This window comes from Lissotriton helveticus, chromosome 7 (assembly GCF_964261635.1).
Source record: "Lissotriton helveticus chromosome 7, aLisHel1.1, whole genome shotgun sequence".
In the NCBI taxonomy this organism is placed as follows: domain Eukaryota; kingdom Metazoa; phylum Chordata; class Amphibia; order Caudata; family Salamandridae; genus Lissotriton; species Lissotriton helveticus.
This window is the reverse complement of record NC_136068.1, coordinates 1,207,213,948-1,208,367,380: the sequence shown is the minus strand read 5'-3', so window position 1 is coordinate 1,208,367,380 and position 1,153,433 is coordinate 1,207,213,948. Positions and strand designations below refer to the sequence as shown.

The window sequence follows — 1,153,433 nt, the reverse complement described above, 5'->3', positions numbered from 1 at the left end:
AGACCTTTGTCTACCTCATCCCCAGAGAGTTCCTCTTGATCCTCCTCCTCAACTGCTGTAGCAGTGTTGGGGAGGTCTGGATCCCCAGAGGTTCCCTCTAAGGCTGGCATGTTCTCATGTAATTGAGAAAGCTTTCTGGCATCATATGTCTCTAAGAGACCTATCAGAAAGGGAATGGTGGGGTTAGACCCCTGCTTCAGTTTCCTGGAGACACAGATTTGTCTCATCTCCTGAAAACTGAGAGCTGCATATCTTGAAGTGACCTGTGGAGGGTCAACACTGACCAGGGGAGTCTCAGTAGAGTCCCCCTGAGTCGACATGCTTTTCTAGTGAGGTGTAAGTGGTGCACTTACCTACACTATATGTTTGCCTACTGATCCCTTGCTAGAGTTGTAGTTTAGGGTGTGCTAAGCCCTAGGAGCTACAACAGCTGGTTCAGTAGAACTCAGAGTATTCTAAGCTAAGTTATATGTACCTTTAGTACTTATGTGATCTTTCACAAGATATTCTTAGGGCATGTGTGGTAAAACAACAGCAAGCTCAAATCCCAACCGCTGCTCACCAATGTGAGAAGTTGGCCTGATGTGCAGTGTTCACTATTCTAGTGATCACTATATATCAGTCCAAACAACCCTTATTGATGATTGGTTGTAAGTCAACCTTATAGACCAGCTATCCTAGTAGCATGGATACGAGCAGTCTAAGGCTAAGACTCTAGAGGGCGTGTTAAGCCAGCTGTTTTACCATCACATTACCCCTTGAACACCCAGTGAAAGGACACCACACAAGTGTTATGAAAATAAACAGTGTATTTATTAGAATCACAACAACCCTGTACTCTTTATGAGGACAGGGTGCTAGGCACACAACAAAACTCTTACGAAAATACTTTTAAGTTAGCACGTTACACAAATGCCCGAGGGGCACGAAAAACCATATACTTTAAAAGTGGAATGCGAATTACTAGCAGGTAAGTAACAGTTCTAATAGGCTTTGGAATCGCTAGGACTGGACTAGGGAATCGTTAGATTACTACTAGGAGACCCAGGGGACTCGGGTGCAGAGTGTGCACTCTCACGCGGGATGCGGGACAAAGTCTATGGAGGCTAGTAAAGGCAAAGTTAGTGTTCACGGGCGAACCCGACCTGGTAGGAAGAAAACGACAGTGGATCCTGACCCTAGGATAGTGAGGCTATGCTGGGACACCGAAGTGCCGAAGTTACCTAGCCCAGGGGCTGCAGCTGCATAGGTCTGAAAAGACGTCGGGGATCTCGTTGCCGGACCAGGAGCCTGGAAGGAAGAAGTTGCTGGCAGGCGACCAGTGAAGAAAAGTTCGATGGATCCAAGCCTGGATCAAGGAAGAAGAAACCTGAAAGCAGAGGGGACCAAGTTCTTGAATCACTAGCCAGTGATTAAGTGGGCACCAGGATGGCACCGGGCGAAGTCACCGCAGTCAGGTGAGTGGGCGCTGCTGGGCTCTGCAGTCTCTCGGACCAGGAGGCGTTGTCGGCGACCAGGATGGAGGTGCGAGCTGTCCCACGAAGGATGAAGTCGTCGGCGTCGAAGTTACCCAGGAGTGGGCAACAAGCCTTGGCTAATTCAAGCCCACGCGGTGGACTCAAAATGGCGTCTTGAGTGGACCAGGAGGGTCCAGGGTACTTCTCCGATGGAGGGAAGCAAGGGCCAGTCTGGAGCAACCAGACTAGCAGCAGAAATGTCGTCGGGCGTCGTCAGGAAGGCCACAAGCCAGCGGGCTAGTAGCCAAACAACGCGGTGAGCAGTAAAAAGCAGAAGGGCCCCACGCAGATCGTGGAGATGCTGGGGGGCTGCTCTTCGGTGCTGGAGCTGCTCAGGGTGGGGGCTTCTCGGACCCCAAAGCACTCACCAGGAATTCACTCGGCGGGCTTGTTGTTCAGAAGTCGTGCAGTCTTGAAGATGGCCGGTCCCTCGAGGTCTCGTCACACCCACGAATCTCAGCGTGACTGATGATGCAGGTAGAGGTCAGAGGTGCCAGGGAAGCCGGTTCTCGTCGAGCTGGGCAGTCGGATTCCGGAGGAAGGACTTGCAGCAGACCGCAGTGTTCTTAGATGGTGCCTGCGGGTGCAGGGTGACTACTCCTTAGTCACAAGGGAGAAATCTTAGGAAGAAGTCTTGAGTTCCTTTCGCAGAAAGTAGTTTCAGGATTCAAAGATGATCTGATTTGGAAGGGGGCCAGTCTCTACCTTTATCCTGTAAAAGGGGGCTGGCACGCGACCAAGTCCTGCCCTATGGGTGGGACTAGGAGGGGGGTGGTTACACCCACTTCCTTGGCGGGCTTTTCCCCAGCACAGGGTCTGGAGTGACCCTGGAACTGGTTCCAGCCAGCCTATGCACAGTGAGCACCGGGGTGCCACGTGCAGTCACCTTCCTCTAAAGCCCTGCCTACCTACAATACACAAAACCCTGTCTGGGACGGTGCTGGCACCGCCCCTGGCAGGAAACCCTTTGTCCTTATCTCCTGCTCTGGGAGGACTCCCAGCAGCAGGAGGGCAGACTTGTGTCTCGGTGGCAGCATCCATTTTGTGGATGCTAAGGCTCTGTCTGACTTTTAACCGGGTTATAGGTTACATGCATGTCGTGTCCCTCTAGAAGGGTGGAATGCTAACCCCGTCGCCAGAATTGGCGAGGGGTTAGTATTCCAATTCGTATGACACCTTACTCGACATGTTTTGATAAAGCGATACCAGAGTTGGCATTTAACCGCGAGGATTATAATGCACTTAAGAGTATATGGTATGCGATATCATGGAAACGGCTAAGGGATAGATCCCGAAAGCCGCAGACAGGCTCAGCTCATGCCAGAGCACCATCTCACACGATTCCAAGCACTCTGCCTCCAGGATTGTTAAGGCCTGCCATAGGAGTGACTGATAGGAGATCTGTGTGTCCATTTTAGGGTTAGATATAGGTATACTATATCTAAAGCAAAGGGTGATTACACCACCTTGCCCCAGCTGTCGTGCAGCCAGTTGTGTCAGATTTGGATGGCCAGCCAGGGGTGGCATAATACATGCTGCAGCCCCTGGTAGGCCCTGGGTACACCTATGCCCTGGGTACCTAAGGTACACTGTACAGGGACTGATAAGGTGGCTCAGTATCCAATTTAGATATGTACCTAAGGTACATGGAATCCATTTTACAGAGAGAGCAGTGGGCCTGAGGTCCTGAATAGCAGGGCCTCAGGTCAACTAAGTCAGAAAACCAGCAAAACACCAGGCAAAAAGTTGGGGGCAACCATAGTCAGGGATCTACCTTCCTACATAACCCCCCCCCCAAACGAAAGGAGATAAGGCTATCCTTGTCCAGGTAAGCCTATATTGCCTAAGTGGCCATTTAAGGAAGTACCAGCACTGGCATGGTTACCCCCTATGTCATGGTCCACTAAGCAATCCCTCACCCTAAGGGTGTCTGAGGGTCTCCACCATAGGGAATCTTTACCTGTGGTGTGTTTTGTCAAAGAAAAAGGCTGGAGCTGAAATGGAGTACTGAAGTGAGGCTCCACTAACTTTGGGCTCAGCTTCCTCCAATCATCATCCACCATAGAGGCCTTTCTTTCCAAGACTGAGTTGTTTTGGGCTCTCAGGGTCAACCTCTGGCTACCTACAGCTGGAGGTTGGGTCCCTCTGTTTGGCTTACTGGAGGGACAGGTCAGGTCTGGGGCCCTCAGGTCCCAAGTTTGGCTGTGCCCAACAGTGTCCATCTGTGGGAGGTCCCTAACTAATTTTAAGGGGGATCCCTCAGGAGTGTGTCTTATTTTCACTTGGCTAGGTCTACTAGCTTCAGTGCCCTTAATCTGCTGATTGGGGAATTCTTTTGGACAGGGGGACCTTTGGGGTCCAACACTGGCCTCCCTGACCTCTACAGCCCTGGGCTGACTGAGGCAGGGTAGAGAGGGGCAGGTTACCTGCTCCAGACTGGGTCCCACCTTGGAAGGGTCCACTGACATCAGGGGTTCTGCCAGGCTAGGCCTGACTACCTCTGTGGCAGTTTCTTCACAAGGGGTCAGATCAGTTCCCTGAGGAGGCTGATCCTTTCCTAAAGTCTGGTGGGAGGGAGATTTCTCTTCCTCCTCAATACTCTCTGTCTGAGTGGAGTGATCCATAGTTTCAGGCTTCACAACACTGTCGTCTGTCTGAGTTTGAGCTGTGGCCATCACAACTCTCCCAACCTTTTCAGGAGGGGGCTCAGTTTGGGTGTGGGCTGTTACCATTACAGCCTTGACAACCTGTTCTGGGAAGGAAGTTGTCTGAGATTGGGTTGTGACTGGCACAACCCTCCTGACCTGTTCAGGGAGGATATCTTGGACTGGGGCTGTGGCTACCACTGCCCCACTAACCTTACCATGGATGTTTACCATTTTAGAATGGGTTTCTTGCTCTACTTCAGCCCAGGCTGAGAGCTCTAAATCATTCCCCAGTAGGCAATCTACAGGCAAGTTTGGTGACACTGCCACTCTCTTGTGGCCAGTGACACCTCCCCAGCTGAGATTGACCACTGCCATGGGATGATCTCTCTGTACTCCATCAATATTGGTTACCTGGTATGTGGCACCAGGTAAAAGTTGCCTTGAGGGGACTAGACTCTCAGTCACCATGGTGATGCTAGCCCCTGTATCTCTATAGGCCTCAACTATTATACCATTGATGAGGGGCTCCTGTCTGTACTTGCCCAAAGTGTTGGGACAAGTTGTGAAGTTGGCAAACCCCATGCCAGTCTCACAGACAAGAGTATCTAAGTTTGGGGACCTGGTTAGGCCAGAGTCCCCAGGAACTCCCAAAGTAAATGCACCCAAATTCTTGGGGGCACTCCCACCACCTGGGGGATTACTACTAGTAGTAACAGGAGGTTTGGGAATGTTACTTGGGGGTATGTTTTCCTTATTGTTATTCTTTGGGCAACTGCTGTCAGTTTTTAAATGACCCACCTGTTTACAGGGATAACAATAAGGTTTCTTCTGGTTATTGGAAGGATTCTGGGACCCACCCCCCTCAGAGGATTTTTGGGGCCCTGATGTGGTTTGATCTGGAGATTTATTCCCACCCTTCTCTTGAGGCTTGGTTGATTCCTTTTTCTGGTCACCACCTTGGTTCTTGGGCCTAATCCTGGTTCTGACCCATTTGTCTGCCCTCTTACCCAATTCTTGTGGAGAGGTCAGATCAGAGTCTACCAGGTGCTGGTGTAATAACTGGTTCTGACAATTATTTAAGACTTGCTCTCTCATAATTAGATTATACAATCCTTTGAAATCAGTAACCTTACTACCCAGTAGCCAGCCTTCCAAAGCCTTAGTGGCACAATCAACAAAGTCAGACCAGTCCTGAGACTGAGTTTTCTGGGTGTCTCTGAACAGCAACCTGTACTGCTCAGTGGTTAAACCAAACCCATCAACCAGTGCATTTTTCAGGACCTGGTAATTGTTAGCATCCTCAACTCTAGTAGTGAGGAGCTTATCTCTACCTTTGCCATCAAAGGAGAGCCACAGTATAGCTGCCCACTGACTCTGGGGAATGCCCTGCACAGTGCAGGCCCTCTCCAGAGCAGCCATCCATTTCTGGATGTCATCCCCTTGCTTAAAGGGGGGCACTATTTTAGTCAGGTGTTTAGTATCTAAACCCTTCTCTCTATCTCTTGGGAGATTGCTGCCACCAGTGGGAGCTAACCCACACATCTGCTGCTCTCTAGCAAAGGCAAGCTTCTCTTTGGCCAGGGCAAGTTCTTCCCTTTCAATCCTCAGTTTAGCTTGTCTCATCCTTGCTTCATGCTCTCTTCTCTGAGGGGAAGTCAATCTCCTCTGGGGAGAGTTCCTTCTCCCCTGAGAAGAGGCATTAGAGTGCAGAGATCTAATGGAGTCCCTAGAAAGAGATCTATCTCTCCTAACTCCAAGGTTAGGCCTACTTAGGGTCAGTACTGGGGGTCCCCCAGATCCTAGCCCAAGCAAGTCTAAGTTGGCCCTGGTTAGCCTTCTGACTACCTCAAGACCTTTGTCTACCTCATCCCCAGAGAGTTCCTCTTGATCCTCCTCCTCAACTGCTGTAGCAGTGTTGGGGAGGTCTGGATCCCCAGAGGTTCCCTCTAAGGCTGGCATGTTCTCATGTAATTGAGAAAGCTTTCTGGCATCATATGTCTCTAAGAGACCTATCAGAAAGGGAATGGTGGGGTTAGACCCCTGCTTCAGTTTCCTGGAGACACAGATTTGTCTCATCTCCTGAAAACTGAGAGCTGCATATCTTGAAGTGACCTGTGGAGGGTCAACACTGACCAGGGGAGTCTCAGTAGAGTCCCCCTGAGTCGACATGCTTTTCTAGTGAGGTGTAAGTGGTGCACTTACCTACACTATATGTTTGCCTACTGATCCCTTGCTAGAGTTGTAGTTTAGGGTGTGCTAAGCCCTAGGAGCTACAACAGCTGGTTCAGTAGAACTCAGAGTATTCTAAGCTAAGTTATATGTACCTTTAGTACTTATGTGATCTTTCACAAGATATTCTTAGGGCATGTGTGGTAAAACAACAGCAAGCTCAAATCCCAACCGCTGCTCACCAATGTGAGAAGTTGGCCTGATGTGCAGTGTTCACTATTCTAGTGATCACTATATATCAGTCCAAACAACCCTTATTGATGATTGGTTGTAAGTCAACCTTATAGACCAGCTATCCTAGTAGCATGGATACGAGCAGTCTAAGGCTAAGACTCTAGAGGGCGTGTTAAGCCAGCTGTTTTACCATCACATTACCCCTTGAACACCCAGTGAAAGGACACCACACAAGTGTTATGAAAATAAACAGTGTATTTATTAGAATCACAACAACCCTGTACTCTTTATGAGGACAGGGTGCTAGGCACACAACAAAACTCTTACGAAAATACTTTTAAGTTAGCACGTTACACAAATGCCCGAGGGGCACGAAAAACCATATACTTTAAAAGTGGAATGCGAATTACTAGCAGGTAAGTAACAGTTCTAATAGGCTTTGGAATCGCTAGGACTGGACTAGGGAATCGTTAGATTACTACTAGGAGACCCAGGGGACTCGGGTGCAGAGTGTGCACTCTCACGCGGGATGCGGGACAAAGTCTATGGAGGCTAGTAAAGGCAAAGTTAGTGTTCACGGGCGAACCCGACCTGGTAGGAAGAAAACGACAGTGGATCCTGACCCTAGGATAGTGAGGCTATGCTGGGACACCGAAGTGCCGAAGTTACCTAGCCCAGGGGCTGCAGCTGCATAGGTCTGAAAAGACGTCGGGGATCTCGTTGCCGGACCAGGAGCCTGGAAGGAAGAAGTTGCTGGCAGGCGACCAGTGAAGAAAAGTTCGATGGATCCAAGCCTGGATCAAGGAAGAAGAAACCTGAAAGCAAAGGGGACCAAGTTCTTGAATCACTAGCCAGTGATTAAGTGGGCACCAGGATGGCACCGGGCGAAGTCACCGCAGTCAGGTGAGTGGGCGCTGCTGGGCTCTGCAGTCTCTCGGACCAGGAGGCGTTGTCGGCGACCAGGATGGAGGTGCGAGCTGTCCCACGAAGGATGAAGTCGTCGGCGTCGAAGTTACCCAGGAGTGGGCAACAAGCCTTGGCTAATTCAAGCCCACGCGGTGGACTCAAAATGGCGTCTTGAGTGGACCAGGAGGGTCCAGGGTACTTCTCCGATGGAGGGAAGCAAGGGCCAGTCTGGAGCAACCAGACCAGCAGCAGAAATGTCGTCGGGCATCGTCAGGAAGGCCACAAGCCAGCGGGCTAGTAGCCAAACAACGCGGTGAGCAGTAAAAAGCAGAAGGGCCCCACGCAGATCGTGGAGATGCTGGGGGGCTGCTCTTCGGTGCTGGAGCTGCTCAGGGTGGGGGCTTCTCGGACCCCAAAGCACTCACCAGGAATTCACTCGGCGGGCTTGTTGTTCAGAAGTCGTGCAGTCTTGAAGATGGCCGGTCCCTCGAGGTCTCGTCACACCCACGAATCTCAGCGTGACTGATGATGCAGGTAGAGGTCAGAGGTGCCAGGGAAGCCGGTTCTCGTCGAGCTGGGCAGTCGGATTCCGGAGGAAGGACTTGCAGCAGACCGCAGTGTTCTTAGATGGTGCCTGCGGGTGCAGGGTGACTACTCCTTAGTCACAAGGGAGAAATCTTAGGAAGAAGTCTTGAGTTCCTTTTCGCAGAAAGTAGTTTTAGGATTCAAAGATGATCTGATTTGGAAGGGGGCCAGTCTCTACCTTTATCCTGTAAAAGGGGGCTGGCACGCGACTAAGTCCTGCCCTATGGGTGGGACTAGGAGGGGGGTGGTTACACCCACTTCCTTGGCGGGCTTTTCCCCAGCACAGGGTCTGGAGTGACCCTGGAACTGGTTCCAGCCAGCCTATGCACAGTGAGCACCGGGGTGCCACGTGCAGTCACCTTCCTCTAAAGCCCTGCCTACCTACAATACACAAAACCCTGTCTGGGACGGTGCTGGCACCGCCCCTGGCAGGAAACCCTTTGTCCTTATCTCCTGCTCTGGGAGGACTCCCAGCAGCAGGAGGGCAGACTTGTGTCTCGGTGGCAGCATCCATTTTGTGGATGCTAAGGCTCTGTCTGACTTTTAACCGGGTTATAGGTTACATGCATGTCGTGTCCCTCTAGAAGGGTGGAATGCTAACCCCGTCGCCAGAATTGGCGAGGGGTTAGTATTCCAATTCGTATGACACCTTACTCGACATGTTTTGATAAAGCGATACCAGAGTTGGCATTTAACCGCGAGGATTATAATGCACTTAAGAGTATATGGTATGCGATATCATGGAAACGGCTAAGGGATAGATCCCGAAAGCCGCAGACAGGCTCAGCTCATGCCAGAGCACCATCTCACATGATTCCAAGCACTCTGCCTCCAGGATTGTTAAGGCCTGCCATAGGAGTGACTGATAGGAGATCTGTGTGTCCATTTTAGGGTTAGATATAGGTATACTATATCTAAAGCAAAGGGTGATTACACCACCTTGCCCCAGCTGTCGTGCAGCCAGTTGTGTCAGATTTGGATGGCCAGCCAGGGGTGGCATAATACATGCTGCAGCCCCTGGTAGGCCCTGGGTACACCTATGCCCTGGGTACCTAAGGTACACTGTACAGGGACTGATAAGGTGGCTCAGTATCCAATTTAGATATGTACCTAAGGTACATGGAATCCATTTTACAGAGAGAGCAGTGGGCCTGAGGTCCTGAATAGCAGGGCCTCAGGTCAACTAAGTCAGAAAACCAGCAAAACACCAGGCAAAAAGTTGGGGGCAACCATAGTCAGGGATCTACCTTCCTACATAACCCCCCCCCAAACGAAAGGAGATAAGGCTATCCTTGTCCAGGTAAGCCTATATTGCCTAAGTGGCCATTTAAGGAAGTACCAGCACTGGCATGGTTACCCCCTATGTCATGGTCCACTAAGCAATCCCTCACCCTAAGGGTGTCTGAGGGTCTCCACCATAGGGAATCTTTACCTGTGGTGTGTTTTGTCAAAGAAAAAGGCTGGAGCTGAAATGGAGTACTGAAGTGAGGCTCCACTAACTTTGGGCTCAGCTTCCTCCAATCATCATCCACCATAGAGGCCTTTCTTTCCAAGACTGAGTTGTTTTGGGCTCTCAGGGTCAACCTCTGGCTACCTACAGCTGGAGGTTGGGTCCCTCTGTTTGGCTTACTGGAGGGACAGGTCAGGTCTGGGGCCCTCAGGTCCCAAGTTTGGCTGTGCCCAACAGTGTCCATCTGTGGGAGGTCCCTAACTAATTTTAAGGGGGATCCCTCAGGAGTGTGTCTTATTTTCACTTGGCTAGGTCTACTAGCTTCAGTGCCCTTAATCTGCTGATTGGGGAATTCTTTTGGACAGGGGGCCCTTTGGGGTCCAACACTGGCCTCCCTGACCTCTACAGCCCTGGGCTGACTGAGGCAGGGTAGAGAGGGGCAGGTTACCTGCTCCAGACTGGGTCCCACCTTGGAAGGGTCCACTGACATCAGGGGTTCTGCCAGGCTAGGCCTGACTACCTCTGTGGCAGTTTCTTCACAAGGGGTCAGATCAGTTCCCTGAGGAGGCTGATCCTTTCCTAAAGTCTGGTGGGAGGGAGATTTCTCTTCCTCCTCAATACTCTCTGTCTGAGTGGAGTGATCCATAGTTTCAGGCTTCACAACACTGTCGTCTGTCTGAGTTTGAGCTGTGTCCATTTTAGGGTTAGATATAGGTATACTATATCTAAAGCAAAGGGTGATTACACCACCTTGCCCCAGCTGTCGTGCAGCCAGTTGTGTCAGATTTGGATGGCCAGCCAGGGGTGGCATAATACATGCTGCAGCCCCTGGTAGGCCCTGGGTACACCTATGCCCTGGGTACCTAAGGTACACTGTACAGGGACTGATAAGGTGGCTCAGTATCCAATTTAGATATGTACCTAAGGTACATGGAATCCATTTTACAGAGAGAGCAGTGGGCCTGAGGTCCTGAATAGCAGGGCCTCAGGTCAACTAAGTCAGAAAACCAGCAAAACACCAGGCAAAAAGTTGGGGGCAACCATAGTCAGGGATCTACCTTCCTACACCAAGGCAGAGTGGATTGATAAAAAATAAGCCCTAGCGGCAACAGCCAAGAAGCCAGCCACATAGCGGGATCATCTCACGCCAGGACACCACGAGACACCAGCTATCAGTAGCGGTGAGGCTCAGGCAGGCGGGCACAAGCACCAACATGCGTCACATCACAGTAAGTCACGCGGAATTGACGAAGATCAATACAAAATGGTCAGGCGATTTAGTCGATGTTTCTTAAATAATTTTGCCCGGCGTTAAACGCCTCTAATACCTTATGAAGATTATCAAATAAAGAGGCAGGCGCTGGAGACAGGAAGACAGGAAACACGTTTTATTCCGACGGAGCAGAACACATCAGATCGGACAACAAGGTATCGTCTCGAGGTGCTCTCTGACAGCCTCTCTGAGACCTGGTCTTTTATACACTGGTTTATGACATGTGACCGTTCTTTATTACAATAAAGACATTGTGAAGTATGAGGATGACATCCCCGGCACCCCCCTAGTTCCGGCCCACTCCAACATATGACAACAGTAGAGGCCCTTACCCCCCCATACAACAGGAGGGGGCTATCACACAGCTGAGTGTTTCGCCGATTCCTTTGGAATGTGTGCGCCTGATCGAATCCCAAGGAGTGGGGAGGCCATGATCAATAGTAGCTTCTTTGAAAAGGGTCGAGTGCATACAGTAGTGGGCAATAAACTGTACCCTCAGGCCAAGGGATGACCAGCGGTTCGTACAGACAATCGGGCTCAGAGGAAGGGGTCATCAAAGGAGAGGTATTCATGGAAGGAGAGGATCAGTGTGATCGGTGTGGATAATCGGAAGGAGGTGTTGGTCAGGCGCGGGGTGTGATTCCTAGAGAGAGTCATGTGGAAGAGGAGGTCATGACTTGTGCATGTGAGAGCGGGGGCAGCCAGGGTGCATGGGGGAGGCTTGCAGGGACAGGGAAGTGTGCTGAGGATCGATCGTGAACAGGGAGACCATGGTACCTAAAATGGCTGTCGTGTATGTTCATACGTGAGTCTACAAGATGGTGCAGATGATGTTCAGTACACAAACTAAAATTCCACAGTCCTCCCTTTTAACATGTCTCGCCAGCTTGTCAATTTGGATCTATCCCCATAAGACCACGTATTTCTACCTCATAGAGGGGGCTCATGTGTTCAGTTCGAAAGTCCAAAGTCTTAGGGCACATACAGTTAGAAATGAGTGAACACAAAGGTGGCAAACATTGAATACCTAAGCAGCACCCACACAGTACTACAAATGGTATCAGTATAAATGTAAACAATCTCCATCCCCAGTCCTTCAAAGTGTCCCAAAACCAGCTTCCAAGCGACCATCCTTCTTGCTCTTGGTGAACCTCTGAGGATAGTCTGTGGAGGTGTTCAATTGCTTTGTAGACTGAAGGCGAGTTATCTGGTACGTAGGTGCAACAGCTGGAGCCGATGATGCGGCATGCTCCTCCACGGTCGGCCAGAATCACATCTAGAACAAGGCGGTTTTGGAGAGCCACCAGGCGGACTGCCTGAAGCTCAGCCGTGTTGTTAGCAAGGATGCCAGCCGTGATGTTAATGGTTGTTTCTATTGCCTGAGTTAGGTGTCGGATAGCACGGCTGTTTGCCATTGGTCCCCACAGAGGAACAAGTCCCTTTGCTGCATCCAGGAACTGTGCTCCGGTGGAGTCGGCTTGTTCAATGTCTCCGGCGCGCTTTTGCCGGTGATGGTAGGCTGAGGCCACATACGTGGGAGGAAGAATGAAGGCGATGTAGCACGTACCCCTCCAACCTTTCGGGAGCCAGGTGTAAGCTTTGGTGCCACAAACAAAGTACATATTCGGAGAAGCAACGAAGGAAGGAGGATCAACTGAGACCAATGTTCTGGTGATGCGGCAGGAACTGTGTCCCACCAGCTGCGCTCCCTGGCCTTCGAGACACACAAGTCCTGTGCCATTGATGACAGACAGAGCCACGGTCAGGGTGGCAGCTGTTTGCTTCCGCAGGTGGGAGAAGGTGGGTCTGGCTGGATTGTGGAGTACTTGCACTTCGACTCTTTCTTTGGCAGGGATGTTCATAAGGAAGGCGGAACCTGAGACCGCAGGACAAATGGGGGCAGATGTTCTTCCTGTTTTGTTCAGCCAGAACCAATAGTAGAAGTGTGACACTGTCTGACCAGAAGCAGCGTTGTCCTTGTTGCTCTCCTGCAAGAGGATCAACCAGGCGAGGCAGGAGCCGTGAACCGAGAAAGGAGAAGGGATGAAAGGTATGGAGTGTTCAGTGGCATGCGGGAGCAACCCGCAGATCCAGCAGTTCGTGGCATTTGTAGCAAGGTTGTGCTGGTGCAGCAGTTGCACGAAGGAATTGTTCCAGAACTCCCTACGCCTCTCTCGGAGCTGAGGCGAAAGGGGGATCAAGTGATGCTCTTTCATGGTGGTTGGCTGTACAGTGGCCAGCAATGTCTGGTGAGCGGGTGTGCCGTCTTCCAAGATCCAGAAGGAAGTCATGAGGAGGAGGCAAAAGAGGAAGACAATGAAGAAGGCGATTGTCTTTGATTTGTGCAAATTGTCAGTCTTTGGGTTCCTGTAGTGGGTATTTCCTGTTGCTTTCATTATCTTCTTATCTGGCGCTTCCATCATCTTCTGATCTGGCGCTTCCATCATCTTCATCTTCGAGGTGCTCGGTAGTGGGCAGAACCACAGACTTCGTTTAGCTTCTCTCCGGGTAACCCTTGGTTGGTTTTGGGTCACCGTTCTGAGATTTTAACTTAGTCAGTGGCCTACTTAGCCGAAGCTCCCCCCTTTTGACGCAGGAAATACCCTTCCCGGGATGGCACAGTGGGATCAGAGAATTTTGCAAGTTCAAGTGCCTCTGTATCAGGATAGCAGTTCAGTGATGGCCGGTCTTTGTTCAGGAGCTCTTCTTGGGTGTCGACGTTATCTGTCGTGGCCAGGGTCGAGGAGACTTTCTTGCAATGATGGGCGTGCAGCCAGTGCTTCTTTCCCTCCACTCGAAGAGCAGTCCGAGTGGTGATCAGTACTTGCCAGGGGCCTGTCCACCGGGGTTCCAGACTCTTCGCTCGTTGAAAGTTCCGGACTAGGACGTAATCTCCCGGTTGGATATCGTGACCGGGGCCCCTGGAAGCATCGGGGATAGCCTGCTGCACCTGTTGATGAATGACAGTCAACGTTTTAGTTAATTTGCACAAATAATCTGACAATAGGACGTCGGGGACGTCGTGAATGGAGGTTGGTTTGGGGGCAGTCCAGAGGTTCATTGGTCGTCCAAACACCACCTCGTAGGGGGTCAAGTGGTGCTTAGTGGGAGTGGAGCGCATCGATAGCAATGCCAGTGGGAGGGCATCTGGCCACTTGAGTCCTGTGGTGGCCACTATTTTTGACAGTTTCAGCTTCAGTGTAGCATTGTGTCGCTCAACTAGGCCAGCGGATTGGGGATGGAAGACCGCATGGAACCTTTGTTTTACTCCCAGCCCCTTCAGGATTAGTTGGATAACTTCAGCTATGAAGTGGGGGCCATTGTCGCTCCATAAAATTCGACAAAGGCCGTAGCGAGGGAAAAACTCTTTCAGTAGTACTTTGGCAGTAGTCATGGCAGTGTTATCACGGGTTGGATAGGCTTCCACCCATTTGCTGAAGGCGCATACAATGACTAGTACATACTTCAAGCTTTGGCATCTCTCCAGCTGGATGTAATCCATCTGAAGGACTTCGAAGGGGTGATCGGGGGTCCCAAACCCTCCCCGGGGTACCACAGTTCCTTTCCCGGGGTTGTGTTGTAGGCAGATAAGGCACTGCTGGACCAGGTGTTTGGCTGAGTCGGGGATTTTGTTGTTGTGCCAGACTTTGGAAATGAGTTCAATCATGGGGGCAGAACCTATGTGTGCAGGGGAGTGTGCCATAGTCAGTATGGGGATCAAGTATGAGTCAGGCAGCAACCATTTGTTTGTGTCTTTTTTTACGCCAGCAGCCTTCGTCGTCCTTCAAACCCACCCGTGCCCACTCAGTCAGTTCGTGAGGTGTGCTGGCCGACTGGATGTCCCTAATCGTTTCCCTAGCGTCAGTCCATTTTTCTGCTTGTGACCTGGTCACATACACGCGTGTCGCTGTCCTATTCTCAGCTGTGGTTCGGGCAGTGATGTCGGCCAGTGCGTTTCCCTGTCGAACTAAGTCCGTCACTTTCTTGTGTGCCTGGCATTTGATCACCGCTAATCGTTCGGGGAGGAGAACTGCTTCAATCAGGGCGGAGACTAGATCTCCGTGGAGAATGGGTGTGCCATGGGACATCAGGAATCCCCTTTCCCTCCACAAGAGCCCAAAATGATGAACCACCCCGAAGGCATACTGGCTGTCCGTGTAAATGTTCGCTGTGGTTCCTGCCGCTATGATACAGGCTCGTGTGAGGGCGATTAGCTCTGCCGCCTGTGCGGATCGTTGTGTGATGCGGGCTGTTTCAACTACTGTTCGGGCTGTCGTCACCGCATAGGCAGCTGAGCTGGTGCCGTCTGGGAGTTTGATACAAGAACCGTCTACCCATAGTTCTCCATCAGGGTCTGTAAAAGCAGTGTCTCTAAGGTCAATTCTACTTCTGGTCTGTTCGTCCGTGAGGGTCACACAGTCGTGTATAGGGGGCACATCGGGGTCATTTTCAGGCAAGGGCAGCAGTGTAGCAGGATTCAAAGTCGTGCATCTCTTAAGAGTGATATGGGGTGCAAGCAGAGTCAATTCGTACCCCGTCAGTCGTGCACTAGTCAAGTGTTGAGTCTTGGTCTGGTTCAAGAGGGTGTCAACTGCGTGGGGTACTAACACCGTGAGAGAGTTCGAAAGTACAATTCCCTCACTCTGACGGATAGAGACAGCAGCGGCGGCTACTGCTCGAAGGCAGGCAGGTAAAGCTCTGGCGACTGGGTCAAGAGTGGCAGAGAAGTAGGCACAAGGGCGTTGTTTGGAGCCAATGGGCTGAGTTAGAACAGACAACGCGCATCCCTCCCTTTCGTGAGTGAAGAGAGAGAAGGGCTTGGAGTAATCTGGTGTTCCTAGGACGGGTGCCGAGCAAAGGGCATCTCGCAACTCCTTAAAGGACGCTTGGCATTCGGGGGTCCAAGGGAGTGGGAAAGGAACATCTTTGGCCCACAGGGAAAGTAGGGGTTTTATGATGAGACTGAAATTTGGTAACCACTGTCGGCAAAAAGAGGTAAGGCCCACCAATGAACGGACTTGCTTCTGCGTTTTTGGGATGGGGGTGTCTAGGATGGTCTGGATTCGGTTGGGTGTAAGTTTCCTCCCTTCTTTGGACAGGAGATGGCCTAGGTAGGTTACTTGAGGTTGGCAGAACTGCAGTTTCTTTATGGAGACTTTGTGGCCATTCTCCGCAAGAAAGTGCAATAGTTGGATAGTGGCTGCGATTGCAAGAGGAGTGGTGTCGGCCGCCAAAAGGATATCATCGACATATTGGATCAACACCACTCCATCTGGTAGCTGGACGGCGTCCAGCTGTCTTTTGAGGGCCTGGCTGTAAATGCTGGGACTTTCTGTGTAGCCCTGAGGAGCTCTACAAAATCGGTACGAACGGTTTTTTAAGGTGAAGCCGAAGAGATAACGGCTGTCTGGATGGATGGGGATAGAGAAAAAGGCATTTTTGAGATCAATAACGGTGAAGGTGGTGGCAGTGGACGGGATGAGGGTCAGAATGGTGGCGATGTCTGAGACTACGGGGTACTGTGGTACCACCCCTTTGTTGACTTCTCGCAGGTCGATGATGAAGCGGTACGCTTTCTCATCTCCCTCACCTTGCTTCTTAACAATGGGTAGGATAGGGCTGTTGCAAACATTACTAACCACTTCCTCTACCACTCCTGCATCTACCAAGGACTGAATAATCGCTACCAATGCCTTCTCGCCTTCGGGCGATATCCGGTATTGTGGGAGTTTCGGGAGCATTGCGTCTGGTCGAACAGTTATGTGCACAGGGTCGATCATCATTCGTCCTACATCCGAATCGTTTCTGGCCCATAGATACGGGGGTAGGGTGTCGAGCAAGGTTAGGTCAGCATCAGTGATAGAGTACATATGTCGTGCGGGGCAGGATCTGGACATGCTCGGGTTGTCGTACAGGATGACTCGGACTCCATCTGGGGAACATCTAATAGTAGCTCGGAAATGTTTTAGCAAGTCAATACCCATAATGGCGTCAGGGGAGTTGGAGGAAAGCAGAAATGTTGTGTCCGTGGGATTGTTTCCTAGGTCAAAGGAGATAGGTACAGACAGGGGATTAGTGGAGGGCGTTCCATCGAAACCTATCGATGTAATGTGTGAGCCAGACAAGGGTGCCCTTGGAATCAGTCGTTTTGATAATACACTACGTGTCGCTCCAGTGTCTACCAAAAATGGAGACTTTGTACCCAGGACCTTAGCGGTGACGTAAGGACCTTGCTGGTCAACACAGAGCTCGACTGGATCCCTCCCTCGCCCTTGGCAGTCCTATGCAAAGTCGTGAGCATTGTCGCAGCCGGACTGTTGGCGCTGATTCTGTCGGGGGCGGTCAAATGTGTTCGGTCTGTCAGGTTGGTTACTGTTGGCATCGTGGGTGTGTCCTCGTCCCTGTCCTCTTGTCCTGGGGCCATTTGCCATGTCCCTTGTCTCGTTATTCTTGATCGCTTCTCGGAGGACCGGGCATTGAGACTTCCAGTGGCCAAATCCTTTGCAAAACGCACACTGGTTCTCATCGAGGTCTGTTCGTGGAGCGCCAGGTGTGGGTGTGCGGTCTCTAGGGGGTGGATTTCTAGGGGCATTCGACTGGTAGTTTCTCCTATACTGCTCCCTTCCTCGAGTCACTCCCTGTAATTGAGCAATCATCACTCGTTCTTTTAAATCCTTTTTCTTTCTCTCAGTTGCCCTCTCGTTCTCGTTCTTTTGGTGTTCGTAATACTGAGCCATCTGAAGGATAGCTGCAGGTTTGGAGGCCCCCCAACTACTCTCGCTTGTCTGTAACTTCTGGGAGACCTCCTGTAATAGCCCCTTCACGTAGTTTTGCACGAATAGGTGCTGTCCGGTTGCGGTGGTCATGTCTTGGCCACTGTAATCGGAGAACACTGTCTCAAATCGGGAGAAATATTCTGATACGTCTTCCTGGGGTTTCTGACGGCAAGCCGTGACTATCGACCAGTCTACCTTTCTCTCTGGGATCAATGTTTTTAACTTCTGCACTATTTTGTCCGGGAGTTCCAGTATGTCTTTTACAGGTTTCTTACCGGGCTCTCGCTGCCTATCTAGTTCACCGAGTTGATTCCAGGTATGTCCAAACAGATCTGTGTGATTGGCCTTCCGGATTTGCTTCCACACGTCAGCCGGTAGACATAACCCAAAAAACAAATCAATGTCCGCTAGAGTCATTATGGTTGAGCCCAAGGCTGTACTTAGTTCGGTATAAAAGGCTGTCGGGTTCTTTCTTAAATCGGGCAGGGTTTGCCTAAAGGTTAAAATATCTTGTCGATCCCATGGTTGATAAACCCAGTTGTACACAACCCTCCCTTTTGCATCTGCGTGGTTAATATCGTCGTTTGTTCCCTGACCTCTTGGGGGAACCCAGTAGGGGGCGGCTTCTCTGATAGGCATCATAGTGTTGGCTACTTCTAATGGGGGCTCATCCGGGACTGAGACAGTGAGCTTAACCTCTGGTTTCTGTTCAGTGATGTGGCGGAAGACCTCAAGCGTTTGCATGAAGAGGTCCGTCACGTCATGCTCGGTCCCATCTCCAACATCGATCTTTCTATATAGAGTCGTCAACTTAGCAGGACCCTTAGTTTGATACCTATCCTCATATGTGTTCAGAGTGTGGAAGCTGAACCGTAAAATGAAATGCCGTTTGTGGCTACCGGCATGTGAATTGCACATATCCATCGCATATTCTTCGCTCTCTTTCCGTTCTACCAGTGTCTTTGCTATCTTATCAATCCCATCCCGTTCGTCTTTGCTCAACCTATTTGGTCTTGCCGTTAGTTGCTTGCTAGTCTCAAGTTCATTTGATGTTGTTACCGATGTGGCTGGTGCGAAGGCCGTAAGGGCCGGGGCACTAGCGCTAGAGTCACCCTCGCCCGTGCTCAGGACTGGTAGGTGCTGTGCCAGTGGCTGGCAGGGGGCATAAGGAGGGGGCATGTAGATAATCGGAGGACCTAGCAGTAACTCGTCGTTTGCTCGTTGTTTGGAGGGCATCTCTGGGTAGAGCGTAGAGGGGGTCCTAACAGGGCATTGGCCTGTCGACCCTGATTCTTGCGTTAGTCTAACTTCCTCTCTCCTTTTTATCTCTTCATCTAGTTCCTTCGCGGCCAGGTGGGCTGCCTTTCGTAATTCTTTCCCTATTTTTGTTTCTTCTCTTTTTCTTCGTTGTTCTGCTTCTTTGCGCCACATGCCGATACTATCAAGCATAGTGGGTGTTGCCTTATTTATTCTAACAGCTGCTTCTAGCGCTTTTATTTTATGATCATCAAAGGAACCTATCAGTGGCCACTGATTTTTGGGGTCCCTTTTCGTATATTTATGCCATAGCTTACTATAAGCTATGGCGACTAGTTCTTGTTTAGTGAACATGTCCTTATTAGGGGTGCCTTCCAATGGAGCTGGATGGTTCATCTCTAATAAGCGGTCCGGGTTGATCCAACTACTGACCAATGGGGAGAAGATAGGCATGACGGGTTACAACGGGGACAAAGGTCTGCACTACCTATCCTTCACTACTTCGCGAAGACTAGACAGAATATTTTTATTCTGCAGTATTCGCAAATAGGGAATACCCAAAGAGAGAACCAATATCGAACAATTAATGTTCGTTCAATCAAACAATCAGTGGCGAGAAAGAAATAGGCGCGACGGGTTACGACGGGGGCAAAAGCCTGCACTACCTATTCTTCACTATCCGCAAAGGAGGACAGAATACTTTTTACCCTTCCCCGTTTGTAGACAGAGAATTCTCGAGAAAAACAATCCTCGAACAAACACTGTTCGGGCAAACAATCAATCAGTGGGGGAGAAAAGATAGGCACGACGGATTACAACGGGGGCAAAGGCCTGCGTTACCTACCCTTCGCTGCATGCAAAGGAAGAGAGAATACTTTTATCCCTCTCAGTTTGCAGACAGAGAATCTCCAAGAGAACCAACAATTCGAAGAGTAATACTAGTATTTTCAATCAAACAATCAAAGTATTTCTTAGTTTGTCGTGTTACACGACCTTACCCGGACCGTATGGGCAGTTTCTTGTCTTCCGTTTCCTGCGCCCGATCGTCCTCTACTCTCTGATGCTACCGTGGCACTCCTGATGGTTCCCAGTCAGGACCGAAGATCACTCGGGGAGAGGTCTGCTCGGAACCAGTGAAGTTCAGATGATCGGCTGTCAGACGAGGGTCTATTGGACAGGAGCTCTTCCGATCGTTGCAGTCGTTCACTCTGTCGTTGGGACCTCTCCCACCGGATCCACGTGTCGCTGATGGGCCCCACACGTTGGGACGCCAATTGACGAAGATCAATACAAAATGGTCAGGCGATTTAGTCGATGTTTCTTAAATAATTTTGCCCGGCGTTAAACGCCTCTAATACCTTATGAAGATAACAAATAAAGAGGCAGGCGCTGGAGACAGGAAGACAGGAAACACGTTTTATTCCGACGGAGCAGAACACATCAGATCGGACAACAAGGTATCGTCTCGAGGTGCTCTCTGACAGCCTCTCTGAGACCTGGTCTTTTATACATTGGTTTATGACATGTGACCGTTCTTTATTACAATAAAGACATTGTGAAGTATGAGGATGACATCCCCGGCACCCCCCTAGTTCCGGCCCACTCCAACATATGACAACAGTAGAGGCCCTTACCCCCCCATACAACACGAGGGGGCTATCACGCAGCTGAGTGTTTCGCCGATTCCTTTGGAATGTGTGCGCCTGATCGAATCCCAAGGAGTGGGGAGGCCATGATCAATAGTAGCTTCTTTGAAAAGGGTCGAGTGCATACAGTAGTGGGCAATAAACTGTACCCTCAGGCCAAGGGATGACCAGCGGTTCGTACAGACAATCGGGCTCAGAGGAAGGGGTCATCAAAGGAGAGGTATTCATGGAAGGAGAGGATCAGTGTGATCGGTGTGGATAATCGGAAGGAGGTGTTGGTCAGGCGCGGGGTGTGATTCCTAGAGACAGAGTCATGTGGAAGAGCAGGTCATGACTTGTGCATGTGAGAGCGGGGGCAGCCAGGGTGCATGGGGGAGGATTGCAGGGACAGGGAAGTGTGCTGAGGATCGATCGTGAACAGGGAGACCATGGTACCTAAAATGGCTGTCGTGTATGTTCATACGTGAGTCTGCAAGATGGTGCAGATGATGTTCAGTACACAAACTAAAATTCCACAGAACTGGAGGAGGCGCTCAGCATAGGGTAAATTACGAAGATCTCATAATTTGCTATTGCATAATTCGGTAAAATCATGACAAAATTAAGCTAAATGCACATCTCTCATTCAGCATATTTTAGAGAAAAATGTCTCATGTCCGTTTTTGATGCCCGGGCTCAATTAGCGATAAAAAACTAATATAACCAGTATAACGAGAAATTTCCAAAATTATGCAAATTATGCTTGTATAGTTTAAATTTCTCTCTGGCCTAATCAATATAGGTACACTACATGTAGGGGTTGTACATATAAGGGGTTCTAAAAAACAGTTTGTTGACTTACAAGGTAGTTGAGCAGTCAGAAAATGTTGAAAGGATGGCGTGTACACTTGTCCTTCATACGTCTATTTAAAAAATCAATCAAAGAATGAGGAAAGTGCAAATACTATAAATGATGGATTAAGTAAGTAATAAACATAATTAAAGGACATTTAAAACTTTGGTCTGAGAATGGCAGTAGCACCACATTTCTTTGGCTATTAGAGTATAAGCACAAGATGACTGAACTTCCAAAATGTGCAGATCATTTCCTTGACAGGTGAGTTTAAGCATGGATTGATTAGGTGTTGGTGGAAGCTTGAAACAGAATTCTCGACATCTCTATGGACCACATTTCAAAAATGTGTGATTAGATCGGAAAGAATCTGAACTTGAATTCCACATCAATCCTATTTTGCCATTTGGAGAACTCTACACTTATGTTAACTCAGCTGGGGGAAACTTTGCAGAGTAATTTCCGCATTCAGCTCTCTCTTCGACATCCTGTAGAAAGTGTTTGTGTTACAGTGCAGACCCTTTCTGAAAAGTGAATTTATTTATTTTAAAAGTTGTATATAGCGCTAGCATGACCCGTAAGTATCAGAGCGCTTTACATGCACACTGTAAAAAACTGAAGTAAATTGCATTACATAGTAGGCAGGCAGTAAAGAAGCAAACCAGAGATAAAAAATACAGCATGAAAAATAAGTAAACAGTGCAGCGGAGGGGGAGAGAGCAAAACAAAAAGTGGACTCCTCTTTCTCTCAACACCCAAGGACAGTTATCTCTAGCGCCATGCAGAATCCACCAAGGTTTACACCCTGTACTCAATGCTCCATGACAATGCAAAAACAATTTCTGCTGTTGGCCTTTCATTGTGTTTGTTTAACAGAAATGTGGTGACCTTTTCTGTGACATTTATACTACTTATTGATGCCCTGTCAAGTTTGAATCTGCAAAGAAATGGAATCTATTTGTGTTTCAGCTCTAAAGGACTTCCTAGATAATTTACTCCAAATTATAGGGCCTTTTTCAGTGAGGCATTAAACTGAATACTCTATCAAAATGTGGGCGTTAACTTGGACCTGGGAATCAAAACAGAATCATAGGTGATCAAGAAAAAGCTGCAGTTACTTTTTCTGGCTGTTCCACAACAGGAAAAAGACATTGCCACTTTTCCAAAGCCACCAATGAGCCAGGACTCTGCTGTTGCTAGAAGCTCAATTTTGGGCAGTGGAAGAAATGAATAAGCTGACTAGATATGAAACAGATTACTTTACCTGTAACTAAAGATGTTCAGCGTTTATATATTTTATAGATTCACATGCTTGAATAATTTCACATTGTTCAAGTGGCAGTCCCTCTACTTTAGAAACTCTAGTCACAGCACTTTGAACTTTATTCTCATACCTAAAATGTTCAAATACAAGAGTCACAGTAAGCTGTGGGAGGAGGCAGGGCTGCATGTGAATCTATGAAATATGCCACTGCTGGAAGACTGTATTTAAAGATAAGTTACGTGTTTCTTCTCCAGCATTGGATCTTTCACAGATAAACATGGTTGAATATGAATAGCAACCAGAACATCACTAATGCCACATACAGCCATACTATATTTCATGCACCTGTAAGAGTAAAGGCAAGCTTACCTTATAAGAACTGATTGTAAAAGACTGTCCTACTCCTGATGCGTTTGCAACTTGTGAGTCCATTAAGTGGTGTCTTGTAAAGGTTTGTTTCTTTCTCCTTGTGAGCTCTATGCAAATGTCCAGAAGCTGGACCCCTACTGCATAAAGGGATGCGCTGCTGTCATCACCACACCTGTTAAATGGGCAGTTACTTCTTGAATAAATCCGTTGGTGGTGACATCACAGAGGGGATGGCTATTGCGAACTATTTCATGATCTCCATCATGGAAAGTGGGCAGCTTGTTCCTGGCCACCCAACCAAAATGAACAACTGATGTGTAAATCTAAAGACATGTTAGGCAGAACTTGAGGCATCTGCAAACATCAAGTGAGTGCAGCAATCTCTCTGCTGCATTGTAAAGGTGTGGAAAAAACACCTCAACACAATCAGTTTATATAGTCGCGGTTCTGACAGGATCTTTTGAATGCACTTGTAATTGGTGTAGTACTACGTAGGCTTCATGAAAGGCTCTTGGATGGTACAAGTCAGGATCTTTCTAACTCTCTGGACTATGGGGCATATTTATGAAAATTGTGGTGAAGGGCTGCGCAGCAAGTCACCTGGCTGCGCTGCCCTGTGTCGCAAGGAAAGGGCAGAAATTCACCGCATTTATCCAATCTGGCGCATTTCTGTCCTCTGTCTTTGCGCGGACTCTGTTTTGGCAGCCTAGCACCAACGCAGGCAACTGTGCACCATGGTGCATTTGTGCCTGTTTTGTATACAGGATTGTTTTGTGCAGAAAAGTGTTTCTTCCTGCACAAAACAATCCTGAGAGGCTTTTTCCCCTTTCTATGTGTGCTGCGGAATGAATATGAAAGCAGGAAAAAACAAAGGGGAAAAAGATATTGGTACATTCCCAGGTGTACAAGTGTTTGTAATCTGGGAATATGTCAACATCCATGGGAGTTGCATGGGAACACCCACTGCAACACCCATGGAATGCCTACTCAGGGCAGAGTAAGGCAACGCAGCAATTTGTGCTGCATTGCGTTACTCCAGATTTATGAAGCCACTCCGAGCCAACCAAAGTTGCTTCGCGCGTCTTCATAAATCTGTCGTATAGGTTTGCGTCGTGCATGTACCATGTTGCGTAGTGCAAGCATGACACAACCCTCTCATAAATATGCACCTATGACCCCAAGGCAAAAGACTGAGTCCAACCGCTTGGCATGCGTCCTCACGTACAACCCTAAGGCTAACAAAATTAAAAAGATTATTTCACGCAATTGGAGGATGGTTAGCCATCTTGGCATCCCCAAGCCTATATTTTCCTTCCTCTAAGGGAGGAATTTACATCAACAAATGGTTAAGGCAGCACAACTACAGAGGCAAAAAAGATTTACGAGGAATGCTTGGGCTTTCCCCTGTGATTGGGCATTTCGAATGTAATAACTGTGCAGCATGCCCAATGACAAATGACTCCAAATCTATCATGATTAATGGAAAAATACATTTGCCAAACAGTTTTTCTAATTGCAAGACAAACAATGTGATCTATTGCCTGAAATGTCCATGCGAGAGGTTCTATATAGGACACACTACTCAACCTGTCAAACACGCATACTACAACATAAATCTATACTGAGATGTAATGCACAGGGTTCACCACTGGCACAGCATTACCAGCAGTACAAACATAGCGAGAACGAGATTTGGTGGGCTGTGTTGATCGTGGTCCAAAGCACAAGCAAATCCAATCTGCAACTGGTCCTTATCAAACTAGAGGAAATAATGATTGAGAAATATAGAACAGCAGTACAAGGTCTGAACAACCATGATGAAATTTGGGCCTTCATATAACCTATCTGTTAATTGACTATTGGGAATCCCTTTGTGTCCCTTTGCCCATTACTACCTCCCGTTCAAGTTTAGGTTGATATCAATCTTTCACTTCCCATTTGCAGTTATGTTCTCTGCTGTATATTGACTGGTTTACAATCTGTGTATTTTCTATTGTATTTTCTAATGTGTTACCTGCAGACATTCTTGAGTATAATCTAGGTCTATGACTACTCAGAATTTGTATGACCAAAATGTGATTTTCCACAATTCATTGTTTTTTGTGACAAATACATGATCTTCCACCCATATTGTTTCTTGTCGAATTTCTATGTAAGTGTGGTTTAATTTTATTACTTGTATGCTTTGTTTTTATCATTGCTTTCTCTTAGTGTTGTTTATTCTGACCTACGCCGAGGGTGACTTTATTCTATATGGTGACGGACCCTTCATAGTTTATTTTAGGAAGGAAAGTTTATCCCTTCACTCACCAACCCTCTTTAGAGACACTCCATAGTCTTTCCTTTGTGTCTTTGATTACCCAGCCGACCCACAGACGCTAGGCCTTTAAATTCTGCATCTGTGTACTTTGAATTGTATCACATGATCGCTAACCAACACATGTTGAGGAGCGAACAGCGTACTGCTTTCCTTCCATTGTTTCGAGTTGGCATTCAATTACTTGAGAAAAAACTCTCTTATGTGCTCACCTTATGGAAGGTGGGTACATTGATGAAAAGACTCTAATGAGCCCTCTCGTGAACTGTTGATGATTCTGTGGGAGAATTCAGATAGAGTCTCCAATGTCATCAGAAATCTCGATGCTGCTGAGAGATAAACGATCACTGAGCTGTACTTAAGTCCAGACTTGGATAGATACAGAAAATATGGCGGAATCTGTTGGGAATATATCAAATGCAGTCTGTGATCCAGACACCATACACAAAATCTTTCCTGTTTCACATTATGGATTTTCTCAGTAAAAGATGGCCTTCCTCCTTGTTTGTGCAAGGACCTTCTGACATTTCACCATGATTGCTCAATGTGCACACTCAAGGAGCTCAGCAGCCAGGCCACCAAAATATGAGATGCTGACTCATGATTGAGAATGTAACTCCATTGTCTGGGCATGAGATGTGAAGTGCACCAATATGAAGAAGGTCTAGAACTCAACAATGACACAGCTGAGCGTGGGTGATAAATCTGACACAGCACAGTTTTGCCTTGATTTTAGTGTTGGTATTTAGAGTGAGGGGATTGGGGTAAAAGCGCAGTCAAATGTCCTGAACACTTTATCAAAAATACCTCCCCAGCTTCATTCCAGTTGCCAGTGCCTAGTGTGATAGAACTGGCATTTCCTGTTGTTCTTGGCACAGAAGAGGTCTAACCGGGGTTCACCAGCCTATAAAATATGTTTAACTGACACTGATATAGCTTATGTTGGTGGCACTCTCCCATTGACCTTGTCATCTTCTCAGCTCAGTCACTGATGACGCCTGTTAGATGTTCTGCTTTCAAGGGAATGTTATGCTGAATGTCACAGATCCACAGCAACTGTACCTCTTCAGACAGGAGAGTTTATCATGTTACTCCTTGTTTATTGACTTAAACCTGGCAATGGTGTTGGTGTCCGGGTAAGCACCATCAAATCCTATATCTATGGGACAAGCATTTGCTAGCTTCTCTGAATACCGCTTAGTTTCACAGCACTGATATATGGCATTGATATATGACAAAGGAGTCTATTTAGTAAGATTTAACACCGTGTTTGCATCACAAATGGGACACAAAACAACACTAAATCCTTTTTCGCCTACTTAGTTTCCAGCTTAAAACCTTTTTTATGCTGGAAAAAGCTTGAAAGTAACGAAAGCAGTGCATAGCACTATTTTGCATTACTTCGCGCCAAAGGGGTGTGTGTACCAAGGGTGGTGCCTGGGTGTTCCCATGCAAACACCCATGGTTTCTGACAAAACACCCTATTTACTTAAAAGAGTAGACATGGTTTAGCATCAGAAAAGGGGGCTATGAAGGAGAAATGCTTTCATTTCTCCTTTCTCTTCTGACTTTGTATGTGTGGCACTGTAGAGAACACTGAATAAGTGGGAAAAGGTTTCAAGCTAGTGTTCCCTTCCAGTATAAAACCCATGCTAGACTCACAGAGACACCCTTTGCACTATGGTAAAAAGGTGTGTGTGAGGCGCACAGCAGCATATTTCTGCGCTGGCGTTAGGGAAAGAGGAGGAGAGTGTCAAATTTCTGTATATTTGGGGCTCTCCTGCTCTCTCCTTCTCACGCAGCGCAGCATTTGTGGCTGTTGTGCTCTGTGAGAATCTATTAAACCTGCCCCTTACTCTCTTCTATAGTTCATAGACCACTTTTTTTATCAGCTCTTAAAGGTTGGTCCCCCAAACTTCCACCAAGGCATCAGTCATGGTGAAGTCTGGGCCTCAGTGTGGAACTGCAAGCACAATTAAATGTTCCATCCTATGCCCTAGCTCTTTGTGGTCTTTTTAAACTTATTAAACAGTAAAAGTATGAATTGTATTGCATAAGTGCAGGACACACAGTCACCTGAAAAAGCCATTCACGCCATGAATATTGGTAGATACAAAAGGGGATGATAGACTGAGCGCTTGAGCAAATCAAACACTCACCCCCAGTCAACTGATCTGGGTTTAATCCATCACCATTCTTTAGCCCACTCAGCCACCCCATTTCAGACATGGCTATATGCAAATCAGTCTGACCCTGGGCCTCATGGGAACAGTCCAGCCGAACTGCCAAGCCATGTCTTCCATGGACCGGAAACAAGCATCCTGGGACCGGTTTCGGATTCATAATCCTCATCAGCCAGGCTATCTTGAATCCAGTGGCCAAGTGAGCAAGGGACTCACGTCTGAGCATACCCTGCCACACTTAGGGCGAACAAAGCGATACAAAGGGGATGATGGACGGAGTGCTTTAGCAAATCAAACACTCACCCCCAGTCAACTGATCTGGGTTTAATCCATCACCATTCTTTAGCCCACTCAGCCACCCCATTTCAGACATGGCTATATGCAAATCAGTCTGACCCTGTGCCTCATGGGAACAGTCCAGCCCGAACTGCCAAGCCATGTCTTCCATGGACCGGAAACAAGCATCCTGGGACCGGTTTCGGATTCATAATCCTCATCAGCCAGGCTATCTTGAATCCAGTGGCCAAGTGAGCAAGGGACTCACGTCTGAGCATACTCTGCCACACTTGGGGCGAACAAAGCGATACAAAAGGGGATGATGGACGGAGCGCTTGAGCAAATCAAACACTCACCCCCAGTCAACTGATCTGGGTTTAATCCATCACCATTGAATATTGGTAGAGCGTGTTTCTTGTTTCTAAAGGTCTGCTGGGGTATGCAAATTACAAGAGAGCTACGAGACAGGTCGGATCCTTTGCAGTAGCCGGAGCAAAGCTTTGGAATACTTCACTATAGGTCTAGTGAATATATTACTTGTGCAGTTCAAATGTACCTTTTAAGTTTAAAGCAAAATATGACTCTGTTCACCTAGATATGTAATGAGGCAGTATTTTTGGAACAACACTTTTACACTATCGTTCTTAGCACAATATAGATAACAAGAATTGGCAAAGCAAATAGGCCTCACCTTTGGGACCTATTGGCTTCATCAATAATTTTAGTAATATGTTACTGTATATACATCACGTGTTTTACATAGGCAAAGATTTTAAATTTGTTAACATCTGTAAACTGTCTTTTCTTTATTGCAATATTGTATTGTAATTGACAATACTAAATATTGGCAAAGCCTAGAGGTTTCTGCTCTATTGGGCTGGTTTATTGTGTTTTCCAATCCTTGTATGGTAGATGTGAGCTAGGTCACATTTAGGGGTGTGGGTGAGTTTTGTAAGTGGGATGATGTGCATAAAGGGGCTGGACTGAGAGCTCTAGAACGGAGACCGAAGGCAGTGTAAGTCAGCGGGCCATAACAGTGTTCAGAATACATGCTCATTCAATCCTTAGCCTCTTTGCAGTGTGCACAGAGTGATGGTCACATGTGTACCATTTGTAATGACCAATTCTAATTATTTATAACAAAATAATTAATATTACTCATTAATATCAAACTGATAAGGAAGCAATCAAAAAACGGGGAGAGCCAGGGGTAGGACAAGTAAACAGGTGAGAGAGCAACATGGGTAGGGGAGAAGCACATGTGTAAGAGATGGAGCACTGAGGGGGAGGAGAAACACACAGAGGAGATAGATGGAAAACACATGCATTTTCTTAGAGTGCTAACATAAACAGAAAGAAATCTGTGCTTTAAAGTAGGAAGACACAAGCATGTGTACAAGGATATGAGCAGTGGAAAGATACAAGTAATGCATTTCACGATCCAGTAGAGGGGCAAACAGAAGAAGAGAAAGGAAAGTCCACACAAGCTAACAAATAAGAAACAAGCAAATGAGAGGTGTAGGAGAGTAGGATCTGCTTCCTATGGTTACCCCCACTTTTTGCTGTGTTTCACTGGTTTATTGACTGGCTGTGGCCCTGCTAATCAGGACCACAGTCTAGCCGTTCTCGCTCTATATTGATTGCATATACTTTAGGTACATACCAGATTGGTTACTGGGTCACCCTTATGAGTCCCTAGGTACCTTAGGTACCAAGGGCATAGGTACCCCAGAGGTGTACCAGGGGCTGAAGCATGTATTATGCCACCCCTAGGAAGCCTTCCAAAATGGTACCACAGGTCTGCACTTGCAGCCTGGGTAAGGTGGTGTAAACACCCCTTACTTAGATATGGTATCCCTATATCTACCTATACATATATAGAGACATATTGACCTACAAGTCACTCCTATGGCAGGCCTCGACAATCCTGAAGGCAGAGTGCTTAGTTGTGTGTGAGAGGGTGCCCTAGTAGGAGCTGAGCCCCTCTGCAGCTTTCGGAATCCCTTCCATACAGCTGTTCTATGATATAGCCCTACCATATACTCTTAAGTGCATTATAATCCTCGCGGTTAATGCTAACTTTGGTTTGGCTTTATCAAAACATGTCATGTTTGGTGTCAAACACTTTGGAATACTACCCCCCCCTGCCAGTTCTGGCGGCTGGGGTAACATTCCACCCTTCTAGAGGGAGAAGACATGTACACACTGGTATACCCGGTAGAAGTTTAAAAGAGCCTCAGCATCACAAAATGGATGCTGCTGCTACAGACACAAGTCTGACCTCCTGCTGCTGGACGAAACTCCAGCAGGAGAGGCCCGGACAATAGGTTTCCTGTCCAGGGAGGTGCCAGCACCTGCCCAGACAGGCTTTAGTGTATTGGGGCAGGGTGGGTTGCATTCAGTCAATGCTTTTTAGACACTGCCTGGGGTACACAAGGTGCTCCATGCAGTTACCAGTACAAACTGTTGCTGGGGCACTCAGCCCCAGCTCTGGTGTGAAACTGGACAAAGAGGAAGGGGTGTAACCACCCCCTCCCCAGGTCCTCCCATAGGTGGGACCCTAGAGTTAGTCCAACCCCTAAACTTGATATAAGTATAGGAACCCAGTCACTAGGACTTTAGATTACCCTGGATGAAACTCTGAAGAAGAAGTCTTGGACCTTCGACATTCGATATCGACTGGAAGACGGAAGAAGACGGAAGAAATCTCCCTTGGGGTCAAGGAGTGACTCCCCTGTTCAAACAGGCACCAAAGAAGCATCTTGCCGGTCTGCATTTTCGAGGCTCCTGCCGGATCTCGAAGAATCTGCGACACAGGACACAGACTTTCAGACATCTCTGAGGCTGACACGAGTCCCCAGCGAAGCTGAGACCTGTAGCTATCATGAGAGATGTGGGACCGGAACTCCTGGACATCCTGCAAGTTTGCAAATGCACCTACTTCCCGAAGTTTTCAGAAGTTGTGCATTGGACTATTTGTTGCCCTCGCCCCGAGAATCTTTTGCACTGAAGCTTGGAGGCCTACACTCCACAAGTGTTCCGTGGGCCCGCTTTCTTCATCGCAGCTCAAGGCTTCTTTGCGATCCCCAGTCCGTCAACTGGTGGGTCCCCACGAAGGACAATCATTTTTTTCTTGGGCTTTCCTAGTTGCTCCAGATGTGCCCTGACTCCCCTCCAAAGGGTGAGTCCCTCAGACCTTGCTGGTCTGCACCGAAGCCAATCTTGTCATCTTGTGTGAGTTGCTGTTGCCAAGGCTTGTTTGGTTTAATCTGGATACCGACACTGCAGCACTCGACATCCGACGTGGTACAGCTCGAATCCAGCTCCTGGTTGTTGTCGCCGCCTCATGTGTGCGTCGACACACATGAGGTGTTGTCCATAATCACAACATCCACACCTCGCACTTCACTTCTTCTAATAGTACCAGCCGGGGACTTGAATAAAAAAAATAAAAAAATTCCAAATACCCACGAGCCAGGTGCTTTTTAATGATCTCACTAATCCCACCACTCGCATAGAAATACCTCACTCACATGCACCACGTATAGTCATTAACTAAAAGTGCTCCCGCGTAGTCGTAGGTCGTAGCACGCCGCATCCCGCTAGAGGGTTGCGAAGACCCCAATGATGAAGCATGACACCAAGGGTCCTTTTGGTGTGTGAGGGGTATTTTATACAACACTGAGTGCTCCCACACCACTGTGGGAAACACTTTCTGACATTGTTAGAAGGATTCTTTCTGTTTTGTAAATCAGTTCTGGGAGTACGAACCCTTCCATATTACTCTCCCTCCCTTCCTTTGTTTATCTGTTGAGGTGAAGGATGTAATTGTGGGATTTGATCTTGTAGTAGAGTTGGGTATCGTCGGCATATAGGTGGTAGCATATTTTGGCTTGTTTGAGAATGAGGGTGAGTGGTTCCATGAACAGATTGAATAGGGTGGGGGAGAGGATAGAGCCTTGAGGAACGCCAAGTGAGACCGGTTGAGGATTGGAGAGGCATTGACTGAGCTTAATTTGTTGGGATCTGTTTTGAAGGAATGAGGAGAACCATTTGAGTACAGTGCCCTCAAAACCAAAGCGAACTTTAAGGGTGTTGAGAAGGGTGGGATGGTGGACAGTATCGAATGCCGCCGAAAGGTCAAGGAGGATTAGTAGAGAGGATTCACCTCTGTCTAGAGAGCGGTGAATGTTGTCTGTAATATTAAGCATGGCCGTTTCAGTACTGCATCCTTTTCTGAAGCCCGATTGGAACATGTCCAGGAGATTGAAAGAGATGATATGGTTATCTAGCTGGGAAAGGACACATTTTTCCAGGGCTTTTGAGAGGAAAGGGAGGTTAGAGATGGGGCGTAGGTTGTTGAGGTCATTGGGATCGGCAGAGGCGTTTTTGAGGATGGGGGAGATTTGACCTATCTGTAGGGAGGCTGGGACACAACCCGTGGAAAGAGAGGAGTTGATGATATTAGTCCAAAGCGGGGCAATGATGTGCTTGAGTTCTTGGACCAGGTGAGAGGGAAGAGGGTCTTTAGTGTGAGAGGATGGTTTGAGTTTAGAGATGATGTTGATGATAGCTGTTTCTGAGACAGGAGAGAATTCGCTCCAGGAGGCATTATTTTTAGCTAGGTGGAGTATGAGAGTGGAGATTGGGAGGGGGGAACTGTGAGTGGTTGGAGTGGTCTTGAAAGGGGGGGGAGGAGGGTGAGTTAGTGCTACGAATGTTAGGGAGGGGGTGATTTATGATGGGAGGTTGAGGTGATAGGGAATGGAGGCGAAGAAAAGTTCGATCGTGTTGACTTTGTTAGAGAAGAAGCTGGCTATTTCTTCACATCTTTCAGTAGTGGCAAGTATTTTTGGAGGGCCTGAAGAGGTTTGTTTTTTAACAATGTTAAAGAGTTCTCTGGGGCGGTTTCGGGCATGATTAAGCTGCGTTCGAAGATAGGAGGCTTTTTCAGTGAAGATGTGTTTTTTTGTAGTGGGCCCTAGCGTTTCTCAGAAGCACCAAATTGTCAGTGGTGGAATGATTCCTCCAGTTGCGTTCAGATTGCCTAAGTGCCCGTCTTTCCTTGTTACGGTCCGAGTTAAACCAGGTTTTTGGTGGGATGTTTTTTTCTTGTTTGTATTTGATAGGGGCAATTTGATCAAGGGCTTCGAGAATAGAGTTGTTGTAGTGTTCGGTAAGGTCGTTTGTGCTATGGGAGAGAGGGGGGAGTAGTAAGCGAGATTTAATAGTGGATTCCAATTCACCCGGAGGAATAAGGTGAAGTGTACAAGTAGGTTTCAGTGGTAAGCTGCCTATGGGGATCGGGTGTATGGTGGGGCCATTTAAGTGGAAGAGGATAAGGTGACGGTCGGACCAGTCTACTGGAAGGATTTTTGAGAGGGAGGCGAGATCCTTGCTAGTCAGGATAGGATCAAGGATGGCACCTTTGGTGTGAGTTGGGGATTGGCAGAGTTGGGTCAGGTCGGTAATGTCCATGATATTGTTAAACCGGGAGACAGCAGGGTCGTCACTTTTGTTCCAGTGGATGTTGAAGTCCCCTAGAAAGATGTTTTTAGAGTGGGAGAGTGATGCTAGAGAGATAAGATCGGACATCTCTTCAGTAAAGTAGATAGAGTTTCCAGGAGGGTGGTAGATAGTGTGAAGCCTAATGACGGGGAAGCCTGGGGTATTGATATCAGCGCAGAGATATTCTTAAATGGATGGGTCTTTCATTTGGACAAGCGATAGATCAAGATTATCTTTGAAGATAATGGCAAGGCCCCCTCCTATTTGTTCACATCTATCTTTTTTAATGATGAGATAACCAGGGGGGATCAGCAAGTCTAGAATCGGAGTGGAATGGGGGTTAAGCCAGGTTTCAGTAAGGAATGCTATGTCTATGTTTTCACTGAGAGTAGTTTCGGCGATCTCAGTTGCGTGGCAGGAGGCGGAACGGCAGTTAATCAGCATGCATGATAGTGGGGTGGAGTTGGGTAATTGGGATGGGGACAGGGGTGTATGGGTTTTAGTTGTTGTGGGAGTCTAGGAGATGTCGGAAGAAGGGGTAGTCTACTTGTTCCCAGGATAACTGGGATAGAGGAATGAAGGCTAGGGGGAGTACGAGGGTAGGATTCTGTGGGAGATGCAAAAGAGCTAGTAAGGGAGTTGAATTCCTCGGATTGAGGGCGAGTGTCATGAGGTAGGGGGGGGAGTGTTGGCACTGAAGGCATGGGCGTTTTTGGTGAGTTCAGTGGGTATGGATGAGGGATTGAGGTTACGAGGGCGGGTAGGGCATGGTGGAGTGTTGGTGTTAGTGCAATCACAAGGAGATGTGTTGGTGGTGGTAACAGCATAGGTGCAAGGAGGACTGTTCTTGGGGGGATTAATTACACTGCTTGTAGACACTGAATGAGATAGTCGGGAAGGCCAAGGAACAGGCTATAAGCGAAGTCCAAATTTGATGTCACTAAGGCCTGAACTATGAGCCTACTGATAACAGAGGGAAAACTTTTTTTAGCATGCAGAGTATGCCAAAACATGAGCCAAACAGTGTTTGAATCTGGGGACCCATGGAAAGGACATTGTCACCGCACAGGTTTTTAACCCTTCCTTGGGCCGACTGAGGGGGAGACAGCTTCAAACATGAGCCAAACAGTGTTTGAATCTGGGGACCCATGGAAAGGACATTGTCACCGCACAGGTTTTTAACCCTTCCTTGGGCCGACTGAGGGGGAGACAGCTTCTTGGCCACCATTTGCTCCAGTTACCCACTGCCAGTTGTCCAAAGAAAATAAGCTGAGATTTGTCCAGAGTGCTTTTTGAGTGATTAATTTTAAGTCAGTTAAAAACCTTCGTGAGGCAGAGTCTGATGCTGTCTCCCACAAAATCCTTTTTCACAAGTAATGATCAATTGTATATCATCGGCGTAGGAGATAATCTTGACTCCTTCCTTTACCGGAGCTGCTAAGGGTGACATATATATATATATATATATATATTGTGTTACCAGAATATAATTGCTATTGGAATTCAATGTATTTGGTGTAATTACATTATCCTAATACTGGAAGTAGCTAATTTGCTCCATTATGTGCATCCATTGGTCCCGTAGTTGGTCCAATTATTTAAATACATTTTAGGTTTTCCAGCCATTAAAAAAAAAAAAAAAAATAAGAGTACTGGTTCTATTGTTGCATGGTGCAGATTCCTAACAAATAAGTGTCATAAGAAGTCATTATTTCACTACAGAATAACGATCAAACCAAAAATAAACTTGAAACAATATTAACAATGTGTTCTCTTGAGCTGGATCGGTCAGTAGCGTTAGTCACCAGTGGCATTTGTGTATGGCAGCCATTTTGTGGTTGCCCTCACATAGGCCGATGACTGTGGCTGAACTAGTCTTTTAAGGACAATTACACCTTAGCTCGAGTTCGTGCTGACTCCTATTTGACCAGAGTGAACTGACCCTGTTGCCTGAAGCTGACCTTGTTAAACCAGTCCCTGCCCTTTAGCTGATCAAGATTAAGGATCAGAGCACAGGACATCATAAAGTTTTACTGCACACAAACATGCCTTATCCTACTTCTATCTGTTTCTGTTTCTTCTTTTATGGTCTATTTACAATATTGGTTGTGGTCCTTTTTATTATGGGTTTGTCCGGCTTGTCTAAAGAAGAATGTTGGGTTTGTTCAATGATTGATTATGGGCCCGACAACTGTAAAATGGGTTTGTCGTCATGCAATACTTTCGTTGTGGAAACATGTGATTGGTTAAACTGTAAACAAGGAATGTTTGCCTGAGGCATAATGTTTGGCATAAAAAGGGATGACTTGCTTTGTAAAGTTGAGCAGTCTCCTGAGAACTCATACCGTGATGATTTCTAGGACTTCTGTTACTGGCTGCAGCCAATAAATTTGATCTTTGACGCCACTCAGAAGTATTACGTGTCTCTGTATTCTAAGACAGGTGAGCCCGAAGACTTTGGGCGTGCCCCTGGCGCCGCTGGGTTCTAAAACCCGGTCCTTCAGTTGGCGCTTCCAACGTGGGGCGACTTCAGCTGTACCGGTCCAAGCCTGAAGATCGTGTGGAGCTTCGTGAGGAAATTCTGGAGGACGGCCACCACTTCATCGACCCCGGCATGTCGAACGTGGACTGAAGGTCTTTGCTGCGAGGCTTCCCGCTTTCCTGATGGTTACGAAGGACTGCTGCCCTGACTGTCGCCCTGTCTTGAACCCATTTGTGATGCTTTGTACGGCGAGACGATAGACGGCTCTTCTGGTGGCGTGACTGATAACTCAGTTAAGTATAAGTGGGTCGCTCCCAGTTCTTAGTTTGTTTGGTCCTTAGTTGTGATTTGATAATTGCAATTTCCAAAGCCGAGGGACTCGTATATTTGTGAGACTATCGTTGTAGATAATCCCTTGAAGTTTGAAGTTAGATTAGTGAGCAAAGATGCCTAGTCTTAGCAAAATTAGGAGGATATTCTGTTGTGGTTGTAACAGGGATTACAGATCGGAGGATTCATGTCCGATACCTCCAGTTGGAACTTATGAGCTCTATTCTAAACACGGTGTGGGCCCCATTATGTTTAATGAAGTATGGGTCCGCTATACTAGAAAAGATGGTGTCTTACAATGGCCCCAACATGGTAGCTTTGATACAGAGATTTTAGACAATTTGGAAACTAAATTATTTAGGAAGAAAGCCCGGCCGGCAATGTTTGACTCCTTTCGCCTTTGGCGTAAAGAAGCCAGACAACGAGAAATTAAACAAGCTAAAAGAGATAAAAGAGAAAAGGATGTATCAATAATGCAAGCTGCTAGGCAGTTTAAAGAAAACGAAGAAGATAAAGCAATTGAGGTGTCAGATAGGCAACATAATATGGCTATTGATAAATGTTATCCAGCTTTGCCATCTCTTCTTGAGAATGCAACGAAGGACCCTGAGAAGGATCCTTTGATGTCACATTTGTTGAGATTACCACCCCCTTATGCACAGAGTGCTACGGCACCTCCGCAACCTCCAGTTGCACAACCTCTTGTTGCTGTTCAGCCACCGGCTCCTCCTCAGCTGGTTCTTCCTCCTATGGCGCAGCCTCCTCTGGGGCCACAGACTTTGCTATCTGTTTTGTCTGAAACTACTTTGCCTTATTCTCCTGTACCTTCAACTTCTCTTGCTACTAACCCTACACTTCTATCACCTCAAAATACTTTGTCTCCTGTCCTTATGACAGCTTCTCCTTCTGCTCGACAACGAATGACTGATACTGTTACTGGTCTTTTGTCTCCTTTCTTTGGGTCATTTAGTATGACCCCTGTTTCTGCACGTAAACAAATGCGTAGTCAGCTACCTGGTCCCGAAGAGCGGGCAGTGTTAGATCTCTTGGCTCGCAGATGGGTTTCGAATGTTTCGAGGTATAATTTAGAGTCAGTTATGGATGTTTTCCAGCAGTGGGAAGCACCCAAGCAAAGGTATGTTTTTGAAGTTATGTGTACTTTCCTTCGTGAGGAATGGGAAGATAATGATTTGGGTTCAGTCCCAGTGGAGTTGCTAAATATACAGTCCGAGTTTGCGAAAGGGATGATAGTAGGTCCCGGAATTGAGAAAGCAGTTGCGATGGTACTTGCGTGTAGAAGTGATTTCCCTTCTCAGCGACTATTTGAGCCTGATTCCGCAGTTAGGAGAAAGGTGCGACAATATCCAATGAGAGAGGTTCCCCCAGTTTGGAGAAAAGGGGACGCAAACGCTATCCCACCTGTTCTGCCTCATTTTCAGAGAGTATGGGTACACGTTCCATGGAAGAGAGTAGAAGTTTTGGCCCTTAAACAGTCTTTACCTGATCCCCGTAAGAATCCAGCTGGTTATTACTAAGAATTGTCCCAGACAGTTGACGCATGCATCATGAATTTAGCCGACATAGACATGCTGTTGAGTAACGTAGTTCCTCAACCTTTATGGGCAAAGATTCGTCATGAGGATCATGCGCCAGAGTTAGGTGATACATGGGCTAATATTACTGCTGCGGATGGTAGACAGGTTGGTGGAGCTAAGCCTGAGCCTCTAGTTGCAGATTTACCTGGCAGAATTATCAACCTTATGAAGACAATGATGCCGGCTTTACGAGTGAATTGGGACAAGTTAGCAGCATGCAAACAGAAGAAAGATGAAAGTGTGTCAGATTTCTTCACTAGGTTTGAAGAAACATTCATAGATCATAGTGGTCAGGACATGAGTATGCAAGGTGGCCAAAGATTGTTCTTAGATAAGTTTATCTTTAATTTACTTCTAGAGCTTTGTAACAAGTTGAAGGACTCTGAGAGTTCATGGGCTGTTTCTTCGTCGGCTCAGATATTGGCGACTGCACAGTACTACGAGAATAGGGATAAGGATGAGAAAGATAGAGTAGAGAAGAAGACTAAAGACTTGAAGACAAAAGTTCTTTTGCAGCAGGCGTATCGGCCTCGCTCGAATCAGCAAGAGTCACAGCAACGTTCACAGTGTCAGCAACCTCCACAGTTTCAGAGAATATCACAGAAGCCTGAGTATTTTGCTCCAAGACCACCTTTGGGTCTGAATCAGTGTGCGTATTGTAGGGAGGAAGGTCATTACAAGAATGATTGTCCTGTTTTACGACAACGTACAAGTGGTATGTCGGGTCTGAGAGGTCGTGGTGGTTTCCAGCAAGTATCTAGAGGTAGAGGACGTGGTGCGTTTCCTCAGAACGAACGTTCTTTTCCTCCTCAGAGTTCAATGAATTATTTTGATCAGCAGAATGTACAGACTGGCAGATCTACGCAATACTACACTGACGATTATTATGTTGAAAATGAGGGTACTAGTTATAATGATTGCTAGGACAGCCTTGGACAAAGAGAGGGAGTAGTGTCAGTTCCAGTAGACCAGAGTGGACCTTATGTTGCAGTAGTTACATCAGGTGTAGTAGAGCCTTTTCTTTTGGATACTGGTGCAGCAAAGAGTTCTATCATGCACTCTAAACTCCCTGGCACATCCTTTGTCTGGCTTAACTAATGTTTCGGTAGGATTTTCTGGCGCCCCGGTACGTAATCCAGTTTCTAGTCCTTTGTCTCTTTCCATTGGGCCTTGTGAATTGGAAGCACCCCTTATTCTAACGACAGGTTGTGGTGAGAATTTGTTGGGTTTGGATTTGTTAAAAAGATTGCATGCGACATTGTATTGTTCTCCTTCGGGAGTACATCTTACATTGGGTATGAAAGTGATCTCTCCAATGTATTTATCTAAAAATCGACTTCCACTGGAATTGCGTTCTCTCCCTGATACTCTTTGTGCTACTGGTCTTAATGATGTGGGTCTTTTGGAGATTCCACCCTATGTTGTTACGCTCAAATCGAATGTTAAATTGCCACGTATTACCCAATATCGGATTTCGAGTGATGGTGAAAGAGCGCTTTTAGCGATTATCTATGATTTGATTGAGAAAGGTGTGATTGAAGAAACGAGAGATAATGTGTGTAACAGTCCTGTTTTGCCTCTCCTGAAACGCACGGACTCTTCTCAGCCACCTGTTTACAGGTTTGTGATCGATCTTAGAGAGGTTAACAAGATTGTTGTGCCACAGTTTCCAGTTGTTCCGGATATTACTGCTTTGTTGACTTTGATTCCTGCTTCAGCTGCCTGGTTTTCAGTCATAGACTTGAAAAATGCTTTCTTCAGTATTCCAATTGTTGAGGAGAGTAGAGATATGTGTGGCTTCTCTTTAGGAGGCCGAAGCTTCCGGTTTAAGAGAGCTCCCCAAGGCTATTGTGCGAAATCTGGGGGTTGTCTTTGACAACAAGCTATCATTCCAGCAGCACGCCAATTCTGTGGTTTCCTCCTCTTTTTACATTCTAAAAAGGATCAAAACACTTATTCCCTACCTACCATCATCTGCAGGCAAAACCTTAGTCAGTACATTAGTCTTCTCTAAAACTGACTACTGCAATGCCCTATTTCTAAATGCACAACAAAAGGTCCTCAATAAATTGCAGACAGTGCAAAATGCAGCGGCCAGGACCCTGCTATCTATTCCCAAATTTGCACCTGTCTCCCCCTACATCCGACAGCTACACTGGCTGCCTTTGAGAAGCCGTATTAAATTTAAAGCGTTATGTATAGCTTACAAGGCTATCCACAACCATGGACCGCTATACTTAAGACAAGCCTTTCGCCCGCTGGAACATCCTAGGATACTACGCTCATCCTCGGCTCACCTGCTAACAGTCCCCCGTACTAGGAGGGTCAACTGGGGAGACAAACGCTTCACGGTTGGCACAGCCAAATTATGGAACACGCTACCCCTCCACATCAAATGTGCTCGAACCCATCTCAACTTCAGAAAAAATCTGAAAACATGGCTGTTCTCAGCCTAAAATCTCACCCTCCCGCCAGATAGTTCAGCAATTTAGCGCCGAGACACCTCCGGGTATTTGCGCGCTTTAAAAATCGATAAAATAAATAAATAAATAAATAAATAAATATTGTGAAAGTCCCTCCATTTATAGTCAGGCTTTGAAAACTCAGCTCGATACTCTTGTGTTACCTGCTGGTGCTGCTCTTATACAGTATGTGGATGATCTGTTAGTGGCCGCTGATGATGAGAAAACTTGTAAAGAAGCTACTCTTTCTTTGTTGCGACATTTGTCGGACTTGCATCATAAAGTGTCACCTTCTAAGTTGCAGTATTGTCGCCAAGAAGTGACCTACTTAGGTCATCTCTTGTCAAAGGAGGGAAGAAGGTTGACCCCAGAACGAATTCAAGCGATTGCGCAAATGACTGTACCAAGCACACAGAGAGAAGTGCGTGCTTTCTTGGGTATCACGTCGTATTGTAGACAGTGGATTCCAAATTTTTCTCTATTGGCGAAACCTCTGTTGGTTTTGACTTGTAAAGATACACCGAATCCTCTTTCGTGGTCTGACGATTGTCAAAAAAGTTTTTCTGAATTGCGTGATGCGTTGTGTTCTGCTCCAGTGTTGGGTACTCCTGACTACAGTAAGCCTTTTACACTCTATGTTCACGATAGAGAGGGTTGTGCATTGTCAGTTTTGACTCAACAGTTTGGTGATAAGCAGCGTCCATGTGCGTATTTCTCGTCAACTTTAGATCCGGTAGCTAGAGCGTTGCCAAGCTGTTTGAGAGCTACAGCGGCAGCGGCTGTTTCCATCCGACAGTCTGCTGGATTGGTGATGGATAATACGTTGGTTGTGATGGTTCCACATGCAGTGGATACTTTATTAAATCGAACCAAGACTCAGCACCTTACTAGTGCAAGGTTGTCGGGTTATGAGTTGACGCTTTTGGCTAGTCATGTGCACATCAAGCGGTGTAATGTATTGAATCCAGCAACATTCTTGCCGATTTCTGTGGATACAGATGGTCAGGAACAGCATGATTGTTTTTTGAGGACGGAAGAGGAAACGAAGGGTAGAGTCGAACTGAGAGACACTCCTCTTTTGGATCCTGATGGTACGCTATGGGTTGATGGGTCATGCTACAAGCTCCCGAATGGTGATACCACTGCAGCATATGCCGTGACGACATTATGCACAATTGTTGAAACTGCACGAGTGAGCTATAATTCGGCACAAGCAGCGGAATTGATTGCATTAACGAGAGCGTGTATTCTGTCTGAGGGAAAGAGAGTGAATGTGTATACCGATAGCCAGTACGCGTTTGGGGTTGCACACAGTTTTGGACGCTTGTGGAAAGAAAGGGGATTTCTCACATCCCATGGGACTAAGATTCAACATGGGCAGTTGGTGAATGAGCTTCTTGAGTCACTTACTTTGCCGAAGCAAGTTGCGATTGTGAAGTGTAGTGCTCACCGGAAGGTTACGGATGATGTTGGTCGAGGTAATGCATTTGCGGATGAAGTTGCGAAAGAAACAGCGAAAAATGTGATGAGTCGAATGTATGTTGCAGGCCCTGCGAGATGGATTGGTGCAGTTGGAATGTGTGAAGATACGATTGAGAGTGTGAAATCAATCCAGGCTGAAGCCACTGAAAATGAAAACAGTGTGTGGAGAGAAACTATGGGTAGATTGGATTCGACTGGTTGTTGGGTTGAGTTATCAGAACACCAAAGATGGATGTTGCTGGATGCATATGTGCTTGCGGTGGTTACGATGGCACATGGGTTGTCTCACATTAGTACGAAAGGGAGTTGTAAGTTGTTGGCTCCAGTGTGGGAGAATGGTGGAATTCCCAAATGTGTGGAGAATGTGGTCAAGAATTGTATGGTGTGTCTGATGTATAATCCTGGTTAGGGAAATCCAACTCCAGCTAGTCACTTTGCGCCTCCGATGTATCCGTTGAGGTTCTGCAATTGGATTTTATCCACATGGAAAGATGCAATAATTTGAAATACGTCCTTGTAGTTGTTTGTGCCTTTTCTAGATGGTTAGAGGCATATCCCCTAAAAGATAATACTGCCTCGTCCACAGCTAAAGTCTTGCTCAAAGAATATTTCCCTAGGTTCGGATTGCCAAGGATGGTGTGGAGTAATAATGGAAGTGAGTTTGTGGGGAAGATCATGAAGAGAGTGTGTGAGGGTTTGGGCATAAGACAAAAATGTCATGCTGCGAATCATCCCCAATCAGCTGGTTTAGTGGAATGTTATAACGGCACCCTGAAATTGAAATTAGCCAAAATTCTGGCAAGTTCTGGTCTCCAATGGCCCGATTCTTTGCCGTTGGCACTTTTGTCAACTAGAACTACAGTGCATTCCCGAATTGGGCTTAGTCCATATGAAATTGTTTTTGGACGCCCGGCGAATGTGTGGGGAGTGCCGAGGCCAGTGAAGTTTAGTGACATTGAGTATTCTGTGTTGGTGGACTATTTGTATGACCTGACGGCTAAATTGCGTGTCTTGCATCAACAGGTTCACGATAACTTGCCACCAGCATCTGTGAACCCAGGTCACACCATTAATCCCGGTGACTGGGTCCTCGTGAAAAACTTTCAGCGGACCAAAAACGTGCAGCCCCGCTTGACCGGCCCCCACCAGGTGCTCCTGTCAACAAGAACCTCGGTGAAGGTCTTCGGGAAGCGGAATTGGGTCCACGACGTACATTGTAAGAGGGTGCCTTTACCTCTGCCGTACGACCAGTGGATCCGTGAAGGTATTGGTGACTCAGAGACAGAACGGGTGCCGAAGTTCATGCCGTTTAGCGATGCACATCTAGTATGGACAAAGTCTGAACGAGAGGACGACGACATTTTGCAAGCAGCTGTACCTCCGCATCAGAGATTGGACACCACTGAGCCTGAACTTCTGTTTAAAGATCAGACAGTGCCTGGTAAAGGCCGTTATAATTTATGACCGAGAAACAATGGACAAATAAAAACATAATTTTTCCTTTTGTTTTTGGAGAATTGCACTCTCTCATCCAAGAAACTGTTTTGGCCTATTTTTCTTTTTCGAGCTGCCATCCGAGCTCAGCTGTAGGGTCGCGGTATAAAGACTTGGGATTGCAGCTGTGTAGACACAAGGTCGACGGTTCTGGTTGGTCCTAGGGCGTTCCCTGGACTGACAGACGCATTCCTTAGCGGAAGAAAACCAACTGCCGCGAACAGCACGGTTAGAGGATGGAGTCTTTTGTGATGGAGAGAGCTGCCGAGGAAATTAACTTTAAAATGAAACCGTGTAAATTAATGCATAGCAAATGTTTTCTGATAACATGTGTTCTGATGTTTTTAAGCATGACATTAGCATTGGTGGGTTGGATTGTTTTCACTACCCAATTGACTTCTGCACCCACCTCCCAACCTATGTCTTTTCCTACTACTACTTCTTTGCATTCTTTTCATATCTTACCTGAACACGAGCAGATTAGAAGGTCGGAATTTGTGAATAATTCTTTTGTACAGCTTCTGCATCAACACCAGTTGGTAGTGAACACCACTAATTGTTGGGTGTGTGGTTTTATGCCGCATACTACGGATAGAGGTATTCCCTATTTGGTTCTACCGTTTAGTCAGAATGGGTCTCTATGGGCTTTCCAAACAATGTTTATTTATGCCATCGAAGTCTATTCCCTGCGTTCCATGAGAGATAACTCAAGTGATAAAGCCTTGGTGAAGGGAATTACGAATATGAGTAGAGATATCGAAACGTATAGGACTATTCCCAAGGATGAGTTACTAGCATATGTTGGTTGGAATGCAACCGGATATAGTATTAGTCTGGGTGAGAAGCAGAGACGGAAGAGGTCACCTCCGATTTGGATCGTACCCCACCGAGGTCATTTTTGTTTGCAAGGTAATGGCAAGAATCCGAGAGCTCAGTTAGGGAAGAGTGTATGTACTCAGACGTACGTTTTTGCGTCTCAATCTTCCCCACCGTTTTTAGCAGCTAAGGGCACGTATTTTGTCTGCTTCAACAGAGCATATACATGGTTGCCCCCTGATTTTTCGGGCACATGTTATGTGGTGTATTTGTTGCCCCCTACGTACACTGCTGCTGCAGATTACCACAGAACGAGAGTTGTTAGAGGTGTCTTCAATTAGGAAGATACGGCTGGACAAGAAGTGGGAGGCTTCTTTAAGGGTTTCCTGCCGTTTTGGGGACCTATGGTTAACAGTAGGAACATACGCCAATTGACAAGAGTGGTTGAGTTCACCGTAAATGAAACTGCCGGTGCCCTTAGTAATTTGACTGCTGAGCTTCAAGCGGATCGTCTTATGATGTTACAGAACCGTGTGGTTTTAGATGTCATACTTGCAGATCGAGGTGGAGTATGTAAAGTGATCCAATCGAGTTGCTGCGTTTTCATTCCATATAATGCTCCTACAGTATATGAGGCTATTTCCAGACTACATAAGATATCCGAGTCTATACATGTGGACAAAGGAGATTGGTCGTTGACTGGATGGTTTTGGGGACTGTTATCCACTTGGGGATGGAAGATTCTGATGGTCATTGGTACGGCTTTAGCGATTCTTTTTCTGTGTTGTCTTTGTGTACAGTGTGGTCCTGCCATATGTGGCCTTTGTGCTACTACGTGTGTAAGGAGACCGCCTGTCTCGAGAGAAGTACAGAGAGATAGAATGATGCTCCAGCAGCACCTAAATGATCTGATGAATATTGACATTGATTCAGATACAGACTGAGTGATTGCCTATGTAAGGGCAAAAGGAGGGTCTGAGGTTCTGTGAATTCTGAACCCGTGGGTTCCATTTTGTGTATGGCAGCCATTTTGTGGTTGCCCTCACATAGGCCGATGACTGTGGCTGAACTAGTCTTTTAAGGACATGTACACCTTAGCTCGAGTTCGTGCTGACTCCTGTTTGACCTGAGTGAACTGACCCTGTTGCCTGAAGCTGACCTTGTTAAACCAGTTCCTGCCCTTTAGTTGATCAAGATTAAGGATCAGAGCACAGGACATCATAAAGTTTTACTGCACACAAACATGCCTTATCCTACTTCTATCTGTTTCTGTTTCTTCTTTTATGGTCTATTTACGATATGGGTTGTGGTCCTCTTTATTATGGGTTTGTCCGGCTTGTCTAAAGAAGAATGTTGGGTTTGTTCAATGATTGATTATGGGCCGGACAACTGTAAAATGGGTTTGTCGTCATGCAATACTTTCGCTGTGGAAACATGTGATTGGTTAAACTGTAAACAAGGAATGTTTGCCTGAGGCATAATGTTTGGCATAAAAAGGGATGACTTGCTTTGTAAAGTTGAGCAGTCTCCTGAGAACTCATACCGTGATGATTTCTAGGACTTCTGTTACTGGCCGCAGACAATAAATTTGATCTTTGACGCCACTCAGAAGTATCCCGTGTCTCTTTATTCTAAGACAGGTGATCCCGAAGACTTTGGGCGTTCCCCTGGCGCCGCTGGGTTCTAAAACCTGGTTCTTCAAGGGGAAGCAATAGCAGAAAAGTTGGCTTCTGTATCATTACCTTACACGAGTTTGATAATATTTTCTAATACATTTTTGACAATTATTTTCCACTGATTGTTTATTGGACATGAATAGTAACTGCAAAAATATGAACCGCAGCTCTAATTTCAAAATAAATATTTATGTAAATGTATAAAGTAACATATGCAATTTTCCAGAGAGAGTGTAACTGCCAATGAGTTGGCTTCCATTGCAAAAAAGCAAAATTAGGTTGGGTGATGCCAATAAAAAAGCCCCCCCTCCCCAGATCCCCCACCCTCCCAAAAAAGTATTTCGGCGTTGTTTTCATTTTTTACTAAATTGGAAACCATAAATGTAAGTTAAAGAAATATTAAGGTCTGATAACGATCTGTCCAACTGTTTGGCGGAGGTGAAGATTAGAAAGGCTGAACGTCTATCCCAGGTGAATGTAATGCCACCCAAGACTCAAAGAATAAAGGCCTAGCTGATTCATTCACAAGACTACTGTCAGGAAAAAAGGCTTGATCACACGATGGCTGTGATGAAAGTCCTCCACTGGCTTCTGGTGAAAGCTTGAATTAAATTCAAACTGACTTGTACCATCTTCAAGGTGCTTCATCTAGTTTCCTGCTTACCTTCCCTCATATTTTAAACTTTCAGCAGAAAATAAAACAATCTTAGATAGAAAGGCAATTCGAGATTTGAAACAAGGAAATTCAATTCTTACCTGGCTGTGTCACAATTGTTTTAAAGTACCCTTACCTTTGTTGTGGAATTCTCTTCATGGACACCTCAAACTTCAAGACAATCTTCAATTTAGGAGAACAAAAAATCATTTTCCTGGAGCTAAGTAACTAACTCTGTTTTTTACCCATTCATCTCCCTGCCTAGCTCCACTCTCGTTTATTCCCCTCTTCTCTATATGAAACACTGCGTCAAACCCTCTTGCAAGTTCAACTGTTGATTGGACAGTTGTTGTTTCTCCTCTTCTATTAACTCTCCCTTATCTTCCCATTGTTGTGTAAACTGATCCTTAGAATGCAAGGAGACTTCAATCTCTATGGTTGTTTATAAGGTGCACTGGCAACCATGCTATGGGTAGGATAGTGGTATACAGAAATGTAAAATAATAAGTCAGCCAAAATCCTTACAAATGCAGGGGCTTATTTACAAGCCCCTTACGCCACCCTTACGTCACTTTTGCCATGTTAAAAATGACGCGAAAGTGGCGCTAGGGGTCTGTAAATCTGCCCTGCAATATTTAACAGCAAGCTGGACCATTGCATGTTTGCTACTCGGTTTCTGTCTCTGCTGTATCCAACGCCATGGAATAATCTTGCCCTATTGCCACCTTCTGGCAATTGTTTTTTGGCCCAGAGTGTAAAATGGAGCAATTTCTGCATTATTCTCCCTTGTCTTCAAATCTGACTAAACCCCTCGCCCAATAACAGTCTCAAACCATCTATCCACATGCTGAGCTGGCGCTCCACTCACAAACCCAGCTCTACCTCAGCACCAGGCCCAGCCTTGCTCTGCTCCCCTTTCATTGCTTTCTCTCTTTACAACCTCCGCTTCCCTCTTTTTATCCTCCACTTTGCACCCTGTTCTTCCCTCTTTCACTCTTCCTCTGTGTAATCAAAGTCTGCCCCTTCACCCTCCACCATTTATTGGCTCTGCTTCCTTTTCTTTTCTCTGCTTTCCCTCTTTTAACATCATCTGTTTCCCTATGTTTGTTCCACCCCCTTGCTCTCTCTGTTCCCTTGCTTATTCCACTCACAGGTTCCTCTTAAATAATCGAGTTCTGCTTATAACAGCTGTGTACTCTTTAGACTACAGTCAAAGTGCTTTTTCTAGAGCTATATATTATCATTTTTGGTGACAAACTGTACTTGTGCTGATTCTAAGTTTGATTATGTGCAATTCTGCCTGCCCTTTACCAAACTGTGTTGCTGCCTGACCATGATTTTTCCACCCCCTCTATTTCTCTTTTCCTACCTAGACAAATCTGGTGTACTAGAAAGCCGAACACCCCCTCCGCCCCTCCCCCGCAGATGAACACATTTGGTGGTAGCTGGGCAACCACTTGGCTGGGCCTGCAGAAGCTAAGAGGATCATTTGACTTCACCAAAAGCCTTTACAATCCCTCCCCAGGGCGTCTCAACCTGGACGTCGAGGCTAAGGGAAGAAAAGACAAGGGCAATTACCTATTTGGCCTGATAGGACAGAGAGCCAGAAATGCTGCCCTTTCACAATCGACACACTCCAAGAAACAGCCACCGACACAGCCATGCACACAAACTCACAACAAACACACATCTCTCTACCACCAAATAAGGTCAATCCACCCACCACTCACTCAGCAAATCCTTCTCACTCGTAGAACACACTCCTACATACCATTCTACCCCAACATCCACACACTTCTATACAAATCAGTCTTATACTGCAACTCAACCAAAACATATTTATCTTATATACCACTAGCCCATCAAGGACATACCCTAAGTCACACAAACACCCAACCTTTAGAAGCAAGATCTTTCTTTTGTCCTTCACCTACTCCTAACATTGCCTTTGCCACTCCTCTCAGCTTTCTACAACCCGTTTTCATACTGCTTCACTTCACACCATCCTCTCCGTGCCACACAGGACAATTGACAACAGTCTTTCAACAATCCCATCCACCAATAAGGGACAATCCTCCCCTCACTCAGTAAATAACCTCATGCTACACAGATACTCTTCTCTCACACCCAATCCTACCCTCTTCTCCTTCAACATACACAACTCACCAGTCCTTCATATTCAAATCCTACATCTTAAATCACTACCGATATAGCATTATCACATAATACCAAACACACAAACAAAATGCATCTGAAAAAAATCCTGAACATTCAAAAACACCCAACTACCCCAAAATACCTACACGGATAAACTATGCTCTGAAAAACAACACAAATAACACACAGTTAAACCCATCTCTACCTTACACTATCCGAGCAACAGATAACCAACCACTGAATCCACAAACACACAACAACACTCACTTTCAGGTTTAACCATTGTTGAACTCATAGTCAATGCTCCACCAGTACCCTTCAATCATACACTTTCAACATACACAAAATAAAGCAATTCCACAACACTATTCAAACCCTCACATCCCCTTATCTATCACACAACACTACCTTTCAGACACAGTTCCCCAGTCCATCTCTTTAATTTCAATCAGTCTCAACACCATTCACAAACTCAGTTCCGAATTACTTTTAAGCCTTTTGGGGAAGATAACCATAGACAAAAACAACTTTCTTTGTCCAGCAACTGTTAAACCACCCCAATATCACACCACCTACAGCTTCGAAGGACAATACTCACTCTCCTGCAGCAGAAACTCACACCACCTCCAAAAATATGTTTAGACTGTCTATTGACAGATGCTTGTTTCATTAAAAAAGATCAAGTACCACATATTCAACCTATTAACAGACACAGACCCTAACTTACATTTCAGTACTTAATCCTGGCTCGGAGAATAAGTGGCACCAGTATTGCATGAAGCAGTTACACCAGGCTATCAAACTATGACACAAAACCACATAGGTAAAAGAAAAGTCAGATTTGCTGTCATATTGAAGGAAACAACATATCTCACCAAAGCTGAGGATGTTTATTAACAAGATTGAGAGTCCCTTCTCTTCAGATGTAATCCTACCCCAAACTTTTCATGTAACCTTTTTACAATATATTCAAACCTATGCATCCTTAGTAACCTGAACATATGGGTTGACAAACCTAATATGCTACATCCGAGAACCATCCTCACTTGCTTAGACACACACAACTACAACAGCTCATTTCCAATCCCACACACATTGCAGGACCACCTTAGATATCTTATTCAGCAACCCAGACATACTCACGCTCCAAAGTATTACTCCAGTTACGTGGGCAGATCACTACCTGGTTGCTTTCCAATACAAGACACTACAACTCACCACAGCTAAACTTATTTTACCTGCAACTACAAGTCAACCTTGCAACAAGCTGATATTGGAGTAACTTGAAACACTCCCTTAGATGAATGTAGAATTAAAACAATCAAAAACAAAGTGCTAAGCTTTAATACTGCTGCCTGAAAGCAAACAGCCCTCAAGACAGAATACACCTACACAAGAACAAAGCTAAAAAACTTTCCTATTTCCTCTGACTCCACATTGCAAAATGTACCAATAAAGGATTTTATGAAATACTCACATAATTTCATAAGCCAAAAAGTACAGAAGGTACATATCCCATTTCTCAAGATTTTTGTGACAAACTGTCAAATCATTGCACAACTAAAGCAAACATGTTCAATTCCTACTTAACCGACAAAAAAAACTACAGCCCCAATCCATTTACATCGCCCCATCCAGGGGAAGGCTCACGCCACCTCTGAGGGGCATATTACCAACAACTAGCGATAATTATCGCTATGTTGGTTTAGCGGCGATATTTTTATTGCCGAGCTGCGGCGATTTATATCGCTTAGGAACCTTGCTATTATCAAGGTATATCTCCTAAGCGATAAAAATCGGCCAAAATGCATGAATATCGCTGAAAAGTCAGCGATATTCATGCAATACCGAGCTAATGCTCTTAGCCATGTTATCCACCTACCATTGGATAACATGGCTAAGAACTGCTCAGGGGCAGGTGTTAGCTTTTGGAGATATTCGCGCTTAGCGCGAATATCTCCAAAAGTTGGTAATAGGAGATAGCGATGTTAGCGACTGTTTCCAGTCGCTAACATCTTGGCACGCCCACTTTGCATGTCATTAGTGATAAATATCACTGACATGCAAAGCGGGGCCCAAGATGGTCGCTATCTCCTACTAGCTGTCGCTAACTGGTGTTAGCGACAGCTAGGTAATAGGGAGATAATTTTATCTCCGCTTTCTTGGCTTTTAAAGCCAAAAAAGCGGAGATAAACCCCCTTGATAATATGCCCCTATGTTCCTTCAATGAACTATCACTAACTGAATATCTGGATCTTGTCAAAGTGAGCAAGCCTGCAGGTTGCCCCTCAGACCTTTGTCCATCTCACATCTTCAAAAACATACTTTTAAGAACTTCCGCGTTCACTCAAGTCAGAACACTCATCAACAACTCCTTAACAACAGAAGGATTCTCAGAAAACGTTTAAAAAGGCATACATACAGCCAATACTAAAAGAAACTAAGCTGGATACTCAAAACTCCGACAACTAAACACCTATAGCAAACTGATTGATCATCCATGGACAAACTTATATAAAAAGCAGTCTTCACCAAGATGTCACAATTCATTGAAGACAACTTCCTATTCTCCAACTTCCAAACTGGATTTCATCCAGGAAGTGGCATTCAATCAGCCATAATCACAATCTGGGATGACCTTAAAAACACAGTAGACCTGAATAGGGTTACTGTCATTCTACTCTTGCTGGCACATGCATCAACATTGTAGTTTGCGATTCCTTAATTGCGAAAAATAAGGAATCGCAATTAAGGAATCGCAAACTGCAATGCATCTAGAAATCGCTAAATAAATTGCGATTTTTTTTAAATTCCTTAATTGCGATTCTCAATGTAAGAATCGCAATTAAGGAATACCTTCCCATTCATTCCTATGGGCCTAGAGGCCCATAGGAATGAATGGGAAGACATTCTCATTTTGCGAATCGCAATTAAGGAATCGCAAAATGAGAATGCAATTTCAAGGGTGCAGGGGGGTCCAAAGGACACCGTGTTGCACCCCTGAAATTTGCAATTAAGTACATTTTTCACACACACATGCCCCAAGGGCATGTGTGTGTGTAAAATGGCACTTTGAAATATGAATATGCACTTTTGTGCATTTTTAAAAGTTTTCGCAAATTACCATGAAGGTCAACTTCGTGGTAATTTGCACCCCTTATTTGCGAATTCGCAAATTTTAAAAGTATGATGCATTGCATTTAAGGAATCTCAATTTGAGATTCCTTAAATGCAATCGCAATTTAAGAAATCTCAGTTTTGCGATTTCTTAAATTGCGAGAACAACAAAATGGATAATGTATCCCAAAAATGGAAAATGCATTCGCAAACGGCCGAATTTTGCGATTCGCACCGTTTGCGAATGCAATTTCCTTTGATGCATGTGCCCGTATGACTTTTAAGCGGTCTCTGACACAGTTGATTATGACACATTAATCCAAAGACTTGAGGAACCAGAACAGAGGGCACCACTTTTGCTTGTATCATATTGTGCCTACACAATAGACGAAATACAATACATACTCCTCCATTCTCTTCAAAACCATACATCATTAAAGCAGTAGTCCCTCCCTCAAGGATGAATCATCTCACCCATGCTTTTCAAATCCTACATGTAATCATTACCAGAACTGATCAATGGTTTTCAATCTACCTGCTATAACTACGCAGTTGATAGACAGCTAATTCTGAAATTTGAAAGTCCCAAGGACAATGGACAATTCATATTTTCCACAGCTAGGGTGGGTAGAAAATCATGATTTTATTAAAGCACGGAGTCTGATAATCTGCATATGTCTTTAATTGCCAACTCACAGCAGCAACTACAAAACAATGTAAGAACTTAGAATAGGAATGAATAAGAGTTCTAAATGCTAGTTAGTCCCCTGTGAGGCGGCCATCTTCCTTCTTTGTTGATGTGAACAACTTCAAAATAACAAAACACGCTGAACTTATCAAAATCCAACAAGGTATTCCAGACGTGAAAAATCCAACAATATACAAACTCTTTCCAGATCACTTCTTATAGTCTCCTCCTGAAAGAAAAAACATAAACAAATTATAGGACGGGAATCCAGGGAGGGATAATATCAGCCTCCGTGTCTTTAATAAAATCAAGATTTTCCACCCACCCTAGCTGTGGAAAATCTGAATTTTATGGCAAGGCACAGAGGCCAATATTATGCCTGTGTAAAGCCTTGCCGTAATATTCCTAACTGAAGATTCCACTGGCTTAAAATAGAATTTCTTTAAAAACTGAATCTGAAGACCAATCAGCTGCAGCTAAAATCCCATTGAGCCTACCACCAAGAAGAAGAGCTTTAGACGCAATTGCACCTCTTGAGAAGTGGGCCCCAAATTTACTCAAATGAATTCCTGCTTTCCCCATAACTTCTCTGACCCAATGAGATAAGTAGAGGTGGAAACAGCTCTATGCGGATGTCTGCAAGAAATTAACAACTGAGAATCCAAATGCTCCTCACACTCTCAGTCCTTCTTTCATACTCACGAATACACCTCACAACACACAACTTCCTACATTCATCTAAATTCGAATAGAAATAAGTTCTAGACATAGTTTTAGTTCTGCTGATATAAAAACACACCCCTTCCGGAACAAACCTTCAATCTGAAGTATCAAGTGCCCTGACATCAGAAACCCTTCCAAACGACACAAGACATAATAACCATAGTTGCTTAAGATTCAAGAATTCATTCTCAGACCACCTGGCTAACCCCTTGAGAACAAGATCTATATCCCACACAGCGAATACCTAGGACCGGGTGGCACCTTAATTCTAATACTTCTCAAAAGTCTCTTCACAACATCATGTTGTCCAACTGGAAAACTATCAATCAACTCATGCCCTGCTGAAATAGCTGATCTGCCAACATTCACAGTACTATAAGATCTACCCTCAAGGAAGATTTCTACCAGAGGAGCTGATACGGGATCCAAACCACCCGAAGAACACCAACCAAAACATGTCCCCCAGGCCAGTGTGTACGCCTTGGATGTTCCAGGAGACCATGATTCCTTAATAAGTTTCGAAGCCTCCAATGATAATCCTGACACTTGCCATATTCTCCTGAAATCAGCTATGCCATCAGCCTTAAGTGCCCCTGCAGAACTAACTTGTGGTTTTTCCCCAATGCATCTGTTAATATATCTGGGATGTCCAGGAGAAGAAGAGGGTCAGCAACCAATATCTCCATCACATCCGGATACCAAACTTGTGAACTCCAAAAATCAGTTACCAAAACAATCTCTGCTGCTTCCCTTCTCACTTTCAGAAGACCCCTTTGAATTACCGCAAAAGGCGGGAAAGCATAAGCTTTTAAATCCCTCCAGTGTTGCCAAAGATGCATCTACTGCCACTGCTTGTGGATCCGGCCTCCAACTGAAGAACCTGGGAAATTAAGCATTCACCCTCTTGGCAAACAGGTCTACCTCCTTCGGGCCCCAAAAGGAATCTATCATAGAGAACACCTCCCTGTTCAAACCCCTGTCGCTGAAATTCCTCAGCTTGTGGTAAATAAAATATTACCCTGGCAGAATTTCTAGGCATTAACAAAGTATCATGCATCAAATGAGAGACAGGATCCGTGGTGTCCAAGTTAAAATGGGCTTTATTCCAATAACTTGAGTCAAAGGGAGAATCAGTTCCATCACCACAGAGGCTCAGGAAGGGTCATCTAACAATTATTTACTGAACATAGTATATATACATTTCTTGTACATAGGCTAAGCAGAGCAAGAAAGAAAATGAGATAAGAACATGTGGGTGTACATGAGGGTGTGTACTTTGATGAGTCATAGGTAGGTGATAGGTAGGTGTCATAGGTGGGTGGGTACTTAGAGGAGGAGTTTGGATAGCTAGCTGGAACTATGCCCTAATTGTGCAACTTTGAGCATGACGTGCAATTGACGTGTAACTGGGAGGAAGCTGACTTTCAACCTAGTAGAGAGATCTCTTGTGTCAAGGCGACCAGCACATCTAGTACAACTGATATCTAGAGTCAGGGGATGTATTATCTGATTATTCGTTCATTGCATGAGGGCTGTGAGCTCTTCTATGGATGCAAGCACTGTAATCCACTTAAACAGAGACAGAATGGCTGGGCCCTATCTATGCAGATGGGTTCTGTGTACCTTCTTCACCAGACTGTAATGTGATTCTGTAAAGCAACAGATAACTGTTATTCATAATACTGTCTTGGCAGGCCTCTTGCTGGGCTTCTTGCGGCTTTCAGTGTGTCAGGAGTCATGAAATGCAAATACATGGGCCTTATGCTACCTTAACGTTTGGGAGACTTTGATGACTGGCATTTCTAATGCAGGACATGAATGCAGAGGCCTAGTGATTCAGGCCACTACAAGGAAATATGCATGGATGACATGCACACACATGTAACATAGGGTATACGTAGGGGAAACATTTGTCAGGCAAAATTTCATTTTCCTCATTCCCTCCTTGTCCCCTACGTAACCCTTTAGGATACATCTATATTCATGAGACCGTATAGTTCATCATACAGAATCATTTGTTCATCTTTAACTCTTTGTTTACGTGGATGGGGAATACAGGCAGTAGCACACAGGCCGCAAATGGCCGGGCCACACTGCAGACAGAGACAGCAACCAAATACCATAAGTAGGGCCATTCCTAGGAAGGTCAGCACTTTCCATCCCCAAGCAGATATTATGCCCCAGAGCCAACTGGACCAAGTCCATGTGCCTGGATCTTGATGTATGGCATGAGCAATCTTGTGGAGCCTTGTTATTGCTTCGTACACAGATGGTGCATTATCTGGGATGAAAATGCAACAACTAGATCGGATGACTCTACAAGCTCCGCCCCTATCCGCCAAGATGACGTCTAGAACGAGGCGGTTTTGAAGAACGACAAGTCTGATAGCAGACTGTTCCTGGGTTAAGTTTCGCCAGGGCAGATGCAGTTATATTTACAACTGTTTCAAGAGTCCTTGTTAACCTGCGTATCAGTTTACTGTTTTGGACGGGGCCAACGAAGAAAAAGAATCCTTTGTTGAAATCTGTATATTGCTCCCAAGTTGTTTCAGTCTGATCGATCCCTGCGGAATCTGTCTCTCTCCTTTGTCTAACATGTTCTAGTCGTGAATCTCTATGATAATTGGATGGGGCTAGAAAAACGGGTGGCAATAGGAATGCTATATAACAAGTCCCACCCCAGTCTAAGGGCAGATGTACATAGGCTGTCTGACCACAAATGAAATAGGTATGGCGTGATGTTTTGAAAGAAGAAAGTCCTTTATCGTTAAACTCCACTACAGTGTTACACTCGCTGTGTCCCATAAGTACTGAGCCTTTCTTACTAACACATAAATCACCTTTAGCTGGCAGGACTGATATAAACGGTGGACCTGTGTTTTGCTTGGGCTGAACATTTAACATTATAAAATTAACAGATGCATTTCCCTGTTCGTACTCTTCATTCTCTAAATCGGTTCCCTTTCTTTGGGGGAATCCGTCTTTGTCTGGAAAGCATGCTTCATTCATTACTTTATTCAGGTTTCCATATATCCAGCCACCTGGATAAGCTATGTACTTTCTATCTATTGAGGTCATTAAAGCAAACCATGCTCCACATGAACCATTGTGTGAGAACGGTAATGGGTAGAAGGGCAAGACTCCCTTTGTCTCTTGATAAGGTGGCATTTGGCCACATACCCAGCAATCAGTTGCATTGCTGGTCTGGTGAGAATGGTGTAACATACGAATAAAAGTATTGTTACGTAGTGCAAGTCGATATGACAATTCATGAGGAGGCAGGTCACTGAATGTGTGCTCTGCGGTGCTGTTACTGGAAGAATGTATATGTGAGGAAATGGGAAAGAAAACATGTAGCAATAAACTGATACCAATTATAACAATGCACAGAATAAAAAAAATGATCAAGGTAACTATACATCTACTGCGTAAACTCTTGCAGTATTTTTCCTTCTTATCACTCTTCTTGCTATTCTCATATGTGATCTTATACATGTCAGAAATCTAGCCTAACCGATTCACCACCGAGTGGACTTAGACAATTAAACTACGTCTGACTTACTGGATCTCTACTTAAACCTATACTCCTGCTGTGGAGTCTTTTCTAGCAAAGGTCAGTGTTCTTTATAAAAGTTCCAAAGTTCCAAATAGTCCAAAGTATCTTTTGTAGTGATGAAGGTGAGTTCGGCCTTTATGTCCTTCCACCAACTTCGGTCCTCGTGGTTTCGGCGTCTTCCAACGTGGCTCAAGGGGGCTTGATCGGTCAAGATTCCGGACACAAGTATAGAATCTTCTGGTGCTATGGCATGTTCCTTGACCTGGGTGTTGTCAGGGAAGGCAGCAGCAACCTGTGAACAACAAGAGAGTAGTGCAGAAATCAAGGAAGCCAGGTAATCTGTCAGCATGTTACTGTCAACATCAGGTATTTTCTTTGGCATAGGCGTACCTCACATATTTGGCGGTCTACCGAAAACTACTTCATAAGGAGATAGGCCTGTTCTGGAATGAGCTACCATACGCATGTAAAAGAAGCCAACCGGCAAGGCCACCATCCAATCCACGCCTTTTTCTGTACAGATCTCAGCAACTTTTGTCTTAATTTGTCTGATTATGTCTTTCTACAAGGCCTGCTGCTTCTGGGTGTCGTACACAATGGAACTTCCATGTATAACCTAACAGAAGTGACACTTGTTTCATTAATTCAGAGGAGAATGGCTGACCGTTATCAGAATAGATGACACGGGGCAATATCTGGGGAAGAACTCGCGCACTAATTGCCTGGCTGTTGTCACAGCAGTGTAATCTGGAACTGGATATGCTTCTGTCCATCTAGATAGTGCACACATAACTACTAAGACATATTTGTAACCTCTACATCCATCCATTTGGATATAATCCATCTGGAGAACCTCAAAAGGGTGGTCAGGAGGATGAAATCCACCTTGATCCACCGGAATGCCTTTACCTGGATTGAACTGGCAACAGATCATACATGTTCGCATATTCTGTAAGCTGTCTAGCATTGCTTTTTCTCTTAAGTGTGCTGGACTATGGGCTGTGTTGATGATTACTTGTACCATAGAATCTGAAAGAAACCATGTGCTTTTTCCCTTAGTCATCCAACCTTGGTCAGTCTGGACCCCTCCTTGTTCAGTCCATTTCTTTATCTCATCTGCAGTGGCATGTGTCTGTATGTTGAGTACATCTTGAGTGGGATCCCTGACTGTCATACATGTTGTCAGTAATGGTACCTCTGTCCTTGTTGTGTCTGTTGGTGTCTGTGCTGTAAGTTTAGCTGTTCGGTCTGCCAGGTCATTACTCTGGGAAATGGTGCCTGTAACTTTGGTGTGAGCTTTGCACTTCAGGATAGAAATGGCTGTAGGTAAATGTATGGCTTCTAACAGGGCCTGAATAAGTTGGCCGTGCTGGATCTTAGTCCCATGGGAGGTCAAAAAACCTCTCTTTTGCCACAGGACCCCAAAATCATGAACAACGCCAAAAGCGTATTGTGAGTCAGTATAAATGTTTACTCTCAAGTGCTTTGCTCTTATGTAGGCTTGTGTCAGAGCAATGAGCTCTGCTGCTTGAGCAGACAGTGTGTCTATTTTCTGTGTCTCTATGACTTCTGTGGTCACGGCATACGCTGCTACTAACTCTCCTGCACTCGTTCTCATGCATGATCCATCTACATAGAGCGCACAATATCTGTCAGGTCTTGTTTTGGTCTTGTCACTATATTCATAACTTCCACACAGTCATGTGGTGGTGTATTTACTGTACTTGAGGGCAAAAGTGTTGCAGGATTCAGAATGTTACAACGTCTGATCTCTATGTGTGGTTGAAATAATGTCAGTTCATATCCTGTCAGTCTCGCTACAGTCAAATGTAAAAATAAATAAAAATATGGCGCGTGATATAATGCTCTTTTTAATTCCTCAAATGCCAAGGTGTGTTCTTGTGTCCTAGGGAGTACAGTCAGAGTGGCTGCCTCCTGTGTAGTTAACTGTATGAGTGGTTGGCTAGATATGCATACTGGGGAATCCATTGCCTACAGTAAGAAGTGAGGCCAATAAATGCATGTACTTCCTTTTGTGTCTTGGGCTGTGAAAGGTTAGTAATGACCTGTATGTGATCTTGTGTTAGCTGTCTACCCTCCTTGGAAAGCAAGTGTCCTTGTACACCACTTGCTTTTCACAGAATTGCATTGGGGCCTTGTGCCCCTAGTCAGCCAGAAAATGTAGAACTGTCAGTGATGCATTTTCGCATTCTTTTTCTGAACGTGCTGTAATCAGGATGTCGTCTACGTACTGTATCAGTCCTGTGTTGGCAGGCATGTGAATACTGTCTAGCCGTTTCTTTAGTGTCTGACTGTAAATGCTAGGGCTCACTGTCATCAATCTAGCAAAAATGAATTATATAAAAATAAATAAATAAATAAATGAATAATAATGAATTGTCAATTCAAAAGCACAATTTCTATTTTGGGGAAACCTCTTTCCAAAAAGCTCTATAGTTTACAAAAAAATCCTACTCTAAATCTCGGGAATAGTATGACCATACCACCTACAATATGTCCTCTAAATGTATTTGAATAAAATCCAAATTATTCTAGCATAGACAGAAAACTTGGAGCCTCGCCACTCCTCACTCCTATTAGAAGCAGCCCCTCCCTTTTGAAAGATGTCCGCGCTCGGAGTTTTGAATCAACTCCAAGCCGGGCTACACTGTGATCTAAAATTGAATGACTGCCAAATGCTGAACTCCTTGCAAGAGCAAGACTCCTGCCAATTATTCTGTTTACACTACTGAAGGAAAAACTTATTCATTTGCAAGCGTGAATTTATCTGAAGTCAATGAAGCTTTTAGTGTTGACTGTAAGGAAGAACAATTTTTCTGTACACAAGTCAGAGGGGCTGGGGAGGTAACTTCGCTACGAACTCACTCCTTGCTCACCTACCCCTCCCCTCAGAGCCCTCAGAGCCAGGAGCTGGCTCAGTGTCAAACATCACTAAGAGGAGACAAGCCTCTTACTCGTCTCTTCTTCCCTAAAATTGGGTCGCTGCCAACGCTGAGCTCATTGAAAGAGCCAAGCGTCTGCCAAGAAAGCTAGTGTCAGTCGGAGGAGTGGCCCTCCCTTTACATAAACAAAGGGATTGCGGAAAGAATTGGGTTATGGCCAATAATAACAAGACAGGCACGGCAAGAGGGAGTAACCCTCCCTTTACATAAACATCTGTCCCTGGGAGTCAGCCAGGAGAAGTTGTTCAGCCACTTCAAGGTCGAAAAACACATTCTAAGTAATTCAAAACATAACTGTTCCCAGGACAGAGAGCTTAACCCACGTTCTCCAACTTAACTGAAACAAATTTAAAACGTTGTAAAAAGTAAATTAATAAAGATATATATTTTTTGTAACTAAGTGACATGCTAGCATTTAAAAAAATTCTGTTACAATGTACTGCTACTTAAAAGCTCCACTTTCTAAAAAACACTTTTGTCTAACTAATTTGACATTTGAAACATGGGCATTTGTTTAGCAGGCAAATTAACACACAAATATGGGACAATGTGCTTCTGCACACAAGGCTACGCATTTTGCAGTTGAGAGAAAAAGAAACGAATTATCATGGACTGTTGGGTTGGGACTGTTCTCTGCATACATCAATTGAAGCTTCTCCACTAAATGTTTATCTGAAACCATCTGTGTAAGCATTGCAGCCTAACTGGCCTCTGAATCAGACATAATAAATCCTATTTTCCAAGTCTTGTTTAATGAACACTGCTTTTATCGTGCAAGAAATAACCTTTCTATCAGCAGCCTGTCAAAGTACATAGGTGAGCCTTGAAACTAAATGAATGCAAATTAAACTAATGTAGGGGACACATAGCAATGCATTAAGATGGTGGTGTATTATAGCTATTCTAAAGGGCAGCTTGCATTGGGAAAAATATTCTGTAGAAACATTCCTATTTAAATAAAAACACACTGTTGCAGTACACTAATTAAAAGCACTTTCTCTAATGGGTCTATTCTATAATTTCTTCTCAACCGTGAAAAACATTAAAGCACTCTCCGTGTAAAAACCCTTATCTCAATAAGACTGGTTTATTTACAACTACCGACCTCTGAGTCAAACACATTAAATCAAGTGTTCCAAGGCAACCCCTTTACAAATACACTTCTTTACTCTCCATGCAACATTTTACCATTCAATCTGTAAACTGACTACGCCCATTGGATAACATGGCAAATCGCACCTCCGCATAAAACATGCCTTTTTCCACCACTTCCACAGCTCAGATCCTTTTCAAATTTGGCATCACAGTAGTCCAAGCGATTCCCTAAATCCTCACCAAAAAGCAACCAAATCCCTCCACTGGAACGGGTACGAATTTCCGCTCAAAAACACGCCCCCCGCAAACACCAAAAAACGCCAAAATCCCTCAACACTTTGTTAAACAGCATGTTAAAACAAATACTGCCTACTCAGTACAAGATATTAACTCTTTGGCAGCTGAAGCACAATCATTCCCCAATGACTGCAGTACATGGGAAAGTCATGAACTCATCTCTCCACGTTATCACATAACACGTACGCACATCTTCAAAACATTTTCTCTAAGCACTTGAAAGAGATCCAGCTCTCTCCTGACTAACGTAATGATAACAAGCTCTGCACAAAACATAACCACATGGCGCTATTCACAAGCCATATTTGCAAGAAACTCAACAAGTCACGAAAATGACACGCTATTCACAAGGCAAATTTACAAGGCGCTATTTACAAGGAACTCCACAGTAAACTTATAGCTCCAACTCTAACTCTAGCTAGTTCTTCTGAGAGGACGTGATTCTTTTTCTTTGGCTTTTTCCTCTGCTTGTTTGTTTCTCTCTACTTTGTTGAATTCTTTCTCTGATCACCTATGTGACTCTTTGCGCCATAACTCAATAGCGTCTTTCTGAGAGGGTCTTGACTTCTTTTATACATATCATGACCAGGTGTATCTCTTGGCGGGATGTTAACTGACTCTTCTAGTATACCTTTCCTGATCCCTATCTGATGTAATTTTGAAAACAGTGGCATGTTTGAAATCAATACAATGAAAACACAATACACAAGAATAGACTGAAACAAGTAACAATCATTCACACTAGAACATCATAACATTGAAACACTAAAACAGATACCATTACAGAGAGTTAAACATGTACTTGAAAAACAGTTTTGTGCACTAAAAATACAGTACAACCATACCGGTCCCAAAAATTGAGACACGTCTTGACCGGGCCCACGTTTAACCGTGGACCCGTCTTGACCGTTCCCACCTTTTACAGTGGGCCCGTCTTGAAACTTGATGCATTCCCCATAGTGGTACTCACCGGGAAAGCAGAACTTGAAACTTGAAGGCCTCGGAAACTTGACTTGACTACGCTTGCGCCTTGGAACAGGTGGACCTCTGGAGACCTCGGACCTTGCTCTCTCACGGGCTGGGCTCTGGTTGAGACGATCCGCGTTCCTCACCGCCTCACATGGATGCCTGGTCGCAGTCCGTCTCCTCCGTGGGCCTGAGGGAGTGGCAGGAAGTCCTGCTGAAGCGCTTTGAAGTCCGTCACGGCTGTAGAAGGGGGCAAAGACTAGACCGACAACTCCGGCGAGTGGGGAAAGGGATATGTCCCTGTTCGGGCGCCAAATTATGTGGTAAATAAAATATTACCCTGGCAGAATTTCTAGGCATTAACAAAGTATCATGCATCAAATGAGAGACAGGATCCGTGGTGTCCAAGTTAAAATGGGCTTTATTCCAATAACTCGAGTCAAAGGGAGAATCAGTTCCATCACCACAGAGGCTCAGGAAGGGTCATCTAACAATTATTTACTGAACATAGTATATATACATTTCTTGTACATAGGCTAAGCAGAGCAAGAAAGAAAATGAGATAAGAACATGTGGGTGTACATGAGGGTGTGTACTTTGATGAGTCATAGGTAGGTGATAGGTAGGTGTCATAGGTGGGTGGGTACTTAGAGGAGGAGTTTGGATAGCTAGCTGGAACTATGCCCTAATTGTGCAACTTTGAGCATGACGTGCAATTGACGTGTAACTGGGAGGAAGCTGACTTTCAACCTAGTAGAGAGATCTCTTGTGTCAAGGCGACCAGCACATCTAGTACAACTGATATCTAGAGTCAGGGGATGTATTATCTGATTATTCGTTCATTGCATGAGGGCTGTGAGCTCTTCTATGGATGCAAGCACTGTAATCCACTTAAACAGAGACAGAATGGCTGGGCCCTATCTATGCAGATGGGTTCTGTGTACCTTCTTCACCAGACTGTAATGTGATTCTGTAAAGCAACAGATAACTGTTATTCATAATACTGTCTTGGCAGGCCTCTTGCTGGGCTGCTTGCGGCTTTCAGTGTGTCAGGAGTCATGAAATGCAAATACATGGGCCTTATGCTACCTTAACGTTTGGGAGACTTTGATGACTGGCATTTCTAATGCAGGACATGAATGCAGAGGCCTAGTGATTCAGGCCACTACAAGGAAATATGCATGGATGACATGCACACACATGTAACATAGGGTATACGTAGGGGAAACATTTGTCAGGCAAAATTTCATTTTCCTCAAGCTGTCTCAAATTCCAGTCTGCCACAGTGTTGCTCACCCCGGTAAATATTGAGCCTGATTCATGATATTCTTTCCTAGACAAAAATGCCAAAAATCCTTCACCAGGTCCACTAGCGCCATTGAACGTGGACCTCCCAGCTTGATTACATATCTCATCGCCGACACATTATCCATTCTAAGCGTAGGCCAAAAATCCGTTCCGCTCGCAAAATTTGTGGATTTTCGGCAATTCTGCGATCTGTGAATCTGACGAAATTGCCGCAAAATTCGCAAATTCGCTTGCGGGCGGATTTGTTTTTTTTTTGATGGCCAACTCACTCAAGGGACCAAAGTTACAGGCACACATGGTCAGTGGAGACAAATCTTCTGGCCCTTTAAGCAGCTGCAGTGTAGGAAAAGCACTATACATTTACCCAACAAGGTAGCACTTACTGATTAGCCAGTAGAAAGTACTCCAGTTGAGTAGAGGTATTGCACATGACAAAACGGTGGCATCTCCGTGGATAACTATGCAGTGCAGGATTCATTCTGGCACGAGGCTCCTGTCACAAAAATTAAACCTCAACAGGAAGCACTTATAGATATAAATAAAGCAGGTGCCCGAGTTGAAACTCAAATTCAGTAACTTTTTAATCAGGCCAAAACATTAGTGAGCACGGTCGAGGCTGGGCAAGTGTGCTTTAACCCCATATCCGCAGTTGAAAATTAGCTGTAATACTCGAGGGATGTCTTTGAATCCATGAGTTTCTTGAGCGCAATCCCCGTGTAGTTCCTGTGACCAGGAGGCTGCTTTCTCCTCATCTGCTGCCCTGCTCGCTCTCTGACCCTTTATACACAAGAGGCATGTTGACACGCATAGAAGCCCCGCCTGTTTGGCCCCGCACTCCACAGTAGCGGTATCAAACGTCTTCCCGCCCTTTCCCAACTATGATGGATAGCTCACTCAAGGGACCTCGGCGCCTTTTGGCGTGGTGGCAAAGTTACAGGCACACATGGTGAGTGGAGACAAATCATCAGGCCCTTTACGCAGCTGCAGTGTAGGAAAAGCACTATACATTTACCCAACGAGGTAGCACTTACTGGATTAGCCAGTAGAAAGTATTCCAGTGCAAATCGCAAAAAAATCAGCGAGTTCGTGGGAGAATACGCAAATTTGTGGATTTTTTGCGATCTCGCACGAATTTGCGGAACGCAGATCCGCAAAATTCACCCATAGTTAATCCATTCTCAAGAGCACACAACACTTCACATTGTTCCTTACAAAACTTTACACTGCAAACGAACCTGCCAGCAGTTTCAGATATTTGATGTGCATCTCTTTCTACTGACTTGTCCATTTGCCCCCTGTCATCACTGAACCACACCTTGCTCCCCAACCTCGAAGACTGGCATCCTCCTCTATGACCAAATCTGGAGACGATCCAAAATGGCCCTTCCATTCCAAGCCTCTAGATTCTCCTGCCACCACCTCAATTCCTCCCTTGTCTCTGAATATGTCTGAACTTTGTCTGAAAATTTCAACCTTCTGTATAAATAAATTGTCTACAAACCTCTGCAACGCACAATAATGCAGGGGAGCAGGGAAAACACCTTGAATTGAGGTAGAGAGGAGTCCTAGGATCCTCACAATCTGCCTCAGAGTTAACCACTCACTTACCAAGGGTCTTCAAACCTCTCTGCGTATCTTTTTGACTTTGTCCATTGACAACCTCAATACACAATTCAAAGTCCAAATCTGCAAACCTAAAAACACCGTCTTCTGACTTGGAACAAAAACATAACTTCTTCTTGTTCACTACAAAGCCCAAATCCTCTACCATTCGCACAGCCAGACTAGTATGTTCGTGGGCTAGATCCTTGCTCTCTGCCACAATGAGAATATCGGCTAAATAGACTATGAGTCTCACTCCTTTTATGCGCAACCAAGCTACACTTGGTTTCATTGCTTTTGTAAAGCACCATGGTGCCAAGGTTAAACCAAAAGGGAGGCTTTTGAATCTCCACATGGAACCCTTTAATTGGAACTTTAGAAGATCCCTCGGACTCTGACATACCGGAAAGGTTAAGTAAGCGTAATTTAAATCTAAACGGGTCAACCAATCTCCTTTCCTTAGGAGGTCTCTTAACATGTGAATTCCCTCTATCTTAAAATGGTTGCGTTCCACCCACTCATTCAATTCCTTGAGATTTATGACAGGTCTCATACCCTTGTCGTTCTTTTGTACAAGAAATATGTTGCTTACAAATCCTGCAGATGAATCGTCTGACCTTGTTATTGCTCCTTTCTATGCTAGCTTTTGAACCTCCTTTTCTACCATCTCCTCTTCCTTTTTCGAGAACCTCAAAGGGGACGGTCTTCTCCTCTGAACTGGAATACTCACAAAATCTATCTTGTAACCACTTACCGTCTGTAACACCCAAGGATGGGAAGTTATCTTCTTCCACCTGTCTAAAAAATGAGCGAGTCTGCTACCCAATTTTACCAGAATAGATGAAAGGCCTTTTGCCAAACATACTTTGTCTTCATCCTCTATCTCCCCTGAAATGTCCTCTTCGTCTCTGTGGGTAGAAGCTGGGGGTGATGCTCTCTGAGTATTGGAAACCTCTGGGTCTATATCCACGATGGTAACACCATTACCTTGTGTGTGTGTGTGTGTGTGTGTCTTGTAAAGCGCACTGCTACCCGGAGGCGTCCTGGCGCTATAGACCGCTGGGGAACCCGTCCTGGCTTTCCCTGTGAGATGGTCCCTTTCTGGGTATCTCCAAGGTGGAACCAGGCATCCTCGGCGTCTGTGGGGGGCCGTTGTGGAGATGAGGCAAGCTAATGCCCAGAGTTGCCGAGTGTGATCCCTGGTTAGAGTAGGCACCGAGGCGAGAATTATCGAGTCCGCTAACCCTGGTTCACGACCCTGCCGCGTCGGGGATTGAACCCTGGTCCCGGGCCGTCCTCTGCTGCCGGGTCTGCCGCCTCTAACCAGTGAGCCACACCACTCCACCTTGGCTGGGGAATCGACCCCGCATTCTCCCGGCCATTCCAAAAACCTTTTTAATAACTTTCTGCACCTTCTGAATCGAATTAAACGCTCCCGCATAACGGGACATTTCTTTTACAAATTCTTCCCCAAAGAGGAGACCCTTAGCCTCTTTGCCTGACTCCTTTCCTGATAACTCAGCCAGCTTTGGATCAATTTTCATCAGTAGGCTCTTTGTATGCTCACAGCAGAGTGATGCTTTTGCATTTCCCAACAAACACACTGCCCTCTGAACCCATTGCCTTAACTCTAAGACATCCACTGAGCCCTCTTGAAGGTACACTTCCTCACAGATGTCAAAGATTTTGGTTAGGGGTCCAAAACATCTAGAAGGCGATCTGACATCCCTTCAATCCTTTATCGAGACCCCTTCTTCGGTCGCTTCCCAGCTTGTTCAGGAAAGTCAATATTTTTGCATCCAGTTCTTGAGTGAATGCCTCCTTATTCGCCAATGAAGACGTTGGGCACTCTAAACGTAATCTAGTACGGATCTCTTTTAGCATTTCACTCCTAATCCAGAATTAAACATATTCTACCACATGCTTTATCTGAACTCATTGGGAAGATAAAGGGTGTTGGATAGTACTTGGGTAAAACATAATGTCTATAATGTCTTCATTTTCTGCGTTGCCGTATTACCATTACCACCAACAAGCAGTACCTCCTCCAACGACCAGGACTAATCTTCATCAATCTTCCTTGCAAATCTCCCCTCTAATATATCCATACAATTATCTAATTTCTTGCCTAACTGAGAAGCCAGGACAGAAACAGGCTTATCCACACATTCCTGGACTCTCTCTTTAATGTCTCCCTCAAGGATCCTCTCTTTATCCATTTTATTAAAATTGTATTAATAAAATAATAATATATTTCTAAATCTAAAAGTGCCTAACCACAAGTAACAACACTGTTAAACCCTTCTCTCTGCCTAAAATTGACCAAAGATGCAAATGTTACATTCCTCAGAGAAAAAAAACAACTACCTCAAACTGTCACACAAAGGTAACTGACTCCTGAGGGGAAAAAACAAATCAGAGCACAAATTAAAGTCAAAGTCAAGACAAGCTTTATTCGGTATATAAAAGAATATCCATAAAAGCATTCTACATAGTAAAACCAAATTGTCAGGAATTATAAAGCAGTCAATGGTTATTTCATCGAAGTACATTCTCCTATAACCTAATTTCCCCCTTGATAATTTTAGGAGTATAAACTATTGGAAATAAAGAGTGGACATAAAATTAATTTCCTTAAGTCCCTATAAAAATTACAGAATAGTACAAAGTGAAATGCGCTTTGGGCAGATTTACCATCACACGGGCACATTGGAAGGTTTACGTTCCATTTACCCATCTTTGGGAATGCTATCTGATAATGCAGCGTTCTCAGCCTTAATCTAATCAAATAAAAATCTATGTTGCATATTTCTAATAAAAATTAGATAAATCTGGGTGCCCAGTGATAAAGGCCCTTCACAGTATAATCTAACATTTGATTTAGTACACAACCCGGCTTCCCTTATTGTTTCCCTAGATCTAAGGAGTCTCGTTTTCAGCTCCCCCTTACTATAATTCTCGATACTCGTTGGATCTCTAAAATCAGGTTTCACATCACACTCAATAGGGAGATCATGGATATAGTTTAACCATGGTATTTTCTTTGAGTGATCAAGAGTTAAACAGTCACGTATTATTTCCCTAGTGAAGTGGGTTTCTTCCTTTGTCTAAATTCGATGCCATAAACTTATAGTATATATGCTAATTAGGTCACTTTGAAAAGGAACATCTGTTTCCCTGTGGACAATATAGGTAGACGTGGAATTAGGGACTGATAGCACTCTACGTAAGAATTTATTTTCCAATGTTTGTAATATGGAGGTGTCTGCCATACCCCATAATACTCCACCATAGCATACCCCTGATATACATTTACTCCCGTATAATTTTAAAATCTCTCGCACTGGCTTATTACCTATTTTTTGTAAAAATCTAAAAATAGCCTCACTTGTCCTTAAAATTTTTAATTTACTTAAGTTAATATGTGCATTCCAGGTACCTTTACAGTTAAAAAGTAATCCTAAATAAGAAAAGGTTGAAGTCCTTTCAATTGGTGCACCATCGATGAAATGGGTTCTGCTTTTAGTTTTACTTTTCCCACATGTCATGACCAGGGTCTTGGACAAATTAATTGCTAGGTCTTTATCAGTCATAAACTTTGTAAAATTGTCGATCAGGAGTTGAAGAACGTTGGCAGTCCTAGAAATCAGGACTGCATCGTCAGTATATAATAGGACAGGTGTTGCACGTTCGCCTACAGTAGGGGCATCAGCCTTTAAACCCTGCAGTAAAAAATCTACTCCATTAATGTATAATGAATATAAAAGTGGAGCAAGGAGACAACCTTGTCTGATCCCTCGGGTAATTCTAAAGTGCATTGTGCATTACCCATTCTGTCCGTATCGTATCTTTGATGTTAAATGGACATAGATTTGTGACAAGAGACTAATGATATTATGTGGGGCACCCAACCCTTCCAGTGTTTGCCATAACATAGTATGGTTTACTAGATTGAACGCGCTGGAAAGGTCAACAAAGCAAAGGTGGAGTAAGCCCACCTTTGCACGGGTATATTTCCCTATAAGCAAGTCTAAATTAATACACTGTTCAACCGTACCGATTCCCTTTCTGAAGCTGTATTGTGCTTCAGTTAATATATTCCCATCTTGACCCAAGATTCCAATCTGGCTAGCACAATTCTACCCATGAGTTTAAATGTGGAGTCAAGGAAGGAAATCGGATGGTAACATTTGGCACTAGCTCTATTTCCTTTTTTGAAAATCGGCACAATCAAACTTTCGACCTAGGTTGTGACACCCCATCAGTAACAGTGTTTAAAAAAATAACTAAAATGGGGGACCAAAAATCAGTATTGTTTAAAAATGTCTTTCGGGACCCCATCCGGGCCAGCAGCCTTCCCTCTTGCACTATCTTGTAAGGCAATTCCAATCTCATCTGCAGTAATAGTATTGATTGAGCTAATTTTTAATAAGATGATATTGCCATTGTTATTCTTTTTATTGCAACATTTAGTGGGATTAAAGATTTCCTCAAAATGCAATAGCCAATCTTCTGGTGTTACTAAAGTGTCAACCCCTGCTGAGGAAGCATCCTTAAACAGGGGTTGGTCTATAGTTTTCCAGAAGAGAGTGGAGTTCTTAGTTTCGGCTGCCTGGACCAGATTTTCCCAAGTGATCTCTCTAATCTCTATTTTCCTTGTGTTTAAAGCTTGTTTATAGCATCTTCTAAGGTTTCTAATTGTTTCCCCATTTCTGGGTTTAACTTTCAACGCGTCCTTCGAATCTCTATTCAGTTTCGAGCCTTCTTGGTTAAACCATCGTGGGCAGTAATCCCTTTTATTTAAATGGTTCTTATTTTTTTTTATCTCAGATCCTTATCTATACCTATAGAGATATTATTAAAAGCGGCACCAACCTTGATATTATCGGAGGATCCATCTAGGCAGATTTCTGTTTTTAATTTGTTTTTATTGAATTTTCAAAGACAAAACATTAAAAAAAGACAAAAAGCAATACATTACTGATAGGAATGGACAAGCCAATAAAGAATGAAAATCAAATACATATCTCTAATATCACCACTCTTGGATCAAAGAAACAGTACTGATAAATAGGGAATTGGGGGGGCAATGAGCAGACAGGCAGGGAAAAGCACCTTAGGCGGTGAAGTGACTCGGAGGGTGAGGAGGCAATATAGCACATAGTTGTAGTGGGGTGTCCGACCGTCATGTAGATCGCTTACAGCCCGAAAAAGGGGGATCAGCAACAACGGGCTACCCCCACCAGTGTATACATGGAATGAAAACAACTCTTGACAGCAATTAGTCTTCGAAAGCATCAGGATCGGTCATTTGGCATGCATTATTTTGAGCAAAGAGACCCCAGAAACTCTTCGGGCGATTACTCAGTGGCCTCATCTCATTATAAACCTCTGACTGAGTATGACAATATAATATATCTCGCTCCCTTCCCACCAGGGTGGGCAGTGGTCCTCTCATCCATCTCATCACCAGTCTACGCTTGGCTAAGAGGAGGCCTAAAGCAACCAATTTACGCATTACCTTTTTAAGAGGTTTAGTGTATCCTAGTAAGGCTAACAATGGGTCCGGGGATAAAGGTGATCCAAGGATGTCGCTGAGTTTATGAAAGATCGAAGCCCAATACTGAGCCACTGGGGGGCAGAGCCAAGCAAGGTGGTAAAAACCCGCCTGGGGAGGCGTCACACCGCTCACAACTGTCAGTTTCTCGTAATCCAAAATGGCACAGGCGCAATGGGGAATGATACACCCTATTTAGAAACTTAAAATGGGCAAGTTGATGTCTACCATATATCGAAATTTGACCAGTCACTGTGCAACAGTATAATCAGACCTCGTCCGAGATAGGGGCGTCAAAGTCAGATGCTTGTCTAGTTTTGTTTAGGGCGGATATCTTTGTGGCAAGGGCCGAAGTGTACAATTTGGGGATTAGCTTGCTCGGCTCTGGGCGCCCAAAAGTGGAGTTAGAGAGGGAATGTCCAAAAGTTCCTGAAGGTCCTCACCGAGGACCGCCTGCAAGGCATGACGAGTTCTAAAAAAATGAAATTTTGTCAGTGTTGTGTGTACTTCGGTAGTACCTGCTACCTCATCCCATGTGCGCACCCACCCACATCGAAATAGGTCTCCCATAGTTTGAATATTCAGCTTGTTAAGGGAGTTAAGAATGCCCCTGTCCGAGCTAGGTCCCAACCATTGGCATCACTTGACCCGCAGTCGGGGAGAATACAGCTGTGGACCGTCGTGCATATCATGAAGCGCATTCCATGCATGAGAGACGGAGTTAATGGAGTCAAGTATTCCACATCTACGGGAGGGAATCTGTGTTAGCAAACGTGGCAGAGGGTACGGGGAAGCCACCACCCCCTGCCACCTGAAGGTGGGGTAACTCTCGGGGACCATGCACCCAGCTATAAGCGTGTGAGGGCTGAGCAGCTCTGTAATACAATTCCAGGTTTGGGGCGTTTAATCCCCCAGAGGAATATGGGAGCATTAGCGTGTCCAACGCCACTCTTGGCTACCACCCGCCCATGCTAGTTTAGTCATTAATGAACGGAGGTTACGAAACATGTGCTGCGGGAGGACAATAGGTATATTAACAAAGAGGAAAAGTAGGCATGGGAGGACAACCATTTTCATCAGTGCGATACGCCCTGTCAAAGAGAGAGGAGGACGTATCCAACGATCAATGTCATCTGTGAGTTTCCCTATCGCTGTACGGTAATTGGCCCTCAAGATCACGTCCGCATCTGAGTGGATTTGGATACCCAGGTATCTCACAGGTTCCATAGTCCACTGCAGCGGGTATTGTTTCATGAATTGCTGCGTCGCAGGTGTCAAGGGGAATATGAGAGACTTATCCCAGCTAATCGATAGACCCAAAAGGCCCCCAAAGCGAGGAACGTCCCGGATTACCAGAGATAGATTGACTTTGGGGTCCCTGACATATATGAGGGTGTCATCAGCGTACGCAGTTGTAATGAGCTGATATCGGGGGAAGATTAGTCCCCGGTGATTGTGGTATTCTCGTAAAGCCTGCAGCAGTGGTTCAGCTGCAACCGCGTATAATAGCGGAGACATCTGGCACCCCTGACGGGTGCCCTGGGAAATTGGGAACTTAGCCGACACTGCATCGCCGGCTCGGACTCTGTCCACAGGAGATTGATACAGCGTTGAAATCAACAGCAGGTATACTCCGCCAATATCCATTACAGCCTTCATAAATTTCCATTCGATTGAATCGAAGGCCTTTTCGACGTCAAGAAAGACTGCAGCGGCCTTGATCTCTGGCTTCACGTGCTGCAGGGCACCAAAGACAGTACGGATATTCGGTGTGCGTGTACGACCAGGGATGAACCTAGCTTGCTGAGGTCCAATCAATTGAGGGAGAAGCGGGGATAGACGGTTTGTGAGAATTTTGGCATATAATTTGGTATAAACGTTTAGGAGTGAAAGGGGGCAGTAGGATGAGCATTTACGTGAATCTATTGGGTTTTAAGAGAGTAATAATTAGCGCCTCCCACATGGTAGGGGACATATAACCATCAGCGGCAATTTCATGAAATAATGTGATAAGATGGGGAATAAGAAAGTCACTGAAGATTTTATAAAAGGCGACCGTTAAGCCGTCCATACCAGGGGCACTCCCTTCTCGCATGGAACCCAAAGCAAGGTGAACCTCAGCTACCTCAATAGGGCCCATCAAGAATTTACGATGCCAGTTCTGCAACCATGGGAGTTGTATATATTCCAGGTAGTCAGCTATGTCCACGTCGCTAGGGGAGAGCTTAGAACTGTACAGATCTTGATAATAAGAATGAAATCTTGCACTGATTGCAGCGTTCTCCATCAGCAAGGAACAGTCCTCGTCCTCAATCTCAACGACCGCCCCAGCTCCCGCCCTGTGCCGCGCCATTGCCGCCAGTACCGAGCCCGGGCGATCAGACTCACCATAGGCTCTGGCAGATGCCCATTTTCCCATATGTTTGATTTCCCTATCGGTTTCCTCGTGGAATTCAGCTAGAGTGGACTTAAACTGTTCTCTAAGCATTGTGTCATCAGCCACGTCTCAAGTGTGGCCAGACGAGACTCTAGTAAAGTTAAGCGGTCCCGGATAGCACGAAGGGCTCCTGCAGGTTTACTGATAGCCACTCCCCGGATATATACCTTAAACGCCTCCCATACCGTAGCAAAGAAGTCAACCGTGCCCACGTTATTAGTAAAGAATTCAGAGATAGTCTCTTGCAGGTTAGAGTGGAAAACGGTGTCCAATAAAGAATAAGGGGGGAATCGCCATAAAAATGGGGTAGGGGTGCGGGGAGGGGCGGCTAGAGAAAATAAAACTGGGGAATGGTCCAAGAAGGTGCGGGGAAGGACTGAGCAGTCTAACACCCTAGGAATCAAGTCGCGTGAGATAAACCAATAGTCAATGCGGGTATAAATGTCATGTGGTGCTGAATAGTGCATATACCCTCCCTGGATCTGCGAACACGATCTCCACACATCCGCTAAATGTAATTGCAGAGTGACATCTAACACTACTTTAGCAGAAGCAGAGAGTGGCGGGGAGGTTCTCGTGACCGGTCAAGAGCTGTGTCCATGATGCATTTAAAGTCACCACCCCAAATAATCGGAAGGGTGCTACGGCTCTGGAGTAATGTGAACAAGGATCCGTAGAAGCTGGGGTCATCATAGTTAGGGCTGTATGTGTTAACTATTAAGAATTCCCATAAGGGGCCATAACACCGTGATACTGTGTATCTGCCCGCCCTGTCTGTATGCAAAGGCTTGAGTCGAAGGCCTGCTTTAGGATTGATCCATGTTAAGACCCCCTGGAGTGTGAAGTAAAGTAAGCCGCATGGGAGGCGTTCGCTAGCTCATGCTTTGCAGGAAGGGCTCTGCCCAGATGCAGGTGCATCTCCTGCAGCAGTGCTATATCTATTTCCCTGCGTTTCAGGTATGCGATGATCTTACGCACCTTGCAACCATCATTTAGGCCTCTCACATTCCAAGTTGAAAAAGTTAGGCACCGCAGCGCTTCAGCTTTAGGTTGCATCTATTACATGGGGCGTACATAAATGGAGTGAAGAACAACTATACAGGGGTAAGCCTCGCCCACCACCCCCCACATTTTGTAATTGAGAAAAGGTGATCCAAGCATAAAATGTAAAGCAATAAAATAAAACAGTACATAAATACACATCGCCCCCCACGCCCTGCATACCCCAACACTACAGAGGCAAGCCATCACCCACCCAACCCTCACTAAGAAGGAAATCAAATGTGAGGGAGTCCCACCGCCTCTCCCATGAAACACCCAACAACAACAAAAACAGCAGTTTACGCAGTGGGGCGGATGTTGCTCGGGTACACAACCTGAACCAACCCCCCGCTCAAACACTGCATGCTAATATCAATCCTACAACAGCTTATCTGTAATTGCTTAAGAGCAAGGAATGTGCAGAACAACTCTGTTTAGGGAAGCAGGATATCGGTAGGGAGGCAAGTCCCCTAAGAATTGGCAGATGTCCAGGCCCCACATCATGAGTACCCAGAGGGGCATATTAATAAACAACTCCGAAACGGAGAAGAGAACTCAAATCAGGGTTATATGTGGTCATGTACATATCTCTTGCCTCAGAGCCCCAGTTAACCATTAGAAACTGCCACAACCAGACTAGAAACCACTGGCTATAGGAGCAAGATAATAGTATTGCAAACAAAGGAGATAACACCAGGCGCTCAGTCATTGTCATCCATAGTACCAGCGTCAGCCTTCGATGACGAGGAGGCTTGTTGAGTGTTCGGACACTTGTTGGCCCTTTCCCATTCTCGGAGGGTCTTCTGCATGGATTGCGATCTTGATATATACACGGCTTCTCATCGAATAGGACTTTCGATCTGGCGGGATACAGAATAGCGTATTCGATGTGATGGTCCCACAGATTATGTTTCATTGGGATGAACTGCTGCCTCTCCTCCAGTACTTTTAAGGTGAAATCAGGAAACAGAGAAATGTCCGAACCTTCATACCGCAGGGGACCCAGCTCACGTGCTTTCCTCAATGCAGCATTCCTGTCCCGATAATTCAGGAGTTTCGCAATATTGGGGCGAGGCGGGGCTCCTGGTTGGGTCGAGGGCCAAGCGACCGGTGTGCCCTTTCAACCACAAAGAGATGAGAGAATGTTTCTGTGCCTAGGTGGCAGTGGACTCCACCAGGCCCATGGAGCGCAGATTGCTGCGGCAGGACCGGGCCTCACGATCCTCAGCTTTGTCTCGGAGGGCCACAAGGGCGCGTTCCATCTGCTTCTGCGTGTCTCCCGCGTCCACCTGGGCCTCCTCCACCTCGGTTATGCGGCGCTCCGCCATATCCAGGCGCTTAGAGTGTTTGTCGACGTGCTCGGAGACTCGGTCCATTCGGTAAGCCAGCGAGTCTATCTTGGTGTCAATAGCAGTCAGGCCCCGTTGCATGGAGGAAATGATATGATTAATGTCCCCCACCGGGTCAGCCGTCGCAGCGTCGTTTCTCAGTGGGGACCCCCCCTCTGCTCCCTCCTCGTTACACCTGGACTTGTGTTGCTCAAATTGGAGCTTAGGCTGGGTCCTATCAACTTTCCCCATGTCGCCAGTTGGAGCAGGTAGGTACTCGCTGAAACAGAGATATCAGGGACCACAAGGCACCAGGGAAGTTCTCCGCTCCGTGGTCAGCCGCCTGGATCTAAAGTTAGGGGGGCAACACAGGGTCCCAGTGTATGCTGAGGCACAGTTGGTAGAGGGCAGCCGCCACAAGGGAACCAATGCCAGTAATGCCAATGCCAGTATTGTCTGCCTATTATGGCACAATCAGCTCGAATAGCGGGAATTCCGGCCACCATGGCGCCCTCAGGTGGGCATCTGGCGAGAGCAGGCACAAGGAAGATCCTGAATCCACCCCAGGGCCTGGGGAGCGATGCGGCTCACAGCGCGAGGGCCATGTACCTTACACCAGACACTCCAGGCTGGTATGCAAAATGGCCGCTCCCTCTTCTTCTGGGACAAATGCAGGCTAGAAGGCCACAGAACAGGGGGAGCCAGGCCACAGGAAACCTCAACAGGCAACGAGGAGCCGCTGCACCCCCCCCCGCCGCGCGCCCCCCTGCAGCACTGCCGCCCCAGATGTAAGCACAGCCTCAGGGGCGCCCATCATGGCACCAGGGAGCACGGCCCAGGGATGAGAAGCACCAGGCAATCCCAAACTTTAGCACGGGGATTTGCAGGCCGCACCACGCCACGACCGCCGGGCTCCTGAAGGTCACTGTTGACGGGCGCTCGGTCGCAGGCAAGCGCCAATGTTCGGATCGCCGTCAGCTAGTGGACAAGTCCCTACATCATGTGTGTTGCTGCTGCTGAATTTATGCCGGATTGTGAGGAAATGGTGGCGGCGTAGAGCGGAGCTCTAGTGAGATGCGGCCATCCTCCAGCCGGGCAAGCTCCGCCCCCCTCCCGGCAGATTTCTATATCTTGATTGTTACTTGCAATTACATTTTCCATAAAATGACGGGATTGACACCAGACCATTTGATAAATATCCCATTTTCTCCTTGAGTTCTTATATTAGCTGCAGAAACACATATTTTTTCAATAGAATATAAGCTGGATTTTAACTTCAACAGAAGAGGATGGTGATCACTATGTAAGCTATGCGATATAATACAGTCATTCAGAAAAGGCCTACCATTCCTAGACTTCAGGAAGTGGTCGATACATGAAGAATATCTAGCCCCCTCATAGGTATATAAGTCAACAACCCCATTGTTGGAACCCAACTTCATTACTTACAGGCCATATTTATACATGACACAGTGAAGTGATTCACCATAAGGATTATGTAAAAAGTGAGTAATATGATCCCGTAAATCCTCTATGTGGCCACATTGATCCGTTGTCATTGAGTTACACAATTCAATGTTAAAATCACCACCCCATATCACTATGTACTCATCCCCCAGTCTTTTCAGAAAGGTATTAAGTTCCTCCTCCAACGAAGGAGTTCCTGTTCTTGTGTTATTAAAAATATTATAATAGTAATTAATAACTACAATATTTTGCTTTCCCTTAACACTGAGTAATAAGAACTGAAAGTGCTGTGAATTAGTAAAAGTTTTCTTTAGGATCGGTGGGGAAGTTACCAAGAGTAATACAGCCAGGACTCCACTCGCTCTTCCAGTCTTGGATGAATTGCTTTAGTAAAAATGGTTTTGTGCCATTTACAAGGAAAGGTTCTACAAGCCAGGTTTCCTGCATTAAAATTAAATTTCGGTTCTGTACGCAGTCAAGCCATGATGGGTCGGACAGTTTGTTTTTAACCCCTGCAACATTTCACTAAAGAAATTGCAGCGATCCGACTGGCTGACTACCTACTGAATCGACACCAGAGCATTTTCTAAAAGGGATGGGTTCATAATTGGTGCAAAACGGTATGCCTTCTGTTACTGGCATAACTTCAAAGCTAATAGAATGAAGGGGAGAGTTGCATTCGGCTGATACAATCTTAATATCATTGGGAAGAAGAAAGATTCCTTCATCCGAATAGGGTACATCTGGACAGGTTGTTTCTATAGGGCTACTCAAAGGTCTTCTAATTGGCTGAAAGTCATCCATTAGTGTTTTTTTTATGTTCAGTCAAGTCACCTCGCTACAACTTCTCAAAAGTTCAAAGCTGTTTAGCATGGGTGGAATTATTTTATTAGTAGTGCTATATCGTACTCTGCTAGATTTAATATGTTGCTCAATTTCAGGTCTATAAAAGTACCCAAAGGGTACTGCGGTAATGGCAAAATATTCATGTTCTCTTGACCATCCTTGTTTTGTTAAAACCTCATCTAATAAGCGAGCCACCAGATCTGCATGTCGAACGTTTACAACAATACAGTCCCCCTCACAGTTTTTATCCATGCTACCCACCCAGCTCATTCTCCTTAGCATTATTATTTCATGAGTCAGGAGACCAGTGTTGCAATGAGTATTGACAGCAAACCAATGAACCACGCAATTTTTCATTGATTCCCATTTTTCTGTGCGGATTTCAGGCAATTTGGGAACATTTTTTAAACATAGGGGGTGGCCTGTGGGGGCATGTTTAAGGAGACACCCTAATACTTCTTAGGCTGTCGATAGGTTTCAAAACCAATCTCATTGATAGAGCGTTTTTTAAGCTTCCATTTATCCCTGTATCAGTAGTACTCAAAACAGATGAACCAGATGACGCCACCACATGATTCAGAGTGTTTATCAGGGGCACCTTCCCTGTTTCAATGTCAATTACTTTACTTTTGTCAGGTATCGTTCGCTTAACAGTGTCTCTCTTTGGGAGGGTTTCTTTACATGTTCTAGTCTGTAGTCTGAAGTCTGTAATCAGTTCTGTTAATTGGCAGATATCCTTTTGTACAGATTTTATTTCAGACATGATACGCCTTTCAATAGTGTCAATTTTTCCATGTAGTTTCTTAAAGAGGATATCAATACCAGGCATGTTTAACGGTAAATCCCAGTCTCCAGTCCCTATGCCGCTTCCATCATGATTTGTGCTTTTCCCTCTTTTATATTTAGTTTTCTTGGGCAAGTCTTTACCGGTGCAGTGTGTTGTTTGCTCCTTTTGGCCGGTGGTGAGGCCTGATCAATTGCGTCAGAGGATGTTGAAATTTCCAAAGGGGAATGTAACCCACATGGGCCCGAAATTTTTAGTGGGTTTGCCTTAGGGGTGTTGGGACCATTAATCTGTTTACTACTATTCCTTTGATCATGGTACTGTGCCACACCCCGAGCTCTCTGGGCCATGTTTTAGAAAAAAAAAACTGTCAACGCAAGCAATAACTGCAATGCTTACTTAGCTTTCTGATTGAGCACCACAACAGATTATTGTGGTGATGTGCAGGGTGAACATGGCTAATATCCATCATTGGTAAGGGGACTCTCTTTTGGAGAGATAATTCTCACTCAGACCTTATGGGCTTTCATACAGGCGCATCATGCACAAGGATGTCAGGATTGAAGTTCTCTCTATAGCTTTGTGAAACAATATCACACTGCTGTTTTATCATTCTGGACAGACTGTGTTTTCCTCCAGTGATCTTGACAGAGGGGTGTCTCAGGGGAGGGGGGTGCATGGTACTTACATTCCCTCCTTTCGTGGGGTGCCCTAGGAGGGATGGGGCTCACTGATTATGAGCTTCAATGTACACTCTCACTGCTCCTTTGCATCTGTGCCTGTGTCTGGAAAATGGTGTGGGCTAAAAGCCAAAATAGTTCCTCTTTTGCATGTGGTCACATCCTCATTCAGATGAGAGAGCACCTCTTTCTGATCACACTAGTGCACATGTAGTGCTGGCGAAATATGTATTACAAAAGGATCCAGCACACATCTGCGACCTCTTCTTTAATACCCAAGTATCCTGGGTGTGCAGAAGGCGGGCACAAACACCACTTACATTTCTGAAGTACTTACTGTGATATGGCCCCTTATCTCAATGTCAACACCAGCATTCAAGGAGTCTTAGAATTTTAGCTTGATTTGGGGCACCTTATGGCTGAAGAGAGGTAATAGAATTCCTCCTTCCAGGTAATCACCACTTGAATATAATTGTTCTTCTGTGATATGTATATCATGCTCTGTTGGGGGATGAGTCTATATTGCACACAAATGGTGACAAGATAATAAGTGGTTTATGATTTTTGTTTATTTTACAGATGAGACGGTGTATTCATCACCCATATAAACGGGCTACAAACCTTTTACTGCCAGTATAATCATCTGTGATGAGCAATCTATGTTTTTGCTTTATCACTTTCACTTTTGCAGAGTGACTAGTTTTCGTTTTGGTCCTAAGGAATGCCCATGAACTCCGGTTGGCAGAAACATGTTGACCTCTAGTAGGGGTATATTTGTTGTTAACCCCAGTCCTCTTTGTTTTTAATCCTGTATTAGGGTACCATGGAAAAAAATTATTGGGTCCCCTTAACACAGTTTTAACATCCTTTCACTTCATTCGCACCCTGCCCCACACTCACCACCTTCTTCAGTCTCCCCTATTGAAAACACCGCTGCTCTTCTTCACAGACACTTTTTGAAGAGTTAAAGCCCACACCTGGGACCTTGCAGCTCTAGTGTGAGGAGGGAGCCCTCCGATGAAGCATGTCACCCTTGGGTGAGTGAGGGTTCTTGTCCTTAAAGATAAGGTCTTCCTTCCTTCATCACCCATTTTTCTGACACTTCTTAGAAGGCGATTGCTATTTAGCAGCTACTTTCACAATATATTTTTTTTAGAGAGAACGTATCTTTTGAGGGTTTCTATATTGATAGGGAGTGATATGCAGTCTTATTGGGGCTTCTCCCTTAGATCCTTAGTGTGTATTTTGTTTAACAACATCGTATGCCAGGTAGAAGGGTATCAGCATTCCAAAAGCAATAAACATATGCTCTGTATTTTTCTACAGGGCACTTGTCTTAAGACAAGCGTTACACCCCTTGCACCACCTGAACATAGTAAAACCATCATACATGCTGTATTAACAGAATTTCATAATGTTTTTGCAAACTCTAAATTGGACTGTGACAAGGCTGATCTTGCCATTATTTAAACATATGGTGACCCCAGACACATAAACCGCAGGGAGAAGCCCCAATAAGAGAGCATATCACTCCCTATCAATATAGATAGCTAAATAGCAATCGTCTTCCAAGAAGTGTCAGAAAAATTAGGGTTGAAGGAAGGAAGACCTTATCTTTAAGTCCTTCAGGCTATCCTTCAGGCTGTTTAAAGGTGAACACCAAAAAAGGCAATGATTGCGCAGATACATGTAAAAATCTCAGGGTTAGAAATAAGTCCTGGGACGGCAAGGGGGATGCTCGTCTGAATCGGCTGCTCCGTCATAAGGGGAGGAACAACATCAATCCAGAGAGTATACTCCGGACGAGTTGGAGCGAGAAGAGCTTTTAAAGACATCGGAAAGTCAGCCACAGACGATGAGATCAATTTTGTGAGGCCCTCACAAGAAATAAAGGAGAAACTGGCTGAAATCGTCAGAACCTGGGGCGCCGGGGAAGAAAGGAAAATGGCACCACAAAAGTGAAACTCAACAAAGTAAACTCTACCAAGTGGAGCTGGGGATCGGAGCAGAGCTGGAGAGACATAGTGGAACCATAACCCACCATATACTGCCAGATTACTACCAGACCTGCTCCTACCGCAGCAGCATTTTTGACAAAACGCAGGCAGAGCTGAGAGGGGTACAACACAGCAAGCGAAGAAAATATGGAGGGGTGAAACCTGGCGAGCGGAAGAACAACATGAGGAGAGACTCTAGAGTAGCCGCTGGCATGCTAGATCGAGCGGGCGGCGAAGATATAAATGAGCCAGTGGGATGAACAAAAAAGAGAGCGCTGCACGCTAGTCTGTCCCAAGCAAACAACCAGCAAGGAAATGCCAGAACAAGCGGGAAGGCACTGAAAGCGATGGTGGCATGAGCCAAAAGAGATAAAAATCAGCCTATGCATGAAAGAAAACAACTAACCAACTGCATTGTTCAGGGGGTTCATGGCGGCGTAAACAAAACTGAAACCTGGCAAGGGTGATCAGATCAACGGCTGCTATCATAAGTGGGTGTGGTAGATCAGCGAGAACAGACGCCGTCGTAGCCGAGAAACCGGGTGGTGTGTGGTGCCCATGCAGCAGAGGGAGTATAACGTGCGAGGAGGCAACCCCTTTGCCTGAGTTTCACCCCCACACACATGGTGAGAGATGAGGAGATCTGGGAGCAGCGAGCTGGACGAGCTAGGCACAGCGCTCAACAAACGGACCTACCGGCAGTCTGCCCTCAAGAGCACCCACAAAACACCCATAAGCTGGCGAGGTCCCTTCACATGAAAAAAAAAGGGGCGGGCCACACGTAGGGAGACCAGCTTGCATAGGAGCAAGAGTGCCTGAAGAGCGGACACAACATTGAGAAAATGGAGACCAGAAAGTAAAACCTCCAAATTACAGCCCATGCGACCTACCCTCGCCCGGGACAGAGCACCACAGTATCACAGAGAGAATCGCGGAGAGGAACACTTGATGGGCACCACGGAAGCACAACCAAATTTCAAACCAACTACACAAGTTGGTGGTGGAGGGGAGCGCACTCCACAAACGCAACATAAGAAGGGGGAGGGATACATCACAACAGTGCAGAGCACCTACACAGCGACAGAGAACAGTGGCAAGAGTAGAGAAGGGAAAGCCAAACAGATCTGTGATCCAGGGAGGAAGAATTGCCCCTGCTGCCCGGTGAGCTAAAAAGCACGGGTACAGATCCCCCCTCGCCGAAAGACAACAGCCAGCAGAACCAACAGTGGAGCTCAGACAGACCCTACATCCACAACGGGGGTTAACTCACGATCCTAAAGGATTGCCCGCATCACCAAGAGGAGAGAGAAGATTTGAGCTGCAACAGGAGAAGAGAGGGCTAACAAACATGGCGGGGAGCGAAACAAGACACCAACAGCTGAGGTTCCGTGAATTCTGAACCCGTTTCATAAAGGTCATGGTTTCGTTATGAATTTGATATTAGCGAACCGAAACTAGTTAGTGCGGCAAGTATGAGTGTTTTCGTCATGTTAGACTGATGGATTCACTACGTATTTAGGGATTTCGTTCTGAACCCTTGGGTTCCATTTTGTGTATGGCAGCCATTTTGTGGTTGCCCTCACATAGGCCGATGACTGTGGCTGAACAAGTCCTTTAAGTACATGTACCTCCAGTTCGTGCTGACTCCTGTTTGACCTGAGTGAACTGACCCTGTTGCCTGAAGCCGACCTTGTTAAACCAGTTCCTGCCCTTTAGCTGATCAAGATTAAGGATCAGAGCACAGGACATCGTAAAACTTTTATTGCACACAGATATGCCTTATCCTACTCACACCTGTTTCTGCTCCTTTCTTTATGGTCTGTTTACGATGGGGATGTGCCTTTTTTTATTATGGGTTCGTTCGACCTGTCTTAAGAAGAATGTTGGGTTTGACCAATGATTGATCATGGGCCGGGTAATTGAAAAGTGGGTTTTACCGTCATGCGATACTTTGGGTGTGGATACATGTGATTGGACAGTTTGTAAATGTTAGGTATTTGTCTGGAATGTGATTTTTGGCATAAAAAGGGATGACTTGCTTTGTAAAAGTGAGCAGTCTCCTGAGAACTCATACCGTGTTGACTTCTAGGACTTCTGTTACTGGCTGCAGCCAATAAATTCGATCTTTGACGCCACCAAGAAGTTTCCGTGTCTCTGTGTTCTAAGACGGGTGATGCCCGAAGACTTTGGGCGTGCCCCTGGCGCCGCAGGGTCTTAAATAACCCGGTTCTTCACAGCAATTAAAAAAGAGCAGGGGTGAACCCGCACTAACAGACTCACCAATCAAACAGAAGCCGGACATGAATAGCACACTAGAGATGATCCTAAAAAAGCTAGCAGATGTTCACGACCTGGCTAAAACTAAAAAACAGACTACTGACACAATTCAGCTAGAACTAGCCGCAGTAAGGGCTGATATGCACGCTGCGAACAACAGACTTACGGCTGCGGAGCAGAGAATAAGTGACATTGAAGATGCGGACCAGCAGGTAAACAAAGACCTAAAGGTTTTAACCAAAGCTACAGCAGCACTCAAAAAACAAACAGCCGAGTTGGAAGACCGAAACAGAAGGAGAAACATAAGAATCCTAGGCGTGCCGGAGGGCGCGGAAGATAAGGCAGGGTCCTGCCTGTCCTTCATCAAGGAAATTATACCTAACATCACAAGCCTGAAATTTGACCAGACCTTCAAGCTAGACAGAGCTTATAGAGTCTCTACATTCAGGTCAGCTACAAAGTCAGGGGCGCGTCCAATAATATGCAAACCACTAAGATCTTAACACACAGATGCCATTTTTACCTATGCATGGAAAAACCAGAACATCGCGTGGAATGGCCAAAGGATAATACTAACGCAGGACTACTCAAAGCCAACAGAGGACGTCAGAAAGGGCTTCCTGGCTATACGCGACAAGATGAGGAAGAAAAACATCCTCTTCTCTTTCACCGTCCCAACAAGATTTCAGATAAACGACAATGGACGAACACAAATCTTCGAAGACCCGAGAGAACTAATCAGATACCTGGACGGCCCAGCACAACAAGAAATGGAGACCTCACAAGCAGGCACTAGCAAGAGAAGAGCATCACCCGAACTGAGGGTGGAATGAGCGAACTGACAGACCCTTGCAGGACAACGTGGGTAACGTACTATAATAACAACCATAACTACCTCATAACCATAATGACCTCATAACTACCTCACGAGCAGGGTGTAGGTGTGCTTGGACATAGCCCTACGTGGCTGCACCAGTCGCACTCAGCGCTCACCATGAAAGAGAAGAACACCATATCCTTTTTCCTTACCCAGCTGGATTTACAGAGGGGGGCGGGGGTGGTGTAGTAGGCCTACACAGTCACTTATTACTGTATGTAGAGTGTTATCAAAGTGTAATATATATATATATATATATATATATATATATATATATCCGTTCACCAGTCCCACTAATTGGCTCTGGACGCCGATTCAACCACGTAGGTACAGACCACAGCAACGCAGGAAAATTCGTTCAGGGTAGTTTTAATGCTCCCAGATCCCCAGCATGACGCGTTTCGGCTACAACACGGTAGCCTTGATCACATCTATATACATATATATTCAGCATAAAGACGTCCTGCAGCAATCTGGCAGCAAAGAAGACGAGGCAAACCCGGGTATAGAGCTGAAGTGATTTATTTGCTCACCAGCGCTCCACCACGACGCGTTTCGGTGCCCAAAGCACCTTGATCACATGACAACGTTTTGGGACGGATGTGCTAAATTTAAAGTGCTCGTAACCAATAATTACATGCCACATCATCATAGACATAAATAATATACTAGGGTTGTTTGCTAACTGCTTAAATGCAGTTACATTGTGTCGATCGAAAAAGAGTTTGCCTAACGAACTGCGAAAAAAGATGTTTGATAAACTAAAACATGCTATACATTAAGTATTGGTACACGTATAAATATAAATATAAATACACACATTTCATTTAGTTAAATTCATCTATATACATCAAGAGCAGCAAAATGAAGGGAAACATTGGGGAAAAAGACAGAACTGTGCAAATACTGCGATGTGCAAATAATGCCACGTGCTTAATATACAAATACTATCAATAAATATTTGTTAAAAGGTTATACAAAATAAATATCGTGAATATAAATATTTTATAGCACTGCAAGAAAAACCAATCTTTTTCATAGAATTACCTTTGTTACATACTAGACTTTAAGAACCATCTAGTGTTGCTCCCTGTACTCGCAGTTCATAAACGATCATAAACTAATGAGGTTATGCCCAAGTGGGCTATAACCAACTAGAAAATACGACCGACACATATATGTGCAAGTTTGGCAAATAAATAATGGCTAAAAACAGTTACGTGCAACCCTGTTGTGACATAGAGTGTGAAATTAGTGTAATTAAAAATTGTTTTTATAGTTTTCAAAATTTCTGTCTGAGGCAACCGTTCTATTTAGTATTTCTGAATCCACTTAGTTTACATGTTATATTTCATAAATACGTGTGGCAATCCTCCCCTGCATTCAGCCCGTTAGGATTCTTGGTATCAAGTAGAATGATGTGACGTGTTTCTAATCTGCGCAGCAATAACTCACGGTCTCCTCCTCTTCTCTGAGGTGGAACCGTGTCAATTACAAAGTACCGCAAGTCTGACGCTTTCTTGTCGTGTGCCTCTCCAAAGTGTCTGGCCACCGGGTACGCGGTGTCACCATTGGTGATAGCCCTAAGGTGCTGGAGTATGCGTTTGTACACCTGTGGCCTCGTGCTGCCCACATAGCGCAGGCCACAGGGACATTCCAGCAAATACACCGCGTATTCGGTGTGGCACGTCAGTTTGTACTTGATGGTTGTGGGTGTACTGTTAAATGGCGTAGAGTACTCTGTTCTGCTTACCCCATTCTTACAGGCTTTGCAAGAAGAACAGCGCAAAAAACCTTTACTTGTACCTAGCCACACACTCTTTGTCCTTATCTCTGGGCTACTTGATACCAGGCAATTGCCCAATGTTCTAGGGCGCTTGTAGGCTATTTTGGGTGCTCCTACAATCTCTTTGCCTAGCACTGGATCACTGGTAATCAGTGACCAGTTGCGCTTGACTATGTTCCTTATGGTACGATGTTGATTGCTAAAAGTACAAATCAATCGTGTTTCACTATCTGTTCTACAAGTAGCAATCTTGTTAGTCTTCCCTGTCATTGACTGTGACCTAACTGAGTCAAGAGGAATTATTGATAATAGAGATGCCCTATCATGAGCATTAGCTCGGTTCATAGCTCTTTTTATGACCTCACACGTGTAACCCCTCTGTGTGAATCTGTTACTACACTGTAGTTGAGCTGCTCTGCAATCTGCTTCAGTACTACAAATATGTCGTATACGGATCATTTCCCCGTAAGGTATGCTCCTTATAAGATGGGCAGGGTGGTGACTGCTTGAATGAAGAACGCTGTTGCCGGCTGTGGCTTTTCTATACAGTTTCGTTTCCAGTCTACCTTCTTTTACAAAGACCTCTACATCTAAGAAACATATAGATGTTTCACTGATCTGGCTGGTGAACTGTAAGTTCAACCCGTTGTCATTCAATCTGTCTATGAAATCTGCGGCCTCTAGTGCAGAGCCATCCCAGATTACAAAAAGGTCATCTATGTACCTTAACCACTTGACTATTTTTGTAGACATGGTGTCAGCAAATTTGAGTGCAAGGACCTGCTCCTCCCAGTAGCCCATGTGCAAACAGGCATAACTGGGAGAAAAGCATGCCCCCATTGCAAATCCTCTGGTTTGTTGAAAATACTGTCTGCCAAACAGAAAGAAATTTGGTTTCCAGACATAAACTAATCATATCAATGATCATGCGAGTATGCTCTCTTAGTTCCTCAGGTCTAGATTTTAAGAAATGCTGCACTGCTCGCAGGCCATCCCTGTGGTGTATACTTGTGTACAATGCAGTCACATCAAGGGATATTAGTAAGTAACTAGATTTCCACCTTATATCATACACTTTTTTAAGGAAATCTCCTGTGTCCAATACAAAAGAGGGCAAAGATTTAACCAAGTCTTGGAGGAAAAAATCGACATATTTACTGGTGTTCTCCAATATGCTGTTACATGCCGATATGATGGGACGCCCTGGTGGCACCTGGCTATTCTTATGGATTTTCGGTATGAAGTATATTACCGGAGTAATAAGATTTTCGTTTTTCATGAATTTAAATTTGTCCATAGTTATTACTCCGGCACTCCTCCATGCCATACGTTTAGGATATACATTGTTTTTAGCCTGGTTGACGTCATTAATATCTGCTCTTCGGTAACATGTACGGTCATTGCCTCGTTTAGATTATCTGGCGAGGCCACAATACAACATTTCCTCCTCTATCGGCTTGCCTTATTATCACATCAATATTGTTCTTCAATTTCCTTATTAATTGATGATATTCAAAATCTTGGTAGTTATGTTTTTTGGAGAAAGTGTTATGTTTCAAATACAATTCCCTCAGTCTTGGGACACCTTGTCATGAAATTGGTCAATGTTGTCCTTGATCATTAATGGACAGAACTTTGATTTTGGTTTAAACTTTGTAGAAATCAGATTCTGAGTCTGACCCAAGCCTGGGCCAGATTGTGATGTTGTAGACTCAGTTTGCATCTCCATCAACGCTGTTAGGAGGCTCTCGTCAGAAGCTGGCAAAGAAGAATACTGTGCACTTGATACATTCTGTATGGGAAGTTGGACGTGACTATGTAAACTGTGGTATTTGCGCAGCTTTAATTTCCGAACATATTTAAATAGCTCTATTTTGGTATCAGCATAGTCAAAATTGTTTTTTGCGCTATGTGATAGACCCAGCGCCAATATCGAAGTCTCTTTGGTAGTTAGGGACTGATCAGTGAGATTGATTACCGTAGGAGGTTCCGCATTGGTATCGCCTAGGATACCTGGCGGCGATTCCATCGATTGCGTTTCTTTCTTGTTTTGTTTTCTGCGCCTGCGTTGTTTATTGCATTTCCTCCTGGCTGCGCGTTTGGCATTGATGTTTTGCCTCCTGTGGCAGCTTGTGCACTGTTTGCTTTCGAACCCACTGCACAACTTCCAATTCCTGTGCAGGAGTAAGTTTTTGAAACCCCACTCTTTGAGCCCTGGTTTGCTCGTTGTCAGATTCACTCTCAATATTGGAGCTCGCATCAGAGGCTGAAGGGATTTCCGTAATGTCCACCCTTGGTGTTGAGGTTACTTGCAGGGTACGTGCCCCCATGTTGGGTAGGGGTTTCTTGAGACTATCGTACTTTTTGGCAAACGTGAAAATCTGCCCATGCTCGTAGTCCAAACGATCTCTTTTGAACTTGTACGCCTTGCACCTCTTAATTACATCCTCTTCTCTTTTTAGTCGAACAAGCATCTCATCTCTGTATTTTGTGATTTGTGCAGTGTTTGGTAATTTATCTATTTCCTCATTCAGCCTTTCCATTTCCAAAAGCAGCTTCGCTCTATCACTTTTGGCAAATTCAACCAAGATGGTCATTAGTCGCTTGGAAGACTCAAGATTGCATTCTGCCCAAGGCACTAACATTTTAGGGTCCGGATTGTCGTACGATGGTGCCAACATTATTCTCAATCCGCGAACTGACAGAACCTTGCAGGACAACGTGGTAACGTACTATAATAACAACCATAACTACCTCATAACCATAATGACCTCATAACTACCTCACGAGCAGGGTGTAGGTGTGATTGGACATAGCCCGACGCAGCTGCACCAGTCGCACTCAGCGCTCAACATGAAAGAGAAGAACACCATTTCCTTTTTCCTTACCCAGCTGGATTTACACGGGGGCGGGGGTGGGGAGTAGGCCTACACAGTCACTTATTACTGTACGTAGAGTGTTATCAAAGTGTGTATATATATATATATATATCTATATATATTACCTACTGGCGGTCGCCAGTAGGTAGTTATAGTTAGGACCTAGTTTCCATAGGAAATCGTCAACATTCTATTTGGATTAACTTTGGCCCTGATGGATGAATCTTTGCGTATTTCTCAAAGAAGATGGCTCGGTCCGCTGCGCTCCTTCCCTGAAAATTTGGGGGGGATTGGTGAAGTGGGGGCTGAGATAAAAGGGGGGTCCCAAAACGTGTTTTCTCCATGTTATTTTCCATAGGACGTTTAGACACGGCTACAGGTCGAACGGCTGAATGGATTTATAAGAAATTTGGCAAAACTGTAGAGTCCGGCTCGCAGATTACGCTTTGTGGAATGGTGTAAATCCGTTCAGTAGTTGTTGAGAAAATTAAAGTTAAAGTCAATTATATATCTATAAGCGCGGACGGGTGCGCGCACTCAAGCGGCTGCGTGACGTCTGTTAACGTTCGATTCGAAGGAAATCAGGAAGTGTTGACCGCCATTTTGTCACTGCGAGTAAATATATTGTCATTTCACAGCGTTGGAACATGGAAAGGGGAGAAGGTAGAGATTGTTTTGCTGCGTAGGTTTTCTCAGGGTGTGCAGTAAGGACCTTAAACGCGAAAATATATATATATTTATTTTTTCGAAAAAAGTCGCGGGGTGCGCGCGAGTAAATATATTCTCGTTTCAAAGCGTTGGAACATGGAAAGGGGTGAAGGTAGAGATTGTTTTGCTGCGTAGGTTCTCTCAGGGTGTGCAGTAAGGACCTTAAACGCGAAAATATATATATTTTTTTTCCGGAAAAAGTTGCGGGGTGCGCGCACTCGAGCGCGCACAACTATTTACAGAAGTGTGAAAATGGAGATAAATCAGAAGTTTGAGTGCTTTGATATAAGTTGGCTCTGAAAAGAGCCCTTGTGTTAATTGAGTTGTTTCTGCATTTATAAGTAAGTACCGATGCAGAGTCTGATATAATATTGTTGGCAGCATTTTGAAAGGAAAGACAGGGGCCCATTTTCTGGTTAACAGGCGACCAGGCCAACTTTTCACGCCAGGCCCATTCCTGCAAAGTCGACCGCCATTTTTAGGAGATCTGCAACCACCGGCAGTCACTGGGTTGCAGGAGCAGATGGACTCAAGCCTGTCGGGCGAAGCATCGTTGCACCGCCACTGTGGACGAGACCCTGCTGGGTGAGTGGAGCGTCGCTGTACCGCAACAGTGGGCGAGTCCTTTGCTGGGCTCGTGGAGCGTCCCTATACCGCCACTGTATGCGAACCCTTTCCTGGGCTTGTGGAGCGTCCCTATATCGCCACAGTGGACGAACCCTTTGCCGGGTGCGTGGATCGATGGGGGTGCAGCTGAGGGGCCTCCACCTGGGGAGGCGGGAGAGGCTCGTCCGCGCCGCCTCTTCCTCCCAGTGCACCCCACGGCGTCTTGCTGACATTTGTTATGGCCGGACCAGGCGATGAAGAGAGGGGGGGGTCGGAGGCATATGCAAAAAATTCCCCCCTCGTGGCCTGCAAGGCGCTGAAAAAAGAAGAGAATGGGAAGACAACTACATCTTGGGTAGGGCCCATGCCTTCTCTGGCCGATGGCGGCCGGCCGCTCTTTGCCACGGCCCCAGGAACGGATCCCTTGGTTCATCCTGGAGACAGGCCTTGGCGAGTGGTGTCGCCTCCGGACTATTCACGTAATGGTTCTCCACCCCAGGCCGTTGCCGACGGCTTTTGTAGACTTTCTGATGCTCAAAAACCCTACTAGAAAGCAGCCCAAAAGTAGCCCAACATTGCTACTTTGGGGAAGGAGGGACAGGGACGGCGTCAAGTAGACGGCGAAATGCATTGTGGGTTTGTTGCTGCGGCCGTTTGTCATGTAAATAGTTGTTTTAATATATTTTTGTTCAAGAATAAAAACGTTTTAACCTGTTATTTTGCTGTCGTGTGGTATATTTCTAATATTTGTCGCTCTGATGTCGTTTCCCCTCCCAAATGTAACATGTGATTGTAATCTACAGCCAGACATTCCGACAGGACATGAGAGCAAAAGGGGGGGGGGTCAGATCTGAAGTTGGGCAGGCGATAAGATCACGTTTTGCTATGTGGGGCTATCTATGTTCGTGATGGGGCCTAAAAGGGGGCAAGATGGCGGGGCCACTGTGCCGTGACTTTCGCTTTAACTCGCTTTAACTCCAACAGTGGTGAGGGTGAACACAAATGAACGCCGCTTATGTACATATACATTTTCATTTTCTACACCACATGAAACCCGCGCCGCCTCTCCCTCCCAGTGCACCCCACGGCGTCTTGCTGACATTTGTTATGGCCGGACCAGGCGATGAAGAGGGGGGGGGGGGGGTCGGAGGCATATGCAAGACATCCCCCCCTCGTGGCCTGCAAGGCGCCGAAAGAGGATCGTCCGCGCCGCCTCTCCCTCCCAGTGCACCCCACGGCGTCTTGCTGACATTTGTTATGGCCGGACCAGGCGATGAAGAGAGGGGGGGGTCGGAGGCATATGCAAGACATCCCCCCCTCGTGGCCTGCAAGGCGCCGAAAGAGGAAGAGAATGGGACCACAACTACATCTCGGGTCGGGCCCATGCCTTCTCCGGCCGATGGCGGCCGGCTGCTCTTTGCCACGGCCCCAGGAACGGATCCCTTGGTTCATCCTGGGGACAGGCCTTGGCGCGTGGTGTCGCCTCCGGACTATTCGCGTAATGGTTCTCCATAGTTGTTTTAATATATTTTTGTTCAAGAATAAAAACGTTTTAACCTGTTATTTTGCTGTCGTGTGGTATATTTCTAATATTTGTCGCTCTGATGTCGTTTCCCCTCCCAAATGTAACATGTGATTGTAATCTAAAGCCGGACATTCCGACAGGACATGAGAGCAAAAGGGGGGGGGGTCAGATCTGAAGTTGGGCAGGCGATAAGATCACGTTTTGCTATGTGGGGCTATCTATTTTCGTGATGGGGCCTAAAAGGGGGCAAGATGGCGTTGAGCTCGGTTTCTCTCACTAGTTTCATATTTCTCATGAGGGGTTGTTCCTAATGTTTCTATTTTAACAAGGTCAAAAAGAGATCCTATCAGTGGCCTACTGATTTTGTTCGATTCCTTTTGTTTTCTCTAACGATTTTTAAGTTAAAGTTTGCTAGTACGATACAGCGGCTAGTCCGCATTTTATATATATGTCTTTTTTATTAGGGGTGTCCTCCGGTGGAGTCGGACGATCTACCTCTAATAAACGGTAAGTGTTCCTCTGAAGGAATGCGTCTTGAAAGAGGCTGACTGTAATGTATGATATTTCACTCAGTGACTTTCAGGCCCATGCTGTTTCAAAACTGTGCATGTGTTTGAAGCAGGCGTAGGTATTGATGCAGCATAGAAACTACTAGGAACCAATTGGAAGTGTTGTTTTCAAGTCACATGACTTCACATGCGCGTCTCAGGACGTGTACGCGGTGATAGTATCTGGTTGGAAGTAGCGGTCTACTTCAGGGAAGTTTCAAAACGTGAAAAGGAGTAAATCTAAACACATCCGGATTGAATATATCTTCAGAATAGTATAAGTTCTATGATGGGTCTATGAAGAAATTTAATAAGTTACAATCGCGAAGTTTTCCCGAAATATATGGGCGGGTGCGCGCACACGGTCGCGCACGATCGAAAGCCAAAAACGGGGAGATAAACGCCCTTTATAATATGCTCCTGGAGCTGTTTTTGGTACAATGAGTTAGTTCTGAAAAGAACTTTTTTTTTTTTTTTTTTTAAACAACTGTTATGTTGTTTTTTAAATGAAATGAAGAAATTTATCTTTTCTCGGGGCATTTATGACTCTCAATTTTTAGTTTAGTAAGAATGAGGCTCTGCTCTCCGTACAGAAGAATTTCTCCACACTCGTTGCATTTCATGTGCACCTTTGCAAGATATGGTCTCAAGTCCATCACAGCACTCGATGGAGATACAGGTCGTCCAGCAGAAGATGTGCTGGCCACCTCTGATGGTAATAGCGTGGCCAGGGCTCTTGTCGATGCCTTTGCAAATTCCACAGGGTGCACTTGTTTGACATGCCGCATCATGGTATGTATGGAAAAGGAATATTTTTTTCTTGGATTTCCTCTTGAGAGAACCGAATTGCATATCGTGCAGGTAACTTTTGGCGCATTTACTTTCTTTAATTCTTCAGGATAAGTAAAAAATTTCCAAATAAAAGATTCCTTTTTTCTTTTTAAAGGTAGTCGCTCATTTCCTTCAGATTTGGAAGATGAATGCGGGGCGGCAGCCATTTCAGCAAAGTCTTCCGAAGGGTGTTGAACGTTGTTCTCTTTTGAGAGTACAAAAGATAGTGAGGGAAGTGGGTGGAGTCCTCCGTGTAAATTGCAGAATAGAAACTACTAAGAACCAATTGGAAGTGTTGTTTTCAAGTCACATGACTTCACATGCGCGTCTCAGGACGTGTACGCGGTGATAGTATCTAGTCACGTACGTCATTTGGAAGTAGCGGTCTAATTCAGCGAAGTTTCAAAACGTGAAAAGAAGTAAATTCAAACATATTCGGATTTAATATATCTTTTGAGCTCGATTCAAGCATACAATTGTTAAAGTATAAAACCTTTTATATATTTTTTTAAAATACCAAGGTGTGTACATTCGGTCACACACGAAAGTTTAAAAAGACATTCGGCTCCATTTAATGAAAATTTTCATAATATTAAAAAAGAAGCCTAGGTTTAGTCTGTTTGACGTATTATAAGTTCTTTGATGGGTCTATGAAGAAATTCAATAAGTTCAGATTGCAAAGTTTTCACGAAATATATAGGTGGGTGTGCGCACACGGTCGCGCACGAAAGCCTGGAAATGCGCTATCCATTTTATTGAGAACTGTTGCCGAGAGTGCGCACACCTGGTCGCGCACGAAAGTTTAGAAAGGCTATTTTTATTTACAGACAAATTTTAATGCGTTGAAAAAAAGGCAAGGTACAGACTTTCTAATTCTGTATCGCTTTACAAGGAGTCTCTATGCAACTTGAACAGTGAAGAAAACGGCTTGTTTCCGAAAAAAATATTGCCAGAACTTTATGGACAAAAGTATAGGTTGTATACACGAGATATTTTTGAATTAGCATTTTAAAAACCAATGAAATTCACTGAAAAAACCATAGGTTTTACACACGTTATAGTTAGGAAGTAGCATTTACAAAACCTATGAAATTCACTGAAAAAACCATAGGTTTGACACCAGTTATAGTTAGCTGGAAATTTTACTGATATAAAACCAATGAAATTCCAAGTTATAGTTAGTTGGACTCACTATAACTTGCACGTGTAATGCACTGCTGATGACGTCACATATTACATCACTCATGACATCACTGATAACACCATCCTTGTGACACAGTGACAGACCTCCTTTCACTGTAATCTAACCCTTGAAACGCATATTCAAAAATAGAAACTAAAATGTTCAAAAAAATGGAGATACTCATACCAGTTACAACAACCAATTCAATAATTCCACCATCTATATACACATGCACTAATTCACCAACAGTTCTATATAGGCACTCATACATATATTCACTAATCATATGTAGTGATACACCTACACATCCTGTTACACACCGACAGTCATCCAAAAGTTATTCACACACATACTCACACATGCAAATAAACTATTGAACATCCATTTATTTGCATAAACAGCTATACACACACTACCACTTTACTTCTAAGGAAACTTACACATACTTACTCTCTTAAAAATCACTTATAGAAACACATACTAATTTAAACAGGAACTCTTACAATACCTCACTCTCACATATAGTCACTTATATACATCAATATTCACATATACTACATTAAAACATATGTAGTTACTGATAAAGACACTAATAAGACAGTCATTCACTCACTAACACAGACATATGCACACTAATCCACCCATACAGTCCTGCACATATGCTGTCTTCAAAACACATACAAACAGAGACTCAGTCATTCTTGCATCTATGTACTAAGTAATACTCCCACCAAAGCATGCAAACACTCATACTGATACTAAGAAAAACATCTAATAACCTATATACATTCACATGTATTTACTCATCAACCCATGCAGCCACCTACACACAAAGTGAAACACTAATACATATATTTAAATATTTAAGCATTACTCAGTAATATATGTATTCACTAAGATATTCAATAATATATACATATGTAACACATTTATTTTTCAGAAAGACACACATTCACTGGATGGTGTTATCAGTGATGTCATGAGTGATGTAATATGTGACGTCATCAGCAGTGCATTACACGCGCAAGTTATAGTGAGTCCAACTAACTATAACGTGGAATTTCATTGGTTTTATATCAGTAAAATTTCCAGCTAACTATAACTGGTGTCAAACCTATGGTTTTTTCAGTGAATTTCATAGGTTTTGTAAATGCTACTTCCTAACTATAACATGTGTAAAACCTATGGTTTTTTCAGTGAATATATATATATATATAGATATATATATATATATATATAGATATAGATATATAGATATAGATATATATATAGGACTATAAGTACCACAAGGCACTGCGCCCATCCAGGGACGTGCAACGAACATAAAAGAAGGGTATTTCCTGCTACTACCCTGCAATCCAATTCGTCCTCCTCTGAAGAAGAAGGCAGCCGCCTTCGAAACGCGTCAGGACACAAGACGAAGCAGGACAATTATCATGAACCCTGTTCCCGGTTTTCTAGCTATTTAGCGATCTGTCGTGAATAAAGCCTTGCCTGGAAGCCCCGTGAGTGTGGTTGATGTTTTACACTTGAGCTCTCATATATATATAGATATATATATATATATATATATATATATATATATCACAGACACTGAAACCTTGTTACTAAAGAGGGGCATCAACTTCTGCCCTAGAAAGAAAATGAACATGGCACAAGTCAGAATAGACTTTTATCTATATATAAGAAAAATCAAACCGGCTAAATTCTTTGAAGAAAATAAAATGAAAAACAAAAAACATCAAACAGTAGAAGAAACAACATCGGATATAACAGCAAAAGATGTCAATGCCTACACAAATCTACTAAATCTGGACGTAATGGATGAAAATGAAACAACTCTCAGCCAAACGATTACACAAACAGGAGCTGGCCTGAGTAAGAAAAAACCTAAGTCAAAATGTTATCCCCAACTGCCACCGGGAAACAAGGTGGACATTTTTCAAGAAGCAGTGATTCAGGATTTATACAAAATCAAAGGCTCAAAATATAATGACAACTTAACATAACAAGAGAGAGATGCCCTCAAAAACCTAACAAATGACGATCAGATTGAAATAAAAATGGCGGATAAAGGGGGAAATATGGTGATTTGGGACAAAAGTGCCTATATTATAGAAGCCCATCGCCAACTAAAGGATACCAAATACTATGAGAGATTAAAAATCAACCCAACGCCTGAGATAAAAAACAAACTGGATGAAAAATTACGACAGTGGAAATTGAACAATCTAATCGATGATGATGAACAAACATGCTTAACAGTAAATCACACAATAACAGCTACTATTTATTTCCTGCCAAAGGTACATAAGGATCAGCAAAAACCACAGGGAAGACCAATCCTATCAGCAAAGGGCTCCTTATTAGAACCCATTACAAATTACATAGACTATTTCCTGAAACCGTATGTGACACAATTGAGTTCATACATCCAAGACACTAACGACTTATTGAGAAGACTAGAAAATACACCATGGCAGGAGAACTACCAGCTGATCACGATGGATGTCGTATCCCTTTATACAAACATAAGCAATGACGCAGGGATAAAGGCATGCAATTATTTTTTGCAGGATCGTAACATCAAATATAAAAATCATAATCAGATGCTACAGGACATGATCTCATTATGCCTCACACAAAACATCTTTCTATTTGGTGAGGAACTATATCGACAAAGCAACGGAACTGCAATGGGTTTTTCCTTCAGCCCGAATTACGCATGCCTAACAATGGGCTACTGGGAAAAAGAAATTGCTTGGGCAACTGAAAATGACCACATGACCAACAAAATTGTCAGTTGGATAAGATTCATAGATGATTTATTCATCATTTGGGATGGATCTCCGAATGAATTTGAAAATTACTATAAAATCATCAATGGAAGGATGTCAGGGTTGAAATTTACATATGAAATAAGCAATCGTGAAGTAACTTTCCTTGACACATGTATCTACATCAAGGACAACCAAATTCATACCACCCTGCAGAGGAAGACAACAGCAACCAACGCAACGTTGGAAGCAACAAGCTTCCACCAAGCATCACTAATTTCAAGTATCCCTTATGGGGAGTTTCTCCGCATCCGAAGAATCTGCAGTGAAGAAACAGAATGGCAAGAACACAGTGCCACAACAAAAACAAGGTTTAAGAATCGAAAATATAACCAAGGCAATGTGGAAAAATGCTGGAAAAAGGCGAATGAAAAACCAGGAGAAGAATGTCTAAAACGTGTAACCCAAAACAAAAATGATGAACAGGAACCGATTAGACTGATCACGGATTATTCCGAAAGCAGCAACGAGATCATGCATGTTTTGAGAAAGAATTAAAAAATCCTGCACTTTGATGATACAGTTGGTAAAATAGTTGGGAAACATCCAACTATAACTTATCGGAGGGCACCAAATTTGAAGGATCACCTGATCCACAGTCATTGCAAAATGAAAAATGAAAAGAAAAAGGACTGGTTAAAAACAACCAGCTTTGTTAAATGTTATGGATGCAAAATGTGCCAAATTGCGAAGCAAACAAAGGAAGTACAAATGCCAAAGAACAAAAAATGGGAAATACGCCAATTAATCACCTGCAAAACGGAATACGCTATATATGGGATAGAATGTCCCTGCCCACTGATGTACGTGGGAAGCACAAAAGGCGAATTAAAATAAACGCATTATGGAGCATGCAAGAGCAACCACTCATAAGGACAGGGCAAACGCTGTTGCCAAACATATGGAACAAGAACATAATGGAGATTGGCAAAAACTGAAATTCTTTGGCATTGAGACGATACCGAGGAACATCCAAGGAGGTGATCGAGAGAAAATTCTAAGGCAGAAGGAGTCACGTCACATTCTAAACTTCAGAACTTTAAGTCCGCATGGCCTTAATCAATCAGAGGAGTTATATATTCACCTTTAAAAAATAACGTCACATGGATACATAAAAAATTCTGAACAGAAAAGGAGATGGAATTATACCTTAAAAAAATCATTTTGAAATAAACAAAAAACAAAAAAGGAAATAATTGTAAAAAAGAAGGAAGTGAAAACAAAAGAAGAAAAAAATAGAAAAGAAAAAAGAAAAGAGAAATGACCCAAAAAGAAAAACAGCTTACAATTGGAGTGAAAATGATAAGGAGAAAAACAACTTCCCACTGAAGGGATGAAAATAAAAAATAAAATCACAAAAACCCACTGGAGGGTATAAAATATCAAAAGAGAATAAAAAGTGGGACGTTACCAAAAAGATTCCAATATAACCAAAAATAATGGGTCATTCCCAAAAAATTCTGTGGTATAACTTCAATTTGGTGACTTTTTATATAAAAATTATAACATCCACAATGCAATGCACTTGGGACACAGGAAGTGATGTAACACACATTTTTTGGATGCTTTAAATGATTTGAAAAAAAAAGTGTAAAGTTGATCGTGAGCAAGATGCTTGTGGCATCAAAACGGGTAGATCATCCGCTTTCATGCAAATAAGATCGCAATAAAACCCTATTGTGGAAATCCAGAAGGTGTGCGCCCCAATTCTTTGGTGAAAACGAAAGAAGTGTTGAAATACGTAACGGTGCATTTCTGCCGTAGGGAAACGCACCCGCAATGAGCGCTAAACGGCTTGGGAAGCTTGAACTGCTGCGTGGACATATATATATATATATATATATATATATATAGCGTGCGAAAGGACCCGCTCTACAAGTGTGCCGAGGGATATCTGGCATCGTGTGTTGTTTATCCAAGGTATTGGTTTCCCCCGGACCGCCTCACAGAAACAGTTCAGCGAGTGGTTTTTGCCAGGAGCAGCCCGGAACTCACGGGGAAACGCGGTCACTAAACTGCTGTTCCGTGACCCAGCTGACTGGGAAAATGGAGGCAGAGCGTTGGGGACCCGAGGAAGGCTGGGAGACTATTACATCTGAATGACCCAGTTATTGATTACCTACCTCTGTAAGGCACCAATAGCACCAACTTTGGATAACTAGGCCTCCACTGAAGTCAGCTACCAGCAAACGGACTTCTGGGAGTTGTAGTCTCCCACAGCGGACTGCAACAGAAAACTCCAAGTTCTGATTGGAGCCAGCAGCACTCCCATAAATGGGAGGAGCCTTAAGAGGTTTAAATGTGAGTGGGACTTTAATTCCGGTGTTTAAAGGCATCCGAAGAAGGCTGTTGTGCCGAAATGCATCATGCCGCTTCTTGTCTCAAATTAAAGCTGTCTTCCTCGAAATCCCCGCTGTGTCCTTTAGTTCCTTTGGAAAGAAGTAACCAGTCTGTTTGATTATATATATATATATATATATATTACCTACTGGCGGTCGCCAGTAGGTATATATAGTTAGGATTTTTTCTCTATGGGTTTTTTGAAAATTCTATGTCTAATAACTTTGGCGTTTGTGGACGGAATCGGCTGAAATTTTCAGGAAAATGGCACATTTTGTTTCTGAGCAGCCCTTGAAAATTTGGGGGGGGTTCATCCAGTGGGGGCCGAGAAAAAAGGGGGGTCCCAAAACGTGTTTTTAACATTGAGTTTTCCATAGGGCGGTTGGCCTCACTTTTAGCCCGAACGGCTGAATGGATTTGCACGAAACTTGGCAAAATTGTAGGGACTGGTAGCCCGATGTGCCTTTTGTAGGTCTCAATATATGTGCTCCAGTGGATTTTGAGAAATTAACGTTTAAAAAAAGATATATATCTGTAACAGCGGACCGGTTAGCGCTCTGGTTCGCGGACTTTTCGCGCAACGGAGCTTTGTGAAGCGAAGCTGATTGGTTCTCCGGCGTCTGTCAACATTCCAAACAGTCCGTAGCGGCCGCCATCTTGTCTCTCGGTAGGATCGAGAGACAAGAGGAGGTCAAAACAAAGGGGGAAATAACTATAAGGGGGCATAGTAGATCCTCGCTGACCCCCTAGGTTTGATGTGGAGGTTTTAAAAGGGCCCCGCGGGGCAAAAAAAAATAATAAAAATAATAATTGAACGGCTGAATGGATTTGCACGAAACTTGGCAAAATATTAGGGACTGGTAGCCCGATGTGCCTTTGCTAGGTCTCAATATATGTGCTCCAGTGGATTTTGAGAAATTAACGTTCAAAAAAAGATATATATCTGTAACAGCGCTCCGCTTCGCATAACGGAGGTTTGCGAAGCTGATTGGTCATTCTGTCACTGGGCTATAGTTGGGCTACATCTGGCTGATATTTGGGCTACATTTGTTTTTTTGTGTGTCTGGCGGCCATCTTTGGGCTACATTGGGCTACATTGGGCTTCATTGGGCTACATTCGGCTAATTAGCAAATAGCTCATCGCAAACTAGGAATGGTAAAGAATCGCTATTTATTCCTTAAAGTTCGCTATTTAGGAAATGCAAATAACTTTTATGATACATATGGCGGTTCATCTCTAACAAGATAAGAAGCATAGGGATAGATTTATGATGACTGGCGCATCACCAGGGATGTGTTAGTCATTCTGTGCCGCTGTTCCGTCACCTATGGTGTGCTGCATTTACAATGCGGCGCATCATGGGGCAAAAACAGCACAGATGCGTGATGTATCTGTGCCGTAAAGGTGGCGCATTGCTGGAGTTGTATCGCAAGTGTGATGAAGCTCCAGCAAGGGTCGGGGGTGCCCCTGTCGCAGGGTTTCTGTTCTCACACAGAACTGTGGACAGAGGATTGGAACCTCGGCGAATTAGGGTGTCCCAAAACTCACGTTAGTAATCAAAAACTATTTAGCAAGCTAGGTACAGTGTCACATTGGATATAACAAACTCTCAATGTTTAGACAATCCAGAATATGAACTTATAGTACCTCAGGATACGTGGAACTCATGAACAGTCGGTCGTTATATATTTCTTAGAAACCAGAACATGGAGTTAAGAAGAACACATGTGTATTTGAAATGTTTATTTACTAATGCCGTCTTCTCAGGCGTAGTACCTTAGATAATAAAAGTACACATATTATCAGTAGCAAAATTACCAGCATAGTTACTAGTACATAAAAAGTGAATGGTGATAGTATGTTAACATGCTGTAAATGAATAAGAGTTAGCAACACTTATAAGCAGCCGCGGGCCGTGGAGGGAGTTACGGTGAGGCAGGGAGGCGGGGAGGGGGAGAAGCAGGGTGGAGAATACAAGTACACATATTATCAGTAGCAAAATTACCAGCATAGTTACTAGTACATAAAAAGCGAATGGTGACAGTATGTTAACATGCTGTAAATGAATAAGAGTTAGCAACACTTATAAGCAGCCGCGGGCCGTGGAGGGAGTTACGGTGGGGCAGGGAGGCGGGGAGGGGGAGGGGCAAGGTAGAGAGGGCTCCACCCTGCTTCTCCCCCTCCCCGCCTCCCTGCCCCATCGTAACTCCCTCCACGGCCCGCGGCTGCTTATATCTCACCCTCCCTAATACACATATTATATTATTTGCTAAGAAGGTCTCTTTGTGTTGGTTTAGGGCGTGTCCATACTTTAGTGTCTTAGATTTGAAGGAATCACATCAGCATACACCAGCTCTCTCTTCATGTGAACCGCATCAACTGTTGTGTATGTGTGTTCGGCAAAGCAATATAAAACCCGCCTCATGCCCAGAATTGGCAGAAGTTGCACTTATGTTATGAGTATGAAGTCGTGGAGATCAGACCTCATAACAATTCTGTATCGTGTTGTTCTTGAAACTTTAGCACTCGCTGTACAGATATAGTTTAACAAGTAAAGCAGATAGTAGACCAATAACATATTATTCTCATGTAAACCACGATGAACTACTAGGTGGAAAGCTAAAGCAACAACTAAGTGTCGTGTGCAGAAGTTGCAAAAAAGGAAAAATGGCGTTTAAACCGGTAATGAGCCCATGCTAACTTAACACGGTGTAAAGATATCCAGGACCTAGATGACACCTCCTCATGATCCGGAAACGAACTGAATAAGATAATAGAAGTGCCATCTCATGAGAGCAGATTGCAAGTTTATATGTGGACGGTCCGCAAGGTAAAGCATTAAAAACTAGGAAAATTCAATGCTAAAGAAAAATAAAACAGCCAAGTACTTTATCGAGTCTTAAGCCAATAGGCAAGGTAAATAATAAAAACTTGACAAATAAGTCAATGAATTGTCAATGAAATGCTAGTACTCAGCATATCAAACATGAAAAAGGTCTATGACATAACTGTGTATGCAAAATAAGCTGCAACAGCCTCCAATAGGAAGTCACCGTCTTCATCCGAAAACAGTTCAGCCATCCAATTTAAAAGCGGAAAAGAACATACGTGCTCTCCCAGCACCGGATCCTCTATCACCATCAGAGGACAGCTCGGTGGGTTTTCAAGAAAGCTGTGTTCCAAGAAAGACTGTGCTGCCGCCAGTAAATTCCAGGGACCAAGTAGTCCATGCATCAATGCCACAGCCATAATCCTTTCGCCAGGACAAATCAACTCGTGAGTAATGATAGGAGTCATCAGCTGATTAAAGTCGACGTCAGGAGAAACCGGTCCGCAGAGACACAAATCAATGGCCCAATCGAAATCACAGGTCAGGCAGTGAAATACAGGCTGGACACAGGTGAAGTAGGAGAACCGAAAAGATAATCCATATGCCGTGCTTAATATCGCCAACGGCATTGTGCCATAATATTCTAGCATGCGATTGCGGAACAGTGTCAGCAGCTGCAGGGTCGGAGGTTGCATAGGAGGGACATCCATATTTAAAAATGTAAAAAAGCACAAGAGCGTCCGCTGGTAATGCAAGTAAAAATGCAATCCACGAACCAGAGTGGAGAAAATGGAATGAAAGGGAGCAGGGATGACTCCAAAGATTTTCTCAAATGAAGTCACGAGACCACTGGTAACAACTTTAAAAAAGTGTGCCAGGGATTTTGTGGAGGATGCGTTAAAGATAGTCGGAAACATGTTGCTGAAATTGAAAGGCAAACCTGTGTACGGGTGTTCGCTATGTGAAGTACGAAAGTTTCACGGGCCGAACTCAAGGCCACCTCTCTCTGAGACAAAAGAGCTCTTATTCTTGTCATGCCGTTGAAACGTGTCCCAAGGTTGGTATTTGTGGCCAGATTGAAAACTCCCTATGTTCATGTGTGGGAGGAAATAGAACATTTCTGCAGCAAATAACCCGTTCACTTACTGTTACGATAAAAGGAATACTTTTTAATTAACTCAGAACAATCTTTATTATTGAGCATCAAATAACTACCATTTTCCAACAACTTGAACGTGGGGATGATAGCAGGAACTGGCGTGCCTTGCAACACGCAAGCCATATTTGGTCGGTGTTTGTTGCATGAATCGTGTAACTGTATGTGCCTACACATTAGTGAATGATCTGGCGTCTCAGTGCATTCCTCTCCATTCAGATAAACTTCTTGATCATCTTTGAAACATCTGTATGTGTATGGAAGCGACCAGACCTCATGAACAAAAGCACTACCTAAAGGTTCATAAAGACCTATTGGTATATATTTCATACAATTTGAAAACTTATATAAAGCAAAAGGCAGCGTTATTAAACCGTGGATAAGGCATGTTGCCAAAAAACCCGCAATCCTCTGCTGATGATGTCACTGAGCATGTCATGAATGATGTAATATGTGACATCATCAGTAGTGGATTATGGGTAATAGTATCTCTAGTTTACTCCCCTATAGCTGTCTTTCTTTTAACATAAGTGTGTGTTTCCTTCCCTTATACTTACTGTTTTTGGTTCGCTTCCAGTTCGCGTACCAGCGAGCGAACTAGGAAGCGAACTAAGAGAAATAGAGGTTGGCACAGTTCCAAATATTGTACCAATTTTTTAATAACGGGGAGGTAGTTCTGAAAAGAACTTTTTTTTTTATTTTTCTGAACATTTTTTTACTGTTTTTGAATTTTTCGGAACAGTTTTATATTTTTTGGGGTTTTTCTTGGAGGGGGCAATGAAAACGATTCATTGTAAAGGGCTCAACAGGAGCAACAAAACAAAAAAAAGAAGTATTTATTATTTTGGGCGTTTCGGACAAACTTGCATATGATAGTCAATAGCTCTGTTGATCAGAGTGATGCTTCTTTCTCCGTAGGAAATGAATCCATCGCAAAATACGCAGGTGTGTTTTACTTCACCAAATCTCATTTGTATATTTGGCACCATCTCCCTGCCCTCTGGTCCCGTTACTTCCGGTACAACAGATCTTCTGGCCATAATAGGGAGATTATCTAGGTCGTTCCGAAACTGTGCAGCACTGTAGTTGTTAGGATGCCACCTAGTCATATGGCGATGCATTGTGTAGTTTCCGAAACTGTATTTTTTGTCGGTCCCTCTGGACAGTCTATCTTGACATATAAGGCAAGTTACGTATCTTGCATTTACTTTTTTCTGACCTTTGGGAATTTTAAAAAATTGCCAAATGAAGTTTTCTTTCCGGTGAGACGTCTTGGGCTGCTCAGGCAAAAACTGCCTCTCTTCGTGCTCGTCCTCCTGTTCCTCTTCTTCTTCTTCTTGTTGAATTACAACTTGAGCAGGTGGTCCACTCTTCCTTGGATGTGGTGGAGGTGGTGGGGAAGCACCAGCTGAAGCTACTAAAGAAGCCATTGCTCAGTGATCACAAAGGGTCTTTCTCTCACAATGATGAAAGTCAGAGTGAGGAAAGAAGGAGGGATTTTCATCATTTGGGAAAAACAAGAGTTCTCAACCAATCAAAAGTGTTCATTTTAGATTATATGACCTAGTCTTACATCATTAGGAAACCAAAAGTGAAATGAACCAATGAAAAGTGTTATTACCAAGTCACATGACTTGCTGTGTTTACGTTAAGCGCTTTGCAGGGCCTCCCGGTTTGCTTCCAGAAACCTGCGCTTTGGCACTCGCTTCGCGTACCAGTTTGCTAACGTAGCACGTCATATGACGTATCAAGCGACAACGTGGAACGTCATGCGGACGGGAGGCGTCACGATGTTGTTTTCTAACGCGGCACTTGCGGTAAAGAAACGTTTACCGGCTCGCGGTCTATTTCGCGGCATCAAGGTCAGCTAACGGGAAGCTTCCCGATTCGCGAAGCGGGAACGAAGAAAAAAAAATATTTTAAAAAAAAATTATTCATAAACATATAAAATATATTTTTGGATTTAAAGAAGAATACATTTTACAGCTACAGATATTAGCTGTTAAAAAACCAATGAAATTCACAGAAAAAACCATAGGTTATAGACCATATATAGTTAGGAATTAGCATTTACAAAACCTTGAAAATTCACTGAAAAAACCATAGGTTATAGACCATATATAGTTAGGAAATAGCATTTAGAAAACCTTATTTTACTCACACAAAACCATTGAAATTCCATATATAGTTAGTTGCACTAACTATATATCGCGCACCTGCAATCCACTGCTGATGATGTCACATATTACATCATTCATGACATGGTCAGTGACATCACTGATGACATCACTGATGACATCTCAAATGACATCACTGATGACATTACTGATGACAACATCCAGTGACTGTATGCTTCTGTAAAGTTAAAATATGTCTTACATATTGAAGAATGAGTGGATGTATAAGTGTCTGGATGAAGGATTTAGTAGGTGCATGACTGACTGTATAAGTGAGTGATTAAATGTGTCTCACTGAGTGCATGGGTTAGTGACTAAACTGTTTTAAATTGTGCATCATTGTGTCTGTTGTTTTGTAATCTGATGCATGTGTTGATCATTAGCTATATGACTAACTATATGGGTTATTGATTAGTTGCCCAAGTATTTGTATGGGAGACTGAGTGTGTGTGTGGGTGTCTGGGAGGTGTATGACTCTGTGCATAGATGTGTGAGCAGTTGATTCACTAGATGTATGGGTTCAAAAGTGCATGTGGAAACATCTGTATGGGCGGTTGACTGTGTGCATGAGTGTATTGGTGAGTGAATGGATATCTCAGTGCTACATGTCAAAGTAAGTACATATGTAAAACACAGTACATGTGATAGTTGACATATATAAATAACTGTGCATAAGAGCCAGTGAATGTGTGAGTGGCTGTATGGATTATTGTGAACTTGTATCAGGGATTGTATAACAGAGTAAATATGTGTTATTATATGTTCCAATAAGTAAGGTGTGTATAACTATATAGTTGAGGAAATCGAGGTGTGATTGATTCTTTGCAAGACTGACTAGGTGTGTGAGTAACTCCATGGATGAGTGACAGTCTGTGAGTGTCTGTTTACACTGAGTGTATCTAAGGTTATATTAGAGTCTGAAGAGGTTCATTGTATCATCACATGAATGATGTCATCAGTGATGTGATCAGTAATGTCAAATGAGATGTCATCAGTGATGTCATCAGTGATGTCATTTGAGATGTCATCAGTGATGTCATCAGTGATGTCACTGACCATGTCATGAATGATGTAATATGTGACATCATCAGCAGTGGATTGCAGGTGCGCGATATATAGTTAGTGCAACTAACTATATATGGAATTTCAATGGTTTTGTGTGAGTAAAATAAGGTTTTCTAAATGCTATTTCCTAACTATATATGGTCTATAACCTATGGTTTTTTCAGTGAATTTTCAAGGTTTTGTAAATGCTAATTCCTAACTATATATGGTCTATAACCTATGGTTTTTTCTGTGAATATATATATATATATATATATATATATATATATATATATATATATATATATATATATATTCATAAGTACTGTAGAGAAGTACTCGAGGGAAGGACAAATCATAGAACAGTAATAGCAAACTCCCAGGGAGACGGAACAGCGATCCTGTCGTCGCAAGTTCAGCATACGATGTTTTTACGTAGGGGGGGGGAGGGAGAGGGGTGAGGGGGGTTTCACCTGTGTTGTCTTTTTTTTTAATCTTTCCTCTAGGTACCATTCTATTTTCACCTTTTTACTTATATACCTCTGCACAAGAAGCTACACTACGACCAATGGAAGAATGGAAAGCAGCAGGCCTAACTCTGGGACAGGAAAGGGACCAGCAATACACCAGGCAATAAAGCATAGCGGGAGGGGGTGGTGCGCATCACCCAAGAGCTGGAGACACAGAATAAACATAACAGCACCTATCCACCACAGTCAATGACTCCCACCAACAAGCTTAACCTGTCATCTGACCTAAAGATAGTCTCCCTGAATGTAAAGGGCTTCAACCACCCAGTAAAGAGGAAAAAAATACTTGACTACCTGGCTAAAAGCAAAGGGGATGTGGTATTGCTACAAGAAACCGAATTATCCCTGGAGGATATCAAACTAGTGAAAGCCAACTGGATATCGCAGGTGGCATGCTCACCGGCAGAACGGAAAAAGCGAGGGATAATTCCATTGATAAATAAGAGCTCCAATCTATCTACAGAATCACATCAGCAGGATGAGACAGGCAGATTACTAATAACACACTTGAGAAGGGGGGAGAAGCTCATCCACATTACAAACATTTACAGCCCTAACACAGACAACACCACGTTTTGGGAGGGGGTATCACACAAGCTAGACGATATACCGCAGAACGACCTCACCGTGGTGGCAGGAGATTTCAACATAGCTCTTAACCACATACTCAGACAATCACCTCCCAACCCCCAAGCGCACACGCCACACTAAAGAACATCTGTGCCGGATTCAACCTCAAAGACCCATGGCGACTTCAACACCCGGACACTAGAGAGTACACCTTCTACTCCAACTCGCACAACTCGTACAGAAGGATAGACTACATACTAATCACGGACCCACACACACATTTAATTGAACACACAGACATAGCCCCGAGGCTACTGTCAGACCACTCGTGCATCAGCCTAAAGTTGAGCGGGTACAACAATGAAGACATCCCCAAAACATGGCGTTTTAACAGTGACGTCTTGACCGACCCAGTAAACAAAGCAAAGATAGAGGAGGCCATAAAAGAGTACCTTAGATACAATGAGACACAAGAGATTGACCCCACTACGTTATGGGATGCACTCAAGGCGACAGCCAGGGGCACAATATGTTGCAGCGCATGGAGGGGGCCGCTTACGAACACTGCCATGAACCATAGACATTACCGTGTCAGCGGTAACCAGGGAAAGAACTTAATTTCCCATGAGGCGTCGGGCCTGACTTGCACCTGACGTCAGTGCGTTATTAACATTTGACTGCTTCCAGGGCGCCGGCTGGTGCCGTTTATTCACAGTCTTTCCGTGATTTGGTGTACTGGTAGGGGTGGTTTTGCCCCAAACCTTTCCTTTTCTTTTAGCGGTTTTGCTGCACGAATAATTGGCTGCCTACCCAGTGCGTTTCTTCGCTGCTCAGTCCCGTTGGATGAACCTCCTTCTGGTTCTTGCGGGACTGCGCGAGCGATCCTCGAGGGGAAGCCAGTACTGCTACATTCCGTCTTCTTGTTTCGTATGGGTTAAAATATACTTTGCTTTTGGAATTCGGATCTTGTGCCTTGCATTGTTCAGTCTCGTTGGACGAACCTTCTCACAGGTTTTTGCGGGGCTGTTCTAACGTTGTTTCCAAGGGGCACAGAGCGGTGTTGTAATGAGACATAATTATCACCCGCATTTCACTGTGTAATCATTACTGGAACCTGTTGGTAATTGTGGGACCCTATTCAAGTGTTATGTCAGTTGTTTCTATTCTGGGTGAGAATAACCCAGAGAAAGACGGATCATATTCCAGCATAAAGCTGGGAATATAACATTGTTTATTTATGTATCTTACGCTACAGGGGGTTGTGGAGCTTGACCTGAACCTGCTCCAAGTATCTCCCTTCCCCTGTTAAAAGCCATTGTGAACCTTTATGGTATGTTGGTGATTCTTCATGACTAAAATAGTATACCAAGAAGTATACAGGTTTATAGGCTGACATATCTTATTCACTCCTAGGTTGCTAGTGGCTGCTTCCCTGTGGATTTTCTTATCACAAGTATAGCTGCGTTATTTTCCTTTACAGGTAATTTAGCTTTGTGCTCTTAGTGCATGACATTTATACGTATTACAAGAGATCTACACATATATACTTAGGTGTATACGTTTTTGTCTCATGGTGCCTTGTTCTCGTTACAGGTCTCCCTCCCTGCTGTTCCCATCCTTCCCTTCCCTTGCCTGATCACTCCAACGTGTCTGTTGTTTCACTCAGACCTTGGGGCTGACGGGAGGTGGAACCCATTTTGGCATCGTACGACTCTGAGGATTCAAGGACCGGGACAGAATAAACGGCCCAAGAATGGTTATCCTCCCGGTTGTACGTTGTAATGGTCACCTTAGAGGATGTGATGGCCGCTTTGGCTTTAATGCAGACCGAATTAAATGCTTCTAGGGCGGAAACGGCTGCACTACAGGCACAAGTAGAACGAATGGCCAGGAATCCATTTGATATGGGGGCGTATCAGGCAACACCCGTAGTAGTGGAGGTTGCCACACCCATACCCATAGCCCCCCCAGAAAGGTTTTATGGGGACAGTAGTAAGGTTCAGGTGTTCCTTACACAAATTATATTACATAATTCATGTAAACTTAAAGTTCAACACCAATCACGCTAGGGTAGCGTTCCTGATTTCATATTTGGCTGGGAGCACGGCGCAATGGGCCGTGCCTTTAGTGAAGAGAGATGACCCCATTTTGCGTGATTGGGATTCCTTCCTTCAAGAATTCGAGAGAACATTTAATCGTAGAGCAGCAACAATGTTGGCAGATCAAGAACTTCTGGAATTAAAACAAGGAAACAGAGATTTGATCTCCTATCTCAATGATTTCAGATGGTTGGTAACTGAAACTGAATGGCCGGAGGAGAAGCAATCCGCTATATTCCATAAGGGATTGCGGGAAGACATGAAGGACATACTGGCCCAGATTGATCCTCAACCCACTTCTTGCGAAGAACTTATAAGTTTAGTGCTCAGACTGGACCATCACCTTTGCGAAAAAAAAGGGGAGCATAAGAAAAGAGACAGATTCTCTCCACGCCTTGAACAAACTCGGGTGTCTGAGAACAACCCATCGCTGAAAACGGAACCCATGGAGATAGGGGCTGTGAGATCACCTCTTACCACGGAAGAATGAGAATATCGATGGAAGAAAGGATTATGCATCTATTGTGGAAAAAAGGGGCACTTCATAAAGGAATGCACACTAAGACCTAAACCTAGGTTGGATTTCAGGAAGGTGTCTGTAGTCTCTGCAGAGGCTCTAGCGGGAAACAATCGAGCTTGAAGACGGAGGAAGGGACCGCTTCAAGTAGAGCATACATCCCTTCACTGGAAGGCGAAGCAGTGAAAGAAAAACTCAATTTTTATGTGGAAATTCAATTATATATTCAGGAAGGAATGGCATTCAGTTCAGGCCATGTTGGATTCGAGAGCCACAGGTTGCTTCATGGACAAAGTGCAGGCGGTGAACCTGGGAATAACCCTGCAAGAAAAAGAAACACCTGAGGCTGTATTTGCAGTGGACGGAAGAAGATTAGATTCCAGACCCATCCGACTACAAACGGGATCCCTCGAGATGTTAATGGGAAGCACTCACCAGGCGAAATTGATTTTTAACATCATCCAGGCCCCACAGTACGGGGTGATCTTAGGGCTTCCGTGGTTGAGAAAACATAATCCCATAGTGGATTGGGAAACTCAGTCTCTTCTTTTTACCTCAGACTACTGCCAAAGACTTTGCGTTCCTAACAATGACAATCCTGCTTCCGCACTCGCATGTTTTCATCATGTAGGCACTCCAGTGGAGCAAGACATAACCTTACCGGAAGAATATCAAGAATATGGCGAAGTATTCAGCGAAGTTAAGGCAGAAATTCTACCGCCACACCACCCCTATGACTGCCAAATCGATCTGATACCTGGAGCTCGCATACCAACAAGGAGAGTATATGCCCTCACGGAACCCGAAAATGAACATCTGCGGGCCTATCTGGATAAATATTTGGCGTTAGGGTTTATACGTGATTCCAAATCTCCGGCAGCCTCTCCGCTGTTTTTTATCCCTAAGGCCAATGGTGAATTACGCGCATGTGTAGACTTTCGGGCCTTGAATGCCATCACGATAAAGAACAGGTATCTTCTACCTTTGATTAATGTACTGCTGGAGCAGGTCAAAAAGGCTGTGATATATACGCGATTGGATTTAAAGGGGGCTTACCATTTAGTCCGCATGCGACCCGGAGATGAATGGAAGATGGCGCTCAAAACCCATTTCGGGTTATATGAATATATGGTAATGCCATTCGGGTTACGTATGGCAGGGAAAAGACTTTGGAAAGAATACTACGCCAGTTCTGGTGGCCTACCATAAAAACAGACGTAACTCAATGGGTGTCAGAATGTGCTGTGCAGCCAGATCAAACCCGTGCATGGTAGACAGGCTGGTTTGCTTCAACCCCTCCCTACTCCGGACCAACCCTGGGAGCACATCTCCATGGACTTCATAGTGGGAATGCCCATTGATAAGGGGCATACAGACATCTTGGTGGTGGTGGACTTTCTAACTAAAATGGCTCACTTCATAGCATGCAAATAAATACCCTCAGCTAGCAGGTTGGCTCAGTTATTGTTAACACACATTGTTAGGCTACAGGTTACCCAAGTTCATAGTCTCCGAAAGGGGGGGACAATTCACAGCCAAATTCTGGAAGGTGTGGTGTTCTGCATTGGGAATAAAATCCAACACCTCTACCAGCTTCCACCCCCAGACAGATGGCCAGACGGAGCGAGTGAATCAAACTCTAAAACAGTATCTCAGGTGTTACGTTGAGGTCACTACGGAAGACTGGGTAGACAGACTATGGTTAGCAGAAATAGCTTACAATAGCGCTACACATAGCTCCACGAAACACGCCCCGTTTTACTGCGCATATGGGTTTCATCCTAATTTTACCCCCTTTTTGCACCCCACTTCATCCCAGGTGCATGAAAGAGTTATGCATATTCATGAAACTTTGAGGGAAGCACAGAGTAATTTGAGGGTGGCTAAAACGAGGTACAAGGCATATGCTGAAAAACACAGGAAAGGAGACTATGTATGGCTCTCAACCAAAAATATAAGATTCAAAGGATATAGTATCTTCAATCCTAAGTACATAGGTCCGTATAAGGTTGTTAAGCTAATTAATCCAGAGGTGGTCAAATTGGCTTTGCCCTCTAGTTTACGGATTCATCCTGCTTTTCACATATCATTGGTCAAGCCATCGCGCTCTAAGATTAAGGTGTGCCCGTCCTAGTCAATGATGAGAAGGAGTATGAGGTTTGGGGTACCCTGGACTCCAAAATCTATCGAACTAGGTTGTGTTATCTAGTGGCCTGGAAAGGGTATGGTAACTAGGAGAATTCTTGGCAGCCGGCTACGGGGATTCATGCTCCTCGGCTCATTCGCCTTTTTTATAAACGATACCCTTTGAAACCATGTCTCTGTCAATGTTCTTCGGGAGAGGGATGTACTGTTGCAGCGCATGGAGGGGGCCGCGTACGAACACTGCCATGAACCATAGACGTGTCAGCGGTAACAAGGGAAAGAACTTCATTTCCCATGAGGCACCAGGCCTGACTTGCGCCTGACATCAGCGCGTTATTAACATTTGACTGCTTCTAGGGCGCCAGGTTTATTCAGTCTTGCCGTGATTTGGTGTACTGGTAGGGGTGTTTTTGCACCAAACCTTTCATTTTCTTTTAGCGGTTTTGCTGCAAGAGTAATTGGCTGCCTACCCAGTGCTTTTCTTCGCTGCTCAGTCCCGTTGGACGTACCTCCTTCCGGTTCTTGCGGGACTGCGCGAGCGATCCTCGAGGGGAAGCCAGCACTGCTACATTCCGTCTTCTTGTTTCGTATGGGTTAAAATATACTTTGCTTTTGGAATTCGGATCATGTGCCTTGCATCGTTCAGTCCCGTTGGACGAACCTTCTCACAGGTTCTTGCGGGGCTGTTCTAACGTTGTTTCCAAGGGGCACAGAACGGTGTGGTAATCAGACATAATCATCACCCGCATTTCACTGTGTAATCATTACTGAAACCTGTTGGTAATTGCGGGACCCTATTCAAGTGTTTACCCCGTTCCTCTGTGTCAGTTGTTTCTATTTTGGGTCAGACTAACCCGGAGAAAGACGGATCATATTCCAGCACAAAGCTGGGAGTATAACATTGTTTATTTATGTATCTTATGCTACAGGGGCATGTGGAGCTTGACCTGAACCTGCTCCAATTATCTCCCTTCCCCTGTTAAAAGCCATTGTGAACCTTTATGGTATGTTGGTGATTCTGCATGACTAAAATAGTATACCAAGAAGTATATAGGTTTATAGGCTGACATATCTCATTCACTCCTAGGTTGCTAGTGGCTGCTTCCCTGTGGATTTTCTTATCCCAAGTATAGCTGTGTTATTTTCCTTTACAGGTAATTTAGCTTTGTGTTCTTAGTGCATGACATTTATACGTGTTACAGGAGGTCTACACATATATACTTAGGTGTATACGTTTTTGTCTCATGGTGCCTTGTTCTCGTTACAGGTCTCCCTCCCTGCTGTTCCCATCCTTCCCTTCCCTCACTTGATCACTCCAAAGTGTCTGTTGTTTCACTCAGACCTTGGGGCTGTAGGGAGGTGGAACCCATTTTGGCATCGTACGACTCTGAGGATTCAAGGACCGGGTCACAATAATCGACATCAAGTCCAAAATCAACAAAAGCGCAAACCAGCAACTGACCCAACTCAAACAGGACATCAAAAGGCTAGAATCAGCACACGTCAGTGCAATACAGGCCTCTAGCTTCCTAACAGACATCACCAGGAAAAAGTATGAGTATAACAAAATACTGAGCGAGAGGACCGGACTGTGAGTTAACAAGTACAAGGCCATCAATCTTTGTGAGGGTAATAGAGCGGCAAACTCCTAGCTGCTTATCTAAAGCGCAAACAGAGCCAGTTCAACATATCATCCATCACAGACTCACACAACAAAACACACACAAGACACAAGGAAATCCTACGTACATTCAAAGAGTTCTACCAAGACCTCTATAGAAACGATCAGACCTTAAACCTGGGGGAGTGTACAAAATATCTTGACAGAATTGACCTGCCCAAACTAACGAATGAAGCGGCACGAAAGCTAGGCCAAGAAATCAGTACGGCCGAGATTGAGATGGCGGTCAAACAAATCCTGGACTGACGGATTCACAGCCACCTTCTATAAAGCCTTTCTTTCTCACCTGAAACCCACTGTGCAGAGAATGGAATAGTATCCCGAACCATGTCTGAGGCCAACATAATTGTAATCCCAAAAGAGGGTAAAGACGCTCTACTACACAAAAACTACAGACCCATATCTTTAATTAATGTGCACTGTAAAATCTACGCAAACATTCTGGCTGCAAGACTAAACCCCATCCTGCCCAAACTAATAAGTAACTCACCGGTAGGCTTCCTAAAAGCCTGTATGTCAAACGACAACACTACACTCCTATGTCACATACTAGAGCATACCAGCAAACTAACAGAACCGGCGGTGGCTATCAACTTAGATGCCGAGAAGGCATCGATAGAGTCTCATCATGGGCCTTCCTGGAACAGTGCATGCACACATTCAACCTTGGGGAAGCATACATACGTAAAGTACTGGCTATGTACGGAGACCCCAGAGCACACATTGTCATTAATGGGTAACTTCCCGAACCCTTCGCATTACAACGCGGAACTAGACAGGGCTGTCCCCTATCCCCCTCACTATTCCTCCTGGCCTTGGAGCCCCTTATCAGAGATATCAAAGCTAACGAAGTAGTGAAGGGGATCAGAACTAACAACGTGGAAACCAAATTAGCCGCCTATGCGGATGACATCCTGATCATGACAGATCAAACTGGGACCTCCATTGGGGGCCTGATAGACACTATAGACACATGCTCAACTCACTCAGGATACAAACTCAACAGGTACAAATCTGAATGTAAACCCCTCAACATCCATACCACAAGAGACATCCTAGGGAACTCTGGCCTGGCCTGGCAAACAAGTTTCATCAAATACCTAGAGAGCCAATTTGGGAACGACCTTAGATCCACACTGGAACAAAATGAGAAGCTACTGTTAGGGAAAACAAAGACTCTCTTGGAGTCCTGGTCCCCCAAGTTCATAACCTGGTGGGGCAGAATAGAAACGATCAAGATGATGATTACCCCAATGATTAATTACTTGCTAAGCATGCTACCAATTCTCCTCACTGACGATTTCCACCGCAAAATGGATAACGAGATTAAGAAATTCCTACGGCGAGGAAAAAAAGCGCGGATAAGTATTAAAAAACTAAGGCTAGACAAAAATCTGGGAGGATTAAAGTTAGCAGACTACAGAACCCTTCAAACTGCATTCCTAGCAAAGCAGGGAGCTTACTGGTTGTCATCCCCCAAGGGTACACAACAGTATGGCTAACAATAGAGCGAGCCATCATAAAAAACCTAAACCCATTGACTCTACTAACAGCTAACAAACACATGCACGCCTCCAACCCAATATTCAAAAACACAAAAATTGTCCTACTCAATATTGACAAGAAAATAGAGGCCAGTGTAAAGAACTCGAAATGGGAGTCTCTGTGGGCCAACAGCAAGATTAAATACAGGGGGAAGTGCCTGTTCATGGACGCATGGGAAATGAAAGGCATCTCCCACCCAGCCGATTTGGAGGAGGAAGGCAGCCCCATCACTTTCGCTATGCTAAAAGGCAGACATGGGTTACCAGACATCGAGTTCTACAATTTTTTTTAAAAATCAGAACTACGCTCACAAAAGCCAAACAAGCACAGCATACGCCATCAATCATCCAATATATGTCGAAACTCAACAGATTAGGCCATCACGTTTCACACCTATATAAACTGCTACGCCCAAGCGCCACAAAAATTAACGATAAACCATCGACTTACTGGGCAAAACAACTTAACACCCCACTAAACGAACAGGATTTGGCTCAACTCTGGGCCTCCCCTCACGTAACAAAATCTCCCCAGTACTATCTCAGACAAAATTTTGGCTACTACACAAGATCTACTGGACCCTGGCACGGCTAGCCACGATAGGCTTCAGGGAAAATGACACTTACTGGAACTGCGACAGGGAAAAGGGGGACTTACCCCATCTCATCTTTTACTGCCCCAAAATGTAATATCTTCTGGGAAAAACTCTTCGTCTTTATAAAAAAGGCAATGGGGTGCACACTGAAGCCAGAGCTCTCTACCCTTAACACCACATTCATGACCACGACACTTGACTCACAACATGACAGGGATCTGCTAGACCTACTATTGACCTCGGCAGTGAAAATGGTCCTATCCAACTGGAAGGATACAGTAAATACATCTTTCAAGGGCTGGCTCAATTGGTGACATACCTCAGGGGCGCTGATAGCATTGCACTGCAAAACTCACCCTGGAGGCCAGCTACTAGGGGGATGTGGAAACTGATGGACTAGTATCTGGACCCCTATGAACCCCCGTGAGATCCCTTGGGGGGGTACTGCCCGCAAAACAAAACTATACAAGCCCAGAATAGACCGTTGCGAAAGTAGTTTTCTTGTAGACATCTTCTCCCTCTCTTCTCTACCCTTTCCTTCTCTTTTGGCTGTCCTTAATCTTCTAACAAGACATCAGAATGGGGTACAGTCTAACATGTATATCACCTAAACTATAATCAAAACAACTATAACCAAGATTGACTTGTACCCTGTAACAGAAAAGCGAAAAACTCAATAAAATACTTTGAAATCAGAAAAAGAAAAAAAAGAAATAAGTCCTGAGGGACAGCACAATAACCAAAGTAGACTATTGATGATGCAACACATTTCCCTGCCATGTAACAACATAACAACCACTCATGGCAGAACCTTTTAGGAGTTCTGGGCTTTTCAAAGTCCTTCACCCTAATTTTACTGCGATTGCAGCCCCCTTATATGACTTCCTGAGATCCGAAAAGTGGAACTGGACAGATGAATGTATGAAAAGCAGCCAAACAATTGCACAAAGCACTTGTTGAAGCGCCCTACAGTGGCAAGCCCAAATGTCACATTGCCAGTCTATATTTGGTTTATGATCACAGAAAATTCAATTGCATACATTCTGTTCCAGATGTTTGGAAACAAAGCATTAATGTAGCGTTTGTCTCACAGTTGCTGAAAATGGTTGAACTGAAATACTCTTTTGTCAAAAAAAACTGATGTGTCTTTACTGGGCAATCCAGAAATTCTAATTCTTGATTGCTGGATCGAATATTATCATCAAAATACACCATACGCCACTCAAAGTTTTGTTTAATTGCGCTATTCCTTTGGGAAGTGTTAGAAGTGTGTGCAGCGGTGGCCCCTTCTTTTAGGGCAGAGGAGTGCCCCCTCCCCCACTGACCCCCCCACTCCCCCGACACCACCCTCAAATAAAACGATAATACAACTGGTTTTAATCTGGTTTTATCCTTTTTTGTTTGAATTCCCTGGACCCACCCCCAGGGCTCTGATGAGTTTTGGGATGGATCCAGGGGTAATGACACTGCTGGTGGAGGACTGGTAGTGCACTCCCTTCTCTGCACATGAGGGTTTGGCCGGCCGTCTCCAGCTGGCCAAACCCTCATACGCAGTGAAGCTCTCTCCAGCCACAGATGTGTTGCTCCAGCTGGAGAGAGCAGGCACAGGCTGCCAGTCTACATGGGCGCGCAAGTTGCCAGTGCTCAGGCCAATCCTGATGCTGCTTTCATGCAGCGTCAGAAAGCAGCGGTAGGATTGGCTGCAGTGCAGTTTGGAAGCCTGTGCCCAGATGCAGGAAGAGCATGATGCGCGGGCGACGGCGGTGTTCAGGTAGGTTTTGTTCTTTTTTATTTTTTTTGCCCCTAAAACACCGCCACCCACCTTCCATCCCCACCTCGCTCCTCTGGCCCGCCCCGCCACTTTGCCTGAGGATGGGCCGCTACTGTGTGTGTGTATAGCCAAATAGATAGTCACCCGTAGTAATAACTCCATACAGATAGAACATGTTCTAGATAGTGGCACCCCAGGAATACGTCTTTTGAGCCAGAGAGAAGTGTGTCGTTGAAGCAAAGGAACACTGCCCCCAGTGTTTAGAAGCTACCCCAAAGACAAAGGAACTACAGGCCTGCCATGCTTGCCTGATTCAATCAATATCAAGGAGGTGTCGGATTATATGTTCAATATCCCAGCACCCTCAATGGAACTGAAATCACACACACCATACAGAGAGAAACTGGTAACAGATCAGCACAACATGCAGAAGTGGTAGCAATGCTTCTCGCCCAAGAACCTGCCAACCAGCATTTACCAGTGTGTGCTCCATCACTGTTGATTCTGACTTTGTATTCCCAGGGGGCGTGTTATACCTGAAATGGTGAGAACAACAAGTTTAGGGAAACGGCTGCTTCTATTGTAACATTTTCTAATTTATGGTAGAAAATTATTAGCTGTGTTTGTTCTCCTACACAAGTAAATATGGTAAAATTCAGAGCATGCACGTAAACAGGGCTTTATATTCACAGAAAAACAACCGGTACCTTTGGGAATAATGGCACCTGTGACACATGCCAAGGCATGGATGATAAATGACAACTATCAACACCTCAGGATTGCATAACAGCACGAGTCAGTCCTGAGACTCATGTTAGACCAACCACGTTCACAAGAGATAAAGACAATTTACGGGTATGGTTCTTGCATTTTGGCAAATTGCATAATATGACAAAGACAACGATTTCCTGATGCTGTAAACGAGGAACGTGCAGCTAAGGAAGAAGTCTAATGGAAAGTGAAAGATGTGCAAAATATGGCACCTAATAAACTGAAAACCCTATTTCTACATTGGGCTTATGGACAGTTGGCACATTTTAAAAGCAACGCCACCAAAGATGCACTACTGCCACTTGGTTGGTGAAAATCATAAAGGAAAAAATGTGCATGCACATATTTACTGACTGATGCATACATTGCCATGGACATTGCAAACAGTTAAAATTGAAGACAGAAGAATTTTGAATAAACCCGCTCCATCAGGACCATGGAGACTGACTGAAATTTTTATTAAGCGCTCGAATGCCGCGGCGTCTTGGCGCTGTAGATTAGAAGGCGATGTGAGGCAAATCAGGGTAGGGAAAACAGCCATGTTTTCAGGGATTTTCTGAACCTCAGTTTGGAGGCTTGTGAGCGAAGTTCAGCAGGCAGTGAGTTCCAAAGTTTGGAAGCCTGATTAGAAAAAGATTTTCCACCCCAACGCACTCTCCGAATTCTAGGTACACAGACCAGGTCTTGATTGGCCGATCTTAGAGTTCAGTTGGGCACATATCGCGGGAGGAGTTTGGCCAGGTCATCCAATCCATTTCCGTGAATGGCTTTGTGGGCCAGGCAGAGGGCCTTAAACTGAACTCTGCGCTTAATTGGCAGCCAGTGTAGCTCTCGAATGGCACGGGAGGTGGGGTGACGCCTTGGCAGGTTCAAAAGAACCCTGGCGGCCGAGTTCTGGATAGCCTGCAGCTTGATCAATTGCTTCTCTCCCGTACCAAGATAGAGAGAGTTGCAATAGTCAACCCGAGACATTACCAGGGCGGCAATAACAGTCTTTTTTAAGGTGGGTGGGATGTAGGGCAAGATCTTTACTACATAGACAATGTGAGACGCCGACTCAGGACAAAGGAAGGGAATACATATATTCTTGTGACTGTGGACTCATTTTCACAATAGCCAGAAGCCTTTCCAACATGGCAGACCACAGCGCTCAAAACATGCAAAATATTTCCTTTGACTGGCGGCTAGTATTAACAAGAGAAGGGGGCGTTGCACTACCAGCATCGGGCAGGAGACACAAGAGAGAGAACGAACACCATGGAGCAGCTTTAAAAGAAGTGCTCACTGCTTGGTGCTTCCCCGTGAAACGATTTAAAATCTTTTTTTGTGCTCGAAGTCCTCCTGCGCATGTGCTGGCTGGGCGAGGACCATTCCTGGCCCTCGAGTCACAAGCCAGGAGGGTGACATCAGCCTTGTGGGAGTGGCTGCATAAAGCGGCAGTGCATGGATTTCAAATGGGGTGCTTAGGAAATGACCCAGCGTGTGGTCAGTAGAGTGTCAATGGGAAGATGCAGGGCTGACACAAAGTGCAGGGTAGCAACTGCAGCATAGTGCCCACACCGTCATTCGCTCCCCCTTGCATATATACACTTGCCCGTAATGATCACACGGTACACATGGTTATGGGTAAAGAACTGCTGCAGGTTTATTTTCATACAACAAAAGTATGACGTATTATTGGGTTATCTTACGGGCGATCCAGGGCAGGCAGCCCCTCGCTGCCCCTCCCGCCTTATGTGCCAGCCGGCACGGTGGGTCGACGCCCGGACAGTGCAGCCTTTGCTGATCCCCTTCGGATCACGTGATCATGACTTCTACTCCCGCCCCTTGCAGGGCGGAGCGTGGTATGGCACACCCCCGGTTGGTCAGGCCCCCCAACCGCCCGAAGGACTAACGGGGCGCCGTCGCGGTTTACGCGGAACCTCCCTGCGGCTCCAGGTCTTTGGCTCAGGCACCCTTACTGTGCCAGGCAGAGGTACCCTTACTGTACCGGTCTGCCGCAGAGGTACCCTTACTGTACCCGTCTGCCTCCAGATCGCCCTGTAACTCTGCCACAGCTCTGGAGGAGGCTACCGTCGATGACAGAGCCCCCCCACCTCAGTGTTACCTACTTGCTTCCCACAGCTTCAAGGGCATCCTGCATTTCCGGGAGAAACGTATCCATCCCGACTTTGCCACCTTGACCTGACAACTTCATGGTTACGTTCCTTTAGTCCCTGGCGCCCGCAACGGGGGCCCATCAGGTAAGCAGGAATAGTGCAAGGTGTCCTCTAAGACATTGCATATTTTATGAAGTGCCAACCTGCAGATGGTTAGACCCTGTTAACCACTTATGACCCTACTTATACCAGTAATGGTGCCGGGCTACAAAATTGCGGGTCACTTGTCTCACCATAACCCTTTCATGGTGGCTTCGATGGGGACCCCCTTACAGGCTCCAGCTAGTGTGAGCGGCTGTCCCTGACCTGTGGAGCGCCACAATGATCATCTCCCCCCTGGGGACTATCCTGCCCTTCCGGCTCAGGCGCAGGTGTCATTATCTGACTTGGTTTATCTTAAGGGCAAAGGGCATGGGCCACCATTTCTTATTGTATGCTTGCCCCTAATGTATTCGCCTTAGTCGTGCAATTCGTCTCGTGCCCATCCAACCCTCTCGAGCATTCGTTGGATCCCAGGCGGCTATTCGACACGCACCCTGCCCCGATGTAAAACCCAGTTGGGCAACTGGTAACACCATTACTAACTCGCTGAGCCATTACGGGCAGTAAGTAGTCAAGTTATGTTGACCCCACGCCTCCCTCAGTGGTTGGACCACCCCCACAATTAGCTGTGGCAGCAACCACCACTGCCTAGATCCTGGCTCTGGCGCAGGCGCTATTGACGGTCTTCGATGGGCTTGAGCCTCCATCTCTTGGTGCATGCTTGCAACTTGCTGTAGTCGCCTTAGCTGTGCTAAGCCCCTGCCGCAATCGTCTGCCTGTGTATGCTGCCCAAGCTATGTTCCGTGGTGTCCTGTCCTGAACCCAGGCTGACCTCTCTATGCATGTCACTGATTTCCTCCAGCCTGCGCTTACCTACTTGGGCCTTCCTTAGCCCCTCATCATGCCGGTAAACCATGCAGAGTACTTACTACCTCTGTCTCCTGACCATACCCCTATAATGCCTCAGATCTCCCACCTAGGGACCTGCCTAACCCCTACTGCACTCTGACTCAGGGCGCACACATACTAGTGCACCAGGCCCAGGGCCCTCCACTGCCCGCAAACCCTGCATTTCGAATTGAGGCTGTTTGTTATTACCTGTCCATAACCCTAAGAGGAGCACTACATCTTAACCCGGCCAGGTCTTGGCTTAGTCCCTGCTTCTAGGTTGCATAACCTGAATGGGCTACCCTATAGCTTTCTTGCCTAGCTTAGCAAGGCTAACCGACCCCGCCATGTCTGACCCTGTCTCAACTGCCCTGCGTGACATTACCATCCCCAGGATGCACTAAGAGTCCTAAAAGGGGGGGGGGGAATGAAACTTCATTGGTGATCATTAATACAGTGAGGATGAGGGAAACCCCTTACAGTAATTACTCCCATCCAACCCGCAAGGGACTCGAAAAGACAATGGGTTGCGGAAGTCTTTGTGGGATCCTCCAGATCTTGGCTTGTGCATGCCTGAGCCAGCCATATATGCAATGTTCCGGGTGGACATCTACCCTGTGTTACTCCTCATGTCACCTATGGGCAGAGCCAGCAGCTGGCTGGAGTACTCGGCCACACTGGAGGCAACTGCCATGGTAGTTCGCGCAATCGCTACGCTTGGACTGGTTCCTCTCCCTACAAGCAGTCAGGACCTGGTTGTCCCCCTGGGGCCCCTACCAGAACTGCATTCAGGCTCCCAGCACGGAGCCCGCCGTGGCTCTCCTGCTTACTGTACCACCTGACCTACTCAAATTGGTGCCAGTGTAAAGCGTTTTAAATTATTAGGCAGGCGTGCGTGGTTCCCTTTTGCTCTGCCACAGCTTCCAGCAAGAAACCCCGATTATTACCCATCAAAACCCAGTTGTACCAACTCCACAGGGATTCTTTCGGTTGGAACGTCACACTAATGCCCAGGGGCTACCCAATGTGTCCCCACCCGGTAACTGCCAGCGTATCACTTACATGGGTGTAACCTGTGCACCCCACATCATCTGGGACCGAATGGCAACTGGGGAGAACATGGGTCCCTGACCCCGGCAAACTGCCCCACCTGTGCTACGACCCTTATCCTGTTGATAGCATCCCAATTGTCCTGCCCTCTCTATTATCTGCAGGAAGACCTTCATTAAGGAAAATTCTATTCTCCTTGACTATGGAAGTGTCCTCCCAGTGTGACCCTGCGGTATGAGAGTCAGCCATATATGACTTATCTCCTTCTACCTGTGTTTCGTACTCTATATAACGTGCACACTTACTTTTCTTTTGTAACACAGATTGCTACCTCGTGCCGTGTGTTTGGTTCAGGTACTTACACCAGTGCCACCATTGCCTACGTAATGTTTGTTCTTGTGTTTGGGTGTCCTCTATTTCTTGCAGTCTTGTACCTCTACTTGTACTTTTTACGCTATTGTAACTTGCACCCATGTCACTTTCCTCATGTAATGCACCCAAAAGTAGGTCATTGAAGGCTCTTACAGTAGAGCTGACCGCATTTACTACCAGAGTGCAAAAGTGCACTCCCCCTGGGACAATGCACAAGCCTACGCCTAACCAGTACTGTTCTTGCCAAATAGCTACTCTGACCCAACTGCTAGCACCTATATGTGCCTACATAATGGCACACAGCATAGCATAAAACCGTCTCTGTTAGAAGAGACTACAAGTCCCAGAAAGCAGCATAAAAATGAAAAAGTATTTGTAACGCGTTCAAACCGGTCGAAGGGGTGGAGAATGTCAACGGGCCTATTTCTTGTTTGCTGCTGCACTCCGCTCTGTGCTCTCAGCCTTTCCCTCGAGATGTTCCTCGGACTCAAACTTCACCATTTATTTCTCCAAGATGCTCTGGCATTCTCGACAAATAACCCAGTTGACCCCAAAGTGGAAAGCAGCAGCGTCGTTCTAAATTACAAGTGAAATCGACAGGGTTGCATATCAAACACACAACAAGAGCAAAGTAAAATTGTTACAACCCATTCATGCATGCCTGCAAAGGCAACTACCACAAGAAAGTCCAAAATGAGAAACCAGCCGAGTCTCAGACCCTGGACTCGCGAACCAAATTGACCGACATAACCACTGGGCCATATCCTCGCGACTTTGGTGTTCCTGGATATTTCTATACCTGACTGCATCCGATGGATGATACAACTGGCCTACTGTAAACCGATGCATCATGAACGCAAGAAGTCTGCCCGACTAGGTTCCCCGCTGAACCTGGCTTAGTCCCCGCTGAACGAACGATGGTGCACTTGTGTCATCCGCCCTCCAAACTGGTGCCAGAGTGACCTAATCATCATTAGAGTCCCGGCGCTTCCCTGACTAGTACGTCTCTAGGATGCGCCCGTGCATCAAGGGGGGGGCCTCCCCTCGAAAATATGAACACCCGAAGAAAGACGATAGAAGCCGCGAACCCGGGGACCTAGTGATGGTGAGCACCTCGTCGACCACGCTACGGGCAGTGCCAGCAGCCGAAGAGTGCTGCATAATTACAAGAAAAGAGTAATAAAGGATGAAGCGTTCCTAGGGACCCAAGGCCAACTACTGCCATCAGTCCGCCCAGGGGAAGTTGCAAAACAAACAAGGTGTCCTGAGCACGCCCGGTTGCTGGTGCGGGGGCATTCATAAATTGGGCGCCATTTGCTACTGCCAACAGGTTGCTCAGAAGAAGTTGCAAAACGAAACAAACACGGTGCCTTGAACACGCCCGGGTACTAGTGCGGGCATTCATAATAGTGGGCGCCATTATAAAATTTTCTAGGTCCGTGGGGGGAGACGGGGCCAACAAACAAGGCAATACAACGAGAAAGTTCAATTACTCTACACCGTGCTAGTGATGAAAGGCAGGAGAAAAACATAAAATAGTAATGACAAAACGCTGGCGTGCCTGGAGGCCTTAACCGAGGGACAGTGCTACCCCGTGGTGTAAACACCTCACTGCACCCAGAGTTTGTAAATGTACGAGCAATAGGTGTTAGTGCTTGGAAACTCTCATTATAACACAACATTGAACATCCTCCTCACCCTGCGAGAGGCCGGTCCTACCATTTATAAGGCACATTTCGGAAAATGTGTTATATCGGTTGAAAACCAATATTAGAGTGCGGCAAAGACTGGTGCTTAGTGAGCGCTGTTCCCTCTACTCAACTCACTGGCTCCCATATTGCCCTCGTTGCCACAGCCCTCGTTAGCGACGCACTTCTGCCCGCAAAGCGGTGTCGACCAATGCCTCTTTGCACTAGTCGGGCACCGCCGGCAATCCTTAGCATTCCTACCGGTGGTCTAAATCTCAGTTGCATAAGAAGAGCAGAGGCCACCATACAATTAAACAACGCGAGAACCGTAAGCACCAACTACTCTCCTCAGGGGCAGCAGTTCCGCGACCGCCCCTTCCCCGAGCTATGCCAAATGCTCAGCCCGAACAGGCCGCAAGCCTGTGCTAGTTCCCCTGCACACAACACCGCCAGGCCTTGTCAAGGGGCCAAGCGCCATACGAACCATGCGCCAACATTAGGGCAAGCCCCATCAACTTCCCTGCCTGCAATCGTTCCCAGCGCTGTGCAATGGGGACCTCAAGAGAGTGCAGGGGCTCTCGGCACGCGACCCGGGATGCCACCGCACCCCTGATAACGCCGAGGCGACCCATGATGGGTGGCACGCTGCATCCCACACTATTCAAGGCATCTCCAAGGGACCGAGCACACTCATGCCAGAACCACCAATTCAAGCAAGCCTGATTGATGTATGGAAGTTTGTAATACAGAAAGTCTGTGAACAGCTGAAAGAAAATTAATAGGTCACAGTCGGCTAGACCTAAAATGCCCTTTTGAGGCTTTCCAACAGGCTAGTTACGCCCTAACAGCAGATCTGAGAAATTAAGAACCGCCAATGATCCCAAATGTAACATCACAGGTAACATTGACAGGACACGAACCCTCGTCTTCTGATAGTCCAGGATACCAGGGGCACAAGACACAATCTTGAGTCAAAGCTCCTTCGCTGATTAAGTAATAAAACCCTGGCATCTTTCTTTGATAAGAGATCGAAACCTGCCTCTTAGATGAAAAACACGAGTGCCAAAAGAATTTAGCAGGAAAGAGCAGTCTGTAGGTGCGGTGTCCAGCTTGCGTGCTATTAAATCACCTTTACCCGATCAGAGACTTGGTGCGAATAGTTGCGACATTTCTGAATAAATAAACTATCTCTGCCCTAGTAAATGAATTATCTATTTGGGGGCCCGAAACCTTTACTTCGAACATTGTCATATGGTTAATAAATAGCTAGTCCATGGCCATGCGCGGAGCCACCCGACACTCGCGACTGAGCCAAACATTATACATAGGGTTAAAACATCAATGGCTACCGTAATTTCGAATCCCTCCTCGTTAACTTACCACATTAGGTTGTTAACTCGCTCAGAGCATCAGGCTAATCCTCGCCTGAAAGACGGCATAACACCCTGGCAGACGCAGCCACTGGGCCTCAACCGCACCGGTTGCGATGGGTGGCTAGCGCCGAGCACTCCCGCCACACAAACATCACGCACCACGGGCCAGACATGGTAAAGAGTCGGGGCCCGACATCCCACCCAGGTGTGTGGTGGGGGCACCATGCCCCGCACTTACAGCTCCAGCACCGACGCTGGTGGCTTCGCCATGCCCATCACAACTGTCCTCTCCGTGCAAAATTTGGACGTGAAGTACCCAACACAGGAATTCATCAATTGCACTCCGCTGATACCATTGTGGGAACGTAAATGCCAACAAATTCAAGCTCAGTATCGCGCACGAGACATGTACACCAATCCTTGTCATCGGCATGCACGGGGTGCTTGAGTGATTTGCGTCACATCACAGGCTGTGGAGCCGACCCTGAGGCTCGAACCGTGGTATCCCAGCTCCGGGGTCGGATGTTTTAGCAGCGAGACCACATCATCTCCCAAGAAGGAGACTTGTCTGAGCAAGAGAATGCCTCACTGATCCCGCGCACATCACCTTCACAACTTTGCGCTACGCTGCTTCTCAGCCTTCCCACAATGCACTTTTAATTACAAAGGGGGGGGGCTGCAAACAACACGAAATTATAGTGGCCTCCCAAAGACTGCCACTTACTTTCCAAATTAAATTTGCTTATTCACGCTGGTGAGACAGACGCTTGCAAACTATCCCTGTGTATCGTAAAGTGTTCCGAGAGAATTAAAGCCTGAACAGAGCTTTTGCTGTACTTTGCCATAGTCCCAAACACCACCGTTTGCCTACCCCTAACCCATCGCGTAGCAAGTCAAAGGCCCCAATCCGGCGACCGACACCCCCCGAGCATGCCAGAAGCCCATAAAATGGGGCTGATCACGAGCCATTGTGAGACTGCGCATTCCAGCCAACACATGTCGAAACATCCGAACGCTACCGGCCTCTCTGGGGAGCAAGCACGCTAACGCGACAATGCTGCCACTCAAGCTCCCCTACATGCCCCGAACATTGCCTGAAACTGCAGTGGAATCACCCCAATCGCCGAATGTGAACTCACCGGCCGCTGACCACACGGGGACAGGACTCTCCCTAAAAACAGCACCCGATGCCAGACAAACCCCTAGACGGTGCAATCCGCGGGCCTACAGCGAGGCAGGCAGGCGCGATAGCTGGCACAGAGGCCGGACAGAAGGCAGCCGGGAAGGCAGAACCGGCAAAGAGGTCGCAACATGGCAACTGCGGCCTAAGTACACGGCCCGCCCCCAATGCGCCCTCCCCCGGAACCACGTGACCGGCGCGGGCAGCGGCACTCCTTTCGGCTCCATGAATTAAGCTTCCTAATTGGATAATGCAAGCTGGGGGAGTGTGCTATGCATGTGTTTGGCAGCTCCTATTTCCGGGACACTACACATACCAGTTGTTGGGAAAAGAAAGGCACCTGCAGCCGTGGTAACAAACGAGCGCACAGCAGTTTTCCTTAGTGCCAATATCGGCCCGCACACCAACCCCCCAATAATCATGTTGTACATCAATAAATAAACAGACAAGACAACTTGTTGTTGGGAAAAAAGTAGCTGCAGGTTTATTAGCATACTTATGCCAAAACATGGTGGGTTAACTTACAGATGATCCCAAGGCAAGTCGCCCCTCGCAGCTTGCCACCTGATAGGCCAAGTAGCCCGCGGCCTTGGCTAGACCGTGCTTAGCGGTTGTGGTGAGAGGATAGCCCCTCCCCTGTCCGGTGAGTCATTGGTCCACCCTCTAGCTCACACCCCCCTACGAGGGGCGGAGCGTTCTAGCGACCCCCGGTTGTCCAGGTAACCAACCGCCCGTAGGATAACGGGGCGCCGTTGCACCCCCAGGGTCCACCGCACAGATCTCCCGGGGATATTGGGCCTCAGCACCCTTTGTGCTTCTGCATAGGGTACTCCTGAGTACCTTTCGCCTCTGGATCATCCTGTAACTCCTCCTGCAACACAAATAACAAATATTATAAGCATAGCACCCTCCCCGCCCCGTGAGATGTAGGGTAAGCGGCAGGGAGGGCAACATCGAGGGCAGTAGGAGCGACAAAGAGGCTGCCCCGAGGGAGGGGGAAACCTAAATACCCGACCCCCCCCTACTGGAAGTGACGTGCCTGCAGCGGCAGCCAGCCGCTGAGCACCAGAAGGCTGGTGCGCTTGCCATCTTGTGGCACTATGGTGTCCGCCTTCTTATGAGGGTCACCTGCGGCGACCAAGGAATTGAAAGAAATGAAATTGGCACTTCGCCAAAAAGAAAAGAAATGGAGAGTGGGCTATGACCCAGGGGACAGGATCCTCTATAAACAAGAACAGGTCAAATACAATAAAGCTATTAAAGCAGCAAAGGTTGTACACTTCTCTTCGAGAATCCTTACCTCTTCCAACAAATCGAAAGAGATCTTTTCAATAGTGGATGAGCTATCCAACCCGGATAGACTGTCACTTAAACCCACTCCCTCTCCCGAGCTATGTGACAAATTGAACTCCTTCTTTTTGGATAAAATTACAGCCATTAAAGCTAGTATCATATGCCCCCCATCAACTAAGCCACCGAAGGACACTATCATGAACAACTCTATCATGGACATTTTTCCCTCAATTAGTGAGAAAACATTTTTTCTTTTACTGTCCAAAGTAAAATCTGGCTCTCCTCGGGACTGCTGCCCACCATATATATTGAGGGAGGTTTTTTTTTCCTCCCCTCAACCTGCTCTGTCTTTGCTCAATTCATCAATCTCTCAAGGATGTGTCCCCAGATCATTTAAGGATGCAATAGTGGTTCCCTTGCTGAAAAAGATCGGGGCCGACACTTCGGAACCCTCCAACTTTCGCCCGATCTCTCAGCTCCCTTACCTAGCCAAGGTATTAGAGGCACATGTGGCAAAGTGTATGTCCGATTTCATGGAACACACTGGACATCTGGACTCCCATCAGGCTGGTTTTCGACCGGGTCATTCTACAGAGGCAGTCATTCTGGCAGTCCTGGACGAGCTCCGAAGGACGGTTTATGCAAGCATCCCCCAAGCACTGGTCCTTTTAGATCTGTCTGCCGCGTTCGACACGGTGGACCATACCATCTTGGTGGACCGTGTCGGACGGGCAGGCTTTCAGGGCACTGCCCTGAAATGGATCACTTCCTTTTTGGAGGATCGTACGCAGGCAGTTCATTTATCCACCTTCACTGCCCCCAGGATGAATACCACCTGCGGAGTCCCACAGGGATCCGCCCTGTCCCCACATCTATTCAACCTGTACCTCCTCCCCTTAATCAAAGCTCTAAAACAGAGGCAAGTATCCACATTTAACTATGCGGATGATCTGCAGCTGTCTTTTACTATTGATAACTCCACTAAGTCCATCACCGATTTCCAGGAAACTATGGTATTCATCCGTCACTGGATGGACCATAACCAGTTGAAACTAAACCCCGGGAAAACGGAGGTGTTATTGATAGGAGATAGCTGCATTCACTGGGGCCCCACTACTGGCCCACAGAACTTGGTCCTCTGCCCAAACCGGCCTCTGCTGTAAAAAGTTTAGGGGTTAACATCGATCGCGATCTTTCGCTAAACACCCAAGTGGGTTCAGTGGTCTCGAAGTGTTTCTTCCAGTTACGTAAGATTCAGAAGATCCACCATCTGCTCACCCAGGCAGCACTGATCCAGGTTGTGATAGGACTTGTCCTGTCTCACCTGGACTATGCTAATTCCATCTACCTGGGTCTTCCCCTGTATCAGATAAAGAGGCTCCAGCTGGTACAGAACCAGGCCGCGAGATTGATCTACCAACTACCCAAATGGCAATCGGCCAAACCCCTACTAAAACAACTGCATTGGCTCCCATTGCTTCAACAGTCAATCTTCAAAACTGCCTGCTTAACATTTAAGTCCTTGAACTGCTACAGTCCCATTTTCATCAACGATCTGATAATCAGGCACATCCCCATTCGTGATCTCCGTTACAAACATCAAAACCTGTTAGTGAGCGCCAGGTTTAAGAAAAAGCGATATGGTGGCCGTCGCTTTGGATTCCTGGCGCCACAACTTTGGAACACGTTGCCATTTGAGATCCGTTCCTGCTCTGAGCTACTTCAGTTCAGAAGACAACTTAAGACTTGGCTGTTTACACAGGCACATGAATGAACTAAAGTGAATTAGTCTCCGTCCACACCCTACTCTGATCAGCGCCATGAAACCTTGGTCTACGTGCGCTTTACAAATGGGTTAAATAGAAATAGAAAATAGACGAGTCGGGCAGCCTGCATAGTGCCAATATTGGCCCGCACACCAACCCCCCAATAATCATGTTGTACATCAATAAATAAACAGACAAGACAACTTGTTGTTGGGAAAAACGTAGCTGCAGGTTTATTAGCATACTTATGCCAAAACATGGTGGGTTAACTTACAGATGATCCAAAGGCAAGCCGCCCCTCGCAGCTAGCCACCTGATAGGCCAAGCAGCCCGCGGCCTTGGCCAGACGGTGCTTAGCGGTTGTGGTGAGAGGATAGCCCCTCCCCTGTCCGGTGAACCATTGGTCCACCCTCTAGCTCACAGCCCCCCCTACGAGGGGCGGAGCGTTCAAGCGACCGCCCGTAGGATAACGGGGTGCCGTTGCACCCCCAGGGTCCACCGCACAGATCTCCCGGGGATATTTGGCCTCAGCACCCTTTGTGCTTCTGCATAGGGTACTCCTGAGTACCTTTCGCCTCTGGATCATCCTGTAACTCCTCCACAGCCCTGGATGTGGCGACCGTCGCAGACAGGGCCCCCCACCTGAGCTAACCTTCCTAGACGCAGCCTGCTGAAAGAAGGGCTGCCTGAATGTCCAACAGAAATAAATCCATGCCTACTTTGGAAAGGTGGACTCCTTCCTCGTCAAGGCAACCAGTGGCTTTGGCGTGGAGTTCCCCATGTCGAATGAAGCCATAGCCCATCAGCTCTGCGAATTTCCGCATTGCGCAGTTTACCTTCCTTCGCGCCACTTCAATCGCTTGCCCAGAGCGAGCACCTATCCAAACCCGGCGTGGTGTGATCTCAGACCACCATAGTTCGCAAGGTCCTAATAAGTTGCTGATCTTGGTAATGTTCACTTTCATGTCCCTCAGGAGGAACCTTTTACCTAGGATAGGCAAGTCATTCCCTCCCAGGTGCAGGATAAGCACGTCTGGGGGGTGGGCGTTCCCTTGTAATTCTTGTGTTAGTAAGCCCAGCACCCCACTCCAAGCAAGCCAGCAATTCCTCGCCACACAAAATGAGTTTTGCTAAACCCATGATTCCACTTCCTGCTTTCCACCCACAGGGCCAACTTGGAAACCCCTCGTGGCCCAGCACCCAGACCGTGGTTCCTGGTAAATAAAGAGAAGTGTTGTATGTAAGTATTTTATTAAAACATGCAATAAAACCCACTGGCAAGAAAAACCACACTGCAAAACATACACAGCAAAACACAGTTAGTGGGACAGGGCCAAGGGCGCCCAAAATTAACAGGTTGTTGCCTATAGTCCCAGAACAAAACTTAACAAATTATCCTGTGCTCTCTGAGCACTACATGCTGCTGTCTGGTCTGATGTACCTTTTGTAACAGTCTGATGTCCATCTCCCTAATTGTTTGATGCCCTCTACTTGTACCCCTTCAGAGGAAGCAGTTGTGGCTGCACCTATGCGGAAAGAATGAGTGCTGAACCTTTTGCCTAGCGTAGAGACACCTGCCGAAGACAAGCAGGCGTGCATGACATGATCCACTTGATATTTAGTGAGCGGCGTGCCATCGGAATGCAAGAGGAGCTATCCCTCACTAAATGGGCGGATGGCAAGGTAAGCAGTCAGAAGGCTCACTGGGCAAAATTTGGGCGAGCCTAGGCTTTGTAACCAAAATTCTATCCCCCTTCCCCGCTGATCGGTTTTGGATTGGCGCAGGGTAATCTTAAGCGTATCACCTAATACCAAAACATCCTGCAGAAACAATGCTACACCTGACGTGTCATTCTTAGATTTGGCAACCAGCTCGGAGATCCTGAAAGCGCCAAAGAAAGCTAAACTGAAAGCAGATGCGAACAAAGTTGTCTCGAAAATAGAGGAAGTAACCTGAGGCAAACACAAGATCATTCTCTGGAGTGTTATGAAATCAATAGGTGATCTGTTGTTGGGCACTTTGGGTTCACCTCTAGCCCACCCTTTTAAAGCTGCCCTGATGACAAAGGTCCTGGTAGGGTCCGCCTGCCCTTTCAACTTGGCCTTGTGGCTAATGGCTGCTAGGTGGCCTGAAATCCAAGAATGGCTCTTTTTGTTATCTTTGGCCCACAGGATAAAGGCCTGAACTTTCAACTCTACGGCCGCCCCAGAGGCTTCCCACGGCCCCACAGTGGCACAACATTTTTTCACACATGCTTTGTATCTATTGTTAGTGTTCGGCACCAACGACATCTCCCCCAGGGCCCTTATTCTGTTCACCACTTCAGAAAGTACCAGAGATGTGCTGGGAAGGGGCTGGCTTCCTCTCTCGCTCTTGGCCAAGCCTCTCGGAACCGTTGCCACTGAAAACGAGAGAGAGCGTCAGCAGCGATGTTCTTGATACCCTGAATGTGTCGCGCCCTGCATTCGACATTGTTGTAAAGGCAAGTTCGCACCAGTTCGCGCAGCAGGCATAAAACCAGGGGGCAACTAGCAGAGTGAGAGTTGATGGCCTGAACTACTGCTAAGTTGTCTGACCACAGCAGGACCCTTTTGGCTGACAGGATAGCAGGCCATAAGTGAAAGGCCACCACGATGGGGAAGAGCTCGAGGACGGTGATCTTAGTTGTCACCTTTTTCTTAATCCAGGCGTTGGGCCATTTCTCAGCGCACCATTCCCTGTCTAAGATGGCCCCAAAACCGTGCCTGCCTGAGGAGTCTGTGTAAAGGGCAAGGTCAGGGCTTCCCGCCCAAGGAGCCCTTCAAATCCCTGCCCCATTGAAGTTGTGCAGAAACTCCGCCCACATGGCCAAATCGTGTTGAATACCTTTGCTCAGTTTCACCATGTGGTGCTTTATGGTTATGTTAACAGTAGCCCTGGCTAATCTCCTGGCAAAAACCCTACCTGCTGAGATGATTCTGGCAGCAAAATTGAGTAGACCTAAGATGCCCTGGATGCACCCCAGGGAAGCTTTGTCCAGTCCTACCAGCGCCTGAATCTTGTTAGTCAGGTCGCGCACCGTATCCGCTGGTAATCTGGACTCCCCTGCAACCGTGTCAATCTCTATTCCCAGGAATGTCAGAATTTGCGCTGGCCCCAATGTCTTACCCGGAGCAAGGGGTACCCCCAGGTGGTCTGAGAGAAGAACAAAATCTGCCAGGGCCTGAGAGCACAGTTGTGTCCCGTCACTCCAGATGAACAAAAAGTCATCCAAGTAATGAGTTACCCCCTCAACACCGTATGTGTCTTGGAGTGCCCATTGCAAGAAACAACTCAAAGCTTCGAAGTAAGCACAGGACACAGTGCAACCCATGGGCATGCATTTATCATAGTAAAACATGCCGTCTAGCTTGAAACCTAGCATGTGATAGCTGCTCGGGTGGACTGGTAGTAACCTGAAAGCTGATTCAATGTCTGCTTTGGCTAACAAGGCCCCTCTGCCCGCCCTCCTGACCAGATCCAATGCTACGTCCAGCGTGGAATAAGACACAGAGCATGCTCCCTCCTCTAGCCCATCATTGACTGAAGTCCCTTTAGGGTAGGAAAGGTGGTGGATGAGTCTAAAGGCACCTGGTTCTTTTTCTGACACGACCCCCAGGGGAGATACAACAAAATTCTCTAGAGGTGGGTGCAGGAAAGGACCACCTATTCTGTTCAAAGCTCTCTCTTTCTCCACCTTCGCCCTCACCACTTCTGGTTGCTCCTTGGCAGATCTAAGATTGTCAGCATCCTTGCTCCCCAGAGCACCTGTGAAAGGGATCTTAAAACCTTCGTGGAAACCGAACAACAACAAGCGGCTGTCTGCCTCTAAAGGATAGCGCCTGAGCAAAGGAGTGATGTTGTCAAGGTTCACAGGGGACCCTCCTAGTGGCGCTAGCTGGTGAAAGATAGGTGGCGGAGAGGGTGAAACTGAAGAAAGAGAGCGCCCAGCATGTTCGCTTAGCTGCAACGGGGGAGGGTCTGAAAGCGTGTAAGGAGTAGCCAGAAAAGGAGACATGCTGCCTGTCACCAAATTACTGTCCTCCTTTACTTGCTGGCTGGGAGCTCTGCTTAGAGTGGCAAGAAGCTGATGTTGCGGGGTGGGGTCCCCCACAAGTGTTACAGGCATGTACGAATTTGCATGTCATACCCCAGGAGCAAGACCCATTGTTGAAGAGACGGCAAGTGCCCGGGTGGGATTGCTTGAAGCCACCTCTGGACCCACCCCCTCTGCGGCCTCCACGAAAGGCATGTTTACCCTTACCCCAAAAATGAGAGGACCCCCCTGTAGAAGACTGCCCACTGGGAAGACTACCTGTTGCTCCAACTGAAAGCTGACCCCGTGCTCCTATGTGCTCCATCCAGAGCTGCACTTCCTTTTGATCCCAGTTCATCTCTGGGCACTGAGACATTTTCCTTCTGAATTCCCTATCGTAATTGATCCATCCATTACCACCCCATTTCAAGGCCTCATTGTGAATACTCCTAGAATATTGTACCAGGCCTGGGCCCTGTTCAGGAAATCTTTCCATGGTGACAGACGCTAAAATGGAGATAGCTTCTAGCCAATTAGCAATGTTCTTTTCAGGCCATGGCTGATACTTTACCTTTTTGTCATCTTCCTTTGCCCCAAACTTTCTAGCGTCCATGCCTTCCTGACCCAACATAAGGAGGGTAAAGATATCAATAAACTCCCTTTTCCAAATACCCTCTTTGGCAGCTTGTGGTACCTGCCAAGCCAAGGAGCATCGCCCGGAAAGGAGCGGTGCGGTGGAGATCGCAGGGACAGGGGAAGGCAGGGGAACAGGCAAAGGGCTGGCAGCAGGATGCACCCCTGCGGGGTGGCAGAGGGCGTGCTGGGAACCAGTGAAATGACCGGAGCAGCGAGTGGACTCCCCAGCGGCGCAGCACTCAGCTCCCCATTCGTAATCGTATTAGCCGCTGATGTGGTTGCAGCCTGCACTGTATCCCCTTGCTTAGCCGCTTGCATATATGACCATACAGTGGAAGCTGTATATCGTTTCTAGCAATGGCTAGAAACGATATACAACTCAGGCCTACAGAAGCACACAGAAGCTAGCAAACATAAAGCATACATTTACAACATTATAAATATGTACAGAAATACAGTTTGCAAAGCAATATACAGCCCCTCTCAATAAGGCCCAACAAGAATTCTCACAGGGAAATTCTACTCCCAGGGTTTGATTTGTCAGAGTCGGTTACCAACACCATAACCTTTGCCCTCTAAGGTAATCTATGAGATTCCATGTTACAAAAACCCTACATGCAGTCTTGAAAGTGCTAATAAACAACCTTTAAATGCCTATTGATTTTAATATATGCTTTTCACAATCAATGGTTGGCCTACTGCCTTTAGTGTAACTTTTCATAAAAAACAATTAGGCATGTTGTCTTTATCTTACAGTCCTACGCCAACTCCAAACCATCCAGAGCGCCACCGCCAGACCCATCCTGAACATCCAACTATAACCACATCCCTCCACACCTCAGCTATCTCCACTAGCTCCCAGTCAAGAAAAGAGGTAAGTTCAAGCTACTCACCCACGCCTGCAAAACTCTCCTCAACACCAGTCCAGCTTACCTCAGCCACTGCCTCAACTTCTACCAACCCACCAGACACTCTCAGTCTGAGTCCCAGGAAAAAGCACTCCTGCTCGCATCAAGAAGACCAGAAGCAGAGGATGCTCGTTCACATACCTTGCAGCCAAGACCTTGACCAACCTCCTAAAACACCTCAGAACCTCCCTCTCCATCATGGACTTCTGAAAGGAACTTCAAGAAATGACTCTTCCAGACGAAACAGGCATGATCTCCTCCCCCCTGAGGCCTGCCCTATTCAGCACGTGGATGCGCTCCTGGATGATTAACCATGCTCTACATATTCACATAACACAACATCTAGTGTCACCATAACCATCTTAGGCCAATTGTACTGAGCATAAGCTTTCCACGATGCAACCATCTGGCATATCATAACAGTACAAATGTATATAAAAATATATTTGGGAAAACAAAATATTATCTCTTCCAAGAGATCCTAGTAAGGATTATTGCAGTGTATATTTTCTTTACCCACAGTTTCTTTGGGTAGATCACCATCACCAAAAAAACCCTACCTATTAGAGTAAACTGTGAAAATGTAGTGTAGCAATGTTGCTGCCTATATGCTTTCACACAGTGTTATACCAATCAATGTATAAAAGTTTATTGTCATGAATGCATGCTTTTCACAATATATAAGTTAGGCCTGCTAGATATATAACACTCTTCCATAATAAACAGATCAAACCTATGAAATCTGCAATTTTTTTCTCAATGACATATTGAAGTTTTTACCCCTTTGGCTTTGGCTTTACCCTTTTTACCCAACACGGACCTATTCAAGTGCACATAAATTGCCAACTATCATGCATGTAGTTATAAAATTATAAATATGTAGAAAAATACAGCTTGCAAAACAATGTAGAACTCCCCTTAACAGGGCCCCCAACAAATCATAACAGTGAAACCCCCCATGATCTACATAATTGGTGGCCAACGTCAAAATCCTTGCCTAATACTTTATCTTTGAGATTCCATGCAACAAAATACCTATCTGCAGGCTTTACTATAGAGAAATAATTCACACCTAAATGTTTATTGGTTTTGGAAGTACTTTTCACAATAAATACCTCAGACCTAGATCAAGGGTGTCTGCGTTGAGGGGAAGATTGTTTATGTGCAGAAGTGTCTCCCTTCCTGCACATAAACAATCTTTAAATGCTGTTTTGTAACTTCTATGTGTGCTGCTTAATTCAGCAAACATAGACATTGCAAAAAGTAATTTTTTTTAAAAACGATTGTAGATGTGCAGGAAGGGACACCGTGCTGCACGTAGCCAATCAATGGCGTTTTGCTGTTTCTGTGTGTGCTGCACAACGTAGCACACATGGAAACAGCAAAAACTAGGAGAAAATAAACATTTCTCCTCGTTTCACCAAGCTAAGACCAGGTTTTCCTTGTTCTTAATTTTGGCGCTTCCTCCTATCTATGCCTCCCTTGTAAATAGGGGGCACCGTCAAAATCAATGGGTGTTGCTATGGAAAGCCCATTCTCAACACCCATTGCCCACCCCTTTCACGCTAAGTATAGCATGAAAGGGAGCCTTATTTACAAGGTAGTGTTAAGCCACATTAAGTGGCCTAACATGGCTTAACGCTACCTTGTAAATAAGGCTAAGCCCCTATCGCCACCACAACATCGTGAAAATTGACATTGTGGTGGTGATAGGGGTTTGTAAATATGCCTCTTTGTTTAGCGATCTGCAATGGTTAAAATGCTCTGGTTATATCTTGGCTAAATGCTTACCTTAGAATGTCAGTAGATTTCTTTCATCAATATTTTTATTGTAATTGACCACTCCAAGAAAGTTCATGTGATTCCTTGCTCTTTATCCCTTAGCACCCGCCTGTTCTCTTTTTGACTCATCATCCCTTCACCATTCTGCTTCCCCTTCTACTGGTAATTTTTTTTTTTTAGATGGGCCTGGCAGCTGGATAGGGTTTCTGTCTTCCATATGTTTAGTGCAGGTAGTGCATTAAAGACATGTCTTCCTCAGCATCAGCAGGCTGCCACCGAGAGGTGATAGTGAATGTTCACCTGGCACCGGCGTGTGGTATTAGCCAGGAATCTGAGTAAGACAGAGACCTAACAGACAGTCAAAGCTTAGCTTACCCTCATTTTTATAGCGACCTCTTTTAGTTAGAAAGCAGACATTCAGGTAGGAGTGACCTATGGATGATGGCAATAAGATTTCATTGCATCTTTAGCTTCCAAATATATGCCAATATGGAAGAAAGAAGACATTTTGCAAAATGCCCTCTGACCCATATGATAGCATGAGTAACCCCAAACGTAGAGGTGTACAAATAGCCACTGTTGCCAAAGTCAGTATCCTGTGCACTTTTCAGAAATACATAGTTTACTTCATACTCATTTTCGTTCATTATATTTTACCACATGAATTGCTGTACTATGTGAGAAGTTAGCCTGGCATACGATGTCCACTGTTCTAGTGGGCACCTTGCAACAGTCTAAACGACCATTATTGATGGTGGTTGTAAAGTCAACCTTATAGACAAGCTATCCTAGTGGTAGCATGGACCAGCAGTCTTAGGCTAAAACTTCAGAGAGCATCTGAAGCCAGCTGTTTTACCATATATAATCCCTTGAATACCAAATAAAAGGACACCACACAAGGTATATCTCAAATATATATGTATTTATTACTAACACAACCCCTCTGCACTCTTTATGAGGTCAGAGTTCGAGATACGTTGCAAGTTACTCATTAAGCATACTATAATTTGCACAAATACAATTCTGCCCTAGGGGCTTCACCAACCATATACTAAGTAAGTGGTATAAGAACCACTTCAGGAATGGTGAATAGGCCTAGGGCCTAGGGAATCGCTGGGGCTACACTACAGAACCAAAGGTTAGGAAGTAGGAGACCCACGGGAGACGCGTGCAGTGTGGGAACACAGTCACGAGTTACCATTCACTTACAATGGAGAACGAAGAAGTTACAAAGTTACTGATTAAGGACACTTCCGGGTGGACTACGGTGAAACCCCTTTGAACTAGGACACTTGGATAGTCAATACCCACGGGAGCACCGGAGTACTCGAGTTACCTCACCCAGGGAAGCCGGGTGCATAGGTGTCTTTTCGTGTTGAGTTTCGTCGATGCTTTCTATGGAGACCTGCAAAAGAAGTGCTTCAGGCGGCCGAAGGAAGAGTGTCCGGGTGGATCCAAGGGTGGATTGAAGAACTGAAGAAACTGAAAGCAGAGGGGACAGAGTCTGGGTCACTAGCCAGTGACCAGGAAGGAACCAGGATGGAACCAGGTGATGTCGCGATGCAAACAGATGAAGAGGTGAAGCTTGTCTCTGCAGCCACGAGGACCAGGAGGCGTCGACGACAACCAGGAGCTGGATTATAGCTGTCCCACGAAGGATCTAGTTGACTGCGGTGTCGGTATCCGGATTGGACCCAACAAGCCTTGGCAACCGCAACCCACGCAGGAAGTGAAGTTTGGCTTCAGGTCAGACCAGCAAGGTCTGAGGGGCTTCTCCTTTGCAGGGAATCTGGAGCAAACCTGGAGCAACCAGGAAAGCAAGAGTATTTCAAAGGTTTGCCTTCAGTGGGCTCACTAGCCAACAGGCTAGCAACCGGGAAGACGTGTCGAGCTGAAATACAGGAGCGGGCCCCACGCGGCACTCGTGGGGTGTGGAGGGCTGAGCTTCGGTGCAAATGGCACTCAGGTCTGGGGCTTCTCATACCCCAATGCACAAGTGCGAGTTACCTCAGGAGTCGATGCAGTTAGAAATTTGCAGGATGTTCAGGGAATCTGATCCCACGTCTCTCGTGTGGGTCGGAGTCCCAGAAGTCTGGAAGTCCAGTCCTGAGTAGCTGAGACTTCCGGTTCCATCGGGAGCATCGACAAAGCAAACCGGCAAGTCACTGGTGGTGCCTGTTTGAACAGGGTGGTCACTCCTAGACCACAAGGGAGATGTCTTCCGTCTTCTAGGTGATGTAGAAAGTCAAAGGTCCAAGAGTTCGTTTCAGAGTTTCAGTCCAGGATAATCTAATGTCTCTAGACACAGCTCCTATTTTTATACTAATCTAAGGTGCTGGATTATCTGCTAGGTCCCTCCTATGGGTGGACCCTGAGAAGGGGGTGGTTACACCCCTTTCTCTTCGTCCAGTCTCGCACCAGAGCGGGCTGGAGTGCCCCAGCAACTGGTTTGAACTGGGCTATGCATGGAGCACCTTGTGTGCCCCAGGCAGTGTCTCGTTTTGCAGCCCGCCCTGCCCCAATACACTAAAAGCCTGTCTGGGGAGGTGCTAGCACCTCCCAAGGCAGGACATCTATTGTCCAGGCCTCCCCTGCCGGAGTTTTGTCCAGCAGCAGGAGGTCCGACTCGTGTCTGTGGCAGCAGCATCCATATTGTGATGCTGAGGCTCTGTTTAACTTTAACCAGGTAAAGCAGTAACCAACATGGCTTATCCTGTAGTGTTTTATCTAGGAACCTGAATCGATATTCCTAATTTATGCCCTTGTCCAGTTATAATCAATAATATCCATACAACGGCAAAATAATCATATCCATAATTCAGTCGTAGCACATGCTGTCACATTAAGCAAGGCTACTTCTCCGGCCCCCTAGTAAGCACACCGAGTTCTCTAAACAAAACCAAGCCTCCAGCAACCTGGGAAATCCCCCTTGCTTTTGTTTTGATTTCGTCCTAGAACTCCTGTAAAGCACTGTAAGAACGGCCAGTTCTTAGTGACATCTTTATTGACGTCTTATGTCCAACCTTACGTCAAACCCAGGCACCATTCAGGTATAAATATACCAACGTTGCCTTAAGCAAACACACGGTGGTGATTCTGGAGCAGAGCAGCTATCTACTTGCCCGAGAGCCCAGCTGATGCGAGAGCCCACGGACGCGGCCCCTCCTCCTTGACGCACTGAGAGAGACGCTGTCTTTTCTCCTGCCGAGAAATCCAGCTCTGGTGTTTCTAGATACCTTCGCGGGTTACTGGGATATCGAGTCCTGAGAAAGAGATACAAGACCTCCTGCTTTCTATTACCCAGGTACGGAACTGACTAAACCCTTACAGAGAATTCTTGAGTCAGATTCTTGGCAAAACAAACTTAACTTAAACTGCTACTTACTTACTCCTTCCCACGTATTAGGCTTAGGTCAGGTACACCGGGGTAGGCGTATTTAGAAGCACCAGTTGAGTACGATTAGTCAATGTATATATGTATGTATATATTTTATCTATTTTAAAGTATCATATGGCTAAGAAACCATATCAATGCTTTTACAGTATTATTTTATAATCCTCCTTTTACTGTACGCACTTTACTTTACCATGAGTATTACAATTGTGGCAATTCATTTCTCTTGTATGAGGAAGAAGACTGCTCAATAAATAACACCTTTTATTGAAAACGCCCGTCTCTCTTTTCTCTGCATTCTGGTGAAACTAAGTACGCACATTTGAATGAGTGAAATAGCTGTCTATTGTTTTCACACGACTCTAGAGATACACTCTTATTCAGGGAGAGCAAAGTTGTCATGTTTTATGGTTGTCAGAAGCTAATCCCTTCTTGTCTATCCAGGGAGGTTAAACTCCTCCTCGTTTATTCGAGAAAGTTTCTAGTGACCTCTGAGCTAGCTGGCAAACCTTAAGTCTAATATAGTCAGTAGAGACCTAGATAACCTCAGTCCTACGTCTACACTGCTGAATATATTATTCCAATGCGCAGAGCCTATTGGGAATATAGGAACTACACTACAATCCCTCTAGAAGGGTGGAATGATACCCCCGCCGCCAGAATTGGCGGGGGGTTAGTATTCCAAAGTGTTTGACACCTTACACTACATGTTTTGATCAAGCCAAACCGAAGTTAGCATTAACCGCGAGGATTATAATGCAGTTAAATGTAAATGTAAATTGATACTTGTATAGCGCACTACTCACCCGCAAAGGTCTCAAGGCACTTGTACGAATACCGCTGTGGAACCCATCCTGGCTTTCCCTGTGAGGTGTCAACTCCTGGCACCCCCAAGGTGGAGGCCAGGCATCCTTAGCGTTGTGGGGGCCGTTGCGGAGATTAAGCAAGCTATTTCCCAGAGTTGCAGAGTGGGACTCCATGATTGGAATAGGCACCGAGGCGAGAATTATCAGGCCCGGGGAATTTTGGAGCCCAAGACCCGCCGAGGCAGGGAATTGAACCCTGGTCCCGGGCTAGACCTCTGCATCAGGGTCTGCCGCTCTAACCATTGAGCCACACTTCTCCACTTAAGAGTATATGGTATGGCTATATCATAGAACAGCTATAAGGACATGGTTCCAAAAGCTGCAGGGGTCTCAGCTCATGCTAGTGCACCCTCTCACATAAAACCAAGCACTCTGCTTCCAGGATTGTTAAGGCCTGCCATAGGAGTGACTTATAGGTTACTATGTCTCTATATATAAGGTAGATATAGATATACTATATCTAAGTAAGGGGTGATTACCTCACCTTACCCAAGCTGAGTGATCAGCCTGTGGTGTCAGTTTGGATGGCCAGCAAGGGGTGGCATAATACATGCTGCAGCCCTTGGTAGGTCTTGGATGCACCTATGCCCTGGGTACCTATGGTACACTATACAGGGGCTCACAAATGTGACCCAATACCCAATCAGGTATGTACCTAAAGTACATGGTATCAATTTAGAGAGAGAACAGCTGGGCTGTGGGTCTGATTAGCAGGCCCACAGCCACACTAAAGTTGAAAAACCAGAAAATCACAGCAAAAAGTGGGGGTGACCATAGGAAGCAGACCCTACTTTCCTACACCCCCCCCCCCCCCAATGCAGGGACATTAAACTAACCTTGACAAGTTGAGTCTTCATGTTCTAAGTGGAAATATCTGGAGAGTCCATCTGCATTGGCATGGTCAGTCCCAGGTCTATGTTCCACTATAAAGTCCATCCCCTGTAGGGAAATGGACCACCTAAGCAATTTGGGATTTTCACCCTTCATCTGATTTAGCCACAAGAGGGGCTTATGGTCTGTCTGAATCTTGAAGTGAGTTCCAAATAAGTATGGCCTCAGCTTCTTCAGGGCCCAAACCACAGCAAAGGCCTCCCTCTCAATAGCTGACCAACGTTTCTCTCTAGGGGTCAGCCTTCTGCTAATAAAAGCTATTGGCTGGTCTTGACCAACTTTATTCAATTGTGAAAGAACAGCTCCCACACCCAACTCAGAAGCATCTGTTTGAACAATGAATTCTTTGGAGTAATCTGGACTTTGCAGAATAGGTGCAGTGCACATGGCCTTCTTCAGGTCATCAAATGCCCTTTGACAGCTTACTGTCCACTGAACTTTCTTTGGCATTTTCTTTGAGGTGAGGTCATTAAGAGGAGTCACAATGGACCCACAGTTCTTAACAAACTTCCTGTAGTAACCAGACAGGCCCGAGAAAGCTCTGACCTGTGTCTGGGTGGTTGGAGGAGTGCAATCCTTTATGGTCTGGATCTTGCTCTCCAGTGGTTGAACCTGATCCCCACCTACAAAGTGGCCCAGGTACACAACCTTAATCTGCCCTATCTGGCACTTGGTAGCCTTGATAGTTAGGCCTGCCTTCTGCAGGGCCTCCAAACCATTCTTCAGGTGGATCAGGTGATCTTCCCAAGTGGAGCTAAAGACAGCAATATCATCAAGATAAGCTGCACAGTAGTCATCCAGACCTGAGAGGACTTGGTTCACCAACCTTTGGAATGTGGCAGGTGCATTCTTCAGACCAAAGGGCATTACCACAAATTGATAATGTCCTTCTGGGGTTGAAAATGCTGTTTTGGCTTTTGCGTCCTCAGCTAGTCTGATTTGCCAGTAGCCAGCTGTCAAGTCAAATGTGCTCAATCACTTGGCAGACGCCAATCTGTCAATGAGCTCATATGCCCTTGGTATTGGGTGGGCATCTGTCCTAGTGACAGCATTGAGACCTCTGTAGCCCACACAAAACCTCATCTCTCTCTTACCATCTTGGGTGTGAGGTTTAGGCACCAGGACTACAGGACTGGCCCAAGGGCCCTCTGAGGGCTCAATAACCCCCAACTCCAACATCTTTTGGACCTTTGTCCTGATACAGTCCCTGACATGGTCAGGTTGCCTGTAGATTTTACTCTTCACAGGCAGACTGTCACCATCGTCCACCTCATGGGTGCACCAGCTTGTCTGACTTGGAGTCAGAGAAAACATATGTCTGTAGGACTGTAGAACTTGTCTGCAGTCCTGCTGCTGTTGGTCAGTGAGGCTGCCTGCCAAGGCCCCTCCATCAACTGAACCATCATCAGGGTTCTGAGGAGAGGGTCACTCTCCTCCTCCTGTCCCTCATTTGTAGCCATGAGCAAGCCCATGTCTGCTCTGTCAACATATGCCTTCAATATGTAGACATAAAGCACCCTGTGGGGGCTCCTGGGAGTTCCAAGGTCAACCAAGTAGGTTACCTCTCCCTTTTGCTCAACAATTGTGTGGGGTCCAGACCATTTGTCTTGGAGTGCTGCTGGGGCCACTGGCTCCAACACCCACACTTTACTTCATACTCATTTTCGTTCATTATATTTTACCATACGAATTGCTATACTATGTGAGAAGTTAGCCTGGCATATGATGTCCACTATTCTAGTGGGCACCTTGCACCAGTCTAAACGACCCTTATTGATGGTGGTTGTAAAGTCAACCTTATAGACAAGCTATCCTGGTAGTAGCATGGACCAGCAGTCTTAGGCTAAAACTTCAGAGAGCATGTGAAGCCAGCTGTTTTACCATATATAATCCATTGAATACCAAATGAAAGGACACCACACAAGGTATATATCAAATACATATTTATTTATAACTAACACAACCCCTCTGCACTCTTTATGAGGTCAGAGTTCGAGATACGTTACAAGTTACTCATTAAGCATACTATAAGTTGCACAAATACAATTCTGCCCTAGGGGCCTCACCAACCATATACTAAGTAAGTGGTATAAGAACCACTCAGGAATGGTGAATAGGCCTAGGGCCTAGGGGATTGCTGGGGCTACACTACAGAACCAAAGGTTAGGAAGTAGGAGACCCACGGGAGACGCGTGCAGTGTGGGAACAAAAGTCGCGAGTTACCATTGACTTACAATGGAGAACGAAGAAGTCACAAAGTTACTGATTAAGGACACTTCCGGGTGGACTACGGTGAAACCCCTTTAAACTAGGACACTTGGATAGTCAATACCCACGGGAGCACCGGAGTACTCGAGTTACCTCACCCAGGGATGTCGGGTGCATAGGTGTCTTTTTGTGTCGGGTTTCGTCGATGCTTTCAATGGAGACCTTCAAAATAAGTGCTGCAGGCGGCCGAAGGAAGAGTGTCCAGGTGGATCCAAGGGTGGATCGAAAAACTGAAGAACCTGAAAGCAGAGGGGACAGAGTCTTGGTCACTAGCCAGTGACCAGGAAGGAACCAGGTGATGTCACGATGCAAACAGCTGAAGAGGTGAAGCTTGTCTCTGCAGCCACGAGGACCAGGAAGTAATGACGATGACCAGGAGCTGGATTCGAGCTGTCCCACAAAGGATCTAGTTGACTGCAGTGTTGGTATCCGGATTGGACCCAACAAGCCTTGGCAACCGCAACCCACGCAGGAAGTGAAGATTGGCTTCAGGTCAGAGCAGCAAGGTCTGAGGGGCTTCTCCTTTACAGGGAAGCTGGAGCAAGCCTGGAGCAATCAGGAAAGCAAGATGATTTCAACGGTTCGCCTTCAGGGGGCTCACTAGCCAACGGGCTAGCAACCGGGAAGACGCATCAGGCTGAAATGCAGGAGCGGGCCCCACGCGGCACTCGTGGAGTGTGGAGGACTGAGCTTCAGTGCAAATGGCGCTCGGGTCTGGGGCTTCTCTTACGCCAATGCACAACTGCGAATTACCTCAGGAGTCGATGCAGTTAGAAATTTGCAGGATGTTCAGGGAATCTGATCCCACGTCTCTCGTGTCCGCCACGGGTCTCAGCTTTGCTGTGGATGTGGGTCGGAGTCTAAGAAGTCTGGAAGTCCAGTCCTGAGTAGCTGAGTCTTCGGGTTCCGTCGGGAGTGTCGACAAAGCAAACCGGCAAGTCACTGGTGGTGCCTGTTTGAACAGGGTGATCACTCCTTGACGACAAGGGAGATGTCTTCCGTCTTCTAGTTTATGTAGAAAGTCGAAGGTCCAAGAGTTCGTTTCAGAGTTTCAGTCCAGGATAATCCAATGTCTCTAGACACAGCTCCTATCTTTATACTAATCTAAGGGTCTGGATAACCTGCTAGGTCCCTCCTATGGGTAGACCCTGAGAAGGGGTGGCTACACCCCTTTCTCTTTGTCTAGTTTCGCACCAGAGCGGGGCTGGAGTGCCCCAGCAACTGGTTTGAAGTGGGCTATGCATGGAGCACCTTGTGTGCCCCAGGCAGTGTCTCATTTTGCAGCCCTCCCTGCCCCAATACACTAAAAGCCTGTCTGGGGAGGTGCTAGCACCTCCCAAGGCAGGAAACCTATTGTCCAGGCCTCCCCTGCCGGAGTTTCGTCCAGCAGCAGGAGGTCAGACTCGTGTCTGTGGCAGCAGCATCCATTTTGTGATGCTGAGGCTCTGTTTAACTTTAACCGGGTAAAGCAGTAACCAACATGTCTTCTCCCCCTAGAAGGGTGGAATGCTACCCCCGCTGCCAGAATTGGCGGGGGTAGTATTTCAAAATCTTTGACACCTTACACAACATGTTTTGATAAAGGAAAACCAAAGTTAGCATTAACTGCGAGGATTTATAATGCACTTAAGAGTATATGGTATGGCTATATCATAGAACAGCTATAAGGACATGGTTCCAAAAGCTGCACAGGGGCTCAGCTCATGCTAGGGCACCCTCTCACATAAAACCAAGCACTCTGCGTCCAGGATTGTTAAGGCCTGCCATAGAAGTGACTTATAGGTTACTATGTGTCTATATATAAGGTAAATACAGGGCTTAATTTGTGCCGGGGCTTGCCGGTGCTTAGCACCGGCACCTAATTATCAGGGCCGGGTCTACACAGTGAGTCACGCATCCCATTAAGTGAGTGCACCGTCCGCACGTCAGTTACATGATTTCGTCAGAGCATGTGTGCTGCTGGCTCAGCTGCTGTCACTTAGTTACCCGTACTGGTTGTGTTGTTTGATCATGATGAGTCATGACTCTGAACAACTTACTGTCTTCTTAATGGTGACTAGTCCGACTCAATTTCTCCTCCTCACTCCTCTAGTGTTTTTCATTGACTGACAACAGATTTCCGGGCCGGGCCGGCCCAGCGGAGGAGGTCACGCGGATCAGTGTTGCCGGCCCTGTGGTCCGGTGGGTGGGACACTGAGTTGGGCAGGGCTTTGGTTTGCCTGGGCCCTGGGCTGGGCTGGTCTTCTTCTTCTGTTGGGGTTGGGGCTGTGCGCGGCAGAGGCAGTGACGCGTGCGCAGATTTTGCAATTGAATGCGCGCGCGTTCACTTGCCACGGCACGCCCCAGCATACCCACATGGCCACGGTCGCATCATTCTCGTCGTCGTGCTCACCACCAAGTAACTGGTGGTTGTGGTTGAACTTAAACGCCGCCGGTGAAAGTAAAGGGCGTCGGACCTGAGGTTGGCTGACTCGGTAGACGTAGAGACTGACTACAACTGCAGACCAGCTCAACAGGTGAGGGGCGCCGGTGCACGGCCTGGGGTAGGCCGGCGGCCTAATCATCTGCATCAGGGCAGGGGGCAGGGCCTGGCAGGCCGCAGGCGCCGTGATTACTGTCTGCTTAACATTTTATGTTGATTATTTATTTGTTGGGTGGTCTGATCATAATGGCCTGCTGGGGTAGGCCGGCAGCCTAATCATCATTTAAAAACGTGAATAAAGCTGCGCAGCGCAGGTGAGCCTGGCAGGCGCAGGCGCCGGGATTACTGATTTACTTCTTTTTATGTTGATTGGTGAGGGTCCCGGTCTCTCCGGTCTGATGATCATGATCAGATGATGAGGGGCCGCGGCCATTAGTTAGGGGCCCTTAGTTTGATCATCATGATCATGTTGCCAGGAGGAGTAGTGTGTGGCTATTGACTGTTGCGCAGTTGCAGGCCGGCCCGGGCTGCTTGGATGGATCAGACAGTACTGGGCTAGCCCTGGATTCAGTTTTGGTTCAGGCTCGCTCGTCACCAAATCTGCGGGGGGTTGGTTGGGGCTGTGCACGGCAAGCAGCGTGCGCAGATTTATTTTCCACATTGCAATGTGGGCGCATTCGCTGCTTTGCCACACCCAGGGCCCAGCATACCCGCACTGCCTCTCAGGCTCTGAGGCTCACCACCAGTCTCTCACTACCATCGTAGCGGCGATGATGCCTGGATTGAATGTGTCCCTTGTTGTGCACGGTTAACACAGTATGTTAATGGAAGAAGGGTCCGTCCGACTCCCCATTCATGCCTTCTTCTCCCCTCCACACACCCCAATGCCACCCTGCTTCCTGTCACCTGCCAGTGCCTTCTAATCCAGTGCCAGCTGCACCCCTGCCGTGCACCATTCATTTCTCACTCAAACAGGGCCCTGTGGAAAAAGCGGCCTCTACCTTACGGGTAATGATGGCACTCCAGCCATAATGTAACTGCGCAGTGCGCACAATCCCGGGGAGCTCGCCTGGGCTGCGTTTTTTGCCTTGTAGTTGTAGGTTATACAACTACTATTTCACTTGCTGCCTGCTACCCACCTTTCGTGCTACTCTCATGCTAATGACTGAAGTGCGCCAGCAGCGGTGCCTGAACCCGCGCATTTGTCCAAGCCCAGCCTGAGCCACCTCTGCCCTCTTCGCGCCGTGGCCCGTCCACCCAACCTCACCCCCGCACAGGCTCCGGGTCTGCGCGGGTGATCACTGGCCTGGCATGCAGGGAATAAAGAAATGTATTTTATCTGACTACTCCCCGCACATGTTTCCCTGGCTCGAAATTGACTGAATTGCGTGAGCAAAAGCCGTGCAAGGCTCGAGCATGAACTGCGTCCAAACATCTCTCTCAGTTCCCCCAAGCACAGTCTGATAGCTCCTTACCCACTGCAACTCGGATGAATCACTACAATTTGTCAACACCTGCTCACAATGCTGACAATGTCCTGTGCACAACGTTGCTGTAGCTCGTTTTCCATCCTTGAATCCCTTCACGGAGATTCACCGGAGCTCAGGGTTATTCTCATTCTGACCAGTTTCATGTAAACTGACTCAAAAGCATCGTGTGAGCCAAGAATTTCACCCGCATGGACCGAAAGGCAGTGTTCCCTTACCAAGTCCTGGCACTTTTATCTCGCGATAATTAACGCATACATTTGTGTTCATCCCAGCAAATAACAGAATACATGGTCTGCACTTCAATCTCGCACCCTTTCGTTATGTCCGTCAAACACAAGTTACAACTGATTATTAATTCACTTTGAAATTTTATACAGTGTTAAGTAATTCGCTCACTGAATGATGGCAGCCATTGTACATGTTCTGGAGAGTACCCATGGTGTAATAATTGAAGCAAGAGGAAGCAAGTAGATGTTAAAAAGTAGCAGCAGGGAAATAAGGAATCCTCATGGGAGTTCTCCTTTTACCTAGTGGGATGATGAAAGAAAGTCCCCAACCACTGTTGGCTATTGTTGTGAAGAAACATTTGAGTCCATTCAAGGGCTGACCACAATAACCCTACACATTCCTCAAGGCTGCTCCAGGCAGGTATATATTACATCTGACTTTTAGCGGTGCCAGTTTAAGATGTGGGTAGAGCTAATATAATAAGTGGGTGGAGGCAGTGGAGGAAGTGGGTGGAGCCTTGGGAAAGTGGGTGTGACCTCCGACAAACATTTGAGCACCTGCACTTCATATTTTACCAATTAAGCACTGGGTAGATATAGATATACTATATCTAAGTAAGGGGTGATTACACCACCTTACCCAAGCTGAGTGATCAGCCTGTGGTGTCAGTTTGGATGGCCAGCCAGGGGTGGCATAATACATGCTGCAGCCCCTGGTAGGCCTTGGATGCACCTATGCCCTGGGTACCTATGGTACACTATACAGGGGCTCACAAAGGTGACCCAATACCCAATCAGGTATGTACCTAAAGCACATGGTATCAATTAGAGAGAGAACAGCTGGGCTGTGGGTCTGATTAGCAGGCCCACAGCCACACTAAAGTCGAAAAACCAGAAAATCACAGCAAAAAGTGGGGGTGACCATAGGAAGCAGACCCTACTCTCCTACATACTACACAATCAAAAATCATAATAAGCTGCAGTTCACTTGTTGTCTCTGGGTATCACATGTTTCTGGAGAATCTAGAAACCCTATATAGCTCTGTGAGCAGAAGTGTCTATCAGATGTAACGGTGCATCGTTTTTGTAAATTGACCGTCGTAACAAAAATGACCGATGAAAACATTTTCCCCAAAGTTTTTTTTTATCTCCTACTTATTTATTTCAACAATTAGTTTCTTTTTAAAAAGCTTGAGGGTTCCACACAAATATCCACTTGCTGAATTCAGGATTGTATGTACTTTTCAGAATGTATAGGTTTTCCGCAGCAGCGGCCGGCACAGGTAAGCACGGTGGGGCTGGGCAGGACTTGGCAGGGGGGGCAGGACCGTTTCTAGATGTTTTGCCGCCCTATGCGAGAATTGAAAAATACCGCCCCCTCCCTTTAACTACCATCATTCTTTACCCCTGTCATCCAGGCTAGAAGAATTAATGTGTTAGATAGAAAAGAACTTGTAAGATGGGAGACCCATCAAAGCAAGAAGTGTCCCTTTTCCAATGACAATCTTTGGGTATGCATGTGATGCCCGATTATGCAATAGGCTAGACAACGTTGTGCTAATTGTTTCATGGGCTGACAATGTGTGGCAGAATGCAGGCTTGTGGGTGGTGGTATAACGCTCTCCATGCAGTATTGTGGTTTGTGGGCGGCAATGTAAGCAGGGCCAGCCTACATGCTAGGTGGATTTGTAATGCAAAGCCCTTATAAGTGGCACAGAGTGCAAAACAGATCAGGGATAGGACACAATGCAGAACAGCACAGCACAGCTGGTGCAAGACAGCGGAGAGCAAAGATGGTTTATGTGCCGGTGCAAGGAAACATAACTTGATGAAGGCAGTGAGGAGTTAATTTAGGTACCCTTTGCCTTGCAGATGGAAGCAGCAAGAAGCCCAATGCGTCTAAACAGGGTGCGCTGCCTTGTGGATCGAAGAGCTCCCTACAACAGAGCCATGGAAGTAGTCAGAGCAGTTAAAAGAAGCTCCTGTTAAACACAATTTAAAGGAGTTCCTAGCATGTCGTGAAAATAATTTCACAAATTGGGCTAACGTTCACTTGTTCTCCATTGCCTATTACCACAGCAATGAAAATGTGTGCGTTCGTCTATCTTCGAATCTAGGTCATTTGGTGTAACGCCGCATGAAGTGACGTAAAACTAAAGAGTTCTTGGAACATAACTAAGTGACTGAATAATGATTTCGGACATGTCTGTCCTCCGAGCAGCAGCCACTGTAGAACCAAACATTGTGCTTGATGGCACAATCAAACATTACCCGCTCTGGCACAGACTGTGGTACCTTTCAAGTCACCCTGATCATACTCTGATACTTGCAGTACAGAGTAAAGGGCGCTTTGTGCAGCGTGACATGTATCGTGAGTCAGCGTAGGCCATTGTGACTAGTGGACGCAGCAGGCCATGTCTGAGAGTGTTACTAGACTCAGTGTACAATATGCACTGGATGGTTCAGTGTGGTAAGTGAATACAGTGTGGCACCTGCTTTGGACAAAAGGACATGGCTGCCCCAAATCGTGGTGATGACCAGTACCGCACGACCGTGATGCTACTAAATGGAACAGAGAAACTTGGTTCCGAGGTTCTCTGTTCTGGATAGATTACTCCAAACTACAAGTGGTCAGTCTGTGCCAAATGTCAATCAAAGTGTCTTCTTCACAGCTTACCCTCAGATTGGTAGAGCAAGTTGTGGTAAATATCGCACACAACGCCTGGCACATTTTACGGTGGGCGCAGACAGCCATGTAACAAGCTTTCCTGCTTCCGGTGTGATTTCGTGCAGCTTGTGTGCCAGTGCAAGGCAAAGAGCCCAGTCAGTAAAGGGTACCCGTGGGGTGTTAAGAGACGTGTGGACTTTAGAGCGCCGCTGTGGAACTAGCAGGCATTTTCTAAGCCATGCGCCGGCATTGTGCAATGCAGCATACAGTTTATTGTTGCAGACCAGTGTTCTTTCAGTACAGGGTGCGACAGGCCTGTCAGTTGTATAGGTGGCATGAAGGCATCAGTGCCTTTCTGTGGTCTGTTATAATCATGGTTTTGTTGCGCTATGCAATGCTCAAGTAAGTGACTGCAAGAGTGTACTTTGGGTGCAGAGTTTCCAGCGGTTGCAGTTACTCGTGTGACCAGTGCTTTAAATGGGAAAAAATAAGTGCAGGTACTCATTATTATGAGCTAGAGGTGTGGCAAGTGGGCGGGGCTAAGAGCAACATATGATGATACATAGCCAGTGAGCCTACCTTTCATGAGTAGCGGTACTTTCCTCAGCAGTAGAGAAGTGCCGGTACTAACAGGGATACAAATAATAAGAAGTGCTGGTACACAGTACCTGTGAGTATCAGCCCATTTAAAACAATTCCACTGCCCTTTTCCCTACGACCAGGCTCTTCCTGGTTCCATGCCTTTACATAAGCATGTCCTCTCATCTTTACCCAGCCTCTAAGCATATCTCTCAAGTTCTGCTCCCCTTCCTACCACCTTTTTGCTTACTCTCGCCACAAGTCTTCAATTTCCTCACTGTTTTTTCCCTACTTGTCTCCTGATCTCCTCTCATTGCTGTACTCATCTCCTAAGTTTGCCATCTGGCCAGTATCTTGTTCTGGTGTGTGTGTGTATATATGTGTGTGTGTGTCTGTATGTGTGTCTGTCTGTATGTGTGTCAGTGTGAGTGTGTGTCTCTGTGTCAGTGTGTGTGTGTGTCTAGGTGTGTGTGTGTCTAGGTGTGTGTGTCTAGGTGTGTCTGTCTGTGTGTGTGTCAGTGAGTGTGTGTGTGTGTCTAGGTGTGTGCGTGTCTAGGTGTGTGTGTCTAGGTGTGTGTGTGTCTGTATGTGTGTGTGTGTCAGTGTGTGTGTGTGTCAGTGTGTGTCTAGGTGTGTGTGTGTCTGTATGTGTCTGTATGTGTGTGTTTGTCAGTGTGTGTGTGTGTGTCAGTGTGTGTGTGTCTAGGTGTGTGCGTGTCTAGGTGTGTGTGTGTCTAGGTGTGCGTGTGTCTGGGTATGTGTGTGTCTGGGTGTGTGTATCTGTGTGTGCGTCTGTCCATCTGTGTGTCTGTCTTTGTGTATGGGTGTGTGTCTGTGTTTGTGTGTGCCGGTATGTGTGCCAGTGTGTGTGTGTGTGTCAGTGTATGTCTGTATGTTTGTCAGTGTGTGTGTGTCTGTATGTGTGTCAGTGTGTGTGTATGTGTCAGTGTGTATGTGTGTATGTGTGTCAGTGTGTGTGTGTGTGTATGTGTGTCAGTGTGTATGTGTGTCAGTGTGTGTGGGTGTCTGTATGTGTGTCAGTGTGTGTGTGTGTGTGTGTGTCAGTGTGTGGGTGTGTGAATTATAAGAAAGGTTCCAATGTTATGACTTTACAGAAATGTGTGTTTAAAAAAATACCATTTCTAAGACGATTCATGAATACAGAACTAAACAAATAGCTGGTATTTTTTATCAGAAAATAAGTGGCACTCCTAACTTCACCTGGCACCTCACTTCTTTACATTCAGCCCACCTCTTTCCTGCTATGTTCACCTCATTTATGTTCACCTCATCTTTATCCCCAACCAAAGCCATTGCCAGTTGTCATGTAGCTCATTCCTAGAGACCTGCAGCGTTCCCTGCTATTGATGGAGCGAGATAGGAAACAAAATTTTGTTTAAACTCGCAAAGTCACATTTCCATAACATGAATAAAATTATTAATGATTTGTGATATGTCGTGCTAATACAACTTAGATTAAACTTTACACGTGGGGGGACTAACATGTGTGCTCATAAACGTGCATATTTGTTGCATCTTTTTGTTCGTGCAAAATAATAAAATAAAATATTGTTTTCGTTTTTGTCATTACTAACTGCTGCAAACTTAAATAAGCATGTGCTTGTTTTGCTTTTCTTTGTCTGTGTAATGTCATTTCTACTATTCTAGGTGCATATGGGTCTCATAGAAAAACGGAGACTGGTAAATATAAACGCTGCTTTATCTGTTTGCAATGGCTAGGTAACATTTTGATTAATAGGGTGGGTTAATTAATTAGTAAACCATGGGGTGGATACAGAATCTACATTATTTCTTACATTAATACTTTTCTTGTGTTTGTTTTATACTAGAAATCATAAGTTGCCTGTTTTTGAGGCCTAGCTATTTGAGCCGCAAAATTAAAGCTGATCCATAATTCTGCAGAAAGTCACGAGACGCCCATTCTGAATTAAAACGTTTATTGAGGCTGCATTCACAAAGCAAAAACTGATGAGCTGACATCATTCTGTCGGACATGGCCAAGGTCGAAAGTGAACTTTTTGTCAGTCCTTAACTTGGCATCCGCGGAAGTTGCACTGAAAAGACTATGGAAGCTGCGAGGATGACTTAATACAAAGTTGCAATCGAAGGAAGCCTCTGGCTTCACGTGGAAGAGACAATGGTCTTTGTAAGACATGATTTTGTGGAACTTTTTAAGAATCGGGTGACATGTCACTTGTCACTCTCAGCCAATGGGACGTCGTAGATTTCTGAAAACTTTCCTTTACTAGTTTAGTTAGCGTAGAAAGGTATAAAAAGTCATGCCCTTAGGGTTGGGCTGGCTGCTGCTTTCTGACTTTCCGATGAGGGTGATGTGCTGCTGGACTTTGCGTGGAGCACGTAAGAATCCTCAAAGATCTTTACTTTAATTTCTGTCTATTTAGCTCAGTTAGGGAAATAGGTTTTAGAAATGCTAAACTTTATATAATTTCTTTTAAACTGATTCAATTGCTTAAATTGTATTTTTCTCAATTTCCTTACCATCATGCTTGCTTTATTGCAAATAAATTTCATTTATAAAACTTACAACTTATATACCATAATTTAGAAAATAAAATCTTACTTTTGACAAACAAGCTGGTCTTGGTTATTCAGAAGTGTAGGTTACCATTAGCTAGATCACGTCGCCTATGGTGGTAGTCTAAACGGTTGTGTTTTATTCTAATGACAATGTTCTTTCTGCAAATGTATAAAAATGTATATAGTGTGTAGATAATGTGTATATAGATTTATTCTGACCACCTGATTCAGTAGGCCCAAAATATATCAGGTTCATAAATGGGTCCATATTTAGTATAGAATTTTGTTTATAAGTTATGAAGTTGGGTAGCGTAGTTTATGATATATTTTCTATAGCCCGCTGGATCAATTATCTGGTAGCAGAAATTGATGGTTGCTAAGGGGTAACCAAGGTAACATGTTGGTTGCTAAGGGTTGCGTCATGGTATGCAAATAGGATCGATGTTTTAACACTTGTTAAGTTCGTTTTTCGTGCCTATCTGTAAGCTATACCGGTATAGATTGTGTGGCGAGAAATTAGTCACGCAAGCCATCTGTTCAGTTTGTAGTGATATCGCCGAGTATCACAAGAGGTATCGCCGTGTACCATAGTGTTGTCGCCGAGCAGCACAGTTTTAGGGCTAGGTCTGAATCTTGTATAGTGAGGAATTTCTAAGAAATCAAAGCAGCATGAGAATAGGGACAAAGCGCCTTCCATAAAACTCACTGTGATGAGAGTATTAGTTATATCCGAGCTTGAATGAAGGGTAAAATTAATGTCGGTGCATGATTATCTATAAACAGGTTAGAGTCCTGTACGGGTACATGTTTCATATCTATAAACAGGTGAGAGCCCTGTACGGATAACGTCGTTATTTTTGCTAACGGTGCATGATATCTATAAACAGGTGAGAGTCCTGTACGGATTTCATGTGTGTTTGAATTTAGGGAATTTTCCGTGTAAAAGTGCGAGTTTGAATTGTATTTTATGTTCAAGTGGAACTCTTAGAACTTTCACTTCGCGGTGGGTTCAGAGCAAAGCGAGTTCATAATTATACGTGCTAGAAGGGTGGGGTAAGGTTACTCTACTGACAATTGAATATTATCCTTAGTGTGAATAGCGCCGTCTATTCCGAAGTGTGGATACTTGAATGTGTGTAAACTATCCTAATTAGTGAAACGAACAGATGTTGTCTTTATAGTCATTGTTAAGAATTAATTTACACTGAAAAGTGTTCTTAAAATGGCGCTGTGAAAAGTTTTATGTGAAGGAGGGGTAAGCGCCAGGAGTGAGAAGCGAGAAACCGCAGCTGCTGTGTACGTCACAGAGCCGCGCTGGGATTGGGTGACCTACGTCACAAACTGTATTCTGATTGGCTCCTGAGTCTCTGACGGCCTGTGAGCTGATTGGTCCTTCGGAAATTCTTCAAATTTATTGGTTGAGCAGAAAAGTGACGCAGCTCAACTGCCATTGGCTTGTTGGTGTGTTTCGCGCACGGATTGGTTGTTTTGCGGAACATCCCGAAAATATTTTACGAACGATTTTGTGAATTAAATTTTACTTTTGAAAATGAGTTATCATTTTAAACATGTTGAGAAAAAGACAACATTATTTCAGAAATTTAAGAATTTATTTTCACCTGACAAGAAAATCGAAACGCGAGGTGGTAAACTACTTCATAAGTATAAAACACCTGCAGCGTACATGGAAGGTGAATACGGATATCATACTGTCTTATGGTTCGACAGTTGGAAACGTTATACTAAAAACGATGGTGTTTTGGCTTGGCCTGATGATGGTTCATTTAATGTAAGGGTTTTAAGAAATTTACGAGAGAAAATGAATGCTCTTGTTCCAAAACCGAGACCAACTCAATTTGAAGCTTTAGTTGAGTGGGAAGATGAGATGTATCAGTTACAAAGAGAAGCTAGTGGAATTAAAAGATCTTCTAAAAATCCATCATGGAAAAGAGAAACTCATGAAGATAGGTTGCGAATGTGGAGACAGGGAAACATGAGTGAAGGATTGTATTTAATTCATGAAATGGTAATGGGTTCTCCTACAGGAAAATCTATGGAAAGTGAATCTGAGGATGCAATTATGGAAGAAATATATACAACTGCTAGGAATAAACAGCCTAATCAGCCTTTGAGACCTCCTAGATCATGGTCTACTCCGGTGGTTTCTACTGAAACTTCACCGAGTGCACCTCCAATTAGTGAAGCTCCTAAACTTTATCCAAATAATTGTGAAATCACTGAAACTCCTAGAAGACCAGAATTCGAGAATGCTCGAAATGAAGGTAGACATTTTTCAATGACTCCAAGAGCAAGGGAACCTCCAAAAGATTATGCAAGAGAAACAAGAAATGTTGAGGATGTTGATTATAATGAATATTTAAGATCTAAAGAAGAATTAATTAAAAGAATGACAAAAGGCATGGAAGCTGTCACAGTTCCAGTAACGATAGGTCCTGTTCAACCTGTTTTTGATCAAAGAGATACAAACAAAAATGGATTAACTATTCCTTTAAATACAGAAACTCAAAAGCCTGCTGAAAAATTTTATTCAGACTTGACTGAATTAAACACTTCTAGATCGAGAATGCCTGATTTAACTTTTAATGAGGATTTATCTCCAAAAACACCAATGGGTGCTATGTCAGATGTAGGAAGTCCTGAAGTTAGGGTAACCACACCAAAACTTGATGTGGCCAAATTAAAAGCGAATATAGAAGAATTAATAATTGGAACAATTGGCCCAGATAGTTTAAATTACTATCGAGATGATGAACTACTATTCATTTGCAAAAGTATTCAGTGGAAAACGAAAAATAAATATGATCAATTAGAGGATCTAGCTGCAGAACTTGAAATCGATGTAAGTAAACAAAAGAATTTTGCAAAGCATTACAGATTAGATTTTTCAGAAAGTGACATTGAGAGTTTGAACTCAATGGGAAGAATAGTTCACATTAAAGATTTAATTGTCTATATCAAAAAGCTAGGAGAACTGAACAAATGGAGAGTGAAATGGACCAAAAGGAAGGAAGATGAAAGATTGGAAAAATTGTCAAAACAATTTCCAATGAGAGAAGTTGCAGGTGGAGGATATGTTCATGTCCCATGGTCAAGACAGGACATTCTGTTATTCACAAATGACTTTCCAAAATTAAGAGAGAAACCTGTTGAGTGGTACAGGCAAGTCGATAGATTTATCAAAGTGTCAAAAGTTCTGTGGATTGATTTAGATGGATTTTTTGACATTGTAGTTCCATCTGATCTTTGGACAGAATGTAAAATATCTATTAGTTGGCCAAAAGCAGAACCTGAAAGAATTAAAGAAACAGGTGCCCCAAATCCACTTGTAATGGATTTTTACGAGAAAGTAATTGTTTGGATGAAAAACAAAATTCCACCCAAAGAAGTTGATTGGGTTAAAATAGAAAGAACAGAGCAGGAAACAAAAGAATCAGTTCATTCTTTTTATGAAAGACTACTGTTAATCTTTAAACAATACAGTGGTTATGAAAAATTAGATGAAAAAGACATGAGTCATTTTATCTATAGATTTGTTTATGGATTAAAACCTGAAATTGGAGAAATGATCAGAACTAGTATTGTCGGATGGCAAGCACTATCTATAGATGATATTCTGAGAAAAGCAAAATATTGTAGCGATGAATTAGAAGTAAAACAGAAGAAGCTGAAGGAGAAAGCCATGTGGGCTCAGGTAAAGGTGGCTGAGCAACAGATTGCCAACATGGGAAATAAGAACACTAATTTTGTTCAAACTGGAAATGCAAACCAGACACAAGGAAAGTTTAAAGGTAATAATTTCCCAAAGAAATTTAGCCCAAAGATAGAAGAACTGAAACAAAGATTACCTTGTTTTAATTGTGGCGAAATTGGACATTGGAGGGACGAGTGTCCTCATCCTCCTAGAAACTCAAAGAATCCCTTATTGAATCCACAGATGCAGAATGGTGTTAACCTGCAGCAACAGCTACAGATGCAACAGGGGTTAAATGAATTTAATATTCAGCGACAGTTACAACAACAGCAACAACAACAGGTGAATAATCGTCAAGACCAGTTGCCACAACCACCTTTTCCGAATTGTGGGGGAGTTCAAAAATATAATCCAAACGTGGGATTTCAGGGATGTGAACAGGTAATAAAACCACAAAAACAGCAAAAGCAGCAAAAAGTCCAAATGCAAAATGCTTCACAACAATTTTTATTAACAGAAAGCCAAGACAGTGATTCTGATGATTATTGCTGACGGTGCCCGAGAGAGGAGGAAGAGTGTGTTGTTGGAGCCACTCTTGAGGTTGACCAGTCTGGTCCTTATGTAAACGGGAAAGTTAATGATGTAGACATCACTTTTCTAGTGGACACTGGTGCTACCCGTTCTACTGTTAGATCAGTGGAAATTGAAAACCTACCTCTCTCTGGGGATACCATCCAAGTTGTGGGAGTAAGTAATCAGCAAATTAAAACAGACTTAACTGATCCAGTACCAGTTGAAATTGGAAATTACAGAGACAAACACAGATTTGTGGTTTGTAATAGTAGTCCAGTAAATCTATTAGGTAGAGACATCCTATGTAAAATGAATTGCAGAATATATTGTTCTCCTGAAGGAGTTGAGTTACAAACAATGGAGGAAGATGGTTTGTATAGAATGACAATGATGATGATGGAAGCAGAAGAAACAAAATTGTTTCCTGCATTTGAAGAAAAGGATTTACCTGAAGAGCTAAAGGAAACAGTGAAATCTGAAATATGGGATTTTACTGGGAATGAGATGGGTCTAATGAAAAACGTAGATCCTGTAAAGATTGCATTGAAACAGGGAATAGAATTTCCAAACACTCCACAGTATAAAATGAAAACAGAAACAATTGAAGGTATTACACCTATAATTGAAAAGTTAATCAAGCAAGGTGTATTAAAGGAAATGAAGAGTAGCTCTTGTAATTCACCAATTATGGGAGTTAAAAAGGCTAACGGAACATTTAGGATCGTACAAGATTTGAGAAAGGTTAATCAAATTGTCATTCCATGTTGTCCTGTAGTTCCAAATCCAGCAGTAATACTATTTCAGATTCCATATGATGCTGAATGGTACACAGTCATTGACCTTTGCAATGCATTCTTTACTGTTCCTTTACACCCAGACAGTTATGAAATCTTTGCTTTCAGATTCCAAGGTAAGACCCTTGGATGGACAAGAATCCCTCAGGGCTATACAGAAAGTCCTTCAATCTTTAACGAACTGTTAAAAAGATCATTAGAAGATTTAGACTTACCAGGTAGGTCTACACTGGTGCAGTATATTGATGATTTGTTAATAGCTGCAAAGACAAGAGAAAATTGTGTAACAGACACAATAATTCTGTTAAATCGCCTTGCAGAAGAAGGACATAAAGTGTCCCCAGCTAAACTACAGTTTTGCAAACAAGAGGTAAAATATCTTGGTCACAGAATTGCAAAAGGAAAAAGACAAGTAACTATAGAGAGAATAAAAATGATTCAAGCAATGTTACCGCCAAGAACACAAAGACAGGTCAGAATGTTCCTGGGAATGGTAGGTTACTGTCGACAATGGATAAGTGGATTTTCAGTAATTGCGAAACCACTACAAAGACTGACCAAATCAGATGTAAAGGATCCAATTATTCTCAATGATGTTGAAATGGAATCTTTTGAGAACCTGAAAAAGAGCTTATGCCAAGCTCCTGCTTTGGGTATGCCAAATTATGAGAAAGATTTTGAACTGTATTGCAGTGAGAGAGAAGGATGTGCATTATCCGTGTTAATTCAGAGACATGGAAATTTAAAGAAACCTATTGCATACTTCTCTGCAGTTCTTGATCCAATTGCAAAAGCATTACCAGGTTGTTTGAAAGCAGTTGCAGCTACAAGTATCAGCCTAGAACAAAGTGAAGGAATCATTATGGGATTTCCTGTAAAAGTTTTTGTGCCTCATTCAGTTGAAATATTACTGACAAGAGGTAAGACTCAACATTTAACAAGTAGCAGATTGACAAAGTATGAGAAAATCATACTAGGAGCAGATAATGTTTCGATTTCAAGATGTTTGAATCTGAATCCTTCTACATTACTGCCTGATTCTGAAATTATTGATGATATTGAAACAGAACATGAATGTTTAGATGTCATGGAATTCTGCACTAAACCCAGAAAAGACATCAAAGACAGACCTTTGCCTGAATCGGATTTTGTCTACTTTGTAGATGGCTCATGCTTAAGATCCGAAGGAGGTGTTTTAAAAGCTTCATACTCAGTTTGTACAGTCGAAGATGTTGAAGAAGCATCATGTCTTGAAGGAGTTCGTTCAGCACAAGTGGCTGAATTGATTGCTTTAATTCGTGCATGTGAAATATCAAAAGATATAAGAGTTACCATCATTACTGATAGTCAGTATGGATACGGAGTTGTGCATGATTATGGACAACTCTGGTCACAGAGAGGATATATGACATCAACAGGATCACCAATTAAAAATGCAGTTTTCATTAGAAGATTAATTGAAGCAATACAATTGCCAAAAGAAATTGCCATAGTCAAGTGTGCAGCGCACACTAGAGGAACTGATTATATTTCCAAAGGAAATGCCTTCGCAGACGAAACAGCAAAGTACTGCGCAAGGAAAAATTATTCTTACAATCGGAATAGAAGTACAGAAACTGATTCAAATTCATTAATGCTAACAACTGTTGTAGAAACATGGAATGAGATTAGAGATTTACAAAACGAAGCAGATGATGAAGAAAAAGACCTATGGTTAAGATCAGATTGTAGACCACGTGATGAAGATGGAGTGTGGGTTTACAAAGATGGCAGAGTAGTTTTACCAAATTGTTTGATTTCTGACATGGCCAGATTATATCATGGTCCTGCACATTTAGGAAGAGATTCAATGGTCAGACTTTTTAGAGAAACATGGTTCAATACAAAATTTAGAACCATTGCAGAATCTTTTTGTCAAAGGTGTTTGTCATGCCAACAAATGAATCCAAACAGAAAATCAGTGGTGGGGACAGGAATAATTGGTCGAGAGGGTGGTCCCTTTACCAGGTTACAAATAGATTTCATTGAAATGCCCTTACACAACTGTTTGAAATATGTACTTGTGATTGTATGCTTATTCTCAAGGTGGGTAGAGGCTTTTCCTACACGACATTGTGATTCAATTACAGTAGCAAAACTAATGCTCAGAGAAATCATCCCAAGGTACGGTTTTCCAGTCACTATTGAGAGTGATGGAGGAAGCCATTTTGATAACAAACTGTTGAAGTTAATTTGTGAAGCTATGAGCATTGAGCAGAAAATACACTGTGCATACAGACCAGAGGCATCAGGTGTAGTTGAACAAATAAATGGAACTATCAAAAACAGAATTGGAAAAATGTGTCTTGAGACAGGAGTTAAGTGGACTGATGCTCTTCCACTTGTTTTGATGTCATTAAGGAGTACACCAGATAAAAAGACAGGTCTGAGTCCTCATGAAATTTTAATGGGAAGAGTTATGAGGCAAGCTTTTGTACCTGTAGGTAAACTGTTGAGCATAAATGACAGTGCAATTTTGGATTACTGTAAAAGGTTATCTGATATGGTAACTTCTGTGTCTAATCAGGTGGGAACTGAAGCTCAATCAAATGAAAAAGTTTTGACACATGATCTGAGACCTGGAGACTGGGTCAGAACGAAAGTACATCGGAGGAGGAATTGTCTATCTCCTAGATGGCAGAAACCTAGGCAGGTAATCTTGATCACTACTAATGCTGTAAAGTGCAGAGGATTGAAGCGTTGGATTCATCCAAGTCATACTATTCCAATACCAACTCCTGAGAGTTCTGATGTTGAAAGTGATACCACAGATGATTCTGATTCTGAAGCAGAAGACAGAACAGAAGGTGAAGTAATTCCAGATTCTGAAGATCGACAAGAAAGTCGACATCTGGAAACTGTGCCAGTGAATGGAAATCTGACAAGAAAAGACTTAGATATAATTGAAATAGATTCTGAAGGTGAAGAGAATCTGTTAAAAGGAAAGATAACTGAGGATTCGGTTGTCTATATTGAAGACAAAGAAGCTGAACCAAAAGAAGTTTCAAACCAGGAGAGTATCGAAAGGCAGAGAACAAGCTCTGAAGTAAGGAACAGAAATCTGAAATCTGGGAAGCTAGAGGTAATTGAAGAAGAGGAAGAGAACGAATTACCGAGTACCAGTGATGGAAGACAAAGTGAAGTTCCTGAAGGAGTGAAATTGCCGAATAGAGAAGTTCCTGAGTCAATTGAAATTTCAGATTACGAAACTGAAGAAAGTGACGTGGAAGGTGGAAGTGAAAACGGAAAGAAAAGGACTTGGAAGTCAGAATTAAATAATTCTGAACCAAAGAAGAAGTACGTGAGAAAAGCAGACTACTGGCCTGGTGGAAGATTGAGAGTGAGATTGATTAAAAAGCCAATAGAACAAGTTGAAGAAATCAGTAGTCAAAAGAGTCCAGGAAAAGAAATTGGAGTTGGAAGAAAGATTGAAGTGATATCGAGAAAAGGGAAGAGAATAATTAGACCAAACCAGAAATACAAGTCTCCTGAGTGGACTTACTTAGTAATTCCACCTGTTATTGACATATATGATAGTAGTGAAGAAGAAAACGAAATCCAAGAAATTAGTGACAATGATTGAAGTACAGATTTATTAAATTGGCAAAAGGCTGAAGAAATCCTGTTAGTTGACACAAGGTCGAAGAAAAACTGTTTAGTAGAAGAAAACTTATGTATGACATAAGGTCGAAGAAATCTTGTTTAGGGTCATAAAAGAAAAATATATTTTAAAAGGGGGGTGTATATAAAATTTAAAATTTATTTTTATTTTTTTTTGAGGCTAAAACTAACCTAAAAATGCCTTACGTTAAGGAGAGCACTTCAAAATGTTCTGTTTTTAAGAGATGCTGTAAGATGACTCTGGTATGTCTGCTCATTTTAGTTCTGCTCTGGTTGGTACTAGCTGTGATTATACCTTTAGAAATGGATAGAGAATTACACAAAGTTAACATAACAAGCAAAGCTCTGGTTAGCCAAACTAAACATAGTACATCTGCAAAAGTTATCGATCATCAGCCTAACATTCATCAAGATAAATCAATAGGTGATTTTTCAAGCAATACATTCACAAAGCTTTTGAGTGAATATGTAAAGGTAATGGATGCAAAGGACTGTTATGTATGTGTTAAATTACCTGCTTCTGTTTCTGAGGGAGTAACATATAATATGCTTCCTCTCACTTATGCTGTTACATGTAGTGTATTAACTAGTTTATTTTATCAAACTGGTCGTTTAGAATATTACTATTCAAATTTTGATGAAATTTTTGCTAATGTTAAGATTGATAATGCTTTAAATAAGCATAAGAAAGCTAAACAAATGAGAGAATATTTCCTTGTTACTAACGAACTCACTTATGAGTATGCTTACAAAAATAATCTAACATGTAAATTAAGTGCTGAAGGAAAGAAATTCTTGAATATGGTTGAGGAGAGAAGAGCAATTTATAAGAGAAATGAATTAGTCAAACAGACTAAGTCATCCTTCTGGCAAAAAGAGGATGAGAAATTAAATGGCAAAATGCTTGAAAATATTGCAATTCACATAGACAAGCCTGTTAGTGGAAAGCTTTGCATTAGAAGAGATAACACACTTTTTGATAATTATTTTGTAGGTGCAAGCAACTGTGAAGATACTTATTTGATAATGGGAGGTTGGGGATTTAAAGGTGGAAAAGATCCTATCTTTCCTGGAATTTATTTTGTTTGTGGTGACAAAGCCTATTACAACCTTCCAGACCATTGGTATGGAACTTGTTATGTGGGAATTGTTTTTCCTAAAGTGTTTCATGTTGACAGAGATTCAGAAGGATTGTTTAAAATTCATAATTATGTAAATAGAGCTAAAAGAGAAACCTTTACTGAAGTTCTGGGAGATATTTTTCAAGCTGTAATACCTTTTGTTGGTATAACCCTAAACGCAGGGAGAATCAGAAAATTGTCCACTATAGTTGATAGATTATCAACTGACACTGCTGATGGATTTCAATTAGTGAATGTTGAAGTTATTGCTATTAGATCCATGGTAATTCAAGATCGTCTTGCTTTAGACATAATCCTAGCAAAAGAGGGAGGAGTCTGTGGCATTTTACATGTCCAACATTGCTGTACATATATACCTGATGAAAGTAAGAATATTGAAATGTATATTAAGAATATTACACAAATGCATTCAGAGATAATTCCTTTAGAAGAAGAAGATTTTACTGGGAAACTTTCAAAAAGGTTTCAAGCAATTAAAAACTGGTTTCATAATATCGGAAGTTCAATTCTTGGCAAGATTTTGGCACCTTTGATTATAATAGTATTCATTTTTATTTTGACTAAAGTAGGTTGTTTATTACATAAAAGAAAGAAACATATGAAGGAAAAGAAGAGAATCTATAAACTCAGAAAAGAAGAGGAAAGGGAGATTGAGTTACAGGAGTTACATAGAGAGCGTCATGTTAATTGCAAAGATTATGCTGAAACAGACTTTTAGTTTTACTAATACAATTGAATTTGAATCGATTTCTAATAAATTTAGTTTATCAAAAATTTGAGTGCTGGTGTGGTGATTTGTTAATCACCAGATGAGGGAGTTGATGGAGCGAGATAGGAAACAAAATTTTGTTTAAACTCGCAAAGTCACATTTCCATAACATGAATAAAATTATTAATGATTTGTGATATGTCGTGCTAATACAACTTAGATTAAACTTTACACGTGGGGGGACTAACATGTGTGCTCATAAACGTGCATATTTGTTGCATCTTTTTGTTCGTGCAAAATAATAAAATAAAATATTGTTTTCGTTTTTGTCATTACTAACTGCTGCAAACTTAAATAAGCATGTGCTTGTTTTGCTTTTCTTTGTCTGTGTAATGTCATTTCTACTATTCTAGGTGCATATGGGTCTCATAGAAAAACGGAGACTGGTAAATATAAACGCTGCTTTATCTGTTTGCAATGGCTAGGTAACATTTTGATTAATAGGGTGGGTTAATTAATTAGTAAACCATGGGGTGGATACAGAATCTACATTATTTCTTACATTAATACTTTTCTTGTGTTTGTTTTATACTAGAAATCATAAGTTGCCTGTTTTTGAGGCCTAGCTATTTGAGCCGCAAAATTAAAGCTGATCCATAATTCTGCAGAAAGTCACGAGACGCCCATTCTGAATTAAAACGTTTATTGAGGCTGCATTCACAAAGCAAAAACTGATGAGCTGACATCATTCTGTCGGACATGGCCAAGGTCGAAAGTGAACTTTTTGTCAGTCCTTAACTTGGCATCCGCGGAAGTTGCACTGAAAAGACTATGGAAGCTGCGAGGATGACTTAATACAAAGTTGCAATCGAAGGAAGCCTCTGGCTTCACGTGGAAGAGACAATGGTCTTTGTAAGACATGATTTTGTGGAACTTTTTAAGAATCGGGTGACATGTCACTTGTCACTCTCAGCCAATGGGACGTCGTAGATTTCTGAAAACTTTCCTTTACTAGTTTAGTTAGCGTAGAAAGGTATAAAAAGTCATGCCCTTAGGGTTGGGCTGGCTGCTGCTTTCTGACTTTCCGATGAGGGTGATGTGCTGCTGGACTTTGCGTGGAGCACGTAAGAATCCTCAAAGATCTTTACTTTAATTTCTGTCTATTTAGCTCAGTTAGGGAAATAGGTTTTAGAAATGCTAAACTTTATATAATTTCTTTTAAACTGATTCAATTGCTTAAATTGTATTTTTCTCAATTTCCTTACCATCATGCTTGCTTTATTGCAAATAAATTTCATTTATAAAACTTACAACTTATATACCATAATTTAGAAAATAAAATCTTACTTTTGACAAACAAGCTGGTCTTGGTTATTCAGAAGTGTAGGTTACCATTAGCTAGATCACGTCGCCTATGGTGGTAGTCTAAACGGTTGTGTTTTATTCTAATGACAATGTTCTTTCTGCAAATGTATAAAAATGTATATAGTGTGTAGATAATGTGTATATAGATTTATTCTGACCACCTGATTCAGTAGGCCCAAAATATATCAGGTTCATAAATGGGTCCATATTTAGTATAGAATTTTGTTTATAAGTTATGAAGTTGGGTAGCGTAGTTTATGATATATTTTCTATAGCCCGCTGGATCACTATTCATTGCCCTATGGGCAGGGCTACCTTCACACCCATAGAGCCAGTACTCAGCTCAATCACTGGTATCTTGTAAATACAGTGATTAGTGTTTGAGGGGCTCACAAAGAGGAGCAGCTCCTCAGTACTTAATTTGTAAAAAAATAAGTGCCGGGGCTCAAAGTTTTATTTCAGAACCTTATTACCAGCGCTGTTAACATTTGTTTCATCTACCACCAGACACTCTCTCCCTCTTCATCTCCGTTTTGCAGGTACTTTTCACTCTTACTTTTTCCTGTTGTCTCTATTTTCCAGTTGTTGCCTTCTTGCATCTTTACCCATTTTTACCTTTCTCTCCCGTGCCTTCTGGTCCCTAAAAATAAGTGCTGCTGGCCACAATCACAATCACAAACTCAAATTATGCACTGGAAATAGTATTCGTGGTGGTAGTGTTGGCCTAGACTTTGGCTCTCTGGGCCTTACTTGATATTTTAAAGTAAGCAGCCCTCGATCATGAGAAAGCACGCACATATTTGTTACCGCAGCTAAGTTGACATTAGTTAGTTATTGAAAGGCTTCTCCCTTTTTGTGTAACCGAGCATGTTCACCAAGGCCAAGTCTAGGAGGAGGCAGAAAGAGGCATTCACTGGCAGATTTATAGTGAAGTCGATCATAGCAGTCCCATCCAGCTCAGCTCCGGCAACTATGTAACCAAGAGGCTGTCCCAGGAAGAGAGATGCATGCAATGTCAGGTCACCACTGCACATGACGGGGTGAGGGAAACAAGAGGTCCAAAGTGAAGGTTTTATTCCTAATTGGAAAAAAAAGAAGGCACAGTGACATGTATTCGTCCACCTACCCTCACCCACCACTTACATTTTTGAAGCACTCATGACAGAGGCAGTGTCTAAGGGGTGAGAATAATTGTGGGCTCCGCCCTACTGCTGGCTCAGCTGGGGAGCCACCGTCGTAGGCCTCTGAAATATTTTATTAGTAGACGCTAAGCTGAGCACACAGGCTAGCGTAATGTACGCATATTTTTATTTGCTCGTCATGTTCCTTCATCGTCCTAGGCCTGCGTTTCCAAGCTTGCCTCGCCCCAGCCGAGTCATGAGCCAGCCCCTACCAATACATATCTAATTAGAGGCTCATGCAGGGTGCAGGCCTTATGATGAAGTGGGTAAAAGTGAAAGTAGCTCGAAGATGATTTGAGAAAAATACAGCATCCCTGCTCTCTTTGAAAAATTATCTACACCACAGCTGTCCGCGTAAAAGATAGCTATAGTGCCGGCCCTGTCCTGAACAAAAAGATGCAAAGAAAACCGGCTTTGGCGAAGGCAGAGGATTTTGTTGGGCTGCCACTCGCTTTAGTACAGTCAGTGCCATCAATATCCTAAATACAACTGGATTACTGACTGTCTTTCTTAACCCATTTACACACCTGAGAGGGTCCCGACGCTTTATTTCTTTGGCTGCCAGTGAGGATATTTCCAAGCGCATTCCTGCGCTCATACCGGACCTTTGGACTGCTGCTTGGTTTCCCCCCGCCGCCGCCTCAGTTGACATCGCGAGCGGCCGCCGAGCGAGGGAAACCGGACTACACAACTCAGAAGCCCTGTGGACCACGCCCCCACTCTAGCACGTGACCAGAGGGGCTCAAAAGACCGCGAGCACTGCGGCAGAGCGGGTCCCGACGCTTTATTTCTTTGGCTGCCAGTGAGGATATTTCCAAGCGCATTCCTGCGCTCATACCGGACCTTTGGACTGCTGCTTGGTTTCCCCCCGCCGCCGCCTCAGTTGACATCGCGAGCGGCCGCCGAGCGAGGGAAACCGGACTACACAACTCAGAAGCCCTGTGGACCACGCCCCCACTCTAGCACGTGACCAGAGGGGCTCAAAAGACCGCGAGCACTGCGGCAGAGCGGGTCCCGACGCTTTATTTCTTTGGCTGCCAGTGAGGATATTTCCAAGCGCATTCCTGCGCTCATACCGGACCTTTGGACTGCTGCTTGGTTTCCCCCCGCCGCAGTTGACATCGCGAGCGGCCGCCGAGCGGGGTAAACCGGACTTCACAACCCAGAAGCCCTGTGGACCACGCCCCCACTCTAGCACGTGACCAGGGGGGCTCAAAAGACCGCGAGCACTCCCGCGTTGTGGGACGCGCGCGGGCGACGCCGGGCTGAGCCCGGGCAGAGGGCGGGCCGTCTGTGGCCGTCCGGGGCTGGCCGAGGCTGGGCTGGGCCCCCCCTTTTTCACTCTATAGCTTATGGTCCGTAAATTTTATTAATTATTAATTTTATTATTCTATTGTTCAATCTTTATTCCATTTGTGCAATCAGTGTAATATATATTTAGTGTGTTAATATAGTGCACTTTGTTCATGCACTATCCTTTTTAACTTTTAAACTCATTGGATCCACTGCTCAGTAAACATGGTGAGAAACGTTAAGGATAAAAATGCTGTTAACCCTACTTTACCAACTCTGACAGCAATAGATCGAATGCTGCAGCAGACAATTGGGGTGGTTGCTTCAGCTATTGAAAGTACTGAAAGACGTTTATCCCTGCCATACGGTTCTCTCCCCCCTTTAGCCAACACAAACATGACTATGATGACTATTAATTCCCAGGACTCCTTATTAGCTCCCTCCTTTGCAGCTTTGCCTAGAAGGACTAGTATAACCCCAATAATAGAGAGGTCTTGCAGGGATTCCACGGACGTTAATGATTTATTACCATTAACCACAAGGTTATCCATGACTCCCTCCCTATCTCCTAGCAATGAGATTGGTGATTCCACTCCCCCACATGAGGACGCCCCAGATAATGAGGATGCCCCAGATAATGAGGGTCATGACGCTTTGGGAAGCCCAATCCCTATTGTAAATATTAGTGATAGCCCCTGTATTAGAACCAGAGGGCAGAAGGCTAGATTTAAACAAAAACATATTGCCAGAGAAAGGCAATCTAGCAAGTTAAATAAAAATAACAAAGGAATGCTAAACCTAAAAGAACTAAAAGTATAGAACATTTAAATAGGAGTATAGGGAGTGAGATGAATGACCACCCAGCGACAACCTCTCCTCATACTACTAATAGGGACTTAAATGATGAATCGTTCTGGGAGAGAATGGAGACTTTATTAATGACCCCCTTTGAGCCTATAACCCTAAAAGTTAAGAACATAGAATCTAGGCTATCTAATATTGAGGGTAAACTTGATAAACAATTGACCCTAATTGAGGATAAATCTTTACCTCAACCTAATGCATCATGTTCTAAGACTGGCCCTTTGGCTTCTGCTAAAGTGCCTGTTCCAGCTAAAACATTAGCCAAAACATCAGTTAAAACACCAGCTCCAGTTAAAGCATTAGCAAAGTCTAAACATCTGACTTCAAAGCCTATTGAACGGCTTGCCCAAGGTACAAGGGGGGACACTTTAACTCAGGATAAGGGGTCTGTTGATTCACTCACGGTAACCCCGAATGCGTCCTCGCTTGTACCACCATTACAAAATAGAACTGTAGGGCCTCAACATGGGGAAGGAGAAACACCGAATCGCTTTAATTTAAATCTTCCCCCAGAAGCTACACCTTACACTGTGGTTTTAATAAATGTACCCCCAATTCCTCTTAACACCACTGAAAACTGGTCAACCCTGAGAAATAACTCCCTCTATTCTCTGTCATCTAGGGTAGGACTAAAAAGTCATCTTTTCTCAGAGTTTAAAATGGCCAGACGAGCTAGGTGGGTGGGTACTTCGCCCAAAACATTGAGGGGTGATTGTGTAGTTCTATCTTTTCGATCCCCTGAATTGCTCCATGCAATACTGGAAAGAGCTGCCATTGGGTCTTATGATTCACATTCTGTTAACATCGTTCCCCTTGGTTACTTTGACCCTCCTCTTCCACCTATTAGGCGAATACCTCATGATCGTTACCATACCTTGAACTGTGAACAACCGTGGGTCAGAAGATATGGGATTCCTACCTTTAACTATTATGACACTCTTAGTGGGCTTGAAAATATCGACTGACTGCGATCTATCTCAACAACTCCCACAGTGTCAGTTTCAAATGAGGTAACATCTTCTGAGTATTGCATGGTAGAATACGCAGATGAATTTGGGGGGATACTTACCAGCTATGTTAACCACGTGTAATGTTGTGGACCCTGGTGGGGATGATTTGGCAGCAGAAGATGACTTGGTGCGGGGGGGCAATCAGGTGGCCCCTCCTTCGTATGTCAACTCCACCTTGACATCTCCTGCAGCCCAGCCTATTCCATCAAAGAGCTTAACTGAGTTTAAAATTTCTTCCTGGAACATAGCCGGTATTAGATCCAAAGTTGATCATTCTATTTTCATGGATTTTGTTCAATCTCAGGACTTGCTTTGCTTCCAAGAAACATGGAGTGTTGAACCGGTGCATTTGATAGGTTACAGAACTTTCTGTACTCCTGCTGTAGCTGTTCCCCATGGGAGGCCGAAAGGTGGTCTGAGTGTCTATCTCTCAAATAGATTGGTCCTTGCGAACATTACTGAACCTGTCAAAGACACCTATTTTCAAATGTTGGTTCTCTATCAGACCAGAGACATCCCAATTGTCATTGTAAATATATACAATAATATTCCTTGTGAGGATGTCACAAATGTTCTAAGGAAATTGACTAAAGGGCTGTCTACCCAGGGGAAACTTTTTAATCACAAATTGATGATGATTATACTGGGCGATTTTAACTGCAAATTGTGTGAAGTGACTAAGGACAATATGTGCGGTGTAGCACAAGATGATGGTGTGGGACGTTTCCATTTTAGTCATAATCTCTTAGGGGAACAATTCAATACTTTGCTAGCCAATTTTGATTTAGGATTTGCAAACGAAATGTGTAACTCTGTCCCCATATTAGCCCCAACATTCAATGGTAGAGGTCGCTCTTCAACTATAGACTATATCACAATTTCCAATTCATATGGGAATAGAATACATTCCTTTAATGTTCATGATATGGCATTGAGTGACCATTTTCCACTTTGTGTGTCTGTCCTGTTGCCTACCCCAGCACTACTGTCTAGTGCTGGGATCGGTAACAGCTTAGTCGCCGATTTGGCAATTGGTAAAACCAATGGTTATACCTTGAAATGGGCTACGATAAATGAGGCAGAGACAATTAAAAAGGTGGTTGGAAAATGTTTTTCAGAAATAGCTACATGTTTAGAGACAGACCTACCACCTGAAATCTATCTTGCATCCTTTTTAGCTATTTCAAATGAAATTAAAAATTCCTTGACTAGGCAATTGAAGAACCAGAAGAAGGAGAGAGGCTGGTTTGATTCCAGATGCACTAGGGCTTATACAGCCCTAAAAAAGGCGCTCCATAAAAACCTAAATCTGCAGAGGACATCCGCAGATTCAGGAAAGACTATAAAATGGCCATTAGTGACAGGAAAAATACCCTGAGGTCAGAAGCCTGGGAGGCTCTCCACCAAGCTTCCGAAAAAAATGACAGTGCGAGCTTTTGGAAAACAGTAGAACCCCTTTTCTTAATGATGAGGCGGGGCCAAAAATAGATATAGCAATACCTAAAACAGACTGGGTTACTCACTTCACGAGAGTATACGAAGGAGGTGTGCATGAAGGCGAAGAACATATGGGGTCTTTGACCCCTTTTCCTGACCACCCCCCGAGTAACGACCTTTTCTTTACTCTTGAGGAGGTCGAAAAGGCCCTGAGCAGAAGTAAGGGCGCTAAGGCGCCTGGCCCAGACGGGGTTCCCATAGACCTATTTAAAAGTATTCCATCCCTGTGGGCGCCCCTTCTGGTCCAGGTGCTTAATGCTAGTTGTGCCACTGACTTCCTCCCCACCTGGGTGGAATCGGTCATTGTACCGATTTATAAAAAAGGAAATAGACAGGACCCAGCCTGCTATAGGCCCATTTCCTTACTGGATTCCTTTACTAAAATAGCGGGTAGAGTCATTCTGGACCGTCTTTTGGACTGGGCGGATGCAAATTCGGTCCTGTCCGATCTCCAGTATAGTTTTCGTTCCAGCCTGGGGACGGTAGAACAGGGACTGAATTTGATGATGCTGGTCGGGAAACACACGAGGGCTAAACAAGGTAACTTGTACCTGGCCTTCGTGGATCTCTCGGCCGCATTTGCTTGTGTGGTGCACTCTAAACTGTGGATGATATTGGAAAAATTAGGGGTTGATCTAAATATTATTTATTATCTTAAACGTTTTTACAGTAATGCGTTGGCCCGCGTTCGCTATGGCCTTAAGGGAGAGTGCACAGACCAAATACCAATCAGGAGTGGGGTCAGACAGGGCTGTGTCTTGGCCCCTTTCCTTTTTAATTTGTACATAAATGGATTGGAAGATGCCTTGTGCAAAGACAGTTTGGATCCCCCATTTGTAGGTGGTCGCCCAATACCAGCACTTTTGTACGCTGATGATGCTGTGCTCATGTCACGTACTCAAGTGGGTTTACAGCGGGTGGTTGACAGCTTTTCCCGCTTCATGAATGAGTTAGGCCTGAAAGTCAACACTTCAAAGACTTTCACTATGTATTGTGGCAGACAAATTAAATCTAAGAGGCCAATTTTTATAGCGGGACAAAAGCTCGAATTCGCAAAACATTTTTCTTACTTGGGAATACTTTTTGCCCAAAACGAGACATGGTCTCAAGCTGTTTCTGCGAAAAAACTTGAGCTTACTAGATCAAACGCTGCTCTTAAAATCTTTTCTAGTAAATTAGGGACCAGACCCCCTGTAGAATTGATCAAAATTTGCAAAGCCAAATGTGTAGCAGGTGCTACCTACGGTAGTGGGGTCTGGGGTTTTGCTAACTCATTACCTATTCAGGTTTCTGAAAATTCCTTCTTAAAATATATACTGGCACTCCCGAAAAGCTGCTCCAATTTTAACTGCCACTCTGAACTGGGCCTCTGTTACATTTCAGATCTGATTAAAGTAGAGCCAGTTCTGTTATGGCACAGACTCTGGACCCAAGAGGCAACACACTTAAACAGAGCTGTTCTAACAGACATTTTGAAATTGGAAGGTGCTATCAAAATACCTTGGGTGAAGTACGTTTTTAGCTTTCTGAAAGATATTGGGAGAGAGGAATACTTCACGAACCCCTTGGATATTTCAGAAATCTCACGAAAAGATTTAAAAAAGGAGTGTTTAGCCCTCTTAGAATCTCACCGGGTTGCTGTGGAGACTTTAAAACCTCCTGCCCAGCAGCACCAATTGGTTTTAGCAACTTTTAAGATTAAGCCCTATTTAATTTATGTAAATAACAATTATGAGCGTTTTTTACTTTCACGCTTCAGATTCAATATCTTCCACAGATTGATTAGCTTTCCTACGATTAACAACTGGACGCACGATCTACCATGTTGTCCCTGTGATAATGTCTCCCCCCAGAGTACCATTCATGTATTTTTATTTTGTAAACTATATCATGAATTGAGGAAAATTGTTCTATTACCATTCTTAAGAATTCTAGGATTTCGTCATTGCCGTGCGGCGATGATTAGCATGCAAATGTTAGATAACCATGTATCTGTAGCGACAACAGCTTTGTACCTAAGGAATGTGATGATCATTAGGAAACGTATGATTTCATAACTGCACTTTACAAATGCTTTTATAACCAAAACTGCACTTTAATAATGTAATTGTCTTTTTGAATCCAATGAATTACTGTATTTTTATATATTCCTTTTTTAACTTGTATACCTGTAATTTACTTGTACTTTTATGATTGCACACAACAATCGAATAAAGATATTTTGAATTGAATTGAATCCTGCCCAAACCTATGGTCACTCAAGACCTGTGCAATTCTCTCAACAAATATTTTCTTGACAAAATCACCATCATTAAAGCCAGTATCCCTGTCATGGATCCTAAACCTATCTCCCCCACATGTGCCCCCAGCACCTGCTCCCTTGATCATTTCCCACCTCTCGATGCACACTCCTTACAAGCCCTTCTGACTAGGGTAAAATCTGGCTCCCCCAGGGATTGATGCCCTCCTTACATTTAAAAAAACGCATTTACGGCTCTATCCCCTCCGATCCTGACCTTTCTCAATGCGTCACTTTCCCAAGGCGTGGTCCCTAAAATCTTCAAAGAGGCAGTCGTTGTACCCCTCTTATAAAAACCAGGGGCAGACCCCTCAATCCTCTCCAACTATAGGCCTATTTCCCTCCTTCCCTATTTAGCAAAAGTTCTAGAGGCTCACGTAACCACTCACCTCTCGAACTTTATCGAGCAATCCAACTTTCTGGATGTCTATCAAGCTGGATTTCGACCCGCCCACTCCACCGAGACAGTCATCACTGCCGTTATGGACTCTCTCCGTAACAATGCAGATAGAGGAATCCCACAGGCCCTGGTCCTACTGGACCTTTCGGCAGCGTTTGACACGGTCGATCATAACATCCTTCTCGACCGTGTCAAACAGGCCGGCATCTGTATCTCAGTCTACAGCTGGATCAGGTCCTTTCTAAGTGACCGCACTCAAGCTGTCTGTCTAGCCCCCTTCTCAGCCCCCAAACTCCATACTTCCTGTGGGGTCCCCCAGGGTTCCTCGCTGTCTCCCCTCTTGTTTATCCTATATATCGACAACTCCCCTGAATCCATTCAAGAGTTTCAGAGCACTATGCTACACATCTGTCAATGGATGGACTCTAACCAGCTGAAATTAAACCCCGGCAAGACCAAACTAGTCCTCAATGGCAAAAGTCAATTATTCTGGGACACACACTATTAGCCACCAGAACTTGGCTCTCCTCCCACTCCCTCCACCTCAGTCAAAAGCCTGGGGGTGTCCATTGACAAAGATCTGTCACTGAAAACCCAAGTAAGCACGGTAGTGTCCTCCTGCTTCTTTCAAATCCGTAGGATCAGGAAGATCAGTCGGATGCTAACCCAGCCGGCCTTGACCCAGGTGGTGATAGCTCTTGTACTGTCACACCTGGACTACGCCAATTCTATCTATCTGGGTATCCCTCTCTTTCTTAGTAAGCGACTCCAGATGGCTAAAAACCAGGCCGCCAGATTGATTCATCGACTGCCACGTTGGCAGTCAGCAAGGCCTCTGTTAAAACAACTTCACTGGCTCCCCATCTCCCAACGAGTTACATTCAAAACGGCCTGCATTACCTTTAAGTCCCTCCACGCTCGCAGCCCCCAATTCATTAACAATCTCCTGTCTAGATACACCCCCTCTCGTAGCCTCCGGTCTGCCAAACAAAATCTCCTGATCATTCCCCCTTTCAAGCTCCAACGCCAGGGAGGACGCAAGCTTGCCACTCTTGCCCCCAAACTATGGAACTTCCTCCCCTTGGAAATCCGTTCCTGCACCAATCTCTTAGTGTTCAGGAGACAGCTTAAAACCTGGTTGTTCACTCAGGTCCATGCATAACTCTCCGACCACCAAAGTATCTGTCAGTCAGCGCCATGAAACCTCTGGGTGTACGAGTATATAAAATCTTGCTAACATAACATAACACCTGATTGAGAGGAGCGGGGGTGAGGCTAAAGCACTTTCAGCTGAATAGTCGTTGCGTTTGTGATCGACAGGGAAGGGTCTGTGTAGACCCTGTCCTGTTAATCACAGCGTGACGCAAAGCAAGTCCTCTTAGACCCCTGCGGTCTCAGGCCATTCACATGGGCGCTGCTGGAATCTCCAGCAGGGAAAGGCTTGGCGCGCTTACAAACTACCGTAAAGCAGAGCTGCATCTACCGTGTGCAATAGGAGAGATATAACCGGAGGGTGCAGTCCCGTTTATTAGGGTACCAGTACTCTCTCTGGCTATTGAGAAGTGCCGGTACTGAGGGCCTGAAAATTCAGAAGTGCCGGTACTCAGAAGCGGTGAGTACCGGCCCATTTAAAGCACTGCGTGTGACCCGTGCCAGATGCTGTGGTTTCTGGTAGCCAGTGCGACAGCCCAATGAGAAGTGCCCTGTGTACCTGCTATGCCTGGGGAAATTAAAGGAATACCTAAGCATAGCAGTCAGCATTGCTGCAGCAGGTGGTGTGTTAGTGTGCTGGAACAATGTTGTGTGAGTGAAGGTCGGCCTGCGCGTGTCAATATGCCATGTGGCATTACGTGTGTTTGTGACATTGTCGGCATGTGCGAGGCAGAACATTCTGTTTAGTGCGAAGCTTCCTGTGTACAAAGCAGTGTGCGTGACGTCTGATAAGACTGGCAGAATTACTTGTGCACCCTGTGCCAGGTGTTGTGTTGTGTGGCACACTTTGTATGTTAGTGCATGGCAGGGTGTATCTCAGGCGAAGAGTCCCAAGCAGCGGTTACTTTTGCCAGTTGGCTCATGACACTTGCTCTATGCTTGTGCATGGCAGTGTGCTGTGCGGCAGAGTCCAATAAGGCTGACAGTTACAAGTGTGCCCTTTGGCAAGAAGTGTGATTTGTGGAATACACAGGCCAGCGCACAACCCCTTCCTTACCTTTCCACTTCCTCAGTGTTGCTGGCCTGGATGTCCCGGTACACGGCCCACACCAGCTTGGCCTTCTCCTAATTACTCTGGCTGTTGATGTTCCACAGCACCAGCACAGCCCGGCGCCGAGCCAGCTCCAGGGTGAAGAGCCGGCTCTGGCTGCCTCCGGCCCCTGTCACCAGGCACAACTTGCCTGCCACGCTCTTCTCCCGGGGCCACACTAACCAATGACCTGCCGCCTGCGTGAAGGCCCAGAGCACCTTCAGGGTAACCAGCAGCAGCTCCAGCAGGATGTTCATTCCGACAGGCGGAGAGGGCAGACCGCCAGGAGTACAGCAAACAGTGTACTGTTGGGGCGTGGGGAGAGCTAGTGGCGCGCACGGCCCCTGCCCGTGGCGCCAAACATGACATCACATCAAGTCGAATTGTAGACGAACGTGACATCACGTCATGTCGAATTGTAGAAGGCGCTACCCAGTTCAAGGGGATTCCCAAACTCATGTTTTTGCCGCCCTCCCCCTTTTGCCGCCCTAGGCGACCGCCTACAGTCCTGCCAAGCGTCACGCAACAGGTTTGACACTCACGCATTTCAGTGCAGTGATCCGCATCACCGCACTGAAATGCATTGTCACACATTTTGCCACCACCTGCCAGGCGCGCCACCAGCGGCGCCTGTGCCCGGGCTCTGCTGCTCGAGACGTGCTGCTTGCTGAGCCCGAGTTCGTAAATAGTTAACCGGTCTGCTCTCAGCCTCGCTACAATGTGTCTCTTCACTCAGCTGCTGCTGCTGTTGTGATGCCCTGCTGTCAATCTCACCGGCATGGCACCATGGGGGCCGGGATTATAATCCGGATGTGCCGGCGGTAGAGTGCCGTCACGTCAGGACTAGGAGGAAGTAGGCAGAAACGGCGGGGGAATCTCAGTGCACAGCACTCAGGCAGGAGACTTGACTCTCTGGGGCCCTCGGTCTGTTATGCGGGCGGTGGTGCAAATTTCGTCCTGGCTGTTAATTAGTCCCCCCAGCCGAATGCAGTTGGGCCCCACTCAGCACTCTCCCTGAACAGCCTGGACAAACAACTATCACTGGAGGCGGGCCGGGGCGGCAGATCCGAATTGCCGAGCCTGCGGTGGCTCAAGGCCTGAGCCTGCCTTGCACACACTGAGTGTGAATGGCCTCAATTAATGGAGCGCCACCATCCCCCGGCCCAAGTAAGTACCAGCCTGCATTTGACACAAATGCAAATGGCTGCGCGCGACAGGCAGCTCAGCAGCTGCTGTGCCTCACGGTGTTAGTTCCTCTTAGGTGACAGTGAGTTGCTAAGAAATAGGCCATTCGGTTTACAGACTAATGATAAAGGCGATTTATAGTTTGACATTGGAGTCGCCGATAATAATACCTTCTCTTTCTTATCTACTACTTCGTACCTCGGACCGTGAGCCTCAATTCTACCTCGTGAAGAAAGTACGTAAGGGAGACCTGACCCGGTGATGTTTACGAGCGCCTTCACTCACTGAGCCATTTTACCACGCAGAAACCGGATCACCCGAGTATACAGATCATGATTTACAAAGAAAATGACTAAGTTACAACTTGAAGGTCCAGATGCAGCTGGTGGGGAAACTGTGGGAAGGAGTAACCATCACACTAGGTCTCAGAGGGTGAGGGGCAAGAAGGGCAAGCTGGGAAAAATTCATTTTTTTTAACTGAGAGAAGATAGCATTTCTACACCATTTAAAAATCTGGACATTTTCTTAAACGGGCATATTTCATACATTTCTACAAAATAAGCAAACGTAGAGCTACGAAAATAGGCAACTTTTTTGTAGTACATTCTTTACATGTAGAATTGTGTCTTTTGGCAGTCGCATGTTCCACGTGTTTCGAAAGGGAACGATAGTGAACACCTAACAGTCATAACTTAACAAGAGAAGTTGTGTAACTTGAGAGTCGCAAGTTGTGTATGTTTTCATAAGTCAGCCTTAAGTGCACAATAATAACGCTAGCCCCAGTGTACTCTGGCCACCATTAAATAGTTATTTGTTGGATCCCTACCTCTCCCTTACTTGTGGCCCTGTTATGACCACATTCCAGAATGCTCCTCAGTTATGTGTGTTATAACAATACAAACGCACGTGAACTGTACATTTGCATGCATGGTCACTCTGAACCAGCTAGGGAAGTTCTCCTCTACTATTATTGCTCCAGATACATCAGTTTGGTAAGGGGTCTCCTTGGAACCCGCAGACCCTCTGCTGAGACCAGAAAGACCACATGACCTTTACAGTGACATGAAATGAACGAGCTTTGCTGTCTCTAGCTCTCCCCTTGCATCTGCTCTCTGCTCAGACTTGCAGCAGCACTCAAGCAAAATACGTCCCATTCCTTGTGACACTCGCCTGGGACCTTGAATAGTTTAATTTCCCCTCAGCTTCAGCTAACTGGCAGTGGACGTGGCCCCTTTTGTGGTCTTAGGATTTATAGTAGAAAACAAAGGAATGGTCCCTAGTTGGCCTAGAGTTTAGGCAGAAAAAAGAGTGTTTTCTTTTAAAAGGATGAAGAAGGGGAGGGGCAGTGGAGGGGGGTGGACAGGCGATTAGCCTATAGATGCCATAACCACATGAAAAATAAATCACAATATTTGAGGGAAAAGGTACACAAAACAATTCATAACACAAGATTTAGAAAATTGTACAATTTTTAATTCACAGAATACAAAAAATAAATATATAGTGCCAGTTAAATACAATTTAAAAATGTACTTTGAAATGTACATGGATACAAAGAAGTGTATTAAAAAGCATGAACACAAGTTGTCGACGCAGCGTTTCGGTATCTAAGATGTAACCTTCATCAGGACAGGGTTCTAGAAGAAAAAACATTCTATTAAACATGGCTATATTTCTTTTTTTATGTAAAAACATTATCCAAAAGTTCACAGAATTAAAAAATCCACATTTTTAAGCACAATTAACTAGCAGCTACTATTTCAGCATACTAATTTACAAAGACGGGCACAGTTTTCACCTCTTTTATTAAGCATGTGGTATGGACTTGTGAAATGGGGGCAAGTTGGCTAGGACTTGTCTATCTTTTACATATGGGCGATAGCAAAAAAAGGAACTTGGGTAGGTACTTGGCGATAGTTCTCAGTACATAATATATCTATACTGTGCCATGTCGACCAGTCTTTTTAGTACTGGTTCTTGTGGGGGTTCATAATCCCATGCAAAAAATGGGGCCAAAAACCAATTGGTGGATTTCAACAAATACCTTAAAACGGAGAAGTATAGATCCTCTCTATTTGATTCTGCGTTACTATCGTAACGTCACACCAGGTGGTGGCACATTCCTTTGGGTGATAGGACGGTTCTAAACAGTTGGAGAATGTTTCAATCATTAAAATCAAGCAGTTATTAAATTGTTGCTTCAACATGGTTGCAGGGTAAGGTTTTACCTTGAAAGGGGGGCTCTTGGTGTATAATTGACTTATCTACACCGCTGAGATGGTTCAGTTTATTCTTTACGATATTACCTTGATCAATTGGTAATTCTCTAGAATGATACTGTTACGTCCTAAATTGTAGAGAAACAGTATAGAGAACATGTAATGTTTCTAGTTAATACATGTATTCATTTATTAAAGCGCCTTAAGTAGTCTAGTTACCTCATATTTAGGAAGCAGAGATGGAGAGTGGAGGTAGCCACCGTTGATAAGTTGCTTACTGTTAGTGTCTAAAATCAAAGGCGGTGGACATACATTTAGTGTGTTATATTATTTTAGACATTCCTAAATATAAGGTCCTAGTAGCTTAATACTTACCAAGTCGTATAGGCTTAGATGAATTCCTGGTTATCGGGATATGTTAGTCCCTTTTGTACTGGCTCATCGCATAGTAAAATTGGTACGACGTTCTCTTTTGTCTCCAAACTAGGTAAGTTTCATCACCAGGCTAGGGAGAGAGTTGCATGGTATCAATTTATGCTATTTATGTGCATCCTGCTGATGACAGTTATATCTATGTATTCAGCATCTCTGGTTATTATTAAACACTTTTTCTGTTTCCAATATTAGGCTTACTTTTATTTCCAAGATTATTGTGGGAAATCAAATTCTTATTTATTTAGTCTGTCACTCTTGCTGGTAATATTAAAGCGTGCTGGTCATTAGCACTATTCTTGACAAAGCTACTGACTACCATAGTCGATTAGAGCCTAGGTTTAGTGTAATGGTCTATTGGTGCATAAGGCTCTCTAATGGAGCAGCTTATACAGCAAGATAGGATAGATTGCAGCGGGTTTCCTGTTGGTGTCCCCCTGATGGTTTCTCTTACCTTACGAGAATGCTCCGGCCTCCCTGCTACCTCGCCTCTCTCTGTTCGTGAATGAGGCGGGGTGGCTGCACACCGTGTTTATAAGCCGCCAGGTCGGATGACACAGCTGGCGCCTGTTGTTATTAATTGGTTTGCGCGCGTTTTCTAAGGCGCATTGAACTACTCGGGTAGTTCCAAAGAAAAGGACTACCCGTGTAGTTTTGTCCTTGGTGCTTCCCCAATAGTTCGTCACTTCCTGTCTTACCGTGACTCCTCATCGATAAGAGAGGAAAACTACTCTGGTAGTGCTTTACTTTTAAATAGGCATACCGAACCACTTAAACTTTATTAACAGGTCTAATGCCGCCTGTTCCGTTTACCGGTAAAAAGGCTGGAACAATTCTAAATTTAATTAGTTTACGTGCACCAAATCAGGCGCCTTGAACTACTCGGGTAGCTCCTTGAAAAAAGACTACGCGAGTAGTTTTGCCCTTTGCGCTTCACAGATTATTCATCACTTCCTGTTTCCTTTCCTGACATTAAGTCCTCACCAATAAGGGAGAAACTACTCTGGTAGTTCATAGGTGGCTCGTTTTTTTACTTTTATACGAATGTGTTAATAAAGTTGGTTTGTTAGACGAGTCTAATATTCCTCATAGGGTTGAACGATATTACGCTGGAAAAATTCTATATATTTCTTAGTTGGGGTCCCCAGACCTAAGCGGGCTACTTTTGCTAAGAAATGAAAAAATGAGAATTAAATGAGAAAACTTTATTTAAAAATAGTGGGCGAGATATTAAAAGTTGTTCCCAACTCGCAGTGTCCATGGGATGTTTATTACTAACTGGCAGTGCCACAAGGGCGTTTCATGATGGTTGCTATAGTCTTATTAGTATTGAAAGACTTTCAGAAAAGTTATTTTACTCAAAGGAGACTGAGGAAATAAATGTCTATGATAACCAATTATGCCAGGATTCGTTCCCAGTCCTCTTTGTTATTTAATCCCTTTTTCACTGTCTTGAATTTTGACATAAAGAATTGTTCTCTTTTTCTCCGTTTGGTTTCCATATCGCCACCTCTGGCATTCATATGTGTCTGTTCCAACACACACCACGATAGGTCATCTAGTGAGTGGTTGGCCTCCTGCCAGTGTTCGGTCAGGGGTGCTCCTTTCTTCTTAGTCCTTATTGCTGACATGTGTTCATTTAGTCTGAGTCGAATCTCTCTAGAGGTTTTGCCTATGTATGGTAAATTGCATGGGCATTTGATCAGGTATATTAAATTTTTAGACCTGCAGTTCATCATAGACTGAATTTTATGAGAATTTTGGTTTACTTCTATACAGGCACCCTTTATTATTGATTTACAATTACCACAGTTGCCACATGGAAAAGTCCCTTTTGGGAGGGGGGCATTATTAATACTCGGTTGCAAATCGCTTTTAGTTTCCCTATAGGTGTGTACTAAACTGTTCCTTATCGTTCTGTTGCGTCTAAACGCAAACATTGGCTTGGGTATTTTTTCTTTCTTTTTGTTGGTTATTAAGTGCCAGTTTCTGTTTATTATGTTTTTTATTTTATTGCTTACAGAGCTATAATTGGTAACAAAGATGAGTGGTTTAATTGCTTCTGTTTTATTTTGTTTGTTTTGGAGAAGATTGTCCCTGTTATAGTATTTTGCTCTTTTATAAGCGTGCTTGATCATCCGTTTAGGATACCCTCGAGTGATAAATTTCTCAGTAAGTATATTCGCATGTTTTTCAAAGTCCCGCATTTTTGTACAGTTGCGTCTGAGTCTGAGAAATTGACCGAAAGGTATATTATCTTTCTGGCATGGTGGATGAAAACTGTCGTAATGCAACATCGTGTTGCGATCTGTTTTTTTAGTGAACAGCTCAATTTGTAATTTATTCTCATCACTTTTAATCAATATGTCTAAAAATTCACATTGTTGTGTGTCATGATTTGAAGTGAATTTTAAATTGCTGTCCCCTAGATTCAGCCATAAAATGAATTCATCCAACATTTCTACTGTGCCTGTCCAAATAAAGAAAACGTCGTCTATATATCTAGACCAATTCGATATATTCTCATAAAATGGTGCCATGGGGTTGAATATGTGATTATCTTCGAACCTGGCAACGTATAAACATGCCAGGCTCGGCGCACAGGTGGCTCCAATGCTCGTCCCCTTGATTTGTTTAAAAAAATCATTTTGGAACATAAAAATATTGTTTTTCAATACTAAAGTGACACAATCCAATATAAAAATTTCTTGTGCATTAAGATCTCTATCATGACTGGTCAGGAGGCTTTCTACCATTTCAATGGTACTGTCTTGGGGTATATTAGTATACAAAGCCTCTATGTCGAGGGTTACTAAGATTTGAGTATCACTGTTAAACGGGATTCCCTCTAATTTCTGAATAATATCTCCCGTGTCTCTGACATAGGCTTTTTGGTTGATGACATGGGGTTGAAGGAAGATATCAGCGTATTGGCTTAAAGGTTCTGTAAATAGAGAGGATCTATACTTCTCCGTTTTAAGGTATTTGTTGAAATCCACCAATTGGTTTTTGGCCCCATTTTTTGCATGGGATTATGAACCCCCACAAGAACCAGTACTAAAAAGACTGGTCGACATGGCACAGTATAGATATATTATGTACTGAGAACTATCGCCAAGTACCTACCCAAGTTCCTTTTTTTGCTATCGCCCATATGTAAAAGATAGACAAGTCCTAGCCAACTTGCCCCCATTTCACAAGTCCATACCACATGCTTAATAAAAGAGGTGAAAACTGTGCCCGTCTTTGTAAATTAGTATGCTGAAATAGTAGCTGCTAGTTAATTGTGCTTAAAAATGTGGATTTTTTAATTCTGTGAACTTTTGGATAATGTTTTTACATAAAAAAAGAAATATAGCCATGTTTAATAGAATGTTTCTTCTTCTAGAACCCTGTCCTGATGAAGGTTACATCTTAGATACCGAAACGCTGCGTCGACAACTTGTGTTCATGCTTTTTAATACACTTCTTTGTATCCATGTACATTTCAAAGTACATTTTTAAATTGTATTTAACTGGCACTATATATTTATTTGTTGTATTCTGTGAATTAAAAATTGTACAATTTTCTAAATCTTGTGTTATGAATTGTTTTGTGTACCTTTTCCCTCAAATATTGTGATTTATTTTTCATGTGGTTATGGCATCTATAGGCTAATCGCCTGTCCACCCCCCTCCACTGCCCCTCCCCTTCTTCATCCTTTTAAAAGAAAACACTCTTTTTTCTGCCTAAACTCTAGGCCAACTAGGAACCATTCCTTTGTTTTCTACTGTTGTTTTCTCCTCGTCCCTGATTGGATTTGAGAGGAGACCTCCCTTCTACTTATTTACTTAACACGGTTTGTAAACCGGGGAGGTGTTTCGTAACATACCTCAGAGCGATTTTGCTCAATAGGCCATTATGGAAGGCCTAAAAACACTTAGCTACAGTGAGGATCAATTCAACAAGATCATCAATAGCACTATAAAAAATGTAACGACAGTCAATGTCAATAATAGTGACGAGGAAGAATGGCGCATTCTGTGGAATAATAAAAAGAGGATAATAAGAACAGAACTGCATTCCGATTTCTTAATAGATTATTGTAAACATGGGACAATCCCTAAAGGTCTCCAGGTGACCAACGAGCCAGGGATCTTTATTAATAATCAAAAATTTATTAAGAATTGGACCCTAGTAGCAAACAGATGCAGCCGTGACTGGATGCTTTTAATAATAGAAACAGCAACTGACATCCTGATCATAGAGAGAGAGGAATTAAAAGACCTAGAGAAAAAACTGGAAGAATGTACTGGTCTGGAAGAAGCCAGAAAAAAACTAGAGGACATCCAAAATGACGTTAATGGTTACAGGGACTATCTCACAAATAAAAAGAGCAACAAGCTGAAGAAAGATATAGAAAAATACAACCCAGAACATGTCTATCCCTACCTCCAGAAAGACTACTACGAGCGACCCTGGGAATACCCCCAGTATCGTAAACCAGGGCAACAAAACCAAAGACAAAACTTCCAACGTAAAAAAGTGAGGTTCTTTGATACCTCGTATACTAGTTCCGATTCCGAAACAGAAACAACTGAGAACGGACACAACTCAATCCCAAAAGATAAAGAAATGACAGGAGCCCAACACAGAGATACACTCTCTTTTTTAGAGCAGCAACAACATTTTGCTCACAATCGAGGGAGGGCGAGAGGGAAGAGCAATTATACCCCTCGACCTCAATACAACCACCGATACCAGACAAGGAGTCAAAAAACCTGGGACACATAAAAAAAGCACCCGTAATTAATCTCTCAGATGTTCATCTGACAGAGACAGAAACAAATCTGTTGGAAAAAGGATTAGGCTTTGCTATTGCATCCCCCGTAGATAGGTTTAATCTGGAAAGAGATCTTCAGGCTTTTTTCAGGAAAGTAAGACTATTAACTTTCTTTGAAGGTAAAGAAAAGATACCTTCTTCCAACAAGTCCGGTCTGAAACCTAAATCCTCATGGACCCCTAACATAGGTCAAATGAATAAGGACATAGAAGCATTCGAGGTAGTAGTAGAGAAGGGTATTTCTGATTTGTTAGACCAAAAGAATTGGACCAACTTCAATTTAAAAAAGGAAGAAAAACAGGCCCTCCAAAAACTACAGAATTGTCATACACTAACTATCAAACCCGCAGACAAAGGCGGTAGCATTGTGATTATGTCAACACAACAGTATAATGACAAAATGCATGTGCTATTAAATAATCAGGATCACTATAAACAAGTCAAAAGAGAGGAGTGGCTACAACTAAAAGAAACAGTTAAAAGAACATTAGATCTAGCATTAGAGGATGAGGTGATATGCAACGAAGAATACAAATTCCTTGTGAATGAAAATCCAGTGGTACCTGCTCTGTACGGGTTACCGAAAGTACACAAAGATATACATAATCCACCAATGAGGCCTATAGTCTCTAGTATAGGTTCCCTTACAGAACCTTTAAGCCAATACGCTGATATCTTCCTTCAACCCCATGTCATCAACCAAAAAGCCTATGTCAGAGACACGGGAGATATTATTCAGAAATTAGAGGGAATCACGTTTAACAGTGATACTCAAATCTTAGTAACCCTCGACATAGAGGCTTTGTATACTAATATACCCCAAGACAGTACCATTGAAATGGTAGAAAGCCTCCTGACCAGTCATGATAGAGATCTTAATGCACAAGAAATTTTTATATTGGATTGTGTCACTTTAGTATTGAAAAACAATATTTTTATGTTCCAAAATGATTTTTTTAAACAAATCAAGGGGACGAGCATGGGAGCCACCTGTGCGCCGAGCCTGGCATGTTTATACGTCGCCAGGTTCGAAGATAATCACATATTAAACCCCATGGCACCATTTTATGAGAATATATCGAATTGGTCTAGATATATAGACGACGTTTTCTTTATTTGGACAGGCACAGTAGAAATGTTGGATGAATTCATTTTATGGCTGAATGTAGGGGACAGCAATTTAAAATTCACTTCAAATCATGACACACAACAATGTGAATTTTTAGACATATTGATTAAAAGTGATGAGAATAAATTACAAGTTGAGCTGTTCACTAAAAAAACAGATCGCAACACGATGTTGCATTACGACAGTTTTCATCCACCATGCCAGAAAGATAATATACCTTTCGGTCAATTTCTCAGACTCAGACGCAACTGTACAAAAATGCGGGACTTTGAAAAACATGCGAATATACTTACTGAGAAATTTATCACTCGAGGGTATCCTAAACGGATGATCAAGCACGCTTATAAAAGAGCAAAATACTATAACAGGGACAATCTTCTCCAAAACAAACAAAATAAAACAGAAGCAATTAAACCACTCATCTTTGTTACCAATTATAGCTCTGTAAGCAATAAAATAAAAAACATAATAAACAGAAACTGGCACTTAATAACCAACAAAAAGAAAGAAAAAATACCCAAGCCAATGTTTGCGTTTAGACGCAACAGAACGATAAGGAACAGTTTAGTACACACCTATAGGGAAACTAAAAGCGATTTGCAACCGAGTATTAATAATGCCCCCCTCCCAACAGGGACTTTTCCATGTGGCAACTGTGGTAATTGTAAATCAATAATAAAGGGTGCCTGTATAGAAGTAAACCAAAATTCTCATAAAATTCAGTCTATGATGAACTGCAGGTCTAAAAATGTAATATACCTGATCAAATGCCCATGCAATTTACCATACATAGGCGAAACCTCTAGAGAGATTCGACTCAGACTAAATGAACACAGGTCAGCAATAAGGACTAAGAAGAAAGGAGCACCCCTGACCGAACACTGGCAGGAGGCCAACCACTCACTAGATGACCTATCGTGGTGTGTGTTGGAACAGACACATATGAATGCCAGAGGTGGCGATATGGAAACCAAACGGAGAAAAAGAGAACAATTCTTTATGTCAAAATTCAAGACAGTGAAAAAGGGATTAAATAACAAAGAGGACTGGGAACGAATCCTGGTATAATTGGTTATCATAGACATTTATTTCCTCAGTCTCCTTTGAGTAAAATAACTTTTCTGAAAGTCTTTCAATACTAATAAGACTATAGCAACCATCATGAAACGCCCTTGTGGCACTGCCAGTTAGTAATAAACATCCCATGGGCACTGCGAGTTGGGAACAACTTTTAATATCTCGCCCATTATTTTTAAATAAAGTTTTCTCATTTAATTCTCATTTTTTCATTTCTTAGCAAAAGTAGCCCGCTTAGGTCTGGGGACCCCAACTAAGAAATATATAGAATTTTTCCAGCGTAATATCGTTCAACCCTATGAGGAATATTAGACTCGTCTAACAAACCAACTTTATTAACACATTCGTATAAAAGTAAAAAAACGAGCCACCTACGAACTACCAGAGTAGTTTCTCCCTTATTGGTGAGGACTTAATGTCAGGAAAGGAAACAGGAAGTGATGAATAATCTGTGAAGCGCAAAGGGCAAAACTACTTGCGTAGTCTTTTTTCAAGGAACTACCCGAGTAGTTCAAGGCGCCTGATTTGGTGCACGTAAACTAATTAAATTTAGAATTGTTCCAGCCTTTTTACCGGTAAACGGAACAGGCAGCATTAGACCTGTTAATAAAGTTTAAGTGGTTCGGTATGCCTATTTAAAAGTAAAGCACTACCAGAGTAGTTTTCCTCTCTTATCGATGAGGAGTCACGGTAAGACAGGAAGTGACAAACTATTGGGGAAGCACCAAGGACAAAACTACACGGGTAGTCCTTTTCTTTGGAACTACCCGAGTAGTTCAATGCGCCTTAGAAAACGCGCGCAAACCAATTAATAACAACAGGCGCCAGCTGTGTCATCCGACCTGGCGGCTTATAAAAACGGTGTGCAGCCACCCCGCCTCATTCACGAACAGAGAGAGGCGAGGTAGCAGGGAGGCCGGAGCATTCTCGTAAGGTAAGAGAAACCATCAGGGGGACACCAACAGGAAACCCGCTGCAATCTATCCTATCGTGCTGTATAAGCTGCTCCATTAGAGAGCCTTATGCACCAATAGACCATTACACTAAACCTAGGCTCTAATCGACTATGGTAGTCAGTAGCTTTGTCAAGAATAGTGCTAATGACCAGCACGCTTTAATATTACCAGCAAGAGTGACAGACTAAATAAATAAGAATTTGATTTCCCACAATATTCTTGGAAATCAAAATTGTAAGCCTAATATTGGAAACAGAAAAAGTGTTTAATAATAACCAGAGATGCTGAATACATAGATATAACTGTCATCAGCAGGATGCACATAAATAGCATAAATTGATACCATGCAACTCTCTCCCTAGCCTGGTGATGAAACGTACCTAGTTTGGAGACAAAAGAGAACGTCGCACCAACTTTACTATGCGATGAGCCAGTACAAAAGGGACTAACATATCCCGATAACCAGGAATTCATCTAAGCCTATACAACTTGGTAAGTATTAAGCTACTAGGACCTTATATTTAGGAATGTCTAAAATAATATAACACACTAAATGTATGTCCACCGCCTTTGATTTTAGACACTAACAGTAAGCAACTTATCAACGGTGGCTACCTCCACTCTCCATCTCTGCTTCCTAAATATGAGGTAACTAGACTACTTAAGGCGCTTTAATAAATGAATACATGTATTAACTAGAAACATTACATGTTCTCTATACTGTTTCTCTACAATTTAGGATGTAACAGTATCATTCTAGAGAATTACCAATTGATCAAGGTAATATCGTAAAGAATAAACTGAACCATCTCAGCGGTGTAGATAAGTCAATTATACACCAAGAGCCCCCTTTTCAAGGTAAAACCTTACCCTGCAACCAAGTTGAAGCAACAATTTAATAACTGCTTGATTTTAATGATTGAAACATTCTCCAACTGTTTAGAACCGTCCTATCACCCAAAGGAATGTGCCACCACCTGGTGTGACGTTACGATAGTAACGCAGAATCAAATAGAGAGGATCTATACTTCTCCGTTTTAAGGTATTTGTTGAAATCCACCAATTGGTTTTTGGCCCCATTTTTTGCATGGGATTATGAACCCCCACAAGAACCAGTACTAAAAAGACTGGTCGACATGGCACAGTATAGATATATTATGTACTGAGAACTATCGCCAAGTACCTACCCAAGTTCCTTTTTTTGCTATCGCCCATATGTAAAAGATAGACAAGTCCTAGCCAACTTGCCCCCATTTCACAAGTCCATACCACATGCTTAATAAAAGAGGTGAAAACTGTGCCCGTCTTTGTAAATTAATTGTGCTTAAAAATGTGGATTTTTTAATTCTGTGAACTTTTGGATAATGTTTTTACATAAAAAAAGAAATATAGCCATGTTTAATAGAATGTTTCTTCTTCTAGAACCCTGTCCTGATGAAGGTTACATCTTAGATACCGAAACGCTGCGTCGACAACTTGTGTTCATGCTTTTTAATACACTTCTTTGTATCCATGTACATTTCAAAGTACATTTTTAAATTGTATTTAACTGGCACTATATATTTATTTTTTGTATTCTGTGAATTAAAAATTGTACAATTTTCTAAATCTTGTGTTATGAATTGTTTTGTGTACCTTTTCCCTCAAATATTGTGATTTATTTTTCATGTGGTTATGGCATCTATAGGCTAATCGCCTGTCCACCCCCCTCCACTGCCCCTCCCCTTCTTCATCCTTTTAAAAGAAAACACTCTTTTTTCTGCCTAAACTCTAGGCCAACTAGGGACCATTCCTTTGTTTTCTACTGTTGTTTTCTCCTCGTCCCTGATTGGATTTGAGAGGAGACCTCCCTTCTACTTATTGTCTTAGGATTTATGACAGCTTGTCAATAAGATTTTTCTATAAATAACCAAAATCTAGCATCTCACCACCAGCATCATGAGCGTGACCACTAGCAGCATCCTTAGCAGGCACTAGAACAAGGGGCAGATTGTCCATGCCAAAGAGGTAGCCATAATACCAGTACCCACAAGATGCATCTAGTCTGGACCTTGGAACTAGGTTTGAGCAAAGTAGCAAAAAAAGAAAAGTTGGGATATGGATGCAGACTTGTTTTTGATAAATTGATTGTTTGTCACACTAATTTATTTCAATTCAATTTTCAATCTTTATTTCGACTGCTATAGTCATAAAAGATGCATACATAAAAAAACAACATGACATTTTACACATATCTCACTTTAGACAGATACAAGAAAAATTTTCATAAGTTACAAAATTCTTTAAAACCATCTTCAACAACAATACATGCATAAATGCATATGCACAAAGCTTCATCACAGTTTTCAACTTAAAAGAAAAAGAGAATTTTTAACAAAGTTTAACTATTCAAAACGTTTGGCCAATCTTCCTTCGAACAAAGTAAACTGAATAGAGGAATCTACTAATGCTAAAGACAATGAATTGTGAAGTGTTGGTTTTGACGATTCTATATGCCAAAGAACAAGATCTTATTCCTAGGATATTACACAGGGGTTTGATCCACCTTTTTCTTGCTTTGTTGTAAGCTTGGCAAAAAAACAATATATGGACCTCATCCTCCATATGAAGGCCTGGACACATTGTACACTTTCCCTGCGTAGGATCAACCCCATCCAGATTATTATTGGCCCAACGTTCATTTATTTACTGCACACACTTAGCTGCTTCATTCGTCATGATGTCAAACACCAGATGTGAATGGTTATGAGTATGATTTTATGAAGGACTGAGAGGTGGCACTACTAGTCACATTACTTATAAAAGAGTGTGAAAAGAAAAAGGAAACTAATGTGATAGGTCTGCAAGGTTGGCACATCCTGCAGTGTCCTTAGTTCCCAGGTGCTATGCAGCAGTTTAAGATCTTTTTATAGTTTCTCGTTGCTCACATGAGTGTAATTTCTTATATTTATATGTTTCCCTCGTCTTCATTGCTTGATTTTGATCTCAAGAAAGTGTCACTCATAGTCGTTGAATGTCACTCATAATTACACTGAAATTATGGAAATGTCACACATAAGCAATCTGAAACATTGGCAGCTATGCGCCTAGTCTTGCCTAATGGTAGAAACGACCGGGGGGACCCACAGCAATGGAATAGGTATTATTTATTTCTTTAATTATACCTATTCCATTATGTGCCGGCTTCCACCTCCCCACCCCACAGCGTTTACCTGTGCCAGTTGCCGCTGGTTTTCCGGGATCACAAATGTGGTTGATACGAGTTCACACTACAAACTGCAAGTAGGTTGAAACCACAAAACGTATGGAAAATGGACTAGCTCCTAGAAAAAGTAAAAAATATTGGTAATAAATAGTTTTGGGATGCAGCTCTACTTGCTTCTGTAAGCTGGGAAGATGTTGATCCTAATATACAGCAAACCATTTGTTTTGCCGTTTTGCTGAAAAGAAAAAAACCCGGGGGGAAGCCCTAGAAGTCACGTTGTTAATTATATGACTAATTTTAAGTTAAAACTAATGAAAAGTGTTAATTTAAGAAAGCCTTTCAGAGTAAATTACAACTTGCCTCTTTTAATTTAACTCCCCTCCTCCAATTTCCAGCTCCTCCAACAAGCAATGATCTTTTGGCGCCACCTCGTGGAAAAAAGGAAACTCGTCTTTTTATACTTAACAAAACATGTACGTCACGGCAGCAAGAAATTCGGGGGGAAAAACATAATCCGTCGAAAAACAACAGATTCAGACGCACTCCGTAAAACCTAAGCGGGAAAAAAAACTAATTATCGGTGGCACAAGCAGGTAATTTGTTTATGAACCATTGTGTGGCGTTCTACGCAGCCTGCTGTTGATGTTACTTCTTTCTATTTTAAAATCCGCGCTACTGGATGCTGACGTGCTCTTTTGGTTGCGAACTTGAGCTTTTCTGTATTTTCTGTGCCGTCCTTTTTCGTGAGGTATTTTTACTTTTTGTTTGAGCTTTTATGTGTGTGCTAATCCCATCTGTATTTCACATCTGAGCTGCAGCGCGGACGCAGTGCACTTCCAGTGACTAACCCAGCCTCCTGCTAGCCCGTCAGGCGCGGTGGCCAAGTGGTAAGGCGTCGGTCTCGTAAACCGAAGATCGCGGGTTCGAACCCCGTCCGTGCCTACAAACCGCGGGAGTGGATCCTGGCCTCTTTTTAAAAATAAAAGCTATTTTATGCGGCTGGCACACTTAAATAATGTATGTAAAAAAAATTATAAGAAAAAATATTAATGTGAATGCCGGAGTTTGTTTCCGCAGACACGGCGGTGCCGTTGTTTACTTCCTGATCCTGCAGACTCTTCCTTCGAATAGCACGTCCGTAAAGCGTGCGCTATTTGAATTAGTGTGTCGAGGAGCTTACATAAATCTTTAGTAAGAACTAATCAGCACAGTATAGCTGTACTTACTGTAGAATTGTCACATTTTTATTTTTAGGCAGAAACAATATATGCGAATTTATTACGTGTTTTTGGGCTCTAAAAACCCTCCTTTGGATTTAGCCCAGAAAATTAGCGGTAATATACTGCAAATCAATAATAAAGTTACCGCAGATTTTGCTTTAAATTGGGACTGACTTGAAGAAACTGAAGCATATTCTGTGGTCGAAGTGCATTAAAAAAAGTATGGGATTGGAACTGTGATGCTGCACGCAACGGAGGCGGGGTTAGTGAGCGTGGGGGCGGAGTCAATGAGTGGTTAACAAAACATTCTATTACTTTTTTGGTCTTTCACCTTCACGTAAAAATATATAAAATAAGGCAGAGATTACATTAAAACAAATGCACGTTAATTTAAACATTGATAAATCTACTATCGTACATTATGAAACCTCTGTTAGATAATTCATTGCAGAAATCCGTCTGTAACAAGAAAACCTCAGACTCGAATCATAGTTGATCGAGTGGAGAACAGAGACTTGAATATGTTTAATGCTACGTCCAAGTCTGTGACGGAATGCAGTAGGAATATGTCTTATTATTTTAAACATGCATCACACAATATAAGATAGGCTGATACCAAATGTGCAGAACGGTTGAATAGAAAGTGCTTCCGAAAAAATATAGATTTTAGTAGTTATACCCCATATTGTACAAAGTGATATTTTTTTTAACTGTCCATTAAAAACACACACTTCAAAGCTCAGCTAGTAACTCTCTTGCAATTAAACTGTCACCAGGAAGCTTCAAGTGATTACATCTATTAAAGTCAATGCAGGCTTCCAAGAACCATTCACATTTGCAAATTAAGAAGGCACCATGGCAGGAAGGCTTATTTAGCTTTCTGCCCCTCCCTTGGATTCTATGCACAGGATTCTCCCTGCTTTACACTTCTGCTGATGCATTTCAATGCTTGGAATTAACCGTCCTGGGCACTGTTATACTTAAATTAGAAAAGTAGGGACACGTCCCACCCACTTTGACTAATGGACATATTTACAAAGAAAGGACGCAGCACGGTGCTGCAAGCAATTTAGCAGTGCTATGCAATTAAAAAAACGCAGGAATGTGTTGCATTCAGAAGAATACGGCGTAATCCTGTGTTTATCCTTGGGCCACGCTAAAAAAGCTGCCTAGCACCAACACAGACACCCTTGTGCCATAGTGCGAGGGGGCCTGCGTTGCAAGGATGATTGTTTATGTGCAGGAAGGAATACCTTTCTGCACATAAACAATCTTTAAAGACGATTTGCTTCTTCTATGTGCGCTGCAGAATGCAGCACACACAGAAAGAGCAAAAAACAAAGAGAAATATAAATATTTCTCCTCGCTTCACCACTCTAAAGCCTGCTTTTCTATGGTGTTAGTTTTTGGTGCTTCCTCATATTTACAGGTCCTTGTAAATCTGGGCTGCATCAAAAATCAATGGGTGTTGCGGTCGAACGCCCTCAGCAACACCCATTGCATGGCCCTTTGACAGAGAAAACTGCGTGAAAAGTTATGATATTTACAATGCAGAGCTAAGCCATGCAAAGTGGCTTAGAGTCGCATTGTAAATATGGAGAAGGGCACTGCGCCATCGGAGCGTCATAAAAAGTGGCGCTCCGGTGGCACATTGCCCATGTAAATATGCCCCAGTGTTTCTATGTGTTTTTACTCCCTGAAAGCAGCAGAATTAGGGCAAGCTTTTTTTATTTGGTGCTCATGGGCACAACTTTGTTGTGCTGTGTAGTAGTGTAAGTACCGCACAGAGCAATGCATGTTCAATAACTATGGACCTACCATTTCACATGACTTTTAGACAATGTAGACTGGCTTTACTACAACTTGAAATTCCATTGAAATTGCATTTACATAGCGCTTACTACCCTTGAGTCTTTGAAGCGCTTTACGGCGAGTAGCACACTGCTTGGGAGCCTAAAATTAGTGGTCAATCCATTACATTGACATTGGTCTTGTGCTTTCAAACAAACTATTCCATGCATTAAAAACTGTTTCTTTGTTGTACATTAATGACTAGGGGAAGATCAGTGAAGGTTATGTGAGATGCAAACGGTTGATGGAATGAATATTATTTGTTAGGTTGCAGGGATATGGTTTCAATGAAAGAGATTGAGATAGGCATGCACTTTGGAATAGTCTATATCTACAGGAGGTAGTCAGAAGGTAGAATGGAAGGAGAGAGGCATTCAAAATAAACATGGGAGGAAAAAATGGAACGTTTAGGTGAAGGAAAATTTTTTATGCAGGGTTTTTTAAATATAGAAGATTGATTTGTGCATAGTATACAGTCTGTGAATGTTAACTGCAGAAAAAGCCCACATTTTACATAGCACCTTAAAGCAATTTGGCATCTAACAGTTTTCTAGAGACACTTTACCTTTGAAGAGGTGACACATACTTGTCTCGTCACAAAAAAGCAACCCGGGTGCTTGTTGACACCCTTTTAGAGTGAGCGTCAAGCAGTGACATTTAAGCATATCCCAGTACCCTTAATTACCATTTGACTTTGACAACACCATTAAGAAAGCACTTGTGTGTATCACCCCACTGTAGGTGTAATATAAATACTTGCATACTCAGAAACAACAGCTGTGTGTACCTTCTTGCAAACCTTACATCATACAAACTACACTTATAAATATGTTATGTACACACTCGCCAATGTAAATAATTACAAGGCAGTTAATAAACATGTTGCAGCAATTATGAATAGTAAATTCAGTTAATAGTTTATAAAACCCATTCATTACCGGGTTCAGAAGGGCGTGGAAAAGTGCTGTCCCCTGCCTCACAGCCTGAAGAGCACTGGGCCCACATACAAGACACCATCAGACCTCAGAATTATTGCATCTTGTGGTCTCTGCATGACGCTGCAGCATTCACTTTGCCTCATACTGAGGCCATGAGGTGTTACACACAGTGGGGCATATTTACAAAAAAACTTTTTGAGCGTGGAGCTGCGTCAAATTCACAAGACAATGGCACACCCCTGTGTTTCCCTAGCGCTGGCACAAAAAAAGCAGCCTAGCGTCAGCTCATGCACCCTGCCCCCATGTTGCAATGGTGCCTGTACTGCTGGGGCGATTGTTTATGTGCAGGAAGGGACTCCGCCCTACACATAAACAAGCAATAATGGCAAGTTTCTATTGGTACTGCAGAATGCAGCACACATGGAAAGAGCAAAAAACGAGGAGAAATGAATAATATCTCCTTGTATCGCCATTCTAAAGCCTGATAATCCATGGTGTTAGAATGGTGCTGTTTTTGGCGCTGCCTCTGTCTTGTAAATCTGGGGCAGTGTCAAAATGTAATGGGTGTTGCGGTGGAACACCCACAATAACACCCATTGCACACCCATTTGCAACAGAGGACTGCGGTGGAAAAGGGCATATTTCCAAGGTGACACTGAGCCGCATTAAGTGACTTAGTGCCACCTTGTAAATATGGGCAATGGCGCTATGCCAATGGAATGTCAAAAAAACTGATGCCCCGGTGGTGAAAGGGGCTTGAAAATATGCATCAATGGGTGTTGCGGTGGAACGCCCACAGTAACACACATTGCATGCCCCTTTGCCACAGAGGACTGCAACAGAAAGGGGCATATTTCCAAGGTGGAGTTTAAGCCACGTGAATTGGCTTAGCGACACCTTGTAAATATAGGAAATGGCACTATGCCACGGAGTGTAAAAAAAAGTGACGCTCCGGTGGCGATAGGGTCTTGTAAATATGCCCCTGTTAGACCTGACACTCTTGGCGTGGTTTTTCCCCCATCTTTTTGCCTCTGACTCATGTATTTTAGATGCTGTGCTGGATTTCGTTTTTGCTGGTTTAGATGTTTTGGACACTCTGCCACATGCTCTGGCAGTGGGCAGCAGCCATTTTGTGCGCTCACCGCTGTAAGGCTATCTTGCTCCATAGAATAACATGGGGAGGCTGGTCCCAATGGATACCAGCCTATCTCCTCAGAGGAACAAGATGGGACATAAGTGAAAGATATCCCTGAACTCAGAATTTAATAACACATCTTTTAGTGAAAGGTTGTTTTTAAATCCTGTGTTTCAGAATAGTACTTTTAGAAAGTGGCTGTTCTCTTGTCTAAACCTTTCTGTGTGCCTGGGTCTGTTTGTGGAATGCCTGTCTGGTCTGAGGGTGACAGGGGCTGCAGAGCCCCCGGAGGGAGGGGGTCGGAGTCAACCCGTGGATGAAAGGCAACATCTGCTGCCAGGGAGGCGGGAGGAGATAGCGCCTGACAGTGCCGGGCTGTGCTTGCCTGACCACCATGCTGGCTCCCCCTCCTGCCGGCCAAACTGTCACCTCTGACCCCGATGCTGTAAGGAAGAAGAAAACCAGAAACCCCCAGCGCTCCGCAACCCCCAGAACTGGTTTAGACCGGGCCCAGGGCCCCCTTGCACAAGAGACTTCAAAGGACTTCAAAGACTTTGAGGGGTATAAGGGAAGGACCCCTGACTACAGAAGATTAGATTCTAAGATTCTACAATCAAGAAGGAACCTCTGCTGGAAGACGGACTGCTGGAGAACTAAAGGAAGATTGCCTTGCTGTGTGCTCTAAGGGCTGACCTGTTCTGCTGTGCAACTGAAAGCTGAGGAGGAGAAAGTGACTTTGCTGTGTGCTGTGACCCTACCTGCTTGAAACTGCAAGACTTTGCTGTGTGCTGTGTCTACAAACTTGAATCTCCAAGGGCCTGAGAGGAGCTGGCCCCCTGTCTGCAACTCAGGGACATAAAGGTTGCCCAAGGACTACGAAACTCTGCCGTGCCCCCTGAAGCTGCTGGGTGGCGAGGAAATCGTGAACCCATGGGGTGGTCTGCCCAAACGCGTGTTTGCTAATTGCCAGCTGTGTGGAACAATCGCTGTGCTCATCGGCACAGATTCAGGGGTGGGGAAACGTCGTGGTGTCTTCCTGAGTCTAGGACCCCCCCTGCCGATTTGGCTGGTGAGGAAACAGGCTGCCCGCGATCTACGGACCTAAAGATCTCTTGCCGCCAAATCACCATCGCGTCCCGGGGCCAGGACCACCCCCCGCAACTTGCCTCGGTGTTCAGGAGCTGCAGCGGCGAAAAACGAAGCCGCCGCGCTCCCATTGGATGAGGGAGCCGAGCCCCCTCACTAACGCCGCGACGGGATTGGCCCGTGGAGCGTGGCGTCATCGGCGAGGCCGCGCTGCCATTGGTTGGCGGCCTCGCGTTCGGAGGGGCTCGTCAGAAGAGCCGCGACGGGATTGGCTGCCTCAGCTGCAGCTGACCCTGAAGCCGAGGAAGGGCCGTGATCACCGTCGGGACCGGGGAAGACTAACCGGACCTCGCCGGGTGAATCCAGAGAGCGCCCCGCACCCCTGGTCTGCCGTCCCCCCACAAGGTGAGCAGCACCACCTCCCCCGCCGCTCGTTGGATTGTCGAGAGCGGGCGGGAGAGGAAAGGGGAGCGACCGGGGCGGGGGACGAGTGCGGTCTGATCGGCGCGGTGCGCCCGGAGCCTAAGAACGAGTGGGTCTGTCTCAGGGAAGAGAAAGAGTCCCTGGGCCTCGCGGAGGAGCGCATTTACCCAGCGCTTGAAGCCCACACGGAAGAGTACACGTGGGCAGTGTTTCCTCGCTCGTTTTGGGAGCGCATTTTTCTTAGATCAGTCAGTATTGCTTATTCTGAGTGCTGATCCCCAAAGAGACTTGAGACTGTCTTTTTATTAAGAACTTCCTATTTACAAGTACTGCAACCATTAAGATTAAGAGCAACCTTTGAGTGATAAAGTGATTATTGTGCAACTATCGTATTTACCTTGCTGAAACTAGATAAAGCTATATATTTTTATAAAATATACTTACCTGTGTGGTCTCAGTTTGTGGTGGATTGGGGATTATTGTTGTGTTAAGTGCAAATATTATCCACATTGCCTCTGTTTAGCCTAGACTGCTCGTGCCATGCTACCTAGAGGGTGAGCAGGGGTTATCTCAGAGGGCTATTCCTTCACCCTGACTAGAAGCAAGGGTCCCTACTTGGTCTAAGGTACCTACCTCTGCCAACTAGAGACCCCCAGATCTAACATTGGTGGACAGCGGTGCGGATTTTGAACTAATAATTGCACTTGACCTGCAGTGATTTCTTGTACATCACTAGTCTAGTTTAGCAGAACAGGTTGCGCAAGATTTTTTCTTTTTGGTGAAACCTTTTAGTTGAAAAGGTTAGGAAGCATCATGTCTCAAAAAGCACTAAGCGTGAATGGAGAAGTGGAAGTGGAATTTGAAATCCAGGAGTTGTTCACCTATAACAAGGAGCAACTGAAAAAATTCTGCAAACAGCTTGGATGCCCAGCGAAGGGCGGCGCAAACAAGGAAGAGCTACAGAAAGCTCTGAGGGCCTGGTGGGAGGCCAAACATGGTGATCCAGAAGCTACTATGGGAGAGGGAGGCACACAGGAGAATGCTTTTTTGTCCAGTGAATTGCCAGTGAGGAAGCCAGGGTCTAGGACTGGCAGCACCACTCCGGTAGGGTTATTTCTCCAGAGGAGGTGGAGGAGAATCAGAGAGCTAGGGCCCATGAGATTGAGCTTTTTAAGCTCAAAGGCCAAGCAGAGGCGGAGGAGAGAAGAAACGCTCTCGCTTTGGAGGAGAGGAAACTCCAATTGGCTCATGAGTTGAGCATGAGGGAGCTGGACCTTAAAGCCAAAAAGGAGGAGTCCAGTTGTAATGGTGGCAGCGCACAACCAGTACAGGCGGGTAAGGTATACATACCAAAGGATCTGGTACAGAATTATCAGAGGGGTGAGGATATTTATGCGTGGTTCAGAGCGTATGAACTTGCCTTAACGATGAATGAAGTGCCTAAAAAGAATTGGGGGGCAGGATTGTGGAAGCATTTTGAGGCCTCTGGGAGGGATGTTTTGGCACCCTTAGAAGCAGCAGGTACTTTATCCTACCCCGCTATGAAGGAGGCTTTGTGCCTCAGGTATGGGCTCACTTCAGAACAGTACCGCCAGAAGTTTAGGAACTTCAAGAAGCTTGATTCAAGTACTTGGGTGGAGTGTGTGAGTATGTACACGCGTGCACTGGAAGGTTGGATAAAGGGCAGCAAAGTTACTGATTATGTGGGGTTGTGTCACTTGATTAGTTGGGAGCACTTAAGTAGTTTATGTGTTCCAGAGCTGCGCCAGCATCTTTTGGATAGCAAGTTAACTGACCCCAGCGAGCTTGCTAAAGAGGCGGACCGCTGGACTAGCACCAGGGTTCACAAGGGGGTGGTAAGTACCCCAGCCAAAGGTGGACAGGGTCCCCAGCAGAAGAGTGGGGGGGAATGGGTAATCAAAAGGAGTCTTCTAAAGCGCCCCAAAATGGTTCCCAGGAGAAGGTGTCTCAACCCCCCCAAGCCTAAGAAGTCATGGCCCCCTAAGGGCACGCAGGACAAAAGGGCCCCACTTACTTGCTATTCATGTAGGGAGGTGGGGCACATTGCCCCCAAATGTCCAAAGAAGAAATCAGCACCCACTGGTGCTCCAGCTCCAGCTCCGGCGTTAGCCAGCGTAGCTTTGGGAGGGGATTTGATTTCTAGTGGGAAGGAGGGGTTAGCATTGATGACCCTTGTCTCTCTAGGAGACCAAGAGATGGCCCAGAAAACGTTGCTGCCCCAAAACACTAAGAAATACGGGCAGAAGGTGACCATCAATGGACAGGAAATAGAGGCTCTGAGAGACACAGGGGCCAGCGTGACATCTGTCAGGTGTCGGTGGGTGTCTGAAGAGCAAATTGTTCCCAAGGTACTCCGGCCTGTGGTGGCATCTGACAGTTCAGTGCGCTACTGCAAGTTGGCAAATGTTCCATTTGAATGGGGAGGGGTCTCCGGTATTTTGGAAATTGTTGTAAGTGATGCCTTGCCTGTAGATTGTCTATTAGGTAATGACCTGGAGAGCTCCCCATGGAAAGAGGTGGAACACAGGACTCACTTGGAGATGTTGGGTTTGCCTGCGTGGATCTGTGTGTCCACCCGTGCAATGACAGCCAGAGAGGGCGGTCTAGCAGAACTGGAGCCTGGAACAATGGCCCAGGAACCTGCCAAGAGAGGAAGGGGTAGAGGGCGCGGGAAACCAGCCCCCACTGTTCCCATGGTCCAGGAGGAAGCAGGCCCTGAGGGGGATGCCCTGGAACCTACAGGGGAGCAGGTGGCCGAGCTGGGGGAATTGCCTGAGCTGTCCCAGTGGCAGCAAGAGGGGGGTCCCTCCAGGGAGGAATTCTGCCAGGCTCAGAAGGAGTGCCCTTCTGTCATTGGTGTGCGGCAGCAGGCTGCAGACCAGGCAGCAGGCCTGGGGTCCAAAGAGCATTTGATCTACTGGGAGGATGACTTACTTTATAGTGAGCCTAAGTTCGCTGAGCCCGGTGCAGCCCGTGTGCTGGTAGTACCGGAGCGCTTCAGGAACTTCCTACTGGGTCTGGCTCATGACGTGCCTCTCGCAGGACATCTGGGGCAAGACAAGACCTATCACAGGCTTGTCACCCATTTCTACTGGCCCCAGATGAAGAAGCACGTCTCTGCCTTTTGTAAATCTTGCCAGACTTGTCAGGCCAGTGGCAAGAGCGGAGGGAAGTGCGTGGCACCCCTCCAACCTTTTCCTGTGGTGAGCACCCCTTTTGAGCGGGTGGGCATCGACATCATTGGGCCCCTGGACCCCAAGACATCCCTAGGCAACAGGTTTATCCTGGTCTTGGTGGACCATGCCACTCGGTACCCGGAGGCCATCCCGCTCAGGACAGTCACAGCCCCCGTGGTGGGTCGTGCCCTGATGGGAATCTTTTCCCGGGTGGGATTTCCCAGGGAGGTGGTCTCAGACAGGTGGACAAACTTCATTTCTAGGTATATGAAGTCCCTGTGGAGTGAGTGTGGGGTGACATACAAATTCACCACTCCTTATCACCCTCAAGGAAATGGATTGGTTGAAAGATTCAACCGCACATTGAAGGGCATGATTATGGGCCTGGAAGAGCCCATGAGGCGGAAATCTTGTTACCATGCCTATTGTTTGCCTACAGGGAGGTGCCCCAGAAATCCTTAGGGTTCAGTCCCTTTGAGTTGCTGTATGGCCACCCTGTCAGAGGGCCTATTACTCTGGTGAAGGAGGGGTGGGAAAAATCCCGTGGGAAAACCCCTCAGGATGTGTTCAGCTATGTGCTGGCCATTCGCAACCAGACCAAGCGCTTCAGGAAGCTCGCGCAAGAGAACCTGGAGGCTAGCCAGGAGGAAATGAAGAGATGGTATGACCAGAACACTTCTCTGGTTGAGTTCCACCCTGGTCAGAAAGTGTGGGTGATGGCGCCAGTGGAGCCTTGTGCGCTCCGTGACAAGTGGTCTGGGCCATATGAGGTGGTGGAGCGCAAGAGCGAGGTTACCTATTTGGTTAACCTGAAGACTCCCAGGCAGCCCCTGAGAGTGCTACATGTGAACCGCCTCAAACCCCACTTTGAGAGGTCTGAAGTGACTATGCTCATGGCTACAGATGCTGGAGGGGAGGAGAATAGTGATCCTCTCCCTGACCTCCTGGCAGTCAAGGAGCAAGATGGGTCAGTGGATGGTGTGGTCCTCTCCCCCACCCTGACCCCAGAGCAGCAGGAGGACTGTCGCCAAGTCTTGGGTCAGTTCGCCCTCCTGTTCTCCCTGACCCCAGGTGTCACCAAGTGGTGCGTCCACGATGTGGACACTGGAGACAGTCTGCCTGTGAAACAGAAGTTTTACAGAGTGGCTGACAAGGTCAGAGCCAGCATCAAGGAAGAAGTTTCCAAGATGTTGGCGCTAGGGGTTATTGAGCCCTCCAGCAGCCCCTGGGCTAGCCCAGTGGTCTTAGTGCCTAAGAAAGCTGCTACCCCCGGTGGCACCCCAGAACTTCGGTTCTGCGTGGACTACCGTGGGCTCAATGCGGTCACCAAGACTGACGCGCACCCCATCCCCAGAGCTGATGAGCTGGTGGATCGGTTGGGAGCTGCCCAGTACCTGAGCACTTTTGATTTGACTTCAGGGTACTTGTGGAAGGGTCAGCCCATAGCGCACCTGATGCCCAGGCTGCTGGTGCAGGGCGACTCTTAGTTTCCATCTTGAATAATTACCAAATAAAGAGACGGCCGCTGGAAGCAGGAATACAAGAATAGAGTTTTATTGCTCATGAGGAGAGCATGTCATTTCGGACACTCTCATGGTGTCTTCAGGAGGTGCTCTAACAAGTTTCTCTGAGGCTTCGTCTTTTATACACAGGTTTGTGGCACACAGGCATCCTTTATTACAATCAAGACATTGTGAAGTACGAAGATATTCCAACACGTGGCTACAGTAGGGGCCCTTATCCTCCATACAATAGGAGGGGGCTGTCACGCAGCTGAGTGTTCTGCTGATTCCTTTGGAATGTGTGCTCCTGATCGAATCTCGGGGGGTGGGGAGGTCATGATCAATAGTGGCTCTTTTTAAGAGAGAGGCGAGTGCATACAGTAGTGGGCAATAAACTGTATCCTCAGGCTAAGGGGTGACCAGCGGTCCATGTAGACAATTAGGTTCGGAGGAAGAGGTCATCAAAGGAGGGGTATTCATGGAGGGAAAGGAGGTGTTGGTCAGGCGCGGGGTGCGATTCTCAGAGACAGAGTCATGCGGGAGGGGAGGGCTCATGACTTGTGCATGTGAGAGCGGGGGCAGTCAGGGTGCATGGGGGGAGCTTGCAGGGTCAGGGAAGGGCGCTGGTGATCGATCGCAAACAGAGAGACCACGATACCTAAAATGGCTGTTGTATATATGTGTGCATGGGTCTATGCTGGCGGGGTAACACAGTCAGTGTTTTGCAAGGTCCATTCTGCTTACGACAAGAGGTACAGTGAACACAAATGAACGCCGCTTATGTACACATACATTGCCATTTTCAACAGTCGCCGCTTTTTTACATAAGCAAGTTCAATTTCTACCTAGTCGATGCTACAGGCAGAATGCAATACATGTCAATTTACATTTGTTGGGTTCTTCATACAAGCCTAGAGATCGGCATAATATTTAGTCGGTGTAGAATCAAGTTCAGACTTTTTCTCCGGTGACATTAATCAAGAGTAATCTGATACCTTCGGGCCTTATCAGTGCTTTGGAAAGCTAGATACATGGGTGACCGATGAAACATTTGTGAAAGCAAAAAAATTGAGGGAGGAATGCAATTTTGATGTAAACAACTAGTCAAGGGGTGGGTAGAAAGTTCTGGAAAAAGGGGGAGGGTCTTTGTCGCAATGTCTTTTAACAGAGTCCGTCTTCTTTTGTTGGCGCTGCTGAGCACCGGCGGTGGAGCTATAGGTCCAGCTCGGAATCATCCTTACGCGTTGCAGGGTGCGATCAGTCCTCTGCTGTTAGATCACAGTCCTGTTTTCTAACTTATTTTCTTAGGGGTGCCTTATGATGGGCACCTGCGTGTCTTTCTTCTTTCGTGGCAAAACCTAATTCTATAGTCAAAGTTTGTGCGAAAAGGGTGAGTTTGTTGAATAATCGAGGGAAGAAAGGGCGGAGTGGGATCAGATCTTTTGAGCACATCAAGGGACCAAAAGGAGCAAAGGATAACGAGCAGGCAGGCCCATCGGTCGGGCTCAAAAAGGACGGGGACTTCGGGCACGAGTGGGGCAGCAAATCGAGGGCTTCAAGGCAGCCCTTTATTCCTTAATCTGCCGAGTTTGAGAGTGGTGCCTCGTCCCGCGTCTCGTTGCTCGGTGGCTTCACCTTTGGTCGCGGTCACACGTGCTTCATGATCTGTGGCCAGGCCGTGCATCACGTCCAGCTCCTCTCCTCCGGTGATTGTATCTTTGAATGAGTACAGAAAAACAAGTTTTAGAAAAACTGGTAGGAGAAGACATTTATACATTTCAATTCCGTCCCCAATCCTATGTAGGTGGGGAAAAAGTTCATCGGTCATAGTCAGAAGTCGTCACGTATGGAGTCTGTAGGAGTGCATTGCCATGGAATTCATAACCCTGTTCGGCGCTCATTCGTGACGTACGTGGAGAGAAATTTGGACCTTTATACACAGTGTATTATAAAAAACTCAAAATCGAGTCCTTATGTAGAGACTCGCCCTTCCCTTTAACCCAAGCATCGACAATCTTACATTTCCCTTCGGGGTCGGCTAACTCTTGTAAGCAGGGGCGTTATCGTCATGAAGAAGGGGGAGGGGGCAGATGTAAAACATGCTTTTCTTGGGGAGTGGCCGTTAGTCAAGGTCATCAATTTCGCTTTCGAGGGTAGATGACATGAATCTGGGGTTAATCGGGGGAAACGGGGACGCTTTGGACAAGGAGCTGGGGTCGATCGGGAGAAGTGGGGTACTCTGGACATCCGCACTTAAGTGTAGAGGAGCGAAGTAATCTGTGAATCGGGAATTGCATTTTTAGCGAACCGAGAAACAGAAGGCCATTGACGTTATAGTCCCCCCATAAAAGGCCAGATTAGGGGACGTTAGTCGTCTGACCCGTCCTTTCTTTCATGACCAACTCGGGTCCTATAGTTTTGCAGAAAGGAGAGGTAGTAATATGGCAAGTCACAGTCGTTTTAGTTCCTGTCAATTTTTCCAAACACCTTTGTGTTCGAGGAGACCCAATTAGGTGTTGTGCCGGGGGCACAACGTTACCATACAAGGAAAGAGGGAACAGGGGGGGGACTTTAGAGAGTGAGAGAGAGAGAGAGAGAGAGAGAGAGAGAGAGAGAGAGATTGCACTCTAAATGGTCCATTCTGTACACGCATGACATGGAGCGAGAGAGAGAGAGAGAGAGAGAGAGAGAGAGAGAGAGAGAGACGTGTACAATAATGGGCCATTCAGCGCACACACAACACAGAACAACAGGGATTAAGTACTACGGAAACACAGGCAGAGGGATGACGTAGATCCATGCATCACGTATAACAAACTTAGACGGGGAAGACAGTACATGTATTATGTACAAAAATCCAAGACAAAACATAGAACAGTTATTGGCCAAAATTATCTTTTCCTGTATGCTGCGCATCCTAAGCTCTTTTTACCCTTTTCTTCTCTTTTAACCGTCGGCTGCCTTTACTGGTGGCTTTGATTGTACACACTTACGCCTTTGGCAATTGGTCATGAACTAACCTGATCGGGCTAATGCTCACGGTGGTATTTTCGAGTCATTTTAGTAAATGTGTTTCTAGGCTGAGACAACAGTTGGTGTCGATTGGAGAATAATGGGGCAGCTTTGAGTTACATGTCTATGAGGATGCGAAAAAGGAGGTAGTAGGTTTTTAAATATTGGCAATATTCCTAGTCCTCCCGGCGGAGGATACTTGTGTAAACCTTACCTCGGAATATTCCTTAAACTTTCCTTATTTAGATAAACGTAGGAATATATTCATTATTGTATGTCATTTTTGGTTGCATTATTTGGGGTACCAAGCGACGGCATATTTCGTAGTTCCCGCTTCAGGCTGTCCTCCCAGGCGCTAAGTTCAGGGAGAAAAATAGTCATGGTTTGCTTGTTGCGGTTAGGTACCATAATCAAACCCTTTTTCCCGTCTCTTCGTCCGCTAGATCACTGTTTTCATACATTAATCGATATTTCGATGTGACCTGCAGAGAGAGGGAAAAAGAAGGGTGGGGGGAACAGGGGCTACATTGATAGACACATCAGCGTGCATAAACCCAGAAAGGCTTTTACTTACTGCATACTCGGCCTATCTCCACGGGATACAGTCCCTGCCAATTGGGCGTTCAAGCCCAGGTGGACCGTTAGTGTGACTCTTCATATACAGGTAGCATGTAAAGTATAGGCTAAATACCGGGATCTTTAGCGGTTGCTTTGGCTGCACAAAAATGTGCAAGGTACATACAACAAAAACCTGGACTATTCATATTTGCACTATTTCTGTGTACTATACGTTTTAACTCTTTAACTAATCGAGCTGAGCCATTTCACCTGTATTTTAGTTATATCGGAAATAGTGGTCATTCATTTGAAACTTATCAACTTACGCGTGACAACTACGTTTGCTTTTTCCAAAAATCTTTAATAAGAATGTCGGTGTACAAATACGGGCCTACAACCCCGTGGGCCGGCCACGGAGCAGGCTGGAACTGTAGATGTGGGGATACTTTTATTAGCGGAAAACTTAATGGAGTCGGTGGTCGTTAATTTCATAAAAAGTGCGCCAAGTGCAATAAAAATCATATCGAATCTTTTAGTGTGAGCAAGTATCATAAGCATTGAAATTCGAACTTTCAATAATCATGATGCGCCAAAACTTAACAACAATTCATTGTCCGAATGTTCAATCGGTACCCATCTCATGTCAATTCATTGTCCTTCATTGTCCGAACACATAATCAGTACCCATCTCATATCAATTCATTGTCCGAGCTGACAGTATACATCCTATATCAATCCATTGTCCGAACATATAATCAGTACACATCCTATATCAATCTATATGTTTTAAAAACTTCATACATATCCCATGACACCAAGGCTGAGCAATCGGGGTACAATAAGGAGTTGAGAGTTTCATTTGCGTCGGCGCCATTTTGAGTGCAGTCAGGCAGATCCAGGCATAGTCTAAATCTCCACTAACTCGTGGTTGGCCCAGAGCTTCCTTTTGGCAGTCCAAAAAGTTCCGTTAAAGGGCAAAAGAAAGGATCGGTGGTCTGAACCATCAGTCAAAGGGGGAGGGAGGCAACAATTTTCCTACCGGGTCATACTGGGGTTTTCACCGGAACTGTTCCAAAACTGCAGTCTGCAGGATTCTAGTCATTCAAACCGAGGCTGGCGACAGCATGGGAGCGCCGACGTCCTGCGGCTATATTTCCATCGTTCCGTGGGCAATCATGGCAGTCATTCCCCATCGGGGGTATCTGCGGGAGTCGGGGACTCCCGCGGCTCCTCTAGAATCTTCAAGGTCGAGGAGAACTTCTATGATGGTGGAATCAGCAAGCAACCGGGCCATTCCTTCATGCTGGGCCCGCTCTTGCAAGTTTGACCGCCATTTTGAGAGTTCGGCAGCTACCGGCAATCGCGGGGTCAAATGAGCGGACGGGCTCCAACCTGCCGGGCGAGGCGTTGCAGCATTGCCACAGTGGACGAACCCTTTTGCTGGGTGCGAGGAGCGTTGGGGGTGCAGCTGGGGAGCCTCCACCTGGGGAGGTGGGAGAGGCTCGTTTGGGCCGCCTCTCCCTCCCGGTGCACCCCACGGCGTCTCGCTTGACATTTGTTATGGCCGGACCAGGCGATGAGGGCGAGGGGGGGGGGTCGGAGGCATGTGCAAGACATCCCCCCCAGTGTTGTCGCAGCCATTATAGAAGAAGTGGCGCCTAGCACGTTTCGGGCCGGGCCTCCGGTTGATGGCGGCCGGACGCTCTTCGCTCTGGCCCTAGGAACGGGTCCCTTGGTTCATCCGGTGGGGCAGACTTTGGCGCGTGGTGCCGCCTTCGGGCTATTTGCGCAGTGGCCTCTCCACCCCCAGGCCTCTTAGGGAAGCTGGTCCAGACTGTCTGAGAGAGGGGGGGTCGAGGACATGGACATCCCCCCCCCTGCAACTCTCCAGCGTTGTCGTAGCCGCCACCGCGGCTGGATCCCGTCGGCCTCGGCCTCTCCTCAGGCCCACCCCATGTGATGATCTCCGGCCGACGGTTGGCAGCAGGACCCGCCCTACATGTGTTGAAGATCTCGTCTTCCGGCTGGGCGTGGCCGCAAACCTGTTGTACTTTGGGGGTTTCCAGAATGGGGGCGGATGTCTGCTGACTTGTCTTTCCCAGGTTGCCGTTATTGGGGCGTGGCAGGCGGTGGGACAGACATGTTTGGAGCAGCGAGGCGCGATGAAGCCTCGTTGCCTCGTGGCCGTCGCAATGTCAAGCTTGGCTTCTCTTATCGTTTTCAGGTTTCTTATTACGGGCTTATTTCCAACGTTTCTTGTTTCTAGGACAATCATATGTTTTATCATTAAGTATTGTTATCGTTGCCTTATTCGTTATTTAATAAAAAAATTCATCAGTGGCCTACTGATTTCGTTTTCCTATTCTTTTCTTTCTAGTTTGTTTCGTGCTAAAGTTTCTGTTAACAGGATACAGTGATCACTTCGTTATTATTGCATATGTCCTTTTTCACTAGGGGTGCTCTCTGGTCGGGCCAGATGACCTACCTCTAGTAAATGGTCCGGGTGGAACTGGTTTATCAATCAGTGGGGAGTAGATAGGCATGACAGATTACAACGGGGGACAAAGGTCCGCATTACCCACCCTTCACTACTTGCAAAGACTAGACAGAGTATTTCTTTTCTATGTTATTTGCAAACAGAGAATACCTCCAAAGAGAACCAATTCCGAACAATCAATGTTCGGATAAACAATCAATCAATGAGGAATGAAATAGGCACGACGGATTACAATGGGGGCAAAAACCTGCGTTACCTACCCTTCACTATCTGCAAAGGGAGAGAGAATATTCCTATTCTTCCCCGTTTGTAGGCAGAGAAGATCCTTGAGAGAACCAACTTCGAGCAATTCAATGTTCGATCAAACAATCAATCAATGGGGAGAAAAAAATAGGTATGACGGATTACAATGGGGACAAAAGTCTGCATTACCTATCTGTCACTATCTGCAAAGGGAGACAGAATATTCCTATTCGTCCCCGTTTGTAGACAGGGAATATCTCGAAAAGCAATAATCGATAAAAACCGATTAACAAACAATCAATGGGGAGAAAAGATAGGCATGACGGATTACAATGGGGACAAAAGTCTGCATTACCTATCCTTCACTATCTGCAAAGGGAGACAGACGTTCCTATCTGTCGCTGTTTGCAGACACAGAATGTCTCCAAGAGAACCAATACTTCAAGTAGCACCCAAGGCTAAATGAACCAATCAATGAACAATACCAGTATCTAAATACTGTTTCCAATATCAACAATCAATCAATCAATCAGATGGATAAAGCCATCCTACCAATCAGACGTAAAGACGTCCTACTTAACCTTACCCGGACCGGACCGTGTGGACAGTTCTTCGCCTTCCTTTTTCCAGCGCCCGATCGTTCTCTTTTCTCCATATTTTTTCCGCAGCAGTCCTGTGGGATTCCAGTCAGGACAATAGGTCACTTGAGAGAGGTCCGTTCGGAATCGGTGAAGTTCATTCAATCGGCAGCCGGACGAGGGCCCTCTCAAGGCAGGTATACTCCAATCATTTAGATGTTCACCCCATCGTCTGGACCTCTCTTACCGGACCTTATGTCGCTGATGGGCCCCACGTGGGCCCAAATTGTGGAAGGGTCAGCCCATAGCGCACCTGATGCCCAGGCTGCTGGTGCAGGGCGACTCTTAGTTTCCATCTTGAATAATTACCAAATAAAGAGACGGGCGCTGGAAGCAGGAATACAAGAATAGAGTTTTATTGCTCATGAGGAGAGCATGTCATTTCGGACACTCTCATGGTGTCTTCAGGAGGTGCTCTAACAAGTTTCTCTGAGGCTTCGTCTTTTATACACAGGTTTGTGGCACACAGGCATCCTTTATTACAATCAAGACATTGTGAAGTACGAAGATATTCCAACACGTGGCTACAGTAGGGGCCCTTATCCTCCATACAATAGGAGGGGGCTGTCACGCAGCTGAGTGTTCTGCTGATTCCTTTGGAATGTGTGCTCCTGATCGAATCTCGGGGGGTGGGGAGGTCATGATCAATAGTGGCTCTTTTTAAGAGAGAGGCAAGTGCATACAGTAGTGGGCAATAAACTGTATCCTCAGGCTAAGGGGTGACCAGCGGTCCATGTAGACAATTAGGTTCGGAGGAAGAGGTCATCAAAGGAGGGGTATTCATGGAGGGAAAGGAGGTGTTGGTCAGGCGCGGGGTGCGATTCTCAGAGACAGAGTCATGCGGGAGGGGAGGGCTCATGACTTGTGCATGTGAGAGCGGGGGCAGTCAGGGTGCATGGGGGGAGCTTGCAGGGTCAGGGAAGGGCGCTGGTGATCGATCGCAAACAGAGAGACCACGATACCTAAAATGGCTGTTGTATATATGTGTGCATGGGTCTATGCTGGCGGGGTAACACAGTCAGTGTTTTGCAAGGTCCATTCTGCTTACGACAAGAGGTACAGTGAACACAAATGAACGCCGCTTATGTACACATACATTGCCATTTTCAACAGTACTGGCAGATTGCCTTAACTGAGGGGGCAAAGGAGAGGTCAGCATTTTCAACGCCAGAGGGGCACTTCCAGTTCCGTGTCATGCCCTTTGGGTTGAAAAATGCCCCTGCCACATTTCAGAGATTGGTCAACCAGGTACTGGCGGGGCTGGAGCAATTCAGCGCAGCATACCTGGATGACATTGCTGTGTTCAGCTCCACTTGAGAGGAACACCTGCAGCACCTCACTGAAGTGTTGATGGCTCTGCAAAAGGCAGGCCTCACTATCAAGGCCAGTAAATGCCAGATAGGGCAGGGATCTGTGGTGTACTTGGGACACCAGGTAGGGAGCGGCCAGGTGGCGCCCCTACAGGCAAAGATTGATACCATTCTGGCTTGGGAGTCCCCCAAGACCCAGACGGAGGTGAGAGCCTTTTTAGGTCTCACCGGGTATTACAGACGGTTTGTCAAAGGTTATGGCACCATTGTGGCCCCTTTGACAGAGCTGACATCTAGAAATCAGCCCAGAAAAGTGAATTGGACTGAGGCCTGTCAAACTGCTTTTGACACCCTGAAAGCTGCCATGTGCACAGCACCGGTGCTTAAGGCACCTGACTTTTCCAGTGAGTTCATTGTGCAAACTGACGCTTCAGAGCAAGGCGTGGGAGCAGTACTCTCACAGATCAATGATGAGGGCGGAGACCAACCAGTGGCTTTCATTAGCCGGAGGCTAATCCCCAGGGAACAGAAATGGAGTGCCATTGAAAGAGAAGCTTTCGCTGTGGTCTGGGCTCTGAAGAAGCTGAGGCCCTACCTGTTTGGGACTCACTTCCGTGTTCAGACCGACCACAGGCCCCTCAGATGGTTAATGCAGATGAGGGGTGAGAATCCAAAACTGTTGAGGTGGTCCATTTCCCTACAGGGGATGGACTTTACGGTGGAGCACCGCCCTGGTACAGAACACGCCAATGCTGACGGTCTGTCCAGATTCTTCCGCCTTTGTGATGAGGACTCCCAAGAGGTTGGGTAGTTCTCCCCACTTTCAGCTGGAGGGGACACGTGTTAGACCTGACACCCTTGGCGTGGTTTTTCCCCCATCTTTTTGCCTCTGACTCATGTATTTTTGATGCTGTGCTGGATTTCGTTTTTGCTGGTTTAGATGTTTTGGACACTCTGCCACTGCTGATCAGTGCCAGAGTGTAAGTGCTCCCTCTGTAAATTGCCTTATTGATTAAATATACCTGATTGGCATATTTGCATCACCATGAAGTCCCTAGTAAAGTGCACTATGTGTGCCAGGGTTGGTGATGACAGATGCTACTAGTGGGCCTGCAGCGCAGATTGCTCCACCCACATGAGTAGCCCTAAAGTGGTGTCTCAGGCCTGCCAGCGCAGGGCCTGTGTGCAGTCAGTGGACTGCCCTGTCCCCCTGGCCAGTGACTCCACTGGCTGGGCCTAACACTTCCCTGTCTGTGCACATCAGTCACCCCTATGGAAGGCTCAAGGTACCCCCCTGGGCAGGGTGCAGTGTATGGATAAGGTAGAGCATGTACTAGTGCAGGTCACATGCTCTGGCAGTGGGCAGCAGCCATTTTGTGCGCTCACCGCTGTAAGGCTATCTTGCTCCATAGAATAACATGGGGGAGGCTGGTCCCAATGGATACCAGCCTATCTCCTCAGAGGAACAAGATGGGACATAAGTGAAAGATATCCCTGAACTCAGAATTTAATAACACATCTTTTAGTGAAGGTTGTTTTTAAATCCTGTGTTTCAGAATAGTACTTTTAGAAAGTGGCTGTTCTCTTGTCTAAACCTTTCTGTGTGCCTGGGTCTGTTTGTGGAATGCCTGTCTGGTCTGAGGGTGACAGGGGCTGCAGAGCCCCCGGAGGGAGGGGGTCGGAGTCAACCCGTGGATGAAAGGCAACATCTGCTGCCAGGGAGGCGGGAGGAGATAGCGCCTGACAGTGCCGGGCTGTGCTTGCCTGACCACCATGCTGGCTCCCCCTCCTGCCGGCCAAACTGTCACCTCTGACCCTGATGCTGTCAGGAAGAAGAAAACCAGAAACCCCCAGCGCTCCGCAACCCCCAGAACTGGTTTAGACCGGGCCCAGGGCCCACTTGCACAAGAGACTTCAAAGGACTTCAAAGACTTTGAGGGGTATAAGGGAAGGACCCCTGACTACAGAAGATTAGATTCTAAGATTCTACAATCAAGAAGGAACCTCTGCTGGAAGACGGACTGCTGGAGAACTAAAGGAAGATTGCCTTGCTGTGTGCTCAAAGGGCTGACCTGTTCTGCTGTGCAACTGAAAGCTGAGGAGGAGAAAGGGACTTTGCTGTGTGCTGTGACCCAACCTGCTTGAAACTGCAAGACTTTGCTGTGTGCTGTGTCTACAAACTTGAATCTCCAAGGGCCTGAGAGGAGCTGGCCCCCTGTCTGCAACCCAGGGACATAAAGGTTGCCCAAGGACTACGAAACTCTGCCGTGCCCCCTGAAGCTGCTGGGTGGCGAGGAGATCGTGAACCCGTGGGGTGGTCTGCCCAAACGCGTGTTTGCTAATTGACAGCTGTGTGGAACAATCGCTGTGCTCATCGGCACAGATTCAGGGGTGGGGAAACGTCGTGGTGTCTTCCTGAGTCTAGGAACCCCCCCCTGCCGATTTGGCTGGTGAGGAAACAGGCTGCCCGCGATCTACGGACCTAAAGATCTCTTGCCGCCAAATCACCATCGCGGCCCGGGGCCAGGAACACCCCCCGCAACTTGCCTCGGTGTTCAGGAGCTGCAGCGGCGAAGAACGAAGCCGCCGCGCTCCCATTGGCTGAGGGAGCAGAGCCCCCTCACTAACGCCGCGACGGGATTGGCCCGTGGAGCGTGGCGTCATCGGCGAGGCCGCGCTGCCATTGGTTGGCGGCCTCGCGTTCGGAGGGGCTCGTCAGAAGAGCCGCGACGGGATTGGCTGCCTCAGCTGCAGCTGACCCTGAAGCCGAGGAAGGGCCGTGATCACCGTCGGGACCGGGGAAGACTAACCGGACCTCGCCGGGTGAATCCAGAGAGCGCCCCGCACCCCTGGTCTGCCGTCCCCCCACAAGTTGAGCAGCACCACCTCCCCCGCCGCTCGTTGGATTGTCGAGAGCGGGCGGGAGAGGAAAGGGGAGCGGCCGGGGTGGGGGACGAGTGCGGTCTGATCGGCGCGGTGCGCCCGGAGCCTAAGAACGAGTGGGTCTGTCTCGGGGGAGAGAAAGAGTCCCTGGGCCTCGCGGAGGAGCGCATTTACCCAGCGCTTGAAGCCCACACGGAAGAGTACACGTGGGCAGTGTTTCCTTGCTCGTTTTGGGAGCGCATTTTTCTTAGATCAGTCAGTAATGCTTATTCTGAGTGCTGATCCCCAAAGAGACTTGAGACTGTCTTTTTATTAAGAACTTCCTATTTACAAGTACTGCAACCATTAAGATTAAGAGCAACCTTTGAGTGATAAAGTGATTATTGTGCAACTATCGTATTTACCTTGCTGAAACTAGATAAAGCTATATATTTTGATAAAATATACTTACCTGTGTTGTCTCAGTTTGTGGTGCATTGGGGATTATTGTTGTGTTAAGTGCAAATATTATCCACATTGCCTCTGTTTAGCCTAGACTGCTCGTGCCATGCTACCTAGAGGGTGAGCAGGGGTTATCTCAGAGGGCTATTCCTTCACCCTGACTAGAAGCAAGAGTCCCTACTTGGTCTAAGGTACCTACCTCTGCCAACTAGAGACCCCCAGATCTAACAGCTTCCGGTAGAATACCGAGTGCGGTTCAAGGTCCTGTGTATGACCTATAGAGTCATCACAAAAAATAGTGACTCTGGAGTAAGCTCCATCATCTCTAATTACATCCCTGGAAGGAACCTGCGTTCCTCCGGGAAATTACTTCTGTCAGCCCCTCGTATACGAAGAGCTAAATGGGGTGGCAGGGCCTTTTCCACCCTTGCCCCTAAATGGTGGAATGAACTCCCTTTGGATCTCAGGTCCCTACCCACATTGCAGGCATTTCGTGGTGCACTTAAAACTCGCCTCTTCCTGCAAGCCTATGTGTAATGGATGATTGGTTCTACTTTTTGATTTTATTGTTAGGCGCCTTGATACCTTCGGGTTATTGTTTTTGCGCGTTATAAATTATTTTCATTCATTCAGCCCCCATATGTAAGTGTTTACAATAACATTCATCTTAGCTGCTAAGTGGACCAATATCTTATGTGACTTCACCAGCGAGCCCTTTTTAGTTAAATGCATTCATATTTTTAACTTTAAAATGTTGATTTGGGGATCCAACATCACAGCATGCTAAGTGCCTTTGGCTGTCCTTTAAGAACTGTGTTGTATCTTGAGTCCCATGTTATGCTTGCCCTCTCTGTGGAATCTTGATGTGATGTCACCTTACAGAATGTTGGGAGTCAAATAGCCACAGTTGGCTGGGCTTAGCGCAGCATGCTGGCTGCTCCTGGTGGGGTCTCGCTGTGATCTTTTACCATCTTGAATAAACCTATTTGAAACACCTGAACCTGCGTGGACTTGATCACTACAATTTTTGGCGACAATCCTGAAGCGAACCTGCGTCTGTCACCTCTTCAAACCTCAAGTAACTCCAAGTACAGACTCTACAGTAACTAAAGCTAGCATCTATCTCAACTGGCATCCTTGACTCCACCAGTGACCTCCCATCGGTCGCCCACATCAGCCTACCAGTTGTTCCTGTGCGTCTGGGGAAGTGCCACTACAGGAGCTGCCCATTCAAGCTTGGGTGTCTACTCCATACTAGCTCTACGCATCTTGTGCTGTGCCTGCGTCCTGTGTTGTGCCTTCAGTGAGAGTAAACCTGCTTGCCAAAGTCTACGCTTTGTGCTCTACTTCAGTGAGGGTAAACCTGCCATTCACAAACGTCTGCACTCTACTTCTCTTGTGCTGTGCCTTCAATTACCACATATGGACGCCTACACTGTCTGGCAAAGAAGTATGGTATTATATATGTGCGCTAGCAAGGCCATTTTGTTTGCACCTCTCCTGACATTAACCTCTCTCAGTATCTCAACCTGTGTGGGAGAGTCGTGGTCTGACAGATGGGATTTGCCCTCAATCTTACGTGGGACTGTATCGACATTTGTACTAATTGGAGCAAGAGGAGTGCTACTGGCTCAAATCTACATTGTCTGCCTTTTTCAAGTGGTGATGCTACGTGAATAATCTTCTACCACTGGATTAAGATCAAGATTTTATTTTCGCTCTGCCTGCTCGGTTTATGCTGCCTACGTGTTCCTTATGTCCCCAAAGCCCCCGTGTGAAAGTGCGCAGTCTGCCTATCTATTTCACGGTACCAGAAACTGTCTTTCTACGTTTTCCGGTGATTGCGGGAATTTTTGATACCAGAAGGGGTTACCTCTGCACTCTAACAGGTACAGCAAGTCGCAACGTAGAGACAGATTTGGGGCACATACACCCGCGCTGTTTGACAAGCGCATGGACAGTGCTTGTGTTGGGTAAGAGCAATGTCCTTTAGTACATTTTTATTTGTGTTTGCTCTGCCTTTCAACGCGTGTCCTGTGGTGTCATTTCTCACTTTGATAGTTGGTGCATGTTTCAACCAGTGCGCGCACTCATACCTGTTTCGTGACGTGTGCAGCTCCGTGGGATTCTATGTGACACCTGCTCTTCCAGTCCTGTACGATCCTCTGTGACGCCTGTGCTTTCATCTCTATGTGATCCTCTGTAATGCCTGCTTGTCTTTCTCGGACATTTTGGTGCACGTTTGTTAAAAGAACCACACTGTACCAGCATGTCACAGCGTGCCTCCATTTTGAAGTCCTGTGCAATTTCCTCAAGTTTTTGCCAACCACTTGCTTTGCCAGCCACATTTTGCACTCTTGCAAGGATGCGGAATATGGGGCGCATAAGAATGTTTCTAACGCAGAACACCCTGGGCCTCTGTGATTGCGTGCAACTGTACTTCCATCCCTAGCACACTCTTTCTGACTCCTGTTTGTTTTGCCAACTGATTGCTGAAGCGTCGCAATACTGAGTTGGGCTGAAGCGGCTCATGTTGTCCTGGTTTGGCTGTTCCCACCAGACAGTGCAGGTACTTTTCTATCTTCGGCTTTGTGCACATTGGGGCACTTCATCACTGTTTGGGGCAACTACAGACTCCACGTCAGAGCCCTTGTGCACTTTTGGGGGCAACTACAAACTCTTCCTGTTCACACTGCCTTGGAGTTTGTCATTGCCGTTTTCCTTTGCTGGGCGTTGGCAGTGTCTCTCCTATGCACACATTACTTTATGCTGTAATTACGGCTAATGTTTATGGACCCTAGTTATACGCCAAGTTGGTAGACGCTGTCAAGAGTCCATTATGCATGCTTTTTGTTCCCCTACACTGAGTTTGCAGTGGGTCTCAGTCTCTTCTGATCGTTCTTGGTCTTTATGCATGCTATTTGTTCCCTTACACTGCGACTGCTTTGGGTTTTAGTCCCATTAGCCAGCGTTGGGTCTTAGTCCCATCTGCTTGGTGTACATTTATACAATTTTCACAAGTCCACAATATTTTTGTTGTCCCTTTTTACAGGGGATCTATGCAATGGTTTTAGTTCGTCCTGCATCCATGCAAGGGTTACAGTCCTGTTGCATATGTGTCTTTCTCTATAACCTAGAGGTTGCTTATGAGTTCTTACCCACACATATCTGGTTGCCGGGTTCACACCCATACTATTTTTCACATGCGCACAAATTTTAGCATTCTTATGCGAGGGTGTCAGTCCCTATGCATCTGTTACGCATCTCCATCCCAAAAGATTTGTCATGGGTTCCCACCCATGCATTCGGGTTTACATATTTAGTTTACGTTTTATACCCTTTTTGAGTGCATTTCATGATTTCAATGCTAGTTATGTACTGTTTATGTACTGTTTATATTGAATTTTCTTTTGTGAAATATGCACTGTTGTCTTTGTATTACAATCTTGTCGTATTGTAACAATAATGGTGTTTGGATGAGGAATCCCCTCTTACTTTACTCTTCTGAGGTCTTCTTCTCGTGTCTCTTGTGGATTCTGAGCTTTCCTCTGCTTTTCTGTCGTGTTTCCTTTCTCTGCGTTCATCGAAGCCTGTAACCGTGTGTTCTGCTAGTTTTCCATTTTCAGCCTCCTTTCATTCCTGTTCTGACCAGTGGGTGTGCTTTGGGGCAGTGTTTTGTGCTTCCTTTTCTCCTTCTCTGACGTTGTATTTTTTGTTTGTTTTTGTTTATAGAAGGGAGGAGGATTTCTATGTTTTTATTTTCTTTTCTTCTTTGCTTCTCGATTTCGCTCTTGTTGCTCTGGTTTTACGGTTCTGTTTCCTCTGTGTTTTTTCTTTCGCAGTTCTTCTCCCTTGTTCTCTTATTGTTGTTTTTTTTCATTAAGAAGAAAGGGGGATATATTGTATCTTGAGTCCCATGTTATCCTTGCCCTCTCTGTGGATTCTTGATGTGATGTCACCTTACAGAATGTTGGGAGTCAAATAGCCACAGTTGGCTGGACTGAGCAGCATGCTGGCTGCTCCTGGTGGGGTCTCGCTGTGATCTTGTACCATCTTGAATAAACCTCTTTGAATCACCTGAACCTGCGTGGACTTGATCACTACAAACTGGCAGATGGTATCACCAGGGCCGGACTGGGAAACGAAACCGGCCTTGGCAAACTGCTTGGCCGCCCCCTCTCCCTGGAGGGAGGGGGGGTGCAGCCAGGCCGTTTACGAGGGCCGATTCTGGACGATTTTGTTACAGGGGGCGATATTGCTGACCCCCAGTAACAAAAACATCCCCCAGGGTCCCAGAACTGGCCCCCACCCTGATGGCCCACTGTGGAAACGCCCGGTGACCGCAACGGCCAGTCCGGCCCTGGGTATCACACATGGCACGCGCTAGATAGGAACTATATACAATGGACTTCATCATAGTTATGAGGTAGCCCCAATTCTAGGATACAGGTGTGTCAAAAGTTTTTGTTTATAAGTTAACACAAGAATATTCAAAGCCAATGAGTCTGGCTATGGCACGCTAATGCAGTTTTTTTTTTAATTGCAGGCATGTGCAAAAAAAAGTAAAAGAAGAATAAAGTGAAAATATTATGGCACCTAACGATGGTGGCCATATGCTTACAATACAAATTTCAGATATAATAAACAATAACCATTGCATATCATTGTAATGGACGAGCAAGGATGTTTTCTAACAGGCGGGTGTACTTAGAACAGGTGTGGAAACCCTTTTTAGGTCAAATGCATAATATAGGACTCTTATTGGTATAAAAATGTACTGTTGGTGTTGAATTATTGTAATCAGAAGTTATAGTTTAAACTTACAAGGGTGATTCATAATTAAAAAATAAGGAATGGAAAGAAAAAAAAACATTAGAAAAGTAAAGTGTGGGTCGACCAGGCTTGGCACTGAAGTGCACTCATTTTAGGTCCATGCAGTATACTGCGATAGGCTAAAGCAAAATGTAAATAACAGTTCAATAAACCAATGGGTGAAGAGGGCTGACTCAAAGCCTTTCTAGGTATGAAAATATGTAAGCATGTTTCTTTGATTTATTGTTTGTTTATGTGAGGCCAGTAGGATAGCTAACACAATCTCTAAGCAATACATAAGAAGTGGCTGCATTTGAGAAAATTAAATATCTAATCTAAAAAGGGAAAAAGGCGGTGGGGTGTAACCTGCTGCACAGTTGCAGCAACTGTGCAGAAGGTTACAAAAAGCATTTCTTGCTTGTCTAACTATAGTGCAGTGAATCACATATACTCAACATTTCTTGGTTTACGGATAGAATCCATTCTATAAATAAAGAAGAGCCACTGCACAGCACTTGTGAATCCACATTCTTATCGATGGCTGTTTGGAAGATGCAAAATTCCTATTCTGGAAAGCTATATGTTGGGGTAAGGTAGTTTTCATGTTGGACAACACATAAGGAAGGACATTTTAAAGTCACGAGTTTTGAATAAAATATTAACAATCCTGATAAAACAAAAAAAAAAAAAAAATGATTGCTTTCTGCATACAGTGTGTGGATGAGATAAAGTATTCAAAGTGTAATTATTGTTTGTACTTTATGATAGTTCCTTAAGAATTCCTAAGAAAAGAATGCATAGGAGGTGGAATAATGCAAAAAACCGACAACAGCATGAGGTGAAAGAGTAATGCTATTATCTGTAGGAGCCAAAGCCTTCTCTATGTATACATTTAAATATTGTTAACTGTATGTCATTATCCAACACCCCCCAGTGAGTGAGCCATTTACAAACTTGCAATAAAATGAGCTCCAAGTCAGTTACACATTTAACCCGCTGTGCCCAATGAACATGGGCCCCAGAATTGGGCTGAGCAAGACTAGGTGCAGGGCTTTGTTTAGCCAGAGTATTGGGTTGCCTATGGTGCGATATTGGTGCATGGCAATAGCGATAAACATTTCATTTTGTTTCCTCTTCAAGTTTTTTATTTTTTATGCTTGGTATATCTCATGACGAGGAGCTCACATTGTCAGTGTTAAACTTGTCAGACTTTTGGTGGTCTTCCCCCAAATTGTTTGCCTACTTGCCTCCAGTTTTTGCTGAAATTCTCTATTATTGGCCTTAGGAATCTGCGCACATTAGCACTGCTAACCAGTGCATAAGTGCTTGTGCTCACTCCCCTAAACATGGTTAGATTGGCATACACCTAATTAGCATATTTAGTTTGTTTATAAGTCCCATGTAGGGTGGTATACCATATACCCAGGGCCTGTAAATTAAATGCTACCAGAGGGTCTGCACCACTTATTGTGCCACACAATTAAGTAGCACTCTAAAACATGTCCCACGTCTGCCTTTGCAGACTGAGTGTAGGTTTAAACTGCCATATTGACTTGGCATTTAAACCCACTTGCTAAGCCTTAAACTCCTCTTTTATTACATATGTCAGCCCTAACGTAGGCCCTAGGCAGCCTCCCATAGGGCAGGGAGCTGTGTAATTAAAAGGATGGACATGTACCTTTAAGTTTTACATGTCCTAGTAGTAAAAAACTCATGCATTTGTTTTCATTACTGTGAGGCCTACCCCTCACATAGGATAGCATTGGGGATTCCGCATTATATTTAATAAGCTGTGATTCCTTATTGGGAGCAGGTGGATATGTCATGTTTGGTACCTATGAAATTGTAATGATAAACTCTCTTTCATGATAAAGTCGAATTTTTCATTACAATTTTGAAAATGCCACTTTTAGATAGTTGCCATTTTCCCATACTTGGCGCTTTGTGCTTGCAGCCTGTCTTGGGTCACATTACTGGGTGTTGCTGACAGACTTTGTGAGATGTGCCTCAATGGGCCCTCTACTTGCAGGATGGGGGTGGGGGGGGTGGAGCTGACCACAGCCCGTTTACAACTGAATAGCCTGTGCTCTGCCTTAATTAAAGACACTGCATTGTCACTGCAGACTGCTTGTAGTCAGTTCAGGGGAGCCAGGAAATTCAATGCACATCAAATAACCTTTCCAGAAGCTTCTCCCATCTTCCAGAAGAAGGGCACCAGTGTATAAAAATAGGACTTTCAGACCCACACTTCATTTCACTACTGGACATGCGGAAGGACTCTCAGACGACTGCCTGCTGCTGTGGCTTGCCATGCACTCTGCCAGACTGCTGCTGTACCAGGAAGGACTGCTTTGCTTCCTGGAGCCTGCCTTGAACCCTCAGAGGCCTGCCTTGCTATTGAGCCCTACAACTTCACCTGCACCTAGGACCACCAGAAGTGACTCCAACGGCTAGTTTGCTGACCTCCTGTTCAAGCCATAGGGACATAAAAGGCTCCTACCATCTTGAACCCGTACCTTGACCCATACTGAGTGAGTCCTGAACCCCAAAGAGGTGTCTCACCAGCCCTGGGCCCTTGGTTGTGGTGCTAAAGATGCCCAGATGGCCAATTGCCAAAACGTGTGGCTAAAAACTGCTATGAGAACTAGGAGGAGACCAGGGCCACCCTGCTCGCCTATCTGCCTGAGATACATTGCTGGTCAGATTGACTTTGCTGTTTCTCCCGTTACGTTCTTCTCTGCAGTAATAAACTTTCCAGTAGTCCTTCCCCAGAGTGGTATCCAACTTCATGGAACTGTCTTTGGCTACATCCTTCTGCCTCCTCCTGCTGGAGATTTTCAAATTCCATCACGGCGACTAAGTCAGAACATAGAAATCTTCACTGCGGCTTCGACCCAAGGCCGTCCTATACGGATAACTCCTGCATCCTTGACCCACTGAACTTTGCCTTCTCAGACACCTTTTAGCTAACAGAGCCCAATCCACTTCTTGTATCCGAACCGCGCTCCATTGCAGTCGGACATATTTTTTTACTTTGACCGGTCTTATGTGACTAGATGTCCGCTGTTGGCGCTTTGATCTTTTAGGCACTACTTTTTACTAAAAACGTTACAAAATCAGTACTCCGTTTCTACTCATTGAATTTTTGTCAATTTGGTGTCAAATAATTTATTAACATTTATTCTATTTTGCTAAATTGGTTTGCGATTATTCTTGTGTTTTCACTTAAATAATGTTGTGTGCTTCATAAATACTTTATACATTGCCTCCAAGTTAAGCCTGACTGCTTTTTGGCGCAAGCTACGCATGGTTAAACATAGGTTAATTTAGTGACTTTTTATGGTTCACCCTGGAAGGGATTGTGGCTGTTGCTTGATCAAGGCTCACACCACAGTCAACCAGCAGCCACATTTCTTACAAACAGTGTAGCATCAGAACTGGCTCGTCTCAGTAAGATTAAAACATGGGAACCATGTGTGATACACAGAACTCAGCAGTAGGTGGAGCAGCCCCTTCAGCTTTCTCACTGTGAGTAAAACCTGTGACTGCCGAAGACAAAACAGTGCCTGAGGTAGATAAAATAAATCAATGAGCTATGGGCTAGTCTTGAAATTGGTATTCTGCAGATTATGTATAGATCTCGGACACCCAAGTACTGCACATTAAATATGGATGTCTGCAGTGGATTGTATTGCACTTCTATTTTAACGTGTAACATGCAAAACGTATATTTTTCAATTACTTTTTCCGCCTTAAATTCAAAACTTTTAAATCTGTGATCCTCTTTGCTTACATTCTCCCAGTTTCATTTTTGGGTGTGGCATTAGCCAAGATCTTTTGTTTTTACTAAAATTATATAAATAATATGCCTACTTCTTATAGGTACTTACAGCCAGCCTTCTCCATCCATTGATCTGTTACCGTGTCATTCACAGTTTCCTTCTGCCCATTACTGCAAACAGCTCGTACAGTGGATCAACCCATCAGAGCCAGAAGCTGATATCAGTTATGAGTGAGATATTTTGCTCCTTGACAAGGAGCGCATCTGTGCAAACAGTAGTTCTCTTTATAGCCATGGACTATTATGGCAGCGGGTGCTTTTTTAGATAAAAACAAACCCAAACTATTGTTTTCCTTTTAACCAATTTTTTAATATATGATTGAGGGGTTGCAGCTCCAATAACAATACAAAATCCAGAATAAAACAAAAGAAAATTCGACAAAGCCAGAAGGCTGACAGCCAGCGCCAGAACAATTAGCTTTGCCATTGCTTATTTTTCTTCTGATTTCCTTATTTTTTCATTCTTTTACTTTTTATCCCAGTTTGTGTTCATCAAGTCTAGATCTGTTCCGTTTCTCTGTATTGTTTATCTCTTTAGTACTTTTGATCTCTAGTTTGTTGTAGGAAAGTGCTCCTTTTGGCATGGCTACCCCCCATTTTTTGCCTGACTTTCAATGCAACTTTGACTGAATGTGCACTGGGTCCCTGCTAATCAGGTTCCCAGTGCCTGTGTTCTTTCCCACAACTGTAGCTTTGTATCCACAATTGGCATCCGTCCCTTGTAAAAAGTACCAGTTATACCAAGGGCATTGTGACAAGAGAGGTTCTCTAAGGGTTACAGCATGTATTATGGTACCCTAAGAGACCTCTCGCCAAACACATGCACACTGCCACTGCAGCCCGCATGATTTGATGCAGATAAAAGTGAAGAGTCGATCTGGTACACATCCCTGTGTGCCAGGCCTGTCAGCAATGCCAGAGGCATAGGCAAGTCACCCCTACAGCAGGCATACAGCCTTGAGTTATGGTGCGCTATACCTCTGGTGAGGGCATAACTGCATGAGCAGATATGCCCATATGTTGTCTAAGTCTATTCTTAGGCATTACATGTGCATGGTGAAGCCATACCGAGTACATGGGCTGGGAGCTTGTCAATACGAGTTCCACAGCTCCATGATGGCTTCACTGAATACCAAAATGTTTGGTACCAAACACCTCCTATTAATGCGCCCACACTGATGCCAATGTTGGATTAATTATTAAATGCTTTCAGACAGCACCTCAGATGTGCCCCCTGAAAACCTAACTAACCGCTAGTGTGTAGCTGATTGGTCTGCATCAGCCTACCACTTCCAGACATGTTTCTTACCCCAAGAGGTAGGAGCCTTGTGCTCTTGTGGGTCAGAAACAACACCTTCTCTGGGTGGAGGTACTTCAAACCTACCCCAAGCAGGAACAGTATTCAAGGGCGGTGAACCTCAAAGGCTTCCTTCCCTTTGTTATGCTAGCAAGGGCCTGTTGGCCAAAAGGTTTGGGGATAACCTTTGCAGGGTTATCCCCAAACATTTTGCTTCTTCCTCCTATTTTTTCTGACCTGTTTTGTTGGCTTTTGGGGGTCTGGGCACTTTACCACTGATAGTCAGTGCTAAAGTGCATATACTCTTTGTGTAAATTGTTCTTACAATTGGGTTTTCCTGATTGGCATATTTGATTTACTGGTAAATCCCTAGTAAAGTGCACTGAGTGTGTCAGGGCCTGTGAATCAAATGCTACTAGTGGGCCTGCCACACTGATTGTGCTACCCACACGAGTAGCCCTGAAAAGGTATCTCAGACTTGCCACAGCAGTGTCTGTGCACAGTTCTGAACTGCCATGTCGACCTGGCAAGTGCACCCACTTGCCAGGCCCTAACCTTTCCTTTTCTTACATGTGAGACACCTCTCAGGTAGGCCCAAGATACCCCCATGGGCAGGGGGCAGTTTATGTGGAAGATAGGAGATGTACTGGTGTATGTGACAGGTCCTGAGAGTGAAATACTGCCAATTTCGTTTTTCACTATTGAAAGACTATCTGTACCATAGGATAGCTAGGGGGATACTTTGTAACAACTTACAAGTATAACTTCCCATTGGGACAAGTTGGAGAAATAAAGTTTACGCTCTCTTAATAACACATCTTTAAGTAAAGATGTTTTTTTAATTGTCTGTTGGAAAATGCAGCTTTTAGAAAGTAGTACAAAAGGGGGTGGTGACGGACGGAGCATCTGAACCAATCAAACACTCACACCCAGTCAAAAGATCTGGGTTTGATCCATCACCGTTCTTTAGCCCACTCTGCCACCCCAGTTCAGAAAGTAGGCATTTTCTTGTGCAACCATTCTGTGTACCTCTGCCTGCATGTGGATTGACTGTCTGGTTTTGGAGTGACAAGTGCTGGGGATGTGCATTCACTGTAGACAGCCACTAGGGGGTTGTGGTGTGCCTGGCTCTTCCTGGATGACTCCGAGCTGAGCTGATTAGACCTTGGCTGCAATAAGAGTAGTGGGATGAGTTTTTCTTGCACCTGAATGGGGCTTGTCTCTTTTGCACAATACTGTCTCCACCTCCTGTGGTCATACTGCACTAGTGAGGACAGAACTGGTTTGGACTGGGCTCAGAGACCCTTGCACAAAGAAGAACAAAGACAAAATGGGGTATAAGTAGTGGACCTTAAACCCCAGCACCTTAGATCACTTTTGGACTCAAGAAAAAGGAAAAGAGAAAGACTGGAACTTTGCTGTGAACCTGCTTGAAGAAGAATCTCCAAGGGCCTTTGTGTGCTGGCCTCCTGTTCCGAAGTTTCAGGGACACAAAGACTACACCCCCAGCTCCCCTGAAATTTATTGCTGAGAGTTGTGAACTGCCAGGAGGTGCCTATTCTAGTTTTAGGCCCCTGGAGGTTGTCCCTGCTGTTGGGACCTGGAAGCAACTTGAAAAAAGCCAGAAGACCTGTCTCTGATGCCGGCAGTTACGCAGCTGTGACACCGCGACCTGCACCGAGGCCAGGGGCACTACTCATGAAGTGCACGACGCACTGCCGGGCCTGCACCCCGGCTTCGATGCCCTTCCACACCTGCAGTTATCCGTTTTTTTCCTGACGCCAGAGCTCGCACCAACTCCGTCATTGCCAGTGCCTGCATCGTGTTATAGCAGTGCCGATAATCGCAGAGGGCGACTCCATAAACTTGCACTGTCTCCGGAACCGACGCCTCACCCCGATGCAACCGACTTCCCCTATCCGAGATTTGACATATCGCCTCCTCGCTGACATGATGCCTTGCCTCCCCCGTGGCAGCCAGGTAGCTGTCCTCGGCACCGAAGCCTCACCTCCACAATGCCGTGCACCGATGCCGCACACCTCGCGGTCGGCGTTGTACTTTGGATTTATTGCTATCACGACATCGTAATAACCCGAGGTGGAGCTATTTGTGTTCTGCAAGATTTATTTTGGAATTTACTGCTTTTAAGTACAATTTTACTACCTGTATGTTAGATCTTTGGTATTTTAGTCTTGTTGAGTTTTTTAAAGATACTTTATTTTTTCTAAACTGGTGTGGTGTCCATTTGTTGTGTTATCACTGTATTACTGTGGGTTTGGAGTACAAATACTTTACACTATTGCCCTTGGAATAAGCCTGTCTGCTCGTGCCAAGCTACAAGGCGGTGAGGAGGGGTTATCTAAAGTGTATATCCCCCTTACCCTGACTAGAAGCAAGGCCCCCTAATTCGATAATGGTACCTACCTCTGCCAACTAGAGACTCCCATTTCTAACAGGGCCTCTGCAGCTAATGGAGATGCCCACCCCCCTGACTAAGTCCCACTTTTGGTAGCAAGGTCGGCGGGAAAATTACTAAACAGGAGAGGTGTGTCATCTCTCTGCCAAGATCAACCCTAAGATGTCCTGAGCTGAAATGCCCCCCTCTTTTGAAAATCCTCCATATTTGTTGTTAGGATTTTAACCAATAGGATTAGGGGTATGCCCCCTCTCCAAAGGGAGTGGACATACAAAAGGTGTAGTCAACCTAAGGGTAAGTAGCCCTTTGGCTACTACCTGCCAGTATCTGTAACACTCTTAAATTGAGTGTTTAGAGGCACCCCTGAACCTTAATCCTCAGATTCCTGGTGACCTAAAGAAAAAGATGAACCAAAGAGCTGTGCAGCAGTGAAGACTTCTGAAAACAACTGACTCGGCCCCAGCCCTATCGGCATGTCTGCAGCCCTTCGTAGAAACCTGCTCCATAAAGTGACTTGTCCTGCAAGCCGAGTGATCTCCACAACCCTGGGAGGACTGCCTTCCTTCCCTAAAGACCAAGAACTCCCAAGGATATCAGCCCTGTCCACAAAGAAACCTTCAAGAAGAGCTCCAGTGCCCTGCTGAACCGTCCAACCGGATCTCTGGACCTACCTCTGCACCCAATTCCTCTGGCCCAAGTCCTAGTGACCCACTGGTTCTAAGAAGGTTTCCCAGCGGTCCTGAGCTCGTGTCCACCCCAGAGTGGACTCGGATTATGTCATATTGAGTGTGTGTAATCATTTCTTGCCTGAGTGTGTACAACAAATGCTTAACACTGCCCTCTGAGAAGCTTAACTGCTCGACCACACTACCACAAAAGAGAGCATTTAGTATTATTTACTGTAGACTCTGTAAAGCTTATGGGAACCCATTGGACACTTTGCATTCTGTACCTTACTTTGGTGAAGTATATACAGAGCCAGCTTCCTACATTTGTGCTCTCTGCTGTTTATTTTTAATTTCCTTTTCTATTTTCTTTCATTTCCCTGCCTTTTTCAGTTCTGTTTTTCCTGTTGTTTCTTTTCATTTCCATTTAGGCATGTGGCTATTTATGACTTTATCATCTGACAAGATGTTACAGAAATGAAGTTTTCCTGTAAAATAATCTACTTGTCTTATTTGGTATCACTTGGGACCATTCATCAATATTTTAATTATATAAGAACTATGATAATACCTGAATCTGATTATTCCAGGGCTCATAATACAGCTGGGGGCATATTTACAAAGAATTCATGCAATGCAGTGCAGTAAGACACAGATATGGTGCTCTTCAGCTTGTTCCCATTGTTAGCACACTTGTGGCAGCCTCGCTCCAACGCAGGCACCCTTGTGCCATGCGGAAAGGGTGCGTGCATCACAGGCAGGCTACAGGCGTTACAGGAATGTTAAGGGATACCTTCCTGAATAAAAAGAATCCAGAGAAGCATGTCCCTCTTAAGCACGATGCAGAATGCACCACACAAAGAAAGAGGAAATGAACATTTCTCTGCAATATACCTCTTTGTGGTAGGTAAAGCAATTTTGCGTTGTTCCAGCTTTACATAGCTCAGTAAATCTGAAATTGTGTGAAATCCTTGGGTGTATGCACGGAAATGCCCTTAATCCACCTATGGAACCCCTCCCACTTAGAAATGTAGCGCAATGCAGCACCATCTTCTTTTGTGCATGATACTAAGTGGCATGAATGCAGGGTCAATACATTTTGCCTGGCAAAATATATATTTTTTTTCTGCTGAAAATTCACATGAGCGCAACGCCAAATGGCTTTGTGGCAGGTAGAAGCAAAACCCTGAAAAATGAATCCAATGGACGTACAAAAAGATGGAAACAGCACAAACACCTATTGGATTAATGTCACTCACTTTGACATATACTGCATGGGTTTGCAAGGAGGCCTTCTATTTGTAGGACCCTTACATCCCCTTATGGTATAAAAGGTTTTGCTGGGTTCGAGGTATGCACAGGCACTTTCAGAACCTGACAAATAATGTTCCTTTGGGTGTCCTCCTTGTTGGTCAATCCAGTTTTGGAACCCTTCTCGCTTCATCAACCCCTCTCAAATACCATGCTGGCAAGGATTGTATTTTATTTATTTATTTTGTGTTTTATAGAGCGCGAACTTGACCCATTAGGCTATCAGAGCGCTTTACAGGATTATGAAGTTGTATACAAAAGACTTAGGAGGGGGAGTGGAGACATATGGGATAAAAACAATACATACATTTTACAAGAGCGAGAAGTTCAAGAGCATAAGGGTAGGATGCCCGGAGGTGCCGGATGGATAGCATCCAGTTAACCCAAGGTGTGGCAGTAGTAGGATATAAAACAAAGTCGCTGAGGTGAATGCGATGCACGAATTAGGAGAGGAATTTACCCATTAGGAAGGTTTTGGCTTCCTTTTTAAAGCGTGCCATAGATGGAATTCTTCCATTGGTGGGCGGGAGTGGGTTCCCCATTCTTGGTGTGGCCCCAGAGAAAGCCCGATTGTATGTTTTTTCTTTCTCAGGCGTGGAAGCTGGAGCAAGAGATCTCTGGTGGACCAGGAGTTTCTGGCTCCTCCGGATACCATAAGTTTCAGGGCTAGGAATTTAGGGGATTTAGTGTATACAGCCTTGTGAGTGATACAAGCCAGTTTAAGTTGGATTCTGGCCTCAATGGGAAGCCAGTTCAGAGCTTTCAGGTGTGGTGAGATGTGATCAAATTTCTTGGAACCTGTTAGGAGTCTGGCGGCAGCGTTGAGGCAGGCTTTTAAGGGGGCCAGGGAGATCTTGGGTAGACCCAAGAGGGTAGAGCATCCATATTCAATTCTGGAGATGACTAGTGCCTGGACTGCCATTTTTAGGTCGAGAGTGATGAGGAAAGGTTTCAGTTTTCTTAGATAGCTCAGGTGAAATTTTGTGGTTTTGGCCATCGAATTGATGATGTCATGCATATTCAAGCTTCAGTTTAGGGTTATTCCAAGGGATTTGGCAGAGTCCACTATGGTCAGTTGGCAGTTTAAAGCTGCGATCGCCTTAGTCCATTCCTGAATATCAGGGTTGGATTTGGGTGGGGCGATTAGAAGAAATTCTGTTTTTTTTTGCATTACGTTTGAGCTGGTTAGAGGTGAGTCATTGGACAGTCAGCTTCAGGACCTCATTCAGGGAAAGAATCGCCTCAGGAGAAAAGATGTTGATGTAGATCTGGGTGTTGTAAGCATACATGTTAGGAGAGCTTGGCGGTGCGTAGTACTTCTGCTAGCGGTTTGAGGTAAAAATTAACCCCTTTGCCGCAGGGCTAATTCCCCCGCGTCACGGGAGAGGGGCCGCGCGCGGTGCCACGGTGCTCGTGATGAGCTCAGCTTGTCACGCTGCACAGTGGAGCTGTGCTCATGACGAGCTGAGCTTGTCATGACTCTGCCCACCCAATGGAACGCCTAGCACAGCAGGGGACATATCCCCGCGTGGCAGTTGACAAGCTCAGCTCTTCATGAGCACACCTCTACTGTGCCTCATGACGAGCTGAGGTCGTCATGAGCACCAAAGGGGCTGAAGAGGGTAGGGGACAGCGCTGTTCCTTAGGGGACTCCGACTGTGATTGGAGAGGAAGCGGACAAGTTACTGTTGATTAGGAATCTCCGAGAGCGGTTCTGGAGGTAGGACCTAAACCATTCGATGGATGCTTGCCTGCCTTAGAATGGCGGAGAGCGAACTGATTATTAATTTAATAGTCGCCAACATAAGCTCTATTGCATGCTGCTCACCCATAAGCTTTCAGCAGAGAGACAGCCTCCTTGATATTACCAGGACCTGAGGGTTAATTTCATTGCGCAGTAAGCCAAGATGCTCACCATGCACTCTATTTCTTTTGTATGGGTAACACCACAGAGACCTCACTTCTTCCATGTGAATATATCTATGCAGCTGATATAGGCGTGTTCTTACATACCTGAGGCATCTGCTCCTTCTCATAGGCCTCTTCCAGTTTCTTCCACTCTCACTCTCACCAAACGTTAAATCTCTTTCATATTCCGCCACTCTAACCTGCTAAGAGACAGGGGGGCAGATTTACAAGAAACTAACGCAGCACGGTGCCGCAAGTCGTGTTGCTGCACTGCGTTAGTTTCTAAGCACAGGGATGCAACATATTTACAACAATATGTCGCATCTCTTTGCTTCCCCCTGCACTGGAGCACAAACTGCTGCCATTCGTCCGAGCAGACACCCTTGCACCATGGTGGAAGGATGCCTGAGTTGTGGGAAGATTGTTTTTCTGCACAAACACAATAATTTGAGGTGTTTTCCACTTCCAATGTGTGCTGTAGAAAGCAGCATGCATTAAAAGAGGCAAAAAAAACGAGGAGAAGTGAAAACATTTCTCCTAGTTGCACCTCGCTAGGCCACCCGTAGGGTCGTGTAGCATTCTGACGCATTTCCAGATTTAAGATTCCTCGTAAATCTGGAAATGCTTCAGTAGACATGGATGTTGCCTGGGAACACCCACAGCAACACTCATGTAAAGCCCCTAACGCACAAAGTGTTGTATGAAAAGGTGCAATATTTACATGCACAGGTAAAGTCATGCAGGGTGGCTTCATCTGTGGTTGTAAATATCACTCAGCAGGTTGCGCCGCCGGTGCGTCACGCAATGTGATGCACCAGCAGCGCAAGGGGCTTGTAAATCTGCCCAGGTAGGTTAGTTTATGGACGTGGACCAAGTACATGTGGGTGCAAGAGTATGTGAGCATAACCGAGCAAGGTGAGCCACAGAAAGCAGAGAAACTAGCAGAAAAGCAAGTGAGATGTCTGCTGGCCACACTGCGAGGTTTGAGACTACTAGCCTTCTTTGCAGACTTCTTACCTATGCACCTCTGTAGTCCAATCAGTCTGACCTTTCATCGCACATCTGCTCTGGCTCCTGCCTGTAGAGCACCATGACATCTCCACCCTTGCCTGATTTAGAAGCCCTGCCGATTGCAGCTCCTGTCTATCTATCGCCTCTCTGACTTGCTACTACTCTCCACAGCTTCCCAGCTGTCTTCGGCGCCCCCAAGGTTATCTCAAGCTGCTTGCACCATTATAGTATGCCAGGAGCAAAAGCTTGCCAACATGCTGGTGGAGGGGGTGTTTGGAAAACAAGGGTACCCCGTTAAGTGAACCTGGGGTTTAATATTTATGAGAAGGACAATGGTTCTGGGGAGGCCTAAGTAGGTCCAGTAACACAAGGTTAAATATTATATTGTCTAATGAATAAATCAATTGGGGAGCAGGCTTCATAGGGCAACATGTATATATTTAATCATAGTAATATGCAGATTAGTATTTACACAGTACGTTCAGGTGCTCACAAAAGTGACAAGGGTGCGTAACGTGACTGAGTGAAAGTGGCAGTCTACGAAATATCAGACGGATAGAAAAAGAAATCCAGAACAATATGTACAAATGGGGGCATTTTCAACAGGAGGTCGACGACGTTTCGATCTTTAGTTAGTCAAGATCATCATCAGGACAGAGTGAGCGTTCTGAAAGTAAATTGAGAGATGAGCATGTAGTAGCGCTGTACCCTACTGGACAGTTAATTAGTTTAATACAGTGCCAATGTGCTCCCAGTGCTTAGTCATATACCAATTAATGTTGGTTGCAGTAGTCATCCCATGCGACTGGATGGGAGAGCAGTTAACACATGCGGGGGCGCTTGCGCAGTGCTACGAGCCTCTACTAGCTGTAGTAGGAGTTCAATGATATGAGGATATGTAACATTCGTAAATTCTAACACGGTGCCAAAGTGCTAACCGTGATAAATTAAAACTAGTTATTAAGTTATAACGCATAAGTCAGTGTAGCTATCTTCCGGAAGGCGAGCTAGGACACCCGGGGGTGCTAGCAGCGCTTACTTACTGATTAAAGAGTCAAGGGATTTTATCGGTGTCTTGGTCTAGTTTGGAAAGGGATCTCTATGTAGTCTTTTTGGAGGAGATCTGGGGTGAACAGAACAAGAGTTAAGCCTACTGGGTCACAGCCACACTAATCTGATTAGTTATAAGGAGGTGTGGGTGTATTACTTCTCTGTCTGTGGAGTCGATCTTAACATCTGGAGTGTGAATCCATGTGTATGTCGAAGTTTAGTATAGGGAAGATAGAAACAGCGTGCATGGAGGCTTGGTCTAGGAGTAATAAGAATAATGTATATAATAATGGCCCATTACCAACTCAGTGCTAATACTATGGCAATAGCATAAATTGGCAGCTTACATCGCTCTTTAATTCAAGGTGAAGCATGGGTGATTGAAGTAAGTGACAGGAATTGCATCTGTATCCTAAAGACAAAATAAATAGCGTGATTGTTAACCGGATGGGCATGACTGAATTAGTTAAGGAATTGCCGACTGTGGCAGGGCGTGCTCATAATTACCCTTGTAGATCCCGGACTGTGGCCTCGGGTCTGGATCTGCAAAACAATATTGCATATTATAGGCTGGCTGAGTAGAGGCGGCATTCAGTCAGGGGCGGCATTAACAAAAACCATGATGCAGCGGCGGGAGGGGCACTTACTAAATCTCCTCGTTTGCACGGCCGGAAAAATTTCTCTCGTCCTTGCGGCTGGCGTTAGTGCTGAAGCTGCGGACACGGGGGCATGATGGGCTTAGGTAATTAAAGCTTCCGGGAGTGACGTATCAGTGTACACGCATGCACAGAAGGTCCTAATAATGCGAATGCTACTGCGACTGCGTATTTCAGATAGTTAACCTGGTAATCACTCGCGAGTGCACGAAGGGCAATGTAGTCTTAACTGTGCTTATCAACAACGTGTTCGAGAACAGTATTTCGGGGTAAAAAAGGTGACAATAACAATGAGTGAGCAATTCCATACAATAGGCAGCTGCTAAAATTACATTCCATTGAATGTGGTACGTTTTTATGGATAGAACCAAACAAAAAGAAAATTATGGAGATTGCTTTTCAACAAAATGGGCATCATAACATTTGGCATGATTAGCAAGGAAAGGACATTAACATAGAATCAGATTTATAGAAACCCTATTGCAGGGCTGTCATACATTTACATAAGGGTACACATAAATAGTCATTTTTCGCAGGTGATTGACATATAGTGGGAATCAAGGTCTGTGTTAGAAACACGTATTCCACTCATCCTAGTCCCCTTTCAATTGTCTTGCAGTTATAGATCCATTTGCACTCCAGGCGATTTAGTATAGACTGTAGGTTACAACCCCTTGTGCTTGGTATCAGGCTATCTATCACCTGCTAGGTGAAGTCTGTTTCCGAATGGCCTTTTGCCAAAAAGTGTTTCACCAGTGGTGCCGTAAGCACTTTGCAACGGATTCGGCTTCTATGTTGGGAGATCTGTTGCGTTGTCTGTCCGATGTATCATAGTTGGCACGGGCACTTGATGCAGTAGATCAAATTTTTGGAGTTGCAGTTGGTAAATGATGTAAGAGAATGTTTACAGTTGCCATACTCAAATACTTTTGTGTTATTTGTCGAGTCGCATGCCATGCAGTGATTACATTTGTAGTGGTCAACGATTGGCGGCAGATTGAAACATGCTTCAATTGTGTTGTTTTTCCTAACCGGGGTGAATGCTCTAACTAGATGGTCTTTCAGGTTACGCCCTCTTTAAATGGAGAAGAGTGGTGTGCCCGTATTTAGTTCAAGTGGGTCTAGTACTGACCAATGTTTGTTCACTAGTTTCATCAGTTTGTTGCTCACTGTGCTGAAAGTAGTGACGCAGGTAATCGTAGTCATTGGTTTCTTTACATGGGGCTGGAGCAGGTGTTCCCGATGGGCATACCATGCTCTTTTTATGGCCCGTCTGACTAGCTTCCTGGGGTAGCCTCTGGACATCAGTTTTTTAACCAGGATCTCTGCCTCATGAAAGAAGTCTTCCTTGAATTTACAGTTGCACCTGATCCTAAGAAAGTGCCCATATGGACGGCCATCTCTGAGCATCCTGGGATGCGCACTGTGGTATTGAAGCAGAGTATTGCGTTCAGTTGGCTTTCTGAACAAAGTGGTATATAATTCCCCCTCCATACATTTGATAGTCACATCAAGGTAGTCTACCTGTTGCGCATCGTAGGTGTATGTAAATTTTAGGCCTGGTTGGCTTGTGTTGAGCCACGCGCAGAACTCATTCAACGTGTTCTGGTCACTTCCCCAGATCATGAGGACGTCATCTATGTACCTACGCCAAAGACGGATCTTGTTATGGTATGAGTTCATGTCATTGAGGATAATGTTAGACTCCAAGTAGTCTTCGAACAGAATAGCAAAATTTGGGTAAAAAATAGCTCCTATTAAGGTGCCTTTGCATTGCCGATAGTATGTGTCTTTGAAAAAGAAATAGTTCCTAGTCAGTGCAATTTCGAGCAAGCTAATTATAAATTCCGTGAGTACTCGATGGGGAGATGGATGATTGTTGAGATGTTGCCGTATCACATCTATGCTTTTTTGTTCGGGGATGTTCATGTATAAAGACTCTATGTCAAGAGTGACAAGGAGTTCTGTATTGGGATTGAATGGCTGAGATTCAATCAGATTGATCAGATGAGTGGTGTCTTGGATGTCAGTCTCTGTGTCAGGGACAAGATCTTTTATGAAAAAATGTACATACTTCCCAAGAGGTTTCAGGATGGAACCAGAGCCGTACAGGATTGGCCTGCCTGGGGGTACTTCCGCGTTTTTGTGGACTTTGGGAAGAGTATACTGTACAGGAGTGCGTGGCTCCTTGTTATTGAGAAAAAGGAATTCATTCTTGCTAATGAATCCAGTTTCCAACCCCTCTTATGTGATCTGGAGAATGTCTTCACTCATCTTTTTCAATGGGTTATTGTTTAGTCGCTCATAGGGTGTTATTAACTTGGCGTAAGATTTCTGCGTCATATGCGGTCCTGTCCTGGATGGCAATACCGCCCCCTTAGACACAGGGTTTTATTTTGATTTCCTCATTGTCTATAAGTTTGGCCAGACTGTCTCTTTCTTCTGTACTGACATTAAAAGGAGTGAATCTGCAATCTATTTTAAGTTTGACCAGGTCTCTCAGTTCAAGATATTCAAAAGTGATAACCTCTGGGAGCATAGTGCCACTCGCTGGGTTGAATGTAGACACTGGACGAAGTCCTGTGTTATCATTTCTGGGAGGAGTGTCACGGTCTTGGGAGAAGACCTGCAGTCTCACTTTTCTGAAGAATTGCAATAACTCTGCATGAATGGCAAACCAATTGGACTTCTCTGTAATCACAAAGGACAAACCTCTGCTCAGTAGAGCTATGTTTGTTGAGTTTAGCTGGTGACTGGAACGATTAAAGATAGGGATAGATTCCATATTGGCTTGGTGTGGTATCTCAGTGTTTAGTACTGGTACCAGAGAGAGACAAAGCGGGTTCCAAACGTGGGACCCTGAGACCTAGCTCAGTTCAGGTGTATGGTTCTATTAAATCATAATACCTTGAAAAAAGAAAAATTTCTTTTTTTAGTGTCCCCTCACTCACCGGGGTTTCCCCACGGTGACATGCTTCATCATTGGGGTCCTCCCAGTTCTCTACGAAAAGGGGCGTGCTGCGACTAACGGACTACGTAGGAGCACTTTAGTGTGAAATGACTATGTGTGGTGCAAAAAGAAAAAATAAGTGGAGTGGGTGTGTGTGAGTATTAAAAATACCGTACTTAGTGGGCCTAACTGTTTTATTGAGCTCCTATGTAGGTATATTAAAAGTGGGGTTGATGTCACTGTAGGCCAACCAATAATGGGGTTTACTCAGTGATCAATATGGTCGACATGTTTCATGCTACCCCCTAGCATTTCTTCAGGACCATGCAGGGACCAGCCCTGCATATGCCACTCCTAAATCCCAATGGTGGGGACAGTGAATAATTAAAATGATAAGGCAATATTATTTGCATGCATTTCTAATAAAATACATACTTTTGTTCCTCTCAAATGGTAGGTGCTGTAAAATAAAGCACATTATTAATGACAGACCTTCCCCTCGGGGAGGTACACATAGTACATTGCCAGCCACTTGCATTCTGTGTGAATAAAGAATGATTTGCGCCATACTGGCGCGTGCAGGCTTTCTTTAGTCAAAAAAACGTCGTGAAATATGTTCGTGAATTCACACAAATAAACAAGACAGGACTTATTGTGATCAAAACATATAACAAACCCAACATATACAAAGTACACAGATTAAGAGAAACTGCAATAGTTACTTTTCAAAGTGATAAATGACACTCCCTGGTCACTCTGGGGGGTCGATTTCACTTATCGGATACACTGCTGAAAAAACGAGGTATATATTGGAAACCAGTCGTTATGTCGGAAAAACCGCTTCCGTAAATAAATTGTATTAGAAAGTGGTTACTCCGTCGGAGAAGAGATTTAGTACTTACATCCTGTGTGGTGAAATCGCGCGTTCCTACCTACTCAGTACACCTCCCCGGGACCGCATCTTGCCTTGTTACCGCCCGGCAGTTGTATTTGTTTGTTCCGGTATCGGAAGAGGGAAGGTACACCCTAGACCACTAGACCGGTCTGGCTATGGCGGACATCTTAGGTGTATGCCTCAACCCTCGGGTCCCTAGAAAGTGAAGAGGGTTTTGTTTTTCTTGGAATCATATCAATCGCGGCTCCCTCGGTTCGAGACTGGCCGTCATTCCGGATATATTACAAGATTTTATATGTACTATTCGCAGATTCACAGAGGTTGAAATAAAAAGATTTTTTTATATATTTTACCGCAAAATTAAAATTTGAGGCAGAGTTTGAGATTATCGCTTGGAGTGTGAAGTTTATTTCTGTGCATGCCCGATTTTCGTTATAATAGTACCTCCGTCAGATTACTTAGCCTTATGTCAATCAGGGGCATATCTGATAGATTTTACATGAAAAGACAGTTGCTAGTCGTGAAAAGAGGTATAACTGATATTGGTGGCATGCCGCTTGATGATCAAAGATATATTAGAAATGTATTAAGGCGGCTAAAAGACTTGGCAGTAGGGGTCTCATTTGACTATACTTCAGGTTGGGATTGCGCTTGCTCTGTAGGGTTGCAGATGGAGAGAAAAATACACATGAACCCTATATTATATAAATGCGCCCCAGGGAATATCATCGTTTAACCCGTGGGTGTTCGTACGTAATCTGTACACCCAACGTTGTTCACGTTCATGTAGGAACCTTTCTTGGTTTTCTTTTGTTTTCGCTGTTTCCAATACCACCCACCTCATGTCATTGGGGGTATGGTTTGTTTCGATGAAGTGATTTGTCATTCTCGTTGTAGTCCTTTTGCACCTGATGGTGCTGCGATGTTCCACTATCCTGGTACTCACTTTGCGTGTAGTCATCCCGATGTAATGCAAATTGCAAGTGCATGTAATCATGTATACTACTCCACTGGTATTGCAATTTGACATTTGTCTCAATTCCCATTTGCTTCCATCGTTAAAGATCACATCTTTCGTGTTTGTTGTCAGATGGCAGACGCTGCAATTGTTGCATGCATAATGGCCAGTGGGTAGGGTTTGTTGTCTTGCAGGAGGTTGGTTGGATCTTGGACGTGTATGGACTAAATGGTCTTTAAGGCTCTTAGCACGTCGATGGCTGAACATTGGGGTTGGTATTGTTAATTCTCCACTGTTTACAATAGGCCAATGTTTTTTCACTATTTTGGTGACTTGGTCTGATATCTTGGTGAATGTGGTAATGCAAATTGGTCTTTGATTCTCATTTGTGTTCCTCACCTTTGGTTCCAACAGTGCATCCCTGTGGTTATTGGATGCCCGTTTTTGTGCATTTTTTACTAACTTCTCTGGGTAGTTGCGTTCTTGCAATTTAACACTCAAGTCATCCGCCTGTTTTTTGTAATCATTCTTGCTCGAGCAATTTCTCCTCAACCTCAAAAATTGTCCAAATGGGAGGTTCTGTTTTAAATGCCTTGGATGAAAGCTGTCATACTTCAATAAACAGTTCCGGGCTGTAGCCTTGAAGTGTGTTGTGGTCTTCAGATGTCCTTCTTCTGCTATAATGTTGAGATCTAGGAACACTAGTTGGGATCTACTGAGGGTTATAGTGAATTTCAGGAATGTGTCCTGCTGGTTCAACCATTCGAAAAAAGAGTTTGCTTCGTCTTCATTACCATTCCATATTACTAGAACGTCGTCTATGTAACGTTTCCACAATGTGATATGGTTTCGGTATGGGTTGTTGTCATGCAGTATTTTTGTTTTTTCGAGGTGATGAACGTAAAGGCCCGCCAGGCTCGGCGCAAATGTGCTTCCCATACTCGTCCCATGTAGTTGGCGGTACAATGTTTCTTCAAATCGGAAGAAATCTTCAGTCAGTGCCAAACGGCAACATTCCAGCACTACATGTCTTGGAGTTTTGTAATCCCACTGGCAATCAAATAGAACTTCCTCGAGGATTTCCAGGGTTTCTCTGTGTGGGAGGCTCGTATATAAGCTCTCAACATCCAGACTCATTAGTATGTTGGAGCAAGGTTCAAAAGGTTGATCTTTCAGTAGACAGAGTACATCCTTTGTGTCTCTTAAGTAAGTGTCTGTATTTTGTACCAACGGCCTCAAGAATGCATCTGCAAACTTGGAAAGTGGCTCGAGGATGGATCCAATGCCCGAGACTATCGGTCTCCCAGGTGGTTTTATGAGGCGTTTATGTATTTTTGGGAGCGTGTAAAAATACGGAGTGATGGGTCTAGTGTTTGTTAGAAACTCCGTTTCTTTCTTGCTTACCCAGTCATTTGCCAGGGATTCTTCGGTTAGGTGTGCTATAGATACCCTCAGACGTTCCGTTGGGTCGTCCTTGATGACAGCGTAATTCCTCGGGTCCCTCAAGAGGCGAAGACAATAATCTCTGTAATCCATAGTGTTCTGTAACACTATCGCCCCACCCTTGTCTGCTGGTTTGATCGTTACGGTCTTCAGATTTGATAATTCATGGACTGCTTGAATTTCTTGATTATCCATGTTGTGGAACACCTTTGCTGTCCGTGGGTCTAGTTCTTTTACTTCCAGCATTATTGCTTTTTCAAAGGCTAGGATTTCAACTGGTAGACTTGCAGAAGGTGGGATAAAGGTGGACTTTTTCTTGAGGCCTGTGTCTGTCTTGTTCTGTGTTGTTTTTCCTTTGAAGAACACTTGTAATTTCAACTGTCTCACAAAATCCTTCAACTCACAACATAGTTTGAATTTGTCAACATTCGCAGTTGGTACAAAACCTAGTCCTTTGTTTAGAACCCTGGTTTGAATTGGTGTTAGTACTGTGTCAGATAGATTTACCACTAGGTCTGGGGATCGCTCGTTGATGCTTCCAGGGGTCCCTTGCTCCGTGTGTGGGGTCCCTCTGTTGCTACAGGTCGTGCCCATCTCAGTTGTTGTCCTGTTTTGTTTCTTCCTCTGTTGGGGGTTTGTCCCCGGCCTAAAAAAGGGCGTCCTTGGTTACTCTGATTCGTCTGGTTTGAGCCCCAGTTCATGGGGGGTTGGTGAGGGTACATCGGTGGTCCATAGAAAAACGGTCCTGAAGGGGGTCCATACTGTGGACCGTATTGTTGTGGTCCTTGGAATGTCGGCCTTTGGGGAAATTGTTGGTGCCCTCTTTGCCTGAAGGAATTGCCTCTGTTTTTCTTCGTTCTTCTGTTGGAAGAGTAGTTGTAATTCGATGAAGATCCTGAGCTGTTTGAACCTGTTTCGGATCCATCGCTATCCGTGTTGTAACCTGGGTTCCTATTATTTGTTTTGTAGTCCACTCTGATGTATGGGTATACTTTTTCATGTGAGAAAGCTTTATGGTCTTTGGAGAGTTTTTCGTATTTCGTATCTTTCAGAGATACTTCGAATCCTGACATACTCTTATTGAGTTCATCCAGTCTCTTTTTTAACTCACTTGGAGTTTGATAAGTTTTTAAACGTATCTCTAAGGCGTGGATTTCCTCCAGTAATGTTTCTGAGAGACGGGCAGCTGTCTTCACTATTAACACTAACCCGTCCCTGGTACAGTGCCAAGAGATCAATGACCAATCTTTTTTAAATTGTTGGTCCTGTTGGAAAATGAAGGGTTCATTCTTGACAATCAGACCTCTCGGTGCTGCACTCACTTTTAAATATTCTGCCATCATGACCCCATGGATTAATGTCTTAATTTGATTACGTTTGAGTTCTGTGAGTTCATCCCAAATCTGCGATGCATCTTTGTTCTCTTTGTTGGGTGCCCCTGTGCGTGGTAATATGGAAGCGATAATTCTGTCTACTTCATCCTCCGAAAAGGAGAGGCCTGTGATCTCTGCCATTGTGAATTCTATTCTGTGTACTGTATTGTGTTTGGTAATGGTAGTATGATATTTGATTCTGCTCAAATGATAATATCAGAGGTATTATCAAATTTCATAACTCCCGCAGCTAAGCTGCTGCCAGGTAACTGTAAAGAAACGGGGGGAGAGGAGGATATCAGAGACTAGGTCGTCCTCCTAAGAGTCAGTAAGAGACAAAGCGGGTTCCAAACGTGGGACCCTGAGACCTAGCTCAGTTCAGGTGTATGGTTCTATTAAATCATAATACCTTGAAAAAAGAAACATTTCTTTTTTTAGTGTCCCCTCACTCACCGGGGTTTCCCCACGGTGACATGCTTCATCATTGGGGTCCTCCCAGTTCTCTACGAAAAGGGGCGTGCTGCGACTAACGGACTACGTAGGAGCACTTTAGTGTGAAATGACTATGTGTGGTGCAAAAAGAAAAAATAAGTGGAGTGGGTGTGTGTGAGTATTAAAAATACCGTACTTAGTGGGCCTAACTGTTTTATTGAGCTCCTAGTATTGGTACCCCCACTAGTAGTACCTGTTCCTCGTCTGGCGTTTGCCTGGGGGGAAAGTTGTATCTGGTTCGGCCTCTCCCCCTCCCTCTTCCTCTGGGAGGGTCTGTATTCCTCAGTTTGCCCCTGCCTAAAAAAAAGGGGGTTGTTGGTGTGTGCAGATGTACTGGGCCCTTCTGTTGCTTCGGAGCTGTCCAATTCAGCAGATGAATCAGAGAATGTGACAGATACTCTGTCCCTAAAGCGACCCCACGTGCCAGTCGGGAATCTTTGTTGCTCTTGTGGGCCTACAGTAAAGAAATCCTCATGAAGATAGGGGTAGGTTCTTTCCTTATTATAGTTTTTTTTATATCTTTGGTAACTTTCGTTGATTTTTTATGATGTTCAAAATTTTGGAAATCTAATATTGTGCGGTCTTTTTTGTCTAGGGCTGCCATTGCGTCAGCAATTCTATCTAGTTCAAGAATGGCTTGCTCTACCGCCTGTATTTCTTCCAACTCTTTTTTTTTACTATGTTCTAGCACCTTGTCGATGCCTAGCACCATCCAGTGCCTCGAGCAGGTAGTCCCTATGTGTGAAAAACCATTTTTAAATTTGGAGTCCTGAATAAAGATAGCAGGTATGTTGCGTACCTGGAGACCTATAGGGATGACCTCAGCTCTTAGCTCGGTTAGCATGCGTGCATGTAACTCTGTACGTATGTGTTTTTTCTTTAGCCTTTCAAGTTCCACTAGTTTTTCGCTCACCACGTCTGTGGGAGCCCTGTTACTTAGTACAGGGCCTTGAAATAGTGAGGGCCCTGTGAGTTTACTTGCAATATATTCCTCAGTGTAAGTAGGGACCAGTGGTGTAGACATTCTGGTTTATGCAAATAGTTGCTTTAAATTCTCTTTTGTTTTCTTCGCGAGCATTGCCTGCTGTTAATATACTTGATACAGCCACTCAATGAGTGGAACCCTTTCAGTGTAGCCACTGCGCTTAGGTAGGTTTGGAAAACAAGGGTACCCCGTTAAGTGAACCTGGGGTTTAATATTTATGAGAAGGACACACCAACCCAACATGGAATCTATCCCTATCTTTAATCTTTCCAGTCACCAGCTAAACTCAACAGACATAGCTCTACTGAGCAGAGGTTTGTCCTTTGTGATTACAGAGAAGCCCAATTGGTTTGCCAGTCATGCAAAGTTATTGCAATTCTTCAGAAAAGTGAGACTGCAGGTCTTCTTCCAAGACCGCGACACTCCTCCCAGAAATTATACCACAGGACTTCATCCATTGTCTACAGTCAACCCAGCGAGTGGCACTATGCCCCCGGAGGTTATCACATTTGAAGACCTGGCCAAACTTCAAATGGATTACAGATTCACTGCTTTTAATGTCAGTACAGAAGAAAGAGACAGTCTGGCCAAACTTAAAGACAATGAGGAAATCATGATAAAACCCTGTGACAAAGGAGGCGGTATTGCCATCCAGGACAGGACCGCATATGACGCAGAAATCTTATGCCAAGTTAATAACACCCTACACTATGAGCGACTAAACAATAACCCAGTGAAAAAGATCACTGAAGACATTCTCCAGGTCAACCTAGAGGGTTTGAAAAATGGATTCATTAGCAAGAATGAATTCCTTTTTCTCAATAACAAGGAGCCACGCACTCCTGTACTGTATACTCTTCCCAAAGTCCACAAAAACGCGGAAGTACCCCCAGGCAGGCTAATCCTGTCCGGCTGTGGTTCCATCCTGGAACCTCTTGGGAAGTATGTAGATTTTTTCATAAAAGATTTTGTCCCTGAAACAGAGACTTACATCAAAGACACCACTCATCTGATCAATCTGATTGAATCTCAGCCATTCAATCCCAATACAGAACTCCTTGTCACTCTTGACATAGAGTCTTTATACACGAACATCCCCCAACAAAAAGGCATAGATGTGATACATCAACAAGATCCGTCTTTGGCGTAGGTACATAGACTACGTCCTCATGATCTGGGGCAGTGACCAGAACACGTTGAATGAGTTCTGCACGTGGCTCAACACAAGCCAACCAGACCTAAAATGTACATACACCTACGATGCGCAACAGGTAGACTACCTTGATGTGACTATCAATTGTATGGACGGGGAATTATATACCACTTTGTTCAGAAAGCCAACTGAACGCAATACTCTCTGCTTCAATACCACAGTGCGCATTCCAGGGCACTCAGAGATGGCCTTCCATATGGACAATTTCTTAGGATCAGGCGCAACTGTAAATTCAAGGAAGACTTCTTTCATGAGGCAGAGATCTTGGTTAAAAAACTGATGTCCCGATGCTACTCCAGGAAGCTAGTCAGACGCGCCATGAAAAGAGCATGGTATGCCCATCGGGAACACCTGCTCCAGCCCCATGTAAAGAAACCAATGACTAGGGTCACCTGCGTCACTACTTTCAGCACAGTGAGCAACAAACTGATGAAGCTAGTGAAAAAACATTGGTCAGTACTAGACCCACTTGAACTAAATACGGGCACACCACTCTTCTCCTTTAAAAGAGGGCGTAACCTGAGAGACCATCTAGTTAGAGCATTCACCCTGGTTAGGAAAAACAACACAATTGAAGCATCTTTCAATCTGCCGCCAATCGTTGGCCACCACAAATGTAATCACTGCATGGCATGCGACTCCACAAATAACACAAAAGCATTTGAGTATGACACTGTAAACATTCTCTTAAACCATTTACCCACTGCAACTCCAAAAATGTGATCTACTGCATCAAGTGCCCGTGCCAACTACGATACATCAGACAGACAACGCAACAGATCAAGAGCCGGATCGCCCAACATAGAAGCCGAATCCGTTGCAAAGTGCTTACGGCACCACTGGTGGAACACTTTTTGGCAAAAGGCTATTCGGAAACAGACTTCACCTGGCAGTTGATAGATAGCCTGATACCAAGCACAAGGGGTGGTAACCTACAGTCTGTACTAAATCGCCTCGAGTGCAAATGGATCTATAACAGCAAAACAATTGAAAGGGGACTGAACACTCTAGATGAGTGGAATACGTGTTTCTAATACAGACCTTGATTCCCACTATATGTGAATCACCTGCGACAAATGACTATTTATGTGTACCCTATGTAAATGTATGACAGCCCTGCAATAGGGTTTCTATAAATCTGATTCTATGTTAATGTCCTTTCCTTGCTAATCATGCCAAATGTTATGTTTCCCATTTTTTTGAAAAGCAACCTCCATAATTTCCTTTTTGGTTGGTTCTATCCATAAAAACGTGTCACGTTCAATGGAATGTAATTTTAGCAGCTGCCTATTATATGGAATTGCTCACTCATTGTTATTGTCACCGATTTTTTACCCCGAAATACTGTACTCGAACACGGTGTTGATAAGCACAGTTAAGACTACATTGCCCATCATGCACTCGCAAGTGATAACCAGGTTAACTATCTGAAATACGCAGGCCCGGTAGTATTCCCACTATTAGGACCTTCTGCGCATGCGTGTACACTGATACATCACTCCCGGAAGCTTAAATCACCTAAGCCCATCATGCCCCGTGTCCGCAGCTTCAGCCCTAACGGCAGCCGCGAGGACGAGAGAAACTTTTCTGGCCGTGCAAGCGAGGAGATTTAGTAGGTGTCCCTCCCGCCGCTACATCATGGTTTTTGTTAATGCCGCCCCTGACTGAATGTCGCCTCTACTCTGCCAGCCTATAATATGCAAAATTGTATTGCAGATCCAGACCCGAGGCCACAGTCCGGGATCTACAAGGGTAATTATGAGCATGCCCTGCCACAGTCGGCAATTCCTCAACTAATTCAGTCGTGCCCATCCGGTTAACAATCACGCTATTTATTTTGTCTTTAGGATACAGAGTGCAATTCCTGTTCCTTACTTCAATCACCCATGCTTCACCTTGAATTAAAGAGCGAAGAAAGCAGCCAATGTATGCTATTGCCATAGTATTAGCACTGAGTTTGTAATGGTACATTATTATATACATTATTCTTATTCCTCCTAGACCAAACTTCCACGCATGCTGTTTCAATCTTCCCTATACTAAACTTCGACATACGCATGGATTCACACTCCAGATGTTAAGATCGACTCCTCAAACAGAGAAGTAAGACACCCACACCTCCTTATACCTAATCAGATTCGTGTGGTTGTGTCCCAGTAGGCTTAACTCCTGTTCTGTTTACCCCAGATCTCCTCCAAAAAGACTACGTAGAGATCCCTTTCCAAACTAGACTAAGACACCGATACAATCCCTTGACCCTTTAATCAGTAAGTAAGCACCGCTAGCACCCCCACGTGTCCTAGCTCCCCTTCCGGAAGATAGCTACACTGACTTATGCGTTATAACTTAAAACTGGTTTTGATTTATCACGGTTAGCACTTTGGCACCATGTTAGAATTTACGAATGTTACATACCCTCATATCATTGAACTCCTACTACAGCTAGTAGAGGCTCGTAGCACTGCGCAAGCGCCCCTGCATGCGTTAACTGCTCTCCCACCCAGTCGCATGGGAAGACTACTGCAGCCAACATTAATTGGTATATGACTAAGCACTGGGAGCACATTGGCACTGTATTAAACTAATTAACTGTCCAGTAGGGCACAGCGCTAATTCATGCTCATTTCTCAATTTAGTTTCAGAACGCTCACTCTGTCCTGATGACTCACTAAAGATCGAAACATCGTCGACCTCCTGTTGAAAATCCCCCCATTTGTACATATTGTTCTGGATTTCTTTTTCTATCCGTGTGATATTTCGTATACTGCCACTTTCACTAAGTCACGTTACGCACACTTGTCACTTTTGTGAGCACCTGAACGTACTTGTGTAAATACTAATCTGCATATTACTATGATTAAATATATACATGTTGCCCTATGAAGCCTGCTCCCCAATTGATTCATTCATTAGACAAAATAATATTTAAGCTTGTGTAACTGGACCTAGTCAGGCCTCCCCTGAACCATTCTCCTTCTCATAAACATGCTGGTGGAGGCCCTGCCCTTCTGGCTGTTGCTGGCTCTGCCACAACAAACAATTTTCAAATCTCTGTTTTCTACCTATTTAGTAATGTTGATACTAAAACTGTGGTTTTTTTTATTTTTCCATCGTTGTTTATACCCTGGGTTACAGCCTGTAAGTATAGCCTCTTCCTTGTTTTGATAGGTACTCAGGGCAAAATAAGCCGAAAAAAGACAGTATAACGTACTCTAGTACATTATGCTGCCCCTGATCATGTTTAGAATTCTATGTAAACCTCTGCATAAATTTTAAATGCAAAGACTTCTCACACATGAGCTAAAGTAAGACTATTATTGTAACTAGATTATCGTTCTTGTTGGAAAGAACAAATATTTAAGAACCTCTTTCTCATTAGGCAAGTCACCTGGTACTTATTTACATATTTCCTTGTAGTAAGCTGGCACTGTATATACAATACCAAAGTAAGGTTTAGTGTGCATAGATTCCAGGGGATCCCCAGCGGTTTTACAGAGGCTAAAGTAGATAATACTGATGCTCTCTTTTGTCGTAGTGTAGTCGAACAGTTAGGCTTATTAGAGGGAAGTGTGAAATGAACAGGGGTTCTGCCCATATTACCCTCCCATACCTGGGCAAGGAACATCAATTAGATGAAAAAGTAGAACAGAAAGGTATAAAGGGATAAATTAAACAACACTACTTCATAACAGGAAACACTTTATTAACCTGTTTTTTTATATGCTCTTTTCTGCCAATAAATGATTATAATTTTAACACAGGACAAAATATTGGGTCAAAAAACCGGGGGGGGGGGGGGAAACCAGACTATATACAGTAATCAAAAAAGAAGTAATTACAATATATACAAATATACAACTCTGTACCCCAAACACAAAAAGTAGAAGAGGGTGAAACAAAACACTGTTAATTGTCTGTCTGTTAATTAGAGGGAAGTGGCAAGCATTTGTTGTACACAAACAGTCAAAAAATGATTACACACACACTCAATGACTTAATCAGAGACCAATTGTTTGTACAAATATTACTTTTAGTATATTTATTTAATAGAACCAATGATACTTAGTTGCAGTGAAATTGTTTTTTCAATAACACTGTATTACAATGTAAAAAGTGGGCACGGTGCTTTTTTCATTCAATACAACGTGATCCTAAAGGGAGGAAACACGATCAGCAATATGCAGGAAAGTCAACGATCTGCAATGTTGAGTTCCTGCATAAAGGATCAGTAGCAGGTAAGGTTCAGATTAGTGACAAAACTGCACCACCAGCGGCACTGTGGCGGCCGGGTGCAGAGGTCAAGAGGAAGAGCTGATGCCAATGTTATCCAGTGGAGAAAAGGGGCAATCAAAGTGGTACTACTTGCTGGTGAGTAGCATGGGTTTGGAACCCAGTCTCCAGGGATTAAGGTAAGCACAAGGTAGGGGCCCACAAGGCAGTGCCAAACTTACACCCTCAGCGGTACATTTGCGGCCGTGTGCAGAGTGCCAACACAGCGTCGAGTGTTCAATGCAAACAAATGGAGAATCTTGGAATCAGAAAAAGGCTGCAGGCGCAGGCCAGGAGGCTGGACAAAAGAAACGTACAGCTGCGCAGGTAAATTGGGATGTGCTGGAATGTTAGGACACCATCAGTAGATCTTCCTAAGGCTCAGGGGCTCCGGTGTGCAGGGGTGGCCATTGGCATCAGAAGTCAGCATACTGGTGCAGGTCGCGGTTGGAGGAGTCATCTTGCAGAGAGTGCAGACGTCGACTTGGAGTCAGGCAGGTGTCAGCCCTTGAGGGACTCTTGCTCAGGATTGCTGGGGAACCCTTTCTGGACCAGTGAGCCTCTTGAACTGGGGCTGTGGGCATTGGGTGCAGAGGGTGTCGACTTTGCGATTTAGCACTAGGTCTTTAAAGTTGGTCTTCTTCTGGACAGGTCTGCTGTCCTCAGGAGATTAGGAATCTTTTTAGTAGTCAGGGAATCCTCCCAGGGTTCTGGAGGTTGCTGGGCTGTTGGACAAGCCACTCTTCTGTAGCAGGGTCTCTGAGGGATGCAGACAGGCTGGTAGGGCCAGGTCAGTTGGTGTCTTCAGTCTTCGCAGCTGCACAGCTCTTTGTCCTCTTCTTCGTAGGTCATCGGTAATCTGAGGATTAAGGTTCAAGGGTGCCCCTAAATACTCAATTTAGTTAGAAGGTAGTAACCAATGGCCTGCATACATTTAGGGTGCCTACACCATTTTTATCTCCACTCCTTCTGGGCAAGGGGCATATTCCTAACCCTATTGGCTAGAATCCTTCAAAACAATATGAAAGATTTTCAGAGGGGATCACTTGAGCTCAGGGCACCTTAAGGATGGTCCTGGCTGAGAGGGGGCACACCTCACTTGCTTACTATTTTTTTCAGATGACCTTGCCACAAAAAGTAGAGGTTCTGGTCAGTATAACAAAGGGCAAGAAGCCTTTGAGGATCACCGCCATTCTATGCGTTTCCTTCCTAAGGGTAGGTGTGAAGCACCTCCACCCAGAGCAGGCTTTGGTTTGACCCACGAGAGTGAAAGGCTCCCACTTCAGGGTGTCAGAAACATGTCTATAGATGGCAGACTGATACAGACCAGTCAGGCACACACTAGTGGTTTGGTAGGTTTGCCCGGGACACCTCTGAGGTGCCCTCTAAGTGCATTTATTAATGAATCCAGCACGTGCATCTGTGTGGGCTCATTGATCTGATGTTTGGTACCAAACATCTTGGAATTCGGTGAAGCCTTCATGGAGCTGTGGAACTCGTAGTGATAAGCTCCCAGCCCATGTACTCAGTATGGCTTCATTGTGCACTTATAATGTCCAAGAATGGACTTAGACACCTCAGGGGTATATCTGCTAATGCAGTTATGCCCTCATATGATGTATAGGGCACCCTGCGATATGGGTGTAAGGCCTGCTGTAGGGGTGACTTACCTATGCCTCTTGCAGTGCTGGTAGACCTGGTACACAGGGGGATGTGTTCTAACAATAAGGAGCTGTAGAGGGAAATATGAACAGGTCACCCTCCTCTCAATTTATATCAAACACACAAAGACCTGCTCATCCAAGGCTCTCTGTTCATAAAAGTGGAGGCGGAAGTTTTCATTACTTTTCTTCACCTATCACTCCTCACTTTCGTAAGAGGAAGTGTCCTTCCTCTTTATTCTCCCAAAATTTATAAAACAGTGTTTTTTATCAAATGACAGTCATATATCCCATGTATAGAAAAACCTAAATGGTGTATCTACCTTAAAAAAAAAACCTAGCGGTGTGTTAGTTTTACCAAACAAATGGTGAAAAAGCAAAATGGCACCTCACGTGCGCACGTGAAGAAAATCTGGTAGTAGTGTTTATTAAGAGGGAATAACCACACATCAAAATTAGAGCAAGTGAATAACCTTGTAATACCGGCACACTTATGTAGAGTGCTGAACAAACAGCAGGGGTGCTATAGGGACCAATGCCACTCACTACCAAAGAGTGACTAAGGCAGATCAAAACGATCTGCCAACACATATATGAAAATAAAGAGGTCAAAGGAAGCACAACCCAATTACAATTGTTCAAGGTCTTGTCAATCTCAAGATCGTTTTAGTCATGCAGTCAATCTATGTTGTAAAATACAGGATATGTTAATGACATAAATAAATCTCCAATTATATCAGAACAAGATGGCAAAATCAGAGTATGCATGAAGTTTTCTTTATTCCTTGTTGAAGTTCAAGCGTGAGATGCAGCCAACATGTGTTTCGTCTGTACAACGTTGGTACTCAGACTTTCTCAAGGCTAAAAGGCGGTCAGAAGTCTCAAAAATTGATTCAGGTCGCTCGAAGGTACATGTTCGGTACCCCAATGTAAGAAAGCATCAGATAGGCTGACGCAGAGAGGCCCCAATGCAAAAAATGTGACAGGGGCGTTAAGTGAAGATGCTTCTAGTAAAGGATCCCCTCTAACATCAGAGTATGAAGTATCCAAAGTGAATCTCAAAAAAACTGAATATATATAGTAACACTCCAAATTGGTGCTGTCTCAATCTTATGAAATAATTTAAAGCGCAACCCACAAGTTAAAAGATATGCATGTAGGTGAGCCTGCGAACCCAGTCCGTCGAAGTCTGAAAAGAAGAGGTTCCCCTATGCTTGATAACGCGGCTCACCAATACATCTTTAAGGAAATTTTGTGTGGGCAGGGTCACTAGTCACAGATATTGGAGACTGGTGCCATTTCTGAAGAAATGACATGTGGGAGCCCGAGTCAGTCGTACCAGCTCTCCACTCATTGCAAGAGAAGAACTCCAGGGGTAAGTTCCTCTATTCAAGGGCGTATCCTCAACTGTAGTATGATTTTGCCTTCCTTGACACAAGGTGCGTTTCCTCAACCCGAGGGATCCCACATGTCATTTTTTTAGAAACGGCACCAGTGTCCAATATCTGTGACTAATGACCCTTCTCTGACGAAATTGCCTTAAAGATGTATTGGCAATGAAACATGTAGGCTGAGAAAGATAGTGGTCTGCGTAAATGCAGCTGGTTTTAAATTTCTAAATTAGCGCACAAAAATAGAATAAAATTGGTTACTGTGCGACTTATTTCAGTTTTATTTTCACTGGGTCTTGTCTGTGTGGTAGTCGTAAAGCACACGTCACTGTGGTATTTTATAGTTTTTGGCACTAATTTTAGAACACTATGGGCCAGATGTAGGTGGCCAATTACCGGTCGGTAACGGCCGAATTCGGCCGTTACCGACCCGTAATTGGATTTTGAGATGTAGGGCCAGTCATTTTACAGAACCGGTAAATTTACCGATTCTGTAAAATACCGATTCGGTATTTTTAACGATTCGGTAAATTTGATATGTAGGTGGTACTCTTCTGAGTCCCACAAGCCTTACTCAATCGGTATTTTACCATCAAATTCAATTTGATGGTAAAATACCGATTCCGGTGTGCATGCACATGTGTGCATGCACACCTGTGCCATATGACAGGCAGACCTGCCCTTAGGGCATGTATGCCTGCCACATGGCACCCGACCCTGTTATGGGGGTGCTAGAGGGTGTCAAAGTGACACCCCCTGCACCCTTGTGAAATTCGGTATTTACCGATTCGGTAAATACCGAATCGGTAATGCCCATTCATTCCTATGGCTTCAAAGCCCATAGGAATGAATGGGCATTACCGGTCTGCCTTGTAGTTTTCTCTTTTTTGTAGTTTTTGCTTTCCGCCTGGATATGCTCTAAATACTGTCTAGTGCTTTCCAAATAAAGTGGTTAGTTTCTCAATCAGATATGCATGGGCCTCAACATCTGGTGCTCTTAAATGTAATGCATCTGTTTTGAATATGATTCTGACTTACAAGGGGAGCCAGTGTGGTGCTCTCATGGTTCAGATGACATTATCGAACAGCTTTAAACATTTTGCAAGGTGTTGCAATATGCAGGATACATTTTAGGGGTGCCAATGTGGTGTGTGGGAGCTGCATAGCAGAGCATTCGCACTGTGCGTTCATGTGTGAGAGGAGTAAGGCTTTGACAGTTCTGATGCTGGTGTTGGGGAAAAGGGTTTACTTTCTTTAAGAGAGACAGCTGGTACAATACTGGTTTGCTTTTCTTGGTGGTATTGAGTGGGAATCCTAGTGATTGCATTGTGATTGTTTGTGGCTGTTGTTGCTAGACATCCAATTCTGAATGAGATCAAGGCAGGTTTTCAGTCACTGAATGTGGGTAATGGAGATTTTCACTAAGAGTTTCATATTGTCTGCACATTGATGGATTTTAATGGTGCTGTCACTGAGCAGGGTTCCATGGTGTTCCATGCAAAGGTTGACTGTAACAGGATGAGGTACTCTATAGGAGACAGGGAGCTTCTGAGATCTTGAGGTTCTCATTTGGGTGAATTGGTGGCAGTTAGCTGGGAAGGAGGTGACCCACTGTAGGACGGTCTTGGAAAAGCACTGGCTTCTTTCCAGTTTGTGAACCAGTACTTGATGGTCGACTGTTCCAAAGACTTTGGAGAGGCTCACTAGGATCAGATAGCAGCTGTCATTCTTGTTGCCAATCAGGAGGTCATAATTCTCTAGTTCGAGGATAGCTGGCTCTGTGCTACAGCATGGTGTGAAGCTAGACAGGTAGTCCTGGAGTGACTTGTCTTCACTGATAATGTTTTGGAGTGGAATGGAGACTACTTTTGCCATGATTTTTTTAATTAATTAAATGTGTTTGATGGGTCAGTAGCAGCCGAGATCATCTTGGGTCACTGTGGGTTTTTCCAGCATAGTGTTGATCTGTTCTGTTTTCAGTTCATCTGGAAAGGTACCTTGGGTGATGAAGGAATTGACGATGTGCACTAGTCCGGGAACACCAGGTATTTATAATTCTATGGTTATTGATTAATGTTGGTTATTGGGATGAGTCCTGCACTCTCAAATAAATGTTGCATGTATTTGCACAACATTCGTTGTGGTAGATTAGATTTTTAGGAGTTCGCTGACCATTAGCTAGTGCTATGAAAGTTCTTGTAAATGGTTGGTGTGATGCATATATAGGCTAGATGATATTAGGTACTGTTACGCTGCATGGATGTAGTTTCAAAGAGGAGAGGTTGTGATCAATGAAGTAGGTAGTAGACAATTTGCAGAAATACAATAAATTAAACTAATGTAGACAGGCACAGAACTTAGAGGAGGCTATACTCAAAGAGAGGAGGAGTACAGAGGAAGGAGGGAAGGAGGGACTTATTCAAAAGAAAGAAAGGAGGGAAAATGGAAAGTTTGAGGTCCGCTTTTCATGTAGGGTTTTAGAATTTAGTGGGACAAAGCTTTTTGGGATAGAAAGCAAATTGAAAATGTACTGTGAGATAGTACTAGAACCAGGTAAACAATCTTTTTGTTGGTTGGATTGATTCCTTTTGGGGCAGGAATATACATTGAGTGGTCTATGGGCAACCACCCTGCCCTGAGTGTCCAACTGCATGTGTTTCTGGTAGACTGGCTTTTATTTTTGGCTCTGGCATCACTAATCTAGCACGTACGATGAGGAGCAGACCTATTACAGACAACGGAATGCCCAACTGCAGTCTTTTGACCTGGAGTCATGCATCAAGCATACCCTTAGCATAGGCAGATAACGACCTTTCCTGTCTTGGATTTAACAGATAAGGTGGGGGTGGTAGATATTATGTTTGTTGATATCATACATGCGACTGGACCTTTTTAACAGTGCCAGTGAGACTGTGGCCTACTAACCTTCCTCTTGTAAAGTTCCTCCGTTATGTGTGAAAAAAGAACTTTGTGTGAAGATCATGTGTGTATGTGGAATGCATTTTCATTTGCAATGTGTGTGTAGCACTTGTGTAGTAGTAGGACCCCACGTGTGAGCGAATTTGAGTACTGAAGCCAGTGAGCTCCACCTTGGATGCCCCTGGTGTTATCATGGCTCAAGACTGAGGATGACGACAGCTTCTCTAGATAGTGGTAATACATGCATTGCTGTGGCTGGAGGGTGGTGATCCAGCCACTAAAGTGAGATGGATGAAGACACAGCTTCCTTTAGAAATTCCATGATTTTTTTGTTGTCAAGGGTCTACTGATTATTTCTTCTGGAGCACTGGCATTTAATAGATGATAGTGGTGAAGGGTGGAACTGCAGACAGCCGTCAATCTTTTGATGGATTTGTTGATCCCTGTACACAACCCCTCAACCCTAATGGCCCTGTAATAAAAGTTTTCATATACTACACCCAATGGCTTTTTGGCCTTCTAAAGAACCAGAGAGTCTCACAAGTCTTTGCAGGCCCAGAGAAACCTGCTATTAGACAGATCCTCTACACAATACCTATAAGTCAATGGTTCCAGAGGAACTTTCTGCAGCTGTACTGTTTTTTTTTTGTTTAAGAGATTTTTATTAAAATCTTTCAAATACATAATGGAAACGATAAGAATGAAGGAGGAGTAAAGGCCATATTAGAACATATAAAACATAATTAAAATAAACAATCAGGCAAATAACATATGATAAAATAGTAATATTATAATCGAAGGGAGATAAGAAGAAAAGAAAAGTAGGAAAGAGAAAAATAGGAAGGAGAGAAGAGAGACAGAGAAAAAGAAAGGAGAGGAAGAGGCAAAATGATATGGGAGAGTATTATAGAAATAGAGAAAAGAAAAAGAAAAAAGAGAGAATTAATGTATAGGAGAGTGAGAAGAAAGATACGTAGTGAAAGGAAGCCAAAGAAGATCAGATGTAATTTTTTGAGAAAGAGAAGAGGTGGAAACAGTAGCAATCCTGTGTTCATCACAAATAAAATTCCACCAAGTCAGTAACAATATTTTGGAATTGTCTTTCCATGATGATAGAATAACCTTGAAAGCTAATGCAATAAAAAGTTCAAATAATCTAGAAGTAGAAGATATAACATCAACATCAGGTGATAAGGAACTTAGAAAAACATTCAGTAGTGATAAAGTAGCATTAAAATTAAATATTGACATGCAAACATTTCCAAACTGAGTTCCAAAAGGATAAAACAGTAGAACACTCATGAAGTTGATGTTTTAACGTGCCCGTTTCAGTGGAACATGACCAACATAATGGAGAGGAGTTTGGTGAAAATGTGCAAATACTAACAGGAGTAATAATGGCTCTATGATAAATAAAATACAAAGATTGGTTTATGCGAGCAGCAGCAGAAACTTTGAACAATTTGGACCATAGTTTATCCCAGGTTATAACAGGGAAAGAAACTGACAAATCAGTTTCCCAAGCAATCTCAATATGGGACTTGGGTCGTTCAATAACATTTGATAATAATAACTTATATACAAGAGCGGCTTTAGGTCTGTGGGTTGAAAATAAGGGGTATAGCGGAGTAGAAGGGGAGAAAGATGGTGTGTCAGGTGAAGGGGAAAAAGTAGTTAGAGGAGATTTTATGGCATTAACAATGATATTATATTCATTGAGAAGGGAGTCAGGTAATTGATAGCTTGTTTGTAAGGCATGAAAGGGAACTATAGAATGGTTGTGGAGAAATTGATGTACAAAAATAATACCCTTTTCCTTCCAGTATTTGTAGTAGAATGATTTGCTTTTATATTTAAGAAATTTATTGTACCATACAGCGGAGGACAAAAAACATTGAAGAGGAGTAAAATCCTTAGAAAATGTGTTGTATTATAAAGTTTGGGAGTATTTTAAAACAGGATTAGTGGATATGAAAGTGCAGTTTGACATACAGATTACATGTTGAAAAGAAAAATCCCTTAATAAAGAACGTTCAAAAAGGATCCATCTAGGGACAGGAATATCTACAAAATCATAAGCTAATAAAAAAGATTGTTTAATCAAAAAAGCTGAGTGATAAGCTTTAAAGTTAGGAAAACGTACACCGCCTTCATTTTTAGGACAAATAAGTTTGTTTAGAGCAATTCATGGATGTTGATTGTTCCACAAAAATTTTATACACATAGAATTTATTCGAGAAAAATATACATTAGAAATTCTGATAGGAAGCATAGACAATGTATATAAAACATGAGGAAGAATCATCATTTTGATAGTGTCCAACCTACCCCACCATGAAAGGTACAGAGGGGACCAAATAAGAAGGAGTGATTGGAGTTTAGTTATTAATGCTTTAAATGTGAATTTAATAGTATCATTTAGGGTTGGCGAAAACCAAATGCCAAGGTACTTAATTTTTGAAGGGCACCAAGCAAAATTAGTATCACTAAATATAAATTGATAACATATAGAATTTAAGGGTAAGACTTCTGTTTTTGATAGATTGAGTTTGTAACCAGAAATACTGGAGTATAATCGAACTTCATTCATAAAATGTGGAAGAGATTCAACAGGGTTAGACATATAAATCAGTATATCATCTGCATAGGCCGATATTTTAGTTTCAACAGAGTTAAGTTTGAAACCAGTGATCTAAGTATTAATACGAATACGCTCTAAGAATGGTTCAAGGCAAAATATATATAATAAAGGGGAAAGAGGACATCCCTGCCTAGTGCCTCAGGATAGAGAATTTTTTTTGAGAAATGATTATTAACAAAAATACTGGCTCGAGGACAGGAGTATAAAAGTTTAATATATGAAGTAAAAGAGGGCCCAAAACCAATCCATTGGAGAGTTTGAAACATGAATTGCCAATTAATACGATCAAATGCCTTTTCAACATCTAAATACAGAGCTGCAAGGGGAGACTTATATGTTTTGCCATATGAAATGATAATGGTAAACATCCGAGCATTATCAGATGCTAATCTGCCTTTCACGAATCCAACTTGATCAGTTTTGATCAAGAGAGGAATGATGGTTTCAAGTCGGGACGCGAGAATTTTGGCAAAAATTTTACAATCATAATAAACGATATAGGACGGTCATTTTTACAGTAAGAATCGTCTTTATCAGGTTTAGATATTATAACAATTAAGGCATCCATGAAAGATCCAGATGCTCTAGCATCAGCAATAAAGGAATTAAAGAGTTGCAGGAGTTTAGGTGCAAAAATGGAATTAAAGGTACTGTAAAACTCTACAGATAAACCGTCAGGTCCTGGTGCCTTAGATTTTTTCAGAGACTAGATAGCATTGGTTACCTCCTGAAAATTAATATCTTTCTCTAATGCGTCAAATTCATCAGGGAGAGATGGCGGGAGGGGAGACCTGAGAAGAAGGTGGTCAAATGTTGATTGGTGGGGAATGTATCATCAGAGTAAAGAGATTGATAATATTCATGAAAGACCTCGGCTATATCCTCATCTGATGATACTAGTTTGTTTGTGGATTCATTAAGAATAGAGCCAATAGTTTTACGTTCGGATTTAATTTTTAAATAATTAGCTAACATCTTACCTGCTTTATTCTGACCCCCATAATATTTAGATTTCTTTTTGAGCAAAATATTACATGCTTCAACTGTTGCTAATTTGGTAAGTTCAGTTTTTGCTTAAATTAAATCATGAAGGGCAGCAGATGAGCGAGAGGTAAAATACGTATGTTCCAAGCCCTTAAGTTTTTATAGTTGATCCTCATACTTCTTCCTGGTGGTCTTCTTTTTCCTCGATACATAGGAATTGGTAAAGGCACGAAAAGCGGCTTTAAAAGCATCCCAGTTATTAGAAACAAAGTAACCAATGGGTTATTGATACTAAAAAATTCATTAATAAAAGTGCTGACTTCATTGATAAAAACCATGTCTGATAATGAAAAAGTATTACGTTTCCATCGGCTAAACTGAGAGGAAGTAAGTGAAAGATCCAAAACAGCATGGACAGGGGCATGATCCGATATAAAAATGGATCCAATTTCAGATTTCTGAATAGAAGGGAGCAAGGATTTACTGACCAAAATATAATCAATCCTAGAACGGGTGTGATGTACATTAGAGAAAAAAGTAAATTCAAGTAAATCAGGATTACAAGTCTTCCAAACATCATACAATGGACGAGAAGCAATGGCCGATTGAAAAGTTTTATGAGATTTATCAGGTTGAAATTTACATTTGGACAATCTATCAGAAAAGGGAGGTCTACAGAGTCTGTCATTCTCTCTGTGCTGGATGAATGCAGAGCCGACGCTAACTCTGCTCAGGCCTTGGTCCTCCTGGATCTTTCGGCCGCCTTTGACACGGTCGATCATACCATTCTGATCGACCGTGTCAAGAGTGCTGGCCTCCGGGGTTCCTCCTTGGCCTGGATCTCCTCATTTCTGGAGAACCGTCAGCAGGCCGTCCAGTTAGCCGGCTTTTCTGCTGCCGCTTGCCCTATCACCTGTGGTGTTCCCCAAGGTTCTTCTCTCTCTCCCCTCCTTTTCAATCTGTATATTTTCCCTCTCATCTTTGCCCTTCAAAAATTGGACGTCACAGTATTCAACTACACTGATGACCTCCAACTCATTTTCAATATTTCTTCTTCTCCTTCTTCTGTCTCAAATTTCCAATCAGTTATGATCTTCATCAGCGACTGGATGAATTCCAACCATCTTAAGCTCAATCCCGACAAGACTGAGCTTGTACTTACTGGTGGTGTCTCCAGTCCCTGGTCCCCCACATTCTGGCCCCTTTCTCTTGGTCCCCCTCCCTCTCCTTCAGCCTCTGTCAAAAGCCTTGGCATTAGAGTCAGCAGTGACCTCTCCATGCACAACCAAGTCAGTGCGGTGGTCTCATCTTGTTTTCTTAACTTACGTATTATACGTAAAATTTCCCTTTTTTCCAATGAAGCACTTAAACTAATCTTGCTAGCCATGGTTATATCACGTCTGGATTACGAAAATGCTCGGTACGTCGGAATTCCGGGGTACGAACTTCGCCGTCTCCAGCTAATCCAAAACCAGGCTGCAAGGCTGGTTTATAAACTTCCCAAACACTACCACATCACCCCGCTCCTAAAAGCTTTCCACTGGTTACCTCTTACTGAACGTTCCTTTTTTAAACTTGGCTGTCTGATTTTCAAGGCTTTAGCCGGCTCAGCCCCTGCTTTTGTATCCGCCAAACTCAAGCCTTACGTCCCCACCCGTGTCCACCTCTTGTGCATCCCCCGTTGTAGAAGGAAGAAACATGGCGGCATGAGTTTCTCCTTCTTGGCCCCCTCTTTTTAGAATTCTCTGTCCCTCAGCATTAGAATCCCAGCTCTCTACATGGATATCCGCAGGGCTCTGAAGACCTGGCTTTTCTTGCAAGCTTTTGCTGAGTAGACAACTCTCCACTCACTCCCCTCCTCAGCACCAAGAAACCGCTTGGTCTACGAGCGCTCTATAAGTTTTTTAACTTTAACTTTAACCATTGATTGAAGTCACCAGCAACAATAATATTAGGGCAATCAATTGAGGAAAGAGGAATTTTAATATCAGTCCAAAATTTGGGGTCTGTCTTGACAGGACCATAAATATTTAATAAAACTAATGTTTTATTTTGTACCACAATCTTTGCCATTACCCAACGTCCATCGTCTTCATTCTGAGTGGATACAATTTGAACTGCTAAAGCTTTATGAAACAATATAGCAACACCTGCCTTTTTGTTGGATGCAGGAGAAAAAACAACTTGACCTACCCACTGCCTTTTCAACTTAAGAGACTCCACATCAGTACAATGAGTTTCCTGAAGAAAAGAAATCTGAACATTAAGTTTTGATGAATGAGACAGTACCTTTTGCCTTTTGACTGGATTCCCAAGACCACGGACGTTCCACGTGACAAAGTTACACATAATGGAGGGATGGGAGGGAAGAATATATTTGGAGCTGATACACTTCAAGGGTATTACTACAAAAAAAACACACCACAAGAAAAAATTACATAGGGAAAATACTACAGAATAACTCACATTACCAAGGTACATAAATAATAAATAAATAACAAAGAACAACGGAGAACAAATAGAGATAATTTGAACAGAAAAGCATTTAGAAAAGGATAGAACAGAAGACGAAAAATAAAGATAAAGATATAGAATACGGAGAAAGAAGCGAACAAACAGATCAAAGCAGAACAGCCAGATCTGAAAGAAGAAGAAAAAAACTATGAAGAGGGAGCATAGTGATGCAAGGCAAAGCGGATCTCATAAAAATGAATAAATGGAAAGAGGAAAACAAGAACCGCAATAAAGGACACAAAATGAAAAAGAGAAATAAGAAAAAAGAAAGACAAAGGAAGAATGTCGAAGGTAATACATGGTAACGATAAGTGAGGAAAGGAAAAAAATAAGTTTATAGAGGGAATCCTGATAAGCTAATTAGAGATAGACAAAGAGAAAATGAAACAGGAGATCAGGTGTTAATGTCCATTTCAGTAGAAGAAAAGGACTGAAGGAAAAGTTTAAGTGTTCCAGGATCATCGAAGGAGCGTGAGCGCCCATCATGGGTAATCTTGCAAAGACAGGGATGAAGTATCCGTATTGAATATTAAGATGTCTCATCTGGGTGCGTAGAGCAAGGAACTCTTTCCGACGAGCATTGGTTGCATTGGAGATGTCTTGCGAGATGAACATGCTATGACCAGACCAGGTGAGATGACGTTTGAGCTGAGCAGCCTTCAGGATATTCATATGCTCAGTAAACTCCAGAAATAGCATAATGATGCCACGTGTTTTCGTGGGATTAGAAGTGAGGCAATCCAAATGATGAGCTCTTTGTATGTTGAGGGGAGAATACGAAGGTGGAAGATTGAGAAGCTCAGGAAGAAATTTCTGGAGAAACAAGACCATATTGGATGCTTCAACATTTTCTGGAAGGCCATATAGGTGTAGGTTGTTTCGACGGTTTTGATTTTCTAAGTCCTCTGTGTGGAGTTTCAGTTTATGAATTTCTTGCTCGAGTGTTGGAATCTTAGTAGAGATATCCTGTAGATCACGAACACGTTGTTCCAAATCCAGTTTGTTGCAGACATAAAAGGCTGAAGGCCCCGCACTTCATCTAAAATGGAGTCCAGAATCGGGTTCTGTGAGGAGTGAATAGGAGATGGGGGGTCATTTTTATGCCTTTTAGGTTTCGTACCCGTGACAGAGGACCTGGCAGAGTGTGAACCGTTGGCCATTGTAATAAAAAGAAAAAGATACCTCAGAAAATGCGTAAAATGCGTTCCTCAGGGAAAATACTGATGATAATAGTCGCCCCAGCTGATGATAGCAAAGTTGAACTCATGCACAAAGAGAGTATTGGTACTGGAAACAACAAGGATAGAATCTATATCCACTCCAGTGAAAAAAATATGAATGGTATATTTTGATAACCCTGTTGTGTTAAAAAAAAATGGAAACATGAGCTCAGCGGCCAATAATGGCGGCTGCCCACACCTCCAACAGGATAATAGACGTCAGAAAAAAATAAATAAAAAAAGAAAACAGGGATAGCCTGTCTGGAGTAGAACTTGAAGCAGTGCAAGCCCAAAGCGTTAACAAACTCAGATGGTCCGAAGATAATTGACAGCCAAAGGCGTTCTTCAACTTGAGCTGTTGTAATAGATTGTCAATAGGAAAATTCCTTAAAAGAGAACAAAGAAGGGCATTTCACAATATGAATATGCGCAAAAACTGGAAATGACATCAAACCACAGCTTAGTTAAAAAAAAAAGAAATCACTGTGAGCCATATAGAGTAGGCATTGAAATTCATGCATACATAGAATAGGGCATAGAGTCAGTGAAACAAATATATAGCTGTATGCAAAAGAAATAGGAAGTCCTTTCCCACGTTGCAAACATAAAAAAAAGCAATATTCACTGCAAACCAGGAACATCCTGTTGAAAAGTGGCCATAAACATGCTACCGGTGAAAGGGGCACAGTAAAGCGATGATAGTAGCAAAACTACCGTTCAGCTGAAGAGATGTGGGCGCGACGGCTCAAAATGGCGGCCGCCCGCGTCTAGATGAGGAGAAACGGAACGGGGTTTACATCCGAAGATTTAGGGCAGAAAAGCGCCTCAAACGGGGTCCAGGCATTCACGCCCTCCGGAGCAGAAGCCCAGTGCTTCGGGAGATGAAGGCAGTGTAGAAGCGGTTCTGAGGAGAGTATGAGTCCCGCTGAAGAGAGGAGCTCAAGCAGGATCCGCCATTTTGCCTCGGCGTCGAAGCCACACCCCCCTGCAGTCCTACTGTTAACTACGTAATGATTGTCAGGAAGCTGCTGTGTTACCCCAAGGAGCATCATATTAGACAAAACCCAGAAACACTACTGCCCAGGATGACCACTCCATATCTCACCATTAGTTTCTCAGTGATGGTGCCTGGAAGCCACAGATGCTCTAGAAGTCCCCAACCCCCCTTATTTTCACACTTACTGTGAAAATACTCTGCCACAGCTCCCACCACTCACACAGCCTTCTCCTGGCTGTATGCTCCTCCAAAGCTATTTCCACAGCTATCTGCAGCTCGGCCCAGGATGATGAAAGCTGTCCATGGATGGGTGGTTCATGTGTGGCTGGGAGCCAGTGTGTGTGTCTCTTTGATGCTACTGATACAAGTTCTGATCTTGTTTGTGAAGAATTGATCAATGGCATTTCACTTGTCGATAGAGTGCGGGACTGGAGGGTATGACAGTGTTTGACTACCTTCAAGAATGCTTTGCCTCTATTCCAACATCTAAAGAACAACAACCCCACTGTCATATTTATATATAATTATTTTTATATGATGTTATATTAAACCATTGTTTGGTTATATATATATTTTTTGATAATGGTGAACTGTGACCATAGGGCCCGTTGTTCTTCAGACGTTGCTTATTACTCTAGTTCCCGGTAGATAACAGGGTTTCCCTTGTGCTTTGAAACTGAGTTGCTTCTATTGTAGGCACCATTGATGATGGTTTGACAAAAGGTAATTTTGTCTGAGATGATAAGGAGCCTGTGTGTGGAGTATATTGTTTGAAGTGTGCTGAAGTTATCAAAGGGTTTGGCTTGTCTCCATTTCTTTTCCTCTCTGTCTGAGGTGATGAGGAGCCTGTGTGTTGTATATGGTGTTTGAAGTTGGCTGAGGTCATCAAAGGGTTTGGTTTGTCGCCATTTCTTTTCCTCTCTGTCTGAGGTGATGATGAGCCTGTGTGTAGAGTATCAATCAATCAATCATGGTATTTGTAAAGCGCGCTACTCACCCGTGAGGGTCTCAAGGCGCTGAGAGGGGGGGGTGTTTCACTACTGCTCCAAGAGCCAGGTCTTGAGGAGTCTTCTGCAGGCGAGTAGGTCTTCGGTCTACCGTCGGTGGGTAGGTAGGGTGTTCCAGGTCTTGACGGCGAAGTAGGAGAAGGATCTGCTGCCGGAGGTTGTTGGTTGGATGGGGGGGACGGCGGCGAGGGCGAGGCTGGCGGAGCGGAGCTGGCGGGTGGGGTTATGGAAGCTGAGTCTGCTGTTCAGGTAGGCTGGTCCGGTGTTGTGGAGTGCTTTGTGTGCGTGGGTGAGAATTTTGAAGGTGATCCTCTTGTCGACGGGGAGCCAGTGTAGGTTTGTCAGGTGGGGGGTGATGTGGCTGCGGCGGGGTATGTTGACGATCAGTCGGGGGGAGGCATTTTGGATGCGCTGTAGTCGTTGTAGGTGTTTGGCTGGGATTCCAGCGTAGAGTGCGTTGCCGTAGTCCAGCCTGCTGCTGATGAGGGCCTGTGTCACCGTTCTTCTTGTTTCGGTCGGGATCCACAAGTAGATCCTGCGAAGCGTGCGGAGGGTGTTGTAGCAGGAGGAGGAGACGGCGTTGACCTGTTTGGACATGTAGAGGGAGGAGTCGAGGATGAATCCTAGATTGCGTGCATGGTTGGTGGGTGTCGGTGCTGTCCCGAGAGTGGTCGGCCACCAGGAGTCGTCCCAGGCCAAGGGGTTGGGTCCGAGGATGAGGACCTCCGTCTTGTCCGAGTTCAGTTTCAGCCGGCTGCTCCTCATCCAGTCGGCGATGGCCTTCATTCCGTTGTGGATGTTGGTTTTGGCGGTGCGTGGGTCCTTGGTGAGGGAGAGGATGAGCTGAGTGTCATCGGCGTAGGAGATGATGTTGAGATTGTGGTGGCGGGCCACTTGTGCGAGGGGGGCCATGTAGATGTTGAACAGCTTTGGGCTGAGGAAGGAGCCCTGGGGGACGCCGCAGATGATGTCGGTGGCCTCGGATCGGAAGGGTGGGAGGCGGACACTCTGTGATCTGCCGGAGAGGAAGGATGTGGTCTAGTCGAGGGCCTTCTCTTGGATACCGGCTTCTTGGATGCGTGTTTTTAGCGTGCGATGGCAGACCGTGTCGAAGGCGGCCGAGAGGTCCAGGAGGATGAGGGCTGATGTTTCGCCATTGTCTAATTGGTGCCAGATGTCGTCTGTGGCGGCGATGAGGGCAGTCTCGGTGCTGTGGTTTCGTCTGAATCCGGATTGGGACGGGTCCAGGATGTTGTTGTCTTCGAGGTGGCGGGTCAGTTGCATGTTGACGATTTTCTCGATGACCTTCGCCGGGAACGGGAGCAGGGAGATGGGCCGGAAGTTCTTGAGGTCCTTGGGGTCCGCCTTGGGCTTCTTGAGGAGGGCGTTGATTTCGGGGTGCTTCCAGCTTTCCCGGAATGGTGCTGTTTTGAAGGAGATGTTGATGACCTTCCATAGTTGGGGGGCGATGGCTGCGTCTGCCTTGGACTAGGAGGTAAGGCGGTTGGCGTTGTTGGTGTTCGGAGGAGGGGTGGAGTCTGGCGTGGTCGGGTCGGTCGTGGTGTTGAAACTGTCGTGGATATCAGCGATCTTGGGGTGGAAGAAGATGACCAGTGAATCGCACAGTTCCTGTGAGGGCGGGATGTCATTGGTGTTGGCGCTGGGGTTGAATAGTCCTTTAACGATGCGGAAGAGCTCTTTGCTGTCATGTGCGTTGTTATCCAGGCGGTCTTTGAAGGAGGACCTCTTGGCTGATCTGATGAGGTGGTGGTGTCTGCAGGTGGCGTCCTTGTGGACTGCGTGGTTGTCTGGTGTACGTTCGGGGAGCCATTTCTTCTCCAGTTTCCGGCATGCGCGCTAGGAGGCGAGGAGCTCATCGGTGAACCAGCTGGCTCTCTTGCCGGCGTGGCTGTTGGAGGGTTTCTTCACTGGGGCGAGGGTGTTGGCACAGGCGTCGATCCACTGTCTGAGGTTGCGGGCTGCGGCGTCTGGGTTGGTTGGGTCGGTGGTTGGGTTCTGGGAGAGGGTGGTGATCAGCTGGTCTTCGGTGACTTTGCTCCAGCCGCTGTGAGGCAGCTGTTGGGTGCGGTGGTGCGTGGTTGTTTTTTTGAACGTGAAGTGAATGAAGCGGTGGTTGGTCCAGTGGGGTTCGGTGGTGTGGTCGAAGGCGACGTGGGTGCTTGTGGAGAAGACGGCGTCCAGTGTGTGGCCGGCAGCGTGGGTGGGTGCAGTGACGAGTTGTCTGAGGCCGAGGTTGGTGAGGTTGCCTATCAGCGTGGTGGAGTTGACGTCGTTGTTGTTCTCGAGGTGGAAGTTCAGGTCCCCGAGGAGGATGTAATCCGTGGAGGCGAGTGCGTGGGTGCTGGCGAGGTCGGCGATGGAGTCGCTGAACTTGGCCCGGGGGGTCTGTAGATGAGCGTTCCTCTGAGGGTGGTGTTAGGGTTGGTGTGGATCCGGAAGTGCAGGTGTTCGGTGGCATTGAGGGTGTCGCTGCGTGGGTGGTGACCTTGAGGGTGGACTTGTGGACAATGGCAATTCCTCCTCCGATGCCGTTGGTGCGGTCCCTGCGGGTGATCTTGTAGCCGTCTGGGATGGCAATGGCGATGTCTGGTGCAGGGGTGTCGTTCCACCACGTCTCGGTCAGGAAGGCTACCTCCGGGGCAGTGGCGTCGAGCAGGTCCCCGGCTCGATGGCGTGTCTGCGTGCGGAGCGGGTGTTGAGGAGTATGCAGCGGAGGTGGTTGGGTCTGGTCCTTGATGGTTTGGTGGTTCTGTCGCATGTGGAGCTGCAGCTGGGGCAGGAAAAGGATCCGTGGGTGCGTTTCGGGGCGGCCTGGTTGCAGCGTTGGTCTCGGCCGGTGTTGAGAGCGTGGAGAGAGTTGGCGTCGTAGCTGAGGCTGGGTATGGTTCGGTGGGGTGCGCGGGGTTCAGGGGTTCTGGCGCAGGGCGCGGTCCAGGCACGGACGGGCACAGACGGGCTTGCCTCTGGCGCGACTCCGGCACGCCAGCGGCGCGGCCGCGCAGCGTCCTGCATTAAGAAGGGGTGGAGGGAGGGAGGAGCAGCTGGGAGGCGGGTGGCGGGAAGCAAATGGGAGAGGAGGGGAGCAGAGCCGCAGGGGACGCAGCGGCGGGAAAGGAATGCAGGGAGTGCGGGGAGCGGGGCGGCGAAGAACTAAAGGCACAGCAAAAGGAAACAGGCAACAAAAACACAGGCAAAAGATATTTAAGCAGCACACAGAAAAACAGGCAACAAATACAGGCAACAGTCACTAAAGCAGTGCACAGAGAAAACAGGCAACAAATACAATACAAATACGGGAAACAGTCACTAAAGCAGCGCACAGAGAAAACAGGCAACAAATACAATACAAATACGGGAAACAGGCAGCAGATCAGACCGAATACTTACCGCCCACCCCTGGGCCACCAGGGATGAGGCGCTGGCGGGAGCCTGCGGGTGGAGGAGGGCATCGAACTCCCAGCAGCAGCGAAGGGCAGCAGACAGAGGACACAGCACCAGCAGGGAACGCTGGGGCGGTGGGGGGAGCGTCCTGGCCTGAGAACAGATCAAGGTTTGCGGTTAGTGTTTAAAGTTAGCTGAGGTCATCAAAGGGTTTGGTTTGTCTCCATTTCTTTTCCTCTCTGTCTGAGGTGATGAGGAGCCTGTTTGTGGAGTATAGTGTTTGGAGTTGGCTGAGGTCATCATAGGGTTTGCTTTGTCTCCATTTCTTTTCCTGTCTGCGTATGATTCAATTGTTCTTATTAACCTTTTGGGTGTCGAGCATTTAGGTTTAGAATAGCAAGTTTTCAATGGGGTGTGAGCATTCACATGTTTAATAAGAGAGGTGTTGTGTACGTTGAGGAACGTATTGTCTGTTGCTAGCTGATGGGTCCTGATTCATTCATCAGGTAGAGAGTCTATGGGGATGTAATTGAATGAAGGAAAATATTGTTTTCTTGTTTAGCTGGCCTTGATTTGATTTTGATCTGGTTTGAAGTAAGTAGTAGCGGATGGTGATGTGGTTGTTACTTTAAGTGGGACCCAAAAGCAAGAAGAGGGAGTCAACACAGCTTCCAGTGTCACATGAACCTTACCATGGGGGAGAGAACACTTGTGTTTACACTTCTCTAATACCTCATTTCAAAACCAACTAGAGGTCAGAAAAAGACTAAAAAACCTATTTAGTTTTATAAAAGGACCCTTACCCAGTAGTACCACCAGTAGCATGCTTCATCCTTTGGTCCTCACCCGATACTCCTAATGTGTATAGGTGGGCTTACTGCTGTTGATTAGCAGTGCCCTTATTAGGGATAAAAAGTTAAAATTGCCAGCAGGTTTTCCAAATTAGTTTAGTATATTACTTTTATTCTGGATACCTTTGGCAAGATTAAAGCTGTATGGAATGGTGAAAGCCTGATGTGGTAGGTGAATAAGGTGAACACATTCAGTTAGGGTATTTGGTGAGAAGGACCTGTGGATGGCAGTGTTTATCTCTTCTGTTTTATTTGTGTGGTCTGTGTTGGATGTTGTAACCTGCAGTGATGAGGACATATAGGATAGATATGGGGTTGGGTATGAAGAGTGGACACATAAGGCTTTGTGTGATGATGTCTGATGTCAAGTGCATGGAGGACTGCAGCGTGTGCATTATTGAGTCAGAATTGGACTGTTTGTTTTGTTGGTGGTGTGCACGTGTTAGTGCAGGCATTAAGTTGGAACACTTATCTTCATCTGATCTTATGTGCAGAAACCAGGCAAGGGGATGCCTTGAATATTACTCACTTAACAGGGGAGCATTAATTGCTTGTTGGTTTCTTCTGGTGGGCATGTTCTATGACATTGTGGATGCAAGAGTTGCTTGGGTTCGACAAAGAGTTCATCTGTCTCAGATTGGTTGTTTCAAGGGCTAATTTTTATGGGATTGTTGTCATGACTTCTGATTGCCTGCAGGTCTCTCCCATCCACCAGGATGCATAGACTTGCTACTGTTTGATCATGTTAATACTGCCCTTCCTGTCCGGGTGAGTCCCAGACGGTCAGAGTCCCACTCTTAAGGGTTGATAGGAGTTTCCTTCCACCCATGCATATAGCGTTGATAACAAAAGGTAATAATACACTCAGTTAACCCCTTCGACGCTCATGACGAGCTGGGCTCGTCATGAGGTAGCCTCCTCGCACGCTCATGACGAGCCCAGCTCGTCATGTAAAGTGCGGTTTTAAAAAACTCAGCACAGGAGCGGAATTTCGCTAGCGCGCATGCGGTTAAAGATAGCAGGTGATCAACAAGGCAGACTGATGAGTGGTTTCCTTTACTCTGTAGCATTATGGGTATCACTCAACATCAAGACGGGCTATTACTATCCTATGCTCAAACTGGAATCCAGATTTGAAATGATATTGGACTTGATATTTTTGGACACGGTCCTACCATTGTGAAGTTACCTCATGCTGACTCACAATAATCAGTGGATGAATGGCTTTGTGAAAATAATTCCCCAAACTAGTCAGGTTTATAATGGCTTTCTAAGGAACAACATCGTAAACACGTTTCTTAAATGTAATAAATTATAACTCTATGATAGGGACAACCTAGTGATCAGAGAAACCAGGTGATCAGTGTGAAATTTAGGGTGTCAAGTATTGCCATGCTAATGTGAAGTAAAGCGCCACCTTGTGAAAATGGTCATTAAATAGGTCAGCTTTGGACGTAGAAGTCGGATCCTGGTTCTCAACCCTTATGAGGTAATCAGGTTTGAAATCCTCTAGCTGTGATTTACTGAGAAGGTTTGCACACTTATCTATTGTCCTTCTAAGATCTTAGCCAGATGGAAGTTCTAAAATGGATCAAAGAAAGGGAACAGGACTCAGTGGCCTTCTCTAAGTTCCAGACATCGGCTAACTTGCAAAGACCATTTTAGAAGAGGTGCATATCTAGGGCATTCTATGATAGGAACCAGGAATTATTGTAAACATTTGACAAACGGCATCCTTTAGGTAAGATCATATGGTAAAAGGGGCATTGTTTTTAGGAGACTTTATTTGGCACTCTGGGTAGCAACCAAGTGCTGTTAGAGGGGTGGGAGTGGAGGTGTGGGACTGCTCCATATTTATATTCAGTGCTTGTGAACATGTGTACATGTGCGGACTTATCTGAGATGTGACGGCCATGTGAAGGCTAGGGCCTGGTCTGACAGAGCCTAGCAATATCAAGGCGCTGTTGCTTTTTCTGCAGCTGCAGCTGCAGTCTTGTTTATGACTCAGTCAGATGTGTCACGATGGTGGTCTTGTCCATGGTCAAGCTTCGGCAGCATGGGGAACAATTGATTCCTCATCCCTCACAGTGGTGGTACACAGGGGCTTTACTGCTACTGGACACCTGGATGGCTGCTGGATTGGCGTTAGCAAAATTAGGGGAGAAAGTAACTGATTTGTGGCGATAGGGGCGGGGCAACAGCACAAGTTATGGGGCCTGGAATTGGCTCCCAGAACAGTAAGTCCTCTGTGGCGATGGGGGCAGGGCATCCTCAATCAAAAGAGGGAGGAGTGGGGAAGCATCCCTTTAAACAGGAAGAAACATAGGGCGATTGCTACAAAGGGAACTGTAGTAATATATAATGAACGTGAATGGAAATCAAACATTAATAGTGATAACGCAACCTACTTGAGAATTTTGAGAGTTTTTTACAATGCATATCCACAGTGTCTCTTATGTTGGTTTTTAGCCTCATCTGGGAAAAGAAACCTAGATCTTCTGTGATCTACCAGAGCCATGGTCTTCTATGAGCTGCCCCTCATCAAGGTGTACAGAACTTCAAAACGCTCTGGGTTTAAGGGCAATTTATAGAATGGCTGAAGAATAACAAAATATTCCAAAGTGGTATTTGGCTAGGTAACATCACCATTCCCACTGACAGCCTTGGTTCACAGAGGATATAAGCTGTCCAAAATGGAGCATCCTTTAAGACGTATTGAAACCTAACATGATATTTAGTACTTCTGAAATACGAATTTGTATTTGATTGTATGGCCCTAGCCAAACCAAACTTATTTGGTAAAAGTCACTCATCCTCTGAAGGCAGAGTTTTATCAGAGCCAGCTCCTCAATGAGTTATGGTGGTTCTAAATTTCCTTGGAAATTGTTTTACCATAATATTCCGAGGGAGCATGCGGTTTAGGAAACAACAAGGATTCCCATCTTGATATCTGAAAAGGAATTATCAAAGATCTTTATAAAGTTCTTTTTGAACTTCCTAGCGTTCATCAGGCTGTGAACTCCAACACTGTTTTATTCATGTGGCCTCTCCTGTGTTCAGTGAAAGGTAAGAATTCCCAGTACAGGCTATATGTGTGTCATACTGAGATTTGGTGGAAGGAAAATGTACGGGGCATATTTACAAGAAAATGACGCAGTGTGGTGCTGCAGGCCATCTTACCTCACCGAGCTGCATCATTAGGAAAGTGCAGGGATGCGCCATATTCACAGCAATACGACGCAACCATGTGCTTTTCTCTGCGCTGGTGCGCAATTGGCTGTCTAGCACCAACGCAAGCACCCTTGCACCAGAGTACAAGGGTGCCTGCATTGCAGGGATTATTGTTTTTGTGCACGAAGGGAGACTGTCCTGCATAAAAACAATCACTAATGATGTTTTCCTCCTGTAGCGCACATAGTGCAAATAGTGAGGAGAAATAAAGGTATTTTTCCTCGGTATGCCACTTTAACGCCTCCCTTGGGTGGGCGTTAGAATCTGGAGCATTCCCAGGTTTATGGAACCTTGTATATCTGGGAATGCGTCAGAATCCATGGGTGTTGTGCGGGAACACCTACAGCAACACCCATGGAATGCACCTTTTGCGCAGAGTAATTGTGAAAGGGGGTCATGTTTACAAGGCCTTGAAAAGCCATGCGTGGACTTGTAAATATGGGCCTGAACAGTGCGCCTCTGGAGCATTAAACAAAGTGATGCTCCGGTGGCGCTAGGGGCTCATAAATATGCCCCTAGGTTTCATATAATGTAGGTGTAGCAGCACATGAAATTTGGCAATTCGAAGCCTGGGATGACACTGTCATCCCAGACACATCACAGATTCACAAATTGGAAAATGTAATCTGAAATCAAATGACTAGAGTATTTATCTAAGGAGAAAAGGAATTTAACAGCTTGAGAACTTTGGCACTTCACTGTTTGGTTACTGATACTCCACACATACAGGTATGCACGGGAAATATTAAAAGTTAGAAGAGTTTTGTGACCTCGTGGGTTTACGTCTTAATTACAGTACATGTCCCACCTAGCAAGACGGACATATGTCCAACAGATGTAAGAAAACCAGTGAAGGTCCTGTGCCAGGATAATTTTCCCCACTCTGGGACTGCTCCCTCTCATGGCCCCTTACATGGATGGCAATGCTCCTTAATTCCAGGGGTAGCAAAGTGATATCACACAGTTTGACTTCAGTGAGATCAATGGTTTGCCATGTTGTGCTACCCATAGCCCCTCAAATAGCCTCTAATTTGCAGTTGAGTGTATAGGGAGCAGAGAAAAGTGTGGAAACAATTTGACCTAAACAGTATTCCTAAATCCTTTTTTAACTTGTGCTCTGTTCCTGCCACAGCCATCATCACTCTTGATACCAGGGGCAGCAGGAGCAGCACCACTCCACCTCAATGCAAGTCACTTGCAGGAGCTTTGGCCACTGGGAACAGATGATTGACATCCACGCTTCCTCCATCAACACTTAGTGTAATTCAGGTACCAGTGCAGCTTATCTTGTGATATCTTCAAATTAAACAACCATTGGCAAAACCAATAGTCCTGGCTTTGGTGTTATAATGCTGGCAAACATGGGCATGCACAAATGCTGTGTGCATGCATTGGCACCTTAACCCCTTAAGTGCTGCCGTCGGCCAACGGTCGTCACGGGCACTACCTCCCCAGTGCTGCGTGCGACCGCTGGACGTCCAGTTCAGCACCGGATAATGGACAGCGCAGCACTGGGGAGGTTTGTTTACTAGCTCCCAAGTGGTTAAAGACAGCCCTATTGACATTGTGCAAGCTAGGGGTTCCAAGAATGAACAGCACAAGACTACAGTAACAAAGACTATTACTTGGTGTCTCTAGAATGAACACCATAAGCTTGCAGGATCACAGACTGGTAAAAGGTGTCCTGAAATTAAGAAAAACAGCAGATAGAATTTAGTGAAATTAAACTGCCAAATAACTAACCGTGATATAGTTTCAATAATATTTAAGAAATGCGGCATTACTTAAATTAGCAAAACTCTATTTTTTCTACAAAAGTACAGGCAATACCACAGTGGCACATCCAACCTTTAACACAGGAATAGAAATACAGTAGCACTTACAATGCGCTACACTGATTAAGGATTTCAATTACAGATGCAACCAGTGATGTAGAAGAAGGTGCACAATGGCACATACAACCTGTGAAAATAAACCAACCTACCTGACCTGGGGATGAAGCGAGAATCTGAGCGCAGTAATGACACAACTTATCAAGAAAGGTTTACAAATTCTGTGTAATATTTAATAGGTTTCATGTTTAAGAAAATCAGTTTGTTTTATGTAGTGTTTTTCACACAAAATATATGCAACTCATTACTCATAATGAAAGCTATTTACATACTTAATGTCCATATCATATTTATCAGAGTTTCTATACAATGCAGAATGGGTTGCTTTTAGAGGGCAAAGCCTTTTCAAGATGATTTCTGCATTCACCAAATAGATCCCTCAAACTGCTGAAAACAATGCTACTTATGCATTGCAATAAAGCACTTTCTTGGAGGTGGCATGGTAAACCAAATAGCCAAAAGCATAAGGTAAAAAATGTTTAGTTCTCTGCAACCCTTTGTATGTATGTATGTAAAAGAGTAGTAACATAAGCTCTGTCGGACAGCTGTGCTGTCAACCCAGACCTAAAAATACATGGTCATGTTTTATGTACTTAGGATTTATTCACCACAATGTTCACCACATTTGTTTGGTCACACTTATTTAGGGGACGATTGCTCAACTACCATGCACTCAATGAAGGGATCCTGGAAATGGATGCAGCTAGAATCCACTCGAATTGGAAATTAAAAAGTAGTAAACAGCCAGATTATGAAAATGCTGTAACCATGCCAGGGATGCAAGTCAAGCATAAAGACCTGGCTTGACTGTAGTGGAAGAGTTATTGAACCAAGCAGAATTACCTACAAATACACCAGTGGAGTTCATCATGGCGTGTATCACCATCGCCTTGAGAAACAATGTTTTTCAATACAAGACCACGACGTACCATCAGGTACAAGGTACCTCTATGGGCAGCACATTCGCGCCGAGTCTGGCGGGTCTGTACATGTCGCACTTTGAATCCTCCCACATTTTCACAGATACAAACCCCTACCTTGAGAATCTCGTCACATGTAAGAGATACATCGACGATGTCATTATCCTATGGAATGGCACAGAGGATTCCTGTGGAAAGTTCCATGGGCCTTATTTATGAAGGCCTTGCGCCGCCGGTGCGCCACTTTTAAAATGGGAAAAAGTGACACAACGGCGGCGCAAGGCCTTCATAAATAAGGCCCCATGAATGGGTCAACCAGCTCAATCCCCATCTCCACTTCACCATGACGAATTCTAAGACAAAGATCCCTTTCCTGGACCTGCTTATCTCCCTCAAGGACGGACAACTCCATACAAAAACATTTTAAAAACCAACGGACCGCAACAGTTTGTTGAGCTTTAAGAGCTACCACCCGAAGGCACTCCGGGAAAATCTACCCTACGGCCAGTTCCTCCGGATAAGGCGCAACTGTAGTGAACTGAGAGACTACGATGAACAAGCTGAATGTCTTTGTAAGAACCTACAGAAAAGAGCGTACCCGACAGATGTCATCCACAAGGCGAGAAAACGCGCCAGAAATAACCATTGCCAAGGCCTACTGGAAACTAAACCTCATCAGACTAATGAAGCGATCACATGTGTTACTACTTATACCCCTCAATCCAACCAGATAAAAGGGATAATCAAATGGAATTGGAAGATCCTTAATACAGAAAACCTAGAAATACAGCAACCTCGTTTCGCTTTCAAGCGCACCAGCAATCTGCGAGACCAGTTGATCCACACCCGTCCACAACTCAAGAAGACACCAAGTGGCAACACTCTTTGGAATCTCCCTCCGGTTTGTGGCCACTACCCCTGTGGGTCATGCACAGCCTGTCCAACAACCAAGCACACGAAAACTATCCAAGTTGGGAACTTTCGATGGACGCAAAAGTGTCATACTAATTGTAATACAAAAAATTGCGTCTATCTCATCACCTGCCCCTGCCAGATGAGGTATATGGGAATGACGACAAGAGCAGTAAAGACGAGGATGAGTGATCACAGGAGCACCATACGCAGGGGCCGAACATCAACAAAAATGACAAACCACTTCATTGAGCTAGGACACCCTAGTGATGAAATGGAATGGGCAATTCTAGAGGCAAACCCACAATGGAATGGGACCATACTTCTGAGGCGCGAACAACGCTGGGTCCATCGACTCAACACCAATATCTATGGCCTGAATGATGATATACCGTGGGTAGAACTCTAACACCCACTGTTTTGCTATGAACACAGAAGTGAAAACCTTTAATGCTTTCCCCTACTAGAGGAACACTTTGTGTACCACAACATCTACTCAAAACCCATATCCATGACCAGAATAATGATATATCGAGGGTAGAACTGTAACACCCACTGTTTCACAAAAACACCAAAGTGATAACCTTTAACGGTTCCCCTACAAGAGGAACACGCTGTCTACCATAACACCTACTAAGGGCACTACATTATCCCCATACAGTAATCCCTACAAGCCCATCTGACACCAACATATCAGTGAAGGGTACTCATAGATGTAATGTGTCCTCTGTCGACTCTAGGAGATCCTACTTTTATGTAACACACGTCATCTCTTGCAGACACCTACATACACGACCGGATGAAAAAAACTGGGCCCTTTTCTGCATACCCAGACGTTAGGAGACACATTGGTCTCTCGCTACTGTAGGGACTCTCTAATATCATGTGCCATCCTTATGTACATACTAGGATCAGTAGGATGCATGAGCGCTAGTTCTGACACATCAGGGCCAGGCAGAGACAAGGAACTTGCCTGGCTGCAACAGGGACTTCGAACGCATGCGCACACGATACTAGTACACAGGCGCAAGGCTGAGACACTGATACCCGAAGCAGGCACCACTCGAACAGGCCATGACTCGGCATTCCGGAAATGGATGGGTATTGTGCGCCCCTCTCCCCAGGCCGATTTCAGCCCTAGGGAGCCGTTCCCCTGTGCCTGCCTTTATTTTATTTGTAATCTGAAGGGGATGGGGAGCCGTGCGGCCCCATCCATGGGTATATTTCTGCCCTGGGGATACTATCCCCACAGCCCATCACAAACAAATGGGTAAGGAGGGCCATGCTGCCCCCTTCCTCAGGACTATTTTGACCCCATGGACCCCATCCTTGGGTATCACGGGCGTAACCTCAAGGTCCCCTCTGTCCCTGCCGGCTCCCCACCTCCTGTGGGAGCTGGCATTGCTATTACACACAGAGAGCTGCTGCAAATGCAACTCCCTGTGTGCAAGAGCAAACGTTTAATCTCTTTCTCTGCCAACATGTCTGAGGGAAGGGAAAGAAATGAAACCCCTGCTTCCAGTGGGTGGGAACACTTTGACAGCTCATGTCCGCTGGACCCTTAGTGCTTGCTTTTGCTTGGCGGGAACTGTCAGCATCCGCCAACCAAAAGCAAACAGCTATGTCCCAGGTTGGGCACACCAGGACATAGCAGGAGCCGGCCGTGGGGGTTTCTGTCCCCAGGGCCAAGTATGGCTCCAGGATGGGGGCCACGTCCTCTTCTCCTTTCTTTTTCATGGGCTGCCCGAGGAAGTGGTAATCCCTGTGGCCCTATGTGGCCATGAGGAGAGCCGTGCAGCTGCTTTTCCAGTCTTGGGCCCGGGGAGGTGTTGGTCCCAGTATCCGGGGGGGGGGCAGCTGTTCTTGGACACCTTTCCTCGTTCGATTCGTGAACTTTTATCCTGTATTCGATCCTACTGCACTGACATGAACTTTTATGAACGCTTTGCCTTTTCCATAAAGATGGCGGCTCGAGTGAAGAAGACTCTTATGAAAGATCGTACTGGCCAGGGCTGAACTTGATCGCTTAGATCTGATATAATAGCTTTATGCAATGCCGGGGTTGTGCCTATACTGTGACGGGAGTTTGGTGGTTATTGACTATACTCCCCCGACTGGTTTGTATAGTTTGCTGAATGTTGACTTTATCACGTCTCGGGGTGGTCGCTGTTGGCGGGGGGTACGGGAGACCGGGAGTGTTTTTGCTTTCTCCTCCTCCACTTTCTCTCTTTTTCCCTTCTTTTAGGGTAGTCCTTGGGCGACAGGCACGCTGCTAGTGGGGTTAGGCCGTAGCCATTACAGGGGTGCTGGGTGGGGGGTTAGGGGAGGGTTTTTTATTTTGCCTTTGTTTTGTTCTATGGCCCTTTTGTCTTCCTTTTTCCTTTCTACGAGAGGTGGGCTGTTTATTCTTCACGGATCCTTTATTGTCCGGGTGTCTACACTGGCTCTACTTATCCTCTATCATTGAGGGCGGGGTCAGGCGGGTGGGATTGTTTTGGATCGTATAATAGACTGTTTATTTCTCTTTTCTAATGTGCGTAATCGCGATAGGCCATGTGTTCCTTACGATGGTTGTTGTATGTTTATTTCCCCCGCCTGTCCCTGTTCTGCATTTTACCGTTAGACACCTGATATCTGTAATGCCAACTCTTGTCTTACTGTTAAAATAAAAAATATATATATATAAAAAAAAAAGTCCCCAAAATCTGGAACACCCCAGGGCTCAATTGAAAACAAGCGCAGGAGTCCATGCTTGTTTTTTTTTTGCCGTGGCTCCTTTGCATTTCGCCGGCATTTTTTTAATGCTTTTTTGCCCTGATGGGGACCCTCTGGGACTCCATGACCAGAGCTAAGGGGTCAAGGTATTCCTACCCTGCCCTCTTTTCTTTTCCCAAAACGTTTTTTGTGGGAATCGTCAGAAGCAGAGTCCCAAGAATGGCTGCCAACACTTCCTGGTTGAAGGGCTGACAGCCAATCACATTTCAGCATGGGGACTGTCAGATTCTCAGAGATCTGCATCCCAATTTTAATAAGTCAAAAACTACTGAAGAGATTTACACGAAATAACAAAAAGTGTTTGTGGATAGTAAAAAGATTTAGGAAATGTCTCAATCCACTCTAATAGTAGAAATACATATTGAGTGCTTGTTATTGAGAGGAAGTGTGTAAGCCATAAGTACTGTAATGAGTAGAAGGTTATTCTTATTTAATGAAAAATGTATGATCTCGTGAGACTCTTATGGGATTGTGAAAATTATGAAGGAATATGTGATCTCTGAATACACTCTGGTATGCACACTTGTTACTGTAGGAAGTAGTCTTACTTAAGATCGTGTTGATCAGAGTCTACTATTTACGCCCATTTGTTTGGGAAGAGTTGTGAGTAGAGTTAAGCCTCTTCCCACACACACCCTATCATGCACACCCATCATCTGAGAGAGAGTTCTGGCAAGAGAGGTCTGTTGCTCCCCATACACCCTACTATGGATACCTGTCTGAGAGAGATCTGAAAGGAGTGGCCAATCCATCCACACACCCTACTACACACACCCGTCATCTGAGAGAGAGGGCTGAAAGAAGAGGCCATCTACGCACCCCACTATGCAGACCAGTTATCTGAGCAAGAGGTCTGAAAGGAGAGGCAAGTCGATCCACACACTCTACTACGTACACCAGTCATCTGAGATAGAGTTCTGAAAGGAACGGTCAGTCCATTCACACACTCTACTAATAACACCTGTCATCTAAGAGAGAGGTCTTACAAGAGAGGGCAGTCCTTCTTTACACACTACTATGCACACTTGTCACCTGAGAGAAGGGTCTGAAGAGAGAAGGCAGTCCATCCAGACACCTTACTATGCACACCCATCATCTGAAAGAGAGGTCTGACAGCAGAGGGCAGTCCTTCCACACACCCTACTATGCACACCCGTAATCTGAAAGAGATGTCTGAGAGAATAATCTGAGAGAGAGGCCAGTCCATTCACACACCCAACTGTGCACATCCATCATCTGAGAGAGAGGTCTGACAGGAGAGGGTTGTCACTCCCTATACACCCCACTGCGCATACCCGTCTTCTGAGAGAGAGGTCTGAACGGAGAGGTCTGTTACTCCCTACACACTAGTAAGCACACCCGTCATCTGAGAGAGAAATCTGATAGGAAAGTCCAGTCCCTTCCCACTCAGAACTTCTCATAACCGTCATCTGAGAGTGAGGTCTGAAAAAAGAAGCCAGTCCCTCTCCACACCCCACCATGCACACCTGTCATCTGAGAGAGAGGTCAGGAAGGAGAGACCTGTCATTCCCCATGCACACCTGTCATCTGAGCAAGAGGTCTGAAAGGAGATGCTTGTCACTTCCCACACCCCACCACGCATACCCATCTGAGAGAGAGGTCTGAGAGGAGAGGCATGTTACTCCCCACACACTACTATGCATGCCCATCATCTGAGAGAGAAGTCTGGTTGGAGAGGCCAGCTCCTCACCACTCATTGCTGCACATAGCCATCATCTGAGAGAGAGCTGTGAAAGGAGAGGTCAGTCTATGAACACACCCTACTATGCATACCAGTCATCTGAGAGAGATATCTGAAAGGGGAGGCCAGTATATTCACATAGCCTACTACGCACACCCGTCATTTGAGAGAGAGGTCTAATAGAAGAAGCCAGTCTCTCCGTACTCGCTACTACGCACAGCATTATCTGACAGAAAGGTCTGAAAGGAGAGGCCAGTTCATGCACACATCCTACTACACTCACCCATCATGTGACAGAGAGGTCTGAAAGGAGAAGCTTGTCACTCCCCACACACTACTACATACAGCTGCCATCTGGGACAGAGGTCTGAAAGGAGAGGCCAGTTCATCCACAAAGCCTATTAAGCACATCCATCATCAGACAGAGAGGACTGAAATGAGAGGTCTGTTATTCCTCACATCCTATGACATGCATCCATCATTTGAGGGAGAGGTCTGAAAGGAGAGAGCAGTCGTTCTCATGCACCCTAGTGTGGACACCCATTATCCAAGAGAGGGTTACCAGTGGAGAGGCTAATCATGTCCATTTATTAATATTTGCTTAGAAATCTGTTGCGACTCTGAGAGAGTGTCGCAAGAGTAGCTTGCAAGCTTGAGGGAGTTAAGCTTGCTGCATGGGGCTCATTTGTTCCCGCAAGCATCTCGCGAGACCCACATGGAAAATGACTGGACATGCCATAAGGTGATTTACGATCCCACAAGAGTCTCACAAGAATGTATGGGGAGAATTTGAAAAAAGGACCAAGGTTCAAACAATAGATAACATGATTATTACATGGTTGAAGAAATGCTGTGATGTGATTGGGTGCAGAACCAGAGATAGCTCAGATTGTCCTTGGTGGTTTGCAGGAGAAGGAAGTCTCTTTGAGTTGTGCTCAGCAGATGTGATATCATTTGGAACTGAAAGAGACTGGTGTCTTCAGCTGCTTTTAAGAAAAAGCTCCAAGTTAAGGTATTTATTTAATAGTATAGTTTATGAGGTTTGCTGAGAAATGTCAGTAAGTACGCTAATGTTGGTATCCTACACAAGATTTACTGAGTGCTGTTTGTAGAAGTGTAGATTTCTCTATATAGTTCTTGAAAGGTAGACATTAGAATGTAGAGAGATATCAGCAATTATTGCAGGTTGTGTTACAAAAATGAAATATTCAAACTATATGTACTTGTAAGTAAAAGAAACAGTGTTTCGCAAACTATAAAAAAGCCTTAAAACAAAGAATGTGGAATTTGTTAATACAAGCCCAAATGTTTTATGAACCTCACTGTACATATTCTGTAGCCCTATGAGGTGAGTGTTTGAGTGGCGGTATTGCTATTGTGATATTATTTCTACAGCAAAACGTGCTCAGCGTTAGCAAAGGTGTCTTAAGAGGAATGTATTACTGTATAAGCTTTTGTTAAATCAGATTTGCTGGCATGTTATAATTTATTTGTGAAAAAATGCAGTGGGTGAGGGTGTAGAATTTTTAGTGGTGCACTAGATATAAATATGTGATTGTGGGTGAGAGGTGTAGAAAAGTTTACAGAATATAGTGAAGAATGACTTATAATTTAGTGGCTATTATGTAACTTTTAATTTTTTTGTTATTTTCTCTTTTTGTAGGAGAAAATGGAAAACAGGAATTATGAACTATAAAACTACCATATGAGAAAATATATGGAAGAGAAAAAGAAGTCTTGTTCAAAGGAAACAGGAAATAATACGTTGGTGAAAAGTGAAGAAAAAACTATTAATTGGATATTGCATGGGGGACATTTGTGATCTTGCTAAAGCTTGTCTTGTTTAGGTATACTTGTCTCTGAGGAAATAATTATCTTCTTACACAAGTAGCAAAAATAGCCTTGTTAAGACAATCAGGATTATTGTGTTGTTCAGCAAAAAACACCTGATGAGTCACAGCGCAATTGGGTTGAAAGGAGGTGGAACCACCTGAACAGTTCTCCAGTTTAGCAGCACAAGCTAACTCTCCTGAGCTATCCTTTGTGAATTGCTTTTTAGGTCTTGCACCTGGCGATTACAGCGCAAAAGCGGTGTCTCGCCTGTGAGACCTAGGATATGGGCACACGCAGCATGCCGGAATCGGATCAGGTCGCGCGCGTGAACACGCGCTCCGATTCCGGCATGCTGTTCACAGTCACAATGGATCAGGACGCACGCACACACACACACACACAGGCACACACACACACACACAGACAGACACACGCGTGCACACATGCGCACACACAGACACACGCGCACACACACATGCACACAAATCCCCACTCCACTCACCGGGCTCTTTCCGCGTGTCCCGCTCTCCCTCAGCAGCGGGTCAGTCTCGGCAGCAGGCAGGGCTTTCCACGAGCACGGGAGCCCCGCTAGCTCACGCGCTCACTTCCGGCTGGCTTCACAGGCACAGGAGCGCGGGGTAGGCTCCGGTCTGCTTCCTGTCTTTTTGCGGCCCCGCCCCCGTCCCAACACAGGTTGCCTGGCTTCCTGTCCAAGCCGGGCTGCGGTGGTGAGTTTCTCAATACCTGACTTGTTTTGAATTGTAATCAAGTCCCTATAAAATTATTAATATTAAGTCAGGAGTATTGCATCAAAAGATTTCAAACTTTTTGCAAGGTTCTGAGTGTTATAATTTTAAGAATATTTTGAAACATTTTAAGTAAGCCTCAGTATGAAGTTTATTTTTGTATGGTTTAGGGATTGATGTTCGAAAGTTACAAGATTGTTTGTACCGTCTTTAATAAAGATGTTCTTCCAATAGACAGTTGCAGCTCAGTTTCGATCACAAATCGGGCCAGTTTTCACAAAATCAAAAATACTTTTATCAGTCATCCTTTGAACATCCCACACCATAAATCCTTGCACTTCCGTGCTAATCACTGTGTGAATAGCCCGCTGGGTTGAGGTTCACAGTAGGGCACTGGCTACCGGTGCTCGCCAGCACCTAATGACTTCTTGGCTAATGAACTGTCACTTGCAAGGCTGTTCGTGGCTTGTTAAATGAGACAGAAACAGAACAGGCTGAAATAAAAGTCTATCATTTGCTAACCGCCTCCATCTTCGCCAAGCAGTGTGCTTCCTTTCTCAAGATTGCGCCTGGGGGTCATAAGACGATGGAACAAAATGCATAATTTCGAAGCCCCTATGGCAGGTTATTACAGCGTCTGGGCGTACCCATCCCACCAAGCTGCACTCGAAGGGCTGAGACAGTGTTTTTAGGACTGTTTGCGTTTTTATTCTGAAGTTACTTTACAGCAGTCACTGAAGTGTCACATTCCTCTCAAAATGTGCCCCCTCCGAAATGCTTCGTGTTTCTCTCACAGCTTTACTTTAATATGCCACACTACCTAATGAAATAATGTGGTATTTTTAAGAGCGGTACACTAGTCAGTCAGTATATCTAATATCAGTGCTTTAAATGGAAATGCAGAAGTGCTGGCACTCGCTGTCCAGAGTATCTGTTTGTTATGTTATGTTATGTTATGTTAAATTAAGTTTATATAGCGCACGGCTACTCTAAAAGAGTGTCCCGGCGCTTTCCACATGCAGCTCGAAGTAAATAACACAACACGGAATAAACAGATACAAAGAAAAAAGAAAAAGAACCCACCAGAAAAACACCTAAAGATTAAAAAGCCAGGTCTTCAGGCTCTTCCTGAACTGAAGCAGATTGGAGGTGCTGCGGAGCGCCAGCGGGAGCGAGTTCCATAGCTGGGGGGCCTTGAAGCTGAAGGAGCGCCCCCCAGTGCGGGCCTTCCTCACACGCGGAACCACATCCTTAAAGAGAGATTCGGACCGCAGTGAGCGGACTGGGCGATAAAAGGCCAATCTTCGCCGCAAGTATCCAGCACCTAAACCAAACAGTGCTTTATGCATCAGCGTCAGGGATTTAAACATAATCCGCTTCCGGATAGGCAGCCAGTGAAGCGTGTGCAGCAACCCAGAAGCTCGTACTCGCCTATGCAGGCCAAAAATGGCACGGGCAGCAGAGTTTTGTGCCACCTGCAGGCGCTGGACCAAGTAGTCCGGAAGGCCAAGGAAAAGGGCGTTGGCGTAATCCAACCTGGATCCGATGAGCGCCTGCACAGTAATCCGCCTATGCTCCACAGACAGCAGTGGTAAAAACTTGCGAAGCATCTTCAGAATACCGAAACAGGTGCCAGCCAGCCCCAGGACATGAGCTCTCAGTGAGAGCCTGTTATCCAGCTTAACACCAAGGTTTTTAGCAACCTGTGATGACTGTGCAGGAGGACACATATCAGAGGGCCACCATTGCCGCCAGTCAGGGTCAGTGGCACAACCAAAGAATAAGACCTCCGACTTGCTGGAGTAGGCCTTTAAACTGTTCCGCTGGAACCAGTCGAAGACCATTCCCAGACAGCCCCGAATACTCTCACCATCAAATACCTGATCTTTACCGCAAGTGAAGAGGAGTTGCGTGTCGTCGGCGTAGGACACGATCTGGGCCCCATAAGCCTCCACCGCCGCCGCCAAAGGGGACATGAAGATGTTAAACAATGACGGGCTCAACACCGAACCCTGTGGAACCCCGACTCCCAATGGCGGCATCTCGGCGGAGCTCTGGGAGACCCAGATCGTCTGGCGGCGGCCTTCAAGAAAAGATGTAAACCATTTGAACACCGTCCCCCTAATGCCAATGTCATAAAGCCTGGCGAGGAGCGCCTCATGGGGGACGGTGTCAAAGGCCGCCGAAAGGTCCAACATGACTAACATGGCCTTGCCGCCCACATCCAAAGTCTCCCTGATGATCTCCGAGACCTCCAACAACGCCGTTTCCGTGCTAAAATTAGGGCGGAATCCGGATTGGGATGGATGGAGCAGATTGTTGACTTCTAAAAAGCTCGACAAGACGCCATGGACATGTTTCTCTGTGATCTTGGCCAGAGCCGGAAGAAGTGAGATTGGCCTATAATTGGCCAGAACCGTGGCATCAAGACCAGGCTTTTTCAGGAGGGGGATTACCATCGCCCTTTTCCAGGTGCGTGGGACACTCCCCTCCCTCAGGGAGGCATTGAGGATAGGGTTGACCAGGGGGTTCACCACCGCCGCCATCCCGGCCAAAAATTTGGCAGGGCATGGGTCCAGTGGCGAGCCTGATTTAAGACTGGCCAACAGCACCCGGGACGCGTCGCTGGAAACAGCTGAAAAGTCTGACAACACAGCGGCCGGCATGGATGGTAACCCATGACCCGTCCCGGGGCCGCAACAACCCTCCTCCGAGCTCTCCGAGAAGGAGGCCTGAATTGCCTTGATCTTGTTGGTAACAAAACTGGCAAGATCACACGCCCACGCATCCAATGATACTGGCGGGGGTGAGTGGGAGCTAGGGGTCGTGAACTCCTTCACGATCGTGAAGATCTCCTTACAGGAGTTCGCCGACGCCTCAATCCTCCTAGCAAGATATTCTTTCTTAGCGCCTAGGATGTCCCGGTGGTATGCCTTCACAACCGCCCTGTAGGCACTTTTAGCCTCCCCGTCGTACTGAAGGCGCCAGGCCCGCTCAGCAACCTTGCATTGGCTGCGAGCCACACGCAGCGCCTCCGTAAACCACGGCGCAGATTGCCGTATTACCGTGGACCGGGGGGCTGACTTAGGGGCGAGATCCTCCAACCTCTCAGTCAGCCACAGCTGCAGAGCCTCGGTGTCTCTTTCCAGATCCCCCGAGAGGTGGCAGGGATGTTCCATAAGCGCCTGCTCCAACATATCAGGCGACACTCTATGCAACGCTCTCGAAGCTGGTCTAGGCAGCGTGGGGGCGCTGTTGTCTGGCCGCCCATTCTCCAGCACGGAGAACCTAATCAGCCTATGGTCCGTCCAGAGCACCGGCAAGGTTTCAATATCGGCAATCGGGACTGATGAAAACACTTGATCGAGGGTATGCCCTTTATCATGTGTAGGTCCCGACACAAACGGTACGAGGCCCAGCGGAGATGTAATATCCAGCAATTTAATAGCATCCGGGTCATCTATCACATCAAGGTGAAAATTAAAGTCGCCTGCTACCACACAATGCTGTGTAGATAGCACCAGCTCGGAGATCGCGATCTGCAGATCCTCAAAAAAAGAGCCCATGGGGCCTGGTGGCCTGTAAACCAGCAGCCCCTTGAACGCTTGGCCCGGGGATAATCTCAGTGTAAAAGCAAGAGACTCAGAGCCCCCAATTGAATTCAAGGGGAGAACAGAGCAGGAGACGTTTTTCTTCACCACCATAGCTACTCCGCCACCCCTTCCCTTGGCTCTGTCCTGCCGGAAAATGTTATACGTCGGAGGAAAATGTGTGGGTACTCTCTTATTAAATGTATTGTAGCAGGGTGAGAAGTGCAGGTACTCTCCCTTTCAAATGAAAGAAGTGCAGGTACTCCGTATCGGACAATGACTGCTCATTTAAAACACTGTCTAATATCCTCCTTAATAAATGCAAAGACAATATTGTATTTGTGGCAGAATTCAATGCTTAATTTGTAAAAGATAGGTGCTTGCGCGCAAAGTTTTGCTTAGAGGCCCACAGCTGGAACTAAAGAATTTTGGGAGTATCAAAGAGCAAAGCTTAGTCCTGACTTTCATCCACTACAAGATACTCCCTGACCATTTTTTTTCATTTATTCTTGCAATTTTATAGAGTGCGGACATGGCCCGAAGGCGTCAGAGCGCTTCATAACAGTAGCAGGTAACAAGCATTTGCAATGCAATAGGCCTCGCATTTACACGCGTTTAAGCTATTGGCATTGTAAATGACAATGCCGTTTAGTTAAGTTTTAAAAATAAAAGGCATTGTCATTTGCAATGTCAATAGCTCAAACTTGCGTAAATGCGAGACCTATTGCATTGCAAATGCTTGTTTAAAACTGTATGCATAAGATGCTTTGCTGAGACTTTATTGCCAGCTGGCATCAAGACAAAAAAATCCTAAATGTAAGATTATTTTGCAGGCGGGGATTACTGAGGTGCTGGAAGTACACTAGCTTGCGCATCATAATCTGATGAAGACATTATACATTAATGAAGTTGTTTGTTTGTTTGTTTTACAGTTGTTCAAATAGTTTATTAATATAGTTGTTGTAGTTTTCTAATGTTAATTTATTTGGTTGTAATGAAAAAAAGTTTAAAGTTAGTAGGCCATGCCAATTGAATCTGGCTATCTTGGGTAATGAACCAGTCCTAGGGTGCTTGTTTCCATTCCAGGAAGGACCCGCTCTGACAGTTCGGGCTGGACTGTTCTTATGGGGTTCAGGGTCAGGACTGATTTCCATATGGCTGGGTCCAAACTAGAATGGCATGGTGAGCAAAAAAACTATGGATTTAGGCCCTGTTCTCTGACTAGGGATTAGTATTTGACATTGTTCATCATTACGTCCATCAATTGTTCTTTTTTACATTTGTCATCCCGAGTGGGACGGGTATATCCAGCAGACATGGGTCCTGTGCTCAACATGCCATTGGAATTAGGCTATCCCGGCTGGTAGGGGTGATACCCAGAAACTGGTCCTAGGATGCTTGTTTCCGGTCCAGGGAGGACCTGGCCTGGCAGTTTGGGCAGACTGATCCCATGGAGATCAGTGTCAAGACTGACTTGCATATGGCTAGGTCCAAACTGGATTAGTTTTTTGAGCAAATAAATGATGGATTTAGGCCCAGATCTCTGACTGGAATGAGTGTTTCACATTGTTCAGCAGTCTATCCATAAATTGTTATTTTTGCATTTGTCACCCCGAGTGGGACAGGTTTGCCCAACCATGAGTCCTGTGCTCGTCAGATATAAACATGTCCTGGTCACACAGCAGGCCTTCATGTACTCTCAAGAGCTCCCTCTTCATTGATCATGAAGACTTTGGAACTGGAGGAAAGAGTAGTCATTTGGGTGCCATTTTTAGGTCGACCTCTGCCAATGCGCTTGCGCATTGCAGATGTCGATCTATTGTAGCTGAAACAAAGTCTTTGAACCAAGCGCGGATTCGAATTACATGCAGTTCATATGCCCGTGCATGCGCTTCAGAACCGCCACAGCAATGCCAAGAGCTTCACACTTCAAAGGAATGCTCTCCCCGCCCCCATGCCTCTTCTCTCACCCTTTTGCCATCTCCCCCGCCCTCCCACCTTCAGCCTCTTCCTCTGCTGGACCTTCCCTCCCTCGCCATTGGTTTTTCCTTCCGTCCCCACTCTCTGCCTTGCGCTCCTCTCCCTCCCTCGCAATCCGTTGTTTTTGTACACTCCTAATTATGTGCAGTTACACACTAGCCTTAAGCATTCTTTTGCACAGCACCAAATCAGTTCACGCGTAGACAAACCGCACCCACGGACTTTCTTTGCTCCCACCCACTAGCATTTTATCGCGCCTGTCACTTCATTTTTTTTCTCAGATCCACGTAAACGTAAGAGCACAACTCTCGTTATTATAACTCACATCAAGACACTACCCATACAGGCCACATGACCGAAACACACCGTTCAGAGCAATGCACGTCACAACCAGGGAATAGTGTGAATGAAGCTGCAGTACAGTTGTAATCATACCCGAGCATTTGTTTGAAATCTGCCCCTTCTGTGATGCTCCTCATAGGAAGCCATTGGGCTCATCGGGCTTCAGCTCTCAGCCTCACCCCCTAACCCCCACCACCCCCCCCAGCCTCTGTACACACACTCGCATTTTTTAATTGAGCTGCCAGCCGCAGGCGTGTACTTGACAGGTCTTTAAAAAGAACAATCGCTTGTTAACGAGGCTTTGTTGTTTTTCACACCTTCTTGGAGCCCCAGCATCTCCACTCTGCCTGTGCCTTGAAGAATTACCCCCACCCTCCCGAAAATTTTATCCGCCCCCCCACATCGAAATGTGGCTCTAGTTGCGCCTCAGTAGGAAGCCCTTGAGTGTGCCACATGCTATCTTTTTCTGTTTAGTTTGATCCTTAGTTGCCTGCGGATTGCGATCTCACACATTTGGTTGCTGCGCGCTCCCTTCCGTCCCCACTCTCTGCCTTGCACTCCTCTCCCTCGCAATCCGTTGTTTGTAACGTGGGTGGGTGTAAGCTCTCGGACCAGCCGTTGACTACCAGTATCTTCTAGTTTGTTGGCTTTGATATTTAATTATCCGGAATTGGGCTCGATATTCGGGTTTCTTCTGGTCACTGAAGGTGCCTTGAAATTAGTCACATCTGAATTGTCAGGATACAGCGAGGGTCTCAGCCAGTCTTGAATCCAAGTCAAATTACTTTTTATTTTTTTTCGTTCGAAACAGTGCCCTTATTTGGACAATGACAGACCTTGCTACAAAACGTCTTTCGGATTCTTTCTTGTGAATTGAAACTGCACATACGCTGTGCTCTGCTGTGCTGTATTTGCATTTCAGACCTCTAGTGGTGAGCTTTTTCCAGTTGCCCGAGGAGGTTGTACCATAGAGCGCTACCCTTTTCCCGTCTCACCCCTCCTTTTTTATTTATTTATTAAAGTTTTGTATAGCGCTGGCTGGACCAGAGGGTATCAGAGCGCTTCACAGCAAGAATAAAGGCGTTTAGACAGATAATGCGGACAAAAAGCAAGGCAATGAGCACAGGAGTGAGAACAGTCTATACAATAGCAGCCAGGCGTGAAGCAGGGCGGAGAGTCGTAGGCAAGTCAATCAGCTCTGGGGTGAACGAGAACATGGAACTATAAAGTCTAGGTTGAGTACTAGTTGGTTTCGGAGCGCTCAAGGAAGAGGACTTTGAGTAGCTTCTTGAATTTCGGGAAGGATGCGGTCATTCTGATGTGTGTGGGGATGGAGTTCCATATCTTGGGAGCATTGCCCGCCAAGGATTTGCTAGATGTTGAGAGTTTCTGGGATTTCAGAGGAATGAGTAGGAGCGTGTTGGAGCTTCTGAGGTTTCTAGACTGCCCGGCCCTTTTCAGCTTGTTGGCCAGGTATTCCGGTTTGCCCGTATGCAGGGCTTTATGTGTGAGGCAAGCTGTGCGGAAGCTCGCTCGTTGGTCAATAGGGAGCCATTTCAGATCCTTCAGAGCTGGGGTGATGTGTTCATATTTCTTTGTTCCCGTGATCATTCTTGCAGCGGCATTTAGGGTAGAGGTCAGAGGACGTAGGTGAGATTTGGCTGTTCCAGTCAGAGTGGCAATGCCGTAGTCAATTCTGGAGAGAACCAGAGCCTGCGTGGCCTGTTTCAAGTCTTTTGTGGGGAGAAATGGTTTTAGTTTGTAGAGCAATTTCAGGTTCAGGAAGGCACTTTTGGCAGTTTTTGAGATGTGTTCTTTCATATCCAGTTTGGGGTCAAGGGTGATCCCTAGGGATTTTATGGAGTTCGATGGAACAAGCGGCACATTCAGGGCGTTTAAGGCTTTGAGCCATTCAAAAATTTGGGGGTTTTCTTCTTTGTTAGAGATGAGGAGCACTTCAGTTTTTTCCTCATTGAGTTTGAGGTGGTTGGAAGAGAGCCAGAGCTGAACTTCAGTAAGTGTGTGGTTCAGTCTGTGGATGTCCGAGATCGATGTGGTTTACAGATAGAGTTGCGTGTCGTCCGCATAAAGGTGGAAGGGGATGTTAGCTTTCCTTAGAATTGAGGTGAGGGGCTCCATGTAGATGTTGAAGAGTTGATGAGAGAGTACAGACCCTTGAGGAACTCCTCTGCTGATGGGAAGAATGTCTGATTCGCAGCTTTTAATTTTGATTCTTTGTGTGCGGTTGTTGAGAAAGGAGGAGAACCATTTTAGGACAGTCTTTTCGAGGCCTGCTCTCTCCTTTAGGACATTGATTAGTAGGGCATGATCGACTGTGTCAAATGGAGCCGATAGGTCTAAGAGGAAGAGAAGGCTGCATTGGTTGGAGTCGAGCGACATGTGAAGATCGTCCAGGACGTTAAGTATTGCGGTTTCAGTACTGCAGCCTTTTCTGAACCCTGATTGATGTGGGTCGAGAAGCTTCGTGTTCTCTAAGTGCTGGGAAAGTTGCGACAGCACACATCTTTCCAAGATTTTGGATAATAGTGGAAGGTTCGAGACTGGTCTGAAGTTATTCATATCCTGTAGGTCAAGGCCCGTTTTTTTTAGTAGAGGCGTGACTTGACCTATTTTAAGGCAGTCCGGGATGGAGCCCTCGCTCAGAGAGCTGTTGATGATCTTGGCCCAGATAGGGGCTAGAGTGAGCTTCAAGTCTTTGGTCACTCTCGGGGGAAGCTGATCAAGGGACTGGGTTGAGGGTTTGGCGGTGGCTATGAGATTACTTATCAGTTCAACCTGGATAGGTTGGAAGGAGGACCAGCGAGTGGATGTGATTGTTGGTCTTAAATGGGAAGTTGTAGCGGGGTGGTCTTAGGGTAACGTGCCGAGAGATCGGTCAATTTTCGCGATTTTTTCGTTGAAGAAGCTGGCAAAGTCGTCACATTGGGATTTGGACGCCACCATGTCTCTTGTTACCGGAATGGAGGTTTGGTTCTTGATGATGTTGAAAAGTTCTTTGGGGCGGTTTTTGGCATTATCAAGGGCCGCACAGAAGAAGGACGACTTTTTGTTCTTGATATGGTTGTAGTAGCTTTTGCGGGCTGCCTTGAGCTGGTCCCGGTTGCGTGAGGAGGGGTTGGACCTCCAGGATCTTTCCATGTATCTTAGGTGTCTTCTTTCATCGTTAATGTCAGTGGAGAACCAGGATCTGGAGGGGATGTTTCTATGTTTTTTTAGTTTCCTTGGTGCCAGCTGGTCTAGGACGAGCTCCAAGTTGGAATGGTAGAGCGAGGTGAGTTCTGTGGTTGAAAGGGGTTCTGTCGTGATCGGGAGGAGTGAGCTGAGGCCCTTTTCTAGCTTGTCAAGCGGTACTCTCGATAAGTTTCTGATCCACTTGGGGGAGGTTTGAGTGGGAGGGACGGAAAGCGCCGGGTGATTGATATGAAAGAGGATGGCGTGATGGTCTGACCAGTCTACTGGGATGATGTGGTCAATTGAAATTGTCTTTCTATCTGCGATGATAGCATCCAGGGTTGCTCCTCTGTGGTGGGTTTCCTCTGTGCAGTGCTGGGTCATGTCATGGTCATGAATAAGGGTGTTGAGGGATTGGATGAGCGGGTTTTTTGATACATTCCATCTTAGGTTGAGGTCGCCCAGAATTATACTGAAATCACTGTTGAGAGCGGTTTGCGTGATCAGATCCGTCAGCTGAGCGCCAAATTCGGAGGTGTTGCCCGGGGGATGGTAGAGGAGAAGGCATTGGAGTGAAGGGTGGTGAGGAGAATTGATGTTGACCGAGACGGATTCAAAAGAGTTGTAAATGACGGAAGGAGATTCAGTGATGGAGAGGTCGCTTTTATGGATAATAGCTATTCCGCCACCTTTGTGAATGGGCCTGTCTTTGTGTATAATTGAGAAACCGGGCGGCACCTACGTGTCCAGGATGGGGCTGGATAGAGTGTTAAGCCATGTTTCAGTGATGAAGGCTACGTCCAGGTCATGGGAGAGGATGGTTTCGGCTATTTCTGTTGCATGTTTGACGGCGGATCTGCAATTGATGAGCATACAGTTTATTTGGGAGTCATCCTGTGAGATATGATTGACAGAGGTAGCTCTGGGTAAGGAGGAGAGATAGGGTGGTGGTCTGGCAGCTTTACGACGGGACGGGTCCCTTCCCACTCCAGTGATGACTTGAATTGAAGAGAAGGGAGGGTGGTCAGGGGGCATTATTTGAGCTGGCTGAATAGGCGGGGTTTCATAGGAGGCGATGAGGGAGGTCACTTCCTGTGGCGAAAGGGAGGGAACCGTTCTTCTAGGATTGTCGATTCGAGCCTCAGTCCTGGGATTAGAGAGAAGAGGCTGGGAGCCTGTGGGGGGCTTGGACCCAGTGTGGGTATGAGAGTCAGTCTTGGCGGGAGGCTGCTGGAGGTGAGGAGGAGGGACGTTCTGGGAGGGAGGTTGGAGTTTCTCTAGGGAGGATAGGGTTTCTTTCAGGCCGAAGATCAGAGTCGCGATCTGGGCTTCTAGAAAGTCCAGGCGTTGTGTCAGTTTAGGTGCTGGGGAGTAGGGGGGCGAGTGGGTGGAGTTGGGTTTGGCGTGGGAGAGGTCGTGGAGCAGGACGTCGAATGGGGGGGTCTGTGACGGGTGGACCGGGTCCAGGTTGGAGTTCGATTGTGGGAGGACTCGTGGGGGAGAGCGGGTTTGGGGCGAGATACTGTTAGGAAGTGAGACGGGAGAGGGAGGCACGGAGTTAGCTTTCGTGAATTTTTGGTCAAGGGCAGGGTGGTGGGAGGGGATGCTGGGCGAGTTACTATTAGGGGGAGTAGACGAGATGGGGGATCTGATTGGTGTTTCGAGTTCGGATGGGCGGGGGGTAGGGAAGGAGGGGGGTTGCGGTCTCTTTGGGGGAGGTGGATGTCTTCACTACGGGAGATGGCGTGAGCAGTGGGAGTGAGGGATCGCGCAGGGCAATGTGATTCACAGACGGCAGGGGGACTGGGAGTTCTAAGGGGAGGGGACTGAGAACCTGTGGGGGTGAGGGAGACGTGGTGAGGGGGGAGGGAGGTCGGAGGGGTAGGGGGGTGGGGGAGTCCTAGAAGTTTGGGAGAAGGGGGAGGACGTTTGGGGATGTAGGTGAGAGGGGGGTGGGGGGGTTCTGGATGTTTGGGAGAGGGGGGCGGGCGTTTGGGGCTGTGGGATAGAGGGGGGAGGGGCTCGGAGGGACGGGTGGTTGTTGACGTGATTAAGAGCGAGGGGAGGGGATTGTTGGGGTGGATGGGGCATGCTCTGCGGGATAGAAGTTTGGCGAGGGTCACCGGGGGTGGTGGGGCTTGTATGTAATGGGTAGAGAGCCATGGCTGTCTTAAGAGTGTGGAAAGAGGGAGTCGAAGAAATCGAGGTTGTCATCTTTCGCCTGGATTAGAATGGTGCCATTCTTGAAGATGGAGATGGAGATGTCTCCGGTCAGGGACTGTTGGTTCAGGTGGGAGATCGTTAGTTTCCGGTTGTGTTCTGATAAGGTGGTTTTGGAGACTGGAAGGAGTGAGTTAAAGGTGGAGACCCAAGCGTCTGGTCGGGTGGTATGGAAAATGAAGTCTGTTTTTCTCAGCCCTCTCGTTGAGCAATGGTAGGTGTCCACGATAAGAGTTTCAGGGTGTTGTCTAATTAAATTCTGTTTGAGGCGTTTTGTGGCTTTGAAGGAGATGCTGTGTGGGAAGGTAATGGCGTAGGTATTCCGTCCAAGAGGAGATAAATGGTTGAGTGCAGGGCTGGGGTGTATGTCTAGGCGCAAGGACGGAGGCATTATGGTGGAGCAAGGGGGGGTGTGGCCGCTGGGGGACTGAGAGCGGCGTTAACAGAGGGGGAGGATTGAGTTTTAGAATCGGAAGGGAGGAAGTTCGGACTGGGGCCCACACTGCACCTTCCTAGGTCAGGTGTGACAGCCGAGTTGGTGTCCGGCAGTCCTCGCAGGGGTGGAGAGAGCGGGAGCTTACATGAGTGGCAGAGTCCAGTGCTTCAGCGGATCAGCGTATGTCTCTTCTGTGTGTGGCTTCGAGCTGGCATAGCGAGGGCCCAGGTGTGGTAGTAGGTAGGGAGAAGCTCTTTATTAGTCCAGTACCGGAATAAGCGAAGACTAGGAGGCGGACCTGAGGGGTCAGGCCGCTCTAGGTAGGGGCGAGGGAGCTGAACTGTTATGGGGGGTATGGGATGGTGTCCCTGGAGATCTGCGTTTGTCTCCTTGGGTCTAGGCGTCGTGCTTGCGCAATGGAGTGCTTAGAGAAAGGAAACTCCTTAATTGTCTAGCAGATTTGTAGTACCCAAGGTGGGTGATGAACAGAGTACTTGAATGATAGATGTTGTAAATAGGGTTTCCAGAGTCCCTTCGTTAGGGGAAATTGGTTCCTTTAATTAATTTAGTTCGCCAAGTTAAATGGGAGGTAGACGTTGTAAATAGGGGCCTCCTTAATTGACTAGCAGATTTGTAGTTACCCAGAGGTGGGCGATCAACAGAATACTTGAATGATAGATGTTGTAGATAGTGGTTTCCAGGGACCCTTCGCTAGGGGAAATTGGTTCCTTAAATTAACTTAATTCGCTCGGTTAACTGGGAGGTAAACATTGTAAATAGGGGTTTCTTCTGCCCCTTTGCAAGGAATTGCTGTTTTGGATAAGTTGCCTTCAATCGAGTCTGATTTCCTTTTCTATTTGGTGTCCCGAGTGGCGGCCATCTTAGGGTCAGGCTGCCCTTAGCGTGAGCAAAGTGGATGTAGATAGTGTGGAGGCATTGGGTGAGGCGTCTTTGTTGGTCGTTGCTTTTATTTTTATTTTTTATTCCCCCGGCTACGATGGCGGGGGGCCTTTATGTGCCAAGTGGGTTCCTCGATTCTGAAGAGGTCTCGTTTTTGTAGAGCTGGTGGCCATCTTGGGACAGGCAGCTCCGGGGGGAAAGGAGCGTCGAGACCGGCGCGGGGCCCCCAGCCCTTCGTGGGCAAGCTAGTCACTCACCGGATCTAACGTCGTGAACAGGCGACCCTCAGCCTCCGCTGCTACCCCGTTCCTCATGTCGCGGCCCGGCACTGCTTCTGATGATCCGAGCTCTGACGTCCGGCGGCGCCGTCACTGGGAGCCTCGTCACCTTTCGCTACTCCGGTGAGAGAAAGGGACAGCTCACTGCCGGAGGGTTGCTGCTGTGGGTGGGGGAGCGGGGCGAGGTTCCGGTAGACGAGGGTCTGTGGCGCCAGGGAGTCTGGTCCTCCTTGACGGGAGGGGCGTCCCCGCAGGTAGAATCTCTCGATCAGATTCTCTCGTTCAGCTGGACGTTCAGTGCCGGTTGATGTCTAGGACCGGGTGGGGGTGGCGGGGGGCATTCGGTGGGGTCGCTCCGGACGGGATTTACACTGAAAGTGATCCCTTGGTCCGGAGCTAGTCCCAATCACTCCCTCCTTGCGGCCATCTTAGATACGTGCATGAGACTGCCCTTCCCCGTTATGCCTGCAGTGACACAATGAAGTTAGCTCTTAACGTATGGCGGGGACTCTTCGCATGATGGTGTCGACCACAGGTTTTATATCGGCACCCGCAGAGTGTTGAGCTACCCCAGCATCACTCAGCACCACCACAGCAAGACTCAGCACCACCACAGCACCACTCAGCACCACCACAGCACCACTCAGCACCACCACAGCATCACTCTGCACCACCACAGCATCACTCAGCACCACCACAGCACCACTCAGCACCACCAAAGCACCACTCAGCACCAACACAGCACCACTCAGCACTACCACAGCATCACTCAGCACCACCACAGCATCACTCAGCACCACCACAGCATCACTCTGGAACACTACAGCATCACTCTGGAACACCACAGAATCACTATGCGCTACCACAGCATCATTATGCGCCACCACAGCATCACTCAGGGCTTCCACAGCATCACTCAAGGCCTCCACAGCATCACTCAGCTTCACCACAGCATCACTCAGGAACACTACAGCATCACTCTGGAACACCACAGCATCACTATGCGCTACCACAGCATCATTATGCGCCACCACAGCATCACTCAGCGCCACCCCAGCATCACTCAGGGCATCCACAGCATCACTCAGGGCCTCCACAGCATCACTCAGTGCCTCCACAGCATCACTAAGGGCCACCACAGCATCACTCAGGGGCACCACAACATCACTATGCGCTACCACAGCATCACTGAATGCCACAGCATCACTCCGCGCCATCACAGCATCAATCTGTGCAACCATTCAAAAACAACTGGTTCAAATATGTTCTCTCAATGTTTCAAGCTTTATTACAAATGTCACAAAAAGATGTTAATATTTCACTTCTGTTCTTGCATTTTCGTCACAATAAAATACACTGAACATAATCTTCACAAAAGTTATTTACAAAAGTTTAAGCTATTGCCATTATAAATTACAATCACTTTTATTTAAGTATTAATTATTTAAAAAAATTAAAAGTCATTGTTATTTGTAATAACACATGTACAAAACATGTTGCATTACAAATGCTATAGGTGTCACATTTGCGAAAGTTATAACTATTGGCACGATCCGACTGGAGCTCAGCAGTCAAGTTACTAAGGGCACCGGCAGTTTCAACCACGGTGGATTCAACCACCCTTGTCAATTGCCTTATGTTCCTGCTGTTAACCATGGGTCCCCAGAACGGCAGAAAACCCTTTACGAAGTCCCCAAATTCTTGTCCTGCAGTGTCTTCTTTACTGAAGACACCTCTAACTATCCTTGTCTTATGGTAATTTGCCGCAGCTGTGTAGGTGGGAGGCAGCAGGAACGAAACAAAACATGTGCCCGAAAAGTCAGGGGGCAACCATGTATAGGCTCTATCATGGCAGATGAAATAGGTACCCTTAGCTGCTAAAAACGAAGGGGAAGTCTGAGATGCAAAAACATATGTTTCAGTACAGATGCTTTCCCTAGCTGAGCTCTGGGATTCTTGCCAGTACCTTGCAGACACAGGTGACCCTGATGGGGTACAATCCAAATCGGGGAAGATCTCTTAGCTTGCTGTTTCTCACTCAGAGTAGCTCCATATCCGGTCACGTTCCATCCTATGTATACTAGTGTCTCATCTCTAGGGATAGTCTCGTAGGAAATATCTTCCTTAATCATGTCTACTATACCTTTAACTAGAGCACTATTCTTAGGATTGTCTTCCACAGAACGTAGGGGGTAGACTTCATGTGCATAGATGAACATTGTTCTGTATGCCCACACAGAACCATTGTGGCTGAAAGGCAGGACCAGATAAGGGATACCTTTATCCGTTGTGTGAGGCATAAGACCACACACCCAACAGTTAGTCGTGTTCATTACTAGTTGGTGTTGGTGTAAAAGCTGAACAAAGGAGTTATTAATAAACTCTAATCTCCTAGTGGATTCGTGTTCAGGAAGGGGTTGAAAAGAGTGTGGGGAAACAGTAGAAGGAGGAGGTATGGGCGGTGTAGTGGGTGCAAATGTCACTTGATAAGAGAATAAAACGTATCCAATAAAAAACGTCATTACACTTAATAGAACAAAAATGCATACTATCAGAAAACGTTTTTTGGTCATCATTTCACATATTCTAGCTTTAAAGTTCACAGTTTTGGCAGATCTCTCCATCTCAAAAAACTCCATCCTCTCTAAAATGCTGCTCGCGATGGTAGGTTGTTTCTGCTAAGGAATGCTTCTGTCAGTCTAGGGCAACTCCCTTAGACCAACCAGAACTGTCGACCTAACGTCGTCAGCTGCACCCCAAAGACTTTGGGCAATCGCGACCCTAGGAGCGGAACCCGGATGGCGGTTCAAAAAGCAAAAATAAGCAAGTTTCTCAGATGGGAGAGCTGCGCTTTCAAAAATAGCGAAAAAGGAAAATTTTGTTTATTTGTCCATAGGTCTCGGCCTCAAATTATAACGTTTTCTCCCAGGTACTGTTTGGTCTTGGAAAAGGAGTTCAGGTTCTGTAGTGTCCAATCGAATTGACGGTGATACAGCTGGTTGCAAAATATTGTCACTTTCTTTCTCAGTAAGTGTTCCTTTTATACGTGCATCGCTGAAAGGCAGAAAACGAGGCACGGTTTCAGTCTCTGAGTCGGCGACACCCTCCTGGACCCACCGGTCGTACGGCAGAGGTAAAGGCACCCTCTTGCAATGTACGCCGTGGATCCAGTGCTTCTTCCCTTCCACTCGAACAGCTGATCTCGTTGAAAGAAGGACGAGGTGTGGGCCGGTCCACCTGGGCTGGTCGTTCTTTGTTCGCTGAAAGTTCTTTACCAGCACCCAGGATCCAGGGTCGATTTGGTGACCTGGAGCTTCAGAGGCTTGAGGCAGAGTGTTGTGGACCTGTTGGTGTAAAACACGCAATTTAGCCGTCAATTCGTACAAGTTGTCAAGCAAAACAGGGTGTTCGATTTCACTAAATTTTGTGGGCCTTCGCACTCCCCATATGTTGGCCGGGCGGCCAAAAACTATCTCATAAGGACTAAGTCCCACTCGCGAATGCACAGTCATTCTGGTGGATAGGAGTGCTAAGGGTAGAGCGTCAGGCCATTTAAGACCAGAGCTCGCTTGAATTTTGGCCAATTTTAACTTTAGCGTGCCATTATAGCATTCTACTAGTCCAGCTGATTGGGGGTGATTTGCAGCGTGGAACTTCTGTTGGATGCCTAGCCCTTCACATACTTTCTTCATCACTCGACCCACAAATTCACTTCCATTGTCACTCCAGACCATTCTAGGCATTCCGAATCTGGGGAAGAACTCTTTCACGAGGGCTTTAGCTGTGGATAAGGCAGTGTTGTCCTTTAGGGGGTAGGCTTCCACCCATCTTGAAAAGGCACAAACAACAACGAGTACGTTTTTTAAATTGTTGCACCTTTCCATGTGGATGAAATCTAGCTGCAAAACCTCGAACGGATACGTAGGAGGTGCAAAATGACCAGCTGGAGTTGGGGTTCCCCTACCAGGATTGTATTTCAGACACACCATGCAATTCTTGACCACATTCTCTGCACACTTAGGAATTCCAGCATTTTGCCATACTGGAGCCAACAACTTGCAAATCCCTTTCACACTGATGTGAGCCATTCCATGAGCCATTGTTACCACTGCAAGCACATACGCATAGGGTAACAACCATCTCTGATGCTCTGACAATTCAATCCAACAACCATTTGTATCCATTTTACCCGTACTTTCTCTCCACACACTCAACTCTTTCTTTGTAGCTTCAGCTTGAATAGATTTCACACTCTCTATTGTGTCTTCACACATTCCAACGTCACCAATCCATTTTGCAGGGCCTGCAACATACATTCGGCTCATCACATTCCTCGCTGTTTCTTTTGCGATTTCGTCAGCAAATGCATTTCCACGACCAACATCATCCGTCACCTTCTTGTGTGCGCTACATTTCACAATCGCAACTTGCAACGGCAAAGTAAGTGACTCAAGAAGCTCATTCACCAACTGACCATGCTGAATCTTAGCTCCATGCGAAGTCAGGAACCCACGTTCTTTCCACAATCGTCCAAAACTGTGAGCCACACCAAATGCATACTGGCTGTCGGTATAGATGGTTACTTTCATTCCTTTCGACAACACACATGCTCTCGTAAGTGCAATCAATTCTGCTGCTTGAGCTGGATTATGTGGGATACGTGCAGCTTCAACAATTGTATGCAAAGTCATGACAGCATATGCTGCAGTCGTATCACCATTCGAAAGCTTGAAGCATGAACCATCCACCCAGAAGGTACCATCACACTTTGCAAGGGGAGTATCCTGGAGATCTATTCTCCCTTTCGTTTCTTCTTCTGATCTAAGAAAACAATCATGCTGTTCTGAATCATCTAATTCCTCTACAATCGGCATCAATGTAGCTGGGTTAAGTGTGTTGCATCTTTTTATGTGCACATCAATCAATCAATCAATCAAGACATTTATAGAGCGCACTACTCACCCGTAGGGTCTCAAGGCGCTGGGAGGGGGGGGGGGTGCCGTTACTGCTCGAACAGCCAGGTCTTGAGCTTCTTCCTGAAGGAGAGGTGGTCTTGGGTCATGCGCAGGTCGGACGGGAGTGAGTTCCAGGTCTTGGCAGCCAGGTAGGAGAAGGACCTTCCTCCTGTTGTCGCTCTTCGGATGCGGGGGACGGCGGCGAGGGCGTGGCTGGTTGATCTGAGGAGGCGCGTGGGAGTGTAGAAGTTGATCCGGTTGTTGAGGTAGCTCGGGCCTTGGTCGTGTAGGGCTTTGTGCGCGTGGGTGAGGAGGCGGAAGGTGATTCTCTTGTTGACCGGGAGCCAGTGCAGGTCTCTCAAGTGTCCGGAGATGTGGCTGTGTCGGGGGATGTCGAGGATGAGTCTTGCTGAGGCGTTCTGGATCCGCTGGAGTCTTTTCTGGAGCTTGGCGGTGGTTCCGGCGTAGAGGGCGTTGCCGTAGTCCAGTCGGCTGGTGACGAGGGCCTGGGTGACCGTCTTCCTCGTCTCGGTGGGGATCCACCGGAAGATCTTCCGTAGCATGCGCAGGATGTTGAAGCATGACGAGGAGACGGCGTTGACTTGTCTGGTCATGGAGAGGGAGGAGTCCAGGATGAAGCCCAGGTTGCGCGCGTGGTCCGTCGGCTTGGGTGCGGTGCCCAGGGCGGGGGGCCACCAGGAGTCGTCCCAGGCGGAGGGCGTGGAGCCCAGGATGAGGACTTCCGTCTTGTCCGAGTTCAGCTTCAGGCGGCTGGTCGACATCCATTCGGCTACCTCTCTCATCCCTTCGTGCAGGTTGGCTCTGGCGGCGTCGGGGTCGTTGGTCAGGGAGAGGATCAGCTGGGTGTCATCGGCGTAGGAGATGATGTTCAGGTTGTGTTGGCGTGCGATGGTCGCGAGGGGGCTCATGTAGACGTTGAAGAGGGTGGGGCTCAGCGAGGATCCTTGGGGTACGCCGCAGATGACTTCGGTGGCCTCTGACTTGTACGGTGGTAGACGGACTCTCTGCGTTCTGCCGTCGAGGAAGGAGGTGATCCATTCCAGTGCCTTCTCCTGGATTCCGATGTTGCTGAGGCGCTGTACAAGGGTGCGGTGGCAGACAGTGTCGAAGGCCGCGGAGAGGTCCAGGAGGATGAGGGCCGCTGTTTCTCCGTTGTCCATCAGAGTTCGTATGTCATCGGTGGCAGCGATGAGGGCGGTCTCGGTGCTGTGGTTCGCTCTGAAGCCAGACTGTGAGGGGTCGAGGGATCCATTCGTCTCGAGGAAGGCGGCCAGTTGTTTGTTGACGGTCTTCTCGATGACTTTGGCCGGGAACGGGAGGAGCGAGATGGGACGGTAGTTCTTGAGGTCGGTGGGGTCTGCTGTGGGTTTCTTGAGAAGGGCGCTGAGTTCGGCGTGCTTCCAGCTCTCAGGGAAGGTGGCGGTGTCGAAGGAGGTGTTGATGATGTCCCGCAGGTGGGGTGCGATGACAGCGTCGGCCTTGTTGAAGACGTGGTGAGGGCAGGGGTCGGTTGGAGATCCGGAGTGGATGGAGTTCATTGTGCGGATGGTGTCTTCGGTGCTGATCGGCGTCCAGGTGCGGAGGGTGGTGGTGGGTGGCGTTGTTGCGGTTGTGGCTTCCGTTGGTTGGTTGCTGAAGCTGTTGTGTATGTCCGCGATCTTGTTGTGGAAGTAGGACGCGAGGGAGTTGCAGAGGTCTTGCGACGGGGTGATGTCGTTGTTAGCGGCGTTGGGGTTGGAGAGCTCTTTCACGATGTCGAAGAGTTCCTTGCAGTTGTGTGCGTTGTTGTCCAGCCGGTCCTTGTAAGTATTTTTCTTGGTGGCGCGGATCAGTTGGTGGTGTTTCCGGGTGGCGTGCTTGAGGGTGGTCATGTTGTTCGTAGTTGGATCCCTCCTCCAGACTTTCTCGAGGGCTCGACAGTTCTTCTTGGAGCTCTTGAGTTCGTCGGTGAACCATGGTGTTTTTCTGCTGCAGGGTCCGCGGGGTGGGGTTCTCAGAGGGGCGAGTTCGTCTGCGCAGTTGTTGATCCACATCGTGAGGTTGTCTGCGGCCTGGCTGGGGTTCGCTGAGCTGGCGGGAGGGTGCTGGCTCAGGGAGGCGGTGAGCTGGTCGGCTGTGATCTTGTTCCAGCTTCTTCGGGCAACCTGTTGCTGGTGGTGGTGGATCGTCGTTCTTTTGAAGGTGAAGTGGACACAGCTGTGGTCCGTCCAGTGGAGTCCTGTCGCGTGGCTGAAGGTGACGTCTTTGCTGGATGAGAAGACGGCGTCGAGTGTGTGTCCGGCGAGGTGGGTGGGGGAGGTCACCAGTTGCTTGAGTCCGAGGTTGGCGAGGTTGTCGAGCAGGCTGATGGTGTTGCGGTCGCTGTTGTTCTCCAGGTGGAAGTTGAGGTCCCCCAGGAGGATGTAGTCGGCGGAGGGGAGGGCATGCGGGCTGACGAAGTCGGTGATGTCCTCGCTGAAGCGTGTGCGTGGTCCCGGGGGTCGGTAGATCAGGGTGCCTCTGAGGGTGGTCTTCGGGTCGGTGTGGATCTGGAAGTGCAGGTGTTCAGCGGTTGTCAGGGTGTCGTCGGTGTTGGTCGTGATGCGGATGGTGTCTCTGTGGATGATGGCAATGCCTCCTCCCGTCAGGTTGGCGGTGCGGTCCCTCCGGATGATCTTGTAGCCCTCTGGGATGGCGATGGCGATGTCGGGGGCTGAGGAGGCGTTCATCCAGGTCTCGGTGAGGAAGGCAACGTCAGGGGCGGTGGTGTCGAGGAGGTTCCAGAGTTCTACGGCATGTCTGTGGACGGAGCGGGTGTTGAGCAGGAAGCACTTGAGGTGGTTGCTGCTGGTGTTCGGCTTGGCGGGTGCAGGGAAGGTCCGGATGCAGGTGAACTTGCAGGCGTGGCAGCTGAAGGGTCCGTGGGTGTGCTTCGGGGCGGCTCGGTGACATCCTGGGATGCGGCCGGTGTTGAGTGCGATGAGATCGGCGGCGGTGTAGGTTCGTCGGGTCGGCTTCCGTCGGTGGGGGCCAGGGGTCCTGGCGCTGGTCGCGATCCGGTCGCGGACGGGCGCAGACGGGCTTACCTTTGGCGCGCCTTCGGCGCACAATCGGCGCGCCCGCTGCGCGTCAACGCTGCGCGTTCGCACGGTCGCCATATAAGGCGAAGTGCGCGGGTGGGCGGGGCAGCTGGGAGGCGGGAGCGGGGAGGGAACAAAAGAGAAAGGGGCGGGGCAACTGGCGGTGGCGGGAAGCGGGGAGGGAGAGCGGCGAGGGCGGCGGGAAAAAGGGTAGACAACAAAATACTACTACTGGCACAGATGGGGGGGGGACAGAACGAAGACAGGGGGAGAGGGAACGTTAGGACAGAAAAGTGAAAAGTCACAAAAAAAACAAGCACAAATTGCGGAAAAACAGGCTCAAAGTACGGCAAAAAACAAGTACAAACTTATGGTACAACAAGCACAAATTACGGCAAAAACAAGCACAGGCTTCTGGAAGAAAAACAAGCACAAATTCCGGCAAGACAGCTGGACCAGCGCGCAAAGGGAGACGCAAGGCGGCCGCGAGGCCGGCGGCGAGGCAGTCAGGCACAGAGGGGCACACGCAGCAGCTGGTGGCCGTGCGGCGCGGGGGTGTCCCACAAGTGGGTCGCTAACAATGTTAACTCGTAACCTGACAATCGAGCACTAGTTAAGTGCTGTGTCTTTGTTCTGTTTAACAACGTGTCCACTGCATGTGGAACCATCACAATTAACGTGTTATTCATTACTAAACCAGCAGACTGTCGAATAGAAACAGCTGCTGCCGCTGTGGCTCTCAAGCAACTTGGCAATGCTTTAGCTACCGGGTCCAAAGTCGACGAAAAATACGCGCATGGACGCTGCTTGTCTCCAAACAACTGTGTCAACACTGATAATGCACAACCTTCTTTCTCATGGACATAAAATGTAAAGGGCTTGCTGTAGTCGGGTGTACCCAACACAGGAGCCGAACATAATGCTGTGCGCAATTCGGAAAAACTTTTCTGACACTCTTCAGACAATGGAAGGGGATTTGGTGTATCTTTACAAGTTAATGCCACCAAAGGTTTGGCTAATAACGAAAAAGTTGGTATCCATTGCCTGCAATATGATGTAATGCCCAAGAAAGCACGCACTTCTCTCTGTGTTCTTGGCACAATCAATTTTGCTATTGCCTGAATTCTTTCTGGGGTCAGTTTCCTTCCCTCCTTCGATAAGAGATGACTTAAGTAGGTCACTTCTTGTCGACAATATTGCAATTTTGAGAGAGACACTTTGTGATGCAGATCACACAAATGACGCAACAATGACAACGTGGCTTCTTTACAAATTTCCTCGGTATCTGCAGCAACAAGCAAATCATCAACATACTGAATGAGGGTAGCGCCATCAGGTAAAACAATCGTATCAAGCTGTGTTTTTAGAGCTTGACTGTATATTGATGGACTTTCACAGTAGCCCCTGGGAGCACGTTTAAAGCGGAAGCTTCGACCTCCTAAACTGAAGCCAAAAATATTCCTACTCTCCTCAGCAATCGGGATGCTGAAGAAAGCATTCTTCAAGTCAATCACCGAAAACCAGGTGGCAGAAGCTGGAATCATAGTCAATAGGGCAGTGATGTCAGGAACAACTGGAAATTGTGGCACAACTATTTTATTCACCTCTCTAAGATCAATCACAAATCTGTAAACAGGTGGCTGGGAAGGATCAGTTTGTTTCAAAACAGGCAGAACAGGACTATTGCAAACGTTGCCTCTTGTCTCTGCAATTACATCTTTTTCAATCAGATCATAAATGATGGCTAACAACGCTTTCTCACCTTCACTAGAAATTTTGTATTGGGGAATGCGTGGCATTTTAACATTGGCTTTCAATGTTACAACATATGGCGGTATTTCCAAAAGACCTACATCATTAGGACCAGTAGCCCAAAGATTTTTAGGAAGAAACGACAATTCTGTTGGAAGTTTATCCCTTGACAAATACATTGGAGAAACCACTTTCTTACCCAGTGTAAGTTGTACTCCCGAAGGAGTACAGTACAAAGTCGCATACAATCTTTTTAACAGATCCAATCCTAACAAGTTTTCACCACAACCTGTCGTTAAAATAAGGGGTGCTTCCAATTCACAAGGTCCAACAGAAAGGGACAAAGGGTCAGAAATCGGATTTCTAACTGGGGCGCCAGAGAAACCTACTGATACATTCGTTTCGCCAGACAAAGGTGCGCCAGGGAGTTTAGAGTGCATAATAGAACTCTTTGTAGCACCAGTATCCAACAGAAAAGGCTCTGACACACATGATGTAATCACCTCAACGTAAGGCCCACTCTGATCTACTGGAACTGAAACAACTCCCTCTCTTTGTCTACGGCTGTCCTAGCAATCATTACCTGCCATGTGCTCATCTTCTGCATAGTAGTCATCAGCATAGTACTGAGCCGTCCTACCAGATCCGTTATTCTGCTGATCAAAACTATTCATTGAATTTTGAGGCGGAAAGGAACGCGCGTTCTGGGGAAAATTTCCACGTCCTCTACCTCTAGGAGCTTGTTGAACACCTCGACCTCTTGCGCCAGAAACACCATTTCCACGCTGTAACAAAATAGGGCAACTATACTTAAAATGACCCTCTTCCTTACAATATGAACACTGATTGGGACCTACAGGGACACGTGGTTGAGTATACTCGACTCTTTGCGAGTTCCTCTGAAACTGTTGAGGTTGCTGATAGTTATTCTGATAGTTACTCTGACCACCACTATTTTGACCACCACGTGGCGGATATGCTTGTTGTAACAGAACCTTCGTTTTCAACTCTTTCGTTTTCTTTTCTGCTCTATCTTTCTCATCTTTATCTTGATTTTCGTAATATTGTGCAGTAGCCAATATTTGTGCTGAAGAGGAAACTGCACAAGAACTCTCTGAATCCTTTAACTTTTTACACAACTCGGGAAGCAAATTATGCACAAATTTATCGACGAACAATCGCTGGCCACCTTCTGTTCTCATATCTTGACCACTGTGGTCGACAAACGTTTCTTCAAACCTGGTGAAGAAATCTGACACCGTTTCATCTTTCTTCTGCTTACACGCAGACAATTTATCTCAATTCACACGCATCGCAGGCATTATAGTTTTCATGTAATCAATGATCTTATCAGGGAGTTCTGCTACTAAAGGCTCTGGTTTAGCACCACCAACTTGTCGGGCATCTGCAGCAGCAATATTAGCCCATGAGTCACCTAACTCTTGATCATGATCTGCATGACGAATCTTTCCCCATAATGGTTGTGGAACAACATTCCCAAACAACATGTCTATGTCAGCTAAATTCATGATGCATGAACCTGCAGTCTGTGACAATTCCTTGTAATACCCAGCAAGATTCTTACGGGGATCAGGTAATGTCTGCTTAAGGGCCAAGACTTCAGCTCGCTTCCAAGGAACATGTACCCAAACACGCTGAAAATGAGGCAGAATGATCGGATTAGCATTCGCGTCCCCTTCCCTCCATTGTGGGGGAACTACTCTCATGGGATACTGTCTCACTTTCTTTTTAACAGAGGAATCAGACTCAAACAATGACGAGAAACACCTTCAGTCCTTATGACAACAATGTCGCAACTGCTTTCTTAACATCTGAACCCACAATTGCGCCTTTCCCAAATTCAAACCGTACACGACACAACTCTGGCGGATTGGGCTCCAAATCATTTTCCTCTCTATCCTCACAAAGGAAAGTACACATTTTGTCAAAAACGTACCTCTGCTTCAGTTCTTCCCACTGATGGAAGAGATCCATAACAGATTCTAGCTCATATGTTACCGGATCGGTAACCCATTTATGTGCCAAATAATTCAACGTTTCCTTCTCCCTAGAATCAGGCAGTTGGCTACGCAACTGCTTACGCTCTGTGACAGGGGTAGCACTTGTTGCTCCAAAGAGAGGATATAGAAGGCTAGCAACAGTGCTAGTCATTCTCTGGCGAACAGAGGGAGAAGTCGATGAAAAGACAAGCGGAAAAGCAGGGTGAGGCAAGGCAGACGCAGAGGCAGTGTCAGAAGGAATACCAGGAGTGGTAGTCCATATAGTGGTTAAAGTTGTAGGAAGTAAAGGCAGAGCAGATGTCAAAGCCGGTGGCCTTTGAGGAGGCTGCCCCGGAGGAATAGGAGCCAACTGAAGAACAGCTGGTGGTTGTGGAGGAGCAGGAGGCATTACAACCAAAGGTTGCGCAGCTAAAGGCTGCGGAGGTGCCGTAGCATTCTGCACATAGGGGGGTGGCGAACTCAACAAATGCGACATTAGGGGGTCTTTTTCAAGGTCTTTTGCTGCATCTTGCTGAAGAGGCGGCAAAACCGGATAACATTTATCGGTTACCATTTTACGTTGCCTGTGCAACTGCTCACTCATCTGTTCTTCTTCGTTATCTTTATACTGCATAGCAGCTTGCATTATCGATATACCCCTTTCTCTCCTATTTTTCATCGCTAATTTAATTTCCTTCTGTTTGGCTTCCTTACGCCATAGGCGGAAAGAGTCAAACATCGCCGGCCGGGCTTTCTTCTTAAAAAGTTTAACTTCTAGATTATCTAGGATTTCCGTGTCAAAGCTACCATATTGGGGCCATTTTAGAACACCATCTTTTCTGGTGTAGCGGATCCACACTTCATTATATGTGATGGGGCCTACTGCATGTTTCACATACAGTTCATAAGTTGGAGTTCCAATCGGAGGAACCGGACACGAGTCCTCCAATCGGGAATCCCTATTACAACCAAGACAAAACAAATTTCCAAGTCTGCTAAGACCAGGCATCTTGACTCTCTAGTCTAGCTTCAAACTTCAAAGGATTATCGAATACGATATTCTCGTGAATACACGAGTCCTTCGGCTTTGGTACTTGCAAGTTCCAAATCAAAGATCCCAAGGGATACCAAACTAAGAACCAACTAAGGACTGGGAGACGCTCCACTTATACTTAACTGAGATATCGATGACGTCACCAGAAGACTCGTCTATCGTTTCGCTCTACCAAACATCAAGGGTCCAAATCAGGGTGATAGCCAGGGCAGCAGTCCTTCGTAGCCGTCGGGAAGCGGGGAACCTCGCAGCAAAGACTTTCGGACCACGTCGACATGCAGGGGTCGATGAAGTGGCAGCCTTCCTCCAGAATTTTCACACGAAGCTCCTCACGAACCTCTGGCTTGGACCGGTACCGTTGGTATCGCCCCATGTTGGGCGCCAGCTGAGGTTCTGGGTTTTTCAGAACCGGTACCGAACCGGTACCGAACCGGTAACCCAGTGGTGTCAGGGTACACCCTAAGACCTCGAGTACTTTCCTGATTCAGACCACAGAAACTCAGAGTCTTCTAGGTGAAGTCAAAGATCGAATTTATTGGCTGCAACCAAGTAACAGGCGTCCTAGAAGTACAACAACACGGTGTGTATATTCTCAGGAGACTGCTCAATCTTACAAAGCCAGGCTCCTCTTTTTATACAAAATATTATGCTTCGGGCAAACATTCTTAAATTTACAGTAGACCATTCACATATTTTCACTACAAAGAAAAAGCAGAGTCATGATGACAATCCCACATTTCAGTTCATCCAGCCCACAACAAATTACCCGGCAAGGCCCAATATTTTCATCAGATATCGGTGGACCCCCAATAAAAACGGGCACCTCCTCCTCATAAAACAAGACATATGTAAAGAATCAGGGACAGGTGTGAGCAAGGTTAGGCAGGGTGTGCGTGCGATGAAAAGGTTTATGGCATGTTGTGCCTGGATGCTATCTCGCTCGGCCACTGGGAAAGAAACTGGTCGGGCAGGTTCGGCCTGGGGCAATGGTTTCAGCTTGCTCAGGTCACAGAGAAGTCAATTAAGGTGTATGTGTCCTTTGGAATCGAATTTGGCTGTATTATAAGCCTATGTGAGGGCAACTCTAAAATGACTGCCGTACACAAAATGGAAGCCAAGGGTTCAGGACGAAAATGACGATTTCGAGGTGAAATCGTTACTGGAATATGACGAAAATGCTTGTACATAGTGTACTAGCCATTCTCTGTCTTTTGATACCAAAATCGTCATACTGTGGCAAAGTTTATTACACGAGTCCAGAATTTTCAGAACCACACATAGCATAACAAAGCATAGCATAGCAAAACACAACAAAACATAGCATAGCATAACAAAACATAGCATACCATAACAAAACAAAGCATAGGATAGCAAAACTAAACATAGCATAGCATAACAAAACAAAGCATAGGATAGCAAAACTAAACATAGCACAGCATAATAAAACATAGCATAACATAACAAAACATAGCATAACAAAACACAACCTCAATCAGCGCCACCACAGCATCAATCTGTGCAACCATTCAACAACACCTGGTTCAAATATGTTCTCTCAATGTTTCAAGCTTTATTACAAATGTAACAAAAAGATGTTAATATTTCACTTCTGTTCTTGGATTTTCGTCACAATAAAATACACTGAACATAATCTTCACAAATGTTATTTACAAAACTTTAAGCTATTGTCATTATAAATTACAATAACTTTTATTTAAGTATTAATTATTGAAAAAAAATTAAAAACCATTGTTATTTGTAATATCAATACATGTAAGTCACGTAAATACAACACATGCTGCATTACAAATGCTATAGGTGCCACATTTGCGAAAGTTATAACTATTGGCATTGTAAATGACAAAGCTATTAATTTAGCTATTTTCAAAACTAACACATAAATAAAAAAATTGTCATTTACAAGACCAATAGCTCAAACTTTCCTAATGTGAGACCTATTGCATTGCAAATGCTGATTATAAACATATTATAGACAGTGGACATAGAGCCACTGTTTCAAACTTTAGGACTGGTTTAGGCTGCTTTTCATTCAAATAGCCTTCTCTGGCTGCTCTCCACACCCCTCTTCGGTGGAAATGATTGTTCTCGCTGTAGGTAGCAGTGTAGTTCTCTCCAAACTGGAACACCCCCAACATGGGCAAAACAACGTGTGATGTTTCTACACTTGCTTTTCTTTAGCTTGTCTAAAGCAGTAATCACAGATTGACAAAAAGGCAGGTCTGACATAGAAATGTCCTCACCTTGAACAACAAAAACTGCTGTTCCATCCTCCACCCCTATCAAACACAAAGTGATAGTGCAAAAGAAGAATAAAACAGCAGCCCCTTGCTAACAAAGTCTTCAATGAATTTCTAAAGCCTGGTCCATCTTTATACTCCTCAGTTCAGTGTCTGAATTTCCACCTTCAAGCCACAGGAATGCCGGCAAAACACTTTCACTGTCTGGATAAGTTGTCCTCATCCTCCATCTTGTTCCATGCTAAACCAATGAGCATCGAAAACTGATTCTACTTGTGTCAGTACTCATACTCATACACAAAGTCTTACTATTGCACCTGTACTGTGCCACACACATACTACATGGACATATGATATGAGACAAGGTTCTGGGTATTCACATAACAGGCTAAACATTAAACGAGGGAGACAGTAGGCCACTCTGTCTGACTCAGATAAAATGGTCCTGTCACACTATGAATTTCAAAACATAATGTGCCACTGCTTTATAAGTAGGGCCCATCTCTATTTACCCATATTTATTTTTTGGCCATCTTCTTGGTATCTAGCCACATTTATTTTGTGAACAGATGAGGTGATAACTTGTATATTTCCGCATTTATTTAACAGATAAACGTGCACTCATACTTTGATGTCTGTCAGGTTTTGGCACATTACAGAGTCAAAAAGAATAAAATAATGAACCCCCATAAAAAATAGCATAATAGCGCAAATACATGTTGAGATATACTGTCTTTTAAGCAAATCTCATACAGCTTTGCTACTCCCCATATAATCAATATGTACAGCTGTTGGCCATGCTGTCAATATATACATCTATTGGCGAAACTCATTAATCTCAGCATGGAGACTCACTCAGAAGAAGCCAGATTATCTGTATTTTTCCGCTTATAAAAATAAATAGACATGAAACACAATGTTTTTTGTCTGTATCTACAAAAATCAATAAAAACGGAAAACAGGGAGCTGTATTTACAACCTATTCTCAGAAAAAGAACAGTAATCTTGGTGCGCCGCTCCAGATCAGAGAACATGTCCTACAATTCACATATGTAGTGCCAGGCCTAGGCTTCTGTGTAGTACATTAGTATGATGCCAGGGCCAATATAAAAGTCAGAATGTAAGATATACACACACAATTGCGCACTCAGGGCAGGGGAACACTTTTGCATACCATGCGGGTGGTATTCCCTTCCCAACAGGTCCCATCTGTGTGCACACAAGGCAAGAGACAATCTTTCAATATTTTTTATTAAACATAAAGAAAAAGCATTTAAGAAGGCCACCTTTCATATGCAGTCTTATGCACCCATATGCAGCAGCCATCTTTTTACTTTATTTTTAACCTAATGTTCGGAGATGGTGGACGGCCATCCCATAGCGGTAAAATAAAAATATAAAGTATGTGCATCCTGCACATTGAGGTAGAAGAAAGCTGCCCAGTAGAAGTGTGCAGCTCCTGGGCCTTTTATTTGATAATAATAAAAACAAGCATTGGCATAGCCAATAGGTCTCGCCTTTGGGACATTATAAGTGTTTAGCCATGCAACAGTTGATGTTGCACCAAGGATACTGTGCTGCGTGATTAAATACTTATAAGGTCCCAAAGGCGAGACCTATTGGCTATGCCAATACTTGTTGTGTAGAAGAAATTAAAAGAAAAACGTCCCTCCTCCATAGAGCCGGTGATGCGTATCAAATTGCACCTAAGGAAAATGGAGGTTCTCCCACCAGGCCTAAGCTTAACAAGATGCTTCTTTTTGGCTGACACAGATACCAGCCTGAGTCAAAGGCAAGGGGAAGCATTCCAAGCAGGCGCTTAGATGTCAATCAGCCGGACTTCAAGGCATGGTATGGAAAATGGGCCCAACGACAATTAATGTCCTTTTAAGCTGCATGAGGTTGTTTGTGAGAATTAAATACTGCACTCCAGCAGAAAATGCATGCAGTGTGAAAGTCGGTGTTCTGCACCCGAGACCTATGAGTCACCTGCAGACTACGGGATCACCAAAGGCAAAACCTCTCAAAATGTGTGCACACGCAATTTTACATATGTTCTTTTTCCTTGTTTGAGGAGACAGTGTTGCCTGGACAATAAAAATTAGACAATAGAGACACTTTTTCCTTGACCCAGTCTCCTGGTTGGTGTCTGCAAGGCGAGGTCATCCCCTAGCGATCAGATTTCACGCCAGGTACATTCTTACACAGCATGCTTTATTGAAAAAGATAAACTTCTCACCCCTCCTCTAACGTTACCCAACATTTATGAAGTGCAGCGTACACCACATAGTAAGATGTGGTTAGAGGGAGCCCGGCATGCGACTGACACTGCCCCAGCCCTGCCGGTCGCAGAAACGTGTCACCAACATTCCTCGCTTCCCTACAGACCAGAACGCCCCTAGTTCTCGGTTGAGCTGAGGGGTTCATTGGCAACAGTCTGAGCGCCCCCCAACCCGCCATTCTATAAAAGGCCCCACACATGACATGAGCGGTGCGAGTGAATTGAAAGGTAACGTCCGTGCATTTCAGGAGGAACCTGTTATTTTGTGAGGGGCCTTACGAGGGATTACGTTTTCACATGTTTTCTCTTCTAATGGCAAAGGAATAAAGTCCCTGCCTGCAGCCTCCCTACCTTCCTGTCACCCTGAACTGAGCCCCATTCCAGTTGGCTAGCTGCAGTCAGCCGAGGCCTGGAAGGAAAACAAGGGGAGGCAAAGAAGGGGGAGGTTGCTGGGGGCGGGCTGCTCAGTGCATGGGCACCCCGGTATCTGGAGGCTGCTCGGGGTGGTGTAGCGCTCTAGTCGCGGAGCTGACTGCCGGAACCGGAAGCGGTATGACGCGGTTCCGGCATTGTGGGCAGCGCGAAAGTGGAGTGCGGAGGTGCCGCGCTCGGTAGAGAGGAACCTTATAAATAAAGGTTCTCAACTAAACACCGTGAGGCTCCAAGTGTTCTTTTACTCATAAGGGTTGACTTCCACAATGGCAACGAGGATCGGATTGTGAACGGACCCGCGACAACACACGCGGTCACGTCCCAGACGACCCCAATCTCTACACGAGCGCGGCAACGGCCCACACGCCAGCGCAGAAGGGCGCAGGGCCGGGTGCGAACAGAGGAGCACCACGTGAGACAGGAACGGCGGCCCAGACTAGCCCCGCAAGCCCAAGGACCACACACAAGCCCTGCAAAGCGCATAAACGCGCCGCAAGACCCGGGCCATGTGTACACCCGGCAGAGGCTCGCTAAGCTGCCACTTCAAGGGAAACAAGCCACCAGACAGCGCCTGGACCACGCGGCTAAGGGCTCAAAAGCGCAGTACGGGCCAGACAGCGCCAGCCCCAGGGGGACAAGCAGGAGAACAGCTTGACACAGGTAAAGCACCTGCACAGACAAGGACGTCTGCCCGGAGCAGTGTTTTCACTGTGTTACTGCGAGAGTTAGTACAAATACTTTACACATTGCCTTTGATAAGCCTGTCTGCTCGTGCCAAGCTACCAAGAGGGTGAGCAGGGGTTATCTAAACAGTGTATCCCCCTTACCCTGACTAGAGGCCAGGGTCCCTATTTGTCACAAGTACCTACCTGTGCCAACTAGAGACCCTGAACATTGGTGGTCAGCAGTGAGGATTTGAACTTGTATTTGTACTTGACCCACAGTGATTGGTGTACATCACTAGTTTAGTGCAGACCACTACGCAGCCACATACTGTGTTTGGATTTTTTTGGGTTCTATTTTTGAGTAACTCTTCAAAGCATCATGTCTCAGAATGGAAAGGCACCAAGTGTGGAGGCAGAATTGGAGTTTGTTATTGAGGATTTGTATTCATACAAAGTTGAGGAGCTCAAGCAATTCTGCAAAAAGTTTGAGTGCCCCATAAAGAGCAGCTTCAGAAAGGATGAGCTGCAGAGAATCTTGAAGGCCTGGTGGGAGGCCCAAGAGGGAAATGATGCAAGTGGAAGGGAGGGGTTTCAACCCCAAGATTTGCCAGTGGGCAATCGTGGGTCAAGGGCTGGCAGCAACCATTCCAGCAGGGGTCTCACCCCAGAAGAGTTAGAGGAGAATCACAGAGAGAGAGATTATAACTTGGAAGTCATGAGGTTAAAGATGAAGCAATTAGAAATGGAGAAAGAGAGAGACAGGGTGACGGAGGAGAGCAAGAATGCCCGTGCCCTGGAAGAAAAGAAATGGCTTTTGGCTCATGAGTTGAGCATGAGAGAACTGGACATCAAGGCTAAGGAGCTGGAGTCAGGTTCAAATGGTGGCAGCGCACAACCAGTGCAGGGGGGTAAAGTATATATTCCCAAGGATCTGGTACAGAATTACAATAGGAGTGAGGATATCTATGCCTGGTTTACTTATGAGATTGCATTAAGAATGAATGGTGTGCCTCAACAGCATTGGGGGCGGGCCTGTGGAAACATTTTGAGACTTCTGGGAGGAGTGCTCTAGAGCCCTTAGAATTAGCAGGTACCATGACCTACCCCAATATGAAGGAGGCCCTATGTCTCAGGTATGGACTTACTCCAGAGCAGTACAGACTGCAGTTAAGGAACTCCAAGAAGAAAGAGTCTGATACTTGGATGGAGTGTGTGAATCTGTACTTGCGTGCACTGGAAGGTTGGATGAAGGGCAGCAAAGTAACTGATTATAAGGGGTTGTTGCATTTAATTAGTTGGGAGCACTTGAGTAGTCTTTGTGTTCCAGAGCTGCGCCAGCATCTTTTAGACAGCAAGCTGACAGACCCCATTGAGCTTGCCAAGGAGGCAGACCGCTGGACCAGTACCAGGGTCCACAGAGGAATTGTGGGTACCCCATCCAAAGGTCAGGGTCCCCAGTAGAAGAGTGGGGGGAACAAGGGTAACCAAAAGGAGTTCTCTCAGGGGCCCCAAAACAGTTCCCAGGGTAAGGAGTCCTAGCCCCCCAAACCCAAGCAACAATTGGCCCCCTAGGGGCATAAGGGACAGCAGGGGTCCCTCTACCTGCTATCACTGCAATGAGGTAGGATATGTTATCTCTAGGTGCACCAAGAAACCTCCAGCACACACTGGTGCTCCAGCCCGGTGTTTAGCAAGTGTCGCTTTGGGAGGGGAGTTAATTTCCAGTGGGGAGGAGGGGTTAGCAGTCATGACCCTTGTCTCTTTAGGAGACCAAGAGATGGTCCAGGATACCTATCTGCCCCCTAACACAGAAGGTGACCATCAATGGGAGGGAGATAGAGGCTCTGAGAGACACAGGAGCCAGTGTGACATCCGTGAGGTGTCAGTGGGTGTCTGAAGAGCAGGTCATTCCCAATGTACTTCACCCGGTGCGCCTTGTGAGTCCATCCATGCCTGTAGAGTGTCTGCTGGGTAATGACCTGGAGAGTTCCCTGTGGAAGGAAGTGGAACACCAGGCTCATATGGAGATGTTGGGTCTTCCTGAGTGGGTCTGTGTGACCACTCGGTCTATGGCAGCCAGTAGAGGGTAGATGACAAGGTCAGGGCCAGCATCAAGGAAGAGGTTTCCAAGATGTTGGCGCTAGGGGTAATTGAGCCCTCCATCAGCCCCTGGGCTAGCCCAGTGGTCTTAGTGCCAAAAGCTGCTGCGCCAGGTGCCACTCCAGAACTCCAGTTCTGTGTGGATTACCGTGGGCTCAATGCAGTCACCAAGATTATCGCACACCCCATCTCCAGGGCGGATGAGCTTATGGATAGGTTGGGAGCTGCCCAGTACCTCAGTATATTTGATTTAACATCTGGGTACTGGCAGATTGCCTTATCTGAGGGTGCCAAAGAGAGGTTTGCGTTCTCAACGCCAGAGGGGCACTTCCAGTTCCTGTCATGCCCTTTGGGTTGAAGAACGCCCCTGCCACATTCCAGAGACTGGTCAACCAGGTAATGACCGGTTCAGCTCCACGTGGGAAGAACACTTGCAACACCTCTGTGAAGTGTTGAAGGCTCTGCAAAGGGCAGGCCTCACTAGTCAAGTCAAGTCAAAATATGCTTTTATTCGGTATGCTTTGCAAAACCATATAAGCAATCACAATTAAGGGCAGGCCTCAATATCAAAGGCCAGTAAGTGCCAGATAGGGCAGGGATCTGTGGTGTACTTGGGACACTAGGTAGGGAGCGGCCGGGTGGCGCCCCTACAGGCAAAGATTGATGCCATTCTGGCTTGGGAGCCCCCCAAGACCCAGACAGAGGTGAGAGCCTTTTTAGGTCTCACCGAGTATTACCGACGGTTTGTCAAGGAATATGGCACCATCATTGCCCCCCCTTTTTTTTTTTTTTTTTGTCCTCATCTCACCTTTCAAGCCTCTGCGGGTCTTATGAAGCCGCCTTCGTAGTCTGTGGGCCCCACGGCTTACCGCACTCGCTTGGGTCGTCCCCATCTTTGTAAGGGACCCTGGTGTAATCATTGGACCATTTATGTTAAGTTAGACTTAAATTCTTACCCCAGTTCACAAAGGGGTGCCAGATGTTCATTGTCTTGTCCTCCACACCATCATAGTCTAAGCGAGCCATAGAAAATGCAGCCTTGAGCCAATCCTCTCTTTGCGGCGGTAAAGGGTCCCTCCACTTCCTGCACATCTCCCTTCTGGCCAGCAGGATCAAGTAAAGTAATAGCCCTCTGGCCTTCTGGGGGAGGGTTTGACTGAGGCCGCCGTCATCCCCGAAAAACACTAATGTCATGTTAATCACAATATTGATGTTAAAAATATCTTGAATGTTATCCCCCACCTCATTCCAAAATTTTTCAAGAGATGGACACTCAAAAAATATGTGTAGGTCATTTGCGAGAGGTGTTCCACATCTAGGGCATTTGGGAGCTGGATCTGGGGCGAATTTTGCGATTTTCGCTGGGGTATAATAGAGTCTATTGATCACAAAGAAATGATTTTTCTTTAAACAAGCAGGCTTAATATATTTGTACAGGGTCAATAGGGATGGCTCGTACAATGACTCTATTGACTGTCCGAGGGGGGTTCCCACCCATACCAACGCTGAGGGGGGCATCTCGTGGTCCTCCATCTCCAACATATTTTTATACCAAACAGAGATTTCTTTATTCATTGGGAGGGTGGATTTCCACAAGGCTTCGATCTCTCTATTCCCTCTGATCTCCCCCTTTGCTGCCTCATACCAAGATGTTAGCTGTATATATTTAAATCTTGAGAGCCCTGGCCCGATCTTTGCCCTCAGGTACTCCCATGGATGTATCCCCCCGGAGTCTAACAGTTCAGACCAAACTGTGATGCCTGCCCTTCTTATCGGCAATGCCAAACTGTCCCGTAGGCAGTCTGGCGTTCCCCGTGCATCCCAAACCGGGGCATTGTCAGAATAGTACCCAATGCCCCAGCCCCTTCTAAGTCTATACCATAGCTCCAAGGCTGCCCTCAATACCTTCAGGCGCACCCGCTTGAAAAATCTGGGCGAGCCAAATTTGTACAGAAAAGCCTCACCGTCTCCACCCCCTACTACTCGCACCATTTCACCCAGCAGCCTCCCCCAGGCAGACTCACCCGGCTTAACCAGAAGCGTCCGTATGCTTTTAAAATGAAATGCTGCAGCATATAGCCTAACATCAGGTAGGGCTAACCCGCCTTTTTTTAACCTGCGTCTTAATTTTTTCCACGCCAGGCGGACTCCCTTATTACCCCAAATGAAGTTCCCGATCTTACTCTGAATCTTCATTAAACTTTTGTTATGGAATGTTAAGGGTATAGAGGAGAAAAGGTATGTCAGCTTGGGTAGAATGACCATCTTTACCAGGTTGGTTTTTCCGTAAATAGTCAAGGGGAGGTTCCTCCATCTACTGAAGAGACTATCGATCTCCTTCGCCACCCTGTTTAAATTGAGCTCAGGTATCTTCTCCAATTCCTTTACTACACAGATCCCTAGGTATCTCAGTTCTTTACTTACTCTTCCTGACCACTCTAAATTCCAACACATCACCTCAGTCTTGGTCTTATTGACAAGAAACCCGGATAAGGACCCATACTCACTCATACACTCCTCCACCCTAGGGATTGCAACCTCTGGATCGCTTGTGTACAGTATTACGTCATCGGCATACAGAGCTAACTTGGAGCTGTATTGTTCTGAACTAAATGGAAGGATTGTATCATCCAGTCTCAACATCTGCGCCAGGGGATCCACATACAGGTTGAATAGGAGGGGCGAGATCGGGCACCCCTGCCTAGTTCCTCTCTGGATGTTAAAACTCTCCGTGAGGAGCCCGTTTAACAGTATTCGAGCAGAGGCACCCTGATAACAATTCTGCAGGGTATGTATGAAAATTGGACCAAACCCCATAATCCTCAAGACCTCCCAGAGGAACACCCAGCAGACTCTATCAAAGGCCTTGGCCGCGTCCAAAGCGACGACGGCCAAGGGCTCTGCTTTCTGAACGGCCAGATCTATATTTCCTATTAAGAGCTGCGTCTGTTCTGTATGAACCTCCCTGCGACAAACCCTTTCTGATCCGTGTGTATTAACTTCGGGATCAGTTTTGCCAATCTCCCTGCCAAAATGCCCATGAAGATCTTATAATCAGCATTTAGCAGGGAGATTGGACGATAAGAATCTGCCTTCTTCGGGTCCTTGCCTGGTTTTAAGATCAATACAATTATTGCTTCCTTCCATGTGTTGGGGACCTTTCCATTTAGGCTGTATATTGAGTTGAAAGTGTCCCCCAGGATATCTAATAGCTCCGCATTAAGGAGCTTGTATATTTCACTAGGAAGTGCGTCTGAGCCTGCTGCCTTATTATTTTTTGATTTCTTAATCTGTGCTTCTATCTCCTCCAAGGTAAAGGGGGCCTCTAGCTTGTTTTTACTGTCTTCTGAGAGTACAGGAAGCTGTTTATCCATAAGGAATGACTGGACCGTGCTCGGCAGGGGAGCTGAATCTTCTCTATACAGCTCTGAGAAGATGGAGAGAAGACAGGACTGCATATCCTCAACCTTATTTGAGGTATCGCCATTGGTGTTAATGATAAGTTCCTTTATATCGTTCCTGGCACGGTCAGTCCTGGCTTTCCAGGCCAAGAGGGCGCCAGCCTTCTCTCCATATTCATAGTTCTGCATCCTTGTGGTGGTCCACTGTGCCCTACATTTAGCTTCTAAGATTCCTCTATACTCAGCCCTTGTCTCCTCCAGCTTCCTCATAATCTGAGTAAATTGCTCCGGGGCCCCCCTACTGGCACCGTCTCTTTCTCTCTCCAAATCACTTATCCTACCCTCAACCCCCTTCAGTGCCTCAGCTTCAATCCTATTTTTATAGCATATAATTCCATGTAGTTTTCCCCTTAACCATGCCTTATATGCATCCCAGACTATATCTGATGTTGTGGAATCTGAGTTTAGATAGAAGAATTCCTTAGTAGGGGCCTGAATAGCTACAATCAACTCGGGTCTAGTAACTTAGCCCTATTTAGAGTCCACCTTGGCTTTTGCCGCTGTGCCTCTTTACTCAAATAAATTGATTGGATAGGAGCATGGTCTGAAAGGTGACTCGGGAGAACTGTTATCTCTACTAGATTGATCATTGACCCTCTATCAATAAAGATATAGTCAATCCTTGAGGAGTGGTGATGCTTTTTACTAAAAAAGGTAAAACCCTGCTGGTCTCCTTTTTTCCCCCTCCATATATCAACTAGATCCAAGTCGTGTATCATGTTGATTAGTGCTCGACGTACCTTTACTGCCCCTTTATAGTGACTCAAATTAGATCTGTCTTTGAGTGGGTCCAGTAAAACATTGAAATCTCCGCCGATCACATATGGTGGAGGTTCCAACATCAACACAGCTTGTAGTTTGTGGATATAAGTTGGGTCGTCTATATTTGGGCCGTAAAAAGAGGCACAGAATATTTCTACGTTTCCAAATGCCAATTGAGCCGTCAGCCACCTACCAGAGGAGTCTGATTGTGTTTTTTATATATTACAAGGTGTTCCATGTTTAATCAAAATAGCCACCCCCCTATTTTGGGACGTCTGTTTTGAAGCACCAAAGCACTTCACCCAGGGAACCTTCGAGAAAATTAAAGAGCTTTCTTCGTAGCTCAGATGAGTCTCTTGCAGCATACAAACTTGAGCGGTAGAGAGTTCAAGATACTTAAAAATTAACCTCTGCCTCCGGGCACACCTTAACCCGTTGACGTTCCAGGATACAAAGATGGTCCTTCTACCCCCCATAATCACGCCTGTCTCCTCCCCCGATTTCTACCAAAATTAGGCCCCCCTCATGACCCGATGTGGTACCCAAATTGTTGAGATGAGGTCGAATTTTTTTTCCTTTTTTCCCACTGCTCCCCACCCATGTGCCCCCCGTCGTCCCCTGACCCCACCCTCCCATTCTGCGTGCCCATCCCATCCCTGAGGAACCCTCCCTACTAATAGGCAAAAGCCTATTTAGCCATCCTCCCCTCCATGGAGCATGTTTACTTATCACATTTTAATTAAGAGTTTTGTTTTCCGACATTCCTAATGATTGTATTTCATGTATGTGTCAATGACCCTCCTAATCTACACCCCCCCCTTGTCCCCCTTGTTTATCTCTGATCTTAGCTATTAGGGCGTCTGCTTCCTCCCCCGTCTTAATCAGATCCATCGTTGCCCCCTTGACAGAGCTGACTTCAAGGAAGCAGCCCAGGAGAGTAAATTGGACCGATGCCTGTCAAACTGCTTTTGATGCCCTGAAGACTGCCATGCGCACTGCGCCTGTGCTCAAGGCTCCTGACTTCTCCAGTGAGTTCATAGTGCAGACAGATGCTTCAGAGCATGGTGTGGGAGCAGTACTCTCACAGATCAACGACGAGGGCTTGGACCAACCTGTAGCTTTCATTAGTAGGAGGCTACTTCCCAGGGAACAGAGGTGGAGTGCAATTGAAAGAGAAGCTTTTGCTGTGGTCTGGGCTCTGAAGAAGCAGAGGCCCTACTTGTTTGGGACTCACTTCTGGGTTCAGACAGACCACAGGCCCCTCAGATGGTTGATGCAAATGAGGGGTGAGAACCCAAAACTGTTGAGGTGGTCCATCTCCCTTCAGGGAATGGACTTTACGGTAGAACACTGCCCTGGTACACGCCAACGCTGATGGTCTGTCCAGATTCTTCCGCCTTAGTGAAGAGAACTCCCGAGAGGGTGGGCAGTTCTCCCCACTTTCAGCTGGAGGGGACACATGTTAGACCTGGCATCTTTGGCGAGGTTTCCCCTGACTTTTTGCCTCTACCTCCTGTATTTTTGACGCTGTGCTGGATTTCGTTTTTGCTGATTAAGATGCTTTGGGTACTTTGCCACTGCTGATCAGTGTCAAAGTGCATGTGCTCCCTGAGTAAATTGTAAGTGTGATTGGCTATCCATGATTGGCATATTTGTAATATCAAGAAGTCCCTAGTAAAGTGCACTGAGTGTGCCAGGGCTGGTGATTCAAATGCTACCAGTGGGCCTGCAGCACTGATTGTGCCACCCACATGAGTAGCCATAAAATGGTGTCTCAGACCTGCCACCGCAGGCGGTGGGAATTTCCTCACACTGTCGGGGATGCGCTCCAGGATGATCTAATTTTCTGTAGTCTGGGGTCCTATACTTATACCCCTAATAGTCTTTGTTCCCTTTGTGCAGGAGGGCTCTGAGACCGGTCTGAACCAGCTCTGGGTGTTCCTTGAGCACCTTGATTTCCTGGCTTCTCCTTTCCTTACAGAGAGAGGGACAGGGTCATCAGCCGCCCAGCAGGAGGTGGAGACAGCATTACGGAAGGCAGGCACAGCCCTATTTAGGCCCAGGTGCTACCCCCTCCCACCACTCTAGATGCAGATGGAGCTATTCAGCCCAGGGATGGCTCACTCAGCCTCTGGGAGCCACCCAGCCACTGTCACTCAAAAACCAGACAGTCAATTCACAAACAGGCCAAGGCACACAGAATGGTCAGACAAGAGAACAGCCCCTTTCTAAAAGTGCTGTTCTCAAACACAGCATTTGAAAACCACCTTTCCTAAAAGATGTGTTATTAAATTCTGAGTTCAGGGATACCAGACTTTAATCTCCTATCTTGCTCCTATGGGAAGATATGCAGGTAACCACTGTACACAGCATTCCCCATGATAGCCTATGGGCAAGATAGCCTTACAATAGTGAAAAACGAAAATGTCTGTAATTCACTGCCAGAGCATGTCACCTGCACTAGTACATGCTCTATCTTTCACATACACTGCACCCTGCTGAAGAACTGTAATCTTCATTCTCAGGGAATACTTACTAATAAAAAGAACTTGGCACAGAAGCTGAAAATATGAAAAGCCATCTTTATTAAATTTAATAAGTGAGGCCATGTCACACAGAAGCCGTAGCAACTGAATGAGGTAGTCTGAATAGTACAGAGAACAGAGGCCTTTTATATGCTCTCAGGGTTACAAACTTCAGCATACAAGTAAGGGCAGTCCTAGCTTTTGCAAGCATGCAAAATACCTAACATTCCTTCTTACACAAGCCGGACAAACCCATAATAAAAGGACCCCAACCCATATCATAAACAGACCATAAAAGAAGGAACAGAAAACAGATAAGGGGTGTGTGTGTGCATACCAAACTCTACAATGTCCTGTGCTTTGATCCTCAATCTTGACAGCTAAAGGGCAGGAACTGGTTTAACAAGGTCAGCTTCAGGCAACAGGGTCAGTTCACTCAGGTCAAACAGGAGTCAGCAAAAACTCAAGCTAAGGTCGACATGTCCTTAAAAGACTTGTTTCAGCCACAATCATGGCCTATGTGAGGGCAACCACAAAATGGCTGCCATACACAAAATGGAACCCACGGTTTCAGAATTCATAGAACCTCAGACCCTCCTTTTGCCCTTACATAGGCAATCACTCAGTCTGTATCTGAATCGATGTCAATATTATCCGTTATTCCCTTCACTAAGGCATTATTACTCGAATTATCTTTCATGGAACGCAAGGGATAGACTTCGTTGGCATAAATAAACATCGTCTGATATGCCCATACAGACCCATTGTAACTAAATGACAGAACCAAATAGGGAATACCTCTATCTGTAGTATGTGGCATAAAACCACACACCCAACAATTTGTGGTCTTCATTACTAACTGGTATTGATGCTGAAACTGTGCAAAGGAATTATTCACAAATTCCGACCTTCTAATCTGCTCGTGTTCAGGTAAGATATGAAAAGAATGCAAAGAAGTAGTAGTAGGAAAAGACATAGGTTGGGAGGTGGGTGCAGAAGTCAATTGGGTAGTGAAAACAATCCCACCCATCAGAGACAACATCATGCTTAAAAACACTAGAAAACATGTTATTAAGAACATATGGACAACAGGAGAAAGTAATGATCACTATTACAAACAAAATTATAATTTTTCATAACTCTAAGCAGAAAGCAAATCCTAAAATTATCTAGTAACAATTGTTTATGGCTCCTATGCATTTCAGTAACTTATTATATGTTCAGGTGAAACAGTGGTGATCCTCATCAATGCTCTGAGGTGAAAAGGGGTACTCTTCCACAGGGAATGGACTTTATTCTGCTTTTACTAAACAGAATACTACTTTAAAACAATGCCAGAAAAACAGCAAAAATCAGTCTCTTAACACCCATTATATGCAATCGCACGGAAACCACTTGTGAAACCAACTATGCCCAGAGTCCGTTCAAAAGCCTCTCTGGCAGGCTTCTATTGTCCATCAAATCTTATTTTGTTGTTTTCTTCCGCAGAGGTCTCTTCATTCAGGCCTTTCATGTAAATGGTGCTTCTCAGTATCCGTTGGAGTGCCCTCCTGGCAAACACTCATAGCTCATTCGAAAGTCTCAATGTCTCAAGGCAGTGCACCAGTATCTCTCCTCTGCGGCAGACACTACAGATAGCATGATCTTCATTGATCATGAGCACAAATCATCTCGTGCAGACCCGGGACCATTCTCAGACTCCAACACTCATCATTCAGTGTCAGAGGCGCTCAGGCTGCTCTTTCATGGGCACCAGAATGGAGTGCCTTTTGCCAATCTTGGATCCTCCGGTGCACTGCACTTCCGTTGGAGCAAAGGAAAAGGGAGGGGTGTGTGGCCAAAACTCAGGCCAAGGGACTGCACACTGTTAGAGGTTACCAGTACATGACAGGCGCTCTTTTGCACTGAAATTCTGGTTCTGTGATGTTCAATGCCGTCTGATGGAGCAAGTGCATTGCTTTAAACAGTTCATTGTATAACAAGGGGACTGAAAACAGGTGGCCTGCAATCTTCAAAGGAGTGGCCATACGCCATGGGACAATTCTGCGTTGAAATACACTGTCATTCTCAAAGGTAATACAAAAACAAAGGCAGTAGGCAAAACAGTGCCTCTAGGCTCTTCAATTGGGTTTCCGTGTGAGAGCATATCCTCCACCATCTAAGGGTACATAACGACATGATTAAGTCTAGGTATTCCTAAATTCCTTATCTAGAACATCTCAAAAGAAAAATTGCATAATATAGATTATCAGGGACATGTAGATACCTCCCTTTTAATAACTGTGCATCAAGTGCACTATGCAATACACAGGCTAATAATCAAAATGTGGAAACTTGTCTTATAATAGCATTGAGTCAGTTAACCAGTCCATCACTACCATGACGGTTAGACTGAAAAACATCGAGTTAGGCCTAAAGAAAATTCTTTAAAAAACAGTCTAATCATACAAAAGGGAATTATACATAATATAGGGGTTCCTAGTACATTACTGCAATCTGGAAGTGTGAACCTAAACAACACACCTACAATAATAAAAGGGCTGACTGGTGAAAGGAATGTGGAAAAGGGAAAATGGGACTAGGATACAGCTAAAATCCCCAATTACTAGGCACAACGTGACATCAATCAGGTGAGAAATGTCAAAAGAAAAATCTATAGGAAGAAGAAGAAATTACTCAGGTGATAGTCAAGTTTGTGACACAATACCAAGAGTATGGGTGATACACAAAAAGTCAAAATAGTTTTCAAATTTAACTCTACCGCTGGCCGCTACACCATATACGGTAATCTCCGCTAATGTTCCAGTTCCTTTTTCAGGGAAAAAAATTAAACCTTGTTTCCTCTATGGTACAAGGCCATACACTATTTAGGAAGCAGAACAAAACTGACTAATGTAATATAAAAACTAGGTCACCATGCACAAAAGTCACAGATCTATAATTTATCCTTACGTCCAATTCAGGATACATAATTTTAGGGCTGCCTGTTTCTTAAGGGGAGGGGCAGTACATGACTAACAGCATGTGACATACTTTGGTCCTGTATATTTCTTTTATTTTACTTTTCTTCAAATACCATTATGGCCAAATTTGACATACACTGATAAAGTGTTGTCTGTCTATCTGTGAAATTTAGTGTCAAGACAAATCTACCCAACTGTTGTACAGGATACACATCGTCATGTATATCCCTTCACAACACAGGTAAACTTGTAATAGTATCATAAGCAGCAACATAAAACAAAAACATGCAAAAAAACGCACAAAACGGACATGTCAAGCCATCAGATATACTCACTGTATATCAAGCACAAAAAGCATAGACAAAACAATAGCATATATAAATGAGCGGTGACGCACACCACCAGGTCATGTACTAGCAATATTCAGGCCTGCTTAATTTGTCAGGTTTAAAATCCTAACCCTCCTTTTGACAGCAAATCACCAGGTAGTGGAGATTTGGCTGTCAAATGCAACTTACTGTGTGTCACTTCTGACACACAGGACCAGCAGGAACAATTCATAAAAGGATAAAATGCATGAATATGTAAAATGCACAAACATTTCTTTTCAAAGAAATTACGCAAAAACACTTCTCTTTTCAACCAACCAAACGCACGTGTCTTGTCAGCCTTAAAATCACCCAGAACAATCCATGAATGATCTGTGAGCAGAAGCAAAAAGAAAAAATATGCAACACACAAAAGAGAGACATTTCTCATGACAAACAGACATCAATTATAACTTTTAATCAGAAGACAAAACATGATACACATTAACAGACACACAAAAAAAAATCCATTACTTAACTGTTACCATCTTGTCAGTCAGCTTGCAATATGAAGCCCTTTTAACTTTCCAAAAGTAAAATTCTTTCACTGACACTCTGCGTGTCCCGTGGGCCAACACCCTTTGAGGCCCTGCTTTTCCAAGCAATCATTTCTCCATCTGTTTACACTTACTCCTAACTCCCACCTTACTGACCTTAAGGTCAAAATCTGCCTTGCGGGCTCCTCAGCCCTCTATCTCTTCCTCACTCTTAAGGCTGAAAAAAGACAAAAAAACCTTCCCAACTCTTTCTAACCTGCAATAACCAACCCTATTTAAAACACATGATATATATATTACTCCTGTTAGAGGCTACAATTTATTTCTATACTTAGATTATTAAAACAGTTACTGTGACTAATTCGCAAAACATAATAACATAACATACCATCTTTAGAACAGATGTTTGCTATTACCCTATGCAGTGGTACTCATTTCAGCAACATTAAATGAATCTCACTGGGCCATTTAAAAGCAAACCCCAAATGGGGACAGTCTGCAAATTTGTATTACACCTAAATGTATGCATTTACTGAAGCCTAAAGCACTTTAAAGCTATCATAAATGGCAAGAATGCCGTTTTAAATGGTCTATTTTACCCAAATTCGACTTTGATGTTTGGGGCACTTGAAAATAAATATCCTATACTTGTGATACACATTAATCATCCTCAGAATGTTCTTTACAAATTACAGATATTAGACATTAGACATATTTTGTGTAAATCCTTAGAAAAATGAGTTTTTTACACCTGCGCTAAGTAAGATGTCATATGCTAATGTCCTCATTATGCAGTGCAACACAACTCAAATTAAATTATAATGCTAGGAGGTCACAGTATGAGCATTAAGCTCCATGAATAGTAAAAAACGAATTTTGTAGCACTTATTTTTAATAATTATTTTTCATAATTAATAATTATTTTTAATAAACCCAATTATGTTTGATAATTCCTCATATAAGAGCAAGCTGCATCCCTTGCCTATCATTTTTAGACGCATTCATTTATAAGCCCAAGCACAGACGCCTAACTTGAAACATGACAAAATGTTTGCGCCATTTTTTTCTTTCTAAAAAGGACAATTTTATTTAGCAACAGACCCATGAATATGCTTACAAAATATTGCTTAATAGACTGAAAACATCAAGAAAAACCACGAACAGACATTGAGCTAATTTCAGACATAAACAGAAAGGGGTCAAAACACTCAGGACACACAATACAGCGCGCTTTAGCCATGCATCTCGTGAATAGCGCCATCGCTATGTACTTACAGAAGTTGCACTAATGGGAAACCCACTGTGAGAAGTTGGCCTGATATGCAGTGCCCACTATTCTAGTGATCACTATGTATCAGTCCAAACAACCCTTATTGATGATTGGTTGTAAGTCAACCTTATAGACCAGCTATCCTAGTAGCATGGATACGAGCAGTCTAAGGCTAAGACTCTAGAGGGCGTGTTAAGCCAGCTGTTTTACCACCACATTACCCCTTGAACACCAAGTGAAAGGACACCACACAAGTTGTTATGAAAATAAACAGATATTTATTTATAACAAGACTACCCTGGCTCTTTATGAGACAGGGAGCTAAGCACACAACAAAACTCTTATAAAAATACTTCAAGTTGCACAATTTACACAAATGCCCGAAGGGCACGAAAAACCATATACTATGAAAGTGGAATGCGAATTACTAGCAGGTAAGTAACTATTCTCAGAGGCTTTGGGATCGCTAGGACTGGGCTACTGAACCTTTAGATTACTAGCAGGAGGCCTAGGGAACTCGGGTGCAGAGTGTGCACTCTCACGCGGGATGCAGGACAAAGTCTATGGAAGCTAGAATTTACAAAGTCACTGTTCTCGGGCGAACCCGACTAGCTGGGACGAAAACGGGAGTGGATCCGAACACTTAGAGTGTTGGACTATGCTGGAGCACCGGAGTACTCAGTTTACCTAGCCCAGGGGCTGCGGCTGCATAGGGTTCAAGTTGCGTCGGAAACCCTCGTTGACGGACCAGGAGCCTGAAGAAGAAGTTGCTGGCAGGCGGCCAGTGAAGAAAAGTTCGAAGAGATCCAAGCCTGGATCAGGGAAGAAGAAGACCTGAAAGCAGAGGGGACCAAGTTCTGAATCACTAGCCAGTGATTAAGTGGGCACCAGGATGGCACCGGGCGAAGTCACCGCAGTCAGGTGAGTGGGTGCTGCTGGGCTCTGCAGTCTCTCGGACCAGGAGGCGTTGTCGGCGACCAGGATGGAGGTGCGAGCTGTCCCACGAAGGTTCTTGCTGTCGACGTCGCTGGACCCAGGATTGGGGCAACAAGTCTTGGCAAATGCAAGGCCCACGCGGTGGACCTAAAATGGCGTCTTGAGTGGACCAGGAGGGTCCAGGGTACTCCTCTGTTGGAGGGGAGCAAGGGCTAGTCTGGAGCAACCAGACCAGCAGTAGTTGTCGTCGTGGAGCGTCGTGAGAGGGCCACTAGCCAACGGGCAAGCGACCTGGACAACGCGGTTGGCAGCAAAGAGCAGAAGGGCCCCACGCAGATCTTGTGGATGCAGGGGGGCTGAACTTCGGTGCTGGAGCTGCTCAGGGTCGGGGCTTCTCTTACCCCAAAGCACTCAGTCGAGGGTCACTCGGGAGTCGTGCCGGACAAGCGTCGTGCAGTTCTGAAGATGGCCGGTCCCTCGAGGTCTCGTCGCACCCACGGGTCACAGCTGGGCTGATGATGTAGGTTGAGGTCAGAGGTGCCAGGGAAGCCGGTTCTCGTCGTGCTGGAGCAGTCTTGATCCGAAGGAGAGACTGGCAACAAACCGCGATGCTTGGTTGGTGCCTGCTGCTGCAGGGTGACTACTCCTTAGTCACAAGGGAGAAATCTTGAGAAGAGTCTTGAGTTCCTTCTTGCAGAAAGTTGGTTCAGGATTCAAAGATGATCTGATTTGGAAGGGGGCCAGTTCCTACCTTTATCCTGCAAAAAGGGGCTGGCACGCGACTAAGTCCTGCCCTATGGGTGGGACTAGGAGGGGGGTGGTTACACCCCTCTCCTTTGGCGGGCTTTCCCCAGGCCAGGGGCTGGAGTGCCCCTGGAACTGGTTTCAGCCGGCCTATGCACAGTGAGCACCGGGGTGCCACTTGCAGTCACCTTCCTCTAAAGCCCTGCCTACCTAGGATACACAAAATCCCGTCTGGGACGGTGCTAGCATCGCCCCTGACACGAAACCCTTTGTCCTTGCCTCCTGCTCTGGGAGGACTCCCAGCAGCAGGAGGGCAGACTTGTGTCTCGGTGGCAGCATCCATTTTGTTGAGCTAAGGCTATGTCTGACTTTAACCGGGGTTACAGGTTACATACATGTCGTGTCCCTCTAGAAGGGTGGAATGCTAACCCCGTCGCCAGAATTGGCGAGGGGTTAGTATTCCAATTCGTATGACACCTTACTCGACATGTTTTGATAAAGCGATACCAGAGTTGGCATATAACCGCGAGGATTATAATGCACTTAAGAGTATATGGTATGCGATATCATGGAAACGGCTAAGGGATGGATCCCGAAAGCCGCAGACAGGCTCAGCTCATGCCAGAGCACCATCTCACACGATTCCAAGCACTCTGCCTTCAGGATTGTTAAGGCCTGCCATAGGAGTGACTGATAGGAGATCTGTGTGTCCATTTTAGGGTTAGATATAGGTATACTATATCTAAAGCAAAGGGTGATTACACCACCCTGCCCCAGCTGCCGTGCAGCCAGTTGTGTCAGTTTAGTTAGTCAGCCCAGGGGTGGCACAATACATGCTTCAGCCCCTTGGGAGACTTCTGGGTGCACCTCAGCCCTGGGTACAGGGACTTAGAGAGGGCCCAGTGCCAATTCAGTACCTGAGTACAATTTGGATAGAGAGAACAGCTAGGCTGTGGGTCTGATTAGCAGGCACACAGCCAGGGAAAGTCGTAAACCAGTGCAGCAAAAAGCAAAAATCTGGGTGATCATAGGATTGCAGACCCTCCTCTCCTACATGACCCCCCCCCAAACTTTGGGACAATAAACTAACCTTGACCAGGTGAGTCTTCTTGCTCTAAGTGGAAATACCTGGAGAGCCCATCAGCATTGCTGTGATCAGTACCAGGTCTATGCTCCACTGTAAAATCCATCCCCTGTAGGGAAATGGACCACCTAAGCAGTTTGGGGTTTTCACCCTTCATCTGATTTAGCCACAAGAGGGGCTTATGGTCGGTCTGAATGGTGAAGTGAGTGCCAAACAAGTAGGCCCTCAGCTTCTTCAGGGCCCAAACCACAGCAAAGGCCTCCCTCTCAATAGCTGACCCATTTTTCTCTCTGGGGGTCAGCCTCCTACTAATGAAAGCAATAGGCTGATCATTACCATCAAAATTCAGCTGAGACAGAACAGCTCCCACACCCAACTCTGAAGCATCTGTTTGGACAATGAATGGCTTGGAGTAATCTGGACTCTTTAGGATAGGTGCTGTGCACATGGCCTGCTTTAGGTCATTGAATGCTTTCTGACAGCTTGCTGTCCACTGAACTTTCTTTGGCATCTTTTTGCTTGTCAGGTCATTAAGAGGGGTCACTATGGACCCATAATTTCTGACAAACTTCCTATAGTACCCAGTCAGGCCCAAGAAAGCTCGAACCTGAGTCTGGGTGATTGGAGGAGCCCAGTCCTGGATGGCCTGTATTTTACTCTCCAATGGCTGAACCTGGCCTCCACCCACAAGGTGGCCCAGGTATACAACCTGTGTCTGCCCTATCTGGCACTTAGTGGCCTTGATAGTGAGGCCTGCCTTTTGCAGGGCCTCTAACACTTTCCTCAGGTGGACCAGGTGATCCTCCCAGGTGGAGCTAAAGACAGCAATATCGTCAAGATATGCTGCACAGAAGTCATCCAGCCCAGTGAGGACTTGATTCACCAACCTTTGGAAGGTGGCAGGTGCATTTTTCAAACCAAAGGGCCTTACCACAAATTGATAATGCCCACCAGGGGTAGAAAATGCTGTCTTGGGTTTGGCCTCCTCAGCTAACCTGATTTGCCAATACCCAGCTGTCAAATCAAATGTACTTAAGAATTTGGCAGAAGCCAATTTATCTATAAGTTCATCTGCTCTTGGTATTGGGTGGGCATCAGTCTTAGTGACTGCATTGAGGCCTCTGTAGTCTACGCAAAACCTCATCTCTTTCTTACCACCCTGGGTGTGAGGCTTTGGCACTAGAACTACTGGGCTAGCCCAAGGGCTATCTGAGGGCTCAATGACTCCCAGCTCCAACATTTTCTGCACTTCTGTTTTGATGCAGTCTCTAACATGATCAGGCTGTCTGTAGATTTTACTCTTGACAGGCAGACTGTCCCCAGTGTCAACATCATGGGTACACCAATCAGTTTGGCTGGGTGTTAGAGAGAACATATGTCTGAAGGATTGCAGAACTTGCCTGCAATCCTGTTGCTGATGCTCAGTGAGGCTGCCACAAAAGACAACACCATCTACTGACCCATCATCAGGATTCTGAGTGAGCAGGTCTGGGAGAGGGTCACTCTCTTCCTCCTGTCCCTCATCTGTGGCCATGAGCAAGCTCATGTCCTTCCTGTCAACATATGCCTTGAGCCTGTTTACATGGAGCACTCTGAGAGGGCTCCTGGGAGTTCCAAGGTCCACCAAGTAGGTAACCTCTCCCTTTTGCTCAATGATGGTGTGGGGCCCAGACCATTTGTCTTTCAGAGCTGCTGGGGCCACTGGCTCCAGCACCCACACCTTCTGTCCTGGCTGGTACACAGTCAGAACAGCCTTTTGGTCATGCCAAGCTTTTTGGAGTTCTTGGCTGGCCTCAAGGTTTTTAGATGCCTTTTCCATATACTCAGCCATCCTGGAGCGGAGACCAAGTGCATAGTCCACTATGTTGGTTGCAGGCTTTTTGAGAGGTCTCTCCCATCCTTCCTTCACCAAACACAGGGGTCCTCTTACAGGATGCCCATACAGAAGCTCAAAGGGGCTGTAGCCAACCCCCTTCTGTGGGACCTCTCTGTAAGCAAACAAGAGGCAGGGGATCAGGACATCCCATCTTCTCCTAAGAGGTTCAGGTAGCCCATGAATCATCCCTTTGAGGGTCCTGTTGAATCTCTCAACAAGCCCATTGCATTGTGGGTGGTAGGGTGTGGTGAACTTGTAGTTCACACCACACTCCTTCCACATTGCAGTCAGATATCCTGACATGAAGTTTGTACCTCTGTCAGAAACAACCTCCTTAGGGAAGCCCACTCTGGAGAACACTCCAACTAGGGCCCTTGCCACTACAGGTGCTGTAGTGGTCCTAAGTGGAATAGCTTCAGGATACCTGGTGGCATGATCCACCACCACCAGTATAAACTTGTGCCCTGATGCTGTCTGGGGTTCCATTGGACCAACAATGTCAATCCCCACCCTTTCAAAGGGGACCCCCACCACAGGTAGTGGTATGAGGGGGGCCTTTGTTGTGCCACCTGACTTACCACTGGCTTGGCAAGTGACACAGGAGCGACAAAACTCCTTGGTATTCTCATTCATGTGGGGCCAGTGAAAGTGTGAGACAAGCCTGTCCCACGTCTTTGTCTGACCTAAATGACCTGCAAGGGGAATCTCATGGGCCAAGGTGAGAAGGAAACCTCTCAGAGACAAGGGGATGACCAGCCTCCTGGTTGCACCAGGCTTGGGGTCTCTTGACTCAGAGTACAGGAGTCCATCTTCCCAGTATACCCTGTGGGCACCTGTGGCATTCCCTGCAGCCTCAGCAGCAGCCTGCTGTCTGAGGGGTTCAAGAGAAGGGCAGTCTAACTGTGCCTTCCCCAGGTCTGCTCTGGAGGGTCCCCCTGAGCCCAGAAACTCAACTTGATCAAGTTCAAGCTCTTTAGGCTCAGTTTCCCTCAGTTCTCTCAGATCAGCCTCCTCAGAGACGTGATCCTCAACCTGGAGCAAGGGGGAAGGCAAAGCCTTAACCCTACTGCTCTTCTTCTTGGAAGGTGTCTGGTCCATACTTTCAGGATCCAGCACCTGTTCAGTGGGGCATCTTCTGGCCTGTGACCTAGTCACAGCAAGCACATGTGCTGGCAAGCCTAACATCTCCATGTGAGTCCTCTGCTCCACTTCTGACCATAGTGATGACTCCAAATCATTGCCCAACAAACAATCAACTGGGAGGTCTGAACTGACTACAACTTTCTTTTGACCCTTCACTCCACCCCAGGAGAAAGCCACAATCGCCATACTATGACTGGTAGTGACGTTGCTGGCATTGGTCACCAGGAAATCTGTACCTGGCATGATCTGTCCAGGGTCCACAAAGTTAGGTGTCACCATGGTGACACTGGCACAAGTGTCCCTATAGGCCTGAGCCATCTTGCCATTAATCAAAGGTGTCTGTCTGTATTTTCCCAAAGTATTGGGACTTATATCAGGGGACATATCCATATCCCCTGTACAGACAAGGACAGCCTGAGTGAGTGTGCCAACTAAGTTGTCTGACCCCTCAGTTCCCAAGGTTAACCCAACTAATCCCTTGGGAGGTACACTACCACTACTGACTGTACTAGGGGGTGCAGTTGCCTTAGGGGCTGTAGTGGCAGGAGTTTGTCCTCCTCTTTTGGTGCACTCACTAAACCAGTGAGACTTACTTTTACAGTACTGGCACCACCTCTTTGACTGGCCTTCTTGAGTCTTCTTCTTCTGGGAAGCCTGACCCCCACCCTCTTTGGTTTGTTGGGGACCTGGTGAAGACTTCTGGTCATTTTGTTCACTCTTAACATTACCCTTCTGGTCTGCTTTCTTCTGACCACCCTGGTTCTGGTTCTGGTTCTGCTTGATCCTTGTCCTGACCCATTTGTCTGCCTTCTTTCCCAATTCTTGGGGAGAGGTCAGATCTGAATCAACAAGGTGCTGGTGCAACAACTGGTTCTGACAATTATTTCAAATCTGTTCTCTCATCATGAGATTGTACAATCCTGTGTAATCAGTAACCTTGCTACCCAGCAACCAGCCCTCCAAAGCCTTAGTGGCACAATCCACAAAGTCAGACCAGTCCTGAGACTGAGTTTTCTGGGTGTCTCTGAACAGCAACCTGTACTGCTCAGTGGTTAAACCAAACCCATCAACCAGTGCATTTTTCAGGACCTGGTAATCATTAGCATCCTCCACTCTTGTAGTGAGGAGCTTATCTCTACCTTTACCATCAAAGGAGAGCCACAGTATAGCTGCCCACTGACTTCGGGGAATGCACTGCACAGTGCAGGCCCTCTCCAAAGCAGCCATCCATTTCTGGATGTCATCCCCTTGCTTAAAGGGGGGCACTATCTTAGTCAGGTGTTTAGTATCTAAACCCTTCTCTCTATCTCTTGGGAGATTGCTGCCACCAGTGGGAGCTAACCCACTCATCTGCTGCTCTCTAGCAAAGGCAAGCTTTTCTTTGGCCAGGGCAAGTTCTTCCCTTTCAATCCTCAGAGTAGCCTGTCTCATCCTAGCTTCATGCTCCAGTCTCTGAGGGGAAGTCAATCTCCTCTGGGGAGAGTTCCTTCTCCTCTGAGAAGAGGCATTAGAGTGCAGAGATCTATTGGAGTCCCTAGAAAGAGATCTATCTCTCCTAACTCCAAGGTTAGGCCTACTTAGGGTCAGTACTGGGGGTCCCCCAGATCCTAGCCCAAGCAAGTCTATGTTGGCCCTAGTTAGCCTTCTGACTACCTCAAGACCTTTGTCTACCTCATCCCCAGAGAGCTCCTCAGGGTCCTCCTCCTCAACTGCATTTACAGTGTTGTGGAGGTCTGGATCACCAAGGTGCCCCTCTAAGGCTGGCATATTCCCCTCTCCCTGAGATGCTTTACTAGCATCATAGGTCTCTAAAAGATCCAACAGGAAGTGAGTGGTGGGGTTAGCCCCCTGTTTCAATTTCCTGGAGGTACACAAGTGTCTCAACTCCTGGAAATTGAGAGCTGCATATCTTGAGCTGACCTGTGGAGGGTCAATCACCACAAGAGGGGTCCCTGAGGACTCTCCCTGGGTAGACATGCTTTTCTAGTGAGGTGTAAGTGGTGCACTTACCTACACTATATGTTTACCTACTGATCCCTTGCTAGAGTTGTAGTTTAGGGTGTGCTAGGCCCTAGGAGCTACAACAGCTGGTTCAGTAGAACTCAGAGTATTCTAAGCTAAGTTATATGTACCTTTAGTACTTATGTGATCTTTCACAAGATATTCTTAGGATATGTGTGGTAAAACAACAGCAAGCTCAAATCCCAACCGCTGCTCACCAATGTGAGAAGTTGGCCTGATATGCAGTGCTCACTATTCTAGTGATCACTATGTATCAGTCCAAACAACCCTTATTGATGATTGGTTGTAAGTCAACCTTATAGACCAGCTATCCTAGTAGCATGGATACAAGCAGTCTAAGGCTAAGACTCTAGAGGGCGTGTTAAGCCAGCTGTTTTACCATCACATTACCCCTTGAACACCAAGTGAAAGGACACCACACAAGTTGTTATGAAAATAAACAGATATTTATTTATAACAAGACTACCCTGGCTCTGTATGAGACAGGGAGCTAAGCACACAACAAAACTCTTATAAAAATACTTTAAGTTGCACAATTTACACAAATGCCCGAAGGGCACGAAAAACCATATACTATGAAAGTGGAATGCGAATTACTAGCAGGTAAGTAACTATTCTCAGAGGCTTTGGGATCGCTAGGACTGGGCTACTGAACCTTTAGATTACTAGCAGGAGGCCTAGGGAACTCGGGTGCAGAGTGTGCACTCTCACGCGGGATGCGGGACAAAGTCTATGGAAGCTAGAATTTACAAAGTCACTGTTCTCGGGCGAACCCGACTAGCTGGGACGAAAACGGGAGTGGATCCGAACACTTAGAGTGTTGGACTATGCTGGAGCACCGGAGTACTCAGTTTACCTAGCCCAGGGGCTGCGGCTGCATAGGGTTCAAGTTGCGTCGGAAACCCTCGTTGACGGACCAGGAGCCTGAAGAAGAAGTTGCTGGCAGGCGGCCAGTGAAGAAAAGTTCGAAGAGATCCAAGCCTGGATCAGGGAAGAAGAAGACCTGAAAGCAGAGGGGACCAAGTTCTGAATCACTAGCCAGTGATTAAGTGGGCACCAGGATGGCACCGGGCGAAGTCACCGCAGTCAGGTGAGTGGGTGCTGCTGGGCTCTGCAGTCTCTCGGACCAGGAGGCGTTGTCGGCGACCAGGATGGAGGTGCGAGCTGTCCCACGAAGGTTCTTGCTGTCGACGTCGCTGGACCCAGGATTGGGGCAACAAGTCTTGGCAAATGCAAGGCCCACGCGGTGGACCTAAAATGGCGTCTTGAGTGGACCAGGAGGGTCCAGGGTACTCCTCTGTTGGAGGGGAGCAAGGGCTAGTCTGGAGCAACCAGACCAGCAGTAGTTGTCGTCGTGGAGCATCGTGAGAGGGCCACTAGCCAACGGGCAAGCGACCTGGACAACGCGGTTGGCAGCAAAGAGCAGAAGGGCCCCACGCAGATCTCGTGGATGCAGGGGGGCTGAACTTCGGTGCTGGAGCTGCTCAGGGTCGGGGCTTCTCTTACCCCAAAGCACTCAGTCGAGGGTCACTCGGGAGTCGTGCTGGACAAGCGTCGTGCAGTTCTGAAGATGGCCGGTCCCTCGAGGTCTCGTCGCACCCACGGGTCACAGCTGGGCTGATGATGTAGGTTGAGGTCAGAGGTGCCAGGGAAGCCGGTTCTCGTCGTGCTGGAGCAGTCTTGATCCGAAGGAGAGACTGGCAACAAACCGCGATGCTTGGTTGGTGCCTGCTGCTGCAGGGTGACTACTCCTTAGTCACAAGGGAGAAATCTTGAGAAGAGTCTTGAGTTCCTTCTTGCAGAAAGTTGGTTCAGGATTCAAAGATGATCTGATTTGGAAGGGGGCCAGTTCCTACCTTTATCCTGCAAAAAGGGTCTGGCACGCGACTAAGTCCTGCCCTATGGGTGGGACTAGGAGGGGGGTGGTTACACCCCTCTCCTTTGGCGGGCTTTCCCCAGGCCAGGGGCTGGAGTGCCCCTGGAACTGGTTTCAGCCGGCCTATGCACAGTGAGCACCGGGGTGCCACTTGCAGTCACCTTCCTCTAAAGCCCTGCCTACCTAGGATACACAAAATCCCGTCTGGGACGGTGCTAGCATCGCCCCTGACACGAAACCCTTTGTCCTTGCCTCCTGCTCTGGGAGGACTCCCAGCAGCAGGAGGGCAGACTTGTGTCTCGGTGGCAGCATCCATTTTGTGGAGCTAAGGCTATGTCTGACTTTAACCGGGGTTACAGGTTACATACATGTCGTGTCCCTCTAGAAGGGTGGAATGCTAACCCCGTCGCCAGAATTGGCGAGGGGTTAGTATTCCAATTCGTATGACACCTTACTCGACATGTTTTGATAAAGCGATACCAGAGTTGGCATATAACCGCGAGGATTATAATGCACTTAAGAGTATATGGTATGCGATATCATGGAAACGGCTAAGGAATGGATCCCGAAAGCCGCAGACAGGCTCAGCTCATGCCAGAGCACCATCTCACACGATTCCAAGCACTCTGCCTTCAGGATTGTTAAGGCCTGCCATAGGAGTGACTGATAGGAGATCTGTGTGTCCATTTTAGGGTTAGATATAGGTATACTATATCTAAAGCAAAGGGTGATTACACCACCTTGCCCCAGCTGTCGTGCAGCCAGTTGTGTCAGTTTAGTTAGTCAGCCCAGGGGTGGCACAATACATGCTTCAGCCCCTTGGGAGACTTCTGGGTGCACCTCAGCCCTGGGTACAGGGACTTAGAGAGGGCCCAGTGCCAATTCAGTACCTGAGTACAATTTGGATAGAGAGAACAGCTAGGCTGTGGGTCTGATTAGCAGGCCCACAGCCAGGGAAAGTCGTAAACCAGTGCAGCAAAAAGCAAAAATCTGGGTGATCATAGGATTGCAGACCCTACTCTCCTACACCCACATAGACATTTAAACACACATTTAACCCACAAAACAATACTCAGGACAGAAACCAAGGACAGCTCACAAACTGTACTTAAACCAAACCATTTGTAAATACTAGTTGTAAGTCATATTTACAAGAAACGCTTCTCAATTGTGTTTCAAAAGACTGCAAAAACAGCCCAACAGACTGATGTATGTCGAAGAAGCAAAAATACACTCAATTCACTAGCTTTGGCTAGCAGAACACCAAACAAAATCGCTCTGCATATCTTCCTTCATAACATTGCGCAGAACAAAGGATCCTTATATGTATTATGTCCATATTTTAATTCCCTGGGGATACAAAATCACCAAGGAAGAAATATGTTTGTAAATCGAAACCTATTTAGATATTCCCTTTAGGGGGGCCGGCTAATTTACTTCACATCACACTATGGTACCTTCCAAAAAAGCAACACATTTTTCCATGTGAGCTTGAGAACAGACATGCCAAAAAAAATACTGCGGAATACGCAAGTATTATAATCAAAGTGGTGCTTAAGGTACTTTTCGTACGTGCACCGTTCAACTAAACCAAATGGAGAAATATCTCCTCATTGCCTGCCTACACAAATTGCAATTCGCATATACAAACCTATACAAATCCAAAGTTGGCCAACACAAATTCCAAAGTTCCAAAGCTACAGTCCCAAATTTGCTAAGATTAGGCATCTTATAGCTCACTAATCTAGCTTCAAACTTCAAGGGGTTATCTCTACCAATACACTCGCAAATAAACGAGCCCCTCGGCTTTGGTAATTTGCAATAACCAAATCAAAAACCAAGCAACCAAACCCCTCGGCTTTGGTAATTGCAATAACCAAATCAAAACCAAGAAACCAAACAAAGTCGTGGGAGCGACCCACTTGTACTTCTTATTTCAAAAGGTTATCCAAATGCTAACTGTCAAGTTCTACATGACCTAACGGTCTTTTTTAGAATACTCACGCCAAAAAGGTTCTCAGTCAGGAGTGACATCATGTGGAGGATCAAAATCAGGAAGATCAGAAATATACTGGGCTGCAGAATCAAAGAATCTCCAGAATCCCTGTGCACAGAGTACCTCCTTAGTAGAATCCTGTTCTGTCCTCCTCAGTAGATTTCAGTCCTCTGACCAGATCACTCCCACAGAAAGTCACTTCTCTGATGAAGCCCACGTTGGCCACGCCATTTGAAGAACTGTAATCTTCATTCTCAGGGAATACTTACTAGTAAAAAGAACTTGGCACAGAAGCTGAAAATATGAAAAGACACCTTTATTAAATTTAATAAGTGAGGCCACGTCACACAGAAGCCGTAGCAACTGAATGAGGTAGTCTGAAGAGTACAGAGAACAGAGGCCTTTTATATGTTCTCAGGGTTACAAACTTCAGCATACAAGTAAGGGGCAGTCCTAGCTTTTGCAAGCATGCAAAATACCTAACATTCCTTCTTACACAAGCCGGACAAACCCATAATAAAAGGACCCCAACCCATATCATAAACATACCATAAAAGAAGGAAAAGAAAACAGATAAGGGGTGTGTGTGTGTGCATACCAAATTCTACAATGTCCTGTGCTTTGATCCTCAATCTTGATCAGCTAAAGGGCAGGAACTGGCTTAACAAGGTCAGCTTCAGGCAACAGGGTCAGTTCACTCAGGTCAGACAGGAGTCAGCACAAACTCAAGCTAAGGTCGACATGTCCTTAAAAGACTTGTTTCAGCCACAATCATGGCCTATGTGAGGGCAACCACAAAATGGCTGCCATACACAAAATGGAACCCACGGGTTCAGAATTCACAGAACCTCACTGCCCAGGGGGGTACCTTGGGTCTTCCATAGGGGTGTCTAATATGTACAGAAAGGGAAGGGATAGGCCTGGTCAGTGGGAACACTGGCCAGATTGACATGGCAGTTCACAGACTGCACACAGGCACTGCGGTGGCAGGTCTGAGACACCATTTTATGGCTACTCATGTGGGTGGCACAATCAGTGCTGCAGGCCCACTGGTAGCATTTGAATCACCATCCCTGGCACACTCAGTGCACTTTACTAGGGACTTCTTGGTAATAAAAATATGCCAATCATGGATAACCAATCACACTTACAATTTACTCAGGGAGCACTTGCACTTTGACACTGATCAGCAGTGGCAAAGTGCCCAAAGCATCTAAACCAGCAAAAAGGAAATCCAGCACAGCGTCAAAAATACAGGAGGTAGAGCCAAAAAGTACGGGGAAACCGCGCCAAAGATGCCAGGTCTAACAATCGATATATCCAATGCATGTCCAACTATCATAAGAAGGCCGTTGGAGCCTATATTTCATCTGTGTTTTATCTTGACCGAGTAAACTGGAACAGAAGACACTGCTATTGTGGCTTCCTCCAAGGCACATTATTTGTTATTGTAACCCGTTCCAATCAATGCAAACACAGCTCCATTTTCAGTTTCTCCAGTGGTGATACAAAAAAAGTTTAGCCGCGTTACACTCCAACAAATCACGGCTCTCCTGGCCAGACACAGCCTGGACGGAGGCGTCCCACGAGTGGCGCGCTGAAAGTAAAAAAAAACAAGTGGTGTGCGCGCTGGCCACATCGAGACGTGCTTTGAATTATTGCGCAGGCATCTGTGCACAATAATTCAAAACACATGGCACCCGTGTGGGTAACCACAACCAATAGGCCATAGGCAGAGCAATGCGCCTGCCTTTGCCCAATTGCGTGCTGTCTTTGTTAAAAAGACACACACAAAGACCAATAGCCTGGGACAAAACAAAAAGCCCACGCACCAGCGTGTGCGAGCATGAGATGAGCTTTCTGGAAGCCCTTACATAAAGTCAAGCCGAGCAGCGCATGTGTGCTGCGCTAGGCTCGACCTAAAAATAGAATAAGAAGCAAGGTGTGAGGGAACTTGGCAGAAGAGCGTTCGACAGGGAAGGAAGTGAACACGTGGAGTGAGGCCCCAAAAGCCAGTGGCCCGCCAGCAGTCCGCAGTTTCTGGGCCATCATTTACATAATAATTATTTTTGAAAAAACAGGAGTTGGAAGGGGAAGTATCAGTAGCAATGCATGGGGATGTGAGCAGACCAGTAGCAGTATGCAGCTTCCAAGCCCTTGCACAAGCAACATTTAAAAACAAGCATAAAAATTCTTATAAAATAAAATAATAAATTTGCAATGCAATAAGTCTAGTATTTACAAAACTTTTGTAAATTTGAAACCTATTGCATTGCAAATGCTTGTTTGTAAAAGTGCCCATACAGCGCTTTCACTTTAATGTCGACCACGCCCTTTTCCTTAGATGAGCCAGGTCTAAAGAAAGGTGCGCGACCATCATTAAAGTAAAGCGCGGTGTGGGGCGCTTTTACAAAAAGAAGCATTTGTTTGTCAACTTCGCAAACAAATGCTTTTTTTGTAAATGCGCCCCATTCTGCAACTTCACTTTAATGATGGCCTCGCTCCTTTCCTTAGACGCAGCTCGTCTACGGAAAGGGGCGCGGCTGCCATTAAAGGGAATGTGTGGCATGGGGCAGTTTGAAAAAAAGTTAATAAATACTAAAAAAAACATGCAGCCACGTTCGGTGACGAGAATAAACCAAAGACACTGTATGAGTGTGCCATGCTATGAAGAAAAAAAATAAAAGCAATGGGGGAGAGCATGTCCTGCAGCAGGCAGGAGAAAACCATTTAAGCAAATAGTTCTCAGATGCTGTAATTCAAGCCTACTGCGTAACAACACATGTAACACAGGGTGTCCTCATGGGACGCTCCAAATGAGACAAAGCGGTACTAAGGCGGGACTACTAAGCCTATTGGTCAATGAAAAGCTACAGTTACCAAAGGACACAAGCAAATGAAAAATATGGGTGTAGCTTCAAGTCCTTACCTAAATACAGCATGCCTCGCAGAGCAGCGCATGCGCTGCCCAGGCTCGACTTAAGAAAAAGCAGGGTGTGGGGAGCAGTGGACAAGCATTGTTGCGTTGTGAGCAGAGGTGAGAGACAGAGGAAGAGAGGAGAGTGCTGAAAGAAAACTAACTAACGAACTAACAAGCATTGGCAATGCCTATAGGTCTGGGTTTAAATAAGTATTGCATTCTAATGTGAAACATTGCAAGTAGATAGCATGGGAATCAATACACATTTGTGTGGAATACAGTACATTACAACGCGATCTATTACATTGCGTGCTTTTACAACGCGGTCGTTATAACACCTGCGTTGTTAGTACTCAATGCATTTACATCGCAAGTCATTAGAACGACTTGCTGTAGGGGGAGTGCTGGATTTAGGAATAGTATTATTTACTATTCCTAATCCAGTTTGCTGAACAGTAGGGAAGGTGTTCGAATCAATTTCCAATACCTCAGCGCCTCCTACAGCAAGTCGTTGTTATGACTTGCGATGTAAATACATCGCGTTCTAACAAGGCCGTCGTTGTAACAACTGCGTTGTAATAGTCTTGCGATGTAATGTCAGCGTTGTAAATGCTGTTTTCCATTTGTGTGGCAGTAATGAACTGTAAAAAACTATTGGTGCAGAATAACAGGTGAAGTGACAATTGCACTGTCAGGCCAAACCTAAAAATCCATGTAGGTTATTGTCTTCCCTCCTCCCATCTGTGCTGCTACCAGAGAACAATACCAGAAACTATTTAGATAGCTAAAATACTTTAATAGTGTGGCAGTGTCATGTGTTCACAGTTCAAGCCCAGGCAGCAGGATAAATAAACATAATGATCATAGATGTGTGGAGGGCAAGCACAATTTTTGTGGAAGCACACAAATTCTACCCTATCAAAGCATGTACTCCTGTCTTCCAACATGTGAGCAGAGACAAATCCTCTCTACTGGTGATTCACACATCGTTATCTGGCAACAGCTGTGCTGTCAAGCCAGAGGCCACAAAGGTACTCCCCTTAGGGCAGCAATGGAAGAAATCATGTCTCTGAAGCAAATACGCCATCCTCCAGGAGTTGGACAAGCAAAACAATTGGAGGAGGAAGCCATCCATTAAGTAGCAGGGAGCTGAGGTAGGGCAGAAAGCCATCCAGTCATGCATGAGCAATGGGCTGACCCTAAGCCTACTCTGTGAACTGTATTGTAAACAATCGGTTTTCGACAATGCACAGGCAAACGCTGCAAGTTGGCATTCTGCCAGACCGCTAAAAGCTTTCTATAGATGGGAATCTAAAAGGGAGTCTAGGGATGTGGTGTCCGTTGACGCCCTTCTTTTCACCTCTAGCAATGCCCAGAGCAGTAATATGTCCAGCACATATGTGTTAAAGCCACCTGGAGCTCTGCACGCTTAAGAGGTGGTTATCAATGTGGTCCTTGGTCCAAAGGAAGTCTGAGCACTTCACTCTTTGCTTTCTAGTTTTGTTTTCATTCTTTCTGACACGACCCAATATCATTTTTGATCCTTCTCCACTATGCTGTCCCCTGAGGTACTTCATTCTTTGCTTTCTAGTTTAGTTTCATTCTTTCTGACACGGCCGAAGATTATTTTTCTCTCTTTCGCCACCGTGCTGTCCTCTTTTTACCTGCCATAGGAAGCCATTCACTGCATCAATGACATTAGATCTAACAGGAGTGCTTTGCTGCCACAGAAGGGAATGAACCACCATGTAAATCCGACAATATACATGCTACTTTTTAGAAAAAAATGTATATTTCACCATAAACCAAACCTAATCTGATTGTTTGAGTATCCGCGTTTTGCTTGGGTTCAAACAAATGTGATGATGTTTTGTAAAACTCAAATAGCTATCACGCCTGGCGATATACAGACAAGACAAGAGTGTACTTCGTTTTATCCTGAACTTTATGTGGCTTTTTAAAACAAGAACCTAGAAAAATTCCAGCGATAGTCCCGCAGGAATCGTGCCTTCTCCAAGATTTACAGACGGTATACGGATTCACGTGCTGTTATAATTTGTTTGTTAAATTCTTCAGAAGTTAAGGTCTTCCCATTGTAAATCGCCGCGTTCTCTCTTGCATGGAAGTGTTGCGGTCCTGAACCTTTTTTCTGCTACAAGACTCGTTTAATGCGTAACGATTTATAGTTCTCGGTGCTGAAATACCTGGCTCCTGTTTGATCAATCATTTTATATGGCCTAAGTCATGTGAAGCGCGCTTTGTCGGCTTGAAAACGAGCTGTGGAGTGACCTCTGCACAGCTCTGGTGCACCAGGGCTCTCAATGGGATTGACACAGCTGGCTAAACCCCCTTAATTTACGATGGGTGAATTTAATGGGCCTCTTGCCTCCGTGCAGGCCAGAACTGTGTTTTTACAATGTGGTCTTTTAGCCGGGCTATCCATGAACACTCCTCCCTAAGGTGCATGAATACATACTGAAACGTGTTAAGATTTTGTCACATAGTAAGGTTATTCATCCAGCAGATTTACTCTTGAAGGAGTATATTTGTTATTGCGCCTTTCGATTTCATATTCACCACTTTAAAAGTATTCACAGTCATATATTATTAATTATAAGGATAGATGTGTTAAATCAATACACTATTCTGAATACAGATTGTCTAGGCACATGACATTTTTTTTTCGAAGCCGCAGCTGAGGTGTGAATTTGATACTCATTTTCATATTCTCATGAAGATTGGAGGATTTGTTAGGAGGATTTTTTAGCCCCATAAAGCCTTTAAATCCAAGGTTTCTGCACACATTTTAATATATCTTTACCTCATTGATTACATTGCCACACGTCTTTCATAGTTTATATTCACCTGCTACACCATCCTAGAATCAATATTCTCTTTCTAGCTCTTCATCTTTGCTTACTAATGTCTCGGCTAAATAATATTGCAACATTACAGACATTGTCACCGACGTAAGGAAACATTATATTTGTCTTATACAGATAAGCTACATCAGCCCTAGTCTAACCTCAAATTAGTGGTGCTAGGGGTCTATTCAACCCATGTGAAGCATTCTATGCCAATTAGCCGCTGGTAGTCTCCTGGCCATCTGTGGAACTAGATATGTCGTAGTGTTTTTACCCACTTGCTGGTAGTTTGTAGTTCATTGGTAGTTGACCTATTTAAGGGCATGCACTCTACTGTTTTTCATAAGGTCTTGCATTTCTGCTCAATCCACAGCACCTCTTTTCGGTGCTAAGCTCATCCCTTGCAGGTTCGATGTATGGCGACCTACAGTAGATAGCTAGGTTTGACAGTTGTAAAGTAAATAACCCACAGGGAACTAAAATATCCTCATTCGGGGAAGTAGATTTGTGGTAGTTTAGATGTCCCTAATCCACATCCTCCAAGGCTGTACTGGTCAGGACAGTAACTGTACTCGTGCAGCAGCCCGAATGGGGATGGAAAAGACGTAAAATAGGTCCCTCACAATACACACATGTCTAAATGAGGTCAACTGGAGCATTTTCACCAGGTGGCTTTCCAAATGGGTGGGGGGTGGAAAAAAGCACACCAGAAATGGAGGTGTGTGACTTCACCCTAGAATTGGCTGACCTTACAGTTGAGGTAAAGTGGAATTCAATATAGTTGACTCTGAAACTTTTAAGCCTGAGACATGCAAATGCCAGTTTATTTGTTTTAATCAATCGATTTGTAGGGTGCAACTGGTCACCTATGAGGGTAACCAGGCACTAGCAGGGTCAAGTTGACCAGCAGAAGAGCCAAGTCTTTAATGACTTTTATAACTCAAGAAGAGATGGGGAGGTCTGCAGATGTAGGAGTAGTTTGTTTCATGTATTCACTGCTATATAAGAGACGGAGTGTCCTCCACTCCTGCTAAGTCGATGCAGGGGTGTAAGCAAGCAAGAGGGAAGCAGAGCAGAGGTGTCTAGTTTGCTGGTGAAAGTTCAGGTGGTGGTTCACGTTCGAGGGACCAAAGTTGTGTAGGGTCTTGAATGCGTGGGTCAGGAGTTTGAACTGGCATCTTTTCTGTATGGGGCGCTAATGGAGTTTCCCAGAGTAGGGAGTGTTGTGGGTTCATCTTGGGAGGTCAAGGACGAGTCTGGCCACAGTATTCTGTATGGTCTGTAGTTGAAGGAGGAGGTCGGCTGCGATCCCAGTATAGAGGACTATGTTGTAGTCCAGTCCGCTGGCAATGAGGGCCTGGGAGATTGTGCACTTTGATCTCTTGGGTTGCCATTTGAATAGCTTACAAAGCACGGGTAGGATGAAGAAGCAGGAGGAGGAGACAGCGAAGACTTGGGATGACATGGTTAACTTGTTGTTAACTTGTTGAGGATGATGCCTAGTTTTCTAGTATGGTCAGTCAGGTTTAGAGTAGGTCCTAATTATGTGGGCCACCAGAAGGTGTCCCAGTTCTTCTGTCTTGTCCCTGTTGAGTTTCAGGCAGTTATCTTTCATCCATTTGGCAACGTTTGTCATGCAGTTGAGAAATTTGGTCTTGTTCATGTAGGTGTCTTTAGAGAAAGTGAGGATGAGTGGTGTATCGTCTGTGTAGGATATGATGTTAAGTCCATGGGTTTTGATGGTGCTGGTCATGTCATGTGGCCCAATGGGAAATTATCTTCTTCACTAAGTTAGCATGAGTACGTTGCAGCCTGCCTGCTGCTTTGCACACGTTACTACACATCTTTCTTTTTGCAATAGCTACTATAGCTGTTTTCACATGAGAACTCATCACTGTGTTCACTTTCTTCATCTTCCAGGGATTTTGACTGAACATTATGTGCAAGGTCGAACAACAATGCACCTTGTTATTTTGTTTTGGCCAGGCCTTAGCCCTCAGACAAAACAAATTGATGCAGCTGTTGTTTGGCCAACGTACTTTGGTTTTTAGTGGGATAAACTAATAGGTAGCACACACTTGGAGAGGGACCTTTCCAGGGAGAAGAGTGAGGCAGCACCTATGATGTAGATCTACCATTTATAGGATAAGGTAAGGGGTCTGCTGACAAAGCCCAGAGATCTTCTAATATATAATAATACTGCTTCTTAGCAAGGGGAGGGAGATAAGGCTCTATTGTCATTCCATGATGACATCTCCCTTAACCAGTTATGGACTAGCTGCTATGCTGACTGTATTTGTACTATGCATTTGCCTGCTTGTTGTGGCACGTATACTGCATGTTAGTTAAAATAAATATTTAAACTGTTTCATGTCTCTGTCAGATCTTATTGTGGATAAGTACAAGAGTGCGAGCGAAAGGTTGTGTCTAGTTACCGCGATTCCTGAGAGATATGGTAGTATTGTGTTCTGGGGTGTCTAATTATTTGTTTCTCTGTGAGTGAGTAGGAGAGCAAGTGAGACACTATAGCTAGTCGGTCCTGGGTTTATGGGCTCTCAGGTGGTAGGATGACTCAGTCCCTGCTCAGTAAGGTCCCATAATCCTACACATAGTTCTGTTCTTGGAAAACACAAGGAGATGATGGATGGAGTGCTGAAACTTTTCAGACACTCACCCCCAGTCACAGATCTGTGTTGAATCCATCACCGTTCTTTAGCTCACTTCGCCACCTCAGTTCAGACACAGCTATATGCAAATCAGTCTTGACCCTGAGCCTCATGGGAACAGCCCAGCCCGAACTGCCAATCCATGTCTTCCCTGGACTGGAAACAAGCATCCTGGGACCGGTTTCGGGATAACAGCCCTCATCAGCCGGACTAGCTTGAATCCAGTGGCAAAGTGAGCAAGGGACCCACGTCTTGGCATACTCTGCCAACTTAGGCCAAACAAAGCAAACACAAGGAGATGATGGACGGAGTGCTGAAACGTTTCAGACACTCACCCCCAGTCACAGATCTGGGTTGAATTCATCACCGTTCTTTAGCTCACTTCGCCACCTAAGTTCAGACACAGCTATATGCAAATCAGTCTTGAACCTGTGCCTCATGGGAACAGTCCAGCCCGAACTGCCAAGCTATGTCTTCCTTGGACCAGGAACAAGCATCCTGGGACCGGTTTCAGGCTACCAGCCCTCATCAGCCAGGCTAGCTTGAATCCAGTGGCAAAGTGAGCAAGGGACCTGGCCTGGCAGTTCGGGCTGGACTGTCCCCATTGGGCAAAGGGTCAAGACTGATTTGCATATGGCTGGGTTCAAACTGGAATGGCATGGTGAACAAAAAAACCAATAGATTTAGGCCTAGGTCTCTGTACAGGGGTGAATGTATGACATTGTTCTGCATTCTGTCCATCAATTGTTGTTTTTGCATTTGTCACCCTGAGTGGGACGGGTATGCCCAGACGTGAGTCTCGTGCTCTCCATGCCACTGGAGTCAAGCTATCCTGGCTGAAGAGGGGTGAAACCCTGAAACTGGTCCTAGGATGCCTTTTTCCAATCCAGACAGGACCTGGCCTGGCAGTTCGGGCTGGACTGTTCCCCTTGGGCACAGGGTCAAGACTGATTTTTATATGACTGGGTTCAAACTGGAATGGCATGGTGAGCAAAAAAACAATGGATTTAGACCCATATCTCTGTACTGGGGTGAATGTATGATATTGTTCTGCATTCTGTCCATCAATTGTTGTTTTTTCATAGTTCTGTTTTTTGGCAGAATCCCTGCAACAGCCAGTGATGTCATGAATGTGCTGAAGAGGGTAGGGCTGAGCGAAGATCCTTCAGGTACTCCACAGATGATTTCTTTAGGTTCAAAGGTGAATGGTGGTAGTCAGACTTTTTGAGTTCATCCGGTGAGGAAAGAGGCAATCTACTTGAGGGCAGCTCCTTAGATGCCGATGTTGTGCAGCCTTGCAATGAACGTGTGGTGGGAGACCGTGTTGAATGCAGCTGACAGATCTAGGAAGATCAGTGCAGCTGTCTTACCCTGGTTGAGTAGGGCTTGGCTGTCATGGATAGCTGTAATAGGGGTTGTCTCAGACCTGTGATTGCAGGGAGATCCAAATTGGGAGGAATAGAGTAGATGTTATTGTTCCAGAAGAGTGGTGAGTTGTTGTTTGATTGATTTTTCTAATACTTTGGCCGGGAGCAGGGAGATTGGTTGGTAGTTATTGAGTTTGCAGGTGTTGGCTATGGTTTCTTTCATAGGGCATTGCCCTCTGCATGCTTCCAGTCTTCAGGGAAGGTGGCTGTGGCTACTAAGGTATTAACAGGGTGGTAAGTTATTGACTGATCCTGACTCCACCTAGGTTGAAGATGTGGTGTGGACTCAGGTCTGTGGGGGCACCTTAGTGGACCAAATTCATGAGGAAGGTGGTATCCCGTAGCGAGCTTGTTCCATTCGGTCTGTGGTGGTAGTGAGCCAGTTGTGTTTCGTTGAAAAAGTCAGTGGCCTTGGGATGGGAAATGAAGTTCCTGTAGATTTTAGATTTTATTAGTATATGTTTGATATTGCATCATTCCTTACGGATACATTCAAGCATTAGCATATCATTCACTTTTAATAATACAATTTAACAACGAAACAACCCCAATGCACTAGTATGTAAACTTTACATATACTGTAGTTAGATACAATCCATAGTTCGAAAGGTTTGCCTCAACTTATACATCATCTCGGTGCATCATATAACTGAATTTCAGAGTCAATAGCATCCGTCATCGTTATTTGCCTTGATAGAACCAACCCACGATATTCCGCCCATCTTTGCCAAATTTTGCGGCGTGTTCCTGTAAATTTTGGCGATCTTGTTGGGGAAGAGGTTTGTGAGGCTGTCGCAGAGTTCCTGTGACTTGGTGATGTTGTTTGTTGCAGCTGAGAGCTTGGAGAATTTCTTGATGATGTTGTAGAGTTCTTTGCTGTTGTTGGAGCTTGATTTGATGCATGATGATAGGGCTTTTTTCTTTGATTCTCTCAAATGTCTGTGGTAGAGGTTGAGGGCTGTCTTGAAGGAGGTCCTATCAGTTGTGTCCTTACTTGTGCGCTATCTTCTTTCCAGTTGTTTACAGTGGCGTTTAGTGGTTATGAGGTCTTCGGTGTACTAGCTTGCCTGCTTAGTGGGCCTTCTGAGAGTGTTTTTTCTAAAGCAAGTCATGCTGTCAGTGCAGTTAGTGATACATGTGTTGAGGTTTCCGATGTTATGGTTTAGGTTGTTGGAGGATTTGGGGTGGGTTGTGTGAGGGTGTTGATCTATTTGTCCTCTGGGACTTTGGTCTAGCTGTTGTGGGGGGTGCTGGGCAGATTGGGGAAGGAGGTCAGTGAGCTGGTGACATTGAAGTAGACAAAGGTGAGCTCTGTGGTATGGCTATACTTGATGCGGTAGCAGGAGGTGAAGATGTGGTCTAGCGTGAGGCCTGCAGAGTGCGTGAGGCACGGATAAGCTGGTTGAGGCCGATGTTGTTCATGCAGGTGAGGAGGTTGGTGATGTTGGTGTCGTAGTGGTCATCGAGATGGATGGTGAGGTTTCTGAGGAATATGTAGTCATTGGAGTCTAAGGTATAGGGGCAATGAAGTCAGAGATGAAGTTGCAGAAGCTTGGTCTTGATCCCGGGGGGTGATAGGCAAGGGTGCCCCTGATCATAGTTTTGACGTCCATTTGGAGCCAGAAGTTAAGGTGTTCCGTGGCTGAGCCAATGTCATTCGTTGCGGTGGTGAATTCAATGGATTCCTTGTGTAAGAGGGCCATACCTATGCACGGCTTGTTGATGGGTCACAGTGGATGGTCTTGTATCCTTCAGGTATTGCACTGGCAATGTCAGGCGAGGATGTAGGTTTGAGCCAGGCCTATGTGAGGTACAGGATGTCAGGTGTGAGGGTAGTGATGAGATCCCAAATCTCGGTGGCATGTTTGCATAATAAAATAAGAAACATACAAGACTATTGACTGATTGAATGTTGTCAGAAGGATTTCACCTCAAGAGAGGTAAATTACAGCTGTGCCCATTAGATCCCTATGTACTTTGTGCTTAGCATTGATGCACTTTTGGAATGGTAAAGGAGTGTAATTAATAAAACTTGAGACTTTAGTGGCAAAATACTCTGATGGTTCTTCTATATGTATGCAGTCAAATGTGTCATAGTTGATCAAAGACACCTATTAAATATTGAAATGACAATCACCACAGGCCGCTCCTTTGTTGCTGGGCTTGTGCCTGCTGAAGAGAAGGCAAAACATCTTTAGTCCTAGCACTCAGCACATTGTGCGAACTTTGCTCCTGCTCTGCCAAGCTAGCATCAGTGCTTCCGCAATCAAACCAGTTTGAAAGTTTCCCTCTGGTGGAAGGCAGTGTAGAGCACTGGGCTGGATAAGTGGCTGGTGGATCACAAGAGGATGGGAAAAAGGAAGGATGTTGAAATGAAAATTCTTCTTATGCTTGCTACCTCGATATAGCACCACTTTCCTGAAGAAGGCGTGTCTAGCCTACATCTATTCCTATCCAGTATGGTTGCATTTCCAGTGTTTGTCATCTAAGATTTCGAAACCAAGATGGTAACAACCTTCTTCCCTGTAAAGTAATTTCCTGTCTAGACAATATATAAGTATGCCTTGGTCAGAGTACTTTTTTGCGTGACAGTCTTGTATCACTATTTTTCATTGTGTTCTCTTCCTAATTTTCGCCCCTTTTTAAGGCTCGGGCCTACGTCACACTGCGTAGCAGTGTAGGCGGAGCCTAAGAGTCCTTGTGTGAGGGTCTACGAAAAGCTACCTAACAGATTCCTGGCTGCTCATGAATTTTTGTCCTTTTTTTGTCAGCTGCATGGCAATTGGGCTTCGCATGCGTGTGTTTTTCGAAGAGAGCACGCAATAGGCCATAGGCGGTAGAGTAGCTCCGCCTATGGCATATTGCATGCTGTCACGCGCACCAGAAGGCTATATATCTTCAATTTTCTCGGCCGTCACGGCGGAGATAATTGAAGACATATGGTGGCAGGTGCGCACGCGCATGCACCACTCGTTTAATGTTGACATCCGAATATCGACTTCAGGGGAAACCCCTCTTCCGCTAGGACTCTGTGGTGTGTACTTTGTAAGGGGACGTGCAGTTTCATAGTGATTCTGTGACGTGTGGTGTGTAAGTCTGTGTACTTTAATAGGACATTTTCGTGAGAATGTTGTGTTTACATTTTGGCAGCACAGTTTCATCGATGCTGCGCGGTGTGCTTGTCTGTTATTTTATATTTCATAGAGTGTGGTTATTTTGTTTAAATAGGACCTGGTTCGTGTGTACACTGTCAAAAACATATAACCATATTATGAAAGGGGGATGTGTGCGTTTTAAGGGCATGTGGGGTGCAGTGTATCTTGGGGGAGTGCACATTTACAGAAGCATGCCACAACATTTTCACGGGTCATGCACATTTTACGGGCATCGATTTGGGCTGTATTATCAAATATTTTCAGAGGGCTGTTGAGTCTGTTTACATTATCACGGGGTACATACATACTTCAGGGAGCTTTGTGGTGCATGGCCTATCAAAGGCAGCATATACCAGGGATGTGTGGTGTGTAGATTTGTTATGGTGGACGCCCCTTTTCAGGGATAAGGTGTATTTTGGTGGGGCCTGTGATGTGTGTGTGTGTGTGCGTTAGTATTGGGGAATTGTTTTTACATGGCTGTAGGCCGCACATTTTATAGTTGATAGTTTCACAGGAATGCGTACGTGTGTGTCTGTATGTGTGTGTATGTGTTATTAAGGGAAACTGTTTTCTACAAGGCTATATGGCGCAAATTATCATACTGATATTTACAGTGGCTACATACCTGCGTGTGTCTCTGTGTGTTTGAGTGAATGAGTGACTGAACGAGTATACTATCACGACAGATGAATATTCTACTGGCCTGTCTGATGTATACTTTATCCGAATATGTATAATTTCCACGGGGTGTGCATCTTAAGGAGAAATGGCGGCCTCTACTTAATAATGTGGTTAGTATATATTTAATGGTCTTTGCTTCTGTGCGCGTGCGCATTAACGGGAGGAAGGAATTATTTTATGGACCTGCATAGTGTATGCATTATCTCAGAGAAGCGAATATATACCCCTGGAGCTGTGCCTTATAGTGTATCATCAGATACGCACGTTTTCAGGTGTTTCATTGATGTGCTAATTATGAGGCTGTGTTTATTTTTCAGGTGGCTCAGTGGTGTGCTAATTATGAGGCTGATGCACCTTTATCTTGGAGCTGCCAAAGTTAAGGCAGGCATTGAAGTTACAGATTACAGGTTTTTTATACGTGCGATACTTCGAGACTGTGAGTGCAGAGTGTGTGTGCAGAGTGTGAGTGCAGACTGTGAGTGCAGAGTGTGAGTGCAGAGTGTGAGTGCAGAGTAGAGTGCAGATTCAGAGTGCAGAGTGTAGAGTGCAGATTCAGAGTGTAGAGTGCAGATTCAGAGTGTAGAGTGCAGATTCAGAGTCAGAGTGCAGATTCAGAGTTCAGAGTGCAGATTCAGAGTTCAGAGTGCAGATTCAGAGTGCAGAGTGCAGATTCAGAGTGCAGAATGATTGCAGAGTGAGAGAGTGCAGAGTGAGAGCGAGTGCAGAGTACAGATTCAGAGTGCAGAGTGCAGATTCAGAGTGCACATTCAGAGTGCAGATTCAGAGTGCAGAGTGAATAGTACAGATTCGGAGTGCAGAGTACAGATTCGGAGTGCAGAGTACAGATTCAGAGTGCAGAGTACAGATTCAGAGCGCAGAGTGCAGAGTACAGATTCAGAGTGCAGAGTACAGATGCAGAGTGCAGAGTACAGATTCAGAGTGCAGAGTACAGATTCAGAGTGCAGAGTACAGACTCAGAGTGCAGATTCAGAGTGCAGAGTACAGATTCAGAGTGCAGAGTACAGATTCAGAGTGCAGAGTGCAGATTCAGAGTGCAGAGTGCAGATTCAGAGTGCAGAGTGCAGATTCAGAGTGCAGATTCAGAGTGCAGAGTGTAGAGTGCAGATTCAGAGTGCAGAGTGCAGATTCAGAGTACAGAGTGCAGAATCACAGTGCAGATTGTGAGTGCAGACTGCAGATTCAGAGTGCAGAGTGCAGATTCAGAGTGCAGAGTGCAGATTCAGAGTGCAGAGTGCAGATTCACAGTGCAGATTCAGAGTGCAGATTGTGAGGGCAGAGTGCATATTGTGAGGGCAGAGTGCAGATTCAGAGTGCAGAATGATTGCAGAGTGAGAGTGAGTGCAGAGTGAGTGCAGAGTGCAGAGTGAGTGCAGAGTGTGAGTGTGTGTAGAGTGTGAGTGTGTGCAGAGTGTGAGTGTGTGCAGAGTGTGAGTGTGTGCAGAGTGAGTGCAGAGTGAGTGCAGAATGAGTGCAGAGTGAGAGTGAGTCCTGCAGAGTGTTAGTGAGTGCTGCAGAGTGTTAGTGAGTGCTGCAGAGTTTGAGTGAGTGCTTCAGAGTGAGAGTGAGTGCTGCAGAGTGTGAGTGAGTGTGTGCAGAGTGTGAGTGTGTGCAGAGTGTGAGTGTGTGCAGAGTGTGAGTGTGTGCAGAGTGTGAGTGTGTGCAGAGAGTGAGTGCTGCAGAGTTTGAGTGAGTGCAGAGCGAGAGTGAGTGCTGCAGAATGAGGGTGAGTGCTGCAGAGTGAGAGTGAGTGCTGCAGAGTGTGAGTGAGTGCTGCAGAGTGTGAGTAAGTGTGTGCAGAGTGTGTGCAGAGTGAGTGTGTGCAGAGTGAGAGAGAGTGCAGAGTGAGTGCAGAGTGATAGTGAGTGCTGCAGATATTAGTGAGTGCTGCAGAGTTTGAGTGTGTGCAGAGTGGGAGTGAGTGCTGCAGAGTGTGATTGAGTGCTGCAGAGTGTGAGTGAGTGTTGCAGAGTGTGAGTGAGTGCTGCAAAGTGTGAGTGAGTGCAGAGTGTGAGTGTGTGCAGAGTGAGAGAGAGTGCAGAGTGCAGAGTGAGTGCAGGGTGCAGAGTGAGTGCAGAATGAGTGCAGAGTGAGAGTGAGTGCTGCAGAGTGTGAGTGAGTGCTGCAGAGTTTGAGTGAGTGCAGAGTGTGTGCAGAGTGAGAGTGAGTGCTGCAGAGTGTGAGTGAGTGCTGCAGAGTGTGAGTGAGTGCTGCAGAGTGTGAGTGAGTGCTGCAGTGTGAGTGAGTGCTGCAGAGTGTGAGTGAGTGCTGCAGAGTGTGAGTGAGTGCTGCAGAGTGAGAGTGAGTGCAGAGTGAGAGTGAGTGCAGAGTGTGAGTGAGTGCACAGTGAGTGCAGAGTGAGAGTGAGTGCAGAGTGAGAGTGAGTGCAGAGTGAGTGCAGAGTGTGAGTGAGTGCAGAATGAGTGCAGAATGAGTGCAGAATAAGTGCAGTGAGACTGAGTGCATGCCACCATTGCTACAATTCCAATCCAACCCACATAATTCTACTGCACACCACATGCATACACTCCATAACACATGGCTAAAAGACATTGCCATTTACAATGCCATTAGCACTAACTCAAATATATCCGAGACCTATTGCATTTCTAATGCTTGTTTTAGCTGCAGTGTTCCTAGCTGAATTCTTTGCCTGGAATATCATTATGCTGGGCTCTCAGGGTAGTTTTGCTGCCTTTCTTAACAGCTTCTGTTTCATTCATCATATACAGTTAAGAACTACCAATATTGTCCTAAACCTTTTTTTCTGCCCTTTGTGGCTTTTTTCTCCTATGCTTTTCTTGAGATTCTTAACAACTTTCATATGTATATTAAGTGCAGGTAGTACAATGACTACTGGGAGTCGTTTCTCTTTCCTCTTGTAATCAAGAAGGGAACTAGAAAGACCATCACAGCTACAAAGCCCTTGACAGATCCCGATTTCAATGACTCCATAGATCTGTCTTACCATAGACACTTCTCAGAACCTGGTTTAATGTTTTTAACAGCTTCACCTTGAAAATACAGCTGCAAAACAGACCTTAGTATTAATATCTACTGATAATCCAGGTGGTGCCCTTCTGGTATCCACTATAAACAGTAAGGTGCGCTGTTCCTAAAGAAGATGGGAGGGGGAGGAAAAAGGAAGGAATCATTTCTATAGGGAGCAAGGTCCCTCACACCCCCCTAGGGGTATCATGCTTCCTCATAGGACAGCTCCTCATTGGGCCGGCACTGCAATGGCCAATAGGCCCGCATGGGGCTCTATGCTGGAGATATTTTACCTGTATTTCTGCCTGTAGATGAAGTTGGTGTGTGTACTTAGGCATGCTCAGACCGCGGACGTGCAGCGGGCGCACCGGTAGCGCATCTAAGGCGTGCCTAAAGCAAGACCGTATGCGCCTGTCCGCGCCTGAACGTCACCAGATGCCAGACATGCTCCTGGTTCGGTCAGCGGTAAGCTTACCTACTCTTGTGACGTTCTCCTTGCCATTAGGAAAGTAGTGAGCACCTGTAGTCACCCCCCCTTCCCCTCTCTGCTCCAGACAGAATATCAAACAGCTTAGCCTTAATTGACGCACCCTAGCCAAGCACTTTCCTGATGTCTACGACCTGTTACAGGATGAATCTCCCGGTCCTTTTTTTGAAAGAGACATTGCTGTCAGCTGATATGGTGGGTGAGGCAGGCTTGGTGCTCCCCCCGGGTTTCAGCATTGTGACGCTCCATAAAGAGACTAGAGAGGGAGGTATCACAGTTGTTTTTAAATCCTGCTACACCTGCATTTTTATTAAAGAAACCCTGGTGGGCTGTGAGTGTGCATATTTTGGGATCTCTTTTAACGCTAGCTATACCATGTCTGTCCTACTGGTTTAACGCCCGCCAGGACCTTCGAAAGAGTTTATGGCTGCACTAATCGATACAGTTAGTTCCCTGGCTATGAGATCTGCCAACTTCAGCATTATTGGTGATTTGCACTTGCATCTTGACAGCCATGACTCAGAAGTAGGTAACATCTTTGCTGAACTAGCGGCATGTCAGATGCTCCAACTGGTTCAATGCCCCACCCACTCTGCTGGTCATTTGCTAGACCCAGTCTTTTCTAATGAAGAACTGGGCTTTCAAGTACCCAGCGGCGCCAGGGACACGCCCGAAGTCCTCTGGGTTCCCTTACCTTGGTATACAGAGACACGGAATACTTCTAGGTGGCGTCAGAGATCAAATTTATTAGCTGCAGCTAGTAGCAGAAATCCCAGCAATACAATACGGTGTACAACTCAAGAAACTGCTCAATTTCATAGAGCAATACACATTTTACTTATTATAAATGCACACCCACTGCGACAAATTCTGACCAATAAAATACATTTTACATACATCATCACATTCCAAAAAGCTCACTTTACATCGTTCCAACCCACAGGTTAATTATTAGGACTATCCCAAATTCGATCTTTGCAAGCCGGACAAAACCCATAATTAAAAGCATTCCCCATGAAATGAAAAGTCGTAAGAAAAGAAACAATTTAGATGCTGAGTAGGATAAGACATGTGCAAGGAAACTAAGAGTTAATGATCTCCTGAACATTGACTGCCAATTTCAGATAACAATCTGCTAGTGAAACTGGTTTTGCAAAAGGTCAGTTTCAGGTGAAAAGGGTCACTTTCTCTGCAGTTCATTCAGAGTCAGAAAAACCCAAGTTAATATATGCACGAACTCAGAAGGCCAAGCTACTTGTTCATCTGGCCTCTTTCACAGGCCTACGTGAGGGCAAGACTAAAATGGAGTCACAAACAAAATGGAGTCGGGCTCGAGAATTACAGAACCACAGCCCCTCCTTTTGCCATTACGTAGGCAATGACCTAAACTCATGTTAATCTGAATCCAAGTCTATATCTATTCTCATCAGGCCATCAAGGTGTTGTTGTAACATCATCCTATTATCCTCTACTTCTCTCGGGACGGGTCTCCTCACACACATTGTAGCACAAAGACTACAAATGGCAGGACCACACTGGATACAAAGACAACAAGAGAAGAGGATAGCTAAAACCATGCCAAGGAATGTCAAAATCTTCCATCCCCATTTAGACAGTACTTCCCAAAACCATCCCGTCAATGACCAATCTCTTTTGTCCACATGAATAGACTCAGAGATCTTATGTAACCTAGAGATGGCTTGGGTACACTGTAGGGGCATTATCTGGCACGTAAATACAACAACTAGATCCAATCAATTTACATACTCCACCTCTATCTGCAAGTATGACATCTAGAACTACGCGGTTCTGCAACGTCATAAGGCGGTCCGCTTGAAGCTCAGCTGTAACATTACTAAGAGCACCGGCTGTCTCATTAATAGTAGCTTCAACAACGCGGACAAGCTGTCGAATATGCCCACTATTGATCATTGGACCCCAAAAAGGGCAGAAAACCCTTGAAGAAATCTCCTGCTTTTTGACCTGCAGTATCTTTCTTATCGAAGACACCTCTACCATATCTTGTCTTGTGGTAATTCGGAACCGTAGTATATGTAGGGGGAAGCAAAAACGCCACATAACATGTACCTGAGAAATCAGGAGGCAACCATGTATATGCTCTGTCATAACATACAAAATACGTGCCTTTGGCTGGCACAAACGCTGGAGATTTCTGGGACGTATAGACATAGGTGTGAACACACACACTCTTCCCAAGTTGAGCTTTCGGATTTCGACCAGTACCTTGCAAACAAAAATAACCTCGGTGGGGCACAATCAAAATCGGGGGAGACCTTTTTCGTCTCTCTTTCTCAGTCAAGCTTGTACTATATCCGATCAAATTCTAACCAACATAAGCCTGCATTTCATCCTTAAGGATAGCATTATATGCATCGATATCTCTAATCATATCTACTATTCCCTTTATCAAGGCATTATTACTCGCATTGTCTTTGATGGAACGTATAGGAGATGCTTCATTCGCATAGATAAACATAGTCTGTAAAGCCCACACAGACCCATTAGGTGAAAAAGGCTAAACCAAATATGGCATTCCCTTATCGGTCGCATGCGGCATAAGACCACACACCCAACAATTTGTGGTATTTACGACTAGCTGATGCTGATGCAACATCTGTATGAACGAATCGTTAACAAATTCTGATCTTCTTGTCTGTTCATGTTCAGGCAACGTGTAAAATTCATGGGGGGAAATAGTGGAAAAAGAAAAAATAGGTTGGGGCGTAGATGTAAGCGTCTGTTGTGTGAGATAAACAATCCAACCCACACAAACCAATATAACACTTAAAAACACTAAAATACACATTGCTATAAAACAGTTGTTATGTAATAATGTATCACATTTCGATCTAGATTTCAACTTCGAAAAAATCCTTCTCTCAACAACAGACTCCATCCTCTAACCGTGCTGTTCGCGGCAGTTGTTTCTTTTCGCTCAAGTGTGCGTCTGTAAGTCCAGGGAACGCCCTAGAACAAACCAGAACCGCTGACCTTGCGTCCACACGGCTCACAACCTTAAGTCTTTATACCGCGACCCTACAGCTGAACCCGGATGGTGGTTCGAAAAAGCAGCAAACGAAAAAGTCTGTGTTTGGAAGAAGTAAAAAAAATGATAAAAAACACAAAATTTATTAGTCCTTATTAGATCTGAGGTTATAGCGGTCTTTGACAGGCACAGTTTGATCCTCAAAAAGCCTCTCTGGATTCGTCATGAGGTTGTAGACAAGGCAGTATTATCCTTTAGGGGGTAGGCCTCTATCCATCTGGAAAAGGCACAAACAACCACAAGGACATACTTCAAGTTATTACATCTCTCCATGTGAATGTAATCTAGCTGTATCACCTCAAATGGATACGTTGGAGGAGCAAAATGACCAGCTGGAGTTGGAGTTCCCTTTCCAGGATTATACATCAAGCAAATCATACAGTGCTTCACCACATTCTCAGCACATTTAGGAATTCCAGCATTCTGCCATACTGGAGCCAACAACTTGCATTTCCTTTTGAGCTAATGTGAGCCATTCCATGAGCCATAGTAACCACTTGGAGCACATACGCATCAGGCAACAACCATCGCTGGTGCTCCGACAACTCAACCCAACAACCTGTCACATCCAACATTCCCGTACTCTCGCTCAACGTACTCAATTCTTTCTCCGTAGCTTCAGCCTGAATCATCTTCACACTTTCTAATGTGTCTTCACACATTCCTCCTGCCATAACCCATCTTGCAGGGCCTGCAACATACATTCAGCTCATCATGTCTTTCGCCGTTTCCTACGCAACTTCATCCGCAAACGCATTCCCTCGACCCACATCATCCACAATCTTCCTATGCGCACTACATTTCACTATGGCAATCTGCTTTGGCAAAGTAAGTGATTCCAGAAGCTCATTCACTAATTGGCCATGCTGAATCTTCACACCATGAGTAGTAAAAAATCCTCGTTCTCGCCACAAACGCCCAAAACTATGGGCAACACATAACGCATACTGGCTATCAGTATAAACATTCACTCGCTTTCCTTCTGACAATACACACGCTCTCGTCAACGCTATCAACTCTGCTGCTTGAGCTGAATTCTGTGTCACACGTGCCGTCTCAACAACTGTATGCAAAGTTGTAACAGCATATGCTGCAGTTGACTCGCCATTCGCCAACTTAAAACACGAACCATCTACCCATAGGGTACCATCAACATTTGTAAGAGGAGTGTCTTTTAAATCGACTCTAGCCTTTGTTTCTTCCTCTGTCCGAAGAAAACAATCATGCTGTTCTTTAGCATCCGTCTCTGTAGAGATCGGCAACAGCGTAGCTGGATTCAACACATTACATCTTCTAATGTGAACATGGCTAGCCAACAATGTCAACTCATAACCTGAAAGACGTGCACTAGTAAGGTGCTGTGTCTTTGTCCTATTCAATAAAGTATCCACTGAATGTGGGACCATCACAATCAACGTGTTATCCAATACCAAACCAGCAGACTGTCGGATAGAAACAGCCGCTGCCGCTGTAGCTCTCAAACAACTCAGCAAAGCCTTAGCTACCGGATCTAACGTCGCTGAAAAATACACGCATGGACGTTGTTTGTCGCCGAACTGTTGAACCAACACTGACAACGCACAACCTTCTCTCTCGTGTACATACAATGTAAAAGGTTTACTGTAGTCCGGGGTACCCAACACCGGAGCAGAACACAATGCATCACGTAATTCAGAAAAACTTTTCTGACATTCATCAGACCAAGGGAGAGGATGCGGAGTATCTTTAAGAGTCAATGCCAACAGAGGTTTCGCCAACAGAGAGAAATTTGGAATCCACTGACGACAATACGAAGTGATACCTAAGAAAGCACGCACTTCTCTCTGTGTGGATGGTACAGTCATTTGAGCAATCGCTTGAATTCGTTCTGGGGTCAACCTTCTTCCCCCCTTCGACAAGAGATGACCTAAGTAGGTTACATCTTGGCGGCAATATTGAAACTTCGAAGGTGACACTTTATGAAGAAGGTCAGACAAATGCCGTAACAAAGAAAGAGTAGCCTCTTTACAAATCTCTTCATCATCAGCAGCCACCAGCAGATCATCAACGTACTGGATAAGAGTAGCACCAGAAGGCAATACAAAATCATCAAGTTGAGTTGTCAACGCCTGACTATAGATGGAGGGACTTTCACATTAACCTTGAGGAGCTCTCTTAAACCGGAAGCTGCAGCCTCCTAAAGAGAAGCCGAAAATATCTCTACTCTCCTCAGCAATAGAAAACTGAAGAAAGCATTCTTTAAGTCGATCACAGAGAACCAGGCTGCCAAAGCAGGAATCAGAGTCAACAAAGCAGTGATATCAGGGACAACAGGAAACTGTGGCACAACAATCTTATTGACCTCTCGAAGGTCGATCACAAACCAATACACAGGTGGCTGGGAAGCATCAGTCCGCTTAAGAACAGGCAGAACAGGACTGTTACACACATTACCTCTCGTTTCTTCAATTACACCCTTCTCAACCAGATTATAAATAATCGCCAAAAGAGCTCTCCCACCATCACTAGAAAGTTTGTATTGTGGAATACGGGGTAGCCTAGCATTCAACTTAAGGGTAACAACATAGGGTGGAATCTGCAAAAGACCAACATCATTAGGACCTGTAGCCCAAAGCGTATCCGGAAGTGAACGCAATTCCAGTGGAAGACAATCTTTAGACAAATACATCGGAGAAATCACTTTCTTACCCAAGGTAAGATGTACTCCCGAAGGAGAACAATGTAATGTTGCATGCAATCTTTTCAGCAAGTCCAACCCAACAGATTCTCACCACAACCAGTCGTTAGAATAAGGGGAGCTTCCAATTCACAAGGACCAATAGAAAGAGACAAAGGACTAGAAACCGGGTTACAAACTGGGGCGCCAGAAAATCCTACCGAAACATTCGTCAAGCCAGACAAAGGTGCGCCAGGAAGTTTAGAGTGCATGATAGAACTCTTCGTCGCACCAGTATCCAAAAGAAAAGGTTCTGCCACACCTGATGTAATCACTTCAACATAAGGTCCACTCTGGTCTACTGGAACTGACACTACTCCCTCTCTTTGCCCATGGCTGTCCTAGCAGTCATTATAACCAGCACTCTCACCTTCAACACAGTAATCCTCAACATAGTACTTGGCAGACTGACCACTCAGAACATTCTGTCTGTCAAAATAGTTTGCAGAATTCTGAAGGGAAGAGGAACGCTCATTCTGGGGTAACACACCACGTCCCCTACCCCTAGGAGCTTGCTGGAAACCACCACGACCTCTCTGACCAAATGTGCCATTCGCACGCTGCAACTAAGCCGGGCAACTATTCTTGAAATGACCTTCCTCTCTGCAATAGGCACACTGATTAGGACCAGGAAAGAATCGCGGAGCATAAGGCTCAGGCCTCTGTAACAATCTCTGAAACTGTGGAGGTTGCTGAAACTGAGGCTGATTCGTACGAGGCGGGTAAGCTTGCTGCAAAAGAACTTTCGTCTTTAGATCTTTAGTTTTCTTCTCTACTTTATCCTTCTCATCTTTATCCCTATTCTCATAATATTGTGCAGTAGCCAATATCTGGGCCGACGAAGAAACAGCCCATGAACTCTCTAGAATCTTTTAACTTATTACAAAGTTCGGGAAGCAAATTAAAGACAAATTTGTCCATGAACAACCTTTGACCACCTTCAGTACTCATATCCTGACCACTATGATCAAAAAACGTCTCTTCAAACCTAGTGAAGAAATCAGACACACTCTCATCTTTCTTTTCTTTGCATGCTGCTAACTTATCCCAATTCACTCGTAAAGGAGGCATCATAGTTTTCATTAAATTAATAATTCTACCTGGTAATTCTGCAACTAAAGGTTCAGGTTTAGCGCCACCTACTTGTCTACCATCTGCAGCCGCAATATTAACCCACGTATCTCCTAACTCTGCCGCATGGTTCTCATGACGAATCTTCGCCCACAAAGGTCGAGGGACTACATTACCCATCAACATATCGATGTCAGCTAAATTCATAATACACGCATCAACTGTCTGAGACAACTCCTTATAATAACCAGCAGGATTTTTACGGGGGTCAGGTAAGGTCTGCTTAAGAGCCAAGACCTCTGCTCTTTTCCAAGGGACATGTACCCATACTCGCTGGAAATGTGCCGGTACACCCTGAATACCCTGATTAACATCAGCAGCAACTGCCTCTCTCCATACAGGGGGAACTTCTCTCATGGGATACTGCTTCACTTTCCTCCTAACAGAGGAATCAGGTTCATACAATGTCTGAGGCGGAAGTCTAGACCTGAAAGCAAGTATCGTCTCTACGGCTGCCTCAACATCTGAACCCACTATCGTTCCCTTATCAAACTCTTACTGGACATCAAGCACTTCCTGTGGAATCAGACCCAACTCATTATTTTCCCATTCCTGACGGAGAAAAGTACACATTACATCAAAAACATACCTTTGCTTAGGCGGATCCCATTATAAGAAAACATCCATAACCGCTTGCAAATCATACCTAGTAACATTTAAAACCCATCTACGAGCCAATAGATCCAACACTGTCCGCTCCTCGGAACCAGGAAGCTGACTACGACTCTGCTTTCGTTCCGAAACAGGGGTCATATTCAGTGACCCAAAGAGTGGAGACAAAAGACTAGCAACAGTCTTAGTCATTCGTTTTCGAGCAGAAGGAGAAGAAGCAGACATATGAACAGGAGACAAAGTAGTCTGAGGAGTAGGAGTCATAGGAACAGAAGTAAGAGAAGACGGAGACAAGGCAGTGTAAGGCAAAGGAGTTTGAGGCAAAGCTGGTAGCAAAGCTTGCGACCCTAGAGTGGGTTGCGCAGTAGGAGGCAAAACCATCTGTGGAACAACGGGTGGCTGAACAACAGCAGGAGGTTGAACAACAAGGGGTGCAATAACCGGAGGTAATGGAGGTGCAGTAGCACCCTGCACATAAGGGGGTGGCAATCTCAGTAAATGAGAGATCAAAGGATCTTTTTCAAGATCTTCAGTCACTTTTGGAGGAGAAAGTGGCAAGGCCGGATAACATTTATCGATGGCCATGCAACGCTGTCTATCTGACACTTCAATCGCACGATCTTCTTCATCTTCCTTAAACTGCCAAGCAGCTTGTATTACTGACATATTCTTATCTTTCCTATCTCTCTTTGCTTGCTTCATTTCTCGCTGTTTGGCTTCCTTACGCCAAAGGCGGAAAGAGTCAAACATTGCCAGCCGGGCTTTCTTCCTAAATAGCCTAACTTCTAGATTGTCTAAAATCTTTGTTTCAAAACTACCATGTGGGGGCCATTGCAAAACACCATCTTTTTTTGTGTAGCGGACCCATACTTCGTTATAAGTAATAGGGCGCACTCTGTGTTTAGAATAGAGTTCCAACCGGAGGTACCGGATATGAATCCTCCAATCGGGAATCCCTGTTACAACCACAAACAAACCAATTACCAAATTTACCAAGACCAGGCATCTTGCTCACTAGTCTGGTTTCAAACTTCAAAGGGAATCAAAAAAATATACACTCGTAAATATACAAGCCCTTCGGCTTTGGGTACTGCAGCAACCAAATCAAAACCAAGGAACCAAACAAAGTCGTGGGAGCGACCCACTTTATACTTAACCAAATATCTGTCACGCCACCAGAAGACCGTCTATCGTCTCGCTTTACAAACATCAATCGGAGGGTCCAAGACAAGGCGACAGTCAGGGCAGCAGTCCTTCGTAGCCGTTGGAAAGCGGGAAGCCTCGCAGAAAAGACCTTCGGTCCACGTCGACATGCAGGGGTCGATGAAGTGGGGGCCCTCCTCCAGAGTTTCCTCACGTGGTTCCTCGCAATCTTCGGGCTTGGACCGGTACCACTGAAGTCGCCCCACGTTGGCCGCGCCAACTGAAGAACTGGGCTTTCAAGTACCCAGCGGCGCTAGGGACACGCCCAAAGTCCTCTGGGTTCCCTTGCCTTGGTATACAGAGACACGGAATACTTCTAGGTGGCGTCAGAGATCAAATTTATTAGCTGCAGCTAGTAGCAGAAATCCCAGCAATACAACACGGTGTACAACTCAAGAAACTGCTCAATTTCATAGAGCAAGACATCATTATTTATACACATTTTACTCATTATAAGTGCACACCCACTGCGACAAATTCTGACCAATAAAATACATTTTACATACATCATCACATTCCAAAAAGCTCACTTTACATCGTTCCAACCCACAGGTTAATTATTAGGACTATCCCAAATTCGATCTTTGCAAGCCGGACAAAACCCATAATTAAAAGCATTCCCCATGAAATGAAAAGTCGTAAGAAAAGAAACAATTTAGATGCTGAGTAGGATAAGACATGTGCAAGGAAACTAAGAGTTAATGATCTCCTGAACATTGACTGCCAATTTCAGATAACAATCTGCTAGTGAAACTGGTTTTTCAAAAGGTCAGTTTCAGGTGAAAAGGGTCACTTTCTCTGCAGTTCATTCAGAGTCAGAAAAACCCAAGTTAATATATGCACAAACTCAGAAGGCCAAGCTACTTGTTTATCAGGCCTCTTTCACAGGCCTACGTGAGGGCAAGACTAAAATGGAGTCACGAACAAAATGGAGTCAGGCTCGAGAATTACAGAACCACACTAACCTTCCCTATCTTACTGTTGCTACCCCCATTCCTGTGTGCTGGTCTGACCACTATCTGATTCCCATGACACTCTCTCAAACGCCCCTGGCACAAATTAAATTTTGATCATTTCCATGCCCTCCTCTCTATGAACACACCCAACATGCTGGATGAGCGCCAAGAAACCGTTTCGGTGTACGTGCGCGGTACAAATTATTTAACATTAACATGATCCGAATGCTGCAGACAAAGAACTATTGGACTGGATCTTCCGCCCTTTGGACACACTTATTCCTGCTAAATGGTCTAAGTGCTGCAACACCAAATCTAACCCTTGGTACAATGATAAGCTCGCTATTATGCGCATAGCTTGTAGGAGGCTGGAGCGGGTGTGGAGACGGGATTATGACCTTGTCCTGAAGGGATGTTATCAGGCAGCCACCAAGAAATATCACAGGGCTATTCAAACAGAATGGGCAGCCTACTTTGCAGACGAGATCAGGAGCAGCAGTAACCCCACTAAGAGTATCTTCTCTAAACTTAAAGATCTTAAATAAGCTGGGGTATCGGCATCGCCCTCCATCACGTTGGATGAGCATTGTGAGGCTCTCGCCACCTTTTTTGTCATCAAGGTGGAAAACATCTATAAGACCTTTCCTCAAGCTGCTATGTGTTCTGACCCTGTGTGTAGACCCCTTCCCACTCACACGCTTGCCGCCTTCCCGCCGATCTCCAAGGATGAGCTGCGCTCATTATGCAGCAAGGTTAAATACGGCTCTCCTGCTGATCCCATGAAGCCCGATCAATTTATGAAATGGCTACCTGTGCTTCTTAAACCTTTGGGTCAGGTGATTAACATGTCCCTGTCTAAGGTAGCTGCCCCTAGGACTTGGAAGCAAGCTAGGGTTGTTCCCTGTTAAAAAAACATACCCTCGATAAAGCTAAAACTGAGAACTTTCGTCCTATCTCTATCCTACCGTGGCATCCAAGATCTCTGAGGCCTACATAAATTCCACCTTGGCATGTTTTTTGGAAGAGAATAACATACTAGACCCCTATCAGAATGGCTTCCGTCCGGGTCACAGCACAGAGTCTGCTCTCCGAGCTGTGACCGAACATCTGAGGGTATCACTGTATGTGGGACGTACTTCGGCACTGATCTTATTGGATCTCAGTGCCGCGTTTGACACAGTTACTCACCAGATCCTGTTGCAAAGGTTGGAGGAGGCAGGCATTGTGGTGTTTTAGTGACACCTCTTATCTGGAGATCAGAGAATACATTTTTATGATCATTATCCTTCCTTCCGTTTAGTGTACAGTTGTGCCCTCTTTCTTTGGATATAAGTTTTAAAAAGGTAGCTCTAAAGACATCCCTACATCCTTTGCTATTTTGGCGAAGAATTTGGGCTACCCCAGAATTGGAAACCTATGCTGCCACCCTACAAGATATCACCAAGGTAGATAGATTTAACAAAATTTCTTGGTTGATTCAATTAAAAAGCTGTTGCTTTCCCTAGGCCTTGATGAATTTTGGGTCCATTCAACTGCAGCTCACAGTCCTGCTAAGGACGTATTGAGAAAACAGTACTGGCTATTTTTACAGTACACAGGGAGGCACAAAAAGTTGTGGGCAATACGCTGACATGGGAATTTTTGAATTTTAAATCTATTCATGGACTAGAGGGTTATTGGAATCTGATCACAGTTCCACTTGACAGGAAATTATACCTTCAATTCAGTGTGGGGTCACTCCCCATGAAGTTATTTACTGTAAAGTGGGTGGGATCTGTTTTTGAAGTAAGCCCTTTCTGTGACGATCAAACTGAGTCCATACTGCAGGTGTTGGTCGCATGTCGAGAGCCCATTCTTGTCCATTGTATACCTCTGTGGTTGCAAGATTTCTGGGTCTGATGTGGGCGAAAAGAAGGTCTGCCATCAAATGACTATGATAATATATTCTGTCATACTGGAACATGTTTTTTATCTACTTGTTGGAATCTGTCTCATTAGATGTTTATATTTGAGAAATCTTTGCACAACTTATAACTCCAACAGATGTTTGCTGCTAATCAAGACGTTCTTCCCTTTCTAAAGTGTTGATTTTGTTTTGTCTTATTTATTGCATACTTTTATGCCTTTTTCCAAAATAAAGTTATATTTGACTTTGAAATGACAAAAGATGTTAGTGATTGCCCATAATAGACTGCCACTCATTTTTTCCCACTTACAACAAAGCACTGTTATTAGCGTATGCTTCTTTTAGCCAGAGGCTGGCACCCCCTGGGATCACTTGATGCCCTCTTAGAGTCCCCCCAACCCAGTTTCAAGTCCCCTGGCCTAAGAGGTGAAGCCAGAGATCATTTGGCAGAGGATGAATAAGGACTTTGACAAAAGACTGGATGATGTCTATATCGTGGTGATAATGGACATTTGATCCAAGCTTGGCTATTTCGCCTCAAAAGGACTTCAGTAAATATCTGACATCTAAACAAAGAGAAGAGAGTGAGGTTGCAATGACTACCTTATACTGGATCTTCAATGAGTGGTTCCTCTGGCAAATCATCTTAATAACTGAAGTAGGAGGGACTGTTAATGTCCCAGGACTGTTGGATACTGGAGTATGTATAATGTGTTTTGATCATGGTTGGGCTCTAAAGAATAATAATACTAAGTAGGTAAAAATTCATGAGCTAGTTCAGACTGCTGATGGTACATCATTGGCCTTAGGGCTAGTTTGGGAGGCTTCATTACCCTTATGGAATTAATTGGATAAATATACATAATCTGAATATCAACTGGGCTACCAGGACAATATCATTATCTTCTCAGTTTTGTCACAACCTATACGTCAGGTAGCTAGTGGTCGTATATTGTAGAAATGAAAGATTCCACAGCTATTCCAAATCTAATTATGGTTAATGTTTATACTATGACCTTTTCTAAACCCTAAACTTGCTAGCTTCCCCTTCATTGGTAATATGATGATGCTGTATCAATTTAATCTGGCATTGTTGCATCATTTGGGCACATCTATTTTGTGTCTGAGAATGAGAAAAGATGCTAACAGCTTATTTACAGTAGAACTCATAAATGGATCTCAGACTTTGTATTGGACTTTGAGGTTTGAATCAAGTCATAATGAAGGATCAGTATATTTTACCTCTTATTGAAGACATTTTAGAATCTATACGAGGTGCGCAAGTATTCAACAAACTTGATTTAAGAGATGCTTACCATCTTTCACATTTAAAAGAGGATGTTGAGTGGAAACAGCTTTCTGCATACCATTTCAACATTTTGAGCATTTTATAATGCCATTCAGGGTGTGTGATGCCCCTGAAATTTCCATATTTCATAGATTCCTTTTTTCTAAGGTCTTGAATAATTTTGTAGTCATTTATTTGGATGATATTATGGTATTTAGAAATCTATTGCTGAATATTAAGAGCATGTAACCTTGGTATTGTCTGGACTCCAGCAATACTAATTAACTTGGATGCCTGAGAAACATGAATTTGAGAAAGGGGAGATTGAGTATATTGGATTTAGGTAGAATGCTTCTGGTCTGCCTATAGGTCCACAGAGAGTAGCAGCCATCCTCTATTGGCCTTCCCCTGCCTACATTTCCCTTGATTTGCAAATTTCTATTACCTGCTTAAAAAAATTCCACTGGTTGCATTATCTATGTCTTAAAGAAGAAAAACATGAAATGGGGCTTTCATTGGCATTCCCAAGCTTAAAAACCTTTAAAATGATCGCTCAAGCTCCCATCCTGTTTCATCCTGACACCTATAAAAAGTTATAGTAGAGGCTGATGCTTATGAAAGTTCAGTTGGGACTGTTCTGACAGGACTGCATGAAAGTAATATGAGAACTGTCTGTTTTCTAACTGTCCCATATTTTGTCAGAAATTGAGCAAAACATTCCAGTTCTAGGTTGAGAGTTTCTATCAATGAACATGGCTTGAAATTAATGGATGATAAAGATAAAGGGAGCGACCCCACACCCAAGAGAAGGGGTACCACAGGTAATGAAAGAGCAAATCTCTCCTGGGAAATTGATTTCGCTTTGATCACAAGATCTACAAAAGTAAATAGATTTAATGTAGTATGTAAAACTTATACAATGATTAAAAGTGCTTTCACACATAAATATATTCTACCAAATACATACATAATGAATAACAACAATATACATATAAGATAAATGAATAAAAAAGAAAGTTAAGAGAACAACAAACAACAATGTGTGCTCATAAAAACATCAAAAATTCGTTACTCCATGTAGAATTCATTGTTGTATTATCTCTTGGGTATTCTTCAATCATTTAATTTAGTCTCTACCCAGTTAGATTCTTGGATGTAACAACCAAAAAATGCGTCGGCGCGTTTCGATGGCCTTTGTGTAAATATACGCCACCTTCCTCAGGACAAATGTATATAAAATGTTCTCGTTCAGTTAAAAACACCAGTCAATCCTAATCACAAGATATGTACAATCAATATGTTGTTATATAGCACATAAAATCCATGAAAACAGTTATATAACCCACTATCCCACAGGTAGACAGAGTTTATATCCTGGGTCCCCACCCTCACTGAATAAACATTGATTTTTGCGGGTTTTCATAACATCCCCTTTCTGGATATACCCCTCAATTATTAAAACCCACAGTAGTGGACGCCTAATAAGGGAAAAAAACACTTAGTACCCTCTCATCCATGATGCATGTTTAATAGCGATGCTGTCCAAGGGGTCCCCAATCGCTCATGATCTGTTCCTAGTATAGTTGCATACAAGTGTTTCCTCTCATACCACATCCATCCTCTCAGTCATCATCTATCGAAACATAGGAAGAATATTAATTCACCCCCCTCGTAATCTCACTGGGGTGGTTCAGGAGATATTCCCACAGTGTCGAAAGATATTCTGCGCATCTGGGGACTGCACTTATGTCTTGGTGCTGGCACTGTGGGCAGAGGGACAAGAGTCTAAGTATTTATCTTACACTCTAGCCATCATGTGGTTTGGGAGCCAAGTATATTACATAGATATCCCAGCCCTCTATAGGACCTACCGCTCACTGCAGGATGATTAATCCTCTGCTACAAATGATTTCGAAAGAGTGGGGCTCCTTGGGGCTCCAGGCACTTCTACAATCAATTCTGTTTAAGACAAACATTGACATTGTGGTTTGCATTTTTAGCGATTTTAATTTGATGTCCCCTACACCCTAGGTTTTAGATATATGGTCTATATTTGAAATCCTTTAGGACCTACCAAAAATTATAGGGGTTATTTATCCACCCATATGATTAATACTCTGTGGAGGAATGATTTCGAGAAAGCGGGACTCCTTGGGGCTCCAGGCGCTTCTGCAGTCAATTCTGTTTAGACAAAACATTAATGTCGTGATTTGAATTTTTAGCGGTTTTAATTTTTTTCCCCCTTCACCCATAGTCTTAGGTGTATGGTCTCTACTAAAAATCCTGTGGGCCCTATCAGGCATGGAGGGGTTATTTATCCTCCTATGTCGTATGGTCAATCCTTTTAAATATCTGTGAAAGTACTTTAATGCTGGTATTGATATTCGTGTCTTTATTTTAAAATATATCTGTCAAGGAGCGAGACACGGGTCATCGTGTGTTGTTAACAACCCTTACTTATAGTGCCAAGGGACCCCATTTTTATTGCAACTTATGCTCCTGGCAAAAGGGTATATTATTCTGTTGGTAACTGTACTCACCGAGGTGTAGTGACTCTGGGTGCATATGCGGCAATGCTCCCCTTGTTTATAAGTCCCCAGTCCAATTCCACTCCTTTTCTACTCCTTCCTTTTTATATAATTGGATAGGAGCGATGACTCTGGAAGTAATACCATAATATATTGGTAATTGCCACAATTTGCCTTCCTGATATTCTAAAAGCTCTCTCAAATATAAAAAAGAAATGTGATTTCAGGTGATCTTGTCCCCTAATATAGGGTCATCCTGATTCCGCTGTTCTATACAGACTGCATATATACAATGCTCTTGATAGAATACACGGTGTCCCTTTCTTATATGTTGTTTCACCACCCCTCTTGCTAACTACCGGGTCAAGGCATCCTCTCTCCGATATATAATCTAAAGTTCCTCTCCGTGGGGAGGCTACCTCTACATGGTACAGTCTATGATTGTGCCCTTGTAGTTTCTAAACATCCCCGGGCCTGCGCTGTTTACACATTACCCAAAGCTCACACAACCCTTTCATGGTAATGGCTCTCAGTTATCAAATACCCGAGCCTATGAATGTGTCCTCAATTGTGTCTCCCGGAGCAGTCCCTTCAACGCTTCTGGGTGCTGTCTATCATACAATCAGGCTTTACCCCACAAAAGAAGGCTGCATGTGAAGTTCTATCTCCCGGGGCGTGAAACTAATCTACACAAAGTCCCCCCCGACGGTTCGGACGTTACATCCTATTTATTTTCCTTACCTTCTGGCGGTATAGTGGCGTCTTCCGGACCGTATTCAAAAAAGCTTGTAGCCAAGGTGTTTGGTGACTGCTCTATTTAACCCCGGTGTGATTCGCCACACCTGTGGGAGGAAAACGCGCGTCGTTCTCCTTCTGTTACGTCCGGGTCGCTTGCTTATAATTTAAACAGTAAATGACCAAGCGTGGGGCCATTCCACAACCCCTTCATTTAAAAGGGTAATAGGATGCCACAGACATCGAGGTGGGGCCCACCTCTATACACTGCGCTCCTCGTAGGGTTTCCTACGTTTAGCAGAGAAATATGTTGCCACAAAGATCGTGGTGGGGTTTACATATATTTTCTGAGTATTTATGACACCTTCAATGTAAGAACAATCATCAAACAAAGTACCATTGTAGTAGTAGAAAAGCTTTATTCGATTTTAGTGAGAATATAAAATCATAAAAGCGTCAGCATCAATAATCAAACTTGTAAAAAACTGTACAATACAGGATAGGTATCATCATAAATAATGACTTTAAGAACATAGTAAAGTTTTCCTTTTTAAAAAGACACTTTTTAAAAAATTAGTCATAGTTGTCACGCAAAATTCATCGTTTAAGAGCTGGAGATACAACAAGGCAATCCGACAATGTCGCCATGAACCAAATTTTTTCAGGAGTGGTTTGATCCATCGGACTCTTTCATTATGATAAAAACCACAAAAGCAGATCACGTGCAGAGTAGATTGGACAGATCTCCCGTCGCACGGGCAGTTGATACGTTTTTTAGACCAATCATTAATTTGAGGGAAGGACACTAAGCGGAAAAAAATGTTGAATCTGAATCTGGTGAGTAGGTACCTATCGAAGCCCCTAGGACACCAGATCAGATAAGACTGCATATTTACAGAGGTGAGCAAAGAATGGTGACGAAGAACCGAGACTTTGTTCAGTTCTACCGCTAACCTCAGGGATTCTAGATGAGCCCAACATTCTATCTTAAGAGCTGCCCTTTTAATCCTACTTAGCCCCCTCGGTTCGTTGTAATATTCGGATTTACCCAAGTCAAGCAGAACTTACAAATGTAAGTTAGCCAGGGTATTTTGTGAGAATTATCAAGGGCCATGACGTCGAATAAGATTTCTTTGTTTAGAACAAGCTCATCCGTAGTCCAAACCCTGTGCCAGAGAAGTAGTGGCTGCATCGCAATCAGGTCGCTGATGTGACGCACCCCTAGGTCAGCGTGACAATTATACACTGCAGTACTTGTTGGGACAGCTAAAATAAACCTTAAAAAGCATTTTCTACAAATTGCAAATCTCTAGAGTCAAGAATGCCCCAAACGCCTGCCCCGTAAATCGCTGTACTTACACATTTGGCAAAATAAATCTTAAGTAAGATAGCTGGAGGTCTTTTGCCCATTTTGCGCGAGAAGGCCATGAGAGCTGCAGTGGCCTTTTTAAACGAAAGGGTTCTGCTCTTAAGTGCTGGGCCCCAGTGTCCAGCAGCCTCCAGTACTACTCCCAAGTATGTGAAGGTTTTAGTAGTCAGCACTTTATCCCTACCAGCAAACAATTTGCAGGTTTTAGATCTACCTCTGGTGCATACCATAACAAAAGTTTTCTTTACATTTAGGGACAATCCCCTGTGATCCATAAAATTAATATATGAGTCTAAGGCTAACTGCAAACCCCTCTCAGTTCTTGCCATAATGACAGCGTCGTCCGCGTATAATAGGGACACTACCTGTTTAGAGTTGATTCTAGGAGAATCAATAACTTTAGACGCCAGAACCTCTTCGAGATCATTTGTATAAAGATTAAAAAGGAGGGGCGCAAGGACGCACCCTTGTCTCACCCTTCGTTTCACATAAAAAGGTTTAGTACATTCACCGTTGACACCGAATCTCACCCTTGCCCTGGCCCCAGCATATAGTTTTTTTAAGAATATGATAATGGAGTCGTCTATTTTAAGTTTTTCCAGTACTTCCCACAGCCGATCGTGCCTAACACAATCGAACGCGGCACTGAGATTGACAAATGCCGCGTATAATTTTTCTGCCTTGGCCTGTACATATTTTCCTTGAAGGAGAGTGACATTTAGAACCTGCTCGATGGTGCCCATCCCCTCTCGAAAACCATATTGAACCTGTGATAGGACTCCCTCGTCATCAACCCAAGATGATAATCGATTGAGGACGATCCTACCCACAACCTTCATAAAGGAATCGAGAAGGGAGATGGGTTGGTAGCACGAGGGACTCTGTCTATCTCCCTTCTTGAAAATAGGGATGATGATGGAATCACACCAGGTTTTGGGGAGACCCAGCTCACCACTTGCATCCATGACTCTTTTCAAGATAGGGGACCATAAGTCTACCGAATGTTTAAACAGGTCAATAGGTACCCCGTCAATTCCCGGGGCCTTACTTCCCTTACTCTGTTTTGTAGCGGTGGTAATTTCATCGTTAGAGATTCCCAGATAAGCTTGATTGGAGGCCCAAAATGCCTCTTTTTCAGAGCCCTCCAGATCAACTAGTTTATGGGTCTCCCCTGGGTTGTAGACTTCCGAAAAGAATTCAATCCAAGAGGTTTCGCCAATGGCAACCTCAATCCTCTCGCTATTTATAGTATTAAAAAACAGTACATTAACTGCACACCAAAATAGAGCGCTGTCCTTAGAATAGGCTGCATGAACCAAATTATTCCAGGCCTCCTGTTTAATGTTTTTCTTGCAATTACTTCTGCACATTCGATAGTTTTTTCTACAGATAGCCACCTCTACCGGGTCTCTAATCTTTTTATGTAGGGCTGCCTTCAAAAGAGAATGTGCTTTAGAGCAGGCCGCATCGAACCATGAATTAGACGATTTGCTGTGAGAAGTATCCCGCCCGCTCTGAGACAAACTTTCTCTGATGTTATGAGAGATAGTGTTGAAAGCTTTCAGCACATCCTCACTAGAAGTCTCTTCATCTAGACACCTCTCAATATGAACAAGAGAACCCCTGACAATCTTGTTATGCATGGACTCTGCATCATTGCAACTCCATTTAATAGAGTACCCATTAGATCTAGGCATTTCACAGGATTTCAACCATGACAATCTCTCTATCAAGGAGTTATGTTGAACCTGGGGGCATCTAATATTAAAGGAGAGCGGAAGATGATCACTAAACCCGACCAAATGAGTGCCATTGTATTATAATTTATATTCTCATATTCCTGGTTCTTTTGTATATTTGTGGCGTTTTGCGGTAGCTACTGACACGTTGGATACCATCTCTACTTATTCCATAAGGGAATCTTCCATTGTCACAAGGCTATTAAGTCATACTGGTTATAATTGATGCTTTCTCAAAGGTAGGTCATTTTTCCTTTTTGCATTAGCTACCTACATCTAAAGAAATAGCTCCTTGTTTTCTGGCATTCTTCATGAGTTACCACAAACAATAATTTATGAGCGATGAACCTAAGATCTTTCACGCTTCTACAAGGCAGTTTGTACGGCACTAGAAAACAAACAAGCTCTGTCTTGTGAACTAATCAGAGTCTTGAGTCTTGAACAGTACCTTCAATGTTACTCCAGATGACGGGACTTCTGTTTTGACATTGGCTGAATTTTCTTGTAGTAATGCAGCTCATTGTGTCTCCAAGGTTTACAGTTTTTTCAGATTGAAAGGTTACTATGCAAGGATTTTCCTTTTTCACCACAAATTGACCCTGGTCATCATCATCAAAAATTAGTCTATTTAGACCTTTGTCTATTAAACAACATAATAAATATTACAACATACATTGTCAAAAACGCAGTTCCATTAAAACTCTTGTTCATTAATATTAATTAAAAACTGATCTATTACACAAATTATATCCAATGATTCGATACCTAATAGTAGCTTACTTGCATCGTTGTGTTTTCTTATTCCATATCTATATAATATAGGTTTAAAATGTTACCCTCATTTTTAAAAACAATAAGCAATCCAGTAAAACGTGAGCAATACTACATAGAAAATCTGTACTGCATATACAGTTTGCATTTCTTACCCCAAATCTGGCATCCTAACTCTGAGTTTGCAAAGAAGGACATACAGTCTATTCTCAACATGAGGAGCATTTGCTACATTTTCCAACTTAGTAACGGTTATTTGATTGTTCTTGCCACAAATCTATAAAATATTCCACCAATTTTTTATTATCCTAATAATTTAGATAATTTCTTGTTGCATCTAAATATGTTTTAAACCTTATTTCTTTTTTGATAAATCCATCAAGCATTTTAGGGAAGACAGCTATATATTTGTGTTGTTACAATTCTAAGTAAATTCTTTCTTAGCCCTAGAGCCCAAGATCTTTCACTATTTCAATCGCTTCTTGACAGTAATTGACAATTTTACCCAATCAACCATTTGAGCGTCTCCCAAAATTGCAAAGTAAGTGGTACTGTCATATAGCCCATTATGTTAACTTTGTATCTGTTCTTATTACCTGTATCATAGAGTTGTGTGCAAAATCAGCATATTTTTTTAGACCAGAGCCCTCAATTATATCCCAGTTCTGTTTAGTATCCAAATATATAATCCCTGCTCCACATGGTAACCACAGTTGAAATATTGAATGTGCCTTCAGTACTGGTCTAGAAGAAGTGCAACCATATTTTGTATTACTTTTCTTTAAGACCAATACATTTGTTATGCATTTCATGTTTACTGCCTTTATATGATTTGACCAACTTAGACTTTTATGGAACCAAATACAGAGGTATTTGTAGGAATCCACTTCCTCCAATTTATTAGGGGCTATAACCCAAGTAAACTTTAGTGTTTAGTCTCTCCCATAGTTTGTTACGATTTATTAGGTCAAATGCTGCTTGGAAGCTGATAAAACAACTGAAAAAATATCCTTTTAGTTTAGTCGACTTCCAGGTGATTGACCATAGGCTAAAATAATGGTTGAGAGTTGAATGTCTTTCTCTCAACCTTAATGTTCCTTTGGCATTAGTTTATTTCCAGGGCCACTGGAATTAGGTTATTGGGTGTGTTTTTCACAGAATTATTGATTACCGAATTTGCTACATAATCCCTCATCTGCTGCATAATTTGCAGATTTAACCCAAATAAATTGTTTCTAGCTCAAACGGGATGAGTAACTAAAAATGTGGCGACTATGCCCTAAGGTAACTATTCCTCGCTCCCCTGCCATGGACAGTCTTGTCATCAATTATGTCATTTCAGATGTTGGAGTGATGTTATCACTAATGTTATAGAACATGTCACGAGTGATGTAATAAGCAGGGTAATTAGCTGTGCATGGCAAGGGTGCATATGTTTTTTATTAAGGTGAAGGGGGTGCATAGCCCCAGTGCATGTATATTTATGTGTTGGTCTGTGTTATAATGTAAAAAGACTGTTAATCTTCTTTAAGGAAGCCAAACTGTCTGGCACTCCAACCCAAACCATTCTCCTAAGTCAATTTTTGGCCATAACAAGTATGTAGACATGAGAATCTTTCCTGTTCCTCTTAAAACTAATCTCTCTACTGTCACTACAAGTTAAAATGCAGTTATTTACAGCTCAATTTTCACTTATTTACAGCTGAAGCAGAGTTTCCACTCTTGTGAATAGACTTTACAGGTCTTTGACTAACCGGGGTTTGGGGAATCCAGTGACATAGGGTCTCACTATGGAATGTGGTGTATGTGGGATGGATAGAGACCATGGATGAATGTAAACAGTGTTATCAGCAGATGACAATAATAACATGATCGCCATGGTGTGTGCATTATTAAACTGTGAAGTGCACACTTTAGTAATGCAAACACCACAGAGAACTATTGTCATCATCCTCAATGTGGTCTTCCTGTAGCTCTGGCTCCTGGGGTCTGTGGGGGTAGTGAAGACTACTTCAAAGTCGGGTGGTGCATCTGTGTTCTGAAGGTTCAGACTTGCAGATGATATATTGATATATGCAGTTGATATATTCGGACGGCATGGTCTCCTCTCCAGATTGTGCAGTCTCCTCTGTTTCTTTTTCACTGTTTCAGTTCTGGTTTCATTTTCTGTCTTCCAGCATCACGTGTACAGTTGCAGGAATGATGTTGAACAAGTCTGGAGGTGCTTCAAAATATTGGGTTGCTTTACATCATTAACCGGTTCATGCTGAGGATGGAATGCTTCCCTCTTCTGCATACAACCAAGAAATCCCTCTGCTGTTTATAGCATAGGGATTTCCTTTTCTAGCCTGAGCACCTACGCATACGGGAGAGGTATCATTGAAATGGTACCCTTTCCTAGTGGATCCCTGCTGGGGATCGGTGCAGTAGGGCTATCCCCAATCAGAGATCCACCACTAGACACTAGAGAGGGAGAAGCTGCCCTCTGGGCAAGGGCCTTTTCTCCCCCCCCCAAGCTTTTATAGGCATAGTTAGTCTTTCTGTTCCCCTGGGTGCAGATGGGGGCAATAACCCCTGATCTGGCCCACCAAGGGTGGCAGAAAGTCCACTTGACACCATGGATTTTTTTTTTTGTTTTATAAAAGGAGGGTTGGGGACTGCTCACAATGGGCATGCCAATGCATCCACCTCCCCAAACACTAAAGGGACAGTCTTTCTGTCCCCCTGATCAGAAAGTCCACTCTACACAAGGGATTTTATTTTATAAAATAGGGGTGGGGGCTGCACACAATGGGCATTTCAATCCCCCACCCCCAAAAAATGGGTGCATATGGGGGCAATAACCCCCAAACTGCCTCCTGGGGAGGGGCAGAAAGTCCACTAGGCAACAGGGACTATTTCCTTTTCTGTAGGGGTGGGGGCTACATAGAATGAGCATGCCAATGCCCCCCATAAAAATGGGCACAGTCTTTCTGCAGGTGGCATATTGTAGCAATAGCCCTGGGGTAGAAAACCCATTAAGCACCAGGGACTATTTTATTTCCTTGTGCAGGGGTGGGGGCTGCCCTGAAGAGGCATGCGAATGCCCCAACCCCCTAAAAAATGTGCAGTCTTTCTGCCCTCTCTAGGGGCAGACATGGGCAACAGCCCCGATGGGGCAGAAAGCCCACTAGACACCAGGAACAATTTGTACTTTGTGTAGGGTGGGGCTGCCCAGAATGGGCACGCCGATACCCCTATCACCTAAAAAACAAATGGGCACAGTCTTTCTACCCCCTCTGGATTGAGGTCATTACACCGGATCTGCCCCCCCGGGTGAGGGCAGAAAGCCCACTAGGAACCAGGGATATGTTTAAGGCATGTTAGAGAGCAGCTCCATAGTCAAGAGTCACTCCCCTTTTATTTGAGGCACACAACTTAGCCATTTTTGCCCCCATTGGGAGCTGATCAGTGATATGTTTAGGCTCATCTCCTCCAGGGAAAGTTTCTGTGTGTGTGTGTACTGTAGTTCAGCTGACGTTCTACATATACTGACATTTGGTCGGCTGTGTGCACTGGCAGTTTGCTGGCGGTGTGTGTGGACTTGCATTTGGTTGGCAGTGTGTGTGTGGACTTGCGCTTGGTGGCAGTTTGTCTTGAATGGCGCTTGCCTGACAGTGTTTTCATGCACTGGCGCTTGGTTGGTGATGTGCGTGGATGGCGCTTGCCTGGCGGTGTGCGTTAACTGGTACTTGGCTGGTGGTGTGTGTGGACTGTTGCTTGGCTAGCGGTGTGGCTAGCATGGATTCCCCAGCATCCTCTGCAAACCTCAAAGTTAGCTCAATTGTAACATTTTCCTCACATGTCTGTGTGGGAAATTTGAAGGATCAATGCACCAGCACAAATTTCCAAACACCCAGCATTCCCCTCAATCCCCTGATAGAAATGATACCTCACTTAGGTTTGCAGGAGATTCTGGGTAAGAAAACATTGGGGGATCTACACAAGTCACACTTCCCTAGACTGCCCCAGGTGTCTAGTTTTCACAACTGTCTTGGTTTGGTAGGTTTCCCTAGATGGCCGCTGAGCCCAGGACCAAAAACACATGCGGCTGCCTCGCAAAACCAGGTCATTTTGTGATCAATAATGTTGAAGTCTCCACAGTACGTTTTAGGGCATTTCCTATTAGGGGCACTAAGCCTCCCCTCACAAGTGAGGTACGATATTTATCGAGAGACTTAGGGAAATGCTGAGTGGGTGGAAGTTTCTGGCATCCCACAGATTCCAGAACTTTGGATCACAGAAATGTGAGGAAAATGTGTTTATTTATTTTTTACAAAGTTTGAGGTTTAAGAATTGCAAGGAATTTTGGGTAACAGTTTTAAGTGGAAAAATGTGATGTGTCCAAGTTGGGGTTTGGGCTGTTCCCTGTTGCTGACACTGAGGTTCCATTTTTATTGTGAGACTTGGGGAAATGCTGGATGGGTGGAAGTTTGCAGCTCCCCGCAGATTCCAGAACTTTCCATCACAGGAATGTGAGTAAAAATATGTGTTTTTTTACAATGTTTGAGGTTTGCAGGGGATTAGGGTAACAGAGCCCAGTGAGATCCACACATGTCACCCCATCCTGGATTCCCCTGGGTGTATGGTTTTCAGAAATGTACAGGTTTTCTAGGATTCCCTAGCAGTCAGCTGAGCTAGAGCCCAAAATCAACAGCTAGGCACATTGGAAAAAAGGCATCCGTTTTCAGTGAAAAATGTGATGTGTCCAGATTGCGTTTTGGGCCACTTCCTGTCATGGGAACTAGGCCTACCCACACAACTGAGGCACCATTTTTATCAGTAGACTTGGGGGAGTACTGGGTGGGTGGAAGTTTCTGGCTCCCTGTAGATTCCAGGACCACTAATCACAGAAATGTGAGGAAAGTGTGTTTATTTCATCAAAGTTTGAAGTTTGTAAGGGATTTTGGGTAACTGAACCTGGCGAGAGACGCACATGTCACACATGTCACCCCATCCAGGATTCCACTGGGTGCCTAGTTTTTTAAAAATTACTGTTTTGCTAAGTTTCCTGCTGAGCTAGGGCCAAAAATCCAAAGCTAGGCACATTGCAAAAAAAGAGCCAGTATTCAGTGGAAAAATGTGATGTGTCCACATTGTACTTTGGGACATTTCCTGTCACAGGCACTAGACCTACCCACACAAGTGAGGTACCATTTTTATCGTGAGACTTAGGGGAACACACTATAGTAGAACAAGTGTTATTACCAATTGTCTTTCTATGAATTTCCGCCTTCCAAATGTAAGAGTGTGTAAAACAAAGTCATTTTGAAAAATGCACTCTAATTTACAAGATAGTATGCATACCCACAAATTCAGCGATGTTCTAATAACCACTTCTTCAACACTCCCTATGTTTTCACTCTTAATATTTTATTAAATTAATTGCTGTATACCCGGCACACAATGAAAAACTATTGCAAGGTGCAGTTCAGTTATTGGCTCTGGGTTCCTCGGGTTCTTTGTAATTCTACAAGTCCTATATATTTCGGCAACCATAAGGGTCCAGCAAACGTAATGGTATATTGCTTTCAAAAATATGCCAAAGTTAGAAGAAGTTACAGGTGACACCCTAGGCACAAATGGCTGGGTTTTTTCCAACTCAATTTCAATATTTTTTTATTTCAACTGTTACTTTGTACAGGTATCCCTTGAAGGATCTGCACAAAGGATCCCCCCACCCTGCTGAATTCAGAATGTTGTCTACTTTTCAGAAATGTATAGCTTTCCTGGATCCATTATTGGTTTCACACCCATTTATTCTATCTTAAGTGTAGGGAACACTTAACCTCTATGCACTATTGCTTGGGCGGTAATCAAACCTTCAAACTTATTACTTTTCAACTGTTCAATTTTTCAAACACATTATTATGCAAGTTTCTTATCCCACATATTATGAACTTCATTTATATAAACACAAATCACCAGACGCAAATCATTTAAAACATTATTGTATTAGATCACAATACGTTGAATTCTCTGTACATTTCACAGTTTGTTTAACATGATACAAAATTAATACAACAATCCATCAATGACGACTTGTCTTTCCCGCCCAATGCATTTCGAACTCGTGGGAGCTTTTCATCAGGGGCCTGTGGATTTGAATATAATTTACCATTAATCAGCTGTATGTTGTTTAATGAACGTCGGAGTTTATACAAGGTACAAGGAATGAACAATTTAAAACTCGCTTCAACAAAACTCAGAGAAACCAACTTCCCTCACCCTGGTGCGTGAAAAATGAAAAACAGACTCACTGATTTTGAAACAGCAGGTGTATCAACCTACAATGAAAACCCAACAATACTCAGAAACTGACTCTTTGGAACAGTTCAACCACTTATTAACTCATCACCAAGGTTCTTACCTTGATCTGAAAACGTGATGAATAACCGATTATTTCCAAATGACTGCTGGCAGGCTTTAGAACTTCTCCTATACGTACGGAGACACAAACAAGAACTATGTCTAGTCTACACTGCTTCCAAGTGCGGTACACCGAGATATACAAGACAGCATACAACGCTCACCTGACTGTAAAATTGCTCGCGTCTATTCAAAGAAAACTTCGCTCGGCAATGCGCTCGGATTCGTCTAACTACTCCATTTAGACTAGCGATGGCGCCTTCACAACGGAAACCGAAAACGGACTAAACACTTCTCAACAACAACCTGGTGGACCGCTCTAACTCAATCGCCATATTGAAAAGTCAAAAAATGCACCAAATCGAAGTGCTCAGGATAGAGGGGTGAATAGATAATAAGAAAAGATAAAAAATAAATAGATGTGTAAACAAAAGGCTTCGTGCATGCATATTTACTAGGAATACTGGCATGTGATTTACACATTCTGTATGCAAACATCAGCTTTTGGCAGGTTCAAGGTGAAAGTCTTATAAAAAACATGATAAATCAACTTTTTCATTTAACCCCCTCGGTTCTTGTGTATCAAGATTTCTGATCCAATGAATTTCTCTTTGGAGGAGGGATCTGGTGAGATCTACCCCCTCATATGTTTTCACTGTTTCCAGAATGGAAAGCCTGATCTGGGCTATGTTGTGATTATTCTCAATCCAATGTTTGGCCAAGTTACTTTTCAAATTCTTGTTTCTTATGGTACTTTTATGTTCAGATATTCTAGTTTTGAGTTTTCTTTCTGTTTTTCCTGTGTAAATTTTGCCACAGGGACACTTAATGTAATAGATTAAGTTTTTGGAGTTACAATCTCCGTCATAATGTAGGTTCATTTCTTTTCCGGTTCTTGGGTGATTTTACTTTCTTCCTTCTATTACATTTGAACAATGAACACAATTGTAACACTTTTTCATTCCTCTGTGGTGCTCCTCTGTTTGTCTAATCTGGGTCATTAAAAATTCTTTGAGATTTTTAGATCTAGTGTAGGCATAAAGAGGTTTCTGGTCGAATATCCCATTAAAATCTGGTTCGTTTTGTAGAAGCTCCCAATGTCGGTTTAAGATGTTCTTCAATTTGTATGACGACGTGGAAAATTTGGAAACAAATACATGTCTTTCTAATTTTTTCTTGGGTTTCTGAACCAGAAGATTTTCCCTGCTATATGTTTGTATTCTTTGTCTGGCATTCATCAGAATTTCGTCTGGGTACCCTCTCTCCTTGTATCTTTGTTGTTGAAGGGTGAGATGGGTATTCAGGTCCTCTTCTTTGGAACAAATTCTTTTGATGCGCATAAATTGTGAGACCGGTAGATTGTTTTTAAGATTTTGTGGATGAAAGCTCTGGAATAATAAAGAATTATTTACATCTGTGATTTTTCTGAAAACTGTTGTTTTCATTTCTCCATCTTGAATGTTGATCATCACGTCCAGGAATGACAGTTCTCTATCGCTGATCGTGTGTATGAATTCAATTTGCTCTGTGCAAGAATTCAATCTTCCAATTTCTGCTTCCAGGTGTTCCCTTGATCCAGACCACAACACAAAGATGTCGTCTATAAATCTCCGGTAAAAAATCGCGTGGTTGTTCCATGTACTGTTGTTGTAAATAAAATCAGCCTCAAATTTTGCCATAAAGGTGTTGGCATATGCCGGGGCCCCTAAACAAAGGCTTGGGGTTCGTCCCCACATATGACACGAACCAACTAGAGTGTGAAATCGCTTTTTACATATTTATGCGCATATTTAAACTTAAACATTTCTTCACTAATGTAGTACCAGCACAACCCGACAGAGAGGAACCAGAATATGTGGAATTTAAACCCAAATCCAAATTCCAGGCACCAACATCACATACAATTCTTGATGCTTTTGAAAAAGCAGTATTGAATGATTTGGAGAGTCTAAAGCTAAGGAAATCCAAAAGAAAGAACTTATCAGTATACGACAGGAGCATCATCAAAGGATTACAAGAAAATCATAGCATTATAATCCAAAAGGCTGATAAGGGTGGTTCCATCGTCGTTATGGACAAAAGCATGTACAACCAAAAGGTAGAGGAACATGTGGCAGACACCTCCACCTATTTTGAACTTGACAAAGATCCCCTAGAGGAATTACAAACAGTGTTACAAGGGATTTTGACACAAGCACATGACCTAGGTTATATCTCATCCACCACGAAACAATTTCTAACTGTTCAATACCCAAGGAGACCACTCCTTTATATGCTCCCCAAGGTGCATAAAAATCTACACAATCCACCTATGCGCCCCATCGTGACCGGATGTGGCACCATTTTTTAACCATTGGGTCAATACATAGACAAATTTCTCCAACCATTAGTGCAGAAATGTCAAGTCAAGTCAAGTCAAGAGATTTATATAGCGCGCTACATACCCATAGGGTCTCAAGGCGCTTGAGGAAGGGTGGGGAATTACTTGTCGAATATCCAAGTTTTAAGTTGCTTTCTGAATGCTAGGTGGTTCTGAGTAAGGCGAAGGTGAGTGGGAAGTGAGTTCCAAGTTTTAGCTGCTAGGTAGGAGAAGGATCTACCTCCAATGGTGGTTTTGTTGATGCGAGGTACAGTGGCAAGGGCTTGGCTGGAGGATCGTAGCTGACGGGAGGGGGTGTAGAAGGATAGTCGTGTGTTGAGGCATTCGGGTCCAAGTTCGTAAAGTGCCTTGTGCACGTGGGTTAGGAGGCGGAAAGTAATCCTCTTATTTACGGGGAGCCAGTGGAGGTTTTTCAGGTGACCAGAGATGTGTTCTTTACGCGGGATGTCTAGTATGAGTCTGGCTGAGGCGTTCTGGATGCGTTGGAGTTTTTTCTGAAGTTTTGCGGTGGTACCGGCGTATAGGGTGTTTCCGTAGTCCAGGCGGCTCGTGACCAGTGCGTGGGTGACCGTTTTTCTAGTTTCGGTGGGGATCCAGCGAAATGTTTTTTTGAGCATGCGAAGAATGTTGAAGCAAGATGATGAAACGGCGTTGACTTGTCTGGTCATCGAGAGTGAGGAGTCCAGGATGACGCCCAGGTTCCGTGCATGGTCCATCGGGATGGGTGCTTTTCCAAGGGCCTCTGGCCACCAAGAGTCATCCCAGGCGGAGGGGGAGGTACCTAAGATGAGGACTTCTGTTTTGTCTGAGTTCAGTTTTAGACGGCTGTGCTTCATCCATTCGGCTACTTCTTTCATTCCTTCGTGTAAGTTGGTTTTGGCGGTGTTAGGGTCTTTGGTGAGTGAGAGGATCAGTTGAGTGTCGTCAGCGTAGGAGATGATGTTGAGGTTGTGTTGGCGAGTGATGGTCGCAAGGGGGCTCATGTATACGTTGAAGAGGGTGGGGCTGAGTGACGATCCTTGTGGCACGCCGCAGATGACTTCAGAGGCCTCTGACTTGAATGGAGGGAGGCGGACTCTCTGGGTTCTTCCGGTAAGGAACGAGGTGATCCATTCCAGTGCTTTTCCTTGGATTCCGACGTTTCTGAGGCGTTGTAGAAGGGTGCTATGGCAGACTGTGTCGAAGGCAGCGGAGAGGTCGAGGAGGATGAGGGCGACTGTGTCTCCATTGTCCAGTAGAGTACGAATGTTGTCTGTTGCTGCGATAAGTGCGGTCTCAGTGCTGTGTTTGGCTCGGAAGCCGGACTGTGAGGAGTCGAGGGATTTGTTGGTTTCGAGAGGTGGCGAGCTGGTTGTTGACAGCTTTCTCGATGACTTTGGCCGGGAATGGAAGAAGCGAGATGGGGCGGTAGTTTTTGAGTTCGGTGGGGTATTTTCAGAAGGGCGCTGAGTTCTGCGTGTTTCCAGCTTTCCGGGAAGGTGGCGGAGTTGAGGGAGCAGTTGATGACATCTCGGAGGTGTGGTGCTATGATGGAGTCTGCTTTGTTGAAGATGTGGTGAGGGCATGGGTCAGTTGGGGATCCTGAGTGGATGGAGTTCATCAGGCGGACGGTGTCCTCAGTGGAGATTGGGTTCCAGTCGTTAAGGGTGTTCAAGGGGGGTGAAGGTCCTGCAGAAGGTTGGGTGGGTTGGTCTCCGGGTTGGTTGTTGAAGCTGTTGTGGATGTCTGCCATTTTGTTGTGGAAGAAGGTAGCTAGGGAGTCGCAGAGGGCTTGGGAGGGGGTGATGTCGTTGGAGTTGGCTGATGGGTTGGTAAATTCTTTGACGATGTTGAATAATTCCTTGCTGTTGTGGGCATTGTTGTCTAGTCGGTCTATGAATGCGGCTTTCTTGGCAGACCGGATTAGTTGGTGGTGTATGCGGGTGGCGTTTTTGAAGGCGTCCCTAGTGCTGGTGTTTGGGTCTTTTTTCCAGGCCTTCTCGAGGGAGCGACAGAGTTTCTTCGATTTCTTAAGATCATCGTTGAACCAGGAGGCGTTTTTGCTGCCTAGTTTGATTTGACGTTTTTTCAACGGTGCTAGGATGTCGGCGCTGTTGGATAGCCATTGGGTGAGGTTAATGGCTGCTTGGTCGGGGTTAGAGGAGTGGGCGGGGGGGTTTAGAAGAAGCGATGAGGAGATCTGGTCGATGGTGGTTTTGTTCCAATTTCTTCGCAGGGTGGGTTGAGGATGGTTGTGGATTGTGGTCTTATTGTAGATAAAGTGAACGCAGCTGTGGTCCGTCCAATGGAGAGTTGTGGTGTGACTGAATGAGACATGTTTGCTGGAGGTGAAGATAGGGTCGAGTGTGTGACCTGCAATGTGGGTGGGGGTAGTGACAAGTTGTTTGAGTCCGAGGTTGGCGAGATTGTCCAGAAGGGTGGTGGCGCTGCTGTCATTGCTCTTATCCAGGTGAAAATTGAGGTCTCCCAATAGAATGTAGTCCTCGGAGGGGAGGGCGTGTGGGGTGATAAAGTCAGTGATGTCGTCACTGAATTGTGCACGGGGTCCTGGGGGCCGGTAGAGGAGGGTGCCTCTGATTGTGGTCTTGGGGTCGGTGTGGATCTGGAAGTGGAGGTGTTCGGCGCAAGCAAGGTTGACGTCTGAGCTGGTTGAGATGCGGATGGAATTCTTGTGGACGATAGCGATGCCTCCTCCTGTTTGCTTGATGCGGTCCTTACGGATGATCTTGTATCCTTCCGGGATGGCAATGGTGATGTCTGGGGCTGAAGAGGCATTCATCCATGTTTCTGTTAGGAAGGCGACGTCCGGTGAGATGGTGTCTAGTAGATTCCAGAGGTCGATGGCGTGTCTGTGGACCGAGCGGGTGTTGAGCAGGATGCATTTTAGGTGGTTGGTGTCCGGTGTCTGTTTGGTGATGGTGGATGAGGAGTTGGTTTTGGTGCCGTCGAACTTGCAGGAGTTGCAAGAGAAGGTTCCATGGGTGTGTCCAGGAGCGGCTTGGACGCAGTTGGGGGAACGGCCGGGGTTCAGGGCTAGGAGGGTGGTGGCATCGTAAGTGATGCGAGTGGGCTGGGCATTACGGGAACCAGGGGGTCTGGCGCTGGGCGCGGTCCAGGCGCGGACGGGCGTAGACGGGCTTACCTTTGGCGCACCTTCGGCGCGGCCGTAGCGCGTGGACGCTGCGCGTGTGGGCATCTGCCATATATGGAGAGTGGAGGGGGCGGAGCGTGGGAGGGGCAGCAGCTGGGAGGCGGTAGCGTGAGGAGGGGCGGGCCAGGGAACAACAAGTATACAAAATGGAGGGTCAAAGGCAAAGCGAGGCAGGGGCAGCAAATGTATGAAAGCCCCGGGAACGCAATCAAAGTCCCAGCAAAGAGAGAAAGCCTGATTAAATGTCGCGCTGCAATATACAGCAGAGCGAGCGGCGTGAAATGACAATTAAAGGTGCGGTAATGGTTTTTTAACAATCGCGCTACAATGCCCCACAAATTCGAGGTTATAATCAGCAATGCCCCACAAAAACGAAGTTATATTCAATCATGCACAGATCACGATACCAGAAGTATCCAGCAGCAGCTCAACACAACGTGGGATCGGGGAGCGTGGGGGAGTGACCGTGCTGGAGCAGGTCCGGGCGATCATGGCCCTCAATGGCCCATCAATGGCCCTCGTACATAAAGGACACTAATGATTTTCTACTCAAACTTAAAGACATCAAGTTAACTAGCCAAACTCTTTTGTGTACAATCGACGTGAAGTCGTTATACACGTCCATTCCTCATTCATCTGGTTTGGAGGCCGTGGAATGGGCCTTGTTGCAGCAACCAAAAGTGAAAGCAGAAAAAATATTTATTTTGGAACTTTTAAATTTCTGTTTATATCACAGTTATTTTCAATGGTCTTCAAAGTTTTTTCTTCAACAAAACGGGACATCCATGGGATTTGCCGGGGCCCCGGCATATGCCAACACCTTTATGGCAAAATTTGAGGCTGATTTTATTTACAACAACAGTACATGGAACAACCACGCGATTTTTTACCGGAGATTTATAGACAACATCTTTGTGTTGTGGTCTGGATCAAGGGAACACCTGGAAGCAGAAATTGGAAGATTGAATTCTTGCACAGAGCAAATTGAATTCACACACACGATCAGCGATAGAGAACTGTCGTTCCTGGACGTGATGATCAACATTCAAGATGGAGAAATGAAAACAACAGTTTTCAGAAAAATCACAGATGTAAATAATTCTTTATTATTCCAGAGCTTTCATCCACAAAATCTTAAAAACAATCTACCGGTCTCACAATTTATGCGCATCAAAAGAATTTGTTCCAAAGAAGAGGACCTGAATACCCATCTCACCCTTCAACAACAAAGATACAAGGAGAGAGGATACCCAGACGAGATTCTGACGAATGCCAAACAAAGAATACAAACATATAGCAGGGAAAATCTTCTGGTTCAGAAACCCAAGAAAAAATTAGAAAGACATGTATTTGTTTCCAAATTTTCCACGTCGTCATACAAATTGATGAACATCTTAAACCGACATTGGGAGCTTCTACAAAACGAACCAGATTTTAATGGGATATTGGACCAGAAACCTCTTTATGCCTACACTAGATCTAAAAATCTCAAAGAATTGTTAATGACCCCGATTAGACAAACAGAGGAGCACCACAGAGGAATGAAAAAGTGTTACAATTGTGTTCATTGTTCAAATGTAATAGAAGGAAGAAAGTTAAATCACCCAAGAACCGGAAAAGAAATGAACCTACATTATGACGGAGATTGTAACTCCAAAAACGTAATCTATTACATTAAGTGTCCTGTGGCAAAATTTACACAGGAAAAACAGAAAGAAAACTCAAAACTAGAATATCTGAACATAAAAGTACCATAAGAAACAAGAATTTGAAAAGTAACTTGGCCAAACATTGGATTGAGAATAATCACAACATAGCCCATGTCAGGTTTTCCATTCTGGAAACAGTGAAAACATACGAGGGGGTAGATCTCACCAGATCCCTCCTCCAAAGAGAAATTCATTGGATCAGAAATCTTGATACACAAGAACCGAGGGGGTTAAATGAAAAAGTTGATTTATCATGTTTTTTATAAGACTTTCACCTTGAACCTGCCAAAAGCTGATGTTTGCATACAGAATGTGTAAATCACATGCCAGTATTCCTTGTAAATATGCATGCACGAAGCCTTTTGTTTACACATCTATTTATTTTTTATCTTTTCTTATTATCTATTCACCCCTCTATCCTGAGCACTTCGATTTGGTGCATTTTTTGACTTTTCAATATGGCGATTGAGTTAGAGCGGTCCACCAGGTTGTTGTTGAGAAGTGTTTAGTCCGTTTTTGGTTTCCGTTGTGAAGGTGCCATCGCTAGTCTAAATGGAGTAGTTAGATGAATCCGAGCGCATTGCCGAGCGAAGTTTTCTTTGAATAGACACGAGCAATTTTACAGTCAGGTGAGCGTTGTATGCTGTCTTGTATATCTCGGTGTACCGCACTTGGAAGCAGTGTAGACTAGACATAGTTCTTGTTTGTGTCTCCGTACAAATAGGAGAAGTTCTAAAGCCTGCCAGCAGTCATTTGGAAATAATCGGTTATTCATCACGTTTTCAGATCAAGGTAAGAACCTTGGTGATGAGTTAATAAGTGGTTGAACTGTTCCAAAGAGTCAGTTTCTGAGTATTGTTGGGTTTTCATTGTAGGTTGATACACCTGCTGTTTCAAAATCAGTGAGTCTGTTTTTCATTTTTCACGCACCAGGGTGAGGGAAGTTGGTTTCTCTGAGTTTTGTTGAAGCGAGTTTTAAATTGTTCATTCCTTGTACCTTGTATAAACTCTGACGTTCATTAAACAACATACAGCTGATTAATGGTAAATTATATTCAAATCCACAGGCCCCTGATGAAGAGCTCCCACGAGCTCGAAATGCATTGGGCGGGAAAGACAAGTCGTCATTGATGGATTGTTGTATTAATTTTGTATCATGTTAAACAAACTGTGAAATGTACAGAGAATTCAACGTATTGTGATCTAATACAATAATGTTTGAAATGATTGCGTCTGGTGATTTGTATTTATATAAATGAAGTTCATAATATGTGGGATAAGCAACTTGCATAATAATGTGTTTGAAAAATTGAACAGTTGAAAAGTAATACGTTTGAAGGTTTGATTACCGCCCAAGCAATAGTGCATAGAGGTTAAGTGTTCCCTACACTTAAGATAGAGTTTTCAGTCAAGGCACGGTCAGGACAAACGTGCCACCTCCATAGCACGCTTGTGTCAAAAATCTTACAATTTTTTGATTTATTAGAAGCATTAAGATATTGCTAAAACAAGGAGTGCTCCTCCAATTTTGCATTCACACCCATTTATACCACTAGCTGGAAGGAGGTTGAAAGCACACAAAAAATAGGAAAAATACGCTATGTCCCAGTAAAACGCCAAGACTGTGTAGAAAATGTTGTTTTTCTGACAAAAGTCAGCGTGTTCCTGAAAGCTACGAAGATGATGATTTTAGCACCACATACCCTTCATTGATACCGTTTGCAGGGGAAAAAACAGACACTTTCTTCTGCAACACTTCTTTCACATTTTTCCCTCAAAAAACAAAATGTTGCTGTATTTGGCTAATTTTTTGGTACCCTCCAGGCAAATCCACAAACCCTAGGTACCTTTAGAATCCTCGGGATGTTGGCAAAAAAGGGCGCAAATTTGGCATGGATACCTTATGTGGACAAAAGGTTACGGGGGCCTTAGGGCAAACTACCCCAGAGAGCCAAAAAAAGGCTTCGCTCAGGGGGGGGGGGGGGGAAGGAAAGGCCTAGCAGCTAAGGGGTTAATGGGGGGGTCTCTAAGGACCCCAAAGTCTCCAAGGCCAGGACAGGAGTCATCTTAGCTCATTGGTTCCATAAAAATAATAACAAGGGTAAAGCCATTTTCTGGTAAATGTGCTTTAATGACCATGCCTTAGGAAAACTGCCTGTTTGTCTGACGGCAGTGTTAGTGAACTGCGAGGGTCACATCAGGCAGGCACGCATTCTAAAAGAAATGTGGAATGTAATTACTTTTTGCATTTACCATCTGCATGGCTTTTAGATTTGGAAGGGGTGGAGCTCCTTCTCCCAACACCAGGAGCCACCCCTGCTACATGTACTGCTTTACATTCTTCAGCAAATATGGGCACCAGTGAGGGTGTCTACTAGCAGGCAAACATTGTGTATGCCTGATTGCGTTCCCCTGCACACCTCTCTCATAATCCATCAAGATCATTGACTCAGCGAGACTCCCAGCCTGCACAAATTCGGCAAGGCACTGCTGATACTGTGGGTATGAAGAGTTTGCCCTGATTCTGCTTGCTTGGTGTCCATCTGGTCGGCACACAAACAGATAATGGGCATAGCTGTGGGATTCCAACATGGTGATCATGCCAAGCCACTAACAACTTGCAGCCTGGATGTGTGCATGTGGAGGACCTGGGTTCCCCCAACTGCTGTGGCAGCCCCTGGATGGCAGAAGGAAGGAGGCAGAGTGACCAGGGCTGGGCAATTTTCTGCCCTCTGGGGAAACCAGGAACCAAAAGTAACTGGACCTGTGGGGCAGCTTCCTACCCAAGAGGAGCCAACTGAGGAGAGTGGCTTCCACTGGAGCTGTGTTGTGCCCATTTGTTAGAGTGGAGCTGCACGTCGTAGTGTGCCCCATTACCTGCTTATGTTCTGGTGGTGGCTGCTGGCTGGAATAGCCACAGCTCTCTAGGTACAGTTACATTGTGAATTGGACCCTGGAATTTTCAACTTGAAAATTCTGTGACGTGGTGGAACGCTTCAGGAGGCTACTGGATTGCTCGTTAGCGGCAAAGTACAGTGGTAAAGTGTGGCATTACAGGTTTGTCAGCGAACTGGGAGAGTGTAGCCCTCAACAAACACATTTGGGGGAGACGTGTCTCCCTTTGCATTTTACATTACACAGACATGACACATACAGCTTTGCTTAGACACAATCCATGTAATGATCAATATTGTATAATTTCATGTAATTTGAATGACCTCAATGACAAAACAGAGAGGGCGGTATTGTTATACGCCAAAAGGCAAGGCCCTGCTGCATTGCTCCTGCAAGAAATACATCTCATCGGCTACTTGTACTTTCCTGGGTAGATTTGAGAATACAAGGGTTTTTCAAGCTGGGTTTGCAAGGAGTTCCAAAGGGGTTGCCTTACTTGTTGAAAAGATGACGTTTCCCCCCACATCCATTACAATCCAGTCAGATCCACTGGGCAGGTATGTTTTAATATGGGGATTGTTGGAATGGATGTACTGGGATCTCTTTAGTTTATGTACTGCGCCTGGTTTACTTGGGGACGCTTTGGAAAGCTTATCAAATTTGGTTCTCAGTTTGCATTTGGGTATAGTGGTTATAGGCGGAGACTTTAATACTGTAATGGACTTGGAATTGGATGTACTTAGCTTCATGTGCACAAATAGGAAATCCTGCTTGGCCAACTTGGCAATATTGCTGTGATTATTTGATGTATGGTGTAGATGGCACTCAAAGGTAAAGCAATAGACTCACAGTACAGCTGCACATCTATCATTTTCTCGTATTGACTTCTTTTTAAAACAGCCAGCTAGGTTACTACCATCTCTCAGGTACAGATTCTGTCCAGGGGACTCTGACCATTCCCCATTGGAAGCTGAGCTCACTAGGCAGGTGGGTGGACAGAGCAGGTCTTGCGACTGAGTGCCTGGTAATTTCAGGACCTTATGTGACACGTAACCAAAATGGTTTTATGCCAGTTAGAGATTCTCAACACTGTCTCCGGTGCCTGCATGTCGCTGTGGCGAACTCGGGTGAATTGCAGTGGGAGGCTGTATTACTATAGAATTTCACAAGGCTTTCGGCACTGTTCATTGGCCCTTCATGCTTGGGGCACTGCACAGATTGGCCTTTGGCTGGCGTTTCCTGGGTGATGGTAAAGTGTTGTATTCCTCACCATGTGCGTGCGTCTGGGTTAATGGTGCCTTGGTGGTGCCCTTTCTCATTGGCTGTGGGACTTGTCAGGGGTGTCTGCTGTCATCCCTTTTGTTTCCAATGGTGATTGAGTCCCTAGCAGAGTGAATGCGAAAGGATTCAGGTCTGCAGGGCTTCTGGTAGTGCAGTGGTTCTTAGGACCAAGTCTCCCTCTACGCTGATGATCTCTGATTGTATGTCCAGGGACCTGAATGCTGACACCCCAGGGCCTTCTGGATGGTGCAGGTATTCAGTGTGGTTTCTGGGCTCAGGTCTGGGATCAATTGGTTCTCCTGCCTCTGGGGGGTGTGCTTCTGGGGGATCTTGAATAAGATGGTGGCTACAACACATTTCAAGTACTTACGCCTCATGATTTCCCTGGATGCCTCTTGGCTGGGAACTCAATATATCTCCATTATTTACAGGGACAGAAGGGATAGTGAGGGTTGGGCAGCACTGCCACTGACCATGATGGACTTATTTAAATGTATGGCTTTCCCACATTTCCTGCATGTTTTTCAAAACTATCCCACTCCTAGTAAATTGGGGTGTAGCTGCATGGAAGGAGTTGTGTAGGCTATTGTAGAGTGAAGGAGAGTTTTGTAAAGTGGTGTAGAGTGAAGTGGAGTGCTGAACACTGTCATTGCATCCTTGCACAGTGTAGTGCTATAGAGTGGAATATAGTGTGGTAGAGTGGAGGGGCGTAGACTGTTGCTAAGTGGAGTACTGTGTTGTGGAACTGAGTACAGTGAAGTGTAATGGAGTGGAGTGGAGAGGAGTGGCGTGTACTGGAATAACTTAGAGTGGAGTAGCATACATTGGGATGGCATAGAGTGAAGTGGTGTACAGTGGAATAGGGTACAGTGGCATATAGTGGTATAGTAGATTGGAATAGCGTACACTGGAGTGGGGTGGAGTGCATTTATGTACAGCGAAATTTACATAGAATGCAGTTGTGTAGAGTGGAGTGGCATACAGTGGAGGGGCGTTGACTGGACTGGTGTACAGTGGACTGGCGTACAGTGGAATAGCGAATAGTAGAGTGGTGTTGAGTAGAGTGGCATACAGTGGAATAGCGTACAGTGGAGTGATGTAGAATGGAGTGGCATGGAGTTAAGTGCGGTAAAAAGGAGTGGCAAATACTGCAATACCATACAGTGGAGTGGCGTACCAGGGAGTAGCATAGAGTGGTGTGGCATGCAGTGAAATGGTGTACAGCAGAGTGGCATACAATGATATGGCATAGAGTGGAGTAGCATACAAAGGAGGGACATACAGGGGAGTAGGGTACACTGGAGTAGAGTAGAGTGGGGTTTCGTAGACTTGAAAATAGTACAGTGGAGTGACGTACAGTGGAGTAGCGCAGAGTGAAGTGGTGTAGATTGGAGTAGTGTACAGTGAAATAGCGTACAGTGGAGTGAGGTGGCATGGCGTAGAGTCGAATAGCGTTTAACTGAGTGGTGTAGACTAGTTGCATACAGTGGAATAGTGTATAGTGAAGTGGCTTAGCGTGGAGTGGTGTACAGTGGAGTTGAATACAGTGGAGTGGTATACAGTGGAGAGGTGCAGTCTGGAATAGTATAAATAGATTGTTTGTCGAGTGGAGTGGTGTACAGTGGAATAGCATACAGTGTAGTAGCACAGAGTGAAGTGGAGTGGTGTAGAGTGGACAGGCGTACACTGGAGTGAGGCAGAGTGTAGTGAGGACCCCAAGGATCCTTACTCAGCCCCATGCTCTTCATTATCTACATGGCCCCCCTCTCTACCATCATCAGAAAACACGGACTCAGCATAATATCCTACGCTGACAACACCCAGCTCATCCTCTTCCTCACCAATGAACCCGACATCACCAGACACAGTTTCCTAGAAGCAATGAAAGACGTTGCATCCTGGATGACCTGCAGCTGCCTGAAGCTCAACTCAGAGAATACGGAAGTCCTCGTCCTTAGACCCACCCCCTCCACATGGGACAACACCTGGTGGTTGGTTTGGGTGTGAGGTGCACTCTTGAGTTTAATAAATTCTAAGCAGCCTTTAACGCTATTTAACCAATGGTGCTACGCAGCAAAATATGCTGTCAAACATACATCAATAAAGACCAGGCGCTAGCCGAAGCATTTTTCAAGCAGTTACAAAAATCAGGCGGAGATGAATTGAGGAAAGACGGGGATGGAATTTTGCTGGGTAGAACGTGACGTCATTCAAGTTGAACGAATCTGAGGAAGTTTCACTTAAGGATTTTGGGTTCATGCGGTTTTCAGAAAAATTACCCCTGAAGAAGGGACCTAAAGTCCCGAAATGCATTGTGCATGAAATATTCAGCATGGTTATAGTATGTCCATGTAACCATATAATGTACATGAAAGAGGCCCGTGTTTACATGTAACAAATAGTATAATGTATATTCATGAATGTGAATTAATCGTACAATGGTGAATCATTGTAAAAAATGAGAATAAATAATGGCATTAATGTAAAGATATTTTAGTACAGTGATTACGTTTGTACTGATACCAACATGTACAGTGCACACTGCTTTCAAGTTGAATTACTTGAGAATATTCACAACACCTGGTGGCCCACTGCCTTTGGCAACCCTCCCAAACCCACAGACCATGCCCGCAACATCGGCATCATACTCGACTCCTCCCTCTCCATGAACTGTCAGGTCAACGCTGTCTCCTCCACATGCTTCAACATCCTCTGCATTTTCAACAAGATACTTCAAATGAATCCCCTCGAATCCAGAAAGACCATCACCCACACACTCATAACCAGCAGACTGGACTAGGGGGTACACCCTCTACACTCAAATCAACAAATCTCTTCTCCTAAAACTCCAGACTATCCAGAACGCCGCTGCCAGACTCATCCTCAGCATCCCAGAACAAGACCACATCACCCAACACCTACAAGACCGCCACTGGCTCCCCGTTGAAAAGAGAGTGACCTTCAAGCTGCTCACTCACGCCTACAAATCCCTCCACAACACTGGACCCCAATACCTCAACAAAAGACTCTCCTTCTACGCACCCAAGAGAAACCTCTGCTCCGCCGACCTTGCCCTGGCCGAAATCCCACACATCCGCAGAGCCAGAATGGGAGGAAGAGCCTTTTCCTACATGGCGGCCAAGACCTGGAACAATGCCCCCTTAGCATAAATGATCCCCCTCACTGCAAGCATTCAGGAAGAGCCTCAAGACCTGGCTCTTCAGAGAAGACGGAGCCCCTCAAATCCCCCTCCCCGCACCTTGAGATCCTCACGGGTGAGTAGTGCGATTCACAAATCCCTGATTGATTGATTGATTGGCCTTTAGTAGAATAGCGTAGAATGAAGTTGTGTAGAGTGGAATATCGTATAAGGGGTGGCGTACATTGTAGGCATAGAGTGGAGTGGCATATATTCTGGAATTACGTAGAGTGAGCGGCATAGAGTGAAGTTGTATACGGTGGACTAGCATAGAGGGGAATAGCATAAAGTGGAGTATTGTATGGTGGAGTGGTGCAGATTGGAGTGGCATAGAGTAGAGTGGCATAGGATGGAATCCATAGAGTGGAGCAGTATATAGTGAAGTGGCGTACAGTGGAGTGGCATTGATTGAAGGGGCATAAAGTGAAATAGTGTAGAGTGGAGTGTAGTTGCATACAGAGGAGTTGCATATACTGCAATAGCGTAGAGAGGAGTGGCATAGAGTGTATTGGTGTACAGTGTAGTGGCGTACAGTGGAATAGCATACAGCGGAGTGGTGAAGAGTGCAGTAGTGTAGAGTGGAGTGATGTACAGTGGAATAGCGTACGGTGGAGTGGCATACAGTGAAGTGTCATAGAGAGGAACAGCGTACAGTACAGTGGCGTATACTGCAGTGGTCTAGGGTGGAGACGTGTAGAGTGGAGTGAGGCACAATGTAGTTGTGTACAGTAGAATAGCATATAGTGTAGTGGCGTACAGTAGAGTGGCGTATAGTGGAATCGCGTACACTGGAGTGCTGTATAGTGGAGTGGCTTACTGTAGAATAGTGTAGAGTGAATTGGTGTACAGTGGAGTGGCATAGAATAGAGTGAGGTACAGTGGAATAGCATAAACTGGAGTGCCTTAGAGCGAAGTGCCATACAGTGGAGTGGCAAAGAGTGGAGTAGCATATAGTGGAGTGGTGTACAGGGGAGCAGAGTGATGTACAGAGGAAAACAGTAAAGTGGAGTGTTGTAGAGTGGAGTACAATATAGAGGAATAGCATAGAGTGAAGTAGTGTAGAGTGAAGTGGCATAGGGTGGAGTGGAGTACAGTGTAACAGCATACAGTGGAGTGCCAGAGTGGAGTGGGGTATACAAGAATGGCATACAGTGGAATGACATAACATACAGTGGAATGCCGTAGAGTGGTGTGTAGTGGAATAGCATACGGTGGATTGGCATATACTGGAGTGGCATAGAGTTGAATAGTGTAGAGTGTAGTATCATACAGTAGAATTGCTTACAGTGGACTAGAGTACAGTGGAGTAGCCTAGAGACGAGGGGCATACAATGGAGTAGCATAGACTGGACTTTCATAGAATGGAGTGGCAGAGTGTGATAGTGTACAGTGGAGTGGTGTAGAGTGTAATGGGGTAGAGTGGAATGGCGAGGAGTGGAGTGGCATAGAGTGGAGTGGCATAGAGTGGAGTGGCATAGAGTGGAGTCACATAGAGTGGAGTGATGTAGAGTTGAGTGATGTAGAGTGTAATAGTGTACAGTGAAGTGGCATAGAGTGGAGTGGAGTACAGTGGATTGTGGTAATTAAATCAGACATAATGTAAAAGTGGGTGAAGGTAGGTAGATGTTGTGTTGCAGGTATACAGATTATGAGGTGTAATGGTAAGTGTTAAAATAATTAGGGCCTAACTATGAGTTTGGTAGACAGTTTCTCGTAATCAGGCCCTTGGTTCTATATTCTGCCACGGTATACCACTGTAACTTCATGGTATCGTGCGTTAGATATCGATGAGAGAGCAGTATCTTATTGGCTAATGGCTGTCTTTACAAAATGTAAAAGGCAGCCATGTACATTTTAATACACTCTCATTGCGTTCTGTGTTAAGGCCTTAGATGTAGGTAAGTAGTAGCTTTTTTTGTTGTTCCCTTCCTATTACCACTTTACTAAAATGGTAATAGGCAGAGAAATGCATTTGTTGGACCTGGCCCTCTCACCCCCAAACTGTTAGCCTTTTTCCCTCCACTTTTTGATGAATTTGGTTTTGTTGGCCCTAGGACTCTGAAATCAAAGGTAAGGTAGGTTCTGCCAGGAGTTAGATAATTACTTTAACAGCATTTATAAATAAAAAGAAAAAAGTTAAATGCACCTAGATTGAAATAATCAATATCAGTTGTATTCATGAATTAATTCATTTTTCTGGTATACAATTAGGGTTGTATCTTAGTCAGGCTGTCAAAAAAAATTGTTTTTAAAAAAGGCGGCGCAAACAATAAACTAATCAGTGCTAATGTGATCTAGAGGTGACAAAGTGCTTTGGGTGAATAACATATATACAGTGCTGTACAAAATGTATATCAAATGTTTATTCAGTAGACATCAATCCCTATTTCATTGACTCTCCAATCCATACATGGTTCTGCTATAAATATATATGTATATATATATATATATATATATATATATATGTATATATATATCCGAGCAAATGTCCCAGGCGGGGGGAGCAGCTAATTTAGCTGGTGCTGGCGGCGAGGTTTGGGACAGCCTCGCTTTCTATGTCCTCGCAAAAAAACTTCAATAATGAAGACGCCGCACACCACTTGAAGATGATTACTTCAGTTTTTATTTTACTGTAGGTTCCCCACCTACGCGTTTCGGACCTGGACGGTCCCTGGTCACGGTTAACAAACATTTGTCCTTCATTAGTGTTCATTAGTTATACAAAGACTCCATACAGCTCATTATGGTGCATCATGGGCTTTGTAGTGTTATGTCCTTTGCTCTTACAGAGCTTGTCCTCGTGTTGAATTACCGGTGTCCGGCAGTCTACATTATCATGGGGAATATAGCTGACGCTTTTTAATTTAATAAGCGTTGTACCGACACATGATCGTAGGCAATCATAAAGATGATTTACCCTTGCGCATTAGTTGTGACTAATCGATCCATGTGACACTTCAATACAGACTGAGTGTCAATGAGTCCATAATGGCTAAGTGCCTTTTTTTGGCTCTACCCCTTACTAATGTTTATGCCGGGCCCACAGTTTTCCAACACTCGGATAACAAGTTAAAAAATTAAAATTGTGACTCACATATCTCTCTCTTGTGTATAATTACACCTATACTCACAAACATTATATATGTATATATAATGAAAAAAATTCTAATTTGATTCTCAGTATCAAAGCAAAATGAAGCTTTGACAATTACAATTGCAAATTATTCACTAAATCCTTAGAAAATTTGATGAAAAGAAGTAGATCTACAGATGCACATGCATTTCTTCATCCCCGTTCAGTCCCCAGGGGCTTCTAGTTTTAAAACAGATTATTAACTTTGATTCGAGACGTCTTAGTTTTTGGATACGGTTTCCGCCTCTTTCATGCTCCTTCACCATAGCTATACCTGAATATTTGATGTTTTTTCAGGTTTTGTCAGGGTGGGTTTTCAGATGTTTAGAGATGGCATAACTGTAATCATTGTTTTGAATTGATCTTATATACTCCAATATCCTCTTTTTCAGACATATCTTTGAGACAATGTATCTCTTCCCGCATGTTATCTTGTCACGTATCTCAAAGTTTCTACCTTTTTGATCTGTGATAGATTTTAGATTTTGTCCGATCTTGCAAGCTTTGCATGATAGGCGCTTTGTAAAGCCCAATTGCCGCTTCTGTAGCCATGTTTCCGGTGTTTCTTTCTTGAAATGGCTATTCACTAGAGTGTCTTGGATCGATGGAGCCTTTCGAAATGATATAAGTGGTCTATCTCCTATCAAAGTTCCAATTTCCGGATCCTTTTTTAATACACTCCAGTATTTAGTTAGAATTTGTCGTATTTTAAAGCTCTCTTTTGAATAAGTTAAGATCAACTGAGGTTTGTCTTCATCTTGGGTTTCTTGTTTCTTCCTTAATATTAGCGTCTCTGCTCTCGTTTTGGCTCTTGCTCTCTGTTCACCACGAGCAATATCTGTGTATTTGTATCCCCGTTTAGTGAAGCGAGAATTAGTTTCCGCAAATTTGCCGTTCGTCCTGCTTCAAGTTCGCTTGGCTCGGCGTATATTCCAAGACACAGTTCAGCTCCGCCACACCTTCGGTGACCGCGAGGAGTCTTGCACATTAGGCAGTGTTGTTTCCTTGTTGCATGAGACGATAATGCTGGGCTCACCCCCGTTATTATGTGTATCCGAGCAAATGTCCCAGGTGGGGAGAGCAGCTAATTAAATTGTAGCAGAACTAGAAGTCATGAGGAACACAACAACGAGGAAAGAGAACTTGACAATTAAGGAACGCGCAGCTCTTAATGCCCCTAAAACCAACTCTGCAATAGAAATAAAACCTGCAGACAAAGGGGGCAATATTGTCATCTTAAACAAAACAGATTACATGGAAGAGGTGAATCGTCAACTAAGTAACACAACTAACTACAAATTCTTACAATCTAACCCTACTTTTGAAATGATGAACATTCTACATAAATCCATAAGTATTTGGCATGAAAAGGGAATAATCAGTAAGGAAGAGAAAATCTATCTCACTGTATTACATCCGATAATTCCAACAATATATTTCTTGCCCAAAATTCACAAGACTCTGTAAAAACCACCGGCCCGACCGATTATTTCTAGCTGTGGTTTACTGTGTGAAAATATGACATCATATGTCGACCACTTCCTGGCACCGATTGTCCCAACCTTAAGCTCCTTCATCAAGGACACTGGAGATTTCCTCAGAAACATCATGGAAACAGAATGGCAACCGGACTACTTGTTGGCCACAATAGATGTTGTGTCACTGTACACGTCAATACAACATGACGTAGGCCTGAAAGCGATCAAATATTTTCTAAAACAAAGACCCTTATCGGAGCTACAACTCACAAATATATTGTTGGACATGATAACTTTCTGTTTAATGAATAATGTGTTCCTTTTCACCAAAAACATGTATGCTCAAGCATGCGGATGTGCCATGGGCGTTTCCTTCTCTCCAAGCTATGCCAATCTCACCATGGGTTGGTGGGAGAAAAACATAGCTTGGAGAGAAGAAAATGAACCATACACCACGGATGTGGTGTTATGGCTCCAATTCATAGATGACCTCTTTCTCCTATGGAAAGGTTCCAAACAGAAACTCGTCAAATACATAGAAATATTGAATCAGAATGAAGTGGGTTTGAAATTTACCTTCAACATCCAAAAGGAAGAAATAGATTTTCTTGATACTAAAATATATGTCTAGAATGACAAATTGGAAACAACTGTCTTTAGAAAGAAAACATCAACAAATAGCGTGCTGCATGGCACGAGCTTTCACCCAGCATCACTAAAACTGTATACCCTATGGTGAATTTTTGCGTATGAAACGCAACTGCTCAGAAGAAACAGAAATGGAAAGCAAATTTGCAAATTTGCGGAAACTAAGTCTCGCTTTACTAAACGGGGATACAAATACACAGATATTGCTCGTGGTGAACAGAGAGCAAGAGCCAAAACGAGAGCAGAGACACTAATAGTAAAGAAGAAACAAGAAACCCAGACAGATGAAGACAAACCTCGGTTGATCTTAACTTATTCAAAAGAGAGCTTTAAAATACGACAAATTCTAACTAAATACTGGAGTGTATCAAAAAAGGATCCGGAAATTGGAACTTTGATAGGAGATAGACCACTTATATCATTTCGAAAGGCTCCATCAATCCAAGACACTCTAGTGAATAGCCATTTCAAGAAAGAAAAACCAGCAACATGGCTATAGAAGCGACAATTGGGCTTTACAAAGTGCCTATCATGCAAAGCTTGCAAGGTCGGACAAAATCTAAAATCTATCACAGATCAAAAAGGTAGAAACTTTTAGATACGTGACAAGATAACATGTGAATCCCAGTTTGTGGTCTACCTGATACAATGTTACGTGGGAAGAGATACATTGGGTCAACGATATGTCCTCTGAAAAAGAGGATATGATTACAGTTATGCCATCTCTAAACATCTGAAAACCCACCCTGACAAAACCTGGAAAGACATCAAATATTTAGGTATACCCATGGTGAAGGAGCATGAAAGAGGCGGAAACCGTATCCAAAAACTAAGACGTCTCGAATCAAAGTTAATAATCTGTTTTAAAACTAGAAGCCCGTGGGGACTGAACGGGGACGAGGAAATGCAGGTGCATCTGTAGATCTTCTTCTTTTCATGAACTTTTCTAAGGACTTAGTGAATAATTTGCAATTGTAATTGCCAAAGCTTCATTTTGCTTTTATACTGAGAATCAAATTAGAGTTTTTTTTCATTATATATACATATATAATATATGAGAGTATAGGTGTAATTATACACAAGAGAGAGATATGTGAGTCACAATTTTAATTTTTAAACTTGTTATCCGCCTATGGAAAACTGTGGGCCCGGCATAAACATTAGTAAGGGGTTGAGCCAAAAAAAAAGGCACTTAGCCATTATGGACTAATTGACACTCAATCTGTATTGAAGTGTCACATGGATCGATTAGTCGCAACTAATGAGCAAGGGTAAATCATTTTTATGAATGCCTACGATTATGTGTCAGTACAACGCTTATTAAATTAAAAAGCGTCAGCTATATTCCCCATGATAATGTAGACTGCCGGACACCGGTAATTCAACACGAGGATAAGCTCTGTAAGAGCAAACGAAATAACACTACAAAGCCCATGATGCACCATAATGAGATGTATGGAGTCTTTGTATAAATAATGAACACTAATGAAGGACAAATGTTTGTTAACCGTGACCAGGGACCGTCCAGGTCCGAAACGCGTAGGTGGGGAACCTACAGTAAAATAAAAACTGAAGTAATCATCTTCAAGTGGTGTGCGGCGTCTTCATTATTGAAGTTTTTTTTGCGAGGACATATGTATAAATATATATATATATATATATGTATATATGTATATATATATATATATATATATATATATATATATATATATATATATATATATATATATATATTCGGCATAGAGACGTTCAGCAGCGGCATACAGTAGCAAAACAGACGAGGCAAACCCAGTGTTGTGAGTAGTGGTTTTTAATTACTCATCACCTTACCGCCATGACGCGTTTTGGTGCAAACAGCACCTTGATCACATGACAACGATACAAGGCAGGCGTGCTCAATGTCAAGGGCTCAGAGCCAATGGCCAGTTACCAAATGCATAGATATAGAAAATATACTGTCACGAAAAGTAACTGCATCAATGCGTAATTACAGTTTTGTCACCAGTGGGCATGCTTGTAGCAATTCGGTTATACAGTTGAAGATATTTAGATATGATACGATATTTGTTAAGATCAAGGTTGTGCACTGAGTTTAAAAATAAATAAATAAACAAATACTAATATGTACATACTTATTTAAAATTCATCAATTTACATCACTAGCAGCAACAAGTAAAATTAAAAACTTTATGCAACACAACGCAATGTAAAAAACTAAAGTGCATCGAGGAGGAGTTCTTTTGCGTTCTGTTGGCGAATATATATATATATATATATTCACTGAAAAAACCATAGGTTTCACACCAGTTATAGTTAGCTGGAAATTTTACTCGCATAAAACCATTGAAATTCCCACGTTATAGTTAGTTGGACTCACTATAACTTGCGCGTGCAATGCACTGCTGATGACGTCACATATTACATCACTCATGACATGGTCAGTGACATCACTCATGACATCACTGATGACACCATCCAGTGAATGTGTGTCTTTCTGAAAAATAAATATTAGTGAGTAATTTTTAAATATTTAAATATATGTATTATTGTTTCACTTTGTGTATAAGTGGCTGCATGGGTTGGTGAGTAGCTACATGTGTATGTATATGGGTTATTAGATGTTTTTCTTAGTATCAGTATGAGTGTTTGTATGGTTTGGTGGGGGTATTACTTAGCACATAGATGCATGAATGACTGACTCTCTCTTTGTATGTGTTTTGAAGACAGCATATGTGCAGGACTGTATGGGTGGATGAGTGTGTATATGTGTGTGTTAGTGAGTGAATGACTGTCTCACTAGTGTCTTTATCAGTAACTACATATGTTTTAATCTAGTATATGTGAATATTGATGTATATAAGTGAGTATATGTGAGAGTGAGGGATTGTAAGAGTTCCTGTTTAAATTAGTATGTGTTTCTATAAGTGATTGTTTAAGAGAGTAAGTATGTGTAAGTTTCCTTAGAAGTAAAGTGGTAGTGTGTGTATAGCTGTATATGCAAATAAATGGATGTTCAATAGTTTATTTGCATGTGTGAGTATGTGTGTGAGTAACTTTTGGATGCCTGTCAGTGTGTAACAGGATGTATAGGTGTATCACTACATATGATGAGTGAGTATATGTATGAGTGACTATATAGAACTGTTGGTGAATGAGTGGATGTGTATATAGATGGTGGAATTATTGAATTGGTTGTTGTAAGTGGTATGGGTATCTCCATTTTTTTTATATTTTAGTTTCTATTTTTGAATATGTGTTTCAAGGGTTACATTACAGTGAAAGGAGGTCTCTCACTCTGTCACAAGGATGGTGTCATCAGTGATGTCATGAGTGATGTCACTGACCATGTCATGAGTGATGTAATATGTGACGTCATCAGCAGTGCATTGCACGCGCAAGTTATAGTGAGTCCAACTAACTATAACGTGGGAATTTCAATGGTTTTATGCGAGTAAAATTTCCAGCTAACTATAACTGGTGTGAAACCTATGGTTTTTTCAGTGAATTTAATAGGTTTTTTAAATGCTAATTCCTAACTATAACTGGTGTGAAACCTATGGTTTTTTCAGTGAATTTCATAGGTTTTTTAATAGCAAATATCTATAGGTATGAAAGTAATAATTTTTTTTTCAGAACAAATAGAAAGTAATAATTTTTATAACAAATTTAAAATTGTGTAAATATTATTATTTTTTTATTATTGTTTGCCCCGGGGCGCGTACCGGTGCGCTAACCGGTGAACATACCAGGTGAGCGCAATGTGACGAAGCGCCCCGGTGCGCGTACCAGGGAGCATCCCGAGAGCGCTATTCCCGTGAACGAAAACAACATCATGACGTTTCGCGTAGTCGCGTGATGCGTCATATGACGCACTGCGTAAGCGCACCCGGAAGCACGCGATCGCATACGATCGAGCAACGTCTCGACTCGCTTACGCGACGCGCCCCGAGGCGCGCCCCGGGGCGCGTCGCGTAAGCGCGTTGGGTCATGTGATCTGAAAATAACACTTTTCATTGGTGCAGATCAGTTTTGGTTTCCAAATGATGAGAGCTTGGATCATGTAACTTGAAAATAACACTTTTCATTGGTCCAGAACACTTTTGTTTTCCAAATGATGAAAGCCCCCTCCTTTTTTCCTTATTCTGACTTTGTCCTTTGACTGAGGAAGACCTGTTTCGAGTTCTATCTCAGAAAATGGCTACAGTAGTATCAGCAGCTGGAGCATCTGGCCCACCACCACCACCACCATCTAAAAGACCACCAGAAGATTATATTGGTGGTGAACAGGAAGAGGAGGAGGATGAGGAAGAGGAACAGAATCTTCCTGCCAGAAGATAAACAGCCCTACAAACCCAAAGAGCACTTTATATGGCAGTTCTACAAACTCCCAAGGGGTTTTAAAAAAGTCAACACAGCAAAGGTGACTTGCTTAATTTGTGGTGCTGAGCTATCCAGGGGGAACCCTAACAAAAAGTATTCCTTCGGGAATCACACGATGATTCACCACATGATGCGTGCGCATCCAAACAACTACTCTAATGCAGAGTTAAGGGACCTCTGCAGTAAACTACCCCCATCAACGTCTCGACGCTCAACATCAAAACAACCCACTCCATCGGGTTCGGGGGCAAGAGACACATTGGCTACTATCCAACCAAAGTTTAATGATTACAAAATGTTATGCAAATATTGTAACAAGTTACTTGCTTATGGTGAGCAAAGTATTGAACTTATCATGGTTTCTGGTGATAACCATAAGTGTCCAAAATAAAACTAATTTTTCCTGATTTTTTTCATGCTCCAGTTAAGCCATTTACAATTCCCTGTTTTTTGTTTCTCCCCATAAAAAATACAAAAAAAATATAAAAGTGTTCAGAAAAGCCAACAAAAATACAAAATGTTCAAAAAAACATAAAAAAAATATAAAACAACAAAAAGAAGAAAAAAAACAGTTCTTTTTAGAACTACCTTTACTTTATAAAATTAAACCTATATTTTTAAAGAATCTGTGTCAATCTTTTTTCTGCAGGGTACGCGTACCGGTACGTGAACCGGGGCGCGCACCGGGGAGCGCACCAAAAAAAAAATTTTTTTTTAAATTAATGAAGGAATTAGCATGAGGGAAGAACACAAAGAGAGTAATGTTAAGAGAAAGAGAGCTAGAGGGAGAAACACAGAGGGATTGTTTACTACATAGTTAAAAACAGACAAAGTGTAATAGGGTGAAAATGAGAAAAGTAAAATCACTAAAGGAGCGAAAGAAGGGAAGAGAGAGGAAGAACACTAAACTAGAGATAGTGGGAGAATGTGAGTGGGTGTTGAAAGAAAAAGATAGGACAGAAAAAAATTGAGAATGAACGATAGTGGCGTAACTGGGATAAATGAAGAACGGTGAGGGAGGGTAAGAAAAGACCAGTTAGTATAAGTAAAGAGGGGTGAAAGAGAGTGAAAAATTGAATTAGGATAAGAGATGGGGAGTGACAAACACAAAGGACAGAGAAAATAAAGGTAACAGTACCTGAATGGGTTTGAGTGAAATAGCAAACAAAGATAAGTAATGCAGTTTGTGTGAGTTATAGGGAGTCAGTGGGTGTAGGTCGGGGTGTCGGTGTGTAAGGTGTTTCTGTGGTTGTGGCTGTGTGGGGTCTTTTGGTGTGGGTGGAGGTGAGGGTGTGTGAGATATGTGTGAGGGGTGTGTGGGTGTGGGGGGTATATGTGTGGGATGTATGTGTGTGTATGGAATGTGTGTGTGTATGTGAAGAGTGTGTGTGGGGGAATTTTTTTGTGTGTATGAGGTGTGTGTGGTGTGTGTGTGTGGGGTGTATGTCAGAGGTGTGTGTATGTGTTGGGAGGGGGATGAGGTGTGTGTGTAGGAGTAAGGTAAATAATTAAGAAAAACAGAATGAGTGAAGAAGCAAAGGAAGGGAACAGAGGGTAAGTGAAGTAAAGAATAGGGACTGAAAGAAGTTGAATATGAGAGGGGAAATAGGGAAATTCGAGTAAACATGGAGAATAAGAATAAGTGAGGGAAGCAGAGTAAAGAAACAGGAGTGAGGTTGGTTGAGAAAATATTAGTGAGCTTAAAGCAAAGGGTGATGACAAACTACATTTTTTTAGTCACACTTACCATATAATAAATGTAACTTTAATTACATTTTTTTACTACACTTTGTATCTGTGAAAGAGAGAAGAAAAAATAAGTTATAATTAGTAAAATATGTATTTTAAATTAAAAGATACAAATGAAGAGGTTAAAAATCATAACAGTGTATCTAGAAATAAAGTAAGAGTGAAGGACACAGAAAGGGAAATAAAGTAAGGTAGAAGGATAAAAAGAGAAAAAAAGAAATAGAATGAGAGCAAATTACTAAGAGTAAGGCATATAGATTCACTGACACAGAGGAAGAGAAGAACAGAGAAATGAACTGAAGGTAAGAAAGATACTAAAACAATGTGAGTTAGCAAAACTAAATCAGGAAACAGTAGTAAGTAAAAAGATAAGGACTGAGACAGAAAACAGTCTAATTAAGGATGCATTTAGAAGAATGAGGAATAGAAGATAACGGAGAGTAAGTGAAGAACAGTCATAGAGTGAAAGGATGAAGGGAGAGAGGATAATATACAACGGTTGAGGAAAATGGAGTGAGGAAGTTAGTAGACAGACACACTGAGAGAAAAACTGAGTGAGGTGGAGTACAATGAGTGAGAAAAGGAAATGAGTAAGGGATCAAAAAAAGGAAAGAGAGGAGAAGACGACTAAAACAGTGGTACTGAGAGAAAATAATTTGGTGATGAAAGTAAAGAGAAGGACATTGAAAGAAAGGAAATGAGGGATAGTAATGGAACCAAAGTAAAAGAAATGGGATGAAGAACGATGAGAGAGGAGCAGTGAAGTTGTTGTAAAAGAAATGATAGAAGGTAGATAAACACAAGTGAACATAACACAAGGAGAGTGAGGCACTGAGGACATAGAAGTAGTGAACGAAAAATAGATAGAAAAGGTCAAAAGTAAGGAGCAAACAAAGATAAGCGAGGGAGAGTGGGTGATTTATAGTGATAGAGTGCGATAATACTGCCGAGTGAGTAAACAGGAATCACTAAAAGAGCAAAGGAGGAAAATACGGAAAAGGGAAGTAAAGCAGAGAGACTGAAAGCTGAAAAGTTATGCAAGGGAGAGAGGGGATGCAGACAGTTGAAATGAGAATGAGGGCTTGTCAAAGAAGTGGAGTAAAAGAACGGGGGTTACAGAGAGTGAGAGAAAGACATTATAAGTGAGTAAAAAGAGCTCAAAGAGGATGGAAAAAGGAAAGTGAGTGTCAGAGAATGGGAATACAATTTAATTTACACAATCCCAAGTGTAGAATACCTTGTACAACATGTTACATAGTTTATTTTTGCTGTTCTCAGAATATATTGAATTTCACTTAAAACAGTGAGTTCAAATTACTCATCATATGACAGCGGGAAAAAAAAACACACAATCTAAAAGATTGTGTTTTTAAAAAAAACTTAGATACTGACAAATGACAAATGTACACTAATCTTTGATTGACTTACTTTTCCTTGAGGCCAAATAGTATATCATGGAGGTCCTTTTCTCGTTGCAAAGTACTTTGCTGTTCAGTAAAAAATCAATTTCATCGACTTTCTAGAAGAAAAGCTCCAAGAACATCTGAAATATTTTCAATATTTTCATATACTCCTTTTTTTCAGTCATGACTCTTTACTCATTCCTGCACCTTTCCATTTGGCCAAATAGTGTCAGATGTATGAGAGTATATATCAGTACTCCTCCCGTCTTCATAGGCCAATTACCTTTACCTAAATTTTGGCTGTAAAAACACTAGGTATGAATTTATAAAGCCAAAAGGCAAACGTTGTTTGAAAGTCAAATGAGTGTCGTTACATTGGGTCCAACCTTTAGAAGTTTTTAAATAGCATGTGTAATGCCCTGATGTTGTAGAAGGACCGTCATGAAAAATAATAGCTACAGTTGTAAAGGTTCTTCCTGATATCGATAACTGAGAAGCCACTAAATTTTTAATAGAAGTTGTCAATTTAGCTCCATCAGGTCTACATCGTTGGAACATTAAAATGACATAGTGACCATAATTTTGTAGAAATAATGTGGACAGCATTGCAGACTTACATTGGGTACACACCATATTGTGATCCGCTGCTTTAACTAGATTATTAAAAGGCACTGATTTGCAGTCTGGTAAAGTCAAATATATAAATCTTTCAGAGTCTATTCTAGTAGTACTTGATGAAGCACAGTTATCACAGTCATGTTGCCATTGATAAGAAAGGTTAAAAAGATTTTTTATATCTACTCCTACATCAAACATATACATTAAAAATTCCTGACAATCCTGCTGAATATTCTGTGAAGATTGATTTTGACCTGAACATATGTCTAGAAGATTTCTAATTTCTGAAACACTTTCTATTTTTGCTCTATCACTACTACATTTCTCTAACACAGAATTCAATAAACAGCACAATGTTTGTTCCCGATTTTCGATAATCTGTTTTTGTAAATTTTGAAGAAAAAAAACAACATTAACTACTACATTAGCATAGCAGTTGACACCAGAACTGTTTTCAAACTGAAATCCAGCAACATCTTCAACAGAATCATTTTTCTTTCTCTTTACAATTACACTTTTATCTACTTTATGCCTTTTTTCTGATACCTCACTGCAATTACTCTCATTTCTTCTTTTTCGGCCTACCACACGTTTTTCAATCAGAGGATATTGAGGCAAATGTGGAGCATACTCTCTTCTTAACCTATTGTATTCTTTAACACAATGTAGATCTGCACAAATCTTTGTTTCATCACACTCAATCAAGTACAATCCTGATAAAGTTCTGACTCGTGATAATGCCACATATGCCATACCCTCTTTAAACACAGAACTTCCAATGTTCACCAAAGCGCTATCTACACTTAAACCTTGAGACTTATGAATTGTCACCGCATATGCCAAACAAATAGGAAACTGTTTTCGGCGAACATATAAGTCTTTCACGAGCAAAAATCTAGCTGAACAACGACAAATTTGTTCTATTTCATCAATGCCATCAAATTTAATTTTTAAAATTTAAATTCCATCTCTATTTTTGTAATTCACAAAACCAACAACATGACCCATTGCTCCATTTACCAGACCTCTTTCAACATTTAAATTCCTTCTCAAAATGATACGACAATTTAAACACACATTCAGAGTCTTTTCAAAACCAGCAGTTTTAGATATAGTCTTCTCTAATGAATCCAATTTTGATTTCAAATTTTCAGACAAAATAATTGTTGCTCCCATATGTTCAATTTTATCTATAGCTTCCAGTTTCACTATCTCTTCATTTTCTAACTGTAACATTTTGTTATTGAACATGGAACATTCTTTCAGAGTTGGCATCAAACATATGCCAGATTTCTTCTCGTTAATTTTCTTAAAAATATTCTCTGGAAGAATGTTTTCATTTGGGTACAAATTTGAAATTAATCGTCCATGTAAAGCTTCTTTCCCTTGCTGACTTAGTTTTCCGATTCTTACATCTTGTAAAATATTTTTATAATCTTCATCCTTTGCCTGCCGCATATTTTGAAGCAGTTCTGCATATTTGAAGTTTAACCATACATTAACGTTTCCAATACTCCCTAAGCACTTCCTGGTATCTTCATGCGTGAGCATTTTGAACACAGGTTGTCCTTTCACTGGAGTCAACTGCAGAAGATCTCCAAAAACAATAATATGTTTTCCTCCAAATAAGACATCATAGTCTGTTCTAAGAATTTCTTGCATTCTCAAATGCACAAGAGCAAGCATTATATTTGACACCATGCTTACTTCATCAATGATAAGAAGTTTCATTTTCTTCAGGACTCTCGAAACTTCGGAACACGCATCTCCAGATAGCTTGTGATACTCCAATTTGTTATCATGCTCCACTGGCAGCATCAGTAAACGATGTAGAGTAATCCCTTTAATGTTATGTGCTGCCAGCCCAGTTGGAACGGTAACAACACAAGACAGCGATGATTCAGTCCTTTTCTGCAGATAAGTTGCAATTGCTTTAATCAGAAAACTTTTTCCAGTTCCCGCTTCTCCACTCACGTACAGTTGGACAGGCTTAAATGATGTACATGAGCACTCTTTTTTGTCATGACTGAATCCATGTTCAATCTGTTCTGTGACTTCGTCATATATCTGTTTCTGCTCAAGGTTTAGTTGTTTCACCAAATCTTCTAAGTTAACTTCATCAACTTGAGCTTGTTCCATAGCTCTTTCCACCTCATCCATGGCAGTGGCAGCTTCATTTTGGATAATTGGTCCTCCAAGTGGATCCTGACTCAATGAAGCAGAACTCTGACTGTCTTGAGAACCGTCTCTAGCAATCTCTGCAGCAATTGTGACTTCTTGCTCTATTTCTTCGTTCAACATTTGCAGATAATTTAGAAAAACAGGACATTCTATGGTATCCTTGGTTTCATTAAAAGAATCTACGTAACAGAGAAAATCTCCAAGTAGTTCCTCTTCTGTACGCCATGGCTTAAAGAGTTGCAAAAGAGCTAAATAGTAAAATTCCCTTTTCTCTGGATTTTCGCAACTCAATTTTCGATGATTAATCAAATGGCCTTTTTTCTGTCTCACTAGACATCCTTCACACCCAATGATAGCATATATTCCATTGTTAATATCTTCTCTGATGGTCCTCTTATAAATATAGTTTTGCAGAACTTCATACAAACAAACGTTCTCAAGATGACTACTTCTATTTGGATAGTATGTATCCAACATGTTGGTCTTCAAAATATCTGTACTTTCTGGTTCTTTCTCCGCCAAATACTCTATTTCTTGTACAGATTTCAAAACTCGATTTCGTGTTGCAGCAAGACCTAGACTCACCCAAATGATGGTTCTAGATTTGGCATATAGACTTGCTGATGACAATCGATCAGAACATTCATTTGCTCCAATTTCTCGATGCGACAACATCTTCAGACTGTAACTGTATAATTTCTTGCTTAGACTCTTTTCATGTGAAATGTCCTCCCACATTTCCTTCAGTTCTGTCTTTTCTTTTTTTGTGATGTAAGACGTCACACATCGAGCCACAGCAATAGAGTTGTCAGCAACGAATTGAATATCCATGTTAGCATTCCACATGGACAAAATCACTGGGTTATAGTCGTTGATGTACTTGGACTCTTCGTTTCTTTTTAAATTGTATGTATTTTTTGGTGATTTCCTCGTCACAGTATGTCGCAGAGAAGACATCAAATTATTTACTCTTCCTTTAGAAATCACTGGTCGTGGAAAGGCGAAACGACATTTTGTGTAGAACTTGTCCTTGTTTCTGAATTTTTGACGACAGTACTTTCCACAACGATGGGATTGAAAGCGTAAAACTTGTTGCCTTAAACTCTTTTCTTCGGTAGTTTTCGGAACAGCACATGTTGAATACTCTTCAATGAAGCTCATCAATGTCTCATCCGAATCTGTTCCAAATTTGGGTGCATCTTTAATCCACAACAACATATGTATGTGAGGAGCACCTCTCGCTTGATACTCCTTTCTCCAAAAGAAATCCAAAACCTCTCCAAGGGGAGGATTTTTTTTGTTGGTAATAAAAGACATCATAGCTTCAAATCTATGATTGAAATATCTGCATACATTTACTGGATCCAAAGAACACAGTTCTCCAGGTGTTTTGAATTCTATATTTTGTATATTTGCATTTGCCTCTCGTAGAAATTGAAGTAAGTCATCCCATGCATACTCGGCACAGCTAAGAGTGAGGAACCATGTAGGAGTTCCTAAGTTTCTTAGCATACATTTCAATTCCCCATGACGACGATACCAATACTCGTTTGTACCACGCTGACATGCCATGAGATTGATTAGATGAGATTCCAAAATATTATCTTGCAGATTCACTTTCTCCATAAAGTCCCTCGCCGAAACATTTTGTAGATGTGCTCCACTTTTCAATATATTGTTTACTGCATAAGAAAGCCCAGAGAAGTCACTTTCATACAGTAGATGAAACAAATAGGGAATGCATTGACGAAAAATTGGATCTTCAGCATATAATCTTACAGTTCCATATTCAGATGCAGGAATTTGAAGTGGTCGATCATCATATCGTCCACCTCGACCTGTTGGAAATTGCTGTGGAAAACAACGAGCTTCCAAACTTTCTTCCCATACACTAACGGGACTTCCTTTTGCTGCTTTCATTTGAAACAATTCAATTGCATTCCCCATTACTTCTTTGGAATGCAAAGGATGAACAGTATAATGTTCATATATTTCTTCACTTCTAGAGACATCAACTTTTTCAATTTGGCCGACTGAACAATCGCTGTCTTCATCTGCAGCTGTTTCCTCTGCTGCAACACATACATGTTTATAATACTCATTGTTTTTGACTAAATAAAACGTTGCCTTTTTGACTTTCCTAACATCCACTAAATCTTGCCAGATTTTTTTACTCTTTGTCGGAACCCCATTAACTAGAATAACTAAAGGTTCCTCTTCTACTTTTTCTATACCAATTGTATCAATATTTTTTTTTAAATCTAGAGGCAAATAAACAACTCTTCCCTTTAATCCTCTCTGCAAATCTGTAGGAGGCAATTTCCCTATCTTAGGCTCCATGCGAACAATTGCCTGAAAAGGGTGGACACATTGAATCAAAATAGACTCATATGTATTTAAATCCATCAATTCAGGGGGAATGTCTACCAACTCCAGATTATTATGAACAGCTCTAGCAGGCATTCTGTTTTGATTTAATTTATCATAACAATATTTACAAATACGCTGATCAGAACTCAAATCAAGACAATTCTCCACCCACAAATAAGTTGCAAAATCCTTCCACTCATAATTATTCATCTTTTCACTTTTTACGTATAAATCAACTAATCTAGTTTGATGCTTATAATGACTTCGTCGACAACACACACAAGTAAAATTTGGCCTTTCACTTGATTTCACCTTAAACCTGATAATTTCCTGCTCAAACTTTTCTGTACTTGAAATCTGTACATTTTCTTCCACATTACCTTGAATTGCTGTGTCAATTACTACACTATCCTCTTTTTTACCAAAATAACAAATCTCAATTTCTTCACAAATCTTCTTCACATCTAATTCAGTTCCATGCAAAAGAGCACTGTTTAATTGTTTAAGCTTAAGTGCTGGACTTTTTGCATAATACAACATTCTCACTAATTTCCTCATTTTGGTATGATGCACTGCTAACATCCTAAAATGATGAAAAACACTCTGACAGACTTTTCTAGAAAGACAAGTCAGTGAATGGCCTTGCAAACCTGTCTTTTCTCTCACTCTGCAAGGATCTAAGTCTTGCAACAACTTCACTTTCTGCTTTAGACTTTTCTTACTATATGTACGTAAGAAATTACAAAACAAATCAATTGATTCCTGTTGCACACTACAAATACGACTACACTTCCAAGTGTACACTGGACCCTTAGTACGTCTCCCTAAAACTTCATCAGTTAACACCTCTTCTGGTTCTCTAGGCACAAGTTTCTCTTTTTCAATCGGACAACCGTCTTTCACTTCATACGCTCGACCACTGGTGTCAACTGCATGCACTAAATCATTCTCCTGGAAGTAACTCTCCTCATTAAAAATGGCTCACAACTTGAACTTTGCATCCATTCTCCAGAAAAAACTTTACAAAAATTAGTCCGATTAATTACTCTTTTCCATCTACTGTTCGATTTGAAAACATCAATTGTCTTGTTAAGTGTCCTAATTCTATTGATTATTAAAATAAATAACTTCTTCTTAACTTCAAAAGCCTGATCAACAATCTTCTCTACACTTTTTTTTCTTATAAAAAGCAGCTCTCTGTTTACCTTTCCTAATGTTTTTTAACAAATTTAAAACCACTCTATTGCGAAACATTCGTCTACGAATGTCTCTAAACTGATTCTGCCTTCTATTCCTATACATATTATTCTCTCCTGCTGCAGTTGTAGGATTCTTTGAGGTTCTCTCCTTCCTTTTCAAATTTACTCTCTCATTTTCTTTTTCTACATGCTGTCCATCATTTTTTTTTTAAAGTACATATGTTCCGAATAAAAGACTTAGTTGTCTTACCAGGAGCTTGGTCCCTGTTTTTTGAAGTATTTGTTGTGGAAGAGTGCTGTAATTCCGTTGCTGTTTTTGATTTTTCTTGGTTACGTTGTTTTCTTGTCCTTTCCCTTGTGGGCATGTTTGCTTACTCTTAAAATCTTGATTTCAATCTGTGTTAAAGAAAAAATAGCACATTATAGACCACTATTACCAAACAACAAAGCAATGACAAAAAGCAAACGATCTATTCAGGGTTACAGATCAGGTGAGGATTCTCCAGGGGTACACAAAAGGTGAGGCCTGTATTGAAGAGTATAGTGGAAGACAGTTATGTCCACAGGTACAAAGAAGATGAGACCTATGTCTAAGTCCACTGCACTCTTATACACAGGCTTCACCACCTATGCTTCCCGGGAAAGCCCTCTCTCCCACTACAGTCTTGATCATAAACCTCACCTCATCTGTCCCTATGGACATGTCTCACCTCATCTGCACAATCTACTTCCTAATCTCAGGTAACACAGATGACATAATTGATCCTCATTCATAAAGCCATGCGTCAGTTTTGCGCTACTGAAGCGTCACTTTTTGTGATGCATTGGCATCATAAAACTTGTGCCTTGTTGCACCATATTTAAAAAGTGACACATGTAGGTAAATGCGTCATTTTTAAAACCTTTTGCATCACATTATACCTCTGTTAAGTGTAATGTACAGAGAGGGGTCATTTCTCTGCAAAAAGCCTCGTAATAATGACACAGTGAAATCTAGAAAATTTCACTGCGTCACTTTTAGGAAACTGTTATGTCAAAATCTTGCACCTGCCTCACAGTAGGGATAAGACTGAGGCAAACGCTTTCACATGGGGCTTTCCCCATGTGATACGATTCTCACACCTAAGCAGGAGTGCAGATGAGATGAGGACTCTCCAGGGGAGCACAAAACGTGAGGCTTGTGTCCAAGAGTGCAGTGGACAAGACTAAACTGGAGTAGTGTGCAAGAAAAAGATGAGCCTCATTTATAAAGCCATGCGTCAGTTTTGCGCTACTGATGCGTCACTTTTTGTGACGCATTGGCAGCATAAAACATGTCCCTTGTTGCACCATATTTAAAAAGTGACGCATGTAGTTAGATGCGTCATTTTTTAAACCACTGCACCACATTATACCTCTGTCAAGTGTAATGTACATAGAGGGGTCATTTCTCTGCAAAAAGTCTCGTAATAATGACGCAATAAAATCTATGAGATTTCACTACATCACTTTTATGACACTGTTACATCAAAATCTTGCACCTGCCTCACAGCAGGGATAAGACTGAGGCAAACGCTTTCACATGGAGCTTTCCACATGTGATAGGATTCTCACACCTAAGCAGGAGTGCAGATGAGATTAAGCCTGTCCAGGGGAGCACAAAAGGTGAGGCTTGTGTCCAAGAGTGCAGTGGACAGGACTAAACTGGAGTAGTGTGCAAAAAAAGATGAACCTCATTTATGAGGCCCTGCGTCAGTTTTGCACTGCTAATGCGTCACTTTTTGTGACGCATCGGCGGCATAAAACATGTACCTTTTTGCGCCATATTTAAAAAGTGACGCATGTAGGTAGATGCGTCACTTTTTAAACCTCTGCGCCACATTATACTCAAAAATGTAAAAGCCATTAATTTTCCCCAAAATCGTTTTTCACATCACATTTAGGAAACACAGCACAGGTCCTATGTACAAGCATTCCATGTCATTACTGAAACCTCACTATTTTTCAAAATACAATTCCTCTATGCAAACAAACTCAATATGCTACCTACACTGAGTTAACACAGGTAACATCATAGTAAAGAGTCAAATTTACACCTGTGTCTAAGAGTGCAGACAGGGATAGGCTTCATGAAGCCTAGTCCACTGCACTCTTAGACACAAGCCTCACCACCTACGCTCCCCAGGAAAGCCCAAACATGTACCTTTTTGCGCCATATTTAAAAAATGACGCATGTAGATAGATGCGTCACTTTTTAAACCTCTGCGCCACATTACACTCAAAAATGTAAAAGCCATTAATTTTCCCCAAAATCGTTTTTGACATCACATTTAGGAAACACAGCACAGGTCCTATGCACAAGCATCTGCCTCACAGCAGGGATAAGACTGAGGCAAACGCTTTCACATGGAGTTTTCCCCATTTGATAGGATTCTGACACCTAAGCAGGAGTGCAGATGAGATGAAGACTGTCCAGGGGATCACAAAAGGTGAAGTTTGTGTCCAAGAGTGCAGTGGACAGGACTAAACTGGAGTACTGTGCAAAAAAAAAAGAACCTCATTTATGAGGCCCTGCGTCAGTTTGCACTGCTGATGCGTCACTTTTTGTGACGCATCGGCAGCATAAAACATGTACCTTTTTGCGCCATATTTAAAAAGTGACGAATGTAGGTAGATGCGTCACTTTTTAAACCTCTGCGCCACATTATGCTAAAAATGTAAAAGCCATTCATTTTCGCCAAAATCGTTTTTGACATCACATTTAGGAAACACAGCACAGATCCTATGTACAAGCATTCCATATCATTACTGAAACCTCACTATTTTACAAAATACAATTCCTCTATGCAAACAAACTCAATATGCTTCCTACACTGAGTTAACACAGGTAACATCATTGTAAAGAGTCAAATTGACACCTGTGTCTAAGAGTACAGTCGGGGATAGGCTTCATGAAGCCTAGTCCACTGCACTCTTAGACACAAGCCTCACCACCTACGCTCCCCAGGAAAGCCCAAACATGTACCTTTTTGCGCCATATTTAAAAAGTGACGCATGTAGGTAGATGCGTCACTTTTTAAACCTCTGCGCCACATTATACTCAAAAATGTAAAAGCCATTCATTTTGCCCAAAAAGTTTTTGATATCACATTTAGGAAATACAGCACATTTCCTATGTACAAGCATTCCATGTCATTATTGAAACCTTACTATTTTACAAAATACAATTCCTCTTTGCAAACAAACTCAATATCCTTCCTACACTGAGTTAACACAGGTAACATCATTGTAAAGAGTAAAATTTATTTCTTTAAACATGCACACATTCTTTATTCTTTTTAAAAAATGTAAAAGCCATTCATTTTTCCCAAAATCGTTTTTGAAATCACATTTAAAAAACACAGCACAGGTCCTATGTACAAGCATTCCATGTCACTACTAAAACGTCCCAATTTTACAAAATACAATTCCTCTATGCAGTAAAAACTTTTTACCAAGCATTATCAAAAAGCATGACACAAAGCAACATTAAAAAACCACAATTTGCTTCCAAATCTTCTCCATAGAGTATACAAGTCTCTATGTATATTAAATGAATCATAACTCACCTTTACAAATGCTTTAGGAGATTCACAACAGTGTCAGATACACACACCAATATTTCTTTAGCAGAGCAAAAGGTGTGTTCTCCAGGCACTGCAAACCTTAATGGCACAGAGAACCTCTAATTCTACACACATATTCCTCATGGTAACCAATCAAAACTCTTCCCTCCGTATTTTCAAACCAACACCCTTCCCCCCCCTCAGCCCTTTCTACCTGTTACCATAGCAACTCCCTCCTCACTGAGCTCTCAGGTTTAAAAGTTTATTCTACAATGTTGCAAATCACCTCAGCAAGGATGTTTGACCTGCGAATACACCAGCTTATTTGGTGCAATGTTTCTTTAAATGACTTTTTTTTAACCATTGAAATTACTTCTTACACAGAACACAAACATGCACCCTAACTTTCAGTTTTCAACTATCTCAATCTACCAATCATTGCTTGTGATTCAAGAGCACTGAAAGTCTACAGTTTTTTTTTTTGCAAACTCCTATTGTTCCAACTGCCATTTCTTTCCCACACTTCATCTGACTGCACCAGAATCTCCTCTCACCATGTATTCTGTCTGGATTATTGGACATAGCTATATCCACTGGGCTCAAAGGTATGCAGCTACCAGAAATTTTCACAACCTTGATTTACAAAATGTGAACATTAACTGGATTGGCCAGAGAGGATTAAGATGTCACCAATTGATTCCATTGGTGAAAACCTTTTTGCATTTGCCACACCCTAACCTCATAATTCTGCACTGTGGTGGAAATGACTTAGGCACTTTGGCTGGGGTAGGTCTGGAAATGCTTTTAAAGGACACCTTTGGGCAATTGATGGCACTTTTTCCTCAAACTGCCTTGGTATTTTCCAATATTTGCCAAAGACAGAAATGGAAGTGGTCCAACCAATTTTGTCCACAATTTGAGAAAGCACGGAAACATGTGAATAAATCTGTTTCTGTTTACATGAAAGACTATGGAATGGGTTCAATATACAACAACAACTTGCGTTACAACATGCAAGATATCTACAGAGGAGATGGTGTGCACTTCTCAGATGAGGGGAATAGAATATTCCTCCTGAATTTAAGACTGTGCATTGGTACCTACTTGTAGGTACCTAAATCAGCCACAGGACCCAAAAGATCTTTTCAGAGCTACCCTACCTCTGATCACTCAAAATTATTATCTTTTTCTAACTTTTTTCACTATTTTTCACCAAAGTACGCTCCCCGGTACGCTTCCCGGTGCGCGTACCGAGCGCTCCCCCCGCGAAAATTTTAAAAGATTTTTTTTTTTTGGTCTATATGGGCCTCCTAACACCCCCTCAGAAAACCTAGGGGGACAGGGAGTGCCTACCGTGCCCCCTTATACCCTTTTCCAACGTTGTTTGTCCTCCATTTTCTGACTCAAATGTACCGAAACACAAAATGGAGGACTCCCGTAGCGCTGCCGGTACGCGTACCGGGGCGCGCACCGGGAGGCGCTCCCAAAAATGTTAAAAGTTAATTTACATAAAAACCACTGGAGACACTTTCACCAAATATAGAATAGGCCATACTACATACCAGTCCCTACCATTTTCCCAAATTTGGTGGAATTCCATTGAGCCATTTGAGCTGTAGCACTGTCTAAATATCCTGAGGTAAATTACATGACTAAAACACATATGAAAGTGTTAGAATTTGCAACCAATGAAAATGTTACTTTCATTTTGTATTTTTATGTGCTGACATTTCATTGGTTATGAACATGAATATATATGAAAAATGAGAAGGCAACACGGCCATTTTGAGTACTACTACCTGCGGTACATTTATAAAGGATTTCCTCTGAAAACATCAACTCCTTTCTGAAAGGTAATTTGTTTATTTTTAAGGGGAACTATGTTCTGCACTTTAAGTTAAATCGGAAAAACGTTTTCTGATAGTTTTTTACTGTCCCTCTGTTATAGTTATAGATTCAGATAGGCTTCTCTGTTATAGTTATGGATTGATTTAGGCTTCTCTAGTATATTTATGAATTTACTTAGGCTTCTTCACATGCACTTTTTTATATTTCTACTTCCTGCCTGATACCATAAACTGCCCAAAGATAACTTGACTGTTAAAAACTCAAAAGTACCTCTCTGAACTTAAACCCAACAGTGCCCTATCTCTACTGATATATTTATTTTTTATGCAATTTACAGCAACATAATGGAAGGAGATCAAAATAAATGTAATATTTCATTCGAACTTGATCTTCAGGACAACCCAGAGGAAGAGAATAACGATTCAGATTTTTTGGATCAGTCTCTTGATGAAGAGTTTCTCAAATATGCGGAAGAAATGGAATCATGTAATCCAAATGAGGACATTCCCGACGACATAATGGGGCCGATTCCGATCCGGTAAAAAGCGCTCCGAATTGCAGTTCGGAGCGTTTTTCCCCGTACGAATCGCACCCGTAGGCGTCCCCGTACGATTCAGCAAGTACGATCACAAATTAATGCGTGACTCCGTACGACTCGTAAAAAACACCGTACAAATCGAAAATCCATACGAATTGCAGTCGGCTGACGCACCACGCAGCGTCCGTACGTAAATAAACCGCGCCTTCCGACCAAGGAAGTACGATCCGTGTCGAACACACACCGTACGGCTCTTTTGCTACGAGAGCTCTAAACTACCGTAAACCCACACTCCGGCAAACCCGGCACCCGGTACACGACAAGCAAGACATGAACGCCATCGTCCGTGTCATCCCTATCCTGTACGCCCACCACCTCGTATATAGAAACCGACGACGGCGCAGAAGGTGAGTACAACGAACTCCAACATACCTGTACGTGTTGCCACTCGGGCACATCTCCATTGCACGACTGTCATGTCTGGGTACGTTGCACCACACACTCCCGCACATCACTAGTGTAATACGGATAGAGGCCGCACCAACGTCATTGACCACGGGGTACGTTACGTCACCGCACATCACTAGTGTAATACGGAGACGTACCGCACCTACGTCATCGACCACGGGGTACGGAACGTCACCGCACATCACTAGTGTAATACAGAGACGTACCGCACCTACGTCATCGACTTCGGGGTACGGTACGTCACCGCACTCCACCAGTGTTATACGTGCCGCATGTACGTCATCCAGCTCGGGGTACGGTACGTCACCGCACAACACCAGTGTAATACGGAGACGTACCGCACCTACGTCATCGACTTCGGGGTACGGTACGTCACCGCACTCCACCAGTGTTATACGTGCCGCATGTACGTCATCCAGCTCGGGGTACGGTACGTCACCGCACAACACCAGTGTAATACGGAGACGTACCGCACCTACGTCATCGACTTCGGGGTACGGTACGTCACCGCACTCCACCAGTGTTATACGTGCCGCATGTACGTCATCCAGCCCGGGGTACGGTACGTCACCGCACAACACCAGTGTAATACGGAGACGTACAGCACCTACGTCATCGACTTCGGGGTACGGTACGTCACCGCACTCCACCAGTGTTATACGTGCCGCATGTACGTCATCCAGCTCGGGGTACGGTACGTCACCGCACAACACCAGTGTAATACGGAGACGTACCGCACCTACGTCATCGACTTCGGGGTACGGTACGTCACCGCACTCCACCAGTGTCATACGTGCCGCATGTACGTCATCCAGCTCGATGTATGTCATCCAGCTCACCGCACAACACCAGTGCAATAGACGTGTGGGACATACGTCTGCTAAGTAATTGTATGTGTAAGTATGTGAGTGTGTGTCTGAGACCCCCCCCCCTGGCCACCTGTGCCCAGCATCAGAGTGTGTGTATGGCTAAACCCCCCCCACTGCCCACCACTGCCCAGCATCAGAGTCCCCACCACTGCCCTGCATCAGAGTGCCCAGCATCAGAGTGCCCACCACTGCCCACCACTGCCCAGCATCAGAGTGCCCCGCATCAGAGTGCCCACCACTGCCCAGCATCAGAGTGCCCAGCATCAGAGTGCCCAGCATCAGAGTGCCCCCCACTGGCCACCACTGCCCAGCATCAGAGTGCCCACCACTGCCCACAACTGCCCAGCATCAGAGTGCCCCGCATCAGAGTGTCCACCACTGCCCAGCATCAGAGTGCCCACCACTGCCCAGCATCAGAGTGCCCACCACTGCCCAGCATCAGAGTGCCCAGCATCAGAGTCCCCACCACTGCCCACCACTGCCCAGCATCAGAGTGCCCACCACTGCCCACCACTGCCCAGCATCAGAGTCCCCACCACTGCCCTGCATCAGAGTGCCCAGCATCAGAGTGCCCACCACTGCCCAGCATCAGAGTGCCCCGCATCAGAGTGCCCACCACTGCCCAGCATCAGAGTCCCCACCACTGCCCTGCATCAGAGTGCCCAGCATCAGAGTGCCCACCACTGCCCAGCATCAGAGTGCCCAGCATCAGAGTGCCCCCCACTGCCCACCACTGCCCAGCATCAGAGTGCCCACCACTGCCCAGCATCAGAGTGCCCAGCATCAGAGTGCCCACCACTGCCCAGCATCAGAGTGCCCACCACTGCCCAGCATCAGAGTGCCCAGCATCAGAGTGCCCCCCACTGCCCACCACTGCCCAGCATCAGAGTGCCCACCACTGCCCACCACTGCCCAGCATCAGAGTCCCCACCACTGCCCTGCATCAGAGTGTCCAGCATCAGAGTGCCCACCACTGCCCAGCATCAAAGTGCCCCGCATCAGAGTGCCCACCACTGCCCAGCATCAGAGTCCCCACCACTGCCCTGCATCAGAGTGCCCAGCATCAGAGTGCCCACCACTGCCCAGCATCAGAGTGCCCAGCATCAGAGTGCCCCCCACTGCCCACCACTGCCAGGCATCAGAGTGCCCACCACTGCCCAGCATCAGAGTGCCCAGCATCAGAGTGCCCACCACTGCCCAGCATCAGAGTGCCCACCACTGCCCAGCATCAGAGTGCCCAGCATCAGAGTGCCCCCCACTGCCCACCACTGCCCAGCATCAGAGTGCCCACCACTGCCCAGCATCAGAGTGCCCAGCATCAGAGTGCCCACCACTGCCCAGCATCAGAGTGCCCACCACTGCCCACCACTGCCCAGCATCAGAGTGCCCCGCATCAGAGTGCCCACCACTGCCCAGCATCAGAGTCCCCACCACTGCCCTGCATCAGAGTGCCCAGCATCAGAGTGCCCCCCACTGGCCACCACTGCCCAGCATCAGAGTGCCCACCACTGCCCACAACTGCCCAGCATCAGAGTGCCCCGCATCAGAGTGCCCACCACTGCCCAGCATCAGAGTCCCCACCACTGCCCTGCATCAGAGTGCCCAGCATCAGAGTGCCCACCACTGCCCACCACTGCCCAGCATCAGAGTGCCCAGCATCAGAGTTCCCAGCATCAGAGTGCCCCGCATCAGAGTGCCCACCACTGCCCAGCATCAGAGTCCCCACCACTGCCCTGCATCAGAGTGCCCAGCATCAGAGTGCCCACCACTGCCCAGCATCAGAGTGCCCAGCATCAGAGTGCCCAGCATCAGAGTGCCCAGCATCAGAGTGCCCCCCACTGCCCACCACTGCCCAGCATCAGAGTGCCCACCACTGCCCACCACTGCCCAGCATCAGAGTCCCCACCACTGCCCTGCATCAGAGTGCCCAGCATCAGAGTGCCCACCACTGCCCAGCATCAGAGTGCCCCGCATCAGAGTGCCCACCACTGCCCAGCATCAGAGTCCCCACCACTGCCCTGCATCAGAGTGCCCAGCATCAGAGTGCCCACCACTGCCCAGCATCAGAGTGCCCAGCATCAGAGTGCCCCCCACTGCCCACCACTGCTCAGCATCAGAGTGCCCACCACTGCCCAGCATCAGAGTGCCCAGCATCAGAGTGCCCACCACTGCCCAGCATCAGAATGCCCACCACTGCCCAGCATCAGAGTGCCCAGCATCAGAGTGCCCCCCACTGCCCACCACTGCCCAGCATCAGAGTGCCCACCACTGCCCAGCATCAGAGTGCCCAGCATCAGAGTGCCCACCACTGCCCAGCATCAGAGTGCCCACCACTGCCCACCACTGCCCAGCATCAGAGTGCCCCGCATCAGAGTGCCCACCACTGCCCAGCATCAGAGTCCCCACCACTGCCCTGCATCAGAGTGCCCAGCATCAGAGTGCCCCCCACTGGCCACCACTGCCCAGCATCAGAGTGCCCACCACTGCCCACAACTGCCCAGCATCAGAGTGCCCCGCATCAGAGTGCCCACCACTGCCCAGCATCAGAGTCCCCACCACTGCCCTGCATCAGAGTGCCCAGCATCAGAGTGCCCACCACTGCCCACCACTGCCCAGCATCAGAGTGCCCAGCATCAGAGTTCCCAGCATCAGAGTGCCCCGCATCAGAGTGCCCACCACTGCCCAGCATCAGAGTCCCCACCACTGCCCTGCATCAGAGTGCCCAGCATCAGAGTGCCCACCACTGCCCACCACTGCCCAGCATCAGAGTGCCCAGCATCAGAGTGCCCAGCATCAGAGTGCCCAGCATCAGAGTGCCCCCCACTGGCCACCACTGCCCAGCATCAGAGTGCCCACCACTGCCCACAACTGCCCCGCATCAGAGTGCCCACCACTGCCCAGCATCAGAGTCCCCACCACTGCCCTGCATCAGAGTGCCCAGCATCAGAGTGCCCACCACTGCCCAGCATCAAAGTGTCCACCACTGCCCACACCTGCCCAGCATCAGAGTGCCCAGCATCAGAGTGCCCACCACTGCCCAGCATCAGAGTGCCCACCACTGCCCACTACTGCCCAGCATCAGAGTGCCCCGCATCAGAGTGCCCACCACTGCCCAGCATCAGAGTGCCCACCACTGCCCAGCATCAGAGTGCCCACCACTGCCCAGCATCAGAGTGCCCACCACTGCCCAGCATCAGAGTGCCCAGCATCAGAGTGCCCACCACTGCCCAGCATCAGAGTGCCCACCACTGCCCACCACTGCCCAGCATCAAAGTGCCCACCACTGCCCAGCATCAGAGTGCCCAGCATCAGAGTGCCCACCACTGCCCAGCATCAGAGTGCCCAGCATCAGAGTGCCCACCACTGCCCAGCTCGTACATCATAAACATACCATTGTCAACCTCATTACCCTCAGGAGATAGACACATTTTAGTATACCTAAATGTGAACATCACACCAGCTCCCAGGCACCCAGCAGTCACAGACATCATCACACAAACTACAAATCTGAAAAGCAAAAATTTGCTTTATTCAGCGGAATCACAAAATAAAAGCAAATGAGAGTCCTCGCTCATTAAAGGCCAATGGCCAGTCCAATAGAGTCTCAGCAATAGTTTGTGCCTCCATGGGTGTCATCTCACCCAAACCTGCCTGCACATGGCGTTTAATCAGCTGTGCTGACTACGGGGGCACCATCTGTGGAATCCTCCGGCACCGCATGGACAGGAGAGGGAAGGACAGGTGGAGTGGGTGCAGGTGTAGTGGATTCATCCACACTGGTTGGGGCATCGCAGAAAGTAGATTCAAAAACCTGGCTGCACACCTCAGCCAGGGCGGAAAAACTACCACCTGAACCCGGGGACACATTGGGGGTGGAGGTACAGGGCTGTGAGTCAGTCCTACTGGGTGTGTGGATGCGTGTGTGAGGTGTCTCCCCTCTCCCTGTGGGTGTGCCTACTTGCCCTTGAGACTGTGTGCGTGGAACTTTGAGCTTCTTATGCTGTGTGTGTGCGCTGGATGTGTCTGACCTGTGGCGTGTGCGTGTATGCTGTGTAGGTATGTGAGAGGCAGAGGTGGATGGCTCTGAAGGATGGGGGGGGACAGATGCTGCTGGGTGTACATAGCTGCTGTCAGTGTTGATTCAATGGCAGCCACACTCCGACGCAGATCAGACATGGCTGATGACATGCCCTCCATGAACGACACCACCTGTGTAATCAGTTGTGTATGTCCATGGAGGACAGACAGCATGGATGCCTGACCTACTGCAATCTGCCGGAGTAGGTCCACTGTCTCAGCACTGAGGGCAGCAGGGGACACAGGGGCAGGGGCTGCGGTGCCGGGAACAAAGGAGACACGGGGGCTAGCACGGACCCTAGGCACACCAAGGAGTGGGAGGTTGGAGATGGGACTGGAGGAGGGGAGGGCAGCCAAAGATGTATGAGTGACCATTGCTGCATATTCCCCCCCCCCTCCTGAGAGTCTGTCTCGGATTCGTCGGCATGGTACGATGTGTCAGTCACATGTCGTGCGGCCTGTAGACTCTCCTCCCACTCTGTGCCACTGCCTCCCTCTGACACCTCCCAGCAGGTGGCACTGTCGGTGTGTCCCTCCGCCTGGTCCGCGCCTCTGTCTCCTCCAGATTCAGATGATGATGCTGTGAGCAAGGAGAAGAATGAAAACATATCAGTCACCTGTACACATCAGACATATCAGCTGCAAATCATATGGCCTCTTTCGTCAACATGGCATGCATCATGAGTCACATGACACATAACTCTTCATAATGACAATTCTACTTGTGGAGAAATGTCAGAGACACAAAGCTCAATGTAAGGTAGGAGACAAGGTATAGGCAAGGAAAATACTTGTATGAGAGACACAATCATGATCCACTGCCTGACTACAGGATAGCTGATGATGCATAACAGTTCATTAGCCAACCCTGCCACCCAAATGAAGACCTGTCCATGTTTGATTCGCTTTGACTCTGTGCCACATTAGAAAAGTCCTGGGCAAACTGCCATGTGATGCCATCCTGGGACCTCAAACAAGTCTTCCATCACCTCACACTGCCATCACCGCTTTGTACATCCAAAGTCACATTGTGTGGCAAACCATCAATACTATGTACAAAGAACATGCCACAGATGTTGAGAATATGCACACACGCACTGCCCAGTGTGAGTATGCAGAAGTCCAAAAAATAGCACATGTACATTGTGCACCTGCAGCTAACACAAAATAATTAGAAAGTGTACCATGGACAAAGGCCACTGAGGCTGACTTGTGCACAAAACACTTGTTGAGACTCAAGAACAGTGCCACAATATGAAGAAGGGCAGACATAGTGCACATGTGGTGCTACATCTAAGGTACGAACAGGTGTCACATACCCCCCTACAACATGAAGATGTGCAAAGGAAGATGCAACTTGAGACACTGCACCATAGGAGTACATGTCAAAAACAAGCATTAGCCAAAGCAAACCTCTACTATGGAGTAGGGCAAGGCATGTAAAGAAGCAGCTGCTGACAGAGGGACAATCGAATTCCAATGCATGAACTGCCTGTCTGACCACACCACTCAAACTATGGGAGTGTGACCATGCCTTAGAGCTCTTCAGGTACCATTTCTCACACACATCACTACAAACAGACATGTACCTACCCCCTTCGTGCTGCTGTCCCTCCTGCAACTGCCTATGGAGGTCTGGGAACACCACTTCCAGGACCCGGAGCATGTTGGGGGTGAGTTGGCGGCTGCCGCCATGCCGGCGTGGAGCTTCCAGCTTCAGCTGGACTCGGGCGATGCGGCGGCTCCAGCACCGGATGTCCTGCCACCTCTTCTTTATGTTTCGAAGCCTCCTGCGAGGCCCCCCCCTCTCTCCGGACAGCCCTGGCGATGTCCACCCAGATTTCACCCTTCTCATAGGCAGATACCTGTCACAAATGTAAAGTTACAGAACATCAGTATACCTGGTGCATGTTCCCAAGACACCCATATGTCCACAAAATACATGATGACAATAGGGCAACGTATGGCACACACATTAGCATCATTGTCCAGGAGTATGTGGCCTGTGTGCTAACACAACTGCTTAGCATGACATTGAAAATCTACAGATTACATGAGGGCTGTAAAACACTCTTTGAGCATGACACTCACTGAACAAGATATGCTATGTCTGGGTGCAATGCAGCACGTGACATGCTGTCACACACCACACTACAACAAATAACTCTCTTCTAACAACACTGTGCACCCTGGCACTCACTCACAACAACATTGCATCTATCCACTATTACTACACAGTGGCTATGATGTCACACACACAACAGGTGCACACTCCAAGGTATTGCACACATCACTCACCTGATCCTCTGGTCTCCCATACAGCTTGCTGAAGTTTGGCAGGAGGGCATCCAGAAGGGCCTTGTTCTCACCATCAGTGAATGCAGGTGCCCTCTCCATGTTCAGCTAATCAGGGCCAGAGGATTCAGAGACAGCAGCTGTGGTTAGCACACCAATGTTGTGCAGGCAAGTGCCCTCCCACAGCCACATGCTGCCTTATATCTGTGCTGCAGAGGGTCTGTGAGTCCAAGGAGTAGTGTGTGATAGGCCACCATAATTTGCATCCTATGTTCCATCCAATCACATCACACCTAAGCCCATGACACACATATGCATGGTTTGAAAATAGAGCCAGAGCTGAACAACAACTTTCGCAACATTGTATACTTTTTCCTAACTGATTCTTCCAGGACACCTGTAGGAGTGTAAAAAAACTCCGTATCCATGACAACCTGGTTGCATTTTGAACAGTACACTGTTCCCCTAGTTGTTCCCTATGCATATTTTAAAATCCACACACAAGTACGGTGACATTGCCATTGCCAATGCTACACATTGAATGGTGTAACGATGCGTACACAGGCACGTACCATTGGGGTACGCTCAGCTCGCGCAGAGCCTAAAGGCGATAGGGAAATGATGCGTACACACGCCCGTACCATTGGGGTACGCTCAGCTCGCGCAGAGCCTAAAGGCGATAGGGAAACGATGCGTACACACGCCCGTACCATTGGGGTACGTTCAGCTCGCGCAGAGCCTAGAGGCGATAGGGAAACGATGCGTACACATGCCCGTACCATTGGGGTACGCTCAGCTCGCGCAGAGCCTAAAGGCGATAAGGAAACGATGCGTACACAGGCACGTACCATTGGGGTACGCTCAGCTCGCGCAGAGCCTAAAGGCGATAGGGAAACGATGCGTACACACCCCCGTACCATTGGGGTACGCTCAGCTCGCGCAGAGCCTAAAGGCGATAGGGAAACGATGCGTACACAGGCACGTACCATTGGGGTACGCTCAGCTCGCGTAGAGCCTAAAGGCGATAGGGAAACGATGCATACACAGGCACGTACCATTGGGGTACATTGTGTCAGACATGGTCAAGTGAACGATTGTGTAGGCTGCGTCCCTGTCCACCTTCATGTCACCATTGGCAGAGTCACACTAGGAAATCACACAGCAGGGATGTAGTCTACACTCATGTCGACCATGTGGATGCATACATCAGCATGGCACACATACATCAGTATGTGCCAGGTTTGGCAGACATTGAAGAAGCACAGGGATTGTGACCCTGTGCCTCAGTTGATGTGTGAATAGCTTGCACAACATGTCATCATTCATGATGCACATGTGCATCACATGCATTCAACAATTTCAACACGATTAACGTCTGCAACATGTAGCGAGGCACATGAACACTCGAATGGGCCACAATTCAGTACAGGGAACTGGCACATGATGACAGGAACATGCCCACTGTCACAGAGGTGTCATAGCCGCACAGCATGACCCTGTGTGACCACGTCATGTGTGTGCCATGTGCTACATTGTGCATGCTGTTAGCATATGCCATGAACAGGTCAGTAAAGTATTACTCACCTCAGAATATCCCCACATGTCATCCTGGACATGGCAATTTCCGTAATACCGTACACTTGTGTGTTGGTGTGTAAATCCTCTGGCTCTGCAAGTATCCTTGGCGTTGTGTCTGCCCTGATGACGTTATCTGAGTAGTCATATGTCACCTCTGCGTCCACACGTCAGGTCCTCTGTTTGTTTCTCAACACCAACGCAGGTCCGGTCTAAGTTAAAGCTTACACATTTTGTACCCTAAATCATTGTACTAACACTTCAGAACATTTATCTTTTATTGTCATACTCAAGACCGTGCCAATAGGGATGTCACTTACAAAGCCTGTGAGGAATGAAAAGGCCTCATGTTGGTGAGTGACCCTCACCGTTTGTGTCTCCACGGTTTTCACGTCAGGCACAACAACAAGAGCTGCTCCAATTGCGGGGACCTGACATATGAATCCAGGTGTGATATGTCCCACAAGCCACTTAGACTCCAGCAGTTGGCACAGCACCACAATAGCTCATGGTTGGGATGCAGGACCAGTGCATGTGTGTGGGTGTGGAGACATGTGAGCCCCTCATTAGTACATCATTCCCCAGGGCAAACTCGTCAGGTAAACAACAAAAGTCAGAGATGTGTAATTGCATTGACAAATAACCACGATGCAAGTGCAATGCTGCATGGGATTAGGGTGACGGCGACCACACGGCTCCATCAGAATAGCAGCCATCGTAGCCAGCACCACGACCTACGGTCCCAGCCCTGCATGTGACACAGGAGGAGTAAGTGCACTTCCTCATGTCCATGATGTCCCTCACCCCGCCCACTGACTCCGCATCGGCTTCTGGCCCACCGTACCCGTCAGGGGGCAGTTGCGCCTCTGTTGATATGCCCCTGACGCCATCATTCGCTGAGTGTCGGACGCAGGCGGTGCATACGTCCCAGAACCGCTGTGACAGACATGATCGGAATGTTCATCCTGGTCCCCGCTGGTTCAACTCACAACCTCACTGCCAGATCTCCCCCAGGTGTCAGCCGTGGCACCATTCTGGGGTGGTGCTGGCCCCGATACCACACACTGTACGGCTCCGCCGTGGTAACTGTGTGGCAGAACACCGCTCTTAATGCTGCATGGGAATGTAAACATCAATGAGCTGGCCACACCTCATTACAATAGGCGCTAATGAGTATTGGGAGGGTCAAGAAGACCCACTGACACGTGAGTGTCAGTCCCAACACCACAGGACAGGTGGACTGGGGGATGCGAGTGTTGTGGACACCTAGCCAGACACAGGTGATGTCTCAACTCAAAAGATGTATTTGGATGATTGGGCAACGTTCAGTGTAGTGTTTATGTGGGCGGTTGGAACCATGGCCCTTCATCTCCCTGTTGCTGCGGTGAGGACCAACTTGTCACTCAGGTCCTTCAACTACACTAACGCTACGCTGAGCCTCTGCAGGCCTATCTTGATGAGAGTACTGTATGTATATTTGCAAGCATGTACAGCCACGCAGCATGTTTGTCTGTACATAGGCACGTTGTCAGACCCCCACTGCCCTACCCGGACTGACCATGTTCCCTGTCCTACCACCCCATCCCAGGAAGCATCTGCATGCAGCCCTCAAAACCACAGAACACATTCCTGTTACCTACGCTGTAGAGGGTATCCAAGAGGTACAGGCACTACGCAGAGATGTCATCATCCTCCCTGACTCTGGGAGTGATGTTTAGCTACTTGACATGCATCTTTGCCTGCTACCCACACTCTCTGTGGGATATGTTTGTGTAACAGCTGCCAGTGTATGCGTTGTAGGTACGGCCAAAATGTGGCCACGCCCTTGTCGGATGCCAATCAACAACACTAGTTTTGTTCCAGTGTGGCCTGGATAGCCACCACTCACTGGTCAGATCGATGACACCCAGGGAGGCTAATTAGTCCAAAGCTATGTATGTATTGAAACGTGACACTTTGCTACTGCCTACTGTTCCTTACAGATATTGGTTTACAAAAGGTAAGTAACTAGTCCTTGAAAGTACTGTGCATCTGCTGTAGGAGCATCTATGTTGTGTCCTTGCTGTGATGGCAGGGTGACTAATGTACACACACCATGCCACGTGTGTTAATGACCCGTTCACATGTGTGATGGCATCACAGACCGTCAGTGACAAATGTAATTATCATGCTGTATGATGATGGTCATGTAATTGTCACTGAAAGTACACACCGCGACATGACTAAGGCTGAACAGTGCAAATGATTGCACATGTGGTGTGTGTGTGTATTGCAGTCTGCCCTCTGGGTGTGCAGACAACCTCCTACTGACATTGACATGACGTGTCTCACTGACATGATACATTGTCATGGTCACTAAGACCTTTACATCTGAAGGCTTGTATGCATGTCACATCCATTCCACACACTACAGGTATTTTCCTTCGCCACGGAGGAGTGTGTGGGAGCTGGCATCTGTGTGTATCCCACACCACACTCCAAATTGTCTACATTATTTGAAGAAGTGTTGCTTGTGCCATGTACATTGTTATAGTCTTAGTCAGACAGTTGTAGACATATCCTTAAAATTGTGTCTTGCAGGGCACCCCCTCTGGAAAGGCCGTTGCCTGACTTGGAAGCCATGAGGGAGCGCAACTGCATCCGTCGATATCGCTTCGGCCGACAGTTGATCAAGGACCTGACGGGCAGGCTTGAGGCTCACCTACAACCACGCCACAGGTATCCAAGTGCACTGACACCCAAGGTAAAGGTGATGGCAGCCCTCCATTTCTTTGCCACAGGTACCTTCCAATTTACCATAGCTGATGTGGGAGGGATGTCTCAGACCATGTTTAGCCGGGTATTGGGTGATGTTTTGGGAGCAATGTTGCTCCACCTTGATGAATTCATTACATTCCCTACTCCAGAAGAGTTGACAGATGTCAAGGGGGAATTCTATGCCCTGGGCCGTATGCCACATGTAATTGGTGCAATTGATGGTACACATGTTACTCTTGTCCCACCACAGGCTCAGGAGCAAGCGTATCGCAACAGGAAACACTACCACTCGATAAATGCCCTGGTGGTGTGTCTTGCCAACATGATTATCTCACATGTTTGTGCACGTTATCCAGGATCGTGCCACGATGCTTTCATCATGAGGCGTAGCAGGGTACCACAGATGATGCTGCAGCTGCACAACCACCGGGCATGTCTAGTTGGTGAGTATACACTGTGAGCTCTGTATGTCAGTATGTCACAACTTCATGATCTGCATCATATGATTCACTCTTGTACATGATATCAAATTGCAGGAGACGCTGGATATCCAAACATGCCGTGGCTAATGACTCCGCTACGCAACCCCAGGACAGCTGCAGACCAGCGTTACAACAATGCACATGTGAAGACCAGGCAGGTGATCGAACGGACCTTTGGACTCCTGAAGAGCCGCTTCAGGTGCCTGGACAAGACAGGCGGAGCCCTCCAATACAGCCCACGCAAGGTGTGTGACATCTTCACCGTGTGCTGCATGCTACACAACATGGCAGTGGAGAAGGCTGTGCCACTCTACCTGGATCCTGATGAGCTGGAACATCCGCCCGTTGAGGATGAAGGCCTTGGCCAGGATGCCAGTGATGAGGAGGGTGAAGATGATATCCGCGGTCACCTCATCCGCAACTTCTTTTCATGATGGTGAGTCCTTTCATCTTTTAAGTAAAAGATGGACTATAGAGTAGCATGGGTAGCATGCTGTGTATGCAACAGACTGTAAGCAAGATCACTTGGATGTGTGTTGTGCTGTGTCACATGTTCAGTTGTAATGCTACACACATACGTGCTATGAGTGCACTCGGAATGTACAGGTGTCATACTACATCTGGCTATTCAACAGACATTGACAAAATGACATTATACCGAACGTGACCCCTTGTGTGCCACTCTCATCCACAGCTCGCCCTGCCTGTTGTCCGTTGGGGTACATCGTGGTCATCCTGCTACTGCTCATTATGATTGCAACGTCAGCCACATCAACGGAGCATGCTTGAACATGTGGAGAAGTCAATTTGGGTAAGGACTTATATGAGGCTGTTTAGCGTTGGTATGTGTAGAAATGTGTGGTACATGTTCATGTGCATGTGGTGTCATCTTGCATACATGCTACTCCATTATGTACCTCATGACATGTATGGCCACTCCCATGACAGGATAATCACCCCTTCTGTCATCTGTTGTACTTTGATACTCTGGTGAATGCATCAATGTGTGTAGACATTGCCACAGCAACATTGCACATACCATGGCATGACATTGTGTCAGAGGTCACAACCACGGACTCTGTGGGGGATTGCAGCCTCACTGTGTGCATTAGAATGTGACTGGATCCTCACCTCCAGCTTGTGGGCCAGTCCAGTGTGATTACCATGAAACCATGTGGTGTTGGTGTTGCCCAGTGTATGTTCCACATCTTAAGACAACTGTCCTGTGAATCAGTTAACATGGATGCATTGCCCCTTGCAGCAGTATATCATGTCACTGTCATGTCGTTACCTCAGTGCAGGTTGAGAATACTGCTACGCCAGCCTTCACAGTGAGTAGCCGTGATGTTTAGATGCACATGATGCCATGTATGTTTAGCATGACAAAGTAAAAAGTGTGAAAGATGCATATGTGAATTTCTGTGTAGCACCAGTGGAGTGCGGTCATTCACATGAATCTCTGGTCGCCGGCACCATGACTGTGCTATGGTAGGGTCTGATTATGTAGCTTGGATGGACATCACTTGCACGTAATATTTTTTGTACATGCATATCATGTTTAGCATTGTGATGCATACTTGACACGCCAGAAGACTGGCTACAGAGTGCCTTCATTGCATGTCGATCATTAGCTTCCTCATCATATGTGATACTAACAGCTGTAGTGGATTTGCTCAAGTTAGCCTACAGGGCCCTTATGGCTAACCAATATCACATACAGACTTTAGAGTTAGCGGTAGTTGGATTTCCATATGTTTCCATTTGTTACTGAGGTCTACCTCATCTGTGCCTGGGAATGTGTTTATACTACATAGATCTTTTTGCATGGGTGCTCACTTGTGAGCGTTACACATGACTCTAATGGATGACAGGCTGTCCCAGTTTTTATGTGTCTGTGTCACAGCATCGAATCTGATGTGATGGCATGATTAATCATCATTATTTGTCACCAGACAGTACACTTCACAGGTGTGACTGGTACAGTGTAGCTAATGAGGTTTTTGAAGTGTCTGTGACATGAGAATGTTGTCCTAATGCTTAATTGCCTCTGTTTCAGGTCTCCCTCCCAGCAGTTCCCATCCTCTCCTTCCCTCGCCTGATCACCCTTTTGTGTCTGTTGTTTGTACTCAGACCAATGGGCTATTTGGAGGTGGAACCCTTAGAGCATCACACCAGTCTGATGAAGAAAGGTACGGCCAGTCGTTGACAGCCTTGTAGGTATTCGTAAAGCGGCATTACAGGTGACATCATGATTAGTGTAAATTGGACTTATTGACAATGCACATGTATGATTGTGAAAGCTCCATGGGCTCACAATGTAGATTATCATGTTGTGCATGACGTCTGACTCCTACAGAATATAGTGCCTGCTTGTGGCTCTACACACATGTCCGTCTAACGTGCACATATACTATTTTGAACGTAGTTACCTCATGCTTGTTAGGTGTGTAACTGTATATTGACCACACGCATGGGGTGGGTGAAGGCTAGAATACTATGTTGTGTGTGAGGTATATGTCTTTGTTGGTGCAGTTTTCCTTTGAACATACTAGCTCTTGTATACACCTGCAGACGCTGTGTGTCTTGTGCCCCACTTGACCGTAAGGGCCCTGATCCACTGACTGTGATGTGTGGTGATTACTGTGCCATTTAGTTGTCAGTGATCCTGAGTGAGGCAGACACTCCTGCCTTCACATCCACATGTCACTTTGTGCATTGCGGCTGCCCTTGTGTTATGTGTTTGTTTAGCAATTAGTCACACCCCTCCTGCCGTCATGTATTCACTCATTGCTGCAGCTGCATACCCAGCCAACATGCAGCGCACACTATCCAGGAACACAGACACCTACAGGATGACCCTCCTTCCATCCATTAATAGAGCATGCTCCGGCCACCCTACACACAGACAATACCAGACATTCACCCTCGTGCTATGAAAATGCTGTGTACTCAGCCATAGCTGCTGCTATGCGTGTGTGTGCAACACATACTGGCACAACTATGCAGATTCACATGACATTGGGTCTACGTACCACCAGGTCATGTGGCGTGTCCAACACACACACACCTTACATATGCACAATATTGTACAGTGTTAGCTTGTCAACACCACTAGATCCGAAAACTGTTAGCTTACAGTCACGTGCCAGAACACAACATCCTCACACCACTTCAACATTGCTGTCACAGTCAGTCAAGTTGGCACATGGGACACACACCATGACCCTGTCTCTTGGGTGTGGTGTGATTTGGCCGTTCCGGGGTTGGTATTTGTCTGATGTGTGTCGTTTTTCTGTATGCGTTGCTCCCATTCCAGTAGTATAGTACTTGTAGCTCCATAGGGGTAGGTCACCTAATCAGGTGTGCTTGTGTAGAGTGCTCCAGCCCATTGCCCACAGTCTGTCCTGCCACCGTAATCCTGTGCGGCATTAATCACATACACAGTAATGCATCATGCTGATGGTAGCTCACATACCTGAGGACACAGTTGTAGGTACTCCCTACATGGACTACTACTTTTGTGACACTGACATGTACTCCTCAAAGTGACTCTCCTGGGCCTGCCTGTGCTAGCAGTATTGGGATTCAATCCCCCCTCCAGCATTGACTGTCCCACACAGGTGTGTCTTACCATCCATGTATGTAGTTTGTGGAAATTTCTGACCAATGTGTGTCCTCACTCAGATTCTGATCCAAGTGTGTGGATGACTGCTGTTTGTTGTATACCTTGCATTTATGACATTTGCTGACACATATACATGTATGCTGTTTCAAAGATTACTCACCAAATGCGTATGATGTATAAATTATTTATTGGGTGCTCTAGTGCATGAAACGTGAATAGGTGCTGTACAGAAAGGGGGGAATCCAAAATTCACTGCTGGAGATGAGATGCCTTACTGTTTCAGTCAACAGAGTCCAGCCCACAGTGCCTGACATCATTGGGCAGACTGGGACCAGCAAGTCCATGTGGGAGAGTCTCATAGGGGATGCTGTTGCACCCAGGGGCTATATGCCAGATCCAGTGTCCTGGGAGAAGTCCATGGGCCACAGGCCCTCAACGTCTTCGGCGTGGACGACCCACCTTCCTTGGGGGACCTCATGTGCAGGCATGGACGATGCATGGGACGCTACATCAGAGGGTTCATCCTCCTCCCTCTCCTCCCTCCCTGTGTCTGGTGTTGCACTTTGCCGTGATGTTGCTGGCCTTGTGACACAGGGAGGGGGCTGCATGTTGGCAGCCATCTGACGTAGCACATGGACAATGTCCCTATGCACCATCAAGAGCTGAGCCTGGTGTGCCTCCACCCGTCCATAATGCAGGTCTTGCCTGGCTATTTGCTCTGCCTGCTGTTCTTTGAGCTGGTTGAGGGTCTCCGCAAGCTGGCTTACCTCACTGGTGTCCCGCCGGTATGCCTCAAGGATGTTACCGAGTTCAGCCATACCGGTCCCTGCAGCTGACTGCCCAGATTCTCGCCTCCGCCTTGCGCCACTCCCACCACCCTGACCCACATGAGCACGGCCTGCGCTTGTGGGCACATCCGATCGACGGGCCCCCCGAGTGCTGGGAGGGTGGAGGTTGTCACCAACCTCAGGGGCGCCCGACAAAGGGTGTCCCTCATTTTCAGACTGGCTCGATTGTGAATCATGGGCAGGGCTCTGACCTGTCTGCTGGGATGTGGTGGGAATAGGTCCGGTGGGTGGCAGAGATGTAGCTGGTATAGTTGCTGCAGGGGTTTGGGATCCAGAGGAGCCAGGTTGGCTGGGGTCATCCACAGTGCGTTGAGGGACGGCGCTGGCGGTGGGGTCTGGGTCCTGCTGAGCCTGGGACTGGGATCCTTGGCCCCCCTGGCTGGGGGGGAGATCCGCACGTTGCCCTGTGTGTGGGAGAGAGAGAGACACTGTTAGGGCTATATCAAGTGACATGTGGTTTGGTTATCCATTATCAGCATCACTATTCCACAAGCTATACATAGTTGACATTGTACAGTTGTGTATTTAGTGGTAGAAAAAACAATAGTACGATGGGGTATATACATTCTTCCAATCTCTTGACAATGACTGACACAGCCATTGCTGTGTCTTGTGTTGCCGGCACCACACGTGTAAAGCATTTGTAAGTTTCACGCAACATCCTGGATGTGGTGAAAATTCTTATGTGTGCGTCAAGCATGCACAGAGTTTAGATGCAGCATGTTGATGTAAGAGACAGAGCATCATTATTTAGCATGTCAGCGACTACTTTGGATGTCTTTTGCTGTTCCATGCTGGCCAAACAATGCCAACACCGCTGGACCTGTACACCCACTTGGAGATCATGGCTTTAGAACTTGGCACTTCTCTGAGACGCATCACCTTGTCAATACCCATGTCCATGTTGGTACTTATGTACATCCACAAAGGTAATGAGATGGGGCACTAGCTTTTTTAGAGGGGCACAATGGACTGGAGCTTCTGTTATGTGCATGTAAGAGTTGTATGCATATTCATATGAGTACGTGTTTTGTTGTGGTACATGGCAATTGGGACAGTGTTGCAATACAACGCCTGTCCCCCGGGGATGAGTTTCTGTAAGGGGTGTGTACAACAGGCCATGCTATTACTTTGTTTGCGAATTGCAAGCGTCCATTGTTCATGTTTTGGCTGTCCCCTCATGTGGTATGCTGCCATTATGTTGGATTTGTGTTGGTGCACAGGATGTGTGACCTTGTCCTGATGTTTGTGTTGGCAATGAGCACAGGAGGGACTTGTGCTGCCTACACCTGTGCCCATTGTGTACTATAGAGCTTTCTGAGATGTGTGTCCTGACACAGTACAGTGTTGACAGCAAATGGTGGGTGACTTACAGGCACATAGCAGATGCTTGCTGGTACTTGTGAGACATCCCTTAACATTCAGCTCTATGGAGTTTGTGAGACCTGTGCAGTGCTTGTGTGCAACTGTGTGTGTGCCCCAGGGATGTGCGTTGAGGTGACCGAGGGACAAACACTGACTGATGGAGACAGAGGGAGAGGGAGACAGAGGGAGAGGGAGACAGAGGGAGAGGGCGACAGAGGGAGAGGGAGACAGAGGGAGCGGGAGACAGAGGGAGACAGAGGGAGACAGAGGGAGAGGGAGACAGAGGGAGAGGGAGACAGAGGGAGAGGGCGACAGAGGGAGAGGGTGACAGAGGGAGAGGGCGACAGAGGGAGAGGGAGACAGAGGGAGAGGGAGACAGAGGGAGAGGGAGAGGGAGAGGGCGACAGAGGGCGACAGAGACAGAGGGCGAGACAGGGATGGAGACAGGTAGATTGTGTTTGTTCTCTTGCTACACTGCCTTACTTTGTCACAAAATGATGCATCTCTGAAAGGTGTGTCAGCAAAATGTTAATATTTAGCAGCTGTGGTCTAGTATCTTGTGTGATCTTTACCTATCCCTGTGCATTGGGCATTATGCTTGTGTGTGTCCCTGGGACATATGGCATGAGAGCAGCCTCTTACCCTACACATTGCACCCTATGTGCCTCCCCCTTGCAACTACCACCATTTGGTTGTGTACTGCTTGGAGTCATGGCCACCCACCCCATGCTGCTGGGCACTGTTGTTAGTCTACCCATGTAAGTTGTGTTTTTTGTACACTCACCAGACTCAATGGCTCCTTCTATTCCATGTACTCCCACCGCTGGCAGTAGGACCATGACCTTCTCCTCCCAGGGCTGGTATACAGGAGGTCTGCGGGGACCACCGCCTCCAGTGTGGTGTGCATTGGCGTAATCCTGTGCCATCTTTTTCTTCACCATCCTCCGCAGATCGTACCACCTGGACTGGCAATCATCCCTGGTGCGTCTGATGGGTGCAACAGCATTGACCCGGTCTACAATCCTCTCCCACAGGTGTGTTCTTTCTGCCAGGCTGGTCTGTCTGACCAATGCGCCAAACAGCTGCGGCTCGACTCTGATGACTTCATCAGTAAGTATCTCCATCTCCGGGTTGGTGAATTTTGGATTCTTGGGTGTGGTCATGGTGTGAGGTGTATGTGATTGAGGGTGTGATGGTGTGTATGGATGAGGGTGTGTGTTTGTGATAGTGAAGGAGGTGGTGTTGGTGTAGATGTGATAGGGTGTATGTGTGAAGGTATGTGGCTGCAATTGTTGGTGTGCTCTCTGTTTCCTCGCAAGCATGGGTATGTTGCAAAGGATGATGGGTTGTATGTGTGGTCCCTTTTATTGGTCAAATGGTGGGTGTGGCTTAATTTGAATTGTAGGTGTGGGTGTTATATGGGGTGGGTGTTGGTGTTGTCTCCTGTGTACACACCTTTGACAATCAATGTCCTGGTCACAGCCAAGCAGCCAAACAGAGGACATGTTCAGTGTGGTAGTGCGACTCGTTAGCAAGGTCCTTGTGGTCGTTTTGGTGTTGGCGTTATGTGTGCTTGCGCTACTTGTGCGTGCGAGTGAGTAGTACGGACCGTTGGCGGGTGGGGGTGTTCGCGTAGGCTTGTAGGGGGGTGTGCGTGTCGTACTTGTGCGTGCGAGTGAGTAGTACGGACCGTTGGCGGGTGGGGGTGTTCGCGTAGGCTTGGCCGAGGGGTGTGCGTGTAGTATGTATTGGTGGAGCTTGCAGTGAGGCGAATGTCCCATACGAATCAATGTTGAAGCGTGAATACTTTGGCCCGTACGTATCTCGCTCAGGCATTTCGTTCCGAATCGGAATAGTGAGTTTGTACGGACTGATTACGAATCGTACGGTGGTCTGCCCGAGGCTTATTCGTACGGGTATACGAATGTCAATCGTACGGATCGTAGCAAATCGTACGGAAATCGGATCGGAATTCCCTGGTCGGACGGTAGTTTCCCATTCGTACGGAATCGGCTACGAATACGAATCGTACGCCGGATTTTTTTACCGGATCGGAATCGACACCAATGTTGGAAGTCTTATTGAATTTTGAAAAATCAGAGCAATAAATGTATATTTAATAATTAAAAATTGTTCCAGACATTATTCTTTTTTATATGTAATCAATGAAATGGTACCAAAATGAATATAATATAATGTGAGACTTATAGTATACTGTGCAAATTTTTTTGTGATACATAGTAAGTTTGCTCATAGTTACTTCCTTTCTCCCACTATATTATCTCCAAAGTGTATTTGACATCTGTTTTTCATCTCCTGCCTCCTTTCTCTCACAGTCTGTCTCTAATGCACGATATCACCGCCAATTTTCTATACATTTAGAAGAGATTAAATGTAATACTGGAAAACATCATAAGGGAGCAGGATAGACTACCTCTGATCCCCTAAACCTTCTCAGGGTGTGCTTAAAGGATCTGTTTCTACTTTCCTGACAGACTATGCTAAGGATTCCATATACCACAATAACTTCTGTAACAACATACAAATTCTCTACAAAGGAGACGGTCTACATTGAATTTAAAACTCTGCATTGGTACCTACATGTTGGTACTTAAATACGCAACACAACACAACAACTCTATTCAGAGCTACCCTACCTCTAAGCACTTTAAATTATTATTTTACTGTTTCACTGAGTTTTCCCCATGTGTGGAGGGGGGGAGGTGTGTGTGGGGGATGTGTGGGGTGTGTCTGTGAGGTGTGTGTGTGTGTGTCTGGGGGGGGAGGTGTATAGGTGTGTGTAAGTGTGTGGGGTATGTGGGTGTGGGTGGGGGTGTGGCTGTGTAAGCTGTGTGTGTGGGTGTGGGGGTGTGGGGTGTTTGGGTGTAGGTGGAGGTATGAGTGTGTGCGGTATGTGTGGGGGGTGTGTGTGTGTGTGGGGGTATGTGTGTAGGATGTGTGTGTATGTGTGGGATGTGTGGGTGTGTCTGTGAGGTGTGTGTGTGTCTGTGGGGGGGAGGGAGGTGTGTGTGTGGGATGTGTGGGATGTGTCTGTGAGGTATCTGTGTGTGCATGTGTGTGTGTGTGTGTTGGGGTGAGGTGTGTGTGTGGGTGTGTGGGGTGTGTGGGTGTGGGTGTGGATGTGTAAGGTGTCGGTGTGGGGGTGTGGGGTGTTTGGGTGTGGGTGGAGGTGTGCGTGTGTGAGGTATGTGTGGGGAGTGTGTGACTCTGGGGGTGTGGGGTTGTGTGCGTGTGTGTGTGTGTGGGACGTACTTGTAGGTACCTAAAACAGCCACAGAACCCAAAAGCTCTTTTCAGAGCTACCCTACCTCTAATCACTCAAAATGATTATTTTTCACTACTATTTTCACTATTTTTCACCAAAGTACGCTCCCTGGTACGCTCCCCGGTACGCGTACCGTGAGCTCCCCCCGCGAAAAAAAAAAAAAAATTACATTTTTTTGGCACCCGCGGGACCCTTTTATGGCCCCCACATCAAACCTAGGGGGTCAGGGGGGTCTACCCTGCCCCCTCTTGGTTATTTCCCCCCTTTGTTTTTGCCACCTCTTGTGTCTCGATCCTACCGAGTCACAAGATGGCGGCCGCTCCAAACAGTTTGGAATGTTTACAGACACCCGAGAGCCAATCAGCTTTCCGTGCGCAAGTCGCGTGGCGCGCCCGGAGCGCGCCCCGGTGCGCGTACCGGGGCGCGCTTACAGATATATACATTTTTTTGCACCTAAATTACTCAAAATCCTCTGGAGCACATATCTTGAGACATAGCAAAGGCACATCGGGCTACCAGTCCCTACAATTTTGCCAAGTTTGGTGAAAATCCATTCAGCCATTCGAGCTAAAAGTGCGACAGACCGCCCTATGGAAATTAACATGGGGAAAACACGTTTTGGGACCCCCTTTTATCTCAGCCCCCGCTTGACGGATCCCCCCCAAACTTTCCGAGAAGGAGCGGAGAGCCGCAAGGCAAAGTTGCTGAAAAATTCAGACAGATTCCTCAACCGGCGCCAAAGTTATTCCCAATAGAATGTTGCGATTTCCCTATGGAAATCAATCCTAACTATAACTACCTACTGGCGACCGCCAGTAGGTAATATACATACATATATATATTACCTACTGGCGGTCGCCAGTAGGTATATATAGTTAGGATTTTTTCTCTATGGGTTTTTTGAAAATTCTATGTCTAATAACTTTGGCGTTTGTGGACGGAATTGGCTGAAATTTTCAGGAAAATGGCACATTTTGTTTCTGAGCAGCCCCTGAAAATTGGGGGGGGTTCGTCCAGGGGGGGTCGAGAAAAAAGGGGGGTCCCAAAACGTGTTTTTAACATTGAGTTTTCCATAGGGCGGTTGGCCTCACTTTTAGCCCGAACGGCTGAATGGATTTGCACGAAACTTGGCAAAATTGTAGAAACTGGTAGCCCGATGTGCCTTTTGTAGGTCTCAATATATGTGCTCCAGTGGATTTTGAGAAATTAACGTTTAAAAAAAGGTATATATCTGTAACAGCGGACCGGGCAGCGCTCCAGTTCGCGTACTTTTCGCGCAACGGAGCTTTGTGAAGCGAAGCTGATTGGTTCTCCGGCGTCTGTAAACATTCCAAACAGTCCGTAGCGGCCGCCATCTTGTCTCTCGGTAGGATCGAGAGACAAGCGGAGGCCAAACCGAAGGGGCAAATGACCATAAGGGGGCATAGTAGATCCTCCCTGACCGTTTAGGTTTGATGTGGAGGTTTTAAAAGGGCCCCGCGGGGCAAAAAAAAAAAATAATAATAATAATCGAACAGCTGAATGGATTTGCACGAAACTTGGCAAAATTGTAGGGACTGGTAGCCCGATGTGCCTTTGCTAGATCTCAATATATGTGCTCCAGTGGATTTTGAGAAATTAACGTTCAAAAAAAGATATATATCTGTAACAGCGCACCGCTTCGCGTACTTTTCGCGTTACGGAGCTTTGCGAAGCGAAGCTGATTGGCTCTCCGGTGTCTGTAAACATTCCAAACAGTCCGTAGCGGCCGCCATCTTGTCTCTCGGTAGGATCGAGAGACAAGAGGAGGCCAAAGCGAAGGGGCAAATGACCATAAGGGGGCATAGTAGATCCTCGCTGACCCCCTAGGTTTGATGTGGAGGTTTTAAAAGGGCCCCGCGGGGCAAAAAAAAAAATAATAATAATAATAATCGAACGGCTGAATGGATTTGCACGAAACTTGGTAAAATATTAGGGACTGGTAGCCCGATGTGCCTTTGCTAGGTCTCAATATATGTGCTTCAGTGCATTTTGAGAAATTAACGTTCAAAAACAAGATATATATATCTGTAACAGCGCCAATTAGCGACGGCTAGTAGGAGATAGCGACCATCTTGGGCCCCACTTTGCATGTGAGTGATATTTATCACTAATGACATGCAAAGTGGGCATGCCAAGATGTTAGCGACTGGAAACAGTCGCTAACATCGCTATCTCCTATTATCAACTTTTGGAAATATTCGAGATAAGCGCGAATATCTCCAAAAGCTAGCACCTGCCCTGAGCAGTTCTTAGCCATGTTATCCAATGGGAGGTGGATAACATGGCTAAGAGCATTAGCTCGGTAATGCATGAATATCGCTGAGTTTTCAGCGATATTAATGCATTGCGGTCGTTTTTTATCGTATTTGCGATAAACCTTGATAATAGCAAGTTTTATCTGCGATAATTTCTGACGGTAAAAAAATCATTGCTAAGCATCGTTAGGGATAAATATCGCTTAACTTTGGTAATATGCCCCAACGTCTGTTAACGTTCGATTCGAAGGAAATCAGGAAGTGTTGAAAAACATTGTCTGCGCCATCTTGTCTTTTTTCAAATGCCACACTTTTGTCGTGCACGGCAGCCATTTTAGATGCCTTGACCAGACCCACTCTGTGCACGCTGTCGATCCTTAGCATGGCTCCCCACCCTCGCAAGCATCTCCCCAGGCAGTGGTCACCCCCGCTCTCTGTCTTATGCATGGGTAATAAACCTCCCCCCATCTGCGCTGCTCTTCCCTGAGAATCACACCCTGTGCCTGCCCGACACCTCCCTTTCGCCCTATTCACTACCGCACCCTCTGACACTCCTTTTCCTCTGTGTCCGATTGTCCAGGCTGGTCCTAGGGTATCAGCTAGCCCTGCAGATGTAGTTTATGGCCACAGCTGTAAAGAATCACCCCTCTTCAAAGGAGTTATAGTAGATCAAGGCCCACACTCGATGAGATCCGTCACAGCAGAAGCGTTGCTATTATCTGAAAACCATCCTGTATTGTGATTGGGGAGGGGACCGAGTCTGAAGCGGAAGATTCCAGGGATGACTCTTTGTACATCAAAGTTTTTACAATTATGTGTCACATTAAAAATATATAGCACTCCGACAAAGTAGTAAGATTATAAAACTTTAATAATTTATAAATATATACAAGAAAACAAAAATAGTAATAACATATAAACATTTTTAGGGAAAAACAACGAAGTAGCGGTCGGCTGTGCGAATAGTCCCAACGCAGCACAACGTCCAGATTTCCGGCGTGGGGCGTCGCGGGGGGTGGGTCATCAGTAGCAAACTGTTGTGTGAATAGTTCCAAGGCAGCAGAACGATGGCACCAAGGTGATGTCCAGTAAGTTGCCGCACTGGTTTTGGTATCCTACAATGCTGCTCCGAATAACGGCGCGGGGCGCCCCGGGGGAGGCGGCGTGAACGGGCCTCTCCAGGTGGAGTGTCATCTGTTGTAGTGGGGCGCCCCTTTACCGTTTCAGTTGCCATTCCGTCCGTTTTTGGTCCACTGTGTCAAAAGCCGCCATTCAGCTGAGTTGCGCCCACTCTTGCGGTGCAGCGATAGGCGGCTGTCACAGGACTCTCAAAATGGCGGCAGGCTCTTTCCTTTTTGGGCCTGGTCCACTGAAATGGCCCTGGGACACCTTGGAAATCGGACGCTTGTCTGCTAGGTCTTGGACGCCATTCTCGAAAGCGTCCCCTCCGCCTTGAGAATTCATCAAAAGTTTTGGGGGCCCCGACTCCTGCAGGCTTCTGGTGGGGAGCGGCTGCCATGATTGCTCGCGGAATGACCACGACGGAGCTACGAGATGGTGGTGCTCTCATGCTGACGCCAGTTTAGTCTGAAACATCCAGAAACAAGGTGGGGCTTTCATCGTTTGGGAAAAAAAAAAAGTTTTCATCCAATGAAAAGTGTTGTTTTTAGGTCATATGATCAAGCCTTCCATCATTAGGAAACCAAAAGTAAAATGAACCAATGAAAAGTTTTATAAACAAGTCACATGACCTGTTATGCGGCATAGGGTATAAAATGCGGAGAAAATACGTTGGCACGTGAGGCGGCGTCAGTAGCGGACCGATGTGCGAATAGGCCGAAGGCAATACAACGCGCCAAGATCCGGATGGCACCGAGGTGGTGTCCAGCAAGTTGCAGCACTGGTGTGGCCATCCTACAATGCTGAAAGTCGGCGTGGGGCGCCCCGTTGGCCTGTGAGTTTGCGTCAGTAGCGGACCGATGTGCGAATAGGCCGAAGGCAGCACAACGCGCCAAGATCCGGATGGCACCGAGGTGGTGTCTAGTAAGTTGCCGCACTGGTGTGGCCATCCAACAATGCTGAAAGTCGGCGTGGGGCGCCCCGTTGGCCTGTGAGTTTGCGTCAGTAGCGGACCGATGTGCGAATAGGCCGAAGGCAGCACAACGCGCCAAGATCCGGATGGCACCGAGGTGGTGTCATAGTTGAGAGTTCTGAGCAGCGGTTGTAACACTGTCTGAAGCTTATTTGCAGCTGCTGCAGCTTCACTACGCGTCAAGATCCGGATGGCACCGAGGTGGTGTCTAGTAAGGTGCACTGGTGTGGCCATCCTACAATGCTGAAAGTCGGCGTGGGGCGCCCCGTTGGCCTGTGAGTTTGCGTCAGTAGCGGACCGATGTGCGAATAGGCCGAAGGCAGCACAACGCGCCAAGATCCGGATGGCACCGAGGTGGTGTCTAGTAAGTTGTCGCACTTCTATGGCCATCCTACAATGTTGAAAGTCGGCGTGGGGCGCCCCGTTGGCCTGTGAGATGGCGTCAGTAGCGGACCGATGTGCGAATGGGGCCAAAGGCAGCGCAACAATATTTTCTGATTTGAAGACACCACAAGGCGCTGAGATGCCAAGATCCGGATGGCACCGAGGTGGTGTCTAGCAAGTTGTGGCACTGGTGTGGCCATCGTACAATGGTAAAAGTCGGCGTGGGGCGCCCTGTTGGCCTGTGAGATGGTGTCAGTAGCGGACTGATGTGCGAATGGGGCCAAAGGCAGCGCAACAATATTTTCTGACTGACACCACAAGGCGCTGAGATGCCAAGATCCGGATGGCACCGAGGTGATGTCTAAGTTGCGGACTGATGTGCGAATGGGGCCAAAGGCAGCGTAACAATATTTTTTGTATGGAAGATACCACTAGGCGTTGAGATGCCAAGATTCGGATGGCACCGAGGTGATGTCTAGCAAGTTGCTGTACTGGTGTGGTCATCCTACAATGCTGAAACTCGGCGTGGGTCGCCCCATTAGCCTGTGAGATGGTGTCAGTAGCGGACCGATGTGCGAATAGGCCGAAGGCAGCACAACGCGCCAAGATCCGGATGTCACCGTGGTGGTTTCATAGTTGAGAGGCACTTCATCTGTAGTGGGGCGCCGAGATCCGGATGGCACTGAGGTGATGTCTAGCAAGTTGCTGTACTGGTGTGGTCATTCTACAATGCTGAAAGTCGGCGTGGGGCGCCCCATTAGCCTGTGAGATGGCGTCAGTAGCGGACTGATGTGCGAATGGGGCCAAAGGCAGCGCAACAATATTTTCTGAAGAGAAGACACCAAAAGGTGCTGACATTCCAAGATCCGGATGGCACCGAGGTGGTGTCTAGCAAGCTATGCAGTTGAGTTGTGTGCGCACTTGCGGCGAATAGGTCGAAGGCAGCATAACAATGTTTTCTGAATAGAAGACACCACAAGGCGTTGAGATTCGGTTACCACCGAGATGATGTCTAGCAAGTTGCCGCACTGGTGTGGCCATCCTACAATACTGCTCCGAATAACGGCGAGGGGTGCCCGAAGGGGGGGGGGGAGCCGGCGTGAATGGGCCTTCCTAGGTGGAGGCTCGTCTGCTGTAGTGGGGCGCCGCTTTACCGTTTCAGTTGCCATTCAGCTCAGTTTCGGCTGCTCTTGATGCTACAGCGACAGGCGGCTGCAAGAGGACTCTCAAAATGGCGGCCTGTTCTTTGGATTTGGGCCTGGTCCACTAAAATGGCCCTGGGACACCTTAGAACTCGGACGCTCGATTTTTTTTTCCTTTCCTGTACATGCAAAAAAAGGTAAATGCCCGGTACGTTACACGCTTCATCTGCCACGATGAACTCTCCAGAGGAACCGAAAAAAAATATAGTTGTGGTAACTATACCATGCATCGTCATATGGAGAGGTGGCACCAATTAATTATAGTGCTGCATAAAAGAGAGATTTGGAGGAGAACCCCTGACCTGCTAGTACATTCATCAAAGAAGTGGCACTGAGAGCTTCAGAGGCAAGGGAAACGGTCCCAAATATTTAGAAGAACTTTGGAAAGATTAAAATGACATGTTTAGATTGTGGCAAATTAATTTCATGTGGACAGATGAGTGTTACTCTAATAAATACAGCATATGAACATCATCATAGTCGATGGTTGGTAGAGACATTTTGACTATATCCTGGACCTGCCCGTCCTCGCCCAAAATGGCGCCGGAATAAATGGGACTCGTAACTCCTTGTTGTGTACTGGTTGCAGAACCTTGAAATCACGAGATACGTATGCAGTTTTGAAGCACATGGCGGGCGGGGACGAGAATTGATTGAATATTTCGACATCCGTATTGATATTAAGTTCTGATGTGTTATTGATTACTGTACTGTTGAAAGTTCGAATTAACGTCACCCATGGTACTTGCCCGCAAATGTATATCTAGATAATTTTATTGTAACTGGCCCTGTCGTATTTTAATTATAAAATGTACGTCCACCGATTCCGTAACTGTTAGACACCTTAGTTCTTGCAACCTAATGGCCCGCCCGTTACGTTCCTCTACAGTGTAAATGTCTATTCATCATATACGATTACAGTTTGCTCCGTGGCAGGCCCACGTGGTTATAGGCTCGTATTTGTATAATGAAATTTTCACAATAAAGGTTTTTAAAAGAAAACATGGTAGTAGTATATACATTGGTAAAGTTTTTAATAATAGTGACTGTTTTAGAATCATTAAAAGGCAAGTGAAATAAAGCAGACCAATTACATGAAGGGTAAAAGGTATAATACGAAGGAACGCAGTAAAGATAAATGGTCAAGGGCTGTTGTGTTTTCTATTCCTGCAACATAAAGTGATCGATAAGAATCTCATATTCAGGCGTATCGGCGACTAAGACAGCAGGTCGACCCTCTTTTGCTCAACGGCTCCGTCATGGGACGAAGAAACGCTCTTTTTCTCGAAAAAAGAATATATTTTACTTGCAGGACAGTTGTAAAATTTCCGGGAAAGTACATTAGCCTGGAACATTATAACATATATTTAAGAAAAAATAATGTTCGGAAGTAATGAAAAGCGTAATTTTTAGGTCATATGACCAAGCCTTTCATCATTACAATAAGAAAATTAAAATGAACCAATGAAAAGTTTTATTAACAAGTCACATGACTTGTTATGCTTACGTTACGCGCTGCGCGCCCCGGATGACTTCCGGATGCGCTAACGCGGTGCGTCATATGACGCATTAGGCGACAACGCAGGTCCAGAATATAGTCAAAATGTCTCCACCAACCAGCGGTCGGAACACAACCCCTTTCAGCAGGCTAAATAGTTCTGTTAAATGACAACAGAAGGGACAGGCAACAAGAACCATCAGTCAAAGAGGGGAGGGCTAGTTCTTCTCTACCGGGTTACATTGGGGCGCTACCGGAACTGATCGAATTGGTAGTCTACAGTGTTTCTGGATGTTTCAGACTGAAGCTGGGGTTAGCATGAGAGCAGCACCATTTCGTAGCTCCGTCGTGGCCATTCCGCAACCAATCATGGCAGCCGCTCTTTATCGTTATTTTGGGCGGGGTGGGTGGCGGAGCCGAGCTGTTTTGCAGCCATCATTGTGTGGAGTTCAGTTCATCTCACTAGTTTTGTATTTGTCATGAGGGGTTGTTCCTAATGTTTCTATTTTAGCGAGGTCAAAAAGAGATCCCATTAGTGGCCTACTGATTTTGCTCGATTCCTTTTCTTTTTTTTTACACGATTTTTCGTTATCTGCAAAGACTAAACAGAGTATTGCGACTCTGTGTTTGTTTGCAAATAGAGAATGAACCAAAGAGAACTAATTCTAAAACAGTAAATACTTGGATAACAATCAATCAAATGGAGAGAGAAGCAGGCACGACGGATTACAACGGGGGCAAAGGCCTGCGTTAACTACCTTTCACTATCTGCAAAGAGAGAGTACTCCTAATAGAAATGAGGGGGGGGGGCACCATTCAAAGCAGATCAGTGTGCATAAACACGAAAATGTTTTCACTTACCACGTACTTGACATTCGACAGCTTATGATATTTGCTATTAAAAAACCATTGAAATTCACTGAAAAAACCATAGGTTATAGACCATATATAGTTAGGAATTAGCATTTACAAAACCTTGAAAATTCACTGAAAAAACCATAGGTTATAGACCATATATAGTTAGGAATTAGCATTTAAAAAACCTTATTTTACTCACACAAAACCATTGAAATTCCATATATAGTTAGTTGCACTAACTATATATTGCGCACCCGCAATCCACTGCTGATGATGTCACATATTACATCATTCATGACATGGTCAGTGACATCACTGATGACATCACTGATGACATCTCAAATGACATCACTGATGACATCACTGATGACATCTCAAATGACATCACTGATAACATCTCAAATGACATCCCTGATGACATCACTGATGACATCTCAAATGACATCACTGATGACATCTCATTTGACATCAATGGTCACATCACTGATGATATCATTCATGTGACAATACAATGCATCTCCTCACACTTTAATATAACCTGTTACACCCAGTGTTAAATACAGAATATAATTTTTTAAACCATTGACACACCAATACTAGTTACTACATACGCACTCACTGATTCCTTCGTCTACACACACATTCACTCATACAATCATTCATACATACAATCACTCATCTTTACAACACTATCATATGCACTCATACACCTATACAGACACTCACACTCTGCCACTGATCCATGAAGTTACTCACACACCTAGTCAGTCCTGTAAAGAATCAATCACACTTCCATTTTCTAATCTATACAGTTAAACATAGAGTACCTTACATTTTCAAACATATACTAACACATACTTACTCTCTTATACAATCATTGATACAAGAACACATTGATCTGCACAGAGTCAGACATCTCCCAGCCAGCCACACACACACTCAGTCTCCCATACAAATACTTGGACAATCAATCAATAACCCATATAGTTACTCATATAGCTACTGATCAACACATGCAGCACTTTACAGAACAACAGACATAATGATGCACAAATTAAGACAGTTTAGTCACTAACCCATGCACTCAGTGAGACACATTTAATCACTTACTCATTCATAAAGTCAGTCACGCACCTACTAAATCTTTTATTTAGGCACTTCTACATCTACTCATTTTTCAATATGTAAAACATATTTAAACTTTACAGAAACACACAGTCAATGGATGATGTCATCAGTGATGTCATCAGTGATGTCATTTGAGATGTCATCAGTGATGTCATCAGTGATGTCACTGACCATGTCATGAATGATGTAATATGTGACATCATCAGCAGTGGATTGCGGGTGCGCAATATATAGTTAGTGCAACTAACTATATATGGAATTTCAATGGTTTTGTGTGAGTAAAATAAGGTTTTTTAAATGCTAATTCCTAACTATATATGGTCTATAACCTATGGTTTTTTCAGTGAATTTTCAAGGTTTTGTAAATGCTAATTCCTAACTATATATGGTCTATAACCTATGGTTTTTTCAGTGAATATAGATATATATACATACATATATATATATATATATATATATATATATATATATATATATATACATACACATACATTACCTACTGGCGGTCGCCAGTAGGTAGTTATAGTTAGGACCTAGTTTCCATAGGAAATCCGCAACATTCTATTGGGAATAACTTTGGCCCTGGTGGACGAATGTTTGCAAATTTCTCAAAGAAGATGGCTAGGTCCGCTGCGCTCATTCTGTGAAAGTTTTGGGGGGATTGGTGAAGTGGGGGCTGAGATAAAAGGGGGGTCCCAAAACGTGTTTTTCCCATGTTATTTTCCATAGGACGTTTAGACACGGCTACAGCTCGAACGGCTGAATGGATTTATAAGAAATTTGGTAGAAAGGTAGAGTGTGGGTCGCAGATCACGCTTTTGTTTAAATGGTGTAAATCCGTTCAGTAGTTGCTGAGAAAATTAAAGTTGAAATCAGTTATATATCTATAAGCGAGCACGGGTGCACGCACCTATGTGGGTGTGCGCGAGCGGCATTGTGATTTGCTGTTTAACATCTGTCAACATTCGATTCGGAGGAAATCAGGAAGTGTTGTCCGCCATTTTGTTAGTGCGAGTGAATATATAATACAGAACAAAGGGTTAGTACATGGAAAGGGGAGAAGGTAGAGATTGTCTGGCTGGGTAGGTTTTCTAACGGGGTACAGTATGGACCCTGAACGCGAAAATACCATTTTTTTGGGGAGAAAACATTTGCGGGGTGCATGCATTCGGTCGCGCACCCCTATTTACAAGACTGTGAAAAACTATAGTGGTGAGAATGGAAAGGGAGCAGGGTGGAAAGTGTTTGATTTCGTAGGTTTCTTGAGGGGTTTATTAAGGATGACGAAAGTCTAAAAGTAGCTTTTTTTCGCAAATAAGTTACGAGGTGCGCGCACTCGGTCACGCACGGCGATCAAAAAACATAAAGAAAGATGGAGATAAATTACAAGTTTGAGTGTTTAGATCTAAGGTGGCTCTTAAAAGAGCCCTTGTGTTATTTGAGTTTTTGCTGAACTTATAAGTAAGTTCCGATGCAGAGTCTCATGTTACAGAGGAAAATTCTATTTCCCTCATCCGTGAAATGAACACCATCTCTCCGATAGATGCCTTCCATGTTGAAACGTAGGTTGTTGTTGTATATAGAACCCATGTTATATTCTCTGAGGAAAGCAGAAACAGATTTATTTACATGTTTCCTTGCTTTCTCAATCTGTGGACAACGTTCATTGGACCAATTCCATTTTTGTCTTTGGCATATATTTGAATACACCAAGACAGTTCGAGGAAAAAGTGACATCAATTGACGAAAGGTGTCTTTTAGAAACATTTCTAGACCTACACTTGTTAATGTGCCTAGATCATTCCCACCACAGTGCACAATTATCAGGTTAGGTTCAGGGAGATGCGTAAAAGTTTTCACCAATGGTATCAATTGGTGACATCTTAATCCTCTTTGGCCAATCCACGTAATCTGCACATTTGGTAAATCAAGGTTAGAAATTCGTCTGTTTGCAGCATATTTTTCACTCCAGTGAATATAACTGTGTCCTACAAGCCAAACCTTCATTTTCAAGGTAGATGCAGTAGTACTCCGATGGGTTCTTGAAGTGAAATGGCAAGTAGATGGTGAAAGTCACGATAAAAAAAGTGTGTGAGGTTTGGTGTTAAAGAAAAACTGAACATGATTGGTTAATTGATATACTTCAAGATTGAAGACTACGCTGTATGTTATAGTTTTATTACAAACAAATCTTCTATTGGTCGTGGAAAAAAAAGAAATGTAAAACAAGAGTGGATAGGCAGGTGTGTTTGGAGGGAAATTATCCTTTTTGCTTGGATTTAGAACATTGAGATATGAACTTTTGACCTGTGCCTTCATGCAGGTGCAGATTGAGCTGTTACCATGGTAACAGCCAGAGAAGGCAGAGGATAACCAACTGAAATGTTAATTTGAATATGAAATTGTGCGGGAACAAATATGATTGGTTGAAGAGACATATATGAGTGTGTATTGACAGAAAATCTATGCCATTATTCTTTGGTTGCAGTGATAGAAGTATTATTGAGAGCTCCGTCAAACGGCTATTGTTGTACAACTATCATTGTTCTACATCTGATAAAGCATTGGTAAAGGTGAGTGTATAACTGTTTATTTTATGATGTACCGTTAAATGTGGTTTGATCAATATATTTGATTATGTGAGTTACTGTGTCTAAGGAAGCACATTTTTGACTTTGATACAGTTTGATATGTTTTCAACTAATGTTCCATTTTATTACATCAATGTTTTGGAACATTGTTTCTTTGTAATTATTAGTTTAAAATTACGATTAATTAATGTGATTAAGGATAGTGGAGTTCAGTCATGTTTTGAAGTTATGAGCTACTGTTAGGTCTATGAATTAAATGTTACTTAGAGACGGATCTGCAACAAAATTTGGGGGGGGGGAAGGACGATAAAAAATGATTTTTTGTAGGGGGACATGAACGTGTAATCAGTAGGTAGAGTTAAGGTGGAGGGGCTCTTAGAATGGGTATAACAAGTGCGAGGCCTAATTAATATTGAAATGGTTCTTTATAGAGATGTGAAATGTTCAGGTGCGGCTCTGTGTGTATCTGGGATGTGTGTTATCTTGGGCTTCCACAGCAGACGTGAGAGGGGGGAGGGGCTGAAGTTCTGTGAAGTTAATGGGGGTTGTGCGCCGTTTCTTCACTTTCTTTCAAGTCTGAATTATAGATTTGAATGTATTTGTGGAAAACTGAATAAATAGAAAATAAAATGTAATGAAATAGACAGAAGTTAATAAATGTTTGGGAGCGTGTGCACATAATTTGTAAAGTTGGTTACAGATAAAAAAAAGGAATTGGTAGAGTACAGATAATGCAGGTAGAGAGAAAAATAGTTGATTAAATGTGATATTGTCGAAAAAAGTGGTATTGGTTTTGGTATTTTAAACTTTAAGTTTGAGGAAAAAATTACAGTGCGGTTTGCGGCCGAGGAATGCAGTGGTGGGGGTGGGGTGAGAAGGAGAGGTGTCCCAGTACAATTAAATGAAAAATTGTGACCATGAGGTTGTAGACAGGTTCGTGGAGTATATGCCTTTTATAAATTGATGTAGAAGAGCAAATATATATAGAGGTTTCTGTGTACCACAGTGTGACTCCATTTTCATCTCACTCCTGCTTTCTATATTAGTTGCTTTGTGTTATGTTAGTGTGTGTATGTGTGTATGTGTGCGTTCAGTCTGAGCTAAGGAAGTTTGTTCTGCAGGCAGACACAGTTGTTATAGTGGAGATGAAAGGGTGATAAGTACTGAAATAGGATATAGCGTGTGCTCTGTGGAAGCGAGGGAGGAGTGATTAATACTCTGAGTGAAGCACAACTGCGGCGGAGTTTTGTTACAGTAATAAATAATTTTTTTGCCAGAGGTACGATTGATGCTATGGTTCACAACTCGTAAAGAAAGGGTTGACTGACCGTCACAGGCCAGCGGGTTGAAGTATGAAAAATTCAGGTTGACATAAGAAAACATGAATTGAGTGCAGCTGAGATTATGTAAAACACATGAATACAGTTTTAGTATAAATTATTTCAGTTGTGAATATGGGTTAAAAGAGGGAACGTATAAATTTCAAATTTTTATTCAATGATGCAGTGTTTGGAGAGAAAGTTTTTTATTTAATACAAGTAAACATAATCTAAAGAAAATAGTGGGTATAGTTACTAGTTCATAGAACACAAATGATGGAAATGTAGTATGAAGCAAAATGAATATCGTTTAAAAAACATTGTACAGCCCCGCAATCAAATATATTTAATTATATTGCATGCAAGAAGGTGTGTTTTGATTTTAAGTACAGTAATCATATATGAAAATAGTAATGGTTAAACATCACTTCATTTACAGTTAGTTTACAGCATACGAAGCAGTAACAAGCTTGTTGTATGGTATTGTGAAAGGAAATGAAAAACGCGCCAAAAGGGAGAATTTGGCTCGAGGTGCATGTATGTTATGTGCAGGGACATTCGAAAATCAGTACTCAGAACAACTATTGTATTGATATAATTTTTTGAAAGGTTTCAGTACACAATGTCTCATACAGGTTGATAAGCAATGGTAATATCAGGGTAATCATAAACTTTTTAGTTATGAATCAAAAATCTTTCAATAGGCATAAATTAAAAGCAGCACATGTGTGTGAGGCGGAAATAAGGAGTAGAAAGGGAGAATGGTGATAAACCATATAAAATCATATAAAAAGGCATTGTAACTTTACACATTTCTCAGGGCACATTTAATCATATTTTACGCAGCCTTGGTTCCAGAATATTTTAAATCAGATAAGATAACATAAGGTAGTGATTTGTTGAAATTAGAGCATCATGAAATGTTTTGAACAAAATGGAGGAGGTGTGGAAAAAAAATTAACTCCACTTAACTTAAAAAATTCACACCAGTAGGAAATTACAATGTCCAATGTTAGTAAAGCCAATAGGTCAGTTTATATAAAATATAATAATTAAAAAAAAATAAGAAAAATTAGGAAGGGAAAAAACAGTCAAGATGTCAATGGTTTGCAGAACAGCTATTCTTCCATTGAATAGGCAAAGTAAGTGGCAACTGCTTCTAAAAGAAAGTCATTGTTATCATCCGAAAACAAGTCAGCCATCCAATTGAGAAGAGGAAATGAACATACATGGTCATTAATCACCGGAGCCTCTAGTAGCATCAGAGGAGAACTCTGTGAATTTTCAATGTAGCTGTGTGCCAAGAAATCTTGCGCCGCTGCGAAAATATTCCAATGACCCAGAACTCCATGTATCGCTGCAAAGGCCATAATCCCTCCGTCGGAACAAAGCTGTTCATGATCAAGTAACGGATTCATGAGATGATTGTAATTCACTTCAGGAGGTACTGAGTTGCAGAGACATAAGTCCAGGGCCCACATGAAATTACAGCTCAGGCAATGAAATACAGGCTGCACACAGGTGAAATAGGTAAATCGAAACGATAATCCATATGATGCACTCAAAGTCGCGAGTGGCAGAATGCCATACTCGTCAAGCATTCTGTGGCGAAAAAGTTGTAAGTGTTCCAGCTCGTTTCCAAAGGCGGGACGGACATCCATTTTGTAATAACGAAAATAGGAATACAAAGGTTGCAGCTGCTGGTAATAGATGAGGATGTCCAGAAACATAGATCAGACAGTATGGAGTGAGAGTAGCAGAATGCCTTTAAATGATTTGGTGCAAAAAAAGCACCAAAGCATTGGTTAGTAGTTGTAAAAAAAATAGTGCAGCTGGAAAGTGGAGGAGCCTTAAAGATTATGAGAGTCACGTTAGAAAATTGTAAAGGAAGGTCACTATTTAATAAGATATGCAGTTTTCTGCGACTGTTAGCTAAGTGACTGAGATATGTTTGTGAACAGATGCTCGGGTAGCTTGATTTTGGGACAATAAGGCTGTTGTTCAAGTCTTGGGATGGAACTTTGAGTTCAAGGCCGTATTTCGCGGCCAGATGCAAACATCAAGGTTCCCATGCGTGGGTGGGTGAAGTTCATTTTTACAGAGAAACATTTGCAGAGTGACTATTTCAGATTAAAGTTTGTCGTTTATTAAAAAGTCATAGTAATTAACATTGCTTGAAAATAAATAATTACTGCTGAGTGTTATGGTAAAATTAGGCATAATAGGAGATACCGGTGTATCATTGAAGACACATGCAACATTACAGCGCTTCATGTTAAACAAGTTATGCAATTGGTAGTGCCTGGATGTGAACGATTATGTGCGGCATTGATATTTTTGACACTGTGGGCCTCATTTATGAAAAATTTGCACCATAGATGCGTTACTTTTTCCTATGTTAAAAGTGACACACCGGCGGCGCAAGGGCTTCATAAATAAGGCTCTGTGTACTTATGACTAGTGGAGAAGTGACGCAATGAAATGATGTTAGGTGAGTGTAGTGTAGTTACGGAACGGAACACTTTTAAAGAGAGTTACATTTAGTATGGAATAGTTTTTATTTTTTTCACAAACTAACGTATGAGAATATTGTTACAGTGTTAGCGGAACTGTTACTTAAAGTTTGATAAAGATTAGTGAAATAAGTAAATTATGGTGTATTTAATATGTGCAGCTAATAATCTGTGAGAAAAGGTAATAGTGCACAGTCTTGTAAATAGGGGTGCGCGATCCAATGCGCGCATCACGTAATTGTTTACGGAGAAAAAAAATTTTCATTCACGTTCAGGGTCTATACTGGACTTCCTGAGAAAACGTACTGGGTTACATATTCTGTACCTTTTGTCCTTTTCATGTTCTAACCTTTTGATCAGTACAATATATTCACTCGCAGTTACAAAATGGCGGCCAATACTTTCTGATTTGCACTGATTCTAATGTTAACAGATGTTAAACAGCAAATGAGAATTCTATAAACTGTATATTTTTGTAATTTTACATAATAGGCAAAATAAGTAAACTTAAAGATCTGAAACGATCTTCAAGTGTCGTCTGCATTTGCAGCATTAAATTTTACTTATAAAGCATGTGAATCACAGTCTTGTAAATAGGGTGGCGCGATCGAGTGCGCGCACCCCGTAACTTTTTTCAGAAAAAAAAAATGTTGTTGTCAAGTTCAGGGTCTATAGTGCACTCCCTGAGAAAACGTACTCGCTTAGATAATCTATACCTTTTTCTATTCCCATGTTCTCACCGTTTGTTCGGTAGAATATATGGAGTCGTATTAACAAAATGGCGGCAACACTTCCTTATTTCCTCCGAATGGAATGTTGAGAGACGTTCAGCAGCTATTTATAATAAATGGTATAAAAAACGGCTACAATGCATGCATATTGTTAAAAAGTTAGCGATATTCAGCGATCCAATGCGCGCACCACGTAACTGTTTACGTTGAAAAAAAAAGTTTCATTCACGTTCAGGGTCTATACTGGACTTCCTGAGAAAACGTACTGGGTTACATAATCTGTAACTTTTGTCCTTTTCATGTTCTAACCCTTTGATCAGTACAATATATTCACTCGCAGTTACAAAATGGCGGCCAATACTTTCTGATTTGCACTGATTCTAATGTTAACAGATGTTAAACAGCAAATGAGAATTCTATAAACTGTATATTTTTGTAATTTTAAATAATAGGCAAAATAAGTAAACTTAAAGATCTGAAACGATCTTCAAGTGTCGTCTGTATTTCCAGCATTAAATTTTACTTATAAAGCATGTGAATCACAGTCTTGTAAATAGGGTTGCGCGATCGAGTGCGCGCACCCCGTAACTTTTTTTAGAAAAAAAAAATGTTGTTCTGGCGTTCAGGGTCTATAATGCACTCCCTGAGAAAACGTACTCGGTTAGATAATCTGTGCCTTTTTCTCTTTCCAAGTAGTTACCGTTTGTTCGGTAGAATATATGCAGTCGTATTAACAAAATGGCGGCAACACTTCGTTATTTTCTCCGAATGGAATGTTGAGAGACGTTCAGCAGCCAATTATAATAAATGGTATAAAAAACGGCTGCAATGCATGCATATTATTAAAAAGTTAGTGATATTCATGCTATACCGAGCTAATGCTCTTAGCTATGTTATCTAGGTTCCATTGGATAACATGACTAAAAACTGCTCAGGGCAGATGTTAACTTTTGGAGATATTCACGCTTAGCGCGAATATCTTCAAAATTGGTAATAGGCGATAGTGATGTTAGTGACTGTTTCCAGTTGCTCTCATCTTACAACGCTCACTTTAGGATATCATTAGTGATAATTATTACTGACATGCAAAGTGGCGCACTAGATGGTTGCTATCTGCTACTAGGTGTCGCTAACTGGTGTTAGCGACAGCTACGTAATAGGGAAATAATTTTATCTTCGCTTTGTTGGCACTTGAAGGCAAAAAAGTGGAGATAAACTCCCTTGATAATATGCCCAATTTGGGGGAATTCAGAAAGTGTTGAGCGCCATTATGTTAAAAAACTCCCTGCACATAATGTATATGTATTTACGTAAAAAATATAGAAAGTAAGGTTGTGTAGTAGTGTATATCAAAAATATTGCATGTAGTATCCTGGTTATGTATGGTAGATTATATTGTATATAATGATTGATTTAAAAAAAATGGTAGGGGGAAAAATTTGATAAATAAATGTGGTTCACAAAGACATCTTGGGTCTCATTTATGAAGGTCTTGCGTCGCTGGTGCGTTACTTTTAACATCGTAAAAAGTTACGCACCGGTGGTGCAAGGATTTCATAAATAAGGTCCCTTAAACTTAGGCTTTACGATATATATTGGATAGAAAATTAGGGAATGTATATGGTAGGCATCATATTTGGTAAAATGGGTGTATGTTGTGTAATACATATGTGTGTATTATGATAACTAAAATTCAGTTCTGTTTTTTTTTTAAAGAGTGTTTGGTGCTGAAAAGCAACAACCAGAGGTTGAACGTGAGAGTATAGAACCAGAAAATCCTTTTTTACAGGTGAGTTGGTAAATTTAAAATGATAACTTATTTTGGAAAAGATTATCATAATATGCATGTTTATTTAAAAAATATTAACACTGCTTCTCTTATACATGAGGGTTTTAATTTGTACTTTCAACATGTCTGAACATGCTTGTAGTATATATGTATTTTGAAATACGGTTTTATTGTTAATTGTTACAATCTTTTGATGGGCCGGGTTCATGTGTTATTTTGTATACAGTTTGGGTTCATCTATTCTTTGACTGTAAGAGTTTGCTGTTTACCTTGGTTAATTTGTGCTAAGTCATCATTATCTTTCAACTTTATGCTGTATCATTGGTGTACAGTAATTTTTGGGAAATTATAGAGGTATATTATGACATGGCTGTTGACGTGATGGACATTTCAGATGCTTTTTTGTGACAGTACTATGTGTTTGCATTCTATTATATGCATTTGCACAGGTGTATTATGATGAGGTCAGTTGGACGCCATCGAGGGAGTAATGGTAGGGCAGGGAGGGAGGGAAGGGGAGGTGTAGGGTAGAGAGATCTAAAATATGGTATATAGATAAATGTAGGAAAGTATATATGTTAATTAATAAAAATGTTTTTACAGTGTATACAGCATCGCATTTTGGAATGTAGTGCACACTGTAAAATTCATTTAAATAATTAAATTATGTATTTACTACAAATTATCTGTATACTGCTTTTTAGGTCCCTCCAGCAAAGATCTTCCCTCCTTGTCTCCCTGTCGCACCATAATTGCCTCCACGAGTTGCGGCTCATTGTGGTTTTATATGACTATGATGAAATGTTTTACATTAGATGAAATTTACATGCTGAGTATGCTGTTAAAGGTAAAAGCAACTGTCTCTGTGGGAAGTAGCAATCGGTTTAGTGAATGTTTAATTGGTATGTTGTGAGTTATTCCTTCAGTTTGCATACAGTTTGAATCACAGTTTATAGTGGTGAAGTTAGAAAATAGATCTCTACAATAAAACTAGAAAGTGTATAAATAGTTCTACAGCACGAAATGCAGAAAGCAAATTTCACAGTGAAATGTGTTTTTATAGCACAATTTTAATTAAAAAAATTAAATAGGAAACTGTTAATGTCTAGGATGAAAGTATCTGTTTTTTAGAAAAATAAAGAGGAAGGTCTTATAATAATCAATGTAGTTAATGTCTTTAAAAGTATGAAAGTGTATGTAGTTAAAAGATTACTCAAGGTAATCATTGGTTAACTAATAATAAAAAATATTTAAATTAGTCTTTATATTTTTTTAAAAGGAGAAAGAAGATAGAAAATTAATAAAAAGATGGAAGATTACTGTGAAAATGAGTTTATTAATTTTGAAATGGCAAAAGAAGTCCTAGAAGAATTAATTGAAGGAGTATTTGACGATGAAATTCCAACTGAAAATGAGGACTTTTTGGACAGTACTTTTGATAGTGCATACTTAGAGATGGTGGAAGAAGAGAATTTGGAAGAGCAAAATAGTAATGAAATATCAGATGAAATTATGCTAAATGTGATTCTGGAATATGAATTATTAAATGAATAAAATTATTTTTGATTAAATAAAAAAAAATTGGAAAATATTATTGTTGTACCGTTAATCAGTATTCTCTTTTTTAAGAATGACAGTAAAAGTTGTGATAAGGTGGATAAAAGATTAAAGTTATAAAAATAAAAAGCATTAGGAACATCGATAATGCTTGAAAGTTAGAATAGTACTTATATCTCTCAAAAATTACATTCATACAATACATGTGTAAGGATAACATAGATATGGAGTGTCACAAATTTAGAAACAATATTCACTATAGGATTTCCTACTCTGACCAAAGACTGTTTCTTTGTTTTTATTCAAGTTATAAAATCAAGCCTTGGTTATAATTTGTATGGTATATGGTAGTAGGGGTCTATAATATTTTTTAACTTTTTTCCAAACAGGTTATCATTAATATCAGAAACATCAATCAGTATGCCGACGAGAAATGAAAAAAGAAAGCTGTATAAAAAGACATACCATTTGAAGAGAAAAGAGGGACAAGATTTACGTAATCAACAAAGGACGGACAAAAACAAGAGTGCTCCTGGTAAGAGCAGTAAGGAATTTTAAAAAAAATTGTGTCAGAGGAAAAGTCAATTGGATAATGTTGCAAAGGAAAACCAGTTTTCAGGATCTACAAGGAGAAATGGACGAAAAAAGGAAACTGTGTTGGAAAAGAGTGGTGAGGAAAATATGTACAGTAAAAGACGTACAAATCAGTTTGCGGAAATAAGGAAACGTATGTTTCATAAGAGAGTTGTTATGAATTTATTACAAAAGGAAAAAGTTTCAAAAAGGAAATCTGCTTTTTATAAGAAAAAAAAGTATATAGAGGAAGTTGTGGATGATGCGTTCGAGACGAAAAAAAAATTGTTTATTTTAGTGCTTAAAAGAATAAATACACTAAATAAGGCAATCAGAGTTTTGAAAGCTAAGAGTAAATGGAAGAGACACATAAATAGAACTAATTTTTGTAAAATCTTTTCTGGTAAATGGATGCATAGTTCAAATTCTGAGCCATTTTTTAATGAAGAGAGTTACTTTCAAAGTAACGATTTGTTGCATGCAGTTGACACCAGTGGTCGAGCGTATTAAGTGAAGGATGGCTGTCCTATTGAGAAAGAGAAAATTGAGGTGAGAAATACAGAAGGGGAAATAGGTGGACAAGTTTTACAGGGACGTGTTCATGCTCCTGTTTATAGTTGGAATTGTAGCAGTATTTGCAGTGTGCGACAGGATTCAATTGATTTCTTTCGCAATTTCTTACGTAAGTACACTAAGGAAAGTTTAAAAAAAAAATGGTACTGTTGCAAGAATTAGATCGTTGCAGAGTGAGAGAAAAAACGGGTTTGGAAGGACATTCTTTGGCTTGTCTTTCAAAAAAAATATGCCAGAGTGTTTTTCATCACTTTAGGATGTTAGCAGTGCATCATACCAAAATGAGAAAATTAGTCAGAAATATGTATTATGCAAAAAGTCCAGCACTTAAACTTAAAGAGTTAAATAGTGCTCTTTTGCATGGGTCTGTATTAGATGTGAAGAGTATTTGTGCAGAAATTGAGGTAAGTTATTTTGGTCGAGATGAAGAGAATGTAGAAACTGATATAGTTAGAGAAGGAAATGTGTTAGAAAATGTTGGACACTTTAATACTGAAGAAATTGAACAGGAAATAACTAAATTTAAGGTCATTGCAGGTGAAAAACCAATTTTAACTTGTGTGTGTTGTCGACGCATTCATTATAAAAGTCAAACTAGGTTAGTTGATTTATATTTAAAAAGTGAAGATGAAGATAATACTCAGTGGAGAGAGTTTGCGACTTATTTGCTGGTAGAAAACTATTTTGATTTGGGTTTTGAACAACGTATTTGTAAATATTGTTATAATAAATTGAATGAAAATAAAATGCCTGCTAGAGCTGTTCATAATAATCTTGAGTTGATAAATATTCCATCGGAACTGAAGGATTTAAATACTTATGAGACTATTTTGATTCAATGTGTGCATCCTTTTCAGGCTATTGTTCGTATGGAGCCTAAGACTGGGAAATTAAATCCTACAGATTTATAAAGAGGATTAAAGGGTAGAGTTGTATATTTGCCACTTGATTTAAAAAAAAATATGGAGACAATTGGTATTGAAAATGTAGAAGAGGAACCTCTTGTTATTCTAGTTAATGGTGTACCTACAAAGAGTAAGAAAATCTGGCAAGATCTAGTGGATGTTAGGAAAGTGAAGAAGGCAACGTTGTATTTAGTTAAAAATAATAAATACTATAAAAATGTGTATGTAGAACAAGAAGATGTAAGTGATGAAGAGAATAATGATTTGTCTATTGGACAAATTGAAAAAGTTGACATGTCCAGAAGTGAAGAAATTTATGAACATTATAGTGTTCATCCACTGCATTCCAAAGAAGCAATGGGGAATGCAATTGAGTTATTTCAGATGAAAAAAGCAGAAGGAAGTCCTATTAGTGTGTGGGAAAAAAGTTTGGAAGGTCGTTGTTTCCCACACTTATTCCCAACAGGTGAAGGTGCGCGATATGATGATCGGCCTATGCAGATTCCTGCTTCTGAGTACCGGACTACAAGGTTATATGCAGAAGATCCCAGATTTCGTCAATGTATTCCATATTTGTTTCATCTTCTCTTTGAGAGTGACTTATCTGGTCTTTCTTATGCAGTAAACCATGTCTTAAAAAGTGGAGTGCATCTGCATAATGTTTCTGCAAAGGATTTCATGGATAAAGTGCAACAGAAAGATAGTGTTTTGGATTCTCATCTAATTAATTTAATGGCATGTCAGCGTGGTACTAATGAATATTGGTACAGTCGTCATGGAGATTTAAAATGCATGCTACGAAACTTGGGAGCACGAACATGGTTTGTAACTCTAAGCTGTGCAGAGTACGCCTGGGAAGATTTACTTGAATATCTTCGAGAGGCGAATGTAAATATTGAAAATATAAACTACAAGACACCAGGAGAATTGTGTTCGTTGGATCCGGTTAATGTTTGCCGATATTTTAATCATCGATTTGAAGCAATGATGTCGTTTCTTACAAACAAGAAGAATCCACCACTTGGTGAAGTTTTGGATTTCTTCTGGAGAAAAGAGTATCAAGCTAAAGGTGCTCCACATATTCATATGTTACTATGGATTAAGGATGCTGCCAAATTTGGAAAAGACTCCGATGAAACTGTACTGTCTTTTATTGAGGAATATGCCACTTGTGACATACCTAACAGTACAAGTGATAAAGACTTAAGAGGAAAAGTGTTACGGTTTCAAATACATCGTTGTGGGAAATATTGTCTGCAAAAATTCAAAACAAAGGATAAGTTCTATACAAAATGTCGTTTTGGATTTGCACGACCAGTGCTTTGAAAAGGAAGAGTGAATAATTTGATGTCATCTTTGCGACATAACATCAGTAGAAGATCACCCAAAAATACTTATAATTTAAGAAGAGGAGAAGAGTCCAAATATATAAATGACTACAACCCTGTCATTTTGTCCATGTGGAATGCTAACATGGATATACAATATGTTGCGGATAACTCTATTGCTGTGGCTCGATATGTAACGTCTTACATCGCAAAATCTGAAAAGACGGAACTGAAGGAGATGTGGGAAGATATTTCTCATGAAAAGAGCCTAAGCAAGAAATTGTATACATACAGTTTGAAGATGTTATCACATCGAGAAATTGGAGCATATGAATGCTGTGATCGATTATCATCAGCAAGTCTTTATGCGAAATCTCGAAGTATCCTGTGGGTGAGTTTAGGTCTAACAGGAACACGAAACCGTGTTTTGAAAATTGTGCAAGAAATTGAATATTTAGCACAGAAAGAACCAAACAGTACAGACATTTTGAAAACAAATATGTTGGATACATACTATCCAAATAGAAGTACTCTGCTAGAAAATATTTGTCTGTATGAAGTTCTTGAAAAATACACTTTTAAAAGGAATGTTAGAGAGAATGTTGAAAAAGGTATGTACGCTGTAATTGGACAGGAAGGATGTCTGGTGAAACAAACAAATGGACATTTGATTAATCACCGAAAACTGAGTTGCGAAAATCCAGACAAAAGAGAATTTTACTATTTAGCTCTTTTGCAACTCTTTAAACCATGGCGTACCGAAGAGGAACTACTTGGAGAGTTTATAAGTTATGAAGATTCTTTTAACGCATCTAAAAGTAGTATAGAATGTCCTGCTTTTAGTAATTATCTGAAAATGTTGAACGACGAAATAGAGCAAGAAGCAACAATTGCAGCGGAGATTGCAAGAGAAAGTTCACAAGATACACAAAGTTCAGCATCGTTGAGTCAGGATCCACTGGGAGAACCAATTATCCGAAATGAAGCAGCCACTGCTATGGATGAGGTACAAACAGTAATGGAGCAAGCTCAAGAGGATATAATAAACTTAGAAGAATTGGAGAAGGAATTTAATCTTGAGCAAAGACAAATATATGTGGAAGTGACAGAGCACATTGAGCATGGTTTTCGTCATGAGAAAAAAGAATGCTCATGTATGTCATTTCAACCTATAAGACTATATGTAAGTGGAGAAGCTGGTACAGGGAAAAGTTTTCTTATAAAAGGAATTACTGCATATCTACAGCAAAAAACTCAGTCACCATTGTCTTGTGTTGTGACAGCTCCAACTGGATTGGCAGCACATAATATTAAAGGTATTACTTTACATCGTTTATTAATGCTGCCAGTTGAACATGAAAACAAATTACAATATCACAAGCTATCTGGAGATGCTTGTTATGAAGTTTCAAGAGTTCTTAAAGAAATGAAACTTCTTATTATTGATGAGGTAAGCATGGTATCCAATTTAATGCTTGCTTTTGTACATTTAAGAATGCAGCAGATACTTAAAACTGACTATGATGTTTTATTTGGAGGGAAACATGTCATAGTTTTTGGAGATCTACTGCAACTAACTCCTGTAAAAGGACAATCTGTATTTGAAACTGTGACACATGAAGACACGAGAAAGTGCCTTGGCAGTATTGGAAATGTAAATATATGGTCACATTTCAAATATACTGAACTGAGTCAAAATATGCGACAGGCAAAGGATACTAAATATGGAGAGATTCTTCAAGATATAAGGATTGGAAGACTAACTGAAGATGCAAAAGAAGCTCTACAAACTCGATTAATATGTAAGTTGTTTCCCAATGAAGATAATGTACCTGAGAAAATATATAGTAAAGAGGTAAAAGATAAGTCAGTTATATGCTTGATGCCAACTCTAAAAGAATGCGCAGTTTTCAATGAGAAAATGTTGAAGTTGGAAAATGAAGAAATTAAGAAACTGGAAGCAAAAGATAAAATAGAGTATGAAGGAAGTACTATTGTTTTGTCTGATAAATTAAAGTTAAAATTGGATAGTCTACAGACTTCTATATCTAAAACTGCTGGTTTAGAGAAGAATCTGTATGTATGTTTAAATTGTCGGATTATTTTACGGAGAAATTTACTTGTAGAAAGAGGTCTGGTGAATGGAGCAATGGGTAATGTTGTTAGTTTTGTAAATTATCCAAATAGGGATGAGATTGAATTTTTACGAATAAAATTTTATGAAATAGAGGAAGTTCAACTAATCAGTCGCTGCTCAAGTCGTTTTTTAATTGTAAAAGACTTGTATGTCCGTCGGAAACAATTTCCAATTTGTTTGGCATATGCAGTGACTATTCACAAATCGCAAGGTTTAAGTGTAGATTGTGCTTTGGTAAATATTGGAAAGAGTGTATTCAAAGAGGGTATGGGATATGTTGCTTTATCACGAGTTAGAACTTTATCTGGGCTTTATCTAATTGATTTTGATGAGACAAAGATCAGTGCAGATTTAAAATGTGTACAGGAGTATAATAGGTTAAGAAGAGAATACGCTCCACATTTACCTCAATATCCTTTAATTAAAAAGAGTATAGTTGGTCAGAAAAGGAGAAATGAGAAACAATGTAGTGAAGTATTAGAGAAACGAAGAAAAAAAGATGAGACTGTCATTGATAAGAGTCAGAAAAACGTTAGTTCTACAGAGATTGTTGGATTTAAATTTGAAAATAGGTCTGGTGTCAACTGCTATGCAAATGTAGTGGTTAATGTGGTTTTTTTTCTAAAAAAGTTACAGGAACAGATTAGAGAAAATCAGGAGCAAACATTTTGTTGTTCTTTAAATTCTGTGTTTGAAAAATGTACTAGTGGTAATAGTGAAGTAGCAAGTGTTTCAGAAGTAAGGAATGTTTTAGATATATGTGCAGAACTAAATCAATTTTCTCAGAATATTCAGCAAGATTGTCAGGAATTTATTATGTATATGCTTACAGTTTTGGAAGAAGAAGGTGTAGGTATTGATAGTCTATTTGGCCTTTCTTATAAATGGGAACATATTTGCGATAATTGCTCTTTTACAAGTACTACTGACATACACACAGAAAGATTTATATATTTAACATTACCAGATTGTAAAACAGTGTCATTTAATAAACTAGTTAAAGATGCATATCAGAACATGGTCTGTTCTCAATGTAATTCAGAAATGTAATCTACCTTATTTATCCATAGATATGGACAGTATGTTATTTTAATGCTTCAACGATGCAGAGCTGATGGAAGTAAATTGTCAACTTTAATTAAAAATTATGTGGCTTCTCAAATATCTATTTCTAGAAGAACATTTGTAACTGTAGCGATTATTTTTCATGAAAGGTTATCTATATCATCAGGACATTACATAGCTTATTTGAAGAGTACAACTGGTTGGACGCTGTGCAATGATAGTCAATTAAGTTTTAAGAAACGGTTGCCTTCTGAGTTAAGAAATTCTTATTTGATATTTTTGCAACCAAAATTTCAGTGAAATTACTTGGTCGAGTCAGAGTAATACTGTAAAGGGTGCACAGACATAATATCGACTCCAAAATATCGTTTGGACAGAATATCGAGTTTTAAATATCGTTTGGACAAAATATCGACAGGACAGAATATCGACAGTCAAAATATCGTTTGTAAGGTAAGTGAAGTAATATCGACTGTAAATAATATAGAAAGTGAAAATATCCAAGTATATAATCTAGATAGTAAAAAATATCGTTTTTTTAATAATATTTAATTATTTATAGTGTTTTTATGTTATAATATGTGTGAAAAGTGTCATTTTATGTTATAATTATTTTTAATTAATGATTTTTTTTTAATTATTGTGTAATTTTATTCTGTAGCGGGTTGTGGGTTTATAGGGGAATAAGGTGGGAAGTAATTTAATTATAATTAATTAAATATGTAAATGTTTTAATTGGTAGTAATAATTAATTAATTGGTAATTAAATAATATTTGTTAATTATTTAAAATGTAATTGGTAATTAATTTAATTTAATTGATTAATTGCTAATTATGTAAATTAAAATAATGTATTTCCTGTAGCGGGTTGTGGGTTTATAGGGGAATAGGGTGGGAAGTAATTTAATTATAATTAATTAAATATGTAAATGTATTAATTGGTAGTAATATTTAATTAATTGGTAATTAAATAATATTTGTTAATTATTTAAAATTTAATTGGTAATTAATTTAATTTAATTGATCAATTGCTAATTGTGTAAATTTAAATAATTCATTTCCTGTAGCGGGTTGTGGGTTTATAGGGGAATAGGGTGGGAAGTAATTTAATTATAATTAATTAAATATGTAAATTTAATAATTGGTAGTAATATTTAATTAATTGTTAATTAAAAAATATTTGTTAATTAATTAAAATGTAATTGGCAATTAATTTAATTTAATTGATTAATTGCTAATTATGTTAAATTAAAGGGGTATTTTTAGGGTTCAGGGTCATTTTTTGGTTTTTGGGTAAAGGGGTATTTTTAGGGTTCAGGGTCAGTTTTTAGTTTTTGGGTAAAGGGGTATTTTTTGGGTTCAGGGTCAGTTTTTAGTTTTTGGATAAAGGGGTATTTTTAGGGTTCAGGGTCAGTTTTTAGTTTTTGGGTAAAGGGGTATTTTTTGGGTTCAGGGTCAGTTTTTAGTTTTTGGGTAAAGGGGTATTTTTAGGGTTCAGGGTCAGTTCTTAGTTTTTGGGTAAAGGGGTATTTTTAGGGTTCAGGGTCAGTTTTTAGTTTTTGGGTAAAGGGGTATTTTTATGGTTCAGGGTCAGTTTTTAGTTTTTGGGTAAAGGGGTATTTTTAGGGTTCAGGGTCAGTTTTTAGTTTTTGGGTAAAGGGGTATTTTTAGGGTTCAGGGTCAGTTTTGGGTTTTTGGGTAAAGGGTTTTTTTAGGGTTCAGGGTCAGTTTTGGGTTTTTGGGGTCCAGGGGTACAGTGTAAAAATAAAGTAAAATTAAATTTACATTAATTTAATGAAATTAAATTAAATTAAATTAAATTATATTAAATTAATTTTAAATAATTTAAATTATAAAAATTATTATATACTTACCAATACTTACGTTGTAATGGTAGTGCGTTGTAAAAGTTGCATTGTAACGTCATATATCCACTGTTGCACTCCTTGGAGTGGGAATAGTAATTTTAACCCCTACGCTATCCAACGCTTTCCCTACTGTTGCACCCACTGGAGTGGGAATAGTAATTTTTACTCTTTTGTATTTGTACGTTAATAATATTGGCTATTATTTAATTAAATTTTGTTACTATATATATATATATATATGTTTTAAGAAATATGATTAAAAAATATTATTTTTTTACTTTCATTAATTATTTAATTATTAAAAGTTATTTTAAGTATTGTTAAGTATATTTTAGTAATTAATTTTTTATATTAATGTAATTAAACATTGTTTTTATTAAAGTCGATATTTTTTACAACTATATTTTTGTAAACGATATTTTTAACTCGATATTTTTGTACTTACCTGTTTGTAGATAGAAACTCGATATTTTGTCTCTCGATATTTTCTCAACGATATTTTTGTTGGTCGATATTCTGTCCCTCGATATTATTTCAGTGATCCCTGTAAATATATGAAAATGTGTTCTTTAGAAATATGATGTGATTAAGGGTGTTCAAATATGGAAATGAGACTATTATGTGCCAAAGTTATAGCATCAGGTAAGGTTTCCTTAATGTTTCTGGTACAGGATATGTTGGAATTAACTTATACTATTTGGCAACACGGAAAACAATCAGAAATGGAAATGTTGACTTACGATAAATGTTTTTAGAGTACACTTACTTGGAAGTTTGTGGAGAGGTAGTAAAAAAAAACGAATTAACTCATACCATTTGGCCTTGCGGAAATGTATGAGATATGTAAATGTGAAATACAGATAAATGTTTCTAGAACATACTTACTCGCGAGTTTGTTGAGAGGTACTCAAAAAAATAAGGAATTATCTCATAGTATTTGGCCATGTGGAAAAAAATCAGATATAAAAATGTTGTTTTGAGATAAATGTTTTAAGAACATAGTTGCACGGTTATTTGTGGAGCGGTATTTAAAAGTAACTGGTATACTTTAGTTAGTTTATAATTGTGGAATATGTGGTGTGCTTACTCAAGAAATTGCGAATTAGAGAAAAATATTTAAGACATGTTTTTTTCTAGGTATTTATAGTATATATAGAGATCTTTTATGGGTTTTTTAAATACAATCATTTTGATTGTGGTTTTTTTCCCCGCTGTTACATGATGATTACTATTAAAATCACTGTTTATAGTGAAAATCAATTTATCTGAAGACAGCAAAAATAAACCAGTAAATATGTTGTTTAAGATATTTTGTTATATTGGATTTGGAAGTATGTATTATAACAGATTTCTTTATTGTCTTCCACAGATATTATATTTTTAAGGTAAGAACAACTAATCATATCTGAAAGTTTCGTGTACCTATCTCTTACTCTAATTTTCTTCATCCTCTTCCTTTGATAATGGTGTTTAGATATGGTTATTTTCTTTAACTCATCCTTTTACTTTTACATCGTTTTTGTTAGTATTCTATTCAGTCTTTCTTAGTCTTCAGTTTGTTACCTACGTTGCTTTACAGAGAGTTAGCTTCATTGATGTTTTATTGGCATTGTTTCCTGCATCTTAATTTGTTTGTCTTACTATACCTTACAATTTGTTCCCTTACTCTGCTTTCTTTAATTATGAACACTTTCCAATCTAAAATCTATAGTTTAGTTTTGTCATCCTACTTTATTTTTGTTTATATGTCTCTGTTATACTCCATGTCTGTTTGTATTTTATTTCTCTTCTGTTACTCTACCTTTTTGACTCTTTTTCTCTTAGTGTTGGTTCTTTATTTTATCTATCTCTTTAAGATATGTAGGTACTCTTAGTCTGTTTATTTCAGAGACTATTTGTTTTGTGTATTATCACTGATCATACTCTTATTTTGCCTGTCACTTTAGTTTCCTTTAGACTGTCATTGTTTGAGTGCTTTTATTTCTTTGAAAATATTCTGTCTTGGTCTCTTTCTGTGCCTCTGTCTTCTTTTCTTTCACTTTCTGCTTCAATCACTTCTACTTTGTTTTGTTTAATGAAATAACAGTATAACCATATTTTTACTTATCTTTCACAGATACCATGTTTTTCAAATTTTTCAATATTTTCTTTGTTACTATTGCTTAGGTAAGTATAAATAATAAAAATACTTTTTACACCCCGTGTTATTTCTTTGAGTATCATGGTCATATTAGTGTTGTGTTTTATATAAACATTTCCATGGAGGATTGGCTGCACGGTCACAAGGAGTGTCTAAAAAATTAATTTAAGAAATCAACAACATTTCAGTCAGTCAGTTCACTAATTTGATATTTGATATTTGGGGGGTATTTCTAGAGTGTGTATTTCTAGGATGTGTGAAAATATTGCAGGTAAATGATATGTGTTACAGAACTTTTCAGGAAATTATCAAAGGAATTATATTCTGCATTTTTTATTTTAAAAGGCAAGATAGTGCAGATAAAATTGTCTTATTAGTATGTAGCTGATGCTAACAGCAGTTAGTGACAACTAATGATAGATAATGAGTATATTGGGATGTGCTTTGTTTGTCTGTGAAATATAATATAATTGACATAGAAAGTTAACATTGCAAGATGTAAGTGACTGCAAACAGTTGCTAACATTACTATTTGTTTTTACTCACTTTTGAACATATTTGTGCTATATTTGAAAATGATCAAAATCAAATAGTTGGCCCTGAGCAAAAAAAGTGGTCCACATTCAAGAGGCGTGGTCCATATTTAATGGGTGTGGTCCATATTCAAGGGGCGTGCCCTTTCATGAAACATAATTTGCACATACAAAGCATAAAAGTGGGAGGACACTGTTCTTCTATAGGGCACAGGGCCAAGGTGCTAATGGGAATATGCTGAGCAACTAAAAAAATATAGGAAGGCCCCTTTCTGTCACAAAATTATTTTAGCCGTTCAGCACAGGAGCACCTGAAAAGCAGAATAGCCGCTGGTATTACTAACCTACTTAGTCCTTCCCAGGCCTTTAGCTTAGGAGCACTTGAAGAGAGGTAAGGCCCCTGCAATTAGGTAATTAATTAGTCCTACAGGCCTCGGGAAAATGTCGTAGCAGGGGACCACAAAACACAGCCAGGTAGGCAGAGGGAGGTTGAGGTGAAGCTGGTGCATGGGAAGTACCATGCCAGTGTGTTCTGTCAGATTAAGTCTTTACCATTTACTGTATTATTATCCTTGTACTTGTGTATGGTACTCTTTTGTTACTTGCACACTTCAGTTTTTGTAGGCTTCACACTGTATGCTATCTTTTACTTTTGTTTACTTTACATACTTGCTGCATGGGCTGCATGGGCCCTAGGGGAGCTTAGGTGAAAATGGCTCAAAGGCCTGAGAAACACCTACCCCCTAGGGAGGTCGATTCTTGAAAACAATCATCCCTCCCCAGCCCAGCCTTAGCTTTATTGCTTGGTAGGGCAGGGGTGTTCAGCCGCACAGAGAGGTTGCTTTTATTTTCCCTGTCTGTCTCCGTGTACTCTGTGGGTCGGCTTTTTTTTCTCCCCTTTCCAAGTGCACTCTGTGTGGACTGGGGCAGGGGAGAAAAAAACGGCCCACAGAGAGCACTGAGGCACTGGCCTTTCGGCCCATCTCCGAATGTCCACCTTGGTAATCCGCCCCTGACTTTTAGCACTGTTTTAAAAAAGGAAGGAGTGTTTTCAAAGGAGGTGTTGGTTGTTATTGTGTAGGCAGATTAAAGCATCTAAACTACAAATATGCGTGTAGTATAGTGTGGTGCTCGACTGGAGGTATGTTGTTTGTCTTACTGCATGCAGATATGTAGTTTAGGAAATACCTTCACACAAATAACAAGCAAACACTATTGCCTTTGAGATTAGGTCCTACTTCCTTTATGTACATAAGCAGTAACCATGGTATTGTTGAATATGTTAATAAAAAGACTGCTGTTTTAAATTTATAAGATAATCAAAGAACGTTATTCTGATTTAATAATTTTGTTTTATAAACTATTTTAAAGAAACTGTTTCATAATAAGCCTTGATGGTAGTTTAACTTTTTGTATCTAAAACAATGTCTTCTGTTTATTGAGGCAGAAAGCTCCTTTGAGAATTCCAATGCGTGGGACGGGTGCTCCTGCTGCAGTATAATTCAAGGCCGTTTCAGGATGGACTGTCAGCGTTATCACAGGGGAGGAGCGCGCAGCTTTCTGAGATGGATACAGTTACACATAACAGAGTACTGACGTCTGTGCAATTTACAGACGGTTAGGCATCCTAGTGTGCTTCGTGTTTTTGGCACCTCATTAACCACTTGGATGCTAAGGCCCTGGAAAGATGTACTACCAATTTCCATTGAAATCAATGGAAACTCCATGACGAGCTGAGCTCGTCATGAGCGTCGAAGGGGTTAAGGCGGACTGGGGAGCCATAGTGCACAGTTCGGGAATCACTAGTTTTAGAATTAAAGTTTTATAATTGTATCACTCCTAAGCGTTAAAGATCGCCGCTGGTCTACGAAAAATTATTGGAAGTAAGCCAAGATAGTGATAATTTTTGCTAGTTGTATACGGTAAGTAGATTGCTAAAGGCAAAAAACGGCACATAAAATAAAAATAGAAGAAGGACTATGATTTCACTTCTAATCATGAGAGTGCATGTTAGCAGAGAATTACAAAAGAGGCAGTCTTAACGTAATTTTAATACATATGTGATAGTACTCCTGTAACAGTCTGCGGCACTTAATATTGCCGCGTGAAAACAAGCGTTGCTTTTATGCACTAATGTGTGCTTTGTAAATACGAGAGGGGGTTGATTTAGTTTTATTTTCCACACCTCCACGTTAACGCTGCCAAATGCTTCATCACAGCTGCCCGTGGCACTCGTACGATAAACAAGTTTATTTAAACTGTTTTCCTAACAGGAGTCGTGTACGAGATAGTATTTTTGCCTTTAAACAGGTTTTGCTTATAGTTTAACATACCCCTACTATGCATGTCATTAACTGTCTGTGCGGCACAAATGCAAAGTGCTTTTACCGCAGGCGGTGTTATCACGTTCTTATAAAGATGTTGACGAATATTTACAAAGATTCAAAAGAGTTTAACGCTGCCTTGAACGGCAGGAAGTTGCCGATATAGAGGCGAAAACGGCATCCATAATATGCTTTATAAATTGCAGTGGAACGTCATGTTAGATATAAAGGCATATAACATACGTTTTATTTTGAATTTTGAAAAACATAGGGGCATATTATAATGGACAGTCGATACATTTAAGCCGCTTTTATCAACAGGAAATTGGCGATAAAGCGGCGATATTGGGTTTCATAATTTGCTCTATGGAAATCCTATGAAAGCCCATGTAAGATGCGAAAACATGTAATATGGGCTACGCTAGGAATTTCATACAGCATATTATCAAGCCCATTATCGCCGGTTTATCGTCAGTTTGCTGTCGATAGAAGCGGCGATATTGTATCGTCCATCCATGATAATATGGCTCATATTATGAAGGCGATTATCGGCGCTTGTTTAACAGCGTTATGCCGATTAAAGCAAGTGAAATTATCACGTCTTCATAATATGTCCCAAGTTTTGCCGCATTCTTTAATTATTGTTCCTAAAATGCGGCAATAATTTAGCTTATGAATAGAGCTCTTTTTGGTACAATGAGGTAGTTCTGAAAAGAACTGTTTTTTTTTTGTTTTTTTTAAAGTTTTTCATTCTTTAAAATTTGTGAAACAGGAACCAAATTTTTAAACTGTACAACAGGAACATTTGAAGTTGTAAAAAAATTAGATGCATTCGAACATTTTATGCTGATCAAATCTTCTTTCAACAAGAATGACGCTTTGCACTCCGTACACAATTAATCCTTCGCACTTGTTGCATTTTATATGCACTTCGTTTAAAAATGGTTTCAACTCCATCTGTTCAAGCGATGCAGATGTAGGTCGTCTGCTCGATGAAGTACTGGCCTGAGATGGTGGCAGTTGTGTGGCCAGATCTCTTGTCGCTGCTTTTGCATATTGAACAGGGTGGACTTGGCTCATATGCCTCTTCATAGTATGAATTGAAAAAGAATATTTTTTGGTTGGATTTCCTCTGGAAAGTACGGAGCCACAAATTGTGCACGTTGCTTTCGGAGCATTTACTTTTTTTTGCCCCTCAGGAAAGGTAAAAAATTGCCAAATAAAAGATTCCTTTTTTTTTTTTTTTAAAGGAAGATAACCATTTCCTTCAGATTCCGAAGAAGAATTGGCTGCGGCCGCCATTTCAGCAAAGTGTCTGGAAATATGAAAAAGGTTGTTCTCTCTTCAGCGCCAAATAGATAGTGAGGGAAGTTGGTGGTTTCTGGAAAATTGCGGAACAGAAACTACTATGAACCAATAGGAAGTGTTCTTTTCAAGTCACATGATTTGACATGCGCGTATTAGGACGTATACGCGGTGACGGAATCCAGACACATACGTGAATTAGAAGTATCGGTTTAATTTAATGAAGTTTTAAAATGTGAAAATGAGGAAAGGTATACATTCTCAAATATTAAATACCTTCATATGGGGTCACAAGAACAATGCCGATAAAGTATCAAACTTTTTTAATTGTTTCAAAACACCGGGGTGCGCGCACTCTGTCGCGCACCTCGGAACATTTTTTAACATCTGACAAGTCTGTAAACGGTGAAATGAACGTAAGGTAAAGACTTTGTAAAGCTTTTGAGACTTGCAAGGAGTTCCTAAGCAATTCTGACAGTGAAAAAAACTTTATAATACTATGAAAGCATTTCTTGAAAATCTATAATAAAACTATAGAATACATTTAAAAAATATTTTATATTTCGCAATTAATAAAAGCTAAGAAATATAATGAAAAAATATAACTTATAAACAGTTTATAGTTAAGGAGTAGCCTTTAAAAAACCTATGAAATTCACTGAAAAAACCATAGGTTTTACACACGTTATAGTTAGAAAGTAGCATTTAAAAAACCCATGAAATTCACTGAAAAAACCATAGGTTTTACATACGTTATAGTTAGGAAGTAGCATTTAAAAAACGTATGAAATTCATCGAAAAAACCATAGGTTTTACACCAGTTATAGTTACCAGGAAATTTTACTCGCATAAAACCATTGAAATTCCCACGTAATAGTTAGTTGGACTCACTATAACTTGCGCGTGCAATGCACTGCTGATGACGTCACATATTACATCACTCATGACGTGGTCAGTGACATCACTCATGACATCACTGATGACACCATCCTTGCGACAGAGTGACAGACCTCTTTTCACTGTAATGTAACCCTTGAAACACATATTCAAAAATAGAAACTAAAATTTTTTTAAAAATGGAGATACCCATACCAGTTACAACAACCAATTCAGTAAATCCACCATCTATATACACATCCACTCTTTCACCAACAGTTCTATGTAGTCACTCATACATATACTCACTCATCATATATAGTGATACACCTATATATCCTGTTACACAACGACAGTCATCCAAAAGATACTCTCACACATACTCACACATGCAAATAAACTATTAAACATCCATTTATTTGCATATACAGCTATACACACACTACCACTTTACTTCTAAGGAAACTTACACATACTTATTCTCTTAAACAATCACTTATAGAAACACATACCTATTTAAACAGGAACTCTTACAATCCCTCACTCTCACATATACTCACTTATATACATCAATATTCACATATACTAGATTAAAACATATGTATTTACAGATAAAGACACCAGTGAGACAGTGATTCACTCACTAACATACATATATACACACTCGTCCACCCATACAGTCCTGCACATATGCTGTATTCAAAACACACACAAACAGAGAGTCAGTCATTCATGCATCTATGTGCTAAGTAACACCCCCACCAAACATATAGACACTCATATTGATATTAAAAAAACATCTAATAACCCATATACCTACACATGTAGCTACTCACCAACCCATGCAGCCACTTATACACAAAGTGAAACATTAATACATATGTTTAAAAATTTAAACATTACTCACTAATATTTATTTTTCAGAAAGACACACATTCACTGGATGGTGTCATCAGTGATGTCATGAGTGATGTCACTGACCATGTCATGAGTGATGTAATATGTGACGTCATCAGCAGTGCATTGCACGCGCAAGTTATAGTGAGTCCAACTAACTATAACGTGGGAATTTCAATGGTTTTATGCGAGTAAAATTTCCTGGTAACTATAACTGGTGTAAAACCTATGTTTTTTTCGATGAATTTCATAGGTTTTTTAAATGCTACTTCCTAACTATAACGTATGTAAAAGCTATGTTTTTTTCAGTGAATATATATATATGTATATATATATATATATATTCTCTGAAAAAACCATAGGTTATAGACCATATATAGTTAGGGATTAGCATTTAAAAAACCTTATTTTACTCACACAAAACCATTGAAATTCCATATATAGTTAGTTGCACTAACTATATATCGCGCACCCGCAATCCACTGCTGATGATGTCACATATTACATCATTCATGACATGGTCAGTGACATCACTGATGACATCACTGATGACATCTCAAATGACATCACTGATGACATCATCCAGTGACTGTGTGTTTCTGTAAAGTTTAAATATGTTTTACATATTGAAGAATGAGTAGATGTAGAAGTGTCTGGATGAAGGATTTAGTAGGTGCGTGACTGACTGTATGAGTGAGTGATTAAATGTGTCTCACTGAGTGCATGGGTTAGTGACTAAACTGTCTTAATTTGTGCATCATTATGTCTGTTGTTCTGTAAACTGCTGCATGTGTTGGTCAGTAGCTATATGAGTAACTATATGGGTTATTGATTGATTGCCCAAGTATTTGTATGGGAGACTGAGTGTGTGTGGCTGGCTGGGAGGTGTGTGACTCTGTGCAGATCAATGTATACTTGTATCAATGATTGTATAAGAGAGTAAGTATGTGTTAGTATATGTTTCAAAATGTAAGGTGCTCTATGTTTAACTGTATAGATTAGAAAATGGAAGTGTGATTGATTATTTACAGGACTGACTAGGTGTGTGAGTAACTCCATGGATGAGTGACAGAGTGTGAGAGTCTGTATAGGTGTATGAGTGCATATGATAGTGTTGTAAAGATGAGTGATTGTATGTATGAATGATTGTATGGGTAAATGAGTGAATGTGTGTGTAAACATAGGAATCACTGAGTGCGTATGTAGTAACTAGTATTGGTGTGTCAATGGTTTCAAAAATTATACTCTGTATTTAACATTGGGTGTAACAGAGATTATATTAAAGTGTGAGGAGATGCATTGTATTGTCACATGAATGATAACATCAGTGATGTGGTCATTGATGTCAAATGAGATGTCATCAGTGATGTCATTTGAGATGTCATCAGTGATGTCATTTGAGATGTTATCAGTGATGTCATTTGAGATGTCATCAGTGATGTCATTTGAGATGTAATCAGTGATGTCATCAGTGATGTCACTGACCATGTCATGAATGATGTAATATGTGACATCATCAGCAGTGGATTGCGGGTGCGCGATATATAGTTAGTGCAACTAACTATATATGGAATTTCAATGGTTTTGTGTGAGTAAAATAAGGTTTTTTAAATGCTAATCCCTAACTATATATGGTCTATAACCTATGGTTTTTTCAGTGAATTTTCAAGGTTTTTTAAATGCTAATTCCTAACTATATATGGTCTCTAACCTATGGTTTTTTCAGTGAATTTCAATGGTTTTTTAATAGCAAATATCATAAGCTGTCGAATGTCAAGTACGTGGTAAGTAAAAACATTTTCGTGTTTATGCACACTGATCTGCTTTGAATGCTGCCCCCCCCCTCCCCCTCATTTCTATTAGGAGTACTCTCTCTTTGCAGATAGTGAAGGGTAGTTAACGCAGGCCTTTGCCCCCGTTGTAATCCGTCGTGCCTGCTTCTCTCTCCATTTGATTGATTGTTATCCAAGCATTTACTGTTTTAGAATTGGTTCTCTTTGGTTCATTCTCTATTTACAAACAAGCAGAGTCGCAATACTCTGTTTAGTCTTTGCAGATAGCGAAAAATCGTGTAAAAAAACAAAAGGAATCGAGCAAAATCAGTAGGCCACTAATGGGATCTCTTTTTGACCTCGCTAAAATAGAAACATTAGGAACAACCCCTCATGACAAACACGAAACTATTGAGATGAACTGAACTCCACACCATGATGGCTGCAATACAGCTCGGCTCCGCCACCCACCCCGCCCAAAATAACGATAAACTCTATGCAAATATTACAAATATATACAACACACCAGCAAAGTAACAGGGTAAAACATTTTATTAAACAACTATTTACATAACTATTTTATACTTTTTGTTGCCCGATCCGGCTAGCTCAATCGATCGAGCATGAAACTCATGCACTCTGATGGTTCAAAGTTTTGAGGAGTGCTTGTAACACTGTCTGAAGCCTATTTGCACTTGCTTCAGCTTCACTATTCTCAAAGTAAAGTGGGGGCTGTTTGAGGACGTGACTGCATTTGTGAACAATGTAATGCGGTGCCACCCTGAACCGCTTGACGGAGGCCCCCGAGGGACGGTGTGATGGCGCGGACTCGGAGGGGGCGCTTGGCTCCGGCTCCCTCCCCAAGTCGTGTTCTCCTGGTGTAGCCTGAGATCGCCCCCGACATAGGTGGCCTGCTCCCGGGATCAAGCGGAACTTTTTGCCTTTTGGTAACTCTTCCATTCTTGACCTTGTCCCACAATCCGTTTCACCTAAAGACACGCTGTAGTGGGGCGCCCCTTTACCATTTCAGTTGCCATTCCGCCCGCTTTTGCTACACTGTGCCTCTTCCGCTATTCAGCTGTTTACCGCCCGCTCTTTCGACTACAGCGTCTCGCTCACCATGTAGTTGAGTTGCTCCCGCTCTTGCGGTGCAGCGATAGCCGGCTGCCACAGTACTCTCAAAATGGCGGCCGGCTCTTCAGATTTGGGCGTGGTCCACTAAAATTGCCCTGCGACACCTTGGAACTCGGACGCTTGTCTGCTAGAGATTGGGCTCCATTCTCGAAAGCGTCCCCTCAGCCTTGAAGATTCTACAAAAGTCTTGGGGGCCCCCGACTCCCGCAGGCTTCTGGTGGAGAGCGGCTAGCATTATTGCTCGTCGAATGGCCACGACGGAGCTACGAAATGGTGGTGCTCTCATGCTAACGCCAGCTTCAGTCTGAAACATCCAGAAACACTGTAGACTACCAATTCGATCAGTTCCGGTAGCGCCCCAACGTGACCCGGTAGAGAAGAACTAGCCCTCCCCTCTTTCACTGATGGTTCTTGTTGCCTGTCCCTTCTGTTGTCATTTAACAGAACTATTTAGCCTGCTGAAAGGGGTTGTGTTCCGACCGCTGGTTGGTGTAGACATTTTGACTATATTCTAGACCTGCGTTGTCGCGTAATGCGTCATATGACGCGCCGCGTTAGCGCATCCGGAAGTGATCCGGGGCGCGACGCGCAGCGCGTAACGTAAGCATAACAGGTCATGTGACTTGTTAATAAAACTTTTCATTGGTTCATTTTACTTTTCTTATTCTAATGATGAAATGCTTGGTCATATGACCTAAAAATTACGCTTTTTATTACTTTCAAACATTATTTTTTCTTAAATATATGTTATAATGTTCCAGGCTAATGTACTTTCCCGGAAAATTTACAACTGTCCTGCAAGTAAAATATATTCCTTTTTCGAGAAAAAGGGCGTTTCTTCGTCCCATGACGGAGCCGTTGAGCAAAAGAGGGTCGGCCTGCTGTCTTAGTCGCCGATACGCCTGAATATGAGATTCTTATCGATCACTTTATGTTGCAGGAGTAGAAAACACAACAGCCCTTGACCATTTATCTTTACTGCGTTCCTGCGTATTATACCTTTTACCCTTCATGTAATTGGTCTGCTTTATTTCACTTGCCTTTTACTGATTCTAAAACAGTGACTATTATTAAAAACGTTACCAATGTATATACTACTACCATGTTTTCTTTTAAAAACCTTTATTGTGAAAATGTCATTATACAAATACGGGCCTATAACCACGTGGGCCGGCCACGGAGCAAACTGTAATCGTATATGATGAGTAGACATTTACACTGTAGAGGAACGTAACCGGCGGGCCATTAGGTTGCAAGAACTAAAGTGTCTAACAGTTGCGGAATCGGTGGACGTACATTTTATAATTAAAATACGACAGGGCCAGTTACAATAAAATTATCTAGATATACATTTGCGGGCAAGTACCATGGGTGACGTTAATTCGAACTTTCAATAGTACAGTAATCAATAACACATCAGAACTTAATATCAATAGGGATATCGAAATATTCAATCTATTCTCGTCCCCGCCCGCCATGTGCTTCAAAACTGCATACGAATCTCGTGATATCAAGGTTGTGCAACCAGTACACAACAAGGAGTTACGAGTCCCATTTATTCCGGCGCCATTTTGGGCGAGGACGGGCAGGTCCAGGATATAGTCAAAATGTCTCTACCAACCATCGACTATGATGATGTTCATATGCTGTATTTATTAGAGTAACACTCATCTGTCCACATGAAATTAATTTGCCACAATCTAAACATGTCATTTTAATCTTTCCAAAGTTCTTCTAAATATTTGGGACCGTTTCCCTTGCCTCTGATGCTGTCAGTGCCACTTCTTTGATGAATGTACTGGCAGGTCGGGGGTTCTCCTCCAAATCTCTCTTTTATGCAGCACTATAATTAATCGGTGCCACCTCTCCATATGACGATGCATGGTATAGTTACCATAACTATATTTTTTTTCGGTTCCTCTGGAGAGTACATCGTGGCAGATGAAGCGTGCAACGTACCGGGCATTTACCTTTTTTTGCATGTAGAGGAAAGGAAAAAAAATTCGAGCGTCCGAGTTCTAAGGTGTCCCAGGGCCATTTTAGTGGACCAGGCCCAAATCCAAAGAACAGGCCGCCATTTTGAGAGTCCTCTTGCAGCCGCCTGTCGCTGTAGCATCAAGAGCGGCCGAAACTCAGCTGAATGGCAACTGAAACGGCAACTGAAACGGTAAAGGGGCGCCCCACTACAGCAGACGAGCCTCCACCTAGGAAGGCCCGTTCACGCCGCCTCCCCCCCCCCTTCGGGCACCCCACGCCGTTATTCGGAGCAGGATTGTAGGATGGCCACACCAGTACGGCAACTTGCTAGACACCACCTCGGTGCCTACCGAATCTCAGCGCCTTGTGGTGTCTTCTATTCAGAAAACATTGTTGTGCTGCCTTCGACCTATTCGCCGCAAGTGCGCACGCAACTCAGCTGCATAGCTTGCTAGACACCACCTCGGTGCTAACCGAATCTCAGCGCCTTGTGGTGTCTTCTATTCCGAAAATATTGTTGCGCTGCCTTTGGCCCCATTCGCACATCGGTCCGCTACTGACGCCATCTCACAGGCCAACGGGGCGCCCCACGCCGACTTTCAGCATTGTAGGATGGCCACACCAGTGCGGCAACTTACTACACACCACCTCGGTGCCATCCGGATCTTGGCATCTCAGCGCCTTGTGGTGTCTTCTATTCAGAAAATATTGTTGCGCTGCCTTTGGCCCCATTCGCACATCGGTCCGCTACTGCCGCCATCTCACAGGCCAACGGGGCGCCCCACGCCGACTTTCAGCATTGTAGGATGGCCACACCAGTGCGACAACTTGCTAGACACCACCTCGGTGCCATCCGGATCTTGGCATCTCAGCGCCTTGTGGTGTCTTCTATTCAGAAAATATTGTTGCGCTGCCTTTGGCCCCATTCGCACATCGGTCCGCTACTGCCGCCATCTCACAGGCCAACGGGGCGCCCCACGCCGACTTTCAGCATTGTAGGATGGCCACACCAGTACGACAACTTGCTAGACACCACCTCGGTGCCATCCGGATCTTGGCATCTCAGCGCCTTGTGGTGTCTTCTATTCAGAAAATATTGTTGCGCTGCCTTTGGCCCCATTCGCACATCGGTCCGCTACTGCCGCCATCTCACAGGCCAACGGGGCGCCCCACGCTGACTTTCAGCATTGTAGGATGGCCACACCAGTGCGACAACTTGCTGGACACCACCTCGGTGCCATCCGGATCTTGGCGCGTTGTGCTGCCTTCGGCCTATTCGCACATCGGTCCGCTACTGACGCCGCCTCACGTGCCAACGGATTTTCTACGCTTTTTATACCCTATGCCGCATAACAGGTCATGTGACTTGTTTATAAAACTTTTCATTGGTTCATTTTACTTTTGGTTTCCTAATGATGGAAGGCTTGATCATATGACCTAAAAATAACACTTTTCATTGGATGAAAACTATTTTTTTTTCCCAAACGATGAAAGCCCCACCTTGTTTCTGGATGTTTCAGACTGAAGCTGGCGTCAGCATGAAAGCACCACCATCTCGTGGCTCCGTCGTGGTCATTCCGCGAGCAATCATGGCAGCCGCTCCCCACCGGAAGCCTGCAGGAGTCGGGGGCCCCCAAGACTTTTGTAGAATCCTCAAGGCGGAGGGGACGCTTTCGAGAATGGGGTCCAAGACCTAGCAGACAAGCGTCCGATTTCCAAGGTGTCCCAGGGCCATTTCAGTGGACCAGGCCCAAAAAGGAAAGAGCCTGCCGCCATTTTGAGAGTCCTGTGACAGCCGCCTATCGCTGCACCGCAAGAGTGGGCGCAACTCAGCTGAATTGCGGATTTTGACACAGTGGACCAAAAGCGGACGGAATGGCAACTGAAACGGTAAAGGGGCGCCCCACTACAGGAGACGAGGCTCCACCTGGGGAGGCCCGTTCACGCCGCCTCCCCCCCCGGGGCGCCCCACGCCGTTATTCGGAGAAAGGCAACTCAGCTGAATTGCGGATTTTGACACAGTGGACCAAAAGCGGACGGAATGGCAACTGAAACGGTAAAGGGGCGCCCCACTACAGCAGACGAGGCTCCACCTGGGGAGGCCCGTTCACGCCGCCTCCCCCCCCCCCGGGGCGCCCCACGCCGTTATTCGGAGGGCGGCAACTTACTGGACATCACCTTGGTGCCATCGTTCTGCTGCCTTGGAACTATTCGCACAACAGACCGCTACTGATGACCCACCCCCCGCGACGCCCCACGCCGGATACCGAAATCAGTGCGGCACCCAGCCAACATCACCTGGGAGCCGTCCAGAAATCTGAACGTTGTGCTGCCTTGGGACTATTCGCACAACCGACCGCTACTTCCTTCTTTTTCCCTAAAAATTTTTAAATGTTTTTACTGTTTTTGTTTTGTTGTATATATTTATAAGTTATTAAAGTTTTATAATCCTACTACTTTGTTGGAGTGCTATATATTTTTAATGTGACACATAATTGTAAAAACTTTGATGTACAAAGAGTCATCCCTGGAATCTTCCGCTTCAGGCTCGGTCCCCTCCCCAATCACAATACAGGATGGTTTTCAGATAGTAGGAACCCGTGTGGTGTGACGGATCTCATCGGGTGTGGGCCTTCATCTGTTATGTTATGTTATGTTATAACCAATTTGTAAAGCGCACTTTGACCAAGGTTTCATGGCGCTATATTGAGTAGTTGCGATTTGACTGTTCTGACATGACTTCTGAAGGGACGAATTACTCATGTGCCTGTATGAACAGCCATGTCTTAAGCTGCTTTCTGAACCGAAGTAGATCGGGGCAAGAACGGATCTCCCATGGGAGTGAGTTCCATAATTGTGGTGCCAAATATCCAAAGCGACACCCACCATGTCGTTTGCGTTTGAATTTAGTACTCACCAACAAGTTTTGATATTTGGAACGGAGATCACGGGTTGGGACATACCTCAAGATCAGTCTGTTGATAAAGATTGGGCTATAACAATTTAGGGATTTAAATGTGAGGCAGGCGGTTTTGAAGGTGGCCCGCTGAAGCAATGGGAGCCAATGGAGTTTTTTTATCAGGGCTTTGGCCGATTGCCACTTAGGCTGCTGGTAGATCAATCTTGCCGCCTGGTTCTGTACAAGCTGGAGCCTCTTGATCTGATAGGAGGGGAGGCCTAGATAGATTGAGTTCGCATAGTCTAGATGGGATAAGACTAGGCCAATCACAACTTGTATCAGTGCTGCCTGGGAGAGTAGGTGGTGAATCTTTTGGATCTTCCGCAGCTGGAAAAAACATTTAGAGACAACTGTGCCTACTTGAGTGTTTAGGGACAGATCTTTGTCAATAGTCACCCCTAGGCTTTTTACGGAAGAGGAGGGTTTAGGGAACGTCCCTAATTCTGCTGGCCAATAGTGAGGGCTCCAGGAGATACAACTATCACCTATCAGTAGTACCTCCGTCTTTCCGGGGTTCAATTTTAGATGGTTATGAGCCATCCAATTGCGGATGAACACCATAGTGTCCTGAAAATTGGAGATGGATTCCGTAGAATTGTCTATGGTAAAGGAAAGCTGCAGGTCGTCTGCGTAGTTGAAGGTCGTTACTTTCCTCTGTTTTAAGGCTTTAATTAGGGGAAGTAAGTAGATGTTAAACAAATGTGGGGATAGGGAGGAACCCTGGGGAACCCCACATGTGATATTGAACCCTGATGCTGAAAAATTTGCCAGGCGAACAGCCTGAGTACGGTCCTCTAGGAAGGAGGTGATCCAACTTAGAGCCCTGCCCTGGATGCCTGCGCGCTCGACACGGTCCACCAAGATCTTGTGGTCCACCGTGTCGAACGCAGCAGACAGATCCAAGAGAACCAGAGCCTGAGGGGTACCGATGTCAGCCTCCCTGCGAAGTTCGTCAAGGACTGCCAAGATGACCATCTCAGTCGAATGCCCTGGGCGGAAACCGGCCTGGTGAGGATCTAAATGTTCAGTCTGTTCTATAAAGGCAGACATGGATTTTGCAACATGTGCCTCCAAAACCTTAGCTAAATAAGGAAGCAAGGAGATTGGGCGATAGTTAGATGGATCTGATAGGTCTGCGCCGACCTTTTTTATCAGAGGGACCACAGTGGCATCCTTAAATGATTTTGGGACACAGCCTTGAGTGAGTGATGAGTTTAGGAGGGACAGAGCAGGTTGAGGAATGATGGAAAAAACTTCCCTCATGATGTGTGGGGGGCAGCAATCCCGGGGGGATCCAGATTTGACCTTGGACAACAGGGAAGAGAGTGATTCTACATCGATTGTAGGGAAACTGTCCATAGTGTGGATATTCCTGAAGGAGTCAGGAGGAATCACAGCTAATGGAGAACACGTAATGCTAGCTTTAATTGTTGTGATTTTTTCTAAGAAGAATGTGTTCAGTTTATCACATAGTTCCTGTGTGGGAATTGGTTTAGATGAAACTCTATCAGGGTTGGACAGTTCATCCACAATAGAGAAGATCTCTCTCGATTTGTTTGTGGACATTAAAATCTTGGAAGAGAAATATTCAATCTTGGCTACCTTAATGGCTTTATTGTATTTTGCTTGTTCTTGTTTATAAAGGAGTTTGTCTTCAAGGTCATAGCGAGCTCTCCATCTCCTCTCTTTCTGACGGAGTAATAGTTTCATATCCTTTAGTGCGGGAGAGAACCATTTATGGGCTTCCGCTTTCCGATTTATTTTGATCTTTTTTGGGGGGGCAAAGTGATCGCTTGCTGTTTTTAACCAGTCAGCGATCTGTATGTCAGAAAGATCCACATTCTGGGCTGGTCTAGGAGTAGATCCGGCCAGGAAGGTTGTGAATTCAGACAGGTCCACGGATTTCCAGCATCTGGCAGTTCCACCCTCGACCAAGGGGAATTTAATTCTAATGGCCAGGGTGAGGTCAAACGTGACCAGAAAGTGGTCGGACCATAAACATGGTCGTACCTTCATAGTAGAGATGATGGGATTCGTTGTCCAAACTTGGTCTAATATATGGCCTTTATTGTGTGTTGGCCTAGAGGTATGTTGTGTGAGATAAAAATTTGTCAGAAGGTTAGTAAATTCCAGGGAGTGAGGTCCACCGGTTTGGTCTCCAAACCAGTAGTTGAAATCGCCAATCAGCAAGATGTTAGAGTACTTGGTTGCTAGATTGGCTATCTGTTCGCTCAAAGTGATGGGAAAGAGCGGCATAGGCTGAGGAGGTCTATAGACAACTACACATATCAAAGATGTGTGATCTGAGTCAAGTTTAATCACTAGGTTGTCGGCACTAGCTAGATTGAGGGAGTCGATGGATCTAAAATCATGCTTACGGCGAATAATGGCAGCCACTCCTCCTCCGGCTTTTCCTGAAGGCCGGTCAGTGTGTAGTATGTAGTAATCGATCGGGAGTGCTGCTAATATATCAGGGGTAGAGTCAGGGGTTATCCATGTTTCGGTCAGAAATAGGATATCAGGTTGATCAGAGGAGAGTAATGTGAAAATTTCTAGTTGGTGTTTAACTAGAGAACGTGTGTTTAAGTAGAACACCCTGAAGGTCGTGTGTTTGGGGGCAGTGGTGACCTCGTGGTTCCTTTGGATACCTAGCATTTCCGGGAATTTATCACGTGGCTGCAGGAGTCCTAAACTATCAATACGATTCCTGGTGGTTTTGTTTAACCGATGGTGTACTCTATGCAAGTTGCATGCATCTGCAGCGGAGTATTTCAATAGGGGCGCAGAGTGCCGTGCCCCTTGCCCCGTGCAGGCGCGGACGGGCGCAGACGGGCTTGCCTTAGGCGCGCCTTCGGCGCGCTGCCGGCGCGCCCGCTGCGCCCGTCCGCTGCGCTCCCTGTATGGGGGAGCCATTTTATACTGTTGGGTGCGGGAGGGGCCGAGCACTACACCGCTCGCCCAAATTCCCCACCAAGATGGCGGTCGTCAACAGTACGAGGCAGATCCACGCAGCGTTTGATCGGCTGCAGTGGGTTAGGGCATGGGCTAAGTAAGTATCAGACAATATTCAGCAATTGCAGTTTTAAAATTCAATTTAGTGCAAAAACGAAAAAATAAGGTGCAGTTTTAAAATGCGGCGTAATTTCAAATACAGCACACAAGTCCCGGCTTCCGCCTCAGGACAGACACTCGCACACTCTCAGTCAGAATGCGGGTGAATTTGGTTAGGTTTTTATACTGTTGGGGGCGGGAGGGGCCGAGCACTACACCGCTCGCCCAAATTCCCCACCAAGATGGCGGTCGTCAACAGTACGAGGCAGATCCACGCAGCGTTTGATCGGCTGCAGTGGGTTAGGGCATGGGCTAAGTAAGTATCAGACAATATTCAGCAATTGCAGTTTTAAAATTCAATTTAGTGCAAAAACGAAAAAATAAGGTGCAGTTTTAAAATGCGGCGTAATTTCAAATACAGCACACAAGTCCCGGCTTCCGCCTCAGGACAGACACTCGCACACTCTCAGTCAGAATGCGGGTGAATTTGGTTAGGTTTTTATACTGTTGGGGGCGGGAGGGGCCGAGCACTACACCGCTCGCCCAAATTCCCCACCAAGATGGCGGTCGTCAACAGTACGAGGCAGATCCACGCAGCGTTTGATCGGCTGCAGTGGGTTAGGGCATGGGCTAAGTAAGTATCAGACAATATTCAGCAATTGCAGTTTTAAAATTCAATTTAGTGCAAAAACGAAAAAATAAGGTGCAGTTTTAAAATGCGGCGTAATTTCAAATACAGCACACAAGTCCCGGCTTCCGCCTCAGGACAGACACTCGCACACTCTCAGTCAGAATGCGGGTGAATTTGGTTAGGTTTTTATACTGTTATCTACTGTACATCTACTATAACTCCTTTGAAGAGGGGTAATTCTTTACAGCTGGGGCCATAAACTACATCTGCAGGGCTAGCTGATAGCCTGGGACCGGCCTGGACAATCGGACACAGAGGAAGAGGAGTGTCAGAGGGTGCGGTAGTGAATAGGGCGAAAGGGAGGTGTCGGGCGGGCACAGGGTGTGATTCTCAGGGAAGAGCAGCGCAGATGGGGGGAGGTTTATTGCCCATGCATAAGACAGAGAGCGGGGGTGACCAGTGCCTGGGGGAGATGCTTGCGAGGGTGGGGAGCCATGCTAAGGATCGACAGCGTGCAGAGAGTGGGTCTGGTCAAGTCATCTAAAATGGCTGCCGTGCACGACAAAAGTGTGGCATTTGAAAAAAGGCAAGATGGCGCAGACAATGTTTTTCAACACTTCCTGATTTCCTTCGAATCGAACGTTAACAGACGTTGGGGCATATTACCAAAGTTAAGCGATATTTATCCCTAACGATGCTTAGCAACGAATTTTTTACCGCTAAGCATCGTCAGAAATTATCGCAGATAAACCTTGCTATTATCAAGGTTTATCGCAAATGCAATAAAAAACGGCCGCAATGCATTAATATCGCTGAAAAGTCAGCGATATTCATGCATTACCGAGCTAATACTCTTAGCCATGTTATCCACCTCCCATTGGATAACATGGCTAAGAACTGCTCAGGGCAGGTGTTACTTTTTGGAGATATTCGCGCTTAGCGCGAATATCTCCAAAAGTTGGTAATAGGAGATAGCGATGTTAGCGACTGTTTCCAGTCGCTAACATCTTGGCATGCCCACTTTGCATGTCATTAGTGATAAATATCACTGACATGCAAAGTGGGGCCCAAGATGGTCGCTATCTCCTACTAGCGGTCGCTAACTGGTGTTAGCGACAGCTAGGTAATACGGAGATAATTTTATCTCCGCTTTCTTGGCTTTTAAAGCCAAAAAAGCAGAGATAAACCCCCTTGATAATATGCCCCGTTATCTCTCCCACACTACCGGTCCCCCTGGGCTTAAACGCCGAGATGGTAGGGACTGCATCCCGTGAAGATAGGCCGAGACGTCACTCAGCAGAAAAAAAAGTTAAAAAAAAGTCTATAAACATACAATAAGTTAAAAGTCAATCATTCTTCATTCCTTGTAGTACGCTCCCCAGTCCGCTTCCCGTTACGCTAACCGGGCGCACCCCACCAAAAAAACGAATTTTTTTTTTTTTTTTTGCCCCGCGGAGCCCTTTTAAAGCCTCCACATCAAACCTATGGGGTCAGGGAGGATCTACTATGCACCCTTATGGTCATTTGCCCCTTCGCTTTGGCCTCCTCTTGTCTCTCGATCCTACCGAGAGACAAGATGGCGGCCGCTACGGACTGTTTGGAATGTTTACAGACACCGGAGAACCAATCAGCTTCGCAAAGCTCCGTAACGTGAAAAGTACGCGAAGCGGAGCGCTGTTACAGATATATATCTTTTTTTGAACGTTAATTTCTCAAAATCCACTGGAGCACATATATTGAGACCTAGCAAAGGCACATCGGGCTACCAGTCCCTAATATTTTGCCAAGTTTCGTGCAAATCCATTCAGCCGTTCGATTATTATTATTTTTATTTTTTTTTGCCCCGCGGGGCCCTTTTAAAACCTCCACATCAAACCTAGGGGGTCAGGGAGGATCTACTATGCCCCCTTATGGTCATTTGCCCCTTCGCTTTGGCCTCCTCTTGTCTCTCGATCCTACCGAGAGACAAGATGGCGGCCGCTACGGACTGTTTGGAATGTTTACAGACGCCGGAGAACCAATCAGCTTCGCTTCACAAAGCTCCGTAACGCGAAAAGTACGCGAACTGGAGCGCTGCCCGGTCCGCTGTTACAGATATATATCTTTTTTTGAACGTTAATTTCTCAAAATCCACTGCAGCACTTATATTGAGACCTAGCAAAGGCACATCGGGCTACCAGTCCCTACAATTTTGCCAAGTTTCGTGCAAATCCATTCAGCCGTTCGGGCTAAAAGTGAGGCCAACCGCCCTATGGAAAACTCAATGTTAAAAACACGTTTTGCGACCCCCCTTTTTTCTCAGCCCCCCCTTGACAAACCCCCCCCCAAATTTTCAGTGGCTGCTCAGAAACAAAATGTTCCATTTTCCTGAAAATTTCAGCCAATTCCGTCCACAAACGCCAAAGTTATTAGACATAGAATTTTCAAAAATCCCATAGAGAAAAAATCCTAACTATATATACCTACTGGCGACCGCCAGTAGGTAATATATGTCCAAACACTGCTGCTTCTGCTGCAACGCTGTGACCCATTGAAAAGTGGCGTACGCTCCGGCGAAGCAACTGGATAATTTTGTATTCCACGCAGGTACCAGTATCAAGTACACTCTCAGGAACCACACAACAATCCAGGAGTAAACTTAAGTCTTCAGTTTATTCACACAACGCGTTTCGGCGACTTGCCTTGATCACGTGTGTATATATATATATATATATATATATATATATATATATATATGTGTATCGCGCTCACACCTTTGACTTCTCCCCAAAGGAAACTGCACTCACGGGGATGCTATTTCAAATTATTTTATTACGGGCAAAACAAACGCGTTTCGGCGTGACGCCTTCTTCGGTGTTCGTTTGTTTGTGGTCAGAAGGAAGCGCGAATATATATATATATATATATATATATATATATATATATTTATATGTATATATATATATATATATATATATATTCGCCAAAAGAGCGCACTCCAAACAGAGGGTGGTTCAACATGTATGTAATGTATTGCGACTTATATAGCGCACGTATCACCCGAAGGCATCAAGGCGCTTGCTTAGGGAACCCGTCCTGGTATTCCCCTGTGAGATACCCCGGCAGGGTATCCACAAGGTGAAAGCCAGGCATCCCACCGCGAGGGGCCGTAGTGGAGATTAAGCAAGCTATTAACATGAGCCTTTATTTACGGAGCCGGAAAACAAGTCTGTACTAATTGCTTATCCTGACGCGTTTCGGTGCACCTGGCACCTTAATCTTAGGATGGGAGGTAGCGAAAACCCGGGATGCACCATTTTCTCCTTTGTTGGCATGCACTCTCCAGTGCGTGGCATGCCGGGAGTCATAGTGCCGATTCTTCCCCATCGGTGGGGCCCCAGTTATCACAAGTCTTTCATGCCCCCAATGTTTGTAAATATTTTAAAGCCCTCTGATGGGCCACAGATGCATTTTCCAGTTCCCCAATCAAAACACCACTGTGCTGTTGAAACGCTGCACTCCAGTTCGCAGGGTACAGACCTGTTGACAATTCACCAGGTGGTGCAGTCCTCCACGGCCGGAGCCGCCGTGCATTAACATTCGCCAAAAGAACCTCCAAGCTTTAAGGACGCTCTCCAGAGGGTGGTTCAACATGAGCCTTTTATTTACGGAGCCGGAATACAGGTCTGTACTAATTGCTTTTCACCTGGCACCTTAATCTTAGGATGGGAGTAGCGAAAACCCGGATGCACCATGACTGTTTTCTACTTTGTTGGCATGCACTCTCCAATGCGTGGCATGCCGGGAGTCATAGTGCCGATTCTACCCTATCGGTGGGGCCCCAGTTATCGCAAGTCTTTCATCCCCCCAATGTTTGTAAATATTTTAAAGCCCCCGAAGGGCTGTGACAGATGAAATTATGTAAATCAGCAGTGAAAACATTTGGTTAAGACCTCGCCATACTTGAATGGCAGAATTGGGACTTCTACTTCCGGCATACAGCTTACTGGAAAGCGAGTGCCATGCGGGGATAAAAGGTGGAGGTCTAATGCAGGTTATACCGAAGCGCCGCCCTATGATTAAGGTGCTTGACAGCACCGAAACTAGTCAGGGAGAGAGACTCATCTGAGTCTTGGAGCCGTTTTTTCCTGAATATATGGTTTTGAAAACTGAACCCTTGTGGAGTGCTGCTTCAGAAGCTCGGGGCTTTTCTTTGGAATATATATATATATATATATACATATATATATATATATATATATATATATGTATATATGTATATATATACATACATTATATATATATATATATATATATATATATATATATATATATTATATATATATATATATATATATATATATATATATATATATATATATACTTCGTGGAGAAGTAGCCGTGGTTGCCCCCGTCTAGCAAAAAGAGTGCTCCTACAGTTCGGTGGAGAGGTGCTGGAGAGTTGCTAGCTTCCGCAGTTACCGGCACCTGAAACGGAGCGGAAGTAGGAGAGATCGTATCAGACGGTGAGGAAGTTGTGTACATACCAAAACGCTAGCATTGACATTTATTTCAGCGTAAGCATTTGGGATTGCCCCTAGTTTGTTAGCACCATGTCTGCCGACATGTTACGCAGCCGGGAAGCGGCGGCGTGTGACTTATTCAGTGATGCCCCGAGTGGGGAGAGTATTTCCAGCATAAACTCAATGCCGATCAGTGATACAAACACCAACATACGGGACTTGTTTAAAAAATTTGAAAAGCTAATGAAATCTGAACAGGCAAAGTGGTGGGAGCATCGTTCTCTCAGCCGTTATTTGGAAGTGGGTCGGATACCGCGGGGGCTGCGCATAATGCTGGTCCCCAGTTATGAGAATCCTGACCCTAATATGCTGTCGGAATGAGCGGAGGTAAATTTGGAGTCATCAAGGAGATTAGTTGTGCTCCTGGTCAAGTATGCAGAAAGCGATAGAGAAAAACTCCAAAAAGAGATTGACTCCCTGAATGTTGAAATTGACAAGGTGGAGACAACACCAACAATTATAAAGTACAGGGAGGATATGTTGGCACGATTATCTCGGGAAGAGGACATCATAAATAAACGAAAAAGTTTCAAGTTCCAGAGAGATAAACTGGATTGCGAACACGGCCAAATCTTTACCTTCTCGAGAAAATATGACAGTGTTAAGGCCAATAAGAAACAAATGCAACCACCATTGACAGCCCCTCCGACGCAGTTAAATGAAATGTCAGCTGCAGCATCGGCGTCTGCGTCGGACCTAAGTTCTGCAGTGGACAGTGGCACTGATAATGAAATTACTAGAGCTCAAAGGATGGGGTTTCTGAAATACACCTTGGCACAGGAAGTGGACTGTTTACGACAAGACAGGCGCCAAACATTACGTCCACGTGCGCAGGGTGTTAAAAAAACTCACAAGAAACCGTAAAAGATGGGAACACAGGCAATGCTGCAAACAGCGCAGCAAAAAAACTGTACACCAAGAAGACGAAAAAACAATGGAATCGGTAGGCAGCACATTGAGGCAGTCTGAGGATGCACAAACTGTTATCAACTTAACGGATATCCCATTATCAGAGAGTGAGATCTCAATTTTATCCCTGGGCTTATCATTCAGTCCCAGATGCGATTTCAAGTATGCGGACTGCCGTATAGATGTATATAAGTTTGTGTGGAAGATCAAACTGAAAAAATGTCATCTCCTGCAAGGATTAGGAAAACAAAAACAAGCTTTGGTACTGACAAGTGGTAGTGGATGCATGTTTAACAGTACAGGATGCTGAGTTAATGCAAGATCTCCACGATTTAGGAGATGAAGGTAATATCACGTTGGGGATTCTTAGTCAAGGTCCAAAAGAACAAGCTCAAGGACCATTAACTGCTTTTAAATTAAAATTCTGCCCAGTGATGATGAGAGATAACATCGATGTTTTTAATGAGAAAGTGACACAGGAACTTAAAATTCTATACAAAAAACAAAATGAATTTAAAAAATGATACACAGCCAAGAATGATGCCTATTTTAAGTTGATGAACAAACTACGTCTTAACATCAATGTGATAGTAGGCCAATCCGATAAGGGTGGCAACATCATCTTATGGCCTCGAAGTATGTACATGACGGAGGCAACCAGCCAACTAAGTGACAAAGAGTGCTACAGGCGGAGTGATATGGGGACAGTAAAAAACGTCTTGGGAACAGTTTTACTCCAGCCTGATAGCATGGAAAAGTACTTGTTTACTGTCAAATGATGAGTTCCGCTTTCTCAAGACCGCCCGGTGATGCCTGTGGTGTATTTTATACCCAAGATTCATAAGAACAAAGAGAATCCACTGGGCAGGCCCATAATTTCGGCGTGTGGTAGTATAATGGAAAACGTGAGCAAGTATGTAGATTATTTCCTTCAGGAACATGTGCGAACCTTCCTTTGTTTTAGACACAGGTGACTTGCTGCGAAAACTAGAGTGTGGTTTGGCAAGATGACTTTATGCTCATATCGTTAGACGTCTCTTCATTGTATACCAGCATCCATCATAGAGATGGTTTAAAAGCAGTAGAATATTTTCTAAAGAGACGTCCGATATGTTACTCTGAGCATAACAAAATGTTGATGGCGATCATCACTATGTGCCTAGAGAATAATTATTTTTTGTTTTCAAAACAGGTGTACCAACAAATCAGGGGTGTGGCGATGGGGGCCTGCTTCTCCCCTAGCTATGCTTGTTTGCATATGGGGCTGTGGGAGAGGCAGGTCCTCATGCCGGCGTGTAATGAGACCGTGAACAATCATATAATTCGTTGGTATAGGTACATTGATGATCTATTAATCATTTGGAAGGGAACTGAGAGCGAGGCCCAGGTCTATATTGATTCTTTGAACATCAACAACCTTAACTTAAAATTTACCAGCCACATCAGCAAGTCCTCTGTCTTCTTTCTTGATGTTGAGATTTTTATCTGTGATAACCAGTTAAATATTAGGCTGCATAGAAAAAGTACAGATGGAAATTCCTTGCTACATGCGGAAAGTAATCATCCAGCACTTCTAATCCGCAGCATCCCCTATGGGGAGGTGTTACAGATTAGAAGGGTTTACAGCCTAGATATAGACTGTTTTAAGGCTCAGTCCGAATGTCGCTCCAGATTCATTGAGAGGGGGTACAGTCCTGATGTAATTGACAAAGCCACAATCAGAGCTAATGCGCAGGGCAGAGCTCAGGCATTGGTTAACAGGAGCACAGGTAGTAACATTCCTAAAACAGAGCAACCATTGCGGCTTATTCTAACATATAGCAATCAACAACATGCTATTAGAAAAATCATCAACAAAAATTGGGCTCCTATTAGGAATGACCCTACACTGGGAGAAAGACTTACTCGCTCGCCAAATCTAACTTTTAGGAAGGCCAGCTCTATGAGCAACACGCTGGTCTCCAGTAGTCCAGAAGTCAATACAACTTCCTCATGGATTATGGGCAGTAAGGGTTTAATTAAATGTGCTTCCTGCAAGGCATGTAAGCATGGTATGAACAAAACAGAGTTTCATACCCCTTTTAAAAACAGGCCTACTAGGATCAAAAGAAAATTGACCTGTGAGACGGAGTTTTTGGTGTATGTGCTGGACTGTCCCTGTGTCCTGCGGTACGTGGGAAGTACTAGACTACAGGTCCACAAGCGGATACTCCAGCACATACCCGCTATCAATAATGGAGATAGTAACGCTGTGGCCAAACACATGGAGAATGTCCATAAAAGTGATTAGAAAACTCTCAAGTTTTATAGAATTGAAACAGTACCGCTCAACACAAGAGGAGGAAAACGAGGAGAAAATCCTCCGTCAAAAAGAGTCGAGACACATCCTTAACATGAGAAGTATGATGCCTTTTGGACTGAACCAATCGGAGGAGGTATACATACATCTATAAAAACTCCCAATAATTGCTGCTAAAATGGACACATAAAATGAATAATAAAAAAATGGGCACCAACATGAGATATCTCCATTGAAGGACGTTGAAGATAAAATAAAATAAAATGTTTAAAACAAACTGAAAAGAATAAGTGAATCCAGAATTGATATGAGGCGTTAAATCTTGAACTGTTTGTTCTTTTTTCTTTTAACAAACTAATGGGTCCCTGTATATATTCTCAAATGGTGTACCATAGCGGGATAAATATTTCGTAATCTTTGCAACAATTATTGGTTAAACACTATGTATAGAATAGTGATTCCCTTGTTGCAAGTACATTACAATCCAGTCCATGTTTTTACAAGCCTAGTTGCAAGATAGGAAGAAAATTGTTAGAAACTATAATTCCCAGAAAGTTATGGGGCATGAATGACGAATAGGAAATGATGTAATTATTTTTTCAAAGCTTTAAAAAACGAGAACTAACCGCGAAAAATATACTGTGATCAAGGCATTTGCAATGCCGAAACGCGTAGGAATTTTGTCATCTGTAAAATTCCTAAGGAATTCATTTTGATGCAAGACGCAAAAGAATAAACAAAAAGCGTAAATACAACCTGTGATGAGTGCGGCCCAATCTTTTCTGGGAAACCGGGAGACATGTGGAATTAGTAGTGGCTTTGCTTTCAACCGCAGGAGCAACACACCGCAGACAAGTGCCACAAAAGCTGATGCGTGGAAACCGATGAGTGTAATATATATATATATATATATATATACACACACACACATATATATATATATATATATATATATATATATATTTACGAGGAGTTGGGCATCATTGCAGCTTGGCTCACAGCCCGCCTGTCATCTACGTGAGGGGCTGGAACGTCAGTGGGGACTCGAGGAGGCCTGACGACAACAATTCCAATCGAAGACCATCCATCTGGACATCTGTTCACCTCCCTGGTCAATATTTGCCCACTCGGGCTGGACACATTCTTTTGCTGACATTCTTTTGCTTCCCCCGTGCTGCAACCCCCCGTAATGGTGAACTCTGGGAGTACGATGTAGTGTGGCCACGTGACCGTGGGGTGAAGCTTGAACCAATGGGACTTTGTTACAGCATACAAAGGTGCGGGTGGAGCAGTGCCGGGATAACTTAGGCATCTGAGGAAGGCGATACACGCCGAAATGCATCATGCCTGTTGTCTTATTAAAGACCTCCAAGACATCCCCCGTTGTGGCCTCTAACAACTTCTATAACCGGAGGGGTCTGTTGTGGTTATTTTACACGCTTCCCAGTTGCGTGTTTTAGAGGCTCCGTTCCATCAAGAGGCCGGAGTATTGCTGGGACAGCGGCTGCTGTGGGCTTGTACTGCACCAAGGATTTGGTAACTCCGGCCCGCCTCGAAGTGTGGATCAAGGACAGGGCTGCCGTCAGGGCGGCTCGTAACTTTACGAGGAGTTGGGCATCATTGCAGCTCGGCTCACAGCCCGCCTGTCATCTACGTGAGGGGCTGGAACGTCAGTGGGGACTCGAGGAGGCCTGACGACAACAATTCCAATCCAAGGCCATCCATCTGGACATTTGTTCACCTCCCTGGTCAATAATTGCCAACTCTGGCTGGACACATTATTTTTCTTCCCCCGTGCTGAAACCCCCCTTAATGGTGAACTCTAGGATCTGTAGTTCGAGCCCGAAACTACAGAGGGTGTGTGGCCACGTGACCGTGGGGTGAAGCTTGAACCAATGGGACTTTGTTACAGCATTCAAATGTGCGGGTGGAGCAGTGCCGGAATAACTTAGGCATCTGAGGAAGGCGTTACACGCCGAAATGCATCATACCTGTTGTCATATTAAATACCTCCAAGACATCCCCCGTTGTGGCCTCTAACTTCTACTTTAACCGGAGGAGTCTGTTGTGGATATTACCTACTGGCGGTCGCCAGTAGGTATATATAGTTAGGATTTTTTCTCTATGGGTTTTTTGAAAATTCTATGTCTAATAACTTTGGCGTTTGTGGACGGAATTGGCTGAAATTTTCAGGAAAATGGCACATTTTGTTTCTGAGCAGCCCTTGAAAATTTGGGGGGGGTTCGTCCAGTGGGGGCCGAGAAAAAAGGGGGGTCCCAAAACGTGTTTTTAACATTGAGTTTTCCATAGGGCGGTTGGCCTCACTTTTAGCCCGAACGGCTGAATGGATTTGCACGAAACTTGGCAAAATTGTAGGGACTGGTAGCCCGATGTGCCTTTTGTAGGTCTCAATATATGTGCTCCAGTGGATTTTGAGAAATTAACGTTTAAAAAAAGATATATATCTGTAACAGCGGACCGGTTAGCGCTCTGGTTCGCGGACTTTTCGCGCAACGGAGCTTTGTGAAGCGAAGCTGATTGGTTCTCCGGCGTCTGTCAACATTCCAAACAGTCCGTAGCGGCCGCCATCTTGTCTCTCGGTAGGATCGAGAGACAAGAGGAGGTCAAAACAAAGGGGGAAATAACTATAAGGGGGCATAGTAGATCCTCGCTGACCCCCTAGGTTTGATGTGGAGGTTTTAAAAGGGCCCCGCGGGGCAAAAAAAAATAATAAAAATAATAATTGAACGGCTGAATGGATTTGCACGAAACTTGGCAAAATATTAGGGACTGGTAGCCCGATGTGCCTTTGCTAGGTCTCAATATATGTGCTCCAGTGGATTTTGAGAAATTAACGTTCAAAAAAAGATATATATCTGTAACAGCGCTCCGCTTCGCGTAACGGAGGTTTGCGAAGCTGATTGGTCATTCTGTCACTGGGCTATAGTTGGGCTACATCTGGCTGATATTTGGGCTACATTTGTTTTTTTGTGTGTCTGGCGGCCATCTTTGGGCTACATTGGGCTACATTGGGCTTCATTGGGCTACATTCGGCTAATTAGCAAATAGCTCATCGCAAACTAGGAATGGTAAAGAATCGCTATTTATTCCTTAAAGTTCGCTATTTAGGAAATGCAAATAACTTTGATGATACATATGGCGGTTCATCTCTAACAAGATAAGAAGCATAGGGATAGATTTATGATGACTGGCGCATCACCAGGGATGTGTTAGTCATTCTGTGCCGCTGTTCCGTCACCTATGGTGTGCTGCATTTACAATGCGGCGCATCACGGGGCAAAAACAGCACAGATGCGTGATGTATCTGTGCCGTAAAGGTGGCGCATTGCTGGAGTTGTATCGCAAGTGTGATGAAGGTCCAGCAAGGGTCGGGGGTGCCCCTGTCGCAGGGTTTCTGTTCTCACACAGAACTGTGGACAGAGGATTGGAACCTCGGCGAATTAGGGTGTCCCAAAACTCACGTTAGTAATCAAAAACTATTTAGCAAGCTAGGTACAGTGTCACATTGGATATAACAAACTCTCAATGTTTAGACAATCCATAATATGAACTTATAGTACCTCAGGATACGTGGAACTCATGAACAGTCGGTCGTTATATATTTCTTAGAAACCAGAACATGGAGTTAAGAAGAACACATGTGTATTTGAAATGTTTATTTACTAATGCCGTCTTCTCAGGCGTAGTACCTTAGATAATAAAAGTACACATATTATCAGTAGCAAAATTACCAGCATAGTTACTAGTACATAAAAAGTGAATGGTGATAGTATGTTAACATGCTGTAAATGAATAAGAGTTAGCAACACTTATAAGCAGCCGCGGGCCGTGGAGGGAGTTACGGTGAGGCAGGGAGGCGGGGAGGGGGAGAAGCAGGGTGGAGAATACAAGTACACATATTATCAGTAGCAAAATTACCAGCATAGTTACTAGTACATAAAAAGCGAATGGTGACAGTATGTTAACATGCTGTAAATGAATAAGAGTTAGCAACACTTATAAGCAGCCGCGGGCCGTGGAGGGAGTTACGGTGGGGCAGGGAGGCGGGGAGGGGGAGGGGCAAGGTAGAGAGGGCTCCACCCTGCTTCTCCCCCTCCCCGCCTCCCTGCCTCACCGTAACTCCCTCCACGGCCCGCGGCTGCTTATATCTCACCCTCCCTAATACACATATTATATTATTTGCTAAGAAGGTCTCTTTGTGTTGGTTTAGGGCGTGCCCATACTTTAGTGTCTTAGATTTGAAGGAATCACATCAGCATACACCAGCTCTCTCTTCATGTGAACCGCATCAACTGTTGTGTATGTGTGTTCGGCAAAGCAATATAAAACCCGCCTCATGCCCAGAATTGGCAGAAGTTGCACTTATGTTATGAGTATGAAGTCGTGGAGATCAGACCTCATAACAATTCTGTATCGTGTTGTTCTTGAAACTTTAGCACTCGCTGTACAGATATAGTTTAACAAGTAAAGCAGATAGTAGACCAATAACATATTATTCTCATGTAAACCACGATGAACTACTAGGTGGAAAGCTAAAGCAACAACTAAATGTCGTGTGCAGAAGTTGCAAAAAAGGAAAAATGGCGTTTAAACCGGTAATGAGCCCATGCTAACTTAACACGGTGTAAAGATATCCAGGACCTAGATGACACCTCCTCATGATCCGGAAACGAACTGAATAAGATAATAGAAGTGCCATCTCATGAGAGCAGATTGCAAGTTTATATGTGGACGGTCCGCAAGGTAAAGCATTAAAAAGTAGGAAAATTCAATGCTAAAGAAAAATAAAACAGCCAAGTACTTTATCGAGTCTTAAGCCAATAGGCAAGGTAAATAATAAAAACTTGACAATTAAGTCAATGAATTGTCAATGAAATGCTAGTACTCAGCATATGAAACATGAAAAAGGTCTATGACATAACTGTGTATGCAAAATAAGCTGCAACAGCCTCCAACAGGAAGTCACCGTCTTCATCCGAAAACAGTTCAGCCATCCAATTTAAAAGCGGAAAAGAACATACGTGCTCTCCCAGCACCGGATCCTCTATCACCATCAGAGGACAGCTCGGTGGGTTTTCAAGAAAGCTGTGTTCCAAGAAAGACTGTGCTGCCGCCAGTAAATTCCAGGGACCAAGTAGTCCATGCATCAATGCCACAGCCATAATCCTTTCGCCAGGACAAATCAACTCGTGAGTAATGATAGGAGTCATCAGCTGATTAAAGTCGACGTCAGGAGAAACCGGTCCGCAGAGACACAAATCAATGGCCCAATCGAAATCACAGGTCAGGCAGTGAAATACAGGCTGGACACAGGTGAAGTAGGAGAACCGAAAAGATAATCCATATGCCGTGCTTAATATCGCCAACGGCATTGTGCCATAATATTCTAGCATGCGATTGCGGAACAGTGTCAGCAGCTGCAGGGTCGGAGGTTGCATAGGAGGGACATCCATATTTAAAAATGTAAAAAAGCACAAGAGCGTCCGCTGGTAATGCAAGTAAAAATGCAATCCACGAACCAGAGTGGAGAAAATGGAATGAAAGGGAGCAGGGATGACTCCAAAGATTTTCTCAAATGAAGTCACGAGACCACTGGTAACAACTTTAAAAAAGTGTGCCAGGGATTTTGTGGAGGATGCGTTAAAGATAGTCGGAAACATGTTGCTGAAATTGAAAGGCAAACCTGTGTACGGGTGTTCGCTATGTGAAGTACGAAAGTTTCACGGGCCGAACTCAAGGCCACCTCTCTCTGAGACAAAAGAGCTCTTATTCTTGTCATGCCGTTGAAACGTGTCCCAAGGTTGGTATTTGTGGCCAGATTGAAAACTCCCTATGTTCATGTGTGGGAGGAAATAGAACATTTCTGCAGCAAATAACCCGTTCACTTACTGTTACGATAAAAGGAATACTTTTAATTAACTCAGAACAATCTTCATTATTGAGCATCAAATAACTACCATTTTCCAACAACTTGAACGTGGGGATGATAGCAGGAACTGGCGTGCCTTGCAACACGCAAGCCATATTTGGTCGGTGTTTGTTGCATGAATCGTGTAACTGTATGTGCCTACACATTAGTGAATGATCTGGCGTCTCAGTGCATTCCTCTCCATTCAGATAAACTTCTTGATCATCTTTGAAACATCTGTATGTGTATGGAAGCGACCAGACCTCATGAACAAAAGCACTACCTAAAGGTTCATAAAGACCTATTGGTATATATTTCATACAATTTGAAAACTTATATAAAGCAAAAGGCAGCGTTATTAAACCGTGGATAAGGCATGTTGCCAAAACACCCGCAATCCTCTGCTGATGATGTCACTGAGCATGTCATGAATGATGTAATATGTGACATCATCAGTAGTGGATTATGGGTAATAGTATCTCTAGTTTACTCCCCTATAGCTGTCTTTCTTTTAACATAAGTGTGTGTTTCCTTCCCTTATACTTACTGTTTTTGGTTCGCTTCCAGTTCGCGTACCAGCGAGCGAACTAGGAAGCGAACTAAGAGAAATAGAGGTTGGCACAGTTCCAAATATTGTACCAATTTTTTAATAACGGGGAGGTAGTTCTGAAAAGAACTTTTTTTTTTTTTTTCTGAACATTTTTTTAATGTTTTTGAATTTTTCGGAACAGTTTTATATTTTTTTGGGTTTTTCTTGGAGGGGGCAATGAAAACGATTCATTGTAAAGGGCTCAACAGGAGCAACAAAACAAAAAAAAGAAGTATTTATTATTTTGGGCGTTTCGGACAAACTTGCATATGATAGTCAATAGCTCTGTTGATCAGAGTGATGCTTCTTTCTCCGTAGGAAATGAATCCATCGCAAAATACGCAGGTGTGTTTTACTTCACCAAATCTCATTTGTATATTTGGCACCATCTCCCTGCCCTCTGGTCCCGTTACTTCCGGTACAACAGATCTTCTGGCCATAATAGGGAGATTATCTAGGTCGTTCCGAAACTGTGCAGCACTGTAGTTGTTAGGATGCCACCTAGTCATATGGCGATGCATTGTGTAGTTTCCGAAACTGTATTTTTTGTCGGTCCCTCTGGACAGTCTATCTTGACATATAAGGCAAGTTACGTATCTTGCATTTACTTTTTTCTGACCTTTGGGAATTTTAAAAAATTGCCAAATGAAGTTTTCTTTCCGGTGAGACGTCTTGGGCTGCTCAGGCAAAAACTGCCTCTCTTCGTGCTCGTCCTCCTGTTCCTCTTCTTCTTCTTCTTGTTGAATTACAACTTGAGCAGGTGGTCCACTCTTCCTTGGATGTGGTGGAGGTGGTGGGGAAGCACCAGCTGAAGCTACTAAAGAAGCCATTGCTCAGTGATCACAAAGGGTCTTTCTCTCACAATGATGAAAGTCAGAGTGAGGAAAGAAGGAGGGATTTTCATCATTTGGGAAAAACAAGAGTTCTCAACCAATCAAAAGTGTTCATTTTAGATTATATGACCTAGTCTTACATCATTAGGAAACCAAAAGTGAAATGAACCAATGAAAAGTGTTATTACCAAGTCACATGACTTGCTGTGTTTACGTTAAGCGCTTTGCAGGGCCTCCCGGTTTGCTTCCAGAAACCTGCGCTTTGGCACTCGCTTCGCGTACCAGTTCGCTAACGTAGCACGTCATATGACGTATCACGCGACAACGTGGAACGTCATGCGGACGGGAGGCGTCACGATGTTGTTTTCTAACGCGGCACTTGCGGTAAAGAAACGTTTACCGGCTCGCGGTCTATTTCGCGGCATCAAGGTCAGCTAACGGGAAGCTTCCCGATTCGCGAAGCGGGAACGAAGAAAAAAAAATATTTTAAAAAAAAATTATTCATAAACATATAAAATATATTTTTGGATTTAAAGAAGAATACATTTTACAGCTACAGATATTAGCTGTTAAAAAAACAATGAAATTCACAGAAAAAACCATAGGTTATAGACCATATATAGTTAGGAATTAGCATTTACAAAACCTTGAAAATTCACTGAAAAAACCATAGGTTATAGACCATATATAGTTAGGAATTAGCATTTAGAAAACCTTATTTCACTCACACAAAACCATTGAAATTCCATATATAGTTAGTTGCACTAACTATATATCGCGCACCCGCAATCCACTGCTGATGATGTCACATATTACATCATTCATGACATGGTCAGTGACATCACTGATGACATCACTGATGACAACATCCAGTGATTATGTGTTTCTGTAAAGTTTAAATATGTTTTACATATTGAAGAATGAGTGGATGTATAAGTGTCTGAATGAAGGTTTTAGTAGGTGCGTGATTGACTGTATGAGTGAGTGATTAAATGCGTCTTACTAAATGCACGGGTTAGTGACTAAACTGTCTGAAAGTGTGCATCAGTATGTCTGTTGTTGTGCAAGCTGCTGCATGTGTTGATCAGTAGCTATATAAGTAGCTATATGGGTTATTGATTGGTTGCACAAGTATTTGTATGGGAGACTGAGTGTGTGTATGGCTGGCTGGGAGGTGTGTGACTCTGTGCAGATCAATGTGTACTTGTATCAGTGATTCTATAAGAGAGTAAGTATGTGTTAGTATATGTTTGAAAATGTAAGGTACTCTATGTTTAACTGTGTAGATTAGAAAATGGAAGTGTGATTGATTCTTTACAGGACTGACTAGGTGTGTGAGTAACTCCATGGATGAGTGGCAGAGTGTGAGTGTCTGTATAGGTGTATGAGTGCATATGATAGTGTTGTAAAGATGAGTGATTGTATGTATGAATGATTGTATGGGTGAATGAGTGAATGTGTGTGTAGACGTAGGAATCAGTGAATGCGTATGTAGTAACTAGTATTGGTGTGTCAATGGTTTCAAAAATTATACTCTGTATTTAACACTGGGTGTAACAGAGGTTATATTAAAGTTGAGGAGATGCATTGTATTGTCACATTAATGATATCATCATTGATGTGACCATTGATGTCAAAAGAGATATCATCAGTGATGTCATTTGAGATGTCATCAGTGATGTCATCAGTGATGTCACTGACCATGTCATGAATGATGTAATATGTGACATCATCAGCAGTGGATTGCGGGTGCGCGATATATAGTTAGTGCAACTAACTATATATGGAATTTCAATGATTTTGTGTGAGTGAAATAAGGTTTTCTAAATGCTAATTCCTAACTATATATGGTCTATAACCTATGGTTTTTTCAGTGAATTTTCAAGGTTTTGTAAATGCTAATTCCTAACTATATATGGTCTATAACCTATGGTTTTTTCTGTGAATATATATATAAGTAGTACTGTGCCTGGACTGGTAAATGGCTTTTGTCATTTTAAAGCTCGGCAAGGACAGCACTGTGCTAGTCCTATGCTTAAAGACTTTGCTGTGGAAATGGCAAAAGACTTTGTCCTTTTCTATCTCAGCGTGGATAGCACTTTGCTAATCCTATGCTTAAAGACTTTGATAGAAAAACAGACATTTGAGGTGAGCAGATCTAGAGTGTCGCTGGTGTTGAGAGAGCTCTAACAGGAGCTGCTTTCCACCTAAACTTGAGAACTACCCAGAGTTCTCTCCTTCTTTTTTGCATACTTTATGTGTCACTCTATGCCTGAAAGGGTTTTGTTTTGACTTATACTAGATGCTCCCTTGTATCTGGACAAAGCTATACCTCTCTGAAGAGCTCTAATTAGAGCAAAACACTGTGTCAGGGGTTGCTTTTACTCATTTCAGGTTGGCTTGAGTTGGTATTTTATCAATTCAAAGCTGTAGTACTGTGCCTGGAGTGGTAAATGGCTTTTGTCATTTTAATGCTCGGCAAGGACAGCACTGTGCTAGTCCTATGCTTAAAGACTTTGCTGTAGAAATGGCAAAAGACTGTCCTTTTTTATCTCGGTGTGGATAGCACTTTGCTAATCCTATGCTTAAAGACTTTGATAGAAAAACAGACATTTGAGGTGAGCAGATCTAGAGTGTCACTGGTGTTGAGAGTGCTCTAACAGGAGCTGCTTTCCACCTAAACTTGAGAACTACTCAGATTTCTCTCCTTTTTTGCATAATTTATGTGTCACTCTATGCCTGAAAGAGTTTTGTTTTGACTTATACTGGGTGCTCCCTTGTGTCTGGACAAAGCTATACCTCTCTGAAGAGCTCTAATTAGAGTGAAACACTGTGTCAGGGGTTGCTTTTATGCATTTCAGGTTGGCTTGAGTTGGTATTTTACCAATTCAAAGCTGTAGTACTGTGCCTGGAGTGGTAAATGGCTTTTGTCATTTTAAAGCTCGGCAAGGACAGCACTGTGCTAGTCCTAAGCTTAAAGACTTCGCTGTAGAAATAGCAAAAGACACTCAGGTACATGCATCATTGTTGCCGTTTGCGATTCCATAATTGCGAAAATGAAGGAATCGCAATTAAGGAAACGCAAACGGCAATGCATCAAAAAATTGCAATTTTTTTAGCGATTCCTTATTATTCGTTAATTGCGATTCACAATTTGCGAATCGCAATTAAGGAATACCTTCCCATTGATTCCTATGGACCAAAAGGCCCATAGGAATGAATGGGAAGTCAATCTCAATTTGCGATTCGCTATTAGCTAATCGCAAATTGAGATTGAGATTTCAAGGGTGCAGGGGTGTCCAAAGGACACCCTGTTGCACCCCTGAAATCAATCTATGCACATATGTTGTGCACACACATGCCCTAAGGGCATGTGTGTGCACAACAAGACAGTTTGAAAAAAGCACAAAAATGCATTTTTCAGATTTTTCGCAAATTACCATGAGGTCCAACCTCATGGTAATTTTTTCATCCTAATTGCGAATTCGCAATTTTTAAAGATGTCATGCTTTGCATTTAAGGAATCGCAAATTGCGATTCCTTAAATGCAATCGCATTTTTAGAAATCGCAAAAAATAGCGATTTCTTGGATTTTTGATTGATGCATCCCAAATAGTGATTTAGGAATCGCAAACGGCCGATTTTTGGGATTCGCACCGTTTGCGATTCCTAAATCGCTTGATGCATGTGGCTGTTTGTCCTTTTCTATCTCGGCGTGGATAGCACTTTGCTAATCCTATGCTTAAAGAATTTGATAGAAAAACAGACATTTGAGGTGAGCAGATCTAGAGTGTCGCTGGTGTTGAGAGTGCCCTAACAGGAGCTGCTTTCCACCTAAACTTGAGAACTACCCAGAGTTCTCTCCTTCTTTTTTGCGTATATATATATATATTTATATATATAAGAGATTTGTAATACGCATGGCTGCCCCAGCAATGGGGCGTCCCAGTGCAACCAAGGAAATGTGACTATAGAAGCTAAAGAGGAATTACGCCGGAAAAAAAACAGGTCTTTATGGCTTTGCGAAAAGCAAGGTGATTCTGGATCCCTCTGATGGAAACTGGGAGGGAGTTCCAGAGTCTGGCCGCGAGGGTTCTAAAAGAGCGGCCTCCTGCCCTGGCTCCTAAAACTCGAGGAATACAAGCCAACCCTAGGTCAGCTGTACGTAGGGTGCGCCGCGGAACATAAACAGCTAGCAGCTCTGACAGCCCCGGCGGGGTTTGTTGAGTCAGAATTTTATGAGCCACACACAACGATTTAAACTGGATTCTTTTTTTTCTACTGGTAGCCAATGTAGTTTAGGTAGAAGCATGGACACAGAGCAAGATTTTGGGAGCGCCAGAAGCTGGATACTGAACGTATTGGCATCTAAATATAGATAGTTGCCATAGTCTAATCTAGATAAAATCCTGACCTGAATCATGGTCTGTCAGATTTTTGAATCAACGAAACCAAGAAGAGGTTTTAATCCTCGCAGGAGCCCAAAGCAGGTCCCTGCTTCTGATTTGGATTGGACTTCAAAGGAGGATCCAAACACCTAGATTCTTAACTGCCTCTTTAGGCGGTGGTGCTGGTTTTAGTCGGTCTGGCCAATATTGCTCCGACCACAAGTCCCGGTCTCTCCCAAACAACAGAATTTCTGACTTAGGAGCATTCAGCTGCAAGCACTTTGAAGCAATCGAGTCCGTGACCACCAGCAAGTCTTCCTTGAATTTCACACGGTTGTGGTTAAATTTTTTTAAAACTGCAATAACCAATTGGGTGTTTTCTATTACAGGGAGTGTAGAGAATGGGAAAAGATTGTGTAGGCACGTCAATGTTTCGACCCACGAAAGTTTGTGATTCAATTGAGGTCACGTCGGGTCTTCTTCACGACGAGGTAGGACAGCCTATGAAAGAATTTAGCCATAAGTATGGTGTGTTACATAGTATGAAAGGATTGACCATTGGTTGTGAAAACCTACCAGTAGTAGTAACCATCAAAGATCTGATGAGGGCTTCGATTGGTCGATCCACGAAGGGTTGGATTCTGTGGAATTAATGACAGGGCAGGAATAAAGGAACTGCATGGAATTTAAAAGAATAAAAGTTGGACCAGACCGAAGTGCTGGATGATTACCTAGTCAAGAATGGAAAACTGGGTCATTGAAGAACCATCAGGGGTAGGTTGAGTCAGTTTCTAAATGCAGGAATGTAGATGAGTCACATCCACTGCTGTGCGAATCAGGGGTCTGTGGGGGTGATTTCAGACATCCAGGTTCTGAGGGTCATGGGGTAAACCCATTTTACTTAATGGCATTAGGACTCTAGGCATTTTATCACTTCTTACCAGTGCTAAAGTGCTTGTGTTATCTCAATTAAATATTGTTTGATTGGATTATATCCAATTGATATATCTAATTTACCTATAAGTCCCTTGTGGAGTGATATATCGTATTCTGAGGGCCTGTAAATTGAATGCCACTAGTGGGCCTGCAACTGCAAACACAACAATGATGGACAGAATGTGGATCAATGTCACACATTCACCCCAGTCCAAAGATCTGGGCCCAAATCCATCGTTTTTCCACTCCACACCACCCTGGGTTAGACAATGGCGATATGCAAATCAGCACTGACCCTGTGCCCCATGGGAACAGTCCAGTCCGAACTACAAAAGCCATGTCCTTCCCAGAACGGAAACAAGCATCCGAGGACCGGCCCGGTTTCGAGGTAACACCTCTCTTCAGCCCGGCTAGCTTGATTCCAGTGGTGTGGAGTGCCTGGGACTCACGTCTGAGCATCCCCAGTACACTTAGAGCGGTAACTGCAAACACAACAATGATGGACAGCGCTGATTTGCATATCGCCATTGTCTAACCCAGGGTGGTGTGGAGTGGAAAAACGATGGATTTGGGCCCAGATCTTTGGACTGGGGTGAATGTGTGACATTGATCCACATTCTGTCCATCACTGTTGTGTTTGCAATTACCGCTCTAAGTGTACTGGGGATGCTCAGACGTGAGTCCCAGGCACTCCACACCACTGGAATCAAGCTAGCCGGGCTGATGAGAGGTGTTACCTCGAAACCGGGCCGGTCCTCGGATGCTTGTTTCCGTTCCGGGAAGGACATGGCTTTTGTAGTTCGGACTGGGCTGCTCCCATGGGGCACAGGGTCAGCGCTGATTTGCATATCGCCATTGTCTAACCCAGGGTGGTGTGGAGTGGAAAAACGATGGATTTGGGCCCAGATCTTTGGACTGGGGTGAATGTGTGACATTGATCCACATTCTGTCCATCACTGTTGTGTTTGCAATTACCGCTCTAAGTGTACTGGGGATGCTCAGACGTGAGTCCCAGGCACTCCACACCACTGGAATCAAGCTAGCCGGGCTGATGAGAGGTGTTACCTCGAAACCGGGCCGGTCCTCGGATGCTTGTTTCCGTTCTGGGAAGGACATGGCTTTTGTAGTTCGGACTGGACTGTTCCCATGGGGCACAGGGTCAGCGCTGATTTGCATATCGCCATTGTCTAACCCAGGGTGGTGTGGAGTGGAAAAACTATGGATTTGGGCCCAGATCTTTGGACTGGGGTGAATGTGTGACATTGATCCACATTCTGTCCATCACTGTTGTGTTTGCAATTACCGCTCTAAGTGTACTGGGGATGCTCAGACGTGAGTCCCAGGCACTCCACACCACTGGAATCAAGCTAGCCGGGCTGATGAGAGGTGTTACCTCGAAACCGGGCCGGTCCTCGGATGCTTGTTTCCGTTCTGGGAAGGACATGGCTTTTGTAGTTCGGACTGGACTGTTCCCATGGGGCACAGGGTCAGCGCTGATTTGCATATCGCCATTGTCTAACCCAGGGTGGTGTGGAGTGGAAAAACGATGGATTTGGGCCCAGATCTTTGGACTGGGGTGAATGTGTGACATTGATCCACATTCTGTCCATCACTGTTGTGTTTGCAATTACCTCTCTAAGCGTACTGGGGATGCTCAGACGTGAGTCCCAGGCACTCCACACCACTGGAATCAAGCTAGCCGGGCTGATGAGAGGTGTTACCTCGAAACCGGGCCGGTCCTCGGATGCTTGTTTCCGTTCTGGGAAGGACATGGCTTTTGTAGTTCGGACTGGACTGTTCCCATGGGGCACAGGGTCAGGGCTGATTTGCATATCGCCATTGTCTAACCCAGGGTGGTGTGGAGTGGAAAAACGATGGATTTGGGCCCAGATCTTTGGACTGGGGTGAATGTGTGACATTGATCCACATTCTGTCCATCACTGTTGTGTTTGCAATTACCGCTCTAAGTGTACTGGGGATGCTCAGACGTGAGTCCCAGGCACTCCACACCACTGGAATCAAGCTAGCCGGGCTGATGAGAGGTGTTACCTCGAAACCGGGCCGGTCCTCGGATGCTTGTTTCCGTTCTGGGAAGGACATGGCTTTTGTAGTTCGGACTGGACTGTTCCCATGGGGCACAGGGTCAGCGCTGATTTGCATATCGCCATTGTCTAACCCAGGGTGGTGTGGAGTGGAAAAACGATGGATTTGGGCCCAGATCTTTGGACTGGGGTGAATGTGTGACATTGATCCACATTCTGTCCATCACTGTTGTGTTTGCAATTACCGCTCTAAGTGTACTGGGGATGCTCAGACGTGAGTCCCAGGCACTCCAGACCACTGGAATCAAGCTAGCCGGGCTGATGAGAGGTGTTACCTCGAAACCGGGCCGGTCCTCGGATGCTTGTTTCCGTTCTGGGAAGGACATGGCTTTTGTAGTTCGGACTGGACTGTTCCCATGGGGCACAGGGTCAGTGCTGATTTGCATATCGCCATTGTCTAACCCAGGGTGGTGTGGAGTGGAAAAAAGATGGATTTGGGCCCAGATCTTTGGACTGGGGTGAATGTGTGACATTGATCCACATTCTGTCCATCACTGTTGTGTTTGCAATTACCGCTCTAAGTGTACTGGGGATGCTCAGACGTGAGTCCCAGGCACTCCACACCACTGGAATCAAGCTAGCCGGGCTGATGAGAGGTGTTACCTCGAAACCGGGCCGGTCCTCGGATGCTTGTTTCCGTTCTGGGAAGGACATGGCCTTTGTAGTTCGGACTGGACTGTTCCCATGGGGCACAGGGTCAGCGCTGATTTGCATATCGCCATTGTCTAACCCAGGGTGGTGTGGAGTGGAAAAATGATGGATTTGGGCCCAGATCTTTGGACTGGGGTGAATGTGTGACATTGATCCACATTCTGTCCATCACTGTTGTGTTTGCAATTACCGCTCTAAGTGTACTGGGGATGCTCAGACGTGAGTCCCAGGCACTCCACACCACTGGAATCAAGCTAGCCGGGCTGATGAGAGGTGTTACCTCGAAACCGGGCCGGTCCTCGGATGCTTGTTTCCGTTCTGGGAAGGACATGGCTTTTGTAGTTCGGACTGGACTGTTCCCATGGGGCACAGGGTCAGCGCTGATTTGCATATCGCCATTGTCTAACCCAGGGTGGTGTGGAGTGGAAAAACGATGGATTTGGGCCCAGATCTTTGGACTGGGGTGAATGTGTGACATTGATCCACATTCTGTCCATCACTGTTGTGTTTGCAATTACCGCTCTAAGTGTACTGGGGATGCTCAGACGTGAGTCCCAGGCACTCCACACCACTGGAATCAAGCTAGCCGGGCTGATGAGAGGTGTTACCTCGAAACCGGGCCGGTCCTCGGATGCTTGTTTCCGTTCTGGGAAGGACATGGCTTTTGTAGTTCGGACTGGACTGTTCCCATGGGGCACAGGGTCAGCGCTGATTTGCATATCGCCATTGTCTAACCCAGGGTGGTGTGGAGTGGAAAAACGATGGATTTGGGCCCAGATCTTTGGACTGGGGTGAATGTGTGACATTGATCCACATTCTGTCCATCACTGTTGTGTTTGCAATTACCGCACTAGTGGGCCTGCAGCACCTATTGTGCCACCCTCTTACATAGCATCTTAAAACATGTCCCAGGCATGCCATTGCAGTCTACATGCAGCTGTAAACTGCCAAGCCAATTTACCATTTAAATCCCCTTGCCAAGCCTTAAATTCCCCTCTTATCACATATACATTACCTCTGAGGTAGGCTCTAGGTATCCCATAGGACAGGGTGCTGTGCAATTAAAAGGCTGGACATGTACGTTTAGGTTTTACATGTCCTGGTAGTGAAAAACTCCTAAATTTGTTTTTCACTTCTGAGACCTACCCCTCTCATAGGATAACTTTGGAGATTCCTTACTACATTTAATAAGCTGTAATTTTCAACTGAGAGCTGGTAACTGTGTCATGTTTGGTGTTTATGAAATTGAAATGATAATCCCTCTTTAATGGTAAAGTTTGATTTGTCATTACAATTTTAAAATGCCACTTAGACAGTTGGCATTTTCCTGCCCTTTGTGCCTGCAGCCTGTTTTAGGTCACATAACTGGGTGTACCTGACAGTTAGACTTTGTGAATTTCTCTGAAACAATTACACTATAGAAGGGTTAGGTGTGCCTCAATGGGTCATCTGCTGGCATAGCTGAGCACAGCTCCACTTACAACCGAATAGCCTGTGCTCTGACTTCACACAAAGGGCCAAATGACCCAGCTAGCTTGGAGCCACAACAGGGGATTCACAAAATTCCATTCACTTCAAAGAGCTTTTCCAAAAGCTTCTTCCACATTCCAGAAGAAGGGTACCAGGGTATAAAATCAGGACCTTCGGACAAGCTTTTCACTTCACTACTGGGCCTGCAGAAGGACTCTCAGAGGACTGCCTTCTGTTGTTACCTGCTGTTCACTCTGCCAGACTGCTGCTGTACCAGGAAGGACTGCGTTGCTGCCTGGAGCCTACCTTGAATACCTCAGAGGCCAGCCCTGCTGTTGACCCTTGCCTGTTCACCTGCACCCAGGACTACCAGAAGTGATTCCAAGGACTAGTTTGCTGGCCTCATGTTCTGAGCCACAAGGACATAAAAGATTCCCACCATCTTGAACCTCCAACTAGACCCAGCCTGGGTGAGTCCTGAACCCCCAACAGGTGTACCACCAGCCCTGGACTCTTGGTTGTGGTGCTAAAGGTGCCCAGATGGCCAGATCCAAAAATGGAGGAAAAATATTAGTCACAAATTGCTCTGAGAACCAGGTGGAGACCAGGACCAACCTGCTTGCCTATCTGCCTGAGGTGCAGCGCCTGTCAGATTGATTTTGCAGCTTCTTCTGCTACATTGTTCTACGCAGCAGCGAATGCTTCTAATCGGCCCTTCGCCAGAGGGGTATCCGACCTCGTGAAATTGTCTTGGGATCAGCCCTCAGACTCGTTCCACCAGAGATGTTTTACCTCCATTTTGGCAACTAAATCCTAATGGAGAAATCTTAATCGCGCCTTTGACCCAAGGACATTCGGCGACAAAGCTCCCTCCTCCAAAACCTCCTGCAGCCTTGTCACGCTCAACTTTACCTTCTAAGACACCTTTTCTCAGAATTTCTTTAAAGTGCAAAGGTAAGCACTGACGAGGCCCAATCCACATCTTATATCCAAACCCCACTCCATCGCGGTTGGCCGTACCATTTGACTTTGACCCAGTCTCCCGCACCTAGATGTCCGCAGTTGGCGCTTTCATCTTTTAAGCACTAGTTTTTACAAAAACTTTTAAAATTCATAACTCTGGTTCTTCTGTTTTGATTTATGCTGTTTTGATGGAAAATAGTTTATTAAATGTACTCCATGTTTCTAAATTGGTTTGTGATTTTTCTTGTGTTCTACTTTACACATTGCCTCTAAGTTAAGCCTGACTGCTTTTTGTACCAAGCTACACAGGGTTAAGCACAGGTTAATTTAATGTTTTTTTTAGTACACCCTGTAAAGCAGTGTGGCTGTTGCTTCACCCGGCCTTACACCCAGTCAACCAACAACCCAAATTCTTGCAGAATTTATATTTTTCCATGCATATTTTTGCAGCAGTTGCGGAGAACCATGCTTTTTTTAATTCCTTTAAGAAGGTTGGTAATATTTCAGCTATTAGTGCGGTACTCTGTAGACATTTCTGTAAAGAATTAAATAAGTACACATTTTAAAATGCACTATAGTACAGCATATTTGTCAAAAAATAGTAGATCATTTCAAATAAAGACTTTTCAACGAGACAATATAAAAGGGGGCATAGAGTTTAACCCTCCCCCCCAGAAAAAAATTAAATAATCTTTCAAAAGGGCTACTATGGGATCACCCTCCAATAAAACGAACATTTTAAATTAGAAACATTTGTATGTGTGGGTGCTACTGAGAAGATATATTAAAAAATGAAACTCTTAATATATCAAATGGAAAATAGCATCAAATATAAATGCATCTAAATATGGGTAGGTAGGTAGATAGATAGATAGATGGATGGATATAGATAGATAGATAGATAGATAGATAGATAGATAGATAGATAGATAGATAGATAGATAGATTTACACACATAATATAGAAATTGAAAAACAAATTAGCAAGGCAAGGGCTTTTGATAATTCTTGATTAATTCTGATAAAAAATAGTTTTTAGAGGAGAGGAGTTTTTTTGGGGAGAGGAGTAGGCCTAACGGCAAGGTCAGTCAACCTCGAATCTGGGGAATCGGGTTCTAGTCTCAGCAATGACGCAGAACATCCTGTGATTCTGGGCAAATCACTTGATCTCCCTGTGCCTAACAAAAAAATTAACGTGTCCTCATGTAACGTAACTGGTGCTATGTAAAGCGTTCTGATACCCGATACCTTCGGGTCAAGTTCGCGCTATATAAAACTCTGTAGAATATTTTTTTTTAAATCACTTAAATGTAGATTAGCACATAAATATACATGTGTATATATGGGAGTGTGTGTGTATATTATGTATATTATACACACACATATACATATTTAAAATAGATATATATATATGTATATATATATATATATATATACATATATATATATATAGATAGAGAGAGAGAGAGAAAGAGAGAGAGAGCGAGCATACATACAATTAAATATAAATATAAATAAATCAACTTACAGACACAGATGCGAAGTGAAGATACTTAGATTGGAATGATTTCCGGTGCAGTGGTGGCTCCTTACCGAAAAACCTGTGAAGTAACGACAGACAAGCCGAAAAATAATGATGTTAAGCTGCATAAGGATATAAACCATCCAATTTAAAGGCTGGCAAAGAATATGTGAGCAGGGGAGGGACAAATACAATAGTAAGAGGAAATAACATTAAATAATGAGGAATCAAATAAGATTGACAAGAAAGCCAGACCTTGAACAATATGGAGGTCATTATGGCAAAAAATGCGTAAAAGCGTGTGGCGAACATGTTCGCTCTCATCACGGTGGTGTGAAAACGTGTAACAATGCACTTCAGATGGCAAAGCCGATGCGGGGCCCCCTGTCCGCTGCAAGAAGGTCGGGGGTCTAGCCACAATAAACAGTTAGCCCAATTACACGCATCTTCTCCGTCCGCGGTATTGTTGATGCGCGAGCGGTCTCTGCATTCATTCCTTCTTCCTAGAAAGGCGACGGCGCCGCAGCAGCAGGTACCGAGAGGTGTCCGTTCTGGGGAGGTGCGGTGATTATCACCGACTACCGAAAGCAGGCGGCTGGGACATCGCCTTGCGGGCTAACGGCAGTTTATCGTGGCTTCTGGGGCTGCGGCTGGTGCTCGCTATTCCTGAAGTAAAACACTAATCATATGTTCTGCAAAGAGTGAGTCAGCAACAAGTTGTGGACGGAGGACTCATTCTGACGCGGAGCCGCTAGAGGGACCTGCTGGGTCACACATGTGCAGTCAGACAGGCGGCCGGGGCAGTGGGAAGCTGCTGGAAGCGAGCGACTGGCGGACCGTGATCCAGGGGCTGGGCAGGCGCAGATCTTGGCGTGGTGTGCCTTATTCTTTTTATTTTAATACCCATTTAAAGACTCACTCTGTATGGATGTGGAGAGAGCAGTCAAGACCAAGCGGTGGCAGAAAGAGGCAGCCAAGTGTGCCGCGGTGCAGCGCGGTGGGTGGGGACTGTGAGGCTCCCTCTGCCAAAGATCACAGGGTCAGTCTGCGGGAGCTCGGCAGCCACTGCAGCGCCTCCAGCGCTCCCAGACCTCTGCTGCCTGCGAGACGTGACTGACAACTTTCCCGGGTCGGGCATGGGAATGGTCTCCCAAACGACGTTGACATTTTCTCACTTTCCCCCCCCTTTTCGTCTCCTTGCCGCGCCTCATTTCTATGGACAGCGTGTGGTGTGAACAGTTTATTTTTGTTACACGGGAGAAATGTCTGGGGACCCTTGCATCGAACCTATAATCGCAAAGAAGAAACACGCGACTGAAGCGCGATGCCTGAAAAACAAAGGTAATCCTATGTTTAAAGTGGATGGAATGGTCTGTTTTGATCGTAAAAGTGCTCTGTCAGTTTCTAGTTATTATGTTTAGCTCTCAAAGATTGTGTTGAGGATATCTTTGCTGCAAGGAGAAGGGTTAAGGGGGAAGGGATTCAGGTAGCGCCTAGACACCCCCACAGAAGATTAGCCGCGCTATATAAACCCGAGTATTATTATTATTATGTTTTGAATGATTATTTGCAAATACACATACAATCACCGCAGCACAGTTAAATGCCTTTAAGGTTGCTTTTCGTAAGGCTGCACAAGCCTTGCACTTAATGGCCAGCAACACTTTGGTTGGGTAACTAGAGAACCCGTGCCGAGAGGCTTTAATCGTGGATAACTTCACCAGTACAAAGTTTGGTCACTTGTGCAGTTGACTGCTGCGACCGGTGGCTGCGGGCACATGAACCCACTTACTTTAGTGTCATGGAGTGATTTGTTCGGCGAAAAACATACCCCGTCTGGGTTTTATCCTCTTACTTCTGGGTGTCTCCTGGTTTACTGCTACTTAAGTCTGTATTTCGTGGTCATTGATGTATAACACTTTATATATATATATATATATATATATATATATATATATATATATATATATATATATATATACATATAAAGTGTTATACATCAATGACCACGAAGACCAGTCTGTCTGCTGTAGTGTTTTTTTCTGGGTGGGGTCCGAGTGCGCCTCTGTGCTTTTCTACTCCGCCTGTTCGGTGCGTTTACAAACAACACCGTGTTTTTGCTTCTATAAATCAGTTTCTTCTTAGTGTAATGATCTTGACCTCTTTTTATTGTTTGACTTCGTTTACAAGGTAAAGCATTTTTAGATTGGCGCAAATGTTTCCAAGTTTATTTCTGGGTGCAGCAAGGAAAGCGCTATTTTGGCTCAAAGGTGGGTAGGCCTCTCGTCCGCCAGGCTGACAGCCACGGCCTGGAGGGGTGACAGCAGTCGCACTCGGAACTGCCAGGACTGGTGGAACATGGCGGACGGGCCTCTCAGGATGGGGAAACAGTCGTCAGAGTTCTTACTTGGGAAGGGTGGCTCTCACAAAATGCCGGAATCTGCTCCCCCACAGTGGTATGTGTCGGTAAGTCGGATGCATGTGGTGGTAATTGCACAGCCTGGGCCTAGCTGTGTTAGAATCGAAGGGCGTCATAGGAAGGGTGAGAGCCCTGGTATGCACGAGAAAAAGAAAACTTTCACACTTTCTTCGAACACCTGGTTGAAATAGTGGGTTTAGGCCTGGGTCTTTTTGGGCCAGATGAGATCAGCTGCCAACTGGCCTATAAAGTCCCAGTTCTTGACTCACGGTGCCTGCGACTCCGCTCGACGATCCGTGGACACGAAGGCCGCCCTCAGCCTCTGAAGCCGGGGTCGGCGGAACCGAGGGTGGGGCTTCCAGGAGGTCACTGCCCCGTGCAGTCAGTGAGTGGCATCGATTAGAGCCGGCTTGAATGAAATGTTAACAATTTAACGCAGCTTTTCTTCTGGCACCTTCTTGTTTTCCAAGTTCAAAAGAATACTTTTATTGAGGGTACTTAAAGTATCAATACAAAAGACAATATAACAATAAATAGTCACATAACACATTCTTGGTTTTTCATCATCACATTAAAATATTGTAAGACGTATTGAAGGTAAGCTGGCAGACACACAAAACACACACATATATACACATACACATACCATATATATATATATATAGCTAGATAGATATATACATATGTATGTATATATATATATATATATATATATATATATATATATATATATATATATATATATATATATATATATATCTAGATAGATAGATAGATATAGATAGATAGACACACCCATTTGTGTGGAATTGCTATACAGATAAGAACATGTACAAATCCAAACGGTTGTTTTAGCACATGTATAATGACGTGAGCTATAGTGCTATTTATAAATCTGTATAGTTATTTATTTATGTAATAATCCTTGTATCCATATGTGTGTGTATATGTACATATGTTTATTTACAGATATCACAAAACGCAAGTGGATGAAAATAATATTGCACGAGAGTATGCATTTAATTTCGATTGTTGTTACATACATTAAATCATAGTTTCACTTTACTTGGTCCATCGCTGTCCTTGCGATGACGGGCTCCGTATTTCACGAGGAACTGTGAAATGGGTTCCGTATTTCATAGCTCTCTGTGAAATATGGATTTTTAAATCACAGACTATTGTGCAACAAAACCCCAACCACGAAACACATCCATATGTAAATAAAGAAAGATATGAAGATGTACATATAGGTATAAATATATAGTATGTAATACAAAGTCAGATTAATAAACTGACATGAACTCTACAGAAACTGTTTAACACTTTAGGAAAAAGACTTCAACTTGTAAGGGAGACTAATGGATTAGTGTTCTTTAGTCACCCCGCCCTCAAACATTCGTAAAGTGGGGTCTCAGGCAGCCGTGAGCTTGGTTTGCGAGTTCCGTGCATCTCTGTCCTTGGTGACAGGGCCTCCCACCTTGTGGTGTGACACCAGGCGTTTCCCTCGTCTCGTGTTTGTGTAATAAGTGCAGACAGGCAGGCAGGATGTTATATATAGCCATAAACAGGGCACATTGGTGCCTGTTCCCCACAGCCGAGGCTGTTGAACCTGTCACGGCCTATACTGTCCCAAACATTTATGGTTCAAAACAATTATTATTCGAACAGGTCATCAGAATCAGTCAGGAAAATATAATGTATTACTGTATCCTAAACATAAATATACAAGCTGCTTGTATGGAGCTGCTTGAGTTACTTATTCCATTGGTAGTGCCTTGCTCATATATAATGCATGGGTAAACATAATGTCCCTGCCTGCATGCACTCTTGTACAGGAAATGCTACAAAGTATGCAATAAAAAGTGCACTTGATGACTAAGGAGTTTCTGTGCGTTTCTGTTTTTCCTTGTGGGGGGCGGAGGGGGCTTTAAGTGATTTCAAGAATTCATTTCTTGAGATCTCTGGATTGTTATCAAACTTACAGTCCCGGCGAGCAGCAGGTTCCACCCTGACCCGCTCTGCCTTATAGTGGCCCGCAGCCTTCTCACCGGCTCACTCCTCCCTCGGCACCTCGGCACTGTTCCCTGGCCAGTCTGCAAGGGTGAGAAGAAACCAGTTATCTGGATGAATGATGGCGCTTTGTGCTCGCATACAGTGGACAAACTGAGGGGTTGGCGTTAGGAGTGCGGCAAGGGCCTTTTTCACAATGCTCTGCAGATGTCGTCCAGACCAGCTGTAGATATAAAGGGCTGAGAGCATGCATAGCAGTTTTGGTACATATATATGTTTGGATTCAGTGCAGGCAATGAACGCAACCTTCTGGCCCTTACAGGTCTGACAGAGGCCTCAGTGTCCAGCCTTGCAGCTTAACTCAGTGCTCTTTTGTTGGGTTCTAATGGTTGCATTTTACTTTCTAATTTTAGTGCCTTTTCACCCAGTTGAACAGTTTCCTATTACCTATATGTGCTGTAAACAAATCGTAGAAATATGAAGTCCCAAAATATTTCTTAGAGGCTGACGTGCTCTTATGAGTCAACTAGAAGGAACCCCTTTTGGATTTTTGAGAAAATTACAAGTCAAAATAATTTCCACTTTAAGACAAAATACAACTTTTATTTTTCATAGTTAGTGTGAATAAAAATGTTCTGCAAATAATATATATTTTAAGGAGTCATGTCATATAGAGGCCTAAAAGTGGGAGAGCAATCTAAGTTGTGTTCAACTGGAGAATGAAGTTGGCGCCAGTTACAACTGGGTTTACACATACTCTCCGAAGGACTGGGAATGCAGTGATGAAGGTCCTTAGGGATAGCAGACTCCCATTTCTCAGTTCAAAATCACGAAATACCAATATTTTTAGTTCTGGCCTGACAATGTTGCTTTTTTATAACACCTATTGTTACCAGTTCTTTAAAATATACAAAGACTGGGCTTCGGCTCCACCTGAGTATTCTTTCTCTGTCACCTCATACTATTGGCAATTTGATGTATCTTTCCGTCTGCTAAGGAGTGCTTGAATTGAAATGCTCGAGGGACTGTTTTACATCTCTTAAAAACTCTGAACCTTCATCAAGTGGTATAGCCTTTATCCAGTACAAGCATAAATAGAAAGCAGTCCTTTTTCACTGTAGTGCCTTTTTAAAACATTTTAGTCACAACAAAATGCATTCAAAGATGACTGCTGCAGATGCAGGCAAATGAATTAGTAAAGCCAATTTGTTTCACGGCTGATATGTGTTGGTGTTGCTAATGCTTGTTCACTACACCTGGTCATCAGGGCACCTTGGGCCAGATTGACTACCATTCGGTGCAACATAACGCAGCAAGACCACTTGCTGCAATGTACCAAATGACGCAAGAAGGAACGCGTCATCTTTACTAAACTATGGCGCATTCCTGCAGTCTCTGTGCTCTGACGCACTGAATGCTACCTAGAGCCAACACAGGCATCATAGCGCCAATGTGTAAGGGAACCTGCGTTAGAAGCACGATTGTTTATGTGTAGTAAGGGGCACCTTCCTGCACAAAGGCAATCCTCAGAAGTATTTTCCTCTATCTCTGTGTTTAGTAAGAGGAAAATACGAAGAAAAATAAAGACATTGCTCCTCGTTATGCCTCTGTTGGAATGGCATGGCATTTTGACACATTCCCAGGGTTACTATTATTACTAAATCTGGGAATGTGCAAAATCCATGGGAGGGTGCATGGCAGTGCCCACACTCCGCCCATGGAACGCCTTTCCAACACAGACTTGCTTTGCCTTTCGTTACTCTAGATTTACTAAGCCACGCAGAACAAGCCATGCAAGGTAGCTTTGCGTGCGTTGGTAGATTTAAGGGCTTCCATTGCTGTGCACCACCTTGCGTCGCCTTGCATGACACAAGGGATTTGCACGCCATTAGCAATCTAGGCCTGAGTATGCATTATTGTGAGAATTCTAACTACAAGCCACGCAGAATGGCTGCTTCATGTAGTATAAGCCCCAACTCTTTGTTGCTCTTTTACTGCTGTAAGATTTCTTAAACTTTAATATACACACAGCATATTATCACTATGTTTGCATGAAAGAGGAAATCTGTTCAGTTTGTTAGAGACATGACAAAGCAGCAGTTTTGAAAGTGCAATCCACAAAATGGTTGGAAAATGGCTTCTTACTTTTCCATTTAATTTTCAGATTTAAAATTCAGATATTCTTTTGACATGCGGGACACCCACTGGCCGCGTTTGTTGGTTGTGTTTGCAGTTTACAATGTATCCATTGAAGTATAACACTTATATTAGAGATGCATGAACAATGAACACCAATATTTTGAGAATCTGAATGTATATGATTCAAATTTTAAATGTTTCCAGCATTCACCAGCTCCTTTGACTTTCGGATTGTTGCATATGGGTCCCATACAAGCAGCAGTGGCAGGCCGGTTTGCCTTTCAATTGGACCCGTGACTAGAACTAATAATAAATGCATCCATCATACTGTTGAGAGAGGCTGGTGCCGCTGAAGGATCTGTGTATGGTTAGTGTCAGCCATTTTGTCCCTTTCCTTTTCCTCGACGTTCCCTTTCTGAGGACCATTTCTCATCTGCGTTTAAAAATCAGTGTCTGGCTATTTCAGTGCTAAGTCATGTGCCTCAAACCGTGTAAAGCCTAAGTGTGCCATTTTTAGGTCCCACTGAGCCCTCATATGCGCTGCTCTGTGAGACATTTAGTAAGCGGCTTTTGAAAGTGCCGCTACAGGCGTTTGGTTGCCTCAAGCTTGCGTGCACACGAGCGTGCACGCACGCAGCCGCCATGCGATCGCGACCACTTTCACTTTTGTGGCCGCGTGACCGTGTCACTTTAACGGCCGCGCAGCCAATGCTTGTTTTACATTACCCTAGTATAACGTCTGATTTTCATGCAGATGTCCACACATGCGTAGCTTACGTGGAACCCGTAGTTCTCATACGAACGTATGCAAGGTACAAACCCTGCAATCTTATTAATTTCTTAACTTAACATAAAACAACATAACATATAATAACTTAAAACTGTTTCTACTTCCAATATCAGAAGAGCCAACAAGGTGCACTTTATTAACCAACATGCTGAATAATCTTAGCATTAAATAGTGCTGTTTTCAGGCTCGGGCAAACTTCTCAAAGGGCCTTTGGGCTAAGACAGAGACTATTTAACCAGCCCCCTCCTTCAAATCTTGTCACCGTACCACAGTACCCGCACACACACTCTTTATTCTCTTATAAACTGCGGTACTTTATTACTTTGTTAGAGTTCTCTGTACCCGTTTAACCATTTTTCAAAGACCTCTCAAACCGAGTCACACTTTTTACAGGTAAACACGAGTGACCCTACTGTGAAAAGTATTGAAACATTATTAGCTCTATATAAGAAGAACAATGCTCTTCATGCTGCAACTTTCTGACACCTTGTAAAAGAAGCAGTGGCGTCACTAGGGGGGTGCGGGGGGTGCGGTCCGCACCGTGTGACACCCTCACCTGGGGTGACACCGTGCAGGCCTGCCAAGTATCACATAGGACGTGACGCTAAGCTAACGCATTTCATTTTCTAGCACATCTGACACCTGTGCATGAGCCCGGGCCGGCAAGCTTCACTTGCCAGCTCAGGCTCGATAACAGTTAAAAATCTCTCTGGGCGTGCTACAAACTTACGATATGTCCTCTGCTGCCTGGAGACTCTCAGGCGGGGGCCGGGGCCTGCCCTCAGCAGAGTCGTTGCATTGCAGGCTCTGTGGCGCCGTGGTGGGGGGATGTGACGCCAGCCCTGTTCAACTTTCACAGGAGAGTATTTTGCATACACAGCTGATATAAATCATTGCAGCTATTTCAAATAGTTTAAAACCGAGATAAATTTCCTTTTGAAGTGGAGGCAGGGCGCAAAGGAGATTTACGGAACGAATTTGCCGTGCATTTCATCTCTTTCTGTGAGAGTAGCATTGAGCTTAAACACCATCCTTTGCAGGAGGCGCAGGTTTGCTATTTTTCGTGAACCCAGTGCATACCTGCTTTATTGGTGTGTGAAGTTCAAATATATATGCTGTCTAGACGGAACATAAGAGCTCGAAAGCACACAATGTGGAAATCTATTGTTTATGGGAGCCCGGCCTGCTGAAGGTAGTCACCTTGCTCATGTCACCCGCGAGCTGCTCCACATCAGGTGTGAACTAGTTGGGTGAGTCGCACTATGAATAGGACCAGCTTCCATGTTTTTGCACAAACCCCATGAACATTTGTACTGACGTTTCAACTGTCAGTTTAGGGCAAAAACATACGGAAACAGATTGGATCACCGGTGAACAGGAATTTAAAAGAAGCAAGCATTTGAAATGCAATCTGTTTCGTCGCCTTTGGGACCTTACACGTATTTATCCATGCAGCACACTATCCTGGGTGCTGCATTGTGACCTTGCGTCAGTCAGAAGCGGCGGGCCGGAGCTGGGGTAGGACTCTACTGCCACTGGCACGGACACTATCTGTGCACCTGCTGCGCCTCATGGTTCCAGGACTGCATTTGCTGAGGGAGTAGTTGCAGCCACGAGACAGACCTTTTCGAATTGCCGCGCGCATCCTCAAAGTGAGTGCCTCTAAAGTTAGAGGGAGCCCTGCTAACGATGCAACCTGTTGTCAGCAGAGACCCTGCTGGAAGAGCCTGAGCAGCGATTCTCGAGATACTGAGAAGTCGGTGTCTCTCAACGCACTCAGCATCAAGGTAAACACCGACGCTCATGCTGTTTTATAACTATCATGATTCGTGACATTAGGTTTGTTTTAAGATTCGGCATGAAGTATTATGCTCTACAGCTTTACGTTTAGTTATCTGATGCTAAAGTACAGACTGTATATTTATTAGCCTTCAAGATGCAATCATGCTACTAAGCAGCAGGACTAAATAAACACTAGCTGGCTGTTCCTAAAAGATTGCATCTTTCTAATCAATGACCGGGTCGAGTGTATATTTTAAAGGGCGAGTCTTTTTTTTTACAGTTTATTCTGCGAGCAAACTGATCTCGCTCGGGCCCTGAATTTAGCGCCTGCGAAAGGGAATGTGTCGGAGTTAGTGCTCAGGGCGCAGTTGGGTTCAACATACTTGAGCAGGTGTGCATTTAGATCAGGCTGTATGTATGTTCATTCAATCTTTGGCCTCTGTGTGGAGTGTCATAATATGACTCAGGTGATTTTGGTGGGAGTAAGACTCCAATGGGGCTTATTTATAAGCCCCTTGCGCCGCGCCATTTTTAATATGAGAAAATGCGACCTACTACCGGTGCAAGGAGCTTGTAAACAAGCCCCAAGACTGCTAAAGCAATGGTTTAACTGGGTGGTCCCTCCGGGTCTCAGACCATGTTGTAATTAAAAGTTAGCATTGCAACTGGTGTCACTTATGGGCCTAATAATCATTTCCCTAATTTTACCGTCAAAAGCACTGCTCAATTTCTGACCAATGGATACATTTCAAATCTGTGATTTAGCTTCTGTTTATATTGCATGTGTTTTACTGGTCCCGGAGTAGCATGCTACTTGCCGAAAAAGCGCTTCGACGCCTCGTCAGGGGTAGTAGTAACTAGTAAGGGCTATATAAATGCAACTACAATACAATACTTAATCTTCCATTCCCAAAGAGCATTTATTAATTATTGGATGCTATGTTTCTGTACTCCGGCAGCTGAAAGGAAGGGCACAAATTGAAACTGTGCATGTCACATAAAGCTGTCCCTGGGCTGGCGCTCTGCACACCAGTCGTGAGGGGGTGACACCATGAGCTACCGCACTGGGTGACACCAACCCTAGTGACGCCACTGAAAAGAAGGCCTTTTGTCCTGTGCCCTGCCGCTGATGGGTTCCGCGGACTCTCGTGCCGCTCTCATGCAGGTACGTCAGAACAACATGGCCGCTTAATGAAGGGAAATGAAGTGGATGCGTGCTGTGTTCTAGGATGCCAGGCGTCAGAGTTGCAGACAAGTGACAAGTTTTTATGGGTGCATAATTAATGTAGTGTGACTAACCTTTGTGCCTGCAGGGCTAGGGAAGTAACAGCCTCTTGTGTCTCCGTAATGTGCTATGAACTCATACCAGAAAGTGCCCAGCAAATATGCTCCAGGCCAATGTTCTTATGGGAAGTTTCATGCATTATGTACTTTTCTATACCCTTCCTATGGCATCGAGTCAATGGCTTTTAGTGGAGCATGGCTTGCACACTGTCTCCTGGTTGCTTGTGAAAGAGAGAGAGTTGAGCAATTCATTTTCATCCCACAGCTTAAACTTTCTGGTTGTTCAAGACCTCTTGTGAACTTACAGTGGGGCTTAGAGCCCGTCCAATTCTTGCCATTAGTTGCTCCATTGTCACTGTTAGTTGCCTGCTTCTTATTTATTGGCTTTCCTTGTTCCGTCTTTTCAATCTTCTGTTTGTCCCTCCCCTAAGGCACAGCTTTTTTAGAATCCTTTTGATTGGCTGAATTGTAGCCCTGTGCTGCTCACTTTTAGGGAGATACGGGGCCTCATTTATGAGGCCTTGCGTCAGTTTTGCGCTGCTGATGCGTCACTTTTTGTGATGCATCGGCGGCGTAAAACATGCGCCTTGTTGCGCCATATTTAAAAAGTGACGCATCTAAGTAGATGCGTCACTTTTTAAACCCCTGCGCCACATTATACCTGCGTCAGGTATAATGTATGCAAAGGGGGCATTCACACGCAAAAAGCCTCGTAATAGTGACGCAGTGAAATCTATGAGATTTCACTGCGTCACTTTTAGGACGCTGTTGCGTCAAAATCTTGCGCCTGCCTCACAGCAGGCGTAAGACTGACGCAAGCCCTTTCACATGGGGCTTTCCCCATGTGAAAGGACGCATTGCTGGAGTTGCGTCACTTTTGTGACACACTCCAACAATGCGTGACTTTTGCGCCTACAGATACGTCAGAAATTCTGACGTATCTGTAACTCCTTGCGACATGATGCGTCATATTATAAATATGACGCATCAATCATGTCGCAGGGAGAGCGCAGTGAAAAGTGACGCATCGCTGTTTTCACGCAGCGATGTGTCACTTTTCATAAATGAGGCCCACTGTTTTCTCTTTGGTTAAGCACTCAGGAGAGAGAGCATGTGTTTTCCTGCTCATGTGCTTCTCTCCCTGCTCCTCACACTCTCTAGTGCTCTTCTATGTTCCTCCCCAGGCCTCTAACTCTGTGCTGCTCTCACTCATGTGACATTCTCCCCTAGCTCCCCAGGTAGCTCTCTCTTATATGCTGCCCCTCCTCCGCCCACGTTGCTCTCTCCTTCATTTGCTGCTATTCCGCTCCTCTTGGCTTTGTTTCAGTTTTATTACCTCCTACTCCATTAACCCCCCCTGTGATTCTTTATTGTTTTTTACAAATATATATATTTTTGGAGAGGGCCAGGAAACAAATTGCTCAGTTTTTTTTCTTTTAAGTTAGCGATCTGTGGTGGTTCAGTAACAAACAGAACACGTGAGAAAGCATTAAAAAACAAGCATTGGCATAGCCAATAGGTCTCGCCTTTGGGACCTTATAAGTGTTTAGCCATGCAACACTTGATGTTGCTGCACCAAGGATATTGTGCTGGATAACTAAACACTTATAAGGGCCCAAATGCGAGATCTATTGGCTATGCCAGTGCTTGTTGGACATATGTTAATGGTGGTAAAACACATCAGCAGTGTTTTTCTGACACCATATTATAGTCTGAACATCTTTTCAACATATGTGACAAAAGGTGATACCTTAATTCAATTCTGGTCCACAGAGATACGAAAACATTGGCAGACACTTTATTTTTTGAAGAATTCTGTTGGCATTCCGGAGAAGAAGCATTTAGAGTTGATAAAATATGTCGGCATCAAAACTTCCTATGGGAACACAGCTTCAGACTCGCTGCTGTCAATATCTAGGTAATAAATAGATCACACGTATTACAGGGGCTGGTCTCAGAAAATGATGTGTGTAAAAATAAGTTACACGAAGAATAAAGGAAGTTACCCTTTTCTCCCTAAGTGCATGCACTTAGCGAATATGTATGCGTGTTTATTTTTATAGTACAAGCCCAGCTGTACAACAAACCTCTGGACTGGAAAGAGCAGGGGGTACAGTGGCTCATGAGGTCGCAGCAGAGTGTTGGTCAGGGGTAAAGGGAGAAGTGTGAAGGTAGGGAGCCAGGGACTGATGGGTAAGGGGGGGGGTTGGTGAGCTTGAGTTACAGGGAGGTGGTCACCTAAGGAAGGGAAGAGGAGAGGGACGCATTCCTGAAAAGTCATGAATCTTGATATGAGATACATGCTGCAGGGTTTTAAGTTTCCTGAAGTGGAGAATGGCTAGTGGCGCCAAATTTAAATCAGGAGGGCATTCCATACCCTTGGAGAATACCAGCAGGACAACTTTCGTTAAAACACGACGTGCAAAAAAAAAAAATATATATATATCTTGCAGAAAAAGGTGGAATTTCTTTAAACAATGTGAGCATGGTTACCTGAAACCGAAAAAGTTGGAAGTGGTTGACTACAACGTGAAAAAGGGGAGGCTGAAGTTTTGGGTAGAACAGCTGTCACACTACATGCAATTACATTGAAATTCAGGATTTTTACTTTTATTGACTCGTTTGCTGTCATGAGCGCCTCGGATGCTGACTTCACTCTCACAGTGTTTGCCGAATGGGCCAGCAACACAGCATACAAATCTATGTTGAAATAACACAACTTACACTTTGACTGCACACTGTGGCAGCGTGATTGTGGAAAATGTTAACTTGGAACCTGAAATTGAAAAACACACTCCATGCTGAGGCAGATACTGACTTTCATTGATCGTGGAGAGTAGTTCTGCTTCAAGTGATTTAAAGTGTTTGCTCTAAGCATTGTTTGCAATGTTATCGAAGTGTTTGTTGAGAGTCTATGACGCTAACCACATGCATGTCAGGGAATTCATGAGCTGCACAAAGGGACGCTATCAAAATATATTAAGCAACCCTCACATTAATGCTTGATATTAAAGAAACGAGATTTATTCCAAGATATGTTCGACATTAAAGGTGGCGTCTGAATGGCAGGCACAACCTATCGCAGCAGCCATGAAACGCTGCTTATTACTAGTGCAGTGCTGGGGGGAGCGACCAATTGTCATATATTGTGAAGGTCAGCCAGTAAGTCAAAAGGTTTAGATTGGCTCGTGCCCTGAAAGAGGTTCATCCAAGGTCACCTCAGTGAAAAATATTGCATTAGCACTTGGAATGAGTGACGATGTTGGCATAGCACAAGGTTTACTGAATAAAGTGCCTCAAGGCGCTGAGCAAACGACCCGAAGCAACAGGGCAGCTGACAGGAACCCACGAGACAGACGCTTCTCAAACTTCTTTTGAAGACCTGACATTTTTCTCCAGGCTGTAGCTTGCCTGAGAGCGAATACTGTAAAACTGAATTTTAATTCTTAACAATGTAGTTTATTTTAAGTACCGCACTAAAAGCAACATTTTAGTCCTGGGATTGAAGAATGTTTATGTAACTAACAACCTACTAGGTTTCTCTCGCAAGTAGGTGAATGTGGGGGCTCGCCTCCCGCTACTTTAATATCGATTATAGGTTTGATTGGATCGCACGTGAAGATCCTGACACTGCACTGTGTGGTCATTTCTGAATGCAGTTTCACCACATTATTGTTATTATAATGAGTGTTTCTGTATCCATTGCCCCGTGTTTCCCCCCAAATTCTACAGTGCAGGAAAAGAGGGGAATTCAGCTAATATTGTACCGGATCCCGGACCTAGTGAAATGTGCTGACTACACTCTGCGAGATTTCAGAGCAGCAGGCTGCCAGGGGTGAGGGAGGGCTCTTATTTTCAGCTGCGGCATAGCCAAACACAAATGCCTCACTTAGAGGACCGCCAACAGCACACTTTTTGTTCCGATCTCATCCTGGCTGGGAGCGAGCTTGAGCCAAACACCTCGAGGAAACAAAGACACTCACCTTGTCACTCTTTTAAGAAAAATAATGAGAACTTGCAAGCACTGTAAAAATGTTTAATGTTTCTCGTTCTATTAATGTAAAGCATCTATACCAATACCAATAAGCTTTATTCGGTTGAAACAAAGCAACCATAAAAGCACAATACAAAAGTTAAAAATACATTCATTACAATACATAGTAAAAGAGAATGTATCAAGGAACGATAAGGTTAAAAGAGAAGCAGCCCTCAATGTCTCTTGGTGAGAATGATCTATTCATAATGGGTTTTCCACACTTAATGCTGTCTCATCCGCAGTTCTCCTAGTGTAGACAAAAGGTTCATCACAGTGTTACAAATGGGCTTCAGAATATGCGGGATTCCAATTTCATTAAAGCTTATTCAAGTGAAGGCTAACCCCAGGCTATAAGTCATTATTAACGGGCCATTCAGAAAAAAAGATCACGGATGGGTATGTTAGAGTTGGTGGATATGTGGCCTCTATAGCCTCTACCATAGTTCATTACAGGGGGCAAGTATGTGAATCTAGGATAAAAGTCTCTCAGTGCTCTAACAGTTATGGGGGTGTCTCCTACTTGTGGCTGCCAGCCTTGCAAATATTGGACAACGCGGGGGTCCCTGAAGTTTACAATAATCAGGTCACCCACTATGTCTTTAGATAGAGGTCCCAACCACTTCACCCTTCTAACGTTTGCAATTTTCCCTTCGATGTTTGGTGGAAGGGGCCTGTTCTTGGTTAGCCAGAAGGATACCTTGTTTGCCAGTTCCACTTGACCTTCAATCTTTCCCTTGGTTAATTTGGGCACGCCTGAGAGAATGCACACAAAAGGGGCGGCGGTAGGTCAATGTGGGTAGACTTTCTTTGCATATAGCCATGTTTATGAAAAGTCCCCTCTAAGGGCGTGGGAGCATTTGTGGGCCCTACTCTACTAACTGTTCTCTGCGATACTACCAAGTTTCGTATTGGGTACCGGGTATTTGATATTATTGGGGTTTTTTGGGCAACTAACTTGGCTGAGGCAGTACCGCTTTGTGCCAGAAGTTTGGGAACTTCAGTAGTGACTAGAGGTTCCACCTGCTTTGATCCTGCTAATCTTTTTAAGAGTTTCAAGTTCTCCTTCGTTGTCTCTTCTATACTATTGATCTTATCCCCTAATACCATGATTCTTTTTACCAGTGGGGATAATAAGAAATTGACAAGAAGTTCGATCTGGGCCAGTAAAACAGATGATATGGTAGATAAGGGGGAATTTTGAACTGCGCATGCCCTGGGTGATTTCGAGGTGTTACTGTTGACTGGGGGGGGACTAGAACATCATTTTTGTTTTTTTGATAGTCTGCCCCTTAGTTTGACACCTCTACGCTTTCTTTTAATGAAGGGAATCTTAGGGTTTGTTATTGAATGAGTGCTGGCTTCTGCAGGAGAAAAAAGGGGGTTGCCCGGGTGACTTGCTTTAGGTATGGATGGACCACTCAATTGTTTGTTTTCCTCGTCAACAACGACGTATACAGTTTTGCAGAGCTGATTAAGTTTATCCAGTAGGGTGAGTTTTTGGGAACGGTCTGCTACCGCCAGAGAGGATTGGGAACTATCTATGGCTTCTATTAAAGGACTTTGTTCGACTCTCTCTAGTTCACATTCAATGTCCGATGTAACCCTAATTAGGAAGTTGTCCAGAGTCCCTTTCCCAGAGCCCCCCTGGGAGATAACATTTTTTATACCTTCTTTACCAGTCATGATGTGAATTGCTTATGTAGTATAAAAAGACTCTGGCACTAGACCAACGTGTTACATAGCAACCGTAATAATCCTTAAGTGCAAACCAAGGTGCTCGGGGCAGTTTCTGTTAGGGATCTATAATAGCAGAAAAGAGTACCTTCTTTATCCAGCCGTGAGCAGGCAGGAGACAGGTGGGTTGGCCCTGCCCTGTCTCTTCCGGCCTCTGAGGGCCACAGAGGGCCCGCCCTTTGCCCGGGCTTAGCCCGACGTCCAGCCCGCGTCCCGCGAGGCGGGGGTCACGCTGCTTTAATGCACCTCCTGTCGCTGTTTCCGGGTGGGAGGGACGCGCCGCCGCTCAGCCGGCCGGGAAATGCAGTCCCGGGGCCATGGTGCGCGTGTGTCACTGAAAATAATGACTCTTGGCGGTGTCGGCGTGTCCGCCCTCTCTCCCGGCTCCCCATGTCCTGGTAAGTGGTGTCACTCTTTTAAGAAAAATAATGAGAACTTGCAAGTAGTGTAAAAATGTTTAATGTTTCTCGTTCTATTAATGTAAGGCATCTATTAACCACTGACATATAGAATTTGTTTTATTAGTAACCACAATTTTTTTATTAAGATTAGAATATCAAAAGATCAGGGCCGGACTGGCCATAGCGGGCACCGGGCAATTTCCCGGTGCGCCGCACGGGTGGGGGCCGGTTTTGGGCCCCCTGAGAGCCGTTTTTGTTACAGGGCGGTTTTTGCAGCAGAGCTGCAAAATCGGTCCTGTACCAAAATCGGCCGAAAACCGGCCCCGGCAAAGAGCTCGGCGGCACCTCCAACCCCCCGAGTGGGGAGGGGCAGCCGGCCGAGCACTTTGCCAGGGCCGGTTGTGGTTCCCAGTCCGGCCCTGCAAAAGATTGAGAAAATAATTGGCTGTATTTCAGTATATGGTGTACAAAATATCATGGACTAAATATCGAGAACCAAAGTATCATGAATATAAGTACATATATGCTACAAAGAAGAGCAGGGATATGAGAGGTCCCCGCAGGTCTTCATATGGAACAGTACTTGAATGGAACATGACATGATTCATAGCTTCAAATATATATATATATGATTTCCCACAAGGGCTTTAAAGTACTGTTTGACAAAACCACAAGTTCCTTCATGCATTTCCACCCACGAGGGTAGCCACAAGGGGGCAGGCACTATAACATTTTGGTTGGGACTATGTGGTTGTCATTGGAGTGAGATTGCTGTCATTTGTGAACAAGGTGTCATATGACCGAAAAGCGCGAGAAAGTTAGTGCCAGTGATTTTACTGCAATAAAATGATTGCTGTGGCCATATCGAGAGTTCAGGCTCTTTCTTTATTTTGGAGGGAAATTTGCCATATATGGGCACCCTGGGACATAGCAGGTGCCGGGCCCTGGAGGGTGACGGTACCCAGGGCCATTATTGGCTCCAGGAGTGGGGCCGCACGCTCACCTTTTTTAGGTTTTGCCTGCGAATGCAGCGCTTGCGCTGCTTCGCTAGCGAGACTCTATTGCTGCTGCTTTGGTGCTGGAAGGGAGACAGGAGGTGGCACGCACGGACAGGAGATGTGCACATCTCCTGTCCCCGGAGGCTAGCAGCGCAAGCAGCGCGCACTTTCAGTTTCCCTCCCCCGTCGCTCCACGGAGCCAGCTTATTCTCTTTTGTCGGGAGAGGGGTCAATGGGGAAAAGATGTTGTGGGCCAGGAGTCACGTTGGTAGTAACTGCCAGATGAATGATGTCTCTGTGCAAGACTTCAGAGCAGGGAGACAGATGGCTTTTCTGTCTAAAGGAAACACTGCTGCCTGGGAATTTCACTTTACATCGCATGTACAAACTGTGTTCTGGTTCTTTGTTTCTCTATGAGCAGCGCGAAAGAGAGTATTTCTTTTGTACACCATCGATGGACAATTTGTGCAGACTTAAAAAAATAAATATATAATTGAATCATATAACTTAACTTGCCTTCCAATACGAAGGCTGCACTATAGTAGAACAAACTTGCAAAATAACACACTGTACTATAATGACCCATACAACACACAAACTCTGTGCAGGAGATCCGTAGGCCTGCCTCCTCTGCCTGGCAGTCGCCCGGAAGCTTGCGTAACACAAGGGGTCGTGGCTTAGTACCAGACTCTGTTTGCAAGAAGAATTAAGGACTCCGCATGAATATTTGGTCTTGACCTTGAGTCTGGATTCTCGGCCCACCATGGTGCAGGTGGACGTGGGGGGAGGGGATTCTCACGGCGGCAGCCTCACCCTACTAAAGCAGACTATGAGGACGTGGGCTGCGCCTCTCTCCAAGAGCTGCCTACCTGTGCCTTTGACTGGTAAAAGAGACCGGAGGGGTCTTTTGGATGGAACGGCCTGAGACGGCCCCCCCATGTCTGCACTGCTGCTGGCCTGTGCTCTGCTCCTGCGCGCAGGGGTCCACGGCAGCCCGGCCAGAGGATGGAAGTCATGGAAGCTCTGCGCAGGTAAAAGGCACTCTCCTGCTTTCGAAGTGCTTTAGATAGTGGCACCCCCTGTAGTGTTCACTACCAATGTCATTGTGTGCCTGTACCCCCAAGCCATTGATATCTAATCCGTTTGAGCATGTGTCCCAGGAGCCACCATGGATAAAGCACTGATTCATTGCCACACAATTTCCAATTAGCGCTCCAAAGCACCATGTTGGAAAATTGATGTACAGAACCCTGTAGCAAAGTATTACATAGCTTAACTTACTTTAATCATCAATCATTTCAATCATCATATTGTCATTGGTTATCCGGTTTAATAGCCTATGGGGTGCTTCCCTGCTGCAGCAACATGTGTGACTTCAGCAGATGTATGACACAGTCTTCAATCTTTCGTAGGCTGATAAAAGGAGTACCACAGAGCAGGGTAAAGATAATTCTTTTACTTAAGCACCAAGCAACATATTCGCTGTGTAACATGCATGTGCGATTAATATCACAACCTATGTCCCGCTGTGCCTTTTAAGTACCCCACCATAAGATATTGAGTTAACGCAGCAATTCTTTTCTAACTGCAGATGATTTCGCGATTATTTTGAGTGCATCTGCGGGGTGAGCAGGGAGCAGCCGTTGAAGCAAACATGCTGCCACTTGAGAGCCTCTTGACTTGGAAAATTGCCTGCACTTCCACATTGCATAGAGCTTCTAGCAGTTCTAACAGCTGGCCCTACTGCAATTCATGCTCCAAAGCCGAACAACGCCGATCTGGATCAGTCAGAGGAACCTACATGTGGCGACGGGGATCTAATACAGAAATCCGGGAGCATTTTATAGGGAAGTCGGGCAGAACCACCCGGAGAAAACACAGAAAGAATGAGTGAAATTTTCCTTGTGATAAATAGCGCAGTGGTGGTGGGCCCCCCGAATTTCTTTGGTATTAGCCCCAGAGAGGTGGCGGTCCCAGAGGGAGGCCGTACAGGCCTCCCCTGCATAAATCTCATAAACAGCACTGGGGAGGTGGCAGCCATTGGGGCATGTGGGCGTCTGCAAGACTCCCCATTTTTTTAAATATTAAAGGCTGGATGCTCCCGGGAACTGGCCCACCGGGGGCTTAATAATAGAGAAGTGCTGGAGTGTCTCTTTTTTTAAATTGTTTGGTGGATGCCAAAATTTCCTTTTTAATAAAAGGTCTTTTGCCCTGGCAGAATCCCTCTGAGACCTCCCCAATAGGCCTAGAAGGACAGGGTATTCATACCCTGCCTGTTCTCTTTTTTTTTTTTCTGGAACTTGGCTCAAGCTGAGTCCCAAGATGGCTGCCAACACTTCTAGGTATGAGTGTTGGCAGCCAATCAGATATGAGTACGGGGACTTTAGGGTCCTCGGAGAGTGCATATCCCTGTATATACAAATTTGGTTTTCGGTTAATATCTCTAAAACTACTGAATGGATTTACACCAAATTTCTAAAGTTCCCATGGGAATTAACATGGGGAAAATATGTTTTGGGACCCTCCCCCCTTTTTCTCGGCTCTCACTTGATGGATCACCACAACACTTTTAAGACAGCAACTAGAGTGAGTGTCATACTAGTTTTGAAAAATTCACGAGGATTCATTAAACAACGCCAAAGTTATTGGCAAATGAAAAAATGCTCTTCCTATGGAAACTGCATCCTAACTGTAACTACCTACGCGCGACTGCCAGTAGGTTATCTATCACTGAAAAAAACAAATGTTTCAGGCATGTTATAGTTAGGAAATAGTATTAAAAAAGCCTAAAACATTTACTGAAAAAACAAAGGTTACAGGGACATTATAGTTCGGCAATAGAATTAAAAAAAACTTAGAAATTCACTGAAAAAAACAAAGGTTACAGGGGTGTTATAGTTAGGCTCAGATTATACTTGTACAAAACCATTGAAATTCAGCAGTTATAGTTATCTGAGCTAACTATAACTTGCGCACCAACAATGCACTGCTTATGACCTCACATATTACATCACACTTTAATGTAGTTATTTTTATGTTTCCACATATTTTTTTGGGATTCTTTACGACAACGCGAGGACACTGGTGTTCGCAACGACACTAAACGATGTGATATGTAGATGTATGTATGTATGTAGATTTCAGTGATACCATTAAGCGCGAATATTACGTAAAACAAATATAATGCACATACATAAAGGTATTTTAATTAGTGTTTGTCATCAGTACTTTAATTTTATAGTATAGAAACTTGTATTTCTGTAAGCACTTTTTCGCGATGATGTTTGTGTTCACGATGACATTGGTGTTCGCAGTGACTTTGGAAAATCATGTGACCTCCAAACAAAGAGATGTGATTGTAGTAGACACTTTCATTTAACTACAAAGGAAGTTTCCTCCTGTTTCTGCCTTCTTAAATATTGTAGCTGCAGTTAGCAGTATTCCAGGAGCTGTCCTGTACTTTATAATACAGACCTGATTTAGCAGTATTTTGTATGCCTTTTTTATATAATAAAATAGCATCAGGAGGAGCTGAAGAAGGTGAACAGGTGAACCCTGAAGTTCAGGAGTAGGAGGAAGCAGCTGGAGGAGGGGAGTCCCCTGAAGAACAGCCATCAGCAAGAAAGGAGAGCATTGCTTGGACATTTTTTGCCATTCTGTCTGGGCAATCTAACACTGTGACCAGTAAAGCGCACCTTGTCAGAGGGTGTGTGACAGTTTGACTACATCTATGAGAGCATGTTTCGTATCTGAGTGAGTATGTGAATGGGTTTATGACTTTCTGAGTGTGTCTGTGAGGGGATGTCCCGTGCTATAAAATCAGTGTGAATGGCGCCATGCACAGCGCAAGAGGGCACTGCTTCTTTCTGTCGCTCAAGTAGATATTCTACTACAGCAGCAGCTTCCTTAACGCAAATGTATGGTTTCTCAATGCGAGCAGTCGTGACAATCCGTGACCGCCTGCGTTGAGAAATCTCACTGAGAGGTGCTTTAGCATTGCATTTTCCCAGAGCGAGCAAAAACCTCAGCTGCGTGAGTTTTGCAGAACCCTGTGTACTTTGCAGAGTGCGGAAAACTCTGCAACCTCCACGTATGGAGTGGAGTCTACCCCACTGGCCTAATGAGACTAAAAGTGAGTCTATGAGTGGAGCATGAGTCGCTTTAGTGGGCTTGTGACTAGGTGCAAAAGTCTGTGTGGTTCTGTGACTGGATGCATGAGTCTCTTAGTGGTTCTGGGACTGGGTGTATTAGTCTCAGAGTAGCTCAGTGAGTGAATGCATGAGTCTCTGAATGGGTCTGTAAGTGGGTGCGTGACTCTGAGTCGGTCTGTGACTCTGTACATGAGTCTCCAAGTGAGTCTATGAGTTGATGCAAGAGTTTCTGAATGTGTCTATAAGTGGCTGCAAGAGTATCTGAGTGGGCCTGTGAGTGAGTGTCAAAGTCTCTAAGTGGGTTTGTGACTGCATCTGTAAGTGCAAGAATCAGTCTGTGAGTGACTGCATGAGCGTCTGAGTGGGTCTGTAAGTGGGTGCGTGAGTTTATAAGAGAATTTTTAACTGGGTGTGTGAGTCTGTGATTGGGTCTCTGACTGTCTGTATGGATCTGTGAGTGACTGCAGGAGAATATGAGTGTGAGTATCTGAGAATGTATTTTAAAAAAAAAATTCACCCATGTTCATGAATTCATTGTAACGTTACATGGGGGTCCGCACTGATGGTTGCAACGACCTCATGAATATTGTGTGTCAATAAAATGTAAATTTCTGACATATAGCTTGTTTCATTAACACCCCAAATCTACCTTTCTGCCAAACGTGGTGTAATTCCGTCCAGTGTTTCAGGCTGCAGGGTCGACTAAAGGTCCTAAGGAAATTAGCATGGGAACTACACTGTTTTGGCCCCCTTCACAGATCACCTCAAAACTTTCCATGCAGAACAAGATTCACCGGGGCACATTTATTTGAAAATGTCATGAAGATTCGTCAAACGCCGCCAAAGATAGAGGCAAGTCAAAAACACTTTTCCTTTGGAAACATGGTCCTAACTATAACTACCTACTGACGACCGCTAGTAAGATATATATATAAATTCCCACAAGAGAAATCCGGCGAAACAGATATCACACGAGCCCACAAGGTTGATTCAGCAGGTGAAGTTTATTCCTGGCAGCTAGGACGACGCATTTCGACCACGTCCGTGGCCTTGGTCACATGACCTCCGTCTCCACAGTGCAACATATTTAAAGGTACAGTGTAATTTGCATGTCATAGACATAGTAAAAATAATAGAAATATGTTTGTACGTCACATTTCAAAAAAATGTTACGTGCAAAAACAAGTTTTTTTAAAGTGCATTGGTAAAAAAACATTGCTGCAGTTAGACAACGGTTGTATGGGTATTGTTGGTTACATAAAATGTTAAGAGTACATACGTGATTTAATCCAACAAAGGTTCACTGGTGACATGTTTGTATGATGTGAACGACTAAGTGCAAGTACTAATATAATACAGGTGTGAGCTCTAGTTCTTTGGCTCTTCTATATGGGTGTGGGGGTGCCTAGCTTCCTCATCAAAGTCCTAAACAGTGCTATTTTTATGAAGAAGTGGCTTGGAGTTGGAGGGCAGCCGCCATGGACTCCAGTGCTGATATCTGTATCTAGGACGAAATTCTCAGGATTCACTATGCATCACACTCCTGAAAGAGGAAAATACGACAGATAGTGCACATTCCATCTACATGTATCATCTCTAGTCGTTTACATATAAAGTATACACAGATAGTGACCTAGTAAACTATGGAAATAGGTCAGGGTCTGCAGCAGTGACGTTTAAAAACAAGGGTGTATGTGTGGTGGTGAAGGGTAGGGGAAAGGGAGGTGAAAACATTAGTAAGGCATGGTTCAGTTATATAACAGGAGGTGTTAGCATATCCACAAGTGAATATATACCGTCCCTCATCCTGGTTGAGACCATATGGAAATTTGGTACCAGCAAGGAGGATAAAACGTGATTCACGTTTGCGAAGTGAGGCAATGCGATTACCTCCTCTGGGATTGAGGGTGACTGTGTCCAGTCCAGAGAATCTGGCTTTGGTCCAGTCTGCCTTATGTTCCTTCGCAAAGTGCCTTGCAGTACTGTAGCTATGATCTCTATTTGTGATTGCGCGCCAGTGCTCTTGGATGCCCTTTTTTACTGTAAAAGGTGGACCCTATATACGAAAGGCCACAGGGGCAGACAATGGCGTACACAATATACTCCGTATTACAGGTAATCAGTTGCGGTATCCTCCATTTGGTTTTTGTCCTTTCAAGGACGGTCTCAGTGACATTATTGCTATGTTTGCAGGCCTTGCAATTTCCGCACTTGCGGAACCATTTGATTTGTTTCTACCAGTTATTCACTTTGGGATGGAGGTGGCTATGTACCAATATGTCTCTAAGTGATGTATTTCTTTCGTATGTGATGGATGGTGTTACTTCTATGTCATTACAAAGAATGGGGTCTTGTCTTAAGATATCTCATCTGTTCTTGAGAATTTCGCAAATCTGGTTTAATTGGCTGCAAAATTTAGTGATAAATCTAGTGGGTTGTTTCTCATTTGTCTGTTGTTTGGCAGCCTTGGTTCTGCTCTCATCGAGGATCTCCTCTCTACATTTTGTCTCTACTAGTTTTTCAGCTTGGTGGAGAGCCCACTATCCTTGAACCTTATTTTCATTTCTTGTTTGGTCTGTGTAAATGATTCTTCAGAGCTACAAATACGTTTCGCTCTGAGGAATTCACTGTATGGAATTCACCATCTGAAACTGGGAGGGTGGGCACTGGTGGAATGAAGGAAGGAGTTCCCTGCTGTGCTTTTACGAAATAGATTGGTACTAATTCTCCCATTTTGTATGGTCAGTTTCAGATCTAGAAAATCAACAGAAGTTTGGCTATAATGTCTGGTAAATCTCAGGTTGACATTGTAACAATTCAAACAGTCAATGAAAACATTGAGGTCACTCTCAGCACCTTTCCACACAAAGAAAATGTCATTTTTTTTATTTTTATTTTTTTATTTTTTTAAAGATCTTTATTGTCAAGATGGCATATTATACAATCATATAAACATACATAGATCTCGTTCATGTAGCATTGGCATTTTCAATCAAGAGAATTGGAGAAACAAAAACATGTCGTGATCCAACAACTTACGGTTGCTACCTTGATTTGTGCATGGAGCATTCTTAAGATTCCGCGAAATACAGGTTTCAAGTCATACCTTCATAACAGTTCCTCACGGCAATCCTCACGTTTCTTACTCGTGGTAGGTTTACCCGCTCCTAACAGGTCAATTTTAAGCATAACAAAAACAATTAACCCAACTAAGGTCATCATATGGCAAGAGGTAATTCCGGATACGGTCAGTAGTCGGCCACTCCACACATGCATTACTAGTCCCAAGATAGCTTCGCCACCCCGCACCCTCTCAGCCCTCCCCAGTTCTCAGTGTGTGGACTCAGTCCATCTAGTCGTCATCCTCCTCAGACTCTGAATCCTGGCCCTCCGGCAATGGTGTACACGGTTCCCCCCTATATTTGTTCCACGGCGACCATACCTTATTCCACTTACGGGGGCAAGCTCTCATGAGATATACTGCCCTTTCTGTTACCATTAAAAGGTCCATGTTCCTGATCCACCCAGCCACTGTAGGCAGTTCCGGGGCACCCCATTTTTGCGCTATATCTCATTTGGCCACCGTTACAGCCAACGTAACCCACAATTGCCCATACCAGTCCAGGTCAGTAGGTTCCCAAACGTTTAACAGGCACAGACGGGGTTCTGGCAGGACTGACACTTCCATGGCCTGGGAGACAGTACGCATAATCTGCCTCCATACTTCCTGGATTCGTGGGCAATCCCACAGGGTGTGGAGCAGAGTACCCTCCTCCCCGCAGCCCCTGAGGCAGTATGGGTGTGGCGCCCGCTGTATTTTATGTAGGAGTGGTCTAGTGTATTAAGTGCGGAGTAGAATCTTGAGTTGTACTAAGCGGAACCTGGCCGATATGCCTACCTCCCGTGGTGATGCAAGCGCTTCGTTCCATTCCGTCTCGTCCATTTCGCCCAGCTCCCCAACCCATTTCTCTTTGAGCTTCCGTGTGGGGTCCGGTAAGTTGTTAACTAGTTTTTTATATGTGAGAGAGGTAGCCTTTTGTTCCATAAATTCTGTCAGTAGCCTGTCCTCCAGCGGTGATGAGTCTGGGAGTGTGGTGTCAGGTGGAATTGCCCGTAGAAGGGCATGTCTGATCTGAACATACCTGAATGTCTCCGTGGGGCCCAGTCCATATTGCTGTTGGAGTTGGGAAAACGCAGGCACTGTGCCCCCCTCCCAAAGGTCTCCTACCACTGAGATCCCTATGTTGTCCCACTGTGTGAATCCCTTACATGACCTCAAGTTTCCCAGCGCCTTAGTGTCCCACAACGGTGTTGACCTGGTAATTCTTCCCTTCCACCCCAGACGTGATTGTGCTGTGTGCCATAGTGTTGCTGTGTGAAATGTCGGGCCTAGTAGGGTCTTAACTTGCGAGTAGTTGTATAACACCGCGAGCATGCCTTCCGTTCCCAGCTGAGACCAGTCTGCCTTATATGCGGGATCGTCCCGCGGAGTGTGGATCCAGTGGTTAATTATTTTAAGCTGGGATGCCCAATAATATAATTGAAGATTGGGTAACGCAATCCCCCCTCATACCAGCTCTTCACCAGTTTATCCTGTGCTATCCGCGCTGGGCCATTACTCCACAACAAGCCAGATACCAGTGCAGCGATTTGCCTAAAGTAGCGTGGGTCCACGATATAGGGGGAATTCTCAAGCACATACAGAAACCTCGGGAGAGCCATCATTTTATACAGTGCTGCCCGTCCAAGGAGGGTCAGCGGCAGTGTAGCCCAGAATTTAACGTCCGCACGTAAGCGAACTAGAGGCGGTAGCAAGTTCTCTGTATAAAATCCCTTAGCATCAGTAGTAACGAAGATTCCCAGGTACTTAAAAGAGGTGGACGTTATTTTTAGGGGGCAGTCGTCTTGCAACAACGGGGCTGGGCCCTGGAGCACGTATATGATGGATTTGGACCAATTCAGGGTGTAGCCCGACGCCCTGCCATGCTCATCGCACATTGCCAATAGCGCAGGGACTCCTTCGGCGGGATTGACCATGTAAATTAGCATGTCGTCTGCATACAAGGAGACTTTATCCTCCCATCCTCCCTCCCAGGAGATGCCCCGGAACAGTGGCGTCGCTCTGAGCAGGATTGCCAAGGGTTCCAGCACTAGTGCAAAGAGAAGGGGCGATAGCGGGCACCCTTGTCTAGTTCCCCGCCCCAGTGGGAATGGCGGTGAGATGTGACCATTCGCAACCACCTGCGCGACTGGTGACGTGTACAGTAGCCGTACCCATGCAAGATATTTTGGGCCGAAGCCCATTCGGGTCAGTACAGCGAACAAGTATTCCCATTCAACCAGGTCGAACGCCATCCTAGCATCCAGGGATATTATCACTGCCTGGTCCGTAAGAAGATGTGCCCGCGCCATCACCCCATGCAGTCTTCGTAGGTTCAACGCCGTGCTACGGTGCGGCATGAAACCCGACTGGTCTGGGTGTATCAAGGTGTGTAGGTGTTGAGTCAGGCGACTGGCTAGGAGTTTCGCTAATATCTTCGCTTCAATGTTGAGTAGGGAAATGGGTCGGTATGAGCTACAATCAGTTGGTGGCTTGGCTGGTTTGGGAATGGCCACGATCGTGGCTGTGCGCTGGTCGAGTGGGAGCATTGCCTTCTCTACGCTTTCAGTGTACATATCCAACAGGGGTCTTGCCAGCACTGAGGCCGTCGCTTTATACCACTCTACAGGTATGCCGTTGGGTCCCAGCGCTTTGCCTGATTGTAATGCCTGTATTGCCAAGTGGATCTCGTCCTCAGTCAGGTCTGCGTCTAGTTCTTGCTGCGTTTCGTTGGACAGCACTGGGATATCAATGTGACTAATCGAGGCCATCGCCTCCTGTTCCGTGACGGACCGCTCCGGGGTGTATATCCCCTGAAAGTGGCGTGCTAAGGTGCATACTATTTGTTCCGGGTGTGTCTGTAGTTGGCCCTCACTGTCGTACAGTCTCTGTATCCCTCTATTACTGCCGCCCCGTTTGTCTAGCCATGCCAACATCCTTCGGCCTTGTCCCCCACATCGTATATTCGGTGTGCGGTGTTTGCTAAGTGACCCTTAGTGATTGTTGTCAAGTGAGCCTGGTATTGCTGTTGTCGGAGGTGTAATGCATGAGTAGTGTCCGGGGTGGGGTCTGACATGTGAGCAGTGTTCGCTGCGCCAAGCGCCAGTTCTAAATTCGTAAGTTCTGTTCTGGAGTCCTTTTTATGTCCAGCGATTGCCGCTATGGCAGCGCCACGTAAGACCGCTTTATACGCCTCCCAGAGTACCGAGGGTGAGGAGACTGTTCCTGCATTTTCGGTAAAGTAATGTGTCGTGGCTAGCTTGAGTTTCTTCCTGATCCCAGGGATCTGTAGGTAGTTGGGATATATCGGGTATATTCTGGCGCGCTTTGAATCTTTGGAGGTAAGATGTAGTGATATCGGGGAGTGGTCTGAAATGCCCCTGGGTAGAATCTCTAGCTTATCTATGGACCCCAAGCCTACCCCTAAAAGAAAGAAGAAATCAATTTGTGAGAGGCTGTTATGTGCGGAGGAGTAGTGCGTGTACTGATGTGCTGTGGGATTGAGTTGACGCCATGCATCTGTGAGGCCCAGTGCGTTCAGGAAGCTGGGAAGAGCAGAGGCCCCTCTCGGGCGGTCCCGTGTGGGAAAAGTGTCTAGCAAGGGATCCGTTATAGCATTAAAGTCCCCCCCGATGATTATGTTCCCCTCCGGAAGCTCTAGAAGAAACTGCCCCAGTGCCGGCAGTGCAGTAGAGTGCAGCGCCGGGGGGATGTATACTGACACCACATTAAAGGTTCTTCCCTCCCATTGGCCAGAGATCGCCGCAAAACGTCCCTGGTCGTCCGCCCTACGGCTGTGAACCAGAAAGGGTGAGTTTTTCTTAATAAGTATCCCAGTGCCCCTGGAGCCCGTAGTAAATTGAGCGTGAACTGCCATGGTGTATCCGCGTCTATTTAAAGCCTTGCATGTATTCCCTGCCAGGTGTGTTTCTTGAAGTAAAACCAGCTCAGGCCCGTGGCGTTTGATGGTGTGCAGTACCAAACCCCTTTTTATTTTATCTCCCAATCCCCTGACGTTCCACGTGAGTAGTTTCAGTGGGGGCACTATTGTTAGTGCGGGGGCGCCCTCAGTGGGCGTAGCTTGTGCTCGTCTTGCCATCCGTATTTAAAACCCGTGACTCCAATGTGCGGCTATGTGGCGCTATCTGTAAGGAATGACGTGTGTCTGTGTGCCAGATGTGGATGGCCCACAGTGTGACCGTTTTCTTTATGGAAGTAGTGATGACCAATAACGATAACCATAACAATAACAGTACAACTTTCCCCCCCACCCCCTCCCTGCTCCAATGCTCCACGGACGATGACCCGCCCGCATCCCCAACTGGGCAGAGTGCTTAGTCCCATCCCTAACTATCTTACTTGCTCGTGGGGTCGGTGAGTCCCCCACAGGCATCGGCCAATGCCCGCCCTACTCAGCTCCAACAGCTACAAGGTCCCAACGGCAGCAGATGTGCCGGTCCATATGTATCACAGTCATTCAGCCCCTAGCAGGTTGTCCTGAGCCGAGAGGGTCTCTCTCTAGATCCGAGTCCAGCCCCGCGGCTCCCTCTTCAGTTGTAGGGCTAGTGGTTTGGTGCTCTGGCGTCCTTCCGTTACGCTGGTTCTGGCGGTCCCTGTGCGGACGTTGGGGTTGGCCCACCTGCCTCCATCCATCCAGCCATTCTCGTGCCACCTCCGGTGTGTCGAAGAACCATGTCTTGCCCTCGGCCACAATCCGCAATTTGGCGGGGAAAAGCATCGAGTAGGGTATGCCCCTATCGCGTAGCGTCTTTTTCACTTCAGTGAATGATTTCCTGCGCCTAGCAACCTCCGCCGTATAGTCCGGAAAGAAGGCCAAAGTCGAGTTCTGAATTTTTACAGGCGGTGCGACCCTTGCTGCCTGCAAGATGGCGTCTCGATCTCTGAAGTTAAACAGCCTGGCCAGGACAGGCCGCGGCGTTGCTCCCGGTTTGGCCGCACCTCCAGGGACCCGGTGCGCCCTCTCAACAGAGAAAAAATTGGACAGGCCCTTTGGTTGTAGCTTGTTTTTGATAAGGTCTTCTACATACAAGTCCATGGCGCCTTTCCCTTCCGACTCCGGAAGGCCTAGGATGCGAACGTTGTTTCTTCGGGAGCGCCCTTCCTGGTCATCCAGCTTGTCCTGTAGTTGCTTCGCGACCTTTTCCATTCGCTCCATCGCCACTTGCAGGTCTGAAGTGTCTTCAATGAGTGATTTTGTGACCACCTCTACTTGGGACACTCTTTCAGACATCTTCTTAAAGTCCGCCCTCAGCAAATTTACTTCGGAAGAAATAGTGCCCACCGTCGCCTGTACATCAGTGAGCGTTCTCATAATGTCCTCCAGGGTTACTTTCTTCGCCCCTTCTGTGTCCGGAGGTGTACCAGTGGAGTGGCGCCCGCCTCCCTGTGAATGGCCCTGTTGACCATATGCAAATTTATCAAGTTTTGCCTGCGTCGTTGTACTCCATAAGCCTTTGCCCGCCATGGCGTCGCGTTCTCTGTCGTGCGGCCCGGACCCCTATATATGTCCAACGCAGACTGCTACGTGTGGCCTGACGGGATTCCCACCGTCAGCAGTCTCTCGCACCGTTAGTTACAGTCTTCCAGTTCACCGCGACCGAGGGGTCGTATTCGTTAGAGGACCTGTGTCCGTGCGGCTCACCACGTGTGTACACTGCTCCCCTGCGTGCTGCAGCACGCTTACCGTCCGTGCCTCGCGGTGTCTTCCGTGCCCCCAGGACAGGTAGTGTCTTGCAGATAGCGGCAGGATCTCGCTGTGTTTCGAGCCGCAGTGCCGGGGGTGCAGTATCCGGGAGGTCGCAGCCCCCACCAGTAGTGTAAAATGCACAGCACACGCTCTCCCAGGGTAGCGCCCGCTGTCCACGGGACAATGAACAGCACCAGCCCCCCAGGCGGGCCTGAGCCAGTGGTCGCTGCACGGATCTGTGGGCGCGCTGCCGTCTCACCTCACAACCGGGGCGGCGATATCAGCCTTCCTCTCTCCCCATAGATGGCGCCGCCGATGAACAGGGATTTCCCCGCTTGCGTGGGTGCTCAGCCCGTCCGGGGTAATGCAGCCGATGTCGCTCTCTCAAGGGTTCCGCCTGGCAGCATGAAGCGTCGGAGCGATTCTTTTCTCCGGGCGTCCGCAGGTGCCGGGTGAAGTCAGTGCGCCTCAGCCGCCCAGGGCGCACTTCCGCCCGGGTCCGCCTAGTACGCCAGCCCGGTGCTGCCGGGCAGTGAAAGGCCTCAGCAGTCCGCCTCCGATTGGAGCACCTCTCGGCATCAGATGTTCGCCGGGAGCGGGTCGGTGCGTGCCGCTTGTTACCTCCAGCCGATGTCGCTCCTTCGAGCGGGCGATGTCACGGATGGGTCTACGGATATGTGGTCAGGCCGTTATGCCTGCGGAGCTCCCTCGTTAAGCTGCCGCCATGCTCGGCAGTTGGCCACGCCCCCTCAAGAAAATGTCATTTATATATCTTAGCCACTTGGAAACTTTGAAGGCCCATTTTTCAGTTAGGTAATTCCAGAGCACCTGCTTCTCCCACCAGCCTACCATGAGGTTGGCGTAGCTGGGGGCGAAACAAGTGCTTATGGAAGTGTCTTGCAGTTGTTTAAAGCATACATTTTCTAACATAAATACATTTTCTCTGAGACACATAGAAATCATTTCAAGGAGCATGTTGGTATGCTGTAGGTATTCAATTTTACGGTTTCTTAGAAAAAATTGACAGGCTTTCAATCCGTCTGCATGCCGTATACTCGTGTAGAGTGCCTCTGCATCTAAACATACCAACCAGTCCCCGTCGCCCACTTGGATGTCTTTTATTTTGTATAGCAAGTCAGTCGTGTCACGTAGGTAAGATTTCACATCTTTGACATAAGGGAATAGGAAGTGATCTACATATGTGCTTGTGTTTTCCATCAAACTGTTTTTAGAGGAGACTATGGGCTGCCCTGTTGGGTTGGTGTTGCTCTTGTGAATCTTCGGTAGAAGGTATAGAGTGAGTGTGGTTGGCATATAATTTTTAAGGAATTGTTTCTCATCCTAAGTGAGGAGACCTTGCTCGTGTCAATTTGCCAGTTTTTGGCGATACTGATTTTTGAGGGTGGTAAGGTATTTCCTGTCTACCTTATCATAACATGCATTGTCATTGAGTTGGCGATGTGCCTCCTTGAGGCACATCTCCCGTGTTAGAATAACAACGTTCCCTCCCTTGTCAGAAGGCTTGATAACTATGCTTTGGTCTTTTTGGAGATTATTGACTGCCTCCCACTGCCCTTTGATGAGGTTACTTTTGCTGTTCTTTCTCCCTAGGAGTGAGAGTAGATCATGGGCTACTAGGTCGCTGAAAACATCTATGTTGTCTCTAGGCAATACGGGTACATACTTAGATTTGGCTCTAAACCCAGTGAGCGGTGTTTCACAGGTCTCTACACCTAGGAGGCTTGTTATGTTCGTTGTGTGTGTGGGATTGAATGGGTCAAGGGTCATGTTGTGCCTGCTGTGTTAGGTTTGTCATGGTCTGTAGTGCTGGGACGTCCCTAATGGTTATGCCTACGTCATCATTATTGGTGCGGTTGGTATGTACACTCTTGTTTTCTCTTTTAGAGGCATGCATTTTACAGAGTTTAAGCTTGCATTCCAATTTGTAAAGATCAACTCTCGCATGTGCATAATCTAGGCCTTTGTCGGGACAAAAAGATAAACCCAATTCCAACGCACTTGTTTCTACATCAGACAGAATCTTATTACTCAGATTCATTACCGTTAATTTTTGCATGTTGTTCTCCATTATTGATTCTTCGCTTTCTGGCCTTGTGTCCCCATGCCAGTGGACCATGTGTTGGTGGCGTCTGATGTTTCTTTCCCGGTTCTGTCTGCGCTTTCTTGCCTTTTTCCTTTGGGCCTAGCCCTTGTCGATTGTTCTTTTTCTTTCAGTATTAGTAGGTGCTCCCGGGAAAAAGACTGTTGTTCAAGACTGCCCGATGCTATGCTGTCCACTGAGTCTTGGTCTGAACTCATGTCTGTGACGGAATCGTCTTTGCTCAGTTCTAGGGATTCTAGGGCTTTGTCTTTTCTTAACTCAGTTCTGACTTTGTCGTTTTTCTTTGCAAAGGTTAATATGCGTCCAGCAGCATAGTCCCTCTCTTCGTGTATGAATTTACGTTGTTTTCTGGCCACAACATCCTTTTCAAATACTTCCATTTTGGCTTCCACGGACTTGATTATTTTCTCTACTTCTTGCTGTTCCTTTTCTTTCTTGAGATCATCAAGGACCTCCTGTATTTGTTCAAGTAGCGATTTCTGCTCCTTCCATGCGTTTTCAATAAGTATTTCCATCATGCGCCTGGAACATGCGGTGGTGTTTTCCACCCAATCATGCAGCACTTTCAGTTTAGGTTTTGCTAGCGTGGGGGTGATGAAAATACGTAGTCCTCTAGGGATCCGGTTGACCTCTAAGTAGTTTTGTAGTGAGGTCGCCTCCTGCCACCTACTTATTTCCCTGCGCCGCAAGCGTTCCAGCATGTTACCTTTCTGGCGAAGGCTGGACGTTGTCACTGTGATCGCTGTGCTCCCCGATGGCTGGGGGTCTCGCTTTGTTTGTGTGAAGATTGCCTTTGCTGATGCTTCATGTCCTCTGAGTTACTCGTCTGCCATAATGCTTTGGATGGTATGATTTTCAGTGCTTGATGTGCACTCCTGCTGTTATCATCAACCTCACGTCTCAGAGCCTCCTGGCTCCCGTGCACTCTGGATGGCCACGCAATTGGTCGAGGTGTCTGATCGGTACAGGTCAGGCGGAAGTGCTGAAGAACTCTGCACCACTCCTAATGACAAGGAATCCAGGTGCAGAGCGGACGGAAACGGAGTATCCTTCCAGTCGAGTTAGGGTTTTGTCGGCGGACGCCGCCGCCAATGTATTCCCACAAGAGAAATCCGGTGAAACAGATATCACACAAGCCTACAAGTTTATTCCTGGCAGCTAGGACGACGCGTTTCGACCACGTCCGTGGTCTTGGTTACATGACCTCCGTCTCCACAGTGCAACATATGCAACATATGTGTAATTTGCATGTCATAGACTTAGTAGAAATAATAGAAACATGTTTGTACATCACCTTGGTCCAGGCCAGCACTCTCCCCAGCAGCTCGCCGCATCGCTCAAGCCCAGAGCGCCTCCCCAGAGCAGGGTTCGCACCTGCAGCCTGCTTCTTTGCAGAGGTGAACAGAAGTGCTCCCTCCCCAGCCTACTTGTTGCCTTCTTCTGCCTTTTATCGTTTCCCTCCTACTGCCCACAGGTAACATTCTCCTGGTGTTATTTCATTTTATTTTTATTTTTCCTGCAACCCGCCGGTTTCCCTCCGCTGCTGCCACTGTGGCCCCTCCCCTCGACACAGCCCCCGCTCCCACCTCCCTACCTCCAGTCCTGCCCACCCTCCCCTACATAATGGTAGACGCTGCGCGGTCGCACCGCTGGCGTGCCGAAGACGCGCCTAAGGGAAGCCCGTGTGCGCCCTTTTGTGACCTGACTGCAGCCAGCGCCAGGAACCCTGGATCTCTGGAACCCTGCTGATATATCTCCACCGCCCTCCATGCACTCAACCCCATAAGACACAATGACTGCCAAAGAGCAACACCGAACACCACCCAAGGACAGTTCTCCTGCAGACGCCTCGAGAAAACCTGGTGAAACCGGAAAACCACGGAAGACCTGCACAGCTACCGGGACACCCTTTAGGAATACCACTACACTTAAGAGTCACCAAGCGGACCTTCATCAAGAACAAGATCCACACCAACGCAACCAACGCTAAAGAACTCTTCAATGTCATACAGCAATTCACCAAACCCCCCCAGCGAAGCCACGGACATCACACCATCCCAGGAGCTCTGCAATAAGCTCAGCTTCTACTTCCATCTGAATATCAAGGCCCTCTATGACAACTTCAGCGAACACCCCCCCACTCACCACCACCACCGACAATGAGACTGTCATCACAACCTGGAATCCGGCCACTGTCGAACACACCATTGTGACCACGAAGAACACCCACTCAGGAGCCCCCATGGACCCCTGCCCACGTACATCTACCACAAGGCCGCCGCCACCATCGCACCTGAACTAGGACGTACCATCAACGCCTCTTTCGAATCTGGCATCTTCCCCAATGACTGTAAGCGGGCGGAGGTCAAACCGCTCCTCAAGAAGACCACGGCCGACCCGACAGACCTGAAGAACTACCGGCCCAACTCTTTCTCCCCTTCGCAGCCAAAATCACCAAGAGACTCATAAACACCCAGCTGACCACCTTCATCGAAGAGAACTCCATCTTAGCCGCCTCCCAGTCTGGATTCTGTAACAACCACAGCACTGAGACGGCCCTCCTCGCTGGCACCACATCCACATGCTACTAGACCTCTCCGTAGCCTTCGACACCATTTCACATCGCACTCTCACAGCCAGACTGTGATGCGAGGATAAAAGGAACCGCCCTCTCCTGGATCTGATCCTTTCTCTCCGGGAGAACCCAGAGGATCAGACTTCCTATATTCATCTCCGAACCCACACAGATCAACTGCAGAGTACCCCAAGGATCATCGCTCAGCCCCACGCTCAGCATAGTATCATAGGCCGACGACACCCAGCTCATCCTCTCCCTCACAAAGAACCCAGAAGACACCAGACTCTGCTTCCAGGAAAGAATGAGGGACTTAGCCGCTTGAATGAAAAACAGCTGCCTGAAGCTCAACTTGGAGAAGACCGACAGACCACGCACGGAACCTCTGCATCATCATTGACTCCTCCCTCACCATGACCCACCAGTTTCAACTCCCTTCGGATCCTCCACAAGAGCTTCAAATGGATATCCCCAGAAAGCAGAAAAACCATCACCCACGCTCTCATAACCAGCAGACTGGACTACGGCAACGCCCTCTACGCCGGAATCAACAAAACTCTTCTCCACAAGCCCTAAACTATCCAGAACGCCACAGCCAGACTCGTCCTCGGAACCCCACAGTGGGTGCACATGACCCAACACCTATGGGACCTCCACTGGCTCCCCTTCGAGAAGAGAGTAACCTTGAAACTGCTCACGCACGCCTTCAAATCACTCCACAACATCGGACCCAAATACCTCAATGAGAGAGTCTCCTTCCATGTACCTAAGAGGAACCTCCGTTCAGCAGACCTCCCCCTCGCAGAAACTCCCCGCATTTGGAGAACCAGAGCAGGCGGAAGAGCTTTCTCCTATGTTGCAGCCAAAAAACCTGGAACGAACTCCCTGTCAACATCAAATGCTCCCCCACCATCCACACCTTCAGGAAGAACCTCTATGACTGAACCAGAGCTGCAACGCCCTCCCCAGCACCTTGAGATCCTTACGTGTGAGTAGCACGCTTTATTGCAGGGATGTATCAATAAATAAATAAATTATTCTCCGTTCTGGCGTTCACGATGTCTCTGTGGTGCACGCATTTTAAATGACAACGTCAGTACGTAACAATTTACATTTGCATGCTGGGTTCTGTAGTCCTTTAGAGATTTAGTTAAATACCCATAGTGGCCTCCTTGCGCCAGACATGATTAAAAGCTGTTTTTGTTCTTAAGTCGTTCACCGGGACACTTTCCTTTAGTAGTTAAGGTTTGCTGTTGCCATACGGTCGGGCTTGGTTCCCAGCCTCGGCCCCTTTATTGAAAAGATGGTGCTCCTCTGCACGGCTGGACAGCCATGTGTTATTTGTTTTCTTCCAATGGCCCAAGCTTTCAGAAGGCACACAACAGCTCCCTTATTTCTCAGTGATGCGATATTAGATCGTCAGCCCTATGCGTTTCGAGGCCGTCCGCCTCTCTGCAGGGGCTTGCTTCTCCGTTCTGGCGTTCACGATGTCTCTGTGGTGCACGCATTTTAATTGACAACGTTAGTACGTAACAATTTACATTTGCATGCGGGGTTCTGTAGTCCTTTAGAGATTTAGTTAAATACCCATAGTGGGCTCCTTGCGCCAGACATGATTAAAAGCTGTTTTTGTTCTTAAGTCGTTCACCGGGACACTTTCCTTTAGTAGTTAAGGTTTACTGTTGCCATACGGTCGGGCTTGGTTCCCAGCCTCGGCCCCTTTATTGAAAAGATGGTGCTCCTCTGCCTCTCCTAATTCCTAACTCGTCTAAATATCTAGTTATATGACAACAGGATACCAACATAACTTGAAGGAAATAAGAACGCCCTAAAGAAGTTCTGTTGTACAGAACGAAACGCGGCAGCTGGCTGTGGTACATAAACGTAAGGAAAATAAAAGCATTTGAATATACACCAAGATTCAGCGCTTCAATAAGGACTCTAAGTGATATGATTTGATTGGACTTATTGTGCAAGTGGTGCTGTGTCAAACTTTGGAATATTCTCCACTACTCTCTACTACTTACTCTCTACTACTCAACTACTCTCTAATACTCACTCTCTACTGCTCATTCTCTACTACTCTACAACTCTCTACTACTCTCTCTCTACTACTCACTCCCTACTACTCACTATCTACTACTCTCTACTACTCACTCTCTACTACTCTCTACTCTCTTCTACTCACTCTCTACTACTCTCTCTCTACTACTCACTCTTTACTACTCACTATCTACTACTCTCTACTACTCACTCTCTACTTCTCACTCTCTACTACTCTCTACTACTCACTCTCTACTACTCTCTCTCTACTACTCTCTACTACTCACTCTCTACTACTCACTCTCTACTACTCTCTACTACTCACTCTCTACTACTCTCTCTCTACTACTCTCTACTACTCACTCTACTACTCATTCTCTACTACTCTCTACTATTCTCTCTCTCTGCTACTCACTCTCTACTACTCACTCTACTATTCACTCTACTACTCTCTACTACTCACTCTCTGCTACTCTCTCACTGCTCTCTACTACTCTCTACTACTCACTCTCAACTCTATTACTCACTCTCTTCTCTCTACCTCTCTACCTCTCTCTACTTCTTTCTCTACTAGTCTCTACCTCTCTACCTCTACCTCTCTACCTCTACCTCTCTACCTCTACACCTCTACCTCTCTACCTCTCTCTACACGCACACATATACACACATATATATATGCATATATATATGCATATGCATTTATGTATGTGTATATATATATATATACATACATATATAAACATATATAATCTGCATATCTATATACAAATATAAATGCATGCATACATATACATATATGCATACATATGCATGTTATTTACATGAAAGTTTTAAAAACACTAATAAAAGAAAAGCTAAAAAGCCACCTCATTACAAACAGAATGGCTTTAACTTAAACGAGGGCGAGATCTGTTGCATTTTCAATGCTTGTTTACTTTGGTTCCATCAAGAAGGCATTCAGATGTGTCACACATTTGCCATAAATTCTGAATGTTAGCACTCTAGTTGCTCATTAGATCACTGTAGTAAAGCTACTGCTCACCAGGGAAGTCTGCTGCTAATCATACTTTCTATGGCAAAATGAACCCCCTCATTTTGTTCCTTTTTAAATTAAATGTTTTCAGACTTACCACTTCATTCCAATCAAGATGGCTTCTGGTGTGCCATACTTTTGTCATAAGTAAGACTGTTAGCGCTCTAGTTGTTCTTTAGAACACTCTGGGACATTCTGTCATTGGGCTATACTTGGGCTACATCTGGGTGATATTTGGGCTACATTTGGGCTCTTTTGTCTCTGGTGGCCATCTTGGGAGACTGCATGTCAGAATGTTTTAATGAAATAGAAGAGGATTTGGGAAGTCACTCAAAATGTGCCCTAATTTTTCTTTCTGCAGCACTAATCATACTTTCTATGGCAAAATATACCCCCTCATGTTGTTCCTTTTTAAATTAAATGTTTTAAGAGTTACCACTTTATTCCAATCAAGATGGCTTCAGGTGTGCCATACCTTTGTAATAAGTAGAACTGTTAGCGCCCTAGTTGTTCTTTAGAACACTCTAGGAGGATGCAGTAGAACACAAAGGAATCAACTGACAGTCTCTGTCCTTGTTAGATGTACATGTTTTACTGAGAATGTCAGACTTCATTCTCACATGACTGAGAAAGATAATGTGAATTTACAGAAAATATGCTTTCAGTTTAGCTTATAGATCCCCTTCCAAACCACTGTGGGAAAAGCATGAGATAATAGTTTTCTTTGAAACATGATTCATGATATCCCAGCAGAAGGCTTTTTCACATGGTAAAATCACCTTAGAACACACCACAATTCCTAAAATGAGTATGGTACCATCAACAAATGATTTATAATGTAACTAAAGTCCTAAACCCTCTATTAACTACAATGTTTTTTAATGAGGTGCTATCATGTATATTGGTCCCAAGATGGCTGCAAACACTTCTTGGATGAAGTGCTGACAGCCAATCAGATCTCACGATGAGATGTGTGGTTAGGCTCCGCCCAGATATGTATGTGTTTTTGAAGTTAATTTTCATAAAAACCACTGGAGCAATTTTTACCAAATATAGCAAAGGCACTTCTGCGTACCAGTCCCTACAACTTTGCCAAGTTTGGTGTAATTCCGTTCAGCGGTTCGGGCTGTAGCCTTGTCAGAACGTCCTATGGAAATTAACATGGGGAAAACACGTTTTGGGACCCCCCTTTTTTTCTCAGCCCCCACTTCACGAATCTACCCGAAAAGTTCAGGGAAGGAGGGCAGCGGAGCTGGCCAAAATTTTGGAAAATGACACGCAAATTCCTCAACCGGCGCCAAAGTTATTCCCAATAGAATGTTGCGGATTTCCTATGGTAGCTAGGTCCTAACTATATATATGTATATATATATATATATGTATATATTATCTACTGGCGGTTACCAGTAGATAATTATACTTAGGACCTATTTTTTTCAAAACTGGTGGGGCGCTCTGGTCCGCTTCTATCCTGAAAGTCTCGGGGTGATTCGTGAAGCGGGGGCCGAGAACCGTTCATCGCGGCTACAGCCCGAACTGCTGAACGGAATTACACCAAATTTGGCAAAGAGGTAGTCCTTGGTTCAGACTCATGCCAAATCCGTTCAGTAGTTCCTGAGAAAATGACATTTAAAAGTACATATATATCTATGGCCGCGCAGGATCCGTGCACCCAAAGCGCACCCTGCCGTGCACGAGCTGAATTCTTATTGGCTGTCAACACTCCAAATCAGGAAGTGCTGACAGCCATCTTGTGCCTCGGTAGGACCGAGGCACAAGAAACCTATAAAAAGGCCTTTTTAAAAATCGGCAAAATCCGCGCAGGATGAGCAGATCTTACTGATCAAAAAAAAGAAACGAAGCGCAGGCTCCTGCTTCTTCAAGTCTAATTTGCCCCCTGGGGGCCAAATCCCGGGGGCATGATGAAAAAAGTGTGGGGGGGCCCAATCCCCCCCACACTGCCCCAGGGACTGCCAGCCCCCCCCCCGGGGCTTTAACATAATATATGTGGGGGGCACACGGCCTCCCCCGAAAGCCTCAGTGACCGCCACCCCCCCGGGGCTCAATGTAATTAACAGTATGTAATCCACAGGATTGAGGAGAAATTATTCTCTAACTTGAAACGCGCCTCAGGGCGTGTTTGCAGACATGTCACCTCAGGCCACGCCCCCTTCCTTCACCACTGTGCAAACGCGCCCGTGGCGTGTTTTAAGTTGGGGAATTAATTCTCTTTCACTACTGAGGGTCCCTGAGGGCCAAATAGCCCAACAGGTATCTCCAGTATGCGCCAGACAGGTGTTCAGAGGCCACACCCTTTTTTACACCTCTATGCAATGCAGTTCTATGGCGCTTATTGGAGGTACCTAGTGGGCTAGTTTGACCTTAGGGAGCCTTAGGATTGAAGGGGACTTAATCTCTCAACTTAGAACGGCCACAGGGCGCGTTTACACAGTGGTGAAGGGAGGGGACGGGGCCTGAGGTGATGTGTGCAAACACGCCCTGTGGCACGTTTTAAGTTGGGAACAAAATTCCCCTTCAATCCTGAGGGACCATGGGGGCCAAGTAGCCCACCTGGTGCTTCCAGGAAGCGCCACTGCACTGCGTTGCAGAGAGGTGGTGTAGGCCGTGCCCCTTTTTGCATCTCTCTGCTACGCAGCTCTGTGGCGCTTACTGGATGTACTAAGTGGGCTAGTTGGACTCTATGGACCCTCAGGATTGAAGGGGAATTATTTTCCCAACTTAAAACACGGTAGAGGGCATATTTGCACAGTGGTGAAGGGAGGAGATGAGGTACGAAAGTGGCTCTATAGATACTGGACCGAAGTGGAATCAGCCGAACTACGAATTCCGATTTACTAACTTGTTATCAGGAGAGAGTTCAGTGCTGCATCTTTGAGCCCAGTACTGATCCTGAAAAGTAATTTTAACCAGTAACTTGAATTTCTTCACATAGGATATCATTGCCTGCTGTTTGCTGAAAAAGTTTCTAAGTGCTGATTTAAGAAACTTACAAATATTCCTCTAAAATCAGCCGAACTATGAATTCCCATTTACTCACCTGTTATCAGGAGAGACCTCGGTGCTGCATCTTTTAGCCCATTGCAAAAACAACAATTGATGGACGGACTGTTGCACAATGGCAAAACATTCAACCCAGGTCACAGATATAGGTCGTTATTTTGCTCACCACACCACCCCAGTTCAGACATGGCCATATGCAATCAGTATTGACCTTGTGCCTCATGGGAACAGTCCAGCCTGAACTGCCAAGCCATGTCTTCCCTGGACCGGAATCAAGCATCCTAGGACCTGTTTCTGGCTATCAGCCTTCATCAGCCAGGATAGCTTGATTCCAGAGGCATAGAGAGCACGGAACTCACGTCTGAGCATACCCGTCTCATTCGGGGTGACAATTGCAATAACAGCAATAGATGGACGGAATGTTGCACAATGGCAAAACATTCACACCCAGTCACAGATCTGGGTTTAATCCATTGTTATTTTGCTCACTACACCACCCCAGTTCAGACATGGCCATATGCAAATCAGTCTTGACCCTGTGCCTCATGGTAACAGTCCAGCCCGAACTGCCAAGCCATGTCGTCCCTGGACCGGAATCAAGCATCCTAGGACCGGTTTCTGGCTTTCGGCCTTCATCAGCCAGGATAGCTTGATTCCAGTGGCATGGAGAGCACGGGACTCACGTCTGAGCATACCCGTCCCACTGGGGGTGACAAGTGCAAAAACAACAATAGATGGACGGAATGTTGCACAATGGCAAAACATTCACCCCCAGTCACAGATCTGGGTTTAATCCATTGTTATTTTGTTCACCACATCGCCCCAGTTCAGACATGGCCATATGCAAATCAGTCTTGGCCCTGTGCCTCATGGAAACAGTCCAACCCGAACTGCCAAGCCATGTCTTCCCTGGACCGGAATTAAGCATTCTAGGACTGGTTTCTGGCTATCACCCTTCATCATCCAGGATAGCTTGATTCCAGCGGCATGGAGAGCACGGGACTCAACTCTGAGCATACCCGTCCCACTCGGGGTGACAATTGCAAAAACAACATCTTTTAGCCCAGCACTGACCATAAAAAGTAATTCTAACCATACTTACAAGTAAATTGAATTTCCTTCCATAGGAATCCATTGTCTGGTTTTCACAAGAAAAGTTTCTAGGTGTCTATTTTCAGAAAATACAAATATTCCTTAAAAATCGCATGTATGACTTTAACGCATTCTTTCAACTGTGTACAGGAGATGCACCAGTGCTGAATCCAGGATCTACAACTGAGTAAGAAAAAGTAATGATATCACTACTTACCTGCTAAGTGAATTTCCTTCCATAGGCTAACATTGACTGGTTTCACTTGGAAATTCTTCAAAGTGTGGGGTTTTGAAACTTACAAATATTCCAATAAAATCAGCCGAAATACGAATTCCAATTTACTCACCTGTTATCAGGAGAGACCTCAGTGCTGCATCTTTGAGCCCAGTACTGATCCTGAAAAGTAATTCTAACCATCATTACCAGTAACTTGAATTTCCTTCCATAGGCTAACATTGACTGGTTTCACTTGGAAATTCTTCTAAGTGTGGAATTTGTGGAACTTTTACAGGAGATGCACCCGTGCTGGATCCAAGAACCACCACTGAGTAAGAAAAAGTAATGATAACACTACTTACCTGCTAAGTGAATTTCCTCCCATAGGATAACATTGGTGATTCTACGTGAAAACATTTCTGTGTCAACTTTTAAAATAAAATAATATTCCTTAAAAATCACTACTGTATCCAAAACACATTTACACAACTGTTTACAGGAGATGTCTCAGAACTGAATCCAGGATCCAGTCCTCTGGTTAGTAAAGTAATCCATAAAGTAACTAATTGCATTTAACTAGAAATTCACATTGAGCTCAATGTTGCATTGTGTTTGAAATCGTGTTGCCCATTGCAACAACTGTAACTACTGTACTTAAAAGTCTATTGCCTATTTGCAAAGTATTTAAACTAAAGTAATTTAATCTGATAAAGTATATTTTGTAATCTAATGTATAATGTAATTATAATATAATTTAAAAAATAAAATATCTAAAAATAAATAGTTTAAAAAAATGTAGTAAATCAGTATGAAAAAAATAAATATAACAATTAATACATTTGAAAATTGTAATTTACAAAACCTTTGAAATTCACTGAACAAACCATAGGTTTCAGACATGTTATAGTTAGGAAGTAGCATTTAAAAAACCTTTGAAATTCACTGAAAAAACCTTAGGTTTCAGACATGTTATAGTTAGGATTTAGCATTTAAAAACCTTAGAAATTCACTGAAAAAACCATAGGTTTCAGGGGTTTTATAGTTAGCTGAACATTTCACCCGTACAAAACCATTGAAATTCCTCTGTTATTGCTAGTTCTTCTAACTATAACTCGCGCGCCCGCAATCCACCGCTGATGATGTCACATATTACATCATTCACGACATGGTCAGTGACATCAATGATGACATCACTGATGACATATACAATGACATCATCGATGTGACAATCAGGTACACCTCATCATACTCTAATATAACCTTTCATCATTCACTGTAAAATACAGAGTACCATATTTGAATCCATTGACACACCAATACAAGTTTCTAAAAACCCACTCAGTGATTCCTAGATCTACAAACACATCTAATCACTTACCTATAGATTCACTCATACTTGCTGTCAATGATCAATTGAACACCATCAAATATACTTATATACCTATATCGACATTACACACCAACACACATCCTATTCACTTATGCAGTCATCCTACTCACTTATGCAAACAATGAATCATACTTACATTTAGTCAGCTATACACTTATACAAACACCACTTCATTTATTCATATAGATAGTAACTCATACTTAGTGTGTTATAAAATCACTATTACAAGTATACAGTTATCCATACAGTCACTCATACAATCAGTGACTCTTATGTATACTTATTTATATACAACAACTGTCACATACACTGCCTTTTATTTTTCTAGTTTGTTGGACATGTACCACTGAGGGATATATTTGCACATCACCACACCCATAAAGATATTTACTCACCCAAACAACTGTTATAACATGTAATCTTAACGTCATATTCCTACTAAATCAACTATTCACACATCTTTGGGCAGTCACACACCCCCCACCGAACCACACACACATTCACTCTCCCATATAAATACTCAGTTAACTAATCAATAACTAATATAGACTTTCACATAGCTAGTAACCAACTGGTGCAGCAGTTTACACAACAACTGACAAAGTGATACAGATATTCACGCAGTTTAGTCACTATCCAATATATTTTGTGAGACAGTATAAATTAGTCAAGTAAACAGTCAATCACACTGCTACTAAATCCTCCATCCAGATATTTATATATCCACTCATTCTTCAATGCAGATTGCTACATATATAATACATATTTAAATAACTAATCAAACCACATTCACTGGATGATGTCATCAGTGATGTCATCAGTGATGTCATTTGAGATGTCATCAGTGATGGCATCAGTGATGTCACTGACCATGTCATGAATGAAGCAATATGTGACATCATCAGCAGTGGATTGCGGGTGCGCGAGTTATAGTTAGTAGAACTAACTATAACGGAGGAATTTCAATGGTTTTGTACGAGTGAAATGTCCAGCTAAATATAACACCCCTGAAACCTATGTTTTTTTCAGAAAATATATATATAAATATTTTTTTTCCACTGAAAAAAACACAGGTTTCAGGGACATTACAGTTAGTTGGACATTTATTCGTAAAAAAAACAGAGAAATTCGGCCGTTATAGTTAGTTGAGCTAAGTATAACTCGCGCCCTCGCAATGCACTGCTGATGACATCACATAATATTTCACTCATGACATGGTCAGCGACATCACTGATGAAATCACTGATGACATCTCAAATGTTTTTTTAAATGCTAATTTCTAACTATAATGTCCCTAAAACCTATGCTTTTTCCAGTGAATTTCTAAGTTTTTTTAAATGTTAATATTTCTAACTATAACGTACCTGAAACCTATAGTTTTTTCAGTGAATATATATATATATATATATATCTTGGCTTGTGACAAAGAGCTTTTGCTCGAAACGCGTCAGCTGAAATAAACTAAGGATACATAGCAGCGTGGAGTGCGAGTCTCATTTTTTCCTGTGGATTACAACACTGCCAGAAAATATATATATATGCGAAGGATTTCGCAGATTGCCCAGGAGCGCCAATACTCTATAGAACCACTTACCAAGCAGTTTCATTTTTCCAAGCACATTCCTTCACCATGCATGCCTTTACCTTAAGTATTTTACAGTTAAGAATAAACCCATTATGTATATATGTCACTTTAAATAGTCTAGCTTGATGCACGCAGTTTGTCATGTGATCAAGCCTCCCTGGAGGCGAAACGCGACATGGCGGCAGCGCTGGCTTCTATGGAATAAAGAAATCGTTCACCAGCACTTTTGGGTCGGCTCTTTGTTGCTAAGTATTTGAACTTTTGCTGTTCTATGCGACAAGATTCATCATATATATATATATATATATATATATATATATATATATATATATATATATATGCGAAGGATTTCCTGGCAGTGTTGTAATCCACAGGAAAAAATGAGACTCGCACTCCACGCTGCTGTGTATCCTTAGTTTATTTCGGCTGACCCGTTTCGAGCAAAAGCTCTTTGTCACAAGCCAAGATATATATATATATATATATTCACTGAAAAAACTATATATATATCATGAATGTACAAGGGTGCTGAACAGCGTATCCTGCTGACAGACATTACAAGGTATTTGCCATCACTTACCCTAATGGAATGGTGCATTCTGGAAAATGTATGCCATAATCAGTCAGGTGACCTCGACCGTTATAAATTTGAAGGCACAGAGACTACTGGTGTGATTCCTGCCCATGATCAAGGCCAAAAGGTGCTGAAACTAGTTTGGACATTAAGGAATGCTGTGCTGTGTGCCCGATTAAAAGGCTCTATGTGCACTGAAGTGGGCCTCTTGTGTAGTGCTTCTTTTGATGGAATTGCCGGGTCTCTCCGTGCCCGGTTTGAAGAGGCCGCCCTGAAGGGTCGGGGGCTCCCCAATCGGAGGTGTTTTTCCTGGATGTTAATGAGGGAGCATGACCCACACGCTGCCGCCAGACCTACGAAGGAAATGCCAATTAGGTAAAAATGACGGCAGTGTTGGAAGGGATTTGGTCGGGGATGACTCCCCTTCCAATCGTTCAGTCCACAGCAGCATGAAAATCGAGCAAGGTGTTTATTTCAGCATTGCGCTTTTGACAAGGAATCCTGCCTGATTACCACTGGGACTTTATTGATTGTCACCATCATGAATGTACAAGGGTGCTGAACAGCGTATCCTGCTGACAGACATTACGAAGTATTTGCCATCACTTACCCTAATGGAATGGTGCATTCTGGAATATGCATGCCATAATCAGTCAGGTGACCTGGACCGTTATATATTTGAAGGCACAGAGACTACTGGTGTGATTCCTGCCCGTGATCAAGGCCAAAAGGTGCTGAAACTAGTTGGGACATTAAGGAATGCTGTGCTGTGTGCCCGATTAAAAGGCTCTATGTGCACTGAAGTGGGCCTCTTGTGTGGTGCTTCTTTTGATGGAATTGCCGGGTCTCTCCGTGCCCGGTTTGAAGAGGCCGCCCTGAAGGGTCGGGGGCTCCCCAATCGGAGGTGTTTTTCCTGGATGTTAATGAGGGAGCATGACCCACACGCTGCCGCCAGACCTACGAAGGAAATGCCAATTAGGTAAAAATGACGGCAGTGTTGGAAGGGATTTGGTCGGGGAGGACTCCCCTTCCAATCGTTCAGTCCACAGCAGCATGAAAATCGAGCAAGGTGTTTATTTCAGCATTGCGCTTTTGACAAGGAATCCTGCCTGATTACCACTGGGACTTTATTGATTGTCACCATCATGAATGTACAAGGGTGCTGAACAGCGTATCCTGCTGACAGACATTACGAGGTATTTGCCATCACTTACCCTAATGGAATGGTGCATTCTGGAAAATGTATGCCATAATCAGTCAGGTGACCTGGACCGTTATAAATTTGAAGGCACAGAGACTACTGATGTGATTCCTGCCCGTGATCAAGGCCAAAAGGTGCTGAAACTAGTTGGGACATTAAGGAATGCTGTGCTGTGTGCCTGATTAAAAGGCTCTACGTGCACTGAAGTGGGCCTCTTGTGTGGTGCTTCTTTTGATGGAATTGCCGGGTCTCTCCGTGCCCAGTTTGAAGAGGCCGCCCTGAAGGGTCGGGGGCTCCCCAATCGGAGGTGTTTTTCCTGGATATATATATATATATATATATACATAATGGTTTTATTCTTAACTGTAAAATACTTAAGGTAAAGGCATGCATGGTGAAGGAATGTGCTTGGAAAAATGAAACTGCTTGGTAAGTTGTTCTATAGAGTATTGGCGCTCCTGGGCAATCTGCTGGTAAGTATTCTCTAGACCAGAGTTAGGATTGCAGTGCATAAAGGTAGGGAGAGCCACCCTTATCCCCAACGTGTGGATAACCACTGGTAAAACAGAATAACAGTACCCTGCACACGCTAACAGTATATCAATTATATCAATAGCAGTGTGACAACATTTTGAGTCTTTGCTGGACAGTAAAAAATGCATTGCAGAGAGGTGTAAAAAGGGGCATGGCCTCATTACACCTCTCTGCAATGCAGCCCCCTGGCACATACTGGAGGTTCCTGGTGGGCTAGCTGGCCCCCAGGGACCCCCAGTATGCAAGGGGAATTAGTTCCCCCTCTACAAACGCGCCAGGGGGCTGCGTTGCATAGAGGTGTAATGAGGCCACGCCCCTTTTTACACCTCTCTGCAACGCAGCCCCCTGGCGCATACTGGAGGTTCCTGGTGGGCTAGTTGTCCCCCAGGGACCACCAGTATGCAAGGGGACTTAATCCCCCAACTTAGAACGCGCTACGGGGCGCGTTTGCACAGTGGTGAAGGTAGGGGGCAGGGCTTGAGGTGATATGTGTGCAAACATGCCCTGTGGCGCGTTTTAAGTTGGGGAATTAATTCCTCTTCAATACAGAGGTCCCCTAGGGGCCAACTAGTCCAACAGGTACCTTCAGTAAGCGCCACGGAGCTGCGTTGCAGGGTGTTGTAAAAAGGGGGCATGCCCTCTGAACACCTCTCTGCAACGCAGCTCTCTGGCGCATATTGGAGGTACCTGGTGGGCTAGTTGGCTCACAGGGGACCTCAGGATTGAAGAGGAATTAATTCCCCAACCTAATACGCGCCACAGGGCGTCCATGCACACATGTTGCCTAAGGCCCCGCCCTCTTCCTTCACTATTGAGCACAATATTCCTCTAAAATCAGCGGAACTAGGAATTCCGAATTACTCATCTGTTATCACGAGAGACGTCAGTGCTGCATCTTTGAGCCCAGGACGGACCCTGAAAAGTAAATCTAAGCGTACTTACCAGTAACTTGTATTTCCTTCCATGGGAATCTATTGTGTGGTTTTCACCAGAAAAGTTTCCAAGTGTCTATTTTTGAAACGTACAAATATTCCTCTAAAATTAGCCGAACTACGAATTCCGATTTACTCACCTGTTATCAGGAGAGACCTCAGTGCTGCATCTTTCAGCCCACTACTGATACTGAAAAGTAATTCTAACCATACTTACAGTAACTTGAATTTCCTTCCATAGGCTAACATTGACTGGTTTCTCTTGGAAATTCTTCTAAGTGTGGAGTTTTGGGACTTTAAAAAATTCCTCTAAAATCAGTCGAACTACGAATTCCGATTTACTCACCTGTTATCAGGAGAGACCTCAGTGCTGCATCTTTCAGCGCACTACTGATCCTGAAAAGTAATTCTAACCATACTTACAGTAACTTGAATTTCCTTCCATAGGCTAACATTGACTGGTTTCACTTGGAAATTGTTCTGTGTGTGGAGTTTTGGAACTTTAAAATATTCACCTAAAATCATCCGAACAACAAATTCCGATTTACTCACCTGTTATCAGGAGAGAACCCAGTGCTGCATCTTTTAGCCCAGCACTGACCCTGTGAAGTAATTCTAACCATACTTATCAGTAACTTGTATTTTCTTCCGTAGGAATCCATTGTCTGGTTTTCACTAGAAAAGTTTCCAAGAGTCTATTTTCACAAATTAAAAATATTCCTTTAAAAATGCCTGTATGACTTAAACACATTCTTTCCACTGTTTACAGGAGATGCACCCGTGCTGGATCCAAGAACCACCACTGAGTAAGAAAAAGTCATGATAATACTACTTACCTGCTAAGTGAATTTCCTCCCATAGGATAACATTGGTGATTGTATGTGAAAACATTTCTGTGTCAACTTAACAATAAAATAATATTCCTTAAAAATCACTACTGTATCCAAAACACATTTACACAACTGTTTACATGAGATGTCTCAGAACTGAATCTAGGATCCAATACTCTGGTTAGAAAAGTAATCCATAAAGTAACTAATTGCATTTAACTAGAAATTCACATTGAGCTCAATGTTGCATTGTGTTTGAAATTGTGTTGCCCATTGCAACAACTGTAACTACTGTACTTAAAAGTCTATTGCCTATTTGCAAAGTATTTAAACTAAAGTAATTTAATCTGATAAAGTATATTTTGTAATCTAATGTATAATGTAATTATAATATAATTTAAAAAATAAAATATCTAAAAATAAATACTTTAAAAAAATGTAGTAAATCAGTATCAAAAAATTAAATATAACAATCACTACATTTGAAAATTGTCATTTACAAAACCTTTGAAATTCACTGAACAATCCATAGGTTTCAGACATGTTATAGTTAGGAAGTAGCATTTAAAAAACCTTTGAAATTCACTGAAAAAACCTTAGGTTTCAGACATGTTATAGTTAGGATTTAGCATTTAAAAAACCTTGGAAATTCACTGAAAAAACCATAGGTTTCAGGGGTTTTACAGTTAGCTGAACATTTCACCCGTACAAAACCATTGAAATTCCTCCGTTATTGCTAGTTCTACTAACTATAACTCACGCGCACGCAATCCACCGCTGATGATGTCACATATTACATCATTCATGACATGGTCAGTGACATCACTGATGACATCACTGATGACATATAAAATGACATCACTGATGACATCACTGATGACATCATCGATGTGACAATCAGGTACACCTCATCATACACTAGTATAACCTTTCATCACTCACTGTAAAATACAGAGTACCATATTTGAATCCATTGACACACCAATACAAGTTTCTAAAAACCCACTCAGTGATTCCTAGATCTACAAACACATCTAATCACTTACCTATAGATTCACTCATACTTTCTGTCAATGATCAATTGAACACCATCAAATATACTTATATACCTATATCGACATTACACACTAACACACACCCTATTCACTTATGCAGTCATCCTACTCACTTATGCAAACAATGGATCATACTTACATTTAGTCAGCTATACACTTATACAAACACCACTTCATTTATTCATATAGATAGTAACTCATACTTAGTGTGTTATAAAATCACTATTACAAGTATACAGTTATCCATACAGTCACTCATACAATCAGTGACTCTTATGTATACTTATTTATATACAACAACTGTCACATACACTGCCTTTTATTTTTCTAGTTTGTTGGACATGTACCATTGAGAGATATATTTGCTCATCACCACACCCATAAAGATATTTACTCACCCAAACAACTGTTATAACATGTAGTCTTAACGTCATACTCCTACTAAATCAACTATTCACACATCTTTGGGCAGTCACACACCCCCCACCGAACCACACACACATTCACTCTCCCATACAAATACTCAGTTAACTAATCAATAACTAATATAGACTTTCACATAGCTAGTAACCAACTGGTGCAGCAGTTTACACAACAACTGACAAAGTGATACAGATATTCACACAGTTTAGTCACTATCCAATATATTTTGTGAGACACTATCAATTAGTAAAGTAAACAGTCACTCACACTGCTACTAAATCCTCCATCCAGATATTTATATATCCACTCATTCTTCAATGCAGATTGCTACATATATAATACATATTTAAATAACTAACCAAACCACATTCACAGGATGATGTCATCATTGATGTCATCAGTGATGTCATTTGAGATGTCATCAGTGATGGCATCTGTGATGTCACTGACCATGTCATGAATGATGTAATATGTGACATCATCAGCAGTGGATTGCGGGAGCGCGAGTTATGGAATTTCAATGGTTTTGTATGAGTGAAATGTCCAGCAAACTATAACACCCCTGAAACCTATGGTTTTTTCAGAAAATATATATATAAATATTTTTTTTTCCACTGAAAATAACACAGGTTTCAGGGACGTTACAGTTAGTTGGACATTTCATTCGTAAAAAAAACAGAGAAATTCGGCCGTTATAGTTAGTTGAGCTAAGTATAACTCGCGCCCTCGCAATGCACTGCTGATGACATCACATATTATTTCACTCATGACATGGTCAGTGACATCACTGATGAAATCATTGATGACATCTCAAATGTTTTTTTAAATGCTAATTTCTAACTATAATGTCCCTAAAACCTATGCTTTTTCCAGTGAATTTCTAAGTTTTTTTAAATGTTAATATTTCTAACTATAACGTCCCTGAAACCTATAGTTTTATCAATGAATATATATATATATATATCTTGGCTTGTGACAAAGAGCTTTTGCTCGAAACGCGTCAGCTGAAATAAACTAAGGATACACAGCAGCGTGGAGTGCGAGTCTAATTTTTTCCTGTGGATTACAACACTGCCAGGAAATCCCTCGCACACACACACATATATATATATATATATTTATATATATATATATATATATATATATATATATATATATATACATACACATAATGGTTTTATTCTTAACTGCAATATACTTAATGATTCAGAAAAGGGGGTGGTGATGAACAGAGTGCCTGAATTAAGCAGACCACTCTTACCCAGTCCAAAGATCAGGGCTTGATCCATCACCGTTTTTTAGCTCACTGCACCATCCCAGCTCAGAACTTGGCTATATGCAAATGAGTCTGTTCCTGTCCCAGTGCATGATGGGAACAGGGCAAACCAAACTACCAAGCCAATTCTTATACTGGGAAGGAAACAAGCTTCCGGGGACCGGTTTCTGCCATTTCAGGCGTCGTCGGCCCGGCTTGCTTGAATCCTGATGGTGCAATGAGCAAGGGACTCACATCTGAGTATACCCTTCCACGCTTATGGTGGACAAAATGATTCAGAAAAGGGGGTGGTGATGAACAGAGTGCCTGAATTAAGCAGACCACTCTTACCCAGTCCAAATATCAGGGCTTGATCCATCACCGTTTTTTAGCTCACTGCACCATCCCAGCTCAGAACTTGGCTATATGCAAATTAGTCTGTTCCTGTCCCAGTGCATGATGGGAACAGGGCAAACCAAACTACCAAGCCAATTCTTATACTGGGAAGGAAACAAGCTTCCGGGGACCGGTTTCTGTCATTTCAGGCGTCGTCGGCCCGGCTTGCTTGAATCCTGATGGTGCAATGAGCAAGGGACTCACATCTGAGTATACCCTTCCACGCTTATGGTGGACAAAATGATTCAGAAAAGGGGGTGGTGATGAACAGAGTGCCTGAATTAAGCAGACCACTCTTACCCAGTCCAAATATCAGGGCTTGATCCATCACCGTTTTTTAGCTCACTGCACCATCCCAGCTCAGAACTTGGCTATATGCAAATTAGTCTGTTCCTGTCCCAGTGCATGATGGGAACAGGGCAAACCAAACTACCAAGCCAATTCTTATACTGGGAAGGAAACAAGCTTCCGGGGACCGGTTTCTGCCATTTCAGGAGTCGTCGGCCCGGCTTGCTTGAATCCTGATGGTGCAATGAGCAAGGGACTCACATCTGAGTATACCCTTCCACGCTTATGGTGGACAAAATGATTCAGAAAAGGGGGTGGTGATGAACAGAGTGCCTGAATTAAGCAGACCACTCTTACCCAGTCCAAAGATCAGGGCTTGATCCATCACCGTTTTTTAGCTCACTGCACCATCCCAGCTCAGAACTTGGCTATATGCAAATGAGTCTGTTCCTGTCCCAGTGCATGATGGGAACAGGGCAAACCAAACTACCAAGCCAATTCTTATACTGGGAAGGAAACAAGCTTCCGGGGACCGGTTTCTGCCATTTCAGGCGTCGTCGGCCCGGCTTGCTTGAATCCTGATGGTGCAATGAGCAAGGGACTCACATCTGAGTATACCCTTCCACGCTTATGGTGGACAAAATGATTCAGAAAAGGGGGTGGTGATGAACAGAGTGCCTGAATTAAGCAGACCACTCTTACCCAGTCCAAAGATCAGGGCTTGATCCATCACCGTTTTTTAGCTCACTGCACCATCCCAGCTCAGAACTTGGCTATATGTAAATTAGTCTGTTCCTGTCCCAGTGCATGATGGGAACAGGGCAAACCAAACTACCAAGCCAATTCTTATACTGGGAAGGAAACAAGCTTCCGGGGACCGGTTTCTGCCATTTCAGGCGTTGTCGGCCCAGCTTGCTTGAATCCTGATGGTGCAATGAGCAAGGGACTCACATCTGAGTATACCCTTCCACGCTTATGGTGGACAAAATGATTCAGAAAAGGGGGTGGTGATGAACAGAGTGCCTGAATTAAGCAGACCACTCTTACACAGTCCAAAGATCAGGGCTTGATCCATCACCGTTTTTTAGCTCACTGCACCATCCCAGCACAGAACTTGGCTATATGCAAATTAGTCTGTTCCTGTCCCAGTGCATGATGGGAACAGGGCAAACCAAACTACCAAGCCAATTCTTATACTGGGAAGGAAACAAGCTTCCGGGGACCGGTTTCTGCCATTTCAGGCGTCGTCGGCCCGGCTTGCTTGAATCCTGATGGTGCAATGAGCAAGGGACTCACATCTGAGTATACCCTTCCACGCTTATGGTGGACAAAATGATTCAGAAAAGGGGGTGGTGATGAACAGAGTGCCTGAATTAAGCAGACCACTCTTACCCAGTCCAAAGATCAGGGCTTGATCCATCACCGTTTTTTAGCTCATCATTTTGTCCACCATAAGCGTGGAAGGGTATACTCAGACATGAGTCCCTTGCTCACTGCTCCATCGGGATTCAAGCAAGCCGGGCCGACGACGCCTGAAATGGCAGAAACCGGTCCCCGGAAGCTTGTCTCCTTTCTGGTGAAGAATTGGCTTGGTAGTTTGGTCTGCCCTGTTCCCATGATGCACTGGGCGAGGGACAGACTAATTTGCATATAGCCAGGTTCTGAGCTGGGATGGGGCAGTGAGCTAAATAACGGTGATGGATCAAGCCCTAATCTTTGGACTGGGTAAGAGTGGTCTGCTTAATTCAGACACTCTGTTCATCACCACCCCCTTTTCTGAATCATTTTGTCCACCATAAGCGTGGAAGGGTATACTCAGACATGAGTCCCTTGCTCACTGCTCCATCAGGATTCAAGCAAGCCGGGCCGACGACGCCTGAAATGGCAGAAATTAGTCCCCGGAAGCTTGTCTCCTTTCTGGTGAAGAATTGGCTTGGTAGTTTGGTCTGCCCTGTTCCCATGATGCACTGGGCCAGGGACAGACTAATTTGCATATAGCCAGGTTCTGAGCTGGGATGGGGCAGTGAGCTAAATAACGGTGATGGATCAAGCCCTGATCTTTGGACTGGGTAAGAGTGGTCTGCTTAATTCAGACACTCTGTTCATCACCACCCCCTTTTCTGAATTATTTTGTCCACCATAAGCGTGGAAGGGTATACTCAGACATGAGTCCCTTGCTCACTGCTCCATCAGGATTCAAGCAAGCCGGGCCGACGACGCCTGAAATGGCAGAAACCGGTCCCCGGAAGCTTGTCTCCTTTCTGGTGAAGAATTGGCTTGGTAGTTTGGTCTGCCCTGTTCCCATGATGCACTGGGCCAGGGACAGACTAATTTGCATATAGCCAGGTTCTGAGCTGGGATGGGGCAGTGAGCTAAATAACGGTGATGGATCAAGCCCTGATCTTTGGACTGGGTAAGAGTGGTCTGCTTAATTCAGACACTCTGTTCATCACCACCCCCTTTTCTGAATCATTTTGTCCACCATAAGCGTGGAAGGGTATACTCAGACATGAGTCCCTTGCTCACTGCTCCATCAGGATTCAAGCAAACCGGGCCGACGACGCCTGAAATGGCAGAAACCGGTCCCCGGAAGCTTGTCTCCTTTCTGGTGAAGAATTGGCTTGGTAGTTTGGTCTGCCCTGTTCCCATGATGCACTGGGCCAGGGACAGACTAATTTGCATATAGCCAGGTTCTGAGCTGGGATGGGGCAGTGAGCTAAATAACGGTGATGGATCAAGCCCTGATCTTTGGACTGGGTAAGAGTGGTTTGCTTAATTCAGACACTCAGTTCATCACCACCCCCTTTTCTGAATCATTTTGTCCACCATAAGCGTGGAAGGGTATACTCAGACATGAGTCCCTTGCTCACTGCTCCATCAGGATTCAAGCAAGCCGGGCCGACGACGCCTGAAATGGCAGAAACCGGTCCCCGGAAGCTTGTCTCCTTTCTGGTGAAGAATTGGCTTGGTAGTTTGGTCTGCCCTGTTCCCATGATGCACTGGGCCAGGGACAGACTAATTTGCATATAGCCAGGTTCTGAGCTGGGATGGGGCAGTGATCTAAATAACGGTGATGGATCAATCCCTGATCTTTGGACTGGGTAAGAGTGGTCTGCTTAATTCAGACACTCTGTTCATCACCACCCCCTTTTCTGCAAAATACTTAAGCTAAAGGCATGCATGGTGAAGGAATGTGCTTGGAAAAATGAAACTGCTTGGTAAGTGGTTCTATAGAGTATTGGCAGTCCTGGGCAATCTGCTGGTAAGTATTCTCTAGATCTGAGTTAGGATTGCAGTGCATAAAGGTAGGGAGATCCACCCTTATCCCCAACGTGTGGATAACCACTGGTAAAACAGAATAACAGTCCCCTGCACACGCTAACTGTATATCAATTATATTAATAACAGTGTGACAAAAGTTTGAGTCTTTGCTGGACAGTAAAAAATGCATTGCAGAGAGGTGTAAAAAGGGGCGTGGCTGTCAGAAAGCGCATTGCCTTTAAGACCCTTACTTTGGCCCACAAGGTGCTCTATTCTACGGGAGCAACCTATATTCGGAAAAGGCTAGCCTTTTTACAAACCTACTAGGGCTCTGAGATCAGAAACTCTCTCTCTTGCGGTGGTGCCAGCGGTGAAGAAAGCCCGGACTGGTGGACGCTCCTTCAAACGGCTTGCTCCTCAGCTCTGGAACACTCTTCCCTTATCACTCCGCAGCACTGCCAAATTGCTTGCTTTTAGAAAGGGACTTAAAACCTGGTTGTTCTGTCTTTAGTTTTCTGTTTTCTTTTTGCCGGTCTTATTTCCTGTTGTGTTATGTGTTAGCTGCTGACCTGTTGGTCTGAAAGCGCCGGGACACTCCTTTGGAGTAGCTGAGCGCTATACAAAACCTCCCTATAACATAACATTACACCTCTCTGCAATGCAGCCCCCTGGCACATACTGGAGGTTCCTGGTGGGCTAGCTGGCCCCGAGGGACCCCCGGTAGGCAAGGGGAATTAGTTCCCCCTCTACAAACGTGCCAGGGGGCTGCGTTGCATAGAGGTGTAATGAGGCCACGCCCCTTTTACACCTCTCTGCAACGCAGCCCCCTGGCGCATACTGGAGGTTCCTGGTGGGCTAGTTGGCCCCCAGGGAGCCCCAGTATGCAAGGGGACTTAATCCCCCAACTTAGAATGTGCTACGGGGTGCGTTTGCACAGTGGTGAAGGTAGGGGGCAGGGCTTGAGGTGATATGTGTGCAAACATTCCCTGTGGCACGTTTTAAGTTGGGGAATTAATTCCTCTTCAATCCAGAGGTCCCCTACGGGCCAATTAGTCCAACAGGTACCTTCAGTAAGCGCCACGGAGCTGCGTTGCAGAGTGTTGTAAAAAGGGGGCATGCCCTCTGAACACCTCTCTGCAACGCAGCTCTCTGGCGCATATTGGAGGTACCTAGTGGGCTAGTTGGCTCACAGGGGACCTCAGGATTGAAGAGGAATTAATTCCCCAACCTAAAACGCGCCACAGGGCGTCCATGCACACATGTCGCCTAAGGCCCCGCCTCCTTCCTTCACTATTGAACACAATATGCCTCTAAAATCAGCGGAACTACGAATTCCGAATTACTCACCTGTTATCACGAGAGACGTCCGTGCTGCATCTTTGAGCCCAGGACGGACCCTGAAAAGTAAATCTAAGCGTACTTACCAGTAACTTGTATTTCCTTCCATAGGAATCTATTGTGTGGTTTTCACCAGAAAAGTTTCCAAGTGTCTATTTTTGAAACGTACAAATATTCCTCTAAAATCAGCGGAACTACGAATTCCGATTTACTCTCCTGTTATCAGGAGAGGCCTCAGTGCTGCATCTTTCAGCCCACTACTGATCCTGAAAAGTAATTCTAACCATACTTACAGTAACTTGAATTTCCTTCCATAGGCTAACATTGACTGGTTTCTCTTGGAAATTCTTCTAAGTGTGGAGTTTTGGGACTTTAAAAAATTCCCCTAAAATCAGTCAAACTACGAATTTTGATTTACTCACCTGTTATCAGGAGAGACCTCAGTGCTGCATCTTTCAGCTCACTACTGATCCTGAAAAGTAATTCTAACCATACTTACAGTAACTTGAATTTCCTTCCATAGGCTAACATTGACTGGTTTCACTTGGAAATTGTTCTGTGTGTGGAGTTTTGGAACTTTAAAAAATTTCTCTAAAATCAGTCGAACTACAAATTCAGATTTACTCACCTGTTATCAGGAGAGACCTCAGTGCTGCATCTTTCAACTCACTACTGTCCCTGAAAAGTAATTTTGACCGTACTTACCAGTAACTTGAATTTCCTTCCATAGGATATCATTGCCTGCTATATAAAATATATATAAATAAAAAAATAAATAAAAAAAAGTTACAATTTCAATACTAAAAAATGTTTTTCCACAATTTATATAAAAAATATGTAAGTTAATTAAAAAAAATAAAATATCTAAAAATAAATACTTTAAAACAATGTAGTAAATCAGTATAAAAAAATATAACAATTAATACATTAAAAATTATCATTCACAAAACCTTTGAAATTCACTGAAAAAACCATAGGTTTCAGTCACGTTATAGTTAGGAATTAGCATTTAAAAAACCTTAGAAATTCACTGAAAAAACGATAGGTTTCAGCCACGTTATAGTTAGGAATTAGCATTTAAAAAACCTTAGAAATTCACTGAAAAAACCATAGGTTTCACACATGTTATAGTTAGCTGGACATTTCACTCAAACAAAACCATTGAAATTCCCCCATTATAGTTAGTTCAGCTAACTATAACTTGTGCACCCGCAATGCACTGCTGATGACGTCACATATTACATTACTCATGACATGGTCAGTGACATCACTCATGACATCACTGATGACATCTCAAATGACATTACTGATGACATCACTGATGACATCATCCTTGTGAAAGAGTGGCAGACCTCCTCTCAGCGTAATATAACCTTTGATACACACTTTCAAAAATAAAAACTAACATTTTCAAAAAAATGGAGATACCAATACCAGTTACAACAATCTATTCAGTAATTCCACCATCTACATACACATCCTCTCATTCACCAACAGTTCTATATAGTCACTCATACATGTACTCACTCTTCATATGTACTCATACACCTATACATCCTGCTACACACCGATACTCATCCATAGAGTTACTCACACACATACTCACACATGCAAATAAACTATCAAACATCCATTTACTTGCATATACAGCTATACACACACCACTACACTTACTTCTACAGACACGTACACATACTTACTCTCTTAAACAATCACTTATAGAAACACATACTTATTTATACAGGACTCTTCCAATCTCACTCTCACATATACTCATATATATCAATACTGACATATACTAGTTTAAAACATATGTAGTTACTCATAAAGATACTATTGAGACAGTCATTCACTCACTAACACACCCATACACACACTCATCCACCCATACAGTCCTGCACACATGCTGTCTTCAAAACACATACAAACAGTCAGTCAGTCATTCATGCTTCTGTGCGCTAAGTAATACTCCCCACCAAACCATACAGGCACTCATTCTGATACTCAAAAAAACAACTAATAACCCATATAGACACTCATGTAGCTACTCACCAACCAATGCAGCCACTTATACACAAAGTGAGACACTGATACAGATATTTACATATTTAAACATTACTCGCTAATACATGTATTCACTAAGATACACTTAATAAGTCAGTTATACAATCAATTTTACAAAGAACCCCATCTATTTAGACACTTATTTACCCATTTATTCTTCCATCGACCTTTACATATACAAATATAAAAAATATTTATTTTTCAGAAAGACACACATTCACTGGAAGATGTCATCAGTGATGTCATCAGTGATGTTATTTGAGATGTCATGAGTGATGTCATAAGTGATGTCACTGACCATGTCATGAGTGATGTAATATGTGACATCATCAGCAGTGCATTGCGGGCGCGCGAGTTATAGTTAGCTGAACTAACTATAATGGGAGAATTTCAATGGTTTTGAATGAGTGAAATATCCAGCTAACTATAACATGTGTGAAACCTATGTTTTTTCCAGTGAATTTCTAAGGTTTTTTAAATGCTAATTCCTAACTATAACGTGGCTGAAACCTATGGTTTTTTCAGTGAATTTCTAAGGTTTTTTAAATGGTAATTCCTAACTATAACATGGCTGAAACCTATGTTTTTTTCAGTGAAAAAAAACTATATATATATATATATGTAAAGCAATGGCCCAAAAGCATTGAGGACGCACTCCCAGTTGATGGAATCTTTCGATTTATTAAAAGGACACCAGCAGCTTCAGTCCAGTATTTGGATTCATTTCTTTGTTCCTTGTTTCTTTGCTTTTCCTGACGCGTTTCGAGGCTTCAGCCTCTTAATCATAGGTGACTCGGAATCTGCTCAGAAATCCTCTGATGCTTTGATAATTTGCTTGCTTTTAACCCTCAGTGGGCGTGGTCACTGTGTTGCATGTAGGGACTTGTAGTCGATTCAAGCACAATTATTTTCTTATAGTAAGTTTCGTCATCTTCCTAAATTTTGCAGCATGTTTTTTACCCCTCGTGGCCCCCCAGAGTGAGTTGCTGGTAAGTGAAGTCCCATCTCCTGAGCTGAAAACAGGCTTGGATATAGTTCCAACCACAGCTTCGCCATTCAAGTGTCCGCGATGGTGCCGCCCTCCACGGCAGGGCTGCCGTGTTAATTTGTGTAAAGCAATGGCCCAAAAGCATTGAGGACGCACTCCCAGTTGATGAAATCTTTTGATTTATTAAAAGGACACCAGCAGCTTTAGTCCGGTATTTGGATCCATTTCTTTGTTCCTTGTTTCTTTGCTTTTCCTGACACGTTTTGAGGCTTCAGCCTCTTAATCATAGGTGGCTCGGAATCTGCTCGGAAGGACTCTTTGATGCTTTGATAATTTGCATGCTTTTAACCCTCAGTGGGCGTGGTCACTGTGTTGCATGTAGGGACTTGTAGTCCATTCAAGCACAATTATTTTCTTATAGTGAGTTTCGTCATCTTCCTAAATTTTGCAGCATGTGTTTTACCCCTCGTGGGCTCCCAGAGTGAGTTGCTGGTAAGTGAAGTCCCATCTCCTGAGCTGAAAACAGGCTTGGATATAGTTCCAACCACAGCTTCGCCATTCAAGTGTCCGCGATGGTGCCGCCCTCCACGGCAGCGCTGCCGTGTTAATTTGTGTAAAGCAATGGCCCAAAAGCATTGAGGACGCACTCCCAGTTGATGAAATCTTTCGATTTATTAAAAGGACACCAGCAGCTTCAGTCCGGTATTTGGATCCATTTCTTTGTTCCTTGTTTCTTTGCTTTTCCTGACGCGTTTCGAGGATTCAGCCTCTTAATCATAGGTGGCTCGGAATCTGCGCGGAAGGACTCTTTGATGCTTTGATAATTTGCATGCTTTTAACCCTCAGTGGGCGTGGTCACTGTGTTGCATATAGGGATTTGTAGTCCATTCAAGCACAATTATTTTCTTATGCAAATTATCAAAGCATCAAAGAGTCCTTCCGAACAGATTCCGAGCCACCTATGATTAAGGGAGTGCGTCCTCAATGCTTTTGGGCCATTGCTTTATATATATATATATATATATATATATATATATATATATATATATATATATACTCGAGTGGATCTATTCTTGTTTATAAGGAAACTTAAATTATTAAAATTCTATGCCATGAAAGAAGCATCGGGAGAAAAACAACACAAAAATAAAGCAACATCTGAAGTGAACCTACAGGCTGCTGAAGTACCTGCCCTTTGGGCACTCCATGGATTGAGCAATGAGGATGAAACTGACTCTCAAATATCAACTCAGGCCAAACTTAAAGAAATGAACTTGTTACAGAAAGGGGCAGGAGAAAGCCCATTCAAACCAAAGTCAACATTTATACCACTCATGCCTAAAGACGCCATTGACGTTTTTCATGAGCGAGTGACTGAAGAAATCAAGAACTTGAATATTTCAGTTACCCGCAAGAAACATCATATAAATCAAAATCAAATTGAATTTAATAAACTCATGGCCAGGATAGCTAAAAACCCCGAAGTCATCGTGAAAAAATCAGATAAAGGAGGTAATATTGTCTTGTGGCCAAAAGTCCAATATGAAACTGAGGCTAAAAGGCAATTGGAAAATAGGGAATGTTACGAAATAACTACCCTAAAAAACTATGCTAAGGCCAAAGACAATATCAAAAAAGAACTATCAAAATGGCGCAATGAAGGACTAATCACCAAAGAGGAATTTAATTTTTTATTCATTGCCCATCCAAAAATTCCCTTCTTATATCTTTTACCCAAGCTGCATAAGGGGGTTAATCCAGTGCCCGGGCGTCCAATAATCTCCGTGATTGACAGTATGGCGGAACATGTGGGGCAGTACATTGACTTCTTTCTTCAGGACCTGGTGAGAACTATGCCGTCTTATTTGAAAGACACAGGAGACTTCCTAAATCATATTAACAACATGCCATGCAATCCCGATTTATTGTTACTAACTCTTGACATTGAATCGCTTTATACAAGCATACAACACGATTGTGGAATGTTGGGGGTGGAACATTTTTTGAACACTCGTCCAATAGAATATGCTGTACACAATAAGATGCTTGTATCTTTAATCAGATGGTGCCTTGACAACAACTATTTTTCATTTGGAAAGAACTTATTCAGACAGAAGCAGGGTGTGGCCATGGGGGCCTGTTTTTCCCCGAGCTATGCGTGCCTGCACGTAAGGTTCTGGGAAAGACAGGTCCTCAGGGGAGAGCTTAGTACACTTTATAATCAAAGAGTCGTTTCCTGGCTTAGATTTATTGATGACGTCTTCGTAATATGGAGGGGTGACATAGAAAGTGCCAATGCATTTGTGGAAAAGTTGAATAACAATGTGTTTAATTTGCACTTCACCTCACACTGTAGTACTACCACTATTCAATTTTTGGATGTACAGGTACAGGTAGAAGGTAACAAACTAGTCACCACCGCATATAGAAAACCTACAGCAGGAAACGCAATACTACATGCCTCCAGTGCGCACCCACGACATTTAATTGCAAGTATCCCCTATGGAGAAATTTTGCGTCTCAAGCGTATATGCAGCACTGATAACGAATTTGAAAGATGTAAAAATGAATGCATAAAGCGCATGAGACTTAGAGGATACACAGAAAACATCTTGTCCAAAGCAACCGAGAAAGCTAATGCGAGACCTAGAAGCACTTTATTACCGATTGATACTGAATCTGAAAGTGCGATTACTGAAAAAAGAGAGGCACTGAGATTAATTGTAACTTACAGCAGACAAGAACGTAAATTTCGTTCAATTTTAAATAGGAATTGGCCCATTGTCTTGACTGATAGTGTATTGAAATGTGAATTACCTGACAGGCCTAATGTTACATTTAGAAAAGCGAAAAACATGGCTGCACTCCTCACGAATAATACGGTGACTGGGGCTCCAGTCGGAAGTGCTTGGCTTCCAGTTAAAAATGGATTTTTCAAATGTACCACATGCAGGGCCTGCAAGTTCGGCATTAACACTGCCAAATATAACACTCCTTTTAAAATTGAAGATCAGGTAATCAAAGGCAAATACGATTGCCGCACTGAATATGCGGTATATGTCCTCACATGCACCTGTGGACTTCGGTACGTGGGAAGTACCAAGAACCAGGTGCATGTGAGGATATTGCAACACATTAGAGCCATCATAAATAGCGACCCAGCCTACCCAGTTGCAAGACATTTCAAGAACACACACAATAAGGATATAAATTGTCTCTCTTACTTTGTCATTGACACAGTACCAGAACAAAAAAGAGGAGGAGACAGAGACAAACTTCTAAGACAGATGGAAACCAAATATATCCTTAATTTAAACAGTAAATCTCCACATGGTCTTAATGACAGAGAGGACATGCACACGTTCCTGTAGTGACTCCTTTATTAGATAATCTGAAACGCGTCAGGCTATATCGACTTGCTGAAAACTGTAAAGAACATTGCTTTGCCTGTTCTCGCCCTTACCCATTAAAGACCTGGCTGTCAGTTGGTGCGGAGTGCGTTCTTGTTGCTGAGGGGCACGAGGAGCTTTCATTTATACACGGCGGTCCCTGCCGTGAAGAGCGCACCATCCCTCGATCACTGGGGGCCATGCGACTGGATATTCATAGAGCCGTGATTATGGGACACCAGCTTGCGGGATCATGGGCGGACAGACTCTGCGAGGCCCATCCAGGGTTTGTAAATCTTTAAACTTTGCAGCAGCCTACGCACTACATAACCCAAGAATCAATGCGGCCCTATACAGGGCGGGCCTTCGAGTGGAATTTAAGTGCGTGGCAATATGGATATTCAACTTTGTCGAGCCTCTGAGGAAGCGCATCTAGCGCTGAAACGCGTCAGGCTATATCGACTTGCTGAAAACTGTAAAGAACATTGCTTTGCCTGTTCTCGCCCTTACCCATTAAAGACCTGGCTGTCAGTTGGTGCGGAGTGCGTTCTTGTTGCTGAGGGGCACGAGGAGCTTTCATTTATACACGGCGGTCCCTGCCGTGAAGAGCGCACCATCCCTCGATCACTGGGGGCCATGCGACTGGATATTCATAGAGCCGTGATTATGGGACACCAGCTTGCGGGATCATGGGCGGACAGACTCTGCGAGGCCCATCCAGGGTTTGTAAATCTTTAAACTTTGCAGCAGCCTACGCACTACATAACCCAAGAATCAATGCGGCCCTATACAGGGCGGGCCTTCGAGTGGAATTTAAGTGCGTGGCAATATGGATATTCAACTTTGTCGAGCCTCTGAGGAAGCGCATCTAGCGCTGAAACGCGTCAGGCTATATCGACTTGCTGAAAACTGTAAAGAACATTGCTTTGCCTGTTCTCGCCCTTACCCATTAAAGACCTGGCTGTCAGTTGGTGCGGAGTGCGTTCTTGTTGCTGAGGGGCACGAGGAGCTTTCATTTATACACGGCGGTCCCTGCCGTGAAGAGCGCACCATCCCTCGATCACTGGGGGCCATGCGACTGGATATTCATAGAGCCGTGATTATGGGACACCAGCTTGCGGGATCATGGGCGGACAGACTCTGCGAGGCCCATCCAGGGTTTGTAAATCTTTAAACTTTGCAGCAGCCTACGCACTACATAACCCAAGAATCAATGCGGCCCTATACAGGGCGGGCCTTCGAGTGGAATTTAAGTGCGTGGCAATATGGATATTCAACTTTGTCGAGCCTCTGAGGAAGCGCATCTAGCGCTGAAACGCGTCAGGCTATATCGACTTGCTGAAAACTGTAAAGAACATTGCTTTGCCTGTTCTCGCCCTTACCCATTAAAGACCTGGCTGTCAGTTGGTGCGGAGTGCGTTCTTGTTGCTGAGGGGCACGAGGAGCTTTCATATATATATGTATATATATGTATATATATATATATATATATATATATATATATATATATATATATATATATATATATTCTTCTTGCCTTATTAACCCACAGTCCCTAAACCCATACCCACCCTTACTCTTATGTACGTTCACATCTCAAATCTTCTCAAACCTCCTCAGTTGCCCACTACAGGGCTGCATTCGTGTTTAAATTCCATAATGCCCATCGCTCTGATTCCTCAGGAATGAGCAATCACATTTTAACTCACTTTAGACCTCTTAACAAGCACTTTGGACCTTCTTCTCTATAGTGGTCGCTGCTCCTATGGCCAGCGCTGTCTTTAGATTTTATCATAAGCATTTGTAAACTCAATTTTATAATACTAGATTTTATAAATTAGCACTTTCACCATAATTCATCATAAGGCACTGCCTTAGAGCGCTCAAATGAGCATCTGCACTTTCATCTCAAAATGAACTCCGATTTATGGTCGCACTGCTTTCTTTGATTTGATCTTTCTTTCTTTGATTTTGTAATAAGCACTCACATTTTAAATTAAGCATTGCACTGATCCCCTAAGGCGTACTTAATCTGTCCCTGCACCTGCCTAGGACTCTAACATGAGCATTCACACTTTGACCCTAACTATGCCACTACACCTTCTGACGAAGTAGTGCTTGCATAGGGAAAAGGGCCCACTTGGCCGGAGGAATGGGTTTTAATTGATTGCTATGAATTTGCTTTGAATGACAGTTCAATTGTATGTTTTACTGTATAGGTGTTTATCGTGTATTACATTTTAATGGTTTTTATTAATCAAGCAATCAAGAATTACTTACATATCCACCGTAAACTCTAAAAACACCCTTTGCACCCAAAAACGCACACCTACCCTAAACCCTAAAATTACCCTTCCCATCCAAAAACACACCCCACCCTAAACCCTAAAAATGTGTTTGATACCCAAAACGCCACACACACCCTGAACCCTAAAAATTCCATTGACACCCAAAAACCCACACCCACCCTAAACCCTAAAAATTCCTTTTCTGCTCAAAAACTCACACCCACCCTAAACTCTAAAAATACCCTTGCCACCCTAAAATTCTCAGAGGATTCACATCCATATATATACAAACTTTGATATTGGTTAATATCTCTAAAACTTCTGAACAGATGTATTTCACACCAAATCACAAAAGGCACATCCCTGGACGGATGTACGTCGTTACAATGCATGCCTTTACGACGCAACTTTTACAACGCAAGTCATTACAACGACTTGCGTTGGGGGCGCTGGATAGTGAATAGTTTAATTTACTATTCCAACTCCAGTCCCCGTGAATAGTAGGGAAGGTGTTGGATAGTAAATTAAAACTATTCCCTATCCTAGAGCGCCCCCCCAGCGCAAGTCGTTGTAATGACTTGCGTTGTAATGGTTGCGTCGTAAAGGTACTGCGTTGTTAAAGTTGCGTTGTAAACGCTGTTCCCCCCCTGGACCTATGTCTACCTTTCTGCCAAATTTGGTGTAATTCAGTTCGGCAGTTTGGACTGTGGCTGTGTCTTAAGTTCCTATGGAAATTAACATGAGAAAATGTGTTTTGGAACCCCCCATTATTCTTGGCCCCCACTTGATGGATCACCAGAAAACTTTCAAGACATCAGCCGGAGTGAGTGTCAATCTAGTTTTGAAAAATTTGCGAGTATTCTGTGGTAAATAAATAAATAATACCTCTATTTTTGAATAAATATATGAATAACAGATAGCTCAATAAATAAGAGTCAAAATTCGAGGTAGTAGGAGTTTGCAGGTTTAATACAGCATAAAGGACAGGAACAGGACAACCTGCATAGGAATAGGATGGCAGGGCCCGGCAGCTGCCGGGGCTGGATATGGGATGAGCGCGCTAACATTTAATAACAGTACACAAGCATATATACTAAAACAGTTGCATTACAATGAATACAGTAGGCGGAGCAGTGGGTGTGGTCAATAGCAGTCGCGAAAGATAAGGGTGAAAGTGGGTGTAACAAGAGGCGTGTACATAGACATGTGATGTAAACGTAACAGAATATGTCATAAATGGGGCGGAAACATGGAGGGGGCTACCTGAGGAGCCGGGACCTCTAACCTAATGGTGCGCGCAAACTGACAATGACGTGTTACTAGGAGAAGCTGGGGGCTATGAACTCTGTGCTAGGAGTAGAGACTGAAGTCTGGAGAGTCAGGGCGACATGTACCTAAACCCTATCTAGTATCTAATGTTTAGAGGACATGTTGATATAAACTAAGAGTCAGGAGGGGAGAGGCTAACAGACTCTAAGACTGGAGCATGCATTATTCTACATGTAGTGCGTGATGAAGAATATTAAATGACCATTAATACAGTATTTCTCCTACATGGAGACGTAAAGGCTAGACGATGACGGAAACTATTGATGCGATTCAGTAGCTTAGGAATGCAGAGAAGGAGGGCTGGACTGATAACTAGAATCATAACATACTCTTGGCAGACTCGTAGGCAGAGCCAGGCCGAGCCGGGCACTGCGAGGCAGGAAGTAAGTGAAGGGTCGAGGATACAGGTGGGGGCTGTATCGCTCCTCAGCGAGGGTTCAGGAGACAGGAGCTGACTCTGGTGTCCGGGCCCTTTTGAGGCCTAGAAACGGGGACTTTACAATGAAACAACGTGCACACTGAGAAACGTGGCAACGTAGCTTTACATAGGCCTGATATTCGTAGCTTTCACGAGAACTGGGAACTGGGATACTAGAGATGGACACAACTGTAATTGCGTCTTTAATCAAACATGGGGAATACATATGCATATTAATCATGCACACATAACATAAGATGGGGGACACGTAGGGACACAAAAACATGGCAAAATTTACTTTTCCACATTCCCTCCTTGTCACTACGTTTCCATCAGGAAACATCAATATTCATGATACCATCTATCATTTCATACAGTATCATTTGCTCGTCTCGGATTTTCTTGGAACGGGGTTTAGAACGGGACTTGGGACTAGGAATACAAGAGGTAGCACAAATGCCGCAAATCGCAGGGCCACATTGTATACAGAGGCAGCAACTGAATATGATCGCTACTGCAATACCCAGAAATGGCAATACTTTCCATCCCCAGGCGGAAATTATATTCCAGAACCAACCGGACCATGTCCAGGTGCCTGGATCTTGGTGTAACATATGGGCAATATTATGGAGTCTGGTAATAGCTGAATAAACAGACGGCGCGTTATTTGGAATGAAAATGCAGCAACTAGATCCGATGACTCTACATGCCCCGCCCCTATCGGCCAGTATGACGTCAAGGACGAGACGATTCTGGAGCACGACAAATCTCATAAAGGATTGCTCTTCGGTTAAGTTACCTAGAGCAGAAGTAGTCTCAATCACTACTGCTTCAAGGGTTCTCGTTAATCTACGTATCAGTTTACTATTTACGACAGTACCTAAATAGGGGAAGACACCTTTATTGATATCTATGTATTGTTCTAGAGCAGTTTCAGTATAATCGACAATCGGGAGGTCTCTCTTGTGTCTAGTATGTACTAGGTGGGAATTCCTATGGTAGTCAGGTGGGGCTAGAAAAACTGGTGGCAGTAGGAAGGCAATGTAACAGGTTCCCTCCCAATCGAGGGGCAGACGAACATATGCGGTCTGACCACAAACAAAATAAGAATGACGTGAAGCTTTGAAAATAGATTTCCTACTGTCACTATACTTGACAATAGTAGTACAATCACTATGGCCTACATGTACGGAACCATTCTTTCTGACACATAATTCACCTTTGACTGGTAATACTGAAATAGCAGGTAAGTCTGGAGTAGTATCAGACTGAACATTCAGGACCATAAAATTCGAAGAATAATTACCCAAATTATAAACTTCATTTTCTAGATCTAACCCTGTTCTGTGGGGAAGACCTTGCTTGTCTGGAAAACATGTACTGTTAAGAAAAGACATATCTGTTGAGGATGACGTTAACGTGGACCATGCTCCACACGAACCATTATGTGAAAATGGATAAGGAAAGAGTGGCAGAACTCCCTTCGGTGTCTGGAAAGGGGGGAGTCGACCACACACCCAACAATTAGTGGCATTGCTGGTCTGGTGTGAATAATGTAACATGCGGATAAAGGAATTATTACGCATAGCGAGACGATATGAGAGTTCATGAGGAGGCAGATCACTAAACGTGTGCTCTACTGTAGCAATAGCAGACTTATTTACATGAGAAACTGGAAAACATAAATAAAAAGCATAACTGGTGCAGGAAGTCATAAGGCTGAAAAACAATATGAAACTTAGAAAAACGATACATCGGATTGAGTTTTGACTAACTCTCTCACTATGGGGGTCTATTTTATACATGTCAGAAACCGGTCTAACCGTTTCACCTAGGGGAGGACTTAGACAATTAAACTGGCTGACTTATTTTACTAGACCTTAATTTGAGCTTATACTCCTGTTGCGGAGTTTTCTCTAACAGGGAGGGTTCAGTATCATTGTCTTTTGCGGGACAGTCCTTAAGAATAGTACTTTGGCAGTCTTTCAAATCCTCGGTAATGTTCTTAGAAACAGGCTTCAATCCCAAAAATCTTTTCACATGTGACAGGTGGACCCAGCCCTTCCTGCCTTCCAGCTTGACGGCAGTACGGGTGGCCAGGAGGACCTGTTTGGGTTCTTTCCAGCGGGGCTCCAGCGGACTTGAACGATCAAAGTTCCGGACAAGAACCATGCATCCGGGAACGATGTCATGCGGTGCCACCTCGGTATTGTCTGGAAATGCGGCGGCAACCTGTGAACGACAAGAGTTGAGGGCAGACATCAAGGAAGCTAGGTAATCTGTCAGCATATTACTTGAAACATCGGTAATACTTCGAGGTCTAGGTGTACCCCACATGTTAGGGGGGCGGCCGAATACGACCTCGTACGGGGACAGACCTGATCTGGAATGTGCGACCATGCGCATATAGAATAAAGCGACTGGCAGAGCTACTAGCCAGTCCACACCTTTTTCTTGACATACTTTGGCGATGCGGATTTTCAGGGTCTGATTATGTCTCTCTACTAGACCAGCTGCTTCAGGATGGCGTACACAATGGAACTTCCACTGGTACCCTAACAACAGGGAAATGTGTTTCATAAGCTCGGATGAGAATGGCTGGCCGTTATCAGAATATACGACCCTTGGGAGTCCATAGCGGGGGAAGAATTCACGAACCAACTGCTTGGCAGTGGTCGCGGCTGTGTAATCTGGGACTGGATATGCTTCTGTCCACCTGGACAAAGCGCATACAACTACAAGGACATACTTGAAACCTCGACATCGCTCCATCTGAATATAATCCATCTGGAGGACTTCAAAAGGGTGGTCAGGGGGCTGGAATCCACCTTGTTCCACCGGGACACTTTTACCTGGATTAAACTGGCAACATATCATACAGGTACGGACTTTCTGCTTGGCTGCAGCTCGTAAATGCTTGTTGAACCAAATGTTCTGGATACTGTCTAACATAGCTTTTTCTCCTAAATGTGCTGGACTATGTGCGGTATTGATAATGACTTGAACCATGGAGTCGGGGAGAAACCATGTGGCTCTACCCTTCGTTACCCATCCCTGATCTGTCTGGACCCCTCCTTGTTCGGACCATTTCTTGATTTCATCGGGAGTAGCATGTAACTGGATATCTATGACATCTTGAGTAGGGTCCTTAACTGTCATACATGTAGTCGGATTAACTGGAATGTCTGGAGTCTGTGCTGTAAGCTTGGCTGTGCGATCTGCTAGATCATTACCTTGGGAAATAATGTCAGTAACTTTCGTATGTGCTTTGCATTTCATGATAGCAATAGATGTCGGTAAATGTATGGCATCTAACAGAGCTTGAATAAGGAGACCATGCTGAATCTTGGTTCCATGAGAAGTCATGAAACCTCTCTCCTGCCAGAGCACTCCAAAGTCGTGTACGACTCCAAATGCGTAACGTGAATCTGTGTAAATATTAACTTTCAGGTTCTTGGCGTGTATGCAGGCTTGGGTCAGAGCGACTAGCTCTGCTGCTTGAGCAGACAGGGTGTCAATACGGTGTGTTTCTATAACTTCAGTGTCAGTAGTCACTGCATACGCGGCTACTAGTTCTCCTGTACTTGTTCTCATACATGAACCATCCACATAAAGTGTCAGGTCGGGATCTGGTAATGGAATATCTGTCAGATCTTGTCTTGGCTTAGTCATAATGTTAACTACTTCCACACAGTCGTGTGTGGCAGGATTTGAATTAACTGATGGTAACAGTGTAGCAGGATTTAGAACGTTGCAGCGTCTGATTTCTATGTGTGGCTGGAACAGTGTCAATTCATAACCTGTTAAACGTGCAATTGTCAAGTGCTGAGTTTGTGTTCGGTTTAAAAGAACTTCCACGGAGTGTGGAACTTGTACTGTCAAGGAATGTCCTAATACTATGGAATCACTTTGTCTGATAGCTAGTGCTGTGGCTGCAACTGACTTGAGGCACGCAGGCAGAGCCTGGGCTACAGGATCTAGTGTGCTCGAAAAATAAGCACAGGGCTTGTATTGTCCTGCTTGATCTTGTGTGAGAACAGATAATGCTGTACCTTCGCGTTCTGTGACGAAAAGTGTAAAAGGCTTACTGTAGTTCGGTGTAGCTAGAACAGGAGCTTGGCATAAAGCTTTCTTTAACTCATTAAAACTAAGTGTATGTTCAGATGTCCAAGGTAGGACAGTCCATACGGCTGCCTCCTGTGTCGTTAACTGTATCAGTGGTTTAGCTAGAAATGCATACTGAGGAATCCATTGTCTGCAATAAGAAGTAAGGCCGATAAAAGCACGTACCTCCTTCTGGGTCTTGGGCTGAGGAAGACTCGCTATTAACTGAATACGGTCTGGTGTCAACTGCCTACCCCTCTTGGACAGTAAGTGGCCTAAATAGATCACTTGCTGGACACAGAATTGAAGCTTCGAAGGGGACACCTTGTGCCCCATCTCGGCAAGGAAATACAGGACTGTAAGTGACGCACGCTCACAAGCACGTTCAGAACGGGCTGTGATCAGTAGATCATCGACATACTGGAGCAGGGCAGTGTCAGTTGGCATGTGAATGTTGTCTAGTTGTCTCTTAAGTGCTTGACTGTAAATACTAGGACTTTCTGTGAAACCTTGAGGAGCTCGTGTGAACATATAGCTCCTTCCATTTAAACAAAATCCGAAAAGAAACTGGCTGTCTGGATGAATGGGGACACTGAAAAATGCGTTCTTGAGGTCTATGACTGTAAAAAATGTGGCTTCAGAATCAATGGCTGTCAATAGGGAAGAGATATCTGGGACAACTGGGTACTGGGGAATAATACATTTATTAAGTTCTCGAAGATCAATCACTAATCGATATACTGGGGGTGCATTTGGATCAGTACGTTTCATGACTGGAATGATCGGAGAATTACATACATTGGAGTCAGTTTCTACAACTACTCCTTGAGCGATGAGCTCGTCAATAATTTTGGATAAGGCTGCTACAGCCTCAGGTGGCAGTCTGTACTGTCTAATTCGTGGCAGGACTACACCTGGCTTGAGAGTCACACGATGGGGTGTGATTTGCATATAACCTACATCAGTTGGACCTTGCGCCCATAGATGCTGCGGAACATTGGACAATCTCGGATCAAAATCTCGTAACACATAGTGACCCTTGAAGTCACGTAAAAACAGTCGTATTCCCTCTGGGGAGCAGCAAATAACTGCACCTAATTCTTTCAGTGTTTTAATACCTAACAGATTTTCTGCACATGACTTCGTAAGTAACAGATCAGTAGTGCGGGACAATGGACCTACTTCTAGAGTAACTGGCTTAGATATCTCGTTTACAATAGGCTTTCCTGAAAATCCAAGGGAAACATTTCTAGAGCCTGAGAGCGGAGCCCCTGGAACTTCGGCGTGACTGATGGTCGTCCTACTTGCCCCTGTATCAATCAGAAACTTTCTGTCTTTCCCTAGTACTTGACTATGAACATAGGGACCCTCTTGATCTACAGGTATCTCGATGAGAGGCAAGCCTACCTCCCTCTCTAGGCTGTTTCATGAATATGGCTGATACTCTGGATACTCGTACTGTGCATACTGGTACATCTGCTGTGTAACATGCTGTGTTGCAGCAATAGGCTGCGGTGCTGGAACTGTCTGTTGTGCATTCTGTGGCTGAGAAGTCTGTGAAACTTGTTCTTGTCTAGGCGGACGTGGTCTTTCTTTAGTCTTACCAGTAGCTATATTGTGTTTCAGAACTGCACACTCGTTTATAAAATGACCTAGCTGTTTACAATAATTGCAGGTCCCTTTAACGGGAACTGCAGGATGACTGGCTTGATTCGTACCCCTCTTCTGACTGTCTTGAGGAACAGATTGTGCAACTAGTACTTTCATTTTCGTGTCTTTCATACGTTTTCTTTCATGATCTTGCTCTTCTCTGATTCTATTCTGGTGATACTGGAGCATCTGTAACATCTGGGACGGGGTACTAGCTTGCCACGTACTTTCGACTTTCAAAACTCGATTCTTTACTTGTGGACTTGAATTCTCGACTAATTTAGTAACAAAAAGATGAGGGTATGACTCGCTACTTGTCTTGAGGCCACTGTTTATGATAAAACATTTCTCAAATCTAGAATAAAAATCACTAGTGTCTTCATCTTGTTTCTGTTTACAGGCTGAGATTGCATCCCAGTCTTCCTTTTTAGTGGCTAATAACCTTGGCAAAACTTGTATTAGCAATTCAGGTAATTCTTTACATTTCTCTCCAAGACCGGTACCTGGTACTCGTATCTTATCTTCAGCTTCTAGAACTGCCCAATCGATCTTTTTCTCTCCCACCTCCCATTCTTTTTCCTTGAGTTTTTCATATACCCCTGCGGGCAACAGGACTTTTAACATTTTAATAATATCTGGATACGTATATTCTCCCATACGGAGCATGTCCTTTAATTCTCGGTGGAAACCTGCTGGATCTTTGTCATGACAGGGAATTAATTTCTTCATCTCTAAGAGTTCCATCTTTGTAATCGGGGTGTAAACAAACACTCGTTGCATTTCACCATCCGTTGTCCTAACTGGGTGTACTTCTCGTAACGGATTCTGTCTATCTATATAAAAGGGTTTACTTTCTGGGGGTGAGACATGAACAAAATGCGAGTTCAAAAACGTACTATATTTGTGGCGCTGTTCTAGAATGACACTAATTAAATCGGTACCTAAACCTTTCCATCTATACTGGAGTAACTCGTTCAGGACATCGTGTAACGGACCTGGATCAGAATGTTGACCCTCATACAGAGTAATGAGGTGCTGGATCATATACATACCCACCAGTCGCTGCTCGGCTGGGGGCAGTTTCAGAAACATTTGTGCCACTATTTCATCTGGAAAAGTGGTAGAATCAGTAATCCATCGGACCGCTGATCGGACTAGTTCTTGTTCATGCATAGTACTTAACTCGCTATAACCGATTCGTGATTTCAGAATGTGATCGGTAGCTTGAAATACTTGTTCTAGAGAACCTTGTTCTGGTGCCGGATGAGGAACAGTTTTCTTGTAGTCTAGACGTGAATGTCGGTCTGGAAATCTACATTTTCCTACATACGCTATTCTGGCGGTATTCTCGTCCTCTACCTCTTCTGTAGAAGAGTCATTTTCTTTCTCGCTTACTTGTGCTGCTTTACGTTGTTCGTGTAACTTTATTATTTCTTTACGGATTTTCTTGTACATACTCTCTATACTACTGATAGTTCTGTGTTTACCCTCGGCTATATTATCACTCCACCTTGTCAGGATTCTCATTTCGGCCGGATCTTTGGTCGGATAATCTTGTTCTCTTATTAAACAATTAATCAGAAACTTTAATAACATGAGCTGGATCTCAGCTTTCCTTTGAGACATGGCTTCGCCAATACTTTCTGGATCATTCCCTGTACGGATGAAATGATATATTCTGTCTAGATCTTCTTTCATATCTGGTAGGGTGTCCAAATACCCGGTCACCCGTCTTACACGGATGGAATATATAACTGTACTGTCATCACCTGCAACTGGATCATAGCGGCATTCAGTAAGGGCTCGTCGGATTTCTGCAACGGACTTGTATTTGGGCGTACGCTGTAACGCACATTCATGTAACTCGACCAACGTTACACGTTGGTGTGGCGGCGGGGTACCAGGAGGACCTCCTCCTGCGGCCCCTAAACTAGAATCGTCGACTGATACTCTTCGTGTTGGCGCGGCGGGAAATTGTAATGTGGGCTGGACCGGGGGTACCGTAGCAGGTACTCCGGTGACTGGAGGAGCAGGATTTACATTATTTACAGGAGCTGGCGGAACAGGATTTGCATATTCTGGGACTGTGTCGTCCAAATAGGACGAAATAAAAATATCAGCTGCGGTCGGTTTGTGACGTAGCTTGGTCGGAACTAAGGGTGGCGGAAAATTACTGGATGCCTCCGGGGTTGCTTTTGGCAAGCCCTCGGCAAGGAGAGGATACATACCCTTAATAAGGGCATGCCTCTGTCTGTCTGACTGTTCGGTTTTGACTCGTTCACCTATCTCGATTAGTTCCCTTTCTTGGGCTCGTTCTAAGGATTCTCTACTTAATTCTGACTTTCTGATTTCTTTTTCGGTTCTTTTATGAGATTCTTTGCGCCATAACTCGATGGCATCTTTCTGTGACTGTCTGGCTTTCTTTTTCCATAATGCTTCTTCTACTCGCATGATGCACTCGGCATCCCATGTGCCTGATACAGGCCATCTATACTTTTCTTCTAACTGTTTGGTGTACTCTACCCATAAATCTAGATATAATATGGCACTTATGCCATGCTTCTGATACATAAAATGACCTGGACTGTCCCTAGGCGGGACAGGAACTGCAGCTTCTAACAGACCTTTTCTGGTTTTTAACTGACGTAGTTTAGAAAATAAGGGCATGACTGAACTGTAACCTAGACACAATACAATACACAATGAACACGATAACTACACCACTTTCATACCACGACATTAAAATACATGAAGAACATTTAAAATAACAGTTCGAACAGAATACTACCTGGAATACTGAAAACAGAATACATGAATCTTCTCGAGAACAGAACTGACTAGAACAGAAACTAGATGCACTGCTAAAACAGTACGAAACTTACCGGTCTCATAAAGAGACACGTCAGGACCCGTATCCACCGAAGTGGACACTTCGTTTTGGGTCTGTGTACCACCAAACCCCACGGACCAGAGTCAATTAGATTGACCCTGTCTAGATACTACCCCAGCAACGGTACTCACCGGGCAGCAAGAACGGAAGGCCTCGGACTGGACTGGACTGCTTCGACGCCGGACGGACGAACTTCGGACTTCAGTTACGGGTGGGCCTCCGGATACCTCGGACCTTGGACTCTCGGCTTGGGCTCTGGTCGGGACTCGCCGCGTTCCTCCACCGCCTCGTCTGGATGCTGGACCGCCACCTCCGTCTCCTCCGTGGGCCTGAGGGATACTTGAAGCAGAAATATCTGCACGTGCACGGTATGGTTCCGTCACGGCTGCAGAGGATCAGGGGGCCTGCGTGGCTTCACCGGCGCGTGGGGAAAGGGCAAGTCCCTGTTCGGGCGCCATTATGTGGTAAATAAATAAATAATACCTCTATTTTTGAATAAAAATATGAATAACAGATAGCTCAATAAATAAGAGTCAAAATTCGAGGTAGTAGGAGTTTGCAGGTTTAATACAGCATAAAGGACAGGAACAGGACAACCTGCATAGGAATAGGATGGCAGGGCCCGGCAGCTGCCGGGGCTGGATATGGGATGAGCGCGCTAACATTTAATAACAGTACACAAGCATATATACTAAAACAGTTGCATTACAATGAATACAGTAGGCGGAGCAGTGGGTGTGGTCAATAGCAGTCGCGAAAGATAAGGGTGAAAGTGGGTGTAACAAGAGGCGTGTACATAGACATGTGATGTAAACGTAACAGAATATGTCATAAATGGGGCGGAAACATGGAGGGGGCTACCTGAGGAGCCGGGACCTCTAACCTAATGGTGCGCGCAAACTGACAATGACGTGTTACTAGGAGAAGCTGGGGGCTATGAACTCTGTGCTAGGAGTAGAGACTGAAGTCTGGAGAGTCAGGGCGACATGTACCTAAACCCTATCTAGTATCTAATGTTTAGAGGACATGTTGATATAAACTAAGAGTCAGGAGGGGAGAGGCTAACAGACTCTAAGACTGGAGCATGCATTATTCTACATGTAGTGCGTGATGAAGAATATTAAATGACCATTAATACAGTATTTCTCCTACATGGAGACGTAAAGGCTAGACGATGACGGAAACTATTGATGCGATTCAGTAGCTTAGGAATGCAGAGAAGGAGGGCTGGACTGATAACTAGAATCATAACATACTCTTGGCAGACTCGTAGGCAGAGCCAGGCCGAGCCGGGCACTGCGAGGCAGGAAGTAAGTGAAGGGTCGAGGATACAGGTGGGGGCTGTATCGCTCCTCAGCGAGGGTTCAGGAGACAGGAGCTGACTCTGGTGTCCGGGCCCTTTTGAGGCCTAGAAACGGGGACTTTACAATGAAACAACGTGCACACTGAGAAACGTGGCAACGTAGCTTAACATAGGCCTGATATTCGTAGCTTTCACGAGAACTGGGAACTGGGATACTAGAGATGGACACAACTGTAATTGCGTCTTTAATCAAACATGGGGAATACATATGCATATTAATCATGCACACATAACATAAGATGGGGGACACGTAGGGACACAAAAACATGGCAAAATTTACTTTTCCACAATTCGTCAAACAACGCCAATGTTATTGGCAAATGAAAAACGTTCTTCCTAATGAAACTACATCCTAACTACAACTACCTACTGGCGATCACCATTAGTTTTTATATATTATATATATATATATGAGGAGGTTAACACTGACGAAGGGATTTCATTCCCGAAACGCGTCTGTTTTTTTAATAAACCTTTAAACCTTTCTGCTAAAATACCTGCTGCTGCCTTTGAGAGTGCTGGTTTTTCCTGTAACCCGGCTGGGTATGATTTGGGAAATCGGAGTCTGCATTACCTACTGGCGGTCGCCAGTAGGTATATATAGTTAGGATTTTTTCTCTATGGGTTTTTTGAAAATTCTATGTCTAATAACTTTGGCGTTTGTGGACGGAATCGGCTGAAATTTTCAGGAAAATGGCACATTTTGTTTCTGAGCAGCCCTTGAAAATTTGGGGGGGGTTCGTCCAGTGGGGGCCGAGAAAAAAGGGGGGTCCCAAAACGTGTTTTTAACATTGAGTTTTCCATAGGGCGGTTGGCCTCACTTTTAGCCCGAACGGCTGAATGGATTTGCACGAAACTTGGCAAAATTGTAGGGACTGGTAGCCCGATGTGCCTTTTGTAGGTCTCAATATATGTGCTCCAGTGGATTTTGAGAAATTAACGTTTAAAAAAAGATATATATCTGTAACAGCGGACCGGTTAGCGCTCTGGTTCGCGGACTTTTCGCGCAACGGAGCTTTGTGAAGCGAAGCTGATTGGTTCTCCGGCGTCTGTCAACATTCCAAACAGTCCGTAGCGGCCGCCATCTTGTCTCTCGGTAGGATCGAGAGACAAGAGGAGGTCAAAACAAAGGGGGAAATAACTATAAGGGGGCATAGTAGATCCTCGCTGACCCCCTAGGTTTGATGTGGAGGTTTTAAAAGGGCCCCGCGGGGCAAAAAAAAATAATAAAAATAATAATTGAACGGCTGAATGGATTTGCACGAAACTTGGCAAAATATTAGGGACTGGTAGCCCGATGTGCCTTTGCTAGGTCTCAATATATGTGCTCCAGTGGATTTTGAGAAATTAACGTTCAAAAAAAGATATATATCTGTAACAGCGCTCCGCTTCGCGTAACGGAGGTTTGCGAAGCTGATTGGTCATTCTGTCACTGGGCTATAGTTGGGCTACATCTGGCTGATATTTGGGCTACATTTGTTTTTTTGTGTGTCTGGCGGCCATCTTTGGGCTACATTGGGCTACATTGGGCTTCATTGGGCTACATTCGGCTAATTAGCAAATAGCTCATCGCAAACTAGGAATGGTAAAGAATCGCTATTTATTCCTTAAAGTTCGCTATTTAGGAAATGCAAATAACTTTTATGATACATATGGCGGTTCATCTCTAACAAGATAAGAAGCATAGGGATAGATTTATGATGACTGGCGCATCACCAGGGATGTGTTAGTCATTCTGTGCCGCTGTTCCGTCACCTATGGTGTGCTGCATTTACAATGCGGCGCATCATGGGGCAAAAACAGCACAGATGCGTGATGTATCTGTGCCGTAAAGGTGGCGCATTGCTGGAGTTGTATCGCAAGTGTGATGAAGCTCCAGCAAGGGTCGGGGGTGCCCCTGTCGCAGGGTTTCTGTTCTCACACAGAACTGTGGACAGAGGATTGGAACCTCGGCGAATTAGGGTGTCCCAAAACTCACGTTAGTAATCAAAAACTATTTAGCAAGCTAGGTACAGTGTCACATTGGATATAACAAACTCTCAATGTTTAGACAATCCAGAATATGAACTTATAGTACCTCAGGATACGTGGAACTCATGAACAGTCGGTCGTTATATATTTCTTAGAAACCAGAACATGGAGTTAAGAAGAACACATGTGTATTTGAAATGTTTATTTACTAATGCCGTCTTCTCAGGCGTAGTACCTTAGATAATAAAAGTACACATATTATCAGTAGCAAAATTACCAGCATAGTTACTAGTACATAAAAAGTGAATGGTGATAGTATGTTAACATGCTGTAAATGAATAAGAGTTAGCAACACTTATAAGCAGCCGCGGGCCGTGGAGGGAGTTACGGTGAGGCAGGGAGGCGGGGAGGGGGAGAAGCAGGGTGGAGAATACAAGTACACATATTATCAGTAGCAAAATTACCAGCATAGTTACTAGTACATAAAAAGCGAATGGTGACAGTATGTTAACATGCTGTAAATGAATAAGAGTTAGCAACACTTATAAGCAGCCGCGGGCCGTGGAGGGAGTTACGGTGGGGCAGGGAGGCGGGGAGGGGGAGGGGCAAGGTAGAGAGGGCTCCACCCTGCTTCTCCCCCTCCCCGCCTCCCTGCCCCATCGTAACTCCCTCCACGGCCCGCGGCTGCTTATATCTCACCCTCCCTAATACACATATTATATTATTTGCTAAGAAGGTCTCTTTGTGTTGGTTTAGGGCGTGTCCATACTTTAGTGTCTTAGATTTGAAGGAATCACATCAGCATACACCAGCTCTCTCTTCATGTGAACCGCATCAACTGTTGTGTATGTGTGTTCGGCAAAGCAATATAAAACCCGCCTCATGCCCAGAATTGGCAGAAGTTGCACTTATGTTATGAGTATGAAGTCGTGGAGATCAGACCTCATAACAATTCTGTATCGTGTTGTTCTTGAAACTTTAGCACTCGCTGTACAGATATAGTTTAACAAGTAAAGCAGATAGTAGACCAATAACATATTATTCTCATGTAAACCACGATGAACTACTAGGTGGAAAGCTAAAGCAACAACTAAGTGTCGTGTGCAGAAGTTGCAAAAAAGGAAAAATGGCGTTTAAACCGGTAATGAGCCCATGCTAACTTAACACGGTGTAAAGATATCCAGGACCTAGATGACACCTCCTCATGATCCGGAAACGAACTGAATAAGATAATAGAAGTGCCATCTCATGAGAGCAGATTGCAAGTTTATATGTGGACGGTCCGCAAGGTAAAGCATTAAAAACTAGGAAAATTCAATGCTAAAGAAAAATAAAACAGCCAAGTACTTTATCGAGTCTTAAGCCAATAGGCAAGGTAAATAATAAAAACTTGACAAATAAGTCAATGAATTGTCAATGAAATGCTAGTACTCAGCATATCAAACATGAAAAAGGTCTATGACATAACTGTGTATGCAAAATAAGCTGCAACAGCCTCCAATAGGAAGTCACCGTCTTCATCCGAAAACAGTTCAGCCATCCAATTTAAAAGCGGAAAAGAACATACGTGCTCTCCCAGCACCGGATCCTCTATCACCATCAGAGGACAGCTCGGTGGGTTTTCAAGAAAGCTGTGTTCCAAGAAAGACTGTGCTGCCGCCAGTAAATTCCAGGGACCAAGTAGTCCATGCATCAATGCCACAGCCATAATCCTTTCGCCAGGACAAATCAACTCGTGAGTAATGATAGGAGTCATCAGCTGATTAAAGTCGACGTCAGGAGAAACCGGTCCGCAGAGACACAAATCAATGGCCCAATCGAAATCACAGGTCAGGCAGTGAAATACAGGCTGGACACAGGTGAAGTAGGAGAACCGAAAAGATAATCCATATGCCGTGCTTAATATCGCCAACGGCATTGTGCCATAATATTCTAGCATGCGATTGCGGAACAGTGTCAGCAGCTGCAGGGTCGGAGGTTGCATAGGAGGGACATCCATATTTAAAAATGTAAAAAAGCACAAGAGCGTCCGCTGGTAATGCAAGTAAAAATGCAATCCACGAACCAGAGTGGAGAAAATGGAATGAAAGGGAGCAGGGATGACTCCAAAGATTTTCTCAAATGAAGTCACGAGACCACTGGTAACAACTTTAAAAAAGTGTGCCAGGGATTTTGTGGAGGATGCGTTAAAGATAGTCGGAAACATGTTGCTGAAATTGAAAGGCAAACCTGTGTACGGGTGTTCGCTATGTGAAGTACGAAAGTTTCACGGGCCGAACTCAAGGCCACCTCTCTCTGAGACAAAAGAGCTCTTATTCTTGTCATGCCGTTGAAACGTGTCCCAAGGTTGGTATTTGTGGCCAGATTGAAAACTCCCTATGTTCATGTGTGGGAGGAAATAGAACATTTCTGCAGCAAATAACCCGTTCACTTACTGTTACGATAAAAGGAATACTTTTTAATTAACTCAGAACAATCTTCATTATTGAGCATCAAATAACTACCATTTTCCAACAACTTGAACGTGGGGATGATAGCAGGAACTGGCGTGCCTTGCAACACGCAAGCCATATTTGGTCGGTGTTTGTTGCATGAATCGTGTAACTGTATGTGCCTACACATTAGTGAATGATCTGGCGTCTCAGTGCATTCCTCTCCATTCAGATAAACTTCTTGATCATCTTTGAAACATCTGTATGTGTATGGAAGCGACCAGACCTCATGAACAAAAGCACTACCTAAAGGTTCATAAAGACCTATTGGTATATATTTCATACAATTTGAAAACTTATATAAAGCAAAAGGCAGCGTTATTAAACCGTGGATAAGGCATGTTGCCAAAAAACCCGCAATCCTCTGCTGATGATGTCACTGAGCATGTCATGAATGATGTAATATGTGACATCATCAGTAGTGGATTATGGGTAATAGTATCTCTAGTTTACTCCCCTATAGCTGTCTTTCTTTTAACATAAGTGTGTGTTTCCTTCCCTTATACTTACTGTTTTTGGTTCGCTTCCAGTTCGCGTACCAGCGAGCGAACTAGGAAGCGAACTAAGAGAAATAGAGGTTGGCACAGTTCCAAATATTGTACCAATTTTTTAATAACGGGGAGGTAGTTCTGAAAAGAACTTTTTTTTTTATTTTTCTGAACATTTTTTTACTGTTTTTGAATTTTTCGGAACAGTTTTATATTTTTTTGGGTTTTTCTTGGAGGGGGCAATGAAAACGATTCATTGTAAAGGGCTCAACAGGAGCAACAAAACAAAAAAAAGAAGTATTTATTATTTTGGGCGTTTCGGACAAACTTGCATATGATAGTCAATAGCTCTGTTGATCAGAGTGATGCTTCTTTCTCCGTAGGAAATGAATCCATCGCAAAATACGCAGGTGTGTTTTACTTCACCAAATCTCATTTGTATATTTGGCACCATCTCCCTGCCCTCTGGTCCCGTTACTTCCGGTACAACAGATCTTCTGGCCATAATAGGGAGATTATCTAGGTCGTTCCGAAACTGTGCAGCACTGTAGTTGTTAGGATGCCACCTAGTCATATGGCGATGCATTGTGTAGTTTCCGAAACTGTATTTTTTGTCGGTCCCTCTGGACAGTCTATCTTGACATATAAGGCAAGTTACGTATCTTGCATTTACTTTTTTCTGACCTTTGGGAATTTTAAAAAATTGCCAAATGAAGTTTTCTTTCCGGTGAGACGTCTTGGGCTGCTCAGGCAAAAACTGCCTCTCTTCGTGCTCGTCCTCCTGTTCCTCTTCTTCTTCTTCTTGTTGAATTACAACTTGAGCAGGTGGTCCACTCTTCCTTAGATGTGGTGGAGGTGGTGGGGAAGCACCAGCTGAAGCTACTAAAGAAGCCATTGCTCAGTGATCACAAAGGGTCTTTCTCTCACAATGATGAAAGTCAGAGTGAGGAAAGAAGGAGGGATTTTCATCATTTGGGAAAAACAAGAGTTCTCAACCAATCAAAAGTGTTCATTTTAGATTATATGACCTAGTCTTACATCATTAGGAAACCAAAAGTGAAATGAACCAATGAAAAGTGTTATTACCAAGTCACATGACTTGCTGTGTTTACGTTAAGCGCTTTGCAGGGCCTCCCGGTTTGCTTCCAGAAACCTGCGCTTTGGCACTCGCTTCGCGTACCAGTTCGCTAACGTAGCACGTCATATGACGTATCACGCGACAACGTGGAACGTCATGCGGACGGGAGGCGTCACGATGTTGTTTTCTAACGCGGCACTTGCGGTAAAGAAACGTTTACCGGCTCGCGGTCTATTTCGCGGCATCAAGGTCAGCTAACGGGAAGCTTCCCGATTCGCGAAGCGGGAACGAAGAAAAAAAAATATTTTAAAAAAAAATTATTCATAAACATATAAAATATATTTTTGGATTTAAAGAAGAATACATTTTACAGCTACAGATATTAGCTGTTAAAAAACCAATGAAATTCACAGAAAAAACCATAGGTTATAGACCATATATAGTTAGGAATTAGCATTTACAAAACCTTGAAAATTCACTGAAAAAACCATAGGTTATAGACCATATATAGTTAGGAAATAGCATTTAGAAAACCTTATTTTACTCACACAAAACCATTGAAATTCCATATATAGTTAGTTGCACTAACTATATATCGCGCACCTGCAATCCACTGCTGATGATGTCACATATTACATCATTCATGACATGGTCAGTGACATCACTGATGACATCACTGATGACATCTCAAATGACATCACTGATGACATCACTGATGACAACATCCAGTGACTGTATGCTTCTGTAAAGTTAAAATATGTCTTACATATTGAAGAATGAGTGGATGTATAAGTGTCTGGATGAAGGATTTAGTAGGTGCATGACTGACTGTATAAGTGAGTGATTAAATGTGTCTCACTGAGTGCATGGGTTAGTGACTAAACTGTTTTAAATTGTGCATCATTGTGTCTGTTGTTTTGTAATCTGATGCATGTGTTGATCATTAGCTATATGACTAACTATATGGGTTATTGATTAGTTGCCCAAGTATTTGTATGGGAGACTGAGTGTGTGTGTGGGTGTCTGGGAGGTGTATGACTCTGTGCATAGATGTGTGAGCAGTTGATTCACTAGATGTATGGGTTCAAAAGTGCATGTGGAAACATCTGTATGGGCGGTTGACTGTGTGCATGAGTGTATTGGTGAGTGAATGGATATCTCAGTGCTACATGTCAAAGTAAGTACATATGTAAAACACAGTACATGTGATAGTTGACATATATAAATAACTGTGCATAAGAGCCAGTGAATGTGTGAGTGGCTGTATGGATTATTGTGAACTTGTATCAGGGATTGTATAACAGAGTAAATATGTGTTATTATATGTTCCAATAAGTAAGGTGTGTATAACTATATAGTTGAGGAAATCGAGGTGTGATTGATTCTTTGCAAGACTGACTAGGTGTGTGAGTAACTCCATGGATGAGTGACAGTCTGTGAGTGTCTGTTTACACTGAGTGTATCTAAGGTTATATTAGAGTCTGAAGAGGTTCATTGTATCATCACATGAATGATGTCATCAGTGATGTGATCAGTAATGTCAAATGAGATGTCATCAGTGATGTCATCAGTGATGTCATTTGAGATGTCATCAGTGATGTCATCAGTGATGTCACTGACCATGTCATGAATGATGTAATATGTGACATCATCAGCAGTGGATTGCAGGTGCGCGATATATAGTTAGTGCAACTAACTATATATGGAATTTCAATGGTTTTGTGTGAGTAAAATAAGGTTTTCTAAATGCTATTTCCTAACTATATATGGTCTATAACCTATGGTTTTTTCAGTGAATTTTCAAGGTTTTGTAAATGCTAATTCCTAACTATATATGGTCTATAACCTATGGTTTTTTCTGTGAATATATATATATATATATATATATATATATATATATATATATATATATATATATATATATATATATATTAAACCCTTTGGAAACACTCAGTCACTGGATGATGTCATCAGTGATGTCATTTGAGATGTCATCAGTGATGTCACTGACCATGTCATGAGCTATGTAATATGTGACATCATCAGCAGTGCATTGTGGGGGCACGAGTTATAGTTAGCTTAACTAAATATAACGGCTGAATTTTTCTGGTTTTGAATGAGTGAAATGTCCAACTAACTATAACGTCCCTGAAACCTATGTTTTTTTCAGTGAATTTCCAAGGTTTTTTAAATGCTAATTTCTAACTACAACGTCCCTGAAACCTGTGTTTTTTTCAGTGAATTTCAAAGGGTTTTTTAAATACTAATTTCTAATTATAACGTCCCTGAAACCTATGGTTTTTTTAGTGAATTTCTAAGGTTTTTTAAATGCTAATTTCAAACTATGCCTACATAGGTAGGGCATGTGCAGAAAGAGGACGAAAGGTGCAGAAAGAAGCAAGAGATATGCAGAAAGAACCATCAGAGGTGCAGAAAGAGGCCTTGTTGCAAACTTATACGGTGCCCTGGGCACCCCCTAGCTTTTTGCTGACTAGTACTGGACAAGTGTGTGCGTAATGCCAGGTTCATTGCATGAGTGCATGGGTAGTGCCTGAGTGATTGCATGACTGCATGGGTAATGCCTGGGTAATTTTATAACTGCATGAGTAGTGCCTGGGTGATTCCATGAGTAGAAAGGTAGTCTGTGGTGATTTTTTAAGAACTTTGATATTGGCTGAATGTTTGCATGAGTTCATGGGTAGTGCCCGGTGATTGGAGGAATGCATGGGTAATGCCTGGGTGATTGCATGAGTGCATGTGTACTTCCTGAGTGATTGGAGAAGTGCATGAGTACTGCCTGGGTGATTGCATGAGTGCATAGGTAGTGCCTGAATGGTTGGAGGAGTACACACATAGTGCATGGTGATTTTTCAAGTGCATGAGTGATTGCAGGAGTGCATGGGTAGTACATGGGTTATTGGAGCCATGAATGGATAGTGCCTGGGTTATTCCATGAGTCGATGAGTACCGCCTGGATAATTGGAAGAGTGCATGGGTAGTGCCTGGGTGATTTCGAAAATGCTTAATTACTGCTTGGGTGATTGCATGAGTGCAGAGGTAATGTATGCTTGATTGGAAGATTGCATGGGTAATGCTTGATTGATTGTATTAGTTTATGAGTAATGCCTGGATGATTGCATGAGTGGATGGGTAGTGCCTGGATGATTGTAAGAGTGCAAGGGTAGTGTATGGTGATTTTATAAGTGCTTCTGTGTTGGTAGAGTGTTTGGATAACTGTATGGCTAGTAGCTGGTAGATGGGAGGAGTGCATGGGTAGTGCACAGGTGAATAGAGCACTGTATGGGTAGTCCCTGAGATATTAGATCAGTTCATGAATAGGGCCTGGCTAATTGGAAGAGTGCTTTGTTAATGTCTGTGTGTTTTTGTAAGTGCATGGGTATTGCTTGAGTGATTTTGTAAGTGAATGGGTAATGCCTGGATGATTGCATGGGTGTATAGTTGTACTTGGGTGATTGCATGAGTTCATGGGTATTGCCTGATTGATTGCATGAGTGCATAGTTAATCCCTGGGTGATTGCATAAGTGCATGACTGTTGCCAGGGTGATTGGAGGAGTGCATGTCTACTGGCTGGTTAATTGAAGGAGTGAATGAGTAGTGTCTGGGTGATTAGATGAATACATGGGTAGTGAGTGCCTGGTTGATTGGAGCAGTGCATGAGTAGTGCCTGAGTTATTGCATGAATGGATGAGTAGTGCCTGAGTGATTGGAGGAGTGCATGGCTAGTGCTTGGGTTGATTTTGTAACTGCTTGGTTAATGTCTTGGTGATTGCATGAGTATGGAGGTAATGTACGGAAGATTGGAAGAGTACATGAGTAATACTTGACTGATTGCAGTAGTTATTGGGTAATGTTTGGATGACTGCATGAGTGTATGGGTTGTGTCAAGGTGATTTCAAGAGTGGAAGAGTAGTGTGTGGTGATTTAATAAGTGCTTGGGTATTGGTGGAATGCTTGGACAAGTCTATCTTTACTAGATGGTTGAATGCAGGAGTGCAGGGGTAGTGCATGGGCTATTGCAGCAGTGCATAGGTAGTACCTGCATAATTGTATCAGTGGATGAGTAGTGCCTGGGTGATTGGAAGAGTGCTTTCGTAATGCCTCATTAATTTTGTAAGTGCATGTGTCATTCTTGGGAAATTACATGAGTTGATAGGTAATGCCTGAATGATTGCATGAGTGTATAAGTAGTGTATGGGTGATTGCATGAATGCATGGGTAGTGCCAGGGTGATTGGAAGAGTGCATGGGTACTGCCTGGGTGATTCTAAAAGTGCTTGGGTAGTGGCAGAGTGATTGCATGAGTGCTTGCATAGTAACTGGGTGATTGGAGGATTGCATGGGTACTGCATGGGTGAATGCATGAGTGCATGGGTAATGTCTGGGTGATTGGAAGACTACATTGCTAATGCTTGACTGAATGGGTGATTGCAGGAGTGCATGAGTACTGCCTGGGTCATTGGAGGAGTACAAATATAGTGCATGGTGATTTTATAACTGCATGAGTATTCACAGAGTAATTGGATAAGGGCATAGCTATTAATTGGCCGCTGAGCGCTAGAACACGTGGTCTCTGAAACAGGCTCCCTTCACACTGAGCTGTCCATCCATGTGGGCTTGTGCCTTAGCATCATTACACTCGCCGGTTTGTGTGTTGTGTGTTATAAAACAGAAACAGCATATTTCCTAACGAGTCTGTTACACAGCACGCCCATAAAGCAAGTGCTAATGATTAAGTGCCCATGTGCGCACTGGTAGACCCCGGCGCAATTTAAGCAGTAGTTTCAAGTCTAAAATTGCCAAACTGATGTAGTAGTATGGTTGTCTGCTCCTAAAAGATGAAAGGTTGAGCGCTAGAACTCGTGGTCTCTGCAGTAGGCTCTATTCACAGTGAGCTATTTGTCCATGTGGGCTTGTGCCTTAGCATCATTACACTCGCCGGTTTGTGTGTTATAAAACAGAAACAGCATATTCCCTAACGAGTCTGTTACACAGCACGCCCAAAGAGCAAGTGCTAATGATTAAGCACCCATGTTGTCACTGGTAGAACCCGGCGCCAATTAAGCAGTAGTTTAAAGTCTAAAATTGCCAAACTGATGTAGCAGCATGGTTACCTGCTCCTAAAAGATGAAAGGATGAGTGCTAGAACACATGGTCTCTGCAGCAGGCTCTCTTCACACTGAGCTGTCCATCCATGGGGGCTTGTGCCTAAGTGGCCAAGTGCATGGACAGACGTGGGTCCCTTGCTCGCTTTGCCACTGGATTCAAGCTAGTCTGGCTGATGCGGGGTGATGCCCCAAAACTGGTCCCAAGATGCTTGTTTCCAGTTCAAGGAGGACCTGGCCTGGTATTTCAGGCTGGACTGTTCCCATGGGTCAAGACTGATTTGCATATGGCTGGGTCCAAACTGGGCTGGGCATGGTGAAACAAAGAATGATGGTTTTAACCCAGATCCCTTGACTGGGGTTGAGTGGTTGAAAAGGATCAACATTTCATCCATCATCTTTGCTAAGGGGGAGAATATCACTGTGATCATTATGTCCAGCTCCAAAATCTCCCCCTTTAATTACCTGTCATCTCACCTGAGTATGCTCTTCAAGAAAACATTAAGCTTGCCTCTATTGTTGGCTCTGGTGAATTTTCCTTCTGCCTGGGAGTGAGTCACTCTTTGAGAGTCTTTGCATGAGGTATGCGTCTGAGCCAGTTCTTGGAAGCGTGGTCTGATATTCCACTTGGACTCAAAGCTTTGTGAAATGATTTAACAGAAAAGCTAAATGTAACCACTTGCTCCTTACCAGGTACAATTCTTTCATCATGCCATAACGTATTTGATGTGGCTTCAGAATATCACTCACAAACAATTTGCAGATCAGTTTAGTTACAACTGTTAAGAATTAACATGAAAATATGCATTTGATTTATGCATGGGTCCCCAGACAATGTGCAGTGGGGTCGGATCCCTGCCAGATTTTCAGAACCACGGACTGTGTAATTGAGCTACATTTGATTATATTGAATGTATATTTCTCTTAAGCAGATACTCTTATCTGACTTGGGCTCAGCTCTGACAGATCAACGTTGTACACCCCTGTTGTATTGAAAACGCTTTTGTTTATTTTTTCTCCACAAAGCTGCTTTTACTTGACTTTTAATAATGCAACTATCCATAGAAAATCTTTATTTAAATTGTTCACTTGGCAGTAAGAGTGGGCTGCACATGAAGTTTGTTTTGTTATGATGTGGTGTTCGAGAGTGGCACACTAAAACCTTTGTGACATGCAACATTGCCTATCTTGCCAGTGCTCTTCACCAGCAGGTGAAATGGTAGCAACACACCGGGCCGGATTCACAGAACTAACTTGAAACAAAATCCTAAACTTACTACCATTTTGGTATTCACAGAGGGCACTTACTCATTTCGGTATTCACAGAAGGCATTTAGGACTCCTAACTTTACTACTCCTAAACTGAGAAAAATCCTAACTTTAAGACTTTTGGTATTCACAGAAGGCATTTAGGTGTCCTTCTGTGAATACCGAAATTCTTAAAGTTAGGATTTTACTCAGTTTAGGAGTAGTAAAGTTAGGAGTCCTAACTTTAGGACTCCTAAATGCCTTCTGTGAATACCGAAAGTCTTAAAGTTAGGATTTTTCTCAGTTTAGGAGTAGTAAAGTTTGGACTCCTATCTTTAGGACTCCTAAATGCCTTCTGTGAATACCGAAAGTCTTAAAGTATGAATTTTTCTCAGTTTAGGTGTAGTAAAGTTAGGACTCCTAACTTTAGGACTCCTAAATGCCTTCTGTGAATAACAAAAGTTTTAAAGTTAGGATTTCTCTCAGTTTAGGAGGAGTAAAGTTAGGATTCCTAACTTTAGAACTCCTTAATGACTTCTGTAAATACCACATTGAGTAAGTGCCTTCTGTGAATACCAAAATGATAGTAAGTTTAGGATTTTGTCTTAAGTTAGTTCTGTGAATCGGGCCCACCCTTTTTACCAGTGAAATGCTTCATTAGCCGGGTGGCGTTTTATTCCTTATTGTTCATCCTCCATGGTCTGGTAGTGAAGCAGGGCACCTTCCCTTTAATGGCACACATTTTTTTTCTCTATTCGTGCTTGAAATATTCTTGGCCTTATTTCGTGCTCATTATGGGTCCTTTTGGGGAACCATGCACACCGAGATCAGTGAATCCCTCATCTACTGACGTAATCGGAGATGAAAACGTACATAGATTCCATGCATTTGAGGGCACATTCACTGCTCCATTTGAAAGTGTGATCAGGCAGGATGGCACAGCGTGTTGAAAAATCACCACAACAGCATACAGTGATCTGCAGGGCACAAGCTCAAATCCTGGCAAAGATGATTCAGCATTCTTATTTTCGACGCAGGTAAATTAACTACAATCAAATTGTGTAATAGTGACACATTTTTTTATTACTGTTCAGAAACTACAGAAACGTTTATGAAGTGCCCTGTAATAAGCTGTAATTATTACAATTTAAGAAGACTATTTACTCCCATATTCAGAAAATGGAACCGATTGAGGGCAGAGGAGTTAGCCTAACGGCTAAGGCGCTCGACCTCGGACCTGGGGATCTGGGTTCGAGTCTCGGTAACGACGCCAAAACCTCCTGTGATTCTGGGCAAATCACTTAATCTCCCCGTGCCTAAAAATGAAAGTGTGTGTCCTCATGTAAAAACGTAACTTGTGCTATGTAAAGCGCTCTGATACCTGATTCGGTTCGGGTCTAGTTCGCGCTATATAAAACTCTACTAAATAAATAAATTGAGCCTTTTAATAATGGAAAATGGTAATGCACTGAGTGAATAAGGGGCCTGAAGAGGCAAGCTGGGTGTTTGATAAATTGATTCTGGAGCAGTTCTGATTAAGGACGTAATGAGAAAGTATAGCCCTTGAAGGTATATCATGCTGGCATTTTACTATAACTTCTGATCTTCGTCCATGACACAAACTACTAGCCAGTTAACAGGTTGGTTTTAAAAGTTTATAAAAGGAACCACAATCCAAAATGCCCATTAGTGGTTTAAAGGTAACAGGAGCAAATGTGCACACACAACGGAGCACAAAGCCTTTTTTATTTGCACAGAGCTCTCATTGGCCCAGTCAGGGGCGACTCCTCCGCTAAGGGATTTTAACACTCCATGAATAACCTACACTTTGGTTCTTTGTATTTTTCATGTTGATTACATTTTGCAGTGTCCACTGCCAATTTACAAGTCATTATTAACCGCATCGGTGCGGTGCATTTTCCTGCTGTGCGCTGAAGATTTCAAAAACCCGCGGTTCATGATGAGCTCAGCTCGTCATGAGCGTACGAGAGGTGTACCTCATGACGAGCTGAGCTCGTCATGAGCGTCGAAGGGGTTAAAGAAACTGGAACTGATAATTTAATGGCATAGGAATAGACCTAAATTAGAACATCAGTTATATCTTTGTTTATTGATGTGGTAATTGTAATGTGCTTACATTTAACAGCTTGTGGCATAAATAAACTGTAAGTAACCGCACCCCAAATCACACCTCAACTCAAGAGACATTGTGTTACCAATGTTAGAAATATAAAAATATTCATATTCTTACCTTTGATCATAATGTGTTACTTAGTTTAGGGGTAGGCAAAATGTTTCATTTTGCCAGTGGAGTTCTGAGGAAATTCCGCCAAACAATGCATCGCAGAATTTTTTCCTTTGAGGCTCTAGACATGTGAGCTGGCGCAAGTGAGATTTTGGTGTCCCAAGCATCCTTTTTTAATGCGGGCGGTCACTGGTGGTCTTGAATGATCGTGGTCAGAGGGCTGCTTTTGAGTAGATTTTCCATTCAAGCGGCGAGCAAAATCAGCTTGAATGGCCCTGCACTCTTGCGCAGCTCATGGCGTGGTTCTGGCTGATTTTTCAACCTGCTCATGCTACCAGCACTCAACTGCAGCTCAAGGTGCATATTTTCTGCCCATTGGTGGAATAAAGTGGAGTTTTTATGTAGCTCGGAATGAAGTTTCATTAGTCCTGCCAATCCTTAACCTAGTCCTCAGCAGAAAGAGGTCACTAGACTGAATTTATATGGCAGCTTCTGAAAAGCAAAATAGCATACAGAAAACATAGGACAGTACAAGGAGACCTTATCTTGGATGAACTTATGGTGTGCTTGGTCACTATGCAAATATGCCCCTGAGGAAGATTGAAATGTTGAAACGTTACTTTAGGGGGTTGGTGCTGTATGGTCTGCCTGTTAGGGCGGGTAATTGTGAAACTTGCTTAGTTTTCTTTGCAGTATCTCAGCTTCAGATAGACTTGAGTTACCCCAGCAGCACCAACAATGGTATTTATTGGATTTTTTTCAATGGAACCTAAAAGGCCATTGAACATTAGTCACCATTGTACAACTTCAACTGTAACAACAGGTGGACAACAAATTACCCTCAGCTTGTTGGTCTGAAACTTGAATGTTAAATATTATTTAGTAACAGATTACAGAACAACTAAACAACCAACTTAATCATAAACATCAAAATAGGAAGGGGAGAGTCATGACTGAAGATCACAGACTCCAGAATACCCAGCACCAGAAAAACACCACCCAGGGAGCACAGTAGGAATAGATTTTGTTTTGCTGAGAATCACAGTCATCTAGAATATTCGTCCAGCTGTAGTGTTCCAGTTCCTGAAAACAAGTAATGAGATGGGAGATAACATGGAAGGCATATGCATATCATTTCTTGGGGTCCACTCATAAAATACCCACATGGATGGCAATATCCCTCCAACCTCTGCCCACCCCCAACAAAATCTACCCATTTCAGAGATGGGTGAACAATCCCTAAACAGCAAGCTTCCACCATGGTCCAATCTTCTAACATGTAGGCCAAGGAATGTTATCAGCAACTGTAACTATCCCTTCATAACCTTAGGAGGAGTAAGGAGGCACCTTCACAGAGATACATATTGACATCCTGCCATATAAAAGGGGTGCTCTCGTGAGGGTGAAGATGGGGGAGGTTTTAAAAAGTAAATTCTTGGTTGCCTTTCAGATAGAACAAATGCCCACACTTTTGGACTTATACATTGTGGGAGGGTTGGTTGGTTTCCGCTCCACATAAACTGCCCACCCTCGATTCTGAGAAAGGGAATATACTTATATATGAGGCAAAGGTTTGGAAATGCGGGCACACCCTCCCCTGATGTGATGGCCCATAATAATACACAAGTAGGACATTTAGAAGAGGAGCAGAATTCACTTCTGTCCTAATCAGTACACAAAGATAATGCCAATACGAGAAGAGATATCAGTCGCATGGAAACACCCATCCTTGCAATTGATGAATTTGTAAACTAAAGTGGGTTCTGGATGTGACTGCGAGCAGAACACCCTCTCCACAGATGTAATAATAATGCAAATCAAACACAGAGAGTAAGAATGGAACCATATTGGGATACAGAGCAGCGTCTAATGTGGTGTGGCAAAGCAGGTCTTACTGGTGAAAGGACTTCTATTGTTGTGTACGTTATGACTTTGGCATAACTCTTCAAGGTGTGCTTTTCTGACCACGGGACTCAAGGGTGAACTTGGTTCAATGCACCAGCGATGAATGTGAAAGACAAGTCATTGTAGCCCCACAAGACACTGTGCAATGTGTAATTGACATACAAGTATTTCTTTTGGGTTACTAACATTCCCATAAAGGGATAAGGGCCACTGTGAAAACAGCAAGAACCCATATTTTGTTATTTACAGTATCACACTTACTGTACTAAAAAGAATGAACACTTTTAAGATAAAAGTATTTATAATTACAGGAATAATCTGTTTCTCAGTACATTTAAATCAACTACAGAGAATATTATAAAAACAGGAAGAAAACACATTGTAAATAACAAGATTAAATATGTAATTTAAAGCCAACACCTTGATGCCTACTTCTATGGGCTAAATTATGAGATCATAAAAACCGGACCAACTTGCATTCTAGAGTTACTTAGGGAGAAGGGTCGCACTGCATACCCTTTTGACAGTAAAGGCTGTCTTTATCAGCGGAAGCGTGAAGACAGTGTTCCCTGTGAAGGTCAAACACCCACTGCGGTAGCAGTCAGTCAGTCTCTTTCTGGGACTTGGCTTCATCAACTTCAGTTTTCACTCGAGATGCATCATCTGGGAAGTGTGAAGTGCGTTAGCAGCAGGTGAGACTGTCTCTAGCAGAATCTCGGGTGATAATCTTGGCGAAGAACCTCTCCTGACAAGTGGTGAGTTGGCAGTTCTTATATATTAACCCCTTCGATGCTGATGACGAGCTCAGCTCGTCATCAACATTACCTACCCTGTGCGGATGACAAGGTGAACTCGTCACTCAACATGTTGATTTTGAAAATCCAGCACACAGCGAGAAAACCGCTAGCGTGCAAGTGGTTAAATATTAACAGAAACTGGAATTTCTGACATAAATTTGAGAATGTTTGCACAGATTATGCGTATGAAGTTATGCGTCCCAGACGAACATAAAAAGCAAAAGGACGTCAATTCAGACTAAGTTATTCTGACTATATGTCTGTGGGTGTTCTTACTAACCTTGAGAAGATAAGGAGGAGAGATTTAGCACAGACAACTGTCGCCTTAGATTTTGTATCAATGTCATTGATTGGAGAACGTGACAATATCACAGTTTCTAGAAAGAAAAGTCTGAGGACATCCTCATTACAAACATGACAATGATTCTGCATAAATCAGGGAATGTGGTGGCTTCCATGAACTAAAATTGAGTCAGGGCCCACATAAGTTGGAGTCGGACCGTAGGACTTTACACCACTATTTGGTAGCATGCAGTAACATCTTTTTCCAAACATCTTTATACAAAAATGACATTTCAATACTGTCTTTCACAGTAGCATCATTTTCCGATAACATCTTAGACCAACTTAAGCATTGCATTCTATGGTACAGGAAATGAAACTTAGCTTAAAAATATGTGTTTGTAATTTGGCAACACATTTTCAAAATGTAGTAACTTTCACTGAAGAACATTTTGTAACTAATGTATAAATATGAATATTTTGAATGGTAAATGTACATTTACGGATAAATAGATGAAATAAAATGGTACAAATACATATCATTATTACTACATATTTTTGGAAGGGGAGATAGCTAAGTAAAATGAACATTTAAAACACAACAGGGGTTTGAGTGTGTACCCTCCCAAAAACAAATAAAAAAATAAAATCATAGAAACAATAAAAACTTCATCTATATAACGGTGAACGACCAAATTATAGAACCCAAAATATAGACAGGACAGAATTTCGACTCCAAAATATAGATAGGACAGAATATCGAATTGCCAAAATCTAGTTAGTCAGAATATCGAATTTAGGGTAGGAAATATCGATTTCCATAATATCGAATTTAAAAATATTGATTTCCATATTATTGATTTTTTTAGTGTTATGTATGGTAGTATATGTGTTAAAATGATGTATTAATTTTGTAATATATGTTTATTTTTTTTAAAGTAATGAATGTTATGTAATTTAATTTTTGTGTAATTTAATTCCGTAGCGGTGTTGTATCTGCTCTAGCTTGCTGCTCAGCCTGTGGATGTGTGTAGAATGTTAGCATGAGTGTATGATGTCATAGAGTGTTGCATGCGTGGGTGAATGTCAGTTGAGAGTAGGGCTGAGCAGCAAGGAGGCTGCTCCTGTTGGGGTTCATTCATTGTACCTTACTTCTACCTAATAAACTACTTGATGACACTACCTGGAACCGCTCATTCTTCCATTATAACACTGGCGATGAGGATGGGCTCTGGTATTGTTGTCTTTCCGTACTTTGGGGCCGATTATGATATCGGTTTTCCCGCATCCTCCGGGCCGGCGGAAGCCACCACCGGCCCGGAGGATGCGAGAAAACCGCTGCAGACTGAAAAAAGACCCCCCGCCAGATCAGGATGGCAGGGGGATCTTTTTTCCGTCCACAGCATTTTCGCCGCGGTCGCCTCCCGTCCGCGGCAGAAAAGCACTAACATGGCTGGCGGTGTCTATCAGACACCGCCAGCCATATTAGGATGTCTGGAGTATTATGCATTTACACAGCGGCATTTCCGCCGTGCAAAGGCATACAGATTTTTTTTTGGGGTTCGTTGCGGGCCCCCAGTGGTGAAGGGGGGCTGGGGGTGCACATGGGGGGTACCTATGGTACCCCCCTGCATTTGCGTGCACAAAGCGGCAGGCACGGCACGGTGCCTGCCGCTTTGTGCATGCAAATGCACAACTTTCATTTTTAACATTGCGGCGGGTGCTGCTTCAAGCAGCACCCGCCGCAATGTTAAAAATACAGGATGTGACCGCCAGGGTGGCGGTCACATCCTAATTTGCACGGAGGGACCGCCGCTGCCCCTGCAGACGGTCCCTCCTACTCTGGGGTGGCGGACGGACTCAGGTCCATCCGCCATCATAATCGGCCCCTAGGTTAAAATCTCTTTAGCTTGTTATCATTTGCTATTTTTCTTCTTCCTTTGCTCTTCCTACACTTGATTCCTTGTCGTTCTATTTAAGGGGGAAGATGGGTGTGGGTTATTTGGTTATTTTTGTTATTCCTGGTCGAGGTACTCATTGTCCTCTTCTTCTTTATTTGAGTGTTTATGCTTTAATTGTTAGTCTGCTTATTAATTCCATTGTTTTATTGCACAATTCTCTATCATAATATTTGCATTATGCTCTCATTTAGTCACTTTAGTTATTGATTTTCAGACTGCTTGCTTCTTCCTTGTATTGTCGTATCATGCTTATTTCTTGCATTTTCAATGTTTGTGTTTTTATTAAAGGGGGAAGAAGTGTGGTATCTGCTCCAGCTTGCTGCTCAGCCTGTGGATGTGTGTAGAATGTTAGCATGAGTGTATAATGTCATAGAGTGTTGTATGCATGGGTGAATGTCAGTTGAGAGTAGGGCTGAGCAGCAAGGAGGCTGCTCCTGTTGGGGTTCATTCATTGTACCTTACTTCTACCTAATAAACTACTTGATGACACTACCTGGATCCGGTCATTCTTCCATTACAACAAGCGGGTTGTGGGTTTATAGGGGAATAGGGTGGGAAGTAATTTAATTGTAATAAAGAAAATATTTATTTTTATTAATATGTATCGATAATTACTTGATAATTAATTATGAATTGGTGATAAATTTTTAATAATTGTTAATTAATGTTTTCATTGGTAATTAATTTCTATGAATTGGTAATTATTTTGAATTCATTTTTTATTGGTATTGGTCATTAATTTAATCATCTTATAATATTAAATCATTACTTTCCCTACTTTTGCACTCTCAGGAGTGGGAATTGTAATTTTTACCCCTACGCAATCCAATGTTTTCCCTACTGTTGCACTCACTGGAGTAGGAATAGTAATTTTTACCCTCCCTCTATCCAATGCTTTCCCTACTGTTGCACTCACTGGAGTGGGAATAGTCATTTTTACCCTCCCGCTATCCAACGCTTTCCCTACTGTTGCACTCACTGGAGTGGGAATAGTAATTATTACCCTCCCGCTATCCAACGCTTTCCCTACTGTTCCACTCTCTGGAGTGGGAATAGTAATTTTTACCCTCCCGCTATCCAACGCTTTCCCTACTGTTGCACACTTTGGAGTGCGAATGGTCATTTTTACCCCTACGCTATCCAACGTTTTCCCTACTGTTGCACTCACTGGAGTGGGAATAGTAATTTTTACCCATACGCTATCCAACGCTTTCCCCACTGTTGCACTCACTGGAGTGGGAATAGTAATTTTTACCCTCCCATTATCCAATACTTTCCCTACTTCGGCACTCTTTGGAGTGGGAATAGTAATTTTTACCCCTACGCTATCCAACGTTTTCCCTACTGTTGCACTCAATGGAGTGGGAATAGTAATTTTTACCCCTACGCTATCCAACGCTTTCTCTATTGTTGCACTCACTGGAATGGGAATAGTCATTTTTACCCTCCCGCTATCCAACGCTTTCCCTACCGTTGCACTCTTTGGAGTGGGAATAGTAATTTTTACCCCTACGCTATCCAACGTTTTCCCTACTGTTGCACTCACTGGAGTGGGAATAGTATTTTTACACTTTCACTATCCAACAAAATCTCTACTTTTTTATATTACATTAATTATTTTTACATTTTAAGCTTTTTTACATTATTTTAAGTATGTTTTATTTAATTGTTTTTAATGTTTAATTACTTATATTATTTTTAATACATTTAAAAAATTCAATATTTTAGATAACTATATTTTAGCATTCTATATTTTGGATTCGATATTTTGGTACTTACCTGTTTGTAGATAGGGATTCTATATTCTGTACTTCGATATTTTGGAGTCAATATTTTGGGCATTCTATGTTATGTCCCTCGATATTTGGTCACTGAACCCTATATAAATTAGGGAGATGTAAAAATACGTCAAAGGCAGGTCACATTTATGAAAAAATGTGTTCAAAATAATACACTACATAGAAAAACAGTATTTTTGTAAAATATGTTTTTTTTCAAAAGTGACCCTTGCAAAAGATGTTATGGAAAATGATGCTATGACATGGAACCTTGATAATGTTTCCCACAGGGAATAGACAGGATCAAAAGAGTTAACAAAGTTGCTTGTTTCCCTGACAAGACTCACAAGTATTTTATAAAAGTGGTGAAATAGTTCTCCCCAAATGACGTGTTGTCAGTACATCCACATGATCTTCCATTACTTGGTTGAACTCATGCCTAGACTGTCCCTTTTCTTCTGGGTAGAACTTATGGGTACATCTATCAACGTTCCGTTTGCGATTCCTACATTTCAAAAATTAAGGAATCGCAATTTAGAAATCGCAAACGGCAATGCATGAAAAAATCACAACTTTTTTTGCGATTCCTTATTTTTCCTTAATTGCGATTCACAATTTGCGAATCGCAATTAAGGAAAAGCTTCCCATTCATTCCTATGGGCCAAAAGGCCCATAGGAATGAATGGGAAGGCATTCACATTTTGCGATCTTCAATTTGCGATTTCGCAAAATGTGAATGCAATTTCAAGGGTGCAGGGGGGGGTCCAAAAAAACCCTCCCTGCACCCCTGAAATTTTTCTTTAAATGCAATTTACACACACACATGCCCCAAGGACATGTGTGTGTGTAAATTAAAACTTTCAAATATGTAACTTGTGCATGTTTGAAAGTTTTCGGTAAATTAGCATGAAGTTAAACTACATGCTAATTTACCCTTTCCAATTTGCGAATTCGCAATTTAAAAATTATCATGCATTGCATTTAAGAAATCTCAAATTGCGATTTCTTAAATGCAAATGCAATTTTAGAAATCGCAACATGGTTGCAATTCCTAAAATTGCGAAAAGCATGATGCATCCAAAATTTGAGAATTGCATTCGCAAACGGACGAAAATTGCGATTCGCACCGTTTGCGAATGCAATTCTCAATGATGCATGTGGGCCATAGTGTGTTAGTGTCAGCATTAGATATTAGACTTTTCTGCCCAGTTTTCCTGGATAACAGAGCTATAAACAGCTCTGGCTTTTTGTATAATGCTTTCTCAGCTATATATAAAATGAATGCATCCAGGTTGAGACGTCTTCAGAGTGCTGAGACGGAGGACTGGTTGAGCGGTATAAGAGGGTTAGACAGCCTGAAAGGCTGCAGCTCCTGCTGGTTCGAAGCCAGCAGTCAGGAGTGGTTCTCCGTGGAGCCCTCTTGGTGAGGATAAGTGCCCTCCCTCTCCTCCTCGAAGAAGGCTTTCTGAAAGGATGGAATGCTAGATATGTTACAGTGCAGCCAAGATCCAGAGGGAAGGCCCTGAAAATGTCCTCCCCTGATACAATGTAGAACAATGTCTGACGTTCAGCTCACACTGTGCTGCTCCTCGGTCAGTACAAATAAGCCAGCTAACAGCAGCCGTGAAGATTGTTTGACTGCATGCCAAAAGCAAAGCCATGAAAACGTGGCAGTGTTTATTTCTTAGATATGTGTGCGTTTTGTAGAACATTTATTACAGATGCTCCTACCTGTGGAAGATTTCAAGCTAGAGGTGTGCAGAACAGCACCAGGTCCTGCCTGAGTGAGAACGCTGGCCGAAAGAGGCCTGCTGCAGGTTATCGGAATACTGGACATTGTTTCCACTCTGCATCACTGTGAACACGACTCCTGCATTATTGGGAGATGCTTTTGTAATAGCGAGAGATTACCCATTAAAGGTACCACCTGGCCTATATTTTACCAGTATGGCTAGTATTTTTGTGTCAAGGCCAGTAAAAAATTAGGGGAATAAGTGAAGCTGATATTTTTTCCCTTTTTTCCGCAAATATTTAAAAAATAACATATAAAAAGAAAACACTTAAAAATTATGTAGCTGGCGAAATTATTCATGGTTGATAATTAAAATAAAATGTAACAGAATTGCCATGTACAAAAATGGAGTGCATTCTACATAAAGCGTTTTCCTGACTCTTAAAGAATCTTATAACATTAAACCGGGGCTGGCATTTTTCTCTGAGAAAGTTGGCATCCCCACAAACGGTTAATACCACTAGAAAAATCGTCCATAATTACCGATAGCTGCAAAATTTTTCCTAAATTACCAGCTCCTTATCTGCTCAAATAAACCGAAAAATATGTATTTAATTCTGCAGTTATACAGTGGCATCGTGAATGCTATATCATATACCACCTATTTTGTATGAATATCGTTCTTTTGTTTACATTTTTCAAATATTTTCACCACGCTCAATGTCACATTATTCACCAGTAAGTCAGCAACGCTATCTGCAGAAGGCGCTTTGTTGACTTTATTACTCACACAGCCTGCCTTCTTTACATTATTCCATCCGCCTCCGGCCTCACAAGCTTATAATAACTAATAATCAGTGAGAGAACCTGTGAAATAGGCACATTGAGGCCTCTATGTTATATTGTGCTGGCTGTTTAAAGAAAACTCATTGAGATCTCCTTGACCAGATGGCCCAAACAAGCATGGGCAAAGCCAATGGTCTATCTTTACTGTGCCAACACATGTAAACGCAGCTCTCCTCAAGTTAAAGCCTGTCTTCTAATGGTGGGAAAAGGGGCAACAAAAACGATTGTTCTCTGTGTTGAACTCATATAGGGCATAAGTAATTGAATGTGATAAACTGCAATGATGGAGTGTCATTTTCTGAATTATAATAGTCCCTTAGGTATTACAATGGAAATAAGTCCTGGAAGGTACTATGATAACCAAGTAGCCAAAGTATAAGGCGAGATGGTAAGACGCCTCTGTATATACATTTTAAAGAATTTGAACAATATGTCTTATAGATGTCTGTGCTGTCTAGCCAGACCTAGAAAGGAGATTGTCATCGCCCTGTTGAAGAAACATATTATTAATGATCATTTGGGCACTGAGCAATTATTCCATCTTGTTTAAATCTTCCACGCTGAACTCCATTAAGGCACAATTTTACATCTCACCATTTTTTATCATTATGTCATAAGTATACCGAATTGAACTGAGGGCTGTTCTGCATTGCTTAAATTTTTTTAAATAGGTAATTCTAACACAATATAATAGGCTAAGGGGGTTATTTATTCATTGGTGAGTGTTGCCCGCCATCTGGGTCAGCATAGCTTCTCACATCTGTCCCAGCCGAGGGTCAGCTGCTGAACTGAGGGATGAATTTCTGCTTGTTGGGATGAATTAGCCAAAACTGCATATGCCGGTGTGGTGGGCACACCTTTGACAAAAATATAATGCTGAGTGCACCTTGGTGTGGTGCAGCTTGCTTGGCACTCCATTTTTGTTTCTCAGAAGAAATCGCCAAAAGCATTGATTTGTTTCTGAAAAACACAAACTGGCAATAGCCCTGACTAGCATGAGGATTGCTTGTCCCTAACTGGGTCTGCACACGCAATATGTAGGAAGGGCGAATATTCCTCAGGATGTTTGCCCTAAATAGGATGGAGACCTGGAGTCAGCAAAGGTAGAGGTAATGCGGTGGATGAGCCACTGCCGTTCAATTTGCCACTGGTGGCTCCCCCAAGAGTCTGTGGTCCATCGACCTCTACATGAGGTGGGGCAACTCTGAGTTGGTGGGGTGGGAGAATTTACTCTAAATGCCTATCTATACCCCGCCCAAAAACGCATTAGAAATGTGTTGGAATCCCTGACACTGGAGCATGCAGAAGCCCCAAAATAATGGGGGACATAATCTGCAAGAGGAGAAAAAGGACTGAGATTACAGCACAATAAGGGAGTAGAAAGTCATTTAGAAATATCGAAAAAGTTGACACAAATTTAGAGTAAATGTAAATCTTTAGATAGTAGTTTGTATGATATACTTTTCTAACGAGGTTTATTTGAAATGTTAGTGAACTCCTTTTTCAAAGACCTATTGTGTTTGGATTTGCAGTTCTAGGCATTTTAAGGTCTTAATATATATCTCGACTACCATCACCTTTCCCGGATGCGTTATTTGTACTTTGTTATTGATCAATTAGAAGATATTTTCTCAGCATATTCCAAATGCTGGCAGAAAAGGATGATAATCCTCTTGTTAGCACAACTGACAACACATGTAGATTATTGCTAAAATATCATGGTGAATTATATATGGTAGTAGTGGACCCAAATGGGAAAACCACTGCACCTCATATAACTGTTTTTAAGAATCAATATAGTTGATGACCAAAAGTGACTCCTGTACATTAGAAAACTAATGTCAAACAAGTGAACATTCAATATGAATGCATGCAGCACCCTTATAGACATTCAATGTAGCCATAAAAGTCATGGATATATGTTTATTCTTGTACACTGACAATTCCAGCAAAGATCAGCCAACACGTGTTTCGTCTTATAAAGACTTTTTCAAGGCAGTTCTGTATTCCTTATCTCAATAGTCTTCATACGTTGTCAAAATTAGTCATAAGTGCCCGTATGTAGCGGCTGGAACTTATCTGTTATTCCAAGCATTTCAAAATAAACAAAAATATTGTAGTCTCAAATTCCAGTTCAAGTCCAAGTTTAGGTCCAAGTAAGAATATGTGGAGCAATCAACCTTTATCAAGTATATGAGTCAATTTCCAAAACAAGGATTAGCTGCCACAGTATTTAAGAAATGTGGGGGAAGTCCATGATAAGCTCCCTCACGGGTATCCCCGCAAAGGTGTCCTAAACACAAATCCATGCTGCACATATTCTTACTTGTTGGCTGATCTTTGCTGGAATTGTCATTGTACAAGAATAAACGAACGGTGAAAAGCTTGGAGAAACAATTTGGATAACGTTATTTTTTGTCCATGAGAAACAATGCATATTGAACATTGTATTAATGTCTTCATATATCCATGACCTTTATGGCTACATTGAATGTCTATGAAGGTGCTGCATGCAGGCATATTGAATGTTCACAAGTTATCATAGTGTATCGTCAATAAACACTACAGACTAGCTTTAGAATATTTATTATTTTGCGCACTGTGTGTAAAGTTGCTATGCATGAAAAATAAATGTGATTTCATGTAAGCACCCTTTAGAAAGTTCTGGCAAACACTATAAAGTGATACCAACGACTTATTGGTGTACATCCATAATTGTAGATGGTGTTGTAAATGTTGAATGCCACTTGGGGACAAAGTAAGTTTTAATGCAGGGACGCTTCCATCAAGTCTTGCATTTTATTGATTTTCTCAACGCACAGATGACAAAAGGGTGTAAGCAGGGAAGTCTCGCTGATTGAAGCAAGTGACTGCATGAAAACATTTAACATAAGACAGAGTGTATAAAATACGGGTCTTGATAAAGATGGATTTATGAGACAAATTCCCATCGAAACGCGTCAATGCTATATTTTGATACACGATCCGTTCATTGGGCGTTGGTGAAAAGAGCTAATTATAAATTGCATATTTCCATGCCTGTGATATGATGTTATGACGGAGGTGTAAATTGTTAAGACCAATTTTTTTTGTCTAGCTTTTGGTTGTTTCACTCTTTATATGTTTTCATGCTTATTGTGATCAATCTTTTTAATGTATTGTGTTTTTATTAAGTTTTGTGTTATTAAATGTATGGATTTATGGGCTTTTTAATGTGAAATTTTGTACACAAACAAACAATAAATATATGTGATATATTTTTTTATTTAAAGTGTTGAAGTTGTTTTCCCTATTATATATGGTACAATCTTGGTATATGTGGATAATGAGAAAGAATGTATAGGTATGTGTGATATATGAAAATAGATTCTACTCTGTAATACGATTTACCTAAAGGGATCTTTAACTCTTTTCTCACCAAGATGCTCGCACTGCCGCGGCTGCTCTACATTCTGCCGAACATGCCATACCCGATCCCTAAGGGGGTATTCACAAGGATTGCGCAGGCTCAGTGGACTCTCCTCTGGGATGGGGCAACCCTAGAATAGCATTGCATAAGCTGACGAGGGGGTTATACGACGGGGGGCTGGCCCTCCTGGACGTCAGACTGTACTATTGGGCTTCGCAGCTGCAGGTTGTAAATGATTGGGTTTACTCGGACCAGTCGGAACTGACCTATAGAGTTGACTGACTGGCCATGCCTGCCGGGAACTGCGAACCGCAGCTCTATGCTCGGAGACTGGGTAAAGATTGGCCATCGCACACGAGAGTGGTGGTCCAATGCTGGAGGGTGGCAAATAGATTCCTGGTATGGTCAGGCTCCCTGACGGGTAGATTTCCCTTATGGCATGGGGACCAATTGGCTGAAGTGACTCACCTGACCGGTTTCCGGGGATGGAATATCTGGGTGATGTCTGAAGGGGGGATGCCCTTCGCTCCTTCGCCTATCTTCAAAAAGAATATGACTTACATGACTCACAACATTATCACTCACATGCTTTGCACGCCCACATCAAGAGTGGTACATCAATCCCGGAGTACTACCCGCTAGAGGACAGGTTGCTCCTTGACCCGATCGCTGAGAAACTCACCTCCACGATATACCGCAAACTCATTAATAACTTGCCAGACCCACTGACATCATTGCGAGCACAGTGGGTGGGAGACATTGGTGACTTGGAGGACGATGATTGGCAGGACGCCCTACAAAGTCCACGCGAGATAGCGATCCGCTGTAGATTCCGTTAAGTGTAGCTCAACATCTTGCACCGAGTATACTACCCCGCACCCACCTTTATGCCTGGGGAAGGTGTCAGTCGGCCCTTTGTGCATGGGGATGTCGGGAACAGGGCACCTTTTACCACATATTATGGGAGTGTCCAGGGATAGTGCCTTTTTGGACCAGGGCGGTGGATACGATGTCAGCGGTGGTGGGCTCCCCGGTCCCGCTGGGGCCCAGGTGGCTACTTCTCATGAATAAGCAAGACTCGGACTGGACAAGACATAAGGAGATCTGACTTGCTTTGGCGGCAGGGGTGGCAAAAAGGAACACAGCAAAGGATTGGGGATCGCAGAACCCGGCACGGTGGGATCAGTGGGTACGTGACCTGGACTGGTATCAAAGGGCTGAAGAAACTATTTATAAAAGCAGGGGATGCATCAAGAAATGGCGGAAAATATGGGGGCCATGGCTGAAGTACAGGGAATTGAGGGGAGGGATGAGGCCGTGATCTTGGCAGGTGTAGGCCTAGCATGTGCCATTGGGCATCTTAAGCTGTATAACCAATTGCAACTTCACAACTTGTATTATGGTTATTGTCCTGCATTGTATGATGAGATGAGAAATGTTAATAAAAAGATTTTCCAAAAAAACAATGGCGTAACAGAAATTGAGGGGACCCCCTTGCAAAGTATATGGAGGGGGACCCTCACCTCAGGGGCTGCGGGGCTTATGTTACTCCACTGATTATTAATATAACAACACAGATAAATGTGTATTTTATATATCAACTACATTTTAATTTAGGTTGCGGACATAATATGCCAAGGGAGTATTACTAATTCATTTTTGTCTTACGTGAAAAATAGGCGTTCTTTTGAAGAGGAGACTGCAATACCACAATATACAGAACAACGCTGAGAAACTACATTTTTTTATATCACAAAATGTCATGATATAATGGCTCCACTAGTGTATCTTTCAATGATGTTATTAAATCACAGAAAGAGGCAAAATATAAAAAAATAAAAAACAACAGTCTTAATGTTTACCTGAATTACCTGAACTTTGATATTGCCAACAGTCTATTCACAAAGGTGAATCTGTTTGTAAATGTAAGTTTACAAGTGAATTTACCTGGCTGACATCTGCCAGGTACTCAATAAAGGATTCCTTGCAGACTTAAGCCCTTTTACAGGTGTAGAGATTTCCACCACTAGTGTACAGCTCTCCACAGCCTTAAAATCCTACTCAATCAATGGTTGAGGCTACGGGCGGTCCTGGGTGATTTTTAATTTTTTTTTTTATTTTCACCATCAGTATTACATCAATTGTTTCACTGAAGATAAACAGAAGATAATTAAGCTACAAAATATATAAACAGTATATACAAAAAATCCCAAAATAAGAGAAAAATAAGAGATATCAGAAAAAAGCAATAGCATAATACACAAGGAAAAAAAACACAAAATATTACATATCATAATTGATTCTTAGAGACCAAGCACCAATAATCCACATTTATGCTTAAAGTGATTACATCCTAGCCTTCCAGTCCACTATCGGAGCCCAGATGCTTTTTCCCAGCTTCCTAGCTTTCCACCCTTTCTTCTCATAAAGACCTTTTTCCAAATTATACATGGCCAACTCTCTGTGCGGTATTACAGCTCCCTCCCTACAAGTACCTAAGATCATTAATTTGTTAGTTAGATTTACTTTAATTTTTAGTGATTGATATAAAAAGGACTCTATAGCTTTTTTCCATTGTTCAAGTTTTGGACAGGTTGCGAACATGTGCAGAACATCAGCCTCCAAGCTACCACAGAGTGGACAGTTGATTCCCGTTTGCCCTCCCCACTGGGCTATTTTTGCCGGAGTATAGTAAAGATTGAAAATTGTTTTAAAATGTTGGGCTTGTAGGTTTGCTACCTTCAAAACCACGCAGCCCATTTTGAGCGAGGTTGCCAATTCGATATCATCGATACCCAATTTCTCCCTCCATTTCTCAGTATGTTTAGTAAGATCATCATTTTGTTTTTGATTTAGCTCGCCATATAGTTGGGATATGGAGCAGCCTTCAGGGTTTTGCAACCTGTCCATAACTATTTCTTTACACAAACCTGTTACACCCCCCTTCTTTTTGCTTAAAGCTGAGCGTATCTGTAAGAATTTGAAAAACTCCCTTCGGTCGAGGTTGAACCGACTTTGTGCCAATTCGAACGTTATTATACCATCAGAGTCCATTATATCACCGATAGTTTTTACCCCTAGCCCATCCCACCGCTTCATTATGTTGTCGTGGAACGTTTCTGGGAAGGCTGGATTTCCGAATAGGGGCATATAAAAGTTCATTCTGCCTATTCCTAGACAGAGGACCAGACTGAGATTGCTGCTCCTAGAGTCTTGAAGATGAACAACTTGCATCTTACAATCGTGGGTAGATGCAACATTAATAAAATGCTGTTTCTCCCAAAGGTTTTATACCTTTTTAGAACAATACCTCTAAAATTTGATAACAGCTGGTTCTTAGAGATGGAGAGAATGATTAATAGATTTATCTGGGCCCATGGAAGGACGAGAAGAGCATACAAGTTTATGACGCTCCCGAGGGAGAGAGGTGGGTGGGCAATTCCCAATTTAAAATTATACTATTGGACAACCGTACTGCAATATTCGTTGGAGTTACTGGGGGGATTTGTGACTGATGACTGGAGGGAGGATGAAACCATGCCAGAAGTATATGGGCTTCTGTTAAAAGGTGAGGCACACAAATGGCTTTTAAAGTTTCACGAGGCCAGTTACCACAAGAAGGTGAAATTCAAGACTCTAGGTCCTGGGTGTTTTAAATACATGGTTTGTCTTGGAAGTTTGTGAACGCCCATTAGCTAGAATGTTTATTGGCATTCACAAACTCTTACTACTCCCCTTTCCAAACTGGAAAGGTTCATATTTTTACTCCAGTGAAGTGAGGGCGTAAATCCTTTTCCAGGGTTGGAAGAATCCTAAAAGGTGCATTGGTCAAGAAGATTCCATTCCCACTTTGTGTAGAATTCTGCCTCAGAGAATTCCACACAAGTGCAATGGATTCCAAGCACAGAAATCATATGATTTTTCATGGAATTCACAATTATCCCTGTGCCAAGAGCAGCTTTACATGCTGATCCCGATCAGCATTCGGAAATTCCAAAAACGAGTAAAACTCCACTTGATGTCGGTTTACAGAATAGAGTGTAGTTTTACTACTACTTTTGAGACTCAGCTCCCATAAATTGAATATTAACTTCGCCGTTGGTTTGATTTATTCTTTATTGTTATAGAAAGTTTGATTTATGATGGTCTGTAACCCGATAGCTCACAACTGAAATACATAGGGGAAGATTTTGTTTACACATATCATTTGTTATGCATTCACAATACCGAAACATGGTAATATGTTCGTTAAAAAAAATCGGTTTTCTTGGTTAACCTTTTATTTACTTATAATTGTGTGCTTTGCACTACTGAATTTATATGTTTTGCAGCAAAGAAAGGGCATTGTCTCATCTCCCAGCAGTTGCTGCCTAAAGTAAACAGTGCTCCTCAGAACACTGTTTACATTCTCCTCTAGGCAACTCCTTTGCCTCTGAGGCCAGGTGTTCCAAAAGCAGTCCCAGGGGGCCACAAGGGGCAAGCTAGGTGTCACAGCTGTGACCCCTGGCGGCCCTAAATAATGTCCAAGATTTTTAGTCATAAGCAATTTGTCTATAACTACGTGACATTGGTGCAGAGAGGAGAATCAATGGTGCATATTACCAAGGGGGGCGATAGACAATTATCGCCGATTTAGCGTCCGTTTTCGGCCGCTAAGCGGCGATAATTCTATCGCCCCATTAGCAAGCTGTCGCTAACTGATGTTAGCGACAGCTTTTAGGCGATAGGGAGCGGTTTGGGGCCCGCTTTTCATGTCAGCGATGTTTATCGCTAATGACATGCAAAGTGGGCGTACCCAACCTGTTAGAGACTGAAAGCAGGCGATAACGTCGCTATCGCCTATTAACAAGGCAGGCGTAGCTTTGATAATATTCGCGCTAAGCGCGAATTTCTCCAAAAACTAACGCCTGCTCAGACCAGTTCTTAGCCATGTTATCCAATGGGAGGTGGATAACATGGCTAAGAACATTTTGTTGCTAATGCGTGAATATCGCTGTATTCTCAGCGATATTCACGCTATCGCCGGAAAATGTATCGCTTTGGAGATAAACCTTGCTAATAGCAAGTTATCTCAGCGATAATTTCCGGCACAAAAGTATTTTATTTTTAAATATTTTAATATAATTTTTTTGTGAAAAGAACGGACTTGTTTAATGTATTTCTTTTCATAAAAATTCAGTTTATTGAATTTTAAACAAGGCAAGTATGTACAGTATACAGCAAATGGTTCATAATGGTTACATTGCTACCTTTCCAAACATGCAATCAACATTTACTGTTCCATTCCATACAATGCAACTATAAGAGGGAGAAGGGAAACAAAAGGGATAGGGTAGGGGCCACTCAGATAGGGAAAGAGGAAAGCAGCTGTAGCACTGTAGCTTTACAAATCTGACTCTTGCTATATAGCGGTCACATGTTCAACAGGAGTCAAACAAGAAACCTTATGGGGTCTACACCTTTGCAGTAAGGGGCTTAAGTGGATCAGTCTCATAATCAGCATTCACATTCTCACCCAGTCCTGATTGGGCATTAAGATATACCTCCAAAGAGGGCCAGACACATTTAGGGCGGGCGCTTGCTGGCATCAACTTTGGAAAGCCATTCAGTTGCTCCTGGCATTATGCTGCATCTTTATGCCAATCAGCCACGCACAGTGGCATGCGCCAGCCTCAGCGCTTCGCCACCCAGCTCGTAGGAAGCAGGAGAAAGAGCTCTATCAACTTGCGCCCTTCCGGGAGTACATCTTTCATGTATCCCAAGAGCGCAACGCATGGGGAGGTCTCCAGTGCATGTCCAGTGACCTCTTCGAGTGCCTCAAAGATTGCACCCCAGAACTGCTAAAGACCAGGGCAGTCCCATGCAAGATGCAGGAAGTCAGCGCACGCAGTGCTCATCATCAATCAGTCCCATTCTGTACATTCTCTCCAGTGTGCTGTATAGTCTGTGCAGATATTTAAAATGTACAAGACACAGTCTATAGTTACGGGAGAACGCACATGACTGTGTACAACAATACTGCCTTTGGTTTTAGTGAGTGGAGCTGTGGTCTGCATCTCATGTGCTCTGACTGGTAGGGATGCATATCGGCGTGGTCTCCTGCATCCCGGAAAATAGCTGCGTAATCAATCTGCAAGGGGAGATGAGAGTTACTTCAATGACTTGAAAAACGGGGGAGCCTCAGAAAATGAGCTGTGGCTCTCACGGGCAGCAGGCCGTAATTGATAGCATGTGAAAATGTGTAGGTACTGCCTGGGTAGATCAACCCCATTAGTCAGCTGAAGGTTCCGTAGCCTAGTGCGAGTGCCAGTATTAAGGGTAATGGGAAAGGAGGGGCGACCTATAAGTGATACTGATGGGACAAACAGGTGTTCCAGGCAAGACCTCCATGGAAGCTCAGTCCACGCCCACACCGTGCATGCCACAGTGGCTATCTGTGCCCTCAGACACTTGGGGGCCATAAAGAGTGGCATCTGGAGGGGACCCGGCACATCCTGATCGTGTTCAGGGGCTGTGTGGTCCTGAAATTGTGTAAAGAAGAGAAAAATGCTGTGCAGACAGCGCATAAGCCCTGTAATAGTATAGGTCCATATGCGAAGCCTCCAGTCCCTCCTGTTCAAAAAGGAGGCATTAGTATTTTGAAAGCAACTTGGGGGTTTACCCCTGCCCATGCAAGGGACACCAAGGGTGAATGGAGCTGTTGACGAAAGTAAAGCGCAAGGGGAGCGGCAGGTTAATAAGCAGATATACTCAGACGTGAGTCCCTTGCTCATTGCACCATCAGGATTCAAGCAAGCCGGGCCGACGAAGGCTGTGATGCCAGAAACCGGTCCCCGGAAGCTTGTCTCCTTCTTAGTATAAGAATTGGCTTGGTAGTTTGGTTTGCCCTGTTCCCATCATGCACTGGGACAGGAACAGACTAATTTGCATATAGCCAGGTTCTGAGCTGGGATGGTGCAATGAGCTAAAAAACAGGTGATGGATTAAAACCATGATCTCTTGACTTGGTAAGAGTATTCTGCATCATTCAGAAACTCTGTCCATCACCACCCCCTTTTTCCAAAATCGATAAGCAGATATAGACATTTTGGAAAGATCACCTTTTTTGCAATGGCCAGCCTTTCTGTTAGAGCCAGCTATCCACATGCTCATCCAGCCATGTCATTTACAACAAGGGGTGGTGATGGACAGAGTCTCTGAATTAAGCAGAATACTCTCACCCAGTTAAGAGATCAGGGCTAGATCCAACACCGTTTTTTAGCTCATTGCACCATCCCAGTTTCAGAACCTGGCTGTATGCAAATTAGTCTGTCCCTGGCCCAGTGCATCATGGGAACAGGGCAGACCAAACTACCAAGCCAATTCTTCACTGGAAAGGAAACAAGCTTCCGGGGACCGGTTTCTGGCATTACAGCCGTCTTCGGCCCGGCTTGCTTGAATCCTGATGGTGCAATGAGCAAGGGACTCATGTCTGAGCATACCCTTCCACACTCATGGTGGCCAAAATAATTACAAAAAGGGGGTTGGTGATGGACAGAGTATCTGAGTTAATCAGAACACTCCTACCCAGTCAACAGATCAGGGCTTGATCCATCACCGTTTTTTAGCTCACTGCACCATCCCAGTTCAGAACCTGGCTATATGCAAATCAGTCTGTCCCTGGCCCAGTGCATCATGGGAACAGGGCAGACCAAACTACCAAGCCAATTCTTCACTGGAAAGGAAACAAGCTTCCGGGGACCGGTTTCTGGCATTACAGCCGTCTTCGGCCCGGCTTGCTTGAATCCTGATGGTGCAATGAGCAAGGGACTCATGTCTGAGCATACCCTTCCACACTCATGGTGGCCAAAATAATTACAAAAAGGGGGTTGGTGATGGACAGAGTATCTGAGTTAATCAGAACACTCCTACCCAGTCAACAGATCAGGGCTTGATCCATCACCGTTTTTTAGCTCACTGCACCATCCCAGTTCAGAACCTGGCTATATGCAAATCAGTCTGTCCCTGGCCCAGTGCATCATGGGAACAGGGCAGACCAAACTACCAAGCCAATTCTTCACTGGAAAGGAAACAAGCTTCCGGGGACCGGTTTCTGGCATTACAGCCGTCTTCGGCCCGGTTTGCTTGAATCCTGATGGTCCAATGAGCAAGGGACTCATGTCTGAGCATACCCTTCCACACTCACGGTGGCCAAAATAATTACAAAAAGGGGGTTGGTGATGGACAGAGTATCTGAGTTAATCAGAACACTCCTACCCAGTCAACAGATCAGGGCTTGATCCATCACCGTTTTTTAGCTCACTGCACCATCCCAGTTCAGAACCTGGCTATATGCAAATCAGTCTGTCCCTGGCCCAGTGCATCATGGGAACAGGGCAGACCAAACTACCAAGCCAATTCTTCACTGGAAAGGAAACAAGCTTCCGGGGACCGGTTTCTGGCATTACAGCCGTCTTCGGCCCGGCTTGCTTGAATCCTGATGGTGCAATGAGCAAGGGACTCATGTCTGAGCATACCCTTCCACACTCATGGTGGCCAAAATAATTACAAAAAGGGGGTTGGTGATGGACAGAGTATCTGAGTTAATCAGAACACTCCTACCCAGTCAACAGATCAGGGCTTGATCCATCACCGTTTTTTAGCTCACTGCACCATCCCAGTTCAGAACCTGGCTATATGCAAATCAGTCTGTCCCTGGCCCAGTGCATCATGGGAACAGGGCAGACCAAACTACCAAGCCAATTCTTCACTGGAAAGGAAACAAGCTTCCGGGAACCGGTTTCTGGCATTACAGCCGTCTTCGGCCCGGCTTGCTTGAATCCTGATGGTGCAATGAGCAAGGGACTCATGTCTGAGCATACCCTTCCACACTCATGGTGGCCAAAATAATTACAAAAAGGGGGTTGGTGATGGACAGAGTATCTGAGTTAATCAGAACACTCCTACCCAGTCAACAGATCAGGGCTTGATCCATCACCATTTTTTAGCTCACTGCACCATCCCAGTTCAGAACCTGGCTATATGCAAATCAGTCTGTCCCTGGCCCAGTGCATCATGGGAACAGGGCAGACCAAACTACCAAGCCAATTCTTCACTGGAAAGGAAACAAGCTTCCGGGGACCGGTTTCTGGCATTACAGCCGTCTTCGGCCCGGCTTGCTTGAATCCTGATGGTGCAATGAGCAAGGGACTCATGTCTGAGCTAAAAAACGGTGTTGGATCTAGCCCTGATCTCTTGACTGGGTGAGAGTATTCTGCTTAATTCAGAGACTCTGTCCATCACCACCCCTTGTTGTAAATAATTTTGTCCACCCTAAGCGTGGAAGGGTATACTCAGATGTGAGTCCCTTGCTCATTGCACCATCAGGATTCAAGCAAGCCGGGCCGAAGACGGCTGAAATGCCAGAAACCGGTCCCCGGATGCTTGTTTCCTTCCCAGTGTAAGAATTGGCTTTTGTAGTCTGGTCTGCCCTGTTCCCATGATGCACTGGGCCAGGGACAGACTAATTTGCATACAGCCAGGTTCTGAAACTGGGATGGTGCAATGAGCTAAAAAACGGTGTTGGATCTAGCCCTGATCTCTTGACTGGGTGAGAGTATTCTGCTTAATTCAGAGACTCTGTCCATCACCACCCCTTGTTGTAAACAATTTTGTCCACCCTAAGCGTGGAAGGGTATACTCAGATGTGAGTCCCTTGCTCATTGCACCATCAGGATTCAAGCAAGCCGGGCCGAAGACGGCTGAAATGCCAGAAACCGGTCCCCGGAAGCTTGTTTCCTTCCCAGTGTAAGAATTGGCTTTTGTAGTCTGGTCTGCCCTGTTCCCATGATGCACTGGGCCAGGGACAGACTAATTTGCATACAGCCAGGTTCTGAAACTGGGATGGTGCAATGAGCTAAAAAAACGGTGTTGGATCTAGCCCTGATCTCTTGACTGGGTGAGAGTATTCTGCTTAATTCAGAGACTCTGTCCATCACCACCCCTTGTTGTAAATAATTTTGTCCACCCTAAGCGTGGAAGGGTATACTCAGATGTGAGTCCCTTGCTCATTGCACCATCAGGATTCAAGCAAGCCGGGCCGAAGACGGCTGAAATGCCAGAAACCGGTCCCCGGAAGCTTGTTTCCTTCCCAGTGTAAGAATTGTCTTTTGTAGTCTGGTCTGCCCTGTTCCCATGATGCACTGGGCCAGGGACAGACTAATTGGCATACAGCCAGGTTCTGAAACTGGGATGGTGCAATGAGCTAAAAAACGGTGTTGGATCTAGCCCTGATCTCTTGACTGGGTGAGAGTATTCTGCTTAATTCAGAGACTCTGTCCATCACCACCCCTTGTTGTAAATTATTTTGGCCACCATGAGCGTGGAAGGGTATGCTCAGACATGAGTCCCTTGCTCATTGCACCATCAGGATTCAAGCAAGCCGGGCTGAAGACGGCTGTAATGCCAGAAACCGGTCCCCGGAAGCTTGTTTCCTTTCCAGTGAAGAATTGGCTTGGTAGTTTGGTCTGCCCTGTTCCCATGATGCACTGGGCCAGGGACAGACTGATTTGCATATAGCCAGGTTCTGAACTGGGATGGTGCAGTGAGCTAAAAAACGGTGATGGATCAAGCCCTGATCTGTTGACTGGGTAGGAGTGTTCTGATTAACTCAGATACTCTGTCCATCACCAACCCCCTTTTTGTAATTATTTTGGCCACCATGAGTGTGGAAGGGTATGCTCAGACATGAGTCCCTTGCTCATTGCACCATCAGGATTCAAGCAAGCCGGGCCGAAGACGGCTGTAATGCCAGAAACCGGTCCCCGGAAGCTTGTTTCCTTTCCAGTGAAGAATTGGCTTGGTAGTTTGGTCTGCCCTGTTTCCATGATGCACTGGGCCAGGGACAGACTGATTTGCATATAGCCAGGTTCTGAACTGGGATGGTGCAGTGAGCTAAAATACGGTGATGGATCAAGCCCTGATCTGTTGACTGGGTAGGAGTGTTCTGATTAACTCAGATACTCTGTCCATCACCAACCCCCTTTTTGTAATCATCCAGCCATGTCAGCAAGCTCCCATAGATCATCAATGTCTTTGTTGAGCCAGAGTAATTTTGCCCAATTGAGCAAGAATTCGGAGGAAAACTTTGTTGCTGCATCCATTCGGGGGGAACAGGATGGACTTCGCCCAGTTAATGGTGAACCTGGACAGACCCCCCCACATCGGGTAAATTCCCTATTTAGTGGGTCTAAGTTGGTCTGTGGGTTTCTTACGTAGAGGATGACATCATCCGAACATATTCACACAACAATTCTGCTGGTTTTGAATGCAAGGCCCAAGTGTGTATGGTGCTGTCGCCTCCATGCCGAAAGCGGCTCGCTAGCTATAGAAAATATTGTAAGGGACAAGGGACAGACCTGAGGTGTACCTCTTGTGACTGGAAAGAAAGTATAATCAGCATGCGGGCCACTGGCTGTGTATGTGCCCATTTGAACAAATCAAACGCCTTAGTTACATCTAAGAATGCCGCCACTGTGCCCAGGGTCTGCACGCACTACACTTGGCAGAAGTTGGAGGAGCCGCAAGGTGATCAGTAAAGCCAGGATTTTATTATCCATGTTAAACATGGACAGGAGACAGTCTGATTTGCAGTGCTGGGGTTTCTTACCCGGTTTAAAGATTGCCACAATTAACGCCTGTCAAAACGATCGGGCAAAAAGCCCACCAACAGCGTCTCCTCGTACATGGTAAGGAGCGGTGGGTAAAAAAGTGGGCGTATTCTTTATAAAAGGCTGCTGTGAGGCCATCCAGACCAGGAGCTTTATCAGCTGCCATTGCAATAATAACCCAGACAATATCTTCCATGAGAAGGGTTCATCTAGATATCTTCTGTGGCCGCACTCTAGCCACAGCAACTATATAGAATCAAAGTAGGTGTTGAGGTCCAGGGAGGAGCACTCTGCTTAGTCTGACACAGTGAAGAAAAGAAGTTAATCATAGCCTCCTGAAACTCTCCAGTGTCAATGCACTCGATGGAATGTTCATATTGCAGTTCTACGTAGTCTCTTGCCCAAGGCTTGCGCAACATATAGGCCGTGATCTTGCCCACCCTGTCCTCCTCACCGTAACGCTGAGCCCAGGCCTCCCTGCCAAGATAATGGGACATCCTCTGCACAGCCTCCTTGTATTTCACCAGTTTGCCCTGAATGGACACTACCACAGCCGCTCTACATTCTGTGAAATATCATAGTTCTGACTCTCCGATCTCTAATTGTGCAAGATCACCATACAGCACCCGCAACACCCCAGCAACACCCCAGCCTGCTTCGCTATGCATTCACCTCTTATTACAACTTCAAAGGGCTCCAAGAGGGTAGAGAGAGACATCTCAGATTTATCATTATGTTTAAAGTAATGCACTGCGGCAGATCGGTATTCTGCCCTAAACACTTTATCACGTAAGTCTGAATGCATGCATAGAACTATCTGGAAGGACTACTTCCAGCAGGACTGGAGAGTGATTAGACAGCGTCCAAGGCAAATGGGAGACCTGCAAAGTCCATGCATTGACATCACGCAAAGCCAACTAATTGTCAGTGCGCAACCATCTGGTGTGCTCCACCGCTATGCATAAGCCTCCAGCATCAGTTAATTTTTGGGAGTGCCAAAGATCGACGAGGTCAAAGTCTTCCATGAGCAGGCACAGCTAAACAGGGGCCCACAGGTGCGGGTGTCTAGAGGCTCTGGATCTGTCCGCCTCAGGGTCCATTGCTACATTAAATTCTTTGCCTCACAGAATTGCGACAGGGCCCAGTGAGCCCACTATTTGCCACAACTCCGCGAAGACCTGGGGGTCATCAACATTAAACCCATATACTGAGAGAAGCTTAATCAGGTGGCCATGTAATATACCAGAAAGCAAACCATAGTGACCCTGCGGATTGCATATTACGCGTCACATGCGCCATTGCAGATCTGTGTGAATAATTATTGTCTGACCACGAGCATAGTTGAAGTAGCACTCTGAGTGTCATTCTCCCACCCACCCTGTCCGCAGTCGAGCCTGGGTACTCTCTGTGAGATGTAGCTGCTGCAGGAAGCAGATGTCCACAGAGTGTCTCTGCAGGTACGCGAGGACATGTTGCACCTTGTGCCGATCATTTAGGTCCAAATGTTCAAGGTTAAACATTTAATTGACAGAATGGATAATGACGATTGGTGTGGGGTGTCCCAGCCACCTTATGACCAATCGCCAGCTGTGTAAGCCTGTATCTGCGAGTGGCTCTAATAAAAAAAAATAGGAAAAACATTGAGCTGTCAAAGGGCTGCAAATATCAGCAACATAGATACAGTCCCCCCTCCTCAGTCCCCCAGTTGGGCAGAATTTCACCAACCCACCCTCCTTGCAATGCTTAGCAGTGGACTAGGAGAAGTCTTCAGGGACTCATCCCGTGAGGGCGATGTAGAGGCCTGGCTCTCTCCCAGCCAGTGAATAGCTGGTTGGCTGGAGAGAGCAGTTACAAGGAGGCACAGGCTCACCAAGCAGCTACATCAGGACTGCCAGATGTTTATTGCTGCTGATAGGTCCGCCGCCAACGTTCAAGACATGGGCGGCTAGATCACCACATGCCCTAGAGTGGCTCCCTCTTACCCGAATCAGAAGGACTGGGCATGTGGTCCAGCAAGATGATCCACGAACAGCCAGCAATAATCCACCTACACTAGACAAAATGGACTTGGCAAACTTTGCTGCAGACTTGGGGACAGTGAAGAAGTGAGTCTTCCCTAGGTGGAGTATCCACAACTTGGTGGGGTAAAGTAGGGAGTACTTGGTGTCAATGCGTTGAAGGGTATGTTTGACTGGCAGAAAGATCTTCCTGGCAGCCTGAACTACCATTGTGAAGTCCGGGAAAATTGACACCTTATTCCTCTGTTAATGGAGCAGTCATTACTCACTCGCCAGGTGCAGGACCACATCTTGGTCTCTATCATTTAGTAGGTGGGCTATGATGGGCCCGGCTGATGATCTTGATCCCAGTGGGGACCACACATTTTGTTGGCAGAAATGAGCAAGGTCGCTGAGTTGGGCCCATAAATTGCGAGTTCCATCATCTCCTGATCTAGATAAGTGCCAAGTCTAAGGGCCAAAGCCAACAGCGAATGTAGTGGGAAAGGATGGGGCCATCAGTACCAAGGAGCCTGAAGCTGAAGGAAGCACAAGAACCGAGTGCAGACAATAAGCCGGCAGCACAAAGTCCCGCAGGTTGCCTGGGCCCGCATGTCTCCCCGCCATAATGCTGCGCCTCGCACAGGCGGTTGCAGAGCCAGAGCAAAATCCAGAAGATGCATGCCAAGGGCGAGGCAAAAGAGGGCGCCCTCCAACTGGCGCTGCCCCTGGTCCTCCTCACATTCCCATCATCTTGGAGCTCCCTTCTCACATTCAGTTCAAGCGACCGGTCCCAGCCGGCCCACCCAGCTTGCCCTGGTCCTTTATGCAGCGGCATTCACTGCCTCCCAGTGCTCAGCATGTGGTATGCCCTCCCCAAGGGCACTCACCAGGAATGTGTTGCCGAATGTGCACTCCTCAGCTACAGGTGGGGAGGAGGCAGGGCCGACCCTGCTCACCGCCCGGCTGCACTGCGGCCTGTGCAAATCTCTCAGGACCGTCTCAAAGCCCTCATCCAGTAGGGTGACCTCAGATGCAGGCCTCCAACAGTGACAGTCAGAATTCCGCTCGCACCCCCTTGATCCGGTGACCAAAACGGCAATAATGTGTGGAAAAACCTCAGGGACATATTCCCAGCCCGGCATGCCTTGATACCCCCAGATAAGTTGGATAAAAATATGATTAATCACTCCGGCTGGCAGAGCCTCACAGTTTGGTGGCCATCTTGCGGCTGGGCTCTCTATCGCCCCCTTTAATAACCTTTGTTATTGTAAAAGTTCATGTAATTTTTAAATATATTAGTCTACTGTTAATAATTGTATAGATCACTTTTAATCTTTTTTTGCATATTTCTTTTCAATTACCTTTGGTGGGATTTTCTTAAATTTTAACATCCGAAAAATGATTTTAATTTAATTTCATATAGAAACAATAGTGACATTTTAAATTAAAATTAGAATAGTGCTGTAGTATTTTTTATTTATTAATGTGAATTAATTTGTATCTCTCTATTTTAAATGTAATACATAGTCACTTAGGAGGTGATTAGGATGGCGGGCAGACTTAAGTCCACCCGCCACCCTAGCGGAAACGGGTCCATCCGCCAGCCATGCGGTGGTCCCGCCACCCAAATCATGATGTGACCGCCACCGCAGTGGTCAAATCTGGCATTATCAACATTGCAGCGGGTGCTGCTGGCTGTAGCACCCGCCGCAATGATGAAATGCCATGTTCTGCATTGCCACCCTGTGCAGGGCAATGTAGGGGGGTACCATAGCCCAGGTGCAACCCCCCCCTCCTGCCAGCGTTTCCATGGCAGCATTGCCGCCATGGAAAGGCATTGATTTCCCTACACCGTAATATTAATGGCGGTGCGGTGCCTGCTAGGCACCTCCACCATATTGTGGCCCAAATTCGCCGGGCCGGCAATCGGAACGATTGCCTACCGGCGGAAAAGTGGCACACGCACTTTGCGTCCACCGCGATACCTCGGCCATTACTATATGGCGGGGGGTAATTCGGGTTGTGATGATGGGCGGATCGCCACTGTCGGGCCGGCAGTGGCGATCCGCCTGCCATCCTGATCAACCCCTTAATTTCGAATAAATAATTAATTGAAATGTATTAGATTAACAAAAAACATTATTATTTTAAAAATCCCATCTAAAGTAAAGTGTTTGTATTTGCTTACTATGTACTAAATATACACAGTGATGTATATAATTAATAGAAATTATTATTTTGTTAAATTAAAGTGACACGTGTTAAGGTTATCAAAATGTTATTACCATTCAAATATCAATAATATTTGTTTTTGATATAATATACATTTTTAAACAATCAATTTAACATCTCTCTCTCTATATATATATATATATATGTGTATATATATATGTGTATATATATATATATATCTTGAAATTACTGTATACATCAAAATTATCCTTGATGTGGTTTGTAAAGCAGTGGTAATTTTACTAGATCTTACCACTGCATTCGATACGGTGTCTCACAAAATCCTCACATAAAGGTTGGAGAAGGTAGGAATAGGGAGCAGGGTCAGCAGTATTTTTATTGCCATTTACATCTCAGTTTAGACCCATAAATTGTGGTGCGACTCAGGGCTCAGCTTTGAGCCTTACTCTCTTCAACCTCTATTAGGCCCCATTGGCCCTGATTGCGTAACAGTGGGGTCTGAATATCGCATCGTATGCAGATACACAACTTATGTTGGAATTTCAACAGCCTGATGACACTGTGGTTGAGGATTTTCAGTGCTGTCTTACTACTATTGCCGATTGGATGTGTAACAGCTGTTTATAACTCAACTCCAATAAACCTGAAATTTTGGTATTTGTTACTCCCTCTCCAGACTTTGCCGCAAGACTTAAACAAAAACAGAACAGGTAGTAGGAGAAATTCGCGCAGGGGAATGATAACGGTAGCTCTAATAAATATCCTGATAATTGCTGATGCTCAAGGGTCACCATACAATGACCACCTCACGTTATAAACTGTAGACAAGCCCACATAAATACAAAATAAACAGTTGGTAGCCCGAGCAAATAGCATATAAGTAGAGGCAACAAATAAAGTCCAAGTATTAGTCCTGGGTGTATTCTTTTTGTTTTATTCCAAGCCTGCAAGGTATCTTGGTATATGGGTATTATCAGATGATTGGATACCATTTACATTTTAGGAATACAAAGGAATCATCTTGGTGCTATTTTCTATTTCTTGATGCTCATGAACATTTGTTTTTTAGCCCTGATGAAGTCCATGGCGTATAGTAACATGGACGAAACACGTGTTGGCATGGTCTGTGGTTTGAAGTCATTCTGTTAAGAAGATGGATATCATTGAAAGATACTTCGCAAGCTTGGAATAAAACAAGAATACACCCCGGACTGATATTTGGACTTTATTTGTTGCCTCTACTTATATGCTGGTTGCTCGGGCTACCAACTGTTTATTTTGCCACAAGACTGTTGCCCTCCCAAGTTGGGACAAACTCTGTCTCCCTAAACTGTGTCCAGGCTTCTTGTGGTGCTATTGGATACGGCATTATCTTTCAAACCCTTGGTCCATGCTACAGCTACCACTTGTTTTGGGCTTTTAAAATAACTGAAACAGTTTTTAAACTATCTCCCTTTGGTCACTTGGAAGGGGATTGTACATACTCTGTTTGCCTCTAGATCAGACTACGCTATTGTTCTCTTTATGGGAGTCTCTCAAGAAGTGCTTTCATGTCATCAGTCTCCAGAATGCTGCAGCAAGACTTGTGCTAAATATTCCTAAAAGGCATTCTATCTGGTCCGGCTTAAAGTAAAGTCCACATTTGTAAAGCGCACAATCACCCATAAGGGTCTCTAGGCGCTGGGGGCCGTCGGGAAGATTAAGCGAGCTATTGCCCAGAGTCAAATGGTGCTGGGCTAACCTGCCGCCGGAGCCGGGGATCGAACCGCGGTCCCCAGATTCCAGCGTCAGTCGCCCTGGCCGCGGCGCCACACCTCTCCCACTTAAAGCTACTACGTTAGCTGCCAATTAAGTCTAGAATTAAGTTCAAAACACTCTTGGTCACACACAAAGCATTCCATCAGAATGGCCTGTTTAACATCCAGAATAGGTTAATAAAATATCTCCTTGCTAGGAAACTGTGATCAGAAAATCACAATCTGCTCTACGTTTCCAAAGTACAGAAAGTCAAATCTGGTGGAAAATCTTTTTCTTTCTGTGCCTCCAGTATTTGAAATTCTTTACCACTGCATCTCCATACTATCCCCAGTGAAAGTCTGTTTAAGGCTCAACTTAAGGCCTTCCTGTTCCGTGAAATGAAGACTCGGCTCTTACTCTCATGATCATTTTAGCACCAGGATGTTTCTTATGAAGCAGCAGCTTCACCCTGCAAGTCTCATTTAATGTATTTATGCTGTGATCTCTACATGTTTAAATTAAACTCATGTGGAACAAAAATACATACGAGTGAGGTGCATGTTGTGCTTTTGTCATTTACTAATTCCGCATCACAGTGTATCTTGGACTCCAGATGGACTTGGATTCCAGATGATTTTGTGTCCAGTGAGAGTGGCTCATTGAGGGTAAAGAACCTGTCGACAAAACAGGTTTCCACTAAGTCAAGGATATTGCGTTCATATTTTGCAACATAATCATAGATATCACTTATGTGTCTATGGGCCGGGTGAATGACTGTCAACTGACTTCTTGAATGACTTATCTTCATCAGGGGATTTTCTGTGGTTATGTTGGTTTGGGAGAGATTCCTTCAATATCTCATCTCATGCCTGTCCTAAGGGACCTATTGTGGGTTTTAAAGATGGGAAATTATTAAGCTGATGAGAGCACACACATGTAGAATTTAATTCACCTATGTGCAATCTCAATATTGCGATACACTGCTGCAGCACATAGAATAAAAAAAATCCCCAAATATCCGCAAGATGACTCAATCCACCGATCCTGCCATTGTTGGTCATTCACTGATCTGGGAGTACTAAAGGACTTAGGAAACAAAAAAATACCTCCAAAGAGCTACATGTTCTGTAGGTGTAGTGATTATCTTCACTCTCAGCAATGGTATGTTGAATTCCATCCAAGGTGTATGAAGTTTATATTTCATTGTTGCTGTTACCCCTTTCTAATATGAACATGCTCTTCATCTAATGCAGAGCTGCATTGTTTCGCTGGAATTTAGGTTTGCCAAGAGCCCTTCTTAGATGTGATTTCTAACAATTGCACCATTTAGGCAGCAAGTTGCAGTGTCAGCTGAGCAGCATCTTAACTTGACCCCTTCCGTTTGTTTAATCTTGTAACAATTTTCTTGCCCTATTTTTAAATGTCACTGGTAAGGTATGTTTCTTCCTCTTGAGGTTTCTTTCTGCAACTATTATTCTTTCCTTTCCACTCTGTTATGTTATGTTATATACATTTCCTACTCGCACGGCAGTAAGCTTCTAGAACATTCACACATCACATTTTCCTTCACTCAACCAAATACCACATGCCTCTGTTTGCACAGACATGACCAACACAAGAAATCTAAATGCCACAGAAGTCATTTGATGGGATGACTGAGACTCTGTGCCATAAACAAAATTAACACATTTTTTTTGTGGTAATGGTTAATTAAAAAACATTCAAAGATGAAATAATATTTATTCAATAGCATATAATGTGTTCCTACGCATTAATTTACATCAATTGCATTCAGTTCGACCCTGCTTCTGCTGTTCCTCTCAGCTTACTCTTATGGAAATTTTTCCACAGTCCGCAGATACCAACAAGACCTAACAATGTTATGTTATGGTATTTTGATTTGTATAGTGTCTGGAATCCATGCACTGACCAGGTGAAATCAGCCTTGCCTAAGACAGCGGGTGACAACTCGAAGAGCCAGGTCATCAGATTCTTGTGGGGCTCAAGAAGTTGAGAGGAGGCTCGCATTTGTAGTGGCAGGTCATTCCATGCTTTAGAAGTGATGTAGGAAAATTCTTGACTTCCTGCTCTAGTTTTCCGTATGCGTGGGATGTGTGCAAGTAGGAATCCGGACAACCGTAGGTGTCTGGAGGGTGTGTGAAAATAGATGCAATTGCTGAGGTATGCTGGCCCACTGTTGTGTACACCTTTGTAGGTGTGAGTGAGGACTTTAAAAATTGCTCATATGGGTATGGTAGCCAGTAGAGGTCCTCGAGTTGAGCTGAGATGTGTGTGCAGCAAGGGAACTTAAGCATGATTCTAGCTGCCGTGTTTTGGATAGTCTTGCTTGGATGTGCTCTCAGAGAGATTCATTCTCTCACTGTCTTGGAGATGTGCTAACAGAGTGTAGAGAACCGAATAGCCATGATGCAGTTGTGCAGCTTCTTCATGGGGGCCATGATTTCATTGAGAATTGTTGGTCCCTCTGCATTGGTTTATTGAAACTCCCACCGGCTGCTTAAATTGAATACTGGCATCCCGGAGAGATTGCTTCTCACATGCTCCTATTCACTAAATCATTGGCTAACTCATTTCCCTTGTTCAGTTATGCTTCAGACAGTTTCTCCATACTACTTGACTGAAGCTTCTGCAAGTTATTTCTGTTTTTGCCAGCACATCCTAAATGAACATAGGACAGCGCCACTACTTCCTTTGGACATTCTTCATCAAGTGAATTAGGATCTACCTTAGCTCTGCAACATGTTTTTTGTCCTGATGATGATCCAGAAATTGCCCTAACGAAGAGAGAGCATGGAGACAGTCTATCACAAACTGGTTACTCAGAAGCCATTAAAGCTGAGAGGAAAATCTACAAAGAAGCAATTCAACTAGCCCAGGCCTCCAACATCCAAACCCAAATCGACTAATCTTTTAACCCTACCAAGTTTCTGTTAAAATCTATATAAAGAAAAAACACACAAACGACTAACTCTACCCAAGCCTGATCAGAGTTTGACTGCAACATATTTGCCAAATTCTTTACGGACAAAACAAACAAAATAAAAATGCAACTTCCTACTTCTCCTGCACACAAGCCCAACTACTCATTGAAGACAAATACATCCTGGAGATTATATAAATTACTCCAAGTGGATGACATCACTAAGGTCATCTAGTTTATGAAACCTACTTCCTACTTCAAGGACAGCCTTCTGGTGAAAAATGTGAAATCTAGCTCTCATATTCTTGCACCCTACTGGCTGCTCCTGATCTTACAGCAAGGTGCCTTTCCCAGTAACCTCAAAATTGGTCATGTATCATTGATTCTAAAAGCCCCTAATTCAGACCTGACAATCCTGGATACCAACAGACCAATCACAAATCTCCCATGGCTTAGCAAAACCATTGAAAAATGTGTTCCCGTACAACTATACAATTTCATCATAACAAATCAACTCCTAGTACCATGTCATTGGGGATTCAGAATAAGTCATAGCATGGAAACAACCACTACAAAGGTTCTAGATGATCTTCTGAAAATGATGAATGACAGCGATGTTTGCCTTTTAATTCTCCTAGACCTGTCCACAGCCTTCAACACAGTAGACCACAAAATACTACTAAGAACACTGGAACTCAGAATGGGCATTAAAGTCTCAGTTGTAAACTGGTTCAAAGAATTCCTCATGGACCGCTCTAATCTAGCCTAAGTTGGCTCCAACATTTCCAGACTGGAAATGATGAATTGTGGCATTCTCCAAAATAAAGTTTTCCCCCCATCATATTAGGAACCAGTGAGCCTACCGCTGGAAAAATCCAACATCAAACTTCACCAATATACTGACAATACCTCAAATTACCTAAGCATCTCATTGCACAAAGACATCCTTGCACTCAAGGAGGGTCTAGATTCAGTATTTAGCTGGACCTCTATGAACTCACTGAAACTGAACCTGCAAAAAACTGAATACCTGCTCCTGTCAAGCAAAGTAGCCAAAAGAGTTGATCCATCACTAATCTTCGTACTATCGAATGGTAAAATCCCTGGGATTCCTCATAGACAGCAAACTCTCCCTCGAACCACACATACAGAAACTATCCCAAACAGCAAAATTTCACCTAAGACAACTAAAAAGAATAAAACATCTCCTCACCAATGATCATCTCAGAATGGCGGCCAAAGCCTTAGTGATCTCCAGAATTGACAGGGAAAGCGCTTTACGCCCACAGAAAATAACCTTCCATTCCACAATATGCCTCATCTCAGACAAAAAGAAGATTGACCACATCTCACCCGTTTTTCTGGCTTCTACTTGAGTCCTGAGTCAAATTCAAAATTGGCTGCATTACCTTTAAAACACTTCGGACCAGCCAGCCCAGTTACCTATCTGATCTACTGTAGATATCAGGTGTAATCAGATAATTCCGCAGCAATTCCAACCTCCTGCTAGAACCTCAATTATTCAAATAATCGCTGCTTCGAAAACAGTCTTTGTCCATTGCCAATCCCACATTTTGGAACTCTTTACCTAACAAAATAGGAAAGACACCTGACATCCTTGCCTTCAGTACACAACTTGAAACGTTTCTATTCAAAACCCATTTCACGCCTAACACTTAACAGTTCGAACTTATAATCTTATCCACCTTCTCTCTGAAGAGTTGTAATGATACCCTTGTTCTTCTTCACAAACACTCACCCTCCTTTTCCCCTGCTCCTCTGTTTAAAGTTTTATACACAGATAATCTCTATGTGACTTGTACTCATGTTATGCGCCAATATTATGTTGTTTCATTGTAAAGCACCCTAATACCACCTGGGGAAGTAGCCTTATAGAAAAACACAGTAAACAACTAAATAAACAAGCATTGGAAATGCAATAGGTCTCGGATTCATTTGAGTTAGAGCTAATGGCATTGTGAATGGCAATGTCTTTTAGCCATGTGTTATGGAGTGTATGCATGTGGTGTGTAGTGGAATTATGTGGGTTGGATTGGAATAGTAGCAATGGTGGCATGCATAGATGAATATGTTTAAAAGTAAAGTGCACCATACTGCGATTGCTACAATAGTTAATTGTAGATGCGTTAACAATTGATGTGTGCACTGATGGCTTGTGGTGTGTGTGCCTGGTGGAAGCGTGCACTGACGGCTGGTGGTGTGTGTGGCTGGTGAAAGTGTGCACAGACGGCTGGTGGTGTGTGCCTGGTGGAAGCCTGCACTGACGGCTGGTGGTGTTTGTGCCCGGTGAAAGCGTGCACTGACGACTGGTGGTGTTTGTGCCCGGTGAAAGCGTGCACTGACGGTGTGGTTGTGTGTGTGGTTGTGTGTGTGTGGTGGTGAGTGTGTGGTGGTGAATGTGTGGTGGTGAATGTGTGTGTTGGTGTGTGTGTGTGGTGGTGTGTATGTGTGTGTGTGTGTGTGTGTGTGTGGTGTTGTGTGTGTGGTGTGTGTGTGGTGTTATGTGTGTGGTGTTATGTGTGTGGTGTTATGTGTGTGGTGTTATGTGTGTGTGGTGGGCTTAGTTCGGGTTTTTTTCGCACCCTGCACACTCACACACTGCCCCTACACACTCACACACTGCTCACCAGTGGAGAAGTGTGGCTCAGGGGTTAGAGGCAGCAGACCCGGAAGCTGAGATCGGTCCTGGACCAGGGTTCAATTCCCCGCCTCGGCGGGGTCTTGGGCTAAAAATTCCACAGACTCGATAATTCTCGCCCCGGTGCCTCCTCGACTCACGGGTTCACACTCTGCGACTCTGGGCAATAGCTTGCTTAATCTCCACAACGGCCCCTCGTGGCAGGATGCCTGACTTTCACCTTGTGGATACCCTGCTATCTCACAGGGGAATACCAGGAAGGGTTCCCTAAGCAAGCGCCGGGAAACCCACTGCGGGTAGCTGTGCGCTATATAAGCTCAACTACATTTACACCCTACACACTCACACAATGTTCACCCTGCACACTCAAACACTGCTCACCCTGCGCACTCACACACTGCACACTCACACACTGCTCACCCTACACACTCACACACTTTTCACCCTGCACACTCACACAATGCTCACACTCACACACTGCTCACCCTACACACACACACACTGCTTACACTACACACTCTCACACTGCTCACTCCGCACACTCACACACTGCTCACCCTACACACTCACACAATGTTCACCCTGCACACCCACACACTGTTAACCCTGCATACTCACACACTGCTCACCTTACACACTGCTCACCCTACACACTCACACACTGCTCACCCTACGTAATTCGAAAAGACCTAGCTCTGCTCTTTGGCCTGTGTTGTAATCGTACAGTAGGTTGTGAGTAGTTGTGCTAGATTGGTTGGGGCGTCCCCTCCTTGCTGCTCCCCTCACAGAGGGCCGGGTGCCTCCATGAAGCTCCCAAGACACGTGTTCAGCGTTCTTTGTTTTAGCTCCTGTGTGTCAGTGCACCGTGTAAGCGCACAAGCATACCATGCTCTCTCTGGAACACTCACACTGCTGAGTCTCTCTCACACTGCTGTCACTCTCACTCTGCTGTCAGTCTCACTCTGCTGTCTCTCACTCTGCTGTCACTTTCACTTGGCTGTCACTCTCACTGTGCTGTCACTCTCACTCTGCTGTCACTCTCACTCTGCTGTGTCTCTCTCTGCTGTCACTCTCACTCTTCTGTCACTCACTCTGCTGTCACTCACTCTGCTGTCACTCTCAATCTGCTGTCACTCTCACTCTGCTGTCACTCTCACTCATGCCATCACTCACTCTGCTGTCACTCTCACTCTGCTGTCACTCTCACTCTGCTGTCTCTCACTCTGCTGTCTCACTCTGCTGTCTCTCACTCTTCTGTCACTCTCACTCTGCTGTCACTCTCCCTCTGCTGTGTCTCTCTCTGCTGTCACTCTCACTCTGCTGTCACTCTCACTCTGCTGTCACTCTCACTCATGCTGTCACTCACTCTGCTGTCACTCACTTGCTGTCACTCTCACTCTGCTGTCACTCACTCTGCTGTCACTCACTCTGCTGTCACTCTCACTCATGCTGTCACTCTCACTCTGCTGTCACTCATGCTGTCACTCATACTGTCACTCTCACTATGCTGTCACTCTCACTTTGCTGTCACTCTCACTGTCACTCTCACTCATGCTGTCACTCATGCTGTCACTCTCACTCTGTTGTCACTCTCACTCTGCTGTCACTCTCACTCTGCTGTCACTCACACTCTGCTGTCACTCTCACTCTCAGCTGTCACTGCATGCGCAGTGTACGCTAGGCCCGAGACCTAAAAAGACAGATATAGGGGTGGCGTGAATGTATCACACTGATTGTGCAAAGATCTGGAAGGAACTCCCTGCATCCTTTCGACTCGCCCCTCAACAGAGCCTCCACCCCTCAACATAGCCTCCACAGCTTTTCAAAATCAAAAGAACATAACAAGAGGGGGTAGCAGTTGCTCTCAGTGCAAGTGTGCACTGAAGCAGGTATTATAGTAGAATTTGCCTATACCATGTACTGCACTGTGGTATTTACACAGCACTTCATCCCCGGGCTGTGGAGCGCTCCGGTTTGCATGGAGACCCTAGGTGCAAAGGTTTAAGATGGCGTGGGTTCGAGCGTGACCAGTGCCTGTGATGCTGGGTGATGCGTGTGAGGTCTGGAGACGGGTACTCTGCGCAAGCGCAGATCAGCCCTCTTACATGGCTGGTTATACTACTTTGCGCAAGCGCAGACATGCCCTCCCTCTTACATGGCTGCGCAGCCAAGTTTTAATGTGCTCCAGTTTTTCTTGCTGTTTGCAAAGTTCTCTTATTCCTGCTGGCACGGAGTGGCGTATCTTCGGCGTTTCACCTGGTGCGAGATTTGTTGAAGGAAGGAACAGATAGGAGAGGGGCTGCTCCATGACACAGTGGTTGCCGTGACAGTAGGTGCTCACTTTTTTTTGCTGGGGGGAACGAACAGACAGGCTGACATTGCAGCACGCACACAGAAAGACGGACCTCGGACACTGCAGGCACACAGACAGATGGAGACTGCAGGCACACAGATAGACGGACACTGCAGGCACACAGACAGACGGACCTCGGATACTGCAGACACACAGACAAGCTGACACTGCACGCACACAGACAGACGGACACTGCAGGCACACACACAGACAGACGGACCTCGAACACTGCAGGCAGGCAGACAGCCGATCACCACAGGCATACAGACAGACGGACATTGCGGTCAGACAGACGGACACTGCAGGCACACAGACAGCGGGACACTACAGGCACACAGACAGACGGACACTACAGGCACACAGACAGACGGACACTGCAGGCACACACATAGACAGACAGACGGACACTACAGGCACACAGACAGCCGGACACTGCAGGCACATGGACAGCGGGACAGCTCATGCTAGACCGGGGTCTGAACTCTGCCTGCTCCCGGTAGCCTCCGCGCCTCTGATGAGCACAAGGTGCTCCGGAGCTGTAAGCCGACCCCGGGGCTCGGACCAGCCCGTCCTGCCTCTTAAAGCCCCAGCTCCCCTCGGACCGCCTTGGGTTTCTCGGGCCTGCTTTGGGTTAGCCGCCCCCCAGTCCCTGCCGGCAGACGCCCGCTTGCTGGGCCTGCGCTCGGCCTGTTGATGATGGAACCCAACCCTGGCCCCAAGAGCAGCCCTGGCTGGCGGAGGACTCCCCCGATATGAAAGGGCCCGTGATGGAGCCCCCAGAGATGAGAAATGAATAGTCTGAGGCCCCTCCAGCAGCCCCCGCTCTGCCAATGGCGGCTCTTCCCAACCGAGAGCTGGATGAGGACCGCCGCCATGTCTGATCGAGTGGCCAAGAGCAACAGCCAAGTAAGAAGAGGGCAAGAAAATGTAAACAAGCAGGTACTACAGGGCAGCGGTGAGAGAAGTGCTCAGAACCGTGATCAGCAGTAGGGCGCTCACAAACCACAAAAAAAGCCCGTGAGTGGTGCACGCGTGCGCGCCACCGCGAGCATATGTTTTGAATTATCGCAGCTTGACAGCCCCGATAATTCAAAACATATGGCCTCTGGTGTGCGTAACAGACACCAATAAGCCATGGGCGGAGCTAAGCGAACGCCCATGGCCTATTGCGTGTTCTGTTTCTAAAGCACACGCATGCAAAGGCCAATGGGAATGGACCTAGGAAATAACACGCACTAGCTGCGTGGAATTCCTAGGTCCATTTTCAAGACGTCCGGAATAGGCTCGCGCTGCGCGACACTGCATGCGCAGTGTACGCTAGGCCCGAGACCTAAAAATAGAAATAAATAATTGATTCTTTCCTCATTATATTTAGCAATGTTTATGTATTAGTCCTGTAACTGACCCATTGTCTAATTACCTATGTATGATCACCTTGTTACTGGTCTTTATCACTGCACTCACCTGCACTGTGTGATCTCTTCACTTCATATAGTTCAATTATTATTCTTTGGAGATCCTTTGGTAGATAATTCTGTACTTTTCAACAATTCTCTGTAGATAAATTTCAAGTCTCCAGGTATTGATATTTACAGATATTTGTGCTTTTGATTGGATTAACCCATAATCAATTACTGTTTTGAATGTTTATGATGAATAATACCAAGAAGGAATCTTGTGTTTTCTTATTATTGTGTACTGGATTGTCTGCGGTCTTCTGGTGAGTTGGATACAAAAGGAAAGGGTTTAGCTTAGTGCGGTATGCGATGGCGCCTACTCGTGTCCGCTTCTAGGTGTATGAGATGTTCAGTCACCCACAGTGCTACAGGCCAAGGGATAATCCTGAACCCCTCAAAACAAGACACAAGGTCACAAATTATATGTTACGAATGTCTATGCACACTTTCTTTAAGTATATTGCAGAAACAGTACTGTATAATCTCAATTCACTAAATATTAGGGAACATTTCACTAATAACACACATCAAATAAGTGAAATAACAGCGGAACACTTCAGGTGTATCGTGTTCCTATGGTTTACTGAGGATTGATTGGCCAGCCAACACATGTTTTGTCAGGGTGTGAACCCACGACTTCTTGAGGACTAGAAGATGTACAATAGCAAACTTTCAAAACCTCAAACAACATGTTTTCAAGTTCAGACGACAAGTGACTTTAGTGTAATTACACCCTGGGTGAAAACCCAAAATCTTGTCTAACACCAATACTGATATATCGGTCCTAATTGATGAGCAGAACCATGTGCTGAAGGGGTGTAGGTGACATCCTAATTCGGTTTACATATTTCCTAGTACAACGATCCCATTTTAGGTATTTCTAGTAATATAGTTTAGTGATTGATCTAGAGTCAATATGCACATGGAAAAGTGGATTTTCAAATATCAATATATCTTATATTGCCAAAACTAATCTCTTTACAGTTGTGTTCTTGAATAGAACACATGTACAGTGTGCTGATATAAAACAAACTTTGTGACATATTATGCGACTAAAGAATAGGTTTGTACATGGAATTTGAGAAAGTGAGTAAATTATAATGAAATTAGGAAAAAAGGAGGGGGGAGGAAATTAAAAGAGAGTCCAGAGCAAAGAATCACTTGGTAGAAGATTAGAACTACTAGTAAGAGATCTAAATCATCCCTCTATGGTAAATGCAATGACATACTCGATCTGTAAAAACAAGGAGTAAGAAGGTGTGGATCAACCATATGTTCATACCACTGAGCTATGGTTTAAGCAAGAATTGGCGCCTGCGCAAAGCCTAAGAGATAAAAAGGGGGAGGCTTACCACTCCGCTGGTTGGTGGTGCAATGGACTAATGCATCCACTCTAGGGGCCTGTGTTCGACCTCTTGGTCACAGGTTCTAATCCCGGCAGGTCCATTCAGCCTTTCATCCATCTGAGGTTGATAAAATGAGTACCATTGAGTTGGGTAACAATATACATTTGTTATTCAGCGCCTGGAGATCTTCCGGTGATACATGCCCTTTACAAATGTACATGTTATGTTATGTTACTTCCATCCCGGCTGGCGTATAAAGGAATAAATCCCCAAAGACAATCAAAATTGGAAATATCAAATCAAATGATCCACTCACTGTGGACAAAAGGAATTACATGTATCATATTATGAAATGCAAATGTGTCATATGTATCAGACCCCTAAAATATAGAGTCCCAATTAAAACAATGGGCCAGCATTGTTATTGATATCAAGGGTCAAAAATCGGCAAGGACCCTGAATGACCTGAGTGTGTATCATAACAGTGAACCAAATTCTGGTGGAGAGAGAGGCCCCAAGCCTTAAATACATGTACACTCTACCAGAGAGTAACCAGTCTATCCAATATCTCCAATGAGGTGCCTACTAATCCCCTTTTATTTTGAAAAGACAGACCAGCGTTACATATAGCAATCTTTATTGGCACACTAAGTAAATTTAAACTTAACACTACTAAATCCCAGGGCGTAGAGTGCCATTGGTGTAAAAACTCTCTGTAAAACACTCGTAAGCGTGACACAGCTGTGTGGTTGGTGATGAGTCTCATTGGCTGTGTGGTAGGGCTTCTTTTCTCCGTCTCCTTAAGTGTCTCAGTGCGTGGAAGTTTCCTGATGAGTCTTTCTGCCTTGTCCAGGGATGTCGCATGGTAACCCCTACCCTGAAATCTAGATTTCATGGTGTGAAGGCATGAAAAAAATTCTGTGTCCTCACTGCAGTTTCGTCTGGCTCTAGTAAATTCCCCATAGGGGATGGCCTCAATTTGGTGTTGTGGATGGGTGCGATGGAGTCTGCTGTGTATAGAGACGTCATGCACATAAAGTTCCCTGTCTAAGAAAATTATTTTGGTGGGGCTATGTTGATGAGAGAATTTGACTCCTAATGTATTGGTGTCCAGATAAGAGTAAAATTCCTGTAATGTTTGTTCTGTTCCTGACCATAGTAGAAGGCAGTCGTCTATATATCGACCCCAGTATAGAATATATTGACTGAACTGGCTGCCCCTGTTGCCTCCAGATCCATTTTGCTTCAAAGAACCCCATGAAAAAGTTAGCGAAGACAGAAGAAAATTTAGAGCCCATGGCCACCCTGCGTATCTGCTTATACCACTGTCCCTCAAAGATAAAACAGTTGTGATTCAGAATTAGTTCTGCCATGTAGAGGAGCATTCTAGAGTGTTGCAATTGAGTCACTGGTTTCTTCCCCAGGTGCCATTCCATTGCTTGCAGGCCAATCTGTGGATTAATTTTGTCTAAAGGGAGACAACATCTAATGTTGCCAGAATTTTGGCATCTTGCCAGGCTAGATCATTGAATAGACACAGATTGTGTTTGGTGTCTCTGATGTTCCCAGAAGATTTTGTACTATTGGTTGCAAAAACTGATCTACATATTCTGCAAATCTCTCCGTTGGACCACCTATGCTGGATACAATAGGTCTCCCGGGCGGAAATGGAAGGTTCTTGTGAACCTTAGGCAATGTGTATAGTACTGGAAATCTTGGACTCTGAACTTTAAGGTATAGATGTTCATCCTCACTAAGGAGCCTCTTAGTGTACCATGTCCTGAGATGTTTGTGAATTTGAGTGGTAAGAGGTCCCATAAGGTTAAAGTGTAAGGCTTCATAAAACTCGGTATCCCCTAGTTGGCTTAGGACCTCTTCATTGTAGTCATGTCTGTCCATGACCACAATGTTTCCCCCTTTGTCGGCTTCCCTAATGATTGTGGAATTGTCCGTGGATAATGTTGTCAGAGCCTGCCGCTCACACTGTGAAAAATTGTTAGTCATGAATTGCCTACCTGGTCTCCCTTTAGCCTCAAATTTGTCAATATCCTTTTGAACCAATTGATGGAACATATCTATTTAATTCCCACCTGGTAAGATGGGAGTCCACTTGGACTTAGATTTGAGTCCCCTAGCTATGGAATAGTCTGTGCCAATATTTAATTCCATCAACAGTCGAGTCATGTTATCTGGTGTGTCTCCCTGTTCCGTTATGGAGAGTAGTAAATGTGTGTCATAAAAGTCTTGTATGCTGAGCAAATCCGAAACACCACACAAAGGGATATTCTTGGGATTTTTATTTTGCAAAGGATTATTCACAAACAATTTCTTCAATTTGAGATTCCGAGTGAATTCAAACAAGTCTATCTTCGTCTTGCATGCATCTCCTCTCTCAATGGGGCAAAAGCCTAGGCCCTTTTAAAGTAATGTAACCATCTCTTCTGTTAGTGTAAGGGCGGAAAGGTTAATGATGTCCACCCCCTTTTGCAGTGCATCTCAAGCCGTCTCCATTTGCCTATTGAATTTTTATATAATGTCCGCTGCAGATTAGCAGAATTGATTTTGCAGAGGTGAGCAGACGTGTCAGAGGTGCAATAATTGTCCTGCACGCACGATTATCGAAATTGAAGGGTGTTTTTACTGAGTTGTGACGCCACCTTTACTGAGGTTGACAGTCTAGCTGTTGAGAGACATGTTGGATCATACGCACGCACATGAATGTGCTGACGAGGGACAGAGAGCAGTTCCGATTAGGTTTGCGCCGCATTGGACCATCCCCATATAACCCCTGACCCACGATGTCACCGTACTTCCGGTTTTCGCCGTGGGTCACGAAAGTAAGCAGCGCACTTGACTGCTGTTACACGGATCTTCTACGGGTACGAATTTTTTTAACTTCACTTTCCAAATAATTGCACAGTGCCGCATACATCCTCACTTACTGACACTTTTGTCTATTTATTTACACAGTGTAACGGACCCTGGGCAGAGCCATACTCGGCATTTTCTTCTTCTAAAAGCCATATTTAACTATCGCAATATTAAGAGGTAATGTTCTTCTTTTTTAGTATTATGACCTGCTGCCTAGAGTGTTTTACGGAGAGATTTTAAACCAATGGCACGCCACACCCTAGGATTGAGTAGTGTGCCAAAAAGGATTGCTATATGCAGCGCTGGTCTGTCTTTTCAAAATGAAAGGGGATTAGTAGGCACCTCATTGGAGATATTGGATAGACTGGTTACTCTCTTGTAGAGTGTACATGTATTTAAGGCCAGTGGAGGGCATATAATTGGGGCCGTCTCTCCACCACAATTTGGTTCAACTGTTATTATACACACTCAGGTCATTCAGGGTCCTTGCCGATTTTTGGCTCTTGAAATCAATAACAATGCTGGCCCTTTGTTTTAATTGGGATCCTATATTTTACGGGTCTGATACATACAACACATTTTCATTTCATAATATGATACATCTAATTCCTTTTGTCCACACCGAGTGGATCGTTTGATTTGATATTTCCAATTTTGATTGTTTTTGGAGATTTATTCCTTTATATGCCAGCTGGGACGGAAGTACATCCGGCGGCGTGGTAAGCCTCTCCCCTTTTTGTCTCTTAGGCTTTGCGCAGGCGCCAATTCTTGCTTAAATCATAGCTCAAGGGTATGAACATATGGTTGATCCACACCTTCTTACTCCTTGTCTTTACATATTGAGTATTTCATTGCATTTGCCATAGAGGTATGATTTAGATCTCTTACTGGTGGTTCTAATCTTCTACCAAGTGATCCTTTGCTCTGGACTCAATCTGGTTATTTTCTCTTTTAATTTCCTCCCCCCTCCTCTTTTCCTAATTTCATTATAATTTACTCACTTTCTTAAATTCCATGTTCAAACCTTTTCCTTAGTCGCATAATTTGTCACTCAGTTAGTTTAATATCAGCTTTGATGGTGGGTGTGGTGCATAGTTTTGCAAGCCACCAGGAGGAGTCCCACATTGAGGTGCTCTTCCCGGAGATCATAACTTTGGTCTTGCTGGTGTTCAGTTTTCAGGCAACTGTCTTCATCCAGTTAGCAATATTGGTCTTGTAGGCTGCAAACTTATTCCCAGTGCTCTGAGACTTGTCCGAAAGGGAGAGAATAAGTTGAGTGTTGAGGGATCATATATTCATTGAAAAAGAATGATTTTCTCAAAGACCATGGCCAGGTAGCGTAGCAGGGAGATCGATCTTCAGTTGGTGAGTGTAGATGGCTCCACGGAATTTCTTCAGTAAGGGGAGTTCAGGAAGGATAGTTTTGTGGCATGTTGCAAAGAATCAGGGAAGGTTGCGGACATGTTGGAGGTATTCAGTATAGGTGTGAGCGTGGTTCTGATGGGTTGAAATCCTCTGCCGTAGGTGTTGGGGCATGGGTCCGATGAGACTTCTGAGTGGATGGACTTCATGGTGGTGATGGTTTTGTCTGTGGTGATAGCGGGCTATGTGGTCAGCATTGGTTCTTTGGATGAGATAGGTCTGTCTGGTCTGGTTGTGGATTGAAGTTGCTGTATGTAGTGTTTATCTTACTGCTGAAGAATTCAGAGAGTTTCTGAAGCGGTCCTGTGAGGGGTTGTTGTGTTGGAGGCGGCTGCTTGTGAGGTGAGACTTTCACAATGGTGAAGATTTCTTTACTTCTGTTGAAGCTAGCGTTGATGCAGTCTGACAGGCTTGTGTATTTGGTAGACCTAATCTGTTGGTGATAGTGTCTCAGGACGGATTTGAAAGTACTCCTGTCATTTATCAGCTTGGAGGTGATCCAGCTGTTGAATTTATTTATGGCTTCAAGGAGGCTGCTGCTGTGATTGGCCCAGTGGAGGATGAGAGCAGTAAGCCAGTTCTTGCCAGGATGTTGTTCCAGTTTCCACAGTATTGTCTGGCGATGGTGTGTGTGCGCATTGGAGTAGGATGAGACTGGTGAATTTGATGAAGGTGTGGTCCATCCAGGTGATTGATGTAGGAAGGTGGCAATATGTAGTGATGCTGGTGGGGTTTCATTATGCAATGCTCCCACAATAATCCAACGATGGTCCTAGGATTCACAATAATAAATCCTTAGCTCAGTCTTGGTGGAGGGCCAAAGAGCAGTCGGGCTTTGTTTTGATTTCAAAGAGTTTTTATTTGTTTTTATGCAAAAACATTAGCATTTCTGTTACAAGGTTAGACAGTCGCAGTTTATACAACAGTGTCCTGAGACATTATGACACATTTGCTTAGCTTACCCCTGGAGGAACATTCAGAGTATCAGCAAGGACAATAAGCAATTGACACGAGTCGAAAGAAATCCAACACCAATTCATAAACATAAAGCAGATTTTTATATAACTTTAGACACCAAAGTGAAGTAAATCAAATAAGTACAGCCTGAGTTAGGATTTTAAAAGCAATAATAAATCACTGCAAAATGTTAGCATTGCGGTAAATGGGAAAAGCATTAGTGACAATTGGTCACTTGCAGGTCGAATTGCGTGAAACCCAAGGTCGGTAAAGGTAATGTGGGTCCCAGAACCAAGCCACAACAGTCAGTTCGATTTTACCTGTCTTGAGAAGCTCGGGTGCAGAGTTTTCCTGGCTGTCCGTGGTGCTGAAGCGGGAGCTGCTGGGGTGCTGGTTTTACCTCTTACACAGTGCTGGTGAGGAAACAGGTGCAAAAAGTCAACAACTAAGCCACTGCTGACGTCAGATGAAGATTTTGTGGCGTACCCTCAAGGTGTAGCGTTGAGTAAAGGCGGTGGTTGCTGGAGTGGCCACCAACAAAGCTTGACAGTGATAAACTCAGCAGAAAGTTATTTCAACATCCAGGGGAAAATGGTCAGTACTATATTTCCCACAATGCACTGGACCATCTACTTTTCGGTGATCCCTCAGAGGGCCAGATGCTTAGCAATTCTTTGGGTCCGGTGCGTTGTTTTTACCTGCGGTATGTAGGGGACTACTGTCACTAGTCCAGGGAGTCTGGTGATGCCTTTGGCTCTCAAAGGAGTCCCTCAGTCTGGGAAAACTGGCTATTTGTCCTGGATGAGTCACAGTCATGCAGTTCCAGGAAGGTTGCAACAGGTGCAGAGTATCATGTGTTTGCTTTGTGAAGATCCTGTTGTTCCAATAAGTATGCAAAACAGTGCTTGATGGAATGCTTGAATTAATCTCACTGGTAATCACTCAGGGCTGCATCCCAATCCATCATCAATCTGCCCACCATGCCACCTCAGTTTGGACCCAGCTAAAGTAACTCAGTCTTGGCCCTGCTCCAACAGGAACAGTCCAGCCCGAACTGCCAAGCCAGGTCTTCCCTGAACCAGAACACAAGCAACACAGGACCGGTTTGCCCTAGTTATGGGTTAATCAGCCAGGTACAGCTTGGTTTCTGTGACACCGTGTGCATGGGATCTACGTCTGGCCATATCAGTCCCACTTAGGGTGACACAAAAGGTATACAAAACAGTGTTGGATGGAATGCTTGAATTAATCTCAGCCACTGGTAAGCACTTGGGCCACATCCCAATCCATTGTTATTCTGCACACCATGCCACCTCAGTTTGGATCCATCTAAATGCAAATCAGTCTTGACCCTGCTCCAATAGGAACACTCCAGCGTGAGCTGCCACCCGGGACCAGTTTCACTCTAGTTATGGGCTCATCAGGCAGGTCCAGCTTGCTTTCAATGACATAGTGTGAACTTGACCCATGTCTGGGCATATCTGTCCCACTTAGGGTGACACAATAAGTATGCAAAACAGTGATGGATGATGAGCTTGAATTAATCTCAGCAACTGGTAATCAATCAATGACTAGATTAGAGTGTTGATGGTGTAGAATGTTGTCACAGACACTGGTCTCTTCTTTGTCCTTTATTGCAAGCCAGATCAGAACTGAGGTTCTGGTGTCAGTGGTAACCCTTAAAACTTAGATTTAGGGGTGTGGGTACAAGTGGCCAATGGGCTAATAGCTCCACCCAGTGGCTCATCCGCCCCTGAGATGGCCACATCCAGACAAAACCTTCCTTAGCTGTACAGACCAGGTTGGCCACCCTAGATGTGTGGCTAGCCTTCTGGTGGGGTACACCTCCTGAATACCTAAAATAATGTTCTCGCCTGCCTGAGTGCAAATGTGAATGAGGGCAGGGGGAAAGCTGTTTCCTCCTCTGGGATGCAACCGGGTTGCATATCGCAGATGGTGAATGCTTTGAAGCTCACCACCTTGACGTGCTGCTTCACTAGTCATCCTGTCAGAGAGGGAGGTGTGACTTCCTTCCTGTTCAGGTCATTGTTTCTGACTCCTGGCAGAGTTTACACCTTCTAGAAAGGGGTCAGATTCCTGTCTTGGCAGCAGCAGTTGCGGGTTGGCAGCCAGAGCAGAGAAAAGGCTGGGGCAACCTGGTGGGCAACCTCTAAGGTAGCCACCTGGGTGCATGCCACATCGTCCTTGACATGAGAATCATGTCAGGGGGGATGAGGCACGTTGTTTGATACCAAACATGACATATTTTGGCAGCACCATAATGGAGCTGGTACCCTCGAGTTTACCCGGGTGCCAGCCCACGTCATCCTATCAACTGCTGATCACTAACAGTAGCCTTTAATGGAAATGGCCACTATAGGGGCATATAAGCTTGCACTTACATGTCCACACCTTGAATATAATTCACCCTGCCTCATGGGCTCAGAAGACTTTCCATAGGGGTGATTGGCATATATTAAAAATAGTGCATCGACTTTGCCATACCTGCAGAGGGCAAAGTCGAATTTGAGCAGTTTCCCCTCTTCTGCAGCCTATAAAGTCAGGCCTGCTGTCATCAGTTTACCTGGGTCACTCAGGTTGGCGCAAACAATGTCAACAGTCATAACCATCAGCACTGGAGAAAAAAGTGGGGGCATACAAAAAAGGCACTGTCCTACAGTTGGTGTCGGCTTATTGACTAAGATTTTGTCAATGGAGGTGAAAATGGGGTCCAGAAGGTGTCCGGTGACATAAGTGGGTCTATTCACTCATTGGGAAAGGTTCAGATTTCCAGAGTCCTGGAGGAGTGCTATCAATTTGGGGTCAGCTGGGTCTTCTAGGTAGACATTGGGATCTCCCAGTAGAATGTAGTAGCTTGAGTTGAGGATAAGGGGTGTGATGAAGTTTGCAATAGTCTCCCTGGTGTCTGTGTATGAGTGTGTTGGTCATAGTGAAGTTGGTTGTGATATGAAGTTTGAAGTACTGGTGTTTCATGTTGGTGGATGGCATGTCCAAGGAGGTGTGCAGATGATGGTGCCCTTCTTTTTTCATGCTGACCCGACTAACAGGCTTGTTAAGTCTGTCTTACCTGGTGATCTTGTAGTCGGTGTGGTGACTGTGGTGATCTCCAGAGCCAACGCAGAGCTCAGCCAGGCCTCGGTGAGGAACAGAAGGTCTGGTGCATGGTTGTGCAGCAGTCCCAGATCTCTGTGGCATGTTGAGTGAGCAGGAGCATGCAGGAAAGTGTGGCCGGAGGCTGGTCAGAGTGGGCGGGTGTGAGTCATGGGCAGGATGCGGGGGTTATGGATGGGGGATAGTGCAAGAGAATTTGCAGGTAACACAGGAGATTGCTCCCTTCATGTTGTGTGGTATGGCAACATCACAGTGAGAGGTAGCCAGGGTTGAGTGCAAGGAAGGTTTCAGCAGAGTAGCGGTGAGTGGGGGGAAGTACAGGGTTCTTAGCACAGATTTGGTCTAGGCACAGGCGGGCTTGTCTTTGGCACGCCTTCAGTGTGCCAGCAGAACATTCAAACGGGGGTGGCCATAAGTGGGTCCTGGCAGAGGGTAGGAGAGCAAGGGTCAGTGGGTAGGGCTAGGTGGAGCGCAGGAGGAGGGAGAGTGGGAGGCAGGGAAAGGAGGTTAGGATCACGCTGGAAGAAGATGGAGGGAAGACCCAGAAAAGGTCCACAGTGGGGGTGGGGCAAAAAAGAATGCCAGGAAATAAAAAAACTCTAGAACCTAATACGGCACAAAAGACAGAGAGAAACAGCACACTGGAGCGAGGGTGAGAGAGAGAGGGGGCATGAGTACACAGCATAAAGGGAAATGAAAGAGAGAAAAACTAGTGTAAGTGAGAGAGTTTGTGAGAGAGGAGAGAAGCACAAAGAGAGAGCGAGAGGAAGCAGCACAAATGAGCGAGTGAGAGACGAGGCAAGCACAAATAGGCAGATAGTAAAAGGAAACAGCACAAGTGAGTGAGTGCGGATAATAGGCAAAAGTAAGCACAGACTAGCAAGAGATAGATGACCAAAACAAACAATATGAGACAGAGCAGTGGCTAAAGAACCAGACTCAAAGACAAAGTAGATGTAAACCTGAGAATGGAGAGGGAGAGAGAGAGAGAGAGGGAGAGAGAGAGAGAGAGAGAGAGAGAGAGAGAGAGAGAGAGAGCATGAATGAGAGAGAGAGAGAGAAAGAGAGCGAAAGAGGAGGCTGTGAAGCGGTGCCTTAACACAATGAAGTGGTGTCCAAAATGACCTAGCTTAGTTGGAGGAGCAAGGCACAGGTAAGTGCAGCACCTGGGGGCCTAGGGCACTTGCTTACTTAGGATAATGGAAACTGCAGCTCCAACAACACACCCAATTGATGTGACTTATTTTCACTTCAGCAGATTCTTTAACCCTTTAGGCGCGGCCGGAATTTCCCCACCCAGCGGGCGAATTCCACGCATGCGCAATTCAGACTGCCCCCGGCCGTCCGATGCACATGCCCTCCGTGACGTTGCAAAGGGTTAGGTAGTCAAGCACCATTTCTTAGTTTTACCTTCAGTTTATAGGAATGTGACATTTTAATGTCCTTTCTCACCTTAAGATAATCATCCCTGCTGTGTAGATATCAAAGCATATTTCTGACTATGGCCACTTATTTTCTGCAAAGTAGTCTCACCCAATTCAACAATTCAATGCGTATTTGTTAGTTTTGCTGCTGCAAATGTAAACGATAAACAAAGTTTAAACAGAATAGAAGCAAGGACAACAGTATTCTTGCAGCAGGGAGGCCTGGCTCTTAAAAACAAATACACAACCTTGGTTAACTACATAACATTCAAACATTAGAATATACTGATAACATTATTATGTACATAGGTATTGTGTGCATAATATAGAAAACGTTCAAACTGTTTAATCCATAGTGAGATTAAATCTACTGGCCGTGTTTGTACTATACTTCAGTGCTCTTGCTCTCTATAAACTCTATAAACAGAAGCCAATAGTCTATAATAAAGAATAAATTAGATACATATTTAAAAAGGTTTTCAAGTAACGTTTCTGATGTGTCAGTCGAGCGAGGCAATGGTTAATACATTAGATCTACTTTTGACTTTATGTGAACAGATTCGAAGAGTAAACAGTCTAGCTCGTTGTTCTGAAGTTGTACCCAGAACTCTATAAATTCCCTAATTGGGAACCCAAAACATTATATTGAAAAAATTGATAATTCGAATGTTCTGGGAGAGTACTCAACTGGCTTCTTTGTAGAAAGGACTCCGTTCTGAATAACTGGTAACAATATATTGAAATATATATATTTTTTTAACCGAAAGTAACTCTTCTTACATTGAAAGTTTGGTACCGATGATACTATTTTGTTTATAAAATGACTCCACAAATGTGGAAACACAAACAGCATAAGACAGCTGATGATAATTTAGGCTGGGGCTCCCCTGTGAGGTTGCCACATGATCCAGTTTAACCTACATGGCAGATCCTCATGTTTTTCATCTCACAACAGTAAATGGGCCATATATACCAAACCCTTTCAGGAAAATAGAGTGGGCTTGAAAAAGCAAATGTAAGTCTACTATACGCTTCGGGAATAGCATTACTTGGAGCAAATATGCTTTTCCATGTATTGCAGAACAAAATATCATATTGCACATTTAGTTTACCTACAGCAACAACACTTCCAATTGTGATAGTGAGATTTTATTTTGTTAAACACACTTTCATAATACATAATTCGTAAGGGCCATGAATATCTTTTGACTATTTTCATTGGGCAAATAAAAAAGATTCAACTTTAGCATGATGGATTCAAGATACCAATTGCAAGTTAGGGTGCACACAATTAGCATACCTAAACCGGTATAATGGTTTATGTGTTCAGCTTTTCCTTGGCCTATATTATGAATCTAAAAGTAAATATTAGAGGTGCCGAGACACAGCCTTGTTTAAGACTATGAATTATTTATATTTTCTTACAGAGTGGGTTTTTGTCACCCATCTTGGGGGCCGATTATGAATGCGGTTTTTCCGCATCCTCCGGGCCGACGGAAGTGTCCGCCAGCCCGGAGGATGCGGAAAAACCGCTGCGGAGCCTTGAAAGACCCTCCACCAGATTAGGATGGCTGGAGGGGTCAGGAAGACCGTCCGCTGCTTTTCCGCCGCGGTCGCCTTCCGACCGCGGTGGAAAAGCTCTAACATGTCTGGCGGTGTCTATCAGACACTGCCAGGCATATTAGGATGTCTGCTTTTCTATGCCTTTCCACGGCGGCATTTCCGCTGTGGAAAGGCATACGGACTTTTGTTTGGGGGCCCGTCGCGGGCCCTCATGGGTGAAGAGGGGGTGGGGGGTGCACATGGGGGGTACCTATGGCACCCCCTTGCCTTTGCGTGCACGAAGCGGCAGGCACAGGGCGGTGCCTGCCGCTTTGTGCATGCAAATGCACTGCTTTCATATTTAACATTGCGGCGGGTGCTGCTTCAAGCAGCACCTACCGCAATGTTAAAGATAGAGGATGTGACCACCACCCTGGCGGTCACATCCTAATCTGCTCGGAGGGACTGCCGCTGCCCCTGCGGACGGTCCCTCCTCCTCAGTGGTCGCGGACAGACTCAAGTCCGTCCGCGATCATAATCGGCCCCTTTATTTGGAACATGTTAATGCAGTCCCCAAATGTATTTATAAGTTTATTGCGATATACCCTGTTAAATACTACAGCGAAGGCTATATGGCATTTACAGTTCCTTTGCCTTTTATTTCTGGACTAACAGGAAAATCACTATAATATTGTCCTACGTTGAGTAATATACAAACAGTAGCAAATGCTTTAATTTTATTGTCTCAAAGTGCAATTTATTAATAGTTGTAGGATCTTTTGGTATCATTGTTTTAAATACTGGCTGTATAACATGCCTCTTCCAAGATGTGTAAAATAAGCTAAATTATGCAACCATGGAAAAGATCTAAGTTAAAAAGTTTGACAAAGAAGTTTAATTTGTAAATATCCATTTAAATCCTAGTTGGTTCAGATGCGTGAGGAGATTCTTTTAATGTAGTAGCATTTAGTTTCCATGACCATTGCAAATAAGTAAGACAAAATTGGCAAAGGAAAAGGAAAACATAGGGCCCCATTTTTTAACAGCATTAAAATATGTACACATCTCATGCTAACACCAAAATATAAGCAAGGCCACTAGAACTATGCGGCCACTAGAAAACTATGTTGGCTCTTCTTTATCTCAAGAATGACATTCATATTGGCATGCATCATTTTGAAGTCCCTGCCCCTTGAAAAAATACAAATTCCTCAGTTCCTCCCTGAAAATAGTTGGCAATGAAAAAGACAGCTTAAGCCCTTTTAGACTTGAGACAAAAACCTTTAAGAACCATTTCAGTACAGCTCAGCATTTTCTGGAGAAGTCGACACTCTATGGAACTCTTCGCTGTTACACATGAGATACATTAAGGGCCTGTCTAAGTTTCTATGCAAAATTGAAGCGAATCTATTTGTAGTATATTTGAAGTAATATATTTAATCTTTCTTTCTTCACTCCTATATTCCCTTCACTTTCTTATTTAGGCCTCCTCCCTCTGTTTTCCTTTCTTCCTACCTTTTCAGTAATCTTCTTCTCATCTCTCATGCCCTCATGACCTGTATCCTCGTTCCCCTTATGATTTCTATCCCAACCTTTTAATCAGCCACTCTCATTTTTCTCCACGTTCTACCCCATCCTACCCATTACCATTTTTCTCTTTCTGCCATTCCATTGATGTCTGTTTACCCCTGCTGTATACATGAAATATACCACCATTGTTTCTTGCTTGGTTCTCTAGCTATTCCATGTATTTTTTGTAAATGTGCCATCTTTAAAGTTAGTTTTGCACAGGAACTTGCACCCCTTTCTGTAGGGCTGCACTTTATAAAAGTGTCAAATAAATGAATTTTTGGGAACATACTGTAACATTTAAAGATACAGTTCTAGTTACAACTCAGAAGAATCAGACAAAACCACAGAGGAAATAATCAATGGTTTTGTCAGAGACAGCAAGCGTTTTACTATTTTCATGCTTAAGACGCATCTAATTTTGTTTGTATTGGAAGAATCAGATGTGTCATGGATCAGAACCCTGAATATATTATCTGGACACCTCTCAGAAATATTAGCTTGATTTCTGTGCACATCAGCAGTGATTACTCTATTTTAGAATCTGGCCTAGTTTCTCACCAACGTCATGCAATCAAAAATCTGACAAAAGTGCATTTACACAGAGGGGCTTAGGGTCACCCATCTTCATTCTTCATTGATTAGTCACACTATCTGCTATTTATATTTTGCTTCCACCCATCACAGCATAAATCATGGACCAGTGAGTCATCCCAATTCAGCCCTTGGCTCTTTTACTCTGCAAGTGATGGCATATCTCTTGTCACATGTGCACATACACCTAAACATGTTTGCAAATGCCTTTTTCTATACATTGTTTTTTTTTTTTTTTTTTTTAACCATCTTTGTGCGATTAAATTATGTTTTCAGGTTACAATAATTGAAAGACAATAATACATTTTGCTTGCCCCAATAATATTCATATTTTACTGTATCTTGCATTAGAGATAAAAACATATCTATACCTGTTCTACACGCACCTGCCTGCTAGGTAAAACTGTAATTTTCTATGAAATTTCTATGTAACTCTTATTTATTTTTTCATAGGATTTGCATTGGAAGGATATTTTTGCCATATGTATGCAACGGCATGTTTTCTTTCTTTTACTTCTTCTTTTTGAGCAAATGCTTGATATAAAAATGAAAAAATAACCATCCCACCAGTTGCTACGCCCATACTCCTTCATTTTGCACACACCTATATGTTCGCACGTTGCCATTCTTAATTTCCATGTGTATGTTATAAAAAAATACATTGTGGTTGCATGAACGCAGCGACTTCTAGACTGTGCCTCTTTTCTGCTTTAAGACCTTTTTAGGGCTCGGCCTACGTCATCACGAAGTGGGGCGGAGCTCCGAGCTCCTATCGTTAAAGAAAAAAAATAAAGTTTCTTTAGGGCTCGGGAAAGAAACATTCCTTAGTGCGCGAGCTTTTTTTTATTATCTGAATGGTGATTGGTCGTCGCGGTGCTGTTTTTGTAGTAGTCTTGATGCCATAGGGCATATGTAATGTTAGGCGGCCATGTTGGCATTTTCTGTGCGGTTACGCGCACGGCAGACTATTAATCTTAATTAGGAGCTGTCAGAGTGCCCGTGTAATGCAATCCAGATGGTCTGAGCGGTGAGCGCGTTCAATGTAAAATGACGAGAGGAGAGGCAGCAGGCGAGGCTCACAGAAGATGACTCGTACGTGCTCGTCTACACTGTAGTTCTTGTGTTTCCTGAATACTCTCATTTTGGTGCTTTATTTTGCTCTCTTTCAAATATTCTCACAATAATGTCAGTGCTAACCAGATGGCAAAAAGTCTAGCGCGTCTTAGCATGACCACAAAATAATGTCTATTTAGTGAAAATCGTTTAAGCACTGTGCAATTGACAGCTTTTTCGAATGCTTAATAAGACTCGCAACTACTTAAGGGAGGCCATTTCACCCAGTTGTGTTCGTACAAGAATAGCTGCCTGAACAGCTCGAACCACCTCTGCTTCACAAAAACGGCATTTCAAGAAAGCCACCCCTCTAGCACACTGACCCTACTTCCCCCCTCATTAAATCTGTCCATTATAGAAATTACCGGGTGTCATTGTCTTTCACTAGTTTTTATTGAGAATCTTTTGCAGTTTGCAAAGTTATTTGAGTAGCCTTGGGCAATGTGTCCCACTGTGTGAATAACATCTAAAGTTAAAAACATTGTACGTGAGATGTTATGATACATGGCTTACTGTTGCAGGTATTGTTACATTTCCTATTACACAAAAAGTTTGAAGGGACTTATGTGTTAGAGAGTATGCTTTTTTTGTAATTTATTTTAATCCTTGCCTTAGTGGGAGAACAAAGCATCCAATCTATTGGGCCCCTCTCTTTCAAGCATGAGGCCACAGGGAAGCGTAGGAATGTAACACTACTGTGACAAGATGAGATAAGAAGCGCATAGGGAGTGCATAGGGAGCGCATAGTGCATAGGGAGCGCAGAGTGCATAGGGAGTGCAGAGTGCATAGGGAGTGCATAGGGAGTGCAGAGTGCATAGGGAGTGCATAGGGAGTGCAGAATGCATAGGGAGTGCAGAGTGCATAGGGAGTGCAGAGTGCATAGGGAGTGCAGAGTGCATAGGGAGTGAAGAGTGCATAGGGAGTGAAGAGTGCACAGTGCATAGAGGGTGAAGAGTGCACAGTACATAGGGAGTGCAGAGTGCACAGTGCATAGGGAGTGCAGAGTGCAGAGTGCATAGGGAGTGCAGAGTGCATAGGGAGTGCAGAGTGCATAGGGAGTGCAGAGTGCATAGGGAGTGCAGAGTGCATAGGGAGTGCAGAGTGCATAGGGAGTGCAGAGTGCATAGGGAGCGCAGAGTGCATAGGGAGTGCAGAGTGCATAGGGAGTGCAGAGTGCATAGGGAGTGCAGAGTGCAGAGTGCATAGAGAGTGCAGAGTGCATAGGGAGTGCAGAGTGCATAGGGAGTGCAAAGTGCATAGGGAGTGCAGAGTGCATAGGAAGTGCAGAGTGCATAGGGAGTGCAGGGTGCAGAGTGCATAGGGAGTGCAGAGTGCATAGGGAGTGCAGAGTGCATAGGGTGTGCAGAGTGCAGAGTGCATAGGGAGTGCAGAGTGCATAGGGAGCACAGAGTGCAGAGTGCATAGGGACTGCAGAGTGCATAGGGAGTGCAGAGTGCATAGGGAGTGCAGAGTGCATAGGGAGTGCAGAGTGCATAGGGAGTGCAGAGTGCATAGGGAGTGCAGAGTGCAGAGTGCATAGGGAGTGCAGAGTTTAGAGTGCATAGGGAGTGCAGAGTGCATAGGGAGTGCAGAGTGCATAGGGAGTGCAGAGTGCATAGGGAGCGCAGAGTGCAGAGTGCATAGGGAGTGCACAGTCCATAGGGACTGCAGAGTGCATAGGGAGTGCAGAGTGCATAGGGAGTGCAGAGTGCATAGGGAGTGCAGAGTGCATAGGGAGTGCAGAGTGCAGAGTGCATAGGGAGTGCAGAGTTTAGAGTGCATAGGGAGTGCAGAGTGCATAGGGAGTGCAGAGTGCATAGGGAGTGCAGAGTGCATAGGGGAGTGCAGAGTGCATAGGGAGTGCAGAGTGCATAGGGAGTGCAGAGTGCATAGGTAGTGCAGAGTGCATAGGTAGTGCAGAGTGCATAGGGAGTGCAGAGTGCATAGGGAGTGCAGAGTGCATAGGGAGTGCAGAGTGCATAGGGGTTGCAGAGTGCATTAGGGAGTGCAGAGTGCAGAGTGCATAGGGAGTGCAGAGTGCATAGGAAGTGCAGAGTGCATAGGGAGTGCAGAGTGCATAGGGAGTGCATAGGGAGTGCAGAGTGCATAGGGAGTGCAGAGTGCAGAGTGCATAGGGAGTGCACAGTGCAGAGTGCATAGGGAGTGCAGAGTACATAGGGAGTGCAGAGTGCATAGGAAGTGCAGAGTGCAGAGTGCATAGGGAGTACAGAGTGCATAGGGAGTGCAGAGTGCATAGGGAGTGCAGAGTGCATAGGGAGTGCAGAGTGCATAGGGAGTGCACTAGGCACACACACCTCCAGGAACCAGTGCACTCTTCCACCAAACACACACACCATCAGCCATCAGTGCATGCATCAATTGTTAACGCATCCACAATTAACTTTTGTACCAATCGCAGTATGATACACTTTACTTTTAAACATATTCATGTAAAGCACAGCATGATACCATTGGTAAAATTACAATACAACTCACATAATACCACTACACACCACATGCACACACTCCATCACACATGACGAAAAGACATTGCCATTTACAATACCATTAGCTCAAAATCAAATAAATCCGAGCCCGATTGCATTTCTAATGCTTGTTTTCCATTCCTTTAGCAATTTTTTTATTGCTCAGGTTGGAAAACAATGCTCAATGGGCCAGGTTTTGTTTCATCCTGTTGTTCATCAAAATGTAAAATTGCATCAGGAGTACCAGTATGTTTAGGTGTATAATATCTACATTCCTCTTTCTCATTCATTTTTAATAGACTTGCGTTCAAAGTGGTGCAGAGTGCATAGGGAGTGCAGAGTGCATAGGGAGTGCAGAGTGCATAGGGTGTGCAGAGTGCATAGGGAGTGCAGAGTGCATAGGGAGTGCAGAGTGCAGAGTGCATAGGGAGTGCAGAGTGCATAGGGAGCGCAGAGTGCAGAGTGCATAGGGACTGCAGAGTGCATAGGGAGTGCAGAGTGCATAGGGAGTGCAGAGTGCATAGGGAGTGCAGAGTGCATAGGGAGTGCAGAGTGCATAGGGAGTGCAGAGTGCAGAGTGCATAGGGAGTGCAGAGTTTAGAGTGCATAGGGAGTGCAGAGTGCATAGGGAGTGCAGAGTGCATAGGGAGTGCAGAGTGCATAGGGGAGTGCAGAGTGCATAGGGAGTGCAGAGTGCATAGGGAGTGCAGAGTGCATAGGTAGTGCAGAGTGCATAGGTAGTGCAGAGTGCATAGGGAGTGCAGAGTGCATAGGGAGTGCAGAGTGCATAGGGAGTGCAGAGTGCATAGGGGTTGCAGAGTGCATAGGGAGTGCAGAGTGCAGAGTGCATAGGGAGTGCAGAGTGCATAGGAAGTGCAGAGTGCATAGGGAGTGCAGAGTGCATAGGGAGTGCATAGGGAGTGCAGAGTGCATAGGGAGTGCAGAGTGCATAGGGAGTGCAGAGTGCAGAGTGCATAGGGATTGCAGAGTGCATAGGGAGTGCAGAGTACATAGGGAGTGCAGAGTGCATAGGAAGTGCAGAGTGCAGAGTGCATAGGGAGTACAGAGTGCATAGGGAGTGCAAAGTGCATAGGGAGTGCAGAGTGCATAGGGAGTGCAGAGTGCATAGGGAGTGCACTAGGCACACACACCTCCAGGCACCAGTGCACTCTTCCACCAAACACACACACCAACAGCCATCAGTGCATGCATCAATTGTTAACGCATCCACAATTAACTTTTGTACCAATCGCAGTATGATACACTTTACTTTTAAACATATTCATGTAAAGCACAGCATGACACCATTGGTAAAATTACAATACAACTCACATAATACCACTACACACCACATGCACACACTCCATCACACATGACGAAAAGACATTGCCATTTACAATACCATTAGCTCAAAATCAAATAAATCCGAGCCCGATTGCATTTCTAATGCTTGTTTTCCATTCCTTTAGCAATTTTTTTATTGCTCAGGTTGGAAAACAATGCTCAATGGGCCAGGTTTTGTTTCATCCTGTTGTTCATCAAAATGTAAAATTGCATCAGGAGTACCAGTATGTTTAGGTGAATAATATCTACATTCCTCTTTCTCATTCATTTTTAATAGACTTGCGTTCAAAGTGGTGATGTTAAACTGCGCATTGTTAGGCTGGCTTCCAATTTACAATTTACTTCCAATTTACATTTTAAGAGTATTATCCTGTTTAATATATGTAGTCACAAGAACTCTCTAAAGTCTACAATTGAAATCAATAGCATGATCACTAAGAGTTAGTAATATTGTGACATGTCTATTAAAGTTTACCCATTAGCAGTGGCCGTAAGTAAGTATATATTAATTGCACGGGTAATAAAAACCTTCACAAATCAAATAAGCATATAATACAATTAAAGCAAAAAGAAGACATATTACAGTAAAAGCCTTTGCAGGACAGCTTGAATTATCATTGATGCAATATGACAAAGGTTAGGAAGAAATAGCATACAACATTCAACTCTACTCTAAAACACATAATAATCAACAAAGTGTAAATGTGCCTTTAAAAAAAAGTGCCAAGGAGAGCAGTTCTGTTTTTAAGATTCCATTTTATGCATAATGGCAGTTTGGATTGCCATATGTTTTAACTAATGGTACCTAAGACATGGAGCTAATATAAAGCCTGCCTAATAGAATGTGTTGATCGTGAAAATTTGATATATGATGAGATTTGTGTGATAATATTTAAAACATGTTGCAAAAAAATGGAAGGAGAGAGGAAACTCACTTATTATTAATAACCACAACAAAGTAGCAGCTAAGAGTCATCCTTAAAACCATGAATATATATCTAATAAGAGACATACTCATAAATATAGACATACACTTTACTAAATTAACATTCAGTACAGTATTGTGCTGGTTCAGGGCCATAATAGCAGGCTACCCACGTGTTAGAACTTTCAAGAAATTAATGTACTATTACATGTACTATTTTTTCCATGACCTTTCGGCATAGCCTATACATAGCATCAGGTGGTGGACTTTGCCACTTTGGGATATGGTCCACCTTTGGTAGAGCCCCCAAACGAAAGGCCATTAGTCGACTCTTTGTCTGCAATGAATTGTTCCACTCCAGATACTCTTGCCTTCTTGGAGAGTTATAAGATGCTAACACTACGCCAACATGGGACTGCTGAACCAAGGTTTCCTTATCAAGAAGTCTACTGACAAACCAAGTTTTGGTGTTAACCACTTTTTAAAGTTCATTAGCCGTGACAGCATCAATGAGAGTTTGGCACGCTGGAACTATTACATCGATAATCTGGTGGAGTCCTGTCAAGGTGGAATAGTTCTAGGGGTGGAGAGTCAATTACAGAAGATAACTGCATTCAATCTTCTAATTTGTGTGTGAGGGGAAATCCTGGAGATAGCAAGAGAAGACGTCTTCGACTTCAGAATGTTAATATCCATATCTTTTGGTGTCAGGTAACTAGATAGCTCAGTGACTCTAACTGAAATGATCATTGAAATTGTAACTCATGAGTCAACAACAGAGTTCTTTTTTTTCTTCTGAATAGGAACATTAGTTTATTTTTAGTCTAAAGAAGGGGCATTAGTAATTTCCTCAAGGTCTTTAAAGTAGAATTTCTCTGCACATGGTTCCTCTGTTAAAGTTTTCTAAAGTGCTAAAGAATCTTGTATTTTAAATTAGTGAAGATAGGGAACACCATTTTGTGAAAAAGACTGGTTCATGACGGAGGTATTGCTAAAATAGAATGGTATTTTGTTATCATCTGATTCTGACTTCAAGCTTCTTCCTTTGCCTTAATTACTCTGTAATTGAACTGTTACTTGTTTGTTTGTGTTTTCAGTCTGTTGTTGCACTTCCAGAACCTACAGGTGGGGACTCAGACCTTTCAACTTTAGGACCCAGTATTGTTTTACCTTGAATGTTCCTAAGTTTTAAATGGGGGCTACACATCTTAACATCTTGAAGTATTGATCTGGTCTAAAAGACAGTGGTTCCTGAACAGCACACTAGATGGCACAGAAGCATGTCACTTTGAGCACTATACACTATGCATCATGCAGTTGTGCCACTATGACATTGCTCAGACAGTTTCTGAAGTTATAAAATCTGAGTTACCAAATCAGCAGATTGGGAGGGGCACTCTTCCCTATATTCTCTCCTTACACATGGAAAATTGCCTCATGGTCCATGATAATGGGTAGGCGTAAGAGAAGGGCTTGCAAATCCCAAATAGGATTGCACAACTGTGGTGAACGCAGCAGATGTGATGTTCACTGTAATGTTCAGACTGTAGTATTCCAAGGATTCATCAAGAAACACAGCATCTAAAAATTCAGGCCTCATAAAAAAGTAACAATTGCTTTTTTTCAATTCTGCCATTCTTTTATAGTTTAAAAATAATTTTGCTAAGATTATCTTATATTAATCTAACACTTCTTTAGGGTAAAAGCTGTTAGGGCTGCATACATCCCTTCCTCAGGCAGTTACCTTGAAGCACATATACCCTTCAGAGCATGAGACAATCTGATTATAGTCCACTTTGAAAGAAAATTGCATTAGTCTGATAATAGAATCACTTCTGCTATATTTTCCACTCTCTTAAATGTATATTTTGGCTCGGTAAATATGGTAGTCTCTATTTTACCTGCTGCTAACCATATTTTAAGTATGTAGAGATTGATTCATTTATAAACTTACCCCTTCACTTATGTTTGAAATTTCCAAATGAGGGGCTGGATACTCCTATGACTACATTTATGAGTGTAAAGTTGCCATTAATAACTTTCCACCTGTTTGTCACAATCACTTGCACTGTCAGATCTCCTTGTAGGAAACTATGGAAAATGTAATGAAGTTTATTACATAAAAAATACAAATAATTTAGCATAAAATACTTCCTAATTTTCACTTTTTATTTAATTGTAAATTATTTTACATGCATTAATTATCCTTTTAATATTATTTTCTAAGCTATACTTTAAAATTCTCATCACTCACACTAACAATTTTTAATTTGATTTGCAACAAACACTGTTACAAGTTATGTTGTAATTAATGTTTTTAATGAACTTTTAATTCAAATTTTCATTTTCAACTACAAGAGGAAAAAGCAGGAAAAATAAAAAATGTGTTCCAACGTGAGGTTCCTTTTACAATCAATACTGCTTACTTCAGTGCAGCCATGCAATCATGTGATACACATCTTGATACGATATTGTCACATAAACATTGCCTGAGAGACAAATCCATTACACTTGTTCATCTTATCCTTTAAAATTAATTACGCAGCATAAATGTACTTCTTTTAAGATGCATTACCCAACATAAATGTAGCTCCATTGTTTGTCTGTGAAGCGTCTATCATAGTCCGCCTCCCACTTCTGCTTGGTCCTCTATAGGGATTTAATCAAGTTCGCTCTCAACGCCATATAGATCATTGTAATATTTTCCCTGCTGTTATCCGGTAGTAGTTATTAATACTAGTGTGTTGGACCACAACTCTTGTCTTCTTCATAACGTCTTGGCTATTATGCAGATTGTTTAATAGTGTAAGAAAGGGTACCTAGATGAACGCCTTCTTTCTCATACTAGTCTCCTGCTTCTTTGCAACCTCCATTTCTCCATCAACTCATGCCCAGTTCTCTGTCTGCCTGAAATCTGGAAGTTTCCACAACAGTTGTCTTTGGGAGTAGGGATGTGCCTTTCTCCATCTAGCCTTCAACATATTCCAAGCCTATAATGCCATCTGTATTATTTGCACTTCCTTAACCCCAGCACTTGCTCTCTTATATAACTTTCTAGTGACTTTCTCCTATTGGCACACCTTGTAGCAAGCTTCTTGCAATGCCAATTTCCATATCATACCAGCCAGCTGTGAACGGATGTTGTGCTGCCTGATAGTAGGCTTCTAGATCCGGAACTGTCAAAGCACCCTACCCATATGGGCACTGCAGTATTTCCATCTGTACTTTACTTCTTTTGTTACCCCCGAACTATGCTTGTCACAGCCAATTTTAATATTTTGAGGGTATTATGTGGGATTGGATACATACTGTACATGTCCCCAAGTAATTTATTTGGGCTCACTTCAGGTCATCTAATTTTAGGGCTTGTCACCACAACACCTTTTCAGGGGACAGACTGCTCATTAGGATGTGCCTTACATTGCGTATGTGAGAGGGTTGCTATGCACCCTATTGCTTATATGTATTTATTTGGACTAATGTGCCCTATATCTACATTGCAGTGTGATAGATAGACAAACTGTCATTTGGAATCTGGTAATGTTAACGCACATGAATCTGAAATTACACTATTCAACATTGTTAATATCATTTTATTTGTTGTTCACAGCACATCTGATTGTGTGGATTATATGTATGATTCAATACAATGAACGTAATGGCAAAGGACAGCCGCTCTTGGACACTAATCTTCACTTATACAAATCGTGATGGTTTACTAGGTATACAACCTTTACAATGAAACTTTTACAACGAACTACCATTACAACGCAACTTTTACAACGCAAACTATTACAACGCATTGCTCTGGGGGGCGCTCTAGGATAGGGAATAGGTTAATTTACTATCCAATAACCTTCCCTACTATCCACGGGGACTGGAGTTGGAAAAGTAAATTAAACTATTCACTATCCAGCACCCCAAAGCCCTCTGCGTTGTAATGGTATGCGTTGTAAAAAACGCGTTGTAAAGGTAGGCGTTGTAAAAGTATGCGTTATACTACTGTTGGTGACCATGATGATGTATGGAAAAAAGATAACAGGAGTATAACCCGTAGACCAGATTGAGATCTGGGTGTAGATGTGTAAGAGGCAATAATATCTCAATAGGTATCACTATATCAACAGACACAATTGTATGAACAGCATTACAAAAGATCTTAAGAAAACCAGAGAAACTTGGATTTTGATTTTAGAAGTGCATATAGCATCATATATTCAAAGGCATATTCAGGTTGAAACAGTAAAATACATTATGTGATCAGCATCAGAGGCAAAGAATGCGTAAGGCGACCCAAGGGGGCTAGTGCGCTACGTGATAGTGAGACGGACGGTGATGGCGCAGGTGACATATAGGTGAAAGAAAAACAGCGAGGGGCGCACAAAGACGAAAGTATGAAATTACAATATGTACAAAGTAGCTGGTTCCGCCTTGGTGAATAGGTATTTACAGTGAGTTGAGGAACCAGAGAGAAACATACGCCGTTAATCGCACTGTATTGCTGGTCGACGGCGTTTCGATCCTATTAATTTAGGATCTTCATCAGGACCGGTCCAGCTCGAACTGCCAAACCAGGTCTTCCCTGGACTGTAAACAAGCATCCTGGGACCGGTTTCGGGGTATCACCCCTCATCAGCCAGGCTAGCTTAAATCCAGTGGCTAAGTGAGCTAGGGACCCAAGTCTGGGCATACCCTGCCAACTTAGGGTGAACAAAACAAACATAAGGAGATAATGGACAGAGCACTGAAACTTTTCAGACTTTCACCTCTAGGACCTGTCTTGGCAGTTCGGGCTGGACTGTTCCCATGGGGAACAGGGTCAAAACTGATTTTCATATGGCTGAGTCTAAACTGGAATGGCATGGGAGCATAAAAATTATGGATTTACACGCAGATCTTTGTACTGGGGTGAATCTTTGACATTGTTTATCATTCTGTCTATCAATTCTTCTTTTTGCATATGTTTTGGAAGTAAGCATGGAAGGAAAAGGGGACATAGCTGGAAAATGGGGAATATTTACTACTAAATGTGAGGAGTTTTAGGAGGAAAAATGAGGGGTTAAGGAAGAGTAAAGAAGAGGTTATGGGAGGGTTATGCACCCACCCACAAAACAGTAAGCCTATTGCTATTCACAAACAGCACTTCTAAAGTTACTACAGTCAAACAAAAGTACCAAATCAGTAGTAAATGTACTCCAGCTCAGACCTAGAGTAAGCCCAACATCACCCACGGCCAACCACTGGTACTTCAATACCCTGCCGGAGAAAATAATGGGGCAGCTCATAAGACATAATGTTAAAATAAATTAATTTTCTTTGACTTCTTATATAAATATATATATTTAATTAAATATTTAACATTTTGTATATAACTAATTGATAATAATTATTTTATTTTTAAAAAATCATTAAACTAATTGGAATTAATTCTATATATACCTTAATATTTTTTGTCCACATAATATATAAAAATAAACATTTTACTTTAGCTGTTTTAATGAAATAACTTTTTAAAGGTTTTTTATATACATTATTATATGTCAACTAATGAAATCATTCATTTAAAGTTAAATTGATATTACTGTAGCCTTCTGTTCTATATTTGAAATTAGAACATTGGAATGTTGGGAACTCCATTGCAGACAATGGAGTGCTCCCTGCTTCTATGGGCCGGTAAAGGCCCGCAGAGCAACATTCCAATGTTCTACAAAGGTTTCTCGAAGTTCGAGGGAATTTATATCCCCTCGAGCTTCGAGAACCCTTTGTTTAATTTGTTAGAACATTCTGCCCTCTAGTGGCAGAATGTTCTATTAGCCTTATAGCCCTTCGTAGCAGGGCTACACGGCTATTAAAGTCCAGCTGTTTCGTTAAAGTCCCTCGCCTTCAGCTCGGGCCTTTAACGATTCAGCGGGCCTTTAATAGCCGGTATAGCCCACTATGGCAAGCTATGAGGCTATAATGGTGACTAGCAAAAGTAGTAAATTTACTACAAATTGTAAGAGTAAACTTAGACATGTATATATACTCATGTGTAAGTTTGTCTTTGTGAATAGCCCCCAGAGTCTCTATAATTGGAGACGACTTCAATTCAGAAAAAGCAGAATTTGAGTATGGAATAGTTGTAGGTGTAAGGCTGAGATGCAGTTACCATTTGGATTAAGATTTAGTTGTGGGGTAGGTTTAGCCTTAAGATAAGATAAGATAAGATAAATTTTTACAGGACTTGAATGTTGCGGGCTTATGGTGCTGAAAGTGTGAAGAGGGACTGCACCGTTGACACCAGCGACTTAGGGGCCTATTACGATTGCGTTTTTTCCGCATCCTCAGGGGCGGCGGAAGACACCGCCGGCCCGGAGGATGCGGAAAAACCGCAGTGGACCCACCAATGACCCACCGCCACATTAGGATGGCTGGTGGGTCCTGGTTTCCTTCCGCAGCTTTTCCGACGCGGTTGGCTTACAACCGCGGCGGAAAAGCTCTAATATGGTGGCGGTGTCTCTCAGACACCGCCAGCCATATTAGGATGGGCTTTAAAAAATGCTTTTCCGCAGCGGGTTTTCCGCCGTGGAAAAGCATGTGGAACTTCACTGCGGGGGCCCAGCCCGTTGCGGGCCCCCTAGGTGAAGGGGGGGGTGGAGGTGCACATGGGGGGTACCTATGGTACCCCTCTACATTTGTATGCAGAAATCGGCAGGCACAGCACGGTTCCTGCAGCTTTCTGCATACAAATGCAATGTATGCATTTTTACCATTGCGGCGGGTGCAGCTTGAAGCCGCACCCGCCGCAATGGTAAAAATAGAGGATGTGACCGCTAGGGTGGCGGTCACATCCTAATTGGACAGGAAGGAACTCCGAAGTCCGTCCGCGATCATAATGGGCCCCTGTGTTAGGGGGAACCACCAGGATTTTAGCAATTTCCTAAAAAGTTTGCCTGTTGGATAGTAGTCTCATAGCGATAGATTCCACAGTTTGGCTGCACAGTGTAAGAGACTCCTACCTCCCCATCTTTCTCTGCGAATTTTGGAGATATGAATGAGACCAACATTTGTGGATCTAAGATTTCTGGTGGGAGTGTACCATGAGAACAATTTCTAGATATCAACCAAACCACCTCCATATAGTGCCTTGTGCACTAAACAGAGGACCTTAAATTCTACTTGTTAGGTGTAGAGTTAAATAAAGACATGGCTTAGTCCCAGTATATAGAGCAAGGTTTAGGATCGTAACAAGATTTATGATGCGAATAAGATTAGTACACTTACCCGGGTAATTTACCATTTTTACTTTAGAGGTATTCTTAGTAGTAGTATTGTTCATAGTGGTAATCTCAGGACTAGTGATTAACATATAGAGGATTAGATGTGGTTGTAGTTCTATGCTGTGTAGCGACATACAAAAGTCTGAAAGACAACTGGGTTACTGGAAACTACTATTGTTTATGGGTTATAAAGAATGTTGTTCCATACAAGGCACTATGGGGCCATAGTTATGGCAGATTATGCGCTACACAACTGCCACTAACACCACATTATGCATTTAGCTGTGAACAGTCCTGATTGAAACATTTTACATATATCAGTGCAACACTGGAGATGCAATTCCTTCTTCATTCTTAATTTAGCTTTATTTGAATTTCGCAATTTGTCCTACGCTTTCAATAAAAAGTCAGATTTATCTGTCTTAGAGTGATATTGGCCCAAGTATCTCGACTGTGCTTCTAAAGTTGCATGCTAAGAAAGAATACACAGCTGTCCATTTTTAACACAATTGCAACTTTCAAAATGCCACAGCCTTCAAGTAAAATGACACTCAGTTTCTAGACGCCTGTTGACTCAACAACTCTTATCTGAGGATGTAACACAACTGTTTACTAATGGATTTGTTTTGCTGCTATCATCAAGCTGCTTCTGACCTTGTTTAGCCATAATTCAAATTTAGATTCAAATTGTCTTTATTCAGAATGTCACGGACACTCACAAAAGCACAAGATAAAATACAAGCAGCAGTTATTTCCAGTAAATGTATACAAATAAAAATAAACAGGAATAGCTTAGCATAGCAAGGAATTTTGATGGCATTCAACAGATTCAAAAAATGAGCCCACTCTAAAGCATACCTTCTCATCATTCAATAGCTATAAATAGCATATCACAACCTTGTACTTATTAAAGTTGAGATTTCTTAGGAGGGAAACTAAAGATTGTTTGGTAGAAACAACATAAAATGTGCAAAAAAAGAAAAAGTGCATGAGAGACTGTTTGGAGACTCCATCACAGGGACGTAAACAGGCACTATCACTGTTGCCTTCAAGGGAAGCACAGAAATAGACCTGGGCAGAAAATTTCAGCTTGCAAAGTTGGCGAAATTTTGGCGACTCCACATTACTCTTGCAATGCAGAGTTCTGGCCGAAATCTGCCAATTGCCACGTAACTGAATTAATTCTCCATGAGAGTTCAGCCCCACCCCTAGGACAGGTCTCTAATCGTGCCTTCGCTAAATTTGAGCAGGAGTGAGCTCTCCCAGTGACTTGGAACTAGAACCAGGTTAGACTCCATGCCATGACAGGTCATAAGGACGGCGTATAACCTGACCATAGGTTTCCAAGTTCATCCATTTACTGTATTAATAGCCATTTTTCCATAAATAAGTGCTTAATCTGAGATTTATCTTTGTGGCGCAGAAGATGGATCATCAAAAAGATGGGGCTGCCCTAAGCTATTTGAGCTCTCTTGGGCTCTAAGCCACCCACATAAGTTTGTGTCCATTTTCAAATGACAGACAATCTTTAATACTCCATGATTAAGTGTTGTATTGGGATTAAGCCAAATAGAGTGCCACAAACAGATCGGGTCCAGATTTACAAGATCTTCATATAATTAAGGCCAATCTCCTCGTGGCAAATATATTGTGGTGTAGAGGGCGGGACAGAGTGAAGACACCTGCAGAAGCAATTCTGCTCACCTTGCAATGGCCAACTGTTGGAATAGCCCCAAGCCTTTTCCCTGTAGATGGGCGTAAGTACAAATTGGCTTTTCTATACCTCAAGGAAGGGGAAGTTAGTTTCCACCTACATAGTGTGATGAATTAAGACTAGCTCCCACAGCTTATGTAAGCTTCAGGCAGCGTTTAAGAAAGTTTTTAGCCCAAGTCCCTGAGGTGTCAAAAAGATGTCTAAATAAGGAAAGTTACCCACTCTTTCTAACTTAATATTGTTAAAGCTTAATGTGGTCAATCTTAGATGTTTCGGGCCATCATAATGTGGGAGCTACAAAAGTTGACGATTAAATTTAAGTGCGCCATAAATTGGGGAGAGCACTAACTAATCGACGATGCCTGCATTGCCTGCTTTTAAAAGAATTTGACGTACAAACACCAGCCACCATAGGCACATCTGACCATGCTTTTGATCAGGCAGAAGTTGAGTTTGTAAATATAAAAAATACAAAGTAAGGGTGCAAGAACACCTCCATGTAAATAGAACTTGTCAGTTAGGTCGCCACAAGATCCAAACCTCACTCTGACTGAGAAATCACTATGAACAACAGCTAGAAATTGTACCATATATATATCAAGCTCTAATTCAAACAGTAGATTCCATAGCTTTGTGTGAGTGGCACAGTCAAATGCAGACACGAGATCCTAAAGACTAAGGGCCATATTCTCAAGAACGGCGCTAACATTATCGCCGCTTTAGCTGCAGGAAACTGCAGCTAAAGCGCCGATAAGGGGCTTGATAATATGCCCTTGTGAATTCCCATAGCAGCCCAGGTTCACACAAACCTGGGCTGCTGTGGGAATTCACAAGGGCATATTATCAAGCCCCTTATCGCCGCTTTAGCGGCAGTTTCCTGCCGCTAAAGTGGCGATAATGTTAGTGCTGTTCTTGATAATATGGCCCCAAGTACAATGGGATGGCATATTTACTCATGATCAAATGTAAATGTAAGCACTGCTCCATTGTACCCAGCCACTCCCTAAATCATACTGGCAAAAGCTGAGTAAATTGTTGTCACAGACCTAATCATGCATCCTATTGTAGATGACTGCCTCTAATTTTGACTGTGGAGTCAATCAGCAAGATTGGCTTGTAACATATAAGTTCAGCTTGATTTTCCTTTTTCTTTTTAAATATGGGTACTGTAATCAAAGTGGACCATGAACTAAGCAATTGTAAGTTATCCAAATGTTTAAACACATTAATGAAGGAGCAGGGCCCATAGTTCTATATTACATTTAATCACATCAATGAGCATCCCGTTGGGTCCAGGGGTTTCACTCTCAGAACTCAATCAGATGATTTCAGTCACTTCGTCCAGGGTAAAAATGACCATGTGACCTGTGACCAAGTAACAAAAGAGATAGGTGTATGTAAGTGAGAAAGTGGGCCATAAATGCCCTTAAAATGTTTAACCTACTCATCAGCAATGGTATAATAGCGGATGTTAGAGATTGAGCTGTTAAGTTTTCGAATTGAATTCATGGTGGCCAAAACTACTATGGGTTCTTCAAAGAAGCAGCACATCCAGAGGTTTCCATTTTTCTCTTAGTATCGTTGCTTTCCTTTAAAAAAAATGAATTTATTAAAGGCATGAAAGAATGTAACCTCTTTAGCAACTCTAGGTCTAGAAGGCTTAAGTAAAGCAACTCTAATGCTCTTACATAAGTTTAAAAAAGTAGCCATTATATGATCCCCCTAAAAGTTGTGCAGTAAGACATACTGAATTTATTGAATTCATTCTTGATCAGCAAAGCTAAAAATGTATTAAGATTGGGGAGACACAATGCCAGCCTAAGGCCGCTGTGTTGGGACTGCATACGAATTGGAATCTCAGCATAATGGCTAAAAGTCAACAATGGCGTGCAATTGAGGCAGACAAAGGGTTATGTTCTCCAAAGTTACCATGGTTGATTTCACCCTTGACCAAGAGCTTAGATAGACCTCTAAAGAGGAAAATATAGAGCATAATTGCAGCACCCTTTCTTCCTAGAAAACAAAGGTGTCAATCGGTACCTCACGCTCAATCTCATTGTTAATTAAGTCATGTGACAATATGTACTCAAATAATCTTGAAAAAGCCAGAAAGGCTTTGATATAAATGTCCTAAATTCACTGGAAATGTATGGGCTTGTCATTGAAACCCCTAGTTTGTTCCATATTCCGCATTGCACTGCCTGGTTGGAACCGCAAAACGTCAGTGATGTCATTTGAGATGTCATCAGTGATGTCACCAGTGATGTCACTCACCAGGTCATGAATGATGTAATATGTGACATCATCAGCAGTGGATTGTGTGCGTGCGAATTATAATTAGTACAACTAACTATAATGGAGGAATTTCAATGGTTTTGTACGCGTGACATGTCCAGCTAACTATAACACCCCTAAAACCTATAGTTTTTTCAGTGAATTGTTAAGGTTTTTTAAATGCTAATCCCTAACTATAACAGGCCTGAAACCTATGTTTTTTCAGTGAATTTCAAAGGTTTTTTCAATGATAATTTTTAAATGTATTTATTGTTATAATTTTTTTCATATTGTTTTACTACATTTTTTTAATCTATTTATTTTTAGATATCTTATTTTTTAAATTACATTACACATATTTAATAAAAGTATTTTTTTCAAAATTAAAAATATTACATTTTTTTCTTATTTCATATTCTTTTAAATATATTTATATTATTTCCTTTATTGTTTTTTTTCCCAATTTTTTGGGAGTCGCACACCCAAAGCGCACCTTTCTCGATCAATCAATCAATCAATCAATCAATCAAGCATTTATATAGCGCGCTACTCACCCGGAGGCTCTCAAGGCGCTTGGGGAGGGGGGTCCTCTACTGCTCAAACAGCCAGGTCTTGAGTTGCTTCCTGAAGGAGAGGTGGTCTTGGGTCAGGCGGAGGTGGATGGGGAGGGAGTTCCACGCCTTGGCAGCCAGGTAGGAGAAGGATCTTCCTCCCGTTGTGGCTCGTCGGATGCGGGGAACGGCGGTGAGGGCGTGGCTGGTCGATCGAAGTTGGCGAGTGGGAGTGTAGAAGGTCAGGCGATCGTTGAGGTATCTGGGGCCTTGGTTGTGGAGAGCTTTGTGTGCGTGGGTGAGGAGTCGGAACGTGATTCTCTTGTTGACGGGGAGCCAGTGCAGGTCTCTCAGGTGTCCGGAGATGTGGCTGTGTCGGGGGATGTCCATGATGAGTCGTGCTGAGGCGTTCTGAATGCGCTGGAGTCTATTTTGGAGTTTGGCTGTGGTTCCAGCGTAAAGGGTGTTCCCGTAGTCCAGTCGGCTGGTGACGAGGGCCTGGGTGACCGTCTTCCTGGTTTCCGTGGGGATCCACCGAAAGATCTTCCGGAGCATGCGTAGGATGTTGAAGCATGACGAGGAGACGGCGTTGACTTGTCTGATCATCGAGAGGGAGGAGTCCAGGATGAAGCCCAGGTTTCGTGCGTGGTCCGTTGGTTTGCGTGCGCTGCCGAGGGAGTCGTCCCAGGCAGAGGATGCTGATCCCAGGATGAGGACTTCCGTCTTATCTGAGTTCAGTTTCAGGCGGCTGTTCGTCATCCACTCGGCTACGTCTTTCATCCCTTCGTGTAGGTTGGTTCTGGCGGTGTCGGGGTCATTGGTGAGGGAGAGGATCAGCTGGGTGTCGTCGGCGTAGGAGATGATGTTGAGGTTGTGTTGTCGTGCGATGGCCGCGAGGGGGCTCATGTAGATGTTGAACAGATCTCATTGACCAGTACAACTCTGAGCTAGTCTCCATTCTCGATAATCTAGCTCCTCCAAAGTTCAAAAGAAGCCGTACCACCCCGTCCAGAACCTGGTTCAATTCGGACCTCAACGCAGAAAGAAGAACATTGAGAGCCAAAGAAAGAAAGTGGAGAAACAACCCAACAACCTTCCTTCGCCTACAATTAAAAACAGCCCGAAAGAAGTACAACAACCATATCAAAAACAAGAAATCCAACTTCTTCCGAGAGGCACTTGCCAACTCCAAAAACAGACCTAATGAACTCTACAACATAATCAGACACCAAACATCCAAGCCTCTGCCCTCACCCCTGCAGGCGTCCAAAGAACTATGCGACAACTTCGCAAGCTTCTTCAACGACAAGGTCCTAAAAATCGAACTATCTCTAGACATCAGCAACACGACCATCCCTCAGGCCCTCCCTTCCGGCCCCCCTCCCCTACCTTGGCTAAGCTTTCGCCACGTGCAGGAAACGGAGATAATCTCGCTAATCTCGACCTCCAAACCATCAGCTCACATCTCAGACCCCATTCCCCCCTCACTTGTCAAAAAAATGAAGCTCACCTTAGCACCAATATGGGGCAAAATCATAAACAGCTCCCTACAAAGCGGAGTGGTCCCCGACTGTCTAAAAATGGGACAAGTCACTCCTTTGCTGAAAAAACCCGGCCTTGACTCTGCAGACTTGAACAATTTCAGACCGATATCCAACCTCCCTCTACTCGCCAAAACAATGGAACGCTGCGTGCTCCTGCAACTAACTCATCACCTGGATAACATCAATCTCCTGGACCCCCTCCAATCTGGCTTCAGACAAGGTCGTAGCACAGAAACCGCAATGCTGAACATCATAGACGACATTCACGGTTCTCTTGACGCTGACAAGTGCTGCCTTCTCATACTCCTCGATCTATCCGCAGCGTTCGACACGGTAGACCATAAGCTCCTCATCAAAACTCTGCAAGTAAGAGCCGGCCTCGGCGAGGTAGTTCTTGACTGGTTTTCTTCCTTTCTCCACAACCGCTCGCAAATAATAAAACTGAAGAACTTCACCTCCGAAACACAGCAAGTCAACAAGGGTGTCCCCCAAGGATCAGTACTTTCTCCTCAGCTCTTCAACATCTATATGGAACCGCTCGCCAAACTACTCAGGAATGCCAACATCCTCTTCCACCTCTACACGGATGACACGCAGATCTACCTGGAAACCTCTTCACCCAACGACATCCATAGACTAAATGCTGTCTTAAAAGATGTTCAAGATTGGCTGACAAAAAACCACCTGAAACTCAATCCCGACAAGACCGAAACCCTTCTCATATCAAACAAAGAAGACAACCCTCAAGTCACGTAGTGGCTGAAGTCGATCGATGCTCTTAAAGGTTCTCTCACGCCAACGGACTCCGTCAAATCTCTGGGTTTCACCCTAGACCCCAAACTCACCTTGACAAACCACATCAAGAACTCGGCAAAAAGTGCCTTCTTCAACCTCAGACTGCTGAACAAAATCAAACCTTTCATTCCTAACAAGGATCTTAAACTAGCTACACAATCTCTAGTCCTATCTAGACTGGACTATGGGAATTCAATCCTTACAGGTATCCCCAAATCACACTTGGCGCCACTAAAAACAACACTACATGCGGCATCAAGAATGATCACAGGATGCAAAAAATTCGACCACATCTCCCCAGCACTCAAAGAACTTGAATGGCTTCCGGTGGAAATGCGTAGCTCCTTCAGAACGGCCTGCCTAACCCAAAAAGCCCTCCACACCGGTAAACCTGAGTACCTGGCAACCAAGCTCAAAAAAGCAGGCCAAAGCAGATATTTGAGAAGCTCCAACTCCCTGCTGCTCATCCTTCCAAAAACCAGAAAGAAGAAAACTGCGGACTGCTCCTTCACTGGAAATGCCCCCAAAATATGGAACTCTATCCCTCCACATATCAGAACTCTACCGTCCTATGCGGAATTCAAGAACCAACTCAAATCCTTGTTCCTCATCCGCTCCCTAGGTCCCAGATAACCAGGATCTCCCACTGAACTATGTGTTAGCTATGTATCCTTACACCAAAAGTCCCACTGTTATGCACTTTCCCTCCCCCAATATTGGACTGCCTCTACTTGTTACATGTCTTGTTGTTCACCCTGTCACGCCTGTTACTGTAAAGCGCTCTGCTACCTTCGGGTCTTGTTAGCGCTATAGAAAACTTCTAAATAAATAAATAAATAAATCCTTGTGGTACGCCGCAGATGACTTCAGTGGCCTCGGATCTAAACGGGGGAGGCGGACTCTCTGGGTTTTTCCAGCGAGGAAGGAGATGATCCACTCCAGTGCCTTCTCCTGGATTCTGATGTTGTGCAGGCGCTGTTCTAGGGTGCGGTGGCAGACCGTGTCGAACGCCGCGGAGAGGTCCAGGAGGATGAGGGCCGCCGTTTCACCGTTGTCGAGCAAGGCTCGGATGTCGTCGGTGGCTGCGATGAGGGCGGTCTCGGTGCTGTGGTTGGCCCGGAAGCCGGACTGTGAGTGGTCGAGGGATCCATTCGTCTCGAGGAAGGTGGCCAGCTGTCTGTTGACTGTCTTCTTGACGACTTTGGCAGGAAAAGGAAGGAGCGAGATGGGGCAGTAGTTCTTGAGGTCGGTGGGGTCCGCTGATGGTTTCTTCAGTAGGGCGCTGAGTTCGGCGTGCTTCCAACTCTCTGTGAAGGTGGCGGTGTTGAAGGAGGCGTTGATGATGTCCCGGAGATGGGGTGCGATGATTGAGTCTGCCTTGTTGAAGACTTGTGAGGGCAGGGGTCTGTTGGTGATCCGGAGTGGATGGAGTTCATCGTGCGGATGATATCTTCGGTGTTGACCGGTGTCCAGACGCGGAGGGTGGTGGTGGGGGGCGTTGGTGCGTACGTGTGGTGCATCGGCTGTGTGCTGAAACTGTTGTGGATGTCTGCGATCTTGCTGTGGAACACTGAGGCGAGCGAGTTGCAGAGTTCTTGCGATGGGGTGATGTCGTTGTTGCCAGCGCTAGGGTTCGAGAGCTCTTTGACGATGTTGAAGAGTTCTTTGCTGTTGTGGGCGTTGTTATCTAGTCATTCCTTGAATGCAGTTTTCTTGGTGGTGTGGATCATCTGGTGGTGTTTTCGGGTGGCGAGCTTGAGGGTGGTCATGTTGTCTGGTGTCGGGTCTCTGCGCCAGGCTTTCTCGAGGGCTCGGCAGTTCTTCTTAGAGCTCTTGAGTTCGTTGGTGAACCAAGATGCTTTCTTGTTGCCGGGTCTGACGGGGGGTCTTCAGTGGAGCGAGGTCATCTGCGCAGTTGCTGATCCACCTTGTGAGGTTGCTGGCAGCTTGGTTGGAGTTCGCTGAGCTGGCGGGAGGGTTCTGGTTCAGGGATGTGGTGAGCTGGTCGGCTGTGATCTTGTTCTTGTTCTGCGGGGGACCTGTTGTGGGTGGTGGTGGAGGGTGGTCCTTCTGAAGCTGAAGTGGACGCAGCTGTGGTCTGTCCAGTGGAGTCCGGTGGCGTGGCTGAAGGAGATGTCCTTGCTGGAGGAGAAGACGGGGTCAAGCGTGTGGCCGGCGTAGTGGGTGGGTGTGGTCACCAGTTGCTTGAGTCCGAGGTTGGCGAGGTTGTCCAGCAGGGTGGCGGTGTTGCGATCGTTGTTGTTCTCCAGGTGGAAGTTGAGGTCCCCGAGGAGGATGTAGTCGGCGGAGGGGAAGGCGTGCGGGCTGATGAAGTCGGCGATGTCTTCGCTGAATTGTGTGCGTGGTCCCGGGGGTCTGTAGATGAGGGTGCCTCTGAGGGTGGTTTTGGGGTCGGTGTGTATCTGGAAGTGCAGGTGTTCGGCGGTTGTGAGGGTATCGTCGGAGTAGGTCGTGATGCGGATGGTGTTCTTGTGGACGATGGCGATGCCTCCTCCAGTTTGGTTGATGCGGTCCCTCCGGGTGATCTTGTATCCGTCCGGGATGGCGATGGCGATGTCGGGTGCTGAGGAGGCGTTCATCCATGTTTCCGTGAGGAAGGCGACGCCTGGGGATGTGGAGTCGAGGAGGTTCCAGAGTTCCACGGCGTGTCTGTGGACAGAGCGGGTGTTGAGCTGGATGCACTTCAGGTGGTTGTTGCTGGTGCTTAGCTTGGTGGGTGTGGTGCAGGTACGGATGCAGGAGAACTTGCAGGATTGGCAGGTGAAGGGTCCGTGGGTGCGTCCTGGGGTGGCTCGGTGGCAGCCGGGGGTCCGGTCGGTGCTGAGTGCGTTGAGGGTGGCTGCGTTGTAGGTCCTGCGGGTGGGCTGGCAGCTGCGGGGGCCAGGGGGTCTGGTGCTGGGCGTGGTCCAGGCGCGGACAGGCGGAGACGGGCTTACCTTTGGCACGCCTTTGCGCGCATAGGGCGTGCCCGCTGCGCGTTGACACTGCGCGTACGCGCGGACTCTGCCATAAATGGAGAGTGGGGGGGTGGAGCGAGGGAGGAGCAGCTGGGAGGTGGGAGCGGGGTGGCGAATGGGAGAGGGTCGTGGATACCAGCAGGAGTGGGGGCGGGGCCGCAGGGGAGCAGCGGCAGGGAGCGGGTGGGCAGCGGGTCCAAAAGCGATAGGGCGACAGGGGGCAGGGCAACAGGCAACAGGGGGCAGAGCAAAGCAAAACAAATGGGGCAACAATCAAATGAGCAAAACGGCAGCAACAATACAGAAAAACAATCCAAATGGGGCAAAACGGCAGCAACAGTACAAGACAATATTACAGATGGGGCAAAACGGCAACAGGGGGCAGCACAAAATGGCGGCCGAACTGAGGCGATACTACCGTACAGCGGGGCACAATCAGGGCAGCGGATCGAGCAGCGGCACAATTAGAGCAGCGGATCGAGCAGTGGTGGCAGCAGGGGACCGGGTGACTTCCTGGGGGGGGGGGGCCCGCGGCGTGTAGAGCGATCTGGCACTGACGAGGTCAGGCTGGGTCACTGCGCGGAACCTAGCCGCCATTTTAGGATTGTTGTGTAGGATCCGTGTAGGGTGTGCGACAGGTACGAATTTTCCTACGCGATTGCTATGCGACTTGTGGCGCATACGCGACATGTACGTATTACGCTACGCGAAGGTCTCGCCGTTCCACGTGACATCATATGTGTGTTGGACACAGTGGGCGCGCGACTCCCGCGACATTTTTTATGTCCAAAAACATATATATATATATATTTAATATAAATATTAAGGCAAGACATTATCTGAGCTAATCATAAAAATAATATTCTTTTACTTTTAATAAAGTTACATTACTTTTAAATGCAATTTCGCGAAGTCGCGCTGGGTGCGAGCTGGGTTCGAGCTGCGTGCTAGCACCCTACGCGTATCCCATGCGACCAGAAAAAAAGAGATTTGATTGGTTCATAACACTTCCTATTCTAAGTATTGAAGGACCCCACCCATTTCAATCACTCTTTTTAGACCTTCCTTGGGAGAAGACTTCTACTTAGAAGAACTTTTGTTATTTAGGGATTGCAGATCTGGTTGTGCTGTAACTTTGAAAAATGGCTTCACAACAACCATCTTCAGATTCTGAACACTCAAATCAAGAGGGGTTTGTTCCAGAACCACCACTTCCCAAGAATTAGGAATCTATTGTCTGGACATTTTTTACATATCCAGAGGGACTTTAAAAAGTTAATGCCACAAAGGAACCTGCAAAATTTGCAAAGGAGTTCTATCTCGAGGAGACCCCAACAAGAAATATTCCTGTGGAACTGCCAGCATGCTTAAACACCTGTAAAGTTTGCATCCTGTAAATCTTGCAAAGAAGAATGCAGCAGTCTGCAACAGAGTGTACCACCAGCACTGCAAGTTACAAGCACTTCTGGGGCGTCCACTTCAACATCCAATTTGGACATATGGCCCCAACTTGCTAATGCCAAAATCCATTGCGTAAAATGCAATAGAATGCTTTCTTATGGGGAGCAATCTGTTGATTTGGGTTGCAGGGCACTGGAAAACCATCACTGTTAGAGTTTTTTTTGCCCTAAAGTTCAATGTTTTTTCGTCCCGTTGACTTTTTTTTCATTTAACAAAAAACCAAAAAAAGTTCAAAAAATCTAACAAAATATAAATCTACAAAAAAAATATTTATTTTGAGAACTAACTACTCTGTTTAAAAAAAGAGCTACATTTGTATGCTAATGTGTAGATGAATGTATGCATAGTGCATAATTGACTGAAAGAATGCATTTGTGGTGTATGGTGAATGTATAAGTGCAGAACTATAAGGAAATGCTATAGCACAACACTGTAAACTCTTTAGCTACAGCGTGCTGTGGTACTTCCGAAGCACAGGGATGCAACATATGTACATAAATATGTTGCAAGTCTGTGCTTCCCTCTGCACTACTGCTTAAACTGCAGCCATGTGGTGACACAGGCTCCCTTGCACCATGGTGTAAGGACATCTGTGTCGTGTTGAGTTTGTTTTTGTGCAAAAAGACACACCTTCCTGCACAAAAATAATCTGTGAAGGCATTTTTCTCCTTCAATGTATGATGTGCCTTGTAGCATATATTGAAAGAGAAAAATGAGGATAAATGCAAACAATTCTCCTTTTTGTACCTTGCTATACCAATTGGAGGATGGTGCAGCATTCACCCACATGTCCAGATTTATGATTTATAATAAATCTGGAGATGTTGCTTGTTCTATGAGTGTTCTGTGCAAACACCCATAGCACGCCCTTTCAACGCAAAGTGGTATGTATGATGAGGTTGTATTTACATGGAGAAGAAAAGGTACACAGACTGCCTTTTCCTCTCTTTGTAAATATGAAAGAGTGTCTTGCTCTATAAGTATGATGTGCATGCATAGTATATAAAGAAATTAATTTGTCCAAGGGTAATGGCTAGGCCAATCCTTAACTATATGAGTAATAAGTAGAATAATTTCAGTACTGAAAACAGAGAACAAGATACATTTATAAGTACTTACGTTTTGGCAAACTGATAGGACACATTTATAGATTAGTGAAGGGAAGGGATAGGGCCTGATGTGACATGTGCAAACACACTCTGTGATGTGTTTTAAGTTAAGGAATGTTGTCTCTTTTAATTCTGAAATTCCCTGGGCCCTACTAGCCCACCATATCTCTCTATTAAATACCATACAGATGTGTTGCAGAAAGGTGCTCTGAAGCTGTGCCCTATTTAATACCTGTCTGCAATTCAATTCTCTGTCACTTTTTGCACATAATTGATGGGTTAGTTGGCCCCCATTCACAGTCAGTATTCATGTTAACTTTATCCTGTAACTTAAAACGCCCACAGAGCATCCTTCCACACATATCTACTCCATCCATCTCCCCTTTCTTCACCTGTGTGCAAACACAGGCCATTGTACATTGTAATACTTAGTTAAACTTACCTTCACAGTAATAGGCATAAAAAGCGCTACACATTTTATTCAGTTGTTTTTTATAATGTAAATTGCACTAAATTGCATATTTTTGAATTAGGTTCTTTGAAATAAAAGACATTTTTTTTATAATATTTAATAATATATTTTTACTAGCACAGCACAGCATCATTTTAACATTTTACAAACTATTTTCTTTGCCTTTTTTGCTGATCTCAGAATATATTGAATTTCACTAGAAACAGTGATTTCAATCGTACTTATCACATAACAGCGGGCAAAAAAAACAATCAATAAGATTGTTTAAAACAAAAAGAATCCATTCTCAATAAAATACCATATAATACAAATCACATGTATATAAAATGCTTACTGCTAAGAAAATTATTTAACTTACATTTATAAACACTGTAAATGTTGTTGCTTAAAACTATACGCCGAGAAAATGTGCAAGAAAAAGGCCATAATTCAAAGAAACACCTTTCCTCAAGCCCAAATGATATTATTGAAATCTTTTATATTGAAATTGTCCAATAGTAATCATTAATACATATTAATAAGTTCTTCAGAGGCCAAATGATGTTACTAAAACTTTGGCTTTAAAACTATTAGGTAGGAATTAGGTAGGAATTTGGTAATTCACTAGGCAAACGTTGTTTAAAAACCAACTGAGCTTCATTACAAAGCGTCCAGCCTTTCTCACATTTTAGATAGGCAGTGTAATGTCCAGATGTTGTGGAAGGACCATCATGGAAAACTATTGCTACTGCTACAAAAGTCCTTCCTGATATTGATAGTTGACTTCCTACAAAATGTTTTATTAAGGTGTCCAATTTTCTCCCATCAGCTGTACAACTTTGCATCATTAAAATTATATATTGTCCATATCTTTGTATAAATAATGTTGATGACATTTCTGATTTGCATTGGCTACACTCCATGTTTTGATTTGCTGCTTTAACTAGTTTATTGAAAGATGCTGATTTACAGTCTGGTAATGTCAAATATATAAATCTTTCAGTGTCTATGTTAGTGCTACATGTATGCATACAGTTTTCACAATGATGTTCCCATTTATAATAAAAGCCAAAAAGATTTTCAATTTCTATTCCTTCATTTTCCATTACGGTTTGCATACACATTAGAAATTCCCGAGCATCTTGTTGGATATTCTGCATAAATTGTGCAGAACCTGAACATACATCCAAAAGATTACTAACATCACAAACGCTTTGTATTTTACTTGTATCAGTTCTCAATTTTTCGTAAACGGAATGCACCAAGGAACATAGGGGCATATTATCAAGGGGGGCGATAGGAAATTATCGCCGCTTTAGCGGCAGTTTTCGGCCGCTAAGCGGCGATAATTCTATCGCCCTATTAGCAAGCCGTCGCTAACAGCAGTTAGCGACATCTTGTAGGCGATAGCGAGCGGTTTGGGGCCCGCTTTGCATGTCAGCGATATTTATCGCTAATGACATGCAAAGTGGGCGTACCCAACCTGTTAGCGACTGAAAGCAGTCGCTAACATCGCTATTGCCTATTACCAACACAGGCGTAGCGAAGGAAATATTCGCGCTAAGCACGAATATCTCCAAAAACTAACGCCTGCTCAGACCAGTTCTTAGCCATTATATCCAATGGGAGGTGGATATAATGGCTAAGACCCTGTTAGCTATAATGTGTGAATATCGCTGCATTCTCAGTTATATTCATGGATTTTGCCACTATCGCCGGGAATGTTATCGCGTTTGCGATAAACGTTGCTAATAGCACGTTATCGCAGCAATAAAATCCGGTGATGCGTGGAACTATTTTCAAACTGATAACCAACAATCTCTTCAACAGTGTCCTTTTAAGGGCTCGGGCCTACGTCACCACGAAGTGGGTCGGAGCTTCCGAGCTCTTATGCATTAGAAAAAAAAAAATTCTTTAGGGGTCCGGGCTGCCACATTCCTTAGTGCGCGCCACGTTTTTTATGGCATCTGCCTAGTGATTCGTCTTCGCTGTGCTGTATATTTAGTAGCCTTGACGTGATAGGCTATATTTACTTTTCGTCCGTCATTTATTTCAGTTTCATGGCATATTGTGTGTGGTTACGTGCACGGCAGACTTATTAATCTTAATTAGGAGCTGTCAGAGTGCCCTTGTAATGCAATACAGATGGTGGGAGCGCGTTCACCATTGCATTGCATGTATCATGCGCGTGTGTAACATGTACCTTTCGCGCACGGCAGTCCATTCATTTTAATTAGGAGCTGTCAGAGTGCCGCGTTCACGGCGGAGATAATTGAAAGAAGTTTCCTTTAGCTTCAAGGGCAGTCACAGTACTTTTTAAGATACCTCGCATATTCTTCAAGCTAAGACAAGCACCCTTGCCTCGCCAATCCGCGTGTCTTCTAAAATAAAAGTGCGCATTTGCCTCTTCTCTGCGAGGAGTGATTTCCGTTGCTGTTTTCTCCTCCCTTCAATATGTTAGAGTTTAACAGAGATGTCCAGGGGTGCAGCAGGTGCAGTGACACCGGGGCCTCGAGGGTCTCACTTAATCCAGGCAGTGCTGTATTTTACTACCAGTGGCTGTGAGGGTGCAGCAGGTGCAGTGACACCGGGGCCTCGAGGGTCTCCCTTAACCCCGACAGTGCTGTATTTTACTACCAGTGGCTGTGGGTGTCCAGGGGTGCAGCAGGTGCAGTGACACCGGGGCCTCGAGGGTCTCCCTTAACACAGACAGTCCTGTATTTTACTACCAGTGGCTGTGAGGGTGCAGCAGGTGCAGTGACACCAGGGCCTCGAGGGTCTCCCTTAACCCAGACAGTGCTGTATTTTACTACCAGTGGCTGTGAGGGTGCAGCAGGTGCAGTGACACCAGGGCCTCGAGGGTCTCCCTTAACCCTGACAGTGCTGTATTTTACTAGCAGTGGCTGTGGGTGTCCAGGGGTGCAGCAGGTGCAGTGACACCGGGGCCTCGAGGACCTCACTGAACCCTGACAGTCCTGTATTTTACTAGCAGTGGCTGTGGGTGTCCAGGGGTGCAGCAGGTGCAGTGACACCGGGGCCTCAATGGCCTCACTTTACCCTGACAGTGCTGTATTTTGCTACCAGTGGCTATGAGGGTGCAGTGACACCAGGGCCTCGAGGGTCTCCCTTAACCCAGACAGTGCTGTATTTTACTATCAGTGGCTGTGGGTGTCCAGGGGTGCAGCAGGTGCAGTGACACCGGGGCCTCGAAGGTCTCCCTTAACCCAGACAGTCCTGTATTTTACTACCAGTGGCTGTGAGGGTGCAGCAGGTGCAGTGACACCAGGGCCTCGAGGGTCTCCCTTAACCCAGACAGTGCTGTATTTTACTACCAGTGGCTGTGAGGGTGCAGCAGGTGCAGTGACACCAGGGCCTCGATGGTCTCCCTTAACCCTGACAGTGCTGTATTTTACTAGCAGTGGCTGTGGGTGTCCAGGGGTGCAGCAGGTGCAGTGACACCGAAGCCTCGAGGACCTCACTGAACCCTGACAGTGCTGTATTTTACTACCAGTGGCTGTGGGTGTCCAGGGATGCAGCAGGTGCAGTGACACCGGGGCCTAGAGGGCCTCACTTAACCCTGACAGTGCTGTATTGTACTACCAGTGGCTGTGAGGGTGCAGCAGGTGCAGTGACACCGGGGCCTCGAGGGTCTCCCTTAACCCTGACAGTGCTGTATTTTACTACCAGTGGCTGTGGGTGTCCAGGGGTGCAGCAGGTGCAGTGACACTGGGGCCTCGAGGGCCTCACTTAACCCTGACAGTGCTGTATTTTACTACCAGTGGCTGTGAGGGTGCAGCAGGTGCAGTGACACCGGGGCCTCGAGGGTCTCCTTTAACCCAGACAGTGCTGTATTTTACTACCAGTGGCTGTGAGGGTGCAGCAGGTGCAGTGACACCAGGGCCTCGAGGGTCTCCCTTAACCCAGACAGTGCTGCATTTTACTACCAGTGGCTGTGAGGGTGCAGCAGGTGCAGTGACACCGGGGCCTCGAGCGTCTCCCTTAACGCCGACAGTGCTGTATTTTACTACCAGTGGCTGTGGGTGTCCAGGGGTGCAGCAGGTGCAGTGACACCGGGGCCTCGAGGGTCTCCCTTAACCCCGACAGTGCTGTATTTTACTACCAGTGGCTGTGGGTGTCCAGGGGTGCAGCAGGTGCAGTGACACCAGGGCCTCAAGTGTCTCCCTTAACCCAGACAGAGTAGTGAGTGCAGATTAGTGAGTAGTGAGTAGAGTAGTGAGTAGTGAGTGTAGAGTAGTGAGTAGAGTAGTGAGTAGAGTAGTGAGTAGAGTAGTGAGTGCAGAGTAGTGAGTAGTGAGTAGAGTAGTGAGTAGAGTGGTGAGTAGTGAGTGCAGAGTAGTGAGTAGAGTAGTGAGTAGAGTAGTGAGTAGTGAGTAGAGTAGTGAGTAGAGTAGTGAGTAGAGTAGTGAGTAGAGTAGTGAGTAGTGAGTGTAATAGTGAGTAGTGAGTAGAGTAGTGGGTAGAGTAGTGAGTAGAGTAGTGAGTAGAGTAGTGAGTAGAGTAGTGAGTAGAGTAGTTAGTAGTGAGTAGTGAGTAGAGTAGTGAGTAGAGTAGTGAGTAGTGAGTGCAGAGTAGTGAGTATAGTGAGTAGAGTATTGAGTAGTGAGTAGAGTAGTGAGTAGAGTAGTGAGTAGAGTAGTGAGTAGAGTAGTGAGTAGAGTAGTGAGTAGAGTAGTGAGTGCAGAGTAGTGAGTAGAGTAGTGAGTAGAGTAGTGAGTAGAGTGGTGAGTAGTGAGTGCAGAGTAGTGAGTAGAGTAGTGAGTGCAGAGTAGAGAGTAGAGTAGTGAGTAGAGTAGTGAGTAGAGTAGTGAGTAGAGTAGTGAGTAGTGAGTAGAGTAGTGAGTAGAGAGTGCAGAGTAGTGAGTAGTGAGTAGTGAGTAGTGAGTAGAGTAGTGAGTAGTGAGTAGTGAGTAGAGTAGTGAGTAGTGAGTAGAGTAGTGAGTAGAGTAGTGAGTAGTGAGTAGAGTAGTGAGTAGAGAGTGCAGAGTAGTGAGTAGTGAGTAGTGAGTAGTGAGTAGAGTAGTGAGTAGTGAGTAGAGTAGTGAGTAGAGTAGTGAGTAGTGAGTGCAGAGTAGTGAGTAGAGTACTGAGTGTAGTAGTGAGTAGTGAGTGTAGTAGTGAGTAGTGAGTAGAGTAGTGAGTAGAGTAGAGAGTAGTGAGTAGAGTAGTGAGTAGAGTAGTGAGTAGTGAGTAGAGTAGTGAGTAGTGAGTAGTGAGTAGAGTAGTGAGTAGTGAGTAGAGTAGTGAGTAGAGTAGTGAGTAGAGTAGAGTAGAGTAGTGAGTAGAGTAGTGAGTAGAGTAGTGAGTGCAGAGTAGTGAGTAGTGAGTAGAGTAGTGAGTAGAGTAGTGAGTAGTGAGTAGAGTAGTGAGTAGAGTAGTAGAGTAGTGAGTAGAGTAGTGAGTAGAGTAGTAGAGTAGTGAGTAGAGTAGTGAGTAGAGTAGTGAGTGCAGAGTAGTGAGTAGAGTAGTGAGTAGTGAGTAGAGTAGTGAGTAGAGTGGTGAGTAGTGAGAGCAGAGTAGTGAGTAGTGAGTAGAGTAGTGAGTAGTGAGTAGAGTAGTGAGTAGAGAGTGCAGAGTAGTGAGTAGTGAGTAGAGTAGTGAGTAGTGAGTGCAGAGTAGTGAGTATAGTGAGTAGAGTAGTGAGTAGAGTAGTGAGTAGTGAGTGTAGTAGTGAGTAGTGAGTAGAGTAGTGAGTAGAGTAGTGAGTAGTGAGTAGAGTAGTGAGTAGAGTGAGTAGAGTAGTGAGTTGTGAGTAGAGTAGTGAGTAGAGTAGTGAGTAGTGAGTTGAGTAGTGAGTAGAGTAGTGAGTAGTGAGTAGAGTAGTGAGTAGAGAGTGCAGAGTAGTGAGTAGTGAGTAGTGAGTAGAGTAGTGAGTAGTGAGTGCAGAGTAGTGAGTATAGTGAGTAGATTAGTGAGTAGAGTAGTGAGTAGTGAGTGTAGTAGTGAGTAGTGAGTAGAGTAGTGAGTAGAGTAGTGAGTAGTGAGTAGAGTAGTGAGTAGAGTGAGTAGAGTAGTGAGTAGTGAGTAGAGTAGTGAGTAGTGAGTTGAGTAGTGAGTAGAGTAGTGAGTAGTGAGTAGAGTAGTGAGTAGTGAGTAGAGTAGTAGAGTAGTGAGTAGAGTAGTGAGTAGAGTAGTAGAGTAGTGAGTAGAGTAGTAGAGTTGTGAGTAGTGAGTAGAGTAGTGAGTAGTGAGTAGAGTAGTGAGTAGAGTAGTGAGTAGTGAGTAGAGTAGTGAGTAGAGAGTGCAGAGTAGTGAGTAGTGAGTAGTGAGTAGTGAGTAGTGAGTAGAGTAGTGAGTAGTGAGTAGTGAGTAGAGTAGTGAGTAGAGTAGTGAGTGCAGAGTAGTGAGTATAGTGAGTAGAGTAGGGAGTAGAGTAGTGAGTAGTGAGTGCAGAGTAGTGAGTAGTGAGTAGAGTAGAGTAGTGAGTAGGACATCACAGGCAGCAGCTGTGCAAGCTTCTTACACTCACAAGGAGACCACAGGCAGCTGAGTTGCAAGCTTCTCCCACTCACAAGAAGGACATCACAAACAGCAGCGGTGCAAGCTTCTCCCACTCACAAGAACGACATCACAAGCAGCAGTGGTGCAAGCTTCTCACACTCACAAGAACGACATCACAGGCAGCAGCAGTGCAAGCTTCTTACACTCACAAGAAGGACATCACAGGCAGCAGCAGTGCAAGCTTCTTACACTCACAAGGAGACCACAGGCAGCAGAGGTGCAAGCTTCTCACACTCACAAGAAGGACATCACAGGCAGTAACGGTGCAATATTCTCACACTCACAAGGAGATCACTGGCAGTACACACCACATGAACACACTCCATAACACATAGCAACAATACATTGGCATTTACAATGCCATTAGCTCAAACTCAAATAAATCCGAGCCCGATTGCATTTCCAATGCTTGTTCTTTTTGCTTCCAATCACAACTTTATCTTGCTTTTTTTCCTTCTCTATACCTTCACTACATATGTTCTCATGCCTTCCTTTTTTGACCTATCACACGCTTTTCAAATACAGGATATTGACCTAAATTGGGAGCATACACTCTTCTTAACCTATTATACTCTTTTACACAGTTTGCATCTGCAGTAACCTTTGTGTCATCAAAATCAATCAAAAATAAACCAGATAAAGTTCCAGAAGTGCCAGAGAAACTGGAAACTGTTTTCTACAGACATATACATCTTTAACAAGCAGAAAACAAACTGAACAACGACCAATTTGTTTCACTTCTTCAATCTGATCAAATTTTATTTTTAAAAATCTTTACAATCTTTATTTGGATAATTAACAAAATGCATAAAGATTGTTTTCTAAACCAGCAGTTTTAGATATCAATTTTTCTAAAGAATCCAATTTTGTCTTCAATTTTTCTGTCAAAATAATAGTGATTCCTTCATGCTCTATTTTATGAATAGCTTCCATTTTTATTATTTCTTTATTTTCCAGTTTCAAAAGTTGTTCATTGAATATAGAACACTCACGCAGTGTTGGCATTAAGCAGATTACAGATTTTTTTCTGCAATTTTCATATATATTTTCTCAGGAACTATATTTTCATTTGGAAACAAATTGGAAAGTAACTGACTCTGCAAAGCTTGTTTGCCATGTTCTGTCAGTACTCCAATTCTCATATCTTGAAGAATAGTTTCATAATCAACAGCATTTGCCTGTCGCATATTTGTAATGAGTTCTTTGTATTCAAAATAAGTTTCCAACTCTACGCAGAGTCTTTCTGGTGTCTTCATTCATAAGTTTTTTAAATACTGGTTGCCCTTTTATAGGAGTAAGTTGCAGTAGATCTCCAAAAACAATGACATGTTTTCCTCCAAATAACACTTCGTACTCTGTTTTGAGAATTTTCTGCATTCTTAAATGCACAAAAGCAAGCATTAAGTTTGAGACCATGCTTACCTCATCAATAATCAGAAGTTTCATTTTCTTCAGTACTCTTGAAACTTCACAACAAGCTTCTCCAGATAGCTTGTGATATTCCAATTTGTTTTCCTGCTCCACAGGTTGCATCCGTAAATGATGTAATTCCTTTAATGTTGTGTGCTGCCAACACAGATGAAGCAGTTATAACACAAGACAAATGTGACTCAGTTATTTTATGTAGATAGCTGGTGATTACTTTAATTAAGAAACGTTTTCCTGTTCCAGCTTGTCCACTCACATACATTCGAATAGGTTGGATTGATGTACATGTGCATTCTTTTCATGAAGAAATCCATGGTCAGCCTGTTGTTGCTGATATATTTCTTTCTGTTCAACATTTAGTTGTTCTTCCAAGTTTGCTAAGCCCATAATATCATCTTGAGCTTGATGCATTGCTGTTTCCACCTCATTCATAGCAATTTCTGCTTCATTTTCAACAATTGGTTGTCCTTGTGGATCTTAACTCAGCGCAGCAAAACTTTGACCGTCTTGAGAACTGTCTCTAGCAATCTCAGCTGCAATAGTAGCTTCTTGATGAATTTCATCGTTCAACATTTTCACATAATTTGCAAAAGCAGTACATTGTATGGTATCTTTACAAGCATTGAAGGAATCTTCATAGCTGTGAAAATCTCCAAGTAATTCCAATTCTGAACGCCATAGTTTGAACAGTTCCAAAAGAGCTAAATAGTAAAATTCCTTTTTATCAGTAGTGTCGCAACTCAGCTTCCTGTGATTAATCAAGTTTCCTTTTGTTTGTTTTACCAAACATCCTTCGGAACCAAACACTCCATATTTTCCATCATTGATGTTCTCTGTAGTATTCCGTTTAACAGTGTAGTTTTGCAGTTCTTCATAGAGGCACATGTTCTCAAGATGATGACTTCTGTTTGGGTAATATGTATCCAACATATTCGTTTTCAAAATATCTGTACTTTCTGGATCTTTTTCTGCTAAATATTCAATTTCTTGAACAGATTTCAGTACCCGATTTGGCATTGTAGCAAGACCTAAACTCACCCAAATTATTCTTCTACATTTGGAGGGTAGACTTGCAGATGATAACCGATTTGAGCATTCATATGCTCCAATTTCTCGATGGGATAGTATCTTCAAACTGAAACTGTATAATTTCTTACTTAGAGTCTTCTCGTGAGAAATCTCTTCCCACATTTCTTTCAATTCCGTCTTTTCTGATTTTGTAATGTAGGACGTTACATATCAAGCAACAGCAATGGAATTGCCACAACATACTGAATATCCATGTTAGAATTCCACATGGATAGAATAACCGGATCGTAGTAATTTATGTATTTTGACTCTTTGCTTCTTCTTAAATTGTAGGCATTTTTTGGAGACTTTCTTGTGATGGTATGTCGCATAGCTGACATAAAACTGTTCACTCTTCCTTTGGATATTACAGGACGTGGAAATGCAAACCGACATTTGGTATAGAACTTATCCTTAGACGTGTACTTTCGTCAACAGTATTTTCCACAACCATGGCTTTGGAATCGTAAGACTTGTTGTCTTTAGTTGTTTTCTTCTGTGCTTTTGGGTACAGCACATGTGGCATATTCTTCAATAAAAGATAAAACAGTATCATCCGAATCTGTTCCAAATTTGGGTGCATCCTTGATCCATAACAGCATATGTATATGAGGAGCACCTCTCGCTTGATACTCCTTTCTCCAAAAGAAATCCACAACTTCTCCAAGAGCAGATTTTTTTTTATTGCAGATAAAATACAACATAGCTTCAAATCTATGATTAAAATACCTGCATACATTAACAGAATCCAAAGAGCACAATTCTCCAGGTGTCTTGTATTCAATATTTTTTATATTGGAATTTGCCTCTCGAAGAAATTCAAGTAAATCATCCCAAGTGTACTCAGCCCAGCTTAGGGTAAGAAACCAGGTAGGAGTTCCTAAGTTCTGTGACATACATTTAAGTTCTCCATGATGACTGGACCAATATTCATTTGTGCCACGCTGACATGCCATCAGATTAATCAGCTGAGCTTCTAAATGATCATCTCTCTGGTGCACTTTATCCATAAAATCCTTTGCAGAAACATTTTGCAGATGTACTCCTGTTTTCAATATGTGATTAACTGCATATTAAAGTCCACACAGGTCACTTTCAAACAAAAGATGAAATATATAAGAGATACATTGTTGAAATCTTGGATCTTCTGCATATAATCTTGTTGTCCGATATTCCGATGCCGGAATCTGCACAGGACGTTCATCATATCGTCCACCTTTTCCTGTTGGAAACAACTGCGGAAAACAAGCTTCTAAGCTCTCTTCCCATACACTCATGGGACTTCCCTTTGCTTTTTTCATTTGGAACAACTCAATAGTGTTCCCCATCACTTCATTTGAATGAAGTGGATGTACACTGTAATGTTCATAGATTTCTTCACTTCTTGACATGTCCACTTTTTCAATTTGTCCACTTGACGTTTCAGTATCTTCTGTTAAAAGTATTTCATCTTCTCCCATATAAACATTTATATAGTACTTATTGTTTTTTTATCAAATCCAAAGTTGCCTTCTGTACTTTCTTATTATTCACTAACTCCTTCCAGATTTCCTAAATCTTAGTAGGAACGTCAATATCAAGAATAACTAGTGGTTCATTTTCTACACTCTCTAGACCAATAGTTTCAATATTTTTCTTTAAATCTAACGGTAAATATAACTCTTCCTTTTAATCCTCTTTGTAAATCTGAAGGAGGCAATTTACCTGTTTTAGGCTCCATAGGAACAATAGCCTGAAACGGGTGCACACTCTGAATGAGAATAGACTCATAGGTTTTAAATCTATCAGTTCTGGAGGAATAGCAACCGACTAAATTATTATGGACAGCTCTAGCGGGCATTTTATTCTCATCTAACTTTTTATAACAATATTTACAAATACGCTCATCAGAACCCAAATCAAAACAATTTTTTACCAACAAATAAGTTGCAAATTCCTTCCACATATCATTATTTTCTCTTTCACTTTTTAAATACAGATCAACACTCCTAGCCTGATTTTTATAGTGAGTTCGCCGACAACAAATACAAGAAAACTTTAGCCTTTCACCTGAAATCATCTTAAACTTTGTAATTTGATCATCACATTTTCTTGTAATATTCTATTCTATTAATGTATCAGTTTCTATTAATTCTCTTCTATTAATGTATCAGTTTCTGCACTCTCTTGTTGAGGACCAAAGTAACAAAACTCAATTTCATCACAAATCTTCTTCACATCTGATACTGATCCACACAAAAGAGCATTGTTCAACTCATTTATCTCTAGTGCTGGACTTTTTGCATAATACAATCTTCTGACTAACTTCTGCATTTGAGTATGATGTACTGCTAACATCCTGAAATGGTGAAAAACACTTTGAGATACTTTTCTAGAAAGACAAGCCAGAGAATGACCTTGCAAAACAGTATTTTTTCTCACTCTGCAAGGATCTAGTCCTTGCAACACCTTCATCTTTTGTTTAACACTTTTTTTAGTATATGCTCGTAAGAAATTGTGTAAAAGATCAATAGATTCTTGAGTCGTACACTACAAATACTATTGCAATCCCAAGTGTACACTGGGGCTTTAGGACGTCTGTCTAGAACTTCATCAGCTATCACTTCTTCTGCATTTCTGGGAACCATTTTGTCTTTCTCAATAGGACAACCATTTCTAACCTCATAAGCTCGACCACTGGTGTCAACTGCATGCAACAAATCATTGGTCTGAAAATAACTCTCTTCATTAAAAAAAGGCTCTGAACTTGAACTGTGTTTCCATTCCCCCAAAAAATAATCACACAAATTAGTTCTATTAATTACTCTTTTCCTCTTACTTTTGACCTTCATTAAATAGATTGGTGTATCTAGTAATCGAATTCTGTTTAAAACTAAAATAAATAATTTCCTATTTACTTAAAAAGCCTTTTTAACAATGGATTCAATATGTGTCTTCTTTTTATAAAATCGTGCTCTCTTTATATATTTCTTCATATCTTTAAGCAAATTCTGTACTACACTGTTATTAAATATTTTTTTGCGTATTTCTTAATACTGATTTTCTCTTCTTTTATCATACGTTGTATCCTTTGACTGTACATTGTCTTTCTTCCTTTCCTATTATATTGACTATTATTTCTGGTTGAAGCATTGGCAGTGGGTTTAACATCCTTAACGTTCTTTCCGGGTCTATTAAGATTTGTAATGAATTCCTTAGTGGTCTTACTAGAAGATTTTGTCTTTTTAGCCACATTATGTTGGTCATCCAATACTTGTTGTTGAGTTTTCTTCAAGTAACTGTCCTTTAGCTCTCTTTTTCTCTTTTTTGATTTTTCAGGCATGATAACTTTATTTTAGAGATGATAAACAATATCTGTAAAAAATCAACATAAATAAATGTAAATGAATAACTTTATAAATTATACTTTTCTAGTACTATACAAACAAATTCTATATAGATACTGACTGACGAATTGTAGACCTTAAATACAAGCTTGAATGTGGTTACACCACTACATACATAGTGCATAGGAGTTTGAAGCACTCCGTGCCCTAAAGCCTGGCTCACTGCATGAGTACATGCATACTGACTGATTGATTACAGTACTATAAGGAGAGACCCTGGGTGAATTCATAATTGGTTGAGTTTTACTTTAGTGAATGGATTAGTACATGGTACTGAGTCACTATGGGATTGCAAGAGCAGCCACAGGGTGTTTGCTGGAGTGTATGGATACTGACTGGGGAATTGTAAGACTGAAACATAAGTGTGAAGGTGGTTAGCTCACTACATGCATAGTGCATAGGAGTTTGAAGCACTCCATGCCCTAAAGCCTGGCTCACTGCATGAGTACATTCATACTGACTGAATGATTACAGAACTATAAGAAGAGACACTGGGTGAATTCATTATTGGTTGAGTTTTACTTTAGTGAATGGATTAGTACATGGTACTGAAAGAGTCACCATGGCATTGCAAGAGCAGTCACACGGTGTTTGCTGGAGTGTATGGATACTGACTCAATCAATCAATCAATCATTTGTAAAGCGCACTACATACCCGGGAAGGTTTTAAGGTGCTGGGGGTGGGGGGCGCTACTGAACGAACAGCCAGGTCTTGAGTATCCTCCTGAAGGTTAGCTGGTCTTTGGGCTGTCGTAGGCTCAGTGGGAGAGTGTTCCATGTCTTGGTGGCGAGGTGAGAGAAGGATCTCCCACCGGTGGTTGTTCTTTGGATTTGAGGGATCGTGACGAGTGAGAGGTCAGCGGAGCGTAGCTGGCCGTTGGGGATGTAGAATGAGAGCCGTCTGTTGAGGTAGGCTTGGCCAGTCTTGTGGAGTGCCTTGTGTGCGTGGGTGAGGAGCTTGAAGGATATCCTCTTGTTGATGTGGAGCCAGTGAAGGTTTCTCAGGTGGGGGGCCTCCCGCATAGAGGGTGTTTCCGTAGTTGAGTCTGCTGCTGACGAGGGCCTGGGTGACTGTCTTTCTTGTATCTGTCGGGATCCATCTGTAGATCTTGCGGAGCATGCGGAGGGTGTTGAAGCAGGAAGAGGAGAGGCCGTTGACTTGCTTGGTCATTGAGAGCGTTGAGTCGAGGATGATTCCCAGGTTGCGTGTGTGGTCGGTGAGTGTCGGGGCTGCCCCTAGTGCCATCGTCCAGCAGGAGCCCTCCCAGGCTGAAGGGCTGGAGCCGAGGATGAGAACCTCCGTCTTGTCCGAGTTCATCTTCAGACGGCTGGTCTTCATCCAGTCAGCGACGGCCTTCATTCCTTCGTGGAGGTTGGCTTTGGCTGTGATGGGGTCCTTGGTGAGGGAGAGGATCAGCTGAGTGTCATCAGCATAGGAGATTATGTTGAAGTCGTTCTGTCGGGCTACGTGTGCGAGCGGGGCCATGTAAATGTTGAACAGCGTCGGGCTGAGAGGGAGGATACCTGGGGTGTGCCGCAGATGATCTCGGAGGCTTTGGAACGGAATGGGGGGAGGCAGACGCTCTGGGTTCTGCCAGAGAGGAAGGAGGTGGTCCAATCCAGAGCCTTGTCTCCGATCCCTGTGGCATGGAGGCGTGTGCGTAGTGTGCGGTGGCAGACGGTGTCAAAGGCGGCAAAGAGGTCTAGGAGGATGAGTGCTGCGGTCTTGCCACTGTCCAACAGGGTCCAGATGTCGTCGGTGGCGGAGATGAGGGCAGTCTCGGTGCTGTGATTGCTGCAGAACCCTGACTGGGAATGGTCCAGGACTGGGGAATTGTAGGCCTGAAACACAATGGTGAAGGTGGTTAGACCACTACATGCATACTGCATAGGAGTTTGAAGCATTCCGTGCCCTAAAGCCTGGCTCACTGCATGAGTACATGCATACTGACTGAATAATTACAGTACTATAAGGAGAGACTCTGGGTGAATTCATAATTGGTTGAGTTTTACTTTAGTGAATGGATTAGTACATGGTACTGTAAGAGTCACTATGGCATTGCAAGAGCAGTCACAGGGTGTTTACTGGAGTGTATGGACACTGACAGGGGAATTGTAGGCCTGAAACACAAGTGTGAAGGTGGTTAGACCACTACAGGCATACTGCATAGGAGTTTGAAACACTACATGCCCTAAAGCCTGGCTCACTGCATGTGTACATACATACTGAATGATTACAGAACTATAAGGAGAGACACTGGGTGAATTCATAATTGGTTGAGTTTTACTTTAGTGAATGAATTAGTACATGGTACTGAAAGAGTCACTTTAGGATTGCAAGAGCAGTCACAGAGTGTTTGCTGGAGTGTATGGATACTAACTGGGGAATTGTAGGCCTGAAACACAAGTGTGAAGGTGGTTAGACAACTACATACATAGTCCATAGAGTTTCAAGCACTCCATGCCCTAAAGCCAGGCTCACTGCATGAGTAAATGCATACTGACTGAATGATTACAGTACTACAAGGAGAGACACTGGGTGAATTCATAATTGGTTGAGTTTTACTTTAGTGAATGGATTAGTACATGGTACTGAAAGATTCACTATGGGATTGCAAGAGCAGTCACAGGGTGTTTGCTGGAGTGTATGGATACTCCCTGGGGAATTGTAGGCCTGAAACACAAGTATGAAGGTGGTTAGACCACTACATGCATAGTGCATAGGAGTTTGAAGCACTCAGTGCCCTAAAGCCTGGCTCACTGCATTAGTACATGCATACTGACTGAATGATTACAGTACTATAAGGAGAGACACTGGGTGAATTCATAATTAATTAAATTTTACTTTACTGAATGGATTAGTACATGGTACTGACATATTCACTATGGGATTGCAAGAGAAGTTACAGGGTGTTTGCTGGAGTGTATACTAGGGAATTGTACGCCTGAAACACAAGTGTGAAGGTGGTTAGTCTACTACATGCATAGTCCATAGGAGTTTGAAGCAGTACATTTGCTAAGGCTCTGAATCGCTGCATGAGTACTTGGATAATGACGGAATGATTACAGTAGTACAACCACACATAAAATTACCAAATGCTTCTCTCACAATGCTTTACAAATGCACACACACTCACATTGTGATTCTTGAGAAGCAACACTATTCACTAGCCTAGAAGAGTTAAGATGACTGCACACATTCCACATATTTCATAACTGCATTTGAGAGTACAAGCCTGACACATTTTAAAGTACATAAGCAATGACTGCTTTCAAATTGTACCAAAACTCGGCAACATGATAGGTTTTTAACCAGTTATATATCTACAAACACATGAAATACCCAAGGGCTTCTCTCACAACAGTTCCAAAATGTACACAGTCTCACAGTGTGATTTTAGACAAGCAAGACTATCCCTTGGACTTTATCAAAACACATTGACTGATTTAGAAAAACTAAGGTTACTGCACACATTCCAATACTGCATTTTACTGTTAAAGCCTAACTTATTTTGTAAATACTTAAGCAATGACTATTTTCTAATTCTATCAAAACTTGGCAACAAGAAAGGTTTTTAAGCACCTATGTGTCTGCAAATACATCAAGCAACCAAATGCTTCTCTCACAATTTTCCCAAATGCACACTGACTCACAGTGTGATTCTAGACAAATAACAGTATCCCTTGCACTTCAGCAAAAAACATTTTGTAGTCTGGAAGGGGTAAGGTGAATGCATACATTCCACATATTTCATTACTGCACTTTAGAGTACAAGCCTGACACATTTTAAAATACATAAAAAAAGGACGGCTTTCAAATTGTACCAAAACTTGGCAACATGATAGGTTTTTAACCAGTTATATATCTACAAACACATTAAATACCCAAGGGCTTCTCTCACAACAGTTTCAAAATGTACACAGTCTCACAGTGTGATTTTGGACAAGCAAGATTATCCCTTGGACTTTATCAAAACCCATTGACTGATCTACAAAAACTAAGGTGACTGTACTCATTCCAAATATTTCATTACTGCATTTTACTGTTAAAGCCTAGCTAATTTTGTAAATACATAAGCAATGACTAGTTTCTCATTCTATCAAAACTTGACAACAAGAAAGGTTTTTAAGCACTTATGTGTGTGCAAACACTTCAAGCAACCAAATGCTTCTCTCACAATTTTCCCAAATGCACACTGACTCACAGTGTGGTTCTAGACAAATAACAGTATCCCTTGCACTTTAGCAAACAACATTTACTAGTCTGGAACAGGTGACATGACTGCACACATTCGACATATTTTAGAACTGCACTGTACTGTGGAAGCCTTTCTCATTTAGCAAATACATAAGCAATGACTGGTTTCAAATTCTACCAAAACTTGGCAACAGGATAGGTTTTAACCAGTTATATATCTGCAAGCACATGAAGTACCCACATGCTTCTCTCACAATAGTTCCCAAATGTACACAGACTCACAGTATAATTCTAGAAAAGCAAGAGTATCCCTTGGCCGTCATCAAAACACATTGAATGATCTACAAAAACTAAGGTGACTGCCCACATTCCACATATTTCATTACTGCATTTTACTGTTGAAGCCTAACTCATTTTGTAAATACAAACTTGACAAGAAAGGTTTTTAAGCACTTATGTGTCTTCAAACACATGAAGAAACCAAATGCTTGTCTCACAATTTTCCCAAATGCACACTGACTCACAGTGTGATTCTAGACAGAAAACAGTAACCCTTGCCCTATAGTAAAAAAACATTTAATAGTCTGGAACAGGTAAGATGACTGCACACATTCTACATATTTAGAACACAGTCTCACAAAGTGATTCTAGACAAGCAAGACTACTTCCTGAACTTTACCAAGAGAAACACATTAATCTTATTACTAACAAACACACCACAAATGACCTCTCACAAATGAATAAGTTACCTTTCAAATTGATTCGTAGATTAAGAAGTATGTCAGTCACACACCAGATTTTCTCATACTGAATCTCTGTACTGTGCAGCTCTTAGCAAAACCTAAAAATAACAAACGTTCCCTCTCATTCTTCACACATATACATGTAAATATCAAATCACATTGCTTCCCACATTAATTCAAAAGCTAACACAGATTTCTATTGGTTACACATTTCAGCCCTTTCCAAATGACATAAGTTTGAACCCTACCCCCAGTCTGCTCACTGCCTGTTACCATAGTAACAGTTCATAGACCACTCAACTAAGCACACAGGTCACAAGTTCAGCACACAATGTTGCTAATCCAAACAGCAAGTGTGCCTGACATTTCAAAATATCAGCTTATCCTATGTAATGTTCCTTTCAAACAGTTTTTCTTAACCAACAAGAAACATGCTTTTAAAAAACAGAAACATGCAACCTACTTTTTCAGACTAGAATGATCTCAAACACCCAATCATTTCTTTTCTTTTTTCAAAACTGCATCTTATCCATTTTAGAAAAATCTCACTTCTCAAACTGCCATTTTACATACAGACACCTTCTGAGTGCATCCAGATCTCCCTTCAAGATGCTTAGAGTGTGGATTGTGGGACACAGCTATATTTTCTGGAGCCAAAGGTATGCAGAAAACAGAGGCATGGACAAAGACCTAGCTTTGCCAAATGTAGACATTAAATGGATTGGACAGAGAGGGTTAAAGTGGCACCAATTGATGCCATTGGTTAAATCCTTTTTGCATCTCCAACACCCTGACCTCATAATTGTGCACTGTGGTGGCAATGACCTAGGCACTTTGACATGGGTAAGTCTGGAAATGCTTATGAAAGACACCTTTACAGAATTGATGCCACTTTTCCCCCAAACTGCCTTTATCTATTCTAACATATTCCAAAGGCAGAAATGGAACTGGTCCAATAAATGTTGTCCACAGATTGAGAAAGCTAGGAAACATGTCAATAAATCTGTTTCTGCTTTTCTCCGAGATTATAAGATGGGGTCCATTTGTCACAACAATCTGCGTTTCAATATGGATGGCATCTATAGGAGAGATGGTGTACATTTTACGGGTGAGGGTAACAGAGTCTTCCTCATCAACTTTAGACTCTGCATAGGTACTTACATGTAGGTACCGAAATCTCTCAATAAACACAAGGGCTCTTTTTAGAGCCACCCAAGATCTAAACACATAAGCTTGATGTATATCTGAAAAATATTATTTTTTTTACTTGGAGTCGCGCACCCAAAACGTCAGAGTTGTGCACCCAATGCGTAGAAGTCATGCACCAAATGCGCTGGAGTCGCACACCCTACAGGTTAGGAGTCGTGCATCCAACACGTGCACACCAGGGGGCCGCACTGAGCGCCGCACTGGGTGCGGGACTCCTAATTTTACAGTAAAAAAAATTACCCCTATCACTAATTTCTACTTTCCTCAGGGACCCCATACCCCAGGGCTTAAATAAAACGTTGGGGACCGTGAGGGGAGCCCTAATGCCTCCACGGTCCCAGCCGACTCCTCGCGTCCTTCGGGAGCCGGCATTGCTTTTCCACATGGGGAGCTGCTAACATGCAGCTCCCCGTGTGGAAAAGCAATATGGTTTGGATTTTGAAAGAGACAGCAGGTTTCCTGCTCTCTCTTTCAAAATCAAAAACAAGTTTGCTATGGGAGGGCGGGAACCGCGAGACTCCTGCCCTGTCAAAGCAAACAGGAGTGTCCTGGGGTGGGCACCCCGAGGCCCTGCAGGAGCTGGCCCTGGGGTGTGGCAACCCTAGGGCCACAACAAGGCTTCAGGAGGGAGGCCACACAGCCCCCCCAACAATACACAAAGCCCCAGGGAGTGGTGGTCTCCAGGGCTTGGGGGGCCGTTGAGCCCCCCACCCACTTATTTTGCTGGGGGGTGCCTTGGAGCCCCCCAACCATTTATTTTGTAGCCCCGTGGGGAGGCGGTCCCCGGGGCCTGGGGGGCCCCTCTGGGCCCCCCATACATTTTAATAATTTTTCTCCTGGGATTTGGCCCCCCAGGGGGCTAATTATTTAAGAAGCTCCGTTTTATTTGTATTTTTTTACAGCAGGATCCGCTCACCCTGCATGCACTTTGCCGTTTAAAAAAAACCAAACATTTTTTGGGCCCTGGGAGTCCTTGTGGGGCCCCCTAACTAGGTCTAGAGGGTCAGGGTATTTCTACCCTGCCCCTTTATACATTTTGCACACTTATTTCCTTCAGCCTCGCATCTACCGAGGCACAAAATGGCTGCCAACACTTCCTGGTTTCAAATGTTGACAACCTCTTGACAGCCAATTAGCATTCAGCACGCGATCGGGACAGTGCGCTTAGAGTGTGCCCAGGATGCGCGGATCCATATATATATGTACTTGAAATTGTCATTTTCTCAGGAACTACTGAATGGATTTACACCATTTAAGCTAAATGTACGAGTCTGAACTAAAGACTACCTCTTTGCCAAATTTGGTGTAATTCTGCAGTTCGGGCTGTAGCCGCGATGAACGGTTCCTATGTAAAATTGCATGGGGAAAACATGTTTGGGACCCCCCCTTTTTTCTCGGCCCCTGCTTCACGAATCACCCCGAGACTTTCAGGATAGGAGCGGCCTGGAGCTGGCCATTAGTTTTGAAAATTTCGCAAAGATTAATCAACCGGCGCCAAAGTTATTCCAAATAGAATGTTGCGGATTTCCTATGGAAAATGGGTCCTAACTATAACTACCTACTGGCGACCGCCAGTAGGTAATGTATATTACCTACTGGCAGTCACCAGTAACATTCTATTTCCAATAACTTTGGTGCCGATTGACGAATCTTTGTGAAATTTTCAAAACTTGTGGCCCTCTCTGGTCTGCTCTTATCTTGAAAGTTTTGGGGTGATTTGTCAAGGGGGGGCCTAAAAAAAAGGGGGTCCCAAAACGTGTTTCCCCCATGTAATTTCACATCAGAAACTTTAGACATGGCTACAGCCCGAACTGCTGAACGGAATTACACCAAATTTGGCAAAAATGTAGCTCTTGGTTCAGAAAGAGCCCTTTTTTGTTAAATGGTGTAAATCAGTTTAGTAGTTGCTGAGAAAAGCAAAATACATTTTTTTATATATCTAGAGGTGCGCAGGATCCGTGCACCCTCCTGATCACGAGCTGCATGCTAATTGGCTGTCAACACTCCAAACCAGGAAGTGTTGGCAGTCATCCTTTGCCTCGGTAGAACCAAGGGACAGTGATGTCTTTTGAGATGGCATCAGTGATGTCATGAGTGATGTCACTGACCATGTCATTAGTGATGTAATATGTGACGTCATCAGCAGTGCATTGCGGGCGTGCGAGTTATAGTTAGCTGAACTAACTATAACGGGGGAATTTCTATGGTTTTGTACGAGTGAAATGTCCAACTAACTATAACGTCCCTGAAACCTGTTTATTTCAGTGAATATATATATATATTTTTTTTCTTTTTTGGTCTTTTGTTTATTCTGTTTGGATGTGCATAGAATAGTGCTGAATTCGAAACTGGTACCAATATATTGTTTGTGTCTTTACAGATGTATTGCATTTGTAAATCCATGTCATGGGAAGTGGCTTCAATTTTCTAATGAGATCCAGAACTCTAAAAGTGGTAAGACATTGCCTGCGTACCTGTTTATTTAGGAAATGGCTTACTGTCACTGTCATCTGTTTTCCCTCCCATCCTAGGATTAGGGATACTGTATTACTTTAGGTCTGATGCAAAGAAGATTCAGGATGGAATCTTACTAGGCAATGATTCCAGACTCATGGGTGGAATATTGGGCAATGACAGTTGATGTGGGGACTCGCCAGTGACTCTCTCCACACCAACTGTCACAACCCTAGAATACTATTGTGAACATTAAGGGTGCAGTAAAAGCTTTCTATTGGTTGTGTGTTTAACATCTTATTTCCTTTTAATTCTTACAATTGTGTTTTTAACATTTGTATACTGTACTCATTTTTTGAATATTTTATTTGCGATTAATGTCCACACAGAACTGTACTTGCTTTTATGTGTTTTATAGATTTTTAATCCGAAATAAACAGTTAAATTGTAATTGGACTCTTAGATCCCACTTGTCAAATGGATGTAGTGGACTTTACGGTGAGGGAGGTCTCTGAGGCAATACTCAAATTGGCCGCAGGTAAAGCCCCGGAGCTGGACAAGCTTCCTTGCGACCTCTTTAAGCATGAACCTATAATATGGGCTCCATATTTGTTAGCCATTTACAATGCAGTCCTTAGAGGTATGTCAGTACCTAGTACTTGGCTGGGTGCAGAGATTGTGCCTATTCACAAGAAGGGCTCTCCTCTGCTCCCAGCCAATTACAGGCCGATCAGCTAAATAGACGTGCCGCAAAAGATTTTTGGCAGGCTAATTTTAGATCGCCTCCGGGACTGGATGGAGGAAAATTCCATATTGAGTCCCTTCCAGGCAGGGTTCAGAAGAAACATATCCACAATGGATCAGATCTTTCGTCTGACCTTGTTATTTTGGGAGACTGTTAAGATTGAAGGGGGATGTTTATACACAGTTTTTGTGGATCTACGTGCTGCCTTCGATTTGGTTCCTAGAGGCAAGCTCTGGACAGTATTAGCTGAGATGGGCATTCCATTCCAACTTTTCAATATTTTAATACGGCTCCACCGAGAAAATTTTGCTCGGGTGAGGTGCGGGAGGAATGGTTCATTGTCCTCAAAATTCCCCGTTGACAGGGGGGTAAGACAGGGGTGCGTTCTAGCACCCACCCTGTATTGCCTCTACGTCAACGGGGTAATTTCCCATCTAAATGGGATATCAAATACTTACGCCCCCAAGCTAGCCGGCAGCAGGGTGTCAGCAATTATGTTTGCAGATGACACTCTGCTGCTGTCAAAATCCCCAATGAGGATCCAAAGGACATTGGACAGTTTTGTGGCATTCTGTGTGGAACGGGGTCTGGAAATCAATGCTTCTAAAACCAAATTTATGATTTTTAATTCCCCAGTAACCACACGCCCAAACCCTACAATAGGAGCTATCAGGCTGGAAAGGGTTCGGATTTTTGATTACTTAGGGGTAACTCTAAACGAAAGCATGACGTGGGCCCCTCAGCAAATCAAATCTCAACTCAAACAGGCACAGCTAATAGGGGGTATTCTTAAGCTTTCTAATACCTCCACAATTAAACCCATTGGCCCACCTATTGAGATATACAAAATACAGGTAAGAGGTGCAGTCACCTACGGGGGTGAACTATGGGGGCATGTCTGTAGGCCTGATATTGTCATCACAGAAAACAAATTCCTCAATTACTAACTTTGCCCCCTAGTACTCCCTTGTTACCTCTTAGACTTGATATGGGCCTCAGGCCAATAGATGAGGTCTTGGGTCTCAAGCCATTGACATTCTGGTGCAGACTTTGGAGCACGCCGGAGCTCCTTAACTACAGGCAGGAACTCCTAGAAATTCTAAATTTAGCAAATGCAGTGAAAATACCATGGCTTGATTGTATAAAAAATGAATTTATCAAGCCAGGGGTCCCGCAAATGTGGTATGATCCTGAAATTGCCTATACCAGGGTCTCAAGAAAAAGTTTATCAAAACTTTACTATGAAAACAAATTATCCAACTCCATACGTATTGCTCAAGCCGGCACCCTAACTTATTGTTTTTTAAAGGTAAAAGATTGTTATTATTTTGAATGTGTTCTGGATGACATTTATCCTGTTTTAACTAGGAAGTTGTATTTACAGTGGAGGTATGGTACCTTACCGATCAGAGCCTTTACTGCTAAATGGTCTCCGGCCACCCCGGAAAATTGTCCTAGCTGCAACTGTGATTTGGAAAATGACCTACATATCATGTTTTTCTGTCCTGCCTATCAAAGAATAAGGAGGTATTTATTTGTTTTATTTATTTATTTATTTATGTAGCTTGTAGAGCGCACAGCTACCCCCGGAGGGGTGTCCCGGCGCTAGAACCTGAGCCTCGAGGGGAGAAAAGAGGGGGGATATCAGCAGTGTGAGGATCAGAGTCCGGAAAATAGCCACGTTTTAAGTCTGGCCCGAAAGATGGATTCAGAAGGGCAGAATCTGAGATCGATTGGCAGTTTGGCAGAGATAACACTAAACCCTCTGCCGCCCATTCTAGCGAGTCTAAAGCGGGGAGAGATCAGGAGGCGGAGGTTGTTGGATCTCAAGGATCTGATGGAGTGAGATATTGACACTCGCTTTTTAAGGTAATTGGGTCCAAGGTCGTTGATAGCTCGATAGGCAAGGGTGAGGATCTTGAACTTGATGCGGCTGGCAATGGGAAGCCAGTGAAGCTCTTTACGATAGGCGGTGACTGACTGACGGTAGGGGATGTTTCCAATCAGTCTGGCAGCCGCGTTCTGGACAATCTGAAGCCGGTCGATCAGGTACTGAGGAGCACCAGCGTATAGGCTGTTGGCGTAGTCCAGGTGAGACGTAATGAGAGCCTGGGTTACTGTTCGGCGGGAGTCTAGGGGGAGATAGGGAAGTACCTTTTTGATCATGCGCAGCTTCAAGAAGCAGGCAGATGTAACTTTGTTAACTTGGGCTTTGCATGAGAGAGAGTCATCGAACTGGAATCCCAGGTTGCGGGCAGAGTGGACGGTGGAGGGAGCGGGATCAAGTGCCGTGGGCCACCACCGTGAGGGGGGGATGGGATTTTTCTGGTTAAAAAACAGCACCTCTGTCTTATCCGCATTAAGTCTTAGATGGTGGTTGGTCATCCAGACACTGATGCTGTCAAGACACTGGCGGAAGTTGGCGAACGTGGAGTCCGAGTGGACTCTGAAGGAAAACATCAGCTGAGTGTCATCAGCATAAGAGACCACTCTGACTCGGCAGGACTCCACAACAGCGGCCAGTGGGGCGAGATAGACGTTGAAAAATAGAGGGCTGAGGGCAGAGCCCTGTGGCACACCACATAACAAGGGTTTATCCTCAGATTTGAACGGCCTCAGCAAGACCCTCTGACTTCTTCCAGTAAGGAAGGACTCGATCCAGCTGATGGCAGTGCCGCCAATGCCTGTCTGTCTGAGTCGGTCAAGGAGGATGGGGTGGGAGACCGTATCAAAAGCGGCGGACAGGTCGAGGAGGACAAGCATGGCCTCCTCGCCCTTATCCACACACTCACGGATAGTCTCCGACACCTCCAACAGAGCCGTCTCAGTGCTGAATCCCGCTCGAAATCCAGATTGTGAGTCGTGCAGCAGAGAGTTGTTCTCCAAGTACTCCGTAAGTTGCAGCTGCACGGCTTTTTCTAGGACTTTAGCGGGTTTGGGGAGAAGGGAGATGGGGCGGTAGTTGGCGAAGATTGTGGGGTCGGCATCGGACTTTTTCAGAATGGGAACCACCAGAGCCTCCTTCCAAGTGGTTGGGAAGAAGCCGTGGTGGAGGGAGGCATTCCAGATGGAGAGGAAGGAGCTGGCTAGTGAAGGAGCCAGATCACCCATAAGTTTAGCAGGGACAGGGTCGGAGGGGGCACCAGATTTGCATTGGGTGAGTAGCCTGATAGCAGTGTCAATGGTCAATTTATTGAAGGATAATAGGGACGAGGATACTGGGGGCCTAGTGTGGGGGGGCAGGGGAGATATCCCATTAGGGAATGAGACACAAAGATTGTTTATTTTTTCGAGGAAATAGTCAGAGAGTCCATCGCATAGGGCCTGACTAGCAGAGGTCTGTGTGGCCCTAGCGGGGGGGTTAATTGGCTTGTGCCATTGTGTAGAAACATGGGGATCACACACTGTATGCAAGCCTATCGTATTTTAAAAAAGATTTATCTAGTAAGGTTTTTTTCGGTGCAGCAAAATTTCTCACAGCAATATGGTTTAAGCGCAGGGCTATACTAAACAACACCTAATCTTAATCTTTGCACATGCACTTTCTAAATTAATTTGAAAGCCGATAATGTAGATGTTTACTGACTGATTTGGATAATGTATCATATTTATTACTTGTGCTCATTTTGACTTTTTTATTATCCAGGTATTTTATAGACTGTTGATTTTATTACTGTATGTACATCTTTTTGGGCAAAATTGCCGAAATAAAGATAAATGAATGAATGAATGAATGAATTGGACTCTGTCAAAATCTATAGTGAAGGTAAAGAAAGAGAAGTAGACTAGAGCTAACAAGCTTAGACGGTGTGTAGTGTGATCACTTACCCAAAGGGTATTCCTTAAAATGAGTATTTTTAAAAAGGAACATGCAATAAACAGTAAAAATGGGTACAGAAATATCATATTATAGGACTGTGTCTTGCCTCATGGGTTGTGGGAGACGAAATATGGTTCTTTCACATCTGAATAGAGACGTATAAAAACATAAAAACCAAGTGGAGAACCAGATCAAGGATAATGGAAATGGAAAGCGGAATTTCAAGCTTTCTGTACCCAGGATTATTTCATTTACTTGTGAGAAAGGTCGAATGGAGTAGCTCTTTGTGTCTCTCCCGTCTTGAATGCAGTGAAGAGACGAGAGAGCTGGAGTATATATACAGACTAGCCCGCTTCGACTGGTCACAGGTGTGTCTCCCCCCTACATGTAGGTATCCCTAATTGGAGCACCAGAGGATACTGAAAGAAAACTCAATGTGAGCATACGATCAAAGAAGGAAGCTGATAGTACACCGTGTATCTTCTAAGAGAGCGTAGAAAGATGACTGAATGTGAGCCCATACTACAAAAAAGTCGATGGCGATAGTGTGGCTTGTACCTTCCGAGACGGCAATTTCATGGAGGAAAAACGTTCTTAACTGAAATAGCATATTCTGGAAATTCTTCAGAAAGAAAAATTCTATAGTGTGAATTTCAGAGAGCCATCGATCTGTTTTTAAGAACTGAGCAGCTGTTTTTCATAGATGAGAAAGCGAGATAGAGATTATGAAAAAAATTGTCTTGGCTCAGAGTGAGCTCGTAATCGTAAATCGACGCCAATAGTGCGGCGTGTATCTTCAAAGAAGAAAGATTTCTAAATCAAAAAATTGTGAGTTGCAATAATTTTTTTTTATTTTTATTATATAAAAAAGAAAATTCCTTATTTTTTTAATTTTAAACATTAAACTCTGAACATGAATTTTGAACAGCAGTCTTACTGATGTCCAGTTCTAGACCGTTGTTATTTTCATAGGCGAGAAATAGATAAGGATGTTGAAAATGTCTTTGCTCAAAAAAGAAGACTGACTACTGCTAAATTTTGGATTTCTGATTGATGGAGAGACTAGGTTTTCTTCTTTATTGATATAGATGCATGTGATATATAAAGATGAATAAAGGGCAAACATAGCAATAATAGAGGGCACATTGGAGGCTCATTGGGCATCCTAGGAGAAACATTGTATGCTATTAGTTGACTGATAAGCATTATCATTAAGCTCCCTGTCAAAGGTTCATAGGCGGTAGGTCCATCTTTGTTTCTTCTGGAAAAGAGTGTGCTCTGCATCTTTTTTGTCATCCAGTTTCTCCAGGACTACCCATTCGAGTTCCTCCTCCGTGTGGTTGACTGACAGATAGTGGATACTCATCTTTGTTATGATTTTCTGGCATCTGAAGAAGGCTCTTCATCAGTAAACTACTTGACTGCATTCTAGGTGACATTCGATGTTTGTAAGAAGGCATACAGAATCAATTCTAGCATATGAAGAAGATGGAAAAGATTTAAATCAGAAATCGGGATAAAAAAAAACACAAAACATTCATATTGGCAACCTTTTCATTCAACCGAATTTTCTCAGGCAAGAGATGGTGCAAATATTTTGCACAGCAGTTGAAGCTGCTGATACTCGTCTGTTTTTTCTATCCCGGCTCATTGTTACCTCGGGGTCTGTCTCACCTTGTTCAATAAGTGATAGGTGTATAATCTGAGTAAACCTGCCACATATAGTCTATATAAAGGTGCATTGAAGGCAATATTGACCCCATCACTGGACCAGTGCCTATGTTGTACCTACCAGGATTCACATGGACCCCTGCATAGTCACTGAAGCTAGACTTTCAGAAATATTTCAATGCATGCACTGCAATCAAATAGTGCTGCTTTAGTGGTTAGAGGCAGGGAGAACAGTGCCCATCACCACTGTTTAACCCAGGTTTTCTCTTGAGATGGGACTTTTTCAATGTGTTGCCTCAGTGCCCTTTTACAAAGACGTCTCTGCCAGCTAATGAACTTATTGCTATTGTTCGCTCTTAACAGTTACCTCTAACTAAAAGAACACTTGGAATTGGGTTGCCTGGCCTTTCAGAGCACTTTGTACTGACAAATTGACTGGTGCTCTCTTCCTTTACAGCCTAGAAGATCAGGGAACTAGTCATTATCTACATGCTTTATCAACCATCTTTGCAAAATCGAAGTAATCATTTGCCAACACTCTACCCCAATTCTATAACACCACATCCAGTATATCCACGGTATTTACGTTGATGAAATGTATATTGCAACTTGTGCCTCTCAGATGGGCTTTGCTTTTTAGTTTCAGGAAATGATTGATTCATGAAGTCTCAGGCACATTACATGTTGTCATTGAGGTGCTCCCCACACCCTCTAACAAGGCCATGTGTTGCAGCCTGGCACTGTCTTGCTGCCTCTGGTGCTAGTGCCATAAGGTGGTTGCCTCTATTTTCCTTAATGGTTCACCAGTCTAGTGGCCATTTGCTAGCCATTGCTCCATTATTTTTTATTATTAGGTTTTGTCTTCTGTTAATGCTTAACACATTTAACGTATTGTTTTTTCCATTTAACTATTTAAACATTCGGAAGAGAATCAGGACTTTAAACATCCTCTTGTTCTCAAGATTTAAGTTACAAGCAGAACAAATGGAATGATGAGGGCAATATTGAACAGCTATCAGAGGTGCAGTAAATAGAAACATCGCTGTTATACAAACATATGTAACATATAAATACACAGTAAGATAATACAGCTCCCTAAATACTCCCTTGTTGTGATCCATTTATAGTAATAACACTGAACACTGCTTTACATTACAAATATGTCAAATATTTGTTTCCTAAAATGTAAACAGAGAGCTAGAAAATCTTCCCAAATTAGATTAAATAGGTGCAATTGACCTCTTAGTTGGAGCAAAACATGGTATATTTATACTAGGTTTGCCATCTCAAGGGTTCCAGTATCAGTAGGTAGCTTTGTGTGGAGTTCAATATTTTCTAAATAAGCTTTTACTCCACTAGAAGACTTTTACTGTAGCCATCGGTGTTAGCTCTTTCCCAGTAACTTTAATTATATTGAGCTTGGAAAAGGATTTCTATAGATATGGCAGAGTTATAGCAAATTTTAAGACCAGATTTATTCAAATAATATTTTGTTTCAACTCTCTCAAATTAACAGGAAGTCGACAAACGCTGGAATACAATCTGCTTTAGGGATTTGCCTAGCATTTCCCAGAATCTAGCAATCCGTTTTTTTCCCATTTTACTTGGAGTCCAGTAAACTCCCTGAAGACTCCATTTCGTACATGTCCAATGTCACATCTTAAATCTTTTTGTTTATTCCTTGAGAAAACATTCATAATTTGAGCAAAATAATGAGTCATATCTGTGCATAAAGAAGGGCCTTAATATTTCCGAAGTTTCACAGAGGATGCCCTTTTATTTCACACAAACACCAGACACATACTACTCTCTCTCTCCCCATCTTTTTCTCTCTCCGTCTTCTAAATTTACTCTCCCATGTTGGTACTGGCATGGAAATATAATATAAATAGGATCTTTTAGAGCTGGCTAGCAATAACATGTTCTAACGATCGTGTACCCCAGCCATATCTGAAAGCAAATGGCATATTTCAGCTGAGTGTATCATTTTTTCTAACCTCTGCAAAGGTCGGTTTTATAATTTAATGATTTTCAAAAAATTCAGGAACGTCGCCATTTTTTCTACTATTTGCAAAGTTCGGTATTATAATTCAACACTTTTCTAAAACCTTACCAGCGTCCCAGTTGCTTTGCAAATTCTAACAACTTGTCTGGTTAATTCCAATGAATAACGCTTTGCGTTTGGCGCTGCAACCGCAAACTATTTTTTTTTGTTACATTCCTAAGTAACTGACTGCCAATAGGTTTATATCGTTAACAAGTTATTAGATTTTCCTGCCAATTAACCTTAGATGTGTGACATGCAGCAGGCCCCAGGGTGAGCACCAGTTCCCAAGTGAGGAGGATTAAGTCTGAATTCCCCCTTTATGTAGATGACTTTGCATTGCCCTAAAGCCAGCCCAGCAGTGCTACCAGCCTGCTGCATCTCAGACAAAAAATAATCATTTCACGTGATGTATACAAGATCAATTGGCTGCTGTCCATGATAATTTCCCTGAATAAATAGTGCCTTTGAGCAGATTTAATGCAATTACATTTTGGCTGGAAAGTTGAAGAAATGTAATACCTTTGGACTTGACACAAACCTCAATGGGAAGGAACAGCGGCAATCCATTCCAAGAAACCCTTTCAGCTTTTGAGGGAGCTCTCCAAACCACGATCCATCCTTACCACTCTTTGCGTGGTCCGTTGGACTCCACCTACATGACTGCAACAATTAGGCATACACACACCGCTGTTGTATCTATCTGGTTCCAGCAGCTCGATAAATGTCATTGTATCATCATACACCAGTTGAGTGTGTATGCCCTGAGTTTGTGTTCCTTGCCTTTGTTTCTCTCAGAGTGTTGCCAGTTGCTGCCTTATAATCCAGTCTCTGCCCGATTAAGGGAACATAGATGCATATAGATAAACACAGGTGCAGATAATTGGATGAGTTCTAGATGAAGATATCCATGATCAAGAAGGTCTTCAATTCTTTATCTGAGACTGAGAGGCCATGATCTGCCTGTGCAGTTTAGAACAAAGGTGCAAGTTCAGTGCCATGGCTTTGGCCTCTGTGCTGATCCTACCTCATGGTGCGGATGTGTTGATGGGTGCCATTGCTTGTCTCAGATTTGAACTGCAACGTAGTATCCTGGAAGAGACTGAGTGGGAGCACTTGCATTGGAGGATCACTGCTTCACATTGTTTTCTCTCTCTCTTTCTTTCTCTCTCTCCCCTCCTCTCTCTCAGTTTACTGGGAATTCAGCACCTTTTTTAGGGCTCGCAAAAGAGCCCTCTTGAAGGGGGTTTAAAAATAGACCTGCAAATTCCGCACGCTCGTGCGTGTGATTTTCTTTTTGTGGCCTGCTATTGGCCTTTCACTGCTTGCTGTTTTGTAAGGTAGACACCAATAGGCCAGAGGCGGGCGCATAGCTCCGCCCCTGGCCTATTGGTGTCTATTACGTGCATTTCCTGACATATGCTTTTAATGAATTGAAAGCATATGGCAGGAAAGGCGCGCGCGCGGCACCGCTCGCAGCTTCTTTTTTTTTTTGGGATCCATTTCACGGCCGAAGCGACTAAACGCTGAGGTCTTGTTCTTTTCTGTTTAGTCTCTGTACGTGCACGTCTTGTCTTCAGTACCTTTTTATCTTTTTTGCGCATTCCTATTTCCTCATAACCCATGTTCTCTGACCTTGTCTTCCTACTGGGCCACCTCTTCTCTACACGCCTGGGTCCTCTCGTTTCACCCTCCCTCGGCATGCATGCTCCCTGTATTACTCACCTCCCTATGTCTCCTTTCGTTTCATCCTCTCTGTACAGTGTGCACGCACGCCTTGTCTTTTGTATCTCTCTTCTCTGTGCATGCCTGCCTCCTTTACATTCACCCTCTCCTCCCCGAGCATGGCGGACTCCTCTTTCTCTTGACCTCCACTGTGGTGGATGCCTGTCTCTTGCACTCCGCTCCTCCAGGCGAATGACTGTCTGCTCTCGTTTCACTCTAGCCTTGTGAACGTACATCTCCTGTGCCTCTCTCTCTCACTGTCTCTCTCTCACTGTCTCTCTCTCCCCCTTTCTCTCTCTGCCTGTCTCTTGCGCACCTCGTCTCCCTGTGCACCCCTCCCTTCCTTCGGTCTGCTCTTGGCCCCCCTGCCTGCCCCCCCACCCCCAGAATCTCTGTACGCTTCCGGTCTCCCATGCTTCCCCCATCTACCAATGCCCACCCCTCTCTGGACCCCAGGCTTGATCGCATACATTTTTACAGCTGCGCAGCACCGCTAAAACAAGGATAAAAAACGACACAAAATCTTTCCTTTAATATTGATTTCAGGCAGCGGAAGAACCAGAAAACTGCCTATTATCCACGAGAACAAAGGCGATTTGGACGATTCTCTGTGAGACGTAAAACAAAGGAGAGTAGAGGAAGCAGAAATGTTTCCGAGCAATGGGGAGGGATATAGCACCCGCTGGCCCCCTCACCCACACACCGCACCCCACATCGCTACAGTGCACATAACTTGGATGGGGAGGGCGATCCCTAGAGTTGCGATTTTTTGCGCTTTGCGGGGGGGGGGCTTCATTTAGTTAACATTCTGAGTAAGGCCTTCTCAAGACTAACCAGTAGTTTAATTAAGGGGCGAACATTGACCACCTGAAAGATAATGCACACACTGGACCACATGCTGTCATCAAATTCCGACAAAACGTTGAAGATTGAAATCATTTCAGACGTTCAGTTCTCGGGTGTTCCCGGACCAGCCTGAATGCTGAATGTAGGAGTTTCCCCTGCAACAGGAGTTGTGGGCATTGGAATATCTGACAGCAGGGCACAAGTCCTAAACAAGCATTGCCATAGCCAATAGGTCTCACCTTTAGAACCTTTTAAGTGTTTAGCCAGGCAACAGGTTATACTGGGTGCTAGAATACCTACTCTTACTGCACGAGTGGTAGGCTAAAATGACTGCACCTAGCCAACACGCTAAATAAAATTAGTAATTTCCAGGCACTAACACCCCCTCACACCCCCTCACTCTCACACCCCCTCACACCCCTTACCCTCACACCCCCTCACCCTCACACACCCTCACCCTCACTCACCCTCACACCCCCACACGCCCAAACACCCTCACACCCCCACACCCTCACACACACCCTCACACACCCTCACTCTCACACCCCCTCACACCCCTTACCCTCACACCCCCTCACACCCCCTCACCCTCACTCACCCTCTCACCCTCACTCACCCTCTCACCCTCATACACACTCTCACCCTCTCACCCTCACACCCCCTCACCCTCACCCCCACCCTCACACCCCCTCACTCACCTTCTCTCCCTCACACACCCTCTCACCCTCACACACCCTCTCACCCTCACACCCTCTTACACACCCTCTCACCCTCACACCCCCTCACCCTCACACCCCCTCACCCTCACACTTGCACCCTCACACCCCCTCACAACCTCACCCTCACACACACTCTCACCCTCACACACCGTCACCCTCACACACCCTTACACCCCCTCACCACTCACCCCCCTCACCTCCCCTCACCCTCACACCCCCTCACACACCCTCACCCCGGTCACCCTCACCCCGTCACCCTCACCCTCACGCCCTCACACCCTCACCCTCACACCCTCACCCTCACACCCCCTCACCCTCACAACCCCACCCCCTCACCTTCACAACCCCACACCCTCCCCCTCACACCCCCTCACACCCTCGCACCTCTCACCCTCGCACCCCTCACCCTTACACACCCCCTCACCCTCACACCCCCTCACTCTCACTCCCCCTCACACCCCCTCACCCTCACACCCCATCACACCCCCTCACACCTTCTCATCCTCACACCCCCTCACCCTCACACCCCCACACCCCCTAACACCCCCTCACCCTCACACCCCCTCACCCTCACACCCCCTCACCCTCTCACCCTCTCACCCTCACACACCCTCACACACCCTCACTCACCCTCACACCCCTCAACCCCCTCACCCCCTCACCCTCACCCCCTCTCACCCTCACACACCCTTACTCACCCTCACACCTTCACCCTCACACCCCCTCACCCTCACACCTCTCACCCTCACACACCCTCACCCTCACACCCCCTCACACCCCCTCACACCCCCTCACACTCACACCCCCTCACCCTCACACACCCTCACCAGCATAGCATAACAAAACATATCATAACATAACAAAACAAAGCATAGGATAGCAAAACAAAACATAGCATAACAAAACAAAACATAGCATAGCAAAACACAACAAAACATAGCATAGCATAACAAAACATAGCATAACAAAGCAAAGCATAGCATAACATAACAAAGCATAGCAAAACAAAACATAGCATAGTAGAACAAAACATAGCATAGCATAACAAAACAAAACAACAAAACATAGCAGAACACAACATAGCATAACATAACATAACAAAACATAGCATAACATAACATAAAACAAAGCATAGCATAACAAAACATAGCATAACAAAACATAGCAAACCACAATATAGCATAGCATAACAAAAACACAAAAACATAGCATACATAACAAAACATAGCATTGCAAATCATAGCAAAACATAGCATAGCAAAACAAAACACAGCAAAACATAGCATAGCATAACAAAACACAACACAACATAGCATAGCATAGCAAAACAAAGCTTAGCATAGCATAACAAAACATAGCATAACAAAACATAGCACAACAAAACATAGCATAGGAAAACAAAGCATAGCATGATAAAACACAACAAAACATAGCATAGCATAACAAAACATAGCATAGCATAACAAAGCATAGCATAGCAACACACAACAAAACATAGCATAGCATAACAAAACACAACAAAACATATCTTACCATAAAAAAACAAAGCATAGGATAGCAAAACTAAATATAGCATAGCATAACAAAACAAAGCATAGGACAGTAAATCAAAACATAGCATAGCATACCAAAACATAGCATAACATAACAAAACATAGCATAACAAAACACACCAACACATAGCATAACAAAACACAACAACACATAGCATAGCTTAAGAAAACACAACAAAACATAGCATATCAAAACAAAACATATAATAGCATAGGAAAACATAGCATACTAAACACAACAAAACATAGCATAGCATAGCATAACAAAACATAGCATAGTAAAACAAAGCATAGCATAATAAAACACAACAAAACATAGCAAAGCATAACAAAACATAGCATAGCATAACAAAGCATAGCATAGCAAAACATAGCATAGCATAACAAAACATAGCATAGCATAACAAAACACAGCATAGCATAACATAACAAATCAAAGCATAGGATAGCAAAACATAGCATAGCATAACAAAACAAAACATAGGATAGCAAAACAAAACATAGCATAGCATACAGCATCACTTTGCACCACCACAGCATCACTCAGGGGCACCACAACAACACTATGTGCTACCACAGCATCACTGAACACCACAGCATCACTCGTTCGTCATCACAACATCACTCAGCGCCACCACAGCATCAATCTGTGCAACAATTCAACAGCACCTGATTCAAATATGTTCTCTCAATGTTTCAAGCTTTATTACAAATGTAACAAAAAGATGTTGATATTTCACTTCTGTTCTTGGATTTTCGTCACAATAAAATACACTGAACATAATCTTCACAAAAGTTATTTACAAAACTTTAAGCTATTGCCATTATAAATTACAATAACTTTTATTTAAGTATTAATTATTGAAAAAAATTTAAAATCCATTGGTATTTGTAATATCAATACATGGAAGTCACGTAAATACAACACATATTGCATTACAAATGCTATAGGTGTCATATTTGCGAAAGTTATAACTATTGGCATTGTAAATGACAAAGCTATTAATTTCGCTATTTTCAAAAACAAAACATAAATACAAAATTTGTCATTTACAATACCAATAGCTCAAACTTTCCTAATGCAAGACCTATTGCATTGCAAATGCTTGTTAGGTCTGGCTATGACATCATGTCATCAAGTCTCTTGAAAGGTACCATGAGATGGTAAGTAGAGAGAATGAGTTTTGGGTCAGCCCCTTCCGGAATTGGCTTGCTTGTGTTATTCATGGTAGGTGATTGCTTGGATGGGCTGTCCGTCGAGTCCTTGGCATTTTACAGATGGATACATTGTTCCATTTGTATCCGATCAGGTTTTGATGATGGAGGCTGAATTAGTCCTTTTGAGAGATTGCAGATGGGACATGACCTGTAGCTTTTAATTGAGAACCACTGCACATTGCTAATGCTTATCCTTTCTCCATCTGCATCCTGTAAACTTTGTAGGAAGCCAAATAAAAGTATACATATTATATTAAGAACGCTGTAACACAATAGTGTAAGCTGAAATGATTTGCTAAAAACAAAAGATTTTAAAAAGTGAGCTATAAAGCATATTTTTTATAACAAGATTCGCACACACATAGGACGTCTGAAAAATGTGCCAGAAAGTGGCATTCTGTCTAGGTCTCTCGGCTATTGATATGCTGCGATTTTGTTATTAAGAGTTGAACTTATGTCTGATATACAGAGAGTTTGCATACACTTAGACATTTTAAAAGTGCAAGAAAATCTGACATTTTGTGTAAGTTTTTTGTGAGATAGCACAATTTTTCTGTATTTCAACTAATAAGCAACCATTATTACTGTGGTTTGCATTTCTTGAAACTAAAATAATAATGTTTTATAAATGTGGTGCTCTTCAACTTTAGAACACAATGGTTTTAGGGCCACATACATCAAAGTAAGTAATTGAGATTCCTAAATTGCGATTTTTAAGAAATCTTTAGGAATCACAATTACTTTTGCATGTAGGAATCGCAAAAAAATTGCGATTCCTACACATTCCTTAACCGCATCAATGCGGCGGCTTTTCCCGATGTACGCGGTAATTTTGAAATTACCGCGTTACATGACGAGCTCAGCTCATCATGAGCGCACGGCAGGTTACGCTCATGACGAGTTGAGCGCGTCATCAGCCCCGAAGGGGTTAATTGCGACTCACATATTGTGAATCGCAATTAAGGAATAGCTTCCCATTCATTCCTATGGGCCTACAGGCCCATAGGAATGAATAGAAATTGCATGCACAATTTGCGAGTACCAAATAGGTATTCGCAAATTGCACATGCAATTTCAAGGGTGCAAGGGTGCCAAAAGAACATCCTAAATGCACCCCAGAAATTGCCATGTGACCACATGTTGCGGACACACATTCCCCAAGGACATGTGTGTGTGTAACATGGAACTTTGAAAAATGCACTTTAGTTCAAATTGATGGTAATTTGCAATCCCTAATTGCGAAATCGCAATTTAAAATTGCATCATGCATTGCATTTAGGGAATCACAATTTGCAATTCCCTAAATGCATTCACAATTTAAGTAATCGCAAATTATGCGATTACTAACATTGCGAATTTGGGTTGATGCATCCCAAATACAAAAATACCGGTCGCAAAGGGGCAGATTCTGCAACCGGTATTTTGAATGATGCATGTGCCCCTTAGTGATTAATTGTATGTGTTTCTTTTTTTGACTATGGCAAAGTTTGTCCATGTCTCTTAATGTCTGTTTGCCTGTACATTGCTGTGGCCATACATCGCTCTGCCTTTTACAATTCCCAGCCCGCTTCTCTCCCTACCTGTTTCTTTCCATGTACAAATTTCTTTCTTATTAACACCACTGTAAACTTGTACCCATCAAACACCTATCTCTATCTGACATTCTCATTGTCCCACCTCTGCTACCTGGACCAATTTCTCTGCTATCTCTTTTTCTACCTCACTGTCCCTCCCTCTGCCACCTGCACCCATTCTACTCCTTTCTCTGTCTCTACCTCACTGTCCCTGCTGCTACCACCTGCACCCATTCCACACCTATCTCTGTCTCTACCTTACTGTCCCAACATCTGTCACCTGCACCCATTCCACTCCTATCTCTACCTCACTGTCCCCACCTCTGCCACCTAAACCCATCCCAACTCTATCGTTATCTGCACATTACTGTCCCCACCTCTGCCACCTACATCCTTTCCAAACCTTTATCTGTCTTTACCTCACTGTCTCCACATCTGCCACCTTCTCCCATTCCACTCCTATCTCTGTCTCTACCTCACTATCCCCCGCCTCTGTCACCTGCTCCCATTCCACTCCTATTTCTCTCTCTACCTCACTGTCCCCGCCTCTGCCACCTACGCCTCTGCCACCTACACCCTTTCCACTCCTTTCTGTGACTCTACCTCACTGTCCCCACCTCTGCCACCAACACCTACAAATTTCAACGTATACCCTGCAAGTCATTTGAGCCCATTACAGACCATCTTCAGAGCCTTAACATTTCCTACCATCGGGGTTCCCTCTTTAAAATCCTCTTACGCTACCAGGATAAGCCTGTGGCGATCTCTTCTGTTAATGAAGGAATGTGGTTGCTGGGACTGTTATCTGAAGAAGGTGAATTCACAAGCTCGCAGGGATAGATCCAACCCAAATGGAAGATACAGTGCTCCCGCAGATCGTTACAACGCCAGTGAGAAATGGCCAACATAGCATGAACAGTGAACTGTAGATGGACAGAAAGCATCTGTGATGGCCGGGAGGTCTTTATCTCTCTTGCCCCCCGCTTTTCTCTTTTTTTTTTCCATCTCCAAGGTGGTCCTGCTTGACCCTGGTGATGGTGTTGCTTGGGACTCGAAGCTGCTGACTCCTGGGGCTCAGGACTGTCTCTGTGGTGCAGTACAATACTGGTATTTCATGATTAATAGAGGTGCCTCTTTAGCTATGTGCAGCTGTAATCGCTTGCTTCTTTGCTGATCAAGTTTTATTCGTCAGACTGGGTAGGGCCCTTCTGGTTTCCTCCCCTTAATGTCAGTTGATCCTATGCTAAATTTTGGGTTCATCAAAGTGCAAGGCCTCATTTCCCCCTGTGAGAGCAAAACACTTCTCTGTTGGCTATTCTCCAGGTGTACAGACGTCGTGCTTCTCCAGATGACCCACTGCTGGCAAAAGATGCCCCCAGGTTCAGGCCGTGCCACTATCCCCATCAATTGCATTCTTCCACTTATGAGGGGAGATGGGTTATGATTCAAAAGCTTCTGATGACACCACCTCATACACTATAGATTTCATTTATGGTCCCAACAACCACAAGGCTTCCTTCTTTGCCGACTTGTTCCCAGCCAAAGTGGCTGCTTCTGGCCACCGCATGATACTTGGAGGGGATTATAATGTGACTTTAGACCCAGCGTTGGATTGTTCTCCCCCCCTCATGGGGAGCATCTCACCCTCCGCAGTCTTTTTCCCAAGGCATGACCGACTTGAACATGGTGAATGCCTGGCGTCATTTTCACCCCCATGATCGGGATTATTCATATTTTTTTACCAAATCAATTTTTTTTCTGATCTCTGCCAGCCTGTTGTCTAGAGTAGATGATACAACTATTGGGACCCAGGTTTTGTCAGGAGATGCATTTGTCACTTTGTTACTTTTGACCGTGCCTCCATGGTCTGTCATGGTGCCCCTGGAAAATGAACAAGAATGATTTCTACGATCCAGTTCTTTGTTCCAACATCAAAGAGGTGTTTGAGCTTCATTTAACTGAGGATCTCTTCTGGGCCACGATGTGGGATGCGGCCAAAGAAGAGATGAGAGGAGAGTTTAAAGCGTATAGTCCTGCCTTTTTCTGTCTATGTAAATTCCAACAGGGGGAACTAGAAGCAATTTCAAAACTAAAAAAGAACATAAACAGACAACCTTGCTACTTGCTTACAGAAAGCTTCACAAAGCGAGAGGAGAACTAAAATCCCTGTTGAACAAAGATGCGGCCTATAAATTGTTGAGAACTAAACAATTATACTGCAAAAAAGGGAACAAGGCCAACATATGGTTGGCTTACAAGATTAGGGAAGTCTGGGCTAAGAACTACATAGAGATGAAGGGGATCACAACAGCGGAGGAATCCTATTTTTCCTCCAATGGAGACGTTAGCGATTCTTTTGTCTCTTTTTTATGAGGAGCTGTACCAGGGGGAATCCTGGACTCAGCTAAGCAAGACCAGTACCTAGCAACCCTCCTCTTCCCGGATATCCCTGAAGAGGGTGGGAGGAACTGGATCCCTTTGTTACAGAGGAGGAGGTGATGGTCACTATTAAGTCCCTGCCAAATAATAAAACCCCGGGACTCAACAGGTTCCCTAATTGTTTTTACAAGTCTTTCAGGGTGATGTTGGTCCCTCATTTAACAAAGGCCTTCAGTTCTTTCCTGGACACTGGCACTGTTTCCCCATCAATGATGGAATCCACGCTCTCTATGATACTGAAGTTGTCCAAACCCCCATGACCAATGTGGGTCATATAGACCGATTGCGCTCTTAAATAGTGATGACAAAATATTCACTAAGATTCTAACAAATCTCTTAGCCGGAGTTTAGCCTGTGCTTATATCCCGCTTCAGATTGGATTCATTAGACAGACCAGGGACAACATTCGGGTAGCACGTAATGCCATTGAACGAGCCATGACGGACGGTGTGCAGATGCTCCTTTTGTCTTTGGATGTGGAGAAAGCATTCGATAGAGTGAACTGTCCTTTTCTGACCCAGGTCCTGTCCCTAACAAAGTTGGGCCCATGTTTATGGTTCTGTATCTTGGCCAAATCTGCAATGCCATCCACAAAGATTTAGACCTAAGATCTCATGCCTGACCTGATTACACTTTCCAGAGGCACCCGTCAGTGGTGCCCCATGTCTCCCAAGTTGTTCTACCTTTGTGTTGAACCTCTTATCCAGACATTAAGGAGCTTCCTATGGGTAGATCATGGTGTTCACGGACACCAGACTCACCCTGTTGATTCTTCAGACTCACTCAAGGCCACTCTCAGACAGTATAGGGAGGTGTGCAACTTTCAAAATTAATTACAACAAAATGGTCGGTATGGGGGTGAGTACCTTGATGACTGCTTTTCAACAACAGGCCGAGTCCAGGGAGTTTGCTTGGACCCCAGGCAATTTTCAGTATTTATGGGATTCTATCTCATGGGACCCTTCGGATGTGTTCCTTTTGAATATCCTGCCTCTCCTGGACATTCTCTTCAAGGACCTCTATAGATAGGTTTGATTAGTAATAAAGATTTGATTAGTAATTTTCTGGATGGGCAACTGTCTCAAATAGAACTTCTTACTGAGACTTCTATATGTAGGTAGGGTTCTCCTACTCCGAAAGCGGTGGTCATACTCATCCAGAAGAAGTTATGGACATTCATATGGACTAACATGCCCCCTTGGGTGGCTAAAGCGTCCCCCTACCATTCCTTGTGGGTGGGTGATTGGGTTTGGAGTTCCAAATGTGGCTCACTATATTAAGGCTGTCCACATTGTTCAGGCGTTGGACTGAATCTCTGATCCCACTAAGCCCTGGGTTCAATTGGAACAGCTCCCTCTTTAGCGTTTACCATGGTTTCCGCTAAGCGTCCTTCCGTCTGTTGGCAGCTTGCTGTCCTCTACCTTGTTCTCTTACATCATTGGAGACAGGCTGCCCGCACTCATCAGCTTAGGCAATAATCTTCCTCGCACACCCCAGGTCTTGGTAATTCAGACTTCCTACTTCGAGGGGAGGTTCCGCAGGTGGAGTTGGAATGTGGACCTCACCCTTCAAGACTTATATGTAGACAGGGTCCCCAAGACCAAGGACCAGAGTACGACTGACTTCTCAAAACACCACACTGACTTGAACAGAATGACGCAGCTGACCCATTGGACTCATTAGGTCAACACTCTCTGGTGGGAAGACACAGGAGATGCATTTGCTAGATGATATTCTGAGTGGAGGAGACAAGGGAAAAGGGATTTCACATTTCTATAGAGCATTGGAAACCCCACCTAGATGTTACTAAGGTTGAATATATCGTACAGTAGTCACAGGATCTAGGTATGAAAATCAAAGGGGGTGACTGGGGCACATTATGGCAGGGAGTGGCTAAGACCTCTATTTGTGTCCAATACAAAAAATGGCTTATAAATCTCTCCTGCTCTGATATCTCACCCTGGCTCATCTGTTCCACATGATGGGGATAAGTGACAGTTGTTGGCGGGGGTGTGGGCCTCAGAGCACATATATCCATATGTGGTGGTTATGCCCGTTTGACTCTGATTTTTGGTAGCGGGTGCTCCATCAAATCTTTGTTATCCCGCAAGTTACGCTTAATCCCCACCCCCTTCAGGTGCTCCCGGGGTTGTCAGATGAGGAGGGAATCTACCACCTCAACCCAATTTCAAGTAAACTGATCACACAATGTTTTCTGGCCACAAGTTTGGTGATTGGCTTCTGATATACGGGTCCAGAGATCTCTACTATGGCTTTGTGGTGGGTCAAGATTTGGGGTTTATATGCTATGGAGAATGTGACAGTCACGGTATGACAGACATAGTTGTGCTTCTACAAAACATGGACCCCCTTCTTGGCTTATGTGAAATAACTCTGCACGATAAGCGCTGGCATGCGCCCAGGGTCTGATAACTACTGCAGACCTTGTTGGCTGTGGTGGGGTGGAATTGATTTGAGTAGGGGGAGGGAGGGTGTCACTGAATGCTCATTCATTTTGGGAATATGGTTGTCCAGATTTATTTCTTACTTCTTTCTTTATCCTGGGATCATCACCTGTACCCAACGAATGTAATAACATTTCCGTGGCTCCTTATACATCGCATTGCTTGCTTCTGGTGGAGAAACATATTGTTTTTTATATGTAATTCTGTTGACTTTATTTTCTAATAAAGTGAAAAGAAAATTGTCAAATTAAGATTGTTTATTTTTTCATTTGCTTAGAAAAGGACCATTTTTTTCTTAAAGATAGAGAGAGGACAAACCACCTGGTAATGGATATCTATTTCTAATGACACATACATTCATACAAAGAAGGATTTCAAAGTACATATCGAGAAGACTTATGGAAACAAATAGTTGATATATATTTTAGTGAAACATAAATATTTTCCAAACGACAGTACACAGGCACACACACACAAAGTGAGAGCATACATAACAGAGAACCATGTAATATGGTTTAATATTGCCATGACAAAAGTGTGGCAAATCTGAACACCATTTTGATGGAATCAAAGTTGAGGACTGAAAGCATTTCCCACAGAGGACACTGCAGTAAAGGAAGAAATGAGTGAGCTTGAATATAAAAAGTCGTCCAATATGGGTGCTTGAGAGAAATAGCCCAAATGAAGTCAGATATCATCCAAATGTGGCCCGATGATGGAAGTATGCAAAACACTTAAGTAACTTGTGAAGCAAACAATCAAGAGATACATTGGATACAAAATAATTACAAATAGCAACTGGTTTCAGAGCCCTTTGTCAATATTTGAGACACTTAGAAAATGTGTCCTCATTTTAGCTTTCAATAGCCCCATAATGTTTTTGAGAAAAAGAACCCCCATATTGTATTCCATTCTAAACGAAATGCTTTTGGTTTTACAGTTTTTATACTATCTAGATGACTTTAGACGTGTAACACTTTTGTCATCAATACAGAATGATAGGGCTGTAGTTGCTCACTAGAACATTGTGGGGCGGGAGGTGGCAAGGTGCACAGACTACAGAGGGTGGGGGAAACACAGGCAACAAACTGACCACTCCAGACATGTGAGAGGGGCAGGGGCAGTGGCAACACAACATAAGATGCATGGCAGGCACAAGGGGCAGTGACAGAACAACAGACCTTCGAGGGCAGGAGGAGGGGCAGCAAGACAATCATGCAAGACTAGAGATAGAGGCTCTGGCAGCACAACAAACCATGGAGACTAGGAGAGAGGGGCAGGGCAGCACAACAGAATATGAAGGGTAGGAGAGATTGGGTAGAGGGATGTACTCGGACAATTGGCGACACTGGGCAGGCGGTAGGTGTAGTGGCAGCACAATAGACCATACAGGGCAGTCAGGATGGGCAGTAGCAGCACAATGGACGTTTGTTGAGCAGGAGGGAAGGGGCAGAGTTATGCACATGACAACAAAGGGCAGTGAAGGGGGCAAGAGAAAGGAAGAAAACTGACCCCACAGGGGATAATGGCTGCACAAGAAACCATACAGGACAAGCAGGAGGTCAGTGTCTTTCTGGAGAAAATGGAAAGGAAAAATGTAAATATACTTGTGAATAGGAAGGCCGGAGAGAAACCAAGTAATTAACCCTTGTAACATAGAGAGCAAACATTTCCAACATACCAGCTGAGCATTTACATTATTAGACAGTGTTAGACTCTTGGCCTTCCAGAAAAAGCATCTAGATGAGAATACTGCTATATTCAGACTTTCAAATTGGGAGATTATCTAAAACCCAGTTTTAAAGAGATGAAACAATGTTTGGGTTGGTCAGGCAGGATACACAGTAATTGTTCTTTGCAACCGTGGACAGATGAATAATTTTATCTTGTTGGCCTAATTTATTGGTATGTTTCAACAATGCTTTCCTGGATTTTGCTTCTCTTCTTTTGTCATATTTACAGATCATTGGAATGTAGATCCCTAAAAAGAATTAATCTTACCTGCTTGAAGACTTTGTCTTTTTATCAGATAGGTTTTAGAAAGACTAAAATGCAGGAGTCGTAATGAAAAGAGTTTTAATCAGTGTAATTCTTTTGGTAATGTTATGTTTGCCAAACAACGTACATTTTCTGCTATACATATAACACACAGTGGAACTGGATTTCTAATGATATTACCTGCTATAATTTGTTTTTATCATACTGAACCTATTGCTTTCGTGCACTACCAATGTATAAAATTATTTTCAAATTTCATATGATTGTATTTATTTTGCAATTAAATATAAACTGCCTAGGCCTAACCATTGATAACTATAGTTTCTGGATAAATGTCACCAACTGTTCTATTTCATTGCAGGGTCAGAATGTTCTTGTCCCGACTTACCAACAGACTTTCATAATTGCTTTACTGGATATAGGCCAAACGGGAGAGGGACTTTGCAGGCCATTACATTGCATCAATTACTGCTGACCTGTACCTACATGTAATCGCCTGATGGGAACAGCCAAGCACAGGGGGGGTTCTTAGGAAAACACCTCTAATCCCTTTAATGATTGGTAGTGAAAACTGAGAATAACAAAAGCAGTAATAAAATGTAGTTCATCAGAAAAGTCATAGCCAGAATAAAGGCTTGCTTCGATAACACTGCTACACTTAATAAATACCACAAAAAGAACGTAAACTCAAGCTATAAAAAGATCCAGAGATCAGAGACCTCTCAAGTAGATGAGCTCTACTTCGAGATGGGGACGTAAAGTGGAAGGAAACACTTCTGAAGTGGAGCATCCAGAGGCACAAACGCACGGACAAGAGAGCGTGGAAGTAGGTTATATGATGAGGCAAATGAAGAGGGCACTAGAGATGGGAGGGTGAAAGGAAGAAGTAAAAAAGGAAACAAAAATTCGCATATATTAGCATGATGAGGGTTGGAGAGAAGCAGAGCAAGGAAAAGGAGCCTGGAAAGGGGGCATGTGGTGTGCATAAAAGAGAATGCATCCCACTAAAGTATAAATAAAATGCACTATTTAATTTTTTTAAACAGGACTAATGTTAAAAAGAATTACCTATAAGTGAAGACATTTGTGGCAAAGATTGACTAAGGTTTTGTACCAAATAAAGTGGTTCATCATATTTGCTATACAGTGCAAAATGTGTTTGGCCTCAAAAGGTGTAATTTTCTCTACACCACATGCAAAGCTGTCAACCATGTTAGAGCACCAGAACAGGCAATAGCAACATCAGACCATTCTCAATAGATATGACTCTGTTCTGTTCTTTTCCTCGCGTGCAAAACAGCACAGAGAATTTGGTTTCTGTGTTGTATGAAAGATTAATAAATCCTGGCCTAGACATTCATGTTAAATAAGACTTTTTCAGGACTACATATTATTTACAACACTTATCTACTCTACATTTTTGCAGATGAGATTATTTTCTGCAACCCTTCCAAACACAGTACCTTGCACCCAACTAGGGCAGTGCTCTTTAGAAATACCCAGTGGCGCTAATCAGTCTGTACATACATATATATATATATCTTTGTCATAAACAGGAATAATCAGACACCTCTTGTAAGCGGTAATCCAATTTAATGCATAGCTTCCCTAATGCGTTTCAGCCATAGCCGTGGTCATATATGTATGCATATATTAAACATAAACATAACATTAGGAGCACGTGCGTTTTACAAACACTTATACTGATTACCTGGGCACAGGCTATACAAAATTAGATAGAAATGTAATATAGTTGTTATTGGCCACTGTGTGAACTGAAATACAAACTAACACACTCATTGGATGATGTCATCAGTGATGTCATCAATGATGTCATCAGTGATGTCATAAATTATGTCCTAGAGCATATCATGAGAGATGTAATATGTGAGATTATAAGCAGTGCATGGCAGAGGTGTACGTTATAGTTAGCTCTGCTAGATATAATTGGTGAATTTCTGTGTTTTTTTTTAGTTCAAAACAATATTGTTACTGACATATTTATCGAACTATAATGTTACATTAACCTCTGTCTTTTTCAGTGAATTTCTATGTTTTTTAATGTAAAGTAGTATTTTACTACATATGTAAAGCCAAACCCAGCTGTGCATTGCCTTTGGATGTATAAGGCGGGGTATTGAAAACAGGGTCTTTTGTTTTTTAAAGGGAAGGGGGGCCATATGGCCCCCTCCCTGAGCATTATTAGGCCCTGGATACCCCATCCCCCAGGGCGGTTATTTTATGAAAGGGAAGGGGGATACATGACCCCCCTCTCGAGCCTTATTTGGCACTGGGGACCCCGTCCCCCAGAGCCTTTTTTTTCTTAAAGGGGAGGCGGGTTAAATGGTCTTCCTCCCTGAGCCTTATTAGGCCCTGGGGTCCCACAGGGATTTCTTTTTTAAATTAAAGGGGAGGGGGGCATGTAGCCCCCCCTCCATGAGCCTAACTGGAGTACCCCATCCCCCAGGATTCTTTTTTTGTAATGAAAGGGGAGGGGACCAGGTAACACCCCTCCCGAGCCTTATTAGTCCACGGAGTCTCCCAGGGCATTTTTTTATCAAAGAGGAGGGGCCATGTAGCTCCACCTCAATGAGCTTAATTTGGCCCTCTGGTCCACAACCCCCGGGCCCACTACTTAAATTTAAGGTGGGATGCCGCCACCCTCCCCAAGCCTTCTTAGGTCCTGGTGGTCCCATCCCCTAGGGTTGTTTATTTTAATTAAAGGAAAGGGGCCCGTGTCGCCCCCTCTCCTCCTCGTCCTGAGCCTTGTTAGGCCCTGTGGACCCCAGCTGTCAGGGCTACGCCTTAAAAGTAAAGAGGAGTGGGGCCAAGTAGCCCACCTCCCAGAGCCTTGTTAGGTCCTGGTGACCCTATCCCCTGGGGCAACTCTTTAAAATACCCCCCTCCATGAGTCGTTATGGGTCCCAGGGACCTCCTCCCCCGGGGCCCTCATCAATAAAAATGGGTGTCCTGGTGCCCACCTATGGCACCATCATACGTTCACTGGGGCTGCTCAGGGAGCCCCAAGTCCCCCGCAGCTTCAGCCGGCTCCCCGCTTGCAGTGTGAGCCGGCATTGCTCCCACCTGCAGGGAGCAGCTACTAATGCTGGTCCCTGAGGGTGGGACCAATATTTTGATCTGCATCAGTATAGGCAGGGAAACAGATCAAAAGCCCCCTATCAGCTGGCTGGATTATTTGCAAAGGTCCCACCGACTGAGAGCAGAGTCAGTGTTTGTTCCCACATGGCGTGAGTTTTGAAAATGCTCCCACTAACCAGGAGCAAACACAGGCTTCCCTGCCTGTGCTGGTGCAGGAAGTAAAACCTCTATGTCCCGGGACTGACTCCCCGGGACATAGCTAGTGATCCGGCCCGGGAAATGGGGTTCCTGGGACCAATAATGGCTCAGGGATGGGAGCCGTACAGCCCTTCTCCTTTTTGACATATTTTATCCCTTGAGTAGGCTCCCCAAGGCCTGCCATGGCTTGGCTGCATGGCCCTCCTCCCCCTATACAATGGTTTTGGCAGTGGGTTCCCGGGGGCTTCTGATGGCTCGGATGGGGGGGGGGGAGTCAAGCGGCCCCGGCTGCCATTTTTTTTATGCAGCAATCTTTGCTGGGTTTGTTTTTATTTTTGATGCCGGCAGCGGTACCTCCCCCATGGGGCCTAGGAGGTCAGGGAATCCCTACCCTACCCATATATATATATATATATATATATATATGTAAGACATATTTTAACTTTACAGAAAAATACAGTCACTGGATGTTGTCATCAGTGATGTCATCAGTGATGTCATTTGAGATGTCATCAGTGATGTCATCAGTGATGTCATTTGAGATGTCATCAGTGATGTCATCAGTGATGTCACTGACCATGTCATGAATGATGTAATATGTGACATGATCAGCAGTGGATTGCGGGTGCGCGATATATAGTTAGTACAACTAACTATATATGGAATTTCATTGGTTTTGTGTGAGTAAAATAAGATTTTTTAAATGCTAATTCCTAACTATATATGGTGTATAACCTATGGTTTTTTCAGTGAATTTTCAAGGTTTTGTAAATGCTAATTCCTAACTATATATGGTCTATAACCTATGGTTTTTTCAGTGAATTTCATTGGTTTTTTAAAAGCTAATATCTATAGCTGTAAAATGTATTCTTCTTTAAATCCAGAAATATATTTTATATGTTTATTAATAATTTTTTTAAAATATTTTTTTTGTTTCGCTCCCGGTCCGCGAACCGGAAAGCTTTCCGTTAGCTCAAATTGATGCCGCGACCCGGTCCGCGAACCGGTAAGAAATCAACATCGTGACGGTATCGCGTTGCCGCGTAATGCGTCTTATGACGTACCGCGTTAGCGCACCCGGAAGTGCTCCGGGGCGCGGACCGAGGCGCGAAGCGCAGCGACCCGGAAGCTAACCGGGGCGCGTTCCGCAGCGCGTAACATGAGCGTGAGAGGTCATGTGACTTGTTAATAAAACTTTTCATTGGTTCATTTCACTTTTGGTTTCATAATGATGTAAGGCTAGGTCAGGTGACCTAAAAATAACACTTTTCATTGGTTGAGAACTATTGTTTTTCCCAAATGATGAAAACCCCTCCTTCTTTCCTCACTCTGACTTTCATCATTGTGAGAGGAAGACCTTTATTACTACTACTTCAGAAATGGCTTCAGTAGTTGCTTCAGCTGGTGCACCCCCACCACCACCTCCACCTCCTCATGGGAAGAGAGGACCACCTCCCCAGGTCATAACCAACACAGAGGAGGAAGAGGAAGAAATGGAGGAAGAGGAGGGAGAAGAACCACAGTTCTTGGAAGAGGTGCCCCGGGTTTCCCATAAGAAAGCCAGTTTCATCTGGCAGTTTTATTCAATCCCTCCTGGCCAAAAAAAAGTGAATGCGAGGTATGTCACCTGCCTCATCTGTAAAGAAAAATTATCCAGAGGGACGGATAAGAAATATAGTTATGGGAACTATACTATGCATAGGCATATGACCAGGAAGCATCCACTTAATTACAGCCGGGCGGAAATACGGGATTTGCAGGAAAATCCAACATCAACTCCTGTGGCCAGATCAAGATCAACAATTTCATTGACACCAGCAGAGGCACGGGAAACTGTGCCAAACATACAAGAGAATTTTGGCCACATGAAACACACTTGTATGCACTGTGGTGCGTTGATAGCATGTGGCAATATGAGTATAAATGCTATCAACCTGGCTTATGAACATCATAATTGCCCTAACCGCCCCCAGTAATTTTTTTTTTGCTCCTGTTGAGCCCTTTTCAATGCCTGTTTTTTGTTGTTTCCCCCCCCCCAAAAAAACCAAAAGAAATATAAAATCGTTCAAAAAATACAAAAAAAACAAAAAATGTTCACAAAAAAAAATATATAAAACAACAAAAATATAAAAAAAAAAGTTCTTTTCAGAACTACCTTCCCTTTCAAAAAAAATTGCTAGAATGTTTAGCACTCTGGCAAGCTCTATTTCTTTTGGTTCGCTTCCCGGTTAGCTTCCCGGTACGCGGACCGGGAGCTAACCAAAAAAAAAAAAAAAAAAAAAAAGAGTAAGTATAAGGAAAGTAAACAGACAGTGATGTTAAAAGAAAGACAGCTATAGGAAGTAAAGAAGAGATACTGTTTAATAGATCTATTTACCGAAGAAAAGATGGAAGAGGGTATAATTGTGAAAAACAAAATAGATAACGAAGTGAAAGAAAAAAAAAGAGAGTATAACATTAACAAAGAAGAGTTTCTTGGAGAATGTGAGTGAATGTTCAAAATAAGATTAAAACATGAGGAATAACAGAGAGAAAAAATAGAAAACAGAAAACAAAAAATAACAGAAAAAGATTAATTGAAACAGCAAAGAAATGTAAGTAACATAGAGCCATATCATCAACATAGGCAATAAAAGTTTTGCAGCTTTTATTGGCAGAAATGTGTCGCTAAAGCTGCTTTTGCGGCAGAAAACTGCCGCTAAAACCACTTTTGCACCAGTTTTCTGCCAATAAAAAGAGCAATAATTTTATTGGCTGTGTTCATAATATGCCCCTTAGTGTGCTTCAACTACACAGAGAAAGCATTATGAACAAATAGTGATACAGTGATCAGTCAAAGACACTAAGAGTAATAGAGACGGAGTGAGTGAACAAGAGTGAGGAACTATGAGAAGAGAGGGACTGAGAAAAAGAGTGGAAGGAGTTGAGTAAGTAGGTAATAGAGAAAGGAATGAGGGAAGTAGCAAAGGCAGGAAACTGAGGGTTAAAGAAATGAAGCAGTGGAACTAATAGAAGTTAAATGTGATAGAAATGTAACGAAAAGAGTACAAAACATTTACTTTATAATTGTCGTTAAATTACTCACTTTTTGTTTTTATACTTTCAATCTGTGAAAGAGAGAACAAACATTTGAAAAATATTAAAACATGTATTTAAAAATTACAAAAGACAAGAGAAAAAATTGAAGGACAAACAGTTTTTCAACAACTTTGACACTTACAGAAGCTTCTGCTCCTCCAGGCCCCCTACACAGTCCTAAAGATATACATTTTAAACTAACAGTATCTTGATGCAGATGAAGTGAGGCCTATCTTAAAACATGGTGCATCTTTTGCATTGCTGTTGTCTCAGAAAAGTGTCGCAAGACACTAAAAATTTAAATAATTGCTTCAGGATGCCAATAAGATGTGTCCTATCCAGAGGTTTGTTTGAGGTGAGGCCTACTCAGGGTTGCAGATGAAATTTCAAGTTGTTGAAGAGAATAGAGGACATAATACATGTGAAGGTCTACCAATGAAGTGAGTCATGTCCACTGCACTCTTGAACAAAGTCCAAACCTCCTATGTTTCCCTGGACAGACCTAAACTTGATCTGCACAATGTGATTCGTAATGATAGGAAACACAGGTGATGTAAATGAAATACGTACAATTTATTTTGCTCATTTCAAAATCACATCACTTGTGTTTCCTTTGCTTAGGTATCTCATTGTGCAGATGTAGTCCAGCATATGAAAGAATACGCAGAAGTGCAGCACTGCATGCAACAACTTTGACACTTACAGAAGCCTCACCTTCTCCATGCCTCCTACACAGTTCTACATATACATCATAAATGCAAACAGTACAGAATTAATTATACATGTTAAATGGTTTATTTTTGCTGTTCTCAGAATGTATCAAATTTCACTAAAAACAGTGACTTGAAGGTATTCATCATATAACAGCGGGAAAAAAAAAACACAATCAAAATGATTGTGTTTAAAAAACCCATACAACATAACAAATCAGAATTCAGAACTCCTTAAAGTTAACTTACTTTCCATGACGTCAAAGGATGTCCTATGAACAGCTTATACTCTGTTGTGCTGTTATTACTTTCAGCCCGCCACTTTCTGAAAGAAAATCTCCATCGTTTTTAAAAACATGTTACATGCAATAAATGACTTCTTGCTCTCTACCACAAGTTTCCACAAGGCCAAATCTTGTCAGAGCCATTTATAACTCTTGGATTTCTTGTAAGCCAATCCCGTCATTTGGCATTTCTGCAACTTTCAGAATTAAAATGTTGAAGATCATTTTCACAATCCTGGAATAGTAATATCTTCCCCTTCTTGCTCAGTCATGTTCTACATTTCCTATGACACTGATACTGCTTACTATGAAGCAGACTTACACCACCTCTATGAGTACTACAATTATTTAATTCTCTACATCACTTTTAATCACAAAGCAATGTAAAACAGTAGACAGCATTGCAGACTTACATTCCCTCTACTCTATGTTTTGATTGGCTGCTTTAATTAGCTTATAAAAAGAAATAGTTTTTCTGAACTCATTCAAAGTGCACTTATTTCTCCATGACGTCCAGTCTTATGGTTAGAAGTTATGTCTCTGAACTACACTTATCCTCAAGGCCAAATTGTGTAGGAGCCATTAGAACTTCTTGAAATTCCACAGAGCACATCCCGAGATTATTTCCCTAAAATTTTGGTTTTAAAAACACCAGGTAAGAGTTTTTAAGGTCATACGGCAATTTTTTTTTTTTTAATTAAAACAGAATCATTGCAGAATGACCAGCCATTTCTAGACTTTAAATAAGCTGTGTAATGTCCTGATGTTATTGAAGGGCCGTCATGATATATAATTGCTGCAGTTATAAAAGTCCTTCCTGAAATTGACAACTGCGAAGCTACAAAATTTTTAATTAAAGTTGTCAATTTTGTTCCATCAGGCCTACATCGTTGGAACATTAAAATGACATACTGGTCATATGTTCGTATAAATAATGTGGAAATCATTTCAGATTTACATTGGCTACACTCCATGTTGTGATCAGCTCCTTTTACTAGCTTATTAAAGGAGACTGATTTACTGTCTGGCAAAGTTAAATATATAAATCTTTCTGAGTCTACACTAGTAGTACTTGATACCATACAGTTCTCGCAGTCATGCTGCCATTGATAAGAAAGCCCAAACAGCTGATCTACATCTACACCTTCAGCATGCAATACATCAAGCATATACATTAAAAACTCCTGACAATCTTGCTGAATATTTTGAGAGAATTGTGTTTGGCCTGAACATCTGTCTAACAGATTTCGAATTTCAGACACACTTTCTATGTTTGTTCTATCAGTGCTACATTTCTCTAACACAGAATTTAACAAACTGCAAAATCTTTGATCAGAATTGACCACAATCTCTTCTTTTACATTTTCTAGAGAAAACAAAACATTAACCACTACATTAGCATAGCAGTTGACACCAGAACTGTTTTCAAATTGAAAACCTACAACATCTTCAACAGAATCCTTTTTGTTTCTGCTTGTAATTTTAGGTTCATCGACTTTTCGTCTTTTTGCTACAACCTCCCCAGTATTGGTCACATTTCTTCGTTTCCGGCCTACCACACGTTTCTCAAACAAAGGATACTGAGGTAAATGTGGCGCATACTCTCTTCTTAACCTATTGTATTCCTTAACACAATCTAGATCCGCACAAATGTTTGTGACATCACACTCAATCAAGTACAATCCCGATAAAGTTCTAACTCGTGACAATGCCACATATGCCATACCCTCCTTGAACACAGAACTGCCAATATTCACCAATGCACAGTCTACACTTAAACCTTGCGATTTATGGATTGTCACCGCATATGCCAAGCAAACAGGAAACTGCTTACGGCGAACATATAAGTCTTTTACAAGCAAAAATCTAGCAGAGCAACGACCAATTAGCTGTACTTCCTCAATGCCATCAAATTTAATTTTTAAAAATTCAATTCCATCTCTATTTCTGTATTTTACAAAATCAACAACATTACCCATTGATCCATTTACCAGACCTCTTTCAACATGTAAATTCCTTCTTAAAATTATACGGCAGTTCAAGCACACATTCAGAGTCTTTTCAAAACCTGCAGTTTTAGATATACTCTTCTCTAATGAATCCAATTTTGTTTTCAGATTCTCAGACAAAATAATTGTTGATCCCATATGCTCTACTCTGTCAATAGCTTCCAGTTTCACAATCTCTTGCTTTTCTAAATGCAACATTTTGTTGTTGAATTTGGCACATTCTGCAAGAGTTGGCATCAAACATATTCCAGATTTCTTATCAGTAATTTTCTGAAAAATATTCTCAGGCGCAACATCTTGTTCTGGATATAAATTTGACAGTAATCGTGCATGTAAAGCTTCTTTCCCATGCTCGGTCACTTTTCCAATTCTAACATCTTGTAGAATAGTCTTGTAAACTTCATCCTTCGCCTGACGCATATTTTCATGCAGTTCAGCATAATTGAAGTTTAACCATATATTGACGTTGCCAATGCTGCCTAGGCACTTCCTGGTATCTTCATGCGTGAGCATTTTGAACACAGGTTGCCCTTTCACTGGTGTCAGCTGCAAAAGATCTCCGAAAACAATGATGTGTTTGCCACCAAATAACACATCATACTCTGTTTTGAGAACTTCTTGCATTCTCAAATGCACAAAGGCAAGCATGACATTGGAAACCATGCTTACTTCGTCAATGATAAGAAGTTTCATTTTCCTCAAGATTCTTGAAACTTCAAAACAAGCATCTCCAGATAGCTTGTGATATTGTAATTTGTTGTCATGCTCCACTGGTAGCATCAGTAAACGATGTAAAGTAATCCCTTTAATGTTATGTGCTGCCAGTCCAGTTGGAGCGGTGACAACACAAGACAGCGATGACTCTGTCCTTTCCTGCAAATAGCATGAAATTGCTTTAATGAGGAAACTTTTTCCAGTTCCCGCTTCTCCACTCACGTACAGTCGGACAGGCTTCAACGACGTACATGAACACTCTTTCTTGTCATGACTTAATCCATGATCAATTTGCATGGTAACTTCGTCATATATTTTCCTCTGCTCAACGTTGAGTTGTCTTTCCAACTCTTCTAAGTTAACCGCATCCTCCTGAGCATGTGCCATGGCTCTTTCCACTTCATTCATAGCAGTGGCAGCTTCATTTTCGATAACAGGTCCTCCTAGTGGATCCTGACTCAATGAAGCAGAACTCTGACTGTCCTGAGAACTGTCTCTGGCAATCTCGGCTGCAATCGTTGCTTCCTGCTCAATTTCCGCATTCAACATTTCTACATATTTGGGAAAAGCAGGACATTCTATGGTCTCCTTTGCAGCATTGAAATAGTCTTCGTAACAGAGGAAATCTCCAAGCAGTTCCTCTTCTGCACGCCAAGGCTTGAAAAGTTGCAAAAGTGCTAAATAGAAAAACTATTTTTTTTCAGGAGATTCGCCACTCAATTTTCGATGGTTTACCAAGTGGCATTTTCTTTGCTTGACCAGACATCCCTCACTTCCTATTACAGCATACACTCCTTTCTCAGTATCTTCTTTGATGTTCCTCTTGAATATGTAATTTTGAAGAACCTCATACAGACAAACATTGTCGAGGTGACTGCTTCTATTTGGATAATATGTATCCAACATGTTGGTCTTCAAAATGTCGGTACTGTTTGGCTCCTTTTCCGCCAAATACTCAATTTCCCGCACAGGTTTCAGAACTCGATTACGCGTTGCAGCAAGACCAAGACTCGCCCAAACGATACTCCTGGACTTGGCATAGAGACTTGCTGAAGACAACCGGTCAGAGCATTCGTAAGCTCCAATTTCTCGATGCGACAACATCTTCCGACTGAAACTGTACAACTTCTTGCTGAGGCTCTTTTCATGGGAAATGTCCTCCCACATATCCTTCAATTCTGTCTTCTCTTTTTTGGTGATGTAAGATGTCACATACCGAGCCACAGCCATACAGTTATCAGCCACAAACTGTATATCCATGTTAGCATTCCACATGGACAAAATCACCGGGTTGTAGTCGTTGATGTACTTGGACTCTTCGTTCCTCTTCAAATTGTATGTGTTTTTAGGTGATTTCTTCATCACATTATGTCGCAGCGAAGACATCAAACTGTTTACTCTTCCTTTAGAAATCACCGGTCGTGGAAAGCCGAAACGACATTTGGTGTAGAACTTGTCCTTGTTTCGGAATTTACGACGGCAGTACTTTCCACATCGATGGCTTTGGAAACGCAAAACTTTTTCTCTTAGGCTTTTCTTCTCCTTTGCGTTTGGAACAGCACACGTAGAATACTGTTGGATGAAACTCATCACTGAGTCTTCTGGATCCGTTCCAAATTTAGGTGCATCCTTGATTCACAGCAACATATGTATATGAGGAGCACCTCTTGCTTGGTACTCCTTTCTCCAGAAGAAATCCAACACCTCTCCAAGAGGTGGATTCTTCTTATTCATGATGAAAGACATCATAGCTTCAAATCTATGATTGAAGTACCTACATACATTGACTGGATCCAAAGAGCACAGTTCTCCGGGTGTCTTGAATTCGATGTTATCTACGTTAGCATTTGCCTCTCGTAGAAATTCAAGTAAGTCTTCCCAGCCATACTCGGCACAGCTCAGAGTGAGGAACCATGTGGGAGTACCTAAGTTCCTCAGCATACATTTTAAATCACCATGACGACGGTACCAGTACTCATTAGTACCACGCTGACACGCCATGAGATTAATCAGGTGAGAATCCAAAATACTGTCTTGGACATTGACTTTATCCATAAAGTCACTTGCCGAGATGTTTTGCATGTGTATACCACTTTTCAAGATGTGGTTCACTGCATATGACAGTCCAGACAGATCGCTTTCAAACAGGAGATGAAACAAATAAGGAATGCATTGTCGAAACCTAGCATCTACTGCATACAATCGCAAAGTCCGGTATTCAGAAGCAGGAATTTGATGAGGTCGCTCATCATATCTTCCTCCCTGACCTGTTGGAAAAAGCTGTGGGAAACACCGAGCTTCCAAACTTTCCTCCCAAACACTAATGGGACTCCCTTTGGCTTGTTTCATTTGAAACAACTCAATAGCATTCCCCATGACTTCCTTGGAATGCAAAGGATGAACACTATAATGTTCATATATTTCTTCACTAGTAGAGGGTTCTACTTTCTCAATTTGACCAGCACACAAATCGCTATCCTCTTCCTCACTTACTTCCTCTTCTGCAACATATACATTCTTATAGTATTTTTTTTTTTTTTTCAAATACAATGTTGCCTTTTTAACTTTCCTAACATCTACTAAATCTTGCCATATTCTCTTATTCTTTGTCGGAACCCCATTAACTAAGATAACCAGAGGTTCCTCTTCCACTTTTTCTACTCCAATTGTGTTAATGTTTTTCTTCAAATCTAGAGGCAAATAAACAACTCTTCCCTTTAATCCTCTCTGTAAATCTGATGGAGGCAATTTCCCTGTCTTTGGCTCCATTCTTACAATAGCCTGAAAGGGATGGATACTTTGAATCAAAATAGATTCATAAGTATTTAAATCCTTCAATTCAGAAGGAATCTCAATCAATTCCAGATTATTATGAACTGCTCTAGCAGGCATCTGGTTTTGATTTAATTTGTTACAACAATAAGTACACACACGTTGATCCAATCCCAAATCAAAACAATTTTCTACCATCAAGTATGTTGTGAAATCCTTCCATTCACTATTATTTTCCCTTTCACTTTTTGCATATAAATCCACTAACTTAGTCTGATTCTTATAATAAGTGCGTCGACAACACACACAAGTGAAATTTGGCCTATCACTTGATTTGACCTGAAACGTCGCAATTTCCCTCTGGAAATTATCTGTACTGGAAACCTGTACACTATCTTCCACATTACCCGCTTCTTCTTGGTCAATTTCAACATTCTCCTCTTTACTTCCAAAGTAACAAAACTCAATTTCTTCACATATATTCTTCACATCTATTTCAGAACCATGCAAAAGAGCAGCGCATAATTGTTTAAGCATAATTGCTGGACTCTTAGCATAATACAACATTCTAACTAATTTCCTCACTTTATTATGATGCACTGCTAGCATCCTGAAATGATGAAAAACACTCTGGCATACTCTCCTGGAAAGACAAGCCAGTGAATGACCATGCAAACCTGTCACTTCTCTCACTCTGCAAGGATCTAATTCTTGCAACAACCTTATTTTCTGCTTCAAACTTTTCTTATTAAATGACCGTACAAAATCACAAAGCAAATTGATGGAATCCTGTCGCACACTACAAATACTACTACACTTCCAGGTGTACACAGGACCCTTAGCACGTCTTCCTAAAACCTCATTACCTAACACCTCTTCTGCCTCTGTTGTCACAAGTTTTTCTTTTTCAACTGGACAACCATCTTTCACTTCATAAGCACGACCACTGGTGTCAACTGCATGCACCAAATCATTATCCTGGAAATAACTCTCCTCATTAAAAAATGCCTCAGAGCTTGAACTATGCATCCATTCTCCAGAAAAAACTTCACAAAAATTACTACGATTAACTATTCTCTTCCATCTACTATTTCTTTTGAAATCATAAATTGCCTTGTTTAGCTTCCTAATTCTATTGATTATCAAAATAAATAACTTACGTTTAATTTCAAATGCCTGATCAATAACTTTCTCAACTTTTTTTTTTCTCTTATAAAAAACCACTTTCTGTTGACCTTTCTTAATATTTTTTAACAAATTGCCAATTATCCTGTTGCGGAACATTCGTTTACGAATGTCCCTAAACTGTTGTTTCCTTCTACTATCATGCACAGAGTTATCTCTTGCTCTAGCAGTAACATTTTTGATTGGCCTTTCCTTTCCATTTGAATTGCTTCTCTTTTTATGGACTGAAACATTTTCTGTAGTAATATTTTTTTTACTACACATATTTCTTATGAATGTTTTTGTACTCTTACCCGGTGCTTTCTTCGTGACTTGACAAATCTTTTTGTTAGAGGACTGCTGCTTCTTTTGATTGGCCTGCTGTCTTTGACGTTTTGCAGCCTTTCTCTCTCTTTCTTTCGTTGGCATGGTGAAATGTTGAAATGATCTGCAGTTGAATCTGTGGTAAAATATATTAAAAAAATTTATTAACCACTATTACCAAACAGTAAATCAATAACAGTGATCAAAAACGTAACACACTACTTGACATTTTAAATAGAAGATTTTTTAGTCCTTGGCAAATTTACAATACAGAAATAGCAGAAAAGAAATGGAATTTATATTCATGTTACCTGTGCTATTTTATATGTGAATCTGATCTAATTTTATGAGCATATTTTAATATTTTATTGAAGACACTACACATAACCTGTTTTTGAAGGTGTCTTTATTTTTAAATTAAACGGTTTACACTTTTACTTTTTATTTATTATAAATTTTAAAAATAAATGTTTATAGTTCCATAGGCTCAAGCAGGTCAGCTTCCCACCCTATGTCATATAATTCGGACAAATCTGCATCCTCATCACGCTCTTCTTCATCCTCAGGATTTAAATCATCCAAGGGATCAACATCCACTGATGTTTCAATTACAAGTTCAATGATGAGGTCAAAATCAACTGATTGCAGATTGTCGCTCATGTTGATGTTGTCTTTATCTTTAAAGAAAGATAACAACAATGAGATGTTGCAGAGTAAGAGACAAATCTCAGAGATTATAATAGTAAAATTGTTTAACAAGAGTAACATTTTGCAGCTATTATTTAGCCATGTCCAGCGATGCTGAGCAGGTGAAGCCTATGTCTAATTTTTCAGTGAACAGGACTCATCTCTTCTTAACCTTGGATAAGCCTCACCAACTCTGTGTCCCCTGCACATACTTAAATGTAAAGGGGCAGATTTATGTTAAATGGCACATCCCCAGGCATGCACCAGTTAACGTGCACCGCTGCTCTGCCACCCATGGTGTGCCGTATTTACATTCAGATAGGAGAAAGCTGCATCAAAACCCTGCGCCTGCTTTAAGCAGGCATAGGTCTTGACGCAACATTGTGGAGATGGGGCACCCCTGAGCCTTGCTTGAGCTGCATCGCACTTGCGATACAATTCCAGCAATGCGCCACCTTTACAGCACAGATACGTCACGCATCTGTGCCATTTTTGCCCCATGCTGCGCCGCATTGTAAATGCAGCACACCATGGGTGGCGGAACAGCGGCGCAAGATGACTGGCACATCCCTGGTGATGCGCCAGTCATCATAAATCTATCCCTAAGCTTCTTATCTTGTTACAGATGAACCGCCATATGTACCATCAAACTATTTTGCATTTCCTAAATAGCGAATTTTAAGGAATAAATAGCAATTCTTTACCATTCCTAATTTGCAATGAGCAAATTGCTAATTGCAAATTACCCATTCATTTCCATGGGCTAGGAGGCTCATAGGAATGAAGGTGCAATTTGCGATTAGCAATTAGCTCATCGCAAATTAGGAATTTTTCCAAGGGTGCATGGGTGTCTCAAGAACACCCTGCTGCACCCCTGAAAAAGAAATTTGGGGGCATATGGCGCACATACATGCCCTAAGGGCATGTATTGGCGTCATGTGGCACCTTTTGTTTTTTTTTAAAAAATTCTTTTTGAAAAGAATTCGCAAATTACCGTTTCCAAATCCTTAATGTCATTTTTTACATATTTTTAGTTTGATACATTGCATTTAAGGAATCGCAAAATTTGCAAATCCTTCAGTGCAATCGCAAAATAAGGAATAGCAAATTTTGCTATTCCTTATTTTGCATCAAACTTGTTTGATACATACCATTTGTCTAATTAGCATTCGCAAAGGCTGAAATTTGCCGAATTTTGATCTTTGCGAATGGTAATTAGCTTGATACATATGACCCCAAGTGAGGCCTGTCTTGCAACATGGTGCATCTTTTGCATCACTGCTGCATCGGTTTCATGTGGCACGTTTTTTTACACCATGACACATCTGCCTAAATGCATCAATTTGTAATTTTCTCGCCTCATAACAAATCTTTTGCACCGCCACTGCATCATAAAAGTGACGCACAGTGGCGCAAAAGAGACATACACCTATCATAAATCTGTCTCTACCATTTTAAATGATTAATCCAGGATGACGATAAGGTGTGGCCTATCCAGAGGTTTGTTTATGGTGAGGCCTACTCAGGATTGCAGATTAAAGTTACGCTTGATAAAGAATACAGAGGAGATAATACATGTAAAGGCCTACCAATGAAGTAAGTAATGTCCACTTTATTGCGCCAGTCATCATAAATGTATCCCTAACCTTCTTATCTTGTTACAGATGAACCGCCATATGTACCATCAAACTATTTTGCATTTCCTAAATAGCGAATTTTAAGGAATAAATAGCAATTCTTTACCATTCCTAATTTGCAATGAGCAAATTGCTAATTGCAAATTACCCATTCATTTCCATGGGCTAGGAGGCTCATAGGAATGAAGGTGCAATTTGCGATTAGCAATTAGCTCATCACAAATTAGGAATTTTTTCAAGGGTGCAGGGGTATCTCAAGAACACACTGCTGCACCCCTGAAAAAGAAATTTGGGGGCATATGGCGCACATACATGCCCTAAGGACATGTATTGGCGTCATATGGCACCTTTTGTTTTTTGGAAAAAAATGTTTTTTGAAAAGAATTCGCAAATTACCACAAACTAGAAGTTGGTGGTAGTTTCCAAATCCTTAATGTCATTTTTTACATATTTTTTGTTTGATACATTGCATTTAAGAAATCGCAAAATTTGCAAATCCTTCAGTGCAATCGCAAAATAAGGAATAGCAAATTTTGAATTAAGGACATTTTAAGTCATTTCCACATGTGCAGTGTTTTCAAATTATGATTTGAAAATCGTTTTTGGGGAAAAGGAATGGTTTGCAAATTTATGACAAGGACATAATGGTGTATGCTTCTCTATAAGGCATTTCACTGTCTCTGATGTCATTTTTCCCATATTACATTATAAGACCTTTCCCCATGGAGCACATTCCTTGTAAATATGCTCCCACCTGTGCATGGTGAATTTAGATTTTGACTGTTTGAGTCACATAGCCATGTTAAAAGTGACCCAAAAAAATTGTAAACGCTTTAAAAAAACACATTCATGTGTCTTAAGCACATTTTAAGTCATTTCCCCGTGGACAGTGTTTTGTAAGTGGCGCAAAAGAGGCATACACCTATCATAAATCTGTCCCTAGCATTTTAAATGATTAATTCATGATGACGATAAGGTGTGGCCTATCCAGAGGTTTGTTTAAGGTGAGGCCTACTCAGGATTGCAGATTAAAGTTACGCTTGATGAAGAATACAGAGGACATAATACATGTAAAGCTCTACCAATGAAGTAAGTAATGTCCACTTCATTGCGCCAGTCATCATAAATGTATCCCTAAGCTTCTTATCTTGTTAGACATCAACCGGCATATGTATCATATAACTATTTTGCATTTCCAAAATAGCAAATTTTAAGGAATAAATAGCAATTCTTTACAATTCCTAATTTGCAATGAGCAAATTGCTAATTGCAAATTACCCATTCATTTCCATGGGCTAGGAGGCTCATAGGAATGAAGGTGCAATTTGCGATTAGCAATTAGCTCATCGCAAATTAGGAATTTTTCCAAGGGTGCATGTGTGTCTCAAGAACACCCTGCTGCACCCCTGAAAAAGAAATTTGGGGGCATATGGCGCACATAAATTTTAACAACATTCCATTACCTCAAAAACGATTTTCAATTCATAATTTGAAAACACTGCCCACAGGGAAATTACTTAAAATGTTCTTAAGACACATGAAAGTGTTTTTTGAAAGCCTTTGCAATTTTTTTGGGTCACTTTTAACATGGTTATGTAACTCAAACAGTAAAAACCAAAATTAACATGCACAAGTGTGACCATATTTACAATGAATGTGCCCCACGGAGAAAGGTCTTTTAATATAATATGGGAAAAATGACATCAGAGACACAGAAATGCCTTATAAAGAAGCATACACCATTATATCCTTGTCATAAATTTACAAACCATTCCTTTTCCCCAAAAACGATTTTCAAATCATAATTTGAAAACACTGCACATGAGGAAATGACTTAAAATGTCCTTAAGACACATGAAAGTGTTTTTTGATTGCCTTTCCAGCATGGTTGGGTCACTTTTAACATGGCTATTTAACACAAACATTCAAAATCTAAATTTGCCATGCACAGGTGGGAGCATATTTACAAGCAATTTGCGCCACAGAGAAAGGTCTTACATTAAAATGGGAAAAATAACATCAGAGACAGTCAATTGCCTTATAAAAAAAGCATACACCATTATGTCCTTGTCATAAATTTAAAAACAATTCCTTTTCCCCAAAAACGATTTTCAAATCATAATTTCAAAACACTGCACATGGGAAAATTACTTAAAATGTCCTTAAGACACATAAAAGCGTTTTTTGATTGCCTTTGCAGCATGTTTGTATCACTTTTAACATGGCTATGTAACACAAACATTCAAAATCTAAATTTACCATGCACAGGTGGGAGCATATTTACAAGCAATTTGCGCCACAGAGAAAGGTCTTACATTAAAATGGGAAAAATAACATCAGAGACATTCAATTGCATTATAAAGAAGCATACACCATTATGTCCTTGACAGAAATATTATAACCATTCATCTTCCTCAAAAACGATTCTCAAGTCATAATTTGAAAAGACTCCACAGCTCCTATGCAGAAAAACACCCTGTCAGTACTAATACTTCACATTTTGTCCAATTACATTTTCTCAAAGAAACAAAATCTATTTGTAAAACACTTGAGACAAAGCAACATTTGAAAAACACAACTTTCTTCATAATTTTCTCCTTAAAGCACACTATTCTCTATCTAAATTAAAGAAATATTTTCTCACCTTAGCAAATACTTTGAGTTTGAAAACAGTCTCAGAAACACACCAATTTGTCTTCAGCAGAGCAAAAGGTATGCACTCCAGAGTCTGCAGCTATCAAAAGCACAGAAATGCTGTAATTATTCACACATATCTCTCATGTCACCCAATCAAAACTCTTCCCTCACTTTTTTTCAAATGAAAACCCTTCCCCCTCTGCCATTTCATGCCTTTTCTGCATAGCAACCACCTCTTGCAAGACCTCTGGTGTTTGCAAGTTCACACAACAATGTTGCAATTGAACTCTGAACTCTCAGTGCACCTGCGTATCCACTGCAATCTTTCATTTAATGATTATTTATTGACCATTCAAAATACATCTTTCAAATAACTCATCCATGCACCCTAACTTTCTGTTTTCAGCAATCAAAATCCACCAATCACTGTTATTGCTTCATTAACACAGAAACTCCACAGTTTTTTTCATTTTAAACTCTCATTTTTTCAACTGCCATTTCATTGCCACACTTCATCTAACTGCAGCAGAACCTTCTCTCACCATGTTTTCTGTCTGGATTGTTAGACATAGTTATATCCACTGGGCTCACAGGTATGCTGAGAACAGAAATTTACCTAACCTCAATTTACAAGATGTGGAAATTAAATGGTTTGGCCACAGAGGATTAAAATGTCACCAATTGATACCATTGGTGAAAACCTTTATGCATTTGCCCAAACCTGACCTGTTAATTGTGCACTGTGGAGGTAATGATTTGGGCACTTTGACTGGGGTAGGTCTGGAAATGCTTTTAAAGGACACCTTTGAGCAATTGATGGCACTTTTTCCTCAGACTGCCTTGGTATATTCAAATATATGCCAAAGACAGAAATGGAGGTGGTCAAACCAATTTTGTCCACAAATTGAGAAGTCGAGGAAGTATGTAAACAAATCTGTTTCAGCTTACATGAGAGACCATGGAATGGGCTCCCTGTACAACAATAACTTGCGTTACTACATGCAAGATATCTACAGAGGAGATGGAGTTCACTTCTCAGATGAGGGCAACAGAATTTTCATTTTGAATTTAAGACTGTGCATTGGTACCTACTTATAAGTACCTAAATGTACCATAAACCCAAAAGCTCTTCTCAGAGCTACCCTACATCTGATCACTCACAATTATTATTTTACTCTAACATTTTTCACTAATTTTCAACAAAGTACGCTCCCTGGGGCGCTTCCCGGTACGCGAACCGGGAGCTAACCTCGCGAAAATTTTTAAAAAAATGTTTTTTTTTCGCACATATGGGCCTCCTCAGCCACCCTCAGAAAACCTAGGGGGTCAAGATAAGTCTACCGTGCCCCCTTCTACCCATTCTGAACATTATTTGCCCTCCATCTTGTATCTTAATTCGACTGAAACACAAAATGGTGGACTCCCGTAACGCTTAAGGTTCGCGAACCGGGGCGCTCACCAGTTCGCGTACCGGGTCGCTCCCTGGGAAGCGCACCATCAAAAAAGGTGGGAAAGTAGTTTACAGAAAAGCAACTGGAGACAATTTCACCAAATATAGATTAGCTCATACTACATACCAATCCCTACCATTTTCACAAATTTGATTGGAATTCCATTTAGCCATTTAGCCTGTAGACCTCTCTAAATACCCTGAGGTAAATTACTTCTCAAAACACATCTGAAGTGTTGGAATTGACAACCAATTAAAATGTTACTTTCATTTTCTACTTTTTTTACCTGACATTTGATTGGTTATGTACCTGAATATATATAAAGAAAGAGAGAGAAACACAGCCATTTTGACTACTACTTCCTGAATTACATTGCAAGATCATTTTCACTCACAACTTAAACTTGTTTTTAGAAGGTGAGATATTATTTTATAAATTTGAAAACATTTTCAGATAGTTATATACTATCCCTCTGTAAGAGTTAGACATTGAGAAAGGCTTCTGTATTATAATTATGGATTGATTTAGGTTTCTGTGGTATAATTATGAATTTACTTAGGCTTCTTCACAGGCACTTTTTAATAGTACTACTTCACGCCTGAAACCATACAGTGCCCATAGATTACTTCTCTGTTATAAACTCACAAGTACCTGTCTGAACTTAAACCCAACAGTGCCCTATCTCTACTGATATATTTATTTTTTATGCAAATTACAGCAATAAAATGGAAGGTGAGCAGAATGTTTCCTTCGAAATTGTTCTGGAGAACAACACAGAAAAAGATATTGAGGACAATGATGACTCAGATTTCATGGATGAATCACGGGACCATGAATTAGTTCAATGTGTAGAATCTGTGGATCATTTACTTCATTATGATGACGGTCAAATGTGGGAACTTATGTTCACTCAACAAGAGGACATATCGGACAGTCAAATGCTAGACGTTCTATTAAATTTTGAAAAACAATCCGAAAAATAAAATTGTATGTAATATTAAAAAATTGTTTGAGTCTTTAATCATTTTTATATGTAATTCATAAACTAGTTAAATGTTAGAAATGTTATTAAATTTTCAAACACAATCACAATAATAAATAATTGCTTAAAAAATAAAAAAATTAAAAAATAATCAACAAAACCAACAATCAATTAACATACAGTATTTGAAAAGTCTATCATTCTTTTTTCCTTATAGTACGCTGCCCAGAACGCTTCCCGGTTCGCGAACCGGGCGCTACCCACGCAAAAAAACAAAAAAAAAATGTTTTCTTTTTTTGCCCCGCGGGGCCCTTTTAAAGCCTCCACATTAAACCTAGGGGGTCAGGGAGGATCTACTATGCCCCCTTATGGTTATTTCCCCCTTTGTTTTGGCCTCCTCTTGTCTCTCAATCCTACCGAGAGACAAGATGGCGGCCGCTCCGGACTGTTTAGAATGTTGACAGACACCGGAGAGCCAATCAGCTTCGCTACGCGAAGTTCTGGTACGCGTAAGGTCCGCGAACCGGGGCGCTGCCCGGTCCGCTGTTACAGATATATATCTTTTTTTAAACGTTAATTTCTCAAAATCCACTGGAGCACATATATTGAGACCTACAAAAGGCACATCGGGCTACCAGTCCCTACAATTTTGCCAAGTTTCGTGCAAATCCATTCAGCCGTTCGGGCTAAAAGTGAGGCCAACCGCCCTATGGAAAACTCAATGTTAAAAACACGTTTTGGGACCCCCCTTTTTTCTCGACCCCCCCTGGACGAACCCCCGCCCAATTTTCAGGGGCTGCTCAGAAACAAAATGTGCCATTTTCCTGAAAATTTCAGCCAATTCCATCCACAAACGCCAAAGTTATTAGACATAGAATTTTCAAAAATCCCATAGGGAAAAAATCCTAACTATATATACCTACTGGCGACCGCCAGTAGGTAATATATATATATATATATGTATGTATATATATATATATATATATATATATATATATATATATATATATATATATATATATATATATTTCAAACAAGGTTCCCCGATCTCGGGGAGGTGTGGAGTCGCAAAAAAATGGAATCGTTATCTCATTGTAGTATAAGGAATTTCTTTTATTCCATCAATCCAAGGGGTATCAAAGCAAAAACAACCAACGCGTTTCAACAGCGTCCGCTACCTTGATCACGGTCAGTTTGTGCACGAAGGCTCACAGGTTTTAAAGGTACAAAACAAACAATGATGGTTACACCCTTGTGGGCGTGTTCGAAACATTTTACAGGTCACATGATCTCGTTGTATACCAACATTGACAATGAGATGGGTCTCAATGCTTGTAAATATTTCCTAAAAGAACGGAACATTCATTACCAAAGCCACAATGAGATGCTATTGGAGATGATAAACAACTTATTGATTAACAATATCTTCATGTTTGGTGACTTACTATATCGACAAAAAAATGGGGCTGCTATGGGGTTCTCTTTCAGTCCTAACTACGCCTGTACAGCAATGGGATGGTGGGAAGAAACAATAGCATGGAATGAAATATACCAAACCTACACACAACACATCATAGTCTGGAAAAGATTTATTGATGATCTCTTCATAGTGTGGAATGGGGGAAAAGAAAAATTCTTGGAATATTTCCAAATATTGAACAACAGCACGCCATGCATAAAATTCACTTACACCATTAACCAAAATAGAGCGGTTTTCCTTGATACAGAAGTGTACATAAATAACAATCATGTGGAAACCACACTTCATCGAAAATGTACTGCGACTAATGCAACCTTGGAAGCCACAAGCTTCCACCAACAGTCCTTGATATCAAGTATCCCTTATGGGGAATTTCTTCGCCTAAGAAGGATTTGCAGCGAAGAATCTGAATGGCACCAACAAAGCAAGAACTCAATGAAACGCTTCCGAAAAAGGAAATACAACCAACACATTGTACATCAATGCTGGGAGAGAGCAAATCAAACAACAAGAACTGATTGCTTAAAGAAAAAAGAAGCTTTACCCACTACAGCGGATGAACCAATTAGGCTAATTTTGAACTACAGCAAGGAATCTAAACAAATCAACCAAATCTTGAGAAAAAACTGGAAAATCCTACAATAGACCCAATTATAGGCAAAAAATGGGCAAACACCCCGTAATAACATACAGAAGGGCTAGAAATCTACAGGACCAACTAGTCCACAGTCACTTTAAAAAAACTGCAGAAAAGAAATCATAGTTACAAACAAAGGGCTTCATAAAATGCTACAACTGCAAAGTGTGCGATATCGCCAATCCTACAACTGAAATAACCATGCCGAATAATAAGATCTGGCAAATCAAAGAATGCATAACATGTAACAGCAAATATACTATATACATGATTGAGTGCCCATGCAAATTGAGGTATATTGGCAGCACCATCTGCGAGCTAAAAAAGCGCATTTTGGAAAATGTACGTGCGACGGTACACAAGGACAGGGGCAATGCCGTGGCCAAACACATGGAAGCAAACCATAATGGCGACTGGAAACAATTACGCTTCTGGGGTCTGGAAACAATGAGCCTATCAGAAAGGGGCGGTCACAATGAAAAACTTCTCAGACGCAAAGAGTCCAGACACATCTTGAACTTCAGAACTATGACTCCGTATGGATTAAACCAATCAGAAGAATTATACATACATCTCTGAAAATTAACATGACTTTTGACTAAAACTTGTTTTCCTTGCATCATCCTGCTTGACATATTAATTAATTTCATTTACCTATTTAGTTTCACCCTCACCTTTTTTTCTCACTTTTGATATAATCATGCTCACATCCTAAAAAGATCCTGTTTTAAATCAAGCCATGAATTGGTACAATTTGCCCACTGGAGGGCAGTACTCTCTGATAAAAGTAAATGGTAGTTTCGAACATTCAAGGTCCAACCATATTATATAATTTCAACTGGTAAATACTGTAAAGGCATTGTAACGAATTGTTATTTGAATGTGAAATACCTTTGATCAAAATTGGTTTTTTGGCTCATTAGATGTAAAACTACAACACCCAGAATTCCTATCATCCTTACGGTATATCATGTGACCTGTAAAATGTTTCGAACACGCCCACAAGGGTGTAACCATCATTGTTTGTTTTGTACCTTTAAAATCCGTGAGCCTTCGTGCACAAACTGACCGTGATCAAGGCAGCGGACGCTGTCGAAACGCGTTGGTTGTTTTTGCTTTGATACCCCTTGGATTGATGGAATAAAAGAAATTCCTTATACTACAATGAGATAACGATTCCATTTTTTTGCGACTCCACACCTCCCTGAAATCGGGGAACCTTGTTTGAAATTTTAGCAAATGGGCTCAACTGCAGGAGTAACGCGACCAAAAAGCAAGCAGCGCCTAACGGGAGAGGAAGGGAGCGATACGGTAGAGATATATATATATATTCACTGAAAAAACCATAGGTTATACACCATATATAGTTAGGAATTAGCATTTAAAAAACCTTATTTTACTCACACAAAACCATTGAAATTCCATATTTTATGAATATGACATCACTGATAACATCATCCAGTGACTGTGTGTTTCTGTAAAGTTTAAATATGTTTGATATATTGAAGAATGAGTGGATGTATAAGTGTCTGGATGAAGGATTTAGTAGGTGCGTGACTGACTGTATGAGTGAGTGAATAAATGTGTCGTACTAAATGCATGGGTTAGTGACTAAACTGTCTGAATGTGTGCATCAGTATGTCTGTTGTGATGTAAACTGCTGCATGTGTTGATCATTAGCTATACGAGAGGCTATATGTGTTATTGATTGGTTGCCCAAGTATTTGTATGGGAGATTGAGTTTGTGTGGGGGTGGCTGGGAGGTGTGTGACTCTGTGCATAGATGTGTGAGCAGTTGATTCACTAGGTGTATGAGTTCAAGAGTGCATGTGGAAACAGCTACATGGGCGGTTGACTGTGTGCATGAGTGTATTGATGAGTGAATGGATATCTCAATGCTACATGTCATAGTAAGTACATATGTAAAACACAGTACATGTGAGAGTTGGCATATATAAATAACTGTGCATGAGAGCCACTGAATGTGTGAGTGGCTGTATGGATCATTGTGAACTTGTATCAGGGATTGTATAAGAGAGTAAATATGTGTTAGTATATGTTTGAATAAGTAAGGTGTGTATAACTGTATAGTTGAGGAAATGGAGGTGAGATTGTTTCTTTGCATGACTGACTAGGTGTGTGAGTAACTCCATGGATGAGTGACAGTGTGTGAGTGTCTGTATACACTGAGTGTATCTAAGGTTATATTAGAGTCTGAAGAGGTTTATCGTATTAGCACAAGAATGATGTCAAATGAGATGTCATCAGTGATGTCATCAGTGATGTCATTTGAGATGTCATCAGTGATGTTATCAGTGATGTCACTGACCATGTCATGAATGATGTAATATGTGACATCATCAGCAGTGGATTGCGGGTGCGCGATATATAGTTAGTGCAACTAACTATATATGGAATTTCAATGGTTTTGTGTGAGTAAAATAAGGTTTTTTAAATGCTAATTTCTAACTATATATGGTGTATAACCTATGGTTTTTTCAGTGAATTTTCAAGGTTTTTTAAATGCTAATTCCTAACTATATATGGTCTCTAACCTATGGTTTTTTCAGTGAATATATATATATATATATATATATATATATATATTCACTGAAAAAACCATAGGTTAGAGACCATATATAGTTAGGAATTAGCATTTAAAAAACCTTATTTTACTCACACAAAACCATTGAAATTCCATATGTAGTTAGTTGCACTAACTATATATTGCGCACCCGCAATCCACTGCTGATGATGTCACATATTACATCATTCATGACATGGTCAGTGACATCACTGATGACATCACTGATGACATCTCAAATGACATCACTGATGACATCACTGATGACAACATCCAGTGACTATGTTTCTGTAAAGTTAAAATATGTCTTACATATTGAAGAATGAGTGGATGTATAAGTGTCTGCACGAAGGATTTAGTAGGTGCATGACTGAATGTATGAGTGAGTGATTAAATGTGTCTCACTGAGTGCATGGGTTAGTGACTAAACTGTCTTAATTTGTGCATCATTATGTCTGTTGTTCTGTAAACTGCTGCATGTGTTGATCAGTAGCTATATGAGTAACTATATGGGTTATTGATTGATTGCCCAAGTATTTGCATGGGAGACTGAGTGTGTGTGTGGCTGGCTGGGAGGTGTGTGACTCTGTACAGATCAATGTGTACTTGTATCAATGATTGTATAAGAGAGTAAGTATGTGTTAGTATATGGTTGAAAACGTAAGGTGCTCTATGTTTAACTGTATAGAGTAGAAAATGGAAGTGTGATTGATTCTTTACAGGACTGACTAGGTGTGTGAGTAACTCCATGGATGAGTGGCAGAGTGTGAGTGTCTGTATAGGTGTATGAGTGCATATGATTGTGTTGTAAACATGAGTGATTGTATGTATGAATGATTGTATGGGTGAATGAGTGAATGTGTGTGTAGACGTAGGAATCAGTGAGTACGTATGTAGTAACTAGTATTGGTGTGTCAATGGTTTCAAAAATTATACTCTGTTTTTAACACTGGGTGAAACAGAGGTTATATTAAAATGTGAGGAGATGCATTGTATTGTCACATGAATGATATCATCAGTGATGTGGTCATTGATGTCAAATGAGATGTCATCAGTGATGTCATCAGTGATGTCATTTGAGATGTCATCAGTGATGTCATCAGTGATGTCACTGACCATGTCATGAATGATGTAATATGTGACATCATCAGCAGTGGATTGCGGGTGCGCAATATATAGTTAGTGCAACTAACTATATATGGAATTTCAATGGTTTTGTGTGAGTAAAATAAGGTTTTTTAAATGCTAATTCCTAACTATATATGGTCTATAACCTATGGTTTTTTCAGTGAATTTTCAAGGTTTTGTAAATGCTAATTCCTAACTATATATGGTCTATAACCTATGGTTTTTTCAGTGAATTTCAATGGTTTTTTAATAGCAAATATCATAAGCTGTCGAATGTCAAGTACGTGGTAAGAATTTTTTTTTTCGTGTTTATGCACACTGATCTGCTTTGATTGCTGCCCCCCACCCCTCATTTCTATTAGGAGTACTCTCTCTTTGCAGATAGTGAAGGGTAGTTAACGCAGCCCTTTCCCCCTTTGTAATCCGTCGTGCCTGCTTCTCTCTCCATTTGATTGATTGTTCTCTTTGGTTCATTCTCTATTTACAAACAAGCACAGAGTCGCAATACTCTGTTTACTCTTTGCAGATAGCGAAAAATCGTGTAAAAAAACAAAAGGAATCGAGCAAAATCAGTAGGCCACTAATGGGATCTCTTTTGACCTCGCTAAAATAGAAACATTAGGAACAACCTGTTGAAAATAGCAATGCGTATGTATATAAGCGGCGTTCATTTGTGTTCACAGTACCCCTTGTTGATTGTTTCAATCGAGCATTGAATTGTTCGAAGTTAATTCTCTTAACGATCTTCTCTACCTGCAAACGAGGAAGAATAGGAATATTCTATCTCCCTTTGCAGATAGTGAAGGGTAGGTAACGCAAGCCTTTAACACGTCGTACCTATTTCATTCCTCATTGATTGATTGATTGTCCGAACATTGACTGTTTGGGAATTAGTTCTTTTTGGAGGTATTCCCTGTTTGCAAATAAACGTAGGAAAATCTTTGCAAGTAGTGAAAGGGTATGTAATGCGGACCTTTCTCCCCCGTTGTAATCTGTCATGCCTATCTACTCCCCACTGATTGATGCACCTTTTTCACCCGGACCATTTACTAGAGATACGTCATCTGGCCCGACCAGAGAGCACCCCTAGTGAAAAGGACATATGCAATAATAACGAAGTGATCACTGTATCCTGTTAACAGAAACTTTACCATGAAACAACCTGGAAAGAAAAAAATAGGAAAACGAAAATCAGTAGGCCACTGATGAACATGAACTTTTATTAAACAACGAACAAAGAAACGATAACATAACGTAATGATAAAACCTATTAATGTCCTAGAAACAAGAAAACGTTAAAATATGCCAGTGGTGAGAGACCAGAAAAACAGTAAGAGAAACCAAATCACCCCTCGCTGTCCCACCGCCTGCCACGCCAAAAAAATCGATAGACTAGGGAAAATGCAAGTCAGTAGAACATCCACCCCCACTCTGGAAACTTCCAAGGTGGGGCAGGGTTCCGGCTACGCCCAGCCGGGAGCAGCCCATATAAGGCAGGTCCTGCTGCCACGCCTCGGCCAGGAGATCCTAACGTAGGGTGTAGCCGGAGGAGAGGCCGAGACCAGCGGGACCCGGCCAGGGGATTGCCTTTACAACGCTGAACAGTTGCAGGGGGGGGGAATGTCTCCTCGACCCTCCCCTCTCTCTCCCAGTCCGGCCGCGGTGGCCCTTGAGAGTTGCAGGTAGTCCCGCCACATGCTCTTCCGGTCCGACCACCAACGGTCGGGGGGCCGAGGCCGACGGGATCCGGCTGCAGCCGATAAACCAAGAAACCCGTTCATGGGGCCAGAGCCAGGGGCGTCCGGCCGACATCCACCGGAAGCCCGGCCCGAAGACGGACGGGACACTTCTTTCTTTTATAATGGCTGCGACAACACTGGAGGGGGATGTCTTGCACATGCCTCCGACCCCCCCCTCGTCCTCATCGCCTGGTCCGGCCATAACAAATCTCAAGCGAGACGCCGTGGGGTGCACTGGGAGGGAGAGACGGTGCGAACAGGCCTCTCCCGCCTCCCCAGGTGGAGGCTTCCCAGCTGCACCCTCAGCGCTCCAGGCGGTGGCATCCTAACAACTACAGTGCTGCACAGTTTCGGAACGACCTAGATAACGGTTCTTCCACTGTGGCCATGCTGCAACGTCTCGCCCGGCAGGGTGGAGCCCGTCCGCTCATGTGACCCCGCGATCGCCGGTAGCTGCCGAACTCTCAAAATGGCGGTCGACCTGGCAAGAGCGGGCCCAACATAAAGAAATGGCCCGGTCACTGGTTGACTCCACCACCGTAGTCCTCCACGACCTTGAAGATTCTAGAGGAGCCGCGGGAGTCTCCGACCCCCGATGGGGAATGACTGCCATGATCGCCCGTGGAGTGACGAAACTGTATCCGCGGGACGTCGGCGCTCCCATGCTGGCGCCAGCCTCACTTTGAATTACTACAATCCTGCAGACCTCACTTCCGGTGAAAGCACAGTGTGACCCGGTAGGAAAAATTATTGCACCCCCTCCCCTTTTTGACTGATAGTTCAAACCACCGATCCTTTCCTTTGCCCTTTTAACGGAACTTTGGACTGCCTCCCCCTCTTTTACATTTTCTAGAGAAAACAAAACATTAACCACTACATTAGCATAGCAGTTGACACCAGAACTGTTTTCAAATTGAAAACCAACAACATCTTCAACAGAATCCTTTTTGTTTCTGCTGTGACCCTGCTACAGCACAGGCATTGTCCCCAGCAGTAATTCTGCAATGCCGGTAAGAATAGCTGTGGTGCCTACTGGACTCACTCACCCCCGCGGCGCCCCACGCCGTTTTTTGCTGGGCGGCAACTTACTAGACATCACTTTCGTGCCATCTAGATTTCAGCGCGTTCTGCTGCCTTGGAACTATTCGCACAACAGACCGCTACTGACAAGAATATTTCATTATTGGTGCTGTCAATTTCAATAAATCTATTGGATAATTAAAAAGAAATTGCCACGGTCTCTTCGTTGTTTAAATGTTTTTACTGTTTTTGTTTTGTTGTATATATTTATATGTTATTAAAGTTTTATATTCCTACTACTTTGTTGGAGTGCTATATATTTTTAATGTGACACATAATTGTAAAAACTTTGATGTACAAAGAGTCATTCCTGGAATCTTCCGCTTCAGGCTCGGTCCCCTCCCCAATCACAATACAGGATGGTTTTCAGATAGTAGGAACGCGTGTGCTGTGACGGATCACATCGGGTGTGGGCCTTGATCTACTATAACTCCTTTGAAGAGGGGTGATTCTTTACAGCTGGGGCCATAAACTACATCTGCAGGGCTAGCTGATAGCCTAGGACCGGCCTGGACATTCGGACACAGAGGAAGAGGAGTGTCAGAGGGTGCGGTAGTGAATAGGGCGAAAGGGAGGTGTCGGGCGGGCACAGAGTGTGATTCTCAGGGAAGAGCAGCGCAGATGGGGGAAGGTTTATTGCCCATGCATAAGACAGAGAGCGGTGGTGACCAGTGCCTGGGGGAGATGCTTACGAGGGTGAGGAGCCATGCTACGAATCGACAGCGTGCAGAGAGTGGGTCTGGTCAAGACATCTAAAATGGCTGCCGTGCACGACAAAAGTGTGGCATTTCAAAAAAGGCAAGATGGCGCAGACAATGTTTTTCAACACTTCCTCATTTCCTTCGAATCGAACGTTAACAGACGTTGGGGCATATTACCAAAGTTAAGCGATATTTATCGCTAACGATGCTTACCAACCAATTTTTTACCACTAAGCATCGTCAGAAATTATCGAAGATAAACCTTACTATTATCAAGGTTTATCGCAAATGCGATAATAAACGGCCGCAATGCATGAATATCGCTAAAAACTCAGCGATATTCATGCATTACCGAGCTAATACTCTTAGCCATGTTATCCACCTCCCATTGGATAACATGGCTAAGAACTGCTCAGGGCAGGTGTTACTTTTTGGAGATATTCGCGCTTAGCGCGAATATCTCCAAAAGTTGGTAATAGGAGATAGATATCTTGCATGTTGTAATGCAAGTTATTGTGGTATATGGAACTCATACCATAATCTCTCAGGAAAGCAGAAACTGATCCTTTTGGGACCGCCTAAAAAGGCCTAGGGGGTGAGGAGTACTCTACTTTGCCCCCTTTTCACGTTCCGAACTATTTTATTTTACTCTCTTCTGTAATTACACAAAATAGCAGCGATAAGATGCATCGGAGACACACAGTGAGAGAAAGGAGGCCGGAGATGAAGAAGACATGTCAAATACACATTGGAGATAATATAGTGGCAGAAGGGAAGTAAATATGAGTAAACTTACCATGTAACATAAAAATGTTGCACTCTATACTATAAGTCTCATTTTATACTACAATCACTTCGCTACAACCTCATAAATTAAAAATAAAAATGAATAATGTCTCAAACAATTTTTGATTTCTAAATATAAATTTATTCTTCAGAATTTTCTAAATTTGAAAGAACTAGTAACATGTCCTCATCAGCAATGTCCTCATTAAAAGTCTCCAATGATGATTCTTGTAACTCTATGGTCTCCAAACACTCGATAAATTCGCCATCAAGAGATTGATCAAAAAAATCATTCAAGTCATCTCCTCCTTCTGACAATATTTCATTATTGGTGCTGTCAATTTCAATCAATGTAGTGGAATCATTCAAGTCATCTCCTCGTGACAATATTTCATTATTGGTGCTCTCAATTTCAATCAATGTAGTGGAATCATTCAAGTCATCTCCTCCTTGTGACAATATTTCATTATTGGTGCTGTCCATTTCAATCAATCTAATGGAATCATACAAGCCATCTCCTCCTTGTGACAATATTTCATTATTGGTGCTCTCAATTTCAATCAATGTAGTGGAATCATTCAAGTCATCTCCTTGTGACAATATTTCATTCTTGGTGCTGTCCATTTCAATCAATCTAATGGAATCATACAAGTCATGTCCTCCTTGTGACAATATTTCATTATTGGTGCTCTCAATTTCAATCAATGTGTTGGACAATTCAAAAGAAATTGCCACGGTCTCTTCATTGTGAGCCATTTTATTTTGAAATTGCTTGCTGTAAATTGCAGAAAAAAATAATCAGTTTCATTTATCGTCTTTAGTAATACATAATATAAAACTAACTTTATCAAGTATTTAGTATAACAGAAGGACTGCAAATAAATAACAGAAAACATTTTTCAAATTATCTTCAAGTGTACAACATAGTTCCCCATACAAATTAACAACTCACCTTTTTAAAAGTAGCAGAAGTGTTAGTACTGTGTAAATCAAACACCAGAAATTCACCACGAAAAATTCCTCACAAATGTACCTCAGACAGTAGTATCACAAAATGGCTGTGGTTTCCTCTCATTTGACATATATACATAACCAATTAACTTTCATCACACACAAATACAAAACCAAAGTAACATTTTAATTGGTTCTAAATTTCAACACTTTCAAATGTGTTTTCCCCATGCAATTTTCCATAGGACATTTACATACGTCTACAGCCTGAATGGCTGAACGGAATTACACCAAACTTGGCAAAATGGTACATCAAACCTAAGAGGTCAGGAAGGATCTACTATGCCCCCTTATGGTCATTTCCCCCTTCGCTTTGGCCTCCTCTTGTCTCTCAATCCTACCGAGGGACAAGATGGCGGCCGCTACGGACTGTTTGGAATGTTGACAGACGCCGGAGAACCAATCAGCTTCGCAAAGCTCCGTAACGCGAAAAGTACGCGAAGCGGAGCGCTGTTACAGATATATATCTTTTTTTCAACGTTAATTTCTCAAAATCCACTGGAGCACATATATTGAGACCTAGCAAAGGCACATCGGGCTACCAGTCCCTAATATTTTGCCAAGTTTCGTGCAAATCCATTCAGCCGTTCGATTATTATTATTTTGTTTTTTTTTTGCCCCGCGGGGCCCTTTTAAAACCTCCACATCAAACCTAGGGGGTCAGCGAGGATCTACTATGCCCCCTTATAGTTATTTCCCCCTTTGTTTTGACCTCCTCTTGTCTCTCGATCCTACCGAGAGACAAGATGGCGGCCGCTACGGACTGTTTGGAATGTTGACAGACGCCGGAGAACCAATCAGCTTCGCTTCACAAAGCTCCGTTGCGCGAAAAGTCCGCGAACCAGAGCGCTAACCGGTCCGCTGTTACAGATATATATCTTTTTTTAAACGTTAATTTCTCAAAATCCACTGGAGCACATATATTGAGACCTACAAAAGGCACATCGGGCTACCAGTCCCTACAATTTTGCCAAGTTTCGTGCAAATCCATTCAGCCGTTCGGGCTAAAAGTGAGGCCAACCGCCCTATGGAAAACTCAATGTTAAAAACACGTTTTGGGACCCCCCTTTTTTCTCGGCCCCCACTGGACGAACCCCCCCCAAATTTTTAAGGGCTGCTCAGAAACAAAATGTGCCATTTTCCTGAAAATTTCAGCCGATTCCGTCCACAAACGCCAAAGTTATTAGACATAGAATTTTCAAAAAACCCATAGAGAAAAAATCCTAACTATATATACCTACTGGCGACCGCCAGTAGGTAATATATATACACAGCGCTCAGCTTCAGATTCGTAATTCTCCAAAGAAGATTACCAAGTGGGACAGAGAGCGAGAATATATATATATATATATATATATATATATATATATATATATATATATATATATATATATATATATTATTTTTTAAAAATATGTTGAGGCAATGAACTAAGTCGCCGAGCCCTCTTATGGATACCAGCAACATTTGTCTCAGTAGAGTCTGGCAACCATTCTCCATTCAGGGTCTTCGAGGATAGCTGTGTGGCCACCAAGACTCCAGACAGAAAGTTTACTCCTAGGTATGACCTCATTAAGTCGAATGGATGCCTGGTTGATGGGAAGCTGTCGAACTTCTCTTCTGCCGTCAGAACCCCAAGACTCCAACAGGAAAAGCTTCAGTTTACAATTGATTCCTTTATTTAATTGGCTATATATATATATATATCTGTGTGTGTGTGTGTGTTTGTGTGTGTGTGTATATATATATATATATATATATATACACACATATATAGAGATATATATGCACATATATATAGATATATATGATATATATGCATCAAAATTCCATCTCATTTTTCAATCGAGGGTGAAATGCGAGCCACTTCAACCAGTATGCTTCGTATGTTTTATTTTTGGCAAGGAAACATGACTTTGATTTATCAATTGCCGTTATTTCACTCAGTTTATATACAGAAATTGGCATTAGACATCCCTAGCCATACTCCATCTTCTTCTAAATATCTTATTTAATTTAATTTAATTTAATTTAATTGCGGGTTTATATAGCGCTAGGAATCGACTCCCGGAGGAGTATCTCCACGCTTCGACCGCTGGGGAACCCGTCCTGGCTCACCCTGAGAGATGGTCCCTGATGGGTATCTCTAAGGTGCGACCAAGCATCCCCGGCGGGGCCGTTGTGAAGATGAGGCAAGCTGATGCCCAGAGTTGCCGAGTGTGGTTTCTGACTAGAGTAGGCACCGAGGCGAGAATTATCGAGTCCGCTGACCCTGGTCCACGACCCTGCCGCGTCGGGAATCGAACCCTGGTCCCGGGCCGTTCTCTGCTTACGGGTCTGCCGCCTCTAACCAGTGAGCCACACTTCTCCACTTATTCCTACTCTTCTACTACAATATTGGCCCTAGTGACATCTTCTTAATTCTTTCTTGCTTTTTTCATTAATTGTTCATCATCAATTTCATTTATTTCAGTCTCTTATTTTGTTTGTTTAGGCACAGTTCATCAGGTGTTTCTTATTTGATGGAGTTTTTGTACTCACTAATTAGTGTGTAGTAATCAACTCCACACTGATATCTTGTAATCCAAGTAGGTTTATTCAGGTAAGTCTTGTAGGGCAGCCCCACCAGGAGAAGCCTGCTAGCTGCTCAGCCTTATCCACCAACTGTCATCCTCATCAAGTCACCAAAACTTTCCACTCAAGGTCCATTCACCAACATTCCATACAGAGTACACACACACAGGCCGAGCAGCTAGGAACAGAATAACTTAGTGAATGAAACATAATGCAAGAATACTACATAGTGCTTGCCCAATTCTTTGATTGTGATATTTGTTTCAAAAAATCTTTTTTAATCACTGCTGTTTTTCAGTGTGGCATATCACAGAGGTTCATATAACTCCGATCTCATTCCATTAGGATTTTGTCACAATGCATTCTTCACATTCTCCATGTAGTAAGTCCATTCAAGTGCAGAATATCTTCGACAATGCACTCTTGCTCTCTTGGATCTTCTCAGTGTCTGTTGATCTTTCTGTTTCACTTATACCACTAGATTCTGTTTCTTCAACAATGGTTTGTGGCATTTGTTCAACTGACACACTTGATCTCAATTGCCTCTTACCATTAAGCCTCTCAGATCTCCATGGATCTTTCTCTCCCCACACTCATTCCTTTGTATGGATCATTTGATTGCTCTTGTGATGGAGTGTGACCAAGACAGTTTCACTATCGAAACGCGTAACGACTGAGCAACAAATCTGCACTAGCTGAATTCTCCTGAGTGTGCACCTTATTGGACTTCGTGGTGTGACATTTTGTCCGCTATTGTTCCACCGGCTCTGCGCATGACCTGACAATGGGCCAGGGATCCCAGTAGGAACTCTTTTTGGATTGTGTTATATATATATAAACTCGGCAAAATATATATATATATATATATATATATATTTATATATATATATATATAAATATATATATATATAAAACGGCGAAACTCGTCTGTCAGTGCAGGGGGGGGCTGCACAATAAAGCATTGTTTGCTTTGAAAATCTTCGTGTGCAATATATATATATATATATATATATATATATATATATATATATATATATATATATATATATATATATATATTACCTACTGGCAGTCGCCAGTAGGTTTATATAGTTAAGACCTAGTTACCATAGGAAATCCGCAACATTCTATTGGGAATAACTTTGGCGTCGATTGAGGAAATTGCGTGCAATTTTCCAAAATTTGGGCCAGCTCAGTTGTGCTCCTTCCCTAAAAGTTTTGGGAGGATTCGTCAAGCGGGGGCCGAGAAAAAAGGGGGGTTCCAAAACGTGTTTTCCCCATGCAATTTCCCATAGGACCTTTAGACACGGCTACAGCCTGAACGGCTGAACGGAATTACACCAAACTTGGCAAAATGGTAGGGACTGGTATGCAGAAGTGCCTTTTCCATATCTGGTGTAAATCCCTCCAGTAGTTGTTGAGAAAATTGAATTTGAAAAAATATATATCTATATGAGCTTACTGTAAGCTTACCTTCCCGAGTACGAGCTGCATTCTGATTGGCTGCCAATGTCTGTCAACACTCCAAAACAGAAATTGTTGGCAGCCATCTTGTACCTCGGTAGACTGAGGCACAGGAAAGCTGAAAAACAAACATGTAGAACTCAAAAAGGGGGCAGGGTAGAAGCACCCTGACCCCCTAGGCCTGCTCAAGGGGTCCCACAAGGACCCCCCAGGACCCCAATTTTTTTTATTAGTGATGTCATTTGAGATGTCATCAGTGATGTCACTGACCATGTCATGAATGATCTAATATGTGACATCATCAGCAGTGGATTGCGGGTGCGAGAAATATAGTTAGTACAACTAACTATATAGGAGCAATTTCAATAGTTTTGAATGAGTGAAATGTCCAGCTAACTATAACACCCCTAAAACTTATAGTTTTTTGAGTGAATTTCAAAGGTTTTTTAAAAGCTAATTCCTAACTATATAAGGCCTGAAACCTATGACTTTTTCAGTGAATATATATATATATATATATATACCAATAACATAAAATCATAAAATCTAGTAAAAAAAATATTCTATTATAAATTAAAACATTAAACTATTTAAAAATCTTCAAACTTAAATTTCCCACTCCAGTGAGTGTAACAGTAGGAAAAGTGTTCTATACCGGAGGGGCAAAATGTACTATTCCCACTCCAGTGAGTGTAACAGTAGGTTAAGTGTTGGATAGCGGAGGGCTAAAAATCACTATTCCCACTCCAGTGAGTGCAACAGTAGGGAAAGTGTTGGATAAAGAAGGGGTAAAAATGACTATTCCCTCACCAGTGAATGTAACAGTAGGGAAAGTGTTGGATAGTGGAGGGGTAAAATGTACTATTCCCACTCCATTGAGTACAACAGTAGGGAAAGTGTTGGATAGTGGCTGGATAAAATTCACTATTCCCACTCTAGTGAGTGCAACAGTAGGGAAAGTGTTGGATAGCGGAGGGCTAAAAATCACTATTCCCACTCCAGTGAGTGCAACAGTAGGGAAAGTGTTGGATAAGCAAGTGCTAAAAATGACTATTCCCACAACAGTGAGTGCAACAGTAGGGAAAGTGTTGGATAGCGGAGGTGTAAAAATTACTATTCCCACTCCAGTGAGTGCAACAGTAGGGAAAGTGTTGGATAGTGGCTGGATAAAATTTACTATTCCCACTCCAATCAGTGCAACAGTAGGGAAATTGTGAATAGCGAGGGGTAAAAATTACTATTTCCACACCACTCACTGCAACAGCAGGGAAAGTGTTGGATAGCGGAGGGGTAAAAATTACTATTTTCACTCTAGTGAGTGCAACAGTAGGGAAAGTGTTGGATTGCGGCGGGGTAACAATTAATATTCTCACTCCTGGCAGTTCAAAATTAAAAACAAACAAAATATTCATTACAATAAAAATATAAAGAAACTAAATAAATTAAAAATGTATAAATATGTTAAAAATTAAAATAAAAATTCATTTAAAATTTAAAAAAAAAATAAAAAAAATATAATGTTAAAGACATGTGACAAATACCTACGGATATTATAGTAAATAAAATCAAAAATAATTTCCAAACAAATAAATATTTTTAATTAGAAATTATTTAGAAACAAAAACATTAAGTAATACATACATTTATTTTTTTGTTTCCTACCATTTAACACCACACAATTCACAACTCACATCTCCATTTTTTTAAATGTACTTTTTGATTAACATAATTAATTACCAATTAAAAAATATTATTAATTAAAAAACACATGAAACCTCATAACAATTAATTGACTACCCACACGTTGTCCCTATAATCCCCACAACCCACAGCTAAAATTAAACTGTAAAAAAACTAATTACACAATGAAAACTTATTTTCAATTAAAAAACTAATAGTATTTAACAACTAATTATAAAGAAAGTAAAATTAATTTACTCCCCACACTTTACCCCATAACAGTAAAACCTACACACTAAAAAATATAAACAAATACCCTCATTAAATATCGATTAATTAATTAATATTAATATAAACAAATTAGTAATTAGTAATTAATTAAACATAAATTACTTCCCACCCTATACCCCTATAAACCTCACAACCCACACCTAAAATTAATTACACACTTTCCATATTTAATTTTCAATAATTATTATTAATTAACAACTAATTATTAATTAATTAAACATAACTTACTTCCCATCCTATACCCCTACAAACCTCACAACCCACACCTAACATTAATTACACAATTTCCATATTTAATTTTCAATAATTAATATAAATGAACAACAAATTATGAATTAATTAGACATAAATTACTTCCCACCCTTTACCCCTATAAAACCCACACCTGCACCATAATTAATTTTCAATCAATGAATTATTTTAAATTAACAGCTAATTATTAATTAATCAAAAACTACTTCCCATGCTTTAACCCTATAAACCCCACAACCCACACCTAAAACAAATTACACAATTACCATAATTAATTATTTAACATTAACAACTAATTAATGATTTAATTTGATTAATTCATTCATTTGATTAATTTCAAATAAATTACTTCCCACACTTAACACTATAAAATCTCAATTAAATAAATATTAATAAATAAAAAACAATCATTAATTAATTATAAATAAATTACTTCCCAACTAATTCCCTTATAAAACCAGAACCTGCAGCAGAACTTAAAAATGCAACATTTACTTAAAGTAAAATTGATACCTACTAAAAATGTAACACATATTAAAAACATATACAATACTTATACAAAAAAACATACATCACGTACACAAACTATAAACTAAAATACATAATACTAATTAAAAAATCGATATTTTAAACAACTATATTTTTGCAAATGATATTAATGACTTCTATAATTTTTTTAATTATATTTCTTACCTTAAATTCGATATTCTTGATCACAATAGTCTTGTGTCGATATTTCGATGTCACGATATTTCCGACTCAATATTTGTGTAAATTGACATTTCCAACTCGATATTCTGTCTGAAAACCATATGCAGGACCATGGAAATGTTGTTTCATGGGAACAATAAACTGTCTGGCAATACTGGTCTTTCATCGGCTAAAACCCAAATGTCACTTGCATTTTTAACATATCCTGCTCTAATCCATCCTGCTGTTCTGCCTTTGAAACTTCTTCCTGTAATCTTTTGATTTCTTCCCAAGTGTCAGCTACTGACAACAACATTGAAAAGGTAGTGTCTGCTTCAGATTCATTTGCATATCGCTATGCCACAAGTGCACAATACAGTGCCACTTCAGCATAGTGATTTCCACCAGTGACATAATCATTGCCACTCCTGTGGGCTGCACATTTACCTACTACAATCTCTTGTGGTAACTGCAAAATTTCATGTAGTCTTTTTACATATTCTACATTTCTTGTGGAACATGATGATGTAATAAATCGCCTTTGTAACCATAACTATCCAAAGTCATGGACCACACTAAAGCCATATTGACTATCTGTAAAAATAGTCACTCTCACTTGAGCTGCAAGGCAACAAGCTTTTGCAAGGGCAATTAATTTTGCCACTTGTGCAAAGGTAACACCACTTCTTGGATTGTGCAAACTGCTCTCAAAGGGGTCGATTCCGATCCGGTAAAAAAATCCGCCGTACGACTCGCATCCGGAGCCGTTTCCGTACGACTCGTACAGACGCCGTACGACCCGACGAGTACGATCCCGACCGGTGTACCAGGACGCGAGTCGTATGGTCCACGTCAAGTAAGGGCGATCCGTACGGAAAAGCGTGCATTCACATACACACCGTACGGCGCATACACCCCATGATCACAGGGGTACACGCCGTACCCCTGCGATCATGGGGGGTACGTGCCGTACACCCAGCGTACATGGGGTACGGTGCGTACCCCATGTACGCTGGGAGTACGGCGTGTACACCCCATGATCGCAGGGGTACGCGCCGTACCCCTGCGATCATGGGGTGTACGCGCCTTACCCGTGGGGGTCTGTTCCGTACCTGTTTCGGGGTGAATTCCGCTTTTACGGCTGTTTTCAGCTCCCGTAGGAAAAGGGTCGTACCCAACACGAATCGTACTTGCCGGGTCAGAAAAATCGGCCACGAACCGTACAGATGTCGCGTACAGCGGGTTCCGAGGGAGAGTCATACAGGGATTTCATTCGTACGGTCCCTGTACGATTCGTAAGGAGTACGGCTCCTGGTACGGATCGTACTTCGTCGTTCGTACGGTGGACGTTGCAGGGTACGAATCATACAGGGAAAACGCTCCGAACGGCAATTCGGAGTGCTTTTTACCGGATCGGAATCGACCCCCAGGTGTCTTCATTGTCTCTCAAACATGAGCCATCCACAAAGCTTACATAGTCGGGCTGATGGAGAAGTTTTCTACTTTAATATCTGGCTTTGGCATGGTGCATAAATCAGTAACATCTAGGACAGTCATGTTCAATTTCATACCCTTCAATTTCATTCTCGGACAATGCTAATAATGTAGCTAGGTTTAGTATCTGACTCATTTTTAATCAATGTTCTCTGCAGCAAGTATTTGTTATTCATACTATGTAAGCTGGCTGTTTGTCAAATACTGCATTTTTGTACAGGTGAGCAAAATCTCCACCGAGTTAGAGGAGAGGATGTCCCATCACTATGTCTCACGTCTCTCAATACTGACACCAACACCCACAACTGCTTTAAGGCAGCCGTGCAGGCCTTTAAGAGTATCCATGCATCTGAGTAAGCAAAAAGAGAGCGTAGCCCTCCTTCTCACTGCAAAAAATGTGAACATCTTACTGTAATCAGGCATTCCTAGTGCTGGGTCATGACAGAGACTTTCTCCCAGATTTAGGACAGCTGCAAAGCAATCATTGTCCCATGGAAGCAGATCAGGCACATCTTTGTGCGTCATCCTCAGTAAAGGCTTGGCCACTAGGAAAAAGATAGGTATCCACTGTCAACAGTAGCCAACGATTACCAGGAACATTTTGACCTCTGTCTGGGTTCCGGGTGGATTCATCTTTAAAATCCTCTCAATTCTTTCCCGTGACTCCTTTCTCATTCCTTTCTCAATTATATGTCTCAAAAAAAGCACTTCTTTTTGACAAGTATTGCAATTTACTCGGGCCACCTTGTGCCCATTCTCAGCTGAATGGTTTATGTTTACAAGCATCTTGCATACCTTGCCACAAATAGGTCATCAAAGTATTGAACAAGAACTGATTTGCAAGGCATATGTACAGTCTCAAGATTCTTTTTAAGATCTGATTAAAGAGTGATGGGCTTTCTTTATACCCTTGTGGAACTCTGTACCATGCCAAAACTCTATGTCTGAACACAAATGACAACAGAAACTAGCTGTCCTCACGCAACGAAACAGAGAAGAAAGCCTGACAGAGATCCACAATTGTAAGCCACTCAGCAGTGCAAAGGATCTGAAATAACGTTGTTGCTGGATTCGGTACCAAGGGACAACATGGGACATCTACAATTAATCTTTCAAAGGTCCTGTGCAATCCTATATTTCCCATTGGGTTTCTGTAAACCCGTGATGGGCGAATTGCAAGGCTTGCGATATTTTTCTTCAAAATCCCTTGTTTTAACACATTTTTAATCAGTGGTATTATTTAAGCCACCATCTATGGAGTTGCATTATAAAGGTGGCGGTCTTGGGAACACAGGATTTTGTTTTATCTTTATTCTGACTGGTTCTACACCTTTGATTGGTCCAATGTATTTTCCTGAAAAATCCCATACTTCTGTTTTTACTCTGTCTCTCAACTCGGGTGGTAAATCCTCCATGGTTCTCACATGATATATTCCTCCAGCTGTTTCTTGTCTGGACAGTTTAAATTTGACGTCTTCATCATGCATTTGAAATTTAACATCATCCGGTATGCAGTATATAGTGCAACTTAACTTGCACAAAAGATTCCTTCCTAACAGATTTCCTGGACTTGAATCGCATACCACAAACTGATGATCTTCCTCAAATGATCCTATTTCAACAGGTACTTTCTTTGAAACAGAATTTGTAATTTGCTTAATTTGTGACACCTACAACTTGGATCTTCTTTTCCAAGAGGGGTTGGGCTGGGACTTCATCTGTTCTAAAGTGGAGCAGGTAACTCTTGTGTGGATAAGGAACAATACTTGGTGGCCTTTAACTTCACCTTCTACAAATGGTCCACTTTGTTCTACCGCTAAGTTTGCGCCTTGTTTGGAGTCCTTCTCCCTCCGCAGGCACCATCATTGGGAATTGTTAGAATTGAAACTTTCATTTTCCAACATGGGAAACTGTTGAAATGGGTTATGATTTTGGAATGGATTCGAATTTGCTTGTGGTACCTGATTCAAATTTGATCCAAGATTCCCCATATGTTGGGGGCCAACGTAGCTTCTGGGACTTGCATCATGGGACCTTGTGATTACACTGGCATCTGAATTCTTTGGGCAGATACTTGAACTGAATATTTTACATCTGCAATTGTTTTGCATCCTGTGTTTGAGCATCTCCATTATTGGGATTGTGTCTAAACTCTCTCTGCCATTGCCCAAGCTTTTTACAATGGTGACAAAGAGTTGTTTTCTTTAACATTACAATGTCCATTTGGGCCAATGGAAACACTTAAACCTCTACCCTGTGAAACACCAACTCCACCTTGTGCCATTTGACATCCAGACTGCCAGGAAATACTGTGAATACCACCAACTTTCCTCCATACAATTGATTCTGAAATCCTTTTGGAGCCAACTTTGTCTGTGCAAGCATAACTTCTCCTTAAGCCTCTTCTGCTTTATTTCTTGCTAATCACAACAGTATCTTGCAAATCTCAGGATCTAAAGGTTTTGTCTGCCAACCAATCACATTTTGCTGTGTTGCATACTGATCTCTGGTCGCAATCCAAGAATGAACTGTGACACACAAAACTCCCCATATCTCCCTATTTGAGATTTTTTTGTCCGCTCTGTTGTTTAAAGACCTGCAATAATCGGTCATAATAATCATGCACTGAGTTTTTGGATTCATGTGTAGTTTTCTTAATCTTTAGCCAGTCAGTGTCTCTTGCTGAAACCGTTCCCTTAAAAAAGGAAATAAACCTCATTGTATTTAGTTATTACCACAGGTGAAGCTGTACGCCCATGCCTTGGAGTTCAGAACATGGCCATTGCACAACTATCTTGCATTCAGCCCACAGATCACTCTGTACCACAATATCAAAGAATGTATTCAAATCTGTCCATAAAACCTTTGACATTTTTACAAATCTTTCCACTTGTGTATACTGCTGTGCAGGATTCTCTCTTAATTTTGGAAAATTATTTGTAAGTGATGTGAAATCACCCCTAATACATACCCTCCTCCTGGTATTGACCTCAGGGAAAACTAAAGCATATTGTTCATCTGGAGGTACTGGTTGTGGCTTACCATTCGTTTCGATGGTATCTGGTCGTTTCTTTTTCTTTCCCTGTTTCTTTGCCCAATTGCTCTCTAATTTATCATAATCACCCCATTTGTGAATGTTTGTTTTACTAATTCTGTAATGTGTAATCTCCTTCCTGATTACCTCATTGTCAATAGCTTTATCATCTAATTGTGCCCTGAAGCCATTCTGTGAAGAACACTCATAGAAAGATCCACCTTATATTTTCTCAACAATTCCATTAATTTATAATGGGTGACACAGCCACACATCTCGTAATTTCTTTACTTAAATATATCAGTTCATTTTCCTAAAATGGATTCAGATGTGACATGTCTAAGCATCCTCTGATAATTTCCTCTAATTCAACCTTTCATTTTGGTACATCTAAGGACCTTGCCTGTTCCTAGCTAGTAGATGGTCTCTCTGATTCTCCCACTCATTATTCTCTGACGTCTCCTCAAAAATCCCATCATCAAAGGATCATGTTTCTCCTGTGCAATTGGTGTCATGAAGACAATTCTCCTCCCTTCCCTTAATGATTGAACATTCTGCGGTGGTGTCTAGGTAACAATCTGTCACAGAGGTTGAGCTCCTCTGCAATAAAATCAAATCAGGCTCTTCAGCAGACACTATGAAACCGGACCAGTTCCGTATATTTAAAAAACATCTTCTACCGGTCTGTGGGGAGTTGATTAACCTATCCATGACTATGGTGGCAGCATGCCAAAGTTGCCCCATTATTAATAAACCCCTCTTTGGACACATCCATACCGGAAAACTACCACCCTATATGCTGGCTCCTGTTTTTGGCTAAAGCCACTGAATCCTTTGTGAATTCCATCCTCATGAAGTTCGTTGAGTCCAATGAGATATTGGACTCCTCACAGTATGCTTGCAGATCATGCCACAGCACCGGATCTGCCTTGCTGGCGGTGACGGAACAATTACGTACCATTTTGGATGATGGAAACTCCGCAGCTTTGATGTTCCTCAACCCCATGCGCCACATTTAATACGGTATCTCATGAGATCTTACAGTCAGTCAGTCGGTAATAACTTTATTTCAGTCAGTTTGACCTAAAAAGTACAGCTAACATTATATACAATTCATTTAGTTTTAAAATCAATTACAATAAAAAATATAGATAGAGCAGAGCTGGATACATAAAATAAACGCAATTGGATAAAACATGCACAAGTATCGTCTATCACAGATGTGTGGTATAATCAATTCTACTAGTTCCACATATAAAGGAATCTGATCATGTAAAACAATTGATTGGTCTTAGCTAGAGACAGTTCTGACAATACAAAGTGCATGAACAACAGGGCGAGGTATTGAGCAAATAACAGGACCAGGTATAGAAGGTCAGGATTTGGTCTTGACCACTAGGCACAGGTTCAGGGACAGGAGACCGATGTAGCCAAGGGGGCCAGGTATGGCTTAGGTATATCAATACAGGTGATCACAGTTAAACAATAATAATAGGTGGCCCAATAGAATTTCTTGTTACTTATATGGAAGGCAGAAACCCTTGTTTATTTCTATAGTTTTCTTTTTAAAAGGGCTCTACGAGTGCATCACATGGAGAATAGGAAACCTGCAACCGAATAAACTATTGGGAGGCTGGTATCGTATGGTCCCTAGGTTGCTACAGATCTGGACCAGCCACCGTTTCCTCACTTTGTGGTAGCCAGGACAGCTAAAGAATACAGGACGGTCAGATTCTGTTGGGCAATCGCATGCTGGGTACCCCAAAGTTTGGAGCCACCCCAATTATTTGTAAAGGAGCGGAGTGGAAAAACCCTGTATCTAAACTGCAGAAAGAGCTTTCTTGCGGTTGCCGGCTTGATGTCATTCAAGACCGGCTCTTAACTATGTCTATCCTTGAACTCTAGGAAGATTGCAGTCTGCTTACCTGCTAAAGGGTTGCATCGGAGTTGGACCAATTTAAATTCCCCAAAGCAATCCCTTGGCATTTTCCTAGTGGTTGATGGCACAGGCAACCTCCGGGTCATCCCAAAGGTTGCCCTATACCAGGCTCATTAGCATATGTTGCACATAGAAGATCCAGGGTAATGTGCCCGCCCCTGAAAGGCTCATCACCTCTCTTAATTCATCTCTGTATGCTACAAGTTCAGGGGTAACCCACAGACGTCGCCAGAATAGGAGGGGTCTGAGGTTAGATTCGTCCGCTATGGGCCTTACCCCCAGGTCCAGACGTAGCGGCGTGAGTTGGGTACTCTGTGGGAGACTAAACAGTTGCCTAAGAAAGATGTTTTCTGTCTGTGTAAGACTCTCTAAGCTACGGTGTCCCCATAATTCTGCCCCATACAGCACCCCTCCCTTAGCTTGGACCCTATAGATTTCTATGGCAGGACTCACAGGTTTGTAGCTTGAATTTAGAAAAACCTTCATCAGTCCCCCAGATGATTGTGATAATTTAAGGGATGATTTTTTAATTTGAGCCCCCCAGTCCATATAATCTGCAATGGTGATGCCTAAGTAGTCAAATGAGGATACTCTTTCAAGGGGTTTGCCATATAGAGATGGATTTGGTCGAGAGCCCTCGGGGCAATTGAACACCATGAATTTGTTTTTTTGGAGGTTGATTTCTAGCCCTCCTTCCCTTCAGAACGCGTCAAACCTATTTAATACCCTCTGTATCCCCATGGGTGATTTGGATACTAGTAGAGTATCTTCGGCAAACATCATAGCTGGAATTTTGCGTGATGCCAACTTAGGGATATCCAGGTCTTTCTGACTAAACAGATAATCTATTAACCCATTTATATAGAGGCTAAATAGGGTCGGGCGAGTACGCAACCCTGGCGAACACCTCTATTCACAGGGATGGGGGCCGTAAGATTTCCATCCTTCCCATGTCTAATTTGGACATAGTTTCCCTCGTGCAGCTGCTTTATGGAATGGCACAAATAGGGCGGAACCCCCATCTTGTGGAGTACTGTCCACAACTTCTCTCTTGGGACCAAATCAAACACAGATTTCAGGTACACAAAAATTAGGTAGAGGCTGCCACCCTCCAAACACACGATCTTCCAATGTAATATTTGTAGCCTGAGGATTTGATCCAGTGTGGACAATTTTTCCCTGAAACCTGCCTGCAGGGGAGTGAGTATCTCGTGCTCCTCCATCCAGCTCTGCAGCCGCTGCAGCAACCCACGTGCAAAGATTTTTTGTGTGATGTCAATAAGGCTTCTTATCCTGTAGTTTATTGGCAACAGCGGTGAGACCTTTTTAGGGCTTGGCCTGGCGATGCACTGCGCAGCACTGCCCGCGCAAGTGAGAGTCCTTTTGTCCGGGATTCCGAAACAGATCCTGGACTCGCACACGCTCATGCATGTGTTTTTAGTTTTGGCTTCTGTTATTGGGCTTTCAGTGCGTGTTTTTTTTAAACAGAGCACGCAATAGGCCAAAGGTGGGCGCATTGCGGCGCCAATGGCCTATTGGTGTCTGTTACGCGCACCAAAGCTTATGTGGATAATTGAAAACATATGGCTCGCTGTGGCGCGCGCACATCACTCGCGGGCGTGTGTTTTTTTTTAAGTACTACTTGCCTCGCTGGGAGTTTCGACATGTTTGCTAATCAGCTGAACAGCTAATAGCTGCTGCCGAGGCACACGTTCCTTGTACATCAGCAGTACTTATGATGAAGGTCTCCCAGGACCTGCCCCTCGTGAATGATTGCTTTAATATCTTGAGCAATTTCAGCTCTGTGGCCAATTACGGCACCTTTGTGCTCCATGCAGCTGATTAAACAGCTGTAGTCTCTGAGTGTCTGCGGTGAGCGTCGGAGGGGAGCGGGAATGCATTTTGGTGTGGAAGTTAAATTGTGCTTGCTGAACATTGTTATTACAACGATCTACTGTGGACAGGAATGAACTGCTGGGAAAGATAAGTCAGTGAATGATGTATGGGAAAAGGCCGTCGCATGGGTAGGCCATGCGAGTATGAGTGATACGTGTTTCTGTCTGCGTTTGTGGGGGCCTCTGCTAAGGCTCCGCCCACCCTGACTCAGCTCTTATGATTTTTCACATAGAGCACTTCTTATAAAAAACAATTTGCAATTCATAAAAGTCATGCGCGTTAGGCACCCTGGACAGCACAGTTTCCCGCCAAGTGATTCCGGCGCAGTCCCAGCCAACAAGAACAGAGCGCCTGTTGTCTTACCATTGCAGTTTATGCTTCATAAGATTTGCAAACATCTCAGCATGTCGGCCAAGCCCTCTTTAAGAGGAACCCTTTTGATTGATAAGGTTAGGTGGCTGGGCGTTTTGGTCCAATGATTTGTCAAAGTTAGAGATTTTTATTATTTAGAAGTCAAACTGGGCGGTTATCTGTAGCGGGCAATTTACACACAAGCGGTTCCTGGTCAATGTGAAATAAGTTTAACAATTCAGTCCAGCATGCCCAGTGGCATTTGATTCACCGTTTCCATCTCATAATCTCCATATTTCTAATGGATACTTTTAACCACATATACCTCACCTTTAGGATTTCCGCAGGCGCCCAATTGGATCTGGATCTATTGCAGTTCTCCTGTGGGCCAGTAGGTGGAACTGTGTAGCCCCGCGTTGACTTCCTTCCATACTGAAAGTGGCAAAATGGAACCGCATATGAGCACCATCTCTGCACACAATGTTAGTTCCTTTCTTTCCGCGCCTTCAAATGCGGATCTTGGGCAATGCCCCTCCTTTTCATCACATTCAGTTCTTGAAATGGAAAAATAAAAGTGCAGGTACCTACTCGTTTCTGAGAAGTGCAGGTACTCTCCAATTAAAAGTATTATTTTTCTCTTGAGAAGTGCAGGTACGCTCCCTCTCAAAACAAAACAAGCATTTGCAATGCAATAGGTCTCGCATTAATAAAGTTTGAGCTATTGCCATTGCTAAATAATGTAACACCAATAGCTCAAACTTTAATAATGCGAGACCTATTGCATTGCAAATGCTTGTAATATATTGGGACTATTTCCGCTCTGGCCCAGCAAGCAGGAATCTCCATACCTTGGAGTATAGCATTGAATAGCACAGAGATAAGGTGTCCAGACAATGGGTTCGCAATGGAAAAGGTCCCCGGGGATCTTATCCAGTCTGGGAGACTTATCTGGTGCTATTTTAGAAATGGTGCCAGTTATGTCATTAAGGGATATCAGAGGGGTGTCATCCAATGTTGTGGGGGTAAACATAAATGTAGTCGAAGGGTCCATCCTCACAAAACTGGCCCTGACTGCTGCTTCTTCGCCCTAGAGTACAGGGACTTGAAGTGGTCCCGCCATACACCTGCCTCCAGATTTGGCTCTGTCGGAGATTTAGCCTCACAATTGCCTGTGTTGACTACTTTCCAGAAGGTCCTCATGTCCCAGGCACCCAGAGAGCTTCTTAAAATATCCCACTTGCCGATTTCCCACCCTTTTTTTGTCTCACTGACACTGGTCTTGTAGGCCGCTCTAGATGTTTTAATTAAGGGGCGATCGTTATCCTTAATAGAGGTCATCAGGGCTGTTTTGGCCTTGCGACATTCATCATTGTAGCAAGGGTGGGAAAGTTTCCTATCAAGCCTAATGTTTTTTATAGGAAAAAAGAAGTCTACCGTAATAGCCAATAACCTAGTATGGTTCTTGGTCACCATCTGAAGATCTATTCTGTCACCATTAATAGGTACGGAATTAGTTGCGATCAGGAGCACCGGGATAAGGGCTTCATACAAGGAGCCTAATTTATCTTGGGACTGGTTTATATCTGCCCAAAATACTCTCCTACTACAATTTGAGAGAGAGAGCCTATCATCAATAAGGGAATTGACACTTACTGCACTCCCAGGATTGGGCTCCTGTAGTTCTAGCACAAGGGCGTTATGGTCGCTATCTTGTTGTGCCATAACTTTAAAATCAATAACCCTATGCCGGGATTTGGAGGCTACTAGAATATAGTCCAGTGAGGAGCTTCACCCATTTCTGGTGAAGGTATTACTCCTTGAAACAAAGCAATTCATCTGGCTAACCAGAGTGAACCACATTTTAATTGGAGGGCATGAAGACTCCGGGATGGCACAATATTCGTCTTCTTCACAAAGGCTATCCTTTTGCAAGCCATCTAGTGGCTCATACTGACAATTAAAATACCCTCCAAAAATCACCATATAATTATCTGCAATGGTGGCTAGAAATGACATTAGTTCTTTTAGAGTTTTTGACTCCTGGCCCTGGCTAACTGGTCTAGAATACACATTTAAGAGGGCAATGGAGATCTTGGGGGAAAAATGCAGAACGACACAGAGAATGTCGTCTGCCGAGCATCCTAGGTGGGCTGCCACCCGAGTGCTCAGACCTCCTGAAGGTCTCCCTATCCCACATGAAATTGCAGGAATGTTGAATGTGGCATAACCTGATTTTGAAACGTCCCCTCTTGCCCACGTCTCCTGGAACATGCAGATCTTGTGATGGTCTATGAAACGGCCCCATTCGGGGTCATCAATCTTGTTGTTCAGGCATGCTTGGTTCCAGGATAAAAAGCGTGGCCTTGGGTAATCAGGGCAGTTTGTTTTTTTGGCAACCAGTAGGGTGGATTGAGGGGGAGACCCGCAGAGTGATGGAGGTGGTTGATTATAAGTCAAAGTCATATTTGGGCCTTCAAGGGTGTTCCCTGGTGAGACACTCATGCTCACACAGGATTCCCCTTCCCAAAGGATCGTACGATTCCCTGCATTGTTCTCACGGCTCTTGGTTAATCAATCAATCATTGTATTTGTAAAGCGCGCTACTCACCCGTGAGGGTCTCAAGGCGCTGGGGGGGGGGGGTTCTCTACTGCTCGAAGAGCCAGGTCTTGAGGAGTCTTCTGAAGGCGAGTAGGTCTTCGGTCTGCCGTAGGTGGGTAGGTAGGGTGTTCCAGGTCTTGGCGGCGAGGTAGGAGAAGGATCTGCCACCAGAGGTTGTTCGTTGGATGCGGGGAACGGTGGCGAGGGCGAGGCTGGTGGAGCGGAGCTGGCGGGTGGGGGTGTGGAAGCTGAGTCTGCTGTTCAGGTAGGCTGGTCCAGTGTTGTGGAGTGCTTTGTGTGCGTGGGTGAGGAGTTTGGAGATGATCCTCTTGTCGACGGGGAGCCAGTGTAGGTTTGTCAGGAGGGGAGTGATGTGGCTGCGGCGGGGGGACGTTGACGATCAGTCGGGCGGAGGCATTTTGGATGCGCTGTAGTCGTCGTAGGTGTTTGGCTGGCATTCCAGCGTAGAGTGCGTTGCCGTAGTCCAGCCTGCTGCTGACGAGGGCCTGTGCCACCGTTCTTCTTGTTTCAGTCGGGATCCACTTGTAGATCCTGCGAAGCGTGCTGAGGGTGTTGTAGCAGGAGGAGGAGACGGCGTTGACCTGTTTGGAAATGGAGAGGGAGGAGTCGAGGACGAATCCTAGATTGCGTGCATGGTCGGTGGGTGTCGGTGCTGTCCCGAGAGTGGTCGGCCACCAGGAGTCGTCCCAGGCCGAGGGGTTGGGTCCGAGGATGAGGACCTCTGTCTTGTCCGAGTTCAGTTTCAGCGGGCTGCTCCTCATCCAGTTGGCGATGGCCTTCATTCCATCGTGGAAGTTGGTTTTGGCGGTGCGTGGGTCCATGGTGAGGGAGAGGATGAGCTGAGTGTCGTCGGCGTAGGAGATGATGTTGAGGTTGTGGTGGCGGGCCACATGTGCGAGGGGGGCCATGTAGATGTTGAACAGGGTTGGGCTGAGGAAGGAGCCCTGGGGGACGCCGCAGATGTTGTCGGCGGCTTCTTATCGGAATGGCTTGAGGCGGACGCTCTGTGATCTGCCAGAGAGGAAGGATGTGGTCCAGTCGAGGGCCTTCTCTTGGATAACGGCTTCTTGGATGCGTGTTTTTAGAGTGCGATGGCAGACCGTGTCGAAGGCAGCCGAGAGGTCCAGGAGGATGAGGGCTGATGTTTCGCCGTTGTCTAATTGGCACCTGATGTCGTCTGTGGCGGCGATGAGGGCAGTCTCGGTGCTGTGGTTTCGTCTGAATCCGGATTGGGACGAGTCCAGGATGTTGTTGTTTTCGAGGTGGCGGGTCAGTTGCATGTTGACGATTTTCTCGATGACCTTCGGCGGGAACGGGAGCAGGGAGATGGGCCGGAAGTTCTTGAGGTCCTAGGGGTCCGCCTTGGGCTTCTTGAGGAGGGTGTTGATTTCGGCGTGCGTCCAGCTTTCCGGGAATGTCGCTGTTTCGAAGAGATGTTGAGGGCCTTCCGTAGCCAACTAACTGAACAAAAAATGCTAGAATATTATGATCAGCTCAAAGCATCCAAGTTACGCTTTAAAGGAGGCCAGGACGTGAACAACCAAGTACTATTTTTTTCTTATGGCACTCTTTAAGGCACAGCCTATTCCCTTATCGTTTCGGCCTTGTGGGTTGTTTATAGTTGTGAGCAAGGCCGTGTTGTTAACTTGAGCCATTGTCTGCACTTTTGTTATAGTTGATAAAATAGACATTTAAAATTGCCATTTACTAATAAAAACTAAGTATATACAAGTATTTAGCCAAAGTTTTTGCATGTAACAGTAAGTGGCCAACATCTTTTTTGATGACAATAAAATGGCTTCAGAGATTGGGCATTAACAGATACATACATTCCACCCTGTGTGGTGACAATCCTCAGTTCGTGCACAGCAGCACTATTGTGCAATATCCTAGGCTGAGGACCTGCTTCAGTATGTTATCACTAATTTAACTTCTGATTTTTTTGATCACATTGCTCATTTACATTTCGCACTTCCGTATATAATCTGTCTTTTGATACTCGTTAACAGAGCTGTTATCCACTGCTATCCTTTTAATATAAAAGGTTAATAACACTCACGTTTATAGACAAATTGCTGTTAGTGGAAGTGTGGAAACTTGAGGATGCTTTTACATTTCGAAAGAATATTGACTAAGGCATGTTAAAGAATTATTTAAAAATAAACTGTTCGTTATTGGTTTTCTTATGTCTATCAGTGCCTCGAATCCTGTGGGATTCTAGCACTTGGGGACAATCTGTAATGTATCAATTCGGATGGGAACCAATGAACTTTGAAATATTAAGGGGCAGATTTACAAGCCCCTTGCACCACTTTTGCGTCACTTTCCCCATGTTAAAAAGGACGCAAAAGTGGAGAAAGGGGCTCGTAAATCTGCTCCTTTGTATCAAGCAGGCACAGATCATGCTTCTAAAGGTGTTATTACAGGTTTGGCATAAAGGGTATGCCAACAAAAATGTGGCAGCGTGCCCTGTCCACTAAAGTTTGCTGTTCCCCACTCTATTTAGATTTTGGGGATCCACCATGCTTCTGACAACAGGTTTAGTTTGTGGCAAACCTTTTGACCATTGGTCAGTGTACCAAAAACTATCATCCATGGTAAAGGCAGATGTTCCAACGTCATTATTTCATGTTTGGGACCTCCAGGGAAACCTAACCATCCTGAACAGGAAATAGAATTAATAACTACCATACAGTGGGGAAGAAACTCCCAGCCCAGAAAGGCCATTGTCTTTTTTGGTGTTTTCAACAACAAACTACTACTGTGACATTTTGCTTTTGAAAAACAAAAAACGTTGTTGCGCTTGAAAAGCCAACTCAGTATCTGTCCTTATGAAGTTGATACAGTGAATTCAGTTAAATATTGGGTAACAGTGACACCTGTCATTCACATCTCCTAGAAAAGTCAGAAGCGTAGTTTGGAGTGTTAAATAAAAACAAGTTTGTAGGTGGGTGTGCGTGCATGTGTAGCTCCATTGAGTAATGTTGCTCCTAAAAGTAATGTATTGTTCTGTTTCGATGTTCATAGATTACATGATATAATACCTAGGCATGCTATATGAGTTCTACTATATATTACTGTAATGCCATGCAAGGGTATGTTTCGGGGAAGAATCTTGTTGACATGGTACTTACTCGATTTGCAAAATTACTCAATAAGTGTCATGGAACATTTACAGTAAATTAAATATTTGCTTGTTGAAGTGAATATTTGCAAACAATTTCTATTTATGGACACGCGTGGACATCCACATGGCTCCATTTACAGTGGGAGTGGGCTGTCTTTCTGTAATTCAACCTGTCTGTTATAATCTACTATGGAGTGAATCTGGTTGAAAGCAAACAGTTGCAAGTGAGCTGACAGTAGCTGGAAAAGGGAGGCCTTGAGTAATGAAGCTGGGAACGGATTCTATGTTTCCCGAGTTCAGTAAGAAGGCCCATGTTCAAGCTGGACCTTAAAGTGAACAGATGCATCATTCATAAACTGATTCACGATAACTCTAGTAGAGGACCAGCAGAACAGGGGCGCAGGTTGGTCAGTAAGATTGGGGGGTGGGGGTGAGTTTCGATTTCCCAACGATCAAGCTGGGACATAATGTTAAAATAGAATATACGACAAGCAGGGCGCCAAAAGGGAGAGGAATGCGGATTGGTATTGGTACTAAGTGAAATAACCAAGATTTTTGAAGTCTTTCCAGACAGAGAGAGGTAGAGTGTGTGTGTGTGCTTTTTTATCTGTGTGTGTAACAATTCCTGGTGAAATATGACAGACATGGGCGTAACACAGGCCCCCACAGCCCACGCGGTGGGGGGGGGGCCTAGCTCCAAGGGCCCCTCTCGGCACTGAGCTCTGGTCGGGAGAGCTCCTGATTGAGCCCAGAGGAGGCCCCCCTAAGTACCGTGCAGGGAGTCCCCCTCACTTTTCGTTACGCCAGTGATGACAGACAGCTCAACGCACCCGACTAAAAGCACATGCACCCCATAATTTATTACGACACATTTATTAGGAGGGATGTAACACCACAACCCCCGATCGAAGCAACGCCCCAGATTGCTGTCAATCATCCCTGGCAGAGATTAACGTCACTATTCATGATTATTGTTTTCAACGAGCTGTTGCACTGATCGTAGGCTCAGCCTGTGGTGTCCAGGTGGCCAACTTTTTTCAAGAAATATTGAAGAAGAATTGTGAGATCACTGTGAATTTCATATTACACCCCTGCTAGCCCTGCACTTGTTACCAGAAAAGCGAATAGCGCTGATGTTGTTAATGGACAATCAGCACTACTCTTGAAGGAAGAAGATTTGGGTAGAGTAATGGTTGCTGCTAGTTCCCTTGTTGTTGCACATGTTACCTACCCAGGCATTGACCCTCTGTATGTAACTTTTCTCCATTCGGGCCGCAGTTCACCAGCAGTGTCCATGAGCCTAGCTTCACTCTGCCTGTAACACCCAACATAGATTGTGTTTCGCTTGCTTTACACTGCTTCCCTGTCACTCTCTTTCCTGGAGCAGGCTCACGTCTTTGTATTGATGTGCCACACACAAAATAAGTATATTTAAAGCCAACAAGGGCACCCAAACGAGTCAGCACAGGACCTCGGGGAACATAATTATTTGAACAACAGTGGTCTCAATGTATACTTAATGAGGAATAAGAGAAAAGAATTCCTTCAACAATTCAACGTAGTGGGGCACAAGCCTGTACCCTAACACATACATTGAGACCACTGTCCGGCTGGACATGTCATATTAATATAGAATCGACTGTGTCTATATTTATTGTGCTTGGAAAAATTCTTTTGCATGGGACCGCTGTTGTTCAAATAAATAAATACACACAAAATAAGATCACAACCTGGAAGCAAGTTATCGCATGGGGCAGATTGACGCAGGCATTATAGTCACATCAGGAGGCCTCGGTTGCTTCCTATTCTGATGTGGCTATAAGTGTCTCATTATAGTGGCCTGGGAATTTGACTAGTAGTATTGATACTGCTAGCCCAGGTAACTCCATGGGTGGAGTGTATTACCAGACCAGATTACAAGTGATAACCTACCCTTAGTGTCCCATCAGCAAAGAGGACTTGCTGGGTGAATTGGTAATTCCAGTCCGAGGTCCCTTCCGCGTTTCCCACCATTATTTCACTTGCTTTTAGGATGTGTGATCTCCAACAGAAATATGGAAGATCAGCCGAGTCAATGTCGATCTCCCAACTCTGAGAGGACCGGGTACTCAGGTTGCAGAGGTGTTTGGTGTTGCAGGGAGTATCATAGGTGCAGCTCCTCTTTATGGCTCCAAAGGAGTAGGTGGAGCTTAAGTTAGGGGCTGGGTGTGAGTGTTGTTTTCAGTAAGTTTGTTTTAGGGCACAGGTAGGTGCAGCCTGTCTGTGTAACAAGGCAAATCTCCCAATGTAAGCACTGGGAAGAGGAGTTCGGATGAGTTGGTGATTACACGTGTTTTGTGGATCAGCCACGTATTGATGCCATTGCAAAAGGAGACGTGTTTAGTGCTGTTCCTCCAATGTACATTTTTTGCAGCATCGATCAAAATTTTTCTTTTTCACAAGGCTAATAATATTTAATGCTTGGGCTACTGGGGTCCGAATGTGCTCTTCGCTCAAAAAAAGACATATAAAGGCACTTTTCCCAAAAACTGTAAAGGGACGGATTTTAGCATGTATGTCCTGCAGGCATAATCTTGGATTGTCGAAAATAATGTACATGTAGAAGCTTGTACAATGGAAAAATGAATCTCACTGAGTCACAGTTCTTAACATACATTCTGAAAGAAACCGTGATATATTTGATTGCATTACCTTCCAGTGCGACCCTGACCGTGAGGTGCCTGTTCTTTTACTACTTGTAATCGGGAACGCGGCTTACTTACGGAAAGAAGGCTGACCTTCCAGCGTTTGAGAAACGATTGACTGAAACGACTTTGCCTTGAAAAAAGCGCAATTACTAAGCCGAGCGAGAGACGTGTAGGCTGATTCTTCACTCCTTGTTTTTGCTTTTTATTCAGTAATATAGCCTTTCTCCTGAGAAACGATAAAAACGTGTCATCTTCCGATATTATTGGTCAATTACTGCAATACATGCTGCTAAGGCTCACATTTCTTTACAAGAAATATATTAGTAGGCGGGAGGGTCACTCACAGAGTAGCCAAACTTAAGGAAAACCCTATCTTGTTGCTCCAAGTGCAGTCCCAACCATCCAGCCAACTAAGGACCCGCTGTATGCAATCAAGACTTAATAAAACATCTCCTAAAACAGACTTTACATTAAAAATAAACCTGCAGGAAAAGCACTGTGAATAAACAAATCACATCTGCTTCACCCACCCCATGAAATGCTCATGTTACCTGTCCTCTATCCTGGCTGTAAACCCATTCTTCCTCTACTAGTTGCGCCCAAACTTCTAGCAGCGGTGTGCATTCTCGCATATGTGTGCAATCCCTGTCTAGCAGCTGTGTGCATTCTCGCATATGTGTGCATTCCCTGTCTAGCAGCTGTGTGCATTCTTCTTTCTATATGTGTGCATTTCCTGTCTAGCAGCTGTGTGCATTCTCTGCCTAGCAGCCTTGTGCATTCTCTGTCTAGCAGCTGTGTGCATTCTCCAGCCCAGCAACTGTGTGCTCTTTCGCAGCTGTGTGCATTCTCTGCCTGGCAGCCTTGTGCATTCTTGCAGCTGTGTGCATTCTCTGTCTAGCAGCTGTGTGCATTCTCGCAGCTGTGTGCATTCGCTGTCTAGCAGCTGTGTGTATTCTCTAGGTAGCAGCTGTGTGCATTCTCGCAGCTGTGTGCATTCTCTAGCTAGCAGGTGTGTGCATTCTCACAGCTGTGCTCAGTCTCTGTGTAGCAGCTGTGTGCATTCTCAGTCTAGCAGCTGTGTGGATTCTCGCAGCTTTGTACATTTCCTCTCTAGCAGCTGTGTGCATTCTCACAGCTGTGTGCATTCTCTGTGTAGCAACTGTGTGCACATTTGCAGTGGTGTGCATTCTCTGTCTAACAGCTGTATGCATTCCTAGTCTAGCAGCTCTGTGCATTCTCACAGCTATGTGCATTCTCTGTCTCGCAGCTGTGTGCATTCTTGTAGTAGTGTGCATTCTCTGTCTCGTAGCTGTGTGCATTCTTGCAGCAGTGTGCATTCTCTATCCGGCAGCTGTGTGCACTCTCTGCTGGATAGCTGTGTACCTTCTCTGTCTACCAGCTGTGTGCACTCTAGCAGCTGTTTGTATTGTCTGTCTAGCAGCTGTGTGCATTCTCGCACACGTGTACATTCTCTGTCTCGCAGCTGTGAGCAATCTCTGTCAAGCAGCTCTGTGCATTCTCTGCTGGATAGCTGTGTACATTCTTTGTTAAGCAACTGTGTGCACTCTTGCAGCTTTGTGCATTCTCTGCCTCGTAGCAGTGTGTATTCTCTCTCTAGCAGCTGTGTGCATTCTCGCAACTGTGTACATTCTCTGTCTCGCAGCTGTGAGCAATCTCTGTCTGGCAGCTGTGTGCATTCTCTGCTGGATAGCTGTGTACATTCTTTGTTAAGCAACTGTGTGCACTCTCGCAGCTTTGTGCATTCTCTGCCTCGTAGCTGTGTGAATTCTCTGTCTAGCAGCTTTGTGCATTCTCGTAACTGAGTACATTCTCTGTCTCGCAGCTGTGAGCAATCCCTGTCTGGCAGCTGTGTGCATTCTCTGCTGGATAACTGTGTGCATTATTTGTTTAGCAGCTGTGTGCACTCTCGAAGCTGTGTGCATTCTCTCTCTAGCAGCTGTGTGCATTCTCTGCTTGATAGCTGTGTGCGTTCTTTATTTGGCAGCTGTGTGCACTCTCGAAGCTGTGTGCAGTCCCCCTCTAGCATCTGTTTGCATTCTCTGTCTAACAGCTGTGTGCATTCTCTCTCTAGCAGCTGTGTGCATTCCCCCTCTAGCATCTGTGTGCATTCTCTGTCTAGCAGCTGTGTGCATTCTCTCTCTAGCAGCTGTGTACATTCTCTCTCTAGCAGCTGTCTACATTCCCCTCTAGCATCTGTGTGCATTTTCTGTCTAGCAGCTGTGTGCATTCTCTCTCTAGCAGCTGTGTACATTCTCTGTCTAGCAGCTGTGTGCATTCCCCCTCTAGCATCTGTGTGCATTCCCCCTCTAGCATTTGTGTGCATTCTCTGTCTAGCAGCTGTGTGCATTCTCTCTCTAGCAGCTGTGTACATTCTCTGTCTAGCAGCTGTGTGCATTCCCCCTCTAGCATCTCTGTGCATTCCCCCTCTAGCATCTGTGTGCATTCTCTGCCTAGCAGCTGTGTACATTCTCTCTCTAGCAGCTGTGTGCATTATCTGTCTAGCAGCTGTGTACATTCTCTCTCTAGCAGCTGTGTGCATTCTCTGTCTAGCAGCTGTGTACATTCTCTCTCTAGCAGCTGTGTGCATTCTCTGTCTAACAGCTGTGCACATTCTCTCTCTAGCAGCTGTGTGCATTCTCTGTCTAGCAGCTGTGTGCATTCTCTGTCTAGCAGCTGTGTACATTCTCTCTCTAGCATCTCTGTGCATTCCCCCTCTAGCATCTGTGTGAATTCTCTGTCTAGTAGCTGTGAGCATTCTCTCTCTAGCAGCTGTGTACATTCTCTCTCTAGCATCTGTGTGCATTATTTGTTTAGCAGCTGTGTGCACTCTCGAAGCTGTGTGCATTCTCTCTCTAGCAGCTGTGTGCATTCTCTCTCTAGCAGCTGTGTACATTCTCTCTCTAGCAGCTGTCTACATTCCCCTCTAGCATCTGTGTGCATTTTCTGTCTAGCAGCTGTGTGCATTCTCTCTCTAGCAGCTGTGTACATTCTCTGTCTAGCAGCTGTGTGCATTCCCCCTCTAGCATCTGTGTGCATTCCCCCTCTAGCATTTGTGTGCATTCTCTGTCTAGCAGCTGTGTGCATTCTCTCTCTAGCAGCTGTGTACATTCTCTGTCTAGCAGCTGTGTGCATTCCCCCTCTAGCATCTCTGTGCATTCTCCCTCTAGCATCTGTGTGCATTCTCTGTCTAGCAGCTGTGTACATTCTCTCTCTAGCAGCTGTGTGCATTATCTGTCTAGCAGCTGTGTACATTCTCTCTCTAGCAGCTGTGTGCATTCTCTGTCTAGCAGCTGTGTACATTCTCTCTCTAGCAGCTGTGTGCATTCTCTGTCTAGCAGCTGTGCACATTCTCTCTCTAGCAGCTGTGTGCATTCTCTGTCTAGCAGCTGTGTGCATTCTCTGTCTAGCAGCTGTGTACATTCTCTCTCTAGCATCTCTGTGCATTCCCCTTCTAGCATCTGTGTGAATTCTCTGTCTAGTAGCTGTGAGCATTCTCTCTCTAGCAGCTGTGTACATTCTCTCTCTAGCATCTGTGTGCATTATTTGTTTAGCAGCTGTGTGCATTCTCGAAGCTGTGTGCATTCTCTCTCTAGCAGCTGTGTGCATTCTCTGCTTGGTAGCTGTGTGCGTTCTTTGTTTGGCAGCTGTGTGCACTCTCGAAGCTGTGTGCAGTCCCCCTCTAGCATCTGTTTGCATTCTCTGTCTAACAGCTGTGTGCATTCTCTCTCTAGCAGCTGTGTGCATTCCCCCTCTAGCATCTGTGTGCATTCTCTGTCTAGCAGCTGTGTGCATTCTCTCTCTAGCAGCTGTGTACATTCTCTCTCTAGCAGCTGTCTACATTCCCCTCTAGCATCTGTGTGCATTTTCTGTCTAGCAGCTGTGTGCATTCTCTCTCTAGCAGCTGTGTACATTCTCTGTCTAGCAGCTGTGTGCATTCCCCCTCTAGCATCTGTGTGCATTCCCCCTCTAGCATTTGTGTGCATTCTCTGTCTAGCAGCTGTGTGCATTCTCTCTCTAGCAGCTGTGTACATACTCTGTCTAGCAGCTGTGTGCATTCCCCCTCTAGCATCTCTGTGCATTCCCCCTCTGGCATCTGTGTGCATTCTCTGTCTAGCAGCTGTGTACATTCTCTCTCTAGCAGCTGTGTGCATTCTCTGTCTAGCAGCTGTGTGCATTCCCCCTCTAGCATCTCTGTGCATTCCCCCTCTAGCATCTGTGTGCATTCTCTGTCTAGCAGCTGTGTACATTCTCTGTCTAGCAGCTGTGTGCATTATCTGTCTAGCAGCTGTGTACATTCTCTCTCTAGCATCTTTGTGCATTCCCCCTCTAGCATCTGTGTGAATTCTCTGTCTAGTAGCTGTGAGCATTCTCTCTCTAGCAGCTGTGTACATTCTCTCTCTAGCATCTGTGTGCATTATTTGTTTAGCAGCTGTGTGCACTCTCGAAGCTGTGTGCATTCTCTCTCTAGCAGCTGTGTGCATTCTCTGCTTGATAGCTGTGTGCGTTCTTTGTTTGGCAGCTGTGTGCACTCTCGAAGCTGTGTGCAGTCCCCCTCTAGCATCTGTTTGCATTCTCTGTCTAACAGCTGTGTGCATTCTCTCTCTAGCAGCTGTGTGCATTCCCCCTCTAGCATCTGTGTGCATTCTCTGTCTAGCAGCTGTGTGCATTCTCTCTCTAGCAGCTGTGTACATTCTCTCTCTAGCAGCTGTCTACATTCCCCTCTAGCATCTGTGTGCATTCTCTGTCTAGCAGCTGTGTGCATTCTCTCTCTGGCAGCTGTGTACATTCTCTGTCTAGCAGCTGTGTGCATTCCCCCTCTAGCATCTGTGTGCATTCCCCCTCTAGCATCTGTGTGCATTCTCTGTCTAGCACCTGTGTGCATTCTCTCTCTAGCAGCTGTGTACATTCTCTGTCTAGCAGCTGTGTGCATTCCCCCTCTAGCATATGTGTGCATTCTCCCTCTAGCATTTGTGTACATTCTCTGTCTAGCAGCTGTGTGCATTCTCTCTCTAGCAGCTGTGTACATTCTCTGTCTAGCAGCTGTGTGCATTCCCCCTCTAGCATCTCTGTGCATCCCCCCTCTAGCATCTGTGTGCATTCTCTGTCTAGCAGCTGTGTACATTCTCTGTCTAGCAGCTGTGTGCATTATCTGTCTAGCAGCTGTGTACATTCTCTCTCTAGCAGCTGTGTGCATTCTCTGTCTAGCAGCTGTGTACATTCTCTCTCTAGCAGCTGTGTGCATTCTCTGTCTAGCAGCTGTGCACATTCTCTCTCTAGCAGCTGTGTGCATTCTCTGTCTAGCAGCTGTGTGCATTCTCTGTCTAGCAGCTGTGTACATTCTCTCTCTAGCATCTCTGTGCATTCCCCCTCTAGCATCTGTGTGAATTCTCTGTCTAGCAGCTGTGAGCATTCTCTCTCTAGCAGCTGTGTACATTCTCTCTCTAGCATCTGTGTGCATTATCTGTCTAGCAGCTGTGTGCATTCCCCCTCTAGCATCTGTGTGCATTCTCTGTCTAGCAGCTGTGTACATTCTCCCTCTAGCAGCTGTGTGCATTCTCTGTCTAGCAGCTGGGTGCATTCCCCTTCTAGCATCTGTGTGCATTCTCTGTCTGGCAGCTGTGTACATTCTCTCTCTAGCAGCTGTGTGCATTCTCTGTCTAGCAGCTGTGTGCATTCCCCCTCTAGCATCTGTGTGCATTCTCTGCCTAGCAGCTGTGTACATTCTCTCTCTAGCAGTTGTGTGCATTCTCTGTCTAGCAGCTGTGTGCATTCTCTCTCTAGCAGCTGTGTGCATTCTCTGTCTAGCAGCTGTGTACATTCTCTCTCTAGCAGCTGTGTGCATTCTCTGTCTAGCAGCTGTGTGCATTCTCTCTCTAGCAGCTGTGTACATTCTCTCTCTAGCAGCTGTGTGCATTATCTGTCTAGCAGCTGTGTGCATTCCCCCTCTAGCATCTGTGTGCATTCTCTGTCTAGCAGCTGTGTACATTCTCTCTCTAGCAGCTGTGTGCATTCTCTGTCTAGCAGCTGTGTGCATTCCCCCTCTAGCATTTGTGTGCATTCTCTGTCTAGCAGCTGTGTACATTCTCTCTCTAGCAGCTGTGTGCATTCTCTGTCTAGCAGCTGTGTACATTCTCTCTCTAGCAGCTGTGTGCATTCTCTGTCTAGCAGCTGTGCACATTCTCTGTCTAGCAGCTGTGTGCATTCTCTGTCTAGCAGCTGTGTGCATTCCCCCTCTAGCATCTCTGTGCATTCCCCCTCTAGCATCTGTGTGCATTCTCTGTCTAGCAGCTGTGTACATTCTCTCTCTAGCAGCTGTGTGCATTATCTGTCTAGAAGCTGTTTACATTCTCTCTCTAGCAGCTGTGTGCATTCTCTGTCTAGCAGCTGTGTACATTCTCTATCTAGCAGCTGTGTGCATTCTCTGTCTAGCAGCTGTGCACATTCTCTCTCTAGCAGCTGTGTGCATTCTCTGTCTAGCAGCTGTGTGCATTCTCTGTCTAGCAGCTGTGTACATTCTCTCTCTAGCATCTCTGTGCATTCTCTGTCTAGCAGCTGTGTGCATTCTCTGTCTAGAAGCTGTGTGCATTCTCTCTCTAGCAGCTGTGTACATTCTCTTTCTAGCATCTGTGTGCATTATCTGTCTAGCAGCTGTGTGCATTCCCCCTCTAGCATCTGTGTGCATTCTCTGTCTAGCAGCTGTGTACATTCTCTCTCTAGCAGCTGTGTGCATTATCTGTCTAGCAGCTGTGTACATTCTCTCTCTAGCAGCTGTGTGCATTATCTGTCTAGCAGCTGTGTACATTCTCTCTCTAGCAGCTGTGTGCATTCTCTGTCTAGCAGCTGTGCACATTCTCTCTCTAGCAGCCTTGTGCATTCTCTGTCTAGCAGCTGTGTGCATTCTCTGTCTAGCAGCTGTGTACATTCTCTCTCTAGCATCTCTGTGCATTCTCTGTCTAGCAGCTGTGTGCATTCTTTGTCTAGCAGCTGTGTGCATTCTCTGTCTAGCAGCTGTGTACATTCTCTCTCTAGCATCTGTGTGCATTATCTGTCTAGCAGCTGTGTGCATTCCATCTCTAGCATCTGTGTGAATTCTCTGTCTAGCAGCTGTGTGCATTCTCTCTCTAGCAGCTGTGTACATTCTCTCTCTAGCATCTGTGTGCATTATCTGTCTAGCAGCTGTGTGTATTCCCCTTCTAGCATCTGTGTGCATTCTCTGTATGGCAGCTGTGTACATTCTCTCTCTAGCAGCTGTGTGCATTATCTGTCTAGCAGCTGTGCACATTCTCTCTCTAGCAGCTGTGTGCATTCTCTGTCTAGCAGCTGTGTGCATTCTCTGTTTAGCAGCTGTGTACATTCTCTCTCTAGCATCTCTGTGCATTCTCTGTCTAGCAGCTGTGTGCATTCTCTGTCTAGCAGCTGTGTGCATTCTCTCTCTAGCAGCTGTGTACATTCTCTTTCTAGCATCTGTGTGCATCATCTGTCTAGCAGCTGTGTGCATTCCCCCTCTAGCATCTGTGTGCATTCTCTGTCTAGCAGCTGTGTACATTCTCTCTCTAGCAGCTGTGTGCATTATCCGTCTAGCAGCTGTGTACATTCTCTCTCTAGCAGCTGTGTGCATTCTCTGTCTAGCAGCTTGTACATTCTCTCTCTAGCAGCTGTGTGCATTCTCTGTCTAGCAGCTGTGCACATTCTCTCTCTAGCAACTCTGTGCATTCTCTGTCTAGCAGCTGTGTGCATTCTCTGTCTAGCAGCTGTGTACATTCTCTCTCTAGCATCTCTGTGCATTCTCTGTCTAGCAGCTGTGCACATTCTCTGTCTAGCAGCTGTGTGCATTCTCTCTCACGCAGCTGTGTACATTCTCTCTCTAGCATCTGTGTGAATTATCTGTCTAGCAGCTGTGTGCATTCCCTCTCTAGCATCTGTGTGAATTCTCTGTCTAGCAGCTGTGTGCATTCTCTCTCTAGCAGCTGTGTACATTCTCTCTCTAGCATCTGTGTGCATTATCTGTCTAGCAGCTGTGTGCATTCCCCTTCTAGCATCTGTGTGCATTCTCTGTCTGGCAGCTGTGTACATTCCCCCTCTAGCATCTGTGTGCATTCTCTGTCTAGCAGCTGTGTACATTCTCCCTCTAGCAGCTGTGTGCATTCTCTGTCTAGCAGCTGGGTACATTCCCCTTCTAGCATCTGTGTGCATTCTCTGCCTGGCAGCTGTATACATTCTCTCTCTAGCAGCTGTGTGCATTCTCTGTCTAGCAGCTGTGTGCATTCCCCCTCTAGCATCTGTGTGCATTCTCTGTCTAGCAACTGTGTGCATTCCCCTTCTAACATCTGTGTGCATTCTCTGTCTAGCAGCTGTGTACATTCTCTCTCTAGCAGCTGTGTGCATTCTCTGTCTAGCAGCTGTGTGCATTCTCTCTCTAGCAGCTGTGTGCATTCTCTGTCTAGCAGCTGTGTACATTCTCTCTCTAGCAGCTGTGTGCATTCTCTGTCTAGCAGCTGTGTGCATTCTCTCTCTAGCAGCTGTGTACATTCTCTCTCTAGCAGCTGTGTGCATTATCTGTCTAGCAGCTGTTTGCATTCCCCCTCTAGCATCTGTGTGCATTCTCTGTCTAGCAGCTGTGTACATTCTCTCTCTAGCAGCTGTGTGCATTCTCTGTCTAGCAGCTGTGTACATTCTCTCTCTAGCAGCTGTGTGCATTCTCTGTCTAGCAGCTGTGCACATTCTCTGTCTAGCAGCTGTGTGCATTCTCTGTCTAGCAGCTGTGTGCATTATCCGTCTAGCAGCTGTGTACATTCTCTCTCTAGCAGCTGTGTGCATTCTCTGTCTAGCAGCTTGTACATTCTCTCTCTAGCAGCTGTGTGCATTCTCTGTCTAGCAGCTGTGCACATTCTCTCTCTAGCAACTCTGTGCATTCTCTGTCTAGCAGCTGTGTGCATTCTCTGTCTAGCAGCTGTGTACATTCTCTCTCTAGCATCTCTGTGCATTCTCTGTCTAGCAGCTGTGCACATTCTCTGTCTAGCAGCTGTGTGCATTCTCTCTCACGCAGCTGTGTACATTCTCTCTCTAGCATCTGTGTGAATTATCTGTCTAGCAGCTGTGTGCATTCCCTCTCTAGCATCTGTGTGAATTCTCTGTCTAGCAGCTGTGTGCATTCTCTCTCTAGCAGCTGTGTACATTCTCTCTCTAGCATCTGTGTGCATTATCTGTCTAGCAGCTGTGTGCATTCCCCTTCTAGCATCTGTGTGCATTCTCTGTCTGGCAGCTGTGTACATTCCCCCTCTAGCATCTGTGTGCATTCTCTGTCTAGCAGCTGTGTACATTCTCCCTCTAGCAGCTGTGTGCATTCTCTGTCTAGCAGCTGGGTACATTCCCCTTCTAGCATCTGTGTGCATTCTCTGCCTGGCAGCTGTATACATTCTCTCTCTAGCAGCTGTGTGCATTCTCTGTCTAGCAGCTGTGTGCATTCCCCCTCTAGCATCTGTGTGCATTCTCTGTCTAGCAACTGTGTGCATTCCCCTTCTAACATCTGTGTGCATTCTCTGTCTAGCAGCTGTGTACATTCTCTCTCTAGCAGCTGTGTGCATTCTCTGTCTAGCAGCTGTGTGCATTCTCTCTCTAGCAGCTGTGTGCATTCTCTGTCTAGCAGCTGTGTACATTCTCTCTCTAGCAGCTGTGTGCATTCTCTGTCTAGCAGCTGTGTGCATTCTCTCTCTAGCAGCTGTGTACATTCTCTCTCTAGCAGCTGTGTGCATTATCTGTCTAGCAGCTGTTTGCATTCCCCCTCTAGCATCTGTGTGCATTCTCTGTCTAGCAGCTGTGTACATTCTCTCTCTAGCAGCTGTGTGCATTCTCTGTCTAGCAGCTGTGTACATTCTCTCTCTAGCAGCTGTGTGCATTCTCTGTCTAGCAGCTGTGCACATTCTCTGTCTAGCAGCTGTGTGCATTCTCTGTCTAGCAGCTGTGTGCATTCCCCCTCTAGCATCTCTGTGCATTCCCCCTCTAGCATCTGTGTGCATTCTCTGTCTAGCAGCTGTGTACATTCTCTCTCTAGCAGCTGTGTGCATTATCTGTCTGGCAGCTGTGTACATTCTCTCTCTAGCAGCTGTGTGCATTCTCTGTCTAGCAGCTGTGTACATTCTCTCTCTAGCAGCTGTGTGCATTCTCTGTCTAGCAGCTGTGCACATTCTCTCTCTAGCAGCTGTGTGCATTCTCTGTCTAGCAGCTGTGTGCATTCTCTGTCTAGCAGCTGTGTACATTCTCTCTCTAGCATCTCTGTGCATTCTCTGTCTAGCAGCTGTGTGCATTCTCTGTCTAGAAGCTGTGTGCATTCTCTCTCTAGCAGCTGTGTACATTCTCTTTCTGGCATCTGTGTGCATTATCTGTCTAGCAGCTGTGTGCATTCCCCCTCTAGCATCTGTGTGCATTCTCTGTCTAGCAGCTGTGTACATTCTCTCTCTAGCAGCTGTGTGCATTATCTGTCTAGCAGCTGTGTACATTCTCTCTCTAGCAGCTGTGTGCATTCTCTGTCTAGCAGCTGTGTACATTCTCTCTCTAGCAGCTGTGTGCATTCTCTGTCTAGCAGCTGTGCACATTCTCTCTCTAGCAGCTGTGTGCATTCTCTGACTAGCAGCTGTGTGCATTCTCTGTCTAGCAGCTGTGTACATTCTCTCTCTAGCATCACTGTGCATTCTCTGTCTAGCAGCTGTGTGCATTCTCTCTCTAGCAGCTGTGTGCATTCTCTCTCTAGCAGCTGTGTACATTCTCTCTCTAGCATCTGTGTGCATTATCTGTCTAGCAGCTGTGTGCATTCTCTCTCTAGCAGCTGTGTACATTCTCTCTCTAGCATCTGTGTGCATTATCTGTCTAGCAGCTGTGTGCATTCCCCTTCTAGCATCTGTGTGCATTCTCTGTCTGGCAGCTGTGTACATTCTCTCTCTAGCAGTTGTGTGCATTCTCTGTCTAGCAGCTGTGCACATACTCTCTCTAGCAGCTGTGTGCATTCTCTGTCTAGCAGCTGTGTGCATTCTCTGTCTAGCAGCTGTGTACATTCTCTCTCTAGCATCTCTGTGCATTCTCTGTCTAGCAGCTGTGTGCATTCTCTGTCTAGCAGCTGTCTGCATTCTCTCTCTAGCAGCTGTGTACATTCTCTTTCTAGCATCTGTGTGCATTATCTGTCTAGCAGCTGTGTGCATTCCCCCTCTAGCATCTGTGTGCATTCTCTGTCTAGCAGCTGTGTACATTCTCTCTCTAGCAGCTGTGTGCATTATCTGTCTAGCAGCTGTGTACATTCTGTCTCTAGCAGCTGTGTGCATTCTCTGTCTAGCAGCTGTGTAAATTCTCTCTCTAGCAGCTGTGTGCATTCTCTGTCTAGCAGCTGTGCACATTCTCTCTCTAGCAGCTGTGTGCATTCTCTGTCTAGCAGCTGTGTACATTCTCTCTCTAGCATCTCTGTGCATTCTCTCTCTAGCTGCTGTGTACATTCTCTCTCTAGCATCTGTGTGCATTATCTGTCTAGCAGCTGTGTGCATTCCCTCTCTAGCATCTGTGTGAATTCTCTGTCTAGCAGCTGTGTGCATTCTCTCTCTAGCAGCTGTGTACATTCTCTCTCTAGCATCTGTGTGCATTATCTGTCTAGCAGCTGTGTGCATTCCCCTTCTAGCATCTGTGTGCATTCTCTGTCTGGCAGCTGTGTACATTCTCTCTCTAGCAGTTGTGTGCATTCTCTCTCTAGCAGCTGTGTACATTCTCTCTCTAGCATCTGTGTGCATTATCTGTCTAGCAGCTGTGTGCATTCCCCTTCTAGCATCTGTGTGCATTCTCTGTCTGGCAGCTGTGTACATTCTCTCTCTAGCAGCTGTGTGCATTCTCTGTCTAGCAGCTGTGTACATTCTCTCTCTAGCAGTTGTGTGCATTCTCTGTCTAGCAGCTGTGTGCATTCCCCTTCTAGCATCTGTGTGCATTCTCTGTCTGGCAGCTGTGTACATTCTCTCTCTAGCAGCTGTGTGCATTCTCTGTCTAGCAGCTGTGTGCATTCCCCCTCTAGCATCTGTGTGCATTCTCTGTCTGGCAGCGGTGTACATTCTCTCTCTAGCAGCTGTGTGCATTCTCTGTCTAGCAGCTGTGTGCATTCTCTCTCTAGCAGCTGTGTGCATTCTCTGTCTAGCAGCTGTGTACATTCTCTCTCTAGCAGCTGTGTGCATTCTCTGTCTAGCAGCTGTGTGCATTCTCTCTCTAGCAGCTGTGTGCATTCTCTGTCTAGCAGCTGTGTGCATTCTCTCTCTAGCAGCTGTGTGCATTCTCTGTCTAGCAGCTGTGTACATTCTCTCTCTAGCAGCTGTGTGCATTCTCTGTCTAGCAGCTGTGTGCATTCTCTCTCTAGCAGCTGTGTACATTCTCTCTCTAGCAGCTGTGTGCATTATCTCTCTAGCAGCTGTGTGCATTCCGACCTCTAGCATCTGTTTGCATTCTCTGTCTAGCAGCTGTTTACATTCTCTCTCTAGCAGCTGTGTGCATTCTCTGTCTAGCAGCTGTGTGCATTCCCCCTCTAGCATCTGTGTGCATTCTCTGTCTAGCAGCTGTTTACATTCTCTCTCTAGCAGCTGTGTGCATTCTCTGTCTAGCAGCTGTGTACATTCTCTCTCTAGCAGCTGTGTGCATTCTCTGTCTAGCAACTGTGCACATTCTCTGTCTAGCAGCTGTGTACATTGTCTGCTGGATTGCCCCAAACTTTACCAACTATGTCCAATATCTTCTTTCAGTCTTTCTCGCTGTCATCTTCTGTTCTGTGACACTAAAAGGCGATGTTCTTTGCAGGTTTAGTAATAATCAGGATGTCTTTCGGTTTAAAATGCTTGTATACTCTTAGTGCACTTTTACATTGTATTTGTATCTTGAGATTGTTTTCATGGAAAATCTGTCATACGTTTTAGCAGATCCTCAAAGAACTGGCAATACTCCATTTATCCACAATGAAATATGTAATCTTTATTCTAATTAGTAATTAGTAAGCTACATACTTCCCCGAAATATCAATTCACTATCTGCGCCTGCGGCCTCATGAATGTTAAATCTTTTTGGGTTCAGCACTGCTAATGCAGTTACATTAGAACATCTGTCTGTTTCCCGCTCGCTCGAGGTGGCACCAGACTCCAACCTATCAAGCTGGTTTCGTAATGACGTACCACTCCCATGCCCCTCCGAAGTACATTACCCATCATAATATGTCTTAAATGCCTCCCTCAATGTGTCAACAGAGACCCATGGTTCAAAGAAAAACCTCATTTGATTGCTCGGCAGATCTCTGCTCTCACTGAGTCGAGTATATTTCTCCACAACCTACGTGGTCATGCAGATGTGGGGACATTAGGTGTGAGAATTGCCCAACAGAGCCTGGCAGGCAGGAAACAGAGTCCACCCATCCCATCACATTCCCGGAGCCCAACCAGAAGTTGATTCTAGAGGGAGATCCATGGACTGCCGAGAAAATCGCTAGCTGGCAGGTCGGCAGCCCGATATAACTCGAATACTTCAAACTGTCTGATAATGTTTCGTAACTGATCAAATGCTCAGCTGTGCCTGCTGGCGCCAGAGCCAATGCGGTCTAATTTGACCTGTAATGTGGTATTGAATTCTCTTCCTCACATAATAGTGTGAGGGGCAGTGGTGGTGATCTGATCTCCAACCTCAGAGAAAAACTGAGGGTCGTCCAAATTCAGGCTACACTGATATTTATCAATGGAATGGCCCAGTGCCGGGATCAGCAGAAAGCACCCATATGACTTTTAAAGGTTTGAACTGAACGCATGCCTAATCGATACTGCAACTCTCCTAGAGAACGTGGAGAAAGACGACAACTAATGGTCTAAGCTTCAGCTGGAAGCAAATTTACTAATAGCAGAGTAAGCAATTTGTGTTACCTGAATTATGAATTAGCCCAATATATATCATATGTCGGCTAAGATATGCCAACAGTAGGTGGGTTTTTCCGATGATTGTTTTAATTTGTATGTCGCCTGAGTATCAATCGCCTGGAAGGGCTGCTTCCATCGTGCTCTGATCCGATCATGTCCAAAGGTTTTGTTTATCGTGGTGTGTGAGTGCTGCTCGGTTTGTATCCTGTTCAAAGTCGCCTCAGTAAGTCCCTCCTCAGCACCTCCTATATCGTGCCCCAATTGCTCGATGAACATCCCCTAAATAACATCAATACTTTAGAAACGTAATGTAAACAGTAACAACAGTTCTATAACAATTAGAGTGGTGACTGTCGGCTCTGGCGGTGCCCAGAGATGCAATATTAGACAAGCATTTGCAATGCAATAGGTCTCGCATTTATGCGAGTTTGAGCTATTGACATTGCAAATGACAATCCACCTGATTCATCAAGCTAAATTGCACTCGCAAAGGGCAAGATTCTCAGAATCTTGCCTTTTGCGAGTGCAATTTTTGCATTTGGGATTCATCATCCCAAATGCAAAAATCGCTATTTAAGAATTCGCACATTTGCGAAGAATTGAATTTAAGGAATCTCTATTTGAGATTCCTTAAATGCAATTCATGAAGCTGTTTAAAATTGCGAAAATGCAATTTTGGGCCGCTATTTACCGAGAGGTCAGACCTCTCGGTAAATAGCAAAAACTTAGAAAAATGCATTTAAATGCATTTTTCTAAGTTGCATGTTACACACACACATGTCCAAAGGACATGTGTGTGCGCAACATCTGTTTCAATTTGCATTTAAGGGGAGCTACAGGGTGTCCTTTGGACACCCCTGGCACCCTTTAAATCGCTATCTTATTTGCGAGTAGCAGATTGCTAATCGCAAATAAGGATTGTGTAGGAATCGCTATTTATTTAGCAATTCCTACATGAATCCCGTTTTGCAAGTCCTTAATAGCGATTCGCTATGAATCGCTATTAGGGGCTCGCAAAACGGCCCGTTGATGAATAAGGCTGCATGCCTTTTATTTATGTTTTAAAAACGAAAACAAAAATAAAAGGCATTGTCATTTGCAATGTCAATAACTCAAACTCGCGTAAATGCGAGACCTATTGCATGGCAAATGCTTGTTCTATTTATTATGATAACACAGGGACGTACATGCTAACTATGGTGACATGTAAAAAACAAATTGAGGGTTCTATTTCTAGGTCTGGATTCTTCTATATCATTATATAGAACCAATGGCAAGAAAGACTCAGAATTTGTTGTACAATAAAATGTAGATAGACCAGTGCCTACAGTAACATGTGACAGAAGTCTACAGCACCACTGTTGCCAAAATGTATAACGGTAAATCTGTACACATAGGTGTCTAAAATAGTTTGGAGAATTGGTAACTATTGTGATACCTTGAGATTTTATTGCTAAGTCTGGAATGCGTGCTTTGTGCAATAGATTAGTGTGAAAAGTGAAATCTGTGGTGTTGTGGTCTGTGTAGTGAAAAGAAAAGTCAAGGTAAAGAATATTGGTTTTTTTTTTGTTAACATGTAAATTAAGATTGCCCCATCATGCTTGATGGATATCAGCAAAGTTGAAACATACATATGGTAATATCTTATGAAAAGCTGCTGCAGGAATCGAGATGGAACGATGAAGAAAAGGAGACAGTTTGCAGATGATTGGTTCATTGTTTGCTTGTAGCAGCAGCACTAGCAGCTCTGCTGAATCACTCACTTATAAAAGGAAGTACACCGGAAGACTGATGAATGACAGCAGTGATTTGTCTCTGCAAAACAGGAAACAGAGAGCATTTATACTGCTATTCATTCAGCCTGTGGATCAGGCAACAGAATCAAGACAAAATATAGCAAAAATCATTAAATTCAAAGGGAGGTGATATGCACTACAACTAAAGCCAGGCTTAGCAAAACCCAAATAGTAAAATCTATTAAGTATTTCCACGATGAACATGCAGGAGAAAAAATGTACATATAGTGAATTTAGAGTCTTTCCATATATTCCACCCAATCAGAAAACCTGACCCGAAATTATGATTTGGTGGCTCAATGAATTCCACACTTTCTGTGGCATAGGTTCAGGAGGGGAAGTTGCATCAAATAAATCTAATCGGGTTTTATAACCGGGCATACAGAAAACACTAGAATGAGATATGTGATCTACTTGGATTTAAATACAGCCTTTACTTGAGTTATATGCAGAAACCTTGTAAGTCAGTCCAACATCCATGAAATGGAAGCCATTACCATAAACTAGATTCAAATTCGCTGAGAGCGCTGGTCAATGATTCTCATTCTGAGTCTGTATTCAGCAGCGGCCGGTGCAGGTAAGCGTGGTGAGGCGGGGCAGGGCAGGAGGGGTATATGTCGACAGATGACGGACTAGGAGTTATGTATTTATTTAATTTTCCCTATTCCGTTATCTGTCGTCTCCCCTCCCTCCTCCTGCCCCTGTCCCTGCCACGCCATGCTTACCTGCACCGATCACTGCTGGATGACATTAGGGTTTACATTGAGGTTGCAAAATGCGAGGAGTGTCTTGAAAGACATAGTGGCCATCTTGAAAGACAAAGTGGCCAACATGGAAACTACTAAGGGTCAGATTTACAAGTCCCATGCGCTACTGGTGCATCACGTTGCGTGACGCACCGGTGGCGCAGCCTGCTGAGTGATATGTACAAGCACAGGTAAAGTCACCCTGCGTGACTTAACCTGTGCTTGTAAATATCGCCCGTGTCACACAACACTTTGCGTGTTAGGGGCGTGACATGGGTGTTGCTGTGGATGTTCCCACACAACACCCTTGTCCACTGATGCATTTCCAGATTTACAAGAAATCGTAAATCTGGAAGTGCCCCTTCCTGCACAAAAACAATCTCCCCACGACGCAAGCATCCTTGCACCATGGTGCTAGGGTGCCTGCGTCGGCGCATGGCAGCCGTTAGTGCGCCAGCACAGGGGGAAGCACAGAGATGCAACATATTGTTGTAGCCATGTCGCATCCCTGCGCTTCGAAACTAATGCTGCGCCGCGCAGCAAAATGACTTGCGGCACCGCGCTGCAGTAGTTTCTTGTAGATCTGTGCCTAAGTTTTGGCAAAATCTAGTGCAAATTTATTCACTTGATGCTGTAGAATCAAGGGACAGAAAATGATAAGAGAGTGGCTCTTAAGGCCACTGATCAGGAAAGAGATCTTGAGGGAATCACACTATATCACCGAGAAATAATGGAGGTAAAATGTTGGTGAGCACCTTGTTACTGACACTCACCAAGTGTACATGAGCACAGTGAAGGATAGGTGCAGACCGTGATCACAATTCTGTGTGTGCGCACACCCGTCCCTTCTTCTGTTGTGATGCTTCTACTTTAGGATAGACAGGATCAACTCATAAAGTGGGTCAATTTCAGTGACAAAGTATTTGGTGTATCCGCTAAATTGCCACATAAGCAGTGTAAAAATGAATACTTACTCTATTTGTGGTGTATGGTATTAGGGTGCCAGCTCTCATCAACCAGGACATTCAGTCCACCAAGTGGTGGTCAATTTGTTGGCATACTGTTGGCTCTGTCATGCTTACATAGTGCCAAACGTGCATGCTAACCAGCTAAAGCTCAAGAGCATAATTTGCTGTACAGTCTCCACTTGGTGCCACCTATACCCTTAAACATGACTGTCTGACTGACTGTTCTTTACACTTGCATGTTGATCAAACTTGGTACAGTAGAAGTGAGTTACGTATAGGAAGCTTCAGCATTGATAAATTAGAAAAGCAAATGTTTAAATGTTCTGTATTTTCTAGGGTGTGTCTTTATGCTAGGTAGGTAGATGCCAATACTTGTTATACTACACAACTTGCTAGTCTGGCGTGGCTGTGCATTCAGATAGTGTATTGAATGTTGCATATTGGGTACATTGCCAAGCATCTGGCAGCCATTTCCTATGGCAGTTCTACTCATTAGTACACGAATTATAGTGCTACAATGACAGTGTACAGTGAATTCTGCGGTATGAAAGTCCTGAAATATAGAAACTACTCCCACGGTGTCCTGAGCCAACTGTAGTTGATACAGAGAGTGCCTCTTAGGTCCTCTGAATGTAAATACTAGCTCATGGCAGACTTTACGGAAGTGTAGGTTTAGCGTTGACCAGCGGAACACATGGTCAAGTTACTCCTTAAAGGGCATTGGTAATGAGCAGTGTTCTGTCCAAGAAGTGCCCTGGTCCTATCTTTTAGGGAGAAAGCTTATTTTTTAGTACAAACATAGGAAGGTGCTTATACTAGTTTCATAGGACAGAGAAAGCACTATATTTTGGAGGGGTCTACGCCTGATGCACATGGTGCTGAATTCTTAAACTTTTGGTTTCTTTCTCTTATAAATGCTCTTGTCTTGCACGTCTTCAGCCAGCTGACTTTTTGAAGGAGAGACAATAGATACGAACTTTTTCTTCTAAAATAATAATCATATCTTACTACTGTCTTTGTCAAGGACAGTTACGAATTTTTGACTGATGTGGCTGAACATAAACTGTTGGACTGACAAACACCTTCACAATGGGACTTCGGGATTCCCCCAAAGGAATTCTGACTCATGAACCATTCATTATGCCGGTACTATTGGATAAATATGACTTACAGCCAACTGTCTAGGACCTTAGGACATTTCCAGGGAATTTTAAAGCACCTTTCAATAGCATAATGGTTTGAAACTGTGATAAAAGGTGCACGTGAATGAAACACTTGTTAGCACGTAAAGACTTTTACAACAGTGGGACATCTGAGACCTGTCCTCAAAGGACATCTTAATGAGCTTTGAGAAAAATGGTACCTTTCCTAGCACAAAAGGACAGTAATGTCATTAAAAAATCGGATATAAACTGTAATTTTACAGAGGTGTTTGTCGGTTCAACATTGAAGAGGAAATATTAAGACATAGGTATTGTTGCTTACTCTCTCTCTGTCAGTGTATTATATTTACTCGCCGTGGGACAGTGCCTAGGGGGCGATGAGTTATAGTTTTACTGGGGTGGGGGCATGCAGCCTCCTCTCTGAGCCTTTTATTAGGCCCTGGAGACCTCATCTCCATGGAACATTTTAATTTCAATGGGGAAGGGCCGTGTCCCCCTCCCCAAGCCTTTTTTAGCCACTGGGCAGAAAATCCTCAGTAGAGTGTAAAGTGCTGCTTATTACCCGTGAGGGTATCCAGCACTAAGTTTGCTGGGCTCAGTTAAAAAGCCAGGTCTTGAGTCTCTTCCTGAATTCCGCCAGCGAAGGGGATGTCCAGAGGTAGAGGGGAAGGCTGTTCCATGATTTGGCAGCCAGGTGGGAGAAGGAATGGCTTCCTTTGTGGCGTTGGCAGATGCTCAGTGTCTGTGTGTGGGTGAGGGATGTGTAACAAAGGTTTCAAGATGGTTGGTGGATGTTCGGGCAGTGGTTGGTGTACGCTGATCCCCGGGCTCTGTAGGCATGTGTCAGAATCTTGAATTGGCATTTTTTCTGGACGGGGAGCCAATGGAGGTTCCCTAAAGTGTGGGGTGAGGTGGGTCTGTTGGGCAGTTCGAGGCTGAGCTCTCTATCTTCTGGAGTCTCCGCATGAGTTCTGTGGTGGTTCCTGCCTACAGTGTGTTGCTGTAGTCCAGCCAGCTGGTTAGAGCTTGAGTGACAGTTTTTCTTGTGCTGATGGGGAGTCTTTGAATATTCTTTGGAGCATGTGGAGTATGTTGAAGCAGGCAGAGGAGACTGCGTTGGTGAGTTTGATGTCCAGCATGATGCTGAGGTTGCAGGCGTGGTCTGTCGGTGTGGGAGTGGGTCTGAATTGTTTGGGCCACCAGGTGTCATTCCAAGGGGAGGTGTTGTTGCAAAAGATCAGCACCTTCGTCTTGTCAGTTTTGAGTTTCAGACAGTTGGCCTTCATCCATTCGGCAACATTCTTCATGCAGTTGTGGTAGTTTGTCTTTGTGGTGAGTGAGAGGATGAGCTGGATGTCATCGGCTTAGAATATGATGTTGAGATTGTGAGGTGTCATGCAGGTGTTGAAGAGGGTAGGGCTGAGGGATGAACCTTGAGGGATGCCGCAGATTGTACTCCTGGGTATCGTGGCGGAGGAAGATTGTCGGATTCTCTGACTTTGTACCATGAGGAACAATGCGATCTGTATGAGGGTGACTCCATAGATCCTGATGTGGTATAGTCTCTTGATGAATGTGTAGTAGGATATGCTGTCGAACACGGAGATGTCAAGGAGGATCAGGGCCCCCAATATCCCCTGTCAAGGAGGGTGCAGATGTCTTTAGTGGCGGTGATCAGGGCAGTTTCAGTGCTATGGTTGGCATAGAAGCCGGATTGGGAGGCGTCAAGTAGGTTGTTTCTCTCCAGGTGTTCGGTGAGCAGCTGGTTGATGGCCTCCTTGAGGACCATGGCGAGGAAAGGGAGCAGCGAGATGAGGCAGTAGTTCTGGAGTTCGCTGGAGTCAGCAGAGGGTTTTTTGAGGAGAGGTCAGGCTTCTGCGTGTTTTCATGCTCATGGAAAGGTGGCTGTGGCGATGGATGCATTGAGGATGACAGTGAGTTGGCATCTGATATCTTTGCTTGCTAGATTGAAGAGGCAGTGGGGGCAGGGGTCCATAGGTACTCCCTAGTCGATGGAGTTCATGATGGCTGTGGTGTTCTATGTGGTGAACTGTTCCCATGCAGTGAGTGGCTTATCGGGGGACGCATCTGTTGGCGTGAGGAGGCTGTGGAGGTCAGTGGGTTAGGGCTCAAAGTTCCTGTAGATGTGTGATATCTTGTTGTGGAAATGGGTCACTAGAGTGTAGCAGAGTTCCGTCGAAGGAGGGATCATGTTCTCGGTTGCTGTTGGGCATGAGAACTCTCTGACGATGCTGAAGTGTTCATTGATGTGGTTGCCACTTGCTTCAATGCTGTTTTAGGGCATCTTTGAATCGTTGGTGGTATTTGTTGAGGGATGACTTGAAGGTGGCTCGGTCTGTCTTGTCTCTGTTGCACCATCTTTTCTCCAGTTGTTTGCAGTGGAGTTTTATTGTCCTGAGTCCTGTTGTGTACCAGCTGGGTTGTATGGTAGAACCGTGAGTCTTTGGAGGTTTGATGGGCCGACAAGATCGGCCGCATTGGTGATCCAAGGGCGGAAGTTCTAGACTGCTGATTCCAAGTTGGTGTGGGGTAGGGGGCTGTGTGTTGTTGAGGGCATCCATCCTTTGGGTCTTTGACACTCTCTTCCAGCTGTGGAAGGAGGTGCTGGGGGGCTGGTTGTGGTGCACAGTGATCCTGTGATGGAGAAGTGGGCGATGGAGTGGTCGTTCCAGGTGAGTTCTGAGGCATAGCTGTATTTAACTCTATCGCTGGCTGTGAAGATCGGGTCCAGTGTCTGTCCTGCTCTGTGTGTGGGGTATGTGACCAGCTGAGTGAGGCCGATGTTGGCCATGTGATCCAGGAGGTTGGTGGAGTCTGTGGAGTCATTCAGGTGGAAGTTGAGGTCTCCAAGAAAGATGTAGTGCTTGGACTCGATGGCTAGTGGGGCGATGAATTGGTGATGGCATCACAGAAGCTGGTGCATGGTCATGGGGTTCTGGAGGCAAGGGTGCCTCTGATGGTCATTCTGTCGTTGGTGTGGAGTTGGAAGTTGAGGTGTTCCATGATCTGTGTGATGCCATCTTCAATGGTGGTGCAGCAGATTGTTTCATTGCGGATAATGGTGCTACTTTCTCCGTTTTGCTGTTCTGGTCCTGGTGTGTCTTGTAGCCATTGAGTGTAGTAGTGGCAATGTAGGGGGTGGAGGAGGGGTTGAGCTAGGTCTCTGTGATGAAGATCACATCGGGCGAGGTCAGAGATGGTATCGCAGACTTCTGTGGCTTGTTTGCCGAGAGACTGGGCATGGAGCAGGAGGCATTGGAGTCGTTCCAGGGCAGTGGCGCTAGTTTACGTGCGGGTGGGGGGTCCTGAGTTGCAGGTGAAGAGACAATGGTGGCAGGTGAATGGTCCTACCGTTGAACGAGGAGATGCGAGGCGCAGTTGTTACGACATCTGGGGTTCAGGACTCGGAGTTCTGTGGCAGGGTATCTGTGGATGACCAGAGGGCCGGGTTCCTAGTGATGAGTGCTGTCCAGGCACAGATGGGCTTGCCTTTAGCGCACCTTTGGTGCCCCTGTGTTGAGGCATCCATTAAGTAGGTCCTAGTAGGGGGGCAGGGCTTTGGGTGGTGGGAAGCAGGTGAGCAAAACGGGTAGGAAAGAGCAGGCAGGAAAGGAGTGAGTGGCTCCTAACAGCACAGCGGGCAGTCAGGAAATCAAAACAGAGGAGTGAAAAAACTACAACACTACGGCAAAATGGACTTAAAGGCAAAATTGACTGAAAGGCAAACGTTATGTTATGTTATGCCAATTTGTACAGTGTGGAGCTACTCAAAGAGTGTCCCGGTGCTCAGGCTTAAGGCACCAAACATAAAACCTAGACTGACTACATGAAAAGCCACATTTTCAGTTTCTGCTTGAAAACAGCGATCTTGCTGACTAGACGGAGGTCTCTCTGAAGTTTATTCCTAGTGAGCGGCCCTAGATAGGAGAAGAATCTAGTGCCCATGCTAAGTTGGTGGATCCAAGGCACTCTTGCCAGGTGAGCAGAGGAAGGCCTCAGAGTCCGAGCTGGGGTGTAATAATGAATCCTCTCTCTGAGATAACCAGCTCATGAGTCATGCATGGCCTTATACATTAATACCACAGCCTTAAATTGCACCCTCTTTTTTACAGGGAGACAATGAAGGGCCTTCAGATGGGTGGACATGTGAGCCCAGGTGGAACTTCGAGTAGAAATCTGGCTGCCGAGTTCTGCACCACCTGAAGTCTGTTAAGAAGGTACTCAGAAAGTCTGAGGTAAAGGGCATTCCCATAATCCAGTCTCATCGTGATCAGAACATCGATAACCTTTTTGCCGGCAGAATCAGACAGGAGAGGTATAAATCGTTTCAGCATATGTAGAGTGCTGAAGCATGAGCAGATTAAAGCTTATATCTGCGGTTGGAAAGAGAGGGTGCTGTTAATCATAATGCCTAGATTCTTCACAGAGTTTTGAAGAGGACCTGGCTATGCGCATCTTCAGACCAGCAAGTTCCCAGTAAGATAGGGGGGCATCTCCGCAGATCACAATCTCCATCTTAACTGGGTTGCATCAGTTGATGCCGGGCCTGCCATTGAAACACCTTAGCAAGGCATTTAGAGATGAGCTCTCTGTCCAGCTCCTCTCACTTACCACAGGAGAAGAGAAGCTGCGAATCATCAGCGTAGGAAATGAATTTTGCACCCATAGGTTCTGCCAGTATTGCAAAGGCGTAAGGTAATATTAAACAGGGTGGGAATTATGGCAGACCCCTGGAAGACGCCCACAGTCAGAGTTCTAGCTTGCAAAGAAAATGGGGGTAGCCATACTACTTGGCTTCGATTACTCAAAAAGGAGGTCAACCATTTCAAGGCAGTGTTTCTGATCACAATCGCTTGAAGTAGTTCCAGTAGTTTTAAATGGGACACCATGTTAAAAGCTGAAGTTAGGTCCGACATGATCACAATGGCCTCGCCCCCCCTTGTCAAGAGTGCTTCTGACATGCTCCACTACTTCCAGAAGCGCTGTCCAAGTGCTAAAGTGGGGTTGAAAACCTGATTGACAGATACGCTTAAGTAACCTTAAGGCTAACAGGCAACACAGTACGTCAAACGTTTAGAGGCTGACAGGGGCACAGTTGTCAGTCGGAGGCACAACAAGGCATGCAGGAAGCAGAACAGTGGGTTTAGGCAGAGTCTGGGATACCTGCTACAGACAAGGCTGATCGGCCTCCATTAAGTAGGTCCTGGGAGTGGCGCTGGGTGGTGGGAAGCTGTGGGGCAAAACGAGCGGGAAAGAGCAGGGCAAGCAGCTCCTAGTGGCACGGCTGACAGTCAGGAACCCAGAACAAGTGCAAACACTCAAAACTAAGGCAACATGAACTTAAAGGAACAATTAACTTAAAGGCAAAACAACTGAAAGGCAAAAGTAAATTTAAGGCGAACAGGCAACATGAGACTTCAAAAGTTTAGAGTTTGACTGCAGCAAGTTGTCAGTCCCAGGTAAAACGAGTAATCACTTAGCAAATCAGTGGGCATAAGCAGAGTTCGGGAGACCTGTTATGGGCGAACCTTATCCTGGACTTTATACCACATCATTAAATTACAACACTTACTCAAACAAAAGACAGTGCGCTGTATCCAAAGTTGTGCCATTAGTAATATTAAGGATAAGGTAATATGTCACTAATGAAATTATTTATGTAATTTCTGAAGTCATCAGTTACATCAAAAGTAATGTCATAACCACATCTATATCTCTTATGGGGATCACAACTTCATAATCAGTAAATCCAAGATTCTTCGAATGATTCAATGATGTCCGTCCAGTACAGGAACCATGAAATAATTTATGATGGGATAAGGAGGTGTGTTATTATCCAAATTGTGAAATAACATTAAGGGAGACACTGGCCAAATAATTTTCATGCGATGTAGGAACACTTGGAGATTTCGATTGTTGCATATTTAAAAGTGGCAGCCAGCACCAAAGCAAAATTTACAAACTTCTGCATAAAGGCCTGTTATCTGGCCAGTAAGTATTTTACTGCCATGGCTGGTATTGTCATAAAAAATGGGAATATCAATGTAGTATCGACCTGCCTAAACCATTCCCAAATTACTATTAGAGCAAACAGAGACCAGTGTCATGTTAAACGTGAATGGAGAGCATTTCACACAACAATGGATTCGACTTCCAGTTTCCCCTACCGCCCCAAACCTGAAAATATGGACAAGCACCGGTATTTTAACTAAGAAACGTGCGAACGCTGTCTACTCACAGTAGATTATTGAATCAAGAATAATATCCTTAGAATATTCTTGCCTTGGCTCTGCATTATACTTCCAAAGAGATGCACCGCTGGCACTGTAGAAACATCAGAAGTGGAATCAGAGGAAGTTGGTGAGTTTGATGCAAAAACACCCTTAAACCTAGTGCTGGATAATGCAGCCAAGAGTGCCGCAGTAGTGCTCAGCCCTGACAAGCGACACACATTCTGTGCTAGACTAGTGCTCCAGCTCGGGCTTTACTCATGCAAACCGGAAGGACTGCAGCTTTACGCTGTGCTTGTAGTGACCATCATTGAGGCAGCACCTCGAGGGCAGTGTGATGGGCTCAGCACCACTGTCATTCACTGATTTCGTTTACTTGGCTGGATGGCGCCAAAAACTCCAGGACTGCTGGAACCATGACAACCATGAAACGGAGACTGGCATTTGTAACAATAACAATTGTGGTTATTCTAAATCACGTTTGCCTTTTGTAGGGATCAGTGTTCCTTTAAAATATATTATACCAATGATCCCCATACAAGATACACTTGTTTGTTTGTACTGTAACGTATTGTCAGTAGCACCACCTGCAGCATATGTAATCAAAATGCACAGTAATGATATAAACAGACTGCTATAGAAGTACACAGTGCTGTATCTCTTTCTAATATTCCAGTGTCATCAAGCTGTCATTTGTACACTGCGGTGAGGCAAACAGGCATAAAAGTTTGCTCATCCTGAGGAATCCTCTTCAACTAGGGAATGTCTCGACACTGAGTCACTGTAGAAGCAGACATGCCAGCACCTGTTTTTAAGTTCAAATAACACATCATTGAATCAAAGAGAAAACATGACTGCGCCCTCATCTGACACCACATAGTATTGCAGGTTTGTAAGCTGCTATATCATTAATAAACAGGCAGGCTTGCTTTAAAATCTAGAAGTAGATTTTGCAGCACATGCAGTAAAGAAAACACCTTCCATAATACCCCCTCGACCTCTCACTGTTCTTAGGCTTTCTTTTAATTTACCACAAAAGGTTTGATTACAAATGCCTCAGTGGGTCTGGGGTTATTTGTCGCATCTCGCGAATCCCATTCTCTGGATTTTAGAATTCACTAGGTGCGTGCTTACTCCTAAAAATGTGGTAAATGTAGGATTTTTGGTGTTTTTCACACCAAATTTCTGGTATATAGTGGGTCTTATTTCCTTGTTTAATATGGACAGGTTTCAGCAGCTGAAATTAAAAGGGGGGAAATCCTGGAGTACATTATATTGCACTACTTGTAAATGCTGCTGTTAGACCTGTCAGCCTTGGGGTGGTCTCCCCTACATTTTTGCCCTTTTTGCCTCCCATTTTTATCCTATATTTTGTTGGACTTAGGACTCTGGGCGCCTCACCACTGCTAAACAGTGCTGAGGTGCAGGTGCTCTCCCCTAAAACCTTGTGAGGCTGGCATATCTGCCACAAGCCACTGCTAACGCAGTAAGGCTTAATCCTCCATAGGCTAACATTGGGAACCTCCCCTCATGGACTAACTTCTGACAGGGACCTAATAAGTCTATAATGTTTGGTCTTGTTGGACTCGGGGCGGGGAACCCTTTCCAATGATATATAGGGTTTGGGCATTCCTTCGCTAGGGATCCCACTTTTATACAGGGGACCTTTTCCTGCCTACACTTAGATTAGGCTGCAGACTCCCCCCTCCCCTCTGCATACTGATAGCCTGCCTGGGTTGGGAGGTGGGAGTGGTGATTCACACCTTCTTCCCTGGGATGAGCTGTGATGGGCTGCCCACTGTAGCCTTAACGGCCTGTCTCTCGTCACTGTGACAGCTAGGTCAGGGAAGGCAGGGAACATACCAGAACTCCCTGGACTCTTCCAGAAGCCCCTGCCCCCAGACCCTTCCAGAGACTTCCACCACTTTCTAGCCCCTAGACTAAAAAGATATATAAGGGAGGGTCCTGGCCTCACATGTTGTTACACTGCTGGACCTGGAAGAATCCCTGCTGGAGTGAGGACTGCTGCGCAAGAGGATTGCCACTGGGAAGGAGGCTGACTGCTCCAAGGAACTGCTGCCCCACAACCTACTGAGCTGCCCTACTGTCTGCTGATCCTGCCCTGCATGGGAGACTGCAACATCACCACCAGAGTGTCTCCACAACATCCCAAAGGAACTACTTTTCTTTGAATCACATTTTAAAGAATCTTCAACCTTTTAAAGATTGCCTTTTTGGGACTGCACCCTTTTTAAGCTAAAGGAAACTACCTGTCCTTGGACCACAGCATTTTAAAGACTGCCCTTTGGAACAGCAACAACACTCAAGATTTGCCCTGCAACGCTGTGCCTGCCCTCAGCACTGCTTGCCCCGTGATCCTCCCGAGGGCTCTGTGATTGCCTCTGCTTCTGGCGCAAGCCGACTGAAACTGGCTCTGAGGTCACCGCCACTGGGACCGGAGCGCGCTGTGTAGCGCTGAGAAGCGAAGCTCTGTGTGGCAGGAGGCTCCGTCGTTGCCCAGGACTTGGAGGCACTGTTAAGCGCTGTGCTAAAGGAGCGCTGTGTGGCTGTGACACCCACCCGTGCAGCGCCTGCTGAGCCCAAGGCCCCAGGGGGAGAGGAGCCTCGAGCCCGCGCCCGCAACCACCACCCCAGGTAACGCCTCAGTGCAACCAAGCTGCTGCGAGGGGGCGGGGTGCGGGTTGGCCGGGTAGCTGGAGTGTGAGCTTTGTGCTTGGCTGGGAACCGTCCTTCACTGACCGGCCTACGGGGGCATAATTACTTGGTAATTGACACTGGGGCATTTTTTAGCATTACCAGCAGCGCCTGGGCAGCCGCACTTCCTACGCTGGGAGCATCATTTCTATGAGAGGCACACTTATTACGCTACAAGGGAACTTTGGCCTAAGAACCTTCCCCCGGTGAATTTTGACCATAAGAACCTACCTCAAGTGAACTTTTGCCATCCAAGGACACTGTGAGAAAGACATTACCAGCAGGAGCCCTTGGCACACATGAGCTTTTGGTGATTTGATCAGGCCTGGGAACTGGATTCATTCTTATTGATTATTGATCTTGCTTGGAAACTGGAATCCTTTTTATTATTGATCAGGCCTGGGAACTGGATTCATTCTTTTTGATTATTGATCTTGCTTGGAAACTGGAATCCTTTTTATTATTGATCTTGCCTGGAGCTGGATTTACCTGCTTTTGGTTCTCGCATAATTCTTAGATAAAGAAATTCTTATTCTTATACAAAACTGGTGTGGTGTTCCTTTTGTGAGTGTTTTTACTGTGTCATCGCCGTTGGGTGTTGCACAAATACTTTACACATTGCCTCTGAAGTTACGCCTTTGCTGCTCTGCGCCAAGCTACCATGTCGGAAGCGGTGGTCCCTACTTGGACTAGGGTGCATACCCCTGCCAACTAGAGACCCCGGTTCTAACATTGGTGATCGAGCGGTGGGATAGGACTTGTGCTTGTGTAACACCACGCAGCGACGCAGTGTACACCGCAACCCTACACCTGACTCTACTGAATTTTTGTCTACCCTCTCCAATTGGCATTTTTGAATTCTTTTTTAAAATTCTCCCTGACTGGCTGCTCTTTTTAAAAGTCCTTTTGCCTAAGTCCCATTTGGTTTTCTCTACAAACGTCTGAGGCCCTACCTAGCAATATGGAATTCGAGCTGGCCAATCTGGAAGTTTACACAGTGGCACAACTCAAGGAATTCTGCGAGGAGAAAGGGGTGCCCTTCAAGCGAAGCGCGAAGAAGGCAGAGCTTCAGAAAGCCTTGAGAGCATGGGTAACAGCCCACCCAGAAGGAGATGGGGACGGGCAAAGACCGGAGAACGACACCACAGGAAATCTTGACCTACTGCACTTGGCGGGAAATGGTAATTTGTTACCAGGTACAAGGGTACCTTCCAGGGCAGGCAGTAGTGTGTCAGTGAAGAGCCTGTCCTTAGAGGACCTGGAGGACAGGAGGGAGGAGAGACAGCTCAGGTTGGAGCTTGCCAAGCTGGAGAAAGAGCGGGAAAGAGAAAGGTGGGCCATGGAGCAGGATCGCGAGAACAAGCGACTGGCTATGCGGGAAAAAGAACTTGCCCATGAGCTCAGCCTGAAGGAACTGGAAATCCGGGCCCTAGAAGTAGGGGCCAACAGCAACAAGAATGGTGGCAGCGTACCTATGGAAGCTTCACGTGAGTCCAGGGTCTTTATGTCTAAAGATGTGATGGCCAGTTTTAAGGTGGGGGATAATATTGATAAGTGGTTAGCCGCCTATGAGGTGTCTTTAAGAGCCCATGGGGTCCCAGAGAGTTATTGGGGGGGGTGGTTTGTATAAGTACCTACCTCCAGATGTTAGGGACACCCTCCTTTACCTAGAGAAGGAAGACCAGACTAACTATTCTGTCATGAAAGCCGCATTGCTTAAGAGGTTCGGTCTTACCCCTGAGAGCTATAGGCAGAGGTTTAGGAATAGCCACAAACTTCCCACACAGAACTGGGTAGACTTCCTGGACTACGCTAGTAAAGCTTTAGATAGTTGGGTGCGGGGCAGCAATGTGCATGACTATGAAGGGTTGTATGACTTGTTTTTAAGAGAGCACCTTCTAGAGAAATGTTTTCCAGAGCTGCGCCAACACCTGGTTGACCGCAAGTTGACCAATCCTAGGAAGCTTGCGGAGGAGGCGGACACCTGGGTCAGTACCAGGGTGTCCAACAAGGGTTCTGGGGGGGACTCCCAAAGGGGTGGTCAGGGTTCCCACCAGAGGAAAGAGGGGGGAGACAAAAAGAAAGAGTTCTCCAAAGGCCCCCAAAATAATTCACAAGGGAAAGGGTCTGGGTCCCAGCCCCAATCTGGCCACCAAAAGCCCACTTATCCTGACAAAGGTCAGCAGCCCAGAAGTGTCCGGTGCTATGAGTGTGGTAAACTTGGACACTACAAGGGGGATCCCAAGTGTCGCAAGAGAGCACCACAGGCCGCTGGAGGTAAAAACCCCGGGGTGGCTAGTGTAGCGCTTGGGGAGGAGCAGTCCCTAGATGATGGGAGTGAGGGGGCAGGGCTTGTCCTAGTGTCTCTGGGAGACAGTGAGATGGTTCCTCAGGTCCATGTGCCCTCAAATACTACCAAGTATAGGCAGTGGGTCACCCTCAATGGTCAGGGGATGGAGGCCCTGAGGGACACAGGTGCCAGCCTGACTATGGTAAGGAGTCAGCTGGTGTCCCCAGAGCAAATAATTCCTGATGCAGTCCATCCAGTTGTGATGGCTGACAACAGGGGGGGTCACTATCCCATAGCACAGGTTCCATTTGAGTGGGGAGGGGTTTCAGGCCTTTTAAGAGTTGCTGTGAGCCGTGCCATGCCAGTGGACTGTCTGTTAGGGAATGACCTAGAGCATACTGCCTGGAAGGAGGTGGAGCTCAAAGCGCATGTGGAGATGCTGGGGTTACCGGAGTGGATTTGTGCTACCACACGGTCTATGGCTGCCCGGAAAGGGAGTCAGCCAGGGCTGGAGCCTGGAAAAATGGCCCAGCCAGCTGCTAAGAAGGGCGGAGCCCGAGGGCATGGGAAGCCCGCCCCGGTGCAGTCACCCCTTGAGATGGATGGGGCCCCTGAGGAGGTCGCACCGGAGTCCACGGAGGGGGACGTTGTTCCCTTGGGGGACCTACCTACCCCTGCAGGGTGGCAGGTGGAAGGAGGGCCCACCAGGGAGGAGTTTTGCCGGGCACAGAAGGAGTGTCCTACCCTTGAGGGTATGAGGCGACAGGCTGAAGCCCAAGCAGCAGGCAATGCCTCCGCAAAGTATCATATTTACTGGGAGGATGGGCTTCTTTACAGTGAGCCCAAGGCTCCTGTGCATGGGTCATCAAGGGCCTTAGTGGTCCCCCAGTGCTACAGGGCCTTTCTTTTGGAACTGGCCCATGAGATCCCTTTGGCATGACACTTGGGCCAAGACAAGACATTTGCTAGGCTTGTCCCACATTTTTATTGGCCGCAGATGAGGGTCTTCTCAGATACCTTCTGCAGGACCTGTCTGACCTGCCAAGCCAGTGGGAAAACAAGGACTAAGCTGAAGGCTCCCCTGGAACCGCTGCCTGTCGTTAGCACCCCCTTTGAGAGGGTGGGCATCGACATTGTTGGGCCTATGGATCCACCGACTTCTTCTGGTCACAGGTTTATCCTGGTTCTCGTGGACCACGCCACCCGGTACCCAGAGGCTATTCCTCTGAGAACCATCACTGCACCTGCAGTGGCACGGGCCCTGATGGGGATTTTTACCAGAGTGGGTTTTCCCAAAGAGGTGGTGTCCGACAGGGGTACCAATTTTATGTCTGCCTACATGCAAGCCATGTGGAAGGAGTGTGGGGTTACTTATAAGTTCTCCACCCCTTACCACCCACAGACCAATGGTCTCGTGGAGAGATTTAACAAGACCCTAAAGGGCATGATCAGGAGTCTGCCTGAGGGCCTGAGGAAAAAGTGGGACATCCTCTTGCCCTGTTTGCTGTTTTCCTACAGGGAGGTACCGCAGAAGGGGGTGGGTTTCAGCCCCTTCGAGCTCTTGTACGGTCACCCTGTTAGGGGACCTCTAAGTTTAGTGAAGGATGGGTGGGAGAAGACTCCAAAGAGGCTTCCCCAGGATGTAGTGAGCTACATACTGGCCTTCCGTAGCCAAATGGCTAAGTTGTGGAAACAAGCTTCTGACAACTTAGAGGCCAGCCAGGCGGTAATGAGGGAATGGTACGACCAGAACTCTCACCCTGTGGAGCTATAACCTGGACAGAAGGTGTGGGTCATGGAGCCTGGGGAGCTTAGTGCCCTCCAGGATCGCTGGACTGGCCCTTATGAGATATTTGAGAAGAAGGGCAAGCCACTTACCTAGTGGACCTTAAGACCCCCAGGCAGCCCCACAGGGTGCTACACGCCAACCGCCTCAAACCCCACCATGAGAAGTCTGAGCTTACCTTACTGATGGTAACTGATGGGGCTGAGGAAGAGGAAAGTGAGCCTCTCCCGGACCTCTTTGCTGCTAAAGAGAAGGATGGGTCAGTAGAGGGAGTGGTTCTCTCCCTATCCTTGACTCCTGAGCAACAGAGGGACTGCCGCCAGGTCCTGGGGCAGTTCTCCTCAGTGTTCTCCCTTATCCCTGGGATTACCCACCTGTGTACCCATGATGTGGACACAGGAGACAGCCCCCCTGTCAAGTCCAAATCTTATAGGCTGTCAGATAAGGTGAAGGCCAGCATCCAGAGTGAAGTCGCTAAGATGCTGGAGTTGGGGGTGATAGAGCCCTCCAACAGTCCTTGGTCCAGTCCGGTGGTTCTGGTACCAAAAGCTGCTCCACCAGGCACCACACGAGAACTTAGGGTCTGTGTGGATTACAGGGGACTGAACTCTGTGACCAAGACTGATGCTCATCCTATCCCTAGGGCGGATGAGCTCATTGACCGACTAGGGGCTGCCCGATACCTGAGTACTTTTGACCTCACGTCAGGGTACTGGCAGATCGCCCTAACAGACGGAGCTAGAGAGAGGTCCGCCTTTTCCACCCCAGAGGGCCACTACCAGTTTAGAGTGATGCCCTTTGGGCTGAAAAATGCTCCTGCCACCTTCCAACGGCTGGTGAACCGGGTCCTCTCCGGTTTAGAGGCCTTCTCTGCTGCCTACCTGGACGACATAGCTGTCTTCAGTAGCAGCTGGAAGGACCATTTGGGTCACCTCCAGGAAGTGCTTCAGGCTCTGCAGCAGGCAGGCCTGACTATCAAAGCTAGCAAATGCCAGATAGGGCAGGGGTCGGCAGTCTACCTAGGACACTTGCTAGGCGGGGGCAAGGTGCAGCCCCTACAGGCCAAGATAGAAACCATCCCGGCCTGGGAGCCTCCCAAAACACAGACTGATGTCAGGGCATTCCTGGGCCTCACAGGTTACTACCGCAGATTTGTCAAGGGCTAAGGCACCATTGTGGCCCCCTTGACTGAGCTAACCTCTAAGAAATACCCTAGGAAAGTGATCTGGACAGAGGCTTGCCAAAAAGCCTTTGACTCTCTAAAGCAGGCCATGTGCACCGCTCCTGTGCTCAGGGCCCCTGACTTCTCCAAAGAGTTCATTGTCCAAACGGACGCCTCAGAGCATGGCATAGGGGCGGTACTTTTGCAACTCAATGAGGAGGGAAGGGACCAACCAGTAGCCTTCATCTCCAGGAGGCTGCTCCCCCGAGAACAGCGGTGGAGTGCGATAGAGAGAGAAGCCTTCGCGGTGGTCTGGGCTGTGAAGAAGCTGAGGCCATACTTGTTTGGCTCCCACTTCCTGATTCAGACTGACCACCGGCCCCTCAGGTGGCTCATGCAAATGAGGGGCGAGATTCCCAAATTGTTGAGGTGGTCCATTTCTCTACAGGGGATGGACTTCAGGGTGGAACACAGACCCGGAGTAGACCACGCCAATGCTGATGGTCTCTCTAGGTTTTTCCGCCTTAGTGATGAGAACTCCCTAGAGGTTGGGTAGTTCTCCCCACTTTCAGCTGGGGGGGACATGTGTTAGACCTGTCAGCCTTGGGGTGGTCTCCCCTACATTTTTGCCCTTTTTGCCTCCCATTTTTATCCTATTTTTTTTGGACTTAGGACTCTGGGCGCCTCACCACTGCTAAACAGTGCTGAGGTGCAGGTGCTCTCCCCTAAAACCTTTTGAGGCTGGCATATCTGCCACAAACCACTGCTAACGCAGTAAGGCTTAATCCTCCATAGGCTAACATTGGGAACCTCCCCTCATGGACTAACTTCTGACAGGGACCTAATAAGTCTATCATGTTTGGTCTTGTTGGACTCGGGGCGGGGAACCCTTTCCAATGATATATAGGGTTTGGGCATTCCTTCGCTAGGGATCCCACTTTTATACAGTGGACCTTTTCCTGCCTACACTTAGATTAGGCTGCAGACTCCCCCCTCCCCTCTGCATACTGATAGCCTGCCTGGGTTGGGAGGTGGGAGTGGTGATTCACACCTTCTTCCCTGGGATGAGCTGTGATGGGCTGCCCACTGTAGCCTTAACGGCCTGTCTCTCGTCACTGTGACAGCTAGGTCAGGGAAGGCAGGGAACATACCAGAACTCCCTGGACTCTTCCAGAAGCCCCTGCCCCCAGACCCTTCCAGAGACTTCCACCACTTTCTAGCCCCTAGACTAAAAAGATATATAAGGGAGGGTCCTGGCCTCACATGTTGTTACACTGCTGGACCTGGAAGAATCCCTGCTGGAGTGAGGACTGCTGCGCAAGAGGATTGCCACTGGGAAGGAGGCTGACTGCTCCAAGGAACTGCTGCCCCACAACCTGCTGAGCTGCCCTACTGTCTGCTGATCCTGCCCTGCATGGGAGACTGCAACATCACCACCAGAGTGTCTCTACAACATCCCAAAGGAACTACTTTTCTTTCAATCACATTTTAAAGAATCTTCAACCTTTTAAAGATTGCCTTTTTGGGACTGCACCCTTTTTAAGCTAAAGGAAACTACCTGTCCTTGGACCACAGCATTTTAAAGACTGCCCTTTGGAACAGCAACAACACTCAAGATTTGCCCTGCAACGCTGTGCCTGCCCTCAGCACTGCTTGCCCCGTGATCCTCCCGAGGGCTCTGTGATTGCCTCTGCTTCTGGCGCAAGCCGACTGAAACTGGCTCTGAGGTCACCACAACTGGGACCGGAGCGCGCTGTGTAGCGCTGAGAAGCGAAGCGCTGTGTGGCAGGAGGCTCCGTCGTTGCCCAGGACTTGGAGGCACTGTTAAGCGCTGTGCTGAAGGAGCGCAGTGTGGCTGTGACCCCCACCCGTGCAGCGCCTGCTGAGCCCAAGGCCCCCAGGGGAGAGGAGCCTCGAACCCGCGCCCGCAACCACCACCCCAGGTAACGCCTCAGTGCAACCAGGCTGCTGCGAGGGGGCGGGGTGCGGGTTGGCCGGGTAGCTGGAGTGTGAGCTTTGTGCTTGGCTGGGAACCGTCCTTCACTGACCGGCCTACGGGGGCATAATTACTTGGTAATTGACACTGGGGCATTTTTTAACATTACCAGCAGCGCCTGGGCAGCCGCACTTCCTACGCTGGGAGCATCATTTCTATGAGAGGCACACTTATTACGCTACAAGGGAACTTTGGCCTAAGAACCTTCCCCCAGTGAATTTTGACCATAAGAACCTACCTCAAGTGAACTTTTGCCATCCAAGGACACTGTGAGAAAGACATTACCAGCAGGAGCCCTTGGCACACATGAGCTTTTGGTGATTTGATCAGGCCTGGGAACTGGATTCATTCTTATTGATTATTGATCTTGCTTGGAAACTGGAATCCTTTTTATTATTGATCAGGCCTGGGAACTGGATTCATTCTTTTTGATTATTGATCTTGCTTGGAAACTGGAATCCTTTTTATTATTGATCTTGCCTGGAGCTGGATTTACCTGCTTTTGGTTCTCACATAATTTTTAGATAAAGAAATTCTTATTCTTATACAAAACTGGTGTGGTGTTCCTTTTGTGAGTGTTTTTACTGTGTCATCGCCGTTGGGTGTTGCACAAATACTTTACACATTGCCTCTGAAGTTACGCCTTTGCTGCTCTGCGCCAAGCTACCAGGTCGGAAGCGGTGGTCCCTACTTGTACTAGGGTGCATACCCCTGCCAACTAGAGACCCCGGTTCTAACAGCTGCCCATAGTGCAAACAGTATTTTGTGAGGAAGTGGCACATTTTAAGGAGTCATTCATAATCAATTCCTTTATAGGAACTACCAATACCTTGTGGTGGAGCAGGGAATTTCTCCATGCCGGTGAGTCTGAATATGTGCAGTAATTACCACATATATATACTCAGGCCACGTGGCCATCCGCCTTCCTTCAGCATCCGCTGCATGTCACATCTTGAGAGCAAAGGTTGATCATTGGCTAGACAGTACACATGCAGTTAAATCTAAAGTGGTGACATGGTAAGCTTTGACAATGAGAAAGAAATAGGACTGGTGGCAAAACAGGAACTATGTAAATAGCTTCCTTACTGTCTGGGCATGATATTTCGGATCTAATGGGACATTGTCAGGGATATTAGAATCAGGGGAAAATTTGATTTCTGTCTGTACTGAGAGGGGGAAAAAAGGAACACAATTGAATTGTTCCAACCAGCTGATCTGCAAATATACATTGAGTGACTTCAATCCTATGTACATCCAAGACATTGTCTGCTCAGAGTCAGTATTCACTGTCTAAAAAGATGATTCATGGGAAAACGAAAGCGTGGAAAAATAATTTGGAAATGAGCATAGAAAATGTAACTTGTCCATTCATCGACAGTCTCTTATGTCTGTATGCCTCATGACACAACAGAACTCTCGTTACAGTTGTAGCTTATCTACTTGGATTTGTTTTCTACTAAATTGTGTGTAAAGATTTTGTTAATATTGAACTGTTTTTTACGTTTGATTCTTTGCCAATCTTCTCTAACTTTTTCAGGTATTCAATCCAGGATCAGAGACTTTGAAAAGGCAACCTGTATATGTCACTATGGTGTGTGATTTGGGTGATAACCCCCTGTAAGACGCTATTACAAGAAAATAACGCGAATAGAAGGATGTTGAACTTTTACCCATACCTGTGGAATCATCATCCACCTGGTGAGTGGCTGTAATCTTATGCACCTCAAGCACGTGGTACCACTGATATTATCTTTTTCAAACTCTTTGTAAAGTAGATATTGATTTCTCTCAAGACATATAATGTTGCTTAGGATACTTCATATATTTTTTATAAACACATATTTTAATTAGTCTTACATGAACAATCAAAAAGTAAACAGTGGCATTTACACCGTCCCAATAATACATGGGGGTTCTCATCTCGCTGTACATCCAAATGCATCTCAGTTGTAAAGCCCCAATGAGGGGAGGAGGCCTCAGATCAATTCTGGTTCAATTGTCCCTGTCTCAATAAAGGGGGTATGCAGTCCCGGGTCACTCATTCCTCCCTCCCTTGCTGATTTGTGTTGCCCATTCCGCCCCCCACAGCCCCCACAGTGTCAGGTTCCTCAAGCTCCGCATGGCCAGTAATCCCAGTCATTCAAAGCTTCCATACAAGGGTTAGCCTATCCCTTTAAGTCAGCCAATGGTGCAGTGTGATTTTCACCCTACCCCACTTCTGGGCTTTGACTCCCTATGTAATGTGTGAGGGTATCTCCTTCTGCATCTTCCAAAGCTGCCTGTAAGTCATCCCAAGCCCTTGTAAAGCCAGGGGGACTTATTCCTCATGTTGCCTCTATGTGTAGCAATATGCCTTCTGCTGCCATTCCCTTTTTCAGCTCCCACAGCCAACTGCATTGGTTGGACATCTTTGTGCTCTGTCCCAGCTATAGTGGAGCACCCAGATCTGTATCGACTTGTTCCGGACTTGTTCCAGACTTCAATGTTGGGTTTAGTCAGGAGGATCATTATGTCAGTGAGAGATGGTATACTCCGCCTCTCCTCCACTCTATGCAAAAGCGAAAGGTCTACCCATCTGGTAAAGCATCAGGGCTGTCCGGCCAGATAGAACATTCCATAATCTGGGGCTGCAGTCCCCCCCTCCTGCAAAGACAGCTGTAATTTTGCCAATGATAGCCAGTGGCATCCGGCTCTCCAAATGAGATCTACCAGGGGAATGTCTATTTCTAGAAATAGTTTCATGCCAAGTTTCACAGGGAGGGTGGAGAAGTAGTAAAGTAATCATTGCAGAGTCACCATTTTTGCAAAAGCTATCCTTCCTAATGCTGCTAATGGGATTGTTTTCCAAAAGTTCACACAACTCCTCATGTTCCCAGTAGCCGTTATTATGTTCCCTTCTACCACCAGATCTTCTACTGTCCAGTAAATATGGACCCTCAGCTATTCAATAGTATTTGCCTCCCACTTCAGGTCACCTCTCATCATGTGTAGCTCCACTGAAGGTTCTCACATGCATACTAGGAAGTGTATGGATTTCCTTCAGTTGACCCCCAAATCTGATATTTTCTCCAATTTTCTCAGCATCAATATTGGCCCCTCTATTTCTTTCGGCCATCTATATGTAAATGTAAATGTATGTATACTTGTAAAGCGCACTATCACCTTTCAGGCATCCTGGCGCTGTATACCGCTGTGGAACCCTTCCTGGCTTTCCCTGTGAGATGCCCCCTACTGGGCACCCCCAAGGTGAAGCCAGGCATCCCAGCGCTTTCGGGGCCGTTGTGGAGATTAAGCAAGCTATTGCCCAGAGTTGCAGAGTGGGACCCATGATTAGAGTAGGCACCGAGTCCGTGGACATTGAGCCCAAGACCCTGCCGCGTCGGGAATTGAACCCTGGTCCCGGGTCAGACCTCTGCATCAGGGTCTGCCGCTTCTAACCAGTGAGCCACACTTCTCCAAATAGAGAGAAATATATCATCTTCGTTGAGCAATATGTAATTTAAAGTTTTATTTTCATTTGTTCTGTACATTAACTACCCTAGACAGTAAGTAGGCTTTTTAGCGCTGGGTAATACCGTGGTTTACCCACATCCTACACATAAAGCAAAGAGAGTCACTCTAGTCCAAAGTGAATTATGCTCATTCTTTCTACCCTCCTAAATGTTTATTGAGAGAAAAGAAACACATTTCCTTAAGTAACCCTCACCCACCAGACTTACTCCTTGGTGGCATGCTTCATCATTGGGTTCTTCCCATCCCACTGCGGAATGGGGTGAGCTTCGCCCTACGAGTACATGGGAGCACTGAAAATGTTAGGGCATTTCCAGATGAAAGAAAATAGGAGTGGGGGGTTTATTGGAAAAAAAGAATTGAAAGTATCTGGTTAGTATGAAAATATAATTTATTAGCAACTCTAGTCGATATGACTAAAATAAGGGGAAAAATAGATGCTCTAGGGGTCATGTTCATGGGTTTCTCTGGTCAACTACTTTCAAACCCTACCCCAAGGCTTTTCGTCAGGACCTAGGAAGGTTACTCCCAGTTTCCACTCCCTTAGTTATAAAGTTTACTGTATTATTATACGCCTCAATGAGGCATCATGAGTCCAAACGGGGGAAGAGGGACGCCTGTAGTCACACTTTCCTCAAGGCTGCTTCCTCGATCTAGGGAACATATTTCAAGGAACAGACCAATTAAGTGCTGTATATCTTTTAATTTAATCGTAAATGAGTGTATCCCAATGGAGTATTGGAAGATGCATGAAGGAGAGCCAATAAAAAAAGAAGGGAACTACAGTTGTATTCACAGAATAAAAGTTTGAGTGAAAAAGGTCATGGAGTGAAAAGGTTATTGTTCGAATAAAATATGGCGCAACCCAATATCAAAAGAATTCTTCTAAAGAACTGGCATTCCCTGAAGAAGGATGAACATCTCTGGGAGATTGTGCGGCTGGGTCCACGAATAACCTCAAAGAGACTTGCAACTTGGACTATGTCATTTAGGTTCTCAAATGTGGCTGTGATAAGTTGTACGTGGGAAGTACAATTAACAAGTTGAAATTAAGGATTTTGCAGCTCATAAGAGCCATAAAAAACGGCGACAGGAATTATCCCTTGGCGTACCATTTTGAATAATTCCACAACAGATCCTTGGCAACGTTCAGTTATTGTGGCATCAAACACATTCGAGCTCACCCAAGGGGAAGTGGTTGGGAAAAGAAATAAAGGAGACAAGATGCAGAACTTTATGTACATCCGTAACTGTGAAATTGATTGGGACTACTACTCCTCAGCACTAAACAAGAGACCACACTGATTGAAAGATTATAATGATTGGGAAGGGTTTTAAAGTGTTCCATACCCGCTTTGACTTTTTTTGCTTCCTTCTCGTCTTTTTCCCATCCTCCTTCGGACTTCTTTCTCCTCTTCTTTAGCCCTCTCTTCCTTCCTCCATCAATCTATAATGCAGGATTTGCTGGTTAGTACAAATATGTTAAAGGTTCCTTAAAAAGATGAACTCACGAGGGTCCAGGAAAAGACTAGTTTTACCCTTTACAGGACACTTTTTGAATATTGCATTTTATAGTTATATTGCATAGAGCACTTTGTAAATACTGCACTTATCAAATAGATTGCACTTTATACATGATTGGAACATAAGACCTCATATCATGCAATTTACGGATGGTTGATTAAGGACATTGACGTATGTGCGGTTAAGAGTTACTTTGTACCCCATGACATTAGGGCTCATTAGGATGGCGGACGGACTTGCGTCCGTCCGCCACCCTAGAGTAGGAGGGACCGTCCGCATGGGCTGCGGCGGTCCCTCCGTGCAAATTAGGATGTGACCGCCACCCTGGCGGTCACATCCTGGATATTTAACATTGCGGCGGGTGCAGCTTCAAGCTGCACCCGCCGCAATGTTAAAAAAGCATACATTGCATATGTATGCAGCAAGCAGCAGGCACCGCGCGGTGCCTGCCGATTGCTGCATACATATGCAGGGGGGTACCATAGGTACCCCCCATGTGCACCCCCCACCCCCCCTTTACCCAGGGGGCCCGCAACGGGCCCCCGCAGTGAAGCACCGTATGCTTTTACACGGCGGAATATCTGCCGTGTAAAAGCATTTCTTTCTGTGCATCCTAATATGGTCGACGGTGTCTGAGAGACACCGTCACCATATTACAGCTTTTCCGCCGCGGTTGTAAGCCAACCGCGGCGGAAAAGCTGCGGACGGAAAACAGGACCCACCAGCCATCCTAATGTGGCGGTGGGTCTTTGGTTGGTCCGCTGCGGTTTTTCCGCATCCTCCGGGCCGGCGGTGGATTCCGCCGGCCCAGAGGATGCGGAAAAAACGCTATCCTAATGAGCCCCTTAGTACTGAAGGATCTTTTGAAATCAAGCACTGTGCACTTTAAGGGCAGTTTGCACTTTGGATGTTTACATCATGTCATGACCTCTTGATTGATTTTTTACTATACTGCATTGTGCACTTTGGATGCTGGAATTTTGTTATATTGCATTGTTTGCACATCTTCAGAATTATATGTGTAATGTGCCTTGATTTTCAAATATGCGGGGGAGTATCATGATTCACAGTAGACACCTCGGAAGAGGGGAACGTTCAGTTTATGAGAACCCTGAAAATTTACCTTTTTTGCTCGTTAATAATTGGGTACGTTTGGAGCATCTGAATAAATATGATGCACCTCGTACTTGCAAACGAATAAAAGTATGATGGAATTTCAACCCACACATGAGGTGTAGAGCTATTAACACCATGACTGATTGCTTGGGGTACTTTCTGAGATGGTGGTTGAGAAGTAGATTTGCAACCTGAGGCTTTGGATTTTGTGCATGAAGGTCTTTGTAGATGGGGGCGTGGTTTGGGCGCCGACTGGGATGGCGGCGTGAGCCTGGAGCTCCGTCCCAGATCCCGCATTTCTCCTGGAAATCCCTCGCTAACGAGCCGACGAAACGTCCGGAGCCTCTGCCCTCCGCGTCGGATTCATAGGGGCCAGAATTGTGGAGTCGGCGGATGCCCCACGGCAGAGTGGAGAACCAGCGCGGCGATCCCGAGGAAGTGCGACCAAGGGCCTAAGATGGCGGCGGCTCCGGTTGAAGTTGGGGGAACGCCGATCCACGGCGCTTTCCGGCTGCAGTGATTTGGGAGCGGCTGCCTGGTGGGAACGGCAGAACAGAGGCCCGACCACACGGAGGGGGCTGGCGGCGTCCGCGACAAGGTGAGCGCTCAGCTGCTCCGCGGCCGGCAACCGGGAGGCCCTTCCCCCCGCCGCTGTTCTCGGCTGCCTTCAAGGAGTGGGCTGCCCTGTGACGACGGGGCCGACGTTGGAAGGCGGACGGGGGCAGAGAAGGCGGAAACCCCTGGGGTTGCGGGGCGGCGGCACTGTGAAGAGGGCCCCGGAGCTGAGGCTGATCGGATGCTCGGCAGGGGGTCCTGAGAGCAACCCTGGCATCTGGAGGATTTGCAGAGATAGCGGGGAGCGGAACGCAGGCTCTTGGAGTGCCTAGTGTGGGGCTTCTCCCGCTGGAGCGGTGCTGGCCTTGAATAGCGCTGTCATCAACACTTAGAGTGGACTGAACAGGGGGACACCGGCGGGCATCGCGTCGGGCGGCTGGGGGGCCCCTGCAGGACTTGAGGCAAAGATCTGGGTTGGGAGCTCCGCGGAGGAGGAGGGACTGCGGGCTCCTTTCCCCCTCAGGCTTTCCGCTCCCGCATGGAACGGGGCACGGAGTAGCAGGAAATCAACAGCAAGCACGAGGACGCGGGGGGTCTAGACCCGTGTTCGAATGACACAGGGGCCTGCCGGCTGCAGAGCGGTGGTTTGCTCCCGAGAGGAGCAAGTGGACTTCGGCCATTTTGATCGCTCGTGTGATCTCCCTCACGCCGGGCGACCCGAGGTTGGAAAGGGAGAGTTCCTACCCGGTGAGCGCGCAGTGCTGGAAAAGAGGGGTAGCCTTGCCCAGGGAATTGGGGCTAAGGCTGAACAGCCCGCCCTCTGGTGCTGTGGCGAAAATCCGTGTGCTCTCCAAGATGGCTGATGTCGGTGGCGCACTGGCGGCAGGGCTGAACCAGGATCTGACGACTGAGCCGAGTAAGGTTGGCGCGCTCCAGGAATGCCCGGATGCATCGGCACAGGAACGCAGACTGAATGCACGCCTCGACAATATATTGGAGGCGATCACAGCGACCAAGGAGACATTGCACCAGGATATAGCGCAGGTAGCCACGGGGCTGGGCCTCCTGAGGGCGGATCACGCCAAACTCTCCGATAGGGTGAAAGAAAACGAACTGCTTCTCCAGGAGCTCAAACCGGCGGTGGTAACTGCGGAACATAAACTGTCCGATATCCTGACCCGACTGGCAACGCTGGAGAGACGAGCGGAGGATTCCGATAGTCGCAACCGCCGAAACAACGTAAGGGTGGAGGGCCTGCCGGAAAAAATTGAAGGGGACGATGCAGTGGCGTATATGGAGAACTGGTTCAGATCCACCGTTGCTCCTGAAGGCTTATCTCCGTTCTTTTCGATAGAAAGGGCGCATAGGGTCCCATCTCGCCCGCCCATGCAGGGTCGTCCCCCCAGACCGATGGTGACCAGGCTCCTGCATTACAAAGACCGTGACTTGTTGATACAAAGGGCGAGATCTGCGGGACCCTTCCAGGTGGCCAATAGCCCGGTTACAATCTTCCCGGACTACACCCAGGAAGTTCAGAGGAGCAGAGCAACGTTCCTAGCGGTCAAGAAGGAACTGAGAGAGGAGGGCATACAATACTCGCTACTCTTTCCGGCTAGGCTGAGAGTGATCCTGGACGGTACAACCCAATTTTTCCAAACCCCTGAGGAGGCCTGGTCGTGGCTAGAATTATACAGAGCAGGAACTGACCGTCAGCACAAAGGCGGGAAAGAGAAAAAGAGACCGGTTCAGATCCGAAAGTCTCAGCGGATCCGCAAACGCGACAGACTCAAGCAGGCGATGAGAGAAGACCTGATGGCGGCAGAAAGGAAGGAAGCGCTGGCTGCAACGGCAACTATCACGGGTTCGCAGCGTGGAGAGCTGGAGGAGGACTCGGATTCGGAGGGCGGAGGACGTAAATCAGGAGGAGAACTTTCTGAAGCTGACAGCTCTGCAGGACCGACGGTCACGCCACAGACAGCAGATGGACTGTTTAATGAATAGTATGGGGGCATGGTGATGGCCCTCCACTGGAGTACGTTTATCCTGATGGCTGGCGTTTGGCAGGTACTCTGTTGTAACTTTCACAAGGGATTGTGGGCTTGGGGTGAGGGTTAGCCCGCCCCGGGTTGGTCCTGAAGCACCCCTTACTGCCCTTAAGGCCCCCTGTGGTGACTGCCACAGGATAGTGGAATGCGTGTGATGTTGCGGGTTTGGATGGAGGCTAAAGCAGTGCTGTTAGGTCCTGTCCTGGGGAGTGGGGTTGGGGAAGTTTGTTGGGGTGTTTTGGGGGGAGGGTATAGCTGCAATGATGTGGGGGGTAGGTTAATACTGCTGAGGTGGAGGAGAGACGGCAGCGATGGGGTCATTACCTGATGTAAAGTGCCTCACATGGAATGTGCGTGGACTCAGGACTATGTCGAAGAGGTACAAAGTGCATGCCTATCTGGTGAGGAGGGGGGTTCAAATTGCCATGTTGCAGGAAACTCATTTGATCAAACAGGAGTGTGATGCATTGCAGAAAAGGTGGCGTGGCCAAGTGTTTGGAACCTCTTATTCGGCGTTTGCAAGGGGGGTGCTGATATGGATCAGGGCGGGGGTCCCATTCCAGGTCACGGGTCAATTGGTGGATCCTGGGGGTCGATTTGTGGCGGTGGAGGGGAGGCTATATGGCTGTGAGGTGGTTTTGTGTACTGTAGTGTTTATGCCCCCAATGTTGATCAGGCCAGATATTTTGATGTTCTCACGGGCTCACTGGCCCACTTTCTGGCGGGCCCCGTTATACTGGGAGGAGACTTTAATTCAATCACCGATATAGTGTGGGATAGGTCACACCCGCCACTGGCTGACTCCCCGGTGCGTAGGCTGTCAGAGCGTAGGAGGGACTGGCAGGAGCGGTGGGGTCTGCTGGATGTGTGGAGGACACAACATCCTACTGTTAGGGATTACTCCTTCTACTCGACACTGCACGCTCTACATGTCAGGATAGATTCCATACTGTGTAGCGCCCCCATAGCAGCCATGGTGACACACACTGAATACCTTGCTAGGACCGTCTCGGACCATAATCCCTTGCTGATGGCGGTAAGATGGCAGAGGGCGAGATCTGCGATCCCGACATGGAGGCTACGGCCGGAAACTCTAGAGGACTTGGTGTTTAGTGACAGGGTTAACCAGGGTATAGCGCTATATTTCAATGAGAACGAGGGCTCGACCACCACGAGGTCGATAGAATGGGACGCAATGAAAGTGGTGGTGAGAGGTGTGTGCATGGGCAGCTTCTCGAATGTACGGACGACCGTCCTAGGGGATCTGGAGAAGGCGGAATGTGTGCTGCGAGAGATTGAGCGGTGTAGGCCTGAACGACCGGATCTGCAGGGTCGACTGCTGGAAGCGAGGGAGGTGGTGGCGAGGGAAACGGAGAGACTGCGATGCTGTGACTATAAGCTATACCTCACAAAAGTCTATGCGGAGAGGGATAAGGTGGGCACACTGCTGGCGAAACTTGCTAACCCGGCACCAAGGAGTGGCCCGATTATGTGTATTAGAACCGACACGGAGGAGGTGGTCCACTCTCCAACGGCCATTTTGAAGCGCTTTCAGTCGTATTATACGGGTCTTTATGATACTCAGTTGGAGGCGGGGCCCTCCGACGTTAGTGACTATTTACGCACGGTACAGCTCCCGGTGCTAGATGAGGGGACAGCGAAGGATTTGGGCGGACCGATCTCTTTAATGGAGATCCGAGGGGCTATTAAGCAGATGGACCGGAACAAGACACCAGGGGTGGATGGCCTGCCAATTGAGTTTTATGCGAAGTACGTTGATGTATTGGCGCCCAGGTTACTGGCAGTGTACTCGGAGGCGGTGACTCTGGGGCACCTCCCCGTCTCCATGAGGGAAGCGCTGGTGGTTCCGCTTCTGAAGCCGTGTAGGGATGCGCTGGAGGTGACGTCGTACAAACCCCTCTCTATGCTGACGGTGGACTACAAGATCTTGAGCCGTATTTTGGCCACCAGACTGCTACCTCACATGACCATGTTGGTACACGATGACCAAGCAGGGTTCATCCCTACTAGAAACACGGCCATTAACACACGTAGGCTGATCCGTATACTGCAGGATGCCTTGAGCTCGGACGGTGCATCGGCTGTCTTGTCGGTGGATATTGAGAAGGCTTTTGACAGCCTTGAATGGTGTTACCTAGATGGGGTACTGGAGAAGTTCGGACTAGGCGGAGGGTTTGCACGCTGGACGAAAGTTCTCTATTCCTCTGCCACCGCTAGAGTGCGATTAGGGTCACTCATATCATCCGCTTATCCAGTGCGCAGAGGGACTAGGCAGGGATGCTCGCTCTCTCCCCTTCTGTTCACTCTCGCGATGGAACCACTAGCGGCACAGGCCAGGATGGGGGATTCCTTTATAGGAGTCCGCTGCGGCGGGAGTACTCATTAGATTTCGTTGTATGCCGATGACCTGTTGCTGTATTTGGAGGACACGGAGGTGGCATTAAATGGGGCCATGGGGCTGCTCTCCTCCTTCGGCGATTTGTCGGGCCTTAAGGTGAACTGGGCTAAGACCTGTGTTTTCCCGCTGCGAGCGGATGTCCAGTGCCCTCCTCTTGCAGTAGATGTGATCTGGGCGGACAGATGCTTTACGTACCTGGGAGTCCGGATCTATCATGATGCGGCGAGCCTCCTGGAGGGCAATATCGGGCGGAGTATCAGGGGATTACGTGGCTGCATGTCCTTTTGGGCCTCTCTCCCTTTGTCGGTGCAGGGTAGAGTGGCATTGTTAAAAATGGTGGCTCTCCCTCGACTGCTGTATTACTTCAGAACCTTGCCTATCTGGATCCCACAGCGGATCTTTGGGGACCTGAGGTCGATGATTATTGAGTTCCTCTGGGGGCTTGGCAGACGTAGGGTGGCGTTGCACACCATGACCAGACCCAAACTCGAGGGGGGGATGGCAGTGCCAGATTTCGAACTGTACTACCTAGCAGCCCAGCTCCAGGTTCTGACACAGAATGTCGCTAGGGAATTTAGGGGCCCTGATCTGATCCGGGGGATGGGTATCCAGAGGCACGTCCTCTCCTATATTGTTATGCAACAGATATTGGTATTAAGTGAGCTCACCTTAGAGGAAAAAACCCTCCGGCTATGCTGGAATAGGAGCCTGAAGCGGGCACGGGCAGCGCGTCCCTATGCCCCGGAGATTCCTCTCGGGATGCTGACGGCGCTGCCGCACGGAGGAGATTGGTCTCCACTGGTGGAATGGGAAGAGCTGGGACTACATGTTGTGGGGGATCTGTTTGTGGAGGGATTGATGGCCCCGTTTGCGGTGCTGCTGGAGCAATTTGGCCTCCCTGATGGGGATTATCTCCTGCATGCGGCGATATCTGCAGCGATGCAGAAACATTGGAAGGTGGGACTGACGGAGCCGGATACGACCATGGCCTGTCAGTACGTGGTGATGGCCGCGGGTACGATCAAGGCGGTGACCTGTCTCCAATCGCGGATGTTGAACGACGGGCTAAAACCGCTCACGGCGCTGAAGGCCAGATGGGAGGACAGTATAGGCAAGCCTATTCCGGATGCAGAGTGGGGCCACGTTATAGCACGGACATGGAAGGGTAGCAGGAATGCTAGGTTCCAACAGGTACATTTTTTCCTTTTGCGCAGAGCTTATCTGACCCCGGGGAAGCTCCGCCGGCACTTTCACGTGCAGGACGCGGCATTCCCGAGGTGCTCGGCACCGGAGGTTGAACTGGATCACATGATGTGGGACTGCCCGAAGCTGGGTACGTACTGGCCCGAGGTGGGCGCCCTTCTGAACGCGATCACGGATAGGGAAGTGGAATTTGACATGGCGGCATGCCTATTACTTTGGTTTCCTCACACAGCGAAAACGAAAGTCACAAGCAAACTCATAGATCTGGGGCTCATGTTGGCCCAGAGGGAGATCACTTGGCGCTGGAAAACCAAGGAAGGCCCTGCGGTGAGGAGGTGGACGAATGAGTTGCTGAAGTGTTCAAGGTGTGAGAGTGTACTGAGGATGCGGCAGGCCACCAGATTGGGGAATGAGAGGGGCCTGGAGGCGGCTAGGGCTTGGGAGACGATTGTGCAGGCCTTGTGTGATTATTTAACGGAAGATGTGGAGGAGAGACTTTCGGAGACTGAGTTCCATGAGACCAGAAGCACGAACACTTAACCATTATTGATGGCGCGCCATTCTGTCCGACACACACAATCACTACCCACATCAGCAGCAGTTAGGGGGAGGGGGGGGGGGAATAGGGGAGTTCGTTGCCTACCCTGGTAGGGCTGGAACGCAGGTAGCGACGGGTAGGGAACATGGTGAGTCGTCATACTAGTGCCCCAGCGGGACCCTGCTCCATAGGTCCAGTGGGCCCATGTGTTGCTTGCATGGTAGGCACGGCTCCTCCGGGGGATGTCTAGGGGGAGGGGGAAGTTGTTGAGGGGACACAAAATGCAGATGCTTCATTATGTTGTTGACCAGAAACCCCTCTGTAACATACTAGGAGACCTTTTGTTGGACATTGAACTTGCGCCACCCGGTCTCCGGGATGTGGGCTGATGGGATGTGTACAACCCTGAGAAAGTGTGGTACCTTGTATGGAGGTGGTGATGATGGTTGATTTCTCCCGGTGTTTTGTCCGTACTTCTGCAATAAAAACAATAAAAAAAAAAAAAAATGAAGGTCTTTGTAGATGATTACGTAATTGAAAAAACAATGTATGTTGAAACAACAATTATGAATTTGTGAAATAATTGAATTTGAAAGATAAGGTCTTCGTAGAGGATCATGTAATTGAAATAGCAATGAAGGTTGAAATAACAATTATGAATTTGTGCAATAGCTCACGTAATTAACCTTTTCCGTGCGACCGCGTTTCCCCCTCCGGTGCTGGGCCGTAATAGAAACGGGCGTGGTCATGACGGAACGGTTCCGTCATGAGCACAGCTCAACCGACGCTCATGACGGAACCGCTCCGTCATGAGCACCGAAGGGGTTAATGAAATTGACGCTATTTATTTATTTGGTGTTTCGTTAGTAATTTTGGAGTTTGCATGCAAAACAAGAAAAAAAGGAAAAAAACATGAAGAAAGAAGAAAAATGTAATAATTACCCCTGGTTGCCGAGAGTTTGCTGTGCCACTGCATTGGTGGTTCCCGAAATTAATGCCGAGAAGGAGTACATATCTATCTATCTATCTATCTATATATCTATCTATCTATCTATCCATCCATCCATCCATCCATCCATCCATCCATCCATCCATCCATCCATCTATCTATCTATCTTTATATATATACATATATGGAGAGAGAGGGAGAGAGATAAATATACATATATTGAGAGAGAGAGAGAGAGATAGAGATAGAAGTATTTACTTCAGTGTAACACTCTTTGTCTTTCAGTTGTTCTGTACATTAACTACCTAGACAGTAAGCTTCTTGTATGTACTTATAATTACTCTACAATACCACATTCCTCCCTTGGATGGATACAGTCTGGAACAGCAGAGAAGGTTGTTTTAATATATGCATATTAAAACAGCTCTCCCTGCTGATCCCAACGTAAAGCTTCTTGTATGTACTTATGTTTACTCTACAATACCACATTCCTCCCTTGGATGGAAACAGTCAGGAACAACAGGGAGAGCTGTTCTAATATGTATTACCTACATATATTAAAACAGCTCTCCCTTCTGTTCCAGACTGCATCCATTCTAGGAAAGAATGTGGTATTGCAGAGTAAACATAAGTACATACAAGAAGCTTACTGTCTAGATAGTTAATGTACAGAACAACTGAAAGACAAAGAGTGTTACACTGATGTAGATACTTCTATCTCTCTCTCTCTCTCTCTCTCTCAATATATATATATATATATATTTATCTCTCAGCTTTAAGAGAACTGAAGGACAGAGAGTGTTACATTGAAGTAGATACAAAGTACCACAGACTTTGAATCCTGAAATATAATGATCTTCTGACTAATTGGAGAAACAATGGTCTCTTAAACTACGAGATATAATAATATTTAAGATCAGACAATCCAACCATTCCCATATTTTAACTGCTTTCAAAAGTGCATAAAGACAGTTTCAATCTAAGAAGATGACCTACAGTTTCTGTTGTAGGGCACCCATTGGAAAGGACCTCCATATATATTGACTACATTTTATTCCGCTTTGTATAAACTCTACCATCTTACCTGTGTGACAACTCGGATATCTTAAGAAAAATGTATCACATTACCTGGGAGGAAAATTATACTCTGGTAATGTTAGATGTACATTCACTTTGTATGAAAATGAAACATAAACATAGCATGCATGCATGTTAGTATTTTTTGAGGGCAGGAACATAAGTCAGTTTGAGCACAATATTATGTTGCTGAATATGATTCCATTTTGCTTCCATGAAAATATTTTTCTGTTTAATGAATGCATGTACAGCAGATTCAAGGGTCTGCCATGGGCACCTGTTTGACCCCAAGCTATTCCAATTTATTGATGGTCTGCTGGAGGAACAAATGTCCATTTATTCAAGGTTAAGTACCTATCTAACAGATATCCTCACATGGCTAAGCTATATAGATGATATAATCTTTATTTGGTAGTGTCCTATGGAAAAGCTGATGTACTTTGTCAAGCTTTTGAACGATAAATATTATGTATATGATGACCCACAGTACAATTTCAATACATTTTCTTGATATAAGGTTAGAGGTGGATGGATGGATGGACAATAAAAATATCATTGTTCAGGATACAGACAGTATGACATGCTTTGAGTAGCCATCCAAGATAGGTGAGGTGGAACATCCCGTATAGGGAGGTGATCAGATTACAATTGTAACTCTGAAGAGAAATGCATTAAAGCACAAACAAGGGCTTGACCAGCTTCAGAGCAAGAGGCTACTGAATGAAGAGACAGATATCATGGATTGTATATGTAATGAACTACATAAATTATCACAAATTGAAGATATTTATATTGAATAAAAAGGAATTTGTAGCCTGTTAAGGTAAGAAATCTTGAAATTATAAGTTTCAAAAATACTTATGTTTCAGCTATCAGTTATATATTAGGCACTAGCCACCAAATGTCTAAGGGGCTGTAGTTTGATATCTTGAAAGAGAAAAATGTAGTGCCCTATAGCAAGAATGTATAATATGATTGATGAACCTAGGTAGCTATTGCACATATATATATATATATTTCTATTTTAACATCCAGGAATTCAGCTTGTGTTTGGCTTATGTGGTTGGTAAATTTCAGATTCAGACTGTTTTTGTCAATTTCTTCAACAAATTTCTCTGCATTGCCGATTTCTCCCCGCCAGATAATGAAAATATCATCTATAAAGCGGAGCCACAGATGTGTGTTAATGCTCCATATATGAGACTGTGTTCATGTTAATTGAGAAATAAAACTACTAAGAATCACAGCCTTGAGTGCCCCATCTTCCTTTTGGAGTGTTTGGAGGTTTTGTATATATATATATATATATATATATATATATATATTCACTGAAAAAACCATAGGTTACAGTCATGTTATAGTTAGGAATTAGCATTTAAAAAACCTTTGAAATTCACTGAAAAAAACGTAGGTTTTACATCAGTGATGGCATTTGAGATATCATCAGTGATGTCATGAGTGATGTCACTGACCATGTCATGAGTGATGAAATATGTGACGTCATCAGCAGTGCATTGCGGGCGCGCGAGTTATAGTTAGCTGAACTAACTATAACGGGGGAATTTCAATGGTTTTATATGAGTGAAATGTCCAGCTAACTATAATATGTGTCAAACCTATGTTTTTTTCAGTGAATTTCAAAGGTTTTGTAAATGCTACTTCCTAACTATAACGTGTGTAAAACCTACGTTTTTTTCAGTGAATTTCAAAGGTTTTTTAAATGCTAATTCCTAACTATAACATGACTGTAACCTATGGTTACAGTCATGTTATAGTTGTAACATGTAATGTAATAATTGTTATATTTTTTATATTGATTTACTATATTATTATAAATTTTTTATTTTTAGATATATTATTTTTTAAATTATATTACATATTTTTAATATAAATTGATAAAAAATGTTTGTACACCTCTCTGCAACGCAGCCCCCTGACGCGTTTGCAGAGGGGGAACTAATTCCCCTTGCATACAGGGGGTCCCTGGGGGCCAACTAGCCCACCAGGAACCTCCAGTATTCCCCAAGGGGCTACATTGCAGAGAGGTGTAATGAGTCCACACCCTTTTTTACACCTCTCTGCAGCGCAGCCCACGGGCGCGTTTGCAGAGGGGGAACTAATTCCCCTTGCATACTGGGGTCCCTGGGAGGCAACTAGCCCACCAGGAGCCTCCAGTATGCGCCAGGGGGCTGCGTTACTTTGCCCCGGAGGGCGGCGGTCCCCGGGGCAGTGTGGCGGGGGATTGGGCACCCCCCACACTTCTTTATTACTATGCCCGACAATTTGGTCCCCCTGGGGGGTAATTTTTAGGTAAACATACCAGGTTTTTAAAAAAAAAAATTTGGCCTTGGGGGTCCTTGTGGGACCCCATGAGCAGGCCTAGGGGGTCAGGGTGCTTCTACCCTGTCCCCTTTTTGCACATCGAACTTACAATAGCCAAAAAGTATTGTAAATATGGACCCAATGTTCCATCATGCATTTGAAAGCTTGCACTGAGCGACACGCCCACCTGAGGTCTGTGAACCAATAAATAATGCCGTAAATGAAACGAGGCTTTGATGTGTCATCCGAGCATCCCAGGAAGAAGAGGCTGAAGTGCCTTGAAACGCGTAGGCAAAAGAGATTTATGCTGGAGCAGGAAGACATTCTGCAATTTTAATACGCTGTCGTGTGCCCCCTTGATGCTCTAGGGCACATTGTTGTATAATATATATATATATATATATAGATATATATATCTATATATATATATATATATATAGATATATATATATATATATAGATATATATCTATATATATATATATATATATATAGATATATATCTATATATATATATAGATATATATATATATACCACATATTGATAACTTCCTTTTGGAGTGTTTTTATATATATATACAAAACCGCCAAACACTCCAAAAGGAAGACGGGACACTCAAGGCTGTGATTCTTAGTAGTTTTATTTCTCAATTAACATGAACACGGTCTCACAGGACGCGTTTCAAGTGCACAATACAGATTACAGGGTGGTCATCAATCGACATGGAAAAGCTTCCATCTTAGCACATTGACAATTAAATAAATGTCACTGAAATTACATATTTACACCACTTAATACAAACAGTAAAACATATAAAGTAATTAGGAAATATAAACAATATCACTGTCTCAATTAAGCCTCTGTGGGCAAGAACCTATCTCTCACGGGCTACAACTACCCACTGTTACCAAATGTGAAAAAACAGGTAAGGCACAAACGTATACGACCCGTGCCTATTAACAGTGGCCCACATAACATGACATACTAGTTCAAACACTTGTTTAAGCTCTAGTAGTTGTATTCTATTTAGACAATAAAGCCCCAGTGGGCAGAATCTCACTCATGAAAAACCATTCCTTACGAAATTCTGCGGAACATGCAGGGTCAACTCTTCTCAAGAATCTGTCCGGTCATAAGTCCACTGAATAAATAAAATAAGAAATTACAAAAGAAAGAAAACAAGGAAAAAAGGGGGGAGAGAGCTAGTAAGATCTATACTTAATTTCAGTATAAGGTCCTTGATACCCGTATGGCAACACAATTATAATCTTACTATGGTCCCAACTAGTGTCTGGTGCTCGGCCCTTAAAGTAAATCTTCCAGTGATTCTTCCAGGACTTCATGACTATTCTGAATGCGGTGGCATTCTTTAGTATCTGCAAAGAAGAAATATAAAAACAGAAATACCACATTAGTTGACCTATTATCAACTAAACAGTTTATATATTAAAAACATTTATACAAAATAGATCAAATAATAAGCTGCTTGTAACCGGTCTCTGCCCAATTCTACAATAATCATGCTGACTTAATGTACAATGCATTGTATACACATTATAAATGTACATGCATTTCTTTGCTGGCATTGAGTCCCTTAGGTTCCATACTATCTAATGCTAGTATGTCTCTAGATTCAAGGATTCTGAGTCTCTTTTCCCTGTCCCCCTCCTCTCATCATTTCTTATCCTATCAATGACACTGTATCTTACATTGTTGATCTCATGTTCTGGAGAATTTAAGCAGTTTGTAGTGAATGCATAGCTCAAATCTCTGTTCTTTACTGATCTCAGACGCTGTAGAATCCACCTGTATACTTGTAAAGTCGTACTACCCACATATCTTTTTCCATAGCCGCAACTAATAGTGTACACAACATAATCACTCTTAAACATGTAGTGTTCCCTGACCTTATGTGACCTGTTGGCTATCATGAATTCTTTCACGTTTTCACTATTTCTGCAGGCTTTGCATTTATTGCACTTGAAAAAACCTTCTATGGGATGTAGCCATGTTTTCTTTTCCATTCTGATATCACTGTCCCTAATGGAGTCTGCTTTTTTGTACATAATCAATGGATATTTGGGTAGGTCCATACCTATGATCAAATGGCAATTTTTTAAGTATGGTTCTAAATGTTTCTTTTTTTTAAATATATTTTTTATTTTTCGCTTGCACATATTGTACGTCATTGCGCAATTTCATATAATGCATCTAACCATAACCGTGATACATATACAATACATATTCCTTGCGGTTAAATTTCATTACAGTATATTATGACATAATAGGCATTCTAGACAACAAAATAAATAAAACAACAGATTAAAAAGCAAAAAGACATTCTAGATAGCCTAGATAGCATTAGATAGAGTATAATAACCATCAAATCGTGCAGTAAATTAAATCAATACCAATGAAGCTCAACGAAAATCCAATCCCTCCTTCCATCTAGAAATGGGCTCCCATATTCTCAGGCCAAGCTGTCTCCCTCTCCTGCCTTTCCGTGCATAGATAGGTTTTTCCAGATTATACGCTGCCAGCAGATTAGACAACCATATTTGCAATACCGGGAGATTTTTATCCAACCAAGCCCTAGCTATACTTAGTCTATAGACTGCCATGGCGATAAACTTAAATTCCCTCTGGGGGTTCTAAATTTCTGATGTGCTGTGTTAAATGTTGTATTGAAGTGATATTCTGGTTTCTTCACAAATGTGGGTTTGATTTTATGTTGTACCCTTTCTCTCTGAATACTCGCTACTCTTTCTGCCGTGGTTCTTACAGTTTCCTTGTTGTAATTCCTGGTGAGGAACTTTTTGGTAATTTCTGGCTGTGCATTTCATAGCTAGTTTCAGTGTTGCATATTCTTCAGGCCCTGATGTACTCCCCATGCAGTATGCTGCTTATTTGACTTCTGGGGTGGAAGCTCTTCACGTGCAATAAGCTGGTCCCTGCACTCGGTTTCCTATAGAGAGAGGTAGTGATCTGTCTTTCCACTATTTCTATTTTAACATCCCGGAATTCAACTTGTGTTTGGCTTATGTGGCTGGTAAATTTCAGATTCAGACTGTTTGTGTCAATTTCTTCTACAAATTTCTCTGCACTGCAGATTTCTCCCGCCAGATAATGAAAATATCATATATAAAGCGGAGCCACAGATGAGTGTTAATGCTCCATTTGTCTAGAGGTGGATTGGACAGTATTTGATCTTCCTACCACCCTATGTGCAGGTTCGCGGAACTGGGCCCAAAACATGTTCCCATGGCCGTTCCCTGCTGTTGTTGAAAGATGTCGTAATTGAAGAACATAATGTTATGCTTGAGACACCATTGCATCATTTTGATCATCCTGAGGTTGTGTTTAAAGAATCGGATGTGTCTTTCTTTAAGGAAATGTGCAGTGCCTCTGATTCAATCCTCATGTCTGATGCTGGTATACAATGATTCAACATCTAATTTCATTAATATAAAGTCATCTTCCCAAACCACATTTTCTAGGTGTTTGATAAAATCTGTAGTATCCTTAATGTGTGATGGAAGCCTTTCAACAAATGGTCTTAGGAACGTATCAATGTATTTTGATACATTTTCAAACAGATTTCCTTGTGCAGCAATTATAGGCCTCTCAGGGGGTTTGTCTGAAACTTTGTGCACCTTTGGTATTAGGTAGAACATTGGAAGTTTGTGTCTGTCATTTCTCAGAAAGTAAAATTCCTTACTACTAATGAGGCCCTAATTTCTCCAAAAGACAAGTTTCTCATAAAAGCTCCTTTCTATCTCTTCTACATGTGCAAGGGTGACCTTTTTGTAGCAGGTGCAGTTTCTTAGGTGACTTTAGGCCTCTGCCATATAAGCTTTTTTGGACCCCCTTATCCGCACTTCTGACTACTACCTCTTTATTCTCTGAGATTTTCTTCAAAGTGGTTTTTAGGCTAGAATTAATTCTCCAATTCTCTTTGGTTTTGATGTTCCTTAATTATTGGATTTTGGCTATTACTCTGGCTGCAAATGTGTCTATGTCGTCATTCATGGTGGGAGGCAGGACTTTGGATTTGAGTCTAAGATTTGAGCCAGCTTCCTCTGATATCCATACTCCTTCTATTTCTAATCTCTCCGCTACTTGTGTACTCTCTAAGGGTGTTGGATTTGCACTTTCTAGTTCCTACAGTTCCTGCATTAATTCAACATCCCTCACCACTAGATTCTGTCCATACATATCGCTTCCTGGTACAATGGGTTTAGCCTTTTTATTTAGTTTATACAATGTGTCCAATTTTAATTTGCGTATGAATTGGAACATTTAAATTCTAGTCTCTACATAGGTAAACTCCTTAGGCACAAAAAATGAAAGTACCTGAGCTAGATTTTTAGTGTCTTCTTCAGTGAGTTCCATTTCGGAAAGATTTATTACCGTTCTGGGATCTGTGATCAGTAACGCCTGTTGCTCCTCGTTACTTTCCCATTGGCGCTACCTGCTGTTTTGGTTCCCTTGGCTTACCTTCTGGCTTTTCTCTTCCTCTGCCTCTTTGCCTTGTATTCCCTCCCCAGGGCTTGTTGTTTGTGCGGCGGTCCTCTTGTAAAAAACGTAACTCATCTTGAAGGGTTGTGTGTATTCTCCTTCTTCTCCCTTCTTCGTTGTCAGTATCCCAGTGCTCACATCACTGTGTGGCGGATTCTGTTGTGTCCTCACTGTTCCCTGCATCTTCCGTCTCCTCATATTGTCGAAGCGCTTTGCAAAGGTGTATGTCTGCCCAGTGAAATAATTAACCTGGTCCCGGTTGAATTTTCATGCTTTTTTTATAACGATTCCTTCCTCTAGGGCTGAAAGCCTGTCATGCATGGCTTTAGACAGGGATTGTACAATTTCCTATATATATATATGTGTGTGTGTGTGTGTGTGTATATATACATGTACATATATATATATGTATATATGTATTATATTACCTACTGGCGGTCGCCAGTAGGTATATATAGTTAGGATTTTTTCTCTATGGGTTTTTTGAAAATTCTATGTCTAATAACTTTGGCGTTTGTGGACGGAATTGGCTGAAATTTTCAGGAAAATGGCACATTTTGTTTCTGAGCAGCCCCTGAAAATTGGGGGGGGGTTCGTCCAGGGGGGGTCGAGAAAAAAGGGGGGTCCCAAAACGTGTTTTTAATATTGAGTGTTTCATAGGGCGGTTGGCCTCACTTTTAGCCCGAACGGCTGAATGGATTTGCACGAAACTTGGCAAAATTGTAGGGACTGGTAGCCCGATGTGCCTTTTGTAGGTCTCAATATATGTGCTACAGTGGATTTTGAGAAATTAACGTTTAAAAAAAGATATATATCTGTAACAGCGGACCGGGCAGCGCTCCAGGACGCGTACTTTTCGCGCAACGGAGCTTTGTGAAGCGAAGCTGATTGGTTCTCCGGCGTCTGTCAACATTCCAAACAGTCCGTAGCGGCCGCCATCTTGTCTCTCGGTAGGATCGAGAGACAAGAGGAGGCCAAAGCGAAGGGGCAAATGACCATAAGGGGGAATAGTAGATCCTCGCTGACCCCCTAGGTTTGATGTGGAGGTTTTAAAAGGGCCCCGCGGGGCAAAAAAAAAAAATAATAATAATAATCGAACGGCTGAATGGATTTGCACGAAACTTGGCAAAATTGTAGGGACTGGTAGCCCGATGTGCCTTTGCTAGGTCTCAATATATGTGCTTCAGTGGATTTTGAGAAATTAACGTTCAAAAAAAGATATATATCTGTAACAGCGCACCGCTTCGCGTACTTTTCGCGTTACGGAGCTTTGCGAAGCGAAGCTGATTGGCTCTCCGGTGTCTGTAAACATTCCAAACAGTACGTAGCGGCCGCCATCTTGTCTCTCGGTAGGATCGAGAGACAAGAGGAGGCCAAAGCGAAGGGGCAAATGACCATAAGGGGGCATAGTAGATCCTCGCTGACCCCCTAGGTTTGATGTGGAGGTTTAAAAAGGGCCCCGCGGGGCAAAAAAAAAAATAATAATAATAATCGAACGGCTGAATGGATTTGCACGAAACTTGGTAAAATATTAGGGACTGGTAGCCCGATGTGCCTTTGCTAGGTCTCAATATATGTGCTTCAGTGCATTTTGAGAAATTAACGTTCAAAAACAAGATATATATCTGTAACAGCGCTCCGCTTCGCGGAGATAAAATTATATCTGTATTACCTAGCTGTTGCTAACACCAGTTAGCGACGGCTAGTAGGAGATAGCGACCATCTTGGGCCCCACTTTGCATGTGAGTGATATTTATCACTAATGACATGCAAAGTGGGCATGCCAAGATGTTAGCGACTGGAAACAGTCGCTAACATCGCTATCTCCTATTATCAACTTTTGGAAATATTCGAGATAAGCGCGAATATCTCCAAAAAGTAACAGCTGCCCTGAGCAGTTCTTAGCCATGTTATGCAATGGGAGGTGGATAACATGGCTAAGAGCATTAGCTCGGTAATGCATGAATATCGCTGAGTTTTCAGCGATATTAATGCATTGCGGTGGTTTTTTATCGTATTTGCGATAAACCTTGATAATAGCAAGGTTTATCTGCGATAATTTCTGACGGTAAAAAAATCTTTGCAATGCATCGTTAGGGATAAATATCGCTTAACTTTGGTAATATGCCCCAACGTCTGTTAACGTTCGATTCGAAGGAAATCAGGAAGTGTTGAAAAACATTGTCTGCGCCATCTTGTCTTTTTTCAAATGCCACACTTTTGTCGTGCACGGCAGCCATTTTAGATGCCTTGACCAGACCCACTCTGTGCACGCTGTCGATCCTTAGCATGGCTCCCCACCCTCGCAAGCATCTCACCCAGGCAGTGGTCACCCCCGCTCTCTGTCTTATGCATGGGTAATAAACCTCCCCCCATCTGCGCTGCTCTTCCCTGAGAATCACACCCTGTGCCCGCCCGACACCTCCCTTTCGCCCTATTCATTACCGCACCCTCTGACACTCCTTTTCCTCTGTGTCCGATTGTCCAGGCCGGTCCTAGGCTATCCGCTAGCCCTGCAGATTTAGTTTATGGCCACAGCTGTAAAGAATCACCCCTCTTGAAAGGAGTTATAGTAGATCAAGGCCCACACTCGATGAGATCCATCACAGCAGAAGCGTTGCTATTATCTGAAAACCATCCTGTATTGTGATTGGGGAGGGGACCGAGCGTGAAGCGGAAGATTCCAGGGATGACTCTTTGTACATCAAAGTTTTTACAATTATGTGTCACATTAAAAATATATAGCACTCCGACAAAGTAGTAAGATTATAAAACTTTAATAATTTATAAATATATACAAGAAAACAAAAATAGTAATAACATATAAACATTTTTAGGGAAAAACAACGAAGTAGCGGTCGGCTGTGCGAATAGTCCCAATGCAGCACAACGTCCAGATTTCCGGCGTGGGGCGTCGCGGGGGGTGGGTCATCAGTAGCAAACTGTTGTGCGAATAGTTCCAAGGCAGCAGAACGCGCCGAAATCTAGATGACACGAAAGTGATGTCTAGTAAGTTGCCACCCAGCAAATAACGGTGTGGGGCGTCGCGGGGGGTGGGTCATCAGTAGCAAACTGTTGTGCGAATAGTTCCAAGGCAGCAGAACGATGGCACCAAGGTGATGTCCAGTAAGTTGCCGCACTGGTTTTGGTATCCTACAATGCTGCTCCAAATAACGGCGTGGGGCGCCCCGGGGGAGGCGGCGTGAAAGGGCCTCTCCAGGTGGAGTGTCATCTGTTGTAGTGGGGCGCCCCTTTACCGTTTCAGTTGCCATTCCGTCCGTTTTTGGTCCACTGTGTCAAAAGCCGCAATTCAGCTGATTTGCGCCCACTCTTGCGGTGCAGCGATAGGCGGCTGTCACAGGACTCTCAAAATGGCGGCAGGCTCTTTCCTTTTTGGGCCTGGTCCACTGAAATGGCCCTGGGACACCTTGGAAATCGGACGCTTGTCTGCTAGGTCTTGGACCCCATTCTCGAAAGCGTCCCCTCCGCCTTGAGAATTCATCAAAAGTTTTGGGGGCCCCGACTCCTGCAGGCTTCTGGTGGGGAGCGGCTGCCATGATTGCTCGCGGAATGACCACGACGGAGCTACGAGATGGTGGTGCTCTCATGCTGACGCCAGTTTAGTCTGAAACATCCAGAAACAAGGTGGGGCTTTCATCGTTTGGGAAAAAAAAAAAGTTTTCATCCAATGAAAAGTGTTGTTTTTAGGTCATATGATCAAGCCTTCCATCATTAGGAAACCAAAAGTAAAATGAACCAATGAAAAGTTTTATAAACAAGTCACATGACCTGTTATGCGGCATAGGGTATAAAATGCGGAGAAAATACGTTGGCACGTGAGGCGGCGTCAGTAGCGGACCGATGTGCGAATAGGCCGAAGGCAATACAACGCGCCAAGATCCGGATGGCACCGAGGTGGTGTCCAGCAAGTTGCAGCACTGGTGTGGCCATCCTACAATGCTGAAAGTCGGCGTGGGGCGCCCCGTTGGCCTGTGAGTTTGCGTCAGTAGCGGACCGATGTGCGAATAGGCCGAAGGCAGCACAACGCGCCAAGATCCGGATGGCACCGAGGTGGTGTCTAGTAAGTTGCCGCACTGGTGTGGCCATCCAACAATGCTGAAAGTCGGCGTGGGGCGCCCCGTTGGCCTGTGAGATGGCGTCAGTAGCGGACCGATGTGCGAATAGGCCGAAGGCAGCACAACGCGCCAAGATCCGGATGGCACCGAGGTGGTGTCTAGTAAGTTGTCGCACTTCTGTGGCCATCCTACAATGTTGAAAGTCGGCGTGGGGCGCCCCGTTGGCCTGTGAGATGGCGTCAGTAGCGGACCGATGTGCGAATGGGGCCAAAGGCAGCGCAACAATATTTTCTGACTGACACCACAAGGCGCTGAGATGCCAAGATCCGGATGGCACCGAGGTGATGTCTAAGTTGCGGACTGATGTGCGAATGGGGCCAAAGGCAGCGTAACAATATTTTTTGTATGGAAGATACCACTAGGCGTTGAGATGCCAAGATTCGGATGGCACCGAGGTGATGTCTAGCAAGTTGCTGTACTGGTGTGGTCATCCTACAATGCTGAAACTCGGCGTGGGTCGCCCCATTAGCCTGTGAGATGGCGTCAGTAGCGGACCGATGTGCGAATAGGCCGAAGGCAGCACAACGCGCCAAGATCCGGATGTCACCGTGGTGGTTTCATAGTTGAGAGGCACTTCATCTGCAGTGGGGCGCCGAGATCCGGATGGCACCGAGGTGATATCTAGCAAGTTGCTGTACTGGTGTGGTCATTCTACAATGCTGAAAGTCGGCGTGGGGCGCCCCATTAGCCTGTGAGATGGCGTCAGTAGCGGACTGATGTGCGAATGGGGCCAAAGGCAGCGCAACAATATTTTCTGAAGAGAAGACACCAAAAGGTGCTGAGATTCCAAGATCCGGATGGCACCGAGGTGGTGTCTAGCAAGCTATGCAGTTGAGTTGTGTGCGCACTTGCGGCGAATAGGTCGAAGGCAGCATAACAATGTTTTTTGAATAGAAGACACCACAAGGCGTTGAGATTCGGTTACCACCGAGGTGATGTCTAGCAAGTTGCCGCACTGGTGTGGCCATCCTACAATACTGCTCCGAATAACGGCGTGGGGTGCCCGAAGGGGGGGGGAGCCGGCGTGAATGGGCCTTCCTAGGTGGAGGCTCGTCTGCTGTAGTAGGGGGCCCCTTTACCGTTTCAGTTGCCATTCAGCTGAGTTTCGGCTGCTCTTGATGCTACAGCGACAGGCGGCTGCAAGAGGACTCTCAAAATGGCGGCCTGTTCTTTGGATTTGGGCCTGGTCCACTAAAATGGCCCTGGGACACCTTAGAACTCGGACGCTCGATTTTTTTTTCCTTTCCTGTACATGCAAAAAAAGGTAAATGCCCGGTACGTTACACGCTTCATCTGCCACGATGAACTCTCCAGAGGAACCGAAAAAAAATATAGTTGTGGTAACTATACCATGCATCGTCATATGGAGAGGTGGCACCAATTAATTATAGTGCTGCATAAAAGAGAGATTTGGAGGAGAACCCCTGACCTGCTAGTACATTCATCAAAGAAGTGGCACTGAGAGCTTCAGAGGCAAGGGAAACGGTCCCAAATATTTAGAAGAACTTTGGAAAGATTAAAATGACATGTTTAGATTGTGGCAAATTAATTTCATGTGGACAGATGAGTGTTACTCTAATAAATACAGCATATAAACATCATCATAGTCGATGGTTGGTAGAGACATTTTGACTATATCCTGGACCTGCCCGTCCTCGCCCAAAATGGCGCTGGAATAAATGGGACTCGTAACTCCTTGTTGTGTACTGGTTGCAGAACCTTGAAATCACGAGATACGTATGCAGTTTTGAAGCACATGGCGGGCGGGGACGAGAATTGATTGACTATTTCGACATCCCTATTGATATTAAGTTCTGATGTGTTATTGATTACTGTACTGTTGAAAGTTCGAATTAACGTCACCCATGGTACTTGCCCGCAAATGTATATCTAGATAATTTTATTGTAACTGGCCCTGTCGTATTTTAATTATAAAATGTACGTCCACCGATTCCGTAACTGTTAGACACCTTAGTTCTTGCAACCTAATGGCCCGCCCGTTACGTTCCTCTACAGTGTAAATGTCTATTCATCATATACGATTACAGTTTGCTCTGTGGCAGGCCCACGTGGTTATAGGCTCGTATTTGTATAATGAAATTTTCACAATAAAGGTTTTTAAAAGAAAACATGGTAGTAGTATATACATTGGTAAAGTTTTTAATAATAGTGACTGTTTTAGAATCATTAAAAGGCAAGTGAAATAAAGCAGACCAATTACATGAAGGGTAAAAGGTATAATACGAAGGAACGCAGTAAAGATAAATGGTCAAGGGCTGTTGTGTTTTCTATTCCTGCAACATAAAGTGATCGATAAGAATCTCATATTCAGGCGTATCGGCGACTAAGACAGCAGGTCGACCCTCTTTTGCTCAACGGCTCCGTCATGGGACGAAGAAACGCTCTTTTTCTCGAAAAAAGAATATATTTTACTTGCAGGACAGTTGTAAAATTTCCGGGAAAGTACATTAGCCTGGAACATTATAACATATATTTAAGAAAAAATAATGTTCGGAAGTAATGAAAAGCGTAATTTTTAGGTCATATGACCAAGCCTTTCATCATTACAATAAGAAAAGTAAAATGAACCAATGAAAAGTTTTATTAACAAGTCACATGACTTGTTATGCTTACGTTACGCGCTGCGCGCCCCGGATGACTTCCGGATGCGCTAACGCGGCGCGTCATATGACGCATTACGCGACAACGCAGGTCCAGAATATAGTCAAAATGTCTCCACCAACCAGCGGTCGGAACACAACCCCTTTCAGCAGGCTAAATAGTTCTGTTAAATGACAACAGAAGGGACAGGCAACAAGAACCATCAGTCAAAGAGGGGAGGGCTAGTTCTTCTCTACCGGGTTACATTGGGGCGCTACCGGAACTGATCGAATTGGTAGTCTACAGTGTTTCTGGATGTTTCAGACTGAAGCTGGGGTTAGCATGAGAGCAGCACCATTTCGTAGCTCCGTCGTGGTCATTCCGCAACCAATCATGGCAGCCGTTCTTTATCGTTATTTTGGGCGGGGTGGGTGGCGGAGCCGAGCTGTTTTGCAGCCATCATTGTGTGGAGTTCAGTTCATCTCACTAGTTTTGTATTTGTCATGAGGGGTTGTTCCTAATGTTTCTATTTTAGCGAGGTCAAAAAGAGATCCCATTAGTGGCCTACTGATTTTGCTCGATTCCTTTTCTTTTTTTTTACACGATTTTTCGTTATCTGCAAAGACTAAACAGAGTATTGCGACTCTGTGTTTGTTTGTAAATAGAGAATGAACCAAAGAGAACTAATTCTAAAACAGTAAATACTTGGATAACAATCAATCAAATGGAGAGAGAAGCAGGCACGACGGATTACAACGGGGGCAAAGGCCTGCGTTAACTACCTTTCACTATCTGCAAAGAGAGAGTACTCCTAATAGAAATGAGGGGGGGGGGCACCATTCAAAGCAGATCAGTGTGCATAAACACGAAAATGTTTTCACTTACCACGTACTTGACATTCGACAGCTTATGATATTTGCTATTAAAAAACCATTGAAATTCACTGAAAAAACCATAGGTTATAGACCATATATAGTTAGGAATTAGCATTTACAAAACCTTGAAAATTCACTGAAAAAACCATAGGTTATAGACCATATATAGTTAGGAATTAGCATTTAAAAAACCTTATTTTACTCACACAAAACCATTGAAATTCCATATATAGTTAGTTGCACTAACTATATATTGCGCACCCGCAATCCACTGCTGATCATGTCACATATTACATCATTCATGACATGGTCAGTGACATCACTGATGACATCACTGATGACATCTCAAATGACATCACTGATGACATCACTGATGACATCTCATTTGACATCATTCTTGTGCTAATACGATAAACCTCTTCAGACTCTAATATAACCTTAGATACACTCAGTGTATACAGACACTCACACACTGCCACTCATCCATGGAGTTACTCACACACCCAGTCAGTCATGCAAAGAAACAATCTCACCTCCATTTCTTCAACTATACAGTTAAACACACCTTACTTATTGAAACATATACTAACACATATTTACTCTCTTATACAATCCCTGATACAAGTTCACAATGATCGATACAACCACTCACTCATTCAGTGGCTCTCATGCACAGTTATTTATATATGCCAACTCTCACATGTACTGTGTTTTACATATGTACTTACTATGACATGTAGCATTGAGATATCCATTCACTCATCAATACACTCATGCACACAGTCAACTGCCCATGTAGCTGTTTCCACATGCACTCTTGAACTCATACACCTAGTGAATAAACTGCTCACACATCTATGCATAGAGTCACACACCTTCCAGCCACCCCCACACAAACTCAATCTCCCATAGAAATACTTGGGCAACCAATTAATAACACATATAGCCTCTCGTATAGCTAATGATCAACACATGCAGCAGTTTACAGAACAACAGACATAATGATGCACAAATTAAGACAGTTTAGTCACTAACCCATGCATTCAGTGAGACACATTTAATCACTCACTCATACAGTCAGTCACGCACCTACTAAATCCTTCATCCAGACACTTATACATCCACTCATTCTTCAATATGTAAGACATATTTTAACTTTACAGAAACATACAGTCACTGGATGTTGTCATCAGTGATGTCATCAGTGATGTCATTTGAGATGTCATCAGTGATGTCATCAGTGATGTCACTGACCATGTCATGAATGATGTAATATGTGACATGATCAGCAGTGGATTGCGGGTGCGCAATATATAGTTAGTGCAACTAACTATATATGGAATTTCAATGGTTTTGTGTGAGTAAAATAAGGTTTTTTAAATGCTAATTCCTAACTATATATGGTCTATAACCTATGGTTTTTTCAGTGAATATATATATAGATAAATAATGTCTCCAAAATAGTGTACAATTCACGATGAAATTAGAAGCTGCTGTAAATATGAAGAGAGACTACTACTTAGTATGTTCTCGATTTCCATGAACGCACTTTGTTTATATTCACAAAATTTAAAATGTGTCCCATTCATGACCAAGGCTTGTGTGGCCGAGCCAAAACTTGTTGGGTCCATATCCCAATAAACATACACAGATTTATTTACTAGTACCAGTACCTAGTTCTCAGGTGCTTGTTAGCACGAGTGATATTTACAAACTTTCATGCAAAGTAAATGCCCTCCTGATGTAATGTAATAACATATGATGTAAAAGTACTCCCGATATTATACCTGTGATGTAAGACTCCCTATCTAAAGAACTGAGAGGAGTAACAATTGCCTTTTATGCATAATTTTTTTAACAAGTGCAAATCCTTTTTTTGAAATCCACAAAGTTATTTCAAAGCCAGTACTCACACTGAGCTTTCTGTATGGTGGTCAACATTCCTAGTCAGAAATGTCCTGTAATGCATGCCAAAGACAGAAATAAACCTCTCTCTAGTGTGTTGATGGAAAGAGAGCAATTCCCAAATAAGTGTAGGTGCAGGGAAAGGGTCTTCTCCAGAATCAAATGTAATTTCTTAGTGCCAAGAAGATTAATGGAACAAAAGTTAAATTTTTCACATGGGAATGCATTTACAAAAGTTCTATTTTACACTATGCTTGATTATGCATGCTTTAATGCCTTTACCTCATACAAAGACTCCAAATCACATAGAACACCACAACCAGACTCATCCTCAACACCCCCCAGCGCACTCATCTTATCCCACCTCAGAGAGCTACACTGGTTACCATTTCAAAAGCGCTACCAATTCAAACTGCTCACCCAAGCATACAAATCCCTCTATTATGCCGGACATGCCTAACTCAACTACCTCCTTAACTTCCAACAACCTACCAGGCAACCGCACTATGCCACACTTTACCTCGCACACATATCAAAATCATTACGTGAATGAAAATGTTTAAATTTTTTCAAGGAGTGAAGAATTGGCACGTCGTAGACGAATTTACCTAAATGCCCTTGTAAGGGTACTACCGCCCAGTCAACTGAGCACTTTCTATTGTTCTGTAAATGTTATCAAGACTTAAGGAATCACCATTTAAAACCACTATTGAACAACAATTGTTTTTCTTTAAGGATGATTTTAATTATTTATGTAATCTTAATACATTTGAATCATGTTTTACGGTTTCTACTTTTTATATCTCTTACAATAAAGCAAAGGTAAAAGTATGCCCATTTAGAAAATGATGAATTGGACTAAATGCTTACTTTGTAAATCTGTACGGGGTATTAAACAGATATTATTAAATTGATGTCTAATGTATAAACCTCTACTAACCATTAATGCTACTACAACAGCTTCAGAATTGTCATTCTTCTGTTTTATAAGATCTTTAATACTATACTGATTCTATGTACCTAATTGGCAAGATATTTTACATATGTGCATCTTTTGTGGATTCAGTGACATAGTTTTATGAGCTCTTACAAGCTTTTGCCACCGGGCGGCAAATGCAGGAATTGCCAGCAACTCCCCCCTTACATACATTTGCCGACCAACTGCAAACACAGGGACCGCCAAGTGTCTAGCTACGCCACTGTATGGATTTATTCTGAATAAAGATTATTTCAATTATGATTTAGGTGAAGAATTGCTCTTGAGGTTGCAGGATTAGTACCTGGTGAGCCAAGAATCTATCCAAATGCCCAGAGATTTATCCCCATTTAAAGAGTTGGTATGAACTCATCAGTTCAGATAAATGTGGCTGGTTATTTTTTTAAGTGTTTTAGTGACGTGGAGGTTTAGCCTCAGACACTTGTTCGAGGTGTAATTGCCAAGATTAAATAGGCACTTTTTCAGAACATAGATGTTAATGAATGAAGTCATTTTCATGTATTTGAGTGTTCTTGGCATATTGGTGTGCTGGGACACCTGAGTATTCACCAAGAAGCAACTTCACTCCTCTCAAATCAATCTGTTACCCAAGCCTATATATAAAGAAACAATTAACCATGTGTCAACCTAAGTATATTTTACATTGCTACACTTCCACAAGAATGCCTTTTTACCTGACAGTCAGGTAGGCCTTACCTTCCCTTGCCCCCCCCCTTTATTTTGTGGCAACTTACTTCAACTAAATGCAATGTTAAATGTCTGTGGCTAATTTCCAAGTCGAATGTGGTTGATGAAATATTTGCATTATATGTTGGCATTTATTTTACATCATGTGGCTGGAAAGTCCCTTAGGAGCTGTTATAACAGAGGCATGACAAACCTTTATTTAGCTGTTTCACAAAATGATTTACATCTTGTGTGATACAGCCTGGGAAACAGCAGTGAGATGAACGAAGGCTTAATGCTGAAGCCAATAACATCCTGTTGCACAAATAATCAGGGGATGAGAGGGTCTAATCATCAGTAAAGTTTGTGAATTTAAAATAGTACCAGAATATGAATGGGTCATACACGTAATGACCTAATATATTCTGCCCATACTGGACATAATAACCTGGCTATGCAGCTTCGTTTGCAGCTACCGCGTTTTGGTTGGTAATCTCTTGACCGTTTGTGGAGGACAAGCACTTCAGTATAGTTGTTGAAGATTCAGAGTAATTCCAGTCACATAGGATCAATTACAGTTTAGAATTTAGCAGACTTAAATTGGATCAAGTATAGAACTATCTGTAATGGAAAGAAAGTGTTGTCTCTCCGCTGGCATAACATTTCAAAATTACCTGTCCTGTGATTTCTCTTCATGGTATGAGCAACCAGTAGCAGCTTCTCTGCTAAGGCAGAGGAGCGTCGCCCCACTGCTCAAAAGGAAAAATAAAATGATAATAACGTATCATTATTTTATTTTTATTGTTCCTATTGCAGCCAGTGGCTGGCCAGAGTAGCTTTGCACTCCCTAAGTGTGCATGAACTGTTTGGCTAGGCCTATTGGGCTGGCCAAACAGTTCATGCGCACTTTGCATGTTCCCCACAAGGCTGCATTACACAGCCTGGTGAGGATTATGCACAGGTTCCCTGTCCCTTTCTGAGCACCAATTGACTGCGCTCAGACAAATCACAACCCTGCATTGCAGCATTGTGATTGGCTCAGGGGAGCTTGTGTACCCAGGTGCTTCTTGCTGCCACCCGGGCCTGCAGGAAGAAGGAAGATAACAAGAATGGAGAAGAGGGAGAGGTGGCGGCCGGCCGTTAAATGTAAGTCTTTTTTCTTTTTTTTCCATTCCCCCCATACATTTATTTGTTTTTGGAGTTCTGTATGTGCTTATGCAGCCATTTGCAGGGCAGCTGCAATTTTGCAGCCGCAGCGTTTTCTCCATAATTTTGTATGGATGTGCTGTATTTGATTCTTAATCTGCTGTCTGCTGCATAATCTGCAGGTTCTAACAAAAAATTGTTTCTAGTTTATTTGGTTCAAAAGTTACTAAAAATGTGGTGACACATTCTCATGCATTGGAAGGCCTTTGGAAAAAAAAAGAAGGAAGGCCTTTGCAAAGGCTGACTGGACATCTTTCTGTTGTTTATTGGTGTATTTGGTGGCTAAATTGGTAACTGTGGGGAAATCTCTGCCCAGATAGTATTACAATCTGCAGGCATGACTAAATAGTGAAACACCACCATCACAAAATGTGCTTCATTATGCCTCATTAGTTTTCTTTTCCTGAACCATAATTTAGTCAACCTTGCTGCACAAATAGGCCACCCCTTTCTGCATAATTCCATTGGCCCTGGCCATAGGGTTGTATAAGAGCAAAGAAAGTTAGTTCTGAAAGTACTATAGACAAGGGAAAGAGATGAGTCTGAACTGATGAGTCCAATGTTCTTCAGTCATGACCCCATACTTTTTAATTGAAAGCACATCTGTTGGAAAATTGCCCTCTCTAAAGGGTAACCCCAAACATTTTGTCTTCCTCCTCCTATTTTTCTGACCTTCATATTGTTGGCTTTAAGTTTAAGTTTAGGTTTATTTTATTTTTACATAGTTAATTAAAACTGTTGTAATAATACCATTACAAAATTCATAAAACATCTGTGTTTAAAACCGATAAAAAAGCCAAAGAGAGAAAGTTCATTCCAGTTTAAAATCATAGTTCAGTTGTGCTAATTAGAGAAAGTCATTGAAACACTGGATGCGATAATGTGCATCTCTCAGTTTTTCCTTACTCCAGCCCTGCTCGCCCATTTGTCGCATCTTTCAAAAGGACTCTCCTTTTAGCAAGGTTTGTCCCTCTGCTGCTGGTAGGCGTCCTTGATAAGGTTCCGCTAAGTCCTTTTACCTGTCTGCTGGTCGGCTTGTGGCGGCGGGCTTTGTAGAACAATTTTTCGCTATTTTTTGTCATTTTTTGTTAACCACATCGCTGCTTGAGAGTTTCCCCTGCTCTGCTGGACAGCAACGAAAACGGGTGTGGTCATGACGAGCTCAGCTCATCATGAGCATCTGAGAGGTATATGCCATGACGAGCTGAGCTCGTCATGAGCATGGAAGGGGTTAAGCCACCGTCAGGAATTTTACCAATCTGCAGTTTAGTTGGATATTTGTTGGATTTAGGCAGTCCAGCACTGTTTGCCTTCTGGTGCGGATGCCTTTCTGTTTAAGGGTTTCTTTAAGGAACTGTTGCCGTGCTTGGTGCAGTTTTTCGCATAGGCAGATTAAGTGAAGAATGTCGCCATTGTTGATGTTACACAGCCTGCAAGTATTTTGACCTTTTGTCCTCATCCATGGTGGAAGATGCTGGGTGCATGGACGAATTCCCAGTCTGTACCTTAGAAAGTTCATTTGTATGGCTCTGGGATAGCCCTGATTGAAATATGGTTGTGGGATGAGTGATTTGTAGGAGTTGAGAGTCATCCAGGCATGAGATCTTTTCGAGAAGCTCACCTTGTCCTCCAATAAGGAGATTAATTTTATGTTTTTCCAGACTAGTTTTTTGAAGTTGGAGTGGCCGAGTTGCGCATTCCAAAGACCAGAGAGATTCGTAGATTCCAAGACTAACTGAAGGTGGTTTCTTGCCTGAAAGAACTCCCTATGTTGTATGGCGTGCCACTGTTGGCCTTAGGATTCAGGGCACTTTTCCACTGCTGACCAGTTCTAGAATGCATGTGCTCTCCCCTCTAAACATGGTACAATTGGTTTACACCTGTTATATTTGATTTACTTGTAAATCCTTTGTAAAGTGGTATACCATAAACCTAGGCCCTGTACTTCAAATACTACGAGTGGGCCTGTAGCACCGATTGTGCCACCCACTTTCAAATTTGAAAGTAGTCTTTCAAATTTGTCTCAACCATGCCACTGCAGGGCCCGGGTGTGCAGTTTACTGCCACGTTGACTTGGCATTTAAATCTACTTGCCAAGCTTGAATCTCCCCTTTATGACATGTGTCACCTCTAAAGTAGACCCTTGGTTGCCCTAATGGCAGGGTGCTGTGTAAAGGAAAGATGGAGCATGTACTGATATGTTTTGCATGTCCTGGTCGTTTTTCTCTTCTGTGAGGCCTTCTACTCTCATAGGTTAGCATTGGGAGTGCCTTAATACACTTTTAATCTGTAACTCCTGATCAGATAATAGTAGCTAATTCATGTTTCATATGTTTGGAATGATAATGACAAATCCTCTTTACTGGTTAGGTTGGAGTTAGCATTACTGTTTTAGAAATGCTACTTTTAGAAAGTAGATATTTCTCTGTGCTGTCTGCTTGGCAGCCTGTCTCCAATATACGTCTGAGTTGGGTGACAGCTACACTTTGTGCATTCCCTCTAGACAGCCACAAACACAGGAAAATGAGGCTCATCTGCATTCTGAGCACTCTTCTAATTTATCTGCATTCTGATGACAAGGAATACTGTGCTACCTAAAGGACTCAACAGGACTGCTTTTCTGCTTGTTGCCAAGGTGCTCCCTGACTCTGCTGAAGGAGAGCTGGACTCTGCCTTCACTCCAAGTGATCTCCAAGGGCCTGTTGGCTTGCCTCTTGTTGCTTGAAACTCAGGGATATCAAAGTCTCTATCCCTGCTCCTATGCCTTGCTCACAGAAAATGGCCCAGATACTTGCAACACAGATGTAGATGCATCTCCTGTCTGCGTGTAGCAGAACCGGCTCCTCAACCTGGTTGCGGGAGTAAAATCGGTGCATCGCCTCAGAACATCCCCTTTGCTTCCAGAGATAGATGCACTGTACATTGTAACACTGCCTCGGCAGCTTGCTGAGATTGATGCATCCCCTCTACTGCATGGTAGAATATGGCACATCGATGAACACCTCTCGACTCCAGCACCTGGCTTCAGAACTGATATATAGCCTTCACTGCATGGAGAAGATCGATGTATCCTGTGGTTGCAGGACTCGACATCGACACATTTCATTGCTTGCGACCAGGAAAGGTACTTTGTTTGCTGGGGCCTGCGTGGGTCCTGTAGCTGGCCTGCGCTTCCATGAGGACGACCCAGACTCTGACTTTGCCCCGGTCCCTGCACAACCTAAAGTAACCTTTTTAGCGCTACTTGCTTCTAAGCACTTTACTGCATCTATTCCTATAAAAATTCAATAACTCAACTTCTATTCTTTGGATTTTGTCGTTTTGTTCTTGTTTTACTCATATATATATTTCCTATTTTTCTAAACCTGTGTGGAGTCTTTTTGTGGTGTATTCATTGTGTTACTGTGTGTGTGTGTGTTGCCCACATACTTTACATATTCCCTCTTTAGGTAAGCCTGACTGCTCTGTGTGTAGCTACCGGAGGGTGAGCGCAGGTTATCTTTTATGTGAGTATCTAGCGTACCCTGACTAGAGTGGTGGTTCCTGCCTGGCCTGAGTGCATACCTTAGCCAACCAGGAATCCCATTCCTAACAACTTTAAGTAGTTCAGTTTTCATAAGCTTCCTAAACCATTTGTTATTGGGTTCAGATATCCTCTTGTGGGTGGGGGTATTTCACATTATCAGTCCATAAAATGGATCTGCTTGCATGTTTAATCCCCTGGAAGGAGGCTGAATGGAGGTAGCTGACTCCTGAGTGATCAGTGCTAAGTTCTTCAGGTATACTAGCCTCTGCCCTAGTATTCTTTCTGGACAGTGTGAAATACCCTGAGTTTAATCTTGGCATCAACTAGAAGCCAGAGGTTTCAAGGTAGGTTTGATGCTATTACACGTTCTGATTCATAGAACTGATTCTGAAGTCTTTGTAGGCAGGTGATGAGTTTTTTTTGTAGACGTGTAGATGATGTTACGGTGGTCCATATGTTCAATGGCTAGAGCTTTGTCAACTGAAATGTGTGGTTATTTTAGAGTAATGTCAGTGTTTTTCAGTATAGGGGGATTTGAAAGTTGATAGCAACAATTATTGTATAGATCTGAGGAACGAATGAGAGATCAGAGTGAAAAAGTATCCCTAGATTACTTACTCTGGGAGCATTTTGTCGAGGGATTCAAATGCCTGGTTGCCAGTCAAAAGGTAAAGAGTAACTAACACTCAGTTATTTGCATTACTTGGATCTCTTCTTTGGCTCAGTTCAGACAGAGAAGCCTCTACTCCATCCAGATCAGAACATGGTTCAAGCAAACAGTAACTTTTGTTAGGTGTCTGGTCTGTTGTCCAGCTGGAATCCTCACATCATGTGCAAATATATATTTTTTTAAAAACAGACTTTATTGTCAGACTGCACATATGTTGCAGGGCTCTGCACACCAGAGACGTCTGCAGTTTTAAAACATTACATCAGCTGGAAGGCAATCGACTTTTCTTTGTGAGCAAGTACAAGCAAATATATAAGAGAGCAATACTTAAGAATCTACCGCTCCCCCCTCCCAACAGCCCCAGCCCCCTCAACTCCTCCCCTCCCTGACTCCCTCCCCCCAAAGTCGCACAAGGTCCACCAAGTTCTACCCCCACACAACGTAAAGTGCACAGAATGTTTTTTACTGTATATGCACACCCGCCTCCCAGGCCCCCCACACCTCCCACCCCAGTGCCACGCAACCCATTCATCAATCCCCTGGAAGATCTTCCAGCACCACGGGGGCTCAAGCCACAGGCCCCTATAATCTGCCAAGCATTTCCAAATTTTATAATGTTTTCGCGGGCACCCCTTGGCTACAAAGATCGGCTGCTCCAACCCCATATAAAAGTCTAACGCTTTTTTCCATACGGCCACCGTCGGGGCCCGTGGATCTTTTCACACTGTTGCAATGTCTCTCTTGGCCAACGTGAGGCCAAGTTGCATCAGGTGCCTTTTGTACACATTGCCACCGACCACATCCATTACATGCAACAAGGCAAACTGTGGCGTACGTGGGAGCTCCGACCCCAATACTTCGGATAAACATGCCAAGACCCCCCCTCCAAAACCGATCCAGGGATCCACAACACCAGACTGTATGCAAGAACGTCCCTTCCTCCTTGCCACAGTGGAGGCATTCCGGTGAGGCAATCAGTCCCGCCCGCCAAGGCCAAACCCTGGTGAAATAAACTCTGTGTAAGTATATAAATTGGATGAGACGGAGGTGCATTGCTATGGCCGCACCCCTGGGGGCGGCCTGAGCCACCCTCCAATCTTTCTCCTCCCGTTCGCCGACATCCTCCTCCCATGTCTCCTGGAGGTTCCGCAGCGTGGGGGAGCAGTGCGTGACTAGTGACTGATAAATGCGGGATATCTTCTTCGTCTCCAAGTCCCCCATAAACACTTTCGCTTCTAGTGGGCTAAACTCAGGGAGGGACTCCAAACCCTACAGGTTGGGGGACAGTGCATGACAGTATTGGAGGTATATAAAGAACTGGGAGCGAGGCATGCCAAATTCCTTACATAGGTTCTGAAAGGACTTAAGTGTCGTACCCCTCAGTACATCCCCTAGGGTCAAAATGCCAATGTTGTTCCATCCCCGAAAGCCCTGTAATGTCACAAGGCTGGGCAATCGCCCATTGTTCCACAAGGGGGTTTCCCCAGTCAGGGTATTCCACCACCCCATACGGCGCAGAGCATGTCTCCAAATTCGAAACACTACCTGTGTGGCCGATGGCAGTGAGCTCCATAGCGGCGCCGTGTAAAGAATGGTATACAGCGTTCCAAGGCATATGCCGGGTCCCCCCTGTCGCCATACCACCACTCATTCAGGACCAGAAGGTGAGAGGCCTAGTAGTAGGAGAGGATGTCCGAGGTCACCAACCCTCTGCAATAAGTAGAGAGAAAGCATGTGCGTAGCGCCACATGCACCGCTCCACCCCCCACAAAAACTGCCCAAGCACAGAGTTCACCAACAGGAACAATTTGGGCGGGATTGGATATGGGTGATTTTGCAGTTGGTATAACAGCCGGGGGAGTGCCACCATTTTAAAAATTGCAGATCTACCATAGATCGTCAGCGGCATAAGTGACCAGGTCTTGGGATCTGCCCGAACTCGCTCCGATACTTGAGCCAGATTCCGCTCCCAGGAGACATTCGGCACCTCCGATGGAAACACCCTCAGATATTTAAGGCCCCCCACTGCCACCTGAAGTGTAGATGCCCAACCACCCACTCTTGACCGCTCCCCCAGCACCCTGTCAGAGCTCACCTTCAATATTTCCTGCTCTGCCGGTAATTCTTGCACGGGAACAGAAGCTGCTAATTTCTCAACTCTCACTACCAATCACTCAGGGCCAGATAGTATCTTGGCGCTAACTGATCAGCGAGGGGGAAGGGGGAAAATGGATAAAATAATAAAGAACAAGAAGAGACAGGTCCAGAACCTTCTGATTTCCGTCTGTTTCTCTTCTTCAGCTTTCATTCAGCCTATCGAAGACACCTTGGAAACTAAGCACACAACAATTATGTATTTCCCTTCACTACTCTGCTCTAATACCTTATTTCCTATTTACTTTTCCTAATTTTGACTACCTACCCACAGTTCTGAGCACTTTGCCTCTCTTCTTAACCTGATGTTGTTTCTCTGTTTAAAAGATGAAGCTTTGGGTATTACATCTGCCAGACATTAAGGAAATAATCAGCCTCCTAGTTATTTTCCCAGTATTCTTATTAATGTTTCTGCTTATTCTTTGACCTACCAGGTATTAGGAAGGGATTTTTCTTCAAGTTATTCTTGTCTATTGTTAGTCTTATCGTTTGTACTTTCTTCTCTAGAATTCTATTTATTTCTGTGTCTAACGTTGCTTTCTTTTCTTTCTCTTCTTAGAATAAATGCCACAAGAATATATCTCAGGTAAGTGTTCTCTCTCAATCGTTTTTCCTTTCAATGTGCACGTTGCATTCCACTCAGTTTTAAACATGTTTAATCGTCTTTAATTTGCCTTTCTCTTCACAGGTTTTAACACATCGTAACTCTTGATAATTACAAGTCTTTTGACAGCTCTGTCAGTTCGTCTTTAAATTGTTAACGTTTTTCTATTTAAACTTTCAAAGGAAACACTCTCTCCTGTCACTTAGCTCTCAGCTTGGAACAGCTGTGGAAAACATGTACTCCGCCGGTCTCTGACTCTGGAAACGAGCGCAGCTCCGTAAACTTGGCAATTCGTTTTCTCTTCTTATTTCCTCTTCGGTCTCTGGAAACTTTTATCGAAGCCTCTACTCATCTCAGGAATTGCTCCGAATTAAGCCTTAACTCTGATAGTTAACCTTCAAACTACGGACGCACTAAGAACACTTCCTCACCAGGGAAAAGCCTCAGTGAAGTGCGCAATACCTCAGGTGTGCGCGCGTCACATCAGGCTCACTCGGAATCTGCAGAAACACTAGACCACTGACCTCAGCACCTTAGCGGCCATCTTGCAGTTGCGCAAATGCCACAAATTCGACCACTGGTGCCCAGTCTGAAATCTGTTAGTACCGCAAGAGTCTTTTGGGTCACAGACATTTATAGGTTTTAAATCTACTGTGTTAGGGATTCTGACAGTACCCCCCACGAGAGATGGTCCTCCCACTCTTGGATTAGCAGGATAGCGTTGATAGAAAAGTTTTATCAATCTAGGAGCGTGAATATCCGAAGCTAACACCCATGATCGCTCCTCCGGACCGTAACCTTTCCAATCAACAAGATAGTACAATTTCCCTCTAACAAGTATTGAATCTAAAATTTCTTTGACCTCGAACTCCACCCCCGTGTCTAACTGAATTGGTTGTGGAACTGATTCCTTTCTCAGATTTGGAGCTGATTTCTTCAATAGGGAAACGTGAAACACGGGGTGAATCTTGAGTTTTGATGGTAATGTCAATTTATAAGTCACTGTATTAACCTGCTCAGCAATAGGGTACGGACCAATGAATCGTGGTTGAAACTTTCGGTTTCCCTTTAATCTCAGATTTTTGGTATTCAACCAGACTTCATCTCCTATTCCTAAAGGGGGAGGTGTCCTTCTCTTTTTGTCAGCATATTTCTTATACCTTTCCTTAGCCTGTTCTAAGTTTTTTGATGCCGATTCATGTACTGAACTTAAATGAGACACCAAATCTTTTACTGCTGGGACGGAAAGCTCAACATCTTGGACTGTGGAATTCGGGTGTCTTCCATAATTCAAATAGAATGGAGAATAACCAGTGGACACATTCTTAGCATTATTGTGAGCAAATTCTGCTGTCCATAAATAATCCGGCCATTCACCATCCTGTTTTAAGGAGAACAATCGTAGATATTGTTCCAATTCTTGATTCACCCTTTCAGTCTGCCCATTTGTTTCCGGATGGAAACTGGTGGAATAGCGTGTTTCTACTCCTAACCCTTTCATAAAGGCCCTCCAGAAATGTGAGACAAATTAAGTTCCACGATCTGATATTATTACCTTTGGGATACCATTCAACTTCACAATCTGTGTACTAAAATGACTTGCTAATTGTTTCGCTGTTGGAATTCCCTTTAAGTCCAAGAAATGTGTCATCTTTGTGTATGCATCTACAACCACTAGAATTGTGTTTATCCCATGACAAGATGGTAAATCAGTTATCAAATCTAAAGTGATCGTGTGCCAGGGATGGGGAGGGATGGGCAAAGGTTGCAATAGTCCCTGAGGAGCGTGCCGTTCTGATTTTCCCTGAGCGCATATCTCACAGGTTTTCACATATTGTTCGATATCTTTATGCATTTGTGGCCACCAATATTTTCTTTTAATTAGATCTGCCGTCTTAAGTTCTCCCTTGTGTCCAGCTAACCGATGATCATGACATTCCCGCAAGGCTTGCTCCTGTAATGCGGTTGTTGGCAAATACAAGGCACCTTCTTGGTAAGGTAAATCATCAAGAATTTCTCTTCCATCACCTTGCTGAACCCAGTCTTGCATCTCATCTGGGGTTAAGGCTTGAACTACTTGCTCCTTGAATTCCAAAATATCAGTAGCACAGATGATTTTAGAATCTGGTATGATCGCTTGAGTGCTGATTGAATTCTTCTCTTCTCCTGTTCCCATTCTGGACAAGGCGTCGGCCTTACCGTTTTGAGTTCCCGGTCGATAAATTATTACAAAATCGTAATCAGCAAAATATAGCGACCAACGAAGTTGTCGCGGCGTCAGAGTTCTAGCAGATTTCAGGAACTTTAAATTGCGATGATCTGTGTAAATTGTTACCACATGATGAGCTCCCATGAGGTAATGTCTCCACTCCTTGAAGGCGTCCTTAATCGCCAATAACTCTTTTTCCGTAATCGTATAGTTGATTTCAGCTGACGTCAATTTCCTAGACCGGTAGGCCACTGGATGTAATTGGCCAGTTTCCTTGTTCCTTTGAGAAAGTACTCCACCAACAGCAAAATCTGAAGCATCAGTTTCCACATAAAAGGGCTCCATTGGGTCGGCATGAAGAAGGATTGGCGCGGAAGTAAATTCACACTTCAATTCCTCGAAGGCTTGCTCTGCTTCTTCAGACCATTCAAATCGAACTCCTTTTTTCAATAGGCGCGTCAGAGGTAATATTCGTCGAGAGAATTCTCCAATAAATCTTCTATAGAAATTTGCAAATCCGATGAACGCTTGAACCTCTTTAACACTAGTCGGTGACTTCCATTCAAGAACTGCCTGAATCTTCTGTCTATCCATGTGGATTCCTGTTGGCGAAATCACGAAGCCCAAAAATTCCACCTTCGTAACACTAAAGGCACATTTCTCCAATTTTACGAATAATCTGTTCTCTCGAAGCTTCTGAAGAACACCTCGAACTTGTGTCTCATGTGCTTGTGTATCAACTGAGTAAATTAATATGTCATCAATGTAAACGATTGCGCACTGATCAATAAATTCACTGAGTACCTCATTGATAAAGTGTTGAAACGCTGCAGGAGCGTTGCACAGGCCGTAGGGCATCACTTGGTATCCAAACAACCCAAAACGAGTCCTGAAGGCCGTCTTCCACTCATCACCCTCTCTTACTCGAATAAGGTGATAGGCTCCTCTTAAATCCAACTTCGTAAATATCTGTGCTCCCTCCATTTCATCCAATAGAACAGAGATGAGGGGAAGAGGATATCTATTCTTCTTTGTTATTCTGTTTATGGCTCGATAGTCGATGCATGTCCTCAACTCGCCCTGCTCCTTCTTGGGCACGGAAAATAGGGGCGAATACACTGGGGATTGGGCAGGACGTATAAACCCATTAGCTAAATACTTGTCAAGGTACTCTCTCAGGTGATAGTGTTCTTGTTCAGTCAGAGCGTAAACACGACTGCATGGCAAATTCGCCCCCGATTCCAGATCTATTTTGCAGTCATAGACTCGATGAGGCGGCAATTGCTCAGCTTCCTGCTCATTGAACACCTCCTCGAAATCCTGGTATTCTGGTGGTATCGATTGCGTGTTGATTACACACACTGAGACTTCAGCCGAACATAAGGCATGAGCCAGATTCTGTTTACCTGTTTCTTGTAGGTTTCCAAAACAATTTTCTCTACAATACGCTGAATTCATCTCGATTGTTCTGTCATTCCAATTAATTGAAGGATTATGCTCCGTGAGCCATAGAAGCCCTAAAATGAGTTGAAACTGGGGAGCATCAATCAAATTAAAGTGTATCGCTTCTCTATGCCCAACCTCTCGGATTAACTCAACCAATTCAGTGTGACTTACTATAGGCCCAGACGATAAATTGGTTCCATCTATGGCTCTCACTGGTTCACTCTTAACCTTGGCGATTGCTTGCAATCCAATCCTTGCCGCGAATTTCAGGTCACAAAAATTGCCTGTTGCCCCTGAATCCACCATAACCGCTACTCCCTTCATAGTTTCTTGCCGAAATTTTATTGTCATAGATAGAATTAAATGCGGTGAAGAAGACTGCAAGGTGTTCGCCAACCGATGTTCTTGTGGAGTTGATTCTTGATTCGCATCCACCTGCACAACTCCTTCTACAGGTGGTGCTGCGAGTTTTCCTTTGGCTTAAATGGACCTTTTGGCTTCTTCGGACAGTTCCGCACAAAATGTCCACTTGAACCACAGTACATACATAAATTACTGACTCGCCTTTTTTCTTTTTTTTCCTTTGTAAGTGGGCCCGAATAGTTCCAATTTACATCGGTTCAACTACAGAGGGGCTGTCTGCGTTTTTCCAAACTTCAGTCTTGGCTCTATCAAACCGTTGAACTGTACCTCTGAACTCTCGCTTCCTCTCTCCTCTCCGCTCTCCTTGCCGGAAGTCCAATTCTAAAACCAAATCTATAAGAGCCGATATCTCAGTGGGTCGGTTTGGTATCTGAGCCAAACCATCCTTCAGTTCTTCACGCAGACCTCGATAAAATATTGCAGTTCTTTTGCTTTCTGGCCAATCGGTTTCCATAATAAGTTTATTGAACTGAGCTAAGTAAGCCACTAACTCTCTATTTCCCTGCTTCAGTTCTAACAACTCATTATCCACTGCTTGAGAGATACGTCTTCGATCAAAGATTCTCAGAAATTCTTTCTTGAACTCATCAAAATTCTGCAACAATGGATCATTCCGTGAGACTATCGGCATCGACCATGCCGCCGCGTCTCCACTTAAATATGACAGAATAAATGCTACTTTAGATTGCGCATCAGGGAAGCTGCTAATTTCTCAACTCCCACTACCAATCACTCAGGGCCAGATAGTATCTTGGCGCTAACTGATCAGCGAGGGGGAAGGGGGAAAATGGATAAAATAATAAAGAACAAGAAGAGACAGGTCCAGAACCTTCTGATTTCCGTCTGTTTCTCTTCTTCAGCTTTCATTCAGCCTATCGAAGACACCTTGGAAACTAAGCACACAACAATTATGTATTTCCCTTCACTACTCTGCTCTAATACCTTATTTCCTATTTACTTTTCCTAATTTTGACTACCTACCCACAGTTCTGAGCACCTTGCCTCTCTTCTTAACCTGATGTTGTTTCTCTGTTTAAAAGATGAAGCTTTGGGTATTACATCTGCAAGACATTAAGGAAATAATCAGCCTCCTAGGTATTTTCCCAGTATTCTTATTAATGTTTCTGCTTATTCTTTGACCTACCAGGTAATAGGAAGGGATTTTTCCTCAAGTTATTATTGTCTATTTTTAGTCTTATCGTTTGTCCTTTCTTCTCTAGAATTCTATTTATTTCTGTGTCTAACGTTGTTTTCTTTTCTTTCTCTTCTTAGAATAAATGCCACAAGAATATATCTCAGGTAAGTGTTCTCTCTCAATCGTTTTTCCTTTCAATGTGCACGTTGCATTCCACTCAGTTTTAAACGTGTTTAATCGTCTTTAATTTGCCTTTCTCTTCACAGGTTTTAACACATCGTAACTCTTGATAATTACAAGTCTTTTGACAGCTCTGTCAGTTCGTCTTTAAATTGTTAACGTTTTTCTATTTAAACTTTCAAAGGAAACACTCTCTCCTGTCACTTAGCTCTCAGCTTGGAACAGCTGTGGAAAACATGTACTCCGCCGGTCTCTGACTCTGGAAACGAGCGCAGCTCCGTAAACTCGGCAATTCGTTTTCTCTTCTTATTTCCTCTTCGGTCTCTGGAAACTTTTATCGAAGCCTCTACTCATCTCAGGAATTGCTCCGAATTAAGCCTTAACTCTGATAATTAACCTTCAAACTACGGATGCACTAAGAACACTTCCTCACCAGGGAAAAGCCTCAGTGGAGTGCGCAATACCTCAGGTGTGCGCGCGTCACATCAGGCTCACTCGGAATCTGCAGAAACACTAGACCACTGACCTCAGCACCTTAGCGGCCATCTTGCAGTTGCGCAAATGCCACAAATTCGACCACTGGTGCCCAGTGTGAAATCTGTTAGTACCGCAAGAGTCTTTTGGGTCACAGACATTTATAGGTTTTAAATCTACTGCGTTAGGGATCCTGACACACCCATAGCATGGACTTGCGAGGGTTCAGGTAGAGCCCCGACGATTCTCCGAAAATCTGCATTATCCGAGATCCATAAGAAAGAAAAGAACATCATCTGCATATAATGCAATCCTATCGGACAACCCCTACGCCCACTCAAACCCACTCAACTGTGCATCTATGCGCACCCACGCCGCTACCGGCTCCATAGCCAGGGCGAATAAGTATGGCAAGAGGGGGCAACCCTGCCGGGTGCCGTGCCTAATGGGAAAACTGGAAGAGATTGCTCCCGCCACTCGAACCAAAGCCATCAAATCGGTGTAGAGAAGTTGCAGGTAGGACAAGAAGCGAGGCCCAAGGTTAAACCGAGGCACTAGCGAGGACAGATAGACGCAGCTCAGTGAGTCGAACGTTCTGTCTATATCGGCGAGGAGAAGTGCGGCCTGTTCCCCAGTGCGTTGGACCACCGCCACGTGCACCCGCCGAATATTGTCCTGGTCACCCTTTGGGGCATAAAGCCGGCCTGATCCGGGTGTACAAGCGCTGAGATATGAGGTAGGAGACGGTTGGCTAACGCTTTGGCCAAGACTTTGGCCTCCATGTTCAGAAGGGAAATTGGGCGGTAGGAGGCATGGTGTTCCGGGGGTCGGCCCGGCTTTTGAAATACCACTACCTCCGCATGCCTCCAGTCTGGGGGGAGTCTACCCTGCTCCCTGGCCTCCTCCAATGCCGCCCGATAATGAGGGGCTAGCTGTAAGTGATATTTCTTGAAGAATTCACTGGGGAACCCATTCGGTCCGGGAGCTTTCCCCAAGTTGAGCTCACCCAGGGCTCTTCATCCGTCAGTGGGAGCTCCAACCGATCGCGCACCTCATCAGACACAGCTTTAGGTGGCAAGTCTGCTATAAACTTGTCCACCACATATTCCGGCAGGCACACCTTCGGGCATATAAGTCCGCATAGTACGCAGCGAAACTCTCCGCTAACTCCCCCGGGTCCGTAATCGGGGCACCCGCTTCTTCAAGTATCCCTGGCAGGGTCTGAGCATGGAAGGCTCCTTGACAGAGCCGGTGTAGCATTTTGCCAGACTTGTCCCCCCACTGACATATTCTGCTGCACGTTGCAAGCCAGATTTGCTGTGCCTCATCCATCAGGAGGGCTGCATGGGACTGTTGCACTAGGAGCAGCTGCCCCACCACCTGACCCTCACCCGTCGCGTGACCCTGGCGTTCCAGCGTCTCAATCACTGCCTCGGCTCACAACAAGTCCGCCCTACGCTTCTTTCGGGCCGCTGCACACCAGGCGATATCCACCCCCGTAGTGTGGGTTTCAATGCTTCCCTCAGCATCCCGGCGCTTGGTGCAAATATTTTGAAGAACCTGGAGCTGTGCTAAGTGGTGTACGTAGATATTGAACAACAGACACAAGATGAATTTTGAGGTACACTGCACGACACTGGACCTTTGATTGATTTGGCAAGCTCTGTCCTGAGATTTTGCTTCTTTTTTGTAAGGAACAATTGTATCCTTGAGACAATAGATCGAGTTACGCCTTCCCGTTGTTCCAATTTTTCCTGTTTAATGGTATGAAGCCAAGGATCGGTCTGTGGAGAGGAGCTCTTTCCTTATGTTATTAAAGTCTGATTCATTTCAGCGCCTCTGCCACCTTTCGCCGATGGTGTGAAACGTTTCTGGTGGTCAGGGAAAAGATGCACAAATAACTCTTAAAATGACACCTATGATTCCTAAAAGAAGAAAACAGTGATTGCAAATATATGTCACTCAAGTCTATCATTCCACTCACTGTCTGACTAGTCCAACTTTACCAAATATATCAATGTCTCCTCAGCTGCTGATCAAATGACCTTGATAGTGAGCTGCAAGTTTCAGGACGGGTACTTCCTGTATGATACTTGCTGATGATTGTTGAGTAATAACTAGAAGCCTTATTTGCAGATAGACAGAGGCGGGACATCCTCAAAAAGCAGCGGATGCCCGGTTAGCTCTGTTTAGAGTTTAATAGTGTGGGCGGGGCAAGCACGGCTTTTCGGAACTGTCCCACTTTCGCAATGCTCCAAATAGGGCACTTAATTCCTAAATAAGCCCCTTACAGATGGATGTTTTTTTCCTGACAGCTATGCCTGATGATTCGTTTGTGCAGAATTGTATTGTTCCTACTGTTCCGTATCCCCAAACTACAGCGCCTTTTGATTGTAGATCATAATCCCTTCTTGCTTTGCTGAGGGTACTAGTGCTTATGCCTTTCTGGGCGGTGACTCTGGACTCAGAATAGTGCTGAAGTCAGTTCTGAAGACTTGTGATGCTAGGACATGGCACTGAATTCATTACTTATGATGCACTGATGTGCTTGCTGGCAGCGCTAGCACCACTCACCTTTCTCTGCTTTCTTTCTTGCAGATGTTACGTTGAGAGGTACGTGACCGACCACCAAAATGGGGAGTGTGATTAACAAAAAGGAGCTGTAAGCAGGTGAGGTCAATCATTCCGAAGGCTGTGAGAGCAGCCACTAGAAGCTTTGCTTCCGTTTCTTCAGATTGAAGAGCACAGAGAAGTTTGTGTAGAGATGGGAGAATAAGGTGGTTGCCCATGCAGTTTATGGGATTCGGTCCAAGCGCTTGCGGGAAATGTAGGGTTCTTTTGGTTGCAATAATATTTGGACCCCAAGTTTGCCCCAAGCCGTAGTGCATACATGTTCCTCCATGTCTCAGGGATGCAGGAACTGCTTTCATCCATTCTGCTCTGTGTGGGGTTGCTGTTCCCTGTCATTGTGTGGGGCATGCTGGTTCGGGGTACATGACAGCAGAGTGTAACACAGAGATATGTAGGTGGACAAAGGAAAAATGCGTACAAGCGTATGCGCCAACTACCTTCTGTTATACATCGCAATCTTCGGCTAAACATATGTGTGGGGACCATCTGTGAGGGTGCCCCTTTCCTCATGTGCACAAACGACTCTTACTACATACACTGCACACTGGCTATTGAGGGATCCCAGTCATTGTAGTCTATGCAGATTTTAACAGGGTGGGCCAGTAGGCGCATGTACCACCAAGGCTACAGGAAGGAGGCCGTAACCTGATAATCAGACTCAGCAGCATCAAAATCACCCCGGGACCCGCTCAGAAGGAATGGGAGTATCCTGAACAGAGAAACGTACTAAGTGATACTGGGTTGAATGAAACTTACATAGCGCGACTCTCAAACAAAGGCATCTTGGTGCTAGAAGAGAGAGAAAGGCAGAAGCAAGTTAGGACCCATTATTGTGTCAGATTTGGAATTTTTGGGATCACAGGCAGGGAGACACAGAAGCACTACCCTCGAGAACTGTGACTTTATGATCTATATAACATGTACACAACACAAAATACACGTGGCTCCGACGTACAGACCTTGCACGTCTATGCCACCAACAGAAAGCCTACATTAAAAGTGCATACACAGCCCAGGCCTGCATGCAGCACAACAAATGTAACCCTGCTTGCATCATGAGGAAAGATCATGATAACAGACAGTAAACAAAAGTCTTAATTCGCTGCTCGCATTCTTTGAAACAACACTACAATTACTTATTAAAAGTACTCTACGAAAAGTAGTGAATCGTTTGGGATTTGCAAGGGACCCCAACAGATACAAGTTAGAAACGAATGGAGCCACCGACAGGTTTTACACACGCTGAAGAAAGGGGAAATCACAATGGACATGGCACCCCTATGTGAATATCATGCCATGGTAAAGCTCATCCGCCAAGGCGTACCCCAGTGGGTACAGGATCACACCAAAATGCTGCACGCTATTATAACAACGACTCATCCTTCTGGAGAGCATCATGACATCTTGCCTTGTCCCGAATAGAACAGCATGTTCAAACCAATTGAATGCACCCATCAGGCCTAACACCATGCACACAGTGCAACAGAACCATGTCTGAATGAGAAACACAAAGCAGCCCTACAAAACGTTTTACTACAAGGGGCCAATATGAGTTCCTCTCACAAGCACATTTTTAGAGGGTGTCACATGTTACATAAATTATTCCACAGCACAAAGCCGTTTTCCTCTGGAGCGCCAAGATGGCCTGCAGTATTAAAGTGGTTGCTGTACCTTGGAAACATTTTTCGTTGAAGCATCTTATTGTATTAAGTCATCAGGCATAACACGAGCCCGGCCTCAACAAGTTGTAAAATTGGGATGAACCAATTAGTTTTACAGCTCAGTTTTCGTATGATATTGTTTAGAAAGCCGTAGCTTTTCCAGGGCGTTCTATAGAAATTTAGGCCACACTGTATTCCCCATTTTTCACTGCCTCCCCTCCACCTGAACAACCAGGACAAAAACACCTGCCCTCCGCATCATTAGCTACAATGTCACCGCAGAGCCACACCATGCATATTCAGTAGCAAATTCTACTCTTAGAAATACCTGCACACATCCCCATAAAAGCAGTGCATGGGACATGCCAGGTGCCCAGTGGAGAACATCTTGAGGCTGTGAGGCTGGAGACACATGACTCGAACAAATAATATGGAGGACAGGTGGGAAATTCACGGACCGACACTACCAGATGAGGCTGCGCTGTCCCTTTTGGGGTAGGCTCAATCCTGATCTGCCTATGGGCATTCCCTGCCCGTAGTGCCTTATTAAACAAATAAACAATAGATTGGAATGCAGCCCAGAGAAAATATCTGTGACTTAGGTAAGCATCGCCTTTTGGTCTTCTCGCTGAGTAAGATTATGCGAGAGAGGTATGCCCACACGTGGGACTCGGGGCTCACTTCTTATGGACTCAAGTTTCACCTTATCAGCTTGACCCTACTAGACTGGAAGTTTCTGGGATTGCTTGTGTTCCCGTGCAGAGGTAATGTAGCCCAGCAGCTTACTTTCACTTTTATGTGTAGACAAGAATGATTTACATATGGTGAGCCCCATAGTACTTACTACTGGCCGAGGGACATTGTTTCCACTCGGGCCATTCTTCTCACTGCCAGGAGGAAGGCACCAGCTCCAGCCAGGGCAAGGAAAGGACAACACAACATCCCAGTCACCACAACTAATAGGGTGTCTCAGACCTCAGTCCCACAAGCGAAGGTGCCCGAGGCAGCGCAGGCAACACCCCGTCCAGCTCCAGTAGCACCAGTGCCACTGACACAAACCAGTAACCAACAGTACCCACAAGGGAGTGACCAGATTGAATCAAGGTGCTCAGAACCAAGAACGCACAAAAGATAAAATGCGAATTCTGGTGAATGATGTCGCTTTCTGTACCATTCAGGCAAAATACAGAAAGCCTGCAAAACCAGTTTGAGCGAGTAAATGCTGCAGGCCCTGTGCAGAGCACATTCACATACTGCTTGAATTCTAGATTAAATAGCATAACCGTGACTCGCGGGTGAGAGGAGAATCATATGGGAATAGAAGCAGCGACAATTCACCAGAACAACTCCACACACACAGAACGGCATGAACGATTAGAAAGAGGTGTCTCCATTAAGCCTCACTAAGGGACACATAATAGGAGCGGTCTAGTCTGGCACAGGGTAACGAAATGGCCATACAGACTCACTGCCCAAGATAAGCTCTGGTTAATGCCCAGGTCATGCTGACATATATTTCAAACAGTTCTCTGGTAAAGTACCTCTTGGATTGCCATATGTGCCCAATGCACAGAAGCAAACAGAGTAAAAAACAACTCCGATTAAATTATGTATGGTATGACATACATCAATCGAGGTGGAAGGGCAGAAATCTGTCCAGACTGTAAATTGCTCACTGCCACATGCCACGGATTCCTCAACCCAACCTCGTACACTTGTGTACCACATAGGGTTTGATTGAATTTGTAACTCTCCTGGTAGCCATGCAGCTTGCATTTGAGTGGCAGAGAGATTCCAAGTGTGCCTTAGTGATGGAACCTGAGGTATACTATCTAAAGGCACATATGAATTGTATTTTATTAGACCATGGCTCCCTGTTATCCTTTTGTGGATCTTATGTTGTGTGTATCGTGCAACAGAATGCTCTTGAGGAAGTTCATTATTAGCCTCTACCCCATTGAGGTTGTCCAGTGTTTCTGTAGTTCGAGATTCCTTCATTGATATGCATTTTCCTTTATTATTACTTCACCTTTGAGGTGGATGTGCCAGGTATCCTTGCATTTCCACGAGCTATTGCTCTTTGTAATGCCATGGGTTGTTTTAGTGGCATTCGTCCCCTTTTACAGGGTATGTTAAGGTGCCTCTACAAATATTCTTTTCATTTTAAATTAATTGAATGTTTCAAGTGCAAGGACTGTATTTTGCTTTTCTGTGGTCGTCTGCTTTTTTACTAATAGGCACGAGTGTTGTGTTCGATGCATTGGGTGTTAATCATGCTGTGGAAGCAAAAAACATACTCCAATATTCCACGACACCCCAGATCTCTGAAACCCCATAATTTAACTCACTCTGTTCTCCCATTAGAAATAACTGCTCAAAAAGGCACCATTCCCTACATCAGTTTGGCAGTGTATCAAAATAGGTAAATGGAACCACTCAAAATTGAGTTCTAGATAAGAAGAAAAAGCTGGAGTTTTGTTACAAAAATTCTCAAAATCAAGTGGAACAGAATTAATTGCATAAAGGCTCTAATGCAGAGTTATTATAGAGTAGTCAAAAAACAAGAATCATTCTTAAGTCCCAAATGCATAGTAAAATCAGATAAAAGTCAGACCACATCCCTATTACCATCTAGGAAAGTTACAAATCTTCTGTCTCACTCACAAAATCAAAAGGATCTTATACACAATTCTTACTAAAAAAAATTAGCTAAAATCTGACATTCATCATAGAATTGTCATATGTTACAATTCTTAAGCAAAACATAAAATAATGTCAATACTTTAATAAATTAGCAATATCTCACTTTAAAAAAGCATACAGCATATTCCGTGCTCTGCCATCTGGAGATGTTCAAACAAAATGTGGAACATTTAAAAAATATCAGTTCACACAACGAATACAACTTGTTTACCCAATAGAAATAAAGCAGAAAGACCTTGGATGTTGCAACATATCAGCAACACTAGAGGTTTCTTTGAAAGCCTTGTATTCATAACAGTGAAAAAAACATTACAACAGCTGTCTTTGTTTCACTGAGCTTATGAGGAGAGAAGATGTGCTAGGAGTCATGATGGGAGAGATGGAATGCAGAAGTGAATACCAGAATCACCATCGTTTTATCCAAGATTGAGATTTTGTATTAATGTGGGACAACTGATGTAATGAACACACTTCAATAGCTCATTTAGACTCATTTCAACTCTAATCATAGTCATACAAAATTTGCGTATTGGATACAGCATACAAATTATTAATACTCACTATTGTTTATTGCACAAAATATAGATTTAAAAATGTTTCCACAATGTATATGGTACGTTTATAGATGCATGGTCAAGTACATTTGTTTATGGTACTGGTGCTGTTGGAGTTTACCAGAGAACAACAGGAATCCATCTGTTTATTACTATACATTACAAATTACAGAGACTGATTTTATAGTGACACATTCTAAACTGCATCTTGAGAATTACAATTTTTTTATAGCTTTGATTCCAAGTTTACTCTTCATTATTGCAACTAGAGAACTGTTGTGCTCAGAAGAAGCAAGAAACCAGCTACTTAAGCCCTGCATAAAAAGTTGCGACTGTAATTAGGAGTTTTCAATTATTAAGTTCGGCAGGAAAGCCAAACATTAAATATTTCACCCTTCACATTTGCCAGTAGACACCTAGCAAATTGTGGGCGTAGAAATGTAATCCAAATGAGGGGGAAAACTGCAGAAATCAGTGAAGTGGTTGTTCCTCATTCCAAGGGCACAAACACATAAAAGTGCTGTAATTACAGTATCCCATGTATCGGTAATTCCAAATGCACTGTTACCGCAGCATTTTAATATGTAACTCATATAGAGGCCCTTAATTGGGTGTGTGGGAGATTCACATCTGATCCTCGGCTATAGAGAAATAAACATCCCCTACTATACATTCAAGGGTTAATGCTAGGCACCTGAGAGCTTGGTGGCCTTCTGAAGAAACTCATCCTTCAGCTTTATTGTGTGTTTTGGCGCAGAATCCCGCTGTGGCTTGTATGTAATAATGTTACATTTTATTCATTTTATTCATTTGGAGCAGCTGTAGCTGATTCTACTTTGAACCAGACTGTTCTAGTAGTGTTAGGTTGTGCGTTCACTCACTTAGCTCCTGTAACCAAATCCATTCCAGAATGTCTTGCACCTGTGCATGTATGCTGTGTAAGAAAACTGTTTCACCACTTTGAGACATTTTTGGACTCAGGATTTTTGGACGTGGGATATGGGTCCTGTAAAAGCAGATTAGCTCTTTCATGCCAGATTCAGAATTTTAAAGACTACAATTATTTTTTTTAAATAAACTGAACTTTAATTAGTACACCCAGAAATAAGTAAATAGCAGTAAAACTATTATTCCCAGTGGATGAGTTGGATGTAGATAAATGTGTCAGCTACCACCCAATGCCCATTTCCCATACGTGGTCCGGATGATGAAGGAGACTAATGCCAAGCAGTTGCATGGTAGTGTGTGCCCATCAAAACATGGATGTAAACACACATCCTACTAAATGTGTTTGTTAAGGGCTGAAGTAGTGGTTGATTCAGTCCCTGTATCCGTGTTGAGGCAGCTATATTTTCATTCTTTTTAATATGATTGAGTATATTTTTATACTTTCTTCTGGATTGCGACTAAGGTTCTGTCACTAAGAGGAGAGCCGAACTCCATCAACATTTTCATCTTTCTGTTTTTTATTAAGCTAATTTCTTCTGTGTTGTACCAGCCATTCTATTGTTAAGCAAATGCCCAGTCTCAGATGTTGCCTTCGCCTCCTTGGTGGTACACACAATCCTTGTTCAAGCTTTATGGTCTGAAACTGTATTGTTTTTAAAACATGTTTAATACACATAATTCGTCACAAAACCACTACTAAGTATGCAATGGAATTCTTATATATTAGTTATAGCATAATGTATCTTTTTATTGATAATGCCATTTAGATCTTTCTTGTTTATTCACACACGTAACACCCTAAATATTGCAGTGAGGAAGTTGTCATTAACAGACTGCAACTTTATTAAGGCTGAATCCTATTTTGCTTTGCTGGCTCATAGGAACACTCTTCCTTTCGCACTTATAGTTCAGCTAAAACATATTCTATCTTAATAAACAATCCAATTACACTATACTGTTTGTTGAAATTGTTCTAATTACATCCTTCTGTGTCTTTTCATTCTTTGAAAGTGCTGGCCCCTTTACCCAAACATTAAGCTGTCAATTTAGCATATTATGCATGCAGACAAGGAATATGGGACCAGATGCTCCAAACTCTCTTGTGGTCACAAATCCTAAAATTGCATTCCCTTTCACAAACCAGTCAGTGTACAAATTGCACATTCCTGATTTGCTAACGGGAATACTACAACATCTGGTTATGGATATCAATACTTTGTGAACCCTCACAGTACTGTAGTTACCAATAGAATTGAAACTTACACCCAAAAAACAAACTATGGGCATAGTTACAATAAACTGGCAGAGCGCGGTGTTACTCCAAAATTGATAACGCAGCACTCCGACAGTTTTAAAATGCAAGGATGTGACATAATTACAAAAACTCATACTTTTCACCTTGCGCTAGAGCTGAAAAAGCTGCCTAACACCCTAGTGCCATTTTGTAGGGTGCCTGTGCTGTAGGGGATGAAGGAACACCTTCCTGCACATAAACAATCCTAACAGGGGATTTGCTCTATCCATGTGTGCTACAGAATGTGGCATCGGTGGAAAGAACAAAATAAGAGGAGAAATTAAACATTTTTCCTCATATACCCTGTTTAAGACCAGGTATTTCCTGGTCTTATTTTTGGTGCAGCCCCATACCTTGTAATATGGGGCAGTGTCAAAAGCAATGGGTGTTGCAGTGGAACACCCAATGCAACACCAATTGCCCGTCCCTTTCACGCTAAGTTCTGCATGAATTGGGGCATTATTTACAAGGCAGCATTAAGTGGCTTAATGCCGCCTTATAAATAAGGAGAAGGACTTAATGCCACCAGAAAGTCATAAAAAGTGACATTCTGGTGGCGTTTGCTTCTTGTAAATATTCCCCTATATTTGGTCAATGAATATGTTACAAACAATATATTCTGGCACAGCAGACAGGACCAAGAAGGGCAGTGCAACTGAAACCCTTGAAATAAACTCTTGGACAAAACAAACAAAAAGTGATGATTATACACTTCACCTATTCGGTGTCACCTACCATCGACAACTATAAGTCCTGCACAGCTCAAGCATACTCTCCCAATGACCCACTGTCCGCCACGTTTTAGACAAAAGATTGCCAAATGCATAAACCAAACAAGAGAAGACAGTTTTTTTTACAAGCCTCTTGCACCACTTTTGCGTCCTTTTTAACATGGGAAATGTGACATACGGGTGCCGCAAAGGGCTTGTAAATAAACCCCACATTGCGCGCCATGGGAGCAAAACCTGTGTTCACATCACAACAGTTAAGATCTACATACCATGAGTCACCCAAGACTTCATATTACGGGATTCTCCCACCTGGACGTCTTTCAATATCATGTATGCTCAAACTGACACCCTGAGATTTCATACATAGGGGAAATGGGACGGAGACACGAACAAGCAAAGAATACACACCGTTAATTGGAAGCACCACACAACCACGGAGTGGATTTTCCCCGTCTGGGACATAACATTAAGGACATTACTGTGACTTCCCATATCTAAAATGATTCACTGCTTGGCTCTTAAAACCTGGGTCAAAAGGGAGAGAGAAAATATGTTCCACTTCCTAACATGAAACATTACAGTTCTGACTGTTTCATAACAAAAGGACAATCTTCACAAAATTGTTGAACGGATATAGAAATCTCTCCACTACTCCCAGCACCCTCTCCCAGTTCCTCTGTGCGGATTCTGATTGCTGAAACGAATCCTTCACCGTACTAAACTTTATACAGATATGAACTCCCTCTTTTCAGGAGCTTGCCAATTATTGCATATGAGTATTCCCAATAGGACAGTATTCACTATGCTTTTCCATTTTGCAAGAAGATGCATAGCCAGGCAGAGTTCAACACATTATTATATTCCTTGTTTCTTGTTCCTAAAAGTCCCGAATTTCCCCTTCCGACATTATTCTGTGCAATCAGATACAATGCAAGAAAATGAAAAAAGTGCGACCTTCTTAACTCTTTACTTTAATTTATCTTTCACACATTGTTAAATGTAAAAAACGGTTTCCTCTCTAGAGGTAGAATCATCACTATTTATAATAGAGCTCCTTGTAGAAGAATATATTTGATCTCAAACGATAGCAAACTAAATTGTGAGTGAGACAAATACACATACAATCATACAATTGCTGAAAGACTGCGTGTTGTTTAACTGTCCCTTTTATTTGGCCTACATATGAATGGCACTATACAGAGTCAACATTAACACATGTAGTCCATGCACTGGTGACTTACAGACCTCAGCCTCGTTCAGAAGGTAACTGAATCGTGATATATTGCGTGGATTCTCTGGGGCTGTAATGTAGCTTCCAGGAAGGGGACTGATTGAAGCTGAACACTAATAGGATGAACTGAGGATGCTATAAATTGTGAAAAAAAAGTTGAATGTGGCTCTGTATCTTATACAAGAATCCTTTTTTTTACAGGAGCACCTACCATGTGTCCCTACAACGTGATCTACAGTCGGCGCACGAAAATGAAATCCTAGAGTGGCACTGTTGTCTGTGTTTCTGTATTTTTAGTTTTTTGTGATCTTATACAGTTTATTCGCACCTTTATTTAAAGAGTATTCTTTACAGTAATGCAGTTTAGTTTGGAAAATGTATCAGAACAATTGAACACATGCACTAGTATAATAATCTGTGGGGTGTTCTGGGTAAGATGAAGAGCGAATGTAACTAACTGTACTATTATGTCTCATTTAGAAGCTACAGCTTGGTTTGGGATGAATGTTAAACCATGGATTCTTCTATTATTTAGCACTTTTTTATTTAAGTTTGAATTAATTAGGCAGTTTAAAATGTGGTGTTGGCTTCATCTCCTATTGGGTGTTCAGTTACATGTTAAATTGGAAGTCTAGTATGGGGAGCTACTGTTGCAGTGCGTTGCCTCGTTGTTTGCCTCTCACAAAAACGACCATATGGGTTTTAAATATGATTCATCGCACCTGACTCCAAGACAAAACAGTTGAAGAGGAATCAAAGACAGCAAGAAAAATGAGGGACTTTCAGGGGCAGCTGTGTTTTACTGACCCAGTCATAATGCCCCTAAAAATCCTTATTGTTCTTGCAATATTCAACAGGTTGGACAGAAACATCTGAAAGGTAAGCAGCAAGAAACTTGTGAAATCGAACCTGGAAGAAGGCAATCACTGTAATTGGTAAATACGTTTGGTAAGAGTTCTTTCTAATTTGTTTTGTGGGATCAAAAGCAAATGTTAAAGTGGTCATTTGTATTGGAGTCAATATTAATATCTAACACACTGACTCAGTCTCTACCTATCATTAAGACTTCAGTCAACCAGCTTCTCCATACTATCTTGCAGATTGTGGTCACTATTGCTCCTGCTCTCCCCCTATGCAAATTTGGCTCCTGTTTCTAAAAGGAGTCATTCTCAAGATTCACTCCAAACTACATCTTAACTCATTTACAACAAACTAAATCATTCAACTAATTTTGCAAAGCCCTGAAACATGAATTTGATTCACATTTTCCCCTGTGCACGTTCCTTTCCTCCTCACTATCTCATGCACACCAACCCAGACTTTGTCTAATCTTCGATCCATGAAAACCCAAATGGGAGCACTCATTAGTAAATGGGGCAAGAATGAGACCTTCAAAGATTTCAGACATACACCCCAAACCATGCAAGTTACTTATAAAACTTATCCCATCACTCACGGACAATGATTTGCTAGCACAAACCCAATCTTCACCTCTAACTAACTGCAAAGCTATAGAATAGTCTCCGTCTATAGCTCTAAACGCAGACTTCTCATAATTTTCCCTCACTCTTTGTCCCTCTGAATCTCAGAGGTTCTAAAACTTCTGCCCTGACAATACTAATCGCCAGGGTACTCTGCCAGGCTGCTGTTTGTGTTCTTTATTACATTGCATTACATAATAAACTCTCAATCACATACACCGATTATACATTCTTCTCTCTCAACCGATTTAACACCCTACTTCCAAACCCAATGCTATTTAAGAAACTGAGACCTCACTATTTACAGTTCCAACCACCACAACCACAACCTTAACCTTAGTTGGATCTGCTCCATTAATTCACCATATCACCCATAAACACATCTGAGTAATCAAATCTGGTAACCCTTAATGTGCTCCATTTGATCTTTTCATCTCATAAACTATCAATACTTTTTCTTTTTCTTCCAAAAGTCTTTTCTTCTTTTTTGTTAATTATTGTCTCATATTTGATACCACTCACAATCCTTTAAATCTGCAGCTGTTTTGCAGTCATCAGAGCATTCATCTCACTACAGTGATTTAAAAAAAACAAAGTGCCATCCCCAGGTACTAGAAGATAACGATTGATAACTGCCTATCAAAGCCTTAAAATATTGTAAGCATGTATACTGCTACTTCTGTATTGTATTAGGTATAAATACTATTGCCGTTTGTCTTTGTTATTGAAATTCACACAACTGCACCCGGTGACCCGTTCCAACTCTTACTTTCTGGTCCATGTTACATAATGTTCAATGATTGTTCTATGCATTTCTATGATTCTATCATCCATCAATGTTTATGGTTCTTTCAAATATCATTAGCATTTGAATTGTTTTGGCTAACAAATAAACATGAATATACATGTAAATAAGCGGTGCTGATTGTGGAAGAATTGGATAAGAATTTAATTTGGTTTCTTTATGCAAGTTATGAAAAGTATCAGTTTTAGAGAAATTGCTGATGGTCATTTACTCAAGATTTCAACACTGGCCATGTGATTCTGATGCTAAAAACATTAGCTCATCAGCGTGATAATGTATGTATGTATGTATGTATATAGTATTTATACAGCACAGACTAGTCCTGATTTATCAGAAGCTTAACATTGAACTAAACCAAAAATGTGGTAATAAATTGCAAAACTCACAGGAAAGAAGATGAAAACCCCAGCTCACACATAAAAATTAGAAATCCTTTCACAATAACTAGTTTTATCTAGACTACCTCATGGTATGTTGAAAGACAACACAAATGTGTGACATTGAATAAATGGTGGTGCATTCTCCTTTACTCTTCCACTTTTTAACATATTTTAATATATTTGTGAGCCTGGCTTTGATTATTCTGAGAAGATAGCCTTGAAGTTTACACTATAGGATGCTGCGATAAAACACAAATACAGTATTGGCTATAGAACAGTACATTGCTTTAGCATGGGAGCAAAGCTCTTTCATTTGGTGTTTTCAGGATTGGTTGTGTGCTGTGCAGTCTTGTTGAGTGCTCTTATGAAAATATATTGTTATTGTTTCCCTGTTCTTCAATATGATGCCTCTTCAAAATAAAGGTATTCCATGCAGATTTTGAGAATGCATTTGGAACTTGAAATACACTAACATACTTACTACTGTTGGATTATTCAAAGCCAGGGTCAGTAAAAGTAGGTAGGAAACACACTACTGTCCAAGAGAGTAGGATTGTGTGACCGTCACTCTATTATAGCCATGAGTGCTTTTATTTCGGTTTTATTTTTAATAGGTGTGACACCCTTATAAATCCTTGGCTCTTGTGCAGAAAGCGCAATGTGTGACATTGATCCACATTCTGTCCATCATTGTTGTGTTTGTAGTTACCGCTCTAAGTGTACTGGGGATGCTCAGACGTGAGTCCCAGGCACTCCACACCACTGGAATCAAGCTAGCCGGGCTAAACAGAGGTGTTACCTCGAAACCGGGCCGGTCCTCGGATGCTTGTTTCCGTTCTGGGAAGGACATGGCTTTTGTAGTTCGGACTGGACTGTTCCCATGGGGCACAGGGTCAGCGCTGATTTGCATATCGCCATTGTCTAACCCAGGGTGGTGTGGAGTGGAAAAACGATGGATTTGGGCCCAGATCTTTGGACTGGGGTGAATGTGTGACATTGATCCACATTCTGTCCATCATTGTTGTGTTTGTAGTTACCGCTCTAAGTGTACTGGGGATGCTCAGACGTGAGTCCCAGGCACTCCACACCACTGGAATCAAGCTAGCCGGGCTGAAGAGAGGTGTTACCTCGAAACCGGGCCGGTCCTCGGATGCTTGTTTCCGTTCTGGGAAGGACATGGCTTTTGTAGTTCGGACTGGACTGTTCCCATGGGGCACAGGGTCAGCGCTGATTTGCATATCGCCATTGTCTAACCCAGGGTGGTGTGGAGTGGAAAAACGATGGATTTGGGCCCAGATCTTTGGACTGGGGTGAATGTGTGACATTGATCCACATTCTGTCCATCATTGTTGTGTTTGTAGTTACCGCTCTAAGTGTACTGGGGATGCTCAGACGTGAGTCCCAGGCACTCCACACCACTGGAATCAAGCTAGCCGGGCTGAAGAGAGGTGTTACCTCGAAACCGGGCCGGTCCTCGGATGCTTGTTTCCGTTCTGGGAAGGACATGGCTTTTGTAGTTCGGACTGGACTGTTCCCATGGGGCACAGGGTCAGCGCTGATTTGCATATCGCCATTGTCTAACCCAGGGTGGTGTGGAGTGGAAAAACGATGGATTTGGGCCCAGATCTTTGGACTGGGGTGAATGTGTGACATTGATCCACATTCTGTCCATCATTGTTGTGTTTGTAGTTACCGCTCTAAGTGTACTGGGGATGCTCAGACGTGAGTCCCAGGCACTCCACACCACTGGAATCAAGCTAGCCGGGCTGAAGAGAGGTGTTACCTCGAAACCGGGCCGGTCCTCGGATGCTTGTTTCCGTTCTGGGAAGGACATGGCTTTTGTAGTTCGGACTGGACTGTTCCCATGGGGCACAGGGTCAGCGCTGATTTGCATATCGCCATTGTCTAACCCAGGGTGGTGTGGAGTGGAAAAACGATGGATTTGGGCCCAGATCTTTGGACTGGGGTGAATGTGTGACATTGATCCACATTCTGTCCATCATTGTTGTGTTTGTAGTTACCGCTCTAAGTGTACTGGGGATGCTCAGACGTGAGTCCCAGGCACTCCACACCACTGGAATCAAGCTAGCCGGGCTGAAGAGAGGTGTTACCTCGAAACCGGGCCGGTCCTCGGATGCTTGTTTCCGTTCTGGGAAGGACATGGCTTTTGTAGTTCGGACTGGACTGTTCCCATGGGGCACAGGGTCAGCGCTGATTTGCATATCGCCATTGTCTAACCCAGGGTGGTGTGGAGTGGAAAAACGATGGATTTGGGCCCAGATCTTTGGACTGGGTTGAATGTGTGACATTGATCCACATTCTGTCCATCATTGTTGTGTTTGTTGTTTCTTGTGCAGAAAGCAACTCAAATATAAATAGCCATACTCAGTCACTCCAAGGTCCTGAGCCATGATACATTTAGCGAGTTGTTGTTATTTCTCCTTTTTATTGCACGAAAAGCTTGCCAAGCAGTGTGTTTTAATTATTTTGTGTACAATTGCTAGAAATACAACTTTGAAATTGTGCTTTTTTGTTCAGTAAATGTAAATATGGCACTGAATAATATTACTTATTCTGCAGGTTAGTACACTGTAATATTTTGTAGACAATTACATGCATGTACTAGTGATATTCACTGCATATGATACATAGGGGTGGGTAAAGTTCCTACGACTTTTTTGCAACCTTTGCAAATTTCTTTGTAAAACGTCACAACCAGGCTAAGGTTGTTTAGCTTTGTTTACCACATTTACGTGCAAACTATGACTATTGTGACAATCTATGTTGCAAATAGTAAACTCGTGGTGAAAAAATCATCATGAATTTCTTTTATCTAAGCAGGGTTAATTAAGAGTGAAAATGGTTTCGCTTTACTTTGAGAATTTAAAAAACCTTTGCAAACAGAATACATGTGGAACTTTGCAAAACTTTGCCACCCCAAAATATCTTTGCACATACCTGGTATTTTTTGCACTAATCCTTTGTTGCTAGGTTTCTACATGCCTTCTCTTGCACTGTGAATAGCACACTAGGGGCCAGATGTACGACCCACTAATTAGCGAGTCGCAAATTGCTTCACATTTGCGACTCACAATTTGCGACTCGCTAATTGGATGGCAAAACAGTGTCTCAGACACTGTTTGCGATTCCTAATGGTTCACAAATTGCATTCCTCATTAATATTAATCAGTCAGGCTCAATTTGCAGCTCCTTTAGGATTGACTAGCATTCACAGAGATGGTGGCCTGCTGGGGTCAGCAGACCACCATGTCTGTGACTGCTTTTTTAATAACGCAGTTTTTTTTTTAAATGCAGCCCATTTTCCATAAAGGCAAACGGATGCATTTAAAAAAGAGAAATAAAACTTTTCAGTTTAATTTTTTAAGGGCAGGCAGTGGTCTCTGGGACCCTTACTGCTCTTAAAAAATATTTTCCCACATACTCACAAGGGGAAGGAGTCCCCTGGGGACCCCTTCCCCTTTGCGAGTGGTTAACCCCTACTTTTTTTTATTTTTTTTTTATTGGCATTTATAAAGCGCAACATATACCCGAAGGTGTCTTGGCGCTAGGTAATTTGCCAGCTAGATGTTAATTAAGCTGCGTTGTTCTAACCTCTGCCCCATACCGTGAACTTATTTATTGAACAACCAGGTTTTCAGTTTTTTGCGAAATTGGAGCAGTGTGGAACATGCTCTGATGTCCTGAGGTAGAGTATTCCAGAGTTTGGAAGCTGCTACCACAAAACGTCGATCTCCCCACATCACTGTCCTGGTGCAAGGCACCGATAGTTGGTTGCTGTTGGTGGAGCGCAGCTGACGTGTTGGTTGGTAAGGACAAAGATGGTCTATTAGGAACTGCCGACCCTGTTTATTTAGTGCTTTGTAAACAATGCACTGTGATTTAAATCTGGCTCTGTTCTGAATCGTCAGCCAGTGCAGTTTTGTTATTGCGTCAGAGAGAGGAGCAAACTTAGGGATTCCAAGGATAAGGCGAGCTGCCGCATTTTGTATGGTCTGCAGTTTTTTTATAACTCTAGCTTGTGAGTTAATGAAAAGCCCATTACAGTAGTCCAATGATGTCAGGACTAATGAGCTCACCAGTGTTTTAATAGCAGTTGTTGGGAGATAAGGGCTTATTTTTCGAATCATGCGTAGTTTGTGATGGGCTGTGGAGGCTACTTTACTGGCATGGTCCATGAAGTTTAAACGATCATCAAAGATTACTCCTAGGTTTCTTACTTTGGTCACCGGTTTGGGAGGGGCACCGAACGTTTGGGGCCACCAAGAGGAGGGCCATTCCGGTGAGAGTTGTCCAAAAATCATCACCTCGGTTTTTTCCGAGTTAAGTTTTAGGCAATTAAAGGCCATCCACTCACCTATCTCAGTCAATCCTCTCCGAAATCGTTCGGCTACCTCTTCTCCGTCACCTCTTATTGCCATAACCAGTTGAGTGTCGTCCGCGTAGGATGTTAGGCTCATCCCATGTGCCTTAATGACATTGGCCAGGTCCGACACATAGATATTAAAAAGTGTCGGACTTAGGGATGAGCCTTGAGGTACACCACACAGTTGTGACAACTTAACAGATTGGTAGGGGCCAAGAGTGACGGCCTGCGTTCTCTCAGAGAGAAAGGAAGCGAGGAGAGCTCTTGCCGTGGAGGAGATGCCCTTCTTCCCGACACGGTCGACCAAGATGCTATGGTCGACCGTGTCGAAAGCCGCTGAAAGGTCCAGCAGTACCAGCACTGCTGTCCCGCCCTGATCTCTTATTCTCTTATTAGTACTTGAAGTAGGTGGTAAACTGCAAGTGTTTTGCGGCCGCAAAAGCGGACGCAAAACATCAGTACATAGCATATTGACTCGCTATTAGGAAGGGACACCCCTTCCTAATAGCTAGAGTTGCAAATCCTATTTTGCGAGTCAGTGAATAGCATTTGTACACACACTTTTTTGTAGCCCCAAACGGGAGGATCTCCGTTTGCGGCTGCAAAAAAGGGTTGTACATCTGGCCTCTAGTGCATAGTTGCCAATAAAGCTAATCTAGTTTGGCAGATGCATCTAATAATTCATCATCTGAAATGATGTGCATTACGATTAAATCATCACGATTGTAAATACTTTGCCTAACTGATGAAGTGTCTTAGAGTCTCTCTGAAGTACTTTTTTTGGTGTTAACAAAATAACACAATATTGAAGTATTCGAGCAACCTTAATTACATGATGTTTGCCACCTCTTTGGAAGTGCATTATGAGTTAAGCTCAGGAGGTACATGTGTGAACCAAATGTACAAACCAAATATAGTGCAGCAACCTCCTATGGGTCTGCGAATAGGCACTGTACTTTTTTGTAATTCCTTAATAAAGGATAGGATATACCTGAACCTCACCCTGGTTTGAGGAAGCAAATACACTTGTGTTCCTGCAGTAGCAGCTTTTGAATTCACTGTGTTATACTTCTAAAATAGATAAATGTGACGAGTCAGTTCCCTAATACATGTATTGTTTAATCTCCTTGCTCCTCTCCTCTGAATCCACTGATGCCCAAAATACCTGTCCCCTCCTTCACCCCTCTTTCCAATGCCACTGAAGTCCATCATATATATCTCTCCTGCTAATTTCCAGCCTATTTGCCTTAATTTCGTATCTCAAATCTTCTTGAAAGAGTTGTCTGCAACCATCATCCTTACAATCACAGCTGTCCCAATGGCTCCAGCCAGCTTTCCAGCCCTTTGTATTCCATTATACCTGCTCTTCTGGGATGTATGACGTTACAACGCATACTTTTACCACGCCTACCATTACCACGCAATTTTTAGAACGCAGGATCCATTACAACGAATACCATTACCACGCATGTATTTACAACGCAGATACCTTTACAACGCATACAATTACAACGTAAGTATTGGTAAGTATATAATATTTTTTTTTTAAATGTGATTTAATTAAAATGAATATAATGTAATTTAATTTAATTTAATTTAAATAATTTAATTTAATTTAATTTAATGTAATTTCATTTAATTAATTTAATTTAATTTAATTTAATATTTTTTAAAATGTAATTTAATTAAAATTAATATAATGTAATTTAATTTAATTTAATTAATTTAATTTATACCCTGTACCTTTTTACCCAAAAACCCAAAACTGACCCTGAACCCAAAAAATACCCCTTTACCCAAAAACCCAAAACTGACCCTGAACCCTAAAAATACCCCTTTACCCAAAAACTCAAAACTGACCCTAAACCCTAAAAATACCCCTTTACCCAAAAACCCAAAACTGACCCTGAACCCTAAAAATACCCCTTTACCCAAAAACCCAAAACTGACCCTGAACCCTAAAAATACCCCTTTACCCAAAAACTGAAAACTGACCCTAAACCCTTAAAATACCCCTTTACCCAAAAACTGAAAACTGACCCTGAACCCTAAAAATACCCCTTTACCCAAAAACTGAAAACTGACCCTGAACCCTAAAAATACCCCTTTACCCAAAAACTGAAAACTGACCCTGAACCCTAAAAATACCCCTTTACCCAAAAACTGAAAACTGACCCTGAACCCTAAAAATACCCCTTTACTCAAAAACTGAAAACTGACCCTGAACCCTAAAAATACCCCTTTACCCAAAAACTGAAAACTGTCCCTGAACCCTTAAAAATACCCCTTTACCCAAAAACCCAAAACTGACCCTGAACCCTAAAAATACCCCTTTACCCAAAAACCCAAAACTGACCCTGAACCCTAAAAATACCCCTTTACCCGAAAACGCAAACTTATAATATTTTTAATAAAATAATATACTTACCAATACTTACGTTGTAATGGTATGCGTTGTAAAGGTACCTGCGTTGTAAATACATGCGTGGTAATGGTATGCGTTGTAATGGATCCTGCGTTGTAAAAAATGCGTGGTAATGGTAGGTCGTTGTAAAAGTTGCGTGGTAAAGGTTGTATACCGCTCTTCTGCCTGTACTAACACTCTTTCCCCTGCCTGCAACACCAAGATTTCCTTTGATCTTATTGTTGGAGATCATTCTGTTTTCAGTGCCGCTGGCCATTCAGTTCAACTTTCTAACTTTTCTTTTCTTGGGATATATGAAGGTGTGAAAGGGAAACAATGACTGGAGGATGAGGTGACAAGACAAATTAAATCCCAACGCCCTTACAAAAGTTTTTGAATACCCCAAGACCACAACCTGGCCTTTTTGATCCTTTCTGCAGTATATGCGCCAGCAGCACAATTTACATTTTGCTAACTAAAGAGCTATCTGTCCATTCTTTGACAATGAATGTTATGTTTTCTGTTGTGGTGTTCTTTAAACACAGAAATCTGACTTGTGCGTGTTTGTTCCAGTTAGATGAACATTATTTTGCTAGTTGTCCCCGGTGAGAACTTTCAAAATATAAATTTGAGAAGACCAATTAGCCATTTATGCTTTTTGTTAGGCTGTATGAAAAAGTGGAAAATGTACTCTTTAGCACAAAGCAGGAAAAGCAGTTTACTTGAGCTCTGCTGTACATGATTGTAAATAGCACTGATATATAGAATTTGCGTTGCATAAAAATCTGATCTACTATTTTTAGCATGGATTTAGCTCATGAATATCAGTTCAATCGCACCTGCATTACCTTTTTACTAACTCTTGGTTAATATATTTGTCCTACTGGATATGTTCTTGTTTGTTTATTATAACAGTGTAGATTGTTGTGCAAGTTTGTTAGGATGTTTTTCTGACCTAATTTATTTTGCCTCTTCAGATCATTTTCTTCCTTTCCTCCTGTAGTCTTCTTATTGCCACCATTCATTGTTTATTCTCTTAGAAGGGAGGCAAAGTTCCATCTGATGAAGATCGCCGTTATCATCGTTCTGACCTAAGAAGACTCAAGGCAAAAGCTTCTACAAGGCTAGAGCAACTCAGATCTTCTCTACTTATATGTGTCCTACTTTAATAATCAAGGTGTTACAAGAGTTACTGCAGAGAACCCTTTACTAAATGCCTCTACAAAGCCAAATTGAGCTTATCCCTAATTGAACATGGAATGGCCAGTAGGTGAAAAAGAAGGTATTGCACCTAGAAGAGGATCCTTTAGTACCCATACAAAGTCCTTGCTCTCTGGATTTCCTATATGATCATAGCAAACAAGTAGGCCTTTACTCTACCTTTGGATAGCTTTTCATAGGGGTATTGAAACAGGCTGTGCTGAGTTTTGGCTCCTGACATCTTGAGGATGTAAAGATTAATCTTAGATTTTACTTAATGATTAGCAAGACAGAGTGGCTGAGGCATTTTGCAGACCCTAATACTGCATATCAAGTGGAAGTAATGTGGGCAGGGGACATACATCTTTATCATCTTTCAGGGTGATGTTCTAGCATATTTTTTTAAGAAGATGGACCTTAAAGTGCCTTTTCATTAAAAACAATTCCCTTCACTCATTTTTTAAATAATTTATAAATAAGGTTTTGTCGAGGCACATCCAGGTGTGCCTAGATCCGGAGAAAATAATTATGCAAGTGCATGGAGAGTTTAGGCAAGGGGTTAACTCAATCAAGCAGACGTTTTTACTGTTTTGTTCATTTTTAGGCAGTGGCTTTTTAATGAGTTTATGTATTTAACTGTTAGCGATATGTTAGCTGGTTTTCATTCTGTCAATAAGCCCCTTCTTTGGGAAGCTGGTGTGGTGCTGCATTTGGAACTCAGAATGAATATGATCATTGCGCTCAAAGGAACTTTTGGCAGTTGAGTTATGGGCAAGATGAGTCAAGAGGGCACCATATTTGTCTCTTTTGGAATACACCAGGGATACGTGCTGGCACTCACTTTGATAAATGTATTTGCAAGTGATCTGCACCCCCTTGATTGCCCAAGCGGAAGCTGATATTGTTTTAGTTTATCATGAAAAGGTATCAATCCTTCCTTTTTCCAACATCTCTATAGTCCTCGGCCAACTCAAAAATGATTTTCATATCTGTCTCCTAACTAGAAAGCCACCTTGCATTCATATTAACCGCAATGCATACTATTGGAACACTTGCTAAATTCTTGCATTCTCCTTAATGTAAATAAATTACACATTTATAGTGCAAAACTCAAACAACTTAAACAACAGGATAACCTAGAAAGCACAAGCCAGGCGTTCATTTTGCTACCCCAAGCCAAGTAGGTCTTGCCAGGTACACTGATTTGACCCAGAGACCCACATTGAGATGTGGTCAATGAATATTTCACTTACATTATTAATTATAAAGTGCTCAGATACCGAAAAACATCATAGCACTGAACCCAGGGGTTGACATGTGAAAGCTAGGAATGATGCTAACTGGAGGGCAAGTGGTGATTAGGCCCCTGCTAGCTTGCCAATGCATTCCTTATGAGTCTCTGAACCTGTACGCTTTTAAATTGAAGCACAAACAATTCATTTGCGAAAGCAGTTCATTCCATGCTTGTACTTCAAAATATAAACGTATAGGAATTCATTCTGTTTCAGTATTTTCGTTGCCAGTGACTTTGATGTCTCCCCCCCCACAATGCACAATGTCAATCAATGACGTTTTCGATGTTGCATTGATGTTAGCAATGATGTAATAGAATTTGTCATGAGTGATGTGAAGTCATAAGCAGTGTATAGCGAGGGCATGAGTTACTACAGTTAGATGTAACTGGTGCAATTTCAGTGTTTTTTTCTAGTTTCAAATGTATGCTTTTAACTGATAGTTTCACTACACTATAATGTCACTTTAACCTTAAATTTTTTCAGGGAATTTTTCGGTTTTTTTTTAAGCATGAAGTAATATTTATTTACCATATTTAAACAAAGTCAGGCCCTGCGCCTTACGCTCTGCGGGCAGCCAACTCCCTTTCAGGTGCTGGCCAACCCCCATGGTATTGCAACTCTCCATGCTCCCCTTCTTTATTTTGGTGCCCCAGTACTGTGGTCCTTTCTCAAAAATACAAGGAGGTGCCCTGACCTCCATTTGTTTTTTCTCTTTAAAACAGGGCCTGAGCCTCCGAGTCATAAAATGGTAGGTGCAACCTTCTCTTCATGTTGCGCCAGCCAATCATTTTGCATGTTTGCGCTCGCAGTACCACAGAACTTCATGGTACTAATGCGAATATTCTGTGGCCTGGAATATCTAAACATTTTTACCCTTAATTTCTCGAAAACTTCTCAACAGAATTACACCGAATCCCAAAAAGCACTGCAGTGTTACTGCAGATAGTGTCTATCATACTGTACTGTAAGAGTTGTGAGCAGAGTTAAGGCACATCCAAACACCCTACTATGCACACCCATCATCTAAGATAGAGGTCTGAAAGTAGAGCCCAGCCCCCTCTCACACTCTACTATGCAGTCCTATAATTACAGAGAGAGGTTTCAGCAGAGAGGCAATTCCCTCCAAACACCCTACTACACACACCTATCATCTGAGCGAGAGGTCTGAAAGGAGAGGGCAGTCCCTCCCCACATCCTACTATGCACACCCATCATCTGAGAGGGAGGTTTAAAAGGAGAAGTCAGTCCCTTTCCAAACCCTACCAGACACTCCCATCATTAGAGAGAGATACCTCATCAGAGAGGCCAGTCCCTATACACATCCTACTGTGCACGCCCGTCATCTGAGCAAAAGCTCTAAAAAGCGAGGCCAGTCCCTTCCCACACCCTACTCGCACCTATCATTACAGAGGGAGGTCTCAGCAGAGGCCTGTCCCTCCACACAACCTACTACACGCACATGTCATCAGAGAGAAATGTCTAAAAGGAAGGGCCCTACCACCGAACACCCATCATCTGAGAGAGAGGTTTAAAAGGAGAGAGCTGTCCCTCCCCACACCCCACTACACACACCCATCATCTGAGAGAGAGCTCTGAAAAGAGAGGGCAGTCCCTTCCCACACCCTACTCGCACCTATCATTACAGAGAGAGGTCTCAGCAGAGAGGCCTGTCCTTCCACACAACCCACTACGCACACCCATCATCTGCTGAGAGATGTCTAAAAGGAGAGGGCTGTCCCTCCCCCACCCTACTACACACACCTGTCATCTGAAATTCACTAGTTATAGTTTGCAACACAAACTGTAACTTACGCCCATGCCATGCACTGCGTATAACCTCCATATGACATCACTCATGGCATGCTCTATGACATCATTTATGATGTCACTGATGGCATCATCCAAGCTTTGTTTTCCCACATATTGCATGATAAATTGGTATGGCTTTACACGTAGCATACTTCACATTAACAATCTACCACAGAATATGGAAAACTCTCATTGAGTATAATGTTAAATCTGTATAGAACTGTTCTGAGAAAGCCTAAATAGTGAATGCTAAGTCCAAAACAAATACCGTACTACGGACAGCTTTTATCTGTATCAAACCGCTGACATACCGAGCATAGATTAAGAAATGAAGTTGATATCAGTAGAGAACTGAATACTGTAAATATTGCTTACTCCATAGAGACATAGAGAGAGTTTACTCTGTGTCACACTGTTTGCAAACACTGAAACTTTCATAAGAAATAAACCATAGACTATTAGAAAATATCTACTAAGAACAGTGCACCCTATGCAACAGCTGCCAAAATACATTATTGACTAAAAATAACCACGACCTGAAGGTGATAAACATCCTACTACCTGCACCATTCATACTGTGGTAAAGACTTTACAGATAGCCATCTTCTGAAGCAAACCAAGAAAACATCCATAGGTTAGTACCTGGTGCACAGTCTTCTATGTTAAGTAGAAATTGCCATGCTGAGATGATTCTTTTCAATAACAGCTTACAATACTTAGGGCCTGATTTCTATGCAGGCTAGAATGGCTTTGACCGATGGTCGGAGCCCTCCAGCCCACATCGTAATAGGCTGGTCGGATTCCTTTGCAACCGACCGATTTCAATGGGGTGGGTCGGAAGGGAATCCGAATCGATTTTCTGAATGGCCTCCGATGGGCTCAGAGAGCCCTTCCCCAATCCAGAAAAACCTGCAGTAATCCCTTGGCCGGCTCTTTCCGGCCGAGGGATTACGATGGCAGATTTCCACTACTTTTCTGTGCCAGCCTTTCTGGCACAGAAAGGCATTGGGAATATGTATTTGGGGGCCAACAACAGGGCCCCCATGGGTGCAAGGCCTTTACATGGTGGCCTAGGGGGCACCTATAGTGCCCCCTGTTGATCCCTGCACCCAATGGCAGACACCTTGAGGTGCCTGCCACAGAGTGCAGAGATGAACTGCACTTCTGCTTTTTGCAAAGAGAGCATGCATTTTGTTCGGAATGCATGCTCCTATTGTAAAGTATTGGATTGCGACCAAACAGGGTTCGTCGCATCCTAATTCCTGGGCTGGATCCGACGACATCTCTGGGGCATTGGCTCTAACCAGCACGCCGTGAGGGGAACGGCCAGACACCTGAGAACGCCGTGAGGGCAACGGCCGTAGCTCCATCGGGAACTACATTTCCCAGCTACCCCGGGGCCGTCGCACACCTGCCATAAGAGCAGCGCGCCTGGAGGCGCTAGAAAAGGCAGAGGCTGCACCAGCCCTGCGGGGGACATCTCTGGGGCATTGGCTCTAACCAGCACGCCGTGAGGGGAACGGCCAGACACCTGAGAGGGCCGTGAGGGCAACAGCCGTAGTTCCATCTGGAACTACATTTCCCAGCTACCCCGGGGCCGTCGCACACCTGCCACGAGAGCAGCGCCCCTGGAGGCGCTAGAAAAGGCAGAGGCTGCACGAGCCCTGCGGGGGATATCTCTGGGGCATTGGCTCTAACCAGCACGCCGTGAGGGGAACGGCCAGACACCTGAGAGCGCCGTGAGGGCAACGGCCGTAGTTCCATCGGGAACTACATTTCCCAGCTACCCCGGGGCCGTCGCACACCTGCCACGAGAGCAGCGCGCCTGGAGGCGCTAGAAAAGGCAGAGGCTGCACGAGCCCTGCGGGGGACATCTCTGGGGCATTGACTCTAACCAGCACGCAGTGAGGGGAACGGCCAGACACCTGAGAGCGCCATGAGGGCAACGGCCGTAGTTCCATCGGGAACTACATTTCCCAGCTACCCCGGGGCCGTCGCACACCTGCCACGAGAGCAGCGCGCCTGGAGGCGCTAGAAAAGGCATAGGCTGCACGAGCCCTGCGGGGGACATCTCTGGGGCATTGGCTCTAACCAGCACACCGTGAGGGGAACGGCCAGACACCTGAGAGCGCCGTGAGGGCAACGGCTGTAGTTCTATCGGGAACTACATTTCCCAGCTACCCCGGGGCCGTCGCACACCTGCCACGAGAGCAGCGCGCCTGGAGGCGCTAGAAAAGGCAGAGGCTGCACGAGCCCTGCGGGGGACATCTCTGGGGCATTGGCTCTAACCAGCATGCCGTGAGGGGAACGGCCAGACACCTGAGAGCGCTATGAGGGCAACGGCCGTAGTTCCATCGGGAACTACATTTCCCAGCTACGAGAGCAGCGCGCCTGGAGGCGCTAGAAAAGGCAGAGGCTACTCTCGCCTCGCGAGTCACGCGCGGGAGCTGCCCGGGAGAAGCCCGGGACAAGGGCGGGACAGTCTACGGCAGTCCAAGGCAGGAACAGGCAGGGCTGGGCCACCCAACTTACATCTACCAACAAGATGGGTAAGCGCAAAAATGGTGCTACTGTGGATGATGGGGGGGAAAAAGCCAAAGTTGCGAAACAATCTGACTCTATCATGTCCTACCTCACAATTGCGGTTGGGGCTTTAACAAAAGAAATCGCAACTGCACAACAAGAACTGGGCTTATTAGCAACCTCTCCCACTATATCACAACCGACCCCCGAGCAAGGCATTCCCCTAGAGCCTGATGTTATTATTGTGAAACCCACTTCTGCCACTGGCTTGACACAAGTTTGTCCCCCTTCAGTTTTGCCATCTATTTTGCCTCAGGACCCGGCTGCAAATACAAAACTGATAGGGACAAAGAGGAAGAACGGAGAGGGGGACATCGATGTCAGAAAAGTGGTCGAAGATACTCTGAAGGATCATCTCGATGCTCTCTTCGAGGAACGGATTGAACCCTTGTTAGTGGGTATTGCCAAGGACATCGTTGACACTATAAACACATGCCTTGAAGGATTGTTAAAAAAATGTGTCTTGATCGACGAATTAGGTAAAAAACTTGACACTACCCACAAAGGCCCCATATTGGGAAGTGAAGGACTTACCCAACCGCGTGCAAAGCCGTTGTTACCATCACCGATAAATAATATCACGGTTGTAAATAGTGTAGGGGCAGGTATGAATGGGAAACCACAGCCAAGGACATCTAATACTCCACAGGGGGCTCCAACTATAGGAGGGGAGCATACGTACTCAGAATGTAAGACTCACTTAAATCTACCCCCAGCAGTAGTACCTTTTGTGGCAGTTTTCCCTTTGTTAAGAGAAGGAGAGTTTGAATCCACTGCTACACTTATGGGGAAGGCCAAAAAGTGGTGTGATGATACCAGCAGTGGAGAAATAAATACCTCCGCCAGGATCATTTTTGCTAGAAGGGTGGGTTGGGTGGGGAACCGAGCTAAAACTGTAAAAGGTGACTGTGTGGAGGTAAATTTTGACAATGCTTATTGCCCAAATAGCTTGTTCTGGGATGGGTCTGATATACGAGAAAATGACACTCTTAGAGCGGTCCCCTTAGGGTTTTTTTATCCTTCTCGAAGGGGGAAAATCCGACCCAACATACACCTGAACACACTCCCCAAGATAGGGATAGCGGAAAATGAGTGGCAAACAGCATCTAGTACAGTAAAGCACAGCAGACCTACTCCCAATAGCGAAGGCCCAAATCTGGATTTAGCAAATAGATTCACCCCATTAGCTGGCTTAAACACCAATGACTGACAACCAGCCCCAACACTGACCCCAAAGCTAGTACCACCTGAGGTGGCGGCTACATCCCTATGTACATTTTTGACCTGGAATGTCGCAGGAACAAGAGCCAAAAGGACAGACCACACTTGGGTCAATTATATCTCCGGACACCAGGTGATAGCTATCCAAGAAACCTGGGACACCTCACCAAGCTTTCTGCTAGATGGCTTCTTAAGTTTTACTATAGCAGCAACCCCAAGTAGTGCAGGGAGAGCGAAAGGGGGGCTTACCTTACTCTTCTCTTTAGATTTAGTGGGGTCATTTAAGCAGTTGGATTCAGGCTCACCCAATATTTTAATAATAGAATGGATTGTTTCCCCAGGGTGTACCCTACTTGTAATTAACTTTTATAACTCATGGGTAAGACAAACAGAAACTGATCATGTGGATCTCCTGGAGAACTTCCTGAATAATTATAGTCGAAATACACATATTCCTTTTGAACTCCTTTTGATGGGAGATTTTAATATTCATCAATGTAAACTTTTGTGCCACGCAGGTATCTCAGAGGGCTTGAATGGAGCGGATACCCTGCATTTTGAACACACTAAATCGGGGGAAGCGCTCAAACTACTGCTAGCTAGTTTTAATATGTATGAACCAACAAACACAGGGGGAAACGAGATGGTACCCACTTATAAAGGCTCGACCAATGGGTCGGTTATTGATTATATATTTACCTCTCCAGGCCTTATACCAAAGGTGATAGAATACAAGGCAACTTCCTCACTCCATAGCGACCATAATCCTCTGTCGGTGGAGTTACGCTGGAGTGACTTATGGTGCAAACAAGTGGGACAACCCCGGGTTTGCACCATGGCGGTGCCCAGTGACCAGGGCAGACGGCTTAAATGGGGCAGGGTTGTGCAGGAAACATTTATGGATACCTTATTGCCTAAAATTGAGGGGTTACTTGCAACTTGCATGGACCAAACCACTCCTAACCCCCAAATTATAGCAGCTTTTGATTCTATTTGTGCACAAACTGCCAGGGACCTCACGACACCTCCATCACGATTCCCTCCGAAGCCATATAAATGGTTTGATACTAATTGTTCACGGTCGTATAGATCCTTGAAACGAGCCCTAAAGGCTAAGGTAAGAGACAAGGTCCTAATTTCCAATTTGAGGCGGGAATACAAAGCAAACATCAAGGCGAGGAAAAAGGCGATTAAAAATAATGCATGGAATGATCTCCTCACTATAGATGTCCTTAGAGATAGTAAGCGATTTTGGGACACTATAAATCATTCTTTCTTTTCGGGGGATGATAATACTGCTATAGATTGTGTGATCCCTGACAAGAAGTGGGTGCAGCATTTTAGTAATGTATATGGCGGGAATTATAATGAAACAGCTAGAACTACAGAGGGGGGCCTCTACTTACCCACAGTGGAGTTTACTGAGGAGGAGGTACATAAAGCAATAATGGAGTCTTCTAAAAACAAGGCGCCTGGCCCCGATGGTGTGCCGGCGGACTTTTTTAAATACACCCCGACACTCTGGTCTAAAGTATTAATTAGAGTCTTTGGGGCAATAAATGAAGGAATCTTCCCTGATACATGGGCAACATCTATTATAGTACCCATTTTTAAAAAGGGAAACCGGGAGGACCCAGCGTGTTATCGCCCTATTTCCCTCATCGATTCTGCCTTTAAGATCTTGGGCAGAGTCCTATTGGCCAAACTGAGGGAAAATCTAGAGCAGTGTGGGGGGCTCTCGAATATCCAATATGGGTTTCGAGAAAAGCGGGGCACTCTGGAACAATGTTCCAATCTGCATCTTTTGGTCTCCAAATATACGGTGGCCGGGGAGGGGTCAGTATATTTGGCCTTTATGGACCTCTCCTCGGCTTTCGACCTGGTGAACAGGTCTAAGCTATGGTCTCTTTTACTTGAGATCGGGATAGAGGCACAATTAGTAGCCCTCATTGCTAGTTTGCATCAGGACCTTTCAGCTAAAATAAGGGTCTCTAGAGATGGCAGGTGCACGGACAGTTTTAGGTCTGAGAAAGGGGTGCGCCAGGGCTGTATCCTGGCCCCCCTTCTCTTCATTATCTATATAAATGGGCTGGGGAAATACCTGGAAGCAGGAATGGCAGACGTGCCGCGTATAGGAGGAGAGCAGGTTCCGGCACTCCTATACGCAGACGATGCTGTGTTAATTGCCCGTACGGGCATTGGCCTACAGGCCCTTTGGGACCGATTTGGCTCCTTTATGGAGAATCTTGACTTAAAAATTAATGTAATGAAGTCACACACCATGATTGTAGGCAGAAAAGGAAATAAGTTGCATGCAAAATCTTTTACTTGTAAGAGTGAGGTTCTCTCCAGGGTCCCTGTTTTCCCATACCTGGGGGTTCTTTTTGATCAGAGAGGCTGCTGGGTCCCCCAGATTAAGGCAAAGAGCATAAGCCTAGCCCGATCAACATCAGCCCTGTTGGCTTTTACAAAAAGATTAGGGGCCAAACCAATGGAGGCGGTGATAAAGGTATACAATAGTAAGTGTATCCCAATTGCTATGTATGGGTTCGCCTTGTGGGTATATGTAAATCTGGATAAAATCCAGAGGGTGGAAAATGGGCTCATTATACAATTTTTATCTGTCCCCAATTCCACTCCTACCTTCACGATTCATGAGGAAATGGGTCTGACCTATATCACTGATAAACTGAAATTAGCCCCACTTCTGTTTTGGGCTAAAACATGGCTGAACCCTGAGTTAACACTTAATCACGCTATTCTTAAAGATGTAACCTCAAGGGATCAGGCCATGAGAATACCATGGCTGAAATACATTAGATTTGCATTTGCTACGCTTTGGAGACCGGAGCTTTATACCGTACCAACTAACATTAGGAGGGAAGACATCAGGTGGATTAAGCAAGAATTTCTGGAGAGGGCTTGCTTGGAGAGAGAGGAGTCGGAACTGAGGAAACCCTCCGTAAGAGCCTACATGGTTTTAATCACTACCCCCTCTCTGGAACCATATTTAAAAATCGTTACCAACCCACTCCACAGATTCTTGCTAACAAAATTTAGGATGAACTTGATTCACTATTCACTTGGTAGTTTCCCCGTGTGGACAAAACCAGAAGACGGTCCACCCTGTGACTGTGATCAGTTTTCCAACCAGGATACCCTCCATTTTACATTCTTTTGTGGTCTGTATACCACAGAGAGGGCAAAATATCTACTACCTGTCCTGAAGGCTGCTGGCTTTACTCAAGTAAGGCCAGCATTAATTTTCCTCCAATCACTAGCGGACACTTGTACCATTTTTAGCGTTGCATGCCTCCTAACAGCTGCCTTCAGATTAAGGAACAAAAGAATCCCCCGGAACGTTGTATTTTAATTTTATCTTAAATGTGGTTTTATTTGTAACTAATTTTAATCATTTGTAAATATTACGAAACAATGAGATTAATAATTTATTGTCATAACTGGTAATCAAATCCACTGATGTTTTTTAAATTTGTTCTGCATTGTATCTTGCCTTTTATGATTTTAACAAAAATCGAATAAAGTGTATTTTGACTGACTGACAGGAGATCGTTCCGTTCCAGTCCCCAACCAATGTCCGTCCGACATCGGAATCGGCCCTTCTGTATGCAGTTTGTAGAAACTTTGCCCTGCAGGAAACTTTTTCTGCAGTACCAAAATACGTATGTGTATGATAATGAACACAAGTATTCTCCCACCTGCATATACAAGTTTCTCTACAATGCAAGGATTTAAGATGTGTTCAGTACCTCTACACAGTTATAGTGCATTAGGAGGATATGAGTTTTCTAAATGCTTACACACATTAGCTGGACCCAAACTGTACAAAATGAAGTGGAAAAGTAATATGATAGTTATCTGTCACAATCTAATCAACAACCAAATGAGCACACTCATTGGATGATGTCATAAATGATGTCATATAACATGCCATGAATGATGTCATATGGAAGTTCATAAGCAGAGCATGGCCGGGGCTCAAGTTACAGTTAGCACTGCTAACTATTCACTTGTGAAGTTTTGTGTTTTTCTTAGTTCAAAACGTTAATTTTATAGCTGAAAAATTCACCTAATTATAATGCTACTTTAACCTTTGACCTTTGTTTTTTTCAGTGAATTATATATATATATATATATATATATATATATATATATATATATATATATATATATATCCAAAAACCAAGAATCGCTCCTACTGGAGTGCTGGGCCCCGAGAAAGGTGGCGCAAGTACCGGCGAAGCAGTCCGGTTGATTCATCAATTCCCAAAAAGACACACAGTTCGTGTTTGCGCTCTCAGGAAAAAAGGCGAAGGAACCCAATGGTAGAATCTGCAGTTTTTAATCACACAACGCGTTTCAGCTAAAGAGCCTTGTTCACGTGTAACCCAGCATGGTCACAATCGGCATTTAAGTAAAGTTACGAGGTTTGCAACAACACACATCAAAGATAAAAGTAGGACTAGTGCACGAAGTTTGGCAGACATCTTGGAATGGTAAATGCTGCCACATACAAGGTTCCAAATAGTGACTTACATTAAATTCATGTAAAATACATTAGTGCTTTGGAAAAAGTTTGTCAGCAGTGTACATATTTTATCAAGTGTCCACAAGTGGCAATTAAATGAAGTTTGCAAGATTTATCGAATCTAAAGTAGGACTAAGGTGCGACATATATGCAGACATCGTGTAATGGTGAATAGTACCTTCAACATGCTTCAAAAATAGTGAAACAGCGTAAATTGATGTAAAATACATTTAGGCAATGATTTAAAAAGAAATTGGTTCTTTGTGGAGGTTGGATTGTCGCTCCATATACGAAAATTATAAATATATGTTAATTACATAAGATCACCCTGAATACAAACGGGGATCAATATCTTAGCGAAAACACATTCTTTTGACGCCCACAACGTGGCTGACAAAATATTAGACCGCTGTTACTCATAATCACCATAGTCTACAAGATAATTCTATGATTAAATAAGTAGTATCATAATGTCAATGTCCACTGTAAATTTACAAAGCAAAGTGTCTATGCAGAATGCCGAGGCAAGGAGTCTGTCCCGTACTATAGTATGATTGTTTTTAAAATCTCAAACCTTACAAGCCGATGAAAAATAGTGACTTAGGTGGAGAGCGGTGAATTCCAGAGTGCAAAGGGTAGGTACGCCCGTGTGAGTGAGAATGCAGTGATGGGCCCCTTCCTTTCCTCCTGTGGAATAAAAAGAGACATAACAAAAGTGGTTTTAAAATCAATGAATATGCAACATACAATACAGGTACAGAAGAAGCGTCAGGAAGTACAAAACAATATGTTATAAGCTTACAGTAAGTCTAGCTGGTGGTCAAGTTACTCTCTGAGATGACTGGCCAATTCCTCGTCCATTTTGAGACCCCCCGGGAATCTGGTTTGAAACTCAATTATGAGCCGAGATTCTCTTTGTCTTAGATTGAGTAACCTGTCACCACCCCTGGGATGTCTGGGAACATGATCCAATATGAAGAAATTCAAATCTGCAGTATTGGAAAAATGTTGTTGTTCGAAATGTCGGGCGACAGGGTACTTAGGGTCCCTGTTGGTGATGGCCCTCATATGTTCGAGGATTCTTTTTTTGGCTGCACAGCTGGTGCTGCAAATGTACCAGAGTTTACAGGTGCATTCAATGGCGTAGACAACAAATGTTGTACTACATGTTAGAAATTGTGTAAGTTTTCTGAAAACACCGCCATATTCAACTGACCCCCTGAATTTACTGCATTTACAGGCCTTACAATGACCACAGGGGTAGAAGCCCACCAGACCATGTTGTGAGATTGTAGGATATAAACTGATGTCATTTTTGACCACTAGATCACGTATGTTTTTATTCCTTTTATAGGTAATGGAGGGTCTCTCTGGCATGCCACTGCCTATGATTGCATCTGTTTTTAAAATATCCCAATTTTTAGTCAGGATCTTTTTGACTTTGTCTGTCTCAGAATTAAAGGTCAATATAATTCTGGTGGCCTCATCCTTTGTTACAGTATCAGTGCCCTGATGGTTCTCTAAGGTTTCTGATCTCTCAGTACCCTTTATTCTCTCGATGGCCTTTTTGAGTACCCAACTAGGATACCCCCTGCTCTCGAATCTGGTAACTATGTTGTCTTGCTCCCTTAAGTAGGAATCCGCGGTATTGCAGTTTCTCTTGGCCCTCAGCAGCTCACCGTAAGGAATGCTCCATTTCAGAGCCTCGGGATGGCCACTGAGGGCATGGAGAACACTATTGCCTGCCGTGGCTTTGCGATGCAGAGAGGTACAGATCTTGAGATTTTTTATGTCCAATCTAACATCCAGAAACTCAGTATGTGTACCACTGATATTGCCCGACAAATTGATGTTATACTTATTGCAATTGAGTTTGGCAATAAAGTTCTCCGCTTCACTTGTGGTGCCTTTCCATATAATGAAGAGGTCATCAATGTAGCGAAGCCACATGATGACCTTCTCAAAATCCTGCGCCAAGGTGCTACTGCTACGGATTTCCTGCTCCCAATATCCCATAAACAGATTAGCAAAGCTGGGAGCAAAGCAAGAACCCATAGCAGTACCATTCGTTTGCCTGTAGAGGGCGCCATTGAAGGAAAAAATGTTGTTAGTCAAACAAAATTGCATCATCTCCATTATCATCTTGGAATGTTCTCGATAACACAAAGGTCTGAAACTCAAGAAATGATCACATGCCTGTAACCCATGTTGATGATTGATTATGGTATACAGTGAGTGTACATCTAAGACAATGAAAATGAATTCGGGGTCCCAATTGATTGTTTCAATATGACACAGGAAATCCTTCGTGTCTCTGATGTAGCTGGGAAGTGTTATGACATAATCTCGAAGAAAGTGATCCACATATTTAGAAATTGTTTCGCTAATACTGCCAATGGATGAGATTATGGGACGTCCCGGAGGGTTGGTGGCATGTTTGTGGAGTTTCGGTAATAAGTATAGAATAGGGAGCCTAGGAAAGTCTCTCATTAAGTAACAATACTCCTCCCACACAAGGAGCCCCTTGTCTTTCCACATCTGCAGTTTGTCCCAAATGTCTGTGATACTCTGATTATAAACCTCAATGTTGATTGGTATATAGAACTCAGTGTCTTGGAGTTGTTTTAATCCCTCACTGATATAAGCCTCTCGATCAAGTATAACAATATTGCCGCCCTTATCAGCAGGGCGTATCACTATATTGTTATCATCATGTAACGTTTTTAATGCTTTTCTTTGAGTAAAGGAAAGATTGTTATTATGCCTATTGTATCCTCAGTTGTTCTTCTTTCTTAGATCAACCAGCCCTTTGATGATGCAATCATGAAATGTGTCGATGCAATCATGTGGGAGTATGGGCATAAATGTCGATTTGGCCCTGAACTGTGTTTTGGCAGGAACATCTTGTGTCAAATTCATGTCGTCAAAGCATTGCGTGGTAGTAACCATGCAATTGTCTGTGCTGTTGGTATTATCACTCAGGTCAGATATCGCTAAGAGTGTATCAACGTCTCCAATGATAAGATTTGAAGTATTTGATCTGGTATTCGTCACAGTGCTGTTATTTTGACCTAATCTCTTTAATTTGTGCCACTTTTTTAGTTTTAATTTGCGCACAAACTTAAAGACATCTATTCTGGTATCAGTGAAATTAAACTTGGCAGTGGGACAGAAGGAGAGACCCAGGCACAGTGGTTTTTTCTCAAAATCGGAAATTGCTCTCTTAGATAAGTTAATAACTGTTTTGTTTACCATGTGGATATCCATCAGTAGTTCTTGTTTGAGCGCGTCTTTCTGGTTCCCACTGCGCCCTTTGTCTTGTCGGTATTCCCAGCGTTGTCGGAGTCTCTGTTTGCGATTTCTCCTCTTCCCCGACCTCTGCCTTTTCCCCGTCCGCGTCCTCTCGGTTTCGGAGAAGCATATGTCGCTTGGTTCTGTTTCTCTTTGTGACGGCTCTGTTGCATCACCCGGAATTCGTCTAAAAAATTCTTCCTTGGGGCTATTTCATCACTGGAGGCACTGTCCACTGTGATATCCGATTCCGTGTCACTCATCGTTAAGTTGTCTTTAGGGGTTTCACTGGTAGTAGCAGAACTCACTACGACCTTATCATGTTTGTATAGGTGATCATATTTGCGGCTGAAAGTTAGTATTCTCCCGCAATCATAGTCAGCGTAATCCCGATTCATTTTGCGCTGTTTTCTTAATTTAATTTCTTCATCTTGCTTTATCAGTCGTTCCTTCATGCTGTCAAGGTTTTTTTTGAGTGTTTCTTCATCCATCAATGTTGATAGTTCCGTGATTATGTCGCCAATTTCTTTCAGAAGCGACTCACAGTCTATCCACGCAAAGTTAATCAGAATTTCCAACATCCCTTTTGAGCTCTTGGCTGAATGTTCTGACCATTGTTTCAGCATTAGGGGATTGGGCGCCTCATATGTGGGAGTGATGAAGATTCTTAAGCCACGGGGTACCATTGCTTGATCCACATAATTTTGTAAAGATATCGCTTCCCACCACTTTGCTATTCCAGCACGTTTTAATTTTTCTAATTTTCTGATTTTATCTTCAATTGGCTGACTTTTGGTCACAGATGGTGTAGTTTTGCTCGTTTTTGAAGCACTACTTGGATTTCTACTGAATAGGGCGAGAGCGGCTGCTCGTCTTCCCACTTCTTCCTCTGACATATTTGTGCTCTCAACACTGCAGATGTGTTAATTCGTTTAAGAGTTCCTTTGCCGATTACCCCCTCCCATATGGTGGGAAGTTCCTTTTGCCACAGCCAGAGCAGACAATGATGTTACTGCTAATGACCCGTCTTTATCCACAATCGAAAAGAAACGGATTAATTATTGCGGAACCCCACGCTGCGGCAAGACAATGCACATCTAGCCGCTGCCCCGGGAAGAGTCCTTGACTTGGGCCCGCCGACCCTTCGTCTCAGTTACTTCGCACAAGGGACGGACAAAAGATAGCAACGCTTACCTCCAACGGCTGGGGTGACAGTACCGTCGTACTATTCCGCTAACTCGGTGGAAATCACCTGGCTGGGCCGGTCCGGTGCACTCCTCCGTTTTAAATCCAAAAACCAAGAATCGCTCCTACTGGAGTGCTGGGCCCCGAGAAAGGTGGCGCAAGTACCGGCGAAGCAGTCCGGTTGATTCATCAATTTCCAAAAAGACACACAGTTCGTGTTTGCGCTCTCAGGAAAAAAGGCGAAGGAACCCAATGGTAGAATCTGCAGTTTTTAATCACACAACGCGTTTCAGCTAAAGAGCCTTGTTCACGTGTAACCCAGCATGGTCACAATCGGCATTTAAGTAAAGTTACGAGGTTTGCATCGCAAAGCCACGGCAGGCAATAGTGTTCTCCATGCCCTCAGTGGCCATCCCGAGGCTCTGAAATGGAGCATTCCTTATGGTGAGCTGCTGAGGGCCAAGAGAAACTGCAATACCGCGAATTCCTACTTAAGGGAGCAAGACAACATAGTTACCAGATTCGAGAGCAGGGGGTATCCTAGTTGGGTACTCAAAAAGGCCATCGAGAGAATAAAGGGTACTGAGAGATCAGAAACCTTAGAGAACCATCAGGGCACTGATACTGTAACAAAGGATGAGGCCACCAGAATTATATTGACCTTTAATTCTGAGACAGACAAAGTCAAAAAGATCCTGACTAAAAATTGGGATATTTTAAAAACAGATGCAATCATAGGCAGTGGCATGCCAGAGAGACCCTCCATTACCTATAAAAGGAATAAAAACATACGTGATCTAGTGGTCAAAAATGACATCAGTTTATATCCTACAATCTCACAACATGGTCTGGTGGGCTTCTACCCCTGTGGTCATTGTAAGGCCTGTAAATGCAGTAAATTCAGGGGGTCAGTTGAATATGGCGGTGTTTTCAGAAAACGTACACAATTTCTAACATGTAGTACAACTTTCGTTGTCTACGCCATTGAATGCACCTGTAAACTCTGGTACATTGGCAGCACCAGCTGTGCAGCCAAAAAAAGAATCCTCGAACATATGAGGGCCATCACCAACAGGGACCCTAAGTACCCTGTCGCCCGACATTTCGAACAACAACATTTTTCCAATACTGCAGATTTGAATTTCTTCATATTGGATCATGTTCCCAGACATCCCAGGGGTGGTGACAGGTTACTCAATCTAAGACAAAGAGAATCTCGGCTCATAATTGAGTTTCAAACCAGATTCCCGGGGGGTCTCAATATGGACGAGGAATTGGCCAGTCATCTCAGAGAGTAACTTGACCACCAGCTAGACTTACTGTAAGCTTATAACATATTGTTTTGTACTTCCTGACGCTTCTTCTGTACCTGTATTGTATGTTGCATATTCATTGATTTTAAAACCACTTTTGTTATGTCTCTTTTTATTCCACAGGAGGAAAGGAAGGGGCCCATCACTGCATTCTCACTCACACGGGCGTACCTACCCTTTGCACTCTGGAATTCACCGCTCTCCACCTAAGTCACTATTTTTCATCGGCTTGTAAGGTTTGAGATTTTAAAAACAATCATACTATAGTACGGGACAGACTCCTTGCCTCGGCATTCTGCATAGACACTTTGCTTTGTGAATTTACAGTGGACATTGACATTATGATACTACTTATTTCATCATAGAATTATCTTGTAGACTATGGTGATTATGAGTAACAGCGGTCTAATATTTTGTCAGCCACGTTGTGGGCGTCAAAAGAATGTGTTTTCGCTAAGATATTGATCCCCGTTTGTATTCAGGGTGATCTTATGTAATTAACATATATTTATAATTTTCGTATATGGAGCGACAATCCAACCTCCACAAAGAACCAATTTCTTTTTAAATCATTGCCTAAATGTATTTTACATCAATTTACGTTATTTCACTATTTTTGCAGCTTGTTGAAGGTACTATTCACCATTACACGATGTCTGCATATATGTCGCACCTTAGTCCTACTTTAGATTCGATAAATCTTGCAAACTTCATTTAATTGCCACTTGTGAACACTTGATAAAATATGTACACTGCTGACAAACTTTTTCCAAAGCACTAATGTATTTTACATGAATTTAATGTAAGTCACTATTTGGAACCTTGTATGTGGCAGCATTTACCATTCCAAGATGTCTGCCAAACTTCGTGCACTAGTCCTACTTTTATCTTTGATGTGTGTTGTTGCAAACCTCGTAACTTTACTTAAATGCCGATTGTGACCATGCTGGGTTACACGTGAACAAGGCTCTTTAGCTGAAACGCGTTGTGTGATTAAAAACTGCAGATTCTACCATTGGGTTCCTTCGCCTTTTTTCCTGAGAGCGCAAACACGAACTGTGTGTCTTTTTGGAAATATATATATATATATATATATATATTGAGTAACCACTATATAATATGATCCTATATTGCCGTAGTCAGGTTCAAAGCTTAAGTGGTTTGTAAATGCCACCAGAAACTCAAGATGACTACAGTAGACCATTTTACACATTACTCCTTACATATTTTTTGGAACCGAATGAATGTTTATTTTGTGTGCGGAAAAAGGAAGAAAAAAAGTAATTAAGTAGGTAAGACTGTATAGTTGTAAAAAAAAAGTAATTACTTTCTTAAAAATAAAGGAACTGATTTAGAGTTTGGTAGATAAGGAACTCTATCGCAACTGCAAAGGAGCACCCTCTTTGCCAAACCCTCAGTCCACTGACGTAGTGTAAACGTGGAGGGACCTTATATATGTCAGTGAGGGAGCCTACTACAGATCCATCGTTGACATACTCCTGAATGCAGGCCATTGGATTTTGGCCATTCAATGGCCCTTCCACTTTCTCTGCCATGAAACACCTGGCAGTCAAGGGACAGTGAAACCATTTAAATGACCACACACAATAGGAGACAACTCCCATGGTGTGGGGGTTCATATTTATTATTTTTTCAAAACAAAATTCCTAGGGATGACAGTTTCTGTCAATGTTAAGAGATGTTGGCAGTGCTGGGAGACATCTCTTAATTTGGTGGATGAATACTTCCTCAGAGCAAAAAGAACAATTGATGGACAGAATGCAGAACATTGTCATACATTCACCCCAGTACAGAGATCTGGGCTTAAATCCATTGTTTTTCGCTCACCATGCCATTCTAGTTTGGACCCAGCCAATTTGCAAATCAGTCTTGACCCTGCACCCAATGGGAACAGTCCAGCCTGAACTGCCAGGCCAGGCCCTCCCTGGAATGGAAACAAGCATCCTAGGTCTGGTTTCGGGCTTTCAGCCTTCATCATCCAGGATAGCTTGACTCCAGTGGCATGGAGAGCACGGGACTCACGTCTGAGCATACCCGTCCCACTCGGGGTGACAATTGCAAAAAGAACAATTGATGGACAGAATGCAGAACAATGTCATACATTCACACCAGTACAGAGATCTGGGCCTAAATCCATTGTTTGTTTGCTCACCATGGCATTCCAGTTTGGACCCAGCCACATGCAAACCAGTCTTGACCCTGCGCCCAATGGGAACAGTCCAGCCCTGGGGTGGCATGGAGAGCAAAAGAATGATGGATTTAACCCAGATCTCTTGACTGGGGTGAATGTTTTAATTTGTTCTGCATTCCGTCCATCAATTGTGTGTCAATTGTGTGTCTTTTGCTTTCTCGCCCTAAGTGTCCCAGGTATGCCCAGACGTGGGTCCTGGGCTCACTGTGCCACTGGAATCAAGCTATCCTGGCTGAAGAGGGGTGAAACCCCGAAACTGGTCCTAGGATGCTTGTTTCCGGTCCAGGGAGGACCTGGCTTGGCAGTTCGGGCTTGACTGTTCCCATGAGGCACAGGGTCAAGACTGATTTGCATATGCACTGGTCTAAACTGGGGTGGCATGGTGAGCAAAAGAATGATGGATTTAACCCAGATCTCTTGACTGGGGGCGAATGTTTCGATTGTTCTGTATTCCGTCCATCAATTGTGTGTCTTTTGCTTTCTTGCCCTAAGTGCACCAGGTATGCCCAGATGTGGGTCCTGAGCGATACAAAAGGGGATGATGGACGGAGCGTTTGAGCAAATCAAACACTCACCCCCAGTCAACTGATCTGGGTTTAATCCATCACCATTCTTTAGCCCACTCAGCCACCCCATTTCAGACATGGCTATATGCAAATTAGTCTGACCCTGTGCCTCATGGGAACAGTCCAGCCCGAACTGCCAAGCCATGTCTTCCATGGACCGGAAACAAGCATCCTGGGACCGGTTTCGGATTCATAATCCTCATCAGCCTGGCTATCTTGAATCCAGTGGCCAAGTGAGCAAGAGACTCACGTCTGAGCATACCCTGCCACACTTAGGGCGAACAAAGCGATACAAAAGGGGATGATGGACGGAGCGTTTGAGCAAATCAAACACTCACCCCCAGTCAACTGATCTGGGTTTAATCCATCACCATTCTTTAGCCCACTCAGCCACCCCAAATCAGTCTGACCCTGTGCCTCATGGGAACAGTCCAGCCCGAACTGCCAAGCCATGTCTTCCATGGACCGGAAACAAGCATCCTGGGACCGGTTTCGGATTCATAATCCTCATCAGCCAGGCTATCTTGAATCCAGTGGCCAAGTGAGCAAGGGACTCACGTCTGAGCATACCCTGCCAGACTTAGGGCGAACAAAGCGATACAAAAGGGGATGATGGACGGAGCGTTTGAGCAAATCAAACACTCACCCCCAGTCAACTGATCTGGGTTTAATCCATCACCATTCTTTAGCCCATTCAGCCACCCCATTTCAGACATGGCTATTTGCAAATCAGTCTGACCCTGTGCCTCATGGGAACAGTCCAGCCCGAACTGCCAAGCCATGTCTTCCATGGACCGGAAACAAGCATCCTGGGACCGGTTTCGGATTCATAATCCTCATCAGCCAGGCTATCTTGAATCCAGTGCTTTCTTGCCCTAAGTGCACCAGGTATGCCCAGATCTGGGTCCTGGGCTCACTGTGCCACTGGAATCAAGCTATCCTGGTCCTAGGATGCTTGTTTCCGGTCCAGGGAGGACCTGGCTTGGCAGTTCGGGCTGGACTGTTCCCATGAGGCACGGGGTCAAGACTGATTTGCATATGGCCAGGCCTAAACTGGGGTGGCATGGTGAGAAAAATAATGATGGATTTAACCCAGATCTCTTGACTGGGGTGAATGTTTTGATTTGTTCTGCATTCCGTCCATCAATTGTGTGTCTTTACTTCCTCAGAGCAGCAGAATATTTTAGTCTGTCTACCTAATGGAGTACAGCCTATCTGCCTTGATTTGAATCAGGCCCAAAGCCTGTATGCAGAAGACAGACACTAGTGAAATTGTTCCCTGCAAGGTGTAACTAACATTGCCATTGATTGGAATTGGAATATTAAGGTTTTATTTACCATTCATGAATAGAACGTTCAATGAACAAGGAACAGTATTAAAGTGCTGCAGAATCCTTTGGGGCTGTCTAAATGCACTGTCATGCTTAGAAACTAATTAGCTTTAGGTAAGGTATACAGACTGAGTAGGCCTCTCATTGAATAAAATCCACATTTCACAAGAATTATGTCATTTCTGCAAAATATAGACATATTTTGCGGGTGCAACATTATCCCTGTGATAGATGGACTTCTATACCGATGCATTTTGTACAACAAAAAGATTCCACAAATATGTGTGTGTGTGTGTGTGTCTGTGTGTATAATAGATTACAAACTAGTGAAAATGTCAAAATGGGTGCCCCCTGTCTTGAAACATTTGCCTCATCTGCCATCAAACCTGCCACTCAATCAATCAAACATTTATAAAGTGCGACAAATCGACTGTCGAGGCGTTGAAGAGTTGGCTGCTCGTGGAATAATCATTCGAACATCCAGGTCTTGAGTTGCTTCCTGAATTGCTGGAGTGATGGTGCAAGAGGAGGTGCAGGAGGAGGTCGTTCCATGCCTTGGCTGCCAAGGAGCGTCCTCTGCTGTTGGTTGGCATATCCATGGGATGTCTACGAGGGAGAAGGAGGCGGAATGAAGGTGTCTGGTTGGTTGGAGGAAGGTAAGGCGTATGTTGATGTATGCAGGACCTTTGTTGTGCAAGGCCTTGTGTCAGCATCTTGAACAGACATCTGTTCTGAATCAGGAGCAAGTGCAGCTTCTTGAGATGGGGTGTGATGTGGGTCCTTCTGGGGAGCTTGTGGACGAGTATTGCACTGAGTTTTGTATTGTCTGAAATCTCTTCATGAGGCATGCAGTGTTTTCTACTTAGTGTGGATTTTCCTAGTTCAGTCTGGTGGTGATGAAGGCCTGCTTGACTGTCCTTCTGGTGTTGGCTGCTTAAAGCAGACACATAAAACCAAAATAACAAAAGTTGACAAAATACAACATGGAAAGAAAGAAAAGGAAAAAAGGAAGGAATGAAAGAAAGAAGGAAGGAATGAAAATAAAACAAGGAAGGGAAGAGAAAAGGAAGGAAGGAAAAGGAAGGAAAGAGAAAAAAGGAGGGAAAGGAAGAAAGAAAAAGAAAGGAAAGACAGAGAATGTAAGCAAAAAATGAAAGCAAGAACAAAAGAGTGAAAAGGCAAAAAAGGAAGAAAGAAGTCAAGAAGGTCAGAAAGAAGGAAAAAGAGAAAGAAAAAAAGGCAAGTAAGGAGGAAAGAAGGCAAAAAAGAAATGACCAGAAGAAAAGAAAAATGCAGGAGAGAAAGAAAGAAGGAAAGAAAGTAAGAAACAGGAAGGGAAAAAGAAAGCAAGAATGAAGGAAAAAAGAAGGCGAGCAAGAATGGACGAAAATCGGAAAGAAAGAAGGCAGGAAGGAAAGGAAAGGAATGAAGATAATGCAGAAAAAACAACCGAGATAAAGCAAGAAAAAATAGGGCAGGAAAGAAACAAAGAAAGAGAGAGAAATAAAGAAAAAGAAAGGAAAAGAAACATAGACACAAAGAAAAGAAAAAGAAAAGAAAAATAAAGACAGCAAAAGGTGTTGCAGCTGCTGAAAATTAAGCCCAATGAAGGCCAGTTTTCTTCCTGGGCAAAGTTTATTAAGGAATCATTGGTGAAAGTGAGTCCAGAAAACATGTGTTCTGCCTTGTGTACTGCATGCATATAAAAAGAGAATAATGTAATACAGAACAGTTTGAAATGGATACCATCTAGTATAGTGTGAAGAAATGGCAGTCAGATAAACAAAGGACACTCCAAACGGAACTTACAACAGTATTTGCAGGAGGTAGGAACTGATACACCTGGAAAATGCTCTGTGCATGAAGAACTGGTAGAAAGTGCCCTGTTATCACATCAGGCTCTAAACATTAAGGCAACACTAAAATAATAAAGTAAAAACAAAACCACTGGCACTGAAGGGAACTACCTTCTCTGCAAATGTGCTCATTGTGAGAGAGCAAAATGCAGTAACTCAAAATTAATTTAACCAGTGACTTAAGTAGGCTGACCCACTGCCCCGTGCTATCTGCTGTGCTGTGGTGGGTGGAAGCAAAATGTTAATTATACAAAAACAGATCAATGGATGAAGAGAGCTGGCTGAAAGTCCATTTATTTTAAATCAAAAGACGTTGGCTAACGCCAGACCTAATAAAGTATTTTATTTTCCATGCTGCACAGTCAATTTTGGGTTCATAATGAGATCCTTTTATATCCAAGTATTAAAAGTCAGCTCTGAAGTGACATGTATTAGTATAGTTGTATCAGGAATGATTCAATGGAGTAGCCCGAAGCAATGCATGACTTCATGTTGAAGTGCATTGGCAGAGCTGTGTGTGGGTCTCCAGTGTGGAATTCAAAGTGGGCTCCTTCTACTAACCAAGGCACACTGGCATTGCTGTGTGCAGGTCATACTGTTAAATAGTGAGGGAAGAGGTATGGCGGGATTGGGGTCACTGAGTGTTTGTGAGTCCAAGTACTAAAACAAATGGATTACCCCAGGTCAATGTTTGCTTTATTTTCTGGTGAAAGTACAGAAAAATAAAAGCCAGGAATTGATGGAGGTGGCAAATGAGGTGCATCAGCACAGTTGCCTGGGAGTAAAAGGTAGAGTACAGCAATGTCGCTGCAGGTTAGGACTGCGGTGCATTGACTCTGGGGGCCCACTTGTCAACTCACTGTTGGAGAGCTGGTAGTACCTTTGAAGTAAACAGCTGTCTTGGATGTATCAAGAACCACGCATGTCATTATCACGGATGCCTTTACCACGCCGTCTTTACCAATCATATGCCTTTACCACACAAATGTTTACCATACCTATGCCTTTACCATGTGCAGGCAAGCGTACAAGGTGATGCTGAGATGCATGCGACAGAGACAGGGGTAGGGTGAATGACAAAAGAGCTGTGTTGGAGGTGTATGGTCGAGGAAGGAAAAGCTTGATGGATAAAGTAATGATTGGAAGCGTGTATTAAACCCGCCCTATATCCTGCACATACACCATTGTGGGAGCCTGACTAAATGTTTTTACTCCTCATGAGTGGCTCGTGCAGGTAAGAGCGGTGGGGCGGGGTTGGGGGGTCGGCAGATGACGATGAGGGAAAATTAAAATTTAATTTTGCTTCGTCGTCGTCTGTATAGCCCTCCGTCCCGACCCACCGCTCTAACCTTCACTGGCCACTCCTTACTCCCCCCCCCCCCCGCCCCCCTCTCCGGAAACACTGTGATAGCTCTGCCTTCATCTTCGGCATATTTAATTGATAGCATGTTTCTTAAGGTCTCTGAATAAAACATATATGTGCAAACACTGAATGAAAACCTGGGCTTCACTTGTACAGATGGTGTATTTCTTCTGTTACGACCGATACGAAACCTTGTGAGTCGGCATCCTCACTGTAAGATGCAGGTTCATGTTGCCTTGAACAAAGCCAGCATGTCCCGAGGCACTCGGGCTTCCTTTTCATTAGTTGATTGTAGAACTGGGGAATGTCTAATTCTCATTTTGCTGGACCCACAGCCAGGGCAAGGAACTCACAGGGGCTGAGAGCCCGCCCGTGGCCCCCCTGACAATCACGGCAGCGGAGGTGATGACAGCTGCTACGGGTCTGCGGGATCTAGTTTCCTCTGCGCCTTTGCGTCACCACATCTAGATGCAATTCAATTTCCCTCTGGCAAAACAAAGTGAGCGCAAAGTACATAACTTTCCTGGGTTGTCAAGATAAGAGCTCAGAGCAATCACAAAGCAGTTACTCGGAGAAGCCCCTGAACCTGCCAGCGAGGAATGCGTTCTCCAGGTTCTGGGACCGTGCAGCCGCAGAGGGCAGGCCTTCTGCTGCTCTTGGCAAGCAGCTCGGATGTAATTAGCTTTTCTTTTTGTTTTGATTCTCGTTTCTAACCAGCAATGCCAAAGTAAGCTGCAAATGATAAACAACAAGGCATATAAAAGAGAGGCATACCGACTTCTTTAAATACAAGTGAAAAAGGTGAAGGCTTTTATTTCTGCACCCCTTCACCGCTGTTCTATGAATTCCGATCTATGCTCAAACCACAGTTTGTTTTGCAGGGGTCGGAATTTCAAGCAATGTGGCGATTACCGCACCCGGTAGCTATTGGTCAAACCTCCCACAATTTACTCGAGGAATATTGTACAGTAACTACTCAGACATTTGTAATTCATTGCAGTGGGCACCGAGCTCCGCATGTAATGCGCCATTTATACGTTTAAACTTGTGAGAGGAGCTATTTACCGGACATTGTATGGTGTCAGAATGCATAAGGTCCGGTAGGTGCCTCATGCCCCTCTGTCCTGCTTGTGATGGAGGACAGAGTGGACAAACAGAACCCGTGTGATTGCAATGTCTTCGGGCTGGTGTAATATAATATCTTCCCTGCAGCCTTCCTCAACTTGCAAAATACACTAGTGCGGAATATAATGTATTCTTTTTCTTTCTAGATAAAGCACTCTTGTCAAAATACACTTATTAACATACTGTTTGCTGACTTCAAATTCTGCAAAAGAAACCAGGATTTCATGAGCCAAAGGAGGTATTGAAGGTTCTAGAAGCATTATTAAAGATGTGTACCATCCAATGCTTGGCAGGCCTAGTGGGAAGAAATAATAAAATAAGATTCTAAAATATAACGCCTCTGCAGACCAATGTCTGGCCTGTTATGCATTGCATTACGTCCTATGTGATTGTATTACCACACATTGCACTGCAGATACGAAGCATTTTCCCTACACCGATGAGCCGCAGTGAAAGCACAGATAGCAAGAGACTTTACTGGAGTAACAAAGTGAGTGTATGATCTCACTCAGCAGCAGAGGAGTGCCACGATTGGGAGGACAGTGTGTTGGTTCTGGCTAGAGGTGGCGTTCTTCCATCTTCTTGGGGGATTGTTATTAAGAGAGACGGCGCTGTCATGTCAAAGAGGCAGATTTCAATTCATTACAGGAGGTGAAAGGGTTGGCAGTGGCACAGAGAGGCAGCTGTCCAGAAGCGGTGTATTCATTCGACTTGGAAGTAATTCATGGGAAGCACCTGAGCTGCATTAATGTAACGATCCTTAAGATGGTAGGAGCAGTGCTTAATTTATAAAAGAATTAGTGCTGGTGCTTAAAATGTTATTCACACGCCCATGGCAGGCACTATTGCATGTCCGGGGTGATGAATACCAAGGCTGCTGAGTCTTGATTGCACCTCATGACTCTTACATCCACCACCAGAATCTCCCTGCCCCTTTGTCTCACTGTTTCAGGTTGTGTTTCATTCCTGCTTTCGATGTCGCTGATTTTCCATCTTTCTCCCCCTCCTACTTTCCGCCTTCTGTGTTTATTTCTCTCTTGCTCTGGGTCAAAGTCTAATGGGGAAAAGTAAGAGCTAGTCTTCAAAAATGAGTGCCAGTGCAACCTGCCTGCAACCAGTGGCTCAAATTAAGCACTGGATAGGAAAGGGCTATACTGCATTTGTATAGAGTGATAGAGATTCAGTGTTTGGGTTTTTCCTATCATCTAGCCCAGGTAAAAATGTTGGTGGCCCATAAAGACCCCTTCTAGTTGTTCCAGTTCCACTTCAAGTCTGCAATCTGCATAACGACACACATCACAATTCCAGTTCGTTGCCCGATTCAACAAGCAATTAAAGGAATGTAAACGCACTATAAGAAATTGGATTATCTGTTGAATGGGGTGGGAGCCCACTTCAAAGAATAATCACAATCCATGTAAGGATAAACCACAAAAATCAACTGTGCTTATCCCTCTGGTAGCTTGGCACGCAAGGAGGTAGGCTTAACCTAGAGGCAATGTGTAAACTGAAAAGTATTTATGACTAATGTGGCAGCCCTGCCGTGGAAGACTGCACCACCTCGAGAATGGAATGATGGGCTCTGGGGCCTGGAACTTTGCCAAAATCCCCCAAACAGCACAGCAAATAAAGACAAGACAAGCCGCACTTGCATCCTGGGACCTACTGAGGATGACAAATAATTTTAAAATTGACGGTAACATAACGAAACCCACTGGAGGGTAACAATTTGCCTAAGATATACTACAAGTCCCAGCATGCATTCAATAGTTGAACTCACCTGAGAGGCCCACTCGGGGCCAACGTCAATCATCAGCATGCAGACAGTGGTGTAATTAATGCTACTGTGAAGGTTCCTTAAAAGCCTATGAGTAAGAGGCTGGTGCCTCGAAACGCGTCATGCGAATGAAATACCTGGTATGCAAATGCCGGTTTGTGTCTCCAATAAAGAACCGGAAGGTTTTATTAATAGAGCAGAGTGGCATAGAGTGCAGTGGCATAGAGTGGAGTGTCACAGCATAGAGGGGAGTGGCACACCATAGAGCGGAGTGGCGAAGAATGGAGTAGAGTGGTCTAGAGTGCACTGGTGTAGAGTCGATTGTTTCAGAGTACAGTGAAGTGGCATAGAGTGGATGTAGAGTGCAGTGACAGAGTGGAGTGGTGCAGAGTAGACTGCAGTGACTAGTGAGAATTGACATAGAGTAGAGTGGTGCAGAGTAGAGTGCAGTGGTGTGGAGTGGAGTGGCGTAGTGTAGAGTGGAGTGGCGATAAGAGGATTATACATGGTGTAGCAGCACCCTGCCATTACAGACAACACATTTTCAATTGAAATTCAATTGAAATGGCCATTACATTTGCACAGACATACAGTTTTACTGATAAAAGTATATAGTGCACAAATGATAATGTGTGAAACTGTCATCACCCAGTGATTTGTTTTATTTATTTTTATTTCATAGTCTTATAAAGCGCACAGATACCCAAAAAGGTTCACTGGTACAAAGCATGCCAAAACAACAGATTGTCCACTTAGTATAGTCATGTTTTCAAGCCTTTGCAGAATGCAAGCAGAGAAGTACAGCCCCTGAGGGATTTGGGAAGGGAGTTCCACAGTCTTGGACCCAACACTGCGAAAGAATGCCCTCCCATCCTGGCCAGATGGAACCTGGGTAAAATGCATAAGGCAAGATTGGAAAATCTCAAGTAACAAGAAGGGATGTAAGGTATCACTAGGTCTTCAATGTAACATGGACATATGCCCTGCTTTGGCCTTAATCATGTAGCAGAGAGCCTAAAATTGAATCTGTTTAGAGACTTTGAGTCAATACAGTGCAAAGAAGAGATGTGAGACTAAAGCATGCTTATGAAACCGAAGCAGCAATCTGGCCGCTTAGTTCTTGATCATCTGCAGATGCCTGATGGATGCCTCGTCTATTTCCAAATATAGAATGTTGCCATAATCCAATCTAGAGATGATCTGGGCCTGAATCTCATTCTTTGGACAGATTTGGGAGTCATCCAGATGATCTTCCTCACTCATTTTCAGCACAGCAAAACAAGTTGAGGTGACCTTAGACACCTGATGTTTCATGGATATTTTTTACCAAGAACAAAACCTAGGTTCTTAACTTTGGGAGACAGAATGAGGAGAGATCCTAAAAGATCTGGACAGCGTTGGGGGCTCCGGAGTTGAGCATGCTTACTCAGGACCATGACCTGTTTTGAAAACAAGGATGGTGCACCAAGGAGCAAAGTTCGGAGAGCTTCCAATTTTGCCAAAATTAAGTCCTTTATTTTTTTCTCAATCTTTAAAAAGCCTCAGCCAACAAATTTTGTTCCATTGGAACTTCATCAGGGCTCGGTAATCTCATATGGTTCCAGCACAGAGGTCAAGAATAGACTAATCCAAGTGTTTTCAGTTCGCGTTCTCACCAAAAAGTCCTTTTCCCAATTAAGACAAAGCAACATTTTCTCAGGGTTCAGATCAGGATCTAATAGTCCAACGCCTTTGCTCACGTACCTTGTGTACAGTCTTTGTGAGGACAAAATATAGCAACCTTATTCCTCCAGGATCAAGGGGAGTTCCAATAGCAAATAGTCTTGACACATGTACCTCTATATTCTGTGAAACACTTGGAAATGCCGTATGTTTCGAGTTAAGACTCAGATGATTCCAATATTAAGATCAGTAGTGTGCCGAATATTCTTATTGTTCAAAGTTGGCATATATAACCCACTGACACAACTAGAATATATGACTACCGGAGTAACGGTTGTCCGTCCTTGATATACAATGGGGCATATATAACCCCCGAAACACAAATACTGAACGGCCCACTCATCAACATTCGTCCTCCCTTGCTGTTGGAAATACCACCACAGTGTCCGGGGGCTCGAAACCGGGACCTCTGTCTTATCGCCATTAGGCTTGAGAGAGTTAGCATTCATTAAAGTGGCCACTTCACTCAAGCCCAGATTAAGATCAGAAGGTCCATGATCCTGTGCAGATGACAATGAAAAAATGATTTGGGTGTCATCTGTATAAGAAACAAGCATTTACAATGCAATAGGTTTCGCAGCATTAAAGTTTGAGTTACTGGCATTGTAAATGACAATGCTTTGCATGAATTTTTTTTAAATTTGCAATTGGTATATAAACATTGTTTGTGAATGGTTAGCTGTTGCTTATGCAAAGCAAAGTTGCCAGTAATATAGAGTACTAGTCTTGCTTGTTATAAGCATTCTGATTTAAAACGCTCTGATACCTGCGGGTAAAGTTTGCGCTACATAAAAGTGAAAACTAATAAATAAATTAAAAAAGCCTACATAACAAAACAAACCATAGGATAGCAAAAACAAAACATAACATAGCATACAGCATCACTCCACACCACAACAGCATCACTCAGGGGCACCACAGCATCACTATGCGCTACCACAGCATCACTGAACGCTAACGCATCACTTGTTTTACCTGTCGCCTGCCCAAGATCAGGAAGCATGCATACCGAACCGGCACCTCCTCACCACTTCTTGTCAGCCAATAGCAACCCCCATGCCCAGCATACACAGAGAACTACACTGCTATGGCACAGCACTACCAACTGCCTGCCTTTCTGCCCCTACATTGTTACCCCATGTGAAGTCGGCAAGGCCTGAACCCATGCATTTGCAATTATATAGCGCTTAGTACCCTGAAAGGTATCAAAGCACTTTCTGCAAGTAGCACGCTACTCCGGAGTCCATAAAGGATTAATGGTGAATTAATATAGTGAAATATGAAAGAAATTGGAGTGGTGGATATGTTATTTATTTGGATTGAAAAGGATAGGGGAGAAATAAAAGGAAAAAGGTTTGCATTTATATAGCACTTGCTACAAGTGATGGTGTTAAATCGCTTTTTCAGCAAGTAGCACGCTACTCCGGAACCCATAGAGGATATTATACGGCACAGGACATCACACATTGTATGGAAGACCAAACAAGGACAGGCCTATAAACTGCAAGTCTAAACTGCAGTTGCAAACAAGTACATGGGACTAAAACAGGATGGTGTATAATGGGGAGACACTGCAAACTCTTGAATCTCCATTCTGATTACACCTCACAGGTCAGCAACAAGAACACTTTGGCAAGTGTTGCACTCTAAAAATAACCTGATCCAAGCTGAAGAAAACAACTGCATAAAAACGAAGGCACAGGGGATGAGCGGGTTGGTGGTCTGAAGTCCATACCATATCCCCCCCCCACACACACACACCCCACTTACAACCTTTAGTCACTAAGAATAGAGATACATTGGATGCTCTATTAGATGCCCTCAGAACTACCAGAATATACAAAAATTACTAAATGTGTAGATCTGCAGTTTTTCTTGTGGTCATCCTGCTGGAGGTTCAGACTGAAGCAGCTACCTTGGAGCTATGGATTTAAATGGTACGGCTAACAAATGGGATTAGATTTCTTGAATATAGAGTGCGGGGGACTCAGCAAGCCACTCGAGAAGAAATAATACCCAAGTGGTTGGTCTGCCAAAGACTTAGGTGAACTTGATCGCATTGATTGAACAGTGGCCCCAGAAGGGGTGTCAAACTGTATGCACTGGAAATGGCATCGTGGTGGCATGGTCTCAATGGTCAGGGTCCAAATGGTGGCGAGACTACCGCTCTACCAGACTAGGGTTATCAGCTCCAGACAGCACAAGAAAAAGTCCATTAAAATGTTGACTGTTGTAAGTTCATGATGTTACTGGACGTCCATAAAGTCTTTCATTGATGTTAAAGGAAGGTTTTGCATGATGGGGGTGATCTCTAATTTCATGTCCCCTGCCTGACGTAATCATGGCAGAAAACAAACCCCTCACAGATCCCTAGGAGGCCTGGGACAGTCTCGAGACCCAGCAATGGCTCTGATATATTAGCAGGTTCCAGCCACGATGAAGCACAGCCACAACAAATAAAATAAAGATATTCAGGATGACCTACACAACAACAGATGCAGCAATGTAAGGAGAAAGAAAGCAATGGCCGCATCCCTTCCAGCCAACACCCAAAGTCTGCTGACTCTGGAGGGAAGAAAGATACAATTCTGACTTTGAGCACTCGCAGAAGTTTGGGATCAAACGAAGAGTGGTCGATTTGTCCCCTAGATCCCCTGATGAGGTAGGGATTATGTCTGCTTCTACCTAAAATAAAGCAGAGGAAATGTGGGGGGTGAAGAGGGCTGTGGATGGCCCCGTCTGGCTGCATGAGTGAACCATCAGATCAGGGTCATACAGCTGCAAGTAAGTCTCTGCTTCTTTTCATCAGTGTTTTTTACATGACTCGTAAATGAAGATTCTGATGTTATACTTTATATTGCAAAATGAACATTTAAAAATTCTGCTGAACGGACATTACTTTCCTTGGCAAAAGCACAAGCCTGGTGCTCGAGGAAGTGAATCAGACTTTGAGCAATATCTGATAATTGAAAAGGCACCTCCAGCCAAGCTACTAGGATGCTGGCTGCATGTCCCAGAGATGTCCCTCACATACCTTTTCCAGCTGTGATGACCTCACATGCCAGCAAGAGCGGTTTCGTTCTCAAAGCTGTACAAAGGCCCTTCCTCCGCTTTCGCCTTTTCCTGATCACTGTACTGTGGTTTAGATCGGCCATTGAGCCCCATTCAGTTAATAATAATGCTGTATGTGAAGCATGCTGCATAAAAAACGTGGTATCTGCCAAATATCCCCCCGCCCCGACTTAGTTTGGTGACCCCAAGACTCCATTTCAATGTCCATTTCAATGTCCATTTCAATTTCCATTTAAATTGCATCCAGTTTGGACCAATATTCCAAGTGCACGGTTATTTATAGCACACTCTGCAACTCATTCAACATACGGTACTCTGGGCTGTGGGCCAACAACACTTGGGCAAGTATATGCAGACGCGTATAAATGAGATTACACACTAGGCACACAAGAAGACTCCAAAGTCCAGGGTAGCGCCTGCTACAGTCACTTTCAGAAATGCAAATCGCAACAGGATGACAACACTGCAGCCGCCATTACAAAACACCATGGAACTGGGTAACGAGGCAGAACATGCATTTGTTCACATTATTCCCAAACCGATAGATTGTGTAGCAGTGGTGGCTGGTGACATTTGCAAGTGGCGGGGCGTAAAGTTATCGTGCACTGCACTGAGGTGAGCGTGAGCTGCGAGTGAGCCTGAACAACCTACAGGTGGAAAATTTTGAAAAAGAGTGGATAAATGGAGCATTTTCAAGCAAATTTGAGGAAGCAGGAAGGTTGATAAAACACTTGCACAAGTGTTATGAGATCAATAGTAGAGATTTCATATGATAATGACGTAGGAAGCCGCTTGTTCAGTATAATCAGAGAACTTCACTTTACCACCCCCCAAACCACAACGCACTGACTCACCTGTAAGCACTGTATTTTCCTTTACAATTGCCTTCTCAACATTTTGGGTACTGTGTACCTCCTTCACACATAGTGGCACAGAATCACAATTGCAACTTAAATAAGTGACCTTTGTTATTATTGTTCAGCGGAGGCCAGGGGTTGGATGGCCAAGTTCTCTGAACACCTTTTTGACCCACTGACAGGCTCTGTGAGAAATTGACACAGCCTTCAGCCTCTGCTCTAAAGGTCTCAATGGTGACCCGTTAAAAATGTCTGAATGTGACTCAGTTCAATGAATGCACTGTAGAAGAAATATGCTGCACAACAAAATACAGAAATACAGCATCCTGGAAATAGGGGGCACTCTTAAGGAATGCAAGATTATGTAAAACGTGAAACAAACAAAAATTATACTACTTACATGGAATACCTTAATGTTTTATACGTTTGTTGTTCAGAAATCAGTAATTTCCCAGTTGCGGGTTGGTGGGTACATGCATGCAGGTATGTATGTATGGATGGATAATTGGTGATGTGGATGGATGGGTAGGCAAGTGAATAAATGTGTTTGAGGAGGATGGATGGCTGAATTGGCAAATATGCAGTTAGGTTAATGAATGGATGTGTAGGCCATGGGTCGATGGATGAGGTTGTGGAGCGAATAAAAGAAGGCAGTAAGGAAGGGGTGGATGAATTGGCTAGCAGAATAAAGAAACCACCACTACCATAATTATGCTGCAGGATGACACAATTGGTGGTCCTGTTCAAAGCACACAAAATGAAGTCAGATGCAAACCGAGAATAAGACTGTTAGCAAGCACACAAGCAGCGGTGCACCCAACAATCTGCAGCTGAATTCATATCACCCATAGTGAAAAATCATTATGTGGGGATTTAAAAAGAGACAAACTGATACGATCAACACAAAGTATTCCCTATCAAATTAAAACATATTACACATTTTCCGGTAGTAAGGAACGCAAATATACTGTGATGTCTTGTCATTACCACCGAAATATTGACACTAATTATTTCTGAGTTATGCTAAGGGTTTGTCAAACCAGTTTATGAGACTTGTGCTGCTTGTTCGGTCAGAACACTCATTAACATGCGGTGCTCCTCCATAGTTTGTTTTTATAACAGAACATCTTTTACCATGTGAACTGAGCAAACATTTTACATCGCATGTACATGTTCAGCCTGCAACAACACCACCTTTTTTGATTGCACTATAACCTTCAAGTCTCAAAAACACACCGTAACAAAACTCAAGAATAGATACATAAATAGACCCCGGATGGGTTTTCGGGCCTAGGTATATGACAGTCAGAGAGAGGCTGAATCCGCGGCCATCTGGATGTTATGCGGGGTGGATGGGGGCTCACATTAAAGAGTGAGTGGTCGCGAGGGAAGCGGGGGGTCGCGCGCGGTTTAAATAAAATGAAACTTAACTTACCTTTCCCGGGTCCCGCGTTTTCTGATCTTCTCTCCAGGATAGAGTCCAGGATGCTCCTGTAACCTGAGATCTGTAACTCTGATCCACTTGACTGCAAAGTGAGCAGAGCTATCCTGTACCCTAGGATCCTAATGCCGGTAGAGGCAAAAAGAGACCAGAACTATCCTGTGTAACCTCAGATCCCTGCCCTGCAGCAAGATCCTTCTCTCCATGATAGAGTACAGGATTATCCTGTAACCTCAGATCCACAATCCAGCACGCAGGTCCTGCGGACCACAGAGAGGAGATGAACCTGTCCTGAACCCAGACACCCCAGTTTGTTCCGACCACAGTAAGGAGTGAACTCACCTGCACTCAGACACCTACACTCATCAGCCATTGCACCCCACCTCTTCCGACTAAGAACCTCTACATAATAGACCTGCCACTCTCTCTCAGCACAGCAGCTATCATGCCCTGTGCGCCCGCACATCCCACATCCACTTGCTGTCCTGCCCTCCATCCCTCCTCCCTCTTGTATCCCAGGGATACTCCGACCGCAGGGGCACAGGTCAAGCTGCATCCACCCTAAGACCCTACGACTCTTTACTGTTCATGGACAATGGAAGATGTCCGAGGGGGGGGTTAAGGAATACTGGAGGGATACCTAGAGGGTGTGTGCGTGATACGCCCTTTTCCTAACAGGACCAACTTTCCTTTCACCTGCCTGAGGTCGATAACTCTCGTCCCTATAAGATGTGATGTAAGAAGGGCTCTTGTATAAAAGACGTCAGCCCCCCACCCCACTTTGATGACTCTACAAACACTGAGCTATTGTTAAAAATGTTACCAGGCAAATAGAATCGTGGCCGACTGCTCCTGGGCCGGGGTTCCGCGCACGCTCTTAGCAAACAGGAACAGCGTCAGCCGTGACATCACTGCCAGTGCCAATCTCTCTATTGACGCTGCTCCAGCAGCGCCAGGATTGGTTGAGGGCAGAGATACTCTCTGCCCATTAGGAGACCGGGGGCTGCCGTATGAAGCAACCGTCGGTCTCCTAAGGGGCCGACTAGAGCGCATGTTCGGGCTGAACATAAAATGATAAGCCCAAAAATGAACATGCGCACTATGGCTGTAGTGTGCTGCTGTCACTCAACTCCCTGAGTGCTGCCGCAGCCCCGCCCCCACCCCTTCAGCGTCCCTTGTTCTACTTCTAATCTCCGACGCTAATTCCAATCAGGAGTCCTGATTGGAATTAGTGTCTGAGAAGTAGTAGAACGAGAATTTGAATGCCGTCATTAGTGGGGCAACGCCCCAGCGCTCCCAATGGACGCACCGCCACTGTTGTGTAGCCCATTCATCGCCTGAAACGGTGACCTAGAAAGTAAACACCGCCTCAAGCCATTCTGTGCCAACCCTCGTCGCCAGGATCAATACAGACTCGATGTGTGTGTGTGTCTGTGGGGGGGGGGGTGTAATAAAACAAATTAAAAAACGCGTGAAACTCTTACCTGCCTCTTCGGAGAACTTCACAATTCCAACATAGCTGGAAATCCACGGATTCCTGAACATGGTCCTGCTGCACGCGCACAAGTCTCTTCCAAATAAACAAGGTTCGGCCGCGAAACATAAACCACGGGTGTAGCGCAGGAGACGCCGTCGCCGTGCTCGTGCACGTTGGCTGTCCCTGCGCATGATGAGAAGACACGCCGGAAGACACGCCGAGCTGAGGTAGGGGATGTGTGTGTGTGTGAGCGCCGGAGGGCTGGGGGGTTCTGTATGTATGTATGTGTGTGTGCATGCGGGCTGCGGGGGGGCACGGGGGGTTCTCTCTGTGTGTGTGCGTGTGTATGCGCGACGGCGGCGGCGGGGGTGTTCTCTATGTGTGTGTGCGTGCGTGCGTGTGTGTATGCGCGGCGGCGGGGGGGGGGGTTGGGGGATCTCTATGTGTGTGTGTGTGTGTGTGACTGTGTGTATGCGCGGCGGGGGGGTCTGTATGTGTGTGTGTGAGTGCGTGTGTGTGCCTGCTTCCAAGGAGCCATGGGAGAAAGGAAGCGCGCGCGACCTGATCCCAGTTCGGAAGGTTGCGCGTGCACATCACTTGTCTCCTGTCTCCCTTGACTCCTTGAAAGCAGAAACGATCACAATAGGTTTCGCTGCGACGACCGCTTCGCGATCGATTTGCAGGCGAAACCTAAAAAGGGTCAACCAAGCTCTCCACTATGTCTGCAAAAGGGCGGATGTAGATATTAAATAGAAGAGGGCTTAGCACAGAACCCTCGGGGACACCAGAGGTTAAGGCCATGTATCAGATCTAGGTTTGGCGGAAAAGACTTGAAACGTGCAGTCCTTAAGAAAAGATGTTAGCCAGGCCAAGGCGTTTCCTTCCAGACCGAGAGATGGCAGAGGTTGAGTAATATGGAGTGAGAGACAGTATCAAAGGCTGCGCTAAGGTCTAAAAGAATAAGCATAGCCATACCACCCTCATCCAGAAGTCGTCTGAGATGTTCGGTGACTCCAAGGAGGGCATATTAAGTGATGTGTCTGGCCCTAAACATGACTGTGAAGGATGAAAAACTCTTGGGTCTCTATGTAAAATGCAAGCTGTGCATTTACATGCTTCTCCAGAATTTTGGAGAGCCCGGGCAGCAGAGAAATTGGTCGAAAGTTCAACAAAATCGACGAGTCAAGGTTAGGTTTTTTAAGAGTGGAAGAACCATAGCATCCGTCCAGCTCGGTGGAACATGGCCATCACATAGAGAGGTGGTTTGATTGTTTTAAAATATTTGTTTTCACCACACTTCAGAATTACAATTTTTTTCTTTATTTGAGTTTTCCTAATACTTATATATTCTTAAATATCTGCACAGTGCATGACAAACATTCTAAACTTTGTTGTGTGCTAGAAATAAAGCCTTTAAGTCAGATAAAGAAAAGTAAACACCAAGCTCCCTCGGAAGACAAAGCCTGACATTAGACCTCTGTCTTTGAATGCACAGCCAAAAAACTAGATAAGAACAAGATTTAAAGGCATGTTTACTGTAAAGGACTACTCGGAAGGATACAGTAAATAAGTGGTGCTTCACGCGAGGGACAAACACAAGCTGTACAGCTTAAAACCAGTAAAGCCAGCAAATAGAAAGCAAGCACATGTGAGTTCCAAATCACAAAGCCACTAGTAAGAAATCGCCAGAAAATATTCCAAGGGAAGCTTTCAAAATGTCCTCAAGATGTCTTTAGCAAGCCAGACAGCTGTACTTTCTGGTAGGCTTCGATCTAAAACTCAAGGTGCAGGAGAAGGCATACTTCTCACATGGAATGACATGCAATTTTCTATTGGGAATGGGTGGATCAAATATTCGCTAAATTCATGCACCATTAAAAGAGGTCTGCATCAAATGGTGCTGAAGCAACATTCAGGTCAACCATAAAAAATGACGGCGAAGGATTTCAGCATTATTAAAAAGCTAAAAAAACTTTTAGATTGAAAATTCGTCTCTCTCTTGGTGTAATAGTTATTCCAATAATTCTTGCACAGTTGTTTTCGCCTTTTTCTAAATTAAAGAGAAATTGAGCCATTGGACCTCCAGCTCTAATAATCTCCAATCGTCAAGTGAAAGACAACTTGTCTCACTACAATTACCAAAACTGATTGTACCATTCGATCTAGATAATCCAAATGTATCTCCTAATCCTACCCGTTTTTTGCTTTTGAGCTGCTTTTCTTTATAAATACCAATAAAGACATACACACATACCTAAAAAGAAAACATACCTACATACATGTAATCAGTCATTAGAACATAAAATGAACACTCATCTACTGCAAAAATGTGCACATTGGCAAGCCATCTTTTCAAACATCTTTAAATAAAATAATTGCAAAAGTTGCATTAACCAAGGTTGCTTTACAAGTGGTGTTTAGGTCTCATGCTTAGGAATGTGCTGAGGTCATAGACTAAGAGTTAGAATGATCTAACTTTGCAATCCAGGTTCAACAGGAGTGACATTTGCTTTCACACATCTCTGTACCCACTGCCAACCATACTCTGTACAATAGGTTGGTTAGAAGTCGACTTAGGCAAGGGAAATTGTATAACTGAGAGAAAGAGAGCCACTAGATATTGCTGTTGTTCCTATACTTAGTCACGCTGCTGGTCACAGGCTTCATTTTGGGAGCATTGATATATAAAGCTTGCTTTCTAGGATTGATGTCATTGAGCTCAGCCACCTATTTGCGTTTTTGACCTTACTTGACATTCCCACAAATGCCTGAAGTTGAGTAAATTTTGAAGGTCGTCCTACTAAAATTTGTATCCTTCAAATGTTTCTGTGGATTGATTCAGTGCACTGGGCCTACTCTCTAACTATTTGTCCTCCGATGGATGTTTTCTTTCCTGCCTGAGAGGTGATAGGAGTTACCATTACATCATTTCAATTTTGATTAACACTGTAGCTCATTTGGCTACACAATAAGTACCAGGAATCGGTGACTGTAGTTAAGAAGGCTTATTACAAATTAGCAGCCAATTAAAAGTGCACAAACATCAGCACCATGTTGTAAAGGTACAGATTAACAACTGGGAAACCCAAGAAGTGTAGGCGTCCCAGTAGTAAACAAACAAGCAATTTAGTCACAGCAATACAAAAGATCAGACTTGATGCTCAGAAAATAGTTTCTGATTCTCTCTTCTATATATGGGTAAAGTCTAAAATCTTCTAAGTTTGAACCAAACCAAAGAGGATGGTTGTATCTAAAAGAATCTCAAAAAACTAGGGAAACTTAATAAAGGAGAACAATAGGGCAGTGCAGGATAAATGTGACAAATAGGAAGAATAGGAAGGTGTCCTCATTTCAGAAGCTCGATCAAGAGGCTTTTTGGGTCAGGGAAAAAGAGTTAGGCTAAGCCACTCTTTGCAGACAATTAAGGTGAAGCATAGAGATCTAAACCTCTCAAAGTCTAAGGGAAAGTACAGACAAGGGTCTGGAAAGGTTCTGACAGCATTCTGGGGCTGTTCTGAGTCAACACTTGGTTATAACACAAGAGTCTATTGAGCAACACCCCTCTGTACACATCACCAAGGGTTCTATTGTCCTTTTCCATTCTCACGTTGTTTATTATTTTATTTATTTATTTTATTTATTTTTATTTATAGAGTTTTGTATAGCGCGGACAAGACCCGTGGGTATCAGAGCGCTTAACAGGGAAAAGAGTTACAGGTATACATTATAGTAACAGTAATAACAACAACAACAAATAGATATGAGGTAGAGGGTAATATACCGTAAGGACATGATTAGATATATAATTACTAGTGTCTGTGCAATTGGCATTAGGTGACGAACGAGGTTTAGCTTGTGTCCTAGTACCAATACAAGCTCGATGAGGTAGGGTTATATGGCAATCAAGTGCATATCAAGGATAAGATGGATAAATAAATAGGGTGAGAAAGCCGTTACATATATTATGTCTGTGAGATATAGTTATAAGTTCACAAACAAGTGAGGTAGTTATAGGTTCACAAAATACTAAGTAGCAGTAACGTGTCTAGCCTCGGCTTGACCATGGAAATACAGTTCGATATCAGTTATTGATCCTCCAATTTTCATGCCGCGGACAACCCTCTGGTAGCGTAAATGATCATCCCAATAGTCCATCGGCTTCTTTAGGTAGGGTATTTACTCATCAAGTGGGTCTTCAGTTCTCGTTTAAATGTTGCTGTATTTTGAATCTTCCTGAGGTTTGGAGGGAGTGAGTTCCAGATTCTGGGCGCAGCTCCTGAGAATGCTCTGTTGTAGGTCTTTTTCTTGTGGAAAAAGGCTGGTCGCAATAGTAACTCTTTTGTGCTTCTGGTAGGTCTGTTACCTCCTGATAGCTTAAGTTTCTTGGCTAGGTAACTAGGCGTGTTGTAATGAACCGCTTTATGAGTAATACAGGCCATCTTCATTTGAATTCTGGCCTCGTAAGGTAGCCAGTTTAGTGCTTTCAGGTGTGGAGATATGTGATCAAATTTCTTCGATCCCGTGATGAGTCTAGCCGCAGCGTTGAGGCAGGCATTTAGTGGTGCTGTGGATGTTTTCGGAAGGCCAGATAATGTGGTGCAGCCGTATTCGATCCTCGAGATCACTAATGATTGGATAGCCAGTTTTAGATCCCTCACTGAGATAAAGGGTTTCAGTTTTCTTAAGTAATTCAGGTGGAAGCGGGCGCTCTTGGCCATTGAGTTAATGTGTTGTTTCATGTCGAGGTGAGCTGAAACGTTTTAAAAATGTTCCACACTGAACATGGGAACAACATCATCCTTTCTCACTAAAGCCATGTAGCAAAAGATGCCGAATAGACCTTTCAGTTGATGGTTATTTTTCGCAGCATATAAGTGTTTAGGGGAGGAAAGTAGTTACAAGGCCACTCAATTAATCAATAATCCTCTTGGACTTATAGTAACCACAGACATCTATGTAAGGTTAGTTTGCTTTATTGTAAAGCCACAAATAACTGAACATAAAGACACCCCAATACAAGGGTGTAGAAATACATTGGAATTAGCATGAAGCCAAATCTGCGTATCCAATTTAAACGGTGCAGCATGAATAATACAATTAGTTCAAGAAGCAGAATGCAGAGGATCAGAAAGCATGAGTCCAAGTTTCTTTGCATCGAGGGTTGATGAGTAAAAATAATTAATCTATCCCTACAATAACACTAAGGTAACATTCATACTGAAACATCTTCAGGAAGGAAGATAAAAGGTGTCAACATGTGGAGTCTTCTTAAGAAGTCTCTCCACTATCAATGGGTCATATAGCATAAAGCTACCAAGACAGAGCTTGCTCTCAGATGCTCTCTCTCCGAAGGCAAAAGAAGAAGTTGGCGCTTTCCCTACTCCAAACAACATATTATTCATAGGTAACGTTCCCACAATCCATTGCGGGTGATGACATCTGCTCTGGGTACGATCCTGAAGGTGTTTTTCCATGGGACAACTGTGTTCTTTCCTCGATACATTTTGTGCTTGGTTCCTAGGCCTTCTACTGTGTGAAGCACAATGACCTTCCTTTATTGACTCATGCCACACAATTGTAACTTCTTCTCTCCTTGCCTTACTAGCAAAACAAAGACATTATTCTAGCTAACAAGGGTGCTTCTTACACCTGCAACACTAAACATGAGAAAGAACAAATTCCACAGCACTGTTAATTCTAAAGCTAGAGTTTCCAGAGAACTGCATTTTAGGCCTATGAGATTCAGCTAACATAAGAAAGCATCTTATAACTTATTAAGAATTTGCATAGAAAATAAGGCAGTTTCAATTAATATATATATATATATATATATGATTCTCGGACATTTCGAACTTATGTGGCAGCATGTAATATATATGTGTAGGAAGGTAGATCCCTGACTATGGTTGCCCCCAACTTTTTGCCTGGTGTTTTGCTGGTTTTCTGACTTAGTTGACCTGGGACCCTGCTATTCAGGGCCCCAGGCCTACTGCTCTCTCTGTAAAATGGATTCCATGTACCTTAGGTACATATCTAAATTGGATACTGAGTCACCTTATTAGCCCCTGTACAGTGTACCTTAGGTACCCAGGGCATAGGTGTACCCAGGGCCTACCAGGGGCTGCAGCATGTATTATGCCACCCCTGGCTGGCCATCCAAATCTGACACAACTGGCTGCTTGACAGCTGGGGCTAGGTGGTGTAATCACCCTTTGCTTTAGATATAGTATACCTATATCTAACCCTAAAATGGACACACAGATCTCCTATCAGTCACTCCTATGGCAGGCCTTAACAATCCTGAAGGCAGAGTGCTTGGAATCGTGTGAGATGGTGCTCTGGCATGAGCTGAGCCTGTCTGCGGCTTTCGGGATCCATCCCTTAGCCGTTTCCATGATATCGCATACCATATACTCTTAAGTGCATTATAATCCTCGCGGTTATATGCCAACTCTGGTATCGCTTTATCAAAACATGTCGAGTAAGGTGTCATACGAATTGGAATACTAACCCCTCGCCAATTCTGGCGACGGGGTTAGCATTCCACCCTTCTAGAGGGACACGACATGTATGTAACCCCTAACCCCGGTTAAAGTCAGACAGAGCCTTAGCATCCACAAAATGGATGCTGCCACCGAGACACAAGTCTGCCCTCCTGCTGCTGGGAGTCCTCCCAGAGCAGGAGATAAGGACAAAGGGTTTCCTGCCAGGGGCGGTGCCAGCACCGTCCCAGACAGGGTTTTGTGTATTGTAGGTAGGCAGGGCTTTAGAGGAAGGTGACTGCACGTGGCACCCCGGTGCTCACTGTGCATAGGCTGGCTGGAACCAGTTCCAGGGTCACTCCAGACCCTGTGCTGGGGAAAAGCCCGCCAAGGAAGTGGGTGTAACCACCCCCCTCCTAGTCCCACCCATAGGGCAGGACTTAGTCGCGTGCCAGCCCCTTTTTACAGGATAAAGGTAGAGACTGGCCCCCTTCCAAATCAGATCATCTTTGAATCCTGAAACTACTTTCTGCGAAAGGAACTCAAGACTTCTTCCTAAGATTTCTCCCTTGTGACTAAGGAGTAGTCACCCTGCATCCGCAGGCACCATCTAAGAACACTGCGGTCTGCTGCAAGTCCTTCCTCCGGAATCCGACTGCCCAGCTCGACGAGAACCGGCTTCCCTGGCACCTCTGACCTCTACCCGCCTCTACAGCCCAGCTGAGAACCGTGGGTGCGACGAGACCTCAAGGGACCGGCCATCTTCAAGACTGCACGACTTCTTTCCAGCAAGCCCGCCGAGTAATCTACTGGTGAGTGCTTTGGGGTCCGAGAAGCCCCGTCTCTGAGCAGCTCCAGCTCCGAAGTGCAGCCCCCCAGCATCTCCACGATCTGCGTGGGGCCCTTCTGCTTTCCGCTGCTCGCCGCGTTGTTTGGCTACTAGCCCGTTGGCTTGTGGCCTTCCTGACGACGCCCGACGACATTTCTGCTGCTGGTCTGGTTGCTCCAGACTGGCCCTTGCTCCCTTCCAGAAGAGGAGCACCCCGGACCCTCCTGGTCCACTCAGGACGCCATTTTTAGTCCACCGCGTGGGCTTGAATTAGCCAAGGCTTGTTGCCCAATCCTGGGTAACTTCGACGCCGACAACCTCATCCGTCGTGGGACAGCTCGCACCTCCATCCTGGTCGCCGACAACGCCTCCTGGTCCGAGAGACTGCAGAGCCCAGCAGCGCCCACTCACCTGACTGCGGTGACTTCGCCCGGTGCCATCCTGGTGCCCACTTAATCACTGGCTAGTGATTCAAGAACTTGGTCCCTTCTGCTTTCAGGTTTTCTTCTTCCCTGATCCAGGCTTGGATCCATCGAACTTTCCTTCACTGGTCGCCTGCCAGCAACTTCTTCCTTCCAGGCTCCTGGTCCGGCAACGAGATCCCCGACGTCTTTTCAGACCTATGCAGCTGCAGCCCCTGGGCTAGGTAACTTCGGCACTCCGGTGTCCCAGCATAGCCTCACTATCCAAGGGTCAGGATCCACTGTCGTTTTCTCCCTACCAGGTCGGGTTCGCCCGTGAACACTAACTTTGTGAATTCTAGCTTCCATAGACTTTGTCCCGCATCCCGCGTGAGAGTGCACACTCTGCACCCGAGTCCCCTAGGTCTCCTAGTAGTAATCTAACGATTCCCTAGTCAAGTCCTAGCGATTCCAAAGCCTATTAGAACTGTTACGTACCTGCTAGTAATTCGCATTCCACTTTTAGAATATATGGTTTTTCGTGCCCCTCGGGCATTTGTGTATAACGTGCTAACTTAAGTATTTTCGTAAGAGTTTTGTTGTGTGCCTAGCTCCCTGTCTCATAAAGAGCCAGGGTAGTCTTGTTATAAATAAATACACTGTTTATTTTCATAACAACTTGTGTGGTGTCCTTTCACTGGGTGTTCAAGGGGTAATGTGATGGTAAAACAGCTGGCTTAACACGCCCTCTAGAGTCTTAGCCTTAGACTGCTCGTATCCATGCTACTAGGATAGCTGGTCTATAAGGTTGACTTACAACCAATCATCAATAAGGGTTGTTTGGACTGATATATAGTGATCACTAGAATAGTGAGCACTGCACATCAGGCCAACTTCTCACATTGGTGAGCAGCGGTTGGGATTTGAGCTTGCTGTTGTTTTACCACACATATCCTAAGAATATCTTGTGAAAGATCACATAAGTACTAAAGGTACATATAACTTAGCTTAGAATACTCTGAGTTCTACTGAACCAGCTGTTGTAGCTCCTAGGGCCTAGCACACCCTAAACTACAACTCTAGCAAGGGATCAGTAGGCAAACATATAGTGTAGGTAAGTGCACCACTTACACCTCACTAGAAAAGCATGTCGACTCAGGGGGACTCTACTGAGACTCCCCTGGTCAGTGTTGACCCTCCACAGGTCACTTCAAGATATGCAGCTCTCAGTTTTCATGAGATGAGACAGATCTGTGTCTCCAGAAAACTGAAGCAGGGGTCTAACCCCACCACTTCCTTTCTGATAGGTCTCTTAGAGACATATGATGCCAGAAAGCTTTCTCAGTTACATGAGAACATGCCAGCCTTAGAGGGAACCTCTGGGGATCCAGATCTCCCCAACACTGATTCAGCAGTTGAGGAGGAGGATCAGGAGGTACTCTCTGGGGATGAGGTAGACAAAGGTCTTGAGGTAGTCAGAAGGCTAACTAGGACCAACTTAGACTTACTTGGGCTAGGATCTGGGGGCCCCCCAGTACTAACCCGAAGTGGGCCTAACCTTGGAGTTAGGAGAGATAGATCTCTTTCTAGGGACTCCAATAGATCTCTGCACTCTAATGCCTCTTCTCAGGGGAGAAGGAATCCTCCACAGAGGAGATTTACTTCCCCTCAGAGAAAGGAGCATGAAGCTAGGATGAGACAAGCTGAACTGAGGATTGAAAGGGAAGAAATTGCCCTGGCCAAAGAGAAGCTTGCCCTGGCAAGAGAGCAGCAGATGAGTGGGCTAGCTCCCACTGGTGTCAGCAATCTCCCAAGAGATAAAGAGAAGGGTTTAGATACTAAACACCTGACTAAAATAGTGCCCCCCTTTAAGCAAGGGGATGATATCCAGAAATGGATGACTGCTCTGGAGAGGGCCTGCACTGTGCAGGGCATTACCCAGAGTCAGTGGGCAGCTATACTGTGGCTCTCCTTTGATGGTAAAGGTAGAGATAAGCTCCTCACTACTAGAGTTGAGGATGCTAACAATTACCAGGTCCTGAAAAATGCACTGGTTGATGGGTTTGGTTTAACCACTGAGCAGTACAGGTTGCTGTTCAGAGACACCCAGAAAACTCAGTCTCAGGACTGGTCTGACTTTGTTGATTGTGCCACTAAGGCTTTGGAAGGCTGGCTACTGGGTAGTAAGGTTACTGATTTCAAGGGATTGTATAATCTAATTATGAGAGAGCAAGTCTTAAATAATTGTCAGAACCAGTTATTACACCAGCACCTGGTAGACTCTGATCTGACCTCTCCACAAGAATTGGGTAAGAGGGCAGACAAATGGGTCAGAACCAGGATTAGGCCCAAGAACCAAGGTGGTGACCAGAAAAAGGAATCAACCAAGCCTCAAGAGAAGGGTGGGAATAAATCTACAGATCAAACCACATCAGGGCCCCAAAAATCCTCTGAGGGGGGTGGGTCCCAGAATCCTTCCAACAACCAGAAGAAACCTTATTGTTATCCCTGTAAACAGGTGGGTCATTTAAAAACTGACAGCAGTTGCCCAAAGAATAACAATAAGGAAAACATACCCCCAAGTAACATTCCCAAACCTCCTGTTACTACTAGTAGTAATCCCCCAGGTGGTGGGAGTGCCCCCAAGAATTTGGGTGCATTCACTTTGGGAGTTCCTGGGGACTCTGGCCTAACCAGGTCCCCAAACTTAGATACTCTTGTCTGTGAGACTGGCATGGGGTTTGCCAACTTCACAACTTGTCCCAACACTTTGGGCAAGTACAGACAGGAGCCCCTCATCAATGGTATAAAAGTTGAGGCCTATAGAGATACAGGGGCTAGCATCACTATGGTGACTGGGAGTCTAGTCCCCTCAAGGCAACTTTTACCTGGTGCCACATACCAGGTGACCAATATTGATGGAGTACAGAGAGATCATCCCATGGCAGTGGTCAATCTCAGCTGGGGAGGTGTCACTGGCCACAAGAGAGTGGCAGTGTCACCAAACTTGCCTGTAGATTGCCTACTGGGGAATGATTTGGAGCTCTCAGCCTGGGCTGAAGTAGAGCAAGAAACCCATTCTAAAATGGTAAACATCCATGGTAAGGTTAGTGGGGCAGTGGTAGCCACAGCCCCAGTCCAAGATGTCCTCCCTGAACAGGTCAGGAGGGTTGTGCCAGTCACAACCCAATCTCAGACAACTTCCTTCCCAGAACAGGTTGTCAAGGCTGTCATGGTAACAGCCCACACCCAAACTGAGCCCCCTCCTGAAAAGGTTGGGAGAGTTGTGATGGCCACAGCTCAAACTCAGACAGATGATAGTGTTGTGAAGCCTGAAACTATGGATCACTCCACTCAGACAGAGAGTATTGAGGAGGAAGAGAAATCTCCCTCCCACCAGACTTTAGGCAAGGATCAGCCTCCTCAGGGAACTGATCTGACCCCTTGTGAAGAAACTGCCACAGAGGTAGTCAGGCCTAGCCTGGCAGAACCCCTGATGTCAGTGGACCCTTCCAAGGTGGGACCCAGTCTGGAGCAAGTAACCTGCCCCTCTCTACCCTGCCTCAGTCAGCCCAGGGCTGTAGAGGTCAGGGAGGCCAGTGGTGGACCCCAAAGGGCCCCCTGTCCAAAAGAACTTCCCAATCCACAGATTAAGGGCACTGAAGCTAGTAGTACTAGCCAAGTGAAAATAAAATCAACTCCTGAGGGATCCCCCTTAAAGTTAGTTAGGGACCTCCCACAGATGGACACTGTTGGGCACAGCCAAACCTGGGACCTGAGGGCCCCAAACCTGACCTGTCCCTCCAGTAAGCCAAACAGAGGGACCCAACCTCCAGCTGTAGGTAGCCAGAGGTTGACCCTGAGAGCCCAAAACAACTCAGTCTTGGAAAGAAAGGCCTCTATGGTGGAAAATGATTGGAGGAAGCTGAGCCCAAAATTAGTGGAGCCTCACTTCAGTACTCCATTTCAGCACCAGCCTTTTACTTTGCCAAAACACACCACAGGTAGAGATTCCCTATGGTGGAGACCCTCAGACACCCTTAGGGTGAGGGATTGCTTAGTGGACCATGAGATAGGGGGTAACCATGCCAGTGATGGTACTTCCTTATATGGCCACTCAGGCAATATAGGCTTACCTGGCAAGGCTAGCCTTATCTCCTTTCGTTTGGGGGGGGGTTATGTAGGAAGGTAGATCCCTGACTATGGTTGCCCCCAACTTTTTGCCTGGTGTTTTGCTGGTTTTCTGACTTAGTTGACCTGGGACCCTGCTATTCAGGGCCCCAGGCCTACTGCTCTCTCTGTAAAATGGATTCCATGTACCTTAGGTACATATCTAAATTGGATACTGAGTCACCTTATTAGCCCCTGTACAGTGTACCTTAGGTACCCAGGGCATAGGTGTACCCAGGGCCTACCAGGGGCTGCAGCATGTATTATGCCACCCCTGGCTGGCCATCCAAATCTGACACAACTGGCTGCTTGACAGCTGGGGCAAGGTGGTGTAATCACCCTTTGCTTTAGATATAGTATACCTATATCTAACCCTAAAATGGACACACAGATCTCCTATCAGTCACTCCTATGGCAGGCCTTAACAATCCTGAAGGCAGAGTGCTTGGAATCGTGTGAGATGGTGCTCTGGCATGAGCTGAGCCTGTCTGCGGCTTTCGGGATCCATCCCTTAGCCGTTTCCATGATATCGCATACCATATACTCTTAAGTGCATTATAATCCTCGCGGTTATATGCCAACTCTGGTATCGCTTTATCAAAACATGTCGAGTAAGGTGTCATACGAATTGGAATACTAACCCCTCGCCAATTCTGGCGACGGGGTTAGCATTCCACCCTTCTAGAGGGACACGACATGTATGTAACCCCTAACCCCGGTTAAAGTCAGACAGAGCCTTAGCATCCACAAAATGGATGCTGCCACCGAGACACAAGTCTGCCCTCCTGCTGCTGGGAGTCCTCCCAGAGCAGGAGATAAGGACAAAGGGTTTCCTGCCAGGGGCGGTGCCAGCACCGTCCCAGACAGGGTTTTGTGTATTGTAGGTAGGCAGGGCTTTAGAGGAAGGTGACTGCACGTGGCACCCCGGTGCTCACTGTGCATAGGCTGGCTGGAACCAGTTCCAGGGTCACTCCAGACCCTGTGCTGGGGAAAAGCCCGCCAAGGAAGTGGGTGTAACCACCCCCCTCCTAGTCCCACCCATAGGGCAGGACTTAGTCGCGTGCCAGCCCCTTTTTACAGGATAAAGGTAGAGACTGGCCCCCTTCCAAATCAGATCATCTTTGAATCCTGAAACTACTTTCTGCGAAAGGAACTCAAGACTTCTTCCTAAGATTTCTCCCTTGTGACTAAGGAGTAGTCACCCTGCATCCGCAGGCACCATCTAAGAACACTGCGGTCTGCTGCAAGTCCTTCCTCCGGAATCCGACTGCCCAGCTCGACGAGAACCGGCTTCCCTGGCACCTCTGACCTCTACCCGCCTCTACAGCCCAGCTGAGAACCGTGGGTGCGACGAGACCTCAAGGGACCGGCCATCTTCAAGACTGCACGACTTCTTTCCAGCAAGCCCGCCGAGTAATCTACTGGTGAGTGCTTTGGGGTCCGAGAAGCCCCGACTCTGAGCAGCTCCAGCTCCGAAGTGCAGCCCCCCAGCATCTCCACGATCTGCGTGGGGCCCTTCTGCTTTCCGCTGCTCGCCGCGTTGTTTGGCTACTAGCCCGTTGGCTTGTGGCCTTCCTGACGACGCCCGACGACATTTCTGCTGCTGGTCTGGTTGCTCCAGACTGGCCCTTGCTCCCTTCCAGAAGAGGAGCACCCCGGACCCTCCTGGTCCACTCAGGACGCCATTTTTAGTCCACCGCGTGGGCTTGAATTAGCCAAGGCTTGTTGCCCAATCCTGGGTAACTTCGACGCCGACAACCTCATCCGTCGTGGGACAGCTCGCACCTCCATCCTGGTCGCCGACAACGCCTCCTGGTCCGAGAGACTGCAGAGCCCAGCAGCGCCCACTCACCTGACTGCGGTGACTTCGCCCGGTGCCATCCTGGTGCCCACTTAATCACTGGCTAGTGATTCAAGAACTTGGTCCCCTCTGCTTTCAGGTTTTCTTCTTCCCTGATCCAGGCTTGGATCCATCGAACTTTCCTTCACTGGTCGCCTGCCAGCAACTTCTTCCTTCCAGGCTCCTGGTCCGGCAACGAGATCCCCGACGTCTTTTCAGACCTATGCAGCTGCAGCCCCTGGGCTAGGTAACTTCGGCACTCCGGTGTCCCAGCATAGCCTCACTATCCAAGGGTCAGGATCCACTGTCGTTTTCTCCCTACCAGGTCGGGTTCGCCCGTGAACACTAACTTTGTGAATTCTAGCTTCCATAGACTTTGTCCCGCATCCCGCGTGAGAGTGCACACTCTGCACCCGAGTCCCCTAGGTCTCCTAGTAGTAATCTAACGATTCCCTAGTCAAGTCCTAGCGATTCCAAAGCCTATTAGAACTGTTACGTACCTGCTAGTAATTCGCATTCCACTTTTAGAATATATGGTTTTTCGTGCCCCTCGGGCATTTGTGTATAACGTGCTAACTTAAGTATTTTCGTAAGAGTTTTGTTGTGTGCCTAGCTCCCTGTCTCATAAAGAGCCAGGGTAGTCTTGTTATAAATAAATACACTGTTTATTTTCATAACAACTTGTGTGGTGTCCTTTCACTGGGTGTTCAAGGGGTAATGTGATGGTAAAACAGCTGGCTTAACACGCCCTCTAGAGTCTTAGCCTTAGACTGCTCGTATCCATGCTACTAGGATAGCTGGTCTATAAGGTTGACTTACAACCAATCATCAATAAGGGTTGTTTGGACTGATATATAGTGATCACTAGAATAGTGAGCACTGCACATCAGGCCAACTTCTCACAATATGCATGGTGGTTAAATTCCTACTGCACTTATTTGCCAGCATATGCCCCAGAACGGGGACCCACTTATGTCTTTAGCTTGTCATTGGGTCACGGTTCCCCCATTCGTCCTTGTGTCCTCATGACCCCGCGCCATCTTGTCTGCTTGCAGTGGCCCCCTTATCGTCTGATGTGGACAGGATCCTATAAATCTCTTGGTCTGGAGGTAGGTGGGAGTAATTCTGCATACATAAATGATTGTTCCTGCCACAATATCTGATCTTTCAGCCAGTCTTTGAATATAGGGGCCCAACCCCTTCCCCATTTACATGCAACTTTGCATTTTGCTGTCAGAGATCCCAGAGCCAAATATTTCTTATGTGCAGTTTCAACTCCATCTGTGTAACCTAGTATGGCGGTAACCGGAGTTATCTGAAGTGACATACCCACCATCTGTGACATAGCATCGAAAACATGTTACCAGTATTCATATATTACTGGACACTCCCATGCCAGGTGTAAAAATCCAACCCTGTCTCTCCCGCACCTCACCATTTGTCATTATCCCATAGCTGAAATGTATGCAGTTTGGTGGGGGTGTACTATAAACGATGTAAAAACTTATAGTGAATCAGTCTTAGCCTGGTATTGCCTGTGATAGCCTCTATTTGCTTACAGCAAAATTCCCACTGTTTGTCTGAAACTGTTGCGCCAAGGTCATCTTCCCATTCTGAGTGTGATAATGATTTATAGGGTTTAGTTGCTTTTTGTGTGTTGTGGTAGATAAGTGAAGTCACATGTTGGGATGGTTTGGTTTGCAATATCTCATGTAGTGGTGGGAGAATATGTGTTGCATGCGGAAATTCTGGTCTGGCAGCCCGGACACTTTGTCTGAGTTTGACAAACATAACTGATTCCGTAGCTGTGGGTATGATGTCACGGAAGAACTGTTCCCTTGTCAGGAATCGCCCATCTACATATAGATCTCCCCATGTCATTATTTGGAGTTTTTCTAACAATTGTCTACATTGTCTTTCATAGGTGACCTGTAAGTCCGGGTGGTGCACTAGGGGTAAGCGGGGAGAATATAGCATCTGTCTTTCCAGCCTGGTGGCTATTTTCCTCCAAGCCTAGTTGGTGCATGCAACTGTAGTGGGATCAGCATCCCCCTTTTTGAGGTGCATGGAAATGAGGTCTGTCAAGGAAGTAGGATCTGTGTATTCCATTTCCACTGCTAGGTGTGGCATAAAGGGGGATGGATGGAACCAGTATGTTGCATAGTGTGTTTGTGCGCAATAGTAATAGAGTTCAAGATCTAGTACGTCAAACCCCCCCTGTGAATGAGTGAGAGTCATTTGCCCATTTGAGTCTTGCTTGCCTGCCCCCCATACTAGCCAGATAATTCGCGTTCTCAGGGCCCTGAAATATGGTTTCCCCAGATTATATGGGATATTTGTAAATAGGTAGAGCATTCAGGGCAATATTACCATTTTTAATAACGAAATCCATGAGTGATGGAGTCTGTGAGGGTTTCTAGGGACCTTCCGTACTTGGTACGCATAAGGTAGCTTTTGTCCCTAGTGATCTTGATCCCTAGGTATTTAACCTCCTTGCTGCACCATTCTAGGGGGTAATCAAGTGTATGGGTTATAACCTTGTCTGTAAGGGGGAATATGGTTGTTTTACTCCAATTAATATGTATGCCTGAGTATTCCCCAAACTTGGTAATTTCATGTAGAAGTGGATTTAGGTTGTCCTGGGGGTCTTTAAGGTAGAGAGTTATATCATCCGTGTAGAGTGAAATAAGAAGGTGCCTGGTAGGGTATGCTAGTGCCCGTTCCTTATGGTGTTGCCTCAGCTTTGCCTCAAGCGGTTCTGTTGCTAGGGCAAATAGTATGGGAGATAACGGGCAACCATGCCATGTTCCCCTTGTGATTACAAATGGAGAGGAGTGAGTACCATTGAGGAGGACAGCGGCAGTAGGTTGACAATAAAAGAGTTCTATCCATTTGAGGAAACCTGGGGGCATCCCCATATATCGCAGGGTCCCAATCAGATAATCCAATTCTAGTCAAACTCCTTGGTGGCATCGGGAAACACTGCCACCGCGGCTATGTCTGGGTCAATGTCTTGTAAGACATTAAATAATGTCAGAAGATTATGTGATGTCGCACGCCCAGGTATGAACCTGGACTGATTGGGTAATACTAGTCTGCTCATCAGTAAATTTAACCTGTTTGAGAAGGCCTAAGCAAGGATTTTAGTGTCACAATTAATCAATGAGAGTGGGCGGTAAGATTCGCAGTGTTCGGCTGGTTTACCAGGCTTAAGCAAAGAGGTGATAATGGCCTCTCTCATGGTTGGTGGGAGTGTACCGTCTTCACTTGCCTCGTCAAATACTTTTTTAAATATGAGGACTAACTGTGTTACGAAGGTTTTATAAAATTCAACTGGCAGCCCGTCGGAACCCGGGGCTCGACCAGACTTCATTTGCATAACGACGGCTGTGATTTCATCCTCCTCCAAGTCCACAGCTAGGAACTCTCTCTGGGAGTCTCCAAGCCAGGCCAGAGCAGTGCCTTCAAAATATGGCGGGAGATTTAGAGGTTTTACCCCTACGTTAGGTGTAAAGGGCTGCATAGTATGTCCTGAAAGTGTGTAAGAGGTCAGTAGTATTTCTATGAATTGCTCCCTCGGAGTCATGAATTTCAGTAATGTAATTAGAGAACCTAGGTTGCCGGATATAGTCTGCTATGGCTTTCCCTGGCCTGTCTCCCTCTCCATAGCTACGTGCTTTGTGATATTTACTTCTGAATTTGCATTCTCGTTCTGCTGTGTCATTGTACTCCGTTAATTTGTCACATAGCGTGGCCTATGTGATTCTCTCTACAGTAGGCTTGCACATTTCTTATTCTAGAGCTTTTAGGTCAGTGTCAAGCTTGCTAAGCTGAGTGCAAATATAGCTTAATATTCCCCCCCTTTGGCAATGCTCGACCTACTGATGGTGAGTTTGAATGCCTCCCATACCATGGTAACTTTGGGTACAGAATCTATGTTACGCTCAAAGAAGTCCTCTATTTCTTGTCCAATTTCAGCTTTTAATACGGCATCTAATAAGGCCGTTGAGTTTAGTCACCATTTAGTATAGGGTGCCTCACATCCCATGATGGACAACACAATTTTTACTGGGGAGTGATCAGAATATGTCCTTGCCAGGTGTTCAGTAAGGTCAACCCAATGTCCCATTCCATTTGAGATTATCCAATAGTCGAGCCTAGACCAGGTGAAATGTACTGCAGAGTGATGTGTACCTTCTTTAGCGGAGGGGTGTAGATGTCTCCATGCATCTAGAAGATAATTATCTGCAATATTCCCTGCCACTTGCCCTTGTGAGGCGGTATAATGCTGCGGTGATGGATGGTACCTATCTATTGATGTTGTTACTACCGTATTAAAATCTCCACATCAAAGGACGAACGTTGACCCCACTGAAAATATTTTACCCCATAGAGTGGCAAAGAAGTGTGCGTCATCTATATTGGGGCCTTAACAATTGGCAATGGTGACCTCATTGGTCCATATACGGCCCCACATGCGGCCTTGGGGGTCAAGGAGAGTGCCTCCCAACACAAATGGCGTATTCTTTTTTATTAAGGATGCTATGCCCCTAGCATACGTGGAGTAAGACGAAAATCAGCGCTGTGGTAACCATAGGGTAGCAAAAGTAGGGATGGTGTTAGGGTCCAAGTGAGTCTCCTGCCTCAGAGCAATTTGAACTTTGTGCCTATCCAGATATCCCAAGATGTGTCACCTTTGGTGTGGGTTATTAAGCCTGCGGACATTCCAGGTCGGGCAGTTTAGTAAGTGACTTTGGGCCTACCATTATCTAATAATCCAGATGAACCTAAGACTGCATGTTTTACGTCCGCTCTCTAAGCTGTGAACCTGCAACGAACTAGCACTTTGATCGAAATGTACATGATACTGTAAATGACATGCCTTCCCATCCCCCTCTCACGCCAACGTCCTCAACTTGATGGGTATGCATTCCCTTCCCATTCTTAACTTAGAATGAATTTGCAACAGATTACGTGTCTTATTTATAACTATGACCGACAACTTGTCACATACAAAAAAAAGGACACATAGGGGGTTCTCCCGCAGAGGTGCTGCTAGGGGGGCCCATGTCTTCCCACCACCCCATTTTTTCCCGATGACTGAGGGACTGTCACTGGATGGATAGGTGCGGAGGGGGGGTGCCCAGGCCTGTGATTATGTTTTGACATTAAACCAAGGGACACAAATTCTAGTAATGGAGATGGGCGCCATTTAAGGCTTCAAAAGTTATAAACTTAACAGTACCTTCTGGATCATGTCCTGGAGAACACTCCGCCCTAGACTCTTCAATTTCGAATGAAGACGATGTTGCAGGTGCTTCTCAGCAATGTTTCGTTGCGCCTAATCACTAGTGTACCGTCTGTATGGCGTTCAGTCCAATTTTGACAACGGCGAGGTGGATCGGGATCTGGACCTGTTAGAGTTCACCTTGGATGCTGCGCATTGGTTATTTTCAGAAAATCTTCCACTTGTTGTGGGTTCTGGAAAAAGTACTCTTTCCCCTTTTGGGCGACTCAGAGCCATGCTGGGTACAGCATGGCGTATTATGTTTTGAAGCTTTCTTGTCACCGGGATAAACTTCCTTCAAGCTTCTTGGATGGTTAATGTAAAATCCATAGTATTTTCATAATCGATTGTCTTTATTCTCGTGCTAGGAGTAGCAGCGTGTCCCCATCACAGAAGTTGGGAGTATAACAGGTCTTGGCTATGCTCCGGGAGGAGGCTGCGCTCCCAGTGATCTGTGAGCCCTTTTAATCACCAGGTGTGGAGAAAAAGATGCAGCTCCAAACAAATCGCAGAGCAAGCCTTCAATGAAATCTTCCATGCGTACATTATTACGGCGAGACCGCACCTCCAAATCCTCATTTTTGGCTGCAATAACCTTCAGCAGGCGATCCATTTGGGAGATCTGGTCTTTCCTGCTTGTTGCACAATCTTCCAATTCAGAGAATCTATTTTCAGTTTCTGTGATTTAATGATTGTGTTTTTCGATCTCGTGGACTATGGTGTCCATACAGGAGGAAATGGTGTCCGTTTTGGATTCAAGGGATGTAAGGCTGTTTTTCATGGTGAGCAATAAAGATCTCCAGTCATTGTCTTGGCCGTCGATAGAGGCTTCAGCATCTGTTTAATCTTCTGTCTGTGAGTGGTTTTCCACACTTCAAATAGAAGTTTCGACTGTTTACCGTCTGCTCAGCCCATCTAGACGTGCCTGCTAGTCTGCACGCACACACTGCTGCTATTTTGTGTTGTAGCTGCTATGAATGGGTGACGCTGCAGCAGGCAGTGGCGGCTCGTCATAGGAGTGCTGTGGGGCGGGCTAGGGTAGGGGCAGTGTGGGGGAATAGTGGAGTCTGACATACGATGGACAGGAGGAAGGTAAGTAATTAAATAAATAAAACAATTTACCTTATGCCCACTGCATCTCCAACTCGGCGATGCAGTGCGCGTAAGGTAAGTTGTTATATTTATTTAATTACTTACCTTACTCCTGTCCGTCGTATGTCGGACTCCACTACCCCCGACCCTGCCCCTCCCCAACCCGCTCCGCAGCACTCCCATGGTGAGCCGCCACTGGCAGCAGGGGCTATTTGTTCCAGGCCTCTGAATCATGGTAGCCCGTCTGTGCCTGCCCAGAACCGTTTCCCCTGAAGCAAGATAGTGGCAGTTGTGCTGGCGCTATTGCGCGAATATGTGATGTTACAACGCATGCTAATACATTGCATGCTGTTGCAACGCAAATTTTTACTCCGACTTTCTGTCGGGGGCGCTGGAAGCTGGAATAGATACATTTTCTATTCCAACTCCAGTGTGTGCAACAGTAGGGAAGGTGTTGGAGTTAAATCCAGCACCTTCTACCCACTGCTGCACACCTTTTGCGCTGCAACGACATGCAATGTAAAGGCATGCGTTGTAACAGTTCCGTTGTGAAGGCTGTTTCCCGCTTCCCAGCAGTGCATTAATCACTGATTGCGTTGCGGGCTGAGAGCTGTGGCTGGGCTCACTGGGGCGATGGTGCGGTATCACTGAGTTCCAGACTCGAACAGAGCCTTCTTTTTTTGTGTTTTTTTGTGTTTTTGTTTAGGAATGTACATAGGAGCCCAGCTGTCTGTGAGGCAGGTTGGGAGGGCGATTTTCCTTGACCTCTGGGCCTCTGCGCTTTGCCTCCCACTCCAACGCTCAGTCCCTACGGTGTGTGCTCATGCCGTCATCCACTTGAAATAAGCTGTGAGACTTCAGGAAAGACTCTGCTTTGTGCGGTGCAAACAAACGCAGGCTATAGGGCCCAGTAATTCATCCGCTCACCTGGGTGTACAATCTAGGAGCAATGGTCTTGGGCTGGTTTTGCGGCAATGTCCCGATTTGGCAGCACATCCAATAACGGGAATAAGGAGAGGGTCCGTGCCGCGCCCTCCGCGCCTGTTCTCTGATTTTCGATACGCCCAGGAGTGAACGTGAACGCCGGCTCCATGTGTCCATGCCGGCGCTGCAGCAATATCTCTCCTCCCTCGAGTGATGGACTTGGTGGCAAGGGCACAGGGCCTCAGGGAATCAGCGTCTCCCTACGTTATGCCCCGGGTTGGAGGTGCGAGCGGGCTGGCGGTACGTCCTGCATCCCGTGCGCAGTACTGGGCTCGATTAGCAGCTGCTACCGCAGCGTCACTGCCCTCTCTCCATCCACTGGCTCCGGCGTCTTAGCCCAGGCCCAATTTTTTCACCGTTATAGGCGTTAGCTGATCTTAATTAGGCCTGCATCCATATCCTGGCATTTTCAACTACCGGATCCGTGTTTTATCCCTGGAATTTTGATGGGGGAGCGCAGATTTTTGTCCGTAATTGAGCCCGGGCAGCTCAAGCCTCACTTGTGTGTGGCCATCTTGGTCGCACGCCCCCTAGCCACTTTCAATTAGTATATTTGCCTACATGTAAATCACCAAAATTAATAAACACATTTAGGACATGAATAATTGTCAATTTCACAACACAAGTTATTCGCACTATGAGAACTCCTACAACTCTGCTATGAGGTTGCCAAGATATTTTGAATTGCTCCACTGGAATTCTTATGGAGAAGCAACTGCGTATTCCATTTTTTAAAGTTGAACTTTATTGACATTTTCACTCATCACAACCATTTGGTTCAGACTTATCACATACAACATGGTAAGTTCATAGAGAAAAAGCAACAAATTATTATCATCATTCATCTGAATGGTGTCTTTCTAGTTCCAGCCACACTGTTTATTTAGAGATGACAAGTGGAGCAATCGTATGGAACAAATAACACAAGCATGAATGTATAAAAAAAACAACTAAATGGGTGCTTTGACTGATTGTGAATCCTAAATGCAGTGGTGTTGGGGTGAGTGTGCAGGGTCCACACGTGGTTCGAGTAGGAAGTAGCCTGATCGTAACTTGATGGTTTGGTCAGGATGCAAGCCGAAAATGGATATTGTGAGATATTGCACTTATAGGAGCTGTTTTATGGAACTATAACATAAAGCCATGGTAAGGAGTTATGGACTAGAGTGGTATATCATCCGACTTGGGTGTGGTGGCCTGGATCAGGGGCTCCCAGTTCATAATGAACCCAATGGGTTGCATGTAACAGATATTGGTCTTTAGTTCTACTTGTGCATAGTTCCATAGCTCTTTCCTCTAGGACTATACTTTGGTTGCAGGGACATATACAGCCTGATTCATGAAGCGAAATAGCGCCCGCAATGGCTGCGAAAATGCAATTGCGGGTGCAAAATACGGAATTGGCATTCAAGAACAAAATAGCGAATTCGCAAACACAGAATAGCGATTATAATAGTGATTACGCTATAATAGTCGCAGATTCCCGGTAGTCGAGCATTAGCGATACGGAAATAGCGACCAACCACGGAATCTGCGAAATGAATAGCGAAACGCAATTTATTCTCTATCGGCATTCATGAAAAATATACAATAGCGAAAAACCCCTAAATCGCACTTTTGCGCGGCGCAAATTAAGGACAACTCAAAGCAGGTGGTAACCATAAAAGCCATGATTAAGTAAAATTTGAAAAACAGTTGGCCAATCACCAACAGGTCCAGGCCTGACCAATCACACATAAGGACATTCAGCAGCAGCATTAGGCGTTCCACAATGCCAGGAATGTACATGGTGGTGAGGCGGCGAAGGCTACAGCGAGCAGCACGGAGGAGACGCATGAGGCAGGAAAGGATTTACCGGCAGCAGGTCACCTTGCTGAGCCAAACCAGAGAACAGATATATGCCAAATACAGGCTGAATGGGGAAATGATCATCTGGCTGATACATGAACTTGACCCCCTCATGCAGCACCCAACAAGGCGAAATAATTCGGTGCCTACACATGTGCAGGTATTGTGCAGCCTGCACCTCCTGGCCTCCGGCAGTTTCCAGGGCATAGTAGCGGCTGCTGGGGGGATATCCCAGCCCACCATGTCACGCTGCCTCCACACTTTCGTTGACGGCATGCTCACCCAGCTCCACCGCCACATCACATTTCCCACGAGCCAACAGGAATTGGACCTGACAAAACTTCAATTTTACAATGTAGCCCATTTTCCCCATGTCCTCGGCTGCATAGACTGTACCCACGTCGCCATCTGCCCACCAGCTGCCACGGAGTATTTGTACCGCAACAGGAAGTCCTACCACTCCCTCAACATACAGATGGTCTGCAATGCCAAGACCATCATCACTGACATTGTCGCCCAGTACCCAGGGAGTACCCATGACTCCTTTATCTTCAGGCACAGCGGACTCCACACACGACTGCTCAGGGGAGAGTTTGGGGAAGGACACCTACTTGGTAAGTACACTTTGTCGACAATGTCACATTGCAATGAAGTCACTGCGCTGCACAGGCAATCAACATCTGCTCCTCTCATTCAGGTGACAGTGGCTACGCCCTACGGGAATACCTCCTGACCCCTTACCTCAACCCTGCCACACCTCAGCAATGGCGCTACAATGTTGCGCACATCCGGACAAGGAACTGTATAGAAAGGACATTTGGCCTGCTCAAGAGCAGGTTCCGTATACTGCACAAGACAGGTGGGGCCATGTATTACAGTCCTGCTGCCTGCTGCCGCATTGTGGCTGTCTGTGCAATGCTTCATAACATTGCAACCAAGCGCCGGATACCTGTTGAGATCTCAGGCAGTGAATCAGAAGGGGACGACCGGCCACCAGCACATGCGCACCATGCACGCGGGGAGAACCCAGCTGAAGGGCACAGACGTCGCAACCACATCACACAGAACAATTTCTAGCCCACCCTCTTCCCCCACCCCACATATCACAATTGCATGCAAAATGTAATGATTACACACGGCTAATGTGTGCTGCAAAATAAATATATTTGTTTCATTCACAAGAAAAAGGTAATCACTACAACTATTTACAACTAACAGTATTCCTTCATACTGCATTGTGAAAGTACATGGCAGGCTTATAGTCAGCCTGTGCCAGTGTTTTTCTGACAGAGTCAAGTGCGCCTCCTGCGCGTTATGCCCAGGCGCCTCTGAGGCTCATCCTCTTCCGGGGCACCTGTACCAGGCGTTGCCCTGGTGCTGCGCCTAAGTGGCGGAACAAGTGTGGCAGATTGGCTGCTAACGCTGGAAGCCCCCTCACTGCCATCGTCACCCCCTACAGTGGCAGGTAGAGCAGGAGGGTGTAGTGCCGTTACCGCGGTGGTTAGGTGCTCCAGGACCCTGGTGATGTCCTCACAGCACTGAACTAGTTGGTGCTGCTGTGTGAGTGACCGGCGCGACAACTGTGAGGTGGCATTTGCAGCCACATAATTTGACCTGCTGTAGGAGGCCAGCCGGCTCATGAGCTGGTGGTGGCGCCGCCTTGCTGCACTGCGCTGCTTGATCATCGCAGCAGTGTTTGCCTCCATGGCTGCAGTCATGCGGCCCATGGCCGCCGTCATGCGGTCCATGCGGTCTCCCACTCCCGCCACATTGCGCCCAATTTTGTGCAGCTGGAGCTGTATGGCACCTTGCTGCTGTGACTGGCGCTGATGGATCCTGAGCATGCGCCTCTCTACGCTCAAACAGGCATGGCGCTGTCCATTGCCCCTCCTGCTGATTGGAGCTGTGGTGTGACGGCGAGAACTCCCACGCCTGCTCTGCTGGCCTGTCACAGTGGCTGGCCGCTGTGTTGCCGCTGTCGCAGGCCCAGATGTCGTGGCACCAGCTGCAGGTGGTGTCACAGCAGGCGTTGCTGGTGCGGCAGGGACTGGAGGCACATTAGTGGGGTGCCTGGCTCTGGCTGCGGGTGGAACGGCAGATGCAGAGGCCACAATGGTGGGGGGCCTGGCTTTGGCTGCGGGTGGGACGGCAGATGCAGAGGCCACAACGGTGGGGGGCCTGGCTTTGGCTGCGGGTGGGACGGCAGATGCAGAGGCCACAACGGTGGGGGGCCTGGCTTTGGCTGCGGGTGGGACGGCAGATGCAGAGGCCACAACGGTGGGGGGCCTGGCTTTGGCTGCGGCTGGAACGGCAGATGCAGGGGCCACAACGGTGGGGGGCCTGGCTTTGGCTGCGGCTGGAACGGCAGATGCAGGGGCCACAACGGTGGGGGGCCTGGCTGCTGGTGTTGTTGCAGCGGCAGGGGCTGGTGCCTGGGTTTCCGGTTGTGAATCCTCCTCCTGGGCCTCCTCATCTATCTGCAGCCTCTCGCTGTCACTGCTTTCTGCGCCACCTGTGAGGGTAAGTGGATACTCATTAGTTGCATGTGACTGCCAGACGTGCTGATGTTACATGCATGCTGGGTGACATTCCCTGGATGGCTGTGGATTTGCGTACTTTGGAACCTGTCTGGCTGCATTGTGGTACTACTACATTGTGGACATACTACATCTCCCACAATGCTTCAGGGCATTTCCTGATGCGCAACAAAGGCATGACTAAGGGCCATTATGTGAGCCTATTTGGTCAGGGACGGTCATAGGGGACAGGGTCGCAGTCGCATTCCACTTACCTTGGGTGTCTTGGGTGGGGCGGGAGGAGTCCAGAGGTGTGACGCCAACGCACGCCTCCCTCTCAAGGGTGTTCTCGACCTGGTCCTCCAAGGGTGTGTTGGGAGGGACTGTAGGTCCGCCACCTCCAGTGCCCGATGCCTCTCCAAGGCGCTCCGCCACCCTCTCCTTGGCACGACCTCGGAGGTCATACCATCGCTTCTTGAGCTCCTCCAATGACCTATCGGCCACACCCACGGAGTTCACGCTGGAGGCTATTCCCAGCCATATCCTCCGTTTGTCTTGCTCTGGGACCTTCCTGGAGTTGATCCCGAAGAGTCTGTCGTGGTTGGCCACCACCCCTTCTATCAGGTTCTCGAGCTCCTGCTCTGAGAACTTCAGTTTCCTCTTACGCCCTGCGCTGTTGCTGGGGCCAGGAACAGGTTCCTCAGACATGGCAGCAGTTAGGTAGTAAAGTCGCTATCACTAGTTTAGCTGCTGCTTTCCGACTTGCTCCCTCGAGGTTTGCCTCACTGTGGTGTTTGGGGGTGGGAACTGCCTGCTTCCTGGTTGTGATGTCATCACTGTGCTCGAAAAGCGACTTCCCGTTTTCCCGATCGCGCGAGATTGCGACTCGCATTCCCGATCGCACGAGATTGCGACTCGCATTCCCGATCGCACGAGATTGCGACTCGCATTCCCGACGCAGGTAGCCGGAAATAGCGATTATTCTGCGGTTATAGTTAGTCGCTAACGGATTTAGCGGCCGCGTGCGAGTCGCTATTTTTTCCCCGTAATGTACATGAATTCTGATTTGCGAGTTCTCAATAGCGATTCGCATTTTATCGCTATTTGAGACTCGCAAATGCCATTTTTCATGAATCAGGCTGATAGTTTCCAGTGCTAGTCTGCGTCTTCCTGCCCCCATATCAACTGAATCAATAGGGAAGGAAGGAATTTTGAGTATCAACGGAATGTTTACAAAGAAGTAAACTAGTCTGGGTAGAAGTATCTTTTTTTACAGTTTCATTCATACCATCACAGACAGTGCTGATTTTCCCCAGAAAGTCGCTGAGGACCAAGCAGCAGTTATGGTTTTGCCCAGGATTCTGAGATCCTCTTTCTCTCAGTACATCCTGACCCCAGGCATTTGAACCTATGTCTTTCTCTGCAAGGTATTTGGGGCAAGTTCCCTAGCACTCAATTTAGTAAGTGGAAACAAACATATTTTGGCTTTGTTAATAATTAGGACAAACTAGAAACAGGAGTAAACCTGTTAGCCCCTTGTTCTTTTCCCTGTGCTATGTGACTTACTCTCGACTTGAACAGTCCTCCCAAGTGATATTCCTGTTGAGATGCTGCTTCTTTGTTAATAATTAGACCAAGCCCCCCAACCAAACCCGTCCAACTTGTGGAACAGCAGAGGCAGTCCACTGCTAGCATTTCTGAAGTTTAACACTATGGTTCTTATTACAAGTTTGGTGGTTGCACTGCCAGCCCACCTCTGTGCTGGTTCCAAGAAGACCGCTGAGCTGGTGGTCTACTGCCTGTCTTATTACTATGCCTGCAGCCTGAAATCCCATCTACAGAGTGGTTCATGCTAGTGGCATGGTGGACTATAATGTTAGCAATGCAAACTCCTTTGCCGTCAGGGCCTCGGCTTTCCACCAAGCCGATTACGAAAACACAGTTGTACTGGCGGTCCTCTTGCGGTGGTTCTTCAATGGCGATAGGTTGTAGCGGTATGCTCTCAGCAAAGCATCAGAACAGTGCCCATTGGATGGATATAAAAACCACTCAGCTGATATCCATTGACCAAGTGGACTCACCTGCAAATCACACTATAAAAAACACCCCATCCCAGACTATGATCCTTTGCCTCTCCACTGCTGCACAGCAAGACAGACACCACACTTTTTTGTTCAAATAAGGCAGCTTTCTTTCCCTATCCTATTTAACACTCTCCACACACTTTTGGTGCATTTTTTTCTAAAATCCCTTGGTATTTTTTTGTCATTGTCACTCACTTTAATTTACACTTACTTTGCGTCAAAAAAATCATGTGATCCAGAAGTTGAGTTGTCTGTCATGGTGGTTGAAATCATAAGAGTAGAGCCACAATTGTTTAGAGCCCATGCCCAACATACTCGTCTCAGTAGGAAAAGTAAAATGTGGGACAGGATAGCCAACAGAGTGAATGCTGTAGACACCACTCTGCGCACAAAGGAGGAAACTAGGAAGAGGTGGAATGGCCTGAGGGGGAAGGTGCATTCCCTGGCCTGCAAACAACACCTGGAGGCCCAGAGGACTGGCAGTGGTCCTCCCAGTGCCGCATTACAACGGTGTCCTTGGGAGGAAACGGTCTTGGCCATCCTGCTGAGGGAGTGGAGTCTGGTAAGTAACTCCTCACTAACTGTCAAAACACTTCAATGTCCTGCATGCTCTCTTCTCAGCTTTGCTATTGTATTGTCTATCTGGCTCTGGGTGTTTATCGCGCCGCAAGGCTTTTCTGCTACTTAGTTTTAAACAATCGCCGTTTCTTTCAAGATGCACATCTGTTGATTGCACTCTGCACTTTCCTGTCCCCCGGATTTTAAAATTAATGTTAAAATAAATTGCTGCAATTTGAAGATTTTAAAACTGTTGTAGGTGTTGAATGTGTTGGACTGTGTAAACGCTGATATCTTACCTTGTGTGTCGCCGTCCCCGGTCTGCCACGGCAATCAGTGCCGATTGAGCGGAGGGACAGACGCGACTCCGCCCACATCGGCTGACGCACTTCTGGCCACGGGGCTTATCAGATAGATGTCTTACCGACCGCGCAGCAGGCGCACCGATGGCACAAAGGCAAGCCCGTCTGCGCCCGTCCTCAACCGAAACGCGTCCGTTTCTGGCCAGGCTGCCAAAATTAGTAGTGGCGTGCCTTACCGTTGGTCGAGAGATGAGCTTCTGAGTCTCCGCGGCCATGGCTGCTCGTCTTCTCATCAAATCAACATGGCGACTACCCTACTCCCTGCCAGCTGCGGGGGCTGCGGGCAGGTTCTAGCTCATTTCACGTTGGATAGAAAAAAACAGGCTTGCTCAGAAGGCCGTGTAGAGATAAGCTATGCTACAATCAAGGCTTGCCTCATAAACTGTAGGTCACTACCCAAACACACTGATTTGGGCAATTATATCCAATGGCATTTGGGATGTTTTATTCCTGACGGAAACTTGCCTCAATCTGGACACTGTGTCAGCAATTTCGCTAGCAATCCCTCCAGCTTTTAAGTTATGCCATGTGAATAGAGAAGGAGATAAAACGGGAGGCGGGGTGGCCATTATATTTAGAGATACATGGGAGCTAGTGTCCTCAGCTCCGGTTGTTGCTCAGGGCATAGAAGGTTTAAACTTCTGCCTAAAACCGACCCCAACGTCCGCCCTTGGGGGGATTCTTATTTACAGTCCACCTGACTGCACAGCCGGCGCTCTTCATACAACCTGCAATCTAATTGCCCAAAAATCAATCCTGTACTCAAACTTCGTGGCCCTGGGAAACTTTAATCTGCATGTAAATAATGGAAGTTGACCACAGGCATTGCAGTTAACTACATCTCTAGAGTGGGCGAACCTCAAACAATGGGTTTCCTGCCCCACACATATAGCAGGGAATACTTTGGACTTAGTCTTTTCAAATTGTACTGATATCACCATGGATACGCCTGTCCCCTTGACATGGTCAGATCATTACTTAGTCCCGTTCTCTATCTCCTTACCAAACTTAGGGCAAGCTAAGGGAACATGCCTCACGCTTAAAAGAAATTGGAAGAATTTAACTGGTACAACACTCAACCCCATTTTGCGAGACAATCCTCTCCACCTATCAGCCGACCCAGATACTGATGCAATTTCGTTACATCATTTTATTGCTTCAGCGGTGGAGGCGGTAGCACCAGGAAGAGTGGTGAAATCAAGTAGGTCATCGCCCACTGCTCCTTGGTTCTCTGATACCCTCAGGGAGCACAAGAGTAGGTGCAAGAAGTTGGAACACAAATGGAGACTGAGATACTGTGAAAAATTAAAAGCTAATTATAAAGAGGCTTTAAAGGTGTTTCATAAGGAGTTAAAATCAGCTAGATGAAATTATATTGCGTCAAGCATTCGAAGTGCAAAGCAGTCGAGCAGTGAAGTTTTTAAGGTTGTTCAATCCTTCCTTAAACCTCGGGCACTGGATATAGAAGTAACTCCATCCACAGCCCTGTGCGAACGGATTGCAAACTATTTTATTGACAAGATCGTAAAGGTCTATGAGTCATTTCAAACCCCTGAGGCCACTGTGAAAGAGGATATATCTCCACGCCAGGGGGAGCTACCTAGGCTGTGTGATTTCTCTCCTATTATGCCTCAGGATGCCTTAATGGAAATCCGGAATTGCCATTCTGGAGCCCCAGATGATCCTTGCCCGCCTAAACTATGGAAGGTGCTTGCACCCTCTCTGGGTGATGGGCTTTTACACATCTGGAATTCTTCCCTGAAATCAGGCACCTTTCCAGATAAATGGAAACATGCGACGCTGCTCCCACTGAAGAAAAAACAAAATGGAGATCCGGGTGATTTAAAAAACTTCGGCCCTATCTCTCTCCTCCCCGCCCCAGGAAAAATGCTGGAAAAAATGGTTCAACGGCAATTTACACATGTTATTGAGCAGAATAGGTCTCTGCACGACACTCAATCAGGCTTTCGGGCAGGGTTTAGTACAGAGTCTGCTCTACTGGAGGTGGCAGAGTCGATTAGGTGGTCACTGGATTCAGGAGCACCAGTATTACTGGTGCTCCTGGATCTGTCAGCAGCTTTTGATACTGTTGACCTCATTACCCTGTGTGAGCGTCTAAAAGAAGCGGGAGTGGAGGGAAATGTTCTCACATGGCTGACCTCCTATCTGAGTGGACGCTCTCAGAAAGTCGCCCTCATGCCATGTGAATCCCAACCGAAGCCACTTTGGTGTGGGGTACCTCAGGGCTCAGCACTGAGCCCGTTACTTTTTAACATTTACCTAGCCCCTCTGATCACTCTGATTGCCAACTGGGGGGTGAAGGCTATTTCTTATGCTGACGACACCCAGCTGGTTTTCCCCTGTAGAAAGCAGACAGTGGAGGGTTTTAAAAATTTCAAGGGGTGCTTACGCGATATAGCTACGTGGATGAATTCTACTAAACTAAAGCTTAACGCGGAAAAAACAGAGGTTATGTTTTTTGGGCAAGGTAGGATGCCAGAGTCAGAATTATGGTGGCCAGTGGAAATGGGCACTCCTCCATCCCCGACTGCCTCTATTCGAAATTTGGGAGTGAAATGGGAAGCAAATCTGACCTTTTCAGCCCAAATACAACAAGTTTGTGCTATCTGCTTCAGTAAGCTAAAAAATCTGCAAAAAATGCTGCACCTGCTTCCAGAAGATTGCCGCAAAACAGTTGTACATGCCACAGTTACATCTATGCTTGATTATGCCAATGCGCTGTATCTTGGCCTCCCAAAATATGCTATCCATTGCCTTCAAATGATTCAAAATGCGGCTGCGAGACTGGTTTGCCGGATTCCTTTCCGACAACATGTCTCTCCGCATTTATACAAACTCCACTGGCTACCAGTGGAAAAAAGAATCATATTTAAGGCTATGACAATGGCCTATCGGGCCTTAAATGGAAATTGCCCGAAGTATCTGAAGGAAAGACTCTGCCCCTACCAACAAAACAGGGCGTTGCGCTCTATCTCCTTTAACTGGCTGCAAACTCCGCGCTTTAAGAAAGCACGATTGGGGGGAAGAGCTTTCACAGTGAAAACAGCTGTACTGTGGAACAACCTCCCTGCTTCACTCCGAAGCGCCGAGTCAGAACTCCATTTTAAAAAGGCCTTGAAGACATGGATCTTCAAGACAGCAGTGGTACAGAACTAATAGTCGCATTCTTGCACTTGACGCCTGTTTTCCCCCAGTTTTTTTAGCGCCGGGACACCCCTGTGTTTGGGGGTAGCTGTCGCGCTTAATACATTTCAGTATTATTATTATTATTATTATTATCTACTTTCCTAACATGTTATACTCAAAGGGTCAGGGATGTTTGATTGTCAGTGTTGTCATATGTCCCGTGCAGGCCCATTTTCATTTTCCCTATGTCAGCATGAGCACGTTGCAGACTGTCCTTTCCTTTGTGTACCTCACTCTACAAACACATTTTACTTGTGCCACACTGTACTTTCACACAGAACATGCTGTTGTTTTTGCATTCTGTTCTCATCCTGGGATTTGGTCTGAACATGTAGACAAGGCCGAACAACAATGCCCCTTGTTATTCTTTTCTGGTAAGGCCCTAGCACCTAGGTAAAACATGCAAATCCAGCTGTTGTTTGTAAACACATACATTTGTCATGTAGGTATGCACAGATAGGTAACAGACACTTGGAGTGGGAACTTTCCAGGGAAAAGATTGTGACAGCACCTGAGACGTAGAATTTTCATCTGTGTATACTAAGGTACGGGGTCTGCTGCTAACACCCAGAGATTTTCTGATATATAATTTTGCTTCTGTAGAAGGGGAGGGTGGTTAGGCTAGAATGATGTATATCATGACAGCTCCGTTTACGATTTACGGACTACTTCCTATGCTGACCGTATTTATATTAGCCATTTTCCTATTTGTTGTGGCACGTATTCTGAATACTAGAGCACAATAGTTATAATAAACATTTAAAACTGTTCTCATGTCTCTCTTAGATCTTATTGTGGACTAGTACGAGAATGAGAGTGAAAGGGTGTGTCATGTAACCGCGATTCTAGAGAGGGCCAGGAGTGTTGTGTTCTTGCATGCTATAACTAGTCGGTCCCGGGCTCATGGGCACTCATGTGGTAGGATGACTCAGCTCCTGCCTACTAAGGTTCTATGCTCCCAAACATAGTTCTGTGACTCCGCAGAATCCCTGCAGCAATGTTAATGTGTATTGTTGCATACAAAATCACATGTATCAATCTCTATTACATGCCTCATGTTGAGATGGTGTCTGTAAGTGTATTACTATTAAATTTTCATCTCAGGACCTATGATATGTGTCAACTAACTCCATTTTGACAATAGGTATGTTACACTAACCATTTTACAAGTGTTGGGCAGTAGAGATTGAAATGACTACTACTACCATGAGGCACTGTTTCTGTTACAGAACACAAGATGCAATAGTGATGTTGCCCATTCTCACTTGTCTGACATGTTACAAGGGAAGTTCACTTCCCTCAGAGTTAACCATTTGTCAAGTGTTGGGAAGTAGAGACTGAAATGACTACAAGTTCCCTGAGGCCCTGTTTCTGTTCCGAAAACAAGATGCAATAGCGAATTTGCCCATTCTCACTTGTCTGACATGTGACAACTGATATTAATTTCTCATGGACTGAGCAATTTACATACAATGCTCTACTCAGAGACATTTCTGCCTACTTAGCTATATGTTGCCCTGGTCTCCAAAACTGAACTTGTTGATGGCATGCGTGACACCATACCAGAGGCCTCATTTATGAAAAGTGACGCATCGCTGCGTGAAAACAGCGATGCGTCACTTTTCACTGCGTCCTCCTTGCGACATATTAACAGTATGACGCATCATGATGCGTCATATTAACAGTATGCCGCATCATGGCGCAAGGAGATACAGATACGTCAGTATTTCTGACGTATCTGTATGGTGCAAAAGTGACGCATTGTTGGAGTGTGTCACAAAAGTGACGCAACTACAGCAATGTATCCTTTCACATGGGGCAAGCCCCATGTGAAAGGGCCTGCGTCAGTCTTACGCCTGCTGTGAGGCAGGCGTAAGAAATTGACGCATTTGTGTCCTAGAAGTGGCGCAGTGAAATTCTTTAGATTTCACTGCGTCACTTCTATGACCCTTTCTTGCGTCAGAACGCCCCCCCCTGCATACATTATACCTGGCGTAGGTATAATGTAGCGCAGGGGTTTACAAAGTGACGCATCTAGGTAGATGCGTCACTTTGTAAATATGGTGCAACAAGGCACATTTTTTACGCTGCTGGTACATCACAAAAAGTGACGCACCGGCAGCGTAAAAGTGACCCATGACCTCATAAATGAGGCCCCAAGTGTGTACCTCAAATATTTGTAAGGCACTAAGCTAAGTCAGCTGATTAGAAGTTGCAAGTGACCCTTTGACTGTGTACTGCTCACATGATCATGAATGCTAGATATACAACCAAGTTGTGTATTCACCGGTATTGTACACAATTAGGCCTTGGAATGCTCAAACACACGTTACTTCTCCACTGTGTTGTCTAAATTCTTGGGAGAAGTCATGTTCTTTCCTTAATCCAGATGCAACATATCAGCACATCTAATGAGCTGCTCAATTCTAGTACATGTATTGAATGTCTCCAAATGTCTTGTTAACAAGTTCAATACCACAGAAATGTATCACAATAGTAATCTCTACCTATTTTGTTTTTCCTAGGTCTCTACTTACTGTGACACAAAACATTTGGATTTCGATACCACATTTCTATCAATAACAATAATCTCTGTTTCAACAGGTCGATCTGGCACAGTTCCTGAGTAGAGCTTGGCCACCGAACAGACTCCCACTCCACCCCTGGATTAAGGGCTGGACATGTGGATGTGGATTATGGTCCTGGTACATCTGGTCATACTGGGCAGACGGCAACAGTGGGTCTCACTGAGCCCACAACAACACCTCTCACCCAACGCAATTCCTCAACCAACCCCTATACTTCCAACTTGTGTACCTAGCAAAGTCAACACCGTCTTATGCCCCCCCAGTCCTAGATCCTGAGGTGACAATCACCAACCCAGAGAAACCAGGAACCAGTGGGGGAATGCACCCTGGCCCTAGGGCACAGGCCTGTGGGAGTAGGCTTTGTTGAAGGGTAACTGTGGGCCTGCTGAATGAGGCCACTGGAGCCACTCATACCCAGGCCACCATCGACCAAGTCTTGGGAGTCTATCAGGAGTCCCAAGGCATGATGGGCCAAGTATTGATGGAAATGGGGGAGATGAAGCAGCTGCAGAGGGACATACACCAGGAGCTGGTCACCCATAAAACCACCACAGACCAGCTCATTGGGGTGCTACAGGATATCAAAACAACCCCCTGCAGGGCTTTTCCACCACCATCTACCTCTTCCTGTGGTCCAACTACATCCAAGCAAATCAACATATGTGGCAGGCACAGAAAGGGAGACCTGTCAGAGGAAGGCACGCTCTGCAGGAGCACATCCCCTCCTGTGGGAGGTACGGATGGCAAGACACCCACCACAGCAAGCAAGAGACCTCAACCTTCATTTCCTCCAGTGTGTGTCACACATTCACTCTGTGGACCATTTCTGGACACTTTTCCCTTTCTGATGGGAGTATTATTTTCGACTTTGGACTCCAGACAATGTAGGCTATACAACTGTGGTTTCATTCACCATTACTGACTACTTCATTTTTTTGTTATGTTTATTTTTGCACAATCGATCTCTTCACCATTGTCTGCTGTAGTAATTTTCACATCTAGCAATGTATATATGTACATCCATGTGAACTTTACAATGCCAAAACAAGCTACTTGTGAAAGCATTGATATGTTGCATGTACACATGTTTAGCTCAGGATCTCAATCATGCCACACCAACACATACATACAAGTGTCTTGTCTAATAACATCTTTATTCCATTATTCCAATCGTAGGCTGGTGTGATGTCAGAAACATAGCAAATCAAACATGACTGAAATATTCTGTCCGTGATCACATTTTCAGGTGCAGACCGTAACAAGATAGAAGGAGGGGATACATCAGACAATTTCCTATAGTAGAGGCCAAAATAATTGGTCTATGTCATCAGCTGGAGCCATATCACATACCTCATAAAAGGAATCCCTCATCATTTAAACCAATAAACACACATGGCAGTGCAACCGTTTCTGATCAAAGAGTCAATTACATCCAGTGTTGCTGCATCTGGTGAAATGTCACAAACAAATGTCAATGATGTGCCTCAAGCACTTTGGCCTACCATGAAGAGGCACATCAACATGTAGATAGACTTTATGTACAAAAAGGACTTAGCCATTGTGAAGGGCGACTGGCATGATTTAGCTCCACAACAAATTTTTGTTGGTGCACATGATGACACACATATTGCATAAGGACCACCACATGACAAGGAACAAGTCCAATGGATTCCTCTTAACTTCAATCGTATCATTGTACAAGATGTCTGTGACAGACGTTCCCAGTTCAGTTCGTACATCCAAACAGCATCATATACCTGCTAATGTCACAACCCTGAAATGTCCAAATAAAGATGCTTTGATGAAGGTACCTAAAACTGACCAATACAAAGAGATTAGCTATGAAAGCATACATACGACCCAGTTCACATAGTGAATTTCTGGAGAACACAGTCCATGACATAATATCAAAGTTAAACAAAGCAAGACTAACAAAATGAGCATGTGTCAAAACATTCCTCCACAAACACCTTCCACCAGAATTTGCCAGCGCTTTAGCTTCCTAATATTTTCCTTCAACATAATCCACACATCATCTCAAGAGTTGCTTTAATAGTCAGTCATGACATCTCACAACATACTAACACTCATGAGAAGAAGTTGTAGATGAGATCTTGTTCCAAGTCAGCTCCTTCCTCTTCACCCCAACATCATCATTTGGCATTTCAGGATCCTCACCCGGTGGCACTTCATGGTCATCATCCTCTGCAATATAAGGGATCTTCTGTCGAAGAGGGATGCCGTGGAGCATGCAGCAGACCACGGTGATTTGATACACCTTCTCAGTTGAGTAGGGGAGGGCTCCCCGAGTCTAGTCCAGACATCTGAATCTGGACTTCAGGCCCAAAGCCTGCTCCACTGGCCATTGTGTTCTTCCATGGGCCTCTTTAAAGCGGACTTCCCCACGATTTAGTTGGATTCCTCAGATCCATGGACGGTTTTGATTATTGTCTCCTAGGTGGAAGACATAGGTGCAACAATAAGTTACCATCTTTTTGGTCATACGACCTGACATCACCCACACAAAGTTAGGACAGTTCAAACTTACCAACAAGCCAGGCCCTCTCCAGTAGTAGTTGTGACATCAGATGGGATATGGTGCTGTTCCATAGAATAAAGGAATCATGGGCTGATCCTGGGAACTTGGCACAGACATTTGAGATATAAAAATCCGGTAAGCAGACAACTTGCAAGTTGATTGAATGGAAGTTTTTCTGTTACGGTAAACTTGTTCCCTGGCTTGCGAGGCACTAAGGCAATATGGGTGTCATCAATGGCTCCAACCTCATGTAGGATGCAACCAAATCCATAGAAGTCAACCTTCACATTGGCTAAATACTCAAGACTGAGGAACTTGATGTAGCTATCAATGTGTCTCATCACTGCTGAAAGAAAGTCTTGCAGTACACCACTGAACATTGGTTGTGACATACCACTAGATATAGCCACAGTGTATTGAAAGGAAGATGTGACCAGAATATTCAATACTACCACAAGTCTCACAATAGGTGGGATACATGTGGGGCTAGTGTTTTGAGGAAGAAGATCAGGCTCCCACTGATGACTAGAATCCTGTATTGTTTGCCTATTCAAATAAAACTTCTTGATGACATCCCTTTCTTCCCTGGTCTGAAGACTGAAGTTTGGAAATGGGCATAAAACTGGAGTCTGACATCTCCTCCCTCTCCCAGGGTACCTATTTGTGGAGTAAAAACTATTTTAAACATTGGTCACAGTGTCCAGATTAACATATATGAAGAGTAAGCCAAAACTTATGTGACAAAACATAAATGCTTCAGAAAGCATTACACATAATTCACATAATAATTGTCTACTGCCCAACATCCACCTATAATCCCCATTGTGGTCTTCACATGCGTCTGTAACAGAAATGTGCACAATATAAAACCAAAATGTATCATGAGCACCCTAATATTGTAAAGTTTGAATTCTTGTCACAAAATACCATCACCAGCAGTGTACAGTGCACCACTGTAATGTGGTGTTTATGCACAGTAATGCACTAACCTGATGTTTCTATAAAGGTAATTACAGAGCAATGGAGTAATACATCTTTAAACATGTTACAACACATTTGTAATAGTGGTGACACACTTAACAGTCACCAATAGTGTACTGTCAACAGCTAAAGTGGCGGATGCATGCCCTCGCATAGTGGACATTCAGAACATGCCTCTGCCAGCAGAAGTCAACCACATGGTAGGCGGTTTCATCCACAACAGACACAGCCACAGGCTAACATTGGTGATTATGAAATTTGAGGCCCACAGGATGTATCCCTCAACTCTGATGACTGTGTACGTGGCTTACATGTACGCCGAGGTTTGAAAAATAACTCACTCGTCTCCTGACCCTGCCGCTATCAATACCTCCTCCACTTTAGCTGATGATTGTCACCTCTGGGGGGAGCAATCATGCCAGGCCAAGCAGGTGAGAAGGTCCCTGCCTTCTCTCCAGAGGAGCTGGAGAAACTTGTTGAAGAGGTCCTTCCCCTGTATATCCAGCTCCATGACTCACCAGTGGAACAGGTAACTATCTCACATACATATTTTACTCTGTTCAACTCCATCCTTTCAATACCCACAGGCAACAATGTGCCTCTGAGTCCCAGAGTGAATTCAGACTACTGTTGTTACATTTTGTGGTCCCTACATAGGACAATCATGTAATGGAATATGGAGCACTGTACTTTGTGTACTTAACACCACCATTGTAATGTGTGATACACACTATATCCTATTTTTGTTGCATGCACATATGTATGCATGTATACCTTTCATGGTACCTACAATATATTTGCTGATCAGATAATGATAAATGTGCAAAGAAATGCTTTGACTTTACAGCATGAGCTTTGTATGTATACTGTAAGAAGCAGTTGAGGATGATGTTAGCTATTTGTACAGTCCCACATATCACTCAGCCCATATCAGGGCTCGCCAAACGGTTGTCTGGAAGGTAGCTATACCTCACAGACCCCTTCCGAGTGCCACACAACCTTGAGGTCACGTATTGGATGGCCACAAGATGTACTTTTATGTATTGAAGTGGTGTAAATGTGATGTTCATGTGAGATCAGAGTGCTCAGCCTGCAGAGAGCCTGATAATGAGATGTGCCCATTCTGGGCTGTGACACAGGCTGGGGAAAAGTTACTGTGGCAATACAATGGATGCACAGAGTAATTTCTCTATAGACCAGCAGATCCTTGGATGTTCCCAAAATTAGTTTTCTGAACCAATATTAGCCCTGATTCGTTTTACATGAACTACATTTGAAATGGTGACTAGGGTAACCCCCAGACCTGACACTTCTTTCCATTGACCAACATTGTCAATGTGTGACATTTACTAATGACAGGCCCCTTACTCACACAGGTCTGATGTCAAATTTCCACAAGTCATGCTTGCACTGTACAGGCCTATTGCACAAGTTACACTTTAACAGTGCAGATAATTGGTTACTTCTGAAGTGATTTTGAAATGTGAATTTCCAACTTTGTTACATTCAACCAATCAAACAAGACATACAATGATATGTTGAATGTCATCACTGTAACAGTGCCACATATGGTAAAAGGTGTGTCCTGTTATGGCAGTACATGTCATTCAAACTCAATCAGACGTAGTATGATTTCCCCTTAAGTAGTCCACATGTCTACACATCCCCAGAGAGGAAGCTCTCAGTGACACACATGCCAGCCCTTTCATTGTGACCTAAGTCTTAGGGTGTAGTCTATACTATGGTACCAGCCTGTATGGACTGCATGCATCAAGTCAATGGGCCTGGCACTAAAGGTGTCTGTACAGTCATTCACAAGTAGATTACCCATCATAAGGTCACAATGGTGTGTTGTGTTTTATTGAAGCTCACACCACAGTACATGTAGGATGGCCCTGGGCTACAGGGTTGAGAATAGTCAGCTGATGACTACAAAAGTGTGTATTCATGTCTTTGTAGTGCTTAGTGTAATGAGCCACCGCACCACTCACTAATATAGAGCCGTCCCAACTGTCTAACGAAGAACCAGAACCATACAGCTCCATGACAACAGGGAGGTTCTGGAGATAGAGACAACAAGCATATCTAAATATAACACTATCTCTTTTTTTTTAAAAACATTAACATTTTTTTGAAGAAAACAAAAAGAAAACAAGGAGAAAAAAAACAAAACATCAAAATAAACAGAAAAAGGGTTCCAAGGAGGAATCCAAAACAAAACAAAGTTTAATATAGGATGCACGGAGGACGGGTCACACATGTAGATTTCTTAACGTAGCTTCCATGGAAGACGGGTCACACGTGTAGATTTCCTCACAACAGAAGTATTTAACATACAAGAAGGAAACACAATTTGAGACCCACACCCAATGGGACTTTTTGCTTCAATGGGACTCTTAGATTGTGCACCATGCAAAATGGGACTGTTAGAACAAGAAAAGTTGTCACAACTACCCTTCACCTTGATAACTTTACCAACATTCCACCAATGTCCCCCTTCCACCATGACAGCATTACCACAACACAAACAGCTTCACCAAAAGTATCACAACCTTTCCTGACAGTCCTATAATTTTTGACACGCACCAAATCACCAGGAGATATAGTAATTGTTTTAGTTGAATTTTTAGCATTGTATCTGGCAGCCATTTTGTCTTGGGCAGTCTTGACACGTGTTTTTAACTCTGAATCATCAACACAACAAGTAACCTTTTGAGAAACCATTCTCAACAACCAGGCAGGATAGAGAGTTGAAGTCGGTAACCTTCCCCTGAGGGAAACAAACGGAGCAATTTTTGTGACGGAATGAGGGGTTGTGCGATAAAACCAAATCTTTGATCTTACAGCATTCTCCACATCAAAGTTGTTATTCTTAGCCCACTTTATACACTCCACAACCACACGGTTCATTCTCTCAACCAAACCATTTGTTTGAGGGTGTCCCACAAAACTCCTCAATTGTTTCACCCCAGAGTCCGACAGAAAAGCACGCATTTCAGAATTGACAAATTGAACACCATTATCCGAAACTATTTCTTCAGGAAACCCTTCCCTCAGGAAAATTTCTCTAAGAAAGAGAATGGCACAATTAGCAGTAGGGTTAGCGCAAAACTTTACCTCAGGCCATTTGCTATGAAAGTCCATTAGCACAAAAGCAAAGCGTAGATGATTAGGAAGAAAATTGAAAGGGGCCACTGAATCAATCCCTACCTTCAGCCAGGCTTTTGTGGGAAAATGAATTGGTTGTAGAGGAGGAGGAACAACCTTCAGCCCCTTTTCTGCACTGGCACAAACACAGCACTCCTTCACTCTTTCATCAACATCACCGTCCATAGAGGGCCACCAATAATGTAGTCTCAAACGCCTTTTAGTCATGGTAACCCATAGATGACCATCGTGTGCACAATCTATCAACTTCACGCGCAACTTCATTAGAGGAACACATCTCCCATCTCTCATAACAACTCCACCCTCAATAGATAAGTCTTCAGAGACCTTCCAAAAAGGTTGAATATTGAAAGATACATTCTTTTCCTTTGGCCAGCCGGCAACAATATACTCTTTGACTTTCAAAAGAGTGACATCATCATTCAGAGCATCTATCCATTCACTCTCACTGCATCCCCCATTCTCCGCAACATCTATAGCAGCAATAAAACAGTCTTCCCTATCTTCTTCTAAATCCAGACGTTCATCATCCATCAAAGGAAGTCTAGAAAGCTGTGAGATTCTCTTTTCCGGGAATATGTTTTATATCAAAATCGTATTGCAACAATTTGGTAGTGAGACACGCTATGCGAGGAGTAGCATACTTAATACGATCACCACTCAAAATGTAAACCAAAGGCTTATGGTCAGTAAGTATTACAAACTTTCTGCCCCAGATATAGGTCCGAAACTTATCGCAAGCCCATTAGCAGGCTAAAAGTTCCTTTGCGATCACGGAGTAATTTACTTCGGACCCCTTAACACTCTAGAGGCATAACTAATAGTGACATCTCTCCCATCAGACTTTTGGGTAAATACAGCCCCTAACCCATAACAGCTCGCGTCAACCGTGATCGTACAACAAACATTAGGGTCATACGCCTTTAAAGTCTTGGCATCAATCATCTCTGCTTTAACTAAGTCGAAAGTCTGTTGACAAACTTCATCCCACACAAAAGTGACACTTAGGGGCCGATTAGGATGGAGGATTTTCCGCCTCCTCCGGGCCGGCGGAAGCCACCTCCGGCCCGGAGGAGGCGGAAAATCCTCTGCGGAGGCTCCAAAGACCCACCGCCAAATTAGGATGGCTGGTGGGTCTGGAATTCCGTCCGCCGCTTTTCCGCCGCGGTCGGCTTCCGACCGCGGCGGAAAAGCTATAACATGGCAGGCGGTGTCTATGAGACACCGTCCGCCATATTATGATGGTTGTGTAAAACTGCTTTTCCACGGCGGCTTTTCCGCCATGGAAAAGCATACGGACATTCACTTTGGGGGCCCGTTGCGGGCCCCCTGGGTGAATGGGGGGTGGGGGGTGCACATGGGGGGTACCTATGGTACCCCCCTGCATTTGCGTGCACAAAGCAGCAGGCACCGTGCGGTGCCTGCCGCTTTGTGCATGTAAATGTAACACATGCTTTTTTAACATTGCGGCGGGTGCAGCTTGTAGCTGCACCCGCCGCAATGTTAAATATAGAGGATGTGACCGCCACCCTGGCGGTCACATCCTAATCAGCACGGAGGGAACGCCGCAGCCCTTGCGGACGTTCCCTCCTCCTCAAGGGTGGCGGACGGACGCAAGTCCGTCCGCCATCCTAATCGGCCCCTTGATCTGAGCATGTTAGAAAGAGCTTTCATTTTGTTAGCATAATCCGGGATGAAACGTCAATAAAATTCACGCATGCCCAAAAATGAGCGTAGCTCATCTTTATTCTTGGGTACAGGACAATCTACCACCGCTTTGATCAAACCAGGTCTGGGAGAAACACCTTCACCAGAAACTAAATGTCCTAAAAATTCCACTTTCCCCTTCCAAAATTCGCACTTGCTCTTCTTTACAACAATACCCTTCTCTTCAAACTTCCTAAGAACAGACTTTAGAGTGTACTCCCTTGACATCTTTGAGAACACTCTGCATAACCCTTTGGAACACTGATGCCGCTGAGGCCAGCCCAAACGGCATCCTACAAAATTGAAAAGAGCCAACCGGAGAGTTGAAAGCGGTGTAGTGCCTAGATTCCACATCCTTGTAAAGGAAACAGGAGTGTGACCCATAAACCAAATGGGATTGGGGTTCAAAGTTATAAAGAAAAAAGAATATCCCAAAGGGTATGAATGAAAAGACAATTTATATTGCTGCTTTAGCGTTTGACCCTGTGAGTGATCCACATTCTAACCACAGACTTCCTGACCCTTTGCTGGTTCGCCCCGACGGATTTACTGCTTTCTCGGATCATATAATTTCCAGGTCCCTGGCTGCCAAAGACTATATCGCCGCGATTCTTTCACGATGTTTACCTTGACCCGCCATAAGATTCAGCTTATGGGCGGTTAGATGAACCTCGCCGGATCCTACGGATCAGGGCTGAGAAACTACTTACTTACAGCACCCAAAAACGAGACAACCTCGTCCTGAAGATGGTCCACATTAACTAAGGACCGAAGCGTCGTCGACCCCACAGCGCAAACTATAGGCGCATCTTGTTGTGACTCCATTGAAATCACGAATTGTATTATAAAAAGTCACTGATTTTATGTCACATTCTTGAGCTATTCACTGTAAATACTTCACCTTGCGCCGTTCATCGCTGTTCACCTTTTTCACTTGCGTCGCCACATATCACTTGTATATACTGAGCACCAAGTTTTGTCGGTTGTCATTTGAATTATTCTACTCTGTGCTGTATATAATCATTTCCATATAAAATGTTTTCTCTCTCTTGTTGAATATCAAAATATAACAAATTAACTTTGAAAACTAATTTACTTGAATAAGTGTTTCCTTTCCTTGATCAATGTAATGCTTTGTGCATGCAATATAAATTGTCTTTTCATTCATACCCTTTGGGATATTGTTTTTTCTTTATAGATTCCACATCCAGCACAATTTGATGGTACGCCGAGATAAATCAATTTTAGAAAACCACTGCGCATCTCTCAATTCCTCCAAAAGATCTCCTATTTTAGGAAGTGAATAAGCGTCCACCCAAATCTCCTTATTGAGACTCCTGAGATCGATGCATAGACGGATCTCTCCGCTCCTCTTTATCGCAACCACCAAGGGACTAAGCCACAAACTAGATTCGATAGGCTCAATTATACAGTTTTTCTCCAATCTCTCTAGTTCCGCCTTAAGGTCAGCCCTTAAACTAAAAGGCACAGACCTGACCTTGTGTTTCACTGGTACTGCATTGCTCTTAACCTTAATTCTATGCTTAAAACCAGCAATTTTTCCAAGAGAATCAGAGAAAACACTCAGAAACTCTTTCTCGAGAGACGACGGATCATGCATATCCAGCACAACAAGAACCTGTTCCTTTGCACCAGGCCTCAACACCATTCCAAACAGTCCTTAATAGTACCAACCCAGTATGTTCAGACCACGCACCGCTACATAAATTTTCCAATGAATCTTCCTTCCTTTGAATTCTAAAACGTCTTCAATGTAGCCCTCCAAATCTATCTTGCGACCCTCATAAGAGACGGGCGCCCTATCCGGAGGAAACACCTTCCTATCTTCCCAAGACCGCTTGAACAAGTCAAAAGTAATCATTGTTATTCTGGCCCCGGAGTCTACAAGAAGATTTAAGCAAACATCACCAACAATAATGTCTACATAGGGTTCTACACACTCAGAGGGATCACCCGTCACCACATCACCATCTGTAACCGTGACTATCATGTCCTTGAAATCTTGAACAATGTCACTTTCAGCCACATGTTCATCACCCACCACACAACTAACCTTTTCAGGTCTGCAAACATTAGCTTGACAAATCTGCGCCAAGTGACCAAACTTCCTGCATTTATAGCATTTCGCATTCTTACCCGAACAAAAATTATTATCTTTAGTGTGTGATGAGAAGCCACACCTGTAGTATGTTTTATTTAAACAAACCCTTCTCATTGGGCTTGTCTCTCCTTGAATTGCTACTCTTTGAAATAACAGCATTTACACTCTCCTTTTGAACACTCAATGTACTTAATTCTTTTATGGAAGTCTGGGCAAGTTCAAGACTCTTATCAACTCTTATAATTTCTTCTAACGTGGTATTTCCCATAGTGAGTAGCTTCTGCTGTATGTGTTTATCACTGAAATGCGCAATGAATTGATCTCGCACTAATTGATCACGAAATTCACCAAACTGACACTCTGCATACAACTTGCGTAACGCACTTAAATATGAATCAACATCCTCACTTTGAAGTTGTGCCCTTTTGAAAAATGTGTGCCTCAACACAACTAAACTTGGTTGCACATCAAACTTAATGACACGTTTCTTTACAGGAAGAATCACAGGCAACGCGTTAAAGTCTGGATGACGCGCAGTGTGTCCACTGAATCCCTTTGTGGATTCTAGTACGTCATCATTTCTAGCAGGCACTCGACTTGAGAAGATCTCGCAGAACAACAGACACTGACTTCATGCTCGCCGCTCAGACCAACACATCGGCAAAGAGACGGTAAGAGAGTTCCTCCGTTTTGCTTTCTCTCACACGAGCACAGCTGACACTTTCCACCCCTCAACCTCCTCACCTTTGATTCTGTGAAGTATTTAAACTGCCGCTGGGGAAAGACGTTTCCCGGCTTCAACAAATCAAAAACTGCCGCTGGAGAAAGTGAGAGGGGTTTATAATAAATTATTTTTCTTGCAAACGATCATTAGTCAGTGAGCAAAATGCCACAAAGGCATAAGCGAGACTATTAACGAGAGCGCAAGAGGACATTTAAAAGAAAATTGAAGCAGTGGCTCGTGACACAAAAGCTCTTCGTCCTCGTCGCCAAAATAATGTTGTGTCTGTCAAAGAAACCACGAGAGACAGACTCCAAGTAGGTTCTTAGTTTATTGTGAGGTGAAACGAGCCACCGCATCACTCACTGATACAGAGTCGTCCCTACTGTCTAACGAAGAACCAGAACCATACAGCTCCATTGCAACAGGGAGGTTCTGGAGATAGAGACAACAAGCACATCTAAATACAACACTTAGCATGTGAGAACTACACTTGTAGTGTGTTAACTATTGCTTAATGCTTGTGTGTGTATACAAAATGTATGTCATCCAAACAGATATCCTAAAACTTGCAGTTATAATCTGTTTGGGAGAACCTGAGGTACTGGACCTGGAAGGTCACGGAGGTCCAGCTGGGGATGTTCTCCTAAAGTGAACGGGATGTGTGTCGGACCCTGCCACCAACCACCCTCCCTCCCCCTAATGGCCTGCATACTGGCTGTGGCCTACCCGGAGCTTGATAGACTGTTGAGGGCCCAGTAGCAGCTACAAGGAGGTGAGTCCTGACCAGAGTCATACATGTTACATTGCCAACCTTGTGTGTTACAGTGAGGCATTTACCCATCAATATTGGTGGTGGTCCATGTGTGACGCACAAGAAGATTTATTGGTTGTGTAGGTCTGGTCAGTGCATGCTCATTGCTGTGTTCCTGGTCAGAATGACAAAAGGCAAAGCATGAGTCCAGTCCACTACCATTTTACTGTCTAGAGCAGACACATGGCTGAGTTTAGTGATTAATCAGTTAATGTTTTTTTTTTGTTTATTGGCATTTTCATTATTAAAACATTATCACATTACATAATGTTGCACGACATCAGTAGCTGAAACGTGTTGTGCTTATAACATAACAACAACCTTAACATTTAACTCCAGGTTAGATTCTATTACATTGTTACTTAGGATCAGTAGACCATTGTTACAATTATTGTACACATCTGTTTTTGTTTAATACATTTACTATGTATTTGCATATTGATCACATCTCAGGTTCAAATGAACAACGCACATTCATAGCATATATAGACAGCTTAATAAGTTAGATAACTACATTGTTAGTTTCAGGGCTGGGTGTATTAGTATCCTTGGGTTGGTTTTTGCTTAGCCATTCTAACACAGGACCCCAAATATCTTGAGGCCTGGAGGCTGCGGGTATTAGTTCCCAGAAGGTAGAGAGTTGAGTTTGGCAAAAGGTGACATCTTGCAACGAGGTCTTTACCAAAGGGGCATTTCCCCCAATGCATGGCCACTCTGCGTTTTGCCAGTAGTAGCAGCATGGCATGTAATTTACGGGTACTAGCTGGGGTCTCTTTCACAAAGCCAAGTAGTCACACCAGTGGTGTGGGCTCATCTGTAATACCCAGGTTCTCACCAATCTTGTTGAATATAACTCCCAATATGCCGTCATGTTGAGCGCAATTCCAGGCCAAGTGTAGGAACGTTGCCGGTGTGGCCTAACATCTCCAGCAAATAGCATCGGGTCGAAGACTCCTTCGGTGTAATTGGGCAGGGGTTCTGTAGAATCTATGAAGGAATTTAAAATGGATCAATCTCAGCTTGTAATTAGGAGACAGCATCCGTAGCTGGCCGCAGCAGAACCACCACTGCTCGTCCGACAGGGAAGTGGGGTTAATTTCAGAGTTTTAATCGAGTAGTGCCTTTGGTTTTGTCACCGGGAATGTTGTTTGCATGGTGCTGTATAATCATGTAATGAGCCTATGCGGCGACGGGCTGGTCAGTATATGTTCGAGGGCATGCAGCATGGGAGGGGTACAAGGGTATGTAGGTTGTGCTCCACAGCAGGCTGCCCGCACTTGATAATATAAGAATTACTCTGAAAACTAGGCACAACACCCTCCTGCCGCACTGGGGGAGGGGGCAGAAGTTGTCATCTGCATACAGATCTGCAAATGTGTTCATTCCCATCTTGCGCACCAGCACCACACTTCCTTTATCTTCCAGTGGGTGTATGTGTGGATTGTGTGCCAGCGGGGCATATAGTACCTCTAATTTGGATCTATGTCTTAGGCCCTCCCAGCCCCAATGCAATGTCTCCACTGTGTTAATTTCACCTCAGGAACATTTATAAGGCTGGTATAGTGCAGCGTGAAGGGGGAGCGGCGCTACCTTATCCGTTTCCACCGCAACATGTGGCTGGAATGGGGTAGGATGGATCCAGTAGTGTAAAAACTGGGCTTGAGCACAGTATGCATATAGCTGAATATCAGGGGCACCTAGTCCACACTGCGCCAGGGGTGTCAGGAGTTCCCAAGATAAGCAAGCTTATTTTCCAGCCCAAACCAGAGATATCAGCAGGGAGCACATTGTCCTAAAAAAGGCTTGGGGTGAGTGGGTGTGGGGATTTATGGACAAATACAGGAATTTGGGTAGTATAATAATTTCTGCTACTGCGATTCTACCTGGCAGCGTCAGCCTGGACCACATCTTTACATTGCCTTCCAGCCACGCTACAGCTCTCCATAATTTATTTCCCACAGTTCCTGTATATTCCGGCTCAGCCAGATTCCCAAGTAGGGTACGGGGCCATTTGCCCATTTGAGTGGGTACTCCAAGAGATAGGGCACTGTGGTCTCAGTTAATGGGTAAAGGACTGATTTTGCCAGTTGATATGTATTCCAGACAGTCCCCCAAATTTGAGGATCTCTCTCAACACCGGGTGTAAGTTGTCCACGGGGTTGTTAATGTACAAAGTTATATCATCCGCGTATAGCGATATGATTAGACCTCTAGTTGTAAACCCCAGTCCCCTGGCTGCATGGTGCTGCCGGAGTTTCGCATACAGCGGCACAATAGCAATAGCAAAAAGCAAAGGGGAGAGAGGACATCCCTGCATCTTGCCTCGCGTAATTTGCAACTGCAGTGAGACCAATCCCTTTAATCTAAGTCTAGCAGTGGGGGCTGTGTATAATAATTTTATCTGGTTTATGTAGGACGGACTGAATCCCTTTCTTGCTAGTATAGCGAACAGGTACGGCCATTCTAGCGAATCGAAGGCCTTGGTGGCTTCAAGTAGCGCCGCAAGAGCCTGTGACTGGGGATCTAAGTAATGCAGAACAGCAAAGAAGGTGAGGAGGTTATGTGACGTGCACCTGCCCGGAATGAAACCGGATTTGTCTGGTTTGGCAATCAGTGGCATTAGGGGTTGCATTCTATTTGCCAACAATTTTGCTTACATTTTGGTATCAATGTTTATTAAGGAGAGGGGGCAATATGAGTCTCTCTCATTTGGCGGTTTGACTGGCTTGAGTAGTGATAATATGATTGCTTTCCGCATTGTTGAGGGGAGTATTTCAGTTTCTTGTGCTTCCTCATAAAGTGTCAACAATTGTGGTGCCCGTAGATCCACATAACGTTTATAAAAGGCTGCCATCAGCCCATCTGAGCCCGGAGCCTTATCAGAAGGCAAGTTATTTATCACTAGTTTGATATCTTCTGTAGTGAAGGGTTCATCTAAGTAGGACCTGTGCGTCCTACCCAACCACTGCAGTTTGAGGGACTCAAGGAAGGTCTGGAGTTCTATAGATGTTGTGCAGGAGGAGGAAGTGTATAGAGTGGTATAGAATTTTGTAAATCGGTCAAGTATTTCTTGGGGGCCTCTAATCGGTTTACAATTGTCATCTAAGGTCTCTGGAATGAAAGTAGCATTATTAGGTGAACATAAAATATTAGCTAAAGTCTTGCCTGTCCTATCCCCCTCACCATATCGTCTAGCTTGAGCAAATTTACCCATAACTTTCACCTCCATCTGTGCCTCTTCTTCATATTCTGAGACTTTGTTCCTTATCTCACCCAATAGCTTTGCATTGTCTGTGCCATAATATTGCAGTTCTCAATCTCTAATGTTAGTTTCAAGTTTCTCGAGGGATTTCCTAATGGATTTCAGAACCCCAGCCTGTCTGGATATACATTTCCCACGAATTACAGCCTTGATGGCTTCCCACAGAGTGGCCTGGGCCCTCACGGTGCCCGTGTTGGTGGAGAAGTATTCTTCTATGTCCTCTCTGATTCCATCCCAGAAGACAGTATCAGTGAGGGTGTGTGGGGGGAGTCTCCAATTAGTCATTTTCGGTGGACATCCTGGTATAGACAACTGTAGTCGGACAGGGCCATAGTCCAACAGAGTCCTGGGTAGATGTTTGACATCCGTTGTCCGGGCAGCTACATCTTGAGAAATTAGCCAATAATCTAATCTAGACCAAGCATTATGGTGCACCGTTATACAAGTACCTTTTGTCATGTTTGAATGCCTTTGTCTCCAAATGTCTGTTAAGTTGCCATCAGCAGCGATAGTGTTGAGTGCTGCATTTGACCTTGGGTGTAGCTTAGAGACACCTCCCTTTCTCTCCAGGGCATCATCCATCAGGGCATTAAAGTCACCACCCCATATAATCATATCATATCCCACCAAGTTAATTTTGGCACAAACCATATGGAAAAAATCAGGCATATCTACGTTGGGACCATATATCTCTGCCAAGGTAACATTCACCATACCTAGCCTACCACCCAGTATCACATATCTTCCCTCCGGGTCGAAGTGTGAAGTGACTGTCGACCAGGCTACCCCCTGATTGACCAATATAGATACTCCTCTGGTGTAATTGGAATATATGGCGAGGTATATAGAGCCCCAGCGTTTGTTACTTAGCTTAGCGTGGGAGGTGCTGTTTACGTGCGTTTCCTGAATTAAGCCAATGTTGATGTTGTGCCTAGCTAAATAAGAGTGTACGAATCTAGTCTTCCAATAGTTGTTTAGCCCTCTAATATTCCAGGTAAGTAAATTGTAAGATGTCATGACAAGGTAGGTTTAGAGATGGTATAATGCGATAGAGAGCCTTGCTGCAGTGTACCTCTAATGTCCAAATGATTGTAAGGATTTGTCTTATGCAAATGTATTTGTGTACGTGGCTGCGGCCTATGGTGTCGGGGCAATTGAGTCTCAATACTTTCTGTTATCAACAGGTTGAGTAACTCACTGCTCTGGTTAACTAAATAAATAATCCCTTCCCTCCCCATCCCACACCAACCCCCCATACAGATTGAGCCAGAAACCCTGCCTCTCGAACAAACTTTGTATTTTGTGCCAGCCCCATGTTTGGGGACAAGAAGAGGAAGTTCTCCCTGGAGGCATGACTAAACCGGCGTACAACCCTGCCTAGAGGCACGGATGGCTGCTCATGTGTGGGAGAAGTTAAAACAATTGAACATTGGCGGTGCAACAGAGAAAGTCTGTAGTAATGATACCTACACCAAACACTGGATACAGAAGGCTTTATTGAGACAAGCTCTTCACAGCAGTAACAGAGCATCAGCCACCATCACCAGCCAGACTTCAACTGCCCGACACCAACTGTAAAAGACCAACTGTCGCTAATGGAACCATTCTTCATGAATGATCTACATGACATAAAATGGGGCCGGACAAAGCCATTCACAAGGAACGAACAATGTCCATTACAACACCCCCCCTCCCTTCTACCCAAAAGAAAAACAAGGTACAATACAGTGGATGCAAGGAAGAAAAAGCAATAAGGAAGTAGAGATAAAAATCACGAGTAAATGGAAAAAATGTCAGGTGAGTACGTAATCAGCCAAATAGCAAGGCGCTCTGCATGACCGACCTGGGCGGGAAGACTCAGGCCCCAAAGGAGGGGAAGATCTACAGGGAAGTGAACTGGGAGCAACACCTGAGCTACTGCCAGAGCCATACTCACAACTCCCAGCTGAATTGTTGCCCATGAGATCAGCATTGCTCATAAGCCAGAATCCACTGGCACTGTTGTCTGAACTTTTGCTGAGTGGCCGAGTAGTTTTGGCTACCCAGTCACCTCCTTTGCGATACAGTACAACTTGGCGCTTGTTCCACTTGTTGCCATTATCAAGCAAGACATAGTTGTTGAAAGCTTGCTTCACTCTATAAGTCCCCCAGAACTTGGACAGCCCCTTGCCGGGTCTTCCATGTTTGATTTTTACTCAGTCACCAGCACGTTCACCCTTCAGGTTAGGACTGTCACTAAGACCCTTGGTAACTGTTGACTTAGGAGAAAGAAGCCATGTGGATAAGAGTTTGGTACCAGGCATACTTCCACGCATTTTCTCAAAAGGGGAAATACCAGTCACACTATGCGCAGTGATTCGATGCGACCAAACCATCTCCTCAACCATTCCTCTGACACTCTTCCCACACTGGATAGCCATGGAGATAGTACCCTTAACCAAGCAATTGGCACATTCTGCCATGCCATTTGCCTGTGGGTTGTAAAGGGCAGTGCAGTGATGAGTGATACCACACTTGGCAAGAAAATCCCTCATTTTGTGCGAAACAAGTTGAGTTCCATTGTCTGTGATGAGGATGTGGGGAAGACCCTCCTCTTGAAAAACAACCTTGAGCTGTTCAATGGTCTTACAAGTCATAACATCGGTCATAAAAAATGGCCATTACAACACAGTCCCGACCCGCAGCCACGGATCCACTGTTTTTGAAAAAACATGGCGGCGAACAGTATTAGTAACTATCGATAGCCATAACAGTGTTCATATATTTAACAATACCTTGCAGCGCATCGCACTGCAGTTCAGTCATTGTAACTCAGGCCAGTATCTGAAGGGCGCTCTGGGGCCTTTATAGCCGCCCGGCGCCGGCCACCAGCATGTTTGGCAAATTTCATGGCCGATTTAGCATGCGTGAAGTGGGGCACTGGCCCCTCAAAAGTTACCTTCAATTTGGCCAGATAAAGCAGTGCATATGGAATTTCTGCTTGCATCAGGATCCGCTTGATTGGCACAAATTCACATCTTGCCGCCTGGACCGCAGGGGTGAAATCCGGCTATAGAGAAATATTGTTGCTGCCTTTCTCTCTGGCCAGGCTCAGGACGGTGTCTCTGTCGTCATAATTCAATATACATGCTAGGAGTCCGGGCCTCCAAATCATCATTCGAGGCCCTGATTATGTTAAGTATTTTGTCCATTTGCAGCAGTCGTTATTTAGCTTCCAGTTGGAATTCGTGTACTTCTGTGTAGCGGTTATCCAGTTGATCCAATTGAGTCTTGTGGGTGTCCACTTGCATTTTGACCTGGTCTACCTGGAAGGCGAGTATGTCTAACTTGTTGTCGATGATTTTTAAGCTGGATTTCAAATCCTGCAGTAATGAACAGAGATCGTCATTGCTTCCCTCCACACCTTCCCTTGTGCACTTTTCTGAATCAGTGCCTACATCATTGTTTATTTGTCTGGTTAGTCTTTTGTTTTCGAAGGAAAGCTTTAATTGCTGGGTGTCATGCTTCCCCATATCTTCCTCATGCGTCAGACTGGGATCAAGTGGTGCAGGTATGACAGGTTTTGCGTTTCAAAATGGAATGGTACACTTCTTGCTAATCTCAGCTTTGCTATTGTGCACGTCCCTAGTCTCACCTCTGCAGACACTTAAAACACTCTCTGGTAGTTTACCTTGGTTCCACACCAAGGGGGCTGAAGGGCACACCCCGATGCACCGCTCTCCACTGATGCAGGCCCAGGTGCTCCTCTTCCAGTATTGCCTTATCGGTAACTGCCCACATCGCTTAAAGTGTGAGTTCATTGTATCATGACAGTCCAATTACAGCGAGAGCGCAGCTTAGGCCTGATCCAGGGTCGCACCAGGACCATGAGGGTGCCCACACCCGGCCTCCGGACCTCTATCCTGCGCTGCACAGGTGGGAATGTGCTGGAAATAATTGTTGACTACTGGTGCCGGCGATCATATCATAACTGGCTGCGGAACCTGCTCCAAAAGCCCTGTTCCAAACAATACAGCCGCATCCACCAGCGCCCGGGCCTCCGCGGGGAAAGCCTAGGCAAGCGGGTTCCGGGTGGTCCAGTGACAGCCCTCTCTCTTATTTCAGTTCAGGTCCCCAGTTGCTGTCGGCCCATCCGCTCCGCTTGAGTGTCTGTGGTGCTTCCCGTCACCTCGCAAGGCCTCAAAGCACTCCCAGGCCTCCAGCGCTGTCGTCAGGGCAATTCTCAGAGCAGACACTGCCCACAAGTTCAGTGGCCATCAGGACTCACGCAGGCCACCTCAGTGTCCCGCAGGCCCCTGCGCTGCAACAGCTCACCTCTCAGCAAGCCGGTGCACTCTGGTAGTGACTTGTCTCTGGCAAGCGGGGGATCCCACCCCAACCTCACCTCACGAGGCGCAGAGCTCGACCACACCCCATTCTCGCTCTGGCTGTTGGGTATCTGTAAACGCCAGTGGCGCTGCCTCAAGACTTGGCCCTGTCTTTTCCTCACAGTGCCAGAGTTAGACTGGGATCGGCAATGGACATTATCCTCTGTGCTCGTACTGTTGAGTAGATCCACTTGCTCCTCGCCGCTTCGTCAGACACAGCGTATAGGTGGTCCTGTACACCACGACCACGCAGCTGGGCCCTGGGCACCACCCCGGAGCTTGTAACTATGGTTTTATTGGGTCCCACATAGCACCCCAGCCTCTGCCGACTCCTGACCCCGCTGCACTCAGTTTCCGCTTCAGCTAAGTGCTGTCCAGCTCTCAATGAGGTAGGATTATGTAGGATTGTTCTGCGGACTGCGGAGCCCTCTCAATGAGCGGCCATTTTGCTGCTCGGCAAGTCATGCCCAACCATTATTCAGTTATTGCCAGGTTGTAGTTCTGGGTGACAATCGTACCACACATTTCACTTGTCTTCATTGTGTCAGGAGTGATGCTCCTTCACTACTGTGTCTCATGTGATAGTGGCCCTTTTACATGTGACATAGCATACAGTGCACTTTGGGTGCAGTCACTGAGCAAAACCTCCCCTTAGTAAGAGGAAAATGTTCAGTAACATGAGACAACTTCACTTATGCAATTAGAGCTATCTGTGGTTATGACTTCACTGTGAGCAACTGTTTACAGGTCATGTAGCAAGCATGCATGTTCTAATGCTAATGTTGAAGCCACTATAGTGTACCTTGTAGCTGGAGACTTCTGTACACTTTCTTAATGTTCTGTCAGCAAAGCTGTTGGTTGAGCATGTTCTGGCACATGGAATGAACTTTTTTTAATGTAATTTTGGTGTCCTCCCAGGCAAGCGGATAAGACAGGGCCAACATTGTTGAGGAAGCAGCTGGCTACAGTGGCTCTGGTTGTGACACGACAAACACTGAGGGAGCCAGTGGTCCAGAGGGCGAGGGAGTGCCACGGAGTACAAAGTCATCATCTTCAGAGTCGACCTCCAGCATACACTCCTTAGTGGTGGAACACACAGGACCTGTGCCCATATTCCTTGCCCATCACCCCCTTCCATCTCCACCCTCTCTGTTGCTCCCCACTCAGTTAGTTGGATCTTCTCCCCTAAGAGGGAGGCCATCTCTTTCACTGCAGGCCCCTCAGCCCCTGACCCTGTTAGGCTACTGACCTCCTGAGAAATATATCTGCGGGCTCCAGTGAAAGCCTTCCTGGGCCAAGGCAGTCATTTCCAAAAGATGGTGACCTACCTGTAAGGCATCAACAGAGTTTTGTCTGTCCTATAGAGATCTTTTCAGGCTCTGGCCTCCCCCCTCACAACAGCCTTCCACCCATCTCAAACTTCCACCCCACCTCCTGCCTCTTCCACATCCAAATTCCTTATTCACATGCCTGTCCCAAGCACACTCACACATAATCACGACACACTTCAACAGCCCATGCAGCACATGCAAACAGAAACACTAGAAAACACTCAAGCACACAACCACTCACCTGAAACTAACCCCTTCACCACCACCAGTCCCAACAAACTCCCAGCCACCACACCTCAACCCACAGACCTATCCCCAACACCCAGCATTCTCCCGGACACCACATGTGCAACCACATACCCATCTACCACCCCCCAGCATTACCCCAGACATCACACCCGCACCACCAGACCCATCAACCACCCCAGCATTCACCCAGACACAACACCCGCACCATCGGACCCACTGACAACACCCAGCATTACCCCTGACACCACACCCGCACCACCAGACCCATCAACCACCTCCAGCATTCCTCCAAACACCACACTCAAGCCACCAGACCAATCCACAACATCCAGCATAGCCAGCAGGTCCACATCACAGCCCCCGAAAAAAACACAAATGCACACACTCGCCAACAAAACAGGCACCTACAAAACACAAACATAGACACCTGCATGAGCAACACACCAGCTCACACCTGACACTTCCACTCCCTCTACCTCCCAACTCTACTCCCTCCCGATCATCCTGCCCATTTTCCCTGTCAAAGTATGTTATTTGCCCTTGCCCTTACCCCTACCAAACCTGACCCCCCTAAAGCCAAAAGAGCCTCTTCCACACCCCAACCCATCCCTTCTGCATCCCAACCCGCAGCCGTGCCCGGTAGTGGGAGTACCGGCCGGGCGGTGATGTGGGGAAGGGGAGGGGCAGGGTGGGGGGTAGGAATGTATGGGGGGCCGCGCGGCGCTCCCATGCTCGTGACGGGACCGCTCTGTCACGAGCCTCGGGCGTGCTGTGCTTGTGACGGAGCGGTTCCGTCACGGCCCCGCCGCTCAATAGAATGCGCCGCGCAGGCGCAAAATCAGCGCCGTGCAGGCGCGCCAAGTGGGCCGTGATGGAACCGCTCCGTCACCAGCCCAGCGCGACCGAGGCTGGTGACAGAGCGGTTCCGTCACTAGCATGGAAGAGGTTAACAGGTAAGTAAACATAAAAATAAATAAAACAAATTTCGTTGCGCGCACTGCATCACATTTGGTGATGCAGTGCGCAGAACGAATTTTTTTATTTATTTTTATGTTTACTTACCTGTTAAGGTCCGGATTCCATACATTACTAGCCCCCACCCTGCCCCTCCCCCTCCCTAAGTCACCGCCCGGGCGGTACTCCCACTACCGGCCGCGGCTGCCAACCCACCACTGAAAGACCTGACCCCCCACCACTAAACCCAGCCGTACCCCTAAGAAGACCAAACCCCTTCACAAAACCAAAGTCACCCTTCCCAAAGTCAGGAGCACCTGCCCAAAAAACAAATCCATCCCTCCCAATACCGTCCTCACCCCAAGTGACATCATTGAGTTGGCTGGACTCCCCACTAGATGCCCCTTCCTCGGGAGGTTCCCCTGACAGTGTCATGAAAGACATGTTTAGTGGCACAGCAGTGTGCTGGATCACACCATTTGAAAATGGATTGGCCATTGGCCTTTGATATACTACATCTAATTATTTTTGCAAAATTAAACATTTGCTTTGTTTAGAACATTTCAGTCCTGAAATTACTTTTCTAACTATTTGATGTTATTGGATTCTTTGTGATGTGTGACTACAGTTGTATTTGTTTCATCCCTGATTGCTGATCCATTTGAAGTGGTTAGTATGATCTGACCTTGGAACCAGTGCTGGAGGAATACAGGACAAGAGGAAATGTTCAATGGATAGATATGTTGGATGAATTCCAATTGGAGCTTACATTGCATTGGGTGGTATTTCATATGGTAAGTATTTCAGCCTGGCTTGGCCAATGTCAGCATAATTTAGCTTGCGCTTCTCCCTATGATGTAGGTTGGATATGCGTTTGATGTGTGCAAGCTAGTTATTTGTGCATGGCACCTAATTATGCAATTGGTTACCTGATATACTTCAATTCATGGGTCCTGTGCACATAGAGGTTTTAAGACATGTGAAAAGTGGACTGTAGCCCAGGGCCCCAGCCTTTCAGGAGTCACATTTGCCTGACATACCTTTTAATGTGGATGGTGTGTGAGAATCCATTACAGAGATTTAGCAGAGAAGGTGTGTTTCTGTTTCATGACACATCCATACAGATGTATCTTTGATATCACAACAAGACCTAGCATGTGAACAATTTGAGGTGTCACAAATATTAATAGATGTGATATTGATGAGGAGATGCTGTTGTGCGACACAATTTAATGCACACATTACTATCCCTAAATATGAGATGTAAACACGTTGACGTTTGTAGTGTGCCTGTGAAATGTCTGTGACCTGGCCAAAGAGGACATCATAGAGTTGTACTTAGATCATACATTAGTAACAATTCCCAACAGGGGCCCACGAAATAAGTGTGATCCAAACCCCTTGCCAGGTCCATGGCAAGACATCTATTTGCTGAGAAGTAGATGGAAACAGGTAAGAGTGTGGCTTACCCTCAGTTGTGTCTACAACTGTGTGAGTTTTGAACACCATCAACCAGGAACAGCAGCGGCAGGACATGTAGGATTGATTCCATGGCGGCACAGGATGTGTGAAGCTGAGTACAGGATGAGTTTCAGCTTTATATCTCTCCCTTTCCGCAGCTTAGATGTGGTGGTTGGACTGCTGAAGTCACGTCGGCTGTAAGGCGCATCGTAGTTGTGCCGGCGGTAACGCTGGCAGTCTGCCCTAACCGACAGATGCATTGGCCTATCCCACCATGGCCGAGGCTTCCTGGTGGCAGGACCACAGCGTTCTTTCATTTATGCAACTGCATGCATCATATTAGGGTGGTCGGACTGCCAACATATGCGGCAGTGATTCCGCCGATGTTTCAACAGCGGAACAATGACTTCCAAACTCGAAATCCGACCCTTAGTCATCAGCATATAACAAGATAGCCCTCAATCCTGCTTCCTTGGCCCAGCTCGCGTCCCGGATAAAATCAGGTTCCCTGAACGATGGCTGCCCTCCCCCGATTCTACGGAGCATCTGTCACTCCTTACCCGAATGCATCTTACCTCTGTTGAACGGTTCGCTCAGCACCGGCACTGTCCCTAGCACTTTCAAAGAGGCCATCCTAGTCCCGCTACTGAAGAAACCTGGCGCGGACCCAGCAGAACTGTCCAACTTCCGCCCCATTTCGCTCCTGCCCTACTTCTCCAAAATAATCGAGGCGCATGTCACTCAATGCCTCTCCAACTTCATCGAGACCTCTTGCTACCTGGAACCTAACCAGGCGGGCTTCAGGCCTACCTTCTCAACCGAGGCTGTCATTCTGGCGGTCCTTGACACGCTGAGGAGGAACGCTGACGCAGGGACCCCCCAGGCCCTCATACTCCTGGATTTATCGGCCGCGTTCGACACGGTTGACCACAACATCTTGCTTCACCGTGTCGAACAGGCTGGTATCCAGGGCCTCGCCCTAAGCTGGATACAGTCTTTCTTGTCCGGTAGAACACAAGCCGTCCGGCTGGGCCCCTACACAGCGCCCAAAACCCTCACGACATGTGGAGTTCCACAGTGCTCCTCCCTGTCACCTTTATTGTTCAACCTCTACCTCCGGCCCCTACTTCACTCACTCCGAAATTGGGACATCACAGTATATAACTATGCTGATGATCTGCAAATCATCTTTCCCCTCAACTCCCAGAACACGGTAGCCAATTTCCATTCCGTCATGCTCCACATCCAGGAGTGGATGAATTCCAACCAATTGAAATTGAACCCTGGGAAAACCGAGCTCCTTCTTCCGGGCTCCAGCCCTACCTTGTGGGGGACCCAGTTCTGGCCCACTGAACTGGGTACCCCACCGACCCCCGCGAACTCTGTAAAGAGCCTCGGCGTGACCATCGACGCCGAACTCTCTCTCCGATCTTAAGTCGGCTCTGTGATTTCATCCTGCTCTTTCCAACTCCGTAAGATTCGCAAAGTCAGCCACTTACTCCCCCCAGCTGCTTTGATCCAAGTAATCATCTCCCTAGTGCTTTCCCGCCTGGACTTTTCCAACTCCCTCTATCACGGTCTTCCCATATCACTTCTCTACCGCTTACAGGTAGTCCAGAACCAAGCAGCCCGCCTCATTTTCAAATCCCCCAAATGGCAATCGGCCAAACCCTTGCTGCACAAACTGCACTGGCTGCCTATAGAGCAGAGAGTAGCATTCAAGCTGGGCTGCCTCACGTTCAAAACTCATCACGGCACCAGCCCCGCCTTCCTAACCTCACTCATCCATCCTTACCGTCCAAATCGCAACCTACGCTCTGCCCATCTTCAAATGCTTGTTGTGCCCAAAACCAGAACCCATAAATTTGGTGGACGAAGGTTTGCCCTCTGGCCCCGAAGTTTTGGAATCCCCTTCCCCTGACCATTAAATCCTGCAGTTCCCTCCTTCATTTCAGGAAGCAGCTCAAAACCTTCCTCTTCCCTCCACCCTGCTAAATCCTGTAAACTTCCAGCCTGCATCTCACCTCTGTTCTATAGCGCCAGGAAACCCATGGTGTCAGCGCGCTCTACAAATTTCATTTATTAATAATAATAATAATAATAATAGCATGTTTATAGTTATTAATGGTTATGCTGACTTGATGCATTTCAAACTGCATATGACATGTGCTAGGGGTTCCCAGGGAGCGCTGACAACAGTGTCGACAAGAGGATACCTGGCCTGGTGTCACTCTTAACTCACTATGCATCCTACACAACTCCCCAATTTTATTTGTATACCGCAGTTGAATTCATGTACTTATTTTGCTGCTAATTCCCATATCTCCCAACACTGTGTAGAGATAATTTCAGTCAAGTGTATCAAAAGCTTTTTCCATATCGATGGCGACTACTGCTGCTCCAGCCAATTGTGTGGTAATGGTACTAATAATATTAACATAGAATAATCTATGGCTATTTTCGTTTTTTTCTCTAACAGATATAAACCCACTCTGGTCTGAGTGGGTCAGGGTGAGATGCGCCCTCAATTGCCTGTTAGTCAACAACTTCCCTAGTATCCTGCAGCCCAGGTGTAACATAGAGTGTGGTTAGCATGAACCCGCATCTAATGCGTTGCCATCATCCTTCAGTAGTACCACTATTGTGGCCTCTCAAAATGAGGGTATAGAGTGCCATATTCAAAGGTTACTAGATACATATCCAGTAAACACCCAGTCACCATCTCATTAAATGCTTTATAAAATTGCTAAGGCAGTCCATCGCTACTCAATGTTTTACCAGATGCTAACTGCAGGATATGCTGGCTTCACCTCTTCAGGGATATCTGACTGTCCAGATTAGTGATCTGTCCTGTCATCAGTTTAAACAGAGTCACCTCCTGCACATAGCTTGCTACCACGTCGCGAGGTGTGGGAATCTCACCTCCTATAAAGGTCAGCATGGAATGTTGCAAAGTAGAAGTTAATGTCAAATTGTGTGGTCCTTATGCGGCCATTAAAACTATGGTTGCGCAAAATTTGTGACATTTCTTCTGAGCAATTAGGCAAAATGACAGCAAAATTTCATGAAATGCTAATCCATCATTTCTGGGCAATAATGTAGCAAAGAAATGAGTCATTGCGTCAATTTTTGGTAGGGGAGGCATTTAAATAAAAACACAGCAAACAGCACCTGCTTACTTTCTGTTGTTCTCATGTGTTTGCAGTAAATTTTTACTGCAAATTGTGCATTTGTGGTACATTTTTGTGCCAAACGCACATAATTATTCAAATTGGCGTTATGGTGTAATTACGGGATTTTCATATAACCAGCATTAAGCAAAATACGCAAAATTATGAAAATTTCTTGGGGTTATTTAAATTGGGACAGGCCTAATCAGAATGGCGAGGAGCTGTAATTTCCTTGCTTGACAAGTCAGCTCATGCCAGCCTGCCCTGTGGTCAGCTTACCTTGTCTCCCTCAGCTTAATTGCACCATAGTCATATCGGCTAAGCTGATCCCACGCTTCCTTTTAAGACCAAGTTTTGGTTAGTAGTGGTTGGGGTAAATGTAAATGAAATTGCACTTCTCTTTCCAGTGTATATAGATCGAATTCTATCTAAAGCAATTGGTCACTCGGCACTTGCCTCACCTCTGTGTCAATCTTGATGCAGTCAGCATGTGCAACAAATGTAAACCTTAAAGGGTTTCCATGTTATTAGTGGGTCATCCACCAACCCTTCATTAGTTTCAAAGAAGCGGGATCTTTCTTCGGTCAACCTAGCCCGGAGGACCGTGTCTCCAAGCATTGTTATATACAGCGGCCACATTGGAATCTTAATGGGTAGGCGCCCACTTTGAAAGGTCAGCAAGAATGGATTGTGACCTAACAAGCTGTTGTGTGTAATAAGGAACGTGTCAATGCACGTGCAAAGAGCGTGTAGTGATAAGGAATAGGAGTAGTCCTTGCTCAATGGATTGACTCCTCTCCAAGCATCTGTCAGGGTCCAGAATGTTGGCAAGTGTGTGCTATAAAGCCCTCAGAATAGAGAAAACTTTATTGAATACAACGCATGAAGTCTGTATCTGCACACTTATTGCCCATTCGGAGGGGCTTAATTCATAATTGGTGGAATTCCCTGCAGAGATACCAGTTGCTAACAGAATCTTGGCATGGAATTTCACATGAGTCGTAATGACAGATACGTCTGATTTGTACGTAAACACTTCTGAATAAATAATTATATGGGACCTAATTCGCAAAGACAAACTTACATTTTTGGGTAAGTTTACAATTGTTTGCTATTCACAAACTTATTTTACTAGCAGTATCTTTATGATAGTTGAGCCTCCGCACATAAACACAGTCTTATTTTTTTTATGTTGCATAGACTCTGCAGTCGTAAAGATGCTACTAGTAAAATACCTTTGTGAACAGCAAATAATGGTAAACTAACGCAAAAGTGTAAGTTTGCCTTTGTGAATGAGACCCATTGGGACTCATTTATGAGACTCCTTGCACCTCCAGAACGTCACATATTGTGACGTTTCGAGGCGCAGAAGCCTGCTTGATATTTTTCAGGCAGCACTAAGCCACTTTATTTGGCTTCATGCTGCCCAACAAATATCAGTCCCTTTAACGCAGCGTTCTGCGTTAAAGTGGCGTGCAGTGGGTGTTGCTAGGGCCACCCCAGTAACACCCATGTCCTTTTGACACTGCCCCAGATTTACTAGAAATCGTAAATCTGAGGCAGTGCCAAAACCTTACGGCTCCCCAGGGGAGGCGTAAGGAAGGCGCAACCGGGAGAAATATCTTTATTAAGCCCTGTTTTTCCTTTTTCTATGTGTGCTGCATTCTGCAAAAATAATCATCCCACAATGCAGGCACCCTTGCACCATGGTGCAAAGCTGCTTGCGTTGGCACACAGCGGCCCATTGGGCGCCGCCGCAGGGGAAAAAGACAGGAATGCGGTGTATCTTATAGATACTGCACATCCCTGCCCTTTTCTTTTGCCGTAGGGAAGCTCAGCAGGAAGGCCTGCTGCGCTGCACTACAGCAAAACCTCATAAATGAGGCCCATAGTTGTAAAATAGTAACAATGGGCCTCATTCCCAAACTGCACTTTTGACTAAGTGTACACTTTTAAGTAGACACACAGCAGCGGAATCCGGAGACCTAGGGCTGGGTGACACAGTGGTCATGGTCGGGCTCCGGAAGCCCAAAATATCAATGCCTTTGTCCCCACCATTCAGGAAACACCAGGACATCTCCAGGATGCTCGCAGGAGGCAGCGTTGCTTTAATAAATATTACAAGTATCCTGGAGTTGTCGTGGTGTTTCCTGAACAGTGGGGACAAAGGCGTAGACTTTTGAGTAAGTTTACTACTTTTTGGTATTCAAAAACTGGACTTTAGTAGTAACTTACACTTTTATAGCAACTTAAAATTTTGTAGTAAGTCCAGCACTACACGTGGCCAACCAGTACTACTGTAGCACCCTCCCATAGAAAAGGATGGTGGTAGCGACTTAAAAACAAACGCCATAGGAAATAGTGTTAAAGTAAATTAAATGATTTAATATAGTTAAAAATATACAATAATATTAAAAAATGTATACAAATAGGGCATTTCTATTATTTATTTATAAAATGTTTATTAATTTATTATTTAATACCCTTTTTTTAATTCAAATTTGAAGTTTCAATCTCTATAAACTAGGGACACATTCCTTTTGAGAATGCCTTATTCAGGAAATATTAGAAATATTATGATTTCTTGCAATACAAAATGTGATCCTGAACATTATATCTGTGACAACTTTGCACTGCTGAAGCCTGCATGCTATTTTTGTTCATCATTATGTAAGCAGCGGCAAATCCCCCTGTGGAGGTTGTTGCAGCCGTTGTGCAGGGCCAGACTGGGTAGGTCCAGTACGAACTTTTATGCCTAAACAAATTCTTATACAATACACACATTGGATGTGTGCTGTACAGTGCAGCACAAATGCACCATGTGAAATGTTTGGAGTAATAAAAACATTTTTCAAAGTTCGCAATCTCATCAAGGAGATATTTCTTTTTGACACAAGCCATGGTCTGACATTTTCATCATTTACATCAAGAAATGAGGGTGTTCGTAGTGATCATCCCCATTTCACACCCATGTTACGCTCGCAAAGTGGCGCAAAGGAAAGCGATTTGCACTGAATGAAGGGCACATTTCCAGTGTAAAATAACATTAACAAATTAGGTTGTATGCCTCAAATACAACAGAAAGAAGAGCTTCCATTAACTATGCAAGGAATTGTTGTAAGGAAACTATTTTAAAGCAGTTAACACCACTCGGTCTGATGATTCATGTGTAAAAAAAAAAAGAAAATTCGTTTATTGGACTGGTTTAGTCTTTCAGTATGTCTATGGTAACTGTTGGAGAAAAAATGTACTGTGCCTATATCTTTTGAGCAGCTTCATCTGGGAATGTGCCATGAATTGTATGGTTTTGTATTGTATGCCACATTTATAAAGCGCCACTTTCACCCAGAGGGTATCTTGGAGCTGTAGCACGTGACATCAACACCCACAGATGGGAAAAGGGAGTGGATTGGCAGTAAACGTTATCCAGCACCACAGGATCAGATTCTAGGGAACAACCATGTTTTAACCTTTTTCCTAAACTGCAGGAGGTCCTTGGACTGTCTGACTTCTAATGGAAGTTTATTCCAGAGCTTTGCGGCGGCTATGCTGAACGCTTTACCACCTGATTTCGCTCTTCGAAATCTAGAAACTCACCAAGTAAGCAGAAGATGAGCGAAGACACTTCTTCGGAATATACCAGGCAAATTTCTCCTGTAAAGGTTTGGGTCCCGAACTGTGAAGGGCTTTAAACACTATGCAAAGAGATTTAAACTGAATTATTTGCAGTATTGGGAGCCCAGTGCACCCCATCAGTTGAGATAATTTCTGTGAATCCATGTCATCTAAAAATCAGATTTAAGAAAATGGTCCCAGGAGGCTTATTTACAGTACAGGGAGGACCTGGTCTGGCAGTTTGGGCTGGACTGTTCCCATGAGTAGCAGAGGCAAGACTGATTTGCATACGGCTGGGTCCAAACTGAGTGACATAGTGAGCAAAAGAACGATGGATTTAACCTAGATTTCTTGACTGGGGTGTGTGTTCGAAATGTTTCAGCACTCCGTCCATCATCTTGTTGTGTTTGCTATGTTCGCCCTAAGTGGTCACGGGTATGCCCTGATGCTGTGCCACTGGATTTAAGCTAGCCTGGCTGATGAGGGTGATACCCCAGTACCGGTCCTAGTATGCTTTTTTCCAGTCTAGCAAAGACCTGGCCTGGCAGTTCGGGATGGACTGTTCCCATTGGGAGCAGGGTCAAGACTAGTTTGCATATCTCTTGACTGAGGATGAATGTTTGAAAACTTTCAGCACTTCGTCCATCATCTTGTGTTTGCTAAGAAAACATTAGCCACCTCTATTGGAGATGGTATCTTTTGCAATGGAATGAAGTGTTCTAATTTTGTGACATAATCCACCACTAACAAAAGTCCAGTATAACCTTGTGTGTCTGGGAACCAAACTATAAAACCATTGATATCATAGTCAAAAGGAGATGAGGTGTAGAGAATAACTGCAGTAATATAGGTGGTTTAGTATAGGAAGATTTAGCTTGTACACAGAAGGAACAGCAGTGGACATAATCCTTGATGGATTGCAACACAATTGACCACCAGAAATATCTTGTCAGAAGTTCTTGGAACTTTCATGACCCCAGATACTGTGCCACTGGATTCTCATGCACCACTGTAGTTCTTTATTTTGTAATTCTAGATTCACTATATATATAAAGTGTTGAGAAAATAAAGCAAGCATTCCTTTCTATATCTTTGTTCTGGATCTTGTTGTATGCATTGCTCCTCATCACCAGAATCTTGGGCTTCATGAACCTCATTTGGTGGTGACTGTGGGGATTTTCAGTTTCTGTTTGACAGAGTGACAGCATTCTTATGAGGAGTCCAAACTGTTATTACATCAAGAGCTCCTTCTAAATAATGTTGTCAATGTATTAACATCTCCTTTATGGCCAATAGTTCTATGTCATTTATGATATAATATATCCACCTTCCTGGACAATGTTCTTGAACAATATACTGCTGGATGCAGTGCTTCAGACTCTGGGTCGCCCTTTGATAACATCGTCCAAACAGCAAAGAAGAAAGTATTTGTTTTCATGATGAATGGGATCTGTAAGTTGTGGTCTCAAAATAGGTGCTAATGTCTGTATGGCCTTTAATGTTTGAGAGGTCTGCTCCTATTCATGTCTCCAATGCAGCTGGTGTTCTTTCTTCGAGAAGTGATTTTTTGGAATTACTGTGGTGGAGAAATCATGTATGAAATCTATAAAACTTGGGAAATCTCACTAATCATTGGATGTCTTTGACAGTCTTATTTTGGAAGTGCCCATGCTAATGCCTTGACCTGATGTATAAAAACCTAAAAGGTGATCTGCTGGACTTCAAAAATGTATTCTTGGTTTTTGTGTAGAGGAAGTGTTAATGTAACTAGGGACGACTTTGTGAAGAGAATATCATTGAAATATACTACTATAAATGTTATTGAAAGATGTCATTTACAAAGTTCATCTTTCAATCAATCAATCAAACAGCATTTGTAAAGCGCATCACTGTCACACCTAGGTATATCTGGGTGCTGTGTCTCCATCGAAAAGCCAGGTCTTGAGTCTCTTTGTAAAGTCTGCCAGTGAGGGGGCTGTAGGGTGCTCAAAGGGAAGGATTTTCCAGGTCTTGGCAGCAATGTAGGAGAAGGAGTGGCCACTGCTGCGGCTACGATGGATGCGGGGGGGGGTGAAAAGGCGAGTGAAGAGGAGCACAGGTGTCTAGAGGGTTGGTGGAAATTCAGTCGATGGATGATGTAGGCAGGTCCTAGGTCATGAAGGGCTTTGTAGGTGTGTATGAGGATCTTGAACTGGCATCTTGCCTGGATGGGGAGCTGGTGGAGGTCTCTCAGGCGGGAGGCTATATGGGTTTGTTTGGCGAGGTCCAGGATGAGTCTGGCTGCAGTGTTCTGTATGGTCTGGAGTCTTCTGAGGAGCTGGGTGGAGATGACGGTGTAGAGGGCGTTGCCATAGTCAAGGCGGCTGGTGAAGAGGGCCCGACTGAAAATCTTTCTGGCATTGGTTAGGTTCCATCTGAAGAATCTGCGGAGCATGAGGAGGGTGTAGAAGCAGGAGGAGGTGACTGCGTTGACTTGTCATTTCATTGGTCAGTTGGCTGTAGAGGATTATGCAGAGGTTGCGTGTATGGTCGGTTGGTGTGGGTGCAGGTCTGAGTTCTGCAGACCAGCAGCTGTGGTCCCATGTGGAGGTGTTCTTCCTGAAGATCAGTACTTCATTTTTATTGGAGTTGAGCTGGAGCAGTTGTCTCTCATCCATTTGGCTACATTGATCATGGTGCCGCAAATGATGCTTTTGGGAGTGGAGGGGTCCTCGGTGAGCTAGAGGATCAGTTGAGTGTCGTCAGCATAGGAGATTATGTTGAGTCAGTTGGATCTCATGGCATCTGCGAGGGGGGTCATGTAGATTTTGAACTGGATGGGGCTGAGGGATGATCCCTCTGTTATGCCGCATATGATGTCTTTGTGTGCGTAGGTGAAGGGAGCTGGGAACTTTTTTGGTAGCTGTGCGCCTTATAAAATCAAAAAATAAATAAAATAAATAAATAAGGGAGACAGTCAGATGCTCTGTGTGCATCCTGTAAGGAAGGTGGCGATCCACTTGAGGGCATCTTGCTGTATGTCTTTGTTGTAGAGTCTGTTGATGGGGGTGTTGTGGGAGAAGTTCTTGAATGCTGCGGAGAGGTCGAGGAGAATCAGGGCCACACTTTCTCCATGCTCGAGGAGTGTTCTGATGTCGTCGGTGACTGCGATCAGCATGTTCTCAGTGCTCTGGTTGGCACAGAATCCTGATTGTGAGGTGTCCAGTAGATGGTTTTGTTCCAGGAATTCAGTGAGCTTCTGGTTGATGGCTTTCTTGAGTACTTTGGCAAGGTACGGGAGCAGGGAGATCGGACAATAATTTCTGAGATTGCTGGGGTCGTTGGAGGCTTTCTTTAGGAGGGGTCTGACGTCTGCATTTTCCATCTGTCCGGGAAGGTTGCTGTGGAGATGGAGGAGTTGGGGTTGCTGGTGAGTTGCGTTCTGATTCGGTTCATTGTGAGGTTGTAGAGGTGGAGGAGGCAGGGGGCAGTGGGTGCCCTGGAGCGAATGGAAGATGTGATGGCTGAGGAGTTCTTGGGAGGGATAGATGGTGTTCTCTATGGCTGTCAAGTTGGAGAATGATTTGACTATTTTGACGAGTTCCTTTATGTGGTTAGCTACGGAGTCGATGGGGTGATTAAGACTGCTTTCTTGGCTTCTTTGATGTGCCGGTGATATTTGCTGATCTGCTCTGTTGGTGGGGTTCCTGGTGACGTGCCTTTGATTCTTCAGTTGGTGGCAGTTTGAGTTCTGGGGTGTATCAGCTGACATGTTTGTAGGTCTTGTTGGAATTTGTAGGTTTTAGTGGGGTGGCTCTCTCATGCTGTCGGTAATCCAAGCGGAGAAGTTCTGGATAGCTTGGTTGAGGTCTGTTGAGGCCTCGGGTTGGGAGGTGGTGAGGGCCTGTGACCAGTGAGTTTCGGTGACCTTGCTTCAGCTATGATGAGAAAAGATCTGACGCTTGGTGATGGTGTGCTGGGCATCAGTGATGGTGAAGTGTACGATGGCGTGGTCAGTCCAGGTGAGTTCTGTGGTGTGGCTGAGTTTGAGTCTGTTGCTGGAGGTGAAAATGGGGTTGAGTGTGTGTCTGGCTCTGTGCGTGGTTATCAGGTATTCATAGTGGCTATACAATGTATTGAAGACAATCTTTCACTAATCTCCCTTCCAGATCCAAACCAAGTTGTAAACTCCCCCCAAATCTGTCTTGGAAAAATATTTCCTGATTTGATCTATGACAGACCACCCGCTCAAAAAAATTTCCTCTGAGATTTCACCTACATTCGTTGTGTTGTAGCTATTTGAATCTAGAATGTACTTTCCTGGATAGGATTTCTTGCTTAGCAGGCAGTTTTCAGGGATCATCATACCCTTGAAGGGAGGAGGGCTCTTGGTTTGATGCACACCTATGGCCAGTTGCTCATGTAGGCTTCCAGTTGAGTCAAACTGAGTTTGATCATTGGATGGAAGATTAAACGGGTCCATTACACTGAGAATCTCCTCATCCGCAATGTAGTGCTCCTTTAACTTGATGTAATGCTTTCTGTTTATGTTCATTGGAGATGGAGGCTTATGTGCTTCTAATTAATGGCTGACACTGGCTCATTATTGGACGTTTCAATGTTCCGATCGATGTGAGCTTAATCACATTTGATGTTGTGTGGGATTGTTAATTCAGCAGTTTCCTGAAATAGTTCCTCCTATACCACTAAAGTCCCCTGTGAAGGCTTGAGTTTTAAGACAGGAACTATTATAATATTTGGAAAAAGGGGCCTGGAGGATTTTGTTGGCTGGCTCTCCGCCAGCAGGTTTGCAACCTGGTGTTGAGCATGCAGTCTGTCACTGGGCAGAGCACCAGTCAGTCAGTCAAACTAGTTTTTATTTGGCCAAAGCACAAAGATCAAGAAAAACATAATACAGTAAAAAAAAGTCAGCGCATATATGACAAAGTACACTTTTAGAAACTCAGGTTTGAAGACAGAGAACAATATAGCACAAAAACAGCTAACAACCAAAACACGCTTTGATAACCACAGGAAACCAAAGCAAATGTCAGAATTACAAATGTGGTAAATACAAGCATCCATTTAAAATTACTTTCATACGGTTTCATGCAATGGAATTATTAAAATGTTTTAAAGTTAAGTAGCATATCAGAGTGTGACTCCTTTTAGGTGGGTTCCCAAGTTAAGATCACCACTTGAGATTGCTTCTGTTTGGGTGCTTGGGAGCTCTTTCTGATGCATGGGGAGACGTTGAACATCATCCTTTGATTGTGGAATAAAGTTTCCACCAACAGGTTGGGAGGCCTCAGCCTCCTGGACGGGGAGGCCATTAGTCACCACAAAATTATGATTAGTGTTGGTATTGTGGCAGATTGTCCTCTAATCCTGAGAATCCTGTGAAAAAGCTACCGCACCCAGGGGCGATTGATTTTTTTTGGTTTTGCAGTATTTTATTGTCCCTAGGAGAGGAGATGTGCGATTCTCCATGGTTTGCTTAGGTCCTATAGAAGATGATTTTAAAAAAATGTCTCGATGCCATGTTTGTGGGAGGGGAGTGTCCCATGTTTTCTTACCAGAGCTGGTACTCACCCCTTGAGCCCTTTGTGCTCTTGTTGTGTAAACTTTCATGAGTAATGAGCTTCTTTTGCGCATTTCAGGTGCTGAATTGCTGCCACACTGGTTGCTAAATTGCCCTTTGCTCTGGATAGGCTTTATACTGCACTGGCCTCGAGCAAGAGTATCCTGGTCGAAGGGTTTGAATGGGAAGGTGCGTGCCTGGGACTGCCTCCACAGGAAGGCATTGCACTGCCTGCCCTACTGGCAGCCTTTCCTCCAAAGTCCTCAGTTATAGGTAATTTACTCAGTGTAGTGTCCTGCTGGACACATTCTAGTGTTCTGCTTTGTATTACACCTCCCCACCCAACACAGGTGTCACCAGTCAGGTGACCATGCAAATAAAAGGGTCCGGGCGCACGTGCCCTGGGCCAGTTTCAGTACTACATCCAATGCGTATTGTCCATTATTCCAGAGCATGTGGGCCTAGAACCCAAGAAACCACAATGGCGGTGAAAGGGTCGATCTCCGTGCATATGACAGCCATCCTCGGGTGCGTCGCGAGGGGAAAAGCAGTATCTAATCACTCCCAGACCTGCTGATGAAGTAACCAGAGCACCGGGGCCGTGACACGCCTGGACACGTGTACACAGACAGTTACCCCTACATCCGCCCACCCGCATGCTGAGCTGCTGCAGCCCTGCCATACTGATGGCCCGGCAGTGAGATAAGCAGGGGTGAAGTGCCCCCACACCACTGAGTGACCTCCCCCACTGCCAACGCCCACATGGGGCACAAAAACTGCATCCAGCAACAGGTGCGAGTCATTTACGGGGGAGGTGCAATGTCAAGAAGCACACTGTAAAGTCCGATCAAAGAGCGGAACGCACGCTTACAAGCAGCGGGATTAACCCATGCCCTGAGGTGCCTGCAAGCTTCCCTGCCTGTCAACATGCATTCCAGTAAGGAGGGAAGAGTAGTGATTGCCTAAGTGCGACACAACAGTACTTGTAGCAGTACTCAATTCCCAGCCAGGTAAAGGGTCTGCCGTCCTGTAGACATATTATGGCCTGTAAGAGGTGTCCCGCCATGTGGCCCTGCTTACGATGAGGCCGCACAAGCCCAGAAGAAATCATTGCCACTCCAGCAGGCCACCCAATACTACCAATAAGCTGGTAATGCTTCCTGCACCTCACCTATGACAGCGCATAGCGGCTCCCCCAGCAGCCGGCGGTGCAAGCAAGAGATATTGCGGCAGTACCAGCAATAAATAGCGCTCCGTGAGGCTAGTGCTTCAATGAAAAGAACCACACACATGCCGCCATGGCTCCAAAACTGACCCTATGTGACACAACTCCCATAGGCCACCCTGCATGCCGTCTTGAGTCCCGGCACGGAGGTGAATGAAGTGCTGACTTTAATGGAGCGCGAACGACCGCAACTGCACTAGCGTGGCGTACAACCCAGAGTCGGAATTCTCATGCTCGTAGAGGCCCACTGTCTCAACAAAACTCTGCTGCCGCCCATGGAGTGAAAACAAAGCGCAGCGTCCCGGCAGTGCCAACCCATGTGTAGTGTTCTTATCAAAAGCTGTGTCTTCTTCTCATATAGTGTTCCATGACTCATGTCCTTCCATGGCTCATGCACTTCCTCCATGTTCTAGTGTGGAATGTAGTTATGATAGAATGTTTAGCCTTAAACTGCTTGTCAGTTATTTCTGTGCTTTGAAGGATGAGGTCTCTTACATTGAAGATACAATAAAGACCTTCTATCAACTATAACTCTGCTTGCCTGCTGTTCATTTCATCGACCCCTCTTCATTTTGGCGACGAGGATGGGATTCTAACAGTTTTACCTTATTATTGCGCTACTAATTTAAGGGAAAAACTTTCCTATTTACACTGCTTTTTTTTTTTTACTGTGTGGTCTTCGTTATATTCTCTTATCACTATGCAAAATGTCACTGCACCTCCATTTTTTCTTTCTGAGCTGGCGGAGCCCACCATACCCTGGTTTAAATGGAAAAAAGTTTTCGCCTACTATGCGAGAGTATGTGGTACCTCTTTGAGCGCAGAAAGAAAAGCCTCTTTGTTCATGCACTGCTTGGGCTCGGAGGGACAAGATGTGTTTGAGTATCTTCCTGAATTGTCTAATGGTGAAGGTGACTCACCTAATGAGTATGAAATATGTATTAAAAAGATGGATTTACACTATCTTCCGAAAATAAGCATGGTCTTGGAACGGTTTCACTTCGGAAAGAGAGTACAAAGGCAAGATGAAACGGTAGAACAATACAGAATACGTTACAGCCCTTCGTAAACTTGCTTCAACTTGCTCTTTTGGAGGAAGCTTAGATGAGAGACTCAGAGATCAGCTTATGCTAGGTTCTTCTTTGGAGAAAGCAAAAGATAACTTGTGGCAAAAAGACAACCCTTCTCTTCAGGAAGTTATCACTGCCTTGAAGATTCATGAGCATTCTAATACCTGTGCAGAAACCATTCACAAGAATAATGATGATGGAAAGAAAAGCACAACAGAGGTTAAGGAGATAAAAGCATCCACTTCGGACACGTCGAATAAGACCTCTAATACACAAGCTGGTGTTGAAACGAAACGTTCTGGGGCTAACACGAAATCCTCCACTTTCAAGTGTTTTTGGTGTGGTAATGCAGGACACTTAGCCAATTCTAAGGACTGTCCAGGGTGGAAAGCAACATGTTCAATCTGTAAGAGAAAGGGTCACTTCTCCAGGTGTTGTAGGTCCAATAGAAACAAAAAAAGATAAGAGAAGTAGGCATTTATGATCAAAGTGAAGAAGAATCTGTGGTCTGTCAGGTTGGTAACCTTAAAACTGAAGGACCCACGGAAAAGATTTTAATCAATGACAATGTTGTTGACATGTTGTTTGACTCAGGTGCTAAGATTAAAGTAATACCTAAAATATACTTCTAAAGGAATTTACTAAACAAGGTCAAGTTACTCAAACCTGACATCATTCCGAGAGTTTATGGTGGCCAAATTATAAACCTGTTAGGATACTTTATGGGCACAATAGACTTTAAAGGGAAAATCACAGAAGGGAAGATATATAAGTGTCTATGAAAGGTGATTCACTCATCAGTTGGGCACATCAACAGGATCTTGGGGTCTACCTAGATCCTAATGAGGTTTCTTCTGTACGCCTGAGGGATCTTCCCAACGTTGCTTTGATTTCAGGACATGCTGATTGGGTTAAAAAAATTCCAAAAGTCTTTGATAAAAAACTTGGGTATCTCAAAAAATACTTGCATCTCATTAAGTTAAAAATAGGCTCTTTGCCGAAGGTAGCCAAGGTCAGAAACGTCCCGCTTTTAGTCAAAGACAAGATGAAAGAGGAATTGGATAAACTGTTGGCTAATGGTGTCATCCAAGAGGTCTAAGCCACAGAATGGGTTTCTCCAGTAGTTATGGCCCACAAGGCCAACGGAGACGCAAGATTATGTATTGATATGAGAGAACTCAACAAAGCTGATCACTAACCGCTTCCCAATATTACTGAAATATTGTCTTCATTGAATGGGGCTACACACTTCTCCACATTAGACTTATCATCGGCCTATCATCAGGTCAGACTCCATCCTTCTTGTCAAGAGTTTGCGAACTTTATCACGCCATTCGGCACCTATACATTTCTTAGAATGCCGTTTGGCTTGATTTCAGCTGCTTTGGTATTCCAAAGAGTCATGGAAAACATCCTGGTTGGTGTTGGTGGTGTTAAGGTTTATCAAGACGATGTACTGGTGCATGGTGTGACTCAAGAAGAGCATGATGAAAGAATACATGAAATTTTATCTAGGTTGCAAGAGTCAGGTCTTACTCTTATGCTAGACAAGTGCAAGTTTGATGTGAAGGTAATAGAGTATCTTGGGCATTTGATTTCTGGCTCAGGTATCAAGCCTAAACCTTCCTTAGTTGCGGCAATTACCTGCGCAAATATCCAGAGAATAAAGATGAATTAATTAAATTTCTTGGGATGGCAGAGTTTTATAATAAACGTGTCCCTGGATTTGCTCAGAAAACTGAAAACATGAGAGCTTTGCTAAGAAAAGGACAAGAATTCATCTGGGACAAACATTGTAGCGTGGAGTATGACTTGATCTAAGACTGTCTCAATCATGCACAAAGTCTTTCAAGTTTTGACTCGACTAAAGATTCCTATATAATGACTGATGCGAGTAGTAAAGGTCTTGGCGCTGTCCTTTTACAAAAAGGGGAAAGAATTGATAATACGATTTTGTTTATCTCAAGGCCTCTGAGAGGAGCTGAGTGTAACTACTCAGTAGTTGAAAAAGAAGCTCTAGCGGTTTGTTGGGCTGCTCGCAAGCTTAAAAAATTCTTATGGGTTAAGAGTTTTACTGTCATTTCAGACCACAAACCTCTAAAGGAGGTATTTGGGAAGAAAGGGATTGATTGTGGTTCACACAGAATAAGGAAGTGGGTAGTTGCTTTGCAAGACTTTGAATTTTGTGTTTCATATTTGCCAGGTTCTAGTAATATTTTGGCTGATTGTTTGTCGAGGCTTTGTGGTGATTCCCTCTCTGAGTCTGATGAAGATGATTCCTTCATCGGTGAAAACTCTTCCGAGGATTTGAAAATTTGTGTAGTAACAGAAGGTACTATCACAGAGGAGGGATGGATTGCTGATCTGAACCATGATGCAGCCTTGCAACGTGTGATTCGTTTTTTACGAGATGGCTGGTGTGAAAAAAAAGAGTGTGATGAGGAAATGAAAGGTTTCTGTTGTGTTAAAGAACAGTTGTCTTTGCTCAACGGGTTGTTGATCAGAGGGAGCAGACTACGAAATTAAGACTCAAGTTAATTGAGAACGCTCACACTAGTCACATGGGCATCGCCAAGACAAAGGAAAGGGTTAGAGAAGTATATTGGTGGCCTGCCATGGACACTCAAATTGAAAGGTCTGTGCGGAGTTGTGCTCAGTGCTCAGTCAGTGATAAGATTCTCAAGTGTAGGACTCAAACCATGGTCATCAGGAGACAATCCACAGGTCCGTGGGTAGACATTTCTTTAGATATCTTGGTACCTGTTAAAGTTAAAACTCAGGATAGATATGTCTTGCTATGTGTTGATATGTTCTCCAGGTGGCCTATCATAAAGATAGTCCATTGTGTAGACTCCTTTTCAGTGATTTCCTTTCTTGATGACCTCTTTGCCAATTAAGGTTTACCAAGTTCAATCCTGACAGATAACGGTGTACAATTTACTTCTGGTGCTGTTGAACAGTTTTTGGGTGAGAGATTGATCACACATAAACGTGCATCAATATATCACCCAGAAAGCAATGGGGTTGTTGAAAGATTTATCAGAGTTCTTAAGGAAGCTATGCAATTTGCTCTCGTGTCCAGCTGTAACTGGGAAGAGGGCATAAAAAAAGGTCTATGAATACAGATTCACAACCGATTCCTCTACATGTGTAACTCCCTTTACCTTGCTTAAGGGGAGGACAGCTTGTACTCATCTCAAACCTTTTTGGGTCACTACCAAAATGTCTGAAGTTGGTGGTTTTAACAATAATACAGTTGATTGGAGAGATTGAGAGTTGGAAAAGATGGATAAGAGGAAGAGTGTGTGTGATACGAGGAAAGCTGTGAAGAAAACGGTGGTAAATGTTGGCGATCGGGTCAGAATAAAGTTACCAGAAAGAACATTTGGTATTTCCAAATTTAGTCAACCAACTAAAGTAATCAAACTCTTGGGCAATGCAGTTAGAACACAAGATCATACGGTTTGGAACCTCAATAGAATTGACAAATGTTCTCCAAGCAGCTCTGATCAGGGTACTTCTTTTCCCTCTGGCTCTGCCCCAGAGACTGACGTGAGGAGATCTGGCAGGGTAAGGTCTGTTCCTCTTCCTCTTCAGAATTTTGTATAACATGTTTAAATTTTCCATGTTCATTTATTACTTTTGTTTCTTTATGAAAAGAGAGAGGTGATGCAGTGTTCAAAAGCTGTGTCTTCTTCTCATATAGTGTTCTATGACTCATGTCCTTCCATGGGTCATACACTTCCTCCATGTTCTAGAGTGGAATGTAGTTATGATAGAATGTTTAGTCTTAAACTGCTTGTCAGTTGTTTCTGTGCTTTGAAGGATGAGGTCTCTTACATTGAAGCTACAATAAAGACCTTCTATCAACAATAACTCTGCTTGCCTGCTGTTCATTTCTTGGCCCCTTCTTCACCATGCCAAGCCTGTAAGCATTCTGCTCTACCGCACCAGCGCGGCATAGAGAGCCCCACACCGGCATCCACAGGCCAGCAGAGCCCAAACGCTGTCTGCCTACAGCCGCCACCTGTGAGGAAGAGTTGATTGTTTGGATAGGAGCCCCACAATCATGCCACACCGCCTCACCTACCAGCAGAAGCTCCCGGTGCTGCCCCAACCTGTCTCAAGCAAACTTTGCAGCTCCTGCGCCATATGCCTCACTTTCACTAAGGAGGAGAAACACAGCTGCCTATCAACAAGGCCACAGCAGTAGAGAGACAGCCGATGAAGAGCGGGGAGTGCACTGGCACCTTGTGGTGGTTTGATGCACCACTCCCTGCTACAGTTGCATCAAACTGGCAAAAAATAGCAAGGACTTTGGAAAGGCACATACCGGATCAGCAGGGACAAGAGAGGCCCAGACAGGAGGCTCCAAGCTCAGATTTCCACCCAAAGAAAAGCAGCCACACAAACTCACTGACTAAAGAAACAGATTCCCGCCTCCTACAATGCAAAGCACACCCTGCTGCTTCCATCTGGGATCATCACCCCTGCACCTGCCTGTACATCACGAGGGAGTAGCAAGACATCCTCTGAGAACTACTGGCACATGCGGCCGCCATGTGCCCGAGACACAGCCAGTAGAGGGAAGAAAGGCCTCACAGCACTTCTAAGACTGCATTCCAAGCAGCCAAAGCCAAAAGATGGCTAAAAGTGCACTTCCCAAGGCAGCTGAAAGGGAGAGACTGAAACCCTCCTGAAAGAGCTCCAAGAAGCTCAAACTTGCCCAGCCAAGGAATCTGCCAATAATCCAAGAAAGACTAGAGGACCAAAATCAGCCAAACCCCATAAAGGAACAAGGAGAATGTGCGCTGCGCACAAAACCCCCACTGGCTATTTGATGCCATCACAAGCGAGTAAAATGAGCCACACCCCTGAGTGGTAAAGAGAAACCACCACAAGCAAGCAAAAGTGGGCACACAAAGCGCCAGAAGAAGGCGCCTTGAAGAAGATCCAAGAATGTAGGGTCCAAGGTGTGCCAGCTCAGGCACCCAGAAGCTTGACAGAATGGGCAGGCACCCAGGAGAGAGAGACCTCTCCAAAAGAGAAGAAACAATGCTGAAACATCTTCACTGCACAAGTGTAGCTCTGCAGCGAGACAAAGTCAGCAAAAAGTGCCCTCCCTCACATTGCCTCAAGACGGAGTCACCAGTGGCCCAAGAGAGGCAAGAGGAGAGTCGCACACTCCAAGTGGCAAGCTGCCACCGTAACATTTGCTTCAACAACAGGCAACATGTGGCCGGAGGCCACATCATACCGCAAGCAAAGAGCACGTCAGTTGTAGTGACGAACCCGCCAAGCATGCCTGAGCAGAGGCAGGATCAAGCGCAACGACGGCGCAGCCTCGAGGCGCAAGCACAATGCCCTCTAGCGAAGCTGTAACCAGACATCCTAACAGAGGAGCACCAAGAAAACCCCTGAGGAGGGGAAGGAGCCTGCAAGAGGTCCTCAAAGAGAAGAAGCACGTCCTACCAACACGACAGACCTGCGACAGGTCAGCAGCAAAGTAAAGACCGTCCCAAGAACCGGACACGACCAGCAAGATGTCCATGTGGCGCAAATATGAGACATGTGGCAGGACGCCACATCCAATTGAGGAACCTGGTCAGAAGGACGAGAAGAGCGTGGCTGTATGCCACATAGCGAAGGAGAACAGCGTGGCAGGATGCCACTCCACCAAGGGCCCCTCTCACAGGCAACAGAGTTCCTGTGAGAGGGGAATTTGAATTGGAGAGATACTAAGGCAGCAGCTCCATGACAGGCACCAGGAAAAATGGATGTGGCAGTTGGAGACTGGTCACCCAAAGACCATCTGAGGAACCGGAGTCCTAAAAGTGAGAGCACACAGTGAGACACCACACTCTGGAGTTACTTGAGCGATTTGGCTGTGGTCCTGTTGGCAGTTCCTCAGCGACGCCTTCGCGTGGCCTACACGAGGCCCGCACTCTCCACACGGTCCCATGCCTGGCTGGAAGGCCCTCCAGGAGACTCCTGTGAGAGGGGAGTCCAGGCAGGAGAGGCAAGGCATAAGCTGCTCAGCTATTGGGAACTGGAAAGCATCATCGCCTCCAAGGAAAGCCCTCATCCACCAAGGTTACAGGAATCTTACTCAAATGGCTTGAGTCTTTCCTGGAAGATAGATCCTTTCAGGTCTTTGAGGACAATTTCATCTCAGAAAGGATGCCTTTGCGCTGTGGGGCACTTCAGGGCTCGTCCCTGAGCCCCACGCTTTTTAATGTTTATTTTTGCCCTTTGGCCGAGGTGGTCAAGCCCTTTGGGGTTAGGATCATCATGTACGCTGACGATACTCAGCTGATCATGTCCCTCAATCTTTTGGACAATACAAAGAGCAACTTGGCCAACTGCTTGGAAAGGGTCTCAGCATGGATGGATGGATCCTTCCTAAAGCTGAATGCAGCTAAAACCGAGTTGATGTTTTTGGGCAAGACCACCAATCTTGATACCAGTGATCTTTGGCCTAGATGCCTAGATGCCACCCCCCAAAGATCAAATACAAAGCCTCAGGGTGTGGCTGGACCACAACCTGAACTTTAAGGAACAGGCGCACAGGGTGGCAGGTACCTGTTATGGTATTATGAAAATGATTAGGAAAATTCTACTCCTTCTACCCTTTAATGCCAGGAAACGCCTGGTGCAGGCCCTGATTCGTTCGCGGTTTGACCACGCGAATGTGCTTTACCTGGGTTCTCCTTGCTCTACCATTAAGAAACTGCAAACGGTTCAAAACTGAGCTGCACGACTTCTCATGAAGGCTCATCATTGGGAATCCGCTAAGCCACATATCATCTCTCTGCACTGGCTGCCGGTGGTCGAAATAATCCAGCTTAAGGCCTTGTGCATCGCATATAAGTCGCTTTCGTCTAGGGCCCCACCGATTCTCCGATCTATCATCTCCCCATACCACCCAAAAAGATCACTGCGCTCTGAGAAGAAACACCTTTCAATTATTCCCAGAGTAAACCGAGTGCGGAGTGGTGGCCGTCTATTTTCTCTCATCACAGCGAAATGCTGGAATCAGCTATCGCATCATATCCAGTGTGAGACCAATTACCTCTCATTCTGCAAACTTTTGAAGACTCTGCTGTTCCCCTGAATCTCCTGATACACTCTGGTTAAGGGTTTTGTCTCCAGGGCTGGGAGGCCTTTGGTAGCCATGCGCTTTATTAGTGCTGAGGTGATCTGAAGCCTTCTGACAGTGCATTCCAGAGCTCCAGCACCACCCGGCAGATGGCCTGAAGAGACTCATTGGGGCTGTGTATTTGTTTTTCTCCATAGGTTGGACTTTTGTTTGTTTCTTTCCATTAAAGTTTGGGAGGGATGTAGTGTCCTGCAGGACACAGTCTTGTGTTCCACTTTGTATTACACCCACACTGAACACCCACCCATCACAGGCGTCACCAGTCAGATGACCCTGCAAATAAAAAGGGCCGGGCACACGTGCCCTGGGCCAGTTCCAGTACTATACCACCTGTGTCTGTGTCCATTATTCCGGAGCATGTAGGCCTAGGGCCCAAGATACTACACTCAGGACACTCCATTCGCTGGGCCACTATATGCTTGGCTGATTAAAGTGCCCAAATGACAAGCAGAGGGTCAAGAATAAAATAAATAAGGACAAGGCTAAGGGCATGGGATGCCTTACAATGAGCAAACAACATTTTACTGAGAAACTCCTTATGCTTGTGCTCCTTATGCTCTTTCTCCTTAAAGGGTAATGGTAGCTGATGACTTCTAGTAGCTCTGGCCTAGAGCTGGGTTGCGGGAGTGGCTGCGGACCGGGGCAGCAGCGGTGAACCCCGAAACACGCATAGTGCCCACACCGCCAGCGCTCGCTCCGCTCTGCGCACATTAACACTTATATACCAAGGAAAACTCACGAGACATATTTGTGGGAAAGCACTGTTGCAGGTTTATTTCGTACAACAGGTAGCTGATAAGGTGGGTCATCTTACAGGCGATCCAATGCGGCAGCCCCTCGCTGACCCGCATGCCTAAGGAGCCATCTTGCACGGCGAGTCGGTGCAGTAAATTACCATTTTATTTTGTTATACTCCCGCCCCCCCTGTCAGGGCGGAGCGATGAGGCACACCCCCGGTCGGTTCAGGCCCCCCGACCGCCCGAAGGACTAACGGGGCGCCGACGCTGTTTCCTGGAACCCCCTCGGCTCCAGGTTCTTGGATCAGGCACCCATACTGTGCCAGGCAGAGGTATTTAGACTGTATCCTTCTGCCGCAGAGGTACCCCTACTGTCCATCTGCTTCCAGATCGCCCTGTACTCCGCCACAGCTCTGGAGGAGGCCCCCGTCGATGACAGAGCCCCCCACCCACCTAGCTACTTTCTGACGCTGTTTAGTGCACCTCTATCATAGTCCCCTTCGCCACACCACTATGGAGATTTCTTAGAACGGTTCTTAGGACGTGCGATATAAAAAAAACGCACAATTGATTATATGAACAAAAGTTGACCTCGAGCAAATTCAGGATGACGTGCTTATCGACCATGCATTGCATAATCGATTTTTATAGTGAGAGCCAGGAAAGGGGCTGTGCGGCCTGCTAGAGCACTTGGTGTTCAGAATTTTTACTATCATATTTGAATATCTGTGTGTTACAACAAATTCCTTCTCTGTAAGGGGCTGATAGCCAGATAGCCAGAGTCGGCGACAGTGAGCTATTATAGTTGTTCACCACGAAGCCTTGTCGGGCATGTATTGCTTCCTTGATGGAAACAAGTTCAGGGGCTGTTTCGACTGGCGCCCTAAACGACATTTTTAATATGACCATAATTCCAACTCTGTTTGAGCCTGTCTGTGCCTGCTAGTACAACCAGACATATTAACTAATAATCTGCTACATAACGTATACAGTCACTGTGCGCTCCATGTCACTCCACCGCACCCTCTGCCATGTATGTACCACCAGAGCTCACTCCCACAAATGGATGCATTCTCAATGTATTCATAAACTCGCTCCGACCTAACGATGGAACTGTTAAATTAAAACTACAGCAGATGTGTGACGTAGTCAGTAATGGTTCTCTTAGTTAGGAAGACACATAAGCTAGCCTGAATTGCCATATACACTTTGCTTGTTACCATTCATTACCTTAATTCCAGCTCCGTTCGGCGCCAGAATGTTAAGGGCACAGGCCACAACAGTCATCTCACATTACAGCAAATCAATAGTAGAAGTCTTAGTAATTGTGTTAATGACCTTAGTATGAATTATACCAAACTTAACTTTATGCTGCCTTTAAAACATGAAGACACCTTTGCGTCATAATGGTTACCTGGTGGATGTTGTGATGCTTTCAGTGGCATTGGACCCGGACTAAATAAGGGCAAAATATACTTTAAGGATAGAGTGCTATTTCAGAATGTTGGCACGTTTAGTTGAATGATATTGCATTAATATGTCAAAACATCCAAAATGGACAATCCTGAAGTGATGTGGTTTACTGCATAATACTGTGGTGCCTTTTAGGATTACATGTGTGAGTTAGACACATTTGGATTCATGCCTGCAGAATTAATCACCCTGTTAGACGGGGACCTGGAGGGTCGGCCGAGCACAAGGGGAGAGGCCTCCGGTGAGGGCCGTCTCCAGCGATCTTACAGACAAGTAACTTCCCCCCCCCCCACAGATGGACACCACACGAAGATCAGAGTAACACCTTTTATAGGCAGTTCTTGAAGTAAGGTAGTACGATACAAGGAGATCAGGACACGGTGATCCTCTCAATTCTAGTCTCTAGTAGGAAAAGGGGGTAGCGGGACAGTCTTGGTACCTACGGGTACTGAGGTGAAACGGCGGTAGCTCACAATCCTCGAGCTCGGCGGTCGGACGGGTCGGACCGCGGCAGCGCCAGCAGGTCCCGAAGAGATCGTAGGTGGCAACGGGCCGCGGCAGCGCCAGCAGGTCCCAACGAAGATGGAAGTTACAACGGGCCGCGGCAGCGCCAGCAGGTCCCACGAGGATGAAGGTTGCAGAAGGCCGCGGCAGCGCCAGCAGGCAGGACGATAGTTCACAAGGCAGGGCTGCGGCAGCGCCAGCAGTCCGTCAAGGATGAGTTCTTCTCGGTGTCTCTCGACTCCAGAATACAACTGCCTTCCTGCTCTGGGGCTCCTCGGTTATAGGTCTGGCGCCCTTTGATGTCCGGACCCTCGCACTGGGAGGTCGGGAGGTCCGGGATGAGGGAGTCCAGACACCCAGCAGGGGGGTGGAGCCAGCACCCGGGGAGGCTGGGGGCGATCGGCACCTGGCGGGGGAGAGCCATCGACACTTCTTTCTCCCATTAGCCTGCCAAGTGGTCCGTTCACCTCCTGGATGGATGGTGGTGCCGGGATGGCGGGGCCTGGCCGGGCCCAGGGTTGGGGTCGAGCTGAGGCCACGCGGCCGCGTGGTGCAGTGTCCAAGATGGCGGCTGGGCCGGGCAATGGGGCTGCCGGGGGCCCGGGCCCGTGACACAGAGATATCCGGGAGCAGGCGTCCCGGAGGGGACGGGTTGCGGGTTGCTTCTGCGGGTAGCCCCCGGAGAGCCGGTGTCTGGGCCCTGTCATGCGGGGAGGGAGCGAGCCCTTCGTGGGGCCTGTCCAACATGCGTCCCCCCCAGCTGAAGGCGGGGAGAGTCACCCATCCTCTTGGGGACTCTCCTCGTCGAGGCGGAAAAAGCGGGACAGGCCATCCGCGTTGGCGTGGTCTTGGCCAGGGCGATGCTCCACAGTGAAGTCCATCCCCTGCAGGGAGATGGACCATCGCAATAGTTTGGGGTTCTCCCCCCGCATTTGCATTAGCCATTGCAGGGGCCGATGATCTGTTTGTACCCGGAAGTGGGTTCCGAAGAGGTAAGGCCGGAGCTTCTTGAGGGCCCATACTACTGCGAAGGCCTCTCGCTCAATGGTGCTCCAGCGCTGTTCTCGGGGCAGGAGGCGTCTGCTGATGAAGGCCACTGGTTGGTCGACTCCCTCGGGATTCAGTTGGGAGAGGACGGCCCCGATGCCATGGTCTGAGGCATCAGTCTGGACGATGAACTCACGGCTGTAGTCGGGGGCCTGGAGCACAGGAGCGGTGCACATGGCGGCCTTCAGCCTCTCGAAGGCTGCTTGACAGTCGGGAGTCCAGTTGACTGTTTTTGGGTTGGTCTTGAATGTGAGTTCCGTGAGGGGCCCCACAATGCTGCCATAGTCCTTTACGAACCGCCGATAGTATCCGGTGAGCCCCAAGAAGGCTCGGACCTCGGTTTGGGTTACGGGGGGCGCCAGGACTGGATGGCAGCGATCTTGAGCTGGAGGGGGGCCACCAGACCGCTCCCCACTTGGTGTCCGAGGTAGGTCACGGACCCCTGGCCGATTTGGCACTTGCTGGCCTTGATTGTGAGGCCGGCCCGTTGGAGGGCCTGCAGGACCCCTCGGAGGTGGCGGAGGTGGTCTGACCAGTGGCGGCTATACACCGCGATGTCGTCCAGGTATGCGGCGCTGAACTCTTCGAGGCCCGCCAATACCTGGTTCACAAGTCGTTGAAACGTGGCTGGAGCGTTTTTCATTCCGAATGGCATCACTCTGAAATGGTAGTGTCCATCCGGGGTGGAGAAAGCGGATCGTTCTTGTGCCCTGGGGGTGAGGCCGATCTGCCAGTAGCCCGCCGTCAGGTCGAAGATGCTTAGGTAGCGGGCCGCCCCCATGCGGTCAACTAGTTCGTAAGCTCGGGGGATGGGGTGAGCGTCGGTTCGGGTGACAGCGTTCAGACCCCGATAGTCGACGCAGAACCGGAGCTCGGGTGTGGTGCCCGGGGCCGCAGCTTTGGGGACCAGTACAACCGGGCTGGCCCAGGGGCTGTCCGAGGGTTCGATGACTCCGAGTGCGAGCATCTTGGAGACTTCTTCTTGGATGCAGGTGCGTACCCGATCTGGTACTCGGTACGGCCGGTGTCGGATAGGAGGACTGTCGCCAGTGTCCACGTCGTGCAGACACCAGGGGGTGACCCCGGGTGTGAGGGAGAATAGGTTTGCAAATTGCAGCAGGAGGGCCCGACAGTCTTGGCGCTGCGCCGGGGTCAGAGCCTCGGAGAGTTGGACCCCGTCCACTGAACCATCTTTTTCCCCGGCCCCCAGTAGGTCAGGGAGGGGCTCGGAGTCCTCTTCCGCCCCACTGTCTGTAGCCATCAGCAGGCTGAGCTCCGAGCGCACGAAGTGGGGTTTGAGTCTGTTGGCGTGGAGGACCCGGAGGGGGTTCCGGGGGGATTCCATGTCGATGAGGTAGGTGACGGGGCTCTTACGCTCGATCACCTTGAAGGGCCCCGTCCATTTGTCCTGTAAGGCACAAGGTTCGATGGGGGACATCACCCATACCTGCTGGCCAGGCTCGAATTCGATGGAGGAGGCATGTTGATCGTACCACTTCTTCATGTCCTCCTGACTGGCTTCAAGATTGGCTTTGGCGAGCTCTCTGAATCGCCGGGTCTGATTACGGAGGGTCAGGAGGTACTTGTAGACGTCTGGAGGGGTCTTCAGGGGGGCCATTTCCCACTCTTCTTTAACTAGGCTGAGAGGCCCGCGAACAGGGTGTCCGTACAGGAGTTCGAAAGGGCTGAAGCCGAGGGACTTCTCGGGGACTTCTCGGTAGGCGAAGAGGAGGCACGGTAGTAGCACGTCCCACTGGCGGCGTAGGGGTTCTTCCAGCCCCATGATCATCCCCTTGAGAGTGCGGTTGAATCGCTCGACAAGTCCGTTTCCTTGCGGGTGATAGGGGGTTGTGAATTGGTAGGTGACTCCGCACTGTTGCCATTGGGATTTCATATATTTTGAAATAAAGTTCGTGCCCCTGTCGCTGACGACTTCCCTGGGGAAGCCCACTCGAGAGAAGACCCCCATTAAGGCTCGACCTACCACTGGTGCTGTTACAGTTCGAAGGGGAACCGCCTCAGGATAGCGGGTGGCGTGGTCCACCAGGACCAGGATGAATCGATGCCCTTGTGCTGTTCGGGGGTCCAGGGGCCCCACAATGTCTATTCCCACCCTTTCGAACGGGGTGGTCACAACGGGGAATGGTTGCAGAGGTGCCTTGAGTTTGCGGCCGCTCTTCCCGCTGGCCTGGCAGGTCGGGCAGGACCGGCAGTGGGTGGAGACGTCATTTCTCATTTTCGGCCAGTAAAAGTGAGTCACCAGGCGGTTGTATGTTTTGTCTTGCCCGAAGTGTCCAGCCAGGGGGACATCATGGGCCAAGTTCAGAAGGAAGTCTCTGAAACGGAGGGGCACCACCAGCACTCGACTGGCCCCCAGCTCTGCTATTCTTTGTTCGCTGTACAGTAGGTCATTGTCCCAATAGATCCAGTGGGCCCCTGCGGTGTCTCCTGCGCCCTGGGCGAGCGCTTGCTGTCGCAGTCCCTCGAGGGAGGGACATGTCTTTTGCTCTTGCCGGAATTGTTCTTGGGTGGGCCCCCCTTCCTGACGCCACTGAGCCAGGTCCGGAAGGTCTTGGGACTGAGCGGGCTCTTCGTGGGTTTGTTCCGGGGTGTCGGTAGGGATGGAGTCTCCCTCTGGAGCGATCGGGGGAGGAGGTGCTGGCCATTCGGGTTCTTCAGATCTAGGGATGGTGTCGGCGGCCATGGACCGGGTTGTTACGCACGCCCAGCACGGGAGGCCTAACATCCCCAGGTGCTCTCTTCTTTCAACGGCTGCCCACGGGGAACTCTCGAGATCGTTCCCCAGGAGGCAGTCCACGGGGGCATCGTCGCGGACAGTCACTTTTAACATACCGGAGATTCCTCCCCATTCGAAGGGGACGCAGGCCATCCGACACAGGCTCTCCGAATTGTCGGCCGATCGGACGGGGCAAAGAACGTTTGGCAGAATTTGTTCTGGGGTCACCAGGTGACAACGGACGGCCGTCACACTGGCCCCTGTGTCACGCAGGGCTTCGGCCTTACGCCCATTTATGTTCACCCACTGGCTGTATTTCCTGGTGTTGGCTGGTAGGGGAGCCCGCGGGATCAGGTCTCTTCCCCCTAGGCAGGCCAGGGTCATGGCGGCAGGTTCCCACTCGGGCTGCTCCTGCTCATACTCTTCAGGCTCTTCGGAGACTTGCTCTTCTCCTAGGGCGGCGGCAGCCACCTGGCGGGGTCCGGGGGTCTGGTTCTTTGGGCAGGTCGGGTCACTGGCATAGTGGCCGACTCGCTGGCATCGATGACACGTAACGTTGGCTCGGAACCCCGGGCGCATCGGGGGGTTGCCCCGGCCGGCCGGGGGCGGGGTGTTGTTGGCGGGAGCGGCCGGGACGGCATCTCTGCCCCGGCCCTGTCCTCCTCCTCCTCCTCGGGGACGATGATGACCTTGGTTGGTTCTGTTCTGCTCGTTTGGCCCACTCCGGGTCACTCGGGTGCTCTCCCATCGGTCAGCCTCGGCGGCGAGCTGCCGTGGGTCAGTCAATTTACTGTCGAGGAGGTGCTGCCTGAGCTCGACGAAGCAGTTGTTGGAGAGGTGCTCCCACACAATGAGGTTGAAGAGCTGTTCGTAGGTTGTTACGTTGCTACCCTTGATCCATCCCTCGAAGGCTCGGCTGAAATAGTTCACATATTCTATCCAGGTTGTACCCGGGATCCGGGTGCAGTTGCGGAACCTCTGGCGGTACATCTCGGGCGTCAGCCCATATCGACTGAGGAGGGCGGCCTTCATGTGGTCATAGGACGTCATTTGATGGTCCGGAAGCTGCAGCAGGGCATCCCGGCCTTCATTGACGAATCTCCCCCATAGACCGGCTCCCCAGTCACTTCGAGCGATCCGGTGGACAGTCATGGCGATCTCGTAGGCCTTGAACTACTGCTGTATGTCGTCGTTCCGATAGTATTCACGGACCACATCCTTGGGGATGTGGACCTTCTGTTCGGTAGTACCTGGGGGGCGCGGTTGCTCGGGCACCCCTAGGTCTTTGTTCTGTTTGCGCATTTCTATCTCCGCTAGCTTGCACTCGTGTTCGTATGCCAGTCTTTTTTCTTCGAGTTTTCTCTATCTCTGCTTTTCCTCTCGCTCTTCTTGGAGCCGTAAGTGTTCTAAGTTCATCTTTTGTTCTGCCAGTTTCAATTCTCCGTCTAATTTGAGCCGTGCCAACTCTAACTCGTGTAGTCTATTTTTCTCTCGTTCTCGGATCTCTTCCCGGGAGAGATCCGTTCTCCTTTCTTCCGTCAGAGTGGTGTTTGTCTCCGGGGCTTCGGGGTCCCGGGGTCCGGCGATATTTGTCTCTGCCCAGGATTCTAGGGCGTGTTTGAAGTCCTCTTTCGTGCTCAGACCGGTGGTGGGAATGCCTAGTTCTATGCAAAATTGTTTTAGCTCTCGGTGGTTGTACTCTTCCAGTTTTTCCATCTGGAATTTCTCTGCAGATCCGCTCTCTCTGGTCGTCATTGTGGATTAGTCGTAGGGTGAGTTACTCTCTGTACGGTTACGCGTTGGTTCGGATCCCGCCGCTGCCACCAATGTTAGACGGGGACCTGGAGGGTCGGCCGAGCACAAGGGGAGAGGCCTCCGGTGAGGGCCGTCTCCAGCGATCGTACAGACAAGTAACTTCCCCCCCCCCACAGATGGACACCACACGTAGATCAGAGTAACACCTTTTATAGGCAGTTCTTGAAGTAAGGTAGTACGATACAAGGAGATCAGGACACGATGATCCTCTCAATTCTAGTCTCTAGTAGGGAAAGGGGGTAGCGGGACAGTCTTGGTACCTACGGGTACTGAGGTGAAACGGCGGTAGCTCACAATCCTCGAGCTCGGCGGTCGGACGGGTCGGACCGCGGCAGCGCCAGCAGGTCCCGAAGAGATCGTAGGTGGCAACGGGCCGCGGCAGCGCCAGCAGGTCCCAACGAAGATGGAAGTTACAACTGGCCGCGGCAGCGCCAGCAGGTCCCACGAGGATGAAGGTTGCAGAAGGCCGCGGCAGCGCCAGCAGGCAGGACGATAGTTCACAAGGCAGGGCTGCGGCAGCGCCAGCAGTCCGTCAAGGATGAGTTCTTCTCGGTGTCTCTCGACTCCAGGATACAACTGCCTTCCTGCTCTGGGGCTCCTCGGTTATAGGTCTGGCGCCCTTTGATGTCCGGACCCTCGCACTGGGAGGTCGGGAGGTCCGGGATGAGGGAGTCCAGACACCCAGCAGGGGGGTGGAGCCAGCACCCGGGGAGGCTGGGGGCGATCGGCACCTGGCGGGGGAGAGCCATCGACACTTCTTTCTCCCATTAGCCTGCCAAGTGGTCCGTTCACCTCCTGGATGGATGGTGGTGCCGGGATGGCGGGGCCTGGCCGGGCCCAGGGTTGGGGTCGAGCTGAGGCCACGCGGCCGCGTGGTGCAGTGTCCAAGATGGCGGCTGGGCCGGGCAATGGGGCTGCCGGGGGCCCGGGCCCGTGACACAGAGATATCCGGGAGCAGGCGTCCCGGAGGGGACGGGTTGCGGGTTGCTTCTGCGGGGAGCCCCCGGAGAGCCGGTGTCTGGGCCCTGTCATGCGGGGAGGGAGCGAGCCCTTCGTGGGGCCTGTCCAACACACCCTTTAAAATATTTTTTCACGTGTCCTACACCATAGCTGTCCGTTGTCTTAAATATCCGCTATGGCTGCGTTCACCCACCAGATCTATTCAGTTTTATTGCTTGAAGTTACTTCGCATAGTTGAACTTCACTACAGATAGATTTTATTGGTAGGGTAGGGAAGTGTAAAAGACGCTGCGATGGTTTAAGGTTTCATATCTCACTCTCCATCATACCGATGAAGGCTGTATCACAGATGTGCAGCTCAGCTTACAAGTCAGGGAGAGAATTTTAATCCCCGTGGCAAACATGCGTGACATTATAAACAATGATGCCAGTCCCTTTACTGAGGGGATTACTCAAGGCCCTCAAATACCCGTTTGGTAAATTATGTTTACTTTGGGGATACTCTTAATTCCGAATTTTAATGGTTGCTCCCCCATGGAAACCTATGCGTGACCTCGTGTCGCACTTGTGAAGTTTAACCCCTCATGACATCGCTGGGCCTGTTGCGGGTGCTGACTGGTCACGCTCCACTTGTTGACCTCCAATTTCAGCAACTTTAGTATTGGATTAAAGGCCCCACCTACTGGGACTTTGAAAGGGTGATATCGTGGCGCAGGCGGTTTTAAGCGGCTGCTGAGTGATGCGGGTGTCTGGAGCTAGCTGGTGTCGCATGCGGGCACTATGGAGAGACAGAGAGTGCGAGCAGCTTCTGGGAGGCGTCACAGGGATAACACAGGGCCCAGGAATCTAACAATAGACTGTAGAGCATGCAAAGAATATATGCATGGAAGCGCTCTGAAAACCTTTTACAGCTGGCGCTTTATAGCTACCAGAAAAAGCATGGAGTAGGTAGTGCTCCAAGGTAGGCGTGCCGAAACCCGGCCTACCTGACTGATCGAAACCGCCCCATGCCCACGCAGCTAGTGAAAAGCGAGCGTGAGAGAGTGTGAAACTGAATCCTCCAGCAGCTAGCCCCAAGAAAGCATGCCGTTGCCATGACCCACCAACTACCAACATTCGACCGATGCCACACTACATCCACACTCGCAGCAAGCTTCAGACTCGAGAAAAGACAGAATCCACCATGCCGAAGGACGCCACTTCCCCGGTGAAAAAGCGGGGTCTAAAAAAGCGGCGTGCCTATGTAATTAAGGATGTGGCTAGGGCTTTAAGTGGGCCGGGTCCTGCCAGTGCTCCGCACTGCCATTAATAACAAGAAGATGATGAGATGGGTCTCTGTTTGTCTCGCTATTTTTTCCTCACCCTCAGGATGGAAAAAGATCTTAACTCTGAAGCTGGGCCACTCTTCGCTGTCTTTATTGTAACTTCCAAGGGACTCAGTATAGTTCTTTCACAGTGTCACCATTTCAGCACTGACGCATTTTCAATAATATAGATAAAGCCACGGTCGTTGCTTATTTATCTTGTGCAATTAACCACCACCGACAAAGCCATTAGTCCTGGCTTGTTGTAGGTGTAATGTTACTTGTATTATATAGCTGGATGCAATAACAGAAGCAGCAATTTACCAGTCGGGCGCACACTACTCTAAGCACAGGTTGTATCATCTACCCCAGACACACCATACATTATATTACGTGGGTCATGTAGGTTAGTTCTTTTCCACGTGAGTCAGGAAGTGGAATGATTTCGATTGGTCCGGTAAAGCACCCTCGATAGCTCCCTTCTACCCCAGGAAGCAGGCAGATTAGCGAAATGTATACATACCTTTATTTATATATATAGTACCAACGGTAAAGAGGACTTCCCGCCAGGAGAAACATCAGGGTAGTTCGAGCATGTTAAGAGGAGCAATAACCCGCCCTGTCCCGTCGGTGCCAGAACATTTTCAATGTTGACTGCAGCAATTTAAGGAATATTTCGTTTTTATATTAAGACCGAGTAACATAATTTTCAGTGAGAACCCAAACAAAATGTAGGGAAGGCACCATGATGATCTTCAAACCCTTCATGATGAGTGCATAACATAATATATAATGCAGAATGCAGATTTTAGAGAACCATGATGGAACAGTCAAGCAACGCAGCACACGTCCGTCCCTGGAACCTCTACAGTCAGAGCCAGCCTACGACTAGGCCTGAGCACCCAAAATAAAAGTGACCCCGGTTATCGAATTGTATTGCCATAAAAGTGACCTACATTCTGGAATGTAGGGAGTTTTGTACTTATAAAGGAATGCTGTATAGATGTTTTACAAGGTCTGGGAGAAGTCATGCATCCGGGCTTGCTGCAGGCACTATTTGTTTTAATATCAGGACATTACCAGTAAAAACCGGCCCACCAGAACATAAAGCAGGCTCACATATGGCCAAAATATAGGCCTACCACACACCAACCTGTCGCAGGGTCTCGACACATACACGGAACTGCTCCGCCTAACTAAAGGGGTAGTGACCACTTCGCTCATAGCTTGACTAATAGCCTCCTGCTTAAGCCCCCACATTAACCCGAACAAGGCACAACATCACCAAAAGCCCTTCACACGACGCATCAAACCGATAGTACGAGCCTTAGCCCTGGTACCGACTTTACCTGGAACACACCGATACAAACTGCATCATGTCAACTCAAAACTCACAAATCCCCAATTCTCAAAGCACAATTCTGGACTAGCTCAGCGACAATTCACTATACTTATACAATTGATATTGCCTCTAATTAGAAGGTCTTTATACCGTCCTCAAAGCACGGACCTATTGATATGACTCATAGACTTTTGGGGGAGTGCGATGGTTTCCCATTCCAAGAAGTTGGGTTACCATAATCCATAGTTATACACAGCCTTTAACCCGTGGCTGATCCGTGCGCTTTACACATACATGCACTATTTAAGTTGTGCTAAGGAAGGCCTTGGCGCCACCAGAGACGTCTACCACAACTGTCTAAGAAGCGCTCGTCTTTCCCCGGAGCCTTCAAGTGCTCTGAAGTGGGTGACCATAACACGCAGGCGCTACCTCGGCCCGTAAATAAACACCCATTTTCAGAGGGGTAAATTCAAGGTGCCTAAGCTCTGAGCAATCCTCGTCCTTGCGAGCCGACCGCGCTGCGCGACGCACAAAGACACTATTTGCTACCAGACACGACAAAGAGCCCGATTGTGGTGGCGTGCCCGGGAGGGGAGTGAAAATCACCTCCAATGTGCCACCTCAAAACAAGCAAACCAATAGGGCCGAACAGACCCGGGGGTTCATGCAGCTGCGGCGGAGACGCGCGCAGCCACCAAGACATACATCTATGTAATACGCATGGTGAACAGGCGCAGCAGCCCACTTGACCGACTCGACGCAAAGTAGCTTCACCTCCCAGAACTTCAACAATCCATTTAACGCAGCAGTAGCGGCAACTCCCGGGAACAGACAGTTTCGCTAAAGGATGAGTACCAGCACTTCTATCGTTCAAGCATGAAAGCAGAACATATTTCTATGTTATATTTCCTATTGTACCCAACCTCACACCCGAAAAGCATAAATGTGATCAGCTCCTTCCACACACGTCAATTCACACAAGAATTGCAATTCGGATCACTTCTCCAACCAAAAGCACAAAATGTAAACATTTTAATTAAAATGCGGAATGACTTCCGGTTCTCTGCTATTGACTTAGCTCGGCCTCACTCCGGTACATGCCACGTGGCTCCCCGGCTCTCCAAACTGGTGAGAAATGCACCCGGCAATCGAGGCGGAGGCAAAAACCTACATGAACCTGAAAGCAATCATTGGCAGCTGCAACAATGCCGCATTGATTAAGAGGCAGGAATTATACACATGTACGATAATTGCAGTCACAATTACCAGGTACGACCCCTCCCCCAATGTGAGTCCGCGCTAAGGCCCAAGCGCCGTACGCACAAACCAACTCCCCCTGTGCCAAAGGGAGCCGTCCGCGGTCATACTTCTTATTACTCTCGACCTCATTCAAGCTGACCATGCCCATGAATGATGCTCGTACTGCAATCACAAAAGGTAATTAAAACCAAACCAATAAACGCTGATTGCATCCACAGGTACAGAGGAAAAGTTTAAAAGGAATAGGACAAAGGAACCGCTGCGTTTTGCATCTCACACCCGAGTCCCCGGCCTGAACCTGTCGCTCCCACCGGCAACAGACCTCAAGTGGCGGAATTCCCTCTGCACAGCGCCGCTGCCTCCCCAGACTATGTGCACCAAAACAAAGGGACATTGAACAAAGAACCCACGCCCGCAATGCCCCCTTACTAAAAAACCGTAATCGCGTAACCGCACGCTAAGTGGTAACAGTGCCCTAAACTGAACCATCGCTAGACCTGGGGCCTGCCTGCCACGAGAGGGAACGACTCACTGCCATTGAAAACACGACGACCGTAGGAAACAGCACCCCTACGCCAGACCAGGCCTCTGGGTGGATAAACCAGAGGGCAACCAACGGGGAGGGCAGAAAGCGGCGAGGCAGGAGACGAATCAGCGCAGAGCCTAGGGAACCAGGCGCAGGAAAAAGAGGCCGAGCATAGTTGCTGGGCCTGTTTTATACTCCAAGGAACGCCCCCTTCCCCAGGTGAGCCCTCCCTATTGGCTGTTGGCGAGGAGGGCGGCTCAAAGGGGTTGACGCGCTACAAGCTCTGCTCGCCCGTCGTGTGGGACTAGGGCGCTGTCCCGCCCATGCTCCCCTGCGTGTCGCGCGGTCAGCTGCATAAGCTGCACCGGCCAGTGCTCGTGCTGCAATACCCGGGCATCTCACCTTCACTTCCCGCTTTCCTTTCTCTTTCTTTTGCTTCTCTCCTCCATGCAGGGGGAGAGGAGCCGCAGGGCTGCAGCATCATTCTCCTACAGTTCTCTGCTCCTCCGCAGAAGCAACCACGCAGGGTTGTCATTAGCTGTGCTGCCTCAGCTATATACAGGAGTGCGAGGGGGGCCGTTTGCGGTGGCAGGCAGGAGAAGGACCGGACAGGCAGCCGAAATCAAAAGGCGTGAAACAGTATAGCCGACTTGTCCCGGCCGCTGGCTCCTCCTCCGTTGGCTCTTCATTCCATATGGGTTTGTGTTTCATGTCGTATATATCTGCCGTTTAAATTGCAATTCAATATGGTATGTATCAGTCATTGGTTCCTCAAAGGTGGTGGTCCCGGATTCGCAAAAAGGGGATGCTTTCCCTGCCATCTTCACTATGCACATCCTATTGAGCCACCTATAGCAGAGCAGGCAGTGGTTCAGGGGACCACCCTATCCTTGTCCCCCCAACGACTGTCCCGATGTGTGCATTCTTAAACGGGAAACTCGAATCTTTTTAGGCAGATTTGGCTCCTTTAAGAATCACAAATTGCTTAAAAAAAGTTTCCTGTTTGAGAATGCAAACACAGGGTCTGTCTGCTATTCCGTGCTTTACACAATCCCTCTGTTTTTAGCCAGTCAGAAGGGGGTTGCAAATGCCGACCAGTTTAATTGATATGTATTAGGCAGGTCAATCTGTGATCTCCTGTGACTGGAGATTTTCCAATATTAGGACGTGTGGCAACACAAAATCAGAAGCAGGTCACAAATAGTGCTCAATTAGCGACCACTATTTGCAACCTGTCTCTTTATACATCCATCAGTTTAGGTATCCTTAGTGAAAATCATTTGTATACATTATGATAAAACAACGCTAACCTTTACTGGAATGATGTACTAGTAGGCCAGAACTAAGCCATTTTTTGTTTTAGTAGAATATACTTAGTGATACTCCTGGATCACCACAAAGATCGAGGGAAATATGTTAACTTTTAACTATTTATTATACAGTGAATATCTGTTGTCTTGTGTGGTCTTGGTAATGGAAGAGGTGTGGCGCCGCGGCCAGGGCGACTGACGCTGGAATCTGGGGACCACGGTTTGATCCCCGGCTCCGGCGGCAGGTCAGCCCAGCACCATGTGACTCTGGGCAATAGCTCGCTTAATCTTCCCGACGGCCCCCCAGCGCCTAGAGACCCTTACGGGTGATTGTGCGCTTTACAAATGTGGACTTTACTTTGGTTCATCACATCCGGGGGCGTGGCTTGGCACCCGGTGGTGATGGCGGCGCCCGAGTGAGGCTCTGCTAGGACTCTGGGAGACATACGGCTCACAGTCCGTCTTTTCCTGTTTCGAGACCATGTCTTCGCGTCGGAACACTTCTGGACTCCAGCGTGACCCTTGAAACTGCGCTACATTGCTCAGGGACGGAAAACTTTGGAGAAGTAAGTTGCTTCATCTCAGCTCCGAGTGCGGCCGCCATTTTGCGATGCCGCACAACACGAGCCTTCTTACCGGAGCTCTGCCTGTGACTGACTTTCATTAATAATCGGAGCATTTCTGCTTCTATGGGGCCTCTCCTAGCACCTCTTTGGTAGTGAGTGCGCTTTTCCTCCTCCTCAAAATTGTTACGTCTTGTCACTGCGCCATTGCACACTCCCGACCGCCATTTTGTGAGGCTTCAGGTGCTTCCTCTTTTTCCTCATTGTTATAGTGCAGAAGCTTTTTTGGCTAATGGTGGCTGTTCTCTCTTCCTCTACTGCCGCTCAGCACTGGATGTGGTTTCATTGAAGACTGGGTGATTAACTACTCCGCTCTTCGCAATATTGAGACGCTCCTGCTGTGTTTTTTCACTTGGATTGGCCTTTGCTGCGCACGGAGGTGGAAAGTCTACTAGCATGGTTTTTTCTGCCTCTTGGATACAATTTTGATGCCTCACTCTTCGTTCTTGGAGATGCCCTCCGGCCATTCGCCTCTCCTTATTACTCTTGTTATTCGCACGCTTTTCAGTCTGTGAATTTTACTTTGTGCATTTAACTTAATCTTGTCAGCCATTCTGCATATGGTCAATGCACAGTGCCTCCAACAAGTGATTCTGCAGCTTCTGGACTGTATCTTATCCTCTATTTTTGTGGCTCTTGTGTGCACTGTCCTTTCAAGTCAACTCAAGTATATGTTTTATGGGCAAGCTTAAATTCATGTCACATCTGCCTCGCACGACTAAGACTGCTATTGTCAAGAACTCTAGAGTCTTTTCTTCCCTCGCTCAATTGGAAGATTCCCTCACCTCGTCTGGCTCTGACACAACAATGGAACCGCCCCAACCTTCTCTGGGGAAAAATACCTCCAAAGGATTGAAGAAGGACTCCCCCCTGCCTCTTAAACAGTCTTCGCCTGTTTCTATGGAACTATTACTGGACGAAATCAGGTCTTTCCGCCCTTTCTTGGAGGAAATCAGATCCCTACATCCTTTTATGGAAGAAACCAACGTCAAGCTTCAGAACCTCAAGGATAACTGGTCCGCACCCACGCTGGGACCGTCCTGACTCGCTCTGAGGCGGTCGCTCCCCATGCTCCCTGCTCCACTACTGGTGTTGTGGCGCTTTGCTGCTCTGTGATTTCGTGGCGCTTGGCTGCACTGTGGTATCGTAGCGCTTTGCTGCTCTCTGCTGAGCTCGCCATCTGATCGCATCATTAGCATTAATTTACCTGATTGATTGTTATTTGCTGTAACGCTGTTAGCGCATAGCCCACATCACGCGCACTGTGTGTTTATGCCTCTGTGACTTCGTGGCACTTTCTGTGAAGGCTGCATTGCTGGCAATATTTGTGCCTGTGCCCCAATCTCGTCCTGCTTCGATTTTAGTGTGCTGCCATTTTGTTGTTGTTTGTTGCCTCCCAGCCCGCCTCTCCACCCCGCCTTCCCAGCTGACCATCCCTCGCCCCCGCCCCTCCACTATCCATATATGACAGATGCATTTGCGCACAGCGTTCACGCGCAGCGATCGCGCCCCATGCGCGCCGAAGGTGCGCCAAAGGTAAGCCCGTCTACGCCCGTCCGCGCCTGGACCGCACCCAGCGCCAGACCCCCTGGTCCTCGCAAAACCCACTCCACCCGCATAACGTATGACGCCGCTACCCTCTTTGCCCTTAACCCCGGACGCTCTCCTCATTGCTGCGACGCTGCCCCAGGACACACCCATGGACCATTCACCTGCCACTCCTGCAAGTTCGCCTGCATCAGGAGCCACACCAAATCCTCTTCCTCCGAACACAGCCCCGACTCTAACCACCTGAAGTGCATCCTGCTGAACACTCGCTCGGTCCACAGACACGCTACTGAACTCTGGGACCTACTCGACACTACATCACCGGACGTCGCCTTCCTTACTGAAACCTGGATGAACGCCTCATCAGCGCCCGACATCGCCATAGCCATCCCGGACGCCTACAAGATAATCCGAAAAGACCGCATCAACCAAACAGGAGGAGGCATCGCCATCGTTCATAAGAACACCATCCGCATCACGACCAGTTTCGACGATAACCTCGCTACCGCCGAACACCTTCACTTCCAGATCCACACCGACCCCAGGACCACACTCAGAGGCACCCTCATCTACAGACCACCAGGAACCCGCACACAATTCAACAAAGACATCACCGACTTCATCAGCCCACATGCCCTCACCTCCGAGAACTACATTCTACTGGGAGACCTCAACTTCCACCTGGAAAAGAAAAACTACAGTAACACCACCACCCTACTGGACAACCTGGCCAATCTAGGACTCAAACAACTTGTTGACACACCCACCCACTTAGCCGGACACACGCTCGACCCTATCTTCACCTCCAGCAAACACATCTCCTTCGATCACACCACTTCTCTCCACTGGACGGACCACAGCTGCGTTCACTTCAGCTACAAAAAGACCACGACCCACATCCCCCACAACCTATTCCTCGAAGAAACTGGAACAAAATCACCACCGACCAACTCTTCACATCGCTTACCCAAAACCCTCCTGCCATATCATCGGACCCAAACCAAGCTGCCACCAAACTCACACAATGGATCACCTACAGCACTGACGAATTAGCACCCTTGAAAAACCACCAGATCAAAAAAGGTAGCAAAAAGGCCCCCTGGTTCAACGATGACCTTAAGAAATCCAAGAAGTTATGCCGTACCCTCGAGAAAACCTACCTGAAAAAAAAAACCAACCACTGACAACCTGACCACCTTCAAGGACGCCATCCGCAAACGCCACCAATTGATCCGATCCACCAAGAAATTAGCATTCAAGGATCGACTCGACTACAATGCTGTCAAGACTCCAGGCACGATAGCTAGCATTAGAGCAGTTCAAGAAAAAACTCAGCGATCTCTTAAGAAAGCCTCCAAATACCCGCATTGGAGGAGACAACACCGAGTGACTACTCTGTTCATGCAGCACTGCTTTCAGCACCTCAGAGAGCGTGTACTTCAACATGGCCGCAGAGGAAGCCCGCAAACTGCGCAGAGTGACAGTTCTAGTCTTCTTGGGCTCGCGCGCGGCTGCGGCAATGAAGCGCACATTCGTTCAGAAATCTGCGCACTTCAACTGACTTCTTCACCGGAGACACAGCGCGGCTCTCGTGTGAAGCCTTTTCCTGAAGTTCCTGTCAGCGCTTCATGTTTTATGGCTGAGAAAACACTCGCATGCGCAACGAGGGATTCTGGCAAGTGACTTTTGAGAGAGACTTTTGTATGAAGTACCATTTCGTGCCTCTTCATTTTGAGTTCAAGTCTGCCATTCAAATGATTTAGAGTAGCGTTAGTTCACACATTAGAGGACAGCGTAGCATTTAGGGTTAGAGTCTTAGCTTACTAATAGTGAGGGTTAGGTTTATCCAAGGATTACAGCACTCAAGTTTTCCAGAATAAAATATACGAGGGACTAATTAAAAACCCAGGTAATTCCCTTAAAATTATTCAAAAGTTATCAATTGAATACACAGGAAGAACAGTGTTCTAATTGTGTTATATGTGCAGGAGCTGTGACGAACATACAACAGCTACCTACAAGAGAGAAGCATAGTCCAGGTTTCCTTGGGGTAAGAGATTTGTATAATTACAACTGTCAATATCTATAATTATGTTATAGAGCTTTTGAATGCATTAAGTTATTCTTTCCAGGGGTTGGCGTATCCAGTTAGAAGTTATATTGGAGAAGCACTACCCACCAACCTGCGACTGTTTTCTCTCTTTCTCTTCCACTTCCCCTTTCCCCGCTGTTTTAGGGGTTACCAATAGTTTCCTACTGGTGATTCCTGAGGTAGTGGGGCATTGGGACCATCGTCGACTCCAGTGGATTCCTGAGCCTTCTGACAGATTGAAGTGCCAAACTTTCCACTCGAGTCGTCATGGCTGAGGGATTTGATTTAGAGTCTTTGGCCGGAATCTTAGAAGGATTACAGACTCAGCTTACACGCTCAGCAGAAGAGAATAGGGTCCTTAGGGATGAGGTTAAAAGGTCCCAACAAGAAACTCGTCATGTTCAGCGGAAATTGGAGGAACTTGTAGCGGGAACAACTCCTTTACCTAGTTTCAATTCCTCACACAATTCAGGTTCGGAGGTAGCCACTCAAGTAATTCATTCGGTGGCTCCAATTGTTCCTTTAGCTAACCCTGAACGCTTCACTGGGGATCCTCATAAGGCCCAAATTTTCCTCACACAATGTTCCTTACTTTTTTTGTGCAGATCAGTAGTTTTCAAAGAGGACCAAGCTAAGGTCGCATTCATGTTGTCTTATTTGAGCGGAGACGCCGCTGCCTGGTCCATGCCTCTGGTGGCTCGTAATGACGCAGCATTGTATGATTTTGACCGTTTCAAAAAAGAATTCTTAAGAATATTCGATAGAAGAACTGCTAACCAAGCTACAGACAACGAACTCCTAGATCTCAAGCAAGGCAATCGAGAATTGGTAGCGTACATAGCCCAGTTTAACAAATTGATCGTCGAAACTGACTGGCCTGACAGTAAACGTTCGGCGATATTCTATCGAGGTCTTAAGGACGAGATAAAAGATGCCTTAGCTCAGATTCCTAAACGTCCTCAAGAAATATCAGAACTGATAGATTTAGTTCTTCAAATTGAACACCGATTGTTTGAAAGAAGGTCAGAAAAGAAGCGAGACTACAAGCCATTTGTGCCACGCTTAGACCGTATTAAATCTGAACATTCTAAAACCGATGCGGGCTCTGGAGAAGAACCAATGGAAATAGGTTCCATTAGGGGACCCCTCACTCAGGAGGAAAAGGACAAGAGACGGGCGAATCAGTTATGTCTGTATTGTGGTATGTCAGGGCATTTTGTGAGGGAATGTCCGAAGAAACCCAAAAATAACCAAGGGTTAAAAGACAGATCCCATCAGTAAAGGGAGTTGCCCATGTGGGATGTTCCGAACAGTCAACTCACGAACACCAGCAATTGATTAACACCTTACAGTCAGCAGCTCCTCATCTCACAGTGTCCTTCACAGTCAAATTCGGACTTCAGAAGTTGAAAGAAGTCTCGGTTATGATTGATTCGGGGGCTACCGGAAACTTCTGCGATCAGAGATACGCACAAGAGATGGGCATCAAGGCGGTTAAGAAGAAGAACCTTGAAGTGGTAAAAGCAGTCGACGGTACCAATTTAAACTCAGGTCCTATTGTGGAAGAAACAGAAACCTTGCAATTGGAAGGATTACAGGGTCATCGAGAGACTATCAGATTTAACCTTATCGATGCGCCCCAGTTTCAACTGATCCTGGGTCTGCCGTGGTTGACTGTACATAACCCGACTATTGATTGGGAGAGAAGAACGGTCAAGATGAACTCAGAATATTGTCAGAAGAATTGTCTAGCAAAAAACATGGAGAAAAGTGAAGGATCGCCGGCCACCGAGTTGGCTCAACTATCGGTTCACGTTTGCACAGTCAGTACTGAAGAACTACCCAAAGAATATCAAGATTTAGCAAGTGTGTTCGACAAAAGGAATGCCGAAAAACTACCACCACACAGGAGCTACGACTGTAAAATTGAGTTGGAAGCCGGTGCCAACTTACCCTGTAGCCGGGTTTATGTGCTCACAGAAAAGGAGAATATTTACCTCAAGGAATATTTGGAAGAATATACTAAAATGGAATTCATAAGGCCATCTCAATCTCCTGTTTCCTCTCCTCTTTTCTTCCGGCCAAAAAAGGATGGGACTCTCCGCACGTGTATTGACTATAGAGCCCTGAACCAAGTCACTGTGAAAAACCGATATCCATTACCCCTCATCAATCAGCTTTTGGACCAAGTCAAAGGAGCCAAAATTTACACAAAACTTGATCTACGCGGAGCTTACCATTTGGTGAGGGTTGCCGAAGGTGATTAATGGAAGACAGCCTTCCGGACCAAGTATGGATTATTCGAATATCAAGTAATGCCATATGGGTTGAGCAATGCCCCGGCTGCTTTTCAAAACTTCGTCAACGATGTCCTACGGGAGTTCCTGGATCGAGTGGCTGTAGTATATATTGACGATATATTGATTTTTTCCAACAATATGGAGGATCACGTCCGGCACGTGCGAGACATTCTTCAAAAGCTGTTAGATAACCATTTGTATGTGAAGTTGGAAAAGTGTTCATTTCATGCCGAGAAAGTGGAGTTTTTGGGATTCATGTTGTCCGCAGCTGGAATCGAGATGAACAATTCAAAGGTTCGGACAATTCAGGAATGGTCATCACCAAGGAGTGTGAAAGAAATCCAAAGTTTTATTGGCTTTGCCAATTTTTACCGGAGGTTCATTCCTAATTTCTCGTCTAAAGTCACTCCCATCACCCATCTGCTAAAGAAGGGGCAGAAATTTGAATGGACTGCAAATGCGGAACAAGCCTTTCAAGACTTGAAGACTGCATTCACTAGCGCTCCCATTTTGATGCACCCTGACCCAGAACAAGCATTTTTTGTAGAGACAGATGCATCAGACTTTGCAACTGGCGGAATATTATCGCAGAGAAACGAAACTACAGGACAACTACATCCGGTTGCTTACCGATCCAGGAAGCTGTCTGACACTGAGCGTAATTATTCCATCGCAGACAAGGAATTGTTGGCAGTCAAAGAGGCATTCCAAGATTGGCGACATTACCTACTGGGGGCCAAACACACCGTCACAGTATTTACAGATCATCGAAATCTTCAATTTCTTAAGTCTGCAAAAACTCTCTCGCTGCGTCAGTTGAGATGGTCCCTGTATTTCTCCGAGTTCGACTTTGTGATCACTTACAAACCTGGTGCAAAAAATGGAAAGGCCGATGCCCTGTCACGAATGAATCCTGCCGTCGAAGAAAGAGCCTCAGTAGAGGAACCAATAGTTCAGTTGAAACAAATCATTGGAGCCATGCACTTGAAAGAGTTCAATCAACAAATTCAGCAAGCGTGCTCAGAGGATGATCTTCGCAAATGGGTAGAGTCAGATGTGAAAAGAACTCTCGTAAATGGACTTCCTTATCATGAAGGCAAGTTATATCTTCCCACCAAAGAACTTCAAGAAGAGGCCATGAAAGGTTGCCACGATGATCGGTTGGCTGGTTATAAGGGAGTAAAGAAAACAGAGGAACTGGTCAGGCGACACTTTTGGTGGCCAGGATTGGCAGCTCAAGTAAGACAATATGTTTCGACCTGTGAGATTTGCATAAAGGGGAAACCAAGTCGACAGGCCCCACAGGGACTGCTGCAACCTTTGCCAAATGCACCATACCCATGGCACACAGTGACACTAGATCTAATTGTAGATCTGCCTTCTAGTCAAGGTCACACAGTGATTTTGGTGGTGGTGGACTCGTTTTCCAAAATGGGACACTTCATTCCCTTTAAGGCAGTACCCACAGCTTTTCAATTAGTGCAGACATTTAACCAGCACATAATTCGGGCACACGGGGTTCCACAGGTAATCATATCAGACAGAGGTTCACAGTTCATGTCTAGATTTTGGAAGGCCTTTATGCATAACTTAGGCATTGATACACGTTATTCAACCAGTTATCATCCTGAAACAGATGGTCAGACTGAGAGGCTGAATCAAGATTTGGAGCAATATTTGCGCCTCTATCTGTTGGAACAGGATGCTGAATGGTCTGAATTACTGTGGACCGCAGAATTCGCATATAATAATGCAATCCATGACTCCACAGGGTTTACTCCATTTTATCTGAATACAGGCAGACATCCGACAATCACTCTAGGAAAACAGAATGGAGAGGTCCCAGCCATTACTTGTGTGATGAAAGAGTTACAGGGTTCATACAAAAGAGCGTTGAGGAATTTAAAAAAGGCAAAACAATCCTATAAGAAACAGGCAGATAAAAAAAGAAGACAGGGTCCCCAGTTTGAAGTAGGTGAACAAGTATGGCTATCCACGAAACACTTAAGATTAAAGGGTAATCGGAAGTTCCAGCCTAGATTCATAGGACCATTCAAAATCGTAAAAATCATAAACCCAGTAGTAGTTAAGCTACAACTACCCAAATTATTGAAAATTCATCCTACTTTCCACATATCCCTACTAAAGAAGAACCCAGACCAGGCCAGATTAAAAAACACACCACCATCCATCATGGTTGAGTCCAGTGAAGAATATGAGGTTAGCAGGATCCTAGATTCAAAATTCACCAAGAATAAACTATTTTATTTGATAGAATGGAAAGGCTACGGGCCAGAGGAGCGGTCATGGGAACCATCTGTCAATGTGCATGCCCCTCGACTAGTTAAGGCATTTCATAGGACTTTCCCCAACAAACCCACTCTGGGGGGATCTTCCTTGAAGGGGGGTACTGTCAAGACTCCAGGCACGATAGCTAGCATTAGAGCAGTTCAAGAAAAAACTCAGCGATCTCTTAAGAAAGCCTCCAAATACCCGCATTGGAGGAGACAACACCGAGTGACTACTCTGTTCATGCAGCACTGCTTTCAGCACCTCAGAGAGCGTGTACTTCAACATGGCCGCAGAGGAAGCCTGCAAACTGCGCAGAGTGACAGTTCTAGTCTTCTTGGGCTCGCGCGCGGCTGCGGCAATGAAGCGCACGTTCGTTCAGAAATCTGCGCACTTCAACTGACTTCTTCACCGGAGACACAGCGCGGCTCTCGTGTGAAGCCTTTTCCTGAAGTTCCTGTCAGCGCTTCATGTTTTATGGCTGAGAAAACACTCGCATGCGCAACGAGGGATTCTGGCAAGTGACTTTTGAGAGAGACTTTTGTATGAAGTACCATTTCCTGCCTCTTCATTTTGAGTTCAAGTCTGCCATTCAAATGATTTAGAGTAGCGTTAGTTCACACATTAGAGGACAGCGTAGCATTTAGGGTTAGAGTCTTAGCTTACTAATAGTGAGGGTTAGGTTTATCCAAGGATTACAGCACTCAAGTTTTCCAGAATAAAATATACGAGGGACTAATTAAAAACCCAGGTAATTCCCTTAAAATTATTCAAAAGTTATCAATTGAATACACAGGAAGAACAGTGTTCTAATTGTGTTATATGTGCAGGAGCTGTGACGAACATACAACAGCTACCTACAAGAGAGAAGCATAGTCCAGGTTTCCTTGGGGTAAGAGATTTGTATAATTACAACTGTCAATATCTATAATTATGTTATAGAGCTTTTGAATGCATTAAGTTATTCTTTCCAGGGGTTGGCGTATCCAGTTAGAAGTTATATTGGAGAAGCACTACCCACCAACCTGCGACTGTTTTCTCTCTTTCTCTTCCACTTCCCCTTTCCCCGCTGTTTTAGGGGTTACCAATAGTTTCCTACTGGTGATTCCTGAGGTAGTGGGGCATTGGGACCATCGTCGACTCCAGTGGATTCCTGAGCCTTCTGACAAATGCCCACAATCTTCTAAAGCATGGTGGATGGCGGAACCTTGAAACCAATGCACCTGATACAAAAATTTGCCACTTTTGTGAAAGAATTCCCCTTATCTAAACCCTTAGGTGGGGATCATGTGCACACCGATACGACACCCGCCAACACAATGCCAGTTCAGAAAAGAACTACAACATGAGTTAATTAGAAGCACAGGTGCACCATAGAATGAACAGGTTTTCAATAATCACTTAGCAAATATAAATGTCCAGAAAGTCCGTTTTGTTTAGATGATTTATTTTTCAATAAAGTGAAAATAGGACAGCCGACGCGTTTCGTCCCAGCCGGGACTTCTTCAGGGCAAGAGAAAAAATCAATGTCCAGGATAAGGTGTCGAAACCAGTTGGGTGGCAGACCGCTCTGTCAATCTCTATTTCCAATAAAAATGGTGAGTATCCACGTGGATGTTCATGAGATAGTTCAGTCATGAAGTGTCATATGTACACGGGGTCTTGGTAAAAAGTACTATAAATATACTATCCAAGTATAGTAGATGAAATGATTTGAAATCCAAATCTTGACATAAAATAAATATCTGGTGCACCAACAATGCGATGTGCACTATAATCTATGGATGACCAAGTGCCCCTTACAGCGGATATCCTGCCATCAAAAAAGTTTATTCATGGTTCCTCCTCCTTAGTTCTCGGAGAAGATGAAAAAAAGCGGGAGATAACCGCCCAAACGAAAGGTCCCCTCAGTATGGATAACGCCTGATGCCCACAATAGCAAAGAACTATTCAACATTGTCAAAGAATTCACCAACCCCACCGCCGGCACCAACGACATCACTCCCTCCCAAGACCTCTGCGACTCTTTATCCTCTTTCTTCCACAACAAAATCGCCGACATACATAACAGCTTTAAAAACCAGCCCGAAGAACAGTCCACTCCACCCACCTCCGAACCAAAACAGCACTCTCACAACCTTTGCGCCTGGAACCCAATCACTACTGAAGACACCATCCGCCTGATGAACTCCATCCACTCAGGTTCACCAACCGACCCATGTCCCCACCACATCTTCAACAAAGCAGACTCCATCCTTGCTCCCCATCTCCGCAATGTCATCAACTGTTCCTTCAACTCCGCTACCTTCCCGGAAAGCTGGAAACATGCCGAACTCAGCGCCCTTCTGAAAAAACCCACGGCAGACCCCTCTGAACTTAAGAACTACCGCCCCATCTCACTCCTCCCATTCCCTGCCAAAGTCATTGAGAAAGCCGTCAATAGTCAGCTCGCCGCCTTCCTTGAGTCCAACAATTCCCTCGACCCCTCACAGTCCGGCTTCAGAGCCAAACACAGCACCGAAACCGCCCTCATCGCTGCTACAGACGACATCCGAACGCTTCTGGACAATGGAGAAACAGTTGCCGTCATCCTACTTGACCTCTCCGCCGCCTTCGACACAGTTTGTCATAGTACCCTCATACAACGCCTCAGCAACGTCGGAATACAAGGAAAAGCCTTGGACTGGATCATCTCGTTCCTCGCCGGAAGAACCCAGAGAGTCCGCCTCCCCCCATTCAAATAAGAGGCCACCGAAGTCATCTGCGGCGTACCACAAGGATCATCACTCAGCCCCACCCTCTTCAACGTCTACATGAGTACCCTCGCAACCATCGCGCGACAACACCACCTCAACATCATCTCCTACGCAGACGACACCCAGCTGATCCTCTCCCTCACCAAAGACCCAAACACCGCCAAAACCAATCTACACGAAGGAATGAAAGAAGTAGCCGAATGGATGAAGAACAGCCGTTTTAAAATTAAACTCGGACAAAACAGAAGTCCTCATCTTAGGATCATACCCCTCTGCCTGGGACGACTCATGGCGGCCACCGGCCCTGGGTACAGCACCCATACCTACAGACCACGCACGCAACCTGGGCTTCATCCTAGACTCCTCCCTCTCGATGACCAGACAAGTCAACGCTCTCTCATCTTCATGCTTCAACATCCTACGCATGCTCAAAAAAATCTTCCGTTGGATCCCCACCGAAACAAGAAAGACAGTCACCCACGCACTGGTCACTAGCCGACTGGATTATGGAAATACCCTCTACGCCGGAACCACAGCCAAATTACAGAAAAAACTCCAACGCATCCAAAACGCCTCAGCCAGACTCATACTGGACATCCCCCGTCAAGCTCACATTTCCGGTCACCTGAAAGACCTCCACTGGCTCCCCGTCAACAATAGAATAACGTTCCATCTCCTCACCCACGCACACAAGGCCCTCTACGAACTAGGACCCGAATGCCTCAACACACGACTGTCCTTCTACACACCCACACGCCAACTACGATCAGCCAGTCAAGCCCCCGCCGCAATCCCGCGCATCCACATATCCACCATGGGAGGAAGATCATTCTCCTACTTAGCGGCCAAGACCTGGAATTCTCTCCCCACTCAACTCCGCCTTACACAGAACCACCTCTCCTTCAGAAAACAGCTAAAAACCTGGCTATTCGATAAGTAATGCACCCACCCTCCCTCAAGCGCCCTGAGACCTTCTGGGTGAGTAGCGCGCTATACAAATGACTGAACTTGAACTTGAAATGGAAACTAGGGTGGCCTCCGTTGAACATTCTGTTAAGTCCTTCCAAGAAACCTGCTCCACGGTATCTCATTTGAACTCTCAAGTATCTGCTCTTCAGCGACAGGTGGAGGAGTTGGAAAACAGAAACAGGCGGAATAACCTCCGCATTTATGGCCTGGTGGAGGGGCTTGGGGGCTCGGATCCTCTTGCCTTCTTTAAATCTTTCCTTCCCAAGCTTTTACGTCTGCCAGAGGGTACAACCCTTAACATCCAACGTGCACACCGATTGGGGCGACCATCTTCTTCGCTTTCCCCCTCACAGAAGCCAAGGGGTGTCATTCTCTATTTTTTGGAGTACACCGATCTCCTGAAGGTTCTGTCGGCTGCCAAGTCCTCTCCAACACTGTCATGGTCTGGTTCTTCCCTGTTTTTTGCTCAGGACTATGCCAAGGCCACTGCCAACCACCGCAAGGCTTTCCTGAACTTGAGAGCGTACCTTCGTGAGATGGGAGCGAGATATGGCTTATATCATCCTTGTCTGTTCAGGGTCACCTACAATAATAAGACTACCAACTATGAAGATCCTGTACGCCTTCAGAGTTTCATCAATGCGCATAAGGCCTCTGCCATGGATTCATCTGGACCCTCTTCCTCTGCTCCTGGCTGACCAGTGGCTGTGTTGACTCTCTTATTGTCACTGCATTTTGTTTTCCTTGTGCTTTAAGCGGTTTCTCCGCTTTGTTGTTACAACTTGCCTTCTTCGTTCTTTAAGAAATTTTAATATGTTGTTTTTTCTCTTTTCTACGTTGTGTTGTTTGTGATATTGGCTCACCGTCTCTTTGTACTTTAACCCCTTGTTCACCTTTTTCATTCTCACAGGATTCCCTTCCCGTCTGATGATGTTCTCCCGGTTCCCCGCCTGGCCGACCTTGGTGTGTCGCCTTCCCCATGTGGTTCCATCCCTCCTCCGTTTCTTCTCGTATTCTCCTTTTGTAGGTATGTTCCTTTTTTGTTTCCTTCTTTTTGTCTTCCTTTTGTACCTCGTTTTGCTTTCCCTTCCCCTCCTTCTGTTTCTTCTCTCCTATTTGCTTTCAGATTATTTTTTTGTGTCTCCAGGATTTGCTCTTCTTTATGCTGTTACTCCTTTTATTCCACTGACTTTTTTTGTCTTTTTACCTCTTTCCTGCTTTCTTTTATCTCCCTTTTCTCTTTACACTCTCCTCTTTTCTCTCTTCTTGTTTTCCTCTTCAGTCCAGCTGACTATTTCCTTCTTGTATTCTTACTCTGCTTCATGGGTTCCATTTTTCGTTTTTGCCATTGTAATTGCTATAGATTATTTTATATGAAATGTCATTAAATGTAATTTCATGGAATGTTAAGGGTATTAATTCTCCAATCAAACGTCAGCGAATTTTGTCTCATTTGGCCAAGTTAAATGTGGATGTGGCTTTCTTGCAGAAAACTCACTTGTCCGACACTGAATCTATCAAACTTAAAAGAGGTTGGGTAGGTGAGGTTTTCTACTCGCAAGGTGATGGTAAACGTAATGGTGTGGCTATCTTATGCCGCACGTCTTTACCCCTCTCTATCATCTCCCAAGAGTCAGATACTTCTGGAAGATGTGTATATGTCAAATTATCTCTTAGAGGTGTTCCAGTCTCTTTCCTCAATGTCTACGCTCCTACTGTTGGTGAACCTCTTTTTTGGTCTGATTTTTCTCGTCACATCACGCGGTTTATGGATGTTAATTTCATTCTAGCCGGTGATTGCAATCATCCCTTCGACCCTTTTGTTGATAGGAACTCTACGGCCCATTATGATCCTAACAAATCCCATAAGCTTTTTAACCAGGCCATTTCGCAGCACAAACTTATTGTCACCTGGCGGCTTTGTAACCCAGCCCTGAAGGAGTTCACTTTTTATTCACCTTCCCACTGCTCTCAGTCGCGGATCGACTACATTTTTGTTTTCCATAATATTGCTCAAACTTTCACTGCGGCTGAAATTGGCCTGATTTTATTTTCTGACCATGCCCCTGTCCTAATCAATGTTGAGGTACTTCCCAAGTCTGTTGGACCTAAGAGGTGGCGTTTCAATAATGCCCTTCTTTTAGACCACAAATTTACTTCTTCCTTTATCGCTTTTTTTGATGATTATTTTCTGCTTAATGAGACTCCCTCTATCCCGAGACATACTGTCTGGGACGCTTTCAAAGCTGCAGCACGGGATTTTATTCTCAGTTATGTGGCAAGAAAGCGTAAAGCCGCACGTGCACTCACACAAGATATCCTCGTGATATAAAGAGACTGGAACACATCTACTTTACCTCTCATTCTCAAGATTCTCTTACTGCTCTTGTAGCCGCTAGAATGCAGTTTAATAAGAAATCCACGGAGGATGCCTCATTGTACCTGTTGAAGTCCAGTGCTAAGTTTTATGGTGGTAGGAACAAGGCTGGGAAACTTCTTACTAACTATTTGAAGATTAAGCATAATAAGTTAAACATTGAATCCATTTATGACAATAATTCTGATCTCAAGTACACTGACACTGACATTTTAACTGAGTTCTCCCTCTTTTACAAGACTTTATACTCCTCTGAAACCCAACCCTCTCCCCACTTGCTCACACATTTCTTCTCTACCATTCAGAAACCTGCACATTTTCCTCTCGACTTGTCTGCTTTGGAATCTGATTTCTCCCAAAAGGAACTATTGGACGCTCTTCACCACCTTAAATTAAACAAAGCCCCTGGACCTGATGGTTTCACCGTTGAGTTTTACCTCCACTTCTCAAAGCTGCTCATTCCAAAACTTCACTCTCTCCTCAGTTCGTTTACCGCCTTGGGAGGTTCCTCGGGGACCTTTTCTGATGCCCACATATGTTTGATTCCCAAGGAGGGGAAAGATACCAAGCATTGTAAGAATTATCGGCCTATTTCCCTAGTAAATATCGACTATAAAACTTTTGCAAAATCACTGGCGGCACAGTTAGATCTACTGCTTCCTGACCTCTTGGGTGAGGAACAGTCCGGCTTTGTGAAGGGCCGATTTATTACCGACAATACTAGATTATTGTTTAATATTTTGGCAAAGTCCCCACGTTTACCACATTCTTCCGCTGCGATCGCCTTAGATGCCGAGAAGGCGTACGACAGGGTTGAATGTTCCTACCTTTTTCACACCCTCAAATGGTTTGGCTCCCTATTGTACTCACACCCGCATGCAGCCGTCTGTGCGAATGGCCAGGTTTCTCCCTTTTTTGATCTTGGTAGAGGTGTTCGTCAAGGATGTCCCCTCTCCCCCTTTCTCTGCAACTTGGCCTTAGAGCCCTTTCTGTCCAAACTCCGTCAAAACCCTAACATCCACGGTTTTCAGACCGCTGACTCTCACATTAAACTTGCTGCTGACGCGGATGACATTCTGCTTTTCATCTCTAACCCCGAAGACTCCATTCCTGCGTTTCTGGAGGCGGTGCGAGAATACTCCTTGATCTCGGGTTATAAACTCAACAATGATAAATGTGAAATATTACCCCTGACGAAGTTTACTTTCAAGCCAGACTTTCATGCTTCCAACTTCACTTGGAGCTCATCGCACATCAAATACTTAGGTTTACATATCACTCCCTCCATCTCTGACACCGTTTCCCTTTGCTTGACTAAATGTACCCAGAAATTTTTTAGATCTTACCACTAGATGGCATCCCCTTTACTTATCTTGGTGGGGGCGCCTCGACACGATGAAGATGATGTTGACCCCCATAATCCTTTACACCATCTCCAATATCCCTGTTCCCATTCCCGTTAAATTCTTTAAGAAAATCAACTCAATTTTGTCTGCCTTCCTTTGGAACAACAAGAAACCTAGGATGTCCATTGCTAGACTGATTCGCCCAGCGTCAGAAGGTAGGGTCAATTTTCCAGATTTTCCTGCTTATCAGAAGGCTTTCTTGCTGCGGCAGGCATCCTTCTGGTTGCAAGATTCCATTTCTCCATGTCCTTTGTGGGCTAAGGTTGAGCGCCTTTTCCTTTCCCCCTTTTCTTTTGCTGAGTATGTCTCCTTTTCCCGCAAGCCCTCTTCCATTTCCACGCCCATTCACAGATTTACCACCAAACTTCTCTTGTCTTCCTCTTCTGCTCCCCCCACTACTATTGCAGACTTCCTTTCTTCCACCATTTGGCACAATGCTTATCTTTTAATCCACAACAAGCCCTTTTACTGGAAATCCTGGAGGCAGCGGGGATTGATCTGGATATCGCAGCTATTTTCACACTCTACTTTCTTGCCCTTCCTGAATCTCCGATTGATTTATGCTCTGCCTTCGTCCTTAGCTTCCAAATACGCTCTGCTCAAGACAACGGTGTTGGCTACATACACTCGCCTTATGCAGACACAGGCAAATTCCATCCCCCCTACTCCTGCTGCACAATTGCACTCCCTTCTCCGTACTACCTCTAAGGTTTCTATCATCTACAAACACCTTCATGCCAATGAGTCTCTTAGGCCTAAGTCTAAGGTGGAGGAGCAGTGGGAACATGACTCTGCCACAACATGGCCTTTATGCCTGTGGGACAAGCTATGGATTAAAGTTTGTAAGTCATCTAGAGCGGCGACTCTGACGCAATCCATGTTCTGTATTTATAATAGGCTGCTCCACACACCCTCAACTCTCCATAAGCGATTTTCTGCTATTCCAGACGTTTGTTGGTCTTGTTCCTCCCCCAAACGCCACGTTATTTCATATGCTGTTTCGTTGCCCGTCTGTTCACGACTTTTGGTTACAGATATGGGCTCAAGTTAATGTAATTTTCCAGTCTTGCATTCCTTTTTCTCATGCTAATATCTTTTTGGGAAGCCTTTCGCCTTGCTGGAAGGATTCTCATCTTGATGTGCGTGTTGTTGACCTACTGTTAGCTGTTGCTTTTCAGGCACAGGGTCAGACTGATTTGCATATGGCCAGGTCTGAACTGGGGTGGCGGAGTGAGCTAAAGAACGGTGATGGATTAAACCCAGATCAGTTGACTGGGGGTGAGTGTTTGTATTGTCAATGCTCCGTCCATCACCACCTTTGGTTTTTCTTTGTTCGTCCTAAGTTGGCAGGGTATGCTCAGACGTGAGTCCCTTGCTCACTTTGCCACTGGAGTCAAGCAAGCCCGGCTGAAGACGGCTGTAATGCCAGAAACCGGTCCTGGGAAGCTTGATTCCGGTCCAGGGAAGACATGGCTTGGCAGTTCGGGCTGGACTGTTCCCATGAGGCACAGGGTCAGACTGATTTGCATATGGCCATGTCTGAACTGGGGTGGCGGAGTGAGCTAAAGAACGGTGATGGATTAATCCCAGATCAGTTGACTGGGGGTGAGTGTTTGTATTGTCAACGCTCCGTACATCACCACCTTTGGTTTTTCTTTGTTCGCCCTAAGTTGGCAGGGTATGCTCAGACGTGAGTCTCTTGCTCACTTTGCCACTGGAGTCAAGCAAGCCTGGCTGAAGACGGCTGTAATGCCAGAAACCGGTCCTGGGAAGCTTGATTCCGGTCCAGGGAAGACATGGCTTGGCAGTTCGGGCTGGACTGTTCCCATGAGGCACAGGGTCAGATTGATTTGCATATGGCCATGTCTGAACTGGGGTGGCGGAGTGAGCTAAAGAACGGTGATGGATTAAACCCAGATCAGTTGACTGGGGGTGAGTGTTTGTATTGTCAACGCTCCGTCCATCACCACCTTTGGTTTTTCTTTGTTCGCCCTAAGTTGGCAGGGTATGCTCAGACGTGAGGAGTCAAGCAAGCCCGGCTGAAGACGGCTGTAATGCCGGAAACCGGTCCTGGGAAGCTTGATTCCGGTCCAGGGAATACATGGCTTGGCAGTTCGTGCTGGACTGTTCCCATGAGGCACAGGGTCAGACTGATTTGCATATGGCCATGTCTGAACTGGGGTGGCGGAGTGAGCTAAAGAACGGTGATGGATTAAGCCCAGATCAGTTGACTGGGGGTGAGTGTTTGTATTGTCAACGCTCAGTCCATCACCACCTTTGGTTTTTCTTTGTTCGCCCTAAGTTGGCAGGGTATGCTCAGACGTGAGTCCCTTGCTCACTTTGCCACTGGAGTCAAGCAAGCCCGGCTGAAGACGGCTGTAATGCCAGAAACCGGTCCTGGGAAGCTTGATTTCGGTCCAGGGAAGACATGGCTTGGCATTTCGGGCTGGACTGTTCCCATGAGCCACAGGGTCAGACTGATTAGCATATGGCCATGTCTGAACTGGGGTGGCGGAGTGAGATAAAGAACGGTGATGGATTAAACCCAGATCAGTTGACTGGGGGTGAGTGTTTGTATTGTCAATGCTCCGTCCATCACCACCTTTGGTTTTTCTTCGCTTTTCAGCAGATCCCCATCAATTGGAAGACTTCCTCCAACATCTCCTTTAAAGCATGGTGGTATAATGTTTGCCACAATCATAGGCTGGATACTACTTTTGTCTTCCCTGTCCAGCTGGCCCCGAAAAGAGCAGAGTTATGGCTCCCTATTGTAATATATCTAGATAGATGTGCTACTCGTTCATTTGGTCCACAGCCTATCCAACAAGAGGTTCCTAAACCTCCTTGAGTACCCTTTTATTCCCTTTCTTTGTTATTACTTGGCATGCATGTACTTTATCTTGCTCATATGTATAATCAATATATTACCCATGTTCTGCTTTTTTACTCATAATTTACTTATGTAATCAATACCAATGTTTTATTTTTATGATTGCTTTAGTTTCTTTTTCCCCTTCTTCTGTTACCCTTCCTTTTTTTTGTTTATTGCCCTTTGATACCTGCGTTTTTCTTTGCTCAATAAACTTTTCTTCTGAACTTGGGTCATCACATCCATTTACTGAGACTACAGCTAAAACTGACAGCAACAGCTGTTTAAGTCCTACGGAAATTGATGCCTGTGGCCCTTTACCATTTTCTAAGAACCGCTCTTCAGTGCGCCTGATATCTGTCACATCTGATCAATTGATTTTGCAATAGAATACCTGTGCTGAAGCACGATAGATCGCAGTACATCCTCAAACTTCTCGCTAAAAGCCTGCATGAATAGTAACATGCTGTGTAGCCGTTTGCTTATGAGCCACATAATGTATAATCACTCTTCCACTGGGGCTTCATTCTCTGTTTACAAAAAGCAAAAGGTCGTTTGTGGCCTTAATTGATCGCTCTGTAAATGCCTTGTTAGACAGACTGCTGTCAACTACAATGCCATGGTAGAATCCAAGCATGCATTTTTTGCCAGGTACAGCTGTTATTAAGTATCGGTGCTTAATTTGAGATGGTGGGGGCCACTGGTACTTTTTTGGGAAACAGCATTTATTTTTCTTGATCAGACATTTCCTGAGAACAAGCAAGGGAAAAACACACAATGCTGAAAGACGGACGAAGAGAAATGCGAAAAACCTGTCGCAAAAGTAGGAGCCTGCAAGAGTGAGATAAAGGGTCAGGGAGTGTCTGGTAGTGGGTTAAAGAGGCATCAGGTGGTTTTATGGCTACAGGCTTGGCATTCAGCGTACCAACATTTAATTGCACTGGCCGCAGGCTTCTGAATAGAGCTAAAGGCACCCACACTCATTCTTTAATAGATTGAGTACTGTATGGGGTCTTATTTAGAGTCTAGAGGAAAGGTACTCTGTCAAAAATGGGCGGATTTCCCGTCAGTGGTATTGCAAGTGATCCAGCAGGTTACCAGCAAAAGGTAATCTAACACCACATACTCACCTGGGCCCATAAATTCATTCACAACACACTGGGGTCATGTTTTTGTAAATCTCTAGATTAGTTATCTCTAGTTCCTAACTAATCTTTCACTGATCAAAAAGTTCTTTCCTCTGGTCAATGGACCATTAGTTGAACTAGTTGATGGTGAAATGACATAAAATGTCAATAAACGTACACATTTGAAATGATCACAGAGTCGGAATGTATTTTTAAAATGTATCTCAGATTAAATTCATGTGAACCACTTACACAGTACAGAACAAACTCTGTCTCTCACAGGAAGGAAGATTCAAATAATCAATCAAATGCATTCATTTACACTTTGTAATGACATTGCATGAAAGGGAGAGGATAGAGAGAAAAACACATAAGCGCTTACACATATATATTTATATGAACCAATAATGGTGTGAAAACCAACTCCCAGGCCTAGGAATTGGAAAGGGTCCCCCAAGAAAGGTCTGTCAAACAAAGGCTTGAAGACAGGAATCAGGACAGGACAGATGACCTCTCTATCACCGACGCTTGCGTAGCACCCTTCTCTGACACTCTCTTCCTCCTCGAGATTCTTCCGTGATCTCCTTCTAAATTAATTTGCTTAAGATAATTGGCTTAGTAGTTCGATTCTTCTTCAGCATCACTCGTCACTCTGACAGCATTCCGGTCTGGACTACTGTGCTCTCGGACAGCATCCCGGTCTCAGTGCTAGTTGACTAACTATACTACCCCAATTATACCTTTTGTATGCTTGTACCACCCATTAATGTTTCAAACTTATAAAAATCCTCACTCTGATTGGACAGGCAAGGGGAGGTGAGCATCACACCATGCTTATTTCCCATTCATTTCTTTCAGCTCTTTGTTTGAAATTCCACCCCTTAATTTGTATACATCAGTCTTTATTCCCACCCGTATTCACAATGTAATTGTCACATATTAGAGAAAAAACAGTAGTTCTCATCTATTTCAGTGGACTCTCATTCCGGTTCCCATGAAGGTATCCATTGGAAACCTTGGACGGGGTACAAGTTGACATTGCATCTTCCAGCTTTGTTGTACTATACATGTGCGGTAGAACGAGAGGGAATAGACTGTGGTTCATATTTAGAGGCCCATAATAAACACTATTGAAAAAGTCAAAAAGACAAATGTTAAAATAAAAAATAAATGGTTTCACTGTATACCACCCATCTCTACTCTAATCCCCTTTATTTATTATTACTCTTCCCACATTAGAATTAGTAGAATAGCTGGGTTTAGCATTTCAGCAAGCAGGTGGCAAGAATGTGAGTTTCAAGCGGTCATTTTGTTAGCTACTGCGCAAGTGCAGAACGTTCCTTCCAAGCGAAAGATACGTCATACTACGAAGATGCAGTTGACGCATGCGCATTAAAGAATTTCGGTTAGCGGCCATTTTTAGAATACACTTGAGTTACTTATTAGCAAGATACATATGCAAGCTTCCCTTTACTAATAAATGTTGTGTGGTGCATGTTATTTTCACAATTCAAGTTTAGTACGGGGTTAGTGGTTACAGGAGAAAGTCTCTTGCTCCATCAATCCCCTCTCTGATGACATTTTAAAGCCATCTCAAAAATACCCATCCCTCATCAGATGCCAACTTTAGCATTTTTCAATTTCTTTCCTTTTTCCACTCTTGTTCTCATCTTTGTTCTTTAATCTTTTCATTGACTCATATAACTTGCCCTTCATTCCCTCCAACTGAATCTCTTCATAATTTCTTTTGTTTGCCTTTCCATTTATCTCATATCTTCTCCTTCACAGTTTATTAGTACAACACTTACACCATATTATTATTGATAACACTATTATTGCTATACCTATCATAGGGAATACTACTTGTCCTAGGAAACTCTTCCCTATATTCGAAAACCTATTCCCTACTGAAGAAATACTTTTTGTTAGTCTTTCCCATACATTATCAACTTCCAGTGGTTTCAGTTCTTCTTGTATTTTTGTAATATTCTTTATATACCCTTTCATTTCTGTGCTTTTATCAGAAATATAAGTGCAACAATGCGGCGCCTTTAAGATTTTACAGACTCCGCTCTCTTGAGCTAAAATTACCTCAAGCGCAAGTCGATTTTGCAAAACCATAGCCCTAATCGCAACCTTTTCCGTATTAATCATCAAGAAGCCTCCAGCAGTATCAGTCGATAGACGATCAACTACTGTTGACAATTGACAGATTCTATGTGAATTTAGTACGACTCCCACTGAAGGTATCAATGCACTGAATATGTCACCTATCATTTCTGAAAAACTAGATCTCTTTCTACGTGTTTGTTCATTAGCATTTTCATTGCTTCTTTTTACATGATATATCTTCGGAAAAACTATTCCGAAATAGCAACTCCCATACCACCAGTCAGGTAGCTTATTGTAAGCCTTATTCCCACACAAGTAGTAAACTCCAGGAAATACTGGATCAGTTCCCCCTTTTAGTCCCCAACCTCCCAAAATTAGGAAGTTATGTTCACATTCACTGGAACCAATACATTTGTTATTATAATCTGTCTTTTATCTATGGAGGCATATTTTCCTTGTCTTCACAAAATCCAGAGCCATCACAGCATGTTCTTTGCTAATTGTATAAATTCCCTCTCTTTCTGCCCATGATGGAATATGATGTTTCTGTTCAGCAGCTTTTCTTTGGAAATCCTGCCTCCTTTCTTCAACTAAATTCAAAAACACTTTCTCTTCTCTTCTTCACGTCATGAACATGTTAGATTATCTTAATGTGCCTTTTGTATATCTAATGATTTCATTGTTAGGAGGAATTCGCTCATAAACTGTGCATCTAAACTAGTCTTCACTGGATTCATATTCTTTTGTCCAGGAATTTATGTAAATACTACATCTATATTAGAGTAATAATATTGTAATTTCCCTGTTCTATAAAATAAACTTGACAGAACACTACAAGAAATACCATATGTTAATGGTAAATTGTGATATGTTACTCCTTCAGCTACTGAAGTTGGTAATTTCATACAAACATAACAATTGTGTCTAAATATAAATAAATAAAAATGTAAATGTTCGTTTGTTCAAAATCTCAAATCTCCGAAAGTTCTTCACCAATTGCTTTGAAATTTTGATACAACGTTGGATTCGAATACGCGCCTGTCGAATACGCGCGTTTTTTAAATCAAAATACTGAACAGACACATAAAAATGTGAATGTTCGTTTGTTAAAAATCTTAAATCTCTGAAAGTTCTTCACTGATTGCTTTGAAATTTTGACCCAACGTTGGATTCGATTAAACACGTGTTTATATATACACAATGTTGGATTCGAATACGCGAGTGTCCAATGCCTGCGTGATTTTAATCGAAAGGCCGAACAGACCCTATCGATTTGCTTGCTGCGCAACAACCACAAGAGACGCATAGAGACAATAATCTACATATATTAGGATGGACAGTTGGCGTCAGGATGGCAGACCGGGAAGTGAGTGGAGGGAGGGGTGAGGAGTTGGTTCACTTTCTAACATTAAGAAAGGACGCATAGAGACCATAGTCGACATATATTAGGATGGACAGTTGGTTTCAGGATGGCAGACCAGGAAGAGGGTGGAGGGAGCGAGGAGGAGATAGTTCACTTTGGAACATTAGTGCATGTTTATATATACACAACGTTGGATTCGAATACGCGTTTGTACAATACGCGCGTGTTTTTAATCGAAAGGCCAAATAGACCCTATTGATTTGCTTGCTGCGCAACAACTACAAGGGATGCATAGAGACAATAGTCACAAAAACATATTGTGTACCCACAAGCATTGTGAAATTAAACATATTAGAAACGTGCGCTTACTATTTTCTTTCTCTTCCATTTAACCAGACTGAGCCACAGCAACGCATGGCCAGGTACAGCTAGTGTAAATATAAATGTCTAGTATTTGTAAAGCGAGAACAATTACCCGAAGGTGTTAAGGCGCTGGGGGCCCTCAGGAAGATTAAGTAAGCTATTGCCCCGAGTCACATGGTGCTGGGCTGATCTGCCGCCAGTGCCGGGGATCGAACCATGAGCCCCCAGGTTCCAGAGTCAGACGCCCTGGCCGCTGTGCCACACCTTTTCAACCTACATACTGAAATAATAACTTTGTTTATATTTAAAGAGGTATCATTGTCAGTTACTGTGTGATGTAAATCTATCTCATCTAATGCTTCTAATTCTACTCTAGCTCCTTTCATGTTAGCCGGTTTCTCATTAATATTAGTGTCATTCTTTTTGTCTGTTATCAAAAGATAAGAGACCGCTATTGTTAAAAATAACCAAACTAATATCACTAATAACAAACTACAAATAAAAACCCTACAACATCTTTTTATACAACTTCTTTTTGGTCTTTCTGTAACTCTGGTCTCACCCATTTTGATTCAAGAAGATTTCTCTTCTTTCTTTTAATTTGCAATCAGAATCTTTTAAGTACTACAAGGAGGCCTCACTTCCCCTTCGTCAATCTGTTCTACATTTGCTTCTTCTTCAGATTCTTCATTTATGTCTAGATTCTCAAATTCTTCAAGGATCACATAGGTCCATTCGGGTCCTTTGCACTTATTGTTCAGTACTTTAAATCTTGAACTTCTACAAATGTTTTTAACAGTTGACTGTTCACCCTGAGTTTGACTGGTAACTTCCTTTACTTGTTTTGGATCTTCATTTATTGTTTTTAAATGATATTTTAACCTTTTGACCCCACTTTGCCAAATACCACCTTTTCTGACCCTTTTAGCTTGCACTGCAAATTCAATTTCTTGGTCCCTTTCAAGAACCCTTTTATTTGCATTACGTTGTGGCACAACCTGATTTTCTTTGTTTTCTGAGTCCCTCTCTACCTTTCCTTGTTCAGGACTTGTCTGTGTTGCTTTTTCGGCCTGAACTCATTTTTCTGTTCTAACTGTTCCTGTTCTGGTATTCTTTTAGATTGTTCTTTTTCTTCTTCTATCCAAACTTGTTCTTCTATTCCTAACTGGTCCTGTTCAGTTCTTACTACACTTTTGGCTTTTGCCGCCTGAGCGTGTTCTTCTACACCTGTCTGCCCCTGCTCAGGTCTTTCGATTTCTTTGTCTGCCTAAGTATGTTCTTCTGCCCCTATCTGGTCTACCTGTCTGATCCTCACTATTCTCCTGTTTTTCTAATTTTGCTCTACTCAATTTTTTGATGAAGCCTTCTGGTATGTCAACTATTGGTACCCAGTCCTCCTGACTTGTGCTTGGTTGTTCATTGTCAAACTCTCTAGAGTCTCTTGCTCTAGGATATTCGACTGTACAATCTTCAGCAACGTCAACTGTTTGCATCAGTTGTGGTCTTTCTTCATCAGGGGCTGGCACCCTTTTGTATGACTAGCATGTACCCAGTTTGGCAAGCCTGCACACTTCACTGCTGTGGGAGTGACCAGTATGACTTGTCATGGCTCATCCCACCTTGGTGCTAGGCATGACTCGCTGGTGTGGTTCTTCATTAACGCCCAATCTCCAGGACTCAAATCATGAGCTTGATCCAGCTGCCTGGTCACTGCATCTTCTCCAACCTGTTGAGAGATAGAACTCACTAGGTCAGCCAATCCTTTGCAATAATCCAATACCAGATCATCAGTCATATTCAGTAATCTATGTCCTGGTATACATGCCTGTCTCATTGCTCATCCCATGATAATTTCATGGGGACTCAATCCTGTGTTCCTGTCAGGAATACTTCTGAGTCCCATCAGAACAAGAGGCAATGCATCTGGCCAACTCATTGAAGTGGATGCACACACCTTTGCCAATCTTGACTTTATTGTGCCATTCAATTGTTCCACCACTCCAGAAGCCTCTTGGCGGCATGCACAGTGCAGTTTCTGTTTGATTTTGAATCCTTCACAGATTATTCAAATTATTTCATTATTAGAGTGAGTTCCTCTATCTGATTCCAAAGTTACTGGAAAACCAAATCTAGGAATGAGTTCTCTCAACAATAACCTAGAAACAGTTATGCTGTTGTTTCGTTTTGTGGGGTATGCCTCCACCCACCGTGAGAATAAACAAACAATGACATGGACATAACTCAATCCCCTGCATGGTGATAGTGCTATGAAATCTAACTGTAGCCTCACAAATGGCCCTCCGTCTGCTTTCCCAATTATTCCCCAACTGACCTCTGTCTTTATTCCTGGATTTATTTGCTGACAGGTTAAAAATCTCTGGCACAGATTTTCTACGACTGCCCTAAATCGTGAATTGTACCAATCTTGTCTGAATAATCGTATCATCGCATCCCTGCCTACATGTGTGTCTCCTTGGTACATTCTTGCCATTTGTGAGAGCAAAAAAAAAAAGTTTGGCATAGCTAGTCTGCCATCATGGTACACCCATACACCATCAGCTTCTCTTCGTTCACAACCCTGCTTTATCCAATTTTCCTTTTCACTTTCTTCTACTCCCTCCTGCAACTGTCTCACCTCTTCCCATGTCTCAAAAACTGAAAATGACATAAGTTGGCAGCTGATTCCACTAGTTTTCATTTTCCTGTTTGTTGACATGTTGTTTCTAGCACAATATTGAGCAACTTGGTCAGCGTAAAGGTTACCAGCTGTCACTTTGTCATTTCCTGACTGGTGAGCAGCAGACTTGACCACGGCTAGTTCTTTTGGCAATTGTATTGCTTCCAATAATTCTTTTACACACTTTCCATTTCTAATAGGGGATGCTGAAGAACTCATGTATCCCCTTTGTGACCACAATTGCCAAAATCATGCACAACCCCGTAACCATATATGCTATCAGTAAATATGGTCACTCTCCAATTTTTCCCAATTTTGCAAGCTTTAATTAAAGCTATTAATTCAGCTACTTGAGCAGATTTTACTCCAGATAAACAAGATGCTTCAACAACACCAATTAATGTTCATACAGCATAGGCTGCACTCATTCCACCTTCCTCAAGTCTTAGGCAGGAACCATCAACCAATAACTTGTGTTCTGGTTGTTTCAGTGGTTCTTCTTGTATGTCTGGATGTGGCTTGGTGCACATTTCAGTAACATCTGAACAGTCATGTTCTACCTCACCTTTTACTTCTTCACATTTGGGATCTGGTAACAGTGTAACTGGGTTCGTCATTGTACATCTGATCACTGTCACATTTTCTGCTCCTAGAAAGATTCTTTTTTACTTAGTCATCCGACTAGGGGTAAGGTGCTGTGTTCAAGTTCTTGTTAATAAAATCTCAACTGATTGTGGAACATGTACTTTCACTGGATGTCACAATTGACTCACTCTGTTCTATGCTCATACAAGCAGCAGTAACAGCAATAGCTTTTAAGCAGACAGGTAATGCTGAAGCCACAGGATCTAAAGTAGCTGAAAAATAGGCTACTGGACGCCGGCTTAATCCACATCTCAGTGTTAAGACTGAGAGTGCACAACCTTCTTTCTCACAACAAAACATTGCAAATTCTTTGGGGCATTCCTAGAGCTGAGGCCTCACCTAAACAGCTTTGTAACTCCACAAAGGCATCTACACTTTCATCATCCTAAACTACTGGATCCTCTGCTCTTTTTCGTGTCTTCTGGATTAAAGGCTTCACCAGTAAGTAGAATCCAAAAATCCATTGTCTGCAGTATCCTACAACTCCTAGAAACATTCTGATCTCTCTCTGAGTTTGAGGTAATTGCATTTGTATTATTATTCTGATTCTTTCTGTGACCACTTTCCTCACTCCAATTTATATTTGAAGTCACAAATATTTCAATACTTGCTCGCAATTTTTTTACTTTTTTTCTAGAGATACCTTGTGTCCTCCATCAGCCAAATTATAGTGCAATTGAATCAGTGACACAATCATCTCTGCACTTTAAGGTCACCAATATACTCCACAAAGACTGAACTTTGGGGCATAACTAACTTTTCTAGACACTTTTTCAAAATATGATTAAATATAGATGGACTTTCTGTATACCCATGAGGAACTCAATTCCATGCTAAAATACGATCCTCAAATTTAAAAGCAAAAAGATACTGGCTATCAGGGTGTAAAGGAATCGAGAAAAAGGCTTTACACAAATCAATTACAGTGAACCAAACCACAGAATTTGTCTTACTGCTTCCTGGAAATCCGGCGTCCGCACTGTACTGTGCCTGATTCACAAAATTTGGCATAAGGACAGGTGGCAACTGATACTTCTGATTGACTACCTGTTGCGGTTGATTCAGGAATCCCTCATTCTGCATCTGTGGATTTAAGTTTGATTTGGGCCTTTATTATTCTGAACATTTTTACACTCGTTTTTCCAATGTCCAAGCTAGCCCTTTTCCCCCATGCTAAGCCTTTTTCTGGCTATTTGGGGGAGTTTGCACTTAGGTCCCTGTAACTTTTTGGCCACATAAGGAATCCACGCCAAATGTGCGTCCTTTTCTTCCAACATCATGGGGATTTTAAAGGCACCCAGGGTTTGTAGATTCCCCTGAAGGGGACCAAGACATTAGACAAATACAGCTAAATTTTGTTTTTTGGGGAAAAATGGGAAAACACTGCTGCAAATGAAAGAGTCTGATTTTTTCCCTGCAAATGGTATCAAATAAGGGTTTGTGGGGCTGAAATCACCATTTTCGAAAGCTTTTAGGTAATGACAGACTTTTGTCAGAAAACCAACATTTTGTACACAATTTTGGCATTTTTCTCGGACATAGCCTATTTTTCCTATTTTTTGTGCTTTCAACCTCTTTCCAGTTAATGGTAGAAATGGGTATGAAAGCAATAATGGATCCTGGAAAGCTATACATTTTGGAAATTTAGACAAAATTCTCAATTCAGAAAGGGGGCATTTGTGGAGATTCATTCAGGTTTCTTTATAGAAATTAACAGTTAAATGTAGGAAAAATTGAAAATTAGTTAAAAAAAACAGCCTTTTGCATCAACATTTTCACCTGTAACTTCTTCTAATTATGACAGCTCTTTAAAGCAATATACTGTTACATCCACTGGATGATACTGGTTGTGGGGATATATAGGACTTGTAGGTTCACCAAGAACCCAACGAACCCAGAGCCAAAAACTGAGCAGCAACTTGCAATGGTTTTTTATTATGTACTGGGTATATAGCAATTATTGTGGAAAACTGTATACATGGAAAAATCGGTATGAAAGACACCTATGTATTTTTGAAATGGGAACAAAATATAGAGTTTAGAATCAGTAGATATTTGCACACTTCCATAATTGGGAATACTCATACTAGCATTAGAATTATCGGTCATTTTTCAAAATGACTTCTTTTTTACACATTGTCTTTCATTTGGAAGGCAGAAATGCATTGAAAGTCAATAGGTAATAACAGTTGCTTTACAAACCTGAATTATCCTAAGTCTCCCGATAAAAATGGTACCTCACTTGTGTGGGTTGGCATAGTGCCCACAACAGGAAACGGCTCAAAACGCAACATGAACAAGGCACCACATTTTCACAATGAAAAATTATCCTTTTTTTGCAAAGTGCCTAGCTGTAGTTTTTGAACCCTAGCTCTGCCAGCACCTAGGGAAACCTAGCAAATCTATACATGTTTGAAAGCTAAAAACCTAGGGAAATCCAGGATGGGGTGATTTGACTGGCTCTCACCAGGTTCTGTTACCCAGAATCCCTTGCAAACCTAAAAAATTATTTTAAAAAACACATTTTCCTCACATTTCTGTGGTGGAAAGTTCTGGAATCTGCATGGATCCACAAATTCCCACCCACCCCACGTTCCCCAAAGTCTTGCAAGAAAAAATGGCACCTCACTTGTGTGGGTAGGCCTAGTGCACGCAACAGGAAACTGCGCAAAAACGCAACGTGGACACACCACAATTTCACAGTGAAAAAAGATCCTTTTTTGGCAAAGTGCCGAGCTGTAGTTTTTGAACCCTAGCTCTGCCGGCAACTAGGGAAACCTAGAAAACCTATCCATTTTGAAAACTAGATACCCAGGGGAATCCAGGATGGGGTGACTTGACTGGCTCCCACCAGGTTCTGTTACCCAGAATCCCTTTCAAACCTAAAAAATTGTAAACAAAAACAAATGTTCCTCATATTTCTGTGGTGGAAAGTTCTGGAATCTGCGTGGATCCACAAATGTCCACCCACCCCACATTCCCCAAAGTCTTCTAAGAAAAATGTCACCTCACTTGTGGGTAGGCCTAGTGCCCGCGACAGGAAACTGCGCAAAAACGCAACGTGGACACACCACAATTTCACAGTGAAAAAAGATCCTTTTTTGGCAAAGTGCCGAGCTGTAGTATTTTAACCCTAGCTCTGCCGGCAACTAGGGAAACCTAGAAAACCTGTCCATTTTGAAAACTAGATACCCAGGGGAATCCAGGATGGGGTGACTTGACTGGCTCCCACAAGGTTCTGTTACAATTGTCCAAAAAAACAAACTTTCCTCACATTTCTGTGGTGGAAAGTTCTGGAACCTGTGTGGATCCACAGTTTTACCCACCCCATGTTTGCCTAAGTCTTCCGATAAAAATGGTGCCTCACTTGTGTGGGTAGGCCTAGTGCCCGCAACATGAAAAGGCGCAGAACTCAACATGGACACACCTCAATTTCACAGTGAAAAATGACCCTTTTTTGACAAAGTGCCTAGCTGTAGTTTTTAAACCCTAGCTCTGCAGACACCTAGGGAAACCTAGCAAACCTATACATTTTTAAAAAACTAGATACCCAGGGAAATGGAGGATGGTGTGACTTGACTGGCTCCCACCAGGTTCTATTACCCAGAATCCCTTGCAAACCAAAACTGTATCCAAAAAAACACATTTTCCTCACATTTCTGTGGTGGAATGTTCTGGAACCTGTGTGGATCCACACAGTTTTACCCACCCTGTGTTTGCCTAAGTCTTCCGATAAAAATGGTACCTCACTTGTGTGGGTAGGCCTAGTGCCCGCGACATGAAACGGCGCAAAACGCAACATGGACACACCTCAATTTCACAGTGAAAAATGACCCTTTTTTTGGCAAAGTGCCTAGCTGTAGTTTTTGAACCTTAGCTCTGCTGGCACCTAGGGAAACCTAGCAGACCTATACAATTATGAAAACTAGATACCCAGGGGAATCCAGCGGGTGGTGACTTAACTGGCTCCCACCAGGTTCTGTTACCCAGAATCCCTTGCAAACCTAAAAATTGTCCAAGAAAACAAATTTTCCTCACATTTCTGTGGTGGAAAGTTCTGGAATCTGCATGGATCCACAAATTTGCACCCACCTCACATTCCCCAAAGTCTTCCGAGGAAAATGGTACCTTACTTGTGTGGGTAGGCCTAGTGCCCGCAACAGGAACCGGTGCAAAATGCAACGTGGACACACAATTTCACAGTGAAAAAAGACCCTTTTTTGGCAAAGTGCCGAGCTGTAGTTTTTTAACCCTAGCTCTGCCGTCAACTAGGGAAACCTAGAAAACCTATCCATTTTGAAACCTAGACACCCAGGGGAATCCAGGATGGTGTGACTTGACTGGCTCCCAACAGGTTCTGTTACCCAGAATCCCTTGCAAACCAAATAATTGTCCGAAAAAACAAACTTTCCTCACATTTCTGTGGTGGAAAGTTCTGGAACCTGTGTGGATCCACAGTTTTACCCACCCAGTGTTTGCCTAAGTCTTCCAATAAAAATGGTACCTCACTTGTGTGGGTAGGCCTAGTGCCCGCGGCATGAAACGGGGCAAAACGCAACATGGACACACCTCAATTTCACAGTGAAAAATGACCCTTTTTTGGCAAAGTGCCTAGCTGTAGTTTTTAAACCCTAGCTCTGCTGGCACCTAGGGAAACCTAGAAAACCTATACATTTTTAAAAACTAGACACCCAGGGGAATCCAGAATGGGGTGACTTGACTGGCTCCCACCAGGGTCTGTTACCCAGAATCCCTTGCAAACCTAAAAATTGTCCAAGAAAACAATTTTTCCTCACATATTTCTGTGGTGGAAAGTTCTGGAATCTGCATGGATCCACAAATTTGCACCCACCTCGCATTCCCCAAAGTCTTCCGAGGAAAATGGTACCTCACTTGTGTGGGTAGGCCTAGTGCCCGCAACAGGAACCGGTGCAAAACACAACGTGGACACACCACAATTTCACAATGAAGAAAAATCCTTTTTTGGCAAAGTGCCGAGCTGTAGTTTTTTAACCCTAGCTCTGCCGGCAACTAGGGAAACCTAGAAAACCTATCCATTTTGAAAACTAGACACCCAGGGGAATCCAGGATGGTGTGACTTGACTGGCTCCCACAACGTTCTGTTTGTCCGATATGCTCCGCAGGATCCAGTCGTTGCAAATAGGGGTCCACCTCCAGATGTTACATACACCCTGAAGTATATACACAGGGTGTCTTAACCATGAGGCGAGGGACAGGAAAGGATAGGGGACAGGAGAGAAAGGGATCTGAAAAGACATGAATACACAGTTATAGCCAAAGTATACAATGTGTGTCTACACTCCAATAGTCTCACTATAGTATGCCATACCTGTAGTGTCATAGGGCTCTCTTAAACACCAGAGCATCCATACCAGAACTTCCAATACCTTTCCTGTCTTTTGGAATTAAATCTGTGAACATATAAACATGAATGTAATTCACAAGTCAGCATTCCCCGAAACTTAACCAGACAATGATGCTGCAATGTTTACACCTACCATAAGGAATAAGTCCAATAATCAAGAAAGGGGGTTCATTAGGGGTACAGCTAATATCTTGGAAATAGCTCGAATATTATGTTCATATCCTGTAGCCCTCCACTGATAACTGAATACACCCTGAGGAATATAATAGGATAGAAATGAAATCCAGTGAGGTTGATTCACCTCCTCAATCATAACACAGAGTTTTGTGGCACAATTCAGCTTGAAGCAAGTAGAAGATCACACCGTGATCAGTAGTAACTCTAAGGGGCGTTCCCCGTAGTTAATTAATGTCCTATAATCATAGTAGGTTGATGCAACGAACAAATCCACTTAAATGCCAGGCAGAGTGATAAAACGGTAACGCGTGGCCTACGGACTCACAGCGCTTCGCTGAAGGCCATAATGAAGAGAAAAGGAACGGCAGTGCATGGTCAGCCAACACACCGCGCTCCGCCCTGGAAATCAGAAGAACTCAATACGGCAGCGCGTGGCAGACGGACACACTGCGCTCCGCTCAGTAATCAAATGAAAGTAAAGGTGCACAGTACGGTGGCTCGTGGTCAGCCGACACACCGCGCTCCGCACAGCAAATGCCATCTACTTGTGAAATGAAGCTCACCAATGTCTCCCGACACCGTGAACACTGCAGGACGCGGACTGCAGGGGGAGGGACTCTTCCGACATCGACCTGCTTCTCCGGAAGCAAAACAGAATTCCGTGCATCCGCTCCTGCGCATGAGGGCCTTAAGTACCTCCCCTCCTTATGACTCATGGGAGTTGTAGTTTTAGTTAGATAGGCGAGAACAGACCCGACTCCTGACACTGTTACCCAGAAACCCTTGCAAACCAAACAATTGTCCAAAAAAACAAACTTTCCTCACATTTCTGTGGTGGAAAGTTCTGGAACCTGTGTGCATCCACAGTTTTACCCACCCCATGTTTGCCTAAGTCTTCCGATAAAAATGGTACCTCACTTGTGTGGGTAGACCTAGTGCCCACGACATGAAACGGCGCGAAACTCAACATGGACACACCTCAATTTCACAGTGAAAAATTACCCTTTTTGGGCAAAGTGCCTAGCTGTGGTTTTTGAACCCTAGCTCTGCAGACACCTAGGGAAACCTAGCACACCTATACATTTTTTAAAATTAGATACCCAGGGAAATCAAGGATGGTGTGACCTGACTGGCTCCCACCAGGTTCTATTACCCAGAATCCCTGGCAAACCAATAATGTTTCCAAAAAAACAAATTCTCCTCACATTTCTGTGGTGGAAAGTTCTGGAACCTGTGTGGATCCAAACAGTTTTACCCACCCCGTGTTTGCCTAAGTCTTCCGATAAAAATGGTACCTCACTTGTGTGGGTATGCCTAGTGCCCACGAAATGAAACAGTGCAAAACGCAACATGGACACACCTCAATTTCACAGTGAAAAATGACCCTTTTTTGGCAAAGTGCCTAGCTGTAGTTTTTGAACCTTAGCTCTGCTAGCACCTAGGGAAACCTAGCAAACCTATACAATTTTAAAAACTAGATACCTAGGGGAATCCAGCGTGTGGTGACTTGACTGACTCTCACCAGGTTCTGTTACCCAGAATCCCTTGCAAACCTAAACAATTGTCAAAATAAACACATTTTCCTCACATTTCTGTGGCGGAAAGTTCAGGAATCTGCGTGGATCCAAACATTTCCACCCACCCCGCATTCCTCAAAATCTTCAGAGAAAAATAGTTCCTCACTTGTGTGGGTAGGCCTAGTGCCCGTGACAGGAAATGGCGCAAAACGCAACATGGGCACACCGCAATTTCACAATGAAAAATGACCCTTTTTTGGCAAAGTGCCTAGCTGTAGTTTTTGAACCCTAGCTCTGCTGGCACCTGGGGAAATCTATCAAACCTATACATTTTTGAAAACTACACCCCCGGGGTAATCCAGCATGGGTTGACTTAACTGCTTCTCACCAGGTTCTGTTCCCCAGAATCCCATGCAAACCTAAACAATAGTTAAACAAAAACACATTTTCCTCACATTTCTGTGGTAGAAAGTTCTGGAATATGTATGGATCCACAAATTTCTACCTGCCCGCATTTCCCAAGGTCTTCCGAGAAAAATGGTATCTCACTTGTGTGCGTAGGCCTAGTCCCCGCAACAGGAAACGGCGCAAAACGCAAGGTGGACACACCACAATTTCACAGTAAAAAATTACCCTTTTTTGGCAAAGTGCCTAGCTGTAGTTTTTGAACCCTAGCTCTGCAGGCACCTCGGGAAACCTAGAAAACCTATCCATTTTGAAACCTAGACACCCAGGGGAATCCAGGATGGTGTGACTTGACTGGCTCCCAACAGGTTCTGTTACCCAGAATCCCTTGCAAACCAAATAATTGTCCAAAAAACAAACTTTCCTCACATTTCTGTGGTGGGAAGTTCTGGAACCTGTGTGGATCCACACAGTTTTACCCACCCTTGTTTGCCTAAGTCTACCGACAAAAGTGGTACCTCACTTGTGTGGGTAGGCCTAGTTCCCGCGACATGAAACGGCGCATAACGCAACATGGACACACCTCAATTTTACAGTAAAAAAAGACCCTTTTTTGGCAAAGTGCCTAGCTGTAGTTTTTTAACCGTAGCTCTGCTGGCACCTGGAGAAACCTATCAAACCTATACATTTTTGAAAACTGCACCCCCAGGGAAATCCATGATGGGCTGACTCGACTGCTTCTCACCAAGTTCTGTTACCCAGAATCCCTTGCAAACCTAAACAATAGTAAAAAAAAAACACATTTTCATCACATTTCTGTGGTAGAAAGTTCTGAAATCTACGTGGAGCCACAAATTTCTCTCTACCCCACATTTCCCCAAAGTCTTCAGAGAAAAATGGTACCTCACTCGTGTGCGTAGGCCTAGTGCCCGTGACAGGAAACGGCGCAAAACGCAACGTGGACACACCACAATTTCACAGTGAAAAATTACCTTTTTTTGGCAAAGTGCCTAGCTGTAGTTTTTGAACCCTAGCTCTGCAGGCACCTGGGGATACCTAGCAAACCTATACATTTTTGAAAACTAGACACCCAGGGAAATGGGGTGACTTGACTGCCTTTCACCAGGTTCTGTTACCCAGAATCCCTTGTAAACCTGAAAAAAATTAAAAAATATACATTTTCCTCAAATGTCTTTATGGGTAAGTTCTGGAACCTGCTTGTATCGACAAATTTCCTCCCACTCAGCGTTCCCCCAGGTCTCCCGATAAAAATTGTAGCTCACTCGCGTTGGTGGGTCAAGGACCGTATGCCTTGTGTGGATCCCCCAACGTTTTCCTACCCTTAAAGCCATGCAAACCTCAAATTTAGCTGAAAATGACACATTTTCATATATTTTGTGAGGAATCATCGTGACGGCACAAATGTCCTACGCCACAGCGCTCTCCTTAGTGTCCCAAGTAAAATGATACCTCACTTGTGTGGCTGTCCAATGCAGAATTGGCTAAAAACATATTTTTAAAAAATGTAGCGCTTAGAATTCTTGGTGCTATATCCTTATTACCTAATGTTTTGGGCTCTTCCCAGTCACAGGCCCTTGCCCCACCCACACAAGTGAGGTATCAGTTTACTTGGGAGTCTCAGGGGAATGCTGTGGGGTAGGACATTTGTGTAGGCATGGTGATTCCACGGAAAAATATGTGGAAAATGTGTTTTTTTCAGCTAAATTTGAGGTTTGTATAGTATTCTGTATAGGAAAACATTGGGGGATCCATGCAAGTCATACCTCATTGGACTCCGCCGTGGGTCTAGTTTTCAGAAATGTTTGGGCTAGTACTTTCCTAAGAAGGCCACCGTGCCCGGGGCCAAAATCTCAAGTGCCTCCCCCAAAACCAGGTAGTTTTCTTATAGGTAATTTGAAGTCTCCACAGTACGATTTGGGCCATTTCCTGTTGCAGCCACTATGCCTACCCACCCAAGTGCGGTACCATTTTTCTCAGGAGACCCGCGGGAACGCAGGGTGGGAGGATATTTGTGGCTCCACGCAGATTCCAGAACTATCCCACACAGAAATTTGAGAAAATAGTGATTTTTTTCCGGTTTGCAGGGGATTCTGGGTAGGAGAATGTTGGGGGACCCACGCAAGTCATACCTTGCTGGACTCCCCCGGGTGTCTAGTTTCCAGTAATGTGTGGGTTTGGTAGTTTTCCCTAGATGGCAGCCGAGCCCCGGGCCTACAACTCATTGGACCCGTCTTGCAAAACCAGGTTGGTTTGTGATAGGTAATTTTGATGTTGCCTCAATAGGTTTTGGGAACTTGCCTGTTGCGGGTCCTTGACCCACCCACGCAAGTGAGGTACCATTTTTCTCGGGAGACCTGGGGGAAAGCTGAGTGGGAGGAAATTTGTGGATCCACACAGATTCCAGAACTGTCCCACACAGAAATTTGAGAAAAAAGTAATTTTCTTCAGCGATATTTGAGGCTTGCAGTGGATTCTGTGTAGGAAGACTTTGGGGGACCCACGCAAGCCATACCGCACTGGACTTCCCCGGGTGTCTAGTTTTCAGAAATGTGTGGATTTGGTAGCTTCCCAAGATGGCCGCCGAGCCTTGGGCCAAAAACCCAGGTAACCCCCTCTTGCAAAACCAGGTTGTTTTGTGATAGGTCATTTTGATGTCTACTCAATATGTTTTGGGCCCTTGCCTGTAGCGGGTACTTGACCCACTCACATAAGTGCGGTACCATTTTTCTCTGAAAACTTTGGAGAATGCGGGGTGGGTGGAATTTTGTGGATCCACGCATATTCCAGAACTTTCCACTACTGAAATGTGAGGAAAATGTGTTTTTTTTTACAAATTTTGTGGTTTGCAAGGGATTCTGGGTAACAGAACCTGGTGGGAGCCAGCCAAGTCACCCCATCCTGGATTCCCCTGGTGTCTAGTTTTTAAAATTGTACAGGTTTGCTAGGTTTCCCTATTTGCCAGCTGTGCCCAATATCCACAGGTATAGAAAAAACGAGATGCCATTTGCACAATAAATCTGGGTCCTCTATTTTGAGGAAAAAACCAAGTGAAACTACTAGGTTTCTTTGCGCATACTACTTATACCCTCTTCTATTTATTATTTTCAATTTTTTGATATTTCATGTATAAGAAGGACACTTTACATATTGCTTATATACACAAATGAAGACAATTATTTACAACACAGAACATTTTCATAACAATAACACAAACATAAATCCACCAAATTGTATATATATAGTTATTTGTTTCGCTATATACACAAAAAACACACATTCATTTTCTTACAAAGAAAAGAGTCACGTTGTGGACTCAGAGTTTTAAGTAAACAATTAAAGATTAGAATCACAAATCAATAAGCTCATTTCAAGCAAAAATAGGCCACAAATTAATTCTTGGTCATATAAAGCATATAAAGATGCTGCAACATGCACCTCCAGACAACAAATGGCATCACATTTCACGCGAAACATACAGACCAGGTCAGCCGTGGAGTGATATCTGATCTCTTTTACGCCAACGCGTTTCAAATCCGGTGTGTTCACTCAACGGATTCTCATCAGGGCTCTGTCTTTAAAGGTTTATCTACAGGTGTGTAAAACAAAACTTATTTTAGCTTCTTTGTCTTTCCATTTAAATAAGAAAAGAACGCTTCATTCTGAGCAATGCCACTAGTGCTAATATTACCTGTTTTCCAGCAAAAACCGGATCGCAGGTGCTGTTAGATTCCTGGCTGCAGTACTTTCACTTTGTACCTATAAGGAATGTGGACATGATGACTTGTCCTGATTTATTTTGGCAAACTCACGGGGGGCTAGTGTCAACTCGACGTACCTGTGTAAATCGAATCTGTTTCCTTTCAGTCTCTTCAGTTCTAGTTTCTATTTCTACTGTTTCTGCACAGCCTATAATCGATAAGGAATATGTTTTAGAATGCTAATCGTTTGTAGTAAAAAATAAAAAATAAAGCACTCACAACTCGGGGGGGCATACCTGCTATGGAACGCTTCTTGCTTCGGCTGCACACACTCTTTACTTTGCGTCACGTCAGCAAGCGCTCGTCTTGCCTTGGGTACAGCCTACAATTGATAAGGCATATGCTTTAAAATAATTATCGCTTTCAATTCAAGGGGGGCGCTCACTACTCGGCGAGGCATACCTGCTAGGATGGACTTCCTACTTTGGCTGCATCCACTCTTTATTTTTCGGCAGCAAGCACGCGTCTTGCGTGTTCAGAGGCAGGCTTTGGCTGTCCTCCTGGGTGGCCAGTCGATTCCCTAAACAGAAGGTTTTTTTTTATTAACTTGCTTTGCATTACCGCTACAACACGAGCGCTACATCAAGAGCGACACTCCAGCATTCTGTTGTTGGACTTACTTCGTATCGCAGCAATCCGGTAACTGACTCAACAGTCTTAGGATATGGCGGCCATCTTAAGGTGGTGTTTTTAAGCTTTCATTTGATCAAGTTTACGGCGGCCATCTTTTAGTGGGTGTTTAATTATAGGAGATGGAGATATTTTGGGCATTAATACCACCAACGATTTTAATCTGGTATTTCCAGGTAGGCACATTGATATAAAAAGCCTGTGCCTAGTGGGCTTTCTGCTGCCCTGGGGGGTATTGTCATGCCCATTTTGGGCAGCCCCCACAACTACATGAATAAAAAATCCCTGGTTTCTAGTGGGCTTTCTGCTCCCCGGGGGGCATAAAGACTGGAAATTTTGCGGGCAGGGTGTGGGGGCATTGGCATGCCCATTTTGGGCAGCCCCCACCCTAATTCAAATTGCCCCCCAAAAAATCCCTGGCGTCTTGTGGGCTTTTTGCCCCCGAGGGGGCAGACTGGGGGCTACTGCCCCCATCTGCCACCCCAGGGGGGTAGAAATGCTGTAATTGTGATGGGGCATTTGCATGTCTGTTTTGGGCAGCCCCCACCCTAACTAAATTGCCCCCCAAAAAATCCCTGGCATATAGTTTGATTTCTGCCCCCCCAGAGGCGCAGATTGGGGGCTACTGCTCCCATCTTCCCCCTAGGGGGGGGCAGAAAGGCTTTAACTGTGGTGGGGGCATTAGCAATTGCGCAAAAAAGTGTAATTTTGTGGCGTTTAATGGGCTTTCTGCCCCCCAGGGGTGGCATAAAGGCTGTAATTGTGGTAGGGGGGGTGGGGCATATTAGCATACCCATTTGGGCAGACCCCACCCTAATTAAATTGCCCCCCAAAAAATCCCTGGCATCTAGTGGGCTTTCTGCCCCCCTGATGGATCAAGGTTTCATATGTACAGAAACTTGCTTGCACTCAGTCCTCTCAAAATAATCTATAACTAATTAATCAACATGTTTTATTTACTAATATTTGCATTACACAACATATTTAGTATCCAGGGGAAGGTTTTCTATGTGCTTTTACTAACAGTAACACGAGTGTCCTAAAATGGCTGCCGAAATTGCAGGCACCTTTCTACGCATGCGTCAGCCACATCTACGTGGTGTAACGTCTTTCGCCTTTGGTGGCAATTTCTTGCTTCTGCCCACTAGTGTCAAGATGGCCGCTTCATGTCTCACGCACTAATGCACCTGCTATTGCTTGTACTAAACTTTGTTCGTTCTGCTTAACTATTAATGCTATAGTATAAAGTAATGGGGTTATAGTAGAGATAAGTGGTATACAGTGCATTAATTTAAATTCGTATTCTAATATGTTTTTCTTTGACTTTGTTATTAGCTCGTATTTGGGCCTGAAAGGTGACACAAACTCCATATCGAAAAAGCTGCGTCTGCGCAGATGATCCCAGAAAACCCTGAAGTCACTGACATTCAATGACTGCCAATACTCATCTTACCCATGATGTTCATGGGAAACTGACCATTTGACCTCAGGAGAGGAAGAAATATTAACTGTAACAAATACAATGTATAACAATTGCATCCTATATTTCTGGGTGGAATAAAAGTGCATGGGAAAATAAATTATGGGTGGGAACTTGATCAATATAATTCAATCAATCAATATAATTCAATGAGAAATTACTTCATCTTAGTATGGCGTGATGACCTCTCTTCGTCTTTCTGACCAATCACGGAAGGGGAACACATAGATTTGCAACATTTAGGGGTGGTACATTGCCCTGGAAATGGTATAACTAAGGTAGGTCTAGTTAGAAAAATTGTCTGACTTGTCCGATTATCTGACCTGTCACTGACCCAACTCATGCTATAGGAGATCAAGAGCAGAGGTACTGGCAGAGCACTCTGTCAGAAGAATCGAAAGTTTGCTGAGGGAGAATTATCAATTACCCAATCGGGGTATCAGAATTTGGCATAGAGAGAGGGGTGTGACGCTGGTGTTGCACTGGTGGAGGTTACCTGTCCTGTCCTGTTGGCACCTGATTAGTCAGGAGCCATATCTTTGCCCCAGCTCGTGGCCAGGATTGGTCCTCGTACCATTCTAGGTAAATATAATCCATGTGGTATGCCCTTGTATTATTTCCCTTTTTCACCCTTCCCAGGTGATTTCTTGCACACTTTATGCCCTATTAATCATTTTCTTACTTGTAAAATTTATGGTCACTGTATTGTGGCCACTGACTAAGAAAAACCTTGCATAGATAAAATGTTTCCAACTTCTCCCGAGTCTGTGATTATTTCAGGAAAGGTAAATTATTAAATTACTAATTATGCTGACTCCCTTTTTCTAGGATTATAACATAGGTGACAAGGATTGGTAAGTAAAGGTGTATAGATATAAGCCCTGAAAATATAAAATTCTGATAGGCATAAAATAAAAGCAGGATTATCGGTTCAAATGTGTGAATGTTTATGGGCCCAGGTGATTATGATTTATTGAGCAGGTAGTCCTGCACGCCATCACCCCGGGGGCTGATTGGGGCTACTGCCCCCATCTTCCCCCCAGGAGGAGCAGAAAGGATGTAATTGTGGCAGGGGGTGGGGGCATTACAAATAAATATGCCAACAAAAAAATTCCTGGTGTCAAGTGGGCTTTCTGCCCCCCCTGGGGGGCAGATTGGGGGCTAATGCCCCCATCTTGGCTAGGGGGTGGGGGATTTGGCGTGGCCATTTTGGGCAGCCCCCACTCTAAATAATTATGGTGACAAAAAAATCCCTGGCGTCAAGTGGGCTTTCTGCCCCCCCCAGGGGGGCAGAAAGACTGAATATTGCCAATTTGATAGGGGGGAGACAAAGCCTTTGCCAAAGGGACCACCCCACCCTCTTAGTGGGTGGATCCCTGCTTGGGAATCGCCCTCCTGGGGTGATCCCAAATCAGGGATCCACTGGGGTACCATTGGAAAGGGGAAATTCTCCCCTTTCCAAAGATACCTCTCCCATCTTTGTGCTCAGGGGGCTGAGATAGCCCCCTGAGCACATAGAAAGTGAAACTGAGATGAACATAAAGGCTCACTTTAGTTTTGGTTTCTGTGAAATGACGACAACTGGTGGTGGGGGCATTGGTGTGGCTGTTTTGGGCAGCCCCCACTCTAAATTATTATGGCGACAAAAAATCCCTGGCGTCAAGTGGGCTTTCTTGCCAATTTGATAGGGGGGAGCAAAAGCCCTTGCCCAAGGGGCCGCTTTCCCCTCCCTGGTGTCTTAGTGATCCCCATGCAGGGAGATTCTCCCCTTTCCAATGATACCTCTCCCGTCTTTCTACGTGCTCAGGGGGCTGAGAGAGCCCCCTGGGCATGTAGAAAGTGAAATTGAAATGAGCAGAGCAGACTGGTTTCAGCATTTCACCTTTTTTAATGCTGAAACTGGTCTGACTGCAAAAAAAAGAGTTTTTAATTATTAACAAATTGAACTAAATGTGTGCCATAAAATCGAAATTGTGAAAACGGGACCAGGTGCACGCAATCAGCTTAGCGAGTGCCTCTGAGGAAGATAGCAAACTTTTGAAAAGCGTCAGGCTCACCGCGAAACTGACTGTCTGATTGAAGCTGCCAGCTTTATACCAGTCATACCCTGTGAATTAAAGACTTGCCACCTACCTTCAGTGTTTGTGTGCTGTTCAACATGTAGAAGAAGGCAAATTGGAGCGAGAATATATATATATATATATATATATATATTACCTACTGGCGGTCGCCAGTAGGTATATATAGTTAGGATTTTTTCTCTATGGGATTTTTGAAAATTCTATGTCTAATAACTTTGCCGTTTGTGGACGGAATTGGCTGAAATTTTCAGGAAAATGGCACATTTTGTTTCTGAGCAGCCTTTGAAAATTTGGGGGGGGTTCGTCAAGGGGGGGCCGAGAAAAAAGGGGGGTCCCAAAACGCGTTTTTCCCATGTTAATTTCCATAGGGCGGTTGGCCTCACTTTTAGCCCGAACGGCTGAATGGATTTGCACGAAACTTGGCAAAATTGTAGGGACTGGTAGCCCGATGTGCCTTTTGTAGGTCTCAATATATGTGCTCCAGTGGATTTTGAGAAATTAACGTTTAAAAAAAGATATATATCTGTAACAGCGGACCGGGCAGCGGCCCAGGACGCGTACTTTTCGCGCAACGGAGCTTTGTGAAGCGAAGCTGATTGGTTCTCCGGCGTCTGTCAACATTCCAAACAGTCCGTAGCGGCCGCCATCTTGTCTCTCGGTAGGATCGAGAGACAAGAGGAGGCCAAAACGAAGGGGCAAATGACCATAAGGGGGAATAGTAGATCCTCGCTGACCCCCTAGGTTTGATGTGGAGGTTTTAAAAGGGCCCCGCGGGGCAAAAAAAAAATAATAATAATAATAATCGAACAGCTGAATGGATTTGCACGAAACTTGGCAAAATTGTAGGGACTGGTAGCCCGATGTGCCTTTGCTAGGTCTCAATATATGTGCTTCAGTGGATTTTGAGAAATTAACGTTCAAAAAAAGATATATATCTGTAACAGCGCACCGCTTCGCGTACTTTTCGCGTTACGGAGCTTTGCGAAGCGAAGCTGATTGGCTCTCCGGTGTCTGTAAACATTCCAAACAGTACGTAGCGGCCGCCATCTTGTCTCTCGGTAGGATCGAGAGACAAGAGGAGGCCAAAGCGAAGGGGCAAATGACCATAAGGGGGCATAGTAGATCCTCGCTGACCCCCTAGGTTTGATGTGGAGGTTTTAAAAGGGCCCCGCGGGGCAAAAAAAAATAATAATAATAATAATCGAACGGCTGAATGGATTTGCACGAAACTTGGTAAAATATTAGGGACTGGTAGCCCGATGTGCCTTTGCTATGTCTCAATATATGTGCTTCAGTGCATTTTGAGAAATTAACGTTCAAAAACAAGATATATATCTGTAACAGAGCTCCGCTTCGCGGAGATAAAATTATATCTGTATTACCTAGCTGTTGCTAACACCAGTTAGCGACGGCTAGTAGGAGATAGCGACCATCTTGGGTCCCACTTTGCATGTGAGTGATATTTATCACTAATGACATGCAAAGTGGGCATGCCAAGATGTTAGCGACTGGAAACAGTCGCTAACATCGCTATCTCCTATTATCAACTTTTGGAAATATTCGAGATAAGCGCGAATATCTCCAAAAAGTAACAGCTGCCCTGAGCAGTTCTTAGCCATGTTATCCAATGGGAGGTGGATAACATGGCTAAGAGCATTAGCTCGGTAATGCATGAATATCGCGGAGTTTTCAGCGATATTAATGCATTGCGCTCGTTTTTTATCGTATTTGCGATAAACCTTGATAATAGCAAGGTTTATCTGCGATAATTTCTGACGGTAAAAAAATCTTTGCAATGCATCGTTAGGGATAAATATCGCTTAACTTTGGTAATATGCCCCAACGTCTGTTAACGTTCGATTCGAAGGAAATCAGGAATTGTTGAAAAACATTGTGTGCGCCATCTTGTCTTTTTTCAAATGCCACACTTTTGTCGTGCACGGCAGCCATTTTAGATGCCTTGACCAGACCCACTCTGTGCACGCTGTCGATCCTTAGCATGGCTCCCCACCCTCGCAAGCATCTCACCCAGGCAGTGGTCACCCCCGCTCTCTGTCTTATGCATGGGTAATAAACCTCCCCCCATCTGCGCTGCTCTTCCCTGAGAATCACACCCTGTGCCCGCCCGACACCTCCCTTTCGCCCTATTCACTACCGCACCCTCTGACACTCCTTTTCCTCTGTGTCCGATTGTCCAGGCCGGTCCTAGGCTATCAGCTAGCCCTGCAGATGTAGTTTATGGCCACAGCTGTAAAGAATCACCCCTCTTCAAAGGAGTTATAGTAGATCAAGGCCCACACTCGATGAGATCCGTCACAGCAGAAGCGTTGCTATTATCTGAAAACCATCCTGTATTGTGATTGGGGAGGGGACCGAGCGTGAAGCGGAAGATTCCAGGGATGACTCTTTGTACATCAAAGTTTTTACAATTATGTGTCACATTAAAAATATATAGCACTCCGACAAAGTAGTAAGATTATAAAACTTTAATAATTTATAAATATATACAAGAAAACAAAAATAGTAATAACATATAAACATTTTTAGAGAAAAACAACGAAGTAGCGGTCGGCTGTGCGAATAGTCCCAACGCAGCACAACGTCCAGATTTCCGGCGTGGGGCGTCGCGGGGGGTGGGTCATCAGTAGCAAACTGTTGTGCGAATAGTTCCAAGGCAGCAGAACGCGCCGAAATCTAGATGACACGAAAGTGATGTCTAGTAAGTTGCCACCCAGCAAATAACGGCGTGGGGCGTCGCGGGGGGTGGGTCATCAGTAGCAAACTGTTGTGCGAATAGTTCCAAGGCAGCAGAACGATGGCACCAAGGTGATGTCCAGTAAGTTGCCGCACTGGTTTTGGTATCCTACAATGCTGCTCCGAATAACGGCGTGGAGCGCCCCGGGGGAGGCGGCGTGAACGGGCCTCTCCAGGTGGAGTCTCATCTGTTTTAGTGGGGCGCCCCTTTACCGTTTCAGTTGCCATTCCGTCCGCTTTTGGTCCACTGTGTCAAAATCCGCCATTCAGCTGAGTTGCACCCACTCTTGCGGTGCAGCGATAGGCGGCTGCCACAGGACTCTCAAAATGGCGGCAGGCTCTTTCCTTTTTGGGCGTGGTCCACTGAAATGGCCCTGGGACACCTTGGAAATCGGACGCTTGTCTGCTAGGTCTTGGACCCCATTCTCGAAAGCGTCCCCTCCGCCTTGAGAATTCATCAAACGTTTTGGGGGCCCCGACTCCTGCAGGCTTCTGGTGGGGAGCGGCTGCCATGATTGCTCGCGGAATGACCACGACGGAGCTACGAGATGGTGGTGCTCTCATGCTGACGCCAGTTTAGTCTGAAACATCCAGAAACAAGGTGGGGCTTTCATCGTTTGGGGGAAAAAAAAAGTTTTCATCCAATGAAAAGTGTTGTTTTTAGGTCATATGATCAAGCCTTCCATCATTCGGAAACCAAAAGTAAAATGAACCAATGAAAAGTTTTATAAACAAGTCACATGACCTGTTATGCGGCATAGGGTATAAAATGCGGAGAAAATACGTTGGCACGTGAGGCGGCGTCAGTAGCGGACCGATGTGCGAATAGGCCGAAGGCAATACAACGCGCCAAGATCCGGATGGCACCGAGGTGGTGTCATAGTTGAGAGTTCTGAGCAGCGGTTGTAACACTGTCTGAAGCTTATTTGCAGCTGCTGCAGCTTCACTACGCGCCAAGATCCGGATGGCACCGAGGTGGTGTGTAGCAAGTTGCCGCACTGGTGTGGCCATCCTACAATGCTGAAAGTCGGCGTGGGGCGCCCCGTTGGCCTGTGAGTTTGCGTCAGTAGCGGACCGATGTGCGAATAGGCCGAAGGCAGCACAACGCGCCAAGATCCGGATGGCACCGAGGTGGTGTCTAGTAAGTTGTCGCACTTCTGTGGCCATCCTACAATGTTGAAAGTCGGCGTGGGGCGCCCCGTTGGCCTGTGAGATGGCGTCAGTAGCGGACCGATGTGCGAATAGGCCGAAGGCAGCACAACAATATTTTCTGACTGACACCACAAGGCGCTGAGATGCCAAGATCCGGATGGCACCGAGGTGATGTCTAAGTTGCGGACTGATGTGCGAATGGGGCCAAAGGCAGCGTAACAATATTTTTTGTATGGAAGATACCACTAGGCGTTGAGATGCCAAGATTCGGATGGCACTGAGGTGATGTCTAGCAAGTTGGTGTGGTCATCCTACAATGCTGAAACTCGGCGTGGGTCGCCCCATTAGCCTGTGAGATGGCGTCAGTAGCGGACCGATGTGCGAATAGGCCGAAGGCAGCACAACGCGCCAAGATCCGGATGTCACCGTGGTGGTTTCATAGTTGAGAGGCACTTCATCTGCAGTGGGGCGCCGAGATCCGGATGGCACCGAGGTGATGTCTAGCAAGTTGCTGTACTGGTGTGGTCATCCTACAATGCTGAAACTCGGCGTGGGTCGCCCCATTAGCCTGTGAGATGGCGTCAGTAGCGGACCGATGTGCGAATAGGCCGAAGGCAGCACAACGCGCCAAGATCCGGATGTCACCGTGGTGGTTTCATAGTTGAGAGGCACTTCATCTGCAGTGGGGCGCCGAGATCCGGATGGCACCGAGGTGATGTCTAGCAAGTTGCTGTACTGGTGTGGTCATCCTACAATGCTGAAACTCGGCGTGGGTCGCCCCATTAGCCTGTGAGATGGCGTCAGTAGCGGACCGATGTGCGAATAGGCCGAAGGCAGCACAACGCGCCAAGATCCGGATGTCACCGTGGTGGTTTCATAGTTGAGAGGCACTTCATCTGCAGTGGGGCGCCGAGATCCGGATGGCACCGAGGTGATGTCTAGCAAGTTGCTGTACTTGTGTGGTCATCCTACAATGCTGAAACTCGGCGTGGGTCGCCCCATTAGCCTGTGAGATGGCTGTTCTTTGGATTTGGGCCTGGTCCACCAAAATGGCCCTGGGACACCTTAGAACTCGGTCGCTCGATTTTTTTTTCCTTTCCTGTACATGCAAAAAAAGGTAAATGCCCGGTACGTTACACGCTTCATCTGCCACGATGAACTCTCCAGAGGAACCGAAAAAAAATATAGTTGTGGTAACTATACCATGCATCGTCATATGGAGAGGTGGCACCAATTAATTATAGTGCTGCATAAAAGAGAGATTTGGAGGAGAACCCCTGACCTGCTAGTACATTCATCAAAGAAGTGGCACTGAGAGCTTCAGAGGCAAGGGAAACGGTCCCAAATATTTAGAAGAACTTTGGAAAGATTAAAATGACATGTTTAGATTGTGGCAAATTAATTTCATGTGGACAGATGAGTGTTACTCTAATAAATACAGCATATGAACATCATCATAGTCGATGGTTGGTAGAGACATTTTGACTATATCCTGGACCTGCCCGTCCTCGCCCAAAATGGCGCCGGAATAAATGGGACTCGTAACTCCTTGTTGTGTACTGGTTGCAGAACCTTGAAATCACGAGATACGTATGCAGTTTTGAAGCACATGGCGGGCGGGGACGAGAATTGATTGAATATTTCGACATCCCTATTGATATTAAGTTCTGATGCGTTATTGATTACTGTACTGTTGAAAGTTCGAATTAACGTCACCCATGGTACTTGCCCGCAAATGTATATCTAGATAATTTTATTGTAACTGGCCCTGTCGTATTTTAATTATAAAATGTACGTCCACCGATTCCGTAACTGTTAGACACCTTAGTTCTTGCAACCTAATGGCCCGCCCGTTACGTTCCTCTACAGTGTAAATGTCTATTCATCATATACGATTACAGTTTGCTCTGTGGCAGGCCCACGTGGTTATAGGCTCGTATTTGTATAATGAAATTTTCACAATAAAGGTTTTTAAAAGAAAACATGGTAGTAGTATATACATTGGTAAAGTTTTTAATAATAGTGACTGTTTTAGAATCATTAAAAGGCAAGTGAAATAAAGCAGACCAATTACATGAAGGGTAAAAGGTATAATACGAAGGAACGCAGTAAAGATAAATGGTCAAGGGCTGTTGTGTTTTCTATTCCTGCAACATAAAGTGATCGATAAGAATCTCATATTCAGGCGTATCGGCGACTAAGACAGCAGGTCGACCCTCTTTTGCTCAACGGCTCCGTCATGGGACGAAGAAACGCTCTTTTTCTCGAAAAAAGAATATATTTTACTTGCAGGACAGTTGTAAAATTTCCGGGAAAGTACATTAGCCTGGAACATTATAACATATATTTAAGAAAAAATAATGTTCGGAAGTAATGAAAAGCGTAATTTTTAGGTCATATGACCAAGCCTTTCATCATTACAATAAGAAAAGTAAAATGAACCAATGAAAAGTTTTATTAACAAGTCACATGACTTGTTATGCTTACGTTACGCGCTGCGCGCCCCGGATGACTTCCGGATGCGCTAACGCGGCGCGTCATATGACGCATTACGCGACAACGCAGGTACAGAATATAGTCAAAATGTCTCCACCAACCAGCGGTCGGAACACAACCCCTTTCAGCAGGCTAAATAGTTCTGTTAAATGACAACAGAAGGGACAGGCAACAAGAACCATCAGTCAAAGAGGGGAGAGCTAGTTCTTCTCTACCGGGTTACATTGGGGCGCTACCGGAACTGATCGAATTGGTAGTCTACAGTGTTTCTGGATGTTTCAGACTGAAGCTGGGGTTAGCATGAGAGCAGCACCATTTCGTAGCTCCGTCGTGGTCATTCCGCAACCAATCATGGCAGCCGTTCTTTATCGTTATTTTGGGCGGGGTGGGTGGCGGAGCCGAGCTGTTTTGCAGCCATCATTGTGTGGAGTTCAGTTCATCTCACTAGTTTTGTATTTGTCATGAGGGGTTGTTCCTAATGTTTCTATTTTAGCGAGGTCAAAAAGAGATCCCATTAGTGGCCTACTGATTTTGCTCGATTCCTTTTCTTTTTTTTTTACACGATTTTTCGTTATCTGCAAAGACTAAACAGAGTATTGCGACTCTGTGTTTGTTTGTAAATAGAGAATGAACCAAAGAGAACTAATTCTAAAACAGTAAATACTTGGATAACAATCAATCAAATGGAGAGAGAAGCAGGCACGACGGATTACAATGGGGGCAAAGACCTGCGTTAACTACCTTTCACTATCTGCAAAGAGAGAGTACTCCTAATAGAAATGAGGGGGGGGGGGCACCATTCAAAGCAGATCAGTGTGCATAAACACGAAAATGTTTTCACTTACCACGTACTTGACATTCGACAGCTTATGATATTTGCTATTAAAAAACCATTGAAATTCACTGAAAAAACCATAGGTTATAGACCATATATAGTTAGGAATTAGCATTTACAAAACCTTGAAAATTCACTGAAAAAACCATAGGTTATAGACCATATATAGTTAGGAATTAGCATTTAAAAAACCTTATTTTACTCACACAAAACCATTGAAATTCCATATATAGTTAGTTGCACTAACTATATATCGCGCACCTGCAATCCACTGCTGATCATGTCACATATTACATCATTCATGACATGGTCAGTGACATCACTGATGACATCACTGATGACATCTCAAATGACATCACTGATGACATCACTGATGACATCTCAAATGACATCACTGATGAGATCACTGATGACATCTCATTTGACATCAATGACCACATCACTGATGATATCATTCATGTGACAATACAATGCATCTCCTCACATTTTAATATAACCTCTGTTTCACCCAGTGTTAAATACAGAGTATAATTTTTGAAACCATTGACACACCAATACTAGTTACTACATACGTACTCACTGATTCATACGTCTACACACACATTCACTCATTCACCCATACAATCATTCATACATACAATCACTCATCTTTACAACACTATCATATGCACTCATACACCTATACAGACACTCACACTCTGCCACTCATCCATGGAGTTACTCACACACCTAGTCAGTCCTGTAAAGAATCAATCACACTTCCATTTTTTTTGTCTATACAGTTAAACATAGAGCACCTTACATTTTCAAACATATACTAACACATACTTACTTTCTTATACAATCATTGATACAAGTACACATTGATCTGCACAGAGTCACACACCTCCCAGCCAGCCACACACACACTCAGTCTCCCATACAAATACTTAGACAATCAATCAATAACCCATATAGTTAATCATATAGCTACTGATCAACACATGCAGCAGTTTACAGAACAACAGACATAATGATGCACAAATTAGGACAGTTTAGTCACTAACCCATGCACTCAGTGAGACACATTTAATCACTCACTCATACATTCAGTCATGCACCTACTAAATCCTTCGTCCAGACACTTATACATCTACTCATTCTTCAATATGTAAAACATATTTAAACTTTACAGAAACACACAGTCACTGGATGATGTCATCAGTGATCTCATCAGTGATGTCATTTGAGATGTCATCAGTGATGTCATCAGTGATGTCATTTGAGATGTCATCAGTGATGTCATCAGTGATGTCACTGACCATGTCATGAATGATGTAATATGTGACATGATCAGCAGTGGATTGCAGGTGCGCGATATATAGTTAGTGCAACTAACTATATATGGAATTTCAATGGTTTTGTGTGAGTAAAATAAGGTTTTTTAAATGCTAATTCCTAACTATATATGGTCTATAACCTATGGTTTTTTCAGTGAATATATATATATATATATTCACAGAAAAAACCATAGGTTATAGACCATATATAGTTAGGAATTAGCATTTACAAAACCTTGAAAATTCACTGAAAAAACCATAGGTTATAGACCATATATAGTTAGGAAATAGCATTTAGAAAACCTTATTTTACTCACACAAAACCATTGAAATTCCATATATAGTTAGTTGCACTAACTATATATCGCGCACCTGCAATCCACTGCTGATGATGTCACATATTACATCATTCATGACATGGTCAGTGACATCACTGATGACATCACTGATGACATCTCAAATGACATCACTGATGACATCACTGATGACATCTCATTTGACATTACTGATCACATCACTGATGACATCATTCATGTGATGATACAATGAACCTCTTCAGACTCTAATATAACCTTAGATACACTCAGTGTAAACAGACACTCACAGACTGTCACTCATCCATGGAGTTACTCACACACCTAGTCAGTCTTGCAAAGAATCAATCACACCTCGATTTCCTCAACTATATAGTTATACACACCTTACTTATTGGAACATATAATAACACATATTTACTCTGTTATACAATCCCTGATACAAGTTCACAATAATCCATACAGCCACTCACACATTCACTGGCTCTTATGCACAGTTATTTATATATGTCAACTATCACATGTACTGTGTTTTACATATGTACTTACTTTGACATGTAGCACTGAGATATCCATTCACTCACCAATACACTCATGCACACAGTCAACCGCCCATACAGATGTTTCCACATGCACTTTTGAACCCATACATCTAGTGAATCAACTGCTCACACATCTATGCACAGAGTCATACACCTCCCAGACACCCACACACACACTCAGTCTCCCATACAAATACTTGGGCAACTAATCAATAACCCATATAGTTAGTCATATAGCTAATGATCAACACATGCATCAGATTACAAAACAACAGACACAATGATGCACAATTTAAAACAGTTTAGTCACTAACCCATGCACTCAGTGAGACACATTTAATCACTCACTTATACAGTCAGTCATGCACCTACTAAATCCTTCATCCAGACACTTATACATCCACTCATTCTTCAATATGTAAGACATATTTTAACTTTACAGAAACATAGTCACTGGATGTTGTCATCAGTGATGTCATCAGTGATGTCATTTGAGATGTCATCAGTGATGTCATCAGTGATGTCACTGACCATGTCATGAATGATGTAATATGTGACATCATCAGCAGTGGATTGCAGGTGCGCGATATATAGTTAGTGCAACTAACTATATATGGAATTTCAATGGTTTTGTGTGAGTAAAATAAGGTTTTCTAAATGCTATTTCCTAACTATATATGGTCTATAACCTATGGTTTTTTCAGTGAATTTTCAAGGTTTTGTAAATGCTAATTCCTAACTATATATGGTCTATAACCTATGGTTTTTTCTGTGAATTTCATTGGTTTTTTAACAGCTAATATCTGTAGCTGTAAAATGTATTCTTCTTTAAATCCAAAAATATATTTTATATGTTTATGAATAATTTTTTTTTAAAATATTTTTTTTTCTTCGTTCCCGCTTCGCGAATCGGGAAGCTTCCCGTTAGCTGACCTTGATGCCGCGAAATAGACCGCGAGCCGGTAAACGTTTCTTTACCGCAAGTGCCGCGTTAGAAAACAACATCGTGACGCCTCCCGTCCGCATGACGTTCCACGTTGTCGCTTGATACGTCATATGACGTGCTACGTTAGCGAACTGGTACGCGAAGCGAGTGCCAAAGCGCAGGTTTCTGGAAGCAAACAGGGAGGCCCTGCAAAGCGCTTAACGTAAACACAGCAAGTCATGTGACTTGGTAATAACACTTTTCATTGGTTCATTTCACTTTTGGTTTCCTAATGATGTAAGACTAGGTCATATAATCTAAAATGAACACTTTTGATTGGTTGAGAACTCTTGTTTTTCCCAAATGATGAAAATCCCTCCTTCTTTCCTCACTCTGACTTTCATCATTGTGAGAGAAAGACCCTTTGTGATCACTGAGCAATGGCTTCTTTAGTAGCTTCAGCTGGTGCTTCCCCACCACCTCCACCACATCCAAGGAAGAGTGGACCACCTGCTCAAGTTGTAATTCAACAAGAAGAAGAAGAAGAGGAACAGGAGGACGAGCACGAAGAGAGGCAGTTTTTGCCTGAGCAGCCCAAGACGTCTCACCGGAAAGAAAACTTCATTTGGCAATTTTTTAAAATTCCCAAAGGTCAGAAAAAAGTAAATGCAAGATACGTAACTTGCCTTATATGTCAAGATAGACTGTCCAGAGGGACCGACAAAAAATACAGTTTCGGAAACTACACAATGCATCGCCATATGACTAGGTGGCATCCTAACAACTACAGTGCTGCACAGTTTCGGAACGACCTAGATAATCTCCCTATTATGGCCAGAAGATCTGTTGTACCGGAAGTAACGGGACCAGAGGGCAGGGAGATGGTGCCAAATATACAAATGAGATTTGGTGAAGTAAAACACACCTGCGTATTTTGCGATGGATTCATTTCCTACGGAGAAAGAAGCATCACTCTGATCAACAGAGCTATTGACTATCATATGCAAGTTTGTCCGAAACGCCCAAAATAATAAATACTTCTTTTTTTTGTTTTGTTGCTCCTGTTGAGCCCTTTACAATGAATCGTTTTCATTGCCCCCTCCAAGAAAAACCCAAAAAAATATAAAACTGTTCCGAAAAATTCAAAAACAGTAAAAAAATGTTCAGAAAAATAAAAAAAAAAGTTCTTTTCAGAACTACCTCCCCGTTATTAAAAAATTGGTACAATATTTGGAACTGTGCCAACCTCTATTTCTCTTAGTTCGCTTCCTAGTTCGCTCGCTGGTACGCGAACTGGAAGCGAACCAAAAACAGTAAGTATAAGGGAAGGAAACACACACTTATGTTAAAAGAAAGACAGCTATAGGGGAGTAAACTAGAGATACTATTACCCATAATCCACTACTGATGATGTCACATATTACATCATTCATGACATGCTCAGTGACATCATCAGCAGAGGATTGCGGGTTTTTTGGCAACATGCCTTATCCACGGTTTAATAACGCTGCCTTTTGCTTTATATAAGTTTTCAAATTGTATGAAATATATACCAATAGGTCTTTATGAACCTTTAGGTAGTGCTTTTGTTCATGAGGTCTGGTCGCTTCCATACACATACAGATGTTTCAAAGATGATCAAGAAGTTTATCTGAATGGAGAGGAATGCACTGAGACGCCAGATCATTCACTAATGTGTAGGCACATACAGTTACACGATTCATGCAACAAACACCGACCAAATATGGCTTGCGTGTTGCAAGGCACGCCAGTTCCTGCTATCATCCCCACGTTCAAGTTGTTGGAAAATGGTAGTTATTTGATGCTCAATAATGAAGATTGTTCTGAGTTAATTAAAAGTATTCCTTTTATCGTAACAGTAAGTGAACGGGTTATTTGCTGCAGAAATGTTCTATTTCCTCCCACACATGAACATAGGGAGTTTTCAATCTGGCCACAAATACCAACCTTGGGACACGTTTCAACGGCATGACAAGAATAAGAGCTCTTTTGTCTCAGAGAGAGGTGGCCTTGAGTTCGGCCCGTGAAACTTTCGTACTTCACATAGCGAACACCCGTACACAGGTTTGCCTTTCAATTTCAGCAACATGTTTCCGACTATCTTTAACGCATCCTCCACAAAATCCCTGGCACACTTTTTTAAAGTTGTTACCAGTGGTCTCGTGACTTCATTTGAGAAAATCTTTGGAGTCATCCCTGCTCCCTTTCATTCCATTTTCTCCACTCTGGTTCGTGGATTGCATTTTTACTTGCATTACCAGCGGACGCTCTTGTGCTTTTTTACATTTTTAAATATGGATGTCCCTCCTATGCAACCTCCGACCCTGCAGCTGCTGACACTGTTCCGCAATCGCATGCTAGAATATTATGGCACAATGCCGTTGGCGATATTAAGCACGGCATATGGATTATCTTTTCGGTTCTCCTACTTCACCTGTGTCCAGCCTGTATTTCACTGCCTGACCTGTGATTTCGATTGGGCCATTGATTTGTGTCTCTGCGGACCGGTTTCTCCTGACGTCGACTTTAATCAGCTGATGACTCCTATCATTACTCACGAGTTGATTTGTCCTGGCGAAAGGATTATGGCTGTGGCATTGATGCATGGACTACTTGGTCCCTGGAATTTACTGGCGGCAGCACAGTCTTTCTTGGAACACAGCTTTCTTGAAAACCCACCGAGCTGTCCTCTGATGGTGATAGAGGATCCGGTGCTGGGAGAGCACGTATGTTCTTTTCCGCTTTTAAATTGGATGGCTGAACTGTTTTCGGATGAAGACGGTGACTTCCTATTGGAGGCTGTTGCAGCTTATTTTGCATACACAGTTATGTCATAGACCTTTTTCATGTTTGATATGCTGAGTACTAGCATTTCATTGACAATTCATTGACTTATTTGTCAAGTTTTTATTATTTACCTTGCCTATTGGCTTAAGACTCGATAAAGTACTTGGCTGTTTTATTTTTCTTTAGCATTGAATTTTCCTAGTTTTTAATGCTTTACCTTGCGGACCGTCCACATATAAACTTGCAATCTGCTCTCATGAGATGGCACTTCTATTATCTTATTCAGTTCGTTTCCGGATCATGAGGAGGTGTCATCTAGGTCCTGGATATCTTTACACCGTGTTAAGTTAGCATGGGCTCATTACCGGTTTAAACGCCATTTTTCCTTTTTTGCAACTTCTGCACACAACACTTAGTTGTTGCTTTAGCTTTCCACCTAGTAGTTCATCGTGGTTTACATGAGAATAATATGTTATTGGTCTACTATCTGCTTTACTTGTTAAACTATATCTGTACAGCGAGTGCTAAAGTTTCAAGAACAACACGATACAGAATTGTTATGAGGTCTGATCTCCACGACTTCATACTCATAACATAAGTGCAACTTCTGCCAATTCTGGGCATGAGGCGGGTTTTATATTGCTTTGCCGAACACACATACACAACAGTTGATGCGGTTCACATGAAGAGAGAGCTGGTGTATGCTGATGTGATTCCTTCAAATCTAAGACACTAAAGTATGGACACGCCCTAAACCAACACAAAGAGACCTTCTTAGCAAATAATATAATATGTGTATTAGGGAGGGTGAGATATAAGCAGCCGCGGGCCGTGGAGGGAGTTACGATGGGGCAGGGAGGCGGGGAGGGGGAGAAGCAGGGTGGAGCCCTCTCTACCTTGCCCCTCCCCCTCCCCGCCTCCCTGCCCCACCGTAACTCCCTCCACGGCCCGCGGCTGCTTATAAGTGTTGCTAACTCTTATTCATTTACAGCATGTTAACATACTGTCACCATTCGCTTTTTATGTACTAGTAACTATGCTGGTAATTTTGCTACTGATAATATGTGTACTTGTATTCTCCACCCTGCTTCTCCCCCTCCCCGCCTCCCTGCCTCACCGTAACTCCCTCCACGGCCCGCGGCTGCTTATAAGTGTTGCTAACTCTTATTCATTTACAGCATGTTAACATACTATCACCATTCACTTTTTATGTACTAGTAACTATGCTGGTAATTTTACTACTGATAATATGTGTACTTTTATTATCTAAGGTACTACGCCTGAGAAGACGGCATTAGTAAATAAACATTTCAAATACACATGTGTTCTTCTTAACTCCATGTTCTGGTTTCTAAGAAATATATAACGACCGACTGTTCATGAGTTCCACGTATCCTGAGGTACTATAAGTTCATATTCTGGATTGTCTAAACATTGAGAGTTTGTTATATCCAATGTGACACTGTACCTAGCTTGCTAAATAGTTTTTGATTACTAACGTGAGTTTTGGGACACCCTAATTCGCCGAGGTTCCAATCCTCTGTCCACAGTTCTGTGTGAGAACAGAAACCCTGCGACAGGGGCACCCCCGACCCTTGCTGGAGCTTCATCACACTTGCGATACAACTCCAGCAATGCGCCACCTTTACGGCACAGATACATCACGCATCTGTGCTGTTTTTGCCCCATGATGCGCCGCATTGTAAATGCAGCACACCATAGGTGACGGAACAGCGGCACAGAATGACTAACACATCCCTGGTGATGCGCCAGTCATCATAAATCTATCCCTATGCTTCTTATCTTGTTAGAGATGAACCGCCATATGTATCATCAAAGTTATTTGCATTTCCTAAATAGCGAACTTTAAGGAATAAATAGCGATTCTTTACCATTCCTAGTTTGCGATGAGCTATTTGCTAATTAGCCGAATGTAGCCCAATGAAGCCCAATGTAGCCCAATGTAGCCCAAAGATGGCCGCCAGACACACAAAAAAACAAATGTAGCCCAAATATCAGCCAGATGTAGCCCAACTATAGCCCAGTGACAGAATGACCAATCAGCTTCGCAAACCTCCGTTACGCGAAGCGGAGCGCTGTTACAGATATATATCTTTTTTTGAACGTTAATTTCTCAAAATCCACTGGAGCACATATATTGAGACCTAGCAAAGGCACATCGGGCTACCAGTCCCTAATATTTTGCCAAGTTTCGTGCAAATCCATTCAGCCGTTCAATTATTATTTTTATTATTTTTTTTTGCCCCGCGGGGCCCTTTTAAAACCTCCACATCAAACCTAGGGGGTCAGCGAGGATCTACTATGCCCCCTTATAGTTATTTCCCCCTTTGTTTTGACCTCCTCTTGTCTCTCGATCCTACCGAGAGACAAGATGGCGGCCGCTACGGACTGTTTGGAATGTTGACAGACGCCGGAGAACCAATCAGCTTCGCTTCACAAAGCTCCGTTGCGCGAAAAGTCCGCGAACCAGAGCGCTAACCGGTCCGCTGTTACAGATATATATCTTTTTTTAAACGTTAATTTCTCAAAATCCACTGGAGCACATATATTGAGACCTACAAAAGGCACATCGGGCTACCAGTCCCTACAATTTTGCCAAGTTTCGTGCAAATCCATTCAGCCGTTCGGGCTAAAAGTGAGGCCAACCGCCCTATGGAAAACTCAATGTTAAAAACACGTTTTGGGACCCCCCTTTTTTCTCGGCCCCCACTGGACGAACCCCCCCCAAATTTTCAAGGGCTGCTCAGAAACAAAATGTGCCATTTTCCTGAAAATTTCAGCCAATTCCGTCCACAAACGCCAAAGTTATTAGACATAGAATTTTCAAAAAACCCATAGAGAAAAAATCCTAACTATATATACCTACTGGCGACCGCCAGTAGGTAATATATCTCTTAGGTCTGCTTTTCCATAGACAGAGCATTTTTTGGTAATAACTTTGGTCGCATTTGGAGCATCTTCACAAAACTTTCCCCTAAAAAGATTTATCCACCTCAGCTCTTTTCTGGAAAGTTTCAGGGTGATCTGTCCTGTGGGGCAGAGAAAAAAGGGGGACACGAACTCTCCATGCATTTTCCATAGACTTCTTTAAGACAAGTTATTGCAAAAACTGCAGAATGAAATAACACCAAATTCGGCAGGAAGCTAGATGTTGGTCTGCAGTTTGTGCTTTTTCTGATTTGGTGTAAATCTGTTCAGTAGTTTTAGAGATATTAAGGGTTTAATATAATTGTATTTGTTGGCAGTCGGGCTCAAGAGAGTCACGCAGGCATCCCACGAGGGCACAAAATCAAAATGGAGGCCTGGGATTGGTCGAGGGTCCAATTTTTTCAGTGAGCCTTCACATTCTTGCAAGAGCGTGCGCTCCGATTGGCTGGCAGTTGGAATGTTAGAAATGAAATTGGCGCCATTACTGTTAACTGTGAAAAATTGGGGGTGTTTTGGAAATGAAGTTAAAAAGTTATATAGACATCCTGCCCCTCTAGATTTAGAGAGGAGGAGTCTAAGGGATAACTATCAAGATAATAAATGCATATTGTTTTTAACTAATTTTTATGATCTTGCCGGACTCTCGTTGGATCGAGAATAGTAAAAAGGAGTAGATTAGTTATCAAAACTGTTGATAGGAATGCATATTGTGGTCCTTGTTTTTGAGAGAGTGTAAGAGATAAGTACAGTGATGATTAGAAGGTTACATCTAAAATAAAATGTATAGTCTCACAAGACTGTCACAGGATCGTGAAAAGTAGAAGTAATGTTTAAATACACTCTGCTATGCACACTTGTTACCGTATGAAAAAGTTACTGGAGATGGTGTGTATGAGACTCTACTATTTATGCTCATTGGTTTGAAAGAGTTTTGAGTAGAGTTAAGGCTCATCCAAACACTCTACTATGCACATCTATCATCTGAGATGAGGTCTGAAAGGATAGCCCAGTCCCTCCCCACACCCTACTATGCACACCTATCCTAACAGCAAGAGGTCTCAGCAGAGAGCCCAGTCCCTCCATACACTACCATGCACACCCACCATCTCAGAGAGAGGTCTGAAATGAGAGGGCAGTGCCTCCCCACACCCTACTAAGCACATCCGCCATCTGAGAGAGATGACTGAAAGGAGAGACCTGTCCCTTTCCACACCCTACACCGCACAGCCATCATTACAGAGAGAGGTCTCAGCAGAGAGACCAGTCCCTCTACACACCTGTCATTGTCAGAGTAATGACACCTCAAAAGAAGATTGCCGGTGGCATCTTGATATCATAATTACAATAACTGAGCAAATAAACAATTTCTATTGACTATTTATATGTTTAATACTCAGAAAGGCTGGTCCCCTATTTTGGTTGTCGTGCGAGGGGCCTAATGCAGCGAGTAGGGCCGTCAATTTATATAGTCCCACAGCCACGGCAGGTACTTTAGAAGTCCTGTACAATTAGCTTGGAGGGAGATGGCAAAAATCATTATAATGCTAGACAGGTTTCGGTCGCGAGCTGGCATGTGAAGACTCACTTCGCCGTTCACACGCTTTAGACCCCCTGCAGAACAACCAAAATCTATGCGAGCCATCTTTAACCCAGTGATCTCTTAAAGGGCGAACATGGTGGCGCTCCATTTTTAGGCAACCTTGATAGCCTCTTCGGCGTGGTCCAATGCTTGGTGGCATTCATTCTGCAAAGCCCTGAAAAGGCCACAAAGTGAAAGAAGAGCAACCACAGAACCTAAAATGTTTTGATAGACCAATGATATGTTATGTTATGTTATCATAGTCACAGTTTTGCGCAATCCAGTTATTTATTGTATTGCCTAGTCAATTGAAAATTCGGTGTGTTTACCTGGAGACGGTTAATACTTGGGTTACCATTAACAAGGGTTTATTGTCCGTCATTGTGGATACAGTGTCCACCTTGACACTGCTGTTTTTTTATAACATCTGTATGCTTTTTCATATCTGTGTTTTTCTAAAACTATCATTAACCTTCATAGGAAAAGTAGATTTGTTTTGTATATTCCTCTAGGAGTTGTCACTTTGTTTCCGTTTCCAGTAAAGTATGCAAATGAAAATTGGAACAAGTGAAATTTGTTTATAATTTATTGTTGCTGGTGCCTTGCTTTATTGCAGTACAGCAATGCCTCTTTGCTAATTCTTACATAGATTATCTAAAAAAGATTGATTCAATTCTTTGTGGTATTTTACACTAATGAGGTGACAAATATTAAGTTGACTTTATGTTGGAACTTGATTGATTTATCTTGCTAGAGCGTTTTTCCTTAGTTGTTGTTTTCTAGTAGTGTAGCCTAGGTTTCAGAGGGTTATACAGGCTCTCCTTCTCCTTTTTTTTGTTACACCAGATTGCTAGTTGACATTGTTTAGGTTTAGAAATACGACAGCTACAAACCTCTGACTTTCATTCTTGATTAATTAAAACATTATTGGCAAATGCTTTTGCTTTGGTTCATCTTGCACTGGTCCAATACGAGTGCCTGTGGCCGTCCCTTTTGATCATGACTCCAGTTTAGAAAAACCACAAGATAAAACCAAAGTCCTATTCCATTATTCCAAGATGAGGTATTCAGGCCCCAGCCTGCTTGAATGCTTAGATTTTTTCTAAGTAAACACTCGGAACCTCTAGGACACTCAGTCAAGAGCATCAACAGGGTGCAGAGAGTCAGGGGCTGGAACAGGTGGTAGCTCACCCTGCAGTGGACTGGTAGCTCTATCCGCCTATCCAACTACAAGCTTTTAAACTGCAGCAACTTTAAGATAGGTTACTGAAGCTGGAATGACTACGGCTGCTGGAAACAGACTCGCACTCCAAAGCATGCTCCTTAAATATTTAAAAGTGTACTCATTCCATTTACAGGGCCTTGAAAGGGTCTTGTCTTGTTATTTTTCATCATTATCTCCCTGAGTAGGGAGTTGGTAATTGTGCACTTGCTGCCTTCCTTGAATGTGGTAACCATTTCTCGTGCTCTCTCTCCGGACTTGAACCCTGATTTCCTGTGACCCATGGTCCCCATGATATGTACACAAAGTACCATCAAACGTTGATAGGGCAGACATCCAAATATATTGTCACCATCACGGGGACGAGGGATCAGGCCTATAGCACCTATAGTCACTGAAGCAGCTGGGCAGCTGGGCAAGCCCTGAATAATCTTGGTCTGATAAATGGATGCATCCCAGGAGGTCACACTTGTTGGCATGTATAAGCTATACAATTACCACAGTTACCCAAGGAACAGATTGACCAATCAAAGGAACAATAACTGATTTAATAAGCCATTTTCAGTTTCATTGTAATATCTATGTATACTTAGAGGTGCATCACTTAATCTTTAAGACAAGCATTTGGGATGGGCAGGATCAACCAAGGAACGACAGCTGTAGGACAGGAGGAGGAGGTCATCCCAGACTGACTTTTGCACCCCTCAGGAGCCTGCTGTAGGAGCCCTGTTTTCATACAGGAGCTTGGGGAGACAGGGCAGTCACACAGGCATGGGTGGACCCAGCCTGCTCCCCAGTGACAGAGAAGAGAAGCAGACTAAGGTGCAACCTGAGTGGGACATATGGGTGCTGTAGTGGGCGGCTGGGACACCCTAGGGAATGCTTGTTCCGAACTGCTGTGGAAATGCACTCTGTGGAAAAGGGTATGGGCAATTGTGTGGCACACGGTGCTCACACCACCATGCAGCATCTGGGATTAGCACCACCGAACTCCATCCACTTTGGTCAGGCACCTGGGAGGTATAAGTTGCCAGGCTTCCTGGCCTTCGCTTTGCTGGTTGACCTCCACAAATGGAAGACCCTTGAGTCAGACAGTCTAGACTGGGTGCAAGCTCTTTGCTTAAAACAACAGCCAAGGCTGGCCAAGCAGTCTATCACTAAAAAGACCAAGTGTTCCCAATCAAGCAGAGTACGGTCCAGGCTAGACCGTCTCTAAGCAGGCTGCCCTTTACATGGTAGTCCTCTTTGCTTCCCTGCATGCTCTCTGAGAAGATATGATCAGAGGAGATGCCAATTAGACAGGGATGGAAGACAGACCTGCACCCATGGGGTCCCTGAGCTGGCTGGCCCCAGGCCTCACAGCACCTGGGGAAAATGATCGGACAACACCGGAGTCCCTAGTATCTTGTCGTTACTTATCTGGAAGAAGACTATCTGCCTTCTTTGTAATTTGTGCACAATTAGTGACATTCTAGAAAATGTGTCTGACCTCCCAGAGTCTGGTCTGGGCCAGAGAGTCAAATGAGGCTACAGCTGGATGTCCAGGACAACCAAGGCATCTAGGTGTGGCATTCATTTCCATGATGTGGCCAGATGTCCGGTCTTGGAGCCATCAGATGACCAATCTTCATGGAAGGCCATCTAGTAGCACCGTGTCTAAAACAAAGATTCTGTTCATCCTTGCAGGGCCCAGACAAGGTTCTAGAACCCAAGTTGACCTCATCAGAGCTTCTTATTCCGGCCAAAAGGAGAGACATCCATGGGCCTGCAGGACACTGTCCTGGCCATGACGAGGAAAGGTGGGCCGGAGAACGCCCCCCAGGCTGGAACGTCCACCTCAGGGCCAGCCAGAGCTCTTTAACCAGTTCAAGCAAGGAAGACCTTCCCAGGCCTGTGGGAACCCATCCATGCACAGTTTTCTCATCAATAATTGAAATAAAATGTTGCAGTGAAATTATCAATAATGTCATAGAAGATGTCATGAGTGATGTAATATGTGGGGTAATTAGCAGTGAATGGCAAGGATGCAAATATAGTTACCTTAGGGCTTGAGGTATAGTTACTTGAGATTATAACTGGTGAATTTCAGTGATTTTGTACATTTAAAAAATGGTGGCCCCGGGAAACCCATCACTCAAGGCTGAATTTCTTAGAAAAGGGAAGGGAGCCTACATGGCCCTCATCCCTGAGCCTTCCTCAGCCCTGCGACTCCATCCCCCGGGGCTGAATGCCATAAAAAAAGGGAAAGGGGCCATGCGGGAACCCTCAACAAACTCCTTACGACTCTGAGGACCCGATCCCCGGGGTTTGTATTTCTTTTAGGGGGTGCCCTTTGGGGCCTGCCACCAGTCCTAGGCAAATAGGGTATGCCTACCCTCCCCCTATATGTTTTTATTACCTTTTTACAGGACAGGGGACTGAGTCCCTAAGTCCTAAAATGGCTGCCACTACAGCTTTGTTGATGTGATGGCAGCCTATTCGATCTTATCTTTCGGACTGTCAGATGTGTGAATCCTCCACAGCATAATATATAAATGCTTGTTAATGTCTACTATTACTACAGTAATTTGCATGTTTGTCTTTGTCATTGTGACATGATATGTTGCATTCATTTTTTATAGGGGCTAAAGTGGGATAACAGAAGCTGCTATACCTTCTGATTTCACACTTAAATCTGGACACGTAGCTTGATCTACATTTTAATTATCACGGAGCTATAGAGATATAGAGGCTGCAGGAGAAACTGGAAGCCTTGCAATTATGACAGTCAATCATCTGTTAATGTCCTTTAGGCGTGAGGTCAAAGCAGTGCACTAAATGCGATAGGAATTAATAACACAGTCTAGCCCAGCAAATATAAGTTGATAGACAGGGGGGATGAAGAGGGTTTAAAGCTCTTTCAGTCCAATGGATGCTGCTCCTCTAATTGTATTGCATTTCTACAAATAGTTCTGGTAGTGAGTTACCTTTCAGAATTACTCACCTTCTGAATTTCAGAAAATAGTGGATGTTTGGCCTACTTATCAACATATTGCAAACAACCAGATTTACCTTGTCAATGTCAGTGGGGTTTGGGTGGTTGAGGCTGAGGAAAATGATTTCTCCCTCACAGACGTTTAGCATACTCCAATAATTTCAATTCTTGGTCTCGTCAAGGGATTTCCTGGCTGCTGGACTAAAATAGAACTTCACTCTCTGCTGGTTTTGGATATAAACAAAGATAGCCACAGGGTCTTCCAGGAAGGGTAGCTTTTTCTGTTCCTGCAACACTTTCAGAATAGTAATGCACTGAGTTAAAGAGTGCCATTACAGTTCAGCAATACCATGAAGACAGCACAGTAAACAGTACAAACCTGGCTCAATGACAAGAACATTGATGTCTTGGAATCCCAGCTTCTCTGAATGCCAAGTAACTTGGATTGACCCTGGACACCAACCACACCCTCAAGGAACACATTGCCAGAAAAATGAAGACGGCTTTGTACAGGTGTTCTTTCTAAAGAAAGTCAAACAGTCTTCAGAACTGATGTTTGCATCTTAACGGTGGTACTGCTCCACTCCATGGTCTTCCAAATGGCACAGTGGTACCCCTTAGGGACATCCTATATGTTTCAGCATGGTGTCATACATGGCCTGAAGAAATATGATCACATCACCACCATCCTGATGGAACTCCATTGGCTCCCCTTGCCAGCCCACACCATCTTCAAAACCAGCAGCATCATCCTTAAAGCCATCACAACATGCAACACTGCTTATCTAGCAGACAAGCTTACCAGCTCTGGTGGTTCTGGGGAAACTCACAACCAGGACACCATCACACTACAGAGTGCATATAGGGCCCTGATTATGAGTTTGGCGGTCCTGGAGCAGGCCGCCACATCACTGCCCCTCTCCAGAACCACCAAACTCAACCACCGGCTACATATTGAAGCCTCTCACCTCCGCGCCACAATCGCAGGATCCATGGCCCTGTGGCAATCACACCGCTTTGTTCGTAATATAGCAGTTGGACTGCCAGTCTGGAGGTCCAGGGACCCCCACCATGGGTTCGGTGCTCCGATAGATCACCAAACTCGTTATCAGGCCCTAAGTAGTGTAAAAATTTTAAAAAACACAAGGCAGCAGGCATTGTCCATTTATTCAGCCAGGATCTGGAACAACCTCACCATATCCTTCAAGACCCCCCCTAACACTGCTCCAATTTAGGAAACAGTTGAAGATACACCTCTTTAAAGAACTCTACATCATGATGCATTAACAGACTACAAACCAGCTACCTTTCCTATCACTTGTTGACTTTATACATGCCTTTGACCATGTACAGCACTCTGCTGTCTGTCGGCTAGGTTTGCATTACAGAAATACCACATACATAAATGAATACAAAGTAGGCAGAAAGACATATTTCATTGACGTTTTGTATTAGTGTTTGGGTTTGTGGGTGCATTCCTGGTTATGCTTTTTAGTGAGCTAAAGCATACTTGTTTGTACAATATAAGTAGTAGCCCTTTTCCATTTCAAGAAGATTTTATTGAGAGAAATAATGATCCAAATAATAGCAATCAAAATACAAAGAGGTGATACATTCCAATACGAGAAGAACGTGAAAACATGGATAACATTTGATCAGTAACTAAGCTCAATGTAAGTAAAATTGGAGAAAAGGCAATCAATATGAAGTTAATGAAATGAGCCAATAAAGGAGTACATTATTCAGAACGCAGAGCGTATCAGTCCCTAAGATGAGGATAGGGGCAGGGGAAGATAATAAGAAGAAAAGGAAGAAAGAAGGAGAGAAAAAACAGCAGAAAGAAAGAACGGGATGAGAGGACAGGAAAGAGGAAGAAAGAAAGAAGGAATCCCACAGGAATAACCCAAGGTAACGCAACTACCAAACAAAAATTAGGTAGACAGAACAGCAGGAAATTGAGGGACTACACCTTTCGCGGAGAGTTCCATATAATCATCTAGGGTAGCCCAAACCCCATTAGAGATGGAAGGCGACAGGTGTGCTAGATCTACTGAGGTGTGAGCACTGCGTAAGAAGGAAACCCATGCCCACCATGTATGGTAGGAGACAGACGAGAAAGATTTCCATTCCATAAGGATAACTTTGACCGCTACAGATAAAAGAAGGTCTAATAGTTGTAATTGCAACGGATCAAGGGGAAGAGGCGTAGGAGCAGCCCAGGGACCTAATATAACTAAAGGAAAAGAGAGCTGGAGCTCAATGTCAAAGATAAGAGACAAATGTTGCTGAATAAGGTCCCAGAAAGGTTTAAGTAAGGAACAGTTATAGAACATATGTGGAAAATCACCCGCCTCTACGCCACAACTCCAACAGAGGTCATCCTCTTTAAGGTTGAGGGAATGAAGACGTACAGGAGTCCAGTGGAGTAGATTGATCGAGAAAAACTTGGACTGTATTAAGGAAGGAGCTATTTTATTACGTAGCGCTAATTTGCCAATGGATTGCCAAGCTTCGGAAGATATATGATCCGTAATATTGTGATCAAAATGACGCGACCATTTTTGCTGTGCAACCGTCTGATCAGGAAGCGAAGTAGAGGATAGAAACCTATATATGTGGGAAGCAACATGACCCGCTTTGAGCCAAATACAAAACAGGGAGATGGTGGAAGAGGAGGGGTGAAGACGAGTTTTCGAGACCGCAACCTTGATTTTAAGAAAGGTATAGAAGTCTAGATTTGTTAGAGAGTGTTTGAGCGCTAAGGTAGAGAAAGGTAAGGGCTCACCAGAATCAGTATACAAATGTTGTACAAGAGAGACACCCTTCGTCGCCCAGTATGACATGAGGGTGGGAGTGATATTAAGTTTAATTTTGGAATTACGCCAAATGGAAGACCATCTAGTTTTGTGCAGAGGAAATGCCATCTTTCTGTCCACTTTCTTAATTGCGACAATTGTATCAATAATTATAGAGCGGGAAAACAGAATATGCAGAGAGGAAGTAGTACAAAAAGAGGCAGTTGGTAAAGGTGCAGCTAAATCCTGTTCTATGAGTAGCCATAGAGGAATATGACGGGTTGGGGGAGAAAACCATAAGGCACCTTGAGAGGCCAAAAAAGCAGTCTGGTATTTTTCCCAGTCCGGGAAATTACACCCCCCCATGTCACAAGGTCTACGTAAATGTTTATATGCTAACCGAGCACGTTTGCCGTTCCATAAAAATTTGGAGGTGATACCATCAATTTCCCGAAAAAAAGAGTCAGATAATTTAATCGGAATCATGGATGAGACAAAATTGATAATCGGCGTGATCATCATTTTAAGGGTTTGTAGGCGACCCCACCATGAAATATGTTTTGGAGACCATGTATCCAGAAGACGACGAACTTTAGTAAGAGTTTGAGATTCATTATAGGCAACCGTGGTATGTAGCGTGGAACAGAAATAAATGCCTAGATATTTGAGATGGGTAGATTGCCATTTAAAGCCAGCCGAACCCATATGAGCAGGAAAGCAGTAGGCATTTAAAGGGAACATTTCTGTCTTATCTTTGTTTAAAGTATAACCCGATACCTTAGAAAACAAAGAAATGGTGTCAGAGATAGCAGTAATGGCCAACGCGATATCGTCTGAGAAAATGAGAACATCGTCAGCGTAGGCTGCAGTTTTAAGACAATGAGGGCCAAAAAAAAACCCTTTGATATCAGGGTGTAAATCAATCAGCCGAAGGAGAGGATCAATAGATAACAAAAACAAGAGAGGGGATAAGGGACATCCTTGTCTCGTGCCCTGGCAAAGATTAAAAAAAGGGGATGTAGAACCATTAACTCTAATATTAGCTTTAGGTTGGGAATATAAAGACATTACCATGTTAATAAAAGAGTCCCCAAGGTTATGTGCACATAAGACAGCTCGAAGAAAAGGCCAAGAGACCTTATCGAAGGCCTTCTCCGCATCGAGGGCCAAGGCCGCGGCAGGTAATTGGGATCGCTTAGCCGCCCCAATAATATGGCAGAAAGTGCGAATATTATCTCTTGCCAGCCTACCCTTAACAAAACCAGTTTGGGAGGGGTGAACTAGATTGGGAATAAAAGATTCTAGACGTTTAGCCAGGATTTTAGCAAAAATCTTCGCTTCCATATTGAGAAGCGAAATAGGGCGGAAATTCTTAGGGTCCGAATGGTCCTTCCCCTCTTTCGGGATCACTACTATGGTGGCTTCAGCAGCCGTACCAGAAACAGAACCATTACGAACAAAAGCGTCAAAGACAGCTTGTAACTTAGGAACAAGCAACGGGAGAAAGGTTTTATAAAATAATATCGGATATCCATCTGGGCCAGGTGCTTTCCCCGAACGGGTGGCCTTGATAGCAGAAACTATTTCCTCAGGTGAGATAGGTTCATTCAGAGTGGAGCGATCTTCTTCTGATACTGATTGAATCGGAATCGATTTTAGAAAATCTTGGCATTTGTCAAAAGAGGCTTGATGAGAGGGGGTATATAATTTGTTATAGAAATCGCGAAAAACTTCAAGAATTTCCTCAGTTTGGAATTTTTTAGAGCCAGTATGATCCTTAATAGAAGAGATCTGTGAGGATTTATAGGAAGAATCTTGGAATTTTAAGGTAGCAGCCAAAAGTTTGCCAGCCCGATTCTGCAAAAGTAACTTTTTGGACTTTTGTGCTTGGAAACCAATATGAGCTCTTTTAGTGACAATTGTATTATATTTGTATTTTAGGAGCTTAATTTGTTGCAGGATAGTCGGATCTTTAGTATGTCTAAAGGAAGCCTCCAGAGTCTTGATTTCAGAAGATAAATCAGTAAGTTCTTTTTTAATCGCTAAATTACGTTTGGACATGCATGCAATAACTTGGCCCCGGAAAGTACACTTAAAAGAGTCCCATAAAGTTATTGGAGAAGATACAGAATCCTCATTTTCACGGAAAAAAGTGTTTATATCCGATGAAAATTCTTCCACCTGGGAAGAGTCATGTAACACTTCCGTATTAAGTCTCCAGGAACGACCACGTGGTTTCGGAGCAAAGGACGAGAGAGTAAAAGTGACCGCAGCATGATCCGAGATGACAATGGGATGTATAAGCGGGGAAGAAGAAGCTGAGACAAGAGAAGAGTGAACTAGGAGATAATCAATAAGAGAGAATGAGGAATGAGGGGAGGAAAAGAAAGAAAAGTCACTACCAGTGGGATTATGGAGACGCCAAATATCATGCAATTTAGCAATGGAACACATGTTAAGCATCTGTTTGTGTGCTTTAGGTGGACGAAACTGAAATGCAGAATTCCTGTCCAATAAAGGATCCATTGGTAAGTTAAAATCCCCACCAACAATGAGATTGCCAGCATGTGGGGTGTTGTGCAATTTTTTAGAAATGGATTTCCAAAAAGCAGGGTTATCAACATTCGGAGCATAGATATTCATAACAAACAAATCATGTTGTCCATCCGACAATTTAGATAAGAGCCAGCGACCCTCAGAATCATGCTCAGAAGAGAGAATTGATAAACCTGAATTCCTCGAAACTAACGTAACCCCACCATTGCGTTTACCAGAAGCATCCGAACAAGACACATCCGACACCCATTCTTTCTTTAAGAATAACGCTTCTCTACTAGTGATCTTAGATTCTTGAAATAGGACTAAGTCCGCCGAGAGAGACTTACAATAATCTAAGATTTTAGATCGTTTCACCGGATGATTCAAACCCTTAACATTAAGGGATAATACATTTAAACCTGGCATCTAACGGAAGGGGATACAAACGAAGACAACATTGATAACAGAGAAAGGGCGAAGTTCAAAAATATAGGAGACCAACCATTAATCAAAATAGATGTTACGGGAGCATCCATGTGGGAGAACCAGGAAAAAAGAAAAGACAGAAGAGGAGAAGAAAGACTAGAAAAGAGAAAGAGAAGAGGCAGAGGGGGAGGTCTAAAAGAGACCCTTATCATGCAAGGGAGAACGTGGAAAAGGCGAGTAGGAGACCCGTACTAGGAGCAAAAGTTGGTAAAGAAGAATAGCCCACTCTTAAAAAACAACTGTCAATGAGATAAAAAAGCAATAGAAAAACCATACTCATAGAAATACATTTGACAATGAAGTACTAAATTGCTATAAGAAGAATAATACAACTCAGAGTAGATTAGCAATACCACAGCGAGAACAAGATCGTATATTAAATAACAATAATATAAAATGTAATAAAAGCTTAATTATGTGCGAAACATCCTAAATAACATATATCATTTTGTGACTACAGGAACAAATATGCACTGAAACCACATATTAATAATAAAAAAACACTTGCATATAACTATACTATAAAGTGGAATTGTATAAGAAAGAAAAAGAGGAGCATGAGAACAGCATATAGAGACGAGGAAGAGACAGAGAGGGAAGATAAAAAGGAGCGGAAAGAATAAGGAGAATTCTACACAACCATAATATAATGAAACCTAGTATAATGCAAATGTAATACAAAATGTTAGTGAAAGAAGTAATAATACTTTAAGTACAGGCAATAAATCTGCACACAATAGCTATAAAAAGGCAGGTAGCATGGAAGTTGAAACAGCAACAATATAATTGAAAACACACCGTAACAAAAATAGATAAGAGGAAGAAAAAAGGAAAAGATAAAGAGGTACAAAAACTAAAGAGGCCAGATAAGTCGGGTAAAAGAAAAAGAAGAAAAAATTGAAAGGATCTGAAAAAAGTCTTCTCGAAGGATAAACAAGAGAAAAAGATGGGGAAGTCGGATACGAGAAAGAAGGAGAGCTGCAAGAGTAGTATGGAGACGAGAAAAGAGATAGGACGTACAATAGCAGAGGATTAGATCAACATGTAAACATGGCTGGAAAAAAAGAGGAGGTAACTATCCAGAAAAAGACACAACCAGAAATAGAGAGAAAAACAAATCAGGTTCCTGAGGCACCATGAGCCTGTGAAGTTGCTCTTTGAATTTCCATTTCTATTTCCTCCTGGTTATCTAAGAATGTTGCCAAATCCGCCGGTTCATCGAAGATTCTGGAACGCCCTTTATATGTAATGCGAAACTTGGATGGACCAGAAAAGGAAAAAGGGATGCCCAAGTCAGTGAGACGTTTTCGAAGATTCAAGAATCCTTTCCGTCTTATGACCGTGTCTCTGGCAAAGTCTTGGGAAATGGATATGCGATGACCCTCCCAGTTGAGTTGTTTAATCTTGCGCATATGAGACAGAATCAGCTCAGTGTGTTGATGACGTAAGGGCTTAAAAATGATTGCTCTTGGCTGGGTGGCTGCCTTAGAACGGAACGTTGGAACACGGTGTGCTCTTTCAATCTCAAAATCCCTGTGGAAAGATAATTGAAGTGTATCCGGAATCCAATGAGATAAGAACTCAATCATGGAGGAGGATGATTTCTCTGAGTCCTCCGGTAGGCCAAAAATACGCAGATTAGATCTCCTATTACGGTCCTCCTGCTCCGTGAGGTCTCTGCGCATCGCCGCCATCGAGCGCTCCAGTTGAGAAAGGGACCTGGATTGCTTTTGCATACCATCCTCTGCGGAACTTATCCGTGTTTCTGTCGCTGATACACGTAGAGAAAGGGCTTTAAAGTCATTCCTGATAGCAGACACTTCCACTTGTAGTAAGTCAGTATTAGTTTTTGTAGACTGCGCAATATCATGAACCTCATTAAGGCGCGCCAATATGGTGTTCAAAGTGGAAGTATTGTCTGCCTGAGGAGATTCAGGAGTCGGAGAGACTGCCTTAAGTCTTTTCAAAGATGTACCCGGGTCCTTAGAGTCTTTGCTGTTCGAGGACCGATTCATATTGACAGTATTGTAGCAGGAGCCTAACAGAATACCACTGGAATAGGGTATAACACCAAAATTGCGCAAAATAGTCAAATACAGTGAAAAAAATGGCAGTTCACGCTCAAAATCACGCTACGCTAATCTAGCGGTTCAAGTATGAGCATAATTGAGCAGGAAATCCCCTCAATGAAGCGATATGAACACCTCCATGAACAGTTTGAGAAGAAGAAAAAAAAAAAAAAAATAAACTGTGAGCAGCTTAAAAACCAGCCAAGAAGCAAGAGAGTAACATTAGAAAAAAAGCATAAATGTTACCAGTTTAGACGTCGTGTGTAGAAACCCTTAGTCAGACACTTGACACTGCAAAATTGTATCCGCGGCGGCGCCTCAGAAGACAGATGACAGGAACGTCATGCGCGGCAAAATGGCGGCCGCTCTTCAGGAATGCGAGCGCCTGTGAGGTTTGAAGCAGAAAGCATATCTCCGATGGCTAAAACAGCGGAAAAACAGCGCCGTCGAGTTCACCACATGTTCCGCTGCTGGTGTATGATTTTCCCGGTCAGAAGGGCAAGAAGAGACGGAGAGAAACGCTCGACGGGACCAACTCACCCCGGAGCTCAAGCACAACACGCCATACTGCAGCGGCGCGCAAGCCACGCCCCGTAGTAGCCCTTTTAACATACATATTGTGCCTCGCATGATCGCATATCTTCTATGTATGTTTGAGTCCATAGTCCTTTATATTTTTGGAGTTAGTTTATAAGGATATGTGTTTGTGTGTTTATGTATGTGTGTGGCCATGCATTTAGCTGTACTCTTGGTTTACAGATATGAAATTGTAGCTTGCACCAACTATATTTACAGTCAGACACATTCACGGTTTGTGTGTTTTAAGTGGGGTGGGCATTTTTCCTCTTTCCAGTACTTTCCATTAAATACTCCCTACTACGCCATCTGTCACTGATCTTTGTCATGCTCTCCCACTGATCATCTCGGCACATCTTTCCCTAACCATGAGGCTTCCTCTACCACCGAGCATAATCCTCAATCTGGCTCCTCTTTCTATCCATTTGTTTCCTTGCTAACCTCTGGTCCTTTCTCTTTGCCTAATGTTTTTCCTGGTTTGTGTAGTTTTCCCTGATCTGGCCTCTTTTTAGGTCCTGCCTAGAACAGCAGTGGTTGTTTTTGCCAACCTTTTTCACCAAACAATTCCTAAATGAAAGTGGATTCCAATATAAATTCATTAAGGGACCTTGGGTCAGCTCTCTTCACCCATTAGTCTGTTAAAATGTCATTCACATTTTGCCTTTGCACACCACAGCATACTGCATGGGACAGTAGGTCAACCCCCCTCACCCACTCGCTTTTTCAAGCTGTGATAATGTTTTTGTTTTTTTAAACAATTTAGTTATTTGCAGGTTTATATGTCATGGACATGGTCCAAAAGAATTAGAGTGGTTTATATGAGGACAGATGCAACACCTCATCAAGAATATACATGTACGCAAAACAATGAAAGGTTATATGGCCCATGGTCACTGGAGAGCTTAGCAAGAGGACAGGTTTGGGAAAGCGGCAAGAGCAAATCTTAAACCAAACAATGAAAAAGCATTAAAACTGTTAGGATCTGGGTCTAAGTGTGTTTTTAAGTACTTAATTGAATATGAGCACCACATGTAAAGGGATTCTGAATTTCTCGCAAGATGATGAGCACATTATATTTTCAGCTATCCAGTCAGGTAGGTGGGGGAAGAATCATGCAGGGTATAATGTGTAATGCAAGTATTTCTTGTGGTCTGTAAAAAACTAAGCCAACACATGTAGAATTGCTCTGAGAAGGTTAGCAAATAAGCTTTTGGAAGGTTTAAAGAGAAGCAAGTTCCCATAGTCCAGTCTGGAAAGAACCAGCACCTGGAGTACTATGAATCTTACCCAATTGTGTTTGATAGAATAGATGTTTAACAGGGTGGGTTAGAGGATCAAGACTCTTTGGATCCCTTGTTGTAAGCTGACTTTGTTGGAGAAAGTGCTCCTAATTTTCACAACTTGTGAATGGTTTGTCAAATTGAAGGTGAATCACTCAAGGAATCCTCCTACACACCCGGGTTGCTCAGGGTGTGGCAGATGATGGTTTCTAAGGCAGATGAGAAATCAAGGAGCACAATTAGACAGGAGTTACTGGAGTTGAGAATGTGGAGCTAATTGTCAGTTTTCTTTGTGCTGTAACCTTGTCTGAAACTGATTGGAAGGTATCAAGGAGATGGAAAGGTTGGATGTGAAATGAAAGTTGCGAAGCTAAGCAGTTTTCCATTACCTTTCCTAAGAAGGAGTGGGTAGAGATAAGAGAGAAGTTGTTCAGGACATTCGGATTCATTTATGTTTTCAAGTGGAGAGATATAGATGGTTTTTAAACAGTCAGTGAAAAAGCCTTGCTCAAGAGAGGGATTTACCATGGGAGAACAGTAGGGCAGAAGCTGCCTGGAGAGATGCTGATAGAGCCAGGTATAACATCCAAAAGATTGTTTGTGGTTTAGCCTTGGTATTGGTGTTCAGTAGATCTGTCTCAGAAAATGGGTCAAAATGTGACTAAGACCACTGTGCTTTGTGTGTTAACTTGCCATTGACTAATTTGAGAGTGGAGGAAGAGACAGGACAATGGGCATCTCTTTCTTGTAAAGGAACTCCACCAAACCTTCACACAGGGACTCAGGAGACTTGGAAGTCGTCTTAAGAGTAAGGTTGTTGAACTGCTTAATCACTTTGAAAAGGGGTTTAGGTCTATTCTTGGAAGTATCCAGAGGGATTTTATGTGAATGGACTTGGCTCTGAAAATTTGACTTTGTAATTCCTTCTCCCAGCTCTTTGCCTTTTCAGACTTGTTGCAGAGGGTGATTGACACCAATCTTTCTTCAGCTTCTCAGATATTTCCTTTCATTATGTAGGTTTTAAATCAAGGGGGAGATGTTAGGCCTACTCAACTTGCTCTTCTTTAGAGGTGCACATTAATCAGCTAGGGTTTCCATTTACTTGTTATATTCATCCATAGGGGTATTGATGTACTGAGGACCTATGGAGGTAAGGTTCAAGAAGGCCTTGTATCAAGAAGTCATGATATTGATGTTTTTAGTATCACAGAACCATATTTTGCCTTTTTTGGTTTGAACTGAAATTCTGTAATGGCTAAAGGTCACTGTGAAGGGAATTTGAAGGTAATCAGATAAACTCAATGGAGATGGGGTCCTCAGCTCTCAGAAGAGAATTGTAGAATATGATCATATCCAGAGTAGAGCCCTTATAGTGTGTGGGATTTTGGCAATGCAGTAAGAGGTCAGTGTCATGGAGTAAGGATTACTAGGTGTTAACAGGTTTGCAATTTCCCAAGGAGGATGGTGTTCTCAGAGGTTATTATTTGAGACAAAATAAACTCTATTCATTCTTCAACAAAGGTGTTTTTTTCACCTGGATGTGGTAAATAGCATTTTATCATGGATTCTGGGCTTTTTCGGCAGATATTTAGAAAGTCAGACACTAGAAAGGAGGGGTAGCGACAGTGAGAAAAAGTGTCCATCTTAGCATGTTTAGTGCTACTCTCCCCCCACGTCTGACTTCACAGTTGCAATGGGGAAAGTAGCAGGGAGGTGGGATTAAAAAAGACCAACATATTGTTTGAGGGAGAATTAAGCCAAGAGTTTCCAAGGATCCTGGTGTGCAGGTCAAAATTCAGGATCGCATCTGCTATTTCTAGGCAGTGTTTGAGTGTAGAGTGACAGTAGTGGAGCAGGCACCTTAGCCGGGAGCTGGTGGGCTTGCTGACAGGGTGTTCAGGGGGTTAATTGGCAGATTGATAACATTTTCGGTTCCTTTTTGGCTTTAACAAAAGAGTTAGAATGTCTGTTGATTGTGATGATATTGATGGGGAAGATGCTTTGGCCAGGATTGTCAGCTTCTGTGTAGTGTTTTCATAGTTTTTCAATGTGATCACTGAGGTCATCATCTAGGAACACAGTTGAGGAGAGAAGGGCTGAGGGGAATGGGTACTGTATGATGAGGGGGGAAAGAGGGGGCATGAGCTGTACTTAAGTAGTGGGATTAGGGTTTGGACTGGGATTCAGAAGGCTGGGTGATAGAGAGTTGGAAATAGGTAAAGGATCTAAGGGGAGTCTGGCAGACATGGAACGAGGGGCGTAGCTAAATTGAGTTGGAAGATAGGGTGAGAGTAGGCTGAAGCAGAGCTAGGAAGGTGGAGAGAGTAGCTAGTAGGTACAGGGTCAATTAGGGAGATATGCATTGAATTGAAAGGAGAGCAGGTGAGAAGGGCAATATTGCGAGATGAAGGAGACTGAGAGAGATTAGAAGAAGTGAAATCAGGAGGAGAGAGGGAGGAGTAATATGCATGTGGGTTGTTTGTGAGATTGAAGGGAAGCAGAAAGTATGATGTATGATGTGGGAGGGTAAGATGATTGAGGAGCAGGTCTTAGATGTAGGTTACAGGAGCATGTGGGGTACGATGATTGAAGTGTCTAGTGTCAAAGGATTAATGGCAGGTGGTGACATAGGCATGTTTAGACAGGAGAGAATCAGAAAGGGTGGCATTGCAAAGCATTGTCTGATGTGGGGGTTATGAACTGTCTTTGCAGAAATTGGGTAGGAGTAAAGAGGGTCAGAAGACACTGAACTCAAGTAAGAAAAAGACAGTGAAGCAAGGCCAGATTATATCAATATTGGATACTGACTATGGACGAAGGTCATATATCTACTTCTTGCGCTCCTAAAAATACATGACACCCATAATTAAGGAAATCCCTTAACACCTAGGGCCAGATGTAGGTGGCCAAATACCGAAAGGTAAAGCAGAAATTCGCAGAATTTCTGCGTTATTGACCCGTATTTGGCTGAGAGCAATGTAGGTGAGTTTTAACCTACTAGCAAAATAAGGAATCGCAAAATTGTGAGCCTCCTAGCCCATAGGAATGAATGGCTAGGTATTCCTTATTAACGAATCTCAATTAGTGATTCTTTATTAAGGAATATTAAGGAATCGCTAATATTTTAGCGATTCCTACCTACATTCAATTTAGCGAGTCCTTAATAGCGATGCGGTAAAAATCGCTATTAAGGACTCGCTTAATTGAATTTACCTACATCTGGCCCCTAGTCCCCAATATGGTAAAGGAAATTGAGAAGAAAAAAGACAGTCAAAATGAGGTTGCTTTTGTCACCTTTATCAGTGATGCAATTGAGTACTTCAGTATTGGATAATATGTAGAAATAGAATTGGACACAAGAGTTGATCAACTTTAGTTAAGAATTGCTATGTGGAGTATTCTGCAAACTATATCCAGATTTGTACTGACGTTTTGTCATATCTGGCAATGACTATCCACTCTCTGTATAAGTGATATATATCTAAACAAAGAAAACATATATTTCAAATTCACACACTCTGCAATATATTTCTAAATACTGTGATACATGTTCTATCACTCACCTTATATATAAGGATGAAAATACAACTTGGGGGAAAAAAAAGTTCACGAGACATCACAAAGTGCTCCAGTGTCCGCTTCACACCTCTCTGAGAATTCCAAGAGAAAATAGTTATTTAATCAAATCCAAATTGGCACAATCCTACTGATAACTGACAAATAGAAATCCAATCTCCTGATGAGGGCGCAATGAATTCTGCAAGAAAAAAGTCATCAGATGATGAGTCAGCATTCAGGAAAACCGGCTCTACAAAATGGCTGACATCCTCACTATTCTTACAAGAGTCGTTGTTCACACTGCTGGCGATCTAAGTTACTTTCGCTATGTACCATCCTCGCACTTATGTGGGAGCATAAAGGACATCTGGGCTGGGCATGTGCAAACATGGCCACATTTTATAGCATGGAAGTGGGAGATTTTAACTTAATTGTTGGGAGAATGTGTTTTCCCCACTGATATATTGAAGTAGAGGCAATCTTCCTGAATCAGGTCTATTGGTATGTATGGTGACAAACAATCAGCATTTTATTTATTGCAGTTTAACAACATAGAACAAATAAAAACAGAGGTCTAAACTCTGTTTCTTTGCATTATGTAAAACTGTCAAAAATAAAATGTCATGGTCTTTCACATGCTCTAATTTCTAGGCCTGGGTGGTGAAATTTGTTCAGTTCGCGGAGTTTGCTGAGTTTTCTGTACGCCGCACTCCGCGGAGCTTGCGGAGTGCAGAAAACTCTGCTTCGCGATGTGCAGCGGAGTTTTTTCCGGCTCATGATTGAGAATGGTAAGTTTGCGATTGCGAACAGTAAGTTCGCGAGCGCGTGATGCCGCTCGGGTAGCATTTCTACCCGAGCAGCAGGAATACCAACACAAACTGCAGTTCACACTGCACTCCGCCAATCGCAGAACTTCGCAGACCCCGAACTACGCCCAGGCCTGTTAATTTCACCCTCAAGAATTAAGAACAAAGTGTTAACCTTTGATGTCAGAGGCAATTCTTGGATGGGGAGTTTGGAGTATGCGGGACTGGCATCAAGATTTTTTTTCGTAGTTTAGCAAAATTGCGAATTGGAACCGAGTTTCTTCATGCATGAGTCGGGGGTGGCAGACCAGCCTTGAAATCAGTAGTCTCCCACTTGAATCGGTTGGGTTAAAATTTATGCAGGTGCCAGTAATGATTTGCTCTGAATAGGACTTATTAATGGATTTTGACTGCACCACAGGATTTCACAACTACATGGCCTTTGTGATGGGTTAGGGTCGTTCACTTGAAACATGATTTTGCCATTGTTAACAATGGAAATTGAAAGGTTACTACTGAAGTGAACAGAGGCCATGTATTTAACCTTACTTCACAAGGGGATATTAGATACTGCAGAGCTATTCAATTGCTTCTGGAATAAACAATGAGGTGGGTTTGCAAATGAGAATCAGGAGATCAGTTTTGAGAGTCCGCTTCGGAGTGCAATCATAGCGGTCATTGAAAAAGGTTTTGGGAAATTTTCACAAAATCCTGTTTTTAATATTCTTTATCGTGTTTTTTCATAGATTCTGGGAAACAGTAATATTAAAGTAAAAGATGTGGAGAAATGTTTTGAGAGAGGCAAGGTCTGGGTGGGCCATCTTAGAAATTATGGGAGAAGGGTCTTGAACTGGGAAGTCCTAAGTGAGCTGATTGAAGTGTCTTGGAAGGATGAATCACAACGCAGGCATGGTAGGAAGGAAGATGTCAGAAGTCAACCATTCCAAAGTAGAGAGGTCATGAAATCTTGTGAGCGGTTAGGGGGCAGTTGGGCAAAGGTGGGGTTCTCAGTGCAGTTTAAGCTGACTAATGGTTGCTCAATTCTGTGATTGCATTTCACCTGATGACATGCACATCCACCTAAATAGTACAGCATTTCAGTGGCAGAGCTTGGGAATCTCTTTTCATTTCTTTTTTAATGTATTTTTTGGCAGGGCATTTTTTATCTGAGCAAGGGCCTGGTAACTTCTTTTCTGTTGTGTTTCAATTGCATTTTCTTGTTTCTTTTAGCTTTTCATGATTGTTTTTTCCTTTTTTTCAAGGGCCTGATTGGCAATGCATGCAAGAATGGAAAGAGAAAATACGATGGGCTTCCCATGGTCAGGCCTATTGGTCCTGCTAATTCTTATTTCCAAATATTTTCCTTCACACTGTGCTCATCAATTGGCCACTGTCTCCCTCTCTGTCCCTCACCCCCATTGAATAGGCATTTTCCAAGATCACTGTTGCGTCTGCTGTGCTCCCAACTCAGGTGCTGCTCGTTATCTACCACTGTCTGATCCAGCAGTTTCTGGGTCCACTTTCCTTACAATCTATCTTCCTCCGACAGACCTTTTTTAAGCGCACTGAGGGGAGAGAGAGTTAGCATTTCATCTTTCAATATCAATTAACAGTGTGCCACCTTCCCAACGGGACCTCCCCCTTACCTCATCTGCTTTTCACCCCACTTCACCTCTACATCCTGCATCTCCTCATCATTCCACTGCTTTCTTCCACCCCCTTACTCCATTATTCCTTCCCATTTCCCCCTTTTTAATCCACCCTTCTTACAATCTGAACTACCAATCAACTCGCCTTACCCTCTCCCTCCCTCCCCTCTTCTCCTCACCCCTATCCGCTCTTCCCCTTTCCTCGTACCTTCAATTCTGTTCTTACTTCTACCATCTCTCTTCAACCTCCTCTTCTCCCTCCCTTGCCTCACACCCCGGCCTCCCCTTTTGGTAATCCCATCATCTTCCCTCCCACTGATCTCACTCCTCCTATCTCTCCACATCTTACATTCCCCCCTATGCTTCCCAACCCCGTTTCCCCTCCTGGTAATTCCTCCCTCTTCCCCCCTCTGACTGCACAGTCCCTCTCTCCTCCCACAACTTTAATTTTGCTCGACCCCCCAACTCTGCCTGGTGCCTTTACCCCTACATTCACCTTTCATTACCCATGGCACCTGGCCTGCACCCTCTCTCTTCTCCCCACTCCCATGGCCTCTCTTTGACCTCTCTCCCTCATCTACCTGCTCAGCCCCTTCTCTCATCTCACCGTAACTATGGCCGTCCCATAACCCCACTCCTTCCCCCTCCTCCTCCAGCCATCCATTTCTACTTCTCAACTTTCCTATGTATGAACTCTATTCTTCACCTCTGCTCAACACCAGTAAAAATATCACAGTATCTCCATTCACTCCTTTCTACCACCTTCTTTCCCCCAGACCCTTGCATCACATCTTTCTCCCCAGTCTCCCACAGCCCACTGTCCTCCTTCGCCTACTTCACTTCCTCCCCCACCCCCCACCCTCGACCCTCACACCCCAACACTCTCCTAGGTCCCCCACCTCCTCCTGTCCTCCTTCGCCTAGGCCACTCTCTCCCTTAACCATTGAGCCACCCTTGACTCCTTGCTCAGCACACTTCTCTCTGGAAACTAAACTTGATTCTCTCATCTCTTCCATTCCCAGCTTGAAGCATCCATTTCACTCTTATGTGCCAAGATATCCCCCCTCCTAATAACCTCCCGAGGAGTTCCTTGCTCCCATGCCCCAATAGAACCAACCACAATCTTTCCCCCACAGACATCACCAACTTATTGGCTACCTACAAGACCATCTATGTCAATTCCCCTCCACTTGCCTCTCCTAACAACTCTATTCAATTTGCCATTCAGACAATCTCTTCCTTCAGAACTTACCGGCCTCCCCCTCAAGGTGCTCCCTCATTCAAGAATCTAATCCCTATCCCCCTCATCAGTCCAGACACTCACATCACCAAAACAGTTGCGTCAGAGCTACACTGTATGCTCCATAACTGCAGATCTGCAACCAAACACAAACTGGAAATCTCTGACATTATCACTCACCACAATCTCGACATGCTCTTTCTCACTGAAACCTGGTTTAATGACTCCTCTCACACTTCTTTTGATCTTCTGTTACCTACTGACTACTCTATCCTCAGAAAGGACAGAACTAGCAAGATCGGGGGAGGTGTTGCGATTATCTACAGAAACGCCCTCCAAATCAAAACCTTTCCCACCACCCTCTTTCGCACCATTGAATGCCTTTCCCTAGAACTCCAAGTTCAGCATGGCTCACCCTTCAGGTTCCATATCATCTACCACCCACCTGGTAATTGCTCTTCCTTCATAGAGGAATTCATCGACTTCATTAGTGACCAATATTCACAAAGCGACAAGCAGATCTTCCAAGGTGATTTCAATCTCCACTGGGGCTCCGTGGAAGACTCGGCTGCCAACAAGCTTGTAACCTTTCTCTCAGCTAACGATCTTGCCCAACACTGATCGGAAATTACACATGCCAAGGGCTCAATTCTGGACCTTGTGATATCCAAATCAGACCAGATCACCTCTGCTTCACCTATCCGTGTTGACTGGTATGACCATTTCCTCATTCCCTTCTTTTTTCACCTCTCTCACATTTTAACTCTCGGCCAACCTAAAAGAGCCTCTACGTGGTTCCGCAACACAAAAAACATTGATCTTGAGATTGTATGTGATTCTGCTATGCGTTCACTTCCTAGTCTAGACCCCAATACGGATGTCATCGATCTCACTCCCCTTTGCCTCTCAATCCTTGCAGTCGAAATCGACAAGGTTGCTCCACTCCAAAGCAAAAGGAAAAGATCCACCCCATCAGCTCCTTGGTTCAACAAAGCTCTCTTTGACGAAAGGAAAAACCTCAGAATCTTGGAGAAGCAATGGAGACATTCTCCATCCACCCCCAACCTCTCTCTTTTACGCTCAGCAAGATCCAAATACCACCAGCACATCTTCCAGGAAAAACATCTCATTTCAGATCCCTCCTCGATTCAGCTAAACACAGACCCAAAAAACTTTTCGACCTCATCAAAAACCAAAATTGTTCTCTCCAAACCATCAAGCTTGAGGATGCTTCAAAGAAAGCAACTGAGTTCGCTATATTCTTCGATCAAAAGGTACAATCTCTGGTGGAACAGGTCATCCACCCCCATTGAGGAGCGAAAAGCCTTAGTCACCTGGCAGAACTTTGCCGCCATCTCGGAGGTTGATCTCCTCAAATGCATCCGCGAAACCAAACCCTCCAACCATTCTTTTGACCCCATACCCAGTGGCACCGCCATTGATTTCTATACTAACACCCTTTCCTACTGGACCAGGCTAGTCAATCTCTTCCTCAGTCAAAGATCCCTCCCAGTTGTCCTCAAAACGGGACAGGTTACCCTCCTTCTAAAAAAACCCTCTGCAGATGCAAATGACCTCAATAACTTCCGCCCCATCACCAACCTCCCTTTTCTTTAAAAGATCACAGAAAAATGTGTTGCAAAACAACTGTCCCAACACATTATGGACAATAATCTCCTCGACATGTTCCAGTCGGGGTTTATTCGAAATTGCAGCACTAAAACAGCCCTGCTGCAAGTGATCGATGATGCGCTGCATATTCTCGATTCGGGGGAATCGTGCCTTCTGATTCTTCTTGACCTCTCTGCAGCTTTGACACTGTTAATCACAACACCCTCCTGAACATTCTTCATCAGAGAATGGGCGTGGAAGGCACAATACTCAAATGGGTTGCCTCTTTCCTCTCGGACAGATCCCAAATGATTAGGATTGCGAACAGTCTCTCGTCTCCACTGGTGGTTGGTCAAGGCATCCCTCAAGGTTCTATCCTTGCTCCCACTCTGTTTAATCTTTATCTGGAACCATTAGGGAACCTCCTAAGCCTATCTGGAATCTTCTACCATCTCTATGCGGATGACACCCAAATATACCTCAAGGTGTCTTCCCTTCATGATCTCTCACTACTCAGCTCAACTCTCAACACTATTCACAGTTGGATGTTAGTGCACCAACTCATTCTCAATCCCTCTAAAATGGAATTCCTCCTCTTATCTAACTCTCTCTCCCCGCCTCCTGTTCAATCCTGGTTGGATCAGTTGAATCTACTCAACAGTAAACCCATGATTGTGGACTGCGCTAAATCCTTAGGTGTCATACTGGACAAAAGACTCAACCTAATCTCACACATCAATTCCATGGCCAAGAGCGCACATTATCAGCTGCACCTTCTTTGGGGGATTCGTCGGTTCTTCCCGGAGAATGACCTAAAATCCTTTGTTCAATCACTAGTTCTCTCTAGATTGGACTATTGTAATTCTCTTCTGACTGGCCTCCTCAAATCTCACCTCTCTCCCCTCAAATCCGTCCTCCATTCAGCAGCTCGCTTCATTTCAGGGTCCAAACGAAGTGACCACATCACCCCTATCCTGTCTTCTCTCCGAGGGCTTCCCATCGAGGCTAGAGCTATCTACAAAACGGCCTGCATCACCCACAAATCTTTGTACTCTTCCTCCCCTCGCTATCTGGCGAATAAACTGAAATTGTCTGGGAATGCGGAAAAGTTCCTTCTTGAGCCCCCCTCCTTCAAAAGGGAAAAATTGATGGCACAATCGTTCTCAGGTAATGCGGTGAGAATCTGGAACTCACTTCCTCCTTCGCTCCGTGCTATCACCTCCATCCCGATCTTCAAAGCTGACCTCAAATCTCTTTTATTCCAAAGACACTTTCAGAACTAATTCCCCCCTTCTCAGACCTCACCAGGAAGTTCTTTAGTCATTGTAAATGTGTCACATATATTTATATTTTTATTTGTACATCCTGTGCTTGCTGCGTTTGATTTTGTGTTCCGTTTGCCTGAGTTGTTTTGATTCTATGGCCTGCTATTCTTCACCAGGAAGTTCATTATTCATTGTAAAATTTGTCATTTATATTCATATTTTTGCTTGTACAGTCTGGGCTTGCTGTGCTTGAGATTGTGTGCCTTATGCTTACGTCGCTTTGATTCTATGGAATTGCTATTTTTATTTGTTTCATTCCTGTAACAGTTCTCTCATGTAACGTAACTGGTTCTATTGTACAGTGCTCTGACACCTTCGGGTAAAGTACGTGCTTTATAAGAATGCATTAAATAAATAAATAAATAAAGGGCCTCATTACGATGTCAGTCGGTAAGCCTCCACCGACTGACATGGTAGGTTTACTGTCCAACCGCCGAATTTCAATGTTGGTGGTCAGAGTGTAAACCGGATGGCCTATCCGTCTCAGTACGGACGGGCTCAAGGAGCCCATCAGCCAGTTGGAAACCGTCCATGATATCTTCAGGATGGCGTTTCTGCCATCGGGATTGTGATGTCGGTTTCCAACAGCCTTTCCATGTTGGCCTTTCAAACATGGAATGGCGGTTGGAAAGCAACTTTGGGGCCCATAGCAAGGCCCCCATCCCTCTGCGGCCTATGGTTGTGGCAGTGCCCCCCTGAAAATCCCTGCCTTGTGTGGCAGGCACCGTGAAATGCCTTTAAACCAAAGAGGGGGCCACTGTTCTGTTCGGAGGGGGTGCAAAACAGTCACCCACTCACTAATGAGGGAGGAAGGTAAGAGGAATGGGCAAGAGGGTAAGCAATATGGTATAGGTCTTTTACCTGACACCACGCCGCCTCGTTCAGCCTGGCACACAGCAATCCTAGCAGATTCTGGCTTAGGGCAACTGCCCCGCATTTTGGCTCACAGGTTTGGGGTCCTTCAGACATGGCACGGCCCCACGCATGGGGTTGTCTCAAGTACAAGTGGTACCTCTGTGCTCGCCTGTTCCCCTGGCGCAACCGGCGGTTATTACACTGTGTTTACTCGGGCTGCCTCCGTTTTTTAGGACCTATCCCATGGTGAAGACTTTTTCAGGCTAATGCCTCTTGCGCATTGAGAGCGTTTTTATGTTTACTCTGGAGGCACACATTGATATCTGTGATTCATACTCCATGTGTGTTTTTCTGTTTTTATCTCCCTCTCTCCTCCTAGGTCACTTAAAGCGTGGATCAACTACTTAATTGTAAGCTGAGCTGTAGTTTTCCACAGCGCTAGCCTGCTCAAACTACACCGAGGGTCAGATTCCCTCTATGACTTGCACGTTCCATTTCATTATCTATTGCTGGTCCTGAGGAAGCACTGCGGATCTTTATGATCATTTAGGCATGAAACATGATGACCTGACCTTTTAGTTACCTGGGGCACATCACCTGGGGCACATCATTGCCCATAAGCGTAACAAGTACGACAAGGGTACCACCACAATAAAGATACCTTTTTTCTGGTATCCGTTAGCTATTTTTATCCTTCACATACACATTCACTGTGCAAATAGGACCCACCCCACACACCCGCACTCATCTAATGGCTGTTCTCTAAAGATCACAGCTAAAGCAAACCTTCAGGGGACCCGTAGGGCATTGCAGCGCCGGCCAAACGAGTAGCAAACGCCCAATGATGAAGCATGACATCCTTCAGGGTGTGTGAGGGCAACATGAGACAAGATTTGTTCTCCCCCTGCAAAGTGGGTTCTAGACCTAGGGTTACCCTCTTGCCCATTCCTCTTTCCTTACTCTATCATTGGTGAGTGGGTGACTTTGTTGCAACCCCACGAAATGGAACAGTGACCCCATCTTTGGTTTAACGACTTGATAGTGGAGCACAGGCACTGGACCACAATTAGCTCCTGGTCCCCTTCTTCATTTTTTTGACACCGTGAAATGTCTGACACACGGTACAGGGATTTACACAAACTCCCATTTCACATTGGGAGCTTGTGCTGTGGGCATTTTCCGCCCACTGCACAAGCTTTCATAGTGAAATTGGAGTTTGCGGCTTCATCACGTGTGATCACATCGTAATAAGGTGTGCAGAACCACCGACCTATGGCCAGTCGGTTCCCCCACTCATACGGTGTCGGTCAGAGGCAACTCCGACCAACATCATAAAAGGGTCCTAAGTAATCTAAATCTCCTGAATCAGAGTCCAAGCTAAAAGGATTGTTCTGTATCCTAAATAATCTCTCAAATCAGGAAATTGCCATTAAAGAAATTAGAACAAGGCAAGGAAAAATTAAGTAGTAAGGTGTCAGCATTTCAGAAGCACGGTCAAGAGTCTTCTATGGGTCAAAGAATAAATGTTTTTTTTTGTTTTGTTTTTTTCCTCATATTGCGGGTTTATGCAGGAAGAAAAGGTGTTTGGGAGTCCGACAGTATCTGATTGATTGTACCTCCAAACTGCCCCTTATCGTCTATCGGAGAGTACAAGGGGTGTATCTCATTCTCGTTCCAGTCAGATTCCTTCCGCACACCTCTATCTTGCCCAATAATTCCTTTGTTTCTGGAGCTCTCATGACCCTTGGGATGTTTGACAGACTTCAAGTCATGCCAGGAGTTATTGATCCGCTTAATCATTGGAATCAAAAGAAAAAGAAAAAAAAAAAAAAAAGAAAAAGGAGAAGAGTCAAAGAAACCTCAGACAAGGAGAGGTTCTGGTTTATCATCTGGAGGTGATATAATTTTCCAAGATCTCCCAATATTTCATTTTTTTGAGTTGTTTCCCTTTTATATCCAGACTGCTAGTTCTTATTACAGCATTTAACCAATTCTCATGGGTTGGTGGTGCCGGTTTTATCCAGTTAATACATATCTCTCTATGAGCTAATAGGATCATAACAAACAGTAAGTTTTCTTGTTGTTTATTTAGCTTAAACTGATTTGCTTGAGTAGTATAGTGTATCCCAAAAATAATTAAGATAATACTCACAGTTATCGGTGTTGCCAGTATTGCAGTTAGTGTCTTACCAATCTCTTGCCAGTATTGCGTAAGCGATGAGCAACCACTAAACATGTGAATATCATCCACTTTTTCTTCACCACATTTACTACACGATTTTACTGCCGATCCTTTAAATTTTGATAATTTTTTGGGTGTCCAATACGCTCTATGTATAGAGAAAAGATGATTCCTTTTTAATGCTGCGGGCTTTACACACAGCCAGCATTTTTCTACTGATTTTTTACAGATTTGACATAGATCCAAATTTTCATTAGGCAGGTCTTTCCCCCATATTTTTTCAGAAATAGTAAGATCTTCTTCTCCGGATTCAATTAGAGTCCAATACCATTTTGAGACTTCTTTTTTTAATACCGTTTCATTCGTCATTTCTGATTCAAGGTTTTCCGGATCTGTTGCTCCTTTCGGAATGGTATTTGCCCAGCTGCTCAGTTGATAGTATTTGAACTTTGAGATTTTTTGATCTGTAATTACTTGCAAATGTTCCCATGATATTAAAACGTTTTCAGCCAGAAGTTGTCCCCATTTTTCAATTCCAGATTGTCTGAGTGGGCTTGATAGTGAGTCCTTTAAACATTCTGGAGTGCCTGGTGAGTCCCATATTGGCGCCATACTACTGTAATATGGAATCTTTGTGACACCTCTTATTTGATTCCAGATCTTAACGGCATTATTCAGAACCTTCAGTTTTACTTTTTTGAAACATTTTGGGTGACCAAATTTGAAAAGGAAATGATCTTCATTGTTTGTTAATTGTTGTAGGTAGATTGGGTATGCTTGATGCACCTTTAACAGGGCTCTGAAATTTTTAAATTGGAAAGATCTATAGTATTCATATATGTCGGGGCTTGCTATTCCTCCTTGTTCCTTCTTTCTCCTGAGTTTGTTCCATGAGATTCTTGTACTCTTTGCTGACCAAATAAAGCTAGATATTTCTCCTTGTATTTTTTTTAAGGCTTCCTTTTTGAATTCTAACGGAATGTTATTGAAGAGATAAGTGAATTTGGGAGTGATTGACATTTTTATTATATTGGATTTGCCTAGGAAACTTAGCGGCAGGCCTGACCAGATTTTGAGAAGTTTTTTCATTTCTTTCACCACTATGTTTAGGTTTGTTTCCGATAATTTTCCAAGATCTTGTGTTAAGGTGATGCCTAAATATTTAATTTTATCCTTTAAAAGAGATGAATTTAAGTTAGTGTTCCAGCTCATTACCTCTGTTTTATCAACATTTATCAAGTAACCTGAAACTTTGCCAAATTTGTTCATTGCATCCTCAATCGCTACTTTAGAAGAATTATAGTTATCAGTAAATACCATTAGATCGTCTGCGTATAGCGCAACTTTCTTTGTCCAGTTTAGGTATCTGAAAGGTGTTATAATTGGTTGATTTCTGATAGAGCAGGCCAGGGGTTCGATATATAAATTGAAAAGTAACGGAGACAGGGGGCAACCTTGTCGTGTGCCTCTCTGAATCTCGATATTATCAGTGAGGTTCCCGTTAACTGCTACCCTCGCTCTTGGGTTAGTGTATATTTCATTTACCATGTGGATAAAGTTAGTCCCTAATTTACTTTTTTCTATGATTTTATTTAGAAAAGCCCAATTAACCCGGTCAAAGGCTTTGGCAGCATCGTATGTGACAATCGTTAGAGGTAACTTTTCGCATACAGCCACGTCAATTGTTGCCACTAATTCGTGTGTGATTTCCTGGATTTGTCTGCCCTTTATGAAACCCTTTTGGTCCGGGTTAATTAATTTGGCCATAACCTTTGATAACCTTTTTGCTATTATATTCATAAATAGCTTATAGTCGCAGTTGAGGAGTGATATTGGCCTGTACGATGCGCAGTTCTTTGGATTTTTGCCTGGTTTTAATAATATGCTTATCGTCGCATCGTTCCATGAATCTGGTATCATTTCTTGTCCCAGATAAGTCTTATTCATTATTTCTGTTAAATGTTCAATTAGTATTTCTTTTAATGCAATATAAAGTTCATTGGGTAACGCATCTGGCCCTGCAGCTTTTCCTCTCTTTAGAATACCTATGGCACTTCTTATTTCTTTTAATGTTATTTCGGTGTTTACGAAGTTCACTTCTTCCTCCGTCAAACTTGGAAGTTGAACATTTTCTAGGTAATTCTTAATTTCTTCATCTGATGGATTTGTGTCTTCTTTATATATTGAGGTAAAAAATTTGGAAAATTCTTGCCTTATTGAAACATTATCTGAGCAGATGATTGATTGGTCTTGGGTATGAATGCTTAATATATTATTTCTAGTCTGATCTGTTTTCATTTTCCAGGCTAGCAGTTTCCCACAACCTTCTCCATATTCATGATTTGCTAACTTGCTATTCTCCCATTTTTCTTTAACTATATTCTCCAGATAATTTGTCAGATTTTCTTTTGAGTTACGATGCTTCTCTTCTAGGTTTTCCCTCAGTTCTTGTGATATCTCACCTTCTAGGAGTAGTTCTACTTCTTTAATTTCTATTTCCAGCTTCTTAATATCCTGTTTTTTTATTTTATGTTTGTGCGCACCCATGCTGAGCAATTTGCCTCTTATTACCGCTTTATAAGCATCCCACGTTACTCTTTTTGATGTACCAACTGGTTATCTTCAAAATATTGTCGGGAGATTGTTATGAGTTCCTCCACACATTGTTCGTCTCTAAAGATTGTACGGTCGACTGTCCACCTTTTTGCCAGATGCGGTTGTGGAAGAGTTATATTTAGCTGAACTGCAGAGTGGTCCGATAAGTGTGCGGGTAGGTGTTCAATGCTTTTAACCTTATCTCGCAGATTTTTGTTCAGTAAAAAAAAGTCTATTCTAGCTTTGTGTCCTAATTTTTTGTTATGGAAGGTATACGGGTAGTTTTTTACACCTTTTAGCTTCCACATGTCTTCCAAAATTAAGTCATTTTTATAGATCCCTAACCATTCCCTCATCTTCGGTAAATTCCATTGTTTTGTTGGAGGTCTTCTATCTATTTTAGGATCTTCTATAAGATTAAAGTCTCCTCCCATAACAATTGGGGTTGGGAATGTTAGAAGTTCAGAGTATAGTTTTTTAAGGGGCGCTGGGTCATCCCTGTTAGGGCCATAATATCCCACAATTGTGAGAATGCGGTCTTCGACTCTGACTTTAGCAATTGCCCATCTGCCATTGCTATCCACTTTATTGACTTCTATTTTGGCATTAAGTGATTTCTTTATGATTATTGCCACCCCTTTTATATTGCACTCTTGTGTTGTATGTATGCTTGATCCAATCCAATTCAGACTTTTTGCCAATTGAGTCCACTCTGCATTTGTTAAATGTGTTTCTTGAAGGATAATAATTTTACTTTCTATTTCCTTCAGATATTCCACAATCCTTCTTCTTCTTGATGGAGTTCTAAGCCCGTTAACATTCCATGTTAGAATCTTTATTGATTTTTCTTTTACCATCTTAGATTGTTGTTTCTGTTGAGGCAGCCCTTGACTCCCTTACCGTTCCTTTTATATTCCAATTTTGAGGATTTTTTCTCTTTTTTCCCTATTTTGCTCCCCACCCGTGTGTATTTACAGAGTTGCATTTTTCGTTTGCGTGTTGCTTTGGATTCCCTCCCTGGGGAAGCCTCCCTTTTTTCTTCTTTCAGGTGTTTTCACCCGAATTCGTGCTCCCATTCTCCAGGTATTTCATTCTTTTGATTTATAATGCGTACATGCTTCCCAATATTTGTTCTACTATAAATGTTTCTTTGTCTCTGAAAACTTTCCTAGTTCTTTCTTGTCGTTTTTGGTGCAAGGAGTTAGTTCCTTCAGCTCCTGCATTACTACATTATTCCTTATTTAGTTTATCGATTTCGATTTGATCTTTTATTATTTGGATAAGGTTTTCTACCTCTTTTGGCTCCCTTAGGTTGTGCATTTTATTTCGCCACATTATTCTAAGAGAGGCGTGGAATTTCAGTTGTACACTTGCTCCGAGAGTTTTTAGCTCCTGCATATACTGCCCCAATTCCCATTGCCTGTCCTGCGTGGCTTTACAGATATCTGATCGTATACGAAAAGACCAGTTGACTTTGTTGAAATTCCCAATTTTTAGACCCTCACTCAGTATTTTTTCCTTCAGAGAGTAAGTTCTGAAATTTACCAAAATTTTCCTCGGGGTTTTCTTCTCTTTACTCTTTCTGAATGGGTCTCTGTGGACTCGTTGGATGTCTGCTGCTAAATCGCAATCCTTTGTCCAGGGGAGAAATTCTTCTAGGAGAGATATTACGTAAGCCTTAATATCTGTTCCCTCTGAGTTTTCAGGGACGTTCAGCACACGAATATTATTTCTTCTTCCTTGGTTTTCCAAAGATTCTAGTTTCTCCTTGATTGCTTTCTCGTTGTCTTTTAGCTGTCTTATTTCTCTTTGGTTTGTGTCTACTTTTTTGCTTAAGGAGCCCAACTCGTTCTCAACCGCTGTGACCCTGACCCCTAAATCATTTAATTTCTGGTCTAAACTTTCGACGACTTCTTGTATTTTGTTCTGGTTTCCTTCTGAGATTGCAAATTTTTCTCTCATTTCCCCCATTATTTTTTCCATCATTTTATCCAGGCACATTTCTATAATATTTTCTGTCTTGTTTTTGTCTGTATGTTCCATCTGTTCCTGTTCTGGCTCATCCTCTTGGACCTCTTGATCAATTTCGACTTGCGGCGTGGTACTTAAGCTTGCTTGCGGTAGATGTCCTGGTTGTAGTGGCAGGTTTGGTAGTAAGGAATGTTTCAAAGGGGAAGTCACGGTTATAGTTGGGGGTGGAGGGGGCATCGACTGCATATCTGCTCCTGCCAACATTTCCTTGTCTGCTGACTCTTCCACTTCTTTTTCGAAAATAGGGCTGACGCTCTGATTGACTGATGTTGGAGCTGAAAATTGTGAAGGCACTGTATCCGCTACCTTTTTTATATCTGTTGCGTCAGTCGTGTGATTTGCTAGATAGTGACTTCCTCCTCTTACTTGTACCACTTGTTGTATTTTAAAGTACGATCTTAATGATGGTGTGATCTTTATTTTCTGATCCTTGTTTTTCCTCGACCCTCTGCTTTTTATACTCTCTGTTAATTCCTCTAAACGTGGGGGATTTTTCACGTTTTTTTTGTGCTTCTAGGGGTCATACACTTCTTTTTTGTAGGCTGTAGAAGACTCTGTTTGCTTAGATTTTGACTCCTGAGACAGTAAGCTGACCTTATTTCTCCCTCTTCAGATCTCTCTGCCACAGAGAGAGAGGTTCCTGTTCCTTGTGTCGTCCTCGTTCTAGATCTTGTAGAGTAATTAAAGTGTGGAGGCTTTTTTTCTTTTTTCTTTTTGACACTTTTATTTATTCCAAACGGTAGAGTGGAGAGACTATTGTAAGTTTTTCCTGAGTTTTGTGATAGTAGATCTGTATTTTCTTGATTTTCCACTTCAGCTCCTTCTGTTGCTGCCTCTGTTCCTCCCTGTTGCTCACTGTGTGTGAGGCTTTCTTCTTCCAATACTTCTTTAGGGGGGGCACTTTCACATCTTCTTTCACTCATCCAGCAGGGAGTTATTGACGATTTTAAGTTTATGCCACTTTCACAAGGTCTTTTTTCACACTCTTCTCTTAGTATAACCTTTTGGTTTTTAAAGAAAATAGGAGTCCTCGGACTTTTCCAATGCCCCACACTAAAAACTTCGCTGTTATCGCCTTGTGAAGCTCCCACCAAGTGTTCTGTTCTACTTCCTGCCCCCTCTACACATTCACACTCACATACAGTAGTGTTGCACTCTCTGCTGCTGCCGCCGCCACTCTTACCCCGGAAGAGAAAACCGATCTTGAAAAGTTTCCTTTTGCAGCTCTGGGCAGCTTCTCGAGCTCTCTCCCACAATCCGTCTTTGCCTGAAGAGTTGACTGCCGGACCCAGGCTTTGCCGTACCAGTGCCGCTACCCACCCCGTCATGCAGAAAAACCGGCGCTTCCTTTTACTCAGCTCGTCCAGCCTTCAAGATGCAGCTCAGCGGCCGCCAAAAGCGAGGGACACACAACAACGAGCTGAAGTACACCGCGGCTGCGCTGCCTATCTGCTCGTACTGCCGCCCTCGGTTGCACAGCTCACACCGATCAGGTAGTGGAGTCCGTCTAATTGTTCGTCTAATTGTTCATTTCGGTGTTTTTTCCTGCGAGCACGTTTTGGGAGACTTGCTTATAACAGATTACCCCGCTACCGCACTCAGAGACATATCATGTTTTCCGGCTAGTCTAGCATTGAGAAAGCGTTCCTAGACCGTTTCACCTGGAGACTTGACGGAGCTCACGACCGAGTGTCTCAGCCGGCCGCCATCTTCCCCCCGGGAAGCAGGTTCTTGCCTAAGCCACACTTCAGAAAGAATCAAAGATAAGCATAGGGGTCTAAACCTCTCAAAGTCCATAGGGAGTGGGAAATCTGGGAAGATGTCTGCAAGAGAGTCTGCAAGGGGTATTTGAGAGAAGTCTGGAAAAGTTCTGAACTCAGATGGTGTAAACACTAAGGGGCATATTTACAACATTTTGGCGTAGGGCAGGGCTGCAAGCCTTCTAGCTGCTCTGCTCTATGTCAAAAGAAAAGGGCAGGAATGTGTCATATCTACAAGATACAGCGCATTCCTGTCTTTTGTACCAGCGCCGGTGCACAAACTGCAGCTGAGCGCCAATACAGACACTGTTCCACCATGGAGCAGGGGTGTCTGTGTTGTTGGCATGATTGTTTTTGTGCAGGAAAGGACACCAAAACAATCAAAGCCGGCATTTTTTTTGGCATTTTTTTCGTTTTGTGTGTGCTGCAGTATGCAGCAAATGTGGAAACAGGAAAAATTGAGGATAAATGTAAATAGTTCGCCTCATTATGCCTGCTTTGGGAAGGCGTTAGTTTTGTCGCTGCCCCAGATTTCCACTATGTTGGAAATCTGTGACAGTGTCAAAAGCTGTGGGTGTTGCTTGGGAACCTCCACAGCAATAAGCATGTAGTGCCCATTCCATGAGGAGGACGGTATTGCCTTACTCCATATTAACAAGGCCATGAAAAGTCAAGCAATGTGGCTTTGTGTGGCCTTGTAAACACTGCACCTCTGTAGCATCACAAAACATATGCTCTTGCGGCATAAAAGTGCTGCAGGCACATTGTAAATATGCCACTAAGTTATAACACACTAGTGTTTTCTGGGTAACACCCCTTTGTACTCATCACCAGGGGTTCATTGTTCTCATCCATTTCTCATGTTGCAGATTTCAACATCAGGAAAAAATCTCACACTTGGCATGGGAACGACATCTTCTCATGCACAGGTTACATCGCAAGAATGCTGAATAGGCCGTTCAATTGACACTGTGGCTCCTCATGTACTTTCGTCAAGGCCTTATCCTCAGGCTCTCGCCTCTATCATTGGTACAGTAATGTACGTATTCTCAAACTAACAATGCACATTTGGTATACATGAGGATGGTTTCTATTTAGTTTGCTGATCAATAAATGTCATTCATGGTATTAAAGCACGCAATGAAATTCGAATTTCAGCTTAATAGTAAGTATATTATCTACTAAGTAAGGATGCTTTATTTAATCAAGATTTCAAATAATATATCAATCAGGTGTGGTAAAAACACACACTATAAGTATCCTCTAATCCCACAGAGAATGCACTCTTAATTAATGATGTCAACGACAACACTCAAATTAATCGTTAAGCCACACAACATGTCATGTATCTATTAAGTATTGGTGACGCATTAAGGGTGGGCACTTTTGTGATGCAACATGTCTATCTCTCTCTTTAACTCAGATGGTTGAGGTCTTCATTTCTCAGGACTCTGCACCTATATTCTCTCTTTCTCTCTCTCTATTCTAAAGCAACTTAAAACGTGGATATTTGACAAGTAATTCCCCACCCCTCCTTAGCGCCTTGAGACCCTCTGGGTATGTAGTGCGCTATATAAATTCTCTGACTTGACTTGACTTGACTTGACTCCCTGTCTCACTAACCCCGATCACCCCCGTTCCCTCTCTCTGTCTTACTCTCGCTCCCTCTGCGTATCTCTGGTGCGTGCATTTATGCGTTCTATCGCTCTTAGTTATGCTCATTTTTAAGCTCTCTAAAACGTGTATGTATATTCATGAGAGGCTAGTCCTATTTCTATCATTTTTCTTCTTTCTTGTTCTGTCCCCTTCTCTATATTCCATTCTTGCCCCTCTTTTTTTGATTGTGTGTTCTCACAGTCTCCCTTCCTTTGATTTATTGCATTCTGTCTTTCTCTCTTGCTCTGCCTCTTGAGATCAGGCAGCTACAAACCTACGCAGCTATGGACCCTGGAACCCAGCTATCCTGTTCCATTGCAAACTCCTAATGTTTACAACCATGAGGCCTGACAATTAATTCCCTCTAAAGTGTCCAATGTTTCTACTTCTAACTTTGACTGGAAGACCCCTTATGCATCGCTCACGGTAAACATTTATATCTGAGAATCGCTCGGCTACATGTGTTGTTGCTAATTCCGGATATTTCAGTACATAGGACCACAAGAATGTGTACAGTTATGAACCCACCGACCTGGCCATGCTGATGCTAAATCATGTTTCAGTGTGGAATGCCTGCAGCAGGATTCCTTAAAGATGTAAAGATCTGCATAATCGAAATCTGCCTGTACCACGTCGACCAAAATGAAATACACAATCATTAAATAGTTAAAAAACTTAGACTCTAGTTACTGTAACCTAATCTGAATGGAGTGGATGCATGAAGTAAGCAGGTTATTTAAATATAGGCCATTTTTGTAAACAAGAGGTGCTCTGATATGGCATGGCTATGCCGACGGACAAGATTGCCGCAAAAAGCAGAATCCACTTCCTGGCTCCCCGCTCTCCTTCACAGCGCAGGGCATGGCAACTCAGCTGATGGAGTTGGAAAGGTAAGGTGAGTGAGTGTCTGTCAGGCCTGGGGAGGGCCAGATGTTTGCAAAAGGAGCTGGGCACAGATGGCGGTGCCCCACCGAGGGCTACATGTGCTGAAGGCCTCGGCGGCCTGGCCACAACAGGGGCAGCTTGAGAGCCTGAAATCGTCCTCACTGCCCACCTGCAGATCTAGGTGGACATGTTTGCACTCGAGGTCAGTCTCAGCCCCCCTAGGCCATTGGGGTTGTCACCTGATCCATGGTCCTACAGACCCAGCAGCTAAGGATGGTTCCAGGGGACACTCACTGTTGGCTGATAGTGGGGAAGTGGCGGTCCTGCATCCAGGGTTAAGATTGTGGGGCCTGGGGGGGGGGGGGCGTGGCTTGCGCCTGAGAGGAATGGCGGCGCTCCGGTGATCCTCCCGCGGTGACGGAGGTTCAGGCGGCGACTTCGCTACAGCACACGCACTCATCTCATAATGTGAGAGACGCTGCGTGAACATCCATGGAATCGGAGGATCCCTCTTTCCTCACTCTCTGAGGCCGCTTGAAGGTATTTCGAGCCTCTTGAACGCATACGCAGCTCCGTTGAGCTCTGGTCCGCCATTTTGTCCTTCTACTCGTCGCTGACGGATTTCTTCTCCTATGCGATGCTCGATCATGGGCTCTGGCTCCTCCTTTTTATGCTGACTCTAAATGCCCTCCTGATGCTGTAGGGTCACCTTTCCTATGATTTACAGCTTGCTGGATGCTTTTCCTTCTTATTTTAAACTCCTCACAACATGACCAGCTGCATGTGGAACTCCCACCATTTTGTGCACCTTATGACTGGAGTTGCTGGCTGCTGCACCGTTTTTCTCTTTCAATCTGCCTTCACAGATTGCTTCATTATCTACTGTTTCCAAAGCTTCCACAAAAAGATTGAAAAAAGATCCTCCCTCTTCACCTAAACAGACTGCCTCTGTCACAATGGATCTAATACTGGAGGAAATTAGAGCTCTACGTCCGTTCATGGAAGAAACCAAATCCACACTTCAGATGCTCTCTGACAAGTGGTCAGCAATGGATCAACGAGTCAATACTTTAGAGCATAACTTTGGCTCTTTATCTTCATCTACTTCTAAAGTAGACTTTGTTCACAGGTCTCTGTACTTCACAAGCAAGTTGAGCAGTTGGAAACAGGAATAGGCGGAATAACCTTCGAATTTATGGTCTACCTGAAGGGACAGAAGGCTCGGACCCACCCACCTTCTTTACATCCTTTCTTCCAATGCTCCTTAAGCTACCCGAAGGCATCATGCTGAATATACAAAGAGATCATAGATTAGGCCCACTATTGCGTCAAACATCTTCTTTGTCACCACACAAACCGGGGGGAGTGATCTTGTACTTTTTGGAGTATACTGACCTCTTAAAGATTCTATCAGCAGCTAGGGCAATGAATCGTATAATCTGGTCAGGAAATTCTCTGTTCTTCTCTTAGGATTATGCCAAATCGACGGCTAATCGACGCAAAGAATTTTTAGCACTACGGCCGCAGCTGCGCTCGTTGGGTGCAAGATATGGTCTTTTTCACCCTTGCTTGTTTAAAGTGACATTCAATAATAAAACTATGACATATGAGGATCCAATTAAGTTGAAGAGCTTCCTGTACTCTCACCACATTGACACAATGGAGACCACTTCATCATTTAGTTCCAGCTAGTTTGTATTAAGACTATGGTTCTGGTTGCAATATTCTCATGTTTTCCTTTTTTGGTTTTTATTCCATTTGTTATTTCTTAAAATGTTTGCAGCAGTTAATATGCATTCTCATTGTTTGTAATATATCTAACCATTTTTTCTTTCTTCACAGGTTTTGATAGCGTGTCTTCTCATACCTATGTTCGAGTATGTTCGTTATGCCCTTCCCTCCGCCTTCCCTTGTGGGTCCTGGACACGTCATTGTTCCATGTGGCCTTCCATCCCTCCACCCTTTGTATGTCTTGGATTGTATGCAAGTTTTCTTTCTTCATTATTCTCTATTCTCTTCATGCTTTCTTTCTTCTTTTTCTTTTCTTTCTTCAGTTGCATATTCTCCTCTCTCTTTGGTCTTCCTCATTTCCATTTTATACCCTGCAATCTTCCTTTTTCTTCCAGAGGTTCTTTTTTTTGCTTTGCTTCCTTTCTTTCATGCCTTTCATATCTAGTTCGGATCTCTTACTTTTTGTGCAGTTGGTTTGATATTGCTTATATTTTTATTGATTTTACATGTAATTTCTATTGGAATTTTTTGTACTTCTACAACCTTAATATATGCATTTAAAACTTATTTTTTGGAATGTCAGAGGTTTACATTCACCTATTAAGCATCAGAGGGTTCTGACACATTTGGCTAAACTGGGAGTAGATGTTGCCTGCTTACAAGAATCTCATTTGGATAGCGATGAGTCTGCGAAACTCAAAAGGGCATGGGTAGGGGATGTTCATTTCTCCGCAGGTGATGGCAAACGGTAATGGAGTTATCATTCTTTTCCACAAATCCCTTTCCATTAAGAACCTGTCTCACTGTACTGATCAGGCCTGCAGGTGGGTTTTTGTTAAATTCCTAATTGATAATGTCCCGGTCTCCTTATTGAATGTATATGCCCCCACGATAGGTGACCCCTCTTTTTGGACTTCATTAGCCCAACAAATTACACAAGGTTATGATGACAATTTTATTCTTGCTGGCATACTGTAATGAAATCCTATATCCTTTTTTGGATCGCAACTCCCCAGCTCCCTTCACACCTCATAAATCTCACAAATCATTCATACATACTATTAAACAACACAAACTCATAGATGCTTGCAGACTCTGCAACCCTACCCTACGAGAATACTCCTTTTTCTCACCTGTACATCATACTCAATCCCGTTTAGATTACATTTTTGTTTCACACACTATTTCTCAGTCACTGATAAAGGCGGATATTGGATCTGTATTGATCTCTGATCATGCCCCTGTAATCATACACCTTGATATTTTTGACAAGCCCAATCTACTTCGCAAATGGCGCTTCAATAATGCCCTCCTTCTAGATCCCATATTCACATCATCTTTTACTTCTTTTTTTAATGAGTATTTTGCCATTAATCAAACAGACGGTATGTCCTTTCAGGTAATTTGGGATGCCTTTGAAGCCTCAGCTAGAGACTTTATTATCCGTTTTGTTTCCAACAAACATAGGAAAGCTCATCAGGTCACAAACACTTTATTAGCCAAAATCAAAAAACTAGAACACTCATATTATTCTTCCAAATCTAAAGACTCCTTATCCGAACTCCTAAAGGTTAAATTTCAATTCAATAAGGACACCACTAACAATGCTTCTAATTACTTACTTTAAATCTAGTGCGAAATTTTACGGTGGCCAAAATAAAGCTGGAAAATTATTAGCTAATTATTTAAAAGTTAAACAAAACAAGCTTAACATAGTCTATTTTTGGTACTGACAATTTTTTAAAGTCTAAGGATGATGAGATCTTAAATGAATTCTTCAATTTTATAAAACACTATACACATCTGAAACACCCTCTTTTGGCCACTCTGCATCCCAGCTCTTATCCAAAATTCATTATCCACCTGAAGCACGGCCAGATCTTTCTTGTCTAGAATCTGATATTACACAAAAAGAACTTCACACTGCCCTAAAAGTTCTTAAAATGGATAAAACTCCCGGCCCAGACGGTCTCACTTTAGAATTCTTTTCTCATTTTGCGTCCTTACTGATCCCCAAATTGCATTCTCATACTTTCTTTCGTGCAGTCTGGTTCATCTGCTGGTTCTTTTTCTGATGCTATTATTTGCCTTATCCCTAAGGGTGGTTAAGATGTTAAAATCCTCAATACTGTAAGAATTATCAACCCATTTCCCTAGTCAACATTGATTATAAAAAAAATTTGAAAGCTCTAGCATTGCGGTTAGAATCTCTCATGCCTGATTTGCTGGGTACTAAGCAATCTGGGTTTGTTAAAGGAAGGCTTCTTACGGACAACACTCGTCTATTCTTCAATATTTTATCCAAGGCCTCACATATGTCCCATCCTCTAGCAGCCATCGCTTTGGATGCTGAAAAAGCTTTGAAAGAGTTGAATGGCCATACCTTTTTCCTACACTTCGGTGGTTTGGATTCGGCCCAAAAATGTTGGCTCTCATTTCTATCCTATATTCCACTCCTAGTGCGGCTGTCACAGCGAATGGTAGTGTGTCCTCTTACTTCGATCTTGCTAGAGGTGTTAGACAGGGATGTCCCTTGTCTCCTTTTCTTTTTAATATTGCCCTGGAGCCTTTCTTACTCCGTATTCATCAAAATGATAACATTCATGGTTTTACTTTTAACGACTCCAATATTAAAATGGCGGCTTATGCTGAGGATGTGCTCTTATTTTTGTTGCATCCCCAATCCTCTCTTCCTGCCTTTTTAGAAGCGGTGCAATCCTTTGTGTCTGTTTCAGGCTGCAAACTGAATAAAGGCAAGTGCGAAATTCTGCCTTTGACAAAATATACCTTTAGGGGTCGATTAGAATGGCGGACGGAAATGGGTACTGTCCGCCATGGTCAGGGAAATTTTACTCCCGGCTGCGCCGCGGAGATTCCGCGGTTGCGATTAGGATATTCATGTCACGAAACTCCGACCGCGGCGGACGGATCATAACAAACACCGTCCGCGGTGGACGGAACACAACTAACTCCGTCCGCGGCGGACGGAGCCTAATGAACACCCACCGCCGCGGACGGGAATGACCGCGGAAAAAGACACATTTACCGCCATACCTGTGAATACTCCGTGTCCGAAATTAGAATAAATCCGCCTGTACCACGGAACGCACTGCCATCCACGTCCGCAGCGGAAAGAATGCAACGATAAACAGTGCATCACTGCGGAAGGCCAACACGCACAACATCCCTAACGTCAAACAAATGTCAGAAAGTGTACCGCAAGTACAAAGCAAACATACGAACATTGACAACACCCCCCCCGATACACCAACACCAAGCACAAGCCACCATGACACGCCCCAAGTACCCAATAATGCACACTAGTCAACACGCCCACCTACCACCTGACTGCCAACAACCTTTAGAGACACGACTATACAATGACACCCACACACTACCACAATCCTTTGCATCACAGTATTGCTGCTAGCAAGAGGCCCTAATCGATATACAGCTTACTCAAATAGAAGACACACAACCACCACCCTACCACACCCACCACACAAACACCCACCACACCATTCCTACACATCACACACCACACACCTGCACCCCCCAACTCACTCAACCCACACACTGAGCACCACACACCATGGCACCCAAAAAAAAACCTAAATTCACGGAGACAGAGTTGAAGGTAATGGTAGATGAAATCATCCGTGTGGAGCCCCACATCTTCGGGGCCCAAGTCCAGCAGACGTCCGTGGCGCAAAAGAACCACATGTGGGACAGGATCGTCAGTCGGGTGAATGCGTCAGGGACCGTGCCGAGGACGAAGCATGAAATCCAGAGGCGGTGGCATGACCTGAAGACCCGGGTGAAAGGCATCCGCGCCAAAAACTATGCAAGAGCCAATCATACTGGCGGCGGAACACCCCCGGAGCCCATACCCTACACCGATTGGGAGGAGAAGGTGCTGGTGATACTTCACCCAGAGAGCCTAGACGGACTTGATGAAGGAGAAGAGGCTGGTAAGTACAAACCAAGCACCACGATCAGTACGACATGGTCAGGCTCACACAACTGAGAAGACACATCTCCTACGCCCCAACCCATGCACGTCGGACACCTACTCACCAACATGTACATGGCTACCAACAAGCCCCCATGTTCACGGGGAGGGTGGTGGTGGTGGGGGGTAGGGTGTGTGGGGTGTGTGAGAGGTCCAAACTACAACTCCCAACAGGCCCCCATGTTCACGGGGAGGGTGGTGGTGGTGGAGAGTGTGGTGTGTGAGAGGTCCAAACTACACCTCCCAACAGGCCCCCATGTTCACGGGGAGGGTGGTGGTGGTGGAGGGTGTGGTGTGTGAGAGGTCCAAACTACAACTCCCAACAGGCCCCCATGTTCACGGGGAGGGTGGTGGTGGTGGAGGGTGTGGTGTGTGAGAGGTCCAAACTACAACTCCCAACAGGCCCCCATGTTCACGGAGAGGGTGGTGGTGGTGGAGGGTGTGGTGTGTGAGAGGTCCTAACTACAACTCCCAACAGGCCCCCATGTTCACGGGGAGGGTGGTGGTGGTGGAGGGTGTGGTGTGTGAGAGGTCCAAACTACAACTCCCAACAGGCCCCCATGTTCACGGGGAGGGTGGTGGTGGTGGAGGGTGGGGTGTGTGGGGTGTGTGCGACAGGACACAGAAATGTGTACAAATCTATATGAACATGTAATGTCCACATTACTGACCAGCTCTATCTTGTCCCTCAGGTGATCGTGAACTGACTGGGGAAACCAGCACCCGGCCGCAAGCCTCGCCTCCCACACATACCGGACTCTCTGGTGATGATGACACAGGCAGCTCCGGTGCGGAGGATGGAGCGGGCACAAGCAGACAGCCAGGGCCATCTGGCTCACAGGGACTCCCGGGCCCGACAACCGTCGCATGTGTGACTCCAGCAACACCTGCCTCTGTGATCTGCAGAGTCCCCACCACCACCACCACCACCACCACCAGTACCACCAGTACCACCAGTACCACTACTCCTGCCTGTGCCACCCAGCCTAACCCAGCGCACGACGCAGGTCCATCGGCCTCACACCCAAGCAGGGTGAGTGGGCCACAAAGGAGAGAGGCGACGGGACATCAGGCAATGAGGCGACCCACACTCCGCCGTACAGAGGAAGGACAGCTACCCCACCCTGTGGCTGAGTCCCTACAAGCCCTAGCCAGGTGCCAGGCGCCATACGACCGTTCCCAGGAACATGCAGATCGTGCACTCCAGGACTCAGTGGACAACACGAACATGTTGCGCGAAATCTCGGGGTACCTTGGCCAGATAGTGCACATCATGGGCCAGCAGACAACAATGTGGAGGGAATGGATTGGCCGGAACACCCCCCCCTCCACCAATTGTCATTGCGCCACCGCCACCGTCACCTCCACCTCCACCGCCACCGTCACCTCCGCCTCCACCGCCGCCGCCACCACCACCACCACCTGTGCCTCTGGCGACGGATGTGGCCCATGACCAACCTGAACCCCCAGCTGACTCTGTTCCACCTCAGAGACGGAGGGGCCGCCCGAGGCTGGAAGTGGGTGAGTGCAGTGTTGGAGCGCCATCCACACGCTCCAAGAGGGGCCGCCAATGACTTTGTCACTGCCTGTGCCAGACATTCACCCTGCAAAGTATCCTGCCCCACAGAGACAATCATTGCCACTGGTCTGCTGGACTAGCCTGACACCCCCCAATGTGGTGTCAGCACGGACATTTCATCTGCCATTGCCTTAAACTCCAACTCCCTCCCCCCCACTTACTTGTAAATAATCACCAGCACAAATGCACAACCTGTAAATAAATTTCACTTACACACTCAATGATGTTTTGCCTCCATGTTTATTCACATGATTGCCTTCAGAAACAGACGTAAACAGGTTCAGGGATCCTAGTCGTACATGATCATGGTGCTGCGGTAGTGACCTAGGGAAAATCAGAGACAGCAAACACACGTCAGGAAACACATTCACACACATCACAACACACTGCACAGCAACATTACACAAACTACACTCATCACAAAAGCATGGGATGAGAGGACACACATCATGGAGACTTGTATGTCCAAAGAAATGAAGACACACATATGCAACCATCACAAACAAGAACACACAGCTGATGCACCCCACATCCACACAACATCAGCAAACATACATAAGGCATTGTCAACTGACACAAGAGGTAGTTACTCACATTCAAGGGAAGTAGCGATCAATGAGCTGGCGCCTCTGGTCCACACCTTCCTCCTCACCACTATCCTCATCAGTCGACATGGGTGGGATGGGAGGCCGAGGAACTTCTTCGTCTTCAGGGTCCAAGAGCAGTTCAATGTCATTGCGCACGGCCAGGTTGTGGAGCATGCAGGCGGCAATCAAGATCCTGCATACTTTTCCTGGTGAGTAATGCAGGGCCCCTCCGGTCTTATCCAGGCACCGAAACCTAGACTTTATCTGTCCAAAGGTACGTTCAATCACTCTCCGTGTCCTTCCATGTGCATCATTGTAGCGCATTTCACCCGCTGTAGTAGGATTACGTATGGGACTGAGGAGCCAGGGCCGGTTTGGGTACGCCGAGTCGCCTATGTAGGGGGATGACAGACACAAACATCACAACAAGATATGGTGGGTACCCCATGCCACACAGAGATCACAAGAGTCCCCACTGCACACTCACCAACAAGCCACGCTTCACCGGGTCGCAGATTTGCCATCAGTTGGGGGACAATGCTGCTCCGCATGATGTGGGCGTCATGTGCGGAGCCAGGAAATCTTGCACACACATGGGAGATGATGTTGTTTGCCAGGCACACCACCTGCACGTTCAGCGAATGGAAGTGTTTGCGATTCCGAAAAACCTGCTCACGTGCCCGTGGTGGAATGATAGCGATATGTGTGCCATCAATTGAACCCACAATGTGTGGTATGTGGCCCAGTGCATAGAAGTCTGCTTTGACTGCTGGCAACTCTTCCGGCCGTGGGAAATGGATGTAGTCATTCTTGTACAGCATCATAGCTGTTAAAACATCCCGAATACCGTGCTGAACATGGCCTGTGACATCCCCCCGGCATGTCCAACTGTGTACTGAAAGGTGCCAGTAGCAAAGAAATGTAGTGCCGCCATAACCTTTGCAGTGGGTGTAATAGAACCAGGATACGTCCTACGTGGCTGCAGATGAGGAGACAATTGGGCAACAAGCTCCATCAACCGACGTCGATCCAGCCGGAATTTCCTAATCACCTCCTCGTCAACCATATCCTCCAGCACAGTGTATGGCCGATGCACATTTGGAGCCCTCCTGTGTGGGAGAGAAATGTAACTTGAGTCAACTTACAAACGACGCATACGTGTGCAACTCCATCACATGTAAGCCAACATTAGCAACAACAAATTTTCGAGGGAGAATGGTCATATGTGTGACATCTCTGATAGTCTATACAATACGTAGTGGGCCGTTAACAAAGTGCAGCCACTTGCAACAGGAAGTGTGTCAACACGTACAACGCAACGTAGTCACATGTGAACCTTACTGACAATACGTGTGTCTTTACCCTAATGTTTAGTAGCCACATCACAGACACACATGCAAGTGCATGCACACAAACGATAATGATACACACACACCATGTCATCATGCCCCAATGCCAACACCAATAATGTTGTGCATACGGTAATTACATGCATGGTGACACAACGTCCAAAACACATACACTGAATGCATGTGTACCACCACCATTGTAGTCACCTCGCCAGAACCACACACTGACAACAGATTCATAATTTGGCCATACAGCCGTGATGTACTGTGTATTTGTGAAGATGTAATAACGTCTGTAGGGTCACACCCGACGTCAACACGTCCAAATGCACATCTGTTGCCCATTGTGTGCCGACCGATGGGCATAGTATGGACACACATGCAATAGTGTATGACATATGAACTTTCCCTATCACGCTCACAACCCTCATGACGCAACTGCAGACAACACATCACGGTGCAGCGTCTGACAAGATAACATAATTGGCGCCGCCATGGCGGTGCACAGCTTCCGCTACTTCCCAATGGCCATACGCGGCCAGCGGCCCTCTTCCCATTGGCTGCATGTGCACGGACCGTCACGGGCACACATCGGCAACTGCACGTGCAAGCTTCAGGCACGGATGCTTCAGTTGCAACAATGTTCTATCACTGGCGCCACCATGGCGGTGCACGTACTCAGCGGGGGAGGTGCAGGCCTATACACCCTTTAGATGTACTCAATGGACATGCCAGTTGATGTCCCCTCTTACAGTCACATTGCATCATCCACCGTTCACCGGCCGGAGCGGCCGGGACTAGGACGGCCGTGCCGGCCATGTCCACAACCGCCGTGCCAGGCCATGTACACAACCGCCGTGCCGGCCATGTACACAACCGCCATGCCAGGCCGGACCTAGGACGGCCGTGCCGGCCATGTACACAACCGCCGTGCCAGGCCGGGCCTAGGACGGCCGTGCCGGCCATGTAAACAACCGCCGTGCAAGGCCATGTACACAACCGCCGTGCCAGGCCATGTACACAACCGCCGTCCTAGGCCCGGCCTGGCACGGCGGTTGTGTACATGGCCTGGCACGGCGGTTGTGTACATGGCCTGGCACGGCGGTTGTGTACATGGCCGGCACGACCGTCCTAGGCCCGGCCTGGCACGGCGGTTGTGTACATGGCCGGCACGGCCGTCCTAGGCCCGGCCTGGCACGGCGGTTGTGTACATGGCCTGGCACGGCGGTTGTGGACATGGCCGGCACGGCCGTCCTAGGCCCGATGATGGAGGATGATGCAATGTGACTGTAAGAGGGGACATGAACTGGCATGTCCATTGAGTACATCTAAAGGGTGTATAGGCCTGCACCTCCCCCGCTGAGTACGTGCACCGCCATGGTGGCGCCAGTGATAGAACATTGTTGCAACTGAAGCATCCGTGCCTGAAGCTTGCACGTGCGGTTGCCGATGTGTGCCCGTGACGGTCCGTCCACATGCAGCCAAAGGGAAGAGGGCCGCTGGCCGCATATGCCCAATCGAAAGTAGCGGAAGCAGTGCACCGCAACAACAGGGCCAGTCATTGGCCCATTTCACGAACACGCATCCAGGGCTGACCAATTGCTGGCGACGTATGCCACTGACACGTGCTGAGGGCCCTATATATGTGTGTTGCCCAAAAGCACACATCCTACCCTGGGGACCAGTGCTGCCTGTTCACCTCGACCTGCTGCTGCTGCTGAGCTGACCACCGACTGCTGCCTGTGACCATCACCTCGACCTGCTGCTGCTGCTGAGCTGACCACCGACTGCTGCCTGTGACCATCACCTCGACCTGCTGCTGCTGCTGAGCTGACCACCGACTGCTGCCTGTGACCATCACCTCGACCTGCTGCTGCTGCTGAGCTGACCACCGACTGCTGCCTGTGACCATCACCTCGACCTGCTGCTGCTGCTGAGCTGACCACCGACTGCTGCTCTAGTGCCATACTCCGTGATCTTGCCATGTCGAGAGCCAAAGAGATCCGGTCTCGTCCCTTCACCGCCGCGGAGCTTGATGTGCTCGTGGACGGTGTGCTCCGCAACTATGGACGCCTCTACGGCGCACCCGGACAGGTGGTAAGTGCAGTGTGGGACATGTTGGTGTGCATGAGGGGGCCAAATAATCCTGCCTACTGCAATCTTAGCTGTGTAGTGTGGGCTCGACATATGTTCCGGATTGTGCATGGCTGATGACAGATACGTGTTGCCCCTATGTGTGTGACAGGCCAACTGTCCACTGACTTACACCCTTTTGTCTCCCATCATGCTAGGTCAAGCTGCACCTTCGCAAGGACGTGTGGAGGAGCATTGCACGTGAAGTACGGGCATTGGGGGTGTGCAACAGACGACATACACACTGCCACAAACGCTGGGACGACATTTCCAGGCTGAGCAAGAATGTAGCGGAAGTGACACTGGGGATGATTCCAAGGATGGCCCGTCTGGCCCGACGCTCCATGACCCCTCTCATGCACCGTATCATTGCAGTGACGCATCCTGACCTGTCCGAACGTCTGAGTGTCGATCAAAAGCAAACTAGCGGTGAGCATACTGTCTGTGTAGGAAACTTGTGAGTGCAATGCATGTATTGGTGCACAGACACAGTATTGAGTTCCGTGGTGCGTATGTATCTCTGTGATGCCATGTTGGTCCCATTGGGTGGGTGTCATTTGACATCCAGGTCCGCCATGTTGACTCGCCACTTGCTTAGTAGTTGAGTGTTGAAGCACATCCCCTAGTGGTCCATGGCCCCATGGCAGGAAATGTGTGCAGATGTACGTGCTCCTGCCCTGTCCGCATGCTGTACATGTGTCACGGCCACCAATGCTTATGTAATGTGAGGATGACTGGTAGAGGTGGGCCGTGTGCAGGATGGGTGCTACAAGAACTTTGTCAGCTATGGAATTTGGGAATCCTTGTCCTTCTGTACGTGAGTGTGCCCATGACTTACACCTCTTTTATGTGCATTTCAGCTATGACAGAGGACACTCGGCCACAGACGGAGGAGATTAGTCGAGGAAATGAGTCCGGGTCAGACTTCGCACACACGCAGACTGACACAGAGGAGGGCAGCGCCGGAGAGGGGGACAGGACCGTCCATGAGGACGCGCATGTGGAGACACCATCGTCCTCATCTTCGGAAAATCTTGGTGAGCCTGCACTGTTGTCACAGACTGGGAGTGGGCAATCATCACCTTCTGTCGGAACACAGCACACAGGGCCCACACTTCCGCCAACTGCACCATGTACTGTTCGTGCCCGCAGGAGTAGGGGGAGCAGAGTGGCGTTCGGTGCAGGCACCGCTGCCCCTGCCACGGTGAGCCAAAATGCACTGTGTGCTGAGGCCGTTGATCTGCTGCGACAGCTGTGTGTGGGGCAGACCAATATGACAAATGCTTTCCATGACCATGATAGGAAGTTGGGGCAGGTGGTGGCATTCATGGAAGGGATGCATGGCGATCTTGCTGGTCTACACAGGACAGTGCAGTCATTGGCAAGCAGTGTGTCGTTTGCAATAGTACAGTCGCATGGACAGGGTGCTACTTCTGTTTCCCCATCTACACCACTGGATGTCTCAGGGGGTAGTGATTATTCTGAGCAGGACTCAAATATAGGTTATTGCACTAGAAGCAGCGTCAGACAGCACGTCAGGGCACGCAGGGCACAGACCCCATCCCCTAGGTCAGCAAAATCTGTTCACGACGACAACGTCAGATACACTGGAGTACACACACAGGATCCACAAGTGTTGTTGGGGGACATGCCTTCAGGAGCTGCACAGGCATTCAACACAAAAGGTACTCCCAAGGCAAGGGATACTCACAAGTCCATGGACAGTCCCTTGGACAAGGCCACTCAAAAGACAAAGGCACCTCCTAAGAGCAGGGAGACTCCCAAGGGCAGGCCCACAACAGAGGAAAGGGACCCTCCCAAGGACAAGGACAGTCAAAAGACAAAGGCACCTCCTAAGAGCAGGGAGACTCCCAGGGGCAGGCCCACAACAGAGGAAAGGGACCCTCCCAAGGACACGGACAAGGACAGTCAAAAGACAAAGGCACCTCCTAAGAGCAGGGAGACTCCCAAGGGCAGGCCCACAACAGAGGAAAGGGACCCTCCCAAGGACACGGACAAGGACAGTCAAAAGACAAAGGCACCTCCTAAGAGCAGGGAGACTCCCAAGGGCAGGCCCACAACAGAGGAAAGGGACCCTCCCAAGGACACGGACAAGGACAGTCAAAAGACAAAGGCACCTCCTAAGAGCAGGGAGACTCCCAAGGGCAGGCCCACAACAGAGGAAAGGGACCCTCCCAAGGACAAGGACAGTCAAAAGACAAAGTCACCTCCTAAGAGCAGGGAGACTCCCAAGGGCAGGCCCACAACAGAGGAAAGGGACCCTCCCAAGGACAAGGACAGTCAAAAGACAAAGGCACCTCCTAAGAGCAGGGAGACTCATAAGGGCAGGCCCACAACAGAGGAAAGGGACCCTCCCAAGGACAGGGACAGTCAAAAGACAAAGGCACCTCCTAAGAGCAGGGAGACTCCCATGGACAGGCACACAACAGAGCAAGGTCCATCTCCCAAGGCCAGGGACACACACAGAGAGCAGGTGTCTACTGGAGACAGGTACACCACAGACGACAAGTCTGCTGGCAGGAACAGGGCGCCGACCAGGGCACAGGCAAAATCCAGAGACAACACTCCACCTAAGGATAAGGCACATCCTACGGACAAGGCTTCTACCATGGACAATGGTGCAATCAAGGACAGGCATACTTCACCCCTGGCTGCACTGAGGCCGATGGTTTCGACTGAACGCCACACAGATGTCTCCGCGGCGGAGTCCCCCCATACCTCCACTCCCATCCAGCCCAGTCAGAAGCAGAGGAGGGAGTCCCCTGTTGTTGCATCCCCCATTACACATGATTCTGAGTCCAGACGGCAGGCACACAGCAAACGACAAGCAGGCTCCAGCACGTCCCCAGAAACCCGATCCCGGCTGCAGATGCTCCACCTATGGTGGGTGATATTTGTTTAGAGTCACCACCACTTGCCAGTCCTGTCCTGTCCAGGGTGCACTCACACATCCCTAAGAAACGCAGACACACACCATTGACACCTGCCCACCCCGATGTCGCTCAAGGTCAGCTATCCCCAGCTCCCAGGGCCACCCTGCCTCCTGGCCCATACAGCCCTGTGGCTCATCATTTCAGTGGTCCCAGTGGCGCAGGTGCAGTTGACTCTCATGTATCAGATAGTGGCACTGTGTCTGTTGTTTGCTGTCATGCATCATGTTGTGGCACAGTCTCAGTTGTGCCCTCTCCTGTTGCAGGTCCTGGCAGTGTATCTGGGTCTATGGCTCACGTGTCAGTGAGTAGATCTGTGGCTGTGTTGCACACTCCTGTTTCTGGTGCTGGCAGTCTGTCTGGGTCAGTGGCTCAAGTGTCAGTGACCACATCTGTGGCTGTGTCTCACATTCCTGTTGCTGGTGCTGGCAGTGTGTCTGGGTCTGTGGCCCATGTGTCTGTCACTCTGGCTGTGGCTGTGTCTCACACTCCTGTTGCTGGTGCTGGCAGTGTGTCTGGGTCCGTGGCCCATGTGTCTGTCACTCGGGCTGTGGCTGTGTCTCACATTCCTGTTGCTGGTGCTGGCAGTGTGTCTGGGTCTGTGGCCCATGTGTGTGTCACTCGGGCTGTGGCTGTGTCTCACACTTCTGTTGCTGGTGCTGGCAGTGTGTCCGAGGCAGGTAGTTCACGCAGTCCACCTGATTCTGTGATGTGAGGTGCTGATCACTTCACTCACATGTTATTTCACACGGTGTGTCCATTGTCCATTGAGAACTGCGTTGCACTCTTGTGGTCCCTGGGACGGGTTGGTTGGGACACGTACTTGTGCTGCCTCTGATGTCGCTGCTCTGTACTCCACAATGCCCTGTTGATGTTCTGATACTGCATTCTGCACTCTGATGTGCTGCCTCTGATGGACATGTTCAGTGCTATGGACTGTTGATGCACTTGGCCCCTCTCACGTGCTGCCTCTGATGGACATGTTCAGTGCTATGGACTGTTGATGCACTTGGTCCCTCTCACGTGCTGCCTCTGATGGACATGTTCAGTGCTATGGACTGTTGATGCACTTGGCCCTTCTCACGTGCTGCCTCTGATGGACATGTTCAGTGCTATGGACTGTTGATGCACTTGGCCCCTCTCACGTGCTGCCGCTGATGGACATGTTCAGTGCTATGGACTGTTGATGCACTTGGCCCCTCTCACGTGCTGCCTCTGATGTACATGTTCAGTGCTATGGACTGTTGATGCACTTGGCCCCTCTCACGTGCTGCCTCTGATGGACATGTTCAGTGCTATGGATTGTTGATGCACTTGGCCCCTCTCACGTGCTGCCTCTGATGGACATGTTCAGGCTATGGACTGTTGATGCACTGGCCCCTCTCACGTGCTGCCTCTGATGGACATGTTCAGTGCTATGGACTGTTGATGCACTTGGCCCCTCTCACGTGCTGCCTCTGATGGACATGTTCAGTGCTATGGACTGTTGATGCACTTGGCCCCTCTCACGTGCTGCCTCTGATGTACCTGCTCTGTACTCCACAATGCCCTGTTGATGTTCTGATACTGCATTCTGCACTCTGATGTGCTGCCTCTGATGTACCTGCTCTGTACTCCACAATGCCCTGTTGATGCTCTGATACTGCATTCTGCCCTCTTATGTGCTGCCTCTGATGTACCTGCTCTGTTGGGCACAATGCCCTGTTGATGCTCTGATACTGCATTCTGCCCTCTGATGTGCTGCCTCTGATGTACCTGCTCTGTTGGGCACAATGCCCTGTTGATGCTCTGATACTGCATTCTGCCCTCTGATGTGCTGCCTCTGATGTAGCTGCTCTGTACTCCACAATGCCCTGTTGATGTTCTGATACTGCATTCTGCCCTCTGATGTGCTGCCTCTGATGTACCTGCTCTGTACTCCACAATGCCCTGTTGATGTTCTGATACTGCATTCTGCCCTCTGATTTGCTGCCTCTGATGTACCTGCTCTGTTGGGCACAATGCCCTGTTGATGTTCTGATACTGCATTCTGCACTCTCACGTGCTGCCTCTGATGTAGCTGCTCTGTACTCCACAATGCCCTGTTGATGTTCTGATACTGCATTCTGCCCTCTGATGTGCTGCCTCTGATGTACCTGCTCTGTACTCCACAATGCCCTGTTGATGTTCTGATACTGCATTCTGCCCTCGGATGTGCTGCCTCTGATGTACCTGCTCTGGTGCCCACTTTGCCCATGCTCACGCATACACTGTGATTATACCCCTATTATGTGGAATAAAGGTAGTCTATCATGTCTCGTGGTTTGTCGTTTTCATTCATGTTAGCGTACTACAAATGTGTATTTCTATTTGCTTCTCATCAGTGGTTTCGGTAACATGACACTCCCCCCTCCCTACGTCACGACCCTTGCAGGTATTCCCCTCCATGCAGCCAATGGTTTGTGCCTTACCTGCGCCGGCGTCGATGGTGGGCCAAGACTAGGACGTGGTGGATCGCGAAGAGCATCGGGAAAGCGTGTAGCGCTGGGTCCATGGTGGCGAGCAGCTTGTGGTGGGTCTCTCTGCTATGTATCTTTTCTTCGCTGTGGGGAATCTGCTGTGTTCAGACAGGTTGTTTTTCCGCAGCGGTTTTATGTGTATTTTCCGCCATCTTGATTTGGGGGACGGTCTTAGACATCAGTACGTACGGCGGAGCCTCCGGATGTGTTCCGTCCGCAGCATGGTCGTGTGTAGTTCGGCGGCGGTGCGTGCTTTTCCGTCGCGGACGGAAATTTGACACGTTTTCCTATCCTTATATGGCGGACGGAGTGTCCGCGGCAGGCGGACCCGGAAAAGGCATTTTCCGCGTACTCCAGGGCCGCGGTGGCTCTTCCGTCCGCCATCCTAATGAGCCCCTTAGTGCTGATCTTGCTATCTCAGGTTTTTCATGGAGTCCTCAATTTATCAAATATTTAGGTCTACATTTTACCTCAACCATGGCGGGGATGGTATCACGTTGCATGGATAATTGTATACAAAGATTATCCTCTCTAACGTCAAAGTGGCATCCACTATACTTATCTTTGTGGAGTCGTTTGGATACAATAAAAATGATGTTCTCTCCTATAGTCTCATATACAATTTCAAATATCCCGTTGTCTATCCCTCTCAAACATTTTAAGAAAATGAACTCTATCTTATTCTCTTTTTTATGGGGACATAAGAAATCCCGCATGCGTATTCGTAAATTAATTCGTCCAAAATCGGAAGGTGGGATGAACTTCCCAGATTTCGCTCTTTATCATAAATCTTTTATGCTGACTCAATCATCACAATAGCTCTCTGACCCTTCCGTACCTTGCCCCCTCTGGACTACATTAGAACGATCTTTCATTTCTCCCTTCTCCTTTCAGGAATATCTATCTTTTACACGCAAACCACAATCCGTTTCCACTCCTATAGTTAAACTTACTTCTAAACTCATTCCATTTATATCTTCGTCATCCTTTCTTAATTCTCCCATATGGCATAATTCACACATCCTAATTAATAATAAACCTTTCTATTGGAAGACTTGGAGACAACGTGGGCTGATTTGGGTTGATCAATTATATGAACGGGATTTAATTTTACCTTTTGCACACTCTCGTATTGTTTTTGACTTTCCCTCATCTTTTTGCTCTAAATATTCCCTCCTAACACAAGCTATCCAATCTGCTTCCTTGACTTTTCGACCATCTCCTTTAAACAGCTCTATGAATTTTACTCATTCTGTTAAACTGCATTCTTTGTTGCTTGTTCATTCTAAAGCTTCTACCATTTACAGTTTTTGACATACCTCATCCACGCCAAGAGACAAAACTCAGACAGAACTACTGTGGGAAAAAGACTTTGACACCTCCTAGGATGTTGACGTCTGGGATAAAATTTGGCTTAAACTTAGAAAATTCTCCAGAGCTGCAAACACGACACAAACACTCTTCTTTATCTATAATAGACTCCTATTCTCCCCTCTTTCTCTCCACTCATTCCACGCTAATGTCTCACATGAATGTTGGTCCTGTTCGGCCCAACATGCTGATTTATTCCATTTACTCTTTAATTGTAGATTTGTATGCCCTTTTTGGGAAAAGGTGTGGAATCAACTAAACTTGATTTTTCACTCTACTCATCCCTTTTCTACGTTACATATTTTTTTAGGTAGCTTATCCTCCATTTGGAAACATTCTAGCTTTAATGTCAAAATAATTGACCTCCTAATAGCAGTAGCCTTCCAGCAAATAACGTGGAACTGGAAGGATTTCACTAAGCTCTCATATCAAGCACGGTGGAATGCGGTCTGTTATAACACCGGCTAGATACTACATTTGTATATCCATTACATTTGGCGTCCAAGCGCTCTGATTTAAGGGCTCCGGTCATCTCATTCATTGACGCTCATGCTAAATGTTTTACTACCCCTAGACCTCTGCAGCAAGAAGTTACTACACCTCCATGACTTCCTTTGCGTTGACTTATATTTCCATTTACACTTTCTTTTGTACAATATTGCTTATGTCTTCATAATTTTTGACTGTATTTGCATTAATTATTAGTTATATTTATACTCTGTTTATTTTCTAAACCCACTTGTTACACTGTATATGAACCTACTGCCTTCATTGTTTTTTATATTCTGCACATTGTTGTAATTCTTTTATCCTAATAAACTTTTTCTGAACTCATAAAGATTGTGGGGCATATCTGTGCGGTCACGTTTGTTCATTGCTTCACACCAAATTACCCACTGCATTGGCCTACAGGGCTTCTGGGCCGGATAGAGAATTCTCACACCATACTCACGCCATACACCGCAAGGATGCCCCCAATATTGCCGGAACTGATTGCTGTGGCCATACAGCAAATGGAATCTGGTGCATTTCATTCATAGTTCGTTGGGATAATGATTGCAGATTACACCCTAACACACCTGAGTAGGTGGGATCAGGCTTTGCTGCATGGCAGCTGAAATTTTAAATTGCACAGTCGGACTACAAACCCTGACTCCCTCCAAAGGACTTTACATAACATAACATGTGTATTTGTAAAGGACACGTTCACCCAGAAGTGTATCTTGGCGCTGAATAACAGATGTTTATTGTTACCCAACTCAATGGTACTCATTTTTATCAACCTCAGATGAATGAAAGGTTGAGTGTACCCACTGGGATTTGAACCTGTGACCATGAGGTCAAACACAGGTCCCTGAAGTGGATGCATTAGTCCACTGAGCCACCAGACCTGGCTTTTGAGAGAGTTGACTGCACAATCAGGGTGGATCGCCCAGTAGGTAGAGGTGGCGGATTGGCTATTTTGTATAGGGATTGTTGGACTCTTCACAGCGAATTACCCACCCGCTGGGGAGATTGTGAGGCCCTGGATTTTAGCCTACAACTTTGGCCCATTTTACCCCGGGGAATCCCTGATTTATCGGCCACCTGGGTCAGCTAGTGTTTTCTTGGACACCTGTGGGGATGTGTTGGCTTTTCAAACTATGTGCTTCTTGGGGACGTTAATCTCCACCTTGATCACACTGACACAACCGGCTCGGCAGTGTTTCTGGATTCTCTGCACTGGCCGACCTTTCTCAATGGGTCAAGTACTCTACCCACCAAGGGGGACATACCTTGGACATTATTTGTTAAAATTTCCTGCTAGCATTGGCGAGGCGGCGTCCGGTCACATAGTCGGATCATTTCCCATATTCTTCTCATGGAAAACGAAACATTCCTCTCATCCAGTTAACTGCCACCGTCCCCCCTCTACTAGAAAATTGACCCCGGGCAGCTTAGTAGCTCTCTGGCGGCCTCCCGGCCTTCCCTTTTGGGGGACCCGGAGGAGAATCTGGCACAGTTTTCTGACTGGATTTCTAGCTCAGTTGCCACCCTGTTGGCACCATGTCAGCCTAGGCTGAGGAGAGAGCCCCCCTCTAAGCCTTGGTTCACTCCTGAACTGAGGACTTTGAAACATGCGTGCAAAGGTTTGGAGAGAACTTGGCGCTTTGGGGGCTATGGCTCCATTGACAAACAGGCCCTGCGAGCCAAACAAAGACTCTATTATGCGGCTATCAGATTGATCGGGCTTATAATAATTCAAAAGACATTTTTGCTATTGTGCAGAACTTTCTAGCCCCTAGCGCCCAGGTGGCTGGGGCTCCTATTTCGGAGACTTGGTATAACACTCTGGCAAAATTCTTCAAAGACAAAATAACTAGCATCCAAGAGACATTTTCAACTTCTCCTAGGAAGCCTTTAGGTGGGTCTTTGGCATGCCCGTTGGTTGCATCTGGCTCTTCTTTCTCCATGTTTAGATCAGTTGATCTGCCCAGTTCTCTCAGAATCCTCAAGGCACTTAAATCGGGCTCACCCAACGACCCGAGTGCAGCCAGGCTTCTGTCGGATGTGGCTGATACCATCAATCCTGAAGTGAACTTAATGATTAATCAGTCGCTTCAAGACACACATGTTCCAACGCTTTGGAAGCAGGCATTGATCCTTCCCCTCCTAAAAAAGTTGTCTCTGGATCCTCTGCTACCTGAAAATTACCGCCCTATTTCGCTCCTTCCTAGTTTGGCCAAGGATTGCGAAAAGGTGATCACATCCCAACTTACCAACTATGTTGAGGTGTCAGGCCTGCTTCATTCAGCACAATCAGGCTTCCGTGCGTCTTATAGCACGGAGTCAGCACTGTTAGAAGTGTCAGAGGTGATTTGGGTGTGTGTAGATGCCGGCGGGAGAGCTGCTTTGGTTATGCTTGATCTCTCGGCGGCATTCGACACGGTACCCCATTCTCTGCTCCTTGACCGTCTATCAGAGATAGGTATTTCTGGTTCGGCCCTGCAGTGGATCAGCTGAAAACCTTAATTTTTCCACACAAGTGAAGAGGCTGGCTGGGACCTGCATTGGCACTCTAAAAATCTTGAGGAAGTTTCTTCCTCTTCTGCCTGGTAGTGTCATAGAGACTGTGGTCCGGGCCCTCGTTCCGTCCAGATTGGATTATGCCAATGCCCTTTTAGTAGGCAGTCCAGGCTTTCTTATTAGTAAACTGCAAGTTGTCCAAAACTTGGCGGCTAGACTTTTTTTGGGCTTGGCCTCAAGGCATAGTGTTCGCACCCACCTGCGTTTCTTGCAGTGGCTCCCAGTTGAATCTCGTCTGAAATTCAAAATGCTAACTATCGCACACCGGGCCTTTTATGGCCTAGGCCCTAGTTATCTGCAGAAGAGGTTTGCCTTTTATACAACAGGAAGACAGTTGCGTTCCTCTCCTCAGCTGCTGATACAGACCCCCAGGTTCAAGCACCAAAGACTTGGCGGGAATTCCTTTGTGCGTAAAGCTAGTTTGGCTTGGAACACGCTACCTTTGGCACTTCGGGGCACCCAGGACCCATTGCTGTTTAAGAAAAGATTAAAAACGCTGCTTTTCTAGTCTCTGATTGTGTGCATTTGTTCCTTTCCGAATTTAGCGACGGGACACTTTCGAGTAGCTGTTCCCTGTACAAATTAAATATAACATAACATAACAACACTTTGATGAGTCCCCCACATGCCCATGGGGGGCTGTAGTGGCAATCCTAGGCACACTTATTGAAGCTTTGATGGGAAAGGACAATCAGAAACAAAGCAAGATCATCTTTGAGCAATGTAGACAGAATAGACAAATCGTTGCTAGTCCAGATCCAATGAAGGGAGCAGGAGGTTTAAAACTAGGAAACCCTGGTGGGGAAATGGCTGCTACATAATTGGATCTATGGGCCTGCCTGAGGACCATCGACAGCAAGATTGACGTGATGGCAATTCGCCTGGATCAACGTATGAATAGAATCAATAGCCAAAATTGTAATTGAATTATAGGCTTCCCCGATTCCAAAACCATGGGTCGTCCGGACTCCTTTGTTGAGAATCTGCTAGATGAATTGTTTGGGCAAGCCAGTTTTTCTCAAGCAATCCTTGCTCAGAGGGCCCACTGCTCCCTTGTCCCCAGAGTGCCTCCTCATTCAATTGTTAAGACTCTTCAACTTCAGGGATCGCAATGTGACCCTTAGACTGGAGATGGAAAAAGGGCACAGTTTTGTAATATATCTAGATTTTACGGTGACAGTACAAGTGGCCAGATATAAATTTGCAGAAATTAGGGGCCCGATGTAGGTAATCCCAGATTACCGATTCTTAAATACCGAGTCATACCGATTCGGTATTTAAGAACAGGCAAATGGGATGTAGGTAATTTTACCGAAAAATTACCGAATCGGTAAGTTTCGGTAATTACCGAATCGGTAATTGCCATTCATTCCTATGGGCCTGGAATGTAATGTAATGTAAAAATTATTTATATAGCGCACGGACACCAAACGGTTTCATGGCGCTGGAGACGGATGGGCAAGAGTGGGAGACGATGTGCAGGTGTTATTCATAGGCTTGACGAAACAGGTGAGGTTTCAAGGTTTTCCTAAAAGAAGTGTAACAAGAAGTTGACCTGAGTCCATATGGAAGAGAGTTCCATAGTTTAGGTGCCAGAAATGAGAACCAGAGGCCACCGTGTTTTTTCCGTTTGAAAGATGGGGCAGAGAGGAGGCTATGGTGGGAGGAACGAAGATTACGGGAAGGGACATACCGTTGAATCCTAGAGGCAATAAAGGCAGGGCCTTGGCCGGATAGTGACTTGAAGATGATGCAGCCAAGTTTGAAAATGCAGCGTTTGGCCACCGGGAGCCAATGGAGCCTCCGCAGCAAGGGGGAGACATGTTGGTGTTTGGGTTGATGGAAAATAAGTCTTGCCGCTTGGTTCTGAACCAGTTGTAGTTGGTGGAGCTGATAGGCCGGGATGCCAACGTAGAGAACGTTGGCGTAGTCGAGGCGGGAGATGACTAATGCCATAATGACTAATGTAAGAGCCTCAGTGGTCAGAAACCTGCAAATTTTCCGAATTCTCCGGAGATGGAAAAAGCACGAGGAAGTAAATGCGTTGATTTGGGGTTTTAAAGAAAAATCCTTGCTGATAATAACCCCTAGACTCTTCACGGAGTCTGCGGGGAGGGAGGGGAACCCCAGCAAGATGGCCAAAAGCTGGGGTTCCAGGGATGAGAGACCTTTCCGTTAAAACAAGCTCCATTTTGTCGGGGTTAAGTTTCAATTGGCTTTGACACATCCATTCGCCAAAGAAAAGCATGGTGGATTGAATATTGGTAATGGATGTGGGAGAGGAGTCGAAATTGAAAACCAATTGGAGATCATCGGCATAATTGAAGATGGTGACTGGGCTATTGCATAAGGAGCAAATCAGGGGTTGCAAATACAAATTAAATAGGAGAGGCGATAGGGCAGAGCCCTGGGGGACCCCGCAGGTCAGTTTCGTAGGGGTGGCTGAGAAAGTGGACAGATGAACGGCCTGGGAGCGATGATGTAGGAAAGATCTGATCCACTTGAGAGCCACGCATTGGATGCCAGCGCCATTGACACGGTCGATCAAAAGATCATGATCGACCGTGTCAAAAGCAGCCGATAAGTCCAAAAGCATGAGTGCCTGGGCGATGTTGTTATCGGCTCCCCTCCTAAGCTCGTCCATCACAGCCACAATGACCGCTTCAGTGGAATGTGCCGGCCTGAAACCTGCATGTTGAGGGTCCAAGAATTGGGACGACTCAATAAATGAACTGAGACAATTGGTCACATGAGCTTCTAAAATTTTACTAAGGAAAGGGAGCAGAGAAGTGGGACGGAAGTTGCTCATCACTAAGGGGTCGGCATTGTGTTTTTTTCAGGATGGGAACTACTGCGGCGCATTTAAAAATGTCCCGGACAGTACCTGTGGCTAGAGAGTTATTAACCCCTTCAGCGCTAATGACAAGGGTAACTCGTCATGGACTTTCCATTGATTTCAATGGAAAGTCAATGGAGCTCATCGAACACCCTTAGCAGCCAAGTGGTTAAGAAGTAAGAGTGGGGGATCAGGACAGGCCCGGAAAGCTTCTTTCAGATGTGTGGGGGGCAGCAATCATTCGGGGAGCCAGAGCTTACTCTATTCAAAAGGGTCAAAAACTCTGCCTTGGAAATCAAGGGAATGTGATCTAGCAGCGTAGGATTTTTACAGGTAATGATGGGGGCCACGGACAGAGTAGGAGGAGGGATATTGTTTTTAATAGAAATAATTTTGTTGATAAAAAAAGTATTCAATGAGTCACATAGAGTCTGTGAAGGGACGGGTTTGGCCAGTATCCGGTCTGGTTGTGTGAGCTCATTAAGGATAGAGAAAATGTCTTTAGACTTGGACGATGAATTAATGATTTTTAAAGAGAAATATGCAGTTTTGGTTTGAAGAATGGAGTTTTTATAGTGTTTTAGCAGAGTAACATAAATAGTTTTCTCATCAGGGGTATACTGACGCCGCCAGCGGCGCTCAGCCTGCCGAAGGGCCAGTTTTTCCTTTTTTAGTTCCTCAGAAAACCCTTGCTGCGCATCATGGGGGCGTTTGGTTTTGATTTTTTTCAGAGTGCCGACCTTATCGCTGGCTGATTCCAACCAGCCAGCGATGCTGGACGCCTGGTCTGAAATGGAGGCCTGTTCCTTAGGAGCAGAGGTGGTTAGAAGGCTATGGAATTCATCCTGGTCAGCTCGCTTCCAGTTTCGGACTAAAAGGTTATTAACAGGGATCGGTGGGACATAAGGAGTGTGAGTAATGGTAAAAGAGATAAAAGAATGATCAGACCAGGGACTAGGAGAAATTATAGGAGGGGTGATTGCAGTGTTGGCGGTCCATACTTGATCACGGGTGTGCCCCTTAATATGAGTGGCTTTATTAATATGTTGTGAAAAGCTCATGCCAGATAGAAGGTCCGAAAACTCTACCAACAGGTTACTTTCACAAGGATCTGAAGGCCAATAATTAAAATCGCCAATGATGATGATCCTGGCATGGTTAATGACAAGTTGAGAAATCAATTCTCCAAAGAACTGGGAGAAGAAAGGCATATGATCAGGGGGGCGATAAAAAAGGGCACAGATGAGGGAAAACTTTGGGGAGGAAAATTTCAAGATGAGGCTATCAACTCGGGGGAGACTGACCCTTTCTAAGGTGGTAAATTTGTGCTTTTGACGAATGATAGCTGCGACTCCGCCACCTGTTTTTCCCTGGGTTCGATTGGATTGAAGTATGTAGTACCCAGCGGGTATTGCAGCTAGGATATCAGGTGTGGAGTCATCCGTTAACCAGGTTTCCGATAGGAGAAGAATGTCGATATCATTGGCATTGAGTAATTGGAAGATCTCCAGTTGATGTTTTACCATCGAGCGGGTGTTTAGGTAGGTGACCAGGACCGAAGATGCCGGTCTAGAGGGGAAAAGCACTCATTTGAGCGCTCCCTACATAGCAAAATCGGTAATTTACCGATTCGGTATTTTAAGGAATTGGTAATGTAAATTACCGAATCAGTAAGATGCCCACCTACATCTCATTTTCCAAATACCGGTCGGTAACGGCCAAAATTACCGACCGGTATTTGCCTACCTACATCTGGCCCTAAGTGCCATATTTACCACAGTTTTGCATAGCCCTTGCCCAATGAAAGGTAATGCAAGGAGTGAAAGGAGCAACTGATGGATGGAATGCTGGACAATGCAAGCATTCACCCCCAGTCACAAGGATCTGGGTTAAATCCATCATTTTTTTGCTCACCACACCACCCCAGTTTGGACCCAGCCATAAGCAAATCAGTCTCGACCCTGTTCCTTGTGGGAACAGTCCAGCCCGAACTACCAAGCAAGGTCCTCACTGGACTGGAAACAAGCATCCTGGGACCAGTTTCAGGGCATCACCCTTCATCAGCCAGGCTAGCTTGAATCCTGTGGTGTAGTGAGCACGAGAACCACGTCTGTGCATACCTTTCCCACTTAGGGCGACATATGCAAAAGAAACAATTGATAAACGAAATGCTCGACAATGCAAGCATTCACCCCCAGTCACAAGTATCTGGGTTAAATAAGGGTGACACAAAATCTAGTTAAGATTTACCATCTCACCTTGCTAGTCCCTATGGTACCTGGTAGATCTGGAGTAACGTAAGGCAGCACAGGTTGCTCTCTTGCATTACTCTGTCCTAGAGAGGCATTCCATGGGTGGAGCATGAGCGTTCCCACACATCCACCCATGGATTTTGGCGCATTTCCAGATTTCCCATCTTGAGTGGTAGACCTGCAAATGTGTTGTTTTTGCAAATTGCATTCTGCAGAACACATAGAATGAGGAAAAAGCTTCAAAGGATTTTCTTGTTGCAGAAAGGTACCCCTTCCTGCACAAAGACAACCCTGCTTGCAATGCGTGCACCTGTGCACCATTGTGCAAAGGTGCCTGTGTTGGTACTAGGCAGCACTTAGTGTGCTAGCACAAGACGAGGACAGGAATGCGCAGCATAGTGTTAAATATGGCACATTCCTGTCCTCACCTCCCTGCTCTGTTTTGCATGACAGGGAGTCTTGCTGTGCTGCGTTGAGTGACATTTTGATAAATATGTATACCCTAAATCCAAGGATATAAAATATGCATTGCTATATCCCATCAGGCTCAAGGTTCATTTTGATGGAAACATTCACATACTCACAAACGCAGGAGTGGCAAAAAGTTTGCAAGAAATGCTGCACTACAAAGAGACCATTGCTGATATTGGAAAAATCAATGTCTTTATAGGGAAGGTAGGAGCACACATTGGGAACGAGCAATGAGGAAAAAACAACCTTAATATAATCTCAGTGATCTGAACCCCTGTATGATATTTCCTCAGCTTCACCAGGTTTGGGTAGACAGCAAATTAGTATGTACCTTACTCACTGGCAAGAATTGATGGGCATTGAGTTTATGCTTAGGCAACTTGACTCAGAACACAAAGAGCAACTCATAAAGTGACATGAA

At 44.5% G+C, this 1,153,433-nt stretch overlaps 3 long non-coding RNA genes and 1 other non-coding gene across 5 annotated transcripts in view; 2 read left to right on the top strand and 2 right to left on the bottom strand.

Annotated features, from left to right (window-relative positions):
* The window catches only part of LOC144770125 (uncharacterized), a 161,493-nt gene extending 34,060 nt beyond the window's left edge, over nucleotides 1-127,433 (bottom strand). The window contains exons 1-2 of the long non-coding RNA XR_013598806.1: nucleotides 127,352-127,433; nucleotides 118,348-118,405 (exon numbers count right to left, since the gene is read on the bottom strand). This is a non-coding gene — a long non-coding RNA (uncharacterized LOC144770125). The remainder of the gene's footprint in view (nucleotides 1-118,347; nucleotides 118,406-127,351) is intronic.
* Nucleotides 127,434-193,833: 66,400 nt separating this feature from the next.
* Nucleotides 193,834-193,905, top strand: TRNAT-CGU (transfer RNA threonine (anticodon CGU)). Its single transcript has one exon. It is a non-coding gene; the product is annotated as a tRNA-Thr (tRNA).
* Nucleotides 193,906-261,333: 67,428 nt separating this feature from the next.
* Nucleotides 261,334-521,198, bottom strand: LOC144770123 (uncharacterized). The gene is made up of 3 exons (XR_013598805.1): nucleotides 521,165-521,198; nucleotides 520,252-520,324; nucleotides 261,334-261,443 (listed from the first exon to the last, which is right to left on the bottom strand). It is a non-coding gene; the product is annotated as an uncharacterized LOC144770123 (long non-coding RNA).
* LOC144770122 (uncharacterized) lies at nucleotides 521,156-890,403 on the top strand. 2 transcript variants are annotated; one of them, XR_013598804.1, is made up of 7 exons: nucleotides 521,156-521,586; nucleotides 714,581-714,654; nucleotides 830,804-830,964; nucleotides 870,338-870,364; nucleotides 875,733-875,759; nucleotides 878,848-878,919; nucleotides 888,204-890,403. It is a non-coding gene; the product is annotated as an uncharacterized LOC144770122 (long non-coding RNA). The 2 variants fall into 2 exon arrangements; XR_013598803.1 differs by lacking the exons at nucleotides 870,338-870,364; nucleotides 875,733-875,759.
* The last annotated feature ends 263,030 nt before the right edge of the window (nucleotides 890,404-1,153,433 follow it).